General features: G+C 40.9%; 6 protein-coding genes, 2 long non-coding RNA genes, 1 other non-coding gene and 3 pseudogenes across 72 annotated transcripts in view; 5 read left to right on the top strand and 7 right to left on the bottom strand.

Moving 5' to 3' along the window:
* Window positions 1-318: 318 nt before the first annotated feature.
* On the bottom strand, window positions 319-7,634 carry LOC146406330 (dual specificity protein phosphatase 5-like; annotated as a pseudogene).
* Window positions 7,635-7,690: 56 nt separating this feature from the next.
* On the top strand, window positions 7,691-633,243 carry LOC110260996 (uncharacterized). 3 transcript variants are annotated; one of them, XR_014810176.1, is made up of 10 exons: window positions 7,691-7,876; window positions 174,546-174,629; window positions 300,287-300,379; window positions 437,447-437,521; window positions 481,504-481,556; window positions 490,885-490,984; window positions 491,242-491,375; window positions 498,189-498,281; window positions 577,765-577,875; window positions 630,849-633,243. It is a non-coding gene; the product is annotated as an uncharacterized LOC110260996 (long non-coding RNA). The 3 variants fall into 3 exon arrangements; XR_014810179.1 differs by lacking the exons at window positions 437,447-437,521; window positions 481,504-481,556; window positions 490,885-490,984; ... (2 more) ...; window positions 577,765-577,875; window positions 630,849-633,243 and adding an exon at window positions 357,668-361,638; XR_002344674.2 differs by lacking the exons at window positions 300,287-300,379; window positions 437,447-437,521; window positions 481,504-481,556; ... (3 more) ...; window positions 577,765-577,875; window positions 630,849-633,243 and adding an exon at window positions 202,587-204,411.
* LOC100037980 (small nuclear ribonucleoprotein polypeptide E) lies at window positions 145,960-146,425 on the bottom strand (annotated as a pseudogene).
* LOC100152221 (coiled-coil domain-containing protein 43 pseudogene) lies at window positions 227,224-228,888 on the top strand (annotated as a pseudogene).
* FOXB1 (forkhead box B1) lies at window positions 361,904-365,025 on the bottom strand. The gene is made up of 2 exons (XM_013992916.3): window positions 364,701-365,025; window positions 361,904-364,426 (listed from the first exon to the last, which is right to left on the bottom strand). Exon 2 carries the CDS (start codon window positions 364,374-364,376, stop codon window positions 363,399-363,401), a length of 978 nt encoding a protein of 325 aa, XP_013848370.2. The 5' UTR covers window positions 364,377-364,426; window positions 364,701-365,025; the 3' UTR covers window positions 361,904-363,398.
* LOC146406331 (U6 spliceosomal RNA) lies at window positions 381,781-381,884 on the bottom strand. Its single transcript, XR_014832542.1, has one exon. It is a non-coding gene; the product is annotated as a U6 spliceosomal RNA (small nuclear RNA).
* Window positions 633,244-706,681: 73,438 nt separating the features above from the next.
* On the top strand, window positions 706,682-728,025 carry BNIP2 (BCL2 interacting protein 2). The gene is given in 10 exon segments (NM_001435411.1): window positions 706,682-706,859; window positions 714,353-714,459; window positions 715,806-715,873; window positions 716,371-716,547; window positions 718,206-718,382; window positions 721,183-721,285; window positions 721,954-722,085; window positions 723,445-723,531; window positions 723,647-723,745; window positions 727,368-728,025. Coding segments are annotated over 9 exon segments (945 nt in total). The 5' UTR covers window positions 706,682-706,859; window positions 714,353-714,409; the 3' UTR covers window positions 727,420-728,025.
* Window positions 728,026-733,773: 5,748 nt separating this feature from the next.
* GTF2A2 (general transcription factor IIA subunit 2) lies at window positions 733,774-761,994 on the top strand. 3 transcript variants are annotated; one of them, XM_003121472.6, is made up of 5 exons: window positions 733,774-734,126; window positions 753,047-753,169; window positions 754,396-754,500; window positions 758,863-758,989; window positions 761,695-761,994. In XM_003121472.6, exons 2-5 carry the CDS (start codon window positions 753,098-753,100, stop codon window positions 761,718-761,720), a joined length of 330 nt encoding a protein of 109 aa, XP_003121520.1. In that variant the 5' UTR covers window positions 733,774-734,126; window positions 753,047-753,097; the 3' UTR covers window positions 761,721-761,994. The 3 variants fall into 3 exon arrangements, with proteins under 3 accessions (XP_003121520.1, XP_003121518.1, XP_084825058.1); XM_003121470.5 differs by having other exon boundaries at window positions 733,774-733,886; XM_084968932.1 differs by lacking the exon at window positions 733,774-734,126 and adding an exon at window positions 746,356-751,808 and having other exon boundaries at window positions 752,595-753,169.
* Window positions 761,995-788,217: 26,223 nt separating this feature from the next.
* On the bottom strand, window positions 788,218-903,835 carry GCNT3 (glucosaminyl (N-acetyl) transferase 3, mucin type). Of its 46 annotated transcripts, XM_084968814.1 has the most exons (10): window positions 894,729-894,993; window positions 865,457-865,652; window positions 860,279-860,375; window positions 859,512-859,860; window positions 858,011-858,140; window positions 857,700-857,926; window positions 795,129-795,303; window positions 793,060-793,149; window positions 791,362-791,556; window positions 788,218-789,999 (listed from the first exon to the last, which is right to left on the bottom strand). In XM_084968814.1, exon 10 carries the CDS (start codon window positions 789,986-789,988, stop codon window positions 788,666-788,668), a length of 1,323 nt encoding a protein of 440 aa, XP_084824940.1. In that variant the 5' UTR covers window positions 789,989-789,999; window positions 791,362-791,556; window positions 793,060-793,149; window positions 795,129-795,303; window positions 857,700-857,926; window positions 858,011-858,140; window positions 859,512-859,860; window positions 860,279-860,375; window positions 865,457-865,652; window positions 894,729-894,993; the 3' UTR covers window positions 788,218-788,665. The 46 variants fall into 46 exon arrangements, 45 of the variants coding, with proteins under 45 accessions (XP_084824940.1, XP_084824815.1, XP_084824951.1 ...); XM_084968689.1 differs by lacking the exons at window positions 793,060-793,149; window positions 865,457-865,652; window positions 894,729-894,993 and adding exons at window positions 836,666-836,892; window positions 895,039-895,128 and having other exon boundaries at window positions 788,218-790,042; XM_084968825.1 differs by lacking the exons at window positions 793,060-793,149; window positions 894,729-894,993 and adding an exon at window positions 895,039-895,128.
* Window positions 903,836-910,715: 6,880 nt separating this feature from the next.
* On the bottom strand, window positions 910,716-1,040,469 carry FAM81A (family with sequence similarity 81 member A). Of its 8 annotated transcripts, none has more exons than XM_005659549.4 (9): window positions 1,040,010-1,040,469; window positions 965,906-965,973; window positions 964,662-964,935; window positions 943,643-943,761; window positions 928,628-928,757; window positions 926,714-926,820; window positions 919,026-919,161; window positions 917,115-917,310; window positions 910,716-913,316 (listed from the first exon to the last, which is right to left on the bottom strand). In XM_005659549.4, exons 2-9 carry the CDS (start codon window positions 965,950-965,952, stop codon window positions 913,192-913,194), a joined length of 1,134 nt encoding a protein of 377 aa, XP_005659606.1. In that variant the 5' UTR covers window positions 965,953-965,973; window positions 1,040,010-1,040,469; the 3' UTR covers window positions 910,716-913,191. The 8 variants fall into 8 exon arrangements, with proteins under 8 accessions (XP_005659606.1, XP_001928575.1, XP_020929179.1 ...); XM_001928540.6 differs by having other exon boundaries at window positions 965,877-965,973; window positions 1,040,010-1,040,097; XM_021073520.2 differs by lacking the exon at window positions 1,040,010-1,040,469 and adding an exon at window positions 983,114-983,357.
* Window positions 1,040,260-1,153,433, top strand: part of MYO1E (myosin IE) — a 224,024-nt gene continuing 110,850 nt past the window's right edge. For 7 of the 8 annotated variants that reach the window (XR_014810374.1, XR_014810375.1, XR_014810376.1 and 4 more), the window contains exons 1-4: window positions 1,040,260-1,040,629; window positions 1,136,557-1,136,700; window positions 1,145,483-1,145,572; window positions 1,148,464-1,148,558. Coding sequence is in view for 2 of the 8 variants with exons in the window: in XM_003353343.6 (XP_003353391.2) it covers window positions 1,040,627-1,040,629; window positions 1,136,557-1,136,700; window positions 1,145,483-1,145,572; window positions 1,148,464-1,148,558 (332 nt within the window). In the remaining 6 variants the exon portion in view is untranslated. Of the gene's footprint in view, window positions 1,040,912-1,136,556; window positions 1,136,701-1,145,482; window positions 1,145,573-1,148,463; window positions 1,148,559-1,153,433 lie in introns of all 8 variants that reach the window. The other variant, XM_021073512.2, reaches the window with a different exon arrangement.
* On the bottom strand, window positions 1,047,759-1,052,366 carry LOC146406332 (uncharacterized). Its single transcript, XR_014810653.1, has 2 exons — window positions 1,050,555-1,052,366; window positions 1,047,759-1,050,283 (listed from the first exon to the last, which is right to left on the bottom strand). It is a non-coding gene; the product is annotated as an uncharacterized LOC146406332 (long non-coding RNA).

The raw sequence follows: 1,153,433 nt of genomic DNA on the forward strand, positions 1-1,153,433 counted from the left end.
AAGTGGTTCTGCCTGGGAAGACTGAGAAAGACCTGGAGAAGGAAACATCTGAGCCGTGCCCTCAAATCTAAGGGGAAGTGTTAGGACTGGGAGGAGTCCCTCCACGTTCCTTCTTTTGGTTCTCATAGTGGCTAGCAGGTAATTCATGCACCTGGTTCACACTGCGGGCGGCACAGAGTCTATACAGTGAAAATTACGTCTCCCACTCTTCCCAACCAGCTGGGAGCCTTCCTAGTGTCACTGGGTTTCCGGTCCTTCCCCTGACAGGTAGGCTGCAGACTCAGCAGGTATGTGTGTTGATGTACCTGTCACCTCCATTCACAAGACAAAGGCGCCATCCATAGGCTGCTGGCCCAGGACCCTGCTGATGGCTTGCTCAGCCAGGTACTTGGGGTACAGGGCTAGGGTGATGCTGGCGACCACTCCCAAATTCCCACACTGCACTTCCTTCTTGGAGAGGATGCTCTGTCCATCACTCATTCTTGACACCCGGCTGATGGAGAACACACTTGGTCTGTGTGGACTAGGCAGGTAGCGGAAATGCAGGCATGAAATGGGCTGGTTGGACAGAATGGGGAATCTGGAGAGATGAAGAATGCTTGCCCCACTTTTAGCCTTCAGATCCAGTGAAAACAACACACACACACATATCCATCTGTGGGATAACTGATTTGCTACTTTGACTTTTGGCAAACTTTACGTAATTAATTAATTAATGTTTGTTTTTAGGGTCACACCCGCAGCATATAGAAGTTCCCAGGCTAGGGGTCGAATTGGAGCCACAGCTGCTAGGCCTTACACCACAGCTCACAGCAACACTGGATCCCCGACCCACTGAGTGAGGCTAGGGATCCAACCCGCAACCTCATGGATACTAGTGGGGTTCCTTTCCATTGAACCACAACTGGGACTCCAACTTTATTTTATTTAAAAAAATTGTTTTACTTGCTGCTTTTTTTTATTCATCCATGACTGGTTGAGACTTTACTGGGTACCAGATAGTCTAGGTGTGGATATATATATTTATTTTATTTTATTGGTTTTTAGGGCCGCACTGGCCTACACCACAGCCACATCAACGCCCAATCCGAGCCACGTCTGCAACCTATACCACAGCTCACAACAACGCCAGATCCTTGACCCACTGAACAAGGCCAGGCATCAAACCTGCATCCTCACGGATGCTAGTCAGATCTGTTAACCACTGAGCCACAACAGGAACTCCAGATGTGGGATATATTAATGTACAAGCTAGACCAAGTCCATGCTGCATGGAGCTTCCTTCTGGTACTGAATGAAGAACAGTAAATAAGTAAATTAATACTGAACATTGATAGGTGCCTTGAAGAAAATACATCAGTAACTTAGTAGATGATGGCTGGGGGTGAGAAGAGGATGTCCTGTCACATGGGGTTTCTCATGAAGGAATCTCCATATCTGCACATATCGTGATCTTTTTTCATTTTAATTTTATATTGGAGTATAGTTGATTTACCATGTTGTGTTTGTTTCAAATGTACAGCAAAGTGATTAAGCTACATGTATACATATATCCATTCCTTTTTAGATTCTTTTCCCATATAGGTTATTACAGAATATTGAGTATAGTTCCCTGTGCTATACGGTACTTCTTTGTTGGTTATCTATTTTACATCTAGTGTATATATATATGTCAATCCCGAATTCCTAATTTATCTCTCCCATGGCAGGCTTTAGACGGAATCTCAAGAGACATGGCTCTTGGGTCACTCGCAGCCCACAAAAGTGCCTGCAAGTCCACTGAGATATTCTTTAAAATGCAAATTAGGCAAAAATAGGGTGTTTTCTCAAATGTCTCCTCCTCTGCATGTTACAACTGATGCCTCTGATTCCCAAACATACTTTTCTCTGTGCTTGGGGCAGGGTTCAAGGAACTGCCTAAAAGACAGGGACTTTCTGCCCACCCCAGCCCCCCATTGTCAGGAGCAGTGTTTCAGATCAGAAAGCACTTAGGCTTCGTTTCCTCCCACCGCACAGCGCCCTTCATGCAGCAGGGGGAAAGGTGGTGGAGGGAGACGGCAGGGCTGGGCAGCCAGAGAGCCAGCAGGTCTTCCTCTCCCGCCCTGCTCTGGGGGGCCCTCACTGTGGTCTTGCTGGTCTGGACCCTCCAGCGGACATGAGGGAAAATCTAAAAGGCAGGTTGGCAGCAGGAAGGCCCCCAGAGAACTATGCCAAACACTGCCTGCTGTCTCCCCTTGAAGGGAGCATTGGCTGTCTGGTGATTCCCTATCCCACATAAAGGGCTCCTGGAATCTGGTCTCTTATTCTGGATTTCAGCCTGTGCTCTACAGTCAAGCCGTCCAAACCATTTCTGGAAGTAAAGAGAACCATTTGGAGATCTGAATATTCTCCCAAACAGTCTTACTTTGTAAAGAGAAGGAAGAGGGCAGGCTTCAACAGCTTTCACACTTTGTCAGCTGATAATAAGAACCTTAATTTTACTCTGTGAGGCGTTAAAGGTAAACGCCTGCAATGTCGTCTCATGGAAACTTAGTAACTATGATGTCCAACAAGAAGATTTTTTTTCTCCCCTGACCTACGTGGTGAGGCTAGAGAAGACTGTCACACCACACAGCCCCAGAAGATACACTTCATGTGGCAGCCTATGTGAATGGTATGTACCCTGGAGTTATGCAGTGTACAACCTGAGCAGCCATATATGACGACCCTAGATGGCCTACTAAGCCTTTTTGGTCACATTATTGGCTTGTAGATTAGACTTGGAAGACAAATCTTACTTAGAAACAGATGGCTAAACCTCTCAAGGCCTCCTCTCTTCCACGTACTCTTGATCTTTGGACCTGTCTTACTGGGCTACGCACCAATGACTATGCATATGAATCTTCCCAGTATGTGAAGTTCCTAGGGCGTAAATTATTAGTAAAGATAGCCAGAGCAGGAAAAACCAGGCTCACAAAGTGGCTACATTTAGCAAGAAAAATGATTTGAGGACAGAAATCTTTTAAATCAATTTTTTTTTTGTCTTTAAATGACTCCAATCTCTAGGCCTCTCCCTACGTTTTGACAAACAGCTTTGGCTTCTTAGCCACATCAGTTTATCTGACCTCCTTTTTCCATCAACTATCAAAATGAAAACTCCACGGCAAGAGAGAGAGAGAGGGAGCAATTTTAAACATCCCTTAGCAATGAGGCAGAACATGCTATAGCCATCAAGTTCTAGTTGTTCATTCTATTTATTGAAAAAAGCCTGTAGCCTGATTTCTTTTATGCGAGTACATTTGAGCAAGCAAAGTTTATAGAGATGACTTATCTCATTACATTAGAAGAGTGATTTGCTATCTCAGCATCTATAAGCAATTTTAACCGACATTTCTGGATGAAGAAAAGCTTTTGTAAATATATGCGAAAGACACGATTTCATCAAGCATTAAATTGGAGGTGCCCTGGAAAAATATTACATTTGTGCATTCAATTAGCTTGATTGTGGCTGAATTTTGTCCACCGAAGGCAGCATTTCTGCAGCAAAACAGGAGCATTCCCTATGTCAGCAGGTTTCCTAAAACAGAAAAGCACACTTTCCCCTCTGCAAGTCCTCTTTTGCATTTGTGCTGGTTTCCAGCTACCCATCCCTAATCAGGCTGCTCAGTCTTGTTCTCCACAGCTGAGGGTCAGAGGACAGAAAGCCAGAAGCCACGATTTTTAGGCCTTGTAGAAATCCCAACGTTAAATAGCCTGTGTGTAGTTTGAAAGCTAGGCAAGTTCTGGACAAAACTGGGGCTGCTTAAGGATGGATTTCAGCTCTGCAAACTTCCCTTCCTGGTCTCTGCAGGGTTTTTTTTTGGAGTCTGTGGGATGCTGTTTCAACCTGGGTATGGCTGTTAGCACATGTCTCTTTCCTGGAGGTGAGTTTATAAGGGTAGACTTTTTCTTGGATTGAAAGCTTTTTACCCTTATTACGGGAATGAAAGGAGTTATCGAAGGAATGGAAAATGGTTGGGGTTCAACAGGGCTTTCTTGGATCCCAGAAATCACAGTAAAGAAATGAAGCAAGTATTTAGGATGATCACTAGCCCCTCCCCCACATTTCCCCCTTGCTGTTTGTTATGTAGGTGAAGCTTTCTATTAAAGAGAAACAAACTAAAAAAGACATACTGTGTTGAAGGAACATGGCTATGGAGGTGGCTGTTCTTCTTAAACAGTAGGTGAGGACAAACTAGAAATTTTCCAGCAGTCATCCATTAGAACTCAAGGCTGTCATACTTCCAAGTACATTTCTAAGGATTGATTAATGCAAGGATTAGCAAGGAGTTTGGATCACGAATACAGAAATGTTTCAAACAAGTTTTAGGTTTCTCTATCAGTGAGGGTGCCAGGTTTCAAATTTTACCATGGATTCCTAAGTTTTGGAAAACCATCTTGCTCTTAAAGAATCCTTTTTGGAGTTCCCGTCGTGGAGCAGTGGTTAACAAATCCAACTAGGAACCATGAGGTTGCGGGTTCGATCCCTGCCCTTGCTCAGTGGATTAGGCATCCGGTGTTGCCGTGAGCTGTGGTGTAGGTCGCAGACTCAGCTCAGATCCCGCGTTGCTGTGGCTGTGGTACAGGCCGGTGGCTACAGCTCTGATTAGACCCCTAGCATGGGAACCTCCACATGCCATGGGAAGCGGCTCTAGAAAAGGCAAAAGGACACACACACACAAAAAAAAAGAATGCTTTTTTTTTTTTTTTTTTTAAGGGCTGCACTCATGGCACATGGAAGTTCCCAGGCTAGGGGTCAAGTCGGAACTACAGATGCCAGCCATAGCCACAGCCATAGCAACGCAGGATCCGAGCTGCATTTGAAACTTACATCACAGCTCAGGGCAATGCCAGATCCTTAACCCACTATGCGAGGCCAGAGATCAAAACCGCATCCTCGTGGATACTAGTTGGGTACTTAACCCGCTGAGTCACTGATGCTAAAAATCTATTTTCCCATCTTGCTCTGACTCTACACCACTTCTTGCCCTGGTCACCTGGGCAGACCACATCCCATGATGAATTGCTGGAAGGGCATCTTTTTATGCTTAACTTCTCTGACTTCTTTCTCTTTTTGACATTTTATGACTTGTAATATCCATCCAGATAAATCATAGGTAGTCCAGACACTCCAGAGCTCCATACCTTAGATCTCACTTTGTGCTGTGAAGAATCAAAGTTAGCAGGGAAAACAGGTTCCTAGGTGAGTCCATGAAGCAAGAGAAGAAACATGAAGGCTGTACTCTGGACAGCATTCCAAGTTGCTGGGAAAACAGAAAGGCCAGAAAAGTGGGGCTTTTTCAGCACACAGATGAAACAAAGAAGTAGAATCAAGACTTTTTGGCTCAGAGTTCCTGTCGTGGTGCAGCAGAAACAAATCTGACTAGGAACAGTAAGGGTGTGGGTTCGATCCCTGGCCTTTCTCAGCAGGTTAAGGATCCAGTGTTGCCGTGAGCTGTGGTGTAGGTCGCAGACATGGCTTGGATCAGGCATTGCTGTGGCTGTGGTGTAGGCCAGCTGCTGTAGCTCTGATTTGACCCCTAGCCTGGGAACCTCCATATGCTGAGGTGCAACCCTAAAAAAAGAAAAAACAAAAAAAGCAAAAAAACAACAACCCAACTCCAGTTATCTCCAGTGGGATAACTGCCAGTTATGAGGTTTCCATGTAGTTCACATCTGGCTTCTAATATGAACAGACCCAGAGTAAGAGAATGCATGTCATGGAGTTCCCATTGTGGCTCAGTAAGTTAAGAACCTGACTAGTATCTGTGAGGATGTGGGGTTGCTCCCTGGCCTTGCTCAGTGGGTTAAGGATCTAGCGTTGTCACAAGCTGCAGTATAGGACACAGATGATTAGGAAGGCACTTCCATATGCCTCACGTGGGACTCTAAAAAGAAAAAGAATGTATGCAGTCTTGATCCTAACCTTTGTATCTGTTGTTTCTCCCCTTGACTGAGGCCTCCACATGGAAATTCAGGCCTGTCCTGTACCTAGTTTCAGCCCTTTGCTGGCCTGAGCATGGATTATTTAACCAGCTGTGTCTCGCACCTGGCACCACCCCCCTCAGTCCCGCAAGGCCAGCTGTCCCTGGAATAGGCTGCTCAATTCTGCCTTTCACCCCACAGCTCTCCCGTTGGAAAGAGTCTGCCTCCGTTGGGCCCTGGAGGTTCAAATCAGCTTATATATACGGTGTCCCTACAAACCCTGCAGGTTACTTTCTTGACTAGGGGGTGATCAGCTTATGCCCTGAAGCAATAGACAGATCCTGAGTAGCCAAAGTTTAAAAAACAAGGTGAAAGGGATGCTTCCTTCAAAATCAGTTTGCTTTGTAGCTACTTTTTCTCCCCGTCTAGCAACTGCTTTCTCCCACATTGGTGCAGGTATTTATTGCCTTATGTTTGAAAGGAAAAGGCAAATTCTGAGGTCCCAGCACTGGGCCGTCCTGAGAGGGCAGAGGATCTGGAAGAGTCTGGAAGTAGTCAGTCAGTACAGGCTGAGCTCTTAAACCAGCTTGGTGTTCCTTCCCCTTGAGAACCTATCCCCAAGGTCAGGGTGAAGTTTGCAAGCCTGGTGCTATTCTCTATCCCACTGGGGCAGCCTGAAGGAGTGAGGAGTTCAGTCCTGCCCAGGGCTGAAATGCCCGCGAGCTTAAAAAACAAAACCACAGTTGTTCTTGAGGCTGGGCCGGTTCCCCCATCCCAGTTTTAGCAGGATGTGGCTGTGGCCGTGGCCGCTGGTGAGCTCTGAGGTACTTGAGGGGCGGGTGGGAACTGGTGCCAGCGGCGGGCTAGGGAATGTGCAGTGGGAACCCAGCGCATCAGGGCTCGGTGTCTGCAAGGGATTTACATGGAGAGCCTGCTGCCTTCTTTCCGCAGGATCGAATCTGGGGAGAGTGGGCAGAATTTCGGGCTTACACCGCATGGGCTGGCCCAGGAAGCCGAAGTTGGGAGATCACACTCCTCCTCTGCTTGATGTGATCGAAGGCCTCCTTCAAGCAGAACTGCATGTCTCCTTGAGGTGAGCCATACAGATGGTGTTCAACCAGGAGATTCCAGCCTCTCTGCGCAACAGGCCCTTGCCTCCATTCTCCCTGACCTTGTCAATGAAACCTAATGCATCTTGAAAGCAGTAGCAAATGTCAGTCACATGGCTGCCTCGCACTCGATCCATTTGTAGTGCCAGTGGGCTGTGCAGGCCTGCGAGGTCCGTGGCAATACTCCGCGGCCATGAGCAGGCGCAGAGTGGTGAGGAACCGGCACGTGGATTCATGGTAGGCACTTTGACAGAGGAGGAACAGAAGCATTGCATCAGGGCTTCCCTGGTCCTAAAGCGGCCTATAGCTGATGGTGAGCACTGGTTTCCTATACTGGCTGATGAGCATGTTTCTGGTTTCTCGTGAAACAGGTTTTACAGCCACGCAACACGAAGGATATTCCGAGTAGGAAGCCTCCTACCCTACTCCGGTGGCTGAAGCCCACCAGCAGTCAGGCAGGCGAGTGGCAGGGTGGAAAAGGTAAGTTCCACCCGCTCCTCCACTACTGCGCCTTGCGCGCGCCCTCTGTCGGCGGGAGCAAGCTGCGAGCACCTGAGGCGGCAAAGATCTGAGGCTGCGCATTCCGCCCACGCTGTGCGCACGTGCCCACGGTAGGGGCGGGGCTGCTGGCTAGGCTCGAGGGCTATGCGGGGGTTCACGAGCCCTGTGGCTTTTTCGTTCTTTGCTGCCCAGCAGGCTCAGTGCCCCCAGGCCACTTGCTGCCCCAGAAGCTGGGCCGGGGAGTTTTGAACGAGGTATGAGGATGACTAAAGGTGGAGCTTAACTGGAAACTGAATATAGGACGTTTGATTTGGAAGAGTCAGGTAAGATGGGTTGTTTGACCCGTGAACCACGTGAGGGGGTGGTCAGTCAGGGGGCACCCACCTCATTTGGAGTCTAAAGTCCCCGTACTGCTGTCACTGCCCCAAAGACTGGCAGCCCCAGGGTCGGAATCAGGATTCAGGCCCTGGTTCTTGATTCCACGTATTGTGGCCTCTAATTGAACGCAGGCTTTTCCCTGCACTTAATTAACGTGAAGATCGGTATATTGAAAATACAGGTACTGCATTGGTAGGAAAAAATCCACATGTAAGTGGACCTGCACAGTTCAAACTGTTGTTCACGGGTCAGCTGTATTTTATAATGGAATTCTGGCTTAGATAATCCAGCATTTTTGAGGGCTCCCCTTCGGAGATGAGTTAAATCATTTTCTATCCCCACCCCAAATAAAGAATACAATTTGGGGGTGCCCAGTGGTTAGCCTGTGTCTAGATCCAGGTCTGCTGTTGTGAGGCCCTGGTGAGGGGCCATGGGACAGCTAAGATAATTCTCACCCTCAGTACAGGTCTCTTTCCCTTGAGCGCTGCTGGGAGCCTGGGAGTTCACCTAAGCTGAATTCTTTTCCTTGGAGTCAGCTTGGTCAATGTGTCCTGTGGGTCTGTGCCCCTGGGAATAATGGTATTTATCTTGGAGGGTTGCTGTGAGGATTAAATGAGCTAATTCATGTAATGTTCCTGGCATTATCCTTGGTATAGTAGAAGCATTTAACAAATTGAACAAAATACATTTCATATATAATCCCATACATGATATATAAATAATCTTGTTGTATTATTAGACTTGGCCTTCATGGACCCAGGAGGAACTATGCCTACCCTGTGGTGTTTGCAGTGGATGATAGCTTCAGGGGTCTCATGGGGCTTGTCCTCCTTCTATGGCCTAATTCCATTGGGAAATTTGGCTTCCTTGATTCTCAGCTTTCTCTCTTGTCACTTAGCCTGGCACGTGACAGTTTTGAGGACTGCTGGTCAGATACTTTGTGGACTGTCCCTCATTTGGAGTTTGATGTTTTCCTCATGATTAGATTGGGGCAGTGCTTTTTTTTTTTTTTGGTCTTTTTGAGGGCTGCACCCACAGCATATGGAGTTTCCCAGGCTAGGGGTCCAATCAGAGCTGTTACCTCCAGCCTACACCACAGCCACAGCCATGCCAGATCCGAGCTGTGTCTGCGACCCACACCACAGCTCCTGGCAATGCCAGATCCTTAACCCACTGAATGAGGCCAGGGATCGAACCTGAAACTTCGTGGTTCCTAGTTGGATTCATTTCTGCTGCACCACAGCGGGAACTCTGGGCAATGCTTTTTTGGAGGAAGACTGCAGAGGTAAAATGCCATTTTCATCCTCTTCAATGAAAGGTCACTCTGTCCACCTGCCTTATCATTTAGATATTAATGTCTATCACCTTGCTTAGGTCGTATTCCTCAGGTTCCTGCCCTGTCAAATTACTCCTTCCTCGTTTTCGTGCTGTCCCCTGTGGAAGGAAGTCACTGTGCACAGCCCCCACTTAGAAGTGGACAGTTATGTGTCCCTTCCTTGAGGATTAGTCTCTTTCCCTTATTTATTTAATCATTAATTTTTACCAGTAGGGCCTCATGGATATTTATTTCATGCTTTGGATTATAGTCCGTTGCTACTTAATTTTGTTGCTCTAATTGCTCCACTCTGGCTACTAGGAGCTCTTTCAGTTGGCTCCTGGGTCCCTATGGTATACTGACTTTTTTTTTTTTTTTTTTTTGAGCACTTTCTTATTTTCTGGAGCTACAAGATGATGCTCCAAGCTCATCTTGAATATTTCCTGCTCTAGTTCTCAAACCTACCATTTCTCTAAGCAGCCATGGTTCCTTCCATTGGGCAGTGGTATTAGAAACCAAGTTCTGGGCATTAGGTGTGCTCATGGCTACGGGGATGACATTGCTTTTAGGTCCTCTCAGCTGAAAGAGCAAGGAGATACGTGTGTATGCTAACCTATGTGTATATACACATGTCTATAAATTTTTCTAAATATAACCATCTGTATTAACATGAGTTCATACTGATATCTCCAATTCCAATCCACTACTGCATGGCTCATCTTAGCCTTCACCCCTTCTTTATCTGTAAATTTCCACTCTGACAGTGAGAAACCTGATTCCCACCATCTGCCACCCATTTACTTGATATTCAGTTCAGGTATATGTATATAGCAACATGGAATTGTTAGTCTGTATCCCCAGGGGAAACAACTTTATCATCTGGAGTACAGCGCAATGGGCAGTTCCTTTTTTCTTTGGGGTTATAGATTCTTCTGTTTTCCGAAGTTACTTAGGGTAGCACTGTTCCCCCAACCCCTTTGCTAAGGTTGTTTCACACATTTGTAACACGGTTGGGTTGTTCATCATGTTTTTTACTCCATTCTGGGATCCCCTGTTCTCCTAAATTTTTTTTTCTATTTTGCATCTACTTTATAGCATTAACTAGAAGAGTTTTACCACACCCCAATCCACTGCACTTCACCTACTTAACCGCACTTCCTAACTCCTGGCAATCACTGATCTGTTTACTAGATTTATAGTTTTGCCTTTCCAGAAGGTCATGTAATTGGAATCATACAGTAGGCAGCTTTTTCAGACTGATTACTTTTGTTTAGCAAAATGCATCTAAGATTCATCCATGTCTTTTAGGGGCCTGATAGCTTCTTTTTATCTAATGGGTAATGCTTCATTGTCTGGATGTAATTTATTTATCCATTCACCTATTTAAGGACATGTTGGTTGCTCAGATTTTTGGCAGTTAGGAACACAGCTGTTACAAACATTGTGCAGGACTTTTGTGGGGGGCATAACTTTGAGCTCATTTGGATAAATACTAGGAATACAATTACTGAGTCTGGTGGTAAGACTATATTTAGTTTTGTAAGAAACTGCCAAACTGTCTTTCATAGCAGCTGTATGATTTGCATTCCCAGCAGTGATGAGTGAGTGTTCTTATTACTCTGCACCTTGTCAGCATTTGGTGTTGTCAGTTTTTCTGGACGTGGTCATTCTAATAACCTTGTTGTGGTGTCTCATTGTTGTTCTCACTTGCAAATCCCTAATGACCAATGGTGTTGGGCACCATTTCTTGTGCTTCTTTGCCACCTGTGTCTTTGCTGAGGTGTCTGCTCAGATCTTTGGACTCCTTTTAATTCTTTTTAAAAAAAATTGGGTATTTTGGATATAAGCCTTTTATTAGGTATATGTTCTGCAAATATGTTCTTCCATCTGTGGCTTTGCTTTTCGTTTTCTTATCACTGTCTTTGTCAGAGCAGAAGTTTTGATTTTAATGAAGTCCAGCTTATCACTTTTTTCTTTGATAGACCGCTCTTGGTATTGTCTAAAAACTCAGGAGTTTGTTGTGGCTCAGCAGATTAAGAACATGGCATAGAGTCCATGAGGATGTAGGTTCAATCCCTGGCCTTGCTCAGTGGCTTAAGAATCCAGCGTTGCCTTGAGCCACATGTGGTGTAGGTTGCAGATGCTGATCAGATCCTGCGTTGCTGTGGCTGTGGCCTAGAGGGGCGGTTGCAGCTGCGATTCTACCCCTAGCCTGGGAACCTCCATATGCCACAGGTGCGGCCCTAAAAAATGAAAAAATAAAACCAAAAACCTCATCGCCAAACCCAAGATCATGTAGATTTTCTATGTCTCCTTTAAGAAATTTTTATAGTTTGACACTTTACACTGAGGCCTATGATCCATTCTGAGGTAATTTTTTTTTTTTTTTGGCCTTTTTAGGGCTGCACCCTTGGGTGTGTGGAGGTTCCCAGGCTAGGGGTCGAATTGGAGCTGTAAACACTGGTCTACGCCACAGCCATGCCATGTCTGCCAGATCTGAGCCGCATCTGCAACCTATACCACAACTCATGGAAACACTGGATCCTTAACCCACTGAGCAAGACCAGGAATAGAACCTGTGTCCTCATGCATACTAGTCAGAGTCGTTTCTGCTGAGCCACGACAGGAACTCCAATTCTGAGTTAATTTTTTAATGAGGTGTAAGGTATGTGTTTAGGTTCATCTTTTTTGTATATAAACTTACAATTGTTCCACCACCATTTGTTAAAAAGTCAACATTAATTTTTTTATTAGCGAAATATTTCTCAGAGATCCGCTGCCAGTGCAGTGGGTTGAGGGGCCAGTGTTGTCACTGCAGTGGCTCGGGTCTCTGCTTTGGTTTGGGTTCGATCCCTGGCCCTGGACCTGCACATGCCACGGGTGTGGCCAAAAAAATATTTCTGTCCAGTTGGTGGAACTAAAGAGCTGTAGAAAAGCAAGCTTTGAGAGCTCAGGCCCAGTCACTGAGGTCTTCTTTTAACTTTGGTGTATTTTTCTTTTGGCTTATCTTCCTGCCAAATCAAGAAGGTGTATATGTGAGTGTGAGACGAAGATAGCTAAGATCCTTCAGAGGGAAATTTGTGGAGCAAGACCTAGTAGTTGGAGAGCTTCTGCTTTACCCTTGAAGGTAGAAAACTCTTAAGACAGGAGAGAATCTAATTAACATACTTTTGAGACAGAACTTACCTTTTAGGAAAAATATAGACTCATGTGACACACACACACACCCTTTTCCCCAAGGACGGACACACACACACACACACACACACACACACACACACACACACACACACACACACACACACACACACACACACACACACACACACACACACACACACACACACACACACACACCCCCTCCCTTTTTCCCAAGGAAGGCTTGATGTTGCCACAGAGCACCAACACCCGTCTCCAGGCCTTTGTGTTTTCCATCATCACATACCTCGTCCTCAGGGAAGTGGAGGACAGATTTTCATAACAGGGATGCATGTGACAACATTAAACATGACATTATATGGAGTCAGCTACATGTCGCATTGATTCTGAGACTGTGTGAAAATCACCTTTTTTTTTTTTTTTTTTTTTTTTTTTTTGCTTACAATGGAATTAAAAATAAGAGTGCCATCTTGTGGCCATCTAGGTTACTACCACAAGCACATTAGACCTTTGTGGAAAATCTTTTGACTCCAGAGAATGGTTCCGCTTATGTACACATCCGTGTGTCATGTGTCATCATCTGGGCACAGCGGATCAAGGGCCTTTCTTTTTCGACTTACAGTGAACCATTATATGGGCTTTTATTTTCATAGATGACTAATCTGTAAAGTCTGTCACAGAGAAGGACCCACATTGGCATTTATCATAAAAAATGGCAAAGTTATTAGTTCCCTTACATACTCTAATTCCATTTTGTATAAGAAGCTTGGCTAACAAGCCCCACAGTACATGAGCCCACATAGCATGGAAATTCTGGAAATTTCCAGGGGGGATGTTTTATATTCAGCATTGAGTTTGGTTGTGGTTTTAAATTGCTGCTAGTCTTGTCTTAAGAAAATGTGGTTGTCATTTATTTATCATTGTTAGGAAAGAATGAGGGCAGACTGCTCAGGAGCAGGAAAGAAGTTTTAGTAGCAATTCAAGGACCTCTGAGCCAGACTGGATGCTGGCAAGCTCGCTGGCAAGCTCTCTGGCAAGATGGGGCTAAGGAGGATGGGTCATGCCAGGTAATATAACTGGGAGACTCCCTTTTAATCCTGGGTTTGCTGCTTTTTACCAAAGCACCTTGGGCAAATCCTTACACCTCATTGGGCTTTGATTTTTTTTTTTAATCTGTAAAATGACAACTCTGAAATGTGTAATATCCAGGTTCCCCTCAAGACCTGAAATTTGATATATGGAAGAGAAGGTCTCATTTCTCAATCCTTCTTAACCCAGGTTTTCTAGTTACAGGCAGGATTTATCATAAATATTCTTATTTTCGGTGAATCTTCTGGGTAGCACATTCTGAAACCCACAATGGCTATTTTACATGGTTAAATGGTTTATATAGAAATGATTTATATTTTACATAGTTAACAAATTTGGAGCTATTTGAATATAATTATGCCCTTCAAAATCTTTTCCCTCGCCTTGAATTCCTACAGTACTAATGGAGCAGGTGTCACAAAAAAGCTGCACTTACTTCCACTTGTGGACTGAGAAAGCTGGGCCCTGGCCCCACTGGTGATACGTATTCTCCTTACAGATGGGTGCAGTCAATGTCACAGCAGTTAAAGATCTCTCAGGCAGTGATGGGTGACATTATCCACCCAGCGTGCAGATGCTACATCAACCTCATGCTGTCAGTATCTGCCAGTGGTGCTGATGCCAGGGAAAGAAACCATCCCTTCCATGGCAAGCTGAAGGACATTTGGGGATGGGTGTCATCTCATGAAGAAGAGTTTCTCTGCTTCCACATCACTAAGGAACATCATGTTTATTAATTCATCGGCATGTACATTTTTAAGTTCTTGCACACACATTCCTCTTTTCTTGAAATGCATTGTGAGTTATTTTTGGAGAAGAGGAGAGAATCCAAAATCCAGCCAAATGCTAGAAAGGTCAACCCTGACTTGCAGCGTATTTTTATCAGCATTATGTTACTGTAGGTTGTTGAAACTTGCTCTAAAAAAGTGGAACAGAATTTGTGTTGATGACATTGGGCCACAAGAGGGCGCTCTAACAAAACAACTCCCGCAGCTCAAAACTCTACATCTGCCTCCTCAAACATTGACATGCTACAATTTCTGCCTGGTCTTATGACATATGCTGAATGTCACAAATATTGTTTCAAACTTTATGAAAATAATTTTTTTATAATGTTGGGAATCTGGTAAGTGAATTCTGAGGACAAGTTAAACTCTTATTTAGCTGGAGGTGCTTTGTAATTCCTCCATCAATTTCCAAAAAAGGCAGAGTTTAGAAACCTTTGCTTTCTTTTACAGACCAAACAGTGCAAACTCAAAACACTCGAGAACATTTAAATTTCCAAAATAGAGCTTTTATGGATTATCTTCCTAAGAATTCTAAGTCTAGATATATGATTTTAAAACAAAGCATACAAACCCATTCTCCAAGCTAAGTACAACTATTAGAGAAAAATACTGTTACCTCTTCCAGGACATTTGAAAAAGAAAGTGGGGGAAAGGCGATGTGATAGTCTCTGAAGTACATTAAAGCATCCAGACTGCATTTCCCTAGTAGGCAGGTAATATTTGAGGATGCAACTGCCCCAAATGAGTATCCTTTACATTTAAACAATCTTTACTGATAGTAAAATAATTAGAAGAATTTATGTGCATCTCTGCTATTATTGTCTTTGCATAAAGGAGATTCAGCTGCTTATGCATGGATATTCCAAGAGTCTTCCTCCCCCCTTTCTCAGATGACATGTTTATACTCAGGCAGCACTTCTAAATTTTTAATAGAGACGAAGAGGTTCCATTTAATTAGGCAGAGTGACTTGTTTATGTGCAGGTTATACATTTACGAGTTCTAATCAAGAACGGAAAATACCTATTGAACAGCCTTTGAAGTTGTGCTGGTTTAAGGATAATTGTAAACCCAGCTCAGTGGACACAGTGTCTCAGTCAATCACATGATGGGAGAGCAGAGCACAGGGAGTTAAATCTGGATAAAATAACTGCACAGATCGTGTGTCGATCGGTGTTCAAAGGATTTCTTTTTTCTCTCCCAAATCAGACCTCTTCCATCTTACTCTTGATTGGAATATTGAAACTGGGTTAGAGGAAAAAAAAAAATGATGAGGAATAACAAGATTTTTTATCTTTCTTTAAAAATACCACTACCATTTATATAAAACCTTTCTCTTTTTCCCTTGCGGTTTTTACTTCCTTTATTCTGTGCAGCCTATTTTTATCTTCGGACTAGATAACATAAACAGGTTACTGTCAAAAGCTTTTTTCCCCCACATTCGTAAATCTGTTCTGGAAATGAGAAGTTAATTTTTTCTTAATCTCTGACCCAAGGTAAAAATCCCAAATATTTGCATGCCTCAGCTGTACCACAAAAAAAAAGGGCACCTAAATTAATGAGGTTTCTTGAATTGGTGTACAGAAATGAATTACAAAGCTTAAGAAGTCGAAGCGATTTCTTGTGATGTTTAAAGCAATATTAATGATGGCGTGGAATGAGATATCAAGCTTTGTGTTACTACTCTAGGATTAGCTTTTCGTTCCTGAAAGCTGGTCTATTTATGGGTAATGTAGGATGGAATTAAACTCTGAAAAGGTTAATTTTTTTTTAAAGTGTTCTGTGGAAGGTTTATTTCCTATCACCTTTTGTAACTTTCCCTTTGAATTGAGTTGCAATCTGCATTTGGAGTGGGTCCAGGAAGCTTGCATAATAATATAATGCCTGGCGGAGCCTCTCTTAGGGGAGGGAGTGCGATAAATGAAACGTTACCTACAGGTTCCCGACAATATATTCATCTTGATATGATCACTGCTGATGGGTTGCAGCAAGGCAACTCCTAGGACTTGCGTTGGCTGTCTTTAGGGTACGTTATAATTTCAGCGTGAAAAGCACAGCCCAGCATGTGAGAGAAAGCAAGCAGGTCCCTCGTCGAAAAGTGGTGCCTGAAAAATATTTGCTGAGCGAAAAACATTCATTTTGTGGCAGGGAGAATGGAGACTAGAGAATGAAAGACTAAAGATGGGGAAAGAAACCACTGCCCTTCGCTGAGCTCACGGACCCACACTGAAGGCTTTCAGACACAGGAGCAGTTGGTTGCTCCTCCGTTGTCTTTCTTCCCTGTGCTTGTCTGATTTATTTTCACAAGAAAACTCTGCTCCTCTTGTCTGGAGCCAGTGTTAGACAGCTGAAATCTAGGGGTGGTGTGGGGTTAAGATCAAACAGGCCCTAATCACGTGGACTTTGTTTTCTTATGGATCATTTCATTGCTGGGGTCCGGCTGACAGAGCCATGAGGGGTCAGGGAAAATTAGGACCACAGCTCTTCAGAGAAATGGGTCCTGGCTGGGGCTCCACCTCAGCATGGGAGCTAAGATGGCACAGGCTGCAGAGTGGACGTGGGTTATGCCTGCAGCCTAGACCTTACACTTGAAAGATGCTAGCCGGTTTATCTGTGTTGATTGTCTATTAATTTCTGGTAGGTTGGCTGACGTCCGTGATTACACTTGACCACCTAATTGAGACCTGATTTAATCCACAAAGTCCCCCAAGTTTGTGGGAGACCCTGGGAAAGAGACAATACCGTCCATATGGTCCATATGAAAGGAAAGCAAAAGCCATGGGTCCCTTTTTTTTTTTTTTAAGTTTGCTTAGCAGTCAATACTTAGGAGTTGATTAAAGGAAGTGAAAGGAAAGCAAAGTGAGCCAAAGAATTTTGTGAACAAATTAAATTCCCCATCAGTAAGTAGGAAGAGGCAAGGGAAAGTTGTTGGGGGTGGAGGGGTGGATGCACTCTGACTACAGAGAAATCATTCCAATTCAGTCTTTGCAAAAACAGAGACTTGAAAGGAGAAAGCCATTCGTGGTCTTATTCAGTAACTTCATGGATCTGAGGAGCGCTGCAGTCTGTCTCCTCTGACGGGAGAAGAGTACCTGTTTCATGTTCCTGCTGAATTAGAACAGCAGCATTTGCATACTGTTGGCAATGAAGAAAATGTGTTTATAGATCCGACATCATTTTAGACAGTTGCTCCCATCAACTTGCTCGCTAAGGATCATGTTCTCCTTCTGGCCCCCTTTTAGTGGCAGAAAAGCAAGAGGGAAAATCAGAACAGAAAGGGAGTAGTTGTGATGAGTGAAATATTATCAAGGACCCTGGACTCCCCTCTGCCCAGAGCTGACTTCTGAGCTCTTGGGCAAGGTATTTACAGATGCAGTATTTCTGTCAGTCTCCTCCCCTACTCCACTCTTTGTTCCTTTAATGGGCAAATTAGCCTTAGGTTCTTGTTAAATCCGTTCCTTTTCGGAAGAGCCAATGATGATGTGCGTCCTTTCCGTTGGGAACTATCAGAAGAAATGTCGGTGCAGAGTGTCCCCTTCCAGGGTGCTTTTTCCTTGGGATGTGGCTGTCACCAGCAACTGGAATGTCACCTGAGCGCAGTCCTGTGGGGTGAAGGGAAGAAGATACTCAGCACTGTCCTAGTGAGCGGGGAATTGGGGATACACCTCGTTCTCTTTGGGCAGAAAGGCCTGCCTTTGGAAGATGGGCAGGAATGGAGAGGCTTGCAGGGGCCCTGAGAAGAGAGCGTTGTGCTCCTTGTTCCTCGAAGTGTAGCTCATGGACCGGCAGCAAGGTGTCACCTGGAGCCTGTTAGACAAGCAGTGTCTCATCTCCCCCCCAGACCTACTGACTTGCAATCCGCATTGCAACAAGATGGCCCGGTCATTTCTATGTGTGGTGAAGTTTGAGAAGCATGGAGGCCCCAGATCCACACTGGGATGACTGGGCAACCCACAGTTGCCTGATTCCAGCCCATGTCATAACGCCTCTGAAAAAGATGCTCTGTGACCAGCATTTTTAGGTAAGGTATGTACATTAAAATGTAAAAATATGAAATTTGAAGTGTAAAAAGAGTAATGCTCTACAGTGAGGGTGAAGATGTGGGGAAATGCTGGAACTTCATGGTACCAGTTTTCTGAAGGGCGATTTGGTTATAGGTGTCAGTGTTTTAAATAATATGCTTACCCTTTGATCCAACAATTCCCCTCTCTAGAAAGTTATTCTGGGGAAATGGACAAATTTGAAAAGATGTGTGAATAAGAATAGCTAAAAAAAAAAAACTGGAAATGGTCTAAATATCAGATAGTAGAAAGGGTGGGGAAAAACTGTAATTGTAATGTATACATGTAAGGATAACCTGACCCCCTTGCTGTACAGTGGGAAAAAAAAAATATCAGATAGTAGAAATTAGGGAACCTGTAGTACAATTCTATGTAACCACTTAAAATGATAAATTAAAGGAACATTTACTATTTCAGAAATATGTTAATATGCTTGTTGACATGTGAAAAACTCAGGTTACCATACTCTGTATAAAATGATATTATAACTTGTTCAGAAATAGATATATTTTAAAACCCAGGGGTTCCCTTCGTGGCTCAGTGGTAATGAACCCAACTAGAATCCATGAGGGTGTGTGTTTGATCTCTGGCCTCGCTCAGTGAGTTAAGGATCAGGATCCTGTGTTGCTGTGAGCTGTGGTGTAGGTTACAAACATGGCTTGGATCCCGAGCTGCTGTGGCTGTGGCATTGGCCGGTGGCCCCTGTAGTTTTGATTTGATCCCTACCATGGGAACGTCCATATGCCATGGGTGCAGCCCTAAAAAGCAAACAAACAAAAAAGAAGGCCTTGCAGCTAAATGTTAACAGTAGTAAGCATATAGGTTATATTTTTCTTTTTGTTTCTCTTTATTTTGTGGTTCTTTTGCAGCTGATGGGTATTAATTAGCTAATCAAAGGTGGTAATATAGTTATTTTGAATGAGCATTTAAAGAATTCAAGTCTTGCAGTTCCCGTTGTGGCTCAGTGGTTAACGAATCTGACTAGGAACCACGAGCTTGCAGGTTCGATTCCTGGCCTTGCTCAGTGGGTTAAGGATCTGGCGTTGCCATGAGCTGTGGTGTGGGTTGCAGACGCGGCTTAGGTCCCGCGTTGCTGTGGCTCTGGCGTAGGCCGGCGGCTACAGCTCCGATTGGACCCCTAGCCTGGGAACCTCCGTATGCCTCAGGAGCGTCCCAAGAAATGGCAAAAAGACATAAATAAATAAATAAATAAAAATTCAAGTCTTAAAAATTTTACTTTCCCAGGCCAGATTTCTCATAGGAAAAAACATACCTTGTGCATAACTTTTTCACCATTCTGATGATATTATATTAAAATGCTCTATTAAATATCTTCCTCCTCTAAGACTGTGAACGCCTTGATAACAGGGACCAAGTCTTTGGGTTTTTTATATCCAGGGCCTAGCACAGAGCGTGGCCCACAGTGGTTAGTAATACCTGTTTTAAATTGTTGGATAAAAGGGTCTTGGATGACAGTCTGAAGACTATTTTCCTTCATGGGCATTTTATAGGACCACAGTCCTTAGCACATGGGAATTGATTGCTATTGCGTATTGGTAACAAGTGTGATGAGGTAACCACAGAGGTCAGAGTTCTGCCTGACCTCTTGGTTTGGCTCCCATCTCTGCTTTGGTAATAAATGACTCTGAGATGTGGGCCATGGCTGACGTGTCAGGAGGTCAGGCTGGAGAGGCCTCTAAAGACTCCAAGGCCATCTGCTCTGGGTTGGGGGCAGGGGCAGCCTCCCCTCCCACCCCCCACCCCTGTTGGTCCCAGAGGCATCCTAGGTGGGGCTGTATGGTCAGGACACTGAGTGGGAAGTGCACTGACGGGTCCCAGTTTGTTTTCTTGTAGTTGAAACCTTGGATCTTGCCTCTCTAGGAGACTGGGTTTTGAGAGGTTTGACCGGTTGCTGCCCAGCCCTCACTTGGGTTCAGCGTCCTGCTCAGAAGTGCCAAGTCCCACTGCCTCCTTGTGACATGGGGACCCATTTTACAGAGCAGGAGACTGAGAAAGGTTAAGCTACTGGCTCCAAGTTCAGACATGAAGAAGTAGAGCTGGAATCCACATGGGGCCCTGGATTTAGAGCCCAGGCCCGCCTGCCAGGCTGTAAAGAGGTTAGGGGCTGGCCTGAGGGCTTCTCTCCAGCTCTAGCACGTTTCCAGTGACTGTCCCTGTGGAGATGTCACTGGGCCTTCTGGAATTTCCCCAGTTCTCCTTGTGAAACAGATTGTGTTTAAGAGTGGGTCTCCACCTTCTGTGGTTACATATTTTTTTCTTGCTCTTGGCTCTTAGTGAAAGCCCATTTTATAGTTAAGAAAAAAGTTGATGGAATGAAAATATTTTTAATAAAGTTAATTTATGTTATTTAGAAATAGTTGTAAATTTGGAGAAAATGGTTACATATGTGTTAATGGTAAGCCCTAGATTTAATTTGGCTTAGATATCCAAGAGGTTTCAAAATCATAAAACAATGCAAAACTAGTTGGGGCTTTTCTTAGTTCCCACCCCCATGGGTTATATCTTTTTTTGGTTTAGGACTGAAGGTGTGGCATATGGGGGTTCCCAGGCTAGGGGTTGAATCGGAGCTGCAGTGGCGGGCCTACACTATAGCCACAGCCACACAGGATCCGAGCCTCGTCTGCAACCTACACCATAGTTTGTGGCAATGCTCGTGGATACTAGTTGGGTTCATTTCCACTCAGCCACAGCGGGAACCCCGGGTTGTATCTTAATTGTACAGTTTTTAGCTTACATTTACTTGTGTGATTATTTTCTTGGTATCTCTCTCTGCAGCTAGCCTGTGAGCTTCACGAGGGCAGGAGAGTTACATCTCTTTTGCTTTTCATTGTCTATACTTAGCACATAATAGTACATAACAGCAACAACAGTAATGAATAAGGACAACTAGTACTTGTTGAGCCCTTGCTATTTGCCAGGTGTTGTTCCAAGCACTTGATAATAAATAACCCTTGTGTACACACACACACACACACACACACACACACACACAAAATGGAATACTAAGCCATAAAAAGGAATAAAATAATGCCATTTGCAGCAACATGGATGGAACTAGAGACTCTCATACTGAGTGAAGTAAGTCAGAGAAAGATGAATACCATATGATATCACTTATATCTGGAACCTAATATAGGACACAAATGAACCTTTCCACAGAAAAGAAAATCATAGACTTGCAGAAAAGACTTGTGGTTGCCAAGGCGGGGGGTGGGGTGGGGAGTGGGATGGATTGGGAACTTGGGGTTAATAGATGCAAACTGTAGCTTTTGGAATGGATAAGCAGTGAGATCCTGCTGTGTAGCACTGGGAACTATATCTAGTCACTTACGATGGAGCATGATAATATGAGAAAAAAGAATCTTATACATGTATGTGTAACTAGGTCACCATACTGTACAGTGGAAAATCGACAGAACACTGTAAACCAGCTATAATGAAAAAAAATCATTATATATAAAAAAATAAAAAATAAAATTGGGTTTTTTTAAAAATAAATAACTCGTAATAAAACTTTGGACTTTAAATAAATTTTGAGTTTATGCATCTGGGAACCATTCAGTGTTGTGGCAGTTTGGAAGACTTTGTGACAGTGAGAACTGGAAGATATTTGACTTGAAGTATTTTGGAAAAGTGTACCTTTTCTTTTTCACATCTAAGAAGTATTTAACTTAACAGCCTTTTTTAATCTGTTAACCTCCAGAGGAGATTTTTTAAGGAGTAAAGGCTAGACACTGTCTAATTACTTAAAGAAATAGGATGGCAGTATCATTAACATTTCATTTTAATGGCTGTGTCTTTGACTTACAGCTCTGAACTCTGGGGGTGGGAGGGGAGGTTGTCTTTCCAGAAAGTTTTAGGCTGAGGTCTCTGTTGCTGCTGCAGTAACCTCCACTTAATTTATTGTCATTTAGTGCAAAAATTGATGAGAACATAACCTTTGTAAGGTTTTTATGTTTTATTGGCTATAAAAGATAAAATATGGAGTAAAAGGAAGTAAAATAGTATTTTGTTAGGTCAGGGGATGGATTTATGCTTTAACTAACTGATAGAATAATCAGAGGGTCATAAAGATCAGAGTCTCTGCCTCCTATCTCTTCTGTTTTTATGTGTGCATTCAACAAGCTTCTCTTTGTGGCTCTCGGGAGGCCCCCCGGGAGCTCACCCAAACACCAGGCCCCTTTGTCCCAGGGCATTAACTCAGCTGTTTAGATCAAGAATATCACGGAGGCTTCTGTGGCCGACATTAAGCAATTGGGATAAGTCTAAATGAATCAGATACTTGACATGTGCAAATGGGATGTTTGTTCACAAGGGACTCTGGGCCGCATTGTGTCTTGAATGAACAGGCAAAAACAAAGTGTGTGAGTTAAATTGAGTTTTGTGGGAAACCCACAAAGGCAGCTGGACCTTTGGGACCTGCTGGTCATTGTGGTGTGGGGGAGGATGCTGGGACGGCCCGACCCCACCAATTCCCCCCACATGCCCTCCCCAGCCAAAAATGAAAAGGAGATGGCAAACATATTTCAAAGTGATAAAGTGATTAAATTTGACCCTCCAGGCCAGTGGTCCTGAAACGTCCACCCACACATTAGAATCACCTGCGTGGCTTATTAGACCCCACGTGGCTGGGCCCAGCTCCTAAAGTTTGACTCAGCAGTTTGGGGTGGGGCTGGAGAATTTGAATCTCTAACCGGTTCCCAGGTGATGCTTCTGCTTCTAGGCTAGGGAGCACACTTTAAAACCACTGCTCTAGGCCCTCTGCTGTTCCTGTCCTTGGCGATCAGACAGACAGGCCCTCCAGGAGCTTTAAGTATCCAGGAAGACGTCTCGCCTCAGAAGGGTGTGGCTGGATGAGACCACAGGGGTGTGTGTGTGTTGCTTGGGCAGGCAGGCCAGGACCTGTCCTGAGGATAAGAAACCACTCCAATCTCCAGAGCTTTCAGTCTTTGGTGGGGCTAAGGAGTTAAAACATGCAGGTTAATATCTTTCCTTGTTGGACTTGCTTCCCAAGTTTTGCTTGGAGCCTTGGTGCTGGCCTGTTTTGTTGTCACTGTGCATGGTGTGGGATGCTAGGCCTGCCCATAATTTACAGGACTCAGTGCAAAATGAAAATGCAGGGCTCCTTGTTCCAAAATTAAAAAGTCGAAGACATTAATCCATGGTGGACCCTTCCAAGTGCAGGGCCCTGAGTGGCTGCTCAGGATCCCTCCATCCCCCCAGCCCCCTCACCCCCCATCTTCCCGAAGCTGGTGCTCCTTGCCTCCTAGTAGGTACTCTATTCCAGCAAGTGATTTATTAGATCTAACATTGATCAAGAAGGGATTTTGAAGGACCTCCTGGTTTGACTCCCTCTTTTTTGTGAGTGGAAACAAAGTGCCATCATTTTGTGTAGTCTCTGCCCCATTACCCCACTTCAAGCCACTCTGTGATGCAGGCATGATAGGCTTATTTGCATAAGGCTCAGCTGTGACTTTGCTATAGTGATTTGGACCAGTTTTCTGAAGTCCAGTGCTTTTTTTCCCCGCTAATTTTATGTTTTAATTTTTAAAATTATAGTTGATTTACAGTGTTCTGTCGATTTCTGCTGTACAGCAGAGTGACCCAGTTATTCATTTATGTACATTCCTTTTTTTTTTTTTTTTTTTTTTTTTTTTGTCTTTTTAGGGCCGCACCTTTGCCATATGGAAGTTCCCAGGCTAGGGGTCGAATCAGAACTGTAGCCTTGGGCCTACACAACAGCCACAGCAACGCCAGATTCCGAGCCACGTCTTCCACCTACACCACAGCTCACAGCAATGCCAGATCCTTAAGCCACTGAACAAGGCCAGGGATCGAACCTGCATCCTCATGGATACTAGTCAGATTCATTTCCGCTGAGCCATGATGGGAACTCCTATATATGTTCTTTTTTTCACATTGTCTTCCATCATGTTCCATCACAAGTGACTAGATATAGTCATTGTTTTTTTTTTTTCCTTCAAATTTTATTTTTCAGTTATCACATTTGCTTCTCAGAGAGTTTTAGCTATTTGCCTTAAGACACACAGCCAGTGAGAGCTGAGGGAGAATTTGAGCCGATCTTCTGAATCCTAGTTACACATTCTTATTACTCCCCACCCCTAAAGAAAGCAAGTTTTGGGAAATTCCTTGATTCTGTGGATTGATATTTTTGAGCTCTGAAGCCTTCAGGAGTGAGCTGAGAAATCTCATTGACTCCTGGTCTGTTTTTCTCCCCGTGTACTGTTTAGTTCTGAGAACAAATGACTCTTCAAATACAGCCTGTTCCCAGGACAGTCCTGCCGCATAAGTTTTACTGCTGTTGGCCTGGAAGACTTACTCTGAGTTAATCCCCCACTCCCAGTGTTCTGCAGTGCTGCCCAGTGTTTAAACAAATCTGTTTACTTCCCGGTGCACTGGAATTCTCCCTGCTCCCCCCCCCCATTTTACCTGTGTGCACCTGATGTCCACCCCCACCCCCACGCCTGTGCTCTGTGGGTGTGAAGCCAGCCTGGGATGATGGCTGGATGCCCGTGGACCGGCTCTCTGGGTTTGCATCCTGCTCCTGCCTCTTACTTGCTGTGTGATCTTGGCCAAGTTTTTGATTGAACTGCATTTGCATTTGTTTCCTGGTCTGTAAAATAGGGATAATGCAGTGACAGGGGTTTACTGTGGTGACTCAAGGGCATAACTTGTGCAGAATGCTTTGGGAATAGCATTACTGTGTTGAGGGCTGGCCTGGGACACCACTAGATGGTGAGTCACATTTATTTGGCTTATTCTCTGATGCTTGTTTCATGTTTTTCCCACCCCCAGGAGGGGGCTGTTGGAATGCTGCCTTTGTGGTGATGCATCTGTACCTCATCAAAAAAACAGTGGGGGATGATGTTGAAAACAGTAGATATTTTATTTATTTATTTATTTAGTCTTTTTAGGGCCACACCTGGCAGCATATGGAGATTCTCAGGCTAGGGGTTGAATCAGAACTGTAGCGGCTGGCCTAGGCCACAGCCACAGCAATGCTAGAACTTAGGTGTGTCTGTGATCTATACCACAGCTTATGGCAACGCTGGATCCTCATCTCACTGAGCAAGGCCAGGGATCGAACCTGTGTCCTCATGGATGCTAGTCAGGTTCATTTCAGCCGAGCTATGATGGGAACTCCTAAAATAGTAGGTGGTTTAAAGCAGACTATTTTGGAGGGGGTGGGGTCAGAGTGGGCAGTGCCGTGTTAGAAAAAAGTTACACCCTGTAGGTGTCCATGTGTTCTGCCACTGTGAAGACATGAACATGTGTATGAGTGTGTGTGTGGGCATATGTGGAAAGCATTCCTGAACTTCATCCTTAGAATCTCCCTTCCTCCTCAAAAGGCCCTCGATCTTCCTGCACCCAGATTTGTAATGTGTTTCGGATGAATTGAATCCATGGTTGAGATTCAGAGGAAATCATTTGACTCAGATGCCCTCCCTACAGCTTCTCATCCTCATGGTTTTTGTTGGTTCCCAGTATGGAGAATGAATACAAATGTTTATTTTCCAAGAACTCAATGTGTTTTTCAATACTTTTATGCAGTCAAAATGTTAAATGTCAAGGAATGACAAGATGATGGCCATGTCTAATTCCTGCTGCTTTGTCCTGATGGTGGGGGGATGGAGGCCTGTGTTGTGGAGGCTTAGGTGCTGTTTCAGCACCTGCTTGTTTTTCATCCCTCTTACCTTCTCATCTCTGTGCAGCTACCACTGAGGCAGCCCTCCTTCCTCTCTCCTCATCCTTCCTTCAGAAAATAACCCATGGGTCTAGGCAACCATTCAGAGCCCCTGAAAGGGGGATGGGGTGCTTTGGATTTTCATGGAGTAGGTTTTTTGGAGGATGGGGTCGAGTGGTTGAGTAACAGGTGCATTGAAAATACTGCAGGGAGGCTGCCCATCAAACCTAGATGGCAGGATTACTCACCCACGTGCCCAGGGAATTCTCTGAAATTTTGCATTTTTTTTTTTTTGTATTTTCTGGGGCCACACCCGCGGCACATGGAGGTTCCTGGGCTAGGGGTCGAATTGGAGCTGTAGCCACCAGCCTATGCCAGAGCCACAGTAACATGGGATCCGAGCTGAGTTTGCAACCTACATCACAGCTCACGGCAATGCCGGATCCTTAACTTACTGAGGGAGGCCAGGGATTGAACCTGCAACCTCATGGTTCCTAGTTGGATTTGTTAACCACTGAGCCATGATGGGAACTCCCATTTTCTATTTATTAAAGACACATGAAATCAAAAGCATACATTTGGTCTCTGTAATTTGGCAACTTCATGGGAAAAAAACCCACCCTGTTGGTACCCATTGGTTACCCCACTTCCCCTTTGGTCCTGCTGCAGTTGGCGCCACGTCCTGGGGTTTGCTGCCCTACTCTCTGGTTGACCCAGGTGATCAAGGATGACATCAACACCTAAAACCAGAGACAGTCTAAGAACTTCACTATTGCTGTGGGGCTGTGTCTCTTCCCTCACTGTATATAAATCCCTGTTTCTGCCTTTAATTCCCACTGCCCCGCCGCTGCCTCCCCTCTGTGTGTGGGCAGAGCAGCAGAAAGATGCTTCCATCACTGCCAGTGCTATTGGTCATGAGATGCTCCCTTAGCCCCCTCCTTTCACGTCCCCTCAGTGGAGGAAAAACTTCCCCGAGAACACCCCTGCTCTCCCCCTGAATTCCTTAACTTTCTTCTGAGTTCCCGATCCAAACCAGATTCTTGAGACTCAACCTAAACTTGCCCTCTTCCTCACCTGGATATCTAACAGTTCACCAGATACTGTTGATGGCACCTCAGGTCGAGTCTCTCTCCCTTCCCCATCCCCATGTTCCCACCCTGGTTTCAGCTGTTGCATCCTCGTGAGGATGGCAGTGGATTTCTGTCTGCCCTCCCTCTCCTGTTCTGCCCTACCCTGTCAGTCCTGCGCCAAACCCCTAGGAGGAGTTGAGAATTACTGTGATGGATAAACTTTATGGCCTGTCAGAATCAAGTCGAAACTCTTCTTTTAGCAAAGAATAACATATTTTTACTAATATTCCTTGCCCTCCTCCCTAGCTAGACCCACTGGCTTCTCAACAGCAGCTGAACACATTGCTTAATTTTCCCCAGTGTGACTTCTTCCCTTAATTTTCTGGGCCTCTTTATGAGCTCCCTCTCTAGGTTCTTTGGATGTGCTCTGTCTGGATAACTGTTCGCAGCCCAAGGGGCACCTCTTCCTTGAAGTCCTCCCTGATTCCTCTGGCAGGTTTGACTCCTTCGTTCTCTTGACTGCATGTGAAAATGTCAAAGCACAGGTGGCACTATATTACACCTAGTTTTTAACAGGTGCTAGGAGATGAGGGGCTCATCACACCATTAGTATTGTTACAGTATTGTTTTTACTTTCATTGCAGCATATTTTAAACATAGTTTTATGAACTGTAGCATATATACACACATGAGTGTTTAAAGTGTATATGTGCAGTGTAACGAACAGCCACCACAAAAGCAAACATATTATGTGTCTGTTGCCCAGGCCTAACACATAAGACTTTGCCCCTTCCAGATACCCTGTGTGCATCCCTCTCTGGTCTCAGCTGCCTCTGCCGCCCCCTATTGGTAACTCAGCCTCAATTTCATGTTAATTATTAATTTGCTTTTCTGTGTAGTTAAAAAAAAAAAAGCTAACTAAGCATGTATCCCTAGGTAATAAATTGTTTAATCAGCTCTCTTTTTGAATTTCATATAAATGGAATTATTCTGTTTGTATCCATTAGTGATTTGCCTCTTTGATTATGAGATTCATTCTGTTGATATGTGTCGTCATGGTTCATTCATTTTGTTGTGGTTGCATAAATTCCATTTTATGAATACATCATACTTTATTTACTGAATCTATTGTTGATGACTTGTTCCTAGGTTTCCCCATTATGAACATTTTGGCCCACATGCAGCTTTGGCATTGGGATATAGGTAGCTGGTAGCAGGACATCTGGGTGGTACATACATGTGGCTTAACCGTTACCAGGTATTTCTAAGCATTTGTTAAAGTAGTCGTACCAGGGATTGGAACTTTTGGTTTTTTTTGCTTTTTAGGGCCGCACCTGCAGCATATGGAAGTTTGTAGGCTAGGGGTCACATAAGAGCTTCCGCTGCTGGCCTGTACCACAGCCATAGCAATGTGGAATCTGAGCCACGTCTGCACCAGAGCTCACAGCAACACTGGATACTTAACCCACTGAGTGAGGCCAGGAATTGAACCTACATCCTCATGGATACTAGTTGGGTTTGTTACCACTGAGCCACAACGGAAATGCTGACTGGAGCTTTTTTACCTCATTATCCTTGGTACCTAGGACAGTGTGAATGGTCAAATACAGTTGCTCAGAATACCCACTGATTGAAGGTACAGCAGTAAAGTAGATGTTTAATGATAGCCCTTGTCTGTGTATAGCTCTGAGAGTTAATAAAGCAGACACCTTTCCCACTCCAACTTCAGCCTACAGAGTGGGCTTGTTGGCTTGGTGTAGAGTGGTGTATTTTAATAATAACAGAGATAGGAGTAATGCAACTGTAATGTCTTAAACAACTTTCAAGAGGATTCTTAAAAGACCCAGTTGAAATTACTGCTGTTAGCAGGCCGAACCTTCAGAACAAAATGGGTCTCAACTATCCTTTTAAACTAATTTCATTTCGTATTGCTGAGAGTGTAGATCTTGGGAGCTCACTTACCTTGGAATAGGAGTTTTTCTTCAGTGCACTTTCCGGAGCTTAGCATATAAAGATCTTTGACAGAGGAGAGATTAATGCTTCTAGATTGGGACAGTGCTGCTCAGAGGAAGATGTAGAGGGACTTTCTGTGTCACAAGACACTGTTTAGCCCTGGTGAAATGCAGGTCATAAACTTGGATAAACCATGAATTTAATGTTTCTTGAAATAAATACTCTCTTTAAAGCAGTATTTTAGGGATTCTTTCTCTTATCCAAACCTTATTTAATAAATTGGTTGATTTAAAAAAAATCTTTTAATTTAAAAATAATGTTGGATTTACAGCAGTGTTGCAGAGAGGTCCCGTTGTGGCTCAGTGGTAACAAACCCAGCTAGTATCCATGAAGATGTGGGTTTGATCCCTGACTTCCCCAGTGGGGTAAGGGTCTGGTGTTGCCATGAGCTGTGGTGTAGGTCACAGAATCAACTCGGATCCTGTGTTGCTGTTGCTGTGGGGTGTAGGCCAGCAGCTGTAGCTCCAATTCTGCAGCCCTTAAAAAAAAAAAAAAAAAAGAAGCGTTGTAGTGCAGGGAGTCCCTTCACACCTTCACTCAGCTTCTTCTGAGGTTAACGTCTTACATAACCTCACTGTACTTACCCAAACTAGGAAATTAACATTGGTGCAATACTATTGACTAACTACAGACTTTATTCTGAGGTCACCACTTTTTCCATCAATGTCCACTTTTTATCCAGGATCCCATCCAGGGCACCACTTGCACACACTTATCACATCTTCTCCAATGTGACATTTTCTCAGCCCTTCCTTGTTTTTCATGGCCTTGGCCCTTTTTAAGAGTACTGTTGAAGCATATTGCGACATTTCCTCAATTTGGGTTTATATGATGTTTTCTCATGATGAGATGGGATTGTAGATTTGGGGGAAGAATACCGAAGAGGGGAGGAGTGCTTATCCTATTATGTTTGGCTTGGTGGTGCTGTCAGCAGACCTGTCACCTGCCTTGTTAACCCCGTTCACTGTCAGGTTCAGTCCACAGGTGTCTCCACTTAGCATTAACACTTTTTCCCTTTCTGTGCTTTAGTCAGGAAGTCCGGCCCACACCGAGGAGAGGAGTGAGGGGTATCAGACAATTTGCGGACATAAACCAAAACCAGACAATAATGAATGTTTTGGAAGATACTTTGAGGTTATGCAAATACCATTTTTTTCTTCAAAGTGGTTCTTTTATGTTGGGCAAAAAGTGGAACATTTGGAACCACTGAACAGAGGTGGTTCAAAAGGAAAATCTGACAACAAAAGTTCTTTGCTTTCTTGACTCAAGATAATAAGTAATGATAAACTACCAGATTGCATTTCTAGGCTTTTGCTGGAAGGGTTTCTTTTTCTTGTGGTCTAAAGGTTGAGCATTTGAAGCCCATTGACCTCCTAGGAGGTCAGAAGAGCGCTTGTCCATACCCAGGCTCTGTGGATAATCCCTGTAACTGTTTCCTGCTCTTACTTAATTGGCATTGATAACATCCATTCACAACTTATTTTTATTTTATTTTAAGACATTAAAAGTTGGGATTTAGTAATAGAAGTACTATGAAGTAGTAAGCACGCGTAATTTGTTTAGATAGAGAGCAAGAGGTGACCGTTCCATTTTTCTGTGTTTGTCTTTTGTTGTAACTTATATAAATTATCACTTGGAATACTCCAGGCCTTGTGGTCCCATTGGTGATATTTTATCAAGTCTATATATATATTTTTTCAAAGTGAAGAAAATGACTAAGAATACCATTGACCTTCAATGCCAACTTTTCCAAGGGTTTCCTGACACAGAGAGAAACTTTTTTTTTTTTTTTTAAATTAGCTTGTGAAACTATACCAACTCCTTGCATTAAGGCTGAGGAAAAGATCTACTAAAATAATCTCTTAGGATTCTTGTCTAAATTTCCTGGAAAATCATTATGTGAATTTTAGAATTTTAGAAAATTACTCTTCTTTTTAAAAAATGATGGGTTATTTACTTCTCACATTATTGTCTGTCTAAACCAGAGGTTCCTAACATGGGGGGGGGGGCGGTCATTAACCCACTGTGCCATAGCAGGAACTCCCAGGGGCTGAATTCTTTGTAGTCTGCGTTCTTATTTGCTAGTTACAGAAACTCACTCTGCTTCTTTTAAACCAAAAGGATCTATTAAGAGGAGATAGGATAGGAACGAAAATGGATTTGGAGCTGGCTCTGCAGCCAGACACAGTTCTGCCAGTAAGGCTGCAGAACTGATCCAACCAATTGGATCCTGGGTGACCCCTAGTTCTTGGGTCATTAGCTTCCAATTCTGGGTCTAGGTTGAGTATCTTACTAGCAAAGTTTGACCTATCCCTGCACCATAGCTGTGATGGAAATGGGGAAAGTGATCCTTCTTCTGTGGTGAAGGGTGCTTTGACTCTCCAGGTGTGAAACTCCCCAAGCATAGTAAGGAGGTTCAGACATTGGCAGCCAAAGTGAATGAGAAATGTTCACTACCTTCATGAATGATGAGGTCCATTAAGTTGTAAATTTCATCTGATTTTCAAATAAGTCTCAAATAACTTTAATAAGTCTTTAAAAAGAAACACTGCTTTAAAAGCTCTGTAATAAACATGTATTCCATTGTAGTAATGTACGAAAACCATAAAAACTTATTTTACTACACCAGAGGTTGGCTTTATTCATATGACTTCTGTCAATCATTTCTTCTTTTCAGTGTAGTCTGAATATCTTTGTGGCTTCTCTGATATTTGTTTCAGATTCCCCCCCCCCCCCAGAAAAGCTGTATCTTTCCCTTTAAAAACTTGATATCTCAAATTTATTTTAACTTCTCATTGATTTAGAACTGCACTTTGGGTTAAAAACGGTGATTGAATATAAGCATTTATACCTGCTCCCTCCTGACACCCCTCTGAAATGGCAATAAGTCATAGACTCAGACTGACAAAAATAGTGGGAGTGGAGATGTTAACAACAACATTCTAAAACCAGAAAGCAGGAGGATGAGCAGTTAATTGACTTAGCAGATCTGACAACTCTGAAGTCTAAGTCAACAGTGGGGAAGACATTGACTTAACATTCCACAAACATTTATGGAGTATCTCCCATGTGCATGGCCCTCTTCTTGGTCCTTTGAGGTTATCAGTGAGCAAAATCCAAGATCACCATTCCTGTGGAGTTACCATCCTGACAGGAGAAGTCAAAACATTGACCAGATTTATACCTCAAAACTTTCAGTGGGTTCAGGAATTGGGAATACCAGATATCTCTGGAAGTAACAGTGAATGTAAGGCTAAAACATGAAGATTGGTCAAAAGGCTATAGGAGAAGCAGTAACAGCAGTGCTGTTCAATAGAACTGATGAACATACTTCATATGTGCACTGTTGAGTACAACAGCCACTAGTCATACATGGTTATTGAGCACCTGAAATGTGGCTAGTGGAACTGAGGAACTAAACTTTAAATTTTACTCAGTTTACATTTACAGAGCTTTAGTGGTGAGTAGCTGCTGTATTGGACAGCACAAAGTTAAATCCTCTCTTCCCTCCTCAACCTGGAATAGCTGGATGATTACCCCTCCCCCAGTGCAGCAGAAAATTTTGAAGTTTATTTTCTGAGCTAAGTGAGGGATGTAAAACCTTTAAGAGTGTGGGACTACCATAGTGAAAAGAGAATTGCCTGATTTTGAGAACTTAGTTTTCTTTTTCCACTTGACTCTCCATAAGCCGGCAGCCAGCTTCTACTTCTAGGCATGAGATTAGGAACTTTGTATCTGAACATTCTGACTAGTCTATGAGAAAAGATCTGAATATGTTAATATTGGGGGACTTCCCAATGATTCAACCCAGCCAGAGTTGAAAAACCCAATCATATACTCAGATCGTCCATTAGTTTTTTTTTTTTTTAAAGATTTTAATTTTATCTATTATCGCTGATTTACAATGTTCTGTGAGTTTCCTATTAGCTTTTTAGTATTGTCATCTTAAATGTGAGCAGACAGTGAAAGATCACCAGATATCTGGGGTTGACTTCTTTGTAAAATGAAAGACACTTAACCCAAAGAATGAATTTGAGGAGAGAGAGACAATTCAGAAAGAAGTAGGAGGAGTTGAGATGATTTTTCCTTCACAGGACAAGAGTAGAATGCTATAATGAATAATCAGAAGACTGAAAGGTCTTGGGAAAAATTATGGTATGGATCACAAGCTCAATATAAGATTTGAAGAATAAGATTGTAGAAATCAGAATAAGAAGGCAAGGAAATGTGAAGTATGAGAAAAAGAGATAAGAAAATTAAATCAAGCTAGCAGGTCTGACATCTAAAAAATAAAAATTCCTGATGTGGGAGTGAGTGAAAATGAGGAAACTATTAGATAAATAGTTCAAGAACTGAAAGTTTCAGCATAAAAAGAACCTGGACCTGAAGTTTTCAGTATGAAAAGAACCATCAACTTCCCAGAAAAATGGATGAAAATAGATTCATTTGAAGGTACCTCTTGATAATATTTCTGAACACAGCATCAAAACAGGTTCTGAAAGCTTCCAAAGAGTGTGTGTGGGAGGAAGGTTATGACAAAGAATTGGGAGTCCAAATCACTTCAGACTTGGTACGTGCTCTCTAACCTAGAATTATATACCCAGCTAAAATATCAATGAAGTGTAAGAGTTGAATAAATATATATTTTAGTCATGTGAGGCTACAAATATTTTACCTCCCCTGTAGCTTTTTCTTATAAGGCAACTATAAGAAGTGGTCTGTCAAAACAAAGAAGTAAACTAATGATTATGAAGATATAAATTGTTAAGAAAAAGGAACTTAACCCAAGTGAAAGTTGAAGAAAATTTTCAGAATGATGGTGGAGGGAGATTCCTGGATGAATTTGTACAACAGAGCAAGAGAGTAACCAGAAGATAGGAGCAAGTCAGATGGTCCAGCAAGAGACTTCCAGAAATAAAACAGGTGTTTGAATGTGTCAAAAGGAAAGTTGAGTAATCAGAGGAGAGTCTGAAGATAAAGTAGTGAGAATTCCTAAACAACTAAGCAAACCAGAAAGCCAAGCAAAGCAAAAACCTAGGTAAGTATTAACTCTAGCAAAAATAAAAACAAACAAGAAAGAAGGAAAATTAGAATATACTTCCTTGTTCAATAGAGAAATGGCATTCACATACATAATCATAACAATGTAGAAGTGAATGTTGATCAAACTAAAAATAAGGTAAAAATATGTTGGGGGCATAGAGGCTTGGGAAGTATATTAATGTTGTGTATATGTGTGTTGGGGCAGAGAGAACGTGAAATAACCTATTTTCAGTGGAGGAAATCAGCAGGTAATGCTTAAAACACTGAAGGAAAAAGTTTACACCGGCTATTAAAGGTATGGAAGTAAATAGCGCAAGGTGCTTTATTAGGGCAGAGGGAAGGTTGTAGGAGAACAGTTATTTTCCATGATAAGTACCCTGAATAGAACTATGTGCCTTTCTAAACATTTTGCACATAAATTTCAACTATGTAGAAAACAACAATCCAGAAATTTTAGAAATGAGGTGTCATCAGCTGGGTTGGCACACCTTTTCAACTTCTCAGAAGTTTTTTGGGGGAAGATTAAAAATACTCTCAGGAGTCAAATCCTTGTCTTCACTTTTCCAAGGTTGTAGAAACAAGCTTGTTTGTTGCTGCAAATATCTGACATAAAAAATAATAATACAGACTTGCATAGCCTTTTTTTCCACAAAAAGTAACCTAAAGAATGTTTTAGTTGGTACAGTGTCTTTTCCTGTCCTCTCCTGTAACAGCACTTCTTAGGTTTGGGCAGTGGCTTTATTTCTGCTTTAGCCAGTACTGGTGGGTGTTGTCTTGTTCTCTGTCCAAGACCAAAGAGATGGGCACATGACCAAGTCAGGGCCGAGCTCATTTAGGCTCCCTCTGGTCACATGACTGGCCCAGGCATGGGAACATGACTTGCATTGGGTCAATCAGGATTTTTCCCTTTTGTAACTGGAACTGATGGAAAAGAGCAGTATTTTTTTTCCCTTAGTCTTTTCCATGAGGTTAGAGGGTTATAAGCCTGGGTTGCCTGTGGCCCTATGTCCAGTGCATGGGGTGAGTTGTGCAGAGAAATGGAAGCAAATATGCAGGCAGATACAGAGATGGGAGGGGGGAGGGGAAAAGGAAGCTAGGAGAGACCTCTGTATCCCCATATTCAGCTGACCCTGAGTCTGACCCATCTGTGTCCTTTCTGTAGTTTAAATTCAGAAGGCAACAAATCCCTAGCCCCCTTTTTTTTGATGAGAGTATTTAGACTTGGAATTTTGTCATTTGCATCCAAAGGATTTGGACAAGTACTAGCAGCCGGCATTTTTTATATCATTAGGTAAGAAAAAGTTTTCCACATTCAAGAAGAGAGCATACAGGCATGTCCATTACTGTTTAATTTTTTTAAAAAAGCAATTGGAATTATATCATTGAAGAAAAAAAGACTCTCAGATGGGATGGAAAAGGAACCTGATGTTTGACCATCGACGCATAGAGCTGGTCTGTGTCAACCCTAGCAACAAGACTTTTACTTTTGCAGTTTATACAGAGATCAATTCAGTTCAATTCATAACAAAAAGTTGAATATTTTATATTCAATAAAAACATCCATGTAAAGAATTAAAGACCATGTTTAAGGACCTAACAGTGTTCTTGTGGACAGTGTGTGGGACGGGTACTTTGGAGAAATTCAGCTAAGTATGATGCATGGTCCATGCTCATATGTTGCTTAAAATCAGTGCGGGGAAGATGGTGTAGACATGTGAAATGTTGAGGTATTATAGTATAGGATCTATAGGCACTCACCCCAAAGAAGGGAGCCATTCTCTTGATGCATCTTTTGGCCAGTTGAGTCTCGAGCTTGCTTGTAAAAGTCTTCCCTGTGTAGACTCATGGTTTTTCTCCCTCTTGCCTTGAACCCAGGCCTGGGGCAAAGTAGCTTGGCTAAAGAATAAGAATAGAGACACAAGTCTGCTTTTCTGGGCTGGATGGTAAATAAACACACTTGGTATGAATGTAGAGGCTGAAAAACTCCAGTGCTTTGTTAGGAAGGAAGTGAAAAGCTCAGCTGTTCTGTGGCCCAGAAGTGCTGAGCCTGCAGGATCCTCAGCAGAAGAAAAGAAACTGCTTTGCAATGGCTCGACGCCTCCAGGGTTGCCCTGCTCTCGTCAGATGCTCTCCCTGTTTTTACAGGCAGCCATCGCCCAGAGGAGGAGGGGATGGCAAGGTGCCAGCCGTAAATAATGAATAGCACCCTCATTTACATTCTTTTTTAGTGGCGCCCGCTTGCACGCAGCATTGCAGGAGCCTGGAGCTGGAGGAAATAGGACTCGGAGCCTGCCTGGGCTCCCTCCCTCCAGTGTGCCTAGCTCAGGAAAAGGAAGGTTCTTCCCGTCAGACCATCTGGCTCTCCTGAATGTGCTTATTAGTAACAGTGGAGGTGGGCCTGTTAGCCCAGGACAAGCATCTCGGAGACAGATGCTGAGTTTATGTGTAAAATATGGCTTCCAGCCAAAGCACTAATCATGATCGCCTCTGAAGTGGTTCCAATCGTCTGGATGAGGCGCTCTGGCTCTTACGTTGTTTGTACAAGCTGGTAGTTAGAGGTGTTGTGTACAAGATATTTGTAGTCATAATTTCTCCAAACAGGTTAAGGCAAACATTATGAGAATCAGCATATTAATGTGCTGTGTTTCAAATTAGAATTATAAACACACTTTCCTCATTGGAGGCCTAATCTGCTAGGAAGAAGCCAGATGTTTAATGATGAAACCATTATTTAGGAGGACCTATCAAAGTAAAACAAATTGTTGTTGTTTAAGTGGAGGGGAAAGCCTGCTTTGCGTGAGGGGACTAGGAAAAACTGCTGTGAGAGGCTTCTTCTTGTGTTGAATTCCTGTGGACCCCTGGTTTCTGCTCAAGGATGAGGGTTTCTTCTGGAAACCTCATTGAGCAAGTGCAAGTACCACCCTCCTAGGACAAAGCTACAGGCCAGGGCAGTGCATTTCCTAGTGAAGAGGTGGAAGCTGAATGTGGGAAAAAATGGGTCTCAGAGGCATTTTGAGGCTAGCTTTGGATTTCTGTTCCCATTCCTCTTTGTGTTTCTGAAGTGAGAGCCAGGAGGCAGTGTGTGATGGCATTTGCATTTGTGTCCTCTGCTTGTCTCCTGGGCTTATTCCTGTAGAACTAGCTCACCCATTCCTATCAGAAAGTTCTGGTGTAATCATTCCATGAGATCCTTGTTATCTTTTTTTTTTGTTTTTCTTTTTAGGGACATACCTGTGGCACATGGAAGTTCCCAGGAGAGGGGTTGAATCAGAGCTGCAGCTGCTGGCCTCATCACGGCCACAGCAACTCTGGTTGCAAGCTAGTTCTGCGACCTACACCAGAGCTCACAACAACGCCGGATCCTTAACCCACTGAGCAGGGTCAGGGATCGAACCCACGTCCCCATGGATACTAATTGGGTTCGCTTCTGCTGAGCCACAATGGGAACTCCAAGACCCTTGTTATGGTCAAGGGGGTGCATCCTTCACTCTTTGCATCTGTCTGTAAATAGATCTTTCTTTCCCTTCCTCTTTTCTTCCTCCTTCCCCTCCATATTCCCCTCTGCTTCCTCATGTTTCTGTTCTTCCCTTCCTTCTCCTTTTCTTGTAGGAAGTACATCTTAGAGAATATGCCCAGGTGCGCCCTCATGCAAAGGAAAGAAGCCTGAAGATGGGCTTTGGAGAAGGTCTGAAACTGAATGCCATCACACATCTCGTCCTCGGTATCTAAAGTGCTTGCACTACTACTTTGAAGAGTTCCAATTTACTCATCTTCCCATAGTTTCCTTGGCTGCTTGTAGGTTTTTGAACTGTCCAAGTCCTTCCTGAGTACATGAGGCTGTTTGCTGGCAGATTAGCAGAGGCCATTTCGGCATGCACACCCTTCTAGTTGTTACCACAGTGGGAAGAAGAGCAGCTGGAGGTGGTTAGAAGCCATGAAGGTTTGGAGGCTTCTCTTCTGCTGGATTCTGGAATCTGGGGGCTGTCAAGTCCTGGAAGGATCCAGAGAAGCCAGCACTTTCCCTGACATTTCTCCACAAAACTTCGAGGATGCACATGGCCCTATTTGCCCCCCTCCCCTTTGCCAGAAAGAAATTTGATAACATAGAGATGTTTTATTGAACACATCTTGATTTGTATTAATCTCAATATAATGAATTTATATTTTGTCTCGTTTTCCTTGAAATAAGTTTTGATTTCTCCTAGTTGGTTTCATGTTCCTCTTTTTCATTCATTCATAAGCATCGATTAGGATTTCCTGTCATGGATCAGTGGTAACGAACCTGACTAGTATCCATGAGGATGTAGGTTCGATCCCTGATCTCGCTCAGTGGGTTAAGGATCCAGCTTTGCTGCGAGCTGTGGTGTAGGTTGCAGATGTAGCTCAGATCTAGCATTGCTGTGGCTGTGGTGCAAGCCAGCAGCTGTAGCTCTGATTCAACCCCTAGCCTGGGAACCTTCATATGCCGAGGGTGTGGCCCTAAAAAGAACAACAACAACAATGACAACAACAACAACAACAAAAACGCATCGGTTATGCTTTCCTTGTTGATGTCTTCTTTTTTTATTTTAGAAAGTTCTGGAGTTCCCGTCGTGGCGCAGTGGTTAACGAATCCGACTAGGAACCATGAGGTTGCGGGTTCGGTCCCTGCCCTTGCTCAGTGGGTTAACGATCCGGCGTTGCCGTGAGCTGTGGTGTAGGTTGCAGACGCAGCTCGGATCCCGCATTGCTGTGGCTCTGGCGTAGGCCGGTGGCTACAGCTCCGATTCAACCCCTAGCCTGGGAACCTCCATATGCCGCGGAAGCGGCCCAAGAGATAGCAACAACAACAACAAAAGACAAAAAGATAAAAAAAAAAAAAAAAAAAAAAAAAAAAAAAGAAAGTTCTAGAAGGGACTTGTAGGATCTAACTCAGCTCCTCATCTGATAGTCGAAATCTCTCCACAACATCCTCTCACCTGGAGTTTTTCCAGTGCATAGTTGGTCATATCCAGTGACAGGATGGATACCCGGTGTCTTTCAGTGCAGCCTGTTTATTCACCTCTGGGGGCTCTGATTGTTAGAATATTATTTTGTATGTCAGTTTTAAATCAGTTTCTTGCTGTCTACCACTCTTTGATATCAAGATTGTTGTGACAGTTCAGTGAGATAGTGAATATAATGTATCTAGTGTAGTATCTGACACAGAAAAAATACAATAAAAGCTAACTGCTTTTACTGTTGCTATTACTGGTTCTTGTTCTGCACCTTGGAGTTGTAAAACAAACCAGTACAAACCATTTCTTCCACATGGGCTCTCTTTGCATAATTGAAAACGTCTGTTGTCTTTCTGTGATCCCTAGTCTTCCTCTCCACATTTTTAGCTAAATATTCCCATTAACTTGAATAACTTCTCACATGGGAGGGCTCAGATTTTTCCCTACTGTGGTCACTTGCCTTGAAGAAGTTTTAGCTTGTTCTAGGCATAGCTTCTAGAAGTGAAAGCAGTGTTCATGTTGGAGGTGGGTTAGAGTAAGTTCTGATTGGTGCATTCTAGGCTGTCAGTGAGGCCCGAGTTACATTATCTTCTCTGAAAGTTACATTAAATTGGTGACTCATACTGGATTTATTGTTGACCAAATCAATTAAGTTTTTCTTCTCTAACAGGATAAACCTATATACAGCTGTATTTTTTTTTTGCAACCAAAGTAGACACTTAGGTTTATCATAGCTACATACCATCTTATTAAATATTTGCAGCTTATTCTAGTTCTTAAAGACCTCACTTGGCTCCTCTTTACACTTTGCTCCTGGATCCACATAAATGCTTTTACTAGTTTGACATTGGTTTTTTGAGGAAACCTTGCATATCTGAAAAATGAAGTCTTAGTTTGGGCTGCTGCTCTATGAAAAATACCATAGACAATGTGGCTTCTAAACAACAAACATTTATTTCTCACAGTTCTGGAGGCTGGAAGTCCTGGTCATGGTGCCAGCATGGTTGGGCTCTGGTGAGGCCCTCTTCCAGGTTGCAGGCTGCTGATTTGTCATAGTGCCCTTACATGGCAGCAAGAAGAGAGGGAGGGGAGCAACTCTTTTCTAAGTCTTAAAAGGGTACTAATCCCATTCAGGAGGGCCTCACCCACATGACCCTGTCTAAGCCTCATCCCCTTCCAAAGGCTCCACCTCCTGGTATCATCACATGGGAAGATGGAGTTGCCAGTTATGGATTTTGAGAGGCCTCATACATTCAGTCTATAACAGATGTGGAGACAGATGTGGGGAGGGGCTCATTAGAGAGGAGAAGAAAGAGTTTGGGTGAGCACGTTGTTGACAATGGTAGAGTTACTCCAAATTCAATTAGAGTGAAATGGGAGCAGAGGGGTAGAAGTAAATACAACAGACTGAGTGACCAGGAACCTGGGTTTGGAGACATCATGAAAACTTGAAAATAACTTAGCTGTTCTTGTGGAAGGCACTGAATTTAATTGACCAAGCATTCGAGCTATGAAAAAAACCTGAACACTCTCCCCAGAGGGCTGTTATTAGGATGAAATGAGATGATTAGGAAAGAGCTTAGTACGAAACCTAGTTAGACACAGTAAAAATGTGTCTCCTGGATGTTCGTCCTCTTTGAGTACATCTGGATCTTGACTCTGCCCTTCATCTTTTTCTCTTTAGTGATTTTCTCTTAGGTGATTGCATCCAATTTACTTTCTCTCTTCCCTTCTCCTCACATTTTCTGTCTCCCGGCCAACATTTTGTGAACAAACCCATGCTTATGGTCTCCTTATTCTTCATGACTTTACAGCCTTTGATTGTTCACTCTGTCATTGTCCATCTTCCTGGGCTAAAGGGCCCTAAGGTTTTGATCTCGCCAAATTCCCTCTCTCCTCACCTTGGGTGCCCCCTCAGGACTGGCCCTAGTTCCCTGCCTCACTTGAAGAAGGGCTTCTTCTGGGGTTTGTCTCCCAAGCCCTCTGCTCCTCTTCCCTGGCCCCCTGGTGGTCCATTTAGTTTCTCCACTTGTCAAGAAGGGCTCGAAGCCAATAATACTGCAAGGGGAAGGGAGGAGATGTAAGCACGTTGATGAATATAAATTGCCTAAAGCAGAACGTGGCACGGAGGGTCACTCAGAGATGTCACGGTAAAACCGTCATGTTCTTAATTAAATCTCCTTTTGTCATTTGACTTAGAAGCCATTAGTGAGAAATACACAGGCTTCCCTGAAAGAGTCATCCTGTTAGATTTCCGATGAGGAACACAGGAGTCATTTTTTTCCAGTTGCAGAATAGCTCATGTCAGCCTCATGGTATCATGCTTTTGTCATTTGTGTGGAGAAGTGGGAGGGGTAAGCCCTGATACAGTCACTTACTCTGTCCTGCTCCCTCTAGACCATGCCCTGGGTGGTTGATAGCTGCTAGAGTTAGGACTTAGGGATTCCATGAACCTTATAGGAGCTCACTTCTGAAAAATGTTGTCTCTGTCACCTGTGACCTTTTCTACCATTAACAAGAGTAATGATGATGGTAGCCTTTTTGAACTACCTTCCCTGTGCTGAGTTCTGTGCTAGGCCCTGGAGGTCAAAAGGGTGAACAAAAGATAGTCGTTGACTAGTGACAGTCTACATAGAACTCCTACCCCAGTGCCTGGCACATCGTAGGTGTTCAGTAAATACTTGAAGGGAAAAAAAATAAGTGATACAGAGAGAGTTCAGGGCACCTCAAGGAGGTCTTTTGGATTCTTGAAAAAAAAAAAAATTTTTTGGTATGAGGCTCAAAATACATGCACTCCCTACCAAATTCACCTCCTTGGCGAGTGAGGTGAGTTTGAATTTCTGTGATTCTGTTGATGTGGGGCCTCTTCAACAAGTTTTCATGAGCTTGACTTGGATTCCTTCCTCATTAGTCCTCTCAGACTTGTCCTTGGTGCCTCCCAGTGTTACATGGAGCACATCTGTATTTTATTTATTTGTTTTTATTTATTTTTTTACATGGAGCGCATCTTTAGACCAAAGCTGGCAAAGTGTGTTACAGAAAAGAGACAGTGGAGGCAGGAGGGCATTAACTTGACCCGGATGATTTTTTCCAGGCGGGAGGCCTGGCCAGAATTTAGGAAAGATAGTGCTTGTCTCCCTCAGTGTCACCCTTTTCTTTCCCCCAGTTACTGGCTTAACAAGCTGTTCTTAAATTGCTTTCACAGCAGGAATGATGTGAACAAACCAGTCTTTTTTTTTTTTTTTTTTGGTCTTTTTAGGGCTGCACCCGTGACATATAGAGGTTACCACGCTAGGGGTTGAATCAAAGCTGTAGCTGCTGGCCTACACCAGAGCAACAGCAATGCCAGATTCGAGCCACGTCTGCGACCTACACCACAGCTCATGGCACTACCAGTTCCTTAACCTACAGAGCGAGGCCAGGGATCGAACCCGAAACCTCATGGTTACCATTCGAGTTCTATAACCACGGGGCCATGACAGGAATTCCACAAACCAGTCTCAAGTTCCCTCTCGTGGGTTGAAACACAGCAGTACTATTGCCATGGCCAGGCTCTAGGTGTGCGGGTGTGTTGTGTGAAGTACAGTATGTTTGGTAAACATTCCTGATTAGCTTAGTTCCTGCTTGGGCCATTCTTTGTGGCTTGCATTTCAGTTTTAAATGACATGTGGGGTTGGGTGCGTTTGGTACTTAGCTCTTTCTGCCTCTCAGGGTCCGTGTGTTAAATTACCCATTTCACCGCATCTGATAGCCTCTGGGTCCTAGGGAAGTTAATGCTCCCATTGAAAGTGAGCAACTTTATTCCTGAGCTTTCCACATTAGAAGGATCATCCCCAATGTTTCTGAATTACTTAAGGAGGTGAAAAATATCTTTATTTTCTATTTGATGACACTTCTAGGTAATGTGAGGAATTATAGTATAATACCTTAGCTTGGAAAGGATTTTACTTCAAAATAAAAATCAAGTCAGATTCTCGGCTATTGCCTGTTAAGTGCCAGTTTGACATTCGAAATGATCTGAATTTAGTGATTTGGAGAACCCCACAGCCAGCGGCTGTAACTTCCATCCACTCGAAACCCATTTGACCATGACTGATGAAGGGGCTCATTGTGTTTGGGAGGATTGAATTGGAGCAATTGGGGATGAAAATCTAAGACCTAATGATAGAGTGTCTTCTGGGCAACTTCAAGGTGCAGATTTATGTGCACTTTAAACACTCTTACTTTTGTGCCTTTTTTTTCTTGGAAAAGTTCAGATGAAATAAAAATAAACTAATGTGGGGAAATGGTTGAAGTAAGACTTCTAAATACTCTTTTGGTCTTAGGTGGCCACACTGTGTATTATGCTGGAGTTGGGTTCTAAGTCTGTCTCCCGTGTCATTGTGACCTTGGGCAAATTGTTCAACCTTTCTTGGCCTTGGCTGCCTCAGTTTTGCAACAAAGCTGGAAATAATGCCTTTCTAAGAATGATGGCATGATGATTAAGGGGGCTTCCTTTCCTCTGTTAATGGGTTTAGCATGTAGAAAGCCTGGTATGGGGTTGCTCTTCAGGAACATGTGGTGGGTGGTAGATCACTGTGAAGCTTGTCAAACTTAATTTTCAGAGCTCCTCACTCGCGCACACCCATTTTAAATAAACATTTTATTTTGTACCTGATTTTGTATTCATCATTACTGTGTTTTCCTGAACACCACCACCTCAATTACATGTTTCCATAAAGCCTGGATTCTCTTTTGTCAAGCCCTCTTCAAAAATTTGTTCCATTATTCCTTTTTCTTGGGTGCAGACTCCAGAATTCATCAATTTTAAAAATGCTTTTAATGACTGCTGAAAATAAGATACTATTTTTAAAGCATCTGCATGATGTATGTTATGATAGGGCTCTCTCTGGCAGGAATTATCTGGAGGAAGAAGAATTAATTTTTCTCCACCCATATATTAAACAGTGGATTTATTTCTGTCAAGGAAGGCAACAGTGTAGAAGCTTCCTTGATGAGATCTAATAATTTGTAGACCGATCTCTGAAATATGTCACCCAGTGTTGGAACAATAGACTCAATGGAAAACGATACATGACCCTTTCTTAATGCCTCTGATCTGAACCTCAGTTACATGAACATTTTATTTATTTATTTGTTTATTTTTGTCTTTTTAGGGCCACACCCATGACATATGGAGATTCCCAGGCTAGGGATCTAATCGGTGCTACAGCTGCTGGCCTACACCACAGCCACAGCAACGCCAGATCTGAGCCGTGTCTGCAACTTACACCACAGCTCATGGCAACACCGGATCCTTAACCCACTGAGCAAGGCCAGGGATGGAACCTGCAACCTTATGATTCCTAGTTGGATTTGTTTCCACTGAGCCACAATGGGAACTCTGAACATTTTATTGTATTTGGTTAAGTTGGTGAGTTTATTTTTTGCCATCTCGGTTGTCTCTTTATTGGACCTAGAAAAGATATGTGTCGTCTTTAAGGAAAAGAGAGATATGGGCCATTTTAGCAGGAACCAGAGGGAAAGATGTTTGTACAGAGGTGTCCAGAGCTTGTGGATAGAACTATGAGAGATATTTGGCGTACAGGCAGAGTATAAGGATGTCTTCCCACAGTAGTGTCAATGCTGGATCCTTAACCTACTGCGCCACTAGGGAGCTCCCATGCAGACTTTTTCTTAAAGGGAAGAAAAGTTGAGTTAATGAGGCAGAAACGGGAGAAGGTTTTCATTTTAAGTACAGCTCATGTTCAAGGAGACATTGTGATTAAGGAGATATACTCTCACCACTTGCAGATTGAGAGAGGTCGAATGAGTGGAGGCGGAGAATGGAGTTGTTACCAAGGAAGACTGAGCAATTAGAAATGGAGATGAGGGAAAAAAAAAAAAAAAGAGTGCTTCCTCTCAGACGAAAGCAACTAAAGTTGAGGCTTATTTTGAAAACAGGAAAAGAACACAAAGATTTCTGTTGAGGATTTCAGAGATGAAGTTAGCTAAGCTGAAACGCAGTTAGAGGTGTAGTTCCATTTTTGAACATCATCAGAAAGGGTTAGGAAGAGCTTAATGAGGGGTGGGGGCACAGAACCATCAGGGCGACCTGCTCTCTTGGGTGGCCTGCGTGGCTGAGGCAGTTTGCCTTAGGATGGGCCTTGAGTAGGGCTGGACCAGGATGGAGAGGGAGTTGATGTGGATGAAGCAAGCCCACCAGGGCCATGTGTAAAAGGAAGGCATTTTTTTTAATTTTTACATTTTTTTATTTTATTTTATTTTTTTTAATTGAAGTTGATTTACAGTGTTGTCTTAGTTTCTGCATTTACAGCAAAGTGACTCACTTAGACATACATATATATATACTTTTTCATTATGGTTTATTACAGGATATTGAATATAATTCCTTGTGCTATACAGTAGGACCTTATTTACCCATCCTATATGTCATAGTTTGCCTCTGCTAATCCTGAACTCCCAGTCCCTCCCTCCCCTTCTCATCTCTCCCACTGGCAACCACAAGTCTATTCACTGTGTCAGTGAGTTTGTTTAGTAGATAAATTCATTTGTGTCATATTTTAGAATCCACATATAAGTTATATCATATGGTGTTTGTCTTTGACTTCACTTAGCATGATTACCTCTAGGTCCATCCCTGTTGCAGCAAATGGTATTATTTCATTCTTTTTATGGCTGAGTAATATTCCATTGTATATATGTACCACAACTTCTTTATCCATTCATCTGTTGATAGATGTTTAGATTGTTTCTGTGTCTTGGATATTTTAAGTAGGGCTTCAGTGAACATTGGAGTGCATGTATCTTTTCAAATTATAGTTTTGTCTGGATATATGCTCAGGAATGTGATTGCTGAATCATATGGAAACTATTTTTAGTTTTCTGAGGAACCTCCATATTGTCCTCTATAGTGGCTGTACCAACTTATATCCCCACCAACAGTGTAGAAGGGTTCCATTTAAGGAAGGCATATTTAGGAGTTCTCCTGTAGTATAGTGGGTTAAGGATCTGGCATTGTCACTGCAGTGGGTTGGGTCTGGGAACCTCTGTATGCCATGGGTGTGGCCAAAAAAAAAAAAAAAGGCATCTTCATGAGAACTGAGTACATTAATGGAGAATTCAGTTAGTGTTCTAACACTTTGTGACTCATACTTATTTCATTTATTAGTTACTTGGTGTTACTGGTTTATCAACACACTGTATACATTTTATTGGTAACAGCAAATACCATTACACATACTTTTAAAATTGGTTCATATAGTTCACACATATCCTGTAGCAACGTGATTTTCTGCTAAAACTCGATGTAGGGTTCCTTGGTAATAGTGACATCTGAGTGATGAAGAAGTCAAATTCTTGGTTGGGGGAAAAACCTGATTATTTTACTACCTCAGGTGATGGTGAATGGATGCTGCTACTTGCAGTAGTCATGCACCCAGCTCTTTGCTAGCTGTTGTACAAAAATCACTTAAGGGTTGGCTCATTTTCAGTTCCATAATTATTTACTGAGTGCACCCAGTCTAGTCACGGGCTGGAGCAGTTTTTATAGCTTCCAAGAACTGACGATGTGCCTCTTTTCCCAACACTGCTTTCAGTGACATCGTCTTGGTGGCTTGAAATACATTCATGGGGTATCTCTACCTTGGAAACTGGCAGTCACTCCACATCAGGTTTCCCCATCCCTGGAGAGCAGGTTGTTAAATATCAGCCAGCAGACATACACATTGCATGAGCAGGGCTCTTTGTTAAGCTCTGGGGGTGGGGGGCAGGTTTAAGTTGAAAATGTGAGTGGGAAGCATCCCAGTCCTTCAGAATCTTGTAATTTGGTAGAGGGAATTGAGGACGATGATAAATACTAATTGATCACTTATGCATATATACATATACACAGTCTTCTAGAGCTGTATAGGTATTAGCCTATTTAATCATGAGAAAAGGGGGGGTGAGGAAATTAATTAGTGGTATCAATTTAGTATGGAAAGTAGTGTTCTACCCTAAATGCATTTAGTTGCATTGTTAGAATTACCCCTCTTTTCAGCCTTTACCCCTTCCCCAGTTTTGTTTTAGCATTTTGTGAACGAGCTCTCCTTTATGCTCTCGCCATTCCTGATAACCTTAAAGCCCTTGGTCACGCCCCCTTTCATGCTCCATATTCTCATACCTAATGGCTCTAAGGCCTTGAGCTCACCAAGCTCCCTCTCCTCTTCCTTGGTCCAGTTGCCCTTCTCAGGACTTTGCCAGTCTTTCTGCCTTTGTTGGGATTGGGGGTAACACCCTGTCCCCCTGCTCATTTTGAAGTCTATGTTTGAAGTACAAACATAACATTCATATCTTTATTTATTTGGCATCTTTAATGTGTCCCTCAAATAGGAAGAACTGGAGATATTAATGACCAGCACATCTTTGGAGTAAAGGATTTCAAAAAAGGCTTTACAAACCCTTCACATTTTTGCAGCTTCTAAGTCATGTATCAGCACAAAGGATTTGAGGAAATGATGTTCACCCATGCTGTGTAGTTGAGAAAGGCTGGCATGGTCAGGGCTTGTCTAGGCTTGTAGTTTGAATGGTGACTGAGAAAACCACCAGGAGGAGTTCTTTGCATGTGTAAATCCCCATTTTTCCCTGACTGGTTTGCTGTAGGTTCAGGCAAAACCAGGACTGGAGTTGGATTGCTGCTGCAAGCCTCTTTATTTGATAGACCAGGACATTTACAAGTAGGATATTTTTTATTCATCTGAGGTGGAACATGTACTATAGCTTCTGGGAATGCATCAGGACTCTAGCTAAGGAAACTTATTTTAAAACCTCAACTTGGAGTTCCTGGCTCAGTGATAATGAACACGACTAGTATCCTTGAGGACTTGCGTTTGATCCCTAGCTCTGCTCAGTGGGTTCAGGATCTGGCATTGCCGTGAGCTGTGGTGTAGGTTGCAGATGTGGTCCGGATCCTCTGTTGTGGTGGCTGTGGTGTAGGCCAGCAGCTATAGCTCAGATTTGACCTCTAGTCTGGGAACTTCCATATGTTGCAGGTGCAGCCCTAGAAAGACAATAAATAAATAAATAAAACCTCAACCTCAGAGTTCCTGTCATGGCGCAGTGGAAATGAATCCGACTAGGAGCCATGAGATTGCGGGTTCAATCCCTGGCCTCACTCAGTGGGTTAATGATCCGTGTTGCCATGAGCTGTAGGTCACAGACTCGGCTTGGATCTGCCGAGAGCTGTGGTATATGCTGGCAGCTGTAGCTCCGATTAGACCCCTAGCTTACGAACCTCCATATGAGGCCCTAAAAAGACAAAAGACAAAAAAACAAAAAACAAACCCTCAACTTGATTCGCCAACTATCTTGGTCAAAAGGGAAACTAGCAAGCAGGTGTTAGGTTTGAAATGGGAAAGAAGAGCCACCATTTGCCTTGGAGTATGTAGTGTTAGCTCATTCTTTTCTTCCGGCTTCCTCCTTCAATTAATGTAAATACGTTAATGTGATATGATTTCCCTAATAGACAACACTGATAATAACAGGGGTGGGACCGAACCTTAATGGTTTCTGTAACATGTTTAATTTCTAATGGTGCTGTTAAATGTTGAGGAAAATTAGTCACATTTGGAACCATCTGCCTCCAAAAGTGGTTAAAGTGTGAATTGCCTTCTAACTAACCATTTTATCGCTTATGATAATAGTTGTGCCATGAAGTTATTCTTTTTATTCCCTTTGTTTTCTGCTGTGAACACTCACACATTTTGCTTCTAGGGAACTGGGATTAAAAATATAAAAGGACATCCTTCAAGTGGCCATCGCAGATGTAAACAAGGAATCGAAGTTCTTACTTTCTTCTCCATTCCAATATACCTTATCTTTGATTTAGATGCATTTATGGATTGGAAACCATAGTTAATAAGTACATGTGATCTTCAGTAGTCACAAGCACTGCGTGATCAATAGATGGTTAAAGAGTGAATTTGGAGGGTGCCAATATGTGGTGGCTTCTACATTTTATTTCATGGGTTGTTGCTGTTGAGGGAAGAGATAAGGGACAGTGGACAGAGTACCTTAAATACCTGAACACCTTTCACAAGAAGGAAGAAACAATTTTTAAAGCTGGCAACCAAAGAATTTGGCCAGTGTTTTTTTCTCAAATTTCTTTTTTCTTCTGAATGGTCATTTCCATAGAAGTCATGAAACTTAAACATGACTGTCCAGATCTTTTAGTGAGTAGGTCAAAGTTGTGGCAAGCCCTACCTGGAATATTTATTAGGAGCTTTGAAATGTTCACATGATGTGTTTCTTTCTTTCTTTTTTTTTTTTTTTTTTTTTTTTTGTTGTTGTTGTTGTTATTGTTGCTATTTCTTGGGCCGCTCCCGCGGCATATGGAGGTTCCCAGGCTAGGGGTTGAATTGGAGCTGTAGCCACCGGCCTACGCCAGAGCCACAGCAACGCGGGATCTGAGCCGCGTCTGCAACCTACACCACAGCTCACGTCAACGCCGGATCGTTAACCCACTGAGCAAGGGCAGGGATCGAACCCGCAACCTCATGGTTCCTAGTCGGATTTGTTAACCACTGCGCCACGACGGGAACTCCATAATGTGTTTTTTGAAAGAAAAAGTCTCCCATTCTGGATTGTGAACTATGCTTTATTTATTTATTTTCACTTATTATTTTTTGTCTTTAGTGCTGCACCCACAGCATATGGAAGTTCCCAGGCTAGGGGTTGATTTGGAGCTGTAGCCGCCGGCCTATGCCACAACCACAGCAACTCAGGATCCGGGCCTGCAACCTACATCACAACTCACAACAATGCTAGATCCTTATCCCACTGATCAAGGGCAGGGATCGAACCTGAGACCTCATGGATACTAGTCAGGTTCGTTAACCGCTGAGCCACAGTGGGAATTCCAATGCTTTATTTTTGAGTGGTCACTGGGACTGCTGCACAGTTGCCTAATTTGGGTTTGTTGCCTGACCTGTTCTCATTGAAAAATTGGACCCAAACTCTTTTTCTGTCCTGAGTGGCTGTGGATGTTCAGATCTGCCCTAACAGTGAAGCAGAGAACTCTGTTCTCTATCACTTGCGCAGGGAAGGAAGAGTTAACTGCTTTACCAGGTGCCTGTCTACATGGGCACATTGTTCTTACCTGATAACATAAGAAAACTTAAAAAGAAAAACCTACTCCTTTTGGGGGACATAGAAGTCAAGAGAAGAAAGAAGGAGGGTTTTTGCAGCCAAAAATCTATTGTTTATTACACTTATATTGTAATTTTTGTTTTCTCACAAATTTAGAACGGACATAATCCAAACATGAAATGAATTAAAAAAACAAACTGTGTCATAGGGTGATTAGATCTTCCAGATGCATGAAGGAACAAAACAAATTATAAAACATTTCACTGTACAGTGACAGTAAAACAGCCTTCCCCTTATGTTGCCAAGAGTGGGTTTATGCATTTGACATTGGATGTGAGATGAAACTTGGGTAATTCTTTTGAGGGTGAACAGTTCCTCCCTCATTGCCTGTATCTCTTGGTACAGGAGGAACCTTGTCTATCTTCTGAAACTCCTTCTTAGGTCTTTTGAATAGGAAAGGGGATAGCTAAAGTTTGGCCTTTTTTTTTTTTTTTTTTTTTTTTTTAAGTTATGAATCTATTTTATTGTCATTGTTACTGTTATTTCTTCTTGCTTTTTTCTTTCTTTTTTTTTTTCTTTTGGCCTTTTAATATTAAGAATTTTAGCTAATTGTTAGAGAAGTTCTCTTTTCCAGTATCTAAGGCAAGTGCATAGCTTGGTGACCACTTGTTCAACAATCCTTTGTGACAGTAATTTTTCTTTTTCTTTCTTTCTTTTTTTTTTTTTTTGCTTTTTAGGACCACACCGCAGCATGTGGAAGTTCCCAGGCTAGGGGTCGAATCAGAGCTGCAGCTGCAGGCCTGTGCTCTAGCCACAGCAGCACAGGATCTGAGCTGCGTCTGTGACCTATGACCACAGCTCGCCACATTGCCAGATTCTTCACCCACTGAGCAATGCCAAAGATCGAACCCGAATCCTCATGGATACTAGTCAGCTTCGTTTCCACTGTGCCACAACAAGAAGCCACAACAGGAACTCCAACAGTAATTTCTAAATAATGTTTTACTCCTGTTATGGCAGTGAAATCGATAGCTTGCAAAATTTTAAAATGGTAGCTTTTTAAGGTATAGTTTACAGAACAGATGTGGACTGAAACACCATAATTAGGTCACTGTTGTAAAAATGAAGTAGCCCACACTTAGACCATGCAGAATCCTCAATGAAAGTTCAGCAGAGAGAATTTTTGATGACTGTGGTTGAGTATAAAGCAAGCCGCATCACCAGCTACATGTGGAATCCATAATAGAACAGGCAAGAGCTGTTCAAAGAGAATTGATGTGATTAGCTTCACCTCTATTCTATTGGTGTTCTCAGAATTACCTTCTGACCCTCCCTCCCTCCACCTTTCTCCTATTCATAGCCAAATCAGCCCTTGGATAACAAATAGTCATTTATCCATGCCTTATGTGTAAGGACTTTTGCTTGAAATTTTAACAGTGTCTTATCTTGCTAAAAATGAATATGGATGTGAGAAAAGAAGAAAGAGATCAGCGACGGAATGTCTTTTTTTTTTAGGGGCATGCCCGCAGCATATGGAAATTCCCAGGCTAGGGGTCTCATCGGAGCTGTAACTGCTGGCCTATGACACAGCCACAGCAACTTGGGATTTGAGCCTTGTCTGTGACCTACACCACAACTCATGGCAACGCCGGATCCTTAACCCACTGAGCGAGGCCAGGGATCGAACTTGCAACCTCTTGGTTCCTAGTCGGATTGTTTCCACTGTGCCACGACAGAAACTCCATGGAATGTCTGTTTTATACAAGGAGAACTTACAGGGTAAGAAAGAAGGTGACAATATGATATTTTTTTGCTACTTTTCTCTCCCAGACAAGTCCTTTCTTGCAGGTACTAGAGGTACATAGATTATTTGACTAGAAATAGCTGACGTGATAAAGATAAACAATTAGTAAGAAAGCGGTTGAAAGAATTTTCCTACCATGAAGCAGTTGGATAAGAAAGATCTTTGACATTATCTTGTGTTACTGAACAAGGTTATCAGACCTGCTGGGTGTCTCTTTTTTATTTTTGCATTTATTCACGTCTTCCGTAAGTATTTATGCTGTACCAAGTGCCAGCTGTGTATAAGGCTCTGGAGATGGAGCCATGAGCAGATGTGGAGCTTACAGACATTGAACATTATTGACATAATGAACTACAATGGTGAGAAAAGTTTGAGGGCGAAGTACAGTGAGCTGAGTGAACATTAGTCACAAGGTGAACCTACTGTAGATAAGGATGGTCAGATTGTAGTCTGGACGCTGCCTCTCATCTTGGTTAGTACATAGGTGAACAGGTAACCATGAAATGGCATTTCTAGAAGGATCTGTAGAGTAATGGAGCTGTGTGTTGAATACAGGGTGAGTGAACAGGAATACCTGAGGAATAGAACAATAACTGAGAGAGAAGATAATAGGCCACCCATTTTATTTAAAGTGGGAACCATCCACCTGGAAAGTAGATTCAGGTTTGTGCTGCTGATTGGGCGCTAGGAAATGGTGGTCCTCATGTTTCATGAGAACTAAGTATCCTTAAAATGTTTCACAGGGTGCTTGACAAGAATTAAGTATTCTGGGTGGCAAACACCTTTAGCAGAATTTCCCCACGAGTTTACTTTTGAAATTCATTTATTTGAACAAATGTATTTGACGGGCATTCCAAGTTATCGTGTTGATTTTAGCATGTTTCGTTTTCTTGATGTTCTCATCCTGACATCCACAAACTTGCCTCTTCTGTCTTGGCATCATCTGGAAATGGGTTGAAGATGCCTTGTCTGCCTTCATCTTGTCTGACGAAACTGCTAAACGTGACAGGGCCAGCTATAAAGCTGAGTGCTCCTGCCAGAGGGCTCCCTTCCAGCCAGCATCGCCCCATTAGTAGGTACTCAACTAGATTTGAAATTCCTAGCAATGCTGTATAATGTGGGGAACACTATGGGGCGGGCAGGGGTATCGGCTGGGGACACCAAGGTTCTTGACTGTTGTGGAGTGTCAGACCAGCGCTGTGAAAATGAGAAGCAGAAATGAGTGTTGGGGCTGAAAAATGTTTGTATCTACTCCAGAAACCGCAAACTGAAGAGGTAACTTTCCTGAGCTTCACCACCCCCATACTTAGGAGCCATCTCAACTGAGTGTCCTAAGCAAACAAGTCACGAATTAAACTCCTCTTTCCCCAGAACTGTCAGCCTCTGCCTTTCCTATTGATAGTTTCCTCTCCCACCTGATCTTTCTTCTGAAGCCCCCTTGATTCTGATTTTGTGTTTATCATTCTCATGCATACTTTTATATTTTTAACAACTTTTTTTTGTGCATTTAAGCAAATGTAGGATTTTTGCATGTTAAAAAATACATTTTTGATTAGGTTTTTGTGATTTGTGAATGTTGGTTTATATATAGTTGGTTCAGTGTTTTAACTACTGTGTGATATTTTACTGAATGAATATAGTTCAGTTTGGCAATCCTCTTGTTGATGAAATTTGAGGTGGTTTCTAATTTCTAATTATTATGAAGTTTGCTGCAAAAACGCCCCATGTGTGTCTTTTATGGTCATCGGCAACAGAGATAATGGGGCAAAATCTGTGTGTGTAGAGCTACCAACAAAGGGTTTTCAAAAATGAGAAAAGGTGTTAAATCAGCTAAAATTCACAGAGGCTTATGAACCTCAGAGCCCAGGTTGATGAATAGTCCATAATTTGATCACATGCAGATATCATGGCAATGGGAAGGTTTTCCACTGACAATTAAGTGGCCTAAAAGTAATACTTAGTACTTCCTCTCACAGGTATCGACTAGAACTAGTCACATGACCCCACCTGACCACATGTATAATCCTAGTCTAGAGTGTTCCCGGAAGGGTAGAAGAGTTGGGATATTTGACAGTCATCCTGTCGTTACCATAGTTTCAAACCATACCGCTATTAAAATTACCAAAACCCAAGGCAGGCAGTTTAATTTCTCCTTGACAAATAAGTGGCATTTATTAAGTGTCCACTATAATCCCAGCTCTTGGCTTTATTTTCTTCATTTAATTGAATGTTCTCAGCAGCCCTCGGAGGTGGTGGGTTTTTTTTTTTTTTTTTTTTTTTTTTGTCTTTTTTAGGGCCACATGTGTGGCATATGGAAGTTCCCAGCCTAGGGGCTGAATCAGAGCTGTAGCTGCCAGCCCACATCAGAGCCACAGTAACACACGATACGAGCTGCGTCTGTGACCTCCACCACAGCAACGCTGGATCCTTAGCCCACTGAGCGAGGGCAGGGGTTGAATCCATGTCCTAATGGATACCAGTTGGGTTCATTGCCGCTGAATCACGATGGGAACTCCAGAGGTGGTGTTAGTCCCATTTTAAGAATGAGGAAACTGAGGAGGCATGCTGCAACAAATAACTAGGTCGTAGAGCTGGGAGCCAGAAGGCCTGGCTGTAGACTCCAGAGCTGGCTTGGGACTCTTCCTCTACACAGACCACCTAAGTGCATCCTCAGAGCCTCTGCTCTGAGGCCCCCTTGTCTGCCAGAACCAGAGATGAAGGCCTCTGTCTGCCTCTCCTCACTGCTCAAAGCCACCAGACTGCTCTCCAGAGCAGAGCGTAGCAACATTCTGCTCCCACAGTAAGTATTCAGAGCACCTCAGCATTCTAGTCCAGAGATAAAACAGCTGTTTCCTCCAAGTGGCTTATACTGAAATGTAAATGAACAAGGACGTTAGGAAAAAAAAAGGAAAAAAAAAAAAAGAGGAAAATAGATTTAAGTTCTTGCCTTTTAAAATTTTTATCATTTCCCATCCAAGCTTACTGTTTTTGTTTAATCTTGCCATTCCTTTTCTTCTTCCTTGTATGCTCTTTTTCTTAGGGATATGCAAACTTTATTAGTCAGCTCCTCTTTCAAGCTCTGTATGCTTTTGTGTTTGAGAATTGGGAATCAGGTACTTTTACTGTTAGCCTCAGGGTGGATCTGAGCAGGAGGAAGCTTTATGAATAATCAAGGTTGACATCTCCAACGTCGTTCCTTCATTATAAATATTGTTAAAGGAGCTGTGACCACCATGGGCTCCCACTGAACAGAGTGTGCAGGGGGAGGCAGACACAGCCTTTGATTTCAGCTCTTTCGTGGTTATCACTTCACTGATGACCCTAGAGTTGACAGGTCTTTTAGATTTGGCTGCCTTTTTTTTTCAGAAAGTTTCTCTTCAATTAGCATAAGTGTTTGGTCTGCAGGAAGCTGGGTTCATCTCGCCAACTCCAAAGGCTAAGGACCATAGTTAATATTAGTGCTTGTGCGTTGCCTTAGCCCGAATCCCTAATGAATGCTGAGCTGCTTTGTGACTTTAACTGTTTTAATTCCATCCGGATTAGCTACAGCATTGTGATGTTTTCCACTGTAGATGAATTATAGTGCCCAGGGTCTTCAGCCCCTTTCCCCACCTCCTGATAAAGCTCGGGCTCCAAAAATGTCTGAAAAGATATCAGTATTCCATTCATATCTCCCATAAATGCTCCCTCCCACCTGTACCCCATTAATCCCTAGGCACATGATTAGCAAACCATCCTTTAGCTCCTTCTTGTTATCCTGACACTGTTTCCATTTCAAAATGGAGGAGATAAATGAAAACCTCAGTTTTTATCACATGAGTGAAAACCTTCGCACATTTCCTCTGTCTGCCCAACCCCCCTGCTCTCTTGCCTTTTATCCACCCCTAACAGGTTCCCCATAGTATTGCAGAGCCTATTACCTGCTAAGAAATGTTGTGGACTTCACCTCATTTAATTGTCTCAGCAGTCTTGTGAAGAAGGTGGTATTGCTGTTCAAAAATCCTTGAAAGACACAGACACCTAGGCTTAGGGAGTGAGAGGACTTGCCAGGGTGGCACAATGAGCCCTAGTTAGAATCTGAGATAAAATTCTGGGCCTCTAATTCAAACTGTCGACTCTGCTGCCTAGTCCATGTTTATTAGCGATATTTGCCCCGCATGCATTCTGCCAATGTGGTTGAGCATTTGTTGATGTCAGGCCCTGGGATTATGGAGATAACTAAAGCGGCAGCTGGGATCCTGGTGAGGGAGAAAGCCCTTTGACTGGGGGTGATGATACTGAGTTACTAAGATGGCGAGATCCTCAGCAATGTCCTGGTTGAAGGGAGCTCTGGGGGTCATGGAGCAGAGCTGTGAACCTTACTCTCCAGGGCTCAGGAAGGCCTTCTTGAAGGAAGTGATTTGGGGGAATGTGTCATGAGATAAAAAGGTGAGTCTCGTTGAAAATGAGCTGAGAGTCTGCTTTTAGGTGGAGGAAGGGTAAAGAGGTTTCTTCCTTTTCTAGATCCTTTTAAAACACTTTAAATACTTTGGAATAATTCTGCCAAAAATTTGATGTGTGTATGTATGTGCCTGGGGTTCAAAAACATCACATTTCCAAATGTAGATATGCATTTGTGTCCTCTCAGCTATGGGTAGAGGGGAGACAGGAGGAGTAGCAGGTTTTGGAAGGAAATTTAGGAATTTAGTTCTGGCCACGTTGAATTTGAGATGTTTGTAGGATAAGTGAAGATACACAGGCATTTGGCTGAGGACTGGTGATCTGGAATTTAAGAGAGAAAGCAGGACTGGAGATGTAAATTTTGGCGTCATAAACTGAGCCAGGAAGGCAGTAAAATCTGTGCAGGCAGATAGAGGAGAAGAAGACCAAAGCTTGAGCCCTGAAAAATATCAGTGTTTAGGGAACAAGTAGAGAGAAGTTGCAGTCAAAGGTGATGAAGGAGGTGGGAAGAAAATAAGGGGAGTGTGGTGTCATGAAACCCTAGAGAGCGGAACCTTTGGAGCAAGGGCTCAGTAGGTCTCACCTTACTGTCAGACAGATAGTTGTCAGTGATGCATGGTCATTGGATTTAGCCTCTGGGAAGCACTGTCAGCCCTGTTGAGAGCAGTTTCAGTGGAGTTTCAGTCTCTAGGCTGTAGGAGTGGAGAAGTGAAAGAAGAGTAGGAGTGTAAGACACCCCCCCCCCCTTTTGCTTTTTGCTTTTTAGGGCCTTGCCCGCAGCATATAGAGGTTCCCAGGCTAGGGGTTGAATTGGAGTTGTAGCCGCCGGCCTACACCACTGCAACACGGGATCTGGGCTGCGTCTGCGACCTGCACCACAGCTCACAGCAGTGCTGGATCCTTAACCCACTGAGCGGGGCCAGAGATTGAACCGTGTCCTCAAGGATACTGCTCGGATTCTTAACCCGCTGAGTCACAACAGGAACTCCTGGAGGTCACGGTTTATGAGTTAGCCTTTGAAAAATGATAGACCACTTTTTCTGTTAGTTTCTCTGAAACAGAGGATCAAGGTAGGGAAGCATTTGGAGAGGGACACAGTGTTGATGGAGGAGGTTTGAAGGTGGATGAGGGCCTTGGGATGCACACAGGGAGGGGCTGCCAGCTGAACATCTCTCCAAGTTGCGGGGGTTGGAGTCCAGGGCTCAGATGGAAGGGTTGGCCTAAGCAAACACCTCCCTTGTGCCAGGGAGGTCTGAAGAATGGCTCAGAACTAGGATGTAGGAGGAGTCAAGACCCCAAGATAATTTGCTGCGTCTGGGTGTAGGGCACTGTGCTGTTCATGTCCATAAAGGAACTGTTGTAATCCCAATATTCCAGATGAGGAAAGGAGGCCTAAGAAGTCCATCGAGTTTCCTAAGGCCACAGCTGGTGGTGCAGAGCTGGGATTGGAACAAAGGCAGTGTCGCTGCAGAGCCTGTTCCCTAGCCAAATGCCCACCTGCATTAGGCTGGTGACTCAGTCAAGAATCAGGAATGAATGGCCAGAAGTCTGATTTGGGTCTCCTTTGCTGTCCTGGTTAGTCCTCCCCCTCAAGGTTGTTCTTTCTATTTAATGAGTATTAATTCACTTTGGTCCTTAGAAGCCAAGTAATGTGTGTATTTTGAGGATGTGACTCTCTGATGCTTCTTCATCCATTATCTGGCATTGTCTCTGATTTATTCGTTGCAGTTGGCAGTGTTTTTCAAACCAGAGTTGTCAAGTAAATTTTAGGGAAGCTAATTATTTTTTATAGGAATTAAAATTTTTTATTAGAAACCCTTAGTTTCTAGGTCACTGGGTCACTAGTTTCTGGGTCACTGGATGATCACCTTGTAATTAGTCCTTTGCCCACAATTTCAAGTCCCATGTTGTATTTGCATTATAATTGTGTTGGCACCAAGAACCCAACTGTGCTGATTGGTTTGGGTTAGTGAGAAAAGATCAGAGGCTTAAGGTATAAATAAATATCTATACCAAGTGAAGGGCAGATGACCTCACTGACCAGATGTTTAGTACTGGGTGCTATGAGAGAAAACAAAAGTTTCAGGAAGAATTTAGAAATCAGCCATGTTTTCAGGGAGATAATGTCCTCTTTGAGAAAATTAGACTAGCATAAATGAAACCAAATGGTACGTTTTTAGGGTTTAAGTGGATCGGGTTTTGCTCAAGTTCACTGATAAAAGTTAGAAAATATGCGGTTTGTGCCTAAGATCGAATGATGCATCCTATTCCATTCCAAACCCCTCACTTAACCTTATCACCAAATCAAGCATTGAAACCAGTTCCATTGAGCCTGTGGGAGTAGAGTGGAGAGTGACCAGGTCTGTAGACCCAGTTCTTCTCCTATCTCAGTGGAGATAGAGACCAGGGCCATACCTGAGGGCCAGGTGAGTGGGGAAGAGAGCTAAGTGAGCATCAGTAGGGCTGCTGAGGACAGCCACCTGCTCCTGTCCTGTCACTGGCCTGACACTTTTCTGAATCTGACTAAAGCAGTAACCCCTCCTCCCTCAGAGGGAGCAGGGCTGGTAAATTGGGCAGAGAAGGGTCTGATGGGAAGGAAAGCTATTTCACAGTACTCCATCTCCTGCATGGTTGATGACGCACCAACAGGTAGGTATTGTCGTTTGAGGATCCAGGGCATTTAGAGCCAGCACCAGCGAGGGGGTCTTGAGAGCACAGATTTTAATGCTCAGCTTTTCAAGAACAGCAGAACTCAGTTCATTTTCCCACAGGGGATTAGGCTGAGAAATCAGTTCATAGGCACAGTGTCCTCTGGAGACTGATGCACAAACAAATAATGATGATGTAGTACTAATAATAACTAATACTTTGATGAATTGCCCTTCTCCAGTCCAAAGACATGTCTGTCCTAGAAGTCAGCATTATCTAGAATTAGAGCAACAGCCTCATGGACAATAATTTTACTGTAAACTGGAAGCATGTGCCATATTTTTCAATTCAAGTTTGTAGATAATCTGATGGTAGTTACTGTTTGGGCTGACGCATTGCAGAGAGCATCTTGGGATGGCCCCTTGGTCTTAGTAATGTCCCAAGTCCTTCCACACACTAGGATGGTTTCCACAGATGGCCAGTGCAACAATGTTATGCCAACTCTCATTCATTTCAGTTTCTTAGAACAGTGTCTTCTCTTCTGGGCCTGTAGCTCTTGATGTACCCTGTATTTGAAGCTTAGCAGTTGAATGTTCTGAGCAAGGCTTAGAGCAGACAACAAGAAAGGCAATGAATTACCATTGCAAAGTACTTTGTTAAGAAATTTGGAACTACCTCGTGAAGTAGAAGAACCCTCGTGTTATGCTTTGGAACATTGAGGTCAGAACGGGGAGGAACTTTATCCAAGGACATGTGGCTGAAAGTAGAGTGCCTTGGAGTCCAGGTTAGGTCTGCTTCCCAAGGAAACACCCTGGGAGTTCAAGATTCACCTCTGCCAGTTGAAGTGTTTCATGTAAGAGATAAGACTTTAGCTGAGTCCTGGAGGGCAAGGAAGATTAGAAAGAGGAGAAAATTTTTGTTACATGACCTGCATTGTCTGAGCGAACCCACCTCTTGGTTTTTGCATTCAATTCTGGCTCCTACACTTTTCAAGGAACGTAGAATAAACTGGGATATATTTAAAGCAATGCTTCTCAGCCTTTAATCCACCATGGATTATTTGGCTTATCACTTTCACAGGAAAGAAATACTCACCTGGGTATTTTTAGTTTTTTCCTAGTTTTTGGCACAAAATAATGTAGAAAGTAAGTTATCCTTAATTCTGGGTGCAGTAGCTATAGCAGTTTACTGTTTCTTTTCTTATTGATCACAAGAATGACTGTATTAAAAAAAAAATCTGGTTGAAATCCATTGCTACAGAGTATTTGGAACCAGGATGGTGGCAGGAAAAAAAAAGGTGTTCTATGAGGAATGATTCAGGGAACTGAGCATCATTAGAATACTGCATTTAGGACATGGTAGGGGATTTCACATATTTGGAGGACTGTCATAGGAACAGATTAGACTTGTCCAATGAAACCCAAAGGGCTATAACTAGGATCAAAGCTTAAAGCTGTAGGACAGAATAATTGACTCAGAATAAGGACAACATTTTCAAGGTGGAATAAGAGGACAGAATGAGCTCTGTCACACAGCAGTGAGCTCCCCATTGCTGGGGCTGTTGGAACAAGGGCTGGACAACCATTTATACAGATGTTGCTTGAAGCGACCCAGGCTCCGGGTGGTACAGGACCAGATGTGCTTTAACACTCATTTCAACTCTGGCATTCTAAAACTAATAAATTCTATAAGCTATGTATTGGCTTTCTATTATCTATCAAATACCACAGAATTAGTATCCTGATTAATAACCAACAAATTAAAATATTTAAATCTTTGGCCTTTAGGAATCCAGCCATGCATTTTATTTTCAGAATTTCAAAGCTGAAAAGGTCCTGGTTTTCACGGAGATTACAGAGTTGATTGTAGATTATTGATTGTGTTTGAAAAAAGTATCCTTGAAAAGGGAAGTTTTTCAGGAGCTATTGCATTAGAATAAAAGAGTCCTTGAGAATAAAGGGCCTTTAAGAATAGAGGCGTCCTTGGTATTTGTCAAGAGTTTATTTTCCCCCCAATACGAAGCTTATGATAAATGATTATTAAAGTCAGTCATCTATTTGCTCTCTAAGGATTTAGTACATGAAAGCCATGGGAATGTATAATTTACTTCTGGAAAGGGAGGGCCAGGTGGTCTGAGGTTGTTTCTGTTTTCATGCCATTTCCTGTTTGTCATAACTTGGAGCATTTGTATTGGACTTGCTTGTGTTTAAGTGATCTTTGGCTTTCAAGTGTTTTGTAGAACACAAGGTATTCTTTCTTATTTTTATTGAAGAATAGTTGATTTACAATATTAGTTTTAAGTGTATAGCAACATGATTCAGCTGTACACATATATTTATTCTTTTCCATCATGGTTTATTACAAGATTCTGAATATAATTCCCTGTACTATACAGTAAATCCTTGTTATCTATTTTATATATGGTATGAAAACATAGTATTAATCTGGGCTTTTATAATGGATGTCATAGTAATGCATTTTTAGCATATGGATTTTTTTTCTATCAGTCAGAATTTTAATAAATAGCAAATTTCTATGGGTAGAAAGCAGTAGTCTCATTCTAGTTACTCTTTGGAGTCAGTAAGGTATATGGGTATTGAGGTTTTGTCATAGAAAAGCAACTTTTGGTTAAGTATTAGGGTTTTCTGAACTATAAGAAATACTTGATTTTTTTTTTTTTTTTGGTCTTTTTAGGGCTGCACCTGTGGCATATGGAGGTTCCCAGGCTAGAGGTCAAATCGGAGCTATAGCTGCTGGCCTTTACCGCAGCAACACCAGATCCCTGAATCGTGTCTGTGACCTACACCACAGCTCACAGCAACGCTGGATCCTTAACCCACTGAGCAAGACCCGGGATCAAACTTACATCCTCATGGATACTAGTCAGATTTGTTTCTGCTGAGCCACGATGGGAACTCCCTGAACTATAAGAAATATTTGAGAGAGGAGCAGTGGGGAAGGTCGCTGGGTGTGATGGCTGACAGTGACTGAGAAAGTTGCTTATTAGCAGAACAGGTAATATCATGGTAGAAGAAAAAGAGTTTGAAGAATAGATTCCCGTCCTAACACTATTTCAGTCTTCTATCTCTCTATTGCAACAGTAAGCAGAGTACCTAGAGCATAGTAGGCACTCAACAAATATTTTGGGGATGGATGACTTAAGGAAAGGAAAACTACTCTAAATCTGTTATTCTTTTGGCTATGTCTCTGTGACTGACTGAAAAGTGAAAATTCCAGTCATCATCCAGTTGTTAAATATTTAGGTCACCAAACCATTTATTTGATTGATGTTTATACTTTTGGAATTGACTGACTGCTTTGGCTCCAGGTAGACACAGCATGAGTCATAGCTGTAGTTCTTGTCAGTCAGTGGCTGCATTTCCATGTATAACCAGTTGACTTATGTTGGTCGCATCAGGCACAAACATAAATCATGACAGTCTCATAATTAGTACTGGGTTTTTTTTCTGGCTGGAATGATTTCTTGGCCATTCTGGTGTTAATGACACTGACTACACTCAGTGATTGAACAGCATTGGCCAGTTTCCTACCCTGAAAAGATCTTAAAATACAAGGTGAAATAGAACTGGTCAGTGGCTGTGGGTTTATCTAAGTAAATGCAATTCTAGAGTATGAAGGAAAGTGACTCTCCATTGAGAGATGCTGGGCAAAGTTGGGATGAAGTAGGGCAGAAATGATGTATTTTTTATGATTCTAGTTATGCTTGAAGGCAGCCCCCATGATGTCTCTCTCATGGTGTTCACGGCTTTTTGTGACCTCTATCTCTGTGTGTGGGCCATAGAATATGGCAAAGGTGGTGGGCTAGCACTCCTGTGATCACATTTCATTATGTAAGGCTCCAAAGTCTTCCCCTCTTTGCTGGCTTTGAAGAAGCATGAGGAGTCCTAACACTGTAAGCACGTGAATTCTGCTGACATGAGTGAGCCTGGAAGTAGGTCCTTCCCCAGCCAAGCTTGTAGAAGATCACGGCCAAGCCTTAATCACAGTCTTGCAGGGGCCCTGGCTAAGCTGTGTCCGGACTCTGTCTATGAGATGATATACTTGTGTTTTAAGCTGTCGGTTGGTGGTAATTTGTTATGCTACATCCAAAACCTGTACACTGGTCATTGCTCTTGACATGCCCTGTTAATTGTGGTGGTGGTGTTCAAGATACATATTGAAGAAGCAACTGGAAAATGCTCTAACATGCTAATTCCTCTGGATTAGTACACAAATATATATATATATATATAGTCTTTTTAGGGCCACACCCACAGCATATGGAGGTTCCCAGGCTAGGGTCCAATCGGAGCTCTAGCTGTTGGCCTACACCACAGCCACAGCAACACAGGATCTGAGCCGTGTCTTCGACCTACACCACAGCTCATGGCAACGTGGGATCCTTAACCCACTGAGCAAGGCCAGGGATCAAACCCTCAACCTCGTGGTTCCTAGTTGGATTCGTTTCCACTGCGCCACTATGGGAACCCTTTTTTTGGTTTTGTTTTGTTTTTGGCACACAGAAATATTGACTGCTGACTTGTACAGGGCAGGATTAAGAATAGAAATGGAGTCTACATTCCTATGGTCAAGTCTAATCACTTGTATGTTTGAATTATTAAAGAGAATGTGTTTGTTTTAAGAAACTAGAAATATGGTTGAATTCCCACACATGGTTAACTTCTGCATTTGAATTTATGGTCATCATGGTAGATAGTGCTTTGCCCGTCATGATTCATCCTTCTGCGCCCTTGCCTGACTTCACTATGGGCAGACTGTACTTCCCTGCCCCACTGATGTTTCAGTCTTAGCCACACAATTTGCTTTGGCTAATGGAACACAGTACTAGTGATGGTGTACCAGTTCTGAACTGAGGCTTACAAGGTTTGGTAAATGTCTGACAGCAGTTTTGTGTGCCTGTTCTATCCCAGGAGAAAAGCATACCCATAGTAGTCACTGCTTTTTAGCCTGGGTTCCTAAATGAGAAGCAGCTGGGACACATCTGCATCTGACCTACTGTTGCAGCCAAATGTCCCAGCCTGTTCAGAGACCCATCAACCAGAAGTAAATGCTGGTTGTTAAATGTGTCTGAAATTTGGATATTGTTCATGCTGGAAGGCTTATTGCAACACTTTCTGAATAATCCGAAAACCAAAAACTCATTCATACAAGACTGTAAATGAAACCAACACAGCGTTTAGACCTCACTTTTAAGGGTAAGTAGATAAATTTATTAATTGTTCTTCTCTACTGCAGCAGTATATTTGGTCTTTATTGGGCAGGACCCTTTAAAGCAGTGTTACCAACTCATGTCCTATTGAATGCTAGTATTATTTAAGATGTTTAACTGGTGTTGTGTGGAAGAAGGATTCTGTATTCATGGAAGTTAAAAAAAGACTGATGACGTTTATTAGAGCTAAAAAAATCTGAGAAATTCTGCCTTGATAGAAGGACTCCTACTAAATGTAATTTAACCAGTGTTGTCCAATTTCATTTGACCATGGAACCCTCCCTGCATGTGCCATCCCTCGTTCCTCTGGAATCAGTGGATCCTGCTATTGAGGGAGTGTGAGCTCACCTATGTGTGTGTTCACCTACCTGGTCTCACTGCATTACAGACAGATGCTGTGTCGTGCACATTTGGCATGGTGCCCTCAAAACTTAAGGTCATGGAGTTCCACTTGTGGCTCAGTGTGTTAAGAACCTGACATAGTGTCTGTGAGGATGTGGGTTTGATCCCTGGCCTCGCTCCCGTTAGGTTAAGGGTTGGGTATTGCTGCAAGCTGCGACATAAGTCGCCGATGTGACTTGGATCTGGTGTTGCTGTGGCTGTGGCATAGGCCTGCAGCTCCAATTCGATCCCTGGCCTGGGAACTTACTTATGCCATGGCCGTAAAAAGAAAGAAAAAAAAGGAAGACAACAACAGCAGGAAAACAACTTAAGGACATTAAACAGATAACATAGCAGCCCCTGATGAGTACTTCTCTACATGTGATATAAAACCTGGGTAAGGAAGATGCCCAGATTAAGGGAGATGACAAAGAAAGGCCTTGCCAATGCAGAGCCCTAGACCTTCAGCCAGGTTTAAGAGTAGTCTTCTGGGAAGTCAGGCTAGAGTCAAGGTCTTGGGGAAATAAGTCCCACTTGTTCAAGTTGTATGGGGATTATTTGCATCCTATGATTGATTTAAATCTTACTAGGAATGATTTGAAATTTGGTCCAAATTGATCACCTGCTGATTTGGAGATCTGACATGTTTGTTAGTCCAGAGGATTAGCTGGTAGAATGCCAGATAAAGTGGTGCTTGCTGAGCCATCGTGGCTCAGTGGAAAACGCATCTGACTAGTATCCATAAGGACGCAGGTTTGATCCCTGGCCTGGCTCAGTGGGTTAAGGATCCTTCATTGCTGTGGCTGTGGTGTAGGCCAGCGGCTGCAGCTCTGATTCAGCCTGTAGCCTGGGAACCTCCATATATTCCTCGAGTGAAGCCCTAAAAAAAGGAAAAATGCTGCTCAGACACACAGGTTAAAGTTTCCTGCTGTGGCTGAATTTGCCACGGGATGAATGCTCCTTCTGATTTATGGCTTGAAGTGGAGATCTTGACTGCTTATAAGTACATTAAAAATGAACAAATATAGTACAACGTGAAAAAAACTTTTAAAACTTTCCCACAGTACATCAAATTCCCAAATCGGGAATGTCAAGTGATTCTTGCACTCCATCAGGGTTTTTCTTCTATCTGTGGTTGACAATTTCTGATCGTCTGAGAGCTGCCTCTTGAAGATACTCAATTGTTGAAAAAAATGACAGTGGAAGCCACAGTTTGAATATACCCCTTGTCCAAACATTCAGAATCACATATCCAGAACATGAAGGTGCCCTAATTTCCCTGAAATGCTGACTCTGACCTTAAACAAAAATTAAGCATTCTTTATGTCATCAGAACCTTGCTGCTTCCTAGCTAATCAGCTACAAACAAGTAAGCTTATGAAATGAAAAGGAATATAAGTTTCTGGTAACACATCACAGTAGAAAGTGGTGTACTTACTCATTCATACTCTATAAATTGAGCTCTGAGTGCTGAACTTCTCAACCATCTTCTGTTTGAAAGTTCACTAACAATTTGTTTCTTGCTCACTGAAATACTCACATCAAGTAAAGCTTTCTGAATTTCTTTTGACACAGTTTCCTTTAATGGAGTTCACGTTATTTCATTTCCAGCCTTTGGGAGCAGAGTACTTTCAGAAGGGAGCGGCAAGGTGTTTGTAGGGCAGGTGGCAGTGGCTGGAGGAGCCATGGAGATAACCACCGTTAAAAAATGGTTGTGATGGAGGAAAAAAAAGGTTGTGATGGAGGAATGAGATTAGCATATTAATTAGGGTCTTCATATCCGGTAATGATCTCATTTGCTTATACAAACAGACGATAACAACATTTGGAGAAATATCTTAATCCTTTTTCTGTTTGTAGGTGAGTGAATTGGGAAAATACAGGGATGACTATTCCAGAGCTCTGGAAGCTAAAGCCAGACGTTCCATTTCCAGTTGCAGTGCCTGTTTTCATGTGCTGGTTCCCCCCTCCCCCAACCCCTGCCCTGGCTTGTTTACTTGCTTTTACTCATCTATGAAACAGGGAACTGTGACGGGGGTGGGGGTGGGGGGGGACTGGTTATAATGTTTCTTGATAAACCTTCGTAAAGCAATGTGCTGTTGCGAGTAATGGGCTCCATTCATTATTAGCCCAGTTGATTTTCATTTCCACTTGGCTCTAACAATTAGCTTGAGCAGGTGTGAAGGTGATGGAGGGCCTGGGACACCCAGAGGTCAGCCTTGGCTGGATGTGATAAATTAACCATTATTATCAGCAGTGAAAGTGGTTCTTTACGCTTGTCAGCAGCAAACAAAGGGACAACATATCTCCCATAAACTCACTGTTCAGAGCTGGGTTTGCTGAAGGATCAGAGTTTCCTTCTAGGCCCTACAGAGAGAGGGGAGGGAGGCAAAGAACCCACATAAGTAGAGGTGCGGGTACCTTGAAGGGATGACTTTGCTGATGGAGAGGCGTGTGCATTTCCCAACCAGGTTGTTGGGCATTGCTCACCCATTCTGTTAAGAAGCTGTCATCATCCTCTGTTGATAACGGGGGATCTCCCTGTGCTAAAGGATAAGGAGGGGGTCAAGAGTTTGTACATCAATAGAACGGACACAGTTTTTACACAGGGTCTATAGGTGGATGCATATTTCTATCTACTAATCAATAGATACTTTTGATCAGTGGCTTATAATTGAGCACATTGATATTCACCAAAAAGCAAAAGTTAATCAGCATTCCTCAGTTCTCCATCTCTCCTAGGTTTTACAAGACTTCAACAGACTTAAAACTAAGAAAGAAGACCTTAGCAGGGTCCATAGAAGGCAGCATTAGACCGTATCTACTCTAGGCCCAGTGGATCTGAATGTGCTGTTTCTAAAGCAGGAGGTATTTTCCCACGTGGTTATACTCTGCTGTGGGGATGCCTTGAGCATACCCAGAGGTGACAGCCAAATCAGAAGGGAAGAGGTGGTGGTTGGTCATCACTATCCATGTGCTGAAATCCCATAGATGTTGTTAGTTTGGTTTGACAATGTTTGGAGGACTATTATGAATTAAATGTTGGTGTCCTTCCCCCTACTCTTCGTATGCTGAAGCCCTAACTCCCAGTGTCACTCTGGAGATGGGGCCTCTAAGAAAGTAATTAAGGTTAAATGAGGTCATGAGGGTGGGGTCCTGACCCAGCAGGTTTGGTGTCCTTAAAAATAGAGACAGCAGAGCTCACTCAGGCTCTTTCTCCATGCATATGTGCTAAGGAAAGGCCGTGTGAGCACAGAGCAAGCTGGTGGCTGTCTAAAAGCCAGGAGAGCCCTCGCCAGAAACCTACTTTTCTGGCACTCTGATCATGGGGTTCTCACTTCTGGAAGTGTGAAAAAATAGTCTTAAAAGGTCTGTTGTTTAAGCTGTTGAGTTTGTGGTATTGTGTTAACGGTAACCAGAGCAGACTAAAATAGGGACTCAAAATTGGGTTGGGATGTTGGAGCCCGTGGGTGCTCTGGAGATGGTGAGCTTTGTTTTAGAATGATTAGATTGAGCTTTTAGTGAGGAACCTCTAATGTCAGTATGTATGAGTCTTTGCCCTTTGACTGATAGGACTGCATGGACTTTTCCAGGCTCTGCCTGTGGCTGACTGCCTGGCTGCTAGGGTCCTCTCAGCTAAGCCAGATAAGGCTGGGAGGAATGTTTGTTTCCTCTGTTCCCCATTTCATGAATGATATTTCCAGCACTCTTTGTACCTAGTAGTTTTTAGTCCAAATACCCTTTGCTTGATCCTCTTCAGGTAAAGAATCGTCAATCGTCTGTTATTATCAATATGTAATAAAGAAGGAATTAGAACAACTATAAGGAGATACTATAAGAAAAAAGGAGGAAAAGGTGCAGCAAAATGTCTCAGTGGATGATCAGCCCTGACTAGAGAGATATTGTCATGGAGCAGATAAAAGTTGAGAATGAACATTTTGACATCAAAACAACAACTCAGTGAAGCAGTCACTTCTGCTAAGACCTGCCAGCAGGTGGGAGTGCAGTATTTGGAAGAAGAGGTAGTGAGGCAGGAGGAGGAGGAGAAACGTAAACTAGAGGGACTCAGGAAAGAGAGGGAAAAAATAAACCAACACAGAAATAAAGACAAACTTGGAAGAAGCAGCAAACAACACAGAAAATACTGCTGGGGACTCTTTTGATAAAAGTAAGAAAAGCAAACACAGAAAAGTAGAAATCAAAGACTTTAAAAAATCATGAGGATAGAAGATATGCAAGAAAGCTCCAATAAACACTTAAATAGAATATCCAAAGAAGAAAGCCAAAAAATGGTTCACAACAAATATTTTAAAATATAATTCAGGGGAATCCCCCTGGTGGCTTAGTGGTTAAAGGACTCACAGTTGTCACTGCTGTAGCTCAGGTTTGATCCCTGGCCCAGGCACTTCTCCATGTCATGGTCATGGCCAAAAAATTATATATGTATAATTTAAGAAAGAAAAAGGCTTGAATCTGCACATTTAGCTACTATGTGCCAGGGAAAACCCAAAATGGTCAATACCAAGACAGATCCTAGGAAAGTTGTTGGACGTATAAAGATAAAGAATCATTGAGAAGACTGAGAAAAAGAAAAAAAATTTCACTCACATTAAACATTGGCTAGGATCAGACTTTCCTGCAGCATCTTTTAACTCCAGAAGATATGATAGATCACTAACTACCTGGAAGTTCTGCAAGGAAAGAGAAAGGGAGCCAGTCAAGCTGTTCTTCAGATATAGAGCATGAACCTACAGAGCCCAAGGAATGTTTAGTGCCTTGGGCGCAAAATTTAAGAGGGTGCCAAAAAGTTAAGTAAACAAGACTAATATTTAATGCAATATTAAATTAAATGAAAATTAATGGAAAAATCCATGGTAAGTCAATTATCAAAATTTCATTTGAAGACAGGCTTATGACTACTGATTTTTCCCTTTGCCCTGGGCTCTAGTATAGCTTGGCAAAGCGCTGTCAGGAGCCTTTTCTAAGGAACTTGCTAGAAGATAAATTTTAGCCAACCAAGATATGACTAGGTTAATACTAGTGAAAGGACTGGAGATAAGCACTGAGTATGTTTAACAGTGTAATTAAGACTAATGTGAGGATTAGACCGACAGAAAAATTATTAGGTTATCCTCTCATAATTAAATTCTCTAATAAGCAATAATTGAGTCAACAGAGGAAGTACAAACTCAAATGCTGGGATAGCTGGAAAATGATTATGCAAATACTGCATGTCAGAAACTATGGGATATAGCTAAAGCACCTCTTGGAAAATTTACATATGTATGTGTGTCTATGTGTACCTGTATACGTACACAGCAAAAACAGAAATGTGTAATACAAGCATCCAGTTTAAAAATTAGGAAAGGAAAAATACATTGAAAGAATAAGGGGAAGAATATAAACAGAAAATAATGGACTTGGTAGAACTAATAAAGCCAAAAAAAGCTTTGGCAAGGTAAGCTATTTGCTTATTCAGTTAAACAAAAAATAGAGCGCAAATAAAAAAGATAGGGAAGAATAAGGGGAAATTATAGAAGAGGAAAAAAAAAACTAGAGTAGTTATAAGAAGTTACTTTGCTAAATTAAATGCAAATTAATAGTTTATCAGAATAGACTCTGAAGGATATTGGAAACCTAAATAGCTATCTCCTAGAAATAGAGGGAGTAGTACAAGAACCAGCACCCCACATTCTAGAATGGATGCTTTCACAGACAGATTGCAGGATGCCATTAAAGATCAGATCATTTTCATGATATTGCACTTGTTCTAGAACATCGATAAGGAAGAAAGTGTAAAAAAATCTCTTCAAGAAGCCAGTGTAAAACAGACATCAAAACCCAAGAGAAATTACACAAAAAAGAAAATTGCAGACTAGTTTCCCTTATGAATGTAGACCTTAAAATTCTAAATAAAAGAGGAGTTCCCATTGTGCCTCAGTGGTAATGAACCTGACTAGTATTGAAGAGGACGTGGATTGGATCTCTGGCTTCACTCAGTGGGTTAAGGATCTGGCATTTCTGTGGCTGCGGTGTAGGCTGGCAGCTGCAGCTCCAATTCAGCCTGTAGCCTCGGAACTTCCATATGCCTAGGGTGCAGCCTTAAGAAGACCAAAAAAAAAAAAAAAAAACACCTAAATAAAATATCCACAAACATAATCTAGAAACATAGTGAAAGTACAAATCATGTGAGGTTTTATTTTGAAAACACATTCTAATATTAGAATATATTGGATCATAATTCATAATGTTGGTAAATCCAAGAAAGATATCATATGAATGTATCCACAAAGGCCAAAAAAAAAAAAGGCTTTCCAAAAAGTCAACATTTATCTTTGTTGATAGAAAATGCGCAATGAAGTAGGACATTTCTTTAACACAAAATATTTTTGTCTCAGCCCCAAACAAGCATTATTTTTAATAGGGAGACGCTAGACTTATTCCTGACTTAATAAAGTTAGGAATTAAGACAATGATGTTGTGTAGTTAACATTGTATGGGAGACTAGAGCTACTCCAAAACATCCCTCACGTCTTTTTTTTTTTTTTTTTTTTTTTTTTTTGGTGGTTGCCCTGTGGCATATGGAGTTCCTGGTGCCAGGGATCAGATCTGAGCCACAAGTTGCCACCTGTGCAGCACCTGCAACAACACCAGATCCTTTAACCCACTGTGCCAGGCCAAGGAGTGAACCTGTGTCCTGGCACTGCAGAGACACTGCCAATCCTGTTGTGCCACAGTGGGAACTCGATTCCTCAGCATCTTAAAATAAGAGGAATAAATTAGAATTACAGAGGAGTGAACTTTATTTTTGTTGGCAGATGACGTTGTATACTTAAACATTGTGTAAAATCTAAAACAAGTAGAGAATTTAGTAAAACAGGAGGGTATAAAATGAACCAACAAATGAATAGTATTCATATATACAAAGAACACTCAGAAGAAAAAAGGAAGGATAACAGCCATCTGCAATACTAATCCCAAAGATAACATACCTAGGAATAAACTTTGCAGAAAAGGTTAAAGTCATACTTAAAAATCTTTAAATCATTCCTGAAGGACTTAAAATAATTGAAAAAGATGGGGGAAAGCATATCCTGTTCTTGGCTAGGCAGACTCAATGTCAAAGAGATGTCAGTTAATTTATATATTTAACACAGTGCCTCCGTAATATCATGGAGATTTTCTTCGGAATCAGGCAAAGTTGCTGCTACGTGTAGGAATTTGTTTTTCTAAAAACAGCTAGAAAACCTTTAAGGAGCAAAATTTAGTGTGACTAGATATTTCAGATATCAATGTATGCTGTAAAACCTTAGTTATTGAATTAGTGTGTGCTATTAGTGCATGTAGTCTAAACAATGGAATAAAATAGAAAGTCTAGAAATAGATCTTAAAATATATACAATTTTAATACATAAGAAGGTGGCAGAGGGAAAACGAATTCTTCAAAAACTGGTTATAAGACAGTGGGGTAGCCTCTGGAAAAAATAAAGCTGGATCCATACTTCACACTATATACTAAGAAAAATCCAAATGGGTAGAAATTTTAATATCAATAAACAAACCCATGAAATTAAAGAAGAAAGCATGAAAGAATTAGTTTGTATCTCAGTATAAGGAAGGCTTTGTAAACTGTAACAAAATCTAAAAGTCTTAAAAGATTAGTACATTTACCTGTGTGTATTAATAAGTATGTCTGTATGTTTTTTAAACATGGCAAAAATCATGAGAAGCAAAATTGAAAGAGATGACAAGTTGGGAATAACATTTTAATCTCCTATTGCAAACCTCTAATTTCCTTAATATTTGAAGGGTTTCTACAATTTCAGTACACAAACACAGAGAGTTCACTCAGAATGAAACAAATATAATTCCTAAATACATGCAAATTTGCTCAATCTCACACATGATAAAAGAGGAAGATCTGTCAGACATACTGAGATACCATTTTCTATCAGTTTGGCAAAAGCTAAAAGTTGTTAGATAACTTTTTATGTTAATATGTTAGATAATGTATGATGTTGTCAAGGATGTGGGGAAATGGGCACTTCCATACCTGGCTGGTGGGAGTCTCATTTGGTACAGTTTCTTTGGAGGGCAGTTTGGCAAATGATGTGACAGTTAAAAATGCATATACTCTTTGATCCAGCAATTCAGCATCTAGTTTACAGTAATACTAAGGCATTTGTGTAATAGTTTATATACCTAAGATAATTTATTGCAGTGTTGTCAAAAAATTGGAAGCAGTCTAAAGGTCTGTCAATAGAGGACTTTAATAAATTATGGCACATTCACCACTGTGCAATTGTAAAAAAAAAAAAAGTTTTGTTTTTTATATGGTGATTTGGAAAGATATCTAAGACACATTGTTAGGTGATAAAAAGAAGGTGAATAGCAATATAATACTTTGGATAAAATATAATACATAAAATACTGTGCTTGCATACACATTTAAAAAAAATCTTTGGAAGGGTAAACCAGGAGCTACTAATGATGGTTGTCTGAAGAGGGTGGGAGTTATGTAGATAGACACATGCATCGGAGGGAGGCTTCAGAGAATGCTGTTATATACTTTTTGATGTTTTTAAGCTACCTGAATATTTTACCTGTTCAAAACAATAAATGAATGGATATAAATTTTTAAAAATCTGGAACTAGTTTTAAGAACTTAAATAGAACTTGCACATTTGAAATGGCAAAAAAAAAAAAAAAAGTCATTGTATTATAACAGGATTGCAACAGGTATCCCAAAGAGCTATGCTTTTTGGAACATGTATTGCATTAACCTTTGAGACGAATACCATGTAAACAAGAAATGTCAATCAGGAATTGAGTCACTAGACACCATTTCAAACTGTGATGCCTGAACCAGTACGTATTAAACCCTTATACCAGCCTTCATAGTTCTGTGGTTATGATTAGTGATGTTTATCTTCATAAGCTATAGTTCCTCTGAGATGCTTAAAGAGGAAGGAAAGAAAAAATTGTGCTCACTTGTTTTAAATTTATATAAACTTCTTTATCTGCTTTGTATTATAGTAAGTGAATGAAAGTAAAAACTTGTCTTAAGTGTATTCCATGTCACATATATCAAAATTGGCTAGCAAATTTCACTGAATATGATCAGATCATTAGGTTTTTGTTGACCAATAGGCAGAATCTGGACTAAAATACTTAGTGAATCCCAAAGTTCTTTTGCTTTCTTTTCATTTAACTAGAAGATATAATTAAATAGTCACTTTCCTATCATTATAATATTTTCTAACCTTAAAATAAGGAAAATTTATTGCGTAAAATTTAGAAAATGGAGAAAAATTTTAGAAAAGGAAAAAAAAAGACCCCATCATGTAAATAAACTTGGCTAGCCTTTTGATGTCTTTGTCTAGTCTCTGTATTTTTTTTTTTAAAACCACACATAAAGAAATTGATCCCACATAAAAAAATTGATTTTTTGGCTGTACCTATGACATACAAAAATTCCCAGGCCAGAGTTCAAACCTTTGTCATAGCAGTGATGGAGCCACAGCGGTGACAGCACCAGATCCTTAATTATTAGGCCACCAGGGAACTCTTATCCTAATTTTTTTTTTTTTTTTGTCTTTTTGCCTTTTCTAGGGCCGCTCCCATAGCATATGGAGGTTCCAAGGCTAGGGGTCTAATCTGAGCTGTAGCCACTGGGCTATGCCAGAGCCACAGCAACCCCAGATCCGAGCCTCGTCTGCGACCTACACCACAGCTCATGGCAACCCTGGATCCTTAACCCACTGAGTGAGGCCAGGGATCAAACCCGCAATCTCATGGTTCCTAGTCGGATTCGTTAACCACTGTGCCATGACAGGAACTCCTCTTATCCTACTTTTTACTGACCTTTTCATATAGTAAGATTTTGTATAACATTTCCAATATTTGTTAAAACCTTGGAAGGCAATTTTTAATGACTCCTGTGTATTGCATGGTGTGGATGTACCATAATTGATTTAACTAATCCTGTAGTCCTAGACATCTAAGGACAACCCATTTACAAAGCACTTTATCTAATTGAAATTTTCCTATATTTTGCTTATGATGAATTTAGCTTGCTTATTTTAGAAGTGCTCTGTAGTATTTTCATGTTGGTTGCCTGAGAAGAATGTGATCCTTGATCTTGGCATGTAGTTCCAAAGGCCACGGTATTTATTTATTTAGGTATTTATTTATTTTGGGGCTGCACCCATGGCATCTGGAAGTTCCCAGCCTAGGGGTCCAATTGGAGCTGTAGCCACCGGCTTACACCTGAGCCACAGCAATGCAGGATCCCAGCTGTGTCTGCGACCTACACCACACACAGCTCACAGAAATGCCAGACCTTTAACCCACTGAGTGAGGCCAGGGATTGAACCCGCATCCTCATGGATACAAGTCATGTTCTTAACCCACTGAACCACAGTGTGAACTCCTCAAAGGCCAGACTTTAAATGTGACTGACCAGTCTTATCACTCTTCTGAGAAATTAGGCATCTTGAATGAACTGTGTCTCCTAAAGCTGCTGGAAACAGATTTTGCTGTCTGATCTTGTTTAAACTGGACTGTTGATAAAATGTTTTAAGATATCATAGTAGTACATTTAAGAAACTAACTAGTGTGTGATATTCTAGGCAATGAATCTTTTCTTTTTTAATTGTAGGATAAGACTGTCATTTCTAGAAAGCCAGGCAGGAGCTGGGTAGGGAAAGGACTAACCTGGTGCAAGCATTCTGGATCAGGAGTTTGTCTCAAGTTCTACAAAATCACACGGTTTTAGAAAATCACTCCTTTTATTGTTTTTCAGCATTATTTATTAAACAATATATTGTATACATTTCTACTTTGAGTTTAGAGAATTTATGTTTGATTTGCAATGTAAAGGACTTCATTTTGCTTTAGTCATTCATTATGTGATTGAAACGAGACAAGTTACAGTCTATCGTTTCTTTGAAGTGAACAAACTTTCCTTCTGTGATAATGAATATAAAGATTGCAAACAAATATTCAGCTTAGTATATACTATATGAGTGAGTGAAATAGTTTTTATTTTTATTTTATTTTATTTTATTTTTGGGGGGCTGCACCTGTGGCATATGGAGGTTCCCTGGCTAGGGATCGAATTGGAGCTACAGCTGCCAGCCTATGCCACAGCCACAGCAACAAAGGATCTGAGCCGCATCTTTGACCTACACCACAGCTCATGGCAACGCTGGATCCTTAACCCACTGATCGAGGTCAGGGATCAAACCCGAAACCCCATGTTTCCTAGTGGGATTTGTTTCCACTGAACCACAACGGGAACTCTGGTTTTTATTTTTTTTATTATTTTTTAATGTCCTAATCTTTTTAAAAAATTCAAGTATGGTTCATATAAGTTTTAAAATATTCCCAACCACATTAGATGACTTTTCATTGACAAGAGAGTAATATACCACTTATAAACAATTCTTTTCTGTAACTCGTATTGTCTCCCAAGCCTCATTGGATGGTATAATTAGCTTCCTGTGAGTTACTATATATGTTGTGAGGGAAATGATAAAAGTGGAATTTCTCTTAAAACATTCTTTAGTGAAGTCTTTGCTGTTTACAAATAAGTGAAATTCTATTTTATATTGGTCAGTCTGTCCTTATGTCTATTTCCAAGTCCTCTTACCTCAGATTTTTTTGGTGAGGAAGGAGATATTGAGGTGGCAAATCCTAGAAGTTGTATCTTGGAGTGTGTGTTGAGGCCAAGCAAGAGCAAGCTTGCACATCAAAAGAGGAGCTAACTATGGTCTGAGTATGGAGTCAGAGGAGTGATTGCTCATGTGTTGAGAATATCAAGAGCCAGAGCATTTGCACCTAAGTTGTGTGAGTGAGTGTAACATGAACCCGAAGGGATTCTTCCAACTTGCCCTCTTCCATTTAACTCCCCCGAGGGCTCTGGGATGAGGTTACCACCCAGGCTTTCCCTCACTAACCTGGGTGCAGCCTCATCAAGTAAACATGGGCATATAGCATGACAGGAAGTGCCTAGGGACTTGCCTGAGAGGCTCACCCTAAAAGGGCAAGTTACCTTTGTCTCTGGGGCTGCAGAACAGATAGGCAGTCTTGGGACCACTGCAAGGAGTATGGCCAAGCCAGGAGAATGAACTACAGAGTCACTCTTTGCAGATTGCAGCATTGAGGCTGATTGGACACCGAAAATCTGGATGTTGTTCTGGAGACCCATAGGTACCAACCAGCACATGCTCAGGGAATCCCATTTCCTCTAGTTCACCAGGATGTGTAGATGCCATCTTTTCCAGAGACACGGATGTCCTCTTGAGAGAGAAATAGTAAGAAGGAAGGCTATCTGACAGACTCAGCATTTTCTAAAAGGGCTAAAGAAGTAATCAGATCAGATTTAGCTTTAACTTAAACTTTTTGCTCTTTCTTTCTCACTGAGTAGTGGGTTGGAGCAAAAACATTGCAGTGGTGTATTTTATTTGCCCTAGAGTAGAAAAATAAAAAACACCTATTGACAGTGACCATTAGCTTTAGTTCTTTAAGCACCTCAAGGCACTTGGGAAGTTTTCCTTTGCAGAGGGCACCAAAAGTTGATTTGTTTCCTGGAAGAGGAGAGTTGGGTTTGGGGAGTAGTGAGGTCAGACAGTGTGTGTACATTAGAAGTGAAATGATCAAGGGAACGGAGGTGAATTTTTGTTAATTTTCATGACAAGTAGTTGTTACACAGGACTAAGAGAAGTGTACTTGAACTGTTTTTATTCTTTTCTTGGGGCTTCTATCTCCAAAGCTCTCTGGATCAGCACGTAAAAGTTGTCTGCAAATTTAGACACCAAATCTATCTCTCCCGCAACAGGGGAGGGTCAAGGTAGAACAACTCTCAGCAGCTCATTTATTCCTTGTTAGGGAGATGGGTCTTCTCCATTCTTGGTGGTGTGACCATGATGTTAAAGGAAAAAAGCGTGTAGGTTCATTGCCAAAAGAGCTAGTCAGCTTTGCAAGGGAACCAGTTCCCTCCTGGAGTCCATGTACATACTTCTCTGCAAACCTCTTGAAATCAAATTCCCTAAAGGGTGGAGGGAGCAGGAGAACTAGAACAAGGTGGGAGGAGAGAGTGGGTGACTCACCTCCTGGAAAAACAACTCAAATTAACCATTCACTGACTACTAGAGTCAGCTTCAAATGAGAAAATATTTACAGTAGAGGACTTTTTAACCCTACTGGTGCATATGCTAAAGGGCTTTAATCCTGCTTACAGTACTTTCAAAAAGTTTCTTAGCTTGGAGCCTTTTCCCTACAGTATGTGATTATGCCATTCTGAAAAATCCCAGAGTAACAGGAGGCAAGATTGCAAATGGAAAAATACAAAGGAAAAAAAAATCCAATTGTGATATCATCATTATAGCAGTACTTAAATTACATTGATCTATCAAAACTCTCATTGTTACATCTCTTGTATAGATATTAGAAATGAGTGAAATTCAAGAAATAATCCACCATGGAATTTCCACATCGAGAAATGATCTTGGGGAGCCTATTGTAAACGACTTCTTTTGAAAGCACTAATTTCTCTTGTTCCTGTGAAATCACTTGAGGCATATTATCCAACAGCATGTTGGTGTCAGAAGTCTTCAGAGGACTACTTAACAGCTGATTCAAAATAACTATCTTGGGTGTGGACAGTTCAGTCAATTGCATGGTTTCACCTTCAAGTAGCACATTTTAATCCCAGTGAATCTTAAAGCTCTCTGTGGTTTGGCTGCTATAGAATTTAACTGTATTTATACCTTACAATTTACGGCTTCATTGTACAGTGATGTCTGTTAATTGCTTCAGGTGTGTTTGCCTGCCTCTACAAGATTGTCTTTCCAGCATTTTGAGGACAGAGGACAAATCTTAAACTTATGGGCCTTGCATCTCCTAGTAAAAGTAGTCGCCATTTTGATCTTCAAGATACCCCAGCAAACAAAAGACATACATATCTCTATCTATCTATCTATCTATCTATCTATCTATCTATCTATCTATCTATCTATCTATCTATCTGTATTTATAATCTATATCTTTAAATACGCTTCCACAGTGACATTTGCTTTCTTTCTTCAAAGAACTCCTCCAAAATGCATGTTTTCAAAAAGCATGCTTAAACTTTTTGTTTAATTCAACCACTTCCATCATCCTCTCACTCCAGTAAGTATATTTTACACCTTCCTTTGCAGAAAGTTATTCAGCTTTTTCAGACTGCTTCTACTAAAAGTAGGTTTATCTATGAAGATTCATTCAGATGCAAATAACAGAGAATCTAACAAATTTACATTGTGAGATTTAGGTTCTGTTGATAAAGAGGAGAGTCTCTTGGCTTGGCCAACCCATCGTATTAGTGCACTTGCTTAACACTTGTCATTATTTCTGTTGAAGAACTCTGATTACAAGTGTATGTACTTCGGCATATTGGCTAACATTCTAACTCGCTAGAATTATTGTCTACGAACTTCTATTCTGACCATTTGAACAGTATGGAATCATTCTATTCTCTTTTCCACCAGAAAACTCTGTAAATATTTCTTTTTTTAAATTTATTTATTTATTTTTATTTTTTTATTTTTAATTACTCAATGAATTTATCACATCTGTAGTTGTATAATGATCATCACAATCCAGTTTCACAGGATTTGCATCCCACAACCCAGGCACATCCCCCCACCCCCCAAACTGTGTCCTCTGGAGACCATAAGTTTTTCAAAGTCTGTGTCTCAGCATCTGTTCTACAAAGAAGTTCAGTCTGTCCTTTTTTCAGATTCCACGTGTCAGTGAAAGCGTTTGATGTTGGTGTCTCATTGTATGGCTGACTTCACTTAGCATGATAATTTCTAGGTCCATCCATTTTGCTAAAAATGCTGTATTTCGTTCCTTTTAATGGCTGAGTAATATTCCATTGTGTATATGTACCACATCTTCTTGATTCACTCCTCTGTTGATGGACATTTAGGTTGTTTCCATGTCTTGGCTATTGCAAATAGTGCTGCAATGAACATTGGAGTACATGTGTCTTTTTGAGTCATGGTTTTCTCTTGATAGATGCCCAGGAGTGGGATTTCTGGATCAAATGGTAGTTCTCTTTGTAGTTTTCTCAGGAATCTCCATACTGCTTTCCACAGTGGTTGCACCAATTTACAATCCTACCAACAGCATAATAGGGTTCCTTTTTCTCCACACCCTCTCCAGCACTTATTGTTTGTAGACTTTTTGATGATGGCCATTCTGGCTGGTGTAAGGTGGTACCTCCTAGTGGTTTTGATTTGCATTTACCTAATAATGAGTGACATTGAACATCTTTTCATGTGTTTTTTGGCCATCTGTATGTCTTTGGAGAACTGTCTGTTTAGAACTTCTGCCCATTTTTTGATGGGGTTGTTTTTTTGGTATGAAGCTGCAGAAGCTGTTTATAAATTTTGGAGATTAATCCCTTGTCAGTTGATTCTTTTGCAAAGATTTTCTCCCATTCTGTGGGTTGTCTTTTTGTGTTGTTTAGGGTTTCCTTTGCTGTGCAGAAACATTTAAGTTTGATTAGGTCCTGTTTGTTTATTTTTGTTTTTGTTGTCAATACTCTAAGAGGTGGATCTGAGAAGATGTTGTTGTCATTTATGTCAGAGAGTGTTTGGCCTATGTTTTCCTCTAAGAGTTTTATAGTGTCTGGTCTTATATCTAGGTCTTTAATCCATTTGGAGTTTATTTTTGTGTATGGTGTTAGGGAGTGTTCTCATTTCATTCTTTTCCATGTGGCTGTCCAGTTTTCCCAGCACCACTTATTGAACAGGCTTTCTTTTCTCCATTGTATATTCTTGTCTCCTTTGTCATAGATTAGTTGGCTGTAGGTGCGTGGGTTTAATTCTGGGCTTTCTATCCTGTTCCACTGATTATATATATCTGGCTTTGTGCCAGTACCAGATGCTTTTGATGATTGTTGCTTTGTAGTATAGTCTGAAGTCTGGGAACCTAATTCCTGCAGCTCCATTTTTCTTTTTTAGGATGTCTTTGGCTGTTCTGGGTCTTTTGTTCTTCCAAACAAACTTTCAAATATTTTGTTTGAGTTCTGTGAAAAATGTCCTTGGTAATTTGATAGGGATTGCACTGAATCTGTAGATTGCCTTAGGTAGTATAGTCATTTTGATAATATTAAAAGAGTGTGGTATGTCTTTCCATCTAGTTTGTTGTCTTTGATTTCTTTCATCAGTGTCTTATAGTTTTCAGAGTACAGGTCTTTTGACTCTTTAGGTAGGTTTACTCCTAGGTATTTTATTCTTTTGGATGTGATGGAAAACGGGATTGCTTCCCTAATTTCTCTTTCTGATCTTTCATTGTTAGTATATAGAAATGCCGTCAATTTCTGTGTATTAATTTTGTATCCTGCGATTTTGCCAAATTCACTGATGAGCTCTAACAGTTTTCTGGATTCTCTAGGTATAGTATCATGTCATCTGAAAATAGGGATGGTTTTGCTTCTTCCTTTCCAATTTGGATTCCTTTTATTTCTTTTACTTCTCTGATTGCCATGGCTAAGACTTCCAAAACTATGTTGAAGAGTAGTGGTGAGAGTGGACATCCTTGTCTTGTTCCTGATCTCAGCGGGAATTCTTTCAGCTTTTCACCATTGAGAATGATGTTTGCTGTGGGTTTGTCATATATGGCCTTTATTATGTTAAGGTAGGTTCCTGCTATGCCTGCTTTCTAAAGTCTTTTTTTTTTCAGAAATGGGTGTTGGATTTTGTCAAAGGCTTTTTCCGCATCTATTGAGAGGATCATATGGTTTTTATTCTTCAGTTTCTTAATGTGGTGTATCACACTGATGGATTCGTGGATATTGAAGAACCCTTGCATCCCTGGGATAAATCCTACTTGATCATGATGTGCAATCCTTTTAATGTATTGTTGGATGCAGTTTGCTAGTATTTTGTTGAACATTTTTGCATGAATGTTCATCAGTGAAATTGGCCTGTAGTTTTCTTTTTTTGTGGTATCTTTGTCTGGTTTTGTTATCTGGGTGATGGTGGCCTCATAGAATTAGTTTGGGGGTATCCCTTCCTCTGCAACTTTTTGGAATAGTTTCAGAAGGATAAGTGTTAGCTCTTCTCTAAATGATTGAGCATTCACCTCTGAAGCCATCTGGTCCTGGACTTTTGTTTGTTGGAAGTTTTTTAATCACAGTTTCAATTTCAGTTCTTGTGATTGGTCTATTCATCTTTTCTATTTCATCTTGGTTTAGTCTTGGAAGATTGTACTTTTCTAAGAATTTGTCCATTTCTTCTAGGTTTTCCGTTTTATTAGTGTATAGTTGCATATAGTAGTCTCTTATGATCCTTTGTATTTCTGTGATGTCCATTGTTACTTCTCCTTTTTCATTTCTAATTTTATTGATTTGAGTCCTCTCTCTTTTTTTCTTGATAAGTTTGGCTAAGGGTTTATCAATTTTGTTGATCTTTTCAATGGACCAGCTTTTCGTTTCATTGATCTTTTTTATGGTTTTCTTTGTTTATATTTCATTGATTTGTGCTCTGATCTTTATGATTTCTTTCCTTCTACTAACTTGAGGTCTTGTCTGTTCTCTCTCTAGCTGCTTTAGATGTAAAGTTAACTTGTTTATTTGAGCTTTTTCTTGTTTCCTGATGTGGGTTTGTATTACTATAAACTTTCCTCTTAGAACAGCTTTTGCTGCATCCCTTAGGTTTTGGAGTGTTGTATCTTTGTTGTCATTTGCTTCTAGGTATTTTTAAATTCCCTCTTTGATTTCTTCAGTGATCCATTGGTTGTTTAGTAGCATGTTGTTTAGTTTCCACTTGTGTTTTTTGCAGTTTTTTTCCTTGTTGATTTCCAGTCGTATAGCATTGTGGTTGGAGAAGATGCTTGATATGATTTCAATTTTCTTAAAGTTACCGAGGTTGGATTTGTAGCCCAGGATATGATCAATCTTAGAGAATGTTCAATGTGCACTTGAGAAGAATGTGTTATTCTGTTGCTTTTGGATGGAATGTCCTATAAATATCTATCAAGTCCATCTGGTTTAATGCTTCATTCAGGGCCTGTGTTTCCTTATTGATTTTCTGTCTGGTTGATCTGTCCATTGCTGTAAGTGGGGTGTTAAAGTCCCTGACTATGATTGTGTTATTGTCGATTTCTCCTTTTAAGGTTGTTAGCAGTTGCCTTATATACTGTGATGAACCTATGTTTGGTGTGTAGATATTTAAAATTGTTGTATCTTCTTCTTGGATTGATTATTTGATCATTACATAGTGACCTTCTTTGTCCCTTAGAACATTCTCCATTTTAAAGTCTATTTTATGAGTATTGCTGCTCCAGCTTTCTTTTGATCTCCATTTGCATGAAATATTTTCTTCCATCCTCTCACTTTCAATTTGTATGTGTCCCTAGAAGTAAGTTGGGTCTCTTGAAGACAGCATATATATGGATCTTGTTTTTGTATCCATTCAGCCATCTATGTCTTTTGGTTGGGGTGTTTAGTCCATTAACATTTAAGGTAATTATTGATATTTATGTTCTTATTAGCATTTTATTAATTGCTTTTGATTTGTTTTTGTTGCTATTTTTTCTTCCCTTCTTTTCTTGTTCTCTCCTCTTCTGGTTTGATGACTGTCTTTAGTGTTGTATTTGAGTTGATTTTTCTTTGTGTATCAATTGTAGATTTTTGGTTCGCAGTTATTCTGAAGTTTTGATATAAGAGTCTATGTGTATATGAGATTGTTTTAAGTTGTTGTTCTCTTAATTGCAAGTTCATCTCCAGTGTCCTGCATTTGCACCCACCTCTTCTCATGATTTCTGATTTTGGTGTCATAATTGTGCATGGATGATTTTGTATCTTTACTGTATATATACCTTTACTGGTGAGCCTTGTCATTTGTGGAATTTTTGTTTCCTGTTGCTGTCTTTTCTTTTCTGCCTAGAGAAGTTCCTTTAGTATTTGTTGTAAGGCTGGTTTAGTGTTGCTGAATTCTCTTAGCTTTTGCTTATCTGTGAAGCTTTTGATTTCTCCTTCGAATCTGAATGAGAGCCTTGCTGGGTAAAGTAATCTTGGTTGGAGGTTTTTTCCTTTCATCACATTAAGTATATCATGCCATTCCCTTCTGGCCTGCAGAGTTTCTGCTGAAAAAACTGCTGATAACCTTATCGAGGTTCCCTTGTGTGTTATTTGTTTCTTTTCCCTAGCTGCTTTCAACTTTTTCTCTTTGTCTTTAATTTTGGTCAGTTTGATTAATGTGTGTCTCGGGGGCGTTCCTCCTTGGGTTTATTTTATATGGTACTCGTTGTGCTTCCTGGATTTGAGTGAGTGGTTCATTTCCCATGTTAGGGAAGTTTTCAGCTATTATTTCTTGGAATATTTTTTTCTGTCCCCTTCTCTCTCTCTTCTCCTTCTGGCACCCATATAATACAGACGTTGGTGCATTTAACTTTGTCCCAGAGTTCTCTGAGACTCTCTTCATTTGTTTTCAATATTTTTTCTCTTTTTCCATAATTTCCACTAATCTGTCCTCCACCTCGCTTATTCGTTTTTCTGCTTCCTGTATTCTGCTGTTAGCTGCTTCTAGTGAATTTTTTATTTCAGTTATTGTATTTTGCATCTCTTGTTGTTTAAGGTTTATATCTTGTATCTCTTTGTTCAGTGTTTCCTGTAAGTTATCCATCTTTGCCTCCAGTTTATTTCCGTTGTCTTGCATCATCTTCAGCATCAACAATCTAAAGCCTTTTTCCTGGAGGCTGAGAATCTCCTGATCACTTAGCTTATTTTCTGGGGTTTTTCCTTTCTCCTTCATCTGAGTTGTAGTTCTCTGTCTTTTCATTTTTGTAGGTTTTTGGTGTGGTGACCTTTTTATAGATAATAGAGTTGTAGCCTCTCTTACTTCTGGTGTCTTCCCCCCTTGTGGCTGAAGTCAGTATGGGGAGGTGGGGGGCTTGCTGTAGTCTTCCTGATGGAAGGGGCTGATGCCTGCCCACTGGTAGGTGGAGCTGATTCTTATCCCTCTGGTGGGTGGGGCTTTGTCTCTGAGTGGGATTAGAGGGGTGTGTGCCTGAGGGGTCTTTAGGCAGTCTGTTTACTCAGGGGTGGGGCTGCAATCCCACCTGGATTGTTGTTTGCCCTGGGGCTTCTCAGCGCTGATGGGTGGGGCCAGATTTTCCCCAAATGGCCACCTCCAGAGAAAGGGCACCTGCTGAATATTTCCAAGAGCTTTGCTTCCAATGACCTTCCCTCAGAACAAGCTGCATTCACCCCTGTTTTCCCAGGATGTCCTCCAAGAACTGCAGTCAGGTTTGACCCAGATTCCTATGGAGACTTTGCTTTGCCCTGGGATCCAGTGCACGTGAACCTCTGTGTGCACCTTTTAAGAATGGGGTCTCCATTTCCCCCAGTCCTGTGGCACTCCTGTGCACAAGCCCCACTGGCCTTCAATGCCACATGCTCCAGGGGCTCTTTCTCCCAGTGCCAGATCCCAATGCATGGGAGTTTGATGTAGGGCTCAGAACTCTCACTCCCGTAGGTGAGTCTCTGTGAACCGGTTAGTTTCTAGTCTGTGGGGCTTCCCACCCGGGAGGTATGGGTTGTTTATATCTCCTAATCGCCCCTCCTACCTCTTGATGTGGCCTCCTCTTTATCTTCTGGAGTAGGATGTCTTTTTAAAGGTTTCTGGTCCATTTGGTTGAAGATTGCTCAGCCTTTAGTTGTGAATTTTGTTGTTTTTAGGAGAGAAGTTGAGCTCCAGTTCTTCTATTCCACCACCTTAATCCCATCTCCTATGAATATTTCTTAACAACTATATTGAGGTATATAATATATGTCCATAAAACTCACCTATTTTAAATATATAAGTCATGGACTTGCGTGAATTTAGGGAGTCATACAGCCATTACTACAGTCCAGGTTTAGGATATTTCATTTACCCTCTTAAGATCCCATGTGCCCTTTTGTAGTCAGTCCCTACCTCCACCTCTCACACTTCCAGCACCAGGCAACTATGGATTTGCTTTCTGGCTCTATGATTTTTTTTCCTGGAATTTAAAAATAAATGGAATCATACATTATATAGTCCTTTGTGTCTTACATGTTCCACTTAGGATAATGTTTTTGAGGTTTGTGCATATTGTAGCATGTATCAGTGGTTCATTCTTCTTTCTGGATTCCATTTTATCCACTCAGTTTATCTGTTCCATTGTATGGATTAACTCCCCTCCCCCTTTTTTTCTGCTTTTTAGGGCTGCAGGTGCAGCATATGAAAGTTCCAAGGCTAGGGGTTGAATTGGAGCTACAGCTGCTGGCCTACACCACAGCCACAGCAACACCAGATCCAAGCCACGTCTGCAATCTACACTGTAGCTTCCAGCAATGCCGGATCCTTAGCTCACTGAGCAAGGACAGGGATCAAACCTGAGACCTAATGGATACTGGTTGGGTTTGTTACCACTGAGCCACAATAGGAGCTCTCACTTTTTTAAAGCTAGTTCACCAATTGAAGGACAATTTGATTCTTGCATTTTTTTGCTATTATGAATATTCATGCATAAGTCATTGTGTAGACTCAGGTTTTAATTTCTTTGGGTAGATTTTTAGGAGTGGGATTATTGGGTTTTATGGTAAGTCTAGGTTTACCCTTAAACTTCCAAAATATTTTGCAAGGTGGTCTGTATCATCTTACATTCCCAATAGTGTTAGCTTTCCAATTTCTCTACATCCTTACCAACACTTAGTAGTGGATGTTTTTTGATATTAGCCGTGTGTGTGTGTGTGTGTGTGTGTGTGTGTGTGTGTAGTGATATCTCAATATTTTTACAAAATATAATTTTTAATTATAATTTTAGGTTTATAAAATATTAGATAGCACATAGCATTTCATATATACCCCTCCAACTACCCACTTTTCTGTACTATTAACATCTTGAATTAGTGTTTTTTTGTGACAATTAATGAATCAACATTTATAGTTATTAACTATAGTCCATAGTTTATATTAAGGTTCACTCTCTATCTACTACATTCTGTGGCTTTTGACAGATATCTGTATCCACAATTACTGTTTCATATGGAAGTTTCACTACCCTAAAAATCCCCTGTGCTTTACCTATTCATCTTTTGTCCTCTTCTGCCAACCCCCTGGCAATCACTGTTTTTTATTTTATTTCATATTATCTTACCTCATCTCATCTTATTGATTTGGCTTAAGACTTTATTCTTTTAGAACAGTTTTAGATTCACAGAAAAATTAAGAGGATGTTACAGAGATTTCCTACATAACTGCTATCCCCTCACATGCAGTTTCCCCCATTATCAACACCCCCTGACCACAGTATACATTTGTTACAATTGGTGAATCTACATGTACATATCATAGTCACTTGAAGTCCATAGTTTATATTAGTGTTCACTCTTTGTGTTGTACATTTTGTAGGCTTGGAAAAATACATACTGACATTTATCCATCATTGTACTATCATGTAGTGTCTTTTTACTGCCCTAAAAATCCTCTGTGTTTTGTCTATTCATTGGTTCTTCTCCCAGTCCTGGAAACCACTGATCTTTTTTTCCTCTCTCTTTAGTTTTGCCTTTTCCAGAATGTCATTTAGTGGAATCAGACAGTTTTTAGCCTTTTCATATTGGCTTCTTTCCCTTAGCAATTTGCCTTTACGTTTCCTCCATGTCTTTTCATAGCTTAATAGCTTATTTCTTTTTATCTCTGAATAATATTCATTATATGGGTATAGCACAGTTTATCCATTCACCTTCTGAAAGTTGCTTCTGAGTTTGGGTGGTTAAGAATAAAGCTGCTATAAACATCAGTGTGTAGTTTTTTGTGTGGACCTAAGTTTTCACCTCCTTGGAGTAAATAGGAAGGAGTGAAATTGGTAGATCATATGTTAAGAATATGTTTATGTTTATAAGAAAATACTAGACTGTCTTCTAAGTGGCTGCACCATTTTGCCTTCCCACTACCAGTGAATAAGAATTCTTGTTGCTCCACATCCTCATCAGCATTTGGTGGTGTCATTCTTTTGGATTTTGGCCATTCCAGCAGGTATGTGGTGGTATCTCATTGTTGTGTTAATTTACATTTCCCTAATGAAATGTGATGTGGAATATTTTTTCATTTGCTTATTTGCCTTCGGTATATCCTTGGTGAGTTGTCTGTTAAGAGTTTTGGCCCAGTTTTTAAATTGGGTTGTTTGTTTTCTTATTTTTTCTTTTTCTTTTTTCTCTTGGCGTATGGAGGTTCCCAGGCTAGGGGTCCAATGGAGCTACAGCTGTTGGCCTACACCAGAGGAACAGCAATGCCAGATCCGAGCCACGTCTGCAGCCTATACCACAGCTCATGGCAATGCCGGATCCTTAACCCCCTGAGTGAGGCCAGGGATTGAATCTGCAACCTCATGGTTCTGAGTCAGATTCGTTTCCCCTGCACCATAATGGGAACTTCATTATTTTTTCTTTTAGGCCTTGCATCTGCAGCATATGAAAGTTCCCAGGCTAGGGGTTGAATTGGAGCTTCAGCTGCTGGCCTATGCCGTAGTCACAAAAATGTCTGATCTGAGCTGCATCTGCAACCTACACTGCAGCTTGCAGGAATGCCGGATCCTTGACCCAGTGAGTGAGTCTAGGGATCGAACCTGCATCACCATAGATACTGGTCGGGTTCTTAAACCACTGAGCCACAACAAGAACTCCATGATTGAGTTTTAAGAGTTCTTTGTGTATTTGTGGATAACAATCCTTTATCAGATAAGTCTTTTGGAAATATTTATTCCCATCAGAGGCTTATTTTCTAAGTCTCTTGACATGGTCTTTCATAGAGCTAAAGTGTTTGATTTTAATCAAGTCCAGCTTATCATTTATTACTTTTATGGATGGTGCTTTTGGTTTTGTATCTGGAAAGTCATTGCCACGCTCAAGGTTACGTTTTACCATGTTTTCTGGGAATTTTATAGTTTTGCATTTCACATTTAGGTCTGTGATCCACTTGGAGTTAATTTTTGTAAAGTATGTATTCTATGTTTGTTCTTCTTTTTTTTTTTTTCGCTTGTAGATATTCACTCGTTTCATCATCATTTGTTGAAGATACTATCTTTGTTCCATCATGTTGCCTTTGCTCTTTTGTCAAAGATCAGCTGGCTACATTTAGAGGGGTTTATTTCTGGGCTCTCTGTCCTGCTCTGTTAATCTGTTTGTCTGTTCTTTTGCCAGTCACACACGGTTTTGACTACTGTATCTTTATAGTAAGTCTTGAAGTTGATGTGTCTCTTTTTCCATTTTATTCTTCTCTTTCAGTATTATGTTGACTGTTTTGGGTCTTTGCCTCTCCAGGTAAACTCTAGAATGAGTTTGTTGAAATCTGTAAAGTAACTTGCTGAGATTTTATTGGGGTTTCTTTGTTTTTGGTTTTTTTTTTTGTTTTGTTTGTTTGTTTGTTTGTTTGTTTTGTCTTTTTGGTATTTCTTTGGGCCGCTCCCACGGCATATGGAGGTTCCCAGGCTAGGGGTTGAATCGGAGCCGTAGCCACTGGCCTACGCCAGAGCCACAGCAACTCGGGATCCGAGCTGCGTCTGCAACCTACACCACAGCTCACAGCAACGCCGGATCGTTAACCCACTGAGCAAGGGCAGGGACCGAACCCGCAACCTCATGGTTCCTAGTCGGATTCGTTAACCACTGCGCCACGATGGGAACTCCTGGGGCTTCTTTGAATCTGTAGATCAAGTGGGGAAGAACTGATGTCTTGACAATACTGTTTTATTATCCATGAATGTAAAATGTCTCTCCATTTATTTCTTTGATTTCATTCATTAGAGATTTATAGTTTTCTTTACATCTTGTACATATTTTGTTACACATATATCTAATTCATTTTTTACATCCTCATGTAATGATATTGTGTTTTTTTGCCTTTAAAAAAAATTTTTTTAGGGCCACACCCATGGCATATGGAGGTTCCCAGGCTAGTGGCTGAATCAGAGCTGTAGCTGCCAGCCCACGCCACAGCCACAGCAACATCAGATAGCATCTGTGACCTACACCACAGCTCATGGCAATGCTGGATCCTTAACCCACTGAGCGAGGCCAGGGATCGAACCTGCGTCCTCATGGATACTAGTCAGATTTGTTTCCACTGAGCCACAACTGGAACTTCCTGGTATTGTGTTTTTAATTTCATATTCTACCTATTCATTGCTGTATGTAGGAAAACATTTGACTTTTATGTATTAGCCTTATATCTTACAGCCTTGCTATATTAACTTACTAGTTCCCAGATTTTTCTTTTGTTCAGTACTTGGGATTTTCTACATAGATGGTCGTGTCATCTGTGAACAGTTTTATTTCTTCCTTTTTTCATGTGTATACCTTTTGTCTCCTTTTCTTGCCTCTTTGTATTAGCAAGGACTTCTAGTACAATGTTGAAAAGGAGTGGTGGGAAGGGATATTATTATTTTTTTTTAATATGTTGGAGCATCAGGTGTTAGAGAGGAAACTTGAGTATTTAGATGTACACAAAGGAGAGCGTTTGAATCATAGCTGGAATCTAACAGGAAGGTATGAAATATATTATGCCTGGCTAGTATTTTAGTCAGTGTTGTTTTGATTTCAGCTGACAGGAACTTTCCTGAGCTAATTTATGTTAAGTGTTATTTATTTTTTATTTTTATTATTTTTTTTATTATTATTATTTTGTCTTTTTGCCATTTCTTGGGCCGCTTCTGCAGTATATGGAGTTTCCCAGGCTAGGGGTCTAATCAGAGCTGTAGCCGCTGGCCTACACCAGAGCCACAGCAACGCAGGATCCGAGCCGTGTCTGCAACCTACATCACAGCTCACGGTGATGCGGATCCTTAACCCACTGAGCAAGGCCAGGGATCAAACCCACAACCTCATGGTTCCTAGTCGGATTCGTTAACCATTGCGCCACGATGGGAACTCCTGTTATTTATTTTTTAAAAGTGTGTTTTTCTCATTAAATTTAATGGGGGAGAAGAGTATAGCTAGTTTTCAAAAGACACTTGATCTAACTGGAAATACTCTCTTTCTCTCTCTCTCTCACACACACATGTACACCAGGACAGCACTGCTACTACCACCTCTTCAGTCTTCTGTTTTTTCTTTTTCTGGATTTATGGTAGAACATATCCCTAGATGATGACAAATCCAACATGTTGAATTAGCGCAGGGAGCCAAGGAGATGCAGGGACTTGAGGAAGGGACCTTGCCTGACGGCAGAAAAACCCAAAGGCAGGTTCCTAACCGAGGAAGGGAGCGCACCTGTATGGTGCAAGCCGAAGGTGAGCTTCTGCTCAGGGTAGAAGCCTGCCTGTACAGTAAAAACCCGAGGGCAGGCTGAGGCCTGCCTGTACGGTGCAATCCGAGGGCAGGCCTCAGATTACACCGCTCTCATGTTGATGTTGATGGGGAAAAATTGGGGCTTTCCTGAAAAAACAATTTCCATGTTTGCACTGGAGAACATGGATTGTTTCTCGGGTGACCTGGTCTTTCCTGTTGTTTTATTTGTTACTTGGTTTTCCTCAGTCTTTCCTGCTTTTATTTGCTTATTATTCTTATTTCCCATTCTTATTTTCCTGTGGTGATTTGTGATTTAACAAAATTACAATAGTAATATAATAAGAATTTCATTCTAAAGGACTTTCCCCTATTTAAATCCAACTTAATTAAAAACATAGTGTTTATCTACTAACCAGTTATACAGTAAACTTTAGAGTTAGGATTTTAATGAAGTTTGTAGAAGTTAGACACGTATTATTCATGATCAAAAGAAACCTAGCTGTGAGTTTTGTCCTTGATTTTAGAAACTTTTAGTGGTAGCTACCTAAGTTGATTTGTATTTTTTCACACTCTCTCTCTGCCAAGGACACTTTGAAGATAGACACTAGTCTGAAGACAAGATTTTTTGTGTCTGTAACTTCTTCAGCTTGTGGAAATTGGCTGGCCATGAGATGGTTTGTGCTGGGTCTCCTCTTTCCCACATGATATGCTGTGCCTGTTTGTCCTTGAATTGTACTCACTAATTTAGTTAGGCTAAAGATTTTAAAACATGACGTATTGCTACTGTACCATGTGATCAAAAAACAAAGCCTAATAGTTAACCAGTGTACTTTTAACACTATGATGTAATCTGTAGTGAAAAACTGTCTATATAATCAACCACTTATGCCAATAAAATTTGAGCAGTTCAGCACCCGGAAAGAAGGGACAAAGAGGCTGTCTCCCTTGCATTTGCCGATGCCATCCATCTCCTTCGGGGTGTGCACTCCCTGGCCACTGGAGCTGGCTTCTGGCAAATTAGATGCTGGATCAGGACTTTAATTCTCAAAGCATGAGAAGATGAGAAAAATGAGCATCCTATTTAAAGAAAAGTTTGAAATAGTTACACATTCCCCAAAGAGAAGAAAATTTCCATGGAATCTGAGGAGGAACTAAAATTTAAACAACTTTCTGAAGCTCAGTGTTTTGAAAGGTTCAGGGTCTTACTGGTGGTGAGGGAATGAGGGTGAGTATGGCAATTTCCAACTTTTTCACAGATGTACCTGATCAAGTCCTGTGGCCCCTTTTTGATTAGGAGATGGAAATTTTATGTATTACTTATCCCTAAGACACTAGAATGTTGCTTTTTTTTTTTTTTTTTTTTTGTCTTTTTGCCTTTTCTAGGGCTGCTTCCCTCAGCATATGGAGGGTCCCAGGCTAGGGGTCTAATCAGGGCCATAGACACCAGCCTATGCCAGAGCCACAGCAACGCAGGATCGGAGCTGCGTCTGCGACCTGCACCACAGCTCACGGCAACACCAGATCCTTAACCCACTGAGCTAGGCCAGGGATTGAACCTGCTAGTTGGATTCATTAACCACTGCGCCACAACGGGAACCCCAAGAATGTGGCTTCTTAAGATTAGTTTCCCTTGCTAGATCAAAGTTTCTTCAGAACTCAAGAATCTACTTCTCTCTTTGCTTCACATAGTTCTGGAATTCAAGGACTTGCTATTATACCATCTAGCAAGTCAAGTTCTCCAAGATGGATAATTTTAAAAAAGAGGCAGTCTTACCAGTGACTTGTTCATGCAGACATTTCTACTTTTTAAATTTTAGCATTTAAATATATAATTGATATGCAACATTGTATTAGTTTCAGTTGTACAATATAATGATTCAATATAGGTATATATTGTGAAATCTTTACCACAGTATATTTAATTTACACCCATCACTGTATATCTGGGCTTACAAATTTTTTTTGTGGTGGAAAATGTTAAGATATATTCTCTTAGCAACTTGGAAATATGCAACATGGTATTATTAACTATAGTGCCCATTCTATATATTATGTCCTCATGATTTATTTCTTTTGTAGCTAGCAGTTCTCTTTTATTTATTTATTTTTTGTCTTTTTAGGGCCACACTGAATGTGGAGGTTCCCAGGCTAGGCATCCAGTCAGAGCTGCAGCTGCTGGCCTACACCACAGACGAAGCAACTCTGGATTCGAGCTGTGTCTGGAACCTACACCACAGCTCATGGCAACGCCAGATCCTTAACCCACTGAACGAGGCCAGAGATTGAACCCACAACCTCATGGTTCCTAGTTGGATTTGTTTCTGTTGGGCCACAATAGGAACTCCAGGAGTTCTCTTTTTAGAGGAGACATTCTTGCCTTGTACCTGATCTTAGTGGGAAAACTTTTTGAGTTTCTCAAATACTCATGATTAAGTATGATGTTAGCTATAGGTTTTCTTGTAGATATTCTTTATCAAGTTGAGGACGTTCCTCTATGCCTGGTTTACTGAGAATTTTTATCATGAGTAGATGTTGGTATTTGTCAATGCTTTTTCTGCATCTTTTTTTTTTCTTTTTTTCTTTTTTTTTTTTATCCTTTTTAGGGTCGAACTTGTGGCATATAGAAGTTCCCAGAGCTAGGGGTTGGATTGGAACTGCAGCTGCTGGCCTATGCCACAGCCACAGCAACACCAGCTCCAAGCCGTATTTGTGACCTATGCCACAGCTTAATCCACCGAGTGAGTCCAGGGATCGAATCTGCATCTTCATGGATACTAGTTGAGTTCTTAACCTGCTGAGCCACAATGGAAACTCCTTTTTCTGCATCTTTTGCTAGAATCATGTAATTTTTCTTTTTTAGTCTATTGATGTGATGGATTATATTAATTGATTTTTGTATGTGGAACTAGACTTGCACATCTGAGATAAATACCACTTGGTTATGGTGTATGATTATTTTTATATATTGTTGGGTTTGATTTGCCAATATTTTTTTGAGAATTTTTCTATCTCTTTTCATAAGGAATTACTGATTTGTAGTTTTCTTGTGACGTCTTTGTCTGGTTTTGACTTTAGGGTAATACTAGCCTCATAGAAAAAGTTAGGAAGTATTTACTCTGCTTCTATCCTCTGGAATAGATTGTAGAGAATTGGTATAATTTCTTACTATTTGTACTATTCACAAGTGAACCTACCTGGGCCTGATGATTTGTTTTGCAAGGTTATTATTATTATTGTTTTCTAACATATAATGGTAGTTACATTTATTCTATGTTATATATACTGCTGTCCCTTTGGTAGCTGGCCCTGAGGAATGCACAGATCAGTTCTGACTCCAGTGATACTTGTTGGATGAAGGCCAAATGCTAATTGAAATACTGTGGTCACACAAGTCAGAGAATCAGCGGTCATTGATTCTTTCTCCAGGGAGAAGAGAATTTTGCTCTGTTCTTTTGTAGCTCTCTCTGCTCCTTCTTTGCATTATTCTTTCTCTGGCTCTTCAGTGTTGTTTTGCAAGGTTGTTAATTATCGATTCAATTCAGAAAGGCCTTTTCATGTTATCTTTTTCTTCTTTTAGTTTTGGCAGATTATGTTTTTTAAGGAATAGGCCCATTTCGTTTAGCTTATTCAAATTTATAGGCAGAGAGTTGTTAATAATCTTTTATTATTCTTTTGATGTCCATGGGATCAATAGTGATGGCCCATCTTTCAGTTCTGATAAGTACAATTTTTGTTGTTTTTCATAGTAAGCCTTACTAGAGTTTTATTGATTTTGTTGTTTTTCATAGTAAGCCTTACTAGAGTTTTATTGATTTTGTTGTTCTTTTCAATTTAAACTACTTTTAGTTTTGTTAATTCTCTTTATTGATTTTCTGTTTTTCAGTTTCATTAATTTCTGTTCTAGTTTTAACTGTTTCTTTGCTTTGGCTTGTTTAGGCTGATGTTGCTTTTCTTTTTCTAGTTCCCTAAGCTGGAAGCTTGGATTATTGATTATAGAGCTTTCTGATTTTCTAATATATGCATTTGATGCTATCAGTTTCCCTCTAAAAGTATTTAGAGTACCGTTTTCTGTATCTCACACATTTTTATAAGTTTTATCATCCTTTGCATTTGTTTCAAAATATTTAAAAATTTGTCTTGAGACTTCTTCTTTTACCCCTGCATTATTTAGAAGTATGTTGTTTAACATCTAAATATTTTTGACTTTCCAGCTGTATTTCTGTAACTGATTTTTAGTTTAATTCCATTATGGTCTGAGAGAATGTTTTATGATTTCTATTTTTTATATTCCTTCATTCATTGTATTTTATTAACCAAAATGTGATTTATTTTTAATATATGTTCCAAGTTAGCTTGAGAATATGTATTCTGCTGCTTTGGGGTGAAGTAATCTATGAATGTCAATTTATAGTGCTGGGTGCTGTTTAGTTCAACTATATCCTTACTGCTTTCTACCTGCAGGATCATCTGTGAATTACCGAGACAGGGGTGATGAAGTTTCCAGTTAAAATAGGGATTTAACTATTTCTCCATCAATTTTATCACTTTTTGCCTCACCTATTTTGACATTTTGTTGTTAGATATTTACATGTAAGGATTGTTAGGTTTTCTTGGAGAATTAACTCCTTTACCATGTGATACCCTCTTATTCATTCCTGCTGGGTTTTTTTTGAGGGGCGGTATCTTATATCTGCTTTGTCCAAAATTAGCATAGCTACTACAGCTTTCTTTTGACTAGTGTTAATATGGTATATCTTTCTCAGTTCATTTACTTTTAATTTATCTGTTCTTTATATTTCAGATGGATTTCTTATAGATAATATACAGTTGGGTTTTTTTTAATCCACACTAACAGTTTTTGTCTTTTCATTTGCTTTATTTAGACCATTCACATTTAAAGTGGTTATTGATATAGTTGGATTATTATCTGACATTTTTGTTAGTCTTATATATATATATTTTATTTTTATTAAACTGTAGTTGATTTACAATAATGTGACAATTTCTGCTGTACAGCAAAGTGACTGTCGTATATATATATGTGTGTGTGTGTGTATAGAGGGAGAGAGTCTTTTTTTAATACTCTTTTCCATCATAGTCTATCTTAGGAGATTACATATAGTTCCCTGTGCTGTGTAGTAGGACCCTGTTCTCTATCTATTCTAAATGTAATAGCTTGCATCTACTAACCATGAACTCCCAGTCCATCCTACTCCTTCTCTCCTCTTGGCTGACAACCATAAGTCTACTCTCTATGTCTCTGAGTCTGTTCCTTTTTTTGTAGATAGGTTCATTTGTACCATATTTTAGATTTCATGTCTAAGTGATATCATATGGTATTTGTCTTTTTCTGACTTAATTCCCTTAGTATGAGAATCTCTAATTATATCCATGTGACTGTGAGTGGCATTGTTTTGTTCTTTTTATGGCTGAGTAGTATTCCATTGTGTATATGTACCATATCTTCTTAATCCATTCATCTGTCAATGGACATTGAGGTTGTTTCCATGTCTTGGCTGTTGTGAATAGTGCTGCTATAAACTTAGGGGTGCATGTATCTTTTTGAATTGGAGTTTTGTCCAGATATATGCTCAGGAGTGGGATTGCTGGATCATATAGTAATTCTTTTTTGTATTCTTTTTTTTATTATTATTATTTTAATATATATATTTTTTATTTTCCCACTGTACAGCAAGGGGGTCAGGTTATCCTTACATGTATACATTACAATTACAGTTTTTCCCCCACTCTTTCTTCTGTTGCAACATGAGTATCTAGACAAAGTTCTCAATGCTATTTAGCAAGTAATTCTGTTTTTAGTTTTCTGAGGAACTTTCATACTGTTTTCAATAGTGGTAGTACCAGTTTACTTTACTACCAAACAGTGTAGGAGGGTTTCCAAGTAACTGTTTTATATTTGGTGTACTTGTTCTTTTTCTCTTTGTCTTCTCTTTTTCTGCCTTCTCTAGTTTTAATTGAACATTTTATATGATTCCCTTTCCTCTCCTCTCTTAGCTTATCAGTTTTCCTTCTTTTAGCATTTTTTTTAAATTGTGGGCTTAGAGTTTGCAGTATACATTTATAATAATCTAAGTTTACTTTCAAATAACACTGTCCCACTTTATGAGTAGTGCAGGTAACTTAGAATATTTCACACTCCTCTCTCCTATCTCTTATACCGTTGCCATCATTCATGGTACTTACCCATAAGTTATGTATATCCAAAACATTGTTGCAGTTATTATTTGAGCAAACAGTTATATGTTAGATCAATTAAGAAAAACAAAATATTTTATTTATTTATTAATTACTTTTTTTTTCTGTCTTTTTGCCTTTTCTAGGGCCACTTCCCTTGGCATATGGAGGTTCCCAGGCTAGGGGTCTAATTGGAGCTGTAGCCACCAGCCTGTGCCAGAGACACAGCAATGCAGGATCCGAGCTGCATCTGCAACCTACATACACCACAGCTCATGGCAACACCGGATCCTTAACCCACTGAGCAAGGCCAGGGATTGAACCTGTAACCTCATGGTTCCTAGTCAGATTTGTTAACCACTGTGCCATGCAGGAACTCCACATTTATTACTTTATTAACTATTTTTTCTTTATGTAGCATCAGTTTTCTATATCACTTTATTCTCTCTGAAGAACATCTTTTGACATTTTTGCAAACATGTCTTGCATGTCTACAAGCAGCAATTCCTGCCTCCCCCCCTTTTCGTGAGAAGGTCTTTATTTTTCCTTTATCATGAAGGATGATTTAACTAGGTACAGAACTCTAGGTTGTTGGGTTTTTCCTGTCAATGTTTTATATATTTCACTTTAATCTTTTCTCTGTTGAATGGTTTTTGAAGAAAAGTCCAATGTAAATGTAATTCTTGTCCTTATTTCTCTATTTTTTGTTTTTGTTTTTGTGTTTTTCAAGATTTTGTCTGTGTGTTTCTGCAACTTGATTTTGATATACCTAGGTATAGTTTTTTGGTATTTAATTTGTTTAGTGTTTCCTGTACTTCCTGGATATGTGGATTGGTGTCTGTCATTGATTTTGAAGTATTCTCAGTCATTATTGTTTCAAATATTTTTTTCTGCCCTTTTCTCTTTTTTTCTCTCTGCATTTTTATTACACATATGTATTTTTTCACTTGTCTCACAGTTACAGGATTTTTTTTTCATTTTTTTCTCTTTTCAGTTTGGGAGGTTTCAATGGACATGCTCATTCTATTGATGAGGCTATCAGGAGCATTCTTTATTTCTGTTATGGAGTTTTTGATTCTAGCACTTCCTTTGGTTCTTGGAGTTTCCACCTCTCTGCCCACATTAGTCATCTGTTCCTGCATGTTGTACATTTTTTTCCAGTTGATCCTGTGGCATGTTTCCAGTATTCATGTCAAAGCTGCTAAGTATGATTCTGATTGTACTTTGTCTCTTCAGACTACATTTTTGTAGCTTTTTAGCATGATTTGTAATTTTTTCTTGAAAGCTGGACATGATGCATCAGTTAATAGCAACTCAGGTAAAAAGACTTTAAGGTGAGGTTTTATGTTTATCTAGTTAGGAGTTAGCTGTGTTTAATGTCTAGATGTGTGCATTGGAGGATTCACTTTCTTCTTGTGTCCTTGTTTTTGTTTCTGCTATTGTCTTTGGGTTTCCCTAGAACCTCCTTTTTTTTTTTTTTTTTTTTTTTTTTTTGACCTGTAACATCCAATTTTATTTTATTTTATTTTATTTTATTTTTTAATAATTTTTTTTATTTTCCCACTGTACAGCAAGGGGGTCAGGTTATCCTTACATGTATACATTGCAATTACAGTTTTTCCCCCACCCTTTCTTCTGTTGCAACATGAGTATCTAGACATAGTTCTCAATGCTACTCAGCAGGATCTCCTTGTAAATCTATTCTAAGTTGTGTCTGATAAGCCCAAGCTCCCTATCCCTCCCACTCCCTCCCCCTCCCATCAGGCAGCCACAAGTCTCTTCTCCAAGTCCATGATTTTCTTTTCTGAGGAGATGTTCATTTGTGCTGGATATTAGATTCCAGTTATAAGTGATATCATATGGTATTTGCCTTTGTCTTTCTGGCTCATTTCACTCAGCATGAGATTCTCTAGTTCCATCCATGTTGCTGCAAATGGCATTATGTCATCCTTTTTTATGGCTGAGTAGTATTCCATTGTGTATATATACCACCTCTTCCGAATCCAATCATCTGTCGATGGGCATTTGGATTGTTTCCATGTCCTGGCTATTGTGAATAGTGCTGCAATGAACATGCGGGTGCATGTGTCTCTTTTAAGTAGAGCTTTGTCCGGATAGATGCCCAAGAGTGGGATTGCAGGGTCATATGGAAGTTCTATGTATAGATTTCTAAGGTATCTCCAAACTGTTCTCCATAGTGGCTGTACCAGTTTACATTCCCACCAGCAGTGCAGGAGGGTTCCCTTTTCTCCACAGCCCCTCCAGCACTTGTTATTTGTGGATTTATTAATGATGGCCATTCTGACTGGTGTGAGGTGGTATCTCATGGTAGTTTTGATTTGCATTTCTCTTGTAATCAGCGATGTTGAGCATTTTTTCATGTGTTTGTTGGCCATCTGTATATCTTCTTTGGAGAACAGTCTATTCAGGTCTTTTGCCCATTTTTCCATTGATTGATTGGCTTTTTTGCTGTTGGGTTGTATAAGTTGTTTATATATTCTAGAGATTAAGCCCTTGTCGGTTGCATCATTTGATACTGTTTTCTCCCATTCTGTAAGTTGTCTTTTTGTTTTCTTTTGGGTTTCCTTTGCTGTGCAAAAGCTTTTCAGTTTGATGAGGTCCCATGGGTTTATTCTTGCTCTAATTTCTATTGCTTTGGGAGACTGACCTGAGAAAATATTCATGATGTTGATGTCAGAGAGTGTTTTGCCTATGTTTTCTTCTAGGAGTTTGATGGTGTCCTGTCATATATTTAAGTCTTTCAGTCATTTGGAGTTTATTTTTGTGCATGGTGTGAGGGTGTGTTCTAGTTTCATTGCTTTGCATGCAGCTGTCCAGGTTTCCCAGCAATGCTTGCTGAATAGACTTTCCTTTTCCCATTTTATGTTCTTGCCTCCCTTGTCAAAGATTAATTGACCATAGGTGTCAGGGTTTATTTCCGGGTTCTCTATTCTGTTCCATTGGTCTGTCTGTCTGTTTTGATACCAGTACCACACTGTTTTGATGACTGTGGCTTTGTAGTATTTCTTGAAGTCTGGGAGAGTGATGCCTCCTGCTTGGTTTTTGTTTCTCAGGATTGCTTTGGCGATTCTGGGTCTTTTGTTGTTCCATATAAATGTTTGGATTGTTTGTTCTAGTTCTGTGAAAAATGTCCTGGGTCATTTGATAGGGATTGCATTGAATCTATAGATTGCTTTGGGTAGTATGGCCATTTTTACAATATTGATTTTCCCAATCCAGGAACATGGAATATCTTTCCATTTCTTTACATCTTCTTTGATTTCTTTGATTAAAGTTTTATAGTTCTCGGCATATAGGTCCTTTACCTCCTTGGTCAGGTGTATTCTGAGGTATTTGATTTTGTGAGGTGCAATTTTAAAAGGTATCATTTTTTTGTATTCCTTTTCTAATAGTTCATTGCTGGTATACAGAAATGCAACTGACTTCTGAATGTTAATCTTATATCCGGCTACTTTGCTGAATTTATTAATCAGTTCAAGTAGTTTTGGGGTTGAATCCTTAGGGTTTTCTATGTATAGTATCATATCATCTGCATACAGTGACAGTTTGATCTCTTCTCTTCCTATATGGATGCCTTTTATTTCTTTTGTTTGTCTAATTGCTGTGGCTAGGATTTCCAAAACGATGTTGAAGAGCAGTGGTGAGAGTGGGCATCCCTGTCTTGTTCCAGTAGAACCTCCTTCTTAAACAGAGTTGGTATATTGCAGCTCTCTCAGTTGTAATTAACCATCATTATTACACTGTAGCCTTGTTGATGTTGGTATTAAGTATTGGAAAGGGTAAGCCACCTACAATTTTATGATTAAGTTTTAGGGTGGCCCTGAGTCCCTTCAGAATTCTTAGCTTTTTCTTTTCTTCCCTGATGTAAGACAGAAAGGCTAGAGGAGGCTTATGTTGTATAATTGTCATTCTCCCAGATCAGATAAGGGTTCTGTAAAGGGTCTGATCAGATAAGGGTCTTGAGGGCAGGGCTTTGTTATGGACAACAGAATGCTCTGATCATATTTCATAGAGGTTACTTTCCCCTTCTGCTTGCTGGAAATTAGATTTTTTCTCCCATCTTCATTGTGAGTACCTGGTATGGCTCCTGGAGGTAAAACTCATGAAAAATGTGGAAACCTTCTACAGATGGAGTCCCCAGAGTTTTTAACCCCCAAGGTAGTCCATGCTGTGCCTCCAGTTATTAAATACCATTAACCATTAAATTAACATTTAATTACTACGTAAATGTTCTGATACTAATGAGTAGATTACCATCTCCACTGACTTCTGCTGCTGCTTAGCTATGATTTTTTATATTCATCTGTCACTCCAGACCTTAGGATGGTGGTTTGCCCTGTTTGTTCAGTTGTCTGATGGATCTGTGAGGAGCTGTTGATTTTCTGTGTGTTCAGGATGGGAATGATGACTTCTGAACTCTTAATATGTTGAAGTGGAAACCAAAATTACTTTTTTCTTAAAACGTTACTTTTCTGGACTTAATCTATGAGATCTGTATGCCTTGTGATATACTGCCAGTATCTGTGCTGATTTTTTGGTTCTTTTATTATTTATTTATTTAAAAAATTTTGTTTATGGCCACACCCTAGACATATGGAATTTCCTGGGCCGGGGTTGCAGCTGGCCTGCAGCTGCGACTTACACTGTAGCTGTGGCAGTGCTAGATCCTTAAACCTACTGCCCTGGGCCAGGATTTAAACATGTACCTCTGCAGTGACCTGAGCTGCTTCAGTCGGATTCTTAACACACTGTGCCACACTGGAAACTCGATTCTTTTATTTTAAAGCCTGGCCTTCTAGAGGCTGCCCAGGGCCTGTGTATATTATTGGTTAACCAGTAATTATCCAGTAACTTTTCACTAACACTAGGCTTCTAATTTCTGCCGCTTGATCTCTAAGTAGTTTGGGGAGCATATTCAATATTCATGCTGTTAGCAAACAATCTTGGTTTTTACTTTTTGTCAGACCTTGTCTGGTCTTCTCTGTCTGTGAACATAGCCAACTGGTCAGCCAGGTCTGTGTAGGAAACTAATCAAGGATCTTCCCACTGAATTTCTGGTTCTTCTGTGGTTGTTGCATTCCCCACCTAGGACCATAACCTCAGACTAGGAGAGATGCAGGCAGTGCCCATTCACTGCTTTGAGTGGGTTTTCTATCTTCCCTTTTAACTCTACTCACCCTTGAACTTCACATGCCAGCATCAGTGTGCTAGTTTCTTTGCACAGCTATGTCCTAGTAATTCTATGGTAGAGATTGAGCTGTGGTAGAGGAGGGGATAAGGACCACCCCAGGTAAGAACACCACCTACTCCATTGTTATATCACCTTTTCATGCATAAGCTCTTCCCAAATTATTGTTTGGATTTGGTTGGATTCTAAGAGCCCTGACATTTTTTTGACGGTTGTGTCCAATTTTATCTGTGTTTTCTGGGGAGAGGGTTTATCAACGTCTTCACTACTTTATATCTAGAAAATACCCACCTCTTTTTAAAGTTTTTTTTCCCTTTTTTTTTCTTTTTTCTTATGGCTGCACCTGTGGCATATGAAAGTTTCTGGGCTAAGGATCAAATTAGAGTTCCAGTTGTAGGCCTATGCCCCAGCCATAGCAGCAGCTGATCTGAGCTGCATCTGTAACCTATGCTGCAGCTTGCAGCAGTGCTGGATCCTTAACCTGCTGAGTGAGGCCAGGGATTGAATCCACATGCTTCTGGACACTCTGCTGGGTACTTAACCCACTGAGTCACAGAAGGAACTCCGCGTTTTTTTTCTTACGGTAAATATTTCTTACTCTTGAGATCATTCCTCATGTAAACTATTTGTTACCAGATTCTTCATTGTTCTTTCATGTTTCTCTGGATATAATAATTTAATATTCCTTTAAAAACGTGATGGTTATAAATGGTGAAGATCCATGACATGTGGTCTGACAATACATGGTGAATAGGGATACTAGCTTCCTTGACCTGCACACTAACTCCTGTCAGTTTGGCCTGAAGTAGCATTAACCACACCATACTGTTGACAACAATCAAGCTCAAGATCTTGAGCTCTGAGTCTTTGTTGATAGAAAATACCATTCACCTTGATTTTTTTTTTCTCATTTTTATTTTTAGGGCTGCCTCCATGGCATATGGAGGTTCCCAGGCCAGGGGTCAAATTGGAGCTGTAGCCTCCAGCCTACACCACAGGCACAGCCACGCCAGATCTGAACCATGTCTATAACCTATACCACAGGTCACGGCAACACTGGATCCTTAACCCACTTGGCAAGGCCAGGGGTCGAACCTGCGTCCTCATGGATGCTAGTCAGATTCATTTCTGCTGAGCTATGATGGGAACTTCTCACTTTGATTCTTCATCTATTCTTTTAATTGTGCAATTGAAATTTTTGGACATGATTGCAAGTTTTGCATCAAAATTTTTATTAATTTCATGTTTGATTTTAGTACATAGTTCTCCCTTGTCAAGATCCCGTTGGATTTGCATTGTCATTTATTATGTGAAATGTGAAATACATGATGTCTGTTTCTTATAGTCCTTGAAGGCATATGTGATTTTTGCATTCTTTTTTCTTTGAGAACCATTGATGATTTTTTAAATAATCACGTAACTTTTAAAATAAGTGTTTACAGTCTATTTATTTAATAATTTAGATAGGGCCAAGGACAAAGACTTTTGCTGTGTAAATGATAAACTTCTCATTATATTAAAAATGATTTTTAAATCTGTCCTTTAAGCATTTTCCAAATTATAATACACCACACACCTCTTTGAGATGATCTCATTTTGTTTCATGGCTTAAAAACCATCTTTGGGTTCTGGTATTACAAATTTATTTTATTTGAGACAGCTCCCCTCACTAGCTCCATGAGGGTAGGCACTATCTGACAGTTCCTGGCATACAATAGGTACTTAAGTTTTTGGTTTTTTTTTTTCTTTTTTCTTTTCGTCTTTTTTTAAGCCCACACCCTCGGCATATGGAGGTTCCCAGGCTAGGGGTTGAGCTGTAGCCACTGGCCTATACCACAGCCACAGCAACGCCAGTTCCGAGCTGAGTCTGTGATCTATACCACAGCTCACAGCAAAGCCAGATCCTTCACCCACTGAGCAAGGCCAGGGATCGAACCTGTGTCCTCATGGACGCTAGTCAGATTCATTTCCGCTAAGCCATAATGGGAACTCCTAGCACTTAAGTTTTTGTTGATTGAATGCAGGATTAATTTTTCAGTCTTCAAAAAAAATTCACTTATTTTTTAAGAACTGTTTTAAATTTATAGAAAAATTAAAGAGATTGTACAGAGACTATCTATGCACCTATACCTAGTTTCCTCTGTTACTGGTATCTTACATAAGTAACTACCTTCCTTGGTTATGAACATCTTCGATTACATTCCAAACTGGCACATTTGTTCCAGTTAATGAACCACTGTCGATAGCAAAACTGTCAATAGTGAACATTATTGGTACCTCTTAACCATGTTAGTTAGGTTTCCTTAGTTTTCTCCTGATGTCTTTTTCTGTGTTCAGATCCCATCTAGGATATTGTACTTTATTTAGTACCCTTAAGCTCCTTTTGGCTGTGACAGTTTTTTAGACTTGCCTTGTTTTTTATTACTTGAACAGTTTTAAAGAGTACTGGTCAGAGAATTTTGTGAAAATGTCTCTAGTGATATTTGTCCCATGCTTCCTGATGAGACTAGGGTTGTGAGTTTCTAGGAGGAAGACCACAGAGGGAAAGTGAAGGCCACATTGTAAGAATGTGACTTATCACTGTGGGTATTGACGTTGATCACCTAGCTGAGGTAGTGTTTGTCAGGTTTCTCCACTGCAAAGCTGACACTCAGCTTTCAGCCCTTTCTACACTGTCCTCTTTGGAAGGAAGTCATTTTTCATAGCTCATCCTTAGAGACAACACTCTACCTCCTGAGGCCGTGGTATCTATCCACAAAAATTAGTTGGGATTCTTCTGCACAGGAGGTTTGTCTCTTCTCCCGAATATTTATTTATTTATTTGATTTTCTTTTTTATTAAAGTATAGTTGATTTACTCAGTATATTTATTCTGTCATTTATTCATATCAGTATGGACTCATAGCTTTTCATTTTATATTTTGGTGTTATAATCCAGTGCTATTTTATTTGTTCTGTTGCTCACGTTCCAGCTTTGTTCTCTAGGAACTCTTTCGGTTGGTTTTCTTTGGATATTTTTTTATCCTCCCTTTTCACCCCTAAATTTACTTTAAAACCCTCTCATTCAAGTCTGATAACCTGGTGCCAGTTTTCACTCTTCTCTGAGAACATTGTATCACTTTTCAGGAGCTCCTGGCTCTTCCACTAGAGTAATTTGGCAAAACAAAACATCCCAAACAAACAAAAACTTCTAGAGAATAAGCAGAGGTGGATTATGGTACATGTTTGCAGAGCAGCACAAGTTTTTCTATATAGATTAAATAAAACGCAAGTCCTTGACTTCCAGAGTTTCACAGTTGAGAATTACAACTGTTAACCCTTTTTTTCTTGAGGTAAACATGAATAGGTTGTCTGAGTTCCTTAGGCCAAAAGAAACAAAATAGAATATGTATTTATGCATGTGGAATGTAGGTGCTTGACTGGATATTGGATACTTCCAACTTTTATTCGAGGTCAGTTTTTGTTGTTGTTGTTGTTGTTTTTGCCTTTTCTAGGGCTGCTTCTGCGGCATATGGAGGTTCCCAGGCTACACCACAGCCACAGCAACTCAAGATCCGAGCTGCATCTGAAGCCTACACCGCAGCTCATGGCAACGCCTGATCCTTAACCCACTGAGCAAGGCCAGGGATCGAACCCACAACCGCATGGTTCTAGTTGGATTCGTTAACCACTGAGCCACAATGGGAACACCAAGTCTAGGTCAGTTTTATACACCTCATTTTTGAGACTTCTTATGCTCTTAGCTTCAGAAAGAGCTAGGAAATTGTCACCATAAAGAGCCATGAGTCACCTTGGGTATATACATACATCCTTATAAAACTGTATGTTCTATGAATTAGCACCTGACTAGCTCATCAAAAGAGATTTTTAGTAATATTCTTTTGCATTTTATAGCATTTGAGTTCAACAAACTTTCACTTAGCTCCTAAAATTTCTTGCACACAAAACTAAGGCTGATGGGGTGGCATTGCCCTTGCTCCTTGGATGAATGAGACATGGGAAATCTGTAATTCCCGAGGTCACCCAGCTAGGAGGGGCATCTCGGCTTGGAACGTGGGCTGGGAGCCATCGCTCTTAGCAGTGCTCTTACCAGTATTAGTGTATCAGGTTGCCACGTTTGGGAAGATTTATAGGATGCTCTAGATCAGTAATGAAAAATGGATTTTCCCCCATATTTGGTGGAAAATTTGACTCTGGGAGAATAGAGAGTGAGCAGCTATTCACTCTGATAACTCTGAGCATTTTAGTCCTGTGCTCTTCTGCTTTGGGTGCTCTGAGCTTCCCTCATGCCCTCATATCCTCCTCTCCTCCTTCAGAACCTTCTCTTAGAGCCAAGCAGTGAGGGGTTGACACCAGAACCATTGGACCACTGGATCCGTAAACACAGCCGGGGACTTTGGAATTTGTAAGAGCTTTATGAAATGTTGGAATTCTGGAAGGGAATTCCTGAATGAAAAATCTGAAACTATGAAATTGATATTAAATTAAGGTTTAATTAAGCTTTTATAAGGTGAACCATGTTTACCTATCACCTGCAGCTCAGTTCAATTCCTGTAGTTTTGTGCACATCTCCTGAAGCGTGGGGTGCAGAGTATTTGGTCTAATGTGAGAGAGGTAGGACTTCTGAAAAAATCGAAGGTGCATGAGTACCATGGAGGCCGTCCAGTAGACTTTGCTGTTGGCAGGCACTTTTCCCTATAGCTTTCCCAGCAGTTCTAAAATGATGCCCCACAGCCTCCCCCACTTGCAAACAGTGGTGACCCCACTGGTCTCACCTGTCTTTTCTGGATCAGCCTATGCTGTGACCAAATCTGAAGGTGAAAAATGTTCTTTAGTCCCAAGGTGAAAACTACTGAGAAGAACAGCATTTTCTAGGAAGGAAGTCAGTGCTCTGCACAGGCAGTGGCTCTCTTGAGAGAAGAGAAATGGATGTTTAATCTTCTGATCTGTCCAGTGAAAGGCATGTTCTCAAGTGAATGGATGGAATACACAAGGGCTTAATTACTGAACTTGGTGGGAGGAGGGAATAAAACACAAAGATAATATGTTTATTCTGTGTGAGAGTATATAATATATGCAGGACATAATCACGGAAATTAGAAGTAGATAATGTGTAAGGGTATCCTGCCAGTTCTGGAGCCAGCGTAGGTCGAAATCACTTTGCCTCATCTAATTGGCAGCCTGACTTTTTTTTTTTTAGGGCCAAACCTGAGGCCTATGGAGGTTCCCAGGCTAGGGGTCAAATTGGAGCTGTAGCTGTATGCCGGCCTATGCCACAGCCACAGCAATGCCAGATCAGAGCTGCATCTGTGACCTACACCACAGGTCACGGCAACACCAGATCCTTAACCCACTCAGCAAGGCCGGGGATCGAACCTGCGTCCTCATGGATGCTAGTCAGATTTGCTTCTGGTAAACCACAATGGGAACTCCTTTTTTTGCCATTTTTTAAAAAAAGATTGTCCTTTGAGGTGTGGGGTGCCACTTAAAGCCTTTTGGGGTGTGTGCATTGTCTTCTGCTTTGTCTGTTAGTTAGGGGTCCCTTTAGCCACTGGAGTCCCATGTAGTTTATGGATGAAGTGGATGAGAAAGCGTAACTCCATCTCTTTTTTCTGACTCCACCTCCCTCCTTTTCCAAATTCTTAGAGTAGCTACACTAATGTTAAGGGTGGTAAGAGGGCAGATTACTCCAGCTCCAAGCATCTCAGGCTGATTGCAGAATGGCTGTTGCTCCAATAAGAAGCCCTGAGAATTGTACAGAGTTTCCAGATGTCAGTGACCACTTTGTCATCCACTGTCATCTATGTAACTCATGACCATCCTGGGAAGGGTAAGTCAGGTATGACCTCTCTGTTTCTCTAGACAAGGATACTGAGGCAGAGAGGGTAATGACTGATCCAGGGTCATATAACGGCCAGATAGTGAGAGCAGAATCCAAACTCTACCATTTGGTCCCATATCCAGTGACAGCTGTGGGGACATAGCTGGGAATAGGTTTTTCCCTACTGTTTTTTCCTGTGAACTGGTAAATAGCTGGAGTCATAACAGTGTGGGGGATGCTTGAGTGGCGTGTACTCCCTTAGCCTGGGAACATACATATGTCGCATGTGCAGCCCTAAAAAGAAAAAAAAAATTAGTGAAGGGAAACATTAGGTAGGATGTTTTGTAGCTCCCTTAAGTATGAATCATGTGATAGAGGAATGCCCAGCGATGCATTGGGTTAGGGACAGGGCTAGGGTGTCTGTCGGGTCTATTACTGGGTGATAAAGGGACTGATGAGTTTAGTGGCTTTGTGTTTTAGGGATACCAGTGGTGGTCCTAATTTCTTCAGGATTAAAAGAGTCACATCAAATACTTCCTTTGAGAGCTCAGTGGGCATCAGAATGAGCTTCTTGAAATACATTGAATGAAGCTCTGTTCTCTAGCTGAAGGAGGCCCACAGATGGGGCTCTAAGCATCCCAGCTGCCAGAGCAGGATAGAACCACAGTCTCATTCAGGGACCAGCAAGACCTTTTCTTTAATGGGTCATATAGTAGCTATTTAACACATCCTTATTGCATTTTCTGTGTTTGTTTTATTTTTCATAGGTTTTTAATATTCTTAGCTTGATAGACCATCCAAAAACCAGCTGTGGGCCCCATTTGGCGGCAGTTTGCTACATAGATATTCAATAAGGTAAAAACAAGTGGCTGTGGGGAGATGCCGAAACCATAGACAAATGTGTTTGGGGACTCCTCGTCGAGGTCACACTGCACGGCAGCAGCACCTGTGTTAAAGGTCATCGAGGGGAAGGACTCATTGCTGTAGAAAACTCCCCAGCCAGGCAGGTCGCTCCCGATTCTAATGTGTATCAGCCCCACTCCTGAAGCTGTTTTCTCCTCTTATATAACATGAGTGTAATAATAAGCATCCTGTTCGCCCTTTAGGGCAATTGCATGGACCCAGTTAATTTCTATATGTGAAATTGATTTGTGAGTGTCGCTAACAACGCTTCACCTGTTAGTTACTCTTTATCAGTTGGGCATAGTCAGTGCCTGCAAGCAAGCCTGTGCCTACTATATTCCTAAGAAACTATACAGAATCCCTGTTCTGGAGAAGATTCCAAACAAGTGAGAGAAGAGACAGGAGGACTTCATTTCAACCCACAGGCAGAGACTTTTGCACAGAAGACCCCAGGTTTCCAGGAGCTCACAGTGGGTGAAACCAAGATAGCACCAAAGTATCAAAACTAAATATCATGCTTTAAAGTCACCCCAGAGAGGCACCCAGCAGCTTGGCTGTGGAGATTTATTTGCTATTGTGATAATGTACTAACACCTTCCATTAACTGAACACTTATTTTTATTCTGTTATTGTCAGATGTTGTGTCCTCTACACAGATGATCTCACCACCATCCTAGGAAGGAGGTCTTAGTATTCCCATCTTTTACACAAGGAACTGGAGGCTGGAATCATCAGGCATATACCCCACACTAGTTAGTGGAAGGGTTGGGATGCTGTGAACGACTGGGAGTAGGCAAGGCTAGCCTGGTGGGCTTCATGGATGAAGCAAGTGAAAAAATAGTTTTAGAGAAAGATGAGCAAGGGCAAGTGAGACGGTTTGGGCCATCGGATCTAGCAAGTGAAATGAGTTCATCGTCCTCTTGTTATTCACAGGCTCAGATGTCCCCAGTCCTTTCTGCCACATGTTTGGCTTCTCTTCTTCCTTCAGAAGGATAAACTAGGAAGGCAGTGAGCTGGAAGGGGTCAAATTGGTCACTCTCCTTGGGGCCTTGTACACGATTTCACAGGAATGGTTGGAGCCTTGGATCCTTGGTTCTGCCTCTGTCCTCATGTTATTGTGGGACCTTGGCAGGCCCTGCCCTGGCCTTGGTTGTTTGCCCTGCCATTGAGAACGTTGATCTCTCAGGGCCCTTCCACTTGTGAAAAAGTTCAGGTTGCAATATCTTCAGAAGCAGCAGCTGCATCCAATGGCAAGGAAATAGTTTCCTAGGAATGTCAGATCACCAAGCACGGGCCCCTGGGCCCACAGGAAATGAGGTGTCCTGTAAATGAATTTTCCAGATACCTGAGGCTGGCCTTTTTAAAACTTCAAATTATATTTTGTAGAAGTTCCCATTGTGGCTCAGCAGTAGCAAAGCCAACTAGTATCCATGAGGTTGTGGGTTTGATCCCTGGCCCCGCCCGGTGCGTTGGGGATCCAGCGTTGCCATGAGCTGTGGTGTAGGTAGCAGACATGGCTTGGATCCAGTGTTGCTGTGGCTGTGGCTGAGCTGGCAGCTACAGCTCCGATTAGACCCCTAGCCTGGGAGCTTCCATAAGCCGTGGGTGTGGCCCTTAAAAAAAAAAAAAACCCCAAACCCCCGAAAATGAAAAAACCCACTTTGTTTTGTATATATAACTGAGGATAGAAATCTTTCCTAGGATGTGTTGCACTTTTTACTTATTAAACAGAGCATACCAAACATCACTGATCTTTGTCATTTAGAGTCCAGCCCATTTCTGTACTGTAAAATTATCAGGTGTGTTTTTTGAATTATATAAATATACTTCTCTTGGCATAAAATGGCCCCTGGATGTCATTTTCAAGAAATTATTTTTTTGCCTTTTTTTTTATTTTCAAGAAATTTTGTATGCAATTTTCTGGAGTATCTTAGCTTCTGTCGTACATTACGTCTTGCCATTGTCTTTGTGCTCTTGCTTATAACTTCTCAATCAGATGAGTTTCTGACTTAAGTATTCTCTGAGCTTGGAACCCAGATTACATCCTCGGTTTGGATGGAAGGATAAACAGGACTAGAACGTGAGCCCAGTGGTTATCCTCTGAGTCCAGTGAGCTTTGAGGGTGAATCCCAGTTCAGTTCTTAGCTGCGTTTTGGACTCTAATCTATGTTACAGATAATGAGGAACAACTAATAAGCAAACTCTACGGAAGGGTCTTCAGTTTGGTATATAAATGCTAAGAGCCCTATAGATTATGGCGTTTCTCACCGACAGTTTCCCAATAAACTAAGGAACTGCAGTTCTTTTCATCTTACGTTCTGTGTTCTTCCTGTCCGGCTTCTCATGATGTTATAGTTGCTGCTTGCATTTCTGCCCTTGGCATCTCTCAACTGCTGGGTTGTGCAGAAATAAATGTGTTACTCTGTGGACAAATGTCCACGGAGAGAGAGTGTCCTCCTTTGTGACAGTGCTTGTGACTGAAAGTGCCAAATTCCTTGGGTTTGGCTTTTTGTTGCTGTGCTAATTGCTACTTGATTTTGTTGTCCTCAGCTTCTGTAACCTCTGGGTCTTCATGAAGCCCAAGAACACAGCATACATCTCGTTTCCAAACTCAGGTTCTTCCCTGAATGACATGGGGTGGGGGAGGACTTTGTGAGTTGTGAGTATCATTTATATTCATTAGCGCTAATTATTATGTACATGCAGCCAAAGGCTGAAACACATCTTTTATAAGTGGAAAGAGTGCATAAATAAATGGCTACTTTCTGCATATTATGGTAACTCTGGTTTCTCTTTTTCTTCCCTTTGTTTCCCAGAATGCTATGATTCCATGTACCACCTTTCCCCCATGGAAGGAACTTGTCCAGTATTTCTGATTCCTTTTGATAGGAGGGGAAGGGTGAGGAGCATATGATCACTGACTTCTCTGGTGTCTGCTCTATTAGCCCTTTCCTCCTTTCTTTTGGCCTATTATCTTATGTTACCAGTACATTCTGTGTCATCAGAAATAGGCTGGAAGATGATGTGATGAACTCTCCTCTCATCATCATAGTCTCCGTATTGGTGCGGGGGGAGTCTGGCCAGTCACTGTCTGAGGTGACACTTAAGCCAGAGCTATTCAACACACACATGAGTGGCTGGGTCACCAGTAGCCACAAAGATTGGCAGCCCTTCCCATCTGATCATTGGCAGGTGGCAGTTCAACCTTTTCTACTTTGCAAAGATGTGGTCAGGGAGGGAGTAACATGCCAGAAGGAAGGGGTCAGTTCTTCAGCAAGCCCCTTTTAAGAGGTTGCTGACCTCTAATCTAATCCAGTGGTTTATTTACTGCTTCTGTCACCTTTCCAGAGTGCTGTGAACGCAAGGGTTTTGTGGCTGTGTCTCAGGGCTGGCCTTCACCTTGGAGTTGGTCTCTTATTTCCACTTGCATTTCTGCTCGGCTTTGACATTTGAGAACAAGGGTCTCATTCTGTTTTCAATGTGCAGGTGTCAATATGCGGAAATGTTGTAGAAAAAATTGTTAAAGCATCTGAAGTTCTTCCCATTCTTCGAACACAAACCATTGGCCAGTAATACCATCAGATTCTTATTTATAGGTTTGCTTTGGGCTTCCCAGTCCAGTTGCAGTATTAAAATTAAAAGTTCCATTTTCCCTGACAGTGGGACCGGTTATGAGAATTTTGTATCTCAAACTCTGGAAACACTAAATTTTGATGGTATCTGTGTTAGAGACGGTTCTGGCATGCAAAACTGAGACCCAGACAGAAAATGGGAGATTCTAATTTCTCAGAGTAAATTAAAAGATGCATCTGTATTTAAAACAGTAAAATCAATAGAACAAAAATGCATCGAAGGGTCATTTAAAGCGATGGTGAGTTTTAAAAAAGCTATTAAAAAGTACTTAATCGTGTCTTTTTAGGTTTATCTATATTTATAAAGAGCGATTTTTCAATTAACATACATTGGTGTAATTCATTGAACTTGTCTGTAGAGGTTAGGGATGATTTATCCTCTTCCTTTCTTCCAATGCATATCTTTGCACATTCAAGCATTAGTTTAGGAAGTTTATGATTTGGAGAAGATAGATAAATCCGCCTGGGCACCGTGCCAAGCACAGGCACCATGGAATGTGTGGGGAGCCAAGCCTGAAGCAGAGCCTGAATAAGAGATGGTACCAGAGCAGGGGTGACCTGAACTTCTGGCCGGCCGTTTAGAGATGTGGGCAGACAGCTGAAGGTTTTAGAGTAGGTCATGACTGTGTAGGAATCTAAAAACCCAAACTCAGTTCTGGCTTTGTCATTGACAAGTTGTGGGATCTTGAGCTTAGACACCAACTTCTCCAGGCTTAAGTTTTTCATTTACACTGTGAGAATAGCAAAGTCTGTCCTATGGTACTTATGAAAAGGCATTGAGACCTAGAATTAGAATTCCTATTGGAATCCATAGTGCCTCTGGACCAGCTAGGGCACCACATGAGCTAGGACTTCTCAAGTTAACTCGCTTCCATCGCTATTTTTTAGATGTTAAAATGTGAAATAGCAAACTAAGACTGTGGGTAACACCATGTCACACTTAGGTTCAAATTTACGTCTCACAGTGATCAGGGTAAATCACATGGCAAGAACACAGATGGGAATGGTTGGGGTTTCTGGTAAAATTCATTGTCAAATATCTGCCTGTCATGGGGACAAAAACAAGCTAACAAATTTCCTAAACCTTTTATTTTTGCTGCCTGCCAATTGCCTCAGTTTCAGAAACAAGAGTCATGAAAATCTAACAGTTCACACTAACTCCAGGTCAGGTTTATATTTGTTCAAATACCATAGGCTACGCCTTGATTTTTAACTTTTGAGCCCAGGATGGAAGAGTTTTGCATAGTGCATTGGGGAGGTTAGACAGTTGTGTTGTACTTTCAGTTTTTGTGGTTTCCAGGTCCTCCGTGGTGCCTCTAGAGGCTCTGCATTTTGAGATCTTCATGGTTCCTTTCACGGTAGCTATTTCTATTTTCCTTCCTTTGGGTCCAGTTCCATTAAAGGTTCCAAATGAATATTTCGCTGGCAGTAGAAGCAGTTGTTGGGGCTGTAAAAGTGACCGTTTCAAGTTGGCCAGCACAGGCACTGAATAAACACATATTGATATTATAGAACAAAATAATATATTAGCACATTGCTCATTTGTGCTCCGATAGTCACCCTGATACTATTCGTCATGTGGGGAGTGACAAACACAATTACACCCGAGTGCTAATAGAGTGGAAGGGCAAAACTGCCTGACCTCGGCATCCCGGGTCGATTTAAATGTTTGATGTCTCATTGAATTAGTATCACAGTGTGAAAGACAAAGCTCAAACTAATGGAAATGAGCCTGGACATGCAATTCTGCTGATTGGGCTGACATAATTAGAATAATATTCCGCGCAGAGCTAATAACAAGCCGAAGAAATAAATAACCAAGAGATAACCTAATTGCTGCATGCTAAAACGTTCTTTTGAATATGCTAAGGTTAGCATTTTCTATTTACTTATAAGGCACACTGATGGACTTAAAAGGACAGCATAGCGAGTGTGGCAGAGGGCTAGCCACCCATACACACTGCACTCTGGAGGGCCTTGTCCTTCCATCGCTCCTGGTAGCTGTTCAGCAGTAAACATTTTTGTGGGCCTACTCTGTGTCAAGGTGAGTGTCTGGGCGAGGGAGATTGTGAACCAGACATGGACCTTACTTTCCAGGAGCTCCTCGCCTCATGGGAGTGATAGAGCACAGAGTGGGGAGAAGTCGGTGTGAGAAGACAGGTTCTTAAGAGCATTAAGGAAATTCCCCTGACAGAGACTTCACTTTCAACAAATATGCAAGTTTGTGGTCTGGAGACTCAAATAGAAATGGTGATAATTTATTTTGTTTGTTAGTTACAAGCTGAGGGAGATTCCAATTTATTATAGATTCCAACATCCCAAGGAAGGAAAGACAATATTGGATTTGGTTTGCCAGATCTTCACTTAAGCTTGAGAAATACTAATAAAAATCCTTCCATCTTTGTTGAACTTTTCAATTTTCATAGTACAGTTGATCTTTGAACATAGTGGGGGTTGAGGGATGCTGACCCTCTGGGCAGTCAAATATCCACATGTAATGTGTTGTGGGCCTTCTTGTCCTTCATAGAAGAGTTCCTCCATACCCTTCTGCTGTGGATTATGTATTTCTATAGTGTTTACTATTGAAAAATATCCAAGTATAAGTGAATCACACAGTTCAAACCCATTGTTGTTCAAGAGTCTACTCTAGTTTCATCAAACTCTAAAGCAGAGAGGCACACTCTGATTACCTGAAAGTAAAGGGCCTTATTGTAAGCATCCAAATGGGAGTTGAGGAGGTGCAGGAAAACTCTCACAGGTGGAATTCTGAGGCTTATGGACATGAGAGCTCATTTATTTTGGGTCACTTGGATACAGCATCATCAGTACCAGAAATGCCTCCTGGCACAGGTGCTGGATAAATGTTTGTTGAATGAATGCTTATGTGCTTTACCTCAGTTATCTCATTTAAACTTTGCAGTCATCTGGAGATGGGAGCTCTTACTACCTTACACAGAAGAAAATCATGGCCTGGAGAGGTGAATTGACTTGCCCCAAGTCACACAGCTAAGAACTGGTGGGGCCACTTCTGACCCAGAGCACGTGATGGGTGTGAGTGTAGATTCTTCTGTGGAATTTGGTTATGAAAAGGACAAAAGAGGGAAAACCAGGTTGTGGGTTGAGGTGAAGACAGGGCTTTGAGACATGGATGCATAGATTTCTAAGCAGAGTTGAAGCAACTATGGAGAAGGAAGGGTCCAGGCTGTGGACATTGAGAAGCAGGGCTGCTGAATTTACTGCCATGAACAGAGAGGAGAATTAAGATTCAAAAAATTAAGTGACCATCCAACTAAGCAAGCAACAAAATAGGACTAAATATTAGGATTTCTGAGACTTGTTTACCAGTATTTGCATATCCTTGGCTTGTACACCATCGGGTTTCTAGTTATCTTTTATTAATATTTTCAAACAAAATGAACAGGATAGTGTAGAGAATACAGGTCTAAGAATTAAGAATCAGTTTGCTTCTTATTGACCGTGTGACCTTAGGTTAAACCTCTTCTGAGCCAGTGTCTTCCAGCTCTAAAATTCCAGTGGGAAAAAAAAGGGAATTTCCTGGTGGCTCAGTGGATTAAGGATCTGGTGTTGTCCGGTCATTGCTGTGGTGTGGGTTCGATCCCTGGCTCAGAAACTTGTGTTTACCTCAGTCATGGCATGAATGAATGAATAAATAAATAAATTCCCAGTGATCTGTGGAAGGTTTTTGAGTTATCCAATATTTTAGATGACCCCCAATCCTGCTCCTTGTGCCTAGGTAGCTAATCAGGAATCACTTCTGCAAAATCTCTCAAGTCTCTTAGCAGAAATTCTCAAACCTTTTTTTTTTTTAATTTTTAATTTTTTTGTCTTTTTGCCATTTCTTGGGCTGCTCTCATGGCATATGGAGGTTCCCAGGCTAGGGGTCAAATCGGAACTGTAGCCACTGGCCTATGCCACAGCCACAGCAACACGGGATCCGAGCCTCGTCTGTAACCTACACCACAGCTCATGGCAACCCTGGATCCTTAACCCACTGAGCGAGGCCAGGGATCGAACCCTCAACCTCATGGTTCCTAGTTGGATTCGTTAACCACTGAGCCATGATGGGAACTCCAAGGAATTCTCAAACTCTTTTGGTCAGTGGACCACTATTTATAGAATCGTTTAAACCACTGCTTATACAGTAGGAAGATCTTTCCAAAGAAAAGAGGTAAAATGGCATACATAGACTTTAGTGAGAATGTGATGGGATAATATGTAGGCCTGTGAAATATTGAGTAAAAATTGTTCATGCCCAGGTCCAGTGATAGGTTTCAATAAGTCATTGATTTCACTATTTTTTTTTTCAATGAACCTTTTGAGCACCTAGTGTGAGCCAGGTGTAATGTCACTTATCCACAAGATGTTGTAAGAAGTCACTCAGTCTGTGGCTTCCTGGTAGGTTATGGACATTATTTTAAGAACCATGACCCAAAGTGAGAAATGATATGGAGAGGTATAGAGATATACTTTAAATTTCTGTGGTAGAGTTCCCGTTGCAACACAGTGGTTAACGAATCCAACTAGGAACCATGAGGTTGCGGGTTCGATCCCTGGCCTCACTCAGTGGGTTAAGGATCTGGCATTGCTGTGGGCTGTGGTGTAGCTCGAAGATGTGGCTTGGATCCCGAGTTGCTGTGGCTCTGGCGTAGGCTGGCGGCAACAGCTCTGATTAGACCTCTAGCCTGGAAACCTCCATATGCCAAGGGAGTGGCTCTAGAAAAGGCAAAAAGACAAAAAAAATTTTTTTTTGTGGTAAAAGTTGCTTCATGTAAAGGATTATGATGATGGAAAAGAATTTTTTTATTATATAGACATGAGCTTTATGATATTTTGGCTAATTAAATTAAATACCCAGGAATAAAGCTGGTCAAGGAGGTGAAAAACTTATATGCTGAGAACTATAAAACATTAATCAAGGAAATTAAAAGATGCTTCAAAAAAAATGGAAAGATTTCCCATACTCCTGGATTGAAAGAATTAATATTGTTAAAATGGCCATAGTACCAAAGCAATGTACAGATTTAATATTTTGGTTAATTAGATCTTTATTATTCAATGAAAACAGTGGTTGAGTTCTAGTATAATAAAACTTGGAAATGATAAGCTCATGTATGTTTGATGTCAAGATATGCTGCTACACCTCTGAGTTCCACAGAGAAATGTTGGCTACTGTCAAGTCCTCTAAAGGGCAAGAACTTTGGGGCCTCCCGTGTCTAGACAGGTATTTTTTCATTAAAGCAATATCAAAATGTTCAGGGTTGGGAATTTTCTCCTATGTTTATAATAAATGACAGGGTGTTAATTCATACGTATAGTTTCTTACCTGAATTATGCTCATAGCTTCCTAACTAATTTCCTTTTCTTGTCTAGTGTGATTGCCGCAGGGCCACCAAGGGAGCTTTCTTGAAAAAGGAGATCCATGTATGACAGATAGTCCCTTGGCTTCATGTTCTTCAGAGGATGCCATTGTTCTCAGGATGCAGTCACTTTAGAGGAGCTATCAGGGCCACTGACCTGGGTTCAGTACCCTTTACTTTGATTTCTTCATCCTTACCCACTGTATCCTTTGCTCTAACTTGCCAGAACTTGGCAGAACTCCCAGGTGTGTGTCTGCAGGATTCCACCTGTAAGGAACACTTTTTCTTTTCTTCCTAACTTTTCCTTGTCCTTGAAGACTAAGCCCTGTGGTCATCATCTTCAAGAAAGTGGACCCAGTCTCAGAAACTCCTCCTGAGATCTTCTCTAAAGGAATTTGCAATTATTATTATTATTTTATTTCTTTTAATTCAAGTATAGTTGATTTACAATGTTGTGTTAATTTCAGGTGTACAGCACAGTGATTTGGTTATTTATGTATATATAAAGTATTGCAGTTATGTATATATAAAATACTGAGTTATTACAAAAATTGAGTATAGTTCCCAGTGCTATACAATAGGTCCTTGTTGGTTACCTATTTTATATATAGTAGTGCGTATATGTTAATCCCAAACTCCTAATTTATCCCTCTGCCGACACCTTTCCCCATTGGTAACCGTAAGTTTGTTTTCTATGTCTGTGAGTCTGTTTCTGTTTTGTTTCTGTTTTCTGTTCAGTGTTTTGTAAATTTGTTCATTTGTATCATCTTTTTAGATTCCACATATAAGTGATATATGATAGTTGTCTTTGTCTGACTTCACTTAGGATGATAATCTCTAGATTCATTCAAGTTGCTGCTAATGGCATTATTTCAGTCTTTTTTCACGGCTGAGTAATATTCCATTGCATATACGTACCACATCTTCTTTATCCATTCATCTATTGATGAACATTTAGGTTGCTTCTGTTCCTTGGCTATTATGAATAGTGCTGCAGTGAACAGTGGGGTGCATGTAGCTTTTTGAATTAGAGTTTTAATCTTTTTTAGACATGTGCCCAGGAGTGGAATTGCTGGATCATATCACAGTTCTTTTTTTAGCTTTTTAAGGAACCTCCATACTATTCTCCATGGTGGCTGTACTAATAAACATTCTCACCAATAGGGTAGGCAGGAGGAACCTGAAATTGTGATTTCTTGTCCTAGGTCTGTCTGACCTCTGGGATCAGGGGGGATGTGTAGACAGCAGGCTCTAGAGCCTGGCAGCCTGGCTGTGTTTGAAGTTCAGCCCCTCCACTTAGTGTGTTTATCACTCTGCAGTTTCATCACCTATGAAGTAGAAATAATAAGGGTCCCTATCTCCTAGGGGTGTTGTGTGAAACTCGTGAAAGAGTGCCTGACAGTATGTGCTATACAAGTATTAGTTCTTACTTTTAGTACTCGTGGTAGTAATGGGTGTAAAATAATCAAGAAGAGTGCCTGGCACCTAGTACTGTTAAAATAATTGTTAGTGGTGATAATGATGGTGTGCACTCCTCAGGGCAAGGGGAGAGGGGTAGGGGGTGCTCAGAAGCCTTGGAGCGAAAGGTGGGGACTCAGAATACACAGGTTTGAGGTGTCATTGAGACATGTCACTAGGAGGTTCAGTGGTGACTCTGAAATGAGGTAAGGCCATAATTCCTTGTGCTCCTGGCTTGGATGCCTAGAATCTGAGCTCAGGATGGTTATACTGCAGCTTTGCTACTGCCCTAGAGATATTGTTTGGCAAGCGACAGAGTTTGAGGTCTGTATAAGATGGCAGCAGCAAATGTGGTTCATGGCTGACTGGTTGGCCTTGGCAGTGACTGAGAAAGTCAATATTTAAAAAGCAATCTTTTTCCTTCTGGCAAGAAGTGCTGTCAGTGTTGGATGGTGGAGGGCCTCATAGGCTGGATGAAACCTTCACTTTGTCATCTCAAAGATGTTCTCCATGTAAAGTTACTCAGCGAATTAAACCCCAGGACTGCAGTTTCCCATTTTTGCCTGGAGCTTACCAAACAATTTCAGGATGGGGGGTGTCTTCCAAAGGGGGAAGATCCAGCCTTGCCTTGGGGTTATTTACAGAATTCTTTACAGGTGAAGCTGTTTATTGTGCTTTTGTCTTGGCTTCTATTATCTCTTTAAAAGGCTGATGATAAATGTCACTTCCTACATTTATCACCAAAGGTTGTACATGGGAGAACACGTGGTTTCATTTCAGTAAGGGTTAAAGGCTTTAGTTCCCTTTGTTACCAGCTGATCCTGAGAGAGCAATGCTGGGTCCTCAGTGTCCACGCATGTTTCCTAGCAAGATCTTTCTTTGCATTTGGTGTGCCGATGAGTTTCTCAAAGAGGCATGTTCAACAGAGGGAGCAAAAAGCCAAGAGTGGGGAGTGTAGAACCAGTTGCTGCTTAAGGTAGAGTGCAGGCAGAGATGGAGAAGAGAAAAGCAGTGCTATTTCCTGTACTTAGTCCTTCCACAGACTTGCCAGGCATGTCACAGATGGGTCTGCAGGCCTTGCCCTGGTAGCCCAGGGTACAGGAGGACACCACTGAGGGGCCCTAAGGATTCTTGCCAAGAGTTAGCACATACAGATTTTCAAAACTCAGAGCGTGCCCACACATTCTGAAATAAACCAAATACTAATCCAGTTCTCTAATTGCTTCTGACTCAGATCATCAGGCTAAACAAAACATGAAAGTTTTTTAGACTCCTTGTACGATATGTGTATTTAAAACTTGAGTGTGCAGGCTGGAAATACATCTGGGAAGGAATCATTTGACCTTTGGTTCCCTGAGATACTGAAAAGATGCTAAACCAACAGCAAGGAGTGGGGGTGGTGGTGGTGGTGGAAATGGTACAGAAAAAAATTTATGGTAATATTCTGATGTAGTGTTCATCCATACAAGATATCCGACAGCCACAAAGGAAACCCAGCCTCTGTTTTATTCAGTGTGAGAACTGTAGTTTTAGTGTTTTCTGCTTTTGCAATACAATCTGCGATTTTCATCATTGCTTTTCTGAAGAGTTTCCTCTGTGCAGGACAGTAGCTACTGTGAGTATAAGAGAAGAGATGTGCTCTGTAGTGTGTGGTGTGTCAGGTGGCCCCTTCATTGAATGGCCTGGCGTTTCTTTTTCTTTTTTTTTCTATGTCATTTTGTAATTGGGGAAGGCTTGAAGGGGCAGTAGACCCTTTACTTGTTACGTGTTCATCTAGTTTTGAAATGTGAGAAAAATACAACTTAAGGTTCATGTGAAAGCATGAAACCTTTGAAATCTCTTGGTAAAACCCACTGCTATGGATGGCTTTGAAAATGAAATGGGTGAGTGGGTCACCAACTTCTAATTGGAGGCTCAGGGATACATTTTGGGAATGGACCTCCCCAAACAGCATCATCACCCCAAATTAAACAAAAGTGTTACGCTCTATATCCAAGCTTGATTTCCCATCTTCCTCACAAGTTTCTAGCTGGTGGAAATCAGAACGGATGAACAACTGAGTCGTGTTAAAATACTTGTCAGTTGATGTGGAGGATTTGAGCTATCTGTGATGGTGTCTTCTACCTATGATAGTGAACTCCATTATCTTGAATGATCAGGGAATGAGGTTATTATTATTTTGACTCCAGAATGTGTTGCAAATTCTCAAACAATGAGACTGCAATGAGAGACACTAGCAAATTCCATTCAGGATCAGGCGCATCAGAATTTTCTAGGTCATAAAGCTGTCATCCTGGACACTGATTCTAGTAAACTTGGAAATACTGTAAACTAGAGATTCCTGTTGTTAGAATGTGAGATGAACTAGCTTATACTATTACAATTGAAAATTCTTCTATTGGCCATATTTATAGATGGACTGAATAGGTCATTATGGGTGACAACCCCAACATTGTTGCCATTTATGTTTTACACGAAACCAAAGTGTATCTCATTGTGTGCTGGGTCCTTTACCTTGACTTATCACTCTGCTTTTTTTTTTTCTTTGTCTTTTTTTTTCCTTTCCTAGGGCCATTCCCTTGGCATATGGAGGTTCCCAAGCTAGGGGTCCAATCAGAGCTGCAGCTGCTGGCCTATGCCAGAGCCACAGCAACACGGGATCCGAGCCGCATCTGCGACCTACACCACAGTTCACGGCAACGCCGGATCCTTAACCCACTGAGCAAGGCCAGGGAGTGAACCTGCATCCTCTTGGTTCCTAGTTGGATTCGTTAACCACTGTGCCACGGCGGGAACTCCAATCACTCTGCTCTTAGTAACAGTGCTTTTCATGATTGGACACTTACTGTGTGTCAGGCAAATTTTTCAAATGTTATGAATTTTACAAATATGATCTCATTGAATCTTAATAGCCTTAGAGGAAGATAACATTATCATGTCCATTTTACTGAGGAGAACCTTGATACAAGGTCAAGTCAGAGCTGATTTTAGACCCATGTCCATCTGGGTCCAAAGAAACCATTTTTGGTTTGAATACAAAACAGGTATGCCAGTTCCTAATGCAGGTCCCTGGGTGGACTAATATTCCATGTAATTTCACAGACAGTCTGAGTGTACATGTTATTGAGCCGTGGTTCGTCTCGAAGATCAGAGGTTTACCCTCGCAGCCTGGGAAGTATACATGTCAGGATCTTCTCTGTGCCCTGACACCTCTCTTCCTGCCCCATACGTGAGGTCCTTTGTCCACTTCTGCTCCAGCCTCACAGAGGAGGCAAGTGTGGACTTGAGTTCAGTTCAGCATCAGCTGGCACTAGGTTAGTCCATTCTAGTGCTTGGACCAGTTTCATTGCAAGGCCTCAACTTGTCCAGTGGTTTGGTGAATGGATGCTTGGTCTCAGATGAGACCCTGGTACCTCTCAGGGATTTTCCGTAAGCATCATTGGCACACTGGGTGTGCTCTGCTTGCCTGTCTGGGCCCCCTGCTTCCTCCTTTCTATTGCTAATGCTCACCTGGAGTCCCCTCCGTTTCCTATGACTGTCCTTCCTTTCTCGTTTCTGCCTGTCTGATGGCACCCATTCCCACAGGCATTTTTACCCCTAGTACCTGCTCATAGGCATAGCTGGCTTTTGGCCTCAGCTTTTTTTTTTTTTTTTTTTTTTTTAGGGCCAAGGTTTCGATTTGTGGATACTCCCTGGCCAGAGGTCGAATCAGAGATGCAGCTGCCAGCTAACACCACAGCCACAGCCACAACCACAGCAACCCAGGATCCAAGCCACATCTGGGACCTATGCGGCAGCTTGCAGCAATGTTGGATCTTTAACTTACTGATCGAGGCCAGGGATGGAACCCAAATCCTCATGGACACTAGTCAGGTTCTTAACCCACTGAGCTATAGCATGAACTCCTGGCCTCAGCTCTTTTAATGTGCACTCTGTTTCTGTAGCTTACCCTCTGCCCCCAGCCATGCTATTAAACAAGAAGAGTAATGGATACCACATAAATGATAATAATTGTTTATCACCATGTTATTTCCATCACCAAGTACAGTGTCTGGAACTTAGTGTACACTTACTAAATACTTCTTGAATGGCTGAAACACAACATTCAGTGTTAGCCTGGCACTTGGTAGTTCTATATAAGTACCTCATTTTATTTTATCCCTTTCTTTCTTTTTTTTTTTTTTTTTTTTGTCTTTTTGTCTTTTTAGGGCTACAACTGCTGCATGTGGAAGTTCCCAGCCTAGGGGTCTAATTGGAGCTACAGCTGCCCACCTATGCCACAGCCATAACAACACCAGATCCGAGATGCATCTGCAACCTACACCACAGCTCATGGCAACACTGGATCCTTAACCCACTGAGCAAGGCCAGGGCTCGAACCCATAACACCTAATGGTTACTAGTCAGATTCATTTCTGCTGCACCATGATGGGAACTCCTTTATCCCTTTCTTAATTGAAGTGTCATTCATCTACATTAAAAAACACACGTCTTAAGCACACAATTTAATGAATTTTGACACCTCTGTGACCAACACTTTGATGAAAATAGAGAAAATTCCTATTCCCCACCCTAAAATTCTCATGTATTCTTCCAAGTCAGTCCTTGAACTCTTCCCAGAAGCATCCACGGTTCTGATTCCTTGGGGTCTGGCTGGTTTTGCCTCTTGTTGAACTTCATGTGATTGTTGAACTTCATGCGATGGAACCATAGAGAATACTCTCTTTTGTGGCTGGGTTCTTTCATTAAACAACATGTTTTAAAAATCTTTCATTCAGTGTTAAACTTTAGGTCAGTCTTGTAAGGTATATGTTGTAATATATATTGTACTTCCCATTTTACAGATGAGAAACTATCTCAACATATTTAGTAACTTGCCTAAGACTGCATCCAGGAGGTGATGCATCCAAGATTTGAATTTACCTGTCTCTGGCTCCAAAGCCAAAGTGCTACCACTTGAAACACAGAGAGTACAACTGCACATGATTGTGAGGAAGCCCTTGAGTGATCCTAGATTCAGCATACAATCAAGATTGCCTGTTAAAAAATTCTGAAAGCTTTTTTTTTTTTAAATTCCTTTTATGCCCAAACCACAGGGATTCTCCTGATGGTTGGTTCTCCTGTAAGTTTGTATGCCCTAGTGAGGTGGCCACTGTCAGCCGTGTGAAGATGGTCTGGAGTTCATGTAGAAATGGTGGACGTAGCAGCTGGATTTTCTGTCTGTCTTTAAAATGAGGATGAGCCCTTGACATGTATGAATTGTCTGTCTTGTGATGGCACCTGTGCCCACCTTTGTTCCATCGACAACCTTTACTCAGTGTGAATGAGCTCCAGGGAGAGGCAAGGGAAATAAAAGATACCTGGGGAGGGAGGAAGACAAAAGGGAGGGGTGCACCTAAATGCAGGTAAGGGCCACATGGGCACACATATGTATGCCAACGTGGTATGTGCTTGAGGGGATTCCTGGTGTGACTGAGTTTGGCAGGTGTGTGTGTGTGTGTGTGTTCTGAATTGGTTGGGGAGGAGTAGAGCTGCTAGTCAATGAAGTCTTCATAGAGGGAGGAAAAGGGAGCTGTAATTATCTAAGAAGATTTGGAGCACTATTTCTGGAGGGAGGCTGCTTGTGATAAAATCCTAGCATGGCTCCTTTCTAGCTGGGTGATTTGGGTTCGTTACATGATCTCCCTAAGCCTCAATTTTCTCATCTGAAAAATAGAGATGGGGGAGTGACCTCATAGGGATGCTGGTGTCGGCAGCGACGTGGGGGTTAGATTGGACAGTGTATATGAAGCGCTTAGCACGTGCCTGGTCTGCGATACAGGCAGGGTTACAACAGCTTCTCCTCCTCTTTCTGGTTAGATGAGAGGATTTGTGTGTCACATGCAGTCCTTAGGAGCTCTTTCTCTATTATCTCATTAAGAACTTCACCAGCTCTGAGCAGCCAGTAGATGTTATTATACCCATTTTTACTATTGATAAACCTTAGGGTTGGAGAGGTGAGCATCACAGGGTAGTAAGTGGCAAACTCAAGAGTTCCTCTTGTGTCCCAGTTAAGAACCTGACTAGCATCCCCATGAGGATGTAGGTTTGATCCCTAGCCTTGCTCAGTGGGTTAAGGATCCGGCATTGCCATGAGCTATGGTGTAGGTCACAGATGCAGCTCAGATCCTGTGTTGCCATGGCTGTGGTGTAGGCCTGTAGCTCTAGCTCTGATTCAACCCCTAGCCTGGGAACTTCCATATGCCGCACCAGCCCTAAAAAGAAAAAATAAAATCAATTAAAAAAAATTTTTTTAATTGACAAACTCAGCAGTGCAGTTAGGTCTGTGGAATTATCAGCCTGATCTTAGCCTCCTTTGACCTTGACCTTCCAGAAGGCCTGGTAAGTTGTGCTTCTAAAGGAGTTGGGGAGCAAGAATGACAGAAGGGAGTGACTGTAGCAGTAGCAGTTGCTCTTAATTGAGGCAGCAATGGTGCCAGGCCCTTCCCATCCTACCTCTGTGACCCTGACCAGGAGCCCACAAGACAGATGTCATCCATCCCTTCTGTAGCATAGGAAACTGGGACTCAGGGGAAGCAGGTTTCCCGGCATTGTTCAGCTGATAGGCGGCAGAGCCTGGAAATTTGTGTGACAGGAAATGGGAATTGCTCTTAGGATATAATAGGTCTGAATGGACACTAGAGATGATACACTCAGCTAAAAGCCCTCCCACTGTTCAGAAGTGACTGGGGTGCATCATTGTTAGGATGCACTTGATGAAATGAGACACCCTGGCCACTAATTCCAAAGCTGCTCCCCCTCCTCCCATATTAAACTGATCTGTCACAATGGTCAGCAGGCACGAGTTCCAATTCTGCCACTCACTGGCTGCACAGCCTTGCAGAAATCACATTACTTCTGAAAGTTCCCTCACTGGCTAGAGCATGTGGACAAACTGCTTCTTCCACAGAAATGTGAGAGTAATTAACTATGGTGTCGAACATCCGTCACCATACAGAACACCTGGCAGGCCTTCCATCCGTGATAGCTGTGCCTATTAGACACATCATCCTCACCTTGGAGAGCATTGCAGAGAGGGAGGAGCCAGGATACAGCACAGCTGGTCAGCAGGGGCAGTGGAACTACCATCAGTGATGGGGGCGTGTGGGAGAGGAGGAATGTTTGAAGAGGGTTCATATTGGGCAGGAGTGGGTGTCATCCTGGATACGGAAGGAGTAGGTTAGAAGTAGTAGTTGAAAGAAGAGATTGGGGAAATTTATTGGAATGCATGTAGCAATCAAAACCATGGATGGGTTGTTTGTAGGAATAAGTTAAAGTAAAGTAGGATGCTCAGGTTGAGTAGCATCTGGCCAGTGGTAAGTGGAGAATGTGTGTGCCTGTGTGTGTGTACACATGGGTACACACGCATGCGTGGGTAAGGTAGGGGTTATGTTTCTTATAAAAAATGCTGTAGAGCAAGCATTGGCACTTCAGATCAAGGACATTTTCCCCTTTCTAATAGCTTTAAATAATTGCTACAGAACAGGCGAATAAAGTAAGATAAATTTTGCATTTAGCATATGTGGAAATATTATGAGTAGTTGCAGACTCAATTCACTTTGATGCCCTTTGACAATCTGATAATTTTTGCAAAGATGTACTTAAAATGCTGTTTCATGCAAAGTTCAGATTTTTTCCCCCTTGTTTAAAAAATACACGACATCATTAATTTGCAGGTCTGTATATTAATTTTGCTGAGAGCACCGTTTATTTCTCTTTCCTTCCACTTTGTTTAAAGTCAGTTGTTGACAACTCTCCCGCGTGTCAAACTCTCATCGCCAATAATTGCTTAAGGACTCCTAACTTCTACAAATGTTGGTTCCAGCTCCAAACCCCATGCTAGCCCTGGAAGACAAAAAAGGGGGTGGGGGAGACAGGGGAAGAAAGAACTTCTTCTGATGAATTTTTGATTTTCCTTCTTAACAAAGAAATGTCTGAGATTCAAAGCAATAGCTTAAAGTGATATTATAAAATAGAATATGGAGTGCACTGTGCTGAATGACTCTTTGCTTTTAATGTGGGGCTGAAAAATTGTCAGTGCCTTTTTTGATTAGATGGGATTTTTTTTTTTTTTTTGTTCTTGATCTAAGAATCGAGGAGAAAAACATGCTACTTGCATTTGAATATGGCATGAGCAAGCTGTAATGGATTGGAGATAAAGTAATAGCAGCAACGCCTTAAGGCAGCACCTGTATCTCCGGGTCAGTGCCAGCTCTCTTTAGATCGCCGCAGCGCCACTCTTGCTGCGGCTGCTTTATTAGGCCTAATTAGGCGGGCTGTCACTTTTATTGGTGATGGGAAAGGAAGATAAGTAGATCACTTGTGTCATCTTTCTCTACCCGGACGTGTCTAAAAAGTCTAAAGTGATTGCTGTAGGCCACAAATAGATACCACAAGAGGGAGAGGGAGCGGGAACAAAAAAAAATAAAATAAAATAACACCCAGAACTGGGATAAAAAAATAAAAATAAAAGAGGAAAGAAAAAAAAAAAACCCTCTAGAGATGCCTTACCTTTGGCTCTGCTGTGTGTAATTTCAAACCCACCAAGAAGAGCCTGCGAAACATCCTGGAAGCCCTTTTGTTCTAAGGGAGGAGGTCATCTCATAGATATATTTTTTTTTGATAGCTGAATGGAGGGTGGTGGGAAAAAGGCCTCCTACTTAGGCGCGTGGGAGCAGGTTCTCAAGAAAAAGTTGGTGCCAGTTGTAATGAAAGCCCCACAAAGGGTCTAGCAGAGAAGTGGAGGGTCACGTTAATGAAGGGGGAGCTGACAGGTGCGTGTGGGGGTGGTGGGAGTGGTGACTGTGACAGTGGCAGGGAAGGGTTCCTGAAGGTTTTAATAGTGGAATTCTGTGTGGCAACAAGCACTTCCTTTCATTTTCTGGTGAAAGAATGGTGTCGATGAAGATAAAGAGCCCAGAAGACACTGGGAATGTTCTCTTCAGTCATGGTCAACTGCCTAAGGCTGTCAGAAAAATGGCTTCTCTTCTTCTCGAAAGGGCTCCTTCCCTAACTGGGAATTCCTGATAGTGAGGGCAAATCCAGTTCTTGACAAATATTGGCTCTGTGCTCTCTCTCACCCGTCTGGTTGTGTCGTGACCCCTGGCTGCTAGCACTTGATTGTACCCTGTGGATGATGGCTTTTGAGTGAGCTCCCTTTCTTTGTCCAATCACACCTCCAATGGGAGCTTATAAAATATACATTGGAATCATATTTTACACTTTTCTTCTATCCATGTTATGCCTAGAACCAGGCTAGTGGGTACCAAGGGCTTGAAAAGTAGTGTTTGCAGTAATTTCTTAACTCCTGTGACTGAGTGCATTTTCCAGTGTCGAATGAGAACTTGAATGTGCTGTGGTATACAGAAAATGATGACCTTCCCCATAAAATAATTTTAAAATATTTAGTGGTGCTTACACAACACCAAGATGTTTAGACCAGCTTGATCTGAATTTCTGCTCCTCACTCTGATGTTTCTCAAATACATTGTCAAATATATAGACAGACTGGATGGAATTTCTTTCTAGAAGTCTGTGTTTTCCACTTTCTGTCCTGGGAAGACAGAAAATATTATCTTCAGGAAACTGCACTGGGGAAGCAAGTTCATGTCAGTTGAGGCTAGTCAGTGTGTTGGCGAACTTCATTTTTTTCATATTGCTTAAATTCAGCCACATAACTCCACTTCATAGCACTTACTGTATGCTGGGAATTTTGCTAAGTACCTTACTTTACATAAACTCATTTTAGTTTGATCAAACCCTCTGAAGTAAATACTAGCTATTTGACAGTGAGTAAACTGAGGCTGGGAGCAGCTGAGTGACTTTCTCATGTCTACATGGTGAGCAATGAAAGAGCTAGAATTTTGTTTGACCGCAAAGCCTACACGTCTCGCCACTGTTAGCCTCAATTTTCTATTTCTGAGTATTGCTCAAGAGAATGTTTTGCTTCTTTGAGGAAATCCAGTGTCAACTCATAGCCTCATAAAATTTTAGAAGCAGCTTTTACACTGATTTGTGTTGAGTTGATTGGGTTACCTAGGGTATCACCGTTGGACTTAGGACCAGTTTTTATCTTGATTTTTGACTCTGAACATTAAGCACTAGTGAAAATGATTGGGATTACCTTTACCTGAAATAAATGGTCCAGACATCAGGCCATGGAAACATTGATCACTTGAGGCAGGAAGACTGTTCCTAGTATAAACAGTACTTTATAGGCTAAATACTGGCTCCCTTTGCCCCATCAGTTTATCATACAGAGAATTTTAAAGCATTTATAGGATGATTGCAACATGCCATGTCCAGCCACGTATTATTTACTTCTTTCAGCAGCTCTGATACTGGGTTATTATCTCTTTCTTTCAGAGAAAGAATAGAACTTTTCAAATCCAGTCTCTCTTTCTCTCTCTCTTTTTTCTGCTTTCTAGAAAAAGGACGAGACCTAAATAAAATGCTCCACATTTCCCTCCACATTTAGGGGAGGTATGGCAGTGGGGGTACTCTTTGCTGATGAAAAGATTGGAAGGGGACTCTAATAGTCTGGAAAAATGGCACTTCTTCCCATTTGGAGACGGGAGAGTAGGAGGGACTCTGGCATGTTTTGGGTATCTCATAGTCACGCTGGTATTAGTTTGGTAGTTGGTACAAAGTTTGATCTGTGTCCAGTGATGTTTTCAGGAACCAATTTCTGGATCCAGTCATAATTGTCTTCCTGCTCTGTCCATTTCCAGTGAGTCACCAAAGTGTGGTACAGGGCTGGCAGGAATCTGGCTCATTGCCCCTGCCCTGTCCTGGTGCCAAGGCAACCATCGCCAAGTATCTAGCTTTTCAGGGCCAGGCTCAATGTCAGAATCTCAAACATAAGGCTTCACCTAGTTATTACAATTCATCAAAGTAGACAAACAGCTTCAGACCTATTTGTCAATCCTGGGTTAACAGGGCAAAGGCTAACTCTGTTCTAGCCATTTGCATGAACTGAGTCAAGCATTCCTCTCTGTGAACCTCAGCCATCATCCATACAGGAGAGGTATTACCTAACCCATGAGCCCTACCAAATTCATATGAGAATCAAATCAGATTTACAGTGAATCAAAATGAGAATTGTCATTTTCAATGTAAGGAGATACTGTTTTTACTTAAATTCACTGTTATTTTGATAAAACCATAATTGGTTGATCCAGCCACTCAAAGTAGAATCACCATTGATTTTGCTCTTTGCTTTCCTCCCATACACTTAGCTGGTCTCCAGAAACTTGTTGATTTCACCTTTTTTTTTTTTTGTCTTTTTGTCTTTTGTTGTTGTTGTTGCTATTTCTTGGGCCGCTCCCGCGGCATATGGAGGTTCCCAGGCTAGGGGTCCAATCGGAGCTGTAGCCACCGGCCTACGCCAGAGCCACAGCAACGCAGGATCCGAGCCGCGTCTGCAACCTACACTACAGCTCACGGCAACGCCGGATCGTTAACCCACTGAGCAAGGGCAGGGACCGAACCCGCAACCTCATGGTTCCTAGTCGGATTCGTTAACCACTGCGCCACGACGGGAACTCCACCTTTTTTTTTTTTCTTAATGTCTCTTTAGTGCCACAGGTGCAGCATATGGAAGTTCCCAGGCTAGGGGTCCAATTGGAGCTGTAGCCACTGGCCTATATATACCACAGCCACAGCAACCCCAGATTCCAGCCGCATCTGCGACACACACTACAGTTCACAGCAACACTGGCTCCTTAACCCACTGAAGGAAGCCAGGGATTGAACCTGCATCCTCATGGATACTAGTCAGGTTTGTTAGTTCTGAGCCACGGTGGGAACTCCCTGATTTTGCCTTTTTCAATTTAATTTAATTAATTTATTTATTTTGTCTTTTTGTCTTTTAGGGCCACACCAGCAGCATATAGAGGTTCCCAGGCTACGGGTCCAGTTGGAGCTGTAGCTGCTAGCCTACACCACAGCCACAGCAATGTGGGATCTGAGTCGAGTCTGCAACCTACAGCACAGCTCACAGCAACACCAAATCCTTAACCCACTGAGTGAGGCCAGGGATTGAATCCGCATCCTCATGGATGCTGGTTGGGTTCGTTAACCACTGAGCCATGATGGGTACTCCTGATTTTGCATTTTAAAAAGCTATGGAACCCCTCCCCCCCCGCCCTGCTTTCTTCCCAAACACACTGGAATGGAGTCCACGCCCTCATGGCCTCATCTGTGCCATCCCTTTTAGGTACCTGGCCTCTCTGCCACTAGGTGCTCCAACTTCTAGTCTGTTCTCTGTGACTCTGTGGCCAGGGTGACCTCTTCAGAAAGATTATGTCCCTCCTCTGCTTTATTCCCTTATGGGTATAAAGTTCCCAAGCCTGACAGGCATGGCCTTCACTTGCCACCCCTTCATCTCCTCTGTACTCCATGCTCTGCTCATCATTCTCTCAGTCCCCAGGCTCTTTTATGATGCCACGTCGCTCCCCAGGCACTGCCCACTGCACATACCTTCACTGTCTTTGTCCACTTGGCACACTCAGAGCTCTCCTCTTGGGGCCCAAATCAGTGTTGCTTGGCAGGCCTCCAGGGGGGTCATGGTGAAGAAAAACATTTCTGCAGATGGTTTGGGATGGACTCTCCACCCATGTCCTGTGTCTGGTAGTGGCCTTCTCTGCAACTAGAGAGTGAGCTCCAGGGGACACAAAGCCCCCAGGGTGGAGACAGGTGGTGGCTTCCAGGTGCAAACCAGCAGAGGCGGGCAGCGTGGTTTCCCCAAGGGAAGATGCCCAAATCACAGAATTGTCCACAGGGCCTGAGAATAAGACAGAAGCTGACTGCCGGAGGAAACTAGCTGTGTGTATTTAAAATTGGGGCTCCATCCCTGTCTGTGCTTTTCAAGGAGATTCACCACCCTTGCACACATGTGGACTACAGGAGCAGGACAGAACCCCTGCTTGTTGTGGCTGCTCAGGCACCTCAGCAAATGCTTGGGTGTTGTTTGCCCTCTTTTCCTCTACTCTTGATCCTCCCCCTCCACTGTGATTAGTAATACTTACAATGACGTTTGAAAATTTCCAGAGCACTTTCACCTACATCATTTCATCTGCTTAACAAGCATGTGAGGTGTATGATTATTTAATCTCACTTTTAGAGGTGAGTAGATAGATGCCCTGAAAAGTAAGATGATGAAAATCACAAAGTTGGTAGGTTATGGAATTGAGATTTGAACTAAGGGTCCTCAATTCTAAATATTTTGTTTTTATGAAGTATCCATATGCTGATTTTTAATTTGAAACCATATATCAGTTTGTGGCATCGTTCTTGGAATTTAAAGATTTTGCTTCACAGGCTGCTCTGGATAAATGTCCCTGTATGTGCCTGTTTTATTCCATAATGTGTCAGTGTTGTTTTCCTCCTCCTTGCTTTATATACCTCTCTTTGTGTTGGTCATCCAAGGACTGTGAGTCACCTTTGGGCAGGATTGTCGTATTGTCTGGACTAAGCCCACAGACCTGTAGCAGAATACCTATCTGAGCAAAGTTTGTTAAATAAGTGAATAATAACTAATAAAAAACTAATACCTGATGAATACTTACTATTACAGCCACATGGATTTACTCTTGATATACATTAACTCATTCAATTTCAGCCTGGAAAACAGGCACTTAAGAAACTTGCCCCAAGGGTCATCCAGCGGCCAGGAAATATTTGAGCTGGGGTGTGAGCCCCAGTCGCAGGCTGCCCACCCACACTGAGTTTCTACTGCCCATCTAGCGATTGAGTAACATCTACACCAAGGGATGTGATAAGAGGGAGGTACTTTGACGTCAGAAAGTTGAGTCTCACCTGTGCGAGTACAGCACTTAGCCTCTCTGCATCTCACTTTCTTCATCTGTAAACCAGAGGATAATTTGTACTTCACAGGTTGGTTGTAATCCAGTTCTGTGATGGCTAGGAGGGTTTGTAATTCTAAAGAACTCCCTGGATTTTTGTCAGCAGTGTTATTGCTATGGTTATCCAAGGCTGATGACTGTCCCAGTGGGTGAGCCTCAGGTCTCTGTGTCCTGCTCAAGGCTGGCCCACCAAGAGGTTCCCCAGTCCTGCATTGAGTCCACCAGGCAGCCAGCACCCCCTGGATTCATCAGTTATCTGCTGAGGAATCTTTCTAATTATTCTTTAGCCTCCAGACAAGTCAACATATTTCATCTTTATCGTCTCAAAAGGAAAAATCCCTCTTTTAACCTTTGGATGAATTAATCTGAGTTCTTGATGCTTTGTGGCCTTTTGCAGGGAAAGTAGCTTAGCCATACCCTTCGCTCTAGTTCCTCACCTTTGTTCTTTATTTCTTTTTCTTTTCTTTCATTGCTCACTGACAACATAGAGCAGAGATGAGAAGCTCACATAACAATTTGAGAACCAGCTCTTGTGTAAACCACTGCTTCAGTCTCCTTCTAGACTGTAGGATTTTTCAAGTTTCTTGTGTCGTGTAAAGGTTAAGCTTACGAGCTCTGGGTCAGATTTGCTTGGGTTCAAATCCCAGCTCTGCAACTTAACTATTGTGTTGAGCTTGCTAAGCTTAGCACCTCCCTCTGAGCCTCAGTTTCCACATTTATAAAAATGGGGTAACAACAATAGCCATCTTGTGGGATTCTTGTGAAACCCAAAGAAGTTAATGCATGTAAAAAAACTCAAAACTGTGCCTGGTGCATCATAATTACACAAAAAAGTTACTTATTGGGAGTTCCCTTGTGGCATAGTGGGTTAAGGATCTGCTGTTTTTGCTGCTGTGGTGCAGGTTTGATTGCTGGTGCAGGAACTTCCACCTACTGCAGGTGTGGCCAAAAAAAAAAAGTTTACTTATTTAAAAGATACACCATTGTTTTAAGTTATTACCACATAGATCTAAGCTTTGAGTACTTTGCAAGAATTTCAAAGGAGCAGGAGCAGTAAAATATCATCAGGCTGATTTTTATTTGATGCCCAAACTTCTGGTTAAATAGAAATTGATGACTGTTAGCTTTTTTTTTTTGTCTTTTTAGGGCTACACCTGCAGCACATGGAAATTCCCAGGCTAGGGGTCGAATCAGAGCTACAGCTGCTGGCTTCCACCAGAGCCACAGTAACTCCAGTCCGAGCTGCATCTGTGACCTACACCACAGCTCAGGGCATTGCCAGATCCTCAACCCCCTGAGTGAGATCAGGGATTGAACCCACATCCTCACTGATACTAGTTGGATTCATTACCACTGAGCCATGAACTCCCACCATTCGTTTTTTTTTTTGTGTGTGTGTTGTTGTTGTTGTTGTTGTTGCTATTTCTTGGGCCGCTCCCACGGCATATGGAGATTCCCAGGCTAGGGGTTGAATCGGAGCTGTAGCCACCGGCCTACGCCAGAGCCACAGCAACGCGGGATCCGAGCCGCGTCTGCAACCTACACCACAGCTCACAGCAACGCCGGATCGTTAACCCACTGAGCAAGGGCAGGGACCGAACCCGCAACCTCATGGTTCCTAGTCGGATTCGTTAACCACTGCGCCATGACGGGAACTCCCCACCGTTTGTTTTTATACATAAAATCCTAAGCATTTGGAAGTTTCAAAATGGTTGTATCATATCACAGAAATGTTCACCTTACTTCAGTGTTGGCTGGCATGTAGAATCAACTGGGGGACTTTGGTCTGGTGGTGGGTGTCACTTCATACAGTTCTCAAGGGTCTTACGCCCATGGTTACCCAAGTGTGTTGTGGTCAGTGGAGAGATATGACCCAAGGAATTGATCGTTATTAATGAGGTACTCCAAGTTGTGAACATTTTTTTTTTTAAAAAGTATTACTTTGACAAAGTACTGTAGATTCAGGGCTACCTCAGTAATGACAAATTTCCAACTCTCTTGTCTTCTGCAAGGTTTCCTGAGTGAGCGAGGCAGGTCGAGTTAAAATTAGTTCCCTAAGACCTGCTTGAATTCTTAATACTTTTCTGGGAATTTCGTGGTGCTTTACTTACCCTTGACGTTTTTGCGGGTATCTGAATCTGGGTGTGCACATGGCTTCAAGTTTTGCATGTGAATTATCATTGCCCTCCTACCCAGACTAGAAAACTTGAAAATCGCTGGGTTAGTAGTATCTCCCACATAGATGAGGGATATTTTTTATAGCAGTGGTTTTTAAACTGTGTTCCTTATAGCCCTGTGGGGTTGCCTGAAGAGCCTTGTGGTTAAAACTGGATGGAGTTCTGTGTTTTCTGTCTTCTGCTTTAACCACAGCAGTGCTATTTCATGTGTGTTGTATTTTGGGATTTTACATGAGATTTTGAGAAAAATACACTAATGTTTTTCTGAAAACACTGCTAGTAGCATCCACCATAGACCGTCTTTCAGCTTCTCTTTGAGGACCCCTCCTCGTCAGTTACCCCGTTTCTTCCATGACTGTACAGTTCTCCCCAGAAGTTCTCAGGAGGGCACTGAACCTGCTTGGTTGTATGTTTACCTCCTGGTCCTCTGTTTGTCTCCTGACAAAACGCAGAGCAGGTTTGTTCCTTTTAATGCTTGGCAGCACATGATTGTAAATCGTTGGAGAATTAATGCTCCCAGAAAGTGGCCCTGTCATTTCAGAGACGTGGGTTGGGGGTCTCCCCCTGTTGGAGGATGGTGATGAGAGCAGAGCTTCTGCCGGGAGGTCAACCAGCCATCTTCCACCACTTTATCACTTCTCCTTCTCATTATATGTGCAGCAATTCTGAAAAGGCTTTTTAAAAATTACCTTCTTTCCTCATAAAAAGTGGTCCTGAAAAACACAGTGATTCCTTTTGCTGTTGATGAAAGAGAAGAGGAGGCGATCATGTCTTAGGAAGTTGATGGGAAACAAGAGTCGTGTTGGGCCCACTCCAGAATTTTCAGACTCTGTATGCCTAACGTGATGGTGGGAACATGTGTGTTAACCTGGAATTACAGTTACGGCCCAGCAACTTCTCATAATGCTCTGTAAGAACAAGGCAAACTCATTATGTTAGCTTTTCTGTTATTCAGAAAATGATCTAATTCTATTAATGATTTTCTGAATTTCCATATCATCACATTAACATTAGTTTTTAACTCCTTGAATTAAAGGGGGAAAAAAGCCACTGCCAAAATGCTCAAATATTGTTCTGAATTAACGGCTTCTCTGTCCAATTAGTGAGCATTATTGTTGCAATGCATTTATACTCACACAGCACACCAGAGATAGTGTAAAACACTCCTGTGTACAAGCAAATGGCAAAAAAAAAAAAAAAGAAAAAGAAAAAAGCGGAGTTCCAGAACAGTTTCAATTTTTTTACATTAAAAAAAACCTCGTGGCTGATTTGGTAATTTCCATTCCTTGGCCGTTCTCAGCGCTAACAACACTGCAAAGAGAAGGGCTGTTGATGGGCCTTCCCTACCTTTTAAAACTCTGTTGCAAAATGAGGCTGTGTTGCAGCCCCTGTTGGAATATTGTACAGGCTCACCTTGCTTACACCTCCCCAGGCCTCTTCAGGCAGGAGAACAGGCCACCTCCTGGCAGAGGACAGCACGCGCTGCCCACTGCAGGTGATGTAACCTATTTGCGAAGCACATTTTAAAGAGAGATTCTGTATTTTAATGGTCAGTTAGTAGCTGGCTACCAACTGTCTGTGCTCTCTGCCTGGGGACAGAAATGCCAGGCTTATTAAATATTGAGAAGTTGTTCATTACTATGGGGATCTGTGACAACAGCCTATCTGCATATTGAGAAACCAGCAAGTTTACATTCTTTAGAATACCCGTTCCAGTTCTGGGGAGGACTAATGTTTGTCTGGCTAAAGATGCATAAAAATGCAAGCTCTGTATTGGAGGTCTGCTTTGTTGCTTTTATTTTTTTTCTTGAAAGTGAAGATTTCAAAACTCAAACTTGCTTATGGAGAAAGAATGAAAAACAAACAAACCTTTTGAGAAATCCAGTTATCTTGTACTGGCTATTTTGGAGGACATGTCGAATGTTTGAAATACTTAACATGTTGGTATACTATAAGAAAATGCATTTAATTAAGTTACTGCAGAGTCTAAGCAACTGAGAAATTTAGTAGGATGTAAGTAAATTGGAGGGGATAAAGTGATGAGATTATTAGCTCTTTCCTAGAGATTATCTTAATAATTGGAAAACTGTAATTATCAAGGGCTTAGTCAATGCCTGCTGCAAATGAGAAACACAGGATCGGCGTTTCCTTGGTGGCTCAGCAGTAAACAAACCTGACTAGCATCCATGAGGATGCAGGTTTGATCCCTGGCCTCGCTGAGTCGGTGAAGGACCAGGTGTTGCTGTGAGCTGTGGTGTAGGTCACAGATGTGGCTTGCATCTGGTGTGGCTGTGGCCATGGCACAGGCCGGCGGCTACAGTTCCAATTCGACCCCTAGCCTGTGAAGCTCCATATGCTGTGGGTGTGGCTCTAAAAAGCAAAAAGAACAAACAAACAAAAAAACAACAAAACAGAAAGAGAAACCCAGGACCATGTAACCCATCTTACCTTCAAAGAGAGACTTTATATACATGAATGTAGTTGCTGATTACCAATTAAATACAACATCTAATGAAGAATGTTACATAGGGCTAGACCAATGGTCCCTCTAGCCCCTTAGTCAGTTTCTGACCATTATATGCATGATTGCCCAATCCACGCTGCCCTGAAAATGTCTGGGATATAACCCAGGTATGCACCATCAAAGAAGGTCTATGTCGCTGATGAGTTTGTGTAAAGGCTTGCTGAGTCTGCTTATTTTTAAAGAGAGGACCGGTGCCCTGTTTCTGTTGACTCTCCTCCGTCTGCATTGTGACAAGACACGTCTCCTTCACTGTTGAGGCTGGGTGTTTTGGGATATAGATATGAGAATGGGGAGGCTGATGATCACAGGGATGATTCCTGGTGCATCGTCATGTGGGACATGCCTTTATGTTCCCTCCTTCCTCCCCATCCTGGTTCCTCTCTTCCTTTGGCTCGTGCATATTTGAGTCTTTCTCTTTTAGACGTGTTGAACCAGATCAATGGTCCTTCTGAGAGCTGTGTGGTGGAAACTTGGCCTCCACAACATCATTCTTAAGAGATTAGAGATGGTCTCTAAACATCTCTCACCTCTGCTTGTTGGAACAGCCATCGAAAACAAAACTCTCTTTGGATGTGCATCTCCTGTTTTTTAGTGGAGGTGTGGTGTGTTTCATGTGCTTCCCCATCTGTGGCATTGGCCTTATTCCCTCGCTGGTTATTCTCAGTTCATTATCCCATTTCGACTGCTCTTGAAGAACATAATGAATAAGAGGAGTTTGGACTTTGAGGTTTGACCATCACGATGTGCATCTTTTCTCCACAGCTTAGTAGTTCTGGAACCCTAGGTAAGCAAGTCACTTTTCTGTGTCTCAGGATTTCACTTGTGCTGTGAGGACAATAATAGTGTCAGTCTTGTGGGAGTGTAAGAGGAATAAATAAATAAATAACACCAGGTACTTAGCGTCATTGCTTAACCTCAGTAAATGCTTAATATATGTGAGCCATTATTACTGTCATTAAGGATTCAACACTGTTGTCCAGTGCTAATTGAACACCTTTTCTGGATAGGCACTGAGGATAAAGAGACAGTAAAATACCGACAATATCTTGGGATAAATGAAATTTAGTGGCAGAAATAGGAAAGCAATTGCAATGCAATGTGATAAAGCAGATTTGTAATGGCCTATCCATTAATTCTTATCTGGTTCTTAAAACAATTTGGTGAGGTAGTAATCCCATTATCAGATGAGAAATCTGGGGCCCAGGGAAGTGAAATGAAGAGTCTGCAATCATGAATTAGAGATGCGTTTCTCTTTTGAGCCTCTGGCCTCCAACCTCACCTCTTGCTTTGTGCATCAGGCCAGCGTGCCTCGTTCCTGTATTGTTGTTGGTAGTTTTGCATGAACACTTTGGCTTCTTTGAGGCTCTAAAACTTCCCATGCACTGTAGTCTCAAGTGATTCCATTAGGGACCATGGTGCTGTGGAAAGAGCACTGGGCAAAGTGTCAAGGTTACTACAGGCACGTTCCAGGTCTGTTTTGTTGCATAAGTACTTACCTTGTGTCCTTACCTCTCTGGACCCTAGTTCCTCCAGCTGTTTCATGAGGGTTTTGAGGAGCACAGTGGTTTTCAGAAGGTAGATTCTAGGGTGGTACCCAGGATGCTGTCTGGGCAGTGAGATTCACCTTCTCCATTAGAGGGCTCTGCTTCTTACCTGTGTTAGTATAGTGGAGTTTGATGAAAGATGCTGTTGGGAAAAAAGGATTTGACTGCTGTAGTCTGAAACCGTGTAGACGAAATACCTCTCAGACCTTAGTTAAAATCCCATATTTTAGTTGTTGAAAAGCAGCGAGCAACCCTAGAAGGCGAAAAAGTGGTCGTATATCCCCACTCTCCCAACCCCTTCCAAGAAATGCTTAAAAAGCAAACTACAAAGGATTTTAAATAGGTAAATGGGTCGTAATTTGGTTTCTCAAGATTACATGTCTTATGTAAACAGAAAATTAGTAGCCATTTTAAATTAACATGGTATGTGATGGAGTGATTTAGGAGTCGAAAGCCCCGGGTTCAAGTTGTGGCTCCAGTGTGTGTGCCTGGCGGCACGACCTTCCCCAGGTTACTCACCTGGGCTTGGCTTTGATTTCCTTTGCTTGGCCTGCCTCAGGGGACTGTTTAGGTAGAGATAACTAGAGTGGAAGGGCTTACAAACCGTGCTGGCTATGAAAACATCAATTCTCCTTTTATAAATTCATTTTAATGTATTGATAAAGTTCCAATTAATATTGCTAAGCTTTTCAAATCTTAAACTTCTCCTAGTTAAGGCATTTCTCCCATCATTCTCCCATGGCAGGGATGTCTCTGGAGTTTGTTCTGACAGGTCTTTAGTTAACAAAGAGAAGAGGGATGTGTGTGTGTGTGCGTGTGTGTGTGGTTATTGTCATTGCTGTCCAGGCTGACAAATGTGTTTAGGTCCAGACTTCCCCCTGCATTATTAATGAAAAATTTCCTATCACCTGAGGCTAACCTAGTTCATTTCACAAGTCTTTGGCGACTAACAATCTCACTGCCATCTGAAGAGAAGTCTGCCAACCAGAGGATCTCCTCCCTGCTCTTTCCCTTAAGAAGCACTTGAGCATGTCTAGCACACGACTGCTCCAAATTAGGTTTGAATAAAACACAGTGATAAATAAGTTAAGTGTCTCCTCTACACAGATCGCCACTTGTTTAGAGACTAAAGTATCGATTTTTGAATGTTGCTGAGATTTAGACATGGGTTAATTAAACATTTACATATATGTGCTGAACAATATATTGCATGGTACAATAATGTGCACTTTAATCAGAAACCATGGGTGTTTGTGTTTGCTTTCTCCATGTTAATTGGCACCATGCTGGCTTGAGCTTAGGTATTTGGCTAGATGGAAGAAAATAGACATGGTGTTTTAAATATTTTAATTAGGACCAGCAGTTCTGAGCGCCCTCATTTCTCATTGGATTGTTTTTCATGCATGAATAAATTAGCTGGCATGGAAGTACTCTGTAGAAAGTGGTTGCCCTCTGGCCATAAAAAGAGTCCTGTTCATTAATACTTTAATGAAATTAGCTGTGAGCAAAATATTATTCCTTTTAACTGTGTTCTAATTTCTTAATTTTAATTAGGCACATAATTGTAGGGTGCTGAAATGATCTTCATGTTCAGCAACTAAAGTTCCATCATCAGGAGCCTGTGGCTGAAACACCACATGCTCTCGACACATTCTAGCAGGAAATTTTCTGTCCAGCTTTTTTTCTCCATTGGCTTCACCAAAGATCCCCTTCAACCCTCCATTGGTGACTGTGATATGAGATTTGAGATTTCAAAGCTCCTGCTCCTAACTCAAGCCCCTGGTTATAAATCTTTTGAACTGTGAATCAGTTAAGGAGTAAGGCAGGGTGAGGTCTGCAAAGAATCTGGTCTGGTGATTTTTTTTTTTCTTTCCAGCTTTTGTCTTCTCAGGCTCCCACTTAAATTTCTGCACACCCCCCCCCATTTTATTTTAGAGTTCACTGGGTTTCTCTTTACTACGTATTATTTTATTGGTTGGTTCTGATTGGGTCTGTGAGTTCTGTGTGGGCAGGGAATTTTTTTCTCTTTCAAACTTCAGTTTGTGGCACATAATTCCTACTAGAAAAAAATATAGCTGTTGGATGCATGATACTTAATAGAAGTATGGGGTCCATAATGCTGTGATGTTCTGATATAAGTTGTGGCATTTCATAGTGCCTTAGGTAAATAAGAGAGTGCACAGATCAATACCAAAATGGAGCTTCTGAATCTTATGGAACATGCTGAATTTAAGTTCTGATTTTAGAAGTAATTTGGAATCTGGATTAAAATTCTAAGTGAGAAACTAGAAGTTTATATCCATTACCTCACATTACTATCTAAAATTTAAACTTATATGTATCCCAGTGAGTTCCCATTGTGGTTCATGGGTAACATACCCAGCTAGTATCCATGAGGATGCAGGTTTGATCCCTGGCCTTGCTCAGTGGGTTAAGGATCCGGCGTTGCTGTGGCTGTGGGGTAGGCCAACAGCAGTAGCTCTGATTCGACCCCTAGCCTGGGAGCTTCCATATGGTGCAGGTGTGACACTAAAAAGCAAAGAAAAAAATAGAGGTAAGATATCCAATTTTACAGAATAAGGCACATCTTATCCCACCTGATTTCTTAAAGGTAATTCCATCACTAAAACCGTATCTCAGATTTAGCATGATGCTTACTCACACCAGAGATCAGCAATTATAGTTAACTTAGTATGTAAACTGCTATATGAGTATGTGAACACAGAGGAGGTGCCATGCCTGTCACTCAGGCCCCTCTTCCTATTCCATGGTAAACAAGATCTCAAAGTTGCCTTGTAGTCTTCCCACTTGTGTGTTCAGCTGTTACATATATAAATCAATAAATAATATATAGTAGTCAGGGGCAGACCCCACTTTTCCACACCAGAAACTCACAGAATTTGAATAGCTTTTAAAAATGAATATTTATTTATAACGAGAAAAGAAATAAATGTTTAAAAACTCATAAATATCATAAAATCTAAAAAAATAATATTTTTGTTCCTTAACTATTTGACATAACTCCATTAAACTTTTCCTCTAATTTTTTTGGCTGCCTCCTTTTTGTTTCATATGAAATGATTTAATAATGCTTAATTTGCTAAATTATCTTTTTCTAAGTATGTACTTTTCCTGAACTTGTAGGGAAATATTATTACCTAAATAATAATCTGAATACAAAGACAGTTTTTTTCTATTTAGCATGATGGATCAAACTGTTAAAAAATTCTCGCTAGTTGAAATTTATATGGCATGAAGCTTTGTAGACAAAAACACTCATTTTTGTTGCTACTGCTATGTCTTTTTGCCATAGAAACACTAAAATTGTGGTGGATTCTCTTTTGTAAGATTCCCCCCCCCAAATTTAACTATAAAATTCTTGCACATGGTATTTTTTGTCTTTTTCATCTTTAATTAGAATTTTCTTAAAATTTTTTTATTTTTATTGAAGTGTGTTTAATTTACAATGTTGTGTTTCTGGTGTACAGCAAAAGTGATTTAATTTTATATATGTATATATATTATTTTTCATATTAATCTTTTCCATCATGGTTTATTATAGAATATTGAATGTAGTTCCCTATGCTATACAGTAGGACTTTATTGTTTGTACTTTATATATAGTAGTTTATATCTGTTAATCCCAAACTCCTAATTTATCCCTCCCCCACCCTCTTTTCCCTTTGGTAAGGGTAGGGTTTTTTTTTTTTTTTTTTCTATGTCTGTAAATCTGTTTCTGTTTTGTAAATAGGTTCATTTGTATCATATTTTATTTATTTTTTATTTTGACATTTTGTCTTTTTAGGGCTGCACCCATGGCATATGGAAGTTCCCAGGCTAGGGGTTGACTCAGAGCTGCAGCTCTTGGCCTTTGCCACAGCCACAGTAAAGCTAGATCTGAGCCACATCTGTAACCTACACAGCAATGTAGGATTGCAGGATCCTTAACCCACTGAGCAAGACCATGGATCGAACCCATATCCTCATGGATACTGGCTAGGTTTATTACCACTGAGCCTCATTACCACTCCATGTATAAATGATATCATATGATATTTGTCTTTCTCTTTCTTTTTTATTTTTTTGGCCACACTTGTGGCATGTGAAGTTCCCAGTCCAGGGATCAAACCTGTGTCACAGCAGTGACAACACCAGATCCTTAACCTGCTGCGCCACAGGAATATCCTTATCTTTCTCTTTCTGACTTTCTTTACTTAGTATGATAATCTTTAGGTCCCTCCATGTTGCTGCAAATAGCTTTATTCCATTCTCTTTTATTGCTAAGTAGTATCCCATTGTGTATATACATATATATACCACATCTTCTTTATCCATTCTTCTGTTGTCCATCTTTATTTATTTTTATCTTTATTTTATTATTATTATTATTATTATTATTATTTTGTCTTTTTCTAGGGCTGCAGCTGCGGCATATGGAGGTTCCCAGGCTAGGGGTCTAATTGGAGCTGTAGCTGCCGGCCTGCACCAGAGCCACAGCAACACCAGATCCGAGCCTCATCTGCAACCTACACACCATAGTTTTAGCAATGCCGAATCCTTAACCCACTGGCCAGGGGTCAAACCTGCAACCTCATGGTTTCTAGTCGGATTCATTAACCACTGTGCCATGATGGGAACTCCCCATCTTTAATTTTTTTAAAATGATCATTCCAGATATTTATTTTATTTTTAATGCAACTTTGATTATATATTCTAATTAAAGGAGATTTATGTGCTTGAACTTAATGTATTTTATATTATTTTATTTTTTTATCTTTTATTTATATATGTATTTTTTTTCTGCTGTACAGCATGGTGGCCCAGTTACACTTACATGTATACATTCTTTTTTCTCATATTACATGTTCCATCGTAAGTGACTAGACAGATTTCCCAGTGCTACACAGAAGGATGCCATTGCTAATCCATCCCGAAGGCAACATTCTGCATCTATTTACCCCAAGCTCCTAGTCCCTCCCACTCCCTACCCTTCCCCCTTGGCAACCTTCCTCAAGTGTATTCTCCAAGTCCATGATTTTCTTTTCTGTGGGAAGGTTCCTTTGTGCCATATATTATATTCCAGATATAAGTGATATCATATGGTATTTGTCTTTCTCTTTCTGACTTACTTCACTCAGTATAAGAGTCTCTAGTTCCATCCATGTTGCTGCAAATGACATTATTTTGTTCTTTTTTATGGCCGAGTCATATTCCATTGTATATATATACCACATCTTTCTAATCAAATTATCTGTCACTGGACATTTGGGTTGATTCTGTGTCTTGGCTATTGTGAATAGTGCTGCAATGAACATACAGGTGCATGTGTCTTTTTTGAGGAGAGTTTTGTCTGGATATATGCCCAAGAGTGGGATTGCCGGGTCATATGGTAGTTCTATGTATAGTTTTCTAAGGTATCTCCATACTGTTCTCCATAGTGGTTGTACCAGCTCACATTCCCACCAACAGTGCAGGAGGGCTCCCTTTTCTCCACACCCTCTCCAGCATTTGTTATTTGTGGACTTATTAATGATGGCCATTCTGACTGGTGTGAGGTGGTATCTCGTGGTAGTTTTGATTTGCATTTCTCTAATAATCAGTGATGTTGAGTATTGTTTCATGTGCTTGTTGGCCATCTGTGTATCTTCCTTGGAGAAATGTCTATTCAGGTCTTTTGCCTGTTTTTCAATTGGTTTGTTGGCTTTTTTGCTGTTGAGTTGTATAAGTTGTTTGTATATTTTATGTTCTCCATCTTTAATTTTTATTTTATTTATTTTTAAGTTTTATTTTCTATTGGAGTATAGTTGATTTACAATGTTGAGTTAGTTTCAGGTGTACAGCAAAGTGATTCACACACACACACACACACACACACACACTCGTACCCATTATTTTTCAGATTCCTTTCCCATAGAGGTTATTACAGAATATTGAGTCGAGTTCTCTGTGTTATACAGTAGGTCCTTGTTGAGTGTCTATTTTATATAGAGCAGTGTGTATATGTTAATCCCAAATTCTAATTTATCTCCCTCTCCTACCTTTCTCCTTTGGTAACCATAAGTTTGTTTTCTACGTCTGTGAGACTCAGTTCACATTTTTAATTTTTTTAAATAAAAACAGCACCAAAGCATTTGTTGTCATCTGGTCGTAACACAGGATGATTAAAACAATATGAATATGTTTTAGAACTGCACTCTCAACAAAAGACACCTGTTGAGTAAAAACAAACTCTTGTCTTCTCAACAGTTTCTCACTTCATTGATCATTTCTAGTTAGAGACACTTTGGAGCAGAGTAATGTTATCTCCTTATAGCATAATCTGACCCAGTTTTTTTCTTTTGACCCAGTCATTTTCTTGACTTTATCTTAGAATGAATCTCTTCTACATATCTAATGCAAAGTTCACATACTCATCAAAACCAGTGATACAGCCCTCAATGCACATATTCACTTTCTCAAAAGCCACACCTGAATCCGAGATCTATTTTGCAAGTATCTGAAGATGAAGTTGATGGGCTGCACCATTGCTTTCTGCACTCTCTGGCCCTGGCCATGGTACACCATGGTGAAAGCTCATGAAGACCACACTACCTCGAAATGCAACTTCTGGAATCCACATTTTTAATTTTCAATGTGTTCTTTAGTCTGGCTTTCTCTTCCCCCTGCCACTCCCCGCAAATCCAGTGGACAATTTTCCAGTTCCCAGTTCTTCCCTTTAGCTATGTCTAATCTGCTGTGAAACCAATTCATTGTATTTTTAATTTTAGTTATATTTTTGGTTTTTTAATTTCTATTTGATTCTTTTAAACAGTACTTTCCAGTTCTCTGCTGAAATTCTCTATCATATTGTCTACTTTCATAAATATGTTAGTCATTCCTTTTAAAGTTCTTCTCTGGTAATACCAATATCTGAATATCTAGTGAGTCTGAAGCTATTTTTTCCCATTAATGTAAGGTTATTTTTAATATTTATGCATATTTGGTTATGTTTTTATGAAATGGCAGACAATATGTATGCAAATTTTAGAGCTAATTTGAAACTGTAAATATTTTTATAGTCTGAGAGATGATTGATTTTCATGCTGTAAGGCATTAGGGTAGAGGCTGTATTAATTGTCTGTTGCTGAGTAACAAATTATCCCAGTGACTTTTGACAAAAACATTTATTAGTGTTTCTGTGTACAGGAACCCGGGTGTGGCTTAGTTGGGTGCCTCTGTTTTTCAGTCTCTCACATGTTTGAAATTCAGGTACTAGCAGGAGCTGTGGTCTCACCTGAAGGCTCCTCTGTGGGAGGGCCAGCTACTAAGCTACGTCACACATGGCTGGCCCAGGTCTTCACTGACTAATTTGCTGGAGATATTAATTCCTTGCTGTATAGACCTCCTTTGTAGGTCAGTTCACTGCATGGTATCTGGCTACCCTCAGAACAAGTAAAAGAAGCAGAAAGGGAGGGTGAGACAGAAGGATAGTCTCTTTGTAACCTAATCTCAGAAGTGATAACTTATCACATTTGTCAGTTCTATTTGGTAGAATGCAGTCACTAAGTTCAGCCCATATTCAAGGGGTTACCCAAGGGCTTGAGCATCAGAGGGTAGGTATCATTGGGGACCATCTCAGAGGCTGCCTACTGCAGGGACACATCACCTTGACCCAGCCTAGGATTATGTTGATTTAGAAGTGAACTTCAGTCCTTGTGAGGGCCTAGCTAGTTCCAATTAATTCATTCTTACAACTAGGGAATACACTCTTCAAGAGTACCAGTGAAACCCCGATATATTTAGCATGGCTGCTGTTCTCTGGTGGGTCCTGAATTTCGTTGTGCTCCCTGCAGTCCTATGAGGCTACTGAATGTTCTGCCTGTTTTCTAAGCCCCTAAGCCATTGCTTAGAATCAGCAGATGCCTACAGGGTGTAAGTATATGGTTCAATTCTCTGAGGCTTCTTTCTGTCTGGGATCTTATTTTTCCAGATCTTAATGCCTTTTAGTGTTCTTTTGCCTTCTGACAGATTTTTTTTCTTTATTATTCATCTTTTCTAGAGGTTTTCAATGGGAGGGTTGTTCTGACCTAAGCTTGTCTACTATAACCGTAAGAGGAAGAACCAAATCTGATTGGAACCAGCTTGAGTTCAGTATTTATTCCTGGTTTATTTAATTGTGATCAGAAGGGTTGGGTTTTCCAGACTAAGCTTAACTTTGGGACTGTCTTGTTTTGTCTTCTTTTTTTTTTTTAAAGTTTTATTGAAGTATAGTTGATTTACAAGGTTGTGATAATTTATGCTGTATAGCAGGGTGACCCAGTCATACATATACACATATCCATTCTCTTCCAGATTCTTTTCCCACATAGATTATCACAGAATACTGGGTAGAGTTCTCTGTGCTGTATAGCAGGTCTCCAGTGGCCAGTCATTCCATATACCTCACCGTGCATGTGCCAATTCCAAACATTCAGCCCATCCCTCCCACGGTCCCCACCTGTCCTTTTTGTTAACCATAAGTTTTTCAAAGTCCATGGGTCTATTTCTGTTCTGTAAATAAGTTCATTTGTATCCTTTTTTAAGATTTCACAAATAGGTTATATCAATGATATTTGTCTTTCACTGTCTGACTTCACTTAGTATGATAGTTTTGTCATCTTTGTCTTCTCCTCCCTCTCTCTCTCTTTCTAGAGAGGGTGAACTAGGCAGACTTTCATGAAAGTATCTATTACCTGGATACCTTCAACTTTTATTACTCATTGTTGGAAAGAATAGATATTAGGCTAATCAGAACAAGCGTGTAATTGTGAAAAAAAAACACCCTTGTGTTTATATATAAAAATTCAAGGAAACATTCAAATTTTTAAGAGTCAAATTACATTTTTAAAAAATATGATGGTCTACTCAATTAGGGTTTATGGGGTTTCTACTAAACTGAGAGATTCATGAGAATGGGTGAATCGTACCTTTCCTGAGCATATCCTTTTTAGGGATGTGGAATTAGAAGATGATTTGGTAGCTAAGTCTAGGATGTAAAAATTTCTCCATGTTACCATTTTTCCACTGTATTATTTAACTTAAAGACTGTATTCATCTCAACAATAAACCCTCAAAGTGTTGAGCTTATATAAATGAACATAGGAAGGAAGAAAGAGAAGGAAGAAGGGAGGAAGAGAAGGAGGAGGGATTCAGGTGGTAGAGCCCTGGAAAGTGAGCGCTTTGTCCTTCTAGCTAATATAGTTAAGACATGTTGGAAACTCTTTGATATGCTCATCTCATTTGAGGTTGGACAAAGACATAGTGGCTACAAATTTCTGTGGGTTTCTATACCAAATAGACACATAGATGTGAGCGTAGTGCAACCATATGGACTAAAAATATGCTATTAGATATTTGTATCTTTAAACACATTCAGCTGGTAACAGATTCATAAGGAGTTGGGCACAGTTGAGTATTGTTAAGGAGCAATTTGGTCATGGGCTTTTACTGCATGAATTTCAAGTGACACCTGTTCTAGGTGTTCTTAACTGCCACAGCCTGCCTAAGCTAGGTAGTACTTTTAGTTCTTGGTTATTCCTTCATCTGAGAATGAAACTCAGGTTGGTTTGCAATTAAAAAACAAAGCAAAACAAGTCTTGCTATAACTTGGGAGCAGTTTTCTGCTTTCCCACAGATTGCTGCCAGAAACAAGAAAGCTAAGAGATTTGTCATTTACAATGGCAATCTAGTTTTACTGTATAAACAATTTAAAATATAATGTGCTGTATGGTCTGGTAGCATGTGACATGACCATGGGGAATGTTTATTTTTTACCTGTGGTCAGTCTTCCATCAACCTGAATACTCTTAGGACCCAAGATGGAAAGACTGGAATCACATAACGTCTAAGTCATCATTCATCACTTGGCCAAACAATTGCTTCTGATTGAGCAAGCAAGAGTATTATTTATTGATAGAAGTAGTTGGAATGAAACAATTTTGACATTGTCAAAGAAGTAGTCTAGCATTTGAATCATTCAGTACTCAAATTCAGGGGAAAATATCTGTCTGTCTCTCTGTCTATCATCTATCTTCTCTTTATCTTTTTATCTGTTTCTCTCATTGTTCCAAAATGGATTGAAGAGTCTTATACAAACACATGTAAGCACAAGTGCACGCACACAGACACATACACCTAGACACACAGACGCTCATACATACATACACACACATCCTTTTCTGTGGAAAAGACTGGAAGATGTTAGTTATATAGGCAGGCATAGAAAAAAAATTGGAAGACTTTATCCCCAAATATTAGCTACTCTCATTTCTGTGTGGTGAAATTGCAGATTATTTTCATTGTCTTCTTGAGCTTTTCTGTGTTTCACAATATTTTTGCAATGAATATGCATCATACTGTGATACTATGATATAATAGCGAAGGTATATTTGGTCTTCCTCCCTGGTTCCTGGCACAGAGTGCAGAGCTCCTAAAACCCTTATAATTTCTTTACTGAGAGGGGGATAGGACCATCTTTTGTTACAATATTTGTTTTCAGCCCCTGGTTCCTGACACCACAGCTTCTAAGACCCTTGGAATCTCTGGAGTAATTGGAGTTTCTTTTGTGGGTGCTAGTGAGATGACTGATGGCTGGGGACTCATGGGTGGCTTCAAGATCACCACTGATCACCAGAAAGACCAAGCATGCCTTCAAGTTTGGAACTTTGAGACCCTCCCCCTTTATCATCAGCTAGACCCAACCCTCATCCTCTGGGCTACACAGAGGGATTAGAGATCGAGTTAATTGTGCCTGTAAGATGATGCCTCCATAAAAAAAATCCCTAAATTACAGAGTTGAGAGAACTTCTGGGATGGTGAGCAGAGCCATGTGCTGGGAGCGTAGTGTGTGACCCAGCTGCACTGGGACAGAAGCGCCTGTGCTTGGGACCCTTTTGGAGCTCATCTTCTGTACCTCTTCATTTGGTTGTTCGTTTGTATCCTTTATAGTAAACATCACATGTAAATAAAGTATTTTACCAAGTTCTGTGAGCCATGATAGCAAATTATCGAACCCTAGGAGGGGGATTGTGGGGACCTCTGACTTGTAGCCATGTAGAACAGAAACGTGGACACCCTGGGCACCTCATACTTGTGGTTGGAGTCTGCAGTGAGACATTTTTATGGGACTGAGCCCTTAACCTGTGGAGTCTGAACTAAGGGTGGTTAGTGTCAGCATTGAATTAAGTTGTGAAACACACAGCTGGTGTCTCTAGGGAACTGGAGGATTGCTCATTGTAGGAAACCCACACATTTGGATATAGAAGTGTTGGGAGTAGAGAAACAGTTTTTCTCTGTTATCTATTTTAAATAACAAAATACGTGTTAAATAGCCAGTTAAAAAATAATTTCCTATGGAATCTTGCTAAACAGGTAAATAGCAATGGGTTAAAAATTACATATAACCACTAGATAAGGCAAAAAACAAAACATTTTCCTTTTTAATTTGAGTGTGTGTGTGTGTTTTTATGGCCTGGGGTCGAATCAGAGCCACACCTGGGCCCTACGCCATAGCCATAGCAAGGCTGCATCCAAGCTGCATATGCGACCTATACCAGCAGCTTGCAGCAATGCCAGATCCTTAACCCACTGAGCAAGGCCAGGAATTGAACCTGCATCCTCACGAAGACCATGTTGGGTCCTTGACTGTCTGAGCCACAATGAGAACTCCATGAAGAAGAAAATAAGAATAGGAAAAGTAAGGTGAAACACTAAATTCAGCCATGAAGAAGCGGTCAAGGAAGAGTGGTATGCTTGGTGAGGGTGGGCTTAAAATTCGTTGAGTTTTTTCTCCACTAGCACAACAAAGGCACCATGATGGGTGACTGCCTCATGTTCCTGGGGATAAAATAAGTCAGTTGCTCAGGAGAGGCAAGAGGATTTTTGGCCTTGAAACTGAAGACTATTGTCTCTTCCTGAGGAGGGGCTTCTCTCTGTCCCTGTGGATGCCTAAGTGGCAGCTCCCACAGGACCCATGCAGCACTCACACGGGGGGAGAGTGGGACTAAGCCAGCTCATGTGTCAGCATGGCAGTTCTCTGGGCATGCTGTTTCCCTCTTGGCCCAGACCATTGGCATCTCTCACCTGGGTGGCAGCACCTGCCAGTGAACTCATCTCCTGAGTGTACTCTGGCTACCCTCCAAGTCACTCTCCACTGGGTAGCCAGTGACCTTAAAAATTACACATCAAATCATCTTGTCACTGGTCTTCCTACTTCTCTTCTTTGACCCCCTTCGATACACTTCCGCATGACAGTCAGAGTGATCTGAAAACTTAATTAGACCATAGAGTCACTGTTCACAACCTTTCATGGCTTCAAATTCATCTTCAAAGACCACAATCTTTACAACAGCCCACAAGGCTGTTGGCGACTGGGCTCTGGCCACCTTTCCACTTCTTTTCTACCTCTTTCCCATTGACCCTCCTGCATACACAGATGTGCTGCTGTACATGTCTTCCTGCTTCAGGCCCTTTGTATTTGCCATTACTGGTGCGAGCAAGAAACCCCCCTTATCCTTTTATACCTATTCGTGTTTATTTATAATTCAGCTTAAAAACCCAGATAAAGTCTGCTCCCCCTTTTATAATTTCCTATAGGAGCTTATGCTTTTCCTTCCAAGCACTAATCACAGTTTAGAGGTTTCTGTTCATTTGTGTAATTGTTTAATTTATGTTGGTCTTTCATCCATAGACAGGTTTCATGAAGGTGGGGAATCTTCTGCTCACCATCATATATGCCTTATGATCACAGTACTCAAGCCCTTAGAAGAGCTCAGTAAACATCTGTTGAATGAGTAAATGACTGAATGAATGTCTTAAAACATTTCGCTGGAGGTCCTTCATTGACTCCTGCCAGCCGTCTACCTTTTATCACTAGTTTGGAAGCAAGATCAAGATGGACATTGGAAGTCTGGTCCTTCCTTGGTCTGGTGCATCTCTCTGAACAGCAGGGATTGTGAGTTTCTGGGCAATAAAAGAAAAGACCTAAAAGAACACAGCTTGCAACATCCACCAGGCAGATTGTAGATTCAGCACTGTTTTCTGTCCGTAGCTTTAGCTTGTGAGTTAGGAGCAGTGTCCCTCTGCTCCGTCTCCTCAGTGCAGTTACATATTCCAATCTTTTTTTTTGTCATTTTAGGGCTGTACTCACGGCATATGGAGGTTCCCAGGCTAGGGGTAGAATTGGAGCTGTAGCTGGCTGCCTGCACCACAGCCACAGCAATGCCAGATCCGAGATGCGTCTGTAACCTACACCACAGTTCACGGCAATGCACTGGATCCTTAACCCACTTAGCAAGGCCAGGGATTGAACCTGAAACCTCATGGTTCCCAGTCGGATTCCTTAACCACTGCACCATGATGGGAACTCCACATATTCCAATCTTGAGAGCATCTCAGTTTGGAAGGGAGACAGGCGTGAGCTCCAGAATTGCCTTGGAGTCACATCCAGGGTTCTGGCAGGAAAAGAAACATGGAATAGGTGGGTGGAATTGTGTGAGGGTGAACAATGAAGGTTGAAAATATATGCAAAAACATCTATTCATCTGTTAGTTTTTGAATGTTCTTCAGGGTACTGACTGACTTAATTTTAAGCATGGGATTTTAATTTGGTGCTGCTACTGCTTCTTTTTATTTTAAACTATGACTGGAGAACATTTATATCCAGGATCAAAATCCAACTTTAAACCTCAAAATGTTTCTCGGTATATTGGATGACAAGATGGTGTATCGTGTTTGTAAGAACTTCCTATGGGAATATGACTGTTCTGTTGCAGTTAATGATCCTTACAGTTCTGTTCCGAATCACTTTTTTCCTTTCTTTTTTTGCACCTAATGGTTGCTGCGTGGAGTGGCATTGTCTTCAAGCTTATAACTGAGAATTCTGGGTTCACTCCATGTTTGCAAAATAGCTATTTGGCTTATGAGTTGACCATTTTTTTTGCTTGTTAAAATCATCTTGAACCCATGGTGGTGTTGTTATGGTATCTGTAAAAGAGACCCTTCTAAAATTTGTAATAAGTCTTTTGTTGCATGTAACAATGACAGTCCATTTTACAATAGTTAGCAGAAATAGACAAGAATATACGTCATCATCATAAGATATAGTATTTTTTTATTACCAACCCTTGGGTCATTTTTCTAAATGGGGCAAATGTGAAGGAAATGGAGGGGGAGAGTGCAGAGAAGATTCATCTAAGTTAGAGAAAAAGAGGGGTGGTTAGGGCAAGGCTGCAATTTGGGGGAGGAAAGATTTAAATCTTGAGGTCTGGGACAGGAAATCACCCATTTGTTCAGTAAATAAGTATTGATTATGTAGGAGATTGGAATTATGCTGATAAATTTAGAAGTGGAAAAAATATGACCAAGGTCCCTATCTTCATGAAGTTTGTGCTCTAATAAGAGGAACAGGCATTGATCAAATACTCATGCAAATAAATATGCAATTGCAAATTATGATTAAAAAAACCCAAAAACCCAGGAGGGAGTTCCCATTGTGGCTCAGCAGAAACAAACCCAACTAGTATCCATGAGGATGTGGGTCTGATCCCTGGCCTTGCTTGGTGGGTTAAGAATCTGACATTGCCGTGAACTGCGGTGTAGGTCGAAGATGCGGCTCGGTTCTGGTGTTGCTGTGGCATGGTGTAGACCAGCAGCTGCAGCTCCAATTCAGCCCCTGGCCTGGGAACTTCCGTATGCCATGGATGCAGCCCTTAAAAGACAAAAAAAAAAATAAAAACAAAACAAAACAAAGCAAAAACAACTATGTAGTTAGCCCCTCCCCTAAACCCTATGTGTCTTCCTGTCACTGATGCCTAAAACTTAACTTCCTTTGGATTGAGATATTAAAGACCCTCTAATGTGTTACAGGCTGCGGTGATAAACTTATCATGTGCTCTAGTAGGACGAAATAGTCTTTAAAGGTGCTGATGGCAGAGCATATGGGTAAAACCACTTGAAAAAGATCTCTCGTGCTGTTAATCAGTAATGATTTCTTTAAAATCTTTAAAAAAAAGAATCTGAAGCAAATATGGCAAAGTTACAACATTTGTTAAAACATGTGGAGTTCCCATTGTGGCACAGCAGAACTGAATCTGACTAGGAACCATGAGGTTGTGGGTTCCATCCCTGGCCTTGCTCAGTGGGTTAAGGATCTGGCATTGCTGTGAACTGTGATGCAGGTCGCAGATGGGGCTCGGATCCTGTGTTGCTGTGGCTGTGGTGTAGGCTGGCAGCTGTAGCTCCAATTAGACCCCTAGCCTGGGAACCTCCATATGCCGTGGGTGTGGCTCTAAAAGGACAAAAGACAAAAAACAAATAAACAAAACATGTATTGTGGTGTATGGGGGGACTGTTGTTTTATGTAAGTTGGAGGTTTACACCTAAGTACGAAAATATTTTGTAATTAAAAAAATACATATATATGTATATATGTATTTTAAGGAGAGAGGGAGTAGAGCCAGGGTAGGAGAGAGAAAAAAGGAAGGGAACACTTGGTGGGTAGTTTGACCTTGACCTAGCATCTCTGCTTTCAAAACTAAATTCTGGTTTTAGCAAGCATTGGCCTTCCATCTTGGGAATATAGCTTCATTTTAGGAAAGTTTAGATATTTAAAATACTGTGTATCTCCTTCCTTTAAGAGAGATGATCTAAAGTGAGGAAAACTTTAATTTTTTTTCAGTTTTTCTTTTCTTTTTTTTTTTTTTTTTTTTTCTTTTTAGGGCCACATCCGAGGCATATAGAAGTTCCCAGGCTAGGGGTCAAATCAGAGCTGCAGCTGCCACAGCCACAGCAACGCAGGATCTGAGCCACGTCTGCAACCTACACCATAGCTCCCACACTACCTCTGAGCGAGGCCAGGGATCAAACCTGCATTCTCATGGATACTAGTCAGATTCATTTTCTCTGGGCCACAAGGGGAACTCCTAAAGTGAGGACAACTGCAGCATTGAGATTGCTATCACAACAACTCCAGGGGCCAGTGTGAGTTGTACAGTACAGCTGCCCTGTCCACAGCTGATTGGCAGATGGGTTTTGGGGAGGTGGGAGAGGGGCGGTGCAGTGAATTAGATTGAAATACTTGAGGAGCCTCAACTGTATCCATACTGTTGTATTTCCTTGGGGAGGTGGGGAGTCCATAGCCGATATGGCAAAAGGTCAAACTGTGCTGAACTGAATGGTAACATTTGTGATTATTAAATGATTTTCTCTGCTGTTTCTATTAAATATTTCATAATAAAAATAACCTTTGAGAGTTCTTAGAAACATAGTAAGGAATACTCATTTTATATGATGGCAGTTGTAAGGGAGGTGCAAGTAGAAATGCCTGCAAGGGCCACAGAAGGCCCCTACTTTCAAATATTGATTTTAACGTTAAGGTTTTTTTTTAATTGCTCATATGTGTTACCTTCAACCTGGATGAAGTATAATTTATTATTGTTGGGAGGTGGTAATGTGGATGAACTAGAAGGTACAGTTGATCTAGTTGCCTGTAAGAAGTCAGCGATTTCTTTCCATGTTTCCTTTTCCCTAGATTGGAGAAAAGGGTCTGAGCTTTTTGTCTTTAATTGTTCTTTTCTCTTAGTGGTTTTCAGCTTCAGAAATTATTCTCATCTATCGCTTGAGCACAGAACAGGTTGCAAATACGATTAAAGTAAAGTACACTTAAAAAAATAAGGATTGTTTCAGGTTAGCGTATTTTCATAATCATCCTACCAAAGAGACTCGAAATCCTTAAGAGGACAGATTTCCATTGACTCCATGTGGTCTTGAAGATTAGCAGATGACAGGAGAGGTTTATTCAGATTGCCCAGACTTTATGTTTAGCTTTCTGTTAGTAGCACTAGAAGTAGACATGCCAAACACAAAAGCTTCCAGAGGAGCTTCTCTGACAGCAGCCAGTCACCTCAATCTCTCGTTTTTGGTTCTACTCTAAAAGTCCAAGTCTGAGCTTTATCTGTAATGATACCAAGCTGCCTGAAGCTAACATCCCTTGTGGTCAGGGGCGATTTGGGCATGAAAGCAAACATCATCCATTTGGAAATGGAAATGAGGCCCAGATGAGAACTATAAGGGCTCAGTCTTTCTGAAACCAGAGGCTATTTTCAGTGAAACTCTGTTCAAAAAGAAAGTTCCCTTGGGGAGAGAAGAGCTTGACTCTTTGGAAACATGCTTCCCTTTCCTGCTCTTTACCCCCGCCCAACACCCTATATGAAGACAGGGACACCTCACCAGTGATGTGATTAGCAGTGACTTGTTAAAGGGAATCCAGGCTTTTTGGATAAGAATTGCAATTATCTGTGTAAACTGAAACCCACACTTACTTCTGTTGGGGTTCAGGACATGCTACTCCAAATATGGCATCTTGGCATACTGAATATTGTGGGCTGAAGGAGTTTAAGTAGAAACAGGAAGGTCACTCTGACCTTTCCTTGCCCTGCTCTGAAACAGGTCGTCTGCCCTCATGGGAGAGGTGCCCTTCCCATACCCAGAGGAAGGGGGCATCCTTATCTCTGAAGATAGAATCACAAGGATCTGAACAAACAGGCCTTGCTAAGTTTGCCCCAATTTCCTGCAGTCACCTCGTGTTCTAACCCATTCTGTCTCTCCATGACTGCCTCTTCTCCATCAAACCCAGCGTAGAAGTACTAGGTGTAACAGTTCTTTGGACCTTTGTGTTCTTATGTAGGCTCCAGGTGTATGTAAAACATATGCTAAATAAATATATGCTTTCTTTTATTAACCTGCTTCTGTCAGTTTAAATTTCAGACCCATCCAGGCCCTGTAAGAGTCAGAGAAAACTTCTTCCTCCCTTCCAGGTCTCTTTTACCATGAGAAACTTTAGAATTTTTAGAAATTTGATTCAGGTAAATTGAACACTTACAATAAAGTATCTCCCTCCCCTTTTCCTTTCCTCAGCAATATTTAAACAAGAATCCTTAAATGAAAAAATAACCATAATTTTTCTTAAATTTTCATTTGACAGTTGTTGCTTTTTTTTTAAAAGGAACCATAATGCCTGTATTGTGCATATATGGTTGCAAAAAGCCCTATACAGTATGTTCTTGTATTGATATTTCCTTTCTTGTTACAATTATTAATTGCCTGTGAGTTAAAAACTTAACTCTAAGCCTTGATGTACTGAGTCACTTTCCCTATGTTATTTCAAACATATCAATATATTAAGCTAACTTGTTTTCTATCTACCACAGTGTTGTGGTAGATAATTTTCTAACAGGAATAAAGCAGTTATTTAAAATGGAAGATCTAGGTGTGTGTAACAAGCCCTCAAAAGCAGGCAAGACTATATTTTGATGCCATTCATTACCTTTGATTATCAAACTGCTGTATTCATGCTAATTGCTAAATCCCGTGGGATCTCACTAAGATGAGATACAGCCAAGAATAGACAGTAAAACCCCAAATCAGCAGAGATTGTGATTTTAACATCTTTAAGACCATATTTAAAGGTATGTTATAGTCATGATGTTAAGAAGAGGCAGAAACCATTCAATGAAGAACTGATCTGGGGAGGGGCACGTGTACCCTACATAATGGAGGGTGTTAACTTGTTTCCCCTTGAGGTCCCTTCCAACCCCAGGACATCACAGATTCCACTTCTAGATCTCTGTGGGAAAATTAAGCTGAAGACTAATTAAGATTTAAAAATTTTCCTTTCTTTCCATTCACCTGCATGCTGGTGATAAAACCGTTTGTCTTCTCTGGACCACCAGGCTTCTCAGCCTAGACCGATGAAGAAAAACGTTGTGAGAGAAAGAAAGAGAGTCAAACAGAAGGCAAAGAGAGAAGTGGTGAGAAAGTAAGAGACATCTTAAGAGTGGGCATGGGCAAGAGACAAATTTGAGAATGGTAACGATCATTTTCCAAGCAGGAACATTCTATGCTTGAGAACCATCCAGATCTCAACCTGTGCTATTCAGTAGGTGCCAGGATAGGCAAAGGACTTTTAAGCCCATGTATTCTGTAAAAGTTAACAGCAGAAGGTGAGCCAGGGATTTGCATGTAACAAGTCAGATCTCCTAGCTGGGGCTTGAGCGAAATTTTCGGTCAGTGGATGAACAGAATACCTTGAAATCACCTGTAAAGGCACTAGAGAGAAATGCTGGGGATGCTTCCTTTAGGACATAAGCATCATAAAAACCTTTCCAAAGCAGCATCATTTTAGAAAGCACGTTAATAGAATGGGACATGATTAAATGGCATCAAGTCTCTTGTTTGGTTTTATTAAAATGAGTCTATCTCTTGAAACAGATCCATTTCCCATTTCTCACCATCTTATCAGAGGATGCCATTGCAGTGGGAACCAAGTACTCCCTTTCCAATTTAATGGGAAATCAAAAGTGCAGAGCTACCTGCACAGACAAAAACCAACAGCTCTGAAGGATGACCCTTCAGTGGAAATGTATTATGGGGCAGGCCATGTGTTTTCTAGGAACTGACATTTTAACCCCAGCACTGTTCTCAGTACTTGATCTTAGTAAGATCCCAGCTTATGTTAGACCTTACAGCAGTGGGCAAACAGTAATTGTCAGAGCTCAGGTCTCTCTAAGACCTCATATTCTCAAAGTGGATATTATAGGTGTAAAGACCAGTGAAGTTGTTAATGAAATAGCAAGTATTCCTCTAGGATTTTGATGTCAGAGAAAGGAACTCATCGTCTCTGTTGCCAAGAAGCTGTCAAATATGCCTTAATTATGATTAATAACATACACATACCTGAGAAGATTTTTTTCTTTCTCGTGCTTTCTTAAAAATGCCTCTTTGCAAAATATTATCTCAGGAGCTGATGCAGCTATACCTTTAGGGACAGACTAGGATGCCGGTATCTCTGTATGCTGGCATGTTTATAAAACGTTTATGCTTGGTTAAAGGTGCCAGGTTCCAACACCTCTCCATGTCTCTTTCTTTTCTTTGCACATGCTAGTTTTACAGTGAGAAAAGTGTTTAGCATATGTGGTTGTAGTCTTTTCAACAGTGAATTGCCCAGTTTTAAAGCAAATCATTAAATACTTGTATCATTTGCTCTTATAGAAGATAGAAATCACTGTGCTTCTGAAGTGAGCAGTTTTATTGTTCTTAGAGGAGGGAAAATGGGGAGTCGTTATGCTATTGATGCAGGAGTTGAGAAGGAACCCGATAGTAATTGTGAATTGTGGCTGAAGGAGTGTAATGGAGCTGTCTTGGTGGTGTAATGTGGTAAACAGCACTAGTCAATAAGAATCGCAAAACGAATAAAAATGGAAGCTATTTACGGTAGAGTCTTACGTCATGATAGACGGTTAGCTCTGTTATTTAAACAAAGTGAATTCAGAAGTGTATGTGTTGAAAGAGCGTATTAGAAATCATTGTGTATGAATTTTGTATAGGTTTTGACTCTTTCTTTTTCAATCTAGATATATCTTTTGTGTACCCTTGGTCACATTCCCGTAGTGTTTTACATTTGCAAAGTGCTTTTCTTCTGGTTTTATTAGTTATTCCCATTGCTAATACACATCTGACACCATTGTATTGTTTAGGTAAAGTTAACAGGCCTCGGAATTCAGTGAGTTGATGGCTCCGTCTCTGGCTTAATTAGACAGTTTAAGCTCTAATTGGCTGGTATGAAGTCAATCAGTCAGTGAGAGAGCTGCACGTTGACTCACTGGGAGTTGTGGGAGCAATTGATCTAGCTGATGCCATACACTCCAGGAGCCACTGCTTACTAACAGCAGAAATGCACATGGCAAAAGGGCCCTTGTGGCAGATGTCCGTGAGCACCTGGTCACGTGCCATGTGCATCTCCACCATATCCATGTGCAGAGTTTGAGGAAAAGCCTCAGTTGTCCTGGCCCCCATGCTAGAGAGGGAAACGTGTTAGAATTAAATGAGTTTGCTCATCAAGACAGGGCAGGGTGACTGTCAACTATAACAAACTATAATAACTAGAGGGAGGTACCTAGATGCGATGGTGGGACTGGTGTGTGATTAAGCAGACTGCAGTGGAGGCGCCCAGCCTCCAATTTTCATCTGTTGGGTTGTGATTTCCTTGAGGAAAGGATTGTGATTCATGCACAGTCGTATATCTATTTCTGGGCTTCAGATCCTGTATTCACTAAAAAATGACTGAATAAACACATGAAAACACTTATCCCAATAGTGGGTAAACGCTGCTCAAAACATATTTATTTTCAAAGCCAGTTTTACCCAGTCACAAAAAAGACGCTATTTCCTTTCTTAAATTGTTTGTTTGCAATGAGGAAACACAATATGTACTATTTCATGTTTAATCTTTAACCTCTGAATGGTCACCTGCCTTATTCTGCCTTATTCTTTGGCCTTCGTTTTAAGCCATTACCCCAAGTCATCCCTCCCCTGCGGAGAACACGTGCCAGAGTGTGCTGCCTCACTTGATGTGGGGATGGACTCCCAGGGTGTCCACCTTAATGGATGGTGGGTATTTGGTTGTATAAATTCTTTTTAAAATTTTCTATTTAAGTATAGTTTATTTACAGTGTTCATTTCTGCTGTACAGCAAAGTGACCCAGTCACACACATATGTACATTCTTTTTTTTCATACTGTCTTCCATCATATTCTAACCCATGAGATTGGACATAGTTCCCTGTGCTATACTGTAGAGCCCCATTGCTTATCTATTCTAAATGTGATAGTTTGCATCCACCAACCCCATACTCCCAGTCCATTCCTCTCTCCCCCACTGCTTGCTGGTAACCACAAGTCTGCTCTCCCTGTCCGTGATCTGTTTTGTAGATAGGATTACTTGTGCAATATTTTAGATTCCACATATAAGTGAGGTTGTATAAATTCTGATGTATGTGAAAAAGCCAGCCATGAGACAATGCTCAGAAATTTTGACGATTGATAGTGGCTTCGTGTAACTTCACTATGCCAACTTTCCCTTTCTCTTCATGTTTTTAAATTTTCCTGTTAAAATGTTAAAGAACCAACCGTAGAACTTCTGTTCTCACCTTATTTTTGAGACATAGACTTGAAGGGCTGCTGGATACTCTAAAGGCCATTTAGTCCCTAACCTTTTACTTTGTTCAAGAGGAAACTGAAGATGTGATGGTAAAGGACTTCCAGAGGTCAGTTGTAACAGATGAAAGAAGCCAGTTGTCATAAGGGACTTATTTTCATTGCTTTGGCTGGCTTTTGAAGATGGTGCTTTGGGTGTTTTTTCTTCCTTTTTTTTTTTTTTTTTTTTTTTTTTTTTGAATGTATGAGTAATAGGTAATTTAGAAAGCATTCTAACCAAATTCCAGCCCTTTGGTTACACCACACGGACTTAGGTAGGTGTCATGATAATAAATAAATCCACAAGTTCACAGTAGCCTAAATATCCAGGCCACTGAGGGAAAACAATTTTTTTTTAATATAGTCTTGAATTTTCTTGGCGATTTTGGGATATTGATTTAGTTTATAACGCCAAAACGTCCCTACATGATCTGGTCCCTGCCCACCCCTCTGAGCATTTCTCCTGACATTTTCTTCCTTGTTCACCACAGTGCACCTCTCCTGGCTTTTCTGACCCTCCAGTGTGCCACGATGGGTCCCACCTCCAAGCCTATGAACGTACTATGTCCTCCACTTGGAATTCTTTCTTCCATGTCTTTATAAGTCTGAGTCCTTCTCACTATTATTATTGTATTAAATATATTTTATTTTTTGGAGCAGATTTAAGTTTCACAGCAAAACTGAGCAGGAAGTAGAGATTTCCATATACCTCCTGCTCCACCAGCAGAGTGCCCCCATTATCAACATCCCCACTGGAGTGGTATGTTTGTTACAGTTAACGAACTTATACTGATACATTATTATCACTCAAAGGTTAGCGTTTAAGTTAGGGTTCACTGTAGGTGGTGTACGTTCTGTGGGTTTTGACAAATGTAATGACATATCCATATTATAGTATACAGAGTAGTTAACTTCTCTAGGAATCTTTGGTGCTCTACCTGCTCATCCTTCCCTCATCAGTAACCCCTGCTCATTATTATTTTAAATCTCTGTTCATGGATTCCTTTCTCAGAAAAGCTTTATCCTAGTCTTTTTCTACCCCTTACTTGCTTTTTCTTTCTTTCTTTCTTTTTTTTTTTTTTTTTTTTTTTTTTGGTCTTTTTAGGCCTCCACTGGCAGCATATGGAGGTTTCCAGGCTAGGGGTCCATTTGGAGCTGTAGCCACTGGCCTATGCCACAGCCATAGCACTGCCAGATTCCAATCCGTGTCTACAGCGTACACCACAGCTCATGATAATGCCAGATCCTTAACCCAGTGAGCAAGGCCAGGGATCAAACCTGCGTCCTCATGAATGCTAGTCAGATTTGTTTCTGCTGAGCCATGATGGGTACTCCTCTTTTATTTTCTTTATAGCATTGACTAAGACCTAAAATTGTATCACTTGAGCTATATGGCTTTACATGCCTCTGTCCATTCTAAAATCCCCAAGTATAATATACTGTTCACTGCTTTGTTCCCCAGCTCCTAGAAGAGTGTCTGGCTTGTGGTAGGTCCTCAGAAAGTGTTTGTGGACTACATGGATCTCCTAAGTTTCTCTAATGTTGTCAGGGGCTATACGGGTGCTCCAGACATGAGTGAGGTACCTACCACAAGCCATACACCCTCACTCCTCCACCTTTGCTGCCTAGCCTCACCCCCAGAATCAGTTCCTTTCCCTCAGATGCTTGTTCCAGGTTCTTATTCTGGGAGAATCCAACTTGGAACGTCTGGCAAAGAAGAAAGAGCAAGGGCATTCTGGACAGAGACCCTGGTTTTTAGAAAAGCCTGGACTTGGAAAAAGGCCCCGCATATTTAGCGAATAATGAGAAATTAATTGTGGATTAATTGCGAGGTGAGCAACAGACAGTAGCAGAAGATGAGGCTGGAAAAATATTAGACTGGCTCATTTGTCTCTTGCATGGATTTTTCTAAGAATGAGGTGGCAGATTTGCACTAATCTACCAATAGTTCTTCTTATGTAAAAAATATATATATATATAAATATATATATATATACACACAAAAAAATCATATATATATATATATATATTTAACATGGGTTTTTCTAAGTGCTGAAATTTATACTTTCTTTGAAATAGTGCAAAGCACTTGCCTTATGCTGGGAATGACCCCATAATCTTGTTTTTCTTCTGAGTCATCCAGTACACTAATTAGACATAGAGCAGTAACAAGGGTGAATTTTAAGTTTTGAACGTGAAGCCAAAATAAGAATAGAAGTCAGTCAATATGAAATAATTTGTAGCTTGATCTGGAGTTTTCAGATGAAGACCTGAACAGCCTGTCAGACGTAAAGTGGCTTGTGCCTGGGCCTTCTCCTGCTGCCCAGCAGATGTGACGGGAAGAAACTGTCCGTGGCTTCCAAAGTGTTTTTGGCCCCCATGTCCCTGACCTCATACATTTTTTGAAGGGGACTCTTCAGAGAAACCCATGTTACATTTAACTGTGGGATCTCTCTTGTGGGCTTGTGTCTAACCATACACAGCCGATCTGAATATTTCCTGCATGCTAAGCAGACCATTGTCAGCCGCTTCCTCTAGGCTAGATTGTTATAAATGCTGTTTATGATCCTGCTATGACAACTGTGAAGGACATGGCAAAGAATTTATCACAGGATTATTCATCCACCAGCGGAATACCTAATAAGATTCTAAATGACCCAAGATGATAATAAGATCTAGCTTGTAGCAATAAGGTATTAATAAACTGCTTTTTTCAATAAGGGAGAGTCCTGGCATCATTACCCTGACATATTTGTTTTGCTTATATTTTGCGAACAAAGTAGGGCTGCTGGATGGAATAGTAAATTTATAAAAACCCCTGATGTATGAAAAATACAACCCACACGAAGTGGAACCCATAGGTTAAAGTCAAGAGCGTGGTTTTGCCGGTGACATCCAAGAGCCAGACTCCCGAGCCATCGATTCTAATTGTTCCGTGCCATTTGCCTTTGTATTTAAAAATTATATAAGAATAATATATCGCCCGCTCTTGACCACAAGGCCATAATTCAAATGAAGAAATTTAGTAAAATCATAAACCAAGAAAGTGCAGTGCAGATGAATAATGGATGAAACGGGAACGCTGAATTCAAAATGAAATCTGGGATTCGGCTGCAAGTTCCTGTTTTGAAAATAAAACTATTGAGTATTAAGTTAATAAAAAATGGATCCTGTTCATTGTCATGCAGCTGTTTTTAGGGAGGAAAGTGGCAGAGATTCAAGAACCCAGTAATAGGTTCTTGATTTTGCATATCAGAAGCTGGCCGAGTGAAATGTAACTCTGCACTGGCCTGGTTCTACCTTTCTTTCTTAGAGCTTCTCTCTGTGACAGCACTGTGCAAGGGCAAGGCCCCTCAACATGGAACGTACTTGGACTTCACTTCCAGGAGACTGGCCTTGTGCCTTGGAAGGTATTCTCCTAGTGAATTAAACTCATCAGAGCAAATGACAGCATTGAAATCAGTACTTTCAAAAAACTGAGTTATAATGTTTACACAGTAAAATGCACAGTTCCTAGGTGTATATAATTTGAAGAGTTTTGACAGTTGAATTTTTTGTGTTAACTACCACGCAGAGCAAGTTATGGAACATTGTCATCTCCCGTAGAAAGCTCCCTTGTGGTGTTTTAGTCAGCATCCTCTTATTCTTAAGGCCCGGCAGCCTCATTGTTTTGGCTTCCATCTCATAGATGAGATTTGCTTGTTGCTAAACTTGATATAAATAGAAACATACAGTAAACTTTTTTGGGGTCTGCCTTTTTTTCACCCAATGTGATGTTTTTGAGATGAGCTTATGTTATGTATGTCAGTTACTCATTCCTTTTTATTGCTGTACGGATGTATACCACACTGTGTTTTTCCATTCTCTTGTTCGTGGACATTTGGTAGCTCCAAGTTTGGGGCCATTGTAAATAAAACGGCTAGGAACATTTATGTACAAGTCTTTTTTGTTAGCTTAAAATAGATCATGACTGGAGTTCCTGTTGTGGCTCAGTGGTTAATGAATCCAACTAGGAACCATGAGGTTGCAGGTTCAATCCCTGACCTTGCTCAGTGGGTTAAGGATCTGGCATTGCCATGAGCTGTGGTGTAGGTCACAGACGTGGCTCAGATCCTGAGTTGCTGTGGCTGTGGCATAGGCCGGCAGCTACAGCTCCGATTAGACTCCTACCCTGGGAACCTCCATATGCCATGGGCACAGCCCTAGAAAAGACAAAAAGAAGACCAAAAAAAAAAAAAAAAAAAAAAGGTCATGACCTAAATATGACAGCTAAAACCATAAAGCTTCTGGAATAAAGTCTTCATAATCCTAGGGTTAGGCAAAAATTTACTAGATAAGATATCAAAGGCATGAATTGTAAAATAAACTACCAAGAAATTGGACTTTGTCAAAATTTGAAACTTCTGCTCTTCACATACAAATCTTTTTGTGGACCTACAGTTTCATTATCTTAAGTAAGTATGTAGGAATGGGCTTCCTAGGTCTTAAAGTAGGTGTAGGTTTTATTGTCCAAGAAACTGCCAAATGAGAGTGTCCATTGTGGCTCAGTGGTTAAAGGATCTGACTTGTGTCCATGAGGATGTGGGTTCGAAATCTGGCACTGCTCAGTGGGTTAAGGATCCGGCATTGCCATGAGCTGTGGTGTGGGCTACAGACGTGGCTCGGAGCTGACATTGCTGTGGCTGTGGCATAGGCCAGTGGCTACAGCTCTGATTCAACCCCTGGCCCGGGAACCTCCGTATGCCGCAGGTGCGGCCCTAAAAAGATAAAGGAAAGAAAAAAGGAAAGAAACTGCCAAATGGTTCTCCAAATTGTTCCATTTTACAGTCCCCAAAAGAGTATGGGACAGGTTCCATAGGCACCGTGCTCTTGCCAACACTCAGTGTTGTGTGTTTCTTTTCAGCATTCTCCTGGGCTTGAAATGGCAGCTGATTGTGGTTTTCACAATTGACGATGTATTTAAACTTAAAAAATGACCAAATAGGCAGGTTGGCAATTGACTGGATTTGCCTTTAGCTCGGAATCACAATTTGCCGTGTTGGCTTTTGTACAAAGTGCACAGGGTAAGCCAGTCTGTGTTTAAAGCAGAATTCTTGGACTCCTGCATTTTAGACTGCGGGGTCATCTTCATATTGCCTGTGATCACATTCCTCTGTGTTTGTCTTCAGTTTCTCTGCCCAGTGATTAGTCATAACTCATGAAAATATTTAATATTGTTAGTTAAGCTTTCCACCTGACTGGTCTAAAGGACACACAACTCAAATGACCTAGAGCCTAGGGGAAATGACTCAAGTTACAAGGAGTAGTATTTCATGTATATGACAAGATATGCAAGGATTCTAAAACTGCTTTTCTGTTCAAGAAATAGCTTGTAGAAAGCCCGAACTGGGGTACTGGGTTTAGGGGAATGCCTAGTGGAAACCACATGCATGCTAGGCCTTCTCTACAAATTCATGTGTGGATCCTTGTTAAAGTAAGAAGTGATAAAATTGCTGCCTGCTACCTAGAGGTTATGGCATTTACTATAGGAGAATCCCTTAGCAAATAGGGGCTTTAACTCCTTTTTAATATGAATTTATACACTTCCTGTGGGACATGCATACACATGGGATGGGACCTATGGAGTTATGACCGAAACGTCTGTCTTCCTCCATTTCTTTTAATTGAAAGCCATGTGAAAGTGGCATTCTTTTCCATGCTGGACATCCTTAGTGTTGTTTAGGATAGAACCTCACATTACTGATCTTTAAAGAACTGCTTTTGGGGAGTACCTGTTGTGGCTCAGTGGTTAAGGAATCTGACTAGGAACCATGAGGTTGCAGGTTCAGTCCCTGGCCTCGCTCAGTGGGTGTGGGTTAAGGATCTGGTGTTGCTGTGAGCTGTGGTGTAGGTCACAGATATGGCTCGGATCCCACATTGCTGTAGACCCCTAGCCTGGGAACCTCCATATGCCATGGTTGTGGCCCTAGAAGAAGACAAATAAAGTAAAATAACATAAAGAACTGCTTTTGCATGATGCACTGGAAAGGCCGGAAAGTCTCTAAGTATCTGATGGTTACACTGCCACCTTCTGAGAAAAGCGGCCATAGGCTGTTCCCTGAAGACAGATTGCCCTATGTGGTATGACCTTGCAAGCCCTGGCCAGAGCTGATGGCCTGGAAATTGCTGGCTGTCCAAAGGCACTTAGCTGTAGGCTGAGCAAGATGAAAATGATGATGATAGTGATGACAATAGCGGACATTAATTGAACACATCACTATCAACTCTATGGTTTATAGCTTAGTATTTTTGTTAGGGATACGAGCCGTAGACATAAAACTCTTTGGCTTGCTGTGCTCTGCCACTAGGGGGTAGCAAAATTGCTATTGTCTTGTGTCCATTAAATGCAAATTATGTTTACACTTCTTTAATCCGGGTGTAATTTTTTTCGCATTTAGAAGGAATATGAGTGATCTTCTTGTTAATACGATAATTTTGTAACTTAAGAAATGAACCTGGTGTCTCATAAATGCTGCAAAAGAAGTACAATGAGATAATACATTTTTTCTCTTTTCCATCCATTATTTTAAATCTTCATTAGTTAGTCTACTGTTAATTAGTGTTGCTTGTTAAAGGTGTTGCTATCACTCAAAACTATTAGTATGAACTTTTTTTGTGCTTGGCCCTTGCTTATAACACTTAGCCTTCCATCCGTTGTATGAGAAGGGGCTGTGTATAGTTACTCTGAGGGGAACATGGCTGAAGGCACACATCTTGACTTCAAGGATTTTAGGGTTTAGTTATGAGGATGAAATGTAAACATTACTATGAGACTTCTCAGATCTAAACCAGGAGTATTAAAAAAAAAATCTCCCAGCATGATGGAGAATTTATCAATTTCTTACAATTTGGTTAATTTTTCTTTATGCAGTTTGAGGCCATGTTGTTTGATTTACTCAATCTCATAATTGTTATACTTTCTTGAACACTTAATTTGTCCTTTTACTTCTCATAAACCAATGACTCTTTTTAACTCTTAGTAAGGTCCCCCCCCCTTAAATTCTTTCTGATCTTTGTTTTTTTAAATTTTCTTTGGGTTAATACTTGACTGGCATGTCTTTTTTCATTTCTAACCTTTTAACTTAGTGTGTCACTATGTTTCATGTGTGTCTCTTTTAAATAACATATAACTGAATTATTAAAAATAAAAAAAATCTCTTTAATTGACCAATTCACTTAAATTTCATTATTTAAATCATGAATTCATTGGACTTCTCCTTATAATCTTGTTTATTTCAGTCTACCTGCCTTTTCTTGGCTTACTTTGTTCCTTTTTCTGGCTTCACTTGATTAGCTTGAATTTTCTTTATTCATTTTCCCATTTTCATTGGTTTGAAATTTATATATTACAATTATCTTTGAGTTTTTATCATTAATTTTTTAACATGTCTACTTAAAGCCAAAATTTAATTTTTCTTCCCTTTTCCCAAATTATACAAGGACCTTTGTACCCAAAGATCCCTCTCATTATCCATGAAATTTTCCCCCCTCAGTATTTTAATTCTTCCTTGGTTAAAAACTAGTCTTCTTTACTGCTGGTTTTTCAGTGAGTACAACTTAAATTTACCTTACATGTTAATCAACTTCTTGCCTCACTATTGCTCCTTGCAATGTTATTCCTTCATTGTGGGTTCAATTTTCTTCCTGCTACAGTGCATCCTTTAGTGGTTCTTTCACCATGGCTGGTGAATAGTAAAGTCTCACAATCTTCATTTGATTGAAAAATATCTTGTTTTATCATGCTACTTGAACAATCATTTTGCTGACTTTCTCTCCTTAGTGCTTTGAAGATACTATTCCTTTGTATTCTGCCCTCTCTTTTAAAAATTTTTGTTGAAATATAATGTACATATAGAAAAGCACATATGTAATTAGTATATAGCTCAACGAGCCCATGTAATCAAAACCTAGATCAAGAAACAGAAGCTGGTCAACACCCCACCCAGGAGCCCCTCTCATGCTCCCTGCTGGTCACTACCCCCTCACCCCCAGCAGTTAAACCCTATCCAGACTTCTATCAGCATAGATTAGTTTGTTTTGGTTTATGTTTTTGCTGAAGAGAAATCTGCCATTGGTCTCAGGCATGGACCAAAAAAAAAAAAAAAAAAAAAAAATTCTGTTTTGTTTTTTCCAGAAGTATAACATGACTTAGTCATAGCTATTTTTTTTTAATATGGTGTCTTATTATTACATCATGGCTTCCAGTCTTTCTTTTATGTCTTTAATCATTTTGAATATATTTATTTTTATTGCCTGCTTCAGGTTGTTCTGAAAATTCTTAGAGTATTAATCTCCCCTTTTATTCTACCTGTCTGCTTATTCTTTTAGAGGATTATTTCCTCTTGTGATTTTTTTTTCTTCGAGTTGAGAGCTTACTTTTAGCAACAGGTTTACCCCATTTAGGAGACATCCCATGATTCTTGAATTGTGAGAATGTTTCTACAGGGTAGTTTTGCATTTTCTTATGATGGGCATTTCAGTGGTTTTATTGGGCATTTCAGTGGTTTTATTGGTCTGCAGCCAATTCTTACTTTAATTGCTTCACTGGTGTGGATAACATGAGTTTGGACCCTGTACCCTGCATTCCCAAATATGCCTCCTAGGATCCTGACTTCATATGAGCTTGTCAGTTCTAGTTTTCCATCTTGCACGGGCCCTATTCTGCCTTTCCTATTACTATATCGACAGTTGAACCCCAGCCTCTCACGTTGGGGCCAATATGTAGACTCAACATCCTGCTGGGCCACTGGAGCATGAATTTACAGATGCAAGATGGCCGCTCTGGCTATGTATTCTTTTTCATTTCTATTACCTGGCAATTTCTTCTCTTCTTGGCTCTCTTCCTCATTCTTTCTTCCAAGTTTGGTTCTCTTTCAAAAAAGTTTTTGCTGCATTTCCCCCAGTGTCTCTATGCATGTTTAGAGGAGGGAGAATGGGGGCTGTGTTGGTGCAGTCTGCCGTTTCACTGGAACAAGAAGGTGGGCCTAGCCTGACATTGAATGATAGGTTAGAACTGGCGGTACCTGCTGATGGGGTTTTAGGGAGGGAGGAAATCACTCCAGAGTAGAAACAGCCAAGCATGGAAGAATGTTCGCTAGAGTTCAGATGAGGGAGGGTTAAATACTTAACATTCTTTTTTACATGTCAATTAGAATTAGAGCACCACGTGAGAACAGAGGTGTCCATCTAATATTCAGCATGATCCTATGCACAGTGTTGTTATTTTCCCAGATTGATTACTTTTCGTCTTCTTTCTGCTATTCCCTTTGCTTTTTCCTTTGTAGAAACAAAACTGTGCACTCTGAACTGCAGGAAACCAGGTTTTTGCAGGAAACCCCACATGGCTTCAAAAATTCACCGTGCTGACTTAGTCCTCAAGGCGGTGGACGGTTGTGAAGAAGGGAATTAGAAGTGTTCCTGGGACGTTTCAACCTATAGTTAATGGAGGAGGGAGGCTCAAGTCAGAGTTTTTGTTTTTAATTTTTAATTTCATCAACTGTGACTTCGTTGTCTGAAAAAGAGAGTGAAGAGCGAATCTCCTGCTCCCTCTTTGGAGGTTCTCTCAACACCCACTCAGGTGGGGATAGCTGCCTAACCTGATGACTAGAGGGGGTTGCAAAAATGAGAAAACAGAGGTGAACGTGCCTTAAAAATATGTTGTATAAGAGGGGGAGTAACCTAGTCTTCAGTGCATGGACTGCAGAGCCACCCTGGGTTTGAAGCTCTGACTCTGCCACCAAACCCTAACCCTAACCCTGATAGCTGTTGTGAATGCTGTTTAAATGACCTGTGCTTTGGTTTCCTCTTTTGTAAAATGGGGATAATAGAATATCTTAGGGTTGTTGTCAGTGTTAAATGAGGTGTTATAGTGCCTATTTTTAATATAGTAAGTTCTCAGTGAGTATTACTTTTTATTTCACCCCTTGATAGCATAATTCTAGAAGACCTACTCATAGGTCCAAGAAGCCCAAAGCAGTTCTAGAGATAAGATCAGAGTGCTGGAGAACTCTCCAGAATTGTGCCCCAAATTATTCTTTCTGTGTGTGTCTTTGTGTTTCTGTGTGCACTTGTAAGGGGGTGGGGCATTTTTCTTTGGAGCAAGTTCATATTTTTTCATCAGATTCTTTTCTTTTTTTTTTTTTCTTTTTTTTGTCTTTTTAAGGCTGTACCTGCAGCACATGAAGTTCCAGGCTAGGGGTCGAATCAGAGCTACAGCTGCCAGCCTATGCCACAGCCAGAGCAATGCCAGATCAGAGCTGAGTCTTCGACCTATACCACAGCTAATGGCAACGCTGGATCCTTAATCCACGGAGCAGAGCCAGAGATCAAACCTCCATCCTCATGGTCACTAGTTGGGTTCGTTACTACTGTGCCACAATGGGAACTCCTCCTTCGTCAGATTCTTTAAAAGACATAACACCCGAAGAGGGTTTAAGAAGTACTTTTGGGGAGTTCCCGTCATGGCGCAGCGGAAACAAATCCAACTAGGGACCATGAGGTTGTGGGTTCGATCCCTGGCCTTGCTCGGTGGGTTAAGGATCCAGTGTTGCTGTGAGCTGTGGTGTAGGTTGCAGACATGGCTCGGATCTGGCGTTGCTGTGGCTGTGGAGTAGGCTGGCGGCTGTAGCTCTGATTTGTCCTCTAGCCTGGAACTTCATATGCTGCAGGTGCAGCCCTAAAAAGACAAAGGACAGAAAAAAAAAAAAAAAGAAGTACTTTTGTTTGAATGCAGGGACTTTAGAGCTAAAATAGTCTTTGCATTCCCCGTAGGCTTGACGGCCCTTGTTTAGCTCAGTAAACTTTGGTTGGGATCCAGGCATTGGTCTCTGGTAGCCATCGAGCCTTGCAGGAAGAACTCTTATCCAAGTAGCTCTACCTGTACTTGGGAAGGACCCAAACAAGAACTCAGATGGTCACTCAGATGATTTCTGTGGAAATTGATTCACATCATGACTTCCTTTATAGGCAGTTTCAGTGCAGGGTGAGTCAAACTTACTACTAAGATGGTCTATAGGAGGACTGAAGATTCACTTAATCTTTCTTTGAGAGCAGTCTAGGACTTCACGCCTTCTCATGAAGTGCATAAGAGCATTCTGGTCATTTCCTGTGAAAAGCAAAGGTCATGAGATTGGGAGACCTTGGTAAAGCTTCCTACAATTCATGATGGAAGATGCCCCAAATTTGAAGAATTCTAAGAATCATGACACTCTTTTCCTCTGTTCTTTGAACCCTTTCTTGCTTTGATTCAGCCCAGGCATTTGAACAGATTTGGCAGAGCTTCTACAGGTGTAGATGTCTAACTTTATTTCTTTTTAATGGTGTGTGTCGTCCACATAGCAATACTATCAATAGGGGGTGTGTTTCTGTTACTTTTTTTTTCTCTTCTCCTCTTAGATGCCTTTTAACATATGTAAAAATATTTATATAGTGTTTCAAGTCTGCAGCATTCAGCAGACATCCCTTTGGATCTCTCCCTTTTGGTAATATATTTAACTCAAAAGAAGTCATAGGCATATTGGGGGCAGATAGTAGGTACAAATCTGACAAAAAGCTAATGAGCTCTCCTGTGATTATCACAGAGAATGGTGACTCATTAAATCTCATTTCCTGGGCAAGTCCAAATAGGGAGAAGAAATTATCTGAAATAAAGGCCTGAGAACCTAATGCAGTCAGATTTATGGGCGTCCGTATCAGCAGCCACTTGATAATCAGTGCAAATAGTGAAGTGTTCTAATGAGGTACTCTAAAGTATTTAATTGGTTACTTTATTAAAATTTTTAATAGTTTTGTTGTTTTCTGTTAGGAATTAGCCCCACAGCAGGGAGGGTCCTGAAACCAAGTGGGGTTGCCTTTTGGTTGGATTCAGTCCTAGCTCTTGTTCCCCTCCCTGGTATCTCTTTATGTGTATTAACATTATTGTTGATATTCAAGGCTAGGCTGGAAAAGGGTCAAGGTGGTTAGAGTCCATAAAGACTTCTTCCCCTTTTGGTTCCAAAGAATAAAGTATCTGCTTAGAAAGAATCCTCTTCCAACTCCCTTAGAGTGAGTGATTTTTCATTATTTGGGTTTTTCACTCTTAAGAAATTTTTCCAAGAAAGGGCAAGCCATAAGCAAGATGAAGAAGAGACCGAAGTTTGTTTTTGACCGCTTAACTTCCTTTTAAATATTTTTCTTCGCCTTCCCAGCCTTCCCTTACTATCTTGTTCCTCATGGTTAAGTCCTGGAAGCTTTCCAATTGTGAGTTAGTCAAATGAGAATAGCTTAAGGTATTGTTCTTCTCAGGGACTCAGAAATGCAAATAAATGACTTTCTAGTGGTAGAATTGTAGATGTCATAAGAAGTTGGGTGAGGTCTTGATATTTAGTATGTCTTAGATCATACCCACTCATCAGGCTAGGCTTGTTGCTTCATCATCCCATGGATGTGGGCGCTTAAGACTATTTATTAGAGGAATTGCTGGTTGACTGAGGGGAGACTGAGCAAGGGTGTGTGGTGCCTGCGGTTATGTGACCCGTTACTGCCTCATCTCATGATCTCATTCGATAACATCATCCTGAAACAGAAAAGATCATTCTTAGTTTCACATTCTTCCCTAACCCTTGTGTTTCTAGATACTATCTTCGTCATCAGCCTTTAGACTTGCAACTAAGACCTGTGCTTTCTGCCACAACCACGAGGAGGAAGATCACCTACAGGTATGATTTATTTTTCAAGGGCCATGGGCAGAATTCCTAATGGAGAAATCATTCCAGACAGCCTTTTCATAGCAAAGATGAGTTTGCCGGTGCAGAACGTCAGGATGATTTAGATGAATTCAGGTTCCAACTCATGTTCACATTAAGATCCAGTATTTGAGGCTACTCATCTTTTAAGGTCATAGATTCCTAAGATAACATATTGGGGTAGACCCTGCCAAAGAGGGGGTTGGAGTATAAGGTTGTAGTTCAGATTTTGAAAGGTGATTGAGTTAAAGTACTATATTTCCTTGATTCAAAAATGCATATAAAAACATGTCCATGTTTTATACTTTATAAAATCATCTTACAAACAGTTCATAAGCACGCTTAAATTGGTATTTTGTTGTCTTCTCACCATATATCTGCCGATAAATCTTATAAGCAACATTTTCATTGAACTTAGGAAATACTCTTCCTTCTCTATAGGCTTGAAGGTCTTATTCACAACTTGTTAGCATTTTGGCGTATGAGACTACTACAGCCAACTCTCCTCTATTGTTGATGAGAGGAAGGCCAGGAGGGTCTTTAAAAAAACACGTGTTCAGGTTAAGCGCAGCTTAATTATGGTCAGTGGCTGAACTGACTCAAAGCAGGGGCAAGCTGTCAGCGCCAAGTTGTGGGTGTTGTGGGAACCTAACTGAGATCTGTAGCAAACATGAGGTGAAGGGTATAGCCGATGTTACAGACCAGGACTTAAGAGAGAAAGGGCAAACTCAGAGCGACACAGGTTTCAGAGGCCAAGAGCACCAACCTGCAGAAAGTACATGCCAGTATATTTACTTAGAAAACTTTTTGGATGGATACGTCCCACAGTGTTGATAGTGTTGGGGAATAGGGTGATGGGGGAAAGACATAAATTCTTACTTTTATTTTGTACACTTCTGTTGCTAAAATATTATATAATGAATAATTCTTTTAATTTAAGGTGCTATGCTAAAGAGAAAAAAAAAAAAAATAGATCCCAGAGGTAAAACCTGTTTGCAGCTTCTAAGCTACAGGCAAATCTAGACTTAATTTATTGGGACAGTGGTTGGAACCTGCTCGGCTTCACTTTGCCCACACCAACCCTCCGTCTCTTGGGCCTGTCCCTGACAGTGTGGGGTCCCCTCCAGAGAGTGGAGCCAAGACCCCTTCTCCAATGATTTCCCAGGCAACACTGGAAAGAGGTAGCCTCGTTATAGGCTGCAGAAGATATTGGCTCAAGAACCCCCCAGTACGGGCCACTGGCTGGGGTTCCCCTTCTCTGTATGGCTTGCTCCATGCTGATGGCAGAGAGGAGGATCAGATGCCCGGTGATGTGAAAGTGAACATTGAATTGACTTCCCATGCTTTGATCTGTATCCACTTAGAAAGGAGCCTTGTTTTCCCCCAATGCCAAGAGCTGAGCAAGCAACACGTGACCGTAGCTCCTGTTTTCTGGTGTCATGTCAAGGCCAACCAGAGCGGAAACAAAAAATCTTTCCTTTCCCTTCTCTTTCATGTGCATGGGACAAGGGACTCTGGGTGGGAAATGCCTCCTGTAAATCTTCATTACTGATTGGGGGGAAGGGGGAGAGGGATGCCATGAAAACCGCCAGCACCGTTCCTTTCTTTCCTGGGAAGATGTTCAGCTGCGGGCCGTCCCTTCAGTTCGTTTGAGTACTCCGTTTTCCAGAGTCTCCTACATCCACATTCTGTTTTCCTTCTTTTGTTGTTAGCTACTCTGTATTCCTCAGCATTCTTTTTAGTTGAGACACTTCTGCAACTTTGAAAGCTAAGTCCTGGAAACCAGTGTGGCTGTCTGGGTGTGTGTACAGTTTCCAAAGTGAGTGCTGTTTCTGACTTGAAACAGAATCGGTAGGGACTACCTTAGCTTCACCCGGGGTGAGTAGCCTTACCTGGACCTCTGTGGTAAAAGTTCTTAAAGAACATTCTCCTTGTAAAAATAGCCAGAAATGGCTTGATGGTGTTCTCCCCTTGGGCCTGCCTCCCTGCCTTACTGGGCAGTTGATGCCAGATGGGCCTGGAGTGAAGGGCGAACCCCGAGGAACCATTCCAAGTCTTGGGCAGCAACAAGCAGAACCATGGATTTGCTTTGCTAGCTTCTGCTGCTCACCTTATGTGCCTGTCTTTTCCCTTCAGACATCAATGTTTTTTTCCAGTGTCCCCCTTTGAAAAAGATTGATGTGGCTGGCCATGGCGAGGGGATTAACATGAATAACAAATTATTCTCACACGTTTGAAGTTATAGGCCTATTATACTTGCCCTTTAGGGAAACACTGGGCTTTACTGAGCTATTGTTATTCTCAACAAATTTCGGTAATTATCAGTGCTCCGAGTTGGGTTGCTTGGTTTCAGCTCAGTTTATGCGAAGTGCCTGTGCCTTTTGGGAGGCTCCTCTGACTTCGTGATGCATAGGGAAGGAGGCTGCCTCAGGGAGGGGGCAGTACTTCCCTACCCTAAAATTTGCAACTAAGTTTTAAACTGTCTCAGTAGTTTTCATCTTGGCTCTCAGGGAGTAAGTAGGTAAAGGCAACCTGGAGAAATGATGATGGTACAGGGTAGAGGAGAGGGTGGGGCCCACAGATAGGAATAGCTTGTCCTGCAAACCCAGAACAATGGTTGGGCCATTGGGAGGTAGAGAAGAATTAGAAGTAGCAGATTCGAATCCCTAATCTAGGCAGAATCTATTATTGTGTAACTGTGGTAACTACCTAAACTCTTGAAGCCACCGTTTGCTCATATGTAATATGGGTCTGATAGAATATGAATTTTGGGCAATGTAGAGAAAGAAATACAATAATGAAATATTTTTATTGTGTACATGCTCTCTGCAACTGTTACTATTATAGATGTTATTTATGACTGTTACTATTTACAACTGTTATTTTTAGTGCTGCTAGTACTAGCCTGCCTGTCTCTTTACATTCTGGTATTAGTCTTGAAAAAGAGAGAGCCCTCCCGTGAGCTGTGTAAAGCATCTACATGGAAGAATAGGGGTCTTATTCATATAATAAATTGCACTAAACACTTTCTTGTGCAACCACATTCAAATCCCAGCACTGCCAGTGACTTGCTGTGTCGCCTCCGGAAAATTACTTGTTTCCATGCCTCCATTTCTCTGTCTGTAAACCAGCAGTGTTTATTTCACAAGGTTGTCATGGAAATGCAATAAGGCTGTAATGCACTTGGATGAGTGCTTTTGAAGTCAGCATAACAGCTCCCTAGACCTCCTGGGCAGCTCTGTACCTTCCAGGTGATTGGATAGAAATACATGTGATGCATCACTTTTTAGGAGGTGGTGTTGTTCCGCTCCCCAGGGTGGGTCTGCCTTCTCCCCAGGGGTATTGTATTGATATTGCTGAGTGGTTATGTGGGTCCGTTTCTGGGTGGGTGTTGATGTGGTGTTGATCCTGCTGATCAGTTTCTCTTCCCCAGACTGCCCTTTTTCCTTCAGGATGGTGACCATCATGGACTAGCTGCCCAAGTTTCAACAGCATCCCTGATTTTATCACTAACAAGAAATTCTAAATCTCCAAATCCCTGTCAGCCATGTCTTCTGTGGGAAAAGAGCAAGATTTGCTTCCGTACTCTATCCCCACATGGAACCTTCCTACCTGGGTGAAATTCCTGATGAAAGGAAAGTAGATGAATGAGAACATGGTGGAATTCAGATCAGATGTTAAGATTATTCAGGCGGGGGACTTGAATGAAATAACACATGCAAACATCCTTTCTTTAGGCACTTGAAATAATCCCTTTCAGGGTAAGGATAATTACCACCATAGAGTGTCCCAATTGAGATGAACACAGAAAGCAGCAAGTGATCTAAGACAGTCACTGTAATTCTGTACCAAAAAATCAAGATGGATCTTGTTCTATACAAACTTTGGTATGACAGTCTGGATATCTAAAGCAACTACCTCTGTTAAAAGAAAAATCAGGACATACTGGGATGAAGAGTTTATTTGCACCAAAATCAATTCAAATCAGGCAGTATTCAGTCTAGCAGATAGAAAGGAGCTCCATGGAACTATGCAAAGTGAAAGACTCTTAAAGCCAGAAGAGAGAGGGAACAAGGTATTTCAACTAGGCCAAAAAGTAGGTTGGTTATTGCAAAGTCACTTTCCTTCAGGGAATGGCAGGGGTGCATCAGGCAGATTACCTAACACGTGTTGATCAGGAGATCCCTGGTTGACTGGTTTAAGAGTCCATTTTGGGGAGAACTGCAAATGTAATTAAGTTAAGTCTCTGTTTGGTGACATGGAGCTTGGTGTAAATGACTATATTGGGCCTTTTATCTTGTTTGAATGATTCCCCCCTTTTGATCAAACTCAGCATCACTGAGAGATGTGAACAAAATGGAAGGTATTAGCAGTACTCCCAGCTCTGAGGTTTTCACAGTTTCTCTTGATCCCGTGAGATAGTCACAGGTTATAATGTCTTTTTTACTGAATCTCCTTGTGATATTCACAAGTCACCATGCTGGGTTTATAGTCTTGAAATCATTCATTCTCTTCATTCCTTTCTTACATTCTCATCTTAGGGAGTTGAGTCATTTGCTTGGAGGTTAGCAGCTGTAAATATGCATTTAAAGCTTTTGAGAGAATATAGCATTATCAGACTGCTATGATTATTATAAGTAGGATAATCTCCATGTGGGGAGTATACTTTGGAGCTCTGTTCCCCAGGACCCACACCAGCCAGAATCGAACAAGTCAAAGAAAGACTGCCATTAAAGGGGTCACTTTGTTAAGCCAGCTGGCTTGTTCGGTGATCTTTTGTAATTGTGTCTCAACTTCCCTAGAAGTGTCAACCCACGAACAGCGAGTGGTGTTGGCCACAGCATAAACACCTCACTCAGCTAAAAGATTACCTAGGGCTATCCTACTGTCAGAAACAACTTTGACCAGAGAATCTAGGGGTTGTTTTTGAGCAGCTCTTGCTTCGGCTGCAGATTCTGCAAAGTCTTCCAAAGTTAAGGAGAGATTCTTGATCCTAGCCTCATTTGTACTTACTCCTGGCCAGAGCAGTAGGGATCTGCCACAGGAAGCTGATTTTGAATCATGAATGCTTTCTGGTAATTGCCATTTGAGTCTGTGGTTCAGGACCGAAAAGGTGACAGCCATGGAGGCCAGGAAGATTTAAGAGTCTGGAGACTGCACAGGTAGTTTTATTCCAGTTCCCCTTGCCTGTGCCTACTTTTTTGAACAGAGCCTGGACCCAAGTTTCCTTGGGTTTCTGGTTGTCAGTCAGAGGCAGGGAAATGGAATCCCATAGTTAAGGAATCTTAGCACAATAGAGAGGGGACTGAGATTGTTCCAGAGAAACTGAGGCCTTGGAAATCAGGAAGAAGTCTATGATGGGCCCTAGACTTCTTGGTACAGGATCGCCAGCTTCGTGGCACATCAAGCAGTCTTTTGGTGATTGAATCACTCTTCCTTGCAATGGCCAGAGATACGTAAGTGATGGCATTTTTTTTTCCCCTAGGCCAGAGCAAGATAAAAGAATCATCATCAAGATCTTCGTGCCATAAAAATTAGGAAGAGGATAGTTAGAGAGGGAGAAAGAAATGGAAAGAAATGTTCTTTTTTTTTTTGTCTTTTGTCTTTTTTAGGGCCACACCTGTAGCATATGGAGTTCTCAGAATAGGGGTCAAATCAGAGCTGTAGCCGCTGGCCTGTAGTGTCTGCAACCTACACCACAGCTTTCAGCAGTGTGGATCCTTAACCCACTGAGTGAGGCCAGGGATCAAACCTGCAACCTCAGGGTTCCTACTTGGATTCATTTCTGCTGCGCCACGACGGGAACTCCTCACGTTCTTGATCTAATATCTTGGGAGGAAGCACTTTACCTTGATGTTGGCTGTTGCTTTTCTTAGTCAGTTTGATTTTGAGTTCTCTAGTGTTTCCATAGGACAAGATGTCACTTGGAGCCTTCTTCAGCTTTGAAATACACACCCAAATTTCAACATCTTGAAATTCGGCAGTGATGTCAGTGGCCAGGAATACTTATTAGGATCCTTTCTTTCCATGAATCTCACGTTTGTGAAAGCATCGGAGTAAAACAGTAGCTGTCTGTAAATGACGGAAGACATACAAATGCCTGTGGTAAAGACCTGATGAGAATTTATTTTATTGGAATTGATAAGGAAACTTAGTTATTTCTGTGACATACAAAATTTTAAAATAATAATTGGAATTGTGACTGATGGCATACCAGGACATGTTTGGTTTTTAGGAATTTTCTACAATTTCTAGAACATTGTTACTAATAACATGCATCTCTACAAGTATAGCTTTAAAAAGTTTATTGCCACTTACTTGACAGTGCTTCCCATGTCATTTAACATTCCAAATACCACTATTTGGTTTAACATCTGTCTTTTACAATGTGAGAGACAAATCCTTTGAGATTTTCCAGGGGTTCTCTGGGAAATCTTTAAGATACTTTGAGGTCAGAAAGACTCTTTTTAGAATTTGATTTGGGGAACCCATCAAAAGATCAAAGGGTTTAAGCATTTGAGTAAATAAGATCACAGATTATTTTGAAATAATGTTTAATCATCTATTGAACCAAAGTAAAAATAGGAAAATTTAAAGGCAAATACAGCAGATTATATAGTTCTGAACAAAACTTAGCTCTTTTAATAGTATGAAGTCTGTGGTTTCTAGAGTTATCAAAGACCCAATAAAGAGAATGTGAAGCACAGTAAATTTTAGTAAAACACAGAATCTTTGCTTTCCAGGTAGTTTATCCAAAAGATAAACAAACAAACAAACAAAACCTAACTTCTCTAGTCTCTTATCAAGAGCAAATCAGGGGTTTAGAACTGACTGCAGTGGCTTGGGTTGCTGTGGCGGTGCAGGTTTGATCCCTGACCTGGTGCAGTGGGTTGAAGGATCTGTCATTGCCGTGTCTCTGGCGTAGATCATAGCTATGGCATAGATTCATTTACTGGTCTGGGAACTTCCATATGTTGCAGGTGTGACCATTAAAAAAAATAATAAAAAGATCAGATCAATAGTCCAATAAAACTTGTGTTAACAGAAAGAAAATAAGACTATAATTTTGTGCCAGTGGATATTTGGTATCAAAATTCATTCTTTAAAAACTTTAAACCCATTCCAATCTTAGCTTGACCACACATAAAGTTCTTTTCCTGAGATTGCTTTTTCCACAAACTTCCCCCACCATTTTTACATCCTTTCAGATTTTGTCTTATGTTTTTTCTTTGTTCTTGTTTTAAAACAAGCAGTCATATTACTTTCTTTACCTACTTTTCATATACAGTTGTTTTTTCCACCCTTATTATTTCTAATCTATTTTAATTACATATTGACTTAATTATTTCTTAATCCTTAGAATTCTTTATTCCTAGTGAAAACCATGAAGTAAACAGTTGTGGACTGTTTGTTAAACAAGCATTCTGGGGATTGGCAAATTTATAAATACATTTTGTATTTTCTAGAAATATATTCTTCCTAATAGTTAATTTTCCATTGTGACTCAAAACATGTTTACTAATAGACTCAAATATCTTTAGTTCCTCTGTAAAAGGAAACCAAAAGTAGATAAATCCTATGTTTAGTAGTTGATGTTTCAGTATTTTATCATATTTGGAAATGATCTATATACTGAATGAATATCTGTCATTTAACTTATCTCATTATAACATTAAAGTTTCAGGTTCCCCAGAAGATTTTGGAAACTTTTTTTAAATAGTCATACTATAAAATATAATTGCTGTTGAAAAATCCATTTATAAACCTTTATCTTACATCTGTTTAATTCACTTGTTCTTAGCAATTGTTTAGATTAGTCATGAAAATTTCACAAGAGGTGGAAACAACTAACTGTCATCCTAAGTTACCTTTCTTGTGACACATTCTGTAACAGAGCTAGCGTGAGCTGTTTTCACTTTTAGTAAGCCTAGCTAGAATAAAAGTATTAAATGTAATGCTGGTAATGTTATGCCATGCCTGTTTTAATTAAATCAATAAACTTAAACTAGCCTTTATTTACTAGATCATATGTGCTTAGAAAACATTGGAGTTAGTTTCTATATTTCTGAAAGTATATTCAATTTTATTTGACTTATGTAAACACTTGTTTATCTTTTTTTGAATTTATGTTATTTTATTAAGATGTTTTAAAGCATATAAGGAGGAACACTTTCCAGTTCATTTTATGATCTATAAAAATAGAGCAGAGAAAAAAACAAGTGATCTCACTTTAAAAAATAGAGGCAAGCTCCCACATTTAAAAAATAACACTTAAAAAGCATGTTTTTACACCACTACTCTGTCACAGATGATTTAATATTACAAAATCTATTAGTATAATTTATAATTAGTATAATTTCAAATTTTTAAATCTATATATGTGCTAGTATAGACAGGTTCCAGCAGGTATTTCTTGTGCAAACACTTAGCAAAACTAGGATACAATATACTTACCAAACATGGTAAGAACATTTTATTCCAAACCAACAGTCTATCATCACACTTAATAGTGCACAAGTCATGAAATCAGGATAAAGCCCAAGGTTGTTCTGTCACCACTGTTATTTACTATAATTCTAGAAGTGCTGTTCAATATTATTGGGCCAGAAAGTGAGAGAAAAAAGTTTTTTTAAAAGTATAAAACTGTATTTACCAGCTACATTGACATTATTTAAATAAAATAAAATTTTCTCATCTTTTAAAATTGAAAAAATTTGCCAATTTTAAGTGTATGATTCAACAAGACTTGACAAAGTCTTGTATAGTTGTGTTGCTGTGACCATAATCATGATGTAGGCCATAAATGCAGAATATTCCCTGTGGCATTTTAAAATTAATTACTTCACTCTGCCTCTTGTTCCTGGCAGTCACTAATTCACATTCTGTCACTATAGTTTTGCTTTTTCTATAATGTCGTATAAATAGAATCGGGATATAATAAAATTTGCATTTGGCTTCTTTGATTTAGCATAATGCTGTGGAGATTTTTCCATATCGTTGAATTTGTTAGTACATGGTTATTTTTTTATTGCCCTGTATTAGTTCATTATATGGATATATCACATTTATCTGTTGACTTGCTGATGGACATTTGGATTGTTTCCACTTTGAGACTACTGTGATAAAGTTGCTGTGAGTCTTTTATTGCAAGTCATTGTGTGAACATGTTTTCATTTCTCTTAAGTAAATACCTAAGACTAGGTCTGATGGACCTTATGTAATGGTATGCTTAATTAATAGCAAACTGCCAAACTATAGCTCATGATGGATATAAAATTTTTTGCTTTCCTACTTGCTGCATATCCTTGGCAACTTTCAATAATGTCTGTTTTTAGTTTCAGCAGTTTAAGAAGATTTGTGCAAGTATCTCGTGGTTCTTTTTTGTATTTCCTTATGAATGATTATGCTGAGTATCTTTTCATGAGTGTTTTTGACATTGTTATATCTTCTGTGTTAAAGTGTCTGTTTCATATCTTCAGATCTTTTTATCATTTTTTTTATTGGCTTGTCTTCTTAAGTTGGAAGAGTTGTCTCTGTATTTTGGATATAAGGTCTTTATCAGTTACATGTTTTGCAAAGAGTTTCTTCCACTGTGTGATTTACCTTTTCCTCTTCTTAACGGTATTTTTTGAAGGACAAAGGGTATAATTTTGAAATATAATTAATCTTTTTTTCCTATCTGGTTTATGCTTATGTGGGTCATGTGTAAGAAATGTTTACCTAAATCACAAAGTTTTTTTTTCTAATTTATATCTAGACATTTTATAATTTTACATTTAGGTTTATGTTTTTTTCTGAGGTAATTTTTGTGTGCAGTGTGAGATGAGCATCTAGGTTAATTGTTTTGCTTGTGGATATCTATCTGGTTACTCCAGCATTATTTGTTGAAAAGATTATCTTTTCCCCATTGAAATACCAAGGCACCTTTGTTAAAAATCAGTTAATCATATATTGGTCTTTTTCTAGACTGCCTGTTTTGTTTCACTAATCTGTTTATCTGTCCTTATTCCAATACCACACTGCCTTAATTATTGTAGCTTCATAATAAACTTTGAAATCATGTAGTATAAGTCCATCTTGGTTCAATTTTTTAAAAAAAAAAATTGAAGTATACTTGACTTACCATGTTGTGTTAATTTCAGGTGTATGGCAGAATGAATCAGTTATATACGAATATATATATAGATCCATTCATTCTCAAATTGATCTCTGAGATTATAGAATATAGAGTAGGTCCTTGTTGGTTGTCTGTTTTATGTATAATAGTGTGTATATGTTAATCCCAAACTCCTAATTTATCCCCACCCACCACATTTCCCCTTTGGTAACGGTTATAAGTTTGATTTCAAACTCTGTGAGTCTGTTTCTGCTTTGTAAGTAAGTTCTTTTATAGCATTTTTATTAGATACCATATATTAGTGATCTCCTGCGATATTTGTCTTTCCCTTTCTGACTTACTACGCTTAGTATGATAATCTCTAGGTCCATCCATGTTGCTGCAATTTCCATTGTTGGGGGGGTTATGTCTGACTGGTATGCCATTGTATGTATGTGCCACATCTTCTTAATTCCTCTCTTGATGGACATTTAGGTTGCTTTCATGTCTTGGCTATTGTAAATAGCACTGCATTGAATATTGGGGTGCAGGTACCTTTTTGAATTAAACTCAAAATGGATTAAAAGACTTAAACCTAAGGCTGAATACTATAAAACTCTGAGAGGAAAACATGCAATTTATGTACCTTTTTGAATTATACTTTTCCGTGGGTGTATGCCCAGGAGTGCTATTTATGGATCCTATGGTAGTTCTAATTAATATTTATCTCAGTATGTTCTTCCTTGAGTTTATTCTTTATGAGTTTCTTTGCATTTCCTGGCATTGAGTGAGAGTTCCCTTTCCCATGTTAGGGAAGTTTTTGGCTATAATCTCTTCAAATATTTCCTCAGGCCCTCTCTCTCTCCTCCTTCTGGGACCCCTGTAATATGAATGTGAATGTTGGTGTATTTATTGTTGTCCCATAGTTTTCCTAGACTGTCATCATTTCATTTCTTTCTTTATTCTGTTCCATGACAGTGATTTCCACTTTTCTGTCTTCCAGCTCACTTATTTGTTCTTCTGCCTCAGTTGTTCTGCTATTGATTCCTCCTCCCGTAATTTTTGTTTTCGTTACTGTATTGTTCATCTTTGTTCCTTAAACCTAGCTCTCTGTGAAATATTTCTTACAACTTCTCAGTCAGTGCTTCCATTCTTTTTCTGAGGTCTTAGATCGTCTGTATCATTACCTTGAATTCTTTTTCAGGTAGATTGCGTATCTTCTCTTCATTCAGTTATTATTATGGGTTTTTATTTTGTTGCTTTATCTGAAACATATTTCTCTGTCATCTTATTTTGTCTAACTTTCTGTGTCTTGTGGTCTCCTTTCCACAGGCTGCAGGATAGTAGTTCCTTTTGCTGCTTATGTCTCCCCCATGATAGGTGAGGTTGGTCCAGGGGCTTGTACAGGCTTCCTGGTGGGAGGGACTGGTGCCTGCCTACTGTGAGGTGGAGCTGGGTCTTGTGCCTCTTGTGGTGTGATTAGAGGTGGCTGTAAGCTCAGTATGACTTTAGGTAGCCTGTCTGCTTATGGGTAGGGGCTGCGTTTCCATCCAGTGTTCTAGCACTGGAGCCTGCAGACTGTTGGGTGGGACTAGGTCTTGTTGTCAAAATTGTGACCTCCAGGAGGGCTCACGCCAATTAGTATTCCCTGGGTCTCTGCCACCTGTGTCCTTGACCCCATAGTGAGCCACAGACAAAGCCCACCCACTTCCAGGAGACCCTTCAAGTCTTGTAGGTGGGACTAGCCCAGGTTCCTATGGAGTTACGGCTTAGTACTGAAACCTTTTGTGTACTCTCCAAGAGTGGAGTCTCTGTTTCCTCCAGTCCTGTGAAGCTCCTGCACTCAAGTCCCACATGCCCTCAAAGCCAAATGCCCTCCTCTGATGCCAGACACCTAGACTGTCTTGGAGGGTTATTTTTATGTGGGAAATCCTTGTGTAGCCTGTGTGGGTTTAATGTTTTTTAGTATGAGGGCTGTTTTTAGTATGGATGCCTGCCTTCTCTTTCCTTGGATGCTGGCCATCCCCTTGATAGGAGATGTGACTGATGTTGTGGTGACCACAGCCTGCCCTGGATATTTGAGTGGGGCCTCTTCCTTGCTCTGTGGTTGTCACTGCCCTGTAGGGTTATGGTCTGCTTCCTAGTGGATAGAATCCCTCAGATCTATTTCTGAGCTGTGTTTTTGATCTGTGGTGCAAGGTAGGCAGGGTTAGAACACTCCCACTGGGAAAGGAGCCCCTGAGTATTCCTCCGCTGGAGCTGTTCACCTATGAATATGCTCTGTTGCATCACCTCTCCTTTGTTGTATGGACCGACAAAGTACACTGCTGGTGGCACTGCTCTCGGCTTCATCTCAACTGTGGGTATGCTGGCAGTTGGCCCTGGTGTCTTTCAGGTGTTGTTTTCACCAGGCCATCATCGAAGATCCACTGAAGTCAAGTCTTAGTACTAGAGTAGTTGTGCACCTGCACCCTCTCTGGGACCAATGGAGGCCACTCAGATCCTAACCTGGCCCAGCCCTCATGAGTATGTGCCCACAGAGCCCACAGCTGCTAAAGCCAGATCCATCTCATTTATGAGAGCGCTTGTCCATTCAGATGACCTGCAGGCACTGAATTTACCAAGTTGGCAGTGGAGGTATAAAACCTCAGTTTGCACAGCTGCAAAGAGAGATTTTAGCTCTTCTTCCTAAGTTGCATGGCCCCTGGGGCCCAGCTGTGATTTTGGCCCCATCTCTGCATGTAGACAACTTACTAGCACCTGTTTCTGAGGTGGCCAGAGCACATGAGCTTTCCAGGCAGGAATCAGGCTGGGCTGGAGGCCAGGGGGATTGTGGGCCTGCCTCGGCGGGAGCTTCTCTAGAGCCCACAGAGACAGGGATAGGTCTGTGGGGAAAGAGACTGCAGTGGTAGCCTTGGCCCCCTTCCCCGCCCCTCAACAATGGCACATTGCTTCTATGGCACTCCTGGTTTCCTTCATGAATATTCCTGGCTGCAGCGCTCCAATCTCAGGCTGTCTCCATGCAGCCAAACAGCAGTCCTCTCCCCAGGCCTGTTCTCCAAACCCCATGCTCAGCCCTCAGTCCCTACCAATACCAGGGGGCACACAGGGCAGGTGGCATGGACCCTCTGTAAGTCTGATTCTGTACTGCCTCCCACAGACTGGCTGCCTCACTCTCCTCCAAGCCTCTGAAGCCACTTTTCTGTCCCAGCACCCTGCTGATGAGGGGATTTCCCTGGCGTGGGGACCTCTCCTCTCCTTCAGCTCCCTCTCAGGGTGCAGGTCCCGTCCTGTGTTCTCTTTACCTCTTTTTTTTTTTTTCTTTCTACCCAATCACGTGGAGATCCTTGTTGTCCTTTCAGTGTTTGAGGTTGTCTGCCAGTATTCAGTAGGTGTTCTGTGAGAATTATTCCATTCGTAGATGTATTCCTGATGTGTTTGTTGGAAGAGGTGAGCTCCACGTCCTCCTACACTGCCATCTGGACTCCCTCCTCATTCAAATAGTTCTGGTGCAAGTGCAAGCATAGGTTTCCTGGGAGCAGCTCCCATGTCCACCCTCAAAAAGGTTGCTTTGTGAGAGCTCTGGAATCCAGTTGAGAGAGTCTAGCATCCCAGTGGACCACAAAATGCAAGAGCAGCCACATTTAAAGGCCGGGTCCTGCTGTAAAAGAAGCCCTGTTAAAATAACGCCTGAGAAAGAAGCGAGTAAACTACCTGGGACTGTCCAGGAAAGGAAGGCTCTGTCCTGCAATTTAAGAAAAAAACATCCTGGGTTAAAAAGTCTGCAGAGGCCTTCTTCAGACCTCAGGGTGCACTCTTTTCCTGCAGACTCGATCACACCCAGGCACTTATCCCAAATCCACTGTGGTGCCTCCTCAGTCTGTCTTGAGGAAAACCGTATCTCTTGGCCTCAGGCAAGAATTGACTTTTTTTAAATCTTCAAGCGAATTGAACAGAGCTCTCTGTGAATTAATTTTGGCAATACCATTGGAAGTGAAAAAATTCACACATTTATAACATACGTACATAGACCGACATAAGCATACAAGCAGATGATCCAGAGATCCTATAGCTTTTGTTTTAGAATTTTAGTCATAAAACAGGTATGATAATGCAAACTCACTAGTTTATAAAAGAATAGTTGGATCCAGATTATTTCTGGAAGATGGTATAGGTTAAGGTTCTCTGCTCAGATGAACTTTTTACTGATATTTGTGGAAGGGATTTTAAGGACTTTCATAGACCAGGTTTTCAAAATAGCTTCTCCCCCCCCCCCCCCCTTTTTTCTCTTTCTGGTAAGAATTACCTTGATTCCTGCAGAATACCAGGTAGAACACTTACATCTTAAAAGGCACACAGGAAGAAGGCAAATTGTACCAAGAAGGATTTTTGTTCCCTAGGCCCAGGTTTGCTTTTTGTTATTTGTTTTTTGTTTTTTCAATAATATCTACAGACCTTTGAGATGATCAGGGAGGATCTGGGATTGGTAAAAAGGATAGGTGGGATTTGCATTCTTTCCAGAGTCGCATTTCTGTTCTTGCAGACTTGATATATAAGACAATGCAGTTGCTTTTAATTCCTAAAAAAAAAAGGCAGCAACCTGAATGATGTCAAGGTGCTGACCACTCCTCCAACTGCAGTATCTTCAGTTGGTTTCTTTGTATCAGAGAGAAGGTCTTTCATGAAGAGGGAAATCCAGAGGTTCCTGTGTTCTAGATTTAGAGCTGTATGTCTTTGGGAGGTTTTAGTAAATCTTCCCACAAAAGGCTTCAGGATGTTGTTATTTCCCTCTGGGTACATAGTTGCAGTTTACGTTTGGGATAAGGCCTAAAAAAGTGTTTTGGTTGTTTCTTTTTTCAAGCCCTCAATGTCAGCTTCCTGTTTGGCCAACTTCTGCCCATAGAGCTACTTAAAAAAAAAAAAATCCTTTTGAATAGCTTGTCAGGTTTCATCCAGGACCAGTATTAAGTATTCCTGGCAATATTGAACAACCTTATGAACATGAGAACCCAAAAGCATGTTCATGAGTCATAGTGCAAAGATCTAATTTTTGTAAATGTTTGGTCTGCCAATCTGAATTTGGAAAGAAAGAGACCACATGAAAATTTACCACCCTTTCAATGAGGCACCACAGACAGCAGAGATCTGGGAGTACTAACTTTGGTAAGAATTCTCACCCTTTGCCAGTTTTCCCCAAATCCTCTCTGCAGGCCTGGAGAGAGCAGGTGTCCAAGTGGGTCTCATCCTGGTCACCAGAAGCTGTAGAGGAGGAAAAATAGTTATCCCTCTACTATTTAGGGTGAGTGCTTGGCTCAGACCCCTTTTTCTCTAGGGCCCATTCTAAACTGATAAACTCATCTAGGTTGAAAGTTCCCCACCGTGGCTTTTGTAACTCAGGATTGACTTTGGTAGGGTTAACCTACTTGTTCAGCCTTAAAGCAAAATTTTATTCACCTGGGGCCTCATACTGGTCCAAGTCCAGCTTAGAGTCAGGCCCACTCTGACCCTGGACCTAGTCTGGTTTCTAAGTCAGACCAAGTCTGACCCCAGGTCCTCTCTGATTTAAGTCAGTGACTCTGGCCAATTTCCAGACCCAGTGTAGAAAAAGAAATGCTTTAATAAAGTCTGAAAGCTCATAATGCAAAAACTTTGGAACTAGGTTCCCAGAGAGATACACCCACACCCCTGGAGCCAAGCCAGTGAGAACACAGCGAGCTTAAGGGTCTCACAGGTGCCTGTGCCTGGTTGCTTTTTGCTTCTGGAGGTCTTGGAGGCCTCCTCAATTTCCATCTCTGACTCTAGAGCTGTTAAAAGGTAAACTGGGGCTCACAAACATTTTAAGAGTTTATTGAGCAAAAATTGATTAGAATTAGCAGACAAATTAGCATTTAATCTAGCAGACAAAAAGGAGATCCAGGGAGTGAGGAGCTGTACAAAATGATAGACTTTTTTTTTTTTTTTTTTTTTATGATAGACTTTTATAAGCAGAAGGGAGCAGGCAGATTTCCTAACAAGTGCCAATTAGGCAGTATCTGACTGGTCTCAGATTCCATTTCTGGGAGAGCCTAAACTGTAATTAAGTGAATTCTTGGTTTGGGAACGTAGGACGTAGCATTAGTGACTCTATTTGGGGGCCTATTGTGTTTTTAACACTACCAATAACTAATAGCTTAAAAATACACTTTAGGGTTTTCAGTCTTTACATCTCATAGGTTATTTTCATTTTAGAGATAAGGAAACAAAATTTACTATAAACAGTCTGCTTATCAGTCTATTATATTATCTCCTAGGATTTTTTTTCTTTCTCTCTCTCTCTCTCTCTTTTTTTTTTTTTTAAAGGGCTGCACCTGAAGCCTGTGGAGGTTCCCAGGCTAGGGGTTGAATTGAGGTGGAAGCTGCCAGCCTGCACGACAGCCACAGCAATGCCTGATCTGAGCTGCATCTGTGATCTGTGCGGCAACTTGCAGAAATGCCAGATTCTTAACCCCATGAGCGAAGCCAGGGATTGAATCTGCATCCTCATGGACACTAGTCAGGTTCATAATCCACTGAGCCACAACGGGAACTCCCTCTTGGGAAATTTAAAATATTACTGTGCCAACAAAACCCTACTTTGTCCTATTTTTTTTTTTCAGGAATATACTCATGATAGGAAACAAGACATAGAATGAAAACACAAGGTTGTAGTATATTGTGTTTACATTTAATGAATAGCTAGGTTTTGATGCAGAATTGTGTAATGCAACGCAGCTGTATGATCTCTAAGACAAATGAGAGGTTCAGTTAAAAATGCTAATTCATAGAGTACCATAGGGAGTGTGAACTTTAATGGGACCCAGTTTAAAATTCATAGTTGAGCATCTTGTTATGATCCTGTGAGTATGCCTCAATGATGGTATGCAGGTACCAACTCATTTGACGGTGAACCAAAAGTCTAAAACGTGAGGCTTTTAATGGGTGGGTGGCTCAGGCAACATGGCCCCCAGCTCTGCCTGTCACACATGGGTGCTTAGTATGAAGTGTACCCTCAAGTTGGTTGACAGAGGTACACACCTGATTGACCATGGGCTCCCATCCCTCCCCCTCCTCCAGTAAGTCCTCTGTCATTTTGGGGAGGTGGCATCCTCCTTGGTGTGCCTCCCTTCCCCTCCCCTCTGAGAGAAACTGCAGTGCTTCCTACCCAGAGCAGGGTTCTTAGCCTGTGCTGCATGGGCCCGTGCTAGTCTTCACAGCTTTGAGATCAGGTAAGCAGAAACATGGAGGGTAAGCTTTGAGAAACTTTTATATAAATTTGACATGGCTGCAACATCAAAGTACAACTGCTAAAGTACAACGTATGTCTCTTGAATTTAATTTTTTTAAAAAATGGGCTTGTCTGCTCTATGTTTTGTATTTCATTTTTCTAGCAATTCGTTTTTATTGCTTTTGACAAAAGTATTGGCCTGTGACTGATTGGAAGGAAAGCAGATGGACTCTTCATCACAGATAATTCATGATTTGGTGTATTTCCATATAATGCTTCCTTATATGGAGTCTGGAGTTACAGGGCCTAGGTGGGTTGCCCTGCTTGTCTGTATGACTTTGGGGAGCTTATTCTGTTCTGCCTTGATTTCTTTATCTGTAAAATGGTGGTGGTGGTCCCTATACCTGTGTCGTAGGATTGTGAGGAGTAAAGAGGTTACTGCTTCCAAGGCTCTTAGAAAAGTGCCTTGATAAGGCACTTGGTAAGGTGCAGGGTAAGGGCTCGATATGTTTTAGGCATCATCACTTGTCCTTCCAGACCTTATTGCTCACCTGTATCTTTGTGTAAGCCAGGGCTATGACTTCTGCATTGTGACTTTTGAGGCCCTAGGTATTTTTGCCTTCGTGAGCCTGCACAGTGGGTTAAGGATCTGGCGTTGCCGTGAGCTGGGGTGTAGGACGCAGACTCAGCTTATATCCCGTCTTGCTGTGGCTGTGGTGTAGGTCGGCAGCAACAGCTCCAGTTGGATCCCTAGCCTGAGAATCTTCAATGCCATGGGTGCAGCCCTAAAAACCAAACCAAACCAAAACAAACAAACAGAAAAAATTAACTATTGTGTTTTATGACCATGCTGGTATAAAGATGAGTATAACCCATGTCAAATTCAGCATTCTATATTCACTATCATTGTATTCATTCTTTGCTCTTAAAATAAATTAGGACAGGAGTTCCATTGTGGCTTAGCAGGCTATGAACTCGACTAGTATCCATGAGGATGCAGGTTCAATCCCTGGCCTCGCTCAGTGGGTTAAGGATCTGATGTTGCTGTGAGCTGTGCTGTAGGCCGACAACTATAGCTCTGATTCAGCCCTTAGCCTGGGAGCTCCCATATGCCGAGGGTGCGGCCCTAAGAAGCAAAACATAAAAAATAAATAAATAAATAAATAAATAAAGTAAAATAAAATAAATTAGAACAAACACATTTCTGGACTCCCCTAAAGTAGGTTGGGTCTTGGGCCTTGTGCTTACTGTAGGAGGCTCAGACACGTTGGAGCTATAGGCTGAGCTGACCCTGGTGTAAGCTCTTCCTTTCCTTGCTGGGTTGTTTTTCTTTCAAGCATCTTCTTCTTGTCCATTTTTTTTTTTGGGGGGGGGCTGTGCCCTCAGGATATGAAAGTTCCCAAGCCAGGGATCAAGTCTGAGCCAGAGCTGAACCTACACCACAGCCACAGCAATGCTGGATCCTTACCACACAGTGCTGGGCTGGGGATTGAACCCCTGCCTCAAGAGATACAAGCCGCCGGATCATTAACCCATTGTGCCACAGCAGAACTCCAAGTATTTTCTTCTTTAAGTGTCATTTCTTTTCTTCTTGAGCATCTCTTCTTCATTTGAGATTCCATTCAAGTTTCCTTTTCTGTCCTTTCTCTGTGTACTATAGTGTTTTGTCACTCTCACTTAACCCATCTGTCTCCCAGGATAAACTATGAGTTCATCAAACTCAGGAAACACCTCTTTTCTTGGTACTCAGCATATTATAGTTACACTAGTTAATTACCTAATGTGGTTGGGGTAAATATATCATTGTGGAGGGAGCAGCATGGATTTGGGCCTCAGAGAGGTGTTTTTTTTTTTTTTGCTTTTTTTTTTTTTTTGTCTTTTTAGGGCTGCACCCACAGCATGTGGAGGTTCCCAGGCTAGGGGTCTAATTAGAGCTGCTACCGCTTGCTTACACCAGAGCCACAGCAACGCCAGATCCGAGCTGCATCTGCGACCTACACCACAACTCACTTAGCGAGGCCAAGGATCGAACCTGCAACCTCATGGTTCCTAGTCAGATTCATTTCCACTACGCCACGACGGAAACTCCAGACCTCAGAGAGTCTTGAAAGGTGGTTTATTCAGAATTCGGGGAAAGATTAAAGATAGTCTTTTTATTCTCATTTCCTGCTAGTGCCTGAATGCTGGTGGACTTCAAAACACAGAAAATGATTTGAGCATCATGTAGCAAGGGCTTTACAATAGAGTTGCTTGAGCAGTGGGAATTCCCCACTGATTAACCTTAACAGGAGCTCCATTCATACATCACACTGAGAACAGACCCCTAAAAGCTGATCTGCTGCCTCATTAGAAGCCAATCAGATGCTTTCAGTGTTGAATAATAGGTTTGGCTGGGCTGGCTCCAAAAGCAGAGCAGTGGTGAGGTTCTCTGCTAATTTCAGATATTGTGGCCAGGATGGTGCAGAGTGGAGCCCCGGCAAGCGGATGTTGTGGCTGAACCACAGGATAAAAATCTCTACGAGAGGATGGTCCAATTTGATGAGATTGCCTGCTACAGCGTCTTCTGCCCAAGGGTCTATTCCACAGCATGGCCCAGTGTCACCATCCACCGACTCTCACAGAAATGCTGCATATTCAGCACCTGAGAATCTCATTAAACGTGCAGACCCTGGGCCACCCCCATAGTCCCTGAGTGACTGGGTCTAAGAGGGAGCTTAGAACTCACAGGTTTAATAAGCAGCTTGCGTAAATGATCTTGCAGATGGATTAGATCAGACTTGAAGAACATAGACACTGCTGGATAGATAATCTTTGCACAAGTAGGAATCCTTTCTCGATGTTCTGGCCCCAGTAGTCTGTGTTCATAGCTCTTGGCTCTCATTTCTTGGATGCTTGGAACATAGTATAATCTTTAAGCATGGAAGGAAACCAGAAATAGTCCCTCTCAGCCCCCAGCCATCTCCCTTGCAAATTGTGGAACCCCCCCCCCATTTTTATTGCTCTTCTGGTTGTAGGGGCTGGCTTGTGGCTGCCTGCGAGATAGTATCATGTCTCTTTTTTCCCCACACAGAACTGAGTCTGGTGCTGTGAAACCAGCTCACTGAAACTCTGCACTGGAGTTTCATTTACTATTAAGGGCTCTAATGAGGAGGGACAGGCAATTATTATTATTTATTTCACTAATTAGCCAGATAATCATTCATTTTGAAACTATTCAGGGTTGGAAATCTGTTCATTTTGTGCCCTTTGTGTAGTGTAGATTCATTTTATTCTTTTATAAAAACAGCTGCTTTGTTAAAAGAGGGGTAAAGGTAGGGAGTAGGAAAGGGGAGATTAAAAATAGAGAGAGGGATAATTTCTGAGCTGTGAAGATATTGCAGCAAGGATCCAGAGTCCATAAAAACATCACCTTTCAGTCTCTGAAGACATAATGCTTGATGATAACCATAAACCATGTTAGTGCAAAATAAATTGCTATTCTATTCAAATCCTTAGATGTACTACTGTGGATGTCACTGGAGATATGCAACTCTTTTTTCTGATGCTGAGGTATATTTTATCATAATTTGTGAGGTGGGTGACAGCCTTGTACACATGATTGCCTTTTCCTGCTCAGTTAGCTTGTCAAGGTCAGAGTCCTTTGGCCTTTTATGAATGTAGGACTATTAAGAAATGAACAGGATAACTGAACAGCAGGGAGAGGAAACTTTATTTTTCTTTATTCATCAGTACGTTATGTTTTCATGGTGTTTGCTTATGGTAAGCTACCGTTCTTCTCTCCAGGTTATTTTGAAGGTGGGAGAGGATGATGTTGTTGTTAAGATGTTCTGCATCTTATATTTTTGTTGTGAGGTGGAAAGAACTTCTGGGAGATTGGGATTCATCTTCAGAAATAATCTGTTCAGGAGCAGTTCCACTTTCAGGTAGCTTTTTCTTTTTTTTTTTTTTTTTTTTTTCAGGCAGGTCATTACCATGGGAAGTTGGGCTTCAGTAGGTTGGTGCTTCTATCGGGTGGATACCCAGTATAGCCCTCTTTTTGTAAGCCAAATCTAGATACACTGAGCCTGGTAGATTAGGCTGAGAGTCTCTGTGTATTGGTTTTTTTGCTTGTTTGTTTGTTTTTAAATGAGTTCCTTTTTGAGAGTTAAAACCGGGTCTGAGGAGATAGAAACTATAGCCAAGGATCTCAGTCCAAGGAAATGTGAGATGGTGGCCATTTCTCATAGAAGTGGAAACCCTTGCTAAACATTTGGGTGGGGAAAATGTAGAGGAAGCTTCATCTCTCTGAAGGATGTCTTAACTGGCTCCCAAAGCTTAACAGTGCACTATTCACCTTGGCATTTTCCTCAATATGTTAAAGGATTCAACATAGGGAACTTCTAGTCTAAATGACTTTCCCCTTTGTGGGTTTTTGTGTTGTCAGTAACCTGGAATTTGCTCGGAAGTCTTGATAAAAAACAGTCAGTAATGTGCCAATAAGTTCTTGAGCAGAAAGTTCAAGAAACCATTGTTCCCAGGTCTTCAACTGCTCCTACTAAACTTTCAGAAGCTCTATCAGAGGGAACTTTTTCTACTCTAGTATTTTGGAAGTATCAGGGTTAATTCTGAAAGGAGTAGCAGCAAGAAAAATGTCATAATAACTATTCTACTCACCACTGCAGTGATAAAATATTTACTGAAAAGAATAAAAAGAACTTTGAAAATAAGAAGCCCTTCACAACATTGAATGTATAGATTGTAAAAGGTTAATTTCCCAGAGTTGATCTTTATGCTTTATATAGAAGAAAAATAGAAGACAATAATGTAAATGAAAGAAATGTTTACACTACTTAAGAGTGAGATACAGTTACTGAATCCATGAACTACTTGAACATAGTGCTGGCATATTAAAAATGAATTTGATTATTTTAAATAATTCTGCTCAGTCCTTGGAAGCACTTTCAAGAGCTCTAGTGGAAGAAAATGTGAAGGTACTAAAAAACTAGTCAAGCTGCTTTTTTAAAAAGATTTTAAATAACCTAGACTTCTCCTGAAGGTTATCTTACTTAAGTTACCTGCAATGCATGATGACAAAGAATGGACAAATGCCAGTGCCGTGGGCCAGGTTGTACATGAGACACAGGGACAGAATTTTGTAATAACCATTTAATATGGTAAAGGATAGAAATGAAAAGTCAAGAAAGAAAATGGCTGAAATAAAAAGCAAAGGTAGAGATGGATAAGGGGTGCTGGAAGTTCTGTTCTCATTGTGAGATCCTACGTTTAGAACAACATTTGGGTGGCTATGGGAACATCACCTCTTTTTTTCATATTAGTTTTATTGAAATATAGTTGACTTACAAAGTTGTGGTAGTTCAGGTGTACAGCAAAGAAATCAGTAAAGAAATCAGTTACACATATACATATATACATTCTTTTTCAGATTCTTTTCCCTTGTAGGTTATTACACAGTATTGAGTAGATTACTCTGTGCTATACAGTAGGTCCTTGTTAACCTGACATTTTATGTATAGTAATGTGTACATGTCCATCCCAATCCCCTAATTTATCCCTCCCCCCACATTTTCCCTTTGGTAACCATAAATTTGGTTTCAAAATCTTTGAGTCTGTTTCTATTTCGTAAGTTCTTTTGTATCATTTTTGTTATATTCCATGTATTAGTGATTTCATACAATGTTTGTCTTTCTTTGTCTGACTCACTTCACTTAATATGATAATCTCTAGGTCCATCCATGTTGGTACAAATGACATTATTTCATTCATTTTTATGGCTGAGTAATATTCCATTGTATATATGTACCACATCTTCTTTATCCATTCATCTGTCCGTGGGCACTTAGGTTACTTCCATGTCCTGGATGTTGTAAATGGTGCTTCAGTGAACCTTGGGGGTGCATGGTATCTTTTTGAATTACAGTTTTCCCTGGATATATGCCCAGGAGTGGGATTGCTGGATCATATGGTAGTTCTGTATGTATGTATGTATTTATTTATTGTCTTTTTTGCCATTTCTTGGGCCATTCCCGCGGCATATGGAGGTTCCCAGGGTAGGGGTTGAATCAGAGCTGTATCTGCTGGCCTACGCCAGAGCCACAGTAACACAGGATCTGAGCCGCATCTGTGACCTACGCCACAGCTCACGGCAACGCCAGATCCTTAGCCCACTGAGCAAGGCCAGGGATTGAACCCACAACCTCATGGTTCCTAGTTGCATTCGTTAACCACTGCGCCACGACGGGAACTCCTGTATTTATTTTTTTTAAGGAACTTCCATAGAGTTGGGAGGGTCACTTTTTAGTGTTGATAAGGCTGGACAAAGGCAGTGGCAGCAGCTGGGAGATTGTTAGCTCTCCTTAAGAACAGGTCCTCAGAGGGATACTTTCTCAGACCTTGAGACATATATATGAGGTTGTTAGAATAAGCTTTGTGGTTAGTGGTTCAAACTGGGCTGAAATTGGGATCCTGAGATCTATATAAAGCCAGCATTTCCAGGTAACTGGCTTGTGTAATCCAAAGTATGTTTTCCTGAGCAGGATCATCAATAATGGAGTTTCCTCCAACATGTTGGCACTTGCCTGCATCAGGGTATTGGTGCTTACTGTCCTCTCTTACTAGAATGTTCTTCACCCAGTGATTCATGTAGTTTACTCCTAATGTCATGAAGGGTTCCGCTCAAATATCACTCATCAGGCTGCCTTCCTTCTGCAGCCACCTTGTTGAGAACAACTCACTATCATTCTCTAACCCACTCTTTTTTTTTTTTTTTTCCTTTCATAGCATTGACCATCAAATGACAATGTATTTGTATTTGTTTGCCTGTCTTCTCCATTAGAAAGTCAGCTCTGCAAGGGTTGGGTCTGTGCCATACAAAACCTCCCAGCAAATTGGGGATTGCTCACTGTTGTACTCCCAGGGCCTCACCAGTGCCTGCCATAGCATGGAAACTCAAGGAAGGTTTCTTGAGCGAATGAGTGAATAATAATAATAGTCTCTCTTTTTGTTTAATCGCTGCATTAAGTTCCCCCCACCCTTTAGTGTGTGCCATCTGCAGTGACCTATAAAGCAGGTGACTGTTACTTTACACCCCATTTTACATTTAAGGATGCCCACCTAGTGAGCCCACAGACTCTGCTCTAAGCAATACAGAGCCACACTGAGGGTATTAGCGCTCTGCCCCTTCTTCCTAATAGAGAATTTGCTGTCCCACACAAATTTAAAAATAAATTGAAATTAAAAAAGCATCACGGAGTTCCCATCATGGCTCAGTGGTTAACAAATCTGACTAGGAACCCTGAGGTTGTGGGTTCAATCCCTGGTCTTCCTCAGTGGGTTAAGGATCTAGCGTTGCTATGAGCTGTGGTATAGGCCGGCGGCTACAGCTTTGATTAGATCCCTAGCCTGGGAACCTCCATATGCCTCAGCAGTGGCCCTAGAAAAGACAAAAGAAAGCATCAGGAGTTCCCGTTGTGGCGCAGCAGAAACGAATCTGACTAGGAGTCATGAGGTTGCTGTTCGATCCCTGGCCTCACTCAGTGGGTTAAGGATCTGGTGTTGCTGTGAGCTGCGGTGTAGGTCACAGATGTGGCTTGTATCCTGTGTTGCTGTGGCTGTGGCTGTGACTGGCAGCTGTAGCTCCCATTGGACCCTTAGCCTGGGAACCTCCTCCATATGCTATAAGCGCGGCCCCAAAAAGCAGAAGAAAAAGCATCACTGTAGGAAAGAAGAACTTAGAGGGATTTTAGTTTCAACAGGTTTCTTGGAAGGGACCTTTGCTTAGGGTTGCCATATTTGGGGAGAAATGCAAGATTTCAAGTTAAATTTGGATTTCAGACAAGCGAAGTGTGAGCATGTTCTGTATGTTGTGTAGGACATGCATTATTTAACTGGACAACATACATTATTTAACTGGACATCCTGTACTTTACCTGGCAACTCTACCTTTGTTGGTTTCCGTTTCTAATGAGAGAAAGCAAAAAAAAAAAAAAAAAAAAAAAAAAAAAAGAAAAAGGAAAAAGAAAGAAAAGAAACCATTACGACACCTGCATTCCCCAGGAACTACATTCCCTTTTGTATACATCATTTCTAGTCCTCACAAAACCCCTGCATGGTAGATGGTATCTTCCATTCTTCAGATAAGGAAATTGAGGCTCAGAGAGCATAAGTAATTTGCCTAAAGACACACAGCCAAAAAGCCTATTTTTCTTCCATAGCACTTAACACCACCTGACAAAATATTTTTTGTTTGTCTCCTCCACCAGAAGAAAGCTCAGTGAGGGCAAAGAACTCAGTCATTACTCCAAAGAAAGCAATGCCCAGGTGTTGATCTTTGCCCACTCTTTCCTCTCTAATGACCCCACTCTCTTCTTGGAGGTACTAGGTTAGAGCCAGTCCATAAGCAAGAGGAGCCATTCCTAGTTGGACCCCAGAAAGAGCTGCCTGTGATCTGAATGCCCATCTCTACCTCCTTGGTCCTCACATACTTAGCAACTTTTGTGCCAACTCTTGTCAATCTCCTGTGGCGTCATTGAGACATGGGATTTTGTCATTAGTACAATTTTTGTTGTTTTTGTTCACTCGAAAATATCTAAGGATAAACAGAAAACAGCAACAGCTTGTGCTGTTTCAGTTCCAGAGTCACATGCGTTTTATTCTAAATGACAATATTTAACAACAAAATTGCTTCATTTCAACCTCATTGCATTCCTTCAAGTAGGAGCACTATAATTTAAAAATAATAAATGCAACAGAGTGAATATATTGCTTTCATTAATCCCCAATACTGCTTATTTTCAGCACTTTTAAATTATTTGGGTGTGCTCAATAGATTTAGTTGAAGTGGAAAAAGAATCATTCAGATTTCAGGCCATTTGCAATGATCAATTTATCTGCTCTTTCCAGCCAAGTAACTGAACTTCAGAGTAGCATTTGGTTTGAATGATTTCCTCCCCACCCTCTGGCTGGTATGAAACAGTGAATTAGTCAAGTAAAAATGTCTGTGCAATTGAAGGTGCTATAAACAAGGGCATCATATCCTCTGAATTATCAGCTGGCACAGGTGATGTTGATTGCATGTCATGGTGACCCAAGGACATCCAGAGTGACAGTGGAAACTTTCTATGACCAAAGTAAAGTGAAGAATTAAGGCAATAATCTCAACATTTCACTTCTAACCTGCCCTTTGTTTGATTTCCAAGTATTTAAAGGATCCTATGCAATTGTGAGATCTTTTAAATACCAGCACTTGAGCACCAGGTTGCTGAATAAAATACAGGGTGCCCCATTAAATTTGAATTTCAGACAAACCCTGAATAATTTTTTAGTACAGGCTATGTCCAAAATATTGCATCCTGTATTTTAAGTTGTTACATCCAACAGCCCTTTTGAGGACCAGGACCCTACATCTTATTAACTTGCCCGAAGGGATAACTAATTATAGCGGCTGGAGTTTATTGAGTGTTTACTATGTGCTGTGCGCTCTCCTAAATGTTCTCATTTATGGTCACACAGTCTTGACAACAGTGCCAATTTAGGTGTATTGTTATCCCATTTACAAAAACAGGAAAATGAGGCTTAGGGAGGTTAAGGCACTTCCCTGAGATCTCTGCAGTTGGTGGTGTGGAGGGTGGTGGCTGGGGTCTGTACCAAGACCTTTCTGATTTCATTGCCCTGTGTATTCTAATTAAATGAAAACAAATGACTGGTTGCAGATAAGATCATAATTTGTCTTACCAACCTTTCTTTAAGGATACAAATAGAGTCTTAAATTCATAGAGACATACTCACATTTGAATTTTGCAGTGTGTATGTTAAGGCATACATGTAGAACTCATCTTATTGGCAGATGGACTGGCCCATTCCCTTATTATTAAAACAAATCTCTTAACTATGACAGAAATATAAACTCAGGGTGTGAAATGCAATGGCAGTAATTGGACAAAACTTGAAATGAGTGAAAGCAGCTCCCAAACAATTAGTTGTTATGAACTCAGTAAAATTGTGGTTATTTCATTTAATTTTAAACTCATCATGTGGGCTGAGAGGCATTTCAACTTAATTTGAGGGCTTTTGAATTGTGGGTTTGCTTAAATATAGGCTCCATCTTCTAATTAGATGATAAACAAGTTCATTTGCAGATGGGCCAGGTTTCAGGCGGAGGGTCTCATCATAACATTTCTTCGTAAATATCTACTGTGTGTGATTATTGAAAAGATGATGAAACAACAACTCAAAAGAAAAAACTCAAAAGAAGAAAACAGCGCCCACGACACAGCACCATGATTTTCATTCTTGCACATTCCTTTCCTGTTAGTGATTTCTGAAGTGGCCAGAACTGACAGAGATTCCACAGTGCTTGTTAGAAATGAATTCATGGTTTCTGTCAAGAAGAAACTGCCTACTTGGAAGAAAAGGGCAGAGGAGAAAAGAAAACTCATCTTGCAATTCGAAGCACTTTTGGGTTTTTGTTCTTTTTTTCTTTTTTAATTCCATAAACAAGGCATGCAATGAAGTTTTAAGCAGTTTTTTGTTGTTGTTGTTGTTGTTGTTTGTTTGTTTTTTCCTTTTTCACCATAATTATTCCTTTATTTCAAAGGGGCTGAAATCCTGAGACTTGATTTCTGGGTTCTGAGATCAAGGAGGTTCAAGCACCTGCCATAGAATTAAAGAGAAAGGGACTGATGTGCAGGTGGATTTCTGGGCCTTCCAGCGCTGGTTTTTGGAGCACCCACAAGACACTTGGCAGATGGCACTCGGCACGAGGATAAGTTCGAGAGATGAACACACACACATGGAACTTGAACTTGCCATGCTATGACAGAAGTCTGAGTTACTGTGGACAGATAGCAGTGTTTTCCTGATGGGCGAAAATGACCAATGTGACAAGATCAGAGGGCCATGCTTCTTCCAAAAGAGACTGCCTCCACACAGGACAGTGTTCACACATGCCAGGAAGGACTGGAGGACATTTGGTCACAGCTTGTACCCTCAATCAGTGGACAGGACTCCTTGAGAGGGGAAGACTTGTAAAACCTTTAAAGAAAACAGTGATTTGCCAGGAAGTTAAGGGAATTCAACCGCAGCCCCCATGGAGCATCCTTATTATGTAACACAAATGGTTCACCCATAGGACCAATGCAGGGGCCTTGTGGAAGCTTGCCGCACTAGTGAAAAGTGGAATGATTTACATTTGGAAGCCACAGCTACTATGAAAATAAACATTGAATCAGTTCCTTCCTCTAAGTCCATGTTCCATTAGAGTAACTATGGTAGGTGACATTTTTCATATTTTAATTGGTGTTTTGCTGATTTTATCAGAATTTCTGCTGATCAAAGCAAATTGGCTATTTATTTATTTTTCGATGAAGCTAACTGTTCAGTGCAAGTTTAATGTACTGTAATGAATTTTAAATATCCTCCTAGTCACATTACAAAGTGTTTGAATCAAGATGTCCTTGTTACACTTAAATTATTAATTACTCAAATGGACAAAAGGCAACTTTCACATGTAATGTCACATTTTAAATGGATCCGAATTGGATGAAAGTGTTAGGCCTGCATTAAAAGATGTCAGAGAAATAAAAAAATGTTTTCCCCTACAGTCTGCTTAATCCACTCATACCTACTTGGTTTTTAGACATATGATAAATACTTTCATTATTAGTTTATTTTCAGTAGCTTGCAGAACAATAAGTTTTTATGCTATTTACACTCCAGTGACTTTGGTTTAATTGGCTTCTTTTATGTTATTTATATAAATATAAATCATACTGAGTTTTAAAGTATTAATGATGCATTTTATGTTATAATGCTGTTTTCATCCAGTCTAGCACTCCATAAATCCATCCATGAGTAGCAACTAAGGATCTTTATAAAATCTACTTCAAAAGTTGAAGCAAATGCACTCTGAACCTCAACAGAATTCAAGCTCGGGATGAAAAGATCTACTGAATTACACATCATTTGCATTTGAGTTAGCAAATTAATTTATTCAAATATTTCTGGAGGGCAATTCTCAGGTCTGTATGCTTGGGAAACGACATAGATTTGTTTTTCAAGGCACTGTAACAAAGCAAAGCAAAAAAACCCATTTAAATAAAACTGAGTTGTAAGCATCACTTCTACCAGTTAAAGGGTGAGTCTCTGGAAGCCCTCAGACATGACATCTGTCAAGCAAATACGTGAGTCGAGAGATCTTTTAACTGTTTAAGTGTTTGCTGTTGTAGACTTTTATAAACACCTGCTTGGTGATCACTGGACTTTTTTTCTTGCATCCTAAGGTGATGTTATGAGTAAATAGAATTTTCTTACATAGCTCACTTTTCTAAATAAACTTTAAGATTTTGTAGATTGAGCTGCAGTGCTGAAAGCCATATGAAAAATAAATCAGAGTCAATAAAGGATATTTTTGAATCGACAAATGATGTCATTTCATTCAAGTTCTGTGAAAAATGTCTTTGGTAATTTGATAGGGACTGCATTGAATCTGTAGATTGCCTTAGGTAGTATAGTCATTTTGGTAATATTGACTCTTCCAATCCAAGAGCATGGTATGTCTTTCCATCTATTTGTGTCTTTTTTTTTTTTTTTTTTTTTTTTTTTTTGTCTTTTTGCTATTTCTTGGGCCGCTCCCATGGCATATGGAGGTTCCCAGGCTGGGGGTCTAATCGGAGCTGTAGCCACCTGCCTACGCCAGAGCCACAGCAACGCGGGATCTGAGCCGTGTCTGCAACCTACACCACAGCTCACGGCAACGCCGGATCATTAACCCACTGAGCAAGGGCAGGAACCGAAGCTGCAACCTCATGGTTCCTAGTCGGATTCGTTAACCTCGGGCCACGACGGGAACTCCTGTGTCATCTTTGATTTCTTTCATCAGTGTCTTATAGTTTTCAGAGTACAGGTCTTTTGTCTCTTTAGATAGATTTACTCCTAGGTATTTTATTCTTTTGGATGTGATGGTAAACGGGATTGCTTCCCTAATTTATCTTTCTGATCTTTCATTGTTAGTATATAGAAATGCAGTCAATTTCTATGTATTAATTTTGTATCCTGCGACTTTGCCAAATATCATGTCATCTGCAAATTGACCATTCATTCTTAAAATACCACTTGAACTCTGCCCAAATGCGGTTTTCTTACTGAGTGGCATGTGATATGAGCTGCTTTACTTGTCTTTGTTCTTGTCTTAGTGTGTTTAGTTTTCAAAGTGCCAGAAGAGTTCAGTACAATATGATTTTATTGTATAGGGTGGGTCATTGAGAGAATTCTATCAATCAGAGAGCTCTTCCTAATTTTCCTACCTGGAAAGCTTTGGACAAGATACTTACCTTCTCTTAGCCTTGGTTTTCTCTTGTACAAAATAGGGATAGTCGTAGTGCTTGCTCCATGGGGATATTTTGAAGATTGAATGAAATGAGGTGCATGAAGCCTTAGTGCGGCACCTTGTTCCCAATAGTTGCTCAATTAAGTGGTGATTATTGTAATGTGTCTTTAGTATACTTATTCTTCAAGTTTGGCAGGATATCAACAAGTCAGTCATGCTGTAACTATGGCATATTTTCAACTCAGATGGAAACCATTGGGGAAATAACAAATATTTATTTAGTGAGAATGACATCCCTGAAGAGAGATAATATCTGGTACCTAAACAAGTACTACAGAAGACAGTGGAAAAATAGCTTGTAGGCTGTGGCAGCTGTTCTCAGGATGAATTGAGTGTTCCCTAAGAAGAGGGTAGGATGATCAGCTGGCAGAAAGAAACTGAAAGAGACAGGTCATTGGATTTGCACTGTGCCTGGTGGGGAGAAAGTCACAATCTGGTTGGTGAATGTGGCAGATGTTTGCTACCCTGCCTGAAATAGCTCTTTCAATTTACAAAGAACTTCCCCCAGCCCAGTGATGCAAGTGGTTCGGACATAATGATGCCTTCTATAGATGAAGTCATGGTATCTCAGAGAAGTAAAGGGACTTGCCTAAGGCAGAACTTGAGCCAGATCTTCCTTCCTTAGGATAATATGCATCAATAAGTAGTTTAACTTCATAAAAATAGCTAACAGTTATTAAAACAGTTCATTTAGGAGTTCCCATTGTGGCTCAGCATGTTAAGGACTCGACATTGTCTCTGTAAGGAGGCAGGTTCCATCCCTGGCCTCGTTCAGTAGGTTAAGGCTCTGGTGTTGCTGCAAGCTTGTGGTGTAGGTCATAGATGTGTCTTGGATCCAGTATGGCTGTGGCTGTGGCTGTGGTGTAGACTTCAGCTGCAGCTCTGATTTGAGCCCTAGCCCAGAAACTTCCATATGCTGCTTATGCAGCCATAAAAAGAAAACACAGAACCCAAATCATTTAATCCTTACATTACCTTAATGGATAGGTATACTACTATTAACCCCATTTTACAGATATTAAAACAGGCACAAAAAGATGAAGCAGTTTGCTCAATAGCATCTGGTGAGCGGGACACCTAGAATTTGGAGTCAGAAAGTCTGACTCCACAATCCACACTGTTCCCACTATTCCACCTCTAGTGGGCCATAACTGAGAATGATGAGAATGATCTCTGGTTCTTAAACTGCAGCCAGCATCAGAATTACCAGGAGGGTTGAGATTTCTGACACTCACTGCTGAGTTTCTGAGTTTTCTGATTCAGCTGGTCTGGGATGAAGCTAGAAAATTTGTGTTTTTAACAAGTTCCCAGGTGATGCTGAGGCAGATGGCTTAGAGACCACACTTGGAGAACCATTGGTCCAGACTAGAGACATAAAATCTTGAAGATCTAGACACTCTGTACACCTTAGCGTTCTTTGGTCTGTGAAAGAGTGTTGGTCAGAGGGACAGGGGACCACACCTAGGCTTTTCTGTAGGCTCACACCTCTCTGGCCTCCACAGCATACCAAGGTGAGGCCATTTGTTTGAATGCTTATAAAGGACTCTGCCAGAAAAGTTAGTTTGTGTAGTTATGGTCATGCTCAGGGACAGTGGGTGGGATGCAGCGCAAGGAAAAATCTCATGGATTGCCTTCCAGTTACTGTTATATGTGTGATCAGTTAAAGTGTCTATGACGGGAAGTCTGGAAATGGACAAGAAAAGAGCAGATGGAAGGGAAGATAGAAACATCATTACTTTGTCTTTGTAACAGAAGTCAGAGAAAGTTACAGGATGATGTATGCATTCAGATCTCTAAAACTATGGCTGCTTTTCTGGAATTTTTAGCGACATTGTTATTTTTAATTACCAAGGTGGCAGTTGGGTTACATCTGTTTGAAAATGCTCAAATGGAGGCAAGTTTATTTATTTTCTGGTGTATTTCAGTGAAAATAACCTAGCAATAAAAGAATACAATTAACACTTTATGCTCTTAGGCACTACAGTTTAATATTTAATGTAGTTGCCCAAACTGCTCCCTTGTTTCATTGATTAAACTTCATACAGAAACACAACCATTATCATTGATTAAACTGTCCATTTGAAAAGGAAGTCAAGTTTGAAATGGTAGTGATGTGACACTGCATGGAAATTCGATGCCTTGGCCCTCCCCACCTGGAATCCAGGCCATTTCTGCCCACAGGTACCCGCAGTGCTGCTTGCTATGAGGGGGGCTTGTATCCAGACATTTGTCTTTGTGGGGCTGTACAACCCTCTGAGGAGGACATCTGTTCTATGCCATCTTGACTGAATTTAACAGAAGATATAAGAACTTGGCAGTGAATAAAACTTGGAACCCAGGGCTGTCTGTTGCTTATCCAACTTGGTGCTCTCCATCGCTGGGTGGCCAGAGCCCCAAAGGCTACACCACCATTGGACCACTCAAAGTATCCAGCTGGCATCATTTTGACCACCTTCCCACCTCATAGAGTGATTTATACTGACCTACATTTCTTTCAGCCATTTACTATTGGCTTTCATCAAGCCATGTTAAAAAGAAAGGGCCGAAAGGCCTTGTACGTGTGTTCATTTTAAGGTTGCTGAAATTCATTGCTCATTACATTATGCATGTAAACTTCAAGTCATTTCTTTATGTTTATAAAATATGTCAAACGCAAAGAAAGTAAGAGACCCCAAAGTGTCATGAGAAAAGTTTCCTTTTTGCTCTCATTTTTTTGAAAGAGAAATAGAATGTTAGAAAGACAGCTGAACATTTCCGTTCCATTCCTCACTCCTTAGAGGTAACCACTGTCCTACAGCTGATATGTATCTTTCCTGTCCACACTTTGTGTGCTGTTAGTGCATGTCCAAGTGTCTACAAACAATAAGTAATATAGTTTTTAAGGTTTTCAGAAGTTTCCGTAAGTTACTCAGTGCATCTCTACTTGCACACAGTGGACTCTTCATGAAGACATAGATGAGAAATTTTTATTGGGTATTACGCTGGGCATCTGTCTTTCTCATGGATACCATGGAACATATGAATGGTGTTCCCATCTTTGCAGTAATAGTTGGGACTCTGAATTCTAATTTGTTGTCCACTGTTCTTTTGTCTGCTTACTTTATCTGAATAGTTCTTACTTTGTTTTCCCTCTGCCTACATTTCTTTAATTTCTCGAAGCTGGTTGCATTTATATTCTTGTAAGATGTCTTTTTCTTCTTTTTTTGAGCCCTACCCCTTCCTCCCCCATTCAGTGCCTCCTCTAGATACATACTGATTGCCAGCAGACATCTTCTGCCACCCTACCCCCTCAAGCACTGAACTCAAGACAGTTGGCAAGATTTACTATATGTTAAGCATGACATTGTGTTTGAGCAAAATGAAGTTAAGCCTAAAGTCTAAATGTGTTATCTGTCAATATCCAAGAAATCAGGTGTAAAATATGCAATGGATTTGCATGTTAAAAATAACTTCTCATCCAGAAGTGGACCCCATAGTTTACTCCCTAGTGCAAAAGTTGTTTTCAGTGGTAGAAAGAGCCTTAGGATTGCAGGCTGATGAACACACGTTGCAATATTTTCATAATTTGAAGCCAAAATGATTGCATAGCAAAGGAGCAGAAGCCCGGGGAAGTTATTAACAATTTAAGAATTTACCATTTCCAGTTAGTGCAAGGATGTTAATTCCATTTCCAAAGGGAGGCATAGAAATGGTGTATGTTATGACTCTTAAAGACATGTTTTGTACAGTCAAATATTAAAGTGTCAGAATTTGGTGTTTTACCCTTTGAGCCTTTGCTAATTTTCCCTCTACCTTAGTGTTAGGCATGACTCCGGGATTTTTTCCTAAAGGCAGTCATTCTAAAGTGCATCTGAATTCATCTTCTTGGAATTATAATAGCCACCTTGAATGGTTATGTTGGCCTCGAAGATAACCAAGTGATTCTCCAACTTTAGGCAGAAAATAAAAGTAGTTATATATTAATTTTAGCACTTTCAAACAGCAGAGAAATATTTGATCAAATAGGGGAAATTTTTCAACAAGGTATACAGAGAATAACTATAATTTGTTATTTAAAATAAATAATATGAATTTTAATATCATATTGATAGTTATCCATGTATTCAGTTGAGGCTCCCTTTTTTCAAGCTCAATATGTCATAGCTTCAATATTTGTACAAATTATTGTTTGTTATTAAATATACCTTTTAAAATATACTGGTTGAAATAATGTCATGAATTACCTCATTTATCCATCCATATGTGTATATACTTACATATAAAAAATTTGCTAAACTCTTATTGTTGACACTATTGGGTACTAGAAATACAAAGATGAGTAAGATCTGTACCATGCTTTCAAACAACTTAGAATTTCATGTTAGTGATAGAGTTATAAAAAAACCAGTAAAATGTGATATCTGATATGGTTGATGAATATAAAAAGTGTTATGAAAATACTTCTTTAATTAAATTAATCCTGTCTGAAACCATCAAGGAGAGAAATAAATAAAGATTACATTTGAGTAAGAGTAGCTTAAGAAAATGTTTCCTGATTTCCAGGGCAGGTTTAATCTTATTTCATCTTTAACCCAGGAATAATATATACTATCTCCATTGTTTATTATATTTCATTATAGTTAGTGGTTCTCAAATCTTCATCTTTACTAGATAGAATTCCTTGAGGACAAAAAAAATGTTTTATTTAACTCTGTATCCTTAGTACCAGGGGCAGGATAAGAAGCGTTCAAAGAATAAACACATAAGAAATATCAAGAGTAATTTTAAAACATTTTGAGCTAAATGAAAATAAAACACAATTTATCAAAATTTGTGGGATGCTATGAAAGCACTGATTAGAAAAACAATGATAGCATTGAATACATGTTAAAAAAGAAGAAAAATTTGTAATCAGCCATCTAAGCCTTTACCTCTGACAGCTAGAAAAAGAAGAGCAAACTAAATCCAAAGTGGGCAGAAGAAAATAAATAATTAGAGCATAAACCAATGACATTGAAAATAGGAAATCAATAGAATTAATGAACTCAAAAGATGTTTCTTTGAAAAGATCAATAATATCAATAAGCCTCTGGCTAGGCTAAGAAAAAAGAGTGATGACACAAATTACTAATATAAAAAATGGAACATTCAACATCACTACAGATACTATAGCCAGTAAAAGGGTAAACAAGGGGTATTATGAACAACTCTATCTCCACTAATTTGGTAACCTAGAGGAAATGAACCAGTTCTTTCTTTTAGATATGATTTGCCAAAATTCACACAAGAAGAAATAAGCAATCTGAAAAGGGCTATATCTATGAAAGAAATTGAATCAGTAATTAATAACCTTCCAAAACAGAAGGCACCAGGCCCAAGTGGGTTCACTGGTGAATACCGCCAGACATGTAAGGAAGAAATTACACTAATTTTCTACCTTCTTTTTCAGAAGATAGAAACAGAGGGAACACTTCCTCATTTATTCTCTTGAGGCCATCATTACCCTAATACCAACACCAGGTAGACATCAGAAGAAAAGAAAACTGCAAGCAAATATCTCTTCTGAACATAGATGTAAAAATTCTCAGCAGGAGTTCCCGTCATGGCTCAGTGGAAACAAATCCGACTAGTAACCTTGAGGTTGCAGGTTCAATTCCTGGAGTCACTCAGTGGGTTAAGGATCCAGTGTTGCTGTGAGCTGTGGTATAGGTCATAGACATGGCTCAGATCTGACATTGCTGTGGCTGTGGCATAGACTGGTGCCTATAGCTCCAATTAGACTCTTAGCCTGGGAACCTCCATATGCTGCAGTTGTGGCCCTAAAAAGCAAAGTAAATAAATAAATAAATCTCAGTAAAATATTAGATTGTATTTAAAAATTATGAAAATATTTTTATACACATTGAAGAAGATGAGCAAAGCTGGTTTGGTGGTTGAAAAGCGGTTAATGTAATCCATCACATGTCATCATACTAAAAAAGAAAAATCACATGATCATAGCAATAAATGCAGAAAAAACATTTGACAAAATCCAATGTTCATTCATGGTAAAAAAACAAAAACAAACACTCTCAGTAAACTAGGAATAGAGTGAAACTTCATCAACTTGCTAAAGACTATAAAAAAAAATCTGCAGGTGACATCATACTTAAGGGTGAGAAACTCAAAGCTTTCCCTCTAAAATCCAGGTACAAGACAATGTGTTCCTCAGAGTACTCCTTTTCAGCGTTGTACTAGAAGTTATAACTAATGCAATAAGACAAAAAAAGTAAGTAAAGGGTTTATATATTGGGAAGGAAGAAATCTTTGTTCTCAGATTACTTGACTTTCAGTGTAGAAAATCCAAAAGAATAGACAAAAATCTCTTGGAACTAATAAGTGATTATAGCATGTTTGCAAGATAAAAAATTAATATACAAAAGTCGGTCATTTTCCTAAATACCAGCATGAACAAGTAGAATTTGGAATTAGAAGCCGGATGCCATTTACATTAGCATTCCCCACCCAAAAGAAATATTTAGGTGCAAATTTAACAAAATATATATAGCAAAAAGATACATATGAAGAAAACTTCAAAACTCTGATGGATAAATTCAAAACTAAATAAATGGAAAGATATTCTATGTACATGGATAGGAAGATTGAATATTATGCTGTAAATTTTTCACAGCTTGATCAATAGGTTCAATGAAATCTCAAAGAAAATATTAGCAAATTATTTTGTGAATATCAACAGACTGATTCTCAAGTTTATATGGAGAGACAAAAGACCTGAAACAACAAACACTGTTGGAGGAAAACAGAACAGATGGAGGACTGACATACCCAGCTTCAAGACTTACTATAAAGCTGTTGAAATCAAGACAGTGTGGTATTGATGAAAGTAACACACAAATAATTGGTACAACCACTATGGAAAACAATATGGAGATACCTTAGAAAACTATACATAGAACTACCATATGACCCAGCAATCCCACTCTTGGGCATATATGCAGACAAAACTTTCCTTGAAAAAGACACATGCACCCGTATGTTCATTGGAGCACTATTCACAAGAGCCAAGGCATGGAAACAACCTCAATGTCCGCCAACAGATGAATGGATTAAGAAGATGTTGTATATATACACAATGGAATACTATTCAGCCATAAAAAAGGATGACATAATGCCATTTGCAGCAACATGGATGGAACTAGAGACTCGCATACAAGTGAAGTAAGTAAGAAAGAGAAAGACAGATACCATATGCTGTCACTTCTATCTGGAATCTAATATATGGCCCAAAGAACCTTTCCACAGAAAAGAAAATCATGGACATGGAGAACAGACTTGTGGTTGCCAAGGCGGGGAGGGGGAGTGAATGGGATGGACTGGATATTTGGGGTTAATAGATATGAACTATTGCCTTTGGAATGGATAAGCAATGAGATCCTGCTGTGTAGCCCTGGGAACTGTATCTAGTCACTTATGATAGAGCATGATAATGTGAGAATAAATAATATATATGTGTATGTAGTGACTGGGTCACCTTGCTTATACAGCAGAAAACTGACAGAACACTGTAAACCAGCTATAATGGAAAAAATAAAAATCATTAAATAAAAAAATAGAAAAAAACCCGAAAGAACAGAAAGTAACACACAAATAAATGAATGGGACAGAACAGGGAGACCAGACGTAGACCCCATAAACATAGTCAACAATTTTTGACAAAGGAGCAAAGGTACCACAGTGGAGCAAAGTTAGTTTCTTCAACAAATCATGCTGGAACAACTAAACAGCCACATGAAAAAAAAATTTTTTAAGAATTTAGGCACAGACCTTAACAGCCTTGACAAAAATTAACTCAAGTGTGTATCATAGACCTGAATGTGAAATGCGAAACTATTAAAGTCTTAGAAGATGTATAAGAGAAAACCTGAGATGACCTTGGATATGCAGTGACTTATAGATTTTTATTTTGTAAACAGACAAACCCCAAATGTTGGATCTTCTATAGGAAAATACACTTGGTTTTTTCACAAGTTGATTATGTGAAAAAGAAGGAATAAATAAAAAGGAGGAAGGAGAGACAATTTTAGATTGAGAGACTTTAGATAACTAAATATAATGTGTGGACCTTGTTTAGATGCCATAAAACCAAATGTAAAAGTAGTTTTATGGGGTTTTTGAAAAATCTGAATGTGCCTGTGTTGGTTGATCTCAAGAAAAATTTTACATTTACCTATGTATATAAAAATGGTTAATATACAAGAATGCTATATTTTCAAGACATGCATATGGAATTATGTAGAGCTGAAATGACATGATGTCTGGGATGTGCTTCAAAATAATTCACTGAAAATGAGATAATGAGGCAGGGATTGAGGAAGGAGGAAGAGGAGGGAAAGCGAAGGGGAGAGGAGAAGCAGGGGGGACATTAGCAACAGAGGTGATGAAGACAGAGTGAGAAATAAAAGGAGGAATTAATCATAGCTATAATAAAATAAAATTTCCCTAAGCTAAAGAAAGACACAGTGTTCACCTCTCTCAAGAATCAATATACCATGTTGTACCAAAAATATTTACTTGTTTGGGTGACATTATCTGCTTTGAGTACAAAAATATGCCATATATACATACACGTTTATATGCTTATATATTTATTTATTTATTTTGCTTTTTAGGGCTGCACCCACGGCATATGGAAGTTCCCAGGCTAGGGGTTGAATCTGAGCTGCAACTGCCGGCCTACACCACAGCCACAGCATTGCCAGATTTGAGCTGCATCTATACCTACACCACAGCTCACAGCAACGCCGGATCCTTAACCTGCTGAGCGAGGCCAGGGATTGAACCCGCATCCTCATGGGTTCATTTCCACTGAGCCACGACATGAACTCCTCAATATATGTTATTTTTTTTAGCCCACAAATGGAGAACTGATGTTCCTTTCAAATAACTCCTGAGTATTTTCTGTAGTTGACAGATGGTCGCAAAGACTATGTCGACTTTATTGGCTGATTTTTTAAGTGATAGTTTTCTGAAATTTTTTTTCTTTGCAAATTTACCTTAAATTGGATTTTGATCCTTTCTCTCTCTCTCCCTCTCCTCGCTTGCTGTCTCTCTCACTGGGGCCTCTAGTACAAAAACATGCTTATTCTGCTGGCTTTGGGCTCCTGTGTTGCAGTGATATTAGAATTACAACAAATCTACTTACCAAAATTGAGAATATCTCGGCAGTCTCTTCTTTTTCCTCCCCAAATGTACTTGCCTATTGCTCACACTTACTATTCCAGAATAATTTTACACTCAATTTGGCAGGTTGTGAATAAACTATCCCACTGCTATTTGTTTGGGATTGCACTGTTTTTTTGTAAAGATAACTGAGATAATTTTTATGTTTGCAATATTGTACCTGGAAACAAGGTATGTGTCTCTTCTCTTCCTATTTTCTTGTATGTCTGTCAATACATTATACAAATTTTTGAAAATATTGTTCTTACATATATCTTCTGTGAATTGTCTTTTTAAATATTATGTTTTGTAATTAGTTACTGATGGTATATGAAAAGCTCTTGATTTTTATGTTGCTGTTATGTCTAGCCATCTGAAAAAAGTTATAATTGTTTAAAAATTCATTGTAAATAATCTCAATCTTCATCAAGGGAAATAATTAAAGTAATTAGGGTAAATCTAGTCTATGGAATATTATGCAGCTCTTTAGAGTTTTTATATATATATAGATATATATATATATGGTGAGGAAGAGAACCATCTCCAGGATAAATTGAAAAAAGCAATTAACCAAAACAAGTTGCAGAGTAATAATAAGGTCCAAGTATGTAAAACTACTTGTGGGTATTTATATATATATATAAAAGCATGGAATAAGGTCTGGAAAAAAGCATCCCAAGGTTAACATTACTCAGCTTTGAGTAGGAGAGCAAAGGAGGTATTTCATGTTTTTACTATATATATTTTTGCATTGTTTGCATTTTTCCTAAAACATGAATTTACATAATGATTTTTTATTTTATTTTTATTTTTTTTAAATTTATTATTTTTTTTTTATTATTTTCCCACTGTACAGCAAGGGGGTCAGGTCATCCTTAGATGTATACATTGCAGTTACAGTTTTTTCCCCCACCCTTTCTTCTGTTGCGACATGAGTATCTAGACATAGTTCTCAATGCTATTCAGCAGGATCTCCTTATAAATCTATTCTAGGTTGTGTCTGATAAGCCCAAGCTCCCTATCCCTCCCACTCCCTCCCCCTCCCATCAGGCAACCACAAGTCTCTTCTCCAAGTCCATGATTTTCTTTTCTGAGGAGATGTTCATTTGTGCTGGATATTAGATTCCAGTTATAAGTGATATCATATGGTATTTGTCTTTGTCTTTCTGGCTCATTTCACTCAGGATGAGATTCTCTAGTTCCATCCATGTTGCTGCAAATGGCATGATGTCATCCTTTTTTATGGCTGAGTAGTATTCCATTATGTATATATACCCCATCTTCCGAATCCAATCATCTGTCGATGGACATTTGGATTGTTTCCATGTCCTGGCTATTGTGAATAGGGCTGCAATGAACATGCGGGTGCATGTGTCTCTTTTAAGTAGAGCTTTGTCCGGATAGATGCCCAAGAGTGGGATTGCAGGGTCATATGGAAGTTCTATGTATAGATTTCTAAGGTATCTCCAAACTGTTCTCCATAGTGGCTGTACCAGTTTACATTCCCACCAGCAGTGCAGGAGGGTTCCCTTTTCTCCACAGCCCCTCCAGCACTTGTTATTTGTGGATTTATTAATGATGGCCATTCTGACTGGTGTGAGGTGGTGTCTCATGGTAGTTTTGATTTGCATTTCTCTTATAATCAGCGATGTTGAGCATTTTTTCATGTGTTTTTGGCCATCTATATATCTTCTTTGGAGAACAGTCTATTCAGGTCTTTTGCCCATTTTTCCATTGATTGATTGGCTTTTTTGCTGTTGAGTTGTATAAATTGCTTGTATATTCTAGAGATTAAGCCCTTGTCAGTTGCATCATTTGAAACTATTTTCTCCCATTCTATAAGTTGTCTTTTTGTTTTCTTTTTGGTTTCCTTTGCTGTGCAAAAGCTTTTCAGTTTGATGAGGTCCCATGGGTTTATTTTTGCTCTAATTTCTATTGCTTTGGGAGACTGACCTGAGAAAATATTCATGAGGTTGATGTCAGAGAGTGTTTTGCCTATGTTTTCTTCTAGGAGTTTGATGGTGTCCTGTCGTATATTTAAGTCTTTCAGCCATTTTGAGCTTATTTTTGTGCATGGTGTGAGGGTGTGTTCTAGTTTCATTGCTTTGCATGCAGCTGTCCAGGTTTCCCAGCAATGCTTGCTGAATAGACTTTCCTTTTCCCATTTTATGTTCTTGCCTCCCTTGTCAAAGATTAATTGACCATGGGTGTCAGGGTTTATTTCCGGATTCTCTATTCTGTTCCATTGGTCTGTCTGTCTGTTTTGATACCAGTACCACACTGTTTTGATGACTGTGGCTTTGTAGTATTTCTTGAAGTCTGGGAGAGTTATGCCTCCTGCTTGGTTTTTGTTTCTCAGGATTGCTTTGGCGATTCTGGGTCTTTTGTGGTTCCATATAAATGTTTGGATTGTTTGTTCTAGTTCTGTGAACAATGTCATGGGTCATTTGATAGGGATTGCATTGAATCTATAGATTGCTTTGGGTAGTATGGCCATTTTCACAATATTGATTTTTCCAATCCAGGAACATGGAATATCTTTCCACTTCTTTACATCTTCTTTGATTTCTTTGATTAAAGTTTTATAGTTCTCGGCATATAGGTCCTTTACCTCTTTGGTCAGGTGTATTCCGAGGTATTGATTTTGTGAGGTGCAATTTTAAAAGGTATCATTTTTTTGTATTCCTTTTCTAATGTTTCATTGCTGGTATACAGAAATGCAACTGACTTCTGAATGTTAATCTTATATCCTGCCACTTTGCTGAATTTATTAATCAGTTCAAGGAGTTTTGGGGTTGAGTCCTTAGGGTTTTCTAGGTATAGTATCATATCATCTGCATACAGTGACAGTTTGATCTCTTCTCTTCCTATATGGATGCCTTTTATTTCTTTTGTTTGTCTAATTGCTGTGGCCAGGCCTTCCAAAACGATGTTGAAGAGCAGTGGTGAGAGTGGGCATCCCTGTCTTGTTCCAGATTTGAGTGAGAAGGCTTTCAGTTTTTCCCCATTGAGGATTATATTTGCTGTGGGTTTATCATAAATGGCTTTGATTATATTCAGGAATGTTCCCTCTATACCCACTTTGGCGAGGGTCTCGATCATGAATGGATGTTGAACTTTGTCAAATGCTTTTTCTGCGTCTATTGAGATGATCATATGATTTTTGACCTTTTTTTTGTTAATGTGGTGTATGATGCTGATTGATTTGTGTATGTTGAACCATCCTTGTGAACCTGGGATGAACCCAACCTGGTCATGGTGTATAATTTTTTTGATATGTTGTTGGATTCGGTTGGCTAAGATTTTGTTGAGAATTTTTGCATCTATATTCATCAATGATATTGGCCGATAGTTTTCTTTTTTGGTGGTATCTCTGTCTGGTTTTGGAATGAGGGTGATGGTGGCCTCATAGAATGTCTTTGGGAGTATTCCTTCTTCTTCAACCTTTTGAAAGAGTTTAAGGAGGATGGGCACCAATTCCTCTTTATATGTTTGATAGAATTCACCTGTGAAGCCATCTGGTCCTGGACTTTTATTTGTAGGGAGTGATTTTATGACCTCTTCAATTTCATTTCTAGTGATCGGTCTGTTCAGTTGGTCTGTTTCTGCTTGATTCAGTTTTGGCAAGCTGTAAGATTCTAGAAAATTGTCCATTTCTTCCAGATTGTCAAACTTGTTGCCATACAGTTGTTCATAGTATTCTCTTATGGTTTTTTGTATTTCTGCTGTATCCGTTGTGATTTCTCCTTTTTCATTTATAATTTTGGTGATTTGGGTTCTTTCTCTCCTCTTTTTAGTGAGTCTGGCCAGGGGTTTGTCAATTTTGTTCACCTTTTCAAAGAACCAGCTCTTGGTTTTATTAATTTTCTCATTGTTTTTTGAGTCTCTATTTTATTGATTTCTTCTTTGATCTTTATAATTTCCTTCCTTCTGCTGACTTTAGGACTTTTTTGTTCTTCTTTTTCTAATTCGTTTAGGTGGAGGGTTAAGTTGTCAATTTGAGATCTTCCTTCTTTTTTGAGAAAGGCCTGGATTGCTATAAATGTCCCTCTGAGCACTGCTTTCGCAGCATCCCATAGATTTTGAGAGGTTGTGTCTTCATTATCATTTGTTTCAAGGTAGGTTTTAATTTCCTTCTTGATTTCCTCATTGACCCATTGGTTTTTTAGTAGCATGTTGTTTAGTCTCCATGGAGTAGGTTTTTTCTCTTTGCTTTTCCCGTGGTTGATTTCTAATTTCATGGCATTGTGGTCAGAGAAGATACTTGAGATAATTTCTACGCTCCTAAATTTATTGAGATTCGCTTTGTGTCCCAATATGTGGTCGATTCTTGAGAATGTTCCATGAGCATTTGAGAAGAATGTGTATTCTGCTTTTTTTGGATGTAGTGTCCTGAAGATATCAATTAAGTCTAACTTTTCTATTGTTTCCTTTAGGATCTCTGTTGCTTTATTGGTTTTCTGTCTAGAGGATCTGTCCATTGATGTGAGGGGGGTATTTAGGTCTCCTACTATGATTGTATTCTCATCAATATCTCCCTTTATGTCTATTAATATTTGTTGTGTGTATCTGGGTGCTCCTGTATTTGGGGCATATATGTTGACAATAGTAACATCCTCTCCTTGGATGGATCCCTTAATCATTAAGTAGTGTCCTTCTTTGTCTTTCTTTATGCCTTTTGTTTTAAAGTCTATTTTGTCTGATATGAGCGTTGCGACTCCTGCTTTTCTGTCATGTCTATTGGCGTGAAATATTTTTCCCCACCCTTTCACTTTCAATCTATATGTATCTTTTGTCCTAAGGTGAGTTTCTTGTAGGCAGCAGATTGAAGGTTTTTGCCTTTTTATCCACTCAGCCAGTCTGTGTCTTTTGATTGGGGCATTCAGTCCATTGACATTTAAGGTGATAATTGATAGATGATTATTTATTGCCATTTGAACCTCGTGTTCCAGTTGATTCTATGGTTCTCCATTTTTTTTTTTTTTTTTTTTTTTGGTTGGATGGTCTCCTGTTATTATCTGCTTGAGTGGTTTTTTTTTTTTCATTTTTTGCAAATGCAATATTTGGTTTTGGCCTGTGGTTGCCCTGTTTCTTAAGTATGCTAACCCCTTCCCATAATTGTGTGTTTTAACCTGATGGTCCTGTAATTTCAAACCCTTGATTACTATATTAAAATTAAGAAGAGAAACATACAAACAAAGAAACAAAAAGGATTCTTTACTTCCTAACATCCCTTGCCCACATTTTATGGTTTTGATGACTCTTTTTTATTTTTTTCTTTTTAATTTTGTTTGAAGCATGTTTATGATTAAATCTCTATAATGATTTTGTAATGAGAAATTAAAAATGTGAGATGTTGGGAAACAGACAAGTTGACAAAGATTGACATGGAGAACCTCTGGGAAGAGTGCTTATAAGTCCATAGAGAACCTTCACAAGTCATTAATTTCTGCAGTATCTTTAAAGTCACTTCCATTTGGCTCCGGAAAATCTGTGGCTCTATACAACCTGTCAGAAAGTATTACTAGCATCTGTTAGAGCAGAAAATGAAGAAAAAAGGTAACACAACGGATCAGTGAAATCAGTGGAGACATCCTCGCCCCCATGTTTATCTACGTCCTGTGATTTCTTCTGTGCAAGGGCCATGGACTGGCAAGAGACCTAGCTAAACTGGCTAATTCTCCTTCTAGCCCTCACTCATTGCCACCTGGAAACCAGAGGAGACCAGCCTGTATTTCCTAGGTCTTCCTAGTGTCTAGAGTTTCTATGTGGAAACTCTTCCAACCTGCATTAGAAACAGGAGCTCTGTTGGATTGCCTGCATGTGGTCATTTGAGGCACATTTATTGGCCCTGAAGTGAGGCCCTTCCTTGGCTTAGCACATGAGGTCTTTATGAAAGGTCCCTTATTATTTCACATCCTTGTAAATGCCTATGTCATATCCCTTGCAGTGAGTTAGAGCCGTCTCTTCAGTTGTGACATAAGCCTGTGTGTGATTTGGATTTTTCATTTTGGTAAATGGAGATCAATGGTGGACACCAAACACAGTGTTTTAACAGTGCTTCTCGAACTTTAACGTAGGAACCACTTCAGAATGCTGACTCATTGAGTCTGGAGAAAGCCTTGAACTTGGATTTCTAAGAAGTTCCAGGTTATGTCATAGTGGCTGGTCCAGGAAACACACTTGAAGTAGCAAGAGTGTAGAGCCCATGCTTGGTACTAAATACTTTTTTGAATGAGTCTTCTTCTTTCCTAACCCCCACAATGTGAATCCACGTGTTAAGAACACACCCTTCCTCTTTGTTCTCTCTGTGAGGCTGTGAGGTAGTTTTACTTTCTGGAAAGCTGTCACACTATTATATTTTACACACCTCTATGTGCATCCCAATGTTCTGCCCGCAGGTCCCAGGGCTGTTTTTCCCGTAGCTAGCGTTGCTCTGCAGGTCTGATCCAGTCACCCTTTCCCAGCCCAGTCTAGCATGACGAGTAATCTCTGCCCTGGAGAGATGTCCCGCAGGGACTGTGGGTCTGCATCACAGGCAAAGAGGGAACCCAGAGGCCCCTTCTGCAAGACAAGGTTCCCCAGAGCTACGGTCCCTTCCCTGCTCTGGGGTAGTGACTTGCTCGGTCATGAAATGGCTCACAAAATTTCACAAACCAAAACACAAAAATCAAGCTGCGCAGACTCTTAACACAGAGGTGCCCTAAACTGAGCAAAGGTTAAAAAGGTACCTGGGCTGGTGTCTTGAAAAATATATTGCTTACTTAGTTTTCCCTTTCGTTGGAGAAAAAAAAAATATTGTTTGCCTGTTGAATTATGGTGAAAATGGCTCACAAATTGAAATCTCAAGCCTGTTCTTTTGGGAGGTTCTTTTCCTTAGTGTTGGATCAAAAACCAAATGAGCTAAATGGTTGAAATATGTATATTGAAATATTCTTTTGGAATGAACTAGGCATGTTTTGGACAGATGGAAATGTTAATTTTACTGTGTGAAACCAGGTTTAATATTTTAAGAGTTGTCTTTAGGTCCCTGGATTATGTAGACAGAAAAATTCTATTGTCTTGTGATTAGTTTAATAGTTATTCTCACTTATTGGCTATTCAGCTGGGGACTCTGGGAGTACAGTGTTAGCAGAATTCACCTGGGGGTTCTAGCATGTGCGCATTAGCGGAATAGATTGGGCTGTGATTTGTAGCATGAGCCTGATTTTACAGGGAGCATTTTCCACCCACCCACAGCTTCTCGGTAATGTTGGAATCTGTCTAGTTGGTGGAGGATCAGTAGCTTAAGGAGCTAATGAATATTCATTTCTTTTCCCTGGGTACAAAGTAAAATAACCAGTAATTAGTATAATATTTAATACTTCTATTCAAAATAAATAAATCTTTTGTAAAAAAAAACCTAATTATTATAATGTAGCAAATTCTGCATATGTAACTGGAATTGGATGTGGTATTTTGAAAATGCTTCTAAGCCTTCATTTACATGTTTTGAGATTAGTTAATTACTCCCCTTGTATGCATAAAACAGAACTCTAAATTTTTACCTGCATTTATTATTCATTTCCTCTCTCCCAAGTTTGATTCTAATATTTAAATTTTACATTATTTTCAATGGTGAATATATTTGTATTTTGAAGCAATATTTTGAATGTGAAGTTGTTCTTGTCTTCTTCTCTTCTTCCACAGATAGAGGATGCAGGTGGCTTATGGAAATTCCCAGGCAGTGTTTCTTATCTGATCCTAGGTTCAGGTGACAAGGTTTAATAACTGCTCCATTTTTTAAAAAATATATGGGTTTTTTTTTAGAACAGAACTCTATTAAGATTATAAGCAGACTTTTTAGCAGAAAATCTTTTTTAATTTTTTTATTAAATATGTTTATTTTTTCCATTATAGTTGGTTTAAGGTGTTCTGTCAGTTTTCTGCTGTACAGCAAAGTGACCCAATCACACATACACACACACACACACACACACACACACACACACACACACACACACACATATAAAATCTTTTACTCACATTATCCTCCATCATGCTCCATCACAAATGATAGATATAGTTCCCAGCGGTATACAGCAGGATCTCATTGCTTATCCATTCCAAAGGCAATAGTTTGCATCTGTTAACCCCAGATTCCCAGTCCATCCCACTCCCTCCCCCTTGGCAACCACAAGTCTGTTCTCCAAGTACATGAGTTTCTTTTCTGTGAATGGTTCATTTGTGCCATGTATTAGATTCCAGATATAAGTGATATAATATGGTATTTGTCTTTCTCTTTCTTACTTACTTAACGTGTATGAGAGTCTCTAGCTCCATCCATGTTGTTGCAAATGGCATTATTTTGTTCTTTTTTATGGCTGAGTAGTATTCCATTGTGTATATATATCACATCTTCTTAATCCATTCATCTGTTGATGGACATTGAGGTTATTTCCATGTCTTGGCTCTTCTGAATAGTGCTGCAATGAACATATGGGTGCATGTGTCTTTTTTTTTTTTTCTTTTGGTCTTTTTAGGACTGCTCTTGCTGCATATGGAGGTTCCCAGGCTAGGGGTCCAATCAGCTACAGCTGCCAGCCTACACCACAGCTACAGCTTCTGCAGGATCCGAGCCGCTTCTGCAGCCTACACCACAGCTCACAGCAATGCCAGATCCTTAGCCTACTGACCAAGGTCAGGGATTGAACCAGCAATGTCATGGTTCCTAGTCGGATTCGTTTCCCTTGTGCCACGATGGGAACTCCTACATGTGTCTTATTCAAGGAAAGTTTTGTCTGCATGTGTGCCCAAGAGTGGGATGGCTAGATCATACGGTAGTTATATATTTAGTTTTTTGAGGTACCTCCATAGTGTTTTCCATAGTAGTTGTAGCAATTTGCATTCCCACCAACAGTGTAGGAGGATTCCCTTTTCTCCACACCCTCTCCAGCATTTGTTGTTTGTGGAAGTATTAATGATGGCCATTCTGACTGGTGTGAGGTGGTACCTCATAGTAGTTTTGATTTGCATTTCACTAAAAATCAGTGATGTTTAGCATTTTTGTCATGTGGTGGTTGGCCATCTATATATCTTCTTTGGAGAAATGTCTGTTCAGATTTTTTTGTCCATTTTTCAATTGAGTTGTTTTTTTGTTTTTTGTTTTTTTGCTGTGGAGTTGTATAAGTTTGTATATTTTAGAGATTAAGCCCTTGTCAGTTGCATTGTTTGACAATTCTGTAGGTTTTTTTTTTTAATGGTTTCCTTTGTTGTCTTTTTTTTTTTTTTAATGGTTTCGTTGTGCAAAAGCTTGTCAGTTTGATTAGGTCCCATTGGCTTTTTTTTTTTTTTTTTTTTTTCTATTGCCTTGGGAGACTGACCTGAGAAAACATTTATAATGTTGATGTCAGAGAATGTTTTGCCTATGTTCTCTTCTAGGAGTTTGGTGGTGTCTTGTTTTATGTTTAAGTCTTTAAGCCATTTTGAATTTATTTTTGTGCATGTTGTGAGGGTGTGTTCCAGTTTCATTGATTTACATGCAGTTGTCCAGTTTTCCCAGCACCACTTGCCGAAAAGACTCTTTTTCCCATTTTATATTCTTACCTCCTTTGTCAAAGATTAATTGACCATAGGTGCCTGACTTTATTTTCTGGGTTTTCTGTTCTGATCCATTGGTCTGTATGTCTGTTTTGGTACTGGTACCCCATTGTCTTGATTACAGTAGCTTTGTAATATTACCTGAAGTCTGGGAGGGTTATGCCTCCTGCTTGGTTTTTGTTCCTCAGGATTGCTTTGGCAATTCTGGGTCTTTTATGGTTCCATATAAATTTTTGGATTGTTTGTTCTAGTTCTGTGAAAAATGTCATGTAATTTGAATCTGTAGATTGTTTTGGGTGGTGTGACCATTTTTACAGTATTAATTTTTCCAACCCAGTTGCATGGAATATCTTTCCATTTCTTTGAATCCTCTTTAATTTCCTTGTTTAGTGTTTTATACTTCTCAGCAGATAAGTCTTTCATCTCCTTGATCAGGTTTATTCCCAGATATTTAATTTTGGGGGGTATGATTTTATTTTATTTTATTTATTTATTTTGGTCTTTTTGTCTTCTAGAGCCACACCACCCATATGGAGGTTCTCAAGCTAGGGGTCCAATCAGAACTGTAGCCTCCAGCTGATTCCACAGCCACAGCAATGCAGGATCTGAGTCACATCTGCTTCTTACTTACAACACATCTCATGGCAACACTGGATCCCTAACCCACTGATCGAGGCCAGGGATCAAACCTGCACCCTCATGGATCCTAGTCAGACTCACTAAATGCTGAGCCACGATGGAAACTCCTGGGTGTGATTTTAAAAGGTATTGTATTTTTGTATTCCTTTTCTTTTTTTTTTTTTTTTTTGTGTTGTTGTTGTTGTTGTTGTTGTTGCTATTTCTTGGGCCGCTCCCACGGCATATGGAGATTCCCAGGCTAGGGGTTGAATCGGAGCTGTAGCCACCGGCCTACGCCAGAGCCACAGCAACGCGGGATCCGAGCTGCATCTGCAACCTACACCACAGCTCACAGCAACGCCGGATCGTTAACCCACTGAGCAAGGGTAGGGACCGAACCCGCAACCTCATGGTTCTTAGTCGGATTCGTTAACCACTGCGCCACGACAGGAACTCCTGTATTCCTTTTCTAATAGTTCATTGATAGTATACAGAAATGCAACCAATTTCTGAGTGTTAATCTTGTGTCCTGCTACTTTGCTGAATTCGTTGATCAGTTTGAGTAGTTTTTGTATGGAGTCCTTAGGGTTTTCTATATATAGTATCATGCCATCTCCATATAGTGACAATTTTACCTCTTCCAATTTGGATACCTTTTATTTCTTTTGTTTGTCAAACTGCTGTAGCTAGGACTTCCAGTACTATGTTGAATAAAAGTGATGAGAGTGGGCAGCTTTGTCTTGTTCCAGATTTTAGTGGGAAGGCTTTCAGCTTTTCTTCATTGAGTGTTATATTGGCTCTGGGTTTGTCATAAATCGCTTTTATTATGTTAAGTATGTTCCTTCTAAACCACTTTGGTAAGAGTTTTTATCATGAATAGATGTTGGACTTGAAATGCTTTTTGTGCATCTATTGGTGATCATGTGGTTTTTGATTTTTCTTTTGTTTATGTGGTGTATGACATTGATTTGCATATGTTGAACCATCCTGTGAACCTGGGATGAATCCCACTTGGTTGTGGTGTATGATCTTTTTTATATGTTGTTGGATTCAGTTGGCTAAAATTTTTGTTGAGAATTTTTGTGTCTATATTCATCAGAGATACTGGCCTATAATTTTCTTTTTTGGTAGTATCTTTGGTTTTGGTATTCCAGTGATGGCTTCATAGAATGTCTTTGGGAGTGTTCCTTCTTCATCCTCCAGAGCCTGAGTCTCAGCGCTCAGCCCCTACCCAAGCATCTCAGGCTATGGTGTCCTGGGCAGTGGTGCAGATGGTCTGTGCAGCTCTCACTTTACTTTGTCCTCCTCAGTTCAGCTGCTGAGCTTTTCTCGATGACTTTGAGGTCCCTCCATCTTGGCTGATCTCCCTGTCAGAGAGGTGGCTTCCCAGGGTGTGGGTTCCTTTTCTCTTTCACAGCTCCCTCTCATGAATGCTAGTCCCATCCTGGTTCCTTTTTTTTTTTTTTCTCTCTCTCTTCTTTTTTCTTTTGTTCTACCAGTTTTGTCTTGGGTTTCTTGCCCTTTTTGGAGGCTTAATTTCTTCTGCCAATGTTTGGTAGATGTTCCGTGCAAATCGTTCTACATGTAGATGTGTTTTTTTGATGTGTTTGTGGGAGAAGGTGATCAGGACGTCTTACTCCTCTGCCATTTTGATCCTTCCCCTTTAGGAGGAATCTTGAAGGCCAGGAGAGTGTGAGGTAACATACTCAAAATGCATTACTTCCTCTGAGTAAATTTGTTCTACTCCTTACAGTGTCCTTTGATAATTTTTACCCTTCCACATCCAGTGCTGCCATTTTCCTCTCATGTTCTCATTTCATGCTGCTGTTGCACACAGATGGTAGAGTCCCCTTAACCACTTCTTTGATCTTCTCATACTTCTACATCTTGGGCTCCGCTACTCAACATCCGCTCATGGGTACACTTTAAGAGCCCTGAGAAAGTGGCTGGCCATTAACTGTCTGCAAGATGTCTCAAAAATATGTTTCTGAGCACTGAAAATATGGTAGGCACTGTGCAAGATGCTTTCACATATGTGTGAACTGAAATTTGCTATCAGCCTCTAAAACATGAACCACTGCAGCTACCAACCTGTAGCACCCCATGAGTGGAGCTCAGGGTGGAGACCAGGAGTGAGACACTCTGTGCTCTGGGAAAACTGGAAGACCGAGCCTTCCGATAGTTAAGATATTTTTAGGAGAAGATTTTATGAGCCCAGTTCTTGCATCTCCCCATATCTAGAAACACACTAAAATCCTTGAATGATGACTGATGTCTATGACTAGTAGTAGCCTTCACGAGACCAGCAGCAAACGTCTGTAAAATGTGTGCATGGCTGCATGAACCTCCCCCTTCACCTTTATGACTTATATCTGGATATTCCCCCTGTCCTCCTTGGGGCAGTATTTCAGTGGCAAATACTGCCTCCTGGGCCATAGTTAGTGGGAAAAAGATGTCACGGTCATCTGTGACAACAACCATTCCCAAGGGTGGGCTAGTGAGCCCTGAGGGAACTCAGGGAAGAAACAAAGGAGACTGGCCCAAAGTTAAGGCGCGTATCAACGGAGTGACTCCAGTAAGCGCAGACATTTACATCTTCCCAGAGAGACTGGTTTTCTGTAAATCTGGTTGTCTGTAAAGCTTTTGTTCCTACTACCTTCCCTTTGTTGCAAAACTGACATACCCTGGCACACCCTCCCCACCCCCACCCCCCTGGCTCACTTGCTCAGCGTTTTCTTGGGGCTACCCCAAATGCTGTCTTCCAGACTTAGGTCCTAATTTTACCCCAAATAAAACTTAATTTTCAGGTTGTATTTTTTCAGTCAACGTATGTCATCATGTTTTTATGTCATCATGTTTTTTTTCTGCAACAGTCCTGTGGTATGTATTTTTCTACCATCATTCTGTAGATAAGGCATGTAAGCTCTGAGAGGATAATTCTGTTACTGCAAAATACAGAATTCTAAATCATCCGTTGGTCTCAGTATACACCACAACTATGGGATTCTAAAGCTTGTTCTTTCCAGTTGCTGGGGAGAAAAGGTTTGGAGGAGATGAAGATATGCTTATGTGCAAAAAAAAAGTTGCCCAGGGAAAAAAATGGTCCCCAGAACATTGTTACGTGGTTGGGTGCTTGTGGGTGCAAGCCTCTGCTGGAGGCAGGGAAAGCCCAGGATCAGAGCAGCTTCATTGTAGACAAATACTTTTCAAAGCTGTTCTAAGCAAGAGAACTTCTCAGATACTGCCTGGAAGTTTCTTAGGAATGCTGGTTAGTGCCTGCCAGAGCAGTTTGCATTCTTGCCCAGATGTGAAGGTGTAGGTCTCTATCAGATACAGGGGCAATCCATAGTGCCATGTTCCTCACTTCTGTGGGAAAATGCAGATACTGACATGCAGGGATTTTGTCTGACTCTTGGGAAGTGGGGATGAGGCAAGAGCTTCTGTGTCAGCGTCTTTTAAGAGATTCCCAGCTGCCTCCTCTGGGGAGAGCGATGAAGCGGGCAGTGGCTTTGGATCCTGGCTAGATGGACGGTTGGAGGCACTGGGAGTGGACCAAGCCATTTATGGTGCCTACATCCTGGGGGTCCTGCAGGAGAAAGAGGAAGAAGAGAGGCTGGACGCTCTGCAGGGTATCCTCTCTGCTTTTCCGGAAGGAGATTACCTCCTGAACATCTGCAAGGAGATTGTGGAATGATGGTTGGAAACTCAGAATGTTATCACTAAAGTGAAAAAAGAAGATGAGGTCCAGGCCATCGCCACCCTCATTGAGAAGCAGGCGCAGATCGTGGTGAAGCCCAGGATGGTGTCAGAAGAGGAGAAGCAGAGGAAAGCCGCGCTCCTGGCCCAGTATGCTGACGTGACAGACGAAGAGGATGAAGCAGATGAGAAGGATGATTCAGGTGCCTCCACGATGAACCTTGGTTCTGACAAATCTCTCTTCCGAAACACCAATGTGGAAGATGTTCTCAATGCCCAAAAACTGGAGCAGGACTCGCTTCGGGATAAGTCCCAAAGGAAGAAGTAATAGGACAAGCTGCAGAGGGAGAGGGACAAACTAGCTAAGCAGGAGCACAAGGAAAAGGAAAAGAAAAGGATACAAAGAGGGGAGCAAAAGTGATAACCTTGGTCCACTCTATTCTTTCTCCTCGTGGACTTGGTCAAAGGGAGAACTGGTTGTGCACATGTGTATTTAAGAGAAATGAGAGAACATTGCAAAGTGGTTTCCCAAGGCATTTCCCCTTTTGTTTACATGGTCAAGAGGAAAATCACAAACACTTCTAATTATAAAATGTGCCAATGTCTCTGTGGTGTGGGTAATCAGATTATTGTAGTTGATGTCTGTACCAAAGATCTGGAATGTGGGCAGCTTTTGTATTTTAACACTGAAGCCCCGTACTCCTTTTGCCCACTTTAAAAAGTCTTCCCTGGGAGTCCCATCGTGGTGCAGTGGAAACGAGTCCAACTAGGAACCATGGGGCCTCACTCAGTGGGTTGGGGATCCGGCGTTGCCATGAGTTGTGGTGTAGGTCACACACGCGGCGCAGGTCTGACATTGCTGTGGCTCTGTTGTAGGCTGGCAGCTGTCGCTCTGACTGGACCCCTAGCCTGGGAACCTCTATATGCTGTGGGTGCAGCCCTAAAAAGACAAAAAAAAAAAAAAAAAGTCTTCCCTCACATTGGGTAAATAGGAATATTCAGAAAGCTGACAGTTTTTATCCTGAAGGAGCAGAATCATGACCACTCCCTCCCCGAGATGAAATGTAGGAGTGTTAATTGCTTTGAAAGTAGTATTCACCCCTAAATGTATTGTTTTATGGCTGAAATAGGAAGCTAAGGAAGAGCCCTACCTGGATCAGATTTTATGTCACATGGCAACAAATAAGGAAGATGAAATTATTTGGTGGATGTCCTACATTTGAGGCTTTTTTTTTTTTTAAATAAAGTTTCAGCCTATGGTAGGAAACAAAGTGTCTTTTAAATAGAGGTAGTTGTATTTTTTTCCTTATCTAGGCTGTGATTTTTAAGAAGGATGTGTCAGTATTGACTGTAAAGATATTACTGTTAGCTGGATTCATTTTTATAATCATGAATCCTCTTGAGTGCCAGTAGAGATTTTAATCCTGATCTGCCCTGAAACATATGCATATAAAGACCTGATAATTACAGGTTTAGAAACCCTTTTAAGGAGGAAACACTAGAAATCTGTGCTAACACAAAGATATTTAAGAGTGTACATAGTAGGTGCTCAACAGATTTATTGAATGAGTGAGTGAATGGAAAAAACTGCTTGGGAGAGTCCAAAGTAAGCAGGGACTCTCTGCCATTTCTACTTTGGTCACAAGCCACATTTGGTTGTAAATAGGCCTTTTTCTACTTCAGGCAGCAGACTGTCAAGAAGGCTGAAGAGAGCAATTTCTCTGACAAGACAAGAGTAGCTACTTTTTACCAGGGGTGACAAACTGTTGGCAACCAAATTTGGCCCAGTCTGTTTGGTATGGGCAAGCTAACAATGGACTTTACATTTTTAAAGGGTTGTAGAAGAAAATATGTGACAGAGACCTTATGTGACCTATAAAGCCTAAAATATTTACTACCTGGCTCTTTGGAGAAAATGTTTGCTGACCCCTGTTTTATACCATTAACTATGAGATTAACAAAAATTTTTACCTTTTTGCAGAAGGTCAAAAGCATGCTGAAGGAGAAGATGTGTCACTTCTCTACACTCCTAGAACTGTGGCATTGCAGAAGTTTTTAAAAATAACCACCTTTTTAGAAAATAAACTATTTAAATCACACACACACACACAGAGATTCCCAGGACAACCAGGATTAAAGTCAGACCTCTGATCTTGGCCTCCAGGCCCCATGTGGCCCAGGTACTGCCTGCCTCTCCCAGCCCCTCATGTGTTCCCTTCTCCCCCATGCTCAGCATCCTCTGGCCTTTCTAGTTGCTTCCTTTCTGTTCCCCCAACTTGCAGGTCTGTTCCTGCCTCATAGCCTTTACATTTATTGTTCTCTCTGCCAGAGGTGTGCTTCCCTTTGAAACTGACAGTACTAACGTCCTGAGCCTAGCCAGAACCCAGCTTGGGACTTGAACCCATGGTTTTAAATTAGAATCACTCACCTTGTGTCTGGACTCACTGATGTTCAGGTTCTTCATGTCTCTGAGCAGAAGAATTCAGTGAGAGATAAAGTGCTAGGCAAGAAGTAGATTTATTAGGATAGGACGCTTGTGAGAGATGCAAGTGGGCAGGCACTGAAGCTCTGCCCTGCAGATCCAGTGGGCTGCAGTTTTTATTCTTCAAGGGGAGTGGGGGTTGGAAAAGCCCACCTCTTCCTTTCTGGGAGTAGCAGCTCCTCCTTGGTATCCAGTAAGGTGTGTATTCAAATCAGTGGAAGGGCAGCCCTCAAACTCTTGCCGTTGGTCTGAATCTGAATGCAGGCCTCATCCCATCCCCCACCCAAGGGCCTGCGACAGTTCTCAAGCCTCCACTAGTCAAGCAAGCCTGCCTTGTGCTTGTAGAAAGTAACATAATATCTTTTCTATCAAAGGAAATCTTTTTTTTTTTTTTTTTTTTTTATTTCTTTGGGTTGCTCCCACGGCATATGGAGGTTCCCAGGCTAGGGGTCGAATCGGAGCTATAGCCACTGGCCTACGCCAGAGCCACAGCAACACGGGATCCGAGCTGCGTCTGCAACCTACACCACAGCTCATGGCAACGCTGGATTGTTAATCCACTGAGCAAGGGCAGGGACTGAACCCGCAACCTCATGGTTCCTAGTCGGATTTGTTAACCACTGCGCCATGATGGGAACTCCAAAGGAAATCTTGGTTACTCCATTTTGATCTAGTTTCGGTTTCAGCTGAAATGCCCCTGCAACCCCCTTCCTCTTTACCTCTTTTCCCAGCAACAGTTTGTTTCAATTAGCCAACCAGGAAGAATGTGCGCCCTGACCTGACCAATGAGAGGGGACAGGTACATCACCTGCATTAGGGATAAATAGGGGAGGGTCCTTTGTTCAGCGTGCACACTTTTTGGAGTACCTGCGCCCTTCTGCAGAAGTAAAGAGCCTTGTCGAGATTTCTCCTTGTCCATGTGTCTCACTTTCTGACACTGGCAACCCGAGCCAGAGCTATCTTAATTTCCAACAGACTTGGGTGGTCGTCCGGGATTCGGGGTCCACTGGACTGTAGACTCTTGAGGAGGGGAGACGCGTCCCATGGCCCTGTTGCGGTGGCCCTGAATTGAGAAGTCAATTTTGGCAATTTCGGTTGAAATCATAAAATCAGAGCATGACCCTCAAAGGTCTCGGGTGAGACCGGCAATTTCGAGTGAAATTGGAGGATTGAAACACGATCTTGGGAAATGGAAAGTAAGTCTTCCTAACTTGTACCTCCACCTGGAGGATCAAATGGGGGGGGGGGGCAGGATCAAATTCCTTCAGATGGTCCTCTGGGATTAATGTTAAAGTATTGGGGCAACAATCGCTGGACGAAGGACAAAAAGATGGGAAAAATGATTAAGTATTGCTGTTTTATCTTGACACGGACACCTGTTCTCACCCCATCTGTCTTCTGGCCAAAGTTCGGATTGGATGAGGATTGGGTCTGTCAGCTACTTATTCAGTTTGTCCAGAACAAGACACCGGGGTCTCAGGAGGAAACTGATTATGCTCTCTGGTGGTCTTATTTCCTCTCAGAGCCTGGGATAAGAAGGAAAAAGAGGAGGAAACTCAAGAACATTCAAGGACTTCCTCTCCTTGGCTTACTACCGCCACCTTACAATCCCCAAAATGGCACTGGCTCCCCTCCAGCCGCAGCTGCCACTGCCCGGGGAACACAAGAGGGAGAGGGGTGCAGAGCCCACCGCACAGGTGCAAGGGCACTGCCCCTGGTCATGGAGTTAGCACGAGAGGGGGAGGGGCGCAGAGCCTATTGCACAGGCATAAGCACACTGCCCCCACTAGCTGAGCCAGAGCAGGAAGGGGAGGAGCCTAGAGCCCACTGTGCAGGCACAAGTGCACTGCCACTGTTTAGGGAGTCAGAACAGGAGGGGGGCACTACAGGCATAGGCACACTGCTGCAACCTGCGGGATCAAAGCCCGGTGCCTCAACAAAACCAGAGGATGTGGCAGAGCCTTATTCCAGACTTAGGAGAGAGTTAAAACAATGTCAGGAGGATATTCAAAATTTTCCTTTTCCCACTGCTACCCCTGGGGATAGACAAGAAGGGCCACAAATGCTCTTCCCACTACGGGAGGCTCCCTTAGATGGGGGAGGAATAGGATATGTAAATGCCCCTTTAACCAGTACCGAGGTCTGAAATTTTAGGAGAGAATTGTGACCATTGCTGGAAGACCCATATGGGGTAGCAGATCAACTAGATCAATTCCTTGGACCACAAGTCTATACATGGTCCAAATTAATGTCTGTTCTCTGGAGAAGAAAGGGGGACGATTTGAAGGGCAGCCATGGCCTTGTGGGAGCGAACCCATCCTCCTCAACCAGGGGAAGTTAGGGCAGAAACAAAATTTCCCAACGAGGACCCTGGATGGGACAATAACAATGTAGTCCACCGGGGGCATATGATGAACTTGAGAAATCTAATATTTCAGGGAATTAAGGATGCTGTACCTTGAGCTCAAAATATATCTAAGGCATTTGAGGTACAGCAAGGTAAAGAGGAGAGACCAACTGCATTTTTGGAGGACTCAGAATTCAGATGAGAAGATATGGTGGAATAGATTCTACTGACCCTCTGGGACAGGGCATGCTCAGACTTCACTTCGTAACTAATAGTTGGCCAGATATTTCCAAGAAGTTACAAAAAATAGAGGATTGGAAAGATAAACCATTAGAGGACCTATTAAAAGAGGCACAGAAGGTTTATGTGAGAAGGGATGAGGAAAAGCAAAGGCAAAGGACCAAGATCATGTTTGCATATCAACAAAAACAAGACAAGTCAAATCAAAGGGGTCCTAAAAACAAAAGTAAGAGAGGGTCACAATATCAGCCTCACCGCTACCCAGAAACAGGGCATAAGGGAAAGGGGAATAGATGGCAAGGTGAAAACAAGTGCTTTAGGTGTGGCAAACTGGGACATTTCAAAAGCAAATGCCCTGAGTGGAAAAAGGAGGAGAAATAATCCCTCTCATGTTATTTGAGGAGGATGAGGACTAGGGGGGTCAGGGGCTCTCAATAGTGATTGACCAACTTAAAAATCCACAGGTGCCCTACCCAGAGCCCTTGATAAATTTAGAGATAGGGCCATACCATGAAATTATGATTTTTCTTATTGATTGAGGAGTGTCTTGCTCCTTGCTTTGTTATTTGCCCAAAGGGCTTTCCCCTTCATATGAACAAATACTAGTATCTGGGGTAAAAGGGGAAGGATTTTCCACAAAAATTTTAGAAGAAACCAAAGTAAATTTCCAAAACAGATGTGCCAAAATATGCTTCCTTTTTATTCCAGAGGCCGGCACAAACCTGTGCGAAAGAGACCTAATGGCCGAATTGGGACTGAGCTTACAGGTTACAAAAAAAACTTTACAAGTAAAATTGAATCTTTTAACCTCGACAGTGGAGGGACAAATTCAACCACAAGTGTAGGCATCAGAGGGAAGTCATGGGGGACTTAAAGTGACCCCAATTAAAATACAGTTAAAGATCCCTGGAGACGTAGTCTGGAAAAAACAATACCCTATCCCTCTACAAAGAAGGATGGGACCTAAACCAATTATACAGGGACTACTTCAAGAGGGTCTCTTAGAACCCTGCATATTTTCCTATAATACCCCTATTCTTTCTTGTGTGTAAGGCAGATGGGTCCTATCACTTAGTCCAGGATTTGCGGGCAATTAACCACATTGTTAAGACTAAACATCCAGTGGTCCCAAATCCCCATACCCTCCTGAGTAAAATTTCCATTTGACCACCAATGGTTCAGTGTAATTGACTTAAAGGATGCCTTTTGGGTATGCCCCCTGGACTCAGACAGTCAGGACCTATTTGCCTTCGAATGGGAGGACCCAGTAACAGGAAGAAGACAACAGTATAGATGGACAGTCCTCCCCCAAGGGTTTGCAGACTCCCCACATCTTTTCAGGCAAATTTTAGAACAGGTGTTGGGAGACTTTATACCCCCTCACGGGGCCTGTCTACTCCAATATGTAGATGACTTGTTACTATCAAACACTGATCAAAAGAAATTTAGAGCGGCTACAGTTTCCCTTCTCAATTTTCTTGGGGAACAAGGCCTTAGGGTCTCCAAGAAGAAGTTACAATTTGTTGAAAAGGAGGTAAATAAAATACTTAAGACATCTAATAAGTGGGGGTAAAAGAAAACTCAGCCCAGAAAGAATAGAGGGGATCATAGGCCTGTCTCTACCAACTACCAAACACAAACTTAGAAAATTCCTAGGCCTAATTGGATATTGTTGCCTTTGGATTGATTCTTATGCATTAAAAACTAAAAATCTATATTCTAAGCTTGTGGAGGAAGGCCCTGACCCCCTACTGTGGAGCCAGGAGGAAATACAACAATTCAGGGATCTGAGGGAGGTGCTGACGGGTGCCCCTGTTCTGGCTCTACCACCCCTTGAAAAACCTCATACAGGAACATGGGGGAAGTCGCCAGCCAGTGGCCTTTCTTTCCCACTTCCTGAACCCTGTCACCAGAGGATGGCCTGAGTGCATACAGTCGGTAGCCGCCATTGCCCTCTTAACTGAAGAGAGCAGGAAACTCACCTTTGGAGGAAGGCTAACCGTGAGTACCCCACACCAGGTAGGAGCCATCCTAAACCAAAGGGTAGGGAGATGGCTCACTGACTCCCGAATTTTAAAATATGAGGCAATCTTATTGGAAAGGGATGACTTAACTTTAACCACTGATGAGGCCTTAAACCCTGCTTCTTTCCTCACTCAAAGGGAGCCCTGAACTCCCATAGAACATCATTGTTTAAATTTAATAAGACTATCAGACCAAAACTTGACCCAATCTGTGGGAAACTCCCTTCCGTTCAGGGAGACATTTATTCATTGATGGATCTTCTGGGGTCATCCAGGGAAAATGACACAATGGTTACTCAGTCATTGATGGAGAGACTCAATCAATAACTGAGTCAGGAAGACTCCCAAATGCATGGTCGGCTCAAACTTGAGAACTCTCTGCCCTTAACCAAGCCTTAAAATATTTACAAAGAAAGGAGGGCACAATCTATACTGACTCTAAATATGTCTTTGGAGTGGTCCATACCTTTGGAAAAATTTGGATGGAAAGGGGACTTATTAACAATAAAGGACAGGGACTAATACATGAAGAATTAATTAAACAAGTACTTAATAATCTCCAACTCCCAGAAGAGATAGCAGTGGTATATGTGCCAGGACACCAGAAGGGGGCCTCATTTGAACCCTGGGGAAATTCCTTAGCAGATGAGGAAGCCAAGAGAGTGGCATTAGAATAGGAGGTTCCTATCTTCCATCTACTCCCTCCCTTCCCAAAATAATGATCTCTCCCTCCTTTTCAGAAAGAGGAGGAACAGCTACAACAGCTGGGGGCCCAACCTGACACTCAGGGAAGATGGTTCCTCCCAGACGAGAGGGAAATGCTATCCAAACCCATTATGAGAGAAATTCTGACACACCTACACCAACGGAGCCATTGGGGGCCTCAGGCCATGTGTGACACAGTCTTAAGGGTCTATGGGTGTGTTGGTATTTACACAATGACCAAACAGGTAATAGAAGGTTGCTTAACATGCAAAAAGACCAATAAAAGGAATTTATGAAAAACAGCTACTGGAGGAAGGTGTCCTGGTTTAAGCCCTTTCCAGAGTATCCAAATTGATTACACCTAAATGCCCAAAGTAGGGCGACTTAAATACCTCTTAGTCATAGTAGACCATCTAACCCATTGGGTAGAGGCCACCCCATTACCCAGTGCCACTACCAATTATGTGACAAAGGCCCTATTAGAGCAAATTATTCCCCAATTTGGGATGGTTGAAAACATAGATTCAGATGATGGAAGTCATTGTACAGCTCAGATAATAAAGGGACTCTCCAGAGAATTAGATATTAAATGGGAATACCACACCCATGGCATCCTCCCTCTTCTGGTCGAATTGAGAGAAGGAACCAAACTCTAAAAGCTCACTTAACTAAATTAATACTAGAAACCTGGCTACCCTGGACCAAATGTCTCCCTATTGCTTTACTTAGAATTAGAACTGCTCTCTGAAAAGATGTCAGTCTATCTCCATATGAAATGTTATATGGACTTCCTTACCTGAGTAGATCATCTGACCTGCCTACCTTTGAAACCAAAGATCAATTTTTTAAAATATCTTTTTATTTTTCCCACTGTACAGCATGGGGACCAGGTTATACATACATGTATATACTTTTTCCTCCCATTCTTGTGTTGCGATGTAAGTATCTAGACATAGTTCTCAATGCTACACGGCAGGATCTCATTGTAAATCCATTCCAAGAGCAATAGGAAGCCTCTGTTAACCCCAAGCTCCCAGTCCATCCCACTCCCTCCCTCTCCCCCCCGGCAGCCACAAGTCTATTCTCCAAGTCCCTGATTTTCTTTTCTGTGGAAAAGTTCACTTGTGCTGTATATTAGATTCCAGTTATAAGTGATATCATATGGTATTTGTCTTTCTCTTTCTTATTTCACTCAGTATGAGAGTCTCTAGTTCCATCCATGTTGCTGCAAATGGCATTATTTTGTTCTTTTTATGGCTGAGTAGTATTCCATTGTGTATATATACCACATCTTCATAATCCAATCACCTGTCAGTGGACATTTGGGTTGTTTCCATGTCCTGGCTATTGTGAATAATGCTGCAATGAATATGCAGTGCATGTGTCTTTTTTTTTTTTTTTTTTGTCTTTTTGCCATTTCTTGGGCTGCTCCTGTGGCATATGGAGTTTCCCAAGCTAGGGGTTGAATCGGAGCTATAGCCATCAGCCTACACCAGAGCCACAGCAACGTGGAATCCGAGCCGTGTCTGCAACCTACACCACAGCTCACGGCAACACCGGATCTTTTAACCCACTGAGCAAGGACAGGGATCAAACCCACAACCTCATGGTTCCTAGTTGGATTCGTTAACCACTGCGCCACGACGGGAACTCTGCATGTGTCTTTTTTAAGTAAAGTTTTGTCTGGATATATGTCCAAGAGTGGGATTGCTGGGTCATATGGCAATTGTATGTATAGGTTTCTAAGGTACCTCCATACTGGTCTCCATAGTGGCTGTACCAGCTTACATTCACACCAACAATGCAAGAGAGTTCCCTTTTCTCCACAACCCCTCCAGCATTTGTTATTTGTGGACTTATTAATGATGGCCATTCTGACTAGTGTGATTTGCATTTCTCTAATAATCAGGTATGTTGAGCATTTTTTCATGTGCTCGTTGGCCATCTGTACATCTTCCTTGGAGAACAGTCTATTCAGGTCTTTTGTCCGTTTTTCCATTGGGTTGTTGGCTTTTTTGCTGTTGAGTTGCATAAGTTGCTTGTGTACTATAGAGATTAAGCCCTTGTCAGTTGCATCATTTGAAACTATTTTCTCCCATTCTGTAAGTTGTCTTTTTGTTTTCTTTTTGATTTCCTTTGCTGTGCAAAAGCTTGTCAGTTTGATTAGGTCCCATTGGCTTATTTTTGCTTTTATTTCTGTTGCTTTGGGAGACTGACCTGAGAAAATATTCATGAGGTTGATGTCAGAAAATGTTTTGCTTATGTTCTCTTCCAGGAGTTTGATGGTGTCTTGTCTTATATTTAAGTCTTTCAGCCATTTTGAGTTTATTTTCTTGCATGGTGTGAGGGTGTGTTCTAATTTCATTGATTTGCATGTAGCTGTCCAGATTTCCCAGCACCACTTGCTGAAGAGACTGTCTTTTTCCCATTTTATGTTCTTGCCTGCTTTGTCAAAGATTAATTGACCATAGGTGTCTGGGTTTATTTCTGGGTTCTCTATTGGTCTGTCTGTCTGTTTTGGTACCAGTACCACACTGTCTTGATGACTGTGGCTTTGTAATATTGCCTGAAGTGTGGGAGAGTTATGCCTCCTGCTTGGTTTTTGTTTCTCAGGATTGCTTTGGTGATTCTGGGTCTTTTGTGGTTCCACATAAATTTTTGGATTGTTTGTTCTAGTTCTGTGAAAAATGTCATAAGTAAGTTGATAGGGATTGTATTGAATCTGAAGATTGCTTTGGGTAGTATGGCCATGTTTACAATATTGATTTTCCCAATCCAGGAACATGGAATATCTTTCCGTTTCTTTATGTCTTCTTTAATTTCCTTGATTAATGTTTTATAGTTCTCGGTGTATAAGTCCTTTACCTCCTTGGTCAGGTATATTCCCAGGTATTTGATTTTTTGAGGTGCAATTTTAAAAGGTATTGTATTTTTGTATTACTTTTCTAATATTTTGTTGTTAGTATACAGAAATGCGACTGATTTCTGAGTGTTAATCTTATATCCTGCTACTTTGCTGAATTTGTTAATCAGTTCAAGTAGTTTTGGGGTTGAGTCCTTAGGGTTTTCTATGTATAGTATCATGTCATCTGCATACAGTGACAGTTTTATCTCTTCTCTTCCTATTTGGATGCCTTTTATTTCTTTGGTTTGTCTAATTGCTGTGGCTAGGATTTCCAAAACTATGTTGAATAGCAGTGGTGAGAGTGGGCATCCCTGTCTTGTTCCAGATTTGAGTGAGAAGGCTTTCAATTTTTCCCCATTGAGTATTATATTTGCTGTGGGTTTGTCATAAGTGGCTTTGATTATGTTCAGAAATATTCCCTCTATACCCACTTTGGCGAGAGTTTTTATCATAAATGGATGTTGGACTTTTTAAAATGCTTTTTCTGCATCTATTAAGATGATCATATGGTTTTTGACTTTTCTTTTGTTAATGTGGTGTATGACGTTGATTGATGTGTGTATGTTGAACCATCTTTGTGAACCTGGGATGAACCCCACCTGGTCATGCTGTACGATCTTTTTGATATGTTGTTGGATTTGGTTGGCTAAAATTTTTGTTGAGAATTTTTGCATCTATATTCATCAAAGATATTGGCCGATATCTTTTCCTTTTTGGTGGTATCTTTGCCTGGTTTTGGAATTAGGGTGATGGTGGTGTTGTAGAATGCCTTTGGGAGTGTTCCTTCTTCCTCAACCTTTTGAAAAAATTTAAGGAGGATGGGCACCAGGTCCTTTTTGTATGTTTGGTAGAATTTGCCTGTGAAGCCATCTGGTCCTGGGCTTTTATTTGTAGGGAGTGTTTTTATGATGTGTTCAATTTCATTTCTAGTGACTGGTCTGTTCAGTTGGTCTGTTTCTTCTTGATTCAGTTTTGGCAGGCTATAAGATTCTAGAAAGTTGTCCATTTCTCCATAGCATATAGAGGTTCCCAGGCTAGGGGTCGAATCAGAGCTGTAGCCACCGGCCTACACCCAGAGCCACAGCAACGCGGGATCCGAGCCACATCTGCAGCCTACACCACAGCTCACAGCAATGCCAGATCCTTAACCCACTGAGCAAGGCCAGGGATAGAACCTGCAACCTCATGGTTCTTAATCGGATTCGTTAACCACTGAGCCATGACAGGAACTCCTCCTTTTTCATTTCTAATTTTGTTTATTTGGGTTCTTTTTCTCCTCTTCTTAGTAAGTCTAGTCAGGGGGTTGTCAATTTTGTTTACCTTTTCAAAGAACCAGCTCTTGGTTTTATTAATTTTCTCTATTGTTTTTTGAATCTCTATTTTATTGATTTCTTCTTTGATCTTTATGATTTCCTTCCTTCTGCTGACTTTAGGTCTTTTTTTGTTCTTTTTCTAATTCATTTAGGTGGTAGGTTAAGTTGTCAATTTGAGATCTTCCTTCTTTTTTGAGGAAGGCCTGTATTGCTATGAATTTCCCTCTGAGCATTGCTTTTGTGGCATCCCATAAATTTTGAGCAGTTGTTCCTTCATTATCTTTTGTCTCGAGGTATTGTTTAATTTCCTTCTTGATTTCCTCATTGACCCGTTGGTTTTTTAGTGGCATGTTGTTTAATCTCCATGCAGTAGGTTTTTTCTCATTTCTTTTCCTGTGGTTGATTTCTGGTTTCATACCATTGTGGTCAGAGAAGATACTTGAAATAATTTCTATGCTCCTAAATTTGTTGAGGTTAGCTTTGTGCCCCAATATGTGATCAATTCTTGAGAATGTCCCACGTGTACTTGAGAAGAATGTGTATTCTGATTTTTTTGGATGTAGTGTCCTGAAGATATCAATGAAGTCTAACTTTTCTATTGTTTCCTTTAGGATGTCTGTTGCTTTATTGGTTTTCTGTCTAGAGGATCTGTCCATTGATGTGAGTGTGGTATTAAACTCTCCTACTATGATTGTATTCCCATCAGTTTCTCCCTTTATGTCTGTTAACATTTGTTGTATGTATCTGGGTGCTCCTATATTCAGGGCATATATGTTGACAATAGTATATCCTCTTCTTGAATGGATCCCTTAATCATTAAATAGTGTCCTTCTTTGTCTTTCTTTATGGATTTCGTTTTAAAGTCTATTTTGTCTGATGTCAGTATTGCAACTTCTGCTTTCCTATCATGTCCATTGGCATGAAATATTTTTTCCCACCCCCTCACTTTCAATCTGTATGTGTCTTTTGTCCTAAGGTGAGTTTCTTGTAGGCAGCAGATTAAAGTTTTTTGCCTTTTTATCCACTCAGAGCATTCAGTCCATTGACATTTAAGGTGAAAATTGATAGATGATTATTTATTGCTATTTTAAACCTCGTTTTCCAGTTGATTCTGTGATTCTCCATTCTTCCTTTCTTTTTTTGGTTGGATAGTTTCCAATTATTTTCTGTTTGAGTGTTTTTCTTTTCATTTTTTGCAAATGTAATGTTTGGTTTTGATTTGTGGTTGCCCTGTTTTTTAAGTATGTTAACCCCTTCCTGTAATTGTGTGTTTTAGCCTGATGGTCCTATAGGTTCAAACACTTCATTACCATACTAAAATTAAAAAAAAAAGAAAATTAAAAAAAGAATCTGTTTATTTCCTTACTTCCCTTGCCCACATTTTGTGATTTTGATGTCTCTTTTTTTCTTTTTAATTTTATTTTGTTTTAAACATGTTCATGATTAGATCTGTATGCTGGCTTATTTGAGTGACTGCCTCTCTGATTGTGGTTTCCTCCATCCTAGTTCTTCCTCTTTCTCTCTTTTTTTTTTTTCCTTTGATTTAGAGAAGCCCTCCTTTCAATATTTCTTTTAGAATGGGTTTTGTATTGGTGTATTCTTTTAGCTTTTTTTGTTGGAAAAAAATTTTTATTTCCCCTTCTATTTTAAATGATATTCTTGCTGGATAGAGTATTCTAAGTTGCATTTTTTTTTTCCTTTCAGCACTTTAAATATCTCTTGCCATTCCCTCCTGGCCTGTAGAGTTTCTGTAGAGAAATCAGCTCATAGCCTTATGGGGGTTCCCTTATAAATAACATTTTGCTTTTCTCTTGCTGCCTTTAGGATCCTCTCTTTATCATTAACTTTTGCCATTTTTATTATAATGTGTCTTGCTGTGGGTCTATTTGGGTTCAACTTCTTTGGGGCCCTCTGTGCTTCCTGTATCTTGAAATCAGTATGCTTTAGATTTGGGAAGTTTCCAATGATAATTTCTTCAAATATATTTTCCATCCCCTTATCTTTTTCTACTCCTTTTGGAATTCCTATTATGTGTAGATTGGCCTGCTTTATATTATCCCATAGGTCTCATATTGCTTTCATGTTTTTTCATTTGGTTTTCTGTCTGCTGTCCTGTTTGGGTGATTTCCATTATTCTATCTTCCACATCACTAATTCGTTCTTCTATATTATTCATTCTGGTTTTTACTGCCCTTAGCTCAGTTGGTATCTCTGCAAATGAATTTTCTAGTTTTTCTTGGCTCTTCTTTATATTTTCTAGTTCCTTTCTGAGGGCGTCTGCATTACTGTTCATATCTTCTCTTAATTCCTTCAGTATTTTCACTATCTCCCTTTTGAACTCCATGTCTTTCAGACTGCAGAGTTCTGTTTCATTGCTGACTGCTTTAGCTGAGTTCTCCTGTTGGTTTAACTGAGAGTGGTTTCTGAGCTTCATCTTGCTTGTTATTTTCTTTTTTGTGGTGGAGGTGTACTCCCCATGGCCAGGCAGGGTTTTCCCTGGCACTGCTGTGGAGTGTTTCCCGAGGGCTGGTGGTGTTGGCCAGTCTTCCTAGAGGCAGTGGGGTGTTTCCCGAGGGCCTGGGATTATGGGCAGGTAATCCACCCAAATTAGTTATTAACTTAACCCAGACTCCTAACCCAATAGTCATAAAATTTGATGCTTGCCAGGTCCTAGATTGTGGAACTCTAGGAAGTCAAAGACAACTTTCATCTGTAGATAAATATCTTTGTGCAGAACTCAGCGCACAAGAACTATATAGACAAGGGCGGAAATGGGACTATAAATACATATGTACAAGTTGGAATGACGTCTGGTGGACCACCCAATACAAGGGGTGGACTCTCTCCCATGCTCGTAATTTACAAGCATTAAGAGACAAGATTCACATCTCAAAGGGAGAGCTCCCAATTAGTTGTACCTACTTAACATGTAATCCAATCTTGTTGACTATCAACAATCCAGTCACCCTAGCCCAGCCACCATTGGTGGCAACTTGTATATATGGTTTAGAAGCTGATATTTCTGGGACAGACCTGGTAGGATGAATGGCTCTTAGGTTAGTACCTTCAGCCCAAGCACATACTCTTTCTTCCCAATCTCCAAGATCCACTCCTCCCCTTAGACCCTCACCTCTTCCCAATCCATCCTCAAAATAACCCTAATATAGCTAAAATAGTCGAAGTTACCAGTCTCAAACAATTCAGATAGAAACAGGATATGGGGACACAGATGCCTGGTTGGAATGGATAAAATATTCTGTGGGCACACTACATAAAAGTGATTGTTTTGCCTGTGCCACAGGGAGACCAGAGGCCCAGGTGGTTCCCTTTCCTCTGGGATGGTCATCAGACCCACGGGGTCCTGAATGTATTATGGCCCTTTTCCAGGACAGAACGGCTTGGAATAATGAATCCTGTCGGACCTTGTCACTGCTATTTCCTAAAGTCAAAAGTTCTGTGGATCAGCCCCTGAGAACTGTTTGGCCTCCAAGTAAAAACATCAGTTTCTCCTCCTGTCTAGAATGACAGGGGGCAGAGACAACTTTCTTAGGCAACCTGACCAGGTGCAGTGAAAGCCAGTGCTACAACACCCTCCACAATAAATCCCAGTTCCGTGTGCCCTGGGCAGATGTCTGGTGTTACTGTGGGAGTCCACTAATGAGCAGTCTTCCAGAAAATTGGAGTGGCACCTGTGCTTTGATGCAGTTGGCCATCCCTTTCACCCTGCATTTAGGCCCCAATCTCAAACTCAGCCAATCCAAAAGGAAAGAGACACCACTCCAGGGGGTCCTTTGACCCCCAGGTCTATATTGACTCAATAGGTGTTCCACGGGATGCCCCAAATGAATTTAAGGCAAGAAATCAAATAGCTGCTGGGTTTGAATCTGCTCTCTTTTGGTGGTCAACCATAAACAAGAATATTGATTGGGTAAACTATATCTATTACAATCAACAAAGATTTGTTAATTACACTAGGGATGCCATTAAAGGAATAGTTGAACAGCTAGGGCTGACTAATCAAATGGCCTAGGAAAATAGACTTGCTTTAGACATGATGCTGGCAGAAAAGGGTGGAGTCTGTGTAATGATTGGTGCTGTACTTTCATTCCCAATAACACCGCCCCAGATGGCACCATCACTAAGGCCCTACATGGATTAACGACCTTAGCAAATGAGCTTACAGAGAATTCTTGTATTAATGACCCCTTTACAGGTCTTTTAGAAAATTGGTTTGGAAAATGGAAGGACTAATAGCTTCAATCTTTACCCCTCTAATTGTTGTAGTGTCCTTGTCTTAGTTGAATGTTGTATAATTCCTTGTGCCAGGGAACTTATTCAAAAATTAATAGAGACTGCCCTAACAAAGCAACTGGGACCCCCTCCCCACCAAGCCAGTATACTCCTGATGGACACAATAGAGCATGAGAGACAAACCATGCTCAAAGAATTTGAAGAAAAGAATATTTGATAAAAAATGAAAGGGGGAGTTGTGGAAAGTAAGATAATATCTTTTCTATCAAAGAAAATCTTGGTTACTCCATTTTGATCCGGTTTTGGCTGAAATGCCCCTGCAACTCCCTTCTTCTTTACCTCTTTTCCCAGCAACAGTTTGTTTCAATTAGCCAACCAGGAAGAATGTGCGCCCTGACCTGACCAATGGGAGGGGGACAGGTACATCACCTGCATTAGGGATAAACAGGGGAGGGTCCTTTGTTCGGCACGCACACTTTTTGGAGTACCCATGCCCTTCTGCAGAAGTAAAGAGCCTTGTCGAGATTTCTCCTTGTCCATGTGTCTCACTTTCCAATACTGGCACCTCGAGCCAGAGTTATCTTAATTTCCAACATGCTGATGGCTTTTTTGAGCAATTTATTTACTTACAGTGATCTCCCAATGTCCCCTAAGTTTCCCTCGTTATCTGTGGTCTTTTATTGGGACTTCTAAAACTACCTGTGCCTACTCCATCCGTATCACCTTTGTTTCCACATGGCTGATTCTTCCACATCTTCAGGCCTCTTCTCAGACACCCCCAACACAGAGCTTTCCCTGACCATCCCCTACCCCCAGTCTAAAGGAGCTCCTGCCTACAGTCCCCACGGTCCCCCAGGACCCTGTTCACTTGACTTCAGAGTTTTGCTTCCTGAAGTGATCTCTGTTTATTTCATTTTTTATTAACTGTTTTGTCTATTATTTTGTCATCCAGAGAAGCTTTGGTACTCAGCAAATACATGGTAAATATATGAATGAATGTTTTGATGAATGAATGAGAATTAGACATATAGGATTACAAATGCTAGGGTCCAAGGGCACCTGCCAGGTAATCTGTCCCAACTTTACACTTAGTATCTCTCTTCGACTGTTTCCAGTTAGAGAAAGTGCTCGTGATAACACAGTGTCTCTAATTTTTGTCTTGAGAGGCAGTGTTGGGCTGTGGAGATCAAGTCAAACTCACCTTGCTTCAAATCCAAATCTGTTACAAACTAGTTGTGGACGTTGGGTAGGTCACTTAACCTTGCCATGTCCTGTTTCCTCATCTGAAAAGGGAGAAATAGCATCTACTTGGACAGGCTGTCGTGAGGGGGAAATGAAGCCGGGTCTGCAGAAGGTCATGCATATTTATATACATCTGGTATAGGAAACATTAGCATGGCAAAGGGGAACAAATAAATGTTCATGTTGTTCTTATTTTTGTTCTCTGGGCCAGTTTGCCCTGTATAGTGCATTGCAGACATGTTCGTGTTTAGTCTTACCCATAAAATAGGTAAGCTATGCCAGTCCTCCTGTTTTACAGAGGAAGAAACTAAGATATTTGCCCGAAGTTGCCCTTTTAAGGAGTGGTCTAGTTCTTGCATCATCAGGTTCTTTTTTTATCCCATCATAGCGCCTCCTTTCTCCATCCCTAACATCAAATAGCAGACGCATTGATGAAATGGAAGCAAACAAGTCTCCTGGCCACTTTAACTCTTAGAATGGCAGAGGCATCTGCTTCACTGCTGGGGGCAGCACAGCCTGAGAGCTTAAGAGCCTATGCCAGGCAGATGAGCAAACGTGGGCAGAGGAGGAGGCGCCAACTTTTTATGTCCCCCCTGCCTCCCATCCCTAGGCCTTCAGCACACCACAGCCTCTCCATAGGTTAATGTGGGCTTTGTCTCTGAAGTGAATCAAGTGACAGGCAAGTTATTGGTATTGCTTGTCACTGTTACTGCATGCCGAGGAACTCCAGCAAATTACTGTTGGGCCCTGTGGTACTCTAGCTTTAGTGGCTGGGTATCATATGAGCTAATTAGGAAGCAGTCATTTGGGAGGCAGCAGAGCAGCAAAGAGCATGGGTTTAGAGGCAGACTTGAACTCAAACATTTGTTCCATCATGTATCAACTGTGACTTTGAGTGAGTTATTTTCTGGATTTTCTCTTTGCTCCTTCAGTGTAATAGGAATAATTCCATCTACATCACAAGGTTTATTTGGAGAATTAACTATGCCCAGCACGTGTCAGCTTGTGGTATATGAGAGCTACTGCAGCCATCCCTTTCCTGCAGATAGCATTTTTTTCCAGGTAGAAAGGGGATGGAGATGGTTGGAAAAATAAGTCAAGGCTCCTACCATGATCCCATTATAACAGGGCGAAAGGGTGGAGTTTCCTCTTGTTTCCTCCTAGTGTTTTGTTTTCAGAGTGTGATGAGTGAATTCTAGGAGAATTTGTTTACTTCTGAATACTTAGATAGAGTGGAAGTAATGTGAGTAATAAATTATCCTCTATTCCCCAAGATTTCCCTGATCATTATTCTCTAATCTAATTAGAATACCAGATGCCGATCTATCCATCTTCCTCGAGAAACAGTGGTAAACGGGGAAAATGCTTACTGCGAAAGAAGGATAGATTTTCTTTGCAGTGGTGGAGATTCAAGCTTAGAAACTTAAGCTGACTTCCGCAGTCAGATGTGAGGGCTTTGCTGTGCTTTTTGTTCACATACTCATGTCTAGATAGTTGCTCTTTTTTTAAACAGCCAGTCAAGTGTCTATGTTAGAAATCTTTCTGAGGTTTCTAGAGTATATTCTTGCTTATGTGGTTTTCTTCCCTTCACTGTGACGGGAAAACATGTATACTTCCTTCTCTCTTAAAACATCTCTCAAAGTTTCTAGGGCTTAGAATCTAGTCTCTAAGACACATTTGTGGTCATTTATGGCATCTTTGGCTTTTGGGACATTTGCATGGCTAACACATCCATATGAAGGGGCAGTCAAAATATCTACTAAAGGATCTAGGTGTTGCTGGGAGAAAATCTACACTGATAGTGAAAGTTCTAAAGGAAAGCACATAGGGAGTTCCTTTGGTGGCTCAGTGGTTAATGAACCCAACTAGGATCCATGAGGACATGGGTTTGATCCCTGGCCTTGCTCAGTGGGTTAAAGATCCAACGTTGCTGTGACCTGTGGTGTAGGTCACAGGCATGGCTCAGATCTTGTGTTGCTGTGGCTGTGGCTATAGCATAGGCCAGCAGCTGTACCTTTGATTTGATCCCTAGCCTGGGAACTTCCATATGCCATGAGTACGGCCCTAAAAAGCAAACAAAAAAAAAAAAAAAAAAAGGAAAGTAAGTAAAACCAAATGATCTAATGTTTCTCTCTTTGGGGTCTGTAGTCAGGTGGTGTCATTTGAGGACCTAGCTCAAAATCTTTATCCCCTAGCCCTCATGTATTCATCAAAATTCCTATATTTGAATTATTCCTCCCTCCCTTCCTTTATTTCTTGAATGGCTGCACCTTGGTGAGTAGGGGTCCTAGCTGTCTTGCTCGCCATTGTTTTTCTAGCACTTAAGACATAGAATCAATAAACTTTTGCTAAATAAATGGATGAATGGACATTTACTGAATACCTATGATGTTCCTAGTTCTTCATTCCTTAGATTTAAAATTATGTTTTCCAAACTTAGCTCTTTACATACTGCCTTCCCAATATTTGCCAGATCTGTGGACTATTTTTTATATTTATATGACATTTTCCATTAAATTGACTTTTCTTTAAATGTAGCATCATCCAAAGCAACCATGAAATTAGATTTGGTGTCTATTTACACATTTTTGTAATTCCCATTAAATTTCTAAGTATTAAAAGATGCTTATATCATCTAAAATCATCTCAAAGGAGTGAGAGCAACAACCATGTGATATCACTTGTATTTGGAATCTAATATACAGCACAAATGAACCTATCTGCAGAAAAGAAACAAACTCATGGACATGGAGAACAGGCTTGTGGTTGCCAAGGGGGAGGGGGAAGGAGGGGGATGGACTGGGAGTCTGGGGTTAATAGATGCAAACTATTGCATTTGGAGTGGATAAGCAATGAGATCCTGCTGTATAGCACTGGGAACTGTATCTAGTCACTTGCAATGGAACATGATGGAGGATAATGTGAGAAAAAGAATATATATATGTATGACCTGGTCACTTTTATGTACAGCAGAAATTGACAGAACATTGTAAATCAACTGTAATTTAAAAATTAAATCATCTCAAGGGCCTCTATAAAATACAAATCTGGAATAAGTTTAAAACATTGATCGCATCCACTAGCTATGAACCTCTAAAGTATGGGGTCCTAGGAGCAGATGTTCTACAGAGGAAAGATGACAGGGTGGGGGCTGATTCTCAAGGGAGCAGGTGACCCATGCATCCCAGAGGTTGGTGGGTATGCGGGAAGCATCTGCATTTGTGCTTCTGGCTCTCTGTGCCTTTGGTTGGGTCAGTCATTTGCTGAGCCTCTTGTCCCTCAAATCTAGTATGAAAGCAAACAACCACAGCACCCTAAAGGCTTGGAAAGCACTGAAAAAGTGTGAAGAACCATTTATATCCAGTAATAACTGTGTAGCAGATGCACAATAAATATTTTAAAATTTGTGTTAACAAGAGTTTGGTAAGCAATTGATATGAAGTTGAATGCCTCCAAATAAAAAGAGAGTAAGAAAACGGACCAGAAAAGTGTTTCATTCATTCATTCATTCATTCATTTGTTTAGTACATACTTAATATTAGCCCCAGAAGTTCTAGCCCCTGAGAATATTTCAGCAAAAAGACTTAGTCCTTCCCCTTGAAGTTTAGTAGGAGAGAGAGACAGCTAACACAAACATGTAGGTAACTGTTTGATTTTAGTGGTAATAGATGCCACTGCAAGAACTACAAGTACAATAATAATGCACAACAGGGGACCAACTAATCTGAGGAGGAAAGGACGGCATTCTTATAGAAATGACATGTAAGCCAAGGCCTAAAACATCAGTAGAAGTGAAGCAAGTATATATAAAGGAGCACTGAAAACCCCCTTTCCAAATTTCCATGAGACCAGATGTCCCCTGCTTTTTGTTTCCTCTGTTTCTCACCAGCCAACTAGGGCTGATGTTCTCACTTCCTTGCTGGTTGGTGGAGCACATTGGGTGCCACAGCCGATAAGGATATCAGAGAGTTTAGAGATGTCATTTGAAGTAAGATTGTAGAATCCAGAGGATTTCACCCAGCAAAACATCAATGAGACTATGTCTTCATTCCTAATTATAAAGTGTCACCTATTAAGAATTTGGTGGTTCTACCTCTTGTGGCAGTTCCTTTTGCCAAAGAACAAATGTGGTAGGCACAGAGCCAGAGTTTGGAAGTGGAAAAGGTTGGCGCATAAAATCTCTGCTATGGCAGATATGTCTTGGGCACCCATCACAATGCACACAAGGAGCCACTTGTGTGGTGGCTTGGAGACTGGTGGGGTTGGGAAGCAATTTTGCGCGTTTGCATAGGAACGTGTCACTTGGGCTTGTCCCCTTCATCTCTTTTTACTTCGCAAAATCACAGAAGTAACAATACCCTGAAGCAGAAAAGCCACTCCAGCTGTAGTTGATAGGAGCTCAGGATCTGGGAGGATGGCAAGAAAAATTTCATTCTGTTTGAATTTGTAGATTCATAAAGATGAACTCGAATGCTTTGTCACACGGTAACTCTATGCCAGGGGTAAAGCATGGGCTGGCCCCTGCAAGGTGCAGTTGGCTTCCTTCTCCTATTCCACATTCCTAAGATGGGTCACAATGCTACCACACTATAAATGTGCCGGAATTAGAGGACTCTGCTTTCCTGTTCCCCCACCAGATGCTTCCAAACTCCTCATGCCCCTGCATCGGTGCACCCCTCAAGATGCTGAAACTATTATGCTCCAAACTTCCAAGCATGGACACGAGGGGAGAGCTGGCTGTGGAAGGGACTGTGGGCAAATTCGAAGGACCCATGCCGGTGAAGGCTGAGTTTGTTATGGGAGTGATGCATTTAGTATACCTGGTGCAGAAGAAGTGACTGCTACCTTATTTTCGCAGTGCCCACCATGATTAAAGCAGAAGAAGACTACAACGTTACCAATGTTACCATCTGGGGAGAACAGACATGCAGCTCTGCTGAGGTGTCTAATAGAGTTGAACTTGATTTGAGGTCCCAGTAAGATGGATTTATGCTGGGAAGTTGTCTACTTTCATTTTAACCTTTGTCCATAATTTCTGTTGGAATCTTGTTACCTAAACGACTTGTGAAAGGGAATTGCAATTATCTGGGCTCTCCAAGACAAAAACAACTAAAAGCAGTCTAGGCACAGTATGTATTTGTTTGCCTGGCTATCATTATGCTAACTGGTGTCATTTTGGTACCTACTATGTCCTGGCATTATCTTCTTTATCATCATATTTAATTCCAACAGCAACAGTCTGAAATAGGTGCTGTAGTTTGCTCAGTGTTTCAGAAAGGGAAATTGAGTCAAAGAACAGGTTCTCCCAGGTCGGGTTGGACTCCAAAGTCCCTCTTCCTAAACTGGAACTCTACTGTTCACCCTAAGTTCCTGTTTGACACTGTAACATTCCTGCGAGCGCGGGGCAGGTGCTCTCTGGTGACAGGAGAGAGATGAACTTGTCGCTGTGAAGTGCTCCTTAGCCAATTGGAGGAGCTTCACAAAGCACGCTGCTAATGGGCCCTACCCTCAGGGGCTCATTTTTTCTGGGCTTCTAATGCCAGGACAGAATGAGAGATTTCACTGAGACCATCAACTTGGAGTGGAAACAGTTCGTCTAAAGTTGTGGTGCTCAGAGATGATAAAAAACATGATTTAATAGAAGCTGTAGTTTCGCTTTCACTTGAGGGCGAGGCATTTTAAAGGAAGAGGAAAAAACACTCAGGCTCGGCCTGTTCCGGCGTGGCTGTCTGGCTTGCGTCAAGCTCTTGATTTCCCTGAGGCTTGATTTCTTCATATAGTAAGAACAGGATTGAGCCTGATAACCTGCGGTGCATCTCAGCTCTGAGTGTGAGAGGGGTCTGTCTCTGCCCTGGCTGGGGAGTCACAGAAAGAGGGCAGCCTCTCCTTGCCTTCCTTTTCTCCCTTCTCCCTCATCTTAGGGAGCAGCATCCCTTTGAGGAGTGAGGGTGCAGACAGACTTGTCTCTCGGTTTAGAGTGAAGCATCACAAACTCTGTAGCTGTAAAAGTCAGATAGGGTACATATTTAAAAAAAAAAAAAAGCCAAACCCCAAAACCAAAACGGGGCAGGGCCCAGTGTGTGCTCAGTACTATTTTCCTGAAAACATCTATTGCTTTTAGTCCTCACTCTAATTTTCCCATTTTTGACACAGACAGTAGTATGGAGAAATATTTCTCCATTAGAAAACCATCCGAGGAGTTCCCATTGTGGCTCAGCGGTGGCAAACTAGTATCCATGAGGATGTGGGTTTGATCCCTGGCCTCGCTCAGTGGGTTAAGGATCTGGCATTGCGGTGAGCTGTGGTGTAGGTTGCTGACTTGGCTTGGAGCCTGTGTTGCTGTGACTGAGGCATAGGCCAGCAGCTGCAGCTCTGATTTGACCCCTAGCCTGGGAACTTCCATATGCTGCACTTGTAGCTCTAAAAAGCAAAAAAGCAAAAGAAAACCATTTGAGCAGGTGCCCTGGATAACCTACACAGAGCACAACTGGCGAGCTGCACTGGCCAAGGGCTGTCAGTTTGCTTTCTCTGTTCTGGAGGTTGTATGTCCTAGGGTTGACGCAGGGTCAGTTTTTAAATCTTGAGAGAATTATTGTATTGTTTTTATGCTGATCATTTCTGTTCATCCAGAAATTTCATTATGGTTTAGCTGAAATCTGGCCTTCTCAAAAGTACCTACAGTTGTTCTCAATGTCTCATGCAGAAGGAGGGGAAAGGAGGGAGTGGAGCCTGGCAAAGACAATTCACAAGGAATCTGCAGGACTTTTGAAGGCTGTCATTTTGTGCAAGCAGGCTTGTTTTCTTAGTATGATACCTGGCATATACAGGCTACTCAAAAACCACATGTGGCATGAAAGAATAGATAGAGTGATAGATACCTAACAGAGGAGGAAAGGCCAAGTCCTGTGTCGATGACTGGAAGCCAATTGGAGGCAAAACTGGGACGCAAACCCAGGTCTGCCCATTCCAAACCCAGCTCCTTCTATAACCTTCTTCGTTTTTCCTCATGTACAGTTAACTTCCTTAACTCATGCAGCGATGAATCAAAGGTCTCCTATGTTCAGATGTGTGGCTTCTTCTCACCATTTAGGGTGTCCTGGCATGAAGCAGGTGGGGTGTGATTGCTGCAGTCCCGCAGACAGATGCTCTCCCTTCTGTGGTAAACCTGGAGATGCACACAGGTTAGACTAAGTAGGAAGGAAAGGGAGTCCTTTCTGTCTCTCTGCTTTCCAAACTGTCACATAGTTGAATTTTTTGGAGTCAGCAAAATGTTAAGCAGAACCCAATTGCTAGCCATCTTATAATTACTGTTCAGAGGTGATGCAGAATCTTGAACTGAGGGCCACATACATCTCCTTGAATTTATCATCAGCAGAAAACTAAAGTCTGTGATAGCCTGAGATTCACTAAACTCACTTGTCCTTGGCATCCTCCCCCTTTGGTTTTTCCTGATGGAACATCACGAGAAATATTTCCAGCACTGTGTTTGAGAAACACATCTTAAATGTTTTTGTATACCACTTTGAAACCACCTCAGTGGTTTCTAAACTATTTATTCAAGACGTTGTGCTCTGCGAACGCATGTGATTCCATGGTGTTCAAAGGCTCTTATTTCTACTACTAAGAATTAAGTCATGTATACAATGGAATACCATCCAGCCATCAAAAGGAATGAAATAATGCCATTCGCAGCAACATAAATGCAACTAGAGATTCTCATATTAAGTGAAGTAACTCTGAAAAAGAAAGACAAATACCATGTTATCACTTATATATGGAATCTAAAATAATGGTGCAAATGAACCTATCTATAAAACAGAAACAGACTCACAGGCATGGAGAATAGACTTGCGGTTGCCAAGGCAGAGGCGGGAGGGAGTGGGATGAATTGGGAGGTTGGGGTTAGTAGGTGCAAACTATTACATTTAGAATGGATAAGCAATGAGGTCCTACTGTACAGCACAGGGAATCCTGTCCAGTCTCTTGGGACAGATCATGATGGAAGATGGTATGAGAAAAAGAATGTATTATCAGGCCACTTTGCTGAACAGAAGAAATTGGCACAACATCAGAAATCAACTATAATTTAATAAATGAAAAAAAGAATTAAGTCAATGTTAATTTTAAAAAATAGCTGTTTGCAGAGTTCCCATTGTGGCACAGCGGAAACGAATCCAACTAGGATCCATGAGGTTGCGGGTCTGATCCCTGGCCTCGCTGCTCAGTGGGTGAAGAATCCGGCATTGCTGTGAGCTGTGGTGTAGGTTGCAGACGAAGCTCAGATCTGGCAATGCTGTGGCTGTGGCGTAGGCTGGCAGCTGTAGCTCCTATCTGACCCCTAGCCTGGGAACCTCCATATGCCATGGGTGTGGCCCTAAAGACGACAAAAAGACAAAAAAAAAAGTACACAAGAACCAACTTTAAAGAGCTCTCATTGGCCAAAGCTGATACAATTTGAGCAAGAAAATAAATAACAATAATATTTTTTAAAATAGCTGAGAAGTTTTTCTTTTATGTCATCTACATCCTAAGTAGGTGAAGTTGAAGAATGTTGAGAAATGAAAATTTTCCAGGCTTTTTGCTGCATGGGTCCCTATCTACTTCTCTGTCTAATCTATCAACCAATTATCTTTCTATCTTATTATGAACACTTTCAAATAAATGAAAGAATAGTGTAATAAATAGCCATGTACCCACTTACATTGCCATTAATGTTCCACCAAGTTCTTTGTGCTGGAGAATTTTAAAGAAAATTACCAGTGTCATGACTTTTACCCTGAAGAAGTTTGGTGCACCATCTCTAGAAGATAGACAGACCACTTCCTGTGTAACCACAGTACCGTTACCTTCCCTGACTCTCTCGTCAGAGATGCCTCTATGTCCTCTAGTAATCAGTCCCTGTTCCTGTCTTCAAAATGTGTTTTGTAGCTGGTTTATTCAAACCGGGAACCACATATTACATTTGGTTGTTATGTTCCTTAAGGATTTTTAAATCTAAAACTAAATTATATATGAAGAGACAAAAATAGAGGATTACAGAAGAAGGCTAAGAATTGATCAAGTTTTAGCCTCAGCTCTGCCAAGGACCAGCTGCCTTGAGCCACTGAGCCCTCAGAGCCTTTTTCTCCTCATTTATAGAATTCATCCACTTACTTACTCCTTCATTTCATATGTATAGCGTGCCCAACATGGCCTGTTTCTTTGCAACGGGCATTGTTCTAGAAAGAAGGTGGGCTTCCAGAAAAGGATAGAATTCTATAATTCTGATTCCTTTAGATTATCTGTGCTAGGATCCATCTGTCTCTTCTCCATTTTCATGACATTGATATATTGAGGTTACAAGACCACTCGTCCTGTAAAATGTACCGTAATTTTTGAATGGTCTGAATTTTTTTCCCCTTGTAATGACATTTATCTTGTTTTTCTACTTCCTTTATTTCCTGTATCTAAAGACAGTGACCAGATTTGGGTGAAATATTTTTGATAAGAATATTTTAGAAGTGGTACTGTGTTATTTTTTTTTTCTTTTTTCTTTTTAGGGCCACACCTGTAGCATATGGAAGTTTCCAGGCTAAGGGTCAAATTGGAGCTGCAGCTGATGCCTACACCATATCCATGGCAACATCAAGCTGAGCCACATCTGCAACCTACTCTGCAGCTTGCGGCAATACTGGATCCTTAACACACTGAATGAGGCCAGGGATCAAATCTGCATCCTCACAGACATTCTATTGGGTTCCTAACCCACTGAGCCACAAAGGGAACTCTTCTGCTATATTCTTTATATTCCAAGTGGTACATAATGCCCAGCTGTCCTGCTCTTGTAGTGCTAAGAATGATGGGTTTATGTCTCGCAGCTTGCTACCCTACTTGCTTTGCCCTTGTGACTAGTGATGAATCTGGTGTGTATGGCGGGGGGGACAGGGCGGGTAGGACTTTGACACCATGTGAATCTCATTCTCCGTTGACCTTTCCCCTATTGCCCATAGATGATCCTTAATTGAATCTATTATCTTTGGGGATTGCCAAATGTTGACTTTTCTGATTTTATCATTTCTTCTACATTTGCTAACCAGAATTCACTCATAAAGATCTTACCTCGTCAACGGGGGTTTAATGGTTACCCTAAAATAGAGTTATTCACAATTGTCTTAGTAAGGAGTTACTGTGATAGCCTATTCCAACGATAACAAATGAGGATTTATTTGCTTCTCTCTCCCTCTCTCTCTCTCTCTTTTTTTTTTTTTTTTTTTTTTGAGGGTTCTTATAGGCTGGTGGATTTTTAGATATCCACTGTCTTCAATCCATTACAGTCAGCTATTCATTTTGATGCTTCAGTTTCCCAAATCTGCAGGTGTCCCTTCAAGTTGGGTCAATATTTGAAGATGAAAAATGATGGAACAACATCCCTAGCAGAAAACATATCTGAAAATGTGGTTCTGCCTCCTGTTGGACTAGATCCTGGGCAAAGAGGGCCACATTCACTGACTTGGATTCTTCCAGTAATACTTAAGAGATAAGTCCTGAAAGTCTTAGTGAATAATCACGAGCAAACTGCAGAGTGGGTAGGTTTGCCTTTGAGCATGCCCTCCTTCTCCAGCAAATGAGACAGATTGAGTCAGCTGTGGTGCCCCAAAGGGGTGCAGGCAGGTAGCTGGTTCAGCAGGTGGTAGCCAGTGACTCAGATCTACAAAAAGGTAAATCAGACCCAAGATGTGGGGTGGGTTTCAGTTCTGGGTTTGTTTTGTTTCAGCTGTTCTCCTAACTGCAGTTGCAAAAACCAAATCAAAATGATATCAGAGATTGAGGCATAGTAGTGAGGGTGGGGTGAAGTGGGGTGGAGGTGAAGGGGAGGTGAGAAAAACACGTGTTGGGGGAAGGATGATGTCTTCTTCCCTTGTTCCTTACTAGCTGTGTGGTTGAGGCTGGGGAGCTGGCTCTCCTCACTGCACAGAGCACCAGTTCCCATCCACAGCGTGGGCCCAAGAACCATCCTGCCCAGGCTTATGGGAATGACCAATGGATATGTAGCAGACGAAGAAGCATTAGACTCAATGGAAGCCCTATTATTTTTGAATAACAAGCAATAGGAGGAGTTCCCGTCATGGCTCAGTGGTTAACGAACCCAACTGGGAACCATGGGGTTTTGGGTTTGATCCCTGGCCTTTCTCAGTGGGTTGGGGATCTGGTGTTGCCGTGAGCTGTGGTGTAGGTTGCAGATGCGGCTTGGATCTGGCGTTGCTGTGGCTCTGGTGTAGGCTAGTGGCTACAGCTCTGATTAGACCCCTGGCCTAGGAACCTCCGCATGCCGCCGGAGTGGCCCTAGAAAAGGCAAAAAGACAAAAAACCAAAACAAAACAAAAAACAGTCAATAGGAAGCTATTGGCTACTTGTCCTTTAGAATATATCGCAATTCCAAAACTGTCTGATGTCTTCCCTTTGTAGTATCATTTATCTTGTCCTTCTACCCCTCGTATGTGCTAAAGCCTGCAAGGGGAAGCCAAAGCTTGGTTCAATTCTGGTGAAATGTTTTGGACAAGAATATTTTGGAGACCTACTTAACCACGCAATTTAAAATATAAAGCTGATGATTTTTGTCATTTGCTACATAGTAATTTGAAAACTTCAAATACGTCAGACAGCTCGGTCTGCCCATGACAGAGAAGAGCATCTCCTTTGGGGAAGTATAGCCCTGTGCTCACATGCACAGGCTCTGCACAGAAGGTTTGAGTTGAATGGGGCTCTGCAGCTGTACTTATGTTTTATGTTGAGAGAACTTGTCTAGGGTAGTGTTAAGTGTGTGAACTTGAGAGCAAGGCTGCTTTTGCAGGCGACACACACAAAGCTTGGTGCATGGTAATCACTCAGTAAAGGCCAGCTATTGTTACTGGGATGAATGGCTTTCTTAGCTCAAAAGTGGGTTATGAAGAGAATCTCTGGGCTCTTCTCTGGAGATTAAGACCGAGAAACATTAGGCCTGAGAGTCTCAACGAGGGTTCTAATACCACCTGCTGAGTGCAACCTAGTGAGGGCAGACGGGATGTGGGGTGTTCATAACAATGCTGAGGAATTCCCCTCCCACAGCCCCGCACACGTGTTACACCTGTGTCCCAGGATGAGCTGGCGTTAATCCCTGGTCCCCCTGCCAAACAGCCAGTGCCTTTGAAGCGCCACTTCCTGTAGATCCTTCCTGCTGTGCTGCTCAGTGACTTGAAAAGAACTTTTGAGTCCCGGTGCCTAGAATCCCAGTCTCCCTGCGGAGTCGCTGTGTGACTTTGGGCAACTTACCCAGCTTTTCTGAGCTTCATCTGCCATCTGTGAAAGGGAGACAATACCTATCTCATGGGTCATTGTGAACATTTAGAACTAAAAAGCATAGATATAAAGCACAGTGCCTGGGTAACCAGGGGCGCCCATCTCCGACTGTTTACCTGCCCAGACAACTAGGGCTTCTGAGAAACTCTGGGACAAAGAAGTTATCTTTAGTGCTGTTTTTAGCAGGCAGAATTGAGATATTAAAATAGTGAGATTTTTGATCTACTTTTTTCAGACTGCAAATCATCCCCTCTCTCCAGGATCTTAAACAAATAATTGAGAATTGCCAATACTGATCCAGATGATTCTAATAAAAACATAGTTCATTCTTAAAGGGTGAAATTTTTTTTTTTTTAATCTTAAAACTTGGAAGGTTGAATCTTAAAAAAAAAAAAAAAAAAAAAAGCCAAAGCATTGCTCAGTGTAGAGTAGTCAAATTCACAGACCCAGAAAGTAGATGGGAGGCTGGGTGGGAAAGCAGGAATGGGGAGTTATGGTTTAACGGGTTCAGAGCTGCCATTTTGCAAGATGAAAAGAGTTCTGAGGATGAATGTTGGTGATGGTCGCACAACACCGTGCATGTACTTAATGCCACTGAATTGGACTCTTAAAAACAGATAAGATAGGACATTTCATGGTATGTGCCTTTTGCTACAGTTTCAATAAATGAAAACAAAATTTTAATGTTCAAAACACCAGGGAGCACAATCTTAGTTTCCTTATTAAACCTCTGCATCCTGATGGGGGTCTGGACGGTGGCATGTCTGGCACCGTGTTCTAGATCCTAAGAGCAAGAGACTCTCAGCCCCTTTTCAGAAGCAGCTTCCCTGTGTGTGGTCCTCAGCTGCGGGCTGTGGCCAGTCTTGGGGCGTTCCTGGGATCTGGACACTTTTGTTTCATTTCTAAACCTGAGTCCCCTGAAAAGAAGGAACAGATTTGTTGAGGACTGTGCTAAAACCAGGTTGGGAACATTTTCAGGGAAATGGCTCCATAAATTGTATGTAGTTACAAAACTAACAGCCACGTGAAAGATTTGTATTTTGAAAACAAAACCCCAGTGGGATTCTCTCAGCAGAAAATGAAAAGGTCTTCTTAACATTCAGTTGAACTATTAGAGCCATTTTTGCTGTGGCAAGCACTAATGCAGGTACAGCCACTGCCACAGCCCCAAATTGCAGCGCAGCAAATTAGCTTGGTTTTAACTTGCCTGCAAATATCAAGCTGGCTGCTTGTCATTATGCAAAAAGGGCTAGGGGTGGGAGGGGGACCGGCACCTAGCGGCAAAGCACATTATAATTGTTTAAGCAGGCCCCACAAGTCATGCATTTCAATTATTTGTTCAAAGCAGCCTGCAATTAGGAGTTGCAAACAAGGCTTTTGAATGCAAAGTCAGACAATTAAAATGTTTCATGAGTGCATTAGAAAAAGAAGTTCTGAATTAGCACTTTGAATACACAAGACCTCTTTTTCTAATCTCTAGTCCCTTTCACTCTTTGGAAAAGAAGAGAGAGTGAAAGGGGACAGAGATGTTTTGGGCTGTGGTGGAGGTGATTTTGGTGTTTACTTATTTATATCAAATGCCTGACTAATCCAGGGAAGATTGAACCATCCTAATGGGCCCCTCGTACATTTCAATGTCCTTGTTACTTGCCAGATCCTTGTCCCAGCATAATGGCCCAGGTGCCAAAACCCCTCTCCTAGGGGGGTCGTAAATCACTTTAAGCATCTCTCCTCCCTCTTCCCTCACCACTCCCCACTCTGTTCTTTGAAGAAGCGGGTCTGTTTGAACCAGTGATTTGTGACTTTCCAGTTTTTAGGGCACAACCCCGGGCTGGTTGCACCAACACACAGAATGGGAGGAATGAGAGCAGTGTGGGGATCAGAGGCGAGAGTCTGTGTATTCTGGGGTTGCTGGTGAGCAGAAGCTGGCAGCTCTAGGGAAGCATGCAAAATATACTAACCTGCCTTATTTCTTTGAAGACTCATTGCTGTACCCCTCCCCCTCCCTGCCAGCCCCACCCACACGTTCCCTTCCCCAACCCTCAAACACCCTACTGATATTTAAATGTTAATTTATGATTTATTGTACTTTAGAACATCTTTAACTTTTTAAAACTCAGACCACACACTCTTCGTGTGTAACAAAACTCATAAAATAGTGAGTGTTCCTCTCTCAACTTTTCCCCTCCCTTAATTAGTAAGACTTCCTAAAAAGCATTGTTTGTGCAAGGAATCAAGCATCAATGTAAAGGAAATGATTGCTCCCTAAAACACTTTATATTATTAGTCAGCCTGTAAGACTAACCAGGAACGTCCAGACAATTTAAGGTGCAAATTGGCAGTGTGTCAGCTCAATGTGTGTATGTGTGTGTCTGCATGCCTAATTTGAAAGTCTGGTGGGTAGTGGCTTTAATTTATCATTTCCTGACTGTAGCTGATTATGAAACATCATTTAAGTAGTTCTATTTATTCTCCTTTATAAAGAAAAAAAAACTTCTTTAAGAAGTTATGTAGTTTGGATAGGGAAAATTTCTTTTTAAAAGCCTTCTACATGGATATTTTGAATATTATATATGCTTTTTCTTTTAAAATTGCTTTGCCTCCAGGTAATCTTTGAGCGTTCTGAGCACTGTTAAGATGCCAGATATCTGCTAGGCTTGATGGGCCTTTATATGGTCACCACATTCTATTAATTGGAAATTGTTTTTCCATGGGATCTTCTCTTTTATCACATGTAAAAATAAAATTTTTTTTTCCAACTAGGCCATGCATAACCAAGGATGCTGACATGGTAAGGATTAAAAATCCTGTCATTTTAATGCTTGGGATTTGTAGGTACAATAAATTACTACTTTCTCTTTTTGCTTGGCACAGTTTTGAATCTCTGGCTTAAAAAAGAAAAGAAAAAAAGCTCTGACATTTTAAATTATCTTTGGAAATACCAGAGTAATCAACGGAAGCATTTTAGATTGAGTGGATATTTGCCAGTTTGTTTTTGAAAATAGTAAGTGCCATTTAAAAAAAAAAAAAGGCTTTTATTTTAAAGTCAAAATAGCGCCAGATTCTTTCCCTGGGCTTGTCTTAGGTAATGTACAGTAGAAAGAGGTGGAGGAGGAGCCAGCTGTGGGGAAGCCCTGCAGAAAAGCACACTTCCTTGCAACACGATCCTCTGCACCAAATGCCCTGAACAGTATCTGCCTGTCTAGGAAACTCGTATCTGAGGATGAAACCCCTGGAATCAACAAGAGCCACGTCATGTGCTAAACTACTGGAACATAACAAATAATGCATTATATCCAATTTGACGATTTTCATATTTTTTCACAATTTGGGGGGCCGGCTCATTTCTTTATTCATTGGGTTTATGAGTGTTAGCTCTTTTACTGGCTCTTTTTTGCTAAAGGGGTACTTAAGTCAGAAAAGTGTGCCTATAAATTGTACCAACACAGCTGGAGTTAAACTCTGCACAGCCTGAAAACCAGCTTTCAGACCTTGTTAATTTGACTCGGGGCAGGAGGTGGGTCAAACAGAAAAGAAATACCCCCTCATCCCAAATGTTTCCCCCTTAAGCTGCTGTCTCAGATAGTCTTCCTGAGGGTGAGTAAAAGAGAAGAAGCACTTGCTACTATAAATTAAAAAGTTAGCAAAAAGACCTTCCAGGCCCCACTTTCCTAGATCTTGGTTGAACCTTGGGTCTGACAAGTTAGCTGAGAGATACAGTTGAGGCTTTTTCAGGAAGAAGCCAAGGAGAAGCAACTCCACTGTCCTGGCCTTACTCTCTTTTACATTGAACATTTCATCCCAGTCTGTTTCACGATCAAGAGGTAGTGGGAATCTTGCCACTAAAATGCCACCATCTCTGGAACCCAGGGCTGGAAGCCAACCAACCCTTTGGCTATCTCAGTAGGAGGCAGGGAGAAGTTTCTGCTGAAGGACACCAGTACAAATGCCTTTTATGCAAGGAGAGAGACATGGGAATACTTAAAATTATCTACCTTCAAAAGCTGAGTGTTTTGAGTCGGTCCTGAGAATGGATTCCTGAGTCTGTGAAATGGAAAAACAAAGGTGTTCAGGACTGGGTAACGCGACGAAGGCTTTTCCCAGCTATAGAATTCAAGGATGATGAAAGGGAGACATGACAGAAAATAAAACCAATTGTGCACTGGAGGGTGGAAAATACAGATTTGAAAGTTAAGTGTCTGGAACAAGAGAGATATGAGTCACTGGAATTTACAAGTTACTGTAGGAAACAAAGATAAAGAGATCATGAGGGGCGCAGTAATGCTGGTAGCAAAGTGGCATTTGTTAACTGCAAAACTAGATGGTGGCAGAAACTGTTCATCAACGCAGGAAAGGGGTAGTAATTATGGGAGACAACAGCAGATAATAACATTTACAGAGTGACCTACAGGGACAAAATTGGGTGTTTGGCAATTATGTCAAATGGAAGCACAGAGAAATGTGCTACCTGCAAAATGGTAAATCAGAGAAAATGAGGTGTGGAGGGTGTTCAGTTTCTAGTAGGGGAGACAGCGAAGCTTGGTTTACTAGAGAGCAGTACTGTTCCAGCCTCAGGGAAACTGCTTTTCTCTGTACTAAATGGTCTGTTTTTATTACGTTAATGAAGAAAACATACGTGGTTTTTGGAGCGTTTGTGTGTGAATGAGTTTGGGGTTAGTAGATGCAAACTATTGCATTTGGAGTGGATAAGCAATGAGGTCTTGCTATATATAGCACAGGGAACTGTGTCTAATCACTTGTGATGGAACATGATGGAGGATAATGTGAGAAAAAGAATGTATATGTGTATGTATAACCGGGTTGCTTTGCTGTATAGCAGAAATCCACAGAACATTGTAAATCAACTATCATAAAAATATTTAAAGACCGATGCAATACATGTGAGGAAAAGTGAATAAACACCTGTATAACTGCTATAGTTTGTCTCTCCCAACCACAAATTCCTCCTTCTCCCAGAGGTATTAATCACTCCAACTTTTATTATAATGATTCTCCTGCTTTTCTTTGTGTTTTCATTACCTATGTACGTTCCCTAAACTATATAGCTCATTTTGTTTATTTTGAACTGTATATTTATATAGTTTTTGGTAGAAATAAAACCACGTTCTAGCTATCTTTTGGATCTGGATTCTTTTATTCAACAATATTTTTGTTGGATTCATTCACGTTGCTGTGTTTGGGTGTAGTTTGTCCACTTCCGTTACTAGATCACGTCCCATCATATGAATGTGTCACAATTTGTCCATCCTATTGTTGAGTTATGTTTTGGCTTGTGGCAGAGATTAATAGCAAATCACCATCCTTGTTTTCTCCTGGGTGTCTCTTCCTCCTGGGAACATCTGGATGACAGTCCCCAGGTCCACTTCCAGTAGGATATGGACATGGGTTCTGCATTGCCCTTAAGAACCTCCCATGTGTCCTTCCTGTCTATCTGGACTGGAGATGACGATGGGCGACCTTGGAAGCCATATGTGGTGGAGTCACAAGGTAGAGAAATGCTGGGTTACTAGATTACCATTGGGATGAGAGGGGCTTGAGAACACCTCTGACTGGGAACACCCACATTGGGCTATCTGGGGAGGAAGAAATAAACTTTTAGTGTATCAAGCCCCTGAGACTTCACCAGTTAGTATAACAACAGCCACCTTAACTAATATAGAATTGTTTCTGTCTTTGGCGATTAGGAACAATGCTGCTGTGAATATATTCAACATGTATCTTGCTGTACATAATCCATTTCTGCAAGGTCTGTACTTGGGAGTAGAGCTGCTGAGTCAAAGACTATCCATATCTCCTTTATGAGATAATGCCAGACGACTTCCAGATGTACAATCTCATCAGCAACATATCAGAGTTCTTGTACTCCACATCCTGGAGATGATCAGAATTTTTGCCTTCTACCAAACTGAAGGGAGTATAATAGTTTCTCACTGTCATATAAAATCTACACTTCCTTAGTAACTGAGATGGCCTGTATATTCACATGTTTATTGATCATTTTCTCTTATATGAGGTTCCTGCCCAAGTTTTTGCCAAATTTTCTCTGAGGGTGTCTTTTTCCTATTGTGTATAGAATTTCTTTATGTTCTGGATACTTGGTATTCATTGATTTTGTATTTTGGCGATTATCTCCACCTATTCTATGGCAAAAATTGTCTTAAAAAGTTTTTCATTTTTTTTTTTAATGCTGTTATCTTGTGTCTGTTTTGCTGCTTTCTAATTCGTTCCAGTGTTTGTTTATCTCTGCACCAGTTCCACATCTTGATTATTATGGCTTTATACTGTCTTAGTGCCTGATACAGCAAGACATCCCAAGACTCTTTTTCAAAACTCTTATATTTTTGAAGCTCTTTGCATGTTTATATGAGTTTTACCATCTTCTTGACTTATTCCAAAATAATTTGTTGAGATTTAAACTGGGATATCATTAAATCTCTAAGTAAAACTTAGAATTGACAACATCATTGAGCGCTTCAACCCATGAATATGGCATATCCCTTTAAATATTTAAATCTTTATTAATGTCTCTTAACTAATTTCCCGTCCCTTTTCAGTCACACCCGCAGCATATGAAAGTTTCCCAACCCAGGATGGACTCCAAGCCACATCTGTGGCCTACATCTTAGTTGTGGCAATGCTGGGTCCTTAACCCACTGCATTGGACTAGGGATTGAACCGGACACAGAGACGAGTCAGATCATTAACCCACTGCACCATGGTGGGAATTCTTCAACTGATTTTTGTGTACTGATTTTTTTACCTCTAGAAACGTCCCACATTTATGTTAATTCTAATAAATTATCATAAGTATTTTTTTCTGTAGATTAAACTTTTTTTTCTGCTTTCACAATTTTATTACTGACAAACTGAGCTTTATTTCTTCCTTTCCAATCCTTTTAACTTTTTTTTCCTTGCTGTATTATCTAGGGCATCCAGTACAGGTTTAATGGAAATGCTCATACAAGCATCCTCAACTCTTTCTCAGTCTCAAAGGGAAGGCCTTTAATTTTAACATTAAATATGACATTTGCTCTAAGATTTTTATAAACATACCTTATCAGATTAAAGAATTTCCCTCCTAATTCTGGTTGGCTAAGATGACTTTATTATCAAATGTTAAGTTTACAGACTGGTATGAACCCAGCTTGATCGTAATGCATCATTATCCTCTTGAAACATTATTGGATTTTTTTTCTTACAAATGATTTCTTAAGAATTTTTGCATCAGTATTTTTAGGAGTGAGACTGCCCATGATTTACCTCATCTCTGGTTCTTATGAAATATTAGAATCAAAGTTTGTATTTGTTTTGTATAAGCTGGTGACATGTCTATGTACTAAAAATCATCAAATATACAGGCAGAAAATAGCTCACAATAGCCTCATTCTCTATTAATTATCTGAGGAATATCTAGCTATATCCCCTTTTTTATCCCTCATATTGCTTATTTTTTTAATGATTTTTACTTTCTCATTATAGTTGCTTTACAGTGTTCTGTCAATTTTCTACTGAATATTGAGGTGACCCAGTTACACATACATATATGCATTCTTTTTTCTCACATTCTCATGCTCCATCATAAGTGACTAGACGTAGTTCCCAGTGTGATACAGCAGGATCACATTGCTTATCCATTCCAAAGGCAATAGTTTCATATTGCTTATTTGTACTTTTTCTTGATCAGTCTCATTTGTGACTTGTCATTATTATTAGCCTTTTCAAATCACCAACTCTTGTTTGTTGACATTCTCTATTGTATATTTCTATTTTTTTGCTTTTTAGGGCCACACCTGCAGCATATGGAGGTACCCAGGCTAGGAGTCTAATCAGAGCTACAGCTGCCGGCCTACGTCACAGCCACAGCAAGGCCAGAACCAACCCACATCTGTGACCTACACCACAGCTCATGGCAAGGCCGGATCCTTAACCCACTGAGTCAGGCCAGGGATCAAACCATCAACCTCATTGGTTCTTAGTCGGGTCTGTTTCTGTTGCACCACTACGGGAACTCCTTTTCTTGTTGCTTTCTTTGAGTTTGCAATTCCCTTATGTTTGTTTTTATGCATATTATTTAACCTAATTTAATGCTTATCTGGTAAAAGGAAATAATAGTGATGTCATCTGCTATCTTATGGGGTTGAGGAGAGATGAAATATTGCCTAGTATGAACTCCTACTAGAATTTGTACGGAGGGGGAGTTCTCTTCATGGCTCAGCAATAACGAACCCAACTAGTATCCATGAGGACTCCGGTTCAATCCCTGGCCTCACTCAGTGGGTTAAGGCTCTGGCGTTGCCCTGAGCTGTGGTATAGGTCGTAGATGCAACTCAGATCCCGTGTTGCTGTGGCTGTGGTGCAGGCTGGCAGCTACAGCTCCAATTCCATCCCTAGCCTGGAAACTTCCATATGCTGTGGGTGCAGCCCTAAAAAAGCAGAAAAAAGAAAAAAAAAAGTTGTACAAGTGGAGGAATCATGAGCTCCAGCATTGGAGATGCTCATTGAGATATCATTTATTTTAAGAATAAATGAAAATAAATTTAGACATTTATTATAAGGCTTAGAAACAGAATACAGAAGTCTCTCTACAGCTTAGGGATCCTGATAATTGCTGTTGCAAGCAACTTTGAAATTAAGTAACTTGGGACTCAAAGGGAAAAATATGACTGAGGAGCTAAGAAAGAAAGCAAATCTATTAAAACCTACCAAATAGTGATGTATTTACTAAGCTAAAATAACAGAGACAGCACCTTCAATAAAGGTAATCTCAATGATGTTTTCAACTAGTAATATTGAAATTGTATCATTGGTTTCCGGTGAATATGCCTTGTTCTATAGAAACTTTTTTTAGCAGTTTCAGCAGAAGACAAAAAGATTCGTTTCTGTATATGTGTGCACATCTATGGATGTGTGTTTATTGTATATGTATATTAAACAGGAATTTTGCATGGATCTTATACTTCTCTTAGTATCTGATACTTTTCTGTTTTTGTTTTGTTTTGTTTTGTCTTGTTAGGGCCTCACTCTCAGCATATGGAAGTTCTAGGGCTAGGTGTTGAGTCGGCTCACAGTGCCGGCCTTTACCACAGCCACAGCAACACAGGTTCCAAGCTGCATCTGTGACCTACACCACAGCTCAGGGCAGCGCCAGATCCTTAACCCACTGAGTGAGGCCAGGGATCTAACCCCCATCCTCATGGATACTAGTTGGATTCATTACCATTAGTGCTGAGCCACGACAGGAGCTTCCCAATGCATTTCTGAATTTATTATTCAAGAATTATTGAGTCCACCTCCAACAATTGTTCTTTTATTTATTTATTTATTTATTTATTTGGTCTTTTTGCTTTTTGTGGGCTGCTCCCGTGGCATATGGAGGATCCCAGGCTAGGGGTCGAATCAGAGCTGTAGCCACCAGCCTACACCACAGCGATCCAAGCAGCGTCTGTGACCCACACCACAGCTCACGGCCACACCGGATCCGTAACCCACTGAGCAAGGCCAGGGACCGAACCTGCAACCTCAAGGTTCCTGGTCAGATTTGTTAACTACTGAGCCACAATGGGAACTCCCCAACAATTGTTCTTAAGTTTACCACTCTACAGTTACTGGAGTGCATTTATAAGCCCTTGATTCGTTCTTCTGTTCATTCATTCCTTTTCCCCTCAAACACCTATTGAATGCCTACTGTTTACTCTCTAGGCATTATTCAAAGGACTGAGGCTATAGGAATGAAAAAAAAAAAAAACAAAAATTCCAGCTCATGTAACTTACGAGTCTAATGGGAAGAGATAGACAATACCCAGATTAATAAATACATCAGATGATGATGAGTGCTATGAAGAAATGTAAATCAGGTAAAGGGGATGGGGGTGCCAGGGAGTAGAAAATGGGGCTGAGAGAAGTTGGCATTTTAGATGGTATAACTGGGCAGACATCACTAGGAAGGGGACATATAAGCAAAGACTTAGAATGAGGGAGGAGCATGTGGCTATGGAGAATCTAAGCAGAGAAATTCCAGTTGGAAGGCAAAGGTAGAAATGCCAAATGATGGTCCTTATAGACCATGATAAGGCTTTTAGACTGAGGAAAATAGGAAGCTATAGGTAACATGATATGACCCAATACTCCTCCTTTTTTCCTTTCAGATGCCCACAGTCTTTAAGATATCCCATCTTGTTCTTTTTTCCACATCCTAGTATATGTTCTGGCCTTCTAGTCTCATGGCCACAGGCAGCTTCTTGGAATTTACTACTTTACCTCTTTGTCCAAAGTTACACACAAACATTCCCCCAAACCCACTTCAGGGGTTTTGAAATTTTGCAGTTACTAAAGTCTCTTGAGAATCTTCAGTAAAGCATTTGAGGAAAACTGGATCCTTTCTTTAATACCAGAGATTTCAGTTCCCTCTGATCCCAAAGCCATTCTGTGGTCATTCTCCCCTTTCCCCCTTTTGTCTCTTCTATCAGGGACAGTTGTTTTTCACCCTATGGAAGCTAAGTCGCCCACTTCCCACCCCATGCCCTTGAGTCCACAACTCACTTACTCTGCTGAATGCTGAGCTCTTTACATCTTCTGAGACTCTCTCTTACCTTAACTGTGTCTAGAGTCTCTCCTTCTCTGCTATGTCTTTTCCTCGGGTAAACAGGGCATTTAGATGTCCCCAGCTCTAGCACATACCTTCTCTGTTAGTTGCTGCTGATCTTGCCTTTGCTGCCACACACAATGTCTGCTGCTTCAATCTGCCCTCCCACCATCTTCTCACTCCGTAGCCCCTTGCAGTCTGGCTCACACCCTCCCTGCCCTCCTGACTCCTGCTTCCCATTTCATTTGGGGACCCAGAGCAATGGCCTTTTCTTAAGACCTACCTTCAACTCTTCTCTATCGCATTTAACACCAGGTGAAGTATGACAGAAGACCTCTTGACAACTAAAGCACGGATTTGGTAGGTAAAGGCCGCTTGCTAGTCGGCAAAGGCTCGGTTTACTTATGGTGATCTAGTCCTCAGTCTTATACCAGAAAGTGGACTTTCACTATGTACCCAGAGATGAAAATATGCTTGGGAATAGGTTGATAGTCATTCCCAAGTGGCACGGAGGATCAAATTATTAGCATGCTGGTAAGGAGTACATCTTTCTTTCCTGGTATTCAGTATCCAGCAAAGCTGGATTATCATCACAGTGTGCCTTGTAAGCATTAGCTGCTCTGTGCCATAGTAGATGGGAAGGTGTGTGAAATTAAATAGACCTGGGTTTAAATCTGACTTTACTTCATTGACTATTTAATTTGGGAGACTTATTTTGCTCCTCTGGTCCTGTGAAAATATGTATATTACCTATTGTGGAGGATTGTTGTAAAACTTCTCAGTAAGTTATCAACATACCACAGTAATATTACATGCAAGGTACCTAACGTCATCACCAGCAGACATTTGAACTCACGCATGCCAGGCATAGTAACTGACCACATTACATACCGTGACTGGTGAGCTGATCCATTGCTCAGGAAGCCTTCAGTGCAGTGCAGACGGCAGAAATCACCAGTCCAGTGCAATGTAGGAACTTGCACAGACATATGTCTGAGACATTATGCATGCAGAGAAGTAGTACAGTTTATCTGCCTGGGGTTTCCATCTCATCTTTGCGAGACTAACTCATGCCACTCTCCATGTCTCAGGTTAAATGTCATACTTTCCTTGATGCAATTTGCTGCCATGTGCTCCTGTTCTTACTGTTTTGTACTAATCACTTTACAGGGGGTTACTTGTTTAAGGTCTGCTGCAGACTCCTAGCTCTGCCAGACAAGAGCTGTCTCTGCATTGTTCATTGCTATATCTCCATGACAAAGATAGTGCCTGGTACATAATAGGAGCTCCAGAAAAAAATTTTTCATTGAATTGAGAACTGTAACAGGGTTTATGGGGTTATATGAGGAAATGATGAGAAATAAAGGAAAAGATTGTAGAGAAGATAGTGAAGAGCCTCTTTTTTTTTTTTTTTTTTTCTTTTCTATAAGGAATTTGGACCTTAGGTAGCAGAGAATGGTGAGCCACTGAAAATTTTAAGCAAGGGATAGGATCAGATCAGAGTTTAAAAAGTTCATTCAGGGAGTTCCCGTCGTGACACAGTGTTTAACGAATCTGATTAGGAACCATGAGGTTGCAGTTTCGATCCCTGGCCTTGCTCAGGGGGTTAAGGATCTGGCGTTGCCGTTAGCTGTGGTGTAGGTCGCAGACGTGGCTTGGATTCCACATTGCCGTGGATGTGGCGTAGGCCGGTGGCTACAGCTCCAATTGGACCTCTAGCCTGGGAACCTCCATATGCCGTGGGTGCAGCCCTAGAAAAGACCAAAAAAAAAGTTCATTCAGGTACCAGTGTAGTGTGTTATGAGTATACATGTATGTGGATTGAGGAGAGACAGGCATCCAAGAGGGTCATTTAGGAAAATCTTGCTAAAGGGCCGGTAAAGAATCATGAAGACCTAAAGCAGGACGATAGCAGTGGGTTGGAGCAGGAGATTTCCAGTTAGAATTAAGGAGATCAGGTGAACAAGTAGATGTGAGAATGAAGGCAGAGAGAGTCTGTGCTCACTTCCAAGTTTCTAGCTTTTATCGTGAGTGGTGGGGTGGGGGGAATTCATTGTAATCAGAAGATGAGCTTTCAGACAGCTAGGATGTGACATCAGGTGACAGTAGCCTTAGTTCCCCCCATCCGTGAAACAAAAATGTTAATATCTACCTTTGAGGGTTAGTGTGATAGGAAATGGCTGGCACCAAGCCGAGAGACTGCACTTTAAGTTAGTCCATTTATTCCCACCCCCCGCTGTAACCAGGCTCTGGCTGAAAGAATACAAGTAGACTCAGCTGGGGAAGACAGGAAATTTGGTTTGGCAAACTTTTAAGTTTCAGACATCTTTGTGGTAGTTACGTTTTAAATACACTATAAGAGGTCTTAAAACTGAGCCTGGATTCTACAACGTTCTAAGCTTCTCTAGCTCTTGATCTAAAAGATTTTTCTTAGAGAAGTCAGGGATTTTCTCCAGCCCTCCCTGCCACCCCTCTCCCATAGACTTTTGGAATCTGCTTTGAACAGAACTAGGTGACACAGGTCTGCCCTATGGAACATTAGAGCAGACTTTGGGGGCCTTCCTGTTGTGGCTCAGCAGCAGCGAACCTGACTAGTAACTATGAGGATGCAGGTTCGATTCCTGGCCTCACTCGCTGGGTCAAGGATCTGGCATTGTGGTCAGCTGTGGTATTGTGGTCAGCTATGGTATAGGTTGAAGATGCAGCTTGGATCCTGAGTTGCTGTGGCTGTGGTGTAGGCTGGCAGCTGGAGCTCCAATTTGACCCTTAGCCTGGAAACCTCCATGTGCCGTTGGTAAGGCCCTAAAAAGACCAAAAAAAAAAAAAAAAAAAAAAAAAGGGAAGGAAGGAAGGAAGAAAGAAAGAAAGAAAGGAAGAAGAGAAAAGAAAAAAGAAAAGAGCATACTTTGGGATAAGACCTGATAGAGAGCAAATATTTATTTTTGACTCATAGTCCTCCCTGAAAAGTAGATAGAAATGAGACTTGTTATCCCTCACAACAGGATACCTACCAATGTGCTTGGACCACACAGTCACTCAGTAAATGTTTCTTTCTTTCCTTCACAGTCCTAAATCATAACCTAAGTGTTTTTGGTTTGTTTGTTTAATGTTAAGAACAACTTAAACTCCCATGGACTGACCTGCAGTCAGTACCACACGTTCCTTCAGCTGAGTTTCTACGTCCTACAACTACCGTACTCACCGAAGATTGTTTATAATAATATGTTGACTTATGACAGTGTAAGAGATGGAATTCAAGACCAACCCACTAACATTTGGGGCGAATTAGAATACTAAGATAAAGATGCATGTTAGAATTCAAATTCAATATGAAGAGTTGAAATGGAAAGTGTAATTCACTTCTCTCTCGATGACCCAGAAAATAGTTGGTCCCAGTGCCTGAAGACTCGCAAGCATTTTGCACAGTTGAGATGAGCGGGGCGCTCTGCATTAATCTGCTTTTTTTTATTAATCTGCTTTTCTGCTCGTTTTGTTCAGTGACATTATTTCTAATGTCATCCTCATCAAAGATGACTAACTTTGCAGGAGACATGCTTTTCCCACAGGAAGAGAAGAATGTCTTTTTTTAAACCTCAGATCTTTAAATTCATAAAGTTATGAACTGCTACCAGTTATCACTCTTCAATCACCTGTTCCTGTTCTAATCTACAGTAACAAAGGGGTTGGCTATTTATCTATGAACTTTTTCAAATCTTAAATTCCTGTCATAACAGTCAACTTGAATGATAGATGCTGCTCAGAGATGCCGTTATTATTATTTTTTAAAGAAACAAAGATAAAGGACTTTGATACTGAGAACTCTAGCATTTTCCCTGGAATCTCACAGAAGCAAGCATTTTGGAGTATATCACCAACAATTTAGGTTGTGGTGAGAATGACGACTCTCTTCCTAAAGGGGAAATTTCAGGCAGAAGTAGACATTCTCTCTGCCGAATTAGTCTGATTCCAGAGTCTGTGCTCTTTCTCATAACATCACATATTAAATCTGTTTAAATGTGTTTTCTTCAAAAAAGATTTCAAAAGTCTGCATGTGTGTGTGGATGCACATGGGTGAGGGTGTAAGATGGCATGTCAGGCCAAGGTGTCAAAACAGTCCTTTTAACGAACAGATTAAATTTGGTAACTTTGAAGAAAATGGATAGTGTTTTTTAAAAGATTAAGTTTTTTTAAAAAACAGCATGACTATAATCTTTGAAAAGACCTTCTTAGCTTAAAATGGGCTAAACAGCCTAAATTTCTTGCTATTTTAGTAACATAATATTGTGGTTACCATTTCATGAACTGACAAGACCCTGCCTTAGAAAAATAAATGCGGGTTGGTGAAAAATTGTCTAAAGCTACAGCTGGTAGTTTTATTAGGGCAATTTTAGGAGAGGTATCAGAAATGGCTGATATAACTTGACTATTTATAATGTTCAGGTGCTGAATAACTGTGGTAGTAAACAGAAAAGTCAGTGTGTGATATTACACCAACATGTTCTCACATCTTAAGTATCATCATCATTTAATAACACATTTAAACTTTGTAACCAAAAAAAATAAAATTATATTTTAAAAAATTAAAATAAAAATAAACTTAAAAAGGAGTTCCCGTCGTGACGCAGCAGAAATGAATCAGACTAGGAACCATGAGGTTGCGGGTTTGATCCCTGGCCTTGCCCAGTGGGTTAGGGATCTGGCGTTGCCAGGAACTGTGGTATAGGTTGCAGACGCGGCTCAGATATTGAGTTACTGTGGCTGTGGCGTAGGCCGGCATCTATAGCTCTGATTCGGCCCCTAGCCTGGGAACTTCCATATGCCATGGGTGTGGCCCTAAAAAAAAAGCTAAATAAATAAATAAAAATAAAACTTTGTAACTAGGGTGACCTACTGCCTAGTTGGCCCCAGGGTCTTTCCTGATTTATCACTGAAAGTTTTCCTCAGTCTTAGGCAAATAGGAAGGATTAGTTAGCCTACTTCTTACTATAAAGTAGTCAACTTCTTTTAAACAGCATCTAGAATATTATCCAAATATCTTTTCTGAAAAGTTAGGATGATGTGCAATGCGTTTTGGTGTTTGTGGGGCTGGGCGGTGGGGGAGGGGGAAAGTTACTTAAGTATTTGTCCTTTGAATTTAGCTGTTTATATTCAAACAGATGACTCATATTTTCTTTCCCAAGTAAATGTTTCTGATTTTTGAATCTGGGAGGATCCCTGTTTATCTGTCCCTACAACTTCCCTGTGCCGCCCCTTCCCTGTCGTTTGGATGATCTCATTTTCCCATGGAATGTAGCCCAGGATATAAGCTTAACAAAGCAACTGAGATGGGCAGATTCTTGAACTGCTTTGTTTCTGGACTGAAAAAACCAACATCATAGACAGTTAGTCTTTAATACTCTGCGAAACTTGCCTCACCTCATCAAACCTGAGACACCCCCCCCAAAGCAAATAGCTTAAACTGGACCCTGAAGAGACCTCCTTGTTTGGCAACGAAATGGTGAAATCACGTCTGCTAACGAATTCCAGTTCCTCAAATTAAGACTTTCGTCCGTCTGTCTGTGTTTGCTCTGAGTCCCAGCCACAGTTCTCTCCCTGATTCCAAGTCACTTCGCTACGAGCCAGCCCCTGGGTAGCCACTCTGTTCAAAGCTGCCGCTGGCTGGCAGTCACAGAGGTTTATGGTCCAGCGCTGCTGGCTGGCCCTGTTCTTCCCAGCTGTTGAAGCAGTGCTCGGGGCAAAAGGTGACTAGGTCACTTCTACTCCACCTGCTTCTGTTGTTGTTTCTTTTAAATCCTCTTAAGTGGACTTTTTAAGTGTGAACTCTGCAACCACGTCCTGGCCAAAGAACACCCTCAGAGGCAGCTGCAGCCTGTTCAAAGAGATGGGCTGGGTGGGAACTCAGGCTCCTTCCTGATTGCTGTTCGTGAGCTCTCTCTAATCTGGTAGCCTGGCGGTTAGTGCCGGTGTCAACCGAGCAGACCTCTGCCCAAAGGCTGAGGCGGTTGGCAGCTGGAACCACTGAAGTCTGAATTCCTCCTATCCATGGATAAAATGGGAATTCAGAAATTTCTCCTTACCTTCCACTTTTTAAGTGGAAGGTAGCATTTTATGCTACAGCCTGAATGGTATTTAGAAACCAGCTAGCCAGAATCACAGCCAATACCTTTAGGACCAACAGGTTGCGATAGCAGTCTGTTGCTGTGTCACACATTGTCCCTTTTTTAGTGGAAACTGAGATGGTGTGGTGCCTGCACTGCAAGCAAGGACGGTGGAATTAGTCTGCCTGGATTCAGTGCTGGCTCTCCCACTTATTAGCTATGTGACCTTGTACTGTACTCTGTGCCTCAGTTTTTCTATCTGTAAAATTGAAATAATAATGGTACCTACCTCAGGGGGTTATTTTTGAAGACCAAAGTCAGGATCTGAAGAGCGCTGAGAATAGTGCCTGACCTGACGTAAAGTAAGAGCTGTGTACTCCTTAGCTGATAGCAGTATTGTTCGTTACAAGCCTAGCAACCCATGAAATGACCTGACAGGGGCCTCGGTACTTGGGATTTGTAAAGTTTGCCATTATTGATCTTTGTGGCTGCAGTGGACTGAATGTTTGTGGCCCCTCAAAATACATATGTTGAAATCCTGACCCCCCACTGTAATAGTATTAGGAGATGGGGCTTTTGGGAGATGATTGGGTCGGGAGGGTGGAGCCCTTGTAAATGGGATTAGTGCCCCTATAAAAGGAACTCCAGAGCTCTTTCACATCTTTCTGCCCTGTGTGGATACAGAGGAGTCAGAAGCCTGCAGCCCGGAAGAGGGTTCTCACTAGAACCTTACCATGCTGGCACCCTGATCTCGGATTTCCACCCTCCAAGCAATAGTGCGTAATAAATTCCTGTTCTTTACAAGCCGCCGAGGCTTTGGTATTTTGTTATAGCAGTCTAAACAGACCGACAGTTGCCTGTATTTTTTGGTCTGCTTATTACTATTGGCCCAATTCTAAACAAATGTTTTGCATGTATTATCTCATTTCAACTTTATAAAGCCCAATGAAATTGATGCTGTCTATATTAGCTTCACTGAACACGGGAGGAATCTGAGGCTGAGTTAGATGTGATATCCATTCAATCTAATGCTCAAGTTCAGCAGTGAGTAAATGACAGAGTTGAGATTCACACCCGGGTGTGATTTGGGATATGCATCATTGCCCTAACGGGTTGAGACTTTAGGGAATATTAAGATGGGGGCGAATTTAACCTAGCACATGGGATGAATGTGAATCTTTGAAGACTGACAGTGATTGAATAATAGTCCCTGGAAGATATCAGGTGCTTGTCCCTGGAACCTGTGAATAAAACCTTAGGTGGTTTTAGAAAGTAGTTCCAGAGGTGAAGGTGTGATTAAATTAAGGCTCCTTGGATCAGGAGATTATCTTGAATAATCCAGTGGGCCCTAAATGCAGTCCTATGTGTCTTTATAAGAGGGAGGTGCAAAGGAAGATTTGCCCACAGAAAAAGGGAAGGCAAAAGATCACAAGGAAGCCCAGCTGCCAGGAGCTGGAAGGGGCTGGAGTGGGTTCTCCTCCAGGCCCTCTCAACAGAGGGTGACCCCACCACCACCTTGATTTCCACTCAGTGAGCCTCATTTCAGCTTTATGGTCTCAGGAGCATGCAGAATGAATTTCTGTGTTTTGAACCACCAAGTTTGTGGAAATTTGTGGTAGCAGCCTCAGAAACTAGTACAAGTGGTGATTGACATTTGGGTCTCTACCTTTTGGGTATCATTCCAAGGATGTCACTGTTTAATAAAGCTTCCTACAAAGCTTCCTACATCTGCACAGTTGTGCCTAAATGAGGGGCACATCCTCTCCACTAAGAGCAGTGGTTCCCAAACTTTGCTGAACACTGGAATCTACTGGGGAGATGAAAATCCCCCCATGCCCAGCCACAACCCTGACCAGTAATGTCAGAATCTTGGCAAGGGGGGCCCCAGGCATTGGTGTTTTTTAAATATCCCAGATGATTCCAAAGTGCAGCCATGTTTGGGAACCACTGACTTAGAGAAAAAGCAAAAACATCTCTGTCTGCGCTTGGACCTCTGCCTCAAGTCCTGAGTGTGAATGTCCAGCTGCCGCTCAGTGCCTTCACCTGGTTGCCAGCTACCTCAGACTCACTGTATGGGAAACAGAGCTCATACCTTTCTCTCTGCAAATGTGTTCCCTGTCCTGTGTACCCAGAGTAGGCACTGGTACCCCTGGCTTTTCTGTCACTGGAGCTATATACATGACACACTGTGTGACTCAAACAAAAGACATATGTTTTCATGGAGCTGGAATAGAGGGAGCTGCTTGGAGTGGTAAACCTGCTGGCTCACTGTGACCAGCCAGACGACCTCAGGGAAGCTATAGGTGGAGGCCGAGACATGAAAAAGAGAGCTAAAGGAAGTCTGAAGGGGAAGGCAGGCCACATCTTCAAAGTCAGAACTACTCCGCACCACATATGAGTAAACTAAAGTTCAGAGAGGTTAAGACACTTGTCCAAGTTCGCACAGCTAGTGTATGGTGGCTCCTAGATTTGAATTTGAATCATGTTCATTCTAAGGCCCTCAGACTTAAACTCCATTTGCTCTTTCTTTTTTTTTTTTTTAATTTTTTTAAATTTTCCCACTGTACAGCAAGGGGGTCAAGTTATCCTTACATGTATACATTACAATTACATTTTTTCCCCCACCCTTTCTTCTGTTGCAACATGAGTATCTAGACAAAGTTCTCAGTGCTATTCTGCAGGATCTCCTTGTAAATCTATTCTAGGTTGTGTCTGATAAGCCCAAGCTCCCGATCTCTCCCACTCCCTCCCCCTCCCATCAGGCAGCCACAAGTCTCTTCTACAAGTCCATGTTTTCTTTTCTGAGGAGATGTTCATTTGTGCTGGATATTAGATTCCAGTTATAAGTGATATCATATGGTATTTGCCTTTGTCTTTCTGGCTCATTTCACCCAGGATGAGATTCTCTAGTTCCATCCATGTTGCTGCAAATGGCATTATGTCATTCTTTTTTATGGCTGAGTAGTATTCCATTGTGTATATATACCACCTCTTCCGAATCCAATCATCTGTCGATGGACATTTGGATTGTTTCCATGTCCTGGCTATTGTGAATAGTGCTGCAATGAACATGCGGGTGCACGTGTCTCTTTTAAGTAGAGTTTTGTCCGGATAGATGCCCAAGATTTCTAAGGTATCTCCAGACTGTTCTCCATAGTGGCTGTACCAGTTTACATTCCCACCAACAGTGCAGGAGGGTTCCCTTTTCTCCACAGCCCCTCCAGCACTTGTTATTTGTGGACTTATTAATGATGGCCATTCTGACTGGTGTGAGGTGGTATCTCATGGTAGTTTTGATTTGCATTTCTCTTATAATCAGCAATGTTGAGCATTTTTTCATGTGTTTGTTGGCCATCTGTATATCTTCTTTGGAGAACTGTCTATTCAGGTCTTTTGCCCATTTTTCCATTGATTGATTGGTTTTTTTGCTGTTGGGTTGTATAAGTTGTTTATATATTCTAGAGATTAAGCCCTTGTCGGTGGCATCATTTGAAACTGTTTTCTCCCATTCTGTAAGTTGTCTTTTTGTTTTCTTTTGGGTTTCCTTTGCTGTGCAAAAGCTTTTCAGTTTGATGAGGTCCCATGGGTTTATTTTTGCTCTTATTTCTGTTGCTTTGGGAGACTGACCTGAGAAAATATTCATGATGTTGATGTCAGAGAGTGTTTTGCCTATGTTTTCTTCTAGGAGTTTGATGGTGTCCTGTCGTATATTTAAGTCTTTCAGCCATTTTGAGCTTATTTTTGTGCATGGTGTGAGGGTGTGTTCTCGTTTCATTGCTTTGCATGCAGCTGTCCAGGTTTCCCAGCAATGCTTGCTGAATAAACTTTCTTTTTCCCATTTTATGTTCTTGCCTCCCTTGTCAAAGATTAATTGACCATAGGTGTCAGGGTTTATTTCCGGGTTCTCTATTCTGTTCCATTGGTCTGTCTGTCTGTTTTGATACCAGTACCACACTGTTTTGATGACTGTGGCTTTGTAGTATTTCTTGAAGTCTGGGAGAGTTATGCCTCCTGCTTGGTTTTTGTTTCTCAGGATTGCTTTGGCGATTCTGGGTCTTTTGTGGTTCCATATAAATGTTTGGATTGTTTGTTCTAGTTCTGTGAACAATGTCATGGGTCATTTGATAGGGATTGCATTGAATCTGTAGATTGCTTTGGGTAGTATGGCCATTTTTACAATATTGATTTTCCCAATCCAGGAACATGGAATATCTTTCCATTTCTTTACATCTTCTTTGATTTCTTTGATTAAAGTTTTATAGTTCTCGGCATATAGGTCCTTTAACTCCTTGGTCAGGTGTATTCCGAGGTATTTGATTTTGTGAGGTGCAATTTTAAAAGGTATCGTATTTTTGTATTCCTTTTCTAATAGTTCATTGCTGGTATACAGAAATGCAACTGACTTCTGAATGTTCATCTTATATCCTGCTACTTTGCTGAATTTATTAATCAGTTCAAGTAGTTTTGGGGTTGAGTCCTTAGGGTTTTCTATGTATAGTATCATGTCATCTGCATACAGTGACAGTTTTATCTCTTCTCTTCCTATATGTATGCCTTTTATTTCTTTTGTTTGTCTAATTGCTGTGGCCAGGACTTCCAAAACTATGTTGAAGAGCAGTGGTGAGAGTGGGCATCCCTGTCTTGTTCCAGATTTGAGTGAGAAGGCTTTCAGTTTTTCCCCATTGAGTATTATATTTGCTGTGGGTTTATCATAAATGGCTTTGATTATGTTCAGGAATGCTCCCTCTATACCCACTTTGGTGAGGGTCTTGATCATGAATGGATGTTGGACTTTGTCAAATGCTTTTTCTGCGTCTATTGAGATGATCATATGATTTTTGACCTTTTTTTTTTTGTTAATGTGGTGTATGATGCTGATTGATTTGCGTATGTTGAACCATCCTTGTGAACCTGGGATGAACCCAACCTGGTCATGGTGTATAATTTTTTTGATATGTTGTTGGATTCGGTTGGCTAAGATTTTGTTGAGAATTTTTGCATGTATATTCATCAATGATATTGGCCGACAGTTTTCCTTTTTGGTGGTATCTCTGTCTGGTTTTGGAATGAGGGTGATGGTGGCATCATAGAATGTCTTTGGGAGTATTCCTTCTTCTTCAACCTTTTGAAAGAGTTTATGGAGGATGGGCACCAATTCCTCTTTATATGTTTGATAGAATTCACCTGTGAAGCCATCTGGTCCTGGACTTTTATTTGTAGGGAGTGATTTTATGACCTCTTCAATTTCATTTCTAGTGATCGGTCTGTTCAGTTGGTCTGTTTCTACTTGATTCAGTTTTGGCAGGCTGTAAGATTCTAGAAAATTGTCCATTTCTTCCAGATTGTCAAACTTGTTGCCATACAGTTGTTCATAGTATTCTCTTATGGTTTTTTGTATTTCTGCTGTATCCGTTGTGATTTCTCCTTTTTCATTTATAATTTTGGTTATTTGGGTTCTTTCTCTCCTCTTTTTAGTGAGTCTGGCCAGGGGTTTGTCAATTTCCTTCCTTCTGCTGACTTTAGGACTTTTTTGTTCTTCTTTTTCTAATTCATTTAGGTGGAGGGTTAAGTTGTCCATTTGGGATCTTTCTTCCTTTTTGAGAAAGGCCTGGATTGCTATAAATGTCCCTCTGAGCACTGCTTTCGCAGTATCCCATAGATTTTGAGAGGTTGTGTCTTCATTATCATTTGTTTCAAGGTATTTTTTTAATTTCCTTCTTGATTTCCTCATTGACCCATTGGTTTTTTAGTAGCATGTTGTTTAGTCTCCTTGTAGTAGGTTTTTTCTCTTTCCTTTTCCCATGGTTGATTTCTAATTTCATGGCATTGTGGTCAGAGAAGATACTTGAGATAATTTCTATGCTCCTAAATTTATTGAGGTTAGCTTTGTGTCCCAATATGTGGTCGATTCTTGAGAATGTTCCATGAGCATTTGAGAAGAATGTGTATTCTGATTTTTTTGGATGTAGTGTCCTGAAGATATCAATTAAGTCTAACTTTTCTATTGTTTCCTTTAGGATCTCTGTTGCTTTATTGGTTTTCTGTCTAGAGGATCTGTCCATTGATGTGAGGTGGGTATTAAGGTCTCCTACTATGATTGTATTCTCATCAATATCTCCCTTTATGTCTATTAATATTTGTTGTATGTCTCTGGGTGCTCCTATATTTGGGGCATATATGTTGACAATAGTAACATCCTCTCCTTGGATGGATCCCTTAATCATTAAGTAGTGTCCTTCTTTGTCTTTCTTTATGTCTTTTGTTTTAAAGTCTATTTTGTCTGATATGAGTGTTGTGACTCCTGCTTTTCTGTCATGTCTATTGGCGTGAAATATTTTTCCCCACCCTTTCACTTTCAATGTATATGTATCCTTTGTCCTAAGGTGAGTTTCTTGTAGGCAGCATATTGAAGGTTTTTGCCTTTTTATCCCCTCAGCCAGTCTGTGTCTTTTGATTGGGGCATTCAGTCCATTGACATTTAAGGTGATAATTGATAGATGATTATTTATTGCCATTTTAAACCTCGTGTTCCAGTTGATTCTATGGTTCTCCATTCTTCCTTTCTTCCTTTCTTTTTTTTTTTTTTTTTTTTTTGGTTGGATGGTCTCCTGTTATTATCTGCTTGAGTGGTTTTTTTTTTTTCATTTTTTGCAAATGCAATATTTGGTTTTGGCTTGTGGTTGCCCTGTTTTTTAAGTATGCTAACCTCTTCCTATAATTGTGTGTTTTAGCCTGATGGTCCTGTAAGTTCAAACACTTCATTACTATATTAAAATTAAGAAGAGAAACATACAAACAAACAAAAAGGGTTATTTATTTCCTAACATCCCTTGCCTACATTTTATGGTTTTGATGACTCTTTTGTATTTTTTTCTTTTTAATTTTATTTTGTTTGAAGCATGTTCATGATTAATGCTCTTTCTATTTTCATCTTACCCAGTGTTTCTCAAACTTTGGTGTAAGAATCCCCTGAACTATTTGTTAAAGGTTCCAGTTCCTAGGCCTTACCTGCTGGGAGTTTGATAGAGCAGGTTCAGAGTGGGGCCCAGGCTCTGGTGTTTTTGTGACAAACATCCCAGGTCATCCTCATGCAGGAAGGATGAAAGGCACTCTCAGAAAAAGCTGGCCTGTGTTTCTGTAGGATTTGTGCATCGATAGGATCCCCTTGGCTTCAAGAACCTGTTGAAACAGTTGGAGGCAATGCGAAGTATACCACCATGAACTCTCCCACACTGCCTCTCCCTCCCCTCCCCCCATGCTTTCCAGAGAAGTTTTGGGCTTAGGCTGGCTGCCAGGTTGAAGGACTGGGCTTCTGTTGGCATTCCAGAAAGATCCTTACCAGGGGCAGGAACAGCTGCCCATCCTATTTGGGGAGAAACTAGTTCCTTCTCCCCCACCTCCAAAATCCCATAGATCCCATTTTCTGTAAACAGTGAGTTAAATGGTTTTAATATTGTTAAGAGCACCCCATTTTAGGGTCACATTTTGCAAGAGCAGCCAAATGCTGCTGCAGTAGCTGTCAGCTTTGTTCCCTTCATGGCCTGCCTGAAAGAGATCATTAAAAACTCACTTATCTGTTGATCTGGCTCTCAGCTGCAGGATGCCTTCTGCTACCGAGGCTCATAATGGCAGCTTTGAAGTCCAGCGCAAGTGTGAATTTATTGTTTTGTAAAGACCAGATTCCTGAACAGGTCATAAATTACCTTGTTAGACAAAGGCTTCTGGGGAAACATAATGTGTTGAAATCCTTCAGTGGGTGATTATCCTAACACATTGCTGGCAGAGCAAGTAACTGGCACGGAGGCACCAAAACCCAACAGCTGCCAGACTCCAGAGAAGCTGCAGCTGGGCTAGGCTTTGAAATCCTAGTTAACCTTTTTTCCTAGGTGAGAAAGAGAGGGAAAGAGAATAGCAGTTTAAAAAGCTGGCTTCCCATTCCTGATCTTGTTTAGGAGAAGTCTGTTTTGGCAATCCAATGAGCTGTAGCTAATTACCATTAAATGAACTTGGGTGGCACTATTCTCTTGGATTAAAAAAAGATTCCTTTTCATTGTTGGTTCATTCCTTCCTATGTGTACCCCTTTCCTGTCTGTCCAGGTGTCCTCCCCAGACTTATAATTGGCACAGTTAGCTTTTTGCCACTAGTCACTGTTTGGTCATTATCTGATGATACTTAGGGCCACCTCTTGTTGCTCCAGACCTGGTATGAAATATCAGCCTCTTTTGGAAACTTTCTCATCCTCTCTTCTCTCCTACACTAGAGTTTATTTGGTTTGCTTGTTGCTTGTTTGTTTTTACTATTTCTAGCCGATGGCAGACCTAGAGTAGAATCAAACTGCAAACTGAAAATAAAATCAAGTCACAACCTGGATTGTAATCTTTCTTTTGGAGTAACGGTTTCTGCTGTGATTAGGGAAGTAATATGTGCTCATTGTAGGGGCTTGAGATATCACAGAAAATACACAAAAGGGAAATTAAACATTACCCCACAGTCCATCAAGCCCAAAGAGCCCCAGTTTACATTTTGGCTTAAAAAAATGGACATAACCTGGACATGCTGCTTTGTAACCTGCTTTTCCACACAGCTGGCTATCACAGACATTTGCTCACCTCATTGAAAGTTCATTGGCAACATCTTTTCCAGTGAGTGCAACATGGACACATGTCTAAATTTGTTGGTTAGAAGAAAATCCTGGTATTTCTCAAGTGCTTACTTGGCTAAGGGTTGCGGATGATGATTAGCATCCTCTCTGTGGGTCAAGGGCATCATTCATTTGTTTAGCAAACAAACATTTGTTGAGCATTTACTGTGTATTACATACTATTTAGGATGCTAGGGATCCAGCATGAATAGGACAGACAAAAATTTCTGACCTCATAGAGCTCCAGGGAAGTGGAAGACAGTATACTTTTTAGAAACAGAGGATATTGGTTGTATATACCAAACTCCCATAAAGGCTGCTGATGTTATATAAAATCCTCAGGAGTTAATGTTAGTTATGCTAGGTTTTTTTGTTTATACATTGGTACAGTTTTGATACACAGTAAATACTGAATAAATACTCTTCAAAGGAAGAATTTGTGAGTAGGTGTGTTGGACATAAGTGAAGTTGGTTTCCTTCTCAATAGTTAGGGCTCCTTCCTGGAATTCAGGAAGGGAAATAAAAGCTAAATGCCACGGTAGCTCTTCTCTGCTCAGACCTTTGTCCACACTGAAGAGGACAAATCTCACCCAGATTAGCCTTGTCAGGAGGCCCCTCCAAGCCTGAGTTTTCTTCTTGTGTGCAGAGAGTGCTGCGCTCAAGTTCAGGAGACATTCCTCTCCTGGCACTGTAACATGCCCCCTGGAAAGAAAGGAGCTGCATCAGCTCTGCCCTGTTCAGACATTCTCAGGCAAGGAAGGGGAATTGGCTTATTAATCTCGGCAGCAAAGGAAACAGTTCTTTGCAGAGAATTGTGTGATTTGGGGAATGCATTAAGGTATGTGCTGTGCCAGAGCAAGACAGAGGCTTGATGTATGTGGTATTCAGAGACTCAGAAACTGGAAAAAGCAGAGATTAGATCAAGTTCTTTTCACCTATTTGATTTGTGTCTGATGCCTACATTTTGACAGATAATTAGCAGGTCATATAGAGTACCTGGAAGGCACTGAAATATTACAATTTATGAGTAGCTGGCTCCGGGTGGTAGACTGTATGCTAAGAGTCAAGAGTCATCTTGTAGTTGGATTGCCAGATCTCTGACACTTGCAAAAAATGATCATAGAAAATGTTTGAATTTGCTTTAAGGCAGCACCTAATAAACACATGTGCATTGTGGGAACTGAAGCACTAAATCTGTTATTTTTGCTAAGAACCAGCAGACTCTCTGAGAACAGAATGGGAGGAGAGGGAGGTTTTGCTGAATTAGAGAGGATGGGATAAAATATCAACTATGAATCTGTCGGTGAGAGAAATGCTAATGAATCAGCTGGGTGTTGGAGGAGAGTGGCTTTTGGCCTCTAGAAGAAACTCACAAGAGCTGGCTAGTGGTTTGATGGTCAAGGTTTTCTTTTTAGAAGAAGGAGAACCAGTGAATTCTTTTCACGTCATACTTCCCCTGACTTTCGTGCATTCTTGGACAATAATAATTGACTTTTTTTTTTTTTTTTTTTTTTTTTTTGTCTTTTTAGGGTCGCATCTGCGTTGTATGAAGGTTTCCAGAGTAGGGGGTTGAATCCGAGCTGTAGTCACTGGCCTACACCAGAGCTCATGGCAATGCCGGATACTCAACCCATTGAGCGAGGCCAGGGATCGAACCTGAGTCCTCATAGTTACTAGTTAGATTCATTTTCGCTGAGCCACGACAGGAACTCCACTAATCAACTCTGTGTAATTGGGGTGTGTGTGTGTTTTGTGTGTGTGTGTGTGAATGCACACGTGCATGCAGTTTACAGTAAATATGTCCCAGCACTGGAATTCAGCCCCAGGGCTTGTGCTCCATACCCTTTGCTCTGTACCCAGCCGTCTGGAGGAAGACTCTGGCCGTGCAGGCCCAATTTAACACTGAGGCTCTGCCACTTAACTGTCCAGATACTTGGGCAAGTTCCTCCCCTCTTATTTTGACAAGGAAAGGGAAGTGTTTTCTTCTGAATAGAAATCTGCATCTAGTTGTTAGGAAGCAGGTTTTCTGCAGCTCAAATGAGTTTTAGAAATCCTCTTCAAACTTGTGGCAATACATATTGACTCTAGGCCTCCTTGTCCCTCTCCATGTGGCCGTTTCACAGACATCTCAGAAGAAAACAGACATCTCAGATTTGCCTTGTTGAAAACATTCCCTGCAAACATATCAGCGCGATCTGCAAGCTCCAGATAGTCGTTGTGTTGGCTTTGTTCATCACCACACCCTGACAGAGTATCAGGCACATCGCATTCATGAACGAAGGATGGTCTTGTCTTCTAACTTTAGTTTCTGCTTTCCCCAAGACCTCCACTCGCTATCACCAGAACAGAAATCCCACTCCATGTATAGCCTACCTGAGTACCTTCCATGGCTCCCATTGCCATTTAATGGGAGGAAAATACATGGAGGCCCTCCTGATAGGAATTCAGCCCCCCTTTCTGATCTCATCTTTTGCTGCTCCCCAAAGCTCATCTCTGGTTCCAGCTCAATAGAAACATCTGGATCTTTCCAGGGACACCATGCCGTCACCCCTCTGTGTGTTCCTGTGCTCCTCTTTCAAGGTGGAGGCCAGCCTATGAGGAACAAGAAGATGCCCATCCACAGTGCTCCAAAAACCCCTGAGAGTTTTCCCCTGCTGGTCAGCATTAAAATCCTGTTACTCTCTATATTTTTTCAGAGAAAATGGTTATGTGAGTCAGCACCTGTATTCCCACATAAACAGGTTGTTGGGAAATGCATTTGTTAAGAGGGAAGTATTCGTTTATTTGAGTAGACCTATATCTATCAAGGTCATCTTTAAAGATAAATGAAATTTTTACTGTTAGGAAAGAAAAACCTATATGTACAACTGGCCGGCAAGAATTACTGTGCTGGAATATCCATATTGTTAGGAAGGTTGCATTCTACTGCCTTTTAACAGGTCTGATCTGGGCACAGAAATAATTTTGGAACCAGATGGAGTTCTGTCACTTAAGGTGGGGCATATGTTGAAGTGACTTGGGGATGGAACTACTGTGGTTAATGGAGTAGTTGGGAGAGATTCTCCAGGAAGCTTTTGGAAGAGTTGGAGAACACCGGGAAACTAAGAGGCTCAAGCTCTACTCAAATCCTCATCTTTTGCCCTATGATCTACCTCAAGACTCAAGCTCAAGTCCACGATATTTTTCAGAAATGCCCAAGGCTATAGAATTTCTATTGTTCATGGCGCTGGAAAACCTACCTCCCAGTTTCTGGCCAGCTCTCTCCCTGCAGCTGCAGAAGTAAAGGACCAGAACAACACTTGCCCACCCTGCTGCCTTCTTTCTCCTCTCCCCCTGCTCCACTCAGGAACTCCTTTCTAGTTCATCAAGCCCTTTGGTCGAGCCTCAGGCTGAGCTGCATCCCTTTTGTCATGCAAAGAGTATATCTTTGGTCACTGCTTCTGTGCCCATTGTCTTGTCCTGAGAACTTGATTTTATCCCCATCTCCATCTAGGGGTCTTTCTCCTAAATTCTAGGAAGAGGAATTTTGTGGGTCTGGGAGGAAAACCTGAGCTCCCCAAAGAGGTAAGGTCCCTAACCAGTAGAGTCAGTGGCCAAATTCTTGGGAAATTTTGGACTCCATCATCACAGAGAGCCTATTTTTCTCGGATTCCGAGTGACTCGGTCCTGACTGTATGTTCTTACCCTACAAAGTTAATTTTGCCTTTGCCAGTTTCTCAGTGTGGTTCATAACCCTTCCTCTGACTGGCCCTTCATCTCTCGCTCTCCCCTTGGGCCACTGGATGTCAGGAAAGTCTAAAGATGACTCCTCTTTTGACGATGGGAGTCCCCGTGGGGTATCAGGCAGGTACAAAGGAGGTCAAGACAGCAGCAGAAGTCTCACTGTCCAAGCAGTCTTTCCTTTTGAAGGTGTGGGAGCCCGGCTCACCTGTCTGCCTTGCTTGACAAATGACGGAGATAATGAAAGTGAAGGAAGAGTACAGACTGGCCAGGACACTCCGGGCACATCTCTCATCACCACCTGTTTGGTGAGCTTGTGTTGATTCCTTGCCTTTGAAGGGCTGGCAGGCTGTGTGATCGGGGCCTGGGCCCGCAAACACCCAAATCCTGGAGCAAAGCAAGGCTGGGAGACAGATGAAGGGAGTGCTTTCAAACAATGTTGCTTTCTCTAATTAGTGCAGCCAGAGAGCCCCCCGAGGAGCTCCTGGTGACCTCAGCCTTGCGAGGCTCAGGTATTTCTCAGAACCGACAGAGGCTGGAAACCTTTTTGCTTTTCTCAGACTGGTCGGGGAATCTTAAAAGAATCTATTTTCTTTCGACCTGCGATGCTTCTGGCTGTGCGGTGGGGGTGGGGGGGGGGCGCAGTGGAAGATTCTCTGAGACATTCGTTCTCATTGTTCTTTTGGTTCTGATACATGCCAGGCACAGGAAAGTCCTAATTCCTGGGTCCTTCTGTTTGAGACTCTGCTGGGACGCCCAGGCTGACGTGCACACCACCTCTTCTGACCTTGCCCTTCAGGTGTATGCTTCTCCACCTTTGCCTTTGCATAATGTGGAAGAGAAATGATAATATTGCTCACTGGGGGCCAAGGCTTTTATGACGCCCAGGGTTTTGGAAGATAGGAATTATCATCACAATAATACAACAGAGAAAACAGAGGTTCAGAGGCTGGAAACACTCCAGGGCCCCAAAGCAAGTTTCCTGGAGTCAGGATTTACCACCATGCTGGACTGGCTCTAAGTCGCCACACTGTCCTGCCTCTCTTGGGAAAGGAGTGGTTGATAATGGCGTGCCGTTGCAAGGCAGGCTCCTGAAATCACCTTTGCCTTAAAAGACAGTAGCAATAGGGGCCAGACAGTGCCCATTTCACAGTGGCCCTTTGAAACCCCAGGACTGACCAGTTGGCAGGGCTGCACTAGATCAGCGGGCAGAGTGTCCGGTCCTTGTTGGACTGTTACCATTCCTGACCACGGAGCTTGAGGAAATCGCCAGAACTTTCTGAGCAGATTTCCTCATCTGGGAAATGGAGCAAATAATACCTGCCCTTTCTACTTTATGAGATGGTTTTGAAGCAGCTCTGTGCACTGAAAAGTGTTTTAGAAACATAGGGCCCCTGGGGGAGACATTTTCAAAAAAGAGCTACAATTACAGGCGTACTTTTTAGGCTGATGCTCTTTTCTCATGATAGGTCAGTGATGTGCTTTTAGATATGACAAACCTTCAGAGCCTCACCTTCAAAGACGCAGTCCGGTGAGATCCTAGGCTTCTTTATGGCTGAGTTACAACAAATAAATGAACACCCATCGTCTGTACTTGTTAGGAAATGTAGCTTCCTTGAAAGTCTTCTCTTGGTGGTATCGTGGCTCAAAGCCTTCCCAGTCTGGTTAGATAAAAAAATTTAGTATGACCTTCTTTTGTGTTGTTTATTGGCCAGTATGTTTCATGCCTCATTTGCCCTCAAATTCACATTTTAATTCATCAGAGTATTTGCTCTGCTTGTGTGTGTGTGTGTTTGCGCATACACACACACACACATTCACTACATAGTCACAGAAAACCTTTAAATAGTAGCCAGATGATAGGATATTTATCTTTTCTTTTGCCAAGCTACATGATTTCTGCAGATGGTTTAAAAACCAAAAGAGCAGAGGAAAAACAATTAAGGATTTCTTCAAATAAGTGGCCTCTGACATGCCTAAGATGGTGAGGGTCAGTTTCGACTTGGCACAGACCTTTTAATTGCATGAAGCCCGAATCAGGGGTTGACCATCGTTGACCTGGAGCCTCAGACCCATTACCCAGCATGCTGATGGGCGCTGTCTGCCAGTGCCCATCCTTCATGTGAGTCTGTAATTTTGTCATGCCCTCCCAGCAGGCAAGGGTGCTGGAGCTGTGCTCGTTTCCTTGCAATTAATGAACAGCAGGAGCATATAATTATGAAATTCCTTTAGCAAGTAGAAGGTTCATCTCCTCTCCCTCCTCTTGCCAGTTCATCACCTCTTCAGTCACCTCTCCTGAGATTTGGGGATTTTATCATTTTTATTGGGACTCTTTTTCATAGACTTTATTTTGAAACTGCCATAAATATTTAAAAGTTTTAACCTCAGGAGTAGATCATTCAATCACACTTCTCTTGTTTTATTTATTTATTTTTAATTTGTCTTTTCTAGAGCTGCACCCATGGCATATGGAGGTTCCCAGGCTAGGGGTCTAATCGGAGCTGTAGCTGCTGGCCTATGCCACAGCCACAGCAACGCAGGATCCGAGCTGCGTCTTCGACCTACACCACAGCTCATGGCAATGCTGGATCCTTAACCCACTGAGCAAGGCCAGGGATTGAACCCGAAACCTCATGGCTCCTAGTCTTATTCCATAACCACTGAGCCACGAGGGGAACTCCTTCTCTTATTTTATGTATTCCTTTATTCCCCACTCTGATTCCTCTGCAAGGCTTCACAGGTAAGCATTTCAGTGTGCTTATAACATGTATGTACATGTGTGCATTCTTGTGTGTGTGTGTGTGTGTGTGAGAGAGAGAGAGAGAGAGAGAGAGAAAGAGGGTGAGAGAGAGAGGGAGGGAGGGAAGGGGATCATGTTCTTGTAAGTGGCCATGAGCTTTCATCATTGATTTTCCTCTGCACAGACTCAGGAGCTTCCAGTTCACTTTGCACGTGTTTTTGTTCTGTGGCAAATAAATCGCATGGGTCTACACACAGGTTTGCCATTTTCCCATGGAAATGTGGCCAGAGTTTTTAGAAATTCTGTCTCAATGAGTCTTTGATGCCTGTCTCCTGAGAAGCAACCCACCTGATAAAATCTTAGGCTGTGAAATGTCCTCCCTGTGACTGTCCCTTCATTGAGGACAACAGGACAGATGCCAAGTTGTGATGGAACGGAGACGTGGGGTGGGGGGAACCCTGTGACAGTAGGAGACACCTAGGTCTGACACCAGGTCACTCACTCAGTGGGATCCTTGAGCAATTTATATAAACCCTTCAAAGCCTCAGCTTTTTAATGTGTGCAGCAGACTTAGTACCTGCGTTAGGGGGTTGAGATGCAGTTAAATGAAGTACTGTATTGGCAGGTACCATGCTTAATGCCTGGCATACACAAGGTGTCCAGTTGAAGGCATCTGGTTGAATCAGAACATCTTTCTTTGGAGCGATGTGAAGTCTTTCTTTGAATTCAGGTTCTAAGGAAGAGCCCCTTAGCTGGGAGGACACTAAAAGATAAATATGAATTCCTTTTCATTTTGATTTGCCTCAAGAGGAAGGCAGAGGTTCAGGGAATAGCCATGGGCCTTTCCAGAGCTAATTAACAGCAGTGGGTTGTACAGGACAAAGCAGAAGCAGCATTAAATATATATTTAAATGTATGACTTCTGTATTGCTGAAATGTGGGCCGTCTGTGAGCAAGGAGTTGGGAGCTTTGATTCCAAGGCCCAACCCTGCACCTTAGTTTCCTCACTAGTCAGTGAGGGTGGAGAGGGGTCAGCATTTCTGAGTGGGGCAGTGCAGGTCTTCACTGCCCATGACAGATCCAGGACTGTGGGACCACAGCACCACCTGTCAGGGCTACAGCAGCCTCTCTCCTTTTCCACATGCCCTGTGGGAGGAGGGCCCAGATCTTTGAGGTGCCCTTGAGGGTGGCTTTCATTGAGTCTGTGGTACTCACCCAGAGTGAGCAAAAAGGCATTTTCATATTGGTTGGAATAAATGCTCATTTCATTGACTTACTTCCAAATTTTCCTCATTAGAGAGGGAGGATTGCTGGAAGAGGTGGTAGAACAGTGACCAGAGCAGACCACATTCTCTCTGAGCCCAGCTTCATCCTCTGCCTTTGAAAGAAAAGCACCTTCCACACACTGTTCTTGTGGGACTGAACCATGGTGATCTTCACTAGGGCAAAAACACTGTGTCTGACTGTTCAGTATGTTTTTTATAAAGGATGATTGCTTCAGTGGTTTTCAGGAGCCCAGTAGGACCACCTTTTGGGATAATAGCATGTATATCTACATGCATCATAGAGGATATTGGCTTCTCTGAGTGACACTGCAGGACACAGTAGGAGTTGCCACTGTGGCACAATGGGATCAGTGGTATTGCTGCAAAACCAGAACACAGGTTTGCTCCCTTGCATGTGGGTTGTCGCACAGTGGGTTGGGGGATCTAGTGTTACTGCAGCTATGGTGTAGGTTGTGGCTCAGATTTGATCTCTGGCCTGGGAATTTCATCTGCCACCAAAAAAAAAAAAAAAAGAAAAGAAAAGAAAGAAAAGGAAGGAGGAGGGAGGAAGGAAGGAAGGAAAAAAGCACAAAATTTGTCACCGTCTCACTGCTTGCCTTTGACCGTGGCCTTACACACCTCTGTGCTGAAAGTCTTCCAGGCTTGATAATTGGCCCCAACTTCTTAGGGTGGGTGAGAAGTTGCTTGTGTGGATGTACTCTGCACAGAGAGAACAGGAATGGAATGAGGTTGGGGGAGCTATTTAGAACAGTGCTTTATCAACTCCCAGAAACTTTTCCATATGTATTTGCTGGATCAAATGCAAAATAAGGTTGTTAAATGGAACAGGAAAAGGTCCTCATTGTTTTCTTGCTGAAGTCCATGATATTTACCTTCAGATTTGGCAAATGGAAGGCCATCTTCTCAGCTGCTAATTGGGGTAGTGCTGGAGGGATAGTGAGCAGCAGCCTTTGACATTTACAGAACTAGACCAGATGCTTTTAGCACATCTAAACCAGACGTTGGATTTATTTTTATATATGTAAATTCCCCCTTTTCCCTCTAATTTTGTTCTTTGCATTGTCATAGCTGCATTGTGCTCTGAACACTATCACTGAGATTAGCAATATTTATTTAAAATTAGGAAATATTTATTTTGTTGCAAATTCATTTCCCCCCTATTTTCAGATGCAGTAACACAGTCAACTACCCTAATGATGAAGGCCCAGGAAGGGGATTTAACCCAATAGCTCTTATTTATGTAAGTAAGGCTGAGCTTTCTAGTGCTACCTCGAAAGGGAAATTTCCCACTGGTTTAGTTTTGTACCTCTGGGTACAACTTTCACCTTGGAAAGTGGGAGAGCCATCAGGAAAACCCCCAAATCCTCAATAACCCATTGCAGGAGGGAGGGGTGGGTCTTCTTCTGGTTCACCCATTCTTTTAAGAAATGTCAAGGAAGGTCTTTTCCCAGTAGTGGAAACATCTTGGCTTCCTGCTGCCTTCCTGGGGGCAGACGACACCTGAGCATCACACCTTAGGTCTTAGCATCTCCAAGGGTGACAGGTTGGGATGCAATATTCACTCGGTGGCTTTTGAATGGCTTTCTAATTGCTTCTAGCTTTACACTTTGGAGAAATTACAAAATAAAAAGTTTCTTTTGAGGTGGAACTTTTACATCTTTGCCAAATGATCATGTTGCCGTGTCTGGCTCCCAATACCAGCAGGCCTTGATGTGAAACGTTTTGGGGCGCCTGGGGAATGGATATGACCTGCCTCCTAATGGTGGTGGGGCCTTCCCAGGGGCCCCCTGTGGCCTCTGAGACATGGACACAGGGCTCCCTCTGAGCTCCTTTCCTTTGGGGGAATGATTAGGTATGTCGTTTAATCAATTCGGGTTGCTTGCCTGGGGTTGTTGAGAAGCAGGTGTTGATCACAGGAGTCATTATTTAGGGCTGCATACCCCAAATGATTTACCATCTGAGAGCTAAAGCAGAAAATTCATTCTCACTTGTCAGATCTCCTTTTTCATTCCTCCCCCACCCCACCCCCCGCCCCAAATGTGCTGCCTGTTACTGTTACGAATGCACCTCCAGCCCCTTACCTGCCTGCTGTGTTCTCCCGCTCTGGCTGCTGTGAGATTCTCTCTAGAGATCCACGCGTGTAGCAGACTCCACACGCTCAATCCACACAAAGGGCCATCCCCGCCCTTCCCTGGCTTGCATTTTATAATGCTCAGTCTGAAATGACCTTTAAAAAGCCAGATAATATTTTATTTACCTTTTTTCTCCCATTTACTGTTAAATGTTAATGAAGGTAAGAGATTCAAATTCCTGCTAATAAAACACTTTAATTGACTCAAGTGTAACCATAACTGTAAATTGGCTACTTTGAACGAACGACCTTAGCGCTTCCCTGCCCCTGCCTCTGCCGCCTGTGCAATTTTGGAAGTTGGCAGCAAACATTTTCTTTGTTCTTCTGCAGGTGGCACATGCAGCCCAAGGGCCTCTACTGTAAGACAGGCCACCAGCTTCTTTGGATCTTAACAGAACAAACTGCCCTTCCTTCCCTACCACGCCCTTTTTATTGAAATCTTTCAGATTGAGGGTCCATTTTAAGCACTACCTCCTCCAGGAAGCCCTGCAGGATCCCTCCTTCCCTCTCATCTGCCTCCAAATGGTCACAGCACTTCGTGATCCTTTTACTTTGCCTTTTGTTAGAGTCACTTTTCCCGCAGCGTTATCTCCTTCCTCAGATTGGAAAACCTAGGCATAGTTGGGGCTCAATACCTATCTGTTAAGTTGCCTTAACTGATTTGAGTGAGAGGGAAAAAATGCAGATTTAGTCTGCCATCGCAATTCTCTAGGGCCTTCTTAAAAACACTGATAAAATGCTCTTTGTCTGGATTTCTTAGGGAAGGCCACAAAATTTGTAATAATTTGCTGCTTTGGAGATTTTTGAGAAGGAAGAAAATGGCATGATCTATAACCTCTATAATAAAGAAACAAAAGCAAGAGAAAACCTGTGTATGATCTTTACATAGGGTGAGAGAGTGTGGTCGGAGAAGATGACTGGACCAGGTTCTCTTTCTCTGGCTACAGCTCAGCTCCTCTAGTGCTGAGTGGAGCTCAGATGGATGCTGGGCCTCTCCTCATGTTGCCTGGACTGTATTTGGGCAGGTCTTCCATCCTTTTACAAATCCAGAGAGCAGCTGGTTTGGGATGGTAAATGGTCAGCTCCTCCACAGAGGCATCTCTCTCACCAGTGAGCTCTGGGGAAGAGGTAGTCAGCCAGTGAGGGTATCAGAGCAGAAATGTAAAGACAATGACCATTTAGTTACTGTGTGATCCTGAGTTTCCCCCTCTGTAAAAAGGGGATAAATGCAAGACCTTCTTCCCTAGAGTTATTTTGACCATTAGTGATTTAAGCACCATGGATTTAAGTAGAAAGCTCTTGGCATAATATCCGGCCCACAATAGATAGTAAATGCTAGCTTTTTATTTTTCATGATGGGCAAGCAGAAGAGAAGAAGGGGAAGAAAAAGCAAAAGTGATACAGTCTGTTTCCTCTTCATGATAAGAGCCCTGAACTTTGGAAAAGGGATTCCTTGCTTGTACTTCACCAACTCCCTTCACCTCCCTGTGCAAGAACCGCTTCTTCCCGGAAGCCTTTCCTGATGCCCCACCTCTTCACTTCTTCCACATTTCTACAGTGTTTTGGCACCGGCACAGGCACTTTTCCTAAATAGGGCCTGGAACTGCCTTCCAGCTTCCGGGTTTCTCTTTCTAGTCACTTTAAGTCAGTGGGTCTCAACTAAGATCCCATGGAAAATGTCAGTTTCAGAGCTAAACAGAGATGTTCTGCTGCTGAGATAGAATAATATCCTTTGAATACTACTCAGCCATAAAAAAGAATGAAATAATGCCATTTGCAGTCATCTGGATGGACCTAGGGATTATCACACTAAGTGAAGTAAGTCAAAGACAAATATTATGTGATAACACTTATATGTGGAATCTTTAAAAAATGACATGAATGAACCCATTTGCAGAGAACAGAAATAGATTCACAGACATAGAAAAAAAATTAGTTATCAAAGGGGAAGAGGGGGTTGGGGGATAAATTAGCAGATACAAACTACTATATATAAAATTAACAACGAGGTCCTACTGTATAGCATAGGGAAACTATATTCAATAACTTGTAATGAACTTTTATGGAAAATAATCTGAAAAGTAATATATGTGAGATATATTATATATATATATATATCTGAATCATTTTGCTATACACCAGAAACTAATACAATGTAAATCAACTCTACTTTAATAAAATAAAAAAGATTAAATTCCTGCTTACCCCCCTCCAAAAAAGAAGGAAAACTAAAAGAATAATATCCTTTGTTTTTCCGTTCGATGCATGGTGTTAAGAGTTCCCTCCCGGGAGTTCCCTTCTTGGCTCAGCAGTTAACAAACCCGACCAGGATCCATGAGGATGTGGGTTCGATCCCTGGCCTTGCTCAGTGGGTCAAGGATCCGGCATTGCTGGGAGCTGTGGTTCAGGTCGCAGACAAGGCTTGGATATTGTGTTGCTACGGCTGTGGCATAGACCAGCAGCTGTAGCTCTGATTGGACCCCTAGCCTGGGAACCTCTATATGCCACGGGTGCAGCCCTAAAAAGCAAAAAAAAAAAAAAAAAAAAAAAAATTCTCTCCCATAAATTCTGTTTATTCTGTCAGCACCTACCTCTCCTTAATCATCTGTGATCGTGTCCCTCAGCCCCTGGCTCACCAGGGTGAGGTGACCAGCCATTGGACTCACCTGGGGAACATTAACAACATCACTGTGCAAGCTCCACTCCTGACCAGTGAAAGCAAATTCTGGGGGTGGGGCCTGGGCATCTGCAGATTTTTTGATGTTCCCTAATATACAGTCAGGGCTGAGACCCAGAGATCAGCAGCGATTTATGTAAGAGAAAGGGTAAATGTATATTAGGTGTATCCATGGGTAATTTTGAAAATAGACAATCTAGCTTAGTTCATAATTTAATAAATTAATATGTGCTCATGGCTCTACATTTACATAGAAAACATTGAACAGTCCTGTTGGGGGCTTGTTTCCTGGCTATTTTCCTTTGGGCTATGTTGTTTCATGGCATGCTCTAGGGTTTTCCTGTTGAAATTGCTGAACTTGTGCAAATATGTCAGCTGGTCAACCCGCAAGCCGGAGAAGCTTTTGAAATCATAGGCTCCTGTTAGTATGGACTTGTTACTTTTGCTCTGTTTGCTCTAGCTGCTGAGGTCTTTGCTTTTACAGCCTATTTATCAGTGTAGCCTATTGGCCACAAGAGGGACAAGGAAAAAGAATGGCTTACCACAAACACTTCCCCACTGCTGGGGAAAAGTAGAAAACACATCTTCCCTCTAAATTGGGAGGACAGCATCATCTTATACAGGATAAACAAACTGCAGTAACTAGCATCTTTGTCACAAACAATGGTACAGACATTTTTTTTTTTTACCTACAAAGAAATTTGGAAGACCAGGATATGCCCCAGGTTAGAACATTATTCAAGTTATAAGATTCCTGCTAAGATAGCCAGAGGGCTCAGCAGTTGTTCTGGGGCTAGACGCAGTTGAAGTGTGGTCACTGATTCCTGCGTGACGGTATGGGTCAGTTCAGAAGAGGTAGGGAAAGCCATTGGCTTATTGGGATAAATTTATAGTTAGTGTCTAATTTTATTAGGAATTTAAGGAAAAACTTGATAGCCTGTTTTTGTAGAGAGATTGTGATGGTTCTGGATGAACAACTTCACTGAATCAATATGTGAACATTTTGTCCCTTTCAATGAATAAGTATTTACTTGTAGCTTCACAGCTAGTTCTTAGAAGTGAGATTCCTTCTGCCCAGCACTCTGCATTCGTTTTTTCTTGCTCCAGTGGTTAAGAGCCTCCATCAGGAGCTAGACCTGATCGTTAATCCAGAAAGATCTGTGACCTCTCCTAAGCCCTCTTGTCACAATGTCTGTTCACTTGGCTTAAACCAAGGCTGAGGGGAGTTCCCGTCATGACTCAGCAGTTAATGAACCCGACTAGCATCCATGAGAACGAGGGTTCTATCCCTGGCCTCGCTCAGTGGGTTAAGGATCCGGCGTTGCTGTGAGCTGTGGTATATAGGTCGCAGATGTGGCTCAGATCCCACATTGCTGTGTGTAGGCCGGCAGCTACAGCTCCAGTTGGACCCCTAGCCTGGTGTTGGAAATTAAAATAACTCTGGCTTGGGTTGCCAGTGTCAGAAAGTGAGACACATGGACAAGGAGAAATCTCGACAAGGCTCTTTACTTCTGCAGAAGGGCACAGGTACTCCAAAAAGCGTGCATGCTCAAGGACCCTCCCCTATTTATCCCTAATGCAGGTTATGTCCCCTTGCATTGGTCAGGTCAGGGCACACATTCTTCCCGGTTGGCTAATTGAAACAAACTGTTGCTGGGAAAAGAGGTAAAGAGGAAGGGGGTCGCAGGGGCGTTTCAGCCGAAACCAGATCAAAATGGAGTAACCAAGATTTCCTTTGATAGAAAAGACTTTATGTTACTTTCCACACTGGGAACCTCCATAACGCTGTGGGTGCAGCCCTAAAAAATAAAGAAACAAACCAGGGCTCCGAATTCTAGCTTTCCATCTTTTAAAACTATGGAAAATTTTGCATGAGTTTTATTGCACAATCCTGGTCGGGAGAGAGACCAATAACAGGAGGATGGTGGCAGGTGGTCTGAACGCAGTTGTCGTTAACTTGTCTGCTTGTTTCTATGTGCTGCTTCTTCAATACCTCACAATGCTTCAGTGCCTGTGTGAGAGAAACCACCCTCAGTGAGGCGAGGAAGCAAGGCCAGGGAATGCCATTGTGTGGTTTTATCTGCCTTCAATCTCCCCCTTACTACCTGTAGCTTAAACATGACAGGAACAACCCTATAAAATTAGCTTCGTGGGATGAGACAGGAAAAAAAAATGTCAAGAAGCCGGCCCTTCCCCCTCCCCCTTCTCCATCTGGGTTAATACACTCCGGCTTTAGGAGTTTTTAGCCCACTAGACAAAATGCTCTGGGGCTCTTATTGCTTTAATAAACAGACCAAACTCTTGAGGACAAAGGAGGACAAACCTGCCCGCTGAAAATTATGTGACTTGAGCTCTTAAAAAGCTTGTGTTGGATTCAGTGAACAGCGCGTCCTGAATTGAATAAATTGTTGGTGCTCCCCCGCCACATCTACACAGCTTTCAGTGCCCTTGTGACCAAATGTTTATTGTCGGCCCCAACTTAGGCACACAGTATTGACCAATGTCTCCTTAGGAAAGCGTTTTGTAGGTTTGGTGGCTTTGAGGATCCGTGTATTTAAGGTTAAGGGTTCCTGGACTTTAGGGATGTGGGTTTTTTTTTCAAAGGGGTTTTGCTTTCAAATATGGAAAATAGGCCCTTTGTGGTGAGTGTGCTTTTCCTGGTACAAAGAGTGAATTTGTAAATATCTGTTTATGAAAAAGTTGCATTTTTCAACATCATGGCATGATCTTCTAAACCAATACATAAATGGATCTTTAGTGTCCATGGAAATCTTTTGCATTTGAATATAAAAATCCATTGAAGGAGGGAGAAGGGAGAGAAAGAAATGGGTAAATAAATACAAAAACTCTTAAGAGCTTCTGGGCTGGTTTCAAGAATGCCCCACAAAACAGGTTTTCATGGTTGTATGGGGTGATGTGATCCTATTCAATCTTCTTTTCCTTTCTTTAGAATTTCTGAAGAAGCTGTTGCAAATGGCTTCGGGGCTGTTCCTAAAATAGATTTTAGAGATGAAAAAATGAGCGAATGCATAGACAATCTGAGACAAATGATCAGCTCTATACTGATGCTGAGATTGTAAAATGACCGCTGTGCCTTGTAAGAAATGAATATTCAAGATGCCCCTGCTGGGTGCCTTTTCCTATTTGAACCAACGACTGTTTGGGCCGTGATTCACTTGTTACCAAATTAAACACTCTTTGCACACAGCAGAACAACTTTACGAAGTCAGATTTTGAAGTGCAAACATCTTTTCTGCTCTAGCCACGGAACCTGTCACAATCTTCATCGGGAACTGAATTAAGTTTAAAATATCATCAGAGGGTATTGATCTCTCCCGAGCCTGGAGCTGTCCCCTGTACATCCGGCGTTTTTCTGTTGACACAGTGTATCACTTAGCAACGAGCCTGAAAGGCCCTATATGCATTGATTGCACACCATTGTCTTTAAGGGGTGGAAGTGTTAACTGAATAAGCCCCACCCCCCTCCCCGGGTGACCAGACGGTCATTCCTCTCATGTTGATAATCTGTGTACATCAAAAATATTGTTTATTGCATTGCCTGATCTCCTGATTTTTACATCTCTGGCTGAAGGAATAGTTAATTCCCTACATGGCAGAGAACCCAGATCTACTTTCCTGACATGGAGTGACTGATAAGAGCAGTTTTTGTCCCCACTTCTCCTGATAAATCATTAAATGCATCTGACAGCTAACTGCAGATGATAACGCTAACTTGCTTCTGTAGTTCTCAGAGGCTGCAGAAGTTACAAGCCTGCAATTACCCAATAAAGAGAAAAATATTCCTTTCGGTCTGTGAGTAGTTTTGAAATGAACGGCAGGATGTGTTACATGGCTGTGAAGATGTTAAGGTTTTACAATGGACGGCGGGCTCTGACAACATTTGAATGAAAAGGAAATATGGCCTAACCAAAGGCTGTTTTCAGAGTGAATGAAATTTCCAAGTGGAAATTCTTGCTTAAGAGACAAGGGTAAGACACATTTCTGCATCAGTGGCCGTGGCTGAAGCTATAGACTGGACTGGTGGGTCAAACAGGCATTTTACCTCACACCGCCCCCTTGTACAATGATCTTTTTCAGAGACTGTCCAGCAAGGCTGCTTTTTCACAAACCTCTGAGACAACGAGGGCATTTCAGCCAAGGAATTTTTGCATGGAGGCAAAGACCAGATGGGTGAGTTTGGTGCCCACCTTCATCAAACCATGGGGCAGCGGCCACAAAGTAGAAATGTGGTGGCTCCGGTCCTACAGTGCCTGGTTTTGAGAAATGTTTTGCTTCTTTGGGAGTTGATATCATACTGTATCCAGCTTTAAAAGGAGCACAGTCAACCAATATGTCTTGAGAAGTGTGCCAACAGGGCAAGTGATTTCAAAACCAAGCGACGAATCATGTTGCTTTAGTATTACGTTCTGTCAGAGGGAAGGGCACTAGAATATGAAGTCATCATGCCAAAAGGTTCTTTGGTATATTTTGAAGTTTTTTTCCTCTCTGCAGCCCTTTTTATCAAATAGGGAATCTTCTTAAAAGAATCAAATTCTAATAATCTTTCCCCTTTGATAAAGACCTTGGACCTTTATGCCTTAGAAGAAAGAAACATGCAACCCCAGACTTTTGGACATAGATTCATCTGAGCGGGGACATTAGAGCAGGAAAAGATGGGGACCGTTGTGGGTCTTCCTGTTAAACATGAGGAGATATGAGAAGGCCTTCATTATTAGAAATAAAAATGTTTTAAATGAAGATACACATTTTTAAGGGACACCCATCTCCTCTTGCACCTCCTTCCCCCCAGATCCTCTCAGTATTCTCTCTGCATGTTAAGCCTGTGACTAGTCATCTTGGCCTGGTTCAGCTGCTAAGTGAATGCTGCTTCTATAAACATTTCACTGCTACAAGCTGGATTTTTCACAGCATTAACTTTAACTACATGGGTGTTTGTAATGGAATAAAACTTCAAATTGATGTTTTGCCGTACTGCTAGTTAAAGAAGTGGGCCTCAAAGGGAGATGGATGTGCGCCTCATTTCGTGGGAAAATTGTTACCTCGTAGGCCAAGTTGAAGTTGGAAGCTGAAGCTTCAGGGGGAAAGCCTTAAAGAAAAAATACACATGCACAAGGCCCCGATTTCTTATATGAAATTCCTTAGCAAATTTCCAACCTCATATTAATTTAAAATTGATTTTAAATACGTACAAGCTTGAATTAATTGAGTAGAAAATAAAACGTCTCAACGGAACCATCTGTGCAGACCTCACTCGAGAAATGACTCTGTGTGGAACCTCGGAGGGAAGTTGAGAGAATTTGCTCACTGTCCCTTTCAGGGCACCTGCTATTTCCTTCACATTGAAATGCATCTGAGGATAGAGTTCCTAGCTGCTGCCCAGGAATCAAAGGCTTCCTTTATAAGAGGCAGATTATTTAATTGTGGTTTAGATTACCCTACAAACAGCCCAGCCACTTTGAACTCGGTTGAGTGGGCGGTGGTGGTTTGTAAAAATCATCATTGCATTACCCGACTCCCAAGCGTCAACTAGAGGGTTAGGAGCAAATATCACTCAAAAGGCCACAAGTCCTTTCCTGCGGGACCCCTGTCTCCCCATAAAACAGCCTCCTTTTTCTTAAAATTTTATCCCATCAAGGTCTAAGGATGTTGATATTAAAATAATAATAGAGGGAAGGCTGGAAGAGGGGCCCCTCTTTAGAGTTAAATGTTATCTGCTTAGACTAATATTGCAATTGCCACCCACTGACATAATTTGTTTCACAGTCACAGCTTGGCAGCATGAATCAAATGTTGACATTCTAATTTCATGCACACATGGGCGTTTGGCTGAGCAGGCCCGCAGCCTCCAGACCATTCCCTCTGTACCTGTGTAAATCAGGCCGACAAGGCGTGCTCTCAACAGCATGCTGCTGAAGTTGCCCTCTTCTGTTGGGAGAACTTCTGAGCCTGCTTCTTCCTGTGTTTGTGTGTTCGCCTCCTACCTTACAGAGTGTCACACAAATACATTTTTACTCCTATCGGCCATGTGACTTTCTTTGTCTTTTTCTCTTTGGTATTGCAGGCTTCAGAACTTCCCTGAAGTTCTCACTTAGCAAATGTGTCTCCATTTGGTATTCTCCATACCAAAGAGAATAAGTACTATTTAGTGAAGGCCCCCTGATGACTGGAAATGAGAGGCTGGGAGTTCCTGTTGTGGCTCAGTGGTTTAAGAACCCACCATGATCTCTGTGAGGAAGCAGGTTCGATCCCTGCCCTTGCTCAGTGGGTTAAGGATCCTGCATTGCCACAAGCTGCGGCCTAGGTTGCTTTGGCTGTGGCCTAGATCTGTAGTTGCAGCTCCAATTTGAGCCCTAGCCTGGGAACTTCTGTATGCTGCAGGTATAGCTGTAAGAAGGAAAAAAGAGAGAGAGAGGCTGGTTTCCCTGTGAAGTATGTGCCCCCAAATCCATATGTTGCAGCCGTAACACCCAGCATGACACTATTGAAGATAAGCTCTTTAAAGAGGTAATTGAGTTTAAACAAGGTCATAAGGGTGGAGCCCTGATCCAGTTGGACTAGTGTCCTTCAAAGAAGAGGGGGAGACACACCCACAGAGAAAAGTCCATTCAAGGAGAAAAGGAGAAGTCTCTGCAGTTTAAGGGAGGGAGGCCTCAGGAGAAACCACACCTGCTGACCCCCTGAGTTCCTACATCCAGCAGATGTGGGAAGACATGTCTGTTTAAGCCCCGCCAGCCTATGAGAGTTTGTTATGGCCATGCTGGCAAATAGTTACTTTGTGCTGGTCAAGGGGCAGACATCCTCTGAGTGCTCTGCCGTTTGACGAGGTCCCCTCAAACCACCTGAGCCCATGGCTCTCCCACTAGACGTTGTCAGTGTGAAGAGAGTTTTAGGGCCACAGCCATCAAGACCTTGAATGAAACCAGCAGAGCGTTGCAGGGCAGCCCCTGTTTGACCTTCTACTAGGGAAGGATTAATGGCCAGCCCTTTGTGTTGGAAGAGGATGCTCTGACCACATGCAGATGGACCTGAGGGAGTGCTGTTTCCCAGTTCCTGTCTCAGGGTGGCCTCAGCCAGTGCCACGCTCATGTTTGGTTCTTGAAGGTCATGGGCTGGCAGGGAGTGGGTCAGGTGGCATGGGTGGGGCTGTTACTGTTGGCTAAGATACAGAGTAGGGCAACTGGTTTGTATCAGGATGTACCCACCTCTTAAGTCTGTGGCTTCACTCTCTTGCCTTTTCCCAGCTTTGATGTCATTGCCTCTCTCCCGATCGGTTTTTCCTACTTATGGAATATTGCCCAGAAGTCCAAGCCCATGTTCAGTGGGAAATTCTTCCCAGAGATTATTTGTCACTGAATCATTTGGTCATCAAAGACGTTTGTCATGGTATTTATCAGCCTTGAATTTTGTATGGGTACACAAAAAAACTTGGAAGTCTTTCGGCCCCCTTAAAGAGTTGAGAGTCTGGACTCTTACATAGAAATGTTGAAAACTGTAAATTTTTCCAGCAAAGCATGATTCATATAATCTGGAGGTGTTTGGAGCCCAGCTTAAGTACTGTCTTTGGGATCTATCATCTACCTTTCTTGGGTTTTAGTGTCTTCGCTTGCAGAAAAAGGGGTATTTTCTCTGGATGCTTCCAGTTTGATGATCTGATTATTCTTTTATTTGAAAAAAAATGTGATAAAAGTCCCCGAGAGCAAGGAATGAAAACCAGTGATTCAAGTTTAGCTCAGCTCAAGAAAAACATACTGATGCTTGCTATGGGCCAGACGTGATGGTAAGTGCTTAGCGCCCAGAAATGAATAAGATGTAATCCTCAAGCCCTAAATCAAAACGCAAAATTGAGATCAAACTTCAAGAGGGGGAGAAAGTCTGTCACAACAGAATTATTGTCTAGTGGCTTGTATATCTGTTTAAGAACAAATGTTATTTACTAAGCTAAACTCTGTTTGTAGGAGAACACGGAGCAATTGTTACCCTGGTCCACGAAAATAAAACTTAATGGCTTCTAATTAACTGTGTGACCTTGGAGGGCATATAACCTTTCTGGGTCAAGGTCACCTTCTCTTTTAAGTAAGGGGATTGGTCTGTGCTTCCTAAGTTTTCTTCCAGTATTAACATTCTATAATTATGGGACTGTGAACTCCCTAAACAAATAATACTCCCAAGAACCCCCAAAGGTAGAAGAAATTGACTGAATTTCTTGGAAAGCATGTTTTCTCTCCCGTTTCTGAGATAACAAGATATGAGACTGCCTTCATGTTACTAAGAGATATGTAAGTCAAAAAAAAAATCCAAAAGAGTGGATATATGAGCAGCAGTGACTAAAGTACTCTAAAGAAATTTGTCACTGTCATCGATGCATTTTCTCTTTGCTGCCACCCCACATATATTCTTTTGTCTCTTAGCTGCAAATACTGCATCCTGAATTTCCTGTTGGCCTGGTGCTGCTGTGGTCATGCTCCCTCTAGAGTGTACAACGGCATCGCTAGTTAACCACAAGCATCTGGGGCTGTGATTCAAGGCAACAAGCCTCTGCTCTCCCTTTCTGATTTTGGGTCATTACCACTGCCCTCCCCAAAAGGATCTGACCTTGTCAGACCAGGGCCCCCCATCCCCCTCACACACCATCACTCAAATCTTTCTCCTGCTTCAGTACTCGCCCTACTCCCTGTACTTCCAGAAGTTCTATGTTCAAGACTTCACTTCCTTCTCGAACACTTGTCCTGTGCCTCACAGCACCAGAGTTTCTTCCTCTCTCTGACTCAGACCAGCATTCCATTATGTAGTTTAGCTGCCTCACACGTGCTTATGCATTTCCTCCAAATGCCTCCCAGACTGTGAATCATCTGGACTTTTTTGTCAGCTAGAACGGAAAGTCTCCCAACAGAAACACCATGCCTTCCAAGGGTTTTTTGTGCCTCCCATGACATGTGGCTAAGTGCACAATGATGCTCAATAAATGTTTACAAAATTAAATTGAGAAAATCTGAAGATAGTTTTTTTTTTTTTTTTTTAATTTACTCGTAGTCTTAACTGAATTTCAACAGTGCTTTCTTATGACTGTAGCTGTGGCAGAGGCAGGGTGACCAGCAAGAACCAGAGATTTAGAGTTCAGTAGATCCACGTCTGAATCCCAGCTCTGCTAATTTACTCTGTCAATCACAAAACATTTATTGAGCAACTACCATGTGGATGATGGATAAATAGATAAATAGGATATTGTTCTTGCATGTAAGTTCACAGTCTAGGAACTGTGTTGCTTAATTTCTCTGAGGCTCAATTTCTTCAACTGAAAATGAGAATGGTTAACTATTTCTTTGAAATGTTGTAGGTATGTCAGTGTTTCCTGTTTTTTTCTTTTCCTAATTTCTTAAGGGCTTTCAGTAAAGAAATCAATTGCTTAATGGCGCTGTTTTTTTTCCTTCTTTAAATGACTCTCGTCATTTGACAACAGTGACTCTCCAATTTGTTCTAAAATTAGCCTTGAATTTAAAATCCACACACATTTTTTAAAAAATTTTAGATCGTAAATAGTCTAGGTATTGATTCTGAGACCAAAGTTAAAAATCTCACTTGCCTGTGATAGATCCTTTCTACATTATCTTTTATCTTTTTACATGACTGGTCTGGAGCCCCAGCCTCAAGAAGATAAACTTTAAAACTCAGGGAAATAAAAAGTATGCCTCAGGAATGATTGCTCCTTGACATTGCATGGTTGAAGTTGAGACTCAGATTGGTAAGCTTTGGGGATGCAGGTACCTTCCGGAATGAGCAGAGAGGAAAACAGGCTGTAACCTAGAGATCAGGTGTGGCCAAGTACATGGTATGATCAGTGAGGCCAGCGTTAGTGGTCAGGAAAATCCATCTTGTCTCTGAATTCTTTGACCACCCCTTGGGAGAGAGGTTATGGGATTACATTGGAAAAGCACATGTCTCTCTGCCTTGTGATTCTTGGTTCCCATTCATCCCAGAGAAGGAGGGTGGAACCAGATGCTCTGATACAGAGCCTTGTGCCTCATTACCCAGTGGCATGGCCAGTTTCCTCTTAGATGCTGGTTTCATAAAGAGAGGTTCCACTTGCCTAATGAACAAAACACATTGTTGAATTTTACCCTGAGATTTGCTGAGGGTGATCTTTGAGCTTTGATCCATGGTACATGAAATAAGTCAAACTTGACAACGCGGGAGAAAGGCCTGACATAGTGATGACTCTGAATTGTAACGTGTTTAAAATATGATGTCATGATTCAGATTCCTCATGTGTAAGATGAAGAGGTTGAAGGATTCTTCTAGTACTATCCCTCAATGACCCTGAGAATATAACATAAATGAATGAACATTCTCCAGAGTTCCCCTACCACCCAAAAGGGGAAGAAATTGATGAATATCTAAAAGATAGTTTTGCTCATATTTATGTAACATACCATCTAGTGTTAGTTATAATGCCACTAAGACATTTGTGGAAATATAAAAATTGAGTCCTAATTAGAATTGCTATGAATCTTTGCTGGGTACCTTCCCCTTTGGGCTACCAGTCTGTCTGTCCCTTCCACAGGGAGGACCCAAAGGCTACCTTTCCTCTGGTATGTAACTGAAACTCAATAACTATGTGTTAAATTACAAGTGGAGATTAAGTACAGAAATACATGTAGAATTATCTTGTGGTCTGTAAATGCTATCTCTCTCTCTCTCTCCTTTTTTAAAAAAAAAAAAAAACAACAAAAAACACTGTCAGTAAACTTCTCCTTTTCACAGAGCTCAGTCATCACCTCTTCAGGGAAGCCTTCCTCAGTTGTCCTCCCTGTGACAAATCTCCAGTCACGTGCTCTGATGGCACCATGTGTTTAGTACTTACGGAATGTGATAGATAGCATTAAATTGTTCATGTTTGGTTTGTGAGATGAACTTGATTATTGGCCCTCACCAAACTAAGCTCTTGGCTCATCAGATAGGGCTCTCATCTCCTTTTGTTCACTCCTGTATCCCTGGTGGGCAAAAAGCACATACTCTGTTTGCTGAAGGAAGCAGGAAAAAGAGGGAGAGATAAAAATATCAGTTTTCAATAACTTGAACCACAGTGGCAAAATATGGGCCAAAGCAGAATTCATATGCCCAGATGAATCGGTGAAAATAATTTCTATCTCACAGCTCTGTAGGTAAGTGAAATCTGAGAGGGGATATACAGATGCCTGTTGTTGTTGTTATTATTTGCTTTTTAGGGCCGAACTCACGGCTTATGGAGGTTCCCAGGCTAGGGCTCTAATTGGAGCTACAGCTGCCAGCCTCCGCCACAGCCACAGCAACACCAGATCCAAGCCACATCTATGACCTACACCACAGCTCATGGCAATGCCAGGTCCTTAACCCACTGAGTGAGGCCAGGGATCGAACCCGCAACCTCATGGTTCCTAGTAGGATTTGTTTCAGCTGTGCCACAATGGGAATCCTAGATGCCTATTATTATTAAGGTTACATTTCTAGCAGTGGATTCTTCCAAAATGATTTCAGACTTTTACCAGTCTCATTGTTCCTACAAGTAAAATCAGTATCCAAACAGAGATTATGTACAAGAGGCACACACAGCAGGCTTCTGCCCAGAATCTGGGATAATGACATTAAACAAATGGGTGCTGATTTGGACTGCGTGTTTCCTGGCAGCTGAGGTAAAAGGGGAAACACGTCGTGTCATGCAGTTTTCTTTTTCTGACCAAAGAAATCATTCAGATTCATCAGCGAAAATATATTTTCCTGGTACTAACCTCAAAGAAGAAATTTCTGAAAGGATGAATCACAGTTTTTTCCATCTGAAAAGGTCCATCCAGGAGTTCCTGTAGTTTGTTGATGGCTCAGCAGTAATGAACCTGACTAGGTTCATGGATGTGGGTTTGATCCTTGGCCCTGCTCAGTGGGTTAAGGATCTGCGAGCTGTGTAGGTGCAGGTCACAGAGGTGGCTTGGATTTGGCATTGCTGTGGCTGTGGCATAGGCTGACTGCTATAGCTCCAATTTGACCCCTAGCCTAGGGACTTCCATGCACTGTGGGTGTGGCCCTAAACACAGACACAGACACACAGACACAGACACAGACACACACACACACACACACACACACACACACAAAGGTCCATCCAACTGGAGTTATTTTATTTTATTTTGCTTTTTAGGGCCGCACTAGCTGGATATGGAGATTCCCAGGCTAGGGGTCGAATTGGAGTTACAGCTGCTGGCCTGTGCCACAGCCACAATAATGTAGGATACAAGCCATGTCTATGACCTACACCACAGCTCACAGCAATGCCAGATCCTTAACCCACTGAGTAATGCCAGGGATCGAACCTGCAACTTCATGGTTCCTAGTCAGATTCATTTCCACTGTGCCACAATGGGAACTCCCTAACTGAATTTATGATGTCGTTACATTGGAGCAAAGCTCTTTCACATTTTGAATGTTGTTTACAGGTGGTCACCATACTAGGGAATCTGAACCCAGTGTCATCCCAAGAAGGTGGAAGTCTTTTGTTTTGGTTTAATGCCTTGAGTTTCCTTGTCATCTCTGAGCTCATAAAGCCCTCAGAACTGCTTCTGGTCTTCTGTCCAATGAAAATTGAAGGCTCAGCCTGAGAACTCCTCCCTCCAGGCGTTCTTTCCACTGTACTGTGAATTCTTGTCTGCTGTTGACATTCGTCTAATTTCCTTTGACAGGAGCACATACTACCAGTGTTTTATTAAGCAAATGCAAGTAGATTTTTCCTCTTTGCTCTGTTATTTATTTATCAGCCATCTGGCTGGATCAGAAGTCTGGAAGGACGTTTTTCCTCTCCCTTCTGGCTAGTGAGAATCTGGCAGAGGGGTGGAATAAGCCAGGGACTGGATGAGAATCTCTAGGTCAGGTGGAAGGAAGTCAGCCCTTCGGTGATACAGCAGGTGAACCACCTAAAGGCAGCTTGCATGGCTAACTGGCATTTACTCAGGTCTCCACTTGCAGGCTGGAGAGCCAGGTATATTGGGGCTGTCTGGGGCTCTGCGTGGTGATTTGTGGGGAGGTAATATCTCCCATAGTGGGCCACGGTGGCACAAATGGGGCTTCTCAGGGAACTGAGCTGTCACTGGGAGCTCTTGGGTATCTGGAGGGAGGAAAAGGAAGAACAAATTGTGGCCCTGGGCAGGGGTATGTGAGGATTCCAAATTCAATGCCCTTAAATTCATCATCCTACCTTAACAATTTCATCTCAATTGGGTCAAACGTACAATAAGTAGATTATGAGATGTTATAAATTAGACCCACCTACTAGGTCAATACAAACTAAAAGGCTTAATGCTGCGTTTAAACAACCTAGTGCCTTTTTTTGTTTGTTTTTTTGTTTGTTTGTTTGTTTCCCAATTTGTTAGGAATCTTTTCTGTGCTTGTAAGTCAGAAAAGGGGAGAGAAAAGTCTGAACAGATAAAGAAATCTCTGTTGCGTTTTGGTCTCTTTTCCAGCATTTTCTGTTGTGTAGGAGGGAAACTGAATCTGGGTCCTGCTAACATTCTTTTAACTTCTCTTGCCCAAGGTCATGTCCACTGGCCACCCTGGAAGAGTCTAACTGTGTCAGTGCCATTGTTTGCACACTGGGAAAGACAGAAGTTCTTTTTACTGAAGGCTATTTTGTCCCCCTTGATTTGTCATTTTGAAATGTATCTCTTTAAAATGTAGCCTCAGATCGTAAGACAAATGAGCAAAGGCTTAAAGCCACGTAGCACGTGGCTAATTGAGAGGGACCCATCCAAATGACCCCACCTTGTCTACGCACAATCCTGCCAGCTGGCCATTTTAAATCTATCAGCACCCATGGGACTCAGTAGCAGCAAATGAAAAACACACATCCTGGGAAAATCCCACCAAGGAAATCTGGACCCTCTCAGGTGGGTCCTTGGCATGTTTTCCAGCTTAGTGGTGTCACCCACCTTAATGGCCTTTGAAAGATAGAATACAAAGTACAGCCATTAACAGAGAAATGTATTTTTAAGGAGAAGATTATCCTTTTATCAAGGCAGTGTTTCTCAGCTGGAGGCAATTACCCCTCCATTGAACTTTTGGCAGTAATACCTGAGGAGATTTTTGGTTGTCACAACTGGCAAGAGAGGGCCTGGAATATTGTTACTAAACTTCCTACAATGCTTTGGACAGTCCCCCCAGCAAAGAACTCTCCAGCTCAAAGGGAATTTTCTCTCAGTGTGCAGGGGCATAAGATCTTTCTGTACCCATGGAAAAGCTGTTCTCACTCTAAAAAATATTTCAGTGATGTTCTTAAGAACAGTTCTCTCTCTTCCCCAAAGGTTTTGATACTCCGTGGGGACTTGAGGTAGCAAATGCATATTTCAAACGATTGATTAAAAAAGAGAGAGAGTCTCCCAAATCATTTGTCTTGCCCTTGTCCTTAATCTTGATTTGCCCTGTAGGTTACTCTTATCATAAAGACAGTATGAATGACTGTCTCAGCGCCTTTCCTCATTAATGCTGCTAGAAATTGATGAGTAGCTCTCTGGAACTGTGGGTTTTTTGGCAAGAATTATAGCCCTTATTTATTTTGGAGGACCCGTGCAGCTTTCTAAGTAAACATATGTAGAAAATTCCCCCCCAAAATAAACACTACAAGTAATTGCCTGATGTATGAAGTTGACATTTTGGCTTTGTGATTTGCTCAGATATGTAAAAATCTAATTTTCTCCATGGAATGATGCCACTGAGAAATGGCGAGTCAATTAGAATCAGTGGTTTACTTAGGATGTGAGTAATAGCTTCTGTTATGATGTATCAATATTTATTTACAGTTTCTTAAACTGACCCAGATCCCCTTGGCAAGTGTTAAATATGTGAGTAAATATGGCAGTAGTGTGATGGAGGCTGGAGTTGTTCTCGTCTGAGCACATGTGACAACAGTCTCTTTGAGAATATACTTGATGATTGAAGTTTTGAGATCTTGTGGACATGTTTTTTTTTTTTTTTTTTGAATTGACAGAAAATAAGTTCCTCAGATTTATGATAAATTCAAAGTTTATCTAAGTCAAAAGTTCTCACTGTTCTATCATGTGATCATCAAGACAAGAAGCTGACAATAGCCCTAAGGAGTGCTTCTTTGAACAATGATTTCTATATCTGGAGATTCTCCTTCAGTATGTAAGGGATCAAAATGTCATAGCAAAGAGCCAAACCATTGGAAAAATCTACCTCTTGGATGTACATTTGTAATAATCATGACAAAAGGTCCAAATTAGATGTAACAATACCTTCACATAAATAGATAACAAAAAGTTCCCTATTAATTTTTACCCCCAAATTAAAAACAAGGGCCTTTGCATGTTTAGGGTGGTCTGCTTTAATCTCTTAATAACATCTCAAAATTAATTTGAAACTTCTAACAGAAGCTGATTTCTTTTTTAAACCACTTTGCTCTTTTATGAAATGATAATTATAGACCAAATGTCTGGGACTTAGATGTGATCATTCTTATGGGCTGATTTATAGGAGAATAAAATTATTTTGGATGTCAGTGTTTCCTCTCAATTTTTTTCAAAATACAATTGTTTTATTGACTTTACAGTCAAATACTGCCAACTAGCACTACTTCTACTCATGCATCATTAAAAGAAAGAGGATATTTCTTTGGTATTTTTCAAATAATGCATTATACAATAAACAAAAAAAGTTAAAAGTTAAACTGCACCCTGATTAATTACGTAAACTGGTAATTCTTTAAAAAAGCATAACTGATCATTTGGTTCCTTGTTTCCTCCCTTTTGGTTTACTTTGAAGGTACTGTGTAAATAAGTCTAGGGGGGTGTTCATCACATTGCTGGTCATAGGATAAACACAAGACTGGTTATATGATCAGAAATAATTAAACATTCAAAGTTATAGAGTTAAATAAATTTTAGTATAGGTATATGATAGAATATTATGCAGCCACTAAAAATGATGTTGTTGGACCATACTGACATGGAACATTAGTGATGAACCGGTAAGGGAAGAAAAACTGGTTACCAACAGCACACATAATATTATATAATTTTTGATACATATATATGTGGTAGGCAGGTTGTAAGGTGGCCTCAGGGATCCTCACCTCCTGGTATTTACATTCTTATATAATCCCCCTACTCTCAGCATTAGATAGAGCTGACCTGTGTAACCAGTAGGACATGCAGTATTGATGGAGTGTGATGTCTGAGTCAAAGTACACACAATATTTCATCTTCGCCATTGCTTCTGGGAATTGCTTCTTCCTGGGGGAAGCCAGCTGCCAATCATTGAAGATACTCAAGCAGATGTGAGAGGTCCACGTGGCAAAGAGCTGAGGCCTCCTGCTAACAACCAGCACCAAGTCAGGATGTTGAGTGTGTCATCTTTGTAGCAATCCTCCACCCCCAGTCAGACCTTCAGATGACTGCATCTTGACCGTAACCTCATGAGAAACCCTCAAAGAGTCTCATAAAACCTGAAGAGAGCACCTTACTTTCTCTGATTCTGCCTTCATTTAAGGGAGGATTCATCCCCAGCTTTCTATGTTGAGAAGGCAAAAGACCAGCTGGAATTGTTTGGGTCAGGAAGATGGGCCATGAGACACAAGGGGTCACAAAAAGGCTTGTGGCATGTCAACTTAAGCCACTGTCTAAGGTATCGAATCTGTACCAAGTGCCCACAAAAGGTGCAGTATTTATTCTCTACCGAGGGGAGTAGTACGCCCTTCAGCATCTCTTGGTGTAGAAGAATTGATCAGAAGATTCAGAAAGTATAACAGGGTGGTGTTTTGGAGGCCATGGTTTGTGAGGCACAATTTGAAGGAACATACCGAGCTGGGAGGGAGAAAACGTAAAACGTCAGAAAGGGAAGTGAAGCTGAGATGGAGCACACGTTGAGAATTATGGGTCACCTCTTTTTGGGGATTGACTCCATGTGGGATGTAGTCTGAGTTAAAACCACATACTGTTGTGGGGAGATAATCACAGGTAATCTCTTTGATGTGTCTTGGCCTATTTTGCTTTTTAAGCTGCTCATGGTCAAATTCTAAATTTATAGAAGCGTTTCTATGATACAAGCTAAATCTTCTGTTTCTGTGGCATCTTTTGATAGCCTTGACTTTTAAAGTGAAACAAAATTTCTTTTGGAAAAGGAGCCAGCCAAGCACATCCCTGTTTACAGCTTGAGCCTAAGTGCTCTTGGGTCTGTTACTCTCCCTTCTAAGGTTTCCATAATTTGAAATGCCTAGAGGCCTAGGTTACCCAGAGCTAACATGAAGTTGGAGAATGGGGCATTTAAGGGAGGAAAAGCAGAAGGTCACATAGATCATACTAAGTGGCCCAGGAAGCCTTGATGTTTAAATACAAGTTGCCAAGTTTGAGAGGATGGAGGACATGGAGAGAAATGTGTTGATTACTGTTCTGGAAAGGTCCCTGAACATTGGCTACTTTGTTACCTAACTGGTGAGAAGGAAGTCTCACCTCCCAGGAATTATGGTGTTAGAGGCTGAGAAGTCAAAAATAAGCCTCCACATTGGTATTGCTCCTAACCTGCCATGGGGTCTTGCCAACCTTTTGCTCAAGTGTAGTGGCCAGTCAGTCCAGTGCTCGACTCTGGTAAACATTTAGAGCTTGCCATTTGCTTAGGAAAAGAGCTGGTTTGTTTTTTGCAAAAAAATGGTTGATGATGCACATGTTTCTTTTCAAGTTTGAATAGCTCTTCTGTGTTTTTGTTTTAAAGTTGGGATAGAGGGAAGGTGGGAAATATAAATTTGTTGCATGAGGAAATGACCTAAATGTAGGTCTCCAATCAACTGGAGATTTTGTTGAAGATGAGCACCTGGTGACTAAATCCATTTAAATAGCTACAAAAGTTCAGTTATATTGACTGAATTACTTTTAAAGCTTGGATTGTTTCTGTAGAACTGAATTAATAAGAATTAAAGAAATTGGAGTTCCTGTCGTGGTACAGCAGAAATGAATTCAACTAGGAACCATGAGGTTGCAGGTTCAATCCTTGGCCTCGCTCAGTGAGTTAAGGATTCAGTGTTGCCATGAGCTGTGGTGTTGGTTGCAGATGTGGCTTGGATCCTGCGTTGTTGTGGCTTTGGTGTAGGCTAGCAGCTATAGCCCCGATTGGACCCCTAGCCTGGGAACCTCTATATGCCACAGGTGCCGCCCTAAACGGCTAAATAACTTAATTAATTAAATAAAATAAAATAATTAAAGAAATTGGAGTGCCCTTTGGAGTAATATAAATTATAAACATGCAAGAAAGTCCTAACAATAACACTAGGAATAACAACAAAAGGCTCAGAAAGCAGCAAATAGAGGGATTTTTGTATTAAAGAAAATGAAGTGGATATATGTTTAACATGCTCTCTCCACATCCCTCTTTAAAGTGATATTAAAATGCATATTTTAAAGATTAACTACAAAGACACTGAGTGTGTGAAAGGAAATGATTGCAGCAAAATTTTAGGGGCCCACAAGCAGAACAGTGAAAAATGTATCCATACCTTTTATATACTACTAGAAGTCTTCACAGCCTCGGGCAGAGCAAGAGAGCTGAAAGGTCCACATCCAAGACACTCTGGGCCTTTCTGAGTTCCTTGCAGAAGCTCTTCAGGGCCTGGGGGGTATTGCAGAAAGAGAAGAATCTCCTAAGGAACAAAAAAGAACTGCCTAGCAGTCCAAAAGGTTGGCCATCTGGCTTTAAGCAAAGATGGATCTCTTAAATCTAACACGTGGGTGGCTGAGCAGTACAACACAGAGATCTTCAGTCTCTCCAGTGCTCAGATCCAAAACCCTGCTGGAGAGAAAGTGCTAATCTCCTTTAAAATATATGGGGCCAAGGTGAGTGAATTTAGCCAAGGTTCCAACAGAAGCCAACTGTAGATTAAATTGACTCACCACCCCCCCCCCCAAGTGATGGACTGGAGCAGAAAGAAGTGTACCCTTTCCTGGTGGTAAATATTAGTGAGTGAATATCCTCTACTCTCTAACACACAATTACTGGCATGCAATCAAACTTGAGATACATGAAGAAGCAGGAAACTACAATGTATGATTAAGCAAAGTCACTACAAGCAGCCCCAGAGATGTTCCAGATGTTGGAATTATCATATAGGGACTTTAAAACAAGCAGGAAAAATATGTTATAGGATCTAGCAGAAAAGGTGAAAATCATCTCCATGAGATGTATCAACAGAGAGCTGGAAACCGTAAAAAGGAGCCAGATGAAAATCTTCCACATGAAAAAAAGAGATCACAAGTGAATGTATTTATTATGTTTAATGGCCAACCAGATACAGTAAAGGCAGGTGAACAGATGTCACCCAAATTCAAGTTTGTTTGTTTTTTTTTTTTTAAAGAGGGAAAAAATGAAACAGAGGGCCCAAGATCTATGGGTCAATATCAGATTGTCTAACAGACATTTAATTGATGTCCCAGAAGGAAAGAGAATATGGGACAGGAACACTGTAGAGGCAGTTGTTGAGATCGTTCCAAAATGTATGGAAAACATCTACCCACAGATGTAAAAAGAGCAGAGAAGCCCAAGCAGGATAAATAAAACAAAATATAAAATTAGGGACATCAAATTCAGGTTCTGATGAAAACCAAAGATAAAGAAAAAAATCTTAAAAGCAGCCAGAAAAAAGAAAAAAAAAAGACCCTTTATATATAGGCAACTAACCATACAAATTACAGGTGACTTCATAAAAACAGTGGGGGCCAGGAGAATGGAAAGGCATTTTAAAGTGTCAGAAGAAAAAAATCTAGAATTATCATTTAAAAATATAAAATTATGCACCAGTGAAAATAGCCTTTAGAAGTTAAAGCAAAATACATTTCAGACAGACAAAAGAGAAATTTCATCTCCAACAGACCTTCACTAAAAAAAATGCCGTTTGAAGGTTTTCATGTTGAAGAGAAACAGTACCAGACCAACTTTTTCAGGAAGGAGTGAAGAGCAATAACAACAAAAATAAATAAATATGTGGATAAATATAAAATAACTTTATTTTTGTATACAAATTCAGTGTCTTTAACGACAGAGTAATGAGGGTTTATAGTATGTATAGAAGTCAAAAACATAAGAGCATAAAGAGCAAAAGAGGGGAAAAATGGAACTGTTGTAAAGCAGTACTGCTTATGAGGTAATGTATTATTCAAAGGTGAATTGTAATAAGTTAGATAATACTGTGATTTCTAGAGGAATCACTAAAACAGAAATGGAAAGGGATAGATCATAAAGTAAGATAAGAGCCAAATTAAATGCTAAGATCTTCACAATTCACTCAACAGAAAGCTCAAAAAAGACAAAAAGGACAAAAATGAAGACAAATGGAAAATACCAATGTGGCAGGCTTAACCTAATCATATCAACCAATAAATTGCATTTAAGTGGAATAAATACCTTAATTAAAAAGCCAAGATAATCATACTGGAAGGAAAAGAAGTGAGACCTAACTTCATTTGCTTTACAAGAAAAACATAGTTCCTAAGTGGCTCAGCAGGTTAAGTATGTGGTGTTATCACTGCAGTGGCTCCAGCTGTTACTGTGACACAGGTTCGGCCCTGTCCTGGGAACTTCTGCCTGCATCAGTTGTAGCCAAAAGGAAAGAAAAACATAGTTTAGGAGTTTCCTCGTGGCTTAGTGGTTGAGGATCTGGCATTGTCGATGCTGTGGCATGGGTCACTGCTGTGGCACACGTTCGATCGCTGGCCCAGAAACTTCTGCACGCTGCAGGTGTGGCAAAAAGAAGAAAGAAAAATATAGTTTAATTGTGGAGACACAGACAAGTGAAAGTAAAGTGACAGAACAAAATATTCAGTGCAAATAGCAAACAGAAAAGAACATTATACAGATCCTATACACACTATAATGGTGATAAAGGGTTATTTTACCCAACTTTATGCCAATAGATTTGACAGTGTAGATGACATTTAAAAATCCATTGAAAGCATTTCACTAAAATCGATAAAAGAAGAATAATTTAGAGTCATACTAATCCTACACAAAATCCTTCAGAAAACAGACTTCTCCGCTTGATTTATGAAGCCAGTGTAACTCTAACAACAAAAAATTGTCTTTGGAATGGATAAGCAATGAGATCCTGCTGTGTAGTACTGGGAACTATGTCTGGTCACTTATGATGGAGCATGACAGTGTGAGAAAAAAGAGTGTATACATCCATGTGTAACTGGATCACCATGCTGTACAGTAGAAAATTGACAGAAAACTGCAAAACAGCTATGATCGAAAAAATAAAAATCATTATATAAAAATATTATAAATTAAAAAATGCCAAAGATACTATATAAAAAGAGAAAATTATTCAATCTCTAATGAACTTAGATGTAAATATATTTACAAAATATTCATAAATTGGATCCATCAATATATTAAAAATGATATATCATGAGCAAGTGGGGTTTATCTCAGAAATGTAAAGTTGGTTTAATGTTTAGAATCTATCAGTGTAATTTACCACACTAATATAAGAAGGGAGAAATATCATATGAAGATCTAAAGTGAGGCAGGGAAACAAAATTTGACAAAATCCGTTGCTCATTTGTGGATAAAAACATACTTAAACCAGAAATAGAGGGCAAGTTGCTTAGTCTGGTAAAGGGTTCAGAACGTGAATCTTTGCAAGTGAAAACAGGATTAAAAACAGGAAGACTATTATTTAAAATTTCTTGAAAAAGCCCTTAAGTCTTAGATCTCCTCACCAATTCCATGCAGTAGAATGGTAATCCCTACTGTTCTCCCAGTAGAAGTTCTGAGGTTTATTCTCTGTAGCTAGAGGAAGGTGGACTATGGCAAGCAGTTGAGATTAGACATTTAGTGATAATTCATGTTTATATGGTGAATTTTGAAACCTCTTCAACCCTTTTCACTCCTTCTATTCCTCAAATGCTGACGGCCAGCTTTAGATTCTTTAGACATTAGAAGATGCTATTCTGAAGAATCGAGCTAGCCTAAGAGAAAAGTTTTAAAGATATTGGCATTAAAGTTTTCCCCAAGAAATGGCCTCAGTCAGCAAGTCTTGCCTATTTGCACAGATTTTCCAATTTTGTTTGTTTGTTTGTTTGTTTGTCTTTTGAGGGCCGCTCCCACGGCATATGGAAGTTCCCAGGCTAAGGGTCTAATTGGAGCTGTAGCCACCAGCCCACGCCAGAGCCACAGCAACGCTGGGACCCGAGCCGCATCTGCAACCAACACCACAGCTCATGGCAATGCCGGATCGTTAACCCACTGAGCAAGGGCAGGGATTGAACCCGCAACCTCATGGTTCCTAGTCGGATTCGTTAACCACTGAGCCACGACAGGAACTCCCAGATTTTCCAATTTTAAAAAATATCCCATTATTAAATATAAAGAAATGGTTAAGGACTAGTAAACATCTGAGGAAGTCTGTAACACTCATGACAGAAACCAAAACAACAAAGATCAACCACTTTCTTGAAGAAAGAGAGACTATGTAGTAAGATGAAAACTTAAAAAAACCCCAAAACTATTATTAATATCCTTTGAGGTAGAATAGGATTCATGAAACAAGAAGAGGGTGTTCATTTTTAAAAATGATTAGAGAACAAAAAACACCTCTTGGAAATTAAAAGTACAGTATATAAATGAAAACGGAATAGAAAGTTGGAAGATAAAATTGAGAAAAATCTCTCTAAAAATAAAGCAACAACAAAACCCCACACAAAAAAATGGAGATGAAATAAATGAAAGAGAATGAAAGAAAATTCTGAGACCCCCCCCATTAGATCCTACATTTGAATAGTAAGAGTTCTAGAAAAGAATGGCAAAAATGTGGCGTATCATTGCCAAATTTCAGAATATTGAGGATAAAGGAAGAATCTTAAAAGCTTTCAGAGAGGAAGAGAGAAATAAAAGTCACAAATGAAGAATCAAGAATCAGACCTCAGATAATATAAGAAATATATATATATATTTATACACACATACATATACATACATATGACTGTGGCACTTTGCTATACAGCAGAAATTGGCACAACATTCTAAATCAACTATAATAATAATAATAATAATAAAAAGTCAGACTTCACAGCATGACCAGAAGTTGGAAGACAGTGGTATAGTTGAGAAAAATCTCTCAACTTTTTAAAGCAAGTATGTTTTCTCCCCAAGATTTCTATATCTAACCAAACTATCCATAAAGAAAGAAAGTAGTCCAAAGACATTTTCAGACTTTCAGGGGCTCAAAAAAATCATGTCACATGCATCCTTTCCCAGGAAGCCATTGGATAATGTGTTCCACAAAAATCAGGGCATAAAGACACAGAACCTTCAAGAAGAGAGAGAGGTCTAAGGCATTTTCAATAGTTTGATGAAATGTGATTGAAGGAAGAGAAAATGCCAGGAGTGATCAGTTCAAGTACAGGAAAAGGTAGTACACTCCTGTGTAAATGATTATAAAAAGAACAGATTTAGACTATTGAGGAAGAAATTGGGCTGAATTAGAAATACATAAAACTAAGCATAAAAGAAAAGTGTTGCTTTAGGGAAAACAAAAAATTGTGCAAGAAAGGAAAAGTAAGGATGGTATTCTATGTGCATATGGCTCAGCTGTGAATTGCATTTTCACTGTCATCAGTGTCAACCCTGCGTATTGATCTAAACAAAAACATGTTATGGTTATTTTGAGGGGGTCATAGCATAGAGTTGGTGTGTATGTGTGTGGTTGTGGTGACAGTGTGTATATGGTGAAGCAATGGGAGATGGTAAATAAGAGGTAATTCCCATCTTCTATAGATTATACCTAAAACTGAAAATTTAAGTAGGAATATAAGCATGTTGTTTCGGTATATGGATGGAGGTGAACAACGAAAGAAACAGCTAAAATAATTGAAAGTAGTTGCTTCTCAGAAAGCTTTTCAGAAAGAAATGAGGTGGTTAGAGTATTATTACCAATCTTTTTTTGGTAATAAGTCTCACAGTATTGTATGATTCTGTAAGTTATGTACAAATGTAATTTTGATGAAAATAAAAACAAAATTTGAGGGAGAGGGATAATTTAGAAAGTGAGGATTAACATATTCACACCACTATATATAAAAGCAAAAAGGACCTGATGTATAAGCACAGGAAAATATACTCAGTATTTTGTAATAACCTGTAAGGTAAAATAATTTGAGAAAGCATACACACACATATAACTGAGTCACTGTTGTAAACCTGAAACTAACATGACATTGTAAATCAGCTATAGTTCAGTTAAAAAAAAGTTCATGTAGGAGTTCCCGTCATGGCGCAGTGGTTAATGAATCCGACTAGGAACCATGAGGTTGCAAGTTCAATCCCTGCCCTTGCTCAGTGGGTTAACAGTCCAGCGTTGCCGGGAGCTGTGGTGTAGGTCTCAGACGCGGCTCGGATCCCCGCCTTGCTGTAGCTCTGGCGTGGGCTGGATTGCGATTGGACCCCTAGCCTGGGAACCTCCATATGCCGCAGGAGCAGCCCAAGAAATGGCAAAAAGACAAATAAATAAATAAATAAATAAAATCCCTGTATTTTGAAAAAAAAAAGTTCATGTAAGGCCTTAGATACCTTTAAAAGTAAATGTGAAAATAAAAGAATTATGGTATACCACTTTTAACAAAGCAGATAGATAAATGGAGAACGGGGCCAGGTGGGAGAGGCAGGACCTGCCCATTTTCTACAGAGGATTGCAGGCTCAGAACACTGTAAAGGAGAAATCTGGAAGCCTTTGGATGAGGGGCAGATGCGATACACTGTTTGTACCTATGCATTACCACTGTCCAATTTAAATCTGATTCAAACTACATTTACAATTTGACTTTTTTGGAAGCCACGTTAAAATAAATCAAAAGGAAATAATAAAATAATTTAATATATTTTGTTTAGTCCAGTATATCCAAGCTATGGTCTTTTCAACATATGATAAATATAAAAATTATTAATGAAATGGTTTTTTTTTATAGTAAGTCTTTGAAATCAGTGTGTTTTTTATAGACACATCTCAATTCAGATGCTAATCTTTTCTCAGAAATACTTGATCTGTGTTTAGAGTTCATAAATTTTACATTTGGAAAATTCACATATGCAAGTTGTCCCAAACATACATAAAAATTTTCCAGTAACTGAACTGAGTACCAAAAAATTATCTTCTTTAATGTTCACATTCATATTTATAAAACTGGCTCTTCTTTTTGCTTCAAAGAATTGATTTGACTTTGAAGCAAAATCTTATCAATTTTAAAACTATATCTGTCCAAGTTAAGTAAATTCACTAACTGTATTATCAACTCAGTATTATTAAAATTGAATTCCAAGGAGTATTGCATAAAATGAAAAGCAATTCTTAATGTATCAATCGTAACAAAGTAGATAAACATATTTTTCTTAGTTTTTGCACCAGTTTACCTAACACAGTTGATTATAGTTAAAACAGGTATCTTGATTTTTTAAAAAAATATATAAAATATTAATTTGCTTTATTAAAAATTTCAATTTCAATACAAATTCTTTTTGCTTTCCAAAATATGAATGATCTAAATGATTAGGTTTCTCAGCATAATATAGTTAAGAAAACACTAATCACACTGCCATTTTTTCCATTAGTTATTGATTGTGGGAAACATTCCTTTTGTTTCAAAAGAAATATTCAACTGGAATTACCAGTACTATATATCTTTGTAAAATTCATCCACAACTCAAGTAATGAATGTGGGTAAAAAGCACACAGTTATTTAATTCATTCTGTGTTTCATTATCTCCTCTCATTGTAATGAAGCAAATAGGAAACATTAGTCCTTTGTTTTAAAATTCTGATAAATCCAAGTTTTTGACCTAACATATCTGGGTCAAACCTAACCCACCACCTGTCTTTATAGAAACTAATGTTTTCTTATCTATCTGAAACTCTTCTTTAACATTTGAAAAACATCCAAAACTATCTCCACATTGAGTTTTGTTTTGTATTTTTAAGGTCATGAACAGACAACATTTAAAGTAAATTTCGGCAGTTCCCGCAGCAGAAGCGAATCTAACTAGGAACCATGAGGTTGCAGGTTCGATCCCTGGCCTCACTTAGTGGGTTAAGGATCTAGTGTTGCTGTGAGCTGTGGTGTAGGTTGCAGATGGCTTGGATTCTGTGGCTGTGGTGTAGGCTGGCAGCTACAGTTCTCATTAGACCCCTAGCCTGGGAACCTCCATATGCCATGAGTCTGGCCCTAAAAATAAATAAATAAATAAATAATAATAATAATAAAGTAAATTTCAGGAGTTCTGTTGTGGCTCAGTAGAAACGAACCCAACTAGTATCCATGAAGATGAGGGTTTAGATTCCTGGCCCTGCTCAGTGGGTTAAGGGTCTGGCATTGCCATGAGCTGTGGTGTAGGTCGCAGACGTGGCTCGGAACCTGCATTGCTGTGGCTGTGGTGTAGGCTGGCAGCTGCAGCTCCAGTTCAACCCCTAGCCTGGGAACCTCAATATGCCACAAGTGTGGCCCAAAAAAAAAAAAAAAAAAAAAAAAAGCAAAAATAAATAAAGTAATGAAAGTTCTTCAAGACAAAAGTATACCCGAAGTATTAATTGAGTAGTGTCTCATACATTATCTAATTTATCTAAAGCTTAAAAAAATGTATCAAGTTTTTCAAATTTTGAGTCAATTGATTTTTGACATTGTTAAAATAGCTTAGTTGAAAACTTTCACTTTTTATAAAATATCTTTTGATCTTTGCCTCACAATTTTCTAAAAGTTCCTATAACCAAAATAATTTCTTTTACCATTGTTCCATCTAAAAATGATTTTCTTTTTCTGTGAAAAATTGAAGCCATTTTTGAATTGGCCAAAGTCACAAGCTCATATTTTGTTTAAACATTATTTGAGAAATTTTGATTGGATATTTACTAATTTCATATAACTAATTTCTTTTTTTAGCTGTTGAAAGGAAACACCAGATATATTGTGTGTTTGCTTTACCTGGCTGGCTCTTAGTATATCTTACACTTTATTATCTTTAAAAAATGTTTTTCAGAAGTTCCTGTTGTGACTCGGTTATGAACCCGACTAGTATCCATGAGGATGTGGGTTCAATCCCTGGCCCTGCTCTGTAGGCTAAGGATCCAGCATTGTCATGTAGCTGTGGTGTAGGTCTCAGACGTGGCTCAGATCACATGTTGCTGTGGCTGTGATGTAGGCAGGCAGCTGCAGCTCCATTTCAACCCCTACCTTGGAATGTCCATGTGACACCGGTGTAGCCCTGAAAAAAAAAATTTTTGTAGCGTTTTTTCTTTTGCCCTGAAGCAACCAACTACAACTGCCTCATGTGAAATCTGGAACATTCCTTCTTCCAGTCTTATATTCATCAGTGTTCCAGTCACAGTACTAATTTCTGTATGTCTGTTCTATTCCATATCAGCAGTTTGCCTTCGTTTTCAATTTTATTTATTTTTTCTTTCAATTTTATTGAGATACAGTTGATATATAGCACTGTATAAGTTGAAGGTATACAGATAATGATTTTCTATTTACAGACATCATGTAAATGATACTGTGATTATCACAGTACGTGAATAGCCATTATCTTATATAGATATGAAATTAAAGAAATGGAAGAAAATGTGCTAGTATTTACTTATAACTGGAAGTTTGTACCTTTTGACTGCATCCAATTCTCCTTTCTCCATATCCCCACCTCCTCCTCTGATAACCACAAATTGGATCTTGTTCTGAGTTTGTTTTTTAAGTATAATTGACTTAAAACATTATGTTAGTTTTTGTTATGCAGTGTAATGATCCAATATTTTTCTATATTTCAAACTGATCATCACAGTGGGTCTAGTTATATTACCATGGAAAGATATTATGCAGTTATTGACTATATCCCCACACTGTACATTTCATATTGGTGATTCATTTATTTCGCAGCTGGAAGTTTCCTTTTCAATGTTAAAGTTTGTCCATAATTACTTTTTTTTTTTTTTTTGTCTTTTTGCCTTTTCTAGGGCTGCTTCCCTGAGGCATGTAGAGGTTCCCAGGCTAGGGGTCTAATCAGAGCTGCAGCCGCTGACCCACGCCACAGCCACAGCAATGTGGGATCCAAGCTGCGTCTGCAACCTACACCACAGCTCATGGCAACACCAGATCCTTAACCCACTGAGCAAGGCCAGGGATCGAACCCGCAACCTCATGGTTCCTAGTCGGATTCATTAACCACTGTGCCACGGTGGGAACTCCCATAATTACTTTTTTAAACTGGAAACATAAATTATAGTAAAAAACAGGATTTTAGTTTAATTACCAATTATAATTTATGTAGGTATCACTATAACTTGAGCTGTCTGGATTTTCTGTTTTCTATTCAAATAAACTATCATCACGTTACATTTGTACATTGACCAAAAAAAAATCACTGTAATGAATTGGTATGTTCACTGGCTCGATTAGTGACAATGCTTATGTGAGTACTAGAAATGATCCTGGTTCTTGAAACATTCACTGCAACGTAATAATACTGTATCTTCTGTGATGTAGGAATGAAAGTGTATTTCCCCATTCTGTGAAAATTGCTTTTACTAGCAGAATTTAACACTGCTTCAGCTTTTACACTTATATCTAAATCAGTTCAAATTAAATGCAGTTAAAATTTTGATTTCATCATCACAGGAGCTGCATTCAAGCTCAGCATCCACAGGTGTTTAACGGCTGCCTTCTCAGACAGCACAACTAGAAAGCAAGAGAATGAGACCCTATGATTAGGGGGCCTGGCATTTTCTTAGGTGCTTTCAAAGACGATCTCAAAACAGTCCCATGCGTTTTCTAGATTTTATGTAAGGAGATAAGCTCATTAATATTCAGTGGTTTGTGCTAAGCTGGTCAGTTAGAGAAAGAAGTGGAAGGACAGCGAGCTGTTGGTCTAAACCCAAGACCATATGTGTGCCATGGTGATGTGGCCCCTGCTGGTTCCAGTGGTATATACCACTGAGCAGGGAAAACTGCCTGCTTTCCTTATCTCCCCACCTCATTGTAAAGTTTGCGAGCCTCTAACTTTTAACAAGTTTGTATGGATAAATTTATTCAAGAAATATTTATTGTCTCCTATGGACCAGGTACTATTCTAGCGAACAAAAAAAGGTTCTGCCTGCATGGAGTTTACAGTCTTATGTGAAAGAAACAGAAAATTATAAAACAAAAACAAAAGACCAGCACTTTCAGGGGCATCATTTTCTCAAAATTAAATTTTATGGACTTGCCTACCCTGACACTTTTTTTTTTTTTTTGTCTTTTGTCTTTCTAGGGCCACACCCGAGGCATATGGAGGTTCTCAGGCTAGGGGTCCAATCGGAGCTACAGCTGCTGGCCTACACCACAGCCACAGCAATGCCAGATCCAAGCTGCATCTATGACCTACATCACAGCTCACGGCATCGCCAGATCCTTAACCCACTGAGTGAGGTCAGGGATCAAACCCACAACCTCAGTGTTCCTAGTCGGATTCATTTCCGATGTGCCACGACAGGAACCCTGACTCTTAAGGTGATGGTGCCTTTTTGTGATTTCAGAATGAGAATAAGTTGACTCTCCCTGCAGTGATTTTGCCTGGGTGGTCATGCACACCAGTCCTTACTAGAAGCTTTGACTATTGGATGTGAGATAATTACCTCCAATTCTGGGTAGTTTGTCCATCGTTTCTCTTGGGGCTGTGTGGTCAAGTCTCTTAATAGAAGGGGGCAACAGGGCAGAGGGGCACATGGTAAAACTGGAAGAGCAGTATCCTCCCAAATGTAGAACATCAGACTGCAAAGGGACTTTTCCTTCTAGGGAAGCACAGTTGGTTCACCTTATCCTAAGGTGATTTGGTCAGCAAAACCAGGATCTAAAAATGTATCATACCTGTGGCTTATTTCCAGACTTTTGCAAAAGCTGTGAGAAATGCAGTTTCCTTTGTCTGAGTGGTTCAGTCAGCAGCCCCCAAACTGTACCACTTTTTTTTAAGAGGCAGCAGAGGAGCACCGGGGGCTGGGTCTTTGAGGATTGAGATTTATGCGAATGAAAGAGTTTTTTTTAAACACTGCCTCAGGGAAGATAACTCTTACAGGGTATTTTAGAGTTCAACCAGATCGTTGTACAAATAAGGGAATGTAAAATTCAGAGAGGTTAAGTGATTAATCGAAGGTCACACAGCATATTCATTCAGTGAGACTAGACCCTCTACATTTTCTTTCCAGCTAGTGAGTTGTGGGTGAGGAGAAAAAGAAGGGAGGAGGTGGGTGGAGAATCAGGAAGCTAAAGATTGTTAGTAAAGCTCAGTAAGGCTAGGGTTTAAAATCTTTTCCTGTCTTTCTACTCTGATGGTAGGCAGCTTTCTTAACTCTGCTGAGCTTCAGAATCTCAGCTGAGAAATGGGGATGACACAGACCTCTTAGTGTTGTGGTGAAGATTTGATAAGCAGATGCATGTGAAAATGGCTCAACCTCTTGAAGATAAAGACTGTTCCTTAACTCGCTATCTCAAAGTATCACTTCCTTTTTTTGATTGTCAAACCATCCATTTCAAACTTCGAGCTCCCCAGGCTTTAGTCTTGAAGAGTTCTGGATTGGCAGGTCAGACTCTGCTGCCTTGCACCTGCTGACCCTGAGCTCCCCTGGGACACTCTGTCTCCCAAGACTTCCTCATTTCTCTCCCAGAGCCCCATTCCTGTGATCACGCCCTATGCCAGCCTCTTCCTCGTCACCTCTCAGTTTCTGGCCTATCCTGGCTGGGGTTCCTCTTACAATAGGAAGCCTTTACAAGTATTTGGATAGTGTGACAGGCTTCAAAGTGCTTTCACAGACATTCTCTCCTTTGATCCTCACAACAGCCCTGCAGGGGACATGGGGCAGTTGTTATGGTCCAAGCTTTACTACTAAGGAACCCAAAGTACATAGAGGCTAAAGTAATTTGCCCAAGGCCATGAGCTGGAGGACTGTTTGGTGTGCAAGAAAGAACAGTCTTTGGGGTCCTGCAGTCCTAGTTACAAGTCTCTGCTTAGCTTACTCACTAGCACTGGGGCCTTGGGTAAGTTGTAGAGCCTTCCAGAGCCTCAGTTTCCTCACCTATTAAATGGGGATATTTGTTGTGTATCCTGCAGGATTACATATATTATACATGTAGTACTTAGTAGACAGCAAGTAATGGGCAAGCCAGACCAGATCCCATGTACTGCATTGTCTCTCACTACTGATCCTCAATACCAGTCCAAATAGAAATAAGCTCTTCTGTCCCTGAGCCCCAGGAATGTTCATAGTCTTTGCTTTCATGCCTCAGAAGCTAACCCTGGCTGACAGAGAGCAAGCAGGCTTTTGCCACAAGCCTGGGAAGGTCCTCAAATGGAAGTGCTGATGAATCACTTTCTGGGAAGGAACTGCAGCAGCCCTAGGCATCTCAGCAGTCCTGGGCACGGTGATTGGATGACTCGGTGCCACCTTTCCTCCTCATGCTTTTCTCTCCACTCCCAATCTGAATTTACAGAAGAGAAGATCCGATTGACCTCATCTGAACCATGTGCCCACCATGTGGGCAGGTGTGACAGGCTTCAAAGTGCTTTCACAGACATTCTCTCCTTTGATCCTGGGCAGGTGGGGTTGGCAGCCCCCTGGAATGATAAAGAATGAGGAAAGAGAGTTCCACAAAGGGAGAAATCCTTCAAATAAAGGAAGTCCATTCCTTAGCTCTCAGGTAATCCTAAAACCAACTATTCTGTGTGGCTGGTTTTATTCACTTATGCTTCTGTCTTCATAGCCAACTAGACCATTAGTCCTGGGGAAGTCAGAGCTCAGGGTTGGGGGGAGGCCACCTCCATCTTATGCTCAGATTCAATATGGAAGCCCAGAGACTGGCCCAGTGCCTTGCACATAATTGGTACTCAATAAATATCAGATGATTGATAGCGTTTGTTGATTTTATTACAGTCCTTGGTCTTTCCAGTCCAAAAACCAAATTAATTTAGATTTTTCCTGACTTATGTCCCAGCTCCTAGACCTCAGAATTCCTACCTACACCAGCCACCAATAAAGCAATCAATCAATAACAAGTCACCTAATTAGCTTGTTCATGTGAACCAGTAGATTTCCCCAGGCCTAGTCACTTCCCATCACAACCACTGGTGAGGTGCCAGGTGTCTTGCCAAAGGACTTGATTAATAAGTCATTGTCATCGAACCTGAATACAGTTAATTGCATAATTTTGAACCCTTTAAGTTCAGTTCCACAAAAATTACATCACAGATTTGGGGCATGATGAAGTATTTCTGACAAAAGGTAAAAACAGAACTTACATAAACTGGTTCATATTTGTGCATGTTATGTCCATACCATGCCTGGGCTCTTACCTCTCCTTTCAATAGAAATTCACAATGCTCAAATACATACTTGAATTCCTAAATGCATGGCCATTATTGGAAGAAACTGGATACCCTTGTCTTAATCAGGTCCAACATTTTGTTAATGTTACTGACACCCTTTTTAAATGTGACCTGCTTTTATCTTTTGTAGGCCCAGACCCCAGATTGGCTCACTTTTTTTTTTTTTGGTTTTTGTTTTTGGTCTTAGTTCTCTCTCTTTGCAGTAGCCTTAAATTTGTTCTTTTGAAGGGTTGACTTCCTAGAGGACATTTCACAGAATAGCTGATGAATAAATATAGTGCTATCTGCCTTTGACAAAATTTGTACCAAATTGGGTAGGCAGGATTTTCATGAAGAAAATCTTAGAAATTAATTAATTAATTGTAACTGAATTTCACCTCTTTAACCTTAACTCGTGAGCAAACCTGAGCTAAATAAACATCTGACCATTCAATCTCTTTCACTTAAGGTTAACTTGAGTTTATTATTCAGGCTACTGCCCTTGTGTATTAGGCAACGCATAAATTACGCATACTAATTACCCTGGATGGGGCACCACTTTAATGAATTCTTTTAATTAAACTGCAACACAGTGGTTTTGTGCAGGATGGTCTATATTTCATCTTTAAACTATGTTAACCTTCATCTTTGTCTGGGCAGCTCACACGTCCAACTGGAGAAGGTCTGAGTTTAATTCATCTAAGTATATACATGCAGGAACCACCCCCACCCCGACTATCAAAGGAAATTTTGAAAAATGTTTCTCTTCTGCTTCGAGGTTAAGAAATTAGACGTGTCTGTGAAAAGTTATGATGCTGCTGGAGATCTAAAGTGGAAAATAAAAAAGACAAAACAGCAAAAAATTGGAATGACAATCAATCAGCATAGTACTGAAGTTCCTTAAAGTATAAGTAATGGAAATCTTATTAAGAATGTCCTTATTAACATGTGCTACTAAGCCAGGGGCACTCTCTACTTTGTGATCTTTCTATTGCATAGTATACAGTAAATTATCTAGGAGTCTAGTTTTCAAAGATACAATTAATTCTGTATTATCTGGAAATATTAGGCATTTCTGTCATGGCTCAGCGGTTAACACACCCAACTAGCGTCCATGAGGACGTGGGTACCATCACTGGCCTTGCTCAGTGAGTTAAGGATCCGGCATTGCCGTGAGCTATGGTGTAGGTCACAGATGTGGCTCAGATCTGGTGTTGCTGTGGCTGTGGCGTTAGGCTGGCGGCTACAGCTCTGATTGGACCCCTAGCCTGGGAAGCTCCATATGCTGAGTGTGTGACCGTAAAAGACCAAAAAAAAAAAAAAAAAAAGAAAAAAAGAAAGAAAGAAAGAAAAGAAAACACCTGGAAATATTAGTCGATGGAGCAGCAGAGGAAATTGAAACCCATGTGCATTTTAGCTATGAATCTTAATCTTCTCTTGTCTTTTTACTGAGCTCCTGCTTCTAGGGAGTAAAATTGACTGCTTTGGGTTTTACCTCCCTAATATCTGAGGAGGAATGGCAGAGGGAGCAAGGGAGAGAATCAGACAGCCAAAGGTCTATCTAAATACCAAGAATCTTCTCTTTGTTGTTTGTTTTTGGGGCTTTTAAAATTTATTTTATTGAAGTGTAGTTGATTTACAGTGTTAATTTCTGCTGTACAGCAAAGTGATTCAGTTTTATATTCCTTTTCATGTTCTTTTCCATTATAGTTTATCACAGGATATTGTCTATAGTTCCCTGTGCTATACAGTAGGACTTTGTTGTTTATCCATTCTGTAATAGTTTACATCTGCTAATCCAAACTCTCAATCTATCTGTTCCCCTTGGCAACCACAAGTCTGCTCTCCATGTCTGTGAATCTGTTTCATAGGTAAGTTCATTTGTGTCATATTTTAGGTAATTCTGCATATAAGTAACATATGGTATTTGTCTTTCTCTTTTTGACTTTCTTCACTTAGCATGATAATCTCTGCATCCATCCATGTTGCTGTAAATGGCATTGTTTCATTCCTTTTTATGGCTGAGTATTATTCCATTGTATATATGTACTGCATATTCTTTATCCACTCATCTGTTGAAGAACATTTAGGTTCTTTCATGTTGTGGATATTATGAATAATGCTACTATAAACATAGGGGGTACATGTTTGTTTGTTTAGGATTCTTTCCTATACTATCCTATTTCTTCAGCCTGGACAGTTTTCTTCTTTTTTTAAAAAATATTAAAGTATAATTGATTTATGATGTGCCATTTGTACAGGCAAGTGATTCAGTCATATATATATATATATATATATATATATATATATATGTACATATATATATATTCTTTTTTAATATTTTTCCATCACATAAATACTAGGAGCTTTGATAATCCCCATCTGTCAATGCATATTGAGCATCTGCTATATTCCTAGCACTGTGCCTGGTGCCAGAATATCATGGAGATTGAAAATGCTCTAGTCATGGTTTTTTTAAAAAGAAAAATGATCATTTGCATGTATATGTTTATTCTTACATAGACAAAATCGGGAAGATACTTTTAAAAAGTTGTGAGAGGTTACTTCTGAGAAGTACTGGCGTTCTGAGTTGGAAGGGAAAACTACTTGTTATTATTCTATATCTTTTACTCCTCCTCCTTTGCTGCTACTTCTCCTCCTCCTCTCATAAGCTTGGGATACTTTGTAACTCAAAAAATGGAAAAAAAAAAAATACCTAGAGAGTTTATAATCCACTTGGAGAGACAAACAGATTACAATGTGCTAAGTGCTATCATTAGTGAACATGCAGACAAAGGAGAGATCATTTAAATCTGACTTGGTGGCAGCAGGGAAGGCACCTCAGGGGAGGTGGCATTTAAGTTGGGTGTTAAGGCATGAGTGTGAGAGTTTTTCAGGCTGAGCATCAGCTCTTGCGTAATGGGAAAAGGATGCTGGCATAAGATGATTCCATTCACTTTAAGATTGTTCTTTCTTAGAAATTCTGTGAATAGATAAGCTCCCACAAGACTTCCCTGATGGCAGAAGTAAACAGTGTTTAAATCATTCTCATTTCTGACAACAAGGTGATGGAGAATGATACTTTGTAAATGATCCCAAAGAAAAATTACTCACTCTGGCAAACAATTGGATATTCCTGAAACTCTGACTTCAGAATTGTTCCAAAGGCTCCTGTAAATTTTTCACAAGGCCCTAGTTTAAACTGAAATTTGTACTAAAGCAACCGACCTGCAGGATATGACCAATCTTTATTTTGATGAAAAAAGATCAAGAATATAGGACATTTTTTTATCTGCAAAGCCTAGCTCTGTAATCAGATTATTAAATTTAGAAGTGGAATTTCCCCCTTTCTCGACCTTCACTTTATAGCCACAAGAGAAGAAAGATAAAGTGAAGACACTGATGGTCTCAAATTTTATATTTTACCATTGGAGTTCTTTGGAACACCAGATTCCCTTACTTGGAGCCCATTAAGGAGCCCTCATATGGACCTGGCTGTTCCAAGCCCCACAGAGGTGTCCTGCTTTACAGCTAGAACAAACAAATCCTAGAAAGGGAAACTTGGTAGAACTTGGCTGGCTCACTCAGCCTCTTAGGACCTCTATGCATTCACAGTGGCTGGGGAAGAGGCTAGCAGACTTATCACTCTACCCCAAGGCTGGTAGGATCAATACCTTTCAGTTTCTTACTGAGCCACAGCTATGCGCCAGATGTTGGGGAAACAAAGATGAATGTCACTCAGTTCCTGATCTCCTGTAGCTCACATGGAGGAGCCGCAGACACACCCCTGTGATACAGTGGAATGTGCTTGTTCTGGTTCAGAGCAGGAAACTTGTGGAGCTGGAAGGGCTTCACAGAGAGCCCTAACTATAGTACACAGACACTTTTGAAATGAGATTTATTCTGAAATGCTTCACTCGTTTTCTATTTTAGACCAAAAAGGTCAAAGAAAGAGCATGGCTAAAGTGAATAGGTAGGATGGAAATTAAAGGTGGAGCGTTCTACACTTGCTAGATGGCCAAAACCCAAAGGAGATTTTTCTCACTCCTGACTCTCTCAGCAAACTAAGGAAGCCCCACAGCTGGTTCAGTGATCTCTGACAAAGACTGGATTCCAGAATGATTTTTTGGTGAGGACCATGGTGGCTCTGGAGCCAGTCCCCCCACCCCTCCAGTTTTCCTCTGGATGTGCCTTGTGAACTTGGATAAGTCACTTAGCTTGTTTAACTCTGTTTCCTTATCTGTACAACTTTGGCTGCAATAGGACCTACATCAGAGGATTATTGATGGTGATTAAATGAGATGGTGCATGTAAAGTACTTTGCAAAGTGATGGGACCACAGTAAGTAATCAGTGTTAGCAATTATGATAATTAATACGAGAAAGGTAAATGCATCTTGGACCTCTAAGCAAGGGGATTTTATTGCCAGCTTTTCAGAATGAATCTAGGACTCTTCCAAAGCTGGTAAAATACAAGAATGTAAGTTACCATAACACTGTAATCACACGGGCATGTGAAGCTACAAAATACATACACACAAACACACACACAGTATTCATTTCAGTTTAGAAACCAGATTACTGTTATGGAGGACCCATTCAAAAGGCCTAAGATGAATTCTCAATGACTGAAATGCTACTTTTATTGACTTATGTAAAAGCTGAAAGTGTTGGTCCTTTCTGACCTCGTAGACTCCTCAGAAATGACTTGTCCCACACGGAGGGTAGGTGTGTGCTTGCTTTCCAGAAGGTGTGCCCCAGATAGCACGAGCATCAGCTCTGGAGGAAAGGTCCTTGCCCCAGAAGGGTACACTCAGGCCACTGAGGTGACCAGGAGACAGCCACCGGGGGCCACCCCCTCCCCTGGAGTAATTCTAGGTCTCACGCTTTGATCCCTTTGTGTTTCTCATGGCTTCCCGGGTGGCATTTTCTGCCACAAGCTTGGCATACTCTGAGTGTCTTCATGCTTTCCTCACAGGGAACATATGTTGTGATGTACCATCTGGCCTTTATGCATCTCCCCAGCGGCCGTGGTATAAAAACCTGCCTGTTTGGCAGCTACAAGTGCCCACAGTCCCTTTGGTGTCTTTCTTGGTCTGACTGTTTTTCAACATCAATGAATGTAATTAGGAAGAACTGAACCAAGCATATGGATTCAGGACTGCATTATGACCACAGAGGGAGATTTACCTTGAAAAAGGAGCTCCTGGGGACGGGCCCAGCCCTACGTGCCTATGCAAATTGAGCCACTGTGCCTGTTGGGGCTGGCTGGCCTTTTCACAGCTGGGCATCACGTAACACAGGCCTATAGCGCAAACTCTGAGTGAAGCATGGCTCGTTGGCCCTGTTCGCTGATATCCAGAGCTTGGCTGAGGGAAAGGGAGGCAGCTTGCTGACGAGAGCACATGAGTCTGTTGGCTCTGAGCAGTGCAGAAAATACCATAACTGCTCAAATCCTGAAGTCGGCATCATTTGTGTTGCTTCTCTTTGAAGAATTGCCAGTTGCTGAATAGCAGTTATTTCCAGAAGGTGTGGAGGGAGAAGCCAAAACGAAGTTCCAAGAGAACTGAAGATAGAAGATAAAATTTGAAAGTATAAATTCCTATTTGTGCATACAATGGAATACTAAGCAGCTTGAAAGAAAGGATGGGGAAATTCTTTATATGCTGGTATGGAAATAACTCTAAGATGTATAAGCCAAAAAAAAAAGAGAGAGACAGAGAGAAAAGAAAATGAAAAGAAGATGGAAAATAACAGTTTATACTCTTCTCCCATTTGTGTAACAAAGATTGGGGTGAAGCAGTTATGTTTGTATTTGCTTGTATATGCATTAATGTCTGGAATGATATGCAAAAAAACTAAAATCAATGGTTATCCCTATCTACAAAACAGAAAACAGACTCACAGACATGGAAAACAGACTTGTGGTTGCCGGGGAGAGGGGGACCCCAGTGGGATGGACTGGGGAGTTTGGGATTAGTAGATGCAAACTCTCACATTTAGAATGGATAAGCAGTGAAGTCCTACTGTATAGCAAGGGAACTATATCCAATCTCTTGGGATAGACCATGGTGGAAGATAACATAAGAAAAGGAATGTGAGATATGCATAAAACTGGGTCACTGCTGCACAGCAGAAATTGGCACAACACTGTAAATCAGCTATACTTTAATAAAAATTTTAAAAAATAAAAATGATGGTTATCTATTTGGGGGCAGCAAAAAGAATTCGAGTAGGTAGGGGATGGCATGGGAAGAAATTTTACTGTGTACTTTTATCCTAATTTTAAAATATGTTACACCTCCAAAAAATTACATAAATGGGGAGTTCCCATTGTGGCTCAGCGGAAACGAATCTGACTAGCATCCATGAGGATGCAGGTTCGATCCCTGGCCTTGCTCAGTGGGTTAAAGATCCCAGTGTTGCCATGAGCTGTGGTGTAGGTCACAGATGTGGGTTGGATCTGTTGTTGCAGTGGCTGTGGCATAGACCCCTAGCCTGGGAACCTCCATGTGCCTTGGGGGTGGCCCTAAAAAGAAAAAAAAATTAAATGTACATGTGTTACAAGTTTTGAAAGTGACATAAAGCATATTGACAGGCTAGTGGAGTTTGCATGCTAGTAGATTTATAGCTACATTTTAATTATTTTGTCTTTGTACCCATCTTTCTACATGAATAAAACTGTTTGATTTCCAACAATATCTTCCATAACTGCTTATCATAGGACTAAACAACTAACACATTGCATATTTTACCTTGAACATTTGCCTATGAAGGAAAAAACCCCAAATAGATACAATTAGTATAGATTAATAAATCCAGAGTTTGAAAATGGTTATGTGTTAATAACTAGAGGGAAGTATTAATCTTCTGTCCTTTTTCCTGTTATTCAACTAACATTTGTGGAGTAAGTATAATGTACTGTTGACCGTTTGCCATATAGTCCACAGTTCTTACTGCATGAAACCGAGTTTATATAGTATAATTCATGCTATATCCCAATAAGAATAGCTTAGTTCAGGAACTTAGCTGAAAGATTCTTTACCTAGTTCATTTATTCTGAAGGAATATCGGTTGGTTCCTGCAGGTTCAAATTTCTTATCTTCTAACCACATCTCAGGGGTGTTTGGAAGATGACCAAGATGCTGCTTGAATAAGTGATGTACTCTTTAGAAACTGGTAGAGCCAAGGGTTTATGTTCCTTATTGACTTTTTCTCTCTTCCCAAATACACAGATCTAACCATAGTACTTTTTGTCATAAATCTATTTCCACTTCTCTAAATAATTATGATAATCCTTACTGTAGTGGTTTGAGAGGCACAGGTAAAGTATCAACTCTTAGGCTTTCAAGGTTACTTCAGAGTGTCAGGCACTGCCCTAACTTGATAGATTGGCACTGATCTGTCAGCTCACCTTGGGGATGTGGTTTGTACCTTTAGCTCCCATCAGATTTCCTCTCTCAGCTCTTCGAAGTCTTAGGATAGGTGCGTGTGCAGTTCTGTGGCAAAGCATGATAGGTTTTTCCTACAGGTCATCCATGGCATTGAGGATGGAGGCCTGGAGAGATCGATGCAGGTTCCAGTATATCTAACTGGGTTCTTGTTTATCCTGTTCTCCACTTCATTGTCAAGTCTTCTTTCCCAGTTGCCAAGCCAGCTGAATGTGTCAAATTCATACCCACTCCCAGACATAGAGGCCACACCTTATATAGACTTCTCCACTTGCTCCTGCAGATGCATCATTAATACTTTATCCTATGTCTATTATAGTGGTTCTGCTTTTCTGACAAACTCTGAGTGGTGCACTACCTAAAAATCTTCAGAGACCCACCTTGGTATTGTCGTTGTTCACAGCATTAGTAATGCCATTTTGCAAGACAGCTGGCCTGATAAGGAAAACTAAACCTCAAGGTTGAAAATATGCTCTATATAACTCTAAAATGCCTATCTTTCCACCACACCATATTGCCTTAGCTTCTGAAGTAAAAAAGGAACATAGTGCCCAAGCATATTGTCATAATAACTGGAAAACCAGCCTTCAGAAAAGACTAAAGAGAGCACTTCCGGCTTCTGACTCAACATCAGCGGGGCTTGAAATGGCACTTGCATTGCAAAATAAGACAAAGGTCTAGAACAAAAATGTCTTGGGTAGCCTGGAGCTGGGGAGATGGGTGACATTAGCCTCACAGCCTTCTTAGCTTTTTTTTCTTCTTCTTCTCTCTCTCTCTCTCTCTCTTTTTTTTTTTTTTTTTTTTTGCCACACCCATGGCATATGCAAGTTCCCAGAACAGGGATCAAATCCAAGCTGCAGCTGTGACCTACACCATAGCTGCAGCAGTGCCAGCCAAAGTGAGAGGGTGCCCTTTGGTGCTTAATACAATAAACTGAGAAATATGTGGGGATTTTTTTCTTCAATTCTTTTTTTTTTAATACTGTAAAGAATATTGTTAAAAATCACACAATGAAGACAGTTTAACATTATAAGAATTAAAATGTTGTAAAAATAGGCAGACTACAAAATGAGAAAACCTTTTACTTGCCTTATGATCCCATTTCCTCAGAGGTACTTACTGATATTTTGATCTATATTCTTCTCAGATATTTATCTATTCATATATACATTACATATTCTGATACTTTTTATATAACATTACTGTGCTGATACTGCATATTCTATCCTATAACTTGCTTCTTTCCTCAGTGTTTTAGATCTTTCCATGTGAATTGAGGAATTTGGATTCATTCCATACAATGCCAGAAAGTCTTATAACAATACTCATAAATATCTCCAAAGACTGAGACTATTAAATAATGCTTGGAAGTGTGGATTTTTAAATGCTTTTTGCTGTTTCCACCTCTCCTTAGAAACATAATTGAAGGTGATAGCTATACTCTTTGCTGGTTATTCTCAAATATTACATCATCCCCCAGAAATTACTAGAAGATATGATCTTCAAATCTAAATTAATGTTGGCTATGCAAAGGGAAAGGTATTGCCAACTAGATTAATATGGAGCAAAAAGAAACTTGTAATTTCCTGTGTTAGTTGAAATGTGTAGGGAAAGTGTTAGGAGAGGCAGGTGGGTTTGGGACGAGAACTTTCTGGAAAACCCTGGGCTAATTCATACCTTGGGACAGAGGAGGTTCTGAATCCATAGAGCAGAGAATATAAGATTATGCTTATTTGTTACCACTACAGGGCTGAGAGAATTGCCTTAGTCTGCTTGGGCTACTGTGACAAATACCACAGGCAGGATGGCTTCAATAGCAAACATTTCTCTTTTCACAGTCTGGGAATCTCGAAGTCCACAATCACAGTGCCAGTCAATTCAGCTTCTGGTGAGGTCACTCTTCTTGACCTATAGAGAGCCATCTTTTTTTGTTTGTTTTCATTATTCTTCAGTTTATTGATTCTTATTCCTCAGAATGACCGTTTTTTAATTTTTTTTTTTTTGTCTTTTGTCTTTTTAGGGCCACACCACACGGTATATAGAGTTTCCCAGGTTAGGGGTCGAATTGGAGCTCTTGCTACCAGCCTACACCACAGCCATAGCAACGCCAGATCTGAGCCACATCTGTGACCTACACCACAGCTAACGGCAAAGCCGGATCCTTAACCCACTGAGAGAGGCCAGGGATTGAACCTGCAACCTCAGGGTTCCTAGTTGGATTCGTTTCCACTGTGCCACGATGGGAACTCTCCACCTTTCTTTAAATAATTATTTTTATTTTTTCCATTATAGCTGGCTTACAGTGTTCTGTCACAGTGTACTGTGCCACAAGGTGACCCAGTCACACATACATGTATACATTCTTTTTTTTCACATTATCATAAGTGACTAGATATAGTTCCCAGTGCTATACAGCAGGATCTCATTGCTAATCCATTCCAAAGGCAATAGTTTGCATCTATTAACCCTAAATTCCCAATCCATCCCTTTCCCCCCGCTCCCCGTTGGCAACCACAAGTCTGTTCTCCATGTCCATGATTTTCTTTAGTGTTGAAAGGTTCATTTGTGCCATTTGTTAGATTCCAGATATAAGTGATATCATATGGTATTTGTCTTTCTCTTTCTGACTTAACTTCACTCAGTATGAGAGTCTCTAGTTCCATCCACATTGCTACAAAAGGCATTTTTTATGGCTGAGTAGTATTCCATTGTGTGCATATGCCACATCTTCTTAAACCAATCATCTGTGATGGACATTTGGGTTGTTTCCATGTCTTAGCTATTGTGAATAGTGCTGCAATGAACATGCGGGTGCATGTGTCTTTTTCAAGGAAAGTTTTGTCTGGATATACACCCAAGAGTAGGGTTGCTGGATCATATGGTAGTTCTATGTATAGTTTTCTAAGTTACCTCCATACTGTTTTCCATAGTGCTTGTACCAATTTACATTGCCACCAACAGTGCGGGAGGGTTCCCTCTTCTCCACACCCTCTCCAGCATTTGTTATTTGTGGACTTATTAATGATAGCCGTTCTGACTGGTGTGAGGTGGTACCTCACAGGAGTTTTGATTTGCATTTCTGTAATAATCAGTGATGTTGAGCATTTTTTCATGTGCTTGTTGGCCATCTGTGTATCTTCTTTGGAGAAGTGTCTATTCAGGTCTTTTGCCCATTTTTTAAGAGAGCCATCTTCTTATTGTGTGCTCACTTGGCCTTTCTTTAGGGCATGTGCTTGGAGAGAAAGAGCAGGCTCTCTGGTGTCTCCTCTTATCAGGCCACTAATCCTGTCAGATCAGGTCCCCGCTCTTATGGCCTCATTTAACCTTACTCACTTTTTTAGAGGCTTCATCTCCAAATACAGATACACTGGAAGTTAGGGCTTCAATATGAGAGAGAGAGAGAGAGAGAGAGAGTGTGTGTGTGTGTGTGTGTGTGAGAGAGAGAGAGAGAGAGAGAGAGAGAGAGAGAGAGAGAGAGAGGTGAAGGACAGAAAGAGAGAGAGAGAGAGACATTCAGTCCATAAGGAGAGGAAAAGTCTGTTTTGAAAGAGAATGATCCAGACCACAGCCTAACATTCTGCATGTATTTTCCTTGTAAAAGCTTGTCTAAGTAAAAGATCCTATCTTGACTAAAGACCATGGGTAAACAAGAATAAATGAGAAGACCTGGAGATTTTGGCTCTGTGTTTAAACTTCATCCATTTTATCTTTCACATCAGCATCTCAAATTTCCCCAACATGCTTAGGCTGTAACCCCTCTGATTAAGGAAATAAGGCTTGCCTTACCTTAACAGGCAATTAGTTTTTACAATTAAATAGAGAGAGTCATGATTAATGACCTTGCTAATTGTTTTTCCTTGATGTGCACATTAATACAAGCTGAATGCTCAAAATTCTGAGGAACATGCCTTCTTTGAGCCTACCATGCTCCATCGTGGTGGATCAAATCTGAGGGAAACTCAGAGCTTGCTTTCCAGGAGATCAGAATACAGTACAAAAGCTATGTTGATAGATATATTAAAACAACATGGAAGAGATCTTGTCAGTTTTGTTGGTGTCTGGCATGGCATTGATGGAATGTACAGTAGCCAATTTTTTGCCAAGAACTCCAGCAGACTAGTGAGTAAGAAAATGGCATCATGGACATGCAAAGATTCTGCATCATTGATGGTGTGACTTTTTTTTAGAATGTTCCCAAAACAGGGGAATATGTTAAAACTGTACAAACTTAAGTAGAAGCCAGAATTTTACTCTAAAAAGAAGCTAGAACAACATTTCAACTTGTCCATGTAATTGTTTGCATGTAAAGAAATCCTACCTGATCTGCAGGGATTATTTCCTCTGTTAAACCTTTCAATTCTGACAGCTGAAATTGTTGGTTCCCCCTCAGAACCCTTCAGAACCCTGTTCCACATATTTGCTGTTTATCATTTAATGCCTTCTCAGATACCTCTGTTGTCATCCATGGGGGGTTTTGCATCCTAAAAGCAAAATGTCAGAACTATAGAATGTTGGCCCAGAAAGCTCTCAGGTTTTTTGATTCAGCTTTGCCCATTTACCTAGGAGAAAACTGAAGCCCATTCAAATAATATTCATTGAGAGATTAAGCCTCTCTGAGATAGTGACATTTAACCACAGACTTAAAGGATGTGAAGGGAGCTGGTGCAGTGCTTTAGAGAGAGCATGTTCCTGGCATGTTTGCAGAAGCCTCATGGTCAGGAGGCTGTTATAGCTAGAGCAGTGTGAACAAGAGGGAGACTGGAAGGGGGCGAGGTCCAAAGGGAAGCAGAGGGTCAGATCGTGGATGGGTTGTTGGCTTATAGTCATTTACTCTGAGGAAAATTGGAAGCCATTGGAAGGATTTTTTTTTTTTTAAATCAACTTGAGTTAGGTGTAACTTACATAGAGTAAAATCCCCCTAATTTTAAGTGTACAATTTGATGACTTGACAAATACATGCAGTTGAATAAACACCACCACAACCAAGATATCAAACAGCTCCATCACCCTAAAAATTCCCTCATATCCCTTTGCAGTTAATTCCTGACCCTCCCTCCAGCTCTTGGCAACCGCTAATATGATTTCTGTTCTTATATTTTTCCTTTTTCCAGAAATTCATATAACTGGGGATTTGTATCAACTCATATAGCGTGTAACCTTTGTATCTGGCTTCTTTTACTTAGTGCTTTTGAGACACCTCCAAGTTGTTGCACTTATCAGTAGCTCTTTCTTTTTATTGCTGAGGAACCTCCCATTGTATGGGTGTACCTGTTTGTTGATCCATTTTATCAGTTGAAGAACTTTTAGATTGTTTCCAGTTTGGGTCCATTATCAATAAATCTACTTATACTGGAGTTCTCGTCGTGGCTCAGTGGTTAGCGAAACTGACTAGCATCCATGAGGACGTGGGTTCGATCCCTGTCCTTGATCAGTGGGTTAAGGATCTGGCATTGCACTGACCTCCAGTGTATGTCACAGATGTAGCTTGGATCCTGTGTTGCTATGGCTGTGGTATAGGCTGGCAGCTACAGCTTCAATTCGACCCCTAGCCTGGGAACCTCCATATGCTGTGGGTATGGTCCTAAAAGACAAAAAGACCAAAATAAAATAAATAAATAAATAAAGCTACTTATAAACACTCATATATAGGACTTAATGCACAATTTTTATTTCTCTTGGGTATATCTCTAGGAGTGAAATTGCTGGGTTATATGGTTAGCAACTATTTTCCAGAATTAAATGTGCTTTTTTGTATTCTTATCAACAGTGTATGAGAGTTCCAGTAGTCCTGCCTTTCATCAACACCTAATATTGTTGGGCTTTAAATTTTAGTCATTCTAATGTTTTTAATTTGCGTATTCCTAATGAGTAGTATTTTTGAGCACATATCTTTTCAAGTGCTTATTTGCCATCTATATCTCTTCTTTGCTGAAGTATTTGTTGCCTATTATTTTTAGTCTTCCTACTATTGAATTCCAAAAGTTTTTTGTGTATGTCTGATACAAGCCCTTTATCAGATATATGTCTTGTATCTTTGCATTTTTCTTAGTTTCAATGTATCAACCAATTTTTTCTTTTATGATGTCTGCTTTAAGAAATCTTTGTCTAACCCAAGGTCACAAAGATTTTTTTCCTATTTTTCATTCAAAATGGGCTTTATATTTAAGTTTATGCTCAAATTTGAGTCAAATTTTGTGAATTATATAAGATAAAGTTTGGTCTTTTTTTCCCAGATGTGTTTGTTGGTTCTAGCTTCATATGTGGAAAAGACTATTCTTTACCCATTGAATTACATGGGCACCTGTGTTGAAAGGCATGTGTGTCTATTTCTGGTCTATATCTGTCTTTATGCCAATACCAAAAAGTCTTTTTTTTTGGGGGGGAGGGTTGTCTTTTCTAGGGCCACACCTGTGGCATATGGACGTTCCCAGGTTAGGAGTCTAATCGGAGCTGTAGCCACTCAGGATCCAAGCCGCGTCTGTGACCTACACCACAGCTCACAGCAACGCCAGATCCTTAACCCACTGAGCGAGGCCAGGGATTGAACCCACAACCTCATGGTTCCTAGTCGGGTTCGTTAACCACTGAGCCAAGACGGGAAGCCCCGCAGTATCCTGTGACATCCCACAACACATTCAAATGACCTGCAGTTGGAACAACTCTACCAGCAAGATGGAAAGTGCAAAGGCAAAGTTTCCCACCTGTTAATTAATGTTGCTTAATAGTCGGTCTTAAAATCAGGTAAGTCTTCCAACTCAGTCATTCTTTAAAAAAATTGTTTTATGCCTTCTAGATCTTTTACATTTCCATATAAATTTATAACCAGATTCTCAATTCCAACAAAAACCCTCTAGAGGGTTTTGAATAAAAGAGTGATGTGATTGAACTTAAATTTTCACAGGCTCTTTCTGGTGGCTGTGACTTGCTCAGTATAAAGTTGAGCTTCAACCATCCATTTTACAAGGATGTTTGAAATCTATTGGACAAAAGTAAAAATTAGCAAGGATCTTGCTATCAATAAACATTCTCAAATAAATCTCAGTGTATTGCATTGCCCAAAAAGATTCTATTACTAGAAGATTTTAGAGAATTAGAATGTGAAATGCATGTGGGCCAATCCAGAAGATGAAACTTTTTCTTAACTGCCTTTAGGAAACTATTTAATGGTGAAGGGAGTCTAACTGTGCCCCAAAAGAATGTCTTTCTAAAGTGGATAGTCCCATGTCCTCTTTCCTTGCCTGGCAATTTTCCTCACAAAAGTAAAGTATTTTTCAAAGCATACTGCTTGCATTCCTCTTATTCTTTGTATAGCACCTTGAATTTTCCAGAATTGTACTGGTTCTTTAAATGGGAGGAAAAATGGATGCTATTCTGATTCATAAGTCATCGAGGGAAGAATTTTGTAGCTTCCCAAATAATCTCCTGCCTTTTGTGCCTTATAAAAGTTGTTCATAAGAATGAGATAAAGGACATGAAAGAAATCAACAGCTTGAAAAGATCTCTAAATATGAGCTACTATTACTGGTCTCTCATTACTTCATGTGTGCAGGACTTTTCTCTGTTAAAATTATTGACTCTTCGCAGGAATAGAAGCTATAACTACACTTCTTTTCTACCCCATGGTAACTTGTGCCATGTCAAGCATGCTCTAGCTACCCCAAAACACTGGCTTAGTTCAACACATTTTCTAAAATATGTAAGCAGATTCACAGAATCAACCCCATCTACCATTTGCAATTCTAATGACCAACATTTGGACACTGTGTCCCCAGATTTCTTAGAATATCGTTATGTACAGTATCACATTTGATTCTCACTAGTCTTACGGGAAAGAAGGCATCTAATGGTGTCAGCTGCAGTGAAATAGAAAAGATGATACTCAGGTTAAATAACTGGCCCAAGGTCACCTAGTTAGCAATCAAATGACAACTTCCACAGTATCCTGTGACACCCCACAATACATTCAAATGACCTGCAGTTGGAACAACTCTACCAACAAGATGGAAAGTGCAAAGGCAAAGTTTCCCACCTGTTGAAAATTGGGGGTGTTCCTTGTGCAAATAAAACCTCTTTCCCCCCACCTCCACCATTTTTTCTCCTGATAATATTCCTCATGGGTAGTAGCTCTCCCTTTTCTAGAATTTGGCACTTACCATTTTGTGGTTACACCTTCTTTTCCCTCAAAGAGTCAATAATTTTCACAGAGAAAAGTCCTGCACACATGAAGTAATGGGAGACCAGTAACAATAGCTCACATTTAGAAATCTTTTCAAGTGCTTTCATGTGCTTTATCTCATCTCATTCTTACAAACAACTTTGTGCAGCATATAGAGCAGATATATTTTCTCTTTGTTTTAGATGAGGAAGCCTAGGCCCAGAAAGCACAGATGATTTCTCCAAAGTTGTAAAGTTCATCAGCAGTGGAGTTAGAACCCAAATCCAGATTATCCTCTGACTCTTAGTCCAGAAATTTTTTTCTGGGGGATTCTCAAACTTTGATGTGATTAAGAACAATTTAGGGAACTTGTGAAAAAAATGCATGTTACTGCATCATTGGATATGGGCCTAAGAATCTGATCTTCAAATAAATAGTTTATGTAATTCTCTTGGAGGTAGACTGTGGTTTATTCCCTACCAGTTTTGTTTTCTGATGCAAATTGTGAGAAATGGAAGCAGAGCTACTACATTTCTGTGCAGCTGGCATGCAGAACACAAATTCTAGAGCCAGACTGCCTGCATTTAAATCTTGCTTTCAGAAGTCCCCCTGTGGCATAGCAGGTTAAGGATCCGGCATTGTCACTTCAGCAGCTTGAGTTGCTGTTGTGGTGTGGGTTTCATCCCTGGCTGGGGAATTTCTACATGCAGTGGGTGTGGCCAAAAAATAAATTAAATATAAAGAAGGAAATAAATCCTGCGTTCATCGCCTTCTAGTTGGGCAGATTATGTAACCCCTCTCTGCCTCAATTCCCCATCTATAAAATAGGGTAATACCAGTACATACCTCACAGGCTATGATGAACGTGAAATATGTTATCGATTGTAAAGTAATTAAAAACACTTCTGGCATTTATGTTTGTGAGAAGGGGAATGTGGCCCATGGAAGCACTGCCACTTGAAAGACAACGGGGGATAGCTCTTCTGAGATGCAGTGGCCTCACCCCACACTCTGAATGACTCCCTTTCCTTTCCACCCCTACTCTTCTCATTGTGCAGACAGCTCTTGGCAGCCTTGGGCATTAGTTCCTTGGGAGGCAGACTGTGGCCAGTTATCTCCACTTGCAGAGTAACTGGAAGGTTCCAAGGGGCCCTCCAGCCTTAAGTCGACTTTGTTGCTTTATCCCATTTAAATCCACATTCTCTGTTGAAGGAAATAAACCAACACAGTAAAGCTTGCTGATAGCCACTCCATCTGTATTATGGCACACAATGATGGCTGGAAGTTAAAGGTTTGATATATAGGTCTATTTTTTTATTGCCAGTCCCTGCCCCTGAAGAAAGTATTAAAATTTCCAGATGAGTAACCAAACAATAAATAGATGAGACAGTGGCTGTGAATATCTGATTTTTTGCATAATAATGAGATATGGCTGGATAATGCACTCTGCCATCCCCAGTTTGTCTAAATTATCATTTTGATTGGTCAAATGCATAAGAAAGATATACCAATAAAGTCGTGTCAAGTGCTCCATTGTAAATTGATGCAGGACGGGAGGTTTCTGTAGGTTTGAGGTGAGGTGGGGGCAGGGAAAACCGGTTCTTCAGTAAGTAACTTTGAGATGTTTTCTTCAGCCAATTCATAATCAAAGGCATCTGAAATCCTCACTTCTCCAGGGTTGCATGCATAAACATGAGGTGGTTTGTACCTTCTAAGGCCTTGTGTGTTGTTTTTGGAATTGAAAATAAGAATCAGATTTGGAAAAGAAGGGTTGTTCTAGGACATCTGAGGTTTGTTTTGTGTGGAGCATTCTCCCCTTGATTTCGCCTCCCTGCGACATAACATCAGAGCATTGATAGAACTTTTGAATCAGAAAGACCAATCATTAGGGAACATGATGTCAGTAAATCCAAATAGCTCTTTTTTACCTAAAAAAAAAAAGAGGAAGAATTCTGTAAGTTCCAAATTGGAATGAAAACTAAAACTGCCTGGAGTGTTTTGACTTGCAACTGTTCTTTCTTCTTGGTTATGTAACACTTGGTTTAATATGAGTGGTAATTCACCCTGGATTTTATTTTTAAACTTTTCCTGCTGCTGTGTTGAACTCTCATGGTCATACTCTGTTCTGATGGAAGGGTTCCAGGGCCCAGCCTTGAGGCGAGGAGCTACGTCTGGGTATGACCTGTGTGCTCCAAGGGCTTTCACATAGTAGGTGCTCAAGCAGAGCACCAGGCTAGCGTCCACACAGTCTAAGATTGCTTAAGCATGTATCATGCTTTCAAAATTTTCAAAACAATAACCAAAAATACTATAGGATGGTGGGTTTTCTTAATAAATAAATATGGCCATCATTTATCAAGTACCAATCACAGGCCGAGCATCACAAAGATATTAACTCATTTACTGTGGACACCTCAGCCAAGAGGAAATTCTTACTCTTTTTCAGAGAAAGAAACTGAGGCACTAAAATGCTTAGTAGTTGGGCCACAGTGACACAGTCAGTAAATAAATTTGTTTTCATCTGACTCCAAGATCCCTTTTGCACATTCTTTTTCAGTATCAGTATTAAACTTAGGTTAACTCCAGTCTCTTCCATCTTCTGGATAATCGGTAGTTAGCCACTTAACTGACGTACGTGCCCTGATATTTGAGTGCTTTCAAGGTTGGCGTGTAAGTCACCCCGGCGGTGAGAGCTGAGATCTGCATTCAGAAATGCCATACCTCCCAGAAGGTAGTGGCAAAGTTGAGCTGAAGAACCTTCTTGGAATGATAGGGCTGAAGCTTTCCTCGAAATCATTAGACTGGATACTCTAGTCAAAGGAAAGAGTCATGGAGGGAACCTGAGTTGGGTTTATTTTTTTAATTAAGAAATAATATACCTGTAAAGAAATCCCTAGATGCACTGGGGAGATAAAATTTGGGCTCGTAAAATCTGTCAAATATGTAGTGTGGTGAGTTGCGCATGGAAGGGAAACCGTTGCACCTCAAGGGGAATCTTTTGTTGGACTAATTTGCTCTGATTAATTTGTTATTAATTAATGCCACTTTTTTTTTTTTTTTTTTTTTTTGTCTTTTCTAGGGCTGCTGCTGTGGCATATGGAGGTTCCCAGGCTAGGGGTCTAATCGGAGCTGTAGCCACCGGCCTATATCAGAGCCACAGCAACGCGGGGTCTGAGCCGCGTCTGCGACCTACACCACAGCTCACGGCAACACCAGATCCTTAACCCTCTGAGCAAGGCCAGGGATCGAACTTGAAACCTCATGGTTCCTTGTTGGATTCGTTAACCACTGCACCATGACAGGAACTCCAATTAACGACACATTGAAGAATAGTATACACTTGTGACCTAGACCAGAAATAATGTCTAGTCACTATTGGAGATGACTAAAAATATCTAGGATCCCTGTTATTCTGACAGATACTGTTTACAGCTGAGTGTTTTAAACTTCATGTATTGTATCTTAGCACTGCTTCCTGCCCCCACGCCCCCTCCCAACCCAAGGAGGTCCTTGAAAGCACACATTGACAATCTTACAGGGCCAAATGTAGTATCTGACCAGAGTAAGTTATATAATTGTGGTATAATAAAAAATAAATATTTGTGCCAGGTTCCTAGCACATGGCTTCTAAAACCCTTCAAATTTATTGTCTTTTATATGCTAATAAGGTGACACATGGAGGAAAGGCCTAGATAGCTTCTGGATTGGGGCTGTTCACCAGTAAAACCTACCAAATGGTTACAAGGTTAAAACTTTCAGCCCCACCTCTGGAAACAGGAGAAGGCATGGAGATTGAAATCAGCCACCAGTGGCCAATGATTTTTTTTTTTTTTTTTTTTTTAGTGGCCGCAACTGCGGCATATGGAATTTATCAGGCTAGGGGTCGAATCAGAACTGCAGCTGCAGGCCTATGCCCCAGCCATAGCAACCCTGGATCTGAGTCGCATCTGTGATCTACGCCAAAGCTTGCAACAACTCTGGAGCCTCAACCCACTGAGCAAGGCTGGAGATCGAACCCACATCCTCATGGACTCTGTGTCTGATTCTTAACCCACTGAGCCACAAAAGGAATCCCAATGGGCAATGATTTAATTAATCATGCTTATGTAATAAGATGTCCATTAAAACCTCTAAATGATGGGGTTCAGGGAGTTTCTAGGCGTGTCAAAATATTGATGTGTGGAGAAGGTGGTACACTCAGAGAGGGCACAGAAACTTTGTGCCCCACTCCCCACCTCCATATTTTTTGCCATGTGCATCTCTTCCATCTGGCTGTTCCTGTTGTATCCCTTATAATCAACTGGTGAGCTGTTGTAGCAAACAGTCAAACATGAAGGGCATTGCTGTGGGAACACCTGAATTTGTAGTCAGTTGAGCTGAAATGCAGATAGCCTGGGGACTGCATTTGCAGCTGCTTTCTGAAGTGCTGGCAGTCTTGTGGGATTGAACCCTTGATCTATAGGGTTTGTGCTAACTCTGGGCAGCTAGTGTCAGAATTAAACTGTAGGACACACAGTTGGTGTTGGAGAATTGAAGATTAGGTTGTGGTTGTTTAGAAAAGACACAACATTTGATGTCAGAAAAAAAATACAGTGTTTTATGGAGGGAGGGATGAAGGAAGGAAGGGAGGGAGGAAGGAATCTTCATTACTTGGTGTATTTTAGTCAAAAGTAAGTGAATACCTGATCTAACTGACTTCAGTACAAAAAAGAACTTAATGATTCATGCCACTTCAAAGATCCAGGCAGGACCAGCATCAGGCTTTGCTCTATAGAGTAACTCAGTAATATCCAAAAGACTTTTTTTCTGTCTCTCCACTCTTCCTTCTGCAGTGCCATCTTAAGGTGGCTTCTTGGGATTCCCAAGATGGCACTCAGTAACTTCCAGCCACTTCTTATTAAATTCAAGCAGGAAAGAGTGTCTTTGTGGAACAGGGCATCAAAATTCTGAAAATCACTCTAATTAGACCAACTACATACCCATCTCTGGCCAATCACTGTGCCTGGGAATATCCTGATTGGTTTAATGTGTGTTATTTGGTAGAAGCAGTTTTCTTAGGACCTCATGCGTTCTCAAACTGAAACTCAAGGTTTTGGAAAAAGGAGAGTAGATGCTGGGAAGGCAACCAGCTAATCCCCATCCCACCCAGAATGTGCTTACCTTGCATAACAAGTAATATAGCTTCTATATAGATCCCTTTGTTTATTACCTTATTAGAAAGCATTTATTCACCTAATCCCTAGTAACTGTTATATCCAGAAGTCAGGCTTTGCCACAAGCTGACTGTGTATATTACATTTGGATCAAACCAACTGTGTGTGTAATGATCCTTTGTAAACTACACAACCTGTAAAAATATGAGATGATCCTATGAACAACTAGAGAAATGTCAGCATGTATTGAGAATTGTGACAGACTTTTAATGTTTGATCTAGGCTCTATAACAAGCTTTGAATAAGAGTATTAATAGCCCCCAAATTCACAATCAAATCGATTATTACTTGATGAAAAATCTGGACTTCATCCTGACCTTTTGCCAGATTGGTGGCTTTTTTACCACTCAATAAATGTAGGTGCAATAGCAAAAATCTCACTGGCCATTTGGTACTCAAAGTTTTTAGCTCTGAGGTTGGCACACTTTTCTTAAAGAGCCAGATAATAAATATTTTAGGCTTTGCGAGTCATATGATCTCTGTTGCAACTTAATTCTGCTATAGTCACGCAAAAGCAGACATAGACAATGTGTAAATGAATGACTATGGCTGTATTCTAGTAAAAATTTATGCACACTGAAATTTGAATTTTATGTAAGTTTCATGTGTCATGAAACATTATTCTTCTTTTGATTTTTTCCAAGTATTTAAAAGATAGAAACCATTTTTAGCTCATGAGCTGTATAAAACCAGGTGGTAGGCAGGATTTGGCTCAGGGACTATAGTTTGCCAACCCCCAATTGAGCTCAAAATGCTACCAAACCATGAAATTTATGAAGGGGAGATGAAAATGACATTACCTGATGCAGTAATTTGCACACTCATAAAAAAACTTACCCTACTTTGTATGTAGACTCTGTGAAGTTTAGTCATTTTTTGTCTCTTTCACTGAACTTTGATATCAATCTATGGTCCCAAATTCTCAAAGTCAGCTTTTACCTTTAAAGTGACTTAAGCTTTGGGGGAGTTCCAGTATGGCTCAGCTGGTTAAGTATCTGGAGTTGTCACTGCTGTGGTTCTAGTCACTGCTGTGGCTCAGGTTTGATCCCTGGCCGAGGAACTTCCATGTACTGCAGGCATGGCCAAAAAAAAAAAAAAAAAAAAGATTTAAACTTTTTGAAAAAATATGGCAGTGATTATTTTTGGTTATGACTGGGCATCATCAAGATGAGGCTACGTCTTTGTGGAAGACAGTGCAAGCTTAGCAGATCCCTACCTGAACCCAACATTTTCCTCTCAAAGTTAGTATGTTCCCCGCCACCCCTATTTTCATCAGTGGAACCCTGTTACTAGTTATCCAGGCTTGAATCTTTAGAGTCATTGTATGGTGAGCCTTTTGTAGGAATCCTGTGCAGTGGACCCATATTTAGCCAGAGTATTGTATCTCCTCAGCTGTGGTGACTGGTTTAGGGCTGGACAGATGACCCAAAGAAACGCTCACACTCCTTCCTGGGACTTCCGTTAGAATTATCAGATTGAATTGAGTTTCTGTTACTTGCACCTCAAGGAATCCTGACTTAATGAATTGCCATTCAGTTTTTTTGATGCTTAACCTCTCCTTCCCAGCACCTCCCTCCTCACTATCTAGTCAGTCACTGTGCCCTCTCATTTGTTGGACATGTCTTTCCATTCTTTTCTCTCTCTTCTTAGTTATTTCACCATCACCACCTTCTATTTGTCACATTGGCCTCAGTGGTATCCTTTTAATAAATATTTTGTGACGGACAAGCCATATGTTACAATGGCAGCAGGATAGATTGGCAAGAGTACTGGGTTTAGAGTCACTTAGAACCTGGGTTTGAATCCTAATCAGTCACTTACCAGAAAACTTAGATGTTAGTTTCCCGGTTGGTACAGTGAGGATTACCTCAGAGGGTGAATATGAGAATTAAAGGAAAACAACATATGTGACTCAAACAGTACAGATACTCCACAGGCATCCAACCTATGCAGGTTCCTATTGGGTGAAAAACTCTGTGAGAGCTCAGCTGGCATCCCTGGAGAGCAGTCACGTGTCCTTTCCAAGGGTCTTGCTCCCCTTCCAGTTTTCTTGTTCATTACTTGTCTTCCTGCCAAGGTCATTACTGTGTACAGCCACAATGCTCTTGAATCTCCTAAGGTCTCTGGTAGCTCCACAGTCTCTTCAATCTTTACCCAGTCTGGCCTCCCTTTTTCCACCAAGTGACCTCTTCATCTGTCTGCCAAAAGGTGAAGGCCTTAATGATGGTAAACTTGAGTTTGAGCTATTTGCCTTCACTGGGTCTTAAGGCTCTCTGTTCTTCCTCTTTCTCCTCCTCCTTCTCAGAACCTTCACACAACCTATTCTCTCACCTAGGCATGCTCTCCATGGGTGTCTTCTCTGCTGGCTGGCAGGAAGATATTTCGTAGTTAGAAGAAAATCGCCACCCTCTGTGTCTTTTTCTTCCCTTGCAGTCTCTGTCAGATCATAGCATAACTCAGAAGGTGGGGAAAAGTACCATCTTCATAATTTCCATGTGATTTTAGAAAGAAGAAGAAAAAAAAAAAAAGACAGGAGGGAGGGAAAAAGGAAGCGGGGAAGGGAAGGAGGAAAAAGGAGAAGACTGGTGTAACTTTCTATCTCAGGAAATATAATTTTGTTTATTGCTTATGGAACTAAATATTAAAGGCATCAGTCAATATTTGGGGTTTCCTCTTAATGCTCAGACTTCTTCAGTGATACTTTATAAAAATATGCCTGGGGACTCACATATCTTTTTCAGTCTAACCACCAGGAGGCCAGCATTTATATATACTAATAAATGTGTAGTTTAAGATTGTATGTCATTGTGTTTTCTGTCCAGCTCAGCATCCCTTTTGACCTTTGGCTTCAATTACAAGTGACTCCTAGGAAACAGCTGGTTTTCATACGTGGGTAGTAGGCTCCCCACTGGCTGTGCGTTTGGAGTCTCCCAGCCTTTTCCTAACAGAGCCATGCTTGCTGGATGTGACAGGGCTGAGAACACTGGTGAAGTTCACTCAGGCTTCTAAAAGGTTTGAGTTAATTATGGACAGATCCAGATTGGTTGGATATACCTTGAGGTCCATCTTTTTATGGAGGAGGGGTGAGAGGAGACAGGTGGCTGGGTTCCAGGGAGACATTCTTGGTAAGTGATCTGAGATCAAAGATCAAAAATTATTGGGGTTTGCATTGTGGCTCAGTATTGGGGTTTGCATTGGTACTCAAGGTTAAGACCTTGAGTACCATCCATGAGGATGTGAGTTCAATCACTGTCCTCACTCAGTGGGTTAAGGACCTGGCATGGCTATGAGCTGTGGTGTAGGTCACAGACGCAGCTCGGATCCCACATTGCTGTGGCTGTGGTATAGGCTGGCAGCTGTAGCTCTGATTCTACCCCTAGTCTGGGAACTTCCGTATGCTGTGGGTGTGGCCCTAAAAAGACAAAAAAAAAAAAAAAATCTAAAATTGTTATGAGCTAGCATAGAGGGATTGTTGTTTTGTTTTAGGTCTCTTGAAGGTGGTCTCTCCCCCTGCCCCACCCCAGACACAGATAAGTTAAATAGAAGTTTGTTTAGGAAGAAAATGCAACTTAGCAAATCATAACTCATAACAAAGCTGGGAGGGGTGTAAGAAAAGTAACGAAAGAATGAATAGATTGGTGGCTGCAAAAATCATCTTGTGTCTGAGGTAGTCAGCTTAAAGCCAGCGGAAGGTAACCCTCCTTCTCCCTCTGCAGACCTTTACGTTCTTGCTATAGCCCTTGAGTCTGGAAAGTCATATGATTTGCTGCCTTCAGTAATGAAATTAATATGTATCCTTGTATTAAACCAGCTTTTATTGAGAGTCCATGAGACATTGATACTGTTTCCTAGCTGAATAACCTTGGACAAATTAAACACCTGAACGTTATTATTCCCATCTGTAAAATGGACTTAATAAAAAGCACCTATTTATAAGGCTGCTACTAGGATTAAATTAGTTATTCATTGTAAAGAATTTCGAACAGTACCTGTCACATAATAAATGCTACATAGTCATTTATAAATTTTTTTAAAGTGTCAGGAAAGTCACTTCTGCCATTGATTCATGGGGAAAAGAAGTCCCTGAAAGACTGTGACACTGTTTCTTCACATATCCTTTCAGCAACCATAAAAACAGTTTGTCAGCATTATATCTTAAAATCTGTGAAAAGGCTGACTTTGAGAGAATGTGCAAAAAAAGGAGCAGCAATTTCCCTTGCCATGGCACCCTCTTTCCCCCGCCAACCTGCCTTATGGGAGTGGAAACAAGCAGTCAGATAGTGAAAATTTGGGGGATTAAAAAATAGCATGAAAGGAAGTTCCTACTGTGATGCACTGGGTTAAGGGTCCAGCATTGTCTCTGTGGTAACACGGTTTCAGTCCCTGGCCTGGCACAGTGATGATCCCACATTGCCACAGCTGTGGTATAGGTCACAGCTGCTGCTCGGATTCAGTCCCTGGCCTGGGAACTTCCATATGCTGCAGGTGCAGCTGAAAACAAAACAAAACAAACAAACAAAAAAGCATGAAAAATAGATCTTCCCTCTGCAAGTCTGCAGTCAGTCTTCAAGAGCTCTAAACTCTCTCATGCAGGACAATTTTTAATAGCGATTTTGACTTTACTGTTTATCCTTCACTGACAGTAATAGTAGCTTAAGTGTGCCTGGTGCTTCAAAGCGCTTTCATCTGCTTTGCTCCACTTGATCACTGAGACAGGCCTTTGAGGGCACCTTATTCTTTTCTGAGAGAAGAGTCACAAACTGAGAGCTCAGGAGACTTGCTCAGAACCATTTAGGTAAAAGGCGACAAAACGGGGACTCAAATTCAGGTCTTCTGACCAAAATATCTTCTTGAAAGATCTTGTTTGTGCAGGTGATGCTTAGTCATATTTGTCGAAGTGGATTGAATCAGACTGAGTTGAATCGGCTGGAACTGAGTTTAAAGGAGGAAACGTGGTAGGGGACCTTTTTAAAAGACTTTGCTAGGAGACTCATGAGGTTCCCATCCAGCTTCTCCTCTTCCTCTTCCTCTCAGCCTTTACCTTTTCCTCCTCTTAGATCCCTCCTCTCGCTGTTAAGTGAGCCAAGCTGAGGGTTGGAGTGTCAGCTCAGGGTATGGTGGTTGGGGTGGTTTGGGAACTGTGGAAAAGCCCTTGTGAACGAATTCATTTGGTTCCATGATCTTTTTTTTTTTCCCCACCAAAAAAACATTGATTCCAGTTTAGCAGATGATTTTACCTTAGCCACTGGTTATGGCACTTTTCCTGCTTGTTTTTCTCCCTGGGTCCACTCCAGGCCGCCTGGATGTTCTTAACCTGATGGGCACCTGTGTTGTGCCTTGCACAGTGTTAAGCCACTTGACCCCAAACAAATAAGAACTCAAGAACCTAGAGCGGGAAAAGCAGACATGAAAGTGTCCTATAAGAAAGGTTGAAACAAAATGCTGCAATGAGAAGACAAAATCAGACGCTCAGATTCCTGGCCCATTTTGGCCATCCCCACCTGCCATGTCCCATCTTGAGAATTAGCCCCTCAGAGCAGCCCAAGAAATGAAGTAGTAACACCTCCTTTCAGCATAGACCCTCTAGGCTCATGGCAGTCTGTCTAGAAGACCACTTGTGTTCAGTGTCAGGAGGGTATCACAGAGTTAAGAAGTGGTTCAGACCCGAGGGTAGATCCTTTCTCTTCAGACCTGGAACTGAGCTGTGACCAATCCCTCTAGTTACACAAACTACCCATGACCCCCTTTGAAAGGCTGCAGCTAGTCATGCTTTGTAAACTGCCTTACCATGAGGTGAGTGTATGTTTTCAGGTGAAAGGGTTCATTTTGATGATTTCAGTACTTTTGTGATTTCTGATTGTTGCATAGGTCTGGCATTGGTGGTAGGACTGAACTTTTACTTTCAGAACTTGGCTTTGATGTTGTTAAATTACTCAGTTATAGATTAAGGAATATATCCGTGTAATTCATCAAATGAGTAAAATAAAAGAATCGGTTTACGCGGAACCTCTCAGGATCTTTCCAACCCTAACATTCAGTGTCTCTGTGATTCTGAGTACAGCAATATTGCTGTGGTTCAAGGGAAGAGAGCAGTAGAAATGTAAGAACTGAAGCAGAATCCTAAATTAAATTACATTATTGAATTTGCAGGGAGCTGTTAAGGAATTTCACATGTCAGTGTTAATGTGTTTTACATTATTGGAAACAGTGTTTAGTTAAGTATAAAAGACTTTTACCATTCACAGTAGCAGTCTTTGTAAAATTAGCAAAACAAACAAGCAAAGAAAAAAAACCCGGCAAACATTCAAAATATTCCATCCAGGGAATTCATTCAGTTGGCAATCTATACAACTCTTAAAATTGATGGTTATGGAAATTAGTATTCCCATGTTATGAAAACATGGGGAAACATGAGAAATGCTTTTGATATAATGCTGGGGTAAAACAAGATATACAGATATATCTTTGCTGATTATAATTATGGAAAATATTGAAAAGAGAAATTGATTAAGCTCTACATAGAAAAATATAGAAAAAAACATTTACATAGTTGTAGTATTTTTACAGTAAACACTAAGTTTTTAAATGAAATAGAACAGAACAAAACCAAATATATACTTAGAAATCAATGTAAATCTCTCCATAAACTCCACCACTTCTCATTGCAGTGAAATTCCAAGTAATTATTTTATATGGTTTATTTGGCATCTGTCATTTTAAGAATCGGATAATGTTTGGCTACACAGCAAAGAATAATTAGCAATATAATTAATCAAATTGCTGTTTATATTTCTATGTCAAAGTTAATGATTTTCATTTTCTTGTTTTATGGGAGGGGTTCTCCTTTTATTAAATCCAATAGCAAACACAAGTCAATTCACACGCATTTCACATGTTTAAATTGTACAAACTTAGTATCACAGCTGAAACCCCATCACCACTCTTACTTACATCTGGAAAAATGGCATAGCGTTTCTACATGAATTTAACTAACAGGACTATTTTCAGAACTCCCATTCAGTCAGCCAGCTATCCTGTGTTGGTGACAGGTGTCACTGCATATATGCCATCTGGACTAATCTGACAGTCATAAAGTTTCATTCTTGCCTGTTCTTCCTTACTCTCCTCTGCCCTTGCTCTCCCCTCCACCACACATGCACAGTCTTCTGGACAGTCACAGAAATACTTGATTCATAGTGACTCATCCATTGAACTTGGGAGTGTTGGATCGTCTCTCCCCCAATCCATATGAAATCACATCAGGAATCTCAAGACAGACCATTATTTCAGGCTGTTGTGGCTGCAGTTGTTGTTTTGTAGCTGACGTAAGTATTATAGCACCCAGGGCAACAGGGAACTTTTCAACAATCATTTTGTTGTTATGCGTAGACCTTCAGTCTGTCTATCAAACCTATGTAGATAAGTAAAATGTATATTGGTGTTTCCAAGTAAGCAGACTGTTGCAGCTCTGTGTTTCGTTGTGGCAGATCTAGAGGGGGAGTTGAGACGCTCATAGTTTTCCCGTTGTGTGAAACAAACCATTCTTGGCTGTAATGTCTCTCCAAGGAGCTGCTCTAATTAATGTAAAACACTCTAGATACTACTTAATAAATACTAAGCTCCCTCTAAGTGGCACAAAATTAAGATCCTTTATTGAGCAGTTTCTCTATATGCTACTATGTGCTGGAATCACACGGCCAAGGCATTGTATTTCAGAAAGGAGGGGAGAGAAACCTGGAGCAAAAACAGAGTTTGGAAACACTTATTTCTGCAAACCAACAATTCTTACTGCGCTGTGTACCTTAGTAAACCCAGTCAACAGGGAACACTCTGGGGAAGAAATTAACTGAGTAAATAAAAAATATGCAGGCTGCAAAGTATGAACCAGAATCACAATGTCTCCAAACACAGATACTTAAAGAATGCTTTTTATCTGTGAGCTTAATCTGCTCTAATTAATGCTCTGAGTTTGTTCCTTCAAAAGCTTGCAACTGATTTGACAAAGTTTATTTGCAGACACAGGCAAAAGGAAGCTGCCTCCAAAGAACCCTTTGTCTGTACATTCTTGAAAACTTCTGGAAGGAAAATCTCCCAAGGAAGATTTTATTTAGCCAGCTGCAATTTTTCATAGATAATTTCTGATTATCTTATTATTTTATTACTCTGATCAGTTTATTATTAGTTCTGGTGAGTTTGCTAGCTTATGGTTGTAAAACAAGCAACTATTTCTCCCATAATATTTTTTGTATCTCTAGGTCTGAGCTACCTACTGAGCCCAGCTCCAGAACCCCAGTCCTACAAATTAAATGAAGATTAGTGTCAAATATGATCTTACAAATCTTGAAGCTAAAATGAGAAGCATTCAAGGTTTGCACATACCTGGGAAAAGAACTAGGCAAATTAAAAAATACAGTATAAAACCCTCCATGTACTTCCTCCTTCAGATGAGATCTCATTTAGACTACAAATTTGAGAAAAACTGGTTCATTCCTGTACAATCAGACCTCCTAAGCTGAGAAGCGTGCTGCTTTATTTTCCCCTGTTTTGCCTCTTGAAGCAGCTCTATTAGTCTTGTAAGCTGGCTAAGATGTTGGACACATACAGATCTGTGAAGTTCATCAAAACAAAAATATCAGTCATCGAAGATGCACAGGATTATCTCAATTACCACAGATACACGTGTCTTATTTTTACTGCCCCCACCCCCAAATCCAGAATGGGACATTAAAATGTAAGAAGATTCAGACTTGGAAATTCTAACCAAACAATATCTCCTCTCCTGATTTTTACATAACAAATTCGTATGTAAAAATTTGTGCTCAGATGGAGCCACTATTAGAAAGCGGGGTGCATATGTGTGCACGTGTGCATGTGGGAGAGGGACAGAGAAAGAGAAGAGTATTGAGCAGGTGAGGCTGAAAGCCCAGCTTTCAAGTCTGTTGTGACACCAGTGACCGGATAATAGTTGAAAGAAGAAAACTGAATGACCCAGATGTGATTCTGGTCTTTGAAAACCAGCTATTTATGTAATCCGCGCCAAACAGGGAGGTAAGAGGCTAGGAGATGTGTGTGATATAATGATGTTGATATTGTTGTGGATAAAGATTTGCTTAAATCAAAGTTATTATCTTAGACCGGAGTGTCAGTTGACCACCAAGAGCTCCTTGAGAATCCTGAGGCCCTCAGAGCCACCCCCACTCACTTTCTTCCCCTCCCCCATTTTTCAGAAGCCAGAGGATGCCTGCTGCATCTTGCACTGTAGTGCAAACAGATCCCCGCAAAGAGAGAGGAAGATAAAATGAATTTAAATTCCAAAGGGGTTCCAGTGCCGGTTTCCTAGTCCCCGAGTCAGCAATGTGTTTGTGAAAATTCAGCCTTTTTGTCTCCCAGTAAAAAGGAGCTAAATCTACATCGGTGGCCCAGTCTCGGGTTGCTATTCTTTGCATTTTCTATTCGAGTGAATGAGAGTGAATGAAGTGGCCGGGACCCTCCATTTGATCTACTCAATTGCATAAAGTGACAGAATTCTAATATATTTGTTTAATGCTCTTCAATGGGCTTTCACTTTTTTTGCTTGCAAATGAAGCACCCATGGGCAAAGTTTCGTCCCCCTTTAACACCGGGACATATTTCATAACTCAGGCCGTGGTTTGAAGTGATCTTGAGAGGAGTTTTAGACTCAAAAAGTGGGAAATAAAGAAACAGATGTGAAGTTATTGTAAATTCCTAGAGTGGGCTCTGGGGCTATTGTGCCCCCACGGCGGGCGGTCCAGAGGCTGTGCCTTTCATGCTGTAATTGAAACATATTAATTAGATAATTTGTTGTTAGTTTAAACGAAACAAATGCATCCCCTTTGAGGCTTCACAGCCGGTGGGTTGGATTGTTTTTGTTTTGTTTTTGTTTAGGTGTACTCTGTGCATACTTGGCTTTAGGAGAAAAAAATTAATTGACATTTATATTAAGAATTGGAGAAGGATCCTGATCCTTGCCATTTCTTAAAAGGATATCTTTTACAAAGGGGGTTTGCATTTGCAAAAGTATAAACCCTCCCTCTCCATCCTCCTCTCCCCAACCTTGCAGGAACTGTAAAACCCTATAAGCACTTCATTGCGTTCTTTCTCCCTCCCACCTACCAACTTCATCCCACTTGAGCACCTGGCCAGATTTATGCTTCCAGGATGCTCAGTGTTGTCATCTCTTTTAAAGGACTTAAACTCGCTGCTGGAATATTTAAGCCATTGCAAGGATCACTTATTAGCACTGCTCCCCCCAGTCTTCTGACTTCTCAAAACCCCCAACTCAGGCAGCAGCCGGAACAGTGAGAAGTTCCTGCAGTTTCTCTCATCCATCCTTCATTTCCCCAAATCACTGAGAAAGCCACTTGAAAACACAGTTGAGCCCAGAAGCATGTTAAAAGCCACTAGTAACAGAATAGCCAAGTTTCCAAATGACAAACCTAAATTAAAAAAAAAAAAATCAAGTCTGCCCAAATTTACGAAACAGAAAATAATATAACTTAACTCTCTTCTCAGGATGAGACCCTGAACATACACATCACTGCATAGGGTTGTCTCTCCCAGTTTTATTTTAAAGCTGTGTGTATTGACTTTGGACTTGAGCCAGGTGAAAAGATTTAACATGACAAAGAGAGCCATCGAAGGTATCCTGGTTATAAACTTCCTTATTTGTGGGGTACAGCAGCTAAACTGGGTGCAAGTCTCCAAGCTGGGGATGGAGTCGGGTGGAGGCAGGTGTGTTTGGGCTGCCTTTGGATTTCTGATCAAGGTCAAAATATCATCAATGGATTTTTTACTTTACTCATTCAACTTCGTCTGAGAAAAGATGCCTGCAGTGGTGAAAGGAGGGCTCACAAAGCCCAAGTTATTTCATTCTTCGCAATACACCATGACGAACTTACCAGCTGAAAAGCACATTTTCAAATACTGAGTTGAAATCATGCTTTTGCTAAAAATAAAAATAGGATCTCCATCTATTAAATGTGTGTATGTACACACCACTTACCTCTAAATTCTACTACCTATTATAGGAAGAAATGTTACCTGCCTGTCTAAGCTGATCATTTATAAAATGTTTGAGGCCCATGTTAGCCCTTTATGTTTCCTTCATTCACAGTGCAAATTCAATGTTAGTGAATTTGAGGAGATTAGAGTATTCCAGAGATGCGCTTTCATTTTGTTTTGTAGGAAATAATAAAAATGTATTTGATTTTTTTAAAATGTAGATGATTTCTGGTTGAGAACAAAGTTTCAAGAGTTTCCTGGCCCAGGGTGGATAAGTTTTCCAGGCTTTCTTTAGTTGATGGTGTTGATATAATTGTGAATTGGGCTTGATGAATGAGTTTAGTTGTCCCCTGTCTGATGAGCTTTAGTGGCTTCATGCATTTTAATCAGTCCAATGATTCATTTATTTTCCACCTTTTTTTTTTTTTTTTTTTTTTGGCTGTGTGTGGGATCCTTCCTTAAAAAAAAAAAAAAAGTCACAACAGGATTAATTACCCCTTGCATTAATTCTAAGATTTTTTTCAGATAACTCTCTAAACGTATCAGGGTCACAGGTGGTAAGGGTTCTCCCTGCCTTGTGGAGTATAGGAATCATGATTCCTGTATAGATTACTCTGTGTCGCACAAGGGTGTCTTGTTTAATCATTTTACACAGTAAAGTGTTAATCACCATTTAAGTTCTTCTTTGTCTTGTAACTTCCTTAGTTGAATACACACCTCACTCTGGAATATTGTGACCCCCTTCAATAAGTTTCAGCTGGCCTTGAGCAATACATTCTTGGCAAATTTTAATTCTCTGCCAAAATCTGAAGAAAAGCAAATATTTAGAGTCAAGCCTTTCATTCACTTCTTTAAAATAAATGCATCCCTCAGTATATTGCCCAGATGGAGTACAGAGAAATCTGTTCAATTCAAAGTGAACAGTTTCTTGACAGGCAAGGTGAACTTTTAGGTAACTTCTGAAAAAGAAAATTTCAACAACTGCAAAAATTTAAAGGAGCAAGGAAATGAATGTTCATTCCAAATAAGATACATCAGAATATAAATATTGAGTTAGCAAGTTGGCTTTTATGTTTTTTTGTTTTTTTTTTTAATCTCTGCATCACCTCTACCTGATTTCTACGGAAGCCCTACGTTTATCGAAGTGCTGTATCTTTTGTAAAAATGTATATTTTAAGATAGACAAAATACATACAAAGTACTATTTTTTCATTAACTGTTTTTCTTTCAGCACTACACCTGTGCACCTGATCTATACTAGAAATAGTTTGTTTCATCTTTCCCTCAAATATCTCTAGAGTCCATCTGAATAATTTCTGCCTAAGAAGAGGGGATTTGTTTTAAAAATCAGATATGAAAGAAACAAGCTACTCAGACAACATATGTCAGAAAGCAGGCTTAGAGAAGCACTACATCTATCTTTGGTAAAGTTGTTGACAGCAACTCTTCAAAAACACACACAACTAAAATTTGAATTTACATATTTTAATGAGAAAATATTATTTGGACTAGGTTCATAATTTAATGTAGACACCTTTTTAAAATCTTTTGTCTTAAAACAGGCATGCTGGGAACAAGAACATCAATATTTAAAATGCCATGCTAGTTCTGTACAGGGAGGGAGAAAAAAAGAAAGGTAAAAATTGTACAGCTTTGTTGACACTACAACTTTTTTTTTTTTAATTTAAGCAGGTCACACCAGAACAACAGTTGGTTTTCCAGCAAATTACCTAAGACTCTAAAGGAATATAGCAAACAAAAGTGCATTTTACACAGTGTATAATCATTCCTATTCACAAGCATTTACATCTCTTTGCAGCCCTTTAGCTTCTTGGAAAAGTTCTTGTAGCAAGTAGAAAGACTTGTCCATGGGAGACCTATCTAGTAACACCTCCTTCATGTTACCAGTCAGCTTATTTAAGTTCGTCTAGGGTTGCCCTTGATGCTTTCTTAGTTTGGACTTATTTCATTTTCATTTCCCGCCCCCCCTTCCAACAATAAAATAAATAGCTAAAAAGGTCTCTAAGTAATCGGAAAGTTAACATCCCAATTAACTTTCCCTTCCCCCCCTTCCCTCCCCTAAACCTGGCCAGAAATGCAAAGTAAACATTCACATTACAACAGGTACTTGTAAAGTGGGCTTTGCCCGCTCGCCCGCGAAGCAATACAGATTCAAGTTCACTGTTTACATTTTACCGGGCGTTTTGTAAACATACAAGGTTACTTTTAGTTTTGTTTTGCTTGTGTTGAGGACAAACGTCCCCATCCCAGGTTGGTAGCCTCTCCTGCAAACTCCCAGCGCTTGGAGCCTAGGGCAGGAAACAAAACTCAAAACAACAACAACAACAAACTCGGCAGAAGCCGAGGAGGGAGGCAGGGCCGCTACTCCGGGAAGCCGTGGTCCGCCCAGCCCCTGCCGGAAGGGCGGAGGCAAGTAGAGTAGGAAGATTAGTGGTCCGGTTTCGCGTCAGATTTCCAGGACGTAGAGATCTGGCCCTCTGCTGTGCATGCGGCTGCAGCCCTCAGGGGAGATCTGTTCGAGGAAACCTTTGAGGTGCTTTCTTTCTGTGGGCTTGGTACTGACTGAGCCGTTTTCCAGACCCGCGGATCCCGGCCAACCGAAGACGCGCTCCTCTCCGAGGCGACAGGAGGCAGCATTACCCCTGCCTCTTCAGTGGGAGGGGGTTTCGGGGGCCCCGGGAATGGCTGGTCTTGACTCAGGTGCCCCCCTGTTTTCCCCTCTTGGGGGCGAGGATGACTCCCATGCGCCTCCAGGCCCGTCTGCAAGTTTGTGTTTTGTCTCCTGGGTCCAAAACAAAGTTCTTGAGGGGGAGAGAGGGTTGGCCGAAGGTGAAGCATAATAGTTAAGGGTGGCGGTCCCAGGTCGGGGAGGACAGGACGGGAGCCGGGGAGGGCGAGTGAGCTGGCGGGGAGGGGAACAAGAGGGGCGCCAGCCTCTGCGGGTCAGTGCACCGCCACCGAGTGCAAGGCGGTGGCCGGGCTGGTGAGTGTTTCGCTGGGAGTGGCGGGGCTGCTTTGGCTGGTGGCTGTTTGAGAGGACGTGGGGCTGAGCGAGGGCGGTGAGTTCGAGAGCAAGGTGGGGATGGGCGCAGGCAGCGCGGGCAGCGCGGGCACTGCGGCCGGCGTAGGCTTGATGGGCACGGGGATGGCGGGCAGCGTCTGGCCCGCTGCGTGGCACAGAGGCTTCAAGGGCACGCCATAGGCGCTGTAATCGCCACTAGCCATGGAAATGGGGGTGGCCGAATCGATCATGCCTGCGGAACCGTACACGTGTGGCCAGCCAGTGCCCAGCGAGCTGCCCATGGTAGTCAACTGGTTGGGGAGCGGGTAGGCTGCGGGCACGGGCTGCATGGCGGAGAAGGCCAGCCCCCCAGGCATCTTGTACTCGCGCGCTATAATATTTTCGATGGCAAAGGGGTGCTTGAAGCCCGAGGGCTGCGCCACACCGCCCAGGTTGTAGGCGGCAGCGGGCATCTGCGGCAGGTGCGTTCCGGAGGCGGCGAGCGCGCTGAGGCGCAGCTTGGCCTGCTGCTGCAGGTACTGCGCAGCGTCGGCGGGCTTGCTGGGCGCCAGGTGGTCCGACTTGAGCACCTTGAAGCGCTTGCGGCGCCTCAGGAAGCTGCCGTTCTCGAACATGTCCCCGCAGCTGGGGTGCAGCGCCCAGAAGCTGCCCTTCCCGGGCTGGTCTGGCCGCCGCGGAATCTTGATGAAGCAGTCGTTGAAGGAGAGATTGTGGCGCAGGCTGTTCTGCCAGCGCTGCGTGTTCTCCCGGTAGTAGGGGAAGCGGTCCATGATGAACTTGTAGATTTCACTCAACGGCAGCATCTTCTCGGGCGAGCTCTGGATGGCCATGGCGGTCAGCGAGATGTAGGAGTAGGGAGGCTTCTGGTCGCTGTACGTGTTGCGGCCGGGCCGAGGCATTTTCCTGTTCGCCCCCTTCTATCTCCGGGTCCGCGCGGGCTAGCTCGGATCTAGGAAGGGGGGTTATAATGGGGGAGGAGGACGTGGATGCACAGACACAGCGAGGTCAGTCAGGCTGAGTACAGGCTTCGGGGGTGGCGAGCAGGGGCTTCAGCGCTGGATCAGCCAGCGCCTGAGCTCTTTAGCCAACAACTTTGAGTGTCGAGTGGGGCGCGGCCAGGGGGCGCGGGAAGGGAAACCGGAGAGCCGCGCAAGGGTGGTCTTGTATTAAGCCCGAACCTGGAGCGGGGATGGGGGGCAGGGATGCAACTGAGAGTGGCTCACCTTAAAGTTTCCCCAAGTTGCGGGTCCGCATCCGGGATGGTGCTGTTATTCGCGAGTTCTTCCCAGCGTGCAGCCGGGGCGTAGTGTCCCGGCTTGGCTGGGCTCCGCACGTCTCTGAGCGCCACAGCTCAGCCCCGCAGCGCCCCGCGCCGCCTGGTCCGCAGCGCTTTCGGCCGTTCGCTCCGCGGGCGGCCGAGATGGGCTGCAGAGTCCCGGCGCGGACGGTGGCAGCGGCGGCCTCGGGGCTCCGGAGGGCGCTGCTGTGGGCTCCGCGGCTCCGCTTAGCTAGGTGGCTGCCTCCATGTCCTCCCTCGAACCATCTGATAGTTTTAAGCGGTGACAGGAGCAGAAAAGACCCCTGTAGCGGCGCTTCATTAATGTGCCACTTCTTAGCTATCATATGACAATCGCCTTGGGAGGAGGAGGAAGAGGAGGGGGAGCGGGGGCTGCAGAGGGAGGGGACTGAGCGAGAGGGGAGAGCCTGGCCAGCTCTCATTTCTTTCACACCTATTTACATGGACACCTTGGCCAATAGGAATCACTTCCAGCTCAAGACTGAGCGTGGGGGAAGAGCCTCGGCCACCGGAGGGGAGCAGGACGCGCTGGTCAGGGTGCACGGTGTGAAGGTATGAGGAGGCTGCGGCCGCGGATCAGGGATTCAGGCGACCACTCACATTCACAGACGGACTGCTGCCGCGCAGATCATGTTTGACATGGAAATTGCTTGGCTGGGGTATTTTGTTTCCTCTGTAGTGTATCGGGTTTGTATTATTAGTTAACTTCAGGCTTTCTCCTGAAGCAGACCCTTTTCCTATGCGTGGCATTACCCGGGCTGGTTGCATGGGTTATTGTAATGAAAATACACCCTTCCCCCAGTCCTCCGAGAGGCAGGTCAAAGTTTGATTTGACCTTCCTACACTGCTGCTAAAGCAGTGCACCGTGGGTATGTAGCTTTAAGTGATGAGGTTTTAAAATTCTTAACAAAAATATAATCGTACAGCCCCGTGCAAGAGCCCATTTTGAATCTGAGTGTATCAGCCAAATTAAAACAAATTAAATAATGTATCTGGGCAAATAGGAAAGGTCTTCTCTTTAAAAGTCTTCCAGGAATTTGGTTAGCTACAGGATGGAGGTTCTGGGGCTGTTTGGGAAGGGGAGGGGTGTGCAGACCTGGGGAAAGCCTGAATTTGCTTGACACACACTATCAACCTCGAGGTCTCTCGCTTTCCCCAGAGGGTTTGAAATTTAGGAGTTAGGCGTTGCCTGGAAGTTTGCATTTTATAGCCGGAACTTTTCTTTCCTCCAGCCACCTCTCTTTTTTGCATAGAGAGAAGTTATTTAGGGTTTAGAGAGCCCAGCAAAAGCTGCCTGCTGGCCCCACAAAAGCAACTGTACCTTCTAGATTTGCAAATAACCAATGGGTTTTCCTTTTTTGGAGAGAAGAGAGGGTGGTGATAAGCCTAGGGTCACCCTGCCTAGTGTGGGTAGCTGGTTCCCTTCTATTTGGATTTGGATTGAGTTTGTCTCTAGAGGTTTAATGAATTATTATTATCATTATTATTATTATCATCATCATCATCATTACATTGCTTTGAAATAGTCAACCCCGCCTACATGCATGCAGTATGCAAGTGTACACGCTAGGCATTTCCACTGCTTTCTGCACATTCCCTGACTTTTACGGTTTCTAAAAGAAGTTCCTTCCTTCTACCGAGTTGTTACACACTCAGTACCTACAGCTCACACTGAATCATCTTCAGTCCGGAAACGTGAGAACTTTTTTTTTTTTTTCCAGGAAGAGGAGGAGGTGGTAGTGGTGGTAGGAGAGTTCTGGGTGTGAAGTTTTGACACTTTTAGTAATATTAAAGCATTACTAGTTGAGCTGTTTGGGGTTAGCATAAAAAAGATTTTTTTTTATGCGCATGTGCACACACACACACACACATCATTAACCACAGTTTCGGAGGTGGTCAATAACTCACCAAAACATAACTTAAACACGATGAATTTAGGAGATTAAACAATTTCATTAATATTGAAATGGCCCTCGTGTCTGGGCTGCCTCGCTTGAGATGCACGCGCACGTTTTTCAATATTAACAGAAGTGCTTGAAGAAAAGAATAATGTCACTTTCTTAATTCGGAAAAAATAACCAGGAGGAGGAGGTGGGTGGGAAGGGATGGGGGAGGGACAGTGACCTGTCTCAGGGGCAAGGCTGGAGAAGAGCAGATAAACCCTCTGCAGATAAACCAGTTGGACCCAGGAGGAACCTCTGCTGAGTTTGGGCTGGAGGCAGCGGTACTTGCCAGAGCTGCATGCGCTTCAGCTCCTGATGAGGTGCGATGTCTTGGGTGTTACTTTGGGTGGCCAGGTTAGGCTCGAGGGTCTTGAGATGGGAGGAGGTGGGGAGCTCGGGATCTTGAAGGACCTCTGATGAGCTTGTGTTCCCCAGGCAGCAAGGTGTTGGTCCTTAGCTTTCCTGCTCCGGAAGGCAGTTGGCCTGTGAAGTACAAAACAGAAGGTATTCCTATGGACGAGTCACGGGAGCCCTCCTGGGAAGGAGAGGCACTAGCATCAGAACCCCAAAGATTTATGAAATCTTCTTAGCAGATATGTGTGTACATATAGAAACAAAGTTTTAAGAGGGATTAGATTCAGAATAGGGAACGGTAGGAGTGTTACCCCTGTGACAGCCAGGAAGATTCTTTTCTGTCCTAAGTGCGTGCACTCCTGTGTGTGGAGGGTGGGGGAGGGGGAGAGAATGTTTTCTTGTTTTAACAATTGGCATTTTGTTGCCTTGCAAAGGGCCTTTGTATGGCTGTCGAAATCATTGCTCCGAGTAAACAGAAGATTAACTAAATTCTAAGAGTAGAAAGGTTTGGGTTAAAAAAAAAAATCCAAGTTGGAATAAATCTTTGTTTATCTCCCTGGGAAAGTTGTCACCACCAAGTTTGGGACGTGGAAGGATACAAGCAGGAATCTTCAGTTTGGCTAGGATGAAGATAGGAGATGAGGCACACTGCCCCTGCCTAGGGCAATTAAGGAAATTGACTCTAAAAGCACAAGTTTACCGGGGATGGGGCCAGGAGTTATGAGATGCACATTTTAAAAGTATACTTTGCTGGAAAATTGTATCTTAGTTCCTACTGAAGATCTACAAGGTATCAGAGAATGTGGGAATTTGCATGCTAGTTACATCGTTTTAAGACTGGTATTATGAAGTAGAGAAGGGAAGGAGCACTTTCCAGAAATCTTGAAAAGTGCATCAGTCTATTGTAGAGAACCTAAAGCAAACAGAAGCTTTGGGGAAGGGGCACATCCGACCCGGAGGCTTAGGGAGTTGTTGGGAAAACTGTATAAAATACACTTAAGTCAATTATACCCATGTGCAAACCAAATGGAAATCTCTTTCGTGCAATAGCCATTCATCGCTAACGCAGAGCCCACCACCGACCACCTTTCTGCTTGGAGAGTTCGCAATAGCCTCTTTTCCCACAAGCTGGACCACACACGGCTAGAGATTTTGTAATAATTTATGCTAATTTCCCTCTATAAATCCACAATTCGCTTCAGTGGCACCCGGGCTGCCGAGGGAGTAAAAAGGAGACAGAGGGGTGACAAATACAATATTGATTTTGATTCCTTCTGTTGTCAAGCAGGTGTGTGTGTGTGTGCGTGAACGACGGGGTTGGGGTTTGGGGGCGGGGGCTCTAGCAGAGGGACACTATCTGGAGCCCAGGCCAGCCCCTCCACCCACACTCTAGAAAGTAACGCGCCCTGGTTTAATATTTACCAAACACCAACGGGAGGTGGAGGAAAGTACCAGGCAGCTTCCGAAGGTTTCCTAGGCGCCAAAAACAATACTAGAATCCCCGACTTGGAAAGTGAGCTCCAAGCTTCCAGGAGCGCCTTGCGGAAGCCTTTCTTGGCGCCCTTCTCCACCTTTCACTCTCGGAGTCCTCCCCTCTCTCCTCCAGTCTCTCCCCTCCCCCAAATCCCCCTCAACCCCCAGCCCGCATCTGAGACTTTCCTAATGCACTCTTGTCCCTCGATTCTCAGCTTGATTTTTTTTTCCTCCCTCTCTGCTCCACTTTTTCCCAACATCTCTACAAAATTGGCAGTGCTATTGCCAGGGGAAGAAAGTCTCCGGTTGGTGCGGCATGAAAGTTAAGTTTGGGGCCTCCTCTGGCCCAACCCCACCTTTCCAAGCAGCCTCCCTCCCGCAGGTGCCCACATTCCCTGCTCTTTCTGGGAACTCGCGCTAACTCACCATTGCTGCTTTGTCCCATTAGTCAGTCATCACCAAATCTCCACTTTGGTAGCGTGAAACGAGTTAGCTTTCCTTTCAAAAGGATTTTGTTCCCCGGGGTATTCAGCACTAAAACAAACTCCCTCAGCCTGTCAGCGGTCAGTTTTTTTTTTTTTTTTTTTTTTTTTTACATCCTCCTCCTGCGTGTCCTGGAGACTGTCCTTGAAATCTATGTGCCTGTACCGCCAGCACCCCCACATGGCACAGCCTGACTCTAACGTTCTGGATCTGGGAACCAGAGGGACCCCCGTTTGATAAGTTCTCTTGACCTGGGGCCACCACACTTGGCAGGGATCTTGTGAGTCCTTGGGCCCCAGAGACCTGCACCCAGTTGGGCACTGCATCAGGGAAAACCTCCTGGCCATGACTCTCCCACACCTGCCCCAAGAGTTTGAGTTCACACTGCCCAGCCCCTTAGACCAAGTCTGGGGGAAATAAAACTTCAAGGAAGACAGCTGGGGGAGGGGACACACTTTACGCTCCAGTGCCCAACCAGCAGTGGCCAACTAGCGCCCCCTCTTTGCCAGTGCTCCCCACAGCCACTCCCAGTATCAGGCAGCCAGAAGAGCACACCTGTTTTTCCAACTAGTAGAAAAGAATGCCTGGCAGGGAACTTTGGAGCCATGTATTTCATTGGTTGGTGTCTGGACTACCTGGGGTTTTGAAACTTAACTCCTATCAGGGAGGTTGCAAAGAAACTTTTGATGAGTATATTACCTAAAATCAGTCATTCTCCTCCCCCCCCCCCCAGTCTTGCTGGGTTCCAGGAGAAGCAAGAGCCTCTACCTCCTGCTCATTCTTCACTCTTATCCAAACTGGAGGGTTCAGATTCAGAGGTGTCTCTTGAGTCCCTGCTGCCTGGTGGTGGGTAAGGCCTCTGGGTATGGCTGAAGCACCTGAAGTTAAAATCTGTGTTTTCCTTGGGGTTTGGAAAAAGGAAGTGACAATATCCCCCCACAGTTTAGAAATGTTTCCCAAGTAGCTACTACAGTTTGGAGAGTGTGGAATGCCCAGTTTTCCCTCTATCTCAAGCAGGGAAACAAAACAAAACAGAAGCCAGAGCTAAGTGCTGGTCTGCTTGACATCCATCCCCAGGAAACGCCAACCCCTAACTCATAGTGAGCAGGGAATTTCAATGCCCTTGAAAACAACTCTTGCCCACTTGCCATAATGCCCTCCCTTTGGAATCCATTTGCTAAATACCATTTGGTCTTTGCTGGCAGTAGTTTGCTCTGAGATTTCAAAGCTTTAAAGCCTGAGTTTCCAAATCCAGTCCCTCCTTTGTACTAACAAAATTGCATAGCATTAAATTGGGCATTACCAAGCCTACATATGTATTTGTCTAAAAGTTATTTGCGAAAGATTGATGGAAGGATTTTTGTTGTTGTTGCTAAACCCTCCCCAGAAGTTTTGCCCTGCACTGTGTGAAATAGAATAAGCAATTCAAATCTATTATTATTATTATTGGAGGAAATATTGCTAAAGCCACCTTGGTATTGAAGGGATTAACTTGCTTTTCTCCCAGCTCCTAACTCTGGGGTTAAGACAGCAGTAGATCAACTGTATAATGTGTGCACTGTTCGCTCATTTGTACAAGCAGAACAAAGGTTGGACTAAGCCAAATTGCATTGCACTTGTGAACCGAGGCCCGATGTGAAGTATCTTTTACAGCAGGGGGAATGAGAACAATTTCGTGTATGTCTAAAAGGGAATAACAAAGCCACTTTCTCGAGCATCTCAAAGTGAAGTAGCGAGGCGTGACATTCCCAGGGTGAGGAGGGACAAAAGCAGGGTCAGGGGGATGAAAAAGAGAATCAAACAGCCACTTTCACATGTCTGCCCTCAACTGCTGCACCTCTCCATAATAGGAAACAAATGTTGTAAAAGGGGGGATTGCTCCCATTCATTCAAAATAGCAAATGATAGCTAAACAACATTGTCAAAACTGAATCAACTTCTGTGCAGTACCACCCAGAAAAAGGTATTGTGTTTTGTTTAATAGCGGGGTGGAGCAAAGGGTCTTTTTTTTTTAAGGGGGGAGGGAGGAATCACCCTATACTTTTCATATTAATTTTCTTTGTCAGGAATTACTTGTTTGCTCAGAACTGGTGTGTATGGCAGGGTGCGGAAATCAGTATCTCTGGCTAGGCAGCCACTCCTAAAGTGTTCTTTGAGGGGAGAAATTTTGGAAAAGCAGAAACAGGAAGGTGGTGATCTTTAGCTTTATGAAGTGTTGCAAAGCTCCCAATAAGTGGGAAAACTGTTTTAGCCTCCTTTGGATGTATACAGGAATAAAAAAAAAAGATATTAATTGCAGTAGAATATTAGGTAAATCCTGTACAGTAGGCTAGGTGTCCTTTGCTTGGACATTTTAATAAAATCAATTCTGGTGTGAGTGTTGGGGGGGACGACTGCAGATCTCTGAAATGAAGGATATCCTGCATCCATAATATTTGTTGGTGCATTCGCTTGTTTTAATTTATTTTGAAACTGAATAACCTGTAGGTCTCCAGCCTTAAAAACCCTGCCTCTCCTTTGTTTGTTCAGAGAGAGGAGGAGAGCTTAACCCGGTGGACGTGTGCTGTATGTGTTTTCTTAATGGTAGAAGCAGGCTTTGCTGAAGACCAACAGCCTTTAGATATAATAACTCGCTGTGTTCCTGGGATGGTTGAAACTATTTGATTTCTGTCTTTCTTTCTTTCTCTCTCCCCCCTCCCTCTCTCTCTCCCCTCTTGCCCCCTGCCCCCCACCCCCTTTAGTGGACTTTTTTTTTTTTTTTTTTTTTGTCTCCATTCGTCCCCTGCTGAGCTGCCACCCACAAAGCGGGTTTGAAAAAGAAAGAATGCAAAGAAAGAAAGCGGCTGATCCTTACTGGCCTCCCCCAGCTAAGAATGGCTAGGAGGCGGGGCCAGGCGGGCTTGCGGCGCAGCTAGGCTCTTGCCTCCCCTGGGCGGCGGCGCGGTCCTTCCGTTCTGGTGGGTTTCACCTGGGACCAGGGTTTCGCTCTTTAGGTCCTGGTGAGTCCCAGCGTAGGATGCCAACCTCCTGCCGAGCGCCCTTCTCCACGGAACTGAGTCTGCTCCCGGTGCTTTGCTCAGTCTTGGGTGGGTCTCTGCGTACAGGCAAGCATAGGGGAGACCAGGTTGCCCCGAGGGTTTACCCACGTAGTGGAAATGAATCCACTGCCTTCTGCGTCCCTGTTTCTCTATCTCCTTCCCTCTTTCTTCTCCCTCTCTACCCTCATCTCTTTTTCAAACTCTGGTTTTAATTTCCACAAACGTAGGGACGCCAGGTTTTAGGTCGGCTAACAAGCTAGCTGCCTTCCCATCAGTGCAGTGTCCGGGATCGGCAGTGTATTTCCTTGTGTCCCCAGCCGGCCCAACCAAAAGAAAGGAAGGAAACGGAACACTCGAACACCCTCGCGCCCACCCCATCCCCCGCACACCTCTGAAGTGGGTGGTTGGCTACTGTAAGAGAGTGACTCCAGACTTAAAACTGTGGCTGACATTGTTCGGCCGACCACCGCCCCCCGCCCCAAACAATAGTGACCCTCGTAAACAACCCCACACTCTCCCCGTATTTATTTAACATTTTTTATCAGCAAAGAGCTTAGAAATATATTTATGTATGAATATTTATATATTTAAGATAAACATTAAATCTGTACTGCTGTTTCTCCCTTAAAGTGCTGCCCCCTCTCCATCTCTTGGGTAAATCCAGAATCACGGAGGATTTAATTCCAAAAAGGTTGATTCAGCAGGTGATTTCGAGTGATAACCATTTGTTTATGGTGGCTACAGCGGTTTGATTGGTGGAGTTGATGGCTTCCCTTAACTAAGGTAGGCTGCCTTTTCTTCCCACGCAGGCGGTAAAGTCTCTCACCTCTCACTTTACTGGCCCCCCTCCAGAAAGTGATTTGGGTTCAGTCTTTGGCTCTCCTGAATACCGGGAGTTTGGGGAAGCTACTGGTCTTTCTGTCTGTTCTTCCCCCTTTCACCTATTTTTCTTTAAACTCAAAAACAAAAACAAAAACAAACAAACAAAAAAAAAACCAAAACCAAAAACCAAAAAACTCACCCACAAAATAAACCTACACACAAATAGGGTAAAATAGATGGACATAGAAAATGAGTCAGATCCTTCCTGTTTTACACATCTGTTTCCGAAAGGACAGAGGGAGCCACCGGCATCATAGGTTCCCCAGATCATGGGTAATTATTAGCAACTTAGGTTTCCTTCGCGTCCGGATCCCCGCGACCTGTTGATGTCTCGGTGTCGCGGAGCGCAGAGCTCCGCGTCAAAGTTGGTTATGTAAACTGCTTGTGTATTTCGCATTATCATCGCGCTGTCTGGAGGCAATGTAGATTTTCTAAAGATCTAATGAATAAACAACCAGCAACTGCTGGCGGTGTAATTTACATTGTTAATGCCTACATGTGTATAATAAATATGCATTTGTATGTCTTCAAATAAACTCGTTTTAGTTTCTAACCTGTGGTGATTTTTTTTTTTTTTTCAAAAAGAAGGCGGGTGGCGGGAACTAGAGTTAACTTGCGTGGCGCTGGTGAAAATGGCTCCGCTGTCAAACTCAGGTTAGGCGGTTGATTAGATTCCGCAGGCCCGTTGTCCCACCTACCCTCTCAAGAAAGCTGCCTGGGATGTGCCCCCCACCCCCCACCCCAGGAAAGGGAAAAAGCTTAAAGGAACGAAGCCGCGCGGTCTGGGGACGGCGGCTCTTCCCGTGAAAATGGGAGCCGGGGCGAGGACAGCATCCCAGGTTTCGTGTATTCTCCCTCACCTAACGCCCTCCCCCAGAGACAGTGCCAGCTACTTCTCTTAGATCGCAACTTGAGTTGGGAGAGTTGGGCTGCTTCGGCTAAAACAACCTCTGGGAAAAGTTTCCCGGGAATTGTCCGACCTACAACCTTCCCCTATTTCGCATTTCGGACCAGCCTGAGGGACAGAAAGCAGGGAAGTAAGAGCGCGCTGGTCCAGGTCGGGGTGCTACACTCTGCCCCATCAGACACTTCCTCCAGTAGGGCAGGAACAGGGACGCTCCTGGGAGCCAAGGCCTCTGAGCCGCAGGGTTTGGACCCAGCATAGCTGCTGTGTTCAGAAGCCGAACGCCCTCCCAGATCGTCCCACGCCGCTTATTTGAGGGTAGACGCCGACGTTTGATATCTCTCCCTTCCACCAACCAGGTGCCACTTCCTTAGCGCGCTCGAAGGCAAATGTCTCATCTTTTCCCGTCCTAGATCTGGAATACATTATTTTAATTAAGTCTATGGCGATTTACTTTCCTCTGAGATCTATTCCACGGTGCAATTAGGAACGTATTGGTGCTAGCTCATATGAATATTCAGGAGCGTGTCAATTAATTAGCAGACAGAGGAATCTCATTATGGTGCTCAAAACCCTTTTAGTGTTAAGCAGAATTAAGGGGGTATTTGGCAGTGCGCTGGATTAGTGAATATTTTACTGTGCACTCATTTAACTTCATTATCATAGCACTTACACTACTCTCTGATTTTATTAATTAAATTGCTCATTAATTTGTCCAAAAAGGATAAAAGTTTTAATGTACACCCAACAACTTGGAAAGTAAACTTTCGCCCCGCTTGGTCTTTGCTCTGGGCCAGAAGAGGACAGATGGCGGCTTGCACAACTCGAGATGGAGGCGCGGTTCCCCTCTCCCTCCAACCGGCGGCTTCGGGGAGTTCAAGCGCTCCGGCTCCCCGCACTCGGGCAGCAGCGGAGATATTTGGGAGGAACAGCCGCGACAGACAGAGCAACCCATTCGCTTTTTGCCTCCGGGATTGGCTTGGAAATCTGAGTCTTATTTCCGCGAGCGAAAAAAAAAAAAAAAGGAAAAAGAAAGGAAAGAAAGCCTTTCGCTGGTTCCAGGAAGTGCAGGTGACTGGGCGCGGGGCCATTTGTCTGGGGACCAGGGACACAGAGGTGCCAGATCAGCAAGCCTGGGCACCTCCGCCTCCAGGCCCTAATACGCGCTGCTTCCCTGAGGCGGGTGCAAAATACGCTTGGTGCTGTCAGCAGCCTAACTGCAACGCCCCCTAAGGGCCTGCTAAGTGCAACGCCCAACCCCCACCCACGCACCTACCCCCGACTGGAGGCCTCTACCTGAGCACCCTGCCCACGTGCCCTCCACCTGGGCCACCTCTCAGGTATCATTAAAGTTCCGGCCCAAGTGCCGCTCAGGCTCACCTGTATCCCTCTACCCCACCCTGCCCCAAAAGGTTAGAAATACAAATATTAAAATTACTTGCACAAAGGGAACTGCTAAAGAGATCCCGAATTAATATGCATGTAAAATTAATTAGTTGCATTTTGTGACATCAAAATAAGTACCTGGGAAACAGTACACCTTCTGGGCATTGGGAACATATGCTGGAATTAGAGTTAATTGACTAATTACATAAATTAGGCATTAATTTTGCGACACATCAAGTATAAAAGATATCTCAATTAATTGAGCATAAATTACCAGGTGAAACCGGGCATCGGTCTGGCCAGGATCCCGGTTCTCTGACCTTTCCACTCTTTAGGCCCCAAAAGCTAGACATCGTGTCTAGCAACCAGGTCGAGAGTGGCTGGCCTGGAAGGAGAGACCCAGGTCTGCGTGGGGAGTTGCTGTACAGGCTGATGACTCCGGGCAATCGTTAGTGTGAAGAAAACTCCTCCACTCATTAAAATCAATTACATGCAGTTAGATTGATCAGCTTTTGTCAGAAAGAAGAGAAGCAGAGAAGCAAATCCCTTCCCCACCCCACCCCAAGTCCTGCCTCTCTTTTCTCCTCTGTCCACCTTAGCTGATTCTGTAGCAATCCCAGGTTCTCTGCAGTTCTGATCCTCAGTTTCCCATGTAAATTTTCTGGACTTGACACGGGCTCCAGGCACTTTGGATCGATCTGGACTCTGGCTGTGCTGTGCTGGATGCCTTGTTTCTCTTAGTGGTCTACATCCTGGAGGGCTAGCCATCACTCCTCACCCAGGAATACAACTTCAAGGGAGTGATGCCATGTGATCTCTTCCGTTTTGAAGTGGGTGTAAATTAATCTCCGGGTTGTAAAATTTAGGTAAATAACCCATACATTCTCCTAAAAGACTGGTCGAACTGAGCCCCCAGCTTCTCCCCCATGGCTTATATGATTTCTCTCCTTTCTTATGGATGAAAGAACAGAATGGATACAGCATGGGTGTTGAACTTAATTTTCCCAAGGCGCCTTTCTCCCAGGAGAGCTCTGGGAACACACTAATAATTCTCCCTCAAACCCTACCAAAAATAACATTTGCCTTAAAAACAGTATTTTTATGAAAATATTAATGACGTTGGCAACAACTTTCCCCTATTTTATTTACACATTTTAAGCAGAAGAAAAAGGTGTCCCAAAGTAAAAGAGGTATCTGGCAGTGGGTAAAGTCATGCTAAACCCTAGTGAAATTGCAACAAAACTCCTATGCAGTCCTTACATAAAGTACCACCAATTATAACACAGTGGTTCTGTTGATCTAATGGAATATTAGTAATGAAGGCACAGATTTCTCAGCAACTTCTGGAGCTGCCTTCATGTGCCTGGTAGTTTGTGAAAGTATCTGAAGTTACAGATTCAACCCCCCCCCCCAAACCCCCTGCCCCAAGATCCCTGGGTTGTAGTCATTTTCTTCTTTTTGCCAAAGCAAACGCAGAGAATGAAAGGAAATCCTGAGAAACCCTTTATCGTCTGATTATATACATCTTCATCAAGATGCCTAGGTGACATTTGTTAGAATATAATCCTGACTGCTGATGGGCTAAAGAAACTGATACATTCCTGAGTTTACAGAGACAAACATTCATCTTGATGTAGAGGTTTTCTGCAGTAGCCAGATGCTGAAGGTACTTGAGGGAAATGTTGACAAGTGGATAATTGTCGGCAGAACTAAAACAGACACTTTGTTTACAGTCGAGCATGATTAATTGAGAGTAAATAAAACAGCACTCTTTATAAAACCACCATCCAAGTTCAAAAAAGGCAGTATGTCTCTAGGAATAAAAGAAGTGGACTTATTGTACAAGAGCTCATTTTACCAGGCCCTTGAAGCAGCAGCTGGCAGTGGTGTAGATCAGATGTAGATATATGCTTTATGGCTCTCCAGCTGGTCTGTTTTTTGGGTTTTATTTGCCTATATAGAGCCAGATTAGAAATATTTTCCCCATGATTAGCTGACTTTTAACATTCTCTTATTAAAAGATTATTCTTCTCCTCTCCATTCTCCCTTCAAAAGGTAATGCATTTGATGGGAAATTCTTTGCAAAATGAGCCAGGCTGATAAACCCACTCTGATGTCAAACAAGGCTATTAAATGCCATTGTGATGCTTCGGTTTGCAGAGAGCATTTCTGTTCCCTGTGGCTCTAATAAATTGCAGAAGCCAGACTCTAGTAAACATCGTAGAATTGTCCAGCACAATAAATTTTAATGAAACTGGAAATATATCTTTCAAGGCACAGTGTGACTTGTGTACACAAAGTATCTTTTTGGCCTCTTTCCTGCTAGACCACAGGGTGACCAGGCCAGCAACTTTCTAACAAATTCTTCTAATCATGTTTGTGTAGATTAGTGCTATAGACATATCTGTCACTGACCTTGGATAGATAGCTTGGATGGATGGATTTATGACAGTTTACAAGCGGACATTCTTTGTATTGGAATCTAATGTCAAATGAAGTTCAAGACAATAAGCCTAAGGCAGTTATGAATTATTTTGGACTACTAACAATTCACTTAAATTCAGTACTGCTGTCCTCCTGTAAGGATGGATACAGAAACACAAGCCAGGTAAATAAGATGCAAACCAGAACTCAGCTCCTGGGAGAAAGCTTTCTCTTGGGATTTCTTGCAGTTAAGAACTGTCTGCAAGAGCATTGCTGTGACTGTGGTGTAGGCCAGCAGCTGCAGCTCCAATTGGACCCCTAGGCTGGCAAAGGAAGGCTGCCCTTTTTCCTCCCTCCCTCAGTCCTTCTCTCCCTTCTTTCCTTCCATAAGCATTTCTGAGGACTAATTCAGTTCTAGTTCATTAAATAGCAAAGCAGGGATCTATCTGATAAATTCATTTTAGTAAAAAATGTTAGTTGGTGAAAGAAAATACATACTCAAGAATAGGCACCAGCTTCTCAGCTTGGAGGTTTTTTTTTTGTTTTGTTTTGTTTTCTCTCCCTTGTCGTAAGTTCTTCATGATTTCAGAGTCTTTTAAAAAATACATTCCTGCTTTTGACCTTCACAATAACTCATAGAGGAATGAGAATCTATGAATAAAAGTGGCTAATAGCCATTGAGTGCTTTGTATTAGTCCAGCAGTTCTGACCCCGGAGTTCTCTGAGAGGCTTACATGGGTTTCATGAGGTTCCAACGGTCTTCGTAAAAACTCAGGACATTATTGACCTTTTCTACTTTTCTTCTTTCACTAGTGTACAGTGGAGTTTTCCAGAAGCATCATGACAGGTTGAATATAGAGACAGACATGAGAATCCTGTTGTGCTGTATTGTATTAAGCCAGACATTAAACAGCTTTGCAAAAATGTTGATACAACAGTACTGTTCTCATTTTTTGCTGAGCAAATATTTTTCATAAAGTTGTATTATTTGTCTTAACATGTAATGGCTTTATTATTTATTATATTTTGGGGGGACCACACCCATGGCATGTGGAAGTTCCTAGGCCAGGGATCAAACCAGAACCACAGCAGTAACCTGAGCCTCAGCAGTGGTAACACCGAGTCCTTAACTGCTAGGCCACCAGGAATTCTCCTGTTTCTTTTCTCAGGCCACATCCATGGCATATGAAATTTCTCAGACCAGGGATTGAATCCGAGCCACAGCTTTGAACTATGCCACAGCCGTGGCAACTCCAGGTCCTTAACCTGCTGTGCCACAGTGGGAACTCCTCACTATTATTTTTAAGTAAATTAATAAATAGTTTAAAATTTCCCCAGTTTTACTTTTAAATATAGTAACTATAAACTCTGATAAACAAGTGGCTTGGGGAGTAAGCTCTGCTTTCACCTGTTGTAGAGCTTAGGAAACCAAGAGGTTCCACAGATGATAGGTGGGTGGGAGGGAGCTCAAGGTTCTTTATAGCATTTGAAATTTAACTTCCGTTTTATAGCTGAAATTGGAGAGTTCCTGTTCATAGATGAAAATGCTGGGACCCAGAGAAGTTATGTGGTTTGCCTAAGCTCACACCTTCAGAAATGGAGCTAGGTCTTCAGTAGATTCTTCTCACTGTAAGCAGGGACCTCTATACTCCCTACTGACCATTCGGCGGTGTGCTAGGAAGCTGGATCTTGGTGGGGAAAAGTCTTCATTTATAGTATTTGCCAACTTCTGTAGTGTCATGACTGATTTCAAGTCATAATATCTTTCTGCATGTTTTACATCTTTAATTTTTTTTTTTCAGCCACATCTGTGGCATGTGGAAGTTGCCAGTCCAGAGATCAAATCCAAGCTAGAGTTGTGACCTATGCCACAACTGCAGCAACGCCAGATTCTTAACCCCCTGCACCAGGCTGGAGATTGAGCTAGTGCCTCCACAGAGACAAGCCAAATCATTAACCCACTGCACCACAGAAGAAGTCCACTTCTTCTTTAATGTTACTCAACAATATTTTGGTAGCTTTTAGTGAATGGGATCTTCATACTTCACTAAATTTACCCCTAAGAAACTCTTGGCTTTTACTATATTATGGATGGTATTTTAAAATTTAAATTTCCAACTGTTTGTTGCTATTATATAGAAAGACAATAATAGATTTGTATTTACCATGCATTCTATAACCTTGCTAAACTCACATCATTTCTGGTTGCGTTGTATAGATTTCATAAGTTTTTCTATGTATACTACTATGTCATCCATGAAAAAGGTAGTTGTATTTCTTCATTTCTGATAACTTTGCTTTTTATTTTCTTTCCTTATTGCACTGTCTAGGATCTCCAGTAAAATGATGAATAGAAATATGAGAGTACACATCCTCACCTTGTTCTTAATCTTATGGGGGAAATATTCAGTTTTCCACCACTAGATATGATATTTATTGTAAGTTTTTCATAGATGCTTTTTATGAGATTGAAGAAGTTCCCTTCTATTTCTAGTTTTCTGAGATTTTTAAAAACTCTGAATAGATATTAAACTGTACCAAATATTCTCCATCTTTGAGATGATCATATGATTTTCCTCTATTAATATGGTGAATTTATTTGTTTACATTTGAATATTAAATTAACCCACTTGGTCATGATACATTACTCTTTTTATATTGCTATATTTGATTTGTGAAGGAATTTGTAGTTTTCTTTTTTTGGCTTTTTTTGGTTTGGGGAATTAGAGTAATGAGGGTCTTATAAGATGATGTGTGATATAGCTCCCTATCTTCTATTTTGTGGAAGAGTCTTTGTAGAATTAGTTTTTTTTTCTTAGATGATTCATAGAATTTACCAGTGAATGCATCTGGCCTAGAGGGTGAGGGTATGTGTGTGCGTGCATGTGTGTATGAAGGTTATTATCTAAAACTACTTTCTTTATTAGATATCTTGCTATTCAGGTTACCTATAAAGGAGGCTTTGGTAGTTTATGTCTTTAAGGAAATTTGTCATTTCATCTAAGTTGATTAATTTGTTACTATAAAGTTGGTCATAATATTTCCCTACTATTTTAGTCTTCTCTAATTTTTTTATTGATCAGTCTGGCTAAAGGTTTATCAAATTTATTGGTATGTGCAAAGAATCAGCTTTTGGTTTCATTGATCTCTATTGTTTTTCTGTTTTCTGTTTCTCTGATCTCATTTTTCCTTCCTCCAGCTTCTAGTAGGTTTAGTTCATTTAAAAACTATTTTCTTTTTTAATTCAAAGTGGAAGTCTAGATTGTTGAATTGACACCTTCTCCCCCTTAATATAGGCATTTAATGCTGTCAACTTACTTTAAAGATAGCTTTAGCTTGATCTATAACGTTGATAAATTATATTTTCATTTTCATTTAGTGCAAATTTTTTTTAAGTTCCCTTGTGATTTCCTCTGTGAATTGTATATAGAAGGGTGTCATTTAATTTTCAATTATTTGAGTCTTTTCAGATGTAAAAACTGATTTCTAGTTTAAATCCATTGTTTTCAGTAACCATACTTTATGTATTTTTAATCCTGTTACATTTACTGATACTTTTTTGGTTTATTCTGGTGAATATTCCAAGTACACTTGGAAAAAAAAAAGATTATTATCTTGTTGGATGGAATGTTCTATTAGTGTCACTTAGGTCAAGTTGACAGAGAGTGCAGTTCAAATCCTTATTCTGGTTTTCCATTTACTTGTTCTTTCAGTTACCGAGAAAAGAATGTTGAGTCTAACTAAAATTGTGGATTTGTCTATTTCTTCCTTTAGTATTTGGCTTCATGTATTTTAAATTTGTTTTTACTTGCATACATATTTAATATTATGCTTTCTTGATCTATAAAACCCTTTATCTATGAAATGTCCATCTTTATCCCATTTTTATGCCTTGTTTGAAGTTTATGTTATCTGATGTTAATATAGCCACTTTAGCATTATTCTGATTAGGGTTTATGTGGTATCTTTTTCCATCTTTTTTGCTTTTTAAAAATTTTTTTGTTGTGTCAATTTCTGTTGTACAGCAAACTGACCCTGTCATACACACACACACACACACACACACACACACACACACACATTCTTTTTTTCATATTATCTTCTATCATGTTCTATCACAAAAATATGGAATGTTTCACAAATTTGGGTATCATCCTTATTCAGGGGCCATGCTGATTTTATGTCATTCCAGTTTTAGTATATATGCTGCTGAACTGAGTCGTCTTTTCAGTTTTTAGGCTATTTGTCTTTTTATATCTAAAGTGGGTTTCTATAGACAGTATGTAATTGGGTCATGCATTTTTATCTAATTTCACAATCACTGCCTTTTAACTGCAACATTTTAACCATTTACATTTATATTTCCATGGTTGGACACAAAGTTACTTTCTTGCTGTTTGTTTGTTTGTTTGTTTGTTTTTTGTGGTTTTTTTTTTTTTTTTTTTTGCTTTTTAGGGCCACATGTGCAGCATATGGAGGTTCCCAGGCTAAGGGTCTAATTGGAGCTACAGCTACCAGCCTACACCACAGCCACAGCAATGCAGGATCTGAGCCACATATGTGACCTGCACCACAGCTCATGGCAACACTGGATCCTTAACCTACTGAGCGAGGCCAGGGATTGAACCCGCTACCTCATAGTTCCCAGTCAGATTCGTTTCCATTGAGCCATGATGGGAACTTCCTTGCTGTTTGTTTTTTATTTTCATTTTGTTTTTCTTTGTTCCATGTTTCGTTACTCTCTTTCTCCTTTTATTTTCTTCTTTTTGAGTGTTTTTATGATTCTATTTTATCTCTACTCTTAGCTTCCTGTATATACTGTTTCTTTATTTCCTTTTTTTAAAAATTTTGTGCTTGCTCTGGGGTTTGAAGCATATGATTTTAATTTATCAAAGTTTTTGATAAACATTATTCTGCTTCATGTGTAAAATGAACATTTTACTTCCATTTTTCTTTCTTTTGTCTTTTGTACTAATGTTATAATACATTTTACCTCTACATATGTTCTGAATTCTAGTAATGTATTGTTATTATTTTTGCTTAAAACAGTCAATTATCTTTAAGGAAATTTAAAAATCAGAACAAATATCCTAAATTTACCTAAAAATGTACTTTGTTACTCCTCATTCTTTTGTGGAAATCCAAATATATGTCTGAAATGATTTTCCTTCTTCTTGAAGAACTTCCTTTAATATTTCTTATAGTGCAGTTATGCTAGTGATCAATTCTTTCAAATTTTTGTCTGTCTGACTTAAATTTTGAATGATATTTTCAGGGGGTGTAGAATTTTAAATTATCAAGTTTCTTTTTTTTTCTTTTGGTGCTTTAAATTTTTTGCTCTGTTGTCTTCTGATTTGCCCTGTTTCTTATTAAAAGTCTGATAATTCTCATTTTTGTTCTTCTGTATGGATTGCATTATTTTCTTGCTGGTTGTTTTTAAGATTTTACCACTGGTTTCGGTAATTTGATTCTCATATGCTGCATTATGCTTTAGTTTGTATGTTTATTCTAGTTAGACTTCACTGAGCTCTTTGAATCTATAAATTTATATTTTCATCACATTTGGAAAAATTTTAATGATTATTCTGCTCTCCCTTCCTTCTGGAACTCTAATTTTTTTTTCTTTTTTTTTTGTCTTTTTGTCTTTTTGTCTTTTGTTGTTGTTGTTGTTGCTATTTCTTGGGCCGCTCCAGCGGCATATGGAGGTTCCCAGGCTAGGGGTTGAATCGGAGCTGTAGCCACTGGCCTACGCCAGAGCCACAGCAACTCGGGATCCGAGCCGCGTCTGCAACCTACACCACAGCTCACGGCAACGCCGGATCGTTAACCCACTGAGCAAGGGCAGGGACCGAACCCGCATCCTCATGGTTCCTAGTCGGATTCGTTAACCACTGCGCCATGACGGGAACTCCCTCTTTTTTTTTTTTTTTTTTTTTTTTTTTTGGTCTTTTTGTCTTTTCTAGGGCCAAACCCATGGCATATGGAGATTCCCAGGGTAGGGGTCTAATCAGAGCTGTAGCTGCCAGTCTATGCCAGAGCCATAGCAATGCAGGATCCGAGCTGCGTCTGCGACCTACGCCACAGCTCATGGCAACACCGGATCCTTAACCCACTGAGCAGGGCCAGGTATCAAACCTGCAACCTCATGGTTCCTAGTCAGATTTGTTAACCACTGTGCCACAATGGGAACTCCCTGGAACTCTAATTTTGTATTTGTTAGATTGCTTGATATTGTTTCACACATCGCTGACTTTAATCATTTTTTCCCCTTTGCCTCATTTTGGATAAATGTCTTCAGTTCCTAATTATTTATTCTACAGTGTCTAGTCTACTATTAATAGTATTCAGCACCTTTTCATTTCTGATATTATGTTTTTCATGATTAGAAGTTTCTTTTCTTTTTCTTTTTTCTTTCTTTTTTTTCCTGTGGGTTTTTTTTTTTTCCCCCTTGTAATTAGTTATCTCTGTCCTTCCTAGATCTGTTTTTACTGAAGGATTCTTCTCCTGATTATGGGTTGTTTTTTGTTTTGTTGTGTTTGTTTGTTTGTTTGTTTTTTCATGCTAGGTAATGTTTGATTGGATGCCAGTCATTACAAATTTTAAGTTGTTGAGTGCAGAAAGACATTTGAAAGAGTATTGGACAGAATGAAGTTACTTGAATCTGTTTGATCCTTCTGAGTCTTGATTCGAGTTTTTATTCTGACTGGTTCAAAGTAGCCTTTACTCTAGGGCTATTTTAGCCTCACTTACTAAGGTGTGACATTTCAAAGAACTCTGCCTGATGCCTTATGTATTCCAAGGTCCCTCCACTGTATTGAGTGGAAAAGGAAATGACTCCCAGCTTTGGGTGAGCCCCCATTAATTGTTCTGCTTACTGCTTCCCAATAGTGCTTCTCCTGATCTTATGGATAGAACTCCTTTCAGCTGAAGATCTCCAGTAATCTAATACCTAAAATAACCTAGATATCTTCCCCCAACTCCAGTTTCTGTCACCTTCACCCTGGGACCCTTCTGGACTTTGTTTAGTTTCTCTCTCCTTGTGTTGTAGCCTAGAAACTACCTCTAGGCAGTAAGCTGGGGTAATCATAGGTTGTCTCTCATTAGTTTTTGTTGCTCAAGGACCGCAACCTTCCTCTGCCTAAAACAGTGTTTAAACGTATTTTGTAAGGATATCTAGTTGTTCAGAGTGGGAAATAAATTCCCACAACAGTTATTTTTTTTCTGAGGCAAAATTGAAGTCTGTCTGTGAATAAAATTTACTGTGGAAGAGATTTATTGAGTATAATATCCTCTTTTCTAGGAAGGTAATTAAAAGGTTTTGTTTTCTGTTTTGAAAAGTCACAAAGTCTCCTTAAATTTAAAACCAGCTGAAGAGTTCCTGTCGTGGTGCAGTGGTTAACAAATCTGACTAGGAACCATGAGGTTGCAGGTTCGATCCCTGGCCTTGCTCAGTGGGTTGGGGATCCAGCGTTGCCGTGAGCTGTGGTGTAGGTCGCAGATGCGGTTCAGATCCTGAGTTGCTGTGGCTCTGGCGTAGGCTGGCGGCTACAGCTCGGATTGGACCCCTAGCCTGGGAACCTCCATATGCTGCGGGAAGCGGCCCTAGAAAAGACAAAAAGACCAAAAAAAAAAAAAAAAAGAAAAACCGCCAGCTGAGAGTCTCCAGTTTTCAACATTCTTTGAAGAGGGAGAATATCATTCTTTTATTTTTCTTATAGAATCTCATTTTTTTTTTTTGCAATACAAATCATATTTTAAGATTAGGCTTTATAAATATAAAGTTATTGTAAGTAAATATATAGTATTGGGATACTTGAGAGATTATCTTTCCTAGAAAATGCATTATTTTCTTGCTTACTTCAGTTCTTATTAAATTATTTTTTTCTTCCTATCATTTAGACTTTAAGAATTGCTCAAATGACCATTTGTATGCCATTCTCGGTATTTGTTCACTCAAGACTTTTAAAATTATAAACCATCAGTGACTTCATATAAAATGTGAATTAGCCCTTTATCAATATCAGAATTTAGTGCACAATACAAATAAGAAATGTACGTGGCTGATAGCAGAATGTGTACTTCCCACTTCAATAGAGAACATTCAGTACCTCTTAGGAATAAAATTCTATTCTTGTAAGCTCCTCCTAAATAGGCTGTAAACATTTGTGATTTTCTTTTCTTGAATTAGCCTAATCCTTTGCAATAAATTGAGTTTCTGTGTTTTGCAGAGCTTTTGAAGACTCACTTAAGAGGAAAGAGTTTGAGGAATTAGAAACATATTAAATTAAATATGTTCAAATATTTCCTTCCTCTTCTGTGTTAAGTACTTTGCAGAAATAATTACTTCCATTTTCATTTGCCAGAGTGAAAAACTTTTTCTTATATATTTCATTATCCCTGAATTAGGAATAAACTTTCCTAAAATATTTCTTATATATTTTCTTGTCATATTATCTTTACCTTTAGATATTTTTGTAGACATTGCAACTTGGTAATTCAATTACATTATATTTTTTATATACTGACAATTAATCTCAGTAGAGATTATGACCATGATTTTGAAATTGCAAAGCACCTATAGGAAGGGATGATTAGATTCCTTACACTTCTGTGTTGGTTCCTTATTCTTGTTTGGATTTTGCTGGTTGCCATCATGTTTTGGACTATTGAAATACCTATACCTTTCTGGCCCCATTTTTGCTTCTAAGCCATCAGTAAAATATAATTAAATACCTATTTCAAGGGGCTGAACTTCAAAAAATTCATAGATTTTTATTTTCACTTTGTAGTGTATTTATGTTATGTGAAAATGCATTTCAGAGTTTGTACATTACTTGGAGAAATAACTTAAGAGCTTACCCTTTTACATAATTGTATGTTTAACAATAAAAAGAAAATCATGTCATAACGCCTGTGGTTTCTCTGGAGTTCTCTGTTATCAATTAGAAAATGAACTAGATTTTCTAATTCTCTAGTTCCTTAGGGATTTATTTAAAAAGCAACCTGAATTTTTAGTTTCATGCAAAACGTTGCACTGTTTACAAGATGAATATTAAAATAATACAATTAGAATGAAAAGTGTCTTCCTTTGGGGTTCTCTGGAGAAAGAGAGTGAGACAGACAGACACTGTGGGATATAGCAGGGAACATGTTTTCTGCAGAGCCGATTTGATATTAATGCATTCTGCTAATCAAGTTTATTTTCCATATTGACTGAAGTTAATGTTAATCCTTTAATTTGCAAATACTACAGTTCTAAAAATTACATTTCTGAGTTGATCACTGGTGGTAATACTACATGGTGTCATTGTAAGCTTGCTGCTGATTATTTACACTCACTCTAGAAGATGAAATTATCCCCAACATATCTTTCTTGCAAAATTAGTAGAAATGCTGGTTGTTATTAAACCTGATCAGCTGGTATCACAGCAGGGTACTTGTGAAAAAATTACTTAATATCTCTTTGTTTACAGTCTTCACTGAGGTGAATATATTTAATGTAATTATTCAACTGAGCCAGCCCCTGATGTTAACTGCTTCTGTTTAAAAGAAGTTGCCTTTTTTAACAAAACCTGTACCACACCAAAGGTTTTATGTTCATTTTCCTTAGAACTATATTCTGTGTATATGTCTAGAAAAGGAGTCTAAATGAAGAGGTTTTGTGCTGATTAAACCCGAAGGTGTTATTACACACAGGAAATTTGATCATTCTTGCATCTTCAGAAAGAGTCACGTTGTGGAGAACTAAAAAGGGTGGATTTCAAATCAGCCGTGGATTTATATGACAATTTGGGGATAGTTCACTTTATGAACTCAATATCCCTTCTTAAGAAGCAATTAAACCCTAATGGGACCACTGTGGATTTAGTAAATAGATTGGAACAAACTTAGATTCAAAGTGACTAACCAACAAAATGCTTTTCTATTCTATTACTGTAATAGAAAAATTTACTCCAAATCAGAAATGGGCAAAATATATAAATATGATGTGCTTAGACATTCATGTAGTGCCTGTTGATTTCAAGGGGGGTGGTGCAAATGTATGTGAGTGGACTTTCATTTTGAGTCTCTTCAGTTGGCTCAACAATTTAGTTTTTCAGTTATATTTATGTTTCGCTATATCCTTCAAACAGCTCCCAGAATGAATGTACTTCATGTCTTGAATCATTAGACCAGTCTTAAAACTGCTTTCTTTTTCTTTACATAAATATTTCTTTGTAACTGGTTGGCTAACAAGATCACTTGGTCATCCAGGAAACTGCTAATCCTAGGTCTATTCATTTTTCTTGGCCCTGATATATGATGTTAAGCTGGAAAAAAAAATCTTTTTAAAAATACATTGCTCCCCAAGCATCACTCTCAGGAGCAGAAGGTAGCTGGATTGGCTGTTATTTGGGGGGTTGGAAAAGGAGCTTAATGATATTCATTTAGAAATGATAAACCTGGAGAGTTATCACTTCTCTCTGTAGTATGTTATTAGACAGAGCCTACCTCAGCTCAACACTTATTTTGACGGAAGAACTTGTATTGTTTCCTTGTGATTTTTTTCTAGTTACCAGTATTCTTGAATTAAAAAAAAATCTTAATTAGGGCAACTGACTATTATATAATAATTCTACAGTTATGTTATTATCCGTTGGAGATCGGAAGTAGTGTGTTTTTGTTCACACCAAATTCCTATGCCCAGCACAATTTCCAATGCCTAGTGGGTGCTTAACAAGTATTTGGTGAGCAGGGAAATGTCCGAGTCCTCTGCCTCCTGTTGTCGCCATGCCCTTGTTATACCTGCAAAACTGCGTGGGCTCCAAGTATCACGCTTGTGTGTACAGCTTTCTATCCTGAAAATATAATTTAAAGTCCAACTGGGAAAGAGGGGCCACTCCATTTAAATCAGAGGGAATGTAGTTCAGGAAATTGGTTACATAGGTGCCAGGAAAGCTTAGCAGATAAAAGGAAGATGGGAAGACAACCCATAAGTTAGCAGCACCAGGAAGCCACGCCCCTAAACTGGAGGGATGAAATGAGGAAGTGGTAATGCCACCCCCCCCCAAGGGCCTGGGAGCACCTGAGTGAACCTGAAACCACTAAGGACGCTGGCGCCGAGGGGGTGGTGCAGCCATTGCTGGGGAGGCATCAGAGGCAGAGAAGGAAGGGAGAAATACTCTTTCTTGCTTCTCCCTTCTTATGAGCCTCTAATTTCTCAGTGGAAAACCTTGTAAAACACCAGCTGACATGGGAGCAGAGGGAAAGCTGCCTGCATACCTTTACCCCCATGCTTCCCAGAGCAGAGCAGGGGAGGGTGAAGAAAGAATCTGAGAACAAACAAGCCATGGTGTGATAACACTACCACAGTGAGATGCTTTAGGGGTAATGCCACTTTTGTGAATTCTCTCTCCCACTCACGTGTCCCTTTCTGCTAGGTACTCTGCCTAGATAACTCCTAGCATCCTTTCATGCTAAGAGACCCATTCTTGGAGCATCTGACAACTTGAGATGGAGCCACCGGCCTATGTTTTGTACTCTGCTTGCCCAGCCCAGTAGAGATGAGTCCAGGCCAGATGACCTTGCTCCAGAGTACATCTGCCAGCTTCTCAGATGATCTCATGCCAAGAACCAGCAGAGGATCCATCCAGACTTGGGTGGAGAGAGCAGGGTGATCTGGGTCACCCAGACCAATGTCCAAGTGTTTAGTGATTAGGGCAGATAGACATAATACTTTTCAATGATGATTTTTTTCCCTCAGCAACTCTTGGTCCATCATGCTTATTTTGTAGTCATCAATGAGAATTTGTGTTGTAAAATGAGGATAAGCTAAAATTAAGATTTCTTAGTAGTAATAAAATCTTTTGCAAAGCACCTGCTTTGATCTCCATGAGAACTCTGCATCCTCATGGATACTAGTTGGGATACTAGTTCAGTGGGTATTCAATGGATACCCACTGAACCACAATGGGAACTCTTGAGATATTAGTTCTGCATGATATTAAAGCAGAATTTCTCACCCTCAGCGTTATTGAGGGGCTGGACAATTCGTTGTTATCGGAGGCTGCCTTATACATTGTTGAACACTTAATGGCATCCCTTGTTTCTGCCCTCTGGAAATTGTTAGCACTCCTTTCCCTGAAGTTGTGACCACTGGAAACATCTCTGGAGAGTTCCCATTATGGCTCAGTGGGTTAGGAACCTGAAGTAGTCTTTGTGAGAAAGGGCATTTGATCCCTGGCCTCATTTAGTGAGTTAAGGATTCTGTATTGCTGTGGCAGTGGCATAGGCTGGCAACTGCAGCTCTGATTTGACCCCTAGTCTGGGAACTTCCATATGCTTCAGTTGCAGCCCTAAAAGGAAAAAAAAAAAAATCTTGAAATATGGCCACATGTCCCCTGGTTCTTAGCAATATCCCTAAGAACCACAGTGGTAAGGGGAGTACAAATACTGTGATCTTGTTTTGCAGTTGAAGAAAATGAAAATCAGGGACATTAGGGAGCATTCCAGGTCTTTTTACAGACTTTTTTTTTTTTTTTTTTTTTTACTTTTTAGGGCTGTACTTGTGGCACATGGAGGTTCCCAGGCTAGGGGTCAGATTGGAGCTACAGCCACAGCAACGCAGGATCTGAGCCACATCTGTGACCTACCTCACAGCTCTCATGGCAATGTTGGATCCTTAACCCACTGAGTGAGGCCAGGGATCGAACCTGCAACCTCATGGTTCCTAGTCAGATTCATTTCCACTGTGCCATGATGGGAACTCCCAGACCATTTTCTATTTCAAATTTTTCTATAGGCTGTAAGTCAAATATAAATGAGAAATTTTAGGGGTAAAAATGTGCTGGTTTGGGACAAAGTTAAAATTGGGACCCAAAATCCAAGAAGAAAAGGCACTAAGTGATACTAGTTTGAAATCCATATCAAGGCCCTAGGAATTGAAGTTGAGAATCTTGATTTTTGACAACTGAAAGGTTTTGACATATTGTCCTAATAGCCATATAAGAAATTGAGCATGAGGATTATTAGGGATAGCCCTGGAATTTGCTTAGCAGAAAAACAGCACTAGTGGCTTTCCATCTGGTTTTGACTTAATGATGACATTATTTTAATTTTTTCCTACATTTTGAATCTTTAGTTTCTTCAAGAGAAGAACACCTTAATTTCTTTCATTACATCTGTCTGCTCATTAATATGCATGTTTTCCTTTTTATCAGCAGTTGGCTACCAGATGAAGTTTAGATAAATGGTCTTTGGCTTACCTTACAGTTGTTTTATGAGGGGTTTGAAAGAAAGAGTTACAGCAGATACTCCCAATAAGAAGAGGCTGTACTCCCTCTCTGTGGTTCATTGAACCCATATGGATCAGAACAGCTGGAAGGATGGATTTGCTACCTGAGGCCAGCAATTGTGTTGCCAACCGTGACTCCCACTTGCTGACCCTTGTATAATGCATTGTGTTGAAGGACTGATCACTCCTTTCCATTTTGTGATGGATGGTGTTATTTAAAACTGATGGTCTTGTAAACCATTGGTGAGTTTCCATGCCTCACAGATGTGAGTGAGGCAGATAGCCAATAAATAATGCCATGTTCTAGAGGCACATGGCACGTGAGCTAAATTGTCCTGTGAACAAGCAGGTGTGAAGGTAACTTAGACCTGGATTGAAAAGGCTTCTAGAAAAAAAAATGGTTTCTGGCTGGTATTGTTAGAAGCAAACATGCTTCTTTCCAGGTCTCTGTTTTAAGATTGCTTCATAAGAGTTGCTTGATTCCTAGGTCAGCTCCCGAAGGCACCTACTTTACCTAAAATGTTAATCTATGGCTGGCAAAGTTTGAGAGAATAAAGCTTTACTGATTTATATATACCTACCCAGGCTGAGGTCATGGGTGTAACTTCCTAAAAGGTGATTTTCTTTGATTCAGATCCTGTGAGCCGTCCACAGAGAGTTGTCTGCAAAGACTATCATACTGTCAAGGTGGACACCACTGAACTTTTATGTTATCCACATAACTCCCCTGGCAACTGATTTCCTACCTCCCAAGCAACCTTCCAATTATAACTTGGCTTCCTAAGTAGCCCTATCTCCAAGTAGAGCATAGGGCAGACAAACCAGTAGGACTGTTCTAGCCATGTGCAGGTCGGTATCTTCATATATAGCATATTTTTCATTATGTGAATGAATAATGAATGAATACATTGGCAGTACGTTGAGAAATGAATCAAATCAGTTACGGAGCTTTCACATTCATAAAGAGGTTTGATGTAGTCCTTGTATTCTGGCTACGTTCATTTGTATAAGAAGTAAAATGAAGCACCAGAGTGGTTTTAGCATTTCCCCAGGTATCCTTTAACATAGTGTTCCAGTTTTGGAGTTTCCGTTGTGGCTCAGTGGTTAACAAACCCAACTAGCTTCCAGGAGGATGCGGGTAAGATCCCTGGCCTCGCTCACTGGGTTAAGGATCTGGCGTTGCCATGAGAGGTGGTCTAGGTCGCAGATGCAATTCAGATCCCACATTGCTGTGGCTCTGGTATAAAACAAACAAAAAACCCCATAGTGTTCCAGTTCTTAGGTGGAGTTTTTTCTCCCTAATCAGGTGCTAAGTTTCCTCTGGGCAGGAACCGTTTTGTCCCTACTATTCTGTGTGTACTCTAGTACATAGTATAGTGCCAGAGACATGCTTACCCTTCACTTAAAACTTGTTTTCTGCTACCCTGATACTATATTGAATTCTTTAACTAAAGAGAATGTTTGGTAAAGATAGAGGACAGTCTGTTAGGAATGAAGTGCTAGGGACTGATGACTTGGTTGATTTACAGCATTACATATTGGGGGGGCACTGCAATAAATCCCCATGACTGTGTAATCTGGGATGCCTTTTTCTAAAGGAGCATTTATTATGAGTTCCACTGTCTGTGGGTGCCTTAAAGGGCAGTGGGAGAGGATGCTGCTGTACTGGATTTATATAAAGGAAGGAAAATTCTAACTGGATCAGGAGGGATGGTAGTTGAAGAGGCTGGTCATACATTTATGATCTGAACTCCTGTTGTGTTATTTGGATACTATACTACTTCACTAAACACAAAGACTGGAACAGTGAAGAACTCTGCAAAAAGGTTTTTTTGGGGGGTTAATTCTGTCCTAGATGGTTGTGTGGCTATCACATGGCTTTAAAATCTGGGGACAGAGAAGACTGATTCCCATTGTGGCTCAGTGGTTAACGAATCCGACTAGGAACAATGAGGTTGTGGGTTCAATCCCTGGCCTTGCTCAGTGGGTTAAGGATCTGGCATTGCCGTGAGCTGTGGTATAGGTTGCAGACGTGGTTCAGATCCCAAGTTGCTGTGGCTCTGGCATAGGCCAGCGGCTGCAGCTCCGTTTAGACCCCTAGCCTGGGATCTCCATATGCCGTGGGAGCGGCCCTAGAAAAGGCAAAAAGAAAAAAAAAAAATAGACTGCTATTGGTTACCTTCTGTTTCTGTTCTTGATTTTTTTCTGATCGTTAATAATAGGTTAATGATGTAATAGAATATTGGATTTGCCTCAAGTTGCTTTGAATCTTGGGGTTTTTATGTCTTTGCTTAGCTTTGGAGTCTGTTTTAGTCTTTCTGGTACCTCTGAGCTGTCATATGCAAGATGCTCATTTGTGAGTATCACATCTGAAATCTCCAATGTACTACTTGGAAAATTACTGACTATATCACTCTCTTGTGGCTGTTGTAACAAATTTTCACAAACTCAATAGCTTAAAACAACAGAAATTTATTCCCTTGCAGTTCTGGAGGCCAGAAGTCTGAAATCAGTGTCACAGGGCTGAAATCAAAATATCAGCAGCCCTGTACTCCCTCCAGAGGCTTGAGAGAGGTGTCTTTTCATGGACTCTCCCAGCTGCCATTGGATCCAATTCCTTGGCTCATGACACATCACTCTATTCTGTCTCCGTGGTCATACTCTTTCTCCTCTGCTGTCTGTCAAGTGCCCCTCGGCTCCCTCTTAGAAGACTACACGGAATTGCATTTAGAGCCCCCCTGTATAAGCCAGGATCATCTTCCCTTGTTTAGACCTTTAATCTCATCAAAAGAGGTTTTCTTTTTTTTTTTTTTTCCCCCTACATAAGGAAACATTTCTAGGTTCTAGGGATTAGGATGAGGATATTGGGGATGGAGCATTATTCATTCTACTGTATAGATTATTCAGAATACTAATCGATAAATTAGTATAGTATGTTAGTTCAAAATTCTTTTCTGTTATTACTTGTAAGACATTTCCCCTGTTTTTCCCTAGCATTCCATGTTACATAGAAGTCCAATGCCCATTTAATCACCATTCTTTAGTAAGTATTCTTCTTGCACGCCTTGCCCCGAAACACACATGCATGTACTAGAAACCTAAATGGTTCTCCTTTGGAGTTCCCATTGTGGCTCAGTGGATTAAGGACCTGATGTAGTCTCCATGAGGATATGGATTCAATCCTAGCCTTGCTCAGTGGGTTAGGGATCTGGCATTGCCATGAGCTGTAGTGTAGGTCAGAGATTTAACCCAATTTAACCCTTAGCCAGGGAACTTCCATATGCCACAGATGCAGCCTTAAAAAAAAAAAAGTTCTTTTACTGTCAAATGTCATAAATTTCTCTAGAACTTACCTATATGTATTATAGGTCCTTTTCATATATCTAGAAAACATTTAGCATGTCCTTTCTACCTAACCACTTAAATCTTTCTTCACTTCAGGGAAATATTCTCTTTGGTATTTCTTTGTTTCCCTCCATCTTCTCTTTTATCTCTTTTTAGAACTCTTATTACATAGATTTTAAATCTGGACCTGTCATCCATGACTCTTAATTTTCCTTTAAACTTTTTATCCCTTTGTTTTCGCTTCCTATTTTGCAAAAACCCCTCAACTCAATCTTTTAGCTTGGTATATTGAACTTTAGTCATGTCATTTCTGATATTCATCACTTCTGTTTTAATTATTTTTTTATTTAGGTTCTCATATTTTTAATTTCTAGGAACTCTGAATACTTCTTTTTAAATAGGAGCCTCTTATAGTTTTATGGCTCTGATGGCTTGAATCTCTCTGAAGGTATTAACTTTGCTTTTCAAACTTCTCTTCTTTTCCCTGCATTGGTCTGTTTTCTCTCATTGAGGTATTACACAAAGATAGGTTGGATTCATTCTGCACTACAGTAAAGCTATATGATAAGAAACTCTCTGTGACTCCCACACTTAACTACACCAAGCTCATCTCAGCCTCAGGTGAACACAACTGTCCAACTTCTCCAAAATAGTGTGAGTCCAAGACTACTCATAGAAAGAATGCATTGAAGTGGGCAACTTCCAACTTACTGAGAGCTCATCCTCCCTATTAGAGCTCTTCTTTTGAAAGTTGATGATCACATTTTATCTAGTGCTCTATCTGCACCCCTTAGTTCTGGCCCATAGTTGTTGCTTAATCAATATTTATTAAAAGAATGACAAATATATGATATTCTAAGTTTGACATAGATTATCACTTGGTTTATAATGAAGGCAGAATATAAGGAAAATAATGAGGTATTTAGGGAGGAACATATTATTCCATACATTATTGTTTATTGCATCACGTATAATTAGACTAGAGTAAAAATATAACCGGGGACACATTTTACAGAGGGTTTCCTGGACACTTGAGAATGGCCACAATCAATAAAGAGTACTTTCTCTGCCTATCCATTTTCCTAGAGATAAGAGTGAAGACTGACTACTTTAATGCCACTCACGTTTCCATGTCTTTGTTGGAGCTGTTCCTTCCACAAGGACCCTTTCCCCCGCCCTATCCAGCCTTCCATGACTACTTCAAACCACATTGATCTCTCCATTTTGTGCTGCTATGGGACTTTTTATGTGTATCACATTATTTAGTACTTCAGTTTTACTGGACAAATATTTATTTTCTCTGTACTTGGCTCTGTGCTAGGTTCCAAAGGTGATACAAAGATAAAAAAAACTCACAGTGCTGCTTTCAAAGAAACTTCAACCTGATAAGGAATTTGGTATTAATAAATAGCTATAATAAAACTCAGCAGAATAAGAAACATGGAACTAGTAAAACAATGCACAAGGAAAGTTCAGGGTAAAGAGAAATGAAATCTACTTGGTGTAACTTCAAAAAGTATGCGGTTTTGGCAGTAGCCTTGGAATTGGGACAGGTTTTTGTCAGAAAGTAATGGCAGATCAGGAAGGAAAAAAAGGAAGAAGAAATCATGTAGAAAATGTTCAGTTAAAGTGACAAAAGGCGGGGAAAGAGTGGAAGACAAAAAATAAGAACCTAAAACAAGGGTAGCAAATATGGTAGCTATTAATCCAAGTATATCAGTAACCACTTTGAACATCAGTGGTGTAAATATACAATTAAAAGTCAAGAATTGTCAGAGTGGATCAGAAAAACAAGACCCAACTATATGTGGTCTATAAGAATCCACTGTAATATAAGACACTTACAGGCTAAAGCTATATGGATAGGAAGACGCTGTATTGTCAAGATGTCAGTTCTTCTTGATCTATGGATTCAGTGCAATCCAAATCAAAATCCCAGCAAGTTATTTTGCAGATATTGACAAACAGATTATAAAGCTTACATGGACAGGCAAAAAACTTGGAGTAGGTGACACAGTATTTAAATCAAAATGGAATTCTCATTCATTGCTGATAAGACTGAAAAATGGTGCAGCCACTCTGAAAGACACTTGGGTAGCTTCTTTAAAAACTGAACATATTCTTACCATACTATCCTGCAATCATACTCCTTAGTATTTACCCAGAGGAGTTGAAAACATGCACACACACAAAAACCTGCATGCAGACATTTGTAGTAACTTTACTCATAATTGTTAAACTTGGAAGCACCTAAGATGTCCTTCAGTAAGTGAATGGATAGGTAAACCGTGATATACCCAGAAAATGGAATGTTAGTCAGTGCTAAGAAGAAATGAGCTATCAAGCCGTGAAAAGATAGGAAGGAACCTTAAATGCATGTGACTAAGTGAAAGAAGCCAAACTGAAGAGGGCACATACTATACAATTCCAACCATATATCTTTCTGGAAAATGCAAAACTTTGGAGACAGTAAAAATATCAGTGGTTGCCGGAGTTTGGGGGAGGTAGGATAAATAGATGGAGAGATTTTTAGGGCAGTAAAAATACTCTGTATGATACTATAATGATGGATGCATTTGTCCAAACTATAGAAGTTAGAACACCACAAGTGAACCCTAATGTAAACTGTGGACTTTGGGTAATTATGATGTCAGTGTAAGTTCATCACTTGTAATGAATGTACCACAGTGGGGACTGTGGGTGGGAGAAGCTATGCATGTGTACTGACAGGGTATATATGGGAAATCTCTCTACCTTCCTCCCAACTTTGCTGTGAAACTTAAGCTGCTCTAAAAATTTATCTTTAATTTTTTTTTTTTTGTCTTTTTTAGAGCCACATCCACGGCCTGTGGAGGTTCCCAGGCTAGGGGTCCAATCAGAGCTATAGCAGCTGGCCTACGCCAGAGCCACAGTAATGCCAGATCTGAGCTGCGTCTGTGATCTACACCACAGCTCACGGCAATGCCAGATCCTTAACCCACTGAGCAAGGCCAGGGATTGAACCCGCAACCCCATGGTTCCTAGTTGGATTTGTTAACCACTGGGCCACGATGGGAACTCCCCTATATTTAAAAAATTTTAAAAGAAGTGATCATGCGAGCAAAGAAAACTGGGGCATTTTCATGCAACTAAGAATTTGGCCAATTTCTTAGCTCAGGTACCACAGGTACTTTGACAACAACTAAGGTTCTGCATAACAGCAATGGGCTGGAGCCAAAGAGTTGCTGCATTCTTTGAGGGTGCATAAACGCTCAAGTTTGTTGTAGTTCCTCCTACATTGCACACTTCACATTTCGATGACCTGTCTGGCCCCTAGATGCATGTAGTGGATAAGAAAGAATAATTTTAAATGTGTTTGGGGAGTTACTGTCGTGGTGCAGCAGAAACAAATCTGACTAGGAACCATGAGGTTGCAGATTCGATCTCTGGCCTCACTCAGTAGGTTAAGGCTCTGGCGTTGCCGTGAGCTGTGGTGTAGGTTGCAGACCTGGCCCACATCTACTGTTGCTGTGGCTCTGGTGTAGGCCGGCAGCTATAGCTTTGATTCGACCCCTAGCCTGGGAACCTCCATATGCAGTAGGTACAGCCCTAAAAAGACAAAAAAAAAAAAAAAGTGTTTGGACTACTTTTTTGAAACTTTTGAAGGATCTTGATTGCCCTGATAAGGAGTTGGCTTTCTACTTTTAAAGTGTAAAAGTGTGCATATCATCCTGCATGGTGCATGTGCTATTGTAGTTTTGAAAATTACAGAGTGGCAGTGAGGATCTGAATAACTGGATTTCTAGAGCATAGATGACCAGACTGGATTTTGGGGTTAAAGCATTGCCTCACTGACCACTATGAAACACCATGCTAAATGAAAAGTGCCTTCCATTGAAGGCTAAGCATCTTGGGCACTGGGAGTTAATGTATCTTATAGTTATACTGGATTATCCATAATTCCAGCAGAATTCTTCACTTTGACTGAAATCCATAACCTATAAATCTCCAAATAATCTGTCCTCTAGTTATCACACTTTGGGGGATTGAATTGATTTGTTTCTTATCTAATTGTTTTCTTTCTCAAATGTGGAAGTTACACATACTATTTTTATTCTCGTATTGATTGTCCTCAAAATCTTATTGTACATTTTAAAGTCTAAAGTTAATTAATATATTAACCGTTTTCCAGAATAACTCCATAAGACTTTTTGATCATATTTCTACTTTCAAGTGATGTAATGTTGTTGCTCATAAGTTTAAATATTCTTTTAAGCCCATTAATTAACATTATTATTCTGAGCCAAGTCTATGACCTATACCACAGCTCATGGCAACGCGGGAACCTTAACTCACTGAGCAAGGCCAGGGATCAAACTAGTATCCTCATGAATACTAGTCGGGTTTGTTACCACTGAGCCACAATGAGAGCTCCCTGAGAATATTCTTGTTTCTAAAGAAAATCTTTTATAAGTTCCTTTAGCGAAAATGTATCAGTAAGTTTCCTTCGGTTTTGTTTCTGTTTTTAAAATCAGAGAATACGGGAGTTCCTGCTATGGCACAGTGGGTTAAGAATTTGACTTCAGCAGCTCAGGTCACTGCAAAGGTTCAATTCCTGGCCCAGCACAGACAGTTAAAGGATCCTGTGTTGCCACAGCTGCAGCATAGATCACAGTTGCAGCTCAGATTCAATCTCTGGCCCTGGGAACTTCCATCTGCCACAAGTGTGGCCATTAAAAAGAGAAATCAGAACATACGCTTAATCCATCCTTATTTTTAAGGACATATAGAAGTTCCCAGGCCAGGGATAAAATCTTAGCCACAGCTGTGAGCTATGCTACAGCCACAATGATGCTGGACCCTTAATGCACTGCACAAGGGCAGGGATCAAATCTGCAACTCAGCAGCCACCCAAGCTGCCACAGAGATAATTCCAGATCCTTAACCTCCTGTGCCACAGCAGGAACTTCTGTCCTTGTTTTTAACGATGAGCATAGTTTTAAAACTTAGATAACTTTGCTGTATACATAAGTATAGGCTGACATTTATTTTTGGCTCAGCATTTTGAGGAGATAATAATTTACCATATCCTGGCTTCCATTGTTGCTATTTATCTGATTGGTATTCTGTGAGTATATGTTCTTTTTTCTCTCTTGATGCTTATAAGGTCTTTTTTGTCTTAACACCCAACAGTTTCACCACAATATGTCTAGGATTTATTTAAGTTTATTGATTTGTTTGGTAGTAGCCGTGCTTCTTATATTTATGGTTTTATATCTTTAAACCATTCTGCAAAATTCTCAGTCATTATCTTTATTGCAGCTCTTTATTCTCTCTAATTCTGTCCTTTTACAACTTTGACTCCATATATCAGATCATTTCATCTTGCATATCTCATTAAGTTCTATTAATATTTTCCATCTCCTTGTTTCTATGTAGCATTCTGAGTAATTTCCACTGGTCTGTATTTTAGTACACTAATTCTCTCTTCAGCTGTGTTCAATATGCTATTTAATTCTGAACATTTTTTTCGTCAGACATTTACTTAACAGCAACTTTATTGAGCTATAATTTACATAAACGAGAATATATCCCTAGTAAGTATACAGTTTGGTTTTTGACAAATACACTTATATGTGCAGTCATCACCCAAAATCACATTTCCATAATGTGATTATGAAAAAGCATCCTTCTTTCTAGTTTGATCTATTCTCTTCCTCCCCCAGCCTTGACTCCTGGCAATATTAATACATTTTCTTTACCCGTAAGTTAGTTTTTCTGTTTGAGGATATTATGTGAATGGGATCATATAGTTTGGACTATTTGGTGTTTGTTTTCTTTCACTCAGTGCAGTGCTTTTGGATTCATGCATGTTGTTGTGTTTATCAGTAATTCTAACAATTTTATTTCTGAATAGCATTCCATTCAATGGATATACCATGAATTAGTAGTCCTCTTCCTATTGATCAACATTACAAACTTTTGGGATGCTTACAAATTTTTGGCTTTTTTGAAGCCACAGAATGAATCTGTTATGGACATTTGTGTACAAGTCTCTGTGCAGACATACGTTTTTGTTTCTCTCATGTATGATTGTTGTATGATAAATTTATGTTTAATTTTAAAAGAAACTGCCAAATGATTTTCTAATGTAGCTATACATATTAATTCCCATCAGCAATATATAAGAATTCTAATGTGTTCTTTATTCTTACCAAGACTTGGTTTGGTTAGTCTTTTCAGTTTTAACCCTTCTAAGAAGTGTGTGGTGGTATCTTGTGGTTTTAATTTGCATTTTCCTAAGGACTAATAATGTTACGAATATTTTCTTATGTTTACTGGCTTTTCACATAACTTCTTTGGTGAAATATCAGTTCAGATATTTTTACCATTTAAAAAACTGGGCTATTTATAGTCTTACTATTGAGTTGCAAGAGTTTGCAAGAGTTTTTAATATCTTCTGGAGAGTAGTCCTTTATCAGGGGACTATTGATAAAGGAGAGAGAAAGAAGGAGAGAATGGTTTGAGATTATAATTTAGGTTCAGAATTTTTTTTTTTTACATGTATATATTCAACTGATAAAGAGACTGGATGAGACTGTCTTTTCCACTTTGAATAACCTTGGCACCTTTTTTGAAAATCAGTTTACTTCCCTCCTATGCCTAGCTCTATCTATGAACTCTCTTCAGTTCCATTGAGCTATGTAACCATCCTTATGGCAGTGCCACACTATGTTGACTAATGTATCAGCATAGTAAGTTTTGAAAAAAGGTAGTATAAATCCTTAACTTTGATCTTCTTTATCAAAATTGTTTTGGCTATATGAGGTCATCTGAATTTCCACATAAAATTTACAGTAAGCTTGTCAATTTATACAAAATTCCCTTGGATGAATTGTGTTGGAACTATAGATCAACTTGGAGATAATTGACATCTTAACAATATTGAGCCTTTCTATTCATGAACATAGTCTCTCTCTCCTGTTATTCAGTCTATCTCTCCTATTCTTGTTTTAATTTATGTCAGCAATGTTTTGTAATTCTTAACAAAGGGGTCTTGGACATATTTTTCTAAATTTATCTCTTAAGTGTTTAATGAGTTTTTTGGTACCAAAGTAAATGGTGTATTTTTAAAATGTCAATTTCAAATTGTTTATAGCTAGTCTATAGAAATAATAATTCTTTTATATTGACAATGTATCCTGTGACCTTGATAAACTCAATTGTTAGTTCTACTAACATTTTGTAATTCCAGTATTATGATGTCTAATGTTGCATAGCAAATTAGCCCCAAACTTAAATGGCTTGAATCAACATTTATTTTCTTGAAGTTTTTATGAGCCAAGAGTCTGAGTGTGGCTTAGCTGAAGTCTCTGGCTGTGGGTCTCTCACAAGCCTAAAATCAAGGTGTTGGCCATGGCTATGATCATCTCAAGGCTTGAAAGGAGAAGAATCTGCCAGTACAATGTTGAATAGAAGTGGTGAGAATAGACATCCTTGAGTTCTCTCTGATCTTAGGGGGAAAGAATTCAGCTGGTAAGCTAAGTATGAAGAGTAAATTTTTGAAAGGCATCTTTTTCTATGAAACTAAAAAACTCACAATCTTCTTTTCCTAGGACCTATGAGGTCTGTTATGTTTAGGAATCAAGAATTTTCAGAGTTTAGAATGATAATTCATGTAGTATTTATTACTTAAAAACTCCTTGGGGACTGAGCACTACCTCATAATCAAAGGCATAATTATTCCTGCAACAAAACATGAATGTTCACTCTACATGAGATAAATAGAATCTTTAATAGTCTCATGTCAGTTCAAGTCAGGTTTTCTCATTGAATGAGCTCCAGTCACATCAAGTTTTGCTACCAAAGGAGTACTGATAATATTGTTCTCAGCTCTTTTTCTTGGATTTCAGGTAAGAGATTGAGGACCTGTAAGAGATGGTAACAGTAAATAGATATGAGAGGGAAAGTTTGAAGGGAAGTCAATGAATGCTAAAAGGCTTGCCTTAGAAGACTTTGGTAGAAAAGTAATTCTAAAGCAAACATGAGAGGCAGTGACAGAGGAGTCTTAGTTGAGACAGACAGTTGTCATAACTGATTGAAGTCACATTGTTTCAATTTTTCAAATTTGCAAAAACATGACTCTGCAAACACATTGCTAGTCCCTCCCAAAGCCTTCGGGAAAGGTTTATACAAGTGAGAGGCCATGAAGCTTAGATTCCATTAACTTATCTATAGTAAATCTGACTCTATGTACAAAAAACAGCATTGTTAAAGTGACAGCTCAGCGCCTGACTTTGCCTTCTGCATCAACAATTTCCTATATCCTTCAGTAAAAACTCCCCCTGTGAACTGTATTTATTTATTAAAATAGGGCCATACTCTGCATGTGGTTATGCACCAGCTTTTCTCCACTCACATTGTAGTGAGCGTATTTTTTCTCTATTTTATTCTTTTAATGGCTGCATAGAATTTCATCATATGAAATAAATTCTTAATTTAAACTAACTCCTATTTGGTGGGCATTTATGTTGTTTATTATAGTTTATTCTTCCTGCAGTGAACACTTTTATAAAAATATCTGTACACATAATGTATCTCCATCAGGAGAACACCTAGAAGAGACTGGTATGTCAAAAAGGGCATATGCTGAACCCTTTGTGGTTCAGCAGTTAACGAACCCAACTAGTATCCATGAGGATGCAGGTTTGATCCCTGGCTCAGTGGGTTAAGGATCCGGCATTGCCATGAGCTATGGTGTAGGTTGCAGATGCGGCTCGGATCCTGAGTCGCTTATAATAAGGCTTCAGCTCCTTTTCGACCCCTAGCCTGGGAACCTACATGTGCCGTGGGTGTGGCCTTAAAAAGACCAAAAAAAAAAAGGGTATATGTTTAAAATTTTGATAGATGCCTCTAAATTGACCTTCGTAAAAGCTTGTATAGATTACCCTATAAAGAGCATATGAGTGTGTCATTTTCCTTAATCGAAGCCCACCCTGGGTGTGATGGTTCTAGAGAACCTTCAAATCTCATATGGTATCAGGTATGAGATATGACATCTGTAATGAAGTCTTATTGTTCTCATTTGCATTTATCATTAATGAGATTGAGCATATCTAGTTTTATTAATAGGCTTTTCCTCTGTCATCGTCTGTTTAGTCTATATATTTCATTTTGTTTATTAGTTTGCTGAGTCTGATATAGAGGTGCTCCTCATTATTATTAACTTGTAACAGACTTTTGTTATTGCTATTAGCGATTTTTCTTTGTCTTATATTTTGCAGCATTTCCCTCAGTTTGTCAGTTCCCTTTTTTGTTTCAGATAGAGCTGGTTACCATGCTAGTTGTAGGATTCTGGTGAAGCAGTTTAAGCCTTAGTTTCCTCGTAGGCTACAAAAGGACAATATCAGTGAGATGGTTGGTTTTGTGTTGACTTGACTGGCCACAGAGCCCAAGCATTTGGTCAGATATTATTCTGAGTATGTTTGTGAGAGTGTTTCTGGATGAGATGATATTGGTATGACTTTGACGGAAATATCAACTCTTCTTGAATCTTGAACCTGCTGGCCTTTGGACTGGTACTTCCACCAGTGTCTCTCCTAATTCTCAGGCCTTTGGACTAGCACTAGAACTATCCATCAGCTTTCCTGGGTCTCTGCCTTGCCATCTACAGATCTGGGGATTTCTCAGCCTTGAGCCAATTCCTTATAATAAATCCCTTAATGGCACACAGACACACGCAGACACCCCCCCTCCCACTGGTTTAGTTCATCTGAAGAATCCTAATACAATCGTCTATCTTGCAGTACTATTGGGATGAAAGGAGTCAATATGTTTGAAGTTTATCTTAGTTTCTATCATAGAGTATTTAAAAAAAATTTTTTTTGTTATAGTTGAGGTACAATGTTCTGTCAATTTCTGCTGTAGAAAAGTGACCCAGTCATATACACATACACATATACACACACACATTCCTTTTTTTACATTGTCCGACATCATGTTCCATAGCAAATGACACATAGTATGTCTTGAATAAAGGCTACATAAAGTTAACTTATATGAATTATTTTTTACCATTCAGAAGTTTTATATAGGCAAATATATCAGTCCTTTTCTTTATGACTTCATTAATTTTTTTTCCTCTGGTATTTGTCAAATGCCTCTACTTTTGTGTTTGAAAAGTTAATCTATCTGGAAATTAATTTTTATACATGTGTATTTGAAATTTAATATTTTCTCTCAAATGGATAGCCAGTCCATGCTATTTATTTAATAATCTATCTTTTGGTGTTCTCTAAAAGTACCATTGTCAAGAATGTCTTTTAGGTCAGGAGAAAAGCATTTCTGTTATCAAGATTATAAACTGTATATTTGTATATCAACATAGATGCATACTCCACATAAGCTTCTTTATGTTTCTTGTCCTGACAACCCACAGGGAAAGAAAGCAGAGATTTTTATATATATATATTTTTTTGTTCACACCCCTGCCTGTGTAAAACACAAGGTGTAAAATCTGATGAGTGTCTTAAAAGCTATTTAGTAGTTAAACATAATCCAAGCAAACAAAGGCAGGGGAAAGATATTGATTTTGTGTCACACAAAAGTAGGTGAAACATCTAAGCTTTGAATAATGCTCCCAGGGCACTTTCCAGTGTGATCAGGCAAAGCCAGAGAACACGCAGTATTTAATGATGTGAGAACTCGTTCCTCTGCAAGGTCAATGGTATGTGCTTAACCTTTAGGCTCTCACATGGCCAGCTGCCCCACTGGTTTATGGAGTGGAGGCAGACATGATTGGGGATTTAGCACAGTGATGACTTGATCTCACCAGTTCTTGGAGCTCTCACCCAGACATAGTGAACAAATCCATCACGGGGGCTACAGCTTTTCTGAGTTTGTCCATACCCGTCTCTCACTTCAGACTTACTTCCTGAGGTGGAAGGAATGCACCCACCTTTGGAAAATAGGACTTCTTCCATCACTGTGAGAAAAAGAATGTTTTGATCCAGCTTTTACGACTTTAAACAGCCTCCAAAAGGCAAACACAATACCCAGCTGCCTTTTTTTTTTTTTTTTTTTTTTTTTTTTTTGGTCTTTTTAGGGCCATACCCGAGGCATATGGAAGATTCCAGCCTAGGGGTTGAATCGGAGCTGCAGCTGCCACCCACAGCCACACCAGATCTAAGTCGTGTCTGCAACCTACAGATCCTAACCCACTGAGCGAGGCCAGGGATCAAACCTGTGTCCTCATGGATGCTAGTCAGATTCGTTTCTGCTGAGCCACAACAGGAACTCCAATACCTAGATGACTTTCCATCAAGACTGCTTTTGTTTTTATTTCTTATTTGGCATAAATTTCCACTTTGTTACTTCTGTGTTTTCCAAAGTTGCTCTCAAAAATGCTAGTCCTTTGAGAATCTACTAGCAAGGAAGGAGAAAGAGAAAGAAGGCAGAAGGGATGTTATTAGATAGCTGAGGTTACTCATTTTTGGGACATAGGATACCCCCTTTTGGGAGACTCATAGCAATTAAAATCCAATTCCATCAGTTAAGAAATATGTTTGAGGAGTTCCCATTATGACTTAGTAGGTTAAGAACCCGACATAGTGTCTGTGAGGCTGTGGGTTCCATCTCTGGCCTTGCTCAGTGGTTAAGGATCTGGCATTGTTGCAAGCTGCAGTGTAGGTTGAAGATGTGGCTCGGAGATGGCATGGCTGTGGCTGTGGCTGTGGCTGTGGCTGGCAGCTGCGGCTTCAATTCAACCCCTAGTCTGAGAACTTCCATATGCTGCAGGTGCAGCTGTTGAAAGAAAGAAAGAAGAAAGAAAGAAAGAAAGAAAGAAAGAAAGAAAGAAAGAAAGAAAGAAAGAAAGAAAGAAAGAAATGACTTTGATTTAAAACCCAGGATTTTTGATTCGTATTTGAGCTTGCAACCTATTTTTTAAAAACATGCAACATCTGTTCTCTTATTTGGCAATTGCCTCTATTTGGTACATTGCTTTAAAATTGTGTGTAAAACAGAACTTTGCCAATTGAATGTTCTTTGCCATTAATTTCCATCATAAGCCAAGAGGTAACTTCTAAGGGAAGGAGAAAACCAACCATAAGACATAATCAAAATATCAGGAAAGAATTCCAGTCTTCATATTAAGGCTCAATATTCCACCTGTCTCCATGTGCATTTTCTTTTCTTTTCTCTCTCTCTCTTTTTTTTTTTTTCCTTTGGCTTTTTGCCTAGAAGGGCCACACCCGCAGTGTCTGGAGGTTCCCAGGCTAGGAGTCCAGTCAGAGCTACAGCTGCTGGGCTATGCCACAGCTACAGCAATGCAGGAGCTGAGCTGCATCTGAGACCTACACCACAGCTCATGGCAATGCCAGATCCTTAACCCACTAAGTGAGACCAGGGATCCAACCCGAAACCTCATGGTTTCTAGTCAGATTCGTTTCTGCTGCGCCATGACAGGAACTCCTGTCTCCATGTGCATTTAATGCTGCCCTGTGTACCTTTCAAAGGAGTTAGGCAGATGAAACAAGTAACTCTGGAGCGGGTGGGAACCTAACCAAGGCATCTGAACTGCTCCTCCTTTCCCAAGCAGATGGAGATCTAGAGGGGTGGGCACAAAGCTAAAATGGATTTGTGAGTACATTTGGACACTGGCTCAGTTTTCCTGCATTTCTGTCTGGTTTGTCCTCTCTATCACTTTTTTTTTTTTCTTTTTTTCTTTTCAGGGCTGCGCCTGTGGCATATGGAAGTTCCTAGGCTTGTTGACCTACGCCACAGCCACAGCAATGCCAGATCTTTAATGCACTGATAGAGGCGAGGGATTGAACCTGCATCCTCATGGATGCTAGTTGGGTTCTTAATGCACTAAGCCACAATAGGAACTCCTGGTTTGTCCTTCTGATGACAGCTTCATCCGCAAACTGTCATCTTCCCCAGTTATGGGCCACACCCATTCACAACAATGTTGGAGAAGCTTTTCTGGAAAAGTGAGGACAAATCAGTCCCCTACTTCTTAAAGCAGTGCACTCTGACTGTAATGATTGATACCTCTAGTACTTTCCAGGTTTGCATCACCTGACAGAGTGGCTGATGCCCAGGAGATGAGTTCATGGGCCAAAATGACCCATATCTGAAAAGGGCAACTATTTCAAAGAGCAAAAGCCTTTTCAGTGTCTAGCGAGATGATCATATTATTTTTATTTAATTCGTTGATGTCATGACTTAACATTGAAAGCCTTCCTAATGCCAAATTATCCTTGCATATCTGGAGCAAGCCCTATTTTGTCATGAAGCATTGTTATTTTGAGACACTTCTAGATTCTCTTTGCCAATACTTGATTTAAAATTTTGCATTGAAATTCCTGAGATCAGGCTATAGTTTCCTATTTTTATACCATTTTTATCAGGTTTGGAAATTAAAGTTGTCTTGGAATCATAAAATGAATTAGGGCACTTTCCAACTTTTTATTATGGTCTAAGTTATTTCAAATTATAAAGGAATTATCTGTTCCTTAAAAATGAGATAGAACTCAGCTGTGAAACTCTTTAGTTCTGGTTCTTTTCAAACTGATAGATCTGCCATCATTTTTATGTCTTCTATGATAACTAGTCTATTCCAGTTTTGTCCTGTTCTGTAATTTCTTGCACAAACTTAAAAAAAATAGCTTTATTGAAGCATAATTTACATGTCAAAAAATTCAGTTACTTTTAGTAATATGCAGTTTTTAAGTGTACAATTCTATGTTCAGTAACATACATCAATTTAAACTATTCATATTTTTCTAGCAAATAGTCATTTCCTCCAGGTTTTTAACTGCTTCCATAGAATTACTCATAATAGTTTCTTATAATTATATAACATGGAAATGTTGACTTTTCAGGTGAACATGCCACTGTGAGAAAAAAAGAGAAGGAAATGGAGATAATGCCTGGGGCAGTCAGTGAACTATTGGGAGCACATTTATTGAAATAGCCGAGAAATTCATAAGTCAGGACCTACAAAGTGCAATTTTCTTTCTTTCTTTTTTTTTTTTTTTTTTTGTCTTTTATGCTATTTCTTTGGGCCGCTCCAGCGGCATATGGAGGTTCCCAGGCTAGGGGTCGAATCAGAGCTGTAGCCACCGGCCTACGCCAGAGCCACAGCAACGTGGGATCCGAGCCGCGTCTGCAACCTACACCACAGCTCACGGCAACGCTGGATCGTTAACCCACTGAGCCAGGGCAGGGACCGAACCCACAACCTCATGGTTCCTAGTCGGATTCGTTAACCACTGCGCCACGACGGGAACTCCAAAGTGCAATTTTCTTAATGTCCCTGATTGGAAGCGTTTTCTGACTGATAGTCTAGCCTAGATGCCCATGGTTCCTTGAATCAGAGATGAGACTGAGAAGTTTCAGGTCAGGAAGGCAAAGCCACAACACCTGGCACTTTCTGTTTCTTAGTGTTTGTTTTTAGTTAGCCACTTCCTTCAATTAAAAACTCTCATAATAACACCAGTGTGTTTTACCATTTTATGTGGGGACTTTTCACTGTGGGTGTAACCATATGTCAAACAATTTTTAACACCAAGAATCCACTAAGTTGAACCCTGCACATTAAAATCAAACTTGTACATAAAATGTCTAGGAGTTCCCTGGTGGCTCATTGGGTTAAGGATCCAGTGTTGTCAATGCTGTGACTCAGGTCACTGCAGTGGTGTGGATTCAGCCCCTGGCTCAGGAACTTCCATTGGTGGGGGCGTGGTCAAAAAATGAATCTTAAAAAATATCTATACCACTAAATTGTAGAATTCTTGTGTATTCTAAATTGTAGAATACAATGTACAATGAACTGAAGCAAGTATGAATTTATGTCCTATTTTAAAACTTGATTTTATTGACATAATTTATATATAGTAAATTTCATCCTTTTGAGTTATACAGCTCAATGAGTTTTCATGACATATGGTTCTGTTACCACCATCACAGTCAAGATCTAGAATATTTCTATCCTCTCCAAATCTTTCCGCTTCCCCCTTTCTAGTCAGTTCTCTCTCCCAATTCCTAATCTCTGGCAGTCACTGATCTGATTTCTATCTCTAGAGTTTTACTTTTACAAGAGTGTTATGTAAATAGAATCATATAGTTTAAAAATCTTTTGTGTCTGGCATTAGTTAGCTGTATTTTTGAGAATCCTTTATGTTGTTGCATGCATCAGTTCATTCCTTTTCTTTGCTGAATACTATTCCATTGCATGATGTACTACATTTATTTATCCATTCACCAGTTAAAAGATATTTGTTTCCAGTCTGTGAAAACTACATTTAAAGCTGTGTTCAGCTTTAACATACAGGTTTCCACGTGGATGTATGTTTGCCTTTCTCTTAGGTGTGAGATTGCTGGGTTGTATGGTATGTGTTTAACTTTATAAGAAACTGCCAACCAGAGTTCCAAAGTGACTTCCTTAACATTTTACATTTCTACAAATGATATAAGAGAGTTGGAATTGCTCCAGCTCCTCACCAATCCCTCATATTTTCAGATCCGTTAATGCTTGGCCATTAGGGTATGTATGTAGTTGTATATCACCGTGCCTTTAATTTGTATTTTCTAAAGGTTCATGCATTTATTTGCCATCACATCTCTTCTTTGTGCAGTATCTGTTTAAATTTTTGGCCATTTAGGGAATGGGCTCATTTGTTTTCTTGTTATTGAGTTTCAGGTGTTCTTTATTCTGCTTACAAACCCCTTATCAGATACTTGTTTGGCAAATATTTCCCCCTGTCTGTAGCCTGTCATTTCATCTTTACAACTGAATCTTTAGAAGAACAAAAGTTTTTAAGTCCAGTTGACTTAATCCCCCCCCCCCCCCAGTTTTTTGTGTTCTTACGAGAAATCTTTACCTAGCCTAAGGTCATATAGTTTATCTACAAGTTTTATAGTTTTTGGTTTTATGTATTTGTCTATGATTCATCTCAAGCTAATTTTATATATAGTATGGAGAATAGATCATGTTTCGTGTTATGGTACTAAATTGCATCTAATTGTTCTAGAATTGTTGTTGGAAAAGCTTTCTCTGTTGAATTACCTCAGTATCTTTGTTGATTATCAATTGACCATATTTCTGTGGGTCTATTTCTGGAGTTTCTTTTCAATTCTACTTATCTAAATATCTATACCTCTGTCAGTACTATACTATCTTGATTAATATAGCTTTAGAGTAAGTCTTGAGATCAGTTAATGCAAGAATTGCAATTTTGTCCTTTTCAAAATTGATTTGCCATTCTAGACCCTCTGCTTTTCCATATAAATTTTAGAATTAGCTTGTCAATTTCTTCCAAAAAGCTTGCTGATTGTTTACGTTTGGCTGGGATTTTGTGGATTATAAAAATCAATTTGGTGAGAGAATTAAGAGCTTAATGATATTGAGTGGTCCAATCTATGAACATACTGTAGCTCTATTTATTTAGGTCTTTTTTCAGTTCTCTCACTGATGTTTGGTAGTTTCCAACATGCAGTTCTTGCGCTTATATTGTGAGAGTTATCCCTAAGTGTTTTATGTTTAATGCTACTGTAAAAAATATGGTTTTAAAATTTTTGATTTACAATTGTTCATTGTTAGTGTATAGAAGTACAGTTGATTTTTGAATATTGACTTGTCTCCTGTGACCTTACTAAACTTACTTATTAGTTCCAGTAGTTTTTCAGTAGCAACCCAATACTTTTTTTTGGGGGGGGGTCTTTTTTTTGGGACCACACTCATGGCATATGGTGGGTCCCAGGCTAGGGGTCCAATTGGGGCTGTAGCCACTGGCCTGCACCACAGCCACAGCAATGTCAGATCCGAGCCACATCTGGGACTTATACCACACCTCACAGCAATGCTGGATCCTTAACCCACTGAGCAAGGCCAGGGGATTGAACCAGCATCCTCGTAGATGCAAGTTGGGTTCGTTAACCACTACGCCACAACGGGAACTCCAACCCAATGCTTTTTTGAGTTATATCAAAATACAACTGTGATCTTGGAGGTGGTTTTTTTGTTTTTTGTTTTGTTTTTTTTTTTCCTATCTGGTACCTGTAGGTGCCTGGTTAAAGAGTGATAGAGATTTTTATAAGCCCTACAATGACCACAAAATATTTAACCACCCTTTCAGGCCTGTTGTTCTGAGTGCATCCCCTGTGTATAAAATAAACCATAATGTCCATCATCTCTACTTATGACTCCCAAATTAACAGGTATTTCCAGAACCTTCTGGATTAGATCTAAGATATTAGTGATAGAAGATTGTATGTGTGTGTGTGTTATGGTTTACATGTATGGATTTTGAAGCTGACTACAGTTCCTGAGGTAGAGATGGGGCGTGGGCTTCCATCAATAAATAGCAGCGAGGGATGGCGGGAGAGATCTAAGATCCACCGCTACGTTGTTCTGATGGTCATTGTGGGTCCATATGCCTTATATCGTGTTTTCTAAATTTTGTTTTATGATTTTCTAGTTTTTTGCCTTCTCAGTAAAAATTCTACAATCAAATAAATTTGGGACACACATCATACCATATCCTCCTTAGAGTTTCACAATGTCCCTTCATGTGTGAAGGCTGTGAGAAAGCCTAAAGATCCATGTTTACGCAGCTTTGTTGAATCCAACATTCCTCAAACTCATTTGACCATGGAACTCTTCTTTAACATAAATCATCCTAGGCGTTCCCTTCTGGCACCGCAGGTTAAGGATCCAGCATCATCACTGTAGTGGATCGTGCTATGGTGTGAGTTCAGTCCCTGACACAGAAACTTCCACATGCCATGGGTGTGGCCAATAAATATAAATATAAATATAAATATAAATATAAATATAAATATAAATATAAATATAAATCTCCTCCTAATAGCCAAAAGCTCTTTAGCTCTTGCTATGCAAAATACACTCAGGAAAATACTGCCATGAATTATTCTGTGATCTCTTCCTCACCTTTAGTATGAGAATGATATTTACATAAGGTTATTGTATAAGAACTAGGGGGTTGCTACAAAATGCTCTGAGCAATAGAATGTACTTAGAATTTACAGAGAGAGAAGTTTATGTTTTAGATGTCGTTATTTCCTTCTCTTTTGACTTAGAAATGATGAGCAAATATTCTCCCAACATTTGCCATTGAACTAAGCCAAGAGAATGATTCTCCCCCACACTTCAGTGTTTCTTGGTCTTTCCTGATCTTCTCCTTTGCTTGTACTTCAAACCCTCTTTCTTGCTTTGCTCTGATTTGTGGCAAAATTGAAAACTAAAAAAAGGTTTTCTGCAAGAGGCATTGTGTCACCTGCTCATGTGCTTTGTGTAGGGATCAGGGCAACAGAAAAATAAAGGGGATACTCTTCATCTTTCAGAGAAAATAATTTTCTAATGATTGACAGCATGCAATTAAACCAGCAATAACATAAACAACATTGCCATTTTTCATGTGAAGCAGCTTGTATTGTAATTGATTATATTTGAGACAACAGCTGATGCCAGGATTTGTGTTGATCCTTGATGCAAAGTTGTAGCTTTTAAGGAAAGTGCAGCTGGAAACCTGCTCCAAATTGCCTGCCTCTGTAATTAAAAGTATAAATGTTTCAAGTTGAATTCATCCTATTAGTAAGATTTTAGGAAACAAAAAGTTAATTTATTCACATTCGATATGGTCTGTAAATGCCACCATTATATGCCTTCCACTGGCCTTTGATTAGCTATGGATTAATAAAACTTTTATACCTCCTTTGTCAGCCTCATTTTGAACTCTGTTTTTGCATACTGTTACTATTAAATAAATGAATTAGTGTCCAGAAATGTGTCATGCATATTACCTAGCAGCAGGAAGCATAATACAGTGGTCAGCTCCCCAGGAGCGTTATAAATCCTAATGCGCTCGGTAACCTGCTCACGTGGACCTATTAAAAGCATGATGATTTAGTGGAGCTGTATTTGTGCTTAACAATGGAATTTTAGTTAATTCAAAACAATGTAAATCATCTCCAATTACAGTATTTGAATATTCACAGTTGCTTCACGAGTATACCTACCATTACTAAGTTAAAAAAAAGCCACAAATTTTCAAAAAAAGAATTGTTCTAAGTTACTTGCCTGGAGTAACGTTCAGGCAGGTTTTGGTAGCTTATATTAAAAGTAACCAACCCGGGACAACAGTGTTTATCCGGCATAGCTTGCTGTCTGGAAGCCAAAGCAATTTAAGGCATCCAAAAAACTAGGAAAGGGGTGGGGTGGGGGTGGGGGGAACGGGAGCGGGGCCGATGCTGTGGCACCTGGAGAGCTCAGGTGAGCACAGTAATTGTTAGTGAGATGCTGTCGCTGCCTGGCTGCCTGCATTCCTAGAGGCAGCTGAGGGCTTTTTTTTGTTGTTGCTGCTGTTATCAAAGTCATTTCAAATCCGTGTCAGCAGCTTCTTGATACCACAAGTACCGCTGTGTCCCTGTGGGTACAGCACAGACCAGAGAGGATCCTAGGGTTTGAAACAGGCTCTTTTATGCTTAAGGTCTCAGAGGGCCTTTCCAGGAGATAATGATGATTAGCTGTCCGGCTGGCAGCGGCTGCTTTCAGCGTTGCAGGCCCTTGGCGCTCTGGCAGAATCAGCTTGGACCTCTGCATGGGAGAGAGGACCAGCCCACTTTCTTGCCAGTCCCCGGTCTTTCCTGAGAGGTGACAAGGAGGAGAATTAATGAGGCATAGGGTGAACTTTATTGAAGGAGTGTATTCTGTTCACTGTGGATCTGGCCATTTAGGGACAAAGCACAACTCCCCTGGCCTTCCAAAGATATCTGGGATGAATCCAGCTCTAATTTGGTGAAAACAAAACCTGGAGGGAATGCTGTTGGGCACGTTTTTCCACAGTTTGCCAATCAATGGGCACAGTCCACTTTCTATAATATTGTAATTATTTGCAATATCACCATCATTTTAGTCAGTGATAGAGGTGGGCTTTGCAATCAGAAAACCCAGATGCAAAACTTGATGCTTTGGAGTTTCCATTGTGGTTCATCGGAAATGAAACCAGCTAGTATACATGAGTATGTGGGTTCAATCCCTGGCCTCACTCACTGGGTTGAGGATCCGGTGTTGCCATGAGCTGTGGTATAGGTTGCAGATGCAGCTCCAATTCTGTGTTGCTGTGGCATGGGCCAGCAGCTGTAGTTCTGATTTGACCCCTAGCCTGGGAACTTCCATATGCCACACATGCGGCCCTAAAAAGAAACAAACAAAAAATTTTAATGCTGTCTCTTATAAGCTGGTGACCTTGGGTAAGTTACTTCCCCCGTCTGAACCTCAGTTTATCCATCTGGGAGGAAGATTAGATTTATGTGCAATAATATGTTGTTTCAGGTGTTGGAGTGTAGACTAAGTGAAATGATGCACATAAAATACAGGGTAGTGACTGCTGTTTGTATGGCTGATTCATAAGGTGTGTGGTTGTGCTGTTTAAATATGGTCTTCGTTAGTGTTTCCTTTTCTGATCTTGTGTAACAATAATAGTTCTCTCTTGACTTTGTCTTATCTCTCCTTCCATCCATTCATATGTCCCTCCATCCTCCACCCATCCAATTAGCAATACATATGTATGGTTAAAAATAAATTAAACACTACCAAATAGAAAGTCTGACTTACCTCTGTCTCCTCCATCACTATTTATAGACCCTCAGCTCCTGTCTCCAGAGATGACTGCAGTTACTACGTCTCTCTGTGTCCTTCCAGAGGTATTGCATGCATACACAAGCACATATAGAATAACCCAGAAGCTGCAGAATACTACCCACATTGTTTAGCATCTAAAAAGTTAACACTATGTCTTTTGAGCTTTCCGTACTGGTATATATCACCTGCTCCAATTTCCTTAGGTAGGGCATAGTATTATATACTGTGGGTGTCTCTTAAATTTATTTAACCAGTCCTCTATTGATGGGCATTGCAGTTGCTTTTAATCCTTGGCAATTATATACAACACTGCAGAGAATATCCTTCTATGAACAGGGGTGAATATGCCTGTAGGATATTCTTACAGCTAAAGGATAAATTCTTGGAGATGGATCTTCTGTGTCAGATTTTTAAAGAAACTGTCAAACTGCCCTAAAAAAATGTGTTAATCTACCTATTCTCCAATAATATGAGAATCTAGTTTCCCCACACCCTTGCTATTTTGTGTTGACTTTTAATTTAGAGCCTCTACTAGCACATGAAAAGATGCTCAACGTCACTACTTATTGGAGAAATGCAAATCAAAACTTGGATGAGCTATCAACCTCACACCAGTCAGAATAGTCATCATCAGAAAGTTTACAAACAGGAATTCCTGTCGTGGCACAGTGGTTAATGAATCTGACTAGGAATCATTAGGTTGCGGGTTCCATCATTGACCTCGCCCAGTAGGTTGGATATCTGGATCCCTGGCCTTGCCCAGTAGGTTGGGGATCTGGCATTGCTGTGACCTGTGGTGTAGGTCACAGATGCGGCCAGGATCCCATGTTGCTGTGGCTCTGGTGTAGGCCAACGGCTACAGCTCCAATTAGACCCCTAGTCTGGGAACCTCCATATGCCACAGGTGCGGCCCTAGAAAAGTAAAAAAAAAGAAATCTACAAACAATAAATCCTGGAGAGGGTGTGGAGAAAAGTGAACCCTCCTACACTATGGAAAACAGTATGGAGGTTCCTCAAAAAACTAAAACTAGAACAATCAAATGATCCAGCATTCATGCTCCTAGGCATTAATCTGGAGAAAACTATAGCTCAAAAAGATACATACACCTTAAAGTTCATAGCAACGCTATTTACATTAGCCAAGACATGGACACACTGGAATATTACTTAGCCATAAAAAGAATGAAATAATGCCATTAGGGGCAACATGGATGGGCCTAGAGATGATCATTTGAAGTGAAGTAAGTCAGATAAAGACAGACAAATATCATACATTATCACTTATATATGAAATTTTTAAAAAATGAGCTTTTTTTCCAAAACAGAAACAGACTCAGAGACATAGAAAACAAATTTATGGTTATCAGAGGAAAAAGTGGGGGGATAAATTAGGACTATGGGATAAAATGTATATACCACTATATATAAAATAGATAACAAGGACACACTGTATAGCACAAGGAACTATACTTAATATGTTATAGTAACTTATAATGAAAAATATGAAAAATAATCTTCAAAAGATTATTATATATGTGTGTGTGTGTCTGCTGTACACCTGTAATAAGCACAACATTATAAATCAACTGTATTTCAATAAAAAATAAATAAAAATTAAAATTAACATAGAGCCTCAATAGTATTTGAATCTTTGTATAATATTCTGACCAGGTAAATATTTATTTACTTATTATTTTTTAAATGTAATTTCCCCAATAAAATATTTTTTCTGCTGTACAGGATGGTGACCTGGTTATACATACATGTACACATCCTATTTTCTCATACTATCATGCTCCATCATAAGTGACTAGACAGAGTTCCCAGTGCTACACAGCAGGATCTCACTGCTAATCCATTCTAAAGGCAATAGTTTGCATCTATTAACCCCAAGCTCCCAGTCCCCCTTGGTAACCACAAGTCTATTCTCCAAGTCCCTGATTTTCTTTTCTGTAGAAAGGTTCATTTGTGCCATATATTAGATTCCAGATATAAATGGTTTCATATGGTATTTGTCTTTCTCTTTCTGACTTACTTCTCTCAGTATGAGAGTCTCTAGTTCCATCCATGTTGCTTTAAATGACATTATTTCATTCTTTTTTATGGCTGAGTAGTATTCCATTATACCACATCTTCCTAATCCAATCACTTGTCAATGGACTTTTGGGTTGTTTCCATGTCTTGACTATTGTGAATAGTGCTGCAATGAACATGCGGGTGCATGTGTCTTTTTTAAGGAAAGTTTTGTCCAGATATATGCCCAAGAGTGGGATTTCTGGGTCCTATGGTAGTTCTATGTACATATTTCTAAGGTATCTCCAAACTGTTCTCCATAGTGGCTGTACAAGCTTACATTCCCACCAACAGTGCAGGAGGGTTCCCTTTTCTCCACAACCCCTCCAGCATTTGTTATTTGTGGACCTTATTAATGACGGCCATTCTGACTAGTGTGAAGTGATATCTCATGGTAGTTTTGATTTGCATTTCTCTAATAATCAGGTATGTTGAGCATTTTTTCATGTGCTCGTTGGCCATCTGTACATCTTCCTTGGAGAACAGTCTATTCAGGTCTTTTTGCCCATTTTTCCATTAGGTTGTTGGCTTTTTTGCTGTTGAGTTGTCTAAGTTGCTTGTACATATTCTAGAGATTAAGCCCTTGTCAGTTGCATCATTTGAAATTATTTTCTCCCAATCTGTAAGTTGTCTCTTTGTTTTCTTTTGGGTTTCCTTTGCTGTGCAAAAGCTTGTCAGTTTGATTAGGTCCCATTGGCTTATTTTTGCTATTATTTCTGTTGCTTTGGGAGACTGACCTGAGAAAATATTCATGAGGTTGATGCCAGAGAGTGTTTTGCCTATGTTCTCTTCCACGAGTTTGATAGTGTCTTGTCTTATACTTAAGTCTTTAAGCCATTTTGAGTTTATTTTTGTGCATGGTCTGAGGGTGTGTTCTAGTTTCATTGATTTGCATGTAGCTGTCCAGGTTTCCCAGAAATTCTTGCTGAAGAGACTTTCTTTTTCCCATTTTATGTTCTTGCCTGCTTTGTCAAAGATTAATTGACCATAGGTGTCTGGGTTTATTTCTAGGTTCTCTGTTCTTTTCCATTGGTCTGTCTGTCTGTTTTGGTACCAGTACCACACTGTCTTGATGACTGTGGCTTTGTAATATTGCCTGAAGTGTGGGAGAGTTATGCCTCCTCCTTGGTTTTTGTTCCTCAGAATTGCTTTGGCAGTTCTGGGTCTTTTGTTGTTCCATATAAATGTTTGGATTGTTTGTTCTAGTTCTGTAAAAAAATGCCATGGGTAATTTGATAGGGATCTCATTGAATCTATAGATTGCTTTGGGTAGTATGGCCGTTTTTACAATATTAATTTTTCTAACCCAGGAGCATGGAATATCTTTCTGTTTCTTTACATCTTCTTTAATTTCCTTGATTAGTATTTTATAGTTCTCGGCATGTAAGTCTTTTACCTCCTTGGTCAGGTGTATTCCCAGATATTATCTTTTTGGGGGTTTTTTAAAAGGCATTGTATTTTTGTATTCCTTTTCTAGTATTTCATTGATAGTATACAGAAATGCGACTGATTTTTTTTTTCTTTCTTTTTTTTTTTTTTTGTCTTTTTGCTGTTTCTTTGGGCCGCTCCCGCGGCATATGGAGGTTCCCAGGCTAGGGGTCGAAACGGAGCTGTAGCCACCAGCCTACGCCAGAGCCACAGCAACGCGGGATCCGAGTCGCGTCTGCAATCTACACCACAGCTCACAGCAACGCCGAATCGTTAACCCACTGAGCAAGGGCAGGGACCAAACTCGCAACCTCATCGTTCCTAGTCGGATTCGTTAACCACTGCGCCACGACGGGAACTCCGCGACTGATTTCTGAGTGTTAATCTTATATCCTACTACTTTGCTGAATTTGTTAATCAGTTCAAGTAGTTTTTGGGTTGAGTCCTTAGGGTTGTCTATATATATTATCATGTCATCTGCATACAGTGACAGTTTTACCTTTTCTCTTCCTATTTGGATGCCTTTTATTTCTTTGGTTTGTCTGATTGCTGTGGCTAGGACTTCCAGTACTATGTTGAATAAAGTGGTGAGAGTGGGCATCCTTGTCTTATAACAGATTTTAGTGGAAAGGCTTTCAGCTTTTCTCCGTTGAGTATTATATTTGCTGTGGGTTTGTTGTAAATGGCTTTAATTATGTTAAGGTATGTTCCCTCTATACCTACATTGGTAAGAGTTTTGATCATGAATGAATGTAGTACTTTGTCAAATGCTTTCTCTGCATCTATTAAGATGATCATGTGGTTTTTGACTTATCTTTTGTTAATGTGGTGTATGATGTTGATTGATTTGCAGATGTTGAACTGACCAGGTTAAAATGCTTCTCTCCAGATTACTCTTTTCAGAACCTACAGATCTTCTACACAATAAAATGCAATAACTGAGTGTTAAAGTTGGATAAATAGAAACAAACAGAACCATAGACATTTATTTATTTATTTCAAATTTGTAAGGATTTTTATTTTTTCCATTATAGCTGATTTACAGTGTTCTGTCAATTTTCTGCTGCACTGCAAGGTGACTGAATCACACATACATGAATACATAATCTTTTCTCACATTATCATGCTCCATCACAAGTGGCCATAGTTCCCACTGCTATGCAACAGGATCCCATTACTTATCCTTTGGAATGGATAAGTAATGGGATCCTGTTGCATAGCAGTGGGAACGATTAACTGTTGCATCTATTAACCCCAAATTCCCAGTCCCTCCCCCTCCCTCTCCCTCCCTCTTGGCATCCACAAGTTTAGAACCATATACTTTTAGGAAAAAAAGGAGCCGGAGTTCCCCGTTGTTGTTGCTCAGCAGAATTGAATCGGAATAGTATCCATGAGGAAACAGGTTTGATCCCTGGCGTTGCTCAATGGGTTAAGGATCCGGCATTGCCGTGAGCTGTGGTATAGGTCGCAGATGCCGCTTGGATTTAGCATTGCTCTGGCTGTGGTGTAGGCTGGTGGCAGCTACAGCTCCAATTCCTCCCCTGTCCTGGGAACCTCCCTGTGCTGCGGGTGTGACCCTAAAAAGACAGACAGACAGAAAGGAGCCTTTAAATTGGTTTGGCCCAGCAAAATAAAACCAAGGCTTTCAAGGCTTTGGCGCTCAAGCGACTTTTCTAAGGTCACACATTAAAGGCATTTATGGCAACTGGAAAGGAGGCTTGGTTCTCTTAATTCAAGCCGGGTCCTCTTTTTATCACATCACATTCTTCCCAGTGTGTAAATAGCTTTATGCAACACAGACCAGATTGTTCCTTCAAATATGTAATACTAATCCTGGTCACAATGAAAGTCAACTTTGATGAAATGAAATTAATGTTGAATTCATAGTCAATGACCTGGGTCTAAATATCAGCTCTGTCATTTACTGATTGTCTTTGGGCAAGTTACCTAACCTCTCAGAGCATCACAGTCCTCATCCATAAAACAATAGTGGCAGTATGTATTCCATGATGTCTACAAGAAGTGCTGTGCTAAGTGTCTTGCAGGAATAGATGTTCAGTGTTTTCTTTTCTGATTGTTCATTTGCACAGGGAATTAGCAGCATTTTCATATTCCATTAGTTTGATTTCCGAGCCATTGCTTCTACTATTTGGTTTTTTAATTCTAAAATATTGTTTCGGAGTTCCCGTCATGGCTCAGCAGAAACGAATCTGAGTAGTAACCATGAGGACGCAGGTTCAATTCCTGGCCTCGCTCAATGGGTTAAGGATCTGGTGTTGCTGAGAGCTGTGGTGTAGGCCAGCAGCTACAGCTGGTGTAGGTCACAGATGTCGCTGGTATCTGGTGTTGCTGTGGCTGTGGTGTAGGCCATCAGCTATAGCAGTTACAGCAGCTACAGCTCTACTGGACCCCTGGCCTGGGAACCTCTATATGCCTTGTTGTGGCCCTAAAAAGACAAAAAAAAAAAAATCATTCCATCAAATATAGATGAAGAAGCAAAGGTATCTCTAACAAGCTCAGCCTCTTTTACTGATGGCAGTGGGGGATGTAGAAGAAATGATACCTGATTTTCAGCACTGTCAGCAACCTATTTCTAGGATGCTCATTTTGCTTGAGAATGGCCAATAACTAATATCTCTCCTCAGCATTTCAGGGAAGGAAAATCTAGTGAATTCTCCTTTGCTCCTTCAGTGGGGACTGGAGTGAGAAGAAAGGAACCCCCAGTGTTGCCCATTTTGACTGTGGGGCTGCAGATCATCAGATTACTTGGAAAGTTACTGCAATCCTACCAAATATTTAAGAACTCATTTGTGAGCAGGTTGTTCAGCTATGGTCCTGGGCTTGGGCTGGAAGAGGAAGGAGAGGTCAGGGGTAAGAAGCAAGAATTCTGATGAGACCACTGCCACACATTAGCTATGTGATCTCTCAATAAATCACTTATCCTTTCAGCATTATATTGTCTTCCTTAATAAAATAAAGATAAGATTCTGCTATTTTATTGACTTATATTCAAGGTACTACTGATTACACACAGCGATACCTTTGACTTATCAGTCACTTGCTATAAAGCTAGACTCAGGCCATCTCTGCTCTTTGGTGATGACTGTTATTATCATCACCTCCTTTACTGATGAAGAACCAGGAACTGAGGGGAGGGATGTACTTTGCCTGAATGCACAAAGCCAGTCAGTGGCAGAAATGAGGGTTGGACCCCAGGGTTTTTTTACCTTGAGGACTGTGTGTCTAGCTACTATCCTGCCTCTGGGCCACCCTGTGGGGTAGAGTGCCATCCCCATTCTTCAGTGACTTGAGGCTCAGAGAGGTGGTGAGTGGGCATTACTGATTGTCTCCCTGGGTTTGGAGAGGATTGAATAAGAGAGCGGAAGGGAAAGTGATATGGAAACTCTACTTCTTTACAGAGATGAGCTTATTAATTGGGCTGTTGCAGATGGGTCACCCTGGTGGGTAGAAGCTCACACATTACAGAGTAATGATGCTGTGAGAGCGGTGGTATGAAAAAGATGGGCGATTTGCCTGTCACTTACTTTGCTTAAAAAATGCTGAAAAATAATTTTTGTTGTGTTTTTAATATAAGCTTACTGGATTTTTTGGGGCACTGTATAAACAGCCTTAAATGATTATTATGAACACTGTAGTGTTTTATGTTTCAGATCACACATGGCGTGTATGCAGAAATTAACATACATATTCACACATGTATATACATATATGCACACTTATATAAACATTAATATATATCAATCTGTATATATGTATATATAAACACACACACTCAATATCCTTGTTGTTTTCTTCTCTAACTTTCCTATTTTTCCTTAGGTAGAAAGAATAGGAATGAATCTGCCAAGGCTTAAAAATAAAGTAGTGGGGAGAGATTAAGGCAGTAATTTACCATGACAAAGATGAAAAAATTAAAATAAAAAGATCAAGCTGACTTTTATTCATGAGGAACAACTCATTCATTCCACAAATGTGCTACTAAATTTAATACTTCCTCCTTTGGTTAGTGTTTTAAATAATTCTGTTTTATTTTCCGATCAGATCATAAACTAAAGAGATGTACAATATTTCAGGGCTGGATCATACATTTAAAGCAAATTTTTTCTTTTTTCTTTTTATGGAAATATAGTGGATTTACAGTGTCATGTTAATTTCAGATGTACAGCAAAATGAATCAGTTAGACATACATCCATTCTTTTTCAGATTATTTTCCCATATAGGTTATTATAGAATATTAAGTAGATTTCCCTATGCTATATAGGAGGTCTTTGTTATGTATCTATTTCATATATAGTAGTGTGCATATGTTAATTCCAACCTCTCTAATTTATCCCTCCCCCTGTTTCTCCTTTGGTAACCATAAGTTTTGGTTTTGAAATCTTTGAGTCTGTTTCTTTTTTTCTGAATACATTCTTTTGTATGATTTTTATTATCTTTACCATATTAAGGACCTCATATGATATTTATTTTTCTCTGTCAGATTAACTTAATGTGATAATTTCTAAGTCCATCAATGTTGCTGCAAATGGCATTATTTCATTCTTTTTTATGGCCGAGTAGTATTCCGTTGTACACATGTACCACATCTTCTTTATCCATTCTCTGTTGCTGGACATTTAGGTTGCTTAAATGTCCTGGCTATTGTAAATAGTGCTGCAATGAGTATTGGGGTGCATATATCTTTTCGAATTAGGTTTTCCTCTGGGTATATGCCTAGGAGTGGGAATGTTGGGTCATATGGTAGTTCTAGTTTTAGCAGCTTCCATATTGTTTTCCATAGTGGCTGCACTAATTTACATTCCCACCAATTGTGTAAGGGGATTCCCTTTTCTCCACACCCTCTACGGCATTTATTATTTGTAGACTTTTTGATGATGGCCATTCTGTTGGATGTGAGGAGATACTTCATTATAGTTTTGATATGTATTTCTCTAATAAGTGGTAATGTTAAGGATCTTTTCATGTGCCTATTGGCCACCTGCTATGGAGAAATGTCTGTTTGGGTCTTCTACTCATTTTTTTATTTTTATTTTTTTGTCTTTTTGCCATTTCTTGGGCTGCTCCCGCGGCATATGGAGTTTCCCAGGCTAGGGGTCTAATCTGAGCTGTAGCTGCCAACCTATGCCAGAGCCACAGCAACGCAGGATCCGAGCCGCGTCTGCGACCTACACCACAGCTCACGGCAATGCCGGATCCTTAACCCACTGAGCAAGGGCAGGGATCGCACCCGCAACCTCATGGTTCCTAGTCAGATTCGTTAACCACTGCGCCACGATGGGAACTCCCTCATTTTTTGATTTTTTAAAAAAAAATATTGAGCTATATGAAATTAATTGCTTGTTGGTTGCATCATTTGTAAATATTTTCTCCCATTCTGTAGTTTGTGTTGTTTTTTTGTTTATGGTTTCATTTGCTGCACAAAAGCTTTTAAGTTTGATTAGGTTCCCTTTGTTTATTTTTCCTTTTGTTCCCATTACTCTAGGAGATGGGTCCAAAAATTATTGCTATAACTTATGTCAAAGAGTGTCCTGCATATGTTTTCCTCTAGGAATTTTATTTTTTATTATTTTATTATTATTATTATTATTATTTTGTCTTTTTGCTATTTCTTAGGGCGCTCCCACGGCATATGGAGGTTCCCAGGCTAGGGGTCGAATTGGAGCTGTAGCCACCAGCCTACGCCAGAGCCACAGCAACGCGGGATCTGAGCCGCATCTGCGACCTACACCACAGCTCACGGCAACACCAGATCCTTAACCCACTGAGCAAGGGCAGGGACCGAACCCACAACCTCGTAGTTCCTAGTCGGATTCGTTAACCACTGCGCCACGACGAGAACTCCCTCTAGGAATTTTATAGATGTGGTCTTAAATTTAGGTTTTGGGTTTTTTTTTTTTTTTTTTTTTTTTTTTTTTGTCTTTTTGCTATTTCTTGGGCTGCTCCCGTGGCATATGGAGGTTCCCAGGCTAGGGGTTGAATCGGAGCTGTAGCCACCATCCTACTCCAGAGCCACAGCAATGCGGGATCCGAGCCGCATCTGCAACCTATACCACAGCTCACGGCAACACTGGATCGTTAACCCACTGAGCAAGGGCAGGGACCAAACCTGAAACCTCATGGTTCATAGTCGGATTTGTTAACCACTGTGCCACGATGGGAACTCCTAAATTTAGGTTTTTAATCCATTTTTAGTTTATTTTTTATATGGTATTAGAGAATTTTACAATTTCATTATTTTACATGTAGTTGTCCAGTTTTCTCAGGACCACTTATTGAAGAAGTTTTTTCTCCACTGTATAGTCTTGCTTCCTTTATCATGGATTAACTGACCATAAGTGTGTGGATTTATTTCTGGGTTTTCTATCCTGTTCCATTGATCTATACATCTGTTTTTGTGCCCGTACCATACTGTTTTGTTGACTGTAGCTTTGTAGTATTGTCTGAAGTCAGGAAACCTGATTCCTCCAGTTCCATTTTTCCTTCTCATGATTGCTTTGACTATTTGGGGTCTTTTGTGTTTCCATACAAATTAAGAAAATTCTTGATCTAGGATTAATGGATTTTTGATCAATGGATTAAAAATGCCATTGTTAATTTGAAAGAGATTGTGTTGATTCTATAGAGTGCCTTAGGTAGTATGGTCTTTTTAACAATATTGATTCTTCCAGTCCATAAACACAGTATATCTTCTCCATCTCTTTATGTTATCTTCAGTTTCTTTCATCATCATCTTGTAGACTTCTTACAGATGTCATAGTTTTCAGAGTACAGGTATTTTGTCTTCTTAGGTAGGTTTATTACAAGGTATTTTATTCCTTTTGATGCAGTGGTAAATGGTATTGTTTCCTTAGTTTCTCTTTCTGATCTTTTGTTGTTAGTGTGTAGAAATGTAGCAAATTTCTGTATATTAATTTTATATCATGCAACTTTACCGAATTCATCAATGAGCTCCAGTAGTTTTCTGGTGGAGTCTTTAGAATTTTCCTATGTAGGTATCATATCATCTGCAAACAGTGACAGTTTTACTTCTGCCTTCCCATTGTAAAGCAACTATTTTTCAATTAAAAGAAAAAAACTTACATGACAAAAAAAAATCCAATTCAAAATCTTCAGAATGGCCTCCAAAGCTACTCTCACTGTCCTAGCCCCCACCCCCTTTGATTTTTATCTGCCACATTTTTTTTTTTTGTCTTTTGTCTTTTTGGGGCTGCACATGAGGCTATAGAGGGTCCCAGGCTAGGAGTTGAATTGCAGCTGTAGCTGCCAGCCTACCCCACAGCTCACAGCAACACGAGATCTTAGACCCACTGAGCCAGGCCAGGGATTGAACCCTCATCCTCATGTATGCTAGTCGGGTTCATTAACCACCAAGCAATGATGGAAACTCCCTATCTTCCACATTCTTTAATTCACTTTATTCCAGCCTCACTGGTCTTCCTTTAGTTCATTGAACTTAACAAGTTCTTCCCTCCTCAGGCTCTCTGTAGATGCTGCTCCTTAATATTTTAATCTCCTTCCCTGTGATCTAACTTATTCTTGCTGATGTTTTGATCTCACCGTAAATATCTCTTGCTAAGAGACTTTCCCTGAGCTCCCATTCAAAAGGAAATTCCCCCTTATGCTTTCTTATAGAGACCTATAACTGCCTTCATAGCTGCCATGATAATTTATTATTGTCTACTTAATTACGGCAATTTATTATTGCATACTAATTACGTAATCTCCCACCAGGCTATAAGTCCCCTTAGGGCAGGGATTGTGTCTGTTTTGCTCATTGCTTTACTCTCAGAAGCATAATGCCTGGTATATTGTAGTATTCAAGTATTTGTTGATTGAATAAACGAATTAATATTTTCTTCCTTTGCTGGTTCTCTCTGCACAAACATGGAAAGTAGAAGAAAGAAGTTTCCAGCAATTTTTTCCCAAAATTTCTTCTTAATGCACTCTCATTATCTTAAAGAGGGACTTGGCAATGTGTGTGATCTCTGATTGAAAAATATACTGTGAAAACTCCCACCTCCCCATCCACTTGTCTACATTATTGCTTTTGTTCAAGGCCCATCCCAAGGCTACTTTCCTGCTGTCTAGGAACTTATTACTTTCATTTTTGAACTCATGGGATGCTTATGACCTGTCTAACTCAAATGGTAGATAATGTTCATAAAACTTAGGCCTTAGAATTCAGCCCCAGGAGTTCCTGTCGTGGTGCAGTGGAATGAATCTGACTAGGAACCATGAGGTTGCAGTTTGATCCCTGGCCTCGATCAGTGGATTAAGGATCTGGTGTTGCTGTGAGCTGTGGTGTAGGTCACAGATGCAGCTCAGATCCCACGTTGCTGTGGCTGTGGCACAGGCCAGCACCTATAGCTCTGATTGGATCCCTAGCCTGGGAACCTCCATATGCAGCAAGTGCGGCCCTAAAAAGCAAAAAAGACAAAGAAAAAATTAAAAAATTTAAAAAAAGATTCAGCCCCAGAGCAATGATTTTAGCATAAAGAACCACCTGACTCAGAGCCTCTTGGAAATAACATGTGCCCCTCAAGCAATACTTAAAAATTTTTTAATTGTTGTTTAATGCACTCAACAGATATTTATTAAACATGCTAGGAACTGTATTCTATCAAGAGATACACCAGTGAGTCAAACCCAACAGAGCTCCTGCCCTTATGAAGCCTGTGTTCCAGTGCTGCTTGATCAGTTGAAAAAAGGTTCAGTGGAGTTCCCGTTGTGGCTCGGTGGCTTAAGGACCCAGTGTTGTCTATGTGAGGATGAAGATTCAATTCCTGGACTCACTCAGTGTGTCAAGCATCTGCCATTGCCACATGCTATAGCATAAGTCACAAATGTGGCTCGGATCTGGAATGGCTGTGATGTAGGCTGGCAGCCGCAGCTCTGATTCTATCCCTAGCCTGGGAACTTCCATATGCTGCAGGTGTGGCCATGACAAGAAAAGGGAAAAAAAAGAAGCATGGTGACATAGGCTCATGTGGATGCTTCCCAAGGTTTACTGTGAAACTTGTACTAGACCAGAAAGACATTACATATAGTCTTTACAAGGGCATGAAATATCCTAATATCTTCTTCTAAGAATTTCAGCAGTAGTGCCCTATAGCTTTTTAGGTATCTGAGCTCCAAATGTTATTAGGAATAGCCTATAGCTGAGGCTTACTCACCATCCCATGTCCTTCAGCCTCTCTGGTTTCAGCACAGCTATGGCAGACTCTTCCATACACTATTGTAGCCACTGCAGAGTTTCTGCTCAGTGTTCTCTAATGTGTGGAAGGCCACTTAGCTATGCACAGGTGCAATCCAGTGTGTGTTGGGGGATGGGAGTTTAGTACTCTGGAAGGTACCTCTCCATCAGCATGGGCCACCTGCCGGTAGATATCCCAGCCTCCTATCTCAGGGGTGCATTTCTGAGGCTCTGCAGTAGCCATTGAGTCTATTTGCCTCAGCAGTCACTAACACATGGACACACCCCTTGTTAGCTCTTCTCTCTTCCCTGTCTCTTCTCCCAGTTGGACTACCTGTGCCCAAGTCCTCGTTATAGGGTTAGCTTTCAGAAGACGAATCTGCAAACTCTGGTTTGCCCTCACTTAGAGAAAACTCAGCAAAAGTATTAACTAAATTTGTTACAATTAATTGCATCTTCCTTATTTCTCCCATTAGAAGTAAAACCAACCCAGCCAAAGTTTTGCATATCTACTTGGTTCTAAGAAAACTAACATATATAAGTGTGGTTCCTATTCTCAAGGAACAAACCACCTATCAGAAGAACCATTTTTCCTAAGCCTGTATTAGAGAATGAAAAAATTTGGTTAAGGACCTCCATTACTCCCCTTCTCCAACCTACATGCACTTCTGTGGGAATATATGACCCAACAGGTTATATAACTGTACAGATTGGACCTGACACAAAATCTGGTGCAGGCCCTATTCTCCCTTTGCTGTAGCCTAGACTTTCAATGATAACACATGATAGAAACTCAATCAAAATAGCTTGAGCCAAAAGGCAATGTATTTTCTGGAGTAGCTGGAAAGTCAAGGGGTGCACTGGCTTCAGGAATGGGTGGATCCTGAATCTCAGTGATGTTGTCAGGTTTCGTATGTCTTCATTTCTCACAGCTGATTCTTCTGGGTTGGCTTTACTCTCCAGAACCTCTGCATGAGAAAAAATGACTCCCAGCAGGTCTTGGCTTACCTGATGCTTTTACCTCACGACCCAACAAAGAAGGCCCCCTCTTTTTCCCATTATCTATTTTAAATTTCATGGAGGCAATAGGCCCTGCTTGGATTGTGTGTGTAGCCATGAAACAATCATGGTGGCCAAAGGGATGGGAAATTCTGGCAGGACTGAGTCACACGTCCATCACTGGGTGGGAAGGTGGGCAAACCTCATCCCCAGAGAAATAGGGGCTTTCTTTCTTTCTTTCTTTTTTTTTTTTTTTTGCTTTTTTCTAGGGCCACACCCTTGGCATATGGAGGTTTCCAAGCTAGGGGTCTAATCAGAACTGTAGCCACCCACCTACGCCTGAGCCACAGCAACGCAGGATCCGAGCCAAGTCCGCGACCTACACCACAGCTCACAGCAACACCAGATCCTTAACCCTCTGAGCAAGGCCAGGGATCGAACCCGCAACCTCATGGTTCCTAGTTGGAGTTGTTAACCGCTGAGCCATGATGGGAACTCCAGGGGCTTTATTTCTTTTTCTTTTTTTTTTTCTTTTTTTGTTTTTTTGCCATTTCTTGGGCTGCTCCCATGGCATATGGAGGTTCCCAGGCTAGGGGTCTAATCAGAGCTGCAGCCACCGGCCCACGCCAGAGCCACAGCAATGGTGGATCCGAGCCGCGTCTGCAACCTACACCACAGTTCACGGCAGCGCCAGATCCTTAACCCACTGAGCAAGGGCAGGGATCGAACCCGCAACCTCATGGTTCCTAGTCAGATTCGTTAACCACTGCGCCAAGATGGGAACTCCCGAGGGGGCTTTATTTCTAAAGGCAAAGTAGCCACAGCAGTTGGGGCACTAAAGTTAAACATGATCCTTTGTAGATCCCAAGGCTAAGACAAGTATTTTCCTCTAGAAATAGGGGAGTTGGTATCCTGAGATAAGTGAGATTCTTGGACAGAGGGCAGATGTTTGTTTTTTGGATATACCAAAACCAAGAAGGACATAGCCTCAAGGTCATAGTTTCTGGAGCTCTCGGTATAGCTCTGGGGTTTCTGTGGAGGCCCAGTTTAGCTGCATCCTGCGCCGCCTCTGATTGGTGGGCACTTCAGGGGTGAATGTGATGAGGTCACCCATGGCTAAAGCCACTGGAAAAACTCTCCAGCTGGGGAGGACGGAAGAAAGAGCAATAAGACCTTCATTCTTGGGCTTGTTCTGGAGAACATGAAATGCCCTCTCCTCTCTATCAAGTCAGGGGCAAAGCAGCTTCCCCACCCTTATCAAATGTTGAGACAGAGAGGGAGTAACTGGACGTTGGTCCCTTGTCTCAGCAGCCAGAAGAGCAGCTGATAGAAGCTTGTGCCAAAACCATCTGCACATAGCCTATGCATCTTCATTCTGGATGCTACTAGTTGGGGAATTTCAGAGCTTCAATGGCCTAGCAGTGTGTTAGCTACTGCAGGAGGCTGATATCCCCAGTGGCCCATCCTATAGCAGTACATGTGCTTGCTCAACCCCAGGATGGGCCAAGCTGAAACCTCTCTTTGATCCTTGCCATATACCTTTAACTTAAACCTAAGTGCTTTTCAGGCCAGTGGCACCTGTAACATCTGGTCCCTGTCGATTTTCAGAGCAGAGCCTATTCCATGATTTGTGGGCAGCAGTATTCTGTCAATCCTTTATTGGCCTTTTCTCCCCCTTCCTACTCTGTTGGTAACTCTCCCAGCTGTTTGTGGTTGCACCTACTCCTGGTGACTCCAGATTTTAAGGTATTACCCTATAGAATCCTATAGATTCAGTTTCATTTTTTCCCCCACCTTCCTTTCTCCCTTAGCTTAGAATTAGTTGTTTTTCTTAGTTTTGAAGTTGCCTTGTTTGAAATTCATCAGTAAGTTAGTCCTGTGGGAATTACTTTCCAATTACAATTTGAAGACTAATTGTCCCACAGTCACTTCCACTGCAGTCACTTCCTAAATTAACTCTCACTGCTTATTTAACACTAAGGTAAGGCTCTAAGATGAGCTGTGATTTGCAGTAGCAAACACAGCAGTTGGTGAACTAGGGACTCACAACTAATATTTTTTTAATTCCTTCTTTCAATTTGAATTTTGGATTGCTTTTAAAATCTAGAAGTAAAATTAGCTCAATGGAAATAACATAGATTGTGCTTTTGCTGTAGACAGTTTTATCACACAAAAAATAAAAGTTTTCCTAACTATTGCTAGTCTTAATCTGAAAAAGTTTCTGAAAAACTTAAATCATCCCCTTCACACCCACATGCATCATTTTTTTATGTTGTCTTCATGTATTTTCTTTTCTTTCTTTCTTTTTTTTTTTTTTTTTTTTTTTTTGGTCTTTTTGCCTTTTCTAGGGCCGCTTCTGGTGCAGCATATGGAGGTTCCCAGGCTAGGGGTTGAATTGGAGCCACAGCAACACAGGATCCAAGCCACGTCTGCAACCTACACCACAGCTCATGGCAACGCCTGATTCTTAACCCACTGAGCAAGGCCAGGGACCAAACACACAACCTCATGGTTCCTAGTTGGATTTGTTAACCACTGCGCCACGATGGGAACTCCTTCATGTATTTTCTTAGTCTCTCTCTTTATTGAGTAGGGGTGGGTGGGAGGGAGTGGACTGACTATTGATCAGAGTGGGTTACATGATCTCCTATATTTTGAGCTTCTATCTAACCATGGGCACTATGGCAGGTATCAAACAGCAAGCTGGAGAGGGCTAAATGTAAATTAACCTAGAGTTGGGAGATATAAAGGCAGTGCCCACAAGAGGATGTGAGGCGGTGGCTCCTATGTGGTGGCTACAGAGAACAAAGAGCATATGACATCCCAAATGATGGACCAAGGTCCACTTGCAGAGGTGATCTTCAGGATACTTCTGACAAAGAGTTCAAGAAGCACTTGTACAAGTTCGACCCAGGCTTGAGCTGAAATTTGCCCTTTGAGTTAAGAATACACTTGTTAGGAGTTTCCTGGTGGTTCAGCAGGTTAAAGATCTGGTGTTGTTACTGCTGTGGCATGGGTTTAATCCCTGGCCAGGGAACTTCCATATGCCAAGACTGTGGCCAAAAAAATGAAAAGAATGCCCTTGTTATTTTCTAGCAAGATATGGCCATATGATTTTAAGTATAAATTTTAAAGTAACCTAAAAACCTTCTTAAAAGGTTATTTTGGCCTTAGCCAAATGGTGATGATGTCCAAAGCTTGCAGTTGGCATCCTCCAAAAGGACAGATGGGACTAAGCTTACATGATTTGCTGTTTATGCCACTGAGCTGCATTGCAGGAACACACCCTCTCATTACAGCACAAGCACAAGGGAAAACCAAAGGGAAACAAAAGAAATGCAGAGGACAGAAGAAATAGAAGAAACATAAATCCATCAGACTTCTCAGGGACAGGTTTCATGTCTGACAAAAGCTGCTTTTTAGCCAGGTCCCCACCCCAGGCTCTCTCCCCTGGGACCCTGCTGGCTTCCTGCCTGTCTCTTCCTCAAGGGCACTGTCTTGTCCTGCCACTGCAGAATGACTTCCTGGGGATTCTGGCCTCTTCTTTGCTGAGCTCCAAAGACAGTCACTTTAAAATTTTTAGCTCACTTAGTCCCAAATCTTCCTCTGAAGGACCCTTCTCATCCACAGGCAATTGGAGCTCTGTAAAGATGAGCAAAGAGGGGTCTTACATTCCCAGCTCAGGTGAGTACCCATGGGTACTTCCCTGACAATTTTGACTGAAGTTAGATGCTCTCCATGCAGAAAATTAATTCAGAATTATAAATGGGAAGGGTGATTTCCTTGAGCTGCCAACATACCTGGATCCAACCGTAACCCTAAAAGGGATGTGACTAATAATAAACCAGAACTTCTCCCATTTGTCTGCTGACTGCCTCTGGCAGTAGTGGCAAATGTCCTTGCCCATTTAAGGGCAAAACAAGACTTTATTTCTATATTGTAATCACCACTCAGTACATGTAGATTATTTGGAAACCATAGAAAAGCAGAAAGAAGTAGGGAAACTCACCCATGGTTTGACCTCTAGAAAAATACTGTTAACAGTTTGGTACACAGATTTTCAGTCTTTTTCCTCTAGTATAGCAGAGATTGCATTACTTATGCAGGTTTTTTTGTTCTTGTTGTCTTTTTGCCTTTTCTAGGGCCGCTTCCACCGCATATTGAGGTTCGTAGGCTAGGGGTTGAATCGGAGCTGTAGCCTCTGGCCTACGCCACAGCCATAGCAACACGGGATCCAAGCCATGTCTGTGATCTACACCACAGCTCATGGCAACACCAGATCCTTAACCCACTGAGCAAGGCCAGGGATCGAACCCAAAACCTCATGGTTCCTAGTTGGATTCATTTCTACTGCACGACGACGGGAACTCTTACTTATATAGTTTTAACTTAACATTTTAACATACATATTTGCTCCTGTTAGTATAAATTTGTAAATGTATTTAACATAGATATATATTATATTTATATTGGATAATAGTTAACACATTAATGATTAACGTATGTGTGCATTATGTATAATAATTATAAATCTATATTTGTAAATATATTTACAAGTAGACACATAAATGTATTTAACATATTTACAAATATATTTAATGAATGAATGATAATCTGTTGGACATATGATAGTTTACTTAACCTAAAGTAAAGGAATCCATTTCCATTTTCCTTGTCATTATGAATGCTGTAACTAACACCTTTGTGCATAAGTACTTTTAGGTATTTAGGCTAGTTTCTTGACATTTCCCAGAAGGAGAATAACTAGGTCAAAGGGGGTATAAACCTTTTAAAAGCTTTTGATATTCATTGCCCAAGTTCCCTAGCCTTTTTAAAGGGACATTAGGAAAACTGTTTTCTGACAGTCTCAAAGGCTCTTACTGATTCAAGGGAAAGGATTTACCCCTCAGCTGATTTGAAAGAAACATAGAATTCAAGTTTTTTTTTTTTTACAGACTGAAAAACAGGCTTCCTAGTGAGTGACCCTCATGCAAAAGTGCAGCCGGCTTCGTTCATTCCTGAAGGCAAATTAACATCCAGCCAGGTCTTACCCAAGGATGTGCTTGTATAATTCCAAGATTTCCCAGAGCTGTCTTCTAAATGTTAAAAACAGTGATTTTAAAAATCTATGTCAGTGTACGTTAATGACACTTATTTTTGTTAACCCTCATACATAATTGGAGAACAGGCATTTTAAAAAACAATACTTTATATATATGTATATGTATAACCATGTATACACACATAGGCGCAAATGAACTCACTGAAAATGTTTATCATGTGTCTTTGATGAAGCAGATTAATTTCTCCCTTTTCAACACACACACAGTTTTAAGTTGTATTTCCTTTAGACAGGATAGGTGATGTCACCTGCTATTCCTGCAGAAATAAAGACTCTTCTCCCCTTTGTAATGCTATACACTGATGAATGGAAGTGTCGGCATTTGCTAACAAATTACTATACCTGCTGCTTGGCGCTCTTTCCCCCTCCTTCTGCCTCCCAGATAGACATTTCTTGCCTATTGAAAGCCATTTGAATTCCCAGCTCAAACAATCTTTGTTAGATGGCCAACTTGTTCCCAAGAGCATTGAAACAGCTATAAAAAGAGACATATTTCATGTGCGGTGGCAACATGCCAGTCTGATTCCACAAACATTGCCTTTGAGAACACTTGCCAGCATGCCAGCCTGGACACAGCAGGCTGCAGAGTTAGAGTGCCGTGGTTTACCGCATATTCACATGGTGTTCTAATCTCCTGTGAGGTGTACTGAGTGCCCATGGGATATCCCCGTTAAGAGCAGATTGGTGGCAACTCCAAGGGATGTGAACATAATAAAATATTGTAATCAGATCCCTAGGGGGTGGTTTTCCCCCTAGCTGAGCAATTAGAGATTGCCCCCTGGAAATAGGATTCACATGGAAGCCTTCAAATCAAAAATATTATACTAGAGGAGTTCCCACTATGATGGAACGGGATTAGCAGCCTCTTGGGAATGCTGGGACACAGGATCCATCCCCAGCCCAGCACAGTGGGTTAAGAATCCAGCGTTTCTGCAGCTGTAGCTTAGGTTGCAACTTCAGCTGGCATCTGATCACTGGCCTGGGAACTCCATATGCTACAGGGAGGCCAAAAAAAAAGAAAAAAATATTGTGTTAGAAGAGGAAGGCATTACAGATAGGTCTGTAGTCATTCCAAAAGTGTGTATGTGTGTGTATGTAGGGGTGTGTATGTGTCCATATTTTTGTGTACACTTACACATAGCATAAATTATATGTGAACCCCCAACGTATGCATGAGTTGGAGAAAAAGAAAGCAATGCTGTGCCACCTGTCTGTGCATGCAAGCAGAGGAAATGGCCCATTCCGAGGTTAGACTTTTCTAAAGGCTCTTTTAGCTTGGGTCCTGATCATATGCATAAATAGGCTTTCCTCACCAAGTGGATGACTAATTCATTCATCTTGATTGATAATTAGAAGCGACAAAGAACAGATCAACACAAATCACTAGGGCAAAAACATCTGGGACTTAGTTTAATGAGAATACCCCAAAACCTCTTTAGTGGTAATTGCATTGCGAGCACCAAATAGCTTTCACAGTTGTTTTTGCAAATGATACAAATTAGCACCCAAGATCTGAAAAGTGTACCAACTGGAAAATCATTGGGGAATTTAGCAGGGCCCTGGGTAGCTTGGCCAAATATATGTATTAACCTAGATACACTCTGGCATATAATTTTGGGGTCTCTTGCAGCGAAAAAGTTAAGACTCCGGAATCATACCAATATTTGCACTTGGAACTCCCAAGTGGGCGAGTTCTTCTATGAGGCAGTTTTCTCCTTTCCCCATAGAATCCTTTACCAATCTCACATAAATACCCTGAGAATTTTCAAATATCTGAGATGCTTAAAATCTGTAGCTTAAATCCTTTTCCTTGTTAGGAAACTTAGATACTACTCAGACAATTTGAAGGTTTTATGGGTACTTAGTTAAATCTCTAAAGTCAAGGAAATCTGTAGTAAGATGTAACAGATGCATGCCTTATTAGGTCTAAACATACCTAGTAAAACAAGAAGAGATTTTCAAAACAATTGGCTCTCGTTTTGGTTTATTTTCTTCTTCTGGCCGTTCTGCCGAAGAAGAAGTCAGGAGCAGGTGCTCATTGTACAAATCCTGCAGGAGGAAGATACAGATAAATTCAATATGCCAAGCTAGAGCAGGAAGATTTCAGTTAAAAATTAAAGTAATCAAATGTGGAATGATGAAAGAGTAGTGCCTTTTTCACTGCCTAAAATGCTATTTCCTTCCTTCTTTTGCTTAGCTCTGTCTCCTTCTTCAAGACTTTGCTGGCAGCCACACATCAGGAATGCTGGGTGTTTCAAACAAACAGCAGTTGCTTACACTACTCTTTAACATTTAGCCTATTTTATCTCCACTTATTCTTGCCTCCTGCACTTAGAAGATAATCCGTACATGTGTTGTAATGGAACCCCACCTTTTGGAATCACTGTCCTTTTTACAAAGCATTTCTACATGCGCTTTTCCCGTGTAAGAGTGCTCCCAGGTCATCAGTGCAGTGCCCCAATATCAGCAAGGCACTTGCTGTGAACCCACTTTACAGAAAAGATGTTGCAACTCAGAGACATTGAATGTCCTCCCTGCAAAGTCGTGCATCTGCTAAGATGCAGTTACAACATCCAGGCAAGCTTCCATGTGGCTGCTGAAGTAATAACAGGTTACATCAGACTCATTTAAAAAAAATAAAAATAAATTTTTTTTTAAAAAAAAGCTCTTTCCGTCTTTTGAAATTCTCCAGCAATGTAAATGGAACAATTTGAGATGAAGACATTTTAGGCTCCTCATCTTTTACCTCTCAAGGATTTGTAGAAAATTAAGCCATTATTGAAACATAGTCACTAAGCCCCATTGGTGATGGTTCCAGCTGCCTTATCAGGAATAGTGAGAATAGAGTGCTAATACCCACGATTGTTTTTCTGCAAAACCCTCCAGAAGAAATTTGAGGACTCAGAGTCATTCTAGAGAAGAACAGGACTGGATAAATCATATTGTAATTTCCCCCTAATCTCCTTCCCCACTGCCATAGTATTTTGCATCAGGTGAAATCAAGTTAAAGTAAAAAACAATTTAGAGCAATATGCAATAGGGAAAATGTCACCAAGAGGGTGTAAATGAACATAAAGGCAACTGGAATGGGAGGGGGGAAGTCCTGATTCTGCCCTGAAGAATTTTAAGGAGGCAGTGAGGACCTAGAGTTTGTCCAGAAGTCTCTGGTCCTTTTCTTTCTATTTCTTTAACACCTGCTGAGTCTCCTTTGTTCCAATGCCTTTTGGATCAAGTACATGAAGCGTCTTCTGTAAGCAAGGAACAATCATTTTCAATTGATGTGAAATAGTAAACGACAGGTTATGAAATAGACTTTGAAGTGGTATGGTTGGAAATAATATCTGTACTAACTCTCAGTAGCCATCTGTCCCATAATAACTGGAATAGGGGTGGGGGTGACCATGGCCAAATCTAGCTGCCACTTGTTTTTGTGCATCCTGTGAGTTAAGAATTGTTGTAAACTCAAGTGGTTGGAAAAAAAATCAAGAGTATTTCATGACATGTGAAAATTACATGAAATCCAAATTTTAGTAGCCATAAAAAAATTTGTATTGAAATACAGTCATACCCATTCATTTCCATGTTGACTCTGACTGCTTTTGATTCAGAAGAGCAGAGTTGAGTGGCGACGGGGACCTTATAGTTTGCATAGCCTGAAATATTTACTGTCTGACTCATTACAGAAAAATCTCAAGTCAGAAGAAAGCTTTGCTGAGGCAACATGAAGGCGTAAGACCCGATGAAGGTATACTGTACAGGTAAATTCAACATTGTCTTCGGAACAACAAAAAACCCTTTGCCTAAGCTGATCAACACATTTTAAAAATGTTTATGGCAGTTAATGGGCATATATTCACAGGCTGCTTCCATGTCCCTACTCCTAGCTCTGGTCTCAGCATTCATTACGCTGTAAACACTGTAGCGAGGTGGCTCAATTTGGGTATTTAGTGATGTTGTCTTTTGCATTCTTAACAACATGATAAATTATTTGTGGCACCACTCTCCCAACATAGTTTTTAATTCAGGTTAAACATTTCAGTTAGTAGCACAACTAATGGAACCTCAGAGTGTTAAAATAATAATAACATTTTTTAAAATATCAAGCCAAAGGTGTGGAAAATTCCAAAGACATAGCATTAATAGGCTCAGTAATGAGAAGCAATCTGGGGAAATATAGTCTACAAACAGTTACCTTCCTACCTAGTTGCTCCCTCATTTACAATACACCAGGCAGAGATTTTAAATGGAAAGACTGCCTTATTCAGCAGGGAATCTCCTGAATTTAGTACTTAGGATGAATTCATTGGGGGGCATTTAAAGGGAATTTTTATCTTGTCAATTTCGATGTGTTAAAAAACTAGTAAAAAATGAAGTAATTTACATCCCAGTGTGTCTTACATATTCAGAATTCCATATTGTTAATTTAAGTTGACATGTTTGCTTTAAAAAGTCAGTTACTATATTAAAATTTTTCAGGAAAGATTTAGAATAGCCCTTAGTGGGCAAGGGTTGAAATATGAAAAATAATATAAAATTCTAATCTGGACACTCCCAGTATCAGCATTACTTGAGCCAGCTCATGTAAACAGAGAAATGACAAAGAATTCCTTTTATAATCATCTTCAGAACATAATCATTGTTATGTTGTTGGAATTGGTATTAGCTTAGCTTAGTCAATACTGTAATTACGACAGCACATTTCCAAAACATTCACCAGAACCTCCACAGGCCTCTGTCTTGAAAACTGAAAACTGCTGTATTCCATGACAAAATCCTGTATGTGTGGGTTTTGTTATTAACTCTAGGTTTGAATTAGAATTCCCTATCTTACAGCTTGGAGCTAAACTCTGTTTACAAAACAGTATTTACACTTGACTAATTTTGCAGATCAAACTAATTAAATCAATTAAACTGGTGATTAACCAAATGAAGCCTGATTGCAAAAATTAGTGGGTTTATTTTGGAGGACTGGAAGTAAGCTAATTACTGCAGTGATTACTTGAACCTGGAGTACTCTAAATGTGGTATAAATTGAAACCTCATAGTGAATTAGACTGGGAATTCATTACAGTTTAAAGCACTGTTAATACTATTCAGTCTGTTCCTCCTTAGGGAAAATTTCCTCTTTCTGGTGTTTTGTATATGATAAACAATCACTTGGGTTATGTGCTTTTTGTGGTGGAACCCAGTAAAATGGGGGACACTGAAGAAAAGGTATTTACTTTAGAGTGATATACAGCAGTGCCTGTCAAACTTTAACATGCATTTGAATCACTTGAGGATATTCTACAAGGACGATTATGATTCAGTATGTTGGGGTGCAGGTGGTGACTGGGGAGGTAACACGGGGGTGTGGATTGGGAGATGTGTGTTTATGCCCATGTGTATATATGAGTAGATGACTCCATGTGAGATCTAAAGGTCATCCTATCCAGCTCCCAGGTGATGCTGATGCTGCTGGTTCTTGGACCACACTTTGAACATAAGCACATAAACTGAAGCGGACATATAAACTGTCAGAATTAGACTTGATGCTTCAGGATGGGATGAGGAGACTCAGCTGTCATTAGAGTCCTTGATGAGGACAACTGTCCCACTATGGCTCAAGATGCCTGAGCATCACCTGATTTCAGTAATGGCTACTACTGATGGGTTTCTCACGGTCTTCTCATGCTGGCGAGTTGCTAACAGAGTATTTATGTTCATACATAATGTCCTCTACTAATTGGTTTTTAAGGCCTATCATTTTAACAAAATGTGAACACGGCTGAGCATATGGTCTAAATTTTGCTGATTTAAATATCACTGAGCTTTCAGGTCTCTGTTTTGCCTTGGTTTCAGATTTATGAGATGGTATTTACAATAATAAAAGAAAGACTCTGGGTTCTTTCCAAGATGCAGTTAAATCTAACTTTTGTGCACAGTTTCAAAGGGAAGCAAGCAGCTTCCTTTTGCAGCCAAACTAGAGGATAGGCATGTCTTTGTTTTCATTGTTACATCCACTTTTGATATTGTGGGGGGAAAAGTTAATTTTCCCAGTTAATCAATGAACCTGTCTTGACATTTGGGTTCCTGCATGTTGCAGGTTCATAGCAAGAAACACCTTATCCCTACAGGAATCTCCACAACCTTTAGCAACGACTATCCATTGCCATTTGATAAGGAGAGCCCCCTGTGTGCCAGGGGCCAGAGAGTGCAAATTTGAATAAATTAAGACCACAGACTGTGTTTTAACAAGGACAGAGCTCTCTGAAAGAGAAGGCACATCTAAAGAGTTTCCATCTGGTGGAAGAACAATATTTGGATGGCTATAAGAAACAGCTCTATGTTCACAATAGATTCCCCAGGGCTTTGCTAAATTGCCCAAAAGTTAATCAGAAACACTTTTGGTTGTAATTCCTGTTGAAATGCCTCTAAGATTATTTTTTTTCATGTTACAGTCTTGTGGAAGTGCTTGAATTTTCTTCCTGATGCTTAAGGTATTTGCATCTGCCCGCTGCCCAGTCCCATTGTGAACGAGCATCTCGATGCCTGGGGGTGGAGATAAAGGAGATGTGGGAGGCTGAGCTGAATCTTTACAGGTCCCAGAGAAGAGATTTTACAAACTAAACATTTGATATAAGCTTATGAGTGGTCTCTTGCTTGTAAAACTTAAATGTAGTAAACAATTAAGAATTATAGTCTTGAATTTTTAGTTAAGGTTTTATGATGCAAGCTTTGTAGATTTTTGTCCAGTTGAATTAGTTGAAGACATTTGGCATAAAAATGGAAGGGTTTTCCTGTCTTATTAAACAAAGATCATCACACTTTTTCCATTATTTACTGGTTTCAAAGTCTGAAGAATTTCTAATTATGGAAGATGACAAAAAGCAATAATTAAATAGTCAGTTGCAAGACACTTGCCACGTGAACTTACCATGTCTGTGGATTTTGTCTACTGACTTGGAGTGGAACTAGCCCTGGGGAAAAGATGATAATAACTGAAAAAATTACATACATCCTGGCATCCAGGTATTTCTATACATAACTCTCCTACCTACACATGGGAATCCTAATACTTATTCCTGGCTCAGCAAGTAAGGTCATTATTTTACAGTAAGTGTATTAGTCTGTTTGGGCTACTATAATGAAATCCCAGAGACGGGGCAGCTTATAAAAAATATGCCTCAATTTCTCAGTTCTGGCTGCTGGGAAGTTGATATCAAGGCACCATAAGATCCTGTGTCTGGTGAGAGCCTGCTTCCTCACTGACGGGTACCTTTTTGCTGTAACCTCACATAGTGAAAGGGGCAAGAGAGCCTTCCCAGCCCTCTTTTATAAGGGAGCTAATCCCATTCGTGAGAGCTCTGCCTTGTGACCCAATTGCCTCCCAAAGGCTCCACTTACTAATCAACTTGGGGGTTTGGATTCCAAGACATGGCAGTTTAAGGTGGGGACACAAACATTCAGGCCACAGCAAGACGTATACTTGCCTAGAGGTCAGGTTGCTCACACACACCTGCCCAGGGCATGCCTCCCCTGTAGGAAAAACAGAGTGCACTTATCAGAAGCTCGTTGATATCAAAGAGAGCTTCTCAGTGCTCTTAGTGCTGGGTTTGGATATGAGGCACTCTTACCTTGCCAAGGTAAGCTTCCTTGCAGCTTTCCATGGATGCCTGCTGACAATGCTTGCCTCTGAGATTCTTCTTTTTTAAATTGTCTCTGTTTTTTCTCTATATACCTCTTCCTCTTAACAGAATACAATGGTGTTGATTTGGTTATGGCTTCTGTAATTTTTTTTTTGGTGGCACACCTGTGGCATATGGAGGTTCCCAGGCTAGGGTTCAAGTCGGAGCTATAGCTGCCAGCCTACACCATAGCCACAGTAGTACCGGATCCAAGCCACATCTGCAATCTACACCTTAGTTCACGGCAACGTGGGATCCTTAACCCACTGAGTGAGGCCAAGGATCAACCCTGCGTCCTCATGGTACTAGTCACATTGAGGCCACGATAGGAGCACCTGGAATTTTAATCCCATCTCTGGTCCATCTTTAAGAATGCATCCCAGAAGTTCCAGCTGTGGTGCAATGGGATTGGTGACATCTTGGAAGTGCTGGGACATAGGTCTGATCCCTGGTCTGTCACAGTGGGTTAAGGACCTGGCCTTGCCACAGCTAAGGAATGCATCCCAGATCATCTTGACTGAATTTTGGAACTTCCTAAACCCAGGCTCCTTGCTTTCTCCCATAGCTAGTCACAGAGTGTACAGACTTTGTTTCTAAACTCTCAGAGAAGCCATTACCTAATTGTCATCTTTGTATACAACCCCATGAGTAAAGCACTTTTATGAATCACATGTAAAGTCAGAAGTTGGAGAACTTTTCCTAGTGTAATTTCACCTCGCCCTTTCTATCTCTAATTAAGAAGGCTCCCTGTAGGGTGTTCAGATTACTGATTTCTTTGCATCTGCCTAACAGATGTTGTGGCAGAAGAGTCCATTTGTAGAGATGTGACTCCCCTGTCATTCTACAGTCTGTGTTCCACTGTGGGCTACTTACCAATGTCTATTCCTCTTGCCTTTCTTGCGAACATAAACTCAAGTTTATTTAGGTGTTTCCTCGTCAGGGAACATGACCACGGCACAAGGGTAAATCCTGTTTAGGCTGACGAAAGCCTGGTAATCTCACGTTCATTGCTGGTGATTAGTTGCCAGGAAGGCATGTGGCTAAGTTTTAGTCAACGCAACTGAAATAGAAATCTCCTTTGAGCTTCTAGAAATGATGCCTTCTCTTACAAAGAGACATGAGGAAGAATGGGCCCACTTCTTCCTGCAGAAGTGAACCTGTATCTGCTGGCCCCAGAGGGAGCCGGTCTGAGGGCAAAGCTGACATATTGGCATTGGCAGAGGAAGAAGATGGAGAGGACATGGGCCCTTCTTCTTTTTTTTTTTTTTTCTTTCCCACACCCACGGCATATGGAAGTTCCTAGGCCAGGGATTGAATCCCAGCCACAGCTACAGCGTGTTCTACTGTTGCAGCAATGCTGTATCCTTAACGTACTGCACCACAGTAGGAACTCCCTTAAAAAAACTTTTTTTGGGGGGCCAGGCTTCAGCCACCCCAATGCCACAACAGCCACCCCAACCACTGCAGCGACAATGCCGGATCCTTAACCGGCTATGCTGCAGGAGAACTCCACCTGGGCCCAAGCTGCTGATGGAGTTGCCCAACTCAGGACTTCCTCATCAGGTAATATATTATCCTTTTTATGAAACCATTTGATGTAGGATCTTTGTGGAGTGCAGGTAAAAGCAACAGAAACTTTTATCCATGATAAAGACAGCTAGGTTTTGTTTTGTTTTTTTTTTTTCCCTTATACAACCCAGAAATTTTGACTCTTTCTGTGTTTGTACTGGATGAGACTTGGACTCTCCTCTTTCCTATTGATTCCATCTCTCTATTTCACATACAATAAATGGCTTCAATATATGAATCAAGGACTTAGTGGATACACATAGCTGTCCCAGAACTCTCTCAATTATTGTTAGCCAAGATGGCCCTTCCCTAAAGCTTCCTCTTGTTGGTCACAGCTCCTTGGGAGAACTTTTCTCTTGAAAGCTGAGTAGACTGAGCCACTATTCCCATGTCAGTCCTCTGTTGCAAAAAGTCCATGTAAAGGATAAATTGATTTCTGCTAGTTGCGAGCCCTTACCTTTGCTGCCCCAGTTTGGAATGAACAAGCGTATTTAAGATTTCAACCACATTGATTTCTATACCTGGGAACTTTTGCTGGGTGTAGCATTCAAAATGTTAAGCCACCTTGCTTTTGATTATTTGATTATTTCAAAAAGCATACACTTGGGTGTTGAATTATCAGTATAGGATGTTAACACAAATAGGGTAAATAGCACAAAGTAGATTACAGTTTTTAGGGACATGGACATATCCACAGCTTAGAGTAGTAAACATATAACCCATTAATGAGAACTATAGTGACCTACAGTGGAAATATTTAATATTAAACAATGAAGTCTCCTTTAACCTGGCAGTCAGGGAGATTCTCTTCTGAGTATTCTTTGGGATCTGACTTGTGCAAGGTACATTAGCTCAATAGGCAGTGAAATGGATTAACTTATATTTTATTATTGCTTGGTTTTAGGTGTAAAAGGAAGCAGAGAGAAATACTCTTTCTTTGGGACCTTGAGGAGGCCCAGTGTGAGCTTTTGAAAGATATCACGGGAGATCTTTCCCATAGATTGTTCATGAAACGGTCTTGAACACCTGATAATAAGAGAGGCACCAGGCTTCCTGTGAGATGCTGGGGAGTTTGTGAAGATGATTCCGCGTAGGTTCTACTCCCTAGAGGAGCTTAGATAAGATGTTGGCTTAAGACAGTGATAGGAAAAGAGAAAAATGACCCCAAGTTTCGGTACCCAGACAACTGTGAGGAGAGTGACGCTGCGAGGGGAATGGAGACACTGGGAGGGGTTTCTGGTGTTTGATGAGTTTAGATTTCAGGGTGTTTGGTCTTGGATATGGTAGGACAAGTCTCTAGAGATGTTTCCCACAGCTGGATATCATTGGGCTGTTGGAATTCCCACTTGTATAAAGTATTTCATTTGCATTTATTTTAACAAATGTTCTCTGTATTAATAACTAGGCCATCCTTTAATAACTAGGCCATCCTTAACAGGCAAGCCTTTTAATTTGGAAAGTCCTTGTAATTACACTAATAACATCTTATAAATGTGTGTGTACGTGGGGGGTGCTTTTCAATTCAAAACTGGAAAGGAAACACCCAGCAGATCATTTTTCCTTGGCCTTTGTCAGGGCGAGTCCTGAAGACAACACTGGGAATCCCATAGCCCCTGGAAAGAGCAGTGGCTAGGGAAGCAGGAGGTGTGAGTCCTGTTTCTGATCATGACCTTTGGTTGAGTCGCTTTTTGCACCTCAGATTTCTCATCTGTCAAGGAAAATTGAGTAACTGAGCCCCAGAGACTGCGTGATTTCTATAATATCTTAAGGTACTATCTATGCCATGGCTCTCTTTTGCCCTTGACACTCACCTCCATGCGAGGTGTGCAACTTTTTAGTTTCCTAAATCATAGTCATTATTTTCACATTCATTCCTTGCTCAGCTCTGATTGGTGGTATTATTAATAACACCTCAGAAATTGGGGTACAGAGGTGCTTGTCCGAAGTTTCTGTCTGGTGCATGTTAAAGCTGGGGCTGGAGCCCAGGGCCCCTCCACTGCCCTTCACCACCCAACAAACTCCCCACCACAACCAGCCTATAGGCCTCAGACTCAGCTTGCTCCACTCTTGAGTGGACTTTAATAGGGGACTCTTAAAAAGATACTACTAGGCTTTTAGATTGCAGATAGAAAAATTTTTAACAACTTTTTGTTTTGAAGTCACTTCATATTTACAGAAAAGTTGCGAAGATAGTACCTAGCTTCCCCTGGTGTTAATATCTTACTTACCATGCTACATTTGTCAGCACAAAGAATAACATGGGTATAGTGCTCCGAACTAAACTATAGACTTAGTTTGGATTTCACCAGTTCAAAATTTTAATGGACAAATGAATGTAAATTGGAGAGTGGAAGTAGGGTCAGGGACTTAATAAGTCTTCTGGCCCCCATCAAGTAATACCATGTACTACACGTGTGCTGCAGGGGCTGACCTTATAGCAGAAGCAAAGTTGTGACAGTGAAGCATCCTACCCTTGATGAGAAAGTCAGGAGGCATACGCAGCTCTAGTGAAGAGAAACCCATTGGCCACAGGGAGCCCTAATACCCCAAAGTTTCAAATGCTTAGGTGAGTGAACTACACACCAAGTAGCCGACACACCAAAGACACATTTCAGATCCTATCTTTTGTGGACAAGATGCTCACAATCACCATCCATCATTTTCTAAGTGCAATCCTTTCCTGGAAGATATTGCAGTATTATTCAAAATGTGTCAAAATGGGCAGGAGATCCCAAGAGTAATTGTGAGTTATGAGGTCATGGGGACCTCATTGCAAACTATTTGCAAAACTTAATTGGGGTAATAAATAAACTAAGCATGTAAATTAGATTGAAGGCTACAGTGTGAATTAGAAGGAGGCCATTAGCTTGCATAGTCAGAATGCCTTCTTCCTCTTCGTAATATTTGCTGAGTTGAACTAGTAATCGAGGAAACGTTAAATTCGTTAAAATCTAAAACTTCACAATGAAAATAACCTGGAAATGAAACCATTTAATGAGATCCTTTCTGGACAAAATGTGAACTTTATTTTTTATGATTAGGTCCTTAGGCCCTTTTCAAATAGAGGATGATCTGGCATTCATCTTCGAATCCACCTGCCCCTCGGGTGTGAATTCATCTTACCCAAGGCACTTAGACGCAAATGCAGAAGGAAAAAAAAAAAAAAGCTCAAAAGGAATGAAAGAAGGAAGCCATTTCCAATTGTCGAAAACAAACAGATCCGTAGACTGAAATGGGATCGTCCCTCTCTTTTTTCTTTTTGAAACCAGGTGGTTAAAAATAACTTCAGGTCTGACCTTTCTCTTTCACATATCTGAAGAATGAATAAAGGGACCTCTTGCAGGTAAATATAAATATATAAAAAAACAAATAACAGAAACCAAGTGCTCAAACCCTGCATCTCATCATCTAGCCCAAGTCAAGTCTTATAGCGGCTTTTTCTTTTTTTTTTTCCCAAGCAGTTGATTGAATGAATACAAATGCCTCTCTGTTGTCACTTGGGATGCCACTTGATATATCCCATTTTCTAGACTCTAATTATTCCATTTGTAGACATGAATGCCATTTAGATGTAAGCTAATTCAGCATGGTAACTCAATTAGATTTGTACCGACTTGGATTTATGAAACATCAATGGGTTCTTGGTGAGACCAATGGGACTGCGGGCGATTCATCCCTGAAGTCTCACCGACACAGCCTCTCAGGAGCGCAATTAAACACGCCAGCCACGAGGATGTTTTTTAGCTGGCATGTTTCACAATTAAAAGAAAAGAGATTTCTGTGTTCCTCAGCGTGCACAGCCCAGCAGACAAGAAAGACCTGTGATCACACAGACTGAAGCTTTCCTGTAGGTTATATGTTCTCTCTGTGAAAGTGGCTCTTTCTCTCTGCTGGGCTTCTGAGCACCTGCGTGGCAGCACTCTGTGTGGCCGGCCTCAGCAGCCAACCCACGTTTCAAAGATCCCGGAGTTGGATCCTGTCTCACAGTCAAGGGCACTTGGTAAATGTTGGTTGAACTAAATTGCTAAGTTCCTCTTAGAGTCTATATCTGCATCTTGGTTCTAAGAGCTGAGAGGCAGATGCTGAATACCAAATCAGATTTGTAAAAATAGGAGACATCTCAAAGTGAGGAAAATGATACTATATTTTCAGCATAAAATGTGACCCGTGGTCAGAAACTGGGGGGGAAGGACTTGAAGTCAGAACTATCCCCTAATGCACACCTTGTTTAAAACAAAACAAAACAAAACAAAACAAAACAAAAAAAACTCTTTTCAGAGAAATGATCTTATTGTATGATTCGGGCTTAGGAACTCAGGCTAGCCCCAGCATGTCACCTGCCACATTCTCTGTCTTTGTCACTGGAGAACTGTTCAATGAGTAAAGGTTTTGCTGGTTCTCAACACAGGATCTGGTACAGAGGGTGTCCTTGGAAATACTGTGTGAACTAATGAATCAGTGTAGTGGGTGAGACTTCATTTTGTCAATGAAGAACTTCATTAAGTGTCTGTTGTCATTTTACTAAGTCGTCCCAAATGAGAGAAATGATGACATTTTCTTTTCTTTTTTCTTTTTTTTTTTTCTTTTTGCTTTTTAGGGCTGCACTTGCGGCACATGGAAGTTGCCAGGCTAGGGCTCGAATTGGAGCTACAGCTACCGGCCTACATCACAACCACAGCAAGGTGGGATCCAAGCTGTATCTGTGACCTACATCTCAGCTCACAGCAATGCCCGATTCTTAACCCCCTGTGTGAGGCCAGGGATCGAACCTGCATCCTCATGGATACTAGTTGGATTTGTTTCCTCTGAGCCATCATGGGAACTCCCAACATTTCTTTTTCCAAGACCTGGATGAAGGACAACATGGTAGGGAGAGAGCTTCAGTTTTATTGTATCTCCCTTTATCTCCCCTCTCAGTTTAGAACTCTGATAACTTACTTTTCTTGTGATATTGATCATTATTAGATGCAGAACAGTAGTGGTAGCAGTCATAAGACTTGCAAAGTATTATAAATCAATCTGCCTTGCATGTCATTAATTTCAAAGTACAGGTTCACATACCCTGTGACATTTCATCCCCATCTCACTCTTGCACAACAGACACTATTTCCCCTAAGTAATAGCTGAGGAACCTGGGTGAGAGAGGCTGTGTGCATTACCTAAGGCCACACAACTACATCTCAGAGAAGCTGGTAGTTCAACCTTATCCCTTCCGGTTACATCCTCATGTGGTGGAGAAGAAAGAGCATGGGCTTTACATCAGGAAACACTGTTTTACTTTCTAGTTCTATCATTTTGACTCTTTTAAGCATGGATGGAATGATAGATTTTGCCTGAGCATATGATGAACCTGGGGGGCATTCTTGAACTTGATTTGGATAAAAGTTCCAAAACTTCACCCTTAAAATAATCCCTGATTACACTGGCATCACATCAGCAGATTATACTGGCATCCACGTTATACTGGGTAAGCCAGGGGGCAGGGGTTACTGTTACCCAGGGCCCCAGGGAGAGGAGATGCTCCAAGCCTGTGCACCTCACCTTCTCTAACCTCGTGGGAACCCTGACTTAAACTAGAAACACAGGTCAGAACTTCCTTTAAGTGTTTCTATAGCAACTCTCTTTCTGTCTTCTGATTTCTTAGAGTAATAGTCTCTGTCAAGATTTTCTCAAAAGCCACCTAGAAGGGGAGTTTATTTGTATTATATGTGCATCAGTTCACATGCATGTGACTTGCAGCAACCTTGCTATACCCACACACGCCAACCAACTGTCCTTGGCTTGTTTTCCTTCCAGGAAATTCCACTTCAGGTAGCAGAGGAAAACTTCAGAAAGACCACAGTGCCGGGAGTCAGGCGAACCACCTCCTGTCCTGCTCTGTGGTGGAGCCCTGAGGGACTAGATGGGCCACCTGCTGGCTGGCAGCCTTGGGCAATTCACCTGATTCCTCTAACCTTATTTTCTTTGTCTGTACCAATAATGCCCCCTCAAAAACTGTTGGAAGGAGTAAATAAAATAGCAGATGAGGAAACATTTTGTTAACTGTTAACCCTTCCTTTTTCCAAGGGACACTGTATCATAACATGCCATATTAAAAAGAAAAAATCCGTATTTGTAACAAGGCACATCTTAGAAACTCACAGTGCACTTTGGCATCATATTAAAGAATCTAAGCAGTCCTGAGAAGTGAACTCTGTGGAAATATGTTTAACGGTTTGACCTGGAACCCACTTTTCATTTAATACCGAATGTCAACCTGTGCTCTAGTCAGCTTGAAAACGCTGAAGCAACATGACTGTTCTCAGGGTTGTATGGTGTGGGCACTGTGTTCTAGTTCTGTACCCCTCCCCATGCCCTCCTGCCTCAGGTGCAGTGGGTTTAGGACCGGGAGTTGTCTCTGCGGCTGCACGTTTTGTTCCCCAGCCCACTTCAGTGGGTTAAAGTTTCCTTGTTGCGACAGCTGTGGTGTAGCTCACAGCTGTGGCTCAGATTTGATCCTTGGCCCAGGAACTTGCCACAGGTGCCGCTGAAAAAGAAAAAAAAAAAATATGGATGTTACAAAAAGCCAGTTTTGGCTTTAGTGAAGGGATTCTAGACAGGTTAACAAAACAGCAAAAGCTCCTGTATCATTCCTTCTCCATCCTTTTCCTAGGGCAGAGATCCATAAACCTTGGTATACATAAGAATATTCTGGGGAATTTTTTGAAAATGCTGATTTCAGGGCCTTAACCTACCTTCAGGATTCTGATTCCACCTGCTCAGGTATTGCTCAGAAATCTGTCCTTGTAAGCAGCAGATACTGGTAGTCCGGGTACCATATTTTGAGACGCAAGGGCAGTAGGATAAAGACATTTCCAGCGGTTCTCACTTTCTGCTGTATATCAACACTGCCTACCAAATCAGCATCTGTAGGGGTGAGGATGGCAAAATACATGTTGACATTGATCCTTGGGTGTTTTTGATGCACCCTAAAACAGTGCTTCTCAACCTTTACTGTGAATATGAATCACCTGTGGATCGTAAGCTGCAGGTTCTGATTCAGTAGGTTTAGGGTAGAGCCTGAGATTCTGCATTTCTCACATGGTCTCCAGTGATGCTGCAGCCTCTGGTCCATAGACCACAGTTTAAGCAGCAAGACACCAAAGGCTGAGAACCACCAGTGTATTCAGTTTGCATATTTTAAGGCTGTGTCCTTCAGCGTCTTGCCTGCTGGACAAGGATGAAAGGACCTTCTATTTCTAATGGGATTTGTTCATGCTGATATTTCTCACTTTATTCTGGGCTCTGCAGAGTTCATCTTCAAGAGGCTCAAAGAGAACACAGTCTAGTTCCTAAAGACCGGAGTGCACCTCTGCACAATTTCTATTGAACTAAACTTCTAGGCTTCAGATCTCATTTAGGCTCTTGAAAACAAAGAAAAGTGATACAGATCCTTTAGGGAGCTCACCCTTAGGGTGACTAACTTTCCTGGTTTGCCCAGAACTGTCCTGGTTAGAGTACTGAAAGTGTGACCCTAGCAGTCTTACTTTCTCAGGAAAGAAAGACCTGTAGAGCAGTAACTACAACACAAGATCATGAGCACAGACAGGAACCAGCTGATTTGGCCTGAGGTCTCAGGAAAAGCCAGTTAGAGTGGGTTTTGGAGGCTGAATAGGAGTTCACCAAGTGGGGGCTGAGGATGAAAAGGGAGGGGGCATTAAAGACCAGGAGATAAGTATGGGCAAAAGTACAGAGATACATACATACGTGAAAACTCCTAACTGCTCTGAGGCCTTATCGGTTTTGACTGTAACCCTGTCTTAATTCTACATGGTGACATACTAAAAAGGATGCTTCCCCAGTAAAGGTCTCTGGGGAGGGAATAAAAGCCCCACCCTGCAGCTCTGCACATATGCCTATTTTTGTTTGTTTTTGCTTTGTTTGGCCATGCCTCTGACATGTAGAAGTTCTGGGCCAGGAATGGAACCTGCACCACAGTTGCAACCTGAGCCACAGCAGCAATAACACCAGATCCTTAACCCACTGCAGCACCAGGGCCAACAAGCCTGTTTTCTCATTGCCAATTCTTTTATTTATCTTGGCAAATGGGTAATTTTCATGATTTGTTCGTAGATATTTCTCTGGTCTTATTTCTGAGCCCTGTTTTGATTAATTCATCCATTCACCAAGTATGCATATGTGCCACAACTGTTCTAAGCACTTGCAATGTATCACCAAACAAACACCCCCACCCTTAGGGAGCATCCAGTCTAGATAAAGAAATAGATGATAAACAGTAAGAATTTAAAAATAAAGTATGTCTTCTGGCAAGTCATAAGTGCTAAGGGAAAAATATACCAGAAAGTAGGGGTAATCAGGAATATAACTGTATAAAGGTGGTCAGGAAAGACCTTTTTAATTTGGTGATAATTGAGAAGGCTGAAGGAAGTGGGAAATGACCCTATGAAGATATCTGTGGGAGGACATTTCGGAACGAGGGAATTGCAGTGAGGGCAATTGGCATATGCAGGGACCTACATGGAGACTAATGGGTTTGGAGTTGAGTAAAGGAGGTGGTTGTGTGTAAGAGGAGGCCAGACAGGTTGAGGGCTGGGGCCAGGGCAAGGATTGACCCTGGGTGGGATGGGAGCCCTTGGAGGGGATGAGAGCAGAGGAGAAACATGATCTGACTAATACGTTTAGAGCATCACTCTGGCTTCTATTTGAGAAGGGACGAGGGGGCAGGGGTGCAAGTAGGGACACTGGTGGTGAAGTTTGCACAGTACCCCAGGCAGAAGATGATGATGACTCAGACAAAGATGGATGCAGGAGAGTGATGAGAGGGGCTCTGTGCATCCATAGATTCCTTACATCATCACTCCCTTCCAGAGCCCAGAAAACTTCTCCACATACCTGGGCAATCTTCTCCACCCACTGGGCCTTCATTTGCATCATCTAGAAAATGATGCCAGGAGTTGCTGCTGTGACACAGTGGGTCAAGAATCTAACTGCAGTGGCTCAGGTCTCTGAAGGAGGCATGGGTTCGATCCCTGGCCCTGGGAACTTCCATGTGCTGTGGGTGCGGCCATTTAAAAAGAAAAATGATGCCAAGCAGTAATATCTGCCCAACCACACTCACAAAGTTCTTGCACGAATTAAAATGAGATCACATCTTGGAGAGCATGGAGCAGGATGGAAACACAGACGAGGCCGAAGCCACCAGTGAGAGATCTCAGCTACTAGGACAGAAAAGATGGGCTGTGGGCTTCTCCCAGCTCCAGCTGATGCACAAAGTGGGGCTGCTGGATTTAAAGGTTAACCCCCAAATCACAGATTGAGAGGAGACATTTATGATCATCTGGTCAAATCCCATCTCTCTCAGAGGAGGTCACTGAGATGCAGAGATAAAGGTGGGTTTCCCAGACAACCCAGTGAGTGGGGGAGCCAAGTCAGAGCCCTAGTTCTGAGTCTTCTTGTACCAAGCTGCCCATTCAAGCATGGTGACAATGTCCCTACTCTGAAAGCTAATGAAAGCACAGTTACTCTCACAGGAGAATGAAGAGAAGGCTGTCAGCTGTGAGGCTGCAATAGCTTTGCAGCTCTCAACCTCTCCATGAGGTTTTGAATTCCTTCCTTTTACACATAAGGAAATGGGCTCAGAAAAGATCAGCTGAGTTATGCCAAGTTCCAGAGCCAGGAATTGCCAGGAAAGGATTCCAGCTCTTCTGGTACCTAGTGCGGTACCCTTTCCCTTGCATTTGATGAGGAGAGGGCAGATGTGGTTTAATTTTGGGAGGTGTTACCTTTCTTCTTCTAATTACTCTCCCAGAATCCTTCAGCAGGAGACTCAAAGGAACATTTTTTAATTTGTGACTGTAGACTACTGTGCTTATTAGAGTTTCTGAGCTTTTACATTGGAAGTTTCAACAGGCTTACTGGGATACTTTTGAAGTGCTAAGTGTAAATTTAAGCCGGAAAAACACAATTAAGCCAAGTGTGCTGACAAATTTTGAGATAATGGTTGGGAGACTTATGTAAGTGGTTGCTTTACAGAGAGATGTGCACTGACGTTCACACACTGCAGTTTCCTGAGGGGGGCGGAGACAGCGAGCATGAGATCAGGAAGGTACTATAACTGGTGCAGAGATCACAGGCAAAACTGATGTGGACAAGTACCTAAGAGACTTAGTCTTGCTGTTCATCAGGGAGGTGTGACACGTAGCTGGGCTTTAACTTTTTTTTTTAGGGCTGCATTTGCAGCATATGGGAGTTCCCAGGCTAGGGGTCTAATCAGAGCTACAGCTGCCAGCTTACACCACAGCCACAGCAACTTGGGATCTGAGCCATGACTTCAACCTACACCACCGCCCACAGCAATGTCGGATCCTTAACCCACTGAGCAAGGCTGGGGATCAAACCCGCATCCTCATGGATACTAGTTGGATTCATTTCCACTGTGCCACAATGGGAACTCCTGGGTTTTAACTTTTAATCAATGTATTCTTTTGAATTGAGAGCTAGAGCAAGGTTTTAAGAGGCAAAAGCTTCTGCCAGAACACAGCACACTGGGATGTGCTGGGATGTCAGTATGTTCTCTGGAAGTGATTACAGCTCAGGTGGATGGAGACTTTGAATCTTCCTAGTAAACGTAGGCTCCTTCCATTCCTGGTTTCTCTTGGTAGCAGGCATCGAGGCTGGGAGCTGTTGGCTTAACCTATACCAAGCGCCTTGGCAGGATGTCAGCCCCATGGCCCCAGAGCGCTGGTCCTCTCTAACCTCCTCCCCGACCATGACCATGTCGTCACCACTGAGCTTTCATTCAAATACTGATTTGAACCCAAAGCTGGGGTGACTGAAATCCCATCAGGAATGCAGCTGAAGCCTTCCCAAACCCTTCTCCCTCAAGACCTCGCCATCTCACTGACCCCAATCATGTTCCCTCAGACCTCTGCAGGGGCCATCACACTGCCACCTCTGGCGTTTAAGATATGCTCACTGTCAGCAGGATCTGGCACCCTAGACTGTGGAGGGCTCTCATCCCTCCTAGGCTGCCTGGGGCCCCTTGTGATATGAGGCAGATTGTAGCCTAAGATGGGGTTATCCCCTTCACTGACCCATCCTTCCAATGGCCATAGGAAGTTCCATTAAACCTCAGGGCTGAAGCTGTGTCAATTATGCTAATCAACAGGTTTGGTAGTAATGACTATACTTGTCATTCATTGAGTGAAGGTCTTATAAGATTTGGGTTCCAGTTCCTATTCTGACCCTTACTAGCTTTGTGACCTTAGACAACTCACTTTACCTTTCTGATCCTCATTTTCTCATCTGTAAAATAGGGGTCATAACAGTACCTACCTTATTCTTGAGGCTATATGTGTAAGTTATGGTTTGGATTTTAAGTAAAACAAGGCACGCAAAGTACTTTGCAAAGTACCTGGCACAGAAGCTAGCTGTGACTCTCTGTGGGGGGAGCCTGTACAATTATTAGCTATGATACCAGTAGTAGCATGTGCTGAGTACTCTTCCAGGGGCTTTATGTACTTTGTGTTGTTCACTCTGAAAACGTGCAAGGACAGCAACGTGAGACCCATTGTACAGATGCAGAAGCTGAAACTTAGAGCTTCTAAGAGATATCTCAAAGCCCCACGCCTGGTAAGAGGGTAAATGGCTGGAATTGGAGCCCTGGTGAATTAGACAGGAAGCCTGAGCTCTTCTGTCTTGAAGATGTGGATGGCAATGAAAGTCTTGAATGACAGCTCATTACAACAAAGAAGGATTGGTGGTCCATCCACTGTGATTAACTGCCTCATAAGTGGAACAAATAGTTGACATTGCCAATAGTCAGTACTTCAGGACCACAGTGGAGGAGACAATTGTTGAGGCAGGCTTATTAACAAACAGGTTTATGAGGAATTTTTTTTTCTAGTTTTTAAAAACCTTTGCTCTGGAGTTCCCATTGTGGCTCAGCTGATATGAATCTAACTTGTCCATGCGGATGCAGGATTGATCCCTGGCCTCGCTCAGTGGGTTAAGGATCTGGTGTTGCTGTGAGCTGTGGTGTAGGTCACAGATGTGGCTTGGATCTGATGGTACTGTGGTTCTGGCATAGGTTGGCGGCTTCAGCTCCAATTCAACCCCTAGCCTGGGAACCTCCATATGTCATGGGTGCGGCCCTTAAAAAAAAAAAAAAGGATAAAAACCCTTTCTCCTGCTTATTAAAGCAATATATGTGCAATATATAAAAATTCAGAGACTAATCTTTATGCTTGCTTTATTTCACTGTCCTACTTGTTTCTTTATTTCTAATTCTTCCTACTACCCCATACATTGACAGCATAACTGTGAACAGTTACAAAATTTTGATGAAATAATCTGGTAATATCTATTAGGATTACAACTTCACACACCTTCTGACCCAGCAATGCTGCTTCTGAGACAAAATGAAACACCAATATGTGAAGATAACTGCGCAAGTACATTTCTTACAGCGTTGCTTACAGCAGCCAAACAAATTAGAAACAAGACAGATGTCTTTACTCTGTCAATAAGGGGATACCTGGTAAATTGTGACTCATTAATTCTAGAGACCCCAGTGTGGCTACTTTTAAAGGCTGAATTCAGTTTCTCTGTGATGACTTGACTAATGCTATCTTAGAAGTTTAACAGCATTGAATTTGGGAGCCAAAACTACTTCAACACAAGATAAATTAATATAAGGAAAAGGAAAAGGAAAAGTTTGTGTTTGCATTTGATCAGAAAAAGACATCTGACCAAGCACAGCCTGGGATACACAGTTTATCAGAATTTTGTCTGACATGGGTCTGCAGGCTTTGTACATTACAAATTCTATGTAACCTAACAGTATGGGGACAAGAAAGCTAGTGGGTGTCTTGGGCAAATCTGGAGCGTTTAGAAGAGGAAGAGGGTAATTCTGTTCATCTCTAGGCTGAGCACGTCTTAAGAGTCACATTCAGTTTATTTTATTTTTATTTTTTATTTTTGCCTTTTAGGGCCGCATCTGTTGCATAACAGAGGTTCCCAGGCTAGGGGTTGAATCGGAACGGTAGCCACTGGCCTATGCCATAGCCACAGCAACATCAGATCCAAGCCACGTCTGTGACCTACACTACAGCTTACGGCAACACCAGATCCTTAACCCACTGAGCGAGGCTGGGGATCGAACCCACAACCTCATGGCTCCTAGTCAGATTCGTTTCCACCACAGGAACTCCAAATCACATTCAAATTAGAACAAGTACATTTATCAAGGCAGTAAGGTTGAAATCTGTCATTGGAAAAATATCTGAAAAATGTTTTTATTCTGAAGGAGAATAGACTCAGAGGACATACTATAATTGTCTCCACCTTCATCAGAAAGTCTGCAAATAGTAAATGTTAGAGAGGTGTGGATAAAAAGGAACCCTCCTCCACATTGGGGGGAATGTAAATTGGTGCAGCCATTATATACAGAGAACAGTATGGAGGTTCTTTTAAAAACTCAAGAGTTACCATATGATCCAGCAATCCCACTCCTGGGCATATTCCCAGAGAAAAGCATAATTCAAAAAAGATACATGCACTCCAATGTTCATAGCAGCGCTGTTTACAATAGCCAAGACATGGAAGCAACCTAAATGTCCATCAACAAAGGAAAGGATAAAGAATCTGTGGTACATATATTCAATGGAATATTACTCAGCCGTAAAAAGAGCTAAATAATGCCATTTGCAGCAACATGGATGGACCTAGAGATTATCATGCTAAGTAACTGGACTGTTCAGGTTGCCCAGAGGGAAAGAACATTCCTCATTCTTATAAAATGAACTTTTATTTTTTTATTTGAAAAAAAATTGTCTTCTGAGTTCATGCCACATGTAGTATTAGACTTTTTCTGTGGAACCCCAAATCCCAAACCAGGATCAGTGGATGGAAGCCAGCAAGTAGGAGCTGAAGGTTAGCCCAACATAAGGAAGATATTTTTAACTATCAGCCCTGGTCAAAAGTAGTCAGATGACGTGCCCTGGAGATTCTAGTCACCCACCTTGTCTCTACAGGTGTTGAAGGGACTTAATAAGGATAGTGAGAAAGGAGTCAGGTATTTGAAGGAAGCAGTGTGGTGCCTAATACCCCACCCATCTACAACCCTAATCAGAGAGTATTCAGACTCGTCATTTGATCCTGAGATCTGGTTTGCAGTATCAAGGAATCGAGAGAGGCAGTATGGAACCATGCCTATAAACTCCAGCTATTGAGTTGAACAGACCCAGGTTTAGATCCTGCCTCCCCCGCCTCTTGCTCTGTGACTCAGGCACATTACTAACCTCTCCAAATCTGTTTGCTTTTCTGTAAAACAGAAATAGTATTGGTTTCTTCCTCAAAGAGCTGTTATGTAAGGACTAGTTGAGATAATAATACATATATCGTCGTGTTTGATGCATGGTGGCACACAGTGAATTCTCAGTGGGTTTTTTTAAGTGAAATTGTGTGAATTATTCTTGTCTTCCTTATTATGGAGATTTATTTTTAATAAAGCAAGATTATTTTCTGATTGCTCTTTGAAAGAACCATAAATTTCTCCAGGTTAGAATATCATATATCCTAAGATTTCTAAGGTGTATAAATATCACTTGATCCCATTCACTTAAGTATATCTGGTAGTTTTCCAGATAGATCTCTGACAGAAAAAGTACACTGAATCTGGAGTGATTGGATCCAAATCCAAAAGGTCTGGCTGTCCTGTTTTAGGCAGGTAACCCTAAAGTCTCAATTCCCTCCTTCATAAGGTAAGAATAAGCACACATATACTGCCTAATTCACTCATACACCTGTATGGAAGAATAAATGGTATAACATGGATAGAAGTGCCTTTCTAATTATAAAATACTAGTCAATTAGGAACTTTTTTTTGTCTTTTTTTTAGGGCCACACCCGTGGCATGTGGGGGTTCCCATGCTAGGGGTCTAATCGGAGTTCTTGCTGTGGGTCTACACCACAGCCACAGCAATGCCAGATCCGAGTCACATCTGCAACCTACACCACAGTGCACAGCAACGCCGGATCCTTAACCCACTGAATGAGGCCAGGGAGCGAACCCGCAGCCTCATGGTTCCTAGTCGGATTTGTTTCCACTGTGCCATGACAGGAACTCCAGGAACTATTTTTGTTGTCCTGACTTACAAAATGGGCCATGAGTATGGTTTCCCTGGCCCCCCAAACTAAGACTGTCAAAGGTAGGGCCATTCTTAGAATTTAATCCTAAATCTTTCAGGGCCGAGTAGGGCATTTGCAAAGGAAAAGGAGATACCATTCCCTGTAGAAGTAGGCATCATCGGCTCTTCAGAAGACGTTTTGAAACTTGATTTACCTTTCCAGGTGGAAGAAGTAGAAAAGGAAGTTGAGTGTGACAAACATTTGCCCAATGCTTTTCTTAAGAGTAGTCTTTCCTTTTTAGTTACTTGCTTGCTTTGTTAGTTCGAACAAATTGAACATTCTTAGGTGCTAATTATGCAGGCAGAGAAGGGTGCACTTGAAGGAGGAGAGCTGGGCCAAAGAAGAGGAAAGACAGGTTTCAGGGTTCAAAGACCTTTAGCACTGGATCTTGGAGATGATGTTGACAAGAACAGGATTTGGTAAAGATGTAAAGTAACTTGCTCATAGTTGTATTGCTTGACATTGCAACACCCTCCTAAGGTTTGTGCTTTGGTGTTTTGTTTTGAGTAGATTCTGAGGAGAAACTAAGGTAAAGAGAAGAAAGAAGGGAAAAGGAGAGAAGAGATCCTTTAACTGAAAGGAAAACTTTTCTGTTACTGACCTCTCATAGAAGAATCTGGCACATTCATGAATATGTGTGAGAAATTCTTGATTTTTAATGGAGGATAAAACTTGTTTTCCCCAAGGAAATAGGACATCAACCTCTCCTCTATTTGGATTCTAAGGGGGAAAACGTAGTCTGAAAAATTTTTTAAGTTTCATACTCTAAAATGTTTATTATAGTACCATTCGTGACAATGAAGAATTGGGACAGCTGAAGTTGTTCAACCAATGAAAGGATATTTGAGTGAATTAAGACATGGTCTATCAAACATACAACCACTACAGATGCTATTGCTGAGATTATGAGATCAAATAAGCAAATGCTGTTGCTATAGTGAGGAAAGGAAGGACAGCATTGTGTGGACAGTATCGATCAGAGGGAGGATTCGGAATAGGAACCTGTCGTACTGCAGAAGGGAAGGTGATAACGAAGGTCGGTTAGATATAAAATGAATTAAATTAGAAAATTCATGAAAAGGTATGGATTTCCACAAGATTTTATGGAGAGACAGATAAATCAAGGAGAGAGGAGCAGAGTCGGAATCATTTGTACATTCTTTTCTAAAGGGGTGAGGAGACCAGGAAAAGAGTGGGAGCTCGCCAGGTCGGGTTATGGCTTCAAAATCGGCTACATTGAGCACTCCCTCCACCCAGTGACCTTGACACTGAGGCCCCCAGCTTACAGTGAGAAACTCTACTTGTTGGAGTTCTCTTGTGATGCAGCAAGTTAAGGATCTGGTGTGGTCCTTGCAGCAGCCCAAGTCGCTGCTATGGCATGAGTTCAAGTCCTGGCCTGGAAACTCTCCCATACTGTAGGCACTGCCATAAAAAGAAAAAAAAAAAAAAAAAAAAAGAGAGAAATTCTACTTGTCAATTTGGGAGGAATGTGATGAAGTGGATAGACATTATCACGACAGTTAACTCTGTGACTGTGAAAAGAAGAGTGTGCAGATGTGCCAGGAGATGGCAGGTTTGTTGTTCTCTGTTGGTGTCATGGCAATCAATCAGATATTTTCCCCTGTGCACAGTCACTTGGCCATACTGATGGAATTGTCACCTGAAAGGCACATTCTGTCTAAGCCTCCTCCCACGTAAACTGGCTGGGGTTGCAGCAATTGTAACAGTCTGTGATGTGGATTATTCTTATTCTCACCATTGTCCAGGAGGACAGGCTGTCTGGGGAGAAAGGCCAGCCAACAACCAGAGTCAACAGTTACAGTGTACGTTCACAGGACTATTACTAAAAACATGTATGCAGAGGAAAAGAAAAGTCAGAAGGCTAATACACTCTGATACCAATAGTGATTGTCTTTAGATGATGTCAACATGGGTGAATTTTTTTCTTCTTTTCGAATAGATGAGAATTTTCCAGATTTCCTTTAATGAGAGAGTGCAACCACTATAATTTACAGAGTTAAAAATAAAAAGTATAAGATTAAAACAGAGAGCAGTGCCATTTGGTGGTAGAGGAAGTTTTCCTTCATTTTTAAATTTTGATTTAATTTTTTCCTCTTTATTAGAGTGATACATACTTATTGTAGAAAATTCTTGGTACTAATTTAACCTCTAGCTTCATTTTATGATGCTATGTTTATTTTTCCTGCAACCTATCCAAAATCCTCTTTAGAAACAAAGGGGGTATCAATTCATCAACCTCGCATTCTTCTCTTTTTACTTATTTGATTAGATTTTAAAATAATATCAAGGTGAAGAGTTCCTTAGTTGCTCAGTGGGCTTAGGATGCCGCATTGTTACTGCTGTGGCACAGGTTCAACCCTTGTTGTGGTAACTTCCGCATGCTGCATGTGTGGCCAATAATAATAATAATAACATCAAAGTGAATAAAGAAAATGTTAACAATCTCCTCCATTCTCACTCTCACCCAGATAATCAGTGTTAACATATTTTTATCCCACCATTCTTTCTGTACTCTCACACAAAAATATAGGAAATTTTTTCCAATTGAAATTGATCCTACAATAAACATATTACTAACTTTTTTCTCTTAGCAATGCATATTCCAGAGATGATACAGAGAGATGAAGTAACTTGTCCAGGTCATACAGCAAATGATTGGAAAAGCTAGGATTGGAACTGAGAAAGGTGACTCAGAATTCTGAGCTCTTAAGTGCTGCAAATGACTGTCCATGACATAAGCTAAGGAGGAGGACAGATCTGAAGGAGATGCTCAATGTCTAGGGGGAAAGAAGATGAAAAGGAGTGAGCTGGCCCATGTGATTTTTCCCTCTTGCGTCTAAACTCCAGCAGTGCTTACTGACTTACCACCCTCTCTGTGCAAACTTGTCCCATCATGAAGAGGGGCAGCCTCTCGACGGATGGCAGGCTCCACATCCCACATGTTGGCCATTTGGAGATGCTCAGGAGTTGGTGGTGGTTGGTTAGCTGCTTTGGGCATAACCCACCTGTTCACTACTGGCAAGCAGCTGTGCATTTTGACTTATAAATGGTACTCATTGTTTGCTTTCACATCAAGCATCTTCTGGTTTCTTGGATTAAGGAGGAAGAATGTCAACATGGCAGCCTGCAAACGCTCTTGGGTTCAGGCTCAGCATCATGACAGATAATTTTATAACTGTGAAAAAAAATGTGTATGTGTGCCAACCAACTTGGACCATTTAGTGGTTCTTTTAATTAAAATTCAGACAGGAATTTTAGATTTGTTACCGAATAACCATTGACAATGCCAATGAATGGTTCATTTTGAATTGATCCTAACCTGTAGGAAATTGCCATTTATAATGCACACATCACTTTCTTCCCCTCTTCTCATCTCCATTCCACTTGGTCTCATCTTATTACCATGGCCATCTTGCCTCTTAAGAAAAGAAGAAAGTTTTGTTCATTAATTACTGCATTGTTATGAGATGCATTTTGAAATTCCAATGTTCAGGTTTATAAATATAATCCTGGAATTGTTACTTGTCCCATAAATTCAGTTTATTCCACAAATATCTGAGGAGGACCGATGTGTGACTTGCAATAAACAAGGAGTTGGGGATACAAAGATTGTACGTAGTAGTCCTTCTCCAACAGAAGTGATGAGAGATTACCTGTAGCATGGTGTGCAAATTGTAATAGAAAGGTGAGCACGCTAAAGAGGAAGTACAGAAAAGAAAGCGACAATACAGAAGAAGAGATGAGGGAAGTCTTTGTGGAAGGAATAGTTGTTTAGCTGAGTTTTGAGGTATGAACAAGAATTTGATGTGTGGTTGAGTAGAAGTCCAAGGAAACAGCATTTGCAAAAGCACAGAGGTAAGAAATTGCATGGGGTTCCTGTTGTGGCACAGTGGAAGTGAATCCGACTGGTATCCATGAGGATGCGGGTTTGATCCCTGGCCTCTCTCCGTAGGTTAAGGATCTGGCGTTACCGTGCACTGTGGTGTAGGTCGTAGACGTGACTTGGATCTGGTGTTACTGTGGCTGTGATGTATGCCGGCAGCTGCAGCTGGTTCAACCTTGGAATTTCCATATGCTGCTGGTGCACCTGCCAAAAATAAAAGCAAAAAAATTGCATGAATGTCTTCTATTTAGTGATAATGGAGTGTGCCGGGCAGATGAAGGAAGGGTACAAGTGAGAATGGATTGGTTTCATGATTTTAAATTTTTTGTTTATGTATGTTTGCTATGTACCAGATACTTTTGTTTTACAAATGCTTTTTTAATGCTCCAGACAATTAAGGTGGACTATTAGACTGCAGAATTGAAATAAGGCCTGGCCTCAAATATACAGATGAGTGGTCAAGGAAAAAAATGGTAAATATGGTATTATGTAGTTAAGAATTCTGAAATCCATATTTAAATCTTTTCTGGAAAGAAGTCTTCATGGAGTTCCCTAGTGGCTCAGTGGAAGGTTCTTGCATTGTCACTGCTGTGGCTCTGGTTACTGCTGTGGCACGAGTTTAATCCCTTGTCAAGGAACTTCCACATGCCATGGGCGTGGCCAAAAAAACCCCAAAAAACAAAAAAAGAAGTCCTCATGCCCCACAGGGAGATTCTGGCTTGATTCTGAGAGAGGGTAAAGGAATTGCTTGTTCAGTTACTGTGCACCTGAGCCTTTTCATATGTCTTTTCACCTTCAGCATCATCCGGTGAGGTATGGGGTGCACTCCTCATTTTTCACATGAGGCTTGCAGAGGTCAAACAAGTTACCCAAATCACACAGCAAGTAAAGTGAAGGGACTAGCATTTGTCCAACTCAAAATCTGAGGTTTCTCCATTCCATGCCTTCCTAGAGAAGGACTGGAGTACGCCAGGCACTTCCTCAAGCTACTCCAACCCGGTATGGCTCCAGATAATGTAGCTCTGTGTAGTGCTTTCTTGGACAGTCCTTGAAGGGGTGTGGAGAAGATAGGTGAGGAAAGGGTGTCTCTTTTGTGTACTTGGGATTTAAGACGGTGTCCGATGAGGCTCGTTATTCCTCATTGAGGCCATGTGCTTTTTTTTTCGGGAGTTGCATAACAAAATGGGTCTTTAAGTGGAAACAATTTATGACGTAGGCTACCTCTTTTCTCTTCTGCCACCCAACCAAGTCCTAATAGATATGAGACAGAATAACTGAAAATAAGCCAGTTTAGAAAAATAGGGGTGCATGGTCATCATACCCTTAATAGTTGTTATTTTACAGGATTAAAGCTCAAAAACATTGGAATCCACATCCAGAGGGTAGGTTTTGGGTTATGTTTTTTTCTTGGAGTTCCTCATATGGTATCTTGGTGATTAAACAGCCCAGGCATATACAACATTTTCCCTCACAAGTTCCATCTCTCCTTTCCATATCCTCCTCTTCTACTTCACTCCTCCCTTACGACTCTCAGTATTACCTTAACTGCTTTTGCTCCAGAAAAAAAGGGAGCTGGTACCTTAATTCACACAAAGGTTTTGGTGACCAATGCTAACTTGATTTGCTGTCCCCTTTCAAGCTATACAATTTGCATTTAAAAAAAGAAGCCTTGAGACAATGGTGTTTATCTCAAAGGAATGACTCTCAAATGGTAAAATTCCTGACAGTCTTTCTTGGGGGGATTAACAATGATAACAATACACCCACTACCCTCCCACCCCGACCCCTGGTGTTTTGTTCTAGGCTCTCAGGAACCTGGCAGAGTTGAGCACCTGTATGTGTGACTGATTCTCACACCAACTTGCCAGGGGACATGATCATCCCCATTCAGTAAAAGAAATATCAGTTCCTTGAGATGAAGTTATTAAGGCTAAGGCCAAGGGAAATGGGAGCCCAGGTGTGTCTGGCTTCCAAGTGCTGGCGCTGGCTGCTTCCCTACAAGGAGATGGCGGGGTCCTTCCAGTTAGCTGGTCTCCTTGGTGCTGGATGCTTTCCTCCACCTACTGCACCTGGGATGCGGACAGCATGCACCTGGCAATGAAAGGAAAAAAGGCAGGATTCTGCGTGGTCCTCCAGAACAAGGAGCCCAGATTCTAGCCTGCTTACCTGTTCATCTGTGTGTCTTCTCTTTGTCCCATTTGGAGGACCCACTGCTCTTTAGGTAAGGTCTCTCACACTGAAGGTATCCTCTAACGAAGGAATCAAAACGCAGGACCAGGGACCCCAGACTTCCATGACGACTTTATGCTGACCCACACCAGGAAACTATTTCATAGTGAGCGGTCTTTTCAAATTGTCTTCAGGTGTTGGTTTAAGTGAGTAGATTAAAAAAGTTAAAAAGATTTTTAAGATTTTGTAAAAGGGAGCGATTGATATGCATCAGGCCCAGTAATAATGCCCTACAAACCTGTCAGTTGCTGGTAAAGTGACAAGCGTAGCTAAGGGGAATCCTTGCCCCATGGTTTATGGTCATAGACTTGGTCCACTTTGATGATTCAACTAGTTTGAATTATTAGAAAAATGAAATGAGATGTTTGCCCTGGCCTGAATTTCCAAATGCCCCGCAGGATAAAAAGTTCCCTTTTCTGTGTCTATTTAATTTTATAATATGCATAATGGTCTCCATGAAGCATCTTGTTCTGAATTTATCAGAGCTTTAAACGAATGTCATGATCTGTTTTAATTTAATGATTAATGTTATCCATTTAAATACTGTAGATCTTTTCTTGTCCTTTCTAAAGTAGCCTACAGATGGGAACTTTCTTGTTATAAATGCAGATGCCCAAATACTGCTTAGAAAATGGAAAGGGAAAAAAAAAAAGCCATGTCTACAATAAATATTGCAGCCAATTAGGCTTCATCATAGTAATTTCTCTGGCTTTGTAATGTTTGTTTACTAAATTTTGTCAGGAAATTGTTATCATTTCTGATATCTAGAAACCTCCATCCTCACGTTTTCCTGCGATGTGGAGTTATAACAATAAGAAACATTTCCTTCCTTACCAGACCCCATCTCCATTATGAGTTAGACATTCGAAGATCTGGACTCAAACATGTAAATCTGTTTGTACATATTCAAAGAAAGCTCTCATACATTTCCTAAAAACCCACACATTAATATTGCTTACTTTTCAGCGGGGGTAAATAGGGGTCCCCGAGACCTCCTCAGAACAGGCTGGAGTTAAATAATATTGCATGTTTTTCATTTTACCGTGATGAATGCAAAGCTATTAAATAACCTTTTAAAGAGTTGGTGTAATTATCTGTAAACAGTAATGTTACAAAAAAAAGGTCAAGTTGTCCTGCCATTAGATGTTTATGGATATAAACTGGATTTATGTTTCCATAAAACAGGCACCGACTAACTAGATTAATTCTCCACAAACTAAACCAACTGTAGTAATATTTAGACACAATAAAATGATACCAATTAAAACAATTTTATTTTTTGTGTCATATTGATTAACGGCGCACTAAAATTAACCAGAGACCTTAAACTCTGAATGGTTGGCAAAAGGCATCCACATCTCAATGTTATTACCAACAAGAAGAGCAGTTAAGTGAGATGGCTGTGCAATAGTATGAATATTTAATTAATAATTAGTCATGTAATTTCTCCTCAGGAATTATTATCCCTCAAACTGGTTTGTGAATTTAATTATTAGCAGCCTTTTTGTTTCCATGTCCCCTCATTACTGTCAGGATTGATGTAACATAAACTTCATTAAAAATTAAAGCAAGAGTCTTAATTACAAGGCTACCCTGACTGAAGTTAGAATTAGCCAAGTCAGTGATGTGCAAATGAGTGCATTATTTAAGAAACATGCTGGAAGTAGTTATGCTAATGTGGGAGGTTCGCAGTAGCAGACCTTTTCACTTGCAGTTGCATATTCATTAAATGCACTATGCAAATTTAATGTAGCAGTCTTAGTAATGCGTTGTTAATTTATTCAGATTTATTGAGTACGACTTGTAAAAAAAAGTACAAATTTAATTACTCTATCTAGTAGGATGATATTAGGAGATAGCAGAGGTTTAAAATGTGTTGATCTGGATTACTGCAGTTTGATGGAAGACGTGGTATCAGAGGACACAATTTTGATAACTGGGCTTGAAAGAATATTTGATTTACTTATGGAATGATCTAAGAAATCACTAAAATGGCACATGTTCCTTCCCAATAGGAAAGTAAAAAAGTCTCGGTTGTATTAACTTAAGAGCTAAAGCAGTGCTGAGTCCACAGCCTAATGGTCGTAATGACTCTACAGAGACCAGTAAAGGTTATGGATGGAGATCCACGTGAAGCAAACTGTCTTTGTGGAAAGTTCATTGGTGGTTGGTTGGTGTGCCGGCGACCGTTGGATGGAACCACACAGGAATCTCACTTTCTCTGCAGCAGAAACACCCTGGCACCCGCCTGCTGGTGCCACCTTCTCAGGTGCTGAGACATAACCCCCACTCGCCCTGGTCACCACGGTGTCTACACTTACTTAGTGGACACACTGGTATTGTTCTTTCTGCATCTGTGCTCACCTGATCCTCTGAAAAGCCTGGCAATTGTAGGTTTTCTCACACCCATTTTACAGATGAGAAAACCGAGGCTGAGATTGGAGTAGTAATCGATGCAGGTGAAAGGCCCGACATTCAGATCTAGACCCCTGTTACTCCTGTTACTGCATGGTGGTCTCCCACCGCCTCCCCCCTCTCCCCCTCCTCACTCCCTGTTTCCTGTCTCTCTTCTCCCTCTATCCCCTGTTTTTCCTTTTCCTCCCACTCTTCTGTCCTCTCTTAATATCTTTTCCTTTCACTCTCAGATACACACACACAGGTGTATAAATATACTTGAAAAACTGAAAATGGCTGACCTGTTTGTCTTAAATTGCTACAAATATATAGGTTAAATTGGAATAAAACTGTTTAAAGTTCAGTAAAGCATCCCCTGGCCACCCCATTAAGACTGGTAGGGAACAAACTGGAAATGCTCTCTTTGACTCAAGGCTCAGACACCACTGTGCATGTTACTGTTAGCAGCTTGGTTGGCTTAGAACTCTGCACACATCTTTTAACACTTTAAACAGTGTTTGGCCTTTATAATCACAAAAATCGAGCCCAGTCCATTTTTAATACTATTAATATTTTATCTTGATTTGGGGGGTCAGGGTGCTACTACTTCAAATTGGTAAATCTTCTGGAGAAAAATCAATACACACTTTCCTGAGCTCTAGTAATGAACAGGCCAAATGATTACTAACCACGTGGAGTGCCTGGTTCTCAGCACCCATCTTTGGAGGCATTCCAAGCTCTCTGATATATTCAGACAGTCTGCCCTGTACCTATTGATCTTCTACTAACAGAGGGAGAAGCTAAGCACCTCACCTTAAAGTAAGCCTATGAATTGATCACAGGCTGAAAGTTGGTGCCTTTATAAAGATCTTTCTGAATAATTCATAAGTAAGGATCCAGAAAATTACGTGGCAAAGCAGATGTTCTGTTTGAGTCTCCTGGGTGAATCTTTTCATCTTATGTCCCACATCTGAAGGCAGATCCCAGCCACCCGCTTCCTGCCTGCTGTCCATTGCTCCACTTAATACATACCATTCTGCCTTGGTTCATGCTTAAGTCTGTGTGTGTGTGTGTGTGTTCCTGCCATTGAATTACAAACTTCTGGAATCCAGAACTGATCTTATTTGTCTTTGGTCAGTAGCAGTGATGTTCTGGTAGACGTTTAAAAACAAGCTCCCTTAAAAAAACGAATAAGCCCTGGTTTGTAGCTTTTGCCAATTTCCTTGGTAAATGCTCTCATCATGTTGATTTCTGTCCACCTCCATGATGTCACTAAATGTGGAGTTGGAAAGAGAAAAACAATTGCATACCATTATATAATACAACCACCACCACACAGATGTGATAGATGTAAATAAACTCAAGAGCATAAGTAACATGAAAATAATATCATGGAATAAATGGGAAGTGATGAATTTTCCATATTTATATTGCTTTTCATGTAATTTATTTAATTGCACATTTATATAATTTTTAATAATGTCTGTATCTAACAAGTCAGCTCACAAAATTCTCTGAAATTCAATAATTGGCTCCAGGTCATCAACAGGTACTAGGAAGAAAAAGATTTGCCATTAAAAACACAGCCACAACCAATAGTAAAAAGAAAAAAAATCTGCTGGGTCTGTTTCTTCTACTAAATTGCTGCTTTACTCTTTCTATGGGAGAGGCAACCCCACCCCAAAATAAGCATTCGAGTTGGCTCCTGCTCAGAGAGTATCTGTAATTTCACAGCATCTGCTAGGATTTCTATTGCAAAAGGTTAGCATCTTTGAGCAGATAACAAAGTTTTTTTCGTGATGGCAGAGGTATGGGCACATCTATCCCTTGGAGCAATATGAGACAAGAGAGTGGAGGGAATCAAAGATAAGTTATTAAATATTCAGCCAAAAAATATGTGGTTCTGATAGCACACATACCAGGTGCAATGCTTGGTGCTGGGGACCCCAAAATAAAGGGGACTGGAAGTTTCCTGTTGTGGGGATCGAGGGTGGACTCCCTGCAGAAGGCACAGTTAAGAAGTCCAGGCAAGAGGAAAGGCAGGGTTGATGAGACAGCCTGGTCCTGAGCCCCAAAAGAGCTTGTTCACTGAAAGAAAGAAGCCCTGTAGCTGGCTTGCACTTGGCAAATGGGAGGTGGAGAGGTGGGGTGAGACAAGGCTGGTGGGTGTTGGAAGGAGCCACATGACCCAGTCCTGGTGAGCTGTGTTGAAGACTGGAAACAGAATGACTTTCTGATTCTTCCCCCTCATTAAACCTAACACCACGTGCCCCTTGATTTTTAGGCAGTAGACTCCTGAAGCCAGGGCCAGGTATCCAGAGGGCTACCACAGGGTCCGGGCCAGCAGGGACTAGATAAAAAAACGTGTGGAAGGGAATGAATAGAAACATGCCTGCCCTCCCCCTTCTTATAGGGTTGGGTTCAGGGTTCGGGCTTGAGGTGACTTCGAGGAGGTGCTTGTGACTGAGCCAGACCTGAGAGCTGCTGGAGAGGCTCAGACCCCAGGTTTTCCCAGGTCTTGAGGATAAGAGGCCTGCCCAACCACTGGGAGGCACTAGTTCCCAGATTTCTGCATTCTTGGACCTCTAGAAGCTCTTTAAGGCCAATGGGTTTGTCAGTCCTTGTTGGAACTGTGGTCACTGTGAAGGGCTCTGATGGGACCTGGGCTGCAGGCGTGAGTCCTGTGCCCCAGGGAGAGGTGGGAGTGCATGTAGCTTGGAGCTCAGGTGCACCCTTCCTTGCTTCACCTGTCCCCGTAGGTGTGTGTGCTATGGCTTCAGGGATAACGCAAGACTCCCTTGCCCTTCCCTACCATTTGGCTCTCCCACCTACTTCCGAAGCCTGAAACTGCCCCTCTGTGAACTAAAGATGCTCAGTCCCCTGGAATATAAATTCCCTAGACTGGGAGAAATGAGGAAAAAGGAATACTTCATATTTATTGATCTCTGCCACTGTGCTCGGTACTTTATATGCTTTATCTCATCTATTCCTTGGAACAGGGTCATGGGATAGATACCATTATTACCCCCATTTTACAGAGAAGAACCCTGAAGTATCTAAAGCTCAAATGACTTATCTGATGAGAATGTCTAGTGGGTAAGTTACAGTGCAGGGACCAGATCAAGTATTTTTGATGTAAAGCCCATATATTAAAGCCAACTCTTCCTGACATTGTGCTGCCACTTAATTTTGATACTGGGGAGTTCCCGTCATGGCTCAGTGGAAATGAATCTGACTAGTATCCATGAGGATGCAGCTTTGATCCCTGGCCTCATTCAGTGGGTTAAGGATCCGGCGTTGCTGTGAGCTGTGGTGTAGGTCACACATGCGGCTCGGATCTGGTGTTGCTATGGCTGTGGTGTAGGCCGGCGGCTACAGTTCCGAGTGGACCCCTAGCCTGGGAACCTCCATGTGCTGCGGATGCGGCCCTAAAAAGACAAAATAATAATAATTTTGACACTGGAAGGGGTTACAAAAGGTCATTTTTATCCAGCATTCCCAAATGTCCCCAAGGAACAAAATCACATGGGAGTACTTGTTAGTCATGGTGCTTTCTAGTCCTCTTCCATGGGGTTTAGTCTAGGATGGAATCCTGGAGTTTGTATTTTTTTTTAATCACTTAAAAATTTTTAAATTATAGTTGATTTACAGTGTTGTGCCAATTTCAGCTATACAGCATAGTGACCCAGCCACGTATACATGCATACACACACACACATACATATACACATATACACATATATATATATATATATATATACGCACATTCTTTTCTTCATGTTATCTTCCATCACGTTCTGTCCCAAGAGATTGGATGTAGTTCCCTGTGCTGTATAGGAGGACCTCATTGCTTATCCATTCAATGTATTTAATAAGATGATTGTTTCCAAGGAAGTTTGGGAACACTGGTGGGCAGGAATGTGCTGTTTGCACTTTGCTCAGGACTGAAGCATATAAAGATGCTAGCCCAAATACCTATCTCTCAAATGAAGGACTAGCTTTAATCTACCTGGCAACATTAATGTAAACATTAATTCAGGAAATCAGTTTGCTGAAGTCATATGTGCAGTTAGAAGATGGAAGAGTGTAAGACCATTAAGAGACAAATCACTGGTGAGTTGTGTAGCAATAGTATCTGGGGGCAGATGGCCTAAAAAATAAGCTAAGGCATTCATCTCAGATGAGCTCTTCAAATTTCCTGAGCCTTGGTTTTCTCATCTGTAAAATGGTGAGAATAATATCAGCATGATAAAAGTGTGAAGACTAGGTGAGAACTGGCCTGGAACAGCACAGTGGTGAGTGTCACTTCTGGCCCCCCGAACTGCCCAGGTTCATGTCTCAGCTCTGCCACTTACTCTCTGTGTGCCTTTGAGTAAGTTGCTTAACTTCTCTCTGCCTCAATTTCCTCTTGTGTAAACATCAGCCCTACTCATAGAGTTGTTGGAAAGACTTACTGTAAAGTTTTTAGCATAGTGCTAGGTGAACAGCAGGTGTTCTGATAATATCTGTGAGGTTATTATCGGACTGCCTAGCACATGGTCCTAGTGCATATGGTTTTCTCTGGGACTAAAAGCCCAGTTGAGCACAAGATCCTTCTATCCTCTGACTCTATTCAAAAGCAAAAAGTGCACATGGACTTTTCAGTGATGATTTTAGAGAAAAAAAGCAGAGGCCACCCAAAGAGAGTTGCTCTTGACTCATTTTACTCTTGAGGCTGAAGTGGAGGACGTACCGCTCCCTCCAGATGAAGATGATGAAACAGGCACCCCAGGTTGTTGTTACTGTGGAGCAAGTCATTTCTCTTCTCTGAGCTTAGTTCCCTTCTTTATAAAAGGCTCTTTCTAGGCGTTCCTATCTGCAATGGCACAACGGGATCGGCGGCGTCTCTGGAGCACAGGGATGCAGGTTCAGTCCCCATCCTGGCACAGTGGGTTAAGGATCTGGTGTTGCCACAGCTGCAGTGTAGGTTGCAACTGTGGCTCAATCAGATCCCTGGCTCAGGAATGCTGTGAGGTGGCCAAAAAAGAAAAAAAAAGATACAGAATAGAAAATACTATGAGTCAATGATGAATACTCCTTGAAACTACCCTTCACGTATCGGTGACTTTGATGGAAATTCGAGGACTGGGGAGAAATCCCCGGGGGGATTGTGTTGTTATGACTTTCTCCTCACAAGTTAACCTTTTTATTTAAGACCCCTCAGTCGTATAGATTTTCCATTGCACGTGGTTTTGCTTAGCTTGTCCCCCTGAAATGATGGTCTTAATCATAAATTCTAATTGGAACAGGATCCACCTCAATTTATTCCTAATGCCTCGGAAAAGCAGAACTGTTTCGAGGAATACATTGAGATGGATTCTGTTCCAATTAACAGTTTGACTCGGTTAAGGTGTTGTTAACCCCCTGTTGTTCTCTGATAACCAATTCATAGGTGGCAGGTTATTGGCCTGGCCAGAGCTAGCAAGGAGAGGAGGGCTACCTAAATATGGTAACCACTGTGAGTGGTGTGGACTTGGCCCTGTCCCCTCTACCCCACTCCCACTCCCCCCTTAGCAATTCCAGGGCGTGATCCGTTAGCTTGCTTTAAGCTCTGATTGAATTGGGCTCCTCTGTCTATATCAGAAGTAGAATGTTCACACCTTATTCAGATACATTCCCTATCATTCAGGATTCTCCAGGGCAAGAGAACCAATGGAATGTATACACACAAGACAGTAAGGTATTTTAAAGAGTTGGCTCATGTCCTTTGTTGAGGCTGACAAATCTGAAATGTGTAGTTTAGGCCAGCAAGCTGGAAACTCAGGAGTTTTGTGTTATAGCATTGAAGCAGAATTCCTTCTTCAAGAAATCTCAGTTTTTTCTCTTAGGGCCTTCACATGATCAGATGGGGCCCACCCACATCATGGAGGGTAATCTGCTTAAAGCAAGTTGATGGCAAGTGTTCATGGCAATTGTAAAATACCTTCACAGCAACAGCTAAGCTAGGGTTTGACCCAACCACTGGGCGCCATAGCCCAACCATGTTGACACATAAAAATTAACCATCATAGATTCCATGAATTCTATTTACAATCCCAGGAAGAGTTTGCCTAAACTGGAGACTGGGTGTATAGAGAGGCAGCAGATTTGAGGTATGGTGACTGTGAAGGCCACCCAGTGCCACCTGACACAGAGGGCTCAGTTTTTATGTTAGATGCCCTTTTCACATCACAGTCTCCAGGTGTTTTCCCAAGGCAAGAATCAAGATGCTTTGTTGGGCAAAGGAAGGGCCACTTCTCTTTGATGGTCCAGGAATGTAAAGCTCATGGCAATTCCTAAACCCACCGATGCCAAAAGAAGGAAGAATAGACACAGCCACAGATTTCTATAAACCAGTAGGTAAATATTCATGATTGAATGCCCAGCCTGTCAGGCACTCTTGGGAGATTTTGGACCAAAATAGAGCCTCAGAATTTCCATTTCCACTGGGCAAACAGGAAAATGAGATGATGCAAAATTGATGTGTGTGGAAAGCACAGTGATTGGGCATTTACATCTATTTAATTAAGGAACACGTTGTAACCTCTATTTACTTCTGTTTAATTAAGGGATTGCTCGTTTCGGAGGAGATATCATGCTGGGCCTTCTACTACTTTTGTGATTCAAAGCTCGGCTAAGGATGTATGGGAAATAGTTTGGTGATCTTAGCTCAGTCCCTAATGGCAAGAGCTTCACATTACAAAGCCAATAAACTATGCTGCCAGACTTGCAAAAAGAGAGTCAGGGGGCTTATCAAGAAAATGATCTCTTCCAGACACAGGAGGTCATTCGTGAGAATGTGTGTTATTCCAGAATAATGCTGATCAAAAGTTAGAACCACAATACATTTCTTATTCAAGTAGGAAAAGAAAGAGCCAAGGAAAATTATTAGAGCTTTAAGGCTCTTAAATCATAAAATTTATTTAGCATTTTTAGAAAACTAAAGTATTGTTGATTTCCAATGTTGTGTTAGTTTCAGGTGTACATCAGTGTGATTCAGATATATTTATCTTTTTTCAGATTATTTTCCCTTGTAAATTATTACAAAATACTGAGTAGAGTTCCCCATGCTGCACAGCAGGTCCTTGTTATCTATTTTATATATAGTAGCGTATATATGTTAATTGTAGATGCCTAATTTATCTTTCCCCCTTCCTCTCCTTTGTTAACCATATGTCTGTTTTCTATGCCTGTGGGTCTCTTTCTGTTTTGTACATAAATTCATTTGTATCATTTTTTTAGATTCCGCATAAAAGTGATGTCATATGATATTTCCCTTTCTGTTTGATTTACTTTCCTTAGTATGATAATCTCTGGATCCATCCATGTTGCTGCCGAGGGTATTGTTTCATTCTTTTTTTTTTCCTTTGGCTGGGTAATAGTCCATTGCATACATGTACCGTATCTTCTTTCTTCATTCATCTGTCAATGGACATTTAGGTTGTAAATAGTTCTCCAACTAATATTAGGGTGCATGTATCTTTTCGAATTATGGTTTCCTCTGGATATATGCCCAGATATATGGTTTCCTGCTGGATCATATGGTAGTTCTATTTTTAGTTTTTCAGGAACCTCCATACTGTTTTCCATAGTGGCTGTACCAATTCACATTGCCACAAACAGTGTAGGAGGGTTTCTTTTTTCTGCACCTCCTTTCCAGCATTTATTTGTATATTGACCAAACAATTGGCCCTGCCTGGGCAGAGGCAGAAAGGATAAGAAGAAAGACAGGAGTTCCCATTGTGGTGCAGTGGAAAAGAATCTGACTAGGAACCTTGAGTTTGCAGGTTCGATCCCTTGCCTCGCTCAGTGGATTAAGGATCTGGCGTTGCCGTGAACTGTGGTGTAGCCTGCAGATGTGGCTTGGATCCTGCATTGCTGTGGCTGTGGTGTAGGCCGGCAGCTGTGGCTCCGATTGGACCCCTAGCCTCGGAACTTCCATATGCTGAGGCCACGGGCCTAAGAAAAAAAGAAGACAGAAAGCAAGGGGATATGATTTTCTGTATACATGATAGTTCCCACCTTACTCACATGTTGATTACATTTTTCTGCTTGAGGAAGGCATTTCAGAATGAAGGTAATGCATTCTTTCATTGAAATTTTATTGTCTTCTTTGTCATTGCTCTGAGAAATGACCTTGGGGTATCTCTATTAAGTACTGTGAGTCATGGTTAAACACTAGAGGAGAGTGGAAGAAGAGCTATTCTAGAAAGAATTAGGAGAAGAGATGGCCAGTAATTCTAAGAGGCTGCGGTGGGGGGAGGAAAGTTTGGGATCTCCACCCAACTTGCCAGCCCCTGCTTATCCAGCTAGATCCCCTATCTCTATTGAATATCACCATTTAATGTCTCTTTAAATACTAGCTGGCTAATGAGACAAAGTCATCAGCTAGGTACCAGACTTCTCAGGGTCTTCCTTCCATTACCAGGAAGCAAAAGAGCCTCTTCACAGTGGTCTTCTGGAGACAACGCTCCCCACCCTTAAGTCGAAATAGAGAATGACACCAGAAGATGAAATGCTTGCCTTGCTTGCTGGTTCTTTTTGCACCTGTCTAGACTGTAACTTCTCTAAAACAAGGACCACACCCTATACCTATGTGATGACCACACAGCACCTTGCCAGTACATTGCACATTGTGAGAACTGAATTAACACAAAAGGGATGAGTGACAGCTTTGCTCTGGTAAAGTTGCTTTGTTTTTTCTTAAACTCACTGTGTATTCTTCCCTTACCTTCTAGAAGGTCCTCTGCCTCCCTCTTTCCCCTACATCCAAACCCAGCCATTTGCCAAGGCCATGAACAAGTCCCTCAGTATCTTTCATATATCCTGCCTCCAAAGACCTGCATCACATGATGACTGATGTCTGGTTGGTAAGGAGCATATGGTGCTTAGCAGTATTTTTGCTTCTTTCATTGCCTTTGTACATGTCTTATCTCCTCAGTCAGATGCTGACCCTGTATGTGACCTCCCCTCTCCACACCCTGGCCAATGTGCAGCGCTGGCATGATACCTTGTACATAATGAGCTCTCAATTAATGTCTGTGGTTGCTGATGGATTTGATGCTGACAAGCTGCGCTATAAACTCCTTGGTGAAAAGGGCCAAGCCTGTCTTGTTCAGTATTAGATTCCTTGTACCTACTATGGGAGCTGCTCAAAATAATTTTTTTTTTTTTTTTTTTTTTTTTTTTTGCTTTTTAGGGCTGCACCCGGAGCATATGGAGGTTCCCAGGCTGGTGTTCAAATTGGAGCTGCAGCTGCCAGCCTACACCACAGCCACAGCAACTCGAGCTCCAAGCCACATCTGCGATCTACACCACAGCTCACAGCAACGCCATATCCTTAACCCACTGAGTGAAGCCAGGGATTGAACCCGAATCCTCATAGATTCTAGTTAGATTCTTAACCTGTTGAGCCACAATGGGAACTCCTCAATTTTTTTTTTATCCAAACACTTTACAAAGAATATTGGTTACATGAATAGTTGAATAAATTCATGCTTGGGATGCAATTCCTTGCTGCTACATCTAAAATCATACCTTGAATGCATATCAGTTACTGACTACCTAGACATTTGAGGAAATACTTTTTCTTCCCTAAAGAGAGCTTTGATTGAAACTAATACATAGGTCTCAAGACTTCTGACTGGAGTGGTAATGGGAAAAACTTTTTTTGAGTACCTGCTACCTTAAGATATTAGGCTAGACATTGCAGGAATGCAGAGGTGACTTAGAGTCAGTCCTACCCTGGAAGAATTTAAGTTTAGTCAGAGTTCATCAAAGAAACAAGCAAATGTTACAGGGTAGAATGTAATGCATCATAAGGAACAAAAAACTGCAGAAATAAAGTGCAGGAGATTAGAAAGATCAGGAAAGTTTTTTTGGTTTTTTTGTTTGTTTGTTTTTGTCTTTTTGTCTTTTCTATGGGAGGCATATGGAGGTTGCCAGGCTAGGGGTCTAATCGGAGCTACAGCCACCGGCCTATGCCAGAGCCACAGCAATGCCAGATCTGAGCCATGTCTTTGATATACACCGCAGCTCATGGCAACGCCAGATCCTTAACCTACTGATCGAGGCCAGGGATCAAACCGGAAACCTGATGGTTCCTCGTCAGATTCGTTAACCACTGAGCATGACGGGAACTCCAAGATCAGAAAAGATTTGACAGACATAGTAACCATTAGGAAGGACAGAGTTCCAATACACAGAAATAAAGGAGAAGAGCATTCCAGACAAAGGCGAGAAAGCAGTATGCACATAGGGATAAGGGTACGAAAGGTTATAATATGCTCAGAAGAGAGCAAGTGGTTCAGGGAACATAGAGGAAAGAAAAGTCGGGGTTGAGGTTGGGAAGATTCAGCTAGGGTCAGGTTGTAAGAGCTAGCTGCCATGGTAGGGTGTGGGAGACTACCTTGCAGGCAGGGAGTGGGGGCACTTGCTTATGGATACCAAAGTAGTCTCCTCTAATCCAAACATTTGGCTCTCCTAACCCACAGCTGAAAAATTGCTCATACTGTTCTATTTGCAGAAGTGAAGATTTGCTCTTGCGTCTAAATTACAGGGTGAACTCTTGATAAGCCTTCATCTCTGTCCTTTCAAGAGTCTTAAGGGTTTCACACTATGTTCAGTGGAAACTTAGAGTTCTGCTGAGGTTTACCTGGATTCCGTGGGAGTGTTTTTTTCAGATGGTGAAAATCTCTAGCTCTTTTTGTGAAGCCATGGGTTTATTTATTGCTTGTAGTTTACAGTGGTGAGAGACTATTGTTTTTATTTATGACTCCTTTCTTCTAATCAATTGCTATTGACAGTGGCACAGAGTAAGTGGTTACTGTATGCTTCTGTAGCAAAACGAAGAGGTTTAAGTCTATTTTTTCCTAGAGCTTAGTAAGAAATTACCATGCAAAAGATCCACAAATTAGACCTTTATAATTTTAGGCAGTATTGCAAAAATTGTCATCTGTCCACCTAAATCCATTCTCCCTTTGTTATTACACTTGCAGTCAATCTCAGCTACACTGCATTTCCCAGCCTCCCTTGTACTTAGATTTGGTCATGTGACATTCTTCTTGCCGATAGAATGCAAGCTAGATGCCATTTCTCTAGCTGGGCTTTAGGTAAGCCTCCTCCAAGATCTCCTTCTCCCTCCCTCTGACTGAAACATGGACACGCTGAGCCCCATTTTCATGCAGACGGTGACAGTACTCTAGAGGATGTTGGAGCTATAACTTAGAAGGAACCTTGGTCCCTCCGTCACTGTGGATCATTTTTTTCAGACCTGCTATAGAAAGAGAAACAAAGGTATATATACTTGAAGCCATTCTCTTTTTTGGCCTTTTTGTTATAGCAACCTAGCTCAACCCTAATAATTTCAACACTAGTACTGTAGGTGTGGTGTTGCCATAACCCAAACCTAAATTACATAGACTTGGCTGAGCTGTCAGATGGCAGATGGTGAGGACACACGTATTTCCAGCTAGACAGCTAATGACCTCTATTATGCCAGGATAAAGTCTCTTTAGTAACACCATTTCTTGTTATAATTTGAAGGCTGACCATGGAACTACCAAGAATATAGCTCTCAAGGAACAGGAAGAAAGAGCCAGAATGTGTATTATCTTTGCTCTTAGTAAGATATTAATTATAAGAAAGAGATGATTTTAAGCAAAGATGCAAGCAGAGATGGGAAAGAATGGAGAAAGCCCTGAAAGTTGAAGCCGTAAAAAAGAGCTATCTCTGCATCTCAAACAGCAAAAGATAAAATTGCAGTTGCTCAAGGAGTCTGGCAAAGTCCTTCAGATGGCTTCATAGTGCTGACTGTTAAAGGAGAGAGTGAGAGAGAAAAAGAAAGAAGGGGAGAGAGTGAGGGGCAAGGGGAGAAACATGGGTCAAGCAAACTCAAAAACTTGGTCAAAAAAACCCCTGAGCTGTTCACTGGTACATGGAAATAACCAGAGCAACTAACCTTACCGGACTTTAAGCATTATCAAAGAAACCATGAGCTTGCCTGTAAAAGCATGAGACAGTCCCAACCTTAAGGCAAGGCTTAGGCTCTGAAACCGGAACCAGCAGAGAATAAATGTAAAAAGCCTTCAGCCACTAGTAGGGGCATATTCCCACTACTGACTTCAGATGTGGCCTTGGAGGATGAAAGGCAAGGAAGACTCCTTAGAGGATGAAGCCAGAGGCCACATGGGAAGATAAATGCATTTTTCTTAGGGACCCTATCCAGGTTCTTACCAGAGAATTTCCTCCATGTCAGGGAAGGGGGATGTTCATTTTTCCCCAGTAGGATTTAATCATAGATATTGGCCAATAACTGCTCTGTTTTCCATGCCATTGTGGTTATCCTGATTATGCTCCAGCGTGGTGTATAGGGGTAGAACAGGCATGTCTTTTCATTTCTAGGTTGCCAGACCTTGAGAAACCAAATCTGATCCTGAGAGGACTGTGCATCTCATGGAGATGTTGGACTTAGAACTGATGGCACTTGTCTTCTTTGGAGAGAGGGCTCTTTGTGGGAGGCAGAACGTGCACACAGGTAGTGGAGACCAGATGTATGGTGGTAGCCACTGCTACCTATGCTTCAGACCCCATTCCCTCCTTCTTCTGTAGCAACAAAATTGGCTGCCTGCTATGCATGGTTACCCAGCCTCCTTTAAAGTTAAGTGTGCCCAGGAGTTCCTGTCGAGGCTCAGTGGAAACAAATTTGACTAGCGTCCATGAGGACGCAGGTTTGATCCCTGGCCTTGCTCAGTGGGTTATGGATCCGGCATTGCCGTGAGCTGTGGTGTAGTTTGCAGACACAGCTCCAATGTGGCATTGCTGTGGCTGTGGGATAGTCCAGTGGCTAATGCTCCTATTTGACCTCTAGCCTTGGAACTTCTATATGCCGCAGGTGCAGCCCTAAAAAAAAGTAAAGTTAATTGTGCGCATGTTATATGTGTACTCATAGAATGTGAGCCCAAGTGATTTTGTCACTTTTGTTCTAGGGTCATTTCCTTTCCTCTTCCCCTTCCCCTAGACAAAGTAGCAACCAGCTTCAACTGTGTGATCATGAGATGAGAAACAACTTGGAAGGAATCTGAGTCCTTGAAGGATCATGTTGAACATGGCTTCCACCTTGTACTATTGCACCAGAAACGTAAACTTCTGTATTTTCGCAGTTCCTACATTTTTAAGTCTCTTTACTACAGCAGTTTAGCTTTACTGGAACTGGTTCACCAGATGTGAGTACATTGATTTCCATGTGCAACCAAGGCTTATATCAGAAAACGAACAATTAAAATCTGCCATTTTACTAGGGTCATGCAAAATGTTTTAGGACTATTCTTTGGTTGCAGAACTCTTGTAAAGTTTAATTGAAAGCCATTGGGGTAAACTTTAGTCTTCTGTAAGTTTATTTGATTGATTGATTGATTGATTGATTGATTTGGGGCCACACCCACAGCATGTGGAAGTTCCCAGGCTAGGGGTCAAATTGGATCTGCAGCTGCCAGCCTGTGCCATAGCCACAGCAATGCAGGATCTGAGGCACCATAGCTCACGGCAATGCCAGATCCTTAACCTGCTGAGCAAGGCCAGGGATTAAACTCACGTCCTCATGGGTACTAGTTGGGTTTGTTACCGCTGAGCCACAATGGGAACTCCAGTCTTAAGTAATTTTAGAACAACTCACTTGGAAGAATAGGATCATAAAAACCTTAAAAATAAGATTTTTATTAATATGAAATTTTAAAGGAAATAAATAAATGACATAGAATTAATTTAGAGAATGTGAGTTGAAAAGCTAGCATGAAATGCTTCTGCCATCATCACAATACCGAAAAGCCTGATAATGACTGAATAGTTTGGATTATTTGAAAAGATCTAATTGTTTTGTTTCTAAGCCCTGTGACTGGTTTGCAATGGCTTCCAATCAGTGAAGCTGAATAAGAGGTGTTTTACTCCAAACAAGATGGATGTTATCCTACCACCTTGTCTTTACTCAAACTCGTCTCTTTGCTTCATATACCCTTCCAGTTCCCCTCTTTTTTCCATAGTGAAATTCTGCTCATCTCTAAAGCCCAGTTCCAGGGTGACCACCTATGAGAAGACATCCCTAGTTCTCTCCCCTTTTGCCCTTTCCCACTCCTCTCTATCCCCATAGCACTTGGTGTGAAATGTTGGAGGAGCATCTTTCACAGCCCATTTCGGTTAGTTGTTTCATGCTAGATGGACCGTGAACTCCTTAAAAGCGAAGACAAGATCTTACTCATCTCCATCCTTTGTTCTTGGCCCACCCCTGACATGGAACAAGCTGCCCATAAGTAGTTGTTGAATTAAACAGATGGCCATTCCCAGGTCTGATACACTGCCTATACCCAGGAGAATAGATCCAGTTGGGTGAGGGGAGGGGTAGCATGATGGCAGCCCCTCTGTGTAATTATCCTCTTCCAGTGAATAATGGGGCTTCAGCTCTGTGTCTGATTCTTTGATGAAGATGAAACTATTTAATCAGGTTTGGTTGCTCATCTCATCATCTTCCCGCATCACACCCTTCCTGACGAGTTCATTAGCTGGAAGAAAAATTGATGACCTCGTTAGTTCTGCACATTGACTCACTTAGGACAAATTGGAGCTTTCGAATGTCGCTCAACTCTGGCCCATGGGAGACAAGGTCTCACTCTCAGAACTGTTTAGATACACGGTGCCCTTAGTGCCTTTGTGTAACCGGTTGCCCAGGAATTGTCTGTTGGAAACTGTTTTTTACAATGTAAATCTCTCTCTCTCTCAGGTTTCTCCTCAGCCTGCTCATTGAGGAAAGACCACTTGCTCACAGTGCCCAAGGTAAGCTCACTTTCTCTCCACCCCCAACTTAATTGTTTTGCTCTCTGCCACCCACAGATATCTTGTCATCCTCCAAGGCCTAGTTTACTTCCTGGCCCCATACCCATGCAGGAAACATTCACTTGCATTCCCCAGGGTCCTAACTTTGATGAATCTGGGGAGACAGAACATATTGGGATCTCAACCAAAGGACCAAGAGAGGAGGAATAAATCAGGACCATGGGCAGGGCCTGGAGAAAGGCACGTGGGCACAGGGGCTGCTGGCCTCTGCAGGTCTAGCCCAGGGTATGAAATGCTGAGCCTGCAGTAGCTCAAAATATGGCTGGTCCTGGTGCTGTCCAGGGTACCCATTTTGGCAATCAGAGCATAGCAGCCTGAGTAGGCTAGGTGCTGGTGGTCCTGAGGGTTAGGGGCAGAGGTTGAAAGATTGTGGTCCTGGGTGATACTCTTTTCCCTCTTTTCCTCAAATGTTCATCTTTCTCCTCCAGATCCCGGGTTTGATCCCTAGACTCACATGGCTTAAGGATCCAGTGTTGCTATGAGCTGCAGTGTAGGTTGCAGATGAGGTTTGGATCCCACATTGCTGTGGCTGTGGCATAGGACAGCAGCTGCAGCTCTGATTCCACCCCTAGCCTTGGAACTTCCATATGCTGCAGGTGAAATACACACACACACACACACACACACACACATACACACCTACATGGGCTGCAGCACAGAGACATGTAACTGACTGCTGGGCTAAACCCAAACATCCATTGTGGGCCAGCCTAGGGCTAGTATCCTAGGGCCATCCTTGTCTGGGACAGGATGTCATACAGACATCATTTGTTCATAAGGTACAAAATTTCACTCCCACTAAACAAATAAAATAGACAGTGGAGAGAAGTTTCCCAGACAGTCACTGGGACAGCTCAGGGGACACACCTGTTGAAGGCATGACTCTCCATTTTAGAGTTCATTATTTCACATGCCATCTCTAAACCTGGCCATTTCTTTCCATTCCTCTTTCAATGTCCTAACTCTGAACACCTTGGGTAGAGAAGGCATCTGCATATTGGCTCCTTCTGATTCACAAATCTATCCTGGACGCAGGAGTAGAGTCTCACAGAGGTGGAGCTACGCCTCTTCTCTGAAGTCCTGTTCAGTAAGGTGTCACCTGGAAGAAAAACTGGGAACTTCTCTACTCGCAAGAGGAGTCCATTTAGAAGCCAAAACTTTATTTATTTATTTACTTATTTTGCTTTTTAGGGCTGTGACCGCAGCATATGAAGTTCCCAGGCTAGGGGTCAACTCAAAGCTACAGCTGCCAGCCTACGTCACATCCACACCAACACAGGATCCGAGCCACATCTGTGACCGACAGCACAGCTCAAGGCAATACTGGATCCCCAACTCACTGAGTGAGGCTAGGGATCAAACCCACATCCTCATGGATACTAGTCAGATTTGTTTCCACTGTGCTGCAATAGGAACCCCCTAGAAGCCATAACTTTAGAAGCAAGTAAAAAGAAAGGAGCTGGGACTAAGAGGAAGTAGACTAAAGGTATAGGAGAACAAGGGCTTGGCAAACTCTGTGATGAATTTTGGGGACAGTAACAGGTTGTGCAACAGGAAATGGAAATAGCCTCCCTTTGTGAAGTGCTCTTCTGGTTAAAGAGCACAGTCTTTCACATTGGCTGTCCGGTGAGTTTCCCAAGGTCAGAACTGAGTCTAGGTCAACTCTGCATTACTTCATATCCCTCTCACCTGGACATCCATTCTGGTATAAAGCAGGTGTCTGGCAGATGTCCAGAAAATGAAAATTTTGGTCCTTCTGGTAATCCTGTGAGGCAGACATGACAGGAAGTAGTCCCGCTTGATGGTGATGGTGAAGGAAACAGAGGCTCATTGTCACTAAGGATGTGCTCTGGGCCCTACAGATTGCAGAAGATGAAAGTAGAACTCAAATCTAGGACTCCTGCCTCCTAGAAAAATGGTCTTTCCCACAATGCCAGAAGGAAATGTGGACTAGTCTTAAAAATCAGAGAACGTGGCATAGAACACGATGGTAGATGCAGGCAGGCGTTGGGGGTGGGGGTGTAACTGCGATGGATATTACTGTTTTGACAAGATGCCCTTTAACTTCATTTCCACCCTTATGTGGTACACTCAGAACTTAAATTGTAAACTTTTACAGTAAGTCACTGTTGTCTTTTTTCTGGGGAGGAGTATCCTAAAATGTCTGTAAAGTAAGGATGGGAGCTTCATTTCATGAAAACGAATCTGCCATCCACCTTCCACTGGGCTTGTTACAATGATGCCTCTTTAACACTCAGCGCCAGAGAGTGACATCTGGTTGCATAGCTTTCTAGGGATTTTCAAGGACTTTGTTCAGAGCCAATTAAGCCCACCTGGTCTATCTCCCCCACAGGAGCGGGAACAGGCAAAAAGGGTTAATGTGCTTTTCTAAAGCAGGGCTCCCCCAGCACTTATCAGATGCCACCCCCATCTCTTCCCTGCCTCCCCCTATTAATGTTAACTAGGCAGGAAATGCTTGAAATTGACTGAGAGGACTCAGGATTCCATTTTTGACAAGCTGACAAGTGGAAGAAATTCATATATTATATGATTGGAAGCAATAGCTTTTTCTCTCATTTATTTTACTGGTTCTTATCCATAGCCTTCTCTTTTTTGAATTCCTTTCTTCCTGGAGCATACCTATGTTGCAGGGCAAAGGTAGGCCGCCTGAAGCCCCCTTTTCCATATTGCTTTGGCTGTTTTTAACAAGCCCCTTCCTTAGGAAGAGCTGTGTGCTGCTGCTGTCCTGGCCTTCTTCCCCTCCCACCCTGGAGGGAAATGTTCATTCTCCTGATGTGGAGAGAGGTTGCTCTATGGACAGGTGCCTTTGATAGAGCACAAAACCTCTGCTGTGTGTGTTGTACTGCCTGCCACCCTGGGCCTCCATGTTTCCTGAAAACACTCTTGAGAATTTAGTGTCATGGTGTCCCCCCTCTGGGCTGCTTTGTGACTTAGCCTGTCATCAGAGAGGATTGGGGACAACCGAAGCTGCCCTTCCCAGGGTGTGGTGAGTTGATACTCTGCGTGGGCATTTGTCCACTGAGGTTAAAAAACTTCCTAAGACCCTCTCAAGAAAAAAACAAGGTGCTGGTTAGTGGAAGGAGTCATGGACTTGAACTTATACTGGAAACAGAAAGCCAACAAGAATGGAGGCTGCCGCAGGACCTGGGTAGCTTCCCAGTGTCCCATTCTGAATGGTTTGGTTAATTGCTGTTGCCTCCACAGCATCTGACAGAGGTGCCCATGGACAGACCACTCTTGTATCATGTGTCCATCCTTTCTCCAGTCAGTGGCTCCCCCTGGAAGAATCTAGTACTGTCTCTCTGTTCAGGGAACAGAGGACAGGGAATTCCTAGCTAGAAGGTGATGATGAGCATGGAAGATACCCTGATTGTCAGGATCAGAACAGATATCCCATGGCATGTGTAGACAACCAGTGAGGAGAGGGGTGGGGCTGAAAATGAAAGTGGCTGCCAACAGAAGCCATAGAAGACCTGAGACTTGAATGAATGCAGCTGGCCCATAATTTAACTCTTTCTGCTGCCCCCAAACAGTGGTGGAATGCTCCCTCTCTCTTTCACATGTCCATTGTGAGTAGGTTTGATAACTCCTGTCCCCTTCAAGCCTGACCTTTCTGATCACTTAAACTAGATCTTAAATGCATAATAAGTACAGTACACATCTGTTTTTGTTTGTCTAGCTTTTCTTCCTTCGTGTTTTGATAGCATTTAACAGTTTTCCATTGGGGAATCAATACCCCCTTCAATCTATGTGATTATATGGAGTTGGCCCCATTCCCATTTCCAAATGGCCAATCCCATCCTCTTGGATATGGTTATTGGTTCAAAAATGGCCATACAGCCAATGCCTGACCATTAAGAAGTTGTTGTGCTAGTTTTGCTACTATGTAGGGAAAGAGAGTCTCTCTCTTTCTGAAACTGCAGACTCTAAAGTCCTTAAAAGTGTAGAACTGCTGGGGCCACTTTGGCCACCATTTGGGCCCAATGGAAGAGAGCCACCAAGAGCTTGAAACATTGTCCTGATGAAGTCATGAAGCCTCTGGATTTAGCCAAGCCTAAAGATGAGTAAAACTCAGGACATCTCAATGATAGGAGCAAATCTCCACCCCGCTACTCACCCCCACACACATACCAATTTTTGTGGCTAAAGTCCATGTCAGTGAATTTTTACCATTTGTCACCATAAGACTTCTGATTGACATAACAGTGTTACAAGAAAATGGAGACCGGGGGACAGAAGGAAGAGATTTGTCCTCTGCACAATCCCAGGGTTACCCCTGTCTGATTGCACAGACTCACTGGAAATCCTAGTCTTGGAGAATGAGTTGTAGGGTTAGCATTTGGGAAGCAAGGGCTCAGGAATTCTTCTCCCTGCCAGGGTGGGGAGTTAAGTCAGTGGTGCTGGGGCTGGCTTCTCAGCCTGGTCTCTTAGAGAAGAGTCCCCTCTTAAAATGTATCTCTTTTGCATCTCAGTGTTTAGGCTCTGAGAGCCCTGGCCCCATTGTCTCATATCGGATAGTTCCCTACCTTGTAATTTGTATGATGAGGTGGCTCTGGGCTGCCCTTCATGCCAAGGTGTCTCCTGTCCCCAACTGAACCACAGGTGGTTAGTTTTAGGTGTGGGAGACACACTGCCTCTTCTCTCCTGTTCCTTGGAGAGCTTGTTTTTTCTGGTCTTCGGAATGGTGAGATCTAATTACAGTGGGTGTTGAGGAAGATGAAGCCAAGGAGATTCCTAGGCCAGCTTGACCTCCAGCTTGTGATTCTGCTGTTGCTCAGTCCCTATAAGTCCTCTCCTGACCTGCTCTGCTCCTCTGACTCTTTGCTAGTCAACCTGCTACCAGCACAGGTGCCTGCATGCACAGGAGAAGGCCAGCCTCTGGGCCAGGGCGCCACTTCCAGATGCTCCCAAGCCCATGAGGTTTCTCCTCACTGAACTCTGTGCTGTTCTTTGTCTCCCAGGCCCCCATAGGGACTCAGACTCTTAACCACCTTTCCTAGAACCAGCTCCCTCCACACCTGGCCTCACCTCTCCCCTCTAGGACTGAAAGCTAGTCCTGGAGAGTGGGGACAGGTGGCACACTATCACCCTAAAAGTTCCATCTTTCTCCTGCATGTATACAAATCCACAAACACAAACAACTTGTGTAAATCAACAGCTAAACAACTCTCAGCCTGGAATAAGATAGCACAGCCTGCTCCATCATTCCAGGAAAACCCTGACACAAGAAGCCTGGGAAATCAAAGAGAGTACTTACTCTTTAGTTAAGTACAGAATCTACTTTTCTTTTTTCTTTTCTTTTCTTTCTTTTTTTTTTTTAGGGCCAAATCCGCTGCATGTGGAAATTCCCAGGCCAGGGGTTGAATTGGAGCTGCAGCTGCTGGCCTACACCACAGCCACAGCAACGTGGAATCCAAGCCACGTCTGTGACCTTCACCACAGCTCATGGCAATGCTGGAGCCTTAACCCACTGAGCGAGGCAAGGGATCAAACCCATATTCTCATGGTTCCTAGTTGGATTCATTACACTGAGCCATGACAGGAACTTCCAGAATCTACTTTTCAAATGTCACAGTTGCTACATAAGAAAGTTGCGTATGGTTCACTCGTGAGTGAAGGGCTCTTTTCTATATCAAGGCAAGTTTTCTTTTTTGCAGCTGTGAGCTAATTTCTCTCTCTCTTAAACAATGATTCCCTGCTCTCTTGCTCTCTCTTGATTACAAACACTATTAACATCCCATAGGAAGTGGTGTTTGCACTGTGCTCCTTGATTAACGAATCCCTGGGGAACAAATCTTCTTCATGGGATGTGGGCCTGTGCTCAAAAACACTTCGCAAATCATGCAACTATGCTCCCTACGCTGCAGCTACACACCAGCATCCCTTGACAGATAACTCCTGTTGGACATGGCTGTGCTGAAGATGAGGGGATAATTTTTTTTTTTTTTTTTGCCTTTTTAGGGCCACACCTATGGCATATGGGGGTTGCCAGGCTAGGGGTTGAATCGGAGCTGTAGCTGATGGCCTACACCATAGCCAGATCCTTAACCCAGTGAGCAAGGCCAGGGATCAAATCTGCATCCTCATGGATGCTAGTCAGATTCGTTTCCACTGAGCCACAACAGGAACTCCCAAGGGGACAAGTTTGTTAGTCTGTGAAGTTATTCCCTATTTCTCAGTCCCTCCATGTCCCCAAGTTGGTGTGGGAGGGAAGCACTCACTCTCAGTCCTCCTCCCCACTCCTTCTTCTCTCTTCACCTTCTCCCCTCTTTCCTCTGATCCTTTGGTCCATCTCCTACCCCAGCTCCCCATCCGACACCTTGCACCCAGTGAAAAATGAATTTAATTACACTGATGATTTAATTAAGCCAAACATTTGCATTTTAAGCTGTACTGTAGAGAAATAAGTTTCTCCAACTCCTGGTAAAGGAATTCCAGGGCCTTGGTAGATTTCAGCAAGCCCGTAGAAAGATGCTGTGGAAGGAATGAGTCTGTTGAATAAGCTCAAAGTCTACTCAAATGGCTATGGATGCAGATAATAAAAATTTAAAGCTTTGGAGTTTTTGTGTGGCTCAGCAAGTTAAGCCCAATATAGTATCTGTGAGGATGCAGGTTCAATCCCTGGCCTTGCTCATTGAGTTGAGGATCTGGTGTTGTAGCAGATGTGGCTTGGATCCCACATTGCAGTGGCTGCAGCTCTGATTTGACCTCTGGCCAGGGAATTTCTCTATGTCGCAGGTGTGGACCTAAAAAGAAAAGAAAAAAATTTTTTTAAGCTTTGCCGAAATCACTGGGTGGGACCAGGAGGGCTGGTTCAAAGTTTCTTCCCTTCTGAACTTTGTCCCTTGTCCAGTGGAGGAAATCAAATCCTAGGAACAGGTTTCATAGGGCTTGATGCTCATATAATCTGGGGGATAGGATGGGGGTCTTAGCAAAAAAATATAAAATTACAGATGTGAAACTGGATATGAATGAGTATAGTTATTTAGAATGATAATAGAAATCAAAATAAGTGATAAATTTTAAAATGATGTACAAGCATCACAAAATGATACACAGAAAATAACATTAATTAGGTTCAACATTAATTATCTGCTTGGCTTACTTCTACAATATTTCCAAAATTTCCTCCCCAATATTTTCTGGCTGTGAACACTTTGATTGCCTTCTCCAATGACAATTTTTTTATATTTTCTATAGAGAAAACTCAAAGATTATTTCCTTTAATATGGTTGAAAAATTTTCACTTATGACCAATGTGACAATCTTTTTTTTTTTTTTTCACCTTCACAAATTGTTGGTAATGTCACATACATTTTTAGGATTGTTTTAAATTGGGGAAAAACATCACTCAGTTTCTTTAAGAAATGTAAGGCTTCAGAACATTTAAAGTTTTCTTGAGCAAGCGCTAATCTTAAATTTTCTTTGAAATAATATGCATTTACCATTTTATGATCAAAATCTTCATTCTGGGCACATGTATGAATTTTGTGTTATCTTCATGTTGTATTTTGTAGAGATGCAGAAAATGTAAGACTGGATTCAAGGTTTTTGTGAAAATGCATAAAGCATACAACTTCTCAATAGAAGCACCACCTGTTTGTAGTGTTGCCAAAGGCTTGTGCCTGTAAATACAAGGATTCTTACATATTTCAAATCATATAATTCTTTGTTTTTTTTTTTTTTTTGGCTGTACTCACGGCGTATGGGTAATCCTGGGTCAGGGATCTAATCCAAACCACAGCTGCCACAATGCTGGATCCTTAACCCACTGCCCTGGGCCAGGGATGGAACCCGTGTCACTGCAGAGACAACACTGGATCCTTAACCCACTGCACTACAGAAGGAACTCCCCCAAGTCATTCAATTCTTACCAAAGTTTTAGAAAAATGTAGTGATCATGTCCCCTGAATTGTTGAGTTTATTGTGGACAGACAATGCATCCTCTGTTCTGATTAGGAAGTGATGAGAACTAGATCCTGTTCTTATGATTTTCCACATGTGATTATTGGGAAGAATGCTGGCTCTATACATTTCAGAATACATTTCTGCCCCCTCACTCATATATCTGTGATGTCACATGGCTTTAGTACCTCTTGCCCTGCACTTTTTATAAGCCAGCAAATTGTGTAGTTATATGCCTGCAAGACATTCCTATACCAGGTCTATACGTGATACTGGTGTAACTGTACATGGAAAAGACCTTGAACTACACAGTATTATAAACAAACCTAATCAAAATGCATCCCCCAATTCACCTTCCCCTTAGCTGTATCCCAAAGATGCTCATTACCACTTAACACCACCCAACGCAAGGGTCAGTATGAAAGGGGGGCAATCAGGTTAGAAAGAGACAGTGTCTTAAGCCACTTGTAAATCAACTATGGCTAAGATAGCTTATGGTTGCAAATTTTGCAAACACATATGACCACATAAACAAATCTCAAGAACTCCCCAGAGGACCTTGGCAGGACTTTTGCAATTGAGGGACACAAAAGCTTAATTTCTGTCAGCTTCACAGCCAGTCTGCCTCTGCTTATGAATTGAGGGATGTGGGTAAACCATAAAGCCTCTCTCTTACCACCCACTTCTTTGTTGACACAGAAGGCTCTGTATTAACTTGACTATGAGAGCCCCTTCCTCTAGACTACCCACCTGGACTGGAACTTTCTTCACTGCCATCGGCCTTCTCAGCTTGAGCAAATGTCAGGTCTCCCCTCTCCATCTCCCCTGACCTCACCTCAACAAGAATACCAGGCACAGTATTTATTATCCTACTTGTTTTTATTTTCGTGGGTCATCAGTGATTTTCTTACACTGCAAACATCATTTTACTTCTGCCTGCTTTCTAGTCTCTATTGTGCCTAGGTTTGTGCTTTTAAAGAGCTTCCCCAGAATGCATCTTTGCTTCATGGCTGCCTGACTCTGCTGGATTTGATAGAACTCTTGGGTTCTGTTGTTGGGGACCTCTGTTTCACTCTTAGCCCTTAAGGTGGTTATCTGGTTTTGTTTTACTCTGTATCCTGCTGGATGATTCATGCAGCAAATTAGTCAAAACGCCTTCAGCTGCGAGTGATGGACATTCCAACTCAATGTTGCTTGAGCAAAATGAAGGGGAATATTTTTGGCTCATGTGACTAGGATGTCTAAAATTAGTTCTGACCCCAAGCACATTTGGATCTAAGGGAGCAGACAGTATGATTTTCTCACTCTCTTTGTCTGTCTCTTTTTTTGGCTCTACCCACAGCATTATAGAAGTTCCTGGGCCAGGCATCAAACCCGTGTCACAGCAGCAACCTAAGCTGCTGCAGTGACAATGCTGGATCCGCAACCTGCTGTGCCACAAGGTAACTCCTGGTCTTCTTCTCCATATTGCTTCATCTCTTGGCTCTACTTTTCTCTTTGTGTTCACCTTATTCTCTTCTACTGTAGATGGGCAGTGAGGTACCTGGCCAATGGCAGCTCCAGGCTTATATTATCATAGTTTATGATGTAAGAGGAAGACCTGGCCTGTCTTTCATAGTGTGTACTGTTCAATTCCATGGAACAACTCTCATTGGCTCTGTCTGGGCCATGTGCTCTTCTCTTGTACTCTTCACTTTAGACCAGATGTTGGGAACCAGGACTGGCCAGACCAGGGTCACTTGCCTCCTGCCTCCAGGGACTTGGGTGCTTGCTCCTCAAACCTCATGACTGGAATGGGAAGGAGTCCCTCAACTTAACAGAGAGGCATCTTAGGTAAATTAAAATGACATGTATTCCCTACGCATAGGTAAAGCTGAATATTATTGACAAATGGAAGTGTATTTCACTAAAATTGACATAACATCGTCTTCGCATCTCTAAAGTTGCAATTTTATTCCTTTGGTGTGAACATCATTGAAAATTAGTAGACAACATCTTTGATATTCTATTATTCTCCTGTATTTCAATGAGATCCATGTCATATGTCAGTTTTCCAGGAAACATTTTGGAGGTTTACGTGCAGAATGAAGAGAGAAGGAAGATGGGGTAGCAGCAGCTTCAGGCAATCTTAGGGGAGTTTTGAAATGAGGATGGCCCTTCAGGGTTGTCCTGGTTGAGGTAAGGGAAGCATTCCTCTGAGCAGCCATTGAGTGGGGGCCATGCCCAGTGGCAGCTCCATGCCTGAAGGTGGGTGTGGGGAGGCCTCAGCTCTGAGTCAGCAGCATCCCCCACTCCCAGCAGCTACAGAGTGAGTTGCTCAGTGCTGGAGGGGTGTGTGAGTAGTGCCCTTCTGTGTCCCCTCAGTGGGCTTCCAAAGAATGGGGAGAAGACTCTCATGATTCTAGTGTTTAAATATTAAGGGCCAATTTTGGGGCCCATATACCCTTACATATGTTATCCCTCGATATTTTTCTCCATAATCAGAATTTGAGTCGTTCACTTTAGACTCTGTATTTTAGATTATTTCCAATGTGGGAGATGTTCTTTATTGTTCCAAAATGCACCGTGCAAGGCCCAGTTCCGATGTATTCTATAGACTCACTCTAAACATGACTTAAAGATATGAAGCAGGGTAACTTTGAGGGGTCACAGTTATGTGGTGGAAGTGGAAACCGGGCCTGCCTGAGCAAGAACCAACTGTCTGCTAAGCCCTCTGAACTTGGGCTCTTTCAGACCATGGATGACAAGGGCACTGCCCTAGAGATACCACTTCCTTAGCACTGTCCTCCCTGCTTCCCCCCCACCCCACCACTGCCCCCTGTAGCCTGGCACTCTAGTCAGTTGTAGTTGGCAGGTGTGATAAATCCTGCTTAGTGTCTGTCCTAATCAGTTCAGGCAGATGTATCAGAATCTCATAGACTGGGTGGCTTAAACAACAGATGTTTCATTCTCAACAGTCCTGGTTGTATGAGATCAGGGTGACAGCATGAGGGCCCTCTTTCTGGTTTACACATGGCTGCTTTCTTGTATCTTTACATGGCACAGGGGAAGAGGGGAGAGAGAGAGAGAGAAGAAGAGAGAGGGGGGGGAGAAAGAGCGAATTCCAAGGGGGCTCTGCCCCCCTGACCTGGTGCAGATCCACCCAATTACCTCTAAAAGGCCCTACCTTCAAATACCATTGCACTGGGAATTCCAGCTTCAACATATGAATGGGGGAGGGGGGGTAGACACTTATTCAGTACATAGCAGCATCCTTGGTGTTAGACTTTGGGCTTTCTGCACTCATGAGTCACCTTTTTTAAGCTCTTTAGCTACATTTCCTAGTTTTAGACGTCTTTTGGCACTACCTGTGCCCATATTCCCCACTTTTAGAATAAGAAGCCTTTGAACCCACTCCCATAGGTACAGTCCTGGGATCTGCTCAATCTGCAGTCCTGTGTGGTCATGCAGGTGGGATTTTCCCTCAACTGGCCCAATTATAGGCAGGCCTTATGCTGCCTCTCCACCATGCTCAATCTCTCCATCAAAACTTCCAATCAGGAGTTCCCATTACAGCTCAGCAGTAACAAACCCGACTAGTATCCATAAGGATGAGGGTTTGATCCCTGGCCTTGCTCATTGGGTTAAGGATCTGGAGTTGCTGTGAGCTGTGGTGTAGGTCACAGACATAACTTGGATTTGGCATGGCTGTGGTTATGGTATAAGGTGGGTATGTGCTGCATGTGCAGCCCTAAAATGCAAAAAAACCCAAAACAAACAAACAAACAAACATCTTCAAATCTAATCGGATAACTACCCATTTGAGTTGCACTGTAAATGGGTCTAAAGCAGAACTCACAAATCACACCCCAAGGGCTAGATGAGGTAGGAACTGAATTTTGTTTGGCCTCTACTCGGTATTCAACAATCTGGAGATTTTGCCCATAATAAAAATCTAGATTTCTCCTCTCATTAAAAAACAACTTAAATGATCCAGCATTGCAGGTAAATATTTCTACATGGCCACACTTGGCTCAAAGCTGAATAAATCACCACGGGTCCCACTGATCACTACTGTAGTACACCTGCTCCCCCCACTCATTTGTGTTACCAGCCAGGATTCTGGAGTTCCCACCCTGGGTTAATTTAATGTTCCTCCTTGGTGGTACTTGGCATCCACTGCAAGTTATTGGCAGTAAAGGAGGGTCAAAAACATGATCCAACCAGGACCGAGGTGAAAGAGAAAATCAAACCCAGGCTTTTCCATAACATCATGTTTCCTGAGGCAGAGAAATCAGGCTTTCCCCCTTTGTCAGTTTCACAGAACAAATGACATTTCCTCTGTGGAATACATTGTGGTTTTGGACAGAGATGATCCAGAACGAATGGATGCCAACCTCTGCCCCTCGTTGCTCATCTGTTGCTAAGGAAGAGACTCAGGAAAGGGTGGAAAACCTTGTGGCATGTTCCTTTCTCCTGGATCAGGGATGCTGCCAGGTGAAAATGTAGGATGCGTCAACAAAGAGTCATTTGTTTGACACAAGGAACGGCATTCCCATTTTCCTGCCTTAAGAACTGTTTCCCCCGTAGACGGGAAAGGCATCCTCTGGGAACTCATGGCAACCTGCCCCAGGTAGACATTTGCTTGTTTCAAGGCTAACAGAGGATTAAGAGAACACAGAGGGAAAGGAATAAAAAATTGATTACCCCCCAGTGACAGGTGAATGGGTTTTCTCAGTGAAATAGGAGAAGTATTATTTGGCTTACACCAATTTAAATAAAACAAAATACCTTCATTCAGATCTTCCAGTTTAAGGATGCTTTCAAATCAATTGTAATGTTTTCTTGCTTTTAAAAAAAATCTAAACAATCGTATTGATGGTGGGGATGTGTCTTCTTTGCAGGGCTGGGGATGGAGGAGCTAATGTATTTGCAGACTTCATTATACTGAGTACTCTGTTCAGAGGTTGGTTCAGTCTCTGCTCTCCCTTCCCCCTGTCTCATGCCTTCCCTTGGCACATTACTTCCTGTAACCTACGCATTTCTTAATTTAATGGGTTCATTAGTCTATCTTAGCTTTCCCATAGCTAGAATGGGCTGGAGTCGTGATGGATGGTTTATCAGGAAAGCAGCCCAAGGGTAGGACCTCATAGCTATTGTGGCAGCACCTTAATCAGGAAATCCAAAGGACTATTGGTGATGGGAGGGGAGAGGAAAGGACATTTGGATCACCAGAGAATTTCTTCCCCTGGGTCTCCTGACTCAGAAACATTAAAAAATCTAATGCAGCTTTATTCTCCATCCTCCTTTGAGCCTTAAACGCCTGCCTTTTGGGCATGGACTGTAATAGACTAGGGCTTTAGGACCAGTCTCTCTGAGAAGCAGCCGGTGTTCAAGAAGGGCCCTTGACACCATTCTGACTTAATGCTAGACACATCTGCAGCTACTTGGACAAAATTGACATTGTCTGGAGTGCAAAGCAATCGCCTAGCGCAGCATTAGGGAGCATTTACTCTTGAGCCGTGCTACCAGACAGCAAATCTTGACCTTTAGGAGTTCAGAGATTAGATTTCGTTGCTGCAGGCGTTGAAGATATTGTCAGGAATTTGTTGCTATTCAAAGCAGATTTCAGGGGTTACCTATGGGTTTAATTCATCGCATCAATCATTTTTTGGAAGGTTCTTTTAAAGCCAAGATAGCTTCAAATAAAAACTAGGATTACTTTTACATTGATTGTCAGTAGTTGGTGAGGAGCAAAGGGGGAACACTCTTGAGATGCTGTTAAAGTTTTCATATTTGTTCCTTTGCTAGCAGGCGTTCTGTGGTATGGGAGAGAAAAGGCAGGTTTCTTCATGGGCATTTGAGGCAGTTGCTGCTGAAAGAGATAGGAAATGAGAGTAAGGATTTGACTACCCTCAGGTGTAGATTTCTCAAGCCCTTTTAACACATTCAGTTCACAGATCTTCAGTGCAGGTTATCTCAAAGTGCATCATTTAAAACAAGACCTGTTTAAGCCAACAGGAGTTAGACGGGCTTATTTCGTTGAGCTAACCCCTATAGATATCCAGTCCCCTCCCCCCCACCGTGTGTGTGTGTGTGTGCACACGCGCGCGCACGCATGCTCGCACATATGGAGTGTGCTGTGCCTGTGTGTGTGCGTGAGTGCACGTAGGTGGCCTTTCTTACCTGGAGGTCATTTTCCCAGCTCCCTCAGCCCTCTTGATCCCAGAGGTATAGAGAAAAGGTTTCTGAGCGTCTCTGGAAAGGAAGTGCCACACAGCGACTGAACTCAAACTACACACTTCCATTCTTTCAGCAGACTTTTATCTGATCCTTCTTGATTTTTATTTACCATGCAATTCCTATGAAGCACATTCTCTCCACTCCGTGATCCATTGTCAATTAAACACCTCGAGGAGATCTTATCTTCACGACTTCTTTTTGTCTCTCCAAATTTGCTTCTTATTTCTCAAAGAGCAATAATCCTATAGCACTGATTTTATTGCAACAAGAAGGTGAGAAGGATTGCTTTTCAAGGCAGGTACAATAGCAGCAAAATAAAAAAATCCCAAAGCCTTGGAAGGGAGAGGATACAAGCTTTAAGGCAGGTAGAGAGCTGCCACTCCCACAGCATAATAGTGAGGCCTGGAGACATCAGTGAAAGTTATATGCAGCTCAGTCTATTCAGTTTAAGAAGCTAGGATAGTGGGTAATTACTAGGAAATATATTTTAGGGAGATTTTTATCTAAAATTGTCATCATTTCAAAGTTTCTTTGATGGAAAGAGGAAGCTTTATTACTAAGATAACCCATATCTTTGGGGCAAGTTGTTGCTTGACATTGCTGAAGCTATGAGACCCTTTTATGGCAGGTACATTCAGGGTGAGCCAAACACCTGGTTGCTGATGCTCAACATTATGTATTTGTGGTGCTCTGCATAGCTTCAATGGGGAAATACAAAGGAACCAAATTCTCTTCTCCACTCAAGTGAAAGATGCAGTTGCCAGGCCTTTCCCCTTTTCATTTGCAGAATTCCTGTGTGCTGAGCATACACTCCATGAGGGAAGTGTTACTGCCCCTTAGGCAGAGAGGAAAACTGAGGATCACAAAGTTAGCTAACACAAAGATACATACACCCCAGTGTTCATAGCAACACTATTTACAATAGCCAAGACATGGAAGCAACCTAAATGTCTATCAACAGATGAATGGATAAAGAAGATGTGTACATATATGCAATGGAATATTACTCAGCCATAAAAAGAATGAAATAATGCATTTGCAGCAACATGTAAGCACTGTAAATCAGAGAAAAACAGATATCATGATTTCATTTACATGTGAATTTAGAAATGATACAATGAATTTATTTGCAAATCAGAAACAGACTCAGATTTAGAAAACGAATTTATGATTACCAACGGGATTGGGGGGAGATAAATCAGGAGTTTGGGATTAACATATACACACTACTGTATATAAAATAGGTATACAAGAACCTACTGTATAGCATAGGGAACTCTACTCAATATCTTGTAATAACCTATAATGAAAAATAATCTAAAAAAGAATATACATATATATGTATGTGTGTATAACTGAATCACTTTACCATACTTGAAACTAAGGAAACATTGTAATTTAACTATACTTCAATTTTTAAAAATACCTCCCCCCCAAAAAAAGAAGTTAAATAACACAACCACCAAAGTACGTGGCTGGGATTCAGACTCAGATCTGTCTCTTTAGGTTTTTGCTGATACCACCAGTTCAAACTATGGTTCCTACACAGATGAGTAAACTGAGACACATCTCTTGAACAGGTTGCAAGAGATGACCAGAATGAATATTTTGGTCTCAGTCCACTGACCTTCTATGAAACCATATTTTCACTATTCTGTATAGATTACATGCATATTAAGAGCCACTGTGAATTCATCATTTACTAAATATACGTACATGTATACAGATGTGCATTATAAAGAATGATTACTAATTGCCTTTACTCTCATCATCCATATGTGCATTATAAAACATGGCTGGGCATTTCTACCAGGCTTTAAAACCAGCCTGTTGTGGTCATTGAGTCATCTATGGCAAAGTGTCTGCAGACAGTGGTTTTCAGGACAGCCAGGGGTTGATTTATTTCTCACCTAATGCTGAGGTAGGGCTTGAGTCTTTTAGAATCCATGCAGAAGGTTGTAGTTTATTTACAAGAAATATGGCCATGCGTTTGCTAGAAGAACAACTAGGAGGGTAAGTGAGCCAAGCACTGTGCTCTGGACATGAGAGTTTATTGAACTTGTCATTTTGGACTTGCTTGAGTTTATTTATTTAAATATCTTTTATTGCAAAGGCAGTAATCTTCATTGCAGAATACCCAAGTACCAATAAGCCAGAAAAAATAAAATTCACCCATAGTTCTACCAAGTAGAGATAACAGAGGCAAACACTCCAGGATATAGCCTCTCCTATGTAAACCTATATTGTTTATGAAAGGATCATAATTTATATTCTATTTCATAACCAGCTTATTTCACTTAAAAACACTGGAACCATCTTTTCATGTCATTAAATATTCTGCAATGTCATCTTCTCTGCCTGCATGATAACTTATTAAATGGATGTAGCATGGCTTATGTTTAATAACTTTCCTTTCTGTTGAAGGTCCCAGAGCCACAGCCCCGATGAATGGAAGTCTTTAAACACTGCCGCCCAAAACAATGTCCTCAGCCCTGTTCTGTCTCCTGTTATTAAAAGGTAAGTGAAAGCTACAGGCCACATCCCTTCAGCTCCTAACACCATATCTGATAACGCATGAGAATGTATGTAGGCAGAAACTTTGCAATAAACCTTGGGTTACAGGCAGTTCTTTTTACTGGTAATTCCCTTTCCCCTCACTCCTCAATAAATGGCCCTCATGGTGTAGAGCATTTCTGGTTCCAGAGTGCTTCCTCCTCTAATTTAATTGTTACCACTGGGTGCTAGGTCATTCTAATCCTCTGACAGAAGTGAGGAGACTGAGGCTCCAGAGGCTGCAGTGACTGACCAGAGGTCATCCCACAAGTGAGTGGCAAAGCCAGATTCTGAACCCAGACTTTTAGGTTCTCAGTTCACTGGGATTGTAATGTCATGCTGTGTGGAGGAAGGAGAAAGGTTTATATAAGGAAGAGGCCGTCGTGTTTATATAAGGGAGTTCCTGTCGTGGCTCAGTGGTAACGAACCCAACTAGTATCAATGAAGACACAGGTTCAATCCCTGGCTGGAAGCTGTAGCATAGGTGGCTGACGCAGCTCAGATCCTGTGCTGCTGTGGCTGTGGTGTAGGCCAGGAGCTCCAATTACACCCACAGCCTGGGAACTTTTTTTTTTTTTAATGGTTTTTATTTTTTCCATTATAGTTGGTTTACAGTGTTCTGTCAGTTTCTACTGTACAGCAAAATGGCCCATTATTTTTCTCACATTATCCTCCATCATATTCCATCAGAAGTGAATAGATATAGTTCCCAGTGCTATACAGCAAAATCTCATGGCTTATCCACTCCAAATGCAATAGTTTGCATCTATTAACCCCAGACTCTCAGTCTATCCCACTCCTCCCTCTCCCTCTTGGCAACCACAAGTCTGTTCTCCATCTCCATGAATTTCTTTTCTGTGGAAAGGTTCATTTGTGCCATATATTAGATTCCAGATATAAATGATATATGGTATTTGTCTTTCTCTTTCTGAGTTACTTCACTTAGTGTGAGAGTCTCTAGTTCCATCCGTGTTGCTGCAAATGGCCTTATTTTGTTCTTTTTTATGGCTGAGTGTATTCCGTTGTGTAAATATACCACATCTTCTTAATCTGTTCATCTGTTGATGGACATTTAGGTTGTTTCCATGTCTTGACTATTGTGAATAGTGCTGCAGTGAACATATAGGTGCATGTATCTTTCTCAAGGAAAGTTTTGTCTGGATATATGCCCAAGGGTGAGATTGCTGGGTCATATGGTAGTTCTATATTTAGTTTTCTAAGGTATCTCCATACTATTTTTCATAGTGGTTGACCCAGTTTACCTTCCCACCAGCAGTATAGGAAGGTACTCTTTTCTCCACACCTTCTCCAGCGTTTGTTATTGGTTGACTTATTAATGATGGCCATTCTGACAGGTGTGAGGTGGTCCCTGACAGTAGTTTTGATTTTTATTTCTATAATAATCAGTGATGTTGAGAATTTCTTCATGTGCCTGTTGGCCATCTGTATATCTTCTTTGGAGAAATGTCTATTCAGGTCTTTTGCCCATTTTTCAATTGGGTTGTTGGGTTTTTTTTGCTGTTCAGTTGTGTAAATAGTTTGTATATTTTAGAAATTAAGCCCTTGTCGGTTGCATCGTTTGAAACTATTTTCTCCCATTCCTTAGGTTCTTTTTGTTTTTTGTTTTTTTTTAAATGGTTTCCTTTGCTGCACAAAAGCTTTTAAGTTTGATTAGGTCCCATTGTTTTATTTTTGCTTTTATTTCTGTTTCTTTGGGAGCCTGACCTGAGGAAACATTTGTAAGGTGGATATCAGAGAATGTTTTGCCTGTGTTCTTTTCTAGGAGTTTGATGGTGTCTTGTCTTACATTTACGTCTTTAAGCCATTTTGAGTTTATTTTTGTGCATGGTGTGAGGGTGTGTTCCAGTTTCATTGATTTACATGCAGCTGTCCAGTTTTCCCAGCACCATTTTCTCAAAAGACTCTTCTCCACTTTATATTCTTGCCACCTTTGTCGAAGTTTAATTGACCGTAGGTGTCTGGGTTTATTTTTGGGTTCTCTATTCTGTTCTGTTGGTCCATATGTCTGTTTTGGTACCAGTACCAAACTGTCTTGATTACTATAGCTTTGTAATATTACCTAAAGTCTGGGAGAGTTATGCCTCCTGCTTGGTTTTTGTTCCTCGGGATGACTTTGGCAATTCTGGGTCTTTTGCTGTTCCATATAAATTTTTGGATTGTTTGTTCTAGTTCTGTGAAAAATGTCATGGCTAATTTGATAGGGATTGCATTGAATCTATAGATTGCTTTGGGTAATATGGCCATTTTTACAATACTAATTCTTCCAATCCAGGAGCCTGGAATATCTTTCCATTTTTTGAATCCTCTTTAATTTCCTTTGTTAATGTTTTACAGTTCTCAGCAAGTAAGTCTTTCACCTCCTTGGTCAGGTTTATTCCTAGGTATTTAATTTTGGGGGGATGTGATTTTAAAAGATATATTTTTGTATTCTTTTTCTAATATTTCATTGTTAGTACACAGAAATGTAACTGATTTCTGAATGTTAACCTTATATCCTGCTACTTTGCTGAATTTGTAGATTAATTCAAGTAATTTTTGTGTGAAGTCCTTAGGGATTTCTATATATAATATCATGTCATCTGCATACAGTGACAGTTTTACCTTTTCTCTTTCAGTTTGGATACATTTTATTTCTTCTGTTTGTCTGATTGCTGTGGCTAGGACTTCCAATAACATGTTGAATAAAAGTGATGAGAGTAGGCATTCTTGTCTTGTTCCAGATTTTAGTGGGAAGGCTTTCAGCTTTTCTGCATTGAGTATTATATTTGCTGTGGTTTTGTCATAAATGGCTTTTACTATGTTAAGGTATGTTCCCTCTGTACCCACTTTTGTGAGAATTTTTATCATGAATGGATGTTGGAGTTTGTCAGATGCTTTTTCTGCATCTGTTGAGAGGATCATGTGATTTTTGACTTTTCTTTTGTTAATGTGGTGTATGACGTTGATTGATTTGCATATGTTGAATCATTCTTGTGCACCTGGGATGAATCCCACTTGGTTGTGGTGTATGATCTTTTTTATATGTTTTTGAATTCAGTTGGCTAAAATTTTGTTGAGAATTTTTACATCTACATTCATCAAAGATAATAGTCTATAATTTTCTTTTCTGGTAGTATCTTTGGTTTTGGTATTAGGGTGATAGTGACTTCACAGAATGTCTTTGGGAGTGTTCATTCTTCTTCAACCTTTTGGAAAAGTTTAAGAAGGATGGGTATATAATTTCTTCTTTGTATGTTTGGTAGAATTCACCTGTGAAGCCATCTGGTCCTGGACTTTTATTTGTAGGGAGTGTTTCTATTGCATATTCAATTTCATTTTTAGTGGTTGGTATGTTCAGTTGATCTATTTCTTCTTGATTCAATTTTGGCTGGCTGTAAGTCTCTAGAAATTTGTCCTTTTCTTCTAGATTGTCAAATTTGTTGTCATATAATTGTTCATAGTATTCTCTTGTGGTATTTTCTATTTCTGCAGTATCCATTGAGATTTCTCCTTTTTCATTTCTTATTTTGTTTATTTGGGTTTTTTTCTCTCCTCTTCTTAGTGAGTCTGGCAAGAGGTTTGTCAATTTTGTTTACCCTTTCAAAGAACCAGCTCTTGGTTTTATTGATTTTTTTCTGTTGTTTTTTGAATCTCTATTTTATTGATTTCCTCTCTGATCTTTATGATTTCCTTCCTTCTGCTGACTTTAGGTTTTGTTTATTCTTTTTCCAATTCATTTAGGTGGTAGATTAAGTTGTCGATTTGAGATTTTTCTTCTTTTTCTTGAGGAAGGCCTATATCGCTATGAATCTCCCCCTAAGCACTGCTTTTGTGGCATCCCATGAATTTTGTATGGTTGTGTCTTCATTGTCATTTGTCTCCAGGTATCTCTTAATTTCCTTTTTGATTTCCTCATTGATCCATTGGTTTTTTAGTAGCATGTTGTTTAGTCTCCATGTAGTCAGTTTTTTCTCATTTCTTTTCCTGTGGTTGATTTCTAGTTTCATGCCATTGTGGTCAAAGGAGATACTTGAAGTAGTTTCTATACTCTTAAATTTGTTGAGGTTAGCTTTGCGCCCCAGTATGTGGTCAGTCCTTGAGAATGTTCCATGTGCACTTGAAAAGAATGTGTATTTTGATTTTTTTTAATGTAATGTCCTGAAAATGTCAATAAATCTAACTTTTCTATTGTGTCATTTAGTATCTATGTCGTCTTATTGATCTTCTGTCTAGAGGGTCTGTCCGTTGATTTGAGTGGTGTGTTAAAGTCTCCTGCTATTATTGTATTCCCATTAATTTCTCCTTTTATGTCTGTTAGCATGTGTTGTAGGTATCTGGGTGCTCCTATATTAGGGGCATATATATTGACGATTGTAATATTCTCTTCTTGAATGGATCCGTTTATCATTAAATAGTGTCCTTTTTTGTCTTTCTTTCTTTCTTTTTGCTTTTTAGGGCCGCACAAGCAGCAAATGGAGATTTCCAGGCTAGGGGTCCAGTTGGAGTTACAGCGGCTGGCCTATGCCATAGCCACAGCAACATCAGATGTGAGTCGTGTCTGAAACCTACACCATAGCTCATGGCAACGCCGGATTCTTAACCCACTGAGCAAGACCAGGGATTGAACCCGCAACCTCATGGTTACTAGTCAGATTCGTTTCTGCTGTACCACAATGGGAACTCCCTTCTTTGTCTTTCTTTATGGCATTCATTTTATTTTTTTATTTTGTCTTTTTGCCATTTCTTGGGCCGCTCTCACAGCATATGGAGGTTCCCAGGGTAGGGGTCGAATCGGAGCTGTAGCTGCCATCCTACGCCAGAGCCACAGCAACTCAGGATCTGAGCCACGTCTGCAACCTACACCCCAGCTCACGGCAATGCCAGATCATTAACCCACTGAGCAAGGGCAGGGATCAAACCCACAACCTCATTGTTCCTAGTCAGATTCATTAACCACTGCGCCATGACGGGAACTCCATGGCATTCATTTTAAAATCTGTTTTATCTGATATGAGTATTGCAACTCCTGCTTTCCTGTCTTGTCCATTGGCGTGAAATACCTTTTCCCATTCTCTCACTTTCAATTTGTATGTGTTCTTTGCCCTAAGGTGAGTCTCTTGTAGACAGCATATGGTAGGCTCTTGATTTTTTATCCAATCTGCCACTCTGTGTTTTTTGATTGGAGCATTCAGTCCATTGACATTTGAGGTAATTATTGATAAATATGTATTTATTGCCATTTTAAACCTTGTTTTCCAGTTGATTGTATGTTTCTCCTTTGTTCCTTTTTTTGGTTGGATGATTTCCTTTTATTGTATGCTTGTGTACTTTCCTTTTTAGTTTTGTGAATGTAATGTTTGGTTTTGATTTGTGGTTGCTCTGTTTTTCAAGGATGTTAACCCCTTCCTATACCTGCTTGCTTTAGCCTGATAATCATATAGGCTCAAACACATTATAAAAAAAGCATCTAGATTTTCTTACTTTCTTTCCCCGGATTCTATGACTTTTAAGTCCTTTTTTTTTTTTCAATTTTTTTTTTAACATTTTCATGGTTTTCCTTTTGCTGTTACTTGTGTTTATCCTCACTTTTACAATAGGTTTTCTTTTTCCCTTTAGATCTGCACACTGGCTTATTTAAGTGATTGCTTTCAAATTGTTATTTCCTCCATCCTATTTCTTACTTCTTTTTAATTTAGAGAAGCCCTTTCAGTATTCCTTTTTGTATGGGTGTAGTATTGCTATACTCTTTTAGCTTTTGTTTGTTGGAGAAATTCTTTATTTCTTCTTCTATTTTAAATGATATTCTTAATAGGTAGAGAATTCTAGGCTGCAAGATTTTCCCTTTCAGAACTTTGAGTCTATCTTGCCACTCTCTTCTGGCCTGTAGTGTTTTTGTAGAGAAATCAGCTGGTAATTCTATGGGGATTCCTTTATAATTAATGCTTTGTGTTTTTCTTGCTGCCTTTAGAATCCTGTCTTTAACGTCTGCCATTTTTATTATAATATGTCTTGGTGTGGGCCTGTTTGGGTTCAACTTGTTTGGGGCACTCTGTGATTCCTATATCTTGATATCAGTTTCCTTTAGATTAGAAAGTTTTCAGACATAATTTATTCAATATATTTTCAATCCCCTTTTTCTTCTTCTGGAATTCCTATTATGCATAGATTGGCCTCCTATACATTATCCCATAGATCTCTTCTATTACTTTAATGTTTTTTCATTTGGTTTTCAGTCTGCTGTCCTGATTGGATGATTTCCATTAGTCTATCTTCTGAGTCACTAATTCGTTCCTCTGCATTCATTCATTCTGCTCTGTAGTGCCTTTAACTCAGTTTGCATCTCCACAAATGATTTTTCTAATTCTTCTTGGCTCCTCCTTATATTTTTTAGTTCCTTTCTAAAATAATCTGTATTACTCTTTATATCCACTCTCAATTCCTTCATATTCACCCTTAATTCTTTCAGTATTTTCACTATGTCCCTTTTGAAGTCAGTGTCTATTAGATTGCAGAGGTCTCTTTCATTGTTTGCTGCTTCAGGTGAATTCGTCTTTTCTTTTAACTGGGAATGGTTCCTGAGCTTCTTCATTTCACTTATATATGTATTTTTTTTCTGTGAGTTTAGGGAAACCAGCTACTGTATTCTGGGAGAGCTATTTCTATGCAGGAGTGCCCCTTTGTGTTTTGTAGGGAGTTACTCTTTATTTTTGGCATGGGAGTTTGGATATTTGCTATCTCTTTCTTTGGTATGAGCAGGCTCTTATCCCCCTGAGTGTGTTTCTAGGGAGAAGGAGGCAATGGGCAGGGCTAGTAGTCAATGTCTGGTGGCTGTGCTCTTGACAGTAGCAAGGACCTTCAGGAGGGTAGTGCAGGGCCCTGGGAAGAAGAAATGAGCCTCAGGCAGATTTAGGAGGTGCCCAGAGCATTTGGCAGTGGTAGGGTGTGTGAGTTCCCAGGGGAGTGAGAGCAACAATGGGTGGTGTTCAGTCACAATGCCCTCCTCTTTGGTGCCCTATGAGGTGATTGGGGTCACAAGTGGTGCCTGTTCATTGACCCCTAATGGTGGTGGGCCATGCCCATTCCTGGAGTCAGAGATAACTGTGGTGGCTTGCCTCTGCCACCTGTAGACCATGCAAGAAGCACCTGGTCCTGCTTAGCCCATGCAGGAGGTGCTGCACAGGCTGCTCCTAGTTGCAGGGTCCTGTGAAGTGATCAGTCATGTGTGGGTGCTGCCTGGAGATTTTGGCAGTGGCAGCAGCAGGGCAGGTGTGTTCTTGGGGAGTGAGAGCAACAATGGGTGATGCTCAATTGCAGTGCCTTCTTTTTCACCAACCTCTGAGGTGACTGGGGCCAAAGGTGGAGCCTGTTCACAGATCCCTGGTGGTGGCAGACCACACCTCCCTCTGATTTCTGAGATGACTGTTGTTTGTCCCCACCACCTGTAGATCACGCAGGAGGGGCCCTATTATGTTTGGCACCTCTGCTGACCTTAGCCTACACAGAAGATGACGGGGCCACCCATAGCTTGCACAACAGGCGCCTGGTCTCCCATAGCCCAAGAAAGTGGCTTCTTACCACCCGTAGCCTGCACTAGAGGCACCCCATCCTCAGAGAGCCCACACATATGCAAAGACAGAGATTCCAATGGTGGTCCACCCCCCACCTCTTGCCCTCCCCAACAATGGTGCCTTACTTCTCCTGTGGGCCCAGCCTCCTCCAGCTTCCCTTGGCCATGGCATTCTGCTCCCCAGCCCGTGGAACACCATTCCCTAGGCCCCTCAGGCTGTCTCCCCACAGCCAACCTTAGTCCTCTCTCTGGACCTGGCCTCCCGAGCATGAGTCTCTGTGCCCAGCCCCCGCTCGAGCATCTTAGGCTGTGGTGTCCCAGGGGGTGGCACAGATGACCTGTGCGGCTCTCACTCTGCTTTGCCCTGCTCAGTCAGTTGCTGTGCTTTTCTTAGCAACTTTGAGGTCCCTTCATCTTGGCTGATCTCCCTGTCCGTTAGGTGACTTCCCAGGGTGTGGGTTCCTTTTCTTTTTAACAGCTCCCTCTAAGGAGTGCTAGCCCCATCCTGATTCTTTTTCTCTTTTTTTTTTTTCTTTTGTTGTACCCAGTTATGTGGAGGGTTTCTTGCCCTTTTTGGAGGTTTAAGTTCTTCCAGCATTCAGTAGATGTTCTGTGTGAATCATTCTACATGTAGATGTGTTTTTTTGATGTGTTTGTGGGAGCAGTTGAGTGTGACGTATTACTTCTCTGTCATCTTGATCTGTCTCTCCCCTAGCCTGGGAACTTCTATAAGCCACAGGTACAGCTCTAAAAAGCAAAAAAAAAAAAAAAAAAAAAGAAGAAGATAAGAGGCTGTAAAGATAGGCATCGTGGGTGAGCAGAGAGGGGAGGGGCTGTTCTCAATCCATCCTGTGAGCATGTGTATGCTTGTCTCCCAGGGTGTTAGAGGGACAGACACAGCAGCTTTCTCAGTTCTGGGCTTCAGATTCAGAGGTCTCGAAAGACAAAGCCCTTTTCTTCCAATCTTCTGCAATCACCACATAATGAACCACATACCTTGTGGCTCTCTTCCCTTGCAGCCTCACTCACCCTGCAGGCGGAGGAGGGCCATGATGGGAGGCACCTGGCCCTGGGGCAGCAGCGGAAGGGGTGTGGCTCTAAGGAATTGGGTGGACCTGAGATACCTGTTCACCTTTCTGAGGGGTCGGCTGAGCAGCAGCCATTAGTCCTGAGCTCCGAGGCCTCCTAGGGCCTGACAAAGTGGCAGAAAGGCACAAGGACACCAATGTCTAATCACCACCAAGAAGGATTTCCTTACAGTGGATGGAAGCAGCACAGATTTTGGGAAGAGCACTGACTTCAGCATTTCTCCAGGTTTGTATCTCACTCTGACTCATCAGCTGTCAACCATGTGTGAGTTGCTCAGTGTGTCCCAGCTTCCTTGTATGTGGAAAGGAGGGAACATCGTTATATGGATATGAACTCGTGTAAACAAAGTGCTTGCATCTGCATAAAATGCCAGGCACATATTAGGAACTCCCTAAAATTGCCTTCCTTGTTTCCTGCACCTGGAGTTTACATCAGAGTGGGGATTAAAACCACCTGGGTGGTCTGTTAGTCTTAAAGGTCCCATCTGGATCTGAGAGTCTGACTTTGTAAATTGATGGAATTGATTTTGGGTGGGGGTAAAGGGAGAGACATGCTGGTAAGGTAAATACAGTGCCAAGGAAAAAAGCTGATCCTTTGGAGTAATGATTTATCCTATTCTCTTTGGCCTGTGAGTGGAGTAGGCTGTGTTTCTCTGAAGTGGTTGGCTACGAGCTGGCTGGGGAGGCCCGAACCTTGGGAATCTCCTCAGTGTCTTCAAAACAACCCAGATAAATACGCAGTCTAAGTACATATTGTTTTTTGGCTGTGGAAATTTAGCACCAACACAAGTCCATGCCTGCCCACCTCAGTTTCTAAGCCCCTCCCACATAGAAAAGGGGGAGCTGCCTTGCCCTGTAACTCGGTGAACTTGGTCAGTGTGATGGGGAAGATAAAAATACACATTCTGTTCTAGGCTTGCCCATGCTTAATGATTCCTTGGATGAGAGTTGAGTATGAAGAAGCTGCATTCATTGTTTAGGGTGCGTGTGTACTGTTTCCCTCATGCCCCTAGTCAGCTCACCTCCCCAAGCTAAACCTGGATATCCACAAGTAGAAGCAGGTGCTTAGGAGAATGTATCGTTGGGAGTTCCTACTGTGGCACAGTGGGTTAAGGATCTGATGGCAGCAGCTCGGGTTGCTGTGGCAATGCATGTTTGATTCCTGACCACCACATGCCTTGGGTATGCCCCCCCCCCCAAAAGCAACCTGTTGTTTGGGGTAGTATGAGGAGAACCAAGAGATTAGCATCCTTCCCATGAATTCTTTCTTGATCCTAGGGCAAGAGTGAGCTGTCTTTGCAAACGGGTCAACTATCAAACTGCTTTTATTGGACATTCAATTTATTTTTTCTTTTCTCTTTCTTTCTTTCTTTCTTTCTTTCTTTCTTTCTTTCTTTTTCTTTCTTTCCTTCTTTCTTTCTTTCTTTCTTTCTTTCTTTCTTTCTTTCTTTCTTTCTTTCATCTTTTTGTCTTTTTTAGGGCCACACCCACGGCATGTGGAGGTTCCCAGGCTAGGGGTCGAATTGGAGTTGTAGCTGCAGGACTACACCACAGCCATAGCAACAGGGGATCCGAGCCGCATCTGCAACCTTCGCAATAGCTCAGGGCAGCACTGGATCCTTAACCCACCAAGCAAGGGATCGAACCTCATGGATGCTAGTCAGATTCGTTTCTGTTTAGCCATGACGGGAACTCCCCAATTTATTCTTTCATCTGTTCAGTTAATCAGCCTGTGTATATTGCTAAGCTTGCTAGGCTCTGGAAATAAAATACTGATTCACAGGGAAATTTGGAATCTAGTGGGAAGGAATCATAGGTTGGGGTCTGCCTAGCCATGGTGGACTGTCACATCACTGTCACCAGACTGAGAGGAAAGTCTCGCCCTTTTTGTTGTGGTGCTTTGCACCCTGGACGCCAGCTGACCCAGGGTCCCTCTATGGGAGTAGGAGGATGGGATGACTCAGTGGGTCACAGGTGGAGGAGAGCAGGTGGTATGTCCTTTGCAAGGTTTCCTAAATGTCTGCAAGGTAACTGTGAAATAAATAAACAAGCTCAATGAATAATGCAGCACCTACTCATGAATCAGTCTGGAACTGTTCATTTTTCTGCTTCCTGTGCTTTTGTGCTAGTTTTGAAGAATATGCTTTCCACCCTTTATCTTGAGTGAAAACAATGTGGTCCTTCTTTCTCCCTCCACCCCATCCTCAACAGTATTTTCCCTTAAAATTTTCCAGTTTAGCCTATTTTTTTTCAGTACCTGACTCTCATCTAAGCTCAGTAAGGGCAAAAAATCCCGGTCAGTCCCCAAGCTTGGTCTCCCTTGGGAAAGACTGCCACAGTCTGGGGATAAGACATGGAGACATACAGTGAGAGGAGAGTCACAGTCACTAAAGTATCCACCTGTGGTGGACCAGGTCATGTGCAGTGTGATGACGGTAACCACAGCCCCAGGCCCCCATTCCTGAAATCCTGAGAGTCTGACAAAGCCAAGATTTTTCTGAAGTTTGTGGCAAACTCCCTGGCTGGCAAAACTGGGCGGAACTGACATGAGTTTATTTATAGTCTTGTATTTATCCTACATAGTATGAATATTCATACATTTTGTTAAAGAAATATTAATGTGTTTAATTATGAGATGCTGCCACATACCCTGTTGGGAGTGTTATGTAATTTATGGAAGATGCCTCATATTAACTTTCTAAAATTCAAAAAATTCTGAATTTTTAAACACATTGGTCTCACAGATTTCTTTTAAGGGTGGTGGAACTATATTCTTTTTTCAGGCTGTCTTATGGTCTTTATCTTTTGTAAAGACCAGACCATTTTTCGTTAATTTTCTTGAGGGTACAAAGCAGAAGCTTTTCTAAAACTCTGTTTTTAACCATATATGCTTTCTCCCACAACATCCCAAATTAGCTTTTATTTTATATATACTGTGCTTAGTATTTGGGGGTTTTTTTTGGTAACTAAAAAAAAAAAAAAAAAAAAAAATCCCTGATAAGCAACGTGGTCCTACTGTATAGCATAGGGAACTATATCCAGTCACTTGTGATGGAACATAATGGAAGATATTACAAGAAAAAGAATATATATATATATGTGTGTGTGTGTGTGTGTATATGTATAAGAATGTATACATTCTTATATGTATAATGTGTAATATATGTATAGGAATGTCTATATATATATATTTAAAACTGGGTCACTTTGTCATACAGCAGAAATTGACAGAATATTGTAAATCAAGTATAATAAAAAATTTTAAAAAAAGAAGAGGAGCCACACACAAGCAAAAAAATCTGTGTGTTTTTTATATCTCATATTTTTAAACAGCTTTATTGAGGCATGATTTACATCTGAGTCTACAATTCACCGACTTCCAGTTAATTTCCAGAGTTGTCAGACAATCTCAAACAATCTCAAACACCATCACCATCACAATGTAAAACTTTTCCATCCTACCAAAGAGAAATCTCTTGTCCATTTGTAGTAACTTCCCCTTCCCACCCCCAGGGCAACTGTGAATCTACTTTCTGTTTATATTTTTGAGACCAGCCCCTGTGCATACAATCTTCCTGGGGAAACCGAGGCTGGAGTAAAGGACTGAGTAAAGGAGTAAGTGGGGATTGAATGCAGGTCCCCCCAGCTCCAGAGATCATGATCTTTCCAAGGTCAGCCAGCGGAGGTCAAGAGTGGCCTTTCACTGGACAGGACTGGGGAGGATAGTAGCCCAGGTGTGGAGGTTGGAGAGAGGAGTGACCCCAGTGGGGTCGTGAACTGGATGACCTTTAGACTCTCTCAAGTTCTGTGCTTCTCTGAATCCGTAAATCCACAAAATACCTCCAACTAAGCCAGGGACTTACTTTAATGAATAGATAAGAATGATGTGTCATGAACAGACTAATTGCATATAAAAGGAACGCTTCTGAAGTACGCTATGTGTTCCCTTAAGCACTTTAAACGTCCCCCAGAGATGCTGTTTGCAGTCACAATTTGCATTATCAATGAAGAGGCAGTTTGCCAAGCAAAGGGGAGCATCTGCCTTGCCCTCCTTCAAATCACCACACATTCCAACATACTGATTCCAAATTAATGAAAACTTTTGATAGATTTATTCCTGCTTTTACAGTTTGAGGTTGGTACTTCAGATGTAAATGTTCTGGTAGGCTGGTGTTGCAGCTACATAAGAGTGGTTGATAGAATGAAATACTCTGTACTATCATTGGAGAAGCATCTATAATGTGTTTATTATTATTATTGTTATTATTATTATTGGCATCCTCTCTGTCAATTAAGAGAAGTCTATTCTCACAGCCAGGTGGCTTCCCCCTCCTGGCCCTCTTTTCTGCATGACTCCCCTCTCTGGGACACAGACTGTTACCTGCTCCTCTCATCCTCCCCAGATTTCAGGGACCATGTATTCTTTCTGTACCCTTGGCCCAAGCAAATCTCAGGTCTGGGAAAAGACTTAGGAGCCACCATTTATCCCTTGGAATGATACTTAGATCACTCACATCCCCATGTAGAGATTGAACGTCCAGGGGTTTTAAATTCTGTGGCAGTTTTAGAGTAAAAGATAATTTGATCCCCTCCAAAGGTAGTTGAAACCACAGATAAGAGTTTTGTAATCCACAAATTCCTCTGGGTGCTTCAAAAATTTTATTGGATATTGTTAAAAGTTAAACTGAGGTATGTTAAAAATTTCAGGAGTTTGAGTAAAATTGATTTGAATTGGGGAGCATCCCGTCAAGCAGATAGAAAGACATGTATAGGCAGAAGGGAGTGGGAACAAGGAAATAGTTGTGCTAGGCAAAAAAGCAGGCTGGTTATTGCAAAGTCACTTTCCTTCAAGGGATGGCAGTCAGTCAGGCAGATCACCTAACACGTACTGATTAGGGGATTCCTGATTAACTCTTTTTTTTTGGTCTTTTTAGGGCCACACCCCCACATATGGATGTTCTCCCTCTAGGGGTTGAATCAGAGTTGTAGCTGCTGGTCTACGCCCCAGCCATAGCAATGGCAGATCTGAGCCACCTCTGAGGCCTACACCACAGCTCACGGCAACGCCTGAACCATAACTAACTACAAGGCCAGGGATTGAACCTGCATCCTCATGGATACTAGTCAGATTCATTTCCACTAGGCCGTGATGGGAACTCCTGATTGACTCCTTTAAGACATTTCTGGGAGAACTGAAACTAATTCAGTCTTGGTTTAGTGCTTAGCATAAGAACTCCCTTTGGGACCTATTGTCTTGTTTTTGATAATTTCCCCTTTTGATCAGACTCTCAGCCTAAATGAGAGATGCAATCAACATTTCAGGCATTAGCACCACTCCCAGCTACTGTTCCAATCTTCTCAGAGTTTCTGCTGATGCTCTGTGTGGTAGTCACAGGTCGGGAGGTTCAGTTGATATTCTTTCAAGTCGGTCGTTCTTTTCATTCCTTTTCTGGTATTCTCGTCTTAGGGAGATCATTGGCTTGGTGGTTAGCAGCTGTGAAGATGCACTTAAAGCTTTTGAGAGAAAACAGCACACCAGGGAGACTACTATGATTATCATAAGCAGAATAATTCCCCCATTGTCTGGAGTGCACTTTGGAGCCATGGTCCCCACGACCCAAACCAATCAGAATCACCTAAGTCAGCAAAAGACTCTTGTTCAAGACTTTCCTGAAGCCAACTGTCTTGTTCAGTGATCTTGCGTAGCTGCGTCTCAGCTTCCCCAAGTACAACAAGTGGTATTGGCCATAGCATAAGCACCTCCTTGCTCGGCTAAAAGACAATCTAGGGCTTCCTAGTGTCAAGAACACCTGCCAGAGAGTCTGGAGAATGTTGTTGGTTAGCTAGTCCTTTAGTAGCATATTCTGCAACATCTTCAAAAGTTAAGGAGAAACTCCTGGTCATAGCTTCATTTGCACTTGCTCCTAGCTGGGCAATAGGGATCTATCAGAGAAAGCTAATTTTGAATCATGAATGCCTCCTGGTAATTCCCATTTGCATTGGAGAGGTGACAGCCATGGAGGCCAGTAAGATCGAAGGTTCTGTAGACTGCAAAGCTGGTTTAATTCTGGTTACTTTTGCCTTGTGTTCCTTTCTTTGTACAGAGCCTGCATGCAAAGTTCCCTGGGCTTGGAATTGTTATCAGAGGCAGAGAAATGGACCCTTAGAATTAGGGAGTCTGATGTAAAGAGGGAGCAGAGAAACTGAGGCATTGGAAATCAGAGGGAAATCTGTGATGGGCCAAATTACAGGATCTCCAGCATCATGGCAAATCCAATAGTCTTTTGGAGGTTGAATTGCCCCTTTTGCAATGGCCTGAAATGGGTAAAAGATGGCATTATTTTTCCAGGCCAGAGAGAGACAAAAGGTGAACAAAAGAATCATAAAACCTTCATGCTGTGAAAATTAGGGAAAGAATGGTCGGAGGGGGACATAGGAATGGAAAGAAATGTTCTTGATCCAACATCTTGGAAGAAAGCAGTTTACCTCAATGTCAGCTACTTCACTTCCTAGTCAATTGGATCTTGAAGTCCCCTCCATTTGCATAGGATCAGATGTCAGATGGAGGTTTCTTCAGTTGTGAAATACACACCCAAATTTCAACAATTTGTTACAGCAGGCAGAGATTTAGGCATGAGCAAAGAAGGGGGGCTTGGGGCCAGATGGCAGGAAACCACACATCATGCAAACAGCAGGGTCCATGGGTGGAAAAAGAAAAGCTGGAACCTCCAGACTGATAGGAAACCACACATTTTGGGGTGATAAGTACCCTCGAGGCAGACAAAGAAATGTGAAAAGGGAGTGAATCTCCAGTGTCCGAATGTAACCTGTTGCTTGTTATGCCCTCATTGTAATAGAATTATAATACAATTAGCAATGCAGATAAGAAGTACCTATCATACACCGACCCCATGACACTTGTGATAAAACCAAATAAGAACAAAAATTACTCCTCCCTTTGGGAAGGGGGAGCTGGGATGAAAGTTAAGGAATACAACCTCCAAATCCCACCTTCCCAGTGAACATCCCGCCCACGCAATTGGATGCCTCTTATAACCAGTGTGCTTGACTCTGCCCACCTCTCCTTAAGAGGTGTATTTCTCACTTAAATAAATCGTCACTTATCTTTCTCAACTCCTGTTGTGTTTCTGAATTCCTTCTGTGAGGAGACAAGAACCTGAGCTTTAGGAACACCTTGATTGGGCAGCAGTGTCAGTGGCCAAGATTACATGATAGGGTCCTTTCCATCAATCTTACTTTGGCTAAAGTGCCAGAGTAAAACAGTAACTATCTGTAAATGACCAAAAACTTAAACATACCCATAGTTCAAGATTTGATTAGAGTTCATTATAATGGAATTGATAAGGAAATTTGGTTATTTCTGTGACATGTAACATTTTAAGGTAATTACTGGAGTGATGACTCATAACATCATACCAGGACATAGTAGATTTTTAGGCATTTTGTACAATTTCTAGAACACATATTAATAACATGCATCCATACACACATAACCAAAGAAAGTTTATATGACAATGCTTCCTATGTGATTTAACATACCAAATAAACCTAATTAGTTTAGTATCTCTCTCTTACCAGGTGATAGACAAATCCTTTGACATTTCCCAGAGAGTCTCCAGGAAATCTCACAGTTTGAGGTCAAAAAGACTCCATATAGAATTTGATTTTGAGAAAATATCAAGTTTTGAATACTTGATGGAATAAGAGCACATCACTATGAAATAAAACTTAGTTCTCTATTAAACCAAAGTGACACCAGAAGATATTAAAGGCAAATACAGGTTGCATAATTGTGAACAAAACTTAGATCTTTTAATGTAGAGAAGACAGAGTTTTCTTAAGTAATCAAAGACCTAATAAAGACAAATGAAGCACAATAAATTATTTTGGTAAGACACAGATCTTTGCTCTCTAGGTAAATTACTTAACAGGTAAAGAAAAGTCTTTGGTTACAATTTCATATTAAGAGCAGACCAATAAGCTAAGAAAACTTTGTCCTTTTAAATGAAAGAAAACCAAATTCGAATCTTGCACCAGTGTACATTTGACATTAAAACTCATTCTTGAAAATTGTGAGTGAATCCATCCTAATCTTAATCAGTTTGACCACACATGAAATTTCTTCCCCAAGATTCTTTTTCCTTCTGTAGCTTTTTTAATATTCACTCAGATTTTGTCCTAAGATTTTAAACTTTCTCTTTGTGAAACAAGCAGTAATTTTACTTTGCTTGCTTAATTTTCTTTTTAAAAAAATTTAATTGAAGTATCATTGATTTACAATGTTGTGTTAATTTGCTGTGCAGCAAAGTGATTCAGTTATACATATCTCCATTCTTTTTATATTCTTTTCCATTATGGTTCATCTCAAGATATTGAATATAGTTTCTTGCGCTGTACAATAGGATGTTGTTTATCCATTCTACATGTAATAGTTCGCATCTGTTAACTCCAAACTCCCAGTCCACCCTCCCCTTCCCCTTTGGCAACCACAGGTCTGTTCTCTATGCCTGTGAGTCTGTTTCTAATTTATAGATAGGTTCATTTGTGTCACATTTTAGATTCCACATATAAGTGATATCGTATGGTTTTTGTCCTTCTCTTTCTGACTTACTTCACTCAGCATATTCTCTAGTTGCATCCATGTTGCTGCAAATGGCATTATGTCATTCTTTTTTATGGCTGAGTAGTATTCCATTGTAAATATGTACCACATCTTCTTTATCCATCCATCAATGGACATTTAGGTTGTTTACATGTCTTGGCTAGTGTGAATAGTGTAGAGTTGCTGTGAACATAAGGGTGCATGTATCTTTTTGAATTATACTTTTGTCTGGATATACGCCTGGTTTCCTTAACTACTTTTTGTACATGGTTGTTTCCTTTCACCTTTACTATTTTAAGTAGTTGCGATTACATAAATTGATTCTAATTTTTAACCCTTAGGAACCTAAATTCATAGTAAAAACTAACAAGTAAGCAGTTGTGGACTGTCCATTAGTATTCTGTGGCTTGGCAAATTTATAAATACTTTCATAATTTCTAGAAGCGTATTCTTCCTCATGCTAAGTTTTCTAGTGTAGCCCAAAATATGTTTACTAATAGACCCATATATTTTTAGCTCCTCTGTTAAAGGAAGCCCAAAATGGATATGTTCAATATAATTAATGTCTCAGTATTTTATCTTAACTTGCAATGATCTAGATATTCCATGACTTTCAGTCATTTAACTTATTCCAGTATAACTATAAGTTTTTGAGTTACCAAAAAGATTTTGGAAACTATTTTGCAGTAGAAATATTATGCAGCATAATTATTGTTGAAAACTTCATTTATAAACCTTTATCTTACATCCACTTAATTTACTTGTTCTTAACAATTATGTTTAGATTAGTTATGAACATTTCATGAGGCATTAAATAGCAAACCATCATCATAAGTTATGTTATCTGTCTTTCTGTCAAAGTCTATATCAGAGATAACATGAGCTTATTTAACTTTTAGTAAACCTAGATAGAATAATAGTATTACATTTAATGCTGATAAAACTCCATGACATGCCTGTTTTAATTAAATGAACAAATTTAAACTATATTTTACTTACTAAAGATTATGCTAGATCATATGAACTTGGAAAACATTTGAGTTAGTTTCTGTATTTCTGAGAGTAAACTTGATTTATATCAATGTTTATTTGTCTTTAGGCCAAGTAAATAGAACTCATTACAAATTAATTATGTCAATACCATTGGTGGTAGAAAAAAACAATGTGTTATAATTAACACCTATATATCTTTTGATTGGTAAGGTGCTTTATTTTGTATCATTTAATCATCATGATGATCCTATTAAGATGGTATTATTATCAGTTGTTCTTAATTAACTTTATAAATTATTGATGTTGTTAATAGTTAATGATAATAAGTGAGATAAGGTATGTCATGCATTTAGTACTGAGCTTTCTGACTTAGAGAATACATGCAATAAATTGGCTATTGTTGTGATTTTTAAAATCTTTATCCTTGCTTTTGGAGATAAGGAAAATGAGGCTCAGAGATAGGGAACTTGTCTAAGATTCACATAGCTAGTGTTAGGTTTGCTGAGGGAGGAACGCTGCTAGGCCAAGTTAGTAAAGCAAAAAAGATTTATTAAGGCATCAGAGGGGCACAGGCTGAGCTCAACAGGGCCAGGTCTGACTGTGAGGGGGTGCTAGGCTTATAAAGGATCTGTGGCAGCAATCTGTGGCTGGATGGAGTTCATGGCGGGGAATTGTGGCAGGAACAATATGGAGGAGGAGGGAAGGCCAAGGGAGGGGTAGGTGGTCAAGTCCCATGACAGAGGGCAGTTCATCCTTATAGGTGGTTAATCTAAGCTCCACATTCTGGGAAAGGGTGTAATTCTTGTGCTGGGCCGGGTCAGTCTCCATCCTCCTGGGAACCTATCAGGTGGTAAGATGGGGGTGGGATTGAAATTTCATGTCAGTTTTTTCTGGGACACACCCTCCATAACAGCTCAGATAGCATGGCCTTGTCCAAGGTCAAGAGTACTCACCCACTTTGCTACTTACTGGCTCTGTGACCTTGGGCAAGGCCATGCTGTTTAAGCTCTCCCATAAAGCTATGCCACTGGGACTGAAATCACTGAATCAAAGGTCTGAGCTTAAAGCTTGGATTTGATAACCAGTTTCTCAGACCATGGAATTCTGTACCTCTTCCTGGTGGACTTGGGAGAGGGCACAGCTTTGCTTCCACAAATAGTAGCAAAACTGTTTTATTTGGACTTAAAAATGTATACACTTGAGCTACTTTGCTAGGAGCATTTTTCTGCTAGGATTAATTTATTATAAGGTAGTAGCCATTTGAAAAAATATTTTAAAATATTGACAGTTGGAGTTCCCTGGTGGCTCAGCAGGTTAAGGATCTGGCATTGTCACTGCCATGGTTCAGGTTGCCCCTGTGGTGCGGATTCAGATCCTGGCCCTGGAACTTCTGCAGGCCTTGGGCACAGCCGGGAAAACAAAACAAAACAAAACAAAACAACAAAAAAAAAACAAATAAAAATATTAACAACCAGCTAGTGAAATAAGATTTTCCCAAATGTTCTCTCACATCTGTGAGCTCATTATAATTTGTTTCCTCTGCTTACTTCTCAGCACAGCACCATGAGATATCCCTGCATCTGCATGTTTACATAAGCAAGAAAGTGCATTCAAATGCTTCCATCTGAAACATATTTTCATGTGAGAGCACTCTTCTTGCTAGATGGCAAGGTTATCTGAAGATGTTCTTTGGGGTGCCTGTACCAACGGGCTAGGAGCACCAGATTATGTTTCATTTTCAATTTTCTCATTTGCAAGAGGATTTCAGTAATAAAATGCAGCTGGAATTGGTCTGCTGAATCAGTACGCTGAGAAACAAGGTGGTAATGAGGTGGAAAGAAGCGTGCGGGGGAGGGGGGGCAATGGATAGTGGGAAGTGCTCTCTCTCTCTGAAAAATATTGTCCCACCAGGAAATCCTGTGTTGGAGCTCTCCTCGGTAGTTGGAATGGGACTCTTGTTAAATGTCTGTTTACTACCAACCAGTGCCTTTTATTGTTTTTAAACTAGTTGGTCTATTTTGCTTACCTGTAAAATCCCTCTTACCTGTTGCCCATTTCCCTGATCATTGGTTTTGACATGTATATGTATTTTAACAGAGTTTGTGATAACTGTTTCCTTTTTCCAAATAATAATGTTAGACTGAAAAACATCACCTAAAAGGGCAAGATGTTTCACTGACTGTGTGCTGGGAGTGATTAGCTGTGTCTATTACACCTATAAGGACTGACCTGAGGTCCTTCCCACCTTATCAAATCCAGCACAGCTATATCATCTAGACCAGAAGTTGCAAAGCAGGGAGTTCCCATCGTGGCTCAGCAGAAACGAATCTGACTAGTATCCATGAGGACTTAATTTCGATCCCTGGCCTTGCTCTGTGGGTTAAGGATCCTGTGTTTCTGTGAGCTGGGGTGTAGGTTGCAGACGCAGCTTGATCTGGCATTGCTATGGCTGTGGTGTGGGCCAGCAGCTGTAGCTCCGATTCAATGCCTAACTTGGGAACCTCCATATACTGTGGGCATGGCCCTAAAAAGACAAAAAAAGAAAAAAAAAATGAGTTGCAAAGCAAAGAGCTTATAGACATGCTTTGTTTTGGTTTTTTGTTTTGTTTTTGTTTTTGTTTTTTTTTTTGGCTCAATCAATTGAAAAAAAAGTTCTTCAAATAGTTGCCAACTTTAAAACAAATCTGGAGTGTTCACATAAATTAATAAGTTGCTGGCATTTTTTGAAAAATGCAAAGCTCTGTACACTGGGCACTTTGCCCATAGTGACCCAAGGTACTGATGGTGAAGCTCTGTCCTTTAGAAGAGGTTTATTCTTTTCAGGCTGCTTTGGTCCCCACCTCTTCCTGATGTCTAGAGAAAAGCTTGGCCCCTATAGGCATCTGAGATTATAATCTTAGAATATTAATCAATGGCTGCCACCACCACCTACCTCTCCCCCCAGAAAACAAATCAGCCACCAAACATTAGCATATCTCAATATTTACTCCACGAACACACAATGATATGCCGATATTTGCAAGAAGGTGTATGTGGTCAGCTCATGCTGGGGTGCGTGCATATTAATTAGTTTCTATGGTGGGATGTCCCTCCACTGCCCCCCAGCCCCCCACCAGCAGCAAGTCCCAGAGAGTGCAGAGCTCAGGCTGTGATATGAGGCAGACCTACCTCGGATTCTGGTTGTGCCATTCACTAATTACATGGTGTTGGGCAAGTCATTTAACCTCTCCCAGTCCCAGGATCCTTCCCTATCAAAGGAAGATGCTACAAGGGTAAAATGAGCAAATCCTGTTTGTGCGCAGACCTGACCCACTTTAACACCAAGCACATGTTCCCTACTTCTGTTCTCCCCCTTCAAGCCAGCAACTAGATTGAGCTGGCAAGCTCTGTCGCTGAGTTGACAGCCAAATGGACCACAGTGGTTGCCAGAAAACACAAAGAGCCCTCCGTGTGGAGACATGTTTGGATGCGGGACCCCATTTATACAGAATGCCCCTCTAGAGCAGCCTGGATATCCTGAAGGTTGGGGTGCCTCCAAGTCAGCAAGATCTCTCAAGGCTGTATCTTCCCTTGGGATGGGCATATCCTTTGTCAGTTTGTTGCTAAACTGCAACTATTTTAAAAGAAAGGACAGAGGCTGTGAATATGAGATCAGATTTCAGAGTAGAGCCCAAAGGCGACCAGTTATGTGTGAACACAGCATGAGAAATAACAATAGGGAGTGAGATATACTAAAAGTGTTATACATGAATTTACATTCAATAAAAAACCCTTCCAGCTATAATTATCACATTTTTGCTAATATTGAGATTCTAGATGTCAGATTTAATATTTGAGTAAACTAATTAAAGAATATTTTTCCTAGCCTTGACAAACAATCTTTTTTATTAAAAGTTTTCGAAGGCTTTTTTTTTTTTTTCCTTCCCTAAAACAGACAGATCTATGTGATCAGCACTCGGGGGATAGAACCCCAGAACCATCTCACCTTTTTGCTTTTCCTTCCCCCTCCCCCATCCCCAGCTCTATTTTGTGTTCTTTTGTTAAGGACACTATTTTCAGACAGTGTTAATGTGTCTTTTTTATGCATTTGCCAAATAGTTCTAGGTGGAATTGCCTCTTAAGGTTTCCTCTTTGGCTGTGGCAAATTCAGACTCAAATTGTCGCGCTCAATAGGGCCATTGTCACATTATAACAGGGAAAATGCTTCATCATGTGTTATAGAACAAGACGGAATCTTCGCTAAGGAGCTCAGGGATCAAAGCAGAGGAAAAAGATTAATTTTTATGCATCAAGTCATTATAAAGAGAGAAGCAGACATTAAGATTGCCAGAGAGGAGATTTTCTCATCTAATAGCAACATAGAGACCATTGGGAAGACTGTTGGCTCCCTTCTCAAATTTGTTTTTACCTTTAAAGTGCTCAGATCTAGGTCATAAGCTTGTTTACATATATTTCACATTTTATAAAGGGCCTCCCTTAATAAAAGATATCACTTTCCCAGAATTTAGGTATATCTAAAATATTTTGATTGTTTTTACTCCATAAAAATTCATAGCTAACTTTCAGATGATTTTGAAAATGAAAAACAGAAAATAGAAAAGGCAAAGAAATCCCTCTTTACCCTATAATCTGAATCCAGCAACTCTGTTGATGTCTTTCCTTTTCATCTTTTAAACAATGCTGCTATTTAAGGCGCTTGCAAACATAGGTCTGTGATTTTATATCCTGTTTCTTTTGTTCACCGAACATCATATACTACACATGATTTTCCACACCTTTATGCAGATTGTCTAAAGTGCCTATGCCCAGTTTATTAAGTTCTTCTATTTTTAGGCACTTGGGTAGCTTCCTTTTCTTTCTACTCTAAAAAATATATATTTGCACACCAGAACTTTGCTATATTTTGATTTATAGTCTTAAATTTCCCAAAGTGGAATTTCTGGATCAGGGATTATAAATATTAAGATTGTGATGCAAACTGCAAAATTGCTTTCTAAAAGAATTATACCAATGGAATGCCTTTTTACTACATCAGATGCCATTTCAGTTAATTTGTACCTTTTGAACTTTTGGAAATAGATAATTTTCATATTTTGCTTAAATTTTTTGATAAATCACCAAGCATCATATATGGCAGACATTGTTACAAATAAATGCCCTCCATAAATAAACAATGCAACATTTAATGACAAAGCATGAATGTTTAAGAATAATATAGAGTGATAAAGAGTAGATTTGGGAGGCAGACTGCCTAGACCCAAAGCTGGGCTCTACCACTTAAGAGCTAAGTGATTTTAGGTCCGAACTTCTCACCCTCAGGGCTATTGACATTTGGGGCCGATGATTTTGCTGTGGGGAGCTGTCCTGTGAATTGTAGGATGTTTAACAACATCCCTGGCCTCTAGGTCTCCTCTCCCCACTGTGATAATCAAAATGTCTCCCAGCATTGCCAAATGTTCCTTGGGGACCACTCCTCCCCCTTTAAGAATCATTGCCTTTGGAGAGTTCCCATTGTGGTGCAGTGAATCCGACTAGTCTGTGAGGATGCAGGTTCTATCCCTGGCCTTGCTCTGTGAGTTGAGGATCCAGCATTGCTGTGAGCTGTGGTGTAGGTTGCAGACGTGGCTTAGATCCTGGCTGCAGTGTAGGCCAGCAGCTATGACTCCAGTCTGGCCCATGGCCTGGAAACTGCCATAGGAAGTGGGTATGGCCCTAAAAAGCAAAAAAAAGAATTGTTGCCTTTGGCAAATTACCAAACCTCTCAGTGATCCTTTTCTTTATATAAAATGAGATAAAAATAACGCTCACCTCCAGGAGTTTTTGGGAAAGTTAAGCAGGTGTCCCTATAGAGAATGGAGAAGAGGGGCTGCCACATGCCGGGCACTTGGTCAATATCAGCTATTGTTAGAAATGAATTCTTGATGACTGCTCTTGAGCAAAATGCTTGTTTGTTATCCTATAGTTTATAAACGTGTCAGAGACTAATCAGAATCTCCTATACCCTAATAGCCAGGGAAAATCCTATTAACATCAGTAAATGTATTGAATGAATATGAAACATGAAATGAAGTTGTGCATACCACATATAAAGTTTCACAACTCATTTTTCTCCCTCACCACTGTGCTGTAGCTCTTTGCCTATGTGTTTGGAAATTCTTTGAAAAGATGTTAAATATGTATATAACATCAATTCCATGATCGCTCTCTTATTTCATTAATCATCATATAATTTTTGGCATGTACATGATGTGGGACTTCAAGGCCTCTCCAAGGAGATAAAACTCAAAAAGCCTCTGACTGAGATAAGAATTACCAGACCCTTATCATCCCACCTGTCTCACTGTAATTGTTAAAATGTTCCTGAAGACCTCCCCACCCCAGCAACCTGGCCTACTCCTTCCTGTCACCTTCTAGGAAAGTTGTGTGACCCACTCCTTGCCCCTGCCAACCAGCAAGCATATCAGAAGACCCTATCCTTCCACAACGAATCAGCAGGTCAGCAGGTGTACAGCAAGACCTCTCCTCTCTCTCCTTTGTCTCTGGGCTATAAAAACAGGCACAACCATGCCCCCGGCTCAGCTCTCCGTGATGATCAGGAAGTCAGCCCACTGTGTTCACAGTGTCTCTTGCATCAATAGACTTGTCTTTTCTTTACCTTGCTTTGAATCTGGAAAAGGAAAATTCTTTTTCTACCTGCATGCACAGACCACAGCATATGATGTTAGTTTTTTATAAATTTTTTTCTAACTTATGAAAAATTTCAAACATATAAAATTGGAAAGAATAGGATAGTGTATACCTACACTTTAAATGCTTTTTTAAACACTGTGCCATATTTTTTATTTTTATCTGTATGTTGGTATATCTGCATGGATATAAACACATATATTAAGTACTTTTTATTGTTTTGCGGCACCATTTAAAAGTAAATTTTAGGGAGTTCTCGTTGTGGTGCAGTAGAGATGAATCCAACTAGGAACCATGAGGTCGTGGGTTCAGTCCCTGGCCTCGCTCAGTGGGTTAAGGATCTGGCATTGCTGTGAGCTGTGGTGTAGGTCGCAGACGAGGCTCAGATCTGGCATTGCTGCAGCTGTGGTATAGGCCAGCAGCTGTAGCTCCATTCGACCCCTAGCCTGGGAACTTCCATATGCTGCGTGTGCGGCCCTAGAAAGACAAAAAAAAAAAAAAAAGTAAATTTCAGGAGTTCCCATTGTAGTTCAGTGGATTAGATACCCAGTGTAGTCTCTGTGAGGATGCAGGTCCAATCTCTGGCCTCACTCAGTGGGTTAAGGATACAGCATTGCTACAAGCTGCAGCATAGGTAGCAGATGCAGCTCAGATGTTGCTGTGCCTATGGTGTAGGCTTGAAGCTCCAATTCAACCCCTAGCATGGGATCCTCCATATGCCAAAGTTGTGGCCATAGAAAGAAAAAATAAATTAAGTAAACTGCAAACATCATAGCATTTCACTCTTAAGGGCTTCGGCATGCCTCTCCTAAGAATAAAGACATTCTCCTACATAACCATAAGATTCTAAATTTGATTGTCCCTTTGTAGTGGCACTTAACTCGTTCCCCCACCCTCTGGATTTCCTATAAACTGGAAGTTAGGTCTAAAAATTTTAATGTTTAGACAAACAATTTTGGCAAGGACACTTCATGGCTGATTGTATCTTCAGGAGGATATACATAAGGTTGTTCCATAATCATTCTTGTGACATATGATTACTTGATTCAGGTGGTGACCACTAGATTTCTTTATTTAGAGCTGTATTTTTCCCTTTGCAAAATATCTACGGGATATCATGATGTTCCTTTGATATCATATAACTACCCTATTCCCCAACAATATTTCACCTAATGGTTTTTAGGATCATGGTGATTCTTGCCTAAGCCAATTATTTTTTTGGGGGAGCCTCAAGAGATAATTTTTGTAATTCTCTTATTTCACCTGTATTTGATAGCTGATATTCTTCTAGAAAGAAGAGGTTTCCCTTTCCAAATGAAGGGTACATGCTTGGTTCTTATGTTCTAAGTACTAATTTAAAGAGTGAGATAAATGACTTTTTCTTCCTTTTCTCTCTTATTTACTTTTGTTTGTGTGTGTGTGTGTATTGTCATAGACTTGTGGCATTTTCTTTAGTGTTGTACAATCAGTTATAATAACTTTATGATACTCAAGTTGTCAAATGGACACCCATCCAAGATGACTTCTGTGTCTTTCAGCATCAGTGTCTTTTGGTAGTCTTTGGGTTTTCTTGTTTTTGGCTCATTCTGTTCTAAGCTTATTTTTACATTTTCTACCTCAGCTGTGGAATCAACCATTTCCCCAAGTAGCTTGATTCCTTTTAGTCATTAGTGATATGAATAATCTTTTGATGAATACCTTTGTAGATAAGGTTTTTACTAAAATTTCTGTATTTGAAATTATTTTGACAAAGATTGTGAGCTTTTTAGTGCCTTTAATATACTTGCCAAATTGCTGTATAGCACTTAGTAATAATCAACATTTCCTCTAATGTTTGAGAATGCCTATCCCATTGGACTTATACTGGCATTAACTTTTTTATATGATAAGTAAATCTCTTTATTACAAGTAAGATTAAATAGCTCAGTTTTATGAATTTTATAAGTTTGTTAATTTTCTATTGTGGTATTTATTTGAAAATTTAAAAAGTATTTCAAAGACTGTAATCCTCTGTCTGTTGTGCTTGTTGTAAATAATTTTTCTAGAGTGTTTTTTGTGTTTTCTTGATTGCCAGACTTTTTAACTTTAAAATGATCAAATTTATTTTCATATTCCTTGGTGATTTCATCCATTTCTCTACTGCTTAGGCATTCCTTGCCCAATCTAAGACAAGTTAACTATTTCTATATATTTTCCTCCCATTTAAAAAATGTAAACAAAACTAAGTTTTTAATATTTATTCTTAATTTTCAAATATATGGGGAATATTTAGTGCTATAGTTTGAGGTGAGACTCTAACTTAAATTTTTTTCCCCCAAAACCCATTCTCCTCATACCACAGAAAGGATAATCTATTACCTTCTCATTGGTATGTAGCTGTTCCTTCATCATATATATAGTTCACAAGATAGATAGGTAGATCAGTCAAAGGATAGATATAGATATCAATTTTTGCACCAGTACCATATTTTTAAAATTTTTGTAGCTTTTAAAATAAAAGGCCCCTCTTGTCTTAACTATTCTTTTATGTTTTTTTTTTCAAGATTAACTTTGAAAAAATTTTGTCATCTACAGACAAGAGATCATTACTCTTAAAGAAACAATTTCTCATTTTCCAGATGGAACTTTGGGATTTTGTAATAACACTAAAATTTGCTTTGGGGTGAGGTAACATGCAATAATATTAAAGCATTTGAAGTTGCGATAGTCCTCTGAGATGGAGCATGGTCAATGTTGGCTGGGCTTAGGTCTTAAAAAACCCTCTTGGTGAAGACAAATGCATAAAAAGATCAGTGTGGTAATCACAGTTTGTAATCCAAAAATTGGGACATGTGGTCTGTTAAGTGGAATAATGTTTACGGGAATAAAGGGAAATGCTATATATAAATTTGAGCTCACTGGAAATTTTGAGATCTGTATAACCATTTGTCATTCAGCCACTAGATCCAGACATTCCTTTTCAGGTTATATGTTCCAATCCAAGTAGTGTTTGCTTTCCTTGTAATTTAAGTTAAAGTAAGATATTATTTATATGAAGAAAACCTTCATGGACTAAGTTTCTGAATGTCAAGCTATATAGTAACTCAGGTCCTTACAGTATGCTACAGTGGTGAAAAGTATGTTCTCTGGCATCCAGTAGACGTTAGTTTGGATCTTCACTCTGCCTCTTCCCAGCAGTGTGACTTTGAATAGTAACAATGTACCTACCTCGTAGAGTTAAGACATGAGATGTATGTGAAGTACTTGGCAGTGCCTGGAATGTAGCAAAAACTTAATCATGGCAACTGTATTATTCCTATCATTCATGCTATTATTCCTGCTACTACTATCATTGCTGTTATTGTTCAGGGTTAGGATGACTGAGAACTTCTCATGGACCCTGGCTTTGTTGTGTTTCCATATGGAATCTCAGTTATGATCAGTTCAAAAATTCTGCTGACTGCTTTATAGCACTGATAGGTGGTATGTTTTTCTGTAGCAAGAATTCAGTACCAACTACCAATACCCTCTATGGGAAGAAGTGCAGGGCCAATACAATGCCCATAAAAGCCAAGGGAGGGTCAAGTAATAGTGCTTCATAGTCCTAAGAGTTAAAAAACAAAAGTCCTAAAGCAATTGAAAACAAAAACCAGTATCCCCATCCATTCTAAGACTTTCCTAAGAAGGCACACCTTCTAGGACTAAGGGCAGCTGACGTCAAGACATTAACTTACATATTTGTCTGTTATAAGTAGTGTATTTCATATTTTTTTCTTGACATTAATAGATAGTGTTTCTATTCTTTCTCCTAAAAAGAAATTAGGTTTCATTATCATCTTTACAACACAGCATTCATAGCAGACAGCCTTTTACAGATTCAGCCTTTAATTTAAATGTGACATTATAGAGCTGTCTAGGCATTTGGATAATTCCTTCAGACATCTCAGAGTGGCACGTATGGGGTCATTAATCAGCTGCTCAATATTTTATTCATATAGCGGCTGGGAAAAAGCAAGAGAAAGACTGGGATCCAAGATGAGGAACAAATTATCAGCCATAATTGTATCAAAATAATCAGACTTTTAAATGACTAAGGGAAGTTTTTTAAAAAAAAAAAAAAAAAAAAAAAAAAAGATTTAGCATGGCCAAGACCTTAGGCTTCCTAAGAGAGAGCAATTACAGGTCTAATCAGTGAAAAATGCTAGGCTATAGTCCAAGTTACAGTTAGAGAGTGTCCTATTTCTAGATTAGGGTTAATCCATAAACTGATTACAGTAAACTGGTTCAAGTCTATTTAAGCCACTCCAGACAGCCTGGGATGCTGATAAGAGTTTCTCGAATCTCTGTTTCTCAAATCTCTGTTTCTCCTTTCCCTTCCCACTGCCAGTGCCTTTGTCCACATCTTAATTTGTCCACATCTTAATTATTTCTCAACTCACTTCTGACCAACACCTCAACACTAGTCTCACTTCATCTTGGCTTCCTCGAACCATTTCCCTTTCCTCCTTACTGTAACCATCTCCTTATAAAACTCAAAGCAGACCCTGTCACCTCTACCTAAAATTCTTCCATGTCTTTTTTTGTTGCTTAAATGTGTTTACTGTTCTCATAGAGAACTGACTGTGGTTGCCAAGAGGGTTGGGGGAGGCAGTGGGATGAACTGGGAGTTTGGGGTTGGTAGATGCAAACTACTACATTTAGAATGGATAAACAGTGAAGTCCTACTGTACAGCACAGGGAACTATGTGCAATCTCTTGGGATAGATAGACCATGATGGTAGATAATCTAAGAAAAGAAATAAATATAAATATATATATATGATTGGGTCACTTTGCTGTACAGCAGAAATTGGCACAACATTGTAAATCAACAGTACCTTCATAAAAAAATAAAGAAAAGGGAGTTCCTATTGTGGCTCAGCAGTTTAAGAACCTGACATGGTGTCCATGAGGTTGTGGGTTTGATAACTGGCCTTGCTCAGTGAGTTAAGATCCAGAGTGCTACAAGTTGTGGTGTATGTCACAGACACAGTTCAGATCCCATGTTGCTGTGGCTGTGGTGTATGCCAGCAGCTGCAACTCCTATTCAACCCCTAGCCTGGGAACTTTCATATGCTGCAGCTGTGGCTCTAAAAAGAAAAAGAAAAAAAAGATGTGTTTGTTCATTGTTCTAAATGTATGTTTCACCTCCATTAAAAAAGGCCAGGAAGGGAGCAGCCACGTTGAGAAGCCTGGAGAGCATCCAAGTGGCAGGGTCTGCAAGCTATAAGACTCCAAGGGGGAACTCGGATTTTGTAGAAGGACAGGAAAATGCCAGTGTGGCTAAATGTAGTGAACAAGAGGGAAGACAGGTGGAGAAGGGCAAAGAGGTGGGCAAAAGTACATGAAAGAGAGTTTCTACTTTATTCTAAGGGCAGTGAATCCCCATTAGAGGGTGTTAACCAAGAGAATGGTATAGAATTAGATTTATGCTTTAGAAGGATAGCTCTAACTGCTTTATGAAAGAACTACAGGGAGCAAAAATGAGGCAGAAAGACCAAGTTGGGAGACTGCAGAAGGGCTCCAAGTGAGTGCTGATGGTAGCTTGGACTAGTATTGGAGCAGCAGAAATTGTGCACATTCACCACAACGTATTTACCCATTGAACTCCTGATGGCCACTTGGGTAGTTTCTGGTTGGGAACTATGGCCAGTAGTGTTTCTGTTCTTGTACTTTTCCTTTGGGACACATATGTATGCATTGAATATATACCTAGGAGTGGAATTATTATATTAAGGAGGATAGCAGGCACCACCACTGTATTAACTGTGTATCTTCGTTATCTCAATGCACCAAAAGTTACCTACTAAAAACACATATGTCTTTCTACTGCAAGGCTTTTTTGTAGCCATGGTTGCATATTTGACCCATGGGAGCCAGAAGTGTCAGAAAAGTTATACCCCTTTCTATGGACCTAATGTTTATTTTCTCCAAATTTGTATGTTGAAACCCTAGCCCCCATTGTGATAGTATTAGGAGCGAGGGGTCTTTGGGAAGTGATCAAGTTGTGAGGATGGAGCCCTCAAGAATGAGGTTAATGCCTTTATAAGAATAGACACAGGAATTCCCTGGTGGCTCAGCAGGTTAAGTATCTGACACTTTCACTCTTGTGGATCAGGTCACTGCTGTGGCAAAGGTTCAGTCCCTGGCCTGGGAACTTCCACATGCTGTGAGTGTGGCCAAAAAATAAAGTAAAAGAAGAGACACAAACAAAGTGTGTTAAGGATCTGGCATTGCTGCGAGCTGTGGTGTAGGTTACAGATGTGGCTCATATCTAGTGTTGCTGTGGTTGTGGTATAGGCCAGCAGCTGCAGCTCCGATTTTGACCCCTAGTCTGGAAAGTTCCATACGCAGACATTGCATTAAGTAAGAAAGTAGGTAAGTAAATACTGGTTTGCCAGAGAGGAAGGGGGTTGGGGTGGGTAAACTGGGTGAAGGAGGTCAACTGTATGATGATAGATGGTAACTAAACTGTGGTGATGATGATCACTGTAGTGTGTACACATGTTGAATTACAATACTGCGTGCCTGAAACGTATACAAAAACAAAACAATCTGGATTCCTTGCTCCTTATTTGGCTTATTTGGGATAACTCCAGGCTTATGCTACACAGTGTCTCAGAGTTCCCCAGCAGTTACCATGGTAACTGGTAAGCTAAGACACCCTTATTGGCTTTATTATTTTCCCTGTATCACCTGCAAACTCCCTACTGGTGTTTCTATGTCCCTTTTAGTCCTGGCTGGCTTGGTTGCTCTTGGTACCTTAAAAGAACTGGTTTTGTTTGCCTTTGTCTAGTTTTATCCAGCTTTTGTATAGAGGCTAGTCCTGTATATACTACACTTTCATAGTCATTTTCTGTTATATAATTCTCTTTGCTAGGGACTCTCCAGTCAGCAAATTGAATTGGCCATTCCATCTAGAATTGTCAACAGTGAATATTGGAGACAAGCTAGAAATGGAAGACAAGAATTTTAATAGTCCCCCCAAAGGAATTCTGGTGTTCAGCCCATTCATTGTTCTATTAACCTTTGAATGTATGGAAATAGAGGTTGTAATGGCAACAATTAGATGACCTTTGCCATCAAAAGGCCTACTTCCTTTTCTAAATTTTCTGTAGAGCACTGGCATGTTTTTATACCTAATATCTTCCATTAGGAAAAAACCACTGTCTATCAAAGAGCTAAATGTGATTTGTTTACATCTGTTTCTACCTGGACTACATCATTTTTTAAAAGAATATTGTTCCAGATCCAAGTTTTGCCATGGTTTATTATCTTTCCATTGATCTTAAAGGCTACATCTAATACCCAGTGTGCTTTGTTCAAGCATGTCTTATATTCTCTTCTTTCTCTCCTGAAATGCTGGAAAACAGAAGTTGGGTAAAATTACCCAATATTTGAGTTAAAAAATTGAGCACCAAACAGATCGTACCATGAAAAGAAATCTTGAAACACATGGGATATTTTCTCACTTACTAGTCTCTTAAAAATAATTTAAGAAACAAATATTTATTAAGCATCTGCTATGTGTTGGCAACTGAAGATAACAAAGCAGATTGTTTAAAAATCACCCTCATGACTGACAATTTAATAGGAGGAGACAAGCAACAAGTAAGTAAGTAAAATGTACATTATATGCATTGAAGGTCAGGGCTGTGAAAAATAGGGAAGGAATATGCCCTTTCACTCATCAGTCCAGATCCCACTTGAAGGGTCAATTCCAGGGTTGGCGGGTTCTGAGAGCCACATGAAGAAGGCTGTTTCTCCTGGGGACCTTGAATTAGAGAGCTGAGAGGGAGAACCATCACTGGGAGGACTCACTCTGCTGTACGTCAGGTCCAGAGAAGAAAGAGAGAATAAGAACCAAGAAGGAAAAGCCACGGAGTGGGCTGGGGGCCTGGGAGAAGGACTGAGTTAAGTATAAGGAGGTGGTCTATGAGAGTGGATCAGATCCAAGTTCAGGAAGGATGAGTGTGGACACACCGAGTTCCATGGTGTAAGCTACAAGGCACTCCCGGTGAGCCCTGGAAATCATGCAGGCCTGGCAAAAATCCATGACCAATACTGGTTTCTAGATCCTTGACAAAGGCACTCTCTACAAGTCCTCTTCAGGACACATACTTCATCTTATGACCTCACTTGCTACTAGTTCTTCACATGGGAGAGTGCACAGAAATTATTTAAATTTTGGGGGGAGGGGGGCCGGGGCTGCCTTCACAGTGTGTGGAAGTTCCCGGGCCATTGGAATAAAACCTGTAGAACAGCAGTGACAACACCGGATCCTTGACAGCCAGGCTACGGAACTCCTAAAATGTTTTGTTTGGGGTTTCTTTTTTAACCTCTCAATGTAGAGTGGGTTTACCGTCCCAGAAGCACAGGGACCCCAGTGGGACGTGAATACCATAGTTCAAAGTCCTGACTCAGGGGCTGCTGCATGTTCTGAGCCCCTCTGTCCCCATTTAGTCCTCCTTGTCCCCTATGCCATGCTGGGGGCAGACAACATCATCTCTGCTAACCTACAAGCTTTCCCCTCTTTCTGGGAAGCAGAGGAAGCCAAACCAGGTGGAGTCTCACAGAGAGTAGCTTCTGCCTCATACTGCTGGGATGTCTGCAGTGTGACTTGTCCCCGCCAGAGACAGGGAGCTGAAGCTTTCACAGCCCTCTACCTATATCAGTCCTTGGCTAAGAGCTTCCTGGAAGGGCCTAAACACCTGGGCAGTGCTGCCTCTCAGGTGTAGAGCAAAGCAGGTTGTGGGCAGGCTCCCCAAATAGCTACAAGTGCTGGTTGTTGCAGGTGAACACTGAACAGCTTGGGGAGAATCTGTCTCCCTTTCTCTCTCTCACTCTGTTCACCACCCACGCCCCCCAACCCCCAGCCGCCCCCCAGCCCCCAGCCCCAACCACACACACATTCATTCACTCACAGCAAAAAGCCATCTGAGACATTCTGGTCAGAGCCACCAAATTTTCTACTGCCATGGGCTTCTGCTTAATATTTCAGGGGGTTTGTTGTTGTCTTGATCATTTAGATAATGTATGGCCAGTTTTGAAAATCATTGGAATTTTGGACAAATGGTTCTCAGATGTACATTAGCTGAAGGGGCCTATTAAGATTCCTTGGGAGCCATTTTTTCTTCCAGTTTTATTGAGATGTAACTGACCTATAGCACAGTGTAAGTGTAAAGTGTACAGCATAATGATCTGATTTCTTTTGCTTAATATTTGGATTCAAGAATCTCCACTGATAAAACTAACACAGTTTTAAAACCACTGCAGCAGGTAGAGGAATAGAATGTGTTCTGGTCTAAATACTTCCCTTCATCCTCTGCAGAGGGGCATGCGAGGTCTTGTTAATGGACAACCTGGATCCACAGGTTGGTCCTGGACAAAGAAAAGTCATCATGGATATCATCCATGGAGACAATTAAAAGTTGGCTATGTAAATTAATGACTGAGTCTATATAAAATTAAAGCACCCTCTTTTTTAAGTGAAGAGGCACCAATATGAGGATTCTGGCACTTTTCACATGTGCCTCTTTCCTTCTCTCTCTGATGGGTGGAGTGGGCAGAAGGTACTGGCAGAAATTAGGCCTTTCAAGTAGTTCATCAAATACAGGCAGGCCCTACCTTGGTGAGAAACTCCCTGGATATCCTTATTTCATTCTTGTCTCCATGATCCACTTCACTGGATGGTTCCCACCTGTCATGGGTGTCCAAACAAAAAAAAAGCTATAGCTTATGACCATTTATTCATTTAACAAATGCCCACGCTTAAGACTTTGCCCGGAAGCCACTAACTCAAACAAGTTCTGCCCAGACCCTGTCTGTCTAAATCAGGGTCTGCTCTAGTCTGGTTAGTATTTGGATTTCATTTTGAACGGTGCCTACGAGTACCGCTGTGTTAGGTACTTTGTCATGGGTGAAAGAGACAGCCAGGTCTCAATAGCAGTTCTCACACTTACCATAGTTTACCTCTTGTAGACACTTTCCTTTGTTTGCATTTCAACAAAGCTGCTTCCTTCCATCTTTTGAAGGATGGCCCTGCTCATCAGACCTGTTGTAAGAAAAATGCACTAGGAAATATTGAATATCCATTTTATTTACAGACTTCCTACTGAAATCTCTCTGCGGGGGGCAGGCGATTTAGCTTACTGATGTACGTGTCAGAGCCTTTGCTAGAAGTGATTAGCGGTCTGGATCAGGCCTTCACCTGAGATTTCTTTTGCTAATACTTTGAGCTGAGTTCATTTTTATGTCCAACTCCTGAGCAAACTGAACCTAATTTTGTCAAGGTGACTAGATACATCTGGATGTGATTGCAAAATGAATTTAACAAAAAAGATAAAATGATTTTACACACAGACGTCAAAGTTTCTAAAAACACAGAAAGAGGGAGATTAATTGGGACTAGCGCAGCTCGGAATGACAAAATGCAGCTGTTGTTGACATCTGTGGAGCCAGCTGTTGGTTCTCGACTTGACAACATCTCTTGCTATGCATGGGGAGCCATGTCTGTTCACTTCTGATGAAATAAGGGCATAGCATATGTGCTCAACAAGCACTAAAATGGTGACATGAAAGCAAAGTGATTTAACTAAAATCTAAGTCTTCTTTTTCTCTCAAAATAAGATATAGCTTAATCTATACTATGGCTGAAATACATATATTTGGGAGTTCTGCCTCATTGTCTTCTATTGTTTCCTCGTACTTGAATCAGTCTCTCCCCCCCCCCCCCCACCTCTCTATGCTCAGATCCATACCCATAAGCTGAAAACTCGGAGAACTTTTAATGTTTAACCCATCATGAATTTGATCAGAACATCACCTCTTGTGTCTAGAGTGCTTTTTCATTTACAAGGCACTTTCAGATAGATTTTCACTTTTGACTCTGACAGTACCTTTATGAGACAGCTTGTGTTGTCATCCTATTGTGCAAATGAGGAAATAGACTCAGGGTGCGTATGACAACTTAGGTGACTTGCCTTTGGTCCACGAGGAACTGGCTGAGCTGGAATAAGGACTCAGGGCTCTAACAACCCAGGCTGCCCCTCCCTTTCACACCTAGGCATTGCACCTTCAATACATTGACTTATAATTCCCCTGTGGACCCATGTGAAGACATAGGAGCAGTAAAATAAAAATAGCGTATTTTTATACCTTCTTTACCTTGGTTTTTCAATTTTTCTTCCCAGAATTGACTGCCCTTAACCTTGTGGAAGAGATAATCATCTACATGAAAGGTTTTAAACAGGCATCAGAAGGACCCTTCTGTTTAAAACTGTCCTCCACCCGGGAGTTCCCATCATGGTGCAGCGGAAATGAATCTGACTTGGAACGATGAGGTTGCGGGTTTGATCCCTGGCCTCGCTCAGTGGGTCAAGGATTCAGTGTTGCTATGAGCTGTGGTGTGGGTTGCAGACATGGCTCTGATCCCGCATTGCTGTGGCTGTGGTGTAGGCCGGCAGCTGTGGCTCCAATTGGACCCCTAGCCTGGGAACCTCCATGTGCCACGGGTGTGGCCCTAAAAAGCAAAAAATAAATTATCCCCCATCCAAAGTCATTGCTTGGAAGTCCACCATTCTTTTATTTTTTGTTTTATTTTATTTATTTATTTATTTATTTATTTATTTATTATTATTTTTTTTTTTTGGTAGTTGTATAATGATCATAACAATCTGATTTCACAGGATTTCCATCCCATAGCCCAGGCACATCCCCCCAACCTCCTAACTGTCTCCTCCGGAGACCATAAGTTTTTCAAAGTCTGTGAGTCAGCATCTGTTCTGCAAAGAAGTTCAGTCTGTCCTTTTTTCAGATTCCATATGTCAGTGAAAACATTGGATGTTGGTGTCTCATTATCTGTCTGACTTCACTTAGCATGATAGTTTCTAAGTCCATCCATGTTGCAAAAAATGCTGGTATTTCGTTCTTTTTAATGGCTGAGTAATATTCCATTGTGTATATGTACCACACCCATTTAGGTTGTTTCCATGTCTTGGCTATTGTACATAGTGCTGCAATGAACTGGAGTACATGTGTCTTTGCGAGTCATGGTTTTCTCTGGGTAGATGCCCAGGAGTGGGATTGCTGGGTCAAATGGTAGTTCTATTTTGAGTTTTCTGAGGAATCTCCATACTGCTTTCCACAGTGGTTGCACCAATTTACAATCCCACCAACAGTGTACTAGTGTTCCTTTTTCTCCATACCCTCTCCAGCACTTATTGTTTGTAGACTTTTTGATGACGGCCATTCTGTCTGGTGTAAGGTGGTACCTCCTAGTGGTTTTGATTTGCATCTCTCTAATAATGAGTGATGTTGAACATCTTTTCATGTTTTTTTTGGCCATCTGTATGTCTTCTTTGGAGAATTTTCTGTTTAGATCTTCTGCCCATTTTTGGAAAGGGTTGTTTGTTTTTTTGATATTGAGCTGTAGGGGGTGTTTATAAATTTTGGAGATTAATCCCTTGTCAGTCAATTCATTTGCAAAGATTTTCTCCCATTCTGTGGGTTGTCTTTTTGTGTTGTTTAGGGTTTCCTTTGCTGTGCAGAAACTTTGAAGTTTTATTAGATCACATTTGTTTATTTTTCTTTTTATTGTCAATACTCTGATAGGTGGATCTGAGAAGATGTTGCTGTCATTTATGTCAGAGGGTGTTTGGCCTATGTTTTCCTCTAGGAGTTGGATAGTGTCTGGTCTCATATCTGGGTCTTTAATCCATTTGGAGTTTATTTTTGTGTATGGTGTTAGGGAGTGTTCTAATTTCATTCTTTTCCATGTGGCTGTCCAGTTTTCCTAGCACCACTTATTGAACAAGCTGTCCTTTCTCCATTGTATATTCTTGCCTCCTTTGTCATAGATTAATTGGCTGTAGGTGTGTGGGTTTAATTCTGGGCTTTCTATCCTATTCCACTGATCTATATGTATGTCTTTGTGCCAGTATCATGCGGTTTTGATGATTGTTGCTTTGTAGTATAGTCTGAGGTCAGGGACCCTGATTCCTCCAGCTCCATTTTTCTTTTTCAGGATGTCTTTGGCTATTCTGTGTCTTTTGTGCTTCCAAACAAACTTTAAAATATTTTGTTTGAGTTCTGTGAAAAATGTCCTTGGTAATTTGATAGGGATTGCATTGAAACTGTAGATTGCCTTAGGTAGTATAGTCATTTTGATAATATTAACTCTTCTAATCCAAGAGCATGGTATATCTTTCCATCTATTTGTGTCATCTTTGATTTCTTTCATCAGTGGCTTGTAGTTTTCAGAGTACAGGTCTTTTGTTTCTTTAGGTATATTTACTCCTAGGTATTTTATTCTTTTGGATGTGATGGTAAATGGGATTGCTTCCCTAATTTCCTTTTCTGTTTTTTCATTTTTAGTATATAGAAATGCCATCGATTCCTGTGTATTGATTTTGTATCCTGTGACCTTGCCAAATTCGTGGATGAGCTCTAACAGTTTTCTGGTAGAGTCTTTAGGATTCTCTAGGTATAGTATCATGTCATCTGCAAATAGGGATGGTTTTGCTTCTTCCTTTCCAATTTGGATTCCTTTTATTTCTTTTACTTCTCTGATTGCTGTGGCTAGGACTTCCAAAATTATGTTGAAGAGTAGTGGCGAGAGCAGACATCCTTGTCTTGTCCCTGATCTCAGCAGGAATTCTTTCAGCTTTTCACCATTGAGAATGATGTTCGCTGTGGGTTTGTCATATATGGCCTTTATCATGTTGAGGTAGGTTCCCGTTATGCCCACTTTCTGAAGGGTTTTTATCAGAAATGGGTGTTGGATTTTGTCGAAGGCTTTTTCCGCATCTATTGAGAGGATCATATGGTTTTTATTCTTCAGTTTGTTAATGTGGTGTATCATACTGATGGATTTGTGGATATTGAAGAACCCTTGCATCCCTGGGATAAATCCCACTTGATCATGAAGTACAATCCTTTTAATGTATTGTTGGATGCGGTTTGCTAGTATTTTGTTGAGGATTTTTGCATTGATGTCCATCAGTGAAATTTGCCTGAAATTTTATTTTTTGTGGAATCTTTGTCTGGTTTTGGTACCAGGGTTATGGTGGCCTCATGGAATGGTTTGGGGGTATCCCTTCCTCTGCAATTTCTTGAAATCGTTTCGAAAGGAGAAGTGTTAGCTCTTTTCTAAATGTTCGATAGAATTGGCCTGTGAAGCCACGTGGTCCTGGACTTTTGTTTGTTAGAAGTTTTTTAATCACAGTTTCAATTTCAGAACTTGTGATTGGTCCATTCCATCTTTTCTATTTCATTTTGGTTTAGTCTTGGAAGATTGTACTTTTCTAAGAATTTGTCCATTTCTTCTAGGTTTTCCATTTTATTGGCATATTGTTGCACATAGTAGTCTCTTATGATCCTTTGTATTTCTGTGATGTCTGTTGTTACTTCTCCTTTTTCATTTCTAATTTTATTGATTTGAGTCCTCTCTCTTTTTTTCTTGATAAGTTTAGCTAAGGGTTTATCAATTTTGTTGATCTTTTCAACGAACCAGATCACTTCATTGATCTTTTCTATGGTTTTCTTTGTTCCTATTTCATTGATTTCTGCTCTGATCTTTATGATTTCTTTCCTTCTACTAACTTGAGGTCTTGTCTGTTCTTCTCTCTCTAGCTGCTTTAGATGTAAAGTTAACTTGTTTATTTGAGCTTTTTCTTGTTTCCTGAGGTGGGCTTGTATTGCTCTAAATTTTCCTCTTAGAACAGCTTTTGCTGCATCCCATGGGTTTTGGAGTGTCATATCTTCATTGTCATTTGCTGCCAGGTATTTTTTGATTTCCTCTTTGATTTCTTCAGTGATCCATTGGTTGTTTAGTAGCATGTTGTTGAGTCTCCACGTGTTTGTGTTTTTTGCAGTTTTTTTCTTGTTGTTGATTTCCAGTCGTATAGCATTGTCGTCAGAAAAGATGCTTGATATGATTTCAATTTTCTTAAAGTTACTGAGGTTGGATTTATAGCCAAGGATATGATCAATCTTAGAGAATGTTCAATGTGCACTTGAGAAGAATGTGTATTCTATTGCTTTTGGATGAAATGTCCTATACATATCTATTGAGTCCATCTGGTTTAATGCTTCATTCAGGGCCTGTGTTTCCTTATTGATTTTCTGTCTGGTTGATCTGTCCATTGCTGTAAGTGGGGTGTTAAAGTCCCCGACTATGACTGTTATTGTCGATTTCTCCTTTTAAGGTTGTTAGCAGTTGCCTTATATATTGTGGTGAACCTGTGTTGGGAGCGTAGATATTTTAAATTGTTATATTATCTTCTTGGATTGATCCTTTGATAATTATGTAATGTCCTTCTTTGTCCCTTAAAATATTCTTCGTTTTAAAGTCTATTTTGTCTAATATGAGTATTGCTACTCCAGCTTTCTTTTGATCCCTGTTTGTGTGAAATATTTTCTTCCATCCTCTCACTTTCAATTTGTATGTGTCCCTAGAAGTGAAGTGGGTCTCTTGAAGAGAGCATATATATGGGTCTTGTTTTTGTATCCATTCAGCAAGTCTATGTCTTTTGGTTGGGGCGATTAGTCCATTCACATTAAAGGTAATTATTGATATGTATGTTCTTATTGCCATTTTATTAATTACTTTGGATTTGTTTTTGCTGCTCTTTTTTCTTTCCTTCTTCTCTTGCTCTTTTCTGCCTATAAAAGTTCCTTTAGTATTTGTTGTAAGGCTGGTTCAGTGTTGCTGAATTCTCTCAACTTTTGCTTATCTGTGAAGGCTTTGATTTCTCCTTCAATTCTGAATGAGAGCCTTGCTGGGTAAAGTAATCTTGGTTGGAGGTTTTTTCCTTTCATCACGTTAAGTATAGCATGCCACTCCCTTCTGGCCTGCAGAGTTTCTGCTGAAAAATCTGCCAATAACCTTATCGGGGTTCCCTTGTATATTAGTTGTTTCTTTTCCCTAGCTGCTTTCAAGATTTTCTCTTTGTCTTTAATTTTGGTCAGTTTGGTTAGTATGCATCTTGGGTGTTCCTCCTTGGGTTTATTTTATATGGTACTCGTTGTGCTTCCTGGATTTGAGTGAGTGGTTCCTTCCCCATGTTAGGGAAGTTTTCAGCTATTATCTCTTGGAATATTTTTTCTGTCCCCTTCTCTCTCTCTTCTCCTTCTGGCACCCCTATAATATGGATGTTGGTGTGTTTCACGTTGTCCCAGAGTTCTCTGAGACTCTCTTCATTTGTTTTCAATCTTTTTTCTCTTTTCTGTTCTGCATCCATAATTTCCACTAATCTTTCCTCCACCTCACTTATTCGTTCTTCTGCCTCCTGTATTCTGCTGTTAGCTGCTTCTAATGAATTTTTTATTTCAGTTATTGTATTTTGCATCTCTTGTTGTTTAAATTTTATATCTTGTATCTCTTTGGTCAGTGTTTCCTGTAAGTTATGCATCTTTGCCTCCAGTTTATTTCCAATGTCTTGCATCATCTTCAGCATCCACAGTCTAAAGTCTTTTTCCTGGAGGCTAAGAATCTCCTCATCACTTAGCTGATTTTCTGGGGGTTTTCCTTTCTCCCTCATCTGAGTTATAGTCCTCTGTCTTTTCATTTTTGTAGGTTTTTGGTGTGGTGACCTTTTTATAGATAATAGAGTTGTAGCCTCTCTTACTTCTGGTGTCTGCCCCCCTTGTGGCTGAAGTCAGTATGGGGGCTTGCTGTAGGCTTCCTGATGGGAGGGGCTGATGCCTGCCCCCTGGTAGGTGGAGCTGATTCTTATCCCTCTGGTGGGTGGGGCTTAGTCTCTGGATGGGATTAGAGGCGGCTATGTTTCTGAGGGGTCTTTAGGTAGCCTGTTTACTGAGGGGCAGGGCTGTGATCCCACCTGGGTTGTTGTTTGCCCTGGGGCTTCTCAGCAGCTGACTGATGGGTAGGGCCAGATTTTCCCAAAATGGCCACCTCCAGAGAAAGGCACTGCTGCTGAATATTCCTTAGAGCTTTGCCTTCAATGTCCTTCCCTCACAACAAGGCACATTCACCCCTGTTTTCCCAGGATGTCCTCCAAGAACTGCAGTCAGGTTTGACCCAGATTCTTATGGAGACCTCGCTCTGCCTTGGGACCCAGTGCACGTGAAAGTCTGTGTGCTCCTTTTAAGAATGGGGTCTCCATTTCCCCCAGTCCTGTGGAGCTCCTGCACACAAGCCCCACTGGCCTTCAATGCCAGATGCTCCAGGGGCTCTTTCTCCCAGTGCCAGATTCCCGCACATGAGGGTTTGATGTGGGGCTCAGAACTCTCACTCCTGTAGGTGAGTCTCTGTGAACCAGTTAGTTTCCAGTCTGCAGAGCTTCCCACCTGGGAGGTATGGGGTTGTTTATATCATGAAATTGCCCCTCCTACCTCTTGATGTGGCCTCCTCTTTTTCTTCTGGAGTAGGGTATCTTTTTTAAGGTTTCCGGTCCATTTGGGTGAAGAGTGCTCAGTCTTTAGTTGTGAATTTTGTTGTTTTTAGGAGAGAAGTTGAGCTCCAGTCCTTCTATTCCGCCATCTTAATCCCGTCTCCACCATTCTTTTAAATAGCATATGTCCCTGAGCAAGGTGGTATGTTGATTTCATTTGATTTAAGTGTTATTGACTTATTCAGTTTATCTACATCCAGATACAGATGCCTAGAACAGCCTGGGAAAATCCTGAGCACTAGAAAGGAAGAGAAGGCCAGTGAAGAAGAGTGAACAGGAGCATTTCCAGAAGGCTTCCAGTTGTCATTTCTTGGGACTGAGAGCCCAGGAGCCTATACTCCAAAACATCTCCAGGCTGGGGGTTGTGAGAATCCAGTCCCATCCTGAGGTTTCTAGGAGTGGGAAAAAGGTGAGACCCCTGTCAGGAGAAGGCTTCCTTGGATTGTGGTGAGTGGTCTCCCAGTGGCTCTCACTAGGCTTCCAGCATATTTCACCTGAGCTGCCTTTTGCAAAGCCAAGAGCACAGGTGTAGTGGGCAGGTACAGGTACTGCACACTGAGCAGTCCTCAGAGGGTGATTTCCAGAGTGTCCTGGCTATGTAAGCAAGAGGTGGCAACTTCTGTTTTGTGTTCAATAAATCCCTAGGCTACTTTTAGTACAAGGGATGATCTTATCATTATGATCACTGAGTGTAAAAACAGGAACTTTCAGGGAAGTTCTTTTCCTGTGCTAGGAGAGAAAAGATCCTCAGAATAAGGAAAGGTTGAGATTAGGGTTTAAATTGGAATCTGAGTCCTACCCTATTCTTTTGTGAATTGCTGCCCTGACGTGGAGGGATCTGGAATTCCTTGCTTTATGATTAAAGCTATAAGGCCTAGGAATGGGATGATTTTGCTGCCTGTTCATTCTGTATATGGAGTTATATATTTTATATCTTCCTATTTTCTTTCTTTTTTTTTTTTTTTTTGGTGGAAGATAATTCACTGACCATCCTAGTAATGTCTTATACCATTTTAAATTTTGAAGCAGAGCAATTTGAGTCCAGGGTCATGTGTGATAGGGGCAAATCGTTCCAGAATAAAAGGTGAAAACCTCTTGGAAGTTCCATACCATGCTTCACATCCAAAATTGAGAATCTTTCTGGCCCTTCATGTCACTTGCAGCCAGTCTTGTCTAGGTGAGTTCAGTTGACTTAAATTGCCATTACTTGACTAGTCAAGAGGTAAACCATACCTGGCTTCCTTCATTCTCTGCTGTGAGCTTGCACAGAACCCTGGCTGTACCTCATCAACATGGATTCAGAAATTCTTATCTCCAGAGATTACTTTCATTAAAGGAGGGAGGGAAGAGGGGAAGGAGGAAATCCCTTGACATGAGCAATTGCAGACACTCTAGAAACATGAATCGTCAGACTTTCCTCCCCCAAACTATAATTGCTCCTGACCCTTGGTGGCTTACTTATCTCTGGTTTCCCAGTTAGTGAATGGCAAGGATTCCAAGGCAGTGACCTCAGTTCTCAAAATCTTCAGAACTTTCCTGTTTTAGAGAAAATTGGTTGTAGAGGCATGTTTTCTGTACCAGTACCTGGGGCAAGATATTCGAAATTGTACACCCTGTGAAAATCTAGGAATTATGGGCCATAACTGTCAAGTGTGATTCAATATATGAAAAAAAAAAAGGGTTCCATGTACTGACTAGCTTTCCAAATACATCATAGAGATGTAAATTCATTTGGGATAATAGAACTTAATATGAAAAAGAAATCCATTGTAGTCTGACTTTGAATTTTTGAACACTTGTCCAAGCCACCAGGTCTACTCTAGGAAAAGTGAAATGCTAGATTATAATGAAGTTTGTTTGTTTATTTTTGCTTTATAGGGCTGCACTTATAGCATATGGAAGTTCCCAGGCTAGGGGTCAAATAGGAGCTGCAGCTGCCAGCCTGTAGCACAGCCACAGCCTCACGAGATCTGAACCACATCTGCAATCTACACCATAGCTCAGAGCAATGCCAAATCCTTAACCCATGAGCAGGGCCAGGGATTGAACCCCATCCTCATGAATACTAGTCAGATTGGTTACTGCTGAGCCATGTCAGGAACTCCTGATAATCAAGATCTGTTTTTTTGTTTGTTTGTTTGTTTGTTTGTTTTTTAAGGGCTGCACTCACAGGATATGGAAGTTCGCAGGCTAGGGGACAAATCACAGCTACAGCTGCTGGCCTACGCCACAGCCACAGCAATGCGGGATCTGAGCCATGTCTGTGACCTACACCATAGCTCACAGCAATGCCACTGAGCAAAGCCAGGGATCAAACCCACATCCTCATGGATCCTAGTCAGGTTAGTTAACCACTGAGCCATGAAGGGAATTCCCAATAATCAAGATCTTGATAATAAATAGCTATAATTTATCTAATATTTTCTGTGTGCTGGTCTCTGTGCTCAGAGCTTTTCATGCATATCTTTTAATCTTCAGAACAACCTTATGTGATATTTTGTTTTCTTCATCCTTCTTTTATTTGCAGATAATCTAATGATTAATAAATTAATAAATGTGATTAGTGAATGAAATGCAATAATGCAAACAGAGGGCAAATAACAGATTATATGAGAAGCTTAATTGTGTGTTTTGCCTTTATGAAAATGTACCATTCAGAAATTGTGGGTATAATGACAAAAACATATGCCAATGTGTGGCATTATATAACAAAATATTTAGGTATTTGGGGTTTGCCTGGTGTTTTGTACTTTTTTCTTTCGTAATGTATATTTTGACATATAGCAGACTTAAAGTACTATTGTTACTTTGTGAAATTTACATATAAGATATATCTACATCACAAAAAACATGAAATGAAATGACATTATTAATTTCATTTGCATTTAGATATGCCATATTTTGGAATTTTTTTATATTAGAGATTACTTTTAAATCTTTACCTATAAAAATTTTATAGACAATAAAAATTTATGTCTATTTTTAAAAATAAAATAAAATTGTGAAAGATAAGTTTATAGGTGAGAAAAATGGAATTTGGGGACAGTAAAGAATTCACCCATAGGGTCACAGTTAGTGCATAGTAGGACCAGGGTTCATCTGGGTCTCTACGAATTCTCTCTGGGCCCCCACCAATAAACTTGGCTTTTTCCACAATAGTTTCTGGTACAGTTGATAGGAGAGAAGAAGAAATACTTTTTTCCCCATGTATAGTATGGGGTCCAAATAGAGTGATGGTCTCTTATTAGAATTCTACCAAGAATTTCATGGCAAATATTGAAATAATGGGTGTGAAATTTGTTCAGTATTCTAACACAAGCCTCCCAGTGAAGTCACTGTTCAAATATTTTCTTCCAAATTAATTAAAAGCTCTGTTGAGAGAGCCTTTTTCTCCCACTGTTTCTGCTGAGAGCTCCCAGTGTGTTGGCCAAGAGGATAGCCTGCTGAGGAAACTGTACGAGACAGAGAAGAAACAGAAGTTTTCTAGGAATCTCAAGAGTTGCTTACTTCTCTCAAATTAGGCAAAAATAATTCGTGGTTTATAGCTCAGCTTCGGCATCACCAAGTCTGAGGGAAGGTGGACTGGACTCCCTGGAGGCAGCTGGGAAATGACATCTTTGTTAATCCATGTCCCTTCTGGCCACGTCCCACACCTGTTATCCTGGAGGGCATCATGAGCAAAACAGTGGGTGAATTAATTCATCTTAGGGCTGGCAATTATCATAGTTGATTATGCACTTGGATCATGGGGATCCAAGTGGAGTCTCCTCCAAGTAGATTCCTGGATTTCTGCATCCTTCACTCTAGCAGAATGAAAGAGGCCAGCCATAACCATCTCTCTTCCCTTTCCAGTTACCCCCAGTGCTCTCCATACACACTTCCACTGCTCATATTTTTTAATTGGATAAGAGAAAATTTAAATTTGAAATCAACAAAGAGAAAAATCTTACAGTTGACTAGTATAAAGCTCATGGCTCCATGCACAATAAGGACACATGCAATGGATACATGTTCCAACCAGAGATACTTGATTCATAGAAAGGTTTTTTTTTGTTTTTTTTAATTATATCCACACTGCGGCCTATGGAAGTTCCTGGGCCAGGGATTGAATCCAAGCCTGTGACCTACGCTGCAGCTGTGGCAGTGCTGGATCCTTTAACTCACTGCCCTGGACTGGGGATTGAACCCACACCTCTCCTGTTGCAGTTGGATTCTTCACCCATTGTACCACAGTGGGAACTCTAACTCCTGGAAACTTTTTTTTTCAAGTTTTATTGAAGTATAGTTGATTTATAATGTCGTGATAATTTTTGCTGTACAACCAAGTGATTCAGTTATACATGTACATGCATCATTCTTTTTTTAATTATTTCTCCATATAGATCATCACAGAATATTGGGTAGAGTTTCCTGTGCTTTACAGAGTTGAATGTGTTTCTCTGATTTCTTCATACTCTGCTATGAGTTTGCATAGGGCTTTACCAGGATTTAGAAACAATTTTCTCCAGAGTTTATGTACATCAGGGTGAGTTGATATAACTAGTTCATAAGAAGGTACTTAAAGGGAGACCAGTCTTTCATCCTTGATTCCTTCAGCATCTATCAGGTGTCATGGGTTAGCAGAAGTTAGCAGCATCCCATGGCCCTGTTGAAGGGACTTCCCTGAGGGGTAGACACAGGTAAAGAGGAGGCTGCAAGCCCACCAGCTCATCTGACCGAACTCTGCTTTTGCATTGTGAGTACATGACCACTGTATGTACCTGTGACATCATGAGGACATCTACCTACCCCTGCTGCTTGCTCCTAACAACCTGATCTATCTTCCTGAGCCTTGCTTACCCATATGGTGTTTTGATGATCAAGTGAGCTAACACATGAGAGAAGTGTTTTGTAACTTGGGATGCAGCTTTTGTGTACAGGAGAGCCTGATGCATCGTGTGAGTGATGGGGTCTCCTGTATGGGAAATGGAGGGTATGATAACGACAACGCAAGTCATACAAGCTCATTTCAGCTTCACCTGTTTATATATTTGCGGTGAAAGTGATAGATGGATAACCATTTGCATGTGTGGGCAGAGTTCGTGAAAGCGCAAGGAAGAGGAGGTGTGGGTGTGGCTGTGCCCCCTCTGCTCTCCCAGCCCCTCAGTCATGTCAGGGGAAGCCTGTAAAAATCAGCTACAGTAGTTGGAAGGCATGGCATTTACTTCCTTCTGGTCTTGTATTTATCAAACTGCAGTTTGCATTTTTAGGAGTCTGTGTGCCTATGCAGAACCGCAGACTTCCCCCCCGCTGCCCTGTTGCCTCTGGCCCTAGGTTCTCCTACATGGGTACCTCATGCCACGGTGTGCATGATGGGAAAGGACCAGCGCCTCAGAGCTTGGAGACATGTTAGTTCGACCGACATGTATTGAGTACCCACTCCATCCCAGCCATTGTGCTAAACGCTGACGATGCCAAGAGGAAGCTCTAAGGACAGACCTGGGGAGAGAAGGCACCTAAACTGACAATTTCACAATACTGCAGGATGCACTGTGCCAAAGTATGGATACAGGATACTTCACGGGAGGTGGTTTTTCTAGAAAGGAGACATCTGAACTGAGTCTTAAAGGACTAGAGGGTCTGGGGGTGCTGGTTGAAAGGAGCAGAAAGTCAATTTGGTTTTTTTTGTTTGGTTTTTTTTTTTTTTTGTCTTTTTGCTATTTCTTTGGGCCGCTCCCACGGCATATGGAAGTTCCCAGGCTAGGGGTTGAATCAGAGCTGTAGCCACCGGCCTAAGCCAGAGCCTCAGCAACTCGGGATCCGAGCCACGTCTGCAACCTACACCGCAGCTCTCGGCAACACCGGATCGTTAACCCACTGAGCAACGGCAGGGACCAAACCCACAACCTCATAGTTCCTAGTCAGATTCGTTAACCACTGCACCACGACGGGAACTCCCAGAAAGTCAATTTGGTTGGAGCACTGGGGTGAACCAAGACGCTGAAGCAGGACATGTTGGGGGAGGGGCAGGAAGAGGCACCTCCTACCTCTAGTTTGATATTTCTGTTGCTTGAGTTTAAAGCCTCGGCGGAGATCCCATCGTGGCTCAGTGGAAATGAATCTGACTAGCATCCACGAGGGTGTAGGTTCGATTCCTGGCCTCTCTCAGTGGGTTAAGGATCTGGCGTTACCATGAGCTGTGGTGTAGGTAACAGACATGGCTCGGATCCTGCGTTGCTGTGGCTGTGGTGTAGGCAGGCATCTATAGCTCCAATTTGACCCCTAGCCTGGGAACCTCCATATACTGCGGGTGCGGCCCTGAAAAGACAAAAGACAAAAGACAAAAAAAAAAAAAAAAAAAAAAAAAAAAAGCCTGGGGAGGGAGGGTGAAAGATAAGATGAGCTGCCTAGGAATGGTAGGAGGGAAGATGCAAAAATCCAAGGACTTTTAGCCAAAGCAAGGACAGACAGGCTGTGAAGATCTAGGTAAGCAGGTTCCAGAGTCTGTGAGAGCAGAAAGTTTACTGGGGCATTAGCATTGGTAAATGCTGCTTCTAGAGCAGGACCTGTTGCTCTCTGCCATTTCTATGCTATGTGTGTAGTGTGGGATATAGACAAGAAGTCAAAGGGTGGCTGATGTCTCAGATTATATCAGGGCCAGAGATTGAGCTGACCAAACTGAAGCCTGCATGACGTGTGCTCACAAACACTGTCCTGGAGTGTGTCTAAGCCCCTTTCCACCTTGCAAGTGTATTTGTTTAATAACAAATTTCATATTTACTAGAGGAATCCAATAAATCTGTAATGAATGAGACTCTTTTAAAATCTTTTTTTTTTTTTTTCTCTAGACAAAAGCAGATCTATGGTTACTCTGGGAAAGTTCAGATTTTGCAGACAAGTCTGAGAAATGATATCTCATAATATTTAATATGATCAGATGGTAACCATTGGTAATGTTTTACATATAGCATGTATTTTTATTTTCCATTTTAAACTTACTATGGTAGAGTGAATGTTTTTCACACAGAGAAGGTAACAGTGCTAGTTATCAATTCATTACCTCTTAGTTTTGAATTTACCTTTCATTGCCCTGCTTGGTGGTACTGGAGCTGAGACCTGTGGTCATTTCTCCTTTGCCTGCAGGCAGGTATTAGACCTTGTTAATAGAGGGTGCTGAGGAGCCACATTAGGACCAAACAAGAGGAAGGCATTTCCCTTCCTGTTGCTGGCCTTGGGTCCAGCAGGTCAGTGTGGAGGTGGCCTGGTGGTGCTCATCTCAGCATCATGGGTGGACCAGCTCCCCCAGCCTGCATCTCCAGCAAGTTTTTACGGTACCCAGAGACCATCCCTCTGCACCTGCTCCCAACACCAGCCCCTGGAAGTTTCTCCACCACCTGTCAGTCAGCTCCTATGGACCACTTTGGCCCACGCCCTTTGGCAAGGGTTTTTGACATTAGGAAGATTTTTACCCTTGAAGGGGGGCAAGTTCTTTGTTTTTTTGTTTTTTGTTCTTTTTTTTTTTTTTTTTTTGCTACTCTCTGGATGTGCTACTTCTGAACTCCTTAAAGTTCTCTTTATAGCTTTAAGTAATTAGATACTTTTTACTAGTTTTACATCTTGAAGGTCAAGTGTGCATGACCGCCCTCAGCACATCTTCTTGGCCATTGGTCCCTTATCGCAGACACTCTCCCTTCCACTTTTCCTGCCCAATACTGGACCCAAACTGTTGGATCCAGTGTTTAGTTCAAGTGCAGCTATTTCCTTGGCTGGCCCAGGCTTTTAATCCAGGGTCCTTCACCCATACGGGTCATGAAAGCTGGTAAGAAGAAGTCCTAGGCATTCCAGTTGTATTCTGAAGACAAAGTGTTCCTTTTTCCTCAGTATTTGAATTGATGTGAGAAACTGGTGCTTGCTTTCATGCCTTTTCAGTTCACTTGAGGAATTTGTACAATCAACTTGGCTGCTCTGTTGGAGAAGTGAAAGGAGGCTCATGGACTCTCCTCTTCAATAAAGATACCTTCTTAGAATTAAAGCAACCGTTCCCAGAGCTCAGAGCAGCAGAGGGGGCTGGGAGCCCACTGGGTGTGGGTACAATATTAAGCGCTGGGGGAGAGGGAGGTAATGGCAAGTATGATCCTGGCTCCTAATGAGTTGAAGTCACAGATCCCCTTGGAAATCCATTGAAAGCCATGAATCCTTTCTTGGAAAAAAGCCCACACACATAAAATTTGGGATGTAACTCTCAACACCCATGGCCCTGCTTTTAGAAACTCATCTCTGGTTCCTAGTTCTAAAAATCCCCAACTTAGATAAGACAAATAAATGAGAAAAAGCACCAGGCAATGTTATGATCAGGAGCTAAACTGAATGGTGTATGTATAACTTTGTATAAACTGATGGTGAATGTGATAAAGACCTCCAGAAAAGTGGTGAACACTGCAGCTGTCTCTAAATATATGATCCAGGAGTTGTGTGAGTCATACGGTCATTTCCTGGGTCTTTGAAACTCCAAGAAATGGAGACATGGCTCTCCTGGTACTTACCTCCTCCACAAACTCACTTTACATATCAGGCATCTCAATGTGTATCCAATAAGTGCTTTTTTTTTTTTTTAGATGAATTGACTTTTTTGTTTTATTACTCAATGAATTTATTACAGTTATAGTTGTACAATGGTCACTGACTTGAATTCATCATTTTGGCGCGCTGTCTTTGCTGCCTTGTAAAACCCTACCGTCTTTGTGTTAGTCATCTGATGTGTTGGGAAACACTTTAAGAATCCTGTGAGTCAGATTGGAGGTAGGTATGGTGTTTTGTTTGTGGAAGGCCTCAAAAGCTTCCAGAAATTGTGCAGAGAAGCATTTGAGTCCCAGGTAGAAGAAAATCAGAAAAACTTAAAATAATCATGAACAGTTTTGTTTTTAGCAGCAAAAACAAGTTTATAATTTAACAATGGCATCAATTTACAATGGCCAGAATCACAGCATTTAAAATTTTTACTTCCAGTATTCACTGAGCATCTGCTATAGTCTAGATATGTGTTAGACTCTGCAGATTTAGATTTTGGCAGAAGTGAGCGTGACAGATCTGGGCCCTGTCCTCACAGAACTTAATCTGGAAAGAACTTCAGGGAACACCACCCTCGTCATTCTATAGGTGAAGAAAGTAAGGCCCTGTAAGAAGGGAATGAGTTGACCAGGATCACACTGGGCTGAATTATAACTAGAGCCCAGGGCTTCTGGTTTTGTAGGCGCACAGACATGTTAGTAATAATTTGATGGTGAAATCTAGGGGATTGTCGTATTCCACAATCAAACATTTATCAAGCTTCTCCTGTTTCCTGTACCAGTCCTTGACTAAGAGCCAGACTTGCTGAATCATGTAAATAACCATTTGATCTAAGACATAGTGACTGAAGTAAATTTGGTTTTAGAAGCCAAGGACCTTAATGGGGTGGCTTTTTATATGGATGAGCTCCAACACAAGCAAAAAAGGAGCTTAATTTAGGGGATCATAACCAGTTGTTGGGAGGAAAAATAGGAAAACAGAAGGAAGAGACAAATGGCACCAGTAAAAATGTCAAGCAGAAATTGAGCCCCATTTCTGCGGTGGAAGTATTTTACCAGGAGGAGATTATGTCCCCCTTTGTCAGCTTATAAACCATGGTCAGAGAACCTCAGTACCCTTGGGGACCCACACACTTGCCCCATCACCACTGGAAGGAAAGGAGAATATCAGCAAGTTCATTCACTGGAAGGAAAAAAAAAAAAAAAAAAAACCCTGACCCTATGGTTGGAAAGAGAGAATTTCTGACGCCTTGTGTGCCCCAGGCTCACAGGTGGGCCTTTGAAATCAGTTCTTGGGGTTTGGCAACAGTGCAGTGCCTCTCCAGCCTTTATTGATGTATCCCTTAGAAAGTAGCATGATTTGCTTACTAAGTTTCTGTTTAATTTGCATCTTAATGTCCTATCATTAGGATATAAGTACAGGCAAAGGGAATTGAGTAATTTAGAAATTCCCTCCAGGGAACTGGTAACTCAGAACTGTGAACTTGGAAGGCGGCAGCCTGGAAAAACGGAAGAAACCGGTTGCATGGTGTGTATTTTCCGTCTGAAGTTGGTGCTCGCCAAGGTCAGTTTCTAGAGTCTCCAAGAAGGCCCCGGAGCTTTGATTTGGTGTTCTTCCCTCTTGTGTTTTGTGCAGACTGAGGGTCATGGACAGTGTCACAGCTGTTACCTCCTGGGGTTTGCAGCTCTTCTTCGGAACTCTTTTCTCTCTGGTTTGGGCACAGTAGGATTTGGCATCATGTGAGGAAAAGCAAGGAAGCCGAACAGTCCTGAGTTTAAATCCTTCATCAAGTAAGGTGACATCTCTGAATCCCAGTGAGCTCTTATCTGGAAAATAGGTATAATAATTAGTATGAAAATTTGTTGTGAGGCCTAAAGGAGATACCGTACTTTAAATGCTTAACACAGCTTCTGAGTAAGCAGGTGCCTGAAAACATCACTAACTGTTTCTTAGTTTTCTGTGAGTGCTTTGTTTTGTTTCTAAACATCTATAACTCCCAATTAAAGCTCTGTGGGGACCTAAGTGAAGTCAATCAGAAAGAGAAAGACAAATACCATATGATATCACTAATATCTGGAATCTAATACACTGCACAAATGAACCTTTCCACAGAAAAGAAACTCATGGACTTGGAGAAAAGACTTGTGGTTGCCAAGGGTGAGGGGAAAGGAGTGGGATGGACTGGGAATTTAGGGTTAATAGATGAAAACTATTGCCTTTGGAATGGATAAGCAATGAGATCCTGCTGTATAGCACTGAGAACAATATCTAGTCACTTATGATGGAGCATGATAATGTGAGAATGTATACATGTATGTATGACTGGGTCCCCTTGCTGTACAGCGGAAAATTGACAGAATGCTGTAAACCAGCTATAATGGAAAAAATAAAAATTATTATATATTAAAAAAACTCTGTGGGGACCAAATGCAGGGCTCCTGACCATTCACATTGCATTTTGGGGGAGTTCCCTTGTGGTGCACCAAATTAAGGATCTGGCATTGTCACTGCAGAGGCTTGGGTTGCTGAGGCTCGGGTTTGATCCCTGCCCCAGGAACTTCCACATTCCACAGATATGGCCAAAAAAAAACCCCCAAACAAACAAACAAAAAACAAAACAAAAAAAACCCCACCGAACAAACAAAACAAATAAGCAAACACAAGGCACTTGTCTCTGGCCTGCTTTCTAGTATGGAATTTGATCGCCTAGAATGGCTGCTTCCTCTAGATAGTCAAAGAGCATTAAGTGACCTGTCAATTCTGTTCAGGAAAGAACTTGATCCAGCACCTCCGCTTTCCTCTTGCCAGAGTGGAGTGCCCCTGCTCTGTGTACAAAACGTGAGGGCTGAACACCCCTTAGAGAGCAGCGGGTCCAACCTCCTTTGTTTAAAGAAATCAGGGCTGAGAAGGATGAAGGAATGTGACCAAAGCCATGTCAACACTTAGTTGCAGAATTAGGAGGAGAACTCATGTCTCCTGTTTTTAATGGGGATTTCATCATTTTCAGAGTACTTTTGTATATTTTATTTGATCCTCACAACAACTTTGAAAGGAAGACAGGGAACATCTTATCATCCCCATTTTACAGATGAGCAAACTGACATTCAAAGATGAAGCGGTTCCTGTCTCAAATCCAAGGGTCTAAATTCTCAGTAGTGTTCATTCCAGGCCCCAGCTCAGTTGCTAAGGCTTTGCTGATTAGCTCTGAAAAGTGTGTACAATGGCCCAAACCTGGGGTACCTTACACATCACTGGTCTCCCTTTCGTCAGGGAGCAAAATTCTCAGATAAATCCTTAAAGGCAAAGGCACTATGGGACAGGACACATGGGGAAAGCTGATCCCAAGAAAAATCTGTTTATTTATTCATTCACTTATTCATTTATATCCAATATTTACTAAGCAGCCCAGAATGTGAGAAACAGTGCCAGGTAGTGTAGGAATATGGAGCTGAATCATTTATCATCGCTGCCCTTGAGGGGTTTACAATCTAGTGAAGGGGTTTTCCATCTGGGAGAATTTATCTAACAAGGGGCCCTTCTCTTTTAAATAATGAAAATGAATTAAACATTATAATGTTTGGGTCCATCTTCTAGATTTAATAACTCTAGTCTGGTGAACTTAAAAATTGATAACTGACAGTATTTCCAAGTTCTACAGTTTAAAATTCTGAGCATCCCTTATCACTATATAAGTACTAAAATTGTATATCAGGAAAGTCTGGGCAATTGCATTCCATCTGGACTGAAACCCTGAAGGTTAGTTTCTGAATATATATGTAGGTTTCATTGTTGCTTCTTCTTCTGATTTGAACCTGGGAACAATTATTCTGGTATTTTAAGATCACAAGTAATTGGATTTTGGCTAAATGAGTTTTTATTTTATGTAGTGGTCTCTCAGTGTCCATGGGGGATTGGCTCTAGGATCCCCTCTGAGGATGCTCAAGTCTCTTATATTAAATGGCATAATATTTGCATATAACCATATGCACATTCTCCCATAGAAATCATCTCTAGATTACTTATAATGCCTCATACAATGTAAGTTCTATATAAATAGTGTAAACACAATGCAAATGCTATGTAAATAATTGCTGGCACATAGCAAATTCAAGTTTTGCTTTTCGAAACTGAGGAATTCTTTTTTCAAAAATTTTCCATCTGTTGGTTGAATATGCGGTTGTGAAACCTGTGGATCAGAGGGCTGATGGTATATTTTACAAAGCAAAATGATACTTGGCAGATTGATACATATTCATTAATTCATTGAACAAACATGAAGTTCTATTTGAGAAATGCCATGTAGTGTATGAATCAGGTTAAAGCCCCTTTAACCTCAAGGGGTTTCTAATCTGATTGACCACAGAATTATAACATGAATGCTCTCGTTTCTGGTTCTTGTGCTCATGGCAGATGTTGCCAGTTGATCACAGAACTCTTTGGGTGCATCTAGATCTGATCTCAGAATTTTTCTCATCACAAAGCTTCATGTGCCTACCAATGATTAGAAGTTGTTTACTTGTTGAAAGCTGCTTGCCACCTCTGTGCTAAATGAATGCTTTCTGAATAAAGAGAGATGGAGAAAACATAGTATCCATTATGGTCAAAACCAAAGGCAAGACTGAGATGAGCATAAATCCATTTCACTTCACTCTTCTAACCCTTCCATGTATTTCAATTCTATTAAATGAAAGATAAATGTCTTTTGTTAAATACTTAAATCTTGGTTTTCATTGCTTCTATGTATAATTCAGTAATAGCACAAATCAAAAATTTAAATCTCACTAACTGGTCTTAACTATACAAAAACTACCACTGGGGAGTCACATTACAAAAATTAAAATATGAGTACATTAAGAGCAGGTTACAGTCTATTTGATTTGTTTTACGAGTCAACCTCTACAACTATCCAGTTAAAACACCTTTTCTTGTAAACACTCTGATAAGAATGAACCAAGTGACGTGGATGGCTGACAGGATGGATTCAAGTAAGATTTCATTATCCCTTTTTATCCAGAAGTTGCATTCTGGGTATCTTTTATTCGATTTTAACTTTTGCCCCTCAAAATGAGTGGTGTTGGTCATGTTAGAGGAAATAATTCAGCTCACCCTTGACAATTAAAATTATTTACCCACAAACTCTTAAGTCCTGTTACTCAAATCAACAGAGGGTGAAAAAGAGCTGATGTTTTTCAGAAACCACAGATGAAATGAACCAGTCATGTGATGTTCATGCTGTAAGTAAGTCCTTCCTCACCCTGGAACCATGAGCACCTGAATAAGAGAATGAGATCCTTCTGGACTCTACAGGTCACATCATAGCTGTGGCCTTTTGTCCAGCTCTAGGTGTCCAAGTTGAAAAGGTTGGAGGTTTTTCTGGACAGTAAAATACCTGGAAACCCTGTCATAAGAAGGACTGATAAGAGAGGAGAGAGGCTCCGTAGTGTGGCAGATCTAGGTTTTGTTTGGCCTAAAGTGTATACAGTTTGGGGAAGGGGTGGCAGGGTTAAGGTCTTCTTTAAGAAAAAGGATGCAACAAAATTACCCTTACAGAATTAGATATGAATTTGAATATTTATTTTGAATGAGGAAATGGATCACAGCAATTGACTGGAGCCTTGGGGATTTCAGTCACTCTTTTCTGAGAAGAAAATGAGAACTCTGAGTTTATAAAAATGTTCAAGTACAGATGCTTCCTCTTGGGAATCTGGCTTCCCCGCCCCTCCTAGGACCCTCTGTAACTGTCAGCACTCACGAGGCTTGGCCTGGCAAGGGGTCCTGATACATGAACTCTGATGACATCACAGGTAATCCACCTCTGGTTGTGAATGTGTGTGTGGGGTTGGAGGAAGCCCTCAAAGATGGCTGTGTCCACAAGTTCAGCGACCATGGCTTTGCTTCACTTATGATCATGGGGATGGAATTTAGGCTTAAGGTAGAAACTGCAGCAAAGTAGATATGGACAACAGTATAAGCGCTCTAACAACCAGAACTGCTCATCCCCAGAATTAACTTCCTGACCTTAGAAGGAGGAAGAGCAGACATGGAATCACACCTTTCAGAGTCCTGTAGCCCAGAACCCTTCATCAGGGGTGGAATTTCGTATGAGATTGGCTCCTGAACATCCTTTAAATTCCCAAGTTCAGTATCATTCTATTATAATCATCTGGGGAGTTCCCATCGTGGCTCAGCGGAAATGAATCTGACTGGCATCCGTGAGGACTCAGGTTCGATCCCCGGCCTCGCTCAGTGGATTAAGGATCTGGCGTTGCTGTGACCTGCCATGAGCTGAGCCATAGGTTGCAGATGTGGCTCAGATCCCAAATTGCTGTGGCTGTGGTATAGGCCGGCAGCTACAGCTCTGATTTGACCCATAGCCTGGGAACCTCCATATGCTGCGGGTGTGGCCCTAAAAAGACAAAGATAATAATAATATTATGATCATCTGTTCTCTTTGCCTGCCCTATGTTCATCTATCCTTCTTTTATGGACCCCTTTTAGGGGGAATCACGCCCACCACCACCAACACACACACAACAGCCAGTGTGGTTTCTGCCACATTGTGGGCTCAAGCCATCCTCCTTTCCAACCCCAAGATAGATATATGTTCTAGTTCTGGCCTCTGTAACGATTCCAAGGAGGAATCGTTAAGGTCTTCTTTAAGAAAAAGGATGCAACAAAATTACCCTTACAGCATCCTGAGAGTAGTCATGGAACTTTGGTGGTTTTGATATGACTGGCAAAGCTCTGTTTTTGGCTGGAGTTGCTGAGCCAGAAGATGTAGGGCTGGAACTTCTGGTGGTCATCTTGCCCTCCTAAGAGTCACTGAGAAGCAAAGCAGAGTGAAGAAATGGAGAGATGCGTGTTTGCTGGCTATGTTTGGGGACCTGAATTGAGCCATACCTGATGTTAGACCTCTGGACTTGGGGCCCATAAATTTCCACCTTTTCAGGCTGGTTTGAATCAGACATGACCTGGTGACTTGTTAAGACCCAAACGCCCTTCCAGAGGCCTCTCCCCCTGCATCCTCACCAACTGCCTTACTTATTTGGATAAACAACTCCTGGTTCTTTTTGCCAAGGAAGTTATGTTTAGCCTCATTTATACTACTTTAAATGTTTAGAAGCATTGTTTTGTTTGGTTGGTTTTGTTAGTATTTTGAATTTTTAGCCCATTTCTGGCATCACCATGCTATTATAAATTAAGGTTCTGGAGTACAGTTTTCACTCATATGACATCTATAATAGGGTTTCATATTTTTGGATGTAGGTAATCAAACTTTCCCACTTAGAAGACTAAGGTGATGTATGTGTTTACCTTTGGAAAGTATGCAGAGAATTTTGCTCTGGTTTTTATTCCAGGTCTTTTTCATCTTGATCGCTAATACAAGATTTATGTTCCCACTCACAGAATTTGACAAGCTAATACATTAAACTTGCAGACAACCCTTCAATAAAGGAACTATTTTTCTATCGTTAACAGTCCTTTTTAGATATTAATAAGCTTACTTAGTGTTAATCATCTTGTCATTGGCAAAACGGCGAAGAATAGAAACTCTAATGAAGACTACCCATCTTAAAAATGCTTCCCCCCCCCTTTCAAATTCTTTGAGTGAAACACACACAAGACATCAACATACTATGCGGGCAGTCCTGGCTTTGCCTGCTGGTGCAGAAGTTTAAAAATGAATAAGTAAGCAAGCTGGAACCTTATAAATCTTTCTTAATAACCATGGAAAAAATGTACAGTTGTTTCATGATCTTTAAAAATGTTGTCAAAACATGAAAATTGATCTTACTGTTGGCTATAAATATGTAAGGAAAATTTAAAAAGAATAAAACCTATTTAGTACATTGTTAAGTTGAAACATCAGAAACATTGCGAATTAGGTCTTTTTTTTGTAAAAAAAAAAAAAAAAATCAATCAAAAGTAGTTTACACAGTGCCTGCCTTCTTTTCATCGTATAACTTAGGACGTGGAGCTGGCATCTTTCCAAGGCCTTGGTGAATCCTTATCTTGTTTCTAAGTTTGGGTCCGCCTCCAACATTTTACCTTTTGTATATCCAGTGATGTGAAGTAGCTGCAGGAGTTGCCTTAGTGTGACATTTTTGCTGTCCTCACCTCCTCTGGGGCTTCTTTATCCTCTTTCTTTATTTCCTTTTTCTTTTAATGGCCGCACCCATGGTGTATGGATGTTCCCGGGCTGTGGGTTGAGTCAGAGCTGCAGCTGCCGGCCTGCACCACAGCCACAGCAACGTGGATCTGAGCCGCATCTGTGACCTACACTATGAGGCCTATTCTTAACCCACTGAGCGAGTCCAGGAGTAGAACCTGCATCCTCATGGATACTAGTCAGGTTCCTAACCAGCTGAGCCATAATGCAAGCTTCACCGTTCTCAGTTCTCACCAGACTTAAGCATTTGACATAGCCAGTTACTTTCTCCTCTTTGATAAAAGACCTTGGCTTAACCTCAGGGACACAACACTTTTTCAGTTATTCTCTTAAACTCAGTGTTTCATCCTTCTCAGTACTGTTTGTTGGAGTTCCTGTCGTGGCTCAGCAGTTAACGAACCCGACTAGCATCCATGAGGACACAGGTTGGATCCTTGGTCTCGCTCAGTGGGTTAAGGATCCTGCATTGCCAACGGGCTGTGGTTTAAGTCACAAATGTGGCTCAGATTCCGAGTTGCTGTGGCTGTGGCGTAGGCCAGCAGCTGTAGCTCCAATTAGACCTCTAGCCTGGGAACCTCCAAATGCTGTGGGTGCAGCCCTAAACAAACAAAATACTGTTTGTTGGTTGATGATCTTCTCCCTTCACTCTTAATGTCACAAGACACCTCCTTGGTCCTCTGCTGCTTTCTGTCTACATTCATTCCTTAGTGATGATAGCACTTAGTCTCATGGCTTTACATACCACTGCTGATGATTCCCGAATTTATACCCTAGAACAGAACTCACTTTGAACTCACTTTGGATCCTTAACTGCATAAATGAGGTCAGAGGTTGAACGGCATCCTCATGGATACTTGTTGGGTTCTTAACCCTCTGAGCCACAATGGGAATTCTTTCTTTAGCCTCTTATCATAAGATGGGTGTGGTATCTGAAAAATCTTCCCTATAAAACTGTAAGTCTAGTTCTCTGTCAGCCTTGACTAGACCTACTTAAGCTTCATAGAGCTTTTTGAAACAGATCACAAAGCCACGGCAGTGTTAGACATTGTAGTGCTTTGTGCATTTTCTGTGTGTGCTCTTATTTGGTTCTCAGGATTACTTGCTCAGGCTTGGCAGAAACTTATCCACACTTTAGAGATAAAGCAACCGAGGCCCATAAGAATGAAATGGTGACAGCAGTTAGCAGGATGCTCATCAGCCCCATTTCTTCTCTATGGGCACAAGGCAAACTACATTTTCCAGACTTTCAGATATAAGTAGAGTCACATGATTGGTTCTTACCAGTTGGATGTGAAAGAAGGAATGTGTCACATATTGGCAGGGACATAAGAGAGGGTGGGACTTCTCTATTCATTCCTTCCTTCCTTGTCCACAGTGACCTTAGAGACAACTTGTGAAGATGACAGAACCTCGGTAGAAGGAGCCTGGGGCCTTGAGTCACCTCTTGGAGGAAATCCATTCCACCTACATTGAACTGTGACATATGTGCTAAATCTTTGTTCGATATATGAAGGCTCTGAGATTATACAGTTTTTTATTATAGCAGTTCGTCTACTCTGAGTCATGCAGAAGTGATCAAGGGATCCGCTCGAAGTCACACAGCTAGTCAGTAACAAAGGCAGGTCATGAAAGCAAGCCTCTCAAGTCATGTGGTATATATAAATGCTTGGTTATTCTAGGGGTTTAAGAAGTTAGACTGATCTAATAAAGAGGTGGTTGTGAGTTAAAGAGCAGAATAAATATAGCCCTCCTTCTCTAAACCCCCCATCCTGAGTGCCTCCTTGTGACTATTCCTAGAGGGTGGTCAGTGCCTACTTTGTTTTTGGTCCACATCAAACATATCAAGGGATTTCAACTTCAATTGTCTTATCAATTAGCAAAGACATTTAGGGTCCATTGGATTTTCTCTATTCATTAAAAAAAAAAGGCATGACTGAGGGTTTGGGATGGAAATGCTATAAAATTTGATTGTGATGACCGTTGTACACCTATAAGTATAATAAAATTCATTGAGTAATTAACAACAACAACAACAAAGGCACGGTATTTTTTTTCCTAAACCAGAAAATGCAATACAAAGAGATTGAGGCCAACATGTGGTAGTTAACTTTGTTGTAACACTCAGCCTGGCACCGTCTTCAAGCTCACATCTCAAGGATGCTTTTAGGAAGCACTTCCATGTGGATCGTGTATGTTTCATGGAGACAAGCATGGACTCCGTGTCCTTTGGTGCAATAAAGAAAGGAAAAGAGGGAGTTCCCTGGTGGCCTAGCAGCTGAGGATTCAGGGTTGTCACTGCTGTGGCTTGGCTTCAGTCCCCAGCCTAGGAACTTCCGCATGCCACAGGCATGGCCAAAACAGAAAAAAAGAAAAGAAAGGAAAAGAAAATGCCATTTCAGAAAGAAAAATCTGACCATATGAATACTGCCCTTCACCATTTTTGTCAGCTCTTGGTTTATATTGGATCTTATCAAATCATGGAAATGAAAGATTTGATTTAATAAAGATATTAATTTCTCACTGAAAGCACATTAGAAATTTGGAGAAGCAGAGTTACCATTGTGGCTCAGAGGTAGCATACCCGACTAGCATCCATGATGCTGTGGGTTTGATCCCTGGCCTCACTCACTGGGTTAAGGATCCAGCATTGCTGTAAGCTGTGGTGTAGGTCGCAAATGCAGCACAGATCCTGTGTTGCTGTGGCTGTGGTGCAGGCCGGCAGCTGCAGCTGCAGCTTAGATTTGACCCCTAGCTTGAGAACTTCCATATGCCGTAGGTGCCCTAAAAAGACAAAAAAAGACCAGTCTTTTTGCCCTATTTAAAAAATGTGTGCTACAGGAGTTCCCAGTGTGGCTCAGTGGGTTAGGAACCCAACTAGTGTGTAGACTAGTGTGGTGTAGGCCAGCAGCTGAAGCATGGATTCAACCCCTAGCCTGGGAACTTCTGTTTTCCACAGTTGCAGCCCTAGAAAAAAAATTATTACATATTGAACGTGCACAAAATTATATTTATATCTCATGTAAGGTATAAGAACAACAGTGAAAGGAACACTTGTTCATAGAGCATTTTCAGTATTCTCAAAAGCCCCTTGTGTCCATTCCTACTGCCATCTACCTCCCTCCCCACAGAGGAAACCTTTATCCTAAGTTTGTTTTTATTATTCCCTATGCACTCCAAAATTTATATATATATATAAATCATCTAATTATATAGTTTGATTTTGCATGTTTTTGTATTTAGTATAAATGTAATTATACTGTATGTTCCCCCCCCCCATATTATTTTATGTTCCTGAAATTCAACCTGTGGATACATGTAGCTACTATATAGTTTTGGATTGTATAAATTTACCATAATTTATTTATCCATTCTACCATTGATGCAAATATGGGTAGTTTCTGTTCTTTCTTTTTTTAAGCGTCATAGCTATACACTTGTCTCACGGGACACCCTAGAGCAACAGATCTCAAACTTCGATGTGCATTCAAACTGCCTGGAATACCTGCAAAAAGCCCTACTCTGTGTCTCCAAGGATTCTGATTAGGAGTCTTTCTGAGGTGGAGTCCAAGAATCTGCTTCCTTACAACCTCCCCACTGATTTTGAGACACCTGATCCACCAACTTCCCCTTTGAGAACCACTGCTTTGTGTATACACACAGGGGTAGTATTCCAGATCATAGGCTACCTCTCACTTTACTCAGAAATTCTAAATTGTCTTCTGAAGTGGTTATGCCACTGACAGCCCCACTGAAGGAGTATAAGGGTTTCCACTGTTTCACATCCTTGCCAGTCTCTCCAATTTTTTTTTAATTAAAGTTAGTTGATTTACAGTGTTGTGCCAATTTCTGCTATACAGCAAAGTGACCCAGTCACACATAGATACACATTCCTTTTTTAATATTATCGTCCATCACGTTCTACCCAAGAGATTAGATTCATTCCCTGTGCTATACAGTAGGATCTCATTGCTTATCCATTCTAAATGTAATCAAAATTGTTCTTGTTTGCTAATCCTTTGGGATTTCATTGTGGTTTTCCCTTGAATTTTGAATTATTCATGAGATTTGGCATCTATTTGTATTATTTTACTGGCCATTCTTGTGTCCTCTTATCTGACGTGCTATTAAAAAAAATTTTTATTGAGTTACCTTTTCTTACTGATTTGTAGGAGAGCTTTCTTCTGTTAGTCAGAGAGGAGATAGAAGAGAAGGCACAAGAGACGAGGTATAAGAATTTGAATACCATTGCCAGCTTTGAACTTGAAGAGGTCCATGTGCCGAAGAACCTGGGATTGGCTCTAGAAGCCGAGAAAGCCTAGGTCAACAGCCAGCAGGGAAATGGGGCCTCAGTCCAGTAACTGCTTAGAACTAAATTCTGCCAACCACTTGCTTGGGCCAGGGACCCTATTTCCCTCCAAAGGTCTGCACTGAAAGCAGTTCTGGCACCTTGGTTTTAGCCCTGTAGGACCCATGAAACCATGAGATGATTAGTTTGTGTTAAGTTGCTAGGTTTGTGGTAATTGGTTATGGCAGCAGTAGAAAACTAATACAAAAAGTATGTGTGCTTTCCGGTTGGGTGCAGGGTTTTATATTTATCCATTAGATGACGTTTCTTAATCATGTTTAAATTGACTGTCCCCTGTCTTGTGTGTAATTAAGAAACATAGAGCTGGGTTTTTTTTTTTTTTTTTCAGTTTCTCTTTGTAGCTCTGTCAAATTTTGCTTTACATGTTTTAAAGCCATATTGTTAAATATATGGTCATGAATTGTTACAGCTGTTTTTCTTTCTTTTCTCTTTTCTTTCTTTCTTTTTTTTTTTTTTTGCCTTTTCCAGGGCCGCACCCATGGCATAGGGAAGTTCCCAGGCTAGGGGTCTAATCAGAGCTGCAGCCGCCTGCCTACACCACAGCCACAGCAACGCAGGATCCGAGCCGCGTCTGTGACCTATGGCACAGCTCATGGCAACACCGGATCCTTGACCCACTGAGCGAGGCCAGGGATTGAACCCACAACCTCGTGGTTCCTAGTCGGATTTGTTAGCCACTGAATCATGATGGGAACTCCATGATAGCTGTTTAAAATTGTCATGTTTTTACTCTCCTCTGAAAAAACACTTTGTCATTTATTGGATCTTTTAAATTTAATTTTATTTATTTATTTATTTTGGTTTTTAGGGCCGTACCTGTGGCATGTGGAAATTCCCAGGTTAGGGGTTGAATCAGAGCTGCACCTGCCAGCCTAAGCCACAGCAATATGGGATCCAAGCCACATCTTCAACCTAAGTCATAGCTTGTGGCAACACCAGATCCTAACCCACTGAGCCAGGCCAGGGATGGAACCCACATTTTCATGGATATTAATTGGGTTCGTAACCCACTGAGCCACAATGGGAATTCCTAGTTTTTAAATTTTTGAGGCTAGTGAGATGTTTGGATTCATCTATATTCCCTTATTTTGTGTTTTTCAGTTATCCTTCCTGTTTATCTTTTTTCTCCTTGCTTGCCTTTTTTAGTTTTATTGTGTTTCTCTTTCCCTTATTCTCCTTTTACTCTCTCTAAATTTGGGAGGTTTATGCTCTACTGCTATACTGACTCTAAACATTTTAATGAAGTACTTAGTTTTTTTTTAAAAAATACAGAGTTAATATTTAAAACTTTCTTGAAAAAATAAAAAGAGCTTAGAATATTTTTTTTTCTTTTTAGGACACATCTGTGGCATATGGAAGTTCCCAGGCTAGAGTTCAAATCAGAGCTACATCTGCTGGCCTACACCACAGCCACAGCAATGAGGGACCCAAGCCACATCTGCAACATATGCCACAGCTTGTGGCAACATCCGATCCTTAACCCACTGAGCAAGGCCAGGGATCCAACTTGCATACTCTCAGACACTATGCAGGGTTCTCAGCCCACTGAACCACAGCAGGAGCTCCAAATTTAGACTATTTTAATTCTGATTATCCCCTTCCTTATTTGCTAATTTCCTCCTATGTTTTAGTTATAACTCATTTTTATCAATCCAATAAATTGGATGATTGTTGTTTTATAAAGTAAATTTTCCTCTAGTTTTATCTTTGTATTTACAATTTGCTCATGTTTTCTCCTTGGATATCAACTTTTCATTTAGAATTTTTTTCTTATGCCTGAAGAATACCACTTACAATTTCTTTTCATGCTAGTATTTTGGTGAAAATCTCTGTTTCTGTTTGTCTAAAAATATCTTTACTCTGTTCAGAGAAGATAATTTTATTGGGCATAGAATTCTACTTTAACAATTACTTTTTTCTCTTGGAACATTATATCATCCCATTCATTGTCTTCCGGATTGTATTATGGCTGTTGAACAGTTAGCCATCAGTCTAAGTGACATTTCACTGCAGATGAATTTTTTCCTTAGCTAGTTTTAATGTCTTCTTTTCGTCAATGTTCTGAAATTTTATTTTGTTATACACGTGTGAATTTCTACTGATTTATCTTGCTTGAGATTCCTTGGGCTCTTGGAATTGAAAGTTAGTTAGTGTTTTCTGTCAGTTCTAGAAAATTTTCATCCATTAGCTTGTGAATCTCCCTTGTATTTGTTTGTTTTTTTTTGTTTCTGTAAACTGATTAGACGTAAGGAAGACATTTTTACTCTATATTCCATATCACTTACCTTCTCTTTAATATTTTTTCTCCTTTGACCTCTTTGTTCTGTGTGGCATTATGAATACTTTCTTCAGCTCTGTCATTTCATTAGTTTTTTCTTTAGCTGTATTTAGTCTATCCATTGAGTTTTAATTCTGGTTATGTTGTATTTTATTTTTAAAAATCCCATTTGATTCATTTTTAAATCTACTTTATCATTTTTATGATTCCACATTCCATATTCATATTAAAATATACTTATTTTTATTTATGTCTAAAATTCCAGTATTCTCCTATTAATATTTTTGTTAACTCTCATCTATTATCTCTTGTTTCTTTATTGATTATTATTATTGTTGTTGTCATTACAGTAAACTCAGATTTAATGGGTATTTTGAAACCTTGGATTAACGTATGTTCCTTTACAAAGGAATTGCTTCATCCAGGTGCCTTAAACTATTTTAAACTAAATATTTGGCTTGGCTTTTCTCAGATATTCTGAAAGTGTAATTTGGATTACAAATCTTAATGTAGACTGATTGGTGGTTATGAAAAGTTTTGTTTCCCCTCTTCCCATTGTCAGGGTCAGGAAAGGTAATTTTATTTTAGCCCCCCTCTCTGTATTATTTCTAGTTCACAGTCTCTCTAAAAATACAACTTTTTAGGATTCCAGATGTACACAGGGATTTCCTATTAAACTCTCTTTTACCATCTTGGCTGGGGTGTAAGTTTTGTCTTCTATCTCCCCTTTCCCATGCGATAGTCAAAATGGAACCTCAGAGTCACCAAAATTCATCAGAAGCTCTCTGGAGTAAAAATTGACCTCATTGCTCTATAGATTACCACTTTACCTGTATTTTTGATAGCAGAGGATTCCTTAATTTCCAGCTCACTGTTGCAGTTCTAAAGGAAATCCTGTAATTTATCCAGGAAGATCTGTTTAGGGTTTCTACTCCACCACATTTTTGGAAAGAATTCCTTCAAAGATAAATTATATTTATTTACCCACTGAAGATTTATTGCTAAACACCTGGCATATAAAGAAAAATAAAACCCAGTCCCTGCTTTAAAAGAGATGACAAATGTGATGGCTGAATTCTGTAGGATTTCTTCCTGGAATTTATAACATTTATTCAATTTATGTGAGAAAATATATATAACCAGTATTCTTTCAAAATAATCAAATAGCCTCATAGATGAATGCATAAATGTTAGGCGAATGAATGCACAAATTAAATATTAACTGATTAATGAGACAAGTTAGAGTTAGCTGTGTTATACTTGAGTCTGTTTTTTTTCCTTGAGTCTAATACAATACAAGAAATAAGGAGATTTACCCAAGAGACTGAAAAGTAGCCACACTTACAAGCCCTACAGCCCTTGTGCTTTGTTTTGTTTTTCCCAGATAGGTTTTGTTAGTTGTCTGTGGCTCAGTCCTAATGAGACCTGAGAGGCATCAGTACATAACATACGTTGAACTGTTCCAGTTGGCCCTAATACATCACATTCAGTAACAACTCTTTCAGTCTCCTCCTAATCACTTCCTGATTCTACTTCACACTTTTCTGCCATGTGGGGATAAAGTCTAGTGACAGGCTGACACAGTGCAGCAGCATAGGGGTTGAGGGGAAGATAAACATTAGCATCTGTCACCCATGCTTAGAAATACAGGTAACAGTTAATTTCCATCCAATTTCTCATCATGAGGGAACATTTGAATTTAGTCCTGATGATTCTGATAGACAGGAGTCTTCGGGAGACCTGATGAATAATTAATCTAATACAATGGTAACCAGCAATATTAATATTTTATAGCACCTTAAAGCCATGTAAAACCATCCTGTAGCTGGTGGGTCACTTGGGTTGGGCACAACTTGAAACACTTCTTCCCTGAAACGAGAGATTCTTCCTTTATCTCAAATATAATTATCCATTTAAATGTCATGGGTCAATTTATGAACACTTTATTCATTGGGGTGTAACCTTTATTAGGCTTTATTGCTACCAGAAATTATATCCTACACAAATACAATAGAGATTTAAATGTTCTGGAGAATGAGCTGACGGCTCCTGCCTTTATGGTGTCGTTCAGTAATGGACCTTGACCAGCAGAAGATTTGATAAGTATAAAATATTACTGCTTGATGCTAATTTGGTTCCTTTTTAATGACTGATAATCCTTGTCGATTTAGTGTGATCGTCACAATCCAGTACTGTTTCCCATCCGGATGTGATTGTAACAGGAGCCATTAAGTATGTTCGCATAATAAAATTAGTCAGGGAAGCTATGTACATTGTTTCCAGGCCTTTGGATTTCCATTATAGTGGTGAGGCTTGTTGAAGTGAAAAGTCTGCTGTCAGCTCCACCAAGTCCCTGGCTCCTCGGATACTTTGCAAAGGACTGATGGGGACCGGGTTAAGAAGTCTGCTCTTAGAGCCCTAGAAAATGAATCATATATATAAATAGGAGCTGTAGATTTTGGACTCAGACAGTTTGGTCTCTGATTTGCCTAACAAAGCTTTACACAGCTTCTAAGCTTAAATACATAATCAGTCTTTCACAGCTAAAATTTGCAAGGGGGGGAAGCCTCTCTTCTGTTTGGAGATTGATGGTTTCTTTGGAAGGTTGCTGTATTAAAGAAGCTAGAATTGCTTGACATCTTTGAAAATAATTTAAATGTATGATCTGATCCCACTGCCCCCTTGTAGGGATTTACAGGGCTTGAGAGGAAGGTGGAGATAAGGACCTCATCATTATGTAAAGGCAGTGAAATAAATAAGTGCATCTGCCTTGTTGCCCTTCCTGTTCCCCCAGCTTATGTGGGATCAAGTTCAGATTCCTTTCTCTGAAAGCTACATGCAAGTCCCCTGGGAAGAGCCTGCTAGAGGAAAAGTAGAGACCTTGCACCAAAGAGGGACCAGTTTTGCTTCTGAACAAAGTAGCCCTCATTTTAACTGGCCAGAAATTTATATTCTAAGTGTTTAGAGGAGTTCTGCTGGGGTGCAGTGGATGAAGAATCCTTACTGCAGTGGCTCAGATCGCTGTGGAAGTGTGGGTTTGATCCTCAGCCAGCAAAGTGGGTTAAAGGATCCGGTGTTGCTGCAGCTACAGCTCAGATTCAGTCCCTGGTGCAGGAACTTCCATATGCCACAGACTCAGCCTTAAAAAAAAAATTAAATATTTAGAAAGTCTGGGTTGAGAATAAGAAGGTAATCAAATGTGAAGGCAACTACAGGCCCTTCCTAGCAGAGGATTTGATGACGATATTGTGATGTGCCTTTAGCTAAAGATTTTGTTGTTGTTTACCAAGCCCTCTGGAGTCATTAAACTTGGGTTGTTAGAAACGAGAGGGCTTGTTCAGCATTAGGCTATAGAACAAGCAACCATTTGTTTTTCAGCACTAAGTGTTAGAGTAAACCAACAGTTCATGGTTGAGAAAGAAACATGAATTAATTGGAAACAAACAAACAGGAAACCTAATGTCAGTAGACTGTCTACTATCATCTCTCTTTTGCAGGGTGGCTTTTTGACCAGAGAATGTTAAGCAAATCAGAAAACGAGGTTTGTTCCATGGACGATTGTAGCACACTGGACTGGGCACTCTTTGTCCATCAGGAAGCTCCCTTCCTCCCTTCTGAATTTCAGCCTGTTTCTCTCACCTTGTCATTGTCTCCTTAGGCAGAGCCAAGAGCTTCTCCCCCAGCCAGCTGCCTCTGGGAGGTGACAACACTGCATGGTCTTTTTTAAAAATTAATTAATTAATTAATTAATTAATTTATTTATTTATTTGAAATTTTAATTTTTTTTACAGAATAAAATACATACATTTAAACACAATTACACTCACACAGATTATTATATCATGGATCTTAAGAAAGAGATCAAGTGACTCCCTCTGGAGAAGTGGAATGGAAAATATGCTGAGACAAATAGGAAATTTATTCTATACTTTATCCCATTTTGTATGGCTTTCTTCCTTACTATTTAGTATTATCTATTACATTTCAATTTTTCCTTAACAATTAGCATTATATTAAAATTGTTATATTATACAACTGAAATTTATAAAGAAGAAAGCCTTACATACCATTAAATATTTTATTTAGCATAATAAAAAGAATAACTTAACAGGTAAGAATAACAAAAATAATACACCCTCTGAAAATAAGTAAAATATAAAATGCATAAATTGGTTAAAAAACAGTGTAACTATGTAAATATATCCTCATAATTTGTTACATCTTATTGATTCTTCAATATAGGCATCAAACCATTCTAGGTGATGTGATAAACAAGACATTATAGACCTTACATCATAACATGGAGAGGATTGGTTATTAATAATACAATTGTAGAACTATTATTTAATTGTACAGTTGCATTATTTAATTATAATTATCATAAATTCTTTGATGGAGAGAAAATCAGAATCAGATCTAAGAAGACTTCAGCATTCCAAGAATGATATCAAATGACCCCCTTTATGGTGGATTATGCACTTATTTACTATGAGATATATTTCTTCTCCAGAGATTCCTTGCTTGTGCATCAATTGTAGATTTTTGGTTTGCAATTATTCTGAAGTTTTGATATGAGTCTATATGTATATGAGATTGTTTTAAATTGTTGTTCTCTTAATTGCAAGTTCATCTCCAGTGTCCTGCATTTGTACCCACCTCTTCTCATGATTTCTGATTATGGTGGTATAATTGTGCATGGACGATTTCATATCTTTACTGTATATATACCTTTACTGGTGAGCCTTGTCATTTGTGGAATTTTTGTTTCCTGTTGCTGTCTTTTCTTTTCTGCCTAGAGAAGTTCCTTTAGTATTTGTTGTAAGGCTGGTTCAGTGTTGCTGAATTCTCTCAACTTTTGCTTATCTGTGAAGGCTTTGATTTCTCCTTCAAATCTGAATGAGAGCCTTGCTGGGTAAAGTAATCTTGGTTGGAGGTTTTTTCCTTTCATCACGTTAAGTATAGCATGCCACTCCCTTCTGGCCTGCAGAGTTTCTGCTGAAAAATCTGCCAATAACCTTATCGGGGTTCCCTTGTATATTAGTTGTTTCTTTTCCCTAGCTGCTTTCAAGATTTTCTCTTTGTCTTTAATTTTGGTCAGTTTGGTTAGTATGCATCTTGGGTGTTCCTCCTTGGGTTTATTTTATATGGTACTCGTTGTGCTTCCTGGATTTGAGTGAGTGGTTCCTTCCCCATGTTAGGGAAGTTTTCAGCTATTATCTCTTGGAATATTTTTTCTGTCCCCTTCTCTCTCTCTTCTCCTTCTGGCACCCCTATAATATGGATGTTGGTGTGTTTCACGTTGTCCCAGAGTTCTCTGAGACTCTCTTCATTTGTTTTCAATCTTTCTTCTCTTTTCTGTTCTGCATCCATAATTTCCACTAATCTTTCCTCCACCTCACTTATTCGTTCTTCTGCCTCCTGTATTCTGCTGTTAGCTGCTTCTAGTGAATTTTTTATTTCAGTTATTGTGTTTTGCATCACTTCTTGTTTAAATTTTATATCTTGTATCTCTTTGGTCAGTGTCTCCTGTAAGTTATGCATCTTTGCCTCCAGTTTATTTCCAATGTCTTGCATCATCTTCAGCATCCACAGTCTAAAGTCTTTTTCCTGGAGGCTAAGAGTCTCCTCATCGCTTAGCTGATTTTCTGGGGGTTTTCCTTTCTCCCTCATCTGAGTTATAGTCCTCTGTCTTTTCATTTTTGTAGGTTTTTGGTGTGGTGACCTTTTTATAGATAATAGAGTTGTAGCCTCTCTTACTTCTGGTGTCTGCTCCCCTTGTGGCTGAAGTCAGTATGGGGGCTTGCTGTAGGCTTCCTGATGGGAGGGGCTGATGCCTGCCCCCTGGTAGGTGGAGCTGATTCTTATCCCTCTGGTGGGTGGGGCTTAGTCTCTGGATGGGATTAGAGGCGGCTATGTTTCTGAGGGGTCTTTAGGTAGCCTGTTTACTGAGGGGCAGGGCTGTGATCCCACCTGGGTTGTTGTTTGCCCTGAGGCTTCTCAGCAGCTGACTGATGGGTAGGGCCAGATTTTCCCAAAATGGCCACCTCCAGAGAAAGGCACTGCTGCTGAATATTCCTTAGAGCTTTGCCTTCAATGTCCTTCCCTCACAACAAGGCACATTCACCCCTGTTTTCCCAGGATGTCCTCCAAGAACTGCAGTCAGGTTTGACCCAGATTCTTATGGAGACCTCGCTCTGCCTTGGGACCCAGTGCATGTGAAAGTCTGTGTGCTCCTTTTAAGAATGGGGTCTCCATTTCCCCCAGTCCTGTGGAGCTCCTGCACACAAGCCCCACTGGCCTTCAATGCCAGATGCTCCAGGGGCTCTTTCTCCCAGTGCCAGATTCCCGCACATGAGGGTTTGATGTGGGGCTCAGAACTCTCACTCCTGTAGGTGAGTCTCTGTGAACCAGTTAGTTTCCAGTCTGCAGAGCTTCCCACCTGGGAGGTATGGGGTTGTTTATATCATGAAATTGCCCCTCCTACCTCTTGATGTGGCCTCCTCTTTTTCTTCTGGAGTAGGGTATCTTTTTTAAGGTTTCTGGTCCATTTGGGTGAAGAGTGCTCAGTCTTTAGTTGTGAATTTTGTTGTTTTTAGGAGAGAAGTTGAGCTCTAGTCCTTCTATTCCTCCATCTTAATCCTGTCTGTAACACTGCGTGGTCTTTTGAAGTGTACTGTGTAGGTTAGCCACGAGCAGCCTGCCCCTTCTCTATCCCACTCAGCCCCATGGGATTGATGGCCACTTCTGTGAGCCTTAAAAAGGACACGTTTTCCCAGAGCCACAGCAGCCTGCAGTGTAACTTTGTTTCTAAACAACAGATCTCTCCACCAGGCTTCTTGTGAGGATGATAACAGATGCTGGATTTTCCCATAAACATAGCTTACCATGTTCCTTCCCTGGGAAATAATAAGCCTACAGCTATTCTCTATTTGCTTGTCAATTTCTCTCTAGATTACAAGTTCCTTTAAGGGAATATGTTGTTGTCTTTTTGTCTCTAGCTCTTCGTACAATGGCCTGACCATAGTTAGCATGCAATAAATATTTGGTGACTAATAAGTTGCTTTCTCTGAAACCCAGCCATCCAGAAAATCCTAGATCAAGTCCTCCACTGAGACTTCTCACACAATTCCTCACTGGAGCAGTCCCTCAGAATGCACAGCATTTACTGTCTATATGACTTTGGGGGAAGTTGGTCAGGAAAATTCTACTGTTGGTGTTTTCCATTGCAACTTGAAGTTGGGTGACAGTAGGTGCCTCACCTCTAACCAGATGGAAAAATCTTGAGAATGTCGTTATTTCTTAGTGGTGCCCCACAGTCTAATGGTTTCTTAGCTCAGCGCTTCTTACGTTCTAAGTGTTTAATAAATGTTAGCTATTAGCTAACAATGCCCAGCTCAACACCTCTAATGTAGTAAATGTATACTAATTGATGCCTGAATTGTTAATGGAAAATCTGATGAAAACACCACTCAGTATAGCCAACTGGTGCCCATTACACACACACGCATGCACACATACTCTTTTAGGGGATCTTTCTCACCTTCTGCCCTTAATGCTTTATTAGTTACTCCACCCTTCTGATCAAAGCTCTCTGGATTAGAACTTGTTGGTCATGTAACCTTTGGTTAGCCCATTATTGGGCAAGTCTGTCATCAAAATGATGAAGCAGATAATCAGAGTCCTCTGTCATTGATTCAGATTGAGATAATTAAGAATCCTAAGTGGGTGTCAGTGGATAGTAAAGCTGAAAAGATGTGTAAGAAGTCACAGCATGTGGAGTAGACGGAAGTAGCCATCATGGGCCCTGTGCAAGCCAGAGAGATAAGGGGGAAAAACCCCCAAACAAGCAGAAAAAGCCAGTCCATGCAGTGAGAAGAATGGAGCAAGGCTTCAGAAAGAAGCAGAGATTCCATGACAGACTAAAGCAAATCCCTAAGAATTTTCCACATCTGGTCCTAGTACCAAATCAGTCCATGCATTTCTTTACCAAAACTCCCTTTGACCACCTCACACTTACTAGGGTGGCTGCTATTCAAAAACCAAAAATAGAGTTGGAGAGGATGTGGAAAAATTGGGATCCTTGTGCATTGTTGGTGGGAATGTAAAATGATGCAGCCACTGTGGAAAACAGTATGTCAGTTCCTCAAAAAATTAAATACAGAATTGCCATATGATCCACCAATTCCATTTCTGGGTTTATATGCAAAAGAAGTGAAAGCTACTCACACACCCATTTTCATAGCAGCATTATTCACACTAGCCACCAAAGGAAGCAATCCAAGTGCCCATTCACAGATGAATGGATAAACAAGATTCAGTATAGGAGTTCCTGTTGTGGCGCATTGGAAATGAATCTGACGAGGAACCATGAGGTTGCGGATTCGATCCCTGGCCTCACTCAGCGGGTCAAGGATCCGGCGTTGCCGTGAGCTGTGGTGTAGGTTGCAGACACAACTCAGATCTGGCATTGTAGCGCCTGTGGCACGGGCTGGCAGCTGTAGCTTCAATTGGACCCCTAGTCTGGGAACCTCCATATGCCTTGGGTGCGGCCCTAAAAAGACAAAAAAAAGACCAAAAAAGAAAAAAACAAGATTCAGTATATACATTCAATGGAATATTACTCAGCCTTCAAAAGGAAGGAATATCTGACACATGCTACATCCTTGAAGACATTTCCCTAGGTGAACTAGGCCAGTCATAAAAGGAGAAGTACTGCATGATTCCAATTGTATGAGCTACCTAGAGTAATAAAGTTCACAGAGACACAAAGTAGAACAGTGGTTGCTGGGGGTTGGCACTTTCAGGTGCGGAAGAGAAAAACTTCTAGAGATAGATGGTGGTGTTGTTTGCACAACAATGTGAATGTTCTTAATGCCACTCGACTGTACACTTAAAAATCATTAAGATGGTATATTTTATGTGTATTTTACCACAGTAAAAACTCCCTTTGATTTTAGACAACTTGCATTGGAGCTAACTTTTTTTTAAAAGTATGATTTTATAAATGTGTAACATCCATTTTCCTAAAGAGTCACTTAAGCGAGTGATGCCAGTGGAAATGGGAGGTGGAGGGAGGGGTCTGCAGTGAGTAACTAAGGAGAGGAATCTGGGAACAGAAATGGTGGCCTGAGCAGACCTTGGTGGAGACCAGAGATGGCCCCATGGCAGCCAGTGGCTTTCCTGGTGGGAGATCAAGGCTCTTCCCTCCTGTGCTGTTACCTTCCCTCTGTTCCCTCTTCTTCCATCTCCCCTTTGTGTGTTTGCTTTTCCTTTTTCCACTAACATTGATTTCATCTCAGAGCCTCTGCTCATTCACGCCTTCAGTTTACTCATACCTCTGGCTCTTCCTGGTCCAGAATGGCCCTGGCCTTCCTCTCTCCCAGACTGTGGAAATAGAGCATTCTAAACCCCAAATTCTTCAATTCCACTCTAGTTACAATTAGAATAAAATCCATTTGCCATAGCTTTCAATGATCTTTAATAAAGGGCTTTAAGTGAACAACTGGTTGACACAAGAGATTTTGAGGATACAAACTCCTGGGATAGCCATTAGCTTTTGTTTAAAAAGATAAGGAAGAAGACTGGGCAGTATTTACACTTTAACTTTCATAGAATTTAAGGTAAATTCATACTAACTTTCCGTACTTTGTCATCTTGTAAGTTCAATTCTATATTTTTTTAACTAGAAACCAAAGGATCTTCCCTTATAATATTCAGAGGTTTGCCTTAGTAGTTCTGAGAAACCCTGACTTGTAACCTTGAGACTATAAATATTTGTTAGTGAAAACCACATTTACTAGAATATTTGTTGTACAGAAATTGGATTTGTTCACTTAAAGTTACAAACTATGTTTGCTCACCAAACCTGTGTAATTAACCACTGAACTAGACCCCATTCCTTTAACTCAAATTAATTCAACAAATACAAATGGCTGTGCAGACTTTCCTAGAGTAAGGAACATTTTTAAAGATATTTGCCTTTGCAAAAGTTATTTTGCAAGGAAAATTAAAAAGTGACTCTGATAGGTAGCCTCTTAAAACGATTTCCAATGAGCCACGCTTCCTGGTATTCAAACCCTATGTAAGTAGATCCCACCTCAGCCGAGCCTTGAGATGACCACTGTCTCAGTCAACACCTTGGTTGCAGCCTCATGAGAGACCCCAAAGCAGAGGATCCAGCCAAGTTATGCCCAGAAACTAGGAGATAAATGAATGTTTTTGATTGCTTAAAGCTACTAAGTTTGGGAGTGACTTATTAGTCTACAGTAGATAACTAACTCAGATGGACTCCAACAAATGGATTTGAAAACATGGTGCAAATCTCATTCTTCCAGATAAACTTTTAGCTACTGATAACATCTTATTTACTTCACACTTCCCAGCTCATTACTCTAAGAGAGAATCCCCTTGATCCAACACAGATAAAGAGGGACCTGGTGACCAGCCACCTAACAGACATGAGCATAGTCGGGGCATCTTTGGGTCAGGTGCCCATCCATGATTCAGCCAGCTGTCACCAGGATGGTAGGATAGTTAAAGTGTAGAGCTTTGTGATTCAACCAAAGGCAGATGTTCTGCAAGGCTGTGGGCAAGAGAGAGTTTCCCTGACAAGAGTTGATGGGCCCATCCAAAATCATAATTTACATGCCTAACAAAGAGCCAGCATCACGGAACTGTACATGTATACAGCCAGTGGTGATATTCAAAATTTATAACTGTATTGGTAAGGGCACCATCCTTTGCACATTGTCCTTGGCCAGTCAGAATGGATGCCAGCTGTGTGCCAGCCTGGTGTGTGTAAATGGATATCAACCCTGACAGCAACCCCAGTACCATCACACACATTTATTTTCTTCAAGTATTTTGACACCAAAAGTGTTAAAAGAGCAGAATGAACAACGTTTATAACCCTAAAAGAATAGATAAATATTTAAAAAGCTGAGTTTCTCAGCCAGGGCCTCTTTTTCTTTCTCCTTGCAAATAAATTTTCAAACTGTAGAATATCTCACCAAGACTTGAAGAATCAGGACCAGGCTCTCAAAAGCTTTCTGGTGTGTCAGACCGACAGGTCAGAGGTGACCTCTTTATCATGGTCAAGATCTTTCTGTGGTTCATGCTTTTGGTACTCATGGTGCCTTTGGTACCTTCAGAACTGGAACCCACACTGATGGACTCAATATATAAAAAACCCCATTATCTAGCAAATATCAGTGCTTTCTCTACTTTGTAGACAGGGGTCATATTATAGGTTAGATTGTTCAGCAAATATTCACTTCCTCCCCTCCTCCCAGTTTCCTGCCCCTGTAACTTGCTTTGGCCTCATAGTAAGAAGAGTGTACTGCCCTGTTTCCTGATTTGGGCTTGGTGGGGTGATTTGCTTTAACCAATGGGAAGCTGGCTGAAGATACAAGGCCTGAGACAAAGTTGTGCTTCACCAAGGCCATGCCTTGGGTAACTTCTTATTTAAGGATGATGAGGCATGTGGAGCAGGCATTGGTCCAGCCTATAGCTTGGTGATGGTTAATTTTATGTGTCAACTTGACTGGGCTAAGGGGATGCCCAGATAACTGGTAAAAACTTATTTCTGGGTGCGTCTGTGAGGATACTTCTGGAAGAAATTAGCATTTGAATTGGTAAATAAGTAAAGAAATCTGTCTTCCCCATTATGGGTCAGCATCCTCTGGGCTATTCAGGACCTGAATAGAACAGAAAGGTGGCAGAAAGGTGAAATGACTCTTTTCTTGAGCTGAAATGTCCCATCTTCTCTTGCCCTCTGTCATCAGAGCGGTTGGTTCTCAGGCCTTTAGACTCAGATTGAACTATGTCACAGGCTTTCCTGATTCTCCCATTCGCATGTGGCACATCGTGGCACTTTTCAGCCTCCATAATCACACCAGCCAGTTCCTATAATAGTTCTTCTCTTACACGTCTGTATATTGGTTGTACTTCCCTGGAGAACCCTGACCAATATAAACTTGGAACCAGGTCCGCTGAAGCCCAAGTGACCCACAGACATGTGAGAAATAAATGTTTTCTAAAAATTGGTTGCTTTTTTTTTCTTTTCTCTATTAGTTCTTTAATCAGTGCTTCTCCAGACAAGCTTTTTGTTCAGCCACCACCAAGTTTATTTCTCGAGGCTGTCACAAGGTTATTACTATCTTTTTTTGGCCAAGATGATGTATTTAGCTGTGGCCTCACAGTGTACTGGAGAAACTCCTGACAGATAAATAAGAGGCAATCACAAAGAAACCCCACACCAGGCCCACATCGCACGCCGAGCTCCAAGGAGCGGCTCCACAGATGTGCCCACAGAAGTTTAAGAGGCAGCTTAACAGATGTACAAAGCTGCAGATCAGAGGGGATATAAAACAGTTAAACTTGCTTAAAGGCATAATGTGTCACCATCTAACAGTTACATGCATCCTGAGCTCTACCAGCCGAGGGAGATGCACGGCCGTGCTCCTGGCTGTCAGCATGCCAGGAAGATTATAAAAACGCCATGCTGTGATATGTTGCTCTCCTGCCTCAGAAGCTACTATTAAGCTGAGTATTTACTGCACCTATTCAGACAGGAGCGACAGTGCCGAGTGCTACCTGTCTTCCAGTTGGATAAATTAGTTGTGGGTGTCGCAAGATTATAGCTGCCTATTGTTCTATCAGCTGAAGGTGGAACAAGATGAAAGCCCTGGTCTGCCCTTGTAATGTTTCGTGTGAGATGCAGGAGGTAGCCTCTTTTCTTCCCAAGTTAATGGCAAAAATAAGATCTGGACTGACTCTATTAGAGTTTGGGGCATAATTAAAAAGACAAGACATGGCAAAAAGGGGGGAAAACACGTTTATTTATGGCGGGAGGGCAGGTATGAAAGGAAAAGGAGGGCAAAACGAGGAACCTGGGAAAATCCAACGTGCAAGCTGCGAAAGGTGAGCTCGCTGGCACTGCTGTATAAGCTGGTGCCGCAATCAGAGCAGAAGCGCTTGGCGGTCAGAGCAGGAAGGATCTGCAATTTGTTCAGCTCCTCTCAAAATGTTTTTTATGGAAATTGTTTGGACCTCACATTTCCATGCTATATGGAGCTATGAACTCTAAATTAGTGTTAACAGAAATTGACAGGCTCTGCATTGCAAATATCAGCCAGCCAGCCAGCCAGCCCTACAGGCTTAATTTTGGAGGGAGAGTGTGATGGGTGCAAAAATCCTGTTTCAAAATTTTACCACATATAGTATAAATAAAAGATTATCTCACCCACTAGTAAACTTACAGATCAAAAGGAAAACAGGAAACCGACTTTGCTGGCATTTATAATTATTTATCTTGCCTGACTGATTTTTGTTGTATTTTAACAAATCCAAAATGTGTAATTCTTTTGTTGCAGCACAGAAGGGGAAGTAGCCCTACTTTGTGCATCTGAGATGTAGGTTCAAGAAACCACGTGAATTGAAATAACACACAAGTGAAATAGCAAAGGATTTCCATATAGCAGATAAGACCATTTTTATTTATTCTTCAGCTTATATTTGTGCAGTACCTACTGTGTGCAAGCAATACACAGGTGGGGTTTTGTTTGTTTGTTTTAGGGCCACACTCACGGCATGTGGAGGTCCCTAGACTAGGTGTCCAATCAGAGCTGTAGCCACTGGCCTACACCACAGCCACAGCAATGCTCAATCTGAGTCATGTCTGCGACCTACACCACAGCTCACCGCAGTGCTGGACCTTAACCCACTGAGCGAGGCCAGGAATCGAACCTGCGTCTTCATGGATACTAGTCTGGTTCGTTAACCACTGAGCCACAACAGGAACTCCCAGGTGGGTTTTTTAAAAGTGTCCTTTATAGTGCCACTAGCAGGGTTTATATTCTTTGTATGTGCTGAGTTTTATGCTTATTTTTTCCTTTCCAAAACCAAATCCTATTCTGGTGGTTGTGGTTTCACACCGGATTTTTTTATGTCGTGATCTTATCAACACAAAACCCAGAAGTGATCTTCAGCCTCAGCTGTAATGCTTGGTCCCATTGCCCAAACACTGTTCTCCCAATTTGCTGCCATTAGAGATGCCTCCATGTCTTATTCATCATTTTGAATATTGCATGCTGCCACATGATTAGGGTAACAAGATGATCTGATTTACCCAGGATATTCTTAATTTATTTATATTGTTCAGCATAATTATTATCAACCCTCGGTAGTGTCCCAGTTTGGACAGTAAATTATACTTTACATGCACTGTGCTTTTATTCCTGTTAAAGCTAGGAAGTATGAGAGTTCTCTTACGGTGCGGCAGGTTAAGGGTCCAGCATTGTCACTGCAGGTTCGATCCCTGGCCAGGCAATTCCACATGCTGCCGGCACAGTCTTAAAAAAAAAATCTAGAATGTATTGAATGAGTATGTGAGGGAATATCTCTGTGATTGGAGATGGTTAAAGAACTAAGCCTCGCTCTTAATTTGCAGGCTCAGTTCACTTCCAGACGGGTGCTGCCAAAGGGAGCCTTAACTTGAACCAAAAATGACATCTCTTTCAGATTAGAGCAAACTTTCTTAATCTCAAGATTATTGACATTTTGGGTCAGATAATTCTTTGTCGTAAGAGGTTGTCCTATACCTTGTAAGGGTAAGAAGTACCCCTGGCCTCCACCAAAACGTCAGTAGCAATCCTCACCCTATCTATGACAACCAAAATTTTCTCCAGATATTGCCCAGTGTCCTTTGGGGGAGGGCATATTGTCCCCAGTTGAGAATTAGTGGGTTCAAGAATGGATATAAAATATTTTCGACAATCACTGAAGACAAGGAAGGAAAGACAGACATATGAGGCATATACAGCAACAGGTGTTCTATTATACTCCAAATTATGCACTTTTAAAGCCTAAAATACAAACTTTTACTTTAAATTTTATAATACATGTAATATATACTATATAAAATTTTATATACAAAAATATATATTTTATATATATGAGTTTTATAGTATGTATTATATACACTATAAGTTTTTATATATACAAATTTTATAGTATATATAGTATATATAATTAATATAGTAGATTTTATTTTATTTTATTTTTTTGTTTTTTTGTCCTTTTAGGGCTGCACTCACGGCATATGGAGGTTCCCAGGCTAGGGGTCCAATTGGAGCTGTAGCTGCTGGCCTACACCAGAGCCACAGCAACGCCAGATCCCAGCTGCGTCTGGGAACTACACCACAGCTCACCGCAACGCCAGATCCTTACCCCACTGAACGAGGCCAGGGATCAAACCCGCAACCTCATGGCTCCTGGATTCATTTCCGTTGCACCACGACGGGAACTTCAATATAGTATATTTTAAATGAATATAGCGTAGGATACCAAGTGAGAACTCAAAGGATAACTCAAGTGCCAGATTTAGTCTCTACTCATTTATTCTGTTTGGGGTTTCAGATTTAGTAATGGCTTCATTTGCTTCTATGCTGATAGATAGGAACTCAATCAAAATATGCTATTCGTGCTTTATATTTATAGTGAGAAACTTATAAAGTAGCCTGATGTATGTCTCTTCTAGCCTGGACATGAATGAGAACTAATGAGAGTTTTGAAATCAACCTCTTTCCCTCTCCACTCCTCCTAATTTTTTTTTTTTTTGTCTTAGTACAAAAAAAAAATTTGTTTATTGAAATCACTGGTGTTTTCCATAAGATAAATTAGGATACAAAAAAAGTAAAGAGTATTTTCTTCCAAATGAGAAAAATGTGAAATTATTATATCAAATGAATGTAGCAAATTTAAATTCATATAAAATACTAAAATTAAATGTTATATGTCAGTTATATGTCAGTATTAATTACTGGTTAATGTTTATATGTAATTAATTCTCTCCCCCCCCAAAAAAAACCCTGAAATTAGAAATAGGTTTTTAGGGCTGCAGGTGTGACATATGGAAATTTCTGGGCTAGGGGTCAAATCAGAACTGAAGCTACTGGACTGTTCCACACCCATAGCAATTTGGGAGCTGAGCCACATCTGTGACCTACAATGAAGCTCATGGCAACGCCAGATCCTTAACCTACTTAGTGAGGCCAGGGATTGAACTCCCATGCTCATGGATACTAATCAGGTTTGTAACCCACTGAGCCACAACAGGAATTCTGAATTTTATCTGTTTTAAAAAGGAAAAAAATCAATTTCTATTGTTTCAAAGATACTGCAAATGCTGCATTATCCATTCATTTTTTTCAGGTTCACATTAACCCAAGGCAGATGTAAAAGAAAGTTTAAGTAGATTTCTCCTTTCTAATCTTGAAGATATTTTCAGATTTACATTAGGTGTTAGTTGTAGCTATCACAGTTATCTTCAATCAATTCATATATGACAATTCATATAAGATAGCAATGATGCTTGGCCGAAAGCTCCACTCTAATTTCTAAATGCTAACCCTTAAAGCGATTTTGGAAATGTGCTCAATTACAGTGCATGGAGTCAGCGTAACCTTTTTTTTTTTTTTTTTTTTTTTTTTTTTGTCTTTTTGCTATTTCTTTGGGCCGCTCCCACGGCATATGGAGGTTCCCAGGCTAGGGGTCGAATCGGAGCTGTAGCCACTGGCCTACGCCAGAGCCGCAGCAACGCGGGATCCGGGATCCAAGCCGCGTCTGCAACCTACACCACAGCTCACAGCAACGCCGGATCGTTAACCCACTGAGCAAGGGCAGGGACCGAACCCGAAACCTCATGGTTCCTAGTCGGATTCGTTAACCACTGCGCCATGACGGGAACTCCAAGCGTAACCTTTGAATACAGTGTTAAGTAAACCACCCCACAGTGAGTGGTTTTCACTCCACTTCCTCTTGTGACCCTCCTGAAAAAAAACTGTCTTAAGCAGTATCTTTACCACATACTGTGCTCACCCAGTCCCTGAATATTTGAAAGAATTAGCAGCTTACTTCTTAGCAAAAATGTCTTAGGCATCTGCAGAATTATTTAGTTCAGCTATAGTAGAATGTCGTGGACACAGTTGTGAATAGACTGCGACCTCTGCTCTCCTGAAGTTTACTTGTCCAACAAAAATATCATACTTGCCACATATACCATTTAAAGTTTGCTAGTAGCCACATTTAAAAAATATCAAAAGGGAGTTGTGGCTCAGCAGTAATGAACCTGACTAGTATCCATGAAGATGCAGGTTCAATCCCTGGCCTCGCTCAGTGGGTTAAGGATCCGGCATTGCTGTGAGCTGTGGTGTAGGTTGCAGATGCGGCTTGGATCCCATGTTGCTGAGGCTGTGGCTGTGGCTGGCATCTGCAGCTCTCATTCAACCCCTAGCCTGGGAACTTTTATATGCTGTGTGTGCGGCCCTAAAAAAACAAGTATAGATAAGTAAAAGTAATTTTAATAATATGTTTTACTTAACCCAAAATATGCAAAATATGTAATTGATATAAAAAGTATTGAGGAGTTCCCACTGTGGCACAAGGGGATCAGTGGCACCTCTGCTGCACCAGGATATAAATTCAATCCCCAGCCCAGCACAGTGGGTTAAAGGATCTGGCATTGCTGCAGCTGTGGTGTAGGTCACAACTACAGCTTGTATGTGATTCCTGGCACAGGAACTCCATATGCCACAGGCAGCCAAAAAAAAATATTGAGATGATCTTACATTCTTTTTTTTCCTCTTAGGTCTTCAATATCCAGTGTATATTTTACACTTTCAGCACATCTTAATTTGGATTAATCCATTTCAAGAACTGGATAAACCACATGTGGCTAGTGGCTCTTGTAATAAACAGTGCAGGCCTGGAACAGTGGTCTCTAAAGTTCATTGCCCTTGACAGTTCATTGGGGTTTGAGAAGAAAAGCTAAAAAACCTGTATATATATATATATTTTTTTTATCCTAACGGATTCTATTAAAGAAAATATACACAATTATACTTAGGAATCCTTGGCAGATGCAAGAGGGGGCAAGAGAGGGAGAGAGAGGGAGAGAAATAATATTGTTTTCATGGTTGCATTTAACATTTACCACAAAGTCGCCATCTCTTTTCTATAGCCTAGAGACTAAACTTTAAGAAGAATAATCACCATAAATCAATTAATATTATTGAAAAGCACTAAAGTTTATACTTATGTAGTTTTTTCTAAAACACTCAGAAATAAATACCTCTTTTGTGTAAAAAGCCGATATTTGTGACACATAAACCTGACACATATAGAAAAAAATGCAAGTATACAGGTTAGACATAAAATTTTTTTTCCGTTACTAGTAGAGCAAACCTGGATTTCCCCTCAGGGCTCAACGGTAACAAACCTGACTAGCATCCATGAGGATGCAGATTCCATCCATGGCCTCGCTCAGTGGGTTGAGGATCCGGTGTTGCTGGGAGCTGTGGCGTAGCTCACAGATGCAGCTCAGATCCTACATTGCTGTGGCTGTGGTGTAGGCTGGAAGCTGAAGCTCACATTCGACCCCTAGCCTGGGAACTTTTATGTGCCACAGGTGCAACCCTAAAAAGACAAAAAAAGAAAGGAAGAAAGAAAGAATAGAGCAAACCTAATAAAGTTCCTGTTCAAAACCGCCTTCTTTTCATAGATCTGAGAGAAGTGGCACAGTTCAAATCTGACTGGTTTGGGAACAAATTAACAGCTCCTCTTCCTGCTCTCATTTTCTATATGCCGTTGCCACAGCCACCAAATTAAAGGACCCAGGGAAAGAACAATGCACTACATGTAGAGGCACCTTGCTTAGGGCAGGTGTGCCGAAGATATTTAAAACTAATTGACTTTGGAGTTCCACTCGTGGCACAGAGGAAACAAATCTGATTAGGAGCCATGAGGTTTCGGGTTCAATCCCTGGCCTCATTCAGTGGGTTAAGGATCTGGATTTGCTGTGAGCTGTGGTGTAGGTCGCAGACTCCGCTTGGATCTGGCATTGCTGTGGCTCTGGTGTAGGCCGGCAGCTGTAGCTCCAATTCAATCCCTAGCCTGGAAACCTCTGTGTGCCACGGGTGCGGCTCTAAAAATACAGAATAAATAAATAAATAAATAAAACTAATTGATTTTGATTAAAGCTTTCTCAATTTTGTTTATCTTTTCAAGCACCAGCTTTAGTTTCATTGATCTTTTTTAAAATCTCTATTTCATTTATTTCTGCTCTGATCTTTATGATTTTTTTCCTTCTACTAACTTTGGGTTTTATTTGTTCTTTCTCAAGTTGCTTTAGGTATAAGGTTAAGCTGTTTATTTAAGATTTTTCTTGTTTCCTGAGTTAAGCTTGTACAGCTATAAACTTCCCTTTTAGAACTGTTTTTGCTGTGTCTCATAGGTTTTGGATCATCATGTTTTCATTGTCAGTTGTCTCTAGGTATTTTTTGATTTCCTCTTTCTTCAGTGAACAAATTAATTTTTCAGTAACATTGTTTAGTGTCCATGCCTTTGTGGTTTTTTGCAGTTTTTTCCCTTATAATTGATTTCTAGTCTCACAGCATTGTAATCAGAAAAGATACTCTAACAAAAGTAAACTCAAAATAGATTAAAGACCTAAATATAAGACCAGATACCATAAAACTCCTAGAGGAAAACAGAGAACAGTCTTTGACATAAATCATAGAAATATTGTTTTGGGTTCATCTCCCAGAGTAATGGAAACAAAAGCAGAAATAAACAAATGGGAACTAATTAAACTCAAAAGATTTTGCATAGCAAAGGAAACCACAAGCAAAACAAAAAGACAACCTACAGAATGGGAGAAAATATTTGCAAACGATCGATCTGACAAGAGATTAATTTCCAAGATATACAACAAACTGCTTATATAGCTCAACATCAAAAAAAACAACCCGGTCAAAAAAATGGACAAAAGACCTAAATAGGTATTTCTCCAAAGAAGACAGATGATGACCAATAGGCACATGAAAAGATTCTCAGTATTTCTTATTATTAGAGAAATGGAAATCAAAGCTAAAATGAGTCATACTGGTCAGAATGGCCATCATCAAAAAGTCTACAAACAATAAATTCTGGAAAGGATGTGGATAAAAGGAAAACACTCTTACACTGTTGGTGAGAATGTAAATTGTCCAGTATGTATGGAGAACAGTATGGAAGTTCTTTCAAAAACTAAAAACAGAGTTACTTTATGATCCAGCAGTCCTATTCATGTGCATCTCTCCAGAGAAAACCATAACTGGAAAAGATATATGTGCCCAGTGTTCAGTGAAGCACTATTTACAGTAGCCAAGACATGGAAGCAACCTAAATGTCCATCAACAGAAGACTGGATAAAGAAGATGTACATAATACAATGGAATATTACTCAGCCATAAAAGAGAATGAAATAATGCCCTATGCAGTGACATGGATAAACCTAGAGATAATTATACTAAGTGAAGTAAGCCAGCCAGAAAAAGGCAAATATTATATAATATCACTTAAATATGGAATCTTTAAAATGAAAAGATACAAATGAACTTATTTAAAAAACAGGAACAGACTTAAAGATGTAGAAAACAAACTTATGGTTACCAAAGGGGAAAGGGGATAGGGGAGGGATAAATTAGGAGTTTGGGATTAATATATACACACTACTATATGTAAAATAGATAACCAACCAGGACCTACATATAGCCAAGGAAATATACTCAGTATTTCGTAGAAACCTATAGTGGAAAAGAACCTGAAAAGTACATATGTATATGTATATAACACACACACACATAAAAAGTATTTGTATATATGTATGTATGTAACTGAATCACTGTGCTGTATACCTGAAACTAAAACGATATTGTAAATCAACTATATTTCTATTTTCTTTTTTGAAGGAAAGAAAAAAACAAAAAAGGAAAACTGGAAAAAAACCCACAAAACTACTTGAAAGAGGGGGCATGGCATTCCTACCTACTCAAAATTAATGAATTCAGGCAATCTTTGAAGACATTGTCTTGAATGTTCAGTTAAAAAAAAAAAAAGTAGAACAAGAGTTTAAGAACTGGTATAATTTTGTTTGTGGTTCAAGGATGCTTCCTATCTTACTCATAGTTCTCCTCCCCATGCCATTGTTTTCTCATAACAATACCAGCACTCAGATTGAGCCTCAGCTCTTTCCCTGTCACTGAATCCAGTCTGGAGCTATCTTAGTGCCTGAGCATTGATGCATCCCCAGAGGCAGACCATAAAATCTTTCCAGAAAGATTTTATGCATATATGAGCTAACAGTTGTATTTTTTTTTTTTTGCTCCTCCTTCTTTGCAAATGGTAGCATAATACATATACTATCTGCACCTTACTTTTTCCATTTAATGTAATTTGGAGATCATTCCAAAATACACATTGGATGCACCATAATTTATTTAACCATTGATGGACTTTTGTTTCTATCCTTTGCTATTGCAAGCAAGATATAAGGATTTTGAAATGGAGTGAGTCATTTCCCATATGTGTGAGTAAATCCGTAAAAGAAAAAAGTTATTAGAAGTAGAATCACAGGGTGAAAGGTATACACATTTTGATGAAATTTACCACATTTCTCACAAGAGAGGTTGCCTTCCCACTAGCAGTGTAAGAAAATGCCTCTTTCCCTTTAGCTTTGTCGACACAGCATGTTATTGAGTTTTCTGATCTTTCCCAAATGGTAGGAAAAAATGACATTTCTGTGTAGTTATGTTTTTACGTTTCTCTTAAGATCAATGTTTAGCACCTTTTCAGATATTTATTACTACTCATATTTTCTTTTATGTTATCACTTCCTTTATTCATATTCTGAATTCAGTTTTTTCTATTGAGGTGTTCTTTTTCTTTTATTTCCCCAATACATTTTTTTTTCCTACTGTACAGCATGGTGACCCAGTTACACATACATGTATACATTCTTTTTTCTCACATTATCATTTGTAGGAACTAATTTATACTAGAAAAGTCAGCCTCTTTTTTTTTATTTTGTTTTGTTTTTTTGTTTTAAATGAGATTTGCAATGTTTTTTCCAGGTTTTCTCTTATTTTTGGGGTTTTTGCCACATCTGTAGCATGTGGAAGTTCCTGGGCCAGGAATCGAGCCTGCACCACAGTAGCAATCAGATTGACAGCAGTGAAAAATAGGAGCCCTAACCCATTATGCCATCAGAGGACTCCAGCCTCTTGTAATACGTGATGCAAATACCAGTTTGTCTTTTGATTTTGCTGCTGGTAATTTTTAACTTGGCGTATTTTGTGTGTGTGTGTGTGTGTGTGTGTGTGTGTGTGTGTGTGTGTGTGTGTGTCTTTTTGCTATTTCTTGGGCCGCTCCCACGGCATATGGAGGTTCCCAGGCTAGGGGTCGAATCGAAGCCGTGGCCACTGGCCTATGCCAGAGCCACAGCAACGCGGGATCCGCGGGATCCGAGCTGCGTCTGCAACCTACACCACAGCTCACGGCAACGCCGGATCGTTAACCCACTGAACAAGGGCAAGGACCGAACCCGCAACCTCATGGTTTCTAGTCGGATTCGTTAACCACTGCGCCACGATGGGAACTCCAACTTGGCGGTTTTTTTTTAAAAAAAGCCATCTAATGTGTCATAATTTAAAAGATCTCTCTGCTATCTAGATTATAAAGAAATTTTCTTGTTCTAGAACGCTTCAACTTTTCATTTTTTATATCTAGGTATTTGATTATTTTGAATTTATTCTGATGTCAGGTGCAAGGTATAGACCCAACTTTGTTTCCATATGACAACATAGTTATTCCCAAACCATTTGCTAAATAAGCTTTCTTTCCGCAGTGATTTGAAGAAACATTTTAAACCATATATTAGATTTGATTCTATACTGCATACAACCCCAAAAGGTATGTCAACTTCTGGACCTTCAATTCTGCACCATTTCTCTCTATTCATGTGATACTACTCAGAGCATTCTAATGTACATTTTCTTATTTCTTTGGACTAGTTCCTTCTTCTTACTCTACTTTTTCACATTTTTCCTGGCTAAACTTGCTAATCAATTTCTTTTCCACAACAGTGTTAGTTTGTCTCATTTCACAATAAACTCAATTAGTATATTTATTAGGATCAAGTTAAATTTATAGGTTTACTGAGAAAGAATTAATAGCTTTGGATGGTAAACCTAAGACTTTTGATTTGTTTAAATCTTTTGTGTCCTTGAGGCATGTTTTAGTTTACCTAATATGTAAATATATATATATATTTTTTTTTTTCTTTATTGGTTGAACCTGCAGCAATTGAATCCGAGCTGCTGAATCTTTAACTCATTGCACCACAATGGGAATGCCAGTACTTTATATTTTTGTTCTTCTTGTAAATGAAGTTTTTCTCCCTTTATCTGACTGGTTAATGTTTATATGTATAGAAGCAACTAATTTCTGTATATCAATTCTGAAATCTCTTTGGTTTTAATAGTTTTTCAGTTTATCTTCTTAGGTTTTTTCAAGTATCATCATTTCAAATATGATGGCTTTATGTATTCTTTTATTAGTTTTTCTCCACTAATTTCTTTCTCTTGGCTAATTATTTTGACAATACATTTAAAAAATATTAAAGAACAAAAAAATTAAAAAATAAATAAAAATAAAAAATATTAAAGAACAGTAGTGATAGTGTAATTCTTATCTCATCCCTGATTTCAGGGAGAATTTGTGTAATACTTTCCCACTAAATATGATGTCAGCTCTTGAGTTGAGATTGAGGTATGTTAAGGAAGTATCCACCAATTCCTCTTTTATTAAGAGGTTTTTTTAAATTTTATTATTATTATTTATTTTATCTTTTTAGGGCCACACCCGTGGCATATGGGGGTTCTCAGGCAAGGGGTCAAATCGGAGCTGTAGCTGCTGGCCCACACCACAGCTATAGCAGCACAGGATCCAAGTTGTGTCTGCGACCTACACTGTAGCTCACCGAAATACCTGATCCACAACCCACTGAGTGAGGCCAGGGATCAAACCTGCGACCTCATGGATGCTAGTCAGATTCATTTCCATTGAGCCACAATGGGAACTCCAAGAATTTTTAAAATTAAGTGCAATTTATCGAATTGAGCTTTATCAAATATCTTTCCAGCCTCTTTAAATATCATCATATGATTGCTCTCTCTGAAACTATTAAAATGATTAACTATATGACTATATTTCCTAACACTGAATCAGGAGTTCCTGTCATGGCTCAATAGGTTAAGAACCCAACATAGTGTCCATGAGGATTCAGAGTAGATCCCTGGAGTTGCTCAGTGAGTTAAGGATCTGGTATTGCTGCAAGCTGCAGCAAGGTCACAGATGTGGCTCAGATCCTGTGTTGCTTTTGCTGTGGCTGTGGCGTAAGCCGGCAGGTCCAGCTCTTATACAGCCATTGGCCTGGGAGCTTCCATATGCTGCAGGTGTGGCCCTAAAAAGACCAAAAAAAAAAAAAAAAAATTGAATCAACCTTACATTCCTGCAGTAATCCCAATTTGCCATACTATATTTTTCTTTAAATGTAACATTGGATTATGTTTGCTAATATGAGAATTTTTACATTGATATTCATATCCATGAGATTCATTTGTAGTTTTCTTTTTGTGGCTAATCTTTGTTAGTTTTTTTTCTTCATTAAATGATTTGGGTATTTTCCTTCTTTTCCTATACCTCAAAATTTAAATCTAGAATATAAGTAACAATGGAAGTATGTGTTCTTTGCAGATTTGGTGGAATTCCTTTGTGATACCACCTGAAATTGACATTTCAGGGAAGGATAATATTTTGACAACTTGCTCTATTTCCTTTTTCTTTTTCTTTTTTTTCTTTTTGTCTCCTTAGGGCCGAACCCTCAGAATAGGGAAGTTCCTGGGCTAGGGGTCAAATAGCTATAGCAGCTGGCCTACACCATAGCCAGAGCAACACAGGATCCAAGCTGCATCTTCGACCTATACTGCAGATCATGGCAACGCCAGATTCTTAACCCACTGAGCAAGGCCTTGGATCAAACCCACATCCTCATGTATACTAGTCGGATTCTTTTCCATTGCGCCACAACGGGAACTCCCTATAATTACATCTTTCTTCTCTTAGGGTCATTTGTTACTGTCTTGTGTCTAGTTATTGCATAAGAAATTACTCCAAAGCTTAATGGCTTTAAATAACAGTAAACTTTGAAAAATATTACACATTTTCTAAGGTTTAGGATCTAGGTGCAGCTTAGCTGGGTGATTCTAGCTCTGATGAGATTGCAATCAAGCTGTTGGCTGAGGCTGCGGTCATCTGAAAGCTTGACTGGAACTAGAGAATCCACTTCAAAGAAGGCTCATTTCCATGGCTGTGTGCTGGAAGCCTCAGTTCTTTGCCATGTAGGCCTCTCTGCTGGGCTGCCTGAGGATCCTCAAGGCATGGCAGTTGGCATTCCCTAGAGTGAGAGATCCAAACCAGAAAGAGAATGACCAAGGTGGAAGTCACAGTGCCGTTTTATAAGTCAGCCTATAAGTTCTTTGACAGGAGTTCCGGTTGTGGCTCAGTGGTAATGAACCTGAGTAGTATCCATGAACATGTGGGTTTGATCCCTGGCCTTGCTCAGTGGGTTAAGGATCTAGTGCTGCCATGAGCTATGCTGTGGGTTGCACATGTAGCTCAGATTTCGAGTTGCTATGGCTGTGGCGTAGGCCAGGGACTACAGCTCCAATTTGACCCCTAGCCTGGGAACTTCCATATGCTCCATCTGAACCCCCCCCCCAAAAAAAAAACCTCTTTGACAAATGGAATCCCCTTCCCCTCCTTTTACATGTGGGCTGGACTTAGTCACTCACTTCTGATGGACAGAATCAAGCAGAAGTATTTTTCTCTTTGTATCATTTCTTATCATTCTCTCTTTATGAATACTGATGCTATGTAATTCAGTACTTCCATCATCACTGTTAGTTACGCTTTGCAACAAAATAAGAAACTCACTTTTGACTCATTTAATGTCCTTTGTCCTGTATTCAACCTTGTCTGACATTAGGATGAGTAACTTGTTTCCTTTTTGTTTGCATTTGTCTGGTATATTTTATTCATCCTTTTGTTTCAACCTTTCTGAATCCCTTTACTTTGGAGGTGACATAAAGTTTAGACTTGTTTAGAGATCCAGTCTAAAAGTTTTTTCTTTTAGTAAGTGAAATGAGTCCATTTATATTTACTGGTGTGACAGATCAATTTTGTCTTATTTCTTTGGATGTTGGTTTTTTGTTTGTTTGTTTTTTGCTTTTTAGGGCCACACCTTTGACATATGGAGGTTTCCAGAATATGGGTCCAATCAGAGCTACAGCTACCAGCCTACGCCACAGCCATAGCAACATCAGATCTGAGCCACATCTGTGACCTGCACCACAGCTCATGGCAACCCCAGATCCTTAACCCACTGAGCAAAGCCAGGGATCAAACCTGCAATCTCATGGTTCCTAGTTAGATTCATTGCCACTCTGCCACAATGGGAACTCCACATTTAATCTTTGTAATTTATCTGTTTGGTATGTCTTATTACTTCCATTTAATGACAGAGCAGATTCTGGAAGGTCACATGGCTCATTAGTGGTGGAGCAGGGATCTGAATCGTATCTATCTATTTCCAAAGCCCAGGCTGCCATTTTGCTTCAAGATAAGCCATTACCCAAGACATCAATTGATTTGCTTAATACTCCCACAGTGGCTTGGAATCACAATCCTCTCTGGATCATTGGTTCTCAGTGTCTCCAGACCAGCACCATCTGCATCACCTGGGAAGTTGTTAGACATGTAAACTCTGGGATCTGACATTTCTGTGAGCTGTGGTGTGGGTAGCAGATGAGGCTCGGATCTGGCATTGCTGTGGCTGTGGTATAGACCGGCAGCTGCAGCTCTGATTTTACCACCAGGATGGGAACCCCTTATTTCTGTCATGTTATTTTACATTATGTTTTCTATTTTATAGTTTTATGAACATTTCTCAGTATATATTCTGTTACTTTACCTATTTGTGCTTTTTTCATGACAAATAAGAAATTTTTTTTATAGGTAGTTACCCTGAAATTGCAATTTTATATAATAGTAATTGGAATAAATATAAATCCTCAGTTTCTTTAGGAAATATACATTACTTTTTCAGAACATAAAAAAATCATATATATTTCTTTTTCTTCCCCATTCTCTTTTCCACCATGTAATTTTTGTGCTTCATTTCATCTTTCTTAGTGTTCTTTTTTTACACTATTTGATATTCTTTAGCCTGCATTAATTTATTTGTCAATATTAAAATAATATCCTTTAGCCAGCAACTGTTAAAGATAAGGAAACCATATTACAGGTTTTGTGTCTGAATTTGCTTCACCTTTACTTTCCACTTCTTTCACCTTTATCCTCCCAACTAATATTATTTATACTGTTTCTGCATTTTTAGGACATATAGTATTGCCTTTCTGCTCTTCAATCCAAACCACACATTCATTTAGTCTGAGTGCTAATACTCTCAGTGCTTATGTTGGTCCCTTCTCTCTCACATCTTGATTGAGAAAGTTAAAGTTAGTCCCCTAGATATTCCATAAGTAAGGCTTTGGCAGCAATATTCTCTGAACTCTTGCATCTTTCAGAAGTATTGGTTGTTGTCTTATACCAAAATAAAACATCTTTAGGTAATATATTCTTTTCTTCTCTTTTTTTTTTTTCTTTTTGGCTGCACCCATGGCATATGGAAGTTCCCAGGTCATGGATCCTTAACTCACTGTGCCACAGCAGGAACTTCTATACATTCTTTTAAAGGATAGTGCAGGTGTTATTCCTCTGACTTGTAGCACAGATTGCTACTGTGAAGAAGTCTGAGGGCAGCACACCCTTTTTCCTTTCATAAGTCACTCTGCCTTGCTACTCAAATATGTTGTTATTGTCTTGTTATTGTCTTGAAATCCAATAACTACTAGGGTGTATTTCAGTGTTGGCTGTGCTGAGTCACTTTCTTGGAATGTGGTGTGTTCTTTCATATGTAGATACAAGTCTTCTTTTACTTCAGAACAGTTTTCTTGAATTATATCTTTAAGTGTTTGGTTAGGATTCAATATTTTCTTTTTCAACCTCACCTCACCCAGGTATGCATAGTTTTGATCTCCTTTTGCTTATCCCCTGCATCTTCTTCCTTTTTATCCCTTCGACGCTTTCTTTTTTTTTTTTTTTTTTTTTCATTTTCATTTCATTTGCCTGGCTTCCTTCCTTCCTCCACCTCAAACTCCCATTTCTATCATCTGTGTTCCCCACTCTGTTTTTAGCAGCATCCAGTCTCTCTGGTGCTTATTCCAGTTTCACTTTAATTTCTGTGATGGTTTCATTTTTCCCTTCAACCTTTTTCCTAAGCTCTACCAGATCACACATCTTCTCCCTCTCTTTTGCCTCATGATCTCTTCCTGGAGCTTTTGCATCTCTGATTTATGTTCTTCCTTCACATAATCAATTGCTTCATCAAGCTTTTTAAGTTTTTGACAGAAAGTTTAGTCAAAAACTTCATCTACCTTGTGGCAATATTTTTTGGTGCTTGTCTGCCACTTGTTATAATTTGTTTCCTTTGCATCTGTTCATCTTTGATTGTCTCTCTTTTATTTTTCACCTCTGCAATATGAGTTTTTCCTCGACCAGGTACTTGCAAAAGTTCACACTGATGAAGGGCCAAGGCCAGCTCGAACTTTTCTTATGTTGCCGAGTGTTATGTGTAAGTTTGTTTTTCTTGAGTCAATGGAGTTTAGCAGCTATGAGGGTTTTCCAAAGCAAAGTTACTTTTCTCCCCCTCGGGCAATTATAGACTGCTTCCTACAAATATAACCTGTCTCTGTGATTTCTCTTTTAGCCTCACTTTTTCTTCTTGGAATAAAACTATGTACAAGGGCATACCTACTTACAGCATATGCACCTGTTTCTGCTGTTGTGTACAAAGTATTACATTTTGCCCATCAGGGTGAACCTTCACCTTTGAAAAGTGGGTTTTGTCTTTTTCTAGGATCTGTGCTGCAGTTTCTCTTTCACCATGCACTGCAAAATAATCTCCACTACTTTTGGCAATGCTTTCACCTCTTTTATAGTTTGAGATTCTAGCTATTTCTCATTTTTGTCAAAAGCGGAGTTTGTCTTTTTCCTTCTCATTTTCCTTTTAGCTTTGGAGTAGTTTTCAGGAAGAGAAGGAAGGGAGTGCTGGTTTTATGGCACTGTATGCAAACCTAAAATCTCTTCAATTCTTTTAAAATTACTATTATTTGAATATGTTTTAGAATTGCACAGTATATTAAAACATAAAATTTATATAAACATGCTACATTTATATGTAAATTTATTATATATTAATATATTAGGTAGCCTGCTCTCTCAAAATTTTTATCTATGCACTAACTGATCAAAACGCTTAGAGAATACTGAAGTCAAGAAATCTTGTGTAGTAGATGCTATTATAAAGTTAGATACCTAAAGCTGTTGGTCCAGAGAGAATAACATCTCCCTCTTCTAATAAGCCTAGATCAATATATAATGTTGGTGCATGTATGCATGGAAGAGAAAAATGGTTTGATGAATAATGTCTGATAGAAACACAATAATAATAACATACTTTTGTTAGTTTTGCAATTTGATAGTATAATATTTTGCCAAGCACTTTATTTGATCCTCCAAATGGCCCATTGAGGGGTGTATTGTCATTTCCTTTTTACAAATATGGACTGTGAAGCCCACAGAGACTGTGACTTCTTTAAGGCCACACAGATAAAAGTCTAGCCCTTGTCACTGAAGTCCCCAACTTGGAATTTAGGGAGTGATAAATGTTCCTTGGTGGGATATGGACCCATACAAAAGCAAGTCCTGTAGTTTATTGACTGATGGATGGATTGATATATTGATTTAGGCTCTAACAATAGATATTTGTTTTCTCATGCTTCTTGTGGTGGGATCAGGGTGCCAGCATGGTCATGTTCTAGTGAGGGCTCTCTTCCTGGATTGCACCTGGCCATCTTCTCACTGAATCTTCACGTGGCCTTTCCTCAGCATGTGCTCTCAGAGAGAAAGAGAGAGCACAAGTCCTAGAGTTGAAAAAGCTACCTACCTAGTTACAGAACCTTCTCCATCAAAACATGTTAAGTCCTGAACTGTGTTAATGAGATGAAAGCAAAAAGAGATGTCAATGTTTTCAAATACTTGAGGTAATATTTTCCAAATCTCTTGTACTGGCTCCACAGCACAAAAAGAAAAGAAGACATAGAGTCATTCTTCAGTTTATTTATTAATGTATGGGTTCAAGGTAGGTAACGGAACCCCAAAAAGGACTTAAGAATGAGACCTGGAAAACAGCCTAGATCCTTTATCACCTTCCACATTTTATTTTCAACTCATTCAGTGTTCAGATGGCCAGTGGCTTGGTATCGAGTCAATTACTATTTGAGAGTACATCAAATAGCCATCAGTTAAAATGTCAGAATAGCTTCATTCTTTTTAAATAAACTGCCTCTTCCATAATTTATTCTGATGCTTCTTGCCAGATGCTATGCAATCAAATAATTGAAACTTCTATCACTTCGAAATGTACCTTAGGCACAGCCAAGTGTGTAGTATTTTATTGATTTATTAGTATGGTCAAAATGTGTGTGTGTGTGTGTGTGTGTGTGTGTGTGTAGGGGAAGGCATAAGACAGTTGTGAATAGATTAGCCATGATCAAAGATGTCAAAAGATGTATAGCCTTTTGTATAACTCAACATTTTGAGTGAGACATTAAGAGACACAGCCAGTTGCTTTCACAGATTTATGAACTCATAACTGTTTAAATTAGATTGTTTTTTTTGTATAATTAAAAGAACTCAAATCACAGATAGCTGAAAGATTTTTCCAAAGAATGTTTTTAAAATAATATTGAAAATTTGTGAAGGGTTGATTTTCTAAGTAAATTCCAGGCTTTGGAATAGTTGACAAGCATTCTTGCCTAGAAAGTGTTCACTCTTCACTGTTAGAAGTTGAAAAACTACAAAAAGGAAGGAAAGAAGGGTGGTAGGCAGGGAGGGAAGGAGATTTCATTGGTAAGTATATACTTGTGTATTTAGAATTTCATGTGAAACTAAAAGTTGAGAAGAGGCTTTTTTACATGAAATTATCTCCTTGCTTTCTGTACCTAATTCTACAGGCCCTAAAATGGCTAATTAAAACCTAACTGTATTGCTTAGTTAATTCAGTTGACAGTTAACCCCAGGGAATATTTTGGCAGTTAATTATATACATTGACAATTTTTATATGGTGGATATAAATTTATAGTGATACAGCTATAAAATCTCACCCCAGCAAGCAAATTTTTGTTCATACAAAGGTTTAGATTAATCTTAATCAGTAGTAAGAAATGTAATTGAGCTAGTTTGATAAGTGATAATTCCCATAGTGCTTCAAAGAGCTTGTCATTCTTATGAATTGTTCTGCTGTAGTACAACTTGCAAAGAGATATGTATTTCTAAGGACCACACATTGGTGAATAAATAAGAATGTCTCTGTCTCTCTCTCACACAACACACAAACATGCACACACATACACATTTCAGAATTAAATTTCTTCTCATCTTCAAATTTTACTCCTTTTCAGACTCACAAATAACTGTTCTGAGCTCAAGAACCTACTGGGCTAAACATGTAATACAAACTCATACCAAAGGAATTTGTGGTCCAACTGGGAGGACAAGACTTTGAAAATATAAACCAGAGAAATAAAACAGAACTGATTTGGGTACCAAAATACTTTTGGGGCAAAGCACTGTGAGTTGCTGGGTTTCAAGGCAGAATCAGGACTGGGAGAATTGGGGGAAGTAGACACAAAAGCATCGGCCCCGTGGCGTGCTGAGGCTGCGGTACCATTGGGCCCCAGGGATGGAGAGGCAAAGCGAGCAGTATCTAACTCATGCTGGGGAGACTGGACAGCTTCACCAGAGGTAGGACATCTGAGATGACTGTTTAAAAATAGAGTTTATCCAAAAACAGACTCACAGACCTAGAGAACAGACTTGTGGTTGCCAAGCAGGAGATGAGATAGCAGGGGAAGGATCCAGAGTATGGGATTAGCAGAACCAAACTATTATATATAAGATGGATAGACAGCAAGGACCTATTGTAGAGCACAGGGAATTATAGTCATGATGGGAACCATCATGATGGGAAAAGAATATGAAAAAGGATATGTATGTATAACTGGGTCACTTTACTGTACAGCCGAAATCAACACAACATTGTAAATCAGCTATATTTCAAAAAAAAAAAAAAATCTAGGAGTTCCCGTTGTGTCTCAGTGGGTTAAGAACCTGAAATACAGTGTCCGTGAGGATGCAGGTTTGATCCCTGGCCTCCCTCAGTGGGTTAAGGATCCAGTGTTGCTATTGCTGTGGCATAGGCTGGCAGCTACGGCTCCAGTTTGACCCCTCACCCTGGGAACTTCCATTTGCCACAGGTCCAGCTGTAAAAAGAAAAAAAAATACAGTTTATTAAGAGGAAAAGGAAGGGCAGAGTACACAAGTCAAAGACAGAAAACATTGGAAAATGCCAAGCAATTTAGGCTTTTCCTGTTAAGTTTTTGGGGCCTTGAGGGTTTTGAAGGAAGAAGAGGACCTAATCATAGCTCGGTTTTGGAAAGCCCTTCTGCCTGTGGAATCCAGAGGAGGATTATTTTCAAGACAAGGAGGTAACCTCAGGGCCATGACACAGGGCCAGACATTCAGTAAAGAAGTCGTGGTGGAGGAGAAGATTAGGAGATCACCTTGTAAATCATAAATACAAACTAAATACATATTTCTATTGTAGTTAATTTACAATTTTGTGTTAGTTTCTGGTGCACAGCAAAGTGATTCCATTATACGTCTTTGTGTGTGTGTGTATTCTTTTTCAGATTCTTTTCCATTATAGTTTATTACAAGATATCTACATATATTTTTTTAAAAAACTGGTATGGAACAATTGGTTTTGGAAGGCATTTACAAGTGATTGCTGTCTTCAGAATCAGAAATGGTTATCCCTTGCCACCGACTACTTTATGAGATAGGTGGTCTCCCAGCCAGATGGACAAATATTTATGGAGTGAGACTCTGTGCTCAGCCCCGGGAAGATTTCATTTCTGTGCCACACACACTCTGCTCCAGCCATGTGCAACGGGGAACAGAATCTGCCTGAACTAGGAAACCCCTTCCAATATGCAAAACAGTTACTTATATAGACAGTGTGGGAGAGAAAAAAAATTGCCATGTTTTCCATTACCCAGTGACTTCCATCCATCCACCCCTTATCAGTGAATTAAGTGTAAATAAATAAATACAACCAAGTTCACTGGTAACCTTTAGTGCCTTCCATTAATCAGAGTAATAGCGGGGTCTTTTCCAGGGTCTTCATTGATGCTATAGAAAGAAAAATGGTGACATGAGGTCAGTTTAGCTCCAGCCCTATGACACTTTGTCAATACAGTATTGGCAATTCAGTTATGGTGAAAAATAAGGGTATTATTTAGCTGTTAGGAGTTGGTAAATAGATTATTTATTATGTTGTCTGTCATTAATCAGAACCCTAAGCCACAAGAAGCAGCTGCCTGAATAATTTTCCTGCAAAGACCTAAAACAGTCTACTTAGGTTCCCTCGCCGTTATCCCCTCTGTTCTCTCTCCCTCTATGTGTGTGAGAAAATGTTATAATATTTGAGGTTGATGAATGTGGGGACTTATTAACAGGAAATGAAAACTGATAGGTATTTAACATTTAATGTGAAACAATCTACTGTCACATAAAAAATCAAAATAATACTAACTGTTTTAATTGTTCATGGTAATTAAACTGTCACTGTGATAATTAAAAAGATAGGTAGAGAGTAAGTTATTGACACAAGCTTTTCAAATAAAGTGGAGTAATTTCAAAACTAAATTTAACTTGAATGATGGTCTGCTTCACTCTCTCTTTTTTTACTGGCAGCATCAAAATCCATTTTTATCATTGTTTGCTAGGGTTAAACTCCTAGTAACTGGATCAGCATGCATTAATAAAAGTTCCTATAAATGAAAACTTCTGGTAACAAAACCCTCACATTTATTAAATGGAAAAGATGATTTACTTTATAGTGAGAGAACTGTAGTTTAGCTATTTGAAAATGTGGTATGTTGTCTCTGTGTTCATCTAACATCATATATATAAATAAATTCTGGATGGATTAAATTTAAAAAACTTATCAAGCACAGACAGAATTTGAGAAGTAGTTTTTTTGGTTCTTTTGTTTTTTTGCTTTTTAGGGCCACACTGCTAGCATATGGAGATTCCCAGGCTAGGGATCCATTCAGAGCTACAGGTGCACCCTGTGCCACAGCTACAGCAACACAGGATCTGACCGGTGTCTGTGACCTACACCACAGCTCATGGCAACGCCAGATCCTTAACCCACTGATCAAGGTTAAGGATCAAACCCACAACCTCATGGTTCCTAGTCAGATTCGTTTCTGCTGCACCACAACGGGAACTCTGAAAAGTAGTTTATCAAATCTGCAGTTAATCCTTGAACAATTCAGAGGTTGGAACACAGACCCTCCTTGGAGTCAAATATCCAAGTATAATTTCCATTCAGCCCTCCATAGTCAAAATTCCTCTATATCCTTGGATTCAACCAAACTTGAATGGCGTAGTACTGTAGTATTCACTGTTTTAAAAAATCCAAGTACAAGAGGACTTGTGTAGTCCAAACCTGTGCTGTTCAAGGGTCAGATCTCATGAAGAGAAAGAGAACATCTGGACTGGAAATTCTACAACAATCCTATAATTTTCCATTCTCAATATGTCCTTGTCTGGTTTAGATATAAAGTTATATGTCTTATAAAATTAGTTGGGAAGTGTTTCCTCTTTCTGTATTTTGTACAAAAGTTTGTTCAATATTGGATTGGTCTAGTGGAACACAACTGGTATTTTCTTTATGGGAATATTATTAACTGATGTTCTGATTTCTTTTACAGTTAAGTAACAGTTCAAGTTTTCTATTTCTTGGTCAGTTTTGCTAAGTTTTTTTTTTCCAGGAATTTATCCATTACATATAATTGTTTAAATCAATTGGCATAAAATTGTTCATAGTATTCCTTAATTATATTTTGGAAGTTCAGCTCTATGTATAATTATTTCCCTTTTCTTCTTTATATTAATAATTTCTATTTTTATTTTATTTTTTAAATTTAATTTTGTTGGAATATAGTTGATTTATAATATTATATTAGTTTCAAATATACAGCAATGTGAATCAGTCATATATATAAACATATCCATTCTCAGAGTTCCCATGATGACGCAGCAGAAACGAATCTGACTAGGAACCATGAGGTTGTGGGTTCGATCCTTGGCCTCGCTCAGTGGGTTAAGGATCTTGTGTTGCCATGAGCTGTGGTGTAGGTTGCAGACTCGGCTGGGATCCTGTTTTGCTGTGGCTATGGCATAGGCTGTCAGCTGTAGCTCCAATTTGACCCCTAGCCTGGGAACCTACATATGTGGTGGGTGTGGCCCTAAAAAGCAAAAAAATAATGAATAAATATGTATATCCATTCTTTTTTCCCATATAGATTATTACAAACTATTGAGTTGATTTTCCTGTGCTATATAGTAGGTTCTTGTTAATCACCTATTTTACACAGTAGTGTCTATTTTCTTGATCACTCAAAATTTTCTCTATTTCATTAGTCTTTTAAAAGAAATAACTTTTGGTTCTTTTATTCTATCTTTTGTATGTTTTTTTTTTCTTTTATACTGTTTTGATCTTTATTATCTTTTTCTCTCTTTTTTTTTGAGTTTATTATCCTTTCTTTTTAAAAGGTTTTAATGGACACCTTCATTAATTTTTAACTTTTATCCTTTTGTAGTTTAAGCACTTAAATGTAAAAAATACCAGTTTTTACTGTATCCTGATGAAAACTGACATGTACAATTTTCACAATTCATGTAATAGACATTTTTAAAAATACCTAATATAATTTCATCTTTGATCCAAGAGAGGCCACCACACCTGAACACAGCCCCCTTGAAAAGTTGATTCTCTCCTAACATGCATGGTAGCTGGAGTAGGAATAAAATGAGATGTCTATATATCTATGTCTAAATGCTTTAAAATTCTACATCAATCTTACAAGCCGGTACATACAATATGTACCCTACTTTGCAAAATATATCTTCATACAACAAAGTAGAGAAATATGTATAAAACCATGGCTTTTATATTAGTGAATGTTGGCAAGATAGTCAAAACAACTGAAGTTAATTATTGTACGTGTCTGAGTATTTTTTTGATAGGTTAGTGAGGTTTGGCTGAGAAATAAAATAGGGACTATATAATCATAAGTTATTATATACTTACATCATGAAATATTTTTTTTGCCTTCATTTCAGAAAAGTCACTTATGTTACATTCAAGATGTTCACATAATTTGCTTTCCATCCACACTGATGATCTAAAAGATTAAAAAATAAATTGCAATTGCATTCAAAATACACAGGTAGATATTTTCCCATCAAAATGTATGCTTAACTCAGTTTCTTATTTTAAGAAACTAAAACTTTCTAATGTAATTTAAGATGTTTAAGTTATTGTTATATATTTGTATAATATAAAATCATTTGCAATTCTAGTGCTCAGTGTCTCTCTACTCTCACATATGATGTATTAACTATACAGATCTGGGAATGTAAAAGCAGTATGAATTGTTTTAACTGAAAAATTTCCTCTGTAGCTATGTGCATTGGTTGCAAATATTGTGCTAATTCGTGAGTTCCCACAGAGATAAATTCGTCACAAAAGCAAAAAAATGGATTCTTAAGATGGCTGATTAGGAGTTCCTATTGTGGCTCAGCAGTTAACGAACCTGACTAGGATCCATGAGGATATGGGTTCAATCCCTGGCCTTGCTCAGTGGGTTAAGGATCCGGCATTGCCCTGAGCTGTCGTGTAGGTCACAGATGCTGCTCAGATCTTGCATTGCTGTGGCTGTGGCATAGGCTGGCAGCTGTAGCTCTGATTTGACCCCTAGCCTGGGAACTTCCCTGTGCTGCATGTGCAGCCCTAAAAAGCAAAAAACAACAGCAAAAAGATGGCTGACTGATGCTTGATTGTATGACAACCTATTGCCTTCACTCCAAAGGAAGGGATTTAACACATAGACTGTCTTTTATCTAGCGGTTTCCAATCCTCAAATCCTCCCTACCCTCTAAAGCAGTTTCCACCATCAACAGCCTGAACCTCACCACATCTGGACTTTATCACTCATTGTTTAGATGCTACCCAGAGCAGGTGTTTATTTCCCTGGGGCCTAATGGAGTCAGCCATGAGAATGGCTGTGTAGGATACGTCATGTTATGCTGGTGCTGAGCACTTATCTTTAATGTAGGCATGTACGTGTATATCAAATACCCAGAGGCTTCTCTAAAGCAAGGGCCCAAGGTGAGGTCCCCTCTTGCCCAGGTCTAAGGGTGGTGCCAGGTCAGCTTTCCCATCCTTGCTGGCCCAAGCCTGGACAGTCATATACAAAAGCACAGTTGCTGTGAAGTGACCACCCTCCCCCTTGCTGCTAGCCACTCTGGCTTTATCCAGCCCCACCTCACATTTTTGCTGCCTTTTCTGTTTTCTCATTGGCAGGGATCTTCAGAGACTTCCTCTTCTTATAAAATTAGTAATAGTTCTATGAGTGTGTCCTTTCTAGGGTTTAATTCCAGAATTAAATCTACACTGTTTTGCCTTTGAGCACCTAGTCAGCCATAACTTCAGAAGCAGAAGCCCACCCAACCCAAAATATTGAAAATTTCTGTGCCACCACATCCTCATTTAGATTGCAAGCTCTCAGAGGCCAGGGTTTGGATGTTATTTATGTTTAAACCCACCACGGTGCCTGGCCCATCATACACACTTAATAGAAATACAGTGAATGAAAACTACCAAAGAAGCCACAAAAGGAAGGACAGATTTGATTTCTTAAGAGGAGAAAGAAAATTCCTAGTGCCTTAGGAAAATATCTGCAGCAAATATTTTAGAGCGATATCATCCTTAGTACATAGAATTCACACAAATAGATGCAAAAGGCCTAAAACGATATTGGTAAATGAGTAAAGTACCTAAAAGATAATCATCAAAGGAGGAAATACAACTTGAAATAAACTCCTAAACTGGCACAATAGTTTGGAACCAGTTTGGCAGCCTCATAACAGTCCATTCATTTGACCTAGTCATTCCACTACTAAAGACCTCTTAGGAGAATTTTAAGTTTTGGAGGAGAAAGTTTTGTTTATCTAACTCAAGCAAGGTAAGGTATGTCACAGGAGGTTCTTTGGCATCCTTGGCAGGGGCTAGAGTAAGAAGAGAATTGGGACCCAGAATCTGGGCATTCAGTCAACAAGGAGGCTCCCAGAGAATTAGAGAACACTAGATATTTGCCCACTATTGAGTTTCATGCTGTCTCCTAGGTGTGAGGGACCCCATACTCCTGAAGCAGCCATCAACACCTGGCCCTGATTGAATAAGATTATCAAATGACCCCACAGGTTGGAATGCAGTTTTCATAGGCAAATGGAGAGTTTTGCCCACTAATACTGAACTGTGGCATTTCAACTCTGAAACAGTTACTCCCGTAGAGTGTTGATCCCACGTGGCCTTGAGCCCCTTGAATATGTAAGGCTTCAATTCCTGTGGAATGGCCATCACAGCTTATTATCTCAAGGGTCAGAACATCTCAGTTTACAGAGCCAGCTGCCCAGGCCTCTTTATGAAACAGATAGCTCCTCCTTGGTGATAATTAATACAGATGATTTTCCTTGGAACCGTGGTGATAGAGAATCCAGAAACTGACAGCAGGTCCCTAGCTGTCCATCAAGAAGCACTGGTGCACCATCCTGCCACCTGTCATTGGAAGAGCTTTTGACCACCGCCAGCCCACTTTGTCCTTTCTCTGCAGAATGCACTCAGCTGGCTTAGCCTGTAATACACTAACGTGATTTCAACTAAACAACACCGTTAAATACCAGAGGAGCAAGGCACTTGGAGCAGAAGAGAAAGGAAATGAAATAACTCTCATTACCTCCCTAAACTTCAACAACTGTGGAAGAGCCCTCCGCCCAAGAAACACAGATCCCCAATTTCAGACGGTGTAATGGCAGCCAGCTTTGCAGAAACACTTGTCTACTGATGAAATCTCGTTCCTTTCTCATTGAGCAGGCGGAGATGATCCTCTGGCCTTAGTTCCAGCCCAAGGTTTGGGCTCCTGACCTTATAGTCCTTTTGATCCTAAAACAGTGGTTTGTAGAATCTTACTGAAAATGAATAGTAACTGTGCACTCCTGTTCTAGGGAAACGTGCACCTGCTACTTTGTACTCAGTGTCAATGGAGCACAAGGACCTCCCCGCCCAAGAGACCCATCCATGGGGCCCTGTGCACTATCAGCCTGTTCTGTCTGCACTCACAACCCCTTATTCCTATTCCTGAGTGGAGCAAGGGGCTCTATTCTGCTGATCTAAGAGGAAGCCTTGCAACCCTTCCCAGCCTAGTGCTCCAGGATGCCACTTAAACTCAATTTATGGAGGTCTGTAGATAAAACATCCTAGTCACTCTGTCTGTCAGTGTTCACGGTAAAGAATCCCTGTTCTGGAGGAACCCTTCTTGGTCTCACTTTCCTCTCAGTGGATTTATATATAGTCCTCGAATGATGTTGAAAAGCAGTTTGGTGCTAAGGAAAAGCAAAACCACTTATGATAAGAAATTAAGAGTGAAGTTACATAAAGCTTTTTTTTTTTTAAAAAAATGGTATTCTAGCTGCATTTTTCAACTAAGAGTCATAAAATCATTTCCCAAGCCAGAAGTATCATTATCCTCATTTCACAGGTGGAAAACCGGGAATTACAGAGAGGTTAATGTCTGTGTCTAAAAGTACACAGCACGCCCTCATCAGAAGGAGCTGAAAATACAGGTTTAGTCAAGGGCTCATGCTGTTCTGTGATAACCCAAACTTTATGAACAAGTTTGGCTTGGCCCTAATTGGCATTCAATTTTAAAAAATGTCTTTCATTAAAAAATATAATTTGAAGAACTGGGTAATTGACTCACATTTGATTAAGGCAGAGTCTATTGGATTAACATGATTAATAGATAAAATTATAATCAAACAGAAAGCAGTACAAAAGGTGACTGAGTCATGGATCACATTAAGATACTACATCTTTAAAAGATGAATATGCTGGGTGTTTTTAACATTAGGAATACTCATTTCACAGTGGATCTCACACTGTTCAGCCATCGCGCGTAGAATAATTAGGATGACGTTTGTGTTCAGGATTAAAAGAAGAAGTACTTGGGAGCTGTTTTGATTTCACAGTATGGAAAACCCCCAACTCTCCTCATTCTAATTCTCTCAAATCACTTGGTCCAGTGATAATTTTTCAAACTGATAGTAAAGGAGGCTACGCCAGTGGTTATCTCTGCCCAGAACTAAATATAGCTGATGCAACAACAAATTCCAAGGCCCCTTTCAGGAACTGTAATGTGCATCAGCCTATACCAGTATAACATGTTCCACAGTTTTTTCTATAAATGCAAAATTGGATCCTCAGTGGAAACTTTGTTAATTGATGAAACAACTTCAGCATCAGCCAGGCCAGGAAGTAAAATGAAAAAATGAGATATTTGGGTTTTTTTTCTTTATTACTCATTCTTAAATCCTGTTTGCCTAAGAAATGGTAACTAGTGATAGCCTCCTTCCCAAAATTTCCATGCCTGCATGAACTGGGATGTGGAAAGGAACCAGGGGAGGCTTTAGCCATTTCTAACCTTCACCAATATCCCAGAACTCACATAACCACCTCATATAACATAAGAATAAAGAAAAAAAACTGGCTTCCTAAGCGAGCACAGCTGCACTGTAGTCTCCTTGCCATCAGTCCATCACAACTAGCCTCAGGATTTTCCTATACTGAAAATCAGGAACCACCAAAGTGGTCCCTTTCTTATCATGTCATTACTCCTGGAAGCAGAGTTGTTGGGCACATGTCCAAGAACCTGGGACTGAAAAATGGCATTAGAACATGACAACCTGTTTAAGGATTGATGATATTTCCTCTTGGAAAAGCTTTGGGGAACCAAGAATTTCATAGACAACTTGTTAGTATATATTTTGGAAGATAGGGCAGTATCTGTAAGATATTAATACAGTATGCATCCTCTTTGACCAAGTCATTCCATGTATACCTAGGCACAATGATATGGACTCAAGGCTGTTCCTTAAAACATTTTTATCACAAAATATTGGAAGCAATCTAATTTTTCATAAATTGGAAAATGTTTAAAGAAATCATAGTTTAGCTACGCTATGGAATACTTACAGACCTTTTTTAAAAAAATGTAAACCCAGAGTTCTGGTCATGGCTCAGCGGAAATGTATCTAACTAGCATCTATGAGGACACAGGTTCAACCCCTGGCCTCGCTCTATGGGTTAAGGATCCGGTGTTGAAGTGAAGTCTTAAAAAGTTGGAGCCTGGTCTCAGTAGTTCAGTGGAGAAATAGCAGAGGGCCTGGCCACCGCACTCCATGTCTGATATCCTATCTTTGAGGATGTTTGAGGGAACTAAGACTCCTGAATCCCACCGCCCACATTCATGGTTTAGGACCCTTTATCTATGGCTACAAATGGAGAACAGACTGGCTCTGTTAAGGGTAGGCTGATGATCTATCTTCCATCTCAGGGGACCACTGTGAAGTATCCTGGCTTGGTTGCATGAAAGATTTGCTTCCTACGAATGGTGAGGTTTTCCACCATGCTACTTGCATGGTCTCAATATGTGTATTCTGTCTGTCAAGGCACATGCTGTCTCACTGGACACAGGTATCCTTTTGAAAATCTTTTAACTGTTAGTGATTCTGCTTATTCCACAGTGTTGGTAATTGTCTCAAAGTATCTAAACTCCAGGAATGGTGGTACAGTCAATGGAGAGCTTAGACAGTGGGCAGATTGCTTTTTTGAGGGCTAGGCTTTTAGAGATAGATGTATTGATTTAAATAGAAAATGCCTTGCAAGGCATATTTATGAGCAGTACCTAGAGGTGCTGAATACTAAGATGTGGGAAAAATTTAGAGGGAATGTATTCCTTATTTTTGCTCTAAGGCCCAAAGTCATTGATTACATCATAATTAGACTCTTTGTGATTGTTTTCAGAAGCTGCTTTAAATCCTCTCTGGAGCTATAGTGGGAACACATACACACAAGCAAATAAACAAACAGTATTTATTGAGTACTCACGACATGCCAGTTATGTGCTAAGTGTTTCTCATACCTGTTTCCTTGAATCCTCACAAGCTGCTGATCGTAAATTCTCTCCCCAGTGATTTGTCAGAAAGTTGCCGTAAGATATAGGGGTCATGTGGGCCTTTTACTTGTGGAACCCCTCAGCAGGCAAGGCAAAGGGAAGCAGCAGGAGAGAAGCAGCAACACCGCCATCAGGAGAACCTCTAAAACCAGGTACAGGGGGTGTTTGCAAGTGCTCAGGACAGCCCTGCTCAAGAGTCAAGGCTTGACTTTCTTGATTGCCGGAAATGCTGAAGAAATGGCTTTGCTTCTACTTTCTTTTGTTTCTACCTTTCTTAGGGTATATACCCTAAGTGGGAGACATCACTGAAGGGTTAACTGATCCAATGGGGCAACTAGGGGGCAACACTTTCATTCCCCTTCTCACCTGCAGCCCAAGTCCTTGTTCAGTGTGGGTCCACTGTGAGATTCTTGCCTCTTTGTTCAGTGTCATGGATGCTGTGATTCCTCTCTAAGCCTTCAAAAATTGCGTGAATTGTGCTTTTAGTATATAATAGATCTTCCACTTGCATGATTAATTCCCATGGCCATAGGAAGCCCATCTTCACATTTGTGGATGTGTGACAGTTGAGTCTAAAATATATCCAGATGTCTGATCTTCCCCACTGAGCAGGTGGGACACTTGGGCCTCTGTTCTATTCAGTGGTTCTGAGACCCTGAGCTGTAAGTCCTTCTAAGAGAAAACATCGAAACCTGAATGTTGGTCATGTGCCAAATTAACAGTGCAAATGAAGTATGGGTCTAAAGGATGGAAAGGCAGCAAGAGAAGGACCCAGAACCAGCACAGACATCAGAGCAGTTGAACTCCCCTCTGGACAGTCACATGGCTCTGGAAGGCGGGTGTTGAAGCCTTTTTATAGAGTCTGTTGGATGGTGGGGAAGCTGTTCAAAGCACTAACAATTCTTTAAGGTCTCACTATGCACAAGGAAGGAATTCCATAAATATTAGGCAAATGGTTTAACTTTTGTTCAAGCCAGACAGCCTCTCTCAGTGGTTACTAAAGCAATGAACAGTCAGAACTCTGTTATTCAGCTACGCTGCAGCCGACTGTTTCAGATATAAGCTGTCAGAGAAACTAGTATCAGGCTGGTTCTGTGGGTCTCTGAGAATTGTTCACATGCAAGCCCTTGCACACACGTGCACATACAGAAGAACACTGTTCTAGAAAGAAGCATACAGTAGACACACAAGGAAAGGGTCTGCATTATCCCCAAACAACCAGTTCCCAGTTTGTTCACTGAATTCATTGACCAAGAAAAGAAATAGCATATATCCTACTAGACCAGACAGAAGAGTCTTTTCAATCTCATTTTCATGAACATTTATGTCGTGTCCCAAACCATATTCAGAGCCCTGGTATGTACAACAGAAATGTACGTAATGGTCTTCAGTGTTGAGAAATTCACAATCTTTTCTGAATGGTAACATTTAGATATAGTAGTGAACAGGTCAATTCTCAAAACAGGAACACATTTTTCTAAATATCAGATTATATTCCAAGAGCATTACATTTCCATTGTTCCCACATGTGGTCAGTTCCATGGCCAAAGAGACGCCAAGGGTTCCCCCGTTTCTCATTTGGAAGGCTTTGGCATCCAGTATCAAGTCACTCATCATTAAGCCTTCCTTAAAACTCAGTGGATAAGTTTCTAGAGAATCAGGGCTGGTTATGGGCTGAGGTGGAGGAATGGGTGGGACAGGGGAAAAGGAAGATCCCATTGTAAGTGCAAGGATCTTCACAATATAAGGAGAAGCCTAATATGAAAGGAAGCTGGTTATAAGAAAGAGATTTATTGCACAAAGGTGCTTGTGTTCATTTTACATAACTACCCAGAAGGTACAGTCACCCTCTCCTCTGCTGTGGAGTATATAGAAGAAAAGACATTTCTATTTATTAGATTTGGGAAGATCTTAGGGGACTGGGTGGACTGGTTGTTGTTTTAAAGGAATGAAGTCAAGTGTAGACAACTTTAAAACATTGCTGCCACATCCATGCATTTAATTGAGTCACTCGTGAGTCGTCAGGCTCCAGAGTATAACGATTTGTCAGCATAGGACACAGAGTGTCCAATTTAATAGTTGCTGCAGGGGTTAGAATTTCCACAGCCTTTGATCAGATTTTTGTTTCTAGGTCAGTAACATTTAAAGGTAGATTTTTTAAAAATCAAGTAATTGCTGAGAAACTAGATGTTTTTTGGCTAATTTGCAAAAGCTCAAATTATATTGTTATTTGGATTTTATCCATTCAGTGAAAAAGTCTTGAGATTTTTAGAAACAACAGATTCATGTTGATACCACAGTATGCAGCCCGCTCTCTAGTGTGCTGGCATCTTCCATCTTTCCTCTTGACACACACTCTTACTTGCTTGCTCATTGGAGCCTCTGAATAGGCAATGACTTTCATGTTCTGCCAGATAGTAAGATGATGTGGGACATCCATTGCTCCTTTATGCCCTCCCGTTACAGAAATGGAAAATGAAACCCTCTCTTCTTTCTTTAACTTAGAATGGGACAGGATAAAGAAAACTGAAATCTGATATATGATCAGTAAAATGCCTATCTGTTTTTTGAAGAGAGCTTCTAAGAGAATCTTAGAGGTAGAAGAGAATGCCCAAGGTGTTTTGTGTTGTTACTTGGAGACACTGTTCCCTCTCCACCCACCAGCCCAGAAATTGTTTCTGGAAGAGCCTTCACAGACCTGATTAATCTCTGAATGTGTTACATGCCTTTTCCTAAGTGTCTGCTCAGGGAAAGAGAACAGCTCTCTGCAGTATTTTCTTATAAGGACACTAATCCTGTAGACTCGGGGCCCCACCCCTATGACCTCATTTAAATTTAATTACTTCCTTAGAATCCCCATCTCCAAATACAGCTGCAATGGCAGTCAGAGCTTCACAAACATTCAGTTCATAAATTAAGTGTACCTCTCATATCATCTACCCTTTCCATTCATCATGCATAATCTTTCATAATCACTTATTTTTTTATATATTGTTATTATTTAAAAGTTTGAGACAATTCAAGGAATTATAGTGAAGAAAACTTAAAATCACCCAAGTATCATCATTATTAAATTTTAGTGCATTCTCTATCAGTAGTTTTCAGTGCATTTCTATATATCATGTATAGAGTATACATTTCCAGAATGGACTACACAAAACTTAAAAGCCAGCTTTTGTCTCCTTAGCAAGGTATAAGTATTTTCCCAATGTAGCTAAAAACTATTTGACTACTTCACATATTTCAACAACTGCCCAATATTTGATAACCTGATAGTTCTATGATTTATTTAAACAAACTCATATTATTGAATATTTGAGTTGCTTCTGATTTTTCACTATTGTAAGTAATATTTTAAGTAATCTTTTGGCTTTTATTTGTCTACATCTCTTACTTGTTTTAGACCAGGTTGCTGCCAGATTAAATAGTCAGAATATTTTAATGCTCTTATAGCATAACACCAAATTATTTTACAGAATCTCAACACCGATTATTCATGGTTTTAAAAATACTGTTTGAGGGTTTCCCATTGAAGCTCAGTGTTAATGAATCTGACTAGCATCCATGAGGATGAAAGTTTGATCCCTGCCCTCACTCAGTGGGTAAGGATCTGGTGTTGCTGTGAGCTGACGTGGCTCGGACCCCATATTGCTGTTGCTGTGGTGTAAGCCAGCAGCTGTACCTCTGATCTGACCCCTAGCCTGGGAACCTCCATATGCCACCGGTGCAGCCCTAAAAATTACCAAAACAAACAAACACTATTTGAAAAATAGAAATAATCACAGCACACAAAAAATTTTATTCAGTCACTTAAAAGAGTCATAATTAAATTTTTTAATAAACAGAATCCAATTTTATTCTTACTTTTTCATTACAATATGTAGAATATTTTTTCACACCATGTGCTCCTTTGTAATATTTTTAAGACTGCATTGTATTCTATTGTTAGACATATAATTTAATCAATAACCCTATTTTTTATTTTTTTGTTTCTTTATTATAGATAAGACAAAACTAAATGTTCTTATAGATAAATATTTAAGTACATCCCAGATGCAGACTTCTTGTGCCAAAATGTTCACATGTGTTTAATGTTTTAACATGTCCTGTTAAATTGTGCCCTAAAAGTTTGTGATGTATATTTTCATCAACAGGTGTGAGAGCAGTACCTTTGGCTGGTGGGAAAAGTAACACAGTCATTGTACATTCAATAAGTAGAAAGTCATATTTCAATTTAATGTCCATCTTTATTAAGGTTGAATATTTTTCATATGTTTATTGGCCAGTTTTATTTTTTCATTAATTACCTGTTTGCGTCCTTTGATCATTTTTCTATTGAAAGCATCCATTATTCTCTTGTTAATGTGTAAGATCTTCCTATATATTCAAGCAGCATTTAAACTATGTTCCACAGAGAATTAATGTCCCATGAAATGATAATAAATGATCTGCTAAAATTGGACACCAAAATATTAATACTGGTACTAATGTTTATTAAAACTTTAGAATAAATTTTATAATAAAGTTTCAATAAACTTTAGAATGAGGTCTTTGAGATGTCCTCCCAAAATTACCTTAAGATTTTTGCTGTAATTGCACTTTCATTGATTTATTTGGAAATAACTTACCTTTGTACAAAGTGAAATCTTCACATTTAGCAACATGGTACTTCTCTTTATAAGTCTTAACTCATTCTAAAAGACTTAATTTTCAAAGAAAAATCATTACAACTGTTATAAACTTTTTATAATTGTAATTTTAACTTTTATAACTATTAGGTCCTCAACTAATACAGTTAGGTTTTCTTCTCTTATTATCTTATTCTTTTATTTAAATTTTTTTCTTGATACTTCCTTTTATAATGGTGTTTTTTTCTGAATGTTTTTATAACTATATCAGTAAATTTTCTAAAACCTATTTTAGCTTATTTCTTTATCAATGTCAATCATTAAAATATATATTAACTTCTTTCTAGGAAATGTGAAATTTACTATCAGGTCACATCCTTTCTTTCCTTCCATCCTGCACCTTTTCTTGGTATGACCAGAGATTTTAGACCTCAGTTCTTATTATTACTACTTTTACATTGAAATGCCTTTGAAGAATTCTTTGTCAACATTCGCATTATCTCTGTTCATTCTGTCCATTTCTTTTATACTGCATTTTATCCATTCTTGAGTTCTTTGATTCACCTTTTTCATCAAAATCCTTTTTTACATTTAAAAGTGAGATATTGGTAGGTGCAAAATACTTGCATTTCTGATTCCCCCCCCGCAAGGCTTTTATGTTGAATATAAGATTCACAGTTCGTAATTCTTTCCTTTCCACCTTTTGGTAGCTATTGCTCCACATCTTCTCAAATTTATTGTTGCAATAAAGAAAGTTGACGTTGTATTTTGCATCAAAATTCTTATAGGACTTTTTTTAAAGCAAAGACTTACTTATTGAATAAGGCCTGGATGAAGTCAATTATATTTAAATACTGAATGTGAATAATTTAAATAATCATTAAGGCAGTTTTAAGATTTATTATCTTGTTATGAGAAGAAAACCATACAGAGCTTTACAATAATCTCAAACCACTTACATGGATTCCTCTTTAGAGATTCTGATTTTTTAAAAAATCCAGGTAGTTCCCTTCATGCTCAGTGGTTAACAAACCCAACTAGGATCCACGAGGATGTGGGGTCAGTCCCTGGCCTTGCTCAGTAGGTTAAGGATCCAGCATGGTCGTGAGCTGTGGTGTAGGTCACATATGTGACTCGGATCCAGCATTGCTGTGGCTGTGGCATAGGCCAGCAGCTGTAGCTCCAATTTGACCCCTAGGCTGGGAACTTCCATAAGGTGTGGACTTAAAAAAAAAAAAAAAACCATGTAGAAGTGGTTTGGACCCACAGACCAAATATGGCCCATTGTCTGCTTGTATACCACCTGTGAACTAAGAATGTTTTTTACATTTTTATTTATTTTTTACATTTTTATTGAAGTATAGTTGATTCACAATTCTGTGTTAGTTTCAGGTGTACAGCAAAGTGTTTCAGTCATATACATATATATACTTCTTCAAATTATTTTCCATTATAGGTTATTACAGAATATTGAATATAGTTCCCTGTGCCATACAGTAGGTCTTTCTTGGTTATCTATATTATTTATAGTAGTATATATCTGTTAATCCCAGACTCCTAATTTATCTGTCCTGCCCTTTTCCATTTGATAGCCATAAATTTGTATTCTCTATCTGTAAGTCTGTTTTTGTTTTTTAAAATAAGTTCATTTGTATCAATTTTTAGACTCTACCTCTAGGCAATATCATGTTACTTTGTCTTTGACTTACTTCACTTAGTATGATAATCTCTAGATCCATCTATGTTGCTGAAAATGTCATTATTTAATTCTTTTTTATGGCTGATTAATATTCCATTATATAAATATGTACTACATCTTTATCCATTCATCTATTGATGGACATTTAGGTTGCGTTCATGTCTTGGCTATTATAAATAGAGCTGCATTGAACACTGAGGTGCATGTATCTTTTGGAATTATGGTTTTCTTTGCATGTATACCCATGAATGGGATTGCTGGATCATATGGCAGTTATATTTTTAATTTTGAGGAAACTTCATACTGTTTTCCTTAGTGGTTGTACCAATTTACATTCCCACAGACAGTGTAGAACGGTTCCCATTTCTCTATACCCTCTCCAGCATTTATTATTTGTAGACTTTTTTTTTCTTTCTATAGCTGCACCTGTGACATATAGAAGTTACCAGGCTAAGAGTCAAATCCGAGCTACAGTTGCAGGTCTAAACCTCAGTCACAGCAACACTGAATCTGTGATTTGCACTGCAGTTTGTGCAAATGCCAGATCCTTAACCCACTGAGTGAGAGCAGGGATAAGACCCTCATCCTCATGGATATTATGTTAGATTCTTAACTTACTGATCCACAACAGGAACTTCTATTATTTGTAGACTTTTTGGTGATGGCCCTTCTGACTGGTGTGAGGTGATACCTCACTTTAGTTTTTCATTTCTCTAATGAGCAATGTTGAGTATCTTTTTATATGTTTTTGGCCATCTGTCTTCTTTGGAGAAATGTCTGTTTAGATCTCCTACCCATTTTTTGAATAGGTTGCTTGATTTTTGATATTGAGCTGCATGAGTTTTTTGTGTATTTTGGAAATTAATTTTTTGTTGGTTGCTTCATTTGCAAATATTTTCTCCCATTCTGTGGGTTGTCTTTTCATTTTGTTTATGGTTCATTGTAGTTTTGATTTGAATTTCTCTAATAATTAGTGATGTGAGCATCCTTTCATGTGCCTATGGGCCATCTGTATGTCTTCTCTGGTAAAATGTCTGTCTTCTGCCCATTTTTTGATTGGGTAGTTTTTTTTTTTATATTGAATATTTGAATTGTTCATATATTTTGGAAATTCATCCATTGTTATTTGCAGCTTTGCAAATATTTTTTCCTATTCTGTAAGTAGTCTTTTTGTTTATTGTTTCCTTTTAAAAATATAAAAGCTTTTTTTTTTCATGCCTATCTTCATGTTCGTTGTTTGCGGGTTTTTTTTTAATTACTTAATGAATTTTATTACATTTATAGGTGTACAACAATCATCACAACCAAATTTTACAGCATTTCCATCCCAAACCCTCAGCACATCCCCCTACCCCCAACCTGTCTCATTTGGAAACCATAAGTTTTTCAAAGTCTGTGAGTCAGTATCTGTTCTGCAGAGAAGTTCATTTTGTCCTTTTTTTAAGATTCCACATGTAAGTTGGATGTTGGTGTCTCATTATCTGACTGACTTCACTTAGCATGATAATTTCTAGGTCCATCCATGTTGCTAAAAATGCTGGTATTTTGTTCCTTTTTATGGCTGAGTAATATTCCGTTGTGTATATGTACCACGTCTTCTTGATCCACTCCTCTGTCAATGGACATTTAGGTTGTTTCCATGTCTTGGCTATTGTATATAGTGCTGCAATGAACTGGAGTACATGTGTCTTTTTGAGTCACGGTTTTCTCTTGATAGATGCCCAGGAGTGGGATTGCTGGGTCAAATGATAGTTCTATTTTGAGTTTTCTGAAGAATCTCCATATAGCTTTCCACAGTGGTTGCACCAATTTACATTCCCACCAACAGTGTACTAGTGTTCCTTTTTCTCCACACCCTCTCCAGCACTTATTGTTTGTAGACTTTTTGATGATGGCCATTCTGTCTGGTGTAAGGTGGTACCTCATAGTGGTTTTGATTTGCATCTCTCTAATAATGAGTGATGTTGAACATCTTTTCATGGTTTTTTTGGCCATCTGTATGTCTGTTTAGATCTTCTGCCCATTTTTGGAAAGGGATGTTTGTTTTTTTGATATTGAGCTGTAGGGGGTGTTTATAAGTTTTAGAGATTAATCCCTTGTCAGTCAATTCATTTGCAAAGATTTTCTCCCATTCTGTGGGTTGTCTTTTCATTTTGTTTAGGGTTTCCTAAAAGTAAAAAGCTTCTAAGTTAAATTAGGCACCATTCATTTTTGCTTTTGTTTCCATTACTCTAGGAAACAGATCCAAAAAATTGTTGCTGGATTTATGTCAAAGAGTGTTCTGCCTATGTTATCCTCTAGGAGTTTTATAGTATCTGGTCTTATATTTAGGTTTTTAATCCATTTTGAGTTTATTTTTGTATATGGTGTTAGAGAATGTTCTAATTTCATTCTTTTATATGTAGCTATCCAGTATTCCCATCACCCTTTCTTGAAGACACTATCTTTTCTCCATTGTGTCATCTCACCTCTTTTGTCGTAGATTAATTGACCACAAACGTATAGGTTATTTCCGGGTTTTCATAATAATAACATAATAATAACCACCATAATGGCGTAATATTTTGCAATGTTTGTAATGTGCCAGCCATTGTTCTCACTTATTTAAGTGAAAATTGCATGGAAACACTTCAGAAAGACTCCTTTTATTTGTGGTCTCCTCTTCTAGGGTATTTCCTAGAAAAATGACTGTAATTGAGATTTGATCCCTTCACTTTCTGGCCATATAATTTATCATCTAAACTGAGACACTTCGAAAGTGAAAAAGATGAATAGTGATAAGATAACAGGGGTAAACTGGGACTGTCCCAGGTGAACTGGAATACATGGCCACTGAAATTACAACATACCCTTGCCTCCAGTGATTGCTGCTCTAAGTTAGATTTGATGTGTGTGCTCAAAATATCCTCTTCAGGAGTTCCCATTATGGCTTAGCAGTAACAGACCTGACTAGTCTCTGTGAGGACACAGGTTCGAGCCCTGGCCTCACTCAGTGGGTTGGGAATCTGACGTTGCTGTGAGCTGTGGGGTAGGTCGCAGACATGGCTCAGATCCAGCTACAGCTCCAATTTGCCCCTAGCCTTGGAACCTCCACATGTTGTGGGTGCAGCCCTAAAAAGACCAAAAAAAAAAAAAAGTCCTCTTTACTAGGAAGTTCTCAACCAACATTTGTAGTGATTGCCTAACAAGCTGTGTGTTTTGCCGTGATTTAATCATTTCCTTATTGATGGGCAATTAAGCTGCTTCCACTTTTCATCTATTAAATGTAATTCTATGTTAAACTTATTTTTATGCATAAAACTACATCCTTAATTTTTATTTTTCCTTTAGATCAGCCTCAAAATTAAAATTATGTGGTAAATTCTTCTTCCTTTCCTTCCCCTATTCTTTCTCTTTTCCTTTCCCATCTCTTTCCTTTCTCCCTCTTCTTTTTTTTTTTTTTTTTTTTTTTTTTTTGTCTTTTGTATTTTGTCCTTTTTAAGGCTGCACCCATGGCATATGGAGGTTCCCAGGCTAGGGGTCTAATCGGAGCTACAGCTGCCAGCCTATGCCACAGCCACAGCAATGCTAGATCCAAGCCGCATCTGTGACCTATACCACAGCTCATGGTAATGCCGGATCCTTAACCCACTGAGCGAGGCCAGGGATCGAACCTGAAACCTCATAGTTCCTAATCAGATTTGTTTCCACCACACTGTGACAGTAACTCCTCCTTTCCCCTTCTAAAAGCTGTTATAGAAACTGGTTGTAGTATACTGCCGGCCTCCTTATTAATTCCATAGCTAACTAAAATATTTGACAAATGTTCATATTATATTTGTATTGGAGTCATGACAGAAATTCTTTTTAATTGTCCTTTAACACAACCTTTGGAGGTCATCTACCAAGATGCCCTGATAGAGGCATTGCCAAAGAGGTGCACCTGCTGGAAGAAGCAAGGATGTGGAGGATAAGGAGGTGGCTTAAGACCAGGCACATCTTTTCTTGGTTTCCAGAAGTAAATCTCAAGCATCAATAGAACTTGAAATTTTCTGTCTCCGTGTTTCTGTAGCATTTCCCCCCCACACCTCTAATTTTGCCTTTTGTTTTTGTTTCTGGTTGACACATCAAGGATAAGTTATGACAGCAGCAATAATTAGTGGAATTAGGTTTTATGGTCTGACTCTTTGGCAAGATAAGGAAATGGATTAATGGACCATAGAGGTCTTTTCTCTACTGAGTGAAAGAATAGAGAATCTAGGTTTTTAGTCTTTTGTTTGTTTGTATATTCATCTGTTTTGAGCTCCAATTAATTGAGAATGTCATGTTCACAAGGTGAGTGAACAGCTCTATGACAGCTGGACCTGTGAGTTTTCATGTTGCTGTCCTACTATTAACTTATGAATAGAATTGCAGGCCTAAGATATATACTCTGTGTGTTTATGTCTATGTGTCTATAATTCAGAGATAGTCTTTACCTTTCATAGTGTAAATGTGAAACATTTTCCTATCTCTGGAGCATTACTAAATTAGGTGATAAAGTCTTTTAAATTAAAAGAAACTGTTCTGATTGTCTTATAGACATACATAAGATCCTATAAATTAAATATGCCTGAAGTTCCTGGAAAATAGGGAAACTGAACTCTGACTACATTAACTATGCTAGACATGAAAGCTATTCCATGCAGCAAAGCATAGTAGTGGGTTAGTGCAATCCCCAGAGGCTGAGAGAGGGACAGTAGGAGTAACCTTGTGGGAAAGCAACTGGAGATTGGTTACACACAAGTGGGTTAATCAAATAAGTAAATACATTAGCAATAACAAAAGTCCAATTTCTCATTGTCAAAGAAGGGAATTACTGAGAGGAAGAAAACAACAAACCAGGTAGTGTCAGATTCAAATTGAAAGTATCAGTTTGTATTCACTGTTTAATACATAAAAATACATCCATATACATCTCTGTGTAGCTCTATATTGAGAGATCTATTCATTTCCTAGCTCTGTCTGTAGAAAGGGCTGAGAATCACAACTCCCAGTGCCTGTGTGCAGCGAGCACATCTAGCTCCCAGATTTGGGTTTCTTAATATAATTTTCCACTAAAAGTAACCAAGGCTCCTTAGAGAAATAAAAGATTCCAGGGCTGGTACAGAACAAGTACAAGATGAGCCTGAAACATCCTGTGCCAGAGAGAAAGTGCTCAAAGGATGATGAAGTTTTGTCAAAAGCACACAAAAGCCAGCTTGAAGGAGTTCCCACTGGCCAAATCTGGGACAATTTGAGCAGCAAAATAAATAAAAAGGCAAATGATTAAAAACCCTTTGAATAAAAAAGCAACACATGAGTTTTTGATAATCTAAATAATGGTATAAATAAATGAATGAATCAAAAATTTGATGAGGTACAGAATAGTTCTATCATCTCACAGTAACTTCTTACCAAAGAGGTATTAATTACAAAGGGAAAAAAGAATGACTACAATGGAGAAAGCTGATGGATACCACCTCAACGAAGTGATTAATGTTAATATAAGCACTAATGAGATTAATCAAACTTGGGTGCCACCTGGCAGGATCCAATGAGAATACATCATCACTTCTGTGATATTCTTACCAAAGTCATATAACCTGAATCAAATCTTTTTTTTTTTTTTATTTGCTTTTTAGGGCCACGCTTGTGGCATGTGAAGTTCCCAGGCTCGGGGTTGAATTGGAGCTGTAACTACTGGCTTACGCCACAGCCACGGCAATACCTCCACACACATCCTCTGGCAATCTGAGCCGAATCTGCGGCCTACACCACAGCTCATGGCAGCATCATTGGATCTGCTTAACAAGACCAGGGATCAAACCTGTGTTCTAACGGATACTAGCCAGATTTGTTTCTACTAAGCCACGAAGGGAACTCCACCCTGAATCCAGTCTTCAGGGTGGAGTTCCTACTGTGGTGGGAGGAGATCAACAGTGTCTCTGCAACGGCAGGGACAAGGGTTCGATCCCTAGCCCAGCACAGTGGGTTAAGAATCTGGCATTGCTGTAGCTGTGGCTTAGGTCACAACTCTGGCTCAGATTCCATCCTTGGCCTGGGAACTTCCATATGCTGCAGGTGCAGCCATTAAAAACAACAACAACAAAACTTAAGGGAACAGCAGACTCACCCAAACTGAGGTGCCATCTATAAAATGCCTACCATGCAATCTTCAAAAGCAGCAGGATCATAGAAAACAAAGGAAGGAGGAACTACTTTATACTGAAGGTTACTGAAGAGCCATGGCGACTAAAAGCAAAATGTAATTCTGAACTGGATCCTTTTACAAGAAAGACATTATTGAGACATTTAGTAAAATAAATATAGTGTGAGGACAAAAAGGTAGTAATATATCAGTGTTAATTTCCTATTTTTAATGGTTGTATTGTGGTTTTGCAGGAAAATGTAAGAAATTCACTAAGGTATTTAAGGATAATAAGGGTATCATATTATCATTATTCTCAAATGGTGTAGGAAAACTTTTTGTATTCCAGTTGCAATTTTTGAAAATTTTATATTGTTTCAAACTAAGAAAAGAAAAAAGAAAATGTATCTGATGCAAAGGTGTGATGATTTTTACAAGTCTTGAAATACATTGCTAAGTTGCTTTCCAAAAGAGTACCTCGTCTTCTGACCATGCATTTCCATTTTTTCCTATTAAATTTTTTGTCAGGTAAGCCAGGCACTAACTGCATTCAAAGACCTTATTTTCAGCCCTACCTGTCACACTTTATAATAGAAGTGCTGATTTTCATGAACTCACTTATTATCTCTATGTGGGGGTAATCACTCATTGTATCATTAGCTGATAATGACTAGGTGAGTTGATTGAGCTGTAAATGACTGTGGTTCGAGATTGCAGCTCTAGCTGATTAGATAAATATGCCACATATTTCATTTTGATCATATCAATTTCACTATCATTTGACTGAAATGTCTTCCTTCAACCTAAAGTTCTCATTAAGGCATGGTAATTTCTCTGAAATATGACTGTCGGCATGACTTCTATCAGCCAAAACCAATAGTTACAGAAAAGGAAGGTTATTTTACACTTTAGCAACTGCTTAGCTGTATGATTTTCCGTAAGTCTTGAAATCTGGAAATCCTTTCTTAGAAAGTGAATACTAATGGCTTTATTGCACTCAGAATAGTACACGTGTGTGGTCAGCGGAGAAACCAGTACTGCTTTAACTGAATATCTTGTCTAGTTTACGAATTGTGGTGAGGCGATTTGAGGGGCTATCCCCAGTAAGTCCTAATGAATGGCTCTCTTTGGGCCATGGTATCAGGTATCATTTAGACTTTGTAGCCAAGTTCTTCACTAACTTTAACATGTACATGAATCTTGTTAAAATGCAGAGCTAGTTCAGTAGGTCTGGGGTGGGACCTGAAAGCGAGAATTTCTAATAAGATCCCAGAGGATGCCAATGCAGCTCAGGCACAAACCAGGCTCACAGTGAAAGCAGGCGGCTCGCAAACAGCTCACTTATGCTATTTCATCAGGAACGGACCTCAGAGGTTGTGTGTGAGGGGAGGCCTTGCACACTGGTGAACCTGCTTCTCCCTGGAGCCCTCCCTCATCCACCTGCTCCAGAGTACAGCTAATCCAGTGGCCAGCTGGATGGTCCTTGACAATGGCCACAGGAAACAAATTTATTGGGCTCAGACTGTGTACTTAAGAAAACAGAAAAAAAATTGCCTTGGCCAGGTGTTCCTGCTGTGGTGCAGCAGGTTAAGGATCCGGCATTATCGCTGTGATGGCGCAGGTTCAATCCCTAATTTGGCGCAGTGAGTTAAGGATCCAGCACTGCTGCACTGCACTTGTACCATAGGTCACAGCTCTGGCTCAGATGCAATTCCTGGCTTGGGAACTCCATTTGCCATGGGTGTGGCTGAAAAAAAAGAAAAATTTGACTTGTCCATGAAGTAGTCTTTATTGGGATGTGGCCCATAGCTCTTATTTTTCTCCTAAATCTTGTACAACCCTGGGGAAAACAAGTCATTGCCATTCCTTGGGGGAAAAAAAGAGAAAGATGAGGAAACGTGGAGTCTCGGGGGCTGCCCTGAACACCCCCAGGGTGGTAGGAATATTGTCTGATACGGTAAGTCACAAGTTGGCCCAAGGTTTAAATTTATTCAGTCACTTTCTCTATGTGGGTTAAGAGAATGTACACCTTTAATAGTAGTTGAATGCTACTAAGCCTTTTCTTTTATTTTTTTGTCTTTTTAGGGCTGTCCCCTGTGGCCATATGGAGGTTCCCAGGCCAGGGGTCTAATCAGAGCTGTAGCCGCCAGCCTACACCAGAGCCACAGCAACACCAGATCCGAGCCATGTCTTCAACCTACACCACAGCTCAAGGCAATGCCGGATCCTTAACCCACTGAGTGAAGGCCAGGGATCGAACCCGCAACCTTATGGTTCCTGGCCGGATTCGTTAACCACTGAGCCATGACAGGAACTCTTGTTACTAAGCCTTTTCTCTGAATAACTTGGATTCATAATTTTTAGGGTTAAAGTTTGCTCTATGATAAAAGGCATGTTAACATTTTGAAGGCTTCATAAGGCAACACTTTCTACTTTGAATGGTCTCTTAACCTTAGGAAACTATTATATTGATCTGGAAATTGGGGGTCTATGAGGTAGTTAACCAAAGTCACATTTCCAGTAAGTGGTGGATGTGGGATTTGAATTCTACCTTCATTATTTCAATGGCCCTCTAGTACACCATATTTCTAGTATTCTTCACTGAGACTACTTGTATAAGACATGGAGTTCCCCTACGCAATATTCTACGATAATCTATATTGGAAGATAATTTGAAAATGAATGATGTGTGTATATGTACAACTAAATCACTTTGTTGTATAGCAGAAATTGTCACAACATTGTAAATCAACTATACTTCAGTAAAACCTTTTTTAAAAGATTTTTTAAAAAGAAAGAAATGGAGTTCTCATTGTGGCTCAGTGGGTTAAGAACCCAACACAGTTCCCCTGAGGATGCAGGTTTGATCCCTAGCCTTTCTCAGTGGCTTAAGGATCTGGTGTTGCTGCAGGCTGTGGCATAGGTCACAGATGTATCCTGGATCCTGTGTTGCTGCAGCTGTGGCATAAGCCTGTGGCTACAGCAGCAATTTAACCCCTAGCCTGGGAACTTCCATGTGCTGGCCCTAAAAAGGAAAAAAAAGAGAGAGAGAGAGAGAGAATGCTAGTATAAGAAATGTATTTTATGTAGTTCTCTGGTGGCCTAGTGGTTAAAGACTTGATGTTGTCATTGCTGTGGCTCAGGTCACTGTGTGGCTTGGGTTACTGCTATGCCTGGGCTTGATCCCTAGCCTGAGAGCTTCTGCAAGTTGTAGGCATTGCAAAAAAAAAAAATGTGTTTCAGTCTAAATCACTGGGAAATTGGTGATATTCTGGGATTTTATTGCTTGACCAAGATTTACAACTGTTAAGTGATGTAGAAAGAATTCAAACCCACTTCTAATCAACTACACAGGCTTTGCATTATCCCCACTTACTCTAATGATCCAAGATTCATGCTGTTAACAGCAGTAACATGAATATCACATCATATTTGTACAACACTTTAAAGTTCTCAGAGATGTCATTTGAGTTGCCTAATATTCATGAGAAGCAAGTAGGGCAGGCTTTCCATGCAGTTTAGTTAGGAAACCAAGACTGAAAGTTAAACCTAAGGGCTCACAAGCAGGAAGTGGTGACCCTAGAATCCAAGTCCTGGGCAGCAAATTCTGTGAGCCCACAGTCTTCACTGTCATCAGAAGATCTCAGCATATCTCTGGATCATTCTGGTTTTTTTTGGTTTTGTTTTGTTTTTTCTTTTCTTTTTTTGTTTTAATGGCTATAGCTATACTTGTGGCATATAGAATTTCCCGGGCCAGGGCCAGGGCCAGGGATTGAATCCGAGCTGAGGATTCCGAGGTCACAGCTGTGACCTATGCTGCAGCAGTGCCAGATCCTTTAACCCACTCTACCAGGCTGAGGATTGAACCTACACCTCTGCAGTGATCTGACCACCACAGTGGGAGCACTCCTGGATCGTTCTTAAATGAATATAAATCCACCTGTGTACAGAGATTTATCTCCATTTTAAAGCAACCATTTAGAAAATACCCAAAGCTGTGATCTGCTTTTAGATTCCTAAAATATTGGCAGCTGTCTTAATAGGAATTTTTAATACCTTAATAGGAATTTCATGTGTAAAAATAAAAATGATAGGGGCCCTGCCTTCAAAGAGCTTACAGCCTAGAAGACATGAAAAGACATAAACACTTGAACAAGATGAAAAATTCCTTTGAGTCTACATGTAAAGAAGAAAGTACAAACTGAGGCAAGAATATAAGTGAGTAAGGAATAAAAATATCCCCTCCTGAAAGAGGAGAGCCACTTTGTACTTTGCAGGTGAATTTTCCACTAAAGAAAATTACCATTTTTTTTTCCACAGCAGTTTGGTTCTTTATTTCCCCCTTTCTGTGTCCAAGAGCCCAAATGAACCAGTGAGAAATCCTGAATCTTTTTTTTAAGGGCCACATCTGTGGCATACAGAAGTTCCCAGGCTAGGGGTTGAATCAGAACTGCAGCTGCTAGCCTACGCCACAGCCACAGCAATGTGAGGTCCTAGCTGCGTCTGCAAACTACACCACAGCTCATGGCAACACCAGATCCTTTAACCCACTGAGTGAGGCCAGAGATCGAACCTGCATCCTTGTGGATGCTAGTTGGTTTCATTATTACTAAGCCACAACAGGAACTCCCCTTTGGAGTCTTGTCCTTGATTATCAACTACTATTAGCCTTGCTCAGAGTAATTTCCAATGGCTCTTTTGGACTGCTACACTATAGTTGTAATAAAAAAGCAAGCAAGCAAACAAAACCCCTCTTTCCCAAACGTGCTGAATTCTCATCCTGCTCTAAGCTGTCACATGTACTTTTACCTCTAGAACACTGTGCCTTTCAATTCTTTACCTGGACAAGTCTTACTCATCCTTCAGGCCTCAGCTTTTCCTGGTGCACACTAGGAAAATTTTCTAATTTTCCAAGTCTAGGGTAAAACACGTGTCGATCTATATAGGTTAGGCTGTGCTGTAATGACATATATCCTCCAAATCTTAGTGGCTTAATAAGAGATAAATATTTCTTTCTGACACACCCTGTGTGTCACTGAAGCCAACTGGGGCCTCCTCTGCCTATTATCCTCCTTTGGGGTCTAAGCCCTTTGGAGCCTCCATCATATGGAGCACTGCCCATCACCATGAGGACAAAAGGCTTTCCACCTAGATATGACCTGTGGTACTTCCATCCATATTTTACTAGCCAAAATAAACTATGCCTAACTTTAAAGAGGTAAATCCAATAATGACCCAATATCCAGGAATGACCACCATGGCAGAACTCTGTACTCTATTGCACTTACCTGATTATAGTCAGTGTCCACTGATTAGATTCCAGGTTTTTAAGGACAGGCACCAAACCCTAGTTTCATATCCAGTACTTGACATAGTGTGTGGCATATACACCTGCAGTAAAAACACTTGAACAAAGGAGACCATGTCCTCTTTTTTAAAAATACAGGTTTGTATCTTTAAATGTATCATTTCAAAACATTTCCAATTCCAAAAGCTATTTAGGTCCTATGTTCCTTAGGAAATATATACATAGTGCCTTGAGCTACAATTCTGGCTTTGCTTTTGAATGCAAATATTTTAACAAGTATAACACACAGAAGCTTGATCTATCAATTATTTCTAGCAGCCTATGTAAAATATCTTGTTTATCCCAGGGATCCTAAATTAAACAGAAGAAAAAAAATTCTGTCTTTAAAAATACATCTCTCAGATTTTCTGTTTATCCTCTACTTGTCTTGAAGATGAATCAAAAGTTAGAGCTGCTTAGTAATATTTAAGAAAAGAAAGTAATATTTATTTAGTTTTCTTAGTTACAAGTGGATGTTGATGACTAAATATAACAAGTAAATGCAAAAGATGAATTACCATAAGCTTCTATGTTAATAATTAAGGTATTAATTTTTCTATATACTTCAGGGCTTTAAAAGAGGTTGAATTATGCAAAAAAAAAAATCAGTCTAGGAAATAACCCACTAATTTGTTGTTGAACTCAACCAAAATGGTAAATTCTTTAAAATATCCAGCTGCTAACAAGTAGCTTGAACAAATTAAATAACATCCTCCCAGCAAGCGACTGTGTATAAACATAACCATAAGGCACTTTTGGAAAACTCAGTGTATAAGTTTGTAATGAAAACTGCAGTCCACTGAAATGTCACATTTCGTTAACTACAAATTTGTTTTCAGAAGAATCATGTCATTTTTTAAGTGCAAGTATTAGATTTAGCATAAAGAATATGTTCTTTAATTTTGAAGGTTTTTAAAATCAGATTGACCCTAGGAAAATCTATAGGATGTACTATGTTTGTATAGTATGTTTATAGCATTATAACATTTTAATTTTGATCATCATAATACAAACATATCTCAGAAAACTGAGATAGATGAATCTCAGATACTTTTAGCCCCATCTGACTTGACTATTTTCCTACTAAAATTTCGTTTCCTTCTTCCCAGTCCACTTTCTAGTTGTTACACTTTAATGGGGAAATTTTCATGAATCTTCTCGGCAACTGGCATAGATTGAGCCTGCTCTCCCCTGATTTGGGCAAGGAAATTCATCTCCTCCAACAAGGGCTTCTACCTACATAATTTTCTCCTTTTCCTGATGACAAAAACCCAACTTGATAACTTATGGAATATATCTGGATGTTTGCTTAAGAAAAATATGAGTTCCTATAAACAGATGTTTACTTTTAGGATTATATCACCTTGTTGTTTACCCTTTAAAACATCTATGGGACTTGTTGGATGATATTAAAAAGTAACCAAATTGGAAATTATTCTTTAAGATCCCTGAAGTATGAAGTAGATAGTAATTAGTTATCTCTGAAAATCAACATCATGGCTTGAACTAGGTAAAATGGTGAAGTAAGTGTGGCTCTTGCTCTTCCTTTCTGATCATTCAGTTTCTTAACAAATATTTACTGAGCACCTACTATATGCCAGGCCTTGAGTTTGTTGTTAGTACTAAGTGGTAGGTAAAAACCAAGCCTAGAATATAATGGGGAAGATATACATTGATCAAATAATTGTGTCAAGGAATGCACAATGACAAACTGAGAAAAGCTTTTTGAAGGGTGGTAACCATTATTTGAAAGTGGATAATTCCAGAGGAACTTGTCTTAGAGAGGGATGGAGGAGGGGGTCCGGGGAGCCTTGCCTGAAAGGTGACTCTTGATCTAAGATCTGATAGATGAAAAGGTACAAATGGAGACCTGGGAGCAAGAGAGAATAAATAGTGTGGAATAAATAAATAGAGCTGAGGTTGGCTGAAGGTATAAGAAGAGGCTAGAAAGGATGGAAGTACCCAAACCATATAGCACCTGGTAGGACATGCTCAGGATTTTGGTCCTCATCACACAGGCCATAGAGAGTCAATGACATGTTTTAAACAAGGAATGGACATGACCAGATTCTTTTTTTTTTTTTTTCCCCACTGTACAGCAAGAGGATCAAGTTATCCTTACATGTATACATTACAATTACATTTTTCCCCCACCCTTTGTTCTATTGCAACATGAGTATTTAGACATAGTTCTCAATGCTACTCAGCAGGATCTCCTTGTAAATCTATTCTAAGTTGTGTCTGATAAGCCCAAGCTCCCGATCCCTCCCACTCCCTCCCCCTCCCATCAGGCAGCCACAAGTCTTTTCTCCAAGTCCATGATTTTCTTTTCTGAGGAGATGTTCATTTGTGCTGGATATTAGATTCCAGTTATAAGTGATATCATATGGTATGTGTCTTTGTCTTTCTGGCTCATTTCACTCAGTATGAGATTCTCTAGTTCCATCCATGTTGCTGCAAATGGCATTATGTCATTCTTTTTATGGCTGAGTAGTATTCCATTGTGTATATATACCACATCTTCCAAATACAATCATCTGTCGATGGACATTTCTGAAAAGAATTACTCCAACTTCATTGTGAAGATGAATAAGAAATCAGAGTGGTACAGGGAGAAGGGTAGGAGGTCTGGACAAAAGGTGGGGATGCCTTAGATTTAGTATAGCAGCAGGGGCAAAAATGAAAAATGGACAGATTTGAGAGAGAACTGGATAAAATTGAGCAGTCTTAGTGATGGATTGGCTACAGAAGGAGAGGCAGAGAAGAGGGTCAAGGATGAGTCCAAGATCTCTTGGTTTATAATATTTCAGATTCTAACATCATTCACTTAAAAAGCATGGAAGGACCTGGTTTGAATGTGGGTGTTTGGCAATGCTGAATCTTATATGTCTTTTTTTTAACATTTTATTGAAGTATAGCTAATTTACAACGTGATAATTTCTGCTATACAACAAAGTGATTCCCACACACACACACACACACACACATGCGCGCGCATTCTTTTTCAGATTCTTTTCACCTACAGGTTTTAACAGAATATAGGGTAGAGTCCGCTGGGCTATATAGCAGGTCCCCATTGATCATCCATTCCAAACACAATAGTATCACATGCTAACCCCAAACCCCCAATCCATCCCTCCCCCCAGCCTTTCCTTTTTGGTAACCAAAAGTTTGTTTTTGAAGTCTGTGAGTCTATTTCTGTTTTGCAAGTAAGTTCATTTGTATCATTTTTTAAGATTCAACATATAAGTGATGTCATGTGACATTTGTCTTTCTCTAACTTATTTCACTTAGTATAATAATCTCTAGATCCATTCATGTTGCTGCAAATAGCATTATTTCATTTTTATGGCTAATATTCCATTTTATATATTACCACATCTTCCTTATCTGTTCCTCTGTTGGTGGACATTTAGATTGCTTCCAAGTCTTGTTGTTGTAAATAGTGCCACTATGAAAAATGGGGTGCGTTATCTTTTTGAATTATGATTTTCTATGGATATATGCCCATGAGTGGGATTGCTGGATCATATGGTAGTTCTACATTTAGTTTTTTTAAGGAGCCACTCTACTGTTCTCCACTATGGTTGCACCTATTCACATTCCCATCCACAGTGTAGGGGTGTTCCCTTTTCTCTGCACCCTCTTCAGCATGTATTGTTTATACACTTTTTCATGATGGCCATTCTGACTGGTGTGAGGTAATACCTCATTAAAGTTTTAATTTGCATTTCTCTAATAATTAGCAATGTTGAGCACCTTTTCATTTGTTTTTTGACCTTCTGTCCATCTTCTTTGGAGAAATGTCTATTCAGATCTTCTGTCCATTTTTTTATTAGGTTGTTTGATTTTTAATATTGAGCTACATGATTTGTTTATATATTTTGGAAATTAATCCCTTCTCAGTCTCTTCATTTGAAAATATTTTCTCCCATTCTATAGGTTCTTTTCTTTTTTTATGGTTTCCATTGCTGTATAAAAACTTTTAAGTTTAATTAGGTCCCCATTTGTTTATTTTTGCTTTTATTTTCATTATTCTAGGAGGTGTATCTGAAAAGACATTGCTGTGATTGATGCCAAAAAGTATTCTGCGTATGTTTTCCTCTAAGAGTTTTATAGTATCTGGTCCTACATTTAGGTTGTTAATCCATTTTGAGTTTATTTTTGCGTATGGTGTAGAATACTTCTAATTTCATTATTTTACATGTAGCTGTCCAGGTTTCACAGTATCACTTATTGAAGAAACTGTCTTTTCTCCATTGTATATTCTTGCCTCCTTTGTCATAGATTAATTGACCATAATTGTGTGGGTTTATTTCTGGGCTTTCTATCCTGTTTCGTTGATCTATATTTCTGTTTTTGTGACAGTATCATACTGTTTTGATGACCGTAGTTTTGCAGTATAGTCTTAAGTCAGGGAGCCTGATTCTTCCAGCTCTGTTTTTCTTTCTTAGGATCACTTTGGCTATTTGGGGTCTTTTGTGTTTCCATACAAATTTAAAATTTTTGTTCTAGTTCTGTGAAAAATGCCATTGGTTATTTGATAGGGATTCCACTGAATCTGTAGATTGCCTTAGGTAGTATAGTCACTTTGACAATATTGATTCTTCCAATCCAAGAATATGATATATCTTTCCATCTGTTTGTATCATCTCTGATTTCTTTCATCAGCATCTTATAATTTTTAGAGTACAGGTCTTTTGATTCCTTAGGTAGGTTTATTCCTAGGTAATTTTTTTCTTTTTGATGTGATAGTGAATGGAATTGTTTCCCAAATTTCTCTTTGTGATCTTTTGTTATTAGTGTATAGAAATGTGAGAGATTTCCATGTATTAATTTTGTATGTGCAACTTTATCAAATTCACTGATGAGCTCTTGTGGTTTTCCAATAGCATCTTTAGGATTTTCTATGTATAGTATCATGTCATCTGCAAACAGTGACAGTTTTACTTCTTAGGTATCTTTGAGATAATCAAGTAAAAATGTCACGAGTAGGTCCCTATGCAGGTCTGGAGCTCAGAGGAGAGATCTGGGCTGGAGATTTTAATTTTCAAGTCATCAGTAATTAAAACAGTAGAGATGTATGGAGTGAGATGCGAGGAAAAGAGCAGAAGAACTAGGAGAGACTAGAAGGAACTTCTGATGATTAGATAGAGGCAAATAAGCCTGCCTAGGAGACTTGAAATGGGAAAGCCAGATGCTAGAAGGAAAACCAGGAAAGTGTGGAATCTCAGAACTTGGGTTGAATGGGGGGAGCATTTTAGGAAGGGAATGATCAAGTGTCAGTTTCTGCTGAGAGATCAAGAGAAGTGAGAGTGAAAAGTGCAAATTGGATTTTTTAAATGATTTTTATTTTTCCATTGTAATTGGTGTACAGTGTTCTGTCAGTTTCTACTGTACAGCAAAGTGACCCACAGTCACACACACACACACACACACACACACACACACACACACACACACATACATTCTTTTTCTCACAGTATCCTCTATCACAACAGAGCAAGTGACGGCAGAGGTTTGTATTTAACTATCGGGGAGCGGGGGGGGAAGCAGTTGCCTCAGAGGGAGGGGCCCCATACATGCAAGAGGGAACAGGTAACTTTCATTCTGACTCTCCAACATCATCCCACTGCTTGATGACTTTGTATTATCCTGTACAATGTTAGACAATAAGCAGCTCCAGAATCTGCATTTTATCTTGCATAAGCTGGCAACGGTGGTTCTGCTACAAGGTGCAGGATTGTTAGAAAGATTAAAACAAGATAGGAAGTGAACAAAAACTCTCAACTATAAAATGGAATTAAAACAAGTATTATTTCCCCTCAATCTCAGGTTTGGTCAAAGTTTACCTTTCCTGTGCCCTCTTCCTTCAGGTTGCTGCTAAATGGATAACACACCCAGTTTCCTGTGGCTGGCATTGTCTTACTGTGCCACTTCCTCTACATGTCAATGGCGGGCTCCTTATAGTCTCACTGGTAATGCATAGAAAGAAGGTCTCATAATCCCATTGTGCGCAGCACGGCTGACCAGCACACATAGATCATTGTGAGCAGGGACCTTTTTCTCTAGCATACCTAAAATCACATCCAGTAGGCAACTGCCTTTTCCACCCACTCAGGAAACCCTTATTATTAGGTAATAGAAAGCATGTCACTTTCTCCTTCTACCCTGCCCTCTGCCAATTGAGCTACCCAACCTTCTGAGCATTTCAGAAGATTTTGTTTTGTTTTTGAGCCAAAGCAACCATTTAGAAAAATAAGGCAAGAATGCCATCTTGGGGTTTCTGCTGACAGCACAGGTTACCTAAGCTGCAGATGGAAAAAGAATGTGTTCTAGAGTTGTTCAGAGTCCCTGCAGCCATGTATTTAGATCCTTAAGGACTTTTCCTGGTAGACTAAACTTAACTACTGGAATCCTTTAAATAAACTATTTAAATTTTAAATTCACACTAATTCATGACGTTTGGGTTTACACCCTTCCTGTTGAGATTCTAGCTGGATTACACCTCAGCCTTTGCCTAACCAGGCTTGGTCTTATCTAGTCATGATCTCATTCACAAGATTTCCCAGAGTTTGGGGGCATCACTTAATAACTTCCTTTCTCACCCATTTTTTCCCCACTTATCTTAAGATATATTAAAAGAAAGTGGTAATGGAATTGCTTATGTTTTTGTTTATTTTTACTTTAGGAGGCATGGAGTTTACGGCTTATAAAACCAACTCTCAAGGTTCAGCAGGTATGATTGTAAAGTAGTAGGATTCCTTGGTGGAGATGAGTTTTATTCCTTCATAGGACACCCTTATAATCTTTTACTTGCATGATGTGCCCCTCATAGTTTTATTTCTTGAAAGGTAGGTGAGAAAGCAATAAACTGTGATTGGCATCCTTCATGAATCTTTCTGCATCTCATCCTAATTTATTAAAGAGAAGTAAATCCAGTCAAAGGTGTAGAGAATCCACTAGCTAATAATTTGGAGGCCAATTTTGTAGTTTTCTTTCTTCACAAGTTCTTCCATTTAAAGAGCACATTTTCAAAATTTTATTTTATTGTAGTTGATTTATAATATGTTAGTTTCTAGTGTACCACAAAGTGATTTGGTTATACCAGTATATAAATATGTATATTCTTTTTTAACATTCTCTTCCATTACGGGTTATTACTTGATATTGAGTATAGTTCCCTGTGCTATACAACAAGTCCTTGTTGGTTATCTATTTTATATATAGTGATGTATATATGTTAATCCCAAACTCCTAATTTATCCCTCCCCACCTGCTCTCCCCTTTGGTAACCATAAGTTTGTTTTCTCTGTGAGTCTATTTCTGTTTTGTGAATAAATTCATTTGTATATATATATTTTTTAGATTCTACATATATAAGTGGTATCATATGATATTTGTCTTTCTGTGCCTGGATTATCTCATTCAGTATGATAATCATGCTTGGTCCATCCATGTTTCTACAATGGGATTATTTTGTTCTTTTTATGGGTGAGCAATATTCCATTGGATATATGTATCACATCTTTAATCCATTTCTCTGTTAATGGCCATTTAGATTGCTTCCATGTCTTGGCTTTTGTGAATAGTGAAGTTATGTAAGGAATTCTGTGCATGAGAGATGTAATACAGGGTAAGAGAGATTTGCAGAGTATAAGCACTTACTTTCATTGTACCTCCTGCCATAGTCTCTTCTATGACTATCTCCACCCAACCTCAATAGGATTTTTTTTTATTTCTATAAAATAAAGGTTCATGCCATTATCTGTCTGGCATGGAACTAGAGAGTAAACATTTGGTGAATTCAGGATTGTGTGTCTCAAAGGTAAGATTTACACTTAGTTCTTGCTCTCCCTTTAAGTTTCAGTGTACACTCTTATTATCTGTGCACAAGTTTGAAAAGAGTTTTTGTGAGGGCACTTGTGAGAATGGAGATGAGGATGCAAATGGGAAAGTTGGGCACCAATCAAGGCAAGTGCTGATTGCTTGATCCTTTGTCTTTTCTACTATGGAAAACTGTGTGGTAGTTACTTAAAAACACAAGAAGAATGAGAGAAGTGAGAGAGGTTTGTTTTTTTAAATCAAATGTGAAAAAAGGAAAGTATGTCACAAAGTGAGTCAGGGAAGGAAACTTCAGATGTGATTATCTTGATGTTCAAACTCTCCCCTTGGGAGTTTGCACTGTGGCACAGAGCGTTAAGAATCTGGCATTGCCACAGCTGTGACACAGGTCACAGCTTCAGCTTAGATTTGATCCCTGGCCTGGGAACTTCCATATGCTGCGAATGCAGCCAGAAACAACAACCACACACACAAAAATAAAGTCTCCACTTAAATCCTCAGAGGCTGGTTGGGACCAGATTTTGATTTGGAACTCTGTATGAGCTGCGTGACCTTGAGTAAGTTACTTAAACTCTCTATGCCTTAGATTCCTCATCTACAAAATAGAATTAATCACAGTACCTGCTCTGTGGGTTTATTATCAGGGTTAAATGTGCTAATGAAAGTAGAGTGCCTGGCAAATGACCACTGCTCTATAAAAATAACATTTGCTGCTAGTAAATTTCAAAGTCCAAAAGGGCAACCACCCCAGATAGCTCCATGAGGCTCCTTTCCCTGGTTGCCAACCGCTCACAAGCCCCCTTCTCAACATGTATGTATGTTACTCCAGGTTGGAGAAAGAACACTCCACAAATATATGATTTGTTGAGGTATGCTAAAATCTCAATCAAGCAAAAACTGCTAGGTGGCCTTGCAAAAGTCACCATCTAATAAATGAACTAAGCAAGCGTTAGAACTCCTTGGAGGAGTTTTTGCTGTGGTGCAAGGAGATCAGTGGCATCTTGGGAGTGCAGGGATGCAGATTCGACCCCAGCCTAATACAGTGGGTTAAGGATCCAGTTTTGCCGAAATTGTGGCCTAGGTCACAACCGTGGCTCAGATCTGATCCCTGACCCAGGAACTCCATATGCCACAGGGTGCCCAAAAAAGGGAAAGAAAAAATAAAGAACTCTTTGGAGAAATACATAGGTAATGAAGTTGAAAAAACTTCAAGAGTCTACTAACTAAGAGAAGAAAATCAATGGAAAAGAATTGGAAAAGGAAATAGTCACTGAAAGCAAGGTGCCCAGGCAAGACAAAGTCCCAGGAGAAACAAATTAGTTTCAGGAGAGGGAAAGACGGGCTGGTAGCAGGTGATGTCGGGGGAGCTCGTTGAACTGTGGTCCATCTTGATATGCAGCAGAGAGAACCTTCTTTCCTAGCAAGAAGGGAGCTGAGAAACTTATTTAACTGATTCACAAAAGAAGAGAAAAGAGACATCAGAAGCCTAAGCCTTCAGTCTTTGCAGAAACCTCTGAATCCACGGATGATGGAAATAGACATTTAACCTCAGGGTTTGCAGCCATAGTTCTGATTCTACCTCTAGCCTGGGAACTTCCATATGCCGCAGGTGCCGCCCAAATAAAGCAAAAAAACAACAAACAAACAAAAACATTTTATTTAATGCCAAATAAAAATATCCATATGTGCATACCTTATAATCAAATAAGGGCATATAGGAAAATACCGCTTCATAAAAAGGATATAAAGAAAATATCAATACTATACTTCTGTCACCAATTACAGTTGATGTTAACCTGAGTTTACCCCAAAGCAGAGTCTAAGATAAAGGCTATGCGCAAACTGGGAATTCCCTAGTGGTCTAGTGGTTAGTATTCTACACTTTCACCACTGCAACCTGGGTTTAATCCCTGGTCTGGGAACTGAGATCTCACATCAGGCTGCTGCAAGCTGCAGCCAAACAAGCAAGCAAAGAAACAAACAAAAAAGGCTCTGCACTAGCAGTTATTTGCAGGTGTGATGCCAGCAGGCAAGAGCAAAGGACAGGGAGAATGAAAGCCAGTACAGTGTTGCTTTGTCAAGCTGACCATTGCTACAAGTACCAGCTGGATACTGCATGACCTTCCGAGGAGCATCTCAGGCCCTTCCACTCAGGATAGACAGAGAAAGTATACAGCCACCTCCAATTGATCAAGAATTATCTCACCAAACTTTAACTCCCCCACCATTCCAGGTTATGCAGGCATGAGTTTCAAGTGAATTCTCCTGTGCATCCAATGACAGCTTCAAAGAGGCAGAAGCAAGAAGCAAGAGGCCTAGGATGCTGGCCTGCAGTGAAGTCCGGCCAGGCTGCCTCTGTGCAGAACTAGTGGAAGTCTTCAAAGAACTGGGGGCCACAGCTGTGTCTGGCACAAGAGGCCAGGCTGAGCAGACCTGAAGTGATGTACAAGAGGTGTTCAATACTTGATGTGCATCACACTGTCAGTGCTCAATAAATATTTGCTCACTGAAAAGACCCCAGGTAACTGGATCATAGAATTGGAGAGTTTGAGGAGGCCTTGGAAATCAGCTTATCCAACCTCCTGCCTGGTGTAGGTTTTTCCTTTGAAGGAAGATGCTTCAACACGGCCCAAAAGGGGAGCTCACTCACTGTTTACAGGGAGTCCTCTTCATGTTTAAGGACTTCTACCTCCTGGGATAGTTTCCTCCCATGAGCAGAAATGTGTCCTGCTGGGACTTCTGCCATCAATTCCAGTTCAGCCCCCAACTGCATAATACAGCTTCTTTCTTTGCCAAATTGCACCTGTAAGTGAGGTTTGCAAGTAAAGGCATCATTTTCTTTTCTTTTTCTTTTTTGGCCATGCTGCAAAATATGGAGTTCCCAGACCAGGGATCAGATCCAGGCCACAGCAACACTGTATCCTTAACCCACTGTGCAGAGCCAGGGATCGAACCTGCATCGCAGCACTCCAGGAATACTGCTGATCCCATTGTGCCACAGCAAGAACTCCAAAGGCAGCTGAATCATGTTATTTTAATGTTCTCCAATTGAGTCTGGTTTAGCCAACATGCCCTCAGTTGGGCTTAATCCCATCCCCCTACTCCACAGTCTATCCTGTTAGGGAGGGAGCTGATTTGCATCCAGCTTGGTGGAGAGGCCTCATACTTTCAGAAAAGCAATTTTTGATATGTATCAAAATCAATACCTTCTGTCCATCATCCTATTGCGAGCACCCTGTCCCAGGATGCATGATAACTTCTGAGGACACGTCCTGAGTTGTACATCCTTGAGAAACTGAACCATAGCTAACCCTCACGTTCTGATGCTTGAAGACGGTGACCATGTCTCTTCAGAGGCATTTCAGTGCTTTCTGCCTTTTCCCCATGAGGAGATGGTACCTTGCCATGCTGGCCACTTTCCTCTCAACACTTTCCAATTTATCAGGTACAAACTTAAACTCTCTTAAGACTTTATCTTTTAGCCGAGTCCACACTGAAAGCAGTGCTTCCTGTGGTGCCTGACCAGCTCTGGGCACAGTGAGGCTCTGAGTTATACCTACATACTTTTGTTCATATTATATGAACAGGAAAGGGAAATCCTCCATTCTTTACTGAATGAAATAAACTATAGAGAAACATGAAGCACCGTTTGCACCATTCCTATGTGAATACAAAAATGTTCCTTAAAAAAAAAGTAAATAGGAGTTCCCATCATGGCACAGTGGAAGCAAATCCAACAAGGAACCATGAGGTTGCAGGTTCAATCCCTGGCCTTGCTCAGTGGGTTAAGGATCTGGCGTTGCTGTGAGTCGTGGTGTAGGTTGCAGATGTGGCTCCGATCTGGCGTTGCTGTGGCTCTGGCGTAGGCTGGCGGCTACAGCTCCGATTCAACCCCTAGCCTGGGAACCTCCATATGCCACAGGAGTGGCCCTAGAAAAGGCAAAAAGACAAAAGACTGAAAAAAAAAAAGAGTAAATAAATCTGTGTTTAAGACTTAAAGACAAAACAACTGAGAGTTCTCTACTGTGGTTCAACAGGTTAAGAACACAGCGTTGTCTCTGTGAGGATGAAGGTCAATCCCTGGCCTCTGACAGTGGGTTAAGGAGCGAGTGTTGCCATGGGCTGCAAGGTAGGTTGCAGATGTGGCTTGGATCTTGTGTTGCTGTGACTGTGTTGTAGACCACAGCTCCAATTCGACCCCTAGCCCAGGAACTTCCATATGCCATGGGTAAGGCCATCAAAAGAAGAAAAAGAAAAAGAAAAAGCAACCTAAGTGTCCAAAGACAGATGAATGAATAAAAAGATGTGAGATATAGATATTGATATAGATAGATAGATATAGATATCCACGATGGAATAATGCCATTTGCAGCAACATGGATGGACCTAGAGATGATCATACTAAGTGAAATAAGCCAGGCAGAGAAGCACAAATATCATGTAATATTGCTTATACGTGGAATCTAAAAAAATGATACAAGTGAACTTATTTACAAAACAGAGAGACCCACAGATATAGGAAAAAAATTTATGGTTACCAAGGGGAAAGGAGAGAGAGGGATAAATTAGGGGATTGGTAATAAAACATACACACTAAATATAACATTGTAAATCAATTATATTTCCATTAATTTTTTTAAAGATTAAAAAAAAAGACGTAGAGAAAAAAACCATGTATCACTTCATGGCCATCGGGATTTCTTTTCTCATACTCTACACTCTCAGGTGAACCCTGTGGAGAAAGATACCCAAACTGCTGATTGGCCAGTGAGGTTCAGACTTCTCCCCTCAAGGGAGCCCTTAGTTCATCTGGAAATGCTGTCACTCCATTCATTCTCCTGTTCTTCTCATCAACTGTTTCCTATATTCTAGCTCTCTCAAACTTCTAGGACCTCTTTTTCATGCCCACTCTTGTCTTATGATCTTGCTTCCTATTTCAGTAAAAACATAGAAGTACTCAGAAAAAAAAAGAAAAGAAAAACAAAACAAAACAAAAAACCACCAACTCCCCTCCCATTACCACATCAACCAGCCTGACGACCTCTGTGCCCACATCTGCTGACTTCCTTCCTGTTAACATGATGGTGGTTTAAAAATACATCCACAGATTATTTGACATTAAAGGAATTTTCAAAAAGGGGAACCTAGAATGTTCTCCTCTTGAGTAGGACTTAACGACTCCTTTCTAACAAATAGAATGTGGGGACACTGAGGGTGTGTGATGTGTAAGAATAAACTATAAAATCATTGCGGGTTCTGCCTTGACCACTTGTTCTGGGGGGACCTGCCATGCTGTGAGGATGCTCAAGCAGCCCTATGGAGAGGTCCTTCTAGTGAGGAACTGAGGCTTCCTGCCAACAGCCAACATGAACTTGACAGTCCTGTGAGCAGCCATCCTGGAAGATGGGCAAGCCTTCAGATGATTGCAGCCTTGACCAACATCTTCACTACAACCTCATGGGAGACCTTGAGCCAGAACCATTTCACTTAGATGCTGTTAAATTCCTGACTGATGGAAGTTGTGTGTGATAATTAATGTGTGTTTTCTTGTTTGTTTGTTTTTTAAACCACTAAATTTGGGGGCAATTTGTTATACAGCAGTAAAGAACTAGCATACTGTAGACAAATTGTCCATGCTTCCATTTCAGGCCAACCTATCTTTGTGCACTAGGCCCCATCCTTTCTCACTCAATCACAAATGTTCTTCAAGCAAAGTGTGCCTTTTCACTCCTGCATTACTCATATTTTCTTCTTCCTCCTTCTAGCTATGGTCCAATTTCTCCATTCTTCTTTATAGTAAAATTCCTTGTAAGAGAGTCTACACTTTGCCTGTTTTCTTTCTTTTCATTCTCTACTGAACTCCCTCCAATCATTTCTTTCTCCCCTACTTCACTGAAAAAGCTCTTGTCCAGGTCCTTAATGATCTCAGCACCAAGATCCCACATTGCCACTTTGGTTGGCCTCTCAGTGACATGGATCACTCCCTCCTCCCGAAAACACTTGCTTCACTTACTTTCTGAGACACCCCTCTCTTGGTTCCCCTAGTCTTCTGATGACTTCTCGGATTTCTCTGCTGGTTCTTCCTATCTTCCTGATGGAAGAGTGCTCCAGGGCTCAGTCCTTGGATCAATTTTCTTTCCCGAGAAAGCTGTTAGCATGATCCCCTCACCCATGACTGCTTGACTATATTGCCCAATGCCTGCTTCAACCACCTCATAGCACTTTATGCTGTACTTTCACCAGTGTGTACTTCACCATCGAAGTAATTCACTTATGTTATGTTATGTTATGTTATGTTATGTTATGTTATTTATTTATTTATTTATTTATTAGTCTTTTGGGGGCCGTACCCATGGCATATGGAGGTTTCCAGGCTAGGGGTTGAATCGGAGCTATAGCTGCCGGCCTACACCACAGTCACAGCCATGCCAGATCCAAGCCGTTTCTTCAACCTACACCACAGTTCATGGCAGTGCCAGATCCTTAACCCACTGAGTGAGGCCACAGATCAAACCTGCATCCTCATGGATGCTAGTCAGATTCGTTTCTGCTGAGCCATGATGGGAACGCCCATAATTCACTAATTTTTAAAAAGTCAATGGGGAGTTCCCTCTGGGGTGCAATGGGATTGGCAGTATCTCTGGAGCACTGGCCTGGCACAGTGAGTTAAGGATCTGATCTGGTATTGCTGCAGCTGTAGAATAGGTCACAACTGCAGCTCAGATTGGATCCCTGGTCCAGAAACTCCATATGCCATGGGTGGCCAGAAAAGAAAAACAAAGTCAGTGAAACGAGTTATTTTGATACACTAAGACCAAAGTTACAAGATGTGGGATTGTTTTTATTACACTTCAGCTGGTTGAGTTGATGTTATATTTACTACCCTAGACCATAATTTCGGAAGGGAAGTGAGGAGCACTGTCTTACGCTTATGGGGTAGCTGGCAACACCTCTGGCCAGAGGCCAGTAGTTACACCCACACCAGCAATGATGGTCAAGTGTCTTTGGACATTGCCACCAAAGTCACCCCCAGTTGAGACCCACTGCCTTAGACAATAGGCCATGTGTGTGGATAGGTAGGTGAATAGGTTGAGCAGTTTATTCAGTATTGACTTAGGGAGGAAAAGCTTAACATAAATAAACCCTTCCTAGGTGATGCTGAATTAAGACTTGTACTTTCCGTGTTTTTATTGGGGAGGGGTTCTGCTGCAGACCAATCAACAGATAGGTATTAAAAAGTCTCCTGGAAATGGGGAACTAACAAGAGGCAAAGCTAATGAGGTGCCACCCAGATCAGCAATACCTTATACACATCTGTATTATACAATGTGCCTGCAATGAAATGATTCCTTCCCATTTCCCTAAAATGCCTTGAGCAAATTGAGGGCAAGGACCACCCTCTAGCACAGTTCCCAGTGCCTAGTTGGCATTCAATAGTTTATCATTGAAACTGAATGTGTGGTACAACCACTATTGGAAACAATACGGAAGTTCCTCAGCAAACTCAATATAGAACTACCATATGATCCAGCAGTCTCATTCCCAGGCATATATCCAGACAAAATGACAATTGAAAAAGGTGCCTTCACCCTATATTCATTGCAACACTATTTACAATAGCCAAGACATGGAAACAACCTAAATGTCCATCAACAGAGGAATGGATAAAGAAGATGTGGTACATATATAAAATGGAATACTACTCAGCCAAAAAAAATGAAGTGATACCATTTTCAGCAACTTGGATGTAACTAGAAGTTTTCATGCTAAATGAATTAACTCAGAAAGAAAAAGACACATACCATATGATATCACTTATATGAGGAATCTAAAATTTGGCACAAATGAACCTATCTACGGGACAAAAACAGACTCACAGATGTAGAGAACAGACTTGTGATTGCCAAGGGGAGGGGGAAGGAGTGGGATGGCCTGGGAGTTTGGGGTTGGTAGATGCAAACTATTACATTTAGAATGGATAAACAACAAGGACCTACTATTGTTGGTAGGGAGCACAGGGAACTAGATCCAATTTCCTGGGATAGACCATGATGGAGAATAATATTAAAAAAGGAATGTATATATATGTATGACTGAGTCACTTTGCTGTCCATCAGAAATTGGCACGACATTGTAAATCAACTATACTTTAATAAAAAATAAAACATAATTGAATGATAGAAACTGAATGTGTGCACATTCAGGCCCAAAGCACAGGGTGGGGGTCACCCACCCTTCCTTCCACTCACAGATCTCTGACTGCATGTGGAACACTCAAACACCCTGTCTTTGGCTTTCATTTCATCAGAGTCTTTACAAAGACCCTTCACCAAGACCCTTCACCTTCGGTGCTCTTCCCCTTAAGAAGTAACCCCTCACTTGGCAAAGAGCTAGTTAGATTAGCTGGACAAGCGCCATCCATAGCCTTCCAAGGAACCTGGCTGTTAAGACAGTGACATTCTACAGGGAGAGATACTAGCAAATCCCATTCAACCTCCATCAGCAACCATCACCCCCTGGTATTTGACGAAGAAACTTAATTGCAGTTTCTAAAGAACAGATGATGGGGGGAGGGGTGCTGACATGTTTCTCCAAACAATTTAACAGAAAGAATTAGAAAACACTAGGGCTTAGAAAGAAAAGTGGGGAGCAAGTTGTCTAGCCCTTCTTTCAACAGGAACAGCCTTCAGTGACCAGGGGAAGGTTACTCAATGAAGGTCATACAGAATTTCAGCAACACAGCTCTGCCCGGAATGCTAGCCTTCTGGCTCCCAGGCCTGCACTGTTTCCACCTCACAGGGCCCTTCTAGTTGGCAAACATAGAAACTGAGGGAGACACCCCTACAAGCACCCCAGAAGGACGAGCCTGACACTGGCAGAGCCCCACTCCACCCCCAACCTTGACTTGCAGCACGGAGCCTCCTTGCACCCTTGGACAGTTTCTACTTGCATCCGCATCGATTAAACCTTGGTCTCATTTATTATCTCAGGAAATGGTCTCAAGGTCACAGGGCTGGAAATTTAATTATGGTAGCAGTATATTAAGTGGCACATTTAAAGATGCTGAATTGTAGTAATTAATTTTTTGGATGGTGGTCTCGGAGGAATGGGTTTTCTCCCCACTGGGTGTTCAGCATCCATCATGGCCATTGAGCTTGGCAGCTGTCTTTTAGCTTTAAACTGCCTCGTTATTCATCTTTTATGACTAGCCTTTAAAAACACTAGGCGCCGATATCCCCTTTTATTGTAATATATGTGTGCAGTGGGAACGGAGCCATACTTCACCTTCGCTATAAAACATGAACCAAGGGTGCCAGCAGCTACCTGAGCTGGCCTCTAAATTGAGACAACAATTACCCTTCGCTGACATCTAGTGTCAAGGCATGAGATATAGCCAGAGTGCTGAATCCATTGGCCTGGAAAACTTATGCTTCCCCAGTGATAAAGCCAGACTCGCCCACGAAGCTCCAGCCCCAGCAGAAAGACGACGGGAAGCAGAGGGATGAACTTGGCACTGGCTGTTGACTTTGCCGGGATGCTAGGTTATCAAAGGGGGCACTCGTCTGCCAAGGCCTTAAAGAGCTTGTAATGTTTAATGAAGGGACAGTCATTAAATGTGTTTGGTTCAAATATTAGGCTCGATGAGCCTGGGTGGTACTTAATAGAGAGGTGGGAAAATATGAATTAAATTAGAGAGATTCATTAAAGAAATTGGCCTGGAGCCCAAGAATGATGGGTTGTCAGGCAGAGCTGCCAGGAGCTAGGAGCTCATCCAGTGAGGAAAACTCAAACTAGTTTAAGGCTTTACATTCCAGAATGCTGCTGTAAAGTATGGTTAGGCACTGGTCAGCCTGTGCTTGTGGTGAAAGGGATGCCCATAGAATAGAATATTTTCTAGAATAGAGTATGGATGGGATGCTTGTAGATAGAATTTTTTTTTCCCCACTAGAAAAATCTGTGGCCTTTGCCTCCTGTGTAGAAACGCACAGTATTTGTACATTTTCAAAGCAGAGATCCCAATTTCCCCCCACTTTGGATAGAGTCTGCCCTCTGCTCTATTCAGAGTCTTTCAGTCTGACACTATTGATATTTTGGACTGGATAAATCTTTGTTGGTAGGTGGGGAGGCTGTCCTGTGCAGTGTAGGATGTTTTGTAACATCTCTGGCCTCTACACACTTGATGATGGTAGATCTCCTCCCCTTAGCTGTGACAATCGAAAATATCTGCACGAGTTCCTGTTGTGGTTCAGTGGAAAGGAATCTGACTAGCATCCATGAGGACACAGGTTCGACCCCTGGCCTCACTCAATGGGTTAAAGATCTGGTGTTGCCATGAGCTGTGGTGTAGGTTGCAGACTCGGCTTGGATCTCGAGTTGCTGTGGCTACAGCTCAGATTAGACCCCTAGCATGGGAACCTCCATATGTCATGGATGCGACCCTAAAAAGACCCTAAGAAGACACACACACACACACACACACACACACACACACACACACACACACACACACACCAGAGGGAGAGAGAGAGAGAAATAAAATGTCTGCAGACATTGCCATGTGTCCACTGGAAAGCGAAATGTCCCTGGTTGAGAACCTCTGGTCTATTCTAACCTCAGGAAGCAGGTTCAAACCCCTAAACTGATCTGCCTATGTAATCATGTATTGGCTGGAGGTTGCACTGTTGGCCCAGCACATCTGAATTGCCCTGTTGCTGCCCCATGACCACTCATGCCTACTGTTGACCATAACTTTGTTTTCTGTTTTGTATATTGGACTTTGGCCTGGTGAACTCTAACTCAGCTTTGGCCACAGTCCTGTCTTTACCATGATCATCAGTTGATCTCCTGTCCTTGCTTTGATAGCACTAATCTTGGAACAGAGTCCTAATACCAGCTTAAGTCTCTCTGCCTCTGTCTAGTCAATCAATAAATAGTTCCTGCAAGGGATTCCATAGGAAACAAGACAATCAAAAGCACTGCCATTATGGGATTTATATCCCAGTGGTGAGAGATAGCCCATGAGTACATTAATAAATAAGCTATATTTGGATGGTGGTAAGTGCAATGAAGAAAATTAACCAGGTAATTGGATAGAGTGTAAAGGGGAGGGCAGGCTACTCTAGCTGTGGTTATGAAGGCCTCCCAAAAGGAGTGAAGACAGCCAAGATGTGAACAATGAGGAGATGGCTCTGAATACAGTGTTATTTCCATTACAAAATGCTATATTTTAAGAAGAAATTTAATAAGATTATAGCATACACAGGGTAAAGTGTGTAAATCCTATGTGAACATCTCACTGAATTGTCTCTCTCTCTCTCTCTCTCTCACACACACACACACACACACACACGTTAATATACTTACATAACCACCACACAGATCAAGATCCAAACCTTTCCTCATCGCAGGTTTATTCCTCCCCCTTCCCTGTCACTACAGACCTACAACCCACTGGCTACACTCTATTTTATTTCGTTTTTTTTTCCTAAGAGAGTCAGTCAAGTCATCTAGACCAGCAACTTTTCATAATTTCTTGTAAGCTTCCAATTACTTATAAAACTGAAGGAAGCCACTATCTGTTTCCCTAGGAAACTTTAGGAGCCAATTTTGATGGCACCCATGTCATCAAGCCCTCATCAGACTAATCCGTCCCTGACTGCTTCAGTGATGCCCAGTGGGGAAGAGAGACACAAGGGGAAGCAGCGTCTCCATGTTTTCATCCCTCCCCCCTTCTCTCTTGTTTGCTGAACAAACATTCCTGCCAGAGAGAACAGCAGAGAAACACTGGGCTCGGTCAGCCCCCATGTTAATCAACGAGGTCCTAACAAATCACAGGATGAAGCCCATGACACATCAATTACACTAAAAACTGAAGGCATCTACGGGAATTGGTAATCAGGCACAGGACCTCCGGGGTTACCTCCACCCCGCTGGTGAGGTCCAGGTGCTCTGCTGTTTATTGGTCCAGCAGTGGGGTGATGGCTCAAAGCTGAGCAGGTGGCCACAGTGAAAGAAAGGCTTCATGGGAACAGTGGTCTGAGTGGAGATCTTAAGGTCTAAATAGGCTGTGCCTGGTGTCTGCTTCTTCAAGCCCATTTTAGATGAACGTTTTCCCCAGAACTTAGTTAAGTTGAAGAGAAACGATCCAGTCACTGGAAACTTGCTTCTACATCTGCCATTGACTAACTAGAAACTTGGGCAACTGAGTTGACCCCTTGGTGTCTCGAGGCCTTTTGCAACATATGCTGTGTCACCTCATAAAAGCATTGCCTTGGGAGGTCAAAAAGGGGTGAAGAACATATAAGTCGATAGGTGGTTCTGTTTAGGTATGAGTTGGTATTTATTCACCATCCACTCCATAATGTTAAATGTGTCCACCGAGTGTCAGTGCTTCATTTCCCTTTTGGAGCACAGAGTGTCCGAGAAGAGAGACAGGTTGAGCTGAATGTGGGAAATCCACATGGAGGTAGGCAACAAAAACTACCAGCTGACATTACAGTCCATCAAGCTGTGTGTTCCTCAAAATGAAGACGGTACTGCATTTTTCTTGGTATCCATGAACCAGCTAGTACCTGAGAACTGATGGGGTCAGATTTCCTAGGCTTGTCTGGGCCAGCCTGTTCGGGGCATAGTGGAACTTCCCAGCCCTTACCTGTCTTCTTTCCCTTCCCCTTTCCCATTGTTTCACCACTTTCTGGATATGAAAACGAAGCCAAGACAAAGAAGGACATAAATGTGAAAAGTCATGGCCAAAATCAGGACAATGCTTGGGGATTGGTTCCTTCAGCATCACACACATGACCAAGCAATTGCTCAAAGTGACATAGGCCATTAATGAGGCAGTCCAAGCTCTCTAGTCTCCTGATTCCATGCTGTTTCTTGTTAATAGGAGGTGGCTTACTAAGTCAGAGCTCTTACTTACAAGCAACAGAGACTAATGTTGGCTGGTAAATAAAAACAGGGGTTTATTAAAAGGATATTGCCAGGCAAAAATTACCAGTGGATCCTAAAATCCTAAGGTAAAAGTTTTTGAAGAACAGGCAGTTCATAGTAGATAAAGTACAAATGACTTAACTAGAAGATTACTTGCAAATGAAAAAAACATGTATTTACAGTGAAGTAATCTGGCAGTGATCATACTCACCAAGGGATCAGATCTAGTATCAACAATAGTATGAAGGCTTTTTCAGTATGTGGTACCACCTGTGAAGTATGCTTGCCAAAAAATGTAGACTTGAATCTAATGAGGACTCTAGCCCTCAGATATACAGAGAATATAAGAGGAATAAAGAAAATATCACAAATAGGAAACTATTAGACTAATCAGCAATGTAGGAAAACCTATGAGACAGCCATTTTACCCCTCAAAAAGTCAATGCCATGAGTAAATTTTTTAAAGTTAGAAGTATCCTAGACCAAAAGAAACTAAGGGTATAATTATAACCACCAATTACAATATTGAAAGTAGACTGGATCCTATTTGGGGAAAAAAATAGTTATAAAAGCTATTCTCAAACTGGAGGAATTTAAATATAGGCTATTCTAGATAGTTAATATTAATTTCCTAAAGTTTGATAAGTCTTATTTATGGTTTTGTAGGAGATTATACTTATATTTAAGAGTAAAATGTTAGGAAGTCAATGACTTGCAAGTGAACAACTTTCAAGTGATAGAGCAAAAGATGAGAAAATAGAGGAGTTCCCGTCGTGGCTCGGTGGTTAACGAATCTGACCAGGAACCATGAGGTTGCAGGTTTGATCCCTGGCCTCGCTCAGTGGGTTAAGGATCCGGTGTTGTAGTGAGCTGTGGTGCAGGTCGCAGACTCAGCTCAGATCTGGAGTTGCTGTGGCTGTGGTGTAGGCCGGCGGCTATAGCTCCAATTAGACCCCTAGCTTGGGAACCTCCATATGCTGCGGACAAAAAAAGAAGAAAGAAAGAAAGAAGAAAGAAAGAAAAGAGAGAAGGAGAAAGCAAATGTAGCAAAATTTACCCAGTTTTCGAAGCTAGGTGAATTTAATACAGGTGTTCATCAGAGAGGGGCAGAGAAGGATACAGAGAAATCGAAAGAGTTGGTGAAAGGGCTGGAGGGTTAGGAGGAGGCTAAGTTCCCCAGAACAAGGCCTAAATAACCTAAGGCATGAGGCCAGTTGAGACGTGGCCATCACTGCTGCGGCCTCACTGACCAGCAGAGGACACCATCTCTCTGCCCCTGCAGCCGCTTCTGCACCAGGGTTTTACCCCTGAAAGCACTTAGGTAAATCCCCGCCTTGCCTCTGCTACGCCAAAAGCTAGGCAGCTGTGCCACCCACCACACCTGCAAAAATAGGAATTCTATATACACAGGTGTTTTCTCACATAACTCAGGTGAATCGAAGTCTCCTACTGGTGCATCTGATTTGTGGAGCCTCGTTCTCAGGCCTATATATCCTGGCTGCAAATCATGCTGGGAATTGGTACAGCAATGCATCTCTCAGTGAGGCTAGCAGAACACAATAGGCAACCTTTGTCCTGATAGGTGTTGGCTACACAGAATGCTTATGTTGTAAAATAGCCAAGGATCCAAGCTCTGTCCTGGTACTCAGCCTGATGACTGCAGAATACTTCCAGGTAAGAAAAATAATTACGACTTTTGTTTTATATCTTTGCCAGCTTTGTATATAGCATTTCTTTAATGTTGAGTCCTGAGTCTAGGCATTTATTTATGGACCCACTCTGGGATTTATTTATTTGGGCATATTGCCTTGTTTGATTATATGTTACTCTCTTAGTTGTTTTCTGTTTAAATGCCGAGAGGCCTTCAGGCATGGATTGTCCATAAATTAAAATGTATTATGATTATTATTGTTCACGATGGTTCAAATATACACTCTCTCTCATCAGAATGCATAATCAAGACATGGCATAGAGGACATTTTTTAACGCCTTTAGGTTTTCTCCACTGAAGATCTGAGAGCATGATAGTGGAGCACTCCTGGCACTTGGTGATAGATTCAAATACAACGGAATTCATACTTACTGTGACCTAATATTAATATCCATTAACGCATTTTATATTGATAAATCCAGGAGGGGAATGCACGGTGTTCTCTCGGAGACTGCTGGGAAGTAGCTTCAGTCCCTTCATTTGTCATCATTATGGGGAAGAGCTATGGTCCACAACTATCATTTATTTACAGCAGTAAGTGCAGCAAAGGAGGCAAATGTGATGGCGCAGGAAGACTGCTGCTCCTCCTTCCTGTTCTGCCTGGGGATCGGCAGTGCCATGCATCCAGACGCTCATGCCACACACTTGGAGGCATCTCTGGTACCTCCCCACCCCACTGGCCCCAACCTCCAACCCAGCCCTAGCCCTGTTGCTTTTAACTCCCAAGTCCATTCCCATCTGTCTCCTTCATTGTCAATCCTTTCCTGAGTTCCCCCTCTTTCCCCTGTGTTGCAGTCACCTCCAAACGGGTCCGCCTTCTCTTCCCTCCCTCTGTGGCCTGAGAAATCATTTTAAGTGCAAATCAGATTCTACTGATCTCATTTTCGTACCACCAGCCACCCCCACCCCCACCCCCTAACTTTTTTTCCAGTGGTTTCCAATTGTCTTTACTATACAATCCTTAGCTCTGGCCTCTGTGGCTTGATAGGCTGTACGTAGCCCCTCCCCATATCATCAGCTTCCCAGCCTCCTTTGACAGTCTGTCTCCCTCACTCACTGGGCTCCAGCTATACCAGCCTCAACTCAGTATTTCTTCCGCTCCAAGCTGCCTCTCCCCTCCAAGTCTTTACCTGTGCTGTCCCTGCTAGCTGGTATTTGTTATTTCCCCACCTGCACCCGCTCCCGGGTAAATGCTCCCCGCAGAAGCAGATCTTTTCTACAATCTCATGACACCGTCTGTCTTTCCTTCTTCACATCCATCATAGCTTGAAATTCGACATGTGTTGTTGTGATTGTTTGATGATGTCTATTAACCGCACTAAATGGGCAGCACCTTGAAGGCAGGGAGGACGCTTCAACCCCTTTGTTTCCTCAGCTCACAGTGCAATGCCTAGACACAGAAGGTGCTAGGTATATATTTCTTGAATTAAAAAAAAATTGGAACGACTAAGTGTAAGTGACCACAGAGAGGTGTGGGCTGAGAAAGCTCAGAAAACATTTAGACAGTGCTGTGAACATTGTCTTTGAACCAGGATTTTGAAACAAGGTCATGAGTACTGGCTCATTTCGTCTTCTCCCCAGTTCAGAGGCTGGGCTGGTCAGTTCAGATATTTGAAAGTTATGCCTGAGGAGCAACAAAAACTGATGTGCAGAGTGGGATGAGATCTCAGTCCAGACTTAGATTTCCGTGATTGAAATTCCCATAGCCGCCTCCCCTGAGGTGCACTCAACTTTCCTAAATGAGATTTTATGGGAACTGATTGTGATTAGATAAATGGGCAACTCCACTAATGTATAATACAATTTTCAATTACCTTGTATGTACGATAATTTACATTTCTTGTTTGATGGTGTGATATTTATGTGACATATTCTGGATGAGACCCGGCTGCTGTTTACATAATGATCTTGCTTTTCTCTTAGAGAAGATCTGGTTTTCAATTTTCTTTTTGTGCTGCAAGGTATTATCATTCCAAGATAAACATAGTATATTATAAAATGTGCAGGTGAGAAATATCCATAAAGTAATACTCTAGATGGCTTTTAATAATTCTTATTTATGCCACTGAATTAGGTAATAGAATGGTTCACCTTTCATAAAATGTTGGAATAAAAATGCCCCAAAATTACAGTAAATTTTTTGTGAGCACTCCTGTGGCAAAGTGCCACTGAATAGCAAAAATGAAGGTTTCCTTGAATATATGTGACCATGAATAACATAATGTTCATCACCGGAACACTGCTCTGAAGTTGAAAGAATATCAAAGGGCAGTGTCTTTTTTTGCTGACCTTTAAGACCAAGTCTTCATGAAACAAATGCTTTTTTTTTTTTTATGCATGTAATTCCAAATATTGGTCTTCCCCTTCTAGCTGGAGATGGGTGATGGGCAAGAGAGAAAAATCCCAACCCAGTGCCTTTCAGATAGAAATCTCTTCTTAACCTAGCAAAGGGGAGGGAAGGAGAGCACAAAGGGGACACACGAAGTGAACCCAAGTTAGGGTTCAAGACCTAGACAACCATCAGGGTATGGTGCTAGTGGTCTTGAAATCAGAGGCCCCATCTGGGGACAAGAAAAGGCCAAGTATGTCCATTCTGTTGTGGCCCAGCAGTAATAAAGCTGATATCATCCATGAGGCTGTGGGTTCGATCCCTGGCCTTGCTCAGTGGGTTAAGGTTCTGGTGTTGCCGTGAGCTGTGGTGTAGTTCACAGACGTGGCTCAGATCTGGCTTGGCTGTGGCTGTGGCCAGCAGCTGTAGCTCTGATTTGACCCCTAGCCTGGGAAACTCCATATACCGCAGGAATGGCCCTAGAAAAAGCAAAAAGACAAAAAAAAAGGAAAGAAAGGAAAGACCAAGTGGTCACTATAGCTCCACCCTGCTTCCTCCTTTGTCCATGTTACAGACTGGACAGTAAGAATTCACTCAAAAAAAGAGTTCCCACATGTAAGGATAACCTGACCCCCTTGCTGTACAGTGGGAAAATAAAAAAAAAAAAAAAAAAAAAAAAGAGTTCTCTTCGTGGCTCAGAGGTTAACAAACCCGACTAAGATCCACAAGGATGCGGGGTAGGTCTCTGGCCTCATTCAGTGGGTTGGGGATCCTGTGTTGCTGTGGTGTAGGCCAGCGACTGTGGCTCTGATTTGACCCCTAGCCTAGGATCTTCCATATTCCACAGGCATGGCCTTAAAAAGCCAAAAAAAAAAAAAAAAAAAAGATTTCACTCGAAAGGAAAACTGGCTATTTTTAAAACTTCATAAAAACACTTAGTAGTAAAAAGAGCACTGTTCTAGAAGTCAGCTCCCTGAGTTCCATTTCCTCATTTATAAAATGAAGACTTTGTATTTGACCATCTCTAGCCTTCCTCTCTTCCACAGTATGTACTGCTTTATATTCCAGGCTGAAACACTAGTGTAGATGTGGCTATTATTTGGTATAACAATCTAATTATGCCATGTTATCAAACAGCATGCTTGCCTCCCTTTTAACATAACAAGAGAAGTAAAACATCCAGGCGTGGAACCAGCGATATATCAACAGCACCGGTCTCAAATGTAAAATGCTCACTTGAACATGGGTCAGTGGAAAATGTGCAAATAACCCTCACGGATTCCATAGTACAGCATGAAATGCTCTACATTTCTCAAGCTTTGTCTGTATTTAAATGATTTAAATAAACCCCATACTAGATGAAGTTGCAAATAAACCTATAATTTTACTGTAATTAAGAAATCTTCATAATTTGGGGTAGTGTTCTTTTCATCATAACTTATTCTAGCAGGAAGCAATTTGTTGTTTCTCTTCCTTTCTGCAAATAAACAAAAACTCATCAGCTAAATGAATTATGGCGAAATCATAAAATCATATTCTATGCAGCCATTACAAGGATGATATGAGAATTCCCATTGTGGCTCAGTAGTAACAAACTGTACTTGTACCCATGAGGACACGGGTTTGATCCCTGGTCTTGATCAGTGGGTTAAGATCTGGCAGTGCCAAGAACTGTGGTGTAGGTCACAGACACAGCTTAGATCCCACAGTGCTGTGGCTGTAGTTGTGGCATAGGCCGGCACCTACAGCTCTGATTCAACCCCTAGCCCAGGAACTTCCATATGCCACAGGAGCAGCTCTTAAATAAGTAAGTAAACAAATAAATAAAACAGACACAGTTGGGAGTTTCCTGTGATGCAGTGGGTTAAGAATATGGCATTGTAGCTGCAGCAGCTTGGGTTGCTGCTGTAGTGAAGGTTCCATCCCTGGCCTGGGAAGTTCCACGTGTCATGGGTGTGGCCAAAAAAATAAAAACAAAAACCACAAAAAATAAACAAATACAAATATCTGATAAGGTTCATGTTGGATGTACCCTAAGACAAAAAGTCATACAGAACTGGGGACACTGAGTACTGGCCTCATTACTTTCACGTAGGACAGTCTATGGACCCAATTTCTGGGAACAGGCTACATGGATTGGCTCTCAGACCCCTTTTACTAAAAATATGTAACGACCATCTTCATGCGTTCCTTTTAACAATCCCTGAGATACCTTAGGTTTCTCTCCCCTTTCATAATGGTGTTATTGTTCATAATGATGCTGGTGGTCCTCTACCTTCTTCCTAATGATAAGAAGTGAGAGAGGCGTTTTACAAATTATCAAAATGGGCCAGCCTCTCATTTATTTACTTTCCAGAGAAGTAGTTCTCATTGGCGAGCTTAAAACATTAATTACCCATGGTACTTCCTTAGTTTCTGTCTCCATGTCTAAAACATTACTTCTAATATTTTTTTGTGACTCAGGGTCTCTGCTGAATGGAGATAGTTGGTTAGATTCAAAATGTTACAGAGATTCAAAAGAAAAAGAATGCCCTTCTCATCCTGAGTGTACTTTACTTTCCTACAACCCCACTGTGCCAGGATCATGTTCAGTGAAAGCCAGAGAAGTAAAAATATGGAACGGAAAAAAATCTCTCTTGAGAATTTGCATTCTTTTTGTTGTTGTTGTCTTTTGTCTTTTTAGGGCTGTTCCCATGGCATATGGACGTTCGCAGGGTAAGGTCAAATCAGAGCTACAGCTGCTGGTCCACGCCACAGCCACAGCAATGCGGGATCCGAGCTGCGTCTGCAACCTACACCACAGCTCACGGCAACACCGGATCCTTAACCCACTGAGCGAGGCCAGGGATGGAACCCACAACCTCATGATTCCTAGTCGGATTCGTTTCCGCTGCAGCACAACAGGAACTCCAAGAATTTAGATTCTATTCACAGCAGGGCACTTGTGTAGCAACTTACGCCTTGGAAAAATCTTTAAAACTTGAAAAAATATTGATGTTGATACCAAAACACGTATGGCTGTATAATGTATAATGAAAGGGAAGCTCATTATGATTCCACTAACCTCAGCACTGAGTGTGGAAAAAGAGGAATTTCTACGACATTTGCCCAAAACAGAGGGAAGGAATTAGAGGTAGTGACTGATACTGGGGTCTGAAATAACTCTTATATCCTCCATTTAAACACATTTTTTTTCTTTCTTTCTTTCTTTTTTTTTTTTTTAGGGCCTTATCTGCGGCATATGGAAGTTCCCAGGCTAGGGGTTGAACCAGAGCTGCAGCTGCCAGCCTATGCCACAGCCACAGCAATGCAGCATCCTTAACCCACTGAGAAAGGCCAGGGATTGAACCCACGTCCTCATGGATACTAGTTGGGCTTATTTCCACTGAGCCACAGTGGGAACTCCAACATCTCTTAAATATAATATTTAAATCCAAAATACAGTAATTTATGGGGTTCTTTCGTGGTGCAGTGGGTTAAGGATGTGGCATTGTCACCATTGTGGCTGTGATCACTTCTGTGGCACAGGTTGCATCCCTGGCCCAGGAACATCCACATGCTGCAGACATGGCCCAAAACCAAAACCAAAAAGCAAAAAACCGCAGTAATTTGTGCTAATTCCTTTCTGTTTCCAGGGAAAAAGTCTGTAATAGGCAGAGAGCCTTTTTCAGATGAGAAGTGGTTGCAGGGGCATGAAGTACAGTTGTCTTGCACACTGCACATTAGTGCCTGAGCCAGGAGAAATGGGGCTGGAATCCATCACAAATGCAGCAACCTCCCCGGTTATCAAGAAGGAGTTTTGTGGGTTGGCTCCAGCAGTGGGTGCTTGGGAAGATGCAGGCGATCCCATGTAGAGACTGAGCTAGAAAACCTAAGGTTCTCCAGAAGATCAAAAATCCAGAATGGAAATAGTCAAAGATGGAATGTAGGGCTGCATTGAGGCAAAAACCACAAAGTAAGAAATTATCAACAACCTTCATACAACATCTGATTTATTTGCCAGGTGTTTGGGGAAACCAGTGACCTTGAGAGATATTTACTCGAGGGAGGCACCTGATGTAATAACATCTAACAGCTTCAGTGGGAGGATGGGTGTGGCAATGAAGGATTCCTGTTGGGAGGTGATGCCAAGGGAGGAGGGACAGGCAAAGACAAGGAGTCAGGGAAGGCTTTTTACAGGAAGAAACTCTTGGGCTAGGCCTTATAGGGTTCACTAGCTAGACAAGAAGGAAAGGCAATTTGATGGAGACATAAGTAAAGTTTGGAAGCATGGAATTTGACAAATTTGAGGAAGAGCAAATAGTTTGGTGTATCTGGAATATCAGACCTGACTGGAGGTAAGATTCAGGAACTGGAGGTATAGAGAGAAGGGTTGTTGGATAAGGTCTCTACTTTGCCAGGAAGTTCGAATGTGATCCAGGAGGCAGTGAGGTTGACTAAAGCTCCCTGGTAGTTTGAAAAGATAACTTTACATAGGTAGAGTCAGGAGGTAGACTTCATTGAAAGCCTTATGGGAGTTGGAGAAGAATAAGCTCTGTAAAAATACATTTAAGTAGATTGTATCAAATACTGACCTAAATTTTTGTGCATATCATCTCATTTAATCCTTATAACAACCCTCTATTAGGAGGTACTAATAGTCTATTTTAGATGAGGAACTGGGGCTCAGAGAGGTTAAGTAATTTGTCCTAGGTCACACAGCAAATGAGAGGCAGGATAAAACCCAAAGCAGCCTGGCCCCAGTGTCTGGGCTCAAAACCATTTTGCTAAGTTTCCTGTGTTGGGCAGTGGACCCAGTATGCTGCTCATGGTAAGTGCTCAGGAAAGGCTGGCACTGAACTAACCTCCCCCTGCTCTCTCATCTCTCAATAACTAGGCAGTCTTTTTCATCATCTGTTTCCCTTGACACACTTTCTAGAGGTCAGGAAGACAAACAAGAAGCACTCCCTGTTCATTTATTCTCTTTAGTGGGCCTTCACCTTCCACTTACAGTGAGTGAAATGGTGTCACCAAGGCATGTCATGGGCCTTCAGTGAAGAAATTTAAATGTACATATTTTTATATTTATACGTAGTTTTTGATTAATAATTTTTTTTTAATTGTGTGAGCTATCTTTTGAAAGAAGCGCTTCCAACTCCCATAGAACACTTTTGACATGAGTCTGTAAAATTGATTGAGACAGTTTGCCAAAGCCGCCAGTCTAATTAATGACTTACTATAACCTCCAGTTTTATTAGGTCTATATTTCTAGTATATTGGTACATATATTAATGACTGGCCTGTGAATAAACTGACAGTTTTCAAATGATACGAGATAACTTGTTTTCTTATGGGGAATTCACTTGTGCCTTGAACTTAGAGTAAAAGGATTATCAGTTCAGTAAATTATGACTCCAGTGTTCTTATGATCACCTTAGCAATAGGAAGGCTGTCTGGATTTTATTTCTTGATGAAACTGTACTTTGGATGAGTCTCTCTGGTTAATCTCATGCTCTAGGAAGTAGGACACTTGCCTTCATAGTTATAGACTTATCAAGCAGAGAAACATTCACCAGGGGTCTGCTGGTTTCCTGTATTAGTAATATCCAAACCTCTACTGTATTTTCCAATATCTTAAAGAATGTGTTAAAATATAAGTATATATTTATATGAAACAAAATTATATTAAGCAAATTAGTTCAAATTCTCTTTAACATGGAGTTCTCATTGTGGCTGAGCAGGTTAAGAACTCAACATAGTGTCCGTGAGAATGTGGGTTTGATCCCCAGCCTCACTCAGTGGGTTAAGGATCTGGCATTGCTGCAAGCTGCAGCATAGGTTGAAGATGCAGCTTGGATCTGGTGCTGCTGTGCCTGTGGTGTTGGTCGGCAGCTGCAGCTCCAATTTGATCCCTAGCCTGGGAACTTCCATATGCCTCAGGTGTGGCTGTAAAAGAAAAAAAATTATCTTTAACTTTTAATAAAATGTATATAAAGCATTTTATAATGGGACAGATATTAATAAGATAAACAATATGAATTTCATAAAAACAACAAAAAGTAGTTGGATAGATAGTCTACTGTCTAATTGGAAACAATTTACATCATTCCCCCAAAAGGGGACACCACATAATCCAAGCTTTTTATGTGTATACTGCACGGGCAAAGTTTGGTTAAGATATAGTGGTAGAAACAAAAATCACTGAGTTACTCTGAGTTGCCATGTTTTCCAGCCCTCTCTTTCCAAATTCACTGTCTTTTTGAAAGGGAAACTTTGAAATTAATGTGACAACTTATGTGAAAATCATATACAGAGCTGAAATTTTTCATTTGCAATTAACCCAGACAGTCTGAACCGGGCCTACAGTAAGTCCGTCAAAGATTTAGGGGTTACGATGTGCTTGAGGGTTATTCCCAAAGGCATAGGATAATGCAAGGCTGATTTTCCATAGTGCTAACAAAGGATAGCTGCTATTTGTTTCTCAGTTGGAGTGGACGCCACCATGTGGCAATAGCATAAACACAGATTACAAATCACACAACCAGCCTGCTTCAAAAGGAGATACTTGAGGTTTTTTTTTTTTTTATTTGAGATTATGTGCCTTGTTGAAAATGTTATACATGAGAAGACATTCAATTTATATTTTTATACTATATAATTTCAAATTAGTTTTTTTCAAAATCACATATAAAAATATGAAAGTGGAGTTCCCGTCGTGGCGCAGTGGTTAACGAATCCGACTAGGAACCATGAGCTTGCGGGTTCGGTCCCTGCCCTTGCTCAGTGGGTTAACGATCCGGCGTTGCCGTGAGCTGTGGTGTAGGTTGCAGACGCGGCTCGGATCCCGCGTTGCTGTGGCTCTGGCGTAGACCGGTGGCTACAGCTCCGATTCAACCCCTAGCCTGGGAACCTCCATATGCCGCGGGAGCGGCCCAAGAGATAGCAACAACAACAACAACAAAAGACGAAAGACAAAAAAAAAGACAAAAAAAAAATGTGAAAGTGTTGTGTTTTTTATAGTCATCTGTAGAGTGATTAAACGGATGTGTTTTGGAGCTAGTTAGCCTGAACTCAAATCCCAGCTCTACTACTTGCTTTCTGAATAGTTTGTGGCAAATTACTCCGTCCTTCTAAGTCTCAGTTTTCTCATATATAATATGAAGACAGTACTAGTACCTGTCCTTAATGGGTTGTAATGCAGATGAAGTGCATTACCTCAAATAAAACACTTAGAACAGTGCCTGGCTTCTAGTAGTGTTTTGTTAAATTTTTTTTTTTTTTTTTGGTCTTTTTAGGGCTGCACCCGTGGCATATGGAGGTTCCCAGGCTAGGGGTCCAATTGGAGCTGTAGCCACCGGTCTATGCCACAGCCACAGCAATGCCAGATCCTTAACCCACTGAGCGAGGCCAGGGATCAAACCCGCAACCCCATGGTTCCTAGTCAGATTCGTTTCCACTGCACCATGACAGGAACTTCTGTTAATGCTTTTCTATTACTTATTGAGCTTGAAGAGACTTTGAAAAGTCATCTGTTTCATCTTTCTAAATCCATTCAGGGTGCTCCCTAAACCTACTCTTGAGAGACATCGGTGATCAAACTAAGGGAACAGAACATAGCTACATTTTGCAATTTAAAAGCTAGTACCATACTTTGAGATGATGGTTTTAAAAGAAACCGAAATAACTTCAGTGTCTTTGTGTCAGATTACATCACTGAAATGCTCAGATTACATCACTTAAATGTCAGGTTACATCACTCAAATGACTGAGCTTCAGCATTTTAACTTCCCCGTGAAATCCGTTCTTCCAAACAGGCACCTCTCAAACTTTACTACGCATGCAAATCATCAAGGACGCTTGTTAAAATGCAGATTCTGAATCAGTAGTTCTGGATGGTTCCTGAGATTGTTGTATTTCTTACAAGCTCCCAAATGATGCCAATACTGTTGGCCTGCAGAGTACACTTTGAGCAGCAGCATTCTAAATCACTGAAATTCATGTTCATTTCCACTTTATTATCATCTCTTGTCACTCAGCAAGAACACAGTAAGTTAATTACAAATCAGAGCAAAGCGATAGGAACCAAGATGTTGCTGTGTGTCATCTTCATTTTCTCTAGATAACTTAATCTTCATTCTCCACGATGGCAATGACAGCCAATATAAGGGAAACATAAGTTCCTGAACAGAGCTGAGCAAAGTGTGGAAGGGCCAAGTTGGATCATAGTTGTTGATATCATGCCAGAATTTCCAAAGAAATGGAAAGAGTGTGGCTCACATTTCTATAAAAACAAGTAGAAGGGGCAGTACAGAGCTCAGTGAAGTATAAAACAGCGATGTCATCATCCTGGAGACCCCACAGGGTGTGAGAATCACAGGAGACGTCCATAAAAGTGCTTTTTAACCTACGGAAGTTAAGGGCTATATTATTTGTAAAGCAATGTCCCACATATTGTAACTTAAAAATTCTTTGGAAATTTCCATCAGCTTATCTAAAATCAGCTAATTACAACCCAGGTAAACCCAATGCCCTTTTATTGTCAGAGACTAGGAAATTACAGGTCAGGAGATGGGGTATATGGAAATGACCTCAGAAATTGACAGCTTCCAGGGGAAATCTATTGTGAGGTTCTGACAGCATCAACTCTCACTAAATAAACGGCTTAACTAATTTCCAGAAGCTAAAGCCATGTCCTTAATGTCTACATGCTTTATTTTTTTACCATATATATAAAATAGTAAACTGACATTTTATAGTCAGTAAAATCACATTTTAGTAAAAGAATAAATTATAATTACATATATGGAAAAATGTAGAAAGTTATACGATAAAATTTTGAGAACGGTTAACTACAATGGTGATTTTTAGTTTCTTTTTGCTTTACTGTACTTCTTCATGAACCATCATTAATGTGTATTATTTTCACAATATGAGGATGGGAGCAGAGCCAAGTTTTACTTTTTTTTTTTTTTTTAAACGACCATACTTGTGGCATATGGAAGTTCCCAGGCTAGGGGTCTTATTGGAGCTGCAGCTGCCAGCCTACTCCACAGCCACAGCAATGTGGGATCTGAGCCGCGTCTGCAACCTATACCACAGCCTGTGGCAACACCAGATCCTTTACCCACTGAGGGAAGACAGGGATCAAACCTGTATCCTCACAGACAGTATTGTCAGTGGGTTCTTAACCCACTGAGCCTCAACAAGAACTCCAAGTTTTACTTTTAAAAAAATCATGTCCTGAATGTTAATAAAATATTTTAAAAATTTACTGTTTAGCCGCTGAAAACATTGTATAGTATAACTACAGTTCGTGATATATCTTCTTCCTTACTGCTATTGACCAAACTTGTGAAAATATAATTTGGTTCCTTTTATAAGAAAAAAAAAAAATGCCAGATTTCCCACTGTGGCTCAGCATTTTAAGAACCTGACATAGTGTCCATGAGGATTCGGGTTCAATCCCTGGCCTTGCTCAGTTGGCTCTGATCCTGTGTTACTGTGGCTGTGGCATAGTCCTGCAGCTGCAGCTCTAACTCAGCCCTTAGCCCAGGAATTTCCACATGTGCCACAGGTGCAGCTGTAAAAAGGGGAAAAAAAAAAAAAAGCCAACATCCAAAAAACAAAAGCGCTTTAGAGTACTGAGAATTTTCCTGCTAACAATTAATTTCATGGGTTCTCTTGGTTCTAAATTACACTGAGGAAAATCTGAAATAGAGACACCCTCCCCCTTTTTTTTTTGTCTTTTGTCTTTTTAGGGCCACACCCACAGCATATGGAGGTTCCCAGGCTAGGGGTCTAATTGGAGCTGTTGCTGCCAGCCTACGCCAGAGCCACAGCAATGCCCCATCCAAGGCGATTCTGTGACCTACGCACTGCTCATGGCAGTGCCAGATACTTAACCCACTGAGTGAGGTCAGGGATCAAACCCACAACCTCATGGTTCCTGGTCGGATTCATTTCCGCTGCACCACGATGGGAACTCCAAGAAAAACCCATTTTTATTCGTATCTGCGACCTTGTGGCTCCTGACTGTGTTTCCATTCCAAGTGCACTGGGGCCTTCTATACGGAATTTCCTAACTTTTTTAACTCCAGAAACATTGCAAGAAAACCGCTTCAAATTGGAATCCTTCCACTCGGGTACAATCATGCAAACAGCCGGCGGAATTTATTTAACCTTCAGCCAACTGCTCAACCATCTTGAAATTATTGATAGCCCATCAGCAATGATCAAGATGGAGAGGCTAAATGAAGAGGTACTTTTTTTTTTTTTTTTACAAGAGAACCATTGAGCTGATAACAGGACTTGAAATGCCGTGTCAGCTCAGCTCGCCTGGTCAGGGAGCTCAGCTGCTGGAGGGAAATAAAACTGTTCAGTTACGGCCGCCCTCCAATCAGTCACAGGGGTAATGGTGTTTGGCTTCAGTCAGGTTGTATGTCAGCAAATATACATCTCTTAGACAGCCCCTAAGAGTGCCTTAAGATCATGCTTATTGTTTTTTATAGATAGGGGTCGGATGCTGATAGATGGTGGTCATAGGCCACCGAAATAAATTTTACCACATTCAGCAGGTAAAGTTAATCTCAATCCTGGAGAATGAAAGAGCCCATTTTGATAGAATATTCATTCCATTGACAGTGATGGGACATTTTTCCTCTGTTAACATCTGGTGTAGATCATATGAAAGTAGATATTCTCTCCGCCCCACTCCCACAGCCTCCTCTGTATGAAGTCCACCTGCAGAGAGAGACCTCAGGAATAATCTGAGAGATTGCCTAAGACTGAACTTGAAAGAATGGAGTTTGCTTGAAGGAGTTCTCCAGAGAACTGAACATACCATGTGCTACCCTGCAGTGGTCAAAGGGACACAGGTATCAGATAAAGAATTAAAGAACCGGAGTTCCCGTCATGGCGCAGCATAAACAAATCCACCTAGGAACCATGAGGTTGTGGGTTTGATCCCTGGCCTCGCTCAGTGGGTGAAAGATCCAGCATTTCGGTGAGCTGTGGTGTAGGTCACAGACATGGCTCGGATCCCGAGTTGCTGTGGCTCTGGCATAGGCCGGCAGCTGCAGCTCCGATTCAACCCCTAGCCTGGGAACCTCCATATGCCATGGGTGTGGCCCTAAAAAACAAAAAAACAAAACAAAACAAAGAAAGACTTAAAGAACCACTGGCTATTACATTGGGTTATTTATGCCCTATGTTTAGTCCAAAAAAGGATTGGAAGCAGCATTAAGAGGTCACTAAGTAGTATATATCACGAGCGCAGCCACTCTCTCCCAAGTCTATCACACATCAGGGATCAAATTCCCTTTTCCCACAGAGCCCATGTGCAGCTAGAATCTCAATCCAGTGTTACATGCACTCAATGAATTTGCCACCATCCCACTAAGTCTTTAAAATCTAGAAATCTGCCTTTAGACATCCCAAGAAATATAATGAATCCTCAGAAGTTTCCTGAAAGATGATGAGAGAGGGTGGTTTCAGTATTAGAGCCCAGGAAAAACAGGGAATATGATAGAGTTGCTCAAAGACAACGTGTCTGCAAGAGAATTTTCTTGGCAAAGATAAATGAAGCCCAGCAGAAACAGGACTCTGGGCTATTCATTGGAGAAATGAGAAGACTTCTTCAAGGGATTGGATCTTCTCATCCCCAGACCAAGAATCACTGAGACTGAGTCATGTGCCTACAAGAGGCCCTCAGAGTTGATCTTCCTTAGAAACTCTTAGAAAGTATGAAGGGGGACAAGGGAAAGAGAAGTACTAGAAGAATGTTAACCTCAGAGTGGTTACATGCTTATGTTGGAACAGATATGCTTAAAGAGGGGTTCCTGCTGTAGCTCAGTGGAAATGAGACTGACTAGTATCCATGAGGACACAGGTTTGATCCCTGGCCTCGCTCAGTGGGTTAAGGATCCTGTGTTGCCATGAGCTGTAGTGTAGATCACAGAGAAGGCTCAGATCCTAAGTGACTGTGGCTGTGGTGTAGGCCAGCAGCGACAGCTCTGATTCAACCCCTAGCCTGGGAACCTCCATACGCAACCCTTCACCAATGACTTCAACCTTTGGGCACAACATGGGATTTGCCTCATCTCCCTGACCTGTTGCTTCATTTATCAGATGGGGGTCCTCACACAGTATGACTTAGAGCTTTCTTGGGGATGAAAAATAATTTCTCATTTTCTTAGTTGAGTGAGAGTAGGTGTTTGTTTTATGAACCTGTTCACCTTCTTGGTTTCCACTCGTGAATGTGGGGTATTGCTTACCTGTCTTGGTGTCTCAGGGATAGTGGGCACTTAATCCAGTGAAACCAGTGACTACATCATGCAGCACCTCCCTTTCAGAGCCTGCTCTCTGGATTTCTAGTGTAATGTACTTTTAAGTAGGCCAATTTCTGCATCTAGGCCAAAGTATGTATTTATATTAAGTTCATATTTGCTTTAAAAAAAATTAACTAGACCGTCCTAGAATTTGAAAAATCCATTTTTAATATTTTGATTCACAGTTATTCTATAATCACAGGTCTTTTTTAATAGGACTTTCCATTGTGGCTTAGCGGTGACGAATCTGACTAGTATCTATGAGGACGTGGAGACAATCCCTGGCCTTGCTCAGTGGGTTAAGGATCCAGTGTTGCCATGAGCTGTGGTGTAGGTCGCAGACACGGCTTGGATCCCCTGTGGCTATGGCTGTGGTGTAGGCCGGTGGCTACACCTCAGATTCAGCCCCTAGCCTGGGAACTTCCATATGCTTCAGATTCAGCCCTAAAAAAAAAAAGTTTTTAATAATAAAAATGTGTTGTGTGGTGTTCTAATAAGAAAAATGTACTATAGAATATAAAGAAAAGACTGTTCTGAATTAGTCTCAACTATAGACTTTTTTAAAAATGCCCTTTAAAAGTTTTTTTAAAATAATGAAAATTAATCCTTAATGAAGTCCTGCCAAACAGAGGTCCTAGAAGGCGTTCCTTTGATGAATAAATTAAGGTTTTTTAATTCAGTAATTTAATCGTTTCTTTGCCACTTCTTGAGGAAGGAATTCGCATCTAATGCAAACTTATGTCACCTCTAGTGCTCAGCAGGTGACTTAAAGAAAGCTGACATTCAGGAACTAGCTACTCAAGAGATGAATGTGCTTGTAAGGGGTCTGAAAACCATTTGCTCCCTTGAGTAAACATTTCTTTCATATTTTTCCTCTTATGATGTAATTTCCACTTTTTTAGCCACTGCAAAGTTTAGTTTTAGTCCAGTATATGAAAGAGTGATTACAAAAGTTCTCTTGTGGCATAGAGGATTAAGGATCTGGCATTGTCACTGCAGCAGCTGGGATCTCTGCCATGGTGTAGATTCTATCCCTGGTTCTAGGAACTTTTACATGCAGCCAAAAAAAAAAAGGAGAGAGAGAGAAAGAGAAACTATAAATCCCATGTAAGTAAGATCCAAATTTACACAGTTTTATTCAACTTTAAATTGTGGCACTATAAGTGTTCCCTGGTGGCTCGGTGGTAACAAACCCGACTAGTATCTATGAGGACTCAGGGTTTGATCTCTGGCCCCGCTCAGTGGGTTAAGGATCCAGCTGTGAGCTGTGGTGTAGGTCACAGATGTGGCTGGGATCTGGCATTGTTATGGCTGTGGTGTAGGCTGGCAGCTGAAGCTCTGATTCAACCCCTAGCCTGGGAACCTTCATATGCCACGGGTGCAGCCCTAAAAACGCAAAAGACAAAAGACCAAAAAAAAAAAAAATTGCTTGCATTTCACCCAATAATTTCAAAATTTCCATTTTAGGAATAATAATTAATAATGGATTCTGTAAAGATTCAAATAAAAGAATATTCATTACTTGGAAGCAACCTAAGTGACCAAGCATACATTCAGTGGACTAATATTTAGCCTTTAACATGGCCTTGTAGGTAATTATGTAGTGACTTGGGAAGATGATAATAGTAATACATTATTAAGATTTCTTTTTAAAAAGCAGGTTAAAGATGACCCAGCAGAGGTTGGAAGACTGACTACATAGAGATAGGTTGAACAGTGGGGTTAGGAGAACCAGGTTTCTCACTGTCAGAGAGAATATTACAAATACGAAAAGAGAGAAAGTTAGAATTAACCCTGCAATATTGGACTGGAATTGGAGATATTGGTGTGAATTTATGGTTTTCAATACTGAAAATGTACACTAAATGTACCTTTTTGCAATGAAAACTTAAATCTCCTGGGTCAGTTTAGCTAAAAAGAAAATAAATAGCGGGCCATTGCAAACTCTTTAACTCTGGAGGCACACACATATCTCCCATTACCTGAAACAATTCCTAGCATGCTTTGAGTAAAGAGGGTATCTTAAATCATGGCATTGTACTTTGGCAGGTATTTTAACTACATATATCAGAATGGTGTGTCATGAGACCAGAAATTTTAACACAGAGGCGAGTCAGAGGCATAGATTTCTCACCAAACTTAACACCCCCTCTGTATGTCAGTCTCTACAGCACACTCTTCCTTATTTACCAGATCTATAAAACAGAATCAATGGTACCTTGTCAGTGGGAGAACCAGTTGAGCTTGGCTTGCAAAAAGTTAAGTTGTATAGTATATATAATCTCATAACCTCTACTGCACTGTATCTATTCCTCAAGCCAAAGTGAACAAAACTGGTCTTACAAATACCCAGGGCCATAACAAATTAAGAGAGTTAATGCAAAGATTATGTTTAAAAGTAGGATGACTTAGCTACAAGCATAGAAAACCTAACTGAAAGTGGCTTAAATAAAAGATCAGGAGTTCCTGTCATGGCTCAGAGGTAATGAACCCAACTAGTAAGGATGCAGGACTCAATCCCTGGCCTCGCTCAGTGGGTTAAGGATCCAGCATTGCTGTGAGCTGTGATGAAGGCTGCAGACGTGGATCAGATCCCCCTTTGCTGTAGCTGTATCATAGGTCAGCAGCTGCAGTTCAGATTAGACCCCTAGCCCGGGAACTTCATATGCCATGGATGTGGCCCTAAAAAAAGCAAAATAATAATAATGATAATTTGTGGAGTTCCCTCGTGGCCTAGCATTTAGGGATGTGACATTGGCACTGCTGTGGCCCAAGTTACTGCCGTGGTGTGGGTCCCATTCCTGGTCCAGGAACTTGCACGTCCCAAAGGTGCAGGGAAAAACAAAACAAAACAGAACACAAAGAAATCCTCTTTTCCTTCTGTTCAGAAGTGAATTCTTTACCTAAGGAAGTAATAGATCATGCTTATAATCACCACTGCTTTCATGAAGGTTTTCAGCTGTAAGCAATTAAGGTCAATGCCAGCTATCTTTTCTTATTTATCTTTTTTTTTTTTTTTTTTAAATCTTATGGCCGCACCCACGGCATATGGAAGTTTCTGAGCCAGGGATTGAATCCAAGCCACAGCTGCAACCTATACCTCAGCTTTAGTAACAATGGATCCTTTAACCCACTGAGACTGGCCAGGGATCATACCCACACCTCCAGAGCGACCTGAGTTGCTGCAGTCGGACTCTTAGCCCACTGCGCCATGGCAGGAATTCCTCCTTTATTTTATTTTATTTTTTAATATTTTGAAGACAGACGATTTTTTACTTTACATTAAAATTTTTTATTGATGTATAGTTGATTTACAGTGTTATGTTAACTTCAGGTATGTAGAAATGTGATTCAGTTATACATACATATGTATCTTTTTTTCAGATTATTTTCCCTTATAGTCTATAACAACACATTGTGTATAGTTTCTTGTGCTCTACATTAAGTCCTTGTTGGTTATCCATTTTATATATAGTGGTGTGTATATATTAATCTCTGACTCATAATTTTTTTTTTGTCTTTTTTTTGCCATTTCTTGGGCCGCTCCCGCGGCATATGGAGGTTCCCAGGCTAGGGGTCTAATCGGAGCTGTAGCCACCAGCCTACGCCAGAGCCACGTCTGCAACCTACACCACAGCTCACGGCAACACCGGATCGTTAACCCACTGAGCAAGGGCAGGGACCGAACCCGCAACCTCATGGTTCCTAGTCGGATTCGTTAACCACTGCGCCACAACGGGAACTCCTCTGACTCATAATTTATCCCTCCTCTCCCCCTTTCCCCTTTTGTAACCATAAGTTTGTTTTCTATGTCTGTAGGTCTGTTTTGTATATAAGTTCATTTGTATCCATTTTTTTTTAGATTTCATATGTAAGTGATAAGTGATATTTATCTTTCTCAGTGTGACTTATTTCACTTAGTATGTTAGTGTCTAGGTCCAACCTGCAATATTTCATATTCTGTTGTATATATGTGCTACATTTTCCTTATTCATTCATTATTCATTTCCTTATTCATTCTTCTGTCAATGAACATTTGGGTTGCTTCCATGACATGGCAGTTGTAAATAGTTCTGCTGTTGTAAATAGTTGTGCTATGAACATTGGGGTGCATGTATCTTTTTAAATTATGGTTTTCTATGGATATGTGCTGAGGAGTGGGATTGCTGGATCATATGGTAGTTCTACATTTAGTTTTCTAAGGGATCTCCATACTATTCTCCATTCTAGTTTTACCAACTTATATTCCTACCCACAGGGTAGGCGTGTTCCCTTTTCCCTGCACCATTTTCAGCATGTGTTGTTCGTAGACATTTTGATGATGGCCATTCTGACTGGTGTTAGGCGATACCTCATTGTAGCATTGATATGCATTTCTGTAATAATTAGTAATGCTGAGTGTCTCTTCATGTGCCTTTTGAGGCTGGCGATCTTAAGAGGGAATATATTAGAAGGATCTTGGAGGGTCACTAAATCAACAAGAGACTAGAGAATCATGCTTGAAAAGAGCCAGGGAGTTCCTGTTGTGAATTAGCAGTGGTGAACCCGACTAGTAACCATGAGGACGAGGGTTTGATCCCTGGCCCCACTCAGTGAGTTAAGGATCCAGCATTGCCATGAGCTGTGGTGTAGGTCTCAGATGTGGCTTGGATCCCGCATTGCTATGGCTATGGTGTAGGCCAGCATCTGCAGCTCTGATTCACCCCTAGCCTGGGAACTTACATATGCCACAGATTTGTCCCTTAAAAAAAGAAGAAGAAGAAAAACAGAGCCAGATAAACCAAGTCCACTGTACAGGAACAGTCTACAGTCTGCCCTTCAGCACTCCCATGAGAATGAGCCTGACCTCTAGCATTCTCTTTGTGCCTCCACTTGGTCAGGATCCAAAGTCCTGGGAGCACGTCTCCTTGGCAGAGCATACCATAGCACCACCAGAGGGGGAGCAGAGGAAGAATCAGATCCCCTAGATTTCTGCTTATGCTCAAAGATGAGGGAGAGGGGAAGGAACCCTGGAATTACAGTCTCACTAAGACTAGCTATGATGCTGAATTCCTCCCAAAGGAATATCCAGATACTAAAAGGGGAGCAGGGAGTGCCTGATAATGGATAGGGAGAAAAAGGAAAAAGAAAGCCAGTGCAAAATATTCATCACAGGAGTTCCTATTGCGGCTCAGCCGATGTTGTCTCTATGAGGATGCCGGTTCCATCCCTGGCCTCACTCAGTGGATCAAGGATCCAGTGTTGCCATACGGTGTGGCACCGGTCACAGATGCAGTGAGGATCTGGTGTTGCCATGGCTGTGGCTTAAACCTCAGTTACAGCTCCGATTCAACCCATAGCCTGGAAAAGTCCATATGCCGCAAGCGTGGCCCTAAAAAGAATAAAAAAAAAAAAAGTTCATTGTATTGTTGTTTATCATAGCTAAAGGCACAAGGGACATGGAAACAAACTTATCTGACAATAAGATTTAATTAAATAAATTGTGGTTTGGTTCATATAATGGAAAACTGTGAGGATATGAAAATGATGTTAAGGTAGAATATTTAATGATCTGAGAAACTAATTATTAAATACTATTAAGAGAAAAAATATTAAGAAAAAAAATTATTAAGACTATAAAGCAGTATTTAAAGTAAGATTCTATTTTGTAAATAAGACCAATATCAGGATATGTACTTTAAAGTTAATAGTAGTTATGTCTGAGTAATAGAATTGGGAAAGATGTGGTTTTCTTCTAAATGCTTTTCCCCTCTATAGCATTATCTTACTAGAAAAAAGCTATTTTAATGTGCATATCCTTGCATTAAATAGTTAATTTTTGATTTCTTTTCTGCTTAGTCATGTCCATTATTTGTATTTCAATTATACCTGTAGTTGTATTTCAATATATGTGTGTGTGTGTGTGTGTGTGTGTGTGTGTGTGTGTGGTATGGGTGTGTGACGTGTATATATATATTCCATAGCTTCATTTACGTCCTGCCAATATTTTTTAAAATTTTCCCAATCATGAATACTTTGAGGAGAGGCTCCATGTCTTTACTACTTTGTATCCTGCAAAGCACTTACCACACACAAGACATATACATACTCAGTTATTATTTATTATCGAGGAAAAATCTTAGCCAGTAAAAGAGCAATGTGGAGGTACAGAAAAAGCACATGGTTGAATTCTAGCTCCAGTGCTTAATAACTGTGTGTCCTTGAATGAGTCACATCCCTTCTCTGAGGCCCTCCTGTGTGTAAGATAGTGAGATTGGTTGGAAATAGCCACTGGGTGCATATTCTTTTAGCCCCAAGTACTCCAGTTCTCAGAATCTATCCTACAGGTTGTCAGCTGAGAAAAAGGGGCAGTCTGAAAAACAACTGGGGTCTTAGAATTGCAACTTGGGAGCACAGATTCTGACAGCAACCAAAATAATGTTCCATCTGGGGAAAAAATGATAGAGGTTTTAAAAGGAAAATGAAGAAGTACATTTAGTTTACATAAGTCATTTACCAAGAGCTGTGATCAGAAAGTATATGTGTATATATATGTTTGTTTCTGTTATAATATATTGGCTTGTTAAAGATGTCTCACATAAAGGCACATTTCTGTGCAGTTCTCAGGAATTATTTTCTCAGCAAGTAGCTTCCTTTTTTTCCCTTTTTTAAAGTTGCAGGGTTATATCAGTACAGTTGACAATTTAATTTTGTCCTAAAGGACAAAATGGAGTTACTGCTCAAAACTCTTTCCACAAGGTAAACTCGCATTTTTTAAAAATAGTATATTGAAGTTCCCACTATGGCACCATGGCTTAAGGACCCAGCTATGGCAGCACAGGTCCAATCCCCAGCTTGGCACAGGGGATAAAGGATTTGGCATTGCCGCAGCTGTGGCTCAGATTCAATCCCTGGCCCAAGAACTTCCATATGCCATTAGCACAGCCATAAAAAATAAAATACAAAAAAAGAAATAGTATATTTTCAGGTTTATTCATTGTAGCGTTGTTTGTAGTCACAAAAGATTTTAAATAACCTAAATGTAGGAATTTGCATTATGGCTCAGTGGGTTAAGAACCCAACACAGTGTCCATAAGGATGCGAATTCGATCTCTCGCCTCGTTCAGTGGGTGAAGGATCTGGCATTGCTGCAAACTGTGGTTTAGGTTGCAAATTTTGCGTGGATAAGGCATTGCTGTGGCTGGAGTGTAGCCAGCATCTGCAGCTCTGACTCCATCCCTCGCCCTGGGAACTTTCATATGCCACCAGTGCACCTGTAAAAAGAAAAAAATTAAGAAATAACCTAAATGTACATCAATAAAGAGCTGATTGAATAAATTATAGCACATGCATGAAATGATGTCATTAAAAAGATTGGGAAAGATTTTTTTGTATTGATATGGAACAATCTCTAAGATACATTATTAAATGCAGAATCGTGTATAGCACACTATCATTTATCTTTAAAAGGATAATGAAAGAATGTTTTCATTTACAAATATATATATTTGTATACACACACATAAATTAGCTCTAAAGAAACAGATAACATTGCGTACCTGTGAAACGAAATATCAGGAGAAACTGGTAACCTCAGTTGCCTGTAGGAAAAGTGGCTGAGAGGCTGAGAGACAAAGGTGGCAATGAAGAGTTTTCATCTTACATTCTTTAGGATTTTACATTTTTTAAATTTGTGAGTATAGTTTCTATTTTAAAAAATATATAATTTTAACTTCAGACATTAAAAATAAAGAAATAATGTTATAAAATACCTAGCATATAACTGGCATTTCTATATTAGCCTCTGATAGGTATCAAGGCTGTGTGTAGTGGTGTAAAGCTACCTGGTTTTCTCTCCAAACATTGATCTTGCTCCCTCTGGTGGTGATGCCAATGAGTTGCACTAAGTGGGAGAATAAAAGTTGAAAAATTAAAATCATGAGTAAATGAGAAGTGGATTAGATACCCATCTTTATCTTCCCTAACCACTCCAGTTCATGGCTTTTCAAGGTAGTTCTCAGTGTAGGGAGACTGGTACCTGAGAGCCACATGAAGAGTTAAGAGCATACATGGTCATGGTGACCAATGCATGTAACTCAGTTTATACAGACCTATGGCTGCATCTTACAAAACTTTGGGATGTTACCAAAACTCAGGTCCAGATGCTTACCACTCAAAAGCCAACACTCAAGAGGCAAGTGTTGGTAGAAAGGAAAGTTTGCTTTATTCAGGAGGCCAGCAACCAGAGGAGAGGGTGGACTCATGTCCAAAGACCAACTCCCCCTGCCAATCAGTGGGGAAGAGCTTTTAAAGGGGAGTTTCAGGGATGTCTAGGTGGAAGGAGGGGGCTACATGTAGAACAACTTATTTAGCTCAGACAATCACCTTGAAATTAATCATGTGGTAGTCTGATCAGTATCATGTTGATTGTTTTAAAAACAGTTAATCTTTAGTTCCAAAAACCCGGAATCAGTTTGTTCCCATTTCCTTGAGGCTGGTTCTCAGAATTGTGGCAACTTATATCATGACTACCCTCTGGTCATTACGTAGCTAACTTCTCCCACCTGGTGGGGATTTCAGTATCTACAAAACAGCTCAAAAGATATGGCTCAGAATATTATCGATAGCCCTTGAGGAGGAACTAAATGTCCTTAATTTGCTTAATAACTAAACTATTATTATTTTGTCCTGTTTGACTATTTTTCCTTTGTTTCTGCATTTTCTCATTTCTCTGATTAAATGTATTCTTTGGCTAAAGTTTTTCTATTGACAAAAGGCGGGCAGAGAACCTTGAGGGGGTCTATCCTGGGAAGGTTCCATAGGGTCCTGCTCCATTTCACAGACAGTATATTTTTAAATAGATCCTAGAAATAAATGCCCAAATATTGTCCAATGAGTGAGGCAACTCAACTGCTGCTATTTAACCACAAGCATGGTTTTTAATGAAGACGACTAATTCAAGATGTCCAAGGCAAATGTGCTGTTCTGCATTGATTGATATTTCTGTTGCTGAAGGAGTGATATTCTATTTCCAGCAGAGTTTTTCTTACTGTGAGCCCCAATGAAACCTCAGGAATGTTAAATCCCAGTATTACTACCCATACTGGAGGGGGAATTGATTTTTTTGGGAGTCAACAAAAATTTTATACATCTTTGAGAGAAAAAAAAATCATAGGACTTAGTTATGATTAACGGAAAAGGCTCTGTATGGCACTATGAGGAATAATTAAGCTATAAATTTCATCTTTGTTTGCAAAATGAATAACACCTTTTAAAAAAATATGATCCACTCTTTTTCCCCAACTTTATCTGTCTAAGTAAATATAATTAGGTAACAGATGATGGTTTGTTAGCATTTTATTTCTTGTGTTTGCAAGGGCATTAACAGTGATCATAAAGCTCACAACAAATATGGTCGATTTTTGATTTTTCAGAGGTGAGAACGTGACTTTTGAGAATCAGATAGGCCAGAAGCAGGCATTCTTGCAAATTAAATCTTCCTGTATTCTGAATAGGATCAGAGAGACTTTTGTCTTAGCTGATTTGCATGCACTAATTGCTAACTCTGAGTAAATGTGGAGTGATCACCTACACAATTACATTCATAAATTAATATTTTTACTTCACAGTTATTTACACACAGGAAGAAACAGTACAAATAATTTTAAGGCTGTGTCTACACTTATATAATGAAGTGGTTAATTAAAGTAATGAGCTAGTTAATGACAAGCCTAGAAATTTTTCATGAAATATCCATATAAGGGAGGAAGAAATGTCTTTGCCTGAATAATTTTCATAATTGCCTCAACATTTGATTTCACTTTCTATGCACAGAGACATGCCTCAAATGATAACTCTGGTTATGAATCTAAATTATCTTTTGACTTCTTGTGGGTGGTCTAGATCCCAGGGCTAACTGCCAAAGTAACAAGATTAAACCAGAGCTGTCATACACAGAAAGAAAACAGCCCCGTCCCCAAAAATTACACTGGACACAGGCTGATTCAGGCAAGTAGGTCGCACTGAATATATGGAAACAGAAGCTAACCTGTGTCTAGAGTAAATCAGCCATTGACTGTTAATACCAGGGAGCTCCTTTATCAGACTGATCCATCCCAATTTTAGAGGGCCCATCATTTTGAGATCTCTGATCCTTTGGTCCAATATATCTCTGGAGACCTATTGATTGGAGACCAAATTTCCCTTTTGCTTCACATCTGCAGTTGAGGAACCTGCAGCAAACCCTAATCATTTGGGTTTGGACAACCACTTCACTTATTTGGGGAAAAAAAAATCTATTTCAGCAAAGGGTCTTGCATCTACCCAGATCCCCAAAACAGAACCCTAGTGGTCATCCTTGATTCTTTGCTTTCCCTTGTGTTGGTATGAGCCACCATCATCTCTGATCATGGCAACAACCTCTGCCCTGGTCTCCTTTCTTCCACTCTTGACCCCCTCAACCACACCCTGACCCCCAAAGCCTATTCTCAATGCAGCATCCAGCATAATTTTTTAAAATGTGCATCATATTTATCCATCCTCTACTCAGAACCTTGTGATGGCTGGGGCTGAAGCTATATGACATGCTCTGGGTCTGGAAGCATATAGAGGAGGTCAGTAGATCAGTTTCTGTGGGATAACTTGGAGTAAGTTTTGCTTGAAAAGATGGGGAATTAAACCCCTCTCACTACTTGAAGCCATGGCTAGGGGTGGAACTCCTCTGTCAAGTTCAAGGATGCTTTGGCCCAGGAATATGATTTATGAGAAAATCAGCATCTAGAGAGGTGAAAGGACATGGATACAGCCTCTTGACCCTGACCTGATCCAATATTGCCTTGGATATTAATAAGGTCCCCTAGCTTGGGAGCCAAGAGCAGTTAACTGCAGTGAGTTTTAGCCTGAGGCCTCTAGAGGAGATCATGTGAAGGCAACTGTAAAACCATTAGATAGCAGGAGGTAAGCCCCCCAATAAAGATGGAAAAATAAAAACCTCCCACCTTAGAGTCTGAAGACCTAAATTCTAAAGCATGAGAAGGAAACTAATTCTAAGAAGGGGAAACAAAACTGGTCAAAAAGCAAATTTACTTAAGATGAAAGAAAATAATTTTTAAAAATCTAATAAATATAGTTTATTTCCACAAAGAAATATAATGTACTTTGGAATTTAAAAAAAATTATAGAATAAGTAAAAATAAAAAAAAATTCATGGCTAATAAAGCAAATGAATTAGAAAGGTTCAAATGAAATATTACACTGATTGGACTTTTAAAAAAATCAGTAGAGGGGCCAAACTCTAGATAAAAGATTTGAAGAGAAAATTACTGAACTGGAAGATAAAACTGGGGGATTCTCTCAGCATACAGCATTTAAATCCAAATACATAAAAATACAAAAGAATAGTTAATATACGTGGATTATAAATTATTTTGGATATAATTCCATTAAGAGCTCCAGGGGAAAAGAATGAGAAGAATACAGAAGAAAAATATTTGAAAAAATTAGAATTTTGCAAAATTTAAGAAAGACAGGATTCCTTAAGTTGGAAATGTATTCTAGAAACCAACAGGAAAATAAATAAGTACACACTTAGACTCAGCCTAGTGGAACTGGAAAATGTCACTATGAAAGAGAAACTTTTAAATGCTGTTAAGAAGGGGAAAACATTACTTGCAAAGGAAGTACAATTAGACTAATATGGACTTCAGTCTTCATATGCCAAAGGCAATGGAGAAGCAGCTGTAAATGTCATTTAGAATGCCTCATAAGTGTGAGCTATAATTTAAGAATGAGAATAAAATACATTTTCTAGCAACTAAAAATGTTTACCTGTTACTAACCCTCAATAAAATAATCACTAAAGAATCCTACCAAATAATAATATAATCAATGTCAAACTATAAATTATCTTGTCAAAAAGAAAAGTGAACCCAAAGGAAAGAAGATGCAATAAACAGAGATCATTGAAATTAGGATTTTTTTTTTTCTTAAGGGCCTCACTTGCAGCATATGGAGGTTCCCAGGCTAAGGGTCAAATCAGAGCTATAGCTGCTGGCCTACACCACAGCCACAGCAACAAGAGATCCAAGCCGCATCTGTGGCCTACACCACAGTTCACCACAACACCAGATCCTTAACCCACTGAGCAAGGCCAGGGATTGAACTCTCATCCTCATGGATACTAGTTGGGTTCATTAACCACCGAGCCATGACAGGAACTCCAGGTTTGTTTTTAATGTTTCTAAATTTAATAACTATTTACTGCATATGGTTGATAGAATTATAACATGACCCCAAGATTCCCCCTCCCTAGTATATATACCTTGTGTAATTCCTATCCTGAGTGTGAATGGGACATCATAAATAATATTATGTTATGTTTTATAGAGTAGTAGATTAGGAAAATAGATTACCTTGGGTGGATGAGCCCTTAAATGAGATTGGTCATTCTTTAGAAATATTTGAAGTATGAGAAGGATTTGATGGAAAATTGTTCTTTGAAGATAGAGGGTCACCTATCAGGGAATGAGAATCGCCTCAAGGAACTAAAAGTATATCCCAGTTGTTAGCCATTAAGAAATGGGAACCTGAGTCCTACAACCACAGGAATTGAACTCTCCACATAAGCTTGGAAGAGGGCCCCAGTTCCAGGTGGAAATTCAGCTCAAACAACACCTTGATTTTAGCTTTGTGAGATCCTAAGCAGAAAATCAAGTCATAGTGTGTCCAGACTGCTACCCTACAGAACTATAAATACATAAAAGAGTACTATTTTCAGCCACTAAATTTGTGGTAATTTGTTATGTAGCCACAGAAAACTGTTTTAGGTAGATGGGTTCAATGGCTATAATTAGGACTGATTGTAGTAGAAAGAATCTAGAGGTACAAAATGAGCTGAAAATTGCTGTGGTAACCTAGAAAGAGATGATACCAGAAAGTTATAACAAGTAACAGATTGTGAAGGAAGAGTTCTTTAGACTCGATGTCCATAAAAACATTCATGGGCACTTAACTACTATAGCAATGATTAACTGAAGAATTCATTGGAATCAATCATGAAATTTCTTTTGATATATTTCCTGCTCTAAGCAGATAGGGTAGGGTATTCCCAGAGAAAGAGAACCGGGCATGGCTTTCGTGAGAGAAGAGAAGCCCTTTTTGGTTTAAGTTTTTTTTGTTTGTTTGTTTTTGTTTTTGCAATTTAGGGCCACACCAGTGGCATATGGAGGTTCCCAGGCTAGGGGTCGAATCGGAGCTGGAGCTGCCAGCCTACACCACAGCCACAGCAACACCAGATCCAAGCCACATCTGCAACCTACACCACAGCTTAGGGCAATGCTAGATCCTTAACCCAGTGAGCAAGGCCAGGGATCAAACCCACAACCTCATGGTTCCTAGTCTGATTCATTTCCACTGCGCCATAATGGGAACTCCCTGTTTTAACTCATTTTGTGATATAAGCCTGACCACAGTGCTTACCCTTGAACATGGCTCAGTAATTAATGATCTCAAGGGAACAAAAAAATTTAGAAACAAATGACCATTATCAGGCAAGAGAAGTAACAATAGCAAAGGTGATATATCAGTTGTAAAAACCCCCAGTTCTGTTTCAGTGGTAAAGACGAGCCTGACACTCTCAACCACCAGATCAATGGGAACCTAAGGGCCGCTGATGTTGACATTTTCTGACCTGCATGACTTTAATCAGATGGCACTCCTGACTTCAATCAACTACAGCTTGGACTCTATCAGCACCCATGCCCCTTCATAAATACCTATGTACCAATAGTTTGAGAAGTCCCCAATTTTGCAGGGAGACACTGCTTTGAGAAAGATTCTTTGCTTTCCTTACTTGCGGCAAATAATAAATCCTTTCTTCTCCCAATCTTTGGCTTGTTGTGTCTTTTGGCTCAACACTCCCCAAGAGGTAAACCCCGTTTTGGGGTAACAGTGCTACCATATTGGGCTACTGCTCCATTTGATCTTTGTATGTTTGTATTATCTTCTCAACTAAAGAGCAAGCTTCTTGTGGACAAAATTAAACTTCACTGAATTCCCCCTATGTCATAGGTATGAAATGATTTAATTAAATTACAGTGTGCTTCGCCACATACCTCTTAGACTGAGTCACATCAGAAGAGCTGACAAGGATGCAGAGCAACTATAACTGACATGCATTGCAGTGGGAACGAAAATGGTATGGCTGTTATTTAATCTAAGTCCATGTGCCTGACACATACCAAGGCCAAACAAATTGAAACATCATAGTTTGAAGCAAAGAAAGATTTATGGCAAGGGCCAAGCAAGGAGAACAGGGAGCTTAGGCTCAAAAGATGCAAACCCCCTGATAGTTTTTGGGGAAGTGTTTTTAAAGGCAACATTTGTGGTGAGGGCTGCAGGGTGTGTGACTTTCCTCTGATTGGTTGGTGGTGAGGAGCTAATAGGGTGGTGTTTCAGGAATCTCCGTCATCAACATTCTTGTGGTCTGTGCACATGGGTTGGAAGAAGAATTTCCGCTATAGTAGGGTAAAAAGAAATAAGAGTTTATTGAGATAAGAGGTACTGGAGCAGCAGGACGACTTTCTAACAATCAGGGAGAGCCAATCCCAGGCATGTTGTCTTGTCTGTTTTATAGCCCAGGGAGAGAGGAGAGGGCTTGCCATACACCTGCTGACTTACTGATTGGTTAGGGAAAGAGAGGTCTTATGATACTCTTGCTGGTTTGTTGAGGGTGTATATTGCCTCTATAGGCATAAGGTGAGGATTGGACCACATACCTTTCCTAGTAGGGGCAGGAAGGAGTAGGCCAGGTTGCTCAGAGTGGAGGAGGGCATTACAATGAGGTGCGTGGGTCCGTGATAAGGGTGTCTTGGCCAGAGGCTTTGAGTTCTATCTCCTTGAAGAGGCCTTTAAGTCCAACACTTCTTGTTCCGACCAGTCTGGGGGGTGGCCCCCAACAAATGGAAGATGTTAACTACTCAATGAAGCATTCTTCATTCCAAAGAGAAGGTCAGTTTGATAACTTCCAGAACCATAAAAACTCATCAGGAGACCCCCTGAAGCCAGATTAAAGGAATACAGGCCCTGCACACATCCTAATCTTTATCAGCAGCACTGAGTTTCAACCATTGCAGTGAAGTTCCTCACCAAAACCGCCCCCCTAAACTGGGACATCTAGTTTTTGAAGTCATGAACCTACTATGTCTCCCTTTGCCTGGCAAAGCTATTAAGCTGTTCTTTTCACCTTCACTCAAAACTGTCTGAGATTTGGAGTTCCCATTTTGGCTCAGAGGTAACAAACCCGATTAGTATCCATGAGGATGCAGGTTCCATCCCTGGCCTCACTCAGTGGGTTAAGGATCCAGAATCTCCATGAGCTGTGGTATAGGTCATAGATTTGCCTCAGATCTCCACATTGCTGTGGGTGTGGCATAGGCCAGTAGCTGCAGCTCTGATTCAACCCCTAGCCTGGGAACTGTCATATTCCTAGGGTACAGCCCTACCAAAAAACCAAACCAAACAAAACAAAAACAAACAAAAACACTGCCTGAGATTCGTTTGGCTTTGTCTGAGATTCAATGTTGCTGGAAGCTTGGCCTCTGTCCACTGGTGCTGAATAGAAATGCAGAGACAGAATTTGGGGAGAGCAGAGTTTGGGGAGAAGGAGAAAAAAAAATAGCTTTATTGCTTTGCCAGGCAAAGGAGGCCACATCAGGCTAATACACTAAAGACTGTGCCCTTTCTTGCGAAAGAATAGGAAGTGGTTTTATAGAAAATAGCATAAGGGATTAGGGTAGATGCAAGCTTTCGTTCTTCTTCAGAGTTGGTGTTTAGTGGTCCCAGGACTGGTTCTGGTGGTCCTCCTGTTTTTCATTTGTTGGGGGTTTTGGTTCTGCAGAAGAACTCAAAGGTATTATAATTTATACTCCTTGAAGAGGAACCAGGACCCTGCCCCAAGGCTGCACTATTGTTACTTGACTACTTCTCCCTTGTCTTTGCATCCTCTCCCTTCCCCAATTAGCAATTGTTGGAACCTGCCCTTAGGAACTCATGGAAGGTCATGAAGGCTGAAGCCATTCCCTAAAAAACAAGAAATGGGGGGCACAGGAAAGCTTGTGCTCAGAAGCCCCACAGGGCTCTGCTTGGTTTCAGCAACAATAGTAGCTTTATTCAAAATCATCACGGAAAAAAAAAAGGATATGGCTCAAGTATTCATCAATTGATGGATAAATGATGGTACATCCATACAATGGACAAATCTCAAAAAGTGTTGCTCTAAGTATAAGAAGCCCAACTCAAAAGACTATATACTGGGAGTTTCCATCATGGCTCAATGGTAATGAACCTGACTAATATCCATGAGGGTGCAGGTTCAATCCCTGGCATGACTCAGTGGGTCAAGGATCCAGCATTGCCGTTAGCTGTGGTATAGGTCACAAATGTGGCTCAGATACCACGTTGCTATGGCCATGATGTGAGCTGGCAGCTACAGCTCCAATTCAACCCCTAGCCTGGGAACTTCCATATGCCACGGTGCAGCCCTAAAAGACAAAAAAAAAAAAAAAAAAGACTATATACTATATGATTCTACTTATATGGCATTCTCAAAATGGCAAAAGTATAGGGACAAGGAGTAGACCAATGGTTTCAAGGGGCTGGGGTTGGGGAGAATAAAAGAGATTCTCAGGATAACAGAAATATTCTATATTTTGTTTGCAGTGGTGGTTACAAGTTCATATACGTGTGTCAAAATTCACAGAACTGTATATATAAATGGAGCGAATTTTAATATATGTAAATTATAGCTTGACAAGCCTGACAAGAAAAAAAAGTAAAAGAAAACACAAGTTGCAGTGCACCAACCAGCCCTCTATAGTAGCTTTATTATCTGTCTGGTGAAATAGACTCCAGACCGGATCTTTAGAACTTTTTAAGCTGGGGGTAAAGCATAGCATGTGTGAAATAAAATTCATATTTCATGGCCAGACAAGAAAAATTTACGCATAAAAAATTTTCTCTGCCCTTTGGCCCCCTTATCCTTTCATTGTGTATCTGCATTATGCATGGAGCAAACCTTCTCCATTAGCAGGAATACCTACTCAACCATAAAGAGTAACATACGTTCTCCTAGCATCAACAAGACAACCCTTGCTTTTGTGTGTGTGTGTGTGTGTGTGTGTGTGTGTGTGTCTTTTTAGGGCCCTACCCATGGCATATGGAGGGTCCCAAGGCTAGGGGTCAAACAGCTGTAGCTGCTGGCCTACACCACAGCCACAGCAATGCCAGATCCTTAAACCAGGGATCAAACTCACATCCTCATGGATACTAGTCGAGTTTGTTGACCACTGAGCCACGATGGGAACTCCAACAAGAAAACTTTCTTTCTTTCTTCCTTCCTTTCTTTCTTCCTTCCTTCCTTCCTTCTTCTTCCCTCCCTCCCTCCCTCCCTCCTTCCTTCCTTTCTTTCTCCTTCCTTCCTTCCTTCCTTCCTTCCTTCCTTTCTTTTTCTTTCTTTCTTTCTTTCCTTTTCTTTTCTTTTCTTTTTTTTCTCTTCCTTTCTTTCTTCTTCCTTCCTTCCTTCCTTTCTCTCTCCCTCCCTCTCCTTATTTTATTTTATTTCATTTAATTTTATTTTATTTTTGCCCAGCCTGCATCGTATGGAGTTCTCAGGCCAGGGATAAGATCTGAGCCTCAGTAGCTACATAGATCACAGCTCTAGAAACACCTGATTCTTTAACCCACTGTGCTTGGCCAAGGATTGAACCTGTGTCCTGGTGCTGCAAAGATGCCATTGATACTCCAACGAGATAGCTCTTTACAAGATAACATTCCTTCTCCATTTTGTAAGGGCCACATGACCCATCACATTGACATTCAGATCTGGATTGTATAAACTGCCAATAATACAGCCCTCTGTCTCAAAAAACTTTACATAACCATGCCTCAACTTTTAGCAGGTAGAACAGTTCCCAGAGCCTTCTGAGATGCTCTTCCTGGGTAATAATCCTCAACTTAGGCGCCAATAAAATTTTCCATTTCTCTCTTAGATTGATTAATTTTTCATCAACATATGTAATCCCCTCTTCCCAGCTCCACCCCCAACCTCAGCAAGAAATATATATATATATATTAAATTAAGTAAAATAATTTCTTTTTTTTTTTTGTCTTTTTTGTTGTTGTTGTTGTTGTTGCTATTTCTTGGGCCGCTCCCGCAGCATATGGAGGTTCCCAGGCTAGGGGTTGAATCGGAGCTGTAGCCACCGGCCTACGCCAGAGCCACAGCAACACGGGATCTGAGCCGCATCTGCAACCTACACCACAGCTCATGGCAACGCCGGATCATTAACCCACTGAGCAAGGGCAGGGACCGAACCAGAAACCTCATGGTTCCTAGTCGGATTCGTTAACCACTGTGCCATGACGGGAACTCCCAAAGTTAAGTAAAATAATTTCTTTTTACACAGGGCAATATGACAAAAACAAGAATAGTTGTACTAAGAAGGGGAAGAAGAATAGGAAATATTTCCACAGGTGATTTTCAGGGTGATGAAGAGGTCTGAAAGCAAGGCTGCCAAGCCCAGACAGCATGTTAACCAAGAGTGTACCAGGACTCCCAATCTGCTTTTAGCACCAACTAGTAGCAGTCCTCCATTTTCCACTCTCTCGGGCATTATGTAGCAACTGCTGCTTAAATTCTAAAAGAGTTTAGAACCACCAAACCTGGGTGATTTTAACCCCTACTTTCCACATCTCAGGTCCCTGCCTCTAGGCTCTCCCGGGTGTCTATGACAGATCTGTGCAGCATTTCTGTGTTCATACTTCTATTGACACAAAGTGCAAACACAAATGCTAATTTCCAATTTTTGTTTGACCCAGCTTGAATGTAATTTCTGTATAAACAGGGGAAGTGGACTATTATAAGACCCACTTCTAATCTTAAGGAAGTGGAGGAGGCTGTACCCTATTCTCTCTCTGCTTTTTCTTTTCTTTTCTTTCTTTCTTTTTTTTTTTTTTTGGCTGTGCCCACGCCATACAAAAGTTCCAGGCCAGGGATCAAACCTGTGCCACAGCAGTGATAATGTCAGATCCTTAACCAGTAGTCCACCAGGAATTCCAAACTTACTCTCTTCTTGAGATTTCATACACAAGCACAGGAAACATGCACCCAAATGACACAGTTTAGGAGAGTGTGTCAAATGAGAAACAGGTGTCATGGTGGGACATGAAGGAAAATTAGCAGTAGTACTAGGATTAGTAAAAGCAATAATGCTGAGAAGACATTAGAAATGATAGGCAAAAGAGTTCTATGTTAGCATGACAGCATCTTATATGTTCAAAAAGATGTAGTATTTAATCTTTTTTAAGAGATTGAAGCACAGTTTATTTACAATGTCGTGTTAATTTCTGCTGTGGAGCAGAATTATCCAGTTATACATGTATAGTTATTTTTTATTATCAAAATTTAAAAAGAAATATGAGGGGAACTTTTAAAAAGAAAAATGATCATTGATAATCTCACCATCCTAACAGCTATTTTCATTTTTCTGCCTTGAAATGTAGTCCTTGAAATACAGTCCTTTTTAAAAAATTTAACTTTATTGGAGTATAGTTGATTTACAATGTTCCATTAGTTTCAGGTGTACAGCAAAGTGACTCAGTCATACATATAAATATATCCATTCTTTTGGCCATATAGGTTATTATAAACTAGATTTTCCTGTGCTGTACTGTACGCTCTTGTTAGTACAGTACTTAAATATTTGCATAGTTTATGTAGCTGCTGTTATAGCATTGACTAATGTTTTGTATTCAGCATTAATCTAATATATTAAATATTTTTGTAATTCTAAGCAGTTTTCAGAACTAAAATTTTGTGGTTGAATAATGGTACATTAGATCAAAAAATTTATTTGCAATTACAGACTTTATAGTGAATGTGAATTGCATAGGTTTTTTCTCCTTTCAAACTATATTGCAAGGAAAAAATTGAAGAATATGGATACTGAAAAACGGTGATGATTTAGAAAGCAGCAGCTAAATTTAATTGAGCACTTATTAAGTGTGAGACACTGTTCTGGTGCATTATGCTTGTCTAGTCATCTCAGCCTCTCATGCAACAACCCATGAGATACAGTTACTTGCAGTCAAATGCTCTACCCCTGAGCTGTATGCCCTGCAGATGCTATAGAGGCTGTCTACAGAAAGGTGTCTTACAGACGGAAAAGCTATACATTTTTAAAATTTTTATTATAGTTGATATACAATGTTCTGTCAATTTCTGCTGTAGAGCAAAGTAATGCAGTTATACATACACATTCTTTTTCTCACACTATCCTCCAAAATGTTCCATCACAAATGATTATCCCTCTGCTATACAGCAGGATCTCATTGCTTATCCATTCCAAATGCAATAGTTTGCATCTACTAACCCCAAACTCCCAGTCCATCCCACTCCCTCCCCCTCCCCCTTGGCAACCACAAGTCTGTTCTCCATGTTCATGAGTTTGTTTCTTTTCTATAAATACATTCATTTGTGCCATATATTAGACTCCAGATATGTGATATCATATGGTATTTGTTTTTCTCTTTCTGACTTACTTCACTTAGTATGAGAATCTCTAGTTCCATGTGTGCTGCTGCCAATGGCGTTATTTTGTTCTTTTCTAGGGCTGAGTAGTATTCCATTGTGTATATATACATCTTCTTAATCTATTCATCTGTTGATGGACATCTAGATTGTTTCCATGTCTTTGCTATTGTGAATAGTGCTGCTATGAACATGGGGGTGCATGTGTCTTTCTGAAAGTTTTGTCTGGATATATGCCCAGAGGTGGGATTGCTGGATGATATGGTAGTTCTATATTTAGTTTTCAAAGTTAACTTCATACTATTTCCCATAGTGGTTGTACCAGTTTACATTCCCACCAACAGTGTAGGAGGGTTCCCTTTTCTCTATACCCTCTCCAGCATTTGTTATTTGTAGACTTACTGATGATGGCCATTCTGACTGGTGTGAGATGGTACCTCATTGTAGTTTTGATTTGTGTTTCTCTAATAATTAGTGATGCTGAGCATTTTATCATGTGACTATTGGCCAGACGTATGTCATCTTTGGAGAAATGTCTATTCAGGTCTTCTGCCCATTTTTCAATTGGGTTGTTTGGGATTTTTTGCTGCTGAGTTGTATGAGTTGTTGTGTATTTTGGAGATTAAGCCCTTGTCAGTTGCATAGTTTGCAACTATTTTCTCCCAGTCTGTAGGTTGTCTTTTTTTTTATGGCTTCCTTTGCTGTGCAAAAGCTTATCAATTTGATTATGTCCCACTGATTTATCTTTTTTTCTATTACCTTGGGAGACAGGCCTAAGAAGACATTTATATGGTTGATGTAAGAATGTTTTGCCTCATGGACTTGGAGAAGAGACTTGTGGCTGCCTGATGGGAGGGGGAGGGAGTGGGAGGGATCGGGAGCTTGGGCTTATCAGACACAACTTAGAATAGATTTACAAGGAGATCCTGCTGAATAGCATTGAGAACTTTGTCTAGATACTCATGTTGCAACAGAAGAAAGGGTGGGGGAAAAATGTAATTGTAATGTATACATGTAAGGATAACCTGACCCCCTTGCTGTACAGTGGGAAAATTAAAAAAATTATATATATATATAAAAAAAAGAATGTTTTGCCTATGTTCTCTTTTAGGAATTGTATGGTGTCTTGTCTTATGTTTAAGTCTTTAAGCCATTTTGCTTTTATTTTTGTGCATGGTGTGAGGGTGTGTTCTAGTTTAATTGAATTTCATGCAGTTGTCCTGGTTTCCCAGCACCACTTGCTAAAGAGACTGTCTTTTTTCCACTTTATATTCTTGCCTCCTTTGTGGAAGATTAATTGACTGTAGGTGTCTGGGTTTATTTCTGGGTTCTCTGTTCTGTTCCATTGGTCAGTATGTCTGTTTTGGTACCAGTACCCCATTGTCTTGATTACAGCAGCTTTGTAATATTGTCTGAAGTCTGGGAGTTATGCCTCCTTGTTTTTTTGTTTTTTTTTTCCTCCCTCAGGATTTTTCTGGAAATTCTGTCTTTTATGCTTGCACATAAATTTTTGGAGTGTTTATTCTGGTTCTGTAAAAAAATGTCATGGGTAATTGATAAGGGTCACATCGAATCTGTAGATTTCTTTGGGTAGTATGGCCATTTTAACAATATTAATTCTTCCAACCCAGGAGAATGGGATATCTTTTCATTTCTTTGAATCCTCTTTGATTTCCTTGATTAATGTTTCATATTTCTCACCACATAAGTTTTTGGGGTTTTGTTTTGTTTTGCTTTTTAGGGCCACACCCATAGCATATGGAGGTTCCCAGGCAGGGGGTCGAATCAGAGCTACACCTGCCAGCCTATACCACAGCCATGGCAACACAGGATCCAAGCCATGTCTGTGACCTACACCACAGCTCACAGCAACACCAGATCCTTAACCCACTTAGCAAGGCCAGGGACTAAACCCTCAACATCATGGTTACTAGTCAGATTTATTTCCATTCTGCCACAATGGGAACTCCTCAGCACATAAGTCTTTCACCTCCTTGGTTAGGCTTATTCCTAGGTATTTAATTTTGGGGGGTACAGTTTTAAAGTGCATTGTATTTTTATATCCCTTTTCTGTTATGTTATTGTTAGTATACAAAAATGCAACTGATTTCTGAATGTTAATCTTGTATCCTGCTTCTTTGCTGAATTCATTGATCAGTTCAAGCAGTTTTTGTGTGGAGTCCTTAGGGTTTTCCCTATATAGTAACATGTCATTTGCATAGAGTGACAATTTTTCCTCTTCTCTTCCAGTTTGAATTTATTTTGCTTGCCTGATTGCTCTGGCTAGGACTTGCAATACTATGTTGAATAAAAATGGTAAGAGTGGGCATCCTTGTCTAGTTTCAGATTTTAGCAGGAAGGCTTTCAGCTTTTCTCCATTGAGAATTGTATTGGCTGTGGGTTTATCATAAACGGCTTTTATTATGTTAAGGTATGTTCCCTCTATACCCACTGTGGTAAGAGTTTTTATCATGAATGGATGTTGGATTTTTTCAAATGCTTTTTCTGCATCTACTAAGATGATCAAGTGGTTTTTTACTTTTCTTTTGTTAATATGGGGTATGGCATTGATTGATTTGCATATGTTGAACCATCCTTGTGAATTTGGGATGAATCCCACTTGGTCATGGTATATGATCTTTTTTATATGTTGGCTTTGGTTGGCTAAAACTTTGTTGAGAATTTTTGCATTTATATTCATCAAAGATATTGGCCTATAATTTTCTTTTCTGGTAGTATCTTTCTCTGGTTTTGGTATTAGGGTGATGGTGGCTTCTAGAATGATATCTTTGGGAGTGTTCCTTCTTCTTCAACCTTTTGGAGAAGTTTAAGAAGGATGGATATAAGTTCTTTGTATATTCGCCTGTGAAGCCATCTGGTCCTGGACTTTTATTTGTAGGTAATGTTTTTATTACATATTCAATTTCATTTCTAGTGACCCATCTGATCTATTTCTTAATTCAGTTTTGGGGGGCTGTATGTCTCTAGAAAGTTGTCCATTTCTTCTAGGTTGTCAAATTTGTTGTAATATAATTGTGCATAGTATTCTCTTATGGTTATTTGTATTTCTGCAGTATCTGTTGGGATTTCTTCTTTTTCATTTGTTATTTTGTTTATTTGGGTTCTTTCTCTCCTCTTTTTGTTGAGTATGGCCATAGGTTTGTCCATTTTGTTTACCCTTTCAAAGAACCAGCTCTTGATGGTATTGATTTTTTTCTATTGTATCTTTAATCTCTATTTTACTGATTTCCTCTTTGATGTTTATGATTTCTTTCCTTCTGCTGACTTTAGGTTTTGTTCATTCTTCTTTTTCAATTCTTTTAGGTAGTAGGTTAAGTTGTTGATTTGAGGTTTTTCTTCTTTTCTGAGGAAGGCTTGTATTGCTATTAACTACTCTCTAAGAACTACTTTTGCAACATTCCATAGATTTTGAATGGTTGTGTTTTCATTATCATTTGTCTCCAGGTATTTTTTAATTTCCCTTTTGATTTCCTCATTGACTCATTGGTTTTTTTAGTAGAATGTTGTTTAGTCTCCATATAGTCAGTTTTTTCTCTTTTCTTTTCCTGTTGTTGATTTCTAGTTTCATGCCATTGCGGTCAGAGAAGATGCTTGAAATAATCTCTATACTCTTAAATTTGTTGAGGTTAGTTTTGTGCCTCAGTATGTGGTCAATCCTTGAGAATATTCCATGTGCACTTGAAAAGAATGCATATTCTTATTTTTTTGGATGTAATGTCTTGAAAATCTCAATTAAGTCTGACTTTTCTATTGTGTCATTTAGGATCTCTGTTGCCTCATTAATTTTCTGTCTAGAGGATCTGTCCATTGATGTGAGTGGGATTTTAAAATCTCCTACTAGTATTGTATTCCCATCAGTTTCTCCTCTTATGTCTGTTAGTATTTGTCATATGTATCTGGGTGCTCCTGTATTAGGGAATATATATTGACAATTGTGATATCCTCTTCTTGATTGGATTCTTATCATTATAGTGTCCTTCTTTGTCTTTCTTTATGGCTTTCATTTTAAAATCTGTTTTGTCTGATATGAATATTGCAACTCTCACTTTTCAGTCTTTCCCATTAGCATGAAGTATCTTTTCCCAACCCCTCACTTTTGATTTATATGTGTCCTTTGCCCTAAGGTGCATTTCTTGTAGGCAGCATATTTTAGGTTGGTTTTTTTTTATCCAGTATGCCACTCTATGTCTTTTGATTGGAGCATTCAGTCCATTGACATTTAAGGTAACAATTGATATATGTTTATTTATTGATGTTTTAAATGTTTTCCAGTTGATTGTATGTTTCTCCTTTGTTCCTTTCTTTTTTTGGTTGGATGATTTCCTTTTATGTTATGCTTGTGTCCTTTTTAGTTTTTGTGACTGTATTGTTTGGTTTTAATTTGTGGTTGCCCTGTTTTTTTTTTTTTTTTTTTTTTTTTTTTTTTTTTTTGGTCTTTTGTCTTTTTTTTTGTTGTTGTTGTTGTTGTTGTTGCTATTTCTTGGGCTGCTCCCGCGGCATATGGAGGTTCCCAGGCTAGGGGTTGAATCGGAGCTGGAGCCACCGGCCTACGCCAGAGCCACAGCAACGCGGGATCCGAGCCGCGTCTGCAACCTACACCACAGCTCACGGCAACACCGGATCGTTAACCCACTGAGCAAGGGCAGGGACCGAACCCGCAACCTCATGGTTCCTAGTCGGATTCGTTAACCACTGCGCCACGACGGGAACTCCGTGGTTGCCCTGTTTTTAAAGTATGTTAATCCCGTCCTATATCTGCTTGTTTTAACCTGATGGTCATATAGGCTTAAACACATTCAAAAAAACAAAAAGTCTAGATTTTCTTACTTTCCTTCCCCACATTTTAGATTTTGATGTCTTCTTTTTAACATCTTCATGTGTATTGTTTTGCTGTTCCTTGTTTTTATTGTGTTTTGCTGTTCCTTGTTTTTTTTCCTTTGTGTTTATTGTCGATTTTACAATAGGTTGTTGGGGTTTTTTCCCTTTTAGATCTGTGGCTTTCCAATTGTGATTTCCTCCATCTTGTTTCTTCTTACTTCTTTTTTATTTAGAGGAGCCCTTTCAGTATTTCTTTTATCATGGGTTTAGGACATGGAAGCAACCTAAAAGTCCATTGACAGAGGAGTAGATAAAGAAGATGTGGTACATATACACATATGTTACACAGCCATGAAAAGGAATGAAATGATGGCATTTGCAACAACATGGATTGACCTAGACATTATCATGCTAAGGAAAACCACAGCTGAGGGAACCCAAAGAGGAGATCTGGGCCTGCAGGAGAAGCAAGCTGCCACTGATGTGGAGGGCAAGAGGAGGAGGGGAAGACTGCCATAGGAGTATCTTTCTCTGCGCCTGCATGGACTCTTGGAGGGCAGGGCTGTGGGCAGCGATGTGCTTCTTGCATGGGATATGGGCTACAGTTTCCTCTTGTGTGGGCTATGGGTAGTAGTGCTTCCTGCATGGGCTAAGCATGAAGGGGTGCCTCTTGTGTGGAGTACAGGTGGTGGCACTCTGCTCCCCAGCCCTTGGTGCTCTAATCCCTAGCCCCTCAGGCTGTTTCCACACAGCCAACCCTAGTCCTCTCCCTGGAACTGATCTCCAGAGCTCAGCTCCCAGCCCCCTTCCAGCTCCCTTCTCAGCTCCCAGCCCCCTTCCAAGTGTCTCACACTGTGGTATCCCAGTAGGTGGTACCGATGATCTGTGCTTTGCCCTCCTCAGTCCAGTTGCTGCACTCTTCTGAAGCTTTGAGGTCCCTCCAACTCGAATGATCTCCCCATCAGTTAGGTGACTTACCAGGGTGTGGGTTCCTTTCCTCTTTCACAGTTCCTTCTCAGGAGTGCTGGTCCCATCCTGATTCCTTTTCTCTCTCTCTTTTTTTTCTTTTGTTCTACCCAGTTATGTGGAGGGTTTCTTGCCCTTTTGGGAGGTTTAAGGTCTTCTGCCAGTGTTCAATAGTTGTTCTGTGTGAATCATTCTACATGTAGGATTTTTTGTTTTTTTGTTTTGTTTTGTTTTGATGTGGGAGAAGGTGAATGCCACCTCTTATTCCTCCACCATCTTGATCCTACCCCAAGATGTAGTATTTTTGCTTTACTACCTTAGTTATCTTTCCTGAGTTTTATCTTTAAATTTAAGATAGGGGTATACATTTTTTAAAATGGTTAAAAGCTGCACTATTTGAGAATAGAGGAATTTGAGTTTTAAATTAGCGATATTTCCAGTATGTTCAATATTAACTACGTCCCATTTTCAATATTTTCTTAAATAACGATTGTGTATAACAGCCCATTCTGAAGTATAATAAATGATGTCTTCTCAATTCTAATAATCGCTGGCATTGCTTGTGACCCTTCCTGTAGCAGTAGCCAATAAAAAAGATCATATTTTCAGTATATACATATCATTTTGAAGACCCTAATGTTAAGAAGTGAGTCAATTTATTTAATTTATAGGAATATGAAAACCATTCTAGGAATAACATTTTATGATTCTACTCTCATCAATATCTGATACTCTAAATTTTCTTTTTAAGCATCTCCATTTTCCATTGTCATATCTGAATTACTTTTATTATTGTATTTTACCTATTTCAATGTCTACTTCTTTTCTTTTATAAATGAATTCACCAGTTGAAGCCAAAATGAGCCTAGAAACCCTTAAGATTTAAAACACACTTTAATTATCATATATCATGCCATTAAGAAAAATCAGATATACCTCTCTCTCTAGTAAGAATTATATTTACATTTATCTCATAATTACATCTGACTTATTAAAAATAATCTTTTAACAATAATAAGAAAGGAAATAAAAATTGACTGTATTCTCATTTTATTATTTTAAAATTTTAAAACTATTTGTTGTTGTAAATATATTTCCATCATTCTCTCTACTTATTTTAGTTAAGAAAAAAGATAAGTTACCTGTTGAAAATGTACATGTAATAGAATCTATACATTAATAAATATATGTACATATGCATATCAGCAGATAAAACTGTAAAATGACTCTGTAAATCTTCTATTAAAAATTATTGGAATTCCCGTCGTGGCACAGTGGAAACAAATCTGACTAGAAATCATGAGGATGCGGATTCGATCCCCAGCCTTGCTCAGTGGGTTAAGGATCTGGCGTTGCCTTGAGCTGTGGTGTAGGTGGCAGACACAGCTTGGATCCAGCCGTGGGTGTGGCTCTAAAAAAAAGACAAAAATACCAAAAATAATAATAAATAAATAAATAAAGGGAGTTCCCATCGTGGCGCAGTGGTTAACGAATCCTACTAGGAACCATGAGGTTGCAGGTTCGACCCCTGGCCTTGCTCAATGGCTTAAGAATTGGGTGTTGCCGTGAGCTGTGGTGTGGGTCACAGAGGCAGCTCAGATCCTGCGTTGCTGTGGCTCTGGCGTAGGCCGGTGGCTACAGCTCCAATTCAACCCCTAGCCTGGAAACCTCCATATGCCATGGGAGCGGCTCAAGAAAAAGCAAAAAAGACAAATAAATAAATAAATAAATAAATAATTCTTCAGGGAATTCCCATCATGGTGCAGTGTAAATGAATCAACTAGGAACCGTGAGGTTGTGGGTTCGATCCTTGGCCTCGCTCAGTGGGTTAAGGATCCCATGTTGCCATGAGCTATGGTGTAGGTCGCAGACACGGCTCAGATCCTGCATTGCTGTGGCTGTGGCGTAGGCCAGAGGCTATAGCTTCAGTTTGACCCCTAGCCTGGGAACCTCCATATGCCGTGGGTGTGGCCCTAAAAAGAAAAAATTCTTCAGGGAGTTCCTATTGTGGCTCAGCAGGTTAAGAACCTGACATAATGTCTATGACGATGCAGGTTTGACCCCTGGCCTTGGTCAGTGGGTTAAGTATCCAGTGTTGCAGCCTACAAGCTGTGATGTAGTTCTCAGATGCAGCTAGGACCTGGTGTTGCTATGGCTGTGGCATAGGCCAGCAGCTGCAGCTTCAGTTCAACCCTTAGTCTGGGAACCTCCATATGCCATAGGTGTGGGTGTAAAAAGAAAAAAAAAATGCTTCAACAGTGATCAGAAAATTATTAGTGGGTTCTTCATTTTGGAGAACAGTGTAATTAATTTCAGGTAAGGCCTGAAATGTCAATTAAGTCCATAAAATTTTTCTTTTTTTCCTCTCATGATTTATATTTCCCCATTTAGTCATTTTATGACAAATCAGAAGAATAAATCCAATTTTTTTAGATCCAAGAACTGTGTTTAGAGTGTCTTATTGAACCGCCAGACTATGAAAGACTCACCTATTTGCCTTCCATTTGAATGAATATTGAAAGAAATCAAAGAGAAAGAGATATATAGCTTTGTTTCATAAATAGTAAATGTCATCTAAAAAGTTAGTTTAGGAGTTCCCTGGCCTAGAAACTTCTGCATGCTATGTACATAGCCAAAAATAAAATAAAAAATAAAATGTTAGTTTATTGTCCTTAGTTAAATATTTGACACTCATAAAGAAATTGCATGATACAGCAAAAGAAACTATAAACAAAATGAAAAGGCAACCCCAGGATGGGAGAATATATTTGCAAATAAAGCAATGGACAAGGGTTTAATCTCCAAAATATATAAACATCTCCTATAGTTTAATGTCAAAAAAAAAAAAACCAAACAACTTAAGGAAAAAAATGGGCAGAAGGTCCAAATAGACATTTCTCCAAAGAAGTTAGACAAATGGCCAAAAATAACATGAAAAGATGCTCAACATCACTAATTATTAGAGAAATGCAAATCAAAACTACTCTAAGGTACCACCTTACACCAGCCAAAATGGCCATCATCAAAAAGTCTATTAACAATAAATGCTGGTGAGGGTGTGGAGAAAAGGGAACCACTTACACTGTTGGTGGTAATGTAAATAGGTACAACCACTATGGAAAACAGTATGGAGGTTCCTCAAAAAATGAAATATAAAACTACCAGATGATCCAGTAATCCTTCTCCTGGGCATCTATCTGGAGAAAATCATAGATCAAAAACATATATGCATCCAATGATCACTGCAACACTATTTACAATAGCCAAGACATGGAACTGACCTAAATTTCCATCAACAGAGGAATGGATAAAGAAGATGTGGTCCTATATACACTCAGCCATTAAAAAGAATGAAATGATGCTGTTTGCAGCAACATGGGTGGACTAGAAATTACTAAGTGAAGTTAATCAGACAGTGAAAGACAAGCATCATATGATATCATTTATATGTGGAATTTGGTTGTTTTTTTTTTTTAAAGAATGATACAAATGAACTTACTTGGAGAAGAGAAACAGACTCACAGACTTGGAAAAACTTATGGTTACCAAAGGGGACGGATAAGTGGTTGGGAGGGATGGACTAGGGTTTGGGGATTGGCATGTGCACACTGAGGTATATGGAACGATTAGCCAATGGGGACATGCCATATAACACAGAGAACTCTACCCAGTATTCTTTGATAATCTATGTGAGAAAAGAATCTGAAAGAGAATGGACATGTTTATATGTATGACTGAATCACTTTGTTGTATAGCAGAAATTAACAAAACTTTGTAAATCAACTCTACTTCAATAAAACTTTAAAAAATTGCATGATATTCTTTTGAATCACTATATTATTAATTACATTAAATCTTTAAGTTTTTACTCCTATAATTGTTTGTTTGTTTTGTTTTGCTTTTTAGGGCTGCACTTGCGGCATATGGAAGTTCCCAGTCTAGGGGTCAATCACAGCTGCAGCTCCTGTCCTGTGCCACAGCAACAGCAACACCAGATCTGAGTTGCCTCTTCTACCTACACCACAGGTTGCAGCAACACCAGATCCTTAACCCAGTGAGTAAGGCTAGGGATCGAACCCACATCCTCATAGATACTAGTCAGGTTCTTAACCTGCTGAGCCACAACTGGAACTCAATCCTGTAATTATTTTTAATTCTCACTTATTACTTCAATTACTTTTTTCCCTTTGAAAAAATTACTTTTTTCCCTTTGAATAGTTCATTTGATTTTTCATGTTCACTTTTCTCAAACTAAATTTTGTACTTTCCTTTATAAATTTTGTTTTTCCATCAACAAAATAATTATTACCCTAATATTCTAAATATGTTGTAAGATTAAGTATTATTAAATGGGTTGCAGAATTTTTAGAATTACATATGGGAGACAGAAATTGATACCAAGGTTTAAGATTTTTAATGGTTAGCTTTATGACACTATATTCTAGTTCAAATTTATCACTTAGAAACTTAGAGCACAATAACCCAATATAAATACAGGTCAACAAATAACTAACACTGACATAAGTGCTTTATTTCCTATGAACATGCCTCATCCCCCTTATTAGATGATATTAGCCTTTCAAGGACAGAGCCAAAATAATGCCCCAGCACCTAGAATTCCCCTAGAAAGTATTAGAAAATAAATGTTTGAGTCGTTTTATAAGACCAATGAATCTTTGCTATGGATATTTATTTACCTCAAAATGAAATGTTATGCTATTTAAGATATAAGGCTACTAAGTTATTTGTACATCTTTTGAGTTCTGCACAAGTCTCACAAATCAATTAACTTCATTTTCTGTTGTGAGTTCCTGAGTTTACATTTCTTCTACTTACTGATTATGACAGATGACATGCTTTTGCTGCCCTTTTCTTAGATCGTATGTCCATCATCACAATATCATACAAAGCAGAACATTTCTTTTAGACAATTTTTGTTCTCACTTACCCTTCTTGCTTTTTGAGATTGTGTGACATTTCACCCTAGTAGAAAAAAATGAAATTATTTTAAATATGCAAATGAAATAATGGCCAACAACAACAAAAAAAACTGTTCTCTGCATTGGATAATAGAGTTTTAATGTATTTCTGCTGTCGGGTTGGTGTATTTGTGTGATAATTTTATGTGACAGTGTAATTAAATTGTAAAACAATTCCCATTTCCTATGTATTTTATCTATTTATCATCATTTATTTCTTTACCTTCTTTTTCTGCAATAAATATTATTGTAAGGAGAGTTAAATAAGTTAAACCAATGCAATTACTTTTACAGATTGAAATTAACTTCATATATCAATTTGTACACATTTATACAAAGTACCTACTACTTGCCCAGTATAAATAAATGTGTTTATTGCAGTATATTTATGATGTCACTGTGGTTTCCATGTTTGCCTTCCTTTTGAGTAATGATCTATATGTTTAAACTTGACATTTTAACAGTATTTTCAAACAATTTCATTCATTATCAAATAACCATTTATTACACTATGGCAATTTCATACCATTTGCTGAACCCTTTAGACACTCCTAAACAATGATTTATCGACCAATATACAGATTTTAATGCTTATCACAGCAAGTATAGAAAGTAACATTAAATAGTGACTTGACAAGAGATAACTAAATTATCTTTTTTTAAAAAACTTGATGAGTCATGTTTAGCAATTGCCACTATGCCTTTATAGCTGTACAAGAAATTTAAAGAAGTGTATTAGATTGTTATACTCTGTATCTGTTAAGATGGTTAATTATAAAACCTATATTGGCATCAGCTGTATAACCCCCAACTGTTCATTTTGAAGGAAAGAAAGAAGAAAGGTATTTTAAACGTTTTGGATGTTGACCTACTTGGTAGCTTTTTGTTTCTGGGCTTCTTAATAGGAGGGACAACATTCCCAGTTAGACAGTCATCGCTAGGTGACAAGCCTGGGATGAGCCATATGGATGTGTTGTATGAAACTAGTGGTTCTTTACCAATAATCCTGCCTGCTTGCTGCACACAGGATGTAGCCAGATGGTCCTCATGAGGTCTGACCATACCGTCCGTGCTGGAGCACCCCTTGTAAGTTATGTTGCTGTGAATTTTATTGGGGGAGAAAATTTAATTTCTCTACCCTAAGGACCCAAATCAGTGCCAGGATGTTGTCTTTGTAATCACACAGTTGATCGACAGTTCTCAAAGAATGCCTAGAGAAAGTTTAGTTTAAAACAAACAATTAACAAGGAGAGAAAGGGAGGAGGGAGAAACAAGACGAGCTTCCTTTCAAGTAGGATCATTTACATAAAACATTAAACCTGATAAAGGTTTCTGTCAGTGTGTGGGAGGGTCTGTATTTCTTTAGTTATCCACATCCAGAATGAATTAATTTGACACTAATTGCGGAAGGATTAAATTTATTCAATCTCTATAGACTACTCCTTGACTATTAAAATTAAATGAAGATAAAAATGAATTATTCTTTCCTAGATCAAAAATTAAACACCAAACCAATTTATGAGCACATGGGGGAAGATAGGCCATGAAGACCTCAACCTGTGAGGGTTTTTTTTTTTTTTTCTCTAAAATAGGTTGAAATGAGAAGCTTATTTTTGGATAGATTTATTAATTTAACAAAAGATTCGTTATTTAGAAGGCCCTAGTGACACCTTTAGAAAACATACTAGCTATAACAACCTTAAAACATATGCACTTTTATTAATATTTTTGAAATAGATACCTACACCAAGAAATGCATTTGCTAGAGAGTGATTTTTTTAGTTGTCAAAAGACAAAAAGAATTATTACAATTAAAAAGAGAAACAAGGGAGTTCCCATCATGGCACAGTGGAAACTAATCCTACTAGTATCCATGAGGATGCAGGTTTGATCCCTGGCTGCGCTCAGTAGGTCGGGGATCCGGCTTTGCGGTGAGCTGTGGTGTAGGTCACAGATGTGGCTCAGATCCAGCGTTGCTTTGGCTGTGGTGTAGGCTGGCAGCTGTGGCTCCAATTTGACCCCAAGTCCATATGCCTAGGATACAGCTCTAAAAAAGCAAAAAAAAAAGAAAAAAAGAAAAAAGAAAGAAAGAAAGAAAAAGAGAGAGAAATGTTTCAAGAGATTTCATTTCAGCATGTGTCCTCTGTACCTCCAAGTCACAGAAAGAACTGAAGTGAAAACTGTTGTAAGAAGAGGCATTCTTATAAGCTCAACTTTAAGGAAATCCTCATTTTCAGAATGGACCTTAAACAAAAATAATCAGTTCAAGGCAATTTCTAAGATTCCCTGAGATTGCCATCTGTTTCATTTGCTGTTGCTTGTTTCCTACTCTTAGTGAAGGCATGTGGCAAGGCAAGGGTTGAGGGGCTTACAAATTCAATCATCAAATTAGAATTTTAAAGAAAATTTGCTGATTCTGAGTCCAAGGCTCTATCTACTGTACTGTGCAAACCTGCAAACTCTAAATACCAATATCCCTGGTCAATATTCAGATTCTTTAAAGTATCCTTCCTATCCCCTGGCATGGATTTTATGTATGTATTTGGATTTTCTTTTTTTATGCCATTTTTTGAAAAGATAGATGATAACATGTAAGACATCCCATTTTCAGAGATTTGTACTTGAACATCCACTTAAAACAATTTAGTGAATTCCTAAAATTCAATGAAGTGATAAACTCAGCTTCATACAAAATGCTAAATTAGGTGAAATGGGTCTTTGGTACTTCATAAATTACTGACAAGGAAGCTGAAGTTCTGGAGGACATAGGTAACTCGCTCAGGGTCACAGAGACTGTAGTAAGGATTAAAATGCCTCTGCTAATCCCAATCCAGGACTAGCTCTCCATTATATCTTAAGGTTTAAGTGTTAAGCCATTCTATGAACAATAATTGCCCGCCCCCATTGCATTCTAAGGTGAATCAGTATCATAAGCCAGTCAAGGAAAGACTAATAATGCAATTTCAGGGAATAGTTACCTTATTGATTCAAATTCCCCCCCATACTCTCTCATATCCCAAACTACACACAAGGCATATTAGATACAATTCTTGTAAATGGTGTCTGACTGCCTGGGTAAGGTCATTGCCAGTGAAATAGCTACACACACACACACACACACACACACACACACACGTGTATATATAAATTACACATGCACATATATATGTAAAGTTCATCATATCAATGGGTAATCTGCTGAAGAGATAGTACTCTAGAATTTTAGAGATTAAACATCTTTTAAAGATAATTTCTAACCTTCTGTCATTTCATCTTCCCTGTTCCATAAATACCTGAAGCTAGAAAGCTTTCTTTTTTTGTATAATGTTCTTCTTTTTTTTTCTTTTTTTTTTTTTTTTTTAAGAGCCGCACCTGTAGCATATGGGTGTTCCCAGTCTAGGGATCAAACTGGAGCTGCAGCTGCCAGCCTACACCACGGTGACAGCAATGCAGGATCCGAGCCATGTCTATGACCTATACCACAGCTCATTACAATGCCAGATCCCTGACCCATTGAGGGAGGCCAAGTGTGTATATATTAATCTCCAACTCCTAATTTATCCCTCCCCACTGCATTTCCCCTTTGGTGACCGTAAATTTGATTGCAAAATCTGGGAATCTCTTTCTGTTTTGTAAATAAGTTTTTTTTTAATCATTTTTAACGTGAGATCATGTGACATTTGTCTTTCTCTGTCTGACTTAATTTACTTAGTATGACAATCTCTATGTCCATCCATGTTGCTGCAGATGGCATTATTTTGTTCTCTTTTATGGCTGAGTAGTATTCCATTATATGTATGTATATCTTCTTTATTCCTCTGTTGATGGACATTTAGATTGCTTCCTTGTCTTGGCTATCATAAATAGTGCTACAGTGAACATTGGGGGGCATGTATCTTTTTGAATTATGTTGTTCTACAGATAAGTACCCAGGAGTGGGATTGATGGGTCATATGGTAGTTCTACATTTAGTTTTTTAAGGAACTTCCGTACTCTTCTCCACAGTGGCTATACCAATTTACATTCTTACCAATAGTGAAGTAGGGTTCCCTTTTCTCCACACTGTCTCCAGCACTTATTGTTTGTAGACTTTTTGATGATTGCCATTCTAACTGGTATGAGGTGATACCTCATTGCAGTTATTTTTTCATCTTTTTTAGGGCCGCACCCATGGCATATGGAGGTTCCCAGGCTAGGGGTCGAATTGGAGCTATAGCTGCTGGCCTACGCCACAGCCACAGCAACTTCAGATCCAAGCTGCATTTGCAACCTACACCACAACTCACAGCAATGCTGGATCCTTAACCCAGGGAGCAAGGCCAGGGATTGAACCTGTGTCCTCAGGAATGCTAGTCAGATTCGTTTCCACTGAGCCACAATGGGAACTCCCCCCATCATTCTAGTTTTGATTTTGCATCTCTATAATAATTACTAATGTTGAGCATCTTTTCATGCACTTTTTGGCCATCTGTCTTCTTTGAAAAAATGTCTATTTAGAACTTCTGCCCATTTATTGATGGGTCTCAGTGGGTTAAGGGTTATTTGTTTTGTTTGGGAACTTTTTTTAACCACACCTGAGTCATGTGCAAGTTTTTAGGCCAAGGATCGAACCAGTCCCACAGCAGTGACTGGAGCCGCTGTAGTGACAATGCCAGATCCTTAACCTAATGTGCCATAAGGGAACTCCTGGATTGTCCGTCTTTTGATATAGAGTTGTTTGAGATCTTTGTATATTTTGGAGATTAAACCCTTGTTAGTTGCTTCGTTTGCAAAGATTTTCTCCTATTCTGTGGGTTTTTTCATTTTTTAAAGTGGTTTCCTTTGCTGTACACAAGCTTTTAAATTTAATTAGGTTCCATTTGTTTATTTTTGTTTTTATTTTCATTACTCTAGGAGGTGTATCCAAAAAGATATTGCTGTGATTTATGTCAAAAAATTAATCTTACTTCAGTAAGAAACGAAGCATAGTAACACTATGTCTCATATTGTTGTAAGAGCATTTGTTAATAGGTGAAGTGATTATTTTTGCAACAACCCCTATTCAGAGTAGATGGATCTGTTTATCATCTTCTTTCCAAATGACAGCTATGATCTCCAATCTATTTGTTGCTATGATTTTGCCAAATTTTGTGCTTTTATTTTATAAAATATATACCCTCAGATAATTTTAAACTCACATTTGTCATTTCTTTTATGACACTGAATTAACATCTTCACAGAGGACTTGAATGTGGACTCTAAGCTTTATTCACACTACAAGTTTTTTTTTCCATTTTTTTTAAAGTTTTATTTAATTATAGTTGATTTAGGAGTTCCCATCATGGCTCTTCAGTTAACAAACCCAACTAGCATCCATGAGGACGTGGGTTCGATCCCTGGCCTCTCTCAGTGGGTTAAGGATCTGCATTGCCATGAGCTGTAGTGTAGATCGCAGACGCGGCTCAGATCTAGCATTGCTGTGGCTGTGGTGTAGGCTGGTGACTACAGCTCCAATTCGACTCCTAGCCTGGGAACCTGCATATGCTGCTGATGTGGCCCTAAAAAGATAAAAAAACAAATAAAATAAAATAAATATAGTTGATTTACAATGTCTTGATAATTTCCACTATAAAACTAAAGTGATTCAATTATATACCTACACATGTGCATTCTTTTTCAGATTATTTTCCCATATAGGTTATCACAGAATATTGGATAGAGTTCCCTGTGCTATACAACAGGTCCTCATTGACCCACACTGTTAGTTTTGATAAGTAACCTAAGGTAGTACTGGTTTTTCCTAACTTCTGCTGGATGAAACACACATCCCATATTGTCCCCAGCAAACAATGACCACGTCCAGATCTGAACGCTTATTCTCACATGACTTTAACCCATAACCTAGCTATTTTCCTGAGTAAGTTGAATCATTAAAATCTCACATACTAAAATTCTCCAGTAAATAAGCCTGGTTTTCCTATTAAATGACCATTATCTAACTCTGCATGTGGAAGTATTTCTCAGAAATGTGTACGACTGCTTCCCCATACCTATGCTGTGAAATGTGGAAGCATCATGTAACAGCTATGTGTAATATAAGTATGCAGTCCAATTTGGATTTTCTAAAATAGAGAAACAAATTCTCTTGAATAATTTCTTTTACTGGTTCACTGTGGAAAAGAAACTTGTCCCCATGCCAAAGACAAAACTGCTGCTGGGTTTAGTTTTGAAATTTATAAAGTGAATAAGTGAAAAATATATACACATTCATTTCAGACTGAAGTTATGAATAATTAAATGAATATATAATTGTATCCGCTTTTACCCTCAAGCTCAACCCAGCAAAGACAATTTCAGCCCATGTAAAAAGGATACTTCATATTTTTTTCAAAAATTATGAGTGAGGTGCCAAACATCACTGAATTTATATGCTTATAAGCAAGAATAACAACCTGTCTATAAAATTATACAGTCAAGAGTGTAGCGGCCTTCAAGATTTTGTTTAATGTACATTATGCCTTCCAAAATTTGAATTCACACGTGCGTTTTCTTTGCATTGTCACAAATGTCTTTTTCATCACCTTCTTATTAACCTCTGGTCCAAGGCTGGGGTGGGGGTGGGAAGCAGATACAGCACCTCAAGTTACATTTAACTGAGTGCTTTTGTTTTGATGTATGAAGTATGACAAAGTAACATGGACAATCTTTTTTTCAGGCCCCACCCATGGCATATGGAAGTTCCCAAGCCAGAAATAATGAACCCAGGCTGCACCTATGACCTATGCCACAGCCATGGCAACAGTGGATCTTTAATCTGCTGGGCCACAGCAGGAACTCCCAACATGAATAACCTTAATACACATACTAAAGCATATATTCAAATGAATGTTTTCCTTCTTGAAGCTGTTCTCTTAGGACTTATCTTAATGAGGCTGCCACCGTGCAGGGCATGTTTCAATCTCTTCCTTTGGAGCATAATTATAAAGTGGTTGCTTTTCCATGTTGCTTATTATATTGGCTTGAATAAATATCACTTTTTGACTATACATATTTATAGTTACATATATAACTGAATCACTATGCTGTGTTCCTGAAACTAACACAACATTGTAAATCAACTATATTTCAATAACAATTTAAATAAAAAATTAAAAATATATTGCTTTTGGCGGGGGCAGGCAGGGAGGGGTGGCGGAGGCACACCTGCAGCATACAGCAGTTCCCCAGCCAGGGGTTGAACCTGTGCTACAACAGTGATCCAAGCCACAGCAGTGACAACGCCAGATCATTAACATGCTGGGCCACCAGGGAACTCCTATAGGAGAAGCTTCACTTGACTGAGTCCTAGCCAAGTTCAAGAATTACTTGAGTATTTGGAGTTCCCTTGGTGGCGCAGTGGTTAACGAATCCAACTAGGAACCATGAGGTTTTGGGTTCAATCTCTGGCCTTGCTCAGTGGGTTAAGGATCCAGCGTTGCCGTGAGCTGTGGTGTAGGTAACAGACACGGCTCGGATCCTGCGTTGCTGTGGCTCTGGCTTAGGCCAGCGGCTACAGCTCTGATTCAACCCCTAGCCTGGGAACCACCATATGCCGAGGGAGCAGTCCTAGAAAAGGCAAAAAGACAAAAAAAGAAAAAAGAAAAAAGAAAAAAAGAATTACTTGAGTATTCAATAAATGATGTTAGGTGAAATATTTTTTCAATTTAGTGAAATCAGATTCCCTACCTCATGTTATAAGCATAAATAAAAATTTCTGTTTCATTTCAATGTCCATATTTTTAAAAAGATGAACTCTAAACCACTATAACTACTTATATAATTTTAGGGTGATAACACCAAATTGAAAAGCCGTGAAAGAAAAGGTTGATGGTGACTCTGAGCTAAGGTATCACTTCCCAAATGAAACCTTGTGCTTAAGGTCTGGAAGCCACAATTTTTTCCTTTGTGGACTTAAGAAAATTCACAATGGGAGTTTCTACCATGGCACAGTGGGTTAAGAATCTAACTGCAAAAGTTCCCATTGTGGCTCAGCAGGTTAAGAACCCAACATAGTGTCCATGAGGATGCAGGTTTGATCCCGGGCCTCACTCAGTGGATTAAGGATCTGCTGTTGCCACAAGCTGTGATGTAGGTTACAGATGTTGCTCAGATCTGGTGTTGCTGTGGCTGTGGTGTAGGCCAGCAGCTGCAGATCCAATTCAACCCCTAACCTGGAAATTTCCATGTGCTGCACGTGCAGCCATAAAAAGAAGAAAAAAAAAATCCAACTGCAGCAGCTCAGGTCACTGCAGAGGTGCAAGTTTGACCTCAGCCCAGCACAGTGTGTTAAATTATCCAACACTGCTGCAGCTGTGGATGAGATTCAGTCCCTGGCCTGGGAATTTCCACATGCCATGGGTGTGACCATAAAGTTTAAATAAACAAAGGAAGGAAGAAATGAAGTGAGGAAGGAAGGAATAAATCACAATTTCAAAGTTGCAAGCAGTGTTTATTCAGTAATTTCCTGAGGGCTATATCCTGGGAGACAGTTTTTCAGACAGCTCTGAGGAACTGCTCCAAAGAGGTAAAGGGGGAGGTCAGTATATATGTGACTTGAGCAAAGGGGGTTTGTGCAACCAACCATCTCAGGAGAAAGTTACTGTTAGTCATGAGAGATATACATTTTAGCAAATGGTTTCAGTGCTTTTCTAAGTAAGGGAAGATGCAGGAGTCCAGGTTCATAAAAAAAATTCTCCTAATTATCTAACTATCTAAAGAACAGTTCTGCCAGTTTTCCCAGAGCACAGGCTGCCTCATTTCTGATCGCCACCCTGAGCTCCTTTCAGGATCTGTTAAAGGTCAGCAGCTGCAGTGGCTAATCGCTACAATCCTTGTAGAGACAGGTGGTGACATTCTTTAGTCAGCACCTCTGAATTATTATTTTTTTCTATTTTTTTACTATAGTTGATTAACAATATTCTGTCAATTGCTGATGTACAGCAAAGTGACTCAGTTATACATATATATATAAATATATATATATATATATATACACATTCTTTTTCTCACATTATCCTCCATCATGTTCTATTACACGTGATTAGATATAGTTCCCTATGCTATACAGCAGGATCTCATTGCTTATCCATTCCAAATGCAATAGTTTGCATCTACTAACCTCAAACTCTCAGTCCATCCCACTCCCTCCTCCTCCCCCCTGGCAACCACAAGTCTGTTCTCCAAGTGCATGAGTTTGTTTCTTTTCTATAGAAACATTCATTTGTGCCATATATTAGATTCCAGACATGTATATTCTATGGTATTTGTTTCTCCTTCTGACTTATTTAACTTGGTATGAGAATCTCTAGTTCCATCTATATTGCAGCAAATGGCATTATTTTGTTTTGCTGTGTTTTTTTGTGTGCGTGTGTGGCTGAGAAGTATTCCATTGTTTATTTGTACCACATCTTAATTCATTCCTCTGCTGATGAACATTTAAGTTGTTTCCATGTTTTGGCTATTGTGAATAGTGCTGCCATGAACATAGGGGTGCTTGTATCTTTCTGAATGAAAGTTTTTCTGCATATATGCCTAGGAATGGGAATGCTGAATCATATGATAGTTCTATATTTAGTTTTCTGAGGTACCTCCATACTGTTTTCCATAGTTGTTGTACCAATTTATATTCCCACCAGCATTGTAGGAGGGTTCCATTTTCTCCAAGCCCTCTCCAGCATGTTATTTGTAGACTTAGTAATGATAGCCATTGACTGGTGTGAGGCGGTAGCTCATTGTAGTTTTGATTTGCATTTCTCTAATAATGAGTGATGTTGAGCATTTTTTCATGTGGCTATTGGCTGTCTGTATGTCTTCTTTGGAGAAATGTTTAGTCAGGTCTTCTGTCCATTTTTCCACTGGTTTTTTGTTTGTGTGTTTGTTTGTTTTTTGCTGTTGAGTTGTTTGTATATTTTGGAGATTAAGCCCTTGTCAGTTCCATCATTTGCAACTATTTTCTCCCATTCCTTAGTCTGTCTTTTTGTTTTTTGTATCATTTCCTTTGCTGTGCAAAACCTTGTCTGTTTGATTAGGTCCCATTTGTTTATTTTTGTTGTTATTCTATTGCCTTGGGAGACTGGGAAAATATTTGTATGGTTGATGTCAGAGAATGTTTTGCCTGTGTTCTCTTCTAGGAGTTGGGTGGTGTCTTATCTTATGTTTAAGTGTTTAGGCCATTTTGCATTTATTTTTGTGCATGGTATGAGGGTGTGTTCTAGTTTCATTGAACTACATGCAGCTGTCCATTTTTCCCAGCACCACTTGTTGAAGAGACTGTCTTTTTCCCATTTTATATTCTTGCCTAAATTGTCAAAGATCAATTAATTCACCATAGGTGTCTGAGTTTATTTCTGGGTTTTTTATTCTGTTCTACTGGTCCACATGTCTGTTTTGGTACCAGTACCACACTGTCTTGATTACAATAGCTTTAAATATTGTCCAAAAAGTTTGGAAACACAGGGAAAACAATGTTTTTACTGCACTTTTTTCAGATTAATGATTAGACTCATTGCTTCAAAATATTTCACCTAAAGTTGGAGGAAAATATATTGAGTGTAGTATTTGAAAATGTAACTAGTATATTGTTTGAAAATAAGTTTTTCCTATGTGCCTCACCTTTTGCATATCCTATGCAGTGTTGTCTTCAACTATTAAAAAAATTGAGCAACAGAGTTCCTGTTGTGGCTCGGTAGATTAAGAATCTGACTGGTATCCATGAAGATGTGGGTTGAGGATCTGGCATTGCTGTGAGCTGTGGTGTAGGTTGTAGACGAAGCTCAGATCTCTCATTGCTGTGGCTGTGGTGTAGGCCAGCAATTATAGCTCCAATTCAGCCCCTTGCCTGGGAACTTCCCTATGCTGAAGGTGTGGCCCTAAAAAGACACATGCACACACACAAAGATAAGAAAAAAAAAAAAAAAACAAAAGAAAAATTGAGCAACCTCAAAGTTCAATAAGGAATTGTTAGTACCTAAATTATCTGTAGTAAAGATAGTGGTGTTATTGACCTGAAAAGGAACTCAGGATGTGTGTGTGTGTGTGTGTGTGTGTGTGTGTGTGTGTGTATTTTTTCTCTCTTTCTTTCTTTTCTTTCTTTTTAGGGCTGCACCCACGGCACATGGAAGCTCACAGGCTAGGGGTCGAATTGGAGCTGCAGCTGCCGGCCTACACTACAACACAGGATCCACAGCAACACAGGATCCACAGCAACACAGGATCCCAGCTGGATTTGTGACTTACACCATAGCTTGCAGCAACACCAGATCCTTAACCCACTGAGCAAGGCTAGGGATCAAACCTGTGTCCTCATGGATACTAGGCAGATTCTTAACGTGCTGAGTAACAATGGGAACTCCCAGTATGTCCTATTTTTATAGTTATATGTATACAAAAATATGAAAGGATATACATAAATGTGTTAATACTTTCCTTTTTGCCATATCTATATAATTTCTAATGTTTCAACAATAAGAATATATAATTCATAAGATGGAGATAAAAAGTCAAACAGTCAAATGGCTTACACAAAACCAAAGCAAACACTGACCAAACTTATTAAATAATAAAGTTAGTGAAATGAAAAACTAAAGCTTGCAAAATTACATAACTGTATACGATTTCAGACGATTTTCTGCCACCCTGTGGAGATTACTTCTCACTGCAGGACATGGAACTATGAAAAATCTGTAACTGAATTTGAAATTATTTTACAGGGGCATGGCCTAAGAAGTTGTTTAGTTAAAACTCTGTTTATTATTTGGTCAGTTATTTGTTCTCTTTGCCAGGTATGTAACAAAATCGATAAGAGGGAAATAATAATACCTAACACAAATATAATTACACTGACCTACTATACATATGACTTTATCTCACAAAAACCCTAAGAAGTCTTACTTTCCCCCCATTTTATAGATGAGACAGTTTAACTTCCTGCCAACAGTGAGTAAATGTTACCTAAGCAAAAGAAACCAGGGAGCTGCATTTTGGGTGAATGACTTAAAATTTTGAGCTTTTTGGGAGTTCCCATCGTGGCGCAATGGTTAACGAATCCGACTAGGAACCATGAGGTTGCGGGTTCGGTCCCTGCCCTTGCTCAGTGGGTTAAGGATCCGGCGTTGCCGTGAGCTGTGGTGTAGGTCGCAGACACGGCTCGGATCCTGCGTTGCTGTGGCTCTGGTGTAGGCTGGCGGCCACAGCTCCGATTAGACCCCTAGCCTGGGAACCTCCATATGCCACAGGAGCGGCCCAAGAAATAGCAAAAAGACAAAAAAATAAAATAAAATAAAATTTTGAGCTTTTTAGTTCCCCTCAGCCCCCCCCTCCCCCCGCCCCATTCCATAGTGCATTACTCAAGTAGTTGACTGCTAGGACTTTGCAGGGATTTAGTGTTTGGATTTGAGAGGGATCATTATATTCTCTAAACTGATCTTAGTTCCTTGGAGCTAAGAGCAGTGTTGCTACTGAAAATATGGCCCTCAGACTTGGGCCCTGCAGAAAACTGTTACTGGTCCACAGTGTGACAGGTAGGACAGAAACTGAGAAAACAATATTTAGAAACTTTTATGATAATTTTATGCCTGCTAACTCAAATGATATTTCTATTACTTTTAATTTAGCAAAGCACGGTCCACGACTAATCAGACATTTTAATTTTTAAATTTTATTTGAATTTTTCCATTTGAGGGCAACATCTGAGGAATATGAAAGTTCCCAGGCTAGGGGTCGAATTGTAGCTGTAACCCCCGCCTACACCACAACCACAGCAACACAGGATCCGAGCAGGATTTGCGACTTATACCACAGCTTGCACCAACACCAGATCTTTAACCCACTGAGCAAGGCCAGGGATCAAACCTGCATCCTCTTGGATACTATTCGGATTCATTTCCTCTGAGCCACAAGGGTAACTCCTGGACATTTTTAAAAATAATAATGTAAGCAGGTAGGGTAGGAGGTCCCCACGGGAGAAGTAGATACTGGTTTTTTTGATGTAAGAGAAGCCATTTTAGCCCTAAACCTTTTTTTATTTTTTATTTATTTATTTATTTATTTATTTATTTAAGGCTGTACCTATGGCATATGAAAATTTCTAGGAGGCTAGGAGTCGAACTGGAGCTGCAGCTGCCGGCCTATACCACAGCCACAGCTATGTGGGACCTGAGCCCCATCTGTGACCTACACCACAGCTCAGGACAATGCAGGATCCTTAACCCACTAAGCAAGGCCAGGGATGGAACCTGCATCCTCGTGGACACTATATCGGGGTCCTAACCCGCTGAGGCACAACAGAAATTCTCAGGCCTTAAAAAGTTTGTGATCCCAGTCTGGCTACAGTACTTGCCCTTCCCAACCGCCACTCCCCCCCCCCCCCCCCCGTCCGCTTTTTCTTTTTAGGATCACACCTATGGCATAAGGAAATTCACAGGCCTGGGATCGAATTGGAGCTGCAGGTGTCAGCCTATGCCACAGCCACTGCAAGACTGGGGCGTCTGCGCTGCCTCTGTGACCTGCAACCTGGCGCAAGATAGATTTGTAACCCACTGAGCGAGGCCAGGGATCTAACTTTATCCTTAGGACACTATCCTGCTGAGCCAAAATGGGAACTTCTCTAAGGATTCTCCTGGGGTTTAGTTCCCCAACGAGACATCAGATATTTTTCCTCCCCTTTTTGTACCCATTTTATTATATAGAACTACCACAATGCTCAATAAAGCCAATATAAAGAATACAAAAATGGCTCTTTTAGACTGGAGGGAGTAGGTCTAAGGCAGGGCGAGGAAGCGCCTCCAACCACCGAGCGGGTCAGAAAAGGCTGGAGGGCTTCGCCAACCGCCCAGCGGCGGAGGGCGGGGCTGGCGGAGGCGCAGGCCCATCGCGGGCGGTAGTGCCTCCGCCCCCTCCCCACAGCAGCCGAGGGTGTGGGCGGAGGAGGGACTCTGAGGCTTCAAGACGCCACGCCTCCGCCTCTGCCTCAACCTGGGCAGAAGCCAGCTGCCGGGTCTGAAGCCTGTCGGGATGTCGTCACTTCCGAGGAGGTCGCCCTCTGCATCCGGGTCAGCAGCTGCCGCTGCCGCTGTGGCCGAGGGTCTGGTCCTGGGTCTTACCGCTGTTGAAGGAGAGCGGGCTCCGCTCGACGATACGTTCTACGACCTGGCCGTCCGCCCCACGTCGCCGGCCTGGAGGGGCGAAGAAGACGAGGAGGCCAAGGCTTCCTCCGGGGTGAGTGAGATCGGGAAGGCTGCTTACGGCGGGTGTAGGCAGGGAACAGTCCTGGCGGGCGGACGTCTGAGGGGCGCGTACCCCGGATCGTTTGAGAAAGGAAGCCCAGAACATTGTCAGTTGTAGGACGCGTCATAGAAACTGCCTGGAGGCGCTTCCTGCATCCCAGCCAGTTTAGGCCCCCGCCCTTGGCCGAGCTTCTGTTTGCACTTGCCATCCTTGCTTCCCCCCACCCTCCTCCCACCGCTTTTCCGTTTGTGGTGCTTGTCCTCGGCCTGGAAGCTGCCCTCTTCTCAGCCCCCTGCACATTTCCCGGTCTGGGTGCGGTGACTGGGCACTGTTGGTCCTTTATTTATCTCCAGCGTTGGTCCTGGTGCAGAACAAAGGAGCTTGGACGTCTAATGTGCCCTGCACCCTCGGGAGTAGACGCGGAAGCGGCATTTGTAATCAGATATTTAATGGACTTTACTATGCGAGAAACCGAGTTGCTGCGTGGATTCAGACACTCCTTTTTATTTACCTAGCAAAAGTGGTATGGGTTTCCTCGGTGCCACCGCAGATCTACTGCAGCAGCTCATATTAAGTCAGAAATCCATTTTGATATGTTAACGTTGCTTTGAAATTTACCCAGGTTTTCCCAAAACTTTCTTTGAGAGCACGGCTTTTATCGTGTTCATCCAGGTAGTCATAGGGCCTTCCATATAGTTAGTTGAATGAAGTGATTGCCTTTTGATGTTGCTTTTTTTAATCCTCATCTTTTTAAAATTAGGATCTCTATTTCTCCTAATGCTTAATTACATAATTTTAAGAAATTAAACGTATTCTTTCTTTAAAATTATATGAGTTTCTGCAGCTTGTAAATTGCTTGCTCAGTTATACTTGAAGTTACCAAGTCTAGTTAACCATACAGGCTGTGTTCTTGATGGGCTCTCACACCTCCTTAGTTCCTATCATTTTACATTTTTTTTCTTTCTTACAACTTTATTCTTAATTTTTATAGTCTCCTCTATTGCAACCTGCTGTTGTTGAGCTGGGATAGGAAGTGTGACAGGTCCACTTCTGCAAACATAAAGCTTGAACTAGAGCATCATAAGTCAGTGCCGTTGTAGTTTTTCGGCATTACAGGACCTTTGAAGCTAAGTGTAACCAAATTTGGCATTGCAGGTTTATTCTGTATAAACTTGCCAGTGAACAGGGGACAGTGTGCTGTAGTAGAAACAGACTAGGTATAATCCGGAAACCATGATGTTGTGTCATTTGCCTCATATATAAAATAAAATGGGAATAATAACACCAGTGTTTTAGAACACAAAGTTTTTGGTTGAAACATATGAAATGATGCTCCAGTGGTTGGTAAATGGGAAAAGCACTCTTTGGGAAAATGATTCTGTTCATTCTTCTGGAGTATTGCTGGTAGAAGGAGCAGTGGTGGAGAAAGGCTCTTAGGAAAGGAGGTATATGGATAGCCAGATCAGATAAATTAACCTTGGCTGACAGTGGATCAAAAGATGTGTTAAGGAGTTCCCGTCGTGGCTCAGTGGTTAAGGAATCCGGCTAGGAACCATGAGGTTGCAGGCTCGATCCCTGGCCTTGCTCAGTGGGTTAAGGATCTGGCGTTGCCTGTGAGCTGAGGTATAGGTTGCAGACGTGGCTCGGATCCCGCGTTGCTGTGGCTGTGGTGTAGGCGGTGGCTACAGCTCGGATGCGACCCCTAGCCTGGGAACCTCCATATGCTGCAGAAGCGGCCCTAGAAATGGCAAAAAGCCAAAAAAAAAAAGATGTTTTAAGCTTACATCCTGTAAAGCAGTGTTCTAATATGAGGCTAATATTGCAAAGTTATGATTTGTGCTACATCTAATATTTGTAACTCTACAACAGTGTTAGAAATCAGTTATTAGATTTATCTTAATGTTCAGAGAGCATCTCCAGTATGTTCTGCATACTGATAGTATAATAAATGCACTTTTTGTAGTCGGCATAATTATCTGTGCTTTATCGTCACAGTATTGAGAAATGTCAGCACCACTATAATCTTTCTTGAGTTTTGTGTTAACATTTCTGATAGGGTATCACATTTAATTGAGATATGTAATTGACATGACTTTTTAGTTTCAGGTATGCAACGTCATGATTCATTATTTGTATATATTGCCTAGTGTTTACTACTGTGAGTCTACTTAACCTCCATCACCGTTCTTAGTTACAACTTTTAATATTTACTCTCTTAGCAGCTTTCAGGTATATAGTACAGTATTATTAATTAGTCACCATGATGTACATTACATTTCCAGGACTTATTTTATAGCTGGAAGTTTGTACCTTTTGACCCCCTTTACCCATTTTATCCACTCCCACCACCACCTTTGGCAGCCACCAGTATATTCTCTATCTGTGAGCTTGGCTTTTGGGTTTTTGCAATTTGGGGTGGGGGGCAGTGTTTAAGACTCCACATATAAGTGAGATCGTACCGTTTTTGTCTTTCTCTTTGGGACTTATTTTACTTAGCCATAATGCCCTCAAGGTGTTGTTGCAGATGGCAAACATTTTTTAAATGGATGAGTGATATCCCATTGCACACACACACACAGAGAACGCTTTTATTTACCTCTTTATACGTCAGCAGACACTTAGGTTGCTTGTGTATCTTGGCTGTTGTTAATAATGCAGCTGTGAAAATGGGGGTACATATGTCTTTCTCAGTTTGCACTTTTTGACAATAAATACCCAAAAGTGGAATTAACTGGATCATAATGGGAGTTCTATTTTTATTTTTTTTGAGGAACCTCCTTATGTTTGCCATAGTGGCTCCACCAAGTTAACATTCCCACCAAGAGTGCACAAGGATTTCCTCTTCTCTATATGTTCACACTAATGCTTGTTATTTCTGTTTTTTGTTTTTTTTTTTTTTTTCCCTGATAATAGCCATTCTAAGGTGTGAAGCGGTATCTCATTTCATTCTTAAAAAACTACATCACCCTGGTCTCAAGGAAGCAATGTCAAGCAAGCATATAGGATTCTTACAGAGTCGTTTTAGTGATGTTGCTAAACACACAGGCTGGTCTAAAGTATTTAAAGTAAAAAGACAAAAAATAAATAAATAAATAAAGTATTTAAAGTGCTACCAACTTGCCAACTTAATAGGAAAAAGTGAACATAAATATTTAAAATGAAGTTCTTTCATGAAAAAGGGGAAGTGAAAAGCTTGCCTAGGCATTTCCTTTTGCCAGATGTAATTGATTTCAGCATACATGTTGGTTACTAGCAACTATTCCAGCATCTCTGTTAAACTGCAGAATAGAATTGCCATGTAAAATTATAATTCAGGCAGTTTTAAATATGATCTTTTTTTGTTATGAAAGTATAGTTGATTTACAATGTTGTACAAATTTCTGCTATACAACAAAGTGAGTCACACATATATATATGTCATATATATGTATTCACACATACATTCTTTTTTTAATATTATTTTCCATCATGGTCTATCCCAGGAGATTCCTGTGCTTTGTAGTAGGACCTTATTTTTCATCCATTCAAAATGAAATAGTTTGAATCTACTAACCTCAAACTCCCCATCCATTCCACTCCTTCCTCCTCCCCCTTGGCAACCACAAGCCTTTTCTGTGTGTCTCTGAGTCTGTTTCTGTTTTGTAGATAGGTTCATTTGTGCCATATTTTAGATTCCATATGTAAGTGATATTATATGGTATTTGTCCTTTTCTTTCTGACTTATTTCACATAGTATAATCTCTAATTGCATCTAAATATATTAATATTTAATTTTTGCTTATATTGTTAGGCTGCAGGGGGAAAATCCCCATTTTTTTCTTGGTTGAATTTATCATGACACCTCCCTTCTGCAGCTATGTCAGGAGGAAATATAACATCTCCTTGATTTTTAACTTCACTGAGGTCATCTACTCTTGTGAATTTATCAGTGCCCTCCACTGGTAACTGGCACATCACTATGTAATGTGCCACCACTCCGACAAATTTGTTGAAAACTCAGGTTACTCGTGTTGTAGTCTATTATTTTAACAAATAGCATCTTAAAAGTGTCATTTCCCCATTGTGATTTACCAAATAAATAAACAGAAAAATGGGAAACAACCGCGGTTAACTGGTTAAGTCAGCAACATCCTGATTTCCTTCAAAGTGGTTTTGCTTATATTGCTCCTTTCTTGTTTGTTTCCTGTTCTTAAAGCTGCTGATGATAATGTGCTTCTAAGAACAGCCCTCTCTCAGTTTAAACTTTTTACCTACCTAGTGCACTTTTCTCTTTAAAATTTGTGATGGAATGATTAAGAGTAGGTCTATATTTCTCTCTTTATCTAGGTTCTATTCCACTAGCTTAACTAATGATCTCCAAACTAAATATCCAAGTCCGTATGCTGTGGTGTATTACCATCACATGATTCGATGATATTAAAGTAAAATTGAATGAATCAGCCAAGTGAACTGAAAGACTCTGGCGTACTGTGTTTAGAGGAGTACTTTCACATGATAGACTTGTTCAAGTGGTAAAGCAGCATAAAGATATGGTTTTGTATTTTAGAATTTCACAAGATAAATATTTTCTGTTACAAACATGGAATAAATTTTTTTTTTTTTTTTTTTTTTTTTTTTTGTCTTTTTAGGGCCACACCCACAGCGTATGGAAGTTCCTAGGCTAGGGGTGGAATCGGAGCTGCAGCTGCTGACCTATACCATAGCCACAGCAACGCAGGATCGGAACCAAGTCTGCACCCTCCATAGCTCACAGCAATGCCAGATCCCCAACCCACTGAGCGAGGCCAGGGATTGAACCTGAGTTCTCATGGATACTAGTTGGGTTTGTTACTGTTGAGCCATGATGGGAACTCCAAACATGGAATAATTTTACCAACAGAAATTGACACTGCTTGTATATAGGTTACACCAAATACTTTCACCCCTTTTTTTGAAGGGTGAAACTTAACATGAAGCCTACTTATATAGCTTAATAAGCAAAATAAACCTAAGAGGTTGAGCAAAACAAAAGTTTACTATTCAGTGTCATGTCTTACAATTAAATATTTTTAAATTTAACTAATATTTACAGGCCTTATTTGCCAGACACTGTGTTGATATTGGGAATAGAATGGTAGCAACTTCCAGTCACTTCTTTTATTTTTGAAATATTAAATATTTTTCTGGGTATGTAAGGTGTTTGAAAAAAATACCGAGAACATCTTAATATTTTCCCAACTGACCCCGTAAAAATATGAGACTAAATAATGGAGAGCTTTCCTGATTATTAAATCTAGGAAAAGAGATTAGTTCACTTTAGAGTGAGTATCAAAAACTTGAGAAAACTTTGAGAAGTATAATGAGTTTAAAAGTTGGAAGAAACTGTCACTTCTCAGCCTTTAGTAATAGAATGCTTCACCCTTATTTGAACATGAATTCTAGAGTAATAAGCATTAAGGATTTGGGTTTATTGGCCATCATTTGGGGGTCTAGTCTAATAGTCCTCTGGCTAAATAAGATTGCTTGGTAAGATAAGTATCCCTTTTTTGTTTGTTTTCCTCTCTCCAGAGAGTAAGAGTTGCTGTCAGAGGACAGTCTATGACTTGAAGATGTGTGCTAATTATTTTAAAGTATAGGATATGTGTCAGAAACAGAAACTCTAAAGTTAAGGTTATTGTATTTTAAGTGTATTTCCATTAATTTCTCAAAATTGTGTTTTTCCCAGAGAGTTAATAGTGCCTTACTCATATATATCAATTAAAATTTATTTATTTTTTAATTTTATAAATTATAAATTTGCTGGCTTTTCCCAGCGAATATGTTGGTAGGGAAAAGACAGCATTTACTTTTTTTCCCCATGTTTGCAAATGGTTCCTCAAAAATTTAAACCTTTTGAGAATATTAGAAACCTCTTGAACATAAGTAAAAATTCAAACTGGGAAGAGAGCCTTCCAGTCTTAGCAGAGATATGAACTTAGTTTATTATGTGAAATCTAACTCTTGAGAAAATTCCCAGTGTAATTTTGTTGTTGTTCTGGAACGTAATGGGTTTTTTGGTACAACTTTGTGCGTCTTTTGAATGGTTTTAATGACACAGGAGATAGGTAACCATGAAACATGACCACTAGTTATACATAGTTTTAAAAGTTAAATGATTCAAAAGAGTTTACTTTGAAAAGCACCATTCTCCTCATCCCACTTTCTTTCTTCTTCCACTGGTGTCAATCATTTTTAACTTTGTTTTTAAAATTTCTAGTGATAACTAGTAATGCTTTCTATATCTTAGGAGATATATGTTACTGCTTTTTTAAAAGATAAATTCAGCTATCTATTGAGTTACTCTAATGTAAGTGAATTAAATATTTTGTTTATACTGCTTGTCCCCTAAAGTTGTACCAATTTGTTGCACTGTTAACCAGGTGATATTAATGACTTCTTTAATATACTTAAACCTCTATTTCTTACTACATCAACTATACCAAACTATATCCTTCATATTATAAGGTGAAAATAGTAACACCTACATCCTGCCTTGAAAAAACTAAAACAAAGTTAAAACATGTAGTTGCATGAATAGAAACTAAGTTCAGTATCTGAAAACTCACATGCTAAACAGTGTGAGAAAAGCTTGGTATAGATATGAAGCAAATCAGAATGTGGGATAATTCATTTACTGAACAGGTACTGAATAGCTTTCTTTTAAGTGGCTCAGGACTTACATCATTGGAACTGTAGAGAAGGAAATATAAAAGACAGTATACCACTTGAGCTCTACTGAGTCATGGGAGTGTAAACGCTGTTTATTAGTGTTCGGTTTCCAGAATTAATCTCTCTCCAAAGGATATAAAATTTACCTATGGGTCTAGAGTAGAGAACATGTTTACTTGCTTTTATTTTTTGTGCTCTCCTCCCCAAAATTGCTTTTACGTTAATCACAGTAACTAAGAAATTTTAGGAGTTCCCGTCGGGGCTCAGTGGTTAACGAATCCGACTAGGAACCATGAGGTTGTGGGTTCGATCCCTGCCCTTGCTCAGTGGGTTAAGGACCCGGCGTTGCTGTGAGCTGTGGTGCAGGTTGCAGATGTGGCTCGGATCCTGTGTTGCTGTGGCTGTGGTGTAGGCCGGTGGCTACAGCTCCGATTTGACCCCTAGCCTGGGAACCTCCATATGCTGCAGGAGCAGCCCAAGAAATGGTTAAAAAAAAAAAAAAAAAAAAAAGACAAAAAAAAAAAAAGAAGAAATTTTAAATTGCATCCTGGAACACAAATGCATGTTTGCAAATGAAAACAAGTACCTCACTGCACAATACCCCTATTACAAACAGTAATTACTTTATTAGCATATATATATCCTCTGTTTTCTAATTCTTGAGGGGAAAATGTGATAGTTGCAACCCAATAAATTTCATGACCAGGGTGGAAGTGTAAACTAAGGTATAAGATTATTGGATCTTTTCAGCATAAAAAGTGGAAAATAAGCCGATAAATTTCTTTTTTTTTTAACAGGACATTGGCTCTCCAGATTATCAGGAGTTTGTAGTTGACATAGAGTCCAGGCTAAGAATGGAAGGTGTAGAACTTAAGGAAGAATGGCAAGATGAAGATTTTCCAATGTGAGCAGTGCTTTTTATTATTATATTGTATTGTATTGTATTGTATTGTATTGTATTGTATTGTATTTTATTTTATTTTATTTTATTTTATTTTTTGTCTTTTTAGGACCACACCCAAGGCATATGGAAGTTCCCAGGCCAGGGGTCCAATCAGAGCTGTAGCCACTGGCCTACTACAGCCAAATCAACATGAGGTCCAAGCTGTGTCTGCGACCTACACCACAGCTCAGGGCGATGCCGGATCCTTAACCCACTGAGCGAGGCCAGGGATCGAACCTGTGTTCTCATGGATGTCAGTTGGATTCATTTCCACTGAGCCCTGACAGGAACTCCTGTTACTGAGCCTTTTTAAATGCTTTTTAAATGAAAACAAATTTAAAGCAAAACTTCATAGTTTCTTTGCTGGGATATCAGTAAATGAATATTGCACTTAAAGAAACCCACTGTTGCAGGGTGTTCATTTAATACTAGTAATAGATTCTGAGGGGTTTCTAGGAGAAGGCAGTCTTTAGATTTCTGTAAGAATTGTTAAAATGTACACTTATAAGAAAAAACTTACTAAATAGACAAGGAAGAGCTTTCTAGGTAATCTGGCCAGCTACCTTGACATGTCTGCATTTGTATTTACAATTGTATTGCCACCACGTGAGTTGAGGAAAAGAGCAAAGGCAGAGGTCTTTGAATGATACCTCCATGCCATCGTGGTCAGAAGACCATCCCAGTGCATAAGAAGTTTCCTCAGCAGGTAGAATATGGACAACTGGCGAGAGTACTGTCATTGCATAGCACAGCATGATAGTAATGTAGAAATGCTGTGCTCAAAAGAAAATTGTAATCATCATTATCATGTTCCTATTGTGAGTGACAGTGTAGCTTCATCATACATTGTATCATTCATCACATTAAATTCATGCATTTGAAATATGTTTGTTTTTTAGGTTGTTAATGATTTTTTTTGGGGGGGGCACACCAGTAGCACATGGAAGTTCCTGGTCCAGGAATTGAACTCATGCCACAGCAGCCACCCAAGCTGCTGCAGCGACAATGCCAAATCCTTAACTCACTGTGCCAAAAGAGAACTTCCATGTTAATGATTTTTATATTTGTTTTGTAGTTGTATTTAAGAGCAGCAGTAGATTTATATCTACTTTTATGTATTACTTTATAAGTCAATTCAGGCAGTCTGAAAATTTTTTTTTAACAGTGGTTTGTAAATTAATAAAGCTTAAGAAACGTTGCTTTATTCAGTTTTTCACATAATTGTTTCTATAAGCTATTTTAATCCTTGTATTTCAAAAAAAATTTCTTTTAATTTCTGGGTTAAAAATTATGTCTGTGTGTTCTAGACCATTACCGGAAGATGATAGTATTGAAGCAGATGTATTAGCTGTAACTGGACCAGAGAGTCAGCCTGGTAAGAACTTGACACTTAGTTTCAGTGAAATGATAGACTTTAACTGTGCTATTTTTTTAAAAACACATTTCTTTGTCAAGATAAAAAATATACTTAGTTTTTGTTCTGTCATAGGGTGCCAAAGGATAAGTTAAATGTTTAGGAAAGTGTTTTTGGAATGCTTTGGAAATTTAACTTTCCAAAAACATACCCTTGGGTTTTGGAAATTTCAACAATAAAGGGATGAGGTGAGATCATTTTTAGTAGTAAAAAGTAACTATAAGATCCGCTTCTTTTATTTAAAACAGCATATCCTTGTTCAGATGTATCTTGCTATGATATAGAAGCAATAGTGATCAAAATCCAATGTTTGTAAATTAGTGCTCTAGAATTGTAATTAATTAATTAAGGTTATTTTCTCAAAAATAAAAGGTTAGAGTTTTTCTCATTCACTTTATGCTTCTAAGCATTTTTTCTAAAAATATCTTTCACTTTTTTTTTTTTTTAACCCATTCCAGGCTCACTAGAAGTTAATGGCAATAAAGTGAGAAAGAAACTGATGGCTCCAGATATTAGCCTGACCCTGGACCCTAGTGATGGCTCTGTGTTGTCAGATGATTTGGATGAAAGTGGGGAGATTGACTTAGATGGCTTAGATACACCATCGGAGGATAGTAATGAATTTGAGTGGGAAGGTAATTATTCCATTGTTTTTACCTGACCTTTATTAATAAATGTTTGTGTACATATATATACATAGTGGCATTTTCATATTAGGATAATAGAAAAAAACTTAATCATGAAACCAAATAAAATTAATGATTAAGGTATCTTTTTGAAATAAGGTTATGCTTTGTAGAATTCATATATTTGTTATTCAGGTACGAAATTCTGCTAACACTGAATATTCTCATGGCTTTCAAAACTGTTTATAACAGATTACACATGTAGCTTTACTTTTTTCTTAATTGCCCAGTGCTGTAAAGTTAGGTTTTTTCCTTGTTACTGCCAAATACTACCTGATAATTTGTCATGTTCTTTTAGTCAGTTGATCAACTAAGAAAAAAAACTTTGAAGAAACATGTACTTTAGGGAATGTGCTAAAAGTAGTTAAGAATTTGCAGAGATGGATTTCTGAAGGGAGTTTTATTTGAGGGAGATTTTTTTTTTTTTTAATAGGTTTGCCCGGTAGTGCTGCACTTTGTAAACAACCGATTTGAATTAATGTCTACTCCTTGCCTTCACCGTTATATTCCTTATCATTAGTTACTTGGAATTGAAAGCAATTGGCATGTGTTGTGCTTTGCATGCTTTCTTTATTAGGTAATTGCTGTCTGTAGTATCTTTATAGCTATTACTAATTTATATATATATTTCATCTTTAAAGTTATTTTTACTTCAAAGCAGCACTAGGTATGTTATCTGCAGTAAGGAGTAAGGTCTTTAATTTGCTCTATCTTTTGTTCCTTTTTTTCTTCCCCATTTTACTGGTTCAATAAGCAGTCCAGTAATAAGCAATATTTTATAAAGATACTGAAATAGTTTTCTGCCTGTGTGTTTTGTCTCTTCTTTCTTTAATGCTGCTGTAGTCATTTCCTGGAAGGATATTTTCCGTTAACAGCTTTGTCTTGGAAACAACTAACATACAGTAGGTTTCCCCTCCCCCCATCTTTTGGTAAGGACTATGATACTGAATTTTTGAAAAATCATTACTTCATTAAAAATAGCTAAAATGCAATCTTAAAATGTAAATTATGCCTAATCATTGGTGCTTTTGCTTTGGCTGATGTCACTTTAAAATAGACTTTTGCATGTACACACCTAAGAATATTATCCATAAATTTCTGCTTTATAAGACTGATCAAATGAGAAGTAATTATTGACTAGTTAACCACTTTCTATCTGGTATTAAAATGTTTGGGGAGTAATTTATGTGCTCAACAAAAAAAGACAGTTGGCTCCAGAGTTGCTTTAAGTTACCATAGTGGTAACTGTCAAGGGCAGTGTTATAAATGGAATCTGGAAACGCCTTGCAGGGCCAGTATACTAAGATTTTGATGGCTGTATCAATTACCTTTTCTGAACTTGTGGATGTATGTTGCACTGCGATTGGGTCCTCTCTGAATTAGGCAATGCGGAAAAGTTAAAGATCTATGATTTGTAAAAACAAAATGGCCTTAAATCAAGAGCAAGCCTTTTCCTCCATTATGGAAGAAATATTTAAAATTCTGCAGAAGGTATGATGAAAAATTCTCTGAACAAACTAAAACTAGATAGTAAGGTGGTTAACATGTAATTTGATTTTTATTGTGTAAATAATAATCCGTGATTCAAAAACCTTTTATTTTGGCAGATGATCTTCCAAAACCCAAGACTACTGAAGTTATTAGGAAAGGCTCAATTACTGAATACACAGCAGCAGAGGAAAAAGAAGATGGACGGCGCTGGCGTATGTTCAGAATTGGAGAACAGGACCACAGGGTTGATATGAAAGCAATTGAACCCTATAAAAAGGTTATCAGCCATGGAGGTAAGAGTGATCAAAGGGTGTTCATATTTTTTATTATAGTTTTAGAACTCTGAATGTTGAAAGAATCTCTCCTTTGAGATATAATTTTGAAAGTATAATAAATATTACGTCTTTTTTGAAACATTAACAAGTTTGAGGTAAAAGGGTAAAAATGAACATTTGAAAATTAATACATGGTATGTAGTAAGTTCATAGGTTACAGAGGTATGCAGTAAAAACTGTCTGCCTCCAACCCCTGTCCCTTGGTACCCCTAAACTGGGACTTTCTTCCCTTTTTATCTACTTGTAATTAATTTATATGCAGTGAACTACTTTAATCCTTTTTTGGTAGCATTTGTAATTTCCTTTTTTTTTCCAGATTCATTGAGATAAAATTGACTTAACATTGTAAGTTTAAACATGTTGATCTGATACGTTATATATTGCCCGTGATTGTTACCATAGCATTAGCTAAGACATGCATAAGGTCACATAATTACCATTTCTTTTTTTTTTTTTTTTTTTTGTGGTGGGAACATTTAAGATCTACTCTTAGCAACTTTTAACAACATTGGGAACTATAGTCACCACCGTTGTGCATTAGTTCCCAGAACTTAGTTATTTTCTAACCAGAAGTTTGTACTTGAACAACATCTCCTCTTTTGTTCCAGGCCTCAGCTCCTGGTAACCACCATCCTAATCTCTTTCTGTAAGATTGCTTTTTTTTAGATTTCAGATACAAACAGTATACTGTGTATTTGTCTTTCTTTTCTCTGACTTATTTCACTTACAAATGCTCTAATCTTAAGTGTTGACGAATGCCTATATAACCGTATATACCCATATAATCTACTTTCTCTAGCCATACGAAACATGTTCGTTGCCCCAGAAAATTCTCTCGTACCCTGAATATCCTCTCTTTAATAATCACTATTCTGATGCCTTATCCCATGATTAGTTTTGCCTGTTACAGAATTTCATTTAACTGGAATCATTTAGAATATACTTTTTGTCTACTTTTGCTCAGTATAATGATTTTGAAATTCATTCATGCTTTTGCTTATATCCGGAATTCATTCTTTGTTGCTGCTGAGTGGTACTGTATTGTGTGGATAAACCACAGTTTGTTTGTACATCCCTTTTTTGATGGACATAAAAGTTTTTTCCAGTTTGAGCTATTATAATTTAAACTGCTATGTTTCTTTTGTTTTGCTTTGGGTTTTTTTGCTTTGTTTTTTGGGCCATGGCATGCAGTGGTTTGATGTGGGATCTAAGTTCCCAGACCAGGGATTGAACTTGGGCCGCAGTGGTGTTATGTGCCAAATCCTAACTGCTAGACCACCAGGGAACTCCCCATTCCACATTTTTATGGAACACCTACTTTGTTTATTTGTGGACTCTACAAGAATAAGGCTTTGTTCCTTACGAAATTTACAAGTCGAACAGGAAAAGCTATGAAGTGGCAGTTTTCACTTCTATCAGTCTGACTGTGCTGAACATAGAAGTTTATCTAGGCACTGTGTAAATAGTACCAGAATGTTAGTGGTAGTCAAAATGCAACTCACTCTGTAGAGCATGTCATATTACCTGAAACCCTTCTAATATAGGACAGGGGGCCACATAGGTCAGGCAGATTGGGTTTTTTTCACAGAGCGTTGTTTCTGCTTAATTTACTCTCAGACAAATGCATTCTCCTGCTTATTTCTGTAGTCTTCATTCATCTGAAAGCAAATCACTTGAATACTTGAAGTTATATTATTCTGCCTAATTTAGTCTTATTCAGTGAAGAAAACAGGATAATATGGATCAGGAAGTCCACAGACATGTATTAATTCAGCTAGTTCATTGGAAGCAAGTTATAAGACCTGCCTTATGATTCAAACCTAGTATTTTTGAGAAATAGCACTTTATTTTTTTAGGGGAAAACAGGGCCATTTTATCCCATTGAGTTAGCACAGTGTGTTTTGTGACTAAGGGATTCAGAAAGGTAGTAAAGATTCTCATGTACTTGAAATGTTTAAACCTTTTCAGTGTGTGTTTGTGAAAAATAGAAAATTAAAGCTGAAATATTTCCTAATAGTTACAGCTTAATCTGTATTATATTTAAAACATTTATATTTTAGATATTATAATTAAAACATGTATTTCAGCACTATTTTTCTTCACTTGGACTTACGTCAGATATAATCTTGTCTTACTTTTTAATACCTTAAAATCTATAAAATGCTAGAAATCATTAAATGTAGAACTTTCCTTTTTTTTTGCTTTTTAGGGCCACAGCCACAGCATATGGAAGTTCCCAGGCTAGAGGTCTAATCAAAGCTACAGCTGCCGACCTACACCACAGCCACAGCCACGCCAGATTCTTAACCCACTGAGCGAGGCTAGAGATCCTACTCACAACCTCATGGTTCCTAGCTGGGTTCGTTAACCACTGAGCAACAATGGGAACTCCCTAGAACTATTTTTTAAAAAGCCACCACTTTAAGCTTAAGTTGCGTAAGAATGTTTTATTGCAGATACTGTGTTATGTCTGCCTAGATTATATTACTCTACTTGCTAAAATAATACTGGCTTTCTGAGTGTGCTAATTTAAGTGGATTTTTGGTTTTTATGCCTTCCCTTTCCTCTTTAAATTTTATTGTTGTCTTTTTGAGAAAAGAGGATTTTAAGATCTCTATAAGACTATATAGGGTCAAGACAAAAAATCTATACTTTCTGATTCAGAAATGTGTGGAACGTCAGCCACTATAATTTGTCAACCACAACTGGTATCCTCTGAAAAATCTTCAGAGTAGACTCATACTGGTTTATTTTTCAGGATATTACGGAGATGGATTAAATGCCATTGTTGTGTTTGCTGTCTGTTTTATGCCTGAAAGTGGTCAGCCTAACTATAGATACTTGATGGACAATCTCTTTAAGTAAGTAGATCATCACAAAAATATTTGAACAGAGTTGAGTTATTTAGGTCTCCAGTTTAAGGAAGTGAACTTGATTTAGCTGGGTAAAAATGCTAAAGATCCTAGTTCTGATTCCTTAGGTCTATTTTTTGGCATTATGAAACTATCCAGTTTCCAACTCAGTAGAATTATCATTTTAAAACTGGAAGAGATATTACAGATGATCTGTTCCAACTTCTTTATTTTACATTTGAGGACATTTTAAATGTAAAGAAGTGACTTTTGTCTCAGAATCACTTGGCTGAAAGCTAATTCAGTTCTGTTGTGTTTCCACAGTCATTCTGTTTCTCAAGTTATTGCAGATTTTTAAAAACTTTATTGGGGAAAATTTCAAACATATGCAAAGGTAAAGAGAAGTATATTAAAGCTTCGTTTAACAATCACCCACTTCCACAATTACCAGTTTATATTTTATTCTCACAAATACTCCCCCCATGGTATAATTTTGAAGCAAATATCAAACATCATTTAAACCTTTTTTCTTTAAATAACCATAACACCAACTAATGCAGTTTTAAATTTTAGTTTTTTCTCTCCCTGAAGGAGAAGGAAGGGAATTGTATTATTTGGATAAGTGGTTTGATTCTGCATAGCAGTGCTTAAGCCTTGAACTTAATTTGTTTTTACAGGTATGTTATTGGCACTTTGGAGCTGTTAGTAGCAGAGAACTACATGATAGTTTATTTAAATGGTGCAACAACTCGAAGAAAAATGCCCAGTCTGGGATGGCTCAGGAAATGTTATCAACAAATTGATAGAAGGTATTATAAATACAAGTTTGAAATCTAGTCTGAATAATTTCTATAATGGCCTTATTAAATTTCATTTTATGTTTCCGCTTGAAGGCACCATGTATCTGCTTCATAAATTACATTTATTAATTTCATAACAAGTTTCTATTTTCAAACTTACAGCTCCCCCCTTTTTTTTAATGATCTTTATTTTATTAGGTAACATTGTATTTAATTTTTTTTTGTTGTTTTTTGGCCGCCTGGTGGCATATGGAATTTGAGCCACCATTGCAGCAAAGCTGGACCCTTAACCCACTGTGCTGTGCTGGGTATGGAACCTGTGTCCCAGCAGTCCAGGGTCGCTGCCAGTCTTGTTGCATCACAGCAGGAACTCCTTCAAACTCACAGCTCTTTATTTCTCCTTTATACCTTATGGAACATTTTCCTATAATTTACATTTTGAGAAGGGGTGGAGAATGTAGTATATTTCTTATTTTATTACATTTTATTACATTCTGGATTTTGCCTCATTTGTAGTACTTAGTATATTTTGTTCCTTAAGATGCTTGTTTAGTTGTAGTCTTTCTTCAGAATAAACTCTGGAAGTGTATTCTCCTGGAAGTTAGTCATCTATGCAGATGGAGGGTATTTTCATCCTTCGCTTGGTTTGACTTGACCATAGCTAATTCAGACTAATTTAATCAGACCCATTAATAGATTTCTCTTCATACCTAACATGACATAGGCTGGTTCTTGTGATTTTTAAAGAATATATGCTTAGAGATCACTTTAAGTGAGAAATATGATGATAAAACAGCAGTTTTTATTTGTCATTAAGTTGTCTAGGATAATGCTTTTAACTTTTAATCAATTTTTAGACTCCATAAGAATGCATTATATCTGATTTATGTTTCCTGTTTCTCTGATCTCCCCTCCCACCTTTCTACGTGCTCAGTGTCTTTCATGGTGTTGAAGAAATTACTAATAGTTTCTTTCCCCTCTGCCCTGAAAAATGAAAACAGCTTACTTAACAGCTTACTTTTGTATAAATTCAGTATTGGCCTCTACCCCTGGTTGAGAGAGTCCTGTCCTGAAGGCAAGTGAATGTATACTAGGAGACATTTAATAACAGGCTACAAGGTGGACATAAATTTAGCCAAATGAAGTAGAGTTCAATGTCATAGCAATAAGAAGGACCATTGAATTCAGTGAATTCAAAAGTGCATTTGCTTTCTTTAGGAATAACATATATAAATGACACTCTTGGAGGAAGGTTTTTTCAAATAATTTTTGTATAGACTTGCACATACTTGCAGATGTCTTAGCTTTTCTTCTAGCATTAGACTTTATAGAGCTTTTAAAGCTTTCTTTCTTTTTTTTAAACCCCAGGTTACGGAAAAACCTAAAGTCTCTAATCATTGTACATCCCTCTTGGTTTATCAGAACACTTCTGGCTGTTACAAGACCATTTATTAGGTAATTTTCTGAGAACCTTTGACTTAGGGGAAAAAAAAACTCTTTGTATGAATTTCTTGTCAGTTCTATTGGTCAGAAATAGTAAGGTGATTAATATTTTTCTTTTCTTCTGTAGCTCAAAATTCAGCCAAAAAATTAGATACGTCTTTAATTTGGCAGAGCTAGCGGAACTTGTCCCCATGGAATATGTTGGCATACCAGAATGCATAAAACAGTATGTTTTTGTTTTATTTATTTTATTTCTTTAATTGTACTGGATCTTTATATTTCGATGTGCAGGAGGTAAATATTTTAATACTCATTCTTTCTCCCTTCATATATTGTAAATATTTTGTAACTGCTCTTGTTTTTGTAACAAAGAAAAGGGGGAAGAAGACACTTTCCAAAACCCTTCCCTTAAGTCGCTGTTTTCTTCAGGCTCTCAGTTGAAGAAGCGGGAGGAATCCTGTGTCTGGTGTCTGGTCGTTCATTTATATTTTTAAAGCCTAGTTACAATCTTAGGAGATGATTTCCTAATTGGCTACTTGTAAAGAACATTCTCCAGACTTAAACGGTACTGCTCTCCAAATTTGAATAATCTCATCATTGCATCAAATAATCTTAGTACTAGGGAAATAAAATACTTATATCAGCCTGATCTTAATACTGGAATTTGTTCTTTTTACCAAATTCACTTATTTTTGTCTCACTTATTTATTTATTTATTTATTTTGTCTTTTGTCTTTGTAGGGCCAAACCCATGGCATATGGAGGTTCCCAGGCTAGGGGTCGAATCAGAGCTGTAGCCACCCCACCGGCCTACACCACAGCCACAGCAATGCAGGATACGAGCTACATCTGTGACCTACACCACAGCTCATGGCAACACTGGAAGGCGAGGGGTTGAACCCACGTCCTCATAGATAGTAGTCGGGTTTGTTAATCACTGAGCTACAACAGGAACTCCCTATTTCACTTTTAAAGGACTTGGTAGAAGGCTGTTAACATAAATAGTTGAGTATCACAGTAGTATAGTGTAGGAAAATGTTTCTTTGTTCTGTTAATCAGAGGTTTAGTCTGTTGAATGTGTCAAAGCCACATTTAAGTCAGTTTTGACTTTCTATATAGTATAATCAATGTTTTTGGTTTTGCCTGCAAACTTATAAGATTATTTTTAGTGCCTTTTTTTTGCATTTTTGTTCATCTTCATAACATGTATATTTACTGAAATAACTCTTCCCTACCAAGGTATGAAGAAGAAAAGTTAAAAAAGAAACAGAAAAGGTATATGCACACCTTGACTGGGTTGCATCTAGACTAGTCCATTTGCATTGCACAGACTAACTCTTCCTTTTTGGTTGGTTAGCTTGTAGACAAAGATAATAGCATTTGTAAATATAAATATACCCCAGAATCCAAACACAGAGTGAATCCAAAGTTCATGCTGGGTGTGGCTTGGATTCACTCTTAAAGCTGGAAAATAAAGACCTTAGCTTCTCTTTCCTTTTGGTATAAGTACTAATGGTAAAACCAGAGAAATTCCCAAGAATACTATTTTAAAAACCAGTTACTTGTAAGACCTTATCAGTATCACCATATACCTTAAATCTCTGGCTTGTGCTTTTGAAATATTTATGTACCTTTTAAATGGATCAGTTTTCCCCCCACTCCCTGGGGTTGATGATTATATTTGCAATGCACATATTCTTTGGCTAACCAACATTGATTTCCTTGTATGCTTAAATGGCCTGCTAACTAGTCAAATTCTAAATGTGATAAAATACCTAAAAGTTCAATCTACCATTTAATAGTGAAACACTCTGCTTTCCATCTTTAATTTTGAATACCTCTGCTTTGAGCATAACAAACTATCATTTCTTAATGTCTTGGCATAGAAGATGAAAGGCAAGAGTATAAAATAGTTACCATTTTTTAAAAATAGTTACCATTTTATATAGTAATTTAGAAAAATGTAGGATTTGGATTTAACTCATTACTGGATTTTTAAAATATTGACAAATTGGCAAAACAGATTTATACAGTCTTTCAGGAGGGTTAAGGTGAGAGATTTATATGCAGTTATCATTTTGACCATTGTAAAGAACTAGAACTAGAATATTAACTTTGAACATATTTTGCTCTGTTGATGAGCAAGAATTGAGTTGATAGAATCATAGCTTTATACAACACTTTACAGTTAAGTATTTTAACATAGAGATATGGACAGTGATTTTAGATCTTGCTAATATCTCATTTCTCTCAAGGCATTGTGCATTTGCCAGACAACCATCTGAAATGTAGTCTAAAATTGTAGAATATTTTGAAGCCAACTTCTTCATGGATCTCAAAATAAATTGCCTTTGTTGATAACACCTATATTGTGCTGTTTTACAAAATTCTTAATTATGTAATGCAGGCATCATAAAAAATGGAATTCTACTTTTATTTAAATGTATTATTTGAAACCTACCACTATTATTTTATCTTGATTTTTTTTAACTTCTGTTTCATTTACCTTAAATAAAATCATTACATATATCTTTTAGGCACTTCTTAGTTTTTGTACAGTTTCTTTAGCCTTAAGAGGTAACAAATTCTTATCAGCTTGAAAATGTTAACCTTCAAGCTTTAAAAATCTAAGGGCATGTTTCAAAATCAAATTAACAGAAGCTACATGTTGGGGAGCTTACTTACTCTCTATAAGGAGTACTGGATAAGGAGGATTCAGAACTGAGTGTTGAAGTATAACGGTTTTAAATGTTTTAGATGTTTCTTTCAAAGAGCTCAGTTCAGGTATGACCAAGGAGATGTTGACTGTTAAAACGATTGAACAGAATTTAAAAATAAAGTGATTATGAAATTGGCTCATACCAATATTTCAGATGTTGAAAACATTAATGTGTATTGCATGCCTTATCAAAAATGTGTACCTTCAGTTGCTTGATAACAATATAAAAAATGTTTTTAAAGGTTGCTAATCTGGTGTCGCCACAGGCCAGGGGTTTTAGGTCTGATTCACTTAGTGTTCAGGTGATTGTAGTAGTTGAAACAAGTGTGAGAAGTATCTCCATATGTTATACCAAGTTGTTCTAAACTCCCCTCCATCAGTGATTCAAACTACTACAAATATAAATATACAAATATAATAGTAATAGATTGTTGTACATTGTCTGTAAAGAGTTGTCTGTAATTTTGTGTGGTAATTACATAATTTTTCCTAATCCCCACTTGCCTAAATTTTGATGTGGTCTCTGTGTATCGTCCTCCTGTTCTAGTCATATTTTTAAACTACATCTAGATATTTGTGATTATTAAATCCTACAGGCTCTTACTATCAAAATAAATGACAGGCATTCACATTCTAAGTGTACCTGTAAATTTTGGAGAATAATTATGGCATATGTAAATATGTACTATTATCACTGAACTTGAAAATATATATAAGTTGATCATTTGGTGGCATCAGTGGCATTTTAATATTTCTGTTAACAAAATTATTTTGATGAATTGTTTTTCCTGCCACTTTCTTATCACTTGGCTTCTTGCCCCAGCCACGCTACATTTCAGCATTTTAATATGCCTGTTGTAATTTAAACTTTTAATAAAGTTTATGGGCATTTGTATGTAAAGTACCTTATAATCTTCAAAGAAACAACAGTTACGTTTCTTGCCAGTGTCCTCTTGCCTTTAAAAATTATCTTTTCCTAGTTTGGGAAATGTTTGGTAACCTTTTTACTATGCTTCTTTGCAAAGCTTTGTTTTTAACAGAATAATAATCTATCCTAAAATTCATCATTATTTTTAGAAAGAGAATTGTTCATTTGCTGATTGGTTATCTGTTATTTTTCATTAAACAGAGTTGATCAAGAGCTTAATGGAAAACAAGATGAACCGAAAAATGAACAGTAAGTTTGGCATCTAGTCCAAACATGACTGAAGAATGTGCTGATGAAGCAGTGCTTTTTTTTTTTTTTTTTTTTGCATTTATAATGCATTTATTGGTCCTGGTTTTTATGTAACCTGTTACAGAATTGACTTGACTTTTTCTTAATGGACTTTTGTATGAGGGACTGTTCACTGCTGTATTGGTTTGCAGATCTCTTGAATTTAGCTCTTTACTAGCTACTTGTAATCATTTTATATTTTATATTGCTAAATAGCAGAGAACCACACTTTATATAAAGCAGTTTTTGGATTTGTTTGTTAAATAATGTGTCTTCTTCAGTAAAATATTTATATGCCTAAATGGAAAAGGAAAGAGATAATATATATTTTTATGTTTTTGAGCAATATTTTTTAATGTATACCTTTCATGTGGAAGAATATGCAGATAAATAAGACCATGGTTTTGTAAAGTGCATGTTAGAATTTTTGTTTTTGTAAATGGTTCAATACATGTCCTGGGTCACTTAGAAAATATGCTCATAAGGTGAGGGACAGTTAAACTGGTTCTCATGAATATCCAAAGGTTATGTACATAATCTAAGTAGATTAGTACCACTCTGAGCTTTTTTCCCCCTTAACATTTGTTGTTTCTTAATTCAGACACACATACTCGAGTGTATTATGCACTTTTTCCTTTTTTAACTTAAAAGACATGTCAAAAAGACATTTTTAGAATTAGAGAATTTAAGAGGTTCAGAATTGGTTGTGTATGTATATATTGGACATTTTATCTTTTGGCTAAAAGTCAGAAAGAACTTCATTAAAATTTTTAGGTCTGTTCACTAATGTGAAATAAACTGTGTGTCCAGGGTATCACTTTCCTGAATTTGTGTGAGGGCAGTGTAATATTCAGAGAATGTGGTGAGTTATTCATTGTTAATACTTTTCTTTAGAAAACAGGGGCTGCTTTATTTAGTTGTCTTCAATGTGGGCACTTTACCAAAATACTTTCACATCAGGTGTTTGACCTAACCCCTGGTTTGTTTTCACATTTTCTGTTGAATCGTCTTGACAGTACTGTAAATTAAGTTATTTTGTAAGTCTTAGAGCATCATCATATTATGCTGTTTTGGATGACACATTTGGTGTAAGCATATAAACTCCTTGTTTAATTTGGTAAGAACCTTGACTCTACACTGAAATTGTACTTAGGTTTCCAAGTAGAACTAATTACCCACAAAATCATCCAAAAACAACAGATTGGTCTACTACTACGTCATATACTTGTGTGGCTCATATATTTGGTAAACTTAGTACCTTCCTCATTTAAGGTCATACCACGCTTCAGCTGTTCCTATAAGGTAATTTACAAAAGAGTAGCAAAATTGAGGTCAGTGAGAGCTAAACTGTTAGGATTTATTCCATCCTAGCCTGAACACACATGTATGTGGCTCTGCCCCCGCCCCCCCAAACCTCCCACCCTGTTGTTGGTCACACTCATGACATGTGGAAGTTCCCAGGCCAGGGATCAAATCCGAGCTGCATCTGTGACCTGCACCACAGCTACAACAACACAGGATCCTTAACTGCTATGCTGGGCAGTTTCCAACCAGAAATGCCACAGAGACAAGGCAAATCATTAACCCACTGTGCCACAACAGGAACTCCACACGTGTTGCTGTTTTTAGCATACTGTTTCTAGTACAAAAGAGAATTTTCCTTTACTTTTTGTCCTCCTCAGTCTTGACACACTAACCTGAGTCCAATTGTGGGAGGTGGTGGAGGATTCCCAGGATGAGACTTTTCCTCAGCAGCCTCCTGACTTAATTGGAGCCAGCAGCTGTAGACAGATGCTGAACTAATATCATTTTAGTGAATAAAGCCAAAGCTATCATTCCTTGCTCCAATCTTAGAAATACTTTGTGTTCAAAAAGCAAACTAACAATAACAACTTAGGCATTCCTTTTGATTTTAACATATGAGGATGAATAATATGAATAAAAGATCATACTGAATTTAATTGTGATTAGAGTCTGTATTCGTAGAGCACTTTAAGTAGTCTTTCATCTATAAATTTGTATCTCACTCAAACTGGGCTGACCTTTTTAAATGGGTGGCTTTCCTCCACATTAATTACCCAATTCTTCAGTTTCTACACTACTGTTTATTGACTTGGTTGCTTCTGCAAGCCTTGTTCCTTTAGAACATTAAAATTTAGAGGGCTCAGTGATAGCATTTAGGATATAACCAAAGGGATGTGCTATGAATTACTAGGTTTAAAAGGCCATCTGTTCTAACCTACACATTAATGGAATCTGGTATAGGGACATACCCTGTAACGTTGGGATTTAAGATCATAAATAGGTTAGAGGAAAAGCATTTATTAAGTTTGTTATTTGTAATTAGTAGCTATGTGACATTCTCCCCGTATCATTCAATTTTAATTTTCCATTACTGATTGAGATGAAAGTACATATAATTGTGTTATTTTATCTTCTGCACAGGTCATGGACCTAACTTGTTTAATTTGATGTTTCTACCAGAATATTTTGTGTGTGTCTTTAGGCTTTGGAGTGCTTCTTTTTACTCAAGAGTTTCTCATATAAAGTAATTGGATTGTGTTCTGCTTGGTCATATTCCTTATTAGCACCAAAGGAAGACACTATATTGATCCCAAAGTTTAAGCTCAGTAGTCTTTAACTGGGGATGGGGATGTGTGTAAAGAAGTATGGTTTTAAGTGGGACCTAGCAGGGTAGCTGGAAAAGATTACAAAACAAGGAGGTAAGAGAAAGAAAACTATAAAGGGTTAGAGTGCTGTTGTCTAATATGCCACTGAATGTGTCCTTGTTAAGGGAAGTGCTGTATATGCTAGCTGTTGGTACCATTTCCTGTATCAGGCAGGAAAACCTGCAAGCCTCACACAGAATATGTTAATAAGGGCACTGTGGAGTGAAAGGGGCAAAGGCTGGTAATCTGTAATGAGAATGCATATTTTCCTCTGCTTTGTCTCTTGATACAGAAGCAAGTTTAAACAGGGAGGGTCAGCAATTATGGTGATTTAGATTAAAGTTTAGGGCCAGGCTACTTTTCACACTTCATGGTCTGTAAACATTAATTTATTGTTCCAAAATGGATATCACTGTTTAGTAACTATACTGAATACTGAAATATGCTGATTGATAGTTATATATAGGTAGCTAGACTTTCTTCAGCTGCAATTCCAGAATTTAAAAAGGTAAAGAATCAGAGTTCCCTGGTTGCTCAGTGGGCTAAGGATCTGGCATTGTCATTGCTATGACTCTGGATGCTGCTGTGGTGTGAATTTGATCCCTGGACTGGGAATTACCACAAGCTGTGGGTGCCCAGACAAAAATAAAATGAAATTAAAAGGTAAGGAATCTGCTTTTTGGTAAGAGACTTCTTATGAATGACTTTATAGCATTACTCTTTGGCTATTATGTGAGTGCTCAGGGAATTTGAAAGTATTTAAATACAGAAGTGACTTTCTCTAGGTTTCTTCAATTGATAGATTAGTTAGCATTAGGATGTATCAAGTAGAATAGTCCAGTTTCCTGAAATGGGCAGTAGCATCATCCTTCTTCCCATGTTGTATATGGAAAATTGCTAACTGGCTCAATCAGAAGCAAGAGGAGATAGACTGAAAATAGGTAGATATGGCTACTCCATTCTGTTTTGTTTTCATGCCTATTTTTTTCATTCTATATAAATATTTGAGAAGTGGATCACAAATCTCAGAAGGATGGGAGAGATAGAGGAATTAATGTACTTAAAGGTTAACCTTGTCAGGGGAATAGGGACTATGTAAAAAGAGTTAAGGACTTTGACTTGAATGAGAAGGTCAGCTGTTAAGGGAAGTGGGTGATTATCAACTTAGTGTTCTAATAGTAAAGAAGAATTACTTGGAGAGCCTTTCACCTCTACCCCCCACCCCAAGATTCTGAATGCATTAGAATCAGATCAATTGTAAGTCCCAGCAATGTTAACTTTCCTTTGAAGTTAATGGTCACTGAAATGATAGTTGAAAATTAGGTAATGTGGGAGTTCCCGTCCTGGATCAGTGGTTAATGAATCTGACTAGGAACCATGAGGTTGCAGGTTCGATCCCTGGTCTTGCTCAGTGGGTTAAGGATCAGGCGTTGCCATGAGCTGTGGGGTAGGTCGCAGACGTGGCTCAGATCCTGTGTTGCTGAGGCTCTGGCGTAGGCCAGCGGCTACAGCTCTAATTAGATCCCTAGCCTGGGAACCTCCATATGCCATGAGAGTGGCCCTAGAAAAGGCAAAAAGACAAAAAAAAAAAAAAAAAAAAAAAGAAAATTAGGTACTTTGTTGAATAGCAAGGAGTGACACTAAAATTTGGATAGAACTGTTACTTTATTGCAACTGTATATGATCTACTTAATTTTTTGTGTTCTGAGAACTACTTTTAAAAGGCTATGAAAAGTTTACGTAAATCACTTAACACCTCGAAGACCAAAACGAAATCAACCGAAATCAACGGTCTAATGCTTTCATGTTACTCACAATTATGTTTCAGATAGCTATCTAATTCTATTTTACAAGACACTCTACAAGAGGATAAAATATTTGCATTTTGAAATTTTTGTGCGTTTTCACATTCAGTGTAGCTAAGTAGAAACTTGGAAAATAATATTACCTACTCCACTGCACTTTTTTTTTTTTTTTTTTTTTTTTCCTTTTCTCTTTATGGCTGCACCAGCGGCATATGGAGGTTCCCAGGCTAGGGGTCAAATCGTAGCTGTAGCTGCTGGCCTTGGCCTACACCACAGCTATAGCAACTCGGGGCAGCATCTGCAACCCACACCACAGCTCACGGATCCTTAACCCACTGATCAAGGCCAGGGATCGAACCTGTGTCCTCATGGATGCTAGTTAGATTTGTTTCCAATGAGCCAGGACGGGAACTCTTTTTTTTTTTTTTTTTTTTTTCAACAGCACTTTTTGTATTTGAATTTTCTGAAGTTATGCCCCTTAAATGGTTAATATACATAAAATACCTAGTAAATATTTGTGGTCTTAAGGCCACTGACTTGTACAACCCTTGGGGCATAATTCACATGGGACACAACTCAGTTTGTTAGACACTAATGTACATTCATACCGTTTTCAAGGATTTGAACATTTTTCTTACAGGTTTACATGCTGCCATTTAGACAGTGTACTGTGGTTATTTTACCACTTTTCAGATGATGTTCCCTGGCCTAGTGCTCTCCTTTTACTGTGTGAGAAATTGAGTTCTGAAGACTGTACAAGATGTGGATGCGGTCCCTGTAAGAAATACTACAGTTGTGGTCTTGATGTACTAGGAGGATGTAATATTTTCTTTTTCCTTGACTTGTTAGGAATATAGTAACTTGTGTCCTGATTTATAGCACATCGTGTTTTTGCAACATTAATTAATTTAAATAAATTCATTTAAAAGTTTGCTTTTGACTCATCACATTTTTCTATCTTCTGTTATACTACTGAATTTTTACAAAGTTTATCTAAAGCTTTTCGAATAGTTTTAGACTTCTTTTACTCTTGTTTCTGTAGTTTGGGTGCTGCTTCCTATTCAAGAGAGTGAAGAGTTCATCCTGTTTGAATTTTAAACATTATCTTAACTATCACATTTTGTATTTCATAGTTCAGAATTACTTTAGTTATGGGATATGCAACAATAAAATCAGTTCAATTAAGTGGCTGAAAACATGGCATAAATAATCTGTTTACTTTATGGGTCTCCTCAGCGGTTCCAGTTGGTGGCACTTGTTTTACATTTACTCCATAATCATTGTTCAGCTGCTTAACACCAAACAGCTGTGCATATTACTGCTGCCTTTAATACACAGGATACCATTTGGGATTACATAAATGCGAAATAAATATTAAAGTATTTGTCTTGCATTAAGCGCAAATTTTAAATACAAATTCCCCCGAGTTAAAATTCTGTATGATTCACAAACTATACCCTTTTGCTGGGTTAAATGGGTTGTCTCCCTGTTTTGAATTAGATATCTACTATAATCGTTTCAGAATTTGTCTTCAATTTAGGGTCTTCAATAGTATTAAGCTGAACACATTTCAGGCATAAAATGTGACCTTTTCTAATTGTGCGTCTAACAGTGGAGAAGAGTAGTCTCTAAAATTACAGTTTTCATGATCATTTAGTGAACCTGCTGGATCACTGTGGTGCCGCCTCGGGCTTGAAAACTGCGGCGCCACGCCCCTCCCTTCTCCACATCCCCGCCCTCTTGAAAGGCTGGAGTGGCGGGTGGGAGCAGGGGTGGGCGGGGCTTCCCGGCCCACCGGCGTGGTGTCACTTCCAGGTTTTGCGAGCGCTTCCGGGTCGTCAGCTCAGCTCTGCGGTGTTTGAGGCGGCCCGAGAGGTGGTCGGGTAGTGGCACCTCCCGCTGGGTCTCTGGCCGCACCGCTTCACTCCTCACCGCGGCGGGAAGCGCCTTTTCCACAGGTACTGGGGGAGCCGGCCTGCTCTCCCTGCCACCCTCCAGAGCAGGGATTGCGTTCGTTGGGTTTTTTGCGAGGGCCTTTTCGGCCTCGGGTCCGCCCGTTACCCACTTGGCTGCCGGGATGGCCCCGCGGCGGTTCCCGGGATGGGAAGGGCAGGGAGGCGGCCGGGAGGCTTGTCCACCCGGTTTCCACTGAACGGACCTGGGGGAGGTCCTCATCCAAGCACCATATGTTTAGCCAGGTGAATGTCTTAAAGTTTCTGGGGTACTGTTTTTCCTCCGAATGTTGGGGGAGCGCATTCCTTAAATGTCTCATTCTTGTGTTTCTTTGCTTGCCTGAAGTCTGCCTGCCAACCTCATGTGAAGTTATACACAGAATGCGTTAAAACTGGATGGTCTGCTCAAAAAAGAGTAGGACTATGGGGTTACTTCCGAATATGGAGCCTTCTAATTGAATTTTCTAAACTGCAAAATGGGGTAGTACTACATGTATGTGGCTCATACCACGTTTAAGAGAATTGAACATTTCACAAGGAATTTTTAGGAATCCACGATCATTAAAGCAAGTAATGTTGACTTTTAATGAGGTATTTATAAAATTATTTTTATTGAGGTGTAATTGACATAAAACTACATTAAATTTGGGTATACAACATAATGATTAAATATTTGCACACACTAGGAAAGTATTAGAGATTAAGTGTAGTTAACATCCGTACCCAGACACAGTTGCAAATAACTTTTTTCTTATGAGGACTTTTAAGATCTCCTCTCTTAGCAACTTTCAAATTTGCAATACAGTGTCTTCAACTCTAGCGGCCATATGGTACATTCCATCCTCATGACTGCCATTAATTTATAATTGGAAGCTTGCAGTTTCAACCATCTTTTGCCTAACCTCAGTCTCTTTATCTTCAAGCTTAATTTTGTTTTCTTTTTTTTAATTTCCACATTTAAATGAGATCGTGTGGTATTTGTCTCTTTGATTTCACATGGCCAAATGCCCTCAAAGTCCATCCGTATCGTCCCAAATGGCAAGATTTCATTTTTTAAAATGTCTGAGTAATATTCTGTTGCATATATGTATATGCCACATATTTAACCGTTCATCGATTGATAGACAATTAGATTGTTTACATACCTTGGGTGCATTTATCTTTCTTATAGTGTTTTGAATTAGTATTTTCTCTTTTTTTTCTTCTTCTCTTTGGGGCCACACCGGTGGCCTATAGAAGTTCCCAGGCTAAGAGTGAATTGGAGCTGCCGACCTATGCCAATAGCAAAAGTAGAATTGTTGGATTTTATGATAATTCTATTTTTAATTTTTTGAGGAACCTATATACTGTTTTCCATATTGGCTGCACCAATTTACATTCCCACCTACGGTGTATAATGATTCTCTTTTCTCCACATCCTCACCAATACTTGTTATTTCTTGTCTTTTTGATAATAGTTATTCAAATGGGTGTGAGGTGATATCCTGTTACGGTTTTTGATTTGCATTTCCCTGATGATTAACATCTTCTCATCTACTTGTTGGCCATCTGTATATCTTCTCTGGGAAAATTTCTATTCTGATCCCTTGTCAATTTTTTAATCCAGGTTTTTTGGCTTTTTGCTGTTGGGTCGTGTGAGTGCTTTATATATTTTGGATATTAACCCCTTATAAGATACATGATGTGCAAATATTTTCTCCCATTCTGTAGGTTGTCTTTTCCTTTATAACTATATATTGTTTTGAAACTCTTTACTGTATTTGGATACATTCATTGTTCTCAGAATTACAGTTCATTTGTCCTTTGATCAGTTTAATATTTAACTTATAGATTATGTATTTTTAGCATAGATCTATATACAAATACATGTATTATCAAATCAATCTTTTGAATATGAGTCAAAATTTCTGTTTTAAATCAGCTGCATTTTTTATTTTTACCCCCTTCACCTGATTCTCCAACCCACTGCCCTCACCTCTGGCAACCCAGAGTCTGTCTCTATCTGTGAACTTGGGTTTTTTATTTTATGTATGTATGTATGTATTTATTTATTTTTGAAGTGTGTTGTTCATTTCTGCTGTACACAAAGTGATTCAGTTATACAGATATATATACTCACACATATATATTCTTTTTAAAGTATTCTTTTCCATTATGGTTTATGACAAAATAATGAGTGTAATTCTCTGTCCTATACAGTAGGACCTTGATGTTTATCCATTCTATATAGTTTGCATCTGCTAACCCCAGACTCCCAATCCATTCCCCCTCCCCACAACCCCTGGGCAGCCACAGGTCTGTTCTCTTTGAGTCTGTTTCTGTTTCATAAAAGTTCATTTTTATCATATTTTCTTACTTTCATTTGTATTTTATACTGGTATATAGGTGATTTACATACAATACTGTGTTTCAGGTGTACAGCAAATTGATTCATGTATTTTATTTATTTTTTCTCTTTAGGGTCGCACCCGCAGCACATGAAAGTTCCCAGACTAGGAGTGGAATCAGAGCTACAGTTGCCGGCCTTTGCCACAGCAACACAGGATCTGAGCCACGTCTGCGACCTACACCACAGCTCATGGCAACGCCAGATCCTTAACTCACTGAGCGCATCTCATGGATTCTAGTCAGGTTCATTCACCACTGAGCCACAAAGAGAACCCCTGATTCATTTAAACATATATACATAATCATTCTTTTCCAGATTCTTTTCTCATATAGGTTATAACAGAATATTCAGTAGAATTTCCTGTGCTATACACTAAGTACTTGTTAGTTATCTATTTTACATATAATAGTGTTGACTTTTATTTAGTATAATCTCTGTGTCCATCTATGTTGCTGCAAATGGCATTATTTCATTCTCTCTTGTGGCTGAGTAATATTCCATTATGTATATTTGTACACCTTCTTTTTCCATTCATCCGTTGATGGACATTTAGGTTGCTTCCATGTCTTGGTTATTATGTTCCAGTGAACATCGGGGTGCATGTAACTTTTTGAATTATACTTTTCTATGGATATGAGCCCAGGAGTAAGATTGTGAGATTAGTTTCTTAAGGAGCCTCTGTATTGTCCTCCATAGTGGTTGCATCAGCTTACATTCCCAACAATAGTGTAGGAGGCTTCCCTTCTCTCCACACCCTCTCCAGCATCTATTGTTTGTAGACTTTTTGATGATGACCTGACTGGTGTGAGGTCATACCTCATTGTAGTTTTGATTTGCATTTCTTTAATAATTAGTAATGTTGGGCATCTTTTCATGTGTTTTTTGGCTGTTTTCCTTGAAGAAATGTCTATTTAGATCTTCTGCCCATTTTTTGATTGGGTTGTTTGTTTTTTTGATGTTGAGCTGCATAAATTGTTTGTATATTTTGGAAATTACTTACTCTCTTATTGGTCACTTCATTTACAAATATTTTCTCCCATTCTGTAGGGTTGTCTTTTTGATTTGCTTATGGTTTCCTTTTCTGTGCGAAAACTTTTAAGGTTGATTAGGTCCACTTTTTTGTTTTGTTTTATAGCGCCACACTCCTGACATATGGAAGTGAAGTTCCCAGGCTAGGAGTTGAATCGGAGCTACAGCTGCCAACCTATGCCACAGCCACAGCAATGCAGGATCCAATCTACTTCTTCAGCCTACACATTGCAGCTCATGGCAACACCTGATCCTTAACCCACTGAGCGAGGCCAGGAATCGAACCCACATCCTCATGGACCCTAGTCAGATTTGTTACTACTGAGCTACAACAGGAATTCCCCCAATATGTTTATTTTGTTTTCATTATTCTAGGAGGTGGATCCAAAAAGATATTGCTGTGACTTACTGCACAGGGTGTTTTGCCTATATTTTTCTCTCAGATTTTTATAGTATTTGGCCTTACATTTGGTTCTTTAATCTGTTTTGAGTTTATTTTTGTATATGGTGTTAGAGAATGTTCTGATTTCATTCTTATATGTAGAGCTGTCCAGTTTTCCCAGCACCATTTATTGAACAGACTGTCCTTTCTCCATTGTATATTCTTGCATCTTTTGTCATAGATTACTTGACCATAGGTGTGTGGATTTGTTTATAGGCTTTCTGTCCTGTTCCATTGATCTGTATGTCTGGTTTTGTGCCAGTACCAAAACAAAGCAAAGCAGTCATACTCTTTTGATGACTGTAGATTTATAGTATAGTTTGAAATCAGGGAGCCTGGTTCCTCTGGTTCCGTTTTTCTTTTTCAAGACTGCTTTGGCTATTTGGGGTCTTTTCTGTTGCCATAAAAATTAAGAAAATTTTTGCTCTAATTCTGGGAAAAATGCCATTGATAGGGATTGCATTGACTCTGTAGATTGCCTTGGGTAGTACAGTCATTTTAATAATATTGATTCTTCCAGTCCAAGAGCATGATATATCTTTCCATCTGTTTGTGTTATCTTCGATTTCTTTCATCAGCATCTTATACTTTTCAGATTACAGGTGTTTTGCCACTTTAGATAGGTTTATTCCTAGGTATTTTAGTCTTTTTTTTTTTTTTTTTTTTTTTGTCATTAGCCTTAAGGCTGTACCTGTGGCACATGGAGGTTCCTATGCTAGGGGTCGAATGGGAGCTATAGCTGCCAGCCTACGCTATAGCCACAGCAATACCAGATTCAAGCTGTGTCTGTGACCTACACCACAGCTCACAGCAATTCTTAATCAACTGGGCAAGACCAGGGATCAGACCTGTGTCCTCATGGATACTAGTCAGATTTGTTTCCACTGTTTTGTTTCGTTTTTTTGATGTGATGGTAAATAGGATTGTTTCCTTAATTTCTGTTTCTGATCTTTCATTGTTAGGGAATAGGAATGCAAGAGATTTCTGTGTGTTTTGTATCCTGCAACTTTACCAAATTAATTGGTAAGTTCTAACAGTTTCTGGTAGTTTCTTTAGGGTTTTCTATGTATGGTATCATGTCATCTACAGTGATAATTTTACTTCTTCCTTTCCAATTTGGATTCCTTTTGTTTCTTCTTCTTCTCTGATTGTTGTAGCTAGGACTTCCAAAACTATATTGAATAAGAGTGCTGAGAGTGGGCATCCTTGTCCTGTTCCTGATCTTAGAAGAAATGTTTTCAGCTTCTCACCATTAGCTATGATGTTAGCTGTGAGTTTGTCATATATGGCCTTTATTATGTTAAGGAAGGTTCCGTCCACCATTAGAGAGTTCTTGTCATAAATGGATGTTGAATTTTTTCAAATGCTTTTCGTGCATCTACTGAGATTATCATATGGTTTTTATATCACACTGATTGTTATATGGATATTGAAAAATCCTTCCTCCCTGGGATAAATCCCATTTGATTGTGATGTATGATCTTTTACTGTATTGTTGGATTCATTTTGCTAGTATTTTGTAGAGGATTTTTTGCATCTGTGTTCATCACTGATATGGGCCTCTAAGTTTCTTTTTCTTGTTTTGGTATCAGTGCTGGTAGCCTCGTAGAATGAGTTTGAAAGTGTTCTTTCCTCTGTAATTTTTTGGAAATTTGAGTAACATGGGTGTTAACTCTTGTCTAAATGTTTGACAGAATTTGCTTGTGAAGCCATCAGTCCTGGACTTTTGTTTGTTGAAAGTTTTTTAATCACAGTTTCAATTTCAGTACTCGTGATCAGTCTATTCATATTTTCTATTTCTTCCGTGGTCACTCTTGGAAGATTATACCTTTCTAAGAATTTGTCCATTTCTTCTCAGTTGTCCATTTTATTTGCATATAGTTACTTCTAGTAGTCTCTTATGATCCTTTGTATTTCCATGGTATCAATGGTAACCTCTCCTTTTTTCATTTATAATTTTATTAATTTAAGCCCTCTCTTTTTTTCTTGATCGTCTGGCTAGAGGTTTGTCAATATTGTTTGCCTTTTCACACAACCAGCTTTTAAGAGTTCCCATTGTGGCTTAGCGGTAATGAACCCAACTAGTATCCGTGAGGATGCCAGTTTGAACCCTGGCCTTGGTCAGTGGGTGAAGGATCTGTGAGTTGTGGTGTAGGTCGCAGATGTGACTCAGATTCTGTGTGGCTGTGGCATAGGCTGGAAGCTGCAGCTCTGCTTCAACCCCTTGCTTGGGAACTAACCATATGTTGCAGCCTTAAAAAGCAGAAACAAAACCACCCCCCAAAACAATTTTTAGTTGCATTGATCTTTTTTTGTTTGTTTGTTTTCTTCATCGCTATTCATTTATTTCTGCACTAGTCTTTATGATTTCTTTTCTTCTACTAGCTTTGGACTTTGTACTTTCTCTGATTGCTTGTCTGCCCCTGGTGGGTGAAATTGATCCAGGGGCTTGTTCAGGCTTCCTGATGGGAGGGACTGTGGTGGCCACTGGTGGGTGGAGCTGAGTCTTAACCTGCTAGTGGGCAGGGCCACAAGGTGGTTGTGAGCTCAGTACAACTTTTGCTGATGGGTGGGGCTGTGTTCCCATCCTGCTGGTTGTTTGGCCTGAGGTGTCCCAGCACTGGAGCCTGCAGGCTGTTGGATGGTGCCAGATCTTGGAGCTAAAATGGCAGCATCTGGAAGAGCTCAGGCTAATCAGTATTCCCTGGTGCCTCTGCCACCAGTGTCCTTCCCTCCCCAGGAAGCCCTCCAAAACCCACAGGTAGCTGTAGACCAGGGTCCCATGGAGTCACCACTTTGTGCTTGGTCTTTGTGAAACCTTGTGTGCGCCCTCCAAGGGTGGGGTTTCTCTTTCTCCCAGTTCTATGGATCTTCTGCACTCAGGCCTCACTGACCTTCAAAGCCAAATGCTCTGGGGGTTCCTCCTCCTGTTGTGAGACCCCTAGGCTGGGGAGCTGGATGAGGGGCTCAGAAAGCTCCTGTGTGATAACCGCTACAGAATAATTATTTTCTAGTTTGTGGGTCACCCACTCAGCAAATAGGGGATTTGATTATGTCACAGAAGCCCCCCTCTTTCCATCTCATTGTGGCTTCTTGTCTTTGGATGTAAAATAATTTTTTTGGTAGGTTCCAGTCTTTTTTGTCAATGATTGTTCCACAGTTAGTTGTGATTTTGGTGATTTTGTGAGAGGAGGTGAGCCCTAGTCCTTCTTTGTCGCCTTGACTTGAATCGAGGGGTTACTTTCAGTTTGTATGCTGGCTACCTCTTTCCTCAGAGTGTGCTGGCTGTCTTCCCTTTGATATGGGGTGTGCACATGCAATGGTCCATGACCACTCCAGGGACAGAGGGGAAGCACTTGGCACCTGCTCACAGGTCTTGTAGTGATGGTGGTGGCCGATACACTTCCAGGACAGTGGCGGCAGTGCTTGGTATACGTTTGCGGGTCTCATAACAGCATTGGTGGCACATGCGTACCTCTGGAGTCCGCCTATATCATATTTTTTTAATTTACTTTTTTATTAAAGTCCAGTTAATTTACAGTGTTTTGCCAATTTCTGCTATACAGCAAAGTGACCCAGTCATACATAGACATACATTCCTTTTTCTTACATTATCTTCCATCACGGTCCATCCCCAGAGACTGGATGTAAGTCCCAGTAGACCCCATTGCTTATCCATTCTAAATGTAATAATTTGTATCTACTCACACCGAACTCCAGTCCATCCTACTCTCTCCCACTTCTCCTTGGGCAACCACAGGTCTATTTTCTATGTCTGTGAGTCTGTTTCTGTTTTGTGGATAGGTTCATTTGTGCCCTAATTTAGATTCCACATATAAGTGATATCATATGTTACTTGTCCTTCTCTTTTGGACTTACTTCACTTAGTATGAGAATCTCTAGTTGCATCCATGTTGCTGCAAATGGTATTATTTTGTTCATTTTATGACTGAGTAGTAGTCAATTATAAATATGTACCACATCTTCTTAATCCAATCATCTGTAGATGGACTTTGGTCATTTCCATGTCTTAACTATTGTGAATAGTGCTGCTGTGTCTTTTTTTTTTTTGGAGGTTCCCAGGCTAGGGGTCGAATCTGAGCTGAAGCCGCTGGCCTACACCACAGCCACAGCAACACAGGATCCAAGCCATGTCTGCAACCTACACCACAGCTCACGGCAATGCCAGATCCTTAATGCACTGAGTGAGGCCAGAAATTGAACCTGCATCCTCGTGGATGCTAGTCAGATTGGTTTCTGCTGAGCCACATGGGAAATCTCTGAATAGTGCTGCTGTGAGCATAGGCATGTGTGTATCTTTTTGAATTATAGTTGTGTCTGTATAGATGCCTAGGAGTGGGATTGCTGGATCATGTGGTAGTTCTATATTTAGTTTTCTGAAGTACTTACATACTGCTTTTCCGTGGTGGTTGTACCAATTTACATTCCCACCAACAGTGTAGGAGGCCTCCCTTTTCTCCACACCCGCTGCAGTCTCTATTATTTGTAGACTTTTTGATGATGGCCATCCTGACCCATGTGAAGTGATATCTCATTGTAGTTTTGATTTGCGTTTCTCTTTTAATTAGCGATGTTGAGCATGTTTTCGTGTGCCTGTTGGCCTTCTGTATGTTGTCTTTGGAGAAATGTGTATTTTGGTCTTCTGCCCATTTTTTTGATTGGATTGTTTGGTTTTTTCTTTTTGAGTCGTGTGAGCTATTAGTAGATTTGCGAAATTAATCCCATGTTGGTTGTATCATTAGCATATATTTTCCATGTGTCCATAGGTTGCCTTTTTGGTGTGTTTCCTTCTTCTTCTTTTTTTTTTTTTTTTTTTTTTTTTTTGCATTTTGAGGCCCCTCTTGTGAAAGTTTCCAGGCTAGGGTCTACACCACAGCCACAGCAGCACCAGATCCAAGCCATGTCTGCAGCCTACACCACAGCTCACAGCAATGCTGGATTCTTAACCCCCTGAGCAAGGCCAGGAATTGAGCCCACATCTTCATGGACACTAGTCAGGTTTGTAACTCGCTGAACCACAACAGGAATTCTTGTCTTTTCTTTTTATTTATGGTTTCCTTTGCCATGTAAAAACTTGTAAGTTTGATTAGATCCAATTTGTTTACTTTTGCTTTTATTTCTATGCCTTGAGATATTGACCTAAGAAAATATTGGTACAATTTATGTCAGAAAACATTTTGCCTATATTCTCTTCTGCAGTTTTATGGTGTAAGTCTGTAAGCCATTTTAAGTTTACTGTGCGTAAGATATAAGGGTGTATTCTAGATTCATTGATTTACATGTACCTATCAAGTTTTCCCAACATCCCTTGCTGAAGAGACTCTCTTCTTCCTATTTTATAGTCTTGCCTCCTTTGTTGAATATTAATTGACCACATGTGTGTGGGTTTATTTCTGGGCTTTCTGTTCTGTTCCACTGGTGCATGTTTGTTTTTGTGCAAATATATTTTATTTTGATTACTGTAGCTTTGTAGTAGTATTGTCTGAAGTCTGGGAGGGTTATACCTCGTATTTTGTTCTTTTTCCTTAGGATTGCTTTGACAGTTCTGGGTCTTTTATGGTTCCATATAAATTTTTGGTTTATTTGTTCTAGGTCTCTGGAAAATGTCATGAGTCACTTGATAGGAATTGCATTAAATCTTTAAATTGCTTTGGGTAGTATGGCCATTTTAACGATATTAATTCTTCCAGTCCAAGAACATGGAATATCTTTCCATTTCTTTGAGCCCTTCTTTAATTCCCTTGATTAGTGTTTTATAGTTCTTAGCATATAAGTCTTTCATCTTCTTGGTCAGATTTATTCCTAAGTATTTTCTTTTTTCTTTCTTTCTTTCTTGGTGCAACTTTTAAAAGTACTTTTTTTATTTTCTGTTTCTGATATTTCATTGTTGGTGGAAAGAAATACACCCTATTTCTGCATGTTAATCTTTACCATGCTACCTTGCTGAGTTCATTTGTCAAGTAGTTTTGGTTGTTTGCTTTAAAGATTCCACACATAAGATAGATCATTTGGTATTTTTCTCTCTCTGACTTATTTAATATAATGTCCTTGAGGTCCAGCCATACCATAGTGAATGGCAAGATTTTGTTCTTTTTTTACGGCAAGTAAGAATCCATTATATGTCTATGCCACAATTTTTTTTTTTTTTTTTTTTTTTTTTTTTGCTTTTAATGGCCACGCCTATGGCATATGGAATTTCCCAGGCTACAGGTCAACTTGAAGCTGCAGCTGCCAGCCTACACCACATCCACAGCCACACAGGTTCCAAGCCATTTCTGCTACCTATACCACAGCTCATGGCAATGCCTGATACTAAACCCATTGAGTGAGGCCAGGGATCAAACCTGCGTCATCATGGATGCTAGTCGGGTTTGTTACCACTGAGCCACAGTGGGAACTCCTGCCACAATTTATCCATTCATCTTTCAGTGAACACTTGGGTTGTTTTCGTATCTTGGCCATTGTAAATAGTGCTGTAGTGAATATGGGGGTGCATATGTCTTTTCTGATTAGTATTTTCATTTTCTTCCAATAAATACCCAAAAGTAGAATTGCTGGATCATGTGGAAGTTCTGAGTTTTTTTTTGAGAAACATCCATACTGTTTTCCATAGTGGCTGCACCAGTTACATTTCTACCAACAATGCACAAGGGTTCCCTTTAATCCACATCCTTGCCAACACTTTCTATTTCTCATCATTTTGATATTAGCCATTCTGACATGTGTGAGGTGATGTCTCGTTGTGATTTAATTCGCACTTCCCTGATGATTAGTGATGTTGAGCAGCTTTCATTTGCCTGTTGGCCATCTGTATGTGTTCTTTGGAAAAGTGCCTGTTCACATCTTCTGCCCAATTTTCAATTGTTTGGTTTTTTGCTATTGAATTTTATATATTCTTTATATATTTTGATATAAACCCTATATGAGATACAGAATTGGTAAATATTTTCTCCATTCAGTATGTAGCCTATTCAGTTTTTTGATGATTTCCTTTTTTTAATATGATGTAATGCCACTACTTATTTTTGCTTTTGGTATCAGATTCAAAAAGTCATCACCAAGACTGTGTCAAGAAGCTTACCATCTATGTTTTCTTCTAAAAGTTCTGGGAGTTTTATGGTATTAGTTCTTACATTTCAAGCCTTTAATCCATTTTGAATTCAATTTCGTGTATGGTATAAGGTAATGGTCCAGTGTCATTCTTTTGCATGTAGCTGTCCAGTTTTCTCAGCACCTTTTATCGAAGAGACTGTCCTTTCCCCGTTGTACATTCTTGCCTCCTTTGTTGTAAATTAATTGACCATACATGCATAGGTTTATTTTTTGGCCCATTGATCTGTATACCCCTTCTTATGCCCGTAACATAAGGGTTAATCTTGAGTTGTTTTGTTCTGTTTTTTTTTTTTTTGGTTTTGGTTGCACCTGTAGCATGCAGAAGTTCCTGGGCCAGAGACTGAACCCACACCACAGCAGTGAATCACTGGATCTTTAACCCCCTTGGAGCTACCCTGGTAACTCCAGTAACTTACTATTCTGATTACTGTAGCTTTGGATAGAGTTAGATAGCAGCAGATGTGATGTCTTCAGGTTTGTCAAGCTTGCTTTGGCTTTTGGAGGGAGAGTTGTGGTTTCTTAAAAGTTTTAGGATTGTTTGTTCTATTTCTTTGAAAAATGCCATTGACATTTTGATAGGAATTGTATTGAATCTGTAGATTGCTTTAGGCAGTATGGACATTTTAACAATATTGGTTCTACCAAGCCATGAGCATGGAATATCTTTCTATTTATTTGTGTTATCTTCAGTTTCTTTCATCATTGTCTTAACATTTTCAGTGTACAGGGTCTTTCATCTCTTTGGCTAAATTTATTTCTAGGTCTTTTCTTCTTTTTGATTCAGTTGTAAACAGAATTGTTTATTTCTCTTTCTGATAATTCATTATTAACTTAAAGTTACTTTCTAGATAACTTTTATTCTTGTGATAAATGGGCATGACACCAGATTTTATGGTCTTACTTTGTCAAGTTTGTATTTTCTTATTGGAACCTCTTCTTCCCCTTTTCATCCCTCTCACCTACTCACACACATTATACCTGAGAACTGATATTTTGCCTTCATTCTTTCATTGAACAAGTATTTAATTGGCTCCTATTATGTGTCAGGTAGTGTTTGTTCTAGATGCCTGGTTTACTTCAGTGAACAAAAATAGACAAAATCCCTGCCCTCGGAGTTCCTGTCGTGGCGCAGTGGTTAACGAATCCGACTAGGAACCATGAGGTTGCAGGTTCGGTCCCTGCCCTTGCTCAGTGGGTTAGGGATCTGGCGTTGCCGTGAGCTGTGGTGTAGGTCGCAGACGTGGCTCGGATCCCACGTTGCTGTGGCCCTGGCGTAGGTTGGTGGCTACGGCTCCGAATAGACCCCTAGCCTAGGAACCTCCATATGCTGCGGGAGCAGCCCAAGAAATGGCAAAAAGACCAAAAAAAAAAAAAAAATCCGTGCCCTGGTGGATCTTACATTCTACTGGAGGATGCAGAAAATAAACATAAAATAAGTAAACTATATAATGTGTTAGAAGGGGGTAGTGTCATTACAGAAACATAGCAAGGTGAGGGGAATTGGGAAATTCCAGAGTGGTGGGATTTGGCATTTTAAATGGTGGTCTGTTTAGGCCTGATTATGTACATGCTATACCTTCAGGTATAAAGGTATACTGGGGGCTTAGCATTCCGGGTAGAAAGGACAGCCTTTATAAAAGCTTACATAGGCAGGAACATGTCTGCCATGTTCTAAGAAAAACAAGGAAGCCAGTGGGTCTGGAGAAGAGCGAGAACAAGGGAAGATGATAGGTAGATGATAGGTCAGGGTAATAGGTGGCCGGATTATTGTAAAGGACTGAGTGAAATGGAAGGCATGGGAGATTTGAGCAAAGGAGTGTTCTAACCTACGTTTTAAAAGATCACTTGATTGCTGAATTGGAATTAGAATGTAGCAGGGCAAGCATGGAAACAGGGAAACCAGATAGGAAGCTGTTTCAGTAATCCAAATGACGGGTGATAGCAGCACACACCTGAGTGATAGTAATGGAAATGGTTGGATTCTGAATCCATATTGAACATTGAGTTTACAGTTTATGCTAGGGATTGGTTGTGGAGATAGGCTGGCTAGACTGGGAATGGAAAGCATGGGGTCGGGAATAACTTCAAGGGTTTTTGCCTATACCCATAGAAGTATGGAGTTATATCAGCTGAGATGGGAAAGACAACAAGCAGAGATGTTGAATAGGCAGATGGATGCAGGAGTGAGTTCTCTTCTGGTGTATGAATTCTGGAATTATTGGCAGTGGTATGTAAAGCCATGAAACTAAGTTCTATTACTAAGGAATGAGTGTAGACAGAAAGCAGCAGAGGACCAAGGAGGTGTCTTAAGACATTTAGAGTTAAAGAAAAAGGGGAAGAGCATCAACCTACCAACATCACTGAGAAGGATGAAACATTGAGTTTAAGAAAACAACATAAAAAGTGTTGTGTTCCAGAAGCTAAGCCAAGATCTTTTATCAAAGAGGGGGGAATAATCAGCTATGTCACATGCTTAAGTCTATGAGAACTGAGAACTGTGGAGTTCCCGTTGTGCCTCAGTCAGTGGGTTAAGAACCTGACTAGTATCCATGAGGATGCAAGTTCTATCCCTGGCCCTGCTCAATGGATTAAGGATAGGCCTTGCAGTATAGGTCTCAGATGTGGCTTGAATCTGGTGGTGTGGCTGTGGCTGTGGTGTAGGCCAGCAGCTGTAGCTCCCATTTGACCCCTGGTCTGTGAACTTCCATATGCCACAGGTGCGGCCATAAAAAACAAAGGGAGAAGAAAAAGAACTGAGAATTGAGTATTAGTTTCAGCATTGCCATTGGTGACCTTCACTATCTGTTTCATTTGAATGCCTGAAGCAAGTGTCTATAAGGAGTGAGTTTAAGGGAAAAGGAATGAGAGACAGTGAGTATAGACAACTCTTAAGAGTTTGCTACCGAGAGGATTAGAGAAATAGAATATAGCTGGTGGGGGAAGCTAGTTGACTTTATTTATTTATTTATTTTTTAAAGATGGGATAAATAGCCACCTGTTTGCTGATGGGAATGATCCATAGGGATAGAAAATTTGAGAAGGAGAGAAGGAATAATTGAATTGTTAGAACAATATTCTGCCTGTACTAGAGGCACAGGACCTGATGCACAAGTGGAAGGATTGTAGTTCGATAACAGCATGGGGTAGTTTGACTGTAGTGAAAGACAGAGTGTATGGATAGGTGGTTAGATGCAGTTTGGAGAGTTGGGAGGTTTTCATTGCTTCAGTTTCCTCAGTAAAGTAGAAGACCCATAATAAATGCATCGAAGTGCAATACAGTTGGATATTAGCATTTTGATATTCACTAATACTTATTGAATATGTACTATATGCTAGGCATTGTTCTAAATAGTAAATAAATAGCTGGACAAAAGTCCTGTCTTTAGGGAACATCTGTTTCGTGGATGGAAACAGAATGAGTATATATGTGTCAACTTCAACCAGTGGTATGAATGGAAATAAAGCAGTATAAAGGGGAAGGGATCTAGTCTTTTTCATGGGTTGGTTATAAAAGTCCATTCTGGTGAATTGACATCTGAGCAGAGATCTGAATCAAATGGAGTAAAACTTGCAGGTATCTGGGCAGAACATTCAAAGCATAATAATCAGGAGTTTCCTCATGGCTCAGCAGGTTAGGATCTGTCGTCACTGCTGTGGCTCTGGTTATAACTGTGGTGCAGTTCCATCTCTGGCACAGAAATTTCTGCATGTGTGGGTGTGAGCCCCCCACCACCACCACCACCAAAAGAACATCAATGCAAAGGTCCTGAAGCAAGAACATCTTGCCGTATCGAAGTAAGGGACTAGTGTGACTCCAAGTAAATGAGGAAGTAAGTGGGAGAAGTCAAGTTCAGTAGGTAGTGGAAGGCCCAGATCATACAGGCCCTGCAAACCATTCAGAGGACTTTGATATTTACTCTGAGATAGGATGCTGCCAGGAGGTTTTGAATAGGCAAGTGATGTTTTATGTTTTAAGAGGCTCACTGTGGCTTCTCTGGGGGCAGAGGTGAGATTAGACAAGGGTAGAAAGAGGGAGACCCATTACTTAGCTATCACTGTTAAATCTTAGTGACAGATGATATAGTGACTTAGTGCTAGCAGTGGAGCTAGCTGGTCAGAGCTGTCCAGTTCTGGAAGTTCTTATTGTGGCTCAGTGGTAGTGAACCCAACTTGTATCCATGAGGACATGGGTTTGAATTCTGGCCTCTCTCAGTGGTTTAAGGATCTGGTATTGTTGTGAGCTGCAGTGTAGGTTGCAGACATAGCTCAGCTCTGGCATTGCTATAGCTGTAGCATGTGCTGGTAGCTACAGCTCCAGTTCAACCCTAGCAAAGGAATTTCCTATGCCAGCAGAGTGAGAGAGAAGTTAACTACAAGGTTTTGGAGTCATCTTACTGGAAGACTAGATTTACTCTTAACTGAGGCAGGCAAACTGAGGGCAGAAAAACTTTGGAGAAGTAGTATCAGGAATTTGGGTTTTGGCAAGGTATTTCGATCCAGTGTCAAATAAGCATTTTTATATATGGCAACATGGGCTCATAAAAAGGTCAGGACTGGCGATAGAAATTTTAAAGTCATCAGCAGATAAATAAAATGTCTTTAACACTATAAGCCTGGATGAGGTAATTGAGAATGGAGCACACAGAGAAGACATAAGAAGCCTTGGGTCACTTAGGTAGATAGAAGTCAGATTGCTGAGGAGCAGCCAGCAAAAGAAAACAATAAACAGTAGTATCCAGTGATGTGGGTAGTTCTCTCTACAAACTGTATTATCTCATCATTCTGTTTTGTTTTCTGCTGCACCACAGTGGGAACGCCCTTGTGCCATATTTTAGAGTCCACATATAAGTGATATCATAGGGTATTTTTCCTTTCCTTTCTGACTTCACTTAGTATGATAGTCTCTAGGTCCGACCATGTTGCACCAAATGATATTATTTCGTTCTTTTTTTATGGCTGAGTGGTGTTCCATTGTGTGTATGTGCCGTATTTTCTTAATCTATTTGTCAGTGTTTCTTTAGGTTGCTTCTATGTCTTAGATATTGTGAATAGTGCTGCTGTGAACAAAGGGGTGCATGTATCTTTCTGAATTATAGTTTTGTCTGGGTAGGTGCCCAGGAGTGGATTGCTGGATCATATGGTAGTTCTTTCTGTATTTAGTTTTCTGAGGAACCTCCATACTGTTTTTCATGGTGGTTGTACCAGTTTACATTCCTACCAACAGTGTAAGAGAGTTCCTTTTTTTCCCACACCCTCTGCAGCGTTTGATATTTGTAGACTTTTTAATGATGGCCATTCTCACTGCTGTGAGGTGGTTCCTCACTGTAGTTTTGATTTGCATTTCTCTAGTAATTAGTGATGTTGAGCTTCTTTTCATGTGCCTACTGGCCATCCATGTGTCTTCTTTGGGAAAATGTCTGTGTATATTTTGGAGATTAAGCCCTGTTGGTTGTATCGTTTGCAACTGTTTTCTCCCATTCTGCAGGTTGTCTTTTCATTTTGTTTATGATTTCCTTTGCTGTGCAAAAGCTTGTAGGTTCTGATTAGGTCCCATTTGTTTGTTTTTGTTTTTATTTTTTTGGCCTTGGGAAACTGATATAAGAAAACATTGGTACAATTTATGTTAGAGAATGTTTTGCCTCTGTTCTCTTGTAGGAGTTTTATGGTGTCATGTCTTAGCCTTAAGTCTTTAAGCCATTTTGAGTTTATTTCTGTGCCTGGTGTGAGGGTGTGTTCTAATTTCACTGATTTACATGCAGCTCTCCAGCTTTCCCACCACCACTTGCCAAAGAGACTTTTTCCTATTTTATACTCTTAGCTTTGTTGAAGATTAATTGACTGTAGGTGTCTTAATTTATTTCTGGCCCCTCTATTCTGTTCCATTGATCTGTATGTCTCTTTTTGTACCAGCACCACTCTATTGTGATTACTGTAGTTTTTTGTACTATTGTCTGGAGTCTGGGAGAGTTATGACTCCTGCCTTTTGTTTTGTTTTGTTTTCATTGCTTTGGCAATTCTGGGTCTCTTATGGTTCCATGTAAATTGTAGGATTATTTATTTTAGTTCTGTGGAAAAATGTCATGGGTTATCTGATAGGGATTGCATTAAATTTGTAGATTGCTTTAGATAGTATGGCCATGTAAATAATATTCTTCCAATCCAAAAGCATGGATATCTACATTTCTTTGGATCCTCTTTAATTTCCTTGATTAATGTTGTATAATTCTCAGTGTTACCTCCTTGGTCAGGTTTATTACTAGGTTTTTTTTGGGGGGGGGATGATTTTAAGAGGTTTTGTTTTTTTTTACATTGCTTTTCTGGTATTTCATTGTTAGTATGCAAAAATGCAACCAATTTCTGAATGTTAATTTTGTATCCTACTTTGCTGAATTCATTTATCAGATTGAGTAGTTTTGTGTGGAGTCCTTAGGCTTCTTTGTATATAGTATCATGTCACCTGCATATAGTGATATTTTTACCTCTTCCCTTCCAACTTAGATACCTTTTATTTCTTTCTCTTGTCTGATTGCCATGGCCGGGACTTCTAATACTAAGCTGAATAAAGGTACTGAGAGTAGGCATCCTTGCCTTTTTCCAGATTTTAGCAGGAAGGCTTTCACTTTTTCTTTGTTGAGTATTATGTTGGCTGTGGGTTTGTCAATAATGGCTTTTACTATGTCGTGTTCCTCCTCTATACCCACTTTGATAAGAGTTTTTATCATGAATGGACGTTGAAATTTGTCAAATGCTTTTTCTCCATTTATTGAGATGGTTTTTCACTTTGCTTTTGTTCATGTGCTCTGTTACATTGATTTGTATTTATAAAACCATCATTGTGAACTTGGAGTGCATCCTATTCATTCATGGAGTATGATCTTTTTTGTTGTTTTTTTGTTTGTTTGTTTTTTGTTTGCTTTTTAGGGCCACACCCTAGGCATATGAGGTTCCCAGACTAGGGGTCCAATTAGACCTACAGCTGCCAGCCTACACCACAGCCACAGCAATGCAGGATCTGAGCCACGTCTGTAACCTACACCACAGCTCACGGCAACACTGGATCCTTAATCCACTGAGCGAGGCCAGGGATTGAACCCACAACCTCATGGTTCCTAGTCAGATTTGTTTCCATTGCACTACAAAAGGAATGCCAGAGTATGATCTTTTTTATGTGTTGTTGGAGTCAGTTGGCTAAAATTGTGTTGAATTTTTGCATCTTTGTTCATCAAAGATACTGGTGTATAATTTTCTCTTTTGGTAGTATCTTTGTCTGGTTTTGGTGTTAGGGTGATGGTTGCTTCATAGAATGTGTGTGGGAGTATTCCCTCCTCTTCAATCTTTTGGAAAAGTTTGAGAAGAATGGGTTTAAGTTCTTCTGTATATTTGGTAGAATTCACCTGTGAAGCCAACTGGTCCTCGAATTTTTTGTTTGTAGGGAGTTTTTTAATTATATATTCAATTTTATTTGTAATGATTGGTCTGTTCAGATCACCTATTTCTTCCTAATTCAATTTTAGTGGACTGCAGAGTTCCTGTCATGGCTCAGTGGTTGGCAAACCCAACTGGCATCCATGAGGACATGGGTTCGATCCCTAGCCTCGCTCAATGGGTTAAGGATCTGGCATTGCTGTGAGCTGTGGTATAGGTTGCAGATGTGGCTTAGATCCCGAGTTGCTATGGCTGTGGCATAGGCTGGCGGCTGCAGCTCCGATTGGACCCCTAGCCTGGGAACCTCCATATCTAGAAAGTTGTCCATTTCTTCTAACTTGTCAAATTTGTGGGCTTGTAATTGTTCATAGTATTCTTTTATGTTTCATTTCCACAATGTCAGTTCAGATTTATTTTTCATTTCATTGAGACTCCTACTTTGTCATTTCCACTTGCATGAAGTATCTTTTCCCAGCTCCTCGCTTTCAATCTATGTGTGTCCTTTGCCCTAAGGTAGGCCTTTTTTAAGATGTATATATGTATTTATACTTTGTATAAAGAGTATAAATGGCTGTGTCAAAGTAACAGAAAAAAAAATCATTTTAACTATTCCTTGTAATTCCTAAATTATTATATAGTAATTTGCAATCACTAAGGGTTCTTATAGTATAACATGAAAACACATGAAGTAGACAGTATTATACACATCATATATAATTTCTTTATTCTTTAAAATTAAATTTTTAGGACATCAATGCAAGCCTGAATTTAAAAAAAAGAATTTCTCTCTTCTAAGCCATGGCATATCAGTTGTACAGAAATACTACTTTGGGAAACAGTCTTCAGGAGAGCCTCGATGAGCTTATACAGGTGAGAGACTAAAAAAAAAAATCAACGTTTTTATTTAGATAGGTCTGTAATAATTATTGTTATATCCCTTGTCCCAGGCAGAGAAATATCTTATTGATACTTGACCCAACAAGTCAATTATTCAGGTGGATCACCTCAAACTCCCATGCATTATACCTTCCTGACTACAGAACATAAAATAGGAAGATGATGGAATCATATAGTTGAATCTTTTCAGAGATTTTTGTTGAACATTGAGGTCATTGGTTTTCTTATTATTATGAAAGCACCATAATCTATGTAGCTTTAACTTTGAACAAGTTAATATAAGTCTTGAGATTAAAATTAGAATTTTGAATTTGTTTTAGTTTTAGGAAAATTAACCTTTTTATATAAACCTCTCATCTAAGAACATTTTATTTCTTTTTAATTACTTTAGGCCCACACCTGCGTGTTTGGGAATTCCCAGGCTAGGGGTCAAATTGGAGCTGCAGCCACTGGACTATGCCACAGCAACACCAGATCCGAGCCATGTCTGTGACTTTTACCCCAGCTCATGGGAACACCAGATCCTTAACCCACTGAGTGAAGCCAGGGATCAAACCCACATCCTCCTGGATACTAGTTGGGTTCGTTTCCACGGAGTCACAAAAGGAACTCCTAAGAACATTTTAGATATTTCCATTTATTTTCATATATTTTCAGCTTTAATGAGATTTATTAGATTTTTTTAACTTATTATTATCAATAAAGTCCTGCTGTATAGCACAAAGAACTATATCCAATCTCTTGTGATGGAACATGATGGAAGATGAAACAAGAAAAAGAATGTATATATATGTACAATTGGGTGCTTTGCTGTACAGCAGAAATGGACAGAACATTGTAAATTAACTACAATTATAAAATTTAAAAACAAAAAAAAACGTATTATTAGTCCCAAGTTTATTTAAAAGAAACTTTTTTCCTTTAATTTATCAAATACCTCTTTCCAAATGCTGTTAGAAGTGGTAGAGTTTTGTCCTGGTGTTTATAATGTCACTGCACGTTTTCTTTTCAAAATTATGTTTGCGTCAAGATAGTACAAGAACATATTGTCAGGCTTTGCTTCTTAATTGTCACTTATGACAAAAAAGAATAAGGGATTGTGGTTTCGAGGCTCTGGTTAACCTCAGTTATATTTTAGATGATAATTCATATATTTAATGTTCTTCCCTAAGAGGCTTTTGACCCTTATTTTTTCTCAGTCTCAACAGATTACCCCGCAACTTGCCCTTCAAGTTCTCCTTCAGTTTGATAAAGCTATAAATTCAGCATTGGCACAGAGGGTCAGGAATAGAGTCAACTTCAGGGTAAGGATATTTTCTTAAATCTAGAAACTGCACCAATGGTTGTTACAGTAGTGCTTTTTAGGACACTTGTATAATTTATTAATTGTGAAAAGAAGAGATGGTTTAATCAAACTTTGGAACTTGTCTTATAACAACTAAATCATGCTTTACGTTTAAATGATCTTTATACTGAGTTCATCCACTTAATGTGAGATAGAGTCATTTTTAGATTTTTATTCCGTTGTTTCACAAATCACTGTATTTATGTTTGGCTCCCTTCCCTGAAGAGTTACTGAGATTTTACAAACATTATCTGCAGTATTGAAGCTAAGTGAGAATGATCTCTAAGTAAGTTATGTTTTTTAAACTCTGACCAGTGAAGTATAGAGTTATTTCTAGAAAGTTCATGTTGCCTCTCACCTACTCTTAGATAACATGGCATATAAAGATCTGAACTAATGGCAGATAATGGTCTGTTCTGGTAGCTTGGTGTCATTTGTACTTTGAACAGAAATCTCAGGAGTTCCCATTCTGGCTCCAGGTTATGAATCTGACTGGTATCAGTGAGGATATGGGTTCATTCCTTCACTGTGAGCTGTGGTATAGGTTGCAGATATGGCTTGGATCTGGTGTGGCTGTGGCATAGGCCAGCAACTGCAGTTCTGACTCGATCCCTAGCCTGGGAATTTCCGTATTCCACAGGTGCGGCCTTACAAAGAAACAATTATCCCAAATTGAACAAAACTTTTCTTCTCAATTTGATGTTAAGTCCAAATATTTAAAAAAATCAACATATGAAAAGAACATAGATATTAATTTGTGTTTAAGAGAACTTCAGTGTTTGGGTTTTTGTTAATGATGAAAAACATAAAAATTTATTCAATGAACATTTCAGTGCCTGTTAACTACCAGGCATTGTTCTAGATACTAGGTACACAAGGGAGAGCAAGACAGACAATGCCTCCTTTGACTTATTTTAGTGAAGGGATAAAATCTGCTCGTATTTTATATTCATATAAATAAGTCACATCAGTTTCACATGCCTAACAATTACTTAGAGTAAAATATGTCTTTAAAACTATAAATTTCATCACCAGATTCTTACATTTTTTAAAGTAATAATTCTGGCAAATTAATTACCTTTTTTTCTGTACAACCATATATACGGATCTGCCTAGTTTGTCATTCAAAACCTGATCCTTTAATTCTAAAATAATCCATGTTGATATATAAACTTCTACCTATGTAGAAAATTTGACTACTTATCAGAGTCTTGGGGTTTATAAGGCCTGAGTGGTCTTCTAGTTGTATTATTGTAGGTTTCTAGTTTGGCTCCATTTAGCTCTTGACATTGTATTTTTCTTGCATAGCGTTTTGTAAGTTTGCCTATTTTCCAAAAGTTATAAATAATTTTTACCACATCTGACTTCTACCTTGCTTTTTCTTTTCCTGCCGCAACTGGTCTAGCTCTCCTTATCTCCCCCTCTGTACTACAGCAGACTTTAAATTAGGTCCAGAATGTTTGCAAATAGCCTTCGGTTTAGCTTGGTGGGGAATGTGACAAAGACAAAAGAGGTAATATGTTGTTAATGTCTAATTTTCATAAATCACATTTAAATATATATTTTTTATTTATAATAATTTATACTGGCCAGGTAAGATTAAGGGCCCACTGAAAGAATTTTATATAGCATGCTAAATTGTGGAGGTTTTATTTCAGTCCTCATATGAATTCTGTATAACTGAGATCATTTAGTAGAATGTTATAGGAAAAATACCTCCTTGAGTATGAGAACGAAGGTTTCAATCATTTATATGTTGACATTTCTTAGTAAACATATAAAATATATTTACTAAGGACCTTGAATTGATTTAATTCTTAGGGGGAAAGTTCAGATTGAAAATTCGTATATATAACTAATGTTTTAAAGAGCCACTGTATGCTTTTGAGAGACTGTATGCTGGCAGGTGAGAGTAATGATCACTTAAAACTTGATAATTCAAAACTTCAAACAGTAATAAGCAAGCATTAAAAGATTTAATTATCAAGAAAAAGCCCTTCTGAGGACACTAACAGTTTCTTTTTCCCTATTTGTTCTTTAATGTTTCTACCTTGAACATGTATTACATAACTTTTAAAAATATTTTAACTTTAAAAAAGTGTTACTCAGGTAAAGATATATGTAAAAAAATATTAGAGGTACATTAAAGATACAATTTGGCCACATATTATCATGTAGAAGGAACTTTTTGAATAAAAAATTTCAGCATATTTGAGTGTTCACATGCTAATCATAAATCCCAGTGACATGCCTTGTTCAGATTGACACAGCTCCCACCAAATTGGATCATGGATGACACATGAGTTCGGGGATGTCAGAAATGAACACTGAAGTTGGCATCTGGTGGTACAGTCTTTCAAACTACAGCCAAGGAATAGATCTCATAAAAAAAATTTTTTTTTTACAGTTAGAATTCTATGTGCTTTTACTTAACACTATGTCATGGGTGGTTTTCTATTTTACTGCATAGTCTCTTTTGAAACCCATTATGTCCCTTGAAACCATACTATTCTAGCTTTTCTTTTCTCTGGCCCCCTTTCTCAGACTCCTTTGTAGTTTCCTTCTCTCTCTATCACTTAATTGTTGGTATTCCTTACGATTATCTAGGGCTCCACAAACTCTCTTTGAATGATCTCATCCAGCCTTGGCTCTGTAGCTAAAGAGTTGATATGCTTTGCTCCCATGCTTTCTTCTGCACTCCAGCTGCTTACTAGATGATGGTGACTTCGATGTTTCTCAAACTCAAATTTGACTTTCCTCCTAAACCAGTTTTTTTCTATGAATATATTGTTACGTGAGCCAGAAATTTAGGAGTAACAAAGACTTCTCTCCTCGCTGCCTGACCATATCACCATTTGGTTGTCAAATTTTGTCAGCTCTACCTTTTAAAACCTCTCCACTTCTTAGGATCCGCTTGCCACTGCTGTGGCACAGCCGATTTCACCTCTCTGATGCAGCCAGCTAACACATGTCATCTTCTTAGCTGCTCTCCTGGCCTCCAGTCATCTCCCTGCCTAATCTGTTCTTGATGTTACTCCTCTGCTTGAAGTCCTTCATCCACTTCCTAATCCCCTTGGATTCTGTTTCCTGGAACTTACTATTGCATTTCAAGCATTTGTTTTCTGTTGTCCCACCTCTCCGTTGACTCTTTTTCATTCTTCAGGACTCCAACTACTTTGTGAGAGGGGCTTTCTCTGCCCTGTCTCCTGTACACTTGGATATCTCTGCTTTACTCCCATGGTACCCAACTTTACTCTTTCATAGCACTGTTAACACTATGTATTCACTTGTTTTAAGGATCTCCCTGCTAACCTAAGCTTATTAATAGCAGCAACCATATGTGTATTGCTTACCATTGTATCCTCAGAGCCTGGTATAATCTAACAAATAGTATGCATATTTATTTATTTATTGTCTTTTTAGGGCCGCAACCATGGTATATGGAGGTTCCCAGGCTAGGGGTCCAATCAGATTTGTAGCCACCGGCCTACACCACAGCCACAGCAATGCAGGATCCTACACCCACTGAGCGAGGCCAGGGATCCAACCGGCATCCTTATGGATGCTAGCTGGCTTCGTTAACCGCTGAGCCACCATGGGAACTCGGTATGCATATTTATTAAATTCATTCAGAACCCCTAATCATTCTAACGTGGTAAGACATTAATTAGAATCCAATTTTCACAGTTATAAGTAACAGTGCAGTAACAGTGCCTTTTTTCCTGAAGTGAGGTTTTAGGCATATACATATCAAATATGTTCAGATACATATTTCTCCTTAAAAAAAAAAACTTAGAAGAATGTCAGTTGCACAGGACAATAATATTCTAATCTTACTGCAATATCATTAATTTTTCTGAGCCAAGTCATAGCATTAAAATTGTTTCTAGGAATTCCCTGCTTTTGTACAAATTTGGAGAATTAACATATACAATAAAAGCAGATTGCTTTTAAAAAAGTATTCACATAAAAATTCAAATGAATTTTCACAATTTAGCCACACGAGGGCAGTAGAAATACAAATTCAAACTTCGTTTCACTTTTTCTTCAGATTTCAGGTTATTTACAGGCTCTTCCAGTTCTGAAAATAGTCTGCCAACTAAAAAAATACTTTTTAACTCTTCCCCTAGCAAATTTATTTAGGATTTTTTTTTCTTTAAGTGATAGGATGAAAATTAAGGAAAATCTTAAGCAAGGTAAGTGTTAAATACTATATTAAGAATTATGTTACTTGGGAACTAGGTTTTCGTAAATTGCCTGGAGAAAAATGTGAGGGGATAAAATGACTTCTCATGGTTTGTCTAAACATTTTGTTTTAAAGGGCTCTCTAAATACATACAGATTCTGCGATAATGTGTGGACTTTTGTATTGAATGATGTTGAATTCAGAGAGGTGACAGAACTTATTAAAGTGGATAAAGTGAAAATTGTAGCCTGTGATGGTAAAAGTAAGTGTCTCCCCTAATTATTGTGAAAGCAGAGCTATTTGGAATCTTGTTTTCATGAGTCTTTAGAAAATCTTCACTTGAAATTAAAAGGGCAAATGGCTGATGATCCACTTTCAAATAGAAACCTGGCTTCTTTCTCAGCTAGATTCTGAACTCCAGATCTCAAACAGTCTTCTTACTTTAGGTCTGAACATTTCATACACAGACTACTTCCACAGGTTGAATTGGGTAGGGGGCAAATTGGCTTCTTTAAAGAAGCATTTCATTTCAGCAGTTTATCCAAAATTTATTCTATGTTGCTGGATACCTATGCATTTCATATTTTAAAAATGATTATTTGAAAGATTTTAAATAACCATAAGAATCTTGTCAAAATGGTAAATATCTAGTCCTCTGATTGTTATATTTTCATAGCAGACCTAGGAAACTGTTCAGGTCCTTAAAAATGTTTCAAAATCTTTATATCTCTGCTTTGTGTCCCATGATTATTTTCTTTTTGCTAATTGAATTTTAAATATATAAATTGTACTTTAAAGGTGCTATTCCTGAAATAGAGAAATTAACACTTTCTAAAAAGAGGGGTTTTTTAAAGCAAGAGAAATGTGGAACCCTGTATTTCTAAGGTTATAGGTCAGATTTTTTGCTTTTATATATTTTGAGTTACAAAGAAATGCATTTATTACTGAAAAAATATAAAAATATAAATCACAGATGAAAAACATCATTTTTAACTATCTGGAGATAACATCACTTGTAATATTTTAGTATATAACTTTTCTAGTCATATCTTTATATTAACATGTGTGCATATATACTCATTTGCAAATATATTGTTTTTCACACATAAGTCATTCACTGTTCTCTTAAACCTGATTTTTTTTTTTTTTTTTTTTTTTTTTTTGTCTTTTTGCCTTTTCTAGGCAAATGGAGGTTCCCAGGCTAGGGGTCTAATTGGAGCTGTAACTGCCGGCCTACGCCAGAGCCACAGCAACGCGGGATCCGAGCCGCGTCTGCGACCCACACCACAGCTCACGGCAACGCCAGATCCTTAACCCACTGAGCGAGGCCAGGGACCGAACCCACAACCTCATGGTTCCTAGTCGGATTTGTTAACCACTGAGCCACAATGGGAACTCCTCTTAAACCTGATTTTTTGTTAGCTACCTAAAATTATATCTTTAGCTCTTTGTAAAGAAATCATCTTTTCCAGATGTCGGAGTCTCTGAAACTAGCAATGTTACAATGATTTGTACCTTTCAGAAGGTTAACTATGGATAATCATTCTAAGAACTTTAAGCATAGATGACTTTTTGATATAATTATCAAACACTTTCTTGCTGTAGCAACAAAAAATTCTGTGTTTATAATTTTTAGTTCCTGGATCACAAATAACATTTCTAAATGTGAGATAATGAAGGAATACTTTTTTTCATGTCTTTCTTCTGAGGCTACTAGCATGCTTATAGCCCCTATGTTTTAAAGTTTTTACTAGACTATATGGAATTTGAGCATTAACAATTTCTAGACCTCAGGATACACAGTATTGAAGGCATGAGCCTGTTGTGTCTCCCTTGCATGGGAAAGCAATAAAGTTATTTTCTTCTTCAAAAAAAATTTTCTAGACCTCTATCAAATTGAGTTAATGATGTGAATCAGTGCCGTTCATAAAAACTTTCTTACAGACGGTATCTGTACTCTCCGATAGCCATACCTGGCTATTCAGCACTTTAAAATTCTCAGTTGCCCTAATACATTTCATGTTTTAATTTTCATTTAGCCAGTGGCTACCATATTGGACAGCACAGATGTAGACTAGTGGAGTATCAGATTCAATCATTGCCAACATAGCTAAGAACCAAAAAGTCATTAAAGGCCCTGAACAAACATAACAATATCAAGGAGTCCATGTAAACATATGTGTTTTACTTACCGGTGGTCCTTAAGAGTGTATTTTTCTTGCTTAGAGATACAAGATTTTCTGTTTTGGGTTGGTTTTTTTTTTTTTTTTCCGAACTTAGTGGGTGTTTAATACAAATCGGTCTTACTGCAGTGCCTTCTTGGGAAGCTTACCCACAGTGTAGTAATTGTTGTTCAAAAGAAAAAATTGGTGAGTATTTGAGAAAAATTTAGATTGTATGCCATATACGCTATGTCAGCAGGAAAGCATAGTCATTAAAATATAAATGATTGTGGCACTTAGAGGTAGAAGTTTAAGTAATAATTAATAGTTTGTTATAACCAGATAAATGCAGTGTTACACTGAAATAAGCCCATTTTTTCCCTAAAGGTCACCTTTCTGAAATAAAGTTCAGTTCCTAATAGAGAAGCAGAATTATGATAGTGGCTAGAATTTTGGTCTATTTCTTACCTGGAATTTAAATACAATTCTCATTTTATCTTATAGTCTTCAGTGGTTTTAAATGTGGGGTCAGTAGAGAACGTGAAAAAAAGTAGGGTTATGTAGCAGTTAAATGAACCAAATATAACTTGCTCTTTCTTAACATAAATATGAAGGCTAAGCATTAACTTTCTTTTTGAGACAGAAGTAAAAAGACATTTAAGTACCCAAGGTATTTCTGTGGTCAGTTTTCCTTTCCACCCCTGTCTCCCTCTTCACCACCATTAGTTCCTGTATTACTTTTTAAAGATGGTCTCAAAATATTTAAATAACTTCTTGAATTTACTCTCTCTCCTCTGTTTCCTAGATACTGGTTCCAATACTACAGAATGAATAGAAGAATATGGCTTTTTAAAGCCATTCTCTGTTATTGTTCATCACTTTTTGAAGAGAAGCATAGAAGAGACTTTTTTTTTAATTTATTCTAGCATTGCCGAAATGACTACACTGTGCTATACTATCAGAGAAACCCTGTAGAAAGAAGCTTATAACTGTACCCTCTTACGTTTATTCTACAGCATGAAGAAACCGAACTTTTTTTTTAATGACAAATCAAATGTTGTTGCCTTTCTAAGACCATTCTGTAATAAATTCATTTTAAAACTCAGTGTGACTAATAACTGCTAGAGCTATTAAGCTAGCAAAACGAAGATATTAGATAAGCTTTTTAAAGAGCACCGTGTTCCTTTCCAAGCAAATTAGAAAATGCATTCATTTCAGTAAAGTCAAGTTAGCTTTATCAATTTAAGTTTAGTTGATGAAAGCATTAGTAGGGGAAAAACCAAATTCCAGAGTGGAAGTTTCCTTAGAAAAATGATTTTTTAAAAGTATATAAACCTGAATTTCCCCTTGTGGCTCAGCCGGTTAACAACCTGACTAGTATCCAGGAGGAGGTGGGTTCAATCTCTGGCCTCACTCAGTGGGTTAAGGATCCAGTGTTACCGCAAGCTACAGCATAGGTCATGGACACCGCTCAGATCTGGCATTGCTGTGGCTTAAGCTGGCAGCTGCACCTCCAATTCAACCCCTAGCCATAGGTTCAGCCCTAAAAAGAAAAAAAGTACAAAACCAAGGGTAATTATAATAATTGAAAAACTAAATATAAATTAGGAAAAATTAGACATCCTTTAGATAGGTTTTTTTGGTTTTGTTTTGGCTGTGGAAGCTATTTCCAGCAACATAAAATAGTCTTTACATGATGTGTAAATTATTTCTTAAAATGGCCATATCAAGTCAAGGTTCATTTTAGAATGTTCTACATTTTTACCAGTTATTAGATTTTCAATAAAAAGTCCTACTAAATGTATGCCATATCTTTATTTGAAGGAAATAATTTTGTTAATCTAAGAATATATGATAAAGAATTTGACATTTCTAAAATGTCACAGGGCAAGAGGAGAATGTCAGGTACCAGGTAGTTAAGTAACTGAAATTTAGTAGCTGACTATAGATGAATCAAAACCAAAGAGGATCTGGCGCTTTTATCATTTAGTAAGAGTAGGCTTTTACAGCCCCATCCTGTGGTCATCCCCACTTCAACCCACTTCGATGTAAAGCTGTCTTTTCACTCTCACTCTGCTGAGAGATAATAGAGTTATCAGTGATCTTCACGAGAAAGCTTCTCATAAACCTACTAAGACATGAAATAGTTCTTTATGTTGCACACACACAACATCTTTTTTAGTTGTAGAATCTTGTTATAGAGAGGTGTCATCTTTTTTAAGTAATCAGTGCTCAAGTCTTACCTAAGTAAGATAATGGCCAACTTTACGTTCTTATGGGTGAGGCCAGGTGCTGTACGTGTTAACATCATTCTTCTGGATAATCCTCAGAACAGCCCTGGAAAATCTGTGTTCCCTTTTTACAGGTTTAGAAGCAGTTATCAAAAGTCACATAATTGGGACTTTTCTTAATTGCACTTCATCCAGATCAACACCTTTTTATTTTGGAGGTTCCACATAATGGTTAGGAGACAGGTCAGGTGGTTGTAGAAATGTCTGATTCTTAAGCAGTACATTATGGTTTCAACTTTTTTCATATTAACAGTCACTGAAGTCTTACAGAAAGAAGTATAGGGCTGGAGGTGTGTACCTGTTTGGGAATTTCAAGTCCTATAAATGATGTCACTAGATGGTACCTGCAAAAGATTCAGAAGCAATGTTGACCCAGATGATGAGTTTCTTATAGGAAATGGTTGACTGCCATGACCTACTGACTGGAATAATGATTGGTGCTCCTATACTGTTACCTCAGTAATCACTGTAGTCCTTGATTCTCACATTACAACTAACTTTCATGTTGCAGCCCATTCTGTGTCAGCTATTCCAGTGTTCTCTTTCTAACCTTTCCAACTGATGCTCACATAGTCTGCTCCAGTTAAGTCTGAGAAAGAAACAAAGAAGTCAGATCTGATTTTTGTCTTTGATTATGCTGTTTCCTCCATTTCTCATGGCTTTCTTTTCAAAATCAAAATCCTGCCCATCCTTCAGGACTTAAACCCGCTTAAATCTGAGGATAATCCATAGTGATCGTTTCCCATGTGAGCTCTTACAAAGAAGTCATGAGAAAACACAATAGAGAACAAGAACAATTTGGATCAGTTTTGGTACCCACCCATAGTCATCCAGGTAACTGGTAAGGAATGCCTAGGGTTTAGAGTGCACATAGAGATGTAAACCCTAGGGATTTTACCACATCCCATCAATTGAAACCAGTTCTTAGACTTTGATCAACCACCATACACATCTCTGCTTTTGCCTGGGCAGCAGTGCAGAAGTCATACTCTGACATTTCCTCCTCTCAGTTCTAATTACTTGCATACGCATCACATGGCTAACATTTGCAGAGTGGTATGGATGTTCCAATCTTCCCACAGTGGTACTTGGGCTTTACTGGAAATAACAGAAGAGTCATGGCAAGAGCGCATGCCACTTTGTGCTCTCCCACCTAGCCACAGGCTCCAGTGGTAATAAGCTTACTTGCCTGTTAATGTGGAGGAAGAAAAAAAAATCCGTTATTTCATCTATTATCAGAACTAAAAGTAAAATCTGGGCTTTCTGTGATAATACAGAGTCAGTATTCTCTAGATGCATTACTATATGCTATTTTTAACACTCAAAAAGAGTGGACAAAGAATATCTTCTTTGATTTAATGCCAGACTGGTCATTGTTTGGTTTATTATGCTGTCCTCAGCTAATTTAGGTGGGAAGAAGTATTTTATCTCTTGGTAGACATCAATTTCGGTGTCATAAGGTATGTTGCCCTCAGTTTTGCGTGGATCATAATTGAATTTCTAATGGTAAAATCTGAAATTGTAAAATATGTAGATGTATTAGGATGTGTGTGTGTGATTTTTTTCACTCAACCAAGGGAAGCAATTATTTGTAAAATAATCATAAAACTTGGACACAATAAAACAATACATAGTTAGGGAAAGTGCAAATTCTCCCTAAGAATGTGCACCTTTATTTTGTCAGTCCATTCTAAGAATGCTGTCTTGTGTGGTGAAAATTCATCCAGCCATTTTTTATATGCTGTAATAATTAAAAATTTCCTGGTATATAGGTAGGTAAAATGTACATGGGGCTTGGGGAAAGGTGTTTCATCTTATAAGTATAGGAACTTGGCAACATGCAGCAAAGGATTTATCAGGAGTAGTTCAAGACAGCATTGTACAGGACTGTCAACAGTATTATCTCTTCAGTGTCCTAACTCTCTTATTTTCTGATTCTGTGTATCACCTAAAGTTCTGCTCCAGGAGAAACTGGCTTCATAACTGTTTTTTTTTTTACCCCAGGGCAGAGATCCGAGATTGTTCTTTCCACTTCTAGAGATGCATGGTCACAATTAATCTTTTGGCTGAGTTAAAGGACTGGTCACACATGATCTGTGCTTTTCCCCCTCTGCTTTTACTCATCCTGTTCCCCAAGATAAACCATAAAACACACTGAATAGCCAAATGAAAATGAAGAACAAAGCTTTAGGCATCATGCTTCCTGATTTCTGACTATATCACAAATCCGTAGTAATCAAAACAATAGGGTATACTGGTATAAAAATAGACGCAGAAATCAATGGAAAAGCATAGAAAGCCCAGAAATAAATCAGCATATAGATGGTCAGTTTATACAATGGGGAAAGATAGTCTTGTCCATAAATGGTGTTGAGAAAACTGGACATCCAGATGCAGAAGAATGAAACTGGACCACTACCTTACACCGCTCACAGAAATTAACTCGAGTGCGATAAAGCTTGAACATAAGACCTCAAGGCATAAAACCACAAAAAAAAAAAAAAAAAAAAGATGTATAAAGCTCTCTGGCCTCAGTCTTGGCATTGGGCTTTTTGGTTTTTTTGTTTTTGTTTTTTGACACCAAAAGTGAAGGCAATGAAAACAAAAATAAGTGGAACCACATCAAACTAAAAAACTTTTTTGCACAAGGGAAACAACAAAATGAACAGGCGGCCTATAGAATGGGAGAAAGTATTTGCAAATCATTAATTTGGCAGGAGTTAATACCCAAAATATATGAAGAATTCATACAACTCAATAGCTAAAAAACAGGCAGAAAATCTCAATGGACATTTTTTTGAAGACATAAATATGTCCAACAGGCACATGAAAAGATGCTTATCATTAATCAGAGAAATACAAGACAAAAACAGTAAGATATCACCTCACACCTGTTAGAATGGATACTATCAGAAAGACAACAAGCACTGGCGAGGATGTAGAGAAAAAGGAACACTTGTGCACTGTCAACAGGAATGCAAATTGATGCAACCATTATGTGGAGCTTTCTCAGAAAATTAAAAATGAAACTTTCATACAACTCAGCAGTTCTACTTCTGGATATTTGTGTGAAGCATTATTTACAATAGTTAAGACATGAAAATTGATGGATGAGTGAATAAAGAAAATGTGTTATCTATGGCCCACAAGGGCCAGATACTAGTCAGTCATGAAAAAAAATCCTGTCATTTGAAATAACACAAATGGATCTTAAAGACATTATGAAATAAGTGAGAGAAAGACAAATACTGTATAATCTCACTTATAGGTGGTATCTAAAATAAACTGAACCCATAGATAAAGAGAACAGATCTAATTTGCCAGAGACAGGTGTTGGCAGGGTGAGCAAGATGAGTGTAAAGTGGTCATAGGGTAAACTTGAGTCAAAAGATAAAAAAAAGTCCTGGAAATGTAATGCACAGCACAGTGACTATAGTTAGCAATGCTATGTTGTATGGAGTTCCCTTATGGTGGGGCAGGTTAAGGATCCAGTGTTGTCAGTGCAGCAGCTTGGGTGGCTGCTGTGGTGTGTGTTTGATCCCTGGCCCAGAAATGTACACATGCTGTGGGCGTGGCCAAAAAAAATACTGTATTGTATAGTTGATCCTTGAAAAACACCAGTTTGAACTGTGTGAGTCCACTTACTTGTACAAGTTTTTTTTTTTTTTAATAGTAAACACTGCAGTGCTACATGATCTGCAGTAGGTTGAGTCCATGGATGTACAACCACAGATTCAGAAGAACCACATGTACAAGGGCCGACTAAAAGTTATACATGGATCAGCAATCCTAACTCCTGTCAAGGGTCAACAGTGCATTTAAAAGTTGCTAAGAGAGTAGACCTTAAAAATTCTCATCACAGGAAAAAAAAAAGTTCTTGTTGGTGATGGATATTAACATGGTAATCATTTTGCACTAATCACATATAAAATCATATGGTACACATAAAACTAACACAATGTTGTATGTCAATTTTATCTCAATATGTTTTAAGTTGCCATCTTCAGAGAATTCTAGTCATGCCAGAATAACAATGACAAGACTTAATTACCTCTTATCAACAACTAAAAAAATATTTAAAAATTCATGAAACAGTGCTTTTCAGACATTGGACAACAGGTAGCACAAGGCTGTAATCCCTGAGAAGGAAAAAAAAAAGAGAGAGAAACAAGAAACAAGAGATCATCCAGCTCTCTGCATTGAGGCAATATCCAAACTATAGACATAGGGAGAGGGGAACCCAAACAGAGCCTGGCAATCTTGCTGAGTTGGGAAGACAGTAACTTCAGCGTCTAGGAAAGCTGAGGTGGTTGAAAGTTTCAGAGTTCTAGAAAGGAATCAACAGTGGTCCCCTAGAGTGTTTGCTGGGTACTTGGCTGCAAATAAATAGAATGTCATTCTACAAAACAAAGTAAATAATAACTAAGGTATTAGTTGTAATCAGCAATTCCCAGAGTTCACATTGAGTGAGGAACCAGAGTAAAGAGCTCTCAGTAGTCACCCAGGGCATTAAACAGAGTGAGACCCAAGAGGGGTCATGCCTCAATAGTAGGCCAAAATGGAGTGAAATTTACTTTAGCTTAGACCCACCCTAACAGAGGTGAAAAAGAGGATTTGAGGGAATCAAACTGATTGGTAAATAACTGCCAAAATAAAGTTCAATATTCTGTTAAGTAAATAAAATCTGGATTCTTACAACATAGCACTTAAAATGTCCTACATCTTTTTTTTTTTTTTTTTGTCTTTGGGGCCACACCCACGGCACATGGAGGTTCCCAGGCCAGGGGTCCAATTGGAGCTGTAGCTGCCGGCCACAGCCACAGCCACAGCCACTCCAGATCTGAGCCGCGTCTTGGACCTACACCACAGTTCACAGCAACACCGGATCGTTAACCCACTGATCAAGGCCAGGGATCGAACCCACAACCTCATGGTTCCTAGTTGGATTCATTTCCGCTGTGCCACAAGCAGAACTCCTAAACTTTTAAGAAATTAGTAGACATGCCAAAAAGCAGCCCATGGCCCGCAACTGTAAAAAAATTTAGTCAATAGAGAAAGACCCAGAAATGATATTTAAAATCTGAGAAATGATAAATATTCTTAAAAAACAAAACTTCTAGAAATGAGAAACACAATAGCAGCAATGAAAATTTAACTAGATAAATTAACAGCAGATTAAACACTACAGAAGAAAAAAAAAATCAGTGAAATTGAAAACCTAGCAATAAATCTATCCAGAATACAGCACAGAGACAAAAAGACTAAAGACAATGAACAGAGCCTCAGTGACATGGGATATTAGATATAGATTAGATGTTAGATATAGATAGTAGAGATTTCTAGATACTATGTGTCATCACTCTCCCAAGAATAAAGGGGAAAAAATTAGGAAATAGTCTAATTTTTCCAAATTTGATGAAAAGAAGCTTAATAAACTCTAAGCAGGGTAACTACATATATCACAATCTCATTGCTGAAAACCAGTGATAAAGAGAAAAAAATTTTAAGTAATCAGAGGCAAAAGACACCTTGTAATTACACAAAGATAAAAAACCCATAGACTTCTTGTTAAAAACTATGCACTTAACAAAACAGTAAAACAAATTCTTAATAGTACAGAGGGCCACCTCGCATCCATTAGAATGGCTGCTATCAAGAGCAGAAATACAAAATAATGCATATTGGTAAAGACATACACAACTTGGAACCCTTGTACACTATAGGTGTGAATGTATGCAGCTGCTATGGAAAACATTATGGCAGTTCTTCAAAAAATTTTATAAAATTTAATTTTTACCATATAAATTACATATGATCCAGCAACTCCACTTCTGCATATATACCCAAATGAACTGGAAGCAGAGACTCAGATATTTTTACACCCATGTTCACAGCAGCATTCTGCACAATAACAGAAAGTTGGGGAGTTCCCGTCATGGTGCAGCAGAAACGAATCCGACTAGGAACCATGAGGTTGTGGGTTCAATTCCTGGCCTTGCTCAGTGGGTTCAGGATCTGGCATTGCCATGAGCTGTGGTGTAGGTTGCAGACGTGGCTCAGATCTGGCGTTGCTGTGGCTGTGGTGTAGGCCAGCAGCTGATTAGACCCCTAGCCTGGGAACCTCCATATGCCACAGGTGCGGCCCTAAAAAAAAAAAAAAAAAAAAAGTGAAAAAGGTGGAAGCAACTAAGAGTCTACTGACAATTGAATAAACAAAACTGTATCTATATATACAATGGAATATCATTCAGCCTTAAAAAGAAATTTTGACACATACTAAAATGGATGGACCTTGAGAATATTAGGCTAAGTGAAGTAGGCCAGTAAAAAAAATTATCCACTTATACACAGAGCAGTCAAATTTTTATAGACAGAAAGAATGGTGGTTCCCAGGGGATGGAGGATTGTTGTTTAGTGGGTATAAAGTTTTGGTTCTGCAAAATGAAAAAAAAAAAAAAAACAACACCCTCTGGAGATTGGTTGCACAATAGTATGAATGGAATATACACATAAAAAATGATTAAGATGGTAAATTTTGTGTATATTTGACAACTTTCATTAATCTTTTTTTTAAGTGCTGAGGGAAAAATCTTCTCCCTCTCTAAGATCTGTATGCTCTACTTAAGTCCTGTCACTTGTAAGAAGATTTCCTCACCATTCTATTTCCCATGCTTCTCAACCTCCCTTAAATTCTGTCACTGCCCTGCAGGGTGTTATGCAATCTACCTGTCTTGAAACTTAATTTGTAGGACCTTTGAAGAAAAAAAAGTCTTCAGCTTGTTTTTCAGCCCACTAGGGGGCTCCTTTAGTCTAGTACCTGCTTTAGAGAAAATGTATCATTGTCCACTCAAAGAAAAAGAAGCCACACCAACTATTTCTAACAGAAGGAATTTAATACAGGGAGTTTGTTACAAAGGTGTTCAAAGAGCTTGAGCAAAAAATAAAAGATAAGTATATCTAAGGAATAGTAACTGAGGGCAGTTACCATCCCTACTGCCCAAGGGAATGAAAAAGGAAAAGAGTATGACCTGGAGTCCACAGTCACTAACACTGAGGCCTAATCAGAAATCAAGTGGCCTTCACTAACCAGCCATGACTGACACTGTGCTGTTGCTGTCACTGCCTCTGCTGCTATCACTGCCATTGCTTGTGATACTACTAGAAGGTCTAAGAAACATAGTTTTCCCCATCCTCTCACTTTCCAGTATCCCAGCAGTGCCTCTCAAAGATAGAACTAAACAGAAATCCAGCTGCAGGGAGCCAGGGAAATGTAGCTTGTGAATCTGCCACAATAGTGAAGAGGGAAATACAAAAGAGTTAATTCAGAACTGAAAGAGCAGACAGTATCTTGCACCCTCCTTTGACTATTCATCATGTATACCCATCTTTCCATCTTTTTCCCTGTTTTTTGTTGTTGGTTGGTTGCAAGGTTGCCCCTCCTGTGGTATGCAGGAAATTCCCAGGCCAGAGATCAAACCTGAGCCACAGCAGTGACAACTGCTGAGCCATGAGGGAACTCCCTTTTGCCTGCTTTGAGATTTACAACAAACTATCTCTTCTACAACTTTCAAACACTAACATTAAAAAATGAAGACGCAAAGACTAGACATATGTACTTCCTGATGTGATGCAATAGGAAATACAAAATATCAACTATGAAATTTTCTTGACAAAAATTCAAATCTGAATCTGATCGAGCTTCTAAATACAAGTACCAGTTCATAAGAAATACTGGGGATGGAAATATGCTCAATAATATTACTGGGATAGTATCAGTAGAATCCAAAATCTCTGGAGAACTGATGAGAAACAAGATCTAGCTTGTTCAACAAATAAATTGCTAAAACAAAAAAGGCATAAAACAGAGAAGTATCATCCCAATGTGTCTTAATTCAAATAACCTGCTGTAAACCTAATTATGACACAGTGGGGGAAAATTCTAAACATTTGGTATTTGATTAAATTAGTATATTACTGTTACTACTTTAGGTATGATATAGTTTTTGAGTTTTTAAAATGTCCATTATTTATCTCAATTGAGAAATACATACTAAAGCATGGAAAAATATGATATTGATATTTGCATTTTATTTCAAAATAGTCCAGTTGGGGTTGGAAAGTTACTCCAGTGGAGATAAACAAGGTTGGTAAGGAGTTGATAGCTATTGATGCTAGATGATGGACACATGGGAGTTTCACTATGCCATTTTTATTTATTTTTTATTTTTTTGCTTTTTAGGACTGCGCCTGGGGCATATGGAAGTTCCCAGGCTAGATGTTGATTCGGAGCTACAGCTGCCAACCTACTCCACAGCCACAGCAACTTAGGATCTGAGCCATGTCTGTGACCTACAGCACAGCTTACAACAATTCTGGATCCTTAACCCACTGAGCAAGACCGGGGATCGAACTTGCATCTTCATGGATCCTAGTCGGGTTTGTTAACCACTGAGCCACGAAGGGAACTCCCATTTTCTCTACTTTTGTATGTGGGTGAAGATTCCATGTTAAGTGTTTCTTTTTAAAATAGTTTCTACATATCTTCATTGCTCACAGATAAAGTCTAAACTACTAGACAGAAGCAGAACACCAGGTTTCCTGCAATCTGCCCACCTCCTAGGCTCACCTGCCTTCACTCCAAGATGCCTCCTCCCTAGCCAAAGGAAGCTATATTCAGTTCGCTGAACATACCGTGTATTTTCACATTTGGTAATCCACATTTGCTTGCCTGGAAACCCCTTCATTACTTTCATTATTTGGTGAACTCCAAGGCAGAGTTGTCTTTTTTAATTTTATTTTTTTAATTTTTAATAGACTCCTTGAAATAGAACTAATTTCTCACTTCAAAGCAATTCCAATACAATTCCAACACTCTAATACACTCCATATATTATCCCATCATCACCCCATTCCCTTCCCACATTACCCAGATACAATTCCATGGTCCATCATTATGATCACTCCCTTTAACATCATCTCAAATCCTCTGCCTTTCACTCATACTTACAAACCTGAGTAAATCCTACTCTCTGCCTACTGTAGGCCTGTACTCTTGCAGCTGAATGTGGATTTCTTTTTCAACTCACTTTCCCTAATGTCATGGGGTTCTTAATGCTGCTAGGCATCATTTTTTCCCCCTTAGTCTGGCTTCTTTTCCAGTTTCCCACCTGAAACAATTATTTAACATATTTTCCTCTTTCCAAACCTCCACTATCTCTTCCCCCATACACGTCTCATAGAATTATCTTGCTCTTTATTTCACTGAACAAAATAAAAGTAATCAAAAGAGAACATTTAGGATATCCAAATGGCAAGACGTATATGAAAAGCTACTTAACATTATTAGTCATGGGGAAATGCAAATTAAAACCACCACCAACACCCACCAGAATGATTAAAATGACAAAGACAGATAGTACTATTAGCAAGGAAGTGGAGCAAGTAGAACTCTCAAACACTTTGCTGGTAGAAGGTAAATTTATATATCATGTTGTAAAATCTGTATTCCAGTATTTACTAAAGATAAATATATGTATACCGTATGGCACATCCGTTTCACTCCTATGAAACACCCCAATTTAAATGTATACATATGTTCCCTATAAAACATGTCAAAAGGTTCATAGGATCACAATTCGTAATAGATAAAAGCTGAAAACAACTCAAATGTTCATCAGAAATAGAATGGGTAAACTGTAGTATATTCATATAAGAAGTATTATATATATGTAATATATACCATATTATATTTACTCAGCAGTGAAAATCACTGAACTATGACTATGCATAACAACATAGACGAACCTCAGAATGGTGAGTTTAAGGAGAACATAAGAGCACATAATGCTTATTTTAAAATTCAAAAACAGGCCTAAGAATCTATAGCACTGTTATTGAATGGAACTTGGATCAACTCTCATGGCAGGCAGCAAAGTCAAACTACTAACACCAGGTTGTGATAAAGAAAAGTGCAGCATTTATGTGCATGGTGCCAAGAAAGGAGAATGGGCAGCTAATACTCAGAAGACCCAAACTGTTACTGAATGAAGTTTGTGTGCTCAATGCAGAGTGAGGCCAAATATTCAAGTTTGGACCAGAAAAGGTTTACTGCAGGGTCAAGCAAGGAGAATGGGTAGTTCATGCTCAAAAATTCCAAACTCCTTGATGATTTGAGGGGAAATGATCTAGGCAAAATTTGGGGTGAGGGCTGCAGGGTATGTGGCTTTCTTCTGACTGGCTGATGTTGAAGTAACAAGGCAGTGAAGTTGCCACCCTCTACCTGGGTGGGACCTTAGTTCCTATAGAAAAACTCAAAGAAATTGTTATGTATGTTCCTTGAGAAGGAACCAGGCCCTAGTCCCAAAGCTGCACTATATTTTCTTGACTGCTCCTCCCTTTCCTGATTTGAAACTGTTTGAATCTACTCAGAGAAGGTTAAGGAGACTGAATGAAGCCTATTTCCTACAGACAAGAAATGGGGGACACAGAAAGATTTTTGTATCTGAGAGGGCTCCATGGGGTCCTGCTCAGTTTCAATTCCCTCTTTTCTTTTTCCTTTTTTTAGGGCTGCACCTGTGGCACATGGAAGTTCCCAGGCTAGGGGTCAAATGGGAGCTGCAGCTGCCAGCCTACACCACAGCCAAAGCAACATCAGATCTGAACTGTATCAGCAATCTACACCACAGCTCACAGCAATGCTGGATCCTTTAACCCACTGAGCAAAGCCAGGGATCACACCCACATCCTCATGGATACTAGTCAGAGTTATTACCAATGAGCCACAATGGGAACTCCTAATTCCCCCTTTTCTTTGATACTCCTCAATCTGGAGGAAGAACAGGTGTTGGACAAGAAAGGGAGTAAGGAGTTCCCTCTGTGGTGCAATGGGACCAGCAGCATTTCTGCAGGGCCAGGTCATGGATTTGATCCCTGGCCAAGCACAGTGGGTTAAAGGATCCAGCACTGCTGCAGCTGTGGCTCAGGTTGCAACTGTGGCTAGGCTCTGATCTCTGGCCCAGGAACTTCATATGCTGTGGGGCAATAATATTTTAGATAGAGAGGTTAATCATAAACTTGGCAAAGGAAATCCCTGTTGGGGCAATCAGTTTCAATTCCCATTCCTGCTTCAATTTTCCCCACATCTTTTCAGGGAATGGAGCCACAACCACTCTGGCTACTTCCTGCTGAAATGAGGCAAAGTCCTGCCTCAATCTGGGGAACAGACACCTAACTAGAAATATTCCTGAGTTCCAAGTCATGGATCTGAATCTTGAATGATTAAGATCTCAATCCCCTCAATTGGTCCACAATTTTGGTGAAGTAGTTGGAGGAGTGACACCTGGAACTTTAATAGACAAAATAGATCTCCTTACCAGAGGAATTCAGAAAAATATGATTCAAACCCAGTGTGGACCTGACACTTTGGGGAGACCTATAGCCAAGTAGCCACTTGTCTAATTTTATCTAAGTAGGTTTGAACTTCTGATGTGGCATTAACATATACATAATAGGAGATCTTGGCCACTGCACATTTCCTTTTTCAGCTAATATCTGATCTAAAGCAATTGCATTGTCTAAAAATTTAATAGTTACAAGATAGACCTTGAAAACATAAGGTTGCAGCTACGAGCTACCAGCATTCACCACTTTGAGAATGGCTAGTGGCATCCCCTAGTCTGACGCAGCTCAGCAATACAGGGACTTGTCTGAAATATATCCACAATGGCCACCCAGTATTGTGTCTTGGATGACTGAACCACAGTTACTTCATTTTGACTTTCAAATGCTTTTCTTTCCTCAATTGCCAAAAAAATATACAGATATACAATGCATGTCCAAAAGGCCACAAAACAGGTTTCTTCGGTAAATAAAGTTTTAGTTAACCATGTATAAGCCAGAATGACTTCCCCATACCTCAAGCTGTGCAGATTTTTCCATCATTTCCTCTTTTGATTCCAAGTCCTTCAACAGGCCAAAACATGTCCCTTGAAGTCAGGGTGGGCATCTCTTGCCTGCTCTAGATATAGATCATGTCCCTCGGTGCTAGACTTCCTTTATGTTGGCCTAGTGAATCCATGATGGGAAAACTGACCAGATATTGTGAACAAGATCAGAGCTATATTAATAGAGAAAGGCTTTATAGACCATACATTTTATCATTTATACCCAATTGTCACACAAGCATTATATATGTGCTTTTAGCAAGAGACTTAAAGCAAAGAGTTGTACATCATGAGTTGTTACACTCTGTTATAACTCCACTAATTGTCCTTTCCCCCTGAACATCAGGGCAAAAGTGTGGCTAACACAGTAACTTTCATAAATATGGGTCTCAATTAACATAACTAAAATTCAGTATCTATTGCTGCATTTTTACCTTTAAAATTACCCTCATTTCCATCAAACACATCCAAATAAAAACTAATTTGTTTCCAAAAGTAAGTCTGGTCCATTGACCACACAGCCTCCTCCAAACTATCTGTGGTGCAAATCCTCAGGAGTCTCAGATTGAATTCCCAAAAAAGCCTCTTCAGGATAGGGAATCCACGCCCAAGGCCTGCCATCAGACTCTACTTTGATGGATTTCTCTCTTCTAGAAGTCACCAAAATACCAAGATTCTTGCACTTGCCAGGAGACCATCTTTGCATTCCCCTGATAAGGCTGGTCAGAATTTAAGAGTCTCCAATTTCTGGAGGGATGACAGCAAGAAAAGAAGAATGTTTCAATTCTACACACAGAGGCATAATTTATCCAATTTCCATAAGTCATGAGTAGCTTGAGGGGAAGAGCTTCCCTATTTATGGAAAGCACATATCAAAAGCAGTAATATTCCAGACAAAAAACATTAGCGTTCTTACCACATTCACTAGTTCATTCAGTAACTAATCCCATTGTTAGCTTTGTATGAAACCATCGGGTTCTTTATTCTTTCGTCTCTTACCTGAATTGGGTAACGTTCGGTAGTATAATTTGAAATTTATCAGAGATCTGTACTTGTCCAAAGGTCCTTCCTATGAATCTTCTTGAAGATGAAGCACTTTTGCAAAAGTATCAGAATATAAAAACTCTCTATAAATGAAAGACTTTAAAAGCATGGTTAAACACCTGATTACAGTATACTCAAAACTTCATTAGAGTAACCTGAATTATGACTGGTAACATTTCATTGGATATACCAGATTTTTAGGAATTTCCTATCATTTTTAGAATATCTGCATTAATAACATTTATCCATATAGTATAACCTGAGAAGTCTTATTATTCATTTGACAATGCTTCCCATGTAACTTAACATACCAAATAATCTTAGTTAATTTAATATGTCTCTCTGAGATGCCTCAGGGTTCCTCTGAAGCATCTTAAAGTTAGATGGAATTCAAAAGAACTTTTTAGAATCTGCTAAATGAAAATAATCTGTTCTTGTAACAGAGAGAAACCAAATCCAGTCTTATCCCAGCCCACGCCCAACAAAATCCATGTTCCCATCTAAATTTAATCCAATCTAAAAAAAATCCTGATGTGTACAACAATTAACACTCCTTTTCCCACAGATTTTCTACAACTTTCTTTATCCATGTTATTTTGTCCCTTATTTTCTTTTCCATTCCTCACACCTTCTTTTACTGAAAACACACACCTTACTTTCTTGGCATACTGAAGTGTTTCTTTTGTAAGAAGGCAAAGTTAGGTAAACTTAGACCTGCCCAGCAACCAATGTTCCAGTATTTTATCCTATTTGAAATGACCCAGAGAGTCAATGAATTTTTGCCATTCAACTTAGTTTAAAATTACCAAAATCTAAAGAGACTACTTATTTATTTATTTATTTTTGGCTGCACCCTCAGCATGGGGGCGGTTCCCAGACAGGGATTAAATCCCCGTCACAGCAGTAACAGTGGTGGATCTTTAACCACTAGTCCACGAGGCAACTCCTGGAGAGACGTTAGATGGACATTTTCAAAATGTCATTTTTCCTATAGGAAAAAAGCTCTTATCTAATTTACATTTACTTTCCTTAAAAGTTCCTCAATATCAAGTTACTTTCCTTGTTGACAAATTTGCAACAGATATAATAAGGCTTTATTTGATTTCCAATAAACCTAGGTACAATAGCTGTATTATACTTAACTTTGACAACTCTAAACACGTGTCTATATTAATCAAACCAACTCAGTACGGAATATTTTCCAGTACGTGAAGCTGAAACTCATCCTGGCAAGGTTTTTTTACATTTCTGACAAGACATAAAATCCAAATCCAAATGACCAGCATGGGTCTTAAACAAACATTCTCTTAAAACACAAATGAGGAGTTGCCATCATGGCACAGCATTAATGAATCTGACTAGGAACCATGAGGTTGCAGGTTCTATCCCTGGCCTCAATCAGTGGAGTGGGTTAAGGATCTGCATTTCTGTGAGCTGTGGTGTAGTGTGAGCTGCAGTGTAGGTCGCAGATGCAACTTGGATCCTGTGTTGCTATGGCTGTGGCATAGGCCAGCAGCTGTAGTTCTGATTAGACCCCTAGCTTGGGAACTTGCATATGCCACGGGTGCAGCCCCAAAAAGACAAAAAAAAACCCACAAATGACTCTCAATAGCAGGTACATGTCAGAGCCTACTGGCCCAAATATTACCCCAGTCCAAGTACCTGGTGCTCACAAATGATCCTCAATGGCAGCTGCACATCAGAGTCAACTGGCCATAAAGGAAAAGGTGCTCCAGTGCACTCTGTGGACTTAACCTGGTCCTGGAGCTTGTCAAGTCACCTCGGACAAGATGCAGCCCAAAAATTCCACTTCTATTCCCAGATGGAGGACAGAGTGGCTCACATTGAGCAGGTAGAATTTTCCCATCCTGCATAAACTGGAGTAACTCACCCCCAAAACAATACACACAAAAACACAAACAACAGCTATGGTTGCAGAGACAGAAAATCAGAGGAGGCATTAGTCTAAAAATTTCACTTTCACTCCTAGACAGAGGTCTACAAACAGATTGGCCCAGTACTCAAGAGAGAACGAATCCAGAGTGGCTTTATTCCTGCAAGGGAGTGAAACTGTGGTGACTCAGGGAGCTCAGAGTGGCTCATTTCCCATCTGGGAAGTAGCCCAGATGAAGTGGGTAGAATCCCCCAGCCTGGATGAGCTGGAGCAACAAGTGACAGTGAATATGGACCGGAGCTGGAGCTCGGCACCTTGTGCTGTGGGGCGGCCCACCCATGTCAGGGAGTCCCTCCCAGCTCCTTGAGGCAAAAGGAGCTCCAGCAGCTGCTGGGGACTCAAGGTCTGCCTCTGGCCAGGCTTGACTTGCCACAGGGATAGACCCCTAGCTCAGCAGAATTGTTACCAAACTCAATTTCCTGTGCCTGACATACAGTGAGGTTAAATAAACCAAAGCATCACAGCTTAGAGCAGAGAATGGTTTATTGTTGGGCCCAGCAAGGAGAATGGGTGGCTCATGCTCAACACCTCCCCCCACCCCCGAACTCCTCAATAGTTTTAGGGGAGAAGTCTTTTATACTTTCAGGCAAAATCTGGAGTGAGGGCTGCAGGGTATATGTGGCTTTCTTCTGATTGGTTGGTAATGAGGTGCAAGGCGGTATTCCAGTAATCTTGTGCTCCAGTCTGAAGTTGGCATCCTCCACCTGGGTGGGGACCATAGTTCCTATAGAACTCAAAGATATTATTGTGTATGTTCCTTGAGAAGGAACCAGGCTCCTATCCCAAAGTTGCACTATTGTTTCTTTTTTAAGTTATTTTATTTATATTTTATTTTTTCAAATGAATTTATTACATTTACAGTTGTACAATGATTATCACAACCCAATTTTATAGGATTTCCATCCCACAACCCCAGCACATCCCCCCACCCCCCTTAACTGTCTCCTCTGGAAACCATTAGTTTTTCACAGTCTGTGAGTTCAGTATCTGTTCTGCAAAGAAGTTCATTCTGTCCTTTTTTCAGATTCCACATGTCAGTGAAAGCATTTGATGTTGGTGTCACATTGTATGGCTGACTTCACTTAGCATGATAATTTCTAGGTCCATCCATGTTGCTAAAAATGCCAGTATTTCATTCCTTTTAATGGCTGAGTAATATTCCATTGTGCATATGTACCACATCTTCTTGATCCACTCCTCTGTCGATGGACATTTAGGTTGTTTCCATGTTTCGGCTATTGCAAATAGTGCTGCATTGAACATCAGAGTACATGTGTCCTTTGTGAGTCATGGTTTTCTCTGGATAGATGCCCAGGAGTGGGATTTCTGGGTCAAATGGTAGTTCTATTTTGAGTTTTCTGAGGAATCTCCATACTGCTTTCCACAGTGGTTGCACCAATTTACAATCCCACCAACAGTGTACTAGGGTTCCTTTTACTCCACACCCTCTCCAGCACTTATTGTTTGTAGACTTTTTGATGATGGCCATTCTGGCTGGTGTAAGGTAGTACCTCCTAGAGGTTTTGATTTGCACCTCTCTAATAATGAGTGATGTTGAACATCTTTTCATGTGTTTTTTGGCCATCTGTATGTCTTCTTTGGAGAATGTCTGTTTAGATCTTCTGCCCATTTTTTGATGGGGTTGTTTGTTTGGTATGGAGCTGCAGAAGGTATTTATAAATTTTGGAGATTAATCCCTTGTCAGTTGGTTCACTTGCAAAGATTTTCTCCCATTCTGTGGGTTGTCTTTTTGTGTTGTTTAGGGTTTCCTTTGCTGTGCAGAAACTTTGAAGTTTGATCAGGTCCCACTTGTTTTTGTTTTCATTGTCATTACTCTAAGAGGTGAATCTGAGAAGATGTTGCTGTCATTTATGTCAGAGGGTGTTTGGCCTATGTTTTCCTCTAGGAGTTTGATAGTGTCTGGTCTTTTATCTAGGTCTTCAATCCATTTTGAGTTTATTTTTGTGTATGGTATTAGGGAGTGTTCTCATTTCATTCTTTTCCATGTGGCTGTCCAGTTTTCCCAGCACCACTTATTGAACAGGCTTTCTTTTCTCCATTGTATATTCTTGCCTCCTTTGTCATAGATTAATTGGCTGTAGGTGCGTGGGTTTAATTCTGGGCTTTCTATCCTGTTCTACTGATCTGTATTTCTGTCTTTGTGCCAGTACCATATGGTTTTGATGATTGTTGCTTTATAGTATAGTCTGAGGTCAGGGACTCTGATTCCTCTAGCTCCATTTTTCTTTTTCAGGATGTCTTTGGCTGTTCTGGGTCTTTTGTGCTTCCAAACAAACTTTCAAATATTTTGTTCAAGTTCTATGAAAAATGTCCTTGGTAATTTGATAGGGATTGCACTGAATCTGTAGATTGCCTTGGGTATTATAGTCATTTTGATAATAGTAACTCTTCCAATCCAAGAGCATGGTTATGTCTTTCCATCTATTTGTGTCATCTTTGATTTCTTTCATCTGTGTCTTATAGTTTTCCGAGTACAGGTCTTTTGTCTCTTTAAGTAGGTTTACTCCTAGGTATTTTATTCTTTTGGATGTGATGGTAAACAGGATTGCTTCCCTAATTTCTCTGATCTTTCATTGTTAATATATAGAAATGCCATCGATTTTTGTATATTAATTTTGTATCCTGTGACTTTGCCAAATTCATTGATGAGCTCTAACAGTTTTCTGGTAGAGTCTTTAGGATTCTCTAGTGTAGTATCATGTCATCTGCAAATAGTGATAGTTTTATGTCTTCCTTTCCAATTTGGATTCCTCTTATCTCATTTACTTCTCTGATTGCTGTGGCTAGGACTTCCAAAACTATGTTGAAGAGTAGTGGCAAGAGCAGACATCCTTGTCTTGTCCCTGATCTCAGTGGAAATTCTTTCAGCTTTTCACCATTGAGAATGATGTTCGCTGTGGGTTTGTCATATATGGCCTTTATTATTTTGAGGTAGGTTTCCTCTTTGCCCACTTTCTGAAAGGTTTTTATCAGAAATGGATGTTGGATTTTGTCAAAGTCTTTTTCTGCATCTATTGAGAGGATCATGTGGTTTTTATTCTTCAGTTTGTTAATGTGGTGTATCACACTGATGGATTTGTGGATGTTGAAGAACACTTGCATCCCTGGGATAAATCCCACTTGATCATGATGTACAATCCTTTTAATGTATTGTTGGATGTTGTTTGCTAGTATTTTGTTGAGGATTTCTGCATCTATGTTCATCAGTGAAAATGGTCTGTAGTTTTCTTTTTTTGTGGTATCTTTGGTTTTGGTATCAGGGTGGCCTCATAGAATGAGTTTGGGAATATCCCTTCATCTGCAATTTTTTGGAATAGTTTCAGAAGGATAGGTTTTAGCTCTTCTCTAAATGTTTGAGAGAATTCACCTATGAAGCCATCTGGTCCTGGACTTTTGCTTGTTGGAAGTTTTTTAATCACAGTTTCAATTTCAGTTCTTGTGATTGTCCATTCATCTTTTCTATTTCATTGCACTATTGTTTCTTGACTGTTCCTGCCTTCCCTGATTAGCAAATGTTTGAACCTACCCTTTGGAACTCAGGGAAGGTTGAGACTGAATGAAGCCTATTTCCTACAATAAAGAAACAGGGAACACAGATGTGTACCCAGGAGCCCCACAGGGTCCTGATTTAGAAATCTCCAGTGGCTTTTGGCTTTGTCAACTAAGAAAATACAACCTGAAAGTTGAAAGTTAAGTTTTTTTGGGGGGTGAAATTAGGACTTAAGCCCGGGAGGCAGCATCTCAGCCCCGAGATTCTGCTCTGAGGAGGTGAGGGGGTAAGCTAGGATACAAGAGTTTTTGCAACAATTAGGAGGTAGTAGGAACAAAAGATTTACAGATAACCAGATTTACGGAAAACCATTCCTATGGAAGACTAAAGGTCTGGGCTTACTGGAATCACTCCTTTGATTTGCTTTCCTGAGTTCCCTCAGGGCTCATCAGCCCACCCTTGGGTGTGGCTGTTCTCACAGGTGACCATGACATCTTTTGTTTTGCCCAGGAGGCAGTATTTCAGAGCTATCTATTTCAGATGTTTGGGGCTGGTCTTGTGAAGTTTACTACTAGTTACAGACATTAGTCACCATTGATGGCTTTTCAGTGTTTTTCTAGATATGAGGAGATGCAAGAATTTGGCTCATAAAATCTTCTCCTAAAAATATCAGACCATCGGAAAGCCCGTTCTTCCAGTTTTCCCAGAGCACAGACTGCCTCACTCCTGGTCTCCAGCCTGAGCTCCACTCAGGGGGTGCTGTGGGTTGGCAGCTGCTGTGTCTTATGCTTTACTCCAAGCAGAGGCTGATGGCAAGTGCCAAACTTCAGTACGCAGCTTTTAAAGGTAACTTTAGGGGTGAGAATTGCAGGAGGCATGATCTGCCTGTGGACATTCTTCTGACTGGTTGGTGGTGAGGTAACAGTAATATTCCTACAGTAATATTCCTGAAACTTCAGGAGTAATATTCATCCATCTTCTCGTTCCAACCAGCCTGGGGTCTATCTGTGAGCCTGTGATCCACACATAGTCAACACTCTCCACTAGATGGGAATCTTAGTGTCTGCACAATGACCTCAGAGATCTGCATCAGACTATCATCTCTGTCCCTTTGGGAGCAACCAGGAGTCCTCTGACCCTACTGTTCAAGCTCTTTCTTTTGTTTCCACATTTTCCACTTCTCTAAATATTAATCTGAGTTGGCTCTTTGGAACATCAGGAAGGTCTGTTCATTGTTTCTAATAAACAAGAAGTGGAGACAAAGACAGGCTTGTTCCCAGGAGGGCCCTGTGGGATCCTGGCTCAGTTTCAGTGTCAGGACAGTGGTCACGGGTAATAACTGGACAGGAAGCCAGGAGACTTCTGAGTTGCTGGGAACATTGTTTTTTGATCTAGGTTCTAGTTACACAACAAGTTAGTTCACTTTTATTTCTTTTTTTTTTTTTTTCAGCCGCACCCACAGCATAGGGAAGTTCTCATGTTAGTGGTCTAATCGGAGTTGTAGCCGCCAGCCTAGGCCACAGCCACAGCAACATGGGATCTGAGCCTACATCACCACAGCTCACAGCAATGAGGATCCTTAACCCCACTGAGCAGGGCCAGGGATCAAACCTGCATCCTCATGGATACTAGTCGGGTTCTTTTCCACTGAGCCACAACAGGAACTCCAGTTCGTTCACTTTGTAAAAACTACTGGGCTATTGGGGATTTTTGTCCTGCTCTATTATGTAATAGAAAATATGTATATTAAAATATATGTATTTTACATATTTTCTATGTAATATATATATATTATACTTAAGATAAAATGTTAAATAAGAGAAAAAGAAAACTCCACATACTCCACAAAACACCACGTGGACGCATCTATGTACACCTGAGCCCATGTGCCCTGCCTTCAGTCCTGTTACTGGGGGTGAACTGTTCATGCTTCCATCAGAGACAAGCCCTTTCTCCCAGGCACTGCATAATTACTCTGTCTCGTTCTACATCTTTTCCTCTTGACTAGGTCTTTCCTGTCAACCTATAAACAGGTCAACATTTTTCTATTTTTTAGTTCAAACTGCCTTTTTTTAAGCTATTTTAGGGCTGCACCATGGCATATGGAGGTTCCCAGGCTAGGGGTCCAATTGGAGCTGTAGCCACCAGCCTACACCACAGCCACAGCAGCACAGGATCTGAGGCGTGTCTGCGACCTACACCGGCGGCTCATGGCAATACCGGATTCTTAACTCACTAAGCAAGGCCAGGGATCAAACCCTCATCCTCATGGATCTTAGTTGGGTTTGTTAACCACTGAGCCACAAAGGGAATTCCCAACAAACTGCTCTTAACCTTCAGTTACATGACTTTAATTCTGCTTCTCTTGGCTTAAAGCAAGACTCAAAGGATTTATCCATACTTGCTGAATCCAGATTTGTTCCAACATTCCCTTTGAACCACCCCCAATCATGTTCTCACCTCCACACTCCACAAAAACTGATCTTATTAAGGTCACCTCCACACTGTTAAATCCCATAGTCATTTCTTCATTCTCATTGTACATGATTTTCAATAGTCTGGGGCATAATCATCAACTTCTTTCCTCAATCACTTTCTCCTTTAGATTTCCAGAATACTGCACATCCGACTTTCCTTCCACTGCTCTAGCTACTCCTTTCTGGGTTTCTTTTGTTGGTTCCTCCTTATTCCATGACCTTCGCATTTTGGAGAGTCCCCAGAACTCATTTGAGGGCTTTTTTGTATTTCTGTTCACTCTTGTGGGACTCTCCTCAGTCTCATGGCTTTACACAATCTATAACGTGATCAACACCAGATAAGCATTCTCCAGTCCAGACCTCTCTCCTGCACCCAGATTCCTGTCACATCCACCTCCTCCATGTCTCTACTCAGATGTCTAAGAGACACCTCCAATTGTATATGTTCGAGATCGAAGCCCTGATCCTCCCCTAAACTACTCTTCCATAGTTTTCCTGTCTTGGTTAATGGTAAATTTGTCCTTCTAACTTATCATCAGGACAAAACCCCTGGAGCCATTCTTCACCCATCCACTGCACTCATAAACAAACGAGATCTGTCAGCAAACCCTCAAACTGAACCTTTACAACATTCCCAAAAGGTGACCACTCTCCCCATTTCTTCTACTGCTCTGCAGGTCTAAGCCGCTAGTGCTAGTGCTGAGATTGTTACCATCGCCTCCTAACTGGCCTCCCTGCTTTCACTCATGCCTCCCAACCAGTCTGTCCTCAACACAGCATTAAAATGTTAATCAGGAGTTCCCATTGTGGCTCAGCCAAAACGAATCTGACTAGGATCTGTGAGGATGCAGATTCTACCTCTGGCCTCCCTCAGTGGGTTAAGGATCCAGCATTGCTGTGAGCAGTGTGTAGGTTGCAGAATTGGCTTGGATGGGGCATTGCTGTGGCTGTGTGTAGGCTGGCAGCTACAGCTTCAATTTGATTCCTAGCCTAGAAACCTCCATTTGCTGTGGGTGTGGCCCAAAAAAGGCTAAAAAATTAAATACGTAAAATGTTAATCAGATCATGTCAGTTTTCTGCTCAAAATCTTCCAGTGGTTGTCATATCACTCAGACAAAACTAAGTCCATGTAATGGGTCACAAGGGCCTTCTTCTTTTTCTTCTTTTCTTTCTTTTTTTTTTTTTGGGGGGGGGCTTTTTAGGACTGTACCTATAGCATATATATGGAAGTTCCCAGACTAGGGGTCAGATCAGAGCTACAGCTGCCAGCCTACACCACAGTTAGAGCAATGCTGGATCTGAGCTGTGTCTGTGACCTACCACAGTTCATGGCAATGCTGGATCCCCAACCCACTGAGGCCAGGGATGGAACCTGCATCCTCATGGATAGTAGTTGGATTCGTTTCCACTGCACCAGGAAGGGAACTCCCACAAGGGCCTTCTTAATATACTCTCCTCCCCTCCATTCTTACCTCCTTCCCCTCCTTTACTCTGTTCCATTTATACCAGCTTCCTTGCTTTTCCTCAAACATGGCATGTGTGTTCCTATTTCAGGGCCGTGCATGTCTCTCCCCTTGGCCTAGAATGCTCTTCCCCCATTTATCTTCATGGATCATTCCTGCATCCCCTTCCAGTGTTTACTCATTTATCACCTTTTCATCGAAAGCCTCCCTGACCACACTATTTAGCATTCTCCTCCCCACCCACTCTCCTAAGGTCTCTAACACTTCCTTCAATTTCTCTCTCACTTGTCTCCTAATACACTTATATGTTTCTTCTCTGTTTATAGCTGTTTTCCCACTAGTAGGTGAACAATGTGAGCACGGGGATTTCTGTTTTCTTGACTGTACTACCTCCAGTGTCAAAAACAATGCCTGGGAAATACTAAGGGCTTAGTTAATATTTGAGGAGTGAATGATTGAGTTATTTCATTGCTTGTCATACACCCAAGCGTCATAGAGAGGGCATCCTATCTTTGTAATGACTGAAAAGGGGGAAGAAGAATATTCAAGTCAACTCAAGAACTTGAGGCAGGCAATGGATTTAGTTCTTCTTTCCATTTTTAATTCAAATACTTGATCTCCTCAAATAAACTATGTCATCTATTCCCAAACAAGGTTAACTGCCTTGTCTTCCTGTCTTAAATTTTTGCTCAGTCAAGAAAAGAGATTACAATAGGCAAAGTGTGTTACAAAAATCTAGTTATTAAAACAACACTTATCAATGGTCCACAGATCAAAACTAATGTGGAAATTCAAGCCTTGAGAAATAATACAGAGTTGCTCAATTCATTAATAAGATTTTTTCTTTCCAGAGAAAGATTAAAGTGACAGATATGACTCAGAGGGAAGGAAAAATCAACAGACGTGTTGGTTTAATTGTATGGTTTCTAAAATACACTAACCAAATGAGGGAGAACTCTGACCCTTCTGATATGAAGACTTATGTTTGCTATTAAATAAGAGGACTTCCTCCTTACCCGATATTTCTAGAGGAAATATCTATGCATGGGGAGTTTCCAGGAACTTGTTCCCCTAAAATGACAAATTCACACTTGAATCTTTTAAATTTATTGATATAAAAATTTTCTATTCACATCAAATGAAAACTGATACGAGAAGTTGACTATGAAGCCAAAGATCAAGTTCTTCTCTCAGAACACATGCACTCAGAAACTTTTCTGCTCCTTTGCAGCCCCCTCACAGAACCCAAGGACAGTCACAAATGCTCGTAGGCAGAGAGGTCCCCAAACATTGCTGCTGGGAACAGACAGACCTTTCAGGGCTCATCTGCAGACATCTCTACGGTGGGGCTGAGAGCCAAGTGAAGAGGACTCACTGTGATAATGCTTGTAAGTTGGTGGTAGCAATGCCCATTACTAAATGAGTCCAACCTTACAGAAAGCAACCACTTAGAAAATGCAGTGCATCAGACACAGTGGTAACTACGTCAGAGTCCGTGGGTTGCAGAGAAAGTTGACTGTGAAAGAAAACTTGAGTAACTGAATCAAAACCAGAAATGAAGAAACACACTAATGGCATCATGACATATTAATGGGACCCTCATTCAAATTACACAAATTAACTTACACATAAATCACTTTTCCAGGGCACATTGTATGCAGAGGATCAGCTCTACTATATATACAAGACATGCTTATCTGTTTATAAAGTATTCCTTGCCATAAAAGAGTATGGCTAGTAGACAATTACCTTTCAATTAACTGACAATTATCAGTGGAAACTTTAGAAAGGAAACATTTCAAAGGGTAACATTTGTTGGATGGAGTGGAAGGGTGGGGCAGAGAGCACATACACACACATACACATACACCTGTCTCCCCACAAGGAAATGTATAAGCCACAGAACCATGAAGTGACCATTCCATATTTACATATTTAAATAAGAGTTTTGACTCAAGAGGCATAAAGATGGAATAACCAGACCTAGTTTATCTTTTTAAAATTTTTTTTTGCTTTTTTAGGTCCAGACACATGGCATATGGAAGTTCCCAGGCTGGGGGTCCGATTGCAGCTATAGCTGCTGGCCACAGCCACAGCCACAGCAATGCAGGATCCCAGCCATGTCTGCGACCTACACCACAGCTCACAGCAACGCTGAACAAGGCCAGGGATCAAATCCGCGTCCTCATGGATGCTAGTCAGATTCGTTAACCTCTAAGCCACCATGGGAACTCCAGACCTAGTTTATTCTTGTTATCTAATACAATTATTAATAATACAGCCTCCCCCAACTAAAATATGTTCCAGTTTGGACAATAATCACATGGTGACCCGACCTAATGGTTACTATCACCTTTTTTATGGAGCCCGTAAGGCTGTGGATAGTCATACTAGTTAAATCACCCTGCCTTTTTCCTGACAGAAAAGTCATGAATCTAGCAATGTAAACAAAATGAGGAGGGCTTTCAATAATGAAAGAATCAGCTGTGTCCCTCCATATTCTTTTGAATCTGCCATGATCATTCTGGAATAATGAGGATTCTCTTAGAGTCAGCCACCAGGGATTTTCAATGTCACCAAGGGTTTGAAGAAGTCTCACAGTTTTATCTTAGTTGTGCCTTATTAGACAAGAAGTAGAGGTATGGGTTTGAATCAGAAGCTATTTATTTTTAAGTTAACAGCAGTTTTATGTGAATAGAAGGCCTTCTTTCCAAATCCCCTCCCCACTACCAAGTCCAGAATTATGAGGAACAGCATCGCCAAAGAGTAGAAAAGCTGACACCAAGAATTCGCCTGAAATCCAGGGTCTCCTGCCACACTTTCCTCTCTTACTCCCCCCCCTCAAAGAGCTGGTTCTTATTCTCAACTATGTAAGCAAGTCAGTGGAGGAGCTATTGGGAGTGGGGTGATGCACAGTCAGCGTCCACCTGGGGAAGCAATTTGCAAGGCAACACATCTACTCACCGACACTCCAAGAGCAGCTCCCTGGCCCTGGGGGATGCATGGATTCCAGAGCCCTGGCCTCCCACCCACACTGTCCCAGCACATTCTGAGCATGTTTTTGCATGTTCCTGCCCCTCAGGGAGCCATCCTCTCAGAGTTCAGTCCCATAGATGGCCTTATAACGTAAATACTCTTCTAAGCACTGAAGAACATTATCATCCACCTTTGGGTCAAACTTGTTCGCCAAGAGGTGATGGTTCTGAAGAATCCAGTGCAAGTCCCCAGCCCCATAAATGCAGACAGCGCGCTGGTGGATTCCAGAGCAAGGCTCATAAGGCGCCCCCATGCTGACGTTTCCCTCATGGCCCTGCCACTTGACCAGCCTGGCAATGGCAGTCATGTCCGAGATGTGAAACTTGGGGTGGTAGGGAACAGAGCCGGGCATCCAGGGGGCACGCTGAAGGGTGGCCCAGAGATGTTCATCGGGGCTATAGGTGTCTTTGGCCCATTCGATCAATCGTTGGGATTTGGGGTTCTCTAAGACATGTTGGACAAAGGCTCGAGAAGCCACAATATAGGCATTCCCTGTGAACATGGGCAAATTATCAGGGGGAGGGTCCTTCATCTTGTTGGTCAGGTACAATGTGTCTGTCACCTCGTAGTGATACTTCCAGCGAGACTTTTTGTACTCAGTAGGTATCTCTGATTCCATACTGTTCTTGCCATTCAACATCTTTAGGGCCAGGACCATCTCCGCATTGGTCTTTATGGGAAAGTCTGTCCCGCATGTATTCAGTAAATATTTCCAGGGCACTGAGCTCTGGAGCAAGTCTTCCATACAGTTCAGGTCAGCCTGCACCCTGGACCAGGAGGCGTAAACCACCCGAACCAACTTACTGACCATGAAGACATTTGGGAAGCAGGAAATGATGGCCTTGACTGCCTCTTTGAAAGATTCTGGGGACTTCTCATCCACGTGGATGCAGTATATGTTCTGAGGGGCATACACAGCTCGCAGCAGCCGTTCAAAGTTTTCAATCTTCTCATGGACCACCATAGAGTATGCGATGGGGAAGTCCAGCTCTTCTTTGCTCAGCGGGAACTGTATGAACTTCCTGTTGGCCTTAAACTTCTCACAGTCTCTGGTCATGTTCAGGTAATCAGTGTCTGTGAAAGGCTTCCGCTTCTTCTTGACTTCCAGATTGTCCAGGACAGCTGTGATCACTGCTTCCTGGTCCCCGCGAGTGATCGCAGAACAATTGATGGATCTCTTTGCTGGCAGCTTCAGGGACTTATACAAAATGTCCCTACAGTGCTGGCTTCGAAAGTCCCTGGACTCCAGATCCAGGGAATATATGTCACATTTCAATCTGAGAGAAAATCTCAGAGCAACAATGGCCAGCAGCATATAGCACCCCAGGGCCCACAGATAATGGCTCCGGCAGAGTTTCTTCTTCCACCAAAGCATCTTCATGGAATGGGAGACTGGTAGAGTTTGGGCACAGGAAAAGAGGAGGAGGATGAAATCCTTGGACAGAACAAAATGCCTTCAATTACAAACTAACCCTGAATGTGCTCAAGGAACATCAAATTCAGCCCCAAAGTGATGGCAAAAATAGATTTTTTCTCTAGACATATATCCTCAGTCAAGGCCTGCCTGGGAGTCTCCTCCACCCAGCTTGCCAGAGAGGTATAATTAGTAAGAGGAAATCCCCACCCATCATTCTTCCTTCTCCCCTCCCCCTTACCATCCTGTTTCTAACACAGATCTTATCCGGAGGCTAGGATTTCTCATCTGTATGAGACAAAAAAAATCACTGAAATTCAGACTCTTCAGTTTCAGTTCTAGAAATCCAAAGGTCCTTTTAAAAGATAAAGTATATTTCTTGGACTTATTTGCCAATTCATATTTTAGGATGTTTTCACCACATATAATTCATTGCCTAGATGTGATATCTCACAACCCTTTTTAAAAAATATTCTTCAACCAGTACAAAAATTGGATGTAATTCCAAAAAGTACAATAGAATTACGCATACAGATAACTCTTAGTCTATCCAAATAAAAAATAAAACTACACACAGAGATGCACAGAGCTATGCATATGCAATATTTAATGAGTGCTTTCTATGAGCCAGAAATATTTCTTTACATTGTCCCATTTAATTTCACAACATGCCTAAAATATAGTATGATTAGGCCTCTTTTATACATAGGAGAGCAGAAGCTATATAACTTGCCAAATATCACATACATTCTAAGCAGTAAATTTAGGACTCTTGCATGCTTGCTCTTCCTCCCATTTTTTTTTCTTTCTTTTTTTTTTTTTTTGGTCTATAAACCTAATACTTGTTCCTCCACCACAGCTACTTTTTAAATACAGTATAGGATACTTAGAAACTACTATATATAAAATAGATAAACAACAAAGTCCTACTGTATAGTACAGGGAACTATATTCAAAGCCTGTAATAAACCATAATGGAAAAGAATATGAAAAAATATATATACATATTTATACATACATACCACACACACATATATACATACACACAACTAAATCACTGTGTGTATACCAGAAATTAACACAATATTGCAAATCAACTATACTCCAATTAAAAAAAAAATTTAAAAATACAGGGTCTTGGTACCATCAGAGAAAACCAGATATTATGGGGGGTGGGGGGAAATCCCTAAAAGGAGAGAAAGTGAAGTAAAATAACATATCCTTCTAGCAACGATTTTTCCCCCTTATTGCAATGTCATTCAAAACAGAAAATTGTATCCTCTTTAATAATAACTTTTATGGGAATCTAAGAAGAAGAAAAAAATGAAGAAAATTCTCACCTTTAATAGCTTCTTTCCTATTTAGGGAAGATCTCTTGACACAGTGTGTTTTTTTTTTCCCAAGGGAAGACTAGCTGGGTTCCATGGAAGCAAATGTGAGCACCGTATCTCTTGGCCTTCTTTTAGCCTCTCCAAAATGTATTTTCTAATATTCACAAGACATCCAAGAAACTCTGTCAGGCTCCTCCTTGATCTCTGCAAAGTAAAGAGTAGCAGGTTGCTCTGTCACTCACCTTCTGGCTTTCTGCTCTCAGATAAGAGAGCCAGCTCAGGTGTATCATTCAGGGACATACTCTCACAGATGAGTCATCTAGGGAGGTGAGCAAGGCAGAAAAAAAAATTGCTGGCGATGTCTAAGAAGCCAAGCACCTATTGCACCTTGAACAGTTCATACCTATATCCTTCTGTCACAAAGCCATTCATAAAAACCTGTCAGTGCTCATACAAGAACTTGAAAGCTTTTTCCCCCTTAACAAGGAACCCTAGGTATGCCCTGGCTTCCTTTTGGCCTGGGGTCCAAGTGTCACTCTTCTTATGTTCCCTCAATACTCCTGGAATTTCACTGCAGAGTGAAGCAAGGAAAATGACCTTCAAGCAGTGTTTCTTTCGTTGTTTTACGTGAAAGAAAAAAAGTCAGTGAAAAACCTGAGTTTGTTCTTCCATGGCAACTGCTCAAAAAATTCATTTGCCCGTCTTTCCATGACTGCTAATATCTTATAGCTTGTAGAAGTATCCTCGGGGTTCCAGACCAAATCTCCCTCACTAATGTCCGTGAGTCTAGGGTTCTTGGCAGTCTGAAGAAAAGGATGGTTAGACTCCACTGAGAGCCTCCATGGAGTGGTTTTGGCAATACAGTGTGAAAAGCACCTTCTTCAAAACTGTTGACATTGTTTGCCACTGTTGGCCTCTCCCTGGCACACCCAGAACATCCCTCCAAAAATGCAGCATTCCTGACCAGCTATTTGAAATAGCAAATTTAATAATTTCAGGTAAAGAACTTAACTAGCATAAAATTGTTAAGTAGATAATTGAAAGTGTGGGGAGGAGTAGATGATACCAAATTATTAGGGAAGTAGCAGTTGCTGGAGGGACAAGTAAAATAGTTGGAAATTACTAAACTGAGAATTTAGGAAGATGGGTGCCAACATGCAGAAACTCAGACCTCTGAGATGCAGACACAACTCAGTTGGTACTGAGGTCTCTGAGTTCAGAGGAGGGCCTCCTAAGCTGAGATCCAGAACTCTCCTGAAGTGTTTGGTGTTTCTGTCCTCTGCAGCTGCATAAATGAACTACCACTGAGGGGGTAAAATGGCATTGCCATGGTGATGCTCACAGAAGTGAACAGTAGAGAGGAAGCAGACAGGAAATAGGAAGTAGACAGGAAATAGGAAGCAGACAGGAAGTCCCACCTCCAGCCTAGCTCTCTCCCTCCGGCGCCCCCTGTTGGCAGAACCTAATAGGGGGCAGCTGGCAAAGCACAAACATAGTTTGCAGAGTTCCCCCTCTCAAAGGTGAGTCCAGGAAGGATAGATGCATCTGAAGACAATAGCAGACCAATGGAGATGAGTTAGAGTTGCCCTCCTTCTACGAGAATAGAGCCTAGGGAATTTTGGTCTTTTTTTCCGGACCTCCTCTGCCTGTTTCTGATTGTAAATGAAGACAGGTCAATGGCAAGGAGTCATATGGAGCCATACACACCCCTTCTTTTACTAGCCTCACTCCACCGCTCTGTCTTCTAACAGCTTCGATCACTCAGATTCTGTGTGACTCTCTGTTGAGCTGTAAAATCTGGGGCAAAAATGATTAATGGATAAACACTTGCTCCGGTATCTGAATCAAGAAAAGTCCTTATTTGTTTCTATCTTTTCTTTAATGGCCCCCTCAACGTCCCACCTTCTTCCCCTAAAAATCACATCACAGAGTCTCTCAAAGATAAATATTTGATTTTTTTGGCCACACCCATGGAATGTGGAAGTTCCTGTGCCAGGATTTAAACCCATGCCACAGCAGTGATCTGAACCACTGCATTGACAAAGCCAGATCCCCAACCCTCTGTGCCACCAGGTAACTCCAAATATTTGATTTTTAAGATAACCAAATCAGGTATGCCCTCTTAGTTGCAAAATATGTCCTAATATAACATTAAAAAAATATGGATATATTCTGTTGATATAATCTGTATATGAGTAACACCAAGTGGGTAGTAGTTATGGGCACACCTGGGTTTCGGTAGGATGGAGCTAGATCTGAATCCTGGCTCTGTTACTTTCTAGCTGTGTGATCATGGACAAATCCTGTTATCCCTCTATGCTTCAGTGACTTCCTTGGTATACTTAAGGCTAATACTGTAACTATTTTTATTGATTGATTGATTGTCTTTCTAGGGCTACAACTGTGGCCTGTGGAGCTTCCCAGGTTAGGGGTCAACTCAGAGCTGCAGCTGCTGTCCTACACCACACCAGAGCAACACAGGATCCAAGCCTTGTCTGCGACCTACATCACAGCTCACAGCAACACCGGATCCTTAACCCAATGAGCGAGGCCAGGGATCGAACCTGCATCCTCATGGATATTAGTCAGATTTGTTTCCGCTGAGCCGCAACGGGAACTCCCTAGTACCTGTTTTACAGGATTATTGTGAAGATTAAACAAGATAACACATATGAGAGACTTGCCTTAAAACCTGGGACGGGATTTGCAACTCCTTGACAAAGGTTACTATTAGGTAGGCTCCAGTGCTAGTCCACAGAGGCCTATTTTACTCCCAGAATAGCTCAAGGAGGGTACAGATGGATTTATTTACCTCTGGATCTAGGAAAACTATTGACACTGGTGATGTGACCAAATGGGTCAATCAGGGGAGAGACCTGGAATTGTTGACTCTGTGCTCTGGAAAGAGGCTCAGCTGTAAGTGGTGGGTGTTAGCACTGCAGAGAGGGGAGGTGAGCTGCAACTGACCCCAGGTAAGTTCAGGAGAGGGACCAGTGTGGCTGGACAAAGGCACAGCAAGATTAGGAGCCAGGCAACCTACCCAACCAGGCAAGGCAGCAGATCCCACACCTCACCTCCATGCTGGCCTTGGATAAGAAGAGGAGGCACTGGCAAGAGGGAGGCAGAGCCCAGGCCCAGAGTGCCTTGGGACCAGGCAGGTTTCAAGGCAGAAGGCCAGACCCAGGCAAATGAGTCCTTTCATTAAGGTTTCTTTCAGCCCTGCTGAATCCCAACAGAGCCAAGTGAGCCTGGAGGCCACTGTGTCCAGGAACTGGGATTACAGGAAGATGTTTACAAGTCCCAAGCACTGAAAATGATGCGGGCACTCACCTCCCTCAAGCACTGAAAAGAAAAGCAACACTAAACCAGGTAATAAGTGTAAAAATCCAAACAGTCCCGAGTCCCCATGGTAACTACTGCTATGGAGCCTTTTTCTCAATAGTGAATTTTCTGTGCTCAGACGCCTCAATCCTTTTCTCCTAATCCTGAGTTTAGTCAGTTTATCGAGCAGATAGCTTTGCCTGCTATCACTGAGTTTTGAACTAGAAATCCCTGTATGTTTGGGAAATGGTCCAGGAGTTCCAGCAATAGGAAACAGAGAAACTAAGCCCGGCTCGTCCGGGTGACCTGGAAGAATCCAGCGGACTTTAGTGTTAACTTTGATAGAGATACAGGGGACCCTACATCCCGACAATCAGGTCAGAAGAGGGCCCAGGCAGCAGGGATCCAACCATTTTAAGCTGAATTTACCAAAACGGCAGAAGTATGCTTTTTACCTGTTTTTAGCATTGTGGTGTGATTGTCAGTTTTGTCCTCTCATTAGACTGAGAGCTCCTGGAAGTCATGTTCTTTCTCTCTCAACACCCAGCACAGTGGGTAGTAGCAGAATTTTAAGGCTTCCCAGAAAGCTTGCATGTGGTTACAGATAGCAAAGGCAGTTCTGCCGATGGGCTAAGGGGAAGAGGTCATGACTTAGAGAAACAGGAAATGAAGCGGATAAGCCAAGTTAATGGGTTACTGCTTGGGCTGGAGCTTGAGAGATCCTGTTGACATAACAGAAACAGACTCAGGTATGGAGAACAGACTTGTGGTTGCCAAGCGGGAGGGAAAAGGGAATGGGATGGACTGGAAGTTTGGGGGTAGCTGATGCAAACTATTACATTTAGAAAGGATAAACAACAAGGTTCTGCTGTAGAGCACAGAGAACTACATCCAATCTCCTGGGATAGACTATGATGGAAAATAATATAAAAAAAGGAACATACATAAATCTATGACTGGGCGGGTCACTTTGCTGTACAGCAGAAATTAGCACAACAATTTACAACATTGTATCTGTGTGTGTGTGTGTGTGTGTGTGTGTGTGTGTGTGTGTGTGTGTGTGTCTTTTTAGAGCCACACCCCCAGCATACGGACGTTCCCAGACTAGGGGTCAAATTGGAGCTGCAGCCACTGGCCTACGCCACAGCCAGGGCAACTACCAGATCTGAGATGCATCTGCAACCTACACCATAGCTCATGGCAAAGCCAGATCCTTAACCCACTGAGCAAGGCCAGGGATCGAACCTCTGTCCTCATGGATACCAGTTGGGTTCTTAACCCACTGAGCCACAACAGGAACTCCTACAACAATATAAATCTACTATATTTTTTGGAGTTCCCATTGCAGTACGGCGGAAACAAATCTGACTAGGAACCATGAAGTTGTGGCTACGAAAGAGCCCCCCCTCCCCCTGGACACACTGCCTGCAACCTTAGAGTCAAAGAAAAAAGAAGATTCACACACATACACAAAATGCAGACAACTCAGTAAGTACATAGTCACTAAGGCAAAAGAAACTTCTGAGAAGAGGGGAGAAAATAATCTTCTCAGGTGAAATAATCCAGTTTGTTCCTCTTCAATGCTCACATTCCCAAGGTGGATCATTTGCTAAATCATAAAGGAGGCTTATTTCCTTCCTCCTCCTGCCACCTTTGGGGGATACACTGCATTCTACCATGGCCGGGATTCCTGCTTCTCAGCCCCGCAGACTGAGGGGCAGCCACTGCAAGGCTTTTCTTACCCCTCCATCCCCACCCCTCAGGATCTCATCAACACACACCCGTCCTCACCACCGCGTTATGAGCTCTTAAGAGCCAGAGCTGTTTCTGACTCAGAGTTGCTTTCCCTACAGCAGCTAGCACGAGAATTTTGCAAATGACAGGGCCACCAGGAATGTTTCCAGAATGAATAGCTTCCTCCATGGCCCTGGGAGGTCCTCTAAGGACCGGAGTCTTGACCATGGCTTACTAAGAGTTAATGCAGTTAGGGCTGGAGGCCCCTTTAAGTAAGCTGTGCACAAAAAGCGCCATAGAGTGGAAGCTAATTGAAATCCAGACAGCATCAATGAGATTGATTTTGCTTAGGAAACTTCCTCAGAGGTAATCATCCAAAAATGAGATTTAAAGACATGTTACTGGAGTTCCCTTGTAGTGGCTCAGAGGTTAACAAATCCAACTAGGAACCATGAGCTTGTCTAGAAAAGACTAAAAAAAAAGACATGTTCCTTAGAAGATTAAGGTGCCTCCTATTCTGTCATCAGAAAGTAACCTTTTAAAGGGAACCAGGACAGAGCCTCTTTGCCTGCCCACTTGCATCTCTCACAAACATCCCATCTTAATAAAGCTATGTCTGGCCTATCGAAGCAAAATAAAATGAAAGTGAAACTGACAGCACGAACGGCCTGAACCGATCCAGAACCCAGCTTGGGACTTGAACCCACGGTTTTAAATTAGAATCACTCAGCCTGTGTCTGGACTCACCAAGGTTCAGGTTCTTCATGTCTCCCTCCACACAGAAGGAATTCAGTGAGAGACAAAGTAATATGCAAGAAAGAGACTTATTAAGAGAGGATGCTTGTGAGAGGTCCAAGAGGACAGGCACGGAAGCTCTGCCCAAGGATCCGGTGGGCCACAGTTTTATCATCCAAGGGCAGTGGAGGTTAGAAAGGCGCACCTCTTCCTTTCTGGAAATAGTAGCTCTTCCTTAGTATCCGGTAAGGTATGTATTCAAATCAGCTGAAGGACTGTCCTCAAACTCTTGCCCTTGGGCTGAATCTGAATGCAGGCCTCATCCCATCCCCCACCCAATGACCTGAGGCAATTCTCCCACCTCCAATGGTCAAGCAAGTCTGCCTTGTTCTGATGGCTTTCTTGAACTTAGAGTGGTCTCCCAACATCCCCCAGGTTTCCATCTTTATATATGATCCCCTACTGGGTCTTCTACAACCACCTGTGCCTACTCCATCCCTATATCAAAGGGAACCAATAATGAATGGCATGTGACATGGCACTGTTTCATTCATTAGCCCATTGAATAATTAGTGATTAAGAAAGCTGATATATTTTAAATGCTAGAGGTACCAAATGGATAAAGATAGTCCCTACTCTCAAGATGCCTACTGTCGTATGTGAGAGAAATATTTGAAAATAGATTATAATGCCATGTACAAAAAGATATGTGTTGGATTTAATGGAGGCACAGAGGTTGAAAGCAGAAAGGGAATGGTTAGCAACACAGAGGCAGACAAGGGTGTAGGTCTAAATGGAATCTAAAAAAAGAAGCAAAAAGATTTGTCTGGGTGCCTCTGGCAGTGTCTATGGACTGATCTTGGTGAATGGCTACCAGAGGAGTAGGTAGATGGGTTAAAGAAAATGTTCCATTATAGCAGCCATTTGGAAAAAGAATCTTAGATCCCTACCCCCACACTATAAACACAAATACCTTTCCAAGGAAAACTTAAAAAAAGACAGTTCTGAATTCCAGGAAATATACACAATATATACCCTGTAAATTGGTACAATCACTATGGAAAACAGTATGGAGTTTCCTCAAAAAACTAGAAATAGAACTACCATATGACCCTGCAATCCCACTCCTGGGCACATAACCAGAGAAAATCATAATTTGAAAAGATACACACACACACACCCTGCCCCCCGTTCCCTGAAGAACTATTTACAATAGCTAAGACATGGAAGGAATCTAAATGTCTACTGACAGAGGAATGGATGAAGGAGATGTGGTACATACATACAATGGAATATTACTCAGTCATAAAAAAGAATGAGATAATGCCATTTGCAGCAACATAGATGGACCTAAACATAACCATACAGAGTGAAGTAAGTCAGATAAAGACAAATATCATATGATATCACTTATATGTGGACTCTAATAAAAATGATACAAATGAATTTATTTACAAAGTAGATACAGACTCACAGGCTTTGAAAACAAATGTATGGTTACCAAAGGGGAAGGAATGGGGATGGACTGGGAGTTTGGGGCATACTTTTGTATATGGAATGGATGATCAAAGGAACCTGCTGTATAGCTGAGGGAAATCTACTCAATGTTCTGTGATAACCTATATCTGGGAATGGATATGTGTATCTATGTGACTAAATCACTTTGCTGTACAGTAGAAATTAATACAACATTGTAAATCAACTATACCTCAATAAAAATAAATTTTTTATAAAAGGAATATATTCCCAGTCTAGTTTGGGAAGGTATTTTTACTATTTATTCAAAACCTGAAAATTATAAACAAAAAAGAAACATATTTGGTTATGAAGAAATCATTAAAAAATACAAAGTGTAAAATAAGACTTCTGGGAAAATTCCTTAAAATGAGGAGGCTAAGCCCTTCTCCCAGTCCTTTAATTATCATGAATGCAGCTGTAATAGTTGGAGCTCCAGCCACTATCGAGGACCTGGAGGCAACGTTGAAAAAGGAGGCCATGAGCTTCATATCATAGAGACACTTCACCAGTTCTGAACTGCTTACTTCTGGGCTTCATTTATATGGGAAAGAAACAAATTTATGCTATAAATAGTCACTGCCTTTTCAGGTCTCTGACATGAGTCAAAACTTAACTCATACAGAAACTGTTTCCTAATTCAGGGACACTTAGAATCAAACATGAAAAAAGGCATAGGTTTCAGGGGAGTAAAAAAGAAGCTAGTCTGAAGCCAGCAGAGTACAGAACAGGAGCTCTAATTCCCATTCTCTCCACCATCACCCCTCCCATCCCCATACTACCACTCACACAGTTTCTTATTTTAAAACGTATTTTAGGAAAAAATCTGGAAAGGAATGCACTAAGATATTAACCACAGTGTTCTGGGTAGTGTGATTACTGCTGGTTTCCAGTTTCCCTTTTTTGTCTCATCAGTTTTCTAATCTATCTAGAATGCACAGAAATTATATATATATTTTTACAGTTATTCTAGAATCATCTTAGGAAGCAAAACCAAATAGTGCTCTCCACTATTTACAACAGCCAAGACATGGAAACAACCTAAATATCCAATACCAGATGAATAGATAAAGAAGATGTGGCACATGTATACAATGGAATACTACTCAGCCATAAAAAAGAACAAAATAAAGCCATTTGCAGCAACATGGATGGACCTACAGATTATCATGCTAAGTGAAGTAAGACAGAGCAAAAATACCATATTATTTCACTTATATGTAGCATCTAAAATATGATAACAAGTGATTTTTTTTATATAAAATAGAAACAGACTCATAGACAAAACAAAGTTGTGGTTACCAGAGGCGAAAGAGGGTGGGATAAATTCAGAGTTTAAGATCAATAGAAACACATCACTATATATATTTTTTAAATGACCAACAAGGAGCTACTGTATACCACAAGGAGTTATATTCCATACCCTGTAACAAACCATAACAAAAAGGAATATGAAAAAAATGTAAAATTAAATCAAATGTCTATACACCAGAACCTAACAACATTGTAAATCAACAATATTTTAATTTTTAAAAAATCATGCTTTCTTTGATTGCAGAAGTCAACTATGCTTTTTCTTTGTTTTTCCTCTTTGCAGGTCTGTGTGCATAGATCTAGTCTTTATTTTGGGTGGTAAAGTAGGATTGTGTGTGTGTGCACATTTATGTCTAACTGGATGCTAAAAGAAATACTTTTACATGAGTGTAAAAATTGGATGTTTTTATAATGAGAGCAACTTAAACAAGATAACTGAAACACTTGCATCACCTAACACTCACAAAATGCCACTTCTCTTACTCATATAATCTTTTAAAGGAATATGATCACCATGCCAACTAATAAATGCGACTATAAAAATGCATTAAATGACCAAACAACACACAATACATTTTAGCTCTATTTCCATAATTTTTTTTTTCTTTTTGGGCTGCACCTATTTATGGAAGTTCCCAGGCTAGGGGTCGAATTGGAGCTGCAGCTGCCAGCCACAGCCACAGCCATGCTAGATCCAAGCCACATCTGTGACTTATCTCACAGCTTGTGGCAATGCTAGATCCTTAACCCACTGAGCGAGGCCAGGGATCAAACCCACCCTTGTGGATACTAGCTGGGTTCTTGACCCGCTGAGCCACATTAGGAACTCGTCTAGTTTCTTAATCTTAAAAAAATAAAAATAAGGAAAGTACTGACTCTACATACCATCCTTTTAGGTAGCACATGAGCAAAGTATTTCTAGGCCCTCTCTAGGCTGTCCTAGTCCATAAGGTCCTAACAACTGTATATACTCTGGGCCCTCGAGAAGCTTTCATGTGTGTGGTTAAGGTCACTGCTCTTTCAGGCATAGACCATTGAAACTACGTGCTGGGCCCTGGGTAAGGAGTCTCTATTTCCTTGGGGTGCAGAAGGAGAGGTGAGGAGAGGGAGGGCACACCTGTAGAGACCAGTGGCATCTGTGACTTCTCTCCCACCCACACCTCCTGGAGATGAAGGCAGATTGAACTTGGTTCTCAGTAACTTTCAAGCTTTCAAATATTGTAGTTCTAGCTCATCAGAGATGAGCTTTGTCTATTTAAGTTTTCTTTTTCACTTTTTTGTCTTTTTAGGGCCACATCTGCAGCATATGGAGGCTCCCAAGCTAGGGTTTGAATTGGAGCTTTAGCTGCTGGCCTATGCCACAGCCACAGCCACAGCAGATCCAAGCCACATCTGTGACCTTACACCACAGCTTATGAAGAATGTCGGATCCTTAACCCACCAAGGAGGCCAGGTATTGAACCTACATTCTTATGGATACTGGTCATATTCATTTCCACTGAGCCATGATGGGAACTCCTTTTTCACTTAAAAAAAAATTTTTTTTAAATTGAAATCTAGTTGATTTACAGTGTCATGTTAGTCTCAGGTATACAGCCCAGTGATTCAGATATAGATATAGACATAATATTCTTTTTCCAGATCTTTTCCCTTATAAATTATTACAAAATATTGACTAAAAAGCTTTGTCTTTGAGCAGTGTTTCCTGCAGGGCCACGGCCAGCGAGGCTCAGCAGCTGCAGCCCACGTCCAGCCTGGGTACATATTTGCTTCCCATAGTTGGTAATGGACTCAAGCCCATGGTGGAATGCATGCAGAATTCAAGAACCTAAATGAGACTTCCAGCTCCCTTTATCCTTGGGAAGCTCCTGGATCCCCCTTCTTGCCTCTGTTACCTCATCCACACTAATAGGTATGCACTGGTAAACAAGTGCCAGGCAAATACAACCATGGAGGATCTCATACTTGGTGGGGAAGAGCAATAAAAAAGCAGGGACAATCAAGTGTGGAAAGTACCAAGGGTACTTGTAGCAAGTAGACCTAAAGCTCTACAGGAAAGTGGGATCCCGGGAAGGCACCCTGGAGGAGGTGGCATTTAGGCTGACGCCTGATGGGTAAATAGATCAGTCAGGTAAATAGTAGGGTTAGCGCAAAGAGTCAGGCTGAATGTCCACCTTAGCTGCCTTATCCTCATGATCACAATACCAGCCCTTGCCCTAGCATGTGCTGAGGGATTTCTCCTTTACTTTTAGTTCCTGGAATTAACTAGGCTGTCTCTCAGCTATGGACTTTGAGCCTGGCTCTTCACTCCACCCAAGGGGAATAACCCTCACTGCACTTCTAGGTCTCAGCTTGCCTGTGACTTGCCCTGGGTGGGAGGTCCCCCTTCCTTGCTCTCTCAATATCCTGAAACATTATCTCATCAAGGGCTTTCCCACACCCAACCCCTCTACACTGTAAATTTCTTCCATACAAGGACTGTGCTTTCTTGTGCACATTTTCATCCCCAGTGCCTCGCAAATAATAATAATCAACATATACTGAGACATACTGAGTGCCAGTCATTGTCTTAAGCAATTTACATTTAACTGTCACAACAATTCATGTAAAGCACAGAGACACTAAGTAACCTACTCAAGATGACACAACTAGTAGGTAGCAGAGCCATCATTTCTTTTTTGGAGGGGGCCATGGCATGAAGCACCTTGATGTAGGATCTCAGTTCCCAGACCAGGGACTGAACCTGGGCAACAGCCAGGTTCAGTCTCTGGTCTGAAAGTAGGGAAAGCTTTCTGAAAGCTGAAGTCCTAACCGCTAGACCACCAAGGGACTCGCGGGGCCAGAATTTGCACCCTGGTGTCTGGCGCCATTCCTAACCCCTTAGCCACTTGACTGCACTCCAGCTGCCCACACTAGGAACACAATTCCTAGCCAGGGTGTCTGTCCTGGGACAATTCTAGCCCAGCCTCAGCCTCTCCTTGAGCCTTTCTTTACCTACACGGGACCTCAGCTTCTCTACCCATAATGGAAGGCAGAGTGGACCGTGTATAAGAAATCAAGATAGGGAGTTCCCGTCGTGGCGCAGTGGTTAACGAATCCGACTAGGAACCATGAGGTTGCGGGTTCGGTCCCTGCCCTTGCTCAGTGGGTTAACGATCCGGCATTGCCGTGAGCTGTGGTGTAGGTTGCAGACGCGGCTCGGATCCCGCGTTGCTGTGGCTCTGGCGTAGGCCGGTGGCTCCAGCTCCGATTCAACCCCTAGCCTGGGAATCTCCATATGCCGCGGGAGCGGCCCAAGAAATAGCAAACAACAACAACAACAAAAAAAAGACAAAAAAAAAAAAAAAGAAATCAAGATAGTGGCCCAAGATAAGAGCACCATGTGATGTGTTCATGCACAGGCAATCCAGTTTCAGAATCAGTTTACTCAACCTCACTCTCACTGCATCCAGAGTGCCCAATGAATGTTTGTGGAATGAGTGAGCGAGTTGTTGAATGGCTGAACACTGCCCGGCTCTGAAGGGGAGGCGGGTCACTGAATTCTAAGGGATACTAATTGAGCAACCTAGTGATTGACTCATGGTATCTTTGTAGGAAACTTCTAGAAGAATGCCTATTAACAGCAGTTAACATATATTATAATGCTGGTGCAAACAAGTGGATTATGTTTCATCTGCCCTTTGAAATATTGCCTTTTCTCTTTATTTTTTTTTTTGTCTTTTTGTCTTTTTAGGGCCACACCCGAGGCATATGGAAGTTCCCAGGCTAGGGGTCTAATCAGAGCTGTAGCCGCCAGCCTATGCCACAGCAACAGCAACACCAGATCCAAGCCGCATCTGCGACCTACACCACAGCTCGAGGCAACGCTGCTGAACCCTTAACCCACTGAACAAGGCCAGGAATCAAACCTACAACCTCATGGTTCCTAGTCAGATTCAGTTCTGCTTTACCACGATGGGAACTCCATTTTTCTCTTTATAATACACATTGAAAGTCATCCAATGTCAATACATTTTTACCAATGGAAAGGAAGTTATTTCCAATGCATTCCTAATTATAAAAATTGCTGCATTAAAATTATAGTTTTCTATGTGCAATAATTTTTTTCATTTTTAAAAGTTTTATTAAGGTATAGCTGATTTACAATGTGATCATTTCTGCTGTACAACAAAGCAAGTCAGTCATACATATACACATATCCATTCTCTCTCAGATTCTTTTCCCACAGACATTATCACAAAATACTGGGTAGAGTTCTCTGTGCTATACAGCAGGTCCCTGTTGGCCAATCATTCCATATACCTCAGTGGGCTTATGCCAATCCCAAACCCCAGTTCATCGCTCTGTGCAATTATTTTATAGAATAAATGGTTAGCAGATAATTTCTAGGTCAAAGATTATGCAGGTTTAAAATTTTTTAATTGGTACTATCAAAAGGTTTTATCCACTTTAACCACAAAAGCACCTGTTTTCCCCTTGATATTACCTGATATTATCTTTCGTTTTTGTCTTTTCTAGCATTAATAGATGAAAAATGATATCCCACTATGGTTTTAATCTACCTTTCTTTGATGACTAGTAAGCTCAAGCCATATTTTTGTCCATTTGGACTTGTCAAATTTTCTTTCCTATTGGTCTTTTTTCTACCTGTTTTTCTCGGGGACTGTTAGTTTTTATTAATTTGTAAGAGTTCTTTGAATTTATCAGTTGTTTACCCAGTGTTCTGGTTTTGCATAAATTTTATCCCAGAGTGTTGTGTGACTACATTTTATGGAGTTTTTTCCTACTGATATATAGAAGTTTACAATCATTTTGTGTAGTTAAGTGTATCTGTATTTTCCTTTTGGCTTCTGAAATTCTGAAATTCACACAGTGTTTAGAAAGCCCATTTCCACTCCAGGGTCATATTCACTCACACTTTCTTTAAAAAAAAAAAAAAATTATGGAGGAGTTCCCTGGTGGCCTAGTGGTTAAGGGTCTGGCATTGTTACTGCAGCAGCTTGGGCCACTTCTGTGGAGTGGGTTCAATCCCGGGCCTGAGAAAAAAATTTATGGGATTCTTTTACATTTAAATTTTAGATCCATCTGGAATATATATATATATTTTTTTTTTTTTTTTTTTTTTTTTTTTGTTGTTGTTGTTGCTATTTCTTGGGCCGCTCCCTCGGCATTATTGTTGTTGTTGCTATTTCTTGGGCCGCTCCCGCGGCATATGGAGGTTCCCAGGCTAGGGGTTGAATCGGAGCTGTAGCCACCGGCCTACGCCAGAGCCACAGCAACGCGGGATCCGAGCCGCGTCTGCAACCTACACCACAGCTCACGGCAACGCCGGATCGTCAACCCACTGAGCAAGGGCAGGGACCGAACCCGCAACCTCATGGTTCCTAGTCGGATTCGTCAACCACTGCGCCACGACGGGAACTCCCTGGAATATATTTTGATGTATGGAATGAAGTAGGCAAGGTGATGATTGTACTGGGACCAAAAAGCTATGCTTTGAAATAAAACTTTTAACCTTTTAGCTTGGCTCTTTGGGAAAATGGTGAACACCAACGAATGGAGGGAGGAAGGCAGAGGAGGCCTAGGGAAACAGAATGGCCTTGAAGGGGAGGTGTCACTAAGTTGCAAAAATACATTTGATTTTGATTATGTATCACAACAGTCAGTAACTTGGAAAAACCACACAATGCCGGCCATTTTGCAGGGCAAATCAGAACCTGATTCATAAAAGAGAAAGCAAACAAACTAAATCTTAATTGGTATTCCACACGGGAATTTGTTACCTCTATTAGGAGGCATCTAATCTTGGCCACCTTCTGAGTGGCAGAACCTACATACCTCATGTGCTATTTAAATAAGATACTCTTGTGGGTTCTAATCAAAGTCCTGATTACAAAAAAAGCAGATATGATCCGTATTGCGGTCTAGGCATTGTGCAAAGATAAACAGCATCCAACACAAAGCTGATTCAATTATACATGTAGAGGAAAGTTTTTTAAGGGACTAACTCACTTGTCAGTTCTCCGTGGGAGAACCACAAAAAAGAGTGGTTAGAACGTGGTGTTTGCAAAGGAAGACGGATGTAGCACTGGGAGGTCAGAAGGCTGGAACAAAGCAGAAACATACAATAAAAAGCCAACAGAATTAATTATGAAAGTATCAGGAAAAACCATCCATGAGATCAATGAGTGGCAAGGAGGAAGCCAGCCCTTTCTGGGGTCGAAGTAGGCAAGATAACAATGCCAAAGGAAAGCCTATCAGGACAGCTCTGGGAGGTGCTGCTTTAAGCCAGAAAAGCTTGGATTCATTGGCATCCCCTATGCCATGCCTCCCCTGCCCCTTTTTTTGGCTACACCCACAGCATTCAAGAATTCCTGGATAGGGATCGAACTTGAGCCACAGCAGTAACAATGCTGAATCCTTAACCTCTAAGCCACCAGGGCACTCCCCTCCATGCTTATTAATGCAAACATTTTCTGCCCTGTACTTTGCCAGGAAAATGAGGGAGGGACATGATCACACCTGGAATTTATGCACAAAGCCAGTTTCCAGGGATGGTCCCAGGTACATTCAACCTGATTACTAACCTCTTCAAAACAATTCCCCTCCTCCCTGTGTGACATTCATCAGCCACTTAGATTCTCTTGGCCTCAATTTCCTCACTGTGAAGAAACCCTAACCCTAAACTACAACCCTAACCAGTGACCCTGAATCGGAAAGACCAGCTTTTTCAATTCAGTAATTCTTTGTTCCTGCTGTCTGGTGTCTGTCCTGCAAAAAACAATCAGAGCCATGGTTCAAAAGTCCTTATGTGGTGGCAGACCTTTCCAGAGATGGAAAAAAGGGCAAAAGCCTGGCCGTGAGGAGGCCCACTGGGCAGATATTGCATTGATCCAAGCAGAAATGATGTGGGCTCAACCAGGCTGGTGGCTGGTCAACGGAGACAAGAAGACTAGAGAGCTCTTAGATACAGGAGGAATGTAAAAGCAACACAGAGAAAGATTTGAGAAACCAAATCTAAAAGCGAGGAGCCTTCTGACTACAAGTTCACAATGGCAACCCAAGGTCATGCCAGCTTCAAAAGGGAAAGTTGTCATGCTCATGTGTAATTTTTCCCAAAATTAAAAACAACTCTCTGCAAAGATACATTGAACATGAGTCAAACACTCAGTTCACTAATAAGAAGCAATAGGATGGGAAGGCCGGTTCAAAGAACATTTTAGGAAACTGGCTATTTGTATACACTTATAAAGGAAGGTTAGACTCAAGTTCCTAGTTTAGATACAATAAACTTACACTAATGCCCTACAAGATAGTATAAAACCCTAACCTTGGAAGTCTCTTTCCTACTGGGGAGAATTTACTGGCATCTCAAGAGAATTCATTCTGCAAGTTGAGAAATAACAGCACTGAATCCAAACCCTTAATTAAGAGCAAATAGCAAATTCAAACAACTGTTCATTCTTCTAAATCAGTGGTTCTTAAATAGGGGTGATTTTGCTTCCCACAAGACATCTTGCATTATCTGGAGACACTTCCGACCACTGCCCCCAGGAGTAGGGAGGTGGGGGAAGGATAGCATCTAGTGAGTAGAGGCCAGTGATGCTGCTACACAGACTACAGTACCCAGGGCAGCCCCCACACAAAGAAGCATCCTGCACCAAAGGTCAGTAGTATGAGGGCGAGAAGCCCTGCCCTAAGTAGTTAACTAACCCTCAGGTGAACATGTTAACGAATGCCCTTGGATGACAATGCCATCCCTGACACTGGATATGCTGCCCCTTTGTTTTTCTTGTTTCCAAGTTTTAAATCTCTCTCTCTCTCTCTCTTTTTTTTTTTTTTTTTTGTCTTTTTAGGGCTTCACCTGCAGGCATATGGAGGTTCCCAGGCTAGGGGTCCAATCAGAGCTGTAGCTGCCAGCCTACGCCACAGTCACAGCCATGCCAGATTCAAGCCATGTCTGCCACCTACACCACAGATCATGGCAATGCCAGATCCTTAACCCACTGAGAGAGGTCAGGGATCGAACCTGCGTCCTCATGGATACTAATCAGATTCATGTCCACTGAGCCACAATGCAAACTCCTAAATCATTTTTCTTAGTGGTGATGGTCAACCATCTGCCTTCTAAACAAAGTAGACTTCTTTTTTACATGTGTTTCATTGGAGTATTTTTAAAAGGTTTCTGTTCTACCTGAAGGACATCAGAAAAATTCAATTAAACAGAACACCCCTTCCCAATTGCTGGGCATTTTGTCTTATTAAGATCTTTTGCTATGAGGGAGTGGGATGGACTAGGAGTCTGGGGTTAATAGATGCAAACTATCATGTACAGAATGGATAGACAATAAGATCCTACTGTATAGCACAGGGAACTCTATCCAATCTCCTGGGATAGACCATGATGGGAAATTACACACACACACACATATATATATATATATAATTATATATCTGAGTATATATACTCAGGATGACTGAGTCACTTTGTTGTGCAGAAGTTGGTACAACATTGTAAATCAACTATACTTTCATTAAAAAAAAAAGATTAAAAAAAAAAAAGAAAGAAGAAAAAAATCTGCTGCTGTCCAAAGACTATGAGATTTTCCTAGGGAGCATGCAAATGCCCAGAAGTTTCTTTAAAAAAAATCACCAAAACCCAAAAATATATGCTGGCAGAAGGGAGAAGCATTGTCACAGGATGTACAGCTGGAAAGGAGCGATGCTGACGACCCCTTAGCCAACCCAAACTGAACACATTTTCTTCTCTCTCCTGTTCCTGCTCTGGCCCTGGAGGCCCAAATATCTGCCAACAGTACCATCTATCTTGGCATGCAGGCCAGATTTGACAATGTCGTCTTGGCTTCCTCTTTCCTTCTCATCCACAGGAGTTTGCTCATTCAGTCAAATATTTATGGAGCAATGATTCCCAGGCACCAAGTATACACAGAGCAGTGAGCAAAATGGTCCTCCAGCAGATTGCCAAGCTCCTTGGAATTCTCTTTGATCAGCTCTCTCCTTTCTTGCCTTTAGGCTCTGCAGCTGCAGCCTCTTAAATTATTCCCCTGCCCCAGTCAAGCCTCTTCTGTTTTCAGATTATCTCCCGGAAGAACAGCACTGCCGGTGCAGTTCCCCTGCTAAAGACAAAGCCCCAGGAATTTCCCTTTGCTCAGGGAATGGGCTCAAAGAATTAATCCTACACTCAGCAACTAGGTACCTTCATACTTAACCCACCTTGCTCAAAGACACTACGGCTGAAAGCACGATTCATGGCTCCATGACAGACGGCAGGCTTTTCCACACCCCTGCCTTTCTTTTTGATTCCTCCTTTTTGTTAATTCCATCTCCAAGTATCAAAAGATGCCAATTAATGCATCTGTCATGCTAGACAGGTTTTTATGGATTTATAGCTAACCTTCTTTCTTATCTCTCATAAAATATTTTAATAGTGCTTTGCAAGAAAATAGAGGATTGTGATTATTCCTCCAGCAATGAATATTTGCTTCTCTAATGTATCATCTATGCCCCTTTGTACTTTTTGTTTTGAGGCTATATCACAAACTGATTTTAATTTAATTTAATTTTTTGTTTTTAGGGCCACACCTGAGGCATATGGAAGTTCCCAGGCTAGGGGCTGAATCAGAGCCATAGCTGTTGGCCTACGCCATAGCAATGCCAGATCACAATGAGTCTGCAACCCACACCACAGCTCACAGCAAAACAATGGATCTTTAACACATTGAGCGAGACCAGGGACTGAATTTGCATCCTTATGGATACTAGTAGAGTTCGTTACCACTGAGACACAACGGGAACCCTTCATTCCCCATTAAGTGATTTTTTAAACTGAAATGATAATTATTTTTTTCTTTTTCGGCTATACCTGCAGCATATGGAAGTTCCTGGACCAGAGGAGATATCTCTCTCTCTCTCTCTCTCTCTCTCTCTCTATATATATATATATATATATATATATATATATCCAAATAGGTGCCCCCTGAAGATACTATGGGTTCAGTTCAGATTACCACAATAAAATGACTCAGGCAACTTTTATGGTTTCCCAGTGCTTATTTTAGGAGTTCCAGTTATTTTAGGAGTTCCAGTTGTTGCACCACAGGATTAGCAATGTCTTGGGAGCCCTGCAACGTGGGTTCAATCCCTGGCCTGGCACAGGGGGCTAAGGATCTGACATGGCCACAGCTGTGGTTTGGATTGCAACTGTGGCTCAGATCTGAGCCCTGGCCCAGGGGTGTGCTGTGGGGTGGCCAAAAATATATTTTAAAAAAGTTATGTCAATACTACACTGTGGTCTAGTAACTGCAATAGCATTGTGTCTAAAAAAAAATATATATATATATATACACCATAATCAAAAAACATTTTATCACTAAGGAGCCTTTGGCAAGTTTTAAAACTTTTACTGGTGGAGGGTTTGTGAGAATGACCAGAATGTACCACAGTGACATTAAGTGAGCAAATACTATTGGAAAAATAATGTAAATAGATGCTTGATGGAAGGTTGCCACAAACCTTCCATTTATTTTTTTTAAAATACACTATCTGTAGAATAAAGCAAAACACAATTATATGAGGTCTGCCTGGAGAGAGAGAGAGAAAGAGAAGACCTAAAATATGTGCAGTTTCAAAGACAGAAATACAGATCAGTGGAACAGGATAGAAAGCCCAGAATTAAACCCACACACCTACAGCCAATTAATCTGTGACAAAGGAGGCAAGAATATACAATGGAGAAAAGAAAGCCTGTTCAATAAGTGGTGCTGGGAAAACTGGACAGCCACATGGAAAAGAATGAAATGAGAACACTCCCTAACACCATACACAAAAATAAACTCCAAATGGATTAAAGACCTAGATATAAGACCAGACACTATCAAACTCCTAGAGAAAAACATAGGCCAAACATTCTCTGACATAAATGACAGCAACATCTTCTCAGATCCACCTATCAGAGTATTAACAACAAAAACAAAAATAAACAAATGGGACCTGATCAAACTTCAAAGTTTCTGCACAGCAAAGGAAACCCTAAACAACACAAAAAGACAACCCACAGAATGGGAGAAAATCTTTGCAAAAGAATCAACTGACAAGGGATTAATCTCCAAAATTTATTAATACCTTCTGCAGCTCCATACCAAAAAAACAAACAACCCCATCAAAAAATGGGCAGAAGATCTAAACAGACAGTTCTCCAAAGAAGACATACAGACGGCCAAGAAACACATGAAAGGATGTTCAACATCACTCATTATTAGAGAGGTGCAAATCAAAACCACTCTGAGGTACCACCTTACACCAGCCAGAATGGCCATCATCAGAAAGTCTATAAACAATAGTGCTAGAGAGGGTGTGGAGAAAAAGGAACACTAGTACACTCTTGGTGGGAATGTAAATTGGTGCAACCACTGTGGAAAGCAGTATGGAGATTCCTCAGAAAACTCAAAATAGAACTACCATTTGATCCAGCAATCCCACTCCTGGGCATCTACAAAGAGAAAACCACAACTTGAAAAGACACGTGTACTCAAATGTTCATTGCAGCACTATGTACAATAGCCAAGACATGGAAACAACCTAAATGTCCATCAACAGAGGAGTGGATCAAGAAGATGTGGTACATATACACAACGGAATATTACTCAGCCAGAATTTTTAGCAACATGGGTGGACCTAGAAATTATCATGCTAAGTGAAATCAGTCAGATAATGAGACACCAGCATCAAATGCTTTCACTGACATGTGGAATCTGAAAAAAGGACAGACTGAACTTCTTTGCAGAACAGATACTGACTCAAAGACTTTGAAAAACTAATGTGTTCCAAAGGAGACAGTTGAGAGGGGTGGGAGGATGCACTGGGGTTTAGGGATGGAAAGCCTATAAAATTGGATTGTGATGATCTTTGTACAACTATAAATGTAATAAATTCATTGAGTAATAAAAATAACAAATTAAAAAATATGTGCAGTTTACTATTTGTCAATTATACATCATCAAGCCATTTTTAAAAACACTGTAAATCATCAGTGGATAAATGGATAAAACAAAATGTGGTATAAATGTACATAATTCACCCTAAGAAAGGAAGGAAATTCTGATACGCTTACAGCATGTAGCCAGCTCTTTCACACCTCTGGACCCCTGGTTTTCTGTCTGCTGCCCAAGACATGATTCTTGACTATCTGGCTCTGGTGTCCAGGGGCCTTGTATTCCTGGCTCACATCAAACTGCAACAATTCAAGAAACAGTCCTTGCTAAATTACCACCCCCAGGGCACAAAAAGGAGCAAACTGAAACACATCTCCTATCTTTCTGTGAAAGAGGCTTATTTACTCATCCTGGAGCTTTGGCCTGAGGGGAAGTTTCAGGTTTGGCTCACAAGTAGAGGCCAGTAGAAGTGCTCTCAGGGAACACAGGAAAGTGGACATCTTTCTGCACTCTCCCTCTCCCTCACTGTAGCATTTCTATATTTCATACAAAGTAGCTTATACATTGTCTGGAGCACTATTTTTGCAACTGCTTGCCATGGGACACTTCCAAGTTGCCAGGCTCTAGTGACAGGGAGGCTCACATTTATAGTCCCCCAGGACTCCATGTATTTGCCCACTTTAAAAGTTGCTGCCTGAGGGTCTGGCTTCTAACCAGACTGAATTTACTGCTGAATGAGATCCTCCCCTTTGGGACAGTGAAGGTCTTTGGCATACCCTCAACTACTGTGACTAATTAAAAATAAACTTCTTGGACCATCACAAAGGGTTGAAAGATGATCAAGAACTAGGGCAGGGTTAAATAAGGTTTATCTCCTACTTGAGGCCCCTCCTTCAAGACTGGGAGAGGTGGTTATTTTATGCAGTGCATAGAAACCAAAAGGGAGAGTCAAGCAAAATTACGAAACAGAGGACTATGTTCCAAATGAAAGAAAAACATAAATATTCAGGTTATTAAAAAAAAACTAACCTTAATGTAACAGCGAAGAGATATAAATAATTACCTAACAAAGAGTTCAAAGAAAAGGTCATAAATACATTCACCAAACTCTGGAGAAAAATGGACTAACTTCAACAAAGAGAAAGAAAATATAACAAATTACCAAATAGAAGTCACGAGTACAATACCAAATAGAGCTGATGAGTACAATAACTGCACTGAAAAATACACTAGAGGGATTTAACAGCAGACTACATGAGACAGAGTAAGAATCAGCGAACTCAGAGCACTGGAAATCACCCAACCAGAGCAGCGAAAAGAGAAAAGAATGAAAATTAAAATGAAGATAGCTTAAGAGACCTATGGGACAACATGAATTGGACCAACATTTGTATCACAGGGCTCCCAGGAGGAAGAGGAAAAAAAAAAATGACAGAGAAGTTATTTGAAGAAATAATGGCTGAAAACTTCCCTATCCTGAAGAAGAACACGGACATCCAAATCTAGGAAGTCTAGAAAATTCCAAATAAGAGGAACCCAAAGAGACCCACACCAAGGCATGTTATAATTACAAGGACTAAAGTTAAAAAGAACCCTAAATGTAGCAAGACAAAAACAACTTATTACATAAAAGGGAATCCCTATTATCAATAACCTTGCAACCGGGAAGGAGTGGCACTATATATTTGAGAGCTGAAAGGAAAAATTTACAACCAAGAGTACACTACTTAGTGAAGTTATTATCCAGAATTTAGGGAGAAATAAAGGACTTTTCAGACAAAAAAAAAGCTAAAGGAGTTTATCACCACCAAATTGGCCCTACAAGAAATATTAAAGTGAATGCTTTAATTTGAATTTTTAAAAGGTGCTAATTAAGAACAAGAAAACATCTGAAAACATAAAGATAAATACTTAGTAAAGTAGTAGATTAATCACTTATAAAGCTAGCATGAAGATTAAAATCAAAAGTAGTAAAAATAACAATAGTTAAAGGATACCCAAGATAAAACTAAGTAACACTGTGACAACAAAAATATAAAACATTGAGTGGGGAGAGTAAAGATGTAGGTTTTGAGAATGCATTCAAACTTAGGTTATCAACCTAAAATAGACTGTTATAAATATAATTGGTTATATAAAAGCCTCATGGTAACCATAAAGCAAAAACCTATAGAAGACTTTTACACTCAAAAGGCAAAAGAAAAGGAATCTAAGCATATCACTTCCGAAAGACATCAAAACATAAAGGAAGAAAGCAAGAGAAGATGAAAGGAATGGAGAGAAACTATGAAACAGCAGGAAAACAATTAACAAAATGGAACAAGTACATACCTATCAGTCATTACTTTAAATGTAAACAGACTAAATTCTCCAACCAAAAAACATAGAGTGGTTGAATGGATAAAAAACAAGACCCATCTAGATGTGGCCTATGGGAACTTTTTTCAAATCTAAAGACACATAAGGACTGAAAGAGAAGAAACTGGAAAAAGAAATTCAAAATATAGGAAATGGAAACCAAGAGGAAGCTGAAACAGCTATACTTACATCACACAAAACAGACTTTAAAGCCAAGAAAATAAGGACGTTGCATAATGGTAAAGGGGTCAATCCAACAAGAGAATATAACATTTGTAAGTATTTATGCACCCAACACAGGGGCACCTAAATATGTGGGGCAAATATTAACAGACCTAAGGGGAGAAATAGACGGCAATCTGCTCAAGTTAGGCCTGATGAACCATTCAGTGTAGGCAATCAAATCACAGGAAGGGAGTTCCCATTATGGCTCAGCAGAGACGAATCCAACTAAGAACCATGAGGTTGCAATCCCTGGCCTCGCTCAGTGGGTTAAGGATCCAGCATTGCCATGAACTGTGGTGTAGACTGCAAACTCAGCTTGGATCTGTCATTGCTGTGGCTATGGCATAGGCTGGCAACTACAGTTCCAATTAGACTCCTAGCCTGGGAACATCCATATGCCGTGGGTGTGGCCCTAAATAAGCAAAAAAAAAAAAAAAAAAAAAAAAAGAAAAAAGTCACAGGAAGACTAGGACTAAACAAATGGCAACCTGGTAACACTTTCCAAATCTGAAATTGTTGAAATTAATTTTAGTCTGAAAAAACTGCAAAAATTAAGAGTTAGAACATCCCACTTAGTATTTCCCTCATGGAGCAGTGGGTTAAGAATCTGGTGTTGTGGGAGTTCCCGTTGTGGCTCAGTGGAAAAGAATCTGACTATCATCCATGAGGATACAGGTTTGATCTCTGGCCTTGCTTGGGTTAAGGATCTGGTGTTGCTGTGAGCTGTGGTACAAGTTGCAGAAGCGGCTTGGATCCCGAGTTGCTATGGCTATGGCATAAGCCAGCAGCTACAGCTCTGATTCCTAGCCAGGAAACCTCCATATGCTGTGGGTTCGGCCCTAAAAAGACAAAAAATAAAAAATAGAAATAACAAGCTGTTGTCACTGCAACAGCTTGGGTTGCTGCTGTGGTGCAAGTTCAGTCCCTGGCCTGGGAACTTCCACGTGCTGCAGGCATGACCGAAAAACAAACAAACAAAAAACAATTTAGTTCAGGCCTTGGATAGAATGTTGGATGATAGCACTGGCTTTGCAATCTGGCTTCTTCTGGAGGAACTGGGTGGTTAGTGATCCAGGATGAAGTTAAAACATAGCAGAGAAATGCAAAGGTAGTTATTACTAGAATTGGTGCAGAAGAGCAATTTGAAGCTTATTCTCATTATCATGTCCATTTTGAAACACGTGGGCTGGAAGGATTAAGTAAGGAAATTGAGATGGACATAGGTCAAATTTCTTCTAGAAATCTTGATTAGGATGCAGGGTTACTGGTGATCACGGAAAAGAATCAAGATTTCCTTCCCTGGATGAAAACGTCTCCTTTCTAAATTCCTAACCAGTTTGGGAAAAGGTAAACTTAACTTTACTCCATGAAATTGGAGTATCTAATTGGAGTATCTGATTTCTGTATCCTGTAGCAATGGAACTTGCTCTTCATACAACCTCTGCTCTTCTTCTGAAACAGGCCATGTAATTTGGGTCCAGAATTGTCCAAAAGAAAAGAATAACAAAAAGACATCTGATAAGTATGGAAGACTCCAAGTAATTTCCCTAGACAAACTTTATTTAAAAGGACATTAAAACAGAGTTCCCGTTGGGGCGCAGTTGTTAACGAATCTGACTATGAATCATGAGGTTGAGGGTTCCATCCCTGGCCTTGCTCAGTGGGTTGAGGATCCAGCGTTGCTATGAGATGTGGTGTAGGTTGCAGACGTGGCTTGGATCCCACGTTGCTGTGGCTCTGGTGTAGATTAGACCCCTAGCCTGGGAATCTCCATATGCTGGGGAAGCGGCCCTAGAATAGGCAAAAAGACCAAAAAAAAAAAAAAAAAAAAAAAAAAACAACCGAAAGGATATTAAAACAGTATTTCACAGTGCATCAGTTTTTACTGAATGATGACTTTTTTTTTTTTTTTTTTTTTTTTTTGCCACAGCCACAGCATGCAGAAGTTCCTAGGCCAGGGACTGAACCAACACTATGGCAGTAACTTGACCCATAGTAGTGACAACAGATCCTTAACCCACTAGTCCACCAGGGAGCTCTTGAATAATGATTTTAAAAACTAAAATACACACACAAGAAAAACAGACAGCATTACAGCAATAGCAGGGGACTTTAATATCCCACTTACATCAACAGATAGATTATCCAGATGGAAAATTACTAAGGAAACATTGGTCTTAAAAAACTGGTTGAAACAGAAGCCCGTAATAGATATACATAGAACATTCCATCCAAAAGCAACAAAATACAGATTCTTAAGTGCACATGGAACATTTCTCAGGCAGTTTACATCAGGCCACAAAACAAATTTTAAAATTTAACACTGAAATAAATTTCATAATTTTATGTCACATTTTATTGACATAAAGCATCTTTTCCGACCACAATGGTTTAAAACTAGAAATCAATTATAATAAGAAAATTAAAAATTCACAAGTGTGTAGAGATTAAACAACATGCCACAGATCAATGGTTCAAAAAAGAAATCAAAGAGAAATGAAAAAAATACCTTGAGACAAATGAAAATGGAAATACAACATACCAAAACTTATGGAATACAGCAAAATTAGTTCTAAGAGGGAAGTTCATAACAAAAATGACTACTACAGAAATAAGAATAAATCTCAAATTTAAAAAAAACTGGCAGAGGTGGGATCAAGATGTCAGAGGAGTAAGATGAGGTGCTCATCTTCTCCCACAAACACATCAAAAAAAAAAAAATCTACATGTAGAACAATTCTCACAGAACACCTACTGAATGCTGGCAGAAGACCTTAAACCTCCACACAACTGGGTAGAACGAAAGCAGAAAAAAAAGAGGGAAAGAGAGAAAAGAGGGGAAAAAAGGAATCAGGACAGGACCAGCACTCCTGAGATGGAGGAGATATGAGAGAGTAAAGGAATCCACATGCTGGAAGGGGAGATAATCTGGAGCCAGAGAGGGAAACTCAAAGCCTCATAGAAAAGTGCAGCAGCCAGACTGAGGATGCCAAAGCAGAGAAAGAGCTGCACAAACCATCATTACTGCCGCCCCTGGACACCACAGCCTGAGATGCTCAGGCAGAGGCTGGGTACTGAGACTCAGGCTCCAGAGGACAATTCTGGGAAGGGGACTGGGGTTGGCTGTGTGGAGACAGCCTGAGGGGCTAGGGAGCCATGGGCTGGAGAGCAGAGCACCACTGCTGAGGGAGAGCATGAGGAGGCCTGGGCCCACGGGAGAAGCAAGGCACGATTGTTGGGGAGGGCAAAAGGAGGAGGTGTGGGACCACCATAAGAGTATCTTTCTTGGAGCACATGCAGGGTCTCATGTGGCAGGGTGCCTTTTGCACAAGCTACAGGCAATGGAACACCTCTTCCATGGGCTATGGGCAGTGGGGGAAAATCACCACAACCATCTCAGATTCCAGAGGTGGGCATGGCCTGCCACCATTAGGGGTCCAAGAGCAGGGACATCCTGCAGCCATAGTCACCTCAGGGGTTGGTGCAGAGGAGGGCACTGCAACCAAGTGCCACCCATTTTAGTTCTCATTCCACTGGGAACACACACACCCTGCTGCTGCCACTACCAAACACTCTGGGGCTGGCTACCTGCATGAGGATCACTGCCACTCCCCAAGCCTCTGCAACCAGAAGCAGTCTGCACCACCTCCCCACAGGTCCTTGCCACTGTAAAGGGATAGCAACCAGGCACTGGCTATTAGCCCTGCCCATTGCCCCCATCTCCCTGGAAGTACATGCAGGCCATACACCTGCACACCCCCCAGCAATGGGATAACGGCCTGCATACACTGAGGAAAGAGACAGCAAGCATACAAACCAAAAGCAGTCCTCAAGAAAAAAAAAAAAAAAAAAAAAAAAAGCCCTCACAAACTATCCAAAGTGTACTCTTGCACATAAATAGCCCTCCAAGACTACAGTAGTTTCCCTCAACTCACAGAAAAGGAAAAATATAAGCAAAATGAAGATGCTCAGGAACCATTCCCAGTAAAAAGAACAGAAGAATTCCCCAGAAGAAGTGAACAATGAAACAGACCTCTGCAGTCTGATAGACAACAAGCTCAAAAAGGAGATAGTGAAAATACTGAAGGGATTAATAGTGAATGTGGGAGTTCCCATTGTGGCTCAGCAGAGACAAATCTGACTGGCATCTATGAGATGCAGGTTCAACCCTTGACCCTGCTCAATGGGTTAAGGACCCGGCATTGCCATGGACTGTGGTGTAGGTCACAGACATGGCTCAGATCTCATGTTGCTGTGGCTGTGGCGTAGGCCAGCAGCTAGAGCTCTGATTCGACCCCTAGCCTGGGAACCTCCATAAGCTATGGGCGTGGCCCTAAAAAGCAAACAACAACAACAACAACAACAAAGTGAATATGGAGGAATTAAGAGAAGATATGAACAGTAAGTCATATTACTTCAGAAAGGAACTAGAAAATACAAGGAGGAGCCAAGAAAAATTAGAAAATTCATTTGCAGAGTCACAAGCTGAGTTAAAGACACTGAAGAGTAGAATGAATAATGCAGAGGAGTAAATAAGTGACTTGGAAGATAGATTAATGGAAATCACCCAAACAGGAGAGCAGACGAAAACAAAACAAAACAAAACAAAAACCAAAAAAAAAACAAAAGAAAAAACATGAAAGTAATAGAAGAGATCTATGGGATAATATAAAGCAGGGCACTCTATGCATAATAGGGATTTCAGAAGGAGAAGAAAGAGAAAAGGGGATTGAAAATATATTTGAAGAAATTATGGTTGAAAACTTTCCAAATCTAAAGGAAAGAGATATTGAGATACAGAAAGCAAAGAGGGCCCTAACAAGTTGAGTCCAAACAGATCCACAGCAAGACATATTATAATAAAAATGGCAAAAGTTAAAGCAAGGATTCTAAAGGCAGTGAGAAAAAAACAAAGAGTTAATTATTATAAGGGAACCCCCATGAGGTTATCAGCTGACTTCCCTACAGAAACACTACAGGCCAGAAGAGAGTAGCAAGATAATATTCAAAGTTCCAAAACGGAAAAATTTTTAGCCTAGAATACTCTACCCAGAAAGAATACCATTTAAAATAGAAGGAGAAATAAAGAATTTCTCCAACAAACAAAAACTAAAAGAATATAGCAATATTGAGGCCTTTCAAAAAGAAATACTGGGAGTTCCCATCATAGCGCAGCAGAAACGAATCCAACAAGGAACCATGAGGTTGCGGGTTTGATCCCTGACCTCGCTCAGTGGGTTAAGCATTGCTGTGAGCTGTGGTGTAGGTCGAAGACACAGCTCAGATCTGGCATTGCTGTGGCTGTGGTGTAGGCCAGCAGCTGCAGCTTCAATTCGATGTCTGGCCTGGGAACCTCCATATGCTGTGCGTGTGGCCCTAGAAAAAGAAAAAAGAAAAAGAAAAAAAAAGCTCAAAAAAATACTGGAAGGTCTCCTCTAAGTAGGAAAGTAGTAAGAAGATATAGGATGGAGGAACTGACAATTGGAAAGTAATCATTTAAATAAGCCAGTATAAGATCTAAATCTAAAAAAGACTATTTGTAGAAGTGACAACAAACACAAGGAACAGCAAAAGGATAAACATGAAGATGTAAAAAAAAGGACAACAAAATCATAAAATATGGGGAAGGAAAGTAAGAAAATCTAGACTCTTTTTTTTTTTAGAATGTGTTTGAGCCTATATGACTATCAGGCTAAAGCAAGGAGATATAGGAAGGGGTTGACATACCTGGAAAACAGGGCAACTGTTTTCAAAACCCAACAATGCATTCACAAAAACTAAAAAGAAGAGGACACAAGCATTATCCAACCAAAACAAATGAAATTATCCAACCAAAAAAATAAAGAAACAAAGGAGAAATACAGAATCAACAGGAAAACAGGCTTAAAATAGCATTAAATAAATATTTATTAATATTTACCTTAAATGTCAATGGACTGAATGCTCCAATCAAGACAGAGTAGCAGACTAGATTAAAAAAAAGGGGGGCCTACAATATGCTGCCTACAAGAGTCTCACATATAAATTTAAAGAGAGAGTATTGGAGCTCCCATTGTGGCACAGTGGAAACAAATCTGACTAGGAACCATGAGGTTGCAGGTTCAATCCCTGGCCTCACTCAGCAGATTAAGAATCCAGCTTTACCATGAGCTATGGTGTAGGTCGCAAACACGGCTTGGATCTGGCATTGCTGTGGCTGGGGCTATGGCCGGCGGCTGTAGCTTTGCTTTGATCCCTAGCTTGGGAACCTCCATATGCCATGGGTCTGGCCCTAAAAATGCCACAATAAATAAATAAATAAATAAATAAATAAATAAATAAGTAAGTAAGGGTATGGAAAAAGATGTTTTATGTGAATGGACATGACAGGAAATTGGGAGTTGCAATACTTACTTCAGACAAAATCAAATTTAAAACAAAGGCCGTACAGAAAGACAAAGAAGGACACTCTTTAATGACCAAAGGATCAATTCAAAAAGAGGATTTTACACTCATCAATATATATGTCCCTAATATAGGACCACCTAAAGACATACAACAAATACTAACCAGACATAAAAGGAGAAATTGATGGGTATACAAAAATGCTAGGAGATTTAAACACCACATTCACATCAATGGACAGATCTTCTGGAAAGAAAATCAATAGGGCAATAGAAATCCTAAATGACACAATAGAACAGACTTAATTGATATTTTCAGGACATTACACCCCCAAAAAATCAGAAGATAACATTCTTTTCAAGTGCGCATGGAGCATTCTCAAGGATTGACTGCATACGGGGGCACAAAACTAATCTCAACAAATTTAAGAGTATAGAAATTATTTCCATTATCTCCTCTGACCACAATGGCATGAAAATAGAAATCAACAACAGGAAAAGATATGAGAAAAAAACTGACTACATGGAGACTAAACAACATGCTACTAAAAAACCTATTGGATCAAGAGGAAATCAAAATGGAATTTAAAACATACCTTGAGACAAATGATAATGAAGACACAACCATTCAAAATCTATGGGATGCCACAAAAGCAGTGTTTAGAGGGTAGTCCATAGCAATATAGGCCTTCCTCAAAAAAGGAATAAAAATCTCCAATCAACAACTTAACCTACCATCTAAAAGAATTAGATAAAGGAGAACAAACAAAACCTAGTCAGCAGAATGAAGGAAATCATAAAGAGAACAAACAAAACCTAGTCAGCAGAATGAAGGAAACCATAAAGAGAAAATCAGTAAAATAGAGATTCAAAAAACAAGAGAAAAGCCTCTGGCCAGACTCACCTAGAAGAAGAGAAAAAGAACTCAAATAAACAAAATAAGAAATTAAAATGGAGAAATCTCAATGGATACTACAGAAATACAAAAAAAAAAAAACCATAACAGAGTACTATGAACAATTATATAACAACAAACGTGACAACCTAGAAGAAATGGACAACTTTCTAGAAATAGAGCCCACCAAAACTGAATCAAGAAGAAATAGATCAACTGAACAGACCGATCACTAGAAATGAAATTGAATATGTAAATAAATACACTCCCTACAAACAAAAGTCCAGGACCAGAAGGCTTCACAGGTGAATTCTACCAAACATACAAAGAACATATACCTATCCTTCTTAAACTTTTCCAAAATGTTGAAGAAGGAATAATCCCAAAATATTTTATGAAGGCGCCATCACCCTAATACCAAAACCAGAAAGAGATACTATCAGAAAAGAAAATAATAGGCCGCTATCTTTGATAAACAGAGATGCAAAAATTCTCAAAAAAATTTTAGACAACCAAATCCAACAACACATAAAAAACATCAGGAGTTCCCATCATGGTGCAGTGGTTAACGAATCCGACTAGGAACCATGAGGTTGCAGGTTCAATCCCTGCCCTTGCTCAGTGGGTTAACGATCCGGCGCTGCCGTGAGCTGTGGTATAGGTTGTCGACCGGCTCGGATCCCGTGTTGCTGTGGCTCTGGCGTAGGCCAGGGGCTACAGCTCCGATTGGACCCCTAGCCTCGGAACCTCCATATGCCGCGGGAGTGGCCCAAAGAAATAGCAAAAAAAAAAAAATCATACACCAAAACCCAGTGAGATTCATCCCAAGTTCACAAGGATGGTTCAATATATGCAAATCAATTAATGTCATATACCATATTAACAAAAGAAAAGTCAAAAACCACATGATCATCTCAATAGATGCAGAGAAAGCATTTGACAAAGTACAACATCCATTCATGATCAAAACTCTTACCAAAGTGGGTATAGAGGGAACATACCTTAACATAATTAAAGCTATTTATGACGAACTCACAGCCAACATAACACTCAATGGAGAAAAGCTGAAAGCCTTCCCACTAAAATCTGAAACTAGACAAGGATGCCCATTCTCACCAATTTTATTTAACATAGTATTGGAAGTCCTAGCCACTGCAATCAGACAAAAAAAATAAAAGACACCCAAATTGGAAGAGAAGAGGTAAAATTGTCACTATATGCAAATGAAACAATACTATATATGGAAACCCACAAATACTACTTGAACTGATCAACAAATTCAGCAAAGTATCAGGATACAAGATTAACATTCAGAAATCAGTTGCATTTCTGTGTACTAACGATGACACACTAAGAAAGGAATATAAAAATGCAATGCCTTTTTAAAAAAATGCAGTACCTTTTAAAATCACACCCCAAAACATTAAACACATAAGGATAAACCTGACCAAGGAGGTGAAAAACATATGCTGAACTATAAAACATTAATCAAGGAAATTAAAGAGGATTCAAATAAATGGAAAGATATTCCATGCCCCTGGATTGGAAGAATTAATACCATTAAAATGCCCATACTCAGAGTTCTCGTTGTAGCTCCGTGGTTAACAAATCCAACTACGAACCATGAGGTTTTGGGTTTGATCCCTGGCCCCACTCAGAGGGTTAAGGATCCGGCACTGCCATGAGCTGTGGTGTAGGTTGTAGATGCAGCTCAGATCCTGCATTGCTGTGGCTCTGGTGTAGGCCGGTGGCTACAGCTCTGATTTGACCCCTAGCCTGGAACCCTCCATATGCTGTGGGTGCAGTCCTAGAAAAGACAAAAAGACAAAAAATAAATAAATAAAATAAAATACTATGGCCGTACTACCCAAAGCAACCTGCAGATTTAATGCGATCGTGATCAAATTACCCATGGCATTTTTCATAGAAGTAGAAGAAACAAAATTTTATATGAAACCATAAAATACCCAGAATTGCCAAAGCAATCCTGAGGGGAAAAGAGAAACAAGCAGGAGGCATAACTACCCCAGACTTCAGACAATATTACAAAGATACAGTAATCCAGACACTGTGCTACTGGTACAAAAAAGACATACAGACCAATGGAACAGAATGGAGAACCCAGAAATAAACCCAGACACCTGTAATCAATTAATGTTTGACAAAGGAGGTAGGAATAGAAAATGGGAAAAAGACAGTTTCTTCAGCAAGTGGTGATGGGAAAACTGGACAGCTGCATGCAAATCAGTTAAACTAGAACACACCCTCACACCATGCACAAAAATAAACAAAAAAATGGCTTAAAGACTTAAACATAAGACAAGACACCATACAACTCCTAGAAGAGAACAGAGGCAAACATTCTCTCATGTAAATTGTACCAAAGTTTTCTTACATTAGTCTCCCAAGGCAATAGAAATAAAAACAAAATAAACCATGGGACCTAATCAAACTTACAAGCTTTTGCACAGCAAATGAAACCATAAAAAAATAACCCCAAAAGACAACCTACAGAATGGGAGAAAATAATTGCTAACAATGCAACCAACAAGGACTTAATCTCCAGAATATACAAACAACTCATGCAACTCAACAATAAAAAAAAAAAAACAGTTGAAAAATGGGTAGATCTAAATAGACATTTCTCCAAAGAAGACATACAGATGGCCAATAGCCACATGAAAAATTGCTCAACATCACTAATTATTAGAGAAATGCAAATCAAAACTACAATGAGGCATCACCACACACTGGTCAGAATGGCTAATATTAATAAGTCTACAAATAACAAATGATGGAGAGGATGTGGAGAAAAGGAAACCCTCCTGCACTGTTGGTGGGAATGTAAATTGGTACAACCACTATGGAAACAGTATGGAAGTACCTCAAAAAATGAAACATAGAACTACCACATGATCCAGCAATCCCATTCCTTGGCATATATCTGAACAAGACTTTCGCTGAAAAAGATACACCCACCCTTATGTTCATTGCAGCACTATTCACAGTATCCAAGACATGGAAACACCCTAAATGTCCATCACCAGATGAATGGATTAAAAAGATGTGGTACTTATACACAATGGAATACTACTCAGCCATTAAAAAGAAAAAATAATGCCATTTGCAGCAACATGGATGGAACTAGAGATTCTCATACTAAGTGAAGTAAGTCAGAAAGAGAAAAACAAATACCATATGATAACATTTATATGCAGACTCTAAAATATGGCACAGATAAACCTATCTACAGAAAAGAAAAAAACTCATGGACATGGAGAACAGACTTGTGGTTGCCAAGGGGGTGGGAGTGGATGGACTGTGAGTTTGGGGTTAGTAGATGCAAACTATTGCATTTGGTGTGCATTAGCAATGAGATCCTGCTGTATAGCGGAGGGAACTATATCTAATCACTTGTGATGGAACATGATGGAAGATAACATAAGAAAAAGAACCTATGTATAACTGGGTCACTTTGCTGTACAGCAGAAAGTGGCAGAATCTTGTAAATCGACTATAATAAAATTTTTTTAAAACTCTAAGCTTACCAAATAAAAAACAAACAAAAAAAATAAACAACAACCAAAAAACCTAAACTTACACCTCAAGGAACTACAAAAAGAAGAGTAATTGAAGCTCAATGTTAGTAAAAAGAAGTGAAAAACCAAGATCATGGGGAAAATAAATCAAATAGAGATTAAAAAGACAATAGAAAAGATAAATGAAACAGCTGGTTCTTTGAAAGATAAAAAAAAATGACATTTAGTCAAAAAACAAAGGACTCTAATAAAACCAGGAACAAAAAACAAAGGACTCTAATAAAACCAAAAATAAAGAGGAGATGTAACAATGGATAGCACAGAAATACAAAGGACCATAACAGACTATTATGGATAATTGTACACCAACAAATTGAACAACCTACAGGAAATGGGAAAATTCCTAGAAACATATGACCTACCAAGACTGAAACATGGAGAAATAGAAAATCTTAAGGGGCCAATTACTTGTAAAGAGGCTAAGTAATTAATAACTCCCAGCAAACAAAAGTCCAGGACCAGACAGCTTCACTGGTAAGTTCTACCAATCATTCAAAGAAGAATTAATACCAATTCTTCTCAAACTCTTCCAATAAAAAGAAGAGGAGGAAACAGTTTCATATTTATTTTACATGGGAGATTATTCTGATAGTAAAACCGGACAAGGATGTCACAGGCAAAGAAAGTTACAGGCCAATATCCCTGATGAACGTAAGTGCAAAAATCCTCACAAAACATTAGTAAACTAGATTCGACAATACATTGAAAGGATCATACACCATGATGGAGTGGGATTTATTCCAAGGATGCAAAGACTGTGGAACATTCACAAAGCAATCAATGTGATAACCCACATTAACAAAAAGAAGAATTAAAGTCATATGAATATCTCAATAGATACAGAAAAGGCATTTGACAAAGTTCAGCATTCATTTATGATAAAAACTCTCCACAAAGTGGGTATAGAGGGAACATATCTCAACATGATAAAGGCCATATAGGACAAGCCCACAGCTAACAGCATACTTCAAAGCGAAAAGTTGAAAGCTTTTCTTCTAACATCAGGAACAAGACAAGGATGCTCACTTTTATTCAACATGGCATTAGAATTCTTAGAGCAATTAGGCAAGGAAAAGAAAAGGCATTCAAATTGAAAAGGAAGAAGTATAACGGTCACTACTTGGAGATGACACATAACATATAAAACATATAAAAAACCATAAAGATTTCACCGCTAAAAAACTGTTCAAAATAATAAATGAATTAAGTAGCAGGATACAAATCATTACACATAAGTCATTTGCATTTCTGTACACTGATACCAAACTATCAGAAATAGATATAGAGAAAACAATCTTATTTACAACTGCATCAAAAAGAATAAAATACTTAGGAATAAATTTAATCAAGAAGTCAAAGACCTCTATACTTAAATCTGTGAGAAGAAATTGAAGAAGACACAAAAAATGAAAATATATTCCATATTCATGGATTAGAAGATTGTTAAAATATTGTTAAAATTTCCAAACTAGCCAAAGAAATCTATAGACTCAATGCAATTCCAACCAAAATTCCAATGTATTTTTTAAAGAAATAGATGATTCTAAAATTTATGTGGGATCACAAAAGGCTCTTTCTTGTGAAAGAAGAAAATAATCTTTCTGGAGAAAGAAGAGCAAAGCTAGAAACATTCTGCTTCCTGATATCTAACTATATTACAAAGCTATAATAAAACAATATGGTTTGGCATAAAAATAGGCACATAGATTAATGCAACAGAATAGAGAGCCCAGAAATAAACCCACACATATATAGTCAATTAATTTATGACAAAGGAGGCAAGAATATACAATAGAGAAAGAATAGTCTTGTCAATAAATGGTTGGGAAAACTGAAGAATGAAACTGGACCACAATCTCACACCATACACAAAAATCAACTCAAAATGGATTAAAGACTTAAAATGATAAAATTCCTAGATGAAAACGTAGGAGGTAAACAATCTGACATTATCCTTGGAGAAGTTTTTTTGGATCTGACGTCAAAAGCAAAAATTAAAAAGTGAGAGAACATCAAAATAAAAAGCTTCTGCACAGCAAAGGAAACCATCAAGAAAATGAAAAGGCAGCCTACAGAATGGGAGAAAAAATTTGCAAATCATCTATCTGGTAAGGGGTTAAAATACAAAATATACAAAGAATGCATACAACTTAACAGCAAAAACAAACCAAAAAACCCAAAAAAACCCCAAACAACTCCATTTTAAAAAGGGCAGGTGATCTAAATAGACATTTTTCCATACATATGAAGACATACAGATGGCTAATAGGCCCATGAAAAGATATTCAGTATCACTAATCATCAGGGAAATGCAAATCAAAACCACCCCTCTTAGAATGACTATATCAAAAAGGCAAGTAATAACAAGCATTGGTGAGGATATGGAGAAAAGGGAACACTTGTACACTGTTAGTGGGATTATAAATTGCCACTATGGAAAACAGGGTGGAGATTCCTCAAGAAATTAAAAATAGAACTACCATGTGATCTAGCAATTCCACCTCTGGGTATTTATCCAATGAAAACAAAAACAATTGCTCAAAAGGTATGTGTACCCTCACTTTTTTTTCCCCGCACCTTCATGTTTTTTGCAGATTATTTAAAATAACTAAGACAGGAGTTCCCACTGTGGCTCAGTGGTCATGAACCCGACTACTATCCATGAGGCTGCAGGTTCAATCCCTGGCCCCACTCAGTGGATTAAGGATCTAGCATTGCCTCAAGCTGCAGTGGAGGTTGTAGACGCGGCTTGGATCCAGCATGGTGTAGCTGTGGTGTAGGCTGGCAGCTGCAGCTCTGATTAGATCCCTAGCCCGGGAACTTTCATATGCCACAGGTGAGGCCCTAAAAAGACAAAAAAACAAACAAACAAACAAAAACCCGAGACAGGGAAACAATCTAAGCGTTCATAAATGGACAAATGGATAAAAAAAATCTGGAACATATTTCAGCTATAACAAAAGAACTAAATCTTTCCATTTGTGACAACATGGATAGACAAATATCACATGAAAATATCATGTGAATTCACTTTCATGTAGAATCTGTAAAACAAAACAAAACAAAAAGACTGACCTCATAGATACAGAGAATGGATTGATATTTGCCTGAGGAGGAGATGGGAAGTAGGTGGAATGAATAAAGGAAATCAAAATGTACAAATTTCCAGATATGAAACAAGTCATGTCATGTATAGCAAGTCGGTATTATTAACTAACTACAGTTAATAATATTGTATTGCATATTTGAAAGTTGCTAAGAGAGTAACTCTTAAAAATTTTCATCACACACAAAAATTTTTTTTATCTATGTATGGTGACAGATATCAAGTAGACTTACTGTGGTGATCATTTCCACTACATACAAATACAGAATCATTATGCTGAACACCCGAAACTAACATACTGTACCAAACACACTTCAATAAAAACAAAAAGAAAATATAATACTTATAATGTAATATTATTCAGTCTTAAAAAGAAGCAAATGGTCACACATGCTACAGCAAGAATGAATCCTTAAGACACTATGGTAAGTGAAATAAGCCAGTTGCAAAAGGACAAATGTTATATCATCCCACTTATTTATTTTGGCCATGCTCATGATATGTGCAAGTTCTGGGGCTAAGGATCAAACTCGAGCCACAGCAGTGACAACACCAGGTCCTTGACCCACTGCACCACAAGGGAACTCCTATATGATTCCATGAGAATTTATTCCCTGTAATACTCAAATTCACAGAGATGGAAAATAAAACAGGGGCACCCAGGGGCTGGAGGGAGGGGAGAATGGGAGTGTATTGTTTAGTGGAGAGAGTTTCAGTTTGGGAAGATGAAAAGTTCTAAGATGAAGGGTGATCATATTTTTACACAATAATCTGAATGTACCTAATGCCACTGAACTGTACACTTAGCAATGGGTAAAATGGAAAATTTAGGAGTTCCCTGGTGGCCTAGCGGCTAAGGATCTGGCATTGTCACTGCTGTGGCACAGGTTCAATCCCAGGCCCAGGAACTTCTGTATGCCATGGGTGCAGTCAAAAATTTTTTAAAATAATCACATAAAACAGATTTATTCAACTTAACTCACATCATTCCAACAATGTACCTGACTCAGTTGAAGGAATGGTTGGGATAGTGATGTCCATGCTTGCCTGCCAGTGTGAACAATGACAACTTCATCAGGACTGCAATCAGGCCAGAAGGGATCAACAGATGCTGTTGATGGTAAGAGATCTCAAACTGGGAAGAAATGTGCGCCTTAGAATTAATGAAACATGACTTTTAATGTGCAATGGTTCATATGTCTTGTGTGGAAGAAACATTGATCCCCAGCTATTTCAAATATTTCTGCAAGAACTGCCTCAGCCTCTTTCAGCCAGTGTGCATTTTATTCATATTAGTCAAATGAAAAAACAAAACAAAAAAAATTGTTAACAATGCCTGGACAAACACTGATACTACTAGCTCCTTTTTATCTAAAATTTCCATCGGTTTCCCAATTCAGTACCACTAATTGTTACTGATAGCTTCAGGATATGTGTCTGCCTTTAATTCCTAATGCTTAATACTAGATAAATACAGTATGCATTCCGTTTTTTCATAACAATCAGTACAGAGTGCTATTCAAAGTGTCCCTGCTACTCACATTTACATTTTTCTGCGAACTAGAGAAGAAAATTGCTACTACTACTACGAAGGAACAAATCAGCCCCTCTGAAATAACGTAACACAGTAGAGTGGGAAGGGACTAGAGAAAGCAAGGTAAACTTTTAGAAACATGATCCCTCCCCCTCCTCTTTCTACCATGGAAATTCTTGGGCCAGGGATCCAACCCAAGCCACAGTTGCAACCTATGCTACAGCTGTGGTAACACTAGATCCTTAACCCACTGCGCCACAAGGGAACTTCCCATAAAAGGCTTATCCGGCTAACATTGGGGTCTTTTTCAAATACATGCTAACTGCTTTTTCTTTTTTCTTTTTGTCTTTTTAGGGCTGCATCCACAGCATATGGAGGTTCCCAGGCTAGGGGTTGAATTGGAGCTGCAGCTGCTGCCTATGCCACAGCCATAGCAACACCAGATCTGAGCCACATCTGCAACCTACACTGCAGCCTGCAGCAACACCAGATCCTTAACAGACTGAGCAAGGCCAGAGACTGAATCCACAACCTCATGGATACTAGTTAGGTTCTTAACCTGCTGAGCTACAATGGGAACTCTGGAAACTGCTTTTTCCAAGAGCCCTTTTGAAATTTGCCAAGTTAGAATTACGGGATCCGCCTCCCCTCCTTAAGGTTTATTACATAGTTCATTTGCCTCACTTTGATGTCATGTGATCTTCTCCACAGACACAAGGCAACACTCAGAAGGGATCTTAGGTCATGATCATCAAGAAAGTAAATTGTGTTGTTTTGATGTGGTAAGAAAGTAGCCTGTGGTGGTTGCCCATCGGATCACTCCTCTCCATTCTTCCTGTTTTGAGGTTCTAGAAATAGTGCATATTGTAACATTTTGAGTCTGTGGTCTTTTTGTCCCACAGTAAAACATGTTATAGGCTGACCCACTGTTTGTCACACAAAATCGTGCAGAGTTCTACACAGTCAGTCGTGCCATTCTTTTGCTTATACCAGCTCATGAGGCTTATGTGGGTGTTTCTTGTGGAGACCATTACTGAGGGCCTCCCCTCATTTCCTGGTAAATATCAGGAAGTCAGTTTCTATTTGGGATCTCTCCCTACTGTGGGTGACTCTTTAGCCCTACTCCCAGCTCTGCTGTGGATGTTCCCCTGGGCTACTACCTAGAGTTCACTTCCAATAAGAAGATGACACACCCTGTCCTCTAGCACCAGGAAGAAGTTTTATCATTTCATTGTGCTCCAAGAAATCAGCCCACAATATTGTCCAGGTGTGTCACTCTTTACTGAAGGATTTGGAAGAAACTCAAGATGATTCAACAGAGAAAGGGCATAATTCACAGCAGTAACCGGAGCCACAGCAGTGACAATGCCAGATCCTTAACCCACTAAAGCCGCCAGAGATCTCCCCTATTTGAACAGTTTTGACTGTTGGAAGTATGATAATGTTTCCTATGTTCAAAAAATAAAATTAAATAGTTGAGGTGGGGGGAATAAAATTAAAGGCAAATAGAAATAAATAAACCCCATTGTATTTCATGGATACTAGTCAGGTTCTTAAACCCACTGAGCCACAACAGGAACTCTGGCCCCACTGTATTTCAAATGTAAATTCCAACATAACCACACTGAAGGTGGTGAGGGAGAGAACTAAGCCAAGGGACACTGAATGCAGTACTTTGTATCTTTAAGCTAAAAACAAAAAACTGCCAAGTCTCGAATTGTTTCTATTCAGTTTATTTTTCACCATGGTTAAGTGTGCAAATCTAAAACTATTTTATGTGAATTGTAGGTTTGAGCAAATAAATAATATGAAATATGTTGACATTGTTGGGAGCCAATGATCTCACTGTAGAAGAAAGGAAAGATAAATGTGGAATGAGCAAAGAAAAAAGAACTGTGTGGGGTAAAATTTAAATTGAAAGTATCAAAGCGACCTCATGGTTGCTAAAGTGTGTGTGCAATTTTTAGAATCATGAATCAAACACAATGTATATACATATTTCCCCTACCTCAACCCACTGACAGAACCTAGGAACAATGACATCCCCAAAACCATGAGCACACCTTGTGCCCAGACCTTGACTTCTAAATATCACTTTCCCCTAAAAAGAATTAGGGCTCCTTGGAGAAGTGGATGATTCTAGGTCTAGGTTAAGGAAGAGAGAACATGAGACTGGAATATCTTGCTGTGCCAGAAAGTAAGGGAGTTCTCAGACATGAGGGAGGCATGTTAAAAGGATACAGGAACCAACCTGAAGGTACATACCTCAAACAATTTAGCATTAAAGTATATTAGAAGAGTAATAGAGTATAATGATTTGAATAAAATCCATGGGTTCATACCAATAAAATAAATGATGAGTAAATGGATGGGCAGAGGGATGGACAGACAAGTAAGCAAGAAACAAGCTAATGAAGAGGGAATGGCCTTTCTTACAGTCAAATACTAACTTATGAATCTGAAGGCAGTAGGCAGAGTTGGAAAACCATCATTTTCAACTATTGTAGTGAAGATTGGTTCATGCAGGTATTATCAATGGAGTCTAAATATAGGGCAGAGTCTAAATACAGGATGGGACGTCTGAAGATAAGATATCTGCATGCTCTTAAAGTGCCCCCACAGATTATTTATTAATTACAAGGAGTAAAATACTAATACAGTGGAGAAAGCCAACAGTACCTTGACACTTGGACCTGGTGACTAATCATTATCACCAGTGAGGGACAAAGAGACTTAATGTGCCTCCTGGTGCAACATCTCAAGAAGGACACACACCCTCTTACATCATTTTCCAGCCAGGCTTGACTATAATGAGGAGGAAACATCAGGGAACCCCAAAATGAAAAGTATTCTGTAACATAAATAGCTTGCTTTTTTTTTTTTTAATGTTACTGTCTTAAAAGCTAAGGAAAGGCTGAGCAAGGGTTCCAGATTAAAGCAGGCTAAAGAGATGGACAGCAAAATGTTAACACGCGATCCTGAACTGGGACAAGAAAAATACACTATAAATGCATTATAAATAAAAATGTGTTATGGAGAATACTAATGGAACAACAAACAAAATTAGAATTTGGACTATAGGTTAGATAAAAGTGTAGGATGGAAGTAAGATTTCCTGGACTTGCTAACTGTGCTAAGGTCACAGAAGAGGCTGTCCTTATTACGAACTACACAGTGAAGTAAGGCTTAGGGGATAGGAACAGGGGTATGAGTATGCAACCTACTTGCAAGTGCACAGGAAAAGAAAACAATCAGTGTTTTCATGTGTCCAGGGAGATGGGGAAATAGGAGAGGGAGGGAAAGAAAACAATAAAGCAAAAGTAGAGAAATGTTAATATTTAGGGAAACTGAGTGAAACCTATGGGGTTTTTTGGTTTTATTTTTGCAACTTTTCTGTTAGTCTCAGAATGCACTTTTTTTTTTTTTTTTTTTTTTTAAAGGGCTGTACTTGTGGCATATGGAAGTTCCCAGGCTAGGGGCTAAATCAGCGCTGCAGCTGCCAGCCTACACCACAGCCATGCCAGATCTGAGCCACTTCTGCAACGTACACCACAGCTCATGGCAGGACTTAACCCACTGAGTGGGGCCAAGGATTGAACCCATGTCCTCACTGACACTAGTAGGGTTTGTTACTGCTGAGCCACAACGGGAGTTTTCTGCGCATATTTTTTTATTAAAAAAAAAAAGTGTGTTGAATGTGTTTTTATTACAATCTAAAAGTTTTTTTTTTTTTTTTTTTTTTAAATCCAGTAAGTATTCTACCAAAACAAAGAAGAGGAAGAGAGGTGGGAGGGGGAGGAAATGACATGAGGCCCTCCACGCCATCCTCCCCACCCAAGAGCCAAGGCCTCTTTCCTGCGGGATGAGCAGGCCAGGAGAAGGGTGAAGCCACACATTAGTTTAACTTGATGATATCAAGCTTATCTCCTCTAGCAAGAGAAAAGTGAATAAATTATGGAGTTACATGAACTATGCATGAATTTTTACACAACACTGCTTGAAAAAGATACAGTACTCAGTGAGCACTCCTTCCGTCTGGGCTGCAGACGCCCAGGGTTGACCAACCTCACTTCCCTGACACAAGAACATACAAATGGTGTGAGCAAGGCCAGTGTAGAGGGCAGAGGACTAGAATCAAGGTTTTGGAGCAGGGATTTGCCATGTCTAACATTTATGCCAAAGGTAGTTCTGTAGTAGAGTTGGGACACAGGTGCTGGCCAGCCTCAGGCAAAGCTATGAAACTGGGCCTCTCCAGGCCAAGGATCAGAGGAGCTGGCCGTTTACCGCCTTGCTTCCATTCTTGATTACTCCATGAGTTCACAACCCCTCCCTTTCTCCTATCACCCTACTGCTCATGGGAACAATGAAATTCTTCCTGAAGTAACTGAAACAAGCCCACCTAGATGTCAGGTCAGCAATCAGAACAATCCCTTGAGTTCAGTGTGTTGTTTTGTTTTCCTGCCCCACCTGCAGCATTTGGAAGTTCCCGGGCCAGGGATCAAACTCGCAGCAGTGACTATGTAGGAGCCTTAACCCACTGCACCGCAAGGGAACTCCATGTGTTCAGTGTGTTGGCTACTCTCCAGGTTCCCATAATCCTGTGGGGCAGGTGGGGAACCCCTGGTGGGGTAAGACCTCCAGGATACAGAGTGGCCACATTGTGGGTGGGGTGGGGTGCCTGCAGGCAAATAGAGCCTCTGGTCCCCAATTCAGTAGCTTTGAACTCTAAGGCCCCTTGGAGCCCTATCAGCCTCTGTAACTATTTTTGGAGCACTTACCTTTTTCTGCTTTTACAGAAGTGAGGATCGGACTAATTGTAAGCACTTCTCCCACTTTATCCATCAACAACCCTTTCCTCCTTTTTGATTTCCCTTATCCATTCCTGGAACTTCTCAGTTATTCTCTGCCACTCCCACACAAAGATCTAACCTTTGTAAAATAGCAAGGCATTGGAAATAACCTAAATACTTATTCTAGAGAAACAGGTAATAAAGCAGACCACATCATTATGAAATACTAGACAACTTCACATTTTTTTTTTTTTTTTTTTTTTTTTTTGCTCTTTTTAGGGCCACACTCACAGCACATGGAGGTTCCCAGGCTAGGGGTCAAATCAGAGCTGCAGCTGCTGCCCTACACCACAGCAACACAGGATCCAAGCTGTGTCTGCCACCAACACCCTAGCTTGCCGCAATGCTGGATCCTTAACGCACTGAGTGAGACCAAGGATCAGCCTGTGTCCTCATGGATACTAATCAGATTTGTTTCTGCTGAGCCACGAAAGGAATGACCACATTATTATTGTGGGCGCTAATTAGACACCTAGAGTAGTGTACCTGATAGTATTTAGGAAATAAAGACAGACAACGGACAGGAAAAATACAGATTACAAAACTGTATGCATACTATAATCATCAGAATATAAACTGCATGCGTGGGTAAGGTCTGGAAGAGAACCTGAACATGAGAATCATTCCCTTTTGGTATTAATATTTACTTGGGGTGTGCTATGTGACAGGCCCTGTGCTAAGAGTGGCTCTGGAAACATTTCTTAATCCTCACACCAACCACATAATAAGGTAGGTACTATTGTTTCTTCCCTTTGGTTGAAGAGAACACAGAGAAGCTGCTGGTTACACAGTTGCGAACTGGCAGAACCAGAACATGACCCCATGCAATCCAGTTCCATGTTTCCCTTCTAGTACTCTACTGACACACCTGACCCTTGAAACTCACAGGGTTTCGGAGAGCTAACTGCCCTCAGGGTTAAAAATTCGGATATTACTCTTGATTACCCTAGAAGTTAATGACTAATAGCCTACTGCTGAACAACCGCTTTACCGATAACATACACAGTGGATTAACACATATTTTATATATTATATGTGTTATATATATAAACACAATAAAGTAAACTAGAGAAAAGAAAATGTTACTAAGAAAGTTATAAGGAGGGAGTGCCTGTCGTGGCTCAGTGGAAACAAACCCGACTAGTATCCATGAGGATACAGGTTTGATCCTTAGCCTCACTCAGTAGGTTAAAGATCTGAAGTGGCCACGAGCTATGGCGTAGGTTGTAGACATGGCTTGGAACCTGCACTGCAGTGGCTGTGGCGTGGGCCAGCAGTTCCAGCTCTGATTCAGCCCCTAGCCTGGGATCTTCCATATGCTACAGGTGTGGCCCTGAAAAGCAAAACTAAATAAATGAAGAGCAAGAAAAAAAAAAAGAAAAAGTCATAAGGAAGTGGAAATACATTTATAGTACTGTATTTACCAACACTGTAATTTTCATGGTCTGGTTACAAGATGAATAGTCTGTCAGCACCTACATCAATATCGCCTCATATAATACAAGACACTATAGATGCTATATGTATCACTAACAGTAGACATCAAAAGTGAAAAGATAATGTGGAAAAGAAATTCATATTTATTTACAGGTAGAACATTTTGTGCATTGAAAACCAAGCAGTAGCAATATGATCGCTTTATGGTAACCTAGTATAAACAGTATGATTGCTTCACAGTAGCCTAGCCTATACCTCAATGGGTGAATCATTATAGAATTTTTATGCTGTGCATATTTCAATTATATTTATAAAATAGTATTGGAAACTCTTACTTTTTTCAAAAAAACGCTTACCTGTAATGATTGGTTGATATTCTGTTTCTCCAGTTACCAGGGAAGGAGAAAGCTACATGATGCATCTCCAATTTTTTTCAAATTGTTGTTCCTTTCCAAAAAATTTTCCAACATATTTACTGAAAAAAAAATATATGTGGACCCACGCAGTTCGAAATCCATGTTGTTCAAAGGTCAACTGTCCTAGTAGGATAGTTCCCTTATACAACTCTAGCGTATCCTGTAAGCTAAAACACTGCAGATAAGTTCCTCTTTGTGTTTTTTTTTTTCCTGTTACCCTTATTCTTTATTACCTAAAAATTTCAAACAAAAACACTGAAATCAACATGACCACATTTGATCATGCTACATATATGTGTAATGTGTACAGTTTTAAAATCAGGTCCATTTTATTAGGGAATTTTTCCAAGGCAAAGTTTTCTAATGACAGGGAGAGAAATACTTGCATGTTAGTTCCACTAAAAAAAAGGTATTTAGCTTCATCTGGGAAAACTTAATATGTGATTATGTGAGATTTGATCTCTTGACAAGCAATTTCAAAAGGTGTATGCCAGGCAGTTCCCTTGTGGTGCAGCATGTTAAGGATCCAGCACTGTCACTGAAGTGGCTTGAGCTGCCACTATGGCGCAAGTTTGATTCCCAGCCCAGGAACCTCCATATGCCACAGGCGAGGCCAAAAAAAAAAAAAAAAAAGATGTAGTCCAAAACAATGACTCAAATAAACAAACTCTGTATCTTGCTTTTATGTCCTAATTTAGAATATATTTACAGATAACATGATATCTTGGAATGCTTCAAATTAATAATAAATCAAATAAAATAATCCATAAGGACCTAACAATATAGCACAGGGAACTCAACATTCAGTAACAACCTACATGGAAAAGAATCTGAAAAAGAATGGATATGTGTATATGTATAACTGAATCGCTTTGCTGTGAACTGAAACTAAAAACATTGTAAATCAATGATACCTCAATAAAAAATTTTAAAAAATAGTGAATGGAAGTATGAAAAGGACAAGGATGCCTATGTGTTACTGAACACCGAAGCTGTATGATGGATTTGTGGAGGTTCATTTTACTATTCCACCCACTATTGTGTATGTTCAAAATGCTTCATAATGAAGGGCGTGTGTGTGTGTGTGGTGTGTGAGCAGCTTGCAGCAATTCCAGGACCAGAGATGGAACCCAAGCCATAGCAGTAACCTGAGCCACAACAGTGACAACGCCAGATCCTTAACCCACTGCACCACCAGACAACTCCAAAACCCACAGTCTTAAGCCTTACTGTAAACAAAGATTTGAAACATTACATACAAAAATAAGAATGACTTTCTATGAACTGTAACTAATAAGCATTATTTCCTATTAAAAGAGAAAGAGCCCACCAGTGCCTTCTCATCAGTGGGAGAATGTCACATGTAATACTGATGTGATTACAATCCTTGAAAATTATTTTTTGGGAATTTATCATTTTATGTACCAAAGAATAGAACAGTAATGGGAAAATCTGATTTTTAAGGCAGTTACATTTTTTAAAGTCATAATGTAACTTATTCCAAGGAAAATTTCAGTAATATAGCTTTTAACTATCAAAGTATAAATTTCAAGAAGTTTAAAACATGACTTAATAACAAGCATCTTTCAGGGACATACTCAATTCATTAATAAGGGAATTAGGATATTAGAGCTGGTTCCAAGGAGAATAAGATTGGTAAATATATAATTAATGGGAAAAAAGCATGCCAAAATAAGCCTCTGGTTAATACTGCATAAGATAAGTCAACTGTAAACTTTCAGAGTACTTTTCTAACAGACAAAATCATTTGCCTGTATCCAGGACAAATATCTATAAGTTAATGTTAATTTTATGGACTCTGGAGATGTGGTATACATACACAATGGAATATTACTCAGCCCTAAAAAAGAATGAAATGCCAATTGCAGCAACATGGATGGACCTAAAGATTATCATCTTAAGCAAAGTAATTCAAAGACAAATATATGATAGGACTTATATGTGGAATCTGAAAAAAAAATGATACAAATGAACTTATTTACAAAAAAGACTCAGGACTTTAAAAACAAACCTATGATTAACAAAGGGGAAAGGCATGGGGGGAGGGGAGGATTAGGAGCTTGGGCTGGCATATGTATGCTATGATATATGGAACAGACGGTCAATGGGGACCTGCTATATGGCAGAGAGAACTCTACTCAATGTTCTGTTTTAACATATGGGGATGAGGTGTGTATGTTTAACTAAATCACTTTGCTCTGTAGCAGAAATTAAAACAAAATTGAAAATCACCTATATTTCAATAAAATTTTTCAAAAAAAATTTTATGGACTCTGGGCCCTAGTCAACAATAAATAATAGGCTAAAATCACATCTCTTAGAATCTGATGACTTAGCAGGTGTGTTAGACAATGTTTTAGTGTCAAATATGATTTTGAAAGGGCATGCAGGGCTCTTTGCCTCATTTCTAAGTTTTAGATAATTTTTCTTAGTATAGACCTCATTCCCAACAACTATGAAGCATTGCAGTTCTTTGTATTTCCAAGTCTCAACCAGATTCTGCATATTATCATTTCACTTCAAGTTCAGCAAAACTGGCAAGGTTGTCTTTGTGCCCCAGTTTCTATTCTGGGTTCCAGGATGCCAGAATAAAGAAAGCACTGTCCCAACCATCTGGAAAGGCAAGAACACAGACCCACCTGCCTTCAACCTGTATGTGCAGGTTTGCACGTCCATTGGTGTTTTTAGTCTCAGTAGGCATAATCCCTTCCTGACCTACATCACAGGTTTGTTCTCTTGTTCATTTATATCAAAATAAATGACAACACTTGGCAACAATAATGGCACATCAGCACAAGTTCATTCATTTTCGCCTCAAGTCTGGAACTATGTTTGTATGTCCCACTACAAATCTAGGAATGGGCCGTAAGTTTCCCTTTTTCTGGGGTCTTACCTCACTTGCAGAGTTTGCTGAACTGATCTATAATGGGAATCTACACTCTTCACAGGTAAGGCCTGTTTCCCCAGGCTGCACCAGACTTGAGGTAAAAAGGTAATTTTTAGAAGTCTGTCTCTGGCTCCAATCCCTACAGGCTTTGGGGACGAAGACTACCACTCTTTGTCCTTTAAAGTCACCCCCTAAACTATCTCCTGTTCTCACTGGGATGCCATATCCTCCATTCCTCAGCTGCTCTTTTGTTTTTTGTTTTGTTTTGCTTTTCTTAGGGCCGCACCTGCAGCATATAGACGTTCCCAGGCCAGGGGTCAAATTGGAGCTACATCTGCAACCTACACCACAGCTCATGGCAATGCCAGATCCCCGACCCACTGAGCGAGGCCAGGGATTGAACGTGCATCCTCATGGATACTAGTGGAATTCATTTCCACTGAGCCACAACGGGAACTCCTCAGATGCTCTTTTGAATCATCCTCTGGCTGAAGAGCTACCTGCAAGAACCTCGTAATTTCCACTGTAGCTGGTGTCACCTTTTTCTATTTTTGGCTGCACCTGGGGCAGGCGGAAGCTCCTGGGCCAGGGATTGACCCACACCACAGCAGCAACCTGAGCCACAATAGCGACAACACCAGACCCTTAACCCACCTTACCACAAGAGAACTCTCTGGTGTCAGCTATTAATGGCATTGTCACCCATGTCGAGACCTATCACCCACTGCCCCTAAAGTTACCAATGCCTTTAAAGCCAAAGATGCCCTGACGTTGCTGGGCATCCAGTGTTTCACCAAACCTCCAGTGTTCCACCAAGACAGATCATTTTAGCCACCTCTGGCAAACGGAGCAGCAACAATGCTGATACCATCTTTTATCTCTTACACCCAGGTCTGGTTATATAATTGGCACAGCCTGGTGAAAAATGTTAATACAGAGTTCCTTGCCAAAAAGAAGTATTAAGAATTTCAAGGAGTTCTTTGGAGTTCCCGTCATGGCGCAGTGGTTAACGAATCCAACTAGGAACCATGAGGTTGCAGGTTCGATCCCTGCCCTTGCTCAGTGGGTTAAGGATCTGGCACTGCCGTGAGCTGTGGTGTGGTTGCAGACGCAGCTCGGATCCCATGTTGCTGTGGCTCTGGCGTAGGCTGGTGGCTACAACTCCGATTGGACCCCTAGCCTGGGAACTTCCACATGCCACAGGAGCAGCCCCAGAAAAGGCAAAAAGACAAAAAAATAAGAATTTCAAGGAGTTCCCATTGTGGTGTAGAGGAAATGAAATCTGACTAGGAACCATGAGGTTGGGGGTTCGATCCCTGGCCTTGCTCAGTGGGTTAAGGATCCGGCATTGCTGTGAGCTGTGGTGTAGGTTGCAGATGAGGCTTGGATCTGGCATTGCTGTGGCTCTGGCATAGGCTGGTGGCTACAGCTCCGATTAGACCCCTTAGCCTGGGAACCTCCATATGCAGCGGGTGCAGCCCTAAAAAAAAAAAGGACGAAAAGAATTTCAAGACAGTGACAGAGAGCATTAAACCAAGCACAGGACCCCGCTGAGTGCAGGACCCTGGGCAATGGCATAGGTCATGTGACCACATTGCTGACACTCTCAGAATATCTTAAAGGTTATGTCCAAAAGAATTAATTGCTTCCTTCACCTATGTGCCCTGCAGTGTTAAACTGGGCTTAATGCTAGCTCAACCTCTTCAATAGTGTATGTCTAAGAACAAAAAAAGCTCTTCTGGTTTGGTTGTTACTGTTGCTCTTATTGGAGCTGCTGTCCATTTCCATCACCTGCTCCACTGGACCCAGGCACAAAGTACCAGTGCTGTACTCTCGGTTCCCATGGTTTTCCCCCAACCCCACACACAGCCATAGCCCTGAATCTGAACTTCTCTTTCCTTGGGGTGAGTTCCTGTTAGCAAAGTTCCTCAGCCTTTTGCAAGTGACCTTACAGTAACCCCTTGCATCCTCCTCCAGATAAATCAAGCTCTCAAGGCACCCACACAGTGATCGATGTGCCCAACAATTCTGGCAGTTTGATAAGTAGAAGCCAGGGAAACCACTATGTCAAAGCCGCCAGCAATTTTTGGGAAACCAGACATCTACATATATTTAAAAAAAGGGGGGGGGGGGAACCATACATCCACATATATTAAAAAAAAGAGGGGAACACTCTAACACCATACACAAAAATAAACTCAAAATGGTTTAAAGTCCTAAACATAAGACTGGATACTATGAAATTCCAGAGGAAAACAAAGGCAGAACACTCTCTCGATGTAAATAACAGCAATATCTTTTTCGATCCACCTCCTAGAGTAATGAAAAAATTTAAAAATTAATGAATGGGACCTAATTAAGCTTTAAAGTTTGTGTATAGCAAACGAAACCACAAACAGAATGAAAGACAACCTACAAAATGGGAGAAAATCTTTGCAAACTGAGCAACCGACAAGGGATTAAGCTTCAAAATATACAAACATCTCATATGGCTTTATAAAATTTTTAAAAACCCAAGTAAAAAATGGTCAGAAGATCTAAGCAAACATTTCTCCAAAGAAGATGGACGAATGGCCAATAGGCACATGAAAAGATGCTCACATCACTAATTATTAGAGAAATGCAAATCCAAACTACAATGAGGTACCACCTCACACCACTCAGAATGGCCATCATGAAAAAATCTACAAACAATAGACGCTGGAGAGGGTGTGGAGAAAAGGGAAGTCTCCTACACTGTTGTTGGGAATATGAGCTGGTGCAACTACTATGGAGGACATTAAAAAAATAAATATAGAATTAACTACCACATAATCCAGCAATCCCACTCCTGGGCATATATCTGGAGAAAACCAAATATTCAAAAAGATACAGGCACCCTGATGTTCATCACAGCACTATTTACAATAGCCAAGACATGGCTAAATGTCCATTAGCAGAGGACTGGATAAAGAATATGTATACATACATATAAACACATTTATATACGTATATACATGCTTATAAACATCTTAAAGATGTTTAGGTGCATATACACAATGGAATATTACTCAGACGTAAAAAAAGAATGAAATAATGCCATTTGCAGCTACATGGATGGACCTAGTAATTATCATACTAAGTGAGGTAAGTCAAAGACAAATAACATACAGTACCACTTATATGTGGAAACTTAATAAAAGATGATACAAAAGAACTTACAAAACAGAAACAAACTGAAATTTTTTTATAGCATTTTTTTTGTCTTTTTTTTTTTTTTTTTTTTTTTTTTTTTTGCTATTTCTTTGGGCCGCTCCCACGGCATATGGAGGTTCCCAGGCTAGGGGTTGAATTGGAGCTGTAGCCACCTGCCTACGCCAGAGCCACAGCAACATGGGATCCGAGCCGGTCTGCAACCTACACCACAGCTTACGGCAACGCCGGATCGTTAACCCACTGAGTAAGGGCAGGGACCGAACCCGCAACCTCATGGTTCCTAGTCGGATTCATTAACCACTGCGCCACAACGGGAACTCCAAACTGAAATTTTTTTAAGGGCCACACCCATGGCATATGGAGGTTCCCAGGCCAGGGGTCCAATTGGAGCTACACCTGCTGGCCCATACCACAGCCACAGCAATGCCAGATCCAAGACACATCCGCATCCTACACCACAGCTTGTGGCAATACTGGATCCTTAATCCACCGAGCGAGGCCAGGGATTAAACCCTCAACCTCATGGCTCCTAGTCAGATTTATTTCCACTGTGCCATGACAGCAACTCTGATTGAAATTTTTTGAAACCAAATTTGTGGTTACGGAAGGGGAAACATGGCTGGGGGAGGGATAAATTAGGGGACTGGGATATGTACACTACTACATATAAAATATATAGTTCAGGTGCGGCCCTAAAAAGACAAAAATAAAAAAGACAAATAAAATATATAGGTAACAGGGACCTACTACATAAGGTAACTTCCTCTATACTGTGTAATAACCTATATGGGAAAAGAATCTGAAAAGGAATGGATAAGTATGTAACTGTTTTGCTTTACTGCAGACCTGGAACTAACACAACTTTGTAAGTCAACTATGCTCCAATAAAATTTATTTGGAAAAAAAAGTCAGAATTTTTATGTTTAAAGGAAAGGCAAAATTCAACTTTGATGGTAAATTTTATCTTTTATTTTGGAATATTTCATGGCTATTTTAGTGTTGCAAAGGAAGCAGCCAGACCCTGCACAAGAATAGGTGGCTTGAATCTGAAGGGGTGTCATCATTGAGGAAGGAGCCACATATCTATGAGATGCTGAGAATGGGAGGAGAGGACTTCCTCCTTCCTGGACATGATATTGTGATTTATAATAAGGAATATACATTTGGTCTTCATTCCCCTTTCTGGTACTGGGCTCCTAAAATCCTTACAACTTTCTAAGTTATGAGAGCAAAAAAAATGTGTCTTTTGCTACATTAATGAAGTCACTTTTGGAAAGCTGGGAGCTAGGTACAGGAATACCAACTATATGATTATGGAGTTGAAACTTGGGGAAAGGAGAGAGGGTGGAGGTTGAATCAATTGCCAAGGGACACCTATGTAATGAAGCCTCCATAAAATCCCAGAAGGATAGCATTGGAGAGCTTCTCAGTTGATGAACACATTTGAGGAAAATGATGCACTTGAAGAGGGCATGGAAGCTTGCACTTTCCCCCTGCCGTGGCTGACACAAGTGCAACCTTGGGATAGATAGCAAGACAAGTTCACATCATCTAGGCAGTCTCTGAAAAACTTGTGAAGGAGAACCCAGGGGAAAAATCTATCTCCATTATAGAGGTGAGAACTGTATTATTTGGGTAAAAAGGGAAGGTGACCCCTACCAGCTGGAGAAGTCTGAGACAACTGGGTTACATATGTTTTGCCCAACTCAGATATTCTCCTTTCAGGGTTGGTGCCTGTAATCTATCCTGGGATTTCTGGCTCTGCTGCCCTTGCTTTTCCCATGACGTAAAATCTGCCCAAGTTAGGAGTGCCCTCCAGAGCAATGGCAAGTAAGTGAACATTTCATATGACTCTTTCTCTAGATCTTCTGTTAAATTTTTTATATCCATACCCAAGATGAAATAATTTGCCCACAGCACTTGAAAGTTACAAAAAAGATTACTCTGAGAGGAGATGTCACAATCGACACCACAGAAATATAAAGGATCATAACAGACTACTATGAACAGTTATAGACCAACAAATTGGACAACTTAAAATAAACAGATAAATGTTTAAAATCATACAACCTACCGAAACTGAATCATCAAGAAATAGAAAACTGAACAGACCAATTATCAGCAAGGAGACTGAAACAATAATCCAAAAGCTCCCAACTAACAAAAGTCCAGGACCACATGGCTTCATTTGTGAGTTCTACCAAACATTCAAAGAATAATTAACACCAATCTCTCCCAAACTCTTCCAAAAATAGATAAGGAAGCAACATTTCCAAAGTCATTTTACAAGGCCAGCATTACCCTGGTACCAAAATCTAACGAGATCACTGTAAGAAAAGTAAACTAGGAGTTCCCATCGTGGCACAATGGTTAATGAATCCGACTAGGAACCATGAGGTTGCAGGTTCAATCCCTGACCTTGTTCAGTGGGTTAAGGATCTGGCGTTGCCGTGAGCTGTGGTGTAGGTTGCAGACACGGCTCGGATCCCGTGTTGCTGTGGCTCTGGCGTAGGCCAGTGGCTACAGGTCCGATTGGACCCCTAGCCTGGGAACCTCCATATGCCGTGGGAGCGGCCCAAAGAAATAGCTAAAAAGACAAAAAAAAAAAGACAAAAAAAAAAGAAAAGTAAACTATAGGCCGATATCCCTGATTAACACAGATGCAAAACTGTCAACAACAAATTAACAAATCAAATTCAACAATACTTAAAAGGATCATACACCATAAACAAACAGGATTTATTCCAAGGATGCAAGGACGGTTCAACATTCACAAAGAAATCAGTGTGATACACCACAGTAACAAAATGAAGGATAAAAATCACCTGGCCACCTCAACAGAGGCAGAAAAGGCATTTGACAAAATTCAACATTCATTCATGATTTAAAAAAGAAGGCTCTCAACAAATTGTATATAGAAGGAATGTACCTCAACATAATAAAGGCCATATATGACAAGCCAACAGCTAACATCATACTCAACAGGGAAAAGCTGAATGTGTTTCTTCTAAGATCAGGAACAAGACAAGGTTGGCAACTCTCTCCACTTATTTGACATGGTATCGGTAGTCCCAGAAAGAGCAGTAGGCAAGAAAAAGAAGCAGAAGATACTAAACCAAAAAGAAAAGGCAAAGTTACAGATACAAAATTAACAAAGACCAGTTGCAATTCTATACACCAATAATGAACTATCAGAAAGAGAAATTTTTTTAAAACCCCACTTACAATCACATCAAAAGGAGTAAAATATCTAGGAATAAATTTAACCAAGGAAGCGAAAGACTTATACACTGAAAACTCTAAGATTGATGAAAGAAATTGAAGACACAAATGCAAAGATATTCCATGCTCATGGATTAGGAGAATTAATATTATTGAAATGTCTATACTCCCCAAAGCAATTTCAGAGTCAATGCTATCCCTATCAAAATTCCAACGGCATTTTTCATAGTAAGAGAACCAATAATCCTAAAAGTTGTATGGAATTAAAACAGAGCAGGACCTTACGGTCCTTCCCCTACACCATGTCCTCCACCTGCTCTTTTTTTTTTTTCTTTTCTTCTTTTTATGGCAATGCCGGTGGTATATGTAAGTTCCTGGGCCACAGATCAAATCACAGCTGCAGCTGCAGCCTACACCACAGCCAAAGAAATACAGATCCTTAAGCCAATGAGTGAGGCTGGGGATTGAACCTGCATCCTCACAGAGACAACATCAGGTCCTTAACCCACTGAGCCACAACAGAACTCCAAACCTGCTTTTTGTCTATAGAAAAACTTTAGTTGAAGAATAAGTTTAATCAGAGAAGTGAGAAAATACAGGAGCAAATGAAAACAGTCAAATGAGACCAAGTAATAATTTAATTATTAAGCAAAGTCAGGACTTTTACTTCCTTCTTGAGGGTTATAGATAAAAGATTCTGAGCCATATCCTATGAGCTGTCTTATAGATAGTGAAACTCCTATAAGGTGGAAGAAGTTAACTACTTGTTGATCAGACTGTAGCCATGAAATAAACTGCCACCATTCTGAGATTTAGCCTCAAGAAAATGGGAACAAACTGACCCTGGAACTAAAGATTAACTGTACTTAAAATAATCAAAATTACAGTAATCAGACCACCATATGATCAATTTCAAGATAACTGTTGGAGCTGACTGTGCTGTTTCTAGATGTAGTCCCCTCCCTCCGCCTATAAAGGGCTCCGGCACACTGATTGACAGTGGCGTGAGTTGGTCTTTGGACAGGGGTATGCCCTCTCCACCCACTCCCCTATTGAGGGCATCTGAAATAAAGCAAACTTTCCATTCCACCAACTTTCACCTTTTTATTGGCTTTAGAGCAGCGAGCATCTGGACGTCACTTTTGTTAACAAAAGGCCCTGAAGAGCCAAAGCAATCTTAAGGAAGAAGAGGAAAGCTGGAGCCATCACAATTCCCAATTTCTAACTATATCATAAAGCTATAGTAATCAAGAGAGTATGATATTGACATAAAAATAGATACATAGATCACTGCATCAGAGTAGAGTCCAGTAATAAACCCACACATATATGGTCAATTAATTTATGACAAAGGAGGCAAGAATATACAATGGGAAAAGTATGTCTCATCAATAAATGGTGCTGAGAAAACTAGACATCCACATGCAAAAGAATGAAACTGGACCACTGTCTCGCCTCATACACAAAATCAACTCAAATGGGTTAAAGAATTGACCATAAACTCTGAAACTGTAAAACTCCTAGAAGGACAGTGAGGGTAAGCATCCTTGACACTGATCTTGGCAATGGTTTTTTGGATTTGACACCAAAAGCAAAGGCAACAAGAACAAAAATTTTAAAATGTGCCTACATCAGACTAAAAACCTTCTGCACATCAAGGGAAACTATCAAGAAAATGAAAAGGCAACCTACAGAATGGGGAAAAATATTTCCAAATTTTACATCTGATAGAGGGTTAATACCCATTATTATACATATAAAGAATTCACACAACTCAATAGTAAAAAAAAAAAAGTCTGATTAAAACAGGCAGAAGAGGAGTTGGTGCTATGGCGCAATGAGATTGGCAGCATCTCTGGAGCACTAGGATGCAGATTCAATCCCTGGCCTGAGGTTGCAACTATGGCTTGGCCAGGAAATCCATGTGCTGCAGGCGGGCCAAAAAGGGAAGGAAATAAAAACAGGCAGAAGATCTGAATAGCATTTTTCTGAAGAAGAAATAAATATGGCTAACAAGTATAACAACGCTGCTGATTATCAGAGAAAAGCAGACCAAAACAACAGGAAGATATCAGCTCACACCTGTGAGAATGACTTACCAAAAAGTATACAAATGAGTATTGGCGAGGACATGAAGAAAAGAGAATCCTTGTGCATTTGTTGGTGGGAAGGCAGATTGGTGCAGCCACTACAGAAAAGTCCGGAAGTTCCCCAAAATATTAAAAATAGAACTACCATATGACCTAGCAAATCCACTTCTGGGTAGTCCTCCTAAGGAAATTAAAACACTAACTTCAGAAGATATGTGGAATCTCATTTTACTGATTATTTATAAGAGCCAAGAAATGCCAACAACCTAAATGTCGAGTGGTGGATGAATGGATAAAGACAATGTATATTACGTATGTATGTGAGTGTACGCATACAAATGCAAACATACATACATGACGGAATATTATTCAGCCATAAAAAAAGAAAATATTGCATTTATGACAAGATGGATCGAGCTTGAAGGCATTTATGCTAAATGAAATAAAACAAAGACAAATACTGTATGATCTCACCTGTGAAATCTAAAACTAAAAGAAAGACCAGGAGTTCCCGTCGTGGCGCAGTGGTTAATGAATCTGACTAGGAACCATGAGGTTGCGGGTTTGGTCCCTGCCCTTGCTCAGTGGGTTAACGATCCGGCGTTGCTGTGAGCTGTGGTGTAGGTTGCAGACGCGGCTCAGATCCCGAGTTGCTGTGGCTCTGGCGTAAGCCGGTGGCTACAGCTCCGATTCAACCCCTAGCCTGGGAACCTCCATATGCCACGGGAGCAGCCCAAGAAATAGCAAAAAGACAAAAAAGAAAAGAAAAGAAAAGAAAAGAAAAGAAAGACCAAACTCAGCAGACAGATTGGTGGTTGTCAGAAGCAGGGCCAGTGGGCGATGGGCAAAATGGGTGAAGGGGATCAAAAGGTACAAACTTCCAGTTATAAAATAAATAAGGCCTGGGGATGCAATGTACAACATAGTGACTTGTACTGAATTGTACATTAGCAAATTGCAAAGAGAATTAATCTTATAAATTCTTATCATAGGACAAAAAATATTATAACTGTGACAACAGATATCAGCTAGATTACTGTGGTGGTTATTTTACAATATTACATATATTGAATCAATATTGTATACCTGAAACTCTATGTCAATTATATCTCAATTTTTTTTTTAAAAAAAGATCTCTACATGTCCCTGGATCTGCAAAGACTTTATGTAATTGTTCAGCTCCATAAAGCAGGATTGAGTAATACCAAGCACCAAGAGCTGCTCCCAGATGGAAGGTGGGAAAAAGCAACAACAACAACAAAAACCTCTTTGCCCTCTCCTCTTCTGATTAAGATAAGGGCATACCAAGCAACATTATCAATAACCAAACAGTTATTTTTTGATAAACCAAATAACTTGTAGCCACACTTGGAAAGTTAAACTCTAAGCACTACATGGTAATATAATAAATGTGGATGCTATTCTGCAAAGCAATGACATGTTTAATTTTTAGCTCATTTAGCTACTCAATTGAGGATGGGGGTGGCAGTGGGATGGGCAGGTGGCAGGGCTGGGCCCTGACTCTGGCTGCTTCTCCTACCTTGGAAACATCTGAGAGCTATTCACAGTGCTTGAAGGTGTCAGCCCAAACCCCAATGGGTACTGGCCAAGCCCCAGGAGGAAAGGGCCAGGCCAGGAGATGCCTATTTTCTCACTCTTTTCTGCATCAGCAGATCCATGCTCTGGTCCTGTTTTCTACAGTGACTCTAATCAATGTGCCTGCTCTGAGCTGGGAATGCTGCCTTCAGAACAAGCAGAGATTCATGGATGTTGCCATGCTACCTCCAATGCCCAACCCTGGCACCCCACACACCCCCAGGTCAGGGGCTGAGCATCACCTTCAAGCCCCGTGGTTCTCGTATACCCTGAAATAGTGTGGCACTGGCCCCATTACAGCTCTCAGACATGATAGCCACATTTGGCTATGCTGAGTTTCCCCTGCCTGGCCGCCATCAACTGATTCAATACACACCAACTCTATCTCTAGGATGGAAAAGGGATTCTGCCTAAGGTGAGCAGATCCACCTCTGTACCTGAAAGGGCTAGACTAGGACAACCCTGAGGCCAAGTTGAGTTGGGCTGAAGAAACTCAAAGAAGAGAGAGACAGTCCCAGGCTCTTTGAGCCTTAGCCCCAGAGTTGACCATCCCAAGCCAGCTGGTAAATGGGGCCTTTGCAGCAGCATAAGACCAAGGAATGAGCTGGGATATTGTGTGTCTGTCTGGGAGGGAAACCCAAATAGCCTCTCATCAAACAGTGGTCCCCCAAGGAATGTCCAGTTAACTGCAGAGAAATAATCTGGCCCTCTTGAGAAGTTCTACAAGAAAAAAAACAAAAAAAACAAAAAATAGCAAGGTGGTTAAAATCATCTTTAAAGTAGCTGTCCAGGACATACCTGCTCTGTTCTCATCCTTTCAGGTGCAACATGGACTTGGGGTAAGAAGGTGCCCTTCCCAGATGGACAAGGGACCTGGCTCCCCCGAATGAGCTGCACAGGCCAGCTGGCTTTTTCTTAGGAGAACAGGGAGGTCTGGAGAGACTTTCCAGGGGAAATGACCTTATCATCTGGGCCACTGGAAACCTAGCATTGACCATGGAAAGGTAGAAAGGGAAAGGATTTTCTAGACAGAGGGACAGCACGTAGAAAGCTTTGCAGATGAGCAAAGAGAGGGAAGGTTCTGGAGTTCCCGTCATGGCTCAGTGAAAACAAATCTGACTAGCATCCATGAAGACACAGGTTCGATCCCTGGCCTTGCTCAGTGGGTTAAGGATCCGGTGTTGCCATGAGCTGTGGTGTAGGTCGAAGATGTGGCTCGGATCTGGCGTTGCTGTGACTGTAGTGTAGGCCAGTGGCTACAGCTCCAATTCAACCCCTAGCCTGGGAACCTCCACATGCTGCAGGTGAAGCCCTAAAAAGCAAAAGGGGCTGGGGGAGAAAGAGAGAGGGAAGGTTCCAATAGGACAGGTTACAGGAGGCTGCAGATCTCAAATCTGGACAACAGCAACAGATGAGGTTAGAATGTAAGGGGCTTGTTCATAAAAAAACCTTTTCAGTTAGGTAAGAATCTTACTTTCCTCCCCCTCCCCCCCGAGGAGTACAGGTAGGGGAGAGTAACACAGTATAAGCTGTACAACTCAACCTGTTGGCAGGATGAGTTGTAGCCCAAGGTAAGACTAGAAGCAGAGGGACCGGGTAGGAGCATCTTAGACCAGCTCCCAGTGAAATAAAACCACCTGGGAGAGCAACACCGTCAGAACTTGCCTAACACACTCACAGAGCTGGGAGCGGTGTCACGCACGTTACAGAAACAGATCACTTACCTCTGAGCCCACAAGGAAGGTGCTATTCCTAGTATTTCTACTTAATTTTTAAGGCAGAAAAAAAAGCAGAATGATTTCCCCAGGGCCATAGAGCAATGAGGAGAGAGCCAGAATCCACTTGACCTGTTCTAAACCACTGCATGTCCTCTCCTGAAGGTGGGGGAAAACAGACAACAGATTCTGGAGATGGTTAGGAGGCAGAATTGATAGGACTTTGTGGTTGACTAGGTGTGAGAAGGGGGAAGAGTCAAGAATAACTGCCAAATTTCTATCTCAGGTATCTGGATGGAAGGCAATGCCTCTCACTGTGAGTAAAGCTGCACAGAAGATGGTCCACATCTGTGGGCATTTCAAGAAGCGGGCAGAAAGTCAATACTGGCAAATGCTGTTAGAAAAGTCACCAAGAAAAAGTCTGAACGGTGTATGGGAGATCTCAGGAAGGGGGGAAACCATTGGATTAGCTGGGAGCGGTCTAAGAGGTCCAAGCAAGGCAGAGAAATAGTGTGTGTGCAGACAGCTCTGCAGAAAATCTTGGGTTGTAAAGTAGAAGCAGCATGAGGAGAGGTTTTGTTTTTGTGTTACTATGACAGAGACCTGAGAGGCTCCTACGTCATGACAGGACGGACGATGAAGAGGGTCAGCTTGACCCTGTTAACTTGGGTGGGTTCAGTAGAAAAATCAAGGGACTCACCATTTGGTTGTTCCTATTTTACTTGGGGTTTGAAGGTGGGAAACAGAGCATTTTACACAGCTGCTAGATGTAGTCTGCCCAAGGTTCAGCAGGTGGCTTTGAAAGGTTCCTTTTTATCACACAGCCTTTTTTAAAGGTTCCTTTTGCTTTTTCTCAAGCAAGTAGCTTTGAAAGGTTCCTTTTTGTCACACAGCTTTTTTAAAGGTTCCTTTTGCTTTTTCTCAAGCAAGTAGCTTTGAAAGGTTCCTTTTTGTCACACAGCTTTTTTAAAGGTTCCTTTTGCTTTTTCTCAAGCAAGTAGCTTTGAAAGGTTCCTTTTCATATCAAGTGGAATACTATTTAGTACTTAAGTAATCGTGTTTAATAGATTATTTTCTCTTTCGAGAGAGGACTTTTTGTTTGTTTTTGTCTTTTAGGGCTGTACCCATGGCACATGGAGGTTCCCAGGCTAGGGATCGAATTGGAGCTGTAGCTGCTGGCCTATGCCACAGCCACAGCCACACAGGATCTGACAGCATCTGTGACCTACACCACAGCTCATGGCAACACCAGATCCTTAACCCACTGAGTGAGGCCAGGGATCAAACCTGCATCCTCATGGATGCTAGTTGGGTTCGTTAATCACTTAGCCATGATGGGAACTCCCTCGAGAGAGGACTTTTTAAAAAAACTTTTATTATAGTAGATTTACAATGTTGTGCCAGTTTCTGCTGTATAGCCAAGTGATCCGGTGTGTTGTGTGTATACACACACACATACTCTTTTTCTCATATTATCTTCCCTCATGTTCTATCACGAGATTAGATATAGTTGCCTGTGCTATACAGCAAGATTCAAGACAGGACTTAACGTCAAGTGGGTTTGTGGAGGCAGTGAACTCCACAGTATTTGAAATAAATATTCTACTCTTGAGATCAAAAGGGCTTGTCTACTGAGTGGGACAAGGAATGGCTTGAGTTTTAGCAGCATAGCCTTTAAAATTTCATTTACAAGTTGTGCACCAAAAACTCTTTAGAAAAAAAAAAAAAGGAGTCATTTATTCATTTTTTATTTTATTAAATAAAAAGAGAAAAAAAGTGACAAATTAAAGATCATGGAGACTACTACATTGATTTTGATGTTGTATGTGTGGCTTTTTTTGTTTTTTGTTTTTCTTTTTAGGGCCGCACCTGCAGCATATGGGAGTTCCCAGACTAGGGGTCAAATTGGAGTTGCAGCTGGGGTCTACACCACAGCCACAGCAATATGAGATCCGAGGCCCATCTGCAATCTACGTTGCAGCTTGCGGCAATGTGGGATCATTAACCCACTGAACACGGCCTGGAATCAAACCCACATCCTCATGGATGCTAGTGGTGTTTTCAATCAGTTGAGCCACAACAGGAACTCTGGTTTGAATGATGTTCTTAACTTTTAAAATGAGGGTTAGGGATAGTCTCAATGTCCAAGAACTATAGTCTGTATGGTACTATATCTAAATGCAGATAGAAGAGAGAGGGGCATATTTTAACAATTTGGACAAAATTTCAGGGCAAAATTTTACCCATCTTCTCCTAACACAAAATCATATTGGCCTACTTCCAGTCTTTTTTAACATATAAGAAGTCATTCTATGAATATAGTTATGGAGTCTGCCCTTTTCACTCAGTATGCTAGGCAATTACTCATGCCATGAAGACCTCTTTGTTACCATTATTTGGATGGCACCATGAGATTCCAGCCCAAAGACATCCAGTAGCCCACTTCTTCATTCACAGAGCCCTTCCTGGGCAGCAAGTATTTGCCAACTGCTTGTTTGCACAGTAGGCGGAGTGCAGGGCCTTATAGCTAAGAGGGGTAGGGGTAGAGGGCCTTGTCCTCTGAATAGTATAATTTCTTTGACTGGCTGGTCTTGAACTGCATGTGTTAAAGCAATTAAAAAAAAAAAATCAACCAGCAGAAAATGCTAAGTTTGATCATCCAAGGATAATGATTTATTTTTTTTCTGTTGTCTTAGGCTTCTTAGATAATATTTGTTTAAGCTCCCATGGGCTTGGCCTGGCTGAGAGTTTTGGACAAACTGAGGTGTCGCAATTCACAGCTTGAGCAAATAAGTTCATAGGTTTAATGTCCTCTGACGTCCAAAGAGAAAAGAGACCGACAGGTATCTCCGGGTCAAATCATCAATTATAAAACACCCAGAGGTCACCTTCCACAAGGATGCAGGAATTCTTCCCTATCCCCACCCCCTAGTCCTCGAAAAATACATAGCACCATTATTAGCATTCAGCCTAATAATGCTCCCAGCACTGGGTCTTGGACAGGCTGGGCTGCCCTTCCTCCCCATATCTTAGCCTTCCTGCAAATCCATTTCAATCAAGCCCTTCCAATGCAATGTCCCCAGGCTAAAATGTCATAGGATTTCATCAATTGCTGGGGAGCAGTTCATTCATGCTTTGGCTTCTTAATCTATAAATCGAGCAGAACTTGACTTAGTCGTACCGTTTCAGGGATCTGAAATAATGTTTACTTCTGTCAAAAGAAGATGTAAAGATGGTGATAAGGGAAATGTTTCCACCCAGAAGTGACCTTTACATCCTCAAGTGAAGGAGACTGACATTTCTTGCCATATGTGAATTTCCAGTGCTTTACCCTATGAAGCTGAGGATAAGGCACTGGACCACTAAGAAGCCATTCCACTCTCTCTCAAGGGCTGGTATTAGGAGTAACTAAATCCAGTGAGGAAGGAGCCTCCACTTCTGATGCAGCAACTGTACGTGGTTCAGAGCCCAGGCCACATAGGGGCCAATGCAGTGCTCACCCTGCTTGCCCAGTACAGTACTACAGGCACCAATGCAGGAGCAGGATGCCTGGGTTCAAATCCCAATCTTTCTATTTCTTAACAGTATGATATACTTGGAAGTGTTATTCAACCTCTCTGCACCTTGGTTTCCTTACCAAGAATGGGTTTTACTTCATAGAATTACAATAAAAAATGAATATATGTAAAGCCCTAAGAGTAGCATAATCAGTACCTGGACACAAAGAAATGCTCTGTCGGAATTCCTGCTGTGGTGCACTGGGTTAGGAACCCAACTGCAGCAGCTCAGGTTGCTATAGAGGTGCTAGTTTGATCCCAGCTCAATGGATTAAAGGGTCCAGAAATGCCGCAGCTACGGCGTGGGTGTGGCCCAGGAGCTTCTGTATGCCAAGGGTGTGGCTGGAAAAAGAGGAAAAAAAAAAAAAAAAGGAAGGAAGGAAGACAAAAGAAAAAAAAAAGAGGGAGGAAAGAAGGAAAGGAGAGAACAAGGGACAGAGGGAGGGAGGGAGGGAGGAATACTTTGCAGATGTTTGTTCTTATTGATCAGATGCTATTCTGAAATCTAAGTCTTTCCTTTTCCTTTGAAGAAAGGTCTGAGGCTGGAGAAGGAGCAGTAGGTAAATCATGGTTCCAGAGAAACCACCATTCATTTGGTCCTTCATCCAATCACTATTGAGTGCTGAGTGCTCTCAAAATTTGAGAATCTGGAGGGACTATGGATGGAATTACAGTGTTGCTAATAAAACCTGATGCAAATGATAGCGCCCTAATGCTTGGTTTAGTGCTTTTATGGACTGGACATAGCTAAGTGTTTTACTCATTTGGATGCATAGCAATCCTATGAATGTTGCATTGTTGTTACTGCCATTTTACAGACAAGAAAATAGAGGCCTAGCTTTCTCAAGTAAATTACCTAGATCAGAAAAGGAGGTGAGGAGGAAGGGCCACTTCCATGTGCAAAGGGAAGCACACCTTATCCCTATTTGTCCCAGTCAGAGCTTTGCATTTAGCTAGCCTTCCAAGTATTTTTGGACTACTTTATTAGTGTGCAGCTAGTTTGACCTTGAGAAAACCACATTTTCACTATTTTTCTCTTCTAACACAGGTCAATATATCCAGTGAGACACTTATTTAATAAACAGCTCTGGGGAGTTGCTGTCATGGCTCAGCAGAAACAAATCTGAGTAGTATCCATGAGGACACAGGTTCGACCCTTGGCCTCGCTCAGTGGGTTAAGGATCCAGCGTTGCAGTGAGCTATGATGTCAGTCGCAGATAAGGCTTGGATCCCATGTTGCTGTGGCTGTGGCATAGGGGGCAGCTACAGCTCCAATTAGACCCTAGCCTGGGAACCTCCATATGCTGCAGGTGGGGTCCTAAAAAGACAAAAGGCAAAAAGATGAAAAAATAAAATAAATAGCTCTCAGATAATTAGCTATCTATTCGGAAGGCATAAAGTTAGATCCGCACCTCATTCCATATACAAAATAAATTCAAATTGATTAAAACTTAGCTTTAGTAGAAAACTATTAGAAAAACAGAATAACATTTTATTGCTTAAAGACAAAGGTGATTTTTTTTAAAGCAAGACAAGCAACGCAGATGCTGTAAAAAAAATGTTAAGACCCCGCTACTTAAGAGTACAATAGTTAAATATTTCAGCATGACACAAGACACTACAAGCAATGTCAAGTGACAAACAGTAACCCAGGGAGAGTATGTTCACCTAACATCCATAATAAGGAGTTTCTGTGCAGTACAGCAGAAACGAATCTGACTAGCACCCATGAGGATATGGGTTTGATCCCTGGCCTCAATCAGTGGGTTGGGGACCTGGTGTTGCCATGAGCTGTAGTGTGGGTCACAGACAGGCTTGGATCCTGCGTTGCTGTGGGTGTAGGCCCGCAGCTGTAGCTCTGATTCGACCCCTAGGCTGGGAATGTCCATGTGCCACACGTTCAGCCTTAAAAAGGAAAAAAAAAAAAAAAAAAATATATATATATATATAATAAATGACTTTTTCTATATAACAATTAGAGATTGCCATGTCCTGCTGAAATTTGCAAGGATATGTCTCATGACTGACCTATGGTCTCATCAAATGAGTACACAAGGGCTGTGGGACACTGTCTTATGTCAGTGGATAATTAAGATACACAGAATAGATCAATTCTATTTTAAATTGACTTATTAAATAATTCAGTAAGTTAATTCTATCTCAATCCTTTTAGAAGCAACTGGGACTATTAAAGAGCTTTCCCACACATGTTGCCCTTAGCTGGGTCTACAGGCACAGCTGGCCCATCTCCAGCTGTATCTGCAGTAACATTCTTCCTCTTCCTCATTCTTTTCCTCTCTCATAGCCTCCTTGCTAGTTCTCAAACGTTCTAGCATCTCCTGCCTCAGGACCTTTGCACATGCGATTCCCTCCTTAGGACATTCTTGTCCCACATACTCTCTTGCTTGATCCCTCCTTTCATTTAAGCCTCTCCTCAAATGTCCCCTTCTCCATCAGGACTTCCCTGAGCAGAAGGGCAGGGATGCTGTTTTGCTTCTGCTGTGTCCTCAGTGCCTAAAGTAGTGCCCTGCCCTTAAGAGGAACTCAAATAAAAATCTGTTGAATCATAGAATTAATTTTTCTCATTTGATTCTCATAATAGAGATCTGCTGATCCAGGATATTCACATTTCTTGATTTGAAGGTAATACATGCCCCCCCCTTTTTTTAAACATTCCTCCAGCTCACTCACCTGCCTCCCTGAAGCATTTAGAGGTTCATTTTTTCCAAATATGCCAGGTGTGAATTAATCCCATTACAGAGATTCTGTTGTCTAAATAACTTTGTGAAGCCAGCACTTACAACAACTACTGCCATCTGATTCATGATTCTTTCTTCCAATTGACGATAAAAAGCAGTCAGCATGGAAACTCTAGCCATTTGGCAACTGTCAGCAAGTCACCTCATAGCATTCCTGTCCTGTAAAGATTCCAGATTAAATCGGCACTTCATCACTGTTTCAACTAAAACATGAAACCCTCCTGTCATTATTCCTGTGCTTACCTGCTCTCACACAATGGGCAGGTCTCACGACCAGCCTCAGCAAGTTCCAGCAGGGCACACTGACCTGAGTGTTTTCATCAGGGCTACACTCAATGGGTCCTTGGAGAAGGATAAATGCTATTTCCATCATCTAGTATAAATAAAACACACAAAGTTGACTTAAAATTCTTGCTCTCCTTGATGATATTAAGTGAAATAAGCAAGTCACAAAAGAATAGTACTGCCTGGGTGCCAATTCTATGAGGCACCTCGAGTAGTTATACTTAAAAGAGACAGAAAGTAGAATGGTGGTTGCCAGGATCTAGGGTTGGGGAGGGAAGAAGGGGGAGTTGGTGTTTAATGGGCACATTGTTTCTGCTTTACAAGATAAACAATAACAGAAATGGATAGTAGTGAAGGCTGCACAGCAGAGTGAATGTACTTAATGCCACTGAATTCTACACTTAAAAATAGTTAAGGTAGCAAATTCTATGCTTATGTGTATTATTATAATAAAAATTTAAATGTTTGTAATAAAAAAACCCCTACTCTCAAGAAGGTAAAATACAATAGGAGATTCAAGTTATGAAGCCCCAAAAGCAGCTTATTAACATGAAAGTCAGAACAAGAGTTCCCTGGTGGCCTAGTGGGTAAGGACCCAGTGTTGTTACTGCAGCAGCTTGGGTGACTGGGAACCCACTGCAGCACAGGTTCCACCTCCGGCCTGGGAACTTCCACATGTCAAGGGCATGGTCAAAAAAACAAAGTCAGAATAAAGCAGATGCTGCATAGAGGTCCAAGCACCATGCTGTGGAAAGGAAGAGAGAGAAAGAGAGAGTTTGTGTTTAAGGATGAGGATGCTTGGGTTAAAGGTTGGGGGAGGGATATAAGATACAATAGAAACTGGAGTTCCTGTTATGGCTCAGCAGGCTAAGAGCCCAACTTAGTGTTCGTGAGGATCACTGGCCTCACGCAGCAAGTTGAGGATCTGGAGTTGCTGCAACCAGCAGTGTAGGTCACAGTTGGGGCTCAGATCCTGAGTTGCTGTGGCTGTGACATAGGCTGGCAGCTAAAGCTCCAATTTGACCCCTGGCCTGGGAACCTCCATATGCTACAGGTGCAACCATGGAAAAAAAAAAAAGCAACAACAGAGAAGGTGAAGCAGATCGTGAGTACTTGGGTACCTAACTTTGTAATCAGCTCAAGCAACAAGATTCTGGTTGTGGTTTTTGGTTTTCAGCACTGTGTCAACAGTTTGTGTGCACAGGTACAGGAAATCTGCAACTAGGTTGACCTGCGTTGGAAAATTGGCTAGTTTCCTGAAAAAGGAATTAAGGTTGAGAAGAAAGGAGGAAGTTCCTGGGAGCATCGAAGTGGCTGAGCACAGGGTTCAAGCTGAATAGAGACTGCAAATGAAGGCAGTGGGAGAATAAGGAAGCAGTGTGGGCTGAAGCTGAAAGGCTACTGCAAAGCAGGTTGTGGGGTGGGGAGGGAGCAAGATATGGAAAAGGTAAAAGGTCACCTTCAGAGAAATGAGCTTCAGAGCCTGTACTTCCAGATTCTGCAAAGGGTCTTGTCCCAGCAGGCTGCTACCATGGAGAGGACGAAGACACAGTGGGGCCAGATGCTGGTTGGATGAGTCACTCATCCAAACCCTGCGGATGCCCCATAGCCGATGGCGACTGAGTACTGAGTGAGCCCGAGATCCAAGGGCCAAGATGCTCAAGACATCTGGAGGAGACCCGGAGGTGTGAGCAACAGGCAATACAGCTGGCTGGTGGCAATTGAAGAGGGGTGATCACATCACCATCTCCAAGCAGAAAAGGAGAGCAGAGAGGCGGTGCTGCGCTCCTGATACCAGCATGCAAGACCTGTGTGGTTGTGGGGAAACTTTAAAAAAAAGCTGAGCCCAGAGGAAAGAGCAAGGACAATGGACAATGACCATAGTGGGAGGGGCAGGTTGGGTAAGGGACCCAGGCCATACTGATAAGGGCCTGGCGCCTTGAACCCCTCTGATCCTCACAGCACCCTCCCACCCCCACCTTCAGCTAGCTCATGACATTTCAATTGCATCAGGGGGGTTCCTTCAAGTTTCCCTTAGGTCAGAGGATTTCAGTGGTGGCATCACATTCTTTACCCAGCAGGCCTCCAGCATCTATGTTGGGGCACCTCACTACTTTTCTCCCCCTCCCCCCCGGGTGTCCCCATAACTGAGGGCTGGAGACCCTCACAGATAAGGTGCTAATAGGCTGCTAGAAGGCCACACTGGGTAGCATTTATAAGAACCACCTTTGATCTTCGATGAAATTGTGCTCTGGTCCTAGCTCTGCCACGCTCAGCTCTTGAGGGAATTACATCATTTCTATAAGCATCAGTATCTACACCTCTAAAATAAGAAAATAAAAAACTGTTTATTTCATATAGGGTTTTTGTGACTATTAAGTACAATTCCAAAGCATGGAATACAATAAATGTTCAGTAAATGTTAAGTATCATTATTGATTCTAACCACTATTAATATCAATATTGTTCTTATACATATAGCTATATACATTACTATACATACATGTATATATATATCATACAGCAGAGCCTCTGGGAATGCCTGTAGAATGAATGTTCATGTACTTCTTCAGGGATACATTAATCTAGCCATAGACATTAGAGACACTAAGAATTTCTTTTGTAATTTTTTTATGGCTGCACCCACAGCACATGGAAGTTCCCAGGCCAGGAACTGAATCTGAGCCGCAGCTGCAACCTACTCCACAGCTTCAGCAACACCAGCTCCTTTAACCCACTATGCTGGGAAGAGGATGGAACCCATGCCTCCACAGCAAATTGAGCCACTGCATCAGATTCTTAACCCACTGCACCACAGCAGGAACTCCAAGATACTGAGAAATTTGGTTTTTTCCTTTTTTTGCATATGAAAATTAAGTGTTTTCGGAGTTCCCGTCGTGGCGCAGTGGTTAACGAATCCGACTAGGAACCATGAGGTTGCGGGTTCGGTCCCTGCCCTTGCTCAGTGGGTTAACGATCCGGCGTTGCCGTGAGCTGTGGTGTAGGTTGCAGACGCGGCTTGGATCCTGAGTTGCTGTGGCTCTGGCATAGGCCAGTGGCTACAGCTCCGATTGGACCCCTAGCCTGGGAACCTCCATATGCCGCGGGAGCGGCCCAAGAAATAGCAACAACAACAACAATAACAACAACAACAAAAGACAAAAAAAAAAAAGAAGAAGAAAATTAAGTGTTGTCTATAGACACTACATTTCTTCTTTGGAGAAAATAAACAAACAGGTCACCCCTCTCTGCCCTTGCAGCTAAGATCTATGATAAGGTCTACCTCAGCTACTGGCTGCCTGGCTTTCATCACCTTTGAACCAACTATCATTCAGCTCATTCTCCATGCTGCTCAGGCATTAGGGCTCCTCTCTGAAATGGCAAAGGTAGCAGATCTCTCTCCAATATATGTTGAATAAAGTTAAGAGTAGATACTCTTGTATTATTCCTAACCTTGGGAGGTTTAATCATCCACCACTGAGTATAAGTTTAGCTACAGTTTTTAATAGGTTTCCTTCATCAGCTTGAGGATTCCTACGGTGAGAATTTAAGCAGAAATAGATGTTGGATTTTGTCAAACGCATTTTCTGCATCTGTAGAGACAATTGTGCTTTTTCTTTGGTCTTTCAACATGGTGAAATATATCAATATTCAAATGTTAGGCCACGCATGAATTCCTAAACAAAACTTATCTGGTCACAGTGCAGTATCCTTTTTTATATACTATTTATTTTTGTTGTGGTTAATTGTTAAGAATTTTTGCATAGGATTTCCCGTGATAGCACAGAGGAAATGAATCCGACTAGTATCCATGAGGATGCCAGTCAATCCCTGGCCCCACTTAGTGGGTTAAGGATCCAGCATTGTCAGGAGCTGTAGTGTAGGTTGCAGACCAGGCTCAAACCCTGCGTTCTGTGGCTATGGTTGTGGCCAGTAGATGTAGCTCCGATGTGACCCCTAGCCTGGGAACTTCCATATGCTGCAGGTGCAACCCTAGAAAGAAAAAAAAAAAAATTTTTTTTGTATAAGTAATTATGTGAGATGTTACTGTGGTTTTTTTTTTTTTTTTTTTGCTTGTAATGTTTTAGTCTTATTTTGTAGAAATACCTGGTCTTACAGAAATTGCAAGTATGGCTGCCTCTTCTATTTCTAAAAAAAGTTTAAAGGTATTATCTCTTTCTTAAATGTCTGGTAGAAGTCACCAGTGAAGCCACCTGGGCTTGGATATTGCTATTATGTGTATGGGAAGGTTAATTACAAATTCATTTTCTTGAATAGATTTAGTGCTCTTCAGCTTCTCCATTTCTTGAGTAAGCTTGAGTAGGTCATGTCTTTTAATGCCTTTGTTCATTTAGTCTAAGTTGTGCCAGTAAGTGTATTGGCATCAAGTTACACTATCCTTTCACTACTTGTACAATTTGAACTGATGCCACATTTCTCATTCCTGATACTGGTTAACACCTTTCTCCTAATCCATGTAGAGGTTAATCAATTTTACTAAACTTCAAGAACCAGGTGTTAGTGCTATTTTCCTTCCAATTTTATTGGTATGATTAACCAATAAAATTGGAAGGAAAGCATTTTTGGGTCGCTATGGTTTCTGTTTATTTCATTGGCTGTTTTCATCCTTATATATGTAGCTTGGATTTCATGTCCTCCTTTTTGTAGTTTCTTAAAAGAGGAAGCTGAAGTAATTGATTTGAGTCTTTTCTTAATATAGATCTTTAGACTGAAAATTTCTTATAAGTACTCCTTTAATTACATCCAAGATATATTGATAAGCTGTGTTTTATATTGATATGCTGTGTTTTCATTAACTTTTCAATTTTTTTGGCCATCCCACAGCATATGGATGTCCTAGGCCAGGGATCAGATCTGAGCCGCAATTGCAGCAATTCTAGATCCTTTAACCTGTTGTGCCAGGCCAGGGATCAAACTGGTATCCTGGCACTGCAGAGACACCACCGATCCCACTGCACCACAGCGGCAACTCCCGCTTTTAAACTTTTTAAGTTTTACTTTTCATGTCCTCTTTGGTGCCAGCGTTCTTAGAAGTGTAATTCTAAATATGTGCATTATTTTCCAGTGTTGTATTATTGATTTCTAATTTAACTTTACTGTGATTAGAAAACATACCATGTAGCACTTGAATTCATTTAAATCTATTGAGAACTGTTTTGTGTATGGTCCAGAATGTGGTCTATCTTGGTAAGTGTTCCATATGCACTTAAAAAGAATGTAGTATGCTGTCATTGGGAAGAGTATTTCTAGAATCGCCAATTAGGTCAAGTTGACTGATATTTTTGTGGCACAAAGAAGGGAGACCTGTAAGGTCTCATACCTGTTTATAAGTACTCCACCTGTTACTTAATTAGTTCATTGGCCAGAACTGGTTACATGGTGCTACCAACCAACATGGGGCTGCAAATGTTGGGGAACACATGGATCTAACAGTGGCCTTGCCTGTTTCTTGGAATGATCTCTCTTAACAATGCACCCCAGGAGATAAGACCTGTGATTATAATGTAAATGCATGATCTGAAACTTCTACAGGTGTAAAGTGAAACTTGGTTTGCTATGATGGTTGACACCTGGGAGTGAAGTGTATGTCCAATCTTGTTTTAGTTGTTGCGCTGCTCATTTCTACTTGTGTGATATTTTGTCCAGACTAAGTAAAAATATTTTTGCTATTTCCTCCATGAGGAGTGTGTTTGCATGTGCACTTCTTAGTCCCATCTGCCCCTGAGAGATTCCAGGCATAATTATCAAATGTATTGATTTTTGAGTTATCACAGAGAGCAAGAATAAGAGACAAGGATCAGCAATTATTACTGTTTATTGGTCCTAATATAGATAAAATTTATACTCTTTCTGAGCACTTTATAAACATTTCTGGTAAATCTATCAGCTTATCTGCCTGAGTTCAATTTGGGACAATATTTAATGACCTCGGTTCCCAATATAGATCAATATCCTACCATCTATGACTCACAACTTCAGGATTCAAGGTCCAGGAAAAAGGGCAATACTGGAAATCTGCTGAGTACTTAAGCCTTGCTCCTAAAGATTGTCTGCCTTCAACTCTCCTAAAGGCATCCTGGACCTCAGTACAGAGCCAAGGATGCACGTAAGGTACCGCTCAGAACCTCAGCCCTAGTGCTGAATCCCTGAAATCCCACCTAATGTGGGACAACTGACATTTACCAGGGTTTCCTATTCTTTTCGTGACACACGCATACGTCCATCCCAAATGTTCTGTGACCAGCTGAGAGACAGCTCCCAGCCTCTCTCCTTTGGAATTCAAATCTGTGCATTCTTCTGCCCTTAGATATCTTGTGCACTCTCAACTGCCTCTCTTCCAGGTCTCCTGCTGGCAGATGGTACCAATGGCTTTTATGAGAAACCCAAGAGTCATTTCTTGGCACCCACTTTTTCCTCATGCCAGTGTATCACCCAGTCCTCTCAATTCCACCCGAAGCCCTCATTTCCTCAATTCTGAAACATTTAGATGTTCTTAGATGCAGAAACATTATGAGGATTAAATTGAGTAGTAGGGAAATTGCTTAACACCAAGTAAGTGCTCAGGATCTCCTATACCATTTTCTTACAACTTACATCAAAGGCAAAGGGGTAGGTTGTATCCCAACAGCTGTCACTGCTCTGCATGGGTAGACTTGGCTGGGCAGCACAGATGTTCCTATGTCACCACATCTGAATTGATATGTGACACTTCACAGTAGAATTTTTAATTTGGGTTCTTCATTCTGTCCCAAAATATCTCCAGAGGGATTATATCATTATGCAAGATTTTTTTTTAACTTTTTGACACAATGGGATTATAGAAAAATAGCAAAAATGTAGTACGAAGAATCTCCTTATACCCTTTCACAAGATTCCAAATTTTAGTAGTTTTGTTTATCCAGCCATTTGAAAGTCAGTTACATGTCTGGTGAGATGGTGCCTCTTTATCCCTAAATACTTCCGTTTGTATCTCCTAAAAATAAGAACATTCTCTGTTTTGGCCATGCCCTCGGCTTGCACAAGTTCCTGGGCAAGGGAATGAACCCCAACCACAGCAGTGACACAAGCCACAGCAGAAACAGCAGGGGATCCATAACCTGTGGAGCCACCAGGAACTCCCAAGAACATTCTCTGAAAACAGCACAATGCACTGACCAAACTCTGAAGATTAGCATTGATTTAACACTGTTACCTATAGACTTTATTCACATTTTGCCACCTGTCCTAAGTCCTTTGCAAAAGAAAATTCTGGATCATGTACAGCATTTTGTTGTCACAGCTCTTTCATCTCCCTTCACCGTGAACATTTCCTCGGTCTTTTTATTTAATGACACTGATGTGTTGAAAAAGTACAAGCCAATTATTTTAGGGAATGTCCCTCACCTTGCCTTTGTCTGACATTTCCTCATGGGTTCACATTAGGGACTTGTATCAATAAAGCCACCAGGTGAGGTTGAGTTCTTCATGGTCATGATGCAATTTTGTTTTGTTTTTGTTTTGGCCACACCTGAGGCATGTAGAAGTTCCTAGGCCAGAGATCAGACCCGCACCACAGCAGTGACCACGCTGGATCCTTAACCTGCTGTGCCACAAGAGAACACCAGTCATGTTATAGTTTTAAAACCAAAATCCATGACATATGCAAAAGACTGCCCAGCAATACTAGTAGTAAAAATTGCCTATTCTTTTCAGACTGGCTGAGTTGGCAAGATTTTGAAAAATTGTCAATTGAGACCGAAACATCCATGTAAAGAAGGCAGGTGACTTTCCAGAGAAGCCGCTTAATTAAATGACATAATACTAGAAATTAGGCATAAAACCCAAATCTATGAGTTAACCAAATCGAAGATGCACATCACCCCTCTCTCCATGCTTTTCCCTATCCCTCAAAAAGTGTATTTTCAATTCGCAAAGGTGCCAAAGAAGAGACTGAGATTATAAATACCTGTGAGGCATGGGGAGCGACAGCCTGAGCTCTTACTGGCTGATATTGAATTAGAACCATCTTTAGGCTCTGCAAGTTTCAAAATGTTAAGACTTTTTGATACTTAGGAAAATAACTGGAACTTTGTGAATCATATATGACTATTAAATCATTTAGAACCAGTACGCTTACTGCGCGAACATTTTTACTCACATAAGTATCTCAGTGTCTTTATGTACAGACAAATACCTAAAGAGTAAAAACAAAACAAACAAACAAAAAAAAGCTATAAAAAGGCACAATGGCACAGGCCATTATAATGTTTTTTGTTTTGGGGGGGGGGGGGTTTAGGGCTTTATCTGTGGTATTTGGAAGTTCCCAGGCTAGGGGTCGGATCTGAGTTGCAGCTGCCGGCCACAGCCATGCCAGATCTGAACTGCATCTGTGACCTATGCCGTAGCTTGTGGCAACGCCAGATCCTTAACCACTGAGCAAGGGCAGGAATTGAACGTACATCCTCATGGACTCTATGTTGGGTTCTTTTTTTTTTTTTCCAAATTTATTTTTTCTTAGGGCCGCACCCATGGCATATGGAGATTCCCAGGCTAGGGGTCCAATGGGAACTGTAGCCACTGGCCTACGCCACAGCCACAGCAATGTGGGATGCAAGCCACATCTGCAACCTACACCACAGCTCACGGCAATGCCGGACCCTTAACCCACTGAGCAAGGCCAGGGATTGAACCCATAACCTCATGGTGTCTAGTTGGATTCGTTTCCACTGTGCCACAACGGGAACTACTCTATGTTGGATTCTTAACCTGCTGAGCCACAGTGGGAACTCCTAGAATGATTTTTATATGTTAACAAACACTAAGAATACTGGATAAGGTTTTGGTACTTTTTTCTAAATTCAACTGACAGTTGACAGCATCCTTAGAGAACAGGAAAAAAAAGTAAATGGAAGAAGAAAAATCCCTTCTATCTTCATTGAAACAGGAAAAGTTAGGCCCCTAAAATGTTCATTTAAAACGTTTCCAATATAGAAAAGAATGGTTATTTTCCAACCCCTAAGAAATTGCTGAATTGAAAGTTCATTATGAAATCTGGAGTTCAATGGTGTCAGTAATTCTAGCATCATGGCAATACCTGGATTTTATCACCATGAGATTCATTATAAGCACAGCCATATCATACTGATTTTTAAGTTGTTATATTCTCATTGATAGGAAATAAAAGATGACGTTTCTTCTCTAACACACCCCACCCAGCCAAACCATGTTCTCTTCTTCTAAGATACAGCAAATGAGAGTGTGAAATAGGGACTTTTCTATAAATAATTTTTTTTTTTTTTTTTTTGTCGTTTTGCTATTTCTTTGGGCCGCTCTCGCGGCATATGGAGGTTCCCAGGCTAGGGGTCCAATCGGAGCTGTAGCCACTGGCCTACGCCAGAGCCACAGCAACGTGGGATCCGAGCCGCGTCTGCAACCTACACCACAGCTCACGGCAACGCCGGATCCTTAACCCATTGAGCAAGGTCAGGGATCGAACCTGCAACCTCATGGTTCCTAGTCGGATTCGTTAACCACTGCACCACAACGGGAACTCCATAAATTTTTAAGAATTCAGGCATGTCATTAGGTCAGAATTCATTCAGTCCCATCTCCCACATCATTTTCAGCTACAGCTTGAAATCAACTACCATTGTACATTAGCACTATCATGCACAAATCAAGTTCAAAGATAAATTATGTGCCATTAATTTTTAGCACAACATCATTCTACAGTTTTGGGTTCACTGTTTAAAATAGATTACCTGTGTATAGTAAACAAAGAAAATCTCCACTGAATAAAACAGAATTTTTCAGTAAACCAGGCCATATCTGATTTCCTGACCTTTTTAAATAAACAGATTCGTACATTAACAATGCTGTCAATCGAGGAGAAATGAAGAAGGGTACCTCTAATTTATAGTTTTTGCCACTTTCCATGGTATCACTATTCCTATCATACCTCATTTCAAGTTATCAAAGGTTTAACAACCAGTTCATAAATTTTCTTGATAAAAATTTAATAATAGGTTCTTGTAAACTGGTATAAGCAGGCTCCAGACCACCACCCATATTCTAAAGAATGTATCTAAATTGAAGCAGAGTCACAGGATAGAAAATTCAGATGAGAGCTAAGAGAAAAAAGTTCTCATGTTTAACTGTAGTCCCAGAGAGGAGTTGTAGTGATTTTTGACAAGGAATTACCTGAGATTCCTCCCAAACCAATAAAAGACATAATCCACAAATACGACAAGCCTTATAAACTCCAAGTAGAATTTAAAAAAAAAAAAAAAAAAAAAACCTTTTCTAGACACATGATAGGAAAACTACCAAAAAAACCAAAGGCAAAGAGAAAAATCCTAAAAAATCAAGAAGTAGCCAGAGAAAAAAGGTTTATTGTTTCCCTAACAATTAGGCTAAGAGCTAAAACCATAGAATCTATTTTTATCTATTTGTTTGTTTATTTTGTCTTTTAGGGTCGCACCCCAGCCCAGGGGATGAATCGGAGCTGTAGCTGCAGGCTTATGTTATGGCCATGTCAGATCTGTGCCATGTCTGCCACCTACACCAGAGCTCATGGCAATGATTGATACTAAACTCACTGAGTGAGGCTGGGGATCAAACTCAAGCCCTCATGGATACTAGTCAGGTTTGTTACTGCTGAGCCATGATGGGAACTCTGGAATCTCAATGATAGAGACCAGAAAATAAGGGAAAGGAGAAAATATCACCAAACTTCTGAAGGAAAAGTAATTGTCAACCCAAAATTATATAAGCAGTGAAATTATCCTTCAAGAATGAAAAGAAGGGTAGTCTCGCTCGAGGCTCAGCAGAAATGAATCTGACTAGCATCCACAAGGACGAAGGTTCGATTCCTGGCCTCGCTTAACGGGTTAAGGATCCAGCATTGCCCTGAGCTATGGTATATGTTGCAGATGTGACTTGAATCCCATGTTGCTGTGGCTATGGCATAGGCCGGCAGCTGCAGTTCCAATTTGACCCCTAACCTGGGAATCTCCATATGCCATGGGTGTGGCCCTAAAAAGACCAAAAAAAAAAAAAAAAAAAAAAAAAGAATCAAAAGGAGTCCCATTGTGGCTCAGTGAGTTAACGTAAGTTAAGGACCCAACATAGTCTCCATGAGGATGCAGGTTCAATCCCTGGCTTTCCTCAGTGGATTAAGGATCCAGTGTTGCTGCAGGCTTTGGCATAGGTGGCAGATGGGACTCAGATCTGGTGTGGTGGTGGCTGTGGCATGGGGCTCAGCTGCAGCCCTAATTCAACTCCTAGCCTTGGAACTTCCATATGCAACAGGTACAGCCATTAAAAAAGAAAGGAAGGAAAATAATTTTTAGATGCACACCAACAAGGTTACTGACTGACTCCACTAACTGAAACATTAAGGAATGATCTTCAGGCTGGAAAATTCAATCCAAGGAGGACATACAAGAATGAAGTAACAAGGGAGAACACAAAATAAATAAATCTAGATGAGTTTAAAACACTCACAATCTTTGTGGGGTTATAAATGAATTAGAACTCAAACATGTGACAAAAATTGCACATAGGTCAGGTGGGATATAAATGGATTCAGTGTCTTCAAAGTTTCTACGTTTATCAACAATAAAGTCAAAGAACCAATAAACATTAGCTTTCCAAAGTGACGTAACGATTCACTTCCATCATGGACTTCCTGTGTGGCTTGCAGCATAACAAATAACTCAGTGTTGCTTCTGCAGTGGCTGTGGCTCAGCCTCTGGCTCGGGAATTTCCATATGCTGCAGGTGCGGCCACCTGTTTTGGATAAACCATGAGATCCTGCTGTATAGCACAGGGAGCAATATCTAGTCACCTATAGTGGAGCATGATGGAGGGTAATGTGAGAAAAAGAATGTATAAATGTATGTGTGACTCTTTGCTGTATAAATTGACAGGACACTATGAACCAGTTATAATGGAAAAAATAAAAATCATTTAAAATTAAAAAAAAGATTCACTTCCATCAATCCCAATCTAAATCTTAGCCTATTTTGTAGTGATTATCAAGCTAATTCTAAAATTCAAAGGACTCAGATTATCCCAAACAACTTTGAAGAACAGAGTTGAAGGGTTAACACTATCTGATTTCAAGACTCATGAAGCAACAGTAATCAAAACAGCTTATTAATGACATAATGCCATTTCCAGCAACATGGATGGAACTAGAGAATCTCATACTGAGTGAAATGAGTCAGAAAGACAAAGACAAATGACATATGATATCACTTATAACTGGAATCTAATATCCAGCACAAATGAACATCTCCTCAGAAAGGAAAATCATGGACTTGGAGAAGAGACTTGTGGCTGCCTGATGGGAGGGGGAGGGAGTGGGAGGGATCGGGAGCTTGGGCTTATCAGACACAACTTAGAATAGATTTACAAGGAGATCCTGCTGAATAGCATTGAGAACTTTGTCTAGATACTCATGTTGCAACAGAAGAAAGGGTGGGGGAAAAATGTAATTGTAATATATACATGTAAGGATAACCTGACCCCCTTGCTGTACAGGGGAAAATTTAAAAAATTATAAATAAAAAAACCAGCTTATTAGTATAGAGATAGGAAAATAATCAATGGAACAGAATAGAAGAACTTTACATACATAAAAACTTATTTCAGAAAGAAAGAAGCAAACAAACAAAAAACAAAAAACCACATACACACACACACTTTCCAGGTCAATGTATAGTAGGATAGTCTTTTTCAAAAAGTGATCCTCAAACCTTTGGATATCCATTATCTATATACAAGAAAAGTTTGTACACATACCTCTAACTCAAAATCATATAAAGTCTAGAAATATCCTGTCTAGAGAAAATCATAGAAGAAAATCTTTGTGACCTTGGGTTAGGCAAAAATTCTTCAACGGGACATTGAAATCACAATACATAAGAGAAAACTGATAAATTTGATCTTCAAAACTAAATAGTCCTGCTCTCTGAAAGATACTGATAAGAGACAAGCTACAGATAAGAGGGAAATCTTTAAAAAGAAGATATTTTAAAAGGACTTATATTCTGGGAGTTCCCTTGTGGTGCAGCAGGTTGGGTCCAGTGTGCCATTGTAGCAGCTCAGGTTTAACCCCTGGTGTTTGAACTTCCATGTGTGCCACAGGAGCAGGAATGGCCAAAGGAAAAAAAAAAAAAAAAAGGACTTGTATTCAGAAAATATTAGAAAAAATTCTCAGTTCAGTAATAAGAAAACTGCCCAAATTAAAAATAGGCTAGAGATTGAAACACTTAACCAAAAAAGATATACAAGTGGCAAAACAAAAAGTACATAAAGATGCTTAATCTTTAGGAAAATGTAGATTAAAGCCACAAGATACCACTACACACTTATTCAAGTGGTCAAAATGAAAAATGTTGCCTTAGGTGTTAAGTATGTGGAAAAACTGGAACTCTCAATGAAATGAAAAAGAGTACAACTACTTCAGAAAACAATTTTAGCAGCTATATGATATAATCCATTTATTTCACTCCTCCGTATTTACCCAGAAGGAAAATACATGTCCATACAGTGACTTGTATGTAAATGCTTAAAATGGTTTTGGTAATAGTGAAAAAATATACTGTGAACAACTCAAATGTCCTTCAACGGTTAAATATGTGAATTAGTCAATGCCAACTAATCTATAGTGAAAGAAAACCCATCGTTGGTTGCTTAGGGAGGGAGGGAGTGGAGTAGCAAGGGAAGATGAAGGGAATACTAAAGGACAGGAGAAAATTTGGGGTCATGATGAAAATCCTCATTCGCTTGATTGTGGTGATGGTTTCACAAATGTCGCCATACATCAAAACTTTATTTTTGTCTTTTTAGGGCCACACTAGCGGCATATGGAGATTTCCAGGCTAGGGGTTGAATCGGAGCTATAGCAGCCAGCATACACCATGGCCACAGCAATACCAGATCTTTAACCCACTGAGCGAGGCCAGGGATTGAACCTGAGTCCTCATGGATGCTAGTCAGATTCGTTTCCACCGAGCCATGATGGGAAGTACTCAAAACTTTAAATACGTGCACATGATTGCATGTCAGTCATATCACAATAAGTTTTTTAAACTACAGTAAGTCACCATTTGTTGTCTACCTATTAGATTTGAAAAGACAGAACCACACAAATGAGATTGTGCAGATGGTAAGCAGGGAAGCCTTTATGGATAGCTATGTGACACTAGTTATCAACATAAAAGATGCAACTACTCTGACCTGCAGTGCTACTTCTTCTAGGAACCAACCCTACAGAAATACTTTAATACACATAAAAATATTGAAGCATTGTTTGCAATAAATAGTTGCAAAGTAGTAGAAATACTTCAGTGTCCATCAATAGGATCTAATTAAAGTTAATTAAAATTATGGTATGTGAGTCAGCAAACCCACACCTGGCATATATCCAGAGAAAACATTAGAAAAGATATATGCACCCCAATGTTCATTGCAGCACTATTTACATTAGCCAATGGGAACAACCTAAATTCCCATCAACAGAGGAATGGATAAAGAAGATGTGGTACATATATATACAAAGGAATATTACTCAGCCATTAAAAAAGAATGAAATAGTGCCATTTTCAGCCACACGGACTGACAAAGAGATTATCATACTAAATGAAATAAGTCAGAGAAAGGCAAATACCATTTACACATAGAATCTAAAAAAAATAGCACAAATGAACTTATTTACAAAACAAACAGACTCACAGATTACAAAATCAAATTTAGGGTCACCAAGGGGGAATCGTGGCTGGGGGAGGGATAAATTAGGAGTTTCGGATTAACATATATACACTACTGTATATAAAATAGATAACCAGCAAGTACCTGCTGTATAGCACAGGGACCTCTACTCAATATTCTGTTAATAACTTATTTGGGGAAAGAATCTAAAAAAGAATAAATACATATACATGTATAACTAATTCACTTTTCTATACTGAAATTACACAACATTGTAAATCAACTATACTCCAATATAAAATTTTAAAAAAATTTAAAAAGAAGCTGCCTGCTTTGCAGAAACCCTCATGGCCTATCACCACATCCTATGAGGTGTGTATACTTCTCCTGGTCAGGCAGCAGTCAAGCAGCCAAGGCCCTGGCCTGAAGCCACACCAGCACTAAATAAAGTGGGCCAGTGAGACAGTGGAACCCACACTCCTGCTCCAGGGCACACTCCTGGCAATAAAACCATAAAGCAAATAAGTGCTGTACGTAATAATCAGGACAGTGGTTATCTCAGGTGACAGGACGTGATGGAGAGGAGAAGGCTCATAGGGTGATACAGTTTTTATTTCTTGACCTAGATAATGGTTTCAGTGTACACTTTTAAATAATTTAGCAACGCAGTATACATTCTGCTCTTGTCTATCATTTCACTGTAAAAGTGTTTAAAGTATACAGAGAAAAATCCTGAGGCCAGACACCCTTCTCATCTACCATCCAGTTCCCACATTCTCTCTGATGGAGAAATACTTTTATTAGTTTCTTGCTACAGAAATTTTTTCATGTGTATACAGGGTATGTCAATATATTATTACTCCCCTTCCTTTTACACAAGAAATAAGCATTTTGTTAGTCTCTACCTTGATTTTTGTTGGCAGGGTTGTTTCCTTTGTCTTTTAATTAATAGACTTTTTTTTTTTTTTTGTCCACACCCATGGCATGTGGAAGTTCCTGAGCCAGAGCTGCTATAGTAACAACCCTTGATCCTTAATCCACTCTGCTACAAGGGAACTTCAAATTAATAGATCTTAGACACCCTTCCTCATAAACATTCTGTTTTACATCTGCAGTTTCCATTGTATCTATGTACCATGGCTAGTCCTCTATTGAAGGACATTTGGTTTCTCATCTTTCCCTATTTGCAAGAATGCCATAATCAGTAACTTGGTATACCAATTTCAGACAGGCATACATATCTATCTGTAGAATAAAGTCCCAGAAATTGAATTGCTAAAATGAAGAGCTGCACATATAACTTAGAAGTGGTCAACACAGAACCACTTTGCACCTCCACTAGCCATGTATGAAAATGCCCATTTTCCCACTGCTCTGTCAACAGCGTGTGTTGCCAAACCTAGCAATTTTTGCCAATCTGGCTCTTTAGCATCATGTTATTTTCCATTTCTTTAAGGATGTGTAAAGTTGAACCCTACCTTTCCAAGTATCTTAGGACTGTTTTTATTTCTTTTTCCTGTGAACAGTCTGTTCACATTCTTTGCACATCTTTCTTTTGAGTTTTAATCCTTTCCTTTTCAGTTTCTAGGCGTTCTGGCCATAATGGCAAAATTAGCCCTTTACTCTTACTCTCTGATTTGAGTCATGGCTATTTTTCACCAGGTTGCTATCTGCTTTTTTCCTTTTCTTCTAATTTTTGTTTTGCCAATCGGAAGGTTTGTTTTTTTCTCTCTCTTCCGTGCTCCAGTTATATGCCAATAAATTTTTTTAAAAATAAAACTAATTAAAATAAATTATGGTATATGATCCAAAAATACCACTTCTTGGCACGTATCTGGATGAAAAAAGTAATTCAAAAAGATACATACACCCCTATGTTCATTGCGGCACTAGTCACATATAGCCAAGACATGGACAAACCTAAACGTCCATTGAGAGCTCAATGGATAAAGAAGATGTGGTACACACATAGAGTGGAGTATTTCTCAGTCATTAAAAAGAACAAAATAATGGCATCTGAGCAACATGGATGAAACCAGAGATTATCATACTAAGTGAAGTCAAAAAGAAAGACAAATAATGTATGATATCACATGTATGTGAAATCTAGAATATGACAGAAGTGAACTTTTACAAAAAAAAAATAGACTTACAGACATACAGAAAAGACTTGTGGTTGCTAAGGACGGGAATGTAGGGAGTGGGAGGTTGGTGTTAGCAGAGGCGAACTACTATATATGGAATGGATAAATAACAAGATCCTACTGTACAGCACAAAGAGCCATATATATTCAATGACCTGTGATAAACCAAAATGGAAAAGAGTATGAAAAAGAATGTGTATAACTGAAACACTGATGTCCAGTAGAAATTAATACAACATTGTACATCAATTATACTTAAATGATTTTTTTAAAATCAAGGATGGTAAACTGCTATAAGAACACAATACAGCTATAAAAAGCAGGGAGCAGTTTTTCATGTACTAATAATGGAAAGGGTCTCAGGATATACGATTGACTTTTGGACAACATGGGTTTGAATTGCATGGGTCTCCTCTGGGTCAATTTTTTTCAATAAATATACTACCTGTATTTTCATTTTACAGATGAACATACAAATCAGCTAAGTGTTGAGGAAAGTTTATATCTGATGAGAGATCACAAAAACTGGTAACAGAAGAAGTAGAGTTTGAATCCTGATTCTATCCCAACTGTTTCCACTTCCTGCCCTTGACTGCATCATTTATCAGTTCCTTTGTTTTTGAGACAAGTAACAGTATGTGGATTTCTTACTAGTGGGACACCCCTAAGCCCCATGTTGTTCAAGGGTCAACTGCATTTTTTTCTTAATTGCTACTACCCCCATGGAATATGGAAGTTCCTGGGCCAGGGATTCAGTCCAAACTACAGATGCAACTTAACTCCCTGTGCCTGGCCAGGGATCGAACCCATGCCACTGCAGTCAGATTCTTAACCCACTGTGCTACGGCAGAAACTCCCAGGTCAATCATATTTTTTCAAGGACAAGATATGAAACAGCATGCATGATGTTACCAAGTGAAGAAAGTGAGGCTGGGAGAAAGAATGAGAATTTAACCACTTGCTGAAAGGCGAATATAACATTTGCAATTTAACAGAACATTTCACCACGAGAAGAAAAAGACAATAAATAAAGAGGAAGAACACAGTAAGAGACCAGGTATTTGGATACAGGATAAGGTATCCAACTGGCCAATAAATACAAAAGTGTGCTCAGCTTCTTTAGCTAAAGGAGAATAGCAATTAAAGCCACCAAGTGATACCATTACAGATCTTCTAATTGGCTGAAGTTTTAAAGACTAACAATACCAAGGGTTGGTGAGGATGTGAAGTAAACTCTCCTACACCATTGGCTGGACTATAAATTGGTACAGCCACAACGAAAACAGTTTGGCAATGTCTACTCAAGTTGACATTTTCATACTCTGACTCAACAATTTCACTCCTAAGTATATAACTAACAGAATGCTGTTTACCAAGATACATATACGAAAATATTCTCAGGAGCCTTATCTTCAACAGCTCCTGTAAGTTCTGTAGACTTAATTTAAATGTATGGGAAGGGTTTTTCCCATACCAAGCAATTCTCTGGAACGGGCTGGTGTCCTACCATTCAACTCAATTCTGACACTATCTGCCCAGAGATTGCATCAGATTCCACAGGGTAAGGGCTTAGTTCCACAAAACTGCCCTCCACTTCACAGCACATTCACAAGTCCAGCTATGTGTGCTTCTGACCAACTGGCTATAAATCAGAGGTTCCCACAACCTGCTTTCTTGGGCTCAATGTATTTACTGGCTCACAGAACTCAGGAAATCCATTTACTCACTAGATTACTACGTATTAGAAAGAATATCAAAGGATACAAGTCAACAGCCATATGAATCTATACATAGGATGAGGTCCTCAACCAAGGAGCTTCAGTCCTTATGGTATTTGGGACCCTTCAGGGTGACATGTGGAAGTGGTCTGACTCCCTAACTTGGAACCCCATCCTTTTGTGTTTTATGAAGCCTTCATTGCATAAGCACCATTGATTAAGTTATGGGCCATTGGGGATTGATTCAACCTTCCCCATTCCTTGGAGGTGAGAGCTAGGATTGGGGGCGGGGAGCTGAAAATTCCAACACTCTAAATATATGGTTGATTTGCCTAGCAACCAACCCCCATCCATAAAGGACTTTCTAAAAGTCACCTCATTCACATAAAACCAGTCATGGTAGAAAGGGATTTGCTATGAATGAGATGACACCCATTTTGCCTTTATGGCTCTGAAGCTACAGAGGGAAAGAGACCCAATATTAGAACAACAACAACAACAAAAATGCTCGCATTGCTCTTATTACTCAGGAAATTCCAAGGGTTTGGGGAACAATGAGCCCAGCACCACATACAAATACCAAATACATTTTTTTTTAATTTTCTAACTAAGAAACAGTCCTAAACAGGACACAACCTAAAAGTTCACCAGCAATAGAATATATACATCATAGCGTATTTAGAAAGTATAAGAATGTACCCATCATTCAGTAAACAAACTATAGCTATGTACAACTTGAACGAGTCTAACAGAAGCAGCTCATTACAAAAGGATACATAATATACTCACAGAACATGTGGTGTTAACCAGTAACTCCACCATTCCCAGTGTTTAGCAATGTGTACCTTGGCAATAAAACCATAAAGCAAGCAAGTGCTAACCATAATCATCAGGACAGTAGTTATCTTAGGTTGTGCTGGGGAGGAGAAGGCTCATAGGGTGATGCAGTTTCTATTTCCAGACCTGGATAATGGTTTCAGTATGCACTTTAAAATGACTTAGCAAGGCAGTGTACATTCTGCTCTTTTCCATCTAGCATCTCATTGTAGAAGTGTTTAAGGTATACAGTGAAAAGTCCTGCTGCCACCGACCCTTCTCCATCACCCAGCTCCCACATTCTCTCTGATGGAGAACTACTTTTATTAGTTTCCTGTCATAGGTATTACTTTATGTGTTGACAAGATATATTAATATATGCTTATGACCCTCCCTTTACACAAAAAGAAAGCATTTTGTTGGTCTCTACCTTGACTTTTGTTGGTGGGGTTGTTTCCTTTGTCTTTTAATTAATAGACTTTTTTTTTTTTTTTTTGTCCACACCCATGGCATGTGGAAGTTCCTGGCCCAGGGATCAAACCCTTGCCAGAGCTGCTACAGTAACAATCCTGGATCCTTAATCCACTCTGCCACAAGGGAACTCCAAATTAATAGATCTTGGACATCTTTCCACGTAAATATTCTCTCTTCTACAGCTTCAGTTTCTATTGTGTCTATGTACCATGGATAGTCCTCTACTGAAAGGCCTTTGGTTTCTAATCTTCCCTACTGCCAAGAATACTATAATCAGTAACTTGGCATATAATGTCAGGCAAGCATACATATTTATCTGTAAGACAAAGTCCCAGAAATTGAATTGCTGAAATGAAGAGTTGTACACATAACTTTGATACTGTCAACATAGAACTACTTTGCACTTTCACTAGCCATGTAGGAAAATGCCCATTTTCCCACTGTCCTGTCAACAGCATGTGTTGCAGAACTTAGCCAGTTTTGCCAATCTGGTTCTTCAGCATTGTGTTCTTTTCCATTTCTTTAGTTATGTGTAAAGCTGAACCCTACCTTTCTAGTTATCTTAGAATCATTTTTATTTATTTTTCCTGTGAACAGTTTGTTCACATTCTTTGCACATTTTTCTTTTGAGTTTTAAGTTTTTCCCTCCCAGTTTCTAGGAGTTCTTGCCATAATGGAAAAATTAGCCTTGTGCTCTTACTCTGTGCTTCAAATCACAGCTGCTTTTCCCCAGGTTACTACGTGTTTTCCCCTTTTCTTGCAGTTTTTGTTTTTACCAATCAGAAGGCTTGTTTTTTCTCTCTTATGTGGCCCAAGTTACATACCTTCTCTTTTAGGATTCTGACTTTGAATTCATAGTTAGAAAGATCTTTCTGACTCTAAAAATATAAGGGAATTCTCCCATGTTTTCTTCTAGTACTTTTATTATTTCAGGTGTTAATACTTAAAGGTTCAATCCACTTGGAATTTATCTTGGTCAATAACATGAAATGTGAATCCAACTTAATCTTCTCCCAGATCATCACCTACTATGTCCTATTTATTGCATAATCCATTGTTGTCTACAAGTTTTGCTTAGTACTTTGAGTCTCCCAACAGTAGAACAATTTATAGGGGGTTCCTTAGTGATCTAATGGTTAGGCTTCAGCGCTTTCACCACTGCATCCCTGGTTCAATTCCTGATCTGGGAAGTGAGATTCCCACATCATATCACTGCAGGCGGCAGCCAAATAACAATTTTTTCATCTATAAAAAAGAAATTATTGCCCAAAAGAGATTTTAAGTTATCCTCATTCTATGCCCTCAGAGCTCCAAAGATATACACAGTATCTCTGTATCTGCAAAGAATCCTGCTCTAAGGAGAACCATGTGGATTCTGTGTTACTTATCAGGAAAGGCGTAGCCTAAGTAGTAGATCAGCTTCCAAAGCCCTATGAGTGGCAGGTCAGAACTGTGTTCCAGACTTCCGGATCAACCAACTGAGGTTGCATCTTCCTCTCACCACAAACTCTTGGTTGTCAAGTTTTACTAAATTCTTTGTAAGATTATGTTAATCAAGAAGCTAGTTTACAAGGAACACCAACCAACTCATTAAGTTTACTTTCTCAATGTATTCTCCCCACCCCCGAGTTATTCTATCCATCAAAATACAATGGCCACGAATTTCAACTGAAAATACATGTCATAAATCAAGGTAACGACATTATAAACACATTTTTCATACTGAATTTAATGGACAAATTCAGAGTAACAACCAAAGCCATATAAACAGGGTCAGATGCACAGATCAGAAAGGAATGCAAGAATACATACTGTCAATAGGTCAGAGAGCCAGGTGGTTTATTTTCTCCAAAAAGGTCTTATTTTGGAGTTGCCATCGTGGCTCAGTGGTTAACGAACGCGACTAGGAACCATGAGGTTGTGGGTTCGGTCCCTGGCCTCGCTCAGTGGGTTAAGGATCCGGTGTTGCCGTGAGCTGTGGTGTGGGTTGCAGACACGGCTCGGATCCTGAGTTGCTGTGGCTCTGGCATAGGCCGGCTGCTAGAGCTCCGATTAGACCCCTAGCCTGGGAACCTCCACATGCCACAGGAGTGGCCCTAGAAATGGCCAAAAAAAAAAGCCTTATTTCATTTCTCTCTCTTTCCTATTTAACCAACAATACTGATCACCTCCTATAAAGCAAACACAAGCAATCCCCTCCTTAGATGTGGGTGGATCTTGTTTGACAGCAATGTCAATTAACGAACAAGTAGCTAAGGGCAAATGATTTTCTTTCATTTGTGTAATGTAGTGGAAAGGGCACTGAAGGAGGAGTCCGAAACTTGGGTTTTACTCTTTACTCACCGAATAACTTAAAACGAGTCACTTAATCCTTCTCCAAACCCTGATTTCCTCATCTGTAACATCAAGTAACACCTCTCCCATCTACATCCACAATTGAGTTCGGAGTTCCCTGAGGAACTACAGACAAAAGGTCTCAAAACATCCAAGTGATGTAGACTGTGAGGGTAGAGAAAAGAACAAGCGCTACCCTCTAATCCGATGTTTCTATTTCACTGCATAGAAACTGCCCATCTGGGGTTTGAAAGCCTTAACCAGCTCAGAGTTGGAACTCAAACCCTGATCTCCTAATGCCAAGCTCAGTGCTTTTTCCAAGCTCTCATGTTATAGACCTTCAGGAGGCTGACAGCATCGCTCAGCCACACAGCCTAGGTGTGTGTCCACAGCTGCACCTGCCACTACCAGTGTGTCCTGGAGCAAGACCCTCACTCTCTCCTAGTCTTGGTTATCTTTTCCAACCAAAGAATTGGACTACATGCCCTTCTAGCAATTACATTCTAAGGTATGGTCCCAATGCCAAACATGTGCACACACTTTCCACCTGACCACAAAATGGTCATTTCATTTCAAGATTCTCAACATCCAGGACAGCTCATTGCTTTTAGATTAAGTTCCAAATACCTCTTCTTAACATTCAAAACCCTACCATCCCCCAAATGCCTTTCTGATTTTCATCACTAATTGATTTCAACTTCTCAGTCCACTGTGCCCCGTGCTGTCCCCAAATGTCCTGCCACGCCCCACCTCCCTGTGTTGTTTTATGTTACTCCTAACTTATCATCTTTCTCATTATCAAGACGTTGCCTTTTGTGAAGGTAGGATGACAGAGGGAAGGAACTTGATTCACCTGACTACACATGCATGTGCCAAGTCACCAGGACTGGTTTCTGTTTCTTCTGTCTCAAAAATGCTCAGTGTTATGCCTCCACACCCATAGCAAGGGCTACACTATAAACATCTTCCACTTATGAGTTTAAAATTTTTGTGCTGTTGGAGGGGGAAGAAAGGGGGTCCAGAGAAGGGACAGGATTATCCTAACATCACATAGCAGATCAAGGACACATCCAAGATACCAAAGTTGGAAAGGAAGGCTGGCTCCCCTAGCCAACAAGTCTGATCTGTTTTTTCCTCTTTTGATGAATTGAATAAGTGAGCATTTAAAATGTGTGCATGTATGTTTATTGAGATTTTAAGAGTGAAATACTAAAAAGCCACCAAAATAAGAATACATTATCATACTTTCAGGCTAGAAAAGCTTATGAAGTCATTAACACATTTCAGTAGAGTCACCTGGAGTCTTTAAAAAAATGATTTAGAGCACAGAATGAAATAGCCTGGGAAAATAGCCATATCAGGATGTCAGTGAAAGCAAGTATAGGGAAGTATGAATAACCTATCTTTGTAAAAAGGAAACACACACCAATTTACACACTCACGTATGCAAGCATACACCAAACACCTGGCCTGGAAATTGACCTCAATTGTTGATAGTGCTCTGCTGCACTGTGAGAATTTACATGGGAAAATGTCCTGTTTTATATGCATGGGATATGTGTATGCCATGTTTTACAATAAACATGCACTATCTTGATAGGAAAAAAAATATGGATCCACACCCTTTTGAAAATTAAAAAAAAAAAAAAGGCAAAAAAGAGGAGGCACCTACTTTGCTTCTGGGAAGGAGGTCAACATGGCCCCATATATCCCATCCAGCACAGGAAGTGACAGAAATGCAAATAGGCAAGAGAGTGTCTCAGCATCAGGACTGTCGCAATCACTCTGCTAGATGATCTCAAACCAGACAGCTTCCTTGCTCCCCCTGGTTTAAGAGCTTCCGCATTAAGCCCTTAGCAGCTGCAGCTGCATCAGAAGATCAAAGCCATCCTTTTCAGGAACCTCAGGACACCCAGGAGGAGGGCGATGCAGGAAGGGATTTCCAGGTGGCTCCTGAATAATCAGAGAGCTCCTCCAACACCACTTCTAATGGGAGGATTTGCTTTCTGTCCCTCCATCTCTCTCTCTCTCTTTTTTTTTTAAGGCTGCACCCATAGCAGCAGGATTCCCAGGCTAGGGGTGGAATCGGAGCTGTAGCCGCTGGCCTATGCCACAGCTCCAGCAACACCAGATCTGAGCCATGTCTGCGACCTACACCGCAGCTCATGGAAACACTGGATCCTTAACTCACCGAGTGAGGCTAGGGATTGAACTGTGTCCTCCTGGATATGAGTCAGATTCGTTTCTGCTGGGCCATGACAGGAATTCCTGTCCCACCCACTATCAAGAAGGGTTTCCTGGTTGTGGTAAGAGTAACAAGGAACTGATCTGAGGTTTAGCTCTTTCACTAATTGTCATACAGGGAAGCAGTCCCTTTCTCTCTCTGAACTGGAGTTTCCTCTTTTACCAAATGATACTAACTCTGCTTATCTCCCAAGATTGCCATGTCATATTATTTAAAATGCTATCTCCAGACCTTGGAATTCTGTGTAGACGTTAAAAAGACCAGGGAGGGAGTTCCCGTCGTGGCGCAGTGGTTAACGAATCCGACTAGGAACCATGAGGTTGCGGGTTCGGTCCCTGCCCTTGCTCAGTGGGTTAACGATCCGGCGTTGCCGTGAGCTGTGGTGTAGGTTGCAGACGCGGTTCGGATCCCGAGTTGCTGTGGCTCTGGCGTAGGCTGGTGGCTACAGCTCCGATTAGACCCCTAGCCTGGGAACCTCCATATGCCGCGGGAGCGGCCCAAGAAATAGCAACAACAACAACAAAAAAAAAGACAAAAAAAAAAGACCAGGGAGGAGTTCCCATCATGGAGCAGTGAAAACAAATCTGACTAGTATCCATGAGGATGTGGGTTCGATCCCTGGCCTCACTCAGTGGGTTGGGGATCCAGTTTTGCTGTGACCTGCCGTGTAGGTCTCAGATGTGGCCTGGATCTGGTGTTTCTGTGGCTGTGGTGTAGGCTGGCAGCTACAGCTCTGATTGGACCACAGGCCTGGGAACTTCCACATGCCATAGGAACAGCCCTAAAAATAAAAAAATAAAAAACAGGGGATAAACCCCATGTATGAATGTGGAAAGAGCACCAAGATGGCTTAGAAAGTGAAAACACTCAAAGCACAGCAACATGTGCTGTGTTGATCCTGTTCGGGTGGAGGATATAAATTACAGGCTTTTATGTACTAGAAGATTTCTCCATGAACTACTGGCAAGTTCAGATGGTCAAAGGGAGACAGGGCTGACATGAGCAAAGAATTCTTTACTTTTCATTTTCATACCACTTGGTTCTAACTGAATTTTATCTTGTACCAATTTCCATACAACAATTTAAATTAAAATAGATAATGATATCTACCTCAAGAGCTAGTTATAAAGACCAAAGGAAGCAGTCTGTATACAACTTTTCTGTAGTTTCAACATCTCAGCAGTATCACTTTTATCATTCTTAACAGAACCACACACCCATTACTGAACTCTAATCTAAAATTAAATAGGGGAGGAGTTCTTGTTGTGGCACAGCAGAAACAAATCCAACTAGGAACCATGAGGTTGCAGATTCCATCCCTGGCCTCCATCAGTGGGTTAAGGATCCAGGGTTGCCGTGAGCTGTGGTGTAGGTCACAGATGTGGCTTGGATCTTGCATTGCTGTGGCTGTGACATAGGCCAGCGGCTGTAGCTCCAATTCGACCCCCAGCCTGTGAACCTCCGTGTGTCGCAGGTACAGCCTGAAAAAGCCAAAAACAAACACACAGGGGAGTTCCCTGGTGGCCTAGTGGTTAAGGGTTTGGCATTGTCACTGCTACGGCTTGGGTTCAATCCCCAAGCAGGGATCTTCCATATGCCACAGGAACAGCCAAAAATACAACTACAAAGCTATAACAACTAAAACAGTATGGTACCAGGATTTCCCATCATGGCACAGTGGAAACAAATCTGACTAGGAACCATGAGATTGCAGGTTTGATCCCAGGCCTCGCTCAGTGGGTTAAGGATCTGGCATTGCCATGAGCTGTGGTGTAGGTCGCAGACATGGCTCGGATTTGGCATTGCTGTGGCTGTGGTACAGGTCAGCAACTGTAGCTTCAACTAGACCCCTAGCCTGGGAACCTCCATATGCTGCAAGTGTGGCCCTAAAAAGAAAAAAAAAAAAGTATGGCACCAGCACAAAAACAGAAATACAGATCAGTGGAAAAGAATGTAAAGCTCAGAACTTAATCCATGCACATATAGTCAATTCATCTACAACAAAGAAGGCAAGAATATACAAAGGAGAAAAGACAGTCTCTTCAATAAGTGGTGCTCAGAAAACTGGACAGCTACACATAAAAGAATGAAATTAGAGGAGTTCCCCTCATGGCTCAGTGGTTAACGAATCCACCTAGGAACCATGAGGTTGTGGGTTCAATCCCTGGCCTTGCTCAGTGAGTTAAGGATCCGGCATTGCTGTGAGCTGTGGTGTAGGCCGGCAGCTACAGCTCTGATTGGACCCCTAGCCTGAGAACCTCCATATGCCGCTGGAGTGGCCCAAGAAATGGCAAAAAGACAAATAATGAAATTAGAATATTCTCTTATACCATATATAAGCAATAAACTCAAAATGGATTATAGACCTAAACATAAGACCAGATACTACAAAACTCCTCAAGGAAAACATAGGCAGAACATTCTGAAATAAGTCTCAGCAATATCTTTTATGACCCATTTCCTAGAGTAATGAAAATAAAAAACAAAAATAAATAAATGGGACCTAATTAAACTCAAAAGCTTTCACACAAGAGTTCCCGTTGTGGCTCAGCAGTAACAAACCCGACTAATATCTATGAGGATTCAATTTTGATCTTGGCAAATGAAAATCTTTGCCAATGAATCAACCAACAAAGGATTAATCTTCAAAATATACAAACTTCCCATACAGCTATCAAAAAAAAAACAAACAACCCAATCAAAAAGTAATCAGAGGCCCCATCAAAAAATGGGCAGAAGATCTAAACAGACAGTTCTCCAAAGAAGACATACAGATGGCCAAAAAATACATGAAAAGATGTTCAGGGAGTTCCCGTTGTGGTGCAGTGGTTAACGAATCTGACTAGGAGCCATGAGGTTGCAGGTTCAATCCCTGGCCTTGCTCGGTGGGTTGGGGATCTGGCATTGCCGTGAGCTGTGGTGTAGGTTGCAGACTCGGCTCAGATCCCGTGTTGCTGTGGCTCCGGCGTAGGCCGGCAGCTGCAGCTCCAATTTGACCCCTAGCCTGGGAACCTCCATATGCTGTGGAAGTGGCCCTAGAAAAGGCAAAAAGACAGAAAAAAAAAAAAAAAGATGTTCCATATCACTCATTATTAGAGAAATGCGAATCAAAACCACTGAGGTACCACCTTACACCAGCCAGAATGGCCATCATCAAAAAGTCTACAAACAAAAAGTACTGGAGAGGGTGTGGAGAAAAAGAAACACTAGTACACTCTTGGTGGGAATGTAAATTGGTGCAACCACTGTGGAAAACAGGATGGAGACTCCTCAGAAAACTCAAAATAGAACTACCATTTGATCCAGCAATCCCAGTCCTGGGCATCTATCCAGAGAAAACCATGACTCACAAAGACACATGTACTCTGATGTTCATTGCAGCACTATTTGCAATAGCCAAAACATGGAAACAACCTAAATGTCCATCGACAGAGGAGTGGATCAAGAAGATGTGGTACACATACACAATGGACTATTACTCACCCTTTAAAAAGAACAAAATACTGGCATTTTTAGCAACATGGATGGACCTAGAAATTATCATGCTAAGTGAAGTCAGCCATACAATGTGACACCAACATCAAATGCTTTCACTGACATGTGGAATCTGAAAAAAGGACAGACTAAACTTCTTTGCAGAACAGATGTTGACTCACAGACATTGAAAAACTTATGGTCTCCAGAGGAGACAGTTTGGGGGGTGGGGGGATGTGCTTGGGCTGTGGGATGGAAATCCTGTGAAATCAGATTGTGATGATCATTATACAACTACAGATGTGATAAATTCATTTGAGTAAAAAAAAAAAGTAGTCAGAGGATCTAAATAGATATTTCTCCAAAGAATACTAATAGCCAAAAAGCACATGAAAAGATTCTCAATATCACTAATTATTGGAGAAATGCAAATCTAAACTACAATGAGGTATCACCTCATACCAGTCAGAATGGTCATGTGAGATCACTACCATGTACTATCTATTCACAAAACAGACAAAGATTTTGAAACCAAATTTGTGGTTACTAATTCTAAAATTAGAAGTTTGGAATTAAAACATACATACTATTATACATAAAACAGGTAAGTAACAGAGACCTCCTTAGAGCAAAAGAAAATCTACTCTATACTCTGTAATAACCTATATGGGAAAACATTCTGAAAAGGAATGATGTGCCTATGTGTCAAAGTGATTCGCTATACTGTACACCTGAAACGAATACAACACTGTCCATCAACCACACTCCAGTAACATTTAATTTAAAAAAAATTAAAACAAGTAAGAATCACTTGACTTAGAATGTTCACTTTTCAGGTTTTTGATGGTTTGAGACAGGAGACCAGTGTCCATTTTAGGGTGTTGTGTGGGCCACTGAGGGTTTGCCCTCCAGATCACCGTCTTAATGCCATGCTGTCCTCTAACAAGCTCCCTGCTTCCTTGACCCTGGCTCTCCTCCTCCCAACAGTTACAGCTAACAGCTAAACTTAAGCCAGGTTCTGTCACTCTCCTGGGTGTCACTCTTCTGCTCACAAGCTTCTAATGGCTCTTACCTCAGCCAAAGCCTAATTCCTTCCAAGGCCCCTCAAGGCCCTACATAATCTTCTTTGCCCCATCCAATTCTCAGACCACTTCTACTCCTGTGGCCCCAGCTCCAGCCATGGGTCTCCTGGCCACTCCTGGTACAATGCCAGCACTTCCCTTCCTCATGGCTCCTGTTGTCACTGGTGCCCCACTAGCTGAACACCTGTCCCTGACTCACTCTAGCAAGTCATTAATCAATTATCACCTCCCACAGAGAAACTCTGTCACCCACTTTCAAATTACATCCCTACACACACACACACACACACCCTGGCCCCCTTTCCTGGTTTATTAACCTCCGTATCACTTAACACCATGTTTTCACATGTTGTAATTACTGCCTATCTCCCCTCCTTGCAAATGCACTCCATGAAGCTAGGAGGATTTGTTCTGTTCACTGCCACATCCCCAGTGCCTAGACCAGTCTGTGACACATGGAAGCCGCTCAGTAAATTATTTACTTAATTCTAGCAGTGGCAAGATGGAATCATGAGTTGAGCTATCTGTCAGAAGAAAAGCTCAGAGAAACTGGAGTCAGTAGGTGGGCTACCCAAATTTTAGGGGTCTTTTTAAAACTGGAAGAGGGTGTGTATGTGACAAAAGTAGGAAGAAAACCAGCTAAATAGAACCATTCACTTAAATGGACAAGAGATTATGGGCAGGTGTGAGTCATACAGTTGATCACTGCAAAGGGCTTCCTGGTGCCAGGCTATATTGAGAGTACAGCCCTCCTGGACAGAGATGAGGAACGTTCTTGCACCAAGTGAACATGGAATCAACACAGCTATTAGAATAAATATAGATCTTAATGATCAAACAGGCACGGTTAAACATTTACTCTGTGCTCATAATAAATTCATTAGCAGATCACAAAGGTTGAGAGATGCTGTGACATTTCCTGGATACAGAAGATTAGAAGCCAAGATAACCTGTCCTCTGACCACCTCCATGAGGCTGTCTCCCCAGTGTCAAGGTTGCTGTCAGCTGCAGAGCTTTGCTCACTCACCTAGTGACTCGGGCATGTCACTTATTTGTCCTGATCACAAATGGGAAATCCCTGAGACATGAACAAGGGGAGAACCTCTAGGAGTCAGTAAGTGCCAGTCTTCTTGGGATGGAACATCAGTCACTGCTGGGCAGGTCCCCCACTCTTGGGAGTCATGAGAAAACTTGAGGGATCGGGAACCCAAATGTGAAACAGACAATTCGATATGCCCAAACCACCCAAGAGAAGCTGCACTTCCTTCAACATCCCTGGGGATAGCACCTGTGGCCGGCCAGGCCTCCGTGGGAATGTTCTTTGTATTCTGTGATGTTCATTCTTCTACAATCAGAGGGGCAATCTAAGTTCTTGGACCAGAACGATTTTGTTCTGCTTTGGGAAAAGCTCTACTCCTTTCTCTCTCCCCTTATTTCCAACCTTTTCTTCAGTCTCTTCCATCTCCTGTCCCTTCTCTTAGATCCCAGGTGTATTTCTCCTCCACTTCTATTCTCTCTCAATTTCCAGGGACTAACATGGCACATGACACCTTTGAGCTGGAAGGTATTTGTGGAAAAAAAGGGGAAACTATTCTAATTCTTCTGGATGTTGTTCATCCTTAGAAGCCTGAGCCAGTCAGTATTCAGTTATTTTCTTATGCCCACACTAATCCTAAAAAGAGGAACTGAGATATTTAAAATACACTGAGTTCCCAAAAATTAGGAATAAGAAAGATGAGGCAGAAGTTCCTGTCATGGCTCAGCAGAAACAAATCTAAATAGCATCTATGAGGACACAGGTTTGATTCCTGGCCTCACTCAGTGGGTTAAAGATCTGACGTTGCCCTGAGCTGTGGTGTAGGTCGCAGATGTGGCTGGATCTGGCGTTGCTGTGGCAAAGGCCAGCAGCTACAGCTCCAATTGGACTCCTAGCCTGGAACCTCCATATGCCACGGGTATGGCCTAAAAAGACAAAATAAGAAAAAGAGAAAAAGATGAGGCAAAGGTACAGAAAAGACAATATATAAATGGAATCAGGAAGGTGTCTAATATGAAATGTGTGGCACAGGGAACTATATTCAATATTTTGTAACAATTAGTAAGGGAAAAGAATCTGAAAAAGAAAATACATGTATAATGGAATCCTTTTGCTATACACCTGAAACTAACAAAACATTGTAAATCAACTACATATATTTGTATTGTTTAAAGTATGCCAGACATCTCCAGGCTCTAAGAGGATTACAATTTCCATTTCAAATTTTCTAGCTGGAAAACACACTATCAGTAACATGAGTTCCAGAGTCTGATTCAAAAATAAAATAGTTTGAAAAACACATCTGACCTGACACTAACAGGAGGAAAAAAAAAGTCTTCTACAAATATAGTGAATTATGTCTAATTTTTTTTTTTTTGGTCTTTTTAGGGCTACACCTGTAGCATATGGAGGTTCCCAGGTTATGGGTTGAATCAGAGCTGTAGCCTCTAGGCTATATCACAGCCACAGCAAGGTGAGATCAGAGTCCCATCTTCGACCGACACCACAGTTCATAGCAACATAGATCCTTAACTCACTGAGCAAGTCCAGGGATCGAACCTGCATCCTCACGGATGCTAGCCAGATTTGTTTCCACTGAGCTGTGACAGGAACTCCATGTCTCATCTTTAGAATGTTCAAAATGACAGTTCCACAGAATATGTTCTTAGAAGATCCCTGAGGGAAAATCGTGGGTACCCTCTACATCATCATTTATTGACGGCAATTCTAGGCAAGTCCAGGCCTGGGAGATCACTCTGTCACCAACTAGCAGCCCACACATGGGCTTGATTTAGGTGGCACTGTTTTGTTGTTGTTGGTTTGTTTTGTTTTGCTTTTTAGGGCTACACCCAGCATATGGAAGTTCCCAGGCTAGCAGTCAAATCAGAGTTACAGCTTCCAGCCTACACCACAGCCACACGGGATCCAAGCCACGTCTGCAACCTACACCTCAGTGCACAGCAATGCTAGATCCTGTAGCCCACTGAGCGAGGCCAGGGATGGAAGCAGAGACATCATGGATACTAGTCAGGTTCTTAACCCACTGAGCCACAACGGGAACTCTGTAGCTGGAAGTGTTTTGCGATGGTTATTGCTGCTGTCAACACCCTCAGCATGGTTGTGCATGACTCTACTCTTTTGTTTTCACTCTGGTTATTTCACATATTTATGTTATATGACTGGCCTCTAAAGGCACTGCTTAGAGATGTCATTCACCTAAAATATTTTTGAGCACCTCTGATTGCCTGGCACTGTTCTCTGTGAGCAAGCCAACAAACAGAAATTGTTCTTCCTCATAAAGCTTAAATTCCTACAGGAATGGGCAAGAGACAAGTACAAGTATGTGGTTTCTCGGCTGGGTAAGTGTCATGCAAAGAAATCAAGGAGAGAGAGAGAAAGGGAGTGCTGTAAGGAGGGAGATTTTAGGGCATAGCCAGGGAAGGCCTCACTCAGAAGCTGAGTCATGACCTGAAGGAAGTGATGAAACTATGTGGCTATCTGCATGAACAGCAAGTGCAAAGGCCCTGAGGTCAGGAGGGGCTTGTCCACTGGGAGGAACAGCACACAAGCTAATGTGACCAGAGCAAGAAGTCAGGGGGAGCCAAGAAGCCCTCAAGGCAGAGCACAAGGCAGATAACATAGGGCCTGGTAGGTCACTGGAGATACTTCAGAAAAAGCCACTGGAGGATTCTGAGTGGGGAAAATGACATCACCTGACCAAGTATTTCAAGAAATTTCCTGGGCATTCCCACTGTGGCTCAGCAGGTTAAGAACCCTCCCCAGAGTCCCTGAGGATGTGGGTTCGATCCCTGGCCTCAGTCAGTGGGTTAAGGATGTGGCACTGCTGCAAGGTGTGGTGTAGGCTGGAGACACAGTTTGGATCTGGCATTGCAGTGGCTGTGGTGTAGGCCAGCAGCTGCAGCTCCAATTTGACTGCTACCCTGGGAACTTCCATATGCCGTGGGTATGGCTATTTAAAAAAAAAAAAAAAAAAAAAAAGATATATATACACAATGGAATACTACTCAGCCATAAAAAAGAATGACATAATGCCATTTGCAGCAACATGGATGGAACTAGAGAATCTCATCCTGAGTGAAATGAGCCAGAAAGACAAAAACAAATAACATATGATATCACTTATAACTGGAATCTAATATACAGCACAAATGAACATCTCCACAGAAAAGAAAATCATGGACTTGGAAAAGAGACTTGTGGCTACCTGATGGGAGAGGGAGGGAGTGGGAGGGATCGGGTGCTTGGGGTTATCAGATACAACTTAGAATAGATTTACAAGGAGATCCTGCTGAATAGCATTGAGAACTATGTCTAGATACTCATGTTGCAACAGAACAAAGGGTGGGGAAAAAAAAAAAAAAACGTATATATGTAAGGATAACTTGATCCCCTTGCTGTACAGTGGGAAAATAAAATAAAAATTTAAAATAAATTAAAAATAAAAATTAAAAAAAATAAATTAAAAAAAAAAGAAAAGAAGTGGGAGGGGGGACTTTTCTGTCTGCTAGATGCAGTAGATCCTCTAATAGGCTATTACCATCATCCCCCAATTTAGAACAATGGGATAATTGTCTTTGTTCAAGTTCCCCAAAGTTTGGTTTCTTGCAGATTTATGGTGGTTTCCCCAGAATTTCAGCAGCAGCAGGGCTGTGAGCATGAACTTAAGAGTCACATAAACACCTGAGGAGACAGCTGCTCCCCCATTCCCAGACGTGAGATGACAAAGCCTTCACGATCAAGTTTGATTGAGCTTAAGACACAGGGGTAACTAATACCCCCAGGGAGCAGGGCTACAACTGCTGGCTGGAAACTCTTCAAGCAGGAGGTACAACAAAACTTGTATCGACTTTCTGCTAAGATGAGGCACCCATGGAACACTTAGCACTGAGCAAAGTTATTTCCTGGTGAGCCCAAACCAGAAGGTCCATGAAACCAAACTCTGGCTTCCTAGGATCATCAGCATCTGCTTTAAAAAAAAAAAAAAAAAAGAAAAGAAGCAGCAGCAGGAGTTCCTGTCGTGGCTCAGTGGTTAACCAATCCGACTAGGAACCATGAGGTTGCAGGTTCGATCCCTGCCCTTGCTCAGTGTGTTACAGATCCGGCGTTGCCGTGAGCTGTGGTATAGGTTGCAGACGCAGCTTGGATTCCAAGTTGCTGTGGCTCTGGAATAGGCCGGTGGCTACAGCTCCAATTCCACCCCTAGCCTGGGAACCTCCACATGCCGTGGGAAAGGCCCCCAAAATGGCAAAAAGGCAAATATATATATATATATATATATATATATATATTTATATATATATATATAAAATAAATAAAAAGCAATTGAAAGCCAAGGGCCTTGAATGGAGATTGTGGGCCTGGAGAACAATAGCTCCTTCTTCAGGTCTCAAGAGTGTTTCCACATGTCCTGGCAGTTAAGGCACCTGAGCAGGAAGATCCCGCCCTCCCACAGGGGGCCCAGGCCTATGAGCACCTGTGTGGAACAGAAGAGCACCCCAAGGCTGCATCTCACACGTGGGAACCTCTGACGAGTCACTGAGATGCAGTCTGTCATCTCTAACGGAGACTTTCATGAGGACTCAGGGGGATCATAAATGACAGCAACACAGCACAGCTCATCATGGGGATGCTCTCAGTTCATGTTTGTTCCCTTCCCCTCCCCCGAACCAGGCTGACCAAGGCCCCAGCCCATTTTCCATCTGACTCGCCTTTCCCAGATGCTGCAGAATGACGTCTCAATCCCCCTGTCCCTGAGCCCCGAGAAACCTGTCAGGGACTTGATGGGTTTGTTCCTCAGGAAGATCAGGCAGGTCCTATGACATATGCCTGCAGTGACCCTGGCCCTCACACCGGGCCCCACACTGCCCTGGCCCAACACACTCAAAACCGGAGAGAAAGCGCGGGCAGGAGGGCCCCACAGGAACGGCGCCCCAGGCCTGAACACCTCACACAAGTGTTTCTCTGAGTCTCTAGCAAATAAAACGCACAGTTGGGGAGCTTCTGTTGTGACCCAGTGCTAATGAACCAGACTAGTATCCATGAGGATGCAGGTTCAATCCCTGGCCTTGTTCAGTGGGTTAAGGATCTAGCATTGCTGTGAGCTGTCATGTAGGTTGCAGATGTGACTTAGATCTGGCATGACTGTGGCACAGGCCAGTGGCTACAGCTCCAATTCGACCCCTATCCTGGGAACTTCCATATGCCGCAGGTGCAGCCCGAAAACAAACAAAAAAAAAACCCCAGAAGGTTGCCTAAGAGGGCTTTGGGTTGCCAGAAAGATCAAGTCCCTTTGTGCAAGCAGAGAGCCTTCTGTGGTGTTTTCACTGTAGGCAGAATCAGTTCATATTTGAAAGGATGGGACCTCCCCAGGGTCTCATCTGGTCTAGGAGGGCGAAGATGGGGGGATCCAGCCACAAGCCCCTGGACACAGAAGGCCCCCACGCTCTGCAGCCACTGCCCTTTGGGGCTCTTGGCCTCTCTCCCAGCCACTTACCAAGGTTGTGGGAGAGAGAGGCTGAGGACCCAAATGGCAGACACAAGATACACACTGAGGCAGGGAGGGGAACCCAAGTATTGCAAAGATGGAGCCCGAGAGGAAAGATGCAGAAAGTCCAGCTGCCAAAATGTGTGCCAAGGCCCAGGGCCCTCCTTCCCACGTCTTCCTGGGTGGCTTCGCGCAGCTTCTCCTCCTGGATTCACAGGCAAGATGAACAACGCGGCTTGAAGTAATGGGCTCTGGTCCTTCCAGGCAAGGACAGATGAGGCACTGTTCTCCCCACCTTTCCAGGGTTGTTTCTAGCTAAAGCACCAGGCCTCTCCAATCCAAGCATAAAAACCCCCAACCTCACCCCGATTCTTGGCCCCACCCCCATGGCCTTGCTCCTCGCAGCCTACCAGATCACAGCAGGATGGGGCCTTGGGACTCTGGGGTCACCCCTGCTGGATTTGGGGGCATCCACAATCTCTTCCTGCATACTCTTCTGTAAAACCCACGTCTGCCCCAGAGGGGACCAGAATTGGCCACCCTAAAACATGTCTCCCTGGCTTATTCATTGTTTTCAGCTGGTCATTTTCTAAGAAAGCGCCAGCTGGGGGAAAGGCACTGAAAACCAAATAGGAATTACTCTTCCATCAGAAATGTTTACATTTGTAAGGAAAATCCCCATTTCTAAGGGTAACTTCCTGTGTCTGGAAGCAGAGGATAACCCAATCTCTAGAAACTTATCGATATTAAGGCTGCATAACCACCTTACCCTTGTTTACTGTGCTTTTCCTGGTCACCTCCCATAAGGGAGTCTCCCCACCCTCAACACCCTCCTTTGTCTTTAGCCGAGGATAGTATTTAAGGTGAAGGTTTCAGCCATTTCGGCAAGTTGCTATTTTCCTGGGTCTCTCCCACATATACATGTTGTATCAATTGTGTTCGACTTTCTCCCTTTAGTCCAGCTCACGACAACTTAATCCTCAGACCAGCCCCCAAAACCCAGAAGAGTAGAGAAAAACATCTTCCTATCCAACACCTCTTTGAGGGCATCTCCTCACCTTAGGTTGGTTTTTATCAGTTTCAACCCAAGACCCTACAGTCGTACTGACCCCAAACTCAAACGTCTCACCTCAGCTCCACAGGCACCTATGTCCCCAGGTGACCCGACAGTCCTACCATTTCAACGCTATAGACTCACAATTTCAGAACAGCAAGACAGCTGAAAAGCCAGCAAACCTTTACAACGCTCGAGTTCCTTCTCCCAGAGTGAAGGGGCTGTGGTCTCCTCGACAACCAGTGTAGCCCCCACAGCCCCAGCGGAACCAGCTACCCGCACTGGACAGAAATGAGTCCCCCCAAGCTTCTTGGTCTTCCTTTAGAGGACACATCCCTCCGTCCCCTCCTCCTGGGGCAGCTTTTTCTAGGAGCAAAGCACTTACCCGCCTCCGTCTGTCCTTTCTCCTCTCCTCCTGGCAACACATCCTCAGCTCTTTCCTCACCTGCCCGGACAGACTCTTCAGCTTTAAGCCCCGCCTCCGCCTCACCTCTTTAAATATACGGTATGCTCAACGTGCTTCTCACACTTGAATGTACGTAGAAATCACCTGCGCTCTCCCTGGCGTGCCCTCTTGGCTTCCGTAGGTCTGGGTGGGGTCCCGGAGTCTGAATTTTCAACAAGATCCAGGTGATGCTCACCACTCTGCGCATGAAATTTCCACTTGGGATGGCATTTCTACTTAAAATCACCTGCTGCTTGTTAGAAACATAGCTTTTGGACCCCAAGCAGATCTCGTGAATCAGAATCTGCAGCTTAACCAGACCCACGGTGCATAGCATGCCCTTTATTTTATTCTTTGGCTGGGCCCATGCCATAAGAAAGTGCCTGGCCAGGGCTCAAACCTGTACCACAGCAATAACCAGAGCCACAAGAGTGAAAATGCTTGATCCTTAGCCCGCTGTGCCACCAGGGAACTCCAGTGTGTCCTTTAAAATTTGAAAAAAATAGAAGCTGGCAGCCATGGCAGCATATCAGAATCTTCTAAGATATTGCAAAACAATCCCATGGCCCAGCAGTACCACTGACCCATTACATCAGAGGGTGGGATCCAGGCCATCAGTGGTTCTAAACCTCTCCAGGTGGTTGCCATCTGATGTGAGGGTTGATAACTCTGCCACTGAGTATATTAAAGGGCAGGCTCTACCTGAGAGACCAGTGCCAGGGAAAGGATGAGCCCTGACATGTTTAACTTCTCAGGTCACGGTCAGAGGTCCAGTTTGAGCTGGGCAGCCCTCCATGACACTGCCCCCTTTTGAGGCAGTTCAGAGCAGTGGTCAGGAGCACTATTCTGGGGTCAAGGAGAGCAGGATTTGAATCCAGATTCCAAAAGGGAACCTAGATTCCAAAAGGGGAGCCAAGACAATACCTACCAACTAAAGTTTTAGTGAGAGTTGAGTTCAATGGGAGAAGGCATTGAGGGCTCTCAGCACAGTGCTAGCTCCATGACGTGGCTCCATAAGGATTAGTTACTGTTATTAGCATTGATGCTAAAACACCTGATACTTTGCCTGTGCAGTTGCTACAGCACATTGACTCAACATAGCCGTTGAGGTTTCCTTTAACAAGCGACTCCAGTTTAACCACTCTGACTAACCTAGACAGAAAAGACGTGTGTTAGAAGACGTGCCTCATATATCCAGACAAAACTTTCATTTAAAAAGATACATATACTCCAATGTTCATAGCTGTACTATTCAAAATAGCCAAGATGTGGAAACAACCTAAATGTCCATCAACAGAGGAATGGATTAAGAGGATGTGGCATACATATATATACATATATATATGTATATATACTACCCAGTCATAAAAACAAACAAAATAATGCCATTTGCTGCAACATGGATGGAACTGAGATTCTCATACTAAGCGAAGTCAGTCAGAAAGAGAAAGACAAATACCATATGACAGCTCTTATATCTGAAATCTAATATATGGCACAAATGAACGTGTCTACAGAACAGAAACAAACTCATGAACAAAGAGAACAGACTTGTGGTTGCTAAGGGGGAGGAAGGAGCAGGATGGACTGGGAGTTTAGGGGTTGTAGATGCAAACTATTGCCTTTAGAATGGATAAACAATGAGGTCCTGCTGTATAGCACAGGGAACTATATCCAATCACTTGTGATGGAACATCATGGAAGATAATATGAGAAAAAGAGTGTATGTATATGTGTATAACTGGTTCACTCTGCTGTATAACAGAAATTGACAGAACACTGTAAATCAACTATAATAAAAACATTTTTTTAAAAAAGGAAGACGTACCCAAAACTGAACACAGGAATAGAGCCAGCTCCAGGGATCTCAGTGGGAAACCTGCAGGTGGTGTCCTAGGAAGGATTCAGTCCCAATAGCTTCCATGAGCCTTTCGGCTCGGGGTCCAGATTTCTCAGCCAGAGTCTGATCTGGCTCAGGCAGGGCCACTGGCCCCTGTGCGGGAGGTAAGTGGCCTTGTGATGTAGGCTCCCAACAGGACCACTAGAACGAAGCTAATTCTCCAGAGAAACCAAAGACTGTCACCCAAAAGAAGGTGGTGGTTGGCCAGGAGAAAGGAAGTGTCCTCCTCTAGCTCCGTTAATTCGTGAACTCAAAGACAGGACCACATATTTATTCTTACTACTGTCTTTTTTTTTTTTAGGGCTGCACCCATGGCATATGGAGGTTCCCAGGCTAGAGGTCCAATCGGAACTGTAGCTGCCAGCCTACACCACAACCACAGCAACGCCAGATCTGAGCCTTGTGTGCGACCTACACCGCAGCTCACGGCAACACCAGTGGATCCTTAACCCACTGAGCGAGGCCAGGGATCAAACCCACAACTTCATGGATCCTAGTCGGGTTTGCTAACCACTGAGCCATGAAGGGAACTCCTTGAGTATTTTTTTAAATAACAGGTTTATTGAAATCTAATTCACTCTCTTAAAGTATACAGTACAGTAAGTCTTAATATCTATCACAGAGTATCCACCATTAAGTTCCAGAATATTTCATCACCCCAAAAAGAAATCCCATTCCTATTAGCCATTATTCCTCATTCCTTCTCCCCAAAGCCCCTGGCAATCACCAATCTACTTTCTTTTTCTTTTATTTATTTATTTATTTATTTATTTATTTATGTATTTATTTTTGGCCACACCTGTGGCATATGAAGGTTTTCAGGCTAGGGGTCGAATCAGAGCTGTAGCTGCCAGCCTACACCACAGTCACAGCAACACCAGATCCTTAACCCACTAAGCGAAGCCAGAATTAGAACCTTCGTCTTCATGGATATCAGATTCGTTTCTGCTGAGCCACAATGGGTACTTCCCCTGCTTTTTATCGCTGCGGATTTACCTACTCCAGACATTTCACAGAAGCGGAATCATAATATGTGCCCTTTTGTGTATCGAAATTCCATTCCCTTTTCTGGCCAAACAATATTCATCGTAAAGCTGTACCATGTTTTGTTCACCCATTCATCAGTGGATGGACATTTGCATTGTTTTCACCTTTTGGCTAATATGACTAATGCTGCCAGGAACAGTCCTGTACAGATTCTTCTGTGAACACGTGTTTTCAAAACTTTTGGATCTATACCTAGAAGCAGAACTGCTGGGTCACACGGTAACTCTATTCAACATTTTGAAGAACTGCCAGGCTCTTTTCCACAGCAGCCGTACCATTTTGCATTAGCAGGATTAAAGTATTTCATTGTGGTTTTTTGATTTGGATTTCCCCGATAACTAATGATGTTAAGCATCTTTTTATGTGCTTCTCTCCTATTGCATGTTGTTCTTTTAAATTCATTCCATCATCTCACCTGATCACACATTCACATCCTGCTCCTATACTGCGATTCTTTCAGGGACTCGTCAATTGCAAATATAACGGGAATGTCCTCTACAGCCTGTTCTCAAAAAAATAAATAAATAAAATTATTGACCATCTTGGGACAGATGGCAGGACCCTGAAGAATGCAACAAGGAATCTCTTAGGTTGGCACTGAACCTCCTGTAGTTGTCTCTGAGTGACAGTGACTCCTTCTTTCCAGAGGGTGAACCCTAACCAGCTCACTGCTCAGGGTGTGGGCCTCTGGTCATCGCCCTCTGCCCCCAGGGCTGCTGACCGTCTGCACTTTCAGCAGGTGCTCCTTCAGCCTCCTGGGCCTCTTCTCCCTCATATTTGCCAGCTAAACCCTCAAACTCTAAAGTCCCCAGACCACATCCATGGACAGAAAACTATGTTTGGTTTCTAGAGAAACACTCAACACCTCTCCTTCTCTTTGGTTGGCTTATTCCTTCCTAGGACACCCAGGAAGGTGGGAATACCCTCCCCAATCTCAATCTGGCATTTGCGCCTTACCTAATGGGGCCCCCAGCTGTGGAGACTCTCCAGCACTGGGCCGTGCAGCCATGCTCTGACGGAGCAGCCAGAAAGATACTCACCAACTGGGATGGATTTGTCTCCTGTTTTTAGTTTCTTCATCCAGAAAGGCGGTTTTCAAGATGTGGCGGTCCTCACACATATCATCTGAGTTAAATGCACCTGGAGGATGGTTAAAACACCACAACTGGAGTTCCCGTTGTGGCTCAGTAGTTTAAGAACCCGATTAGTATCCATGAGGATGCAGGTTCGATCCCTGGCCTCACTCAGTCGGTTAAGGATCCTGCATTGCCACAAAGTGCAGCATCAGCTCAGATCCAGCATTGCTGTGGCTGTGGCTGTGGTGTAGACTGGCAACTGTAGATCAGATTTGACCCCTAGCCCAGGAACTTCCATATGCTGCAGGTGCAGCCCTAAAAAGCAAAGCAAGGAGGTCCTGTCGTGGCTCAGTGGTCAACGAATCTGACTAGGAACCATGAGGTTTCGGATTTGATCCCTGGCCATGGCTCAGTGTTGCCATGAGCCATGGTGTAGGTCACAGACGCAGCTTGGATCCCATGTTGCTGTGGCTCTGGATTTGGCATTGTCACTGCAGCAGTAGTTCAAGTCACTGCTGTGGTGCAGGTTCGATCTCTGGTCCAGGAACTTCCTATGCCATGGGCACAGCCAAAAAGTAGAAAGAAATTTGAAAGTCGGGGTGGTGGTGGGGTGTAAACTTTTCTTCATTGCTTCTTAAAATTCTACCTTATTGCTCCATCTAGGGATAAATTTTACAGCTCTGTAGTTTCTCTAAGTTTAGAAAAAGAGCCAAAATGAAGTTAACCTGAAATAATTTCTTCTTCTTGAAGAAGCCAGAGAATTTATACCATCTGGCTTTCAGAAAGCCTGTTTAAGAGAGGTCTGTGATAAAACTTACTTTTCACACGGTCCAGAAATAACCGGTAATTTGCAGCAACATAGATGGAACTAGAAACTCCCATACTAAGTGAAGTTAGAAAGAGAAAGACAAATACCATATGATATCACTTATATCTGGAATCTAATATATGGCACAAATGAACCTTTCCACAGAAAAGAAAATCATGGACGTGGAGAACAGATTTCTGGTTGCCAAGGGGGAGAGAGTGAAATGGACTGGGGATTTGGGGTTAATAGATGCAAACTATTGCCTTTGGAATGGATAAGCAATGAGATCCTGCTGTATAGCACTGGGAACTACATCTAGCCACTCATGATGAAGCATGATAACGTGAGAAAAAAGAATGTATGTGTGACTGGGTCAGCTTGCTCTTTAGTAGAAAATTGACAGAACCAGCTATAATGGAAAAAAAAGAAAAATAATAAAAAGAAATAACAGGTAAATAAGATAATGTGCAAAGTCACTTTGCACAAGGGCTCAGTGAATGCCTAATGCAGTAGTTCTTGATATTTTTACCTTCCTTTTGGAATTTTACCTCCAAACATAGACACCTTAGAAATATTAGGTTTTTTTAAAGAGGCTTAATCAAACAGTTAATTCATAGTCTCATTCATCAAAGACTTTAGCCCATCTGGAACTATTAGTCGGAGTTTCTCTTAAGAGTTAAGAACCTGTACTCAAGGAGCCATTATAAGGACAGGCAACCTAAAGAAACCTGAAACTTTGGTTAATCCACAAGCCTTTCTGTGGTTAGCATCTGACTTCCCTTAGACATTTGGAGATCTCTGGGGAAATATGGGCCATGCCTTCAAGAAGATCACTGTCTAAGGAGAGGATAGACGGGTGTATGTAATGGGATAATATTTTGAAATAAACTACTAATTGTGTCATTTGCAAGTCCTTGACCTCCAGTCTAGGAAATAGCTATAATGGAAAAAAACAAAAATCTAGTCTGTGGAAATAGCCATTTGCCCATGAGAGAACTAGGATGGTGACAGCAGGAATGCAAAAACAAAGCAGTTCTCTGTTCTCAAACCCAGAATAGCTATCTTTTTTTTTTTTTTTTTTTTTCTTTTTAGAGCCACACCTGCAGCATATAGACGTTCCCAGGCTAGGGGCTGTATTAGAGCTGCAGCTGCCGACCTACGCCAGAGCCTCAGCAACGTGGGATCTGAGCCACGTCTGCAACCTACACCACAGCTCATGGCAACGCCGGATCCTTAACACACGGAGCGAGGCCAGCGAATCCTCAGGAATACTAATCAGGTTCATTACCACTGTGCCACATGGGAACTCCCCAGAATAGATATCATGAACACAGAGAGAGACAAATCTCAAAAGCCAGACTTTGTCACAAGAGAAAGAATTTTCTAAATTTCTAACTCCTAGTAGGAGCAAGGGTCATGGACTTGGTTTTATTTTTTTATTTTTATTTTTTATTTTTTGCTATTTCTTTGGGCCGCTCCTGCGGCATATGGAGGTTCCCAGGCTAGGGGTTGAATCGGAGCTGTAGCCACCGGCCTACGCCAGAGCCACAGCAACACGGGATCCGAGCCGCGTCTGCAACCTACACCACAGCTCACGGCAACGCCGGATCCTTAACCCACTGAGCAAGGGCAGGGACCGAACCCACAACCTTACGGTTCCTAGTCAGATTCGTTAACCACTGCGCCACGACGGGAACTCCTGGACTTGGTTTTAAACCAGACTTGCCTTTGTGGTGCAGAAAGAACACCCCGCTCCCATCAGGGGCTGAGAATAAGAAGGACGGACGTGGCTGAGTAAGGCCACTCCAGGCAGGAAGCAGGAGAGAAAGCCAGCCCTCTTTTTCACCCCAGTGGGGTGTGAGGAGGAGCAAGAAAGGCTGGTAAACACATTCTCCCTTTTCTTCGTCTTGGAGTGAAACCCAGAAGTAGAAAAACTGGTCAAGACGCCCAGATGGGTTTGAGGAAGCTGAAAACATTGTGGGGAGTGTGGAGAAGGCTGAGGTCTCAGGTAAGAAACTCAGCATGTGGTCCTGTCCAACCTGGTTTGGGCAGTAGCACAGCAGCTGTTGGATGTGGCAGCTTCTGGCCAGATTCTAGAATGCACGGCTGAGGACCTGGGAGCTGCCAAGAGACCAGCAGGGGCCGAGCAGGGACTGAGGGAACTGCAGGACTGCGGGAATGTAGGACTGCTCTGATAGAGGTGGTGTGGGTTTATTAGCGAGCACAAGCCAGGAAGTTGTATATGCCGATGCAAACAATCGACCAACAGTCTAGGACTAGAAAGGACTAGAAAATGGTTTTATTCAGCCAAGCTGAGGCCTAGGGCCAGGGAGTGCAGTCTCCATGAAGGAAGAAGGTGCTCTGGAGAAGCTGGTTTTCAGCAGAGTTGTACATCTTGTCAGAACAAAGAACATCTTATCATCAAATATGATACGGGCATATTTCTTCAAGGTTTTAAGAGAGACAGAGTAGCACGTACAAAGCCAGTCAACACCACCTTGGTTTCTAGGAAGGGAAACATTTTTGAAGGTGTACTAGCCTGGGCCTTATGCAGGGAGGGGGCCTCATGCAGGGAGGGGCACGCATGCAGGGAGGAGCATTTGTCACTAGCTTCACAGTGGACATACTTTACTAGTGGATAATGTATTCTTTTCTTAATGGTTAAAGCAGATGTACAATGCATGACAAACAGACCATCAGACAGGCCATTCTTGTTAACAAGAATTCAAACCAGATCGTATATAAACCAGAATGACTTCCCCATGCCTCAGTAGGCAAACATTTCTTCCAGCTCAAAAAGACACTGAAGGAAAAACACCACCCCGGGTACAATTTACTCTCCTTCAGTCTTATGTCAGCTGGGGTCCATTCAGGAAGACAGAAACCTCCCCAGGTATTCCATACAGGGAATTTACTACAGAGAATTTGTCATCCAGGTTATGGAAACTGAACAGCCAATAAGAGACAAGGAGGCATCCAGAGATCATAAAAGCAGGTGGGCGGGGGGGGGGGGTGGAAATCTGTTTAGCCAGAAGGACAACACCTTAGCAGCTAGATGGACATGGGATGCCTGAATTGTAAATAGCATTATTTTGTAAAATAAGAAAATGTAGGTAAATTCCTCCTCCAGCTAGCTTCCTGGCTTGTACCCCCACCCCGGGTTTTCTCCATCAGGATTTTGCCTCTTAGCAAGGCCTTCCCTGGCCATCCTCCTGTGACTGGCCCCTCCCATCCCGGCACCCCCTACCCTCAGCCCCTGCTTTATTTTCCTCCCAAGCACTCACCATCAGCTGACAGGCCTTGGGATTCACTTGCCTGCTGACTTCCTCTCTCTGCCCCCACCTCACGTGAGGCTTAAAATTCCATAAGGGCAGAAATGTTGGTCTGTTTGGTTCCCAGCCAGAGCAGAGTTGGGGCTGAGTCACTGTCACGGTGCCAGCCTGCCTATCAAACCTGTCATGAATCCTCACCTACAAAGCCCGCTTCTAATTTCTCTGATACTAGGTTTCCTGTTCTAGAAAATGAGAGCTGAGCCCAAAGGCCGTTCCACAGAGGCATTCCTTGGCTGGGTGTTCTTCCTATTGGAACTTAGTGCCTAATGTGGAATATAAAAAATAACACAAACTAGCAAATATAGCCAGAAACGAACTCACAGGTTTTTTAGGGCCGCACCAGAGGCATATGGAGAGTCCCAGGCTAGAGGTCCAATTGGAGGCTACGCCAGAGCCACGCTGAATCTGAGCTGTGTCTGTGACCTGCCCCCACAGCTCATGGCAACATCGGATCCTTACCCTGCTGAGTGGGGCCAAGGATCGAATCCGTGTGCTCATGGATACTAGTTGGGTTCGCTAACCGCTGTGCCACGATGGGAACTCCCGAACTCAGGGATAGAACACACTGGTGGTTAACAGTGGAGAAAGGGAAGTTAGGAGGGGCAAACAGGGGTAGGGATTAAGAGGTATAAAATACTATGCATAAAATAAATAAGCTACAAGGATATAGTTTACAGCACAGGGAGTAAAGCTAAATTTTATAATACTTATAAATAGTACATAATCGTTACCTAAAGCTAACATTGTAAATCAACTTTACCTTGATTAAAAAAAAATTCCCTGTAGATTTCTATTTCTTCCACGTGGTGGCAGCAGAGGACAGCGAATCTCGAGGACTGACGGTGTGGAAAGCTCTGTGATGACACCTCGTGGTGAAATCAGGCAAACATCTTCACTCCCCTCCGTCCTGTTCTCTGGCCCTTCCTCCGTGTCCCAGAAGGGAGTCAGATTTTTGCTTTCTCTGTGCCCCCAACCTAACGCCAAAACAGAACTAGGTCACAAGTTTGAAAATTAAAAAGGCACGGCAGTGAGGGATTAAAAACAGACCAGGAACCACTTAAAGCAATTATACACACCTGAGATAAGCCAATAAGAACTGGATTTAGCTCCAAATTTCTAGACTCTGGGGCAGGGCTGGTATTAGGATGAGGTGAGTGAGACCCTCACCTCAAATGCTAAATGTAAGGAGAAGAACAGTCAAAACTCTCAGCCATCAAGATAAATATGGTTTGTGTAATATTTCTAGAATTCTAAATTAACCAAAAAAAAAAAAAAAACCCTCCACCAACCCCATAATTTTAAATAGAATTACATAAAACATGTATATGAGGCATACATTTTTCTTTTTTGCCTCAGTTCCAAAATAACGCCACACAACTTGGTTGGATTTGATCTTTAAGGTTTGGCATTTTGTTCACTGTGCATTTTTTGGCATCAATATTTGACCTTTTAAAAAGATGGCATGAACATATAATTTATGTTAATTACAGATTTGGGGGAATCCCTTTAAATTTCCACTTTGCCTCACCCTAATCCCAGGACCGCCTGGTCCATCTCGCTAGGGGGCAGCAGAATCACCTGAGTCCTGGCTGGCCACCATTTGCCTGGCATCCTCCAAGCCTGGGATGTCCTGGTGAGAAGCTGGCAGGGGCACAGCACCCAGGAAGCAACCATCCCCCAAACCCCGTGCCTCACACACCTTGGCTCAGCCCCCTGAGTCTGACACCAGCCCTCTCAGCCCAGTGCTCCAGGACACAATGTCTGCAGATCAGAACTGGCAGGTGAGACAAAACTATCTGAGGACCTGGGAAATGACCTCTATTAAGGACAACTGACATAACATTGTAGGGATGGGGCTGGAGGAAAGTCCCTGGTCCCAAGCTCACTCTAGGCCCTCAGATGAAGGTACAGAGTTGTGGACAGAGCTGTCAGTTGCAAAGGTGAGGACATTATTGCTCTATACCAGGACTATCCAATAACACTTTCTGTGTGAAAGGAAAAAAAAAAAGGAGTTTCTGTCATGGCTCAGTGGTTAACAAGTCCGACTAGGAACCATGAGGTTGCGGTTTCGATCCTTGGCCTCGCTTAGTGGGTTAAGGATCCAGCATTGCCGAGAGCTATGATGTAGGTCACAGACGTGGCTCGGATCTGGCATTGCTGTGGCTGTGGTGTAGGCTGGCGGCTGCAGCTCCAGTTGGACCCCAAGCCTGGGAACCTCCGCATGCCGCCGGTATGGCCATAAAAAGACAAAAAACAAAAAAACTTACTGTGACCGTAGACATATACTACATCTGCACAGGACAACACCATAGCTGTTAACCACAGCTGGCTATTGAGCTTTTGAAGTACGGCCAGGGCAACTCAGCAACTGAATTTTAAAATTTATTTAATTTGGATGAATATATATTTAAATATAAACAGGTGATGTGACTCAGGGCTATTGTATTACAGTGCCGTTCTAGATCAGCTATCTTCAGATTTTTCTTGCATTAGAATCACCTGCAAGACTGTTAAAGTAGATTACTGGGCCCATCTCAGAGTTTCTGATTCGGTAGGTCTGGGGTTGGGCCCCAGAGTTTACCTGTCTAACAACGTCCCAGGTGATGCAGATGCTGCATCACTGGGAACCACTCATCCAGAGAGGATTGTGATTCCAAGCTGCTGTGGGAGTATTAAGCAAATCACTTGATGTCTTGGGTATTGGCTTATCTTGAAGCAAAATGGCAGCCTGGGCTTTGGAGATAGATATGATTCAGATCCCTGCTGCACCACTAATGAGCCATGTGACCTTCCAGAATCTGCTCTGTAACTAAATGGCAGTAATAGAACATACCAAATAGAGAAATTACAGATTAAATGTGATAAGGTACATATGTCATTAATATGTTTTAAGGTCATTTCATGCTCAGAAGGTGTATTAAATGGCATTATATGTGGCTATGTCACTTGTAGCACACAGTAGATATTTCCACAAAATAATTCTGCCAAGATTCCCCAGTGCAGATGTATTAGTTATTGTTTATAACAAATTACCCCCAAATCTAGTGACTTCAAACATGTATGTATTACCTCAGCTTCTGTGCATCAAAAATATGGACATGGAGTTCCTGTCGTGGCTAAGTGATGAACGAATCCGACTAGGAACCATGAGGTTTCAGGTTCAATCCCTGGCCTCGCTCAGTGGGTTAAGGATGTGGCATTGCCGTGAGCTGTGGTGTAGGTTGCAGGTGAGGCTTGGATCTGGTGTTGCTGTGGCTGTGGTGTAGACTGGCAGGCAGCTGCTGCTCCCAAGTCAACTTCTAGCCCTAGAACTTCCATAGGCTGCAGGAAGGTGTGGCCCTAAAAAGAAAACAAACAAACAAAAATGTGGATGCGGCTTAGTTGAGCATCTCTGGCTCAGCGCCTCTCATGAGATTGTGGTAAAACTGCCAAGCCTGCAATCTCATCTGATCGACTTGGTGGTCGTAGAATCCACTTCTTTTGTTCTATTCAAAAAATTGTTATTGTAGTAAGATATATATATATAATTTACTGTTTTAGCCATTTTCAGTGAATAGTTCTGTGGCATTAAGTACACTTGCATTGTTGTGCAACCATCACCACCATCTTCCTCCAGAACTTTTTCATCTTCCACACCTGAAACTCCATATGGATTAGATACTAACTCCCAGTCCCCTACCTCAGGCCCCAGCCCCTGGCAACTGTCATGCTACTCTCTGCCTCTATAAATTTGACTTCTCTAGGTACCTCGTACAGGTGAGAGCAGACATTATATGTCCTTTCATGATTGGCTTACTTGGCTTAGTGTGATGTCCATGTGGTGTCATGTATCAGAATTCCCTTCCTTCCTTCCTTTTTATGGCTGAATAGCATTCCATTGCATGTATGAACCATGCTTTGCTTTTCCATTCAACCACCAATGGACACTTGGGCTGCTTCCGTCTTTTTTTTTTTTTTTTTTTTTTTTTTTTTTTTTTTTTTTTTTTTGCTGCCTTGAAGCATATGGAGTTTCTGAGCCAGGGATCAGATCTGAACCGAAGTCACAACCCAAGCTGCAGCTGCAGCAGCACCAGATCCTTAACCCACTGTGCCGGGCCAGGGATCAAACCTACGACCCAGAGCTCCCAAGATGCCACCAATCCCATTGCACCAGAGCAGGAACTCCCCACCTTTTGACTGTTGTGAATAATGCTGCTATGAACACAGGTAAACAACTGCCTGTTCAGGTTCCTGCTTTCATTCCTTTTGGGTGAGAGGCATCACTTTAATTCACTCACATGATGGTTGCAAAGTGTCTGTTCATTTCAACCTATTGGCCTGAGAGCCTCAGTCCTTGGCCGCTCCACATGGCTGCACCACAGGCTGCTTAAAACATGACAGCTCATCACCTCAGCACAGAGATGAGGGACAGTGTGTCCGTGTATAACCTAATTGCCATATTATATTATTGTTATTATTCTCTATTTTATAAACTTCTTCCATGTTCTATTCAAGAGAAGTGTGCTAATAAGTCCAGTCCACACTCCGTGGGAGTGAGGGTGGCACAAGGGGTGAATACCAGGCAGTAGGGATCACTGGGAGACATGGAGACTGTCCACCACAGCCAGGATCTTTTTATGATTTTTATTTTTTCCATTATAGCTGGTTTACAGTGTTCTGTCAGTTTTCTACTGTACAGCAAGGTGACCCAGTCACACATACATGTATACATTCTTTTTCTCACATTATCCTCCATCATGCTCCATCCTAAGTGACTAGATATAGTTCTCTGTGCTATACAGCAGGATCTCATTGCTTAGCCACTCCACAGGCGATAGTTTGCATCTATCAACCCCAAATTCCCAGTCCATCCCACTCCCTCCCCCTCCCCACTGGCAACCACAAGTCTGTTCTGCAAGTCATGAGTTTCTTTTCTGTGGGAAAGTTTATTTGTGCCACTTATTAGATTCCATATATAAGTGATATCATGTGGTATTTGTCTTTCTCTTTCTGTCTAACTTTACTCAGTATGAGAGTCTCTAGTTCCCACAGCCAGAATCTTAAGTTGAACAGGTGGGTATGCAGTGCAAGTATCTATATAAAAGAGTTCCCAGAGGGAGTTCCCTTCGTGGCTCAGTGGTTAACAAACCCAACTAGGATCCACGAGGATGCCAGTTTGATCCCTGGCCTCACTCAGTGGGTTAAGGATCCGGCGTTGCTGTGGCTGTGGTGTAGGCCAGAGGCTGTAGCTCCAATTCAACCCCTATATGTCATGGGTGTGGCCCTAAAAAGCACAAAAAAAAAAAAAAAAGGATTCCTAGAAAAGTCTTTTACCTCTGGACTTATATGGATGACGAAAAAAGGCTTGGAGATTAACAGGACCCCAAACTAAGAATGAGACACACAATCTTCTACACAGTATCCTAAGTGTAACTCTACCGGGTTAATGTCACAATTCGATGGGATGCTGAACACACACCAGTTTTTCCTTACCACAGGGCTGATGACTGTCTGCACTAATGCACACCTTTGTCAACCCACATGATACAGTGGCCCTTCCGGTTATACAAACAAGCCTCAAATGCCAGGCAGCCATTCGGGCCCAGCCCCCAACTCTTCTGGATCTCATTTTCCAACTGGACCTCTGGGCTCTGTACCCTCAGCCTCCAAAACGGACAGACCTAAATAGACTTTTCCCCAAAGAAGACATACAGATGGCCAAAAAAATACATGAAAATATGCTCAACATCACTAATTATTAGAGAAATGTAAATCAAAACTACTATGAGGTTCCACTTCACACTGGTCAGAATGGCTGTCATTAACAAGTCTGCAAGTAACGAATGCAGGAGAGGGTGTGAAGAAAAGGGAACCCTCCTTCATTGTTGGTAGGAATGTAAATTGGTACAACCACAATGGAAAACAGTATGGAGCTTCCTCAGAAAACTAAATATAGAACTACCATATGATCCAGCAATCACACTTCTGGGCATACGTCCAGACAAAACTATAATTCAAAAAGATACTTTCACCCTAGGTTCACTGCAGCGCTATTTACAATAACCAATACATGGAAACAACCTAAATGTCCATCACCAGATGAATGGATTAAGAAGATACGGTACGTATATACAATGGAATATTACTCAGCCATAGAAAAGAATGCCATTTGCAGCAACATGGATAGAACTAGAGTGCCTCATGCTAAGTGAAATTAGTCTGAAAGAAGATGGCAAATGCCATATGATATCACTTATATGTAGAATCTAAAATAGAGCACAAATGAACCTATCTACAGAAAAGAAACAAACTCATGGACATGGAGAATAAACTTGTGGTTGCCAAGGGGGAGGGGGAGGGAATGGGATGGACTAGGAGTTTGGGGTTAGTAAATAAATGCGAACTATTACATTTAGAATGAAAAAGCAATGACTTCCTACTACATAGCACAGGAAACTATACCCAGCATCATGAGACAAACTATGATGGGGAAATAATATAGAAAAAGGAATGTGTGTGTGTGTGTGTGTGTGTGTGTGTGTGTATATATGACTGAGTCATTTTGCTGTACAGCAGAAATTGGTACAACATTGTAAATCAACTATACTTTAATAAAAAAATGTTTAAAAAAAAGACTGCCTCCTTAGGTATTTAGAATTAGGACATTAAAATGCAAAAGGGAGTTCCCGTTGTGGCACAGTAGAAACAAATCCCACTGGGAACCATGAGGTTGCAGGTTCAATCCCTGGCCTCACCAGTGGTTTAAGGATCTGGCTTTGCTGTGAGCTGTGGTATAGGTCATAGACATGGCTCAGATCCTGCATTGCTGTAGCTGTGGTGTAGGCTGGCAGCTGCAGCTCTAACTCGATCCCTAGCCTGGGAAACTCCATATGCCATGGGTGTGGCCCTAAAACAATTTTTTAAAAAAATACAGAGGGACTCAGATGGTGGAACTGTTAAGGTCATGCCGAGATGGGGCTAAAGTTCATGGCCTGGCAAGTCTGAGTTATATGGGATACTTAAGGATTTATCTTTAGAGGCAAGATACTGTGCTAGTTAGGTGACCTGACTATAGAAGTAGGCTGCCTGGTTTGACTCATGACTCCCACTTACTAGCTGCAGGATTTGGGGCGAGTTGCTTAACTTTGTGTGACTCGGTTTTCTCATCGGTAAATTGCGGGAATCAACAGTATTTAACTCAACTTGTTGTTATAATTAAATGAATGAACACACACAACAAGGCCACAATGGGGGCACACAGCACAGCCAGGAACTGCCAGCTGCTGTTATCCAGAGGTGAGAAGGCATCCCCTTGATTCAGAGACCCCAGGATGGAGCAGTTCCCCTGGACTTTCTGTTTCCCAGCAGGTCTGCCAGGACTGAGCACCAAAAGTTTTCCCCAGAAAAGGAAGAGGAATTAAATTTTTGCCTTACACTAAAAGACTTTTAAGTTTAAAAATCATACGGCACATTGATTTGGAAGTTTTATTCTTTTTATTGCAAATTTCTGGTAAGGGAAAGTTACAGGGAAGCTGATTCTCCTTTAAACTTTGGTGATAAGAGTACACGGTAGCTTGGGGGCTCACAACCCATGAGTGACCCAGGGCCCTCTCACACATGCTGCCACCTGATCCCTTCCCAGAGACTCTGACCTAGTTGGTTTGGGGGGCAGCCTGGGCATCGGTAGCTTTTAGAACTTCCCAGGTGATTCCAACTTGCAGCCAGGGTGGTGAACCCCCGCCGGCGCTCCTGATGTGGGGGTGGCAGCATCAGAAGCACCAGAGCGATTCAGCTGACAGCCAAGCATCACCGGCTCACATCACCCCTTGACCTGAGACCAGCTGCTGTCCTCTGCCCCCCTCTTCCCAGGTGGGATATGTGCTGACTCTTCCTCCTCAGACACCCCAGAGGACAGGGACACTGGAGGGGCCGTGGCACTGGGTGCTGTGGCTTGTGCCTAAACTGGGAGAACTGTACTAAACACGTTTACTCTGTCCCAAAAAGAAGCTCACTTTCTGATTGCAAAAGAGCATTAACCTTTTTGTTCTTTCATTGTTAAGTGAACACCGTCTTCCTATGTGGAGAGGCAAAGATCTGTGACAAAATAAGGAAATACGTGTTGGATGACATTTTCCTTATATGACTTCTCACGTCCAAATTAAAAAAAAAATGTTGTCAAGCCACTGAGGGTAAACTCTTGAGCACTTTAGCAGCATAATCTATATGGGTAAACAGTAATAGCCAGTTAAGAGATTTCATTTATGATTTATCCTAAAATAGAAAATGCTTTAATTTTCCTGAGTCCTTGGCAGACAAAAAAAAAAATTTTTTTTTCTTTAATTTTCAAAGAATTCCTGCTTTCTTTTTCCTGGGCATCCTCACAATTCAGAACGGCATGTGTCTCACTATTAGTTTTTACATACATAGGTCAACAAATAGCACTGGTGCCAATTTGCAATGACTAATCAAATGTGGCAATTGAAAATAAAACAGCTGCCATCTATGAAGTTGCAAAATGAACATTTCTTGACATTGTTATAAATGCAATATCAATTTGATTTTCTGGCCATACAAAAGTATGAATTTCTATTCCATTAATGATACTGAATGATTAACATCTTAACAGTGATAAAAAGTTTAAAACATTTAAAAAATACATAGGATCCCATTTTTACATCGTAATTCTGATGTATTATCATGCCTTCTATTTTGTTTAGTTTTGCAAAACTTTTATAGGGTACAGTGCATTGAGGTGATAAAACCAAGGCACAAGAATACAAGTTACAATAAGTGTATATAAATCTTAGCACTTTGTGCCAATTTTGGAAAAATTTAGAGAGTAGATCAGAATGCCTGAAAAATTCTGACATCCCATTATGATGAATGAACAATTCATTATGCAATAAACAGGCTATTAACCACCATCCATTACTGAATATATGGCTGTGGATAATTGCAAAAAGTTTTCAGTATTAAAATCTAGTGTAATTAGGTGGTCAGTGTAGATATTGTGCCTTGCATTATCTAGATAATCATCAACTGTCCATTTTAATTTATAATCTATATGGCAGTTATCAATTTTTAAACTATTTTAAGTGCATAAATGATAGGGTTTTTTTCTTTCCAACTGTTAAATCCCCTCCCCCTACAAAAGACAGATTTACAAGAAGATAAGCAATAAATGAAATGCACGGACAATAATAATACAATCCAAATATGAACTCAAAGTTGAATTCTAATCTATCAGGGCATTCTCTTAATTTAGGGTGAGGAGCAACACAGTCCTGTGACAATTCATTAGTTTCTTAATTTAAAAAATTTAAAAGATCACTGTGACATTTCCCAAAAGAGTAAAGTCTTGGCTAGAGCATCAAGCACTGAAGGAAAATTAAGTCTTTTCATTCATAAAATGAAGGGGATAAAAGCCTTTCAAAACCCAGTGTGGATGGAGTTCCCGTTGTGGCTCAGCAGGTTAAGAACCCAACCTTGTGTCCATGAGGATGTGGGTTCGAGCCTTGGCCTCGCTCAGTGGGTTAAGGATCCCATATTGCCGCAAGCTGTGGCATAGGTCACAGATGTGGCTCGGATCCAGCATTTTTGTGGCTGTGCGGTGGGCCGGTAGCTGCAGCTTGGATTTGACTCCTAGCCCGGGAACTGCCATATGCCACAGGTGCGGCTATAAAAAGACAAAAAATAATAATAATCCAGGGTGGAGAGAATATTCCATTGAATTTAGAGAAGTGGAAAAAAGTGGTAAAAAATTTGTATTTAATACTTTTAAAGAGAGTGTTTTCAAGACTCAAGGTAAACATTTAGACCCATGAAAACACATTTCTTGGCACATGCACGCCATGAAGAGAACAATCCTGAACGCAGCAGCAGTCTGACTACAGAGGTATCCAGTTCTGAGCCCCACTGGTAAAACCCCCTTGAGGTCCTTGTCCCAAGTCTTCACATGGGAGCTTCTGGCTTTTGCATCTGTTGGATTTGCTTCTGTAGCTGGTCCTTGTCCAGCTTCATCTTAGCTTCAAGAACTTGCCTGAGGGATCCTATGCTTTCATAGATGGCTGTAAACCCTTTAAGAAGAGGGAAATTTCACAAGAGTTAATGTTAAAATAATAATGCTCTATCAAATCCTATAGTGCATAGTCATAGTTGACTTGAGCAGAAATTATCCATAGATGCTAAAACTACTAGAGAAAAGGTTTGATAGGAAACAAGATAGCTACATAATTTCATAGTAACTCCTCACAGATATAAAGGGGAAAGGGAAATATTACAATGGAGAAATCTGACAGATGCCACTTTAACCAAGAGATCAAAGCTAACTTTTCCAACACCGGGAGAAACCAACATCACAACCCCCCTGATAAGATTAATTTCCAAAATATGTAAACAGCTCATTATCCAAAAAAAAAAAAGCCAATTAAAAAAATGAGCAGAAGATCTAAATAGATGGTTTTCCAAAGAAGACAGATGGCCAATAGGCACATGAAAAGATGTTTCACATTGCTAATTATTAGAAAAACGCAAATGAAAACTACAATGAGGTATCACCTCACACCAATCAGAATGCCATCATCAAAAAGTCTACAAATAGGAGTTCCCGTCATGGCGCAGTGGTTAACGAATCCGACTAGGAACCATGAGATTGCAGGTTCAGTCCCTGCCGTTGCTCAGTGGGTTAACGATCCGGCGTTGCCGTGAGCTGTGGTGTAGGTTGCAGACGCGGCTCGGATCCAGCGTTGCTGTGGCTCTGGCGTAGGCCGGTGGCTACAGCTCCGATTCAACCCCTAGCCTGGGAACCTCCATATGCCGCGGGAGCGGCCCAAGAAATAGCAACAATAACAACAACAAAAAAAAAAAAAAAAAAAAAAAGACAAAAAGTCTACAAATAAATGCTGGAGATGGTGTGGAGAACAGGGAACCCTCCTACACGGTTGGTGGGAATATACATTGGTGCAGCCACTATAGAGAACAGAATGGAGGTTCCTTAAAAAATTAAAAATAGTTTGCCATATGACCCTGCAATCCCACTTCTGGGCAAATATCCAGAAAAGGCAAAAAAATCTAGTTTGAAAAGACCCATGCACCCCAATGTTCATAGTAGCACTACTTACAATAGCCAAGACAAAGGTCTATGGACAGATGAATGGATAAAGAAGATATGGGGTGTGTGTGTGTGTAATAGAATATTACTCAGTTATAAAGAAGAATGAAATACTGCCATTTGCAGTAACATAGGTGGATTTAGAGATTACCATACTAAGTGGTGTAAGTCAGAGAAAGATAAATATTGTATAATATCACTGACATGTGGAATCTAAGAAATAATACAAATGAACCTATATATAAAACAGAAACAGTCTCACAGACAAAAAACAAACTTATGGTTAGAAAAAAGGAAAGAGGTGAGGGAGGGATACATTAGGAGTATGGAATTAATAGATACAAACTACTATACATAAAATATATAAGCAACAAAAATTTCCTGTATAGTACAGGGAACTATATTCAATATCTTATAATAGCCTATAATGGAAAAAATCTGAAAAAAAATATGAAGCTGAATCACTCTGCTATACACCTGAAACTAACACAATATTGTAAATCAACTATACTCTGGAAAATTACTTATTAGAAACAATGTACTTGGGAGTTCCCATTGTGGTGCAGTGGAAATGAATCCGATGCGGGTTTCCCTGGCCTCACTCAGTGGGTTAAGGATCCTGCATTGCCATGAGCTGCAATGTAGGTTGTAGACATGGCTCGGATCCTGCGTTGCTGTTGCTGTGGTGTAGGCTGGCAGCTGCAGCTCTAATTTGGTCCCTAGCCTAGGAACTTCCATATGGCATGGATACAGCCCTAAAAAAAGCAAAAAAAAAAAATTTTTTTTAAATAAAAATAATGTTCTTACTGAATGGAAAAGTACAACATAATACTAAATAAAAGAGTAGGTTACAAATCAGCATGTATTGCATGAGCTTGCATTTGAAAGATAATATACATTTGAAAAAGACTTCTGGGTAATAGAAGTTTTTTTCCTTATATTTTGCGCTTTATGATTCTCCATTAATAAATGTGTTTTTGTAATATGAAAAAGGAAATATTTTTAATTTTAAAACGGCTCATATGCATTTCTATTAGGCACTATTCACAACCTTAGTGACATGTTGTAGAGCTGATAATAAATCCACTCAGAAAATGATGCCAAGTTAACCACTAATGAAATATTCAAACTTCATATCCTAATAGCCCAAAAGACCAAGAAAGAAAATTCATTTTTATCTTTACAAGTTCTCAATTCATAAGCTAATAGCAGGGAGTTTCTGTCGTGGTTCAGGGGTAAAGAACCCGACTAGTATCCATGAGAATGTGGGTTCAATCCCTGGTCTCACTCAGTGGATTAAGGATCCCGTGTTGCTGTGAGCTATGGTGTAGGTTATAGATGTAACTTGGATCCCAAGTTGCTATGGCTGTGGCCTAGGCCGGTGGCTGCAGCTCCAATTGGACCCCTGGCCTGGGAACTTCCATATGCCTCAGGTGTGGCCCTAAAAAGACAAAAAATAATAATAATAGCAAGCATTAATAAATAAATAAGCTAACTAATAGAAGCTTCTCCTTAAATAAAATAATGAACTTTTGGGAGTTAACAAAAGAATTATTCTCGGGATAGCTAACTACTTTTTATTTCCATGTACAAGAAATAGAACAATTCCATGAAGCAAATTCACAGAACCGTGGAACTGGAAGGAGCTGGGGATAATTTAGTCTCCATTCCCACACTATCAGACTGTCTCCTCTTTCCTGACCACGATCAACCAGCCTCCACTTGAATACTTTCAATAAAGAGTTCTCTCTACACACCAGTGTCCTTCTAGGATGGTTATCTGTGGGAGCTTCTGCTTCACAATGAGGTAAAAATCTGTCTTCAGGTATCTTCCAGTTATTGGTCCCAGTTCTGAATTCCTGAGCTCAGGCTGTAAATCTAAACCCCACTTTATCTGGCAGCACTTCAGAAGTGGAAAGCAGCTCTGGCAATGTCTTCCAAACAAGTGAGAAGGAAAGGGCCCTGTGGACTGCTGAGCAGAGGAAGATCCCTCACTGCTATGCTGACATACTGCAGTATAATATCAGCCTTAAAGTTTCCTCCAAAATATATGCTTATTTCTGAGACATAGTATCTTTGGCTATCATCAGAAAAGAATCTGAGGATGGCACTAAAGAAAACGTACATCATTTGCAAGCTAAGTGATTTTAGTGTTGTTTGTCTGTCTCTTGAGGTATATCTATCTTCAAGCCCTTGGAAGTGAAGGAACCTTTTAATTCAATACAGCACAGCTGAGGTTTTACTGGAAAGCACAGGGAACTCTGTGTGAGTGGGTCACTTTACTGTACAACAGAAATTGAAGGAACATTATAAAGCAACTATATTTAAATAAAAAATTAAAATGCACCTCATAAAAAAATATAGCAAGCTACTTAGAAAGTCACCTAGGGTTTTTTGTTTTTTTTTTTTTTTTTTTTGACGGGGACTGCACCCGCAGCACATGGAGATTCCCAGGCTAGGGGTCCAATCTGAGCTACAGCTGCCGGCCTATGCTACAGCCATAGCAATGCCAGATCCGAGCTGCATCTGTGACCTACACCACAGGTCATGGCTACACCAGATTCTTAACCCACCAAGCGAGGCCAGGGATCGAACCCACAACCTCATGGTTCCTAGTTGGATTCATTTATGCTGCACCACGACAGGAACTCCTTAAGGGTATTTCATTAGCCAAGTCCATAAATAGTTGTAAGGGAATAATAATTAACTGGCTTTTAGACCAAATAGAAAATGATCTATGGAAATTGTTTTCTTTCTGGCCTACCTGCATCAACTTCCGCTTTCATTTCCTTCAGGTCCTCGTTCATCTGCAGCTCCAGCTTACTGATGCGCCCATGTACCTTCTCCTCTTCTTGCCTTGTCCTCTGGACCTCCAGAGTCTTCTTTTGACTTTCTTCTATTTTGTCCAGTCTGGCTGACATCTGGCTGAGCTTCTTCTCCATGTCCCTCTCACTGGCTCCCTGAGATCCATGATAAGAAGGGCACTCGATTACTCCAAAGAGTCTGCATTGCATTCGCATCAGTCACAATATCATTTAACAACAATCTGCAGGGAACAGAATTGCAAAGGTTGCTTGTTGCTCATCCCAATATCCATTCTTCCTTTCTTCTATAACAGACCCCCGATTTTCAGGCACCCGGGTATAAGGTCACCCAGAATAAAGACTAATTTTTCTACTGTCTCCTGAGTTTGGTGTGGTCATAGAATTGAGTTCTGGCTAATAAGATGTAAGTACAATCATATGTGGCAGCTTCCAGGAAAAGTTAAAAAAAAAAAAAAAAAAAAAAAACAGCTAAAGCACATCCTCGCCTCTTCTTTCTTCCTTCTGTTTCTAGGATTCGGATGTAATAGCTGGAGCTCTGGCAGCCATCTTGAACAGTGAGCATAAGGGTGACTCTTTCTAGGACTAGCAGAGGGTTAAGCCAGAAAAATCATGGGTCAGTAAAGACTGACAAGCTACCACATTAGTCCTGGAATCCCTATACCCAGACTTATTTTACGTGAAAGATAAATAAGCTTCTATCTTTTTTTTGCCACACTTGCAGCATGTGGAAGTTCCTAGGTCAGGGACTGAACCTGTGCAGTTGCAACCTGTGCTACAGTTATGGCAACGCCAGATCCCATTGCACCATAAGGGAACTTCTGCTTCTATCTCATTAAACTTCAATATTCTGGAGTTGATTGTTGGTTATTAAACTAATCTTCATGTAAAAATAGTGATCCAAACACCCAGAAGTCCACAAATGTATTATCATGAATCTAAGTAAATCACTTGGTAGGGATGATAAAATATGGAGACACATAAAGAAATATTTGAAATAGGATATTTTTCTTCATTTCCTCTCCATCATGCTTGGTTTTTATGGGAATGTGGGTCTGCAGGCTACAAACACCAAGCTGTAAGTGGGCTACAGCATAAACAAAACTCTCTTGATGTATTCAGTACACAGTCTGCACTTCAACAGCTCAGCATCAAGAGAGAGCAGAGCCAGAGATGCAATCGCACCAGTCACTTATGCTCCATCAAAGCCCAAGGGGAGGAAGCCTTGCAAGAGAAGAGAGAGGGAGATAGTCAGGCTAGATAACGAAACCAAAAAACATTTGCTTGCTCAGTACTGATACTGAATACTTTATATGCAAGGCTCTCTTGATACGGTTTTTGAGCAGTTCTGCAAATCTTAGTTCTGCAGGAGTGTGAGGCAAAAGAAGAAGGAACATGGAAAAGAAAACAGTGGACTTTGTTTATATTTTGCACTGTGACACCTCATACTGGCTTTAGAGTGTGATGGAGGGGCCTGAAGGGAGAAATCTAGCCAACACTGTTTTTACCAGATCATAAAATTCAAACAAAGGTGAAGAGTGTAACTGTTAGTTTTATTTAGAAAGGCAGCTGGACAATTCATTAAGGTTTTGATTTGGGCTCATCTTAGCTGAAAGTATTGAAATTTTCAACCTTAGCCTTTGTTAACCAAAACAAATCAAAGCGCTCTGTCTCTATATAACAAATAAAAAAAGCATCAATGTGAGCCATGGAAAGAGATTCTAAGGCAAAAAACCAACTGAACAGCTTGATGCAGTGCTAAATAAATCAATGATAAGCTCCTAGGTATTATTCAACCATAGCAGGTCCCACCCAATAACTTTACTATGTTAATGCTGAACATCAACACCTACGCTGTTTTCCTTAACAACCAAGGAAAGCTGATCAATTTTCTGCAAAAGTTCTTTTTCTATCCGTTCTTGTTCCTGTTGCAACCAACTCCGTGCAGATAAAATCTGGTTACTGAGCTCTTCAACTGTACCTTTAAATCTAAAATAAGAAAGTTAGCAAGTTAGATGGAAAACAATTTTAAAAAGACATCAAACAACCTCAGTCTCTAACAGATTGCTCATAAATATGTCAGCATTAAATTCAGCTCACTCAGAATTACACCTTTTTCTTAGAATTGCACTTAGCACTAAATTGGGAGGGGAGGAGGAAAACTCAGAAAAGTACCTGATAATACTTTGCACCCATGCAGAGCTGACAGTGTGGGCACTGAGGTGTCACACAGTGACACAGAGCCATGCCAGGTGCTCATCTTTGCAGTTCAGAAGATGCTCTTGACTCAAAGGATACAGGAGCCTGGCTCCCTTTCTCTCTAATGTTCTCCAAATCACTCTTGCCCCATACATACAGATATTTCTTAATTTAAATAAAAAAGAAAAGTAACCCCCTCCAACTACCATTGCCATAGTCCTCTCCCTTTCCAAATACCTTAAAATAAAACTCCAATTATTCTTATTATGAAAATAATAAGAGTACAAAAGAATACATGTGACTTGATAATAAAAAGAAACCCCTAATTCTCTACTATATATCTGTTCTCCTCTTCTTCCCTATCAAGAAACCCTCAAATGTGAACTGGATCCATGGCTATATGCCCAGACTACACCCCCCGGCCTTCCTGGCAACTAGGTGTGGCCATATGACTAAGTCAGGCAATGGGACATATGCAGAAGTAATAAGGAAACTTCCTGGTCATTATCATCAAAAAGCAAAGCTTCTCCACCTTACCTGAGCAGGAAGCTAAGCCAGCAGCCCTGCCCCACCATGGGGGTCAGCCTGCATCCCCACTTGACCAGGAAGATTGACTGGCTCTACTGAAGTCATTTATTCTAATGGGTTTTTGGTGGAGTCTTTAACATTTTCTCTACATAAGATCATATCATCTGCAAACAGGGATAATTTTACTTCTTTTTTTCTGATGTGGAAGCCTTTTATATCTTCTTCTTGCCTATCTGTTCCAGCCAGGACTTGCAGTACTATGCTGAATAGAAATGGTGAGAATGGGCATCCTTGTTTTGTTTCTGATTTTAGAAGAGAGGCCTTTAGGATCTCAGCACAGAGTATAATATCAGTGGTGGGCTTGTCATCTATGGCCTTTATTATGTTGAGATATATCCCTTCTGTGCCCAAATTGTTAAGAGCCTTTATTATGACCCCAAATTTTGTCAAATGATTTTTCTGCATTTATTGAGATGATATGATCTTCATCCTTCATTCTGTTAATGTGGTGTATGTATTACATTGACTAATTTGTGTACATTCAACCATCCTTGCATCCCAGGGATAAATCCCATTTGATCATGGTGTATGATCCTTTTAATATACTGTTGACTTTGGTTTGCTAGCATTTTGTTAAGCTTTTTGCATCTAGGTTCATCACAGATATTTGCCAGTAATTTTCTTTTCTTGTAGTGTCTATATCTGGCTTTGGTATAGGGTAATTCTGGCCTTGTAAAAAGAGTCTGGTAGTGTTTGCTTCTCTTCAACTTTTTGGAAGAATTTTAGAATGACTAGCGATTCTACTTTATTTGTTTATTTATTTATTTTTCTTTTTTTACGGCTGCATCTGCAGCATATGGAAGTTCCCAGGCTAGGGGTTAATAAATCAGGGCTACAGCTGCCGGCCTATGCCACAGCCACAGCAATGCTGGATCCAAGCCGTGTCTTTGACCTATGCTACAACTCACAGCAATGCTAGATCCTTAACCCACTGAGCGATATCAGGGATTGAACCCAAATCCTCACTGATCCTGGTTGGGTTCGCTAACTGCTGAGCCAGGAAGGGAACTCCAGCAATTCTTTAAATATTTACCAGAATTCACTTGTGAAACCGTCTGGTCCTGAGGTTTTCTTTGTTAAGAAGTTTTTGATTACTGATGCAACCTCCTTACTCATTATTGGTTTGTTCAGATTTTCTATTTTTTTATAATTAAATTTTACTTAGATCATTTCCAGGAATTTAGCCATTTCATCTAAGTTATCCAATTTGTTGGCATATGACTGTTCATAGTAATCTCTTATGATCCTCTATTTCTCTGGTGTCAACTGTAATGTCTTCTCTTTCATTTATAATTTAAGTCTTCTTTCTTTTTGTCCTGGTTAATCTAGATAAAGTTCTGTCTATTTGGCTTATCAGTTAGTTTTGCTGATTTTTCCCCATTGTTTTTCTATTGCTTCCTATTCTCTATTTCATTTATTTCTGGTCTAACCTTTATTATTTCCTTCCTTCTGCTATATTTGGGTTTATTTTCTTCTTTTTTGCTAATTCCTTTAAGTATAAAGTTAGGTTGTTTATTCAAGGTCTTGTTTTTTATTTCTTTTTTTTAAATTTTAAGTGAGAATTGCAACTTTTTTATTATTTATTTATTTGTATTTATTTATTTATTTTGCTTTTTAGGGCATATGGAGGATCCAGGCTGGGGGTCAAATTGGTGCTACAGCTGCTGTCTTACACCACAGCTCACAGCAATGCCAGATCCTTAACCCACTGAGCAAGGCCAGGGATTGAACCTGCAACCTCACGGTTCCTAGTTGGATTCATTTACGCTGTGCCACAACAGTAACTCTGAGGTCTTCTTTTTTCTTAGTGTAAGTGTTTGTTGCTGGAAACTTTCCTCATAGAACTGCTTTTGTGGCATCCTATACATTTTGGTATGTTGTATTTCCATTTTCTTTGTTTCAAGATTTTAAAAATTTCCCTTTCAACCTTGAATCCACTGGTTATTCAGAAGTAGGCTGTTTAATTTCCACACATTAATAAAATTTCCAAATTTACTCTTGTTATCAATTTTTAGTTTCATACCATTTTGTAGTTAATATGATTTCAGTCTTCTTGAATTTGTTGAGACTTGTTTTGTGGCATAACGTATGATCTATCCTGAGACTGTCCTGCTGCTATTGGATGGAAGTTTCTATCTATGTCTGTCAGGGCTCTAGTTGGGCAGGGCTGCTGCCCATGCTCTGAGATATGGGTAGAGGGGGATTTCTGGCTGAGCCCCACATTCAAGCAGGACTCCCAGGGTAGGCAGGGCTGCTGGATGGGTTGAAGTCAAGTGAAGCCACTAACTGGGCTCTGAAATTACTTCTGGTCAGATGGGGTGGCAGTATTCCCTGGCAGGGTAGTGTTGCTAGTTGGACTCCATGATTGGGTGGGGCTGCAGGCTGGGCTTCACAATGTGATGAGGCCTCAGGCTCCACTACTGGGCAGGCTGCTGGTTGTGCTCTACTGTTGACTAAGGTCACGGGCCAGGATTCTTGGTCAGGCATGCCTACCAGCTGTACACTACAGTCAGGTGGAACTGGAGGCTGTGCTCTGTGGTTGGGTGGAGCTGCTATATGGGCTCCCTAGTAAGGTAGGGTCATAGGGTATGTCCTGCTTTTAGGAGGGATTATTGGTTGGGGTCCTCACTTGGGCAAGGCCAAAAGCTCTGCTCAACAATCAAGTGGGGTCATAGGCTGGGCTCCACTGCCAGGTCGGGCTATAGGCTGAGGCTGCCTGGGTCATTGCTCAGGCTCCCTGGTCAGTTGAGGCAAGAAGTTACATGTTATTTTTGATTACTATATTTTCTAGAAGCTTTATTTGGTTGTTTGTCAATTCTGACTGGTCTTTTTTTTTTGTTTTAGGGTTGCATATGGCAGTTCCCAGACTAGGAGCTGAATCAGAGCTGCAGCTGCTGGCCTACACCACAGCCACAGCAGTGACAGATCCAAGATGCATCTGTGACCTATGCCACAGCTTGCAGCAATGCCAGATCCTTAACCCCCTGAACGAGGCCAGAGATTGGACCCACAACTTCATGGTTACTAGTCGGGTTCGTTAATCACTGAGCCACAACAGGAACTCCTGATAAGTTCTTATTCCCCACTCATACTTTCAAAATGTGTGTGTGTGTGTGTACTCACACATATATATACATACACATATACACATACATATACTGATTTTATCCAGTAATTCCTACATATGCAGTATTTCTAAGTCTGATCCTGCTTATTGTTTCTTCTCTATTACTCTTGTGGCTTTCTTCCTCATGTTGTTCTATAATTTCTTTTTCTTTTTTTTTTTTGTCTTTTTATCTTTTTAGAGCTGCACCCACGGCATATGGAGGTTCCCAGGCTAGGGGTCCAATCGGAGCTGTGGCAGCCAACCTACAACAGAGCCACAGCAACACCAGATCCGAGCCACATCTTCAACCCACACCACAGCTCACAGTAACGCCAGATCTTTAAACCACTGAGCAAGGCCAGGGATTGAACCCGCAACCTCATAGTTCCTAGTCAGATGCGTTTCCATTGCGCCACGACAGGAACTCTGTTGTTCTATAATTTCCAATTGTACCTTTGTGTTCCTTAGAATTTCATCAGTTTGTGAGAAGACTTGAAGACTGAATTATCTGCATTTGCTTCCACATGGCATCTCAAGCCACTACCAAATCAAGAGCATTCTAAGATAAATTATCTTTTGTGGTCTTCTTCAAGGTGCTTGGGTAATGTGAATTCTAAGTCTAAATCCATGTAATAGTTGTATCGTGGTCCTGAATTTTCAAGGAATATCTTTTACCCCTCCCCCCACAATCAAGATTTCGACAGGTAAGTTTCCTTATAATCTCTCAAGGAAATGGGTTTTTTCCTCCCATTTACCCACTTGCATTGGTAGTATAGTGGTAAACACAGCTGCCTTCCATCCAACCACAGTTTTACCTTTTCAGTCTCTAATCTGCCCGTCTACCTCACAAAGGCCCCAGGCTTTGTCCCCCTTCCTTTGTGAAAAGTCATCGTGTCTAGACGTCTAGACTTTAAATTGTAGGAAAAAAAAACAGAGATGGTCATGTCTGCTGACTAGTACTATCTCCAAAGGACATAATTTCCAAAAAAAAAAAAAAAAATACGTGATGCAAGGAAGAGGATTGGAGAGGTCTTTCTGTACTTGGCAAGCATGTAGGATCTATTAGAAAGGGTGACATAACTCAATATTATATAAATATAGATAATTAGAGGAAAGGAAACATGCTTTTCATAAGAGAATTCCTATTAAGCCAACAACAACCCTGAAATGGCATTAAGCATGGAGACATATGAGAACCAGGACAAGGATTAATTTAAAATTTGCACAAGCCTCTAACAAAGTTCCATACTGAAGTCATCTTTTTTTTTTTGTTTTTGGCCATGCCCACGGCACGCAGAAATTCCCAGGCCAGGGATCAAACCCCATCACAGCAGCAACCCAAGCCACAGCAGGGATAATACCAGATCCTTAACCCACTGTGCCATAAGGGAACTCTTGAGGTCATCTTTAAAAAATATATTAAGTCAAATACACACACACACACATACACACAGGAACATACACATATACCTATATAGTCACCACTGGCTCTGCTTTGGCAGGAAAATGCCAAGCTCGTGAAGATTCATGAGAGGGAAAAGTGTATGGTTTTGTGACTGAGTAGAAGAGCAGCAGATGAGTTTTATTGGGGGCAGGTACAGTTCAAAGCGACACTAAAACACAACGGGAAAGTGTAACACCTTCTAGTGTCCTAACTGGACAGCCCAGCACAGCCCTAGTGCAGACAGTTCTCACCTATACACCTGCAACAATGCCCCCAACTGATGTCCCATCTCCACGTCAACCCCTTGAGTTCCATCATCCAATTGCAATCAAGGCCATTTTAAAAATAACATTTGAATCTGACCATATCACTCCATCTGCTTAAAATCCTCCAACGGCTCTTTAGTGCTCTAAAGAAAGAAACAAAAAGTCCTGAACATGGTCCACAGGGCCCTGCACGCTGGCCTGCCTCCTTTCCAGTCATTTCCACCCACACGCTCTGTTCCAGACCCCCTGCCCCTTACGGCTTCCTGCATATCACATCCCTCCGATGACAGGCTATTCCATCACCTGTTTCCCTAGTGAATGCCATTCATTCTCAGCGCTCACTCTGAGCCCCACAACCAGGCCTCTGTTAACCACTCTTCCAGCACCACTGTATTAGTTTCCCATGACTGCTGAGACGAATCACAACACACGTGGTGGCTGAACACAAAACATGTATCCTCTTTTAGTTCTGAAGGTCAGAAGTCCCAAATCAGTTTCACTGGACTAAAGTCAGGGTGTGAGCAGAGGTGGTCCCTTCTGGAGGCTGAGGTGAGAATTGTTTCCCTGCCTTTTTCAGTTTCTAGTGGCCACCTAACTTCCAGGACTTGTGGCTCCCTCCCCCATCTTCAAAGCACGTCACACTTCCACTGTCACAGAACCTTCTCTCTTGCCTTGGACCCTCCTGCCTTGCTCTTAAGGGATGCTAGGGCTTACCCATCTTAAGATTCTTAACTTAGTCACATCTGTGAAGTACCTGTCTGCCATATAATACACTGTAACATATTCACAGCAGTTAAGATGTGGTGATATTTGAGGGAGCCATTATTCAGCCTACGGCAACTGTGTACATTTTCTTCAAAGTGCTCACTGCCATTAGTAATAATACAGCATGCAAATACATACAATAGCCAAGACATGGAAACAACCTAAATGTCCGTCAACAGAGGAGACGATAATGAAGATGTGGTACATACACACAATGGAATATTACTCAGCCATTGAAAAGAAAGAATTTGCATTTGTAGCAACATAGATGGACCTAGAAATAATCATGCTAAGTGAAGTCAGTCAGACAATGAGACACCAGCATCATATGCTATCACTTACATGTGGAATCTAAAGAAAGGACACAATGGAGTTCCCGTTGTGGTGCATCGGAAATGAATCCGACTAGGAACCATGAGGTTGCAGGTTCAAACCCTGGCCTTACTCAGTGGGTTAAGGATCTGGTGTTGCCATGAGCTGTGGTGTGGGTCGCAGATGAGGCTCTGATCTGGCACTGCTGTGGCTGTGGCATAGGTCAGTGGCTATAGCTCTGACTGGACCCCTAGCCTTTGAACCTCCATATGCTGTGGGTGCAGCCCTAGAAAGACAAAAAGACAAAAAAATAAAATAAAATAAATTTAAAAAGGACAAAGTGAACTTCTTTGCAGCACAGATACTGACTCACAGACTTTGAAAAACTTATGGTTTCCAAATGAGAGAAGGTTGGGGGTGGGGGGATGCACTGAGGGTTTGGGATGGAAATGCTATAAAATTTGGTTGTGACGATTGTTGTACAACTATAAATGTAATAAAATTCATTAAGAAAAAAAATACAGCAAGCACTCAGCTCATTATTTGATCAATATCCATCAACTCCCTACACTATCAACTCCACGAGGGTAAGAACAGAGCCTATTACTCTTCACCACTGGATCTTTGGCCATGTTTGAGAACTATTTATTAGATGAATAGATGGATTCTTGTCCAATCACTAAAAACAATAATTAGGAAGGTGAAGTGGCAACATGCTACAAGGAAACTTTTCCTGTGAACTTCCATTATGGTTTTCACTTTGTGCAATAATTTTTTTTTAAAAAAAGGAAAAAATTATAGTAATGAGTAAGCTCATAAAGAACTTCAACCAAAACAACTGTTTCTAAGTTGATGACTCACTTAGTATCCAAAAGCTGAAGTTGATGGTTACTGTCTCTGTGCGACATCTTCAGTTTGGTGCTTTGCTCTGATATTGACAAGTCCACTCTGTTCAAAAGCTGAGAAATCTAGAAAAGAAACCTCGCTTGTAAAGATCATATCAGACTTTTCCAGAGGTAATTTCAGAACACATTAGGAAGCTGTATTTCAGTCAATGGCATTCACTTCAACCTAATTTAATAAATCCATTTGGGAGTCCACTTCATCTCTCCACTTCCATTTTCTTTCATAACACAGCCATCAAAAATCAAGACCAGTCACACTGCCAAACTATTCCTTAAGCACTGAGCACTTAGCTACAGATCCCTGATGGGCAAGCCCAGATCCTGCCCGGGCTCACTACTCCCACTTGCTGGCCCAAATATAAGTCATTTTACCTTGGATTTTTTACCATTAGTGTGGCTGCTAGTCATAGAAAATGGAATTCTTATCACTTACAAAATTCATTAAGGTCCCAGATTTACCTCCGTATCAAGTTACATTACCATAAAATATAATTTTTAAACTATAACCCCTCTTACTCCTTTCTCCCACTACTTACCTCTTCCCTTGTCTTTTTACTAAAATTTAATATAAACTAGTCCTATATGAAATGACTTTATTGTCTACAAAAATTATGATGTTCAATGTTCCTGACTTCAAGATTCATGTAATAAGTATTTATCAGATCCAGAGCAAAGAAAATGTAGGTCTCTTTTCATAGATTTCTATGTGATTTTCACTTGGTTTGGCTGCTGGAAAGCTTAGTGTATCCTCAGCATCTCTTTTCTGATCTAATAATTCTGTCATCACTTTTCCTTAATGAAAATTATTGGGTTTCTCATTTCAGTTAATTCTTTTTTTTCATGGTTTTGTAATACCTACTTTTACATAAAGACCTTTAGATTCTTAGTGGAGGTAGCTGGGACACAAGTACGTTTAATCCAATAAATTTACTAAATACAGCATTTTACTGGAATAGTCTCTGTTTAAATAGGAAGAGCAATCAAATAGACATTAGAGGAAACATCCTAGAAGATGGGCCCCGTTATAGCAAAGGGAAACTTCTAAGTAGCCAGAAAACAAATGGTGAGATGCCAAGGGTTGCGCTTTGGGAAACTGATCTCTTAATTTCAAGGTGACATACTCCAAAGGTTTTTAGCCAGCCTATCCTCTAGCTTTGTTCTAATCTTTTCCCATCTACAAACTATGTGATGAGGCAGCCCACAAATTTCATGAATATGGTAACTATTTTCTGAACCCAAAATTGGGAAGAGCGGCATGTAAAACAATGCTTTGGTTACTTACTCTTACTGTGTAAGAGGTAGTTTTGGAGATGTAATTTAGAATTCTGGAACACATTAATTGTTTGATGAATAAGGGGAAAGAATCTTTATTATTATTATTATTATTCTTTTTTGTCTTTTTCTAGGGCTGCACCCACAGCATATGGAGGTTCCTAGGCTGGGGATTGAATTGGAGCTATAACTGCTGGCCTAAACCACAGCCACAGCAATGCAGGATCCGAGCTGTGTCTGTGACCTAACCCACAGCTCATGGCAACGCTGGATCCTTAACCCAGTGAGCGAGGCCAGGGATCGCACCTGAAACCTCATGGTTCCTAGTAGGATTCGTTAACCACTGCACCACAATGGGAACTCTGGGGAAAGAATCTTTAAAATGAGGATTGTACTGAAAAAAAAAAAAAAAAAAAACTTGGCATTTTGGTTGCCATACTTATGAAGGGCCACTCCAGTGAAATGGAAGGAGGAAGAAGAACAGATGTGCTTATGCTGGGGGCCCCACCTAGTTTCTCTTGCAGGAAATAATCAACAGTATATTATTCTTAGATAACCTACTGCCCACTTTCAAAAAGCTACCTGAAACAGGTCATACCTGTCCCTCTGCATCCTTGATTTTCGTTTCCAAGATAAGTTTGGCAGCTTGCTGCTCTTTGTTCAAGTGCTGGAGCCCCTCATAGGTCGTTTTGTGCTCTGCAGAGAGTCTGGCTATGCTGGCGTCACATCTATGCAGGCAAACAACAAAGCTAATTCTTATTAAAGTTTTAAAACATGCGCTAAAGCTTCCTTACACACTATAAAGTGCACGACCCCGCTCAGAGAAACTGCACCATGAATCATTCTTTTTAAAGAGATTCGAATGAATTCACAGAGCTGCTCTCATTATGGTTTTTAAGTTAAACCGCAGGGATGTTGCTTAATCAGACGAAGGGTAACCATCAAAGCAACAAAGGCTTTATGATGCTCACGAGTGCAAAATTGAATATGTGGTTAAGAGCCCAATTACAAAAAGCTTACAGAGCGAACGAGCCGGATATGGTCTGCAGTACCATCTCCATCCTCTCAAGTCTAGGGCCTCTTTAGATTTTACCTAACCTTTTACCAAAACATCTGTAAGGCTGGATGCTTTGGGTGCAGTCCGGAACAGGGGAAGGCTCTGCAGCTGGTCCCAGCTGCTCTGCCCTTGGGCCTTATAGCTTGGCAGTTCCAAAGCGGCCCAAGGTATCTGTGGCTGATAAGCTGGGTATGAAGCCTCTGTCAAATCCTAAGAGGACAGTCACAGAATAACCCCACAAGAATGGAGAGCAAAGTCTTGCCCTGTTCCAAGACAATTATTTCTGCTTGGAGAAGGAGCTGACAGTTTGCTACTGGGTTCTAGTAGAGACTTCATGGTTAAGCAGGAGTCAGTGAGGGACCATGCAATCTGGGCAGCCCATCATGAAGACCAGGCTATAGAGGTGAGCATATGGGCAGCATTCCGTCTTGGAGAGGAAGGCATATATAGACATCAGGCTTAACAGGCCTAAAGGCAAAAGTAAATGACACAAGCCCAAACTTGTGTGGCTCTACTCTTGCTACTGTCAGCTTTCCTTCAATTCACATGTATGACCTGGGATCAAATGACTTTAAAATACATATGTTTAAGGTACTCATCCATCAAGAGAACACTCAACTATTTTTAAAAAGGAGAGAGCAAAAAAGAACAAGCAGATAAGAGAAAATATTAGAAATCCTAGAAATAAACTAAACAGTTTTCTTAATAGACCTCACAAATTTTAGACTGGACATGATTAAAGGAAGAATCAGGGAATTAGAAGACAGTAGCAAGGAGACAGTAGCAAGAATCAGGGAATTAGAAGACAGTAGCAAGGAGAGCTCACTCAGAATGCAGCAAAGACAGAGATTCAAAACAAGGAAAAACAGTTAAGAAAGATGGAGGACCAACAAAGAGACACTAACATAAGTCACAGAGAAATTGAGGAGTTCCAAAAGCATAAATGGAGAGAATGGCAAAGAAGCAGTATCTCAGGTGTGAATGTTGACACTTTTTTTTTTTTTTTTGGTCTTTTGTCTTTTTAGGGCCCCACCCGAGGCATATGGAGGTTCCCAGGTTAGACGTCAAACTGGAGCTACAGCTGCCGGCCTACGCCAGAGCCACAGCAATTAGGGATCCGAGCCGCGTCTGTGACCTACACCACAGCTCACAGCAAAGCTGGATCCTTAACCCACTGAGAGAGGCTAAGTACCGAACCCACAACCTCATGGTTCCTAGTCGGATTCGTTTCCACTGCACCATGACGGGAACTCCTATGTTGACACTTTTCTAAGACTACAGAAACACATGAGTTTCAATATATTCAATGCATTGAAAGTGGCATAAGTACACATTAACAGAGCATGGTGAAATTCAGATAACCCATGATAATGATAAAATCTTACAAGCTACCAGAGACTAACGACAAAATGAATTTTTTGACTAACTGTAAAATTGACAGCACACAATAGGTATCAGAAGACTATTAATAGATATGAGAAGACAATAAATATCAGAAGATAGTGGAAAAATATCTTCTAAGGATTGAAAAAAACAACCTATCCTCAAGAATAAGAGACAGTTTCAGATATACAAAGACTAAGAAATGTGTCACCCCCACACACATACTGAAAGTCATTAAATAATGTACTTCAGTAACAAGAAAAGAGCACCCAGAGAGAAGGAGTAGGATGCAAGAAACAATGGTGAGCAAACAGAAAAAATTTTGGAAAATATAATTTTTTGTAGACTCTGAAGAAATTAAGCTACCAGTTCACTTATTCCAGTCTTCTTGAGTCCTTACTTGGTACTGACTCACATTTTCTTCAAGTTGAACAACATGCTTAGTTCAATCATTTGGTTAAAATGCTATAATTTACAATCTTTTTTGGAAGTAACAGGAAAAAAATGTATTAGGACAAAAAGTTTTTAAAATATTGGCTATCCCGCTGAATAGCATTGAGAACTATGTCTAGATACTCATGTTGCAACAGAAGAAATGGTGGGGGAAAAACTGTAATTGTAATGTATACATGTAAGGATAACCTGACCCCCTTGCTGTACAGTGGGAAAATAAAATTAAAAAAAAAAAAAAATAAAGAGGATTCTGGAAAGACAAAAAAAAATAAAAAATAAAAAATAAAATAAAATAAAATAAAATATTGGCTAAATTATTTTTTAATATTTTAAAACACAATCTGCCAAACTGCACATATGCATTTTTAATAGTCATAAAAAAAGACACAAAGCAACGATTATGACATTATCTTTCACTATTAGAAAACTTTTTTAATGTTCACTGCCTCGTGTTGAAGTTTATAGACTCAAGCTATATCACACACTACAAGTTGAAAAGTAAATTTTACAAGTTTTCTAGAGGCACCCTGATAGTTATATACCCCAAATCTTGAAACTTGAATATATTTCTATGTACCTTTCAATCTAGGTATTAACCCCAAAGAAACAAAAGTGTGACCAAAGAAAAATCAAAGCAATTAAATTTTGTATAAATTCCTTGAACAATTTTCTGTTGTTTTCAGACAAAAAAACAAAATCCTTTAAAATGCTCAGAAAGGAGTCCCCCTTGCCGTGAGCTGTGGCGTAGGTTGCAGACACGGCTCGGATCCCACATTGCTGTGGCTCTGGCGTAGGCTGGCAGCCACAGCTCTGATTAGACCCCTAGTCTGGGAACCTCCATATGCCGTCGGTGCGGCCCTAAAAAGACAAAATAAAATAAAATAAAATGCTCAGAAAGAGTAGGTCCCTACCCACCTATCTCCCTGGATCATCTCTTATATTCTGTCCCTTTTTTTCCTCTGCAATCGGCCACAGTGATTACACTACAGGGCTTTGAACTTACTCCACTCCTTTCCACTTCAAGGCATTGACCCAGGCTGTTCTCTCCACCTAAAGTGCTCTTCCCTGACCTCTTCATCTGCTTGTTACTTTTCATCCCTCAGAGCTAAGCACACAAGTCACTTCCTTCCTGGAACCCCCAGAACAGATCAGGAAAAGCAACTGCACACTTTCAGGATGCTCCGTATTTCTTTTTTGCTGAACTTCTTATAATTAAATGTTACTATTATTACCATTATTAATCCTTATTATCATTAATCTTTTAATCCTTGTTTCATGACACACTCTCATGCAGGGCTCAGTATAACCAGTTAATTATTTTTTAATAACCACTTCTATGAAAGTAAGCATTTGAAAGCCTGTCATCATTCCCTCATTTTCTTTTTAAGACTGTGTTGCACCTATACACACACGTGTGTGTGTGTGTGTGTGTGTATCAAATACATTTCTTAAAAGTATGTGTATGTGCTTTTTAGTTGAATTCAACTTTTATAAATGGCATTGTTATATGCTGTATCTTGACACTTATTTTTTTACTTATTGCTAAGATTCATCTATATTATTATACACCACTGCAGCTATTCACTTTAACTACAGGAATGACATTCTATTGTTTGTTACAATTTATTTGTCCAAATTTCCACCTTTGGGCACTTTGGGTTATTTCAGGATTTTGCTATTGTGAACAATGCTGCTGTGAACATGCCCTCCTGTGGTGCCAGTACAATAATTTTTCTTGGGCAGAAACTGATGGATCACAGAGTATGTGAAGGCTCAGCACTGGGAGGTAATATCAGACTCCACTAATTTATACTCCCACAGCAACGGGTAAGAGATCCTGCCCACGTACACTCTCTCTAAGGCTTGGCTTTTTCAGATGTTTCAGATGCCAATCAACTGGGTGCAAAAAGCAGACATCGTTGTGTTTTTGTATTTTCATTTCAGCATCAACAATGAGGTTGAATCTCTTCACAGGTTTACTGGCCATATGTGTTTCTTCTTTGGTCAGATGTCAGTTCATGTCTCTTACCCATCATTATAATGGGATGTTTTCATTGTTCTTATTAACTTGTATGTGGTTTTCATATGTTCTTTTTTTTTCCTTGAAATAGGTTCACTTATGCTTTTTAAAACATCTACATTGGCAAAAAGACAAAATAAATAAATAAATAAATATGTTTGGGAGTTCCCGTTGTGGCTCAGTGGTTAACAAATCCGACTAGGAACCATGAGGTTGCGGGTTCGATCCCTGGCCTTGCTCAGTGGGTTAAGGATCCGGCATTGCCGTGAGCTGTGGTGTAGGTTGCAGACGCTGCTCGGATCCCCTATTGCTGTGGCTCTGGTGTAGGCCGGCGGCTACAGCTCCAATTCGATCCCTAGCCTGGGAACCTCCATATGCCGCGGGAGCAGCCTAAGAAACAGCAAAAAGACAAAATAAATAAAACATCTACATTGGTATTTTACAGTACATGAATGCCTCAATGCTACTCTTCTTTGCTTGCTATCAGTTTTCAACATGTACGGTTTAAATGTGTTTTTTTATTTTTTTTTTAATTATACTTGATTTACAATGTTCTGTCAGTTTCTGCAGTACAGCAAAGGGACCCGGTTATACATACGTATACAATCTTTTTCTCATATTATCTTCCATCATGTTCTGTCACAAGTGGTTGGATATAGTTCCCTGTGTTACACAGCAGGACCTCATTGCTTATCCATTCTAAAGGCAATAGTTTGCACCTACTAACCCTAAACTTCCAGTCCATCCCACTCTCTCCCCCTCCCCCTTGGCAAACACAAGTCTGTTCTCCATGTCCATGAGTTTGTTTCTATTCTGTAGATAGGTTCATTCGTGCCATACATTAGATTCCCCATATAAGTGCTATATATGATATCTGTCTTTCTCTTTCTGATTTACTTCACTTAGTATGAGAATCTCTAGTTCTACCCAAGTTGCTACAAATGGCATTATTTTGTTCTTTTTTATGGCTGAGGTTTTCATATATTCTTCACAATAACCTTTTACCATCCAATAGCTTCCTCAATTTTTAACTTATTTTTTTCTTAAAGAATGATGAGCAACATTTTAAATTTTAATATAATCAAATCCATCAAAACCTTTTACATCAAGAAGAAACCCTCTCCTACCTAAAGGTCTAAAAGATCTTCATCTATATTTTTCTACTAAAAATTTAAAGTCTTATATTTATTTATTTTTCTTTTTTGGCAGTGTCTGTGGCATGCAGATGTTCTGGGCCAGGGATCAAACCCGTGCCACATCAGTGACCCAAGCTGTTACAGTGACAATACCAGATCCTTAACCTGCTGTGCCACAAGGGAACTCCTTAGTCTACAGCATTTAAGTCCTTCACTCGACTGGAGTGGATTTTGTAGCTGGTATGAAGTAGGAAAAATAATAAATCTTTTTTAATATGATTAATAAATTTTCTAGCTCCGTTTACCAAGCAATCTCTCCTTTCTCCACTGATTTGCTATGTCATCTATGACATATATTAAAGTCCCATATATATATGGTCCAATTTCTGGACTTTCTTTCCTATTCCACTGTCCAATTTCTCTATCACTAATCCAATAACATACCATCTTAATTACTACAGTTTCATAACAAGTCTTGCTATCTGGTAGAAAAATTCTCTTGTCCTTATTCATCTTTAGAAGCATCCTGGATCTTTTTTTTTTTTTGCCACACACACATGGCATGCAGAAGTTCTATCCTGGGCCAGGGGTCAAACCTGAGCCACAACAGCCACAACACTGAATCTTTAATTGCTAGGCCACCATGGAACTCCCGTTTTCTTATTATTTCTTAATCAAATGTTTAAAAATTTTCCCTGTAGAAGTCTTGAACAATTTTTGTTAGATATATGCCTAGTTATTACACATTCTCTGATTTTATTTTAAATGATATCTTCATCTTAAGTATCTTTTCTAGTTGTTTGCTACTGGTTTACAGTAAGGAAACTGACTTTTGGACGTTAGTATGTGTAGCCACCTTGCTAAATTTACATTAACAGATTAAAAGAGAAAAATTATCTGATGATTTGAACACATACAAAAAAAAGTTTGAGAGAGATGGGGTTAAGATGGCGGAATATAAAGAATAGACCTCAACTTCTCTCCTAAAAACAACAAAATTTACAACTAAATGCTGAGCAATCTTCAACCAAATGGGCCAGAAACTTTCAAAAAGATATCCTACCCCAGAAGACAAAGAGGAGGTCACATCAAGAGGTAGGAGGGGGGACTATGCAATATAAGCAACCCCATACCTCCCAGGTGAGAAGCCCCACAGACTGGAAAGTAATTGATTCACAGAGACTCACCTACAGGAGAGAGAATTCTGAGCCCCACATGAAACTCCCACGTGTGGGAATCTGGCACTGGAGGAAAGAGCCCCTGGAGCATCTGGCATTGAAGGCCAGTGGGGCTTGTGCACAGGAGCTCCACAGGACTGGGGGAAACAGAGACCCCATTCTTAAAAGGCGCACACGGACTTTCATGTGCACTGGGTCCCAGGGCAAAGCAAACTCTCCACAGAAATCTAGGTCAAACCTGACTGCAGTTCTTAGAGGACATCCTGGGAAAGTAGGTGTGAATGTGGCTTGTTGTAAGAGAAGGACATTGGAAGCAAAGCTCTCGGAAACATTCAGCAGCGTGCCTTTCTCTGGAGGTGGCCATTTTGGGAAAATCTGGTCCCACCCATCAACGCTGAGAAGCCCCAGGGCAAACAACAAGCTAGGTGGGATCACAGCACTGCCCATCAGTAAACAGGCTGCCTAAAGACCCCTCAGGCACACCTCTAATCTCACCCAGAAACAAAGCCCCACCCACCAGAGGGGTAGGAATCAGCTCCACCTACCAGTGGGCAGGCATCAGTCCCTCCCATCAGGAAGCCTACAGTAAGCCCCCCATACCGACTTCAGCCACAAGGGGGGGCAGATGCCAGAAGTAAGAGAGGCTACAACTGTATTATTGTAGAAAGGTCACCACACAAAAACCTATAAAAATGTAAAGACAGAGAACTATAACTCAGATGAGGGAGAAAGAAAAAAACCCAGAAAAACAGCTAAGTGATCAGGAGATTCTCAGCCTCCAGGAAAAAGACTTTAGACTGTTGATGCTGAAGATGATGCAAGACATTGGAAATAAACTGGAGGCAAAAATGGATAATTTATAGGAAACGATGAGCAAAGAGATACAAGATATAAAACTTAAACAAGAAGAGATGCAAAATACAATACCTGAAATAAAAAATTCATTAGAAGCAGCTAACAGCAGAACATAGGAGGCAGAAGAATGAATAAGCGAGGTGGAGGACAGATTAGTGGAAATTATGGATGCAGAACAGAAAAGAGAAAAAAGATTGAAAACAAATGAAGAGAGTCTCAGAGAACTCTGGGACAATGTTAAACGCACCAACATCCATATTACAGGGGTGCCAGAAGGAGAAGAGAGAGAGAAGGGGACAGAAAAAATATTCCAAGAGATAATAGCCAAAATCTTCCCTAACATGGGAAAGGAACCACTCACTCAAATCCAGGAAGGGCAACAAGTACCATATAAAATAAACCCAAGGAGGAACACCCAAGACACATATTAATCAAACTGACCAAAATTAAAGACAAAGAGAAAGTCTTGAAAGCAGCTAGGGAAATGAAACAAATAACATACAAGGGAACCCTGATAAGGTTATCAGCAGATTTTTCAGCAGAAACTCTGCAGGCCAGAAGGGAGTGGCATGATATACTTAAGGTGATGAAAGGAAGACACCTCCAACCAAGATTACTTTAGCCAGCAAGGCTCTCATTCAGATTTGCAGGAGAAATCAAAAGCTTCACAGATAAGCAAAAGCTAAGAGAATTCGACATTAAACCAGCTTTACAACAAATATTAAAGGAACTTCTCTAGACAGAAAAGAAAAGGCTGCAACCACAAACAAAAATTCCGCAAATGACAAGGCTCACCAGTAAAGGTATATATACAGTCTTTACTGTATATATGAAATCATCCACACACAATTATGCCACCAAAGTCAGAAATTGTGAGAAAAAGGGTACAAATGCAGGACACTGGAGATGTACTTGCAATTAAGAAACCAACAACTTAAAACAATCTTGTATTTACATAGATTCTTCTATCAAAACTTCAGAATAACTGCAAACCAAAAATCTGCAATTGATACACAAATAAGAAAAATCAACTCAAATACAACACTAAAGATAGTCATCAAACCAGAAGAGGAGTGAACAAGAGAAGAAGGGAATTAAAAAGAAACAAAAACAAATAGCATTGAGAACTTTGTCTAGATACTCATGTTGCAACAGAAGAAAGGCTGGGGGAAAAATGTAATTGTAACGTATACATGTAAGGATAACTTGATCCCCTTACTGTACAGTGGGAAAATTAAAAAAAAAAGAAAAGAAAAGAAAAGAAACAAAAACAAATCCAAAGCAATCAAAAAAAAAAAATCGAGGAGTTCCTGTTGTGGTGAAGCAGAAACAAATCCAATGAGTAACCATGAGGTTTTGGGTTTGATCCCTGGCCTCATTCAGTGGGTTAAGGATCAGCATTGCCATGAGTTGTGGGGTAGGTCACAGACGCAGCTCAGATCCTACATTGCTGTGGCTGTGGTGTAGGCTGGCAGCTGAAGATCCAATTCGGCACCTAGCCTGGGAACCTCCATGTGCCGCAGGTGTGGCCATAAAAAGCAAAAATAAATAAATAAATACATACAAATTTAAAAATAACAAAATTTGAGAAGACTAGATACAAATAAGAGAGATTCTTAGAAAATTAGGAATGTAAGAAAATGTCCTTAATCTGATAAATCCTTGTTTATTACCATCCAAAATGGAGAAACTCTGGAAGCATTCTCATTAAAATTGAAAATGAGAAATGCCCAATATCATAATTTCTTAACTGTATTAAAAATTTTAGCCAGTGCAAGATGACAAGAAAAAGAGACTAAGGATATGAAGATCCGAAAAGAAGAAATTAAATTGTCATTATTTTCAGATGATATGTACATTTCTATAGAACCCCCCCAAAATCTACAAATAGATTATCAGAATCATAGGTGAAATTAAATTACTTTGCAATAAGTTGTTTAATGTCCATCTCTCCTGCTAGAGAGAATATAAACCACATGCAAGGAGGAACAAAACCTGCCTTTTTCATTATTAAACCCCTACATTGCCTTGCATGTACAAGGGGCTCATAAATATTTGCAAAGGAATGAATATAAGAAACATTTACTACATGCCGGGCACTGTACAAGACACAGTACATATATTATTTCAGTTAGTCCTCAAAAATCATCCCTATTTCACAAGTGATGGTTAAAAAAATACGGAATTCATAATTTTAAAGCAAAACATTATTTAAATCATATCTGCGGAAATCTGAGGTTTTTTAACATCCATAAAATACAAAAATATTATAGAAAGGTATTGTTTTCCAATCCAAACATAAGCTTATTGGATGGAAACGTCCAGGTATCACTACATCAAGCCAGTTCATCATCTTTACAAAGCTGTTCAAGGGACAGACTATGTTTGAAGAAGTTACTTGAAAGGTTCCAACATTATCCCAAAGTGCGTGGCTCACAGATTTGCACTAGCTGTAGATTGATTTCCATATTGTGTCCCACTTGGAAACACAAATACTACAATGTAAACTTCCACTGATATAGGAGAGGCTAAATGCTTTAAATTATGGTACATACATGGATCAGAATACTTTTTTTTTTTTTTTTTTTTTGTCTTTTTGCTATTTCTTTGGGCCGTTCCTGCGGCATATGAAGACTCCCAGGCTAGGGGTTGAATTGGAGCTGCAGCCACCGGCCTATGCCAGAGCCACAGCAACTCAGGATCCGAGCCGCGTCTGCAACCTACACCACAGCTCACGGCAACGCCGGATCATCAACCCACTGAGCAAGGGCAGGGACCGAACCCGCAACCTCATGGTTCCTAGTCGGATTCGTTAACCACTGCGCCACGACGGAAACTCCGAGAATACTTTATATCCAGTTAAAAGGTATGCCAGATTTGTGTGTATACTGGAAGGAGGCCCACAATATACTGTTATACAGAAACAAGGGCAGAACAGTATGTATAATACTGTGCATAATTTAAATCATACTGTTAGGTAATTCTTAAGCTACAAATCATTATATTACTATAATGAGAGATTATTATCTTACACCTATGCATGAGAAAAGTCTAAAAGGACAGACGCCAAAACTGTTCACGTGAGTTATCTCTAAGGAGTAAAACAAAGCTAGGACCTGATGAGCCTTCATTTTTCTTCTTTCCATGATGTTTACCACAAGCACATACCGCTTCTGTCCCTTAACAAGTAAAGGGGCAGTGCACGCAGAGGATGTGGGGAGGGGTTCAGGGTGGGATATCAAAGCCTCCCATCAGAACACAGACACAGTGAAATCAACTCTGGTCTTCTAATGTTAAAAACAATGTACTCTCAAATGTTTCAGGAAAAAAAAAATGATACATGAAAGAATAATAAAGTGAGTGGGATAAAATATTAATAACTGGTGAATCCTGCAAATTTTCTTTAAGTTTAAAATTATTTCAAAATAAATGTATATATAAGAAAAAGGGATAAGCAATACTGCTCTCCCAACTAGCAGGAAGTCGAAGACATCATTGCTCTCTCTTCAAAAAACATACTCATAGAATATAGCCTCAGAGCTCAAATATAGCTGTGGGCATGACTCAACAGCTTTAGTTCAGCAAGAACTTGCAGTAAATCTGGCCAATTGTTCTATTTCAACCTGATGTTATATTATAGATGAGATGATAATGCACTCATTCCAAAATCTCCCTTTGCAGGTCTTTAGGCAGCTGTTATTTCCCAAGTACACTTCTTGGTTGTGACCATCAGGTGGCAGAATGACTCTATCATTTGGCTGTTTGATCAACGATGGCAGGAAGGTGTGCCGAACAGAAGTCCCAGAGTCCTAAAGGTCTAACAAGAGACATGACTTGGGCAACATGCTCAGGCAGATCTCATAACTTGTGACATGGCAGCATATGACATTTAAATGGCAATGCCATTCAGGCACAAGAAAAAATGCTCAATATCACTAATTATTAAAGCAATGCAAATCAAAACTACAATGAGATATCACCTGACTCTGGTCAGAATGGCCATCATCAAAAAGTCTGCAAATAATAAGTGCCAGAGATGGTGTGGAGAAAAGGGAGCCCTCCTACACTGTTGGTAGGAATGCAAATTGGTGCAACTATTATGAAGAACAGTATGGAGGTTCCTTAAAAAACTAAAAATAGAGTCACCGTATGATCCTGCAATCTCACTCCTGGGCATATATCCAAACAAAACATCAATTTGAAAAGATCCGTGCACCCCTATGTTCACAGCAGCGCTATTCATAATAGCCAAGACCTGGAAACAACCTCAATGTCCATCAACAGACAAAAGGATGAAGAAAATGTAATATATACAATGAACTATTACTCAGTCATATAAAAGAATGAAATAATGCCATGTGCAGCAATATGGATGGACCTAGAGATTATCATACTAAGTAAGCCATATAGAGAAAAGACAAATATCATATGATGTCACATATATGGAATCTGAAAAAAAAAGACACAAATGAGTTTGTTTACAAAACAGAAATAGACCCAGAGACATAAAAAACAAACTTATGGTTACCAAAGAGGAAGTAGGGGGAAGGATAGGAGGATGGAATTAACATATACACACTTATATATCAAATAGATAACCAACAAGACCCTAACGCCCAGGAAACTATACTCAATATCTTATAATAACCTATAAGGGAAAAGAATAAGAAAAAGAATACATAATATATATATGCATAACTGAATCATTGTGCTGTATACCTTAAACTATCATGACATTGTAAATTAACTCTACTTCAATTTTAAAAAGAATTATGTCAGGAATACGAGGTTGTGAAATAACGCAATAAAAATAATTAAAAGTAATATGTTTGGAAAGGAAAAAAAGGTAGCAAACAGAAAAAAAAAAAACAGTAAAGCAATCTGCCACCAATTAATGAAGCCTAAGATTTGGGCGTGACACCAACAGAGCAGGCAGCTTAATAAGATGAAGGAAAGAGAAGGTCGCTGAGAGCCTTTTGAAAACCATTATCATCACAGGCTGACTATGCAGCCTCTGAACTGGCACCAGTCCTGACATCAGAGGCTTCATATTGTGGAAGAAACAGACATCACTAAAATAGTCTAGCTAAGTCAGTAAAGAAACAACAGAAATAAGCCTGAGGGTGTCAGTATCCACAATTGCTACAATATACTATCTAAAATGTCTAGCTTTGAGCAAGAGTTATAAGATATACAAAGGAACAGGAGAATGTGAAATAAGCACGGGGGGAAGTGCAGACATAAGAAACTGCCTATGAGGGCAAATTTAAAAGGCAAAAATGTCAAAGCAGCCATTATAAATATAGGCTGATTAAAGAAATAACGGAAACTTGCTCTAAAAAGGAAAGGAAAGGGAGTTCCCATCGTGGAGTGGTGGAAATGAATCTGCCTAGGAACCATGATGCTGTGGGTTCAATTTAACAATATCACTTTAAAAGTTCATCCTCTTTTGGAGTTCACGTCATGGCTCAGTGGTTAACAAACCCGACTAGGAATCATGAGGTTTCAGGTTCGATCCCTGGCCTTGCTCAGTGAGTTAAGTGTCCAGCGTTGCCGTGAGCTGTGGTGTAGGTCGCAGACTCAGCTCAGATCCCAAGTTGCTGTGCCTGTGGCATAGGCCAGCAGCTGTAGCTCTGATTAGACCCCTAGCCTGGGAACCTCCATATGCCATGGGAGCAGCCCTAGAAAAGGTAAAAAGACAAAATAAATAAATAAAAGTTCATCCTCTTTCAACAGTATGACATAACCAATGCAAGAAAGCCAAAACTTCACCAAGAAGTTTCTATTTCACGTGAGTTTATTTCAATGATCAAAGTCTCATCAGCATTCCATGAGAAAGATGAATACAGCCACCAAACAAAGCAAAACTATGTGGTACTCACAACACATTTATGTGATGATTTCAGAATAAAAGCATTTGTTACAGAGAAGGAACAAGCTGGGTAGAAAAGTTAATAAGAAACTACAGAAGAAAAATGTAAAATTCCTGAAAGTATTTCAACACAATGTCTCCATTTTGTAATGGACAGTGTTACAAGGACAATTTCAGTGCCGATGTCCCTGAGATAATAACAGTTCCCACCTGCTCTATATTCACTCCATCCCATGCACCCACTAAGCCTCTTACAATATATGACCTCACTTCCTCTGCATCTGCAACTAAAGTGACCAGGAAAATCTCTGAAGTTTTCCTAAGTTCCTACTCTGCCTTGGAGTTCTGAGGCTCTTCAGCAAATCCCAGGTTTCAGAGGTGCCACAGAGCTGGGATTTCTTTTCAGTAGATGCCCACAAAAAAAGATTCAAGTTTTTTCAGTCCAATAACAATGATTTTAGAAATCATTAATTCATCCAAACATTGACTATTGTTTTCCAGATCTTGTTGTCTGTGCTCAGGTTACAAAAAGAAATGATAATATGCTCCACCCCAAGGCATAAAGACATGGCGGAGAAACTTGATAGAACAGAGAGTGCCAGGGAGCTCAGGAGAAGGGATATCCAGGAAGACTTTCTGGAGGAGGTAATAAGCCGAACTTTAAAGGCTGACGAGAAGTTAGAAGAGAAGGGGAAAAGGCAACCTGAGTACGAGAACAGCATGTGCAAAGGCCACGATATAGGAGAACGTGGGCCCTTGGGGGAATAACAAGCAGTAGATTACTGCTGAAAGGGACAGTGCAAAGGGAGAGAGAGAGCAAAGGGGGGTCACCAAGGTATCCTTCACCCAGATGAGGACAGAAAATCACACAAGAGTGGCAACCAGGAGCTCTCTCTGCTATGAGACTGACATTCAGGCAGCAGACACAAACACACAGGCCCAATATTCCAGGCCCTTCACGTATTGTCTGCACATATACCCCCTAAGGCCCCGTCTGCTCCAAAGAGGCCCTGGATCCTATGGCTCCCGCCTTTTGCAGACCACCTTCATTTTCACCTTGGGCTGATTCAAATTGCCTATTAATTCCACAGCTCCCATGTACACTTGTGCTTGACTCTTAAGAGCAGTAGAGGGCAGAAGAGGCCCACAGATACTTTAGAGATCCTTCATTTCTCACACCCTCCCTGGCTGCTAGCCCAAGGAGCACTTTTTCCCTATTGAGGGACTGGAATAGCACTGTTCCTACTATCCTGAGGGGAAGATCCCTTTTGCAAATATACAATCCATCATGAACCAACCCTCTCAGAAAACTGCATGCAAATGAATGACCAGAAAGGTGAAGTTTTAAAAAGACACACAAACTATATGCTCCAACTTTGTATTTCTGGACTCAGTAAACCTAACTTTAAGCTACCAAGTTACAGAGGTTAGCAGAGGCCCCTCATGGCCTCTTGCACACACAGTTCCAAGGGCAGAAGCACAAGAAACCAGGGCTGCTGAAAACTAGGTCTAATTTCCAACGTTACTAGGCAAAGGACAGGATGTACTAGAAAAAGGCAAAGAATTTGCCGTGAGGCTTCATGACCATATTCCCCACTACCATGGAGCTGATGAAAAACAGCTCCTGATGGGCAGAGGCGAGAACATCTGACCACCTACCTGGCCACTCTTCCCCGAAGATCTCCCAGGCCAGAGAGCTGCCGCATCTCCAGGGTCTTTAAGGCAGAATTAGTTCCATAGCTAATGTTGTCCCGGGCACGGATCTGCTCCTGGAGTACCTGGACAACACAAAAAAACGGCAACAGAGTCAGCTGAGCGGTCACATGCTGCCACAGAAGCACTTCATACTTTCAGTATAAACGAGAATGTTTAACTCCTTTTATAAGAGGTTCCTTTTTTTTTTTCCTTGGTCTTTTTAGGGCCGCACCCTTGGCATATGGAAGTTCCCAGGCTAGGGGTGGAATGGGAGCTGTAGCCGCCGGCAATGCTGGACCCAAGCTGCATCTGTGACCTATACCACAGCTCATGGCAACACTGGATCCTTAACCCACTGAGCAGGGCTAGGGATCAAACCCACGTACTCATGGATACTAGTCAGGTTTGTTACCACTGAGCCAACCACTGGAACTCCATAAGAGGCTCCTTTTTAAGAGTCATCTGACACATACATACACCCAAGGGCTTAGACAGAGCAACCTCAGAGATCACACCTGGACCAAGACCCCTCATTTACCAATAAAAACACTGAGGCTCAGGTATCAGGTGACTCAATGGAGGTCCTACTGCAGGAAGAGGCAAAGTTCAGACTAGGAGCCTGGACTCATGGAGTACAGTTCAGAGGTCTAACCCTTGCTCCAGGGTGCTTTTGAGAGTCATTACTTTAATAGAACAATCCCCAATCTTTGGGGAAGTAAGAAATCAAGAAAAATGGGGGAAAGGGACACTAGACAAAGAGATTCAAATCCTAATTCTTCCAGCTGTGTGATCCTGGGCAAGTGTCTCAAGTTCTTTGAGCATCCTTTTCCACATCTGTTGATGGTAATGGGGACCACACTCCCAAGGCCCCTTTATAGGAACATTACATGAGATAAAGCACTTAGCACATACAGCACTTAGCACAATGCCTAGTACACAGTTAATGCGGCAAATGCTAACCTTTCTGATACCTATTTGATAGCAATATTTATACTGCACTGGTAGAAGGTGTCTCAGAGGAAGGACATTCAATGAAAGCAGAACTGCTGGAAGATCAAGTGAGCCAAGGAAAGCATGACCTCGTGGAGCATCACTCCTAGGAAATCTGCTAAGGAACAATGGAGATGCTGAAGACACCCCTGATGTTTACCGGGCATGCCCAGGGAGCTGCCTGGGGCTGCACTGCACGCTGACACACACACATCCACATGGCACCCTGTGAGGGAGGTACTCCCAGGATCCCTGGGTCATAGCTCAGGAAGTGAGGTAGCAACAGCTGAATGGATATACCCAACATCACCTGGGAAGCAAGTGGCTAACCAGGATGGATCCAGGTAGCCTGGCTCTAGGACCCGAGGTTAAAACCATGCTATGAGGCTGCCAGCCAAACCAGCCAAGAATCTGAAACCCCTAAAGATAGACAGACAGACAGAAGATCCCTGAACCCCAAGAGGTTGCATGAGATATTTCTTTGCTTGTCCCATCCTTTCCCCCCCCCCTTCCTCTACCTGTATTCTGTCTATGCGCACCGGCAAGACCACTCTCTCCTTCTTGTCAAAAATAAAGCTTTTGATTTCTCTTCTCCTTTCCCTTTCAGTTACTTTTTTTTTGTGTGAGTATTCATTAGTTTATTTCTCATCAGCTACTTTTTTTAAAATTTCTGATTTGCTTTGATTTCAGCTTCAGTATTGATTAATTCTCTTCTGTTTTCTTTTGGTTTTATTCTTTTTTATGGTAATTTTAAAAGATGAGCACCAAGTTCCCTTATTGTAACAATTTCTTCCTTAATAATACTGACATTTTCCTTTATTTATTTATTTTTCTCTTTTTTGCCCCTTTTCTTTAGGGCTGCATCTGCAGCATATGGAGGTTCCCAGGCTAGGGGTCTAATCAGAGCTACAGCTGCCAGCCTACACCAAGCCACAGCAACGCGACATCTGAGCCACATCTGCAACCTACAGCACAGCTCATGGCAATGATGGATCCTTAACCCACTGATCGAGGCCAGGGATCGAACCCACAACCTCATGGTTCCTAGTCATATTCATTAACCACTGAGCCATGACAGGAACTCATCTCACTTTAGATTTACAATTTCTATTGCTTTTTGTTGTTGTTTCCTTTCTCCTTTCCTCTACCTTGACTGGTTTAATCAGGTTACCATTCATTTTCTTTTCTCTCCTTGTTAATAACTAGGGAATGTTCCTAGACAATGCTAGTCCATGAATGGCTGCCTTCCTTTCCCAACATTCGTAACCACAGACTCACCTCCTTCAGGCCCCATTCTTGTACAGCACTCCTCTCCTCCACACCAGACACTCAGCACACCTTCACACCTCCCCTCCTTCACTTTTAAACCCAGATAACTTGATTGGAAAGAATTTTATTCCCCCACCCTACCCCCACTCTCCCCCCACCAATTAGGCTTAGCTAAAATAACTCTATACTTCTAGTTAAGATACAATTAGAATTTTGCTTGTAGGGAGTTTCCATTGTGCCTCAGTGAGTTAAGGACCTGACATAGTCTCCATAAGGATGTGAGTTTGATCCCTTGCCTCCATCAATGGGTTAAGGATCTGGCCCGGCATTGCTGTAAACTGCAGCTTGGATCTGGAGATACCGTGGCTGTGGCTGTGGTCGGCAGCTGCAGCTTTGGTTCGACTGCTAGCCTGGCAACTTCCACATGCCACAGGTGCGATAGAATTTTGCTTGTTAGAATGTCCCTTCTGGAGTGGGATGATATACTCAATGTGATGAAAGGAAAAAACCTCCAACCAAGATTACTCTACCCAGCAAGGCTCTCATTCAGATTTGAAGGAGAAATCAAAATCTTCACAGATAAGCAAAAGCTGAGAGAATTCAGCAATACTAAACCAGCCTTACAACAAATACTAAAGGAACTTTTATAGGCAGAAAAGAGCAAGAGAAGAAGGAAAGAAAAAAGAGCAGCAAAAACAAATCCAAAGTAATTAATAAAATGGCAGTAAGAACATACATATCAATAATTACCTTAAATGTGAATGGACTAAACACCCCAACCAAAAGACATAGACTTGCTGAATGGATACAAAAACAAGATCCATATATATGCTGTCTTCAAGAGACCCACTTCACTTCTAGGGACACATACAAATCGAAAGTGAGAGGATGGAAGAAAATATTTCACACAAACGGGGACCAAAAGAAAGCTGGAGTATACTCATATCAGACAAAATAGACTTTAAAATGAAGAATATTTTAAGGGACAAAGAAGGACATTACATAATGATCAAAGGATCAATCCAAGAAAAAGATAGAATAATTTTAAATTATCTATGCACCCAACATAGGCTCACCACAATATATAAGGCAACTGCTAACAACCTTAAAAGGAGAAATGGACAATAACACAATCATAGTTGGGGACTTTAACACCCCATTTACAGCAATGGACAGATCATCCAGACAGAAAATCAATAAGGAAACACAGGCCCTGAATGAAGCATTAAACCAGATGGACTTGATATTTATAGGACATTGCATCCAAAAGCAACAGAATACACATTCTTCTCAAGTGCACATTGAACATTCTCTAAGATTGATCATATCCTGGGCTACAAATCAAACCTCAGTAACTTTAAGAAAATTGAAATCATATCAAGCATCTTTTCCGACCACAACGCTATACAATTGGAAATCAACAACAAGAAAAAATCTGCAAAAAACACAAACACGTGGAGACTCAACAACATGCTACTAAACAACCAATGGATCACTGAAGAAATCAAAGAGGAAATCAAAAAATACCTAGCAGCAAATGACAACAAAGATATGACACTCCAAAACCTAAGGGATGCAGCAAAAGCCATTCTAAGAGGAAAGTTTATAGCAATACAAGCCCACCTCAGGAAACAAGAAAAAGCTCAAATAAACAAGCTAATTTTACATCTAAAGCAGCTCGAGAGAGGAGAACAGACAAGACCTAAAGTTAGTAGAAGGAAAGAAATCATAAAGATCAGAGCAGAAATCAATGAAATAGAAACAAAGAAAACCATAGAAAAGATCAATGAAATGAAAAGCTGGTTCTTTGAAAAGATCAACAAAATTGATAAACCCCTAGCCAGACTTATCAAGCAAAAAAGAGAGAGGACTCAAATCAATAAAATTAGAAATGAAAAAGGAGAAGTAACAACGGACATCACAGAAATTCAAAGGATCATAAGAGACTACTATACGCAACTATATGCCAATAAAATGGAAAACCAAGAAGAAATGGACAAATTCTTAGAAAAGTACAATCTTCCAAGACTAAACCAAGATGAAATATAAAAGATGAATGGAGGAGTTCCCGTCGTGGTGCAGTGGTTAACGAATCCGACTAGGAACCATGAGGTTGCGGGTTCAGTCCCTGCCCTTGCTCAGTGGGTTAACGATCCAGCGTTGCCGTGAGCTGTGGTGTAGGTTGCAGACGCGGCTCGGATCCCATGTTGCTGTGGCTCTGGCGTAGGCCGGTGGCTACCGCTCCGATTCAACCCCTAGCCTCCATATGCCGCGGGAGCGGCCCAAGAAATAGCAACAACAACAACAGACAAAAGACAAAAAAAAAAAAAAAAAAAAAAAAAGATGAATGGACCAATCACAAGTATTGAAATTGAAACTGTGATTTAAAAACTTCCAACAAACAAAAGTCCAGGACTAGAATGTTCCTTCTTTTTCAATTACTTAAAAAACAAACAAACAAACAAACAAAAAAAACACTTCTGTTACCCAGTCCTAGACATTTATCGATATCCATTTACATGAAGTAACAGGTCTTTTTCTAAGAATCACCAGTCACCTTTGTGCTTCTCAATTTCATTTTCCGCATCTCAGGGTCTCTGTACACAGTCACTGCATCCTGGAGGCCTTCCTCGAACATGTTCCTCAGACCAGGCACTGGGATGAAAGGCTCTGGAACCCCACCATTTTTATAACCATCCTCTCTCAGTCTGAAGGGTGGGTGATAAACTGAAAGGGTATAGAATTCTTGACCTAAAGAATGAACTTTGAGAATGAACTTCTCCCAGTGAACTTCGAGGCTGACTAGAAAGCTGATGTTTGTTTCTCTCTAAGTGACCATGGCTCCTTATGTCTAGATACTCGTAAGAATTTTGTCTTCATTTTTTAAAAAAAGCTTTTGTTTGTTTGTTTTTTGCTTTTCAGGGCCACACCCAAGGCATATGAAAGTTTCCAGACTAGGGATCGATTTGGAGCTGCAGTTGCCAGCCTACACCACAGCCACTGCAATGCAGAATACTTAAACCACCAAGCGAGGCCAGGGATTGAAACTGCATCCTCATGGATACGAGTTGGGCTCATTACCACTGAGCCACAATAGGAACTCCTCTCTCCCTCTTCTTATAAGAGCACTAAAGCCCATCATAACGGGCCCACCCTCATGACCTCATCATAAACATTTGGGCAGTAGTCCAAAGGCCCCACCTCTAAATGGGGGCTAGAGCTTCAACATATAAATTTGAGGGGGACACAAACATTCAGTCTGTAACATTAAGACATTCAGTCCCTAATTATCTTTCACTCAAGATCCACTTGTTTCCTATTTCATTTGGGTCTGTTCTAAGAGCTGTACTTATTCTTCCTCCCTCTGACTGCTGAGCCCCCTTAGGTATGATGTTTCTATTTATTCTCTGCTCACGGGAGTGAGATGAAATAGGCAGTCCTGGGTGTAGAGGAAAAAGTTTATGAGCTGGAAGTGCAGCCACTGAGATCACAGAGTCAGTGTCCAGGAAGAAGCATCTCTATGTCCTGCTCTCCACAGACCTCCCAGTCTGGAGTCCACGGGGATGCAATCATCTCTACAGCATCCCCCTCCCCACCCCCACCCCCACCCCCACCTTCACGAGGGCGGGAGAGCAGCTCAGTCACATGATGCAGGGCAGTGAGATAAGCCTTCCCTCTCTGCCTCCTAGAATGGGGTGTCCAGGACCTCACTCCCAGGCTCTCCCAGGTCAGGCCACTCCTGGCTCCCCCAGCCCTGCCTGCTGCCTATCCCAGCTATTTAGGAAGGTGGCACTGGAATTGAGAACAGAAGGAAAGCCCACTAAGTCACCCCCTTCCCATTACCTCCCGTACCAATCTAGGGGTTTAGAGATACATTCACCTGTAACTACTTGTTACCATTTATTTCTGGAAATGTGATGATTTTTTTTTTTTTTTGGTCTTCCTTTAGGGCCGCAACCACAGCATATGAAGGTTCCCAGAGTAGGGGTCGAATCAGAGCTGTAGTTGCAGGCCTACAGCACAGCCACAGCAACATGAGATCCAAGCCTCTACACCACAGCTCATGGCAATGCCAGATCCTTAACCCACTGAGCAAGGCCAAGGATCGAACCCACAACCTCATGGTTCCTAGTCGGATTTGTTAACCACTGAGCCACAACAGGAACTCCTAGAAATCTGATGATTTCTGATATACTGACAATTTGCAGTCCAATTTGCAAATGAACAGGGAAGCCCTAAGAGACAATATAATTATGCCTGCATAAATTGTTTTTGTTCTCCCTTCTATCAACTCTTTTTTTAAGTATAACATATATGCAGAAAAGTACACTTATTTTAGGATTTTCAAGCTTCCTGGTAAAAAGCAAAAATTAGGATGTAAGGATTCTGTGTTTACTTTATTGGAAACCTGGCTGCAGTGACTATAGATGGAGTGATACTGACAAGTGACAGTAAAAAAAAATATTTCATTGAAAGGAATTTGGAACTGCTAGACTATTTGCTGTAGTTTCCAGATTTTTATGAATGAACCTGCTCAACAGAAGAATAGACAAATGCAAACCAGTTACAATCACCTGTGAATGATAAAATGTTAGTCATCGGAACATATTCTTACAAGAAAACTGGAGATCTGACTAATCTGGTTCTGACACTCTCCCACTGATGAGAAGCCGCTGGTGAGCTCTTTCTCTTTTAATAGGAAATAATGCTTAATAGTTACCATTCATAGAAAGTCATACCTTTTTTTTTTTTTTTTTTACTTAATGCTTCAAATCTTTGTTTAAAATGAGGTTTTAAGACTATAGGTTCTTGGAGTTTCCTAGTGGCTCAGCAGTTAAGGATCCAGCATTATCACTGCTATGGCTTAGGTCACTGCCATGGTATGAGTTCAATCCCTGGCCCAGGAACTTGTAAAAGCAATGGGTGTGGCCAAAAGGAGAAAAAAAAAAAGAGGACCATAGGTTCTCAGTCATCTTTGGCGTGTGTAAGGATCCCCAGGTGATTTGTTCAACACACAAGTGCCTGGGCCCCACTCCTAGGGAACTGAAGTGAAGGAGAAGGCTCAGAAATGCAGACGGTTCACAGGCCACCCCTGGAGACACACTGAATTAGGCACCACAGACAGGACAAAGGCTCCAGTCAATCATATCATTCAAGTTCATTAATCAAAAAAAGTCACTAGGCAAAGAACATGAACAGCAATTCACAAAAGAGGTGCTAAAAATAATTAACACATTTTTAAAAGGTTCCACCTTAACCAACAAGGATCTGCTCTATAGCACAGGGAATGATACTCAATATTTTGTAATATCCTATAAAGGAAAAGATTCTGAAAAAGAATATATATATATGACTGAATTGCTATGCTGTATTCCTGAGAATGACATATTATAAATCAACTATACTTCAATTAAAAATAAATTTTAAAAAATTTTGGAAGAGTTGCCATGATGGCTCAGCAGTAGTGAACCTGACTAGGATCCATAAGGATGCAGGTTCAATCCCTGGCCTCACTTAGTGGGTTAAGGATCCGGCATTGCCATGAGCTATGGTATGAGTCATAGAGTGGCTCGGATCCCACCTTGCTGTGGCTGTGCCCTGCAGCTGTAGTTCTGGTTCGACCCCTAGCCTGGGAATGAACATCCATATGCTGCAGGTGTGGCCCTAAAAAGCCAAAAAAAAAAAAAAAAAAAAAAATCTTGGCCATACCCAAGGCTTGCAGAAGATCCCAAGTCAGGAATCAAACCCATGCCACAGCAGGAACCTGAGCCACATCGTGACAACACCAGATCCTTAACCCACTAAGCCACCAGGGAACTCCCTAAACATTTTTTTTAAGTTTCAACCTTTCTCTAAGCAAAGAAATAGGAGACAAAAACCATACCATTATAATGCACCACTGAGCTGTGGATATGTACATGGGGGAAGCTGTGTGTGTACAGGGACAGGAAGTCTGTATGTGAGAACTCTGCATTTTCTCAGTTTTGCTATGAACCTAAAAATATAAAATCTATTTAAAAATATAAATCTAAAATTTTATAAAATTTAGAAACTTTACAAAATTTCTCTAAAAATATAAAATCTATTTAAAAATTTTAAAATTTAAATCACATTATTTTAATCTGTTAAAGAAGAAAATATCTTAAATTTATAATATTGAAATACATATCAAAAATTGGAAATGCACAGCTAGCCCTTCCATAATATGTAGCTTTTCCAGAGCATAATCATTCAAAATATATTCCTACTGTTCATAATCTTTGACCCAGTACCTCTAGTTCTTGAAATTTATCTTAAAGGAAATAATTTTTAAAATGATAAAAATGAATGCACAAAGATGTGTTCACAGTATGAAGCATACACCAAGTATCTCACTAGGTATCTACATGGTACTTATTATGCAACCAGTAAGAGGTTCATGGAGAGCTTTTAGAAACAAGAGAAAATGTGTACAATTTAATATTAAGCAAAATAAAAAGGTACGAAATAAATACACAGCACGATTCTGACCATGTATAAGGTACATAAAAAATAATACTAGAATATTAATGCCTTGCTTATCTCTAGGGTTACACTATGATCGATGCCCCTCTTTTGTATTTTCCACAATGGGCTTACATTACTTTTATAACCAGAAAAAAAGTGTATATGTGTGTGCGTGTGTGTGTTTGTGTGTGTTTTAATGCTTAGAAATAAGAAAAGCACATTTAACTTGCAGAATTTTTAGGCAGATGAATAAGATATTGTATTAGAAGTATTCTCTTTGAATATCACAGAGAAGAATTATGCCTGAGCTTAACACAATATTCATGTTACTAAAAAGTTATGTGAAAACAGAAGGCATTGGAGAGCTTACTATTTAAAGGATTTCTGTGATGAAGCCCTAGAAAAACAATCCCTCTGTAGAGTCAGAAATGTTCCCTAATTTGTCACTTTGGAACAAGATATCATCATGATGTCTTTGCTTTCAAGAGGGTTACAACTCTCAGTATATCATCAGCTCTCCATTACTGCCAGTTCAATTCAAGAAACCCTTTACTGCTGGCCTACTATGTGCTGTGCATCTGCCTTCAAGAAGCTCAGCTACAGGAGATCTGACCACAGGGTAAGTGCGTGGCCTAAATCCACACGAGCAGAGAGAAGAGACCAGCCTCCTTGAAAAAACGACGTCCTGAGTCTTCACTGTTTTGTTTTGTTTTTTTTCCAGGATGTGGCCTCTCTTTATAGAAGAGCCCATCCCAGAGGCAGTAGGAAAGGAATCCCTGTGTGAGCCTCACAGCAGTTGATGCAAAGGTGGTGAGGACCACATCTACCCAGACAGGCCACGTTGCCTAGGACCAACCGGGAAGAAACAGCCCACCATGTTTCTCCTTCTCCAACTCTTTCTAGAAATGTGACGATTTGGAAATGAAAGTGTAATTCCAACATCACCTGGAGAAGGGCCCAACTACACGAGGGCAGAGTCTTGTAAGACAGTATCTCCCAGCACGGCTTTTTATCGTCAGGTTAGGACTTGAAACATCCCAGAGTTCCGGCCTCAGGTATCAAAACTGCCTTCCTGCCATTTCCACCTGGATATTCAATGGGCCCCTAAAACAGAAGTCTTTCTACCTCCAATCAGCGCTACCTCCAAAACAGATCGAGAATCCACCCACCTCTCTCCATCTCCATCTCCACCCTGACTTCTGCATCTGTCTCCCTGCCATTTGCTTCCCTACATTTTCTTCTCCAGGCAGCAGCCACAGTGATCTTCTAGAAACTCAAATCAGTCTGCAGGCAGCACAAAAGCAAGGGTTTTCAATCTGTTTTATTCAGGAATGGATCCCCAGCACCAAAAGTATGAATGAATTATTTAAACTCTTCTGCTTAAAATGAAATAATGGGAGTTCTCCTCATGGCTCAGCAGAAGCAAATCTGACTAGTATCCATAAGGACTTAGGTTCAATCTGTGGCCTCAATCAGTGGGTTAAGGATCTGGTGTTTCATTTCAGTCTCCGTTCACATGCCACATCATAACCCCACCACCCTTCCTAAAATAGCCCATCAATCACTCTCCATCATATTATCTTATCAGAGCCCTGGACTTAGGTTGAAATTACCTTGGCTACTCAGGGTTTACTCTTGCAATCCCCACTAGAATGTGCAGCACACCTAAAAGCAAGGCCATGTATGTCTGGGTCATTACTTTAGCCCCAGTGGCTCTATTAATGCCTGGCTGTCAGCAGATGGCTGAGTAATTTATCATTTATTTTAGCTCCATGTTCCAGGGTTTGATCTTCCACACTGAAGGCTCAGAGATTTTATCTAACTGCTGCCTAGAGATGATCAGGTCCCAAAGATGGAGTCAGACAAGCTAAAATGTATTAGAGACAAGGGCAGACCAAAACACCAATTTGTTTACTTACATTGAAAAACCTCTATGAGATATTCAGAAATAAACAAATATTCAAATTCCATTCAATTCACTATCTTCTCCCCCTAGATCCAAGCCACATGACAAACCAAGTCTAGTGGGTAAAGTTTTTTAAAAAATGAATTTGGCAGCAGTATTTACAATGGCCAAGACATGGAAGCAACCTTAACATCCATCAGACGAATGGAGAAAGAAGATACGGTACACATTTACAATGGAATACTACTCAGCCTTGAAAAAGAAGGAAATAAAGCCATTTTCAGCAACATGGATGGACCTAGAAAATATCATACTAAGTGAAGTAAGTCAGACAGAGAAAGACCAAAGATTTTAAGAGATCACCAATATGTGGAATCTAATAAAAATGATACCAAAAAATTTGTTCATAAAACCGAAACAGACTCAAAGATTTCGAAAACAAGCTTATGATTACCAAAGGGAAATGCTGAGGGGAGGGATAAATTAGGAGGTCGAGACTGACATATACACACTACTATATATACAGAGAATGGATGAGTAACAAGGACCTGCTGTAGAGCACAGGGAACTCTCTACTCAGTACTCTGCAGTGACCTGTGTAGGAAAAGAATATGAAAAGGCATGGATATAGGTATATGTATAACTGATTCACTTTGCTGTACGTCTAAAATGAACACAACATTGTAAGTCAACTATACACTGATAAAATTTTTTTGAAAAATGAATTTGGATAATATGGTAGTTAATCATCTGCCATTCTGACTGGGGCCATGGGATGCGCGAACAGCTAGATAAACATTATTTCTGGGTGTGTCTAGAAGAGATAAGCATTTGAGTTGGTGAACTTAGTAAAGCAGAAGGGTCCCCAGTGTGCGGAGGCAGCATCCAATCCACCATGTCCCATAATAGAGAAAAAGAGAGAAGGAAGGTGGACTTCACTTTCTGCCTGACTGAGCTGGGACCCTGATCTGCCCTCAGCACTCCAGGTCTTCAGATGTGGATTGGAATCTACACTATTGGTCTCTGGCTCTCAGGCCTTCAAATCATCTCACTGCCTTTTCTGGTTCTCTAGCTTGCAGACAGCAGATGGCGGACCTTCTCAGTCTCCATAATCATACAAGCAGATACCTTATAGTATATACAGTCTATTGATCCTATTTTTTGGAGGTCACTGACTAATACAGATGATAATCCTCAAAGTCCCTCTCCTAATATACCTATTCCAATAGGACAAGATCATGCAGCTCAAAGCTGAAATGCCCTTTCTAGGTAAATCTATAAAGCCCAGTAGCCAAGACTCTCTCCTCACTGACAATGCTAAATTCACAATGAACCAAGTTCTTGTCTGTCCACCCAATCCAACGTGTTAACATCATTTATAACATGCTAATAAGGCCCAGCTCGGTACACATCACTTGAGTTCAGAAAATTCTTCAATAGATGATTGGCAAATTATTAGGCTAGAAAACTACATATAATCTAGTCAACTAGATAAGGACTTGATACATTTTCCCATTCCCCAACTAGGTCAAAGCCAACACCCAAGTCAGCAGGACATTATGAAGGCTGAAGGCTGAGTACATGGACACCAGGAGAAGGTCTGCAGATTCTAACCAGCCAAGCAGCAGACCCCACTGCCTAAGTACCCAAAAGCCAAAGACATGGTGAAAGCCCTAAGGGGACGTGGGGGTCCCAACCACTTCCCTAAGCCGTCAAACTGGCAGGAAAGGGAAAGCTTACCAACACAAGGGCCAAGGACTATCTACCAGGACTTGGCTCCCAGGGACTGATGAGAGCTTAAATCAAAGACCACTAGGACAATCCAAACATGTATAATTCATAGCTGACTACATTACCTCTTCTGAATTTATAATGATGGTGATACTTTGTGGAAAGTTTCTAAGGAATAAATAATTGATAACATACTCCACATAGCAAGGTAAAATGCTAATAGAGACAATAAGTTGGATGTATTGAAACAAGAGATTCTTTCATTCAACATTAATCGAGCACCTACTATATACTAGCACACATGAGTCATCTGTTTTAACACTGGAATCTGCTGATAGAATATGGGCAATAATTATAGAGTTCTTCAAGAGCCAAGGAACCCAGAGGTTTTCATTATAAAAAGATTTCTTGAGTTCCTACTACGCTCTAGACACTGTGTGGATGCTAAAAATTGAAAAATTAAGACTCAGTTCTAGCTCCTGAAGATCACACAGGCTAGTAGTTTGACAATATATTTTATTTTTCTTCCTGTGTATAACTGTGTGTAGAGGCACTTATTGAGGGCAAATTTATCAAGATGGAGTATTAACTTATCTCAATTTGACTGGATCCATCAGGAGCCTGGAGTGAGCTGTACATGTTGAGAATGGTTTGAGCTTTAGTTTTATGATACAAAATTACTCGCAGGGGCAGATTTTTACAAAACAAATACCCAGGAAAATTTTACTGAGGAATGGAAAAGCCAGTGCAAACAAGTAATGAAAATAATTTAAAAACAGGCAAACTTACGGAAATAATTCATTAACAATCTATGAAAAAAAAAATACCCTCCATATCATTTAAATACAATTTGAATATCTTCACATCTCTTTGCTTTAAATATGCATGTTGCCTTTGCATAATACTCACACTTCTAATTTTATACTGCTTATAAATAAAAACTTCCTTTTAGAACTTTTAAAAATTTTAAATTACACCCTGATTTCATTTTGAGTTTGGCTACAATGTGGCAATTCTGATGTCTCATTAAGCATCCTAATTTTGGTCATGTTTGGGTAAACATGCTTAGCCTCACAATATACATAAAACTATGTAATTAGTGTTTCATAGAGGAGGCTATTAAACTTCCAAACTTCCTCTGTTACTTTATTAAGATATGTAGATATTACCAGTTATAAAAAAGTAAATGCTCATATGTGCAAAGTAAATTTTTTTTACCAGAATTAGATTTTACTCAGTTTTCCCTCTTTACAAAGGAAACCATCTATTCATTTGCAAACTGCACACTCCAAAAATATATGTAAATGGAAGAGTGCTGTCTGGTTAAGGGAAGAATAATGATTACATAAAATGTGTTTCAGATGGAAAAACAGCAGAACTAAGATTATTTTAAAACTTACTGCCTTATCATACTAAGTGAAGTAAGCCAGACAGAGAAAGACAAACATCATATGATGTCACTTATATGGGGAATCTAAAAAAAATCACACAGAAGAACTTATCTAAAAAACAGAAACTCACAGATTTCAAAACCAAACTTATGGTTGCCATGGGGGAAAGCCATTGAGGGGAAGGAAGAACAGGGAGGGTGGGAAAAACACATGCACACTGTAGTGCAAAATAGATGATTGATGAGAACCTACTGTATAACACAGGACAATCCACTCAATAGTTTGCAATAACTGATACAGGAAAAAAGAATGGATATATTTATATGTATGACTTTGCTGTACACCTGAAGCTAATACAACATTGCAAATCAACTATATTTCAATAAAATTAAGTTAAAAAGCCTCACTGCACCGTAAATTATTTTTTTTAATGGTCTTAAATACACATGAAAGAATAATCATGTTAAAACCACATATTAAAGGAAAATAATAGCAAAAGCCTAAGTGATTGATGACTTTGGATTGCTTGGTATGTTTGCTACTAACTCTAATTACCTAAGCAGTTCAGTGAACTCACACCAAAGGAATGAGGGGGGCAGGGGAGAACTCAGTGAGAGGTAAAGCTTCAATTACCTAGTTTCATGAAGAAATTCTTTCTGAAGGGGTAGAAATACTCAGAAAGCAAAGAATGACTCACTAGCACTGCCTGTCACATTTGAGAGTTGGTTACCTAAGATGGGGGTTCTAGAGGGGCTTCCAAGAGGCAAAGCAGAAAGTGAAGGGAGCTTATCTTTAGAGCGTTTAGTCTGGGTTTAGTCTAAGCACTGCCACTTACTGGCCTTGAGATCTCAAGAGGTCTCTTCACTTCCCTGGGCCTCGGAAACCTCATTGGAAAAGGATATGATTTGCACAAATGACCTCAGGGTCTCCCCTAGTTCTTTTTGCTACCAGGAGATCTGCAACGGTCCAGTCTCTGAATTGGGCATTTACTCAGTTAATAAGCATTCATGGCATTTTGCTCCAAACATTGTGCTGGACATGAGAAGATAAGTAAGACAAGTAAGCCCTTTCTTTTTGAAGGGTTTCCCAATCTATCAAGGGATATAGACTTATAAAGAAACAATGTCAAACCTATCCAGCAAATGCTATGGTAACAGTGGCAAGTGCCTGGTGTCCAAGATACATTAAGAGGAAAAGAATTGAGGCAAGGGAGGGAACTGGTAGAGAGGGCTTCCCAGAATGAGGGACGTATTAAACAGCACTGCAGGCTCATATTATATATTTGAAATGGTATTTGAATATATTTGGAAATTACATATTTTAAATAGTTCTCATCAGTGGATTAGTACATAATAGCTACCAAAGGGGAAATTATTCCCCAGATCCCACAGCTGCAGCTAAAGTACTATCGCCTCTTTCGCTGACCGAAAAAATTCAGTCCAGGGTTTTCAAAGTACCCACAGGGAAATGCTGAGCATGGAAAGAAGGGAGAGGTCACACCATTTTCTAACATGAACCATACAGTGTTTGCATCTTTGGCCAGGCCTGTGGCATGCAGAGGTTCCTGAGCCAGGGATGGAACCCATGCCATAGCAGCAAGCAGAGCTGCTGAAGTGCCAACACTGGATCCTTAACCTACTGCACCACAAGAGAACTCCATGTGTGCATCTTTTTAATGACACACTTCGTGACACTGGTTGAGGGAACAGGAACCTGAGAACCATTATTTACCCCAATCACTCTGATTTTATCTATTATCCTATCTAGATTTGAGTGGGGGCTATCAGCCCCCAATATATCTCTAACTCTTTTCAAAATCGCAATGTTTAAGTTTGGGTTCTTTAATTCTGCGAAGGTGCCAACTTGGGGTTGCCAAGTTATTCAGCTTCTGGGATAAAACTGCTTTAGCACTCAAATATAAAACTGGAAAGATCATTCTAAGTATAGACACCACCTTCCAAAAACAAGTAAATTATCTACAGCAATCTCTGAAGTATTCTATGCCCCTCTGATACCATTAAAGTTCTTCAACTGCTGGCAACTGAACCTGACTCTGGATAACTTAGGTGGAAAACTCGGAATTTATTGGACAGAAATGGGAAGAAGTACACACAATCAAGAGGGCAGCTAGGGATCCAGACTGAGAAAAATACAGCAGAAATACTTCCTAGGGTCTAGGCAGCAGGAACCACTGCCCAGCATCCTACAGGCACAGCTGCAGGGAAAGTACTTGTCCTTAGATCACTCTGGTCGGGACTCCAGTTCCAGGAAGTGAGAGTCTCGATGCTCTGGTGTGTATTATGGACTCCAAGCCTCATTAACTAAAAAGGTGATAAAGCCCCTTGAGTAAGAGCAACCCAGTCTATATCCAATAGAGGAAATATAAACTCAAAGGGGAATCAAATTGCTGTGATCCAAAGAAATTGGAAGGGATGCCATTAGTCACCAAAGCAACACAGATCCACTACATTTCCTTCCCACAAACACATGGTCCTTTCCTTTAAGTATCAAAAGAACTAAAGACCAGAAAGTTTAGAACCCCGAAGACAATGGACTTCAACTAGTATACAATTCTGAGCAAATCTCTGTCCTTAGGACACGTATATGGTGATTTTAAAGGACAGTGGAAACTGTTACGTATTGTGATACATCCAGGACCTCCCTTAGGTATAAGTCGAACGGGAATTATCCAAAAAAGGGAAATTGACTAAGGAAATGGTAGCCATAAAAGATCTGTAATAGCTATATTAATAGCAGACCAAAGAAACTTTAAGACAAAAATATTACTAGACATAGAGGCATTTTACAATGATAGATTAATCACTACATTAGGAAAATATACACATTATAAGCATATATGTATGTAAGAACAAAAGCCCCAAAATACATGAAGCAAAACTGACAGGACGGAATGGAGAAATAAACAATGCAAAAATAAGAGTTCAACATTTACATAATAATAATTTTGTAAAAAGGAGTTCCCATCATGGCTCAGTGGAAACAAACCCGATTAGCATCCATGAGGATGCGGGTTCTATCCCTGGCCCCACTCAGTAGGTTAAGGACCTGGTGTTGCCATGAGCTGCAGTATAGGTCATAGAAGTGGCTCAGGTCTAGTGTCCCTAGCCTGGGAACTTCTACATGCCACAGGTACGGCCCTAAAAGGACATACACACACACACACACACACACACACACACACACGTCTCAGTAAATTTAAAGAAATTAAAAATACATAAAGTATGTTATCTGTCCATGTGGAATTATATGAGCGACATACAATAGAAATAAATTTGAGGAAATCTCAAATATTTGGGAATTAAACAACACATTTCTAAGTAACACATAGGCCAAAAAAGAAATCACAAGGGAAATCTAATAATACTTTGAACTGAATGAAACCAAAACAAACAAACAAAAAAAACCCCACATACCAAAACTCACAGAAGCAGTTAAAGCAGTGCTTAGAGGATATTTTATTGCTTTAAACATGGTTATCAGAAAAGAAGAAAGATCTCAAACCAATTACCTAAGCTTCCACCTTAAGAAGCTAGAGAGATAAAAAAACAAACTAAATCAAAGCAAACAGAGAAAAAGGAAATTATATAGAGTTGAAACCAGTGAAATAGAAAATAAAAGCAATGGAAAAAATTAAAATCAAGGGTTGATTCTTTGAAATAATTAAGAACTCCACATTAAGATGGAACATCTCCCCAATTGATCTGTATATTTAAAGTAATCTCTGCCAAATTCTTAGCAGGCTTTTTAGAAACTGATAAGCTAATCCCCCCCCCCTTTTTTTTTTTGCTTTTTAGGACCACACTTGTGGCATATGGAAGTTCCCAGGCTAGGGGTCAAATCAGAGCTGTAACTGCTGGCCTGTACCACAGCCACAGCCACGTGGGACCTGAGCCACATCTGTGACCTATACCACAGCTCAAGGCAACACCGGATCTTTAACCCACTGAGCAAGGCCAGGGATTGAACCCACATCTTCATAGATACTAGGTGGGTTCATAATCCGCTGAGTCACAATGGGAACTAATCCTAAACTTTATATAAAAATGCAAAGCACTTGGAATAGATGAAGCTATTTTGAAAAGAGGAGGATTTACACTACATTATTTCAAAATGTATGTAAAGCTAGAACTCAAAGCAATGTGGTATTAGCAAAGGAAAGACATTCAGATCAATGGAATTCAGAAATTAACCCTTATATTTTATGGTCAGTTGATTTTCAACAGAGGGCAAATGGGAAAATGATAGGTTTTCCTTGGATCTCCATATGAAAAAAATAACTCATATCTTTAACCTCACTTCATACATGAAAATTACCTCAAAATGGATCACAGACCTAAATGAAAGAATTAAAACTAACTTTTAAAGAAAACATAGTAGAAAATCCTGTGACCTTCGGTTAAGCAAACAGTTCTTAAGACACAACACCAAAAATATAAACCAAAAAAAAAAAAAAACTGATAAGCTGGAATTCATTAAAATTTATAAAATTTGCACTCCCCAAAATACCATTAGAAAAGTGAAAACATAAGCCATAGAACAGGAGAAAATATTTTGCAAGTCACATACCTGATAAGGGATCTATATCTAGACTACACAAAGAAATTTTACCCTCAATAATAAGACAAATAATCTAATTTAAAAATGGATTCTTTGGACTTATCAGACACAACTTAGAATAGATATACAAGGAGATCCTGCTGAATAGCATTGAGAACTTTGTCTAGATACTCATGTTGCAACAGAACAAAGGGTGGGGGAAAAGAATGTAATTGTAATGTATACATGTAAGGATAACTTGACCCCCTTGCTGTACAGTGGGAAAATAAAAAAATTTAAAAAAAAATAATAGTGTATGCCTCATTGGGTGTTGGGAGAATTAAATAAAAGCATGCATGTCGAAAAAATAAAATAAAATAAAATAAAAATGGATTCTGATACATGCTACAACATGGATAAACCTTAAAAACATTATGCTGGAGTTCCTGTCGTGGCACAATGGACATGAATCCAACTAAGAACCATGAGGTTGAGGGTTCAAGCCCTGGCCTCGCTCAGTGGGTTAAAGGATCCGGCGTTGCTGTGAGCTGTGGTGTAGGTTGCAGACGTGACTCGGATCTGGGGTTGCTGTGGCTGTGGTATAGGCTGGCAGTTGTAGCTCCGATTAGACCCCTAGCCTGGGAACCTACATATGCTGCGGGCATGGCCCTCAAAAGACAAAAGACCAAAAAAAAAAAAAAAATCATGCTAAGTGAAATGACCCAGACACAAAAGAACAAACACTATATGATTCTGCTTACATCATATACCTTGAATAGGGAAATTCACAGAGCCAGAAAGTAGAACAGAGCTTACCCAGAGCCAAGGCAAGCGTGGAATGGAGAGTTATTGTTTAATGGAAACAGAGTTTCTATTTGGGATGACCAAGAAGTTTTAGAAATTGATAGTGGGGATAGGTAAATGTCATTAATGTCAATAAATTGTACACTTTAAGATGATTAAAATGATAATTATCTTATCACAATAAAAAAATAACTTAAAATGGGCAGAAGACTTGAGTAGATATCTCACCAACAGAGGCACACAAATGATTAATACAAACATGAAAACATATTCAACATCACTAGTCATTAGGGAAATGCAAACTAATTACACAATATAACACCACTACACATCCACTAAAGTGACTATAATCAGAAAGACAGATAACACTAAGTGTTGGTGAGGATGTAGAGAAACTGGAACCCTCACACATTGCTGGTAGGATTATAAAATGGTATAGCCACTTTGGAAAACTGTTTGGCTATGTAATAAAAATTTAAGTTTACTGCCGGACCCATCAATTCCATTGCTAGTAATTTACCCAAGAGAAATGAAAACATATCTCCTCACAAAGATGTGCACACAAGTATTCACAGCAACTTTGTTTATCATAGCTAAAAAACAGAAACAATCTAAATGTCCATCAACTAGTGAATGGATAAATAGAATGTGGTATATCTATACAATAGGATACTACTCAGACATAAAAAGAAATGACATACTAATACACGTTAGAACACGACTTGAATCTCAGATTATGCTAAGTGAAAGAAGCCAAATGCAAAAGATTTCATATTCTAAGGTTCCATTTATATGAAGGGTCCAGGAAAGACAAATTTATAGAGATAGAAAGCACAGTAGTAGTTGCCTGGGTCTGGGGTAGAAGGAGGGATTAACAGTAAACAAAAATTTAAGGAGTGACTTTAAGTCACTCATAAAAATTTGAGAAGTGACTGAAATATCCTATAACTGAACTGTGTTGGTGGTGGCACAATTCTATCAATTTGCTACAAATCACTAAATTGTATACTTACTAACGGGTGGATTTTGTGGCTTTTACATTATACCTTAATAAAACTGTTAAAACAAATAGAGATCTGAAATTGAAAAAAATGAGTCAATTTCAGGAAGCACAATTGAAATTCCATTTCCATGATGTGACACAAAGATTTCCCTTCAGCTAGCCATATATGTTCTTTTCATATACTTAAAAACTACATGTGGAGGATACTGACATTGTTCAGTGATGTTAGCCCAGGCCTTAAATGATCTTAAGCTTTCTGAGTTAAAGTCTGTGGTCCCTGCAACTGCTCAATAAACAGCAGTAAATTTACAAACTCTAAAAAGAGATGATATTGGCCTTTTATTGGGTTCATTTCAGAGAGAAATAAAAGCAATGAAAAGAAGTCTCAGAAGCAATTCAAATTCCTGAATTGTCTGAGTAATAAACTGTATTATACATATAATCACTACGACCCAGAAACATTTAATCTGAAGCAGCAAAGGCTGACCTAGTAATTGATTTAATAGCTGTCTTCAATGACATGAAGGGTTTTTCAGGGAAACTACCTAACTAGTTCTCTCTTTCGATTAAGAGCCAAACCAAACAAAGTGATTTAATAATCAGCCAGGTACAACGAGATGAAACACAAATAACACTAACAGTAATGGCTATCAAATACTGGCATACGTTTAACTGGGATATATTTATTCGGGCTGGTTCCCTGGCAAGCATGAAGACTAGACAAGTCAGAGGGTTTTGGTCTGACCTCAGTGCTTCCTGGGAGGGGGCAGTGAGACATGCTGACCCCCTGACCTGGAGGAGGTCTGTGGTGAGGCAGGCAGCCCACCTGACTTCCACATGCCTTACCTCAATATCCCGATTAAGCTGCTTCACTATGGCAGTGATGTTTCTGATGTGCTCCTCCAAGAAGAGCCTGGCCAAGCGGTCACCTCCCCCTTTGTTTTGCATTTTCTGCAAGCTGCTGACAATGTCGTCTTTGATCCGGAAAGCGTGCTCCACCAGGGCAGCCGTGGTTTTCTCGTGGCAGAGGATCCTGTCTTCCAGCTGTTCCACTAGGCTTACGGATGTGTAGGGTGCCATGGTCAGGGACTGGCTGTGTCGGGGCATAGTTCTAACTCGCCTACGGAAGGGAGCCCCACGTTACTAGAATGGTCAATTGGGAAAGAGTCATTTTTCAAGCCAGATTCAAGACATCCCCAGAAAAAAAGAAAGGCAAAGCATCTGCCCCTACAAGCTAAATGGGATTTGAGGCAGGGTTTTGGCCCAGAAAGAGTTTTCTTTGTGAGCCAGGCGGTATCTCGAAACAATGGTACCCAGAGAGTTAAATGTGCTGGTAGCAGGCTCCACTGACCTCGAAAAGCAAGTGGCTGGAGGATCGAGCTGATTAACAAGTATCCTGACCTGCCCGTCCCCTCCCTCCCACTCAGGCAGGGGTTACCAACCCAAATGCCTACCAGGGTCAGGCAGGCAACACGAATGAGTCAAGCACACCATGTAGGATACAATTGGGGAGGGGGGGGCTTTTAGAACTGGAAAGGGCATTCCTCAACTGCAGGGAGCTCCACCATGAGGGACCATCTGGGAATGCAGATCCATTCTTCCAGATCATCTGACACTTCAAGAAGAGCCAGGAAATTTAGGCTTGAATGTGAAATCACCTGCTTTTCAAAATGTCAACAACACATTTAAAAAGTGTTCGAGATGATCCAGGCCAAACAATGTTCTTCTAGGAGCCAGTCCTGACCTATGGACACTCAACCTGCAACTTCTGACTTAAAAGGCAGGGATACCGGCTCCCAAGCCTCCAGAGGTACGTTTCACTGCTGTTGACCAGGAGGACAACTGTAACAAAGCACTACTGTGAAATCTCCACATGTTCAGGTCAAGGAATGGTCCACAGCACCGTACAAACCGGAAGCTGGAGAGGAGGACACAACGGTACTGCTCTTGCCCTCAAAAAAGGTCATTCTTGGATAATGTAACAGCCACAAAACTTCATTTAGAATGACCATCACACCCACGAGTAGCCCCTCATGGAATTGGTGGAAAGAAAAAGTATACCTTAGATGCATATTTTCCATATATTATACCTTTCCTCGGTGACAAGAGAAGGAAATACAGTGCTCCGTTGGGCCATTTTCTCTTTAATAATTCACATCTGTTGAACAAAATAAGCATTAAATTATTTAACGGTTTATATCTAGAATTTAAATGACCTCTAAAGCTTATTGTTAAGTTACCAAGGGGATCAAAAATTATGCTGACATGCTGATCAATTACATTATTAAATACATAAGCAGAAGACATTTCCAAATAAGGAGAAAAGAATCAAGCATCAAAATGCTTCTGAACCAGATGAAAACATTATACATAAAATGAACAAAAAATAAGATCCTACTGTATAGAGCACAGGAAACCATATTCAATATCCTATAATAAACCATAATGGGAAAGAATATGAAAAATAATACACACATATATCACCGAATCACTTTGCTATACAGCAGGCATTAACACAATATTGTAAATCAACTATACTACAATAAATTTTCTTAAACAATGCCTTTGAACTTAATGCCACTAAGCCTTGCTGGACAGATCAACAAGGACTGTCAAATGGAATTTCCTGAAGTTTTCTCACGCCACATTTATCTTCATCTCAAGCTTAAGAAACCACTTATATAGAGACAAGATAGTTTCTTCAACAGGCGTATTCAACCTTGTACTTCTCCAAAGAAATATGCAGGAAACTACCTTGGTAAATTGAATCTCAGCAACTTTAGTAAATTCCACAGCAAATCAAAAGTATTGTTTTTGAACTAACCTTAATGAAACAATGCACAATCACTGGGAACTGATTTGGGAGGACTTAACTATCCACTAAAAAAATGAGAATGATATGCTTCATTAAAACCTTAAAACTGTATCATCAGATATAATCGTTCATATTACACTGTGCATACATAAGGAACATTTGGACATCAGAATGCATTAGAAATCTGAACAAAATTGGGAGGTTTTAAAAATATTTCATTACTTAGGTTTCTCAATACTGCTGTTAATTGCCTTAAAACAATGAATGCCTAGTAACTGTGATCTGATTCAGTAATTAGTTCTCACTTAGATGCTAGATTCAGAAAGCAGTTCTGATTGAAACCATTGTTTTGGCATCATCTATCCAGTGTGTTATTTTTAGTGTTTCAAAATGTGAACATTTCACTTTCCTAGACAAAGAACTTTGAATTTAAACAAATTATACTAAAGAAAAAAAGTGATGCATGCCAAACAAGCCACAATGCCAAAGGAGTTCTTCAGTGTCAAGGATAATAATTTCTCCATTTAGACTATATGAAATTAGGCCAGCGTGAAAGATGTTAAAATTTAGACTCACAGAATCTTTATAATTTTAAAGCTGTAAAATGCCTTTGTTAAGATGTTAATCTATAGAATAATTCACCTAAAAGACATTTACTTGGCATTTATTATGTAGCCAAGTAACTTAAATAAGGAAGACGAAAATCTCCTCCCTCAAGGGCTTACAGCCTAGAGAGAAAGGAAGACATCCAAACCAATCATGAAATAATGGGATAAGTGGCTAAATAATGATATGAACAAAAATGCACAGGGAGGAAACACTAACTCAGAAAGTTATATTAACCCATGTTGACTGCAGCATTATTATTATTATTATTATTGGCTGTTGTCAGAGCATGCAGAAGTTCCAAGGCCAAGGACTGAATATAAGCCACAGCAGTAACAACACTGAATCCTTAATCAATTGAGCCACCAGGGAACTCCCAACTGCCACATTATTTAAAGTAGCCAAGATATGGACACTACCTAAGTGTGTACACATTGATAGATGAATAAAGAAAATGTGTGTGTGTGTATATATATATGTACACACACTCTCACTCACACACACACACAGATACATGCACAGTGGAATACTATTCAGCCATTAAAAAGAATGAAATCTTACCCTTTGCAACAACATGGAGGGACCTTAAGAGTATCATGCCAAGAAATAAGTCAGATGGTGAAAGACAAATACTGTATGATCTCACTTATAATCTAAATTTTTTAAAAAAAATCAAAACACACAAAAGCCCCACCAAACTCATAGATACAGAAAAGAGAATTACAACTGCCAGAGGCAGGCACTGGTGAGTGGGCAAAATAGGTGAAAGGAATCAAAAAGGTACAAACTTGCAGCTATAAATGTCATAAGAATGTAATATCAGCATGGTGACTATAGTTAACAAAACTGTATTACAGTATATTTGAAAGATCCTAAGAAAGTACATCTTAAAAGTTTTCATCACACACAAAAAATTTTTCTAACTATGAGTGCTGACGGATGTCACCTAGGCTTATCTTGGTGATCATTTTGCAATATGCACAAACACTGAATCATCATGGTGTATACCTGAAACTAATATAATGTTCTATGTCAATTACACTTCAATTTTTTTTTTTTTTTTTTTTTTTTTTTTTTGTCTTTTGTCGGGCCTGCAGCACATGGAGGTTTCCAGGCTAGGGTTCTGATCGGAGCTGCAGCTGCCGGCCTACACCAGAGCCACAGCAACGCCAGATCTGAGCCGCATTTGTGACCTACACCACAGCTCACAGCAACGCCAGATCCTTAACCCACTGAGAAGGCCAGGGATCGAACTGGCAACCTCATGGTACCTAGTCGGATTCATTTCCGCTGCGCCAAGACAGGACCTCCAATTACACTTTGATTTTTAAAATTTTAACAATTAAAAAAAAAAATACGGAGGGAGAAAGGAGAAGGGTTTGTTTTTTTCCTGGGTAGCAACTGAGTCAGGGAAGAACTGATGAGAATGAGTAGGAATTCCCAAACTAGAAAAGAGACGTTGAGCCGCGCCTTTTCTCATCCACACTCCAGCACTACCTCTGCTTCCTTTACTCTCAGCACACTCTGGCCTAACTCGTCCTCGGCCTCAACCTTGGCCGCTCAACTCTTAACCTCCCCACAGCCACCACACCCACCACTGTCCTCTAGCATCTCATGCCCTTTGCTGCCACCATACCTCTGCCTGTGTGCTCTACCGGAAACACACTTCCCACCCCTGCCTGCACAGAAGATGCCTATTCATCCTACAAGGACTGCCCAGCCTTCAATTCAACATTATGGCTCCTTCGTGTATGTGCGTATGCTTCATTTCTTTATGCCATGTATTTAATAGTACTTATTACATTCTATTATTATTAGTTGTTGAATAATCTGTTTTCCCTACTAAATTATATGTTCCTTAAGGGCATGTTTCAAAACTTTTTTTTTTTTTGCTTTTTAGGACCCACTGAGCAAGGCCAGGGATCAAACCAGTGTCCTCTTGGATACTAGTCAGGTTTGTTAACCACTGAGCCACGATGGAACTCCATACTGCCCTTTTCATGAATGTGGATGGCATGTGTTTACCTATTAGGTCTCTTGGTTTGTTAGCATCATGATTCTTTGGCAGAACAGCAGGATCTATATTAAATATGAATAAGGATTGGAGTTCCCATTGTGGTTCAGTGGTAATGAACCTGACTAGTATCAATGTGGATGTGGATTCAATCCCTGGCCTCACTGAGTTAAGGATCTGGCCTTGCTGTGAGCTATGGTGTAGGTTGCAGACGTGACTCAGATCTTAGATTGTTGTGGCTGTGGTATAGGTCAGTAGCTCCAGCTCTGATTCGACCCCTAGCCTGGGAATCTCCATATGCCACTGGCGTGGCCCTAAAAAGACCAAAAAAAAAACAAAAAAAAGAATAAGGATTAAAAATAAACAAGTAATAGAGTTCCCTGGTGGCTTAGTAGTTAAGGAGCTGATCACTGCTGTGGCTGAAGTTTGATCTCTGGCCTGAGAACTTCCACATGCTTCAGGCAGCCAAAATATAATAATCAAATAAATATAGGTAAATAAATAAACAAGTCACGAAATTGAGAAGAGTTCTCAAGGCTGTTTCAAGATCTTCCCATTGTCAATTCTGGCTCAACTGCCTGAACTGCCTGAGATCACAAGCTCCTGAACATTTATAAATCTAATTTCTAGCACCATAAACATGCGTGCAACATTATCAGGCATGCCTGGGTCACATACTGTTTTGATTGTGCCATGTTTCTCTGTTATAATATCAATCTCAAGTTTATGAGTTTGAAAACTTCAGGAAGTGAGAGGAAGGGATAAATGGGTAAAGAAAGGAGAGAAAAATGAAGAGATAAGAAAAAAAAAAATGATGGCATTTCCATCATGGCTCAGCAGAAACGAATCTGACTAGCATCCATGAGGACGCAGGTTTGATCCCTGGCCTCGCGCAGTGGCATAAGGATCCTTGTTGCTGTGAGCTGTGGGGTAGGTCGAAGACATGGCTCGGATCCTGCATTGCTGTGGCTGTGGTGTAGGCTGACAGCTGCGGCTCTGACTCAATCCCTAACCTGGGAACCTCCATATGCCGAGATACGGCTCTAAAAAGACAAAAAAAGTGAAATCGTGATGCCCAACATATACAATACATCAACATTGTCTGGGGGTTCACAGAAGAGTAAAGGGAAATACTATTATCTAAACAAAAACACTTATTTGTGATCAAGAGGATTCTGAAGATATATATATACATATATACATGAATAAATAGCCTCATATATATATATATGATATTTTAATGACAAAAGGAAACATTAATACCAACCAATTATTATATTTTATAAGTAAGATGATACTGGGTAGAAATACCCATAGTATCCTTTTAATGTAAAATGCTGCATGAACTTAAAAGGACAAGTTGTATGGAAAATTAAACTTGAACTAGTTTTTCAGTTTACTACTAAAATACAGCACTGATGTGTTCTGCTGAGTGTCAGAATAAAAAAAAAATAGGCAAAGCATTTATGAATAAAGTGGTTGTAATTTAGTGATAAAAAAAAAAAGCCGAATTTCCTTATAGTTAAAAATAGCATGAAAGGATAGAAGGCGGGGAACAGTTGAAGGTGTGTCTGGGAAGACTTAACTAGGCTCGGGAATGGACTCTGTCCTGTGGCAGCAAGGAGTGATCAGGGCTGGGAGACGCAGGGCAGTGAATGGCTAGCTTGGAGAGCATCTTAGAAGAGGGGAGACGTCACAGTGGTAGATGCAGGACAGGAATCCTACCAGGAGGGACAGGATGGGGCCTGGGGGGAGGTGGGAAGGGCTGGTTCTCCCCCCCCCCCCCCGAGTTTCCTTCCTCCTCGTAGCTGTTCTCTCTGCCTCCTGTTGTTTGATTCCCTTTTTCCTCTCCTCCCACTCACACCTCTCCATTCATCTTCCTTCGCCTTTTCCCTCTTTTTACCTTCCCCTTTCCACGGTCCATTTTCCTTCCCTCCATTGAGATCTCTCTTTCCACAACTACAGTCTGACACACGTCTCCAACACAGGAAGGTGGTGGGAGCAGGAAGGTCCTTATTTGAAGCCTGGCCTCTGCAAAAACTGTGTTGTCCTAGCAGGCAGGCCTCGAGGCTTGTCAAGCTGAGGACCACAGAACTAATAGCCTCTTTGGAGCTTTATTTCTTCAATTTATTTTTCATTATATCATTGAAAAAGAAAGAAAGAAAATTACTTCTTCCTACACTTTTTAATTGTTTTGAAGATCTAATTGGCTTTCTTCAGTGATTCAGGAATTGGGCAGCATCCCATCTAGCAAGGAGAGAACTATTCCTGCCCCTGCCCCCTACTTTAGAAAAAACAGCAGGATAGAAAAAACAACAGGAGTTCCCGTCGTGGTGCAGCTGAAACAAATCTGACTAGGAACCATGAGGTTGCAGGTTCAATCCCTGGCCTCGCTCAGTGGGTTAAGGATCCTTGTTGCTGTGGCTGTGGTGTAGGCCGGCAGTTACAGCTCCGATCAGACCCCTAGCCTGGCAACCTCCATATGCCTCAGGTACAGCCCTAAAAAGCAAAAAAAAAATTAATAAATAATTAAAAAAATAAAATAAAAAAACAACAGTGTCCTACTGTATAGTACAGAGACCTCTATCCAATCTCCTGGGATAGACCATAATGGAAATTAATACTTTAAAAAAGACTGGAGAGAGAGATATATATATATATATACAACTGGGTCACTTTGCGATACAGCAGAAATTGGTAAAATATTGTAAATCAATTATAGTTTAAAAAAAAATCTGGGCGTTCCCGTTGTGGCTCAGCAGGTTACCCCGACTAGTATCCATGAGGATGTGGGTTCAGTCCCTGGCCTCGCTCAGTGGGTTAAAGATCCGGTATTGCCACAAGCTGCAGTATATGTCGCAGACCCAGTTCAGATCCCGCGTTGCTGGGGTTGTGGCGTAAAGCCTGGCAGGTACAGCTATAATTTGACCCCTGGCCTGGGAACTTCCATATGCCACAGGTACAGTCATAAAAAAGAAAAAAAGAAAAAAAAATCTTGAAAGACCATGAGCTTGAAGGAAGTCAAATGGTTAGTAGCTCCAGGAAAAACAGACCACCAAATTAGGATAACAGGGCAACAGCAACTAATCCCCATCAAATTGCTACTCTTAATGCTTTTTTTCATACTTAATATGTGATCTTATCTTAACATTTCTACAAATTGCTACTGGTTAAATGTCCAACAATAAAAGGGTTCTTAAAAACCATGGCACATCCACTCAAAAGATCAATAGCTACTTAATGATTACAGAAGAGTATTAAGTAACAGAAAAATATTTACTAGCTATAAATATTAGGTTTGTGTGTGTCTATATATATATATGAACAAGATTTAAAACTGGATTTTCAGTACTATATAGAACCATAACCAGGGCTTGGAAACAGAGCTTTACCCCCTGATTTTTTTTATTATGGCTGCACCTGAGGCTGATGGACGTTCCCAGGCCAGGTACTGAATCCGAGCCACAGCTAAGACCTAAGCTGCAGCAAGTGGCACCCAGGTGGGATTGAAGCAGAGCCACCACAGAGACAAGCCAGATGGTTAACCCACTGCATCACAGCAGGGACGCTGATCCTGCAAATGTTTAAGCTCTTCCCCGTCACCTCTTTCCTCAAGGTGAGGAGCTAACCTGATCCTGGGCCAGCAGAGATGGATGAATCATCAAGGACCAGACAATCACTGCTGCCCTGTGTGCACAGGCTACCCCTACCTGCTTTCATCCCCCTCCCATCTGACCACCACAAGCCTCTCTCTGCGGGAGCCCAAAACCCCAACCTGTGCCAAATCGCTAAAATTGCTCTGTGGTGTGAATAGCAAGCATCTGAGTAAATTATGTTTTCAGTAAATGGAGGAGGAAGAGAGCAGTGCAAGTGGAATGACTTAATTCCAAAGCCAAATTATGTAGACTCACAAGAAGGTCAAAGAAGGACCACGGATAATAGAAGGCACTTTCATAAATTAATGACAGGGCTCAGATTGGGGGAGTGTCTCCAAAACATGTGCAAAAACAAAAGGAAACAGCACAGATAAGGACACCTCTCAGGTTTTGGCCACACCCATGGCATGCTGAAGTTCTGGGGCCAGGGATCAAACCCAAGCCACAGCAGGGACCTGAGCCACAGTAGTGGCAATGCCAGATCCTTAACCCACTGCACCACCAGGGAGAGCTCCTGTCTCCTTCTTAATAGGCAGCTCCCCTCTCTCAAGAATTTTGGAGAACAGATTTCTTTCTTTTCTTTACTTTTCTTTTATTTGGGGGGGGGGGATCTTTTTAGGGCTGCATCTGTGGCATATGGAGTTTCCCAGGCTAAGGGATGAATTGGAGCTGTAGCTGCTGGCCTATGCCACAGCCACAGCAACATGGGATCTGAGCTTTCTATGACCTAAACCACAGCTCACAGCAACAAGGATCTTTAACCCACTGAGCAAGACCAGAGATCCAACCTGCATCCTCAAGGATACTAGTCAGATTTGTTACAACTGAGCCACAACAGGAACTCCAAGAACAGATTTCTTACAAGAAATACACGGGGCTACCATACTGGGGGATGTGATGGCATTATGGTTATGAGGTAGACCTGGGGAAATCTGGTTAAGTCACAAAGGAGGGAACATTACAGGGCCCTACACAGCCTCTCAGATGCTGGGTATTCCCACCCCAGAATGCCCTCTCTCAGGACACATTAGGTCCACAGCAGAGGAAGCTTACCTGACACACCCTGATATTTTTTTCAGCCCCGCCAACACAGAAATCTCTCAGTCATCCTGGAGAGAATGTGGCAGGGGTTCACGTACCAGAACTACTATTGTAATAATATTTTTTGAAATAGTGGAAAGACAGCAATCAAAATATAAATTGTGGCATTGGGTACATTTCTATTCCATTTTTCCTCCTTTTCAAAATACAAAAATGAGTGTGCTATTTTCAGGACAAAAAATGAAGTAAAAACTTCTTACATAAAGGAATGAATCAGTGAGAAAAAACAAATACAAAAAGGTCAACAGGGACCTGCTGTATAGCACAGAGAAGTCTACCCAATATTCTGTGATAACCTATATGAAAAAAGGATCTGAAAAAGAATGGGGAGTTCCTGTCATGGTGCAGTGGTTAACGAATCCAACTAGGAACCATGAGGTTGCGGGTTCGATCCCTGGCCTTGCTCAGTGGGTTAACGATCCGGCGGCGTTGCCATGAGCTGTGGTGTAGGTTGCAGACGCGGCTCGGATCCTGCGTTGCTGTGGCTCTGGCATAGGCTGGTGGCTACAGCTCCGATTGGACCCCTAGCCTTGGAACCTCCATATGCTGTGGGAGCGGCCCAAGAAATGCCAAAAAAAAGAGACCAAAAAAAAGAAAAAGAAAAAAAGAAAAAGAATGGACATGTATTCATGTATAACTTAATCACGGTACAATCGTACAGCAGAAATTACCACAACACTGTAAATCAACTATATTTCAATAAAACTTTAAAAAAATGAAGAAATATAATCAGAAAGACAAGAAATACAGAAATTTGCCCATTTGTAGCTATCAAAACCAAGGAGACACAGCTGATTCTGGGCTTAAAAGAGGAATTGGCTCAGTTCAAATAAGTTTGCTGTTAAATTTCGTTTTGCTGTGGTTAAGAACACAAAACAAAATTTACCATCTTCGACAGTTTTAACAGTGCTAACTACATGTATATTATAGTGCAACAGATCTCCAGAACTTTTCATCTTCCCAAAGTGAAACTCAGTATGGACTGAACAACTTCCAGTTTGCTCATGTGAACCCATCCCCTGAGGGCACGTAATAAGGCTTGAGCTCAGAGCCCTGGTTAAAGCCCTCCCCGAGCCCTGGATTGCCCCTACAGCAGGGACCCATACAGATCCAGGGCCCAGGGCTGCCATCAGTGGGGGTCACCAGCACAGCATGTCAAACGCCTTAGGCTCCAGGGAAAGTGCGAGGCCCCGGCATAGGTCCTCAAGGGAGCTATTTCCAATCGCTTTTATGGAGACGGCCCTGATTCCACTTTGCAAGGCATATTTCCTTTCCCTTCCTCACTAGCACATTCACCAGGGGAATTCTGTTCAGGGTAGAATGGTGAAGGGTGGCTGGATTTCTGACTCATCAAAAATAAACTTCAAAATGTTCCAACCATGTACAGTGGCCTTGTGGTCAGGGCAGCGATGGCTGCATCACTGATGGGATCCCATAAATCTGTCACAGGCATGTGGCCTCCGACTGGTCCAGATGGATTCCCAAGTGGGCTCAAATTACTGGGAGTCCTAGAACCCAAGGATGCCACTGCTGCTGCTCTCAACCACTCTCCACGGCTTAGAAAGATGCTCACATTTTTAGGAGAACCCCTGCAAAAACAGATTGGTTTCTGTTCCCATCTATTAATAACAGCTATTTTGAAATGCTATTTAAATCTTCTATTGTTATTTGAACTTTTTGTGGATTATGTCTCCCCAGCTGAGCTGCTGTGGGGCTGCAAGGACTTCATACCATATGAATCTGCAACCCCCGTGAGCCCGGCACGGTGCCCCTTCACAGATGCTCGTAAACATTTGTTCATTTGCTGGTGTATCTAATTTGGTGCGGCCCATCATTTTAATTAGTGAGTGGCTCTGCCCACAGGACATATCAGTGGCTGACTCAAGGTCCCTTCCAGCTGTGAGCTCGGCAGGCTGCCCTGCGGTGGGCATGGGCGCTCGCCCAGGCCCCGTATCTACACCAGGAAAGACGTGTCTTCATATCGCTTTCAGGTGTTTTATGATGATCAACAGCTATATTTGGCAACTTTTTCTCTCGAGCATTAGAGAAGACACATTACCAAATGTTAAAAAGGGAATCTGCCAAATGCACCAGCTAGAACAGTAAAAGGATCATTAAAAACCGGTGTAAACTCCCTCCCTCTTAAACTACCTACACCCCCGATGCATCAAGGATCATACAGAGGAGGGGAAGGCATGACTTCGTATACTCACGCAGACAGAATGTGAGTCGTGACTTTTGGGTTCTACGTGATACAAATCTCTGGCTGAAAAGCTAAGGACTGGAGCCCCAGGAAGAAAGATCCAGTCTCCAGGGTCCGCCCTTTTCCTCATACACAGCTACACAGAGGGAGGGGGCTGGACTTTGCCACAAACACAGGAGGCTAGGAGAGATTCTTTTGTTTGTGGTAAAACGACTTGAGTTCAGCACATTAATTTTATAACTCTTTTGGAGTGAGCAGGGGAGGATGCCTGAGCTCTCCCAGAGATAATTAAAAACGGGGAGAAAAGAAATCTGAAATAAACAAGAAAACAAGCTGAAGGCACCAGGGTTTCTGAATAACATCTTCCCTGTTAAACAATTTTAAGAATTCCATAATGCGAAAGCAACCCCACACATTCTCTCCCACATACACACGCTAGTTATTTAAGCCCCACTCGGCTGAGCAGCAGAATCCCTTGCCTTCACTTCTGTAGCTACTTTGTCCAGAGATGTCATCTGCACAAGAGTATCCTTAGGAGGGACAAAAGCTGACCAGCAGCCAGCATGTGCAGGCATACTTCTTGGGGGGCTATTTGTCCTTCGGGTGACCTCAACAACTCACATCCCTCAAATCTGACTGTGACCTGAAATACCAAAGTTGCCTGTTAACAGAGGCTGACAAATTCAGGCCTTCTGATATTTATCGAGCAGCGTGACCCTCGGGACTTACTTGCTGTCGCAGAAAGGTCATCAAATAAATAGTTTTATTATCACTAACAACTATATTTTTATAATACCAAGAGCGCCTGGGCCAGGAGGGGGTGGGGGCGGGGAATTTGACAGAAGCCCACGGAGGAGGACAGAGCCATTGTTTCATCCTTTCTCAGTGACTTAGAAAACCTAGGGCACATGAAACCACATCCAAGAAGGCACAAAATAAAATCAATCTACGGAGAGGGAGGAAAAGAGAAGAGTTATGAAGAGAAAGGAACAGGCAGAAAGTGTGTCCTAAGCAAGAGGAGAGTGAGGGGAGCATGGAGGAGGGAGGGAGGAGGGAGGCAGTGCTGAGGGGAGCGGAGGAGAGAGTCAGCCAGACAATGGAGAGGAGAAGAACAGGTGGTTCCAGGGCTCCAAGGGAGGATGTGAGCCTGAGAACTGCTCCTCACACATTTAGCTGCTCATTTGGGGTGTGAAGAAATAGACAGGCCATTTTTAATATGCTATGTTAGGCTTCTCAACGCATTTTTTCTAAATCAAACCTGCCCTTTCTTGGTCTGGACACACATATGCAAAGTTAAGATGTCATGGGTGGAGGCTGGGGGGCATCATTTGTTCCACCCCCAACATGGAAACACCTTCCTGAATTACCTATCGTTTTGCTCACAGGCCCTATTTTGAGCCAACACCCAGCTGACTCTTGGAGTAAAGTGTGGGTCTCACACCCACCATGGAACAGACAACTACGGTCCGGCCTGCACATCTGCTTCATGATTTTAATCAAGTTGTTTGGTCTTGTCAACAAAGAAATATTGAGCCTCTGCAGCTGAATAAGACACAGAGCCAATGCCCAGGAGCTTCAATTCAATAGAACAGACAAGCCACCATGCAAGAGGGAAGAGGCTGGTTCCCGCCCCATGGGATGGTACAAGCCAGGCCCTGCCTCCTCCAGGCAGAAGGCAGGGTGGGTTTGAACTGGGCCAGCAGGCAGAGCATTTGAGAAGCAGGCATTTGAGGAGGGAATTCAAAGGGGTGAGTTAAGTCAATGCAGGCCTGCCTGCACGAGAAAGGCTGGAGGGAGGACAGAGCAGAGGAAGCACTGACCAGTGAAAATCACGGTGTGCAAGGTCCCTGTGGCTAAGCCATGGTAAACAGTCGCTGGGACCACGTGCAAAGGCTGTGAATCCACAACAAGAACAACAAGAGAAATGGAAAGGAAGGGACAAACTGAGAGAGGTGGCACAGGGAGCATCGCCAAGCTTAACAACCAAGTGGATGTAGGAGTGTCAAGAGGAGAAGTCAGAGTAACCCAAGTGAGCAAAAACAGATCACAGAGGGTGATGATGGCAAAGAAATCCATGGCGGATGCACCCAAGGGGACACCAGAGCTCCCCAGGGGTTGCCTCCCTCGTGATGGATCACCTGGATCTGCCCTGAGAAAACTCCAGACAAATGCAGCTTAAAGGGTATTTTACAAAACAACCAGCCTCACCCTTCCTAAGTGTCAGGTCATGAAAGACAAAGACTGAGGAACTGTCCAGAAAAACAGAAGCAATGAGACAACTAATGTAGCGCAAGACCCTAGACTGGATCCTGGACCTGGAAAAGATTTTTTTTTTAAATCGCCCCATCCCCTGCTCTTTTGCTCTAAAGGACATTAGGGCTCTTGTTGACTTTTGAATAAGGTCTGTAGATTAGATAATAGTACAGAATCAATGTTAATTTATTGATCTTGATGCTTGTTATTCAAGAAAATATTCACTGCATTTTTTTATTGATTGTGACGCTTGTAATACAAGAATACACACTGCATTTTTTTTTTTAGGAAATATACACTGACATATTTGAGGGGGAAGTAAAGGGGCATCATGTCTAGAACTTACTCTGAAGTTTCAAGAAAAATGACAACATATGTATGTGCAAATGCATGCATATGTGCATGCACGTGTGGAGAGAGAGAGAACGCATGAGAAGGAAAAAGCAAGTGTGGTAAATGGTTATTATTTATAGAATTTGGATGAAAGGTACATAGAAACTATTTAAATTATTCTCGCAACTTTTCTGGGAATCTAAATTATTTCAAAATAATAAGTCAAACAGGGAAGGAAGATTAAGGAAGCTAGAATGAAGTGCTGTTTAGAGACAAAATAGCCGGGCCTCTGGGTAGCAAATTCTGAATGGAATGCAGATGGCAGGGCTGGTAATGGAGGTCTGAAGGCGTGGAGGGTGCTGAGCAAAACCTGGTTAAAAGTGGGGATGCAGGCAGATTGCCAGAGTTCCTCTCTCAGCTCTGCTCCTTAACAACCAGCAGTAATAACAATTACGAAGTTCTCATTTCCCTCTGCTCCACTTGCTTCACTACATAACAGGAATGATGAGGCTATCTGCCTCAGAGAGATGGAGCGAGGATTGAAGGCCATGGTGCAAGGGACCCACAGCGACCAGTGAGGTACAGGGTAACTGGCCATTAGCCACTGCTGTGGGCTCAGAGGTGGGGGTGATGCTGGCAGAAGGGAGCAGGCCAGGAATGAATGAGGAAAAGGCCCAGGACAGGATCCCGAAGAATCCCACGTTCAGATGTTAGGAGGAAAAGGGAACAAATGAGGTCTGAACTGTCCCTGGAAAGCCAGTGACATGGAGACAAGGAAAGAGAGAGGCAGGGGAGGAGAGTGACCACCAGTAGCAGACGCAGGGCAAAGATCAAGGAGGAGGGAGACAGAAGAAAGGCCTGAGCCCTGCATCCTGGACAGCACTGCTGCAGCCCGAGGAAATGGCAGTTTCAACAAAAAAGGGGGCAGTGACGCCAGAAGTGGGAAAGCTGAGGACAACTCAACAGGGGAGCAGGGAACAGAACTGTGATGCCCAATCCTATAGCCATCAGCCCCAGGGGACTATTTCAATTGAATTGAATTAATCTATAATTAACAACAATGAGGGATGTACCTGCTCATCACTGAGCCGGCCACATTTCACCTGCTCAGTACTCACAGCTGACTCCTGGTGACCAGATGGCTACTTGGGACAATGTGGCTAGCGAACACGGTATGGGACAGCACAAATACAAAATATTTCCATCACTGCAGAAAGTTCTCTTGGACAGGGCTGGGACTCAAGCTCAATTTCTTTCCTGAGAAGGATGACTTGAATATAAGGTGGAGTAAAGGCTGGGGCAGAGTCAGGAGGGACCAAAGAAATGAGAGAAAGGGGGTAACAAATGGAGCAGGTTCCCGAAGGAGGGGAACATCCAGAAAAGACAGAAGGAGGAGTGAATGTGAGTTAATCCTGGGTAAGGGACTAATAGATATTTCCTCAGAGGAAGGGAAGAAAGGACAAAGATGGGTAAAGAAGATTGCCAGGGGTGATAAGGAAGATACAGTGGGAGCTTTTATTAGAGGGCAGTAAGCTCCCAGTTAGATATCCTTAATCTTGTGGGTGCAAAAAGGCTATCTCCAGAAAAGAAACTGACTAGAAGCTGAAGGAACAGAAAAGTCTGGCATAACCTCTAAAGGAATGCAGCTGGGAGTTAATAAAAGATGAATTTTTTTTTTCCATAGAAAAGTAAGACCGAGATGAAATTGGAACTAAAATAAATTTGCAATGGAACCAGTGCAAAGGTCTTTGTGATAACTTGGCAGATGTCTTGGCAGACTGGGAGAAGGAAAAGCAGATGATGAGGGTGATTCTGGATTGAGGACTGGAATATGAGAAGTCCAACACGTTAGGACAAAGGATTCCGGGATTCTGGACAAAAGTGAAATGGCTGGAATGTATATACTCCAAGAAGGGAAATGGAGCCATAAAGGGATTGGAACAGCCAGTGAGGGACCAGAGTCCTCAGTGATGTTGAGTCTGGTGCAGTACGTGGAAAGAATCCTTGAAATAGCTAATGTCCAAGTTCCAGATCTCAGAGGTGGAAAAAATTCCCAGGACTAAGCAAGTCCAAGAAGTGAGCGGCTGAAGCAAATCGGAAACTAAGGTCACAAGAGTTGACGTTGAGGACCTTGAAAAACTTCAAGGTCAATGAAACTTTAATGAAGAATTAATAGAGCCTCTACATAATCACCAACGTCATCAGCAAGAAGCAAGGTGGAGAAGAGAACCAGGTTCGTTGCTCATGTTTGTTTTCGGTTTGTGTGCTAATTTTTGGTAGCATCAAGTGAAATAATTCCCAAACCTGGGTGTACATCTGAATCCCCCGGGGATCTCTGTTTTCCCTCCCCATCCTCCTCCTTCCTCTTTTAGGGTTTGTTTTCAAAATAAGAATTTTTTAGGTTTTGCCCACCTTGATGATTCTAATTTTGTACGTTCTGGAGAGTCTACAGTTTTCAAAGTGCTCCTGGTATTTCTGAGGAGCCACCAGGTTTGGCAAGCACTGATCCAGAAGATAAGAAGGAGGGAATGGGGCTCAATTGGACATGGCAACCTTTACAGAGAAGACACTGTTAGGGACGGGTTAATGGTCTGGAGGCAGCACTGAGAAGCCAGAAGCCCAATCCCTGCTCTGAGTGAGATGGGAAAGGGCTGTTCTGAGGGGAGTTGTTCACTCAGCCTCTGGAACAAGGGGAAGGACAGGAGATGGACTCAGTGCAGCAAAATGAAAACACAGGCATATGGCTGCAGGATGAAAGAAACAAGAGACTGAAAGGCAGTGGGGAGGAGACACACAGAGAGTGGCCTGAAGAGGGAGGAGACCCAAGAGTTTGTTGACAAGGGATCTAAATGTAATGAGGTGTGATTCATTAAAGAGTTCGCAGAGCTTAGTGGCTAGATTCTTGGGCAGTCAGAATTTTTCTATCTGGATGCTCTCAGATTTCTAATATGTAAACCATTAAAGATTATTAAACCCTCAGGTAAACAAGCTTGCAGAAGCTTATTCATTAACCCCCCCCCCCAAAAAAAATCTGTCTTCTCAACCCCCATTTTTATACAGATGAAATCAGACCGGAATGAATATCAAGGGTTGCCTTGGAGCACAAAGCTAGAGGGGGCAACTCCACAAACCCCTGAGGGGGCCGGGGCATTCCCTCCCTTCCCTCTCCTAGGAAGACCGAAGTTAATGTACTGACAATACAGAAAGAGGCCCCAGCCAATGCCAAAAATAGATGAGGTGACACTGCTCTCAAGAGCACTGCTCCCCCCTACACACACACACATACCCCAATGGGCAAATGCTAGAGATGTTTTTCAGTAAAGAACATATTTACTTTTACAAACCCAGCTCTTACTGAAAGAGCAAACTGCAAATGTTTGCCCTGGCTTCAGAGATCGCTGCACTTCTCTGGATTCAAATCATTGTAGCATTATTTCTGCTTACTCCTATGAAATAATTTCTAACACTGACACACACAGACTTTAATATGAGGGCGAGAGCGCAGCCAGGCACACACACACACACACACAACCTCGTGCATATTGAAGAAATGACTCACTTAATTTGTTGCTGCCTGCCACTATTGGGTTTTGATTCTACCTGTTTCAATACAAAGTTTCCTATTAGATTAACTACAGCAAAACTCAGGAATCTTAACCTTGATTTTGTTCATGACTTTTAGAGCACCCAAGAGGCTTTAACATGGGCAACGTGAGAAGCCACTCACTGCTTTCTCTCCATAATCTTTCACAAAACGGTAACATATATTACCACTTGAAAAGACAATGAAAACCCCTGATAGAATTAAACATGGCTAAGCCTTGTATGTCCTGTATCTATAGTACTTGGGGGCCCCTTTTCAGCTCACAGCACCGTGGAAACTGCAAAGAACCCAAGCCCTCCTGTTAAAGATGAAAAAGAGGTGGGGAGGGGGCAGAGAGGTTAACCCGCCCAAGGTCAATCAGCTTTGAGTGGTGGGACGGTTGACTTAACACTGCCCCCTTGCAATCTGTGCTCCTCCCCAGCTCCCCCAAACAGTCCCTCGGGGCTTCTGCTGGTTTGCTAGCATGCAACCTCCCCCAGCCCCCGCAAAAATGCAACGCCAGTTGCGCTCGGTGGCCAACTTCATCCCTTCGCGTCAGCATGCAGTTAACCCTCTCGCGGGCAGCAGGTCACATGGGCCACGCTCAGCTCTCTCTCCTCCAAGCCTGGCCCCCCGCCCCCCCGGCGGCCGCCCCAAGGTCACGGCGGGCTGACAGAGCTCCTGCCGCGGGGGACAGGAGGCGGCCGGGCGGGGTCCCGGGGCGCGGCACTCACCGGCGCGGGGGGCGGGCGCGCCGCGGCTGCCCATGTCCTCGCCGGCGCGGCTGGGTGCGGCGGCCGCTGGCGCGGGTTGTGCGGGGCGCCCGGCTGCGGGCCCGCGCCGCGGGGAGCGCCGTCCAATCAGCGCGCGCCTGCCGCCTGGCCCGGCGCGCGGCCCGGCCCGGTTCGCGGCTCCCGGGGGGCGCGAGCCGCCGCGCGCCGCCCAAGCCGTTTCCGGGCGCGTTGCCTGGACGCGGTTGCCGTGGCAGCCCGAGCTGGAGGCTTTCCCCGAGCCCGCGCCCAGCCCCGCGGCGCCGCCCCTCCTCCCTCCGCGTTCCCACACCCAAAATAGCCTCTCCTCCGGCTGCTGTTCCCCCCACCCCACCCAGCCCTCAGCCAAGCAGCTTGGAGTCGGCAGGCGGGGATTTCGCTTATTGGAAAATAAATCCTGTTGTAGGGCTGGTTGACTTGAAGGGAGAGGTGTTGAAATGGTGCCTGATTAAGATAATAGCCATGGTGGCTGCACTGTAATTCTGTTCAGAGACCTAACATCCCTTATTTACCCAACCTCTTTCCCACGAAAAGCGTTATTATCTCCCCCACCCGCTTCCAAATTGGGGAGAAGTTATTTTATGAGGCCGCTGTCTGGGAAACAGCTTTCGCGTGAACGGTCCACCTGTGCAGGAGAACTAACTAACCCTCGAGGCGTCCAAGTGTCATCTAATGAATCACCTTGACACTCGCCACTGGGACCAAGGCGCCTGTCTCATGGCAGCAGACACGACGCAAGAAGGAAAGAACTGTTACCACCCTTTTCACATTCCTTCCCCCCACAACCCCCGCCTTCTGCCTCATCCCCCCTTCCAGTGCGTCCGAACTCTTTTCCACCTGTCTCGCAATGTGGATTCTAAGCAGGATGCACAAGCCGATCCACTCAGAATTTTGCTTCCTCTCCGTGGGCGGGGTTTAAGCAGAGTTGGGGACCCCAGCCTACACCCGCCTCACGGCTCCGGTTCGTACCTCTTCCGTGTCGCTAGTATTTACCCAGTACGGGTGTTCTTATCCCTCTCCCCCACTAGCCGCAGCCTCTTCAACACAGAGAATGGAGCATGACTGGGTAGAAAGACCCTGAGCTCTGGAGACAGGCTGAGCTGTTCTGGAATCCTCTCACCACCAGTTACTTCTGTGTGATTTTAGGGTATTCTGTTTCTATATCTATAAAGCGAGATAATACTCCCACAAAGGGTTAATGCATACATAACATTTAGTGAACAATGTTTGCTGGATGCTTGTCAAATGCTAGAAACTGTGTTTAGCTCTAATACACAATGATAAAGAAGAAGAAAAAAAGAGTCACAGAGTCTGCTCTCATAAAGCTTATAGCCAGAGACACATCAAATAACCACAGACATTTGTGAAATTGCCATTGCGGATAAGGAGATTGCATGACCTTGAGACCTGTGGTGTGGAGATCTGACCTAGACGCCTTCCTTTAGCTCAGTGATTATTCTTTCCTTTTCTCCCTTAGATTCCCACTGGCTGGCCCATAATATGCACTCAGTAAATACATGTTGAATTGAATCCTATGTCATGGTGATAACAGCATCACTCGGCTTCCTACTGACTTTCTGCCACTGAAAGCATATTTGAAACATCCATAACTTGCCGCTATGTCTGGAAGGATGTGCACATCTTAGTGCTCATTCAAACCCCCAGCCCATCATCAAGAGTCTCAAGAAAGGTTCAAAATGTTCTTCCCCTGTCCCCATTGGGTTGCCTTCCAATGTGTAAGGTGTACATCTCAGACGGGCACATGAAAGTCCCCTCTGCCTCATCTCCCCTTTCACTCTGTCCCCTGGTCCCAGCTCCATTCTGCCACTTCCCCTTGATTCTGAGCTTCAGGGCACCCATTCTCGTCCTCCTAAGAGAGTGGTGGTGATCCGTATAAACTCAGAGTAGAGCATCTATAAAATAGAGGAAACTCCCTCCTGCTGCTTCTGCTGGTCTTCAGAGCATAATTTTATGCTGGCTTTGCCACAAGACTCCATCACTCTCAAGGGTAGAGGAGAAGAAAACCTGGTAAAGTGAGAGGGCTTTGCTACATATATACACCATTTTAATTTCGCTGACTTTAATTTCCTTTTAAAAATCACATCAACTAACATAAATAGAATCCAAATTTTAAAAGATTCATTAATAAAAAGACAAATAATTGTAGCAATTTCTGGAGTTCCTTTTGTGGCGCAGCGGAAATGAATCCAACTAGGAACTATGAGGTTGCGAGTTCCATCCCTGGCCTCACTCAGTGGGTTAAGGATCCGATGTTGCTGTGAGTTGTGGCATAGGACGCAGACTCAGCTCGGATCTGGCATTGCTGTGGCTGCGGTGTAAGCCTGTGGCTAGAGCTCCGATTTGACCCCTAGCCTAGGAATCTCCATATGCCGCAGGTGTGGCCCTAAAAAGAAAAAGACCAAAACAACAAAATTGTAGCTATCTCTTTCTTTTTTTTCTTTTCTTTCTCTTTTTTTTCCAGCACCATGACATGCAGAAGTTCCTGGGCCAGGGATCAAACCCATGCCACAGCTTAACCAGAGCCACAGTAGGTGACAAGTAACAAGGCTGGATCCTTAACCCACTGAGCTACCAGGGAACTCCACTGTACTCTTTCAAACTCTGAATTCCTCAGTAGGAATTCTTAAATTTCACAGTAGGCTTGAATCAGAGCCTCAGCTTCCCACTTCTGACCTTTTTCCCCCCATTCAGATGACATGTTTTGAATCCTGAGGAGACAAAATTTAGTGCACAATGATTTAAGCCTACCTGAGATTTTTTTTTTTCCAAGTCAAACAATTTCTGTAGGATAAATTTCAAAGAACTCTGTTTTTCCAGAATTGTTTGATTGTGACTCATTACAGGAAATGGATTTTTTGCATTACTTTAATTAAAAAGCTATGATGTACCACAAATGATTTTATACCGGCAAAGATTACCAAAAATCTTTACTTTCATCAAAGAGAGCAATTTTATAAACTTGATGGTTGTCATACTATTCACCAACTAGTTATTAAATAACTGGTACAGTATATTGTTCAAGGCACTGTGGAGATTTTTTTTTTTAAGTAATTTATAGCACAGCTGAGTTCTAGTCTTACCTGTAACATGGCACCACCAGTAGCCATGAAGAAAAGAAATAAGGAGCACCCATGAGGCCAGACGGCAGGCTCATCTATGTCAAGGGATTGTACAGATCAAAAGTGGTAGTTGTAAAAAGACTGGAAAGGAGTTAGGCCAAAAATATGGCAAGCCCTGCAGGAGGGTTTCGATTTAGCACTTTTTTTTTTCTGGCCACCCCTTGGCATATGGAGTTCCCAGGCTAGGGATCAGATCCCAACCATCCCAACCGAAGTTGTGGCAACACCAGATACTTAACCCACTGTGCCAGGCTGGGGACTGAACCTGCGTCCCAGTGCTGCAGAGAGGATGCCCATCCCATTGCAGCACAGCAGGAACGCCTCAAGTTAGCACTTTTTCTTGTAGTGAGAATTCTCAACTAAGGCTTGCAACTGAGTGGGGTGTCAAGATCCAATGCTGTGTCACATGGTGATGTACTGTATACCTCGCCAATAATAAGGTGCCAAAGGACTGACCCACAAGGAATGGTCATATATAGGAACCAGAAAGAAGAAGAGAGTGCCCACGAAGGGAACAATGAGCAAGAACCAGAGACATTAGGGATAACGTCAGAGAAGCTCCAAGTGGGAAGGTTCACAGTGACAAGTCCCACAGAAGTCAAGAAAACATAGCGAATAGAAGGTCACTGGGGACCTCCATGGGTATTTTTTTTTATGGCCATACACGCGGTATATGGGGGCTCCCAGGCTAGGGGTCCAGTAGGAGCCACAGCTGCTGGCGTACGCCGTAGCCACAGCAACACAGGATCCTTAATCCGCTGTGTTGGCCAGGGAATCCAACCCACAACCTCATGGTTCCTAGTCGGATTCATTTCCACTGCGCCATGACGAGAACTCCATCCATGGGTATTTTTGAGTTATCAGACCACTGTGGGTTAAAAAAGGCTTGGAGTTCCCTGGTGGCTCAGCAGGCTAAGGATCTGGCAATGTCATTGCTGTTGCATGGGTTGGATCCCTGGCTCAGGAACTTCTGCATGCTACAGATGTGCAAAAAAAAAAAAAAAAAACAACAACAACAACAAAAAACAAAAAACAAAACAAAACAAAAAAAACTGCTAGAGAAATGCCACAGCAGATGTGGATCACTCTAGAGAAGTTTGGTAGTGTGGGGAAGGTGAGAAATAAGGTCAAAAGAGAGGTTTTTGGTGCTAAGAACATTTTCAAAATAGGAGAAAATGGTCTTTGCACTTATATGTACTTCGGGGTCATGAAGAAATGAAGTGCACAATACATCATCTTGCACTGATGAACTCAATCTAAATTCTGCCACGAATTTCGTCATCACCATATCCATTTCCTTTTTTAAAATCTTTCATCAAGTAAGAGGAGTTCCCGTCGTGGCACAGCGGAAACAAATCTGTCTAGGAACCATGAGGTTGTGGGTTCAATCTCTGGCCTCGCTCAGTGGGTTAAGGATCCAGCGTTGCCATGAGCTGTGTGTAGGTCGCAGATGTGGCTGGGATCCTGCATTGCTGTGGCTGTGGTGGAGGCCGGCAGCTGTAGCTCTGATTGAACCCCTAGCCTGGGAACGTCCATATGCCACGGTGCGGCCCTAAAAAGCAAAAAAAAAAAAAAAAAAGAATAACATGTATTTTGATAACTGGTTATTAAGAGAATGGTCTGAACTGCACCTTTGTTCTCTATAAGATTTCTCTCTCTCTCTCTTTTTTTGTTTTTGTTTTTTTTTTTTGTTTTTGCTTTTCAGGGCCGCACCCGTGGCATATGGAGGTTCCCAGGCTAGGGGTCCAATCAGAGCTACAGCTGCCAGCCTATGCCAGAACCACAGCAACACCAGATCTGAGCCGAGTCTGCGACCTACACCACTGCTCACAGCAATGCTGGATCCTTAACCCACTGAGCGTGGCCAGGAATGGAACCTGCAACCTCATGATTCCTAGTTAGATTCGTTTCCTCTGTACCACGACAGGAACTCCACATGTTATTCTTTATGGCTTTTCTTTGGTGGTTTTCTTTGGTGATAATAGTAATATCTTGGAATTAAGGAAAGCCCTTGTTTTCTTTTTCATATGTAAAAATAATGGATTTTTCATATGTTTTGAGTAAACTGTAATTGACTTATCTGTTTTTGCTAAAAATTTCCCTTCTTGTGTTGGCTAATTCTCTCAAATATTATGTTTTGCTTATGAATTTGTTGGTGTCTATCCATCTTACAAGGGTTTTTAAAAGTAATTATAATCAGGGCACAGCCAGCAGGGAAGCTTAAAATATTGGAAGACTCTTCCTTGTACTGTTAAATTAGAAAATGGGAGTTCACATCATGGCTCAGCAGTAACGAATCTGGCTAGTATCCATGAGGACTCGGGTTCAATGCCTGACCTTGACCAGTGAGTTAAGGTTCCAACTGAGCTGTGGCATAGGTCAGAAATGTGGCTTGGATTCTTCATTGCTGTGGCTGTGGCACAGGCCAGCAGCTGTATCTCCGATTTGACCCCTCCGATCTGACCTGGGAACTTCCATGAGCAACAAATGCGGCCCTAAAAAAAACAACAACAAAAAAGATGAATTTAGAAAGTGTTATCTATGTCTTAACTTAGGTAATTACTGGTGTACATAGCAGGGCAAAGGGCAGACAGGGTTGTGTTGAAACAGCATACAGTAGAGACAACATAATACTACTCACTAGAGATGAAATCTGGAACAAAGGGGGATTTATCCAAAGAGTTTATGGCCAGAAGTTCTAGCATTACCTTACAATTAAAGTGATTCATCCAAAACCCAGTTTGATGGCAAGGGGAGCATTGTAGAAAATTCCATTGCACATTGATTTTGGAAAAGGTTTCCTTCTAAAAATTTTCAGAAAATAGGCTGAACATGTGTGTGTGCGCATGCATGCACACACACACACACACACACACACACACACACACACACACACACACACACAGTATAGTCTTTGAGCTATTCTGAAGTTTCATGCCATAATGGCTCAGTTCCGTATAGCTGAGCAAACATGCATGTTTCTTTACCAGGTATTAACCAGTTAGGACACCACAGTTTAGACAGTGGGGACCCACATAGGCTGATGCTCTTGTTTCAGCTTCCCTGCCAAACAGTACATTACGGGACAGTGGTCCTCACAGGTAGGAGAATTAAAAGACAACTTTCACTTCTGTTCAGCAACAACAACAAAATGACAATACCCACTACATGACAATACACAGAACGTACATGATACAATGTGATACAGTGCATGCCAAGCCACACTGAAGTGAGGCAAAGGAAAAAATCAGGACTATTAATCCTATCCTTATTGAAAGAACAATTTTTGGCCACATATGGAAGTTCTGAGGCCAGGGATCGAACCCATGCCATAGCAGTGACCCAAGACACAGCAGTGACAATGCCAGATCCTTAACTCTGGGTCACCAGGGAACTGGTGAAATTTTTGATATTCATTCATCATGAATTTTTTGCATTAATTTTGATTTTTGAAGTATTGCATTAAAATATTATTTATCTTCATCACTGAGTTTTTTGGGCACCCTCTTAAATTTTGCACTTCAGACAAGTGCCTTGCCTCACTTGGGCGCTGGCCCTAATGTTAAAACGGCCAGTTTTTACGTGGCAGGTCCTAGGCTAAATGCTTTACCTACAGTACTTACTTTATTCCCTGCAACAACCCAGGAGTAAAACTGACACTTAGAGACATTACTATGGCTTGTTCAAGTCCCCAAACTGTTTAGTGCTAGAGTGAATGAATACACAGGTAAAGCTCATGGAGGCTCTGTTTGCATCTAAGTTTCGGGTAATTCATCCATAATTCACACCTTGGAAGACATGACTCAAGGATGAAAAGGCAGTTATTGTGTCTGATGTATAGTGTATATCTAGAAAGAGTCCTATTAATATTTGTAAAATTAAGCAGACTTCTAATAGGGAGCTGGAATTTCATCATGATGAGATATTTCTCAGGGCTGCTAGATCAATAAATGAATTGTTGATAATCTTGATTAGTGGGTAGGATTTTCAGATGTTGGTCATTGATGTTCTTGTATGGAAAATACAACAATGATTTTTCATGTCATTGGCCATAGTTAGATTCCATGTAAGAATAATGATGACATATATTGTAAATTTTAAGTACTATTTTTGTAGCGTGGTGGAATTTGAACCTGGGCACTTCTGATGCTACAAGCTGTGTTTTAATCAGGTGCTGGTTTGCCATTCAATAACCACATGAGACTAGGAAGGAAAAATGCCTCACAAACCTCAGTTCATAAAGTGTGTGGCATAGTAGGACTTGAATAAATGATGTTTCTGTTCCTCTTTTCTTCCCCCAAGAATTGCACTTATTAAAGAATGTAAACAGTAATATTAAAAAAATTTTTTATTCTGGGGAGAGCAAATTAATTTTAACACTGATTTCTTACACCTTCACTAGGGTCTACACTGGCAAAGAATGAAGATTCAGTGTGATTGTCCATTTGAACCTGATAAAAGAATCTTTAGCTTGAAATACACAGAGCCAAAAATATTCTGGAATTTGAGCATCTTTTAAATATAATGAAACTGGATCAAGTTCTTTATGAGTTCATGCTTACTAGCAAAAGGTATACAGAGTGACCTTTTTTAAAGTCCTAATTAATAGATAACACATATTCCACACTTAAAATTAATTTCTTTTCTTTCTTGGCCTTCCTGCGGCATATGGAGCTCCCAGGCCAAGGATCAGATTTAAGGCACGGTTTCAACCTACATCAGAGCTGCAGCAATGCTGGATCCTTAACCCACTGTGCCAGGCCAGGGATCGAACCTGCATCCCAGCACTCCCAAGATGCTGCCAATCCCGTTGCACCACAGTGGGAACTCCTAAAATTAATATTATGCAGTTGCTCTTAAAAAACAAATAGTACATTTAATCCTCTTTGTTTCCTCTCCAGCATTTGCATACACTTTAATTGTCTTTACCTATATAAAGGAGATTTCCCAAGGCAATGTGAATGAATTGTAGGATTTTCTATCAGGAGCTGGGGTCCCCCATAGTCATGCAGTAGGTTTCCGTCACTATAGGCTGAGGAAATAACCTTCTCTTCCTCTTATGGATACTAGTCAGAATCATTAACCACTGAGCCATGATGGGAACTCCTTCTCTTCCCCTTAGAAGACAGATTCTTTCTCCTTTAGGAGGATTCATTCTATGAAGTTGCTGAACACTATTGGTAAATGTATAGGCCAGTTACTTCTCTTTGACTCAGTTTCATCATTTGCAAAATGGGGGTAAGGCAGTGCCTACTTCATTGGGTTCTAATGGAGTTCAAAGGTATTAAATCAGATAAAAATATTAGAATCAGGAGTTCCCATTGTGGCTCAGCGGTAACTAGCAGTTGTAGCTTGACTAGTACCCATAAGGATGCAGGTTTGATCCCTGGCCGTGTTCAGTGGGTTAAGGATCCAGCGTTGACATGAACTGTGGTGTAGGTAACAGATGTGGCTTGGATTAGACCCCTCGCTTGGGAATGTCCATATGCTGCACATGCAGCCCTAAAAAAAAAATAAAAATCAGAATCACATTTTAGTTACTATTTTTAAATTATTTATTATATCTAATATCACATAAGTTTTATTATTACTATTTTCTCCCAGGACCCAATCAGAAGAGTGGCGGTCTAATTAATATTGGCTCAATAATTTCATCTTACATATGCAGACAGAATTTGGTAATTAATCTGGTTAACTCACTCCTCACACTAGTACTGATGTTGCTTGTTTTGGAATAATTCTAAGTATCCTTCTGGTGTCAGCCACACCCTAAACCATCTCTTTCCCTTGCATGAAGTTATCAATATCCTAGTCAAATAGATGTACAGCCCCTAACACCCTAGATCCTTTTTGGCTGCACCTAACATACATTCCAAGGTCTCCTCTAGGAACAACAAGTGAGATTGCCACAGTGTGGTTTCTGCCTTACCTGAATCCTTCCTGCTCCACGTCTATGATTAAACAAATTAAGTACCACCCAGGCCCTTAAAAAGGGCAGAGGCCCATGTATTTGTTGCCTTGGGAAAAGTGTAAATGGCATCACCTGCCCATCCTCCTTCCTCCCACTGCCAGTTGAAATCACTCAGCTCACAATGGACACTTCTGAGGATGAATATAGCCAGCACTGACTGAAGACTCAATGACTACCACTGCCAGTGCAATGCCAGACAGTGATCTGGCCCCTGCTTTCAGCTGTTTGGTTTATTCTCCTGAAACATAAAGTAGGATTTCATGGAGTTCTCGTCGTGCCTCGGTGGTTAACAATCCGACCAGCATCCATGAGGACGCAGGTTCAGTCCCTGGCCTCACTCAGGGGTTTAAGGATCCGGCATTGCCATGAGCTGTGGTGTAGGTGGCAGATGTGGCTCAGATCCCATATTGCTGTGGCTGCGGTATAGGCTGTTGGCTACAGCTCCAATTGGACCCCTAGCCTGGGAACCTTCATATACCATGGGTGCTGTCCCAAAAGGCAAAAACAACAACAACAACAAGACAGTAAATAAATAAATAAAGTAGGATTTCAAAGCATCACCAGAACAAGGAAGACTTTTACTTCCCTCCTCCCCCCGCCACCTGAGCTGAGTCAGTCCCCTAAGATTCTTTCCTCCACCTGCCTACCCTGTTCCCAGCATCAGGAATGGATATGGTCCAATCCTGAGTAATATCTCTGCCCAAGGCTCTTACTTCAGAAGTTAGGGCTGAGTTTTTCTTGGCTTATTTTCTTCCAAATCCAGTCAGAAGACAACTGATTATTACTGTTTCGCATATTTTATTTTATTTGAGTAATTTCAATACTCAAAAGTCAGAGAATCTTTTTTGGATAGGTTTAGTAACAAAAATTCTTGCTAATTCATTATAAGTTTAAAACATAAGCAGATGTTCTTGTGTGGTGCAGCGGGTAAGGATCTGGTGTTGTCACAGTGGTGGCACAAGTGGAAACTGTGGTATGGGTTCAAATGCTAGTCCAGGGAAATTCCACATGCCGTGGATGTGGCCAAAAAAAAAAGTTTAAAAGCAAACAAACAAAAAACCCACAAGTATATCCTTATATAGCATCTAACCTTAATATAATCAGTTTGGCATTTCTCTTTTTTATTTTTATTTTTGGTTGCACCTGTGGCATGTGTAAGTTCCCAGCCCAGGGATCAAACCCTTGCCACAGCAGTGACCCAAGCCACTACAGTGACAATTTGGATCCTTAACCCACTGAGCCACAAGAGAACTCCAGTTCAGCATTTCTTTTTCCAAAGAAGAGTCTACCCTTTTTCCAAGGAGAGAAAATAGTTAACTGTATAAATTTTTTTCACAGGTGATTATCAGCCTTGGAGTTCCCTTTGTGGCTCAGCAGTAACAAACCTGACTAGTATTCATGAGGATGAGGGTCTGATGCCTGGCCTCGCTTCAGTGGGTTAAGCATGTGTCTCTGTGAGCTGTGGTGTAAGTCACAGACGCAGCTCAGATCCCACAGCATTGCTATGGCTGTGGTGTAGGCCTGGGGCTGCAGCTCCAATTGAACCCCTAGCCTGGGAACTTTCATATGACATGTGTGTGGCCCTAAAAAGCAAAATAAATAAATAAATAAAGAGAGAGAGAGAGAGAGATCGGCCTTCCTTTTATTAAGTTTAAAGATGAAAATTACAACATAGGTAGTTTTATGAGCAATATTGAATGACAGGCCAACCAATAAGACTGCCTGTACTAAGCCCTCTAAAAGTTACAGAAATTGTGCAAGAGTACATGAGTATCTAGATCGAACAGAACCACCAAGTACCTGGCACAATGAATTAAAAAAGACTCATGTAATGGGAGTTCCCTGGTGGCTCGTCAAGATAAGGATCCAGTGTTGTCACTGTTGTGGCTCTGGTTACTGCTGTGGCATGAGTTTGATCCCTGGAACTAGAAGCTTCTGAATGCCATGGGTGCAGCTATGAAAAAAAAAAAAAAAAAAAAAAAAGACTCATACCAAGGCAATTCATTTTGAAATTTCTGAACACTAAAGATAAAGAGGAGATTCTAAAATCTTCAAGACTATAAGTATATCACATACAAAGATCAACTTCTCCATAGTAACAGTGGAAGCAAGATCAGTACCTGTAAAATTCTGAGAGAAACTTATTTTTGTTCTAGAATTCTACATCCAGCTAAACTATCCACTGAGTCTGAGGGCAAAATGAAGACATTTTCTTGTATGCCACTTCCCCAAAATGTATTCCAACTGCACACTTTCCCAAGAATATACTGAGAAATATAAGCCATATAAGAAATTCAGCCAAGGAGTTCTCTTGTGGCTCAGCAGGTTAAGGTTCTGGAATGGTCACTGCAGTGGCTTGCATCACAGCTGTGGCATGGCCCAGGAACTTGCACATGCTGTGGGTGTGGCCAATAAAAAAAAGAAAGAAAGAAAGAAAAGAAAAAGAAAGAAACATGGTCCCAGGAGGTGGAAGATCCACACCAAGACAATAGCAAAGAATTTAATTCTTAGGTATATGATAAAAGTAATCTCAGGACTAATGTCCAACAGGTCTTATGGAGATCAACCAGTAGGGACTGAAGCAAGAAAGAGAGCACTGCAGCAAAGAGATTCCCAAGAAAATGAGACACAGAGAGAAAGAGACAGTGTTCCTGCTGCACCACAGTGGGTTAAGGATCCAGTGTTGCTGCTGCTGTGGGTATAGGTCTCAGTTATGTTTCAGATTAGATTCCTGGCCTGGAACTTCCATATGCCACAGGTGCAGCCATAAAAGAGAGAGAGAGAATGTGAGAGAGAAACTGATTCCCTAATACATTTGTACCATAGTGAAAGTTCTACCAAAAAGTTTGTAGCTGAATTAGTGAAAAGTACAAAAAGAACTAAACCAATAGCCAAAAAAGGCAATTATTAATACCAAGAAAAGAAAAAGTTGTACAACCATACCTAGCTCAGCTGTGAACAATAGACATAATGTAAACACTGATTATCAGGTTTTCGGGGTTTTTTTTTTTTTTTTGGTCTTTTGAGGGCTGCACCGTGGCATATAGAGGTTCCCAAGTTAGGGGTCTAATCGGAGCTGTAGCTGCTGGCCTGTGCCACAGCCACAGCAGTAGCCAATCCAGGACACGTCTGCGACCTACACCAAAGTTCACAGCAACGCTGGATCCTTAACCCAATGAGCAAGGCCAGGGATCGAACCCGCAACCTCATGGTTCCTGGGCGGATTCATTAACCACTGAGCCACGATGGGAACTCCTGATTATCAGTTTAATCAAAGGTTCTTATATCACCATATTGAGAAGATCAGAGGTGTATGTGACAGAGGTAGACAGGCGCCTAAGAAAGCTAAATCCGGAGTTCCCGTGGTGGTGTAGTGGGAATGAATCCGACTAGGAACCAGAAGGTTTCGGTTTGATCCCTGGCCTTGCTGCTCAGTGGGTTAAGGATCTGGCACTGCAGTGAGCTGTGGTATAGGTTGACAGTGTGGCTCAGATCTGGTGTTGCTGTGGCTATGTTGTAGGCCGGCAGCTGTAGCTCAATTCGACCCCTAGCCTGGAAACCTCCATATGTCGAGGGTGTAGCCTTAAAAAAAAAGACCAAAAGATTAAAAAAAAAAAAAAAAGAAAGAAAGTTAAATCCTCAGCTTCCATACAAGGAAGTCAAAAGATAATATTTAACAGTGAAAGATCAAGAAGCATCAGCATAAGCTTCTTTAGCTTTAAACTAAATACATGTATTTATCTGATGCAAAAAAAATAGAATAAAAATCAGTTGTGAGACAAAAATCAGAGCATATTTTAAAAACACATATACCTACTATTTTGAAAATCCTCAGGTTATTTCTTTAAGAGTCTTATTACTGCCTTTCTCCCTAGGACATAATGTCTGTATTCCTATTTTGGGCACTTTCAAAATGTGTGGTTAGCAAACCACAATTCTTCCCTTTGAGAATGGCATTGTGAAGCCTTTTTTTAGAGGACTTAAGACACTAATTTAAAAACCAATTTGGTTCAAAAGAACATAAACCCATTGACTGCACAGTAAATTGTTCCAAATATACTTTAATAACTTTCTGACCAAAAAAATCACTACATGGCTTTTCCTATCAGTTTTTTGCCCACTAAAATTAGAATAGTCAAGATAAGGTCTGTTTCGGAGCTCCCGTCGTGGTGTAGTGGTTAACGAATCCGACTAGGAACCATGAGGTTGCGGGTTTGATGCCTGACTTTGCTCAGTGGGTTAAGGATCCAGCATTGCCGTGAGCAGTGGTGTAGGTTGTAGACATGGCTAGGATCCCATGTTGCTGTGGCTCTGGCATAGGCCAGCAGCTACAGCTCCAATTAGACCCCTAGCCTGGGAACCTCCATATGCTGCAGGAAGCGGCCCTAGAAAAGACCAAAAAAAAAAAAGATAAGATCTGTTTTATTAATACAAGAACATTTTCCAGATACATACAGTATTCATTTAAGGTATGAGGGTGGGGTGGGGTGTGTGTGTGTAAATATAATATTGTTTTAGAGCAAGGAAAAAGGAAAAACATTTTTTACTTAGCTTTTTATAAGCATTAGAAACAGCAGAAAGCCAGAGGACTTTTTTCCATTGCTCAGATAATGAAAATAATTGCCTGCTGAACGAATATTACATGCATTACCATGTAACAGAAGGGCTCCAGGATTCAGGGCAAAAGACTTAGGTTCAAATTTTGGTTTCATCTCTTACTGACTGGATGACTTGGGGCACATAATTCATTTTTTTCTCAGCCCCCATTTCCTGATCTGTTGAGAATCTAGACTTTGAGAGGCACTAATCTAGGCATAGGGGATACAGTAGTCACTGCATACTCTAGGCTCTCATGGTAGGAAGATAATAAGCAAGCAAAGTAATTTTATTTATTTATTTATTTATTTATTTTTTAGGGCCACATGTACCACATATGGAAGTTCCCAGGCTAGAGGTCGAATTAGAGCAGTAGCTGCCAGCCTACACCACAGCCACAGCCACAGCCACAGCAGATCCCAGCCACGTCTGTGACATATACCATACCATTCCTTGCAGCTCATGGCCACACTGGATCCTTAACCCTCTGAGCGGGGCCAGAGATTGAACTTGCATCCTTATGAACACAGTCAGGTTCATTACTGCTGAGTCACAATGGGAAATCCAGCAAAGTAATTTTAAAAAGCGATGAGGCTATAAAAAGAGCTGTAGGATAGTGACCAATGTGGAGCATGCTGGCTAGTTTAGAAAGGATAGCTAGCATGGACTTCCCCAAGAAGGTGGAATTTGACTGACACCTGAATGATCTAAAGTCAGCTCTGTGAGGCTCCATGGGAAGAGATTTCAGGCAGAAGGAACAGTCATCAGGAAGGGGTTTGGGATACTTGGGGCGAAAAGGAGTCTGGTGTGGTTTAAGCTCAGAAAGAGAGGAAGTAAGGGCTACTAGACGGATTGGGAGGGTACTGTGTATAGGAGCTTGGAAGACACAGGAAAGAGTTTGAGTTTTATTTGAAATGAGAATCAAAGGACAGTTTGGGGGTTGTTTGTTTGTTTGTTGGCCGTGCCCAAAGCATACAGAAGTTCCCAGGCAGGGATCGAACACAGGCCACAGCAGTGACCAGAGCCACAACAATGACAACATTGAGTCTTTAAATGCTAGTCAACCAGAGAACTCCAAAGGACAGTTTTAAGCAGGGAAATAACCTGATCTGATTCACTCAGGTGGCTGGTGAGAATGAATTACAGGAGGGCATAAGAGAAAGCAGAGAAACAAGTTTTAAAGCTATTGTATGCATTGTAATTTGGTATGATGATGGCTTAGATTACCATGGTTGCAGGGGAGATGGAGATAGAACTAAACTGATTTTGAATATGCTGTAGAGTTAAGCAAACTTGTCATGAATTTGGGATAAAAGAAAGAAAAATCAAGCTGGTGGTTGTTTTTCAATCTGAGCCAAGGGGAAATTTATGACACCATTTATAAGATGGAGAACTCTGTGGGAGAATCCAGTTTAGGAGCAGAAATCAAGAATTCAGTTTTAGACGTATGAAGCATGAGATACCTATTAAACCTCTAAGAAGAAACCTCAAAGTGGCCGCTAGAACTATGAGTTTGAACTCTGGGGGGGAAGAGTTTGAGCAGAAGATATCTTTTGATTAGCATCAGCATACAGAAAGTACTTAAAGCTAAGGGACTGGATGAGATCATCTGTGGAAGACAGGCAGATGAGATCCTGGGAAACAGAAAAGGAACCAGATGTCCAGAAGCAAGAACCAAGAACCCAGAAAGGAGGTTGGAAAGGAGGAGCATGTGTAGGTGAAAAGGGGCTAAGAAAGTATGGAGATGCAGAAGGCAAAGAAGAGTTTCAAGGAGGGTGTTAACCCACTGGTCAGCTGGGTCAAAGGCTGCTGAAAACTTTCAGAAGTTAAGGCTCCAAAAAAAGTTATGGCTTTGGCAAATGGAGGCCACTGGTGGCCTTGATGAGGGCTGTTTCAGTGGAGGGGTAAGAACATAATCTCTCTGAGCAGGTTGAGGAAAAGATGGGAGATGAATGAAGAAGTGATGACCCCAGACAATGCTTTTGAGGAGTCCTGCAGTGAAGAGGAGCAGAACAACGGGAAGGTAACCAGAAAGGTATTTATTTTGTTTTATTTACTTTTTTAATAGGAAACATTAGAACAGGTTTCTTTTCTGATAGTAAGTAATCCAGTAAAGGGAGAGAAATCAGTGATGCAAGAGATAGGAGGTGGTAGATATAGATCATGATTTTAAAATTCTAACAGGTGAGGAGTTTCCATCATGGCTCAGTGGTTAACAATCCGACCAGGAACCTTGAGGTTGTGGATCTGGCATTACCATGAGCTGTGGTGTAGGTCATAGACGCAGCTCGGATCCCGCATGCTGTGGCTCTGGCGTAGGCCGGCAGCTACAGCTCTGATTAGACCCCTAGCCTGGAAACCTCCATTTAAAAAATAAATAAATAAATAAATAAATAAAAATCAAACAGATGAATAATTAAATACAAATTCTTTAAATTATATGAAAAACTTCCAGCAATAACTCCCTAATTTTTTTAACAGTTCTATGACATTTTCTGGTGTTTTGTTAGATATTCCTCATCTCTTGATTCCAAGCACTTAACCTTGAATTTACATGTATCCAGTTTTTTGCTTTCTTCATAATCCATACTTGCCACAGATAATAAGTCTGTGTCCACATGAGCTATTGTTTTGTTGAGATTAAGAGATCAAGTCCTGGAGTCTAAATGGCTTGGATTTACTCACTTCTCTGCCACATAGTAGCAGTATGGCCTCAGGCAAGTTAATTAAATCTTTGAGTTTCAGGGTGTTTTTTAATCAAAAGTTAATGCCTATTTCATTAGGTGGTACTGAGGCTTAAATAAAAAAAATACATGTAGGAGTTCCTATCGTGGTACAGCAGAAACAACTCTGACTAGAAACCATGAGGTTGAAGGTTTGATCTCTGGCCTTGCTCAGTGGGTTAAGGATCCGGCGTTGCAGTGAGCTGTGGTGTAGGTCACAGACACAGCTTGGATCCCGTGTTGCTGTGGCTCTGGTGTAGGCCGGCAGCTGTAGCTCCGATTCGATCCCTAGCCTGGGAACATACATATGCCTCGAGTGCAGCCCAAAAAAGAAAAAAAAAAGAAAAAGAAAAGAAAATATATGTAAAATGTCTGGCATGTAGTGGACATTCCATAAATAATAGCTGATATATCATTATCATATAGGCAAATAAAAACAAAGTGAAAAATATTCAAATAGTTAAGATATTTACAATTTTAAGAGTTGATAAATTGCCTAATGAATTTAATAAATGACAAAAACTTCTTCTGAATCACCTGGAGTAATCTTTGTTATTACAGTTTTCAAAAGGTATACAGTATATATATATATGTAGCCTTTTTTTTTAAGGCCACATCCTCCACATATGGAAATTCCCAGACTAGGGGTCGACTCAGAGCTGTGGCTACAGGCCACAGCCACAGAAGATCTAAGCTGCATCTGCACCCTTCACCACAGCTCACAGCAACATGGGATCCTTAACCCATTGAGCGAGGCCAGGGATTGAACCCTCGTCCTCATGGATATTAGATGGGTTCACTACCACTGACCCATGATGGGAACTGCCTACCTCAATATTTTTTAAAGCGTGCATTGAACACCTGCTATGTGCAAGACACTTATTATGTGCCTCTACCTTATTTTTTTTAATGAAAATATGGCCACAATGGACTTTCTTTTCCTTTCCTGGTCAAGAATATCAAATTAAAGCCAAGATAGAGACAGACAGATGATAGATAGATAGATAGATAGATAGATAGATAGATAGATAGATAGATAGATAGATAGATAGATGGATGAAGCAGGCAGACAGACTGACTGACAATTAGGGTTTAATGGTTTCAAAAATCTGTCTCCAAGGGAAGAGCTTAAAGACCTCAATACTTTTTCCCAGGAAGGACCAAAGGCTCCAGATATTGTCCAGAATTAAATACAAAGGATAGTCAAGCATCAAAGTCCAGGCAGGGCACATTTTCAAATAAGGGTTTAGAGTTCTGTTTTAGACAAAAGAGCCAAAATTCAGGAGGGGATCCTGTGAGGAAAAGAGACTTGGGAAAAGTCTCCAGCAGCACCAGGGAGAGCTCCCAGCTGGTAACTGTCTCCTACAACACCCTAAGAAGATAGCCATTTTCCTTCAGAAACACAGGTCTTCCTCCTCTTGTTCTGCTTTCAAAGCAGGGTCATCTAAATCCTAAGGATATTTCTGACCTCCGTTGAGAGGGATCATATCTGCTTACATGCAAGTACCAGTGACCAAGCTCCCAAGGACCCGCTTTTCCACACAGACCCAATTCTACCTACAACATCGGTACCCAAAGTATGGTCTGTGGGCTGGGAGCACGAGCACCACTCCTTTGTTAGAATGCAGATTCACAGGTCCCACACCAGATGTATGAAACTGAATCCACACTGTAACAAGAGTCCCAGTTGATTTATATGAACCTTAGACACTGAGAAGCATTTGCCTGGTGAACATGACCCCACCAGACTTTGGTGGAGTCTTCAAGAGCCTTGTTGATGAGGTGAGAAACAGTGGCTCAGGAGGTAGGAAACCTGTTCATTGGAATCACTGGGGAAAATCTAGAATTTTGTGTTCTAAAAGAAGCCTAGTAATGTCGTGCCATCTGGAAATACAGGTAATTCTATTTGATTATATAATAAATCACCTAACTAGAAAGACATGACAAAAAGGAAGAAAGAAAAGGGAAAATTCTCTCTAGGTTGATATTCAGTATGCAACAATATGCAACAGATACTCAGTATGAAACGTTTATTTTTTCATTAAACTCAGCTGTCCTAATTTAAGAGAGTCTCCAAAAATATCAGTTGCTATTTAGCTTCCCTCAGTTAAGAGTTGTTTAATTTTTTTTGTAGACAATGAAGTTGATTCTCATCACCGCAGAAGGGAGAACAGAATGTCATAAAGCCACAGAAAGATGTCCCCACCTACACATGGTCATAGTGCCATGACTCAGGGACACTATAACTTCAAGGCATGTTCTGGTCCAATAAACTTAGAGGAATGTTTTGGGAATTGCCAGAATCAGCTGTATGGAAGGGATTCATTTCCTGCTCAAATTTGATTTTTGCATTTCGATTTCCCAGCAGGAACATTTTTGTCCTGCTTCTGAGATGGCAGTCCCCAAGGAATGATTCTCCATTTTTATCCTGCAATGGATTTTCTAGGTCATCATTTCAGGTAAATTCTCTGTAAATCAATCAAGAATACACCAAGCACTTGTTCTGACTCCAGCTCTGTGGTGGGTAGTGCAAAGGGGAAAGCTGATTGGGGAGTGAGACCCCAAATATATTTAAGTTGCATGATCCCTATCCTTGAGAGGTTTCTTAACTTTCTTTTTTTTTTTTTTTTTTGCCTTTTTGTCTTTTGTTGTTGTTGCTATTTCTTGGGCTGCTCCCGCGGCTTATGGAGGTTCCCAGGCTGGGGGTTGAATCGGAGCTGCAGCCACCGGCCTACACCAGAGCCACAGCAACGCAGGATCCGAGCCGCGTCTGCAACCTACACCACAGCTCACGGCAACGCCGGATCGTTAACCCACTGAGCAAGGGCAGGGACTGAACCCACAACCTCATGGTTCCTAGTCGGATTCGTTAACCACTGCGCCACGACGGGAACTCCCCAGGTTTCTTATCTTGCTGAAAGGAATTAAAATAAAAAGGATATACCACCCCTCAAAAAAAAAAAAAAAAACAAAAAAAAAAAACCCACACACATAAAAAGACAAAACAAATGAAAAAGCAAGAAACCATTAAGAAGAAATGAAAGACAGAATAATAAAGTGCTAAATTATATGGTTCATACTTTGAGTGCTAGAGAAGGTCAGAAAATAATGAGTTCTTTTCCTCTGAAAAGAGGAAAGGAAAGCTTAAAATGGGTTCTGATGATTTTGTGACATTTTAGTATAAAGAATCAAGATTAGACCAATTCCTAGAGAGGGAAAAAAAGAGAACAAAGGTGATTATTTAATGTCTCTTAATCTGACTTTTCACTTCCCTAAATGGGAAAAAGAACATTAGTATTTGTTTTGGTTGGCTGAGGTTTTGAAGCGAATTAAATGAGATGGTGTTTGTAAATGTTTTACATCCAAATAGCTAACCAAACTGATGAAATGATTTCAGTAACCAAATTATCAGTAGTGATTTACAACCAGAATTACTGGGAGTTCCCGTCGTGGGTCAGTGGAAATGAATCTGACTAGTATCCATGAGGACACAGGTTCAATCCCTGGCCTTGCTCAGTGGGTTAAGGATCTGGTGTTGCTGTGAGCTGTGGTGTAAGTCAGCAGCTGTAGCTCCAGCCCTTAGCCTGGGAACCTCCATATGCCAGGGGTACAGCCCTAAAAAGACAAAAAGACAAAAAAAGAAAAGAAAAGAAAGAAATCAGAATTATTGATTTTATAACTGAAGAAAAAATAGCCAAAGTTTTCATGTCAATCTTCTACATAAGATTTTTGTCCTGCCATCAGTCTATTTGGAAACCAAGTTACAGACCAAAAAGATAATGTGATGGGGATGATAATACTGGCCACTGTCTGCTGTATACCATGTCCTTCCTACATGGGCCTTGCCGATCCCTTGCAGCAGTCCTGGGAGGAGGAAAGCTCACAGCCACTCCCTTCTAACCAAGCTTCACTAATAAGTGATGGAGCCTGGACATAAACTCATGCTTATTTGGCTTCAAAGCCCAAGCTCTTATTCCTACGTTACCAGGTTTTAAAAAAGGAATCAGAAGTAAAAAAGTTATTTATTAAAGCTTTTCCTAACATGCCTATTGTTAGCACGAACAACATTTGGAGGAAAAAAATAGCTGAATAAGTGAACTGAAGTGACTGTTGTACCAATCTTGAGAAGCACTTTGGCAACTTATGAGCTACTGATCGGACTAAATTCTAACAATTTTTCTAAGCTTCTTTCTTTCTTCCTTCCTTTCTTTCTTTTTACAGCCATACCTGAGACTTATGGAAGTTCCTGGGCCAGAAGTTGAATCACCGTTGCAGCTGGGGCCTACACCACAGCCACGGCAACACCAAATCCAAGCTGCATGTGCAACCTACACCGCAGCTTACAGCAATACCAGATCCTTAACGCATGAGAACCAGGCCAGGGATTGAACCCACACATTGACACAACACAGAGACAACATTGGGTCTTTAACCTGCTGAGCCACAACAAGAACTTCTTTACACTTCCTTAACTCACTTTTGGAGAGAATAGATTCAAGAGAACGAGCTTATCCCTGTGAATTAGAGAGTATTATTTTCTGAAAGAGGAAACACTGGGTTATAGCTAATGAATTTGATGGGTGGTGAAAAAGCAGTTTGGGTAAGTTACCAGGCATCTCTTTTCTATATCAGATAGGTTTTCTGTTACTACTGTCCCTTGGCTCACCTCTGCAGCTAATCCACCAGCACAGGCTTAGAACTACCTCACAGCTCATGTCATATCCTCAATGCACCATGAAGCTTATACTGGAATGTTCTTTTGGTTCCCTAGAAGAGAAAAGGTTAATGCCTTCCTGGTAAAGTAGAATTTTTTTAATTACTATTTTGATCATAGGGTAAGTTTAACACTTAGAACTTGAGGAGGTGACATTAAGAAAATCAAGTAAATATAAAAGGGGAGATGACAGGTTGGGATGGCATTGGAGCCACTGACTCAGCATCCACAGACTCCAGGAGGGGCTGCCCAGTCAGGACATTGGAGAGCTCAGCATTCATCTATTTGGACTTGTAGCGAGCTGAACTCACTTTATATCCATAGAGTCTCCAGTTTTGATTTTCCATGAGTTATTTTCCAGGATTTTTTTGAGGGTAATGACAGGAGTTCCTCTAAAAGCTTCACCACACACATCCATCCCCCGTCCATCCCTTCAGCACTTCTGTGCACATCACCTGGGAAGACGCACCTGCAGAAGTCCAGGATAGTGGTTTACTCTTGAGCTGCTTACCTATAGGAAGAATCTTGAGAAACTACGTATCCTCAAGCACATTTTAAAGTTGATATCTAAAATTTTTCACTCTAAGTTCAAATAGCTGCAAAAGATGTAATTTCTGGCACAATAACATTTTAAAATTGAGCTGTTCCAACACACTTTGGAATGATTCCAGTATCCTCTCAGCACGACAGCTCTTTGAAATGTACCCGATTGGGTCATTATGAAGACTGAAGGATTTAAGATGACAGTGCCCTGCACACAAGAAATACTGTGTACTTGCTATGTGTGTCTGTCGGGGGTGGGGGGAGGTGTAGGGAGAGAGAGATGGAAAGGGGAGGCAAGACATTAGCAGTTCATCTTAGGAGGGGTGGTGGCAGGTGGGGTTGATGTCCCACGACATATCTCCTCAGACCATGCTTGAGTTCACTCACCCCTGTGGGTCACAGTCCCTGCTGTGCTGAAGACTTTACATCTCAGTGTTCCCATTGTGGCTCAGCGGTAATGAGCCCGACTAGTAGCCATGAGGATGCTGGTTTGATCCCTGGCCTCCTTCAGTGGGTTAAGGATCTATCTGGTGTTGCCGTAAGCTATGGTGTAGGTCGCAGACGCAGCTCGGATCCCACGTTGCTGTGGCTGTGCTGTAGGCTAGCAGCTACAGCTCCAATTTGACCTCTAGCCTGGGAACTTCCATATGGCTCAGGTGTGGACGTAATTACAAAAAAAACACAGCAGAAACGAATCTGACTAGGAATCATGGGGTTGCGGGTTCGACCCCTGGACTTGCTCAGTGGATCAAGGATCCTGTGTTGCCGTGAGCTGTGGTGTAGGTTGCAGACATGGCTTGGATCCCGGGTTGCTACAGCTCTGGTGTAGGCCAGCGGCTACAGCTGATTAGACCCCTAGCCTGGGAACCTCCACATGCCGAGGGTGCAGCCCTATAAAAACAAACAAACAAACAAAAAGACAAAACAACAACAACCAAAAAAAGACTTTACATTTCAAGTGGTACATCAGTCAGACTCCCTGCCAGAGAGCTCTCTCCACCTCAGAGGAGTTGCTAACACTCTTAGGCACAACGTGGGAACTGAGGCAGTTGACTCCCACAGCTTCAACGCTTAACCAATGGAAGACAGGAGGCAGTGGAAAAGAGCCCTGGTCTTCTCCTTCTCTGTTGAGACAGTTGTGAATTTTCTGTCTTTTTAGGGCTGCGCCTGTGGCATATGGAAGTTCCCGGGCTAGGGGTCAAATTGGAGCTACAGCTGCCAGCCTGCGCCACAGCCACAGCAGTCGCACCTTTGACCTATATCACAGCTCATGGAAACACTGGATCCCTGACCCACTGAGCGAGACCAGGGATCAAACCCGCATCCTCATGGATACTGGTTGGATTTGTTTCCGCTGCGCCACAATGGGGACCCCCAGACAGTTGTGAAAGTTCCTATACAATTCCCCAGATGGTACTCAGCAGGACTGAGCCCCAGGGACCCACAATGGTGACTGTCTTATTAAAGCACACATTATTGCTATTTTTCCTTTTCTTATCTTTTCAAAGTAAATAAATAGATATTTTAAACATTTCAGAAAAGCAGCCCCATGGTATGGTTGGGCATTGTTCCTGGCTGCGTGCTCCAGAGCCTGTTCAATGGCCCTCCCAGAGATTCTGAAAGCTACAGAATATCCCTTTACAAATACATTTCTATGTAAAAATAAATCTTTGGTATTGTGTTCAGTAGCAAGAGGTGCAGGAGAGTGGCTCTAAAGGGGTAAACACTCTGTCACTCAAGGATCCCTCTTGGTCTCCTTACTATTCCTCTTGCTATCATCAAAAAATTAAAATGAATGTAACTCCAGATTCTCATACTAAGTGAAGTAAGTTGGAAAGAGAAAGACAAATACCATATGATATCACTTAGATGTAGAATCTAAATATGGCACAGATGAACCTATCTACAGAACAGAAAGAGACTCATAGACATGGAGAACAGACTTGAGGGGGAGGGAGAGAAGAAGGGAGTGGGATGGACTGGGAGTTTGGGGTTAGTAGATGCAAACTATTACATTTAGAATGGATAAGCAATGAAGCCCTGCTGTATAGCGCAGAGAACTATATCCAAACACTTGTGATAGAGCACGATGGAGGATAATATGAGGAAAAGAATGTTTGGGGAGTTCCCGTCGTGGCGCAGTGGTTAACGAATCCGACTAGGAACCATGAGGTTGTGGGTTCGATCCCTGCCCTTGCTCAGTGGGTTAACGATCCGGCGTTGCCGTGAGCTGTGGTGTAGGTTGCAGACGCGGCTCGGATCCTGCGTTGCTGTGGCTCTGGCGTAGGCCTGTGGCTACAGCTCCGATTCGACCCCCAGCCTGGGAACCTCCATATGCCGCGTCAGCGGCCCAAGAAATAGCAAAAAAGACCAAAAAAAAAAAGAATGTTTGGGTCACTTTGCAGTACAACGGAAATTGACAGAACATTGTAAATGAACCATAATTTTAAAAACTAAAATAATATCACAGAAAAAGTTACCATGAATTTGGTGGCTTATCATGGCACAGAGTATTATCTTACAGTTCTATAGGTCAGAACTCCAATACAGACGTCACTGGGGGTAAAATCAAGGTGTGGGTAGAGCTGCACTCCTTTTTGGAGGCTTTAGAAAAGGCTCCTTTCCTTGTCTTCTCCAGCTTCCGGGGGCTGCCCGCATGCCTTGGCATGGGGCCCCTTCCTCTGTTGTCAAAGCCAGCAGCGATGGGTTGAGTCTTTTTCATATGGCCTCTCTGGGGTCCTCTCTCTGCTTCCATTTTTCAGGACTTCTATGATTAGACTGGCCCCCTTGCAAGGTTAGCAGATTAGCAGCTTTAATTGCACCCACAATCTTAATTCCCTTTTGCCATACAAAGCAACATATTCATAAATTCCAGGGTGGAGATGTGGACATCTTTTGGAAAGCCATTGTTCTACCTACCAGAGTCTCATGAGAGCTTGACCCCTATCTCCCTACCCTGAGGGTGACAGGTTCACCTGGGAGGAAGCTGTGGCTTTCCAAGCTGATAGGTTTCTAGGCCCTTTCCTGAGAAATGGTCACAGCCATTGAGGAGTGGCTTAAACAAGAACTCGTGCATGCGAGTAAGGAAGAATAGGTAGTGGCTTAGAACACCTCAAATTTAGGCTTAAGTAGAGAGACTTTTATATATCCCCAAGTTTATATGTCCCCTAAAATAAGGAAGTGAGGTTTTTATTCCAAGGTTCACAAGGTATCATACAGTTTATTCAAATGCTGATTTGACACAGTTTCGAGGACCTGGCTAGAGGCCAGTTGTTCCCCCTTTGTGAGCAGTCAATTAAGTCCACAGCCAACCACCTCCCTTTTCAGATTCCAGCTGCTACATGGAGCCCTAGTCACCCCAGGGCCAGTTACCAGATAAACAGGGACAGCCCCTATGCCCCCAGAGCCTGCTGAAGCTGCTCAAGGCAGCCAATCCTAAGCCTCCTGCCCAACCTTGCCTATCCCCACACGAATCACAATAAGATGCTTGGCCACGGTTCCGCTTTCTCCTTGACCAGCCCTGGTGCTTCCCCTGAGCAGCCCTGCACGCCTCACTGTTTTTCTCCAGGGAGCTGTGAGTATAACAAAGCCATAACGCTCTTTCCGCTTGCTTTCATGACCCATGTCTGGCCTCACTCAAGGTAATAGGGCGAAAACACAGGGTAGGTGTGTTTAATTGATTTTTCTCACTCTAACATTTTTGATTGATTTTTTTCACCTCACAAAAAGCTCAGAGAGGAGTTCCCGTCGTGGCGCAGTGGTTAACGAATCCGACTAGGAACCATGAGGTTGCGAGTTCGGTCCCTGCCCTTGCTCAGTGGGTTAACGATCCAGCGTTGCCGTGAGCTGTGGTGTAGGTTGCAGACGCGGCTCGGATCCCGCGTTGCTGTGGCTCTGGTGTAGGCCGGTGGCTACAGCTCCGATTCAACCCCTAGCCTGGGAATCTCCATATGCCGCGGGAGCGGCCCAAGAAATAGCAACAACAACAACAAAAAAAAAAGACAAAAGATTAAAAAAAAAAAAAAAAAAAAAAAGAGCTCAGAGAACCTGTTCTCGATGGGTTCAAGGCCAGTTTTAATGCCAACAAGGGGAAACCCAGAGACCTGAGGTAACTCTGCTGGGGGCACCCGTCTGCTCTCTCACTCCTAATGTCAAGACACCTGCTCAGGAAGTTCCCTGTGGTGGAGCAGGTTAAGGAACCTGTGTTGCCACACAGGTCACAACTGCAGTGTAGGTTCAGTCTCTTGCCTGTGAACTTCTACATGCCATGGGTGTGGCCTGAATCATTCAATCAATCATCAATCAATTTTTTAAAAGTTAAAAAAAAGAGAGATCCACTTTGGCCACTCCTTAGCAGATGGGAGCAGAGAAAGTGTCAGGAAGGATACTATAAAGGTGTCCCTCCCCCCCTTTTATAGGACCACACTCAATGCATATGGAAGTTCCCAGGCTAGGGGTCAAATCGGAGCTGCAGCTGCCAGCCTACACCACAGGCACAGCAACACCGGATCCTTAGCCCACTGAGAGAGGCCAGGGATTGAACCTCTGTCCTGGTGGATACCATGTCAGGTTCTTAACCCGCTGAACCACAACGAGAACTTCTGAAAGTGTTCCTTTAGGCCTGTCTTTTGATTGGTTCAGAAAGCAGCCTCCAGAGCAGGAACAGGAATTCTGATTGGGAGAAATAGCTTCCTCTTCGCAAATAACCCAAAACTGCTTCTCAGACACAAGACGGTCCAGCAAGACTTTCTGCTTCCAATGTAACTCCTGAATTTCCTTCACCAGCACAAATGCTACACCATCTGCCCCAAAACTTCCAGCTGTCCCTCCCTATCTTACAAATCGCAGTACCCTTTCCACTCATGAGCCCTGACTCTCTCCAGCATCATCTCCACACTCAGAGAAGGAGCAGAAAGCTGGATCCACATATACACCTGGGCAACCAGCCCATGAATTGGAAGCCCGCCCCCTCTTCACTCCCCTCTGGTCTCACTCTGTCTCATTCTCCCTCTTTCTCTTCCCCGGGAGAGTCTCTCTTCCCCCATTTTCCTCCTACCCACTCAAGCAAGGGCAGCAGTAGATTCCACCCAGAGGCAGGGAATAGGGAGAGATACAGACAAAGCTCTTTATTCCTCAGGTGGAGGGGAAGAGGAGGATGGAAGTTTTTCCTATACTAATGTCTCTGCCCTGCTCTGAAGAAGCGGCGCGGTTGTACTGAATCCGTTAAGTTTGAGGACTGCTATAGATATTCCCATTAGTACTTGGATAAATTCCCCCCACCCCCCCAGCCTGTCTCCCCCCACCCCGCCCCAGCCCCATCCCCCCCCATCTTGCTTCCAGCTGAATTCTTAGTGGTTACGCCAGTGGTCTCAACTGTGAGGCATATCCTTTGTTTCTGCTGAGGATTGGGGTTCATCCTGCTTCTCCTTCCAGGTCTCCGAGTCCAGCTCTGGACTCCCCACAACCTCGCAGAGAAAGACCCCTCCCTCCCGTGTGTCTCCTGCCCCAACAACTATTGCCAAAGCCAATCCCAGCCTGTGCTCTGTGCTCTGTCCACAGCCCTCTCTGATCTGTGGGACTGAGATTTGAGCATATTCATGGAGCAGAACCCTAAAATAAAGCAACCAGGAAGCCAATATAATTCGACAGAACTCGAAAGCAAAAAGGCATAGCCCAGAGTAAGATCTACACTCAAGAAATACTCATTGAGGAGTTCCTGTCATGGCTCAGTGGAAACAAATCTGGCTAATATTCATGTGGATGAAGGTTCGATCCCTGGCCTTGCATGGTGGGTTAAGGATCTGGTGTTGCCGTGAGCTGTGGTGTAGGTCACAGACGTGGCTCGGATCTAGTGTGGCTGTGCTATAGCATAAGCCAGTGGCTACAGCTCTGATTCGATCCCTAGCCGGGGGACTTCCATATGCCATGGGTGTGGCTCTAAAAAGACCAAAAAAAAAAAAAAGAGAGAGAGAGAGAGAGAGAGAGAGAGAGAGAGAAAAGAAACCCATTGCTTGCTTGAGTTTAGTTTAAATGCAACATTGTTCTAACCCATTTCTTCCTTTTGCCCAACCTGCACCACATGGAAGTTCCTAGGGCCAGGGATTGAATCCTAGCTGCAACTGCAGCAACGCCGGATCCTTAACCCACTGCACCACAGCGGAAACTCTGTTCCAACTCCTTTCTTTTAAAATGGTTTCTTTCTTCCAAACATGTGTGGATGGATATGGGAACATTTCCCAGGTTAATTCGTTACCTATTACCCTGGTGGCTCTGGGTCACTGAAAAGTACCTGGAGTTCTTTCTTCTTCAGGCACTGCTGAACTTTATTTTTCTATGGTTCTATGATTTTGTTTCTATGATTGATTCTCATAGTTCCAGCTCAGATCCTTCTCTATCCCCACATCCATCCCCTGCCCAGGGTGAAGCTGAAGTTGGGCTGGGTACTGCTTATGGTTAAGTGCTGAGTGCATCCAGCAAGCTTCACCACCAACTCTGTAATCCTAAAACAGTTTGTTTAACCTCTCCAAGCCTCAGTTTCCTAAGAGATGGGGCCACTGATAATAGCACTGATACTATTTTCTGTACTAATAATTTCTATACTATAATAATAATAATACTGATATTTTTGTACTAATAATTTCTGTATAATAATAATAAATGTCTATTCTATAATAGGATATTGATACTATTTTCCATGTTAATAATTTCTATACTATAATGGTATGTTATTTTAGTACTAATTTCTGTTCTATAGTAATAATTAATTTCTGCACTATAATAATATAACTGATGCTATTTTCTGTACTAAGAATTTCTACACCTTATGATTTCTGTACTAATAATACAGATAATAAAAAGGTTAGGGGTCGAATCAGAGCTGCAGCTGCAGTCTATACCACAGCCATGGCAACACCGGATCCAAGCCGCATCTGCCAGCTAAGCTACAGCTTGCAGCAACACTGGATCCTTAACCCACTGAGCCAAGGATCAGGGATCAAACCCACATCCTCATGGACACTACATCAGGTTCTCAACCTGCTGAGCTACAACGGGAACTCTGTAATAATTTAATAAATTCTGTTTAATTTCTAAGCTAATAATATCTGTACTAATAATACTAGCCATTTTCTATAAAGTTGGGTTAATAATAATACTGCTGGAGTTCCCGTCGTAGCTCAGCAGTTAGCGAACTCCAAGTAGCATCCAGGAGGACGCAAGTTCAATACTGGCCACGCTCAGTAGGTTAAGGATCCGATGTTTTCTTGAGTTGTGGTGTAGGTTGCAGACACGGCTCAGATCCGGCATTGCTGTGGCTGTGGCTGCGGCGTAGGCTGGCAGCTGTAGCTCTGATTCAGCCCCTAGCCTGGGAACCTCCATATGCCACACCTAAAAAGACAAAAAGACCAATGATAGTAATAATAATAGTGATGCTGCTCCTATAGAGTTATTCTAAGCATTTTATGAAAAAAAAAAGCAGGTGAGATATACAGAGCACAACACAGAGTGGTGCTTAATAAACATTAGGTATTATTATTGTTGCTGTTGTTGTTGTTAGGCTTCTATTCCATCTCCCTAAACTTTTGGCACCAGAGAAACTTATGAATAAAACTTTTAAAACTGACTTGTTCATTTGCTGCAACATGGATGGACCTAGAGATTATCATACTAAATGAAGTAACTCAGACAGAAAGCAAATATCATGTGATATCACTTACATGTGGAATCTAAAATACAGTACAAATAAACTTATTTACAAAACAGAAAGACTCACAGACACAGAAAACACACTTATGGTTACCAAAGGGGGAAGGAGGGGTCGGGGATAAATTAGGGATTTGGGATTCAGAGATACACATTACTATACATAAAAGGAATAAACAAGGTCCTACTGTATAGCACAGGGAACTAGATCCAATATCTTGTAATAAGCTATAATAGAAAAGAATTGGAAACAGAATATACATGTGTATCTGCATATATATGATTGAATCATTGCTGTACTCCTGAAACATTGAAAATCAATTGTACTTTTTAAAATGGCTTGTTTTCAGGTCTTGTAAAGCAAAAAGCACCCCTGAGAGCGACCTTTGGGGAGAGGAGAGCATCGCCTCACCCTGGGTGGACTTTCTGAGCCCAGGTGCCGCCTTTCCAACTGTGGAGATAGTCTCCAGTGAGAAGAGAAATGGGTATGAGAAGGGTTGGAATGGACCACATGGTCACAAAGCAGGGGTTTCATTTTCTCTTGCGGTGGAATGGGGATTTCACTCAGAGGGACAGAGTGATGGTTGGGAGGAAGGAAGGGGTGTAGTTCCTCTTTGTCTCTCCATCTTGGAGTCGAACTTAAGTCTCTGCCCCAGAGAAAGACGACTGGGGAGTGTGGAGGGTCCAGGAGAGCAAGAGCCCTAGAGAGACCCGGGTCTGAAGCAGAAGTGAATATTGCAAGTTTTCATGGCCATTATGGGTGGGGTTTGGGGAGGGAATGAAAGGGAGTTGACCCTTTGCTATTCTCTTCCTCGTGTCCGCTTTTAGGGTGGAGCTTCCTTACTGGACAGGAGCCAGCTGATGCAGCTTTAGGTGGCCCTTTGGATTACACCTTTTTTTTGGGGGGCCATGCCTGAGGCATGTCGAAGTTCCAGGTCAGGGATGGAAGCCGAGTCACAGTAGCAACTGGAGCTGTTGCAGTGACAATGCTGGATCCTTAACCTGCTGCACCACAGGAGAACTCCTGGATTACATTTTTTTAAAAATTAGATTTATAGGGCTCCATGTTACTTTCTGTATTTTATTTTAAATGGAAGCATTCCTAAAACCATTTTGAGTAGAAATTCATGAATTAAGATCAATGATTTCATGTTTTAAGAAATAAAACTACAGAAAAATCAATGCGTATGATTCTTCCACTTTGACTTTTCTGCTTCCAGCCTGACAGTGCCCAGGTCTGTTTCTGCAGAAGCCAGAAACAATGAACAAACACACTCTTTCGGGAGTTCCCCTGGTGGTGGAGCAGGTTAAGAATTCAGCATTGTCACTGCTATGGCTTGTGTTAGTGGCATGGGTTCGATCCCTGGCCTGGGAACTTCCACATGTTAGGAGCACAGCCAAAAAGGAAGCAAAAACAAAACTCTTAAAAAACAAAAAAACCCACAGGGAAGTTCCTGGCCCTGGAACTTCCATATGCAGTAGGTGCAGCTGAAAAACAAAAACAAAAGGGAAACAGACACTTGTCACATTCTATTTGACCAGTGCTACAGAGCAGAGTTCTGAGTCCTGCGTTTCTTGTCCTGAGTTGATGCTTGTGCTCCTGGTTCTAGAGCATGGTGGGACCTGTGGGCACCACCATGTAAAATCAGAGGGCAGCATGTGGACAAAAAGACAGAAATATGGGAAATGTGGGGGGAGGATCCTTAGCTGACTGGAAGAGACTGAGCCGTCTCTAAGAATGACTTCGTAGATACAGCAACCAGAGCAGCAGAGAAGAGAAAGATGACTGGCAGTCATTGAGAGGACAGAGGAGCCCACAGATGGCAGGAAGGCACTGAGACAGAAGGGAGGGCAGAGTGCTGGCAGAACCCATTGTTGACCCAAGTGGCCAGACTGAAGGGAGATTGGTGGGGACAGCTTCTGGGCGGCAGGAGCAGGGTGGACTTAAGAACTTAGGGCTGTGCAGGCCACAGGAAGAAAGCTGCTGTGCAGATGTTTAGTGGCGAGGGAGGAAGATCACCGTCTTAGGCTGTGAAATGATGACACTGGCTCTGGGAGAGGGTCTGAGTGGGTACAGAGCCACCAGACTGACAACCACTGAGGGAAGGCAGGAGCAGAGGGCAGTAGCTTGGACTAGCTGGGGTAGTGGAGTTGGAGGGGAGGCAGATGGGAGAGCTCTCAGGACCCTGTGAGGGGTTGATGTGAGGGGCGGGGGAGAGGGAGGTGCTCAACTAACTCTTGGTTTTCTCACTTGAGCGTGGGGACATATGCAGGTGCATTTATGGAGACAGGGGACACTGAAGAAGAATGAACTGGGAAGTAAGAGCCTGAGTCAGCCTTGGGCCAGTTGACAGGGAGGTGGCTTTGTATCTCCGGGTGGTTGCTTGGTTTACAGATCCCACCCATTGCACTTGCCATAATGGAAGGAGGTAATCTCCTAGGTATGGGGGGGCAGACGAGAGCCTTTTGGGGGTGCCCCCCCTCTACCCCCCTACCCTGGAACCTCTCCAAGGAGTCCCCTGAAGATGCTTCATTTCTCATTCTCAATTCTCCCATCCAGAGAAAAAAAGTAGACGCCTTCTTCCTAAGGATATGATCCTCTATCTGCTCTTCGCCTCCCTACCCTGGAGGGAATGGCCACTCACTGTAAACTTGGGGAAGCAGATAACGCAGGAGACAAGGAAGAGAGCCAGATCCCTGGAACATAGCTGAAGAATGAGGACTGGGCCAAGCCCAGCCTGGAGACTGAGTTCTTCTGCCTCCATTCTGTAATTCAGCCAGAAGGGGCCTTTCAGCTCTCCTGCAAGTCCTGCTTCCTCTCCCTTCCAAATGCTGCCTGCTGCCCTGATACACCCTGTCCTTCCTCCTCTCCTACATCTCTTTCATTTGAATGAGTCCAGTGAACTGGAGTTTGGCACTTGCCATCACTTGCCATCAGCCTCTACATGGATTAAATCATGAGCCATTTCTGCTGCTGACCCACAGCACCCGCTGAGCAGAGCTCAGTGTGGAAATCAGGAGTGAAGCACCCTGTGCTCTGGGAAAACTGGAAGAACAGGTCTTTATTTATTATTATTATTATTATTATTATTATTTTGTCTTTTTGTCTTTTTAGGGCCACAACCATGGCATATGGAGGTTCGCAGGCTAGGGGTCCAATCAGAACTGTAGCTGCCAGCCTATGCCACAGCCGCAGCAACTCAGAATCCAAGCCGTGTCTGCGACCTTCACCACAGCTCATGGCAATGTCGGATCCTTAATCTACTGAGCAAGGCCAGGGACCAAACCCACAACCTCATGGTTCCTAGTCGGATTCGTTTCTGCTGCATCACGATGGAAAGTCCCAGGTCTTGCATTTTTAAGTCGCCAGTCCCTAATCATATTTCATTCTGTACTCAGATATCACATCTTTCAGGCCTTTTCTGATGTCCGTGGCTGGGTTCGTCTGTGGCAGAGACTGCTCTTGGTAGATACCCAATATTCAATCTCTTCTTTCTTTCTTGGTCCCAGAACCTCTAATTTTTTTTTTTTTTTTTTTTTTTTTGTCTTTTTGCTATTTCTTGGGCCGCTCCCGCGGCATATGGAGATTCCCAGGCTAGGGGTCCAATCAGAGCTGTAGCCACCCGCCTACACCACAGCCACAGCAACGCGGGATCCGAGCCGTGACTGCAACCTACACCACAGCTCACGGCAACGCCGGATCGTTAACCCACTGAGCAAGGGCAGGGACCGAACCCGCAACCTTACGGTTCCTTAGTCGGATTCGTTAACCACTGCGCCATGACGGGAACTCCAGAACCTCTAATTTTTAAGGTGAGTATATGGTGCTTGGGAGAAAGACTATTTCCCAGCATGTTTTGCAGCTGGATGTGCCCATCCGGCTAAGTTCCTGCCCTTGACATGAACGTGGGAAAGCTTGCAACTTCTGGGATGTGATCTTACAGGGAGGGGACATACCTTTCTTCCTTCCTCCATTGGATGGAGGATTTCATGGCTGATTCTGTGGCCACTAAGCTGTACCATGAAGACGACATCCTAGAGATGATGGGGGTGTGAACTGAAGAAAGATCATGCTTGTTTCCCAATGACTTCATGGAGCTACTATTCATTCATTCTGCGCTGCCTACCTCCTACTTCTGTTTCTATAAAAGGGGGATAAATTTCCATTCTGTGTAAGGTCCTGTTTTTTGGGGGGTTGGGGGTTTTTAATTATATACAGCCATGTAATAAATCCTACCTTATCCAGTGTCCCTCCCATGTATTTTTCCCCATGAAAATATTTATACCCTACATTATCATTGCGTAGTTAGTTATCTGAGTGAAACAAAATCTGTCCTATTAGAGTTTACACTCTTCTTATGAAGATGGCTCCAAAGTTGCCCCCACTTAACATAACTGGTCACTCACATATATGCAAGTGTTCTGGATGTATCCAGAAATCCAGGCCCACTTATCCCAAGGCAATGCTGGGAACTGCTGCAAAGGTGGCTTTCCAGTCTCAAGTTCACAGCCTTTAGGTGCGGTGGTGGTTAAGGTCATGTCCATTTCTCCTCTGGTGCAATTTCTTACTCGTGGACTGCATAGTTAGATAACACCGCCAATAAACCCACAGCCAACAAAGGCAAAAAGCACACACACGAATGTCTTATAACTGGCATCTCCTACTCTCCATGTCTGATGTCTCAGTATTTGGCAAATCACAAGAAATTTTTAAAACTCTGCCAGTTTGACATTTGGAATATTGAAAGCAATCTGGAAAATCCTGATAGCCAGCATTTATATCTCCATCACTAGCTGCAGAGACAGATTGTCAGGACGGATTTCAGTAAGATCAGAGGAGTGAGTGTATCGGGGTAGATCAGCTCATCTGCAGCAGCATTACTGAGCTGTGGCTGAATATACTCTTTAGCAGACTCTAGCCATGGGTCTAGGCTGATTAATTCACCTTTTCCCCCCAGAGCCTTCTGGAGGTCAAGTACGGTGTGATGGTGTTTCCCATCTTTATACCAAGGGTTTCTCCTTTAATTGGCTCACCTGTTATTGACAAAGGCTTCAAAGCATACGCCAAAGTTCTAATTGACAAGAGCTAGGGAGGAACACAAAACCTGGACCCTATCCTAGAAATAAAAATAATTGCATATTATCAATAGAGTACTGTCCTAATGTCTGGACAAATCTGATAATCTTACAGGTTGAAGTCCCAATTATGCTGTATTTTTGGACTTTCACTCTCTTAAGGCAGTAGAAGCTGCAATAATAACTCTTATTAAGAACAAATGTTTGTTAATTTAAATGACTAGTGAATTTGCCATGTAATATTCCATCTGATTCTCCTTTTCTAGCTCCAAAACCACAGTCACATGTCACAGCATGGAACAAGAATCTCATGTTTGGGGCTCTGGCCAAAGGACTCCACAAAGTAGCCTCACTCCCAGGAGAATGGCCACGAGGGTTTATGCAAGTTTAGCCTCTAGCACAGGGGTCAAAGAGTCCAACTTGGCAATATCTATTTATGTATAATCATCAAAGAATTCATGCAAAAAAATGGAAGTCAAAATAATAAGGCCACAGAAACCCAGATGAAATGACTTCCTTCCCTTACTTTACAGGAAACCTCCTTTCCTCTTGCAAGTGAATACACTGGTATTACTCTGGTTAACAATCTTCTGCCTACCTGGCTCTAGGGATCCTGTTGTAACCAATGTAGCAGGACTCTGCTTTTCCCATGGCTGATAAGGACACAGCGGGAAGGTGGAAAATTTGTGCTCCTTCCTCCAATTGTCTTTCCAACCTTGACCTGGCACTGAGGCAATGGGGCAGGCACGTCTCCCAAAGAGGATCTGTGGCATCAGCACCACTGGACAGAAACCAGATTTGCCATATTGGTATAAGATTGACCTATTTGACAAAAACCAAGTCTATGCTGGTTTTTGCAGGAAAGATTGAGATAGTTTTTGCTGAAGCTGTTTTTTTGATTATGTGTCAGCTCCTGGGAATAATTCGCATGGAACTTGTAAGAGGTGTACTTTCAAGGCCTGAAAACACAAAATTTGCCAGATTCAAGGTAGTGACTCTGGTCAACCAGAGGTCTGCCTGCGAAGGCTTTACATGCAGCACCTTTTAAGAACCAATAAGCCAGCTCCAAGGTTAACATTTTAGGGAGGAGCTGGGTCTACAAATGCATTCAGCAACCTATTCCCAGAGGACTGGGAGGGGGCTGTCAGGACCTGGTGGGTGGAGGGGGAATATCAAAGGCAGTACTGGCTGACAGGAGAGTCAGGGTTTTGGGATCCAAGGGTGAATGAGTTTCTTCATCTTTAAAATGGAGTTAATGAGGGGACCAATCAGAAAAAGCAGTTGTGACAGTTGAGTAAGTTCATGAATACAGCATGATCTGCACATTGGCTGGCATATAATCGCTTCTGGGCAAATGTTAGCTGTCTTCACCATCACACCATCATCATTGTCTCCATCACCACCATTCTAGCTTTTCTACATACTCTGTATGCAAACTGGAACAAGTTTGTTAGTTAGGCTTTTTTTTTTTTTTTTTAACATCTCTACCTTTCAGATTCCTCATCTTTACACTGAAGCTAATCAAATATTCAACTTCTAGTGAGAGTGAAATAAGATAATACACATAATGCAACTAACACAATGCTTGGCATATAGCAGGTGTTCATAGTAGGTATATCATTACCTAATTAGTTGGTTTTGTTTGTTTGTTTTGTCTGTTTAGGGCCACACCATGGCATATGGAGGTCCCCAGGCTAGAGGTCCAATTGGAGCTGTAGCAGCTGGCCTACGCCACAGCCACAGCAAAGCCGTATCAGGGCCATATCTTCGACCTACACCACAGCTCACAGCAAAGCAGGATCCTTAACCCACTGAGCAAGGCCAGGGATTGAACCTGTGTCCTCATGGATGTTAGTCAGTTTCATTTCTGCTGAGCTACGACAGGAACTACCCTAATTGGTTTTAAGATATTTCCTATTTTGTGCAGAACCTCCTTGCCTGCCCACTTGCATCTCTCGCAAGTGTCCTATCTTAATAAATCTATTTCTTGCCTATCACTTTGTCTCTCAAATTCCTTCTGCTTGGGAGGCATGAAAAACCTGAACCTCAGTGAGGGCAGACACCAGAAAGAAGACCACCAGACCACCAAACACCAGCTCTGAAAACAATGCAAGCTTGCCTCTACCCTGATCCTTATCTTCGGCCCTATTTTTCACTCCCTAAACTATAAAACCACCTCCAATGTCTCCTAAGGCGGGGGGCACAGTCTTTAAGGCATTAGCCTACAATAAAGCTATTTTTTTCCTTCAAAAAAAAAAGATAGTTCCTTTTTTTTTTTGGTCTTTTTGTCTTTTTCTAGGGCCGCACCCAAAAAAAAAGATAGTTCCTTTTTTTTTTTGGTCTTTTTGTCTTTTTCTAGGGCCGCACCCAAGGCATATGGAGGTTCCCAGGCTAGGGGTCGAATCGGAGCTGTAGCCACCGGCCTACACCACAGCCACAGCAACGTGGGATCCAATTCTCTTCTGCAACCTACACCACAGCTCACGGCAACGCCAGATCCTTAATCCACTGAGCGAGGCCAGGGATGGAACCCACAACCTCATGGTTCCTAGTCAGATTCGTTAACCACTGCGCCATGACAGGAACTCCGATAGTTCCTATTTTGACTGCTAGTGAAAACAGGGATTTTGAAATAGATATGTATTACTATGAGGGAAGATGCCAAGGTCTACACAACGGGAAAAGTCTACTGGAAGAGACAATCTAGTTTTCAAGGGAAGGTTTTCTTTTCATTTTCTCTATGGCCCCATATGACATCTCTCTCTCTCTCTCTTTTTTTTTTTTTTTGTCTTTTAGGGCCACACCAGTGGTATATGGAGGTTCCCAGGCTAGGGGTCTAATCGGAGCTACAGCCGTCGGCCTAGGCCAGAGCCACAGCAATGCAGGATCTGAGCCTCATCTTCGACCTACACCACAGCTCACAGCAATGCCAGTTCCTTAACCCACTGAGTAAGGCCAGGGATCGAACCCACATCCTCATGGATGCTAGCCAGGTTCGTTAACCACTGAGCCACGACGAGAACTCCCCCATATGTCATCTCTTTAAGACCTCAGGTGTCCTTGGGTTTTCTGTCTCACACATTAAGGAGGTTTTGTTATTGAAGAAATTAAAGAAGACTGAAAATTTGGGGACTCATGGATGTAGGATTGCCAGAGTTAGCAAATTTTTTAAAAAGGTATTCTGTATTTTATCTGGCAATCCTACATGGATGTCAATTTATCATCCAGTAAAACCCAACCCAGGGGTTGACTTATGTTTTGTGATTTTTGGTGGTGTCACAAAATTCATGTTCCAGATCTTCTCAGAGAGAGAAATATGCTGCAGAACTTGCATTTGATTTCTCAGGGTTCATAGTTATCAGGGGGCTCTTTTACCCTGAGTCATGTTGGGTAGACATCAAAGCAAAATGGATTTTGGAGGTTAGACTCCAATCCAAAGGCCCTGAGATAATTTCCTCCCTTGAGGACTCTCTTCATTATTATGTCCTGGTACTATCGATAGAGCACTGCATATCCCCTCACTTCCCCTCCCTGATCCTAAAATGTGCCTTCACTAATGGAAACACCGCAGGCTCTCCACAGAGGAAGAGATGGAGTAAACTATGGCTTCCTAATGATAATATTATGAGAACCCAGTGCATTCTGGCCTCCTGGGCTCTATTTTGTTCAACCCATAATATTCAGGAGCTTTATCATTTCTCTTTCCAAGCTCCCAATGGCATTTCCCAGGAACCTTACATTTGAAATGAAAATGGAGGTGGTGAAGCAAGTATTAAGTTAATGATATTTAGCTCAAAATCAGGACAGTGTATTTACTTCCAAGTGTGTTTTTTTGGTGAGGATGACAGAGATAGACTTCAGAGAAAGGTAAGATGTTGTAATCTCACCAACTGCCCAACCCTGAAATATTTTCTTCTGTAGAGAAGGCAATTTGTTTGTTTGTTTGTTTGCTTGCTTGCTTGACTGTGCATGCAGAAGTTCCTAGTCCAGGGATCGAACCTGTGGTACAGTAGCAACCTGAGCCACAGCAATGATGATGCTGGATCCTTAAGCCACTGAGCCACGAGAGAACTCCCAGAGAAGGTCTTGATATAATGCCTTATGTGTGAGTTTATGAACCCCTCTCCAGAATTTTTGTGTTCCGTCTTTACACCCTTACTGGCTGAGATCACATGGAACCAGCTTTCACAGCAGAGTCTTTCAGAGCCTAGTAGCTAAAATAGCAAAGGAGAAGCTAGATACCTATCTCAATGTCAGAGCACACCTGCCTCCCTCCAGCCTGAGTCAGGGGGGCAGAAGGGACTGCACTGCAGTTCCAGCCCCAGGGCCTCAGCTCAGCTCCCAAGCACCCCCCCACCACATGCCCTCTTGAGATGGAAGTTCTCCACTCCTGGCCTGCAGAGATGCCCCAGCTCACATCTGGGCCCACATCGCTTGAGAAGGGTCAGGAGACTTCAGGGTGATATAGTTTGTCTCTGAGCTCCTAACAGGACCAACTGCACCTGATTGACAGGCGCAGAGACAAAAGGCATAGGGTTCCTTCTCCAGGCCTTGGGCATCTTCAGCTATCCTCCTTCCCCTCCCCCTCTGCCTTCCAGCCGAGGTATCAGAAAGGTTATTTGTGACTAAACAAGGAAATTAAAATTTCTACTGATAAGCTCTGCCTTTAAGGGTCCTCCCCCTTGGTGCTCATCCCAACAGTTCAGAAAGCTGCAGGGACAGAGGGACACTTTGCTTCATATCAGAAGCCAGCCAAATCACCATGAGCATGGGGGGCGGGGGACCATGTCCCCTGAGATCCCCCAAAACCTTGTTTAGCAGAGGAGACTAAGGTGGCATCAATAACATTTAGAAGACATGAAATCCACTCCCCTGTCTCCTAGCAGTACTGGCTGTTAATAAATGGTGACCTTGACCTTGAATTTCCCCAAATTATCTAGGGGAAGAGCTACAAAGATTATGAGTTAAGAGTTCCCACTGTGATGGCTGAAGGGCCCAATGTTGTCTCTGTGAGGATGTGGGTTCGATCCCTGGCCTTGTTCAGTGGGTTAACGATCTGGTGTTGCCACAAGCTGCAGTGTAGGTTCAGATGTGGCTCAGATCCATTGTTGCTGTAGCTGTGGCTCAGGCCACAGCCGCAGCTCTGATTTGACTCGTGGCGTGGGAACGCCCCTATGTCGCAGGTGTGACTGTAAAAAGAAAAAGGAAGAAGATTATGAGTTAGGAATGAACTGTTTGGCAACCCCCTGTTTTTCTGAACAACACACAGAACCCCAAAATTCTCTGCCCCAACACCCCCAAGCTTGCTTCCAGGCCCAGAGCAGGCCTTTTCCAGGTCAGTCCTTCTGGCTTAGGGGGCTTAGGAGGTCCACTATGAGCAGGTATAGGGGTCCCAGGCTTAGGGGGTCCACTATGAGCAGGTATAGGGGGCAGTGAAGGAACTTGGATATGCAGGCTGGGGATTCCTTATGGATAGCCAAGGGACCCCTGCCGACACGTAAAGGGCTGAGTGGAGAGTGGGAAGGTAGAGGGAAGCAGGATGAGGACTGAAACACGGGCTCTTCTCCCTGTGCCGCCACGTCTTACAAGGAGTCCAAGAGTTCTACATTCAAACTCTTGGACTAAGGAGTCCAAGAGTTCTACATTCAAACTTGGACTTCCAGGTGTCAAGAGTTATCTTTGTCAAGGCAAGAGGATAGAGCACATTTAATGCTTTCCTAGTTTGATCTATAACTTTATGATATTGAGACATATGGTTGGTGGGCCTCCATTTGTGCTCCTGTCTTGGGGCCTTCAACACCCCCCACCCCACCCGGCTATCTTCTGGGAGAGAAGCCTTCACAGCCCACACAGCTCAGTGGTCCAGCCAAACCCACATGCTGAACATCCTCACATCTGTCCCACTCTTTGAATCGTCCTATCTCAACTCCTTAGAGTGGTCAGATCTTACACTGAGTTAGGGATTCATCCTTATGGCCACATATTTGTACAAAATCTATATTAGTTTCCATGTCTGTGTTGCTTAGGGCATTAAGAGTATAAATTTTTGTCTTTGTTTTGGGCTGCGCCTGCAGCATACAGAAGTTCTGGGGAGTTCCCGTCGTGGCGCAGTGGTTAATGGATCCGACTAGGAACCATGAGGTTGAGTGTTCAATCCCTGCCCTTGCTCAGTGGGTTAACGATCCGGCGTTGCCGTGAGCTGTGGTGTAGGTCGCAGACGCGGCTCGGATCCCGCGTTGCTGTGGCTCTGGCGTAGGCCGGTGGCTACAGCTCCGATTCAACCCCTAGCCTGGGAATCTCCATATGCCGCGGGAGCGGCCCAAGAAATAGCAACAACAACAAAAAAGACAAAAGACAAAAAAAAAAAAAAAAAAAAAAAAGAAGTTCTGGGACCAGGGTTTGAACCTGCTCCACAGCAGTGCCAACACCAGATCCTTAACCCACTGAACCACCAGGGAACTCCAAGAGTATAAATTTTATCCAGCTTTCAGCGACCATTACATGAATTCAATTGAACCAGGAGCCTCGGAGACATGCCTGAAAAAGATGAGGTAGTTCATATTTGGCTGACAACCCACCTTGTGTTTTATTGGGCAGTACGTGCCAGCTGAGGAAGAAGAGAACAACAAGACACAAGAGGCTCCAGGAGGCAATTTGGGGGGAAATGGGATGAAGCAACTGCTCGGAGAGGGAGTTTGAAGAAAACTCAGAGGTGTGTACACACAGGTATTTTAGGCAAACGCTCTCTGCGTTCTGAGGAACTTGCCTCACTTTCCCCAAGAAAAGACAATAAACTCTCCATTATTAGATTGTTTATGGACTTGGATTTGTTTGTTTGTTTTGGAAAGTGACCAAGGGAGGGGACCCTGTGTGGAATCTGGCCTGACGACGATCTTGGAGTGATGGCAGGAGCCACAAAGAGCCTATTTAGGTTAACTAAATACAAGGAACACTGGGCATCTGATTCTCCTTCCCCAGAGCTGACAGTGTGAAGGCTTCAAAGGAGGTGACCACATAGCTGAGATAGAACTTAGGGGTAGCGGCCGCAGGGTCACTTGGGGCTTCCTGGAAGATGAACTCAGAGAGGGATGAGCAGTGTGCTTGGCCTTGGTCCACCACACCCTCTGCTTTCAAGTATGCACGTTGGTTGTTTTTCTGTTTTCATTATGGAAGTAGTTCATGCTCATTAAATAAAATGTGAACAATATAGAAAAAATTAAAGAGAAATCATCCATAGTCCTACCATCCCAATCCCATCAATGCAAACATTCATTATATTTTCCTCAAGGCTTTTTGTTGTTATTGTTCTTTGTATAGATGGTGTGCGTGCATGCGTGCGTGTGTGTGTGTGTGTGTGTGTGTGTGTGTGTGTGCACGATGCAGAGTGGAGGGGTAGAGAAAGAGAGGCAGAGAGTAGAGGGGTAGAGAGAGAGATTTATTTTAACATAATTGGACCCAGTTTCCCAAAGCATCGTTTTTAAGGCAACTGGGTTAATGTGACTTTAAAGCACTAAAATGAGTCATTTTATGATTACTGGGCAACTTCATGAGGTTTGGTGAAAACAAAGTTGATTTTCCTTTATCCTAGCATCAGGAATCACCTACCCTAATCTTCAGCTGCTCTTCTAATGGTTCATGCTCAGTGGAAAGCATAACAGGATTCAAATCAAGAGATACAGGAGTTCCCACCATGGTGCAGAATCCGTCTGCAGCAACTTGGGTCACTGTGGAGGTGCAGGTTTGATCCCCGAGCCGGCAGGGTGGATTAAAGCATTGCTGCAGTTGTAGTGTACGTCTCAGCTGCGGCTGGGATTCAGTCCCTGGCCCAGGAACTTAAATATGCCATGGGTGCAGCCATTAAAATTAAAAAAAAAAAAAGATAGAGATGTAAAGGTAAGAAATATAACCAAGGCACACGCTGTTATGACTTCAATACTTTGATAAATTATTATACAAACCTGGGTCCTTTAATAACAAGAGACCTATCTATGACTAAGGTTAAAGAAGTTAAAAATCAGATTTAATCATTTGAATTTTCCATTAAGTCTTGTCATAAAATGGATTAAGATTTGATTTTTGTGGTATAAGTCACTTTGCATTTACTTGGTGACTCTTCTCAAAGATGAGCAGTGGATGAGACCTGACATAGCTGAGGATGGAATATCAGCAGCATATGAGAAGCATCGTAAATTGCATTTTACATTGAGCAAAGAATGGGAACCCAAATTCATTCTGCCACAGTTCCGAAGAGACCAAAAAGAACTCTCAGCTCATTATTTTCTCAGTGAGTTTGAGAAAATGTCCTGGGGAGAAACATTTCCAGTTAACTCAATAAGCTTTCATACCCCTGGGCTTTTGCTTATGCATATCCTAAAACCAAGATGATCCTATGCAAATTCTCTATTTTTTTTTCTAAATCAATTTTTAAGGCCAGCTAGCTCATATGCCACCAGCCCAGGAAGCCCTTCTGGATTTTCAAAATCTTTGCATGATCTTTATTTAGGCTTTGTATTTATTCCACCATGTGGAGCAATGTATTTTGCTTAATAGCATTTTATTTTTTAAATTTATCTATCTATTTATTTATTATCTTTTTTTTCTTAGGGCCGCATCTATGGCACATGGAAGTTCCCAGGCTAGGGGTCAAATTGGAGCTGCAGCTGATGTCCTACACCACAGCCACAGCAATACTATATCCGAGTCACATCCATAACCCACACCACAGCTCACGGCAATGTCAGATCCTTTAACGGATTGAGCAAGGCCAGGGATCAAACCCGAATCCTCATGGACACTAGTCGGACTCTTAAACCGCTGATCCACAATATTTTAAATCCCTTAATAATATTTTAAAACATTTTTGAGTAACATGTTTACAATGGTTCAAAAAAATCAAGCAATATAAAACATATCCTGCATACACTCTTCCCTGCTCCTGCTCCCACATTTCACTGCTGTAAGTTTCCTGTGTCTTTCCCAAAGTTTCTTCATGCAAACATAAATACAAATCTATTATTTCTCCATCCCTGTTTTCTTACATGATAGCTACCTTGATATACATACTATTCTGTACTTTGCTCTTTTCATTTCAGCTTAATACATCTTGGAAATCATTCCCTATCAGTTCAGAGAGAAAATCCTCATTCTGTTTTTTTTTTTTTTTTTTTTGTCTTTTTGCCATTTCTTTGGGCCGCTCCCGCGGCATATGGAGGTTCCCAGGCTAGGGGTCGAATCGGAGCTGTAGCCACCGGCCTACGCCAGAGCCACAGCAACGCAGGATCCGAGCCGCGTCTGCAACCTACACCACAGCTCACGGCAACGCCGGATCGTTAACCCACTGAGCAAGGTCAGGGACCTAACCCGCAACCTCATGGTTCCTAGTCGGATTCGCTAACCACTGCGCAACGACGGGAACTCCTCATTCTGTTTTAAAAGCATTTTAAAATTTCAAAAATTCTATTCTATGTTGTCTCCTAATAGGTTTAACCAGTTCCACAAATGATAGACATTTGGGTTGTTTCCGATCTTTTGCTATGCCAGTGATGCTTTGACGACATATGTTAACTTGCACTGTGTATGTACATCTTTGGATCAATTCCCAAAAGCAGAATGGCGGGTCAGAGATTGCACAATTTTGTAATGTTGCTAGATAGCACCAAATTGCTTTCTATAAGGGTTTCTACCTATTTATACTCTCACCAAAAATATAGAAGAAACTGGTTTCCCCACAACCTTGCTGACAGATAAGTTGGGAGAGAAGATTTAGAAAAGAGCAGTTCGGTATCAAAAGCAACAATAGGACAACTAGATGAAGACTGCAAAGGTACAGACAACGTCAGAACTGACATCTCCCCTGAGGTTCCAGCAGTATCTCCCAGAGATGCCTGGAGATTTCTCCCAAAGATCTCTGTTAGCTCTAAGTGAACACATCTAACTTGGGCTTTTTTTAATTTTTAATTTTTATTTTTTATTTTTGTCTTTTTTTAGGGCTGCACCCATGGCATATGGAGGTTCCCAGGCTAGGGGTGGAATGGGAGCTGTAGCCGCCAGCCTATACCACAGCCACAGCAACTCGGGATCCAAGCCACGTCTGCAACATACACCACAGCTCATGGCAATGCCAGATCCTTAACCCGCTGAGCTAGGTCAGGGATCGAACCTGCAACCTCATGGTTCCTAGTCAAAGTTGTTAACCACTGAGCCACAATGGGAACTCCCACATCTAACTTGGAATTAACTGAAATTGGAACCTTTTTGTTCCTACCAATGGAATAACCATTTTTTCACATTTGAAATCTTATAGGATTGAATATTAACCATAAAAAAGAATGAAATAATGCCACTTGAAGCAATATGGATGGACCTAGAGGTTATCATACTAAGTGAAGTAAGTCAGACAGAGAAAGACAAATACCACGTAATATCACTTATATGAGGAATCTAAAAATCTAGATAAATACCACACGATATCACTTATGTGTGGAATCTATTCTATTCACAAATGAATTTATTTCTGAAGCAGAAAGAGACTCATGGACATAGAAGACAAACTAAGAAACTTATGGCTACCAAAGCTGAAAGGGAGGTGGGGGAAGGGATAACTTAGGAGGCTGGGATTAACATACATATACTACTATATATAAAAGAGATAACTTGAAAAAGACACATGCACCCACATGTTCATTGCCGCACTACTCACAGTAGCCAAGACATGGACACAACCTAAATGTCCATCGACAGATGATTGGATTAAGAAGATGTGGCATATATACACAATGGAATACTACTCGGCCATAAAAAAAGAAAAAATAATGCCACTTGCAGCAAACATCGATGGAACTAGAGACTCATACTAAGTGGAGTAAGTCAGAAAGAGAAAGACAGATACCATGTGATTTCACTTATATCTGGAATGTAATATATAGCACAAATGAACCTTTCCACAGAAAAGAAAATCATGGACATGGAGAACAGACTTGTGGTTGCCAAGGGGGAGGGGGAGGGAGTGGGAGAGACTGGGAATTTGGGGTTAACAGATGGAAACTATTGCTTCTGGAATGGATAAGCAATGGGATCCGCTGTATAGCACTGGGAACTATGTCTAGTCACTTGTGATGGAGCATGAAAATGTGAGAAAAAAGAAGGTATACATGTATGTGTGACTGGGTCACCTCGCTGTGCAGTAGAAAATTGACAGGAAATCAGCTATAATGGAAAAAATAAACATCACTATTAAAAAAAATAAAATAGATAACCAACAAGGGCCTATGTATAATACAGGGAACTATACTCAATATTTTATAATAGCCTATAAAGGAGAAGATTCTGAAAAAGAAAAAAAATATATACATGTATAACTGAATCACTGTGCCGTAAGCCTGAAACTAACATGATATTGTAAATCAACTACACTTCAATAAAAAAAAATAAAAATTTTTCTTAACAAAGGGACTGTGAACAACAAAAAAATCTTGCAGGAGAGAGTATGGGCAGGCAGACTTTAGCTTTTTATTTTATAAATTCTAAATTCACATGCTTTATTTTGTAATAAGAGGCATATATTTCTTTTGCAATTTAAAACCAAGTATAATGTACAAACAAAAGTGGAAGTTCTTTTTCTTTTTTTTTTTTTTTTTTTTTTAGGGCCACATTCGAGGCATATGGAGGTTCCCAGGCTAGGGGTCCAATTGGAGCTGTAGGTGCTGGCCTACACCACAGCCACAGCAACACCAGATCTGAGCCTTATCTGTGACCTACAATGTAGCTCACAATGCCGGATCCTTAACCCAATGAGTGAGGCCAGGGATCGGACTTGTGTTCTCACAGATGCTAATCAGATTCATTTCCGTTGAGCCAGAATGGGAGCTCCAGGTGTTAACAGTTTTAAATAACTTAGCTTTATAAGGAAATTAATCAAGAAAAAAGCATTATTTCCACTTAATAAATTATCCCTAAGCATCACCTTCCCTGGCCCCACTCTCATACCCATTCCCAGTTTTGTTTTTTGTTTTTGTCTTTTTGCCTTTTCTTGAGCCGCTCCCACGGCATATGGAGGTTCCCAGGCTAGGGGTCGAATGGGAGCTGTAGCCACTGGCCTACGCCAGAGCCACAGCAACACGGGATCCGAGCCACGTCTGCAACCTACACCACAGCTCACGGCAACGCCGGATCGTTAACCCACTGAGCAAGGGCAGGGACCAAACCCGCAACCTCATGGTTCCTAGTCAGATTCGTTAACCACTGCGCCACGATGGGAACTCCCCATTCCCAGTTTTTAAAATGAAAAAAAATTAAAAAATAACTCCTAATGAGATGTTCAAGTAAGCTATTAGAGCTGGGATACTATTTTAGGGCATATTTATATAGTTAGGATTTATGATAGCTGCATGATATTTTTGTGTTATATTTTTGAACTCACTGAGGTCCTTTATAACATAAAAGTATGCACTTATATCCATTTTATACCATTTGGAGCAAAACTGTACTATCTTAAATTACAGAAGCCTAAAATTTCCATAGCTGCTTTTAGAATCACACTCTAGGTCAAATATATAATTCATTTGTTACCAATGCCTTATTGAAGAATCCTTTTATGGGAAGCTATTAGCAACTTTGGCTTTATTTTGGGATTTCCAGGAATTTAACATAGTGAAAGGAAGGGGTCATCTCCCGGTGTCCTTGACCTTTGCACATTTGCTTTTGTACAGATAAGGACACTGTACCTTAATGTACACGATCCATCTTTCCTCTACAGCACCAGGCAATAAGCCAGGAAACAAAGGAACATTTTGATGGATCTCATGCGGTTGCTTCCTGCAGGCTCAGCTCACAGTTCATGTTCCTCTGTGCCAATCTTTCTCAGCCTTGCAGCATTTATTCAACTATATTCCTAAGTTGCATTTAGCCTTGTTCCTTTATCAAAATTAGTGAAATATGAGGAAAATATAAATGCAAACATCAGTCAACAGAAGTGTAGTTCTCATAAACTTTGAACAATTGAAATATAGAAGGAAATCATTAGATGTGCTCAGGTGGTGAATCTTTAGCCTCAATAATGACAGCTCATACTGAGAACTCTTTATGCGTTAGTCACTGTTCTAATTACTTTACATGGCTTAACTCATTGAATTTTAATAGATGGTGGAGGTATTATTGTTATTACCTCTGTTTTACAGATAAGGAAAAACTATGCATGTTCCGTAGGAGGTAAACGGCCTGACCCAAATTGAAAAGCTGCCTTTTATTTATTCGTTTGTTTTTAATTTTTTGGGCCCCACCCTGGCATGTGGAAGTTCCTGGTCCAGGCACTGAACTCTCTCCACAGCAGAGACCCAAGCCGCCACAGTGAAAACGCCGGATCTTTAACCTGCTGCGCCACAAGGGAAATCTGGAAAGCTGCCTTTCAGACTTTAGATGGTCAGCTCTACTCAGCTGGGGGACGGAGAAGCTCGGATTTGGAGAACATCTACCAAATTCTGTAATTAGAACTTAAGACTATATCTAAGAGACAAGGCACAACTAGGAATTTTAGACTGTATTTTACCTCTCTGAAAATAGAACTCTCTCCTTAAAATACACAAATCTATTTCTGAATTTGATATATCTAACATGGGTGTGTATTTTCAGGAGCATGTTGTGTATCAAGGTAGGAAGCCCCTGTGTTGTTGTGTATGTTTTTGCTGTACGTGGAATGATAGGGCTCCCATGGGGACAGGGTGCTTGTCTTAAGGTTCTCTAGCACCTACAGCAATGCTCAGCAAACATCTGTTGTAGCAGCAAGTGAGAATAGTAGTGGTTTGGAAACCATGCTACCAACATGCAGAACACCAACACCAAGACGCACTCTATTCAAAGTGACTCCCCTGTTGATAACGGGGGAGGTTATGCACGTGTGGGGGCAGGTGTATGGGAAATCTCTGTACTTTCCCCTCAGTTTCTCTGTGACCCTAAGAGTGCTCTAAAAGATTAAAAAAAAAAAAAGCATATCCCCCAAGTGTTTATAACAATAACTTGAAAAATATGTCATTTTAAACACACACACGTCTATGTATATAAACAAACAGTAACAGGCATACATAAACACACCTTTATAAGTGCATGATAATAAAGGCAAAACATATGTCACATCTTAAACATAAATGCATTGATAGGTGTATGACAATATAAAGTTGAAATGACTATGACTGCTGTAAAACCTAGCCATTTTTTCTCTAATGAAGAGGTGAATGAAACTTCCCTCCTGGCCTTACCAAGAAAATTGTGTATAAATTAAAGTAGCAGAAAGATGCTATTGGCAAATGGCTGTGTGCCCCTAAGATGGACTGTCCCTTCCTCAGAAACATCCCCATCCACCATCTCTTTTTGTCCAGATTCATTGTCATTTTTTAAAAATAAATTTTATTGTAGTTTCCATCGTGGCACAGTGGAAATGAATCTGACTAGGAGCCGTGAGGTTGTGGGTTCGATCCCTGGCCTCGCTCAGTGGGTTAAGGATCTGGCATTGCTGTGAGCTGTGGTGTAGATCACAGATGCAGCTCAGATCTGGCTTTGCTGTGGCTGTGATGTAGGCCAGCAGCTGTAGCTCTGATTGGATCCCTAGCCTGGGACCTTTCATATGCTGCAGGTGCAGCCCTAAAAAGCAAGAATAAATAAATAAATAAATAAATAAATAAATTCATTTTATTGGGGCATAGTTGATTTACAATGTTGTATTATCAGCATCTCTTCTTGATAGGCAGTAGCTTTAGGGCACCACCCTTGTGACAGCATTTGCTTGGAATGTGACTGTACAGATACCTGGTCTAAGTAGAGTCTTCCATAGGCCATCCAGTGACCTATGACCTGGATGGTATGGTTCGAAAATTTGAGCTGGTTGAGTCAGCTTCTCTTTCTTTCTCTCCCTCCCTTTACCCCCAACCCTCTGGAACTCGAATCCAGAGATCATGAGGGAAATTTCCAGTAAGCAGTGGGCAGCATAGCTAAAAAGGTGGGCTGGGGCCTGAGTCAGGATCATGACAAACTAAAGACAGGTTGCAAGCTGAAAATTATGGGAGGAGGAGCAACTATGAGTAAATGGGAGAAGCTTGAAGAGACAGAGAACCCAAGAAGCCAGAAAAGAACAAAGACCATATACATGAAACTCTACCCTCCTTTGTATTGTTTTTTCTTGGGCTCTGGGGCATATGTACCATTAAAATATTTTTCTCATGAAGCAACCCATGTGGGAATTTTTTTGTTTTTCTTTTTGTTTTCACTCCTTCTTATCAAAGGAGACTCTTTTGAAATAGCAGGTAGCAGGAGGGGAAAAAGTCTGATAATGGAGGATATAAATTTTTTTTTAAAAAACAACAAAACCAAAAAAGACAAGATAACTGTACAAGTACAGCAGTCCAGGGTCATACAGTATAGTGGCAAAGAGTGGTTCTATTCAATAGTCCCCAAGGACCTCAGCTGAGCACAACTCTGTGTGATAATCGATATTTATAGTAATGACCTTGAGTCTTCAGGCACAGGCTGCCTGACATTCAGCATATTTTTCAAAAGCAATGAAGCATGTAGAAAAAATTTTCCTTCAAGTTAAAAAAAAAAATTAGATGCTTAAAAAAGGCCAGGCTCATGCAGTTATGTGTTATTTTTTTTTAGTTTGTTAAATGCATATATTTATTTACACATGCCTTGCCTTGTGTAACCTAGCAAAGGTTAAAGATGACTTGAAAGAATACACAAAATCCAAGAAGATAGTGTCAGTTGACAGTAAAGGGGAAGAAGAAAGAAAACCAGGCTGTGGTCACACTGTTGATCCAGGGCAGTCAATTATCAGCAAAGCTCCCTTCAATGGGTCACCTCACTTCTTGATAATCATGGGACACCTTAACTAGTATTACTTATTATTTAATCTTTTTTTTTTTCCCCTAAGGGCCGTACCTGTGGTATATGGAAGCTCCCAGGCTAGAGGTCGAATTGGAGTTGCAGCTGCCAGCCTATACCACAGCCACTGCAACACTGGATCCAAGACACACCTCCTGGCAATACCTGATCCTTAGCCTAGTGAGTGGGGCCAGGGATGGAACCCACATCCTCATGGATACTAGTTTGTTACTGCTGAGACACAAATGGGAACTCCCATTTGATATTTTTTTTTTTTTTTTTTGGTCTTTTTAGGGCCACACCCACAGCATATGGAGGTTCCCAGGCTAGGGTCTAATAGGAGCTATAGCTGCTGACCTATACCACAGCCACAGCAACACAGGATCTGAGCTGAGTCTGCAACCTACACCACAGCTCACAGCAACACCAGATCCTTAACCCACTGAGTGAGGCCAGGGATTGAACTCAAGTCCTCATGGATACTAGTTGGATTTGTTAGCCACTAAGCCATGAGGGGAACTCCATATTTAATCCTTTTTTAATCTGGAGAAAGATCAAGGTTTATCTTCTGAATGTAAAAATCAAACAAACAGGAAGAAAGAAAATACTGGCTTACATTAAAGAAAAACATAAAAATAAATGTATGTATATACGTGTACATTTAATAAGCTGTCAATTTAAATGTATATTTAAGTAATTTCTTTCCCTTTATTTTGGTAAAATAACTGTTACTTTATAACAAAAACTATATTAATCAGAAGGAGTATCATATTATTGCATTGCTGAAATTCTCTGCAATGTCCTTTCTACAAATCAATATTAACATATTAGAAGAACAAAAAATGTTTGGAATTAAACTCTCTATACAAATGGAATTCATATTCCCATAACAAAGCAAGAAATTTTTTTTTTTAGAAAACAAATTTATGATTACCAAAGGGAAAGGGGAAGAGGGATGAATTAGAAGTTTGGCATTAACAGATACATACCACTATATATAAAACGGATTAACAAGGACCGACAGGAGTTCTTGCTATGGCACAGTGTGATAGGTGGCATCTTGGGAGCACTGGGACACAGGTTTGATCCCTGGCCGGGCACAGCTTCAGTGTAGGTTACAACTGTTGCTCTGGATCTGAGCCCTGGCCTAGGAACTCCATATGCTGCGGGGCAGCCAAAAAGGAAAAAACAAAACAAAACAAAAAAACAAGGACCTACTATATAGCACAAGGAACTATATTTAATATCTTGTAATAACTTATAATGGAAGAGAATCTGAATCACTTTGCTGTACACTAGAAACTAATGCAACATTGTATACTTAAAAAAAAAACCCTAAAATAGTAAGTTTCCATTGTGGCGTTGTTGTGATGCAGCAGAAGTGAGCCCATCTAGGATCCAAGAGGATGGGGTTTCCATCCCTGGCCTTGCTCACTGGTTTGAGGATCTGGTGTTATGGTGAGGTGTGGTGTAGGTTGCAGACACGGCCCAGATCCCACGTTGCTGTGGCTGTGGTATAGGCTGGCAGCTGTAGCTCTGGACCCTTAGCCTGGGAACCTCCATATGCCACTGAGTGCAGACATAAAAAGCAAAAAATAAAAATAAAAAATTTAAAAATTTAAAAAATTAAAATAAGTAAAACAAAAGCAAGAATTTTTCTAGGAGTCTGGTTTGGAGAGGCCCCTAGGGTTTTAATAAGTGTGCTCCTATTCAAACTGGGCCTACATGAGGGGAGTTTTTTATTTTTATTTTTTTGGTCTTTTTAGGGCCACGCCCACAGCATATGGAGGTTCCCAGGCTAGGGGTTGAATCTGAGCACCACAGCCACAGCAACACAGGATCCAAGCCACGTCTGTGACCTACATCACAGCTCACAGCAATGCCAGATCCTTAACCACTGAGCAAGGTCAGGGATCAAACCCGAATCCTTATGGAGTCCTTGTGGATACAAGCTGGGTTCGTTAATCTCTGAGCCATGATGGGAACTCCAGGAAATTTCTTCTAACAGACCTTCCTACTACAGCAGAGTTACTGCTTAGGGCTAAGAGTTTGAGCTTTAGAGTCAGGCAAATATATCTTAAGTGATAGCTTGGGCAAGTTTCTTCAAACTCAGTTTCTAAACTGCAAATGAAGTTACTAGGGTTGTATGGAAGATGAAATAAGATATTATACACTAAGGACTGAGTTCAGTAGCTAATACCTAGTGAACCTAATAAATGATGCCTAATAAAGAAAACTGGCATGCAACTCAGAGGGCCAAGGACTGTCTGATCTCACCCAAGAACTCAGGTCCAATATAGAAACAGAGAGAACCCAGGACATGTCACACTGCTGTGACACAAGCCTCTTGTTCATTACTGTCTTGTTAAAGATTTCTGCCTTCATTTTCCCCTTAACAATTTTTTCTTTAATTGTACTGTTGTGAATGCATTCTGATGTTCTCTTATGGTACTGACATGGAAACTAGTGTCACTGCCCTTATATTATCTCCTTACTGATTATTTCCCAAAATACAAGCGTAGTGATTTTTTTTTTCACTGACAGAGTCATACGGGAATTTGAGCTTTATATATTTTGATTTTTCTCTTTTGTTCCTTTTCATTTTGCCCCAAATAAAACACAGTTAATCATGCCAACGTCTGCATAAAGTCTCATCTGACTAGCTCCATCATGTGTCTAGAATGAGTTTTACAATTTTGAAAGTTGCTGTCCCTTTATTGCTACTATGACCCAAGTAAGAACAAATATCTAGTACTTTGCTGTACAGCAGAAATTATCACAACCTTGTAAATCAACTATACTTCAATAAAACCTAAAAAAAAATTAAGAAAAGCAAAAAAAAAAAAAAAAAAAAGGAAGAAGAAGTACCTGGTAATATATTATCGAGTCCTCTGAAAAATGTGGGTAAATCAAGAAAATGGGAAATACTTCTATTTTAAGAAGTGAGGATTTTTTTAGGGGGTGTAATTTGCCCATCATTCTACAGTGACCATGATTTATCTTTCAAATAGGTCTTTTAGAAATGCAAAAAGGTGTGCAATTAATCATTTCACTGAAATACAGGCATAAACCAGGGCTTGCCCAGGTAAACCAGGATGTATGGTTACTGCAGCCAAAACTGACAATGTGATTCCCTAAGGTGGGGACAGAGCAGAGAGGACCTGAAGGGTTTCTTCATGAAATTACAGGCTCTTCCACATGATCACCCTCTGTATCCTACACTCAAACTGTGAACTAGTGGGTTCTGCCTTGAGAAGTCAAGTGAACTTCTGTGCTTTTAGTATCAGACTCAGTTCTAATCCCTATACCTCAGGGAAAACACAATGATAGAGACAAAGACCCAAGAGAGGCATAACTAATATGATCAAGAGCTATGGGTCCTAATGACTGACAGTTACTGCATCTTTGAGGATTTGGTGAAAGCTATTAATTCTTCCTGAAGAAAACTGGCATGCAATTCAGAGGCCCAAGGACTGTCTGATCTCACCCAGGAACTCAGGTCCGGATCCCTAACCCAGAACACACGGTGTATGTGAAAGGAAAAAGGAACCAAAATTTGCTGACCACTTTTGCACATATTTCATTTCAGACTTACATCAATCTATTTAACAGATAAGGAAACTGAAGCTCAGAGAAATCAAGATCTCACAGCTACTTTGGTGGAAAAGCCAGACTACAAATTCTGGTTTATGAGTATGGAATCCCATAACCTAAGTAGAGCCCACACATAGAAAAAATTCTATATATTTATATTTCAATCTACAAAGGAATACTATTATAGAGGAATTATGTGAAAAACGAACACAAGCAGTTACTTTCATCAAAGTCCCACCTACCAGAGCTGGGAATACTTCTTGAAACTGGAAAGAGATTATTAGGGTGCAAAGAAAAGTAAATGTTAAAAAAAAAACCTTCAAGGAATTCTCATCATTGCTCAGTGGTAACAAACCTGACTAGTATCCATGAGGTTGCAGGTTCCGTCCCTGGCCCTGCTCAGTGTGTTAAGGATCCTGCGTTGCTGAGAGCTGTGGTGTAGGTCACAGATGTGGCTCAGATCCCGAGTGGCTGTGGCTGTGGCTGACCCCTAGCCTGGGAACTTCCATATGCCATGGGTGAGGCCCTAAAAAAACAAAGTCAAAAACAAACAAAAAACCTTAAAGTGGGAGTTCCCATTATGGCTCAGTGGGTTAAGATCCCAACTAGTATCTGTGAGGATGCAGGTTCTTCAATCCCTGGCCTCACTTAGTGAGTTAAGAATCCAGGGTTGCCGCATGTTGTGGCTTGGATCCCACATTGCTGTGGCTGCTGTGGCTGTGACAGAGGCCAGCTGCTGTGGCTGTGACAGAGGCCAGCAGCTGCAGCTCTGATCTGACCACTAGCCTGGGAACTTCCATATGCTGTAGCTGTCGCCTAAAAACAAACAAACAAACAAACAAACAAAAAAACCTCAAACACTATTACAATCAACAAGCAGTATTAAAGAAGTAGGTAAATCCAAGACTGACAGGTTGCTAATAGATTATTAAGAGATTTTCAGTGCCTTGTATCCCTAAGTTAATCTTGGAGAAAGCAATTACATCCTTGCCTCTGTCCCTCCAAGCCCATCTCAGTATGACTACTAATCAGGGTTGACCATGGATGGGATGGTGGCTGAGGCAGTATGTCATTTTCCAACCTAAATACTGTTATTTTTTTAAATTAAAAAAAATTTTTATGGCCACACCCGTGGCATATGGAAGCTCCCAGGCCAGAGATTGAATCTGAGCTATAGCTCTGGCAACACCAGATCCTTTAACGCACTGTACCCACCTGGGGATTGAATTCACACCTCTGCAGTGACCTGAGCTGCTATGGTTGGATTCTTAACCCGCTGTGCCCCAAATAAATAGTGTTTCTTTTGTTACCTATAAGCTCAAATTTCCCTTTGGTAACCGCTGTACATTAGTTCTTAAAATATCTGCTTGAATTTTGAAGCTGACATACCCCTGAGGCATGGAATCACGTTTATGTGAGAATGATGAATCATGACTCTATGTACCTAGCCAATGATCACACCTGTATGGACCTAGTACATAATGAGTACTCAACAGATACCTCCCGGTTTTCTGTCCAGTCTGTGCTACAGAATGCTACCAGATGAATTTCCTACACCTCCAAATGTGGCAGTTCCTTGCACAAAACTACTGCTACTTCTTTTTTTTTTTTTTTTTAATTTAGGGCTGCTCCAGAGGCATATAGAGGCTCCCAGGCTAGGGTGCAAATCAGAGTTTCAGCTGTCCACGACAGCAACATGGGATTCAAGCCACGTCTGCAACCTACACCACAGCTCACAGCAATGCCAGATCTCTGACCCACTGAGCAAGGCCAAGGATCAAACTCTCATCCTTGTGGATATTAGGTGGATTTGTTTCTGCTGCACCACAACAGGAACTCCAAAATTCACCCTTTAAAAATGTACAATTCAGTGGTTTTTAGTATATCCACAAAGTTGTACATGAATCACCACTAATTCCTGAATAGTTTCATCGGTAAAAAAACACATACTCATTAGTAATTACTTTCATCCTCCCCTTCCCCAGGTGCTGGCAATCAATAATTTAGCAATTTCTGTTTCTATGGATTTCCCCATTCTCTACTTTCATATAAAAGGAATCATATAATAGGGGGTCTTTTTTCCTGGCTTCCTTCACTTAATGTTTTCAAGGTTCATGTCAGAACATGCATCAGTACTTTCTTCCTTTTTAATGGCTGAATAATATTTCATTCCATGACTACACACATTTTGTTTACCATTCTAAATGAGGATTTTTTTTTTAATTGAAGTGTGGTTAATTTACAATGCTGTGTTACTTTCTGTGGTATAGACAAGAGGATTTTTAACACCCATTTCAACTCCAGGATCCTCTATTCAGGAGACGGGCAACCAACCAAGTTCATAGAGTATACTACAGTAAATCATTATGCTTCACAGTTTTTCTGAGCCCTGAAGTTTCACAGATCTAGGGAGGACCATCCTCTTATGACCCACCTAGTTTACTTCCTGAACCCTGAAAACAATATCGGACTCTCTACCTTTATTTCAGGATTCTGCTTTTCCCCACCCTAATCTTCTCCTAATTGCCCACCTGATTTCTTGATTGCACTACTAATTGTTCTCAACAGATAAATGTTGACTGAGATTGGATGGCACTTTCTTTCCAGGTCTCTCTCCCCTGGCCCTGGCTCACTGCACGTGCAACTTCTCCATCAAAACTCCCCCTCCTCTCCTCCCCCTCCACAAGCCTTCTTTTGTTTTCCAAGGAAATTCAGGTAAAAAAAAGGGTGGGGGAAACGATATTTTTGACTTTCCTCCCAATCCAGACGTTGGAAAGAAAAAGGATTTCCTTTGGGCTGCTGCCACGGCTCTGATCCTTCTGCTGATAAAATATTTCCTTCTTCAAAAAAAAAAAAAAAAGTACAGGAAAATTATACCACTTCGGCCACACCTACTCCAACTTTCGCGTTTAAAGGAAAAAAATTAGAAGTTTACCTCTCTTTCACAGAGTGGTTTTCTTCCTACCAGTTCAGGTCTGGCAGCCGGGAACGAGCTGGGTCAGCAGCGCTCTTTGGAGGCGGGCTTGGAGGAGGACTACAGGATCCAGAGGGCTTTGGAAACTCCGGCAGCTCCAAGCGTGTTGGCTACTACGGTTTCCCTGAGGAGTGACGATGTGAAAACAAACCCTGATTGGTCAGGCCTGAGCTGAATTCTCCATTTATGGACAGATTGCCCAGCCCGAGCCGAGGCTCAGCCAGAAGAGTACGGAGTAAGTGGCTGAAGAAAGAGCGAGGCAAGGCAGCGAGTCGGAGGCGCGCGGAGCATTGCACTCACCTAGGCGGGCGGCGAGCGCCCAGTCTGAGTGGACCCCGGCCCTGGGCAGCATGCGCCCCTCCTGCTAAGTCGCCTCCTTGTCGCCCTCACCTAGCGCCGCCGATCCTGCCTGGATGGAGTCCCCCAAGGGTTCCCATTGGTTCCTGTGAGTGCTTGGGTGTCGAGAGCCTGTTTTTGGCGTAGGGAACCAACTTTTGAAGTTCGCCCAGGAGACTGCATTCCAGCTCCAGCTCCCCGGCAGCCGGACCGGCAGAAGCGCGACTGCGGCGCGAGTCACCATGGTGAGTTGGCCGCGCGGCGTCCCGGGATGCCTGACCCGGGGATGGGGCAGTTAGCCCTGGCGCAGGGCACCCACCTTGGGCAAGCTGCCGAGCCCATGGTTGAAGAAGGTGGACGCTGGAGTCGGCACGTCCCGAGCCCATATTTCCTGCCGCTTTCCTTTAACCGGGCTGAGGGAGAGGGAGTGGGGGCCAAGGAAAACTTTCTTTCAAGTCGTTTTCGGCGTCGCCAAACTTTTCGTGGCCGGGTGGCTATGGCTGCCAGCTGTCGGAAGCCAGAGTATGGTGAGATCTGCTTTCAGGGGCACCGCCCGCGAAGGGGGTCGCTTTTTTCCTGCTGGGAAGGTGGGGGTGGCCGCCCGCGCCCCTCCGCGCGCGCACGCGCGCTCCTCGCTTGCGGCACCAGCGCCGCCGACCCCCGTTCCTCCCCCGGCTGCCGGCAGCGCCGCAGCTGTCCCGCTAGCATCCGCACGCCCGCGGGGGCGGCGCGGCCGCACAAAGGCAGCGGGGCGCCAGGTAGAGCGAGCACCTGGCGGTGGGCTGGCGGCTGCGGGCGAGATTGCCGATGGGCTGTCCGGAGCCACGCTGGCCTGCGCTTCTCCCGGCGCCCGCCGGGATGGTCTTTGCATCAAAAAGGCCAAGTAAACAGCCCCCTCCCTTCCCCAAGTGTGAGGTGGCTGGCACTTTTCGGGTGTACAGCAAACGTTTCGCACGGAAGGAAGTCGAGTTTTGTGTTCTTTTCCTTTGGCACTTTGGGATCCGATGGAAGTGGCTGGCTCCTTCTCTGTGGTTTCTGACTTTTCCTCTACCCCTGCCTCCCCGCCCCGGCTACCCCGCCCCCAGTACTCTTAGCCGCATCCCTTGGGTTTTGGGCTGGTGTACTTTTCTTTCCGAAACACAAAAGCAAGGACTATTTTGAGAAGATTGGCAGGCCATGGGGTGGGGGGGAGTTCTATTACAAGGCTTCATAGTTTCCACACTTGGTTCTTTTCAAGTAATCCGGTTTAGGTCGATGAACTCGTCCTCTTGGTTTGTTCTGTTGTTTTTTTAGTGACTGTGAAGGTGGTGGTAAGTCAAAATGATAACCAGTACAGCACTAATTTAAAAAATCTATTTGCAGGATCACCCTGAGAGAAATGTAGCAAAGGCCATTGGAACTTAAATACAAAACTGTAATGTAGCCCTTGACCCAGTGCTGTGTTTATTCAAAAGAATGATTAAAAACAAACACAAACCTTTAAAAGGTCGTCCTTGACCAAAGCTTTTTCTTTTCACATAGTCCAACATTTTATCTGTAAATAAGTTTTCTCTTTCAGTTTTATGGTTTAAGAAGAAAGCCCACCCTACATTATTTTTGGAACCCCTCTGGAGAACTCCTCCCTTACACTGAGTGTGTGTTTGGGTGGAGCTACCTAATTGGGCCACTGCCTAATTGGCCACTTGAACTTGAGCAATGTGAGTCTTAGGACTTTAGGATTGCTCTAATTATTTTCCATGGTTCAGTACTTCTTCAAAAAAAAAAAAAAAAGTGTTTCTGGAAGAGCTTAAAGAATCTTACTGAATTTAAATACTTGAATGGTACCTTGAGGAAATCACCTTTCCCTTAGGTAACTCATTTTTCATGCTGGAGAGACTAAAAAGTGGTGTAGGGTGCCTTTTCTAGGGACCTGGGAAACTGGACCCTCAACTTGACCCATTGCTGTTGAAGTGGATGGTTGGTGAAGGGGGTGCAGAAGAGGCATGTTCTAAGGAAGACTTTTTTTCCAGAGTGTGTAGGGTGTCTATTGAAGGAAACGGTGTGACTTACCTGTTGATAAGTTCCCTGCCAGCAGCACAGATGGCCGTATTGTGGGCTGCCAGGAGACTATCAGTGCATCCGATATGGTTGCCGAGGCTACGATTCCGTGACAGAAAAGCTGGAACAGCTGGATGTTGTGAAACAGGAGATGTGCCATCCTTCCAGCTACTGGATCTGGAGTAATGTGGAAAAAATTAAGCGAATCATTTCTTCACTGCCTTGGCAAATTAAGTCTGTGCATTAGATATGTCAGGTTGCCTTAGGACCCAACTTTGGTAGCTCAAATAGTCAGAAATCTCAGTTTTATATTTACTATTTGTATTAAGATTCCCTTCGGGCCAAATGAGCCTTCATTTTGTGTTTCACATCTGTCTGAGTCTGCTCAGCTGCATCCCTCAGCTGATTAGAACAGGAAAAGAAGGGGCTTTGCCTCCAGTGGGTGTGGCTTGGTGTCAGCATGGAGAATCTAATTCACCAGGCCCTTGGCACCTGTACTGTGGGTTTCTCTCTCTTCCCTTGTGCACGCTCTCTCTCTCTCAGATCTCTTAGGACATCTGGTAGCACAGGGCACAGGCTCTCCACCTGTACCCAAGGTCCTATCAAGACTCACTCAGTTGTGATTCATAAAGAAGACTGCCATTTTCTGACTCATGAACAAATTGTAAGCTGATAGTTTGCCTCATATCCTTCTCCTGAAAACTCGCTTTGGGACACTCCACCTTTGAAAAAACAAGAACACTACCTGGCAATAGCAATTTGTTTCTTTTCTTTTTTTTTTTTCCGGCAAACTCGAAGAACTGGGGGAAAACAAAACCAAACCCAACTCGTATCTCTGCATGTCCTTATAATTTTAGTATACATTGGTTAGGAGGGTTCACCAATCTCCTTTGACTTTATTATTAATAATAATACCTATCTCAGATTTCCTTGGAATCTGGCTTTGTCATCATCCACAAAGTAAATTCTGCTTTTGTGGCCATGACCGGTTGGACTGTCCAATAGACTGAAACCCATGTCTAGAGCTCGGCTGTATACTTTGGAGCTAGAAATTATGATTCATAAGGCTTTTGTGACTTAGATAAACTGACATATTTGAATACATCTGAATTGGCCACTACCTCAGAATATGTTCCCTTCTTGCATATTCCTTGTAAGTTGCAGATATTACACATAAAAATACACAGGAATAGACTTAGAAACTTAGAAATCTAATGGAACGGACTACAAGGTAGGTAAGTTTCTTTGGGTGAAGGCATGGCATGTGTTTAGAAAGTCTGGAATCCATTTCCAACATGTTTTCTGGGGAAGGTAACCTAGTCCATCCCCACTGATGAGTTTATCAGATTTCTAGGCGTCTCCTGGCCAAAACAATACAGTACAAAACCAAAACAGAAAGGAATGGGATGCAGTCCAGAAAAGTTTTCAAGGAGGTAGAGGGGTTAGGGAAAGAGTGGAATCCAAGACATGGTCTAAGGGCCAATGTGGGTGGGCCAGCCTAGTGGGAGGTGTTTGGCTAGCCCAGGGCAAGGAGTGGATGGAAGAGATGGGGAAGTGGATGAAGCAGATAGTTAGAGAAGCTAAAAGCCACTTCCTCCTTAGTTTTGCTGGGCATTTCACCTTTTTTTTTTTTTTTTTTTTCTTTTTTGAGGGGAGGGAGTGGATTGATTTCAGCTTTACCAGTAGTTGTAAAGTCACATGTCTACAGAGGCCAGGATACAGTTTTTAATGGCATGAGGCTGGCTTCTGGAGAGTAAATATAGAACAAATGCCCAAAAGAGGCATGGTTACTTGCGCCTGGGCTGTGGTCACATTGACCATATTGCCAAATTGTCTGGTTTTTCAAGAGAAGCTGGGAAAGCAGATTTTTTATGCCAGACCTGACAATTTTTAAAAGGGTGATGATGATCACTGAGGGCCCAAACAGGTCAGTTCTTTGCAGCTAGTCAGTTGTGAATCTCTGTGCTTTCTGGGAACCACAGTGCTTTCTTCCATTCACTCAGCAGTGGGAATATCTAAATTTAAGCCACATACCCCGTAACGGCATTAGATTTTTACTGATACATCCACACCTTCCCTCCCATAAGAGAGGGAGTTGCCTGGTATTTTCAGCCCATGGACTCTCTAAGCTATTAAACAGCAGCAATCTGCAGCCAGCTGCTACCATTTGGAGCTGTGAGTGGTGAGGCTGTAAATTGAACTTCTCTTTTTCTTATCCCTTCAACTCCCTCCTCCAATGGAAATGCATCCCCCCCACCTCCATATTGCATGGTGGACCTCTTTTATTACTCCTTTCCCTGAAAGAGACCTCAAATTCATGAGATGCTTCAGGGGCTCCCCTTGAGTCTGGATAATGAACATTTTCATAAATATGACTTGGAATACAACTTTTTGCTCCTGACTTAGTGTTAATGTCATAAGCCCGTTTGAGACTAAATGAAAGCATACTTGAGGAGAGGCCTGAGTCTCATTACTTGATAAGAACTTGTGAAAACTCTTTTCATTGGCTTCAAAAAAAAAAAAAAAAAAAAAAAACAAAAACAAACCAGACATATTTTGAAGCCTTTACACAAATGCAAAACTTCATTATGAACTTCATTATGGCTTATATAGAAATTATATCATCATAATTTTCTAAATTTGAGCCATCTATTTAAAAAATTTTTATTATAACTATTTGACAATGTTCTATTTATTTCTGCTCTATAGCAAAATGATCCAGTTACACATACGTACATTGTGTGTTCCCATTATCCTCCATATAGTTCCTTGGGCTATACAGCAGAATCTCATAGCTTATCCATTCAAAAGCAGTAGTTTGCATCTACATTGACCATTTTTTTTTTTTTTAAACGAAGTTGTAGCAACTTGTGTTTTTATTAGGATGTGATTGAAATGAGTTTCTCCATGGTGAGGCTTTAATATTTTAATTTTTTTTACCATGCTGGGACTTAATAGTTACAGAACAAATAAGAAGTTCAAGGTTAAATGCCAAAGGTATTAAAAATAAACAGCTTGGCCTTATAAGCACATTCTGTAATAATGGTAAACAAATTGTGTTTTGAATTTCAACTTCAGAGTTTGTTTTGGCAGAGATGAAAAGTTTTGGGGCATCTTAGTGAAGGATTTTTTTACATATCTTTATGATGGCCGTACTTGAGAGAAGTCAAACTCTGAGTCGTCCCTGAAAATAGTGACATTGGCTTTGACCCTGTACATCCCAGTGAAGTCAGCCCTCTTTTCTGAGTGGCCGCCATGGGAACACTGTCATTAACATTGTTCAAAGCACTTCCGAGTGGTCGTTTCAGAAACATCTTGTACTTCTTTTACGACCTAAGATGTTCATGTCCAGCCTGATCACATCTTAACAGGTTTTGCGTCAGTTTCCACTCAGCTGTTTCCAGAAATGACATTCTGCCTCAAGGGGGGAAAAATTACTCCTGAAGATGTCCAGTATCATGGGAAAATAGGCTCTGGGGACCAGAAAGGAGGTGGTTCTTCAGAATCAGTACTATAAAAACTGCTCTATTCTTGGGTATTTTGAGTTCTGCTGTGTTAGTTAAAAATTCATTCATGAGACTTTATAATCTTATGCTGCATTGTTAGAACGTAAAACATATATTGTAAAAAGTCCAGAAGAGAGTTTAATAGTCTATCCTAAATCCTTTTGCTTAGCTTCACACTAAGGTCTAGAGGGGTTAAATGGCTTCCAAAGTCTCAGAGCTAGGTGTTTTGGGTTGTTACTTGTTTTTTAGGACCTAGCTGGATCCAGGTGTTTTTTGGTTTGTTTTGCTTTTTAGTTGAAGTATAGTTGATTTACAGTGTTAGGTTAATTTCTGCTGTACAACAAAGTGATTCAATTGTGCATATATGCACTTTTTTCTTTTTTGCTTTTTAGAGCTGCACCTGCAGCAGATGGAGGTTCCAGGCTAGGGGGCCAATTGGAGCTACAGCTGCCAGCCACAGCCACATCAGATCTGAGCTACGTCTGTGACCTACATCACAGCTCACAGCAATGCTGGATCCTTAACCCACTGAGTGAGGCAAGGGATCAAACCCACAACCTCATGGTTCCTAGTCAGGTTTGTTTATGCTGTGCCATGACGGAAGTCCTACATGCACTTTTTAATTATTCTTATCCATTATGGTTTATCTTAGGATGTTGAGATATTTTGAAACCTTTACACAAATGCAAAGCTTCATTATCGTATAGCAGTTCCCTCTGCTATACAATAGGACCTTGTTTATCCATTCTGTATATAATAGTTAGCATCTCCTAACCCCAAACTCCCAATCCTTCCCTTGCCCACTCCCTTCCCCCCGGCAACCAAAAGTCTGTTCTCTGTGTCTGTGAGTCAGCTTGTGTTTCATAGATAGGTTCATTTGCATCTTATTTTAGATTCCACATATAAGTGATATATGGTATCTGTCCTTCTCTTTCTGACTTCACTTCATATGATACTCTCTAGGTCCTTACATGTTGCTGTGAATGGCATTATTTCATTCTTTTTTTATGGCTGAATAGTATTCTGTTGTATATATGTACCGCAACTTCTTAATCCATTCATCTGTTGATGGACATTCAGGTTGTTTCCATGTCTTAGCTATTGTGAATAGTGCTGCTATGAACATAGGGGGTGCATTTATCTTTTTGAATTAGAGTTTTATCTGGATACATGCCCAGGAGTGGGATTGCTGGATCATTTGGCAACTCTGTTTTTAGTTTTGTAAGGAATCTCCATACTGTTTGCAGTATTGGCTGCACCAATTTACACTCCCACCAACAGCGTGGGAGTGTTCCCTTTTCTCCACACCCTCTTTAGCACTTATTATGTGTGGACTTTTTTTTTTTCTCTTTTGGCTGCCCCGCGGCATATAGAGTTCCTGGGCCAGGGATCAGATCCAAACTACAGTTGAAATCTACACTGTTTCTGTGCCAACACCAGATCCCTAACCAACTGTGCTGGGCTGGGGATTGAACCTATGTCCCAGGGATCCAGAGATGCTGCTGATCCTGTTGCGCCACAGCCAAACTTCTGTGTGTCTTTTGATGACGGCCATTCTGACCAGAGTGAGGTGATGATCTCATTGTAGTTTTGATTTGCTTTTCTCAAAGCTAGGTTTTGACTGATCTGATGCCAGAATTCAGGTTTTCTGATCCCAATTCGATACGACTTTTCCCACCAAACCACCGTGGTAGATTAGTCTAGGAATGACTGGTAGTTTTCTTTCTGGGACCCTTCAAAAAGCCTGCTTAGAGATGAAAGGTTGTTATTTTTATTTATTTATTCATTTTTGTCTTTCTGTCTTTGTAGGCCGCACCCGTGGCATATGGAGGTTCCCAGGCTGGGGGTCGAATTGGAGCTACAGCTGCCAGCCTATGCCACAGCCACAGCCACGCAGGATCCGAGCTGCATCTGCAACCTCCACCGCAGCTCACAGTGATGCCAGATTGCTGACCCACTGAGCAAGGCCAGGGATGGAACCTGCATCCTCATGGATACGAGTCAATTTGTTTCTGCTGTGCAGGAGCTCCCCATTACTGTATCAGCTTTAAAAGATCATAAGAAAGAAACCTGGAGGAATTCACCCATAAACCACTATCCTTGTGGTAATTATTTTCATGTCTTTGGGTTTCCTTCCAAACTATCCAAATGCACATCATTTTTATGGAATTGTAATTATGGAGCAAATGTACAATTTGTGTTCTGTATTTCCCCATTTATTTTATAAATTCTTTTCCTTGGTAAGCATGGTATATTATGGTGGTGGTATGATAATCCCATGGAGCCTAATTATGCAACTTGAGTCCTAATTGTATAGAGACCTTTCCTCCAGATACACCAAGGAATGTCCCTGCCTTCTTCCAGATGCACCTACGAGAACCTTGCTGCTCAGAATGAGGCTGCTCAGCCTCCTTCTGAGATATAGAGCTCTCTCTGTGGTATAAAGGCTGAAGCCAGGACAGGCTGGCTTGGGGTACACTCCACACTCCCTGGGCCTGCCCCAAAGTGGGCACTGTTGGTATTCTCTCAAGATTATGATGCTGGCAAATGTGTGACACCAGTGAGTGCTCAGGCCTCTAATTCCACCCAGGCAACTAGGAGATCCCCTGTCAGGACCCAAGTGGTTAGAGGCAGGAGCTGTGAACCCCAAAGTGAAGAAGACTCAGAAGTTGCAAAGGAGATTAGTGTACATGCTTGATAGGTAAGAATTCTTACCAAATATGGTGGCAGCCACTAGGAAATCAGAGATAAACTAAGCACTGCCTCTGCTTATGAGGTGCTTGCAGATGAGAGGATAACACAGGGCTTTCTTATAGGTGATTACACTTCATTTTTGCACCAATGATGGTTCTTATTGCCGTTTTACAGGTGAGAAGACCAGAGTATAGTGAGACAAAGAGAATTGTTGAGGGCCAAATAACTTATGTAGTGAACCAGGTAGCCTAACTTTGCGATCTTTCCAAAGCAATGGAATACATTATTTCTGAATTTGAAATTTCTGGGTCCCAGTATCTGTATAACACTTCACTATTTTATATGCTCCTGAGGGAAAGCAAGGTTGATTTTTTTTTTTTTTTTTAAGGGCTGCACCCACGGTAACTTTTTCTTTTTATAAATCGATTTTTAAAGTCTTGGCTTTAATTTCCTTGTTCTGGCATGTTTGCATATCATAATGTTTGGGACCTAGATGATATCACACTGGGATAAAGCAGTAAAGTAAAAGAAAGTCATGCTGGAAAGCTCTCTGATCCTCACTGGTTTCAAAACAAAATATGAGGGAAACAAAATGACAAGAAGTTGAGCCCTTGAATCTTTACACACATGAGAGAAAACCAACAAAAAATGAGGATAGCATATCCTGAGTCTCTTACTAATTTAATTGGTGTGACCAGCATTTGATGTTGACAGCAATTTAGCATAATATTACTTGGTAACAGAATGACTTGGACAGTATTATTGTCTGAGTCTAAAAACTTTTCAACAACAACCAAAAAATGAGGATGTTTAGTGTCCCAATTAGAAACAGACTTTCGTTACAGCACATTTTGGATTTGAACGTAGAAGCATCTTATTTAGCTTTTTTGGAGTATGAATGAAGATGGCACCTCTAAGACTTGGAAATGCCTTGATGCAGAAATACGTCTGCAAAATGATGGTAATTCTCCTTTTTCCTACCAGAGTGTCAGAGATTCTTAATTTCTGGGGGTGTCCTGAGGCCCACTGAAACTATGTTGGAAGCTAGTGACCTGTTTGTGGTAGTGTTTGCAACAACAGATCCCAACCAAACAAAAAGACATGAACAATCTAAATGTCCATTAGTAGAGAAATGCATAGAAAACATGTGACTTATTGATAATAGGGAATAAGTGTGGATGGATCTTACAAAGGTCGTGTTGGGTGTAGAAACTAGGGGTAGAAAGAGGAGTTCCTGTCGTGGTACTGTGGTTAACGAACCTGACTAGCATTCATGAGGACACGGGTTCAATACCTGGCCTCACTCAGTGGGTTAAGGATCTGGCATTGCTGTGAGCGGTAGTGCAGGTCGAAGACAAGGCTCAGATCCTGCGTGGCTGTGGTGTAGGCCGACAGTTGTAGCTCTGATTGGACCACAAGCTTGGGAATCTCCATATTTTGCAGCCCTGAAAAGCAAAAAAAAAAAAAAAAAGGGTTGTAGAAAGATACATGTAAAGAATTTTAATAAAAATTTCAAAACACAAAACAAGGCTATGTATATGGGTGGGATATTTCATATATGTATATTTTACATATTCTTTTAAAAATATAAATTGGGAGTTCCATCTATGTCACAGTGGGTTAATGATCTGGCTTTTCTCAGTGAAGATGTCAATTCGATCCCTGGCCTGCTGCAGTGGGTTAAGGGTCTGGTGTTGCTGCAGTTGTGGTATAGGCTACAGCTGCCATTCCAATTTGATCTGTGGCCTGGGAACTTCCATATGCTGTGGGTGCAGCCAAAAAGAAAAAAAATATATGTATATAAATTTTATTATTTATTTATTTATTTATTTATTTGTCTTTTTAGGGCTGCACCTGCAGCATACAGAGGTTCCCAGGCTAGGGGTCAAATCGGAGCTGTAGCCGCCGGCCTACATGACAGCCACAGCAACACCGGATCCTTAACCCACTGAGCGTGGCCAGGGATGGAACCTGCAACCTCATGGTTCCTAGGCGGATTTGTTTCCACTGTGCCACTACGGGAACTCCAAAAAATATATGTATATAAATTGATAGACTAGAAAGATAGCAAATTCAGGCTGCTGAAGGGGGAAGGAGGAAAGGAGAGCGCCAAGGTCAATGAACGAACTTTAACACTATTGGGAGTGTCATATTTGCTTTATTTACATCCAAAGCAAATATATAAAATAGCGTCATTCATTCTGGGCATCGTGGACATAAATCTCGTTCTCCATAGTTTTAATGTCTTTTTACAATAAAGAAGAAAAAACCACGAACACAATTCTTCATTTAATTTTAGGAAGTTCCTAAACCTCCAAAGCCCATACAGTATCGTTCCCAGAGTTGTAGCAAACATTGTCTTAAGGTGAATATTAGAGGGTAGGGTCAATTGGGGTCTATGCCGGGTTATTTTCATGACAGCTGACATACAGTCAAATGAAGATTAAGGCCTTTGAGTGATGTAAGGTTCCTTTAGGGATTATGTCCTAGGATATTCAGTGTCTCAAGCATCTCTTAACTTACTGTGTCTCTTAAGTGTGGGGAAACTGGTGGTTTAAATAGTAAAGATTTATTATTTTTCATGATATTGTGCCTTGGCTGGGTGAGCTCTGGGCTGGACAGGCTCATCAGATCCCTGTGGTCAGCTGGTGATGTGGCTGGTGATGGTTGAGCTCAGATGGCCTCCCTCACATGTCTGGTAATTGGCTCCTTTTCAGGCGGGGCAGGAGAGATGGCTTGGCCATGTACCTCTTTCACAATAGACTAGACCTGGCTTATTTACAAAAGCCGGGTCACAGGATTCCCAAGAACAGCAAAAGAGAAGGCAAGCCACAGTGCAAGAGCATATTTTTAACCTCTGCTTTCATCATGCTCATGGTCTGTCCCATTGGCCAAAACAGGTCACATGGTTACCCTCAGGGTTAGGGTGGGAGCGGACTGCCCTAGGGCTCAAATACAGTTCCCACCCTCAATCTTCTCATTCCGCTAACCTCAACTGGGTGAATACACTGAGGCAGGAGTAGATTCAGCGCCAAGTCCAGTTTTCTTGGATGATCCCCTGAACCCTTGTGTATGACAGAAGCCCCTGATGCTGCTGCTATGTCCACTGCTGCTTTCCCAAAGTATGGGGAATTAAAAATTCTAATTCTTTTGTATTATGGTGCTTCTGTATGATTTGTAAATAGTTATTTTTGCTGGGGGAAAAAAAAAGCAGAAGCTAACAACAAGAAGAAAAACCTTTTCTCCCCCTTGTTAAAAAGGGAGCTTTGTAAAAATAAATGTTTCACAATTAGGTCCAAGCTTAGAGAGCAATAAATCATGCCAAACCAGACTGGGCTGGATGGCCTGTTGGACACAAGAGTGGAACAATAATGTTTGGAACAGGTGGGGACAGTGCTGTTCACTGCCTCGTTCTGCGTTTTTGGCCAGCCCTGAGCTGTCCATGTGGAGAAAAACATTCTTCACACACACACAAATACTTTTTTGTCTTAGATGAAAGTTATGCCTTTTGGAGTTCCCACTGTGGTACAGTGGGTTAAGAATCTGACTGCAGTGGCTCAAGTCACTGTGGAGGCATGGGTTCAATCCCTGGCCTAGTGCTTTGGGTTAAAGGATCCATTGTTGCCACAGCTGCAGTGTATGTCTCACCTGTGGTGTAGATTGTGGCTGTGGCTTCGATTCATTTCCTAGCCCCATGAGGAACTTCCTATGCCTCAGGTGCGGCCATTAAAAAAAAAAAAAAAAAGTCATGTCTTTTGCACCATATGGTGAGTCCCACAATAACTCATTTTGGTGTCACTTCCCTATTCTTTGAGCCACAGACTGCTCTCTGTGGGCTCCTCAACAAGGTGTGAATTTAATAGGATGAATTTAGCTTTGTCCACAGGTCTCAAAAACATTAATTAACCTATGGATCTTCCTTTTTTTTTTGGCCACCCTCATGGCATATAGAAGTTCCTGGGCCAGGGATTGAACCTGTACCACAACAGCAACCTGAGCTGCTTCAGTGACAAGACTGGATCCTTAACCTGCTGCACCACAAGAAAATTTCTGGATTTTTCTTTGGATCCACTTAGATTTTCTCTTTCTCCTTCATTGTTAAATGGAGAAATTTAAACTATACAAATGGGGAGAAAATTTATTGCCTGACTTGAGCAGTTGGTAACTCACAGCCAATCTTCTCTCTGTTTTATTACTGTGGTGTATCACATTGATTGATTTGAGATGTCGAGCCATCCTTGCATCCATGGAATAAATTCCTCTTGATCGTGGTGTATGGTCTTTTAAGGTAGTATTGAATTCAGTTTGCTGGTATCTTGTGGAGGATATTTGCCTCTATGCTCATCAGATTTTCTTTTGATAATTTTCTTTACCTGTTGTGTCCTTGACTGGCTTTAGTATTAGGGTAATGCTGGCCTTATGAGTTGGGAAGTGTTCCTTTCCTCTCCTATTTTTGGGAAGAATTTGAGAAGGATTGGTATTTGTTCTTTCTTAAATGTTTGGTAGACTTCACCAGTGAAGGTCTTGGGCTTTCCTTTGCTAGGAGGTTTTGGATTACTGATTTAATCTCCTTACTAGCAATTTGTTCAGATTTTCTCTTTTTTCATGATTCAGTCTTAGTAGGTTGTATGTTTATAGGAATTCATCTATTTTCTTCTAGGTTGTCTTAATTTTTTGGCACATAGTTATTCCAGTCTTGTTTGCCCTATTCTCACTTTCTTTTGGATTAGTTTGAAGCAAATCCTAGATACCCAGCCATTTCATCCTAATGATCTCTGGATTACATTGGCATTTAAAGAAAGCAAAATGCAGTTCTCATCTCTTGGTACTACCTACTCCTTGGGGTGGAAAAAGGGGCATATCTCAGAGAACTAAAGTAGCTTTCCCTTGACTCTTAACCATGAGGGCTTTGTTTTACAGCATAATATAGACATCTCCAGTCTCTGGGTGGACTTCTTACAGTGTGGCCTAATCTCACCCAGGAGTATCTGGCAGTAAAATCTCTGTATCCACAGTTTTGGGGTGTAGGCCAGGGGTGGCCTCTTACCCTGCAATTCCTTTAGGTATGATTTGCAGAGTCAGTTTATGCTTCTTCATCTCTTCATTCCTTGTCATGCATACCTGTATCATGGTAATGAATATGCAAATAATAATTGTTTCTTTCAATGATCAGATACCTTTAAATATAGAATGTCAAGATGAGACCTGTCCCAGAGACTACTTGGGGGTGTGGGGGTGGGGGCTATAAAATTGTACGCTGAAGTTTGTCCATATCCATGTGTGTATTTTTTCCTGGGAAGAAGATTCATACGTCCCTAAAGTGGTCCATGGCCTCCACAAATGTCTCTATGGTCCAAAGAATTGAAGTAGCCTGACCAAGGTCATGTGGCAAGTTAATAGAAGAGGTGGCTCTAGCGTAGAAGTGTCTTGACAAGGGATTTTGGTCCTAAACCTGCTTTTACTGGAAATGTTTGAAAAGCAAGTATAATAAAGCTTTAGAGAGAGGGGAAGTTGGAAATATTGAGTTAAAATAATTATTTGTAAGATTCTCAGAGACGCTAAACCAATATAAACTACCATGAGGCAATGGTAGGTATTATTCGTTGACAGCTAACTTGATTTTTCATAATAGTTATAAGGCATGGAAATTGAGTCACGCGACTGGTTTTGTATTTATTAGATTTTTATATTCTGTGATCACAAAGAGAAACACATCCAGTACAGACTTCAAATATAAATCAAGGGCATAATGTTTTGACTTGTATGTAAATAATTGATAGCTCATTTCCCTGGTGAGGATTCATTATTCTTAATTATAAAATTAATATTTACTAATTGAGAACACACAATAAGGAAATTGCTGGCCTCCAATAACTGGACTCCTGAGCTCTGTGTTCTGCTTCTCTTCTGTAGTGTACAGAAAAAAAGAATCGTGTTAGCTTCTCCCTTCTAGCTCTTTCTATCCTCTGTCCCCAAGCCCCAACCACCTTCTCCATCTGTCTTACATCTTGTTCTTCCCCACAAGGCTCTTGCCCTTCTGGACTGAGAGTGAGGAGGAGGCTTGGAGAAGGCAGCAAATACATAGTTTGCACCTGCTTCCGAGTGAGCTTGGGTGATAAAGGCTGCCTAGAGAAGAGGAGCACTCTCCTCTCAACTTGGAAATACTTTTGCAAGTAGCCCTGCCTCGCACCTCTGCAGCCAGTGGGGCACACCAGTGTGTCCAGCGTTGTCTGCTCTACAGAGGGAGTAAGGTACTGTCATCTTTGTTTGGGGCTGCGAATCTGCGTCTTCAGTTTTTACAGCAATCGTATTTCAGTTCCCTTGGCAAAGGTGTATTTTATATATTCTAAATATAAGACACTGAATGGCAGGATTTCACCACCTGCTGAGTCCTGTGGATTCCACCTGTGCAGTGTGGCTTCTGGCTGCCTTTCTGCATTGTCTCTCACCTAGGTTACCTGGCTATAAGTTCAACTGCTTGCCGTGCCTCTTGCAAGCCTGGATAGCCTCACCTTTGGCTGCTGTCTGGCAGCAATCAATTCCCTCCCCTTGCCCTTCCTAATGGTCTGATTCTCCTTTAGTTCAGGCCCACCCCACCCACCTTCCACCTTCTTGAGTCTCATAGTTGGAACTTATCTTCAAAATCCCAGAGTTCTTAATTTGCAAAGATCTCATGAGTCTTTATGGGCATTTTATCTTTCCTTCTGATCAGTTACTTTTCAGGTTTCTTTTTCAGCTTTGTGTAGTCACCCCCATTCTGTGACTTGCCATCCTAGAGTGTATATTTTTAAACATAATATTGAAAGGAGAACACTTGCATTTCCCTCTCTTGAGTGTGAGTTATACATTAGTTAAACCTATTCCCTAGGTCTTTATCTTGAGAGACAAAAGCAGAGAGCAGAACTGCCAACACAGTGAAGCACTCTTAAAATGCACTCCCATCAACCATGGCTCTCCATCACTCAGCTAATGGAATGAAACAGGGGAGGAATGAATACTGATAAGTACCTTGTGGTTCAAATGCCACTGGAGCTTTGATTTTAATGGGAATGATGAAGTTGTCTTATGTAGGTATCACTTGTCACTTCATTGAGCGTGCCCTTTGGAGAGATGGAATGATGAGGATGGACAGGGGAAGAAACACAGAGATGCTTAAAAGGGCACCTGAAAACTGAGCCGATCATTCACAGAAGGCAGGGGAGTCATTCTGTCATTCTGCCTATCATCGTGCTTTTTTTTTTTTCTTCCTTTGATTGTGCCCACAGCATGCGGAAGTTCCCAAGCCACAGATTAAACCTGAGCCTCAGCTGCAGCAATTCCAGATCCTTAACCTGCTGTGCCACAGAGGGAACTCCCTATCATGCCTTTTTCACTCGTCAACCAGCTACAGTGTTGAAACCAGGGCAGACAGCCTTTCCCCGCAACTCTTTCAGTCTGTGAAAATAGTTTTCCCAGAACATGGCATCTATTGTGTAAGTTACCTGTGAGTTTCACAAGTGTGCATGTTTAAGGAATAGGCAGAAATAATAGATGGAAGAAAAGACTGAAGGAATTGAAATGGGATTTTGAGGCAGACCATCTGCTTTTTACTGCAGGTGGTTTTGAAGGACAGGGTAAATTCAGATGTTTAAAATTCACAGGGCATCCAAATACTGATAAATGCAAACTGCTCTCAGGTAATCTTTGTACTGGATCTCATCAACTAACAAAATGGGCAGATTTACAGTTTTTGAGCTTTGTGGTGGGTATGTGTTCCATGCTCGATCAGCTCCAGGTGGATGGGTGAGATTTAAACTATCCAGAGTGTAGAAGAAATGGCCTCTGAGTTGAGGCAGGAAGGCAGGGTAACTCCTGGGGTCTGGACAGATAAGATGTGTGTGATCACCATTTAGGACATTTTGAGTGGCTTCTGGACCAGGAGCAGCAGAGTTGAGACAGGCAAGGTAAGTTGGGACCCTTCTGCCAAGGGGAGGTTTTTGAGTAATGTGATTTCAATAAATATGTGTATTGTTCTGTCCTACTGAGCTGTAAACTCAAGGGACCTCTGCCTCGAGCTTGTTTTTTGTAATTCCATCACCTGGCATGATGTCTGGCAGATGGTAGAATTGGCAAATTTGTTGATTTGAACCAAACGATTCTGACTAGACCAAAAGTGCAACTGAGGGCCAAAAACCTTCCAGTGCGGCTTGGTTGTCTCAGTATAGCTGCCAGGGAATGCATGATGGAGGAAAAGCGGTGATTTAAAGTAGAGGATTAACCAATTGGAAATGTTTTTCAAAACTGGAAATGTCTCTCAAAGATATGCGTAGCTCCCTCAGATAAAACCAGGAGAGCTTCCTTTTGACTTTTCTTTCAATAGAGCAAAATATTATGTAAATATATATAATATATATTAATAGAGCAAGATATATAATTATATATTTTATATAAATATTAATAGAGCAAGGTATATATGTTATGTACAATATAATATAATATTTAAAAATATATATATAAATTTTCCAGCATGTGGAAGTTCCCCTGGTCAGGGGTCAAACCCACCCCACAGCAGTGACCCAAGCTGCTGCAGTGACCACACCAGGTCCTCAACCCAGTGTGCCAGGATATTAACAAGTTGAGCCTGGTTCCTGTGGAAGCTGCGTGGCTGGAATGGCTTCTGAGGTGGAGTCTCTCACTCCCTTCCTTTCAACTCTCCTTCAGCTGAGACCGGAAGAGGCTGATTGCCTGAGGCCACACAGCCAGTCCCAACTTGTCCCCTCAAGAGGTAGTGCAACTCTTTGCTGGAAGGAATGGGACCAAAATTCACCAAGGCCCTTTCTGATGAAAGATTCCCGACTTGGAGTGGAACCCTTTCAAATCAGATAGGACCTGGGATTTCTGTTGAGGACTTTAATTCCTTGTTGCAGGGCAGTGGTTAGGGCTGGTTTTGGTGATGCAAATGATCGCTACAAGGTTAACAGATAGGATAAGATGGTTTTTCTTGTTCAGCTCTGTGCACCTTCAGAATGTAAAAATTCCTGACAAAGTTTTTATCTGTCCAGGTTTAAAGAAGAAAATGCAACACCTTTGTTTTTCGTTAATCAGACTAACCACTCACCTGCCCAAGTGGGATCTGGTTTTGCTCTCCTCCAGCCAGAATGTCTCCAAGGAGACATGCTAATGGCTTAATTGTTTCGTTTATTTTGCTCCTCAGGAATTCCAGCAGCTTCATTTGCATTGAGAGTTAGAACTTCTTTTGAGGACCTTGGCAATTCCCCTGGTTTTGATGGGCTCTCAGTGTTTGCTTTTACTGGTTTTCGAAAGGTTGGACAATCCTTAGTGATAGGTATGGCTTTCTCTAAATGGGAGTGTTTAGAGTTCTTGTTTTGGCTCAGCGGGTTGAGAACCCAACTAGTATCCATGAAGACTCAGCTTAGATCCCTGGCCTCCCTCAGTGGGTTAAGGATCTGGTGTTGCCATGAGACGTGGTGTAGGCCGAAGACGCAGCTCAGATCTGGTGTTGGTGTGGCTGTGGTGTAAGTCAGAGCTGTAGCTCTAATTAGACCCCCTCCACCAGCCTGGGAACTTCCATATGCGACATGTGCGGCCCTACAAAGACATAAATAAATAAATAGGAGTTTTTCTGGGTGTGAGATGGAGAAAGTGAGAGAAAAGGAAGAGGATTCAAAAAAAAAATTACATAGGCTGTGTGTATGTACAACAAACTACATAGTTTTGGAGCCTTGTATTTATGTAATTATGTTCACTTGGCTCACACACTCTAGTTTTGGGGGCTAAGAGATTAATGCATACAAGAGAATGTTGACATTTAGCCTGACAAAACTGCATTTACAGAGCTGTAGTTTGCTTTTCAAAATGTGCAGAAGGTTTGCCTCCTCACCTGTGACAAAGAATTCCAAGTTTGAGCTATTCTGGCTCATGTAGTAAATGCATTTGTTTCCATTCAGGGTAAATGACACAGCTTAGATCAAACAGCTTTATAATGCATTAGGGGAATAATTCTCAATGCGGGGTGGATTCTGACTTTCTGGAGAGGAAAATGTGAACATTGAAGAAGATTAAATACGCTGGTGTTGGTTAAATCTAAGTTTACTGGCCTCCTTAGAAAAGAGATGCTTTCTTTGCCTGCAAACTAGAGCTCGGGAACTTCAGAGCTGGGAAATCATGTAGTTGATCTTAATGTTATAAATTACTCAGACAAATACAGGATAATGCTATTTTTGGTTCTATTTGTAGTTATGCAGGACTACAAGATGACAAGGAATTTACTATGGCTCCTCCAGTTTCTCAGGGTGTTTGCTCTTTGCATTCTCGGTAATCCTCTCTAGAGGCCTTCATTAGCATTGGGGGGCTGGTAGGTATGCTTCTTGGAAGTTAGCAGTTGTCCACACCATTGAAGAAAAGAGAATCTGCTATTGGAATTAACAGTTACTCAGGCGAGGACCCCCTCTGGCTTGTCCAGCATTTGTACCTCGGGGGAGGTAGGTATTACTTTTCTTGGCTTATAGAAGAGGAAACAGTACATGAATGAGGTAACCCGCTCAAGGCCATTCAGCTGAAAAGTGTCAGAGGAGGGATTTAAGTCCAAGGTCGTTTGAATCCAAGGTCTGCTTTGGAGAGGAGCCATCTGTACATAGACACACACTCCAGTTGTGGGTCCATGGGCTGGCATCATCTGGGATGTTACGAGAACTGCAGAACTTCAGGCCCCACCTGAGACCTACTGATTCTGAATCTGTATTTGAACACAATTTCTAGGTGATTGCAAAGCACTAATGCACAGGAACCTTGGAGTCCAAGCAAAGTAACATGATTCTCCACCTGTCCCCTGGGGAATTCTGACGATTGTCCTCCAGGATAGCCTCTTCCAAGGACAGGGGTGTCACTTAGCGCCTCCATCTTTCACTGGTGCAGTCAGTCACCTCTAAGTGTCCTACGAAGCAAAAAGGACAGGGCCATGCTCAGGAGAGGGATTGAGGGAAGCTTTTGTCTTAGGCAGTTCTGGAGTCACCTGTTCTTAAGTAGATGCATGTGACTGTCTGCAGCACTTTGGGAAAACACTCCACCCAGAGCACCTCATTAAGAGCTGCTGCTGCTGAGCTTTCTGCTTACTGATCCCTCTGAACTATTGCATTTGTCATTTAAAAACACGTCACTGTGAACTGATCCATCCGATCTTCTAAAGAGGCCCAAAAGCAGATTTTATCAGGCTGGGGCAGGAAGAAAGAGATCCAAACTAGGGAATATCAACAGCATGAAAACAGAAAAAAGCATTGAAGGAGTTCCCACTAGTGTCCCTTAGCCTCGCTCAGTGGGTTAAGGATCCAGTGTTGCCGCAAGCTGTGGCCAGGCACTAGGATCCCACATTGCTGTGTGTAGGATCCCACATTGCTGTGATGTAGGCTGGCAGCTGCAGCTCTGATTCAACAACTAGCCTGGGAACTTCCACATGGTGCAGGTGTGGCCCGAAAAAGAAAAAAGCATTGAAGAGAGCCCAACATCCAGAACATTCCATCCTCCTGGGGCCAGAGAAAGTATACTTAACCTTCTCTTCATAACTAGTTTTCCTTTTAGAATTCTGCCAGACATCCAGACATCAAGGCTGGAGGCATCAGGATCCTTGTCTGTTGCCCTCCTCCCTTACAGATTCCTGTTGGTTCTCAAGCCCCATCACTCTCTAGCTTCCTTTTCACAGCTCTCGCCCTAGTTTGCGTCTACATCATCTTTCTGGGACCATCACAAGAGTTTCTTAAGTCATCTTCACTCCTCCCCCATTAATTCACAGAAACAGCATTGCCAAATTCACCTTCCTGGTAAATACAGCTTTACACCTGTCACTCTTAATCAAAACCTCTCAGCTCTTACTGAGAATAGGCTTTAGCCCAAAATGCAATACTGTCTCAAATCTATTCCTGGCTGCCTCTGTCCAAATCTCATTTTCCAGTAGTCCTTCTGGAACATGTAAACTCCATGAGGGCAGCCCAAATGTCTAGTCCTCTGTTAGCCCCTAGCATAGTGTCTGCATTCTATACATGCTCAGTAAAAACTGGTTGAATGAATGAATGAATGATGAGCTGATGTCGCAGCCATGCTTTGTAGCCTTGGTCAGGCCATTTTCCGTGACTGGTCTTGCCTTCCCTTTCTTGCCATTTGTCAGAATCCTCTGAGGCCCCAGTAAAGTCTGATTTCCCGGAAACCTTTGACTTAGCTCACCGAGATCATTCTTTCTTCACTTCCTAGCCTGTGTGTGGAGTTACTTATTTGGCACTTAATTATATATAATCTTGCATTGCTATCTGTTGTGTTTGAGTCATACTGCCCAGATAGTCTGTAAGCCCCTTGAGATTAGAAATGATTTATACTTGTTTATACTTTTAAGAATTTACCATCTTTCTCTTTGGTCTTTCTATGTTCCTCTGTACCCACCTTATTGCCGTCATTAACAGCTTTTCAGTGGCATTGTATTGGGTATTCTGATTGCTCATGGCTCGGCTCAGGCATACTCCCCCACCCCAGGAATTCCTCTGGCCCCTGGGGGCAGGGGTTACATCACCTAGTTGACGGTTCTGTCTTCAGTTTGTTGGCTGATGGGTGCTATAAACTTGGTCCTTTTGAATTTTATCTCCCTTTTCCTTTTGCTCCTTCTTGAAACTCCAATTTTCATACTTCTACAAGTATGATCCTAGTTCATGCCCCATGACTCAATGTGTCCTCCAGCTAGGGTGTGGAGATGACTCAGGAGCCACCTCAGGCAGCAGTAGTGGATTTGTTCCACCCTGAGGGAGGCAGAAGCCTGCCTGGTGATCAGGAAAGAGGTCTCCCCCCCCCCCTTATTGTTTCCTGGATCTGAGAAGAACAAATTATTTAACTCTCTGTCCTTCAATTTAATTTTCTTTAAAGGAAACATAGAGAATAGCTTCCATTCTCTTTTTCTAGTGGTGATACATTGAGTATTAATAAGAACATTTTTGGGGAGAGGGATAAACTGGGAGTATGAGATTAATAGATGCACACAACCATGTATGAAATAATAAACAACAAGGATTTGTTGTCTGGCACAGGGAACTGTATTCAATATCCTGCAATAAACTATGATGGAAAAGAATTGGAAAAAGTATATATATGTGTGTGTGTGTGTGTGTGTGTGTGTGTATGTAACACCCAAAACTAACACAGTATTATAAATCAACTGTACTTAAAAATTAAAGAACATTAGGAGTTCCCGTCGTGGCTCTGTGGTTGATGAACCTGACTAGCATCCATGAGGATACAGGTTTGACCCTAGGCCTTGCTCAGTGGGTTAAGGATCCAGCGTGGCTGTGAGTTGTGGTGTAAGTCTTAGATGCCGCTTGGATCCTGCATTGCTGTGGCTGCGGTGTAGGCCAGCAGCTACAGCTCTCAACCCTTTGCCTGGGAATTTTGATATGCTGCAGGTGCAGCCCTAAAAAGCAATCAATCAATCAATCAATAAAGGAACATTATAATATGTTCTGAATCTGGCAGATACAGCTCTCAACCCCTAGCCTGGGAACTGTGATATGCTGCAGGTGCAGCCCTAAATAAATAAATAGATAGATAAATAAAGGAACATTATAATATGCTCTGAATCCAAATACTGAGACTATGTAAAGTATCCCAACCCTGAACCTCTATACTATTTACCCCTTCTTTTGGCTTTTCTGCCTCCCCCCAAAATTGGAGGCGACTGTCTTCAACACAGTTAAATACATTAGCATTTTTCTAACAAACTTGTTCAGATCCTGGCTCACTAAACTTTAGGGAAACCATACCATTTATCTCCAGTCTCCTAACAAATTGTCTTTGAGTTAAATGCTGCCTGTTGAGGAAATACATCCAAGTTGGAAACAAGTAAGGTTACAAATGTTTCAGGAAAAGAGACACATTGCTACTTGCTCTGCCCAGCTTCACACTTTCACTTCTGCTGGTTTGGGGAGGGGCAAATGGCAGAGAGGGGAGATCCAGAATGAAATGGATTAGTAATGTATTCATTGAATTTGGACAGCTTGCCTATTTGAAAAAATTCTTGGCAAAATGTCTCATCACCCTCCTCCTAATTGGCTGGTGATTTAAAGTAGGCTTATTGCATTTGAATTTTCTGAATGGAGGGAGTTCAGTTTACCCTTTTGTATATGGTGGGTTGTTGGAAGTGCATTACTGGGGTAGGGGAAAGACATCCTTGTGTGCCTTATCCCTGGACTCGACGAAGCACAGCCTTGTCTAGAAATGTGAACACATGGATATATTCATTACACCCAGGACAAAATCTTAGAAGATTATAATTGCAAGAAGAAATAATAAAGGAAGCATATATATGGCAACGGGAGGGGCAGTGTCTTTCTTTGATCCCTGGCCCCACATAGGTGGGTTAAAGGATCTGGCATTGCTGAAGCTGTGGCTTAGTTCACAGCTGGGCTCAAATCTGATCCCTGGCCCAGGGGCTCCATATGCCTCGGGGGTGCCCCTCCCAAATATATATAGACATTCATATGAGAAGTTATGGGGGGGAGTGAAGTAATTAGTTACTAACCAAAAGAAGGTTTCTAATGAATGTTTTTTCCCCTCTGCCTGGATGCCCTCTCCACCACCAAGTCTTAGATAACTTTCTAGATCTAGATTCAACAAAGTCCCATCCCCTCAAACAAGCTTTCCCAGACAGACTCCTTTGTCTCCTATGTGTCCATGGCACCTTGTCTGACATGCTCTTACTTCATACATCGTGGTTTACCTTGTGTTCCAATAATCAGGACTCTGTGTCCCATTAAGATGTGGAACTCCAGAGAGCTGGGTTTGTTTGTGGGCTTTTCCAGTGACCTCAGTGTCATTTAGAAGCACCTGTGGAGCTTTTTAAAGAATGTCAATCATCGACTGGGTGAAATCAGAGTTCCTGGGGCTGGGACTCAAAGGAGCTGTATTACTTTTCAAAGCTTCCAGGGTGATTAAGCAGCCGTGTTGAGAGCCACTGTTAGTTGATGAATTGATGACTGTGCCATAATTTGCAACATTAAAAGCTAACTGATCAGGATGTATATTTGTCATGCTGAAGCAAAATAATGAACTTAAGAGATTTGGAGGGGTTTTGGTGGGAGGAAGGGGGAGGGATGGAGGTGGGGCTTTGTTGAATACAGCTGACTTCCTAAAAAGGAGACTAGTTCCCAGGGGACTTTACAAAAGAGGAACCATTGTGTGAACAACACCTGGGGACCTTCAGGGGGTGGCCAGGCTGTAGCAGCCTGTCTAAGGCCTTGTAATATGAATCCTCCTGTACCCTCCCCACTTGGTGGTATATCCTAGACCAGAGGCCTCCAGCACAGGGTGGAGTATCAGATCCACCTGTTTTGGCTGGGGTGGGGTGGTGATTAAGCAGGTTTGGGATGACGCTCAGGAATGTCTCACAGGAGTTCCAGGTGATCCACTTTCCCAGTGATCATTGGTATACAGCTCTTTGGAAAATTCTGAGGGTCTGGTATCATAAACAGTGGGTCTTTTTTTCGTGGCAAGGGGGGTGTCTTTCCTAGGCTGTCTTTCCTTTTTCTTTTTGGCTGTGCCTGTGGCATGCAGAAGTTCCTGGGCCAGGGATCAAACCTGTGCCACAGCAGCAACCTGAGCTGAAGCAGTGATGCTGAACCCTTAATCCATTGCACCACAAGGGAACTCCCCTAGGTTTTCTTTCTTACCCCCAAATTATATAAATCATATACATATTTTCTAAATTTTCAAAGTTTAGCTCTTTATATCATCTGAAATATACTTCTCTGGTGTGAGAAGACCACACCATATAACTTTTTCCAAATGGATACTTGATGGTTGTAAAAATAATTTGCTAAATAATGAGATCTTACTGCTCTGTTCTGAAGTGCTACCTCTAGCCTATATTAAATTCACATGTGTAATTTGTTTCTGGCATCTTCTTTTCCTTTGATCCTTTTCTCTATTCCTGAACCAGTTACCAATACTAGACTGTGTAATTGCTCCAGTTTTAGAATATGTTTTTTTATATTTGCTTGGGCAAGACCTCCCTAATTATATTCCTTCTTAAATGAGTTCTTGGCAATTCACCTTCATTTATTCTTCCAGATAAAATTTAGGATCAACATGTCTAAGTTCCAAAACAAAATCTCTTTAGAACTGAGATTGCAGTTGGATAGACTCAATGTAGAGCAATTTGAGAAGGTGAACATTTTTATAGCCAAGTCTTTTTATCCATAAACATTGTGACCGTCTCCATCAGCTCTTTTAGGACCTTAAATAAATCCTGTTTTTTCATACATGGTATTTTGTAACTTTTGCTCCTGGTTTGAATGGAATCTTTTCTATAACATTGCCTTAAAAAAAAAAAAAAAAAAACTTGGAGTTCCCGTCATGGCACAGTGGAAACGAATCAGACTAGGAACCATGAGTCTGTGAGTTCGATCCCTGGCCTCGCTCAGTGGGTTAAGGATCCAGCGTTGCCGTGAGCTGTGGTGTAGGTCGCAGACACGGCACAGCACGGATCCCTCGTTGCTGTGGCTGTGGCTTAGGCTGGCGGCTACAGCTCCAATTCGACCCCCAGCTTGGGAACCTCTATATGCCGCGAGAGCAGCCCAAGAAATGTCAAAAAGACAAAAATAAATAAATAAATAAACAAAATAAAATAAAAATCTTTTATTCTTTTTTGCTTTTTAGGGGCCACACCTGCTGCATGTGGAAATTCCCAGACACCAAAGCCACAACAACACAGGATCTGAGCTTCATCTACAACCTACATCACAGTTCATGGCATCGCTAGATCCTTAACCCACTCGGCGAGGCCAGGGATTGAACCAGTGTCCTCAGGGATACTGGTTGGGTTTGTTACCATGGAGCTACAAGGGGAACTCTCTCTATTATACTTTTTTCTTTTTGGCTGAGGCCATGGCATACGGAAGTTCCTGGGTCACAGCTGTAACCTGAGCCACAGCAGTGACAACACCAGATTCTTAACCCACTGAATGACAAGGGAACTCCTATAACATTGTCTTTTGAAAATATTAATGGTGTTTTTTCATATTTTTCTTACAATTATGGATATCCTGTCACAACACACATAGACTTAAAATAAGAATCTCATTTATCTGAAAATGGAGGGATTGTGGCACTTAATTCCATTTTTATTTATTTATTTATTTATTTATTTTTTGTCTTTTTTGCTATTTCTTTGGGCCGCTCCCACGGCATATGGAGGTTCCCAGGCTAGGGGTTGAATCGGAGCTGTAGCCGCCAGCCTACACCAGAGCCACAGCAACGCGGGATCCGAGCCGCGTCTGCAACCTACACCACAGCTCATGGCAACGCCGGATCGTTAACCCACTGAGCAAGGGCAGGGACCGAACCCGCAACCTCATGGTTCCTAGTCGGATTCGCTAACCACTGCGCCACGACGGGAACTCCTTAATTCCATTTTTAAATGTATGTATGTTTTCTTGGTTAGAAAAAAATGAAGGAGGAACTCCTGAGTGGCCTAGTGGTTAAGGATCTGGTGTTGTTACTTCTGTGGCTTGGGTCACTGCTTGGCATGGGTTCAATCCCTGGCCCAGGAACTTCCTCATGCCTCAGGGGTAGCCAAAAAAGAAAAAAAAGAAAAGAAACAAAATCACCCCCACCTCTTCTAGCCCCAATGTCCTGGGGTGGTTCTGTTTCTTCATTAATAGAGTGGCTTAGACCATTAGGTTATCATTCTAAAGACTCATGGTGGGTGCATGGCATGTGGGTATAGAAGGGGCAGAAGCCAGACCACATGTATTGGTAGCAGGACTACCCTGCAGTTGTAGTTCTCAGTAGATCCCCGACAGTGATCATATGTTCAGTGATGCACCTCCTCTTCCTAAAAGTAGAGAAAGCACAGTTAAAAGTGAAAAGAAGAGCAAACTGTTCTAACTTTACTTAGCAGAATGAGGAATTCAGAAGTGGGAGCCAGGTTTTTGCTGAGAATCTCAGTAGAAAAATGACTCCAGGAATCAAATAATTCTAAGAACTAATTATATAAAAGTATTTTGCAAACTATAAAGTGATATTCAAATGTGTTACAAAGTATTAACTCCATGTATTTTAGCGACATTTGAAAGACTTCCAGAAAATAAACTGCCAGTGCTGGAAAAAACCTGATCTACCTAACCCAGGACTGTTGTCTTGGCCTTAAAGGAAGTTTTATGTGAAAGCAGAGGAAACTGTAAGATAACTCTTTAATCTGGATACTTGTCTAAACCATAAGTCACACATAGAAAGCCTTGGGATTGTGGTAATTGGTGGATGGGCTGTCTGTTCTTGGCATCCACAGGCTAAATACCCCTCCATTCCCCAAGTGAGGGCGTGGGAAAATAGTGTCTCATCATTAATAATGTCCCATTCCTGGAGTTCCCATTGTGGCACAGTGGAAATGAATCTGACTAAAAACCATGAGGTTGTGGGTTCAATCCCTGGCCTCACTCAGTGGGTTAAGGATCTGGTGTTGCCATGAGCTATGTTGCAGGCTGGCAGCTGTAGCTCTGATTGGATCCCTAGCCTGGGAACCTCCATATGCCATGGGTGTGGCCCTTAAAAAAATGTCCCATTCCTGGTACCTCTCTCTTTGCCTTCCCCTGTCATTCCTCAATCATCTTGTGTCACAGGCAGTATTAAAAGCAGTTAAGCAATCCTATTTTCTGATGTTAACATAAAAGCAAAAGATGAATGCTTAACCAAGTGGGTTTTTACAACTAGTGGAATCAGGACTTTCATGTACAAGAAATAAGTGTTGTGTATACCCAAGAGATTACCGTTTTTATCTTTGTATTTTCACATTATATTGCTCCCATGGAATAAGTACATGTGAGAATTTTTTTGAATGTTGATTTTCTTTTTAAAGAAAAGGTTAAGAAAATATAATTGATAAAAAGTTGAAACACTATGTTGTGCCCTGGAAACTAATACAATATTTTAGGTCAACTATACTTTTTTTAAAAAAAAGGTTTGTAAGGGATAGAAAATAGATTTAAAAAAATCACAGATTAGGGGAGTTCCCATTGTGACTCAGCAAGTTAAAGACGAGATATTGTCTCTGAGAATGCGGTTTTGATCCCTGGCCTGGCTCAGTGGATTAAGGATTTGACATTGTGTGGGCTTTGGTGTAGGTTGTAGGTTACAGATGCAGTTTGTATCTGATATTGCTGTGGCTGTAACATAGGCTTGCAGATGCAGCTCCAATTCAATTCCTAGCCCAGGAACTTCCATTTGCTGCAGGTGTGAAAGTAAAAACAAAACAAAAAACATTGATTAGGGGGTTCCCTTGTGGCACACTGGGTTAAGGATCTGTTGTTGTCACTGCAGTGGCTTGCCTCACTGCTGTAGTGGGGGTTCATTCCCTGGCCTGGGAAATTCCCACATGCCGTAGGTGCAGCAAGAAAATAAAATCATTGGTTCAATGCTGGCATATATTTCAGGAATTTAAAAATATAAAAGGATTTCCTTTATGGCTCCCTGGGTTAAGGACCTGGTATCTTGACTGCTGTGGCAAAGATTCAATACCTGGCCTGGAACTTCCACATACCACTGGGAGTAGACAAGGGAAAAAAAAAGGAAAGATTAGGAAATCATTATAAAAGCAATCTATGTATTAAAAATAAAATTTGTCTATGAATCACACAACCTGTTGATTATTACTGGGAGAATTAGGAGGAGAAAATAATAATTGGAGATTTTAAAATAGAAATGACTAGGAATTCTTGCAAATTATATATTTTTAGTACCTTTGGGGTGTTTTTTGTTTTTTTGTTTTCCAAGTCCAAGGCACGTAGAATTTCCCAGGCTTGGGGTCAAACCCCAGCCACAGCAGTGACAGCACCAGGTCCTGAACCCACTGTGCCACAAGCAAACTTGGGGATCTTTGATTCTTTACTTGGGTGTACTTGAGTCTAACTCAAGTGAATTTAGATGTCAGGGTAGTTTTACTGGTGAGTGCTGTAACACTTTTAAGACATACAGTTTTTCTAGTAAGCAGTTTCAGAGCAAAGAAAACAATTATGGATTTCTTTTTTCTATAGGATTAATCTCAGTTTAAAACACTGGACAAGGGTGACACTAAGGGAAACCAGAGACATTTCCCTTATGGATATAAATAGCATCCACTTTGAGAATCTTAGACGTGGAACAGGCTTTGGAGACATCCAGATCAGGCCTACTATTTTTAGGTGAGGAATCGATTAGAGTGGTCGAATGCTTTACATATTTAAAATCACAGTTTGGTATAAGGGTAAGAAAGGCCATTTCTTGAATATGTGAAGTCAGACAGAATAGCACTCCTTTAAGGAAGGGGTGGGAATTAGCAGTACATGGGGGGTCCTTTGCCCAGCATGGGTTCTAAGTGGATTATCTCCTTTAATCACTTTTGCCGACTGAAGGAGATTCTGCTCTTCTCTGTTGTTCTGAAGAGATAGCTATGGCCCAGGGAAATTAAATAACTAGCCTGTGCTGACAGTCAAATCTAGTTCTGTTTATTTTTGCTTTTTTATGCTACTTTTCTTTTACAAAATTCTATGCTTTGCTTAGTTTTTTTTTTCAAATCCAAATACTGCTTTTTTTGGGTCTTTTTAGGGCTGCACCAATGGCATGGAATTTCCCAGGCTAGGGGTTGAATAGGAGCTATAGCCGACACAGCCACAGCCACGCCAGATCCCAGCCTTGCCTTCAACCTACACCACAACTTACGGCAACACCGGATCCTTAACCCACCGAGCAAGGCCAGGATCAAACCCACATCCTCATGGATACTAGTTGGGTTCTTTAACCACTGAGCCACGACAGGAACTCCCAAGTAGTGCATTTTTTATCAGTGTTCCAGTGTACCTTTCCCTGCTAGCTTTAAGGGAAAATGCTTCCAATGGGCTAAAGACATTTAATAATACACTGTGGCTTCTAAATTCCCCTCTCTATAAGAGAGAAGTGGCTCTTTTTAAAAAAATTTTTTTTTTAATTTTACAGTTGTTTTTTTACTGCAGTATAATTGATGTACAGTATAGTATTAGTTTCAGCTGTACACCATGGTGATTCAAAGTTTTTATAGATTATATTCCATTTGAAATTTTTATAAAATATTGGCTAAATTCCCAATGCTGTACAATATATCCTTGTATCTTATTTATTTACTTTATATATAGTAATTTGTACCTCTTAATCCCATACCCCTGGTTTACCACTCCCCCTTCTCTCTCTCCACTGGTAACCACTAGTTCTGTGTCTGTAAGGAGAGTCTGTTTTATTTTTTAGATTCCATATGTAAGTGATAACATATAGTATTTGTCTTGCTCTGACCTATTTCACTAAGCATGATACCCTCCAGATCCATCCATGTTACAAATGGCCATATATTTCATTCTTCCTTTATGACTGAGCAATATGCCATTGTATAGGTATATACACATCTTCTTTATCCATTCATCTATTAATGGACACTTAGGCTGCTTGTTTATCTTGGCTACTGTAGATAATGCTGTGTGAACATTGGGGTGCATATACCTTTTCATATTAGTGTTTGTATTTTTTGAGATGTATACCCAGGAGGGGAATTGCTGAAACATATGGTAGTTCTATTTTTAGGGTTTTTTTTTTTTTTTTTGTCTTTATAGGGCCACACCTGTGGCACATGGAGGTTCCCAGGCTAGGGGTCTAATCAGAGCTGTTGCTGCTGGCCTTTGCCACAGCCATGCCAGATCCAAGCCACGTCTTCAACCTACACCACAGCTCACCGCAACGCCGGATCCTTAACCTACTGAGTGAGGCCAGGGATCAAACCCACAACCTCATGGTTCCTGATTGGATTCGTTTCTGCTGCACCGCAACACGAACTCCTATTATTAGTTTTTGAGAATCCTCTGTATAAACTTTTTTTATGGTGGCTACACCAATTTACATTCTCACCGACAGTGTACTCAGGTTCCCTTTTCTCTACATCCTCATTTTTTTTATTTGTGGTTTTTTTGACAAGCGCTATTCCAACAGGTAGAAGGTGATATCTTAGTGTGATTTTAATTTGCATTTCTCCGATGATTAGAAAAATCTAATCATCTAATTTTTAATTAGAAATCTGCTGAGCATATTTTCATGTGTCTGTTGACCATCTGTATGTCTTTTTTGGGAAAATGTCCATTCAGGTCTTCTATCCATTTTTTAATCAGGTTTTTTTTTTTTGATATTGAATATGAGCTGTTTATATATTTTGGATATTATATTTGATATTGGTCATATCATTTGCAAATATTTTCTCCTATTCAACAAAATGTCTGTGTTTTGTCCGTGGTTTCCTTTGCTGTGCAAAAGCTTTTAAGTTTAATTAGTCCCATTTGTTTATTTTTGCTTTTGTTTCCTTTGCCTTAGGAGACAGATCCAAAAAAATACTTCTGTGATTTATGTCAAAGAATGTTCTGCTTATGTTTTTTTCCAAGAGTTTTATGATTTTCGGTCCTACATTTAGGTCTTTAATCCATTTTGAGTTTATTTTTGTACTATGGCATGAGAAAATGTTCTAATTTCTGTATTTTACATGTAGCTGTCCAGTTTTCCCACCACCACTTATAGAAGACACTGTCTTTTCTCCATTGTATACTCTTTACTCCTTTATCTTTGATTAATTGACCATAAGTACATAGGTTTACTTATAGACTCTCTATTCTATTGATCTGTGTGTCTTTTTTTGTGTTGGTACTATATGTTTTGATGTTTTGATGACTGTAGCTTTGCAGTATAGTCTGAAGTCAGGGAGCCTTATACCTTTAACTCTGTTCTTTCTCCACATTGCTTTGGCTGTGGAGTTCCCAGTGTGGCATAGTGGGTTAAGGATCAGGCATTGTCTCTGTGGCAGCGAGGGTTTGATCCCAGGTCCAGTGCATTGGGTTAAGGATCCAGGTTTGACACTGCTGAGGTGTAGGTCGCAGCTGTGGCTTGGATTTGATTTCTGGCCTTGGAACTTCCATATGCCACACAGATTGCTTTGGCTCTTCAGGGTCTTTTGTGTTTCTATACAAGTTTAAAAATGATTTTTTCTAGTTCTGTGAAAAGTGCCATTTGTATTTTGTTAGGGATTGCATTGAATCTGTGGGTTGCCTTGAACAGTGCAGTCAGGCCTCTTTTTTTCTTGATTGTCCTTTTCATAAAAAGTTAGGCATTTTAGAAATTTCTCCCTTTTTCCCCCAAGCTAATTGCTTCAAATTATTTTGCAAGCTCTCATCATAGCTTTCATTATGAAAATAGATGAATTGATAACTAAAAATGAAATGCTAGTTGGTGTTCTTGGTCCTTTAGTGTCCATTGATTCTTTTTGCCTATTAACTGGCTACTTTGAGGGCTGCTTGGATTTACAGTCTAAAGATGATGTTCTTCTAAGACTTTCCTGAGATACCTCCTTGATTTTTATCCCAACAGAAACTGAACATTATGAAGTTAGTTTTCATTTTAACTTTGTGTACTAGGAAATGAGAAGAAACAAGTGCAAAAAGTGCAGTGATTTGCAAAGATGGTTATAAATATATTATTCACTCCTGTCATTTGATGCTGCAACAGTAAAAAGCAGTGAGTGAGGTCATGAAGACCCACCCCAAGTCTGACCTTTTCCTGTCTTGGCAGTTTCCCTGCTCCCTCCAATGAGGCACAGAAATTAGACTGTCTAGAGAAATGTAATAAGGAAACAGCATTTCAGGGAGCTCAACCGCATTGAAGTAGGTTTGATGTGGAAGATTACCTTTTCTTAGTTTTTTTTTTTTTGCATAATGATTTTAATTTTTTTTCCATTATAGCTGGTTTACAGTGTTCTGTCAATTTTCTACTGTACAGCAGGGTGACCCAGTTACACATACATGTATAGAGTCTTTATTTCTCATATTATCATGCTCCATAATAAGTGACTAGATATAGTCCCAGTGCTACACAGCAGGACCTCATTGCTTATCCATTCCAAAGGCAATAGTCTGCATCTGTTAATCCCAAACTCCCAGTCCATCCCACCCCCCCCCACTCCCTCCCTCATGCTTTTCCTTAAGCTAGATTTAAATAATCTTTAACCGAGAGCACCTTTGATAAATAAGGTGTAAAAGCAAGGCAAGCCCTCCTCCGTTTTCACCCTTCACCTTTCTCCTGTCGCCTCCCCCTGTATTTCAGCCTTGTACCTCTGGCTTTTGTGCTCACCTCTGCATCTCCTTGGCTCTCCTTACTCAGTACAGCAATGACCTCATTTCCTTTGAAGAAAGATATTTTACAAGTTCCAGTACATTTATTCCCTCTCAACTAATGTAAGTTCCATACATTGAATTCCATCATGCATATTTTGGTTTTGGTTGCTATATATTCAAATTGCCGTTTTCTCAGGTGAGACTCTTTGGGGCGAGGATTGGGGGGAAACCCTGGACATTGACCAGGAAGTTGCCTGGAGAGGCCAAGAGAAAAATAGATGAACCAGGAGTTCCTGTCATGGCTCAGTGGGTTAAGAACCCGACTAGTATCCATGAGGACTCGGGTTCAGTCCCTGGCCTCGCTCAGTGGGTTAAGGATCTGGCGTAGATGTGGCTGTGGTGTAGGCTGGCAGCTATAGCTCCAATTCAACCCCTAACTTGGGAACTTCCATACGCCTGGGTGCGGCCCTAAAAAAGACCCAAAAAAAGAAAAAAAAAAAATAGATGAGTCAAAGTAAGGAATGCACGGGTAGACAGTGTCTGCTGAGAAAGGCTTTGGCCTGGAGGTCAAAGGAAAGCTGGACCACTCTGGGTGTCAGGGGAATGGACTTGAGAAATACCAAATCCACAGCACAGAATTGGCCTTGTCAAAGATTTTCCACCTCACGTAACCAGTTTACTTTCTATCTCTGGCTCCCCTTGGAAACCAGAAGGTCAGTTAACGTTTGGTTAGAGGACCAGTCACAGGGGAACAAATGGTCTCTTATGACAGAAAATCTCCATTCCAGCACACTTCATTCAAAACTACTCATTAAAAAACAAATAAACAAAAAACTCATTAGCAGGAATTCCCGTTGTGGCTCAGCAGTAACCAACCCAACTAGTATCCATGAGGATGCAGGTTCAATCCCTGACCTCGCTCAGTGGGTTAAGGATCCGGTGTTGCCATGAGCTGTGGTGTAGGTCACAGGTGAAGCTCAGATCTGGCATTGGCTGTGGCTGTGATGTGGGCTGGTAGCTACAGCTCCAATTCGACCCCTAGCCTGGGAACCTCCATATGTTGTGGGTCTGGCCCTAGAAAAGACAAAAGACAAAAAAAAAAAAAAAAAGAAAGAAAAGAAAAAGAAAAAAACAACAAACCTAAAATTACTTGTTAAATCCACTGGAGAGGAAGACCTGGAAAGATTTCAGTCTAGCAAGGAGTGATAAAGTACAAGTTGAGCGCAGTACCCATCATTGCTAGTTCAAGATGGACAAGATGCCACTGGCACTGTAAAATAGGGCGCCGATCTTATTACTTGTTTGTTTTAAAATGTGGCTGATGCTCTGAGAACCCCACCCCTTGTACCCCAGAGCTTCACAGCTAGCTGGCCCAGGGCCAGCCCCGCCAACAGTGCAGCCCCGATAGTTGCCCCACCACAGCAGAAGGGCCCACATAGTCCATGTAGGGAGCACCCCAAGGGCATACAGCTCTGATGATCTAGGAAGCATGTGCTGCTGGGCCCATGGGAGATCTCCTCCTGAAGGCCACTTTTCCAAGGTCAGGAAATGCAATTGGCCAGCTTAACCCAGAGAAATAAACACAGAGAATTAGGCAAAATGAGGAGATGAGGAATATGTTCCAATCAATGGGACAAAACCAAACCTCAGTAGAAGAACTAAACCAAGTGGAGATAAGCAGTCTCCCCAGTAAAGAGTTCAAGGACATGGTCATTAAAGATGGCTGATCACCCAGTACTGGAGAAGATTGGATGAACCTAGTGACAGTTTCAGCAGAGAGACAATATTATTAAAGGAGACCCCAAAATAGAATAACGTATAAAAGTGCTGATGGGATGTTCATAGCTTCACTCCTGGCTTTGGTCCCCATGCATGGTTTTTCCCTTGGCATCCAAAATTTTTAGCCACAGTGTTTTGGGGGATCTTGTTTCTCCTGCCAGTGGGAAGCGAGTATAGGTTAGAGGGGCTGCAACCCCTCCCCCCACCTTGTACCCCGTCTTTCCCTGGTCAGCGGGCTGGGTGTGAGCTGAGTGCGACTGGGAAGCAGAGCAGGCTCACTGTTATATGGAGTGGGGTTGGGGTTGGGGATGCATTCTAAAAACACAGAGGAAGCTATTTTCTGTTTTCTGCTTCCCATTTCAAATTTAGCACATGATGTGCCTTCGAGGATTGATACTGCAGTCCCCTCATTGACCAACAGGTTGAAAAAGGAAAGTTTGCTTGGCACAGATCCTGGAGTCAGGAATGGACCCTGTGCCAAGTACATTTCAACTCCTCTTTGAAGCAAAAGGAAAGTTTCGACACTGACCTAGTTTACGTGACTACTGTAAAAAATTCCTGTTAGTGAAAAGAGAAATTCGGATGTAAATAGAAGAGGCTACTGCATTCCTAAATCCTTTTTTTTTTTTCCTCCCAAACTTCATTGCATTTGCTTTGCCTCAAAGTGCAATTGTTGCTTTGGGGCCATTTGAGCTACACCTAGTAGCTGAATCTGCAAATACCACAAAGCTTTACTTCCTTCAGGAGGATTTAGTTTGAGTAATTTACACTCGTGGGTGATATTTCTCAGTTGCCAGGGAGGGAAAAAACTAGCATAATTTAACCACAGTACCCACATCAAGGATGGGGCAATGTAAGGAGTGTGAGTGATTTTTTTATTTGCCTTATTGCTTAAGTGGAGATGTTTCGAAGCTTAGGTTTTACCTTGTTCTCTCGGAACTTGATGAGCAAGAGACTTTAGATTATGTAGTTTGATGTTCTTTTTGGTCTGCTGTCTGCCAAATGGTAACGAGTAGAGCCGAATAAAGCCATGTGGTTTATATTATAAAAATTGCCTCTGATGGATGTTCATGTTTAGAAAAGTCCTAATCAAGCTCACCATTTGTCGATAAGGATAACACAGCTCTTTACCAAGTAAAATTGCCTTCATCATCAACACTTACCTTGTGTGTTTTATTTTCATGTCTCTAGTAAACTTGATTTGGCTGTAATTAAAAAGTCTTCAAAAAAAAAAAAGGAGTTCCGATCATGGTGCGGCTGAAATGGATCCGACTGGGAACCATGAGGTTGAGGGTTTGATCCCTGGCCTCGCTCAGTGGGTTAGGATCCAGCGGTGCCATGAGCTGTGGTGCAGGTCGCAGACACAGCTGGATCTGGCATTGCTGTGGCTGTGGTGTAGGCCAGCAGCTGTAGCTCTGGTTAGATCCCTAGCCTGGGGACCTCCATATGCCACCAGTGTGGCCCTAAAAAACAACACTTCCATGGGCACTTGTAATATGGGGCCTGGTTGGAATCCTGGCTCTTATAATCATAGAGCAATTTCCTCAGTTTTTCAGATCTGTAAAGTAGAAATGTTCATGATATTTACAATAATAAATCACCTCCTAGCGGGGCTATAACAATCAAATCCAAGTATTTGGCAGTATATTGTAAGCTGTAAATAAATGACTAATTATAAAGAAGTATTTTATAAGCATGGATTTGCTTTAAAACAGGAGGGTTCTTGCTAGACTACACAGTCCACTGGAGGTAACAGAAATTTTTCAAGATGATCCAACACGTGTCCAAAATTCAAATCCTATTAAAAACACGTTTAAAAAATAAAAGACACTTGACGTGCTATTCCCAGATCTAGAGTTAAAAAGACATAAGTGGCATAGTAGGTTAAGGATCTGGTGTTGTCACTGCAGCAGCTTGGGTTGCTACTGTGGCACATGTTCAATTTCCGGGCCAGGAACTTCTACATATCACAGGTGCAGCCAAAACAAACAAACAAACAAACAAAAGGGAAATAAGTAAACATTGAACTTTTTTTTTCTGGCTATACCCAAGTACCCATGGCATGTGGAAGTTCCCAGGCCAGGGATTGAACCTGCACCACAGCAGGGACAACACCAGATCCTTAACCCACAGAGCCACTAGGGAATTCCAAACAATTTTTTTTTAAAAAACCTAGGAAAAAGCTTCAAGATTCTCTTTCAGTAGTTCCCATTGTGGCTCAGTGGAAACAAACCCAGTTGGTATCCATGAAGACTCAGGTTTGATCACTGGCCTTGCTCAGTGGGTGAAGGATCTGGTGGTGCCGTGAACTGTGGCGTAGGTCACAGACATGACTTAGATCCTAAGTTGCTGTAGCTGTGGTGCAGGCCAGCAGCTATAGCTCTGATTTGACCCCTAACACAAGAATTTTGATTATGCCACAGGTACGACCCTAAAAAGCAAAAAAAAAAAAAAAAAAAAAATCTTTTGCTCTTGATATTTGCTGGGTATGGGGCGGGGGAGAAATAGCAAATAGGAGTCACTGCAAGTCTGGTCCTTTTGTGTCATCAGAGATGCTCCCACATCATAGAACTAGGAGATTATTACCCCTGAAAACATGGAAGCATGTGTGCAGATAGTGCTGCATATGTTCTAAATGACACTTGTAACATTCTACTACATGTTAGAGCAACACACAGTTTCAAATAATGAAAATTTTTTTCCATCATTCTCAAGGGGAATCATTCAAATTTATTCATTCCCCTCCTTATACCTGCCGAAGTTTATTAGTAAATTAATACTTGGACTGCTTAGCAGTGGCTGTTCTCTGGGGCATGGAGTGTAATACAGTTTAAGTGCAAGTCTATTCTCACCTCCATGTAGCCAGGAAAAACAGGTGCTGCACTTCAAAGAGATCTGGAAGCAAGCCTGGCCAGGTCTTGTCTCCTTTTCCAGCCCTGACCATCATGTGGCATGTGCATGGGACAGCAGGAAAAAAGCAGTTCTTGATGCAAAACCCAGTGAGTTTTTTTTAGTATTCATATTCAGCACAGATCTGTTGATGTAAAAAACATTCTCTCCTGATGTGGCCACTGAATCATCACTTGTTTCTTTCAAAATCCCTAAAATCTTGTGTTCTGGTGGTATTTGGCAGATCCCATTTCAAACTGCAGTGGCCCTTGTTTGCCAGTGAAGTGTCTGAAAATGGTTTCAAATAACTTTCACAAGCTCTTTGATAACAGTTCCCCTCGGTTCAGTACATAGTGAGAAGAGTACATACATCCACCAAATTGTGCCACATCTTGTTCTTTTTTTCTTTTTTAATTTTAAACCAGGAGTTCCCCGGTGGCTCAGCAGGTTAAGGACTTTGCGTTGTCACTGCAGCAGCTTTGGTTCAGTCCCAAGCTTAGGAACTTCTCCATGCCATGGGCATGGCCAAAAAAATTTTTTGTACTTTAATAACAAAAGGATAAAGCCATGAGCTATGCAAGGAATTAATAACATTAATAACTGTGAGGAGGCTTGTGTCTCATGTGAATGTCTTTGCTTTTTTTCCCCTTTCATAGTTAGACCTGTTGTGGTATGAATATTCTCTTTGATTGTATTAGAATTTTCTTGTAACATATATTAAAGATGATTAAATCTTTATCCTAAGAAATGTAGTAAGACTTCCTCAGCAACATTCACAGTAAGGAGGGGTTGATGGAGGTTGGTGTTTTGCAAATAAACTTCCTTTGTGTGCTTAGTAATTTCCTTCTGAGTTTCTGAAAATGTCACCTATAGATGATATATGGGTGGATGGAGGACAATGATGGAGATATTCGTGCCAACCTAATAAGAAATAATTCTCATACTCACTTTTAAAGAGTTGGCAAGTTTCTCTCAGATTCCCCACAGCTTTTGACCCTGCCATCTGGGCCGGAAGACCTGGCAGTGTGAGGAGAAGGGGTTGCTACCCTCAGCCAAGTGATTTCTGTCCAGTCAACTCACGGAGACCTTAACAGGCTTTGGAGAATATTTGGATGAACTTGGTGGCAGTTTTATTACTACCATCTGATTCTGCTTTGGCCCTGTAGCATTTTCTGCCACTTTGTCATCCATGGGGAAAAATATGCAGTTACCATAATGGAAAAATTGACATTCTGTAGCAGTTTCCTATTTCATCTCAGAAATCATCTTAAAATGGTCACCCTTTGAAGAACAAAGCATTCTGTTGATGGTGGTCAGCCCTGAGACACTGATTATTTATTCTAATTTGAAATCATATTATCCATCATAAGAATGAGCAAGATGAACCAACAGGAGTTCCCTGGTGGCACAGTGGGTTAAGGACCTGACATTGTCACTGCTGTGGCACATTTTTGATTCCTGGCCCGGGACATTCCACATGCTGTAGGCAGGGTCAAAAAAAAAAAAAAAAAAAAAAAAAAGAAAGAAAGAAAAAGATGAACTAATAGAAGGGAGCAGTGGGGGTATGTGGAGGTCCCCTGACCCCTAACTTCCATGAGTCTTAAAGTCCTGCAGGTGCCACACTGTGGGCCTGAAGGAAGGAGAGGGTCTGTCTTGTTGACCACCTTTTCTCCAGAATTGAGTGTAATGCCTGGCATAGAGTAGAGCTGAGTTTGTTGAATGAATGAATGAATGAATGAAGAATGAATGGAGTGAATGAAAAACAACAAATAGAAAAGATATGCAGGGAGCAGCTGCAAGAATAAGCAATTCTTATAATCAGTTGGATTTTGTGGGCTTTTTTTATTTTATTTTTTCTGATTCATTGGTTTTCAAAGGTCAAGAAGTACAGGGAAAACCCCACCAGACTCCAGGGTTCAAATGTTGTTTATTTATCATGTGGGGGTAGTGAGAGCGTCTTCTCTCCATCCTGGCACCACACCTCTAGTGTTGTGTCTTAGGGGTCACCATCACCTACCACTTTGTCCCCTTCTTGCTGTCGTTCTCTGATATTCAGAGATATCCAGTATTGATAGACATTTGATGATTTCTGTTTTTATTAAACACTCCTGGTAATATTCTTGTCAAGTAGATTCTGTGAGGCAGGATTTGCTGATTCATGCCGATGACACTTTTTTTGGAAGCTCCAGGTCAACTTCCAGAAAGATTTTCCCTATTGACGTGTTCACTGTCTGCATGAACGTGCAGAGAGTTATGAAAAGAAGTTAAAAATTTGAAGTTATTGGAGGGTAGGTCCAAGTAACTAAAAACCAACCGCCTGTAAGCTCAAAAAATTTTTGAGGTTAGGAGATTTTTTTTTTTTTTTTCATATTCTCCACCCTTCTGATGAATGGAATTGATCTCTTGAGTCAGGAATCTTTTATACTCTTCTGCATTACCTCCTGCATATAGCCAGGAGATTTCAGAGGAATAAAAAGTGCCCCATTTCTATGAGGATATGCTAGTTCCAAAGTGTTTACTTAGATACACAGTGGAAGTTAAAAAGGTATTTTTTCAACTCATTCTTTTTTTTTAGCTATTTTAGGGCTGCATCCACAGCATATGGAAGTTTCCAGACTAGGGGTTCAGTCAGAGCTGTAGCCGCCAGCCTCCGCCACAACCACAGCAACGCAAGGTCCGAGCCATGTCTGCACCCTATACCACAACTCAAGGCAACGCCTGATCCTTAACCCACTGAGGAAGGCCAGGGATTGAACCCGCATCCTCGTGGATCCTAGCAGGGTTCGTTTACTGCTGAGCCACAACAGGAACTATCCCCAACTCAATTTTTTTTTTCTTTTTTTTTCTCTCTTTGTAGGGCTGTAATCACAGCATATGGAAGTTCCCAGGCTAGGGGTTGAATCAGAGCTGCAGCTGCTGGCCAAGTCTGTGACCTACACCACAGCTCACACAGCAACACTGGATCCTTTACCCACTGACTGAGGCCAGGGATCAAACCCGCATCCTCATGGTTACTAGTCAGGTTCATTACTGCTGGGCCACAGTACGAACTCCTATTCAACTCATTTTCGTGATTCAGCTTTCGGCTATGAACATAATAGGAATAAAGGGGAAAAAAGGCAATAAAAGCAAGAGGCTGACATGAAGGCTGGAAGAGTAGCTCTAGAAGGGAGGGGGGCTCCAATTGCTCAGAGGAAGGGAGCAATGGGAAATAGGGCTAGAGTATGTGGTGGGGTTGTGGTGGTAGCAGGAAGTCTTCTTTTGGAAAAAGGGTAAGTGGGTGCACTATGTTGGAAAGTGGATAGTGAGGAAGCTGGATGGATGGTTGAAGCAGAAACATAAAGAAGGCGCAGAATAGGAAAGTGGGATTTCAGAACTTGGAAGTAATGTGACATTCCTTAGTATATTGTACTTAGCTTGTGTTTACTAAGCAGCCACCAGCTATCGGGGTTCCTACATATAGACGTTCCAGATAAATAAGACCACCAAGCATCATGGAAAGGAAAGAAGAATTTGGGACTCCTATTTCTGCCCAGCTCAAGCTCCTTTTTTAAGGGGTGCATTGGGGCAGGGAGAGGGTGAAGGGATTAGATTTATCTACATAATAGGAAACACCTAATTAAAAAACAATATGGAGGACCTACTGTAGAAAAAGAATATTACATGTGTATAATTTATACATAGTATATATTATAATGAATCACTTTGCTCTATAACTGAAACATTGTAACTCACCTATACTTCAATTAAAAAAAATTAATACAATTTGCCAATGATGATTTCTGCAATGGTACAGTGGGTCAAGAATCAGACTGCAGTGGCTCAAGTCCCAGTGGTTGGATCCCACATAGGTTGGGTTAAAAGGATCTGGTGTGGCCACAGCTCTGGTGTATGTATGCAGCTCTACCTTGCATTTAATCCCTGGCCTGGGAACTTACATATGCCGTGAGTGCAGTCATAAAATTAAAAAAAAAAAAAAAAAAAGGAATTCATCAATGGATAATATACATACATACATACAGTCAAATTGGCTGCATTCAGTAGAATGCCAACAAAGTCAATTCCTGAAGTCTCTTCCATTTAGTGTTAATGTAACTGATGGGGGAATTTAGTTTATGCGGCTTTAACACTGGGCAGGTTAATGAGAGTTGGGTGGATTTATAGAACAGGGTGTTCTACAACTATAAGTGTTGGTGCCAGTCAGGTTCATCTAGATCCTAATGAGGATGACAATCCCCTCCCTAGTGACGACCACATAATGGCAGTCCTGGATCAGCGTGCTCACTCATTCTGGTGACTCGTAATGGGAATACTGAGTTTCCTTTTAATTTTGAGAAAGCAAATGTGTTTGTAAGAGCTGTAGAAAAGCTCAGAATTTGTTTCCACTAAATTGGCTGCATTCTTGGACACTGTAATCCCATCACGCAATTCTGTCCCTCAAGAGAAGTGGCAGCGATTAGGAGACATTGAATTCTTTACCCGTGACTTTGAGGCAGGTGATTGAACCTCTCTGAGGACACAGTTCCTCATGCGCAAAATGGAAATTATGTCTCCTTCCAGTCACAGGAAGGCTCAAAATGAAAAGGGAGGTGAAAGCTTAAAGTATTGCAAAATTGTTGGGCACTTGTTGCTTTTAAATTTATTTGTACTCATACATCAGTTGTTTTTTTCTTTGTTTTGTTTTTCATCTAGGGTTTAGATTCTAGGTGAAGAAAGAGTTCTTAGTTTCATTCCATGTGAATTAGCTCTTTTTTTATCCTTCCTTTAAAATTAGTCTTCCACCTCTTTTTAGCATCACCCCTGTCCTCCAGTGATAAAATAGGGCTGCAAGGAGTGAAATCAGGCTGTGAAATTAAAGAGTTGTAAAGCTGGAACCAGCTACAGGTAAAGAGAAAAGCAATTCGATTAAAATAACTCTCAACAAGGTGAAAATGACCACTAGGTATCACCCTAATATTATTATTTAAATTTTTTAGCGATGTGCTCCTGACTGTTAAGCTAAATAAATTTCAGATTGTGGAAGATAGGATGTATTGATAATTTGAGACTCAAATTTCTTTCCAGCTCAGTGATTTGGGGGGATAGGGGAATGATGTGTTAAACCAGTTTCCCATTAAGAAACAATATGGTGCTGACATTGTCAATCAAATTGATTGCAATCTATTGAAGAGGAAATCTGTCCCATCTTTTTCTTGCCATTCCGTGTCCTCCATCCATCCTAAAATGGGTGATTTCTGGGGTCTGAAATGTTCTTCTGTTGCTGACCTCTTATTACACATATCAGTCTTTCTTCCCTTAGCTCAAGGATGTGCTTCTATTCATCGTAGATTGGAGTTTGAAAAGAAAGGTGGTTGTGAGGTAAAAGGCTTGCCCTTCTCCAGATACTCAGTCTCTCTACAGCACTTCGCCAATATAGTGAGCACAGCAGTGGTCTGTGTAAGGCTGCACTCCCATCCTTTGGGATTTTCCTCAATTTCTTCTTCTATGTCGCTCCACAAACTTCTGTAAAGAGTTGGCTGGTAAATATTTTAGTGGACCATGTAGTCTCTCGCAGCTCCTCTATTCTGTCATGGTGCATGAAATCAGCCATAGAAAGTACATAAATGAGTGACTCTGGCTGTGTGTCAATAAAACTTTATTTATAAAAACAAGCAGTGGGCCCTTTGACCCATAGGCAGTAGTTCGCTGACCCCTGTTTGATATCATTTCTATAAAGATAAGACAGATGCATTGATGATGTTAAACAAAATGCATTTGTAAATTTGTAAATACCCTAAAGTTGAGTCAGAGATCAATTTTGCAAAGTTTCTTTAGGAATTTACCTATAAAAAACTGTGTTCCCACAATATTTAGTTCTTTACACGATACATTTGCCCTGTGAACAACACAAGTTTAAACTGCATGGATTCACTGAAATGTGGCTATCTTTCAGTAAGTATATTGGAAACTTTTTTGGAGGTTTGTGACAATTTGAAAAAGCTTGCAGATGAACCAAATAGCATATAGATACTGAAAAAATTAAAGAGTTAGGCATGTTACAAAGGCATACAATATATGTAGATACTAGTCTACTTTATTCTTTACTACTGTAAAATATATACAAATCTATTATAAAAAGTTAAAATTTATCAAAATTTCCCAGTCACACATGGTGCCATCTGCACTTTGGAGAAATGTAACACAGGTGCTTATTAAACCATAACATGAAATTAACTGGAGTACACACTGTATGTACTATGGTAATAATTTTGTAGCCACTGTTAATTGACTGTTTATGTTCAGGTAAGGCTTCCAGTCAACAGCAGGCTATTAGCAGTCAAGTTTGGGGGGAGTCTAAAGTTAGAGGTGAATTTTCGACTGTGCAGGGGTCGGCACCCCTGGCTCCAGAGCAAGGGCCCAATGCCGATTAATTTAAGGCCTGGCCACAGACTTTGGGAATATTTACTTTTCTCAAGTATTTACTTTTTCTGAGATAGTTTCTCAAGGATTTGCTTTTCCACATGCTTAGTCTGGCATTTTCACAGTGCACTGTCATTTTAAATTAATGCCACAGACCTCATGCCAACTGTATGCTATTCAACAAGAAACTGGTAAAAGGGAGAGCAGGGAAGGACGAGGAGATGGAAGTTTACCTTAAATGATCCTTGGAGTTAACGTCAGGTACCTTGAGAAAGAAGCCAGTGCTGCTTGAATTTTAAGATCTTCAATTACAGTACTTTGATTCTTAACCTTAAAAAAAAAGCACTCCTTCAACCATTTCAAGCCATGTGGAATATCTATTACTGCTTAGGAATTTACTGTGGTTTTTCATTGATCGTGGCCCCAGACTCTGGAAGATATATTAATTTATTTGGGCAGAGAGTGCAGGAATCCACAGGCAGAATAAAGTGAACTTTGTGCTGAAGCCGAATATCAAAGCTGGGAATGATTAATTCTTAAAAAACGAGCCATTGGCATTAATAAATATTGAATTCTAAGACGGTTATTTTGCAGTTTGCTTTTTTAAAGTAGAGAGGTAATCTTACTGACTTCCCATTTAAAAATGAGGGTTCTCCCCGCCATGAAGAAAATTTGTTTAGAGCTGTTAGTAAATTAATCTGTTTTCCAGTGTTCCGTGTTTGAAATCCCAGTCCTCCCTGTCCATGAGGGATTTGATCTCACGCTCTAATTGGTAGAGGGTTCTGGGAAGTGGGGAATGGCTGTGGTTTGCTCTTTTCAAGACCTTAGAGAGAATCAAAAAGCCTTGGTTATGATACAGGAAGTAAGCCTGCCTAGTGTTTGACAGCTGGCAGTTTCCATATCGAGTCATATGATGCCATGAACTTGGAAGGAACACTAAACTGTGGGAAAATTTGGGTGGGCTTCCTCTTCCTTTGGATTTGCAGAGGTCCTAGAATGTCCTTCAAAGTGTTTCTGCAGCTCTTTTGAATGGATGTCAAAAATCTCTTTTGGTTTGGAGCTACTCCAAATGTTTATATTCTGTCTCTTTGGTCCACTTTCTTCTAAGAGTGCACATTTATTTAGCGTTGCTGTTGTGGTGTCTAAGCACTGGACTGGTCATAAGGTTCTAGGGAGCTCTGCCCCTGGCTCTACATCACTTTCTAGCTACGGCACATTAGATAAGCCCTCACTGAGTGGAGGTGTTCACAGCATGTACATCACTGTGTTGCTTGAGGATTCAAAGGAATAACTCGTGGGTTCTGGCATGAGGTCTTTTTACTGGGAAGTAAGCTCCTGGGGGAAGCTGTATTCCCAGTGCCCACAGCAGTGCCCTGGCACACAGTAGGAGTGCAACAAATATTCGATAAATAAATGATACTAAGCCCTCAGTACATATTAGTGATTACAGTCAGTATTGCTGAATTCTCATACTTAGGTTAGCCTTTGACTCAGTTTCATTTTGAGTCCCTCCCAACCATCTATTGATGACAGTAACTTTTGTGTGTGTGTGTGTGTGTGTCTTTTTAGGGCTGTATCTGTGGCATACAGAGGTACCAGGCGAGGGGTCGAATCAGAGCTGCAGCTGCTGGCGTACACCACAGCCACAGCAATGTAGGATCCAATCTGCATCTATTACCAATATCACAGCTCACGGCAACACGGGATCCTTAACTTACTGAGCGAGGCCAGGGATCGAACCTGCGTCCTCATGAATACTAGTCAGATTGTTTTCCATTGAGCCATGATGGGAACTCAGACATTAACTTTTATGAAGCAGCTGTGGTATCAACAAAGTATTGGGTTCAGATTGTGATCTGCCCTGATTAATGATTTGCAAAATGGCTTAATCTCTCCGAGCTAGATTCCTCTTCTGTAAATGGGGAGAACTGTGCCCTCTTGCAGGATTTGAGTGGGTACTCTATCTCTCTCTGCCTTGTTTTCTTGAGAATATATGGTCCTAAACAGGCGTGGTACCTACCCCTTTCCACCTCTTAGACATTAACATGGCCTGAGTACTTCCCCTTGGGGGTGCTGTAAACTCTGCACTGGAGCCTACAGGGGAGGTAACAGCCATGTTGAGAAGGTTTGTCTAAGTGGACACATTTCTTCATTACATGGCTCAAAACATCTGTATTTTTGTCAAGCTAGTCTCTGGACAGCCAGAATTGTGCATGGCCTTTCAATTTCCATGATTTGTCTTCATTGAAATACTAACAGTAATGCTCCTTCACGTTTGATGGATTGGAGAGAAACCAAAAACAACACCACATCTGGTTCATAGAGGTCGTATATCTGGTCAATCACCCACCTTGTGCAGGTCAGTTCCTTTCTATCACTTAAAGTCTTGACGGTCTGAGCCTGGACATGGGATCCCTTTCTCTGCCCTCCTATAGAAACTCTCTTCCAGTCCATGCCCAGGGAACAAGGTCCAAGTCGAAGCCACTGCCCCTGAGCAAGAAAATGCACAGCTCTGCTCCTACCTCTTATCTTTGGTTGGAGCAAAGGCCATAGTCCACAGGGCCCTTGACTGCCCGGTTAGCACCTATGGGTAAATGTTCTCTCACCCTCTCAGTTGATATCTCTGTCACTGGCCCTGTGCCCACTGCATGTAGTGTGATGGAATCAGAACTGCTCCTAACAGCCCACCCTCAGTCACCTCAGCCCCACTCTGTCTCATCACAGGTAGAGACCTCCAGGAGGCTTGGCCACCTCCTCTTCTGCCCACTTTTGGCATGGGGTGAGCTCCTGCACTGCTGCCGGAGCTATGGGCCCACTTCTTTCTCCCTCAGTGCTTCGCCCAGTGGCCCAGGACGTGTCTGGCAATGGCAGCCTGACCCAGCCTTTCCCTGATTTCACTCTTTCCCACACCCCTCACATCCAGCCTTCAGTGCTTCCTGTCCTTTTAACAGACACAGCAAATCTGACAGCTTTATCTCATCCCATTGCTTAATTTAAGGCCACCATTTCTCGCCTAGAATGATACAGGATATTATTCCTAACTGGTCTCCCTGCCTCCATACTTGCCCTCCCAGATTCTTCACAAGGTGTGTTGTTTTTAAGGCTAGTAAATGCCAATATTTATATAAGGCTTACAGGGTGCCAATATATAAAGTAATATTTAGGACTAGATTTCCTGAAAAAAAATTTCGAAAATGGCACAGGTAAATAGGCATCGAGTTTGGCCGTGACAGGTGGTGACCCTGAGCTGCACTTTGTTGTGTGCATGGGGACGAGAGGCAGAGTCTTGGCCCCTGTAAGGTCTCCTGCAGAAAGGACTCCTGAGGACTCCTGCAGAAAGCTGTATGCTCCATGACAGTCAAGGAGGAGAATAGCTTCCCCCAAAAGGAAGCTGATTCCGTCAAGGCTAAGTTAGTTCCTTTCCCTGCTGAAATTCAACCTAGTAAGCCCCACCCAAGTTCCAGTTCCTAAGGGCACATGTAGACAGTGGCAGAATCCTGGTGCCTAGGGACTTCTGTCTCTCCTCTTCTTTGTCCCTGAGGAGTTCCCTGACTTGACTTTTTACAAACCCCCTTTACATCTCTGGGAGATGGGCAGGATCTGGGCCACCCAGCCAGTAAAATGTAGACTCTGAACTGGATGTTTTTGACTCATCGTCTGGTGTCCTTTCCGCTATATTTGACGAAGGGATTAATTTATGTGGTGATAGTATCTTTAATTAAAGCTATCAAATAGACAAGTAGCAATCCATGTTGTAACACAAAAGAAAGATTCCGTAGACAAAACCAGAAGGATAAAATCATAAAGATGTAAATCCACTGAGTAGGAGTCATTTAGACCCAGGACTATTTAAAAACCAACAGGTAATAACAGTTGATGTGATCTTGAAAAACATCTTGTGATTTTTAAATTAAAAGGTGGGTTCAGGCTGGCCACCCATCTAATTCTACTGTGCAATTTTCCAGAGGAAGTGAGAATTATTTGTGTATTGAGAGAAAAAGATAGCCGTCTGGGTTTTTTGCCTTTTTTTTTTTCCTCTAAGAATCTAATAATAAAAAATGTACCCAAAAGAAGAGGAACCAAACCTCTGAGTTTGAGTAGAGTTGGGTCTTTAAAGTATCCAAGACCAGGTAGAATGTGTGGTGACTTGACTTTTCCCATTACGTTGAAAGTTTATGCTGCTGTACTTTGAGAAGATTCTTGGTGCCTCCACATTCTGATTCATTGAACAGCCCCGGTCACAGGTCACAGGGGTCAGAGCTGAAAGGGGTTGCGTGGTGGAGGGGGGGTGGGGGGGTCCATCCATATCCCCCATTTGACAGGTGAGAAAGTCAAGGCCGGATATTGACAGGCCAAAGACTCGACTAAGCTAATGTGGAGTCACGACAGTCATGGTGAAAACAGACACCTGCTTCCATATTCAGCAGCTTTTCTGTCCTGGGTCAGTTTAAGAAGCAAATGCTGGAATTCCCATCATGGCTCAGCAGAAACGAATCCAACTAGTATCCATGAGGATGCAGGTTCCATCCCAGGCCTCATTCAGTGGGTCAGGGGTCTGGCATTGCCATGAGCTGTGGCGTAGTTCACAGATGCAGCTCAGCTCCCAAGTTGCTGTGGCTGTTGTGTAGGCCCGCAGCTGTAGCTCAGATTCAGCCTCTAGCCTGGGAACCTCCATATGCTGTGGGAGTGGCCCTAAAGGAAAAAAAAAAAAGAAGAAGAAGGAAATGCTTTCTTAAATTTAATTAATTTAATTAATTAGCAAAAAAAGGTGTAAAATGCTAGATCAACTCTTAGAAATGGCTATTAGCGTGCCTTCATTTTAAAAACCTTATAACGCAATTGGACATGTGCATCTTTGTGCTTATTTTCTAAAGGATGTATTATTCTACTGTGCTGTCCAACTTTCGTAAATCCTGAGTTGAAATCATTACCAACAGTGCTTCGCGGAGTTGTGTGCTGGTCAGCTGAGCTCACACCCTGTTGACTGGGACTCACTACAGGAATTTGAGGCCTTCAGTCAAGCTTTGATCATTTCCACAAAATCCCTGGTTATGTAATTTAGAGATTTTTTTTTCTTTTCCTCTAATAGAAAAGGAAAACTGAATTAGTTTAGATTGTGAAACCCTGCTGAAGGGGACGACAGTTCCCCAGGGTAAAGTCACACCTTTGCAACAAACCTTAGAATGCTAAAAGTAAAAGCAAATCCAACTATTATTTTATCTTTTTTAAAAAAAATTTTGGGCCACACCAGCAACATATGGAGGCTCTTAGGCTAGGGGTCAAATTGGAGTTGTAGCCACCAGCCTACATACACTACAGCCATAGCAACATGGGATCCGAGCCATGTCTTTGACCTACACCACAGGTCACAGCCACAAGGATCCTTAACCCACTGAGCGAGGCCAGGGATTGAACCTATGTCTTCATGGGTGCTAGTCAGATTCGTTTCTGCTGAACCACGATGGGAACTTCCCAACTATTATTTTAAATGTGTAACTTGCAGTTGAGATAATCTGGGTTCTCCACAAGGCCTTCTTCACCCCCTGATAGAAGTAAGGCCCTTAGGAGTCTTTTAACCTCTTTAGGACATAGGCCTCCTTATTCCTCAAGTTCACTCAACAGCCTGAAATGACATAGGTACAGCACTTGGTCATTCATTCAACTAGTAATTCAGAGTCTCTGCTCTCTGTGTGAGGAGCTTGGGCAGGAATAAACAGCCAGGACACAGCTCTCTCCTACTGGGGTTTCAGGGAGAAGAACATTCACCTTGAACTTGGGGAGCTCTCAGTGTCAGCAGCTCTGAGGTGCTTCTTACCCATCTTTTCTCACCTGGAACCCGATGACCGTTCCCCCAAACCTGCCCTGTTCCCAAGACCTGATTTATAAAACAAAGCATTCTCTCTTATAAAACTCAGGATTCCACTGCTTTGATTCACACCAAGTTTTCTAACAGTGCAGATGTCCACATAGATATAAATACTTATCTGATCTGTGCCATATTCTTTGACCTCACGAAATCTAGTTACCCTTCCTTCACCCACCTAAGCCTTCTTTTCCTATTTATAATTTGTGGTCAAATTGGGTCCTGCCATCTAGGACTGAGGCCACATGGAAAGATGCCCCACTTTATTCACATGTACTCTTGGGGCAAGGGGAGATATCCTCAGAGCTCACCTTGAACTTCAGGTGTGTCTAGAATTCTGTTTTCATCCTTTTTTTGGGAAGCTTCCTCTGTCTTTATTAGCCAGTTAGGGGTTCCTGGGGCTGGAGAATCGTAGGGGGCACACAGAATGCTCTTTGCAGCTCCCAATTCAGAACACAAGAGCCTGTGAAAGCTTTAGTAATAGCAGAAGGTGACAATCCCCCAGATGCTCATGTGGGCCAGCCAGCTCCCAGGCCTGCTCCTTTCCCTTAACCTCGAGGCCCCCTTCCCTCCAGCACACACCAGTGCTGAAGTGATGTGGTTGTCCAAGGAGTGCACACAGCCCTTCTCCATATTACCCTTAATTCTTGAATAGGAATTTTAATTCTCATGTTAAAACTCATTCTTTATGTATCTTGTTCAGAAATTACCACATTTCATCAAAACTAAGGCTCCATCAGCTTATTATTATCTTTTTTTAAGAAACGTTTGTTTTCTCTCAACCTTATATCCATTTTCTGTTGCCACTGATTTTTTTTTAAGAAGCAACATTTAAAATGCATGTTGAGATGGACTGGGAGTTTGGGGTTAGTAGATGCAAACTATTGCATTTGGAATGAATAAGCTATGAGATCCTGCTGTATAGCCCAAGGAAATATATCCGATCACTTGGGTTAGAACATGATGGAGGATAATGTGGAAAAAAAAGAATATGGGGAGTCCCCTTCATGGCTCAGTGGTTAACAAACCTGACTACAATCCATGGGGACACAGGTTCAATCCCTGGCCTTGGTCAGTGGGTTAAGGATCCTGAGTTGATGTGACCTGTGATATAGGTTGCAGACGTGGCTCAAATCCCATGTTGCTATGGCTGTGGTGTAAACCAGCAGCTGTAGATCCAATTGGACTCCTGGGATTAGGAACTTCCATATGCCCCAGGCACGACCCTAAAAAGCAAAAAAAAAAAAAAGGTACCTATATGTATAGCGGGGTCCCTTTGCTGTACAGCAGAAATTGATAGAACATTGTAAATCAACTGTAATAAAAAATTTAAAACATAAAATGCATATTGAGGAAAGAAAAATGCTGTTAACTAAAACGAGACGTCATCAATCATAAGGTATTGTCTGATTGCAGCTGTGTTAAAAAGCAGAAAGAAAACAGTGTGCTTCCGCCCTCCGGCTCCCCACCAATAGCTTCTTAGAATCAATAAAATCTGGGTCAGGACTGATTAGATTTCACTTTCCCTCTGACAGAGCTACTTAGGTTGTTAAAATAGCCAGGTAAGCAGGATAATTTCCTTTCAGCCTATTGCCAGCTCTCCACTTCCTTCTAAACCATGCTAGGTAAGCACTTGTGAATTTGAAAACCACTTGACTGTTTGCTCAAATGGTCCAGATTGTTTAACCACAAAAGGTTTAGGCTTTTATGGCTAAAAGGTCTGTGGGCTTCTTTATTCTTTTAATTTTCACTTTTCACAACTCAAAAATGGCTTCTGGAGTTCCCGTCGTGGCGCAGTGGTTAACGAATCCGACTAGGAACCATGAGGTTGCGGGTTCGGTCCCTGCCCCTGCTCAGTGGGTTAACGATCCGGCGTTGCCATGAGCTGTGGTGTAGGTTGCAGACGCGGCTCGGATCCTGCGTTGCTGTGGCTCTGGCGTAGGCCGGTGGCTACAGCTCCAATTCAATCCCTAGCCTGGGAACCTCCATATGCCGCGGGAGCGGCCCAAGAAATAGCAACAACAACAACAACAATAATGCCGAGGGAGCGGCCCAAGAAATAGCAACAACAACAACAATAACAACAACAACAACAAAAGACAAAAAAAAAAAAAAAATGGCTTCTAAGGTCAGAATTAACAAAGCCATTTGTAGGTATAGAGATGGCTTCACTGTGACAGTTTCTGAAGTTATAAAGGTGGCACAGAGGACACCTTTTCTCAGCAGAGTCCACTTACATGATCCAGTGAGAAGGGTAACATGGAGAAGTGGTGACCAGTGAAGGAAAAAAGGCAGGAAGTTAAGAGATACCTATCTCAGTGTTCTTATGTTGCAGCTTGGCCTTGTTGAAAAATCTGTCTGACGGGTTCTGACAGTACTTGTGAATATTTGATTAAGAACTCATTGTCTCAGAAGGGAGCCGGGAGCCGGTTTATGTTTGAACTTAATAGAAGTGTGAGGGTGATTGTGTTTCTTTCATTTTTCTTTTTCAATAGAATTTTTCAGGAGTTCCCATCGTGGCGCAGCGGAAATGAACCTGACTAGGAACCATGAGGTTTTGGATTCGATCCCCGGCCTCGCTCAGTGGGTTAAGGATCTGGCATTGCCGTGACCTTTGCTGTAGGTTACAGATGTGGCTCAGATCTGGCGTTGCTGTGGCTGTGGTGTAGGCCGGCAGCTATAGCTCCAGTTAGACCCCTAGCCTGGGAACCTCCATACGCCACGGGTGTGGCCCCAAAAAGACAAAAGACAAAAAAGAAAAGAAAACAAAAAAAGAAAAAAGAATTTTCCATAATCCATTTATCTTCTTTAGAAATTAGGATAAATTCAGGTTACCACAGAAACTTAATGTCTTGAGCTGAAATTTATTTTTCATGACGTTTATCCATTCATATGGTTCTGCCTCTCCAGAATTACCCAGCCATAAAAGTCCTACTAATTCATTGTCATGTCTTCTATCTCCTCAGAGATGTATAGGAAATGTCCAGTTCCTGACAGACATGAAGTTAAATAGACCTGTTTATTTCAAGTTCAGTTACAGGTTCAGCTCTACAATTTATTCACTATACCATCTTGGATAACCTACTCATTTTTCTCATCTTTAAAATGGGGATAATAAAGAGCTTAGTGTGAGGGAGTTGCCATTGTGGTGCAGTGGCAATGGATGCGACTAGTGTCCATGAGTATTCGGGTTTCGTCCCTGGCTTCGCTCAATGAGTCAGGGATCTGGCGTTGCTGTGGCTTGTGCTGTAGGCCGGCAGCTGTAACTCTGATTTGACCCCTAGCCTGGGACCTTCCATATGCCACTCATGTGGCCCTAAAAAAAAAAAACCCACAGAAAACAAAAATAAGAGTTTGGTGAGAAGTGAATTAGTTTATCTCAGAGTTGTGTGAGAATTCAAGTAATTGGTACCTGGCAAAGAGTAAATATTTGGTAAGTGTTAGATTTCTTAGTCACTATTCTCGTAGATCCTTCTACCGGAATACCCTCTACATCCCAAACCCGAGTGAAACCCAAAACATCTTACTACTTTTAACTTCTTTTAAAATTTTTTTAATTTTTTAAAATTGTATGGCTGCACCCATGGCATTTCCCCGGCGAGGAATTGAATATGAGCCTCAGCGGAGACCTATGCTGTAGCTGTGGCAATGCTGGATCCTTTAACCCACTGCGAGGGTTGAATCTGTGCCTCCACAGAGACCCGAGCCACTGAAGTCGGATTCTTAACCCACTTTGCCATGTCAGGAACTTCTTGACTTAATTTCTGTGAATGGCACCACAAATGTCCTAGTCTTAGAATTTTGAAATCTTTATGTCATCCCCCCTTTTTTTGCTTCAATCTTTGCCTCGATTTAAGTGTCCAGTTAGATGTCAAGTCTTCTTCCTACCTCTTCCTTTAATTCTCACAGCCACTCATTTTGACAATTATAAAAATCCACCTCCTAGATTCCTTGCCACTAGCATTTCTAGGACAGTATGGTCAGAATAGCAGGGACTTTCATGGTAACCTCACTTGGGTTCAAAATCTGATTCTGGATGGGAATTTATCAGTGAAAGAGGCATCTGCCTCTGCCAGAGTGATGGCTGGATGAGATAAAATTGTCAGTTAAAGTTTCAGAGGGTCCAGGCACACCTGAGGCATTCATTAAATGCCTGTTCATGACCTCTTTTTACCCCTCCAGTTCATTCTACATTCAGTGACTACATGAATTCCTGAAATCAATGGTTTTTTTTTTTAAACGATTTTTGTTTTTTCCATTACAGTTGATTTACTGTGTTCTGTCAATTTCTACTATACAGCAAGTTGACCCAGTCATTAGTGTGTGTATATATATGTGTGTGTTATGTGTGTGTGTGTGTATATGAATGTGAGAAAAGAATATATATACATATACAAGATGTATATAATATGTGTACATTCTTTTTCTCATATTCTTAAAATATGAGAGTATATGTATATACTTTTTCTCATATTTTCAAAAATTTTATGATGAAATCAATGTTTTGATTACATAGTACTTTGCTTAAAAACTCTCTGTGACTTCTCCATTCCAACTAAGGCATGAATTCAATCTCCAACACACATTAAATATGGAACAGATTGGGTGTGCTACATGACTTAGCAACAACCTTGGGCAGGTTCTATGACCTCTGCCTCAGAGTTTCCTCATTTGTAGAATGGCAGTGATAATAATACTATCTACTCCATAGGGTTATCATAAAAATTGACTTCCTCAGCCATGTACAGGACTTGGAAAAGTCTCCGGCTCCAGTTATCCCTGGCTCCCTGAGGTCCCACCAGCTTTCTTTCCTGGCACTTCTCTTCCTCAGTACTCCTAGGCTTCTAACAAACCAGAACATTTGCTTTTCTCAAATTTGTTTCTCACTTCCACCTCCCCTTCCCTATGGAGGTCCCTATTGCTGCTCCCTTCCCAAATTATTTCCTCTGTTGGTTTAACCTTGGTGATAGTGAGTTTAGAGTTTGTGCTAAGAATCTGGACTCTTTCCACCATTGATGTCATGTTAAATTCTCTCAGCTCCCTCCATCCAGGTTTCAGGGAGCAGGATGAGAAGAGCATGTCTTACCATTGTAAGTCTGATCGAACTATTTGAATTGCTAAAGTACCCATCTTGTTCATTTTCATCTCCCAACTCATAGCAAAGTGTCTGGCACATAATAGACACTCAATAAATATTTATTGACTAGATGGAGAGAGAGTAAGATTGGAAAGTATAATGCCCCTTATGGCATTTCCAGATTGCAGATATCAGATGCACTTTGTTCTCTGTAGGGAAACCATCCTTAGCAAGAATGCAACTCAGTGCTCTAGAAGACTCAAGAATTCTCTTGGGCTACTGAGGTTGTTTGGGGAGGGCGGTTCTATTGATGAAGCGGTGGAAAGTTAGTGGCATTTTTGAGTGACAGCTTAATAATGTCAACTTTCACTGGTATTTGAATGGAATCCAGAATATTTTCCTAGTATACTTTCAATTTTTAATATGCATTATTTGCTTTGTATGATATCTCAACTGACAGAGTGCAGTGTTTTTATAGAGATAATAAGAGAGAATTGCTAGTGAACCCGTAAAAACTCAAATAAATCCTTTGTGAAATCTGCAAAGGAAAGCAGCAGAACCCGTATCCAATCCACACATGATGAAATGAATTTTGTCATTGAAAGACCATTTTAATTGGCAAAAAGGAGTCAGAAATAAAGTAGGAAGGACAAACGTGGAGAAGCATAGGCAGTCATTTGGTCTCAAAATCAGAATTCTTTCTGGATTTGATTCATTTCCATTCCATTCCTTTCTTTCTCTCCTCTAATACTGCTTGAAAGAGAGAGTACTACCCACAAATTTTTTTTGGCAGCCTGGGGTATAAGTTAATTAACATTTTGGCCTCCTGTCTGGAGAGCAGACCCTTTTCTCTTTGTAATGGGTGCTGTCAAGGAAGCCTTTCAAAGGCAGAGGGAAAAAATGGCACCCACTCTGCTGTCAAGGATTTTTATGAGGGTCAAGTAGCCTTGGCAAGAGTTCAGGCCAGAATGACTTGGCTGCTGCAGAGAATGCCACAGCCCTGTGACAGGTTAGAGTTGCCATAAACCTGCGTTCACTGAATTCTTAAGACGGTGAGAGATTGTTCTATTCTGGCCCAAGAATTTCTAGTATACTTTTGTTTTTTCTCTCTCTCTTTTTTTTTTTTTTTTTTGCAAGTGCAGGTTGGACAGTTTGCTGTCCTCTCTTTGCTCACTTTCCCTCTTGCTGTTCATGCCTCTTCTCAGAATCACCATAAGCCAAACTACCCTCAGACTTGTTAGTCCACAATGCATGAACATACAAAATATTATTTGGGGTCCACAGAGTGTTCCAAAAATGTGTCTCAGTAACTGATGAGATATGGGCTTATTTGTCTTGGGAAAGTTTGATTTCATGCTCAAGTTCCACCCTGTGAGAGTTTTTTTATGCTAAGCCTCAACTGTTAACATTAAGCCTGACCTGAGTGTGCTGGTTTTATCATTTTCATTAACAGCAGTGCTGTCAGTAGAGCATTCTTTCCAAAGGCAAAGGATTCAAGAAGGTTGAGGTGATACATGAAAGAAGTCATTCATTCTTCCTAACAGCCCAGTGAAGTATCTTTATCATCCACATTTTACGAATGGGGAAACTGAGGCACGGAGATGTTAAGTCACTGGCTAGATGTTTTTCTTGGTAGGTCAGGACTAGATTTTTTTTTTTTTCCTAAGGTTCCTTCCAACCCTGAGAGATTCAGATTCACATTTGGGTGGAGCCCTTATATTAGGACAAAGATGTAGCAGAAGTGAGAGTGGTGAAGGGGTGTGTCCAGCTTGGTAGGACACATGTAACATCCTGGGCCACCGCTTAACATCCGGGGAAGTTGAGGGGAGGAGCTGTCTGGCTTCACAGAGTTGTGAAGGAGACCTGGATCTCTTGCCATTTCAGAGGTTGCCAACTGCTGACCCCCTGGCATCCATGAGGCCTGAAGATGTATTTATTTGGCCCATACATTTAAGGAAGAAAGGGAGGGAGGGAGGGAGGAAAGAGGGAAAGAAAGAAATGAGCCAGGATGTAAAAATCAGAAGGTTTTATGTGAAAATCCAGATTTCCAGCTTCTGTAGAAAAATTGGAGCTAGCAACCCTGACCCCTCATTTCCTGAGGTGACCCGTTGGCTGGAACTGCAAAGGGGCTGTCCCCTTCTCCAGGCCCTGCCCCTCCAGTTAACTCAGTGTCCCCACTGCCTGAGTCATCCCTTTAGAATCTGCCCAGACCCCGCAGGCATTTGCCTTGCAACCACCCCTCTGGTGCAGGGTTTCTCATCCTTGACAGCACTGACATTTTGGACCAGATAATTCTTGGTTGGGAGGGCCTATCCTGCATGTTGGAGGATGTTTAGCAGCATCCCCAGGCTCCCCACTCACTAGATGTCAATAGTATCCCTTCAGTAGTGCAACAACCAAAAATGAATCCAGAGGTTGCCCAGTGCTCCTTGGGGAGTAAAATGGTCCCATGAGAACCACTGTAATGAGGTTGTGCCACTGGCAGCCCATCTCTAAGCCTCTCGTTTATAAATTTCTTGGCATGAAGATCTGATTGGTCCAGCTTGGCTCAGGGGTCTCGCCTTGTGGTCAGGTGGCAAGGTAGCACTGACCATCATGACTGCCACCTTTTGTAGAAAGGGAAGCAGGACAGGCATCCCAATGGGTGTCCATGCTAAGAAGAGGGGTGCAAAAGATGCTATGTGAAAACAGAATTGAGAGGCCAGGGATACCGCCCAATAGCATAACAATCTTAACTTTCCAAAGGATGTTCTTGGTACCCATTCCCTCATTTTGTTCTCTCCACCGTGTTGTGGAATAGCCAGGGCACATAGTTTGCCTTTTTTATTTGGGAGATGAGGAAACCGAACTAAGGTTGCTGCCTGAGTTCCCGCTGCCCCCTAGTAGAGGGAGGACTAGAACCCAAGCTTTCTGGAGCCCACCCTGCCCCTCTGGTTACTGCTGAAAGGGCAGCCCTCTGTAACACACCACCCTGTCTGCTAGTGGGAAGCTGAGGGAGAAGAGCGGAACCAGCCTTCATCAGACAGAGCCCGGCCCTGCACAGAAGGTTTCATTGGCAAGAGGCCACCCTGTCTAACTCCTGCTCCAGTCAGTCTGGGTGTAGCCCAGCCATTATGGTCTCCCTTGCATTTCAAATGCACAGGAACAATTAAGTCATTCTCATAATTTCATGTGGTACAGAAAGTCCCAAGCCGAAAATACCATCCTTGGTTCCTACTTTTAGACTTTCAGGGAACTTCCCCACCTTCCCCTCTCCTGTCCTGGCAATTCACTTTGATTCCTATTATTTTTCTCTTCTTGAACGCATTGGCCAGACGCAGAGTCCGCATTTACTTCACAAGGCACTGCAGACCAACACAAATCCACATAAACTCAGGAGTGGTGAGAAGAGAGAATTGTTGGCAGCCATCGAGTACAGAAGCTTAAAACACAAAAGAGGAGTTCCCGTCGTGGCGCAGTGGTTAACGAATCCGACTAGGAACCATGAGGTTGCGGGTTCGGTCCCTGCCCTTGCTCAGTGGGTTAATGATCCGGCGTTGCTGTGAGCTGTGGTGTAGGTTGCAGACGCAGCTCGGATCCCGCGTTGCTGTGGCTCTGGCGTAGGCCGGTGGCTACAGCTCCGATTCAACCCCTAGCCTGGGAACCTCCATATGCTGCGGGAGCGGCCCAAGAAATAGCAACAACAACAACAACAAGACAAAAGACAAAAGACAAAAAAAAAAAAAAAAAAAAAAAAAACACAAAAGAGTGTGATGATCTTATCTCCAGTGAAAGGAAATGCTAGAACCGGTCACCAGATGATCGCAGATGACAGACGATGGGGTGACACGGAAAACAGTTGTAGCTGGTATATTCCTATTGCTGTTTCTGGGTCTTAGGGAACCACAGTCAAATCCCTTTCTTTATCTTCAGTATATAAAATTTCTTGTTCTGTAGGATTGTGATATCAGTCCTATGTTGCTTCCTTCAGGAATTCATTTTTCTAGATCTTTCTCGGATGTATATTAATAGTTTCTTCCAGAGAGACAACTGACTTGGTCTTTGTGTACACAACTTGTCCTCGTGTGCTTGTGTGTCTCTGCTGTGGCACTCGGTACATGTTGCTGAACCACCGTTTAGTTTATATTGAGAACTAAATGAGGGAGTTCCCTGGTGGCTCAGTGGGTTAATGATCTGGTGTGGTCACTGCGCTGGCTCAGTGGATTAAAGATCTGGTGTGGTCACTGGCTTAGGGCAGGTTTGATCCCTGGCCTGGGAACTTCTGCATGGGCATGGATGCAGGCCTGTCCCCCCAAACCCCTCCCCACCCAAAGTTAATGAAATGGATGGATTCTAGTTAGAGATGATTTGAAAGTTTCTTCTGTAAGAATAGATATTAGAAGCTTATTTATAACATGCCTTCTCCCTAGAGCAGTGGTTCTTAAAAACTTCAGAGTGTGTCAGAATCTCAGAATCACCTGGAGGATTCCTAAAAACACAGATTGCTGATCCCACCTCCTCCCCCAGAATATCTCCCTTAGAAACTCCAGGGTGGGGTCAAGACTCTGCATTCCTAAGTTTCCAGGCGCTGCTGATGTTGGTACCTGGAGGCTCCTTTTGTGAACCAGACTATTCAAGAATGGTGCCTTGATCACGAGGTCTCCCCAGCAGCTGTGATGACTTGTTCCTTCTGCTTCTGTGCCTTCATTTGTATTGTCCCTGGAAAGCCCCCCTCCTCCCACTGGCCAAGCAAGTCCTTGGTATCTACCAGACCCAGGCTAAGTTCCCATTCTTCCACCTACCCTTTCCTGACTACTCTTGTTCACTCACGTCACTTCCCTTCCAGTTTTTAAAAATAAGCCGTAGAATTGAATCTGCTGCCTGTGTCAGCAGCACATTGCATGTTAGTCCTTTCCCCAACGAGACATTTGACTAGTGCACATGACCACGATGCTCTTGTGTGTGCCCCATACCTTGCACACAACTAAGCATCTTATAGATAATTCAGTGGTTGACTGATGAAGGTTCAAAGTGAATTCAGAGAAGAAATAGAACGCTGCCATCACCAACTGGTGTTGCCTGATACACCTACCAAATCATGCTTTTTGTCTGCTAACCCCTGTGACTTTTGTGCCTGAAGCCATGGATCCTTCACCCTGATTGGTCCTTTGGTCCTTTTTTTTTTTTTTTTTGGTCCTTTTAGGGCCGCACCCACAGCATATGAAGGTTCCCAGACTAGGAGTCCAATTGGAGCTGTAGCTGCTGGCCCACACCAGAGCCACAGGAACAGGGATCCAAGCCACATCTGCAACCTATACCACAGCTTACAGCAACGCCAGATCCTCAACCCACTGAGCAAGGCCAGGGATCAAACCGGAAACTTCATGGTTCCTAGTTGGATTCGTTTCTGCTGCGCCACAACGGGAACTCCTGAGACTTTGGTCTTTACAGAAGGGACATTATGATCTTGCTCATTGTGGTGGTCACCCAGGCCAACTTTCAGAGCCACCTGGATTATTGTCCCCATCATGCCACTTGTCAACTGTGCATGAGAATCAGTCCCTGGACTCCAGGGCCATGTGATGCTGGAGGCAGGCGTGCAAGGAGAAATGTCAGAGAGGAGAGCGAACAATGGAGACTCTGCTGGAAAAGTAGGTAGGGACCAGATCATGAAGCCTTAAGGGCTTGGACTTTGTCCTATAGAAAATGGAAGGCTTTTTAAAAAGGGAGTGACATAGTCAGCTTTGTTCTTTGGTACCATAGTGGTGGTAGCCCCTGGCTTCTTATGGAGAAGGTAAGAAACCAGCAGTGAAGCACAGTTGTTTTGATTGGAAGACTTCTTTCTTTTTCTTTTTTCCCTGCTTTTTATTTTTTATTTTTATTTATTTATTTTTATTTTTTTGTCTTTTTACCATTTCTTGGGCTGCTCCCATAGCGTATGGAGGTTCCCAGGCTAGGGGTCGAATCGGAGCTGTAGCCACCGGCCTACACCAGAGCCACAGCAACGCGGGATCCGAGCCTCGTCTGTGACCTACACCACAGCTCATAGCAACACCGGATCCTTAACCCACTGAGCAAGGCCAGGGATCGAACCTGCAACCTCATGGTTCCTGGTCAGATTCGTTAACCACTGAGCCACGACGGGAACTCCTTTTCCCCTGCTTTTTAGGGCCACACCCGAGGCATATGGAGGTTCCCAGGCTCAGGGTCAAAACAGAGCTACAGTTGCTGGTCTACACCACAGCTCACAGCAACACCAGATCCTTAACCCACTGAGTGAGGCCAAGGGTTGAACCCTCATCCTCATGGATTCTAGTCAGATTTGTTTCCGTTGCGCTGTAATGGGAACTTCAGAAGGCTTCTTTCTTGGTCCACTCTTCCTACCTTTCTTTCGATACTGTGTTAGTTCCCTAGGGGTGGTGTAACAAGTTATCAAAAACTAGGTGGCCCAAGGCAGTAGACACTTGACTCTCTCTCACTTCTGGAGACTGGGGTCAAAAGTCAGTAGGCTCATGCTCTCCCTGAAGGCTTTAGGGGAGAAGCTTTTCCATGCTTTTCTCTTGGCTTCTGGGTGTTGCCACATTCCTGGGTTTACAGCTGCGTCCCTCCAGTCTCTGCCACTGTCATCACATGGCCTCTCCCTGGTTGTCTGTCTCTTCTCTTTTTAGAACATCAGTCATGTTGGACCAGGGCCCACCTCATGACCTTATCTGAACTAGATCACTTCTACAAGGACCCTTTTTCTTTGCTTTTCTTTAGGGCCACACACACGGCATGCGGAGGTTCCCAGGCTAGGGGTCGAATCAGAGCTGTAGCTACCGGCCTACACATACAGCCACAGCAACGTGGGATCCTTAACCCACTGAGCGAGGCCAGGGATCAAACCTGCGTCCTCATGGATGCTAGTCAGATTCGTTGCCACTGAGCCATGATGGGAACTCTGGACCCTTTTTCTAAGTCAGGTTACGTTCACAAGTACTGGGGGTTAGGATTCTACAGTAGCTTTTACTGGGGGACACAATTTAATCCATAACAGACACTTACGTTACTACCCCTTATTTTTTCGGGTTCAGGGAAGCTGTGGGCTTGCTGCTCTATCCAGCTAGTCACCTCAAGTGCGTCACATGTTCTTGTGGATGGTGAGAAAGCAGTCTCCACTTGCAGTTAATACCAGTGGCTCATTTAAGTAATTATGGAAGAAGGGTACGCAGGACCAAAGCTGCAGGAGGTGGGGAGCTGACCATAAAGACCCCTTAGGGTGCTCTCGAAGGTGTGAGGATAGAGAGGAAGGGTAAAGTTGAGGAACAGGTTCAAGGTGGAACCAAGAGAATTGGATGTGGAGGGCAGAAGGACTCAGGGGTCATCCTTATCCTGTTGAAAAATGTGAGAGAGTATGCATGTATAGGTATATAATATCCTCTGTACATTATGTATGTAGGTATTATTTTTTGGTAGAAGATAAACAAGGTCTTAGAGACAGGCTTCTCTGTCTTTCCTCAGTTAACTCAAATGATGCTTTATTATGCTGAAAAGGAGAGTAATAAACTGGAAATGATAGGGAAGAAAGTGAAGAGTCACCTCGGAAATCTGTGGGGATAAATATATTTTAAAGGAGAAATGGGGTCCGGGGGAGACACATATTTTGGCTTAAAACCTTCTGAGCAGGTTGCTCTAATGGAGTGTAGTTGTCTAAGGGAATGGTAACCACTAGCCCCCTGCATGGACTTCAGTCAAGGCAGTTCCAGGCCCTCTTCCAGCTTAAGACTGGGCCGCTGGCTGACCTCCAGGGAAACTCAAAGTTCTTTGTGAACCTAAGCTGCCAGGTCCTGGCATCATCCTGTTCTCCTCACCCTTCAGTAGCCAGCTTTTGCATCCATTATCTCATCTGGTTTTCACAACCTTGGAACAATGGAAAATGCTTTGACAGGTCAGAAAAACAATTCAAGCCTCTAGCTAGTCTAGTGGCTAGGATTCCTTGTTTTCATCCAGGCTGCCCAGGTTCAATTCTTGAGCATAGAATGATGATCTCACTCAAAGCATCACTCACTGCTGTCTCTCCGAGATCAGAATGAGAGTATGCAATCAGAAGAATCTTGGAGAAGAACCAGAAAGACAGACAGACAGACAAAGAAACAATTCAAGTCTAGTGGTTCCCCCCGCCCCCCCCCCGGGAGTGGGGATTAGTGTTTGCACAAGACACTCAACTTCTTCAAGCTCCATTTTCTCATCAGCAGTGGACCAAGAATGCCGTGCTTAGAGGATTATTGCAAGGATGAACATATAAACAAATTCTGGGAGAGGGTTTGTTTTAAACTTGTTGGAATTAGTTATAAATTGTGTAGTCACCCAGAGGGCTAGCTTAGGGGTTTTGTGGTAATCGATGCAAATCCCGAGAGTGAAGATGAGAAGGAAATGTCAGAGTTATAACTGGGATGACTGTAGATCTAGTTTGAGAGACAGAACCTGCTGCTCTCTCTGCCCCCTTCCCACACTGGCCAGTCCCAGCTGCTGTTATCCATCAGCTGGGGCTCCTACTTGCTCTCCTTCCAATAGAAAACAGCTCTGCAGAACCTTATCCTCCCGGGGCCCCCAGGTATTGATGCAGCTGCTGGCAGATCTACTTGGCTAACCCAGGCTCAGGTGCTACCCGAGACACTGGACCGGGGCCACTGCCCAGGTCATTGCGGCAGGGTGACGTCCACTTGGGCTTAGTTTCACTCTGAAGTTAGAAAGCACTGGCCTACATTTCCAGCCACATAAAACTGAGGACCATTATCTCGTCAGACCTGCCCCCTTGACCTTCTATCTCTGTGCTCTCCTGTGTTGTCTCCCCGAGAGCAGTACCATCCCAGCGACCCCTCTACCTGCTCACATCCTGTCCTCAGACTCCTGACCAGAGGTTTCACGTCAGAGTGCCTGCCACAGAGATGCTAGCCCAAGGTATAAAGATACAGGCACCAGAAGGCTCCCTGCCTCATTGCTCACGTTGGGGAAACCAGGAAAATGACCCAGCGGGCTATCCGCAGGGCTTTTTCTTTTTTTTAGATAAATAGTTTCCTGAACGAGTAACTCACCCTCTGGGGATTTCTGGCTCCCTGTTTGTTACATGTAAATTGCTAATATCCAGCCAGAGCTACAAGGACTGTGAGATGATGGGCATGAAAGCACTTTCTCAATTGCAAATGGTTTTACAAAAGTGAAGGATATGATGAATCAACAGTGAAAAAAGTCCTTTGAGGCCATTTGTAAATGAAGGCATTTTTATATATTTAAATTCTTAGCCCTCATAAATTTAACATTTGAGGTTTTGCTAACCTGGAGGAACAGTCCCATAGCAATTGCAGTTTAGCTGAGGTGTATGTATTTTTCATCCATCCACAAATGTGAATATCTCACATGAGGGTGAGAAGTGAACAGATGAAGTAGTAGAGGTTAAAATATCATTACATTATAGTCTTTAAAGGCTCATTCAAACAGACATTTGTTCAGTATCTTTCATGCCCCATCCATAGGCTGTGGACTCTCAGGAGAGTGAGACAAAAAGCTAAAAATTAGAAATACACTGTGTACTTAGATAAACCATAAATACATTCATAAAACAATTAGTGAGCATAGCAGTATCCACCAGTGTTAGAAACAGATGCTATAGCCTGGCGTTCTAGAATAACTTCTGGGATTAAATTTAATTTGACTACATTTAAGTGGGAAAAAAAAAGTCCCACCTGACAATGTGCAGTTCCAATTATGTGTGAGCCTTATTGATTATTACGAGTGTTATTTCTCTCCCACTTTACCTTCTGGGTGTAGACCCCCTGCAGGTACCTGGGGTGCAGGCTCCCTCCCATTTTCTGCTCTGCCGCCCCTAGGGTGTGGCTCTAGTTTTTATGGGCTCTGATCACCACCTGCCAATTTGGAGCAAGGGAGGGGTAAGGAGGCCCACTCCCTCCTGTAGGATGAGGCCTAGAACTTGCACACACCCTTCCACTTAGGTCTCTGGGCCACACCTAAATGCACAAGAATCACTAGAATCTGGGAATTAATTCCTTATTGTGAGTAGCTGTGTGCCCCACGAAAAGCCATAGAAGTACAGACAGGGAGCAACTCAGAGGGACTGCCACATTTGAGCCTTCTGTCTGTCTGCCCGTGAACTGATTGTTCAGGCAGGAGGGAGTCTGAGGGCAGGAAGGGACAAGTCAATGCAAGAAGCTCGTGACTCAATGCTTATCCAATCTGTTCGGGAGTTCCTGGGGCCGTTGAGCGCTAATTGTATTTTTGGTTCCACTAAGGAAAGGTTTCATTCGAATTAAATTATTACTGAGTGATCGTTTTTGGCATTCTGTTATTATGAAGAATGCTCAGAGGCAGCTGTTGGGAAAGAAGAAGCAAGGGCTGACCTCCAGCTTGACACAGTGAGGCCTTCGTGATGTGGGAGCTGGCCGGGTACGCCAGCCAAGGCCATGTCCTCCTCTTGGACAGGAGCGAGCTCACCCAGTACCAGCCTCAGGCAAGGTCCCTCAGAAATCATTGTCAAGTGAGATGAAGCAAGGCTGCTGCATCATTTCGTCTAAGCACAGACCAAAACAATTTTCCTGAGCAACGCACAGCACCTGCCAGACATCCTCCCGCCCAGCTGATGGGAGTGGCCACGGCTTCTTTACCATTTCACGGTCTTCTCTGCTCTAGTCAGCTCTCCTTGCAAATAGCATTTATTGAGATTGTCAGAGAATTGCCCCGCTTTCTGACAACGCAGTATCTAGAGCAAACAAACCCTTGCATTCTTTGACCTCCCTAAAAAGCCCATCCTGTAGTAGGTTCTGCTCCCCTCTTTCTGAAGAGGTTCCACCATTCCATGGTGCATGCCCCCCTTGCAGTGAATAATGAACCCAGCTATGCAGCCACAGGTGTGTTCCCAGTGATCTCTGGCTGGAAGGCCTCCGCATGTATACTGTCCTATGCATTTAGAAAAATCTGTGTTCACTTAGAGTAGACCTGACTGCAACCTTAGGTCAGTTTCTTAACCTCTGAAAGCTTCAGTTTCCTGATCCATAAATTGAGGAAGATAATAGCACCTTCACAAGGTTGCGAAGGTCGAGTGAAAGAATATATGTATAAGTGCTGCTTGCAGTTACAAAGCATTTTCTAAATCTAAGGCATTTAGTTTGGTTTTGACAGGGAAAAAATAATGGCAAATTCTGCTTTTCTAAGATGTGATTTGAGCCTGGGTCAATAAATAGCTTCGTTTATAGCTCAGGTAGTTTTGCATTCATCGCCTCCACTTATCTATTACTTGGGAAAGAATTATGAACCAAGAGCCAGCCAGATCGCTGGGCATTTCTACCTAAACCAGGGCAGCTTCAACAGAGCCCTCTTGAAAGGAAAGTTTTTCTGAAAAGAAGATAATAGTCATCTGAATAGAGAAAACAAAAAAGTAGAAGTCACATTATGATTTATCTTGTGTCTTACCTAAGTCATTAGAAGATAACCCTTTTTCTTAGCAGTCCTTATAAAATATTAATGGGGCGTCAGAAGATTTAAAGGAAAACTCTAGAGCCAAGACAAAGTTCGGCTCATTATTTCTCAGGGTCACTGTCACCCCAGGTGCGTGAAGAGATAAAAAGAGACTACCTGAGACAGTGGAGTAAGAAAGAACCCACCCTGCCTTTTATTTTATATGTGACCTTGGTCAAGAACCTGACCATCACTATCCTCAGTTAGAAAATGGACATAGAGGTGCCCACCTTACAGCTACAGTCTTCTCTTGGCATCCTTGAGGAGTCAGTTCCAGGACCTCCACAGAGACCAGTATTCTCTAGGGCTTAAGTCCCTTTATGTAAAGTGGTGTATGTAGTATTTGCCTATAGCCTAGCGCATCCTCCCATATACTATAAGTCATCTCTAGATTACTGACAATACCTAGTGCAATGCAAATGCCATGTAAATAGTTGCCCGCACGTAGCAAATTCAAGTTTCGCTTTTTGGAACTTTCTGGATTTTTTTTTCCCCCTCAATATTTGCCATCTGTGGTTGGTGGACTCTGCCCATGTGGAGCCCATGGATGTGGCGGGCTGACTTGACTTCAGCTGTCACTGCAATAGGTTAATGTATGTGAAAACGCTTGGCTGGGAAATACCATATATTCAGGAAAGGAGCGATTATATTCCTGGTGTTTTACTGGGAGAGGGCCTGCGTGGCTGGTTCAGTATATCAAGCAGCTTTTGAACAATGACTTTGTGCCAGTCATGGGTGTGACAGATCGTGCCACATTCTTATGAGCTCTGTTGAGGGCCCAATTAAAGGAGATATTTGTGCCTCAGTGCCAGTACTGGAAGACACAATCCAGCCGTGGTTTACACTGCTTACTGCAAGGGGAAACCTAGAAGACAGTGTAGCCTCTCGGTTTTATATTCCAGACAATGGATTTCATCAAGTTGGCAACTGATTCTACCAGTCTGATTTAGACGTGATTGGAGAATGAAATTGAAGACTTTGTTTGCAGCCTGGAGCTTACCTGTTAAGCTGGATGGTTTCTCGAAAAACCAACCAGAGGGTCACGTTTTCTTTTATGTACATAAGGGAATCAGTTAATAACAGTAGAAAGCTTGGAGTGATGCCGAGGAGTGTTCCCTTTCTCCACTCTGGAGATGCCCTGGGCGAGCAGGTTAAAGGCTCAGGTGCCCTGGCCACGCTGTTATTCGCTTTTGGACAGAAGTGGGCATGTCCCGACCAATCCTTAGCTTTCAACACTGTCTTTATATTTTGAATTGGCAAGAGTCTTTTATTTGCCTTCAATGCCTTATCTTTACATATGTGTAGACCTTGTCTATTCCATGTATCATGCGCTTTATACCTCATTGTTCAGTGTAAATTTAGTAAAACAGTCTCAGAGGAGCACCAAGCACTGTGCTAGGTGGACTCTGGGAATATGGAGAAAGGGGACAGAGTTCCCTGTCCACGTGGTACTCATTTAGAGTAGAATTGAGTCAGAGAAAAGTTGTATTTATTATAGCTCATTAATGTCAAGACAGCGTATCAAGTTCTCTTGTGGCGCAGCAAGTTAAGGATCCAGTGTTGTCAGAGCAACTTGGGTTGCTGCTGTGGAGCATGTTCAATCCCTGGTCTGGGAACTTCCACGTGCAGCGGGCATAGCCAAAAAAAAAGAAAAAAGAAAAAAGAAAAGGACAGCCTATCAGATCAGTCTTTGAGATGAGCCCCAGGTTTAGCACGTTTCTCTTCATGGCCCTTTGAGTTTGGTTGTGACATTCTTTTCATGGATGAGGTAAGTGAGACCAGGTGGCCTTCAGTGGCTGCTGAGGTCACCCTGCTAAGTGCTGGCCTTTTCCTCCCGTCACTCTTGCCTGCTCAGCATGCTTTCACAGCACGCTGCTGTGTCAAGGTGCCAGATGAATGTCTCTGTTGATTGTATAGAAATTAAATTCAGGGTCAACTCTTCTCTCATCATCTTGGAAAGTGCCTTAGTTATCTAGACACATCTCCTAAATCTTAGTTCACTTCCCTAGCCAACTCATCTCTTCATTGGCATGACGGTTTCTGTTAAGTTCAAGGTGTACTGTTCCTAACCTGTTCGTGCTTTACCTTTCCTCATAGCAGATGCTCATCCTGCCCAGGACTTGCCTGGGGACTGAGCCAGATCCTATCCCTGTTACATCAGTGGAAGCTTTACATCAGGGGCACTGGACATGTTCACCCATTTTTAGGTATTCTTTGCATTTTTTTTTTTTTGAAATAATTTTGAGAAAGAGGGAAGATACATTTTGCAAAGTGTATCATAATTAGTCGGAAGGCATAAATTGAGAGAAATTAAGAAATTGTATCCCCAATTCTCTCCTGATTATTACGAGTTATCACAATAAGTCATTTATGTGGCACCAGTTTACAAAGGACTTCCTGTCTTTTCTCAGTGGTCCCCTACAAACAACCGCAAGAGGCTGGGGCCACCCAGCCAGTGAGTGGCAGGAGAGGAAATATCAGTCTGTTCTTCAGGCTCCCAGTCCTCGGCTTTTGCTCTCTGCCAGGTCATGGCAGAGTATGGACTTAGTGATAATAAACTTGGCTCAAGTGCTAAGAAGGGTTGTTACTCACTTACTCCTCCCAGCATCCAAGAGAGTCTTCTCTATTATAAGTGATAGCCTCCAGCATTTAGCCCTGAAGATGGGTGCTGGGGGTCCTAAGTCTTTTCACCAAATTCCAGGCTCCTGTTAAGTCCCTGAGGTGCAGGAAAAGTGCATCACAAATGAAGGGTGGCTTTAAGGGTAATTTTAACCCTTTTGCAATAGATTAGGGTAAGATTTCCTCAGAACCAGAGCACTTCAGAGGAAAGAGAAGGAAACTCTAGTGACTGCCAAGTTGTCATAATAAAAATGTGGAACTTATCCATTTTTAAGTGCTCAGATGTAAACATACACAGTAATTTGGAGTCCAGATTTTCCTCCAAAGAGAAGGCTTCCTGGGTTGTTGTGTGTATGAACTAATGTAGGTTCTTAATGAAGGAGACATTTTAAACAAATCCTGAGGGTTTATATGCTGTCACTGCTCAAATGTAAAAAGAAAAAAGAAAAAGTGGTATAAAATAAACCCTCTCAAAGAGTGTTTCTATTACTCTTGTTACGGCGATTATGATTTGGTCATTTGGATATTCTCTTAGAGCTAGGCTATGAGCCTTCAACAAAAACCTGCCTAGTGAGTTCCCTGGTGGCTCTGTGACCCGGCGTTGTCACTGATGTCGCTCAGGTTGCTGCTGTGATGTGATCCCTGGCCCAGGAACCTTTACATGCTGGGGGCATGACCAAAAAAAGGAAAGCCTGCCCAAATTCTTCATAACCACACCTCCACCCCAGATGGGCATTTTTGGAGTTTCCTTTTAAATTAGAACCCTGGAAGGTTTATAGCTAGAAGGCCTTCACAGGATTGCAGATCTATGTGCTAGCTTATTGTCTTCAGCAAGCTTCAACTTCCTTTTACATCATGTGTCCCACTTCCAGATTTTCAAAACAGTGACCTCATCAGGGGTAGCTGCACTTCCTCCTGTGATTAAGTCTGAGAAGGGGTGGGTGGGAAGGGTGGGTGGTTGAGAGTAATGTGGGGACTGTTACATGGTTTCACCCATTGGTAGCGTCTTTAGCTGGTAAAGACTTAGGAAATGTGGGGTGGCCTTCGGCATGGGCAGGCCTGCCAGAACCCTGGGAACAGGAAAACCCAGTCCACCCTCAGCCTTTCTCCAAGGACTGGTCTTGCCAGACCTACTGGTTGGGAAGAGCTGCCCTCGATTATCTAGGAGAGATTCAAGGGGAGCCAAAGCCCAGGCAGTTAACACTTAGTGCTTTTCCTGCTGATAAATTATGGAGTAGCCAGTTGGTCTGTGGGAAACAGTTGCGCAAATGCCTTTTCAGCTTCTCAGTGGCAACAGGATCTGTGTGACAGACCTCTTACATTACGTCAAAGATTTAGGAATTCCAGTTAGGGTCTTTATTTATTTATTTATTTATTTATTTATTTATTTATTTATTTATTCTCATTTTAGGGCCACACCTGCAGCGTATGGAGGTTCCCAGGCTAGGGGTCGAATCAGAGCTATAGCCCCTGATCAGAGCTATAGCCCCTGGCCTAGCGGCAGCCACAGACATACCAGATCCAATCCACGTCTGCCACCTGCACCACAGCTCATAACAATGCCGGATCCTCAACCCATTGAGCAATGCCAGGGATCAAACCTGCATCCTCATGAATGCTAGTCGGATTTCTGCTGAGCCACGACAGGAACTCTTCCAGTTAGAATCTCTAAAACCTCATGGCTGGTTTACCTCACACCAAATTGCTGAGTCTTAAAGCTGGGCATTGAGGTTTTTTTTTTTTTTTGGTTTTTTGTTTGTTTGTTTGTTTTTTTAGCAATGTTTGAGGTGTTAAGGAACAGTTTTTAGAGAAAATCTAGTCAACTTAATTTAAATGGAATAAATGGTGATTAGAGCAGATCATTGGCAGAGCTTGGGTTAGTGTTTCTTTTTTTCCAATAAGAGGCCTTCACATATTTATTACTGAGGCAAAGCGCCATGCAGAAACACTAACACAAAGAGAATCCATTTCCTGATATATCCAGCTGTGGCTGTGCTATTTTCAGTGTGATATGGTAAGATGCAAGTGACCGCCACACAACAGAATTATGTGTGCCACCTCACGCGCAGAGCCTCCTTATAGACCCAGCTAGTTCTTCTCCAATGTCTTCAAGTTGTACCTGGATTTTATTACCAGTTTGCCTTCGAATCCATTGGGGGATGGGACAATTCTGCTTTTGCTTCTTGGCCAGGAATCGCTTGATCCTGCAAGTCTTGTGAGAAGACATGGAGAGGAGCTAATTCAACTGCACATAGGATGGCGGAGAAGAGAAGAGAGCTTGGGCTGGTGTTTCTAAAACGAAATTAACTACAGAGTTCTTGGTTGAGAATTCCTTTGTCCACAAAGATCAATGATTTGTGTGGCTTCTCAGCTTGCCTGGCAGCCAGGGGTAAGATTTCACAATCAGGTGTGAAGTGCATTCGCATTCTTTTAACTGGTAGTCACCAGCTCATTCACTATTTTTATGTAATAAAAGAACTGAACGTTATGTCAACAAAATTTATTCTCCATACTGGAACTATATAGATCACTGGACACTTAAGTAATTTGTCAATTTTTCTATCTTAAAAAAAAAATGATATCCCCAGGGCCTGGCATAATACCTTGCACAGGATTTTTGTTCATTTGTTTGTTTTAGGGCAGGGTTAAAATGGTTAAATCAGTGAATGACTAAATGAAAAATATAGGATAAGGTTCAGGAAAAAGACTACAAGAGCACAGTTGCTATTAAAAGAATGCCGTCGGACTTCCCACTGTGGTGCCACAGGATGGGTGGTGTCTCTGGAGCGCTGGGACTCAGGTTCAATCCCTAGCCTGGTACAGTGGGTTAAGGATCCGGCACTGCCGCACCTGCGGCATATATCACAACTGCGGCTCAGATCTTATCCCTGGCCTGGGAACTCATATGCCAGAGGGCAGCCAAAAAAGAGAAAAAGAAAAAGAAAGAATGCCATCCCTGAAGTTGGTATTATCAATGCCAACTCTCATTATGTTTATGAATCTTTAGGAGTTTTGGAGTATACTACCAATACTTTATCATTGCCCATTCCTCTAGTTAGGAGAAGAAAAATCTTAAGTGTAAACTTATCTTTGTAGTGGTATTTCAGCAATATTTATGAGAGCTACATGTACATTTCAGGAATGGGCTCCAGGCTTGTGCAATATTGACACCGCAAGGAGAATTTTTGATCTCCGAATAAGTTCTCTGGCCTTCCTCTCTGTGCTAATTTGCTGAAGAAATAGTTTGGGCTTCTTTCCAAGGTTCTGTTCCAGCCACTCTGATTGTGGAAGTGGCCATCTACTGGTGGCTCTTGTAGAATAAAGTCCTCTGAGGTAACATTTATTTCCCCACAATAATATTTAGTAGAAAGGAAATGTTGGCTATCTCAGATGGTAGTAGATTCCCTCATGGGAACAGGAATGGCTGGAATTGAAGGTCAGGCATAAAAAAGGTCTTCCCTCTTTGCGGCTTAAGAACAACTGTTGGCCAGCTCTTTGAACTGCCTGGTTGGACCTCATCTTTCTCACACGTGTTGTTCTTTGCCCTTGACCCACTTGTTCCCCACTTGGCTTGAAGCTCTCTGGTCCAAAAGGACTGACTTCACACCTGCCTTTCGAATAGGTATTCATTCAACAGCACTGAAGCTAAAAAAGAGTAGGGACAGGATTAGAGTGGAGATGAGGCTGACAGGCACAGCGATGGAGGGAAGCAGAGACAGACATCCCACACATAACAGTTTTGCATACGGACAGACCTGTCTTGTCTGCATCTTTCCACAGGGCCGTCTGGGCCATGAAGAGTCACCTTGACTCACATTTCTGGTTTTCAGTTCAGCTTCTAGGAATGCCTTATTTTACACTCTGTGGAGGTTGACCTCGGTGTCACAGGTGACAACGGCAGCCACGCAGCCAACTCAGTCTATTTAGAACCCAGCAGGTGTGAGAGAACCAGCCACCATCTCTTAGAAGCTCACTGAGAGAGTCCATAACCCTTGTGTGTGTGAAACAACCAGCTTCCGAGAGTAACGCGTTCTCCCTGGGTGCCAGATAACTAGACCTAAAATTTTAATTATACCAAAGCTGTTTGTCAGAGGTGGACCAGGAATGGGGTATTTACATAGTCTCAATGCATTAAAGCATCTCCCCACAAATTATTTAGCAGTTACAACAGGGAAGAAAGAAAAATTGTGTAGTGGAGAAATGGGACACTACTTAATGCAGTGATAAAAATGAGTATCGCCCACAAACATGACGTACTTCAGGTGTGATACCATGAGAAAGACACAAAATTACTAGCATAGCATGCAAAAGCTGATTCTATATAGAAGCAAACAGCACACAAACCCAGACTGAGAGAATTCTGTATGATAACTGGCCAGAAATCTTTAAAATGTCAACATAATAAAAGGCAAAGGAGGAGTTCCCTTCATGACTCAGTGGTTAATGAATCTGACTAGGAACCATGAGGATGCGGGTTTGATCCCTGGCTTCGCTCAGTGGGTTAAGGATCCGGTGTTGCCGTGAGCTATGGTATAGGTCACAGACACAGCTCGGATCTGATGTTGCTGTGGCTGTGGGGTAGGCTGGCGGCTACAGCTCTGATTAGACCCCCTAGCCTGGCCCTATAAAGAAAAAAAAAAAAAAAAAAAAAAAAAAAGACAAAGGAAAGCTGAAAACCTGTTAGAAGTTAAAGGAAACCAAACAAATAGGAAAACTCAATGCAACACGTGATCCTGCACCAGGAGAAAAAAATTCTTGTTGGAGGACTTTATCAGGATAATTGATAAACTGGAATATTGACTTGGATGAAAAGTTTCATGTTGATTTTATATTTCCTGAAGTTGTTTATGCTGGTTATGTAAGAAAATTCCAATCTTGGGGAACACATCCTGAAATATTAAGGAATAAAAGAGCGTGATGTATACAACCTATTTTTAAATGGCTTAGATTAAAAATATATGCATATATAGAGAGAGACGGGGGACAGAGAGGGACAGAGAAAGGGGACGCGAATGTGACAAAAATGTTACAAATGAGTAGCAAGTATAATCATTCTTTTCTTTTTTTACTTTTCTGAAATGCTGAAATTATTTCAAAAGAAAAGTTTTGTTAAAAACATACTTTGTTTATTCTACCATCAAAAACAAACACACTGAACAAAATCCCCGCTTGTGGAGTTCCCAGTGTGGCTCAGTGGGTTAAGAATATGACTAGTATCCATGAGGATGCAGATTCCATCCCTGGCCTTGCTCAATGGCTTCTGGTGTTGCTGATAGCTAAGTTGTAGGTCACGGACACAGCTTGAATCTGGTGTTGCTGTGGCTGTAGCATATGCCAGCAGCCGCAGCTCCAATTTGACCCCTAGGCTGGGAACCTCCATATGCCATAGGTGCGGCCCTAAAAAAAATTATCAGTTGTCTCAACCACCCTGGGATGGGTCAGCAATCAGCTGAAAGCTGTGGAAAGACTTCTTCCCTTTCTGCCCCTGATCCTAAGTCATGTTGGCAGATGTGGACGATTCCCGCAGAGACACCAACCAGCAGGTCCCATGTCTATTTCAAGGGCACAGGCTCAGAGAAACTGCTGGGCGAGACGGCTCCTCTCCTGTCTTGGCCCCAGAGAGCCAAGAATTCCCTCAACAGTAAGGGTGGCTGCAAATTGAGGTCAGTAGGAAAACAGATCTGTTTCGGGTTGTAATGTTGCACATAATGTGATGAGTGAACAGAAAAGAATGTCCCCCAGTGAAGGGATGGCCTGTGAACTCCGGGTCTGGTTCTGCATATTCTTATGATGCCCAACATCGAAAACAGGAAACATCAGTTAAAATGGGAAATCGCTGTGGGCTGAATTACTGTAATTCCTCATCTTACTTAGAAGTTGGCATGGAGTAGGCCTTCATCCACCGCCTGACGTCTCCTGCTTTTCCACGCCTTGATAATTTTGCCCTTTCTTAAGGGTGGTGCATTACCAAGCAAAAAGGCTTTTAGGCTGGAATTGCTACCTTTAAGTATGCTTAGAAATGGTGTTTTTAAAGAGCTGTTTGTTTTGCCCTGTCTCTCAGTTAAAAGCAGCCTGGCTCTGCCTCTGGTTCTGGTTCCCTCCTCCTGCCCCCTCTTTCTTTCTAAGTAGGCGAGATCCAGCACACAGAGCAACTCACAGCCCAGCTTAATAATAACCCCACAATAAATGACATAGCCATTATCATGCTAGACGGATAAACAGGGACAGTTCCCAAAGCTGGTGACCCAACCGGAAATTTGCTTTTCAGTCCTCCCCACATCTCCACCATTCCTTTGAGATCCTCTGAAGTATCAGGGAAATTCTGGCAGCCCGTCCAAGCTGTAAAATGGAGATAATTATTCCTGCTCCCTGCTTGCCTCGCCGAGCTGCTTTAGGACACACATGGGATGATAAACAGCTAGGTCGCCAGACAATGGAAGCAACATACAAATAAGAGGTGGTGTTATTTCTCTCACTGGCTGGGGACCTGGCTAAAGTAGGTTGGGCCCATTCCCCGTAGAAGGAAGATGGTGTTTCTCTGTGATGTGGGCTGCACCCTCTGATGGGGATCCCTTGGCGGCCTGTTTCCTATCTCCAGGGCCAAGGGCTCAGCCTGCCCTTTTGCCCTTCCTTCGGTCACCTCTGTTATTCCTAGCTCTTTATACCGTCTGGTTGTTTTCTGCCTCAGCAATGAGAAAGTAAGCTTAATGAAAGCCAGAGTCTTGTCTGGATGGTCTGCAGGTTGTCACCCCAGTGCCTGGAACAGCGCTTGGCTCCTCATTAGGTACATGATTATTGGAATGAATGAATGAACAAATGAATGAAATGCTTCCCATCCTCAGTTTTCTTCTGTTGGTGCCCTGTTCCACAGTCTCGCTCATTTCCATGGTGAGAACTTTTATAAGAACTTTTAGCCAGTGGTGAACTCCTGGCCAGTTTCTTGCTCCTAAGCTGCAGAGCACCAGCTCCAAATGCCTGATGCTCACGTGGAAAAGTTCAATGAAGAAGGGATTATGGGTCTGTATTGTAGAAGAAGGACATTTGTTCACTGGTGTTGATCTGGGGCAAATGATGTTACTTTGTGCAAAGGCTTCCTCCTCCTTAAAATGGAGATAATAATGCCAACCTTATAGGTTTGCTGAGACAATGGAATGATTTAATACAAGAGCTTCGAACGTTACTTGGTACATAGGGAGCCCACGATAGGTTCACTGGAAAGCGATTTCTTTCTGTCTTGTGTTCCCTCTGGTAAATTGGGATGATTGCCTTTTCGTCGTATAAAAGGGGCACTCTGCTGAATCCTGAACTGTTTTCTCCCAACAAAGTACTGATTTATTCTTCACTTGTGGCATTTGGACCACAGGTACCGAGGCTCCCCTGCTCGGCACTACAAACAATGCATTCCCAGCGGCTGAAACAGTTTCATGAACTGTGGCCTCCGTCTGCAGACTCCCGTTTTCCCACCATCCCCAAGCCAAGGGGAGATGCCCTCCCTCAGACTAAGTAGGTTCCTCCTCAGGCTCTGGTTTCTAGAAATCCCGCCCTTCTTTGACTACATGGATGTTTTAGGCAGCAGGTAAGTGGGTAATGATTAGATAAGAATGGAACCCTGAATGGGGAGGCTGCTCTTCCTGGGGCAGTCTTGTTTGTAACTGTAGTCATGCCGCAATTCAGTTGAGATTTTCATCTCCCTGGTCAGGAAATTCATGGTGAAGGTTACTACAGCAACCTTCACTCCGCTCTGGAAAGCATATCCCTTACAATGGGGCCTTTCAGTGGCTGGGCCTCAAAGCTGGGCAGTGATTTGGTCTATTCAGAACACAATGGGGCAAAACAGAATAGAAAGGAACTACTCATTGTTTCAGGCTCCCGCTGCCATCTGTAGCACTGGGCATTGTTGTCCCCTCCTTGTACCCAACTTCGGTTTTGTTTCTCCCGTAATGTCGCAATGTACATGCCCGCCAGTTGAAGTCCGTTTCAAGAAAGTTTAAAGCATAGGACCAATTCTCTAGGCATGTACAAACTCAGCCAGAAAGTGCTACAGAAATGCCTTTGAGAAAGGTGTAGTACAGGCTTTGGATTGAGAGACAAAGGAAACACAAACTGGGCATGTTGAAAAATATTCATGCCACTCTTCAAAACTGATCAGTTTTCCTTGGGGTCCTGTCAAACAATCTGCAGATTTTTTTTTTTTTTTTTAAGGGAGGAAAATTTAAATAACAAAAAATACAATATCACCCTTGCCTTTATTCACAGCCTCTCCAAACAAATCCACCCTCCAAATAATTCACCCACTGACAGCAAATGATTGGTTCACATATATTTTTTCAAAACTAGAGAATGTTATATAGGTTTCTTCAAAGCTGCTTTAGTTGTTAATCATGTGAGCTGTAGTTGTACAAAGTGAAAGAACTGTAGTTTCCTTAGAATGGAAATTGGAAGGAAACTTTTTTCTTGTTTAATGTTTTTTTCTTTAGAGCATTCATGGTATTTTATTTTATTTATTCACACGGCTTGCCCTATGATCAAACAACTTTTCTTTGTTGTATGTTTATATCTCTAGGGTTGTTTTATGTCCTTCCCCCCTTTAATGTTTCCCATATGTTTAACTTAAATCATTTGCCTTTTTATCTTTCTCAGTATCTCAAGCTCTTTCTCTCTTTCTAACCTTTGTACTCTTCTTGCTGCACCAAATTAAAAAAAAAAAAAAAAAAACAGAAAAGAAATTGAAATGAGCTTTTCTTCTAAGTGCAAGACTAAGATTCTTCTGTGTCTTAAACTCAGCCAACCTCCAAAATGGTGATTCCATTTTGATTTTGGTTCCAATGAAACTTAATTGACATGTGGTCACTCCCAGGTATCCTTGGGTGTTGGTTATTTGATCAGTAAGTAATACTGTGCTTTTTGGCCTAGCTCCCAGGAAAAGAAGGGGTCACAGCCAGGGAGAATATTAGAAATGCTGGCGCTACATTTCCTCAAATTTTGGGACACGGGGTTCGGGTAGAAAGGGACTTTTGTGCCCTTAGGAGCAGAGTGTAGTGCAAATCCTTTCAGCATGTTTGCAACCAGAAACCATGCAAATGTTTTTGCAAACCCACTTGTGGTCTTGCTGGCGGATTCTGAGCACTGCCCTCATTGCAAGGTGGTGATGTTGACATCTATTTTCTCTTTTCTGCCCCAAAGTGAGCACACTGTTTTCTAAATAACTGGGTGGGCCCTTGCTTCCCTACCTAACACAGAGCCAGTCTCAGTTGGTCTCAATTCTGGCAGAAAGTGGTTCCTGTTTTTACTGCTTAGGGATCATTGGTTTGTCAATCCCAGCCACCGACTCTCAATCCAGCCCTCACTGCAAGGAAGACCAGAGTTCACCACCCGCTTGATTTTGCGGGGTTGAGAGTGCCTGCGGTCTGGCTTTGGAAGCTCTATAACTAGTTCTTCCAGCAGATCCCTAGCTGGGACTGTCTTGGCAGTTCAAGTCTATCTTGCCTGTTTGGTTGAGTGAGAATTTCTGTGAGGTTATTTTTAACCTGAGTGTCCTTATTGTGCTGAGAGGCACCTTTGCCACAAAGGGAAACCATTCTGTATTCCCAAAGGAATTCTGAATGCAAAGCCTGCACTTACCAAGGACCCGGGGTGGAGCTCTGGCCTTGGAACTGGCTGTGAGGAGTCCTTTGAAGGGGCCCAATGTCACAGGGTGTCACAGGGTAGTTCCAACCTCCTCTGCTTCACTGAGGACCTCTCATAGCACCCGTTAACTCTGTAGGAGTCAATCTTACCGGTACCGAAAATGCCTCTGTTGAGAGCAGTGATCTCTGTTCTGCAGCCAAGATAATCTTTTCATCCACCTTGCCATGTGGGATATAAAAGCCAGTTCCAGGTGCTGCATCTGAAACCTAGGTCTCAGAGAACAGCTCCCTTGACGTGTTTTCATACAGTGGACAATCAGTTTCCTTTGATTTGTCTTCCACTATGGCCACTATGGTAGCTGCTGTGGGTTTCTAAACCCACCAAACCTGAGGACAGATCTGGACTCCGTGACTCTCTCTGGCCAATTTTTTCATCATGGGGATCAGAGTACCTCCCTAGTTCTGCAATTCTTTTGAAATCAGATGAACCGAAGCACCTGACAGTTGTTGTCAGGTTGTAGGTGCTCAAGAAAAGCACTGCCCATTCCCTGCTCTCCAAACCCTGTGGACCACTGCTGTTGATGACATGAGCATTTTTTTTTTTTTTTCCTGTCTTTTAGGGCCTTACCCAAGGCATATGGAGGTTTCCAGGCTAGGGGTCAAATCGGAGCTGTAGCTGCTGGCCTATACCACAGCCACAGAAACACCAGATCCAAGCCAAGTCTGCAACTTACACCACAACTCACGGCAATGCTAGATCCTTAACCCACTGAGCGAGGCCAGGGATCGAACCTGTGTCTTCATGGATGCTAGTCTGATTCATTTCCGCTGAGCCATGATGGGAACTCCATGGATTGCCATTTTGATGCTGTATTGTACTTTGCGAAGTACAATGAGCAGTGGGTAGCCATCAGCAAAACTTTCTTGGGTTTTCTGTGGAGTCGTGGGCTTTAAGAGGGTGTGTTCCACCTGTGCCCCACAATCACATCAGACATGGTTGATTTGTGTTTTGTTTTCCACACAAGTGATTCTGATTTTAGTGATTCTGGCAGAAGAAAGTTACCATTGGATAGAGCACCATGGACTTGTACAGCCAGAGATCTCTAGTTAGATTACAGCTTTCCAATTTATGCAAGCATTTCCCCGCATCTCCTGGAGATTGTGTCTCTCCTTTACTTGTTTCCAATTTTTAAGCCAATGGTTTGATTTACTCCCCCCTGCATAAACAGAGGCCAGTATCGTAGGTGGAAGGCAAGGGGTTCTGGGGAAGTGGTCCCCAAAGTGTGTATCATTGCATGAAAAATACCCCCCTGGAAAGCAGATATTAAAAATTCTATTGGGAGTTCCCATTGTGGCTCAGTGGTAACAAACCCAATTAATATCCATGAGGATATAGGTTCGATCCCTGGCCTCACTCAGTAGATTAGGATCGGGCATTGCTCTAAGTAGATGGCAGACTCGGCTTGGATCTGGTGTCGCTGTGGCTGTGGTGTAGGCCAGCAGCTGCAGCTCTAATGCATCCCCTAGCCTGAGAACATCTATATGCCAAAGGTGCAGGCCTAAAAAACAAACAAACCCCCCCCCCCCAAAAAAACCCAAATAAACCTCTATTCACATTTATCTTAATATTGAAAACTAGGAAGAAATGAAGCTCTTCAAATATTTACTGTTTGGATAGAGAGCAGTGCCCTCATGCATTATGGTCACTGAAAGGTCATTGTGGTTCGCAAATAATGTCTGTTATTTGAGAAATTTAAAATATTTAAATGCTTAGACTCATTCGGTTGTTTTTCCCAGAGCTTTTGTGAGCCTTTGCTACATCGAGGTTGGCTGGGGAGGGGCAGATAGTAGAGACCCACGTGGTGATGGACTGGGAGTTGGAAGACCTGGGGTCTAGTTCTGGTTCTCCCTCTAAGCAGCTGGCACCATGGACATGTACCACCCCTCCTGACTTCCGTATTCCCCATCTGTCCGGTAAGAGCTTTGGACTGTATGATGCGCAGGCAAGCCCCCTTCCAGCTCTAAAATGTTTCTGGGATTCCGAATAGAAATATAGAAGTATTGTGTCCTTTCCTTACCTCTCTTCCTTTGTAGTTTGTCTAAACCCTTTCTTTGCTTTTTTTTTTTTTTTTTTTTTTTTTTTTTTTTATGCCTGTATGGCATCAGTCTGTGACTCGGGTCCTTACTCTGCTTCATTGCAGACTTCCTTTTCAGTTAGCTGGTTAAATTACCTACATGTCTTCTCTGGCAGTAACTTCTCTACTGCAGTAGTTCCCTGCTTTTAGGGAACTCTGGGTTCAAATGTCTCACATATAATGCAATTATGCAACATTTAACTTTAAAAGTTCCATATTTTTCTTTTCTTTAGTTTTTTTTCCCCTAGGGCCACAGGTGCAACATATGGAGGTTCCCAGGCTAGGGTTTGAATCAGAGCTGCAGCTGCAGCCACTGCAACACTGGATCTGAGCCGCATCTGTGACCTACACCACAGCTCACGGCAACACCTGATCCTTAATCCACTGAGCAAGGCCAGGGTTCGAACCTGCATCCTCAGGGGTACTAGTTGGGTTCATTTCTGCTGAGCCACAATGGGAACGCCTCATATTTCTTTTTCTAATCTTGCCTCTGCTGTTATCTTCTTACCAATCAAATAAGATGACAATATTCTTTCTTGAAACCTCAGATATGAAATCAGAGCACAGTGTTCCCAGTTTACTTATTATTATTAACAATAACTTAGCCTGCGAGGGGCAGACAGTGTAATATGACCTCTCCATGAAAGATCTTATTGAATAGCTCTAGTGGTAGATACTGTTATTATCTCCATTTTGCAGAAAACGACACTGAGCCTTTAGAAGTTGGAATCTTTGTGGTGTCATTTGTCCTTAAAACACTGAACGTCCTTAAAATTAGTCTCTTCAGTTTTAAGAGTACTAAGACCTCTACCCAGTTAGAATCCTCTCCCCTCAGAGAGAAGGGGCTTCTCCCTCCTTCTGCCTAACCTCTCTTTACCTTCCTCTCCAATATCTGTGTTCTTAAAAATCTGTATTTGCTTGCGGCTGAGCTTTCTAGTAAGGGCTTGACGCTGGTCAGCGGAAGGCAAAGCCTGCCTGTCGCTGGCCCCCCCCAAACCTGGGTGAACACAGTAATGAAGGTCCTTGAGAAGTTCCCAGGGAAGCCATGCTGATCCCCCAAATTGGCTTTATTGCAGATTCATCCCAGAACCTGCTTTCTGAGCTGAGGAGGGTGGGTGCAGAGCAGGTAGGTGGTAGGAGCCCCTTGGAAATTCTGCAGGCACGGAAAACATAAATACCAGATATGCAGCCTCTGCTCCTTGCTGCACGGGCACCCACGCCCATCCCTGTCCAGGTCCATCTCCAGCACTGGCCTTCCGCAGTCCAGGTGTGGTTTCTGAGAGATACACAGGTAACACCTGCTTTCCTGTCTCCCCTAGGGCTTTTCATTGAATTATCAAGTGCATGATTCTCCCCACCCCCTTCTGAGTTCCTTTAGCCCAGCTCCCTTTTTTGTTCTATTCCGAAGTGCGAAGCCATGGGCCATGAGAGGCGTTGTCTGGGTGGGTCCTGTGTCCTCCACCAGGTGATGAAAGGGACGAGGGGATGGACCCAGTGTTTATTTCACACCAGAGCTATCTTGACCTGCAGGACCGCTCAGTAACACCAATCCACTGTGCTGATTAGGGGTGCCCTGGTGGCTTCTCTCCCTGAGATGGGCTGACAGAACCCTTCTCTCAGCCAGCCTCTCTGTGGCCCCAGGTCTCTCTGGATCTGGTAAAGATGCCTCGTTTGTACCCTCAGAGCCCCTAGATCAATGCCTTTGGCTCCATTTTGCCTTCAGAGGAGCATGTCATCTGTGTGCTGCAGACCAGGCCAGATCAAGCAGACAGAGTTCAGAGGTGCCCGCACCACAGACAGAAGGTGCAGAAGGCATTTCTCACTTCTGGATCTGTTTGTTGTTGGCTGGTGACTATGGTGCTTGGGGGATGCCCCTCACCCCTGAGCTTGGCTTCTGTCCTGGACTCCGTATTCCCCATGGCTAGTCTGTGGCCAAGGCTACCCACACCCTCAAGACACCCCTTATCACGTTCCAGACCCAAGTTTAAAATGAGTCGATTATTTTGTGTGGTATATTGCTTTGCAATCAATATAGAAAGATGCTGTGAGTCCTGGAAGATTGTCTTTAATCAGATTGACATCAGTTCTGCTGCAGACTAAGTCTTTACATAGTTTTCTTTTTCCTCAAAACGGTGTTTAAATTAGAATTTCTTCCATGGTAGAGAAGAATAGTTCATTGTAAGTGACAAGGAATTGCTCAGTTACCTCCCTGTTTTTATGTCCATTTCAATTAACAGTATGAACAAGAGCCTTTGGGGTGGTATTTCTAGCTGGTCTGCCTGCATCACTACTTTGGCTTCTTAATTCAGTTAAAGAAACTTACTGAACAGCTACCGTTGCTTCAGGCACTGTAATTTTCAAACCCCAGATTAGGACATGTAGTCTGATAGGATTTTGTTTTCTTGGCTGATGAATCTCCTCATGAAAGTCTTGAAGGTAGAGGCACAGAACCGAAGTCACATGTACACATGTATTTAAAAGACTGCCTGAACTGTGAAGAATAAAATTCCATGAAACCGACCTTGCCCAAGTCTGTTGATTCTGTTCGACTACGGGATTACCTAAAGGAATGGTTTTCCCCAACCTTTGTACCAGGAGTGATGACAGGACCATCCCTGAAGGGATGGATAAATGCTTCACATGCAGTCAAGCTAGAAGAGCCACAGCTAAAAAGACAGAATCTGACATCAGTGTGATTCTTCCTCATTTGTTTGATTAAAACAGAGAGGCAGAAATAAAACCAGCGTTTGCCATAAAATGGGATTTCAACCATTTGATTCATTTTATTTTGTAGCTGGAAATGTCCTCATTCTCTGGTCAGAATTAGCCTGTTTTCCTTATCTGGAAGACAGTGGACAGTTAAGAGTAAGAGAATTGTCTTGAGGGGCAACATCTGTTGTTCCCTTTCATCTCCTAGGCTGGGGGCAACAGGAAAGCCTTAGAAACTTTTTTCCCCTTTTAGGGCAGGCTCTGGGCCCAGAACCCCTGTTTCCCCCACTGACAGCTGATACAGTGAGATACTGTATCAATTGAAACCCCCTAATCCAGGGTTTAGATTGAAACAGGAGGGAAGGGTTAGGGCACACACAGCCTGTAAAAGAATGGCATAGCCCTCACAAGGATACAACAAAAACTGGTTTCGAACCAACTAGGTCCAAGATAGTAGATGATTAGACTTCCAGTGGCCCTTGAGCCTCATTATTCACGCATTATAAAACATTTGCATACCAAACGTCATGCCAGGACAGTTCTGAGGCCCACCATAAAAGGGCAAAAAAGTGGCCAGTGACCCAATTCCGGGAAATCCCCACCCCTTCCCTCAAAGGTTGGAATAATCCTTCCCCTCATTAGCCTGTGAAATTACCCAGCTCTTTAAAAATTCACCACCCTGTGTTTTGGGGCCTCTCTCCTTTTGAAAAAGCCCACACTTTGTGTATCTCTCTCCGTAAATCTGCTTCTTAACCTGTCACTTTACCTCTTTCTGATCCTTTGTGCTGAGAGATAAAGAACCAGAACTTTACTGAGTCCTGAGACCAGGTGTGTGAGTTTAATTAAAAAAAAAAAACCAGGAGTTCCCGTCGTGGCGCAGTGGTTAACGAATCCGACTAGGAACCATGAGGTTGCGGGTTCGATCCCTGGCCTTGCTCAGTGGGTTAAGGATCCAGCGTTGCCGTGAGCTGTGGTGTAGGTTGCAGATGCGGCTCGGGTCCTGCATTGCTGTGGCTCTGGCATAGGCCGGCGGCTACAGCTCCAATTTGACCCCTAGCCTGGGAACCTCCATATGCTGTGAGAGTGGCCCAAGAAAAGGCAAAAAGACCAAAACAAAACAAAACAAAAAAAAAAACCAATGAGTTCAAGTCCCAATTTGGGTTGTACAGTTTCAAGATGAGCCAAAGCCACCTGGAATTCATTGACCAGACTGGTACTGAGAGAGCATGACCACGTGCCAGTCCCTGCCCTGCAGGCTGTGGACATGGCAGGCAGTAGATTTGCTGCCAAGGGCATAGCAGGGCCAGACTACTTGCTCTGTGAGCTCCCAGGTGCTGGGCTTTGCACAAGGTACCCTCCATACCAATATTAAAAGTATCTGCTTCGTGCTCTTGTTCAGATAAAAGAAGTTGAAAAGAAGTGGCAAGTAGTAAACATGCAAAAAAAAGCAGTTACTATTAATTTTAGAATTACTGCTGTTTCAAAATAGCCACTTACCTTATTATAAGACCCAGTCAGTTAAATGCAAAGATTTGAGAGCCAATTAGCCTGGATTTGAAGCCCAGCTGCTGAAGTTGGGCAAGGACCTTCTCTGTGCTGCAGTTTCCTGCCTGGTAAAGGTGTGAGAATCAAATAAATGCATAAAATGTTCAGAACCCTGCTGAGAATTAGCTGTTGTGTGAGAAGAAGAGTACAGATTTCCTAGAGATAAGAGGGAAAAGGATAGAACAGTGCTGATCATACTTGCAGGAAGTGCTTCCCTAGAGGGAGAATAAATTACAGGTGCCCAAGAGAGAATGTCCTCATCAGCCTCAGGACAAGCCCGCACCCAGGGGGACCAATAAAATGTCCCACAAGTGGCTGGGAGGCTTTTCTGAGGCAAGAGGACTAGAGGGCCCTTGGGACCCTTGATGAAATGTGAAGGGGATTTGGAACATGAATTCAGAGCATTTTCTGCTTGTGAAAATGAAACCTAGCCACTCAACTGCTATCTAAAGGGGAGTCTGTTCCCGCCATGTGAGATTTTCCATAGCAGAGAGAGGAAAATACATCTGGGAAAGAGAAGTCGTTTAAATTCTCTATGACTAGACTTGAAATTGGTGGGAACAGGCCCAGGAGAGAATGGCAGCGGGTCCCCATGTGTGGGATGTGGCACTGAGGTAGAGGCAAACTTGGTGGGTACAGCTCCATGGTGTGTATTTTAAATTGTCTATCTTCTCTCTCTCTCTTTTTTTTTTTTTTTTTTTTTTTTTTTTGGTCTTTTTAGGGCCATACCCGCAGCATATGGAGGTTCCCAGGCTAGGGATCTAATCAGATCTACAGCCGCTGGCCTACACCACAGGCACAGCAATGCAGGGTATGAGAGCCATGTCTGCAACCTAAACCACAGCCCACGGCAACGCTGGATCCTTAACCCACTGAGCAAGACCAGGGATCGACCCCTCGTTCTCATGGATACTAGTTGGGTTCGTTTAACCTCTTGAGCCATAATGGGAACTCCGATCTTCATTGTTATTTTAACAGGTCAAAGAAATGAAAGTGGTGATTTTTATGGAGATGGTTGTTTAGGATTTAGCCAAATTAGAAAGGACAGTTTATACAAAAATTCGAAGCCTCAGGCTGGTGAAACTTAGATGTGGGATAGTTGTAAAAGCAGTTGAAAATGAAGTTTAGCAAAACTAGAGTATAGTGTAGGTGAATAAGAGCCAGAACTCATTATAATCCCCTGGGATGGACGTATCCCCTATGGGCAGTGATGGGGGTTGGGAGTTAACACTGAAGGAAAGTGTAGATTGAAAGAGGTCAAAGTTTGAGCATGAATTTGCAGATCAAAGAGGAGATTACCTTGTTTTGCAAACTTGTGGTCTGGGCTGGGCAGTTTGTTATGAGCTGCTTGTCAGCTGGGGCACTCGCCCTTATCCTGTTTCTGGGTGGGGGCAACAGCTACAAAAATTATCACAGCAAAGCCTCTAGAACTGGGCAATCATCAGCCTCACCAGTAAAAAGCACTGCACAGTTCCTGAAATGACATTAATACATGGTACAGTGCTTCCAGAAACACCGGTAACATCTTTGATGATATTAAGCAGTGACTTCACATTTGTCAAGTGCACAGAACAGAGTCCAGCTCCTTGGAAGTGTTTTGTGCCATAATTCATCAAGCCTAAGATGCTACTGGTTGTAAGAGTTGAGCTGTGACACAGCATTGAATTTAAGACACATCCTAGTGTCAGAGTGGTTGGAAAATGAAAAAAATGCATCTTAGAATTGATGGAATATGTTATCTGTTCATTCATAACATCTTAGTTTGAACTGTGTATTGATATAGAAAACTGATCCTTTGGGGAGTGATATTTCAGGCAGAGTAAGCGAAAGAAAGGCTGTTCCTTTTCCTGCTGGGGGCCCATTGTTACTTGAAAAAGTGTACTAGAGCTGCAAGCTGAGATGAACTACAGGAATTGGGGACCTAAGTTGAGGTAGAATAACAAAATATGGAAAAAGTGTTAATATATACATATATTTCACTTTATTATACAAAGTATTTATCCCTTATTTATATTTGGTCTATTTTTTTTTTTTCACTGAAAGGAGCTATATATGTGTGTGCACGTTTTATAAATATGTACTCTGTAGAGAAATATAGAGGAGTTTCCATCATGGCTCAGCAGAAACAAATCTGACTAGCATCCATGAGGACGCAGGTAAGATCCCTGGCCTGGCTCAGTGGATTAAGGATCCGGTGTTGCTGTGAGCTGTGGTGTGGGTCGCAGACGCAGCTCAGATCTGGCATTGCTGTGGCTGTGGTGTAGGCTGGCAGCCACAGCTCCGATTCAACCCCTAGCCTGGGAACCTCTGTGTGCTGCGGGTTTGGCCCTAAAAAGACCGACTAAATAAATAAATAAATACCTACCTACAATATAGAAAGTATACTTAGAGATAAATAACCACATCATTTTAACAACTGTATTGCCACACCGATTGTGATTTAATTCCGATCACACTCACTTACATGAATGAAACCAATGAACACAGCTTCTATATTCATTGAGCCCTCCCCCTCCTCCTTTGTGTGCTGACTCCCTACCTCAGCCCCAGCCCCTCCAAGCAGAGGCAGCTTGGTGCATTCTAATCCCAGGATTTATTACTTCACCCATTTGTAAAATAGTGACAATGTGATTATAATATTCATGTCTTGCTGGTGTTGTGAGAATTACATGAGCTCATGTAAAAAAACCCTCAGCATGTACTTACGGGTTCAGTCAATGTCAGTTCCAGTGACCTCCCCGGTTGAGGGGAATAGAGGTGTCTGTTTCCTGACTGCCTATCCCACCCCTACCCTGTGCTCTTCCAGAAACACCCCTTCCTTGTACTCTGTTCACTGCAATTTAGTACCCACCTGTGCTTGTTTCAGCATACATCTTCACACCACCAGAATAGTGGGGAGTGGGAATTCCACCCTTGAAACACTTTGCGAGTCCGAGGACGCTGGCTTCCTGTGCCTGGCACATCAACAAATAGTTCTGATTGATTTCTTTCCATCGTTTGCAATGGAAGTGTTTGATTCCAGTCAAATAGTAGCACTGCCAAAGGTATATACCCAGGCTGTCAATTAAAAGATAAAAGTCTAACAGAGTTTTTTTCCTTTCCTATTAGGACTCACTGGGACAGAAAATCCCATTAAAAAACAAGCTCAGCTCATCGGCAGACCAGAGCCTTACCCATTGTCGATCGTTAACAATAAGAATATGGTTTATCTGCCTTTCAGCGTGATACGATGTAACATTGGAGACATTCTAGACCCAGGTTTTCTGGAAATCAAATCTGCTCTTCTGTTGTGCTTGTGGCTCAGCTGAATGTCCAGATAGAAGACTATCTTGCTATCCACCTTTCAAACCTAGAAGCAGCACAGAACTCAGGCTTACAATGATGGTCCCAGCTCTGGGGTGGCCTGGCCACCACCCTCCACCCCCAGAAAATGCTTAATTGTATTGCTATCATATTCAATATTTCTATTCCTTTTTAAAATTTTACCAACACATGCATACTTTTTTTTTTTTTAAGTAAAACTGTGCAGAATAGTTTAAAGTAGAAAGTAAAAGTCGCCTTTTTCCTAAAACCCTAGGCCTTCACACTAAGGCAACCTTGTATATTTTTCAAGAAAACAATTATAACATACATCTTTTTAAAAATCTAAGATGAATGCCACCATTCAATACTTAATCTAGGGAGTTCCCTTTGTGGTGCAGTGGAAACCAATCTAACTAATGTCCATGAGCATGTGGGCTCGATCCCTGAGCTGTGGTGTAAGTCACAGACATGGCTCAGATCCCGCATTGCTGTGGCTCTGATTCGACCCCTAGTCTGGGAACTTACATTATATCACGAGTGCAGCCCTAAGAAGCAAAAATAAGGAAATAAGTAAAAAATTTTAAACCCCACTCAATCCACAAATTAATTGCCATTTTCCTAACACTGTGCATCTTGGAAGTTCTTTGCACGTCAGCACAAGCACATTCCTTTTAGTGACCTCATGGAACACCTTTGCAGGGTGGTGCCATGTGCTACTTGGTCCCCCAACCACGTGTCCAGTTTTTTTTCCCAATTATAGACTTTGGTACAGTGAACAACCTGTACACCCCTCTTGGCATCCTCAGTAGATCTAGAGGTAAATTGCTAAAAATAAAATGGCTAGAAAGAGGGTGGAAGGAGTAACCATTGTGACTCAGTGGTTAACAAACCCAACTAGTATCCATGAGGACTCAGGTTCGATCCCTGGCCTCACTCAGTGGGTTTAGGATCCGGCGTTGCCGTGAACTGTGGTGTAGGTCGCAGATGCGGCTCGGATCTGGTGCTGCTGTGGCTGTGGTGTAGGCTGGCAGGTGCAGCTCCGATTAGACCCCTAGCCTGGGAACCTCCATATGCCACAGGTGCGGCCCTGAAGAGACAAAAGACGGGGGCGGGGGGCGGGGGTGGGTGGGAAGAGGGTATGAATTTTATTTTTAGTTAACATTTGATATCTTGGTCTGTGTGACTGAAGTTTTGGTACCACATGTCTCCCTAAAGATACTATGCTGCCGCCTCTTCCTAGGAGAGGATCGGAGCATTTATGGCCACCCCTCCCCCGGGCCCTGCCCCACACTGAGTCTGTTGTATTTACACAACACGTTTGATGAACTCCCTTTTCTGGGAACCTGAGGGGCATTTGGAGACCATAGTTACCCAATGCATGGTCATCTCCTCTCTCCAGGACGAACCAAAGAGGAAAAAACCACTGAGAGACACTAGTGAGAGCTGGGCAGGGCTGCCCTGGGGCGTTCTCCATGGGAGTGGAGGTTGGCTTTCAGCAAAGAACAGTGCCTGCCTTTGTGCGCTGACTCACCTTTGCTCTTCCTTGTCCCCACCCTGCTAAACATACACCAGTTTGTGACACAGTGCCTTTTAGAATCAGTCAGAATCAGCGAGCAGGGTGCTTCCTTTGCGTGACGGACTGCTGTGCCTTGTTGTCTCCTCTTAAATGTGAGACCACACCAACCAGGCCATTATGTGGATGCGGGCTTACCCCACTTTCTAGAACTTGCACGTGAAGACATGCTTTTTTTGTATTTTAAAAATTTTATTGAAATATAGCTGATTTACAATGTTGTGTTAGTTTCAGATGTAAAGTGATTCAGGTATATATACGCCTTCTTCTTTACTTTCTCTTGTATTATAGGTTGTTACAAGGTATTGAGTATAGTTCCCTGTGCTATACAGTAGGTCCTCATTGGTTATTTTGAATAGAGTCGTGTGTATATTTTAATCCCAATCTCCTAATTTATCCCTCTCCCCCCCTTCCCTTTGGTAGCCGTAAGTTTGTTTTCTATGTCTGTGAGTCTCTTTCTGTTTTGTATATAAATTTGTTTGTATTCCTTTTTCAGACTCTACATATAAGTGATATCATATGGTATTTGTCTTTATCTGTCTTACGTCACTTAGTGTGATAATCTGCAGGTCCATCCATGTTGCTGCAAATGGTACTATATTTCATTCTTTTTTATGGCTGAATAATATTTGTTCGTAATGTATGTACCACAGCTTCTTTATCCATTTATGTCAGTGGACATTTAGGTTGTTTCCATGTCTTGGCTATTGTGAATAGTGCTGCAGTGAACATAGGGGTGCGTGTATCTTTTTGAATTATAGCTTTTGTTAGGACATATCCCTAGGAGTGGGGTTGCAGAATCATGTAGTAGTTCTAGTTTTAGTTTTTTATTTCTTTTATTTTATTTTACTTTATTTTTATTTACTTTTTTTTTTTTAGGGTCACACCCATGGCACATGGAGGTTCCCAGACTAGGGGTCGAATAGGAGCTGTAGCCACTGACCTACACCATAGCTCACAGCACCGCTAGACCCCTTAACCCACAGAGTGAGGCCAGGGATTGAACCTGCAACCTCATGGTTACTAGTCAGACTCGTTTCTGCTGTACCACAACAGGAACTCCTTATTTTTTAATTTAATTTTATTTTGTCTTTTTTACTTTAGGACCACACCCAAGGCATATGGAGGTTCCCTGGTTAGGGGTCAAATTGGAGCTGTAGCTGCAGGCCTATGCCACAACCACAGCAACTTGGGATTGGAGCCGCATCTGTGACCTATAGCACAGCTCATGGCAACACTGAATCCTTAACCCACTGAGCAAGGTCAGGGATCGAACCTGTGTCCTCATGGATGCTAGTCAGATTCTTTTCCACTGAGCCAAGACAGAAATTCCTAGTTTGGCATTTTTTAAAGAACCTCCATACTGTCTTTCATATTGACTGCACCAATTTACATTCCCGCCAACAGTTCCTTTTTCTCCACACCCTCTCTAGCATTTATTATTTGATGACTTTTTGATGATGGCCATTCTAACCAAAAATCCATGTCTTTTAATCAATTGCATTGTCATTAGAAAGTAACTGCGACCAGAGAAAGTCTGCACGCAATCCTTACCTAGTGGGAAATATCTCCTTCATAGTTTATAGTCATTGTCAATGTTGAAAAGTAACTTTTCATCGTCATCATCACCATGATTACTATCATTTCTTAGCTGGCACATCAGCAGCCTAACTCCATCCTTCGTATAGCAGTGCTTCACTCCTCAAAAACTATTAGGAAAAGAAACACCTTGCTGAGGTCCCCCTACTTATTTAAGATGTTACCACTTTTCACTGGGAAAGAAAATGAAGTTACCCACCCTGAAAGCCCACAAAAGAGAAGGAAGCTGAGTCTCATTGAGGTGATAGCCTGGAAAAGTCGACCTTTGCCACCGGAGGAAAATGGCCCTGCTGACACAGATGGAGAAGGTCCCTGCCCCTCTGTTCCTCCTCCCAGTCCTGCCTCTAGCCTCCTGGGCAGGGGTGGGAGGAAGACACAGAAGAGGTCAAGGTTATTTGCCTCATGACCATCATTCATGCAATTCACATCCTACAACCATTAGGACAGTGGTTTGTGGTCTGGAGACAACTTTCAGCTTCTGCTCCCGAGGATATTGTCTAGGGTTATAAAATGATAACCGTTTCCCATGAGGTTCCCCATTTACTCTCTGTCAGTGTCTGTGGTCCAAGGAAGGCCTCTGGGAAAGTCGCACTATGATGGAATACTGTGGTCCCTCATAGAAAAACAGAGAACCGTTGTTCCTTTTCACTGTGGGGAACTTCTAAGCTTCCTTGGACTGGGATGAGAGCCTGTGCATCCACATTTGGTTTCCATCTTCCCTGATCTAGTTCTTACCCTCTGCTAAAGCTGCCCAGCCCCGCCCAGCCCAGCTTGCCTTTATGAGTGGGTTCTGACCTCATCCTTGCCAATCTGGAGAGGTCACCTTTCCCCTAAAGGCTTTGATTGTTCCTGCCCTTGTTAGAATTGTCTTTAGGGGAGCAGGTGGAGGGGGCTGTAGAGGGAAGAGGAGAAAGGCATAGTAAGAATAAGGATCAGTAAAGACTGAAGCTATGATTGGAAGACCTTGGGCAATTTACTTAAAAACAAAGAAACAAAAAATAAGAGTTGTCGTTTTGGCTCAGCAGTTTAAGAGCCCAGCTAGTACCCATTAGGATGCAGGTTCAGTCTCTGGCCTCACTCAGCGGGTTAAGGATCCGCTGTTGCCATGAGCTGTGTTGTAGGTTAAAGACATAGCTTGGATCTGGAGTTGCTGTGGCTGTGGCGTTGGCTGGCAGCTGCAGCTCTGCTTCCACCCCTGGCCTGGGAAGCTCCATATGCCACAGGTGAGGTCTAAAAAAAAAAAAAAAGAAAAGAAAAAAAAATCGGGGGAATTCTCTTGTGGTGCAGTAGGTTAAGGATCCGGCCTTGTCACTGTATCATCTTGAGTCAGTGCTGTGGTGTGGGTTCAAACCCTGGCATGGGAACTTGCATATGCCACAGTAGCCACCAAAAAAAACAAAACAAAACAAAACAAAACAAAAACCACCAGCAAGATAAAAATAATGATACACAGTATGGGGATGATTAGGAAGATCGAATGAGTTCATATATATAACTGTGTTTGCCTGGGAGAAAGTGGGAGAGAGACTTGGGACCAGTTGGATATAAGAGGTAAATCAAATGAAAAATAATTCCAGTGTTTTAGTCTTTGATGCCAAGAGAAGGTGATCATTAACAAATATTGTATAGTCTTCTCTCTCTATCCACAGGGGGTTGGTTCTGGGACCCCATGGATACCAAAATCCCTGGATGTCCCTTATATAGAATGTCATCCTACCATTGGCCTTCCTTATATATGATCCACCTTTTGTTGAATCCATGGATGCAGAACCCACCAATGTGGAGGACCTTCCAACTGCTGATCTTTTAAATGATGAGGCCAGTTTTGGAGACAGTCTATCATCCTGTTGCCATCTAACCATAACAGGTGGAAATATCCAGTACATCACCTGGGAGACTGTGTGAAAAAACCAGGATGTTTGGCTGAGTTCATAATCCTAGAGACTTTGCTTCACATCTTGCCTTTGCTACTTACTGCCTGGGATGTCTGTCGCCGTGCATGCAGCACAGGAATGTTTGGAATAGCAAAAGGAGCAATTGCCTCAAGTCAAATGGCCCAGTTATCCTACTGGTTCCCTATCTTCTTGTCCATAGCTGTCTGGAGACCCAGGGGTGGGACTCTAGTGTGGAGGCACATGAGAATCAGTGAACTTCATGGGGGACCTTGAGGAGTGACTGCCATTAGAAAGTACACTAAAAAAACCCCCCAAAAAACAAAACAACAAATATAAACACTACATTTGAGAGGGGACAGACAGTAATGCAAAACTCTGCAGTGAGAGAGAGAAAAGACAGTGGATCTGGACATGGAGACTGACTTGGCTCACCTTGAGAAGGCATTTCTGTGGGTCACATAGTGTGTGTGTATGTGTGCAAACCCATACGCTAGGACACAGAGCTTCTCCATTTCTTGTCCTTTGCAGATCGTAAAATCAGCTTAGTAATAGCCCTTCTGTTTTTTTCAACTATGCAAATGTTGGTGTTTTGTGGGGTTTTTTTGTTTGTTTGTTTTGTTTGTTTGTTTTACCAGAAAATAACATTTTTGGCCTCTTTTAAGTAGGTGGATATTTATTGGGGTTAAAACCAAACAACCAAACACACGTCTACCAGTTAGTTACTCTAGGACTTTAGTTTTCTATGCAGAGTAATTTTTGCAGGTGCCCAGGAAGAACATTCAGGCTGGAAGAGGAGGGAGGACTGAGGAGGGGAAGAGAGTCCAGGAGTCTTTCTCTGGTTGGAAATAGACTGTGGACTGACTATTGAGGTCCAGTGAGTCATGCTGCGACCAGTACTTTTTCTCTTTCTGTTTCGCCACAAGAGGAAAGAGGAGTGGGTGAGGTTTGAGGTAATTTTGTAGAACTGATGCTGCGTGTGGTTCTGAGAAAGGCAAATAGAAGCAGATATCCTCTGCAGAGCAGCATGGGTGGCAACCTTTCCTGAACCCCTTTCTGGAGCTTGACCCCACAGCGCCAGCTCTTCCTGCGGTGGCCCTTTGTTGGCTGGTTGTTAGTAATTAGTTTCCCCAGAGCCCTGCTGTCAAAGGACCCCGACCCATGTCTCCTGCAGAGAAAACATTAAACAATGTTTTTAAGTGAAATTTAAAATGTCATTTATCTTGTCTCCTTCCACCTCCCCATTTTCTCAAAGAACCTATTACCTTTTCTCATCCTGGTTTTGACGTTGAAGCAGGTAGCCTTTCTAGATGCCCATATTCAGATTTTTATTTTTTTGTCTTTTTAGTGCTGCACCTGTGGCATATGGAGGGGGTCCCAGGCTAGGGGGTGAATCCAGAGCTGCAGCTGCCGACCTATGCCACAGCCACAGCCACAGCCACTCGGGGATCCTACACCACAGCTCACGGCAACGCCGGATCCTTAACCCACTGAGTGAGGCCAGGGATCAAACCCGGGTCCTCATGGATGCTAGTCGGGTTCGTTAACTGCTGAGCCATGATGGAAACTCCCTTATTCAGATTTTTTTCTTCCTTGATCCAAACTCCCTCCAAACGGACTTCCTGAGAAGGGAGCAGGAGCCAGTTGTGCTCAGTTCAGTGCCCACCATGCTTGTCCAATATCTCATCATGTATTATTTGTCATTATTTCGTATGTATTGGGTTTTATGTCCCATGAGTGTAGATTAAAATGAATTTCCTTCCTTTGTCTACTCTTGTCTGGGAAATTCAAAATATTTTAGATCCACTTCAAATGATACCTTCGCTAAGAAGAGATTTCTGGCTCTCCCAGGACAAAGAGGCTCTGCCTGCCCCTGGAGTCCCCACTGGACATATATTTACACACTGTAGCTGACACATAAATGCAAGCATTTGCTGGATATCTAGGGTTCTTCAGGAGACCATGAGCTCCCCATGCGCAGCCACCATGGTGCTTGCATCTGCTCTTAACCCCAAGACTTGGCATGTGGCCGAATACACAGGGGATCCCACTGGCAGAAATGTCCAGTGATGGGAAGCCCTGCCAGCCCCAGGGTGCTCATAGGCCACTCCTGGTGTTAGTCTTAAATCATGTGCCAGAGCTGCATCTACCCAAGGAGGCCATGGGGCCAGATAAGGTCCTCCTGCCCATAGTATGTTCTGTGATTGTGCTGAGGCCATCCTGTCCATTTCTTTGTTAAATAGCAGTGATCGGTCATCAAATGCAGCTTATCTTTTGAATGTGGAAGGCCAGCATAACATTAACAGTGATAAGTTTATGGATGGAAAGCAATTCAGGTGGCTTGAGGAATTATCACAATGTGACCTAGCCATTGTGCAGTATGGACTCCCTCCACTTCTGAGTTCTGATAGATAATTTGCAGAAAGTTTCTACTTTTTTTCTTTTCTTTCTTTCTTTCTTTTTTTTTTTTTGTGGGGGAGGGGCACCTACATGTGGAAATTCTCAGGCCAGGGATCAAGCCTGTGCTGCAGGGATCAAGCCACTGCAGTGACAATGCCAGGTCCTTAACCTACTGGGCCGCAAGGGAACTCCTAGAAAGTTTCTATGTCTTTGCTTATTTTATCAGTAAATTCTACTAAACATTAAGGTTAAAGGAAGTATCTGAACCTATTGATCATTTATTGTGCTCCATTCTAGATACTATTCTGTGCTTTTCAGGTTATTTTATTGAATCCTTACAGCACCTCTACACAGTGGGTCTTATTTCACCCATTTTGGCAAATGAGAAAAGAGTAGCTTATGTGACACCATGAGCTTAGATAATTTCCCCCCACTTAGTCTATAGGTGGCAAGGATGAAATCTGAATCCAGATCTATTGATAGAAAAATCTTTATTTGCATTGCTTGTTCTCATTTGATGTAAAGAATATTTGGGAGATTGTTGTGGCTCAGTGGTAACAAACCCGACTAGTATCCATGAAGATGCAGGTTTGATCCCTGGCCTCGATCAGTGGGTTAAGGATCCAGTGTTGCCGTGAGCTGTGGTGTAGGTCGCAGATGAGGCTTGGATCCTGCGTTGCTGTGGCTGTGGTGTAGGCTGGCAGGTGCAGCTCCGATTTGACCCCTACCTAGCCTGGAAACTTCCATATGCTGCACCTGAAGCCCTAAAAAGCAAAAAAAAAAAAAAAGAGTATTTGGGAACTCAGTAAATTTTTTTTTCCTCTGGGAGGAAATAAACCATCCTTATCAGTGTGTGTTTTACATTCACAGGGAAGCAGAGGTGCCTACCGGTACCACTGGCAGAGTCACAATGTCAAGCACAGTGGTGTGGATGACATGGTCCTGCTCTCCAAGATCACAGAGAACGCCATTGTGGAGAATCTAAAGAAGAGATACATGGATGACTACATTTTTGTATCCTTTATTGGTTTCTTTGGACATTTCTAACTGAGATGACGTGTCGGTGGTAAAAAACGGCTTCATTCCTAGGGTCAGAAGATCCATCTGAAATTCTGAACTGACACTCCATGCTCAGGTCATTTTCACTGTTTCAAAGCATGGTTCTGTACGTTTTTGTCCCTTGGTTCAGGCTGTGGGGAGGGCAGAAGTGATGCTAAATTTTTTTTCCTGGCATTTCCCAATATCAAGATGTAGCCAGTATTCCTCCATTTTGCCCAATGGCACTGTACCTTGGACGTATATGCCCCAGCCCTGCACGTGGTGTCTGAAACCTGTGCTCTTGCTGGAGAAAGTCCTGAACTGCAGAATTCTATCGATACTGCTCCCTAATTGCAAAGCAGAGACAGTTTAAGTCTAGACTTAAAAGGTTTAAAAAAGATTGCCTCATGCAAAAAAAGTATGTCATTTTGCCAGTTTTTCTGCATTCTTATATTTACTAAAGGAAACCTGAGAAGTGAAGATCAACAAATGAAAATGCCTGACATTCTTGAGTTCTTTATGTTTCAGTTTTAACTTGCCATATGCCTTTTTTTTTTTTTTTTTTTTTTTTTTTTTTTTGAGGAGAACTTTAAAGAATTCAGAATGGAAGTTTGATTCAAATGTGTGTTAATGTCTTTATAAACACAGAACTGTGATATTTGTGTAAGTTCCTACAGGATTCAGGACTTCTGTTTGGTGCAACTATGTGAAGTTCTTTTTGTAGAATTAATGTAGAGTTGGTCAGAGACAATCAAAGATCTGTGCAGATCTCTATAGCAGTACCAGAAAGTTTAACTGTGAGGCTGTTGGTGACTTCTGAAGGTATGGTGTTGTGGATGAAAAGTGGAGTGGTTGCAACTGTTACACAATTTAGATTTTAACCCCTGAACCTTGAGGAGGTATAATTTTCACATCTGTAGCTTCTGTTTATTAGTTACACTGCTCCTTTTTAAAATTTTTTTATTTGTAGGCCTACACCCAAGGCATAGGGAGGTTCCCAGGCTAAGGGTCGAATTAGAGCTACAGCTGCTGGCCTGTGCCACAGCTACAGCAACGCCAGACCCAAGCCGCATCTACAACCTAGGCCATAGCTCACGGCAACACCAGATCCTTAACCTGCTGAGCCACGAAAGGAACTCCCGTGCTCCTTTAGCTGTTAGATAAAAGCACCCACACCTATGGAGCAGTACTTCTGCAGGGGTGGCCTATTCCATCATTGGCGTGGAGGGAGTTCATCTCACCAGGTATTTGTACTAATAAACATTATGCCAAGGCACAGGGATGGTTCTAACCAATAATGTGCTGTTTCTTATTTACTGTAGGAAGATTTACCAAGTATCTGGGTAGTTAAATCCCTAAACCCTTGCTTTTAAGTATCGATAGGTACAGTTGGATTTATCAGCCACGTCATAATCGCATCCTGATCAGCCCACTGCCTATAGACAAGATCACGCCCACCACAGGATTTCTCTGGAGCACAGCCATGCTGGTTGGTTTACTTACTGTCTGTGGCTGCTTTCCTGCTACAATCGCAGGATTGAGTAGTTGCAGTCGACCCTTGGATATGCAAAGCCTAAAATACTCTCTGACCTTTTACAGAAAAAAAAACTTGCTGACTCCTGGATACCTGTGCAGAGCTTCCTTTAACTGTATGGAAGCAGTTGTATTCAGTTGGAAGTTTTTACTTTATTTGGTCAAAAAATTAAAATATGCTCAGTTTATCTGGGCTTATTATCATTAAAGGGTTTCAATCATTTCTATGTAAAAGACTTATGGCACACAGAAGCTAGCAGTTGATGGACCAGAAGACCTGAAGAGTTGGCTGCGGGATATGGATCTGGGCGGCCAAGCTTTGGACCTTATTTTTCATGACCTTGGTGACCTTATGAAAGTTTTGTGATCTGTGCTCCTTGACTTGCTCATCTGTAGAATGGGAGTGATAAAATCTGCATGAGGCTGTTATAGGGTTAAATGAAATAATGAATGCGCGAGTACACAGTAAGCATTCGTTGTTATTAGCATACACTTAGGCAAGTGTATAAGTTTCTGGCCTATTTCTGAGTTACGTTCTAAAATTCAATTGTAAAGTTGCTTATTGGACATTCAAATGCATTTTACCATAGAAACTTTTAAGTGGATAATTGGTTTATTGACAAGCCCATAAAAGGCTAATTTCCAATGAATGTAGTTGAACACATTATTTTTTGGAATGTTCTTAGAATGTGGGCTCAGCTTATTACATTATTTACGTGGATGTGGTTTTTGATCAGCAGAGTATGAAAAGAAGAAAAATGTCAGTGGTTGTCAGCAGCCAGTCCAGTATCAACCCAGACAGACTCGCCTAAAATGCTAAAAACTTCTAAGAATAGGGACTATGTTATATATATATATCTTTTAAGAAGCAAAGTTTAAAAAAAAAATCACTCTAGGGAGTTCCCGTTTTGGCACAGCAGAAACGAATCCTACTAGTATCCATGGGGATGCGGATTCGAACCCTGGCCTCGCTCAGTGTGTCGGGGATTCAGTGTTACCATGAGCTGTGGTGTCAGTCACAGACTGCATTGCTGTGGCTGTTGCATAGGCCAGCAGCTGCAGCTCCGATTGGACCCCTAGCCTGGGAACTTCCATGTGCTGCAGGTGTGACCCTAAAAAGCAGAAAACAAAAACAAAACAAAACTCTTTAAAGCAGTACATGTTCCTTGAACATGAGTTACAAAATGCCATCAGCCAGAAAGGCAAACACTAAAATCCCCCAGAATCCTATCATATAACATTTGTTCCTATTAACCTCTTGTATATTTTCCAATTTTATCACACGCAGACATATGTATACATATATTTGCCTTGTTAATTTTAGCTAAAAAATGGCATCATCCTGTCTTGTTTATTTCTTAGTTTCCTGCATAACCCTTGGCATAGTGTGTTACATTAAATGTTCATTGAAGATATGTTGCCTACGAAGACTTGCTTTTTATATTCAGACAGCAGAATTTTAAAGTGACTCACACAGAGGAGGCTGACGCCTAGTCTTTGAATTCATGTCTTTGAATCAGTGACTAACTGATCGTGTGTTCTACCAAGGAAATGAGTTAGTTGACCACTAATAGACTTCGCGTTGTAGACATCTCTGCCCACTCAGTATATGAGAAACTCGGCATCAGTGTGCTTTTCAGCAATAGCACAGAGCAGCCTTCAGCTTTGAGGGGGCATGATGGATCTGGTGGATGTTTATGAAATAATACCAAGGGCCTAGCTGCAAATCTTTTCCTCTGAGAAGTAATAAAAGCCTCCTTTTTCAGTTCCATGCCAAGGGAATATTATTATGAAAGAGTAGCATTATTTTAAAGGAGTTTTTCCCTCCCTCTCTCTCCCAAGCTTAATAGTTAAGAAGAGATTTGATTTTACATTAAGTTAAAGAACTGCTCATTTTTACCTCTTCAGCATCTAATACCAGCACCTTGTCTTGTACTGAAGATCAGCATTTGGGACAATCAGTTGTTAATACAGTCAGGCTAACTGCAGATTTCTTTGATCCGCGTTAGAAAAAAGGACCTCCTTAGGGAGTTCCCGTCGTGGCTCAGTGGTTAACGAATCTGACTAGGAACCATGAGGTCGCGGGTTCGGTCCCTGTCCTTACTCAGTGGGTTAAAGGATCTGGCATTGCTGTGAGCTGTGGTGTAGTTTGCAGACGAGGCTTGGATCCCGTGTTGCTGTGGCTCTGGCGTAGGCTGGTGGCTACAGCTCCGATTCGACTAGCCTGGGAACCTCCATATGCCGCGGGAGAGGCCCTAGAAAAGGCAAAAAGGCAAAAAAAAAAAGAAAAATAAAAAGAAAAAAGGACCTCCTTAGAATGCTAACATTGTTAACCAATAAAAACTCGTTTTTTTTTCAGCCAAGTAGCCTAAGACCAGAAAGGTTTAATTTACTATTTTTCCTGAATGTTGCCACACTTTCCACAATTACATTCTCAAATGTAGGAGGAAAAGTCTGCTTAGCAAGACATCATTGATAGCCACCTGCCTGACAAAAGTTCCTGGGCAAAGCACTCCATGCTCATTTGGTCCAACTTTCTCCAATCTTATCTTCACTCGAAGACCACACTCAAGCATGCTCAGCATTTTCAGCCCTTGAATTAGGAGCTGAGGCACTTGTGCCAGACCAACTGGAGCTTAAGGCAGCACTGTTGTTCCCAGTGAAGTTTGGCCCTTGGTGGTCAGTCTGTGATGGGAGGTTGGGGGTGGGGACCATCACTGCAGTGAGATGACTGTGGGTCTGGCAGCTGGAGCCTGGGGCTCAAGTTCCAGCTCCATCAGCTCCACCTATGTGACTTCACCAGAGTCACCTCCCCTCCCTGCCGCATCTCAGTGATAAATATAGGGAGGTCGGGTAGATGAGTATGGGCAGTTTGGGGGAATTCACTGGGTATTAAAATGTTTTTTAAAAAGTTAAAGTCTACCTAAGAAGACCATTAAAAACAAATTTACAAAAGCTGCACTACCATCACATTTTATAAAAGAAAGACTACCTGAACACCCACAAAGTAGAAAGGAAATAATCTAAGAGGAAAGCAGGGTCCTTTATATTGAATCAACTGGACCTCATAAAAAAAAATTCAGGGCACTCTTTCTGTTTTTGTCCTTCTTGCTGCAGATCGTCGATAGCTCATGAATCATGGACAAACATTTGGAACCAGTCAATTAAAGTTCAGTAGGGTCTCTTATGTCTCATGTAGTCTGTTCAATAAGAATGCGTTTCGTTTATTTTATTTATTTATTTTCTGGCCACCCTGCAGTATTTGGAGTTCCCCAACCAAAGCTGTAGGAATGCCAGATCCTTAACCCACTGTACAGGCTGGTAATCAAACCTGTGTCCCCGGGCTCCCAAGAGGCTGCAGATCCCCTTGTGCCACAGCAGGGACTGTTTTTTGTTTTGCTTTGTTTTTTTAAAGTCTGTGTATCTCCATACAGTTTGAAAATTAACCTTTGGCCACACCTTCCTAGCCAAAGGTTATGTGGGTAGAGTCAATGACGGAATAGCTTTTTCCAGAGGCACACCTGCATTATGCAGCAGAGAGTGGGAGTGAGTATTTGAGTTATCTGAAGAAGGGGCCCCACCCAGTAGATGATCTGTGCTCTCAGGGAAATGACTCAGGCAAGTGAGAAAAATGTTTGTTTCCTTTCAATTCTAAACCAGATTCTCTTGTGTCAATTCTGATTCAGGTACATTTGTAACTACTTAGCATAGACCCCAACTACATCATCCATTTCAAACCAAACTTTATATTTTTCAGGGTTTTGCCAAATAATATTGCCCTTGAGACCCTCTACTCTTTAGGGGATGGCTGTAGTTTCCCTCTTCTTTTTTTTTTTTGCTATTTCTTTGGGCCACTCCCGCGGCATATGGAGGTTCCCAGGCTAGGGGTCGAATCGGAGCTGTAGCCACTGGCCTACGCCAGAGCCACAGCAACGCAGGATCCGAGCCGCGTCTGCAACCTACACCACAGCTCACGGCAACGCCGGATCGTTAACCCACTGAGCAAGGGCAGGAATCGAACCCGCAACCTCATGGTTCCTAGTCGGATTCGTTAACCACTGCGCCACGATGGGAACTCCAGTTTCCCTCTTCTTATCTGAGTCCTTTGATTCAAGATTGGCCAAAGAAAAACCCGAAGAGGTTTTTTCTTTGAGTGTCTTCTTACCAGAATTTATGTAGACTACTAAGTGAAAATCAAGGTTTGACAAGATGTGTCTTCACACAGCAGGTTATTAGCAGTTAAAAAAAAAAAAAATGTTGTTCCTATGGGAGCTCTCGTATAAGCCAATCCAAATTTATTTATTGGGGAACCAAGGTGGGCAGGTGATGCCTTTGGCTCCTGTCCTCTGGCAGCTCTTAATTCTCTGAATTCAATGATCAATTTGTCTAGGATAGGTGGCAGTCACAGCATTCCCTTTACAATGGAGACAGAAGCACCATCCTCCATGGAAAGATCATATTCATCCAAGATTGTTTTTACTTGGGGGTAGTTAAGGACATCTTCCTCTTTTGAAATATGGATGGCCATAGCAGTGCTGTATTTCTTAAATACTGAGCTTACTGTTAGAACTACTCTATTTGTGTAGGATGAGAACCATAATGAGTGCAAACCTCATTCATTCAGTATTGATTGAGTCCCTTCCATATGGAAAGAATACTTTAAAATCAACTAAGGGAGATAGAGTTTTGAGTACTCAGAGAGTTACAGAATCTAAGTTACAACAGAGCATAGAGCGCTTTAATAGAAACCCCTCCAGGAGTTCCTGTCGTGGCTCAGTGATTAATAAACCCAACTAGTATCCATGAGGATGCGGGTTCAATCCCTGGCCCCCACCAGTGGGTTAAGGATCCAGCATTGCCATTAGCTGTGGTTTAGGTCGCATACATACACAGCTTGGATCCTGAGTTGCTGTGGTGTAGGCTGGCAGCTGTAGATAAAATTCAGAATACCTGGTTAGATTTGCATTTTAGATAAATAACAAAGAACTTTTTTTTTTTTTTTTCTATAAGTATGTCCCAAGTATTGCTGGGGCATACTTATTTGGGACATGTATATACTAAAAAAAATTATTCATTGTTTGAAACTCAAATTTAACTGGGTATTCTGTATTTTATTTGCCAAAAGTGGCAAATAATTACCAATAGTAAGAATAATAACAACATATGCTAATTGTAGGAAAACATTGTAACTTTCAAGTGTGGACTCTAGATGAAGCATGCCTGGCTTTGAATCATAGTTCTGCCACTTACTAGCTTGCAACTTGAGCAAGTTTTAAAATTTTTCGATGCCTCAGTTTTCTCCTAGTAAAATAGGATTAAAATAGTAATGGGGTTATCTTTAGGAGTTTAGATTAGTGCTGTGTATACATATGTGTGTTTTATCAGTGTTTGTTTTTATCATCAACACTTACTGAGTCTTGGCTATAATATCATGGATACTTCTTACTTGCTTAATAGTTCTAACAATAAATTTATCTGTTCTAAATTTCACTTCAAATAAGTTGGCCACTTATCTGTTGTTGGTCTCATCTGACATTGGCACTTGGAAACACATTTGCTCTTAGCATTTCTTCTGTGCTCTTTAGTGATTTTCAATTATGATTCACTGCATTATCAGCATTTTCTTAGTTTCATGAACTGGCCCCAGACCAGTGCTGGGTGCATCTTGGTGTGCTATGAAAATGGACCCCATCTTCTCTACTACCATTTCATGTCCAATCCTTTCAAGTCAGAAGATCTTTCTGTTCAATGAAAAAGCAAGCAACATTGTAGCTAAGCATTTCCCGTTCTCACTGTCATGTTTAAATATTAATTTTAAAATATTATATGATGCACTCCATACTTGGCTCATTTGTGTTCAATAGGAATACAAACACTGCATCGCAAGAGAAGTTAACATGACAAAACGTGCAGCCTAAAGTATATGAATTGAGGAAATTGCCTCTACTACATACCAAACGTTGTGCTGGGCATTTTATACTGTTTCATTTAATTCTCAAAAGAAGCCTTGCAGGTAGGTCCTATTTATTCCATCATCCAATAACTACAGCTTAGAGATGTGACTTGCCCAAGATTAGAGAGGAACCTGGTGTGGTGAGCTAATAAGCAATCTGACTGGATTGCCTGTGCTGCTCCATTTGACACTCAGGTCCTAATGTATAAATGTATGTTTGCCTTTTGGGAAGGAAATCTCATAGGTTTTACATCCTTAACTGCAAAGTTTCTAAGTATTTTGAAATTGTTGATTAAAAGAAATAATTTCGAGTACATATATGTTTTTTTGTTTGTTGTTGTTTGCTTTTTTTTTTTTTTTTCTTTTTTTAACTCCACAAGAGCAGGGAGTTTTTGTCATTCTGTTTTGTCCACTGTGGTTTATCCCCAGCCTCTGGAGCAATGCCTGGTATATTGTAGGTAATCAATTCAAACTAGTTGACTGTTGAATGATAAATGAAAGTATTTTGTATGTTATAATAACACTTCATTTATTTGGGCATATGTAACCTGTTCTCTTTTGAGGGGCCTTCCTGGGTTCCTTAAACAGAAATAACCTTCTTCCCTTAAACCTGATCTATTTGGGTTTGTAATTTTCTGTTCTGAATATGACTTATGGATACAATTCAGTTCTCCATAGCTTCTAAAGAAGAGGACTCTTCAGTTCAGCTTAAATCCTTCTATTTGTTAAACAAGTAAATATGTTTTTAATAAACCAAAGAGATAGGAAAGTTCCAAGGGGAAAATATCATTTAAAAAGAGGAATTAGAACATTCTTTTCACTCCTTGATCACTTGTTTTGTTTTTTCCTAGCTGTGCATGTCACCAGTCTTGAAAGACTGTGCTTCAATTCATGTAAAATAATGATTTCTTTTAGTAGCACCTTGGTAATTAAGTTCATTACTCTTCCTGAAGAAAAAGAAAACATGAACTAGTTGGTAGTTGCTTTTGTTTTTATTTGTAATATTTTGGAAGACAAGCACCTGAGCTTTTCCCGGAGACAGTTTTTTTTTGGGGGGGGCACTACTGCCGCATGCGGAAGTTCCTGGGCCAGGGATCGAAACTGTGCTACAACAGCAACCCCAGCCACTGCAGTGACAAGGCTGGATCATTAACCCACTGCACCACAAGAGATCTCCCTCATTATGAATTCTTGATAACATCTGGTTATTTAATTTGAAAAAATGTGTAGCTGTGAAGATTAACGATAGACCTTAACTGGATTTAAATTCAGACATATATAGGATCCGTATTAATCTCAGTCAACCCTTTCAAGCAGATGCCATATTTTGGGGAAAAGGAAATTGAGATGTACCAAGGAGCGGTAAGTTACACACCACATAATTTACTGTAGTCTTTGGGGGCTTTTATGAGGCATGGGTAGTTTTTCTTGAAGTTGGCAATACATTTGCATTTTCTTATGAATTATTTATTGAGGAAGCTCAAGTAGGTGATATTGTTTGATTTTTAATGATGTGCTACTCTTTCGAGTACAGCTCAGAAAAGCATAGGACTATTAGTATTGGAACATTACATACCAAATCAGCTACATGGACTTAACAGCTTCAGGCATTTTCTTTCTTCCACTTTTCGCAAAAATCTAAGGACTGAAACAGTCAGTAATTGGTGAAAAATCAAATAGGGCCACGGAAACGATTCTTTCCAAATCACTTAAGCTGTGGCTAAGACTGGCACATGAAAAGTGATTGTTTTAAATCACTTCGTGTATTAAAGTGACCCTGATCTCTATTCAGACTCAGCTCCACAGCCATTTCAGCTGTGTGATAAAAATAGAATCTGTAATCCTATTTCATCTATTTCATGGCTGTGGCTCCTCACTTCCTCAGGTCTCCCCATCTCTGCATCTTTTTCCTTTCCCTCTTTCCTTCACAGCAGAAGCACAAGAGCCTTCATTAATCCTGACCCCTGGAAAACAAACAAAAGGGAGCCCACACAAATTCATCAGTTGAAGTGGAAGGCAATTTACCCAGAGCAAGAGCCCACCCCATTGTTGCCAGATGAATGGTGCTGGTAGCTGGAGCCGAAGGAGGCTGCCACGCGAAAGACCTTTGATAATGCTGCCTTTATGGGAGCCCAGCACAAGGGAAACACTGTCAGCAGAGGCTGGGCCCTGCCCTGGCGTCCTGATCAGCAGGGCCCTGGGGCAGCAGGCACGGAGCTGGCTTGGCGTCCTCAATGACAGCCGAGGCGGGGTGGCTGGAAGTGCTGTGCATTCGTCTTCTTCCTTTGCAGTTCTCTGAAAAGCATGGCTACACATCCGTTTTAGACCCTTCATCGTTTGAAGGGTTCTTGTTAAAGGAATACCCTAAATTTAAAATACATATATACTTATTTTGAATAGCTCATGGTAACGCAATGTTGTGAAGTTGGCATTTACTTAGTGCCAGGTGCTATGTTACACTTGCACCAATAATAAAGCAACCCTGGACGCTGACTGTGTACTTCTCTCCATCCCCATTTCACAGCTGAGGGAACTGGGGCTCAGAGAGATAAAGTACGCAAATCTATGGCGTATTTGAGCTAGGAGTTAATGTCTGTCTGAGGGACTTTCAGGGCTCTCAAGCAAGGGAAGAATCAGATGGAGGAAACGTCAACCCTATAATTCTCATCGGTTGCCAAGATATACGATGAGCCCAGAGATGGGAAACCAATTTGAAAAATAAAGAGTGACATGCAAAGCTCAAGTATAACTAGGGAAGTGGCTTTGAAGCCATATCAGGCAATGACTTGCCCTCTCTTCCCCCTCCACTACCCACAGCTTTCTCTCCACTCCGTTTCCTCCCATTTTTCATCCTCTTTTCTTTATTACAATCTTCTATTTCCCTGTTTCCCAAGAGGTGTTAAAGATAATACCTGAATGAGCAGTCTGGTCTGGAAGAAGCCAGTCTAATCTCATGGTCCCATTGATGCATCCCCTTCTGACCATTAAGTGAAGGCAGGGGTGACATATTATTTTTGTCCCTATATAGAATTATTCAGCCCATCAGTCCTGGCAATAAGCTAGATCCTGGGCAGTTTCCCTTGTGAGCCACTTGCTCGCACATACAGAACTGTGGGCCCTGGATCCACCAGCACTTAACATGCATGCAGGCGTCAAAGGACCCTTTCACCCCTCCTGTCACTCAGTTCTGATCTTCCACAGCTAGCCATGAGTGGCAGTCTCTGGTCTGGCATGATAAGGCTCAAAGCTGGATTAAGTAAATTCTGCTTTCCCTTTGCATGTCACTCGACCTGCTCCAATTACTTCCCCATCCATCATCTCAGTTACCTTGTGAGACATGCACCATGCACAGTATCATTCCCGTTCTACACCTGGGGACCAGAGAAGGGAAGCTGGAGTCCAAATGTCTTCTCACTCTGGATTGGGCTTGCTTTTCCCTCTTTTATGTTAGCTAGCCTTAAATTTAAGGAGTGTTCTTTCTCCAGCTTTCCACCATATGAAGTATTTTTCTTTTTAGTGTTTTTTGAGAGAGTGGTGGAAGTGGTGCCAAGAAATGGAAGAAAGCAGGACTGCAGCCATCCTGACACAGTGAATTTATTGGTGGATTTATACTTTCCATAGCTAAGGTAGCCCATGAGACTAAGGCACAAACCCAGTAGCTTGGTATGGCAGGATCTTTTGTTCTTCCATATGGAGATGGAACAAACTGGCCAGACCTGTTTATCCCTTTAGAGAACCACACCTCCTGCCTTCTGCTTATGGAAACTTTTTAAAGTTTTTCTCTTTATTCATAAAGTCTCACTTAATTTCCCCTGGGGTCCCAGAATCTCCAACTTGCTGCTTGGAAAAAAAGTTAGGTAGAAATCCTGAATTAGTGTAAGTCAGATGCAGGGTTTTAGTATGCCTCTCTTAAGACCTGTTGCACCGTTGTCTTCAGAAACATTGAGCAGTGGAATGTGGTCAGCAGAGGCTTGCTTGGGTGGAAGGGTGGGGTGCTGGAGTATCTCAGGACCCGGTTCATGTCTCAAAGCTGACTCACACATAGGCCTGCAGAAAAGTCCTCCCATATTCTGTCTTCATTGTGTCAGGTGTACCTTCTGATGACCTTGGCAGGTTTATGATTCTTGTATTGTGTACCCTTTAAAATGGGAGCTACACAGTGGTGGATTCATTTCCAAGGCAAGAATGGTAAGGTGTTGCTCTATCTGACCATGGTTTTGTTTTTGTTTGTTTGTTCTCCTTTGTTTTTCTAGGCCCAGTATGAAAACCCACCACATATCTATGCTCTGGCAGATAATATGTACAGAAACATGATTATCGACCGAGAGAACCAGTGTGTCATCATCAGGTATGGGAACAAGTCAGATTTGGTCTGGGGGACATGAGGCCGTGCTGTAGTTAATGTATTTGAGTAACAGGCAAGCTGTTTGCTTCACCTTGGTTTATTTTATATTTCCAAATCATAAAAGCTTTGAGCTTCCATGAGCTTTCTTTTTATACCCCTATCACTTCAGGTATCACGGCTTTAGGGCACATGGTTCTAGCTGGAACTTTCACTGATCACCCATCAACAGTCCCTGAAATAAAATCATACAACACTTCCCATCCCTTTTGATTGTACTGTGGTTTTCTTTGAATTGGAGATCCTTTATGTTATCAGTATAATAAGCCTGTGTCACTATTTTGCCAGCTAGAACCTTTTTCTCTAGGTCCTTCTTTTTCCTTAATAATTTAGTAGTTCAAGTTGGAACTTTTGGGGCTTTTCGTCATTGGCTTTTAATTTTCTGAGAGTGCTACCGGTCAATGCCAGCCTTAGGTGTCTGTAGATACATTTCGAAATCCTTTTTTTTTTTCTTTTTTGGCTGCTCCGTGCACGGCAAATGGAGTTCCCAGGCCAGGGATCAGATCTGAGCCGCAGCTGTGACCTATGCCACTGCTGCAGCAGTGCCAGATCCTTAACCCACTGTGCAGGGCCAGAAATTGGACCTATGTCCCAGCTCTCCAGAGATGGCACTGATCCCATTGCACCACAGTGGGAACTCCTCAAAATCCTTTCAACCTAACCCAGCCCTGAGTCTGGCTTTAAATGCTTTTACAATTTTGTTAACTATTTTGGACTTTTTCTTTCTTCCTTTCTTTTAAATTGAACTATATAGTTCATTTACAATGTTGCGTTAGTTTCAGGTGTACAGCAAAGTGATCCAGTTATACTTAACATCTATATCTTTTTTTTTTTTTCAGATTCTTTCCCCCTATATGTTATCACAAAATATTGAGTATAGCTTCCAGTGCTATATAGTAGGTCCTTATCATTATCTATTTTATGTATAGTGGAGTATATATGTTAATCCCAAACTCCTAATTTATCCCTCCCCATCTTCCCCTTTGGCAACCATAAGTTTGTTTTCTCTGTCTGTGGGTCTATTTCTGTTTTGTATATAAGTTCATTTGTATCTTTTTTTTTTTTTTTTAAGATTCCACATCTAAGTGATATCATATGGTATTTGTCTTTCTCTGGCTGCCTTATTTCACTTAGTATGATAATCTCTAGGTGCATCCATGTTGCTGAAATGGCATTGTTTTACTCTTTTATGAGTAATAGTCCATTGTATGTGTGTGTATATGTGTGTGTGTCATTCCTCTGTAGATGGACATCTGTGTTGTTTCTATGTCTTGGCTATTGAAATAGTGCTGTAATGAATATTGAGATGCATATATCTTCTCAAATGAAGGTTTTCCTCTGGATATGTGCCCAGGAGTGGGACTGCTGGATCACATGGTGATTCTATTTTTTTTTTTTTTTTAAGGAAGAACATTTTAAAACATACAGAAAATATAAGCAGCCATATTCCCATCACTTAGAACTTGACAGTTAACATTTTGTCATATTTGCATTCATCTTTTTTAGTTAATTTTTTAGTTATTAATTTTTTCTTTATTGTGTGTAGTTACAAACAAATATGTAAAATAGAAAGAGTATTATTAGCTGAACTCCCCCCACTTGATTATTTCAAGCACATCCTAGGGAGAAAATCATTTCACAAGTTCCCGTTGTGGCTCAACAGGTTCAGAACCCAGCAATGTCAATGAGGATTCAGGTTCAATCCCCAGCCTCACTCAATGGGTTAAGGATTCAGCATTGCTACCAGCCGTGGTGTAGGTTGCAGATGTGGCTTGGATTTGGCATTAAAAGAAAGTCATTTCAGGGAGTTCCCGTCATGGCTCAGTGGAAACAAATCTGACTGGTATCCATGAGGATGCAGGTTTGATCCCTGGCCTCGCTCAGTGGGTTAAGGATCCCACATTGACATGAGCTGTGGTGTAAGTTACAGATGAGTTTCGGATCTGGCATTGCTGTGGCTATGGCGTAGGCCAGCAGCTGTAGCTCCATTTTGACCCCTAGCCTGGGAACCTCCATATGCCATGTTGCAGCCCTAAAAAGACAGGGGGAAAAAAAAAGGTCATTTCATTTGGCATGTACCTCTAAAAGACCATTCTTATCACATCTGGAAAAATGAATAATTCTTTCAACCTCATCTAATGTTATCAGTATTCCAATTCTATGACTGAGTCATAAATTCCTTTTTATAGTTCATTTGTTTTTATTTAGCTTCTAAACAAAGCTCACACTTTGTACTTGGTTGTGTGTCTCGCAAGTCTCTTAATTGTTGACAGTTCTCTTATTCTTGTTTTCTTGGCATTTAAAAGGTTTGTCCTGTAGAATTTTCTGCAGTCTGTGATTAGCTAATTGTATACCATGTCATTGCGCTGTCCTGTCTTCCTACAAATTGCAGCTAGATCTAAAAGCTTTATCAGGTCTGGATTCAATTTTTTGGCAAAAATGCCCCATCGTTGATTCTGTGCACTTAATACCCGGTGGTCTGTCTTTGTGTGATGTTCAGAATACCAGCGGGTCCATCCATTATAAATTCTTGTTTCATGATTATCATTTAATTGATGGATGAAAAATATTTATTTTCTAATTCGATTATTCCTTCTATATTGGTTTATTAATTGGAATTCTTTCATTTGTTTACTTTAAAGTACAAGCTATATGGGAAAGTGGATAAGAAGCTTGATTTTTTGTCTTTATTTACTCATTTTCTTTTTCTTTTTTTTTAATGGCTGTACCTGCAACATATGGAAGTTCCTAGGCAAGGAATCAAATTGGAACTGCAGTTACAGCCTACAGCAACACTGAATCTGAGCCACATCTGCTGCCTAGGCCACAGCTTGTGGCAGTGCCAGATCTGTAACCCACTGAGCAAGGCCAGGGATCGAACTTGCATCCTCACATAGACTACCTGGGGTCCTTAACCCATCGAGCCACAGCGGGAACTCCTTTTTACTAGTTGTCAAAGCAATGAGTTGATGCCCCTGCAGTTTCCCAAAGTAAGATGTTTTTCAACATCATTCTGCATTAGTGGATTTTAAATACTTTTACCTGTTCAACTACATTGCAGTTTTTCTTTTAGGCTCACATTTGGCCAGTGAGAGACTTTTGTACTGATCGGGTCCTTTGTCCCTTTGACACACCTCTGTTAGTCTTTGATAGTTTCCTTGTTTAAGATGGTCCAGCCTCATCTTGGTTTTTTTCTTGTTTGTTTGTTTGTTTGTTTTGTCTTTTTGCTATTTCTTGGGCCGCTCCCGCGGCATATGGAGGTTCCCAGGCTAGGGGTTGAATCGGAGCTGCAGCCACCAGCCTACACCAGAGCCACAGCAACGCAGGATCCGAGCCACGTCTGCGACCTACACCACAGCTCACGGCAACGCCGGATCCTTAACCCACTGAGCAAGGGCAGGGACCGAACCCTCAACCTCATGGTTCCTAGTCGGATTCGTTAACCACTAGGCCACGACGGGAACTCCCAGCCTCATCTTGTACATTTTCTGCCAAGCTCTGGAATCGGCTAGGTCTTCAAAAAGCCCTGGTTCCTTTTAATGTGAAACAATATTTAGAGACCATCAATTAGTCACCAAGAGTGTTCACTACTGTGTGTTAACAATGCTTCCTGTGTCTACAAAGGACAAAGGCAAGGCATATGAACTTTCTGAGAAAAAAATGAAACATAAGTTCATACTGATAATGTCCAGCTCATTTTTAAGATTATGGGCTTTTTACATCTTTAGTTTTTACATTAGTATCCCATTTCCCTTAGGCTGAAAACTTTGGTTCCTAATGACATTAATTCAGTTATTTGCTCTGTTCTGTGTATATGCATAATAATATATGTTATATGTAACGGGATAAAGCAAATATGTAATTTTGTTAATGTGTTAAGATAACAGCACCTCCATTATTTATAGCAATACTGAATTCACTTTAAAACTTTTGTTGTTGGGGGAGTTCCCCTCGTGGTGCAGCGGAAATGAATCCCACTTGGAGCCATGAGGTTGCGGGTTCCATCCCTGGCCTCAATCAGTGGGTTAAGGATCCAGCATTGCTGTGAGCTGTGGTGTAGGTTGTAGACGCAGCTTGGATCTGACATTGCTGTGGCTGTGGGGGAGGCTGGCAGCTGTAGCTCCAGTTGGACCCCTAGTCTGGAAACCTCCATATGCCTCGGGAGCGGCCCTAGAAAAGGCAAAAAGACAAATAATAATAATAATAATAATAATAATAATTCTCTTCCGTGTTGTTAATATGCCACTTTTACCTACAGTTAGATTCATTTATTTCATTTTGGTTTTTAGGGTTTAAATTTTCATTTTGTTTTTATAATTATTTCAACTCTTTGCATGGCTCCAAATTATAAACTATAAAGAAGGTCACTGAAACATTTCAAGATGTTTACCTATGGCAATTTACCTCTAAATATTTCCATATGCAACTCTAGAAAATAAAAACATATTCTTACTTAGCCCCCAGACCATTGTCACAAGCAAATTGTTAATAATAATTTAATATCATTTAAAAATAAGGAGTATACTCTCACATTTCTCTAATTGTTGCAAACATGTCCTTTCTTGCCAGTTTATGCAAATCAGTGAACACTGGCTGCACTTGGTTATGCCTTTTTTTTTTTTTTTTTTAATTCTATGATCACCCCCTTCCCATTTATTTTCCCCACTGACTTGGCAAGAGACCAACCTGGTTTTCCTATAGATACCTTTTACATTGGTCTGGATGCTTCCTCCCTGTCTCATTACTCTAATTCCTTCAATTTTCTGGAAATTGGAAGTTAGATCTCAATACTTAATTCGATGCAGGTTAAAACCTTTGGAA

This window comes from Sus scrofa, chromosome 1, assembly GCF_054392235.1.
Source record: "Sus scrofa isolate SSC_HxYL_T2T_F1_AM1 chromosome 1, Sscrofa_HxYL_maternal_Yorkshire_Landrace_v2.0, whole genome shotgun sequence".
Classification (NCBI taxonomy): Eukaryota; Metazoa; Chordata; class Mammalia; order Artiodactyla; family Suidae; genus Sus; species Sus scrofa.

What these genes read in the sequence shown, in the direction of transcription:
- GTF2A2 (XM_003121472.6), top strand. Translation starts at nt 753,098, where the DNA reads ATGGCATATCAGTTGTACAGAAATACTACTTTGGGAAACAGTCTTCAG. An exon ending in GCCTCGATGAGCTTATACAG is followed by an intron (nt 753,170 to 754,395) that starts GTGAGAGACTAA and finishes ATTTTTTCTCAG; the next exon opens with TCTCAACAGATTACCCCGCA. An exon ending in GGAATAGAGTCAACTTCAGG is followed by an intron (nt 754,501 to 758,862) that starts GTAAGGATATTT and finishes TTTGTTTTAAAG; the next exon opens with GGCTCTCTAAATACATACAG.
- FOXB1 (XM_013992916.3), bottom strand. Translation starts at nt 364,376, where the DNA reads ATGCCTCGGCCCGGCCGCAACACGTACAGCGACCAGAAGCCTCCCTAC.
- GCNT3 (XM_013992917.3), bottom strand. Translation starts at nt 789,988, where the DNA reads ATGAAGATGCTTTGGTGGAAGAAGAAACTCTGCCGGAGCCATTATCTG.
- FAM81A (XM_005659549.4), bottom strand. Translation starts at nt 965,952, where the DNA reads ATGGCCCAACGGAGCACTGTATTTCCTTCTCTTGTCACCGAGGAAAG. An exon ending in TCTCTTGTCACCGAGGAAAG is followed by an intron (nt 964,936 to 965,905) that starts GTATAATATATG and finishes TCCCTTCCGTAG; the next exon opens with GCGAGTTAGAACTATGCCCC. An exon ending in CTTCGGGGAAGAGTGGCCAG is followed by an intron (nt 928,758 to 943,642) that starts GTAGGTGGTCAG and finishes TTGCCTGCATAG; the next exon opens with ATGTGACGCCAGCATAGCCA.